The sequence below is a fragment of the Bufo gargarizans genome, chromosome 5 (assembly GCF_014858855.1).
Source record: "Bufo gargarizans isolate SCDJY-AF-19 chromosome 5, ASM1485885v1, whole genome shotgun sequence".
Taxonomy (NCBI): Eukaryota; Metazoa; Chordata; class Amphibia; order Anura; family Bufonidae; genus Bufo; species Bufo gargarizans.
The window spans coordinates 149,933,539-151,032,695 of NC_058084.1; the positions used below are offsets into that span (position 1 = coordinate 149,933,539).

At 43.9% G+C, this 1,099,157-nt stretch overlaps 9 protein-coding genes and 1 pseudogene across 18 annotated transcripts; 7 read left to right on the forward strand and 3 right to left on the reverse strand.

Annotated features, from left to right (window-relative positions):
- Positions 1–7,423: 7,423 nt before the first annotated feature.
- Positions 7,424–316,139, forward strand: GNAL (G protein subunit alpha L). Of its 2 annotated transcripts, none has more exons than XM_044293648.1 (12): positions 7,424–8,143; positions 153,901–153,973; positions 155,982–156,036; positions 156,722–156,841; positions 234,589–234,686; positions 296,175–296,229; positions 297,232–297,305; positions 299,535–299,593; positions 301,218–301,338; positions 302,603–302,733; positions 309,398–309,465; positions 313,845–316,139. In XM_044293648.1, exons 1-12 carry the CDS (start codon positions 7,720–7,722, stop codon positions 313,989–313,991), a joined length of 1,425 nt encoding a protein of 474 aa, XP_044149583.1. In that variant the 5' UTR covers positions 7,424–7,719; the 3' UTR covers positions 313,992–316,139. The 2 variants fall into 2 exon arrangements, with proteins under 2 accessions (XP_044149583.1, XP_044149584.1); XM_044293649.1 differs by lacking the exon at positions 7,424–8,143 and adding an exon at positions 152,999–153,732.
- A 1,525-nt stretch (positions 316,140–317,664) lies between these two features.
- On the reverse strand, positions 317,665–492,421 carry MPPE1 (metallophosphoesterase 1). 5 transcript variants are annotated; one of them, XM_044293654.1, is made up of 10 exons: positions 492,327–492,421; positions 390,410–390,772; positions 389,956–390,064; positions 382,140–382,243; positions 377,384–377,464; positions 358,527–358,635; positions 351,654–351,728; positions 340,900–341,022; positions 334,741–334,878; positions 317,665–318,192 (listed from the first exon to the last, which is right to left on the reverse strand). In XM_044293654.1, the coding sequence occupies exons 2-10, from the start codon at positions 390,676–390,678 to the stop codon at positions 318,019–318,021; spliced, it is 1,182 nt and encodes a 393-aa protein (XP_044149589.1). In that variant the 5' UTR covers positions 390,679–390,772; positions 492,327–492,421; the 3' UTR covers positions 317,665–318,018. The 5 variants fall into 5 exon arrangements, with proteins under 5 accessions (XP_044149589.1, XP_044149587.1, XP_044149586.1 ...); XM_044293652.1 differs by lacking the exon at positions 492,327–492,421 and adding an exon at positions 419,512–419,655 and having other exon boundaries at positions 390,410–390,768; XM_044293651.1 differs by lacking the exon at positions 492,327–492,421 and adding an exon at positions 419,512–419,655.
- IMPA2 (inositol monophosphatase 2) lies at positions 490,793–517,913 on the forward strand. The gene is made up of 8 exons (XM_044293655.1): positions 490,793–490,997; positions 494,460–494,593; positions 498,173–498,277; positions 502,397–502,442; positions 505,330–505,438; positions 509,349–509,457; positions 512,732–512,883; positions 517,463–517,913. The coding sequence occupies exons 1-8, from the start codon at positions 490,884–490,886 to the stop codon at positions 517,570–517,572; spliced, it is 879 nt and encodes a 292-aa protein (XP_044149590.1). The 5' UTR covers positions 490,793–490,883; the 3' UTR covers positions 517,573–517,913.
- Positions 517,914–522,263: 4,350 nt separating this feature from the next.
- Positions 522,264–522,320, forward strand: LOC122939746 (annotated as a pseudogene).
- Positions 522,321–584,642: 62,322 nt separating this feature from the next.
- On the forward strand, positions 584,643–620,014 carry CIDEA (cell death inducing DFFA like effector a). The gene is made up of 5 exons (XM_044293944.1): positions 584,643–584,757; positions 595,735–595,882; positions 605,543–605,689; positions 610,622–610,803; positions 616,962–620,014. The coding sequence occupies exons 1-5, from the start codon at positions 584,711–584,713 to the stop codon at positions 617,089–617,091; spliced, it is 654 nt and encodes a 217-aa protein (XP_044149879.1). The 5' UTR covers positions 584,643–584,710; the 3' UTR covers positions 617,092–620,014.
- A 49,078-nt stretch (positions 620,015–669,092) lies between these two features.
- On the forward strand, positions 669,093–684,811 carry TUBB6 (tubulin beta 6 class V). Its single transcript, XM_044295699.1, has 4 exons — positions 669,093–669,248; positions 673,137–673,245; positions 682,989–683,099; positions 683,474–684,811. The coding sequence occupies exons 1-4, from the start codon at positions 669,192–669,194 to the stop codon at positions 684,535–684,537; spliced, it is 1,341 nt and encodes a 446-aa protein (XP_044151634.1). The 5' UTR covers positions 669,093–669,191; the 3' UTR covers positions 684,538–684,811.
- Positions 684,812–689,334: 4,523 nt separating this feature from the next.
- On the reverse strand, positions 689,335–720,417 carry AFG3L2 (AFG3 like matrix AAA peptidase subunit 2). The gene is made up of 17 exons (XM_044294396.1): positions 720,188–720,417; positions 718,729–718,819; positions 717,439–717,495; positions 710,826–710,941; positions 709,200–709,352; positions 706,863–706,937; positions 706,340–706,464; positions 702,204–702,474; positions 701,485–701,622; positions 701,071–701,224; positions 700,419–700,526; positions 700,216–700,341; positions 698,259–698,369; positions 696,608–696,723; positions 692,684–692,884; positions 690,735–690,929; positions 689,335–690,643 (listed from the first exon to the last, which is right to left on the reverse strand). The coding sequence occupies exons 1-17, from the start codon at positions 720,293–720,295 to the stop codon at positions 690,401–690,403; spliced, it is 2,388 nt and encodes a 795-aa protein (XP_044150331.1). The 5' UTR covers positions 720,296–720,417; the 3' UTR covers positions 689,335–690,400.
- Positions 720,418–756,076: 35,659 nt separating this feature from the next.
- PRELID3A (PRELI domain containing 3A) lies at positions 756,077–797,478 on the forward strand. The gene is made up of 7 exons (XM_044295603.1): positions 756,077–756,197; positions 780,718–780,886; positions 789,120–789,209; positions 790,001–790,071; positions 791,893–791,995; positions 792,996–793,082; positions 797,348–797,478. The coding sequence occupies exons 1-6, from the start codon at positions 756,166–756,168 to the stop codon at positions 793,047–793,049; spliced, it is 519 nt and encodes a 172-aa protein (XP_044151538.1). The 5' UTR covers positions 756,077–756,165; the 3' UTR covers positions 793,050–793,082; positions 797,348–797,478.
- A 5,848-nt stretch (positions 797,479–803,326) lies between these two features.
- On the reverse strand, positions 803,327–975,567 carry SPIRE1 (spire type actin nucleation factor 1). 5 transcript variants are annotated; one of them, XM_044293442.1, is made up of 17 exons: positions 975,138–975,567; positions 961,339–961,373; positions 904,967–905,194; positions 871,148–871,273; positions 862,147–862,218; positions 861,409–861,573; positions 860,722–860,808; positions 858,159–858,288; positions 843,816–843,976; positions 822,064–822,154; positions 821,706–821,848; positions 813,723–813,755; positions 812,294–812,431; positions 809,189–809,259; positions 809,028–809,055; positions 808,168–808,304; positions 803,327–806,107 (listed from the first exon to the last, which is right to left on the reverse strand). In XM_044293442.1, exons 1-17 carry the CDS (start codon positions 975,412–975,414, stop codon positions 805,846–805,848), a joined length of 2,184 nt encoding a protein of 727 aa, XP_044149377.1. In that variant the 5' UTR covers positions 975,415–975,567; the 3' UTR covers positions 803,327–805,845. The 5 variants fall into 5 exon arrangements, with proteins under 5 accessions (XP_044149377.1, XP_044149376.1, XP_044149375.1 ...); XM_044293441.1 differs by having other exon boundaries at positions 813,723–813,758; XM_044293440.1 differs by lacking the exon at positions 813,723–813,755 and adding an exon at positions 816,754–816,924.
- An 83,577-nt stretch (positions 975,568–1,059,144) lies between these two features.
- On the forward strand, positions 1,059,145–1,087,976 carry LOC122939350 (leucine-rich repeat and death domain-containing protein 1-like). Its single transcript, XM_044295417.1, has 6 exons — positions 1,059,145–1,059,245; positions 1,069,650–1,071,209; positions 1,082,128–1,082,326; positions 1,082,970–1,083,131; positions 1,083,598–1,083,718; positions 1,087,793–1,087,976. Exons 2-6 carry the CDS (start codon positions 1,069,707–1,069,709, stop codon positions 1,087,974–1,087,976), a joined length of 2,169 nt encoding a protein of 722 aa, XP_044151352.1. The 5' UTR covers positions 1,059,145–1,059,245; positions 1,069,650–1,069,706.
- Positions 1,087,977–1,099,157: the final 11,181 nt, after the last annotated feature.

Sequence of the window (1,099,157 nt, forward strand, 5' to 3'; positions counted from 1 at the left end):
TTGTCCTGCCATATATATTGATGACCTATCCTCAGAATCAACTGTTTGAAGAGGACGCGGCGCTCCATGCGAGCTCTGCTTTCTGGTCATCACACTGCATGTTGTCTCTTGTGGAGCAGCGGTGTGGTGTAATTGCAAGTACACGCACCACTCAAGTGAATGGAGTGAGTACTTGTCATTACACTGCACTTCCGAGACGAAGTACAGTTTAATGAACCGGAAGCAGCGCTTACATGGAGCAATGCCACCTCTTCAAACAGCTGATCAGCGGGGGTGACGGGTGTCAGACCTCCGCCAATCAGATATTGCATCTTGGTAGTAATAATCTCTGTGCTTCATATGTCCTAGGGGATGTAACACTGGGAGAGTCCCTTATAGACAAGGATTTGGGTGTCCTTGTAGATGGTAGATTAAATAACAGCGTACAATGTCAATCAGCTGCTTCTAAGGCCACCAGGATATTGTCATACATTAAACAAGGCATGGACTCGCGGGGCAGGGATGTAATATTACCACTTTACAAAGCGTTGGTGCGGCCTCATCTGGAATATGCAGTTTAAAGAGGACCTTTCACCAGAAAAAAACTTCTAAACTAACTATACAGACATGTAGAGCGGCGCCCAGGGACCCCCCTGCACTTACTGTTATACCTGGGCGCCGTTCCGTTCTCCCGTTATAGCCTCCGGTATCTTCATAATTAGGCTCCACCCAGGGGAACCTGCTGGCGCCTCCTTCTCCCATGCTGCAGCGCTGGCCAATCACAGCGCTCAGCTCATAGCCTGAGAGGCTTTTTTCTCTCTCAGGCTATGAGCTGAGCGCTGTGATTGGCCAGCGCTACAGCATGGGAGAATGAGCCGACGGCAGGTTCCCCTGGGTGGAGCCTAACCATGAAGATACCGGAGGCAATAACGGGAGAACGGAGCGGCGCCCAGGTATAACAGTAAGTGCAGGGGGGTCCCTGGGCGCCGCTCTACATGCCTGTATAGTTAGTTTAGAAGTTTTTTTCTGGTTAAAGGTCCTCTTTAATTCTGGGCCCCAGTACATAGAAAGAATGCCCTGGAGCTGGAAAAAGTACAGAGGAGAGGAACTAAACTGATAAGGGGCATGAAGGGTCTTAGTTATGAAGAAAGATTAAAATAATTACATTTATTTAGTCTTGAGACGTCTAAGGGGGGACATGATTAACCTATACAAATATATAAATGAGCAATACAAAACAGTTTTAAAAATGGTTTAGATGAATTCTTAAAAGTAAAAGACATTAATGCTTATGAAAATGTGTAGAAATCTGAGTCTCACTTCCTTCTGGGATTCGCGTCCCCACCTATCCCTTGGTTGAACTTAATGGACTTATGTCTTTTTTAACCGTATTAAAGGGACACTGACAGGCCCAATTAGCATATTTAGGTATATATATATATATATATGTCAGTACAGGTCTTCTAAAGTCTATTAAAATCATCTAAGTAGCCACCCTGTCCACATTATAAATACCGAAATATAAAGTTTTATAACCTGCTTGTCCGATCACCAATCTGCCCAAGGGGCGGCATTTCATGTCAAAATGCGCCCAGCCAGCCGCTCCCAACTGCCGTTCTGAAGCCCCGCCCAGCTCATCAATATTCACTTCACTGGGCGGCGGCTACAACTCTCCCGACTCACGATCCTGCGCATGGCCCATTCAATCCTTTGGGCACGTCCTCCGTCCAATCTTCAGTGCATGCGCCCGGCCGGGGTCACATCGCGCCTGTGTACAGAGCGCTGCAGCCTCTGCTTTATGCGCATGCGCCGAGCACTTGAGTCGGGAGAGTTGTAGCCGCCGCCCAGCTAAGTAAATATTGATGAGCTTGGCGGGGCTTCAGAACGACAGTTGGGAGCGGCTGGCTGGGCGCATTTTGACATGAAACGCCGCCCCTTGGGCAGATTGGTGACCGGACAAGCAGGTTTTAAAACTTTATATTTCGGTATTTATAAGGTGGACAGGGGGGCTACTTAGATGATTTTAATAGACTTTAGAAAACCTGTACTGACATATATATACCTAAATATGCTAATTGGGCCTGTCAGTGTCCCTTTAAAGAGGACCTTTCACCTGAAAATGAAAGTTAAACTAAAGATATAGCCTTACTTACATGCCCCTGGTATTGCTTATTCAGTCATTCATTTTTCAATCAGTGCCCCCATTTGTCCGCGCTGCCCCCCGGAATATTTGCCGCCTTGTATGCAAATGAGCCATTCGGCTCAACTGGACGGGCCTTCAAAAGTTCTCCTGGGCGTGTCATTCTTCTCCCTGGCACGGAGCGCATCCAGGGAGAAGACGCTCCAGTTCTCGCGAGATTCCCGAGAAATGGAGCGATTTCATCCATCCGGAGTCGGCGGCATCTCGCGAGAACTGGAGCGTCTTCTCCCTGGCTAAGAACGGAGCGCGCTGATTGGATGCGCCCCATGCCAAGGAGAAGAATGACACGCCCGGGAGAACTTTTGAAGGCCCGCCCACTTCAGAATGGCTTATTAGCATACAAGGCGGCAAATATTCCGGGGGGCAGCGCGGACAAACGGGGGCACTGATTGAAAAATGAATGACTGAATAAGCAATACCGGGGGCATGTAAGTAAGGCTATATCTTTAGTTTAACTTTCATTTTCAGGTGAAAGGTCCTCTTTAACTATGTAACTATGGAAAAATGAATGAAGCCAGCAAAGGAAGCAATATGGACAATCACGATACATTAGTAAGTGCCTTGTAATAACTTTCTCTACATGATAAATGACACTTACTGAAGTGAGACAACCCCTTTAATGGCTGTGCAGCACCCGCAATACTGTCCAGCCATGCACAATGCAGACCAATTAAACAGCGCGGTCCTAATTATTTTAATCAGAGCCCACTTTAGGTCTTATTACGAACAAGAATTTGGCCCTGGCACTTTTTTACCTGTATAAAAAAAATACCAGAAACAGGTTTTTTGGCACCTGTGTTTCTTAATGCACTTATTTTTCTGGCATTATTATTATTATTTTTTTTTTGCACACAGTGACATAGGTTTACTGATCCCATAGACCTGTACCAGACTCACAGTAGCTCAGGCTGAATGATAAATCTGGTCCAGGAATAGACACTTTTGTCTTACTTTATGTCAACTACTGGTTGGCTTATTTGAGCCAAAACTGTGGCGCAACAGTTGGAAAAATGTGTAGAAACCATTGTTGCACCACAATGTACCAATCAGCAAAATGTTTTAGAAATTCTAGACACAGACACTCTAGTAGATCTGGGCCTGTGTGTGTTAACTCTACTACATCTGTACTTATGTCAATGCAAGATATTAGTTTTCAATAAATTTGCAGATTTTGAACATTCTGTTTTCTCTTTTTTATTATGGGTTATTGAGCGCAGAATGATGGGGAAAAGCTTGAATTTTAGCACAAGACCGCAGCATACCAAAATGTAAAAAAAGTGAAAGGGACGGAAGACTTTTTGATGATATTGTAATTTACTTGCTGGATGGACATTACATTCAGCTCTACCAAACATACTGGACTAAACGGCACCATATACCTATTGCTAGGGTCTCAAAAGATCCAGGGCCCAAGCCCCAATGAATATGGCCCAGTTCTCTAAGTCCCCGTCCCCCCCCCCCCGCAGCAGCACATACCTCTCACATCCAGGGCTTCCCAGGTGACGTCTCCTCCGATGTAGATCTTCTGTCATCATCGTCTCCATTCGGTCCGTACAACTTCTCCCACGCCTCGTCTCTGCAGAGTGTGACACACAGACATCTTAGCGTCCTCACATTTCTATCATCATCATCCCCCAACCTGGAGTCCCAACAGTGTTATCCTGCTGCTCGCTGTGCCCCCCAATACCCCCAGATACTATCCATAAGAAAAATTAGTGCCCACATAGTAATACTGCCCCCTACAATGCCCTCAACTGTAATAATGCTCCCCAAGAGTGCCCCCCATTAGTAGAAGAGCCCTTCAGTATTAATAATACCCTCACAGAGCCCCCACTAGAAATAAGGCCCCCTATTGTTCCCCCAGTGGTAATAAAGCTCTCTTAAGACCCCTCAGTAGTAATAAGGCCCCCTATTGTTCCCCCAGTGGTAATAAAGCTCTCTTAAGACCCCTCAGTATTAATAAGGCCCCCTATTGTTCCCCCAGTGGTAATAAAGCTCTCTTAAAGAACAGCTTAAACCAAATAAACATTAAACCAATGTACCAATATAACCTTTATAACCACATAACGGCCCAGCCATAAGCTCGGACCATCCAGCTTAATACCATAGATTAGACCAGCCATAAGCTCGGCCTAAATACCCGAATAACTCGTCCGCTCACCATTTCAGTGAGCGACTTTACCCCTCCTTCTAATAAAGCAGTCGTGACAATATCGCAAAATTGGGCGGGCGGGTGCAGCTCTAAACTTGCGGCTTGGCTGACAGCTGGATCACTGACAGCCACCGCAATATATACACAGATAGACCCCAACCCCACAAATCAACAGCCAATGCCCTAACTGTTGCTGGGCATCAACAATTAATCTGCCCAGCAACCTTCCCCTATAGGTGCCCTAACTAGCCAATCCCCAAACCTTGACCTCCCCTCAGCAACACTGGCTAAATTTAGCCACACTGACCACCACTTTCGGCGGGAAAATTTCCCGCCAAAACCTCACCTAATGACCTGGTCATGATCAAAATCCCATGCGGATCCTTCCATATTAAATTCCAGGATCCTAACAGTCCAGTACAACAGACGGAGCTGCAGACACCGGAGCCTATACCGGGTGAACGGAGCGGCGCCCAGACATACTAGTAAGTGCAGGGGGACCCCTGGGCGCCGCTCTGCCCACAGATATAGTTAGTTTTTAGTTTGTAAACTAGTGAAAGGTCCGCTTTAAGACCCCTCAGTAGTAATAAGGCCCCCATAGTACTCTTAGTAGAAATAAGGCGGATCTAGTCCCTCCTATAGAGCCTCCAGTAGTATTAAGAACGCCTATAGTGCCCGCTGGATTTGCAGTGCCCCCTGTTGTTATATTCCCGCCTCCACCATACAGTTCCATGTAAATAACATCACACTATCTCTCCTGCCGCCTCCAAAATACAGTCCCATGTAAATAACATCACTCCCCTCCCTTCACCCCCACCAACATAGACCCATGTAAATAACACTATTTCCCTCCCTCTGCCATACAGTCCCATGTAAATAACATCACACCATCTCTCCAGCCCCCTCCAATATACAGTCCCATGTAAATAACATCCCTCTCTATCTACAGCCCCCTCCAACATACAGTCCTATGTAAAAACCATCACCCTGCCCCAGCCCCCTCCAACATACAGTCCTATGTAAATAACATCACTCCCTCCTACAACCACTATCAACATACAGTCCCATGTAAATAATATGACCCCCTCCCCAGCTACCTCCAACACACAGTACCATTTAAATAACATCCCTCCCTTCAGCCCTAACATACAGTCCCAGTTAAATAACCACAACTCCCAGCATTGCTATGCCTCTCCCTTCACTTACCTCTCCTGATGTAGCAGACATCACCTTAGCTTCTTCCCCTCTTCAATGCAGCCCTCTCCTGCACTGGTCACATGATGGTGACATAATCGCAGGCCCTTCTCAACCACTGACTGTTTTACTGGTCACATGACCTATGATGTCACCACAGGTCCTTCAGCTCTTCCACCGCATTAGATTCAATAGTATTGCCGCTGTTCCGTGAAATTTCCCTACCCTCGTCACTTCCTGTTGTGACCGGACATGACGTTCTCAGCTTTGGAAGGAGGTGTGCCGCGCCACGCAGGTGCACAATAACGGGCTCCAGATGATCAGACACTGCGCGTACGCAATGAGTGGTAGGGAGATTTAATAGAACAAATGGCCATCAGATCTCCCTACCCCCACACTGCGCAGGCGCGGTGATCGGATGGATGTTTGGTATAAGAGATCTACCTGTCCACTGGTACGCACGTGCAGTGTATCCCAACGGGAGTAGTTAGCCGCGCTTGCGCACTGGCCCGTAATTTTTCCCTACCCTCTAACCTCTGCTGAGGCTCCCGGCGCATGCGCAGTGTTGGGCTGTTGTCCAACCAAGAGGTAAGGCGCAAGCGCATTAGGTGGCCCCTTCTCCCTACCCCGTCGTTGTGGGCTTGCGCAGCGTGGCAGACCTTCTTCCAAAGCTGGGAGCGTCATGGCCGCGTCACAACAGGAAGTGACGAGGGTAGGGGAAATTTCACAGAACACCGTCCTGTGGATGGCAACACAGTTTTATCTAGCAGGCAGGCAGGACATTCAGGGCCTGAGCCAAAACATCAGGGGCCCAGGCCCCAAATGTTTTAACCTAGCAACGCCCCTGCCTATAACATCCAGTGCCTCACAGGTAACATACCTGTCTCCTTCCTCATCTTCTCTATTCAGCCATGACAACTTCTTTCAGCCACATCTGGTCTTTGCAGAGTTTGCCACACAGACATCTTAGGTTCCTCACTTTTCCATCATCCTCCCAACCCTGGTGCACCATCCTCAGCAGAGTATTCAATCCCAGTGCACCTAGAGTCCCCAGTCCTTGCAGAACATTCAACCCCAGTGCACCCAGCCCCTGCAGAGTATTTAATGCCAGTGTACCCAGAGCCATGGTCCTAGCAGAGCTTTCAATCCTAGTGCACCTAGCCTCAGCAGAGTATTAAATCCCAGTGCTCCCAGAGCCCCAGTCCCTGCAGAGTGTTTAATCCCAGTGCACCCAGTCCTTGTAGAGCATTCAATCCCAGTGCACCCAGTCCCTGCAGAGCATTCAATCCCAGTGCATCCAGTCCTTGCAGAGCATTCAACCCCATTGCACCCACAGCCCCCCTCCTTGCAGACCACTCAATGCCAGTGCACCCAGTCCCTGCAGAGTGTTTAATTCCAGTGCACCCAGTCCCTGCAGAGTGTTTAATCTCAGTGCACCCAGTCCCTGCAGAGTGTTTAATCTCAGTGCACCCAGTCCCTGCAGAGTGTTTAATCTCAGTGCACCCAGTCCCTGCAGACCACTCAGTCTCAGTGCACCCAGTCCCTAGCTGCAGAGCATTCAGTCCCAGTGCCCCCGGTCCTTGCAGACCGCCCAATCCCAGTGCCCCCAGTCCTTGCAGACCGCTCAGTCTCAGTGCACCCAGTCCCTAGCTGCAGAGCATTCAGTCCCAGTGCCCCCAGTCCTTGCAGACCACTCAGTCTCAGTGCACCCAGTCCTTGCAGACCGCCCAATCCCAGTGCCCCCAGTCCTTGCAGACCGCTCAGTCCCAGTGCCCCCAGTCCCTGCGGCTCCTGGTGATGCTACGCTGTGGATGTCTGCAGCAGGTGCCCAGAGGCTCGCACCCCCCATCATCGCTCCTCCCACACAAGTCTGGTCACGTGGGCACGAAGGCATCAGAGGTCCTGGCGTCCACTAGGAAATAGCAGCTCCGGTGCGTGTGAGCTCTAGCGGACGGAGAAGATGCAAGATGGCACGCTGGGAATGTGACGGGGTCGCCGGCTCAGTGTCGCCTGTCGCTGTGGGAATCCCCGGCTGGACGCTGCAGAGCTAATCGCCCGCTCGTCGTCATTAGTGGTGTCATTGCCGGGACTGCGCGCTCTCCTTCGCCCTGCGATCCGCTCCTATTAGCCGATATCTGCAATCGATCAGTTGCTATTGATCGCCGGGGCAGTGTACGTGTAGGTGGCCGGAGCCATGGGGCTATGTTACAGCCTCCGGCCTCGGTTCTTCGGTGATGCCAGCGGCTCCATCTCCAATGCAGCCACCAGCTCGGAGACAGAGCAGCCCCCTGAGCTGTCAGCCCCTCTCCGCGCCGGGGACCTGCGGCATGGAGATCAGCCGCGCAGGGGCGAGCAGTGCAAGCCCGGGGGCAGAGGGGACAGTCCGGACGGGCTGCTGCTCCTACTACAGAACGGCGGGGACAGCAAGCAGCAGCAGCACAAGCCCATCAAAGTGCAGCAGCCTCAGCAGCAGCATCCCCTGCAGAAGGGATGGGACAAACTCCGGCTGGAGGAGAAGGAGGCAGAGAAGGAGGCCAAGAAAGTCAGCAAGAACATAGACCGGGTCCTGAAGGAGCAGAAGAGGGAGTACAAGCAGACGCACCGGCTGCTGCTGCTGGGTAAGACACATGGGCATCCTCTTCATCTGCCCTTGAATACCATGCAGTGCCCTGTGCCTGTCATGTAATGGGGCTGACACTATGTATAGACTGCAGTGTGTGAATGTGTCCCTATGGATGGAAGTAGTGACTATATAGGTATGGTGGTTGCTTGGAATTCATGTGATGATGATGGTGAAGATACCCTACCCAAGCAGCCGTGGAGGGGGTGGAACATGGGCAGCCGCAGGAGGATTGGAGATAAAAAAAAGGTGGATGGGACTTAACCATCAAAGCCCTGGTTGCTTGTGTTTCCATCTTCTGCCATTACTCCACACTAAATCTGATTTAGCAGAGCTGAACACCCTGCCCTATCTTCCGAGGGTCATACTGCTGTATCGCCATCGGTCTGCATGCAGTAATCCCCCCCCCCCTTTTGCAGGTGACATGTTCAGCTCTGCTACATCTTGCCATTTCGTTGTCAGTTCCCTCTGTCTCACCTCCAGGGAACGGGAAGGCGAGTGTGTAATTGATAAATCTGTAGTAATGTGATCCTCGGGGATGTGCCGGCGTGCTTTGCCACTTTGCTTTCACAGTTCAGGCGTCTAATCTCTCTGGTGTGCTGCTAATAGAGGCCTGTGACGCCTCACCTGTACATGGTTTTGTGCCTCCTGTACACTGGATACGGCTTTTACCTTTCACCATAGGCAGCTCTGACACTTTGTCACCACTTCTTTGCCTTTTTTTTTTGTGTAAATATGGACAGTCTAAAAATGGCATAAAATCTCATTTGTTTATGCCGTCTTCCCACCGGCACTATGGCTTCCATCAGGTGCTGGATTCTTTTTATGTAGCGTTTAATGGGGCTCATAGTGGTCTGCCATATTGAAGAACTGCATTGACTGCTGTAATCAAAAGCGATGGTAACGAAAAACGAAGATATGAATATAACCGTGTGCTACATAGAATAGGAGGTTTCCCGCAAAGGACATTTATCCTCACTGTAGGGGGCCCAACGATCGTACATTTGTAACCCGTCCTGTTAATAGCAAAATTGCACTGGACTATGCTGTCAGTAGGTGTTGAACGCCTGATCGCGGTTTCCATCTGCCCCTTAGGCTTTGAATTGAGGGGTACCTCGCATAGTTGACCACTTCTCATTTTAAGGCTACTTTCACACCCGCGTTTTGGCTTTCCGTTTGAGAGATCCGTCATGGGCTCTCACAAGCGGTCCAAAACGGATTTTGCCCTAATGCATTCTGAATGGAAAAGGATCCGCTCAGAATACATCAGTTTGCCTCCGATCAGTCTCCATTCCGCTCTGGAGGCCTGAAGCGCTTTGCTGTCCGCTTGACGTAACTGAGCCAAACGGATCCGTCCTGGCACACAATGTAAGTCAATGGGGACGGATCCGTTTTCACTGACACAATAGAAAACGGATCCGTCCCCCATTGACTTTCAATGGAGTTCATGACGGATCCGTCTTGGCTATGTTACAGATAATACAAACGGATCCGTTCATGACGGATGCATGCGGTTATATTATTGTAACATATCCGTTTTTACAGATCCATGACGGATCCGCCCAAAATGCGAGTGCGAAAGTAACCTTAGTCGCTAGCCCTGGACTAATGCCGGGGACCATATCTCCTCTCACTAGATGGATTGCAGGCAGGTCATTAGATCCATCGGCTGAGATGTAGAGGGTGTGTATAATGTGTATTGCTTGGGTAGGTATAAAAATTATTGAGGGAGGGCATATACTCCTGACATGTCTGTTTTAGTAACTACTTGCATTCCCTAGTAAATAACAATTCTGCTTCATCTATTTTTATGACTTTATGTTGTGCCATTCCTTTATTATTTCTGCTAGAAGTTATACATGAATTATAAGCAGTTTCTAGTAAAGGTCCAGATGGGTGTTACCAGTTTGGGATGTGTCCCTGCACAGACTAATACTATCCAATTAGTGCTTGCCTTGCACCACATTTACGCCTCACTAGACAAGGGGAGTGGCTTAGGCCTCATGCACACGACAGTGAAAAAAACCGGACACACTGTCAGTTTTTCATGGCCATTTTGCATCAGTGTGTGCATCCATTTTCTGGCCGTGTCTGTCTTTAATGTCCGTTTTGCATCCATTGTGCTTCAGTTTTTCATGTCCGTTAAAAACGGCCATAAAAAATGGATGAATTTGATTGGCAGTTATTTCTAGACCCCCCCCTTCTGAGAACACCTACAGGATTGTAGGCCCCCAGCTAAAATAATGTCCCCCATAGTGTAGGATTTTTTTATTTTTATATTTTGCTGCCCCCAGCTTTAATAATGCCCCCATGTAGGCCCCCAGCTAAATAAATGTCCCCCATGGTTTATATAATGCCCCCATAGTGTCCCGCAGCCAAAAAAACAAAAAACAAACCCTCATCTTATCCACTTGCTCGCGCTGCAGCAGTCTCTTCTCTCTTCACAGAACGGGACCTGCCGAAGGTGCGCGATGACGTCACTACGCGCTCCCACGTGGTTACGTCACCACGCAGATCGCAGGTCCTGCTCAATAAAGAGAGAAGAGACTGCCGCACCGCGAGCAAGTGGATGAGGTGAGTTTAAAAAATAAATTTAACCCCTAAATGGCCTGTGTACACGTTTTTAACGGCCGGGTGCACTCCTGTCAATTGGCCGTTAAAAACGGCCCTATTGATTTCAATGGGGTCCGTCCGGCTGTGAAACGGCCAAAAATAGGACGTATCCGATTTTTTGGGACGGGCGCTATTCACTGGCCGTTAAAAGGACGGCCATGTGAATTGCCCCATAGACTTTCACTGGTGCTACAAAATGGCTGTGTGATGGCCGTTACTTAGACGACTGTCACATGGCCACTTTTCACTGTCGTGTGCATGAGACCTTAGGCTGGTTTCACACGGGCGGGAGGTGAACGCATTGCACCCGCACTGAATCCGGACCCATTCACTTCTATGGGGCTGTGCACATGAGCAGTGATTTTCACGCATCACTTGTGGGTTGCGTGAAAATCGCAGCATGTTCCATATTGTGCGTTTTTCACGCAACGCAGGCCCCATAGAAATGAATGAGGCTGCAGCGATTTTTCACGCACGGTTGCTAGGAGACTAATAGGATGGAGACCTGATCATTATTATTTTCCCTTATAACATGGTTATAAGGGAAAATAATAGCATTCTTAATACAGAATGCATAGTACAATAGGGCTGAAGGGGTTAAAAAATAACTTAACTCGCCTTAATCCACTTGTTTGCGCAGCCGGCATCTCTTCTGTCTTCTACTTTGAGGAATAGGACCTTTGATGGCGTCACTGCGCTCATCACATGGTCCATTACATGATCTTTTACTGTGGCGATGGATCATGTGACGGACCACGTGATGAGCGTAGTGACGTCACCACAGTTCCTTTTCCTACTGCACAGCAAAGATGAAGACAGAAGAGATGCCGGCTGCGCGAACAAGTGGATTAAAGGGATTCTGTCATCAGATTTGTGCCCTATAAGCTAAACATATGGCCATGTCGGTGCTAATAACATGAATCCTAAACTGCCCTTATTAAACCTGCTTGTGGCTCTATAAGCCCAAAAAACAGGTTTTTATAAGCTGTCACTCACCTACCTAAGGTGCCCAAGGGGTTTTACGTTAATCCAGGGTTGCCGCCCGGACCCTTCGCCGTCTGGTGCCCAGCGCCGCCTCCTCAATCCACCCGTCCCTCTGCCAGATCCGGCGCCTGCGCACTAGGCTCAGCCTGTTGTGCCGCGGACCCCTGGCAGCGGCTTCGTTGAGCGAAGTGCGCATGTGTCGGCCTGATGCGCATGCGCACTTCGCTCAACGAAGCCGTTGCAACTAAAATCAATTGTCTCCTTTCCATAATAGTTATTGTGATATAGGGGATGTATGGGTTATGTTTGAGGGGGTGAGGCTAGAAGTTACATTATTGGGGGGGGGGGGGGGGTTATTATTTTTTGTCTATATGTTTTTATTTGTGGTCCCCATAAGGTCATATAAGATGAGGGAGGAGCAAACTTCTGTTTTCAAGTTCAGAGTACAAGGTTCGGGTTATCTAAGAATTCTGTTATGGATTCCACTCCAACGGACCATAAGTTATGGTCTGTGGTACCGAAATCCATAACAGAATTCTTAAATAACCTGAACCCGAACTTTGTATGCCGAACTTAAAAACAGAAGTTTGCTCAACGCTATACAGGATCTTTCAGGGGGCATTTAAATTATTATTATTTTTTTGCTGATTTCTTCAGTTACTGGGACTTCCATATTAGCCCCAGCTACAAGGGGAATACAGCCCCGGGGATCACTAGTTCCACAGCATCTTTAGGCCTCTTTCACAAGGGCGTCAGTTTTTTTGCCCGGATAAGAGGCGGGTGCGTTGCGGGAAAATGCGCGATTTTTCCGCGCGAGTGCAAAACATTGTCATGCGTTGCACTCGCGTGAGAAAAATCGTGCATGTTTGGTACCCGAACTTCTTCACAGAAGTTCGGGCTTGGGATTGATGTTCTGAAGATTGTATTATTTTCCCTTATAACATGGTTATAAGGGAAAATAATAGCATTCTGAATAGAGAATGCATAGTAAAACAGCGCTGGAGGGGTTAAAAAAAATTAAAAATAATTTAACTCACCTTAGTCCACTTGATCGCGAAGCCCGGCATCTCCTTGTGTCTCCTCTGCTGAACAGGACCTGGGGTGAGCTGCTGCATTAAATAGAGGTTAAGGACCTTTGATGACGTCACTCCGGTCATCACATGGTACGTCACATGATCTTTTACCATGGTGATTCACCATGGTAAAAGACCATGTGATGACCGGAGTGACGTCATCGAAGGTCCTTAACCTCTATTTAATGCAGCAGCTCACCCCAGGTCCTGTTCAGCAGAGGAGACACAAGGAGATGGCGGCTTTGCGATCAAGTGGACTAAGGTGAGTTAAAAAAAAAATTTAACCCCTCTAGTGCTGTTTTACTATGCATTCTCTATTCAGAATGCTATTATTTTCCCTCATAACCATGTTATAAGGGAAAATAATAATGATCGGGTCTCCATCCCGATCGTCTCCTAGCAACCGTGCGTGAAAATCGCACCGCATCCGTACTTGCTTACGGATGCTATGCGATTTTCACGCTTCCCATTCACTTCTATGGGGCCTGCGTCGCGTGAAAATCGGACAATATATAGAGCATGCTGCGATTTTCACTCAACGCACAAGTGATGCGTGAAAATCACCGCTCATGTGCACAGCCCCATAGAAATGAATGGGTCAGGATTCACCGCGGGTGCAATACGTTCACCGCACGCATCGCACCCGCACGGAAAACTCGCCCGTGTGAAAGGGGCCTTAGACTGCCTAAGTGTACGCTGTGTGAGTATAAGGCTCCATTCACACCTCCGCAATTCTGTTCCGCATTTTGCGGAACGGAATTGCGGACCCATTCATTTCTATGGGACCACACTATGTGCTGCCCTGATCCGGAAATGTGGATCCGCAATTCCGTTCCCGGAAAAAATAGAACATAATAGAGCATTTTCTATTTTAGTGCCAGCGATGTGTGGTCCGCAAAATGCGGAACGCACATTGCCGGTGTCCGTGTTTTGTGGATCCGCAAAACACATACGGAATGGACGTGAATGGACCCTTAGGGTAAGTAACTCTGCCCGTAGCAATGTATTGGTCATGAGATCTGGAACAAACGTTTTGCGTCAGTAAGGCCCCTTTCATACGAGCATTACGGATTCTCTAAGGGTCTGTTCACGAGAAAACTGATGGTTTTGCATGCAAATGCAGTCCGTTTTGTCTGTGATTGCATTTAGTGGTTAAACATTTTTTTTTCACGCAGATGCTATCAGTTTTGATACTTTTTTTCACAAGCGTGGAAAAAAACCCGGAAGAATTACAAACAACATCTTCCAGAAACCTTCAGTGAAAAACACTTTACATCCGGACTGCATCTGGATGCAATGCGTTTTTCACGGAAGCCCCATTCACTTATATGGAAATGCAGAATATAGAAAATGCTGCGAGATGATGAAATGCAGAGATGATGAAAAACAATGTTCACGTACACAGGCCCATGCAAATGAATGGGTCAGTGAATTGAACGCATTGCACCCATACGTAAAACTCGCTTGTTGTGTGAAAGGGGCCTAAGGCTCTGTTCTCTCTAGCACCATGGGTGGAGTGTTGTAGTAACAAGCTCGCTCCACCGTAAGGTTCAAGGTTCTGTGCAACACCCAAACAACTGATCAGTGGGGGTGCGAGGTGTTGGATCCCCCCCCCCCCCCCCACCAATCAGCAAGTGATGGCCTATCCTGAAGATAGGTAATCACTTAGTAAAGGCTGGACAATCCCTTTAAGACTTATGATGGTGTGAGGTGAGTCTTGCAGTGGATCTTGATAGATCCTATTGACTTATAATAGGTCTGTCAGTTTTTTTTATTTTTTATTTTTTTAAGAAAATACAAGCTGCCAGACTATTTTGACCATCTAAAAGCAATTCGAAACACTCAACACAGCTCCTAATGGTAATGTGACGTAAACTGTAAAAAAAAACAAAAAAACAATATTGCTGTGTTGAACAAGTCCTGTCAATGACTGTGTGTGCCGTCCCCTCAGTGAGGATGATTGAATCCTATGAGTGAATGGCCTCCCAGCTCAATGGAAGCTGCCAAAATCCCATGTAAAGAGGATATCCAGAATCTGGACAGTTTTTGAGAACACATATGGGCAGATTTAGTAAACCTGTAGATGGCGTAAACTTAGACTGTCTAGACCTGCACCAGATGTATCACATCCAGGCTCCGGCTGGATGATAAATCTGACAACAATAATGGTTGGCTCAGTTTAAGACAGAATCTTACTCCAGAATTGTGGTGCAAAATGGCACATATCAAGCCACAACTCTTTCTCAAGGAGCCACCCCCTTTGTGTTAAGCCACACTCCCTTGTTAAGCTAGACACAGTAAATTTTTCTAAACCTGTGTGTGCCAAATTTCTCCAAATTTTTCCACAATTTACACCAAAATCTAGTTTTTCTCACCTTGTTAAATGTGGGCCTTTGTGCATAAAAAGATTTAAAAATTGGAATACAGGTGGAGGGTGTCAATGACTGTCTTCTGGACAACTGTCAAGTCAGCAGTCTTCCCCGTGATTGTGTAGCCTGCTGAACCAGACTGAGGGACCATTTAAAGGCTTAGGAATCCTTTGCAGGTGTTTTGTGTTGATGAGCTGATTAGAGTGTAACACTATAAATTTACAATATTCTACTTTTCCGTGATAGTGACTTTTGGGCTATCGTTAACTGTTAAACCATAATCATCAGCATTAACAGAAATAAATGCTTGAAATAGATCACTCTGTATGTAATGAATCTATATAATATGAGTTTCACTTTTTGAATTGATTAACTGAAATTAATTAACTTCTCAATGATATTCTGATTTATTGAACTGCACCTGTAATTCCCACATGAATTCTACCTCTGTCGCCAGCCACCAGTAGTGATGCTTGGTTCATGGTGACAGACCTTCACTTTGTATCCTCTGGAGTCTGAACTAGGAAACACATTGGCCTGATGTAGACTGACTGGTGGGGGGAAACAGAAGAAGAATGTCCAGGTCCTGTGCGGTTGGTAACCTTTCAGTCAGAAGTAGTGCTGTGCAAGGAAAGAAAAAAAAATGAAAGGGCAGCTGCACTTAACTGAACACTGTGGAGCCTTTGGTCTTTGGAAGGGTGAGGGGCCGAGCAGTCAAACCCCATCAATTAGACAGAGAAGTATGAATTTGTAGAATTATGTATAATATATCAACCATAACTGTGGGATACTGAGCATTTCATTTTGGGTATGTCAGGTTTGCATTCTTGCTTATTAAAGAGGTTGTCTGGAGGCATGACTTTTTTTAGATTGGGGCAAAATGGGTTGAAAAAGAAGCATTACTCACCTCACCGATCCTCCACTGCTGCAATTCCAATGTGCAGCGAGCCCCGAAGGAGCTGGTGTAGAGGATGGGAGTGGTAGTGGCCCTGATGTAGTGTAGTTGTGTCATAGCGTCCCACTTCAGGCCGTCGCTCCCTGGGTTCCGTTGCAGTAAAAGTTGTAGCATTGAAGAATGAGGCCAGAGTTGACCGTAACAAAGTCCTTTTTACGAAGTGCATGGTAGAACTTGAAAATATACAGTAGCAGCAGGCTTTAGTGCAATTCCTCTCTGGTACCAGCAAGGATATTGAGGCAGGTTGGTTGGTGGCAATTCAGCACTTAGGTGATACTGGCCTAGTGGTTGTTTGGTCATGAGGGTGTCTTTAGCCGTATTCTCTCACTTCACAGTGGTTCTCAGCAACCACTTACTTTTAACTCATGAGTGACACACCGCTGACATCAGCATTTCTGTCACTAATTTATGCTGCCCTCAGTGAGGTCACCATAAAGTTGATGACAGGTTCCCTTTAAAGTAGTTGTCCTGTATTTTTTAAACAAGCTCAGATCAGTGTAAAACAATAAAATAAGGGACGCTCCCCTGACTGTTCACCTGCTGCACCTGTTTTGACGCAACAATGTCCCCCACTAGTCTCACCTTGCTTATCTGTCACAGACGTACTGAGACATACGGACGGGACGTCCCGGCGACAGTGAGTGGCGGGAGATCTGTGAGACTGACAACACGTGTTTTGATCTGACAGGTTTTCCTTGTGGATCAATAGGTGTCTGTTGTTTCTGGTAAAGGCCACACCCCTTGCCTCCAGGTGTTGCTTATGTGGTCATTTAGCCTTCCTTATTTATAGTTGCTTCTCCCACTATGCTGTACACTTTACAGCTTCTGTGCCTGTGGATAATTTGTGGTTGGATCTCGGCTGAGTTCCTGGTGCTTCCATAGCGTCTTTTGAAGTAAAGTCTTTCCTTTCCCTTTTGTATTTTGTTTGGATTCTGTGTGTTGCATTTCCCTATTGTTTGTATTAGGCCTGAAGGAGACTCCTGTTCGTCCTTCCTTTTAGGAGGATCAGGTAGTCTCGTCCCTGCCATTAGTACCAGGGTCATATAGGACTCTAGGTATTCCTGAGTATGAACTCGCCTACCTTTTGGGGTCTGTTCATACTGGTAATCAGTCAAGATTTTGGTTAGGGTTTTCACTAGGAGGTGTCCATTTTCCTTCCCATGTTCTCGGGCCTAATTCCCTGTTTCCCCCATCCCTTCTCTGCTCGGTGTGGTGTTTCCCTCCCACACAGAAGTGTGACATTATCCCTGCCATACACCCAGGCACTTTCAATGTGTCAAGAAGGTAGCAGGAGTGGATCTGGTAAGTGGAGGAGATGTAATGATGGTGATAAGGAAGTATGAGATTACTCACCCGACAAGAACATTGGGTTGGGAAAATAGTAAGCAAACAAAAGGGGTTAAGATTGTGGTTTATATTGGAATTATTATTTTATTTTATTTCAAATATGTACTTATGGAGTGGGTAGTAAAAGGAGATTATCGTAGGCAAATTTTACTGCTCATCTTCACCATGGAGCCCTGGCCTAAGGCTGACCCCCTCAGGCCATTCATTCTGAAAATAGACCTCTAGTAGTTTCTTCCACACCACGGGTAGAAGTTTATATTTCCTTAAGTAAATCTTTGTTCTTTTCAGCTCTTACAAGTCCACAGGTTGACTTAGGCTACTTTCACATTAGCGTTTTTTGTGGATCCGTCATGGATCCGTTACAATAATACAACCGCATTCATCCGTCATGAACGGATCTGATTGTGTTATGTCTTCTATGACGGATCCGTCTTGAACACCATTGAAAGTCAATGGGGGGCGGATCTGTTTTCTACTGTGTCAGAGACAACAGATCCGTCCCTATTGACTGACTTTGTGTGCCAGGACGGATCCATCTTGCTCCGCACCACATTGCGGACAGAAAAACGCTGCAGGCAGCATTTTGGTGTCCGCCTCCAGAGCTCAATGGTTACTGAACGGAGGCAAACTGATGCTTTCTGAACGGATCCTTATCAATTTAGAATGCTTTAGGGCAAAACTGATCCGTTTTGGACCGCTAGTGTGAAAGTAGCCTTACATGCTACCCTGAAATAATAAAAATAAATTATAATAGGGAAAAATTATTCACTCACTTTTTCACCAATTAAGTCATTATAGTATTAATTTAAGCTTGATCAAGGAAGCTCAAACTATCAATGGTTTATAGTCGGGGGGCACACTAAATTGCTCCTCTTAGCATTTTTGAGGAGTATTTCTAGCTAAGGAGGAGTATGAAATTCAGCATAATTGTTAAAATCATGCATAGGCATGCATATCCTTTAAAAGGTCATTATTTATGCAGGGAAACCATTAAAAAGAAATACTGTATTTTTTACCCTATAAGACGCAACCCCCCCCCCCCCCCCCCCCCAAAGTGGGGTAAAAATAGCAGAGCGTCTTATGGGGCGAATGCTGCGACCGTCCGGTGAATATGCTGAGAGCCAGGAGGGGCTGGGGCTGGCATCTGTTTCTGTAATGGCAGCAGGCCCCAGTTCAGTCACTGTATTCTACTACATTGGGCCCCGCTCTCTGTAGTATACGGTAATTGCATGATTTTCCTATTCTATGACGTAAAGTCATGATTTTATTAAAGACACGGAGGCGAGTATTGCATAACTCTTTCTTTACTCAAAACCACAGCAGCAAAGAATTTACATAAAAAATTAAGGACAACCCCCAGTAGAACCCCTCCCATTGGATAGTCCATAAATAGGCTCTCCTCATCCATATCATCCTCTTTCTTTGATGTGATCAGCCGAACCATACACGAACACTGGAACCAACTCCCCACATCACGGAACAAACTCCAAACCGGAACCACGAACCGGACTCTAGAACTCGAGCTCAACCGGAGCAGATGACAACCGAAAACGAAAAGGCATGGGAAGGACACCTCCAACCTAGAGTGCATTCAGGAACACCGGACCAGGAATCAACCTACGAGAAGAGAAAACAGGACAGTACGGGTAATACATAGGACTCGAAAACCATCAAAGTAGCTGAAAATAGGAAAGAACAAATTCAGCAAGCATAAATATTATCATATAATGCGGAAGCAACATATACAAATCAACATATATACACTCGAGTACCTAGAACTGGTCAATAAAAGGGAGGGAGAAGAAAAAAAGGGGGGGCAATACTCGCCTCCGTGTCTTTAATAAAATCATGACTTTACGTCATAGAATAGGAAAATCATGCAATTTTATAACAAGACACGGAGGCTTCGTATTGCAAGTTTAAAGTGACGAAATAACTGAAGAAAAAGCATGACGGGGAGGTCTGAAATAAAACTCCCTAAAAGTGGAGGCTCTAGACCAATCAGCTAACCGCAGCACATCCTCCAGGCGGGCCCCTGCGACAGTCATGGAGGTAGCGGAAGCTCCCCTAACCGAATGCGCCGTGAATACCGAAGTATCCACACCGGCCAAGGACAGAACCCACTTCACCCAACGGGATAAGGTGACAGCAGCAACCGGAAGAAACGGCCTGCGGAAGGAAATGAACAATTGAAAAGCCGAAGCGGAACGCAGAGAGGACGTACGTTCCAAATATTCTTTCAAACATTCCACCGGGCAAAGAGCCGGATTATCTGGGAATGCTGGATAGGACACCGACCGGATACCAGTCTTCGTGCGGCGAGAGATGTTAAAGGACACACCATCTGGGGTAAAAGATAGTGCATCAAAATCCAAGGCTCGAACATCTGAAACCCTCTTGCAGGATACCAGACACAGCAAGGTGACCAGCTTAGCAGAAAGCTGGCGCAGAGACAAGTCCGAATTGCGAGGCCAACCAGAGAAAAACTGCAGAACCAAAAGCACGTCCCAAGTGCTAGTAAAACGGGGTCTCGGAGGACGAGACAAACGTGACCCCTTGAGAAGTCGACACACCAGGGGATGCTGGCCCGCTGGACAGCCCGCAAAACCCAAGTGACGAGAAGAGATGGCTGACCTAAAAAGGTTTATAGACCGATAAGCCTTGCCCTCATCAACAGAGAGGACAAGAAATCGAGCAGGTCGTTCACAGGAGCCGAAAGGGGATCCAAACCCCGTCCCACGCACCAGTCAGCCCAACGTCGCCAGGCTGAAAGGTATGCTCTCCTGGTGCCGGGGGCCCATGCGCTCTCCAAGAGGACACGAGTCGTACACGATACGCCTGCGACATCCCAGCGTTCCCCGAGATTCTGCACGCCAATAGGCGGAGCGAACCGTCTGATACCAGCGGATGACGCTGGCCCATTGGTCCGCCGAGGAGGTCCGGAAAAGTTGGAAGGAGACGGGGATCGTCCATAAGGAGTTCCAGAAGATGAGGGAACCATGATTGGGCTTGCCAAAACGGAACCACCAGAACCAACTCTGCCACCTGTAGGCGAACTTGAGACAGCACCCGAGGTATGAGTGAAAAAGGAGGAAAAGCATAGGCCAGCTGACCCGACCAATCCTGAAGTAGGGCGTCCACAGCCTCCGACAGAGGGTCCGGCCTCCAACTGTAAAAGCGTGGAAGCTGGGCGTTCCAACGGGAGGCGAAGAGATCCATAGAGAGGGAACCCCAGATCGATGCGATGGAAGAGAAAACCGCCGGATCTAATTTCCAATCGCTGAAGTCCGAAGAGTGACGAGAACTCCAATCTGCGAATGTGTTGCGGAGGCCCGGAAGATATTCCGCAACCACCGTGAAACCCCTGTCCAAGCAGAAGGACCAAAACTCCTTCGCTAAGTGGGAGAGGACCGAAGAGTGAGTGCCGCCCATGGCATTGACATACCGCACGGCTGCCACATTGTCCATCCGGAGCTTGATACACGCCGATATCCTGTGGCTGGTGAAGCTGCGGATGGCGAAGGATCCTGCCAGTAATTCCAGGGCGTTTATGTGGAGATGAGATTCGCCGTCTGACCAGGGTCCTCCGGTGGAAATCCCGTCGCAGTAAGCGCCCCAACCGAGGAGGCTGGCATCCGACTCCACGATCAGGTCCGGTTGGGGTCCCACGATGGCCTTGCCATTCCAAGCGTCGAGGTTGGCGATCCACCACAATATCTCGTCTCTCGTCTCGAGATCCAGATCCACCTCGTCCGCGTAGGACGCTCCCGCTTGAAGGTGTGCGATCTTCAACCGTTGCAACGCCCGATAATGAAGAGGTGCAGGAAAAATCGCTTGTATGGAGGAAGAGAGGAGACCGATGATGCGTGCCAGGTGACGCAAAGAAATCCGAGGGAGCCTCAGGACCTGACGCAACTCTTTGCGGATGGCTTTGATCTTGGAGCCCGGAAGGTACAGGGTCTGATCTATGGAGTTCACCACAAACCCCAGGAATTCCATCGATCTCGAAGGTTGAAGACATGACTTCTCGGCGTTGATGACAAACCCGAGCCCGGTAAGAAGGCACAACGCCGACCGCAGGTGGAGAAGAAGCTCCGACGGAGAGCGAGCCATGACGAGGATATCGTCCAGATAGATCACCAGACGAATACCCTGGCAGCGAAGCCACGCTACTACGGGCCTCAACAACTTGGTAAAACACCAAGGGGCAGATGAGAGGCCAAACGGCAGGCACGTGAATTGCCAAAGATGGCCGTGCCAACGAAACTGGAGGAGGCGTCGGGACTGGGGAGCTACAGGCACCGTCAGGTAGGCATCCTTCAGGTCCAACTTTACCATCCAGTCCCCCGGGAGCAGAAGGTCTCGCAGTAAATGGATACCCTCCATCTTGAAATGACGGTATCGAACGAACCTGTTTAGGTTCCTCAAATTTATCACTGGTCGGAACTGGCCTCCTTTCTTTTCCACCAGGAATATGTTGCTGACCACTCCAAGTGAGAGTGGGGGGGCCCTCTCTATTGCCTCCTTGACCAAAAGGGACCGAAGTTCCAGGTTCATACAGGCCCGGGCAGGCCCTGACAGCACTAAGGGCGGGGCCTCCGGCAGGGATAGACGGGCGTCCGTCAGATCTATCTGAAAGCCTTGAACCGTGGCCAGCACCCACGGATCGGAGGTGACTCGATTCCAAGCAGGTAAAAAATGTCGGAGTCTGCCCCCTATGCAAAGGTTGGAAGAAGACAGTGGATTTATGAGACTTACCAAGGGGACGCCTAGATCCCGAGTTGCCTCTGAATCCCCTGGAGCGAAAAGGTGTGCCTCTGGACGGGAAGAAAGAGGACTGTTGTCTCTGGTCCTGGAACGAGGAGTGTTGATGAAAGGGACCTCGACCGTTTCCACGGGTCTGGAATTGGGCACGGCCGGACAGACGGCCCCTGAAGCTGCCGGCCCTAGAAGAGACACGCCCTCGGAACACTTTGCGCATCGATGACTGGGCTTTGTCCAGCGCAGTAAAGGCTCCTACGAATTTGCCTAAATCCTTTATAAAACCGTCCCCAAAAAGGAGACCCTGGGCCTCTTTACCCATCTCAGTCAGCGCCATGTTTGACAGCTTGGGTTCTATTTTCATGAGGAGCGCCTTCCTCCGTTCGATAGAGAGGGAGGAATTGACATTCCCCACTAGGCAAATAGCGCGCTGGGCCCAGCCGCTGAGCTCCTCCGGGTCAATGGACGTGCCCTCCGTCCTGGCTGACTCAGCCAATTCAAAAATTTTTGTAAGAGGCCCCAGACTGTCTAACAGCTTGTCTTGACAAGCCCGTAGTGCGGAATCTAGGCCCTTGCGGGGGTTAAACCCCGTCTTAGATAAGAATTGCACCATCTTGGGGTCTACATTAGGCGTTTCACATACCTTATTTGGTATCAAGGGGCGGGGACATTCCGCCTTCAATTTGTTCCGGGTCTCTTTAGACAGTGGCTTCCTGACCCTATCCTCTAGATAGCGGGCCACATGCGGAATGGGGAGCCACTCAGCCGACCGAGGATGGTGCAGGCTGTCTGGGTCAAACAGGGGGTCGCCCTGTGGGTCAACGAGGGAGCTAGGTCCCGGGGCATTGGTCTCCTGAGCCGCAGAAGAAGCGGGTTGGGAGACCCCTTCAAACGCATCAGCTACTTGGATCCCATCCAGATCCACCTCTGAATCATAGTGACCCTCATCAAAAACCTCCTCATTAGACTCTATATCTGAGTCAGACCTGGGCTCGGGCTGAGCTCGAGCGGATTTCCAGGAGCGCGATTTTTCCGCCTGGCGCTGACAGGCTCTTTTGCGTGACCTTGGCACGCCGTCTTTTGATAGAACTATGCTATCCGCATTAAGTGTTCTGGAGGTATCAGAGACCGGAATTGCAGCCGGAGTAGTAACCGGGACTTGCGCTCTGAGCGCTTGGGTGATAGACTGGCTAATCATAGATGACATATTGCCCATGGCATTAGCAATAGCCGTCGAGATTGACAGTTGCAGATCCCCAACCTGGGGCTCATTCAGGCATTGAGCAACAGGGACTGGAGCAGAACTAGTGGTGGGGTCAGAAGGGGCATCGCTAGGCAGGGACATAGTTGCAGGAGTAGTCACTCCAGAGCAAGGAGGGTCAGATCGGACTGAAAAAAAAAATCGTAACTTAGCTGGGAAGCTGGCAGTCAGGTACCGCTGTCCGGCGACGAGAAAAGGCGCCGACAGTGACCGGAAGGGGCGGGGCAAGCTAAGACGCCCCTCTCCCCAACAGGTGTACCAAGATGGCGCCCGAGATCCCAGTCTCAGGCGCTTACGTTCCCCGCATTAGAAAAACAAAATGGCGCCCGAGATTCTCGCACCGGGCCGAAATCCCGCGAATCACGAGACTTCGGCCGGCACAGAGCGCGCGAAAACAGATAGGGGAAGACGCGAAGATGGCGCCGGTCTAAAGATAAGGTAAGGGGTAGGGAGAGAGCGGACCGGACGGAGGAGGGGGACGCAACCAATATAGGTATATAACAGGGACCGGGACAATCGCAGGCAGGCTGACTCAATTGCAAGGGACAATAGAATGAGTGACCCCAACAACGCGGAAAAATTAACAATTATAATAATATCTCAAGAACCGGTCAAAACGAAAGACATGCGAAAAAATAATATAAATATCGAATATTCATAAACTGGACAGTAATAAGCCCCACAAGGAAAATACTAATTGTACAAGAACACTGCCCAATGTAAATACAAGTACTTATCTGCTGGGCAGCAGCAAAGAAAGAGGATGATATGGATGAGGAGAGCCTATTTATGGACTATCCAATGGGAGGGGTTCTACTGGGGGTTGTCCTTAAATTTTTTATGTAAATTCTTTGCTGCTGTGGTTTTGAGTAAAGAAAGAGTTATGCAATACTCGCCTCCGTGTCTTGTTATAAAATCATATTTAACTTTGTGGCTATTGTTTTGGGCGCTTGTAGCGTATCTCACTAACCTCACTGTGCCTGCGCCGCCCACTTTATAAAAGAAGCAGGCGTAGTGAGCTACGCTACGAGCGCCCGCCCGGCCTCCTGACTGCCAAGAAGTTAGTTGTAAGTAGTACAGCGCTAGATTAAAGATGATTGGAATACTTTAAACAATAGCCACAAGTTAGATATGATTACCGTATACTACAGAGAGCGGAGCCCGGTGTAGTAGAATACAGTGACTGCACCGGGCCCCGCTGCCATTACAGAAACAGATGCCGGCCCCCATTCACTACATGAGGGACACTGTTATGGGGGATCTGTGGATGACACTTAAGATGCTATATATGTGTCATCCACAGATGCCCCCATAAGGGTCCATTCACACGTCCGTTGTTTCTTTCCTGATCTATTCCGTTTTTTGCGGAACAGATCAGGACCAGTTCTGGACCCATTCATTTTCAATGGGTCCTGGAAAAAATCGGACAACACAATGTGTGCTGTCCGTTTCCGTTGTTCCGTTCCGCATGTCCGATTTAAATATAAAACTTGTCCTATTCTTTTCCGCAAAAATCGGATCCTGGTACAATACAAAGTCAATGGTTCCGCAAAAAACGGATGACATTCGTATGTCATCCGTTTTATGCGGAATCCGTTCCTGGAAATTAAATCCTGCCCACAGAAATCACTTCACTTTTTTTTTTCAAATTTTTTTTCAAAGAAATCCAAACAACTTTATTTGCTTTGTGAAATTTATACATGTTTCCGTTTTTTGCGGATCCGCAAAAGACGGATGACATACGGAAACATTTTTCAGGAACAACGGATCCGCAAAAAACAGACCGAAATTCGGGATATAGAAAAATACTGACGTGTGAATGTAGCCTCAGTGCCATCCACAGATGCCCCCACAATGATCCCCCATAACAGTGCCATCCACAGATCCCACATAATAGTGTCATCCACAACCATTACGGTAGTTCAAAACCCACCAAAAGCACACCTTTTTGGTTAAAAATATTTTTTTTATTACTTTCCTCCTCAAAAAACCCAGGTGCATCTTATGGGAAGGTGTCTTATAGTGCGAAAAATACGGTAATGGTCTTTGCACCACCATATTCAGACACCTGTAACTTTTTTACATTTCCTTCTGTTCCATCTACAGAGCTTTGTGGGAGCTTGTTTTTTGCAGGGCGATCTGTAGTTTTTAGGGTACATAAGACATCTGAATGACTCCAAAGTACTAGGAAAAATCACATGGCTAGAAATGCTCATGACACTTTTTGTAAAGCGTAAAAATTGCTTGTTAGGCTACATGCACACGTTCAGGATTCATGTGCGGAGAATCCGCACTGAAATCCGCAGGTGTTCACAGGCAAATCCGTGCGGTCAATCCGCATTAATTGGTGCGGATTTGCGTGCGGATTCGGTGCGGATTTTCTGCATGCGGATTTTCACAAGTGAATTAAGAAAATCTGGTCAGGAAAAAAAAATTAATTGACATGTCGCGGATTTTAAAATCTGCACCGCAGGTCAAAATCCGCATCGTGTGCATTGAGAATTTCAAATTCTCATAGAATACAATGTACATGACCTACGGTGCGGATTTTCCGCACGCAAATCCGCGCGGAAAATCTGCACGCAATCCTGATCGTGTGCAGGGGGCCTTAGGGTGTCTATGATGCGCGTAGAAGTATTTTTGACCCCACTGATTATGGTCAGTGAGAAACTCTCAAGCATCCTCCTGTATAAAGTTGAAATTTGGGGATATGGTCCCCTTGGATACCACATTTGGTGGGTGTGAGAATACTCTCAGCCAGAGGTTGCAGCAACGCCTGTACAAGTGTCATAGGTGCCTGCGCAGGCAATTTTATGATTTGAAAAAATTCTGATGTGTATTAGTATGCGCAGGTTTTCCATGCACTTGATGAGCGCTTTGTGTGCTGTGAACGGCACGGGCAGCACAGCAGTACTGCTGGTGCACGAAACATCCAATAACACTCGCAGGCCACAACCAAGTGCGAGTAAGGAACTTTTTTTTACTAATAGGCTGATTTTGGCACGCTTGAGGTCCATGACACTCCATCTTCTATAGATATCCTAATTTATAATATTAGGACAGCGATATTGGTCATTTGCCATAGACCTTGCTGTCTCTTACAGCGGCATAGGACGGCTTCTCCCTTATCCTGCTCTTGGTACACCTGCCTCCAGCTGTCTGGCTTTAGAAATCATGGGTTAAATCCTCAGACTGGTCTCCCTGGAGTCTACCATATGCCTTGTCCCCCCGGCTGTTCTCCTATGAGGGTCTGAACTGTTCAGGGCAGCAAGGAGTGTCAGCAGTGCAGAGGCCCCAGACATGAGACAGTGGCAGCAGGCTCAGCAAGCCTCACACCCTCCCCTCTGCTTACTTTGTGAATTCTGGGTAAGTGAGCTAGGCATGATGTCCTGATTAGTGTTGAGCGAGCATGCTCGGCCTAGCTGCTGTTCGGCTCGAGCATCGCTATAGTCGGCACATCGGAGTGCCGAATACTGCGGGTGCTCGAGTATAATTTAATACAATGAAAGTCAATGGGGGACCCAATCATCAAACCAGGCTCCCCCTGCTCTGAAGAAGAGAGGGTGTCTGGTTCACAAAAAAAGGTTAGAAATTGATGGAAACCCCATCAAAATGGTTTGGAACAAGCATTAAAAGGATGGCTGGATGCGTCTTGGACTCCTATTATCTACGACATACAATAGACAACCACACACAGGCTATATGCCAAAAGCCAGGTATATGCAAGCCATCAATCTATCCATGCGACAGAAAGGTTATTGAATATTATGTTAGGACAATTAGAAAACGTTTTTGTCACCCTAATGATATTGATCTAGGTGCGCAGGTCCACCCAAGTCATCCAACAGATCTAAAGTAACTTTGAGGCTTACTGTCTCTCAGTCAGATGAGAGCTGGTTTGGAATGTCTAAGACTGTTATCTGTCTCATGGATAGATTGATGGCTTGCACATACCTGGCTTTTGGCATATAACCTTTGTGTGGTTGTCTATTGTATGTCGTAGATAATAGGAGTCCAAGACGCATCCAGCTATCTTCCAAACCATTTTGATGGGGTTTCCATCAATTTCTAACCTTTTTTTTTTTTTTTTTTTTTTTTTTTGGGTGAACCAGACACTATTCTCTTCCGAGCAGGGGGTGCCTAGGGTTCTCCCATTGACTTCCATTGTGCTTGGGTGCTCGGTAGAACACCCGAGCATACCGATGTGTTCGGCCAGCGCACCCGAGCACTTTGGTGCTCGATCAACACTAGTCCTTATACTGTATTGAGAGCAGAGGAGAAAACCCAAGCCCCTTAACCCACATACTGCTACACTGTAGAACTTTCTGTGCCACTCTAAACCTACATAGCATCATACTGTGCCACCTTGAACCTGAAGAGTCCTCTGTGCCACCCTAAACCTACATAGCATCATACTTTGCCACTCTGACCCTGTAGAGCCGGCATCTTAAGGCCATGAGCAACGCCCTGGGCACCTTAAGAATATGACTGACAGGTTAGATAAAACGTTTTTTTTTAACAAAACGAGCCAGCAGATTTAGCTTATAACAACACCATAGTAATCGCAAGGGCTCCATGGACAGAACAATATTTTTTAAAGTGGGGGTTAGAAACTGGTGACAGAGTCCCTTTAATTTACACCAAAAAAGCTGGCACACATTCTTGGCACCAAATGTATTATGTTTTAGACCCTATTTGCTCCACGGTCATCAAGAGGGTTTTATTTAGCAGGAAAGGGGGGTGACTTAACCCTAAATGTGTGGTCTAATGTGCAACAATGTGTATCAATATTTTGATGCAGAATTTTGCGACAGAGCAATAGTTAAAGATATCTTAAGATGTACAAAATTTATCATAAAGCATTAACCGCTGTTAAATTCGATCTTTACACTGTCTAGTCTAAGTTCACATCTTGGATAACCTGATCCAGCCTGTCAGAGTTCCCCGACTCCAGCAGTGCTGGATACTGCCATTGGCCACCGGACCCCATAGACTATAATAGGATCCAGCCGCTTTCTGGCATGAGTGCCGGGTTTCGGCAACCCATAGACTATAATGGGATCTGGCGGGGATCATAACTTCGGCGGAACCACCTCCAGCTTAGGGCTTTATTAAGAGTTGCGTCTAAAATGTTGGTCTTAATAAATGTGCCCCATAGTTTTATCCGTTAAATAAAATAAATAAAAACATCTTTTTAGAAGCAAAAAAAAGATGGTGGCAAGGTCTCATTGCTGTAAATAAGGGTTTTTATTGTTTAATCTAGTTTTGTAGGACACATTTTGAAAAATGCAATTCCTCCTTGGTTTCAGATTAGTAGGCAAAAAATAATAATCTGCAAAGATATAGGTTATTGACAAGTCAATGTAAAATAGAGCCTCAGTATGGTAAATTTTTAAGCTTTCAGTAATGCACATAGGCAGGCAGAAGTGGCATCCACATTGGGGGTATTTTTGGTTTGGGATAACTGCCAAAAAGTGTCAATCGTTTCGGCCTCTAGACATCTTCAGATACGAGGGGCAACATTAGGCCTTGGTTCAGCAGGAGCTGTCTATAATTTATTTTTTATTTTTTTGGGGTACATCAAAAAAGTTATTGGTGGCACCTGCCTGTCTGAACAAAACAAATTATTTGTAAATTGGATCATATAAATTGACAGGTTTTTGTATCAGGTGTAAGATCTCTGCATGACTTCCTATGGCTTTGAAAGGTCAGAGTTTTCATAAAACTTTTGATATCTTTATAAAGGCATATCAAAGGTTTTGATTGGTGAAGTCTGAGTGCTAGGACCTCCACTGATCGCCAGAATGAGGAGAGAGAAGTATTTGCACATCACATTCTCTCTTTTGTTGTTGCAAGATGGACTCAATAGGAAGGCTATGGGCTCATTGTGATTCCGTCTCTGCAGTGAGGAGAGAGCACACTATGCTAGCACTTCTCTCTCTTCGTTCTAGTGATCAGTGGGGGGCCTCAGCACTCAGACCCCCCCCACTGATCAAAACCTTTGATATCTTTAACCGAAAAAAAGTCACAAGCATCATATGTAACACTAATCAAAAGTTTTATAAAAACTCTGACGGTATAACACTTGTTTGGCAGGTCGACATCACCCAATTATTTGTTGTATTCAGTTATGTAGATGGTCTTTTTTTGTTTTTCTAAAATCATAGTATCCTCTGTGTGTATACAACATCTTTTTTGTCCCTGTAGTGTAGGACCAGCAAGTTGTCAATGGAGACCAGCAGACACTCCCTTTTTTAAAGGAGTTGTACCATCTGGGCCTTTTGAACGGCCAAGATAAGAATAACCACAATAAGCACCAGGGGAGGTGGACTTATAGAACTGGCCAAGCTGCTGCGCCCATCAGTTTTCATAACTCCTATAGAAGTGAATGGTAGCTATGCAAAAGGTTGCACAGCAAGCAACACTGTTTCCGCATTTCAAAACTTTTTGGAAAAATGATCTAAAAAGGGGTAATTTTATATAATCTTTCTTAGTCCAGAGAATCTGTTGAGGGGCACCAACTGTTATCGGCAAAGTGTAGAAATGATGCAAAGAAAGTGGGGATGCTGTGAATGGAGTTTGTTTCCCTATATGAGCTCATAGTAGGTTTCTTCAGAATACCAATAACAAGAGTCAATGCCAGAAATGTTACAATTTGTGGCCATTTTCCTGCCATCGAATAGTAAGAAGGTCGGACCTGCCGCTGGCTTCTCAAACAGCTGATTGGTGGGGGTCCCGGGTGTCAGACCCCCACCCATCATATACTGATGATCTATCTAGTGGATAGGTTATCAGTATTAAAATCTTGGAAAATCATTTTAAATTTGGGAGTGAATAGTATACCATTCTTGGAAGTTGCCATTTTGGAAAAGATATTGCAGAGACATCTTCTTGTACTGTTCAGTATACATTTGTGTCCCTGTAACGGTACATGGTGTTTGGTCGCTGGTTCTGATCCTTTTTACACAAAGACCAGAATGCACATTGTTGTCACTGTGATCAGTGTTTCTGCAATCGAATCCATGAAAGGCTTCCTCACTCTCAGGGCTTCGGTTACTCTCCAAGTATAAGGCTATAAGGCAAAATCTGCCGCCAACTCTGTAGTAGAAAAGGGGCATTTTTCACTGCGTGGTCCTCAGGGCACTGACTTCAGTGGTAGTGGTTTTTTTTCAGCTGCTAATTTGAAAAAAGCTTGAAGTGGCATGTTATTTTTCTGAAGAAGGTGGTTCTTAGAATTCAATGAATTCTTCTATTGTTTCTCCACCCAAAAAATACATTCTTCCAGCTACTAATTCTTATACTGATCTGTCACCAATTTTTTTCTCCTGCAGATTTTGCCATGTGAACTTAACCTGAGATCACATGGCAAAATCGGTAGCAGAATCAGCAGAGGAAAGCAGGTCTATTTGGTGACTTTTCCGCATACCATTCCACCGAGGAGAACCCACAGCATTTGCACCCTGTTTGGCTATACCCTCATTGTTCTTAAATTTCCAGGATATGACACCTCTTACGTTTTTTGAAGCTGCCCTCTCGGCCTAGACGCGTAGCGATCTGCCAGAGTGATAAACCAAGGTCTCTCATTTCTTTCACAATATTTTTATTCAGTTTTGAACAAAATAATACAGGCAGCTAGAGTTGTTGCGATACCAATTTTTTGATTCGGTTTCGATACCATGAAAAAGTATTGCGATACTCGATACCATTCGATACCACGCGAAAAAAATAAACAAAAAAAGCCACGTGCATTCCTCATTTTTAAAAATGGCGAATCGCGCAGTTTTTATTTTATTTTTTCTGTTCCGGCATTCACCACCTAGATTTTTTTTAATATATTTTAATAGTTTGGACTTTTCTGACGTGGCGATGTAATATGTTTATTATTTAAATATTTTATATGTGAAATTGGGAAAAGGGGGTGATTTATACTTCATATTTTAGTGTTTTTTGTTTGTTTTTTTTACACTTTTTATTTAATGACTATTTCCCCCTTAGGGGCTAGAACCTGGGATCTTTCATCCCTTTTCCTATTCAGCCTGATAGATCTCTATCAGGGTGAATAGGACTCCACACTGTCCCTGCTGCTCTGTGCACACAGCATCAGGGATGTTACCATGGCAACCAGGGCTTCTGTAGCGTCCTGGCTGCCATGGTAACCGATCGGAGCCCCAGGCTTACACAGCTGGGGCTCCGATCAGAAGCTGCCACTGCACCACCAATGAGGGGGGGGGGGGGGGGGAGAGAGGTCCCTGTGGCCACTGCCACCAATGATTTTAATACTGGGGGGTTGAGAGGGGCCGGCACACTGTGCCACCAATGATTTTAATGGGGTGGGTGGGTTGAGGGGGGGGGGGGCAATGATAACTACCTCTTTATACAGGAGGCGGGTACTGGCAGATCAGCGGCAGTTAACTGCCGCTGATCGCAGCTCCCTGTCAGGGGCAGGGTGCCGGCAATGCGATTCTGCTGCCGGCACCCGCCTCCTGTATGTGTTAAAGACTGACTACTGTATATGAGTCCAGACTTTCACTATCAGGCCACACAGAGCGGCGCCCAGCAATGTCCCAGCACTCACCATTAGTCCTGGGCGCCGCTCCGTTCGCCCGCAGTGCCCCATTACTGTCTCCTGTCCTGCTCCACATGCTGCTGATTACTATCGGAGCGATGGGAGGAGACATCAGATTCACTAGTGGGCGTTCCTTCTCCCTGGCTGTAGCGCTGTCCAATCGCAGCGCAGGGAGAAGGAACGCCCACTAGTGAAGCTGATGTCTCCTCCCATCGCTCCGATAGTAATCAGCAGCATGTGGAGCAGGAGAGGAGACAGTAATGGGGCACTGCAGGCGAACGGAGCGGCGCCCAGGACTAATGGTGAGTGCTGGGGCATCGCTGGGCGCAGCTCTGTGTTGAAATAATCCTATCATTGGTGGCGCAGTGCGCCCGCCCCTCCTCCGCCCCTCTCTTCTCATTGCCGGCGCCGCCCCTCCTCCGCCCCTCGCTTCTCATTGCCGCCCCTCCTCCGCCCCTCGCTTCTCATTGCCGCCCCTCCTCCGCCCCTCGCTTCTCATTGCCGCCCCTCGCTTCTCATTGCCGCCCCTCCTCCGCCCCTCGCTTCTCATTGGTGGCAGCGGCAGCAGCAGCAGCACAGGGGGAGGGAGGACAGCTTCCTTCTCCCCGTGCTGCTGAGAGAGAACATGAGCGCGCCGACAGCAGCGCGCTCATGTTCAGAGATACTAGACTGCGCAGAAGCGCAGCCCAGTATCGAAAAAACGGAAATCCCGGTATCGTATCGATACCGGGACAAAAGTATCGATTGGGTATCGAAATTTCGATACCCGCAACAACCCTACAGGCAGCTAGCAATAGCATTTTATACAGATAACGCTTCCGACATTGATTGCCCGTATCAAGTTAAGGGGAGGAAAGGGGGGAACAAATGGGTGGGGCAGGAGGGACATAGGGAATATAACAAACACAAACATCAATAACCCGGCCATGGTCCAAAAATTATACCCTCTGCTCAGTAATGTGTTATGCATGACTAGAAGTTACAAAACGCTCACTGGTGACTCAAAGGTCTTTTGATGACCTTCAGCTCATTTGCGCTTTGGCGCCACCCAACATGACACATACAGATCACCTACTCCCAAAGATTTCCCCGACACTCTCCTTTACCCATTGGTAGTGGGGAATTTCACTCTCCACTCCCCCCAGTTATTCAAATAATGTTTAAACCTGCCCTGACACGAAGCCAGGGTGCCTTCCATTTCACAATGGAAGCTAACCCGATTGATTACCTCTGAGATGCTCGGAACTTTATCAGATTTCCAGTACTTAGCTATAAGAATTTTAGCTGATGTTAAAATATGAAAAACTATCGTACGATAGGCCTTTGGCACTAAATGCAACCCATTAAGTAATAAGACCAAATCTGGGGTAAAGGGGAGAATTGAGTTAGAAAGCAAGAGAAGCATGCTGGACACTTCCTTCCAAAAGGATTTCAATTTTGCGCATTCCCAGAAAATGTGCATCATACCTCCCCCTTGTTTCCCACATCTCCAGCACACGTTTAACACTTCCGGGTATATTAAGGACAACCTTTCTGGCGTCATATACCATCTGTATATTATTTTCCTAGTAGCCTCCAGGTGGTACGAACACTTAGAGTGCTTCTGGGAGAGCGTGAATATATGTTCCCATGCAATTTGATCTGTAGGCATATTCAAATCCTTGGCCCATTTGTCTAAACCTGTTACGGTCTCTTTGCTATAAGCTTCCAGGAGTAACCGATAAAACTTAGAAATACCCTTCTCCTTACTACTTTTACTGCTGAAGAATATGGCAAACAATGAGTCGGAGCTACCCACCTCCTCTGGTAAAGACCTCAATAGGGATCTCAGCCTCAGATATTTGTAAAACTCTCTATTAGGGATCTCAAATGTACAAGATATATCAGAAAATTGCTGCATCCCGGACTCACCCCATACCTCTCTTACTGTTTTAATTCCTTTCTGCCTCCACAAGCTAAATGAAATATCTGGAATCATCTGCTCTATAGCTTCCAACGGTATATCCAATCTCTTCATGTACATTAACTCTTTAGCTAAAATAACATTCTTCCACAACACTAACCCTGCCTTAATCAAAGCTGATTTGGATTCTCTACTCGACGGATCAATATATGGGCATTGTAAAGTCACCCCAATATTGTTAATATCCGACGTGTTTGTCTCTATCTGCACCCATAATGGAGGATTCGGATCTATCAGACTTTGTCTCATGGGCGTCAAGAGTGCCGCATAGTGGTAATAAAGTAAATTAGGAAAACTAAGACCTCCCAAGGCAATTGGTCTATATAAGGTGGCAGCCGCAACCCTATGTCTGGCATTTTTCCATACGAAACGCAGCAGCAAAGATTGCAATTTCGCGATATATTTTTTGGACACCGAAATTGGAACATTCCTGAACACATATAAAATTTTTGGCAGCACCATCATTTTTATCGTTGCAATCCGACCTACCAATGATAATTCAGTACCTGCATACGCTTTAATATCCTCAGCTATTGTACCCACCAGTGGTTCGTAGTTGACTTTAAATAGCTTTTTAGAAGGGAATGGCAGTTCTACCCCCAAATATGTAATACTATCTTCCGCCCATTTAAACGGGAATTTAGAAGCTATTGATACTTGATCAGCAGGGGCCAGTCCCATATTTAACACTACCGACTTGTTAACATTGAGTTTGTAGTATGAAACTGTGCTAAATTCCTCTAGAATGGATAAAACTGCACTTAAGGATTTGGCCGGATCGGTCAACACTAAAATGACGTCATCCGCAAATAATCCTATTTTATGTTCCATCCCTCCAACTTGTACTCCCGATACATTACAGGCCCCCCGAATATATTCTGCCAGTGGTTCCATAACCAAGGTGAAGATTAGGGGTGATAACGGGCACCCTTGACGAGTTCCGTTTGTGATGGGGAACCCCTTAGACATAAAACCAGAAGTCAGAACTCTAGCCGACGGTTTAGAATACATAGCCAATATCGCTGTTTTCGCTTCCCCCACAATTCCAAATTTATCTAATATCTTATCCAGATAACCCCAATGAACCCTGTCGAACGCCTTCTCCGCATCCAGGGATAGAAGCAGAGAAGGCGTTCCACGCCGTTCCACCAATTCAATCAGGTCTATGAACCTCCTGGTGCCATCTGCTGATTGCCTGCCTTTTACAAATCCCACTTGGTCAGCATGGACCAAGCTAGGAAGAATCTCCGCCAATCTCACCGCTAGGATCTTTGCATACAGTTTTAAATCTGTATTCAACAGAGAGATTGGACGAAAATTCTCTGGTTTATCTGGAGACTTCCCAGGTTTTGGCAATGTGATAATAGTAGCCTCCAGCATTTCAGCCGGGAAATCCCCCCCCTTCCTTACCTCATTGAACAGTTTCCTAAGCGAAGTTACTAGGTAATCCTTAAATTCCTTATAATAACTATTTGTAAGGCCATCCGGACCAGGAGCCTTATTAGGTTTCAAACCTCTAATGGCGCTAATTATTTCCTCATCCGTAATTTCTGCCTTAAGAACCTCCAGGTGAGATTGGGAAATTACAGGTAATTTCACCCCCTCTAGGAATTTAGTGATTCCCTCCGATGATGGCTGGACCGTTTTGTCATTTAGTTTAAGATTATAAAGTGACGAGTAAAACACAGCCATTTCCTCAGCTATCAATTGAGGATCAAAGATTTTTGTACCAGTGCCGCTAAGTATGTAGGGAAGTTTCAATTTACATTGCCTCGCTTTTAGCCTAGAAGCCAATAAAGAACCCGCCTTGTTATCCCTCCCATAGTATTGGGCCTTCATCCGTCTGAGCGCCAGATCATACTTGTGTAAATCCAGGACATACAATTCCTGTCTCAGTTGTTTCAGTTCTAGTTCGCGTGTTGCACAGAACACTTTCTTATTTAGGGAGCTAAGCCTAATGATAGAGTTGACCAGCCGAGCCCTATGAGCTTCCCTTTCTCGTTTGTCTTTAGCTGCTAAACTAAGAAAGTGCCCCCTAGCAAAAGCTTTATGGGCACACCATACCGACCTGATATTAACTTCCCCTGTATCATTATAGGAGAAAAATTCTTTGATAGATCTATGCGACCCTTCAGTATATTTTGCTGAATGAAGAATTCTCTCATTTAAACGCCATGCCGTACGTGTGCCTGACCTAAACCGTTCCATAAGCGAAACATGAACTGGGGCATGGTCAGACCAACTAATATAACCTATGTCACAAGAAATAACTTTAGGCAGAGTGTCCAAATCAGAGAGAATGAGATCAATCCTAGAATAAGTTTTATGTCTCTGGGAGAAAAAGCTATAATCCCGTTCGTCAGCATGTTTGGCCCGCCAGATATCAACCAATCCTTCCTTTTGCGTGGCTAAGAAAAGTTTGGATGGCGAGTCTTGCTTCTCTGCTGCCGAAGAATCTAGCGCTGGCCACATCAGTGAATTAAAATCCCCCATGACTAATAAGGAACCAGCTTTGAGACCTGAGACCACGTTGAGCAATTTACGAATAAATTTCAAAGGCCCCTTATTTGGCGCATATAGTGCTACCAATGTTAATGGAATGTTATTGATCTCACATACCAAAATAATATACCGCCCCCCAGTGTCTATTTTTGAGTCAACCAACTTAAATGCCACGGAATCTTTTATGGCTATTGATACTCCTCTCTTTTTCTTATCCTTTAGGGTGGATGAGAACACATACGGATATCTTTTATGTTTAAATCTATGTGCATCAGCTGTGACCAGGTGCGTCTCCTGCACACACAGGACATCCGAATTATCCAGCAGCGCATTTCTCCACAGCTGAGCTCTTTTAAAGGGACTGTTAAGACCCTTTGCATTCACAGTAGTAAGCTTAATCACCATTTTGACAGTAAGAATAAGAGCTATTCAATATAGGCTCCCATTCCCCATTCCCACTTCCCTTCAATGAGCCTTGCATATAGTAAGCATGCATAATACGAGTACACAAGACCGGACCATGGTTCACAAGAAAAAACAAAACATTAAACAAGTAAACCTCAACTTTGTCAAATCCGGACGCCGACCCCATTGCGTCCTAACGGGGGTTACAGAAACCACCAACGACCGTTTAAGCCTAATAATGACACAATGTCTGTGAATTGGCAATAACGGAATTGAATCCTTCATCCCCGCATACAACCTCTTCAGGTATCTGGTGTGCGTCCACTGGTCACCTCAGACCACTCGCCATCCAGCTTAGTCGGAGAAGAAGCCTTGGATCTTTGTGGAATGTTTGTTGACAAGTTCCAATTGTCTAATAACGACACTGCCTCATCCACTGTTGAAGCCACAAATTTCTTGCCTCTGTATGATATGAGAAGCTTCGCCGGGAATCCCCACCGGTATTGAACGCCATGATGCCGAAGAATTCTGGCCGCCTCCTGAAATTCTCTCCTCTTAGACAGCGTGGCAGCTGACAAATCCGTATAAAGGGACACAGCTTGAAATCTATCCGGCAAGTTAGGATTCTCTCTGGCAGCCGCCATTATTCTCTCCTTTACGTGATAGAAAGTAATCCGCGCTAAGACATCCCTTGGCACCTCAGCTGGCAGACTTTTGGGCTTAGGGATCCTGTGAGCCCTATCAATATATAACTCAGATTGTGACAGGTCCGGTAGTAAGGCCACAAATAAGTCCGTTAGAAAAACGTGCAGCTCCTCTTGCTTGACCGTTTCGGGAATGCCGCGGAACCGTATATTATTTCTACGAGAACGGTCCTCCAAATCAATCACTTTTGCTCTCAGAAACTTTAGTTCCTCTTCTTTTTCATTCTGTGTATCTACCAGATCGTTATGCGCTCTGGCAAACTCCGCCATTTTATTTTCCAGATGAGACGTTCTGTGTCCGACAGCTATTATCTCTCTTTGCAAGGGCACAATCATTTCTTTAATGTCCGCTTGTAGGGACTTCCTCAGGTCTCCCATCAAAGAAATAAGCATGGATTCAGTCAGGGGATTATCTCCCCTTCTTGACTCAGAGGAAAGTAGGAGCTCTTCCTGATACTTCAACAGAGCCGATCTGCTGTGTGCCCCTGGGCTTTCATTCTGCCCCGTTAGCATGCTATGCTGCCTTCCCCCATTACCTGTGACTACAGCTGCGGTAACGGCATTCTGAGCGCCAACAAGGTCACACTGGGGTGTCATCATCCGAATCCCTGGGGATCCGATGTTCGCTTGTAACGAGGGAAAGGCTGCCGGGCTCGCGTGGATATGGTCCGCTGCTGTGCACAGGGCCGCGCTTCCACCCGCGCCATCTTGGCTGCCGCTTACCGCCGGGAAGAACTCGGTGAGTTTGGTTGATGTCGGCTTCTTTTTTGGCTTCACCATGTTGCTCTAAATCCGTCTCCAGCTGGGGAAAAGTTCAGCTCACTGAAAAGCCTTATATTAACGCTGTGAGCCGCTAGTTAGGCTTAATGGCACCGGAGCTCAGCTAGTGTGCGTCTTGCTCCATGCGCCGCCAGCCACGCCCCCCCAAGGTCTCTCATTTCAAGGATTCTGTCCCTCTTAAGTTTGCAACATGTGGCGATAACTGGCACATCAAAAACAGGAGTCATCGTACAATCATCTCAGAAGACTTGACCTGACTTTTGGGTTTTGATGTGGTTAAAAAACTTTACTTTAAGTCTGGTTTTTATGCCCTACCCACAGGTGGCAGCTAGGTGTTTGAAAATAATATCTCAGCAACACCTGCTACTTCCTCAATTTTCATAGCCTTACGGCTTATCCTCCTTGGTGTTGCAATTTCAATGTTGACGAGTGTATATAACTTACAGTTTACAGCCATCATTAATCTATAGGGTGAGCACTGCCTGACAGAAGGAGAAGGGAGGTGGGGGTGGGGGGGGGGGGCCTAGGTATCCTGGGGTATAAATCAGATATCTTGTATTTAATTTATTTTCCAGCTCGATTCCAGTTGATATGGCTTTATCCTCCTGAAATATTTTGGAAACATAATATGCAGCTCATATAACAGCACAAATGCTAATTACCTGCAAACGCTATTATGATTTGTAATCATGTTATATTTTTATATCACCCAGCGTTTCACATGGATACATGTGTACAAAATGCATGTGATTATCTTAATATAAATGTATCTTTGACAATGCAATGCAAAATGTTCTGTACAGAGCGTAAAATCAATAGTCTAAATAGAATACTGCCCCAGGAAGTTTACAGATTTATAGGGCACCTGTGTACCATGACCAGCCCTGAAGCGGACTCAAATCCTCCTAATGATTTTCTCTTAGGACTGGGTAAACACAAGGTAAGCTGCTGTAGTATTCCAAAATCTACCGGTTGCTTCACACTTTTGTGTTTGAGTCATCAGAAAATTACCTGTATAAAATCTTTAAAAAATTAATGCTAAAACTATATCTTAAGATACCATATGTTTTACTGAAGATGCAGCTGATGATACGACACACCTCAGGTTTTGAAGAAAATAAGAAAAAATATATTTTTAGCACATATTCCCCCCCCATATGAGATCCTGATATCAGAACTGCAAACTAGGACCTCACATCAGACCCCCATATCAGGAACTCAATTCAGACCCCCATATCAGTACCTCACATCAGACCCCTATCCGACCTCAGATCAGACTCCTATCAGATCTCAATGTCAGACCTCATTAAGGCTACTCCCAAGATAATAGGTGCACATTCACACTTGAAGGTGCCACTCCCTTCAAGTGTGAATGCGCACCTATTATCTTGGGAGTAGAATTCCTCTGCACTTTTTGCCCCCTCCCTTATCCAATAGAGCGCCTTGATTAGGTGGTACATATGGCTGTGCTTGCTCCTCCTCCCATTGGTTGCGTGATGCACATGGAGGTGACTAGGAGCAGCACACCATATGTGCGGCATCTGCGCTCCTGAACATAGAAGCCCAACGGCTTAGGTAGGTTTAGCGTAGGACCCGCCTGACCTGAGACCACCTTGGCGTTCGGTAGGCGGGCTTAGATGTGTTTTGATCAAAATATATTGACTAAGTGTCTCAGATATTATCATATCAGAGTGAGGACTTTGTCCATATATAGTGCTTGCATCTACTTTACTAATTGCATTATTATCTTATTCCTAGGAGGGAGGGTAGCCTAAGGGCACTTTCACACTAGTGTTATTCTTTTCCGGCATAGAGTTCCATTCTAGGATTTCAATACTGGAAAAGAACTGATCAGTTTTCTTTTCATGCATTCTAAATGGAGAGCAATCCGTTCAGGATGCATCAGGATGTCTTCAGTTCAGTCTTTTTGACTTTTCAGGACGGAGATAATACCGCAGCATGCTACGGTTTTATCTCCGTCCAAAATGCCAGAACACTTGCCGGATCTGGCATTTTTTCCCATTGACATGCATTAATGCCGGATCCGGCCCCAAGTGTTCCAGCAAAACGGATCCGGCATTGCGGTCTGCGCATGCTCAGGCTGCAAAAAATGTGAAAAAAAAATAACAACAGTTTTTCCAGATGACACCGGAGAGATGGATCCGGCATTTCAATGCATTTGTCATACAGATCAGGATCCTGATCCGTATGACAAATGTCATCAGTTTGCATGCGTTTTGACGGATCCGGCAGGCAGTTCCGGCAACTGAACAGCCTGCCGGAATCCTCTAGGAAGAGGGGAAAGGAGGGAAGCCTGATCAGTGGAAAATGAGGCATCTGTATCTGATAAGATATGTTACAAAGTTTCTTATATCCGCTGCACTATCAACTTGAAAGTGCAATGTCTACTTTATTTACTTTTAGCATCTAGTTAATATCAAAGGGGTTGTCCTGCGGATTGGTGGAGGTCCGATACTGATCATTACTTTCAGGCAGGCATGGTGTTGGAAAATATACAGTATAGGGAGCGGAAGCAGAAGTCTCTGTACACTGTGTAGCTTACTGCAGCTCAGCTCCCATTCTCTTGAATGGGAGCTGAGCTGCAGTACTCGGGCACTGCCACTATGTGCCGCTGGCTACCTGAAACAGCTGATTGCTTTGGGTACCTGGTGTTAGACCCCCACCTATCTGATATTCATGAATAGAATAGAACAGTGTTGGCGAACCTATGGCACGGGTGCCAGAGGCGGCACTCAGAGCCCTCTCTGTGGGCACCCACACCCTGGAAAAAGTCTATGGTGTACCAATATGCCTAAGACTTTTCCTGCCATTCATCAGCACAGGGCACACTATGAATGGCACAGGCAGTGCATTGAATGTAGGCAGGCTATTATAGCTAAATAATAAAGTACATGGAAGATATACTATATTGGACTGTTGTATTCAGGGTAAATCGCCGTGTTGGCACTTTAGGATAAATAAGTGGGTTTTGGGTTGCAGTTTGGGCACTCTTAAAAAGGTTCACCATCACTGAAATAGAATATCCATATCTTAGTTCTGGAAAACCGGTTTATGTTACATACACCAAATCTGAAGATGTACTCCTCAAAGATTTTGATGACAACAGATCTGGTTTGTTACCAGAGACCAAATTGTATAATTGGACGGAATAGTGACAGTCATGTATGGGCATTAATATATGAATTGAGATGTTAATTCACAGCAAGTCTCCATGACAACACTGAAGTGGACAGAAATCCGAATGGGACAAGTTGTAATTAAGAATGTTTCAGTAGTGCAGCCTCAGGCTTTGAACCTGCAGCTTTTGGCCTCATGCACACGACCGTATGTATTTTGCGGTCCGCAAAAAATGGATCCGCAAAAAACAACGGGCGACATCCGTGTGCATTCCCTATTTTGCAGAACGGAACAGCTGGCCCTTAATAGAACAGTACTATCCTTGCCAGTAATGCGGATAATAATAGAAACTTTTTTGGCGGAACGGAAATACGGACATATGGAAACTAAATGCACATGGAGTAACTTGCGTCTTTATTTATTTCGCGGATCCATTCGGATAAATGGCTCCGTATACGGTCCACAAAAGAAAACGGAGCGAACACGGAAATAAAATACGCTTGTGTGCATGAGGCCTTAAGCAGTTTTTTCCTTCCACGAGTTTACAATTGATACCTTAGGACGTTTCCACTTGTGACCTGCAGAAGAGAAAATAATCAGCTTTTTAATTTACTGATGAAATGATTTAAATCCTAAAACGAGACCTGTAAAGCTGGGGTTTGTGCGCACACTGCATTGTTTCTTGTCGCCATATATAAACCAACAAAGCGTAACCTTTTTATTTTACACTCTTGTCTGGCCAGAAAGTTAATGTTTAATCTAGTTCCGTGTGGCAGAACAAATCCCAGAAGACGGAAGTGTTAATAAAGGGCAGTTGCTTACTATCACCACTTCAGATTGTGATTGCCTCACTGGATGCTGCAATCAAATCAGGGCAAAACGACTTCAGCCTATGAGTATTTCATACATTCCTATTTGCTCAATTTATGATATGGGGCACACCAAATAAATAAATGTTAGTGCCCGATGTGGTATCAACAAGAAACCATATACAACCACCAAAGAAAGAAATGCCGTACATCATGTTAAAATATATCATTTAATCAGACCCAAAAATTAAAATTAGGGGTGCACCGAAATGAAAATTCTGGTCACTCTTATTCTACCCCCCTCCCTTGTCACTCTTATTCTACCCCCCTCCCTTGTCACTCTTGTTCTACCCCCCCTCCCTTGTCACTCTTGTTCTACCCCCCCTCCCTTGTCACTCTTGTTCTACCCCCCCTCCCTTGTCACTCTTGTTCTACCCCCCCTCCCTTGTCACTCTTGTTCTACCCCCCCTCCCTTGTCACTCTTGTTCTACCCCCCCCTCCCTTGTCACTCTCGTTCTACCCCCCCCCTCCCTTGTCACTCTCGTTCTACCCCCCCCCCTCCCTTGTCACTCTCATTCTACCCCCCCCTCCCTTGTCACTCTCATTCTACCCCCCCTCCCTTGTCACTCTCATTCTACCCCCCCCCTCCCTTGTCACTCTCTCATTCTACCCCCCCTCCCTTGTCACTCTCTCATTCTACCCCCCCTCCCTTGTCACTCTCATTCTACCTCCCCCCTCCCTTGTCACTCTCTCATTCTACCCCCCCCCTCCCTTGTCACTCTCTTTCTACCCCCCCCCTCCCTTGTCACTCTCATTCTACCCCCCCCTCCCTTGTCACTCTCATTCTACCCCCCCCCCCCCTCCCTTGTCACTCTCATTTTACACCCCCCCCCCCCCTCACCCTCCCTTGTCACCTCTAGTGTAGCCTGTGTAGCGTGGCCGAGCTCTGTTCGGTCCGCGGTACAGTAGCATTTGTTTCTTGTACCCGGCCGGACTGAAAGGAAGTGCACACTAAGTGAGCACTTCCTGTCAGTCCGGCCGGGTACAGGAAACAAAAGCTCCTGTACCGCGGAACGAACAGAGCTCGGCCACGCTACACTAACAACAGCAGTAGCACAGAGCAGACACAGCAGGCTGCGCAGCACTGAGCCGGAGATTCTTTAGAGCGGCAAGCGTTTAGGAGGCACAGCATGAGGGGCGCCGCCGGCCGGCCGGCTGCCCGAACGTATATGACCAACCATATTTTCTGCCGATATGTACCAATATCAGCCGAAATGGATTAGGCCCATTTTCGGCCGATATTTTCGGCCGCCGGAATTTCGGTGCACCCCTAATTAAAATCATTGTATACAAGAACAAAACTGTGTGTGGAGTATACATCCTGTCCAACACACCGCTGCAACCCTTCCGTTCAAGACTAGAACAGATTTATGCCGCCGGCGGAGCGCATATCGACGCCCCCGCCGGGATCGAGATGTACTTCCGGCATTTGGAGCGCTTCCTGGCGCGGCGCCGATGTGCGCATGCGCGAGTCGCGTTCTTTGCATGCCGTCCCATGTTGGATGGCGCAGTCTTTAGTGGTATGGGCCCTACACTGGGGAATCTTTTGCAGCTGCACCACATCTCCCTGCCCGCCTCCTGCTAATCGTTCTCATACAGGTGACTCTTATCCTTGGTGATTCACCATCATTTATATAATGGGCACATTAGCCCTTGTTACATGGACCCCTGAGGAAACTAGTTTAAGCTGGTGATGCGCGTGGGGCGTATCTATCTGCATACCATGTCCGCTTACTACAACATCTGATAAGTATTGTGCATTATACATAGTTTTTTTTATGTTTTATTCACTTACTTTGTACTATCTTGGCGGCATATATCTGTTCTAATCTTAATGGTTGCAGTGGTGTGTTGGACAAGATGTATACTCCACACACAGTTTTGTAATTGTATACAATGATTTTAATTTTGGGGGTTTTGTGTCTGAATAAATGATATATTTTAACATGATGTGCGGCCTTCATATGTGGTATTTCTTTCTTTGGTGGTTGTATAAACATTCCTATTTGCTAACATTGCGCATTGGCAGCCTTAAACATGGGTAGTTAAAGGCAAACATTCGTCAGGGCAGACACTTGTAGAGTCCTTTAGAGCCCTAAAGTTAAAGAGGGAGTGTCACCTTTTCTGACGTGCCTGTTTTAGTAACTACCTTCCTTTCTTTCCCAATGCAATTCTGCATCTTTTCATCTAACGCTGTGCTGTGCCTTTCCTCCATTATTCCTTCTGGAAGTTTATGAATGGTCAGCAGCCAGCAATAAAGGTCCAGCTGGGGATGTTCCCCTGCCCAGCCTGACGCTATGCAATCAGTGGGGAGACCCTGACACATGGCCCTTGGCCATTGTGATTGGCTGAGAGGGCTTACTCGGGGGTGGTTTGTCCCTGGGTAATTTGCATAAAACGATCACTTAGTTTTGGTTCTCATTTTGGCTCCTGACCACCACTTTAATGGGTTGTCTGGGCCCTAAAAAAAAATCTGAGTAAAAAAAGCAAAACCTCACTCACCTGTTCTCGATGTTCCAGGTTCCTGCCTCACGTCTTCGTGCCCGGCAGCCTGGCCAGAAGTGTGACATGATAACTCCCTTTACATCACCACTGCCAGCCATTCACTGGTCTCAGTGGTCATGTGCTGTGCCTGCACATGTGACTGCTGAGCCCACTGATTGGCGGAGAGTGGGCATGTCCTACTTTTGGCCAGACTGGGAGTGGTGGGGATGGAGACGTGCCTCAGGAACTGGGGCGACCAGAGCAGATGAGTCATCCCCAGCTTTTTCCTCAGAGCCATTCAACTCCTTTGAAGAGTTTTACCAAATGGTTTTTGCCGTGTTTTTTTCTTATAAAATCTAAATTTTGTAACAGAAACCTGACTGATTCCATTATAATCAATGGGAGAGATTTATCAAAACTAATGCAAAGGAAGACTGGCTTAGTTGCCCATAGCAACCAATAAGATTATACCTTTCATTTTTCACAGCTTCTTTGGAAAATGAAAGGCTCAGTCTGGTTGCTATTGGCCGCCAGCTTTCCTTTGCTTTGATAAATCATCCCAATGTATTTTGATCTCAGTCTAATTTGTATCTACCAAAAATAAGATTGGATCCTGGTTAATGGGGAAAGGGGCAACTCCTTGAGAGAAAAAAAGTTAAGGCCTCTTTCACACTTGCTTTGTCCGGATCCGGCGTGTATTCCATTTGCCGGAATTACACACCGGATCCGGAAAAAACGCAAGTGAACTGAAAGCATTTGAAGACGGATCCGTCTTCAAAATGCTTTCAGTGTTACTATGGCAGCCAGGACGCTATTAAAGTCCTGGTTGCCATAGTAGTAGTGGGGAGCGGGGGAGCAGTATACTTACAGTCCGTGCGGCTCCCGGGGCGCTCCAGAATGACGTCAGGGCGCCCCATGCGCATGGATGACGTGCCATGCGATCACGTCATCCATGCGCGTGGGGCACCCTGACGTCACTCTGGAGCGCCCCGGGAGCCGCACGGACGGTAAGTATACTGCTCCCCACTACACTTTACCATGGCTGCCAGGACTTTAGCTTTTTCTGAATGGTTACCATGGCTGCCAAGACGCTAAACGTCGGATCCGGCAATGCGCCGAAACGACGTTTAGCTTAAGGCCGGATCCGGATTAATGCCTTTCAATGGGCATTAATTCCGGATCCGGCCTTGCGGCAAGTGTTCAGGAGTGTCTGGAACTGAAGACATCCTGATGCATCCTGAACGGATTTCTCTCCATTCAGAATGCATTAGGATAAAACTGATCAGGATTCTTCCGGCATAGAGCCCCGACGATGGAACTCTATGCCGGAAGACAAGAACGCAAGTGTGAAAGAGCCGAATATTTGCATATACAAACCCAAGCCTTAGGGCGTGTTCTAGCCACTAAAAACAGATTTTTAAATGCTTGGTGTCAATGTGCTTGTATTGTTTAGAATCTATTCACTTGAACAGGCAATTCTTGTGCAGAAATCGGACCAAAGTAGTGCATTCTGTGGTTATTTCTGCATGGACAAAAATCTGACAGGTGAACTGCCTCATCGAGTATAATAGGTCCATGTTTAGTCCCTGTGCCGTCCATTGTACCCCGAACAGCACACAGATATGAATATTGCTCATCTGAATGAGCCCTTTTTTACCTTTCTTATTTGGATTGGTTATAAGGGAAAATAATAGCATTCTTAATACAGAATGCTTACTAAAATGTGGCATAAGGGGTTAAAAAAAATAAAAAAAAATTTACCTTGCCTCATCCACTTGTTCGCTCAGCCGGCATCATCTTCTTTCAGGACCTGCAAAAGGACCTTTGACGTAATCAAGCTCACCACGTGGTGATGTCGGCGTAGGTCCTGCTGAATGACGATAGAAGGATCTTCTATCTTCATTTAGCAGGACCTACACTGACATCACCACGCTCACCACGTGGTGAGCGTGATTGCTTCAAAGGTCCTTTTGCAGGTCCTGAAAGAAGATGATGCCGGCTGCGCGAACAAGTGGATGAGGCGAGTACATTTTTTATTTTTTAACCCCTCATGCCACATTTTAGTAAGCATTCTGTATTAAGAATGCTATTATTTTCCCTTATAACCATGTTATAAGGGAAAATAATAAAATCTACACAACACCTAACCCAAACCCGAACTTCAATGAAGAAGTCTGGGTTCAGGTCTGGGTACCACAATCAGTTCTTTTTCATGCGCGTGCAAAACTGAGCATCGCAACGCAATCGTAGTCAAAACTGACTGAAATTGTGTACGCACTCGCACGATTTTCCCTGATCGCAGACGCAACAAATCCGGACACGCTCGTCTGCAAGGGGCCTTAAGGGGGGTTGTCCCACCGTAGCAACTTTTTACTTATTCACAGATTAAATGAGAAGTGCCTTATCGCTGCGGATCTCACCACTGGGACCCCACCAATCACAAGAACGAGTATCCCCGTGGTGGTGCCTTATAGCTCAATTCGTTGTCTAGACATAAAGCGCTTGACAATCCTTATGAGCCCTATGGACACCTACCATGTGCTGGGACAACCCCTTTTGGATTTTTGAAGGCTATGATGTTTAGGCCGGGTTCACATCACCGTTATGGTTTCCGTTATTGTTTTCCTTTATAACTGAAAATAACGGAATCCATAAGACGGAAGTCAAAACGGAAGCCTTTAAGAGGCATTCCGTTTTGAACGGTCATAATACAAGTCTATGGGAATCCTAACAGATCCGTCTGGTTCCTGCTATGCAAGACTGAAATCAAAGTCCTGTCGACAGGACTTATTTTCCGTTCTGCATAATGGAAACCAGACGGATCCGTTATGCTTGCCCATAGACTTCTATTATAATGGAAAGCTAAACAGAATGCCTTTTGAAGGCTTCCGTTTTGAATTCCGTCATAATACAAGTCTATGGGCAGCATAACGGATCTGTCCTGGTTTCCGTTATGCAGGACTGGACTCCTGCATAATGGAAACCAGGACGGATCCGTTATACTGCCCATAGACTTGTATTATGAAGGATCAAAATGGAATGCCTCTTAAAGGTTTCTGTTTTGACTTCCGTCTTATGGATTCCGTTATTGTCCTGTTATAACCATGTTATAACGGAAAACAATAACTGAATCCGTAACGGTGATGTGAACAAGCCCTAACTTGTCTTGATCAGGTAAATCAAGGGCTGGACAAAGTTCAGAAGCCATCTGGCTCATGCACCTCGAGATATGCTGCTAGGGTCTAACTTTTTTTATGTCTTTGTAAGTCCTTATTGCCTAACTTTTAAAATGATCATACTGACTTGGAGTAGTCTGAACTGGCTTTTAGGGCTCATGTACATAGCAGAGCCATGCATGGAGCCTGTTTGTCTGGACTCTTGTCATTGAGTCCCTATGGCTCTGTACCATGGACCTATAGACCCTCTGTGTACCATTGTACCAATTATTTTTAAGCAAGTGACCACAGCCTGCCTGCTAAAACAGAAGATTCATACTTGCCTGCTCCATGCCGTTCTGGTCCTCTGCACTACCTCGCTGTCTCCATTTTCTGGTCCCTACACGGTTTACATCTGGTGGTGCAAGGACATGGTCATATGCACCGCTCCAGCCCAATGACTGGCTACAGTGGGGATGTGGCCACAATCGGCACATCCCCACTGAAGCCAGTGATTGGCTGGAGCAGTGCATGTGACCATATTCATGCACCACCAGTTGTAAGCAGAGCAGGCAGCAGAAGGAGGGTAGCGGAGGCCAAGTATGAATCTTCTGTTTCAGCTGGCCGGTTGTGGGCACTTGCTTGAAAAAGGATTATAACTTGAAAACCCCTTTAGGCAGTAATGCTTCTGGGGAAAAATACTTCCGTAATACGACATCTGATGTAACATGGCTTGATTTTACGATTCAGTATGGTGCCATAGACTTCAGCGGATGCTGTATTACATCTCTCTGCATCTTGGAGCATTTACTGAGCCCCTAGTACAGCTGTGTGCATTAAGCCTTACAGTAATTCGATGGTCCCTGGGTTAATCATTTGGTGCTGTGTACACATCTCTGCTGATCATTTAGCCTTGATATTCCTTTTTATTTTTTATTTTAGAGTGCAGGCAGAATGGATGGGAAGGTCGCACGGTAGGAAGCCGGAGTCCACTGTCACTTAGGAGTAATGGTGACACTGTGACTTTTTGCTCACCAAGAAAAACGAAGGGACTATTTTGAGAACAGATGGAAGGATGGGAAAGTCTCCGGGATGAAACTAGGTTATTTAGTAATGTGACGGTTAGCTGCCGCGCCGCGCTCTATTTTTGGCACTCCTCGGATTAGAGTCCAGAGTTTGTTTATTTAACAAATTACTAGCAGGTGCATGTGTAATGTCTCTGGATCCCACTCAATAAGCACGTGCGCAATCACCTCTGCGGAAGAGCAAATCATCGCTGATAAAGGAGGAAGATAAAAATATAAAAACAAAGCTTTATCAAGCCACGTTCTATATTTTCCATGACCTTTATATGTTGAGTCAGTCTGGCAAGAAATTGGAACAGACTCTATATAAATATAGATGTGTAGTAAAATACTGCAATGGACATATGGGGTCATTTATCACACTGGTGTTCAGTAGAACTGGCTTAGTTGCCCATAGCAACCAATCAGATTCCACTTTTCATTTTGGACAGCTCCTTTGGAAAATGAAAAGAGAAATCTGATTTTTTTGCTATGGTTGCTATGGGCGACTAAGCCAGTTCTACTTTACACCAGTGTGATAAATGACCTCTATAATACTCCATGTATAGATGCCCAGTGGTACGGTCCTGTAGTTTAGTGGGTTGTATGATATCTATGGCTGCATTCTTTCAGGAACAGCGCCACTCTCGTCTGTGGGTTGTGTTTGGTAATGCACTGAAGCCTTGCAGAAGGGTAGGACCACACGGTCAGGTTTCCTGATGCAGTTTTGGGTGTAGGTATAGATCATAAAATGAAAGAAAGTATAAGGCCCCCTTCAGGCAAGCGAGTGTCTCTGAGCAAGGTACCCGGCCTGAACTCCCAGCACTGCCGGGGTCACATAGTATTAACTTGATTTATGATGCTATTCAACCCTTCCCAGTTCTGGAATGTATTAGATGACTCTGACAGCAGAACTTGCTCATCTGAAAGGGGCCTAAAGGGCAGATACAACTCCCCCTTTTTTATATTCACCCCTGGTTTTGGCTGTCTGGTCGGACCTTAAAAGTGTTGACTACTGTTGATCAAAGTGTTTGTACGATGATTATATGACACTAAAGGTCCATTCATACGTCCGTTTTTTCTTTCCTGATCTGTTCCGTTTTTTGCGGAACAGATCAGGACCAGATCAGGACCCATTCATTTTCAATGGGTCCTGGAAAAAATCGGACAGCACAATGTGTGCTGTCCGTTTCCGTTGTTCCGTTCCGCATGTCCGTTTAAATATAAAACATGTCCTATTATGTTCCTGAAAAATCGGATCCTGGTACAATGCAAAGTCAATGGTTCCGCAAAAAACGGAAGACATTCGGATGTCATTCCGTATGTCTTCCGTTTTTTATCCGTTCCTGGAAACACATAGCAATTTTTTATTTTTTTATTTTTATTTTTCAAAGAAATCCAAACAACTTTATTTGATTATTGAAATGTATACATGTTTCCGGTTTTTGCGGATCCGCAAAAAACGGATGACATACGGAAACATTTTCAGGAACAACGGATCCGCAAAAAACGGACCGAGATTCGGATTATAGAAAAATACTGACGTGTGAATGTAGCCTTAGTAATATAGTCTTTGTTGATATTCTACACCATTTTCTATATTTCATAAGGTATTCTCCCTTGTTGGCCAAATCTTTTTTTTTTCCATAAAATGGCTGCTGATGGAGGGTCATGTGACCAAACACATCGCTCAGTCTGCTCCATTCAGATACACTGCACCTGCACTACATTCACAACATTGCAAGGCCAGATGTGTGGGTGTTTGAGTGGAGTAAGCGGAGTGATTTTGTCTGGAGTTATTTTTGCCTGGTCACATGACCCTCCATCAGCGGCCATCTTGTAGACATGTCTTCTATGTGGACAGCACAGAAGAATATGCCCATCAAGGGGATATGCCTTAAGAAACATGGCAAACGGCACAGAAAATCAACAAAGGCTGTGTTGGTGTCATATAGTCCACTTATATACACATTGTTCGAAAGCAGCCAACTCCTGTAAGGCTGAGTTCACTGCTGTAGTGCATGTCGGCACATTTTCAGATTGATTGCAACTAAAAGCAGTCTGCTTGGCCTCACAGTTGAACTGCTTTTAGCAGCAATTTGAAAAGGCGCCAATCTGCGTGATGGCGCTGTTTCAGCTCTATGGCGGCCTGTAGTGTGTGAATTTGACCTAAGCAGTTCCAGACACAGCCCATAGATAAAAGTGGTGCTTGGCGTAAACAACCATGTTTTTCTAATCGTATTCCTTCCTTCTAAACAGGTTTTCTGGGACGACAGTGGTGCTTGAACAGTTGCGAACCCTTTTTTATATTTCTGCATAAATTTGACCTGCAGTAAAATGACAACAGTCCGAAAAGTAGATAAAGATAACCAAATCCAACAAATCAGTCAAAAAGTGGTCATTTTATTTAGGAAAATCATCCATCATTATATGTCTGTAAGTGGGAAAAGTATGTGAACCTTTAGGGTACCCCCACACAAATTTCTGTGCGTTTCCGCACCCACACGGTTTGGTGCAGATTTGATGCGGTCTTGCCATAGATCTCTCCCTTCATTAGAAAAGGGTAAAATCTGCAGCTAAAACAGCAAACGGAATTGATATATACTGATTTCTAAATCTGCACAGAACATTTGTTTACTCTCATACACTTTGCTGGTGCTGTACTGACGCAGATTGTGACTGTGCTGCTTTTTTGGTGCGGCATAAAATGCACCAGAAACATGCAATTTTTGCAACAATATAACTACTGTATGTTTATGAAGCATTTTCTTCCAGAAAAGTGAACACATAGTACACTTAAAGGGTTTCTACCACTTCGTTTTCACATAATTAGGTGTCAGACACTAGCGATCCGCTAGTGTCTGCTCTGCCAAACAATCCTAATATAATAGCTTTTGGGGCAGCCGTTTCGCTAAAAAAAGAACTTATATTGATATGCTAATGACCCTCTAGGTCATGGGTGCACAACCTGCGGCCTGGGGGCCACATGCGGCCCTTGATACCATTCTGTGCGGCCCCCAACTATCTGGTAACAGAAATGTATGTCTATGTCTTGTGGCTGCTCACATGTTTTTTTCATGTATTCCCCCATTAGATGGGAGTCCTGGAAGTGTAACCAGACATTTATAGTATATACATAGTACGTACAATACACCATAAATACAATATTTCAGTTCTTAATACCCCTTTAAATTTTATTTTCGGCCCTCGTGATCGGTTCAGCCTGGCAATGTGGCCCCCAACCAGAAAAGGTTGTGCACCCCTGCTCTAGATGCTATGAGGGCGTCATTAGCACCTAGAGGATCGGTCTACCTTCACAAGATGCCGCCGCCCAGCGCGTCCCTCCAGCCCGCCCATCTCCTCCGGAATGCGATCAAGCAGGCGCTTTCTCGCGCATGCGCCGCGCGCGTCTGTATTCGGCGCATGCGCAGTGAATGTCCGACGGCTTCCCTGCTCAGACATCTCCACTGCGCTTGCGCCGATGACGTCATCTTGTGAAGGTAGACCGATCCTCTAGGTGCTAATGACGCCCCCATAGCACCTAGAGGGTCATTAGCATATCAATATAAGTTCTTTTTTTAGCGAAACGGCTGCCCCAAAAGCTATTATAGCAGGATAGTTTGGCAGAGCAGACACTAGCGGATCGCTGGTGTCTGACACCTAATTATGTGAAAACTAAGTGGTAGAAACCCTTTAAATTACCTTAGGCCTTATGCACACAACCATATTTTTGGTCCGATAAGCATTTTTTGCAGATTGCACACGGACAGATTCATTTCTATGGGTTCCCCCAAAAAACGGATAGCACATAGATGTTCTCCATGTGCTGCCCGCATCCATACAGCTGGGCCACTAATCGTAGAACTACCCATTTTGTGGATCCGTGATTTGGAGACCACAAAACAGATAGTCATGTGCAAGAGGCCTAAATGTAACTCTAATTAATGTAATTGTATTTTGCAGTGTGCTTTCCCCTTGCTGGAAGAAAACAAGCCATAAATGCAGATACAGTATGTTGCTGCAAAAACAGCATGCGATTTTTGGTGCTGTGACGAATGCCAAACCTCGCAGCCCAGCCTGACGTCACTACGCCGGGCTAACAGTGGTACGGTTTTGTCACTGGTTACCGAAATGTGACGTTACGCCCTCCCTGGGAGTACATAAGATCAGCTTGGCCCAGTTTAAACAGACATTTCCTGTCCACACAGGCACAGGGAGGCACAAGGAGTGAGTGAGGGTGGTCCACACTAGCTTCGATGTGACTCCACACTCTCTCACAACCCTGACAAGCTGAGAGAGACTTTTCACTTCCCCAGTAAAACAGCGACCTGCCAGCTGGGTAGACTGCCACCAGTTCCTTGTTAGATATAAGCCTGGTCCGTTCGCGGGGTTATATCGGGTTGGAAACCAACCCCCGGGTAGTTTATAACTATGCCAAAACACGGACGTGGGGATTTCGCTATCAAGATACAAGAACAGCGCAAGATTAAAAATTATATATTTAATTGCCGAGCACTAGACATAACGCAGTATACACACAGAAGATATACAATGGTCGCATGTTCAAATACAGATGATGTAGTACAAACAGGTTTAAACAGAGCAAAAGTCAGTTACCTGGTAGATGAGTAGTCCTTTGGGTTATGATGATGAATTATTGGTTGCTATAATCTTTAGCTGTAGTCACATGGGAGGCAGTGAGGACAGAGTTCCCAGGTCCTTCAAAACATGTTACACGACATGACCCTCCTTCAGAGAGAGACTCTAGCCTGCATGGGCCTTTTCACATGACGCTGTTATTAGGTTCCTACTAGGAAGATCTATGTATCTCCCCTTCCTGGCTCCCGACCCCCTAACGACGACCAGGGGCATGTCCACCTTGGTCCCAGGGTCACAGATATGTAACTGATTTATTTCTGGGATGGACGGGCAAATTATAATCCCTTATGAATTCCTGGTTCCATGATGTCTGACGGATTCTTTTTGTTTTGTTGACCAACTCGCCGCCCCCCCCCCCCAACCGGCATTCAAACTGCCAGAAAAGTTGAGTGGGGTGTGAAAGATGCACGTGGCCGCACTTTGAAGCAGGGCCCCCCTGTGGAGTTTGATTTCCTCTGCCCACTCCTGGACCAAATAGCAGGAATGGAATCATAACTCCACATTCCTCACAGGTGTGTTTTTACTTTTTGCAGCACAGCCACAACATTTGGCAGCAGTCTTTGGATTGGCAGATTGAAGGTGAAATTAGAGTCAGGTGTTTTCAACCAATGGAAAAAATGGAATGACAACTTTTTTTTAACCCCTTCCCAACATGTAAACATACTCTAGTAGTACGTCACAGTGGGAAGTGACTTCTAGTACATTAAGATGATCAGGCGGGCACCGGAGCTGTTTGCAGCTTATCAGTGCAGGGGCCCGGCTGTGACTGAGAGCCGGGACCCTGTTTTATCCACCGGCATCGCTTTATACGCAGACACCGGCGGATTACCCCTTTATATGCCGCAATCAACGTTGACCACGGCATATACAAGGTTCTGCCTTTCATTCGCTGCCATGGCCAACCCAAGCCACGCAAAGGCCTTTGGGTCTACCATCTACGGAAGGGTCTCACAGGCATACTGTCAGTGTATTACAGTATGTACTGTACTACATTGAAACAGGGATCAGACCCTGCAATGTTGCAGCCCCTGTACTGAGACAAAAATAAAAAAATAAGTTTACAGTAAAAAAAAAAGTGCCCCATTCCCTTCATCAAGCGATATTATTTTTATTTTTTTATTATAAAAATAGACCTATTAGATATTGCTGCATCCGTAACGAGCGGCTCTATAAAAATATCACATGAGCTATCCAGGTGAATTCTGTAAAAAAAAAAAAAAAAAAAAAAAAAACTTTTGAAAAAGCACATTACTGTCCATCTGTATCTTGCTCCAGGTACTCCAGAATAGAGAATAGTTATGTGAGTGACCATGGAATGACTGTTGATATCAGATTATAGCATCTCAAAAGCTGCTGATCTCCTGAGATTTTAATGCACAACCGTCTTTATACTTGGGGACAAAACACAAAAACATCTAGTTGGCCCTTGATCATTGGGAGAAAATGGACAAACTGGTCCAAGTAGCGAGGGAACTCCCTTGTAACCATGCCATAAAGTCAAACCTTAAAGTGTAACTGCCATTCTATTTTTATTTGTGTAATGTACAGAGGCAGTGATGTTGACCATTTTTGTAATATACTTTAATTACTTAAATCATGCATTTCTGTTAGAAAAATAGCTCTTAAGTGGCCCATTTTGAGCCTCTGCAACGCTCCTCTGTCTTCTGTTTACATAACTGTTGAGACACGCTCCACACTGACTGTGTTATGTAAACAGAAGACAGAGGAGCATTGCTAAGGCTCAAAATGGGCCACTTAAGAGCTATTTTTCTAACAGATGATTTTAGTAATTAAAGCATATTACAAAAATGGTCGGTATCACTGCCCCTATACATTACACAAATAAAAATAGAATGGCAGGTACACTTTAAAGTAAATGATTGCAGCAACAGAGGACTACTTTTAGGCTGTAATCCTGTTACCTAAAGAGAAGGAAATGCTCATCACATTATATTGTAGAAGTCTGGATATATACGTTGCCTGGTCTGAATGTAGTATGTCTTTTAGATCCAACCAATCTATAATAACTCCATGATGCTGTCATGCCATTCTGGACTAGGATCTCTAATGAGCAACATAAAATATATCTATTCCAGGGAACCTGTCATCAACTTTATGCTGCCCATACTAAAAGCAGAATAAAGTAGAGACAGGTGAGTTGATTTCAGCGGTCTGTCATTTGGAAGTTAAAGGGGTTTTGCAGTTTGTTTAAACAGATGATCTATCCTCTGGATAGATCATCAGCGTCTGATCGGCGGGTGTCCGACACCTGGGACCCCTGTCGACCAGCTGTTTGAGAAGGCAGCAGCGCTCCAGCAGCGCCGCGGCCTTCTCACTGTTTACCGCTGGCCCAGTGACGTCACGACTTGAATCACTGGCCTGGGCGCGGCTAAGCTCCGTTCGCTGGAATGGAGCTTAGCCCTGCCTAGGCCATTAATACTAGTCGTGACTTCACTGGGTCTGCGGTAAACAGTGAGAAGGCAGCGGCGCTCCTGGAGTTCCGCTGCCTTCTCAAACAGCTGATCGGCGGGGGTCCCGGGTGTTGGCCCCCCGCCGATCAAATGCTGATCTATCCAGAGTAAGTGGTTGCCGAGAACCAACATCACAATCATTGCAGACTGGGCCTGGAAAAGAGTCACGGCCACCCGAGGAGTCCTGGTTATCCATGAATTCCTGCTCTCCCGCCCACCTGCTGATGACTGACAGTCTTCTACATGGTTTTCTCCCTTTCTCTCTAGGAGAGAACTGCCAATCATCAGCAGATGGGCGAGAGAGCAGGAGATTATGTATAACTATGACTCTTCTCAGGGAGATTTAACGCTTTTCAAGGCCTGTGCTGCAATGATTATGATGCTGGTTCCCGGCAACCACTTACTTTTAGCTTATGAGTGACACACCGCTGAAATCGGCGCATCTGTCACTATTTTAGGCTGCCCTAAGGCTACTTTCACACTTGCGGCAGGACACATCCGACATGCTGTTCACCATGTCGGATCCGTCCTTCTGCTATTTTGCCGTGCCTCCGGACCGCCGCTCTGTCCCAATTGACTATAAGGGGGACGGGGGCGGAGCTCCGGCGGTGCACGGCGAAAGCTGCCGGAATAAAAAGTCCTGCATGTCCGACTTTTTAGTCCGGCGGCTTTCGCTGTGCACCGCCGTGCTGTGCCGGAGCTCCACCCCCGTCCCTATTATAGTCAATGGGGACGGAGCGGCGGCACGGCGAAATAGTGGAAGGACGGATCCGACATGGTGAACAGCCTGTCGGATCCGTCCTGACGCAAGTGTGAAAGTAGCCTAAGTGAGGTCAGCGAAAAGTTGATGACAGATTCCCTTTAAAATGCACTGTAAATATTTATTGAGTTAGTGTGGCCATATGATTCAATGTGCTTTTATAACTGATACTCTGGGGTGTGGATGGTCGTTACTTGCATCAGTAATGTCCTCTTCTTCAGCAATGCATGAACCCATGTCCAGTGGATACTGTATGATATACAATAGCTTGTAATGAATGATGTTCCTTTCTGTTGTCTTCACAGCTATTAGGCTTTGATCCCATTCCTTTAGGACTGGCTTACCTGCCTTACTGTGATGTGATCTGATGACTCACTATATATACATACTTACTGTATGAATGAAGTCTTTAGAAGACCATATCTGCTCATAAATTCAAGTTGCTTTAGTTCGTTCAGATGTAGGATTTTATTTTTCTCTTTGTGCATTTATACTTGTGAAACTCTTGTTTGTATCATATCTAGAACAGCTAAAATGCATTTTATTTTCATTTTCTTTGGAACATTTTTCTTTTCCACAGCCAGTAATCTATGCTATGAAAGATCCCACCCCACGCAGAAATGCTTAGCGTTTTCTGATTTCTTCAGCAAGCCTTGTGGATGACTACTCTTGACCACATATTTGTGAAAGGCGCCCTATCTGCTGAAGCTTGGGGTGTATTACGAATTGTAAGCACTGCTTGGTAAATATGGCCCTGTCTGTGAATGTGCACAGGATCTGTGCTGCTCTTCGCTCTCCACTTGAATCTATGTATTATTTATTAGAAGCCTTGAAGTAGGTTGATGCTGTGCAGTCATATGTTCAAGCAGAGCTGTGGTAGGAAAGCTGACCCAATTACAGCTATTACAAAGACTGCACCAACATGGCTCATTTAGGAAGGCGAAGAACCCAGCCGAGCTGGAACCAAGGGATATTTCTGCTAAAGGAACAGACCATTGTGCGGTCTGTAAAATGTGTGTGTGTATGTGTGTATATATATATATATATATATATATATATATATATATATATATATATATACAGTCATGTGAAAAAATTAGGACACCCTTTGAAAGCATGTGGTTTTTTGTAACATTTTTAATAAAAGGTTAATTCATCTCCGTTTCAACAATACAGAGAGATTAAAGTAATCCAACTAAACAAAGAAAACTGAAGAAAAGTCTTTTCAAGATCTTCTGTAAATGTCATTCTACAAAAATGCCTATTCTAACTGAGGAAAAAGATAGGACACCCTTGCCCCTAATAGCGAGTGTTACCTCCTTTGGCTGAAATAACTGCAGTGAGACGGTTCTTGTAGCCATCTACCAGTCTTCGACATCGGTCTGAGGAAATTTTACCCCACTCCTCAATGCAGAACTTTTTCAGCTGTGAGATGTTTGAGGGGTTTCTTGCACGTACAGCCCTTTTCAAGTCACCCCACAGCATCTCAATGGGATTCAAATCTGGACTTTGACTTGGCCATTCCAGGACTCTCCATTTCTTCTTTTTCAGCCAATCTTTGGTTGATTTACTAGTATGTTTTGGGTCATTGTCATGTTGCATGGTCCAGTTCCGCTTCAGCTTTAATTTTCTAACTGATGGTCTCACATGTTCTTCAAGCACCTTCTGATACACAGTAGAATTCATTGTGGATTCTATGATGGTGAGCTGACCAGGTCCTGCTGCAGCAAAGCAGCCCCAAACCATGACACTTCCACCTCCATGCTTCACAGTTGGTATGAGGTTCTTTTCTTGGAATGCTGTGTTTGGTTTACGCCAAACATGTCCTCTGCTGTTGTGTCCAAATAATTCAATTTTGGACTCATCTGTCCAAAGAACATTATTCCAGAAGTCCTGGTCTTTGTCAACTTTATCTCTGGCAAATGTCAGTCTGGCCTCGATGTTTCTCTTGGAAAGCAAAGGTTTCCTCCTTGCACACCTCCCATGCAAGTTAAACTTGTACAGTCTCTTTCTGATTGTAGAGGCATGTACTTCTACATCAACAGTAGCCAGAGCCTGCTGTAGTTCTCGAGATGACACTTTAGGGTTTTTGGAGACCTCTTTTAGCATCTTGCGGTCTGCTCTTGGGGTGAACTTGCTGGGGCGACCAGTCCTGGGCATGTTGGCAGTTGTTTTGAAAGCCCTCCACTTGTAGACTATCTTCCGGACAGTGGAATGGCTGATTTCAAAATCTTTTGAGATCTTTTTAAATCCCTTCCCAGACTCATAGGCTGCTACAATCTTTTTTCTGAAGTCCTCTGACAGCTCTTTTGCTCTCACCATGGTGCTCACTCTCACTTCAACAGTCAGGAGCACACCAAACTAAATGTCTGAGGTTTAAATAGGGCAAGCCTCATTCAACATGCAGAGTAACGATCTACTAATTATGTGCACCTGGTGTGATATACCTGTGTGAGATCTGAGCCAATTTAAGAGGGAATACATGTGAGGGTGTCCTATCTTTTTCCTCAGTTAGAATAGGCATTTTTGTAGAATGACATTTACAGAAGATCTTGAAAAGACTTTTCTTCAGTTTTCTTTGTTTAGTTGGATTACTTTAATCTCTCTGTATTGTTGAAACGGAGATGAAATAACCTTTTATTAAAAATGTTACAAAAAACCACATGCTTTCAAAGGGTGTCCTAATTTTTTCACATGACTGTATATATATAATATAATCTCTATCACCATGTATCCATCTATATAGATTATTTAACTCAGATTTAAATAGTCGCTCTCATTTCAGCAAACTTTCCATAAATCAATATTCCTAGGGGTGATAAACTTTGTAATATATCCTATTATAGTCAAATGCTTAGTACTTGACTTGTCCAAAGACTCATTTCCTCCTCCCATTACCTCCTACATTGATTGCACACTTTTTCAGTTCATTGGTAAAATCTGACTTGAGAAAGGCAGAGATATAGTTGGATATAGAAGCCCTTGGAGGGGGAAGAAAAGAAGGAAAAAGCCGCTGCATAGACAAAGAGAAACAGACACACACATACAGAGGCTGCTGGTCTAGTATGTCTTTTACTGCCTCACCCTAGAGCTGGATCCATAGCAACACTATTTGGTGCTCGTCTATAATGTCCTCCGGCTGCTGCTTCTTTCCGTCTGTGTGAGAGTTAAGATGATGATGAAGCATGATCTCTTTTCTGTGTTTAGGAGATATCATAGCAGCTCTAGCCTCCACCCACCATGGAGCTGAGCCCAAGGAACCCTGAAAATTAGAGAGATGCTGTAGCTTAAGCATAAATCCAGGATACAGTTGATAAATGTCCACATATAGTGGTACTCCTCATATAAATTATGGCTTAGGGGCAAGTTAACATGACCATTATTTTTGTGTTCTTCTGATCTGCCAGAAGAACAGAAAAATAAAGAAAAAACGCATCCTGTGCACATTTGGCGTCTATTTCTAAAATAACGGATCTCTGATGGAAATGGCAGCTTCAATAGCAATCACACCATATGATATGACATCAGTATCTGGAGGAACCTTCAATGATCCTAGAACAAAGAATTAGCATAGCTTGGTAATGCACTTCAGCCCCAGATTATTTTTTCTTGTGAGGGTACTTTGCCGGAACTGCCTGCCGGATCCGGAAATCCGTATGCAAACGGATAGCATTTGTAGACTGATCTGGATGCGTATCCGTCTCGCAAATGCATTGCAATATCGGATCAGTTTCTCTGGTGTCATCCGGAAAAACAGATCCGGTATGTATTATTTCCACCTCATCACCACGATGTCCCACAAGGAGATTGACCCCTGATCTCTGTAGGGGCAGGAACAGAGAAGGGGTTTAAATCCCCACTACCAACACCAATGTTTCCTGTCCCTACAGAGGACAAGGGCAGAGAGACGTCTCCCTATCCAAGGAGATGAAGATGAAAGTTTTCCTAAACACCACACCGGATTACCTTGGTGTTCCCCTGCCCTCCTGCGGTCTCTGTACTAAAGCTGGGCAGGGGTGATGTGGGAGGCCTCGCTCCGTTTGATACGTGAGCCTGCTCCTCTGGACGCGATCTCCCGCCGGGCCTCCTATGGCTGTAGCCGGGCTGCGTGTCGGGCGCTTCAGGTATGCGGCAACATCACTTCCGGTGGATGGAGGAAGTGACGTATAAAGTGCGCATGTCCTGCAAACATCGGCACAGCACATGGAAGTGCCGAGGCAACAGCTAGTTGTTTGTGCCGGAACCCCGCTCTCCAGGAGACCCCTCTGTGCCGCCTGCCGTAAGTTCCCCTGTGGGGAGAAGTGCTATTATCCTGATAACTTTGTCTACACTTTTGACAGGCTACTTGTGTCGTCCGTCTTCCTCCTCCACTCTTTCTCAGGCTTGGGGCTTATTATACTATTATTATATACGTGTATATATGTGTTCCGCTAGCCTGATTGGGGTTACTTCCCCTCCTAGGTACCTAAGGAGGCACAGAAGAAGGTTAGGAAGCCTGCTAAATGCATATCTTGTTATAAGCGGCTTCCAGACAATTATTGTAAGAGATTATGTAAGGATTGCATCTCTAGCGTTATACGGGAAGAACAGCATTCTCAGACTAGATCCTGGTTTTCTCCCTAAATTGCCTTCCTTTTGTACCAATCCCTCCAACAGTAGAGAATCTAGTTTTCTTTCACTAGACGTTAGACGCTCAGTTTTACAGTACCTTGAGGTTACAAAAGAATTCCGTAATACCGATAACCTGTTAGTCCTATTCTCAGGTAAGAATAAGGGTCTGAGGGCCTCAAAGTCCTCTCTAGCATGATGGATTAAGGACTCCATCTCTCTTTGTTATGAGATCCAGGGCCTCCCTTGCCCCTCCAACCTAAGAGCACACTCGACTAGAGCCATTTCTTCTTCCCAGGCCGAGAGGGCTGGAGCTTCTCTAGAGGACATCTGTAAAGCTGCTACATGGTCTAGCGTTCACACTTTTATGAATCCCTATAGACTAGACCTATCAAGTAGTTCAGACTTGTCTTTTGGATGTAAAGTCCTCCAGGCGGTCCTCCTAGTTTATCATTTTTTATATCTCCTTGTGGGTTGTCGTGGTGATGAGGTGGAAAGCCGTAATTAGACTTACCGGTAATTCAGTTTCCACTAAATCACCACGACGGCACATATATTCCCTACCCTAAATTTTGGTCTTGATCTTGGAGGTTATGAAGTAATATCCTCTTGACTTATTTGTTTTTCTCACCACCTTTATTTATGTCTCTGTAATTTTGGACACACTGGTGTTGGTGGTGGGAGGGGGGGATTTAAACCCTCTCTCTGTTCCTGCCCCTACAGAGGTCAGGGGTCAATCTCCTTGTGGGCCGTCGTGGTGATTTTGTGGAAACTGAATTACCGGTAAGTCTAGTTCCGGTTTTTCACATATTTTAAAGGTCTGCGCATGCGCAGACCGGGAAATCGGTTCAGTTTTTCCGGAACACTTGGTGCCGGATACGGCATTAATGCATTTCAATGGAAAAGTGTTCCGGAATTTTAGACTGAGAAAATACCGCAGCTTGCTGCGGTATTTTCTCTGGCCAAATACCGTAAGAGTGACTGAACTGAAGACATCCTGATGCATACTGAACGGATTGCTCTCCCTTCAGAATGCATTAGGATAAAACTGATCAGTTTTTTTTCTGGTATTGAGCCCCTAGGACAGAAATCAATACCGCAAAAGAATAACTCTAGTGTGAAAGTACCCTGACCCAGCACTTTGTAAGAACTTTCTGCTAAGCCATGCTATCTCACTAGGCACAGTGTTTTTTTGTTTTAAAGGGGGTTCTACAGTTTGTTTTAACTGATGATCTATCCTCTGGCTGATGATCGATCATCAGCGGGGGTCCGACACCCGGGACCCCTGCCGATCCGCTGTTTGAGAAGGCAGCGGCGCTCCAGCAGTGCCGCGTCCTTCTCACTGTTTACTGCTGGCCTAGTGACGTCACAACTAATATCAACTGGCCTGGGCGGGGCTAAGCTCCATTCAAGTGAACAGAAGTTGATACTAGCAGTGACGTCACTGGGCCTGCGGTAAACGGTGAGAAGGCCGCGGCCTTCTCAAACTGCTGATCGGCGGGGGTCCCGGGTGTCGGCCCCCCGCCGATCAGATGCTGATGATCTTTTCAGAGGATAGATCATCAGTTAAAACAAACTGCAGAACCCCTTTATTAAACATTTGCTTCATAAATAGGTCTAAAACTAAATGAGCCTAAACACACCAATTTTTTGGGTGTGTGGTCTAGATGCAATTACAGTGGTAAATCTTTCCCAGTATTTAGAAATTCTAGTCCCAAATACATAATGCTGGTCTGTCACTGACCCCATGCAGCTCCAGCTGTCCCTAAAGAAACGGTCACACGCTACCCCTGCAGCGCGGATAGAGCTCTCGGTGCAGCTGTGAGATAATGTCAATCTATGCAGCAGAGACTGATGCAGTAAATACTACAGGCAGCGGCCAGCATTGGGCAGATCACATGTAGCTTCCTGCCAGTAGAGGGTGCCAAAAGAAGACACTGCTGGGGCAGGAAGGGAGGCACTGCTGTGAATATTGATTAAAAAGATGCTGCTTTGATTACTGTGGTAGAGAGAAAGGACACTACCATAACTCCTTTTGGGGGCACTGCTTTGACTACTGGAGGGAGAGAACGCATGCTGCGGTTATCAAATGAAAATAGACAGGGCACGGCCGTGACCACTGGGCTGTGACTACAATTAGAATCCTATAAGATCCACTAGTTTATAGCAACCTATTTTACATTTACAGGTTTGCTTTAGGCAGTAACATACTCCTTGTCTATGAGGCTGTTATTATGGGTGAGGTTCTGGCAGCAGGCTGATTTCCATTTAAAAAGAGAGTGGTTCTGACAATAGCTATTAATGTACCATAATTGACATTACATTGTATTTCTAATGGACCTGCCAATTATGTCCTCCGATTACCATTGATCATTATGCTTTTCTTTTCTTCCTGTAGGTTTTCTAAAACACATTTGTTGTTTTTTATATTATTCTTCACACCAGCTGTAGTCGTCTCTTCCCCCCCCCCCCCCCCCTTCTTCCTCCTTAGGGTTCATTTAGACAGGGGATGTTCTTGTCCAGGTGTAGAATAGACAGTACACGGACTGAAAACGACACTTACTAAGACCCCTTGCAGACAAGCGTGTCCGAATGCGTTCAGTGAAAAATACGTGATTTCGCAGGCAAATTCATTTAGTTTTGCCTGCGATCGCGTTCAGTTTTTATTGTGTGGGTGCAATGCATTTTGCACGCGCGTGATAAAAAAACTGAATGTATACAAACAACATCTCTTAGCAACCGTCCGTGAAAAACAAGTGCAGATGCGATTTTCACGCAGCTCCAATCACTTCTATGGGGCCAACGTTGCGTAAAAAATCGCTGAATGTTGAACATGCTGGGATTTTTATGCAACGCACAAGTGATGCGTGAAAACTAAAGCACATGTACACAGCCCCATTGAAATGAATGGGTCCGGATTCCGTGCGGGCGCAATGCGTTCGCATCACGCATTGCACCCGCGCAGAATATTTGCTTGTGTGAAAGGGGCCCCAAGACATGCGCACAAACTTTTTTTTAAGCAACTATTTTAGCTTAAGAACATTAAATCTCCTCCATTATAGTCAACTGAGCAAATAATCTATCTGATTAACCACTTGGATCAAAAAAATCTCAGCATGCACCATATAGGTCAAATTTTTGTGTAAGACTCACCGTTTTGACTGAATGGGCGCATGATCAAAACAGGCCGCATGCAGCAGCCATCATTGTGCTGTCCATATTTAAAAAATTGGCTGTTTTTTGCAGCCGGTAGCTATTTTCTTTCCTGTGTGCTGTGTTAAAAATCGTACTGCCCCCCGACATGTTTCACCTGCTAAACTGGCGTTCTCGGGACAGGTTTCAAGGAAAGCAAAATATTTTACCGTATTTTTCGCCCTATAAGATGCACCGGCCTATAAGACGCACCTAGGTTTTTGAGGAAGAAAATAAGAAAAAAAAATATTTTTAACCAAAAGGTGTGCTTTTGGTCGGTTTTGAATTAATGGTGGTCTGTGCATGACACTATTATGGGGGATCTGTGGATGACTCACTGTCATGTGGGGGACCTGTGGATGGCACTGTTATGGGGGACCTGTGGATGGCACTGTTATGGGGGACCTGTAGATGGCACTGTTATGGGGGACCTGTGGGTGGCACTGTTATGGGGGACCTGTGGATGGTACTGCTATGGGGTGGGGATCTGTGGATGGCACTGCTATGTCATCCACAGATCCCCCTCATAACAGTGTCCCCCAATACACTAGGCCCCGCCTCTCACCGCAGTATTTATAAACATTAATCCTTATCCTGTTAATACGTTAAAGCTGCTCTCTCCTCTGTTCCCCTGTATCAGTACAGCACTTACGAACAAGCTTCCTTAGCAGGCAGAGCGGACGGCAGCAGTAACATCACTCACTGACGCCTGCTTCATTCATAAAGTGGGAGGAGCAGGCGCTTGACGTCAGTGAGTGACGTACTACTGCCGTCCGCTCTGCCTCGTAAGTGCTGTACGGATACAGGGGAACAGAGGAGAGCGCAGCGTTAGTTAAACTTATTAACAGGATAAGGATTAATGTTTATAAATACTGCGGTGAGCGGCGGGGCCCTGTGTAAGAGTACAGTGACTGTTCCGGGTCCTGCCCCTAGTTCCGGACTCCAGCCCCTCCTCTCTCCCGGCTCATACATTGCAGACTGCGATGTAAAATGGAAGCATTTGCCCCATAAGACGCAGGGGCATTTCCCCCCCCACTTTTTTTTGTGTGTGTGTGGGGGGGGCGCCTTTATGGGGATGAAAAATACGGTATTTTAAAAGCTCCCATGGGCAGAATGGAAATACCCCACCCCCGTCTTCAGACAATATGTCAGCCTATGCATTTGATATTTGGGGCAAACGGCAACACATCCTTCTGCATACAAAGCAACATCAGTACAGAAGAGGTCACTGAGAAAAAAACATGGGTTCTAGGTTCGGAAACTAAGATTGATATTAAAGGAGGTTGTCTGCTTTGTACTGTTCTTTTATGTTAAAAGGATTCCGTTCAGTTCACCTGCAGTGACCCTATTAAAAAAACCAAGCGTGGCACAGTTCCTTTTTGAAATCAGTGGACTGTTAGTTAAAGCCTCAAAGAACTCCTTTAAAGGGGTTGTGCAAGAATGGGTCAATTTGGCTGGACCTGTAAAGGAAGATGACTTACCTGCTTCCTGGCGCTGGCTCCTTGCTACTCCCACTCTGTGATTCTCTGCTAGGCTCTCTCAATGTCAACATCCGGTTTGACATCGCCACAAGCAATCACTGGCCACGGCAGAGACCAGATCCCTGGGAGCCGGCATCAGGAAGCAGGTAAGTAATTATTCCTTTACAGGTCTGGCCGATTTGCCAACACCAACCCCCATTCTTGCACAATCCCTTTAAAGGCATATTACCAACTAGGTTTTTGTCCAGCTGCCTCTCGGCGTGTTTGCCGTGCTGCGGCCAGACCTCCAGCCCGTCCCCATTATAGTGAATGGGGCCGAGTGTTAGTACGGATCCCGCAGGCTGTTCCCCTGCTGGCAAATTCTCAGCATATTTGCCGGGTTGCAGCCAGATCTCCACGGGTCCCCATTATAGTTAATGGGGCCAGAGGGAATTCAGGCAGCCTCCCGCAATGCCGGATCCAGATAGCTCCGGCAGTCTGTTTCCTGCTGGAACAGCCTACCAGAGCTGTCAAGCACTAGTGTGAAACTAGCCTAAAAATATGGCGGCACATAAAAAAGGATTTTTAATAAAAAAACAAAACCATTTTATGATGCAAAAGTAGTGAAACATAAACTATTGTATATACATGTTGTATCATCAGAACTGTTTCTTCCCACAGAATGAGGTTTTAATATCAGGCCTGTTTCACACTTGCGTTGTTAATTCCAGTATTGAGATCCGGCAGAGGATCTCAAAACCAGAATTAAACGGATCAGTTTTGATTTTGCACATCAAGATGCATCCGTTCCATTAGGATGCAGTTATGGGAAATCAAAATGGATCCATAACTTAAACGCATTAAAAGTCAATGGGTGACAGAACAGTTTTTTTTTTTTTTTTTTTTTTTTTTTTAGGCCCCCTAAAAAACAGATCCGTCACCATTGACTTGCATTGTATTTAGTGACGGATCTGTTTTTATTCCGTTTCGATGACTGGACACAAAACTGCAATTTGCAGGGGTTATTTGTCCGGTCACAAAATGGAATGGTGACAGAACAGAAGTCATCCTGAACGGATCTCTTTCTATTCAGAATGCACGAGGACTATACGGAACAGTTTATTTTTTTCTGGTTTGGAGATCCCCTGCTGGATCTCAATACCAGAAAACAACAACGCAAGTCTGAAACGGGCCTTATTTACCCTGCATGGTGAACTACCAAAAACAAAAATAAAATTGCTATTATTTGGCCACCTCTCTTCACAAAAAATGGAACAAAAAGTGATTAAAATGTCATATATACCCCAAAATAATGCTAATGGTAATTTTAGCTTGTCCTGTAAAATAAAAAATAAATAAAAACATTCAGTCATTCAGATCAGTGGACAGAAAAATAAAAAAGTTATGGGTACGAAAATTTGGCGATACAATTTTTTTTTTGGTATAAGTAATTTTCTAGTATAAAAATAATAAACATGAAAATTCTATATATATTTGGTATCGTCGTAATCGCGTCAAACCGCACAATAAAATGATCATGCTATTCATTCTGCACAGTTTACCTCATAAACAATAATAAAAAAAAAAAACTGAATTGATTTTGCCACCAGCAAATTGAATAAAATTGATCAAAAAGATGGTACCAATAAAAACTATAGCTCGTCCCACAAAAAAACAAGCCGTAACATCTTGACCATAGAAAAAAAAAAAATATCTTATGAGTCTTAGAATATGGTGACAAAAATAATAATCTTTAATAAAAAAGTGATTTTATGGTGCTAAATAGTAAAATATAAAAATTTATATTAATTTTGCCATCATCATTGTACTCATTCATGTAAAGGATTTAACCCAATATATATAAGCCAACAGTAACGTATCCTTTTTTTTTTCTTTGTAATGAGTGGTAATGCGGAACGCATGTGCTGTTCACAGCGAGAAGCCTTATTTTTCATTAAAGTGTAACTGCCATTTCTCTACCAAAAGTGAAATTCCTAACATATGTGATGCTGAAGGGAAGATATTCATGAAGCTCCATTTTTCAACTAATTCAAATTTTACCTTTCTGATGTCTATTTTCAGCCCTTAGCAACCATATTTCTCTGTGCCTGTATTTCAGATTCTTCCTAAAATGGCATCTGCTGCACTTCCTGTGCTGATGTTTGCCCTTTTTTGAGGCCGTCCTGTATTTCCCTCACTTCCCATAAGCCCTTGCTCTCCTCAAATGAACTAGCAGGACCAATCGGAACGCAGACAACTTCCCACAGTACCCAGAGCAGTGTGTATCCTCACATACAGCTAACCAGAGACAAGCCCTGAAATTACATTAAATCAGTAAGCATTTCTTTTAACTTCTTAATAGCCAGCTGTCCCTCATTCTCTTCCGGGGAAGGGGGGGGGGGGGGGCTTTAGCTGCTTATATTTCTGGTTTGGTAGCAGCTAGAAATATGGGCTTTGTATTATCTGAAAGACATTCCAAACTTTCAGACAATACCAGAATGACATAAATCTGTTCAGTACAGGGGAAGATATCAATGATAGAAATCGGGATGCTGTGAATAAAGCTGAAAGTAAAAGCAGATTTACCCGCGATTATTCCCGACTCTATTTCTAAGCTATTTGTATAAGTGGTATTTATAAGTCATCAACCCTTTATGTGAGGTCTCTTGCCTCATATTTACATAATTGTACTCACCCTCACAATAAAGCTAAAATCACATTTGTACTGCATGATGAAACTCTTGAGTCTTAAAAAGTTAGAAAAAATTGATGCAAAAGCCATATGTACCTCAAATGCTACTAAGAAAAACTACACATTGTCTTGCAAAAAACAAGCCCTCGCACAGCTCATTTCACAAACAAATGAAAAAATAGAAAATTATTTTAGAAAAATCCATGTTCCAAAGGCCATATTGTGCTTCTTCCCTTCTGAGCCCTGCCTAATGCCCAAACACCTGTTTACAACTGCATATCGGGTATTGCCATACTCAGAAAAAATTGCATAATAATAGAGTGGGGTGCCTTTTTTTTTTTTTTTTTTTTTTCTTGTTAAAGGAGTTTTCTGGTACATAAAAAGTACAAAACATGTGCTCACCACCTTGGCGCCGTTTTCTTTTTTCGGCAGTGCAGAGGTCCAGCGCTTGGAAGCCGCTGACACAATAATCAGAATAACCTCCACAGCTCTTCTTAAAACTGTTACCTTAATTATGTCTTCATAAAAAGTTATAATGCAATACAGTCTGTTTCTCTTGCGTATTTGAAGCTCTTTCTGAGCTATTGATTACAGCAAAAGTATGCAGAAAATACAAGATCCTTATAAAACCAAGTAAACTAATTCTGCATTATTCCCCACCTACAATCCCAGCAGATTACGAAAACCCACTCCGGATACATGGTGAAAGGTATTATCTTAAACTTGCAGTCAAATATTTGTAAGTTAAAGGGGTTGTCCCCCCTGAGGCTAGCATCGGAGCATCTCATGCTCCGATGCGCTCCCTTGCCCTGCGCTAGATCGCACAGGGCACGAGTTCTTTTGTTCTCAATAACACACTGCCGGGCGGAAACTTCCACCCGGCAGTGTGTTCGGTGACATCACCGGCTCTGATGGGCGGGCTTTAGCGCTGTCCTAGCCGTTTTACTGGTTAGAGCAGCGCTAAAGCCTGCCCATCAGTGCCGGTGACGTCACCGGGGTTCCTGACGGCCCCATGGAGAGCCCCGGTACGTCACCGGATCTCCAAAAAATGCCTTTGCCCTGCGCGATTTAGCACAGGGCAAAGGAGAGCGTCGGAGCATGAACTGCCGTAAGTGCCGTAATCTCGCGCAGGCGCAGTGGACACTGTAGTCTGCGCCCGTGCGGACTACTGACACCGGCTTCAATGAGTCAACTGCGCATGCGCTGGCTCCCTCTGCGCGAGATTACAGCACTGAGAAGAACTGACGTCAGGAATAGTGGAGTGAATAAATTAAGTGGTAGGCGGTGCTAGGCTCCGGATAGATGGGCGCGGCTGGGCTCCAACATATCGTGGGACAACGCCTTGGCTCCTGACAGATGTGATATACATATCAATAAGTTTGGTTTTTATAAGAATTTAACACACACAGAGCATGAGATCATGGGATCATTTTAAACACTGCATGGAGACTAATGGGCACATATAAATATCGCTATATCGTTAATCCTGGTGACAGAATCCCTTTAAAACTTGGAACTAAACTCTGCTTTGGTTCTGAGGTACCAGTTGGAACCGAAGTAGAGTTTTGTTCCAAGTTTTAAAGTGGTTTTCCACTTTAGAATTAAATCCCAAAGTTATTCAACGAAGTCTCGCACGACTTTGCAAATAACTGACTTCAGCTCATCGGAGCCTGTACATTTTAATGCTCTATGGAGACGGATCAACGTACAGTATTAATCCGACGTTTTCAATGAAGCGACTTCAGATATAGCATCCGATGCTCGCTTCGCTCATCATTAATATAGACCCCTCAAAGCCAGTTCAGAACTGAATTTTTTTCTCCCTTTTCTCCCTAAAAAAATTAGGTTTCAGAAATTTTCTAATGTCCCAAAAATGTAAAAGTACATTTAACGCTTTCACTACCAGAACCGTACATGGAGCGATGTGCGAACATGGCGCTCGCTCGCACCTACAGCGTCATGGCCGGCAAGTCTCAGCAGTTTTAAACAGCAGACCTGTTAATTACCGCCGATCGAGGTAATTAAAGGCTTTAGATGCTGTGATCAAGTGGGATCACGGCATCTAAATGCGCTAAAAATCGAGCAGTCAATGGAGGCATCGGTAGTTACGCTGAACACTAGTGTTCATGCTGCAATTCTTATTTTGTTCACCAGATGGCAGGCCAGGATAAGAAATGATCAATTTCCTATCCAAACCCCATTTTAAAAATCCCTGATGGCATATAATGAAAAATTAAAATACATAATCTATAGGCTCATATATGAGCTTCAAAAGCATCTAAAAAAAAAAAAAAAAGTTAAATATAAAAAATATACAAGTTTAAATCACCCCCCTTTCCGTATAAATAAAAATGAAATACCTAAATAATAGATATCATAGACATCGCCGCGACCGAAAACTCCCATACTATTAAATAATGTATGGCGACAAAAAATATGGCTAAGGTAAATAAGTTTCCGTCGGGACTAAAGAAATATAATCGCTGCCTAGCAAAGATGGTTAAAAAAAAAAAAAAAAAAAACTTTTGTTTAAATTTTATTATTAAAAGTAGGGTGTCCTAGAACTAAGATAATTGGGCAAGTATATGGTAATGTGTGGGCCAGTTTTCGCTGAGTGTTCACTGTTGTCAGGTGATGTGTCCTGTTTCACTATGAACACACTCATCAGATACAGTTGACCACTGATGGTGTGATGCTTCTTGGTACAAATAAAATGAAATACACCCCACCTGTCTTCTCACACACCCCAATCACACCATACAAACCAATCAGGAGGATTGTGCCCCTAGCAGTCTCATGCACAGTTTGAGGGAGGCTGGAACGGGATCTGTGTCTTATTGGAAGGGCCATACATTTGCCTGCACAGTTCTCACTCTGCTGTCTTATGCTCTTCAGACATTCTGTGTAACTCTAGCTCTACCTGTATAATTCTCAAAGCGTAATATTCTTAGCTCTGGTTAGCTGCAGGTGAAGGTGCTCAACATATTTCCACACTATAAGGCCTCATGCACACAACAGTATTTTTTCACTGTCCGCAAAACGGGGTTCCGTGATCCGTGTCCGTTTTTTCTTCCGTGTGTTTTCCTTGATTTTTGGAGGATCACCAGACCAGAAAGGTGACAAAAAAAATCTAAGTCAAGTTTGCCTTGAAAATGATAGGAAAAAAACGGACGCGGATGACAATCTTGTGCCTCCGTGTTTTTTCATGGACTCATTGACTTGAATGGGTCCGCAAACTGTTGTCCGTCAAAAAAATAGGACAGGTCTTATTTTTTTTGACGGGCAGGAAACACGGACGCCAAACGGTGCATTTTCCAAGTTTTCCACGGACCCATTGAAAGTCAATGGGTCCACGGAAAAAAAACTGAACGGCCGCGGATGCACACAACGGTCATGTGCATGAGGCCTAATTTGAAGTGTTTCATCAGGAGCTTCCCTATACTATAATGCCGTAGCATCAAGCAGATCATTGGCTGCAATGACTGTTTGCAGCACAGCCTCCGGCGCTGGCCGTCAATAATATTACCACATAAAACATGCCAGATTTGAAAAATGTGTCTGGAAGGCCAAAATAGTCCTTAAAGGGAAGCTTTCACCAATTTATACTACCAGCAATGCCCAGCAGAACATGTAACCACTATTGCCAACATACCTGTAGTCACCATGGTGGGAAGTCATTGCCTTGAAAAAGAACTTGTATTGAAATGCAAATCAAGACCCAAGTGCCCAGCTGGGCAGGTTTTCGTTTCGAAAGTGCCCAAGCTCTTCTACCCAATTTAATCTCCTCCCCTATGCCCTTTACCTTCCTTCCCTCTGCCTTGAAGTCACCAGGCAGCAGTTCCAAATCTCATTCCCTTCTGTGGGCTAGTGCAAGCCACAAGAGCAAAAACCACTGCACATGCGCAGAACATACTCTGGAGAGCTAGCCCACAGAACGGAGTACTGCGTAGGTGCTGAAAGACAGGTAGAGGGCGCCTGTGCAAGATTTGAAAGTGCTGCACGGGGGACATCAAGGGAGAGTGGAGGAGCTGAAATTGGGTAGAAGAGGTGGGCTTGGGCACTTTCTAAAGGAGAGCCCGCCCAGCTGTGCACTTTGCGATGGATTTGCATATCAATAAAAGTTCTTTTTCTGGGCAATGACATCACACGCTGGTGATATACAAGTATTTTGGCAATGTGATTAACAGACTCTCTTTAAGGGGTTGAGGTGTATGGCCACCGTTAGAGGTGAGGTCAATAAGGTGTACTAGTTGTTAGCAGACAAAATGTTAAAATTTTCCATAACCGATGGACGTGTAGAAACAGACTTGTCTTGAGCGATTTTTAAGAGATTTTCAGAAGTGCTTTCCTATTCATAGCACTTTTTGAGCAATCTGAGGTATATCCTAAAGGGCCCCATGCACATCACTGTATTGTTGGTCTAACCTGCTGTTTTTGGTGAGACCAATGGACAATCTAAAGTGTATGGACAGCTTCCAACTCCACCACCACCACCACAGATGATGTTAGGCTAGAGAATGATTGGGTGAATTAATATTTTTTTACCTGATCCTTTTTTTCTCTCGGGATTAAGATGCCACCAATGTTGTCTAGCAGAGGCTTTCTCCTCTTACTGAAATTACATACACGCCTAGCCAAACTGAAAGTGTATACCATTGTCCACCCAACAGCCATTGAAGGTGTTCTGGCACGATACATTTTGATCATGTTTTGGCTTTACTTTTGAGCCTTTATATATAGTGTTATAGATTTGTTTTGGCGCACTGGACTGCACATGTATTTTGTTCACATCTCCGTCAAAGGCTGTATTAGGGGCCTCCGTCGCAGAGTCTATCAAAAACAGCAGAGAGAAGTCCTGCAAGTAGGACTTTCTTATTTGCTAAAAAACAAACAAACTGATTTCTGGACTGAAACCGAACGGATCCCTTTATGGTCAATGGGCTCTGTCTGGCTCAGTTCATGTCAATTATGTGGTGAATCCAGCACTTCCGTTGTTTTTCGTTGTTCTGTTCTCCTAACTGGATAGAACAACGGAAATCAATAACGCTGGTGTGAAAGTGGCCTTAATTGTCTTCTTAGAGTTGTGCCTATGTTCTGTGGTGTTTATTAGTATTAGACCCTCTCAAATAGAAACCATATCATTTTACATAGTAATGAACTTTGACCATATGATCGTGCGTGCCAGAGTATAGCATCCACATACTGTTCACGTGAATATAGTTTAATTCAATAGATAGGACTTTCCCCTGAATACGGCTGTTTTCTCATTAAACAGCTTTGATTTGTGATTAATGTACTATTCTTGGGCTACATGGACACGAACGTTGTGTTTCCGTGTCCGTTACGTTTTTTCTGCCGATAGGATGCGTACCCATTCATTTCAATGGGTCCGCAAAAAACGCGGACAGCACACCGTTCCGTAGCCCCGCAAAAAAAATAGAACATGTCCTATTCTTGTCCGTTTTAGGCATTGTTACAATGGATCCGCCCCCCCCCCCCCAAAAAAACGGATGTCATCCTTTTTTTTGCGGACCGCAAAACACATACGGTCGTGTGCATGTAGCCTTAGGCTGAACAAACTTAGCTTCCAGATTACGAGATTTATTGTACTTGCCAGTATTATCTAGGGAGTGCTGAATTCAAATCAAGTTTCCTCTCACTCTCTGAGTAATTCTCATATGATGATCTCTGTATCCTACTAACCCTTTGTGTGCTGATGGTGTGATTCCTGTGGATAGAGAGAATCCTGAGGTTAAGGCCTCTTTCACACTACCGTATGGCTATTTCGGTGATTTGCGGTCCGTTTTTCACGGATCCGTTGTTCCGTTTTTTTTTGTTTGGTTTCCGTTTCGGTTCCGTTTTTCCGTATGGTATATACAGTATACAGTAATTACATAGAACAAATTGGGCTGGGCATAACATTTTCAATAGATGGTTCCGAAAAAAACGGAACAGATATGGAAGACACAGATGTATTTCCGTATTCATTCTGGGTTTTTTGTGGACCCATCGACTTTAATGGAGCCACGGAACGTGATTTGCGGCCAAATATAGGACATGTTCTATCTTTCAAAGGAAAAACGGAAACGGAATGCATACGGAGTACATTCAGGTTTTTTTGCGGACCCATTGAAATGAATGGTTCCGTATACAGAATGCAAAACACGGCCCGCAAAATGGAAACAAAAAGCGGTAGTGTGAAAGAGGCCTAAAGGGGTTGTCCAGCTTTTAGTAAGTGATGGCTTATTCTCAGGATAGGCCATCACTAGGTGATTGGCGGGACTCCAACACCCCGCACTCCTGATAAGCTGTTCTGCTGTAGCTCCATCACTGGAAGTCAATGGAAGCAGCGCAGTAGTAACGAGTTCCCTCCCTTCACTACAAGGTTGATGGCGCTTTGAAACTGCACAAGCACATCTAGCACTACAGTACATAGTCCCAGAAAAGAAAGATATACAGAATTCTCTCGTCCGTGGAATGGGTCCGCATCTGTTCCGCAATATCTGGAACGGGTGTGAACCCATTCATTCTCAATGGGGCAGGAATGGATGCAGAGAACACAATGTGCTCTCCGCATCCGCATTTCTGTAGCGCGGCCCCGCTCTTCTGGTCCGCAGCTCCGGAAAAAAATAGAACATGTCCTATTCTTGTCCGCAATTGCGGACAAGAATAGGCAGTTCTATGGGGGTGCCGGCCAGGGTGTATGTATTGCAGATCCGCAATACACTACGGACGTGTGAATGGACCCTAAATTTGTGTTCTTCCCTTTTTTGATTATGGCTAGTACACCTCTGATTCTAATGTCTCATATGGGGTCATTTATCAAACTGGTGTAAAGTAGAACTGGCTTAGTTGCCCATAGCAACCAATCAGATTCCACCTTTCATTTTTGACAGCTCCTTTGAAAAATAAAAGGTGGCCTGCAAGTGCGGGTGTTGATACTTAGCTCATAAAGAGGGTCTCTGAGAGGGGATCCCAGTCTATGAGGCCCTTATGCCATAATAGTTCATATAGAAGTCAGTTGCCTTAGTAAGACCACCTCTTCAGGGAACAGAAGTCATGATGGTAGTGTGAACAGTGTTTGGTCATTTTCCTGCCTAAGGGTCCATTCACACGTCCGTGATGTGTTGCGGATCCGCAACACACCCGGCCGGCACCCTATAGAAATGCTTATTCTTGTCCACAGCTGCGGACAAGAATAGGACATGTTCTATCTTTTGCGGAGCTGCGGACTGGAAGATCGGGTCCGCGTTCCGCAAATGCGGATGCGAACAGCACACTGTCCCCATAGAGAATGAATTCCGTCCCCATAGAGAATGAATGGGTCTGCACTCGTTCCGCAAAATTGCGGAACGGATGTGGACGTGTGAATGGAGCCTAATGGGTAGAAATAAAGAGTAATAGATTGTTCCAGGGTCAGATTGTATTGGTAGTTTTGTAATGCAACACGGAGGCACTGTGGTTAGCATTTGTACCTGGCACTGCTGGGGTCTTCGGTTCTAAGTGACAAAGGACATCTACAAGGCGTTTGTCTGCTTTTTCTGGATATCCTTCAGTTACTCTGCTTTCCTCCGAATACGTACTAATAGGGAATGTAGATTGTGAGCGCCACTGGGGGCAGCAAGTGATGATAACGTCCGTAAAGCACTGTGGACTAGGTTGTCACTATAAAAGCAAATAAATAATGCTGTGCTTTAGCCAGGGGTGGACTGGCCATAGACCCTATAGGGAATTTTCCCGGTGGGCCGATGCCCCACAGGGCCATCCAAGCCCTCCTCACTGTCGCTGGGTGTGTACATACTACTGGGGGCACTATAGGGGTCATTATTATAGAAAGTCCAGGCAGCATGTCTGGCTTGGTGTCGTGGCCCACATTTCGCTTCCGAAGCCCCCTCCTCTATATCTTAACTGGAGGAAGAGGACAAAATGTGGCAGCTATTAATGGCCATCACAGAGGGACAAGCTTCTGGGGAGGTACAATATGCTGCTTCTCCCCGTGTGCGGATGAAAACATCCAGGAAGGGGGGGCAGCCAATGTCAGGTGGTGACGGGGGACATTTTTTTTGTCTCGGATAACCCCTTTCAGTTCCCAGTCCGCCTCTGGCTGTAGCAGAGACAATTTACCTTAGGGTGCATTCACACGACTTTAAAGGGATTCTGTCACCAAGTTTTGGGCTATAGAGATGCGGACATGCACAGCTAGATCGCCGCTAGCATGTCGCCGCTATCTAGCCGTGCATGTCCGCATCTCTATAGCCCAAAACTTGGTGACAGAATCCCTTTAAGTGTTTTGCGGATCTGCAAAGCACAGATACCGGCTGTATGTGTTCCCCATTTTGCGGACCGCGCATGGCCGGCACTATATAGAGAATGCCTATTCTTCTCCGCAACCGCAGACAAGAATAGGACATGCTCTATATTTTTTGCGGGGGTCGTGGAACGGAACAACGAATGCGGACAGCACACCGTGTGCTGTCCGCATCTTTTGCGGCCCCATTGAAATGAATCGGTCTGCACCCGTTCCGCAAAATTGCAGAACTGGTGCGGATCCATTTATACGGTCATGTGAATGCACCCTTACAATATGATCTCAATGCTGCCTGGTTTACGGAGACTAGGAAGTATTTGCCGTTGTAGTTTTCCAAAACAGAGAATTACAGGAATTGAGCAAAGGAAACAATTTACACTAAATAAAGTTAGTTGAATTTATGGAGACGGATGCTTTAATTTTCCTCCACAACCTGTCAGCACACTACAAGAAACGACAATACGGCTGATAGTAAATAATTAACTGGTGTTATTCATTTCCTTTGTGATGGCTTTTTTCTGTAGGGCTTTTTTTCACAACTGCAAGCTAGATATGTTTCTGATAGTAACTATTCAACCAGTTTTCTCCGGGTCAAAAAGACCCAGCATCTCTGCACTATTACATTTCTTGTATTTAACAATACAGTGCTTTAATTTTTTTCCTGATTTTGCTGTACAGCAACCAGATCTTTTTTTTTATATTAGTATTTTTAGCATGTCCTCCGCCCACTTTGTTTTCAGTCTGGCAAACGGTTACGTTAAAGGGGTTGTCCAGGTTCAGAGCTGAACCCGGACACACCCTTATTTTCACCCCGGTGGCATCCCTGAGGCTAGTATCGGAGTATCTTGTGCTCCGATGTGCTCCCTTGCCCTGCGCTAGCGCAGGGCAAGGGCTCTTTTGTTTATCATAACACACTGCAGGGCGGAAACTTTCACCCGTCAGTGTGTTCGGTGACGTCACCGCCTCTGATGGGCAGGCTTTAGCGCTGCCCTAGCCGGTTTACTGGCTAGGGCAACGCTAAAGTCCGCCCATCAGTGCCGGTGAAATCACCAGGCTTCCTGGCAGCCCCATGGAGAGCCCCGGTACCGGAACTCCTAAAAATGCTCACGTCAGGGGGGCTGCCTGGGTGAAAATGGAGGTATGTCCAGGTTCAGCTCTGAACCTGGACAACCCCTTTAAGTCTAAATCACATTTTCCCTTTGTGTTAAGTCTGTTGCAGACTCTTTAAAAGGTTTTCCAAGACTTGTACAGTGAAGACCTATCCTCTGGATAGGTCATCAGTATCTGATTGGTGGGGGTCTGACACCTGGGAACCTCGCTGATCAGCTGTTTGAGAAGGTATCGGCACTCTCAGTAGTGCTGCAGCCTTCCCACTGCTTAGCCTAGACCAGTGGTGGCGAACCTATGGCACGGGTGCTAGAGGCGGCACTCAGAGCCCTCTCTGTGGGCACCCGCACACTGGAAAAAGTCTATAGTGTACTAATATGCCTTAAACTTCCTTCCATTCATCAACATAGGGCGCACTATGAATGGCACAGGCAGCACATTGAATGCAGGCAGGCTATTATAGCTAAATGATAAAGTACATGGAAGATATACTAGATTGGACTGTAGTATTCAGGTTAAATTGCCTTGTTACTTTGTGATAAATAAGTGGGTTTTGGGTTGCAGTTTGGGCACTCGGTCTTTAAAATCACTGGCCTAGACCACGTCACATTGGTTCACTTGCCTAGGCGCAGCTCAGCCCTGTACAATGCACGGTGCTGTGCTTGGTGAGCTGAGAGAAGGCCGCGGCGCTACTGCAAGCGCTGGTGACTTCTCAAAAAACTGATCGGCGGGGGTCCCAAGTGTCAGACCCTCGCTAATCAGATACTGATGACATATGCTGAGGATACGTCATCAGTAGTAAAATCCCAGAAAACCCTTTTAATACAAGGCACTTACTAATATAGTGTGATTGATAAGCTGTTTAAAAAGAAAGGCGCGCACCGTGCCAGCGCCACTTCCTCTTCACTGTTTACCTTTTTCGCCGTTGCATCTGCAGTGGTGAGCAGGTGTAATTGCACCTAACCATCCCATTCATTTCAATGGTATGGATCGCTCCAAGTGTATGTAAGGGTAAATTCCCCTTTTTGCTCTGTGTTTAACTGTTTGACTAATGAGCTCATCAGCTCTCCTATATATGCTTGGCTGTTTGTTCCACTCCTAGTAATCCTTTAGATTCCTGTTGGTTTCACTTGCATCCTAGGCTCTGCAATAAAACTATAATCTGTCTGTTTGGGAAGAGATTTTGGGGCTTTGGAGTAGGGGTGGGCGATATGGCCTAAAATCTATATTGCAATATAATTTTAAGCATGTGCGATATGCGATATATATTGCGATATATTGTTTTCTATATTGGGGGGGGGGGGGGTGTTTAAATTTTATTTATTTTTTACTTTTTATTTATTAACTATTGGCCTCCTTAAGGGCTAGAACCCTTGTCATATTCACCCTAATAGAGCTCTATTAAGGTGAATAGGACTTTACACTCTCCCTGCTGCCCTGTGCATAGTGCACACAACAGCAGGGAGCTGACCATGGCGGCAGCCTCTGATCTGCCCCCCCCCCAGCCTCTGATCTGCCCCCCCCCAGCCTCTGATTTGCCCCCCCCCCCCCGCCTCTGATCTGCCCCCCCCCGCCTCTGATCTGCCCCCCCCCAGCCTCTGATCTGCCCCCCCCAGCCTCTGATCTGCCCCCCCCAGCCTCTGATCTGCCCCCCCCCAGCCTCTGATCTGCCCCCCCCCCAGCCTCTGATCTGCCCCCCCCCCAGCCTCTGATCTGCCCCCCCCCCCAGCCTCTGATCTGCCCCCCCCAGCCTCTGATCTGCCCCCCCAGCCTCTGATCTGCCCCCCCCAGCCTCTGATCTGCCCCCCCCAGCCTCTGATCTGCCCCCCCCAGCCTCTGATCTGCCCCCCCCAGCCTCTGATCTGCCCCCCCCAGCCTCTGATCTGCCCCCCCCAGCCTCTGATCTGCCCCCCCCAGCCTCTGATCTGCCCCCCCTTCCCCAGCCTCTGATCTTCTCCCCAGCCTCTGATCTGCCTCCCTTCCCCAACCTCTGATCTGCCCCCTCTGGTAACGCAAACCCCCCCCCCCCCCCCTCCCTCCCTCCCTCGCCAGTATTAATCATTGGTGGCAGTGGCCACAGGGTCCCCCGTCCCCCCCATCATTGGTGGCAGTTTGCAGTTCCGATCGGAGCCCCAGCAGTGTAATGCTGGGGCTCCGATCGGTTACCATGGCAGCCAGGAGTCACGCTGCTGAAGTCCTGGCTGCCATGGTATGTTAGTGAGCAGAGAGCAGCGCATTATACTCACGTGCGCTGTGGCCGCCGGTCGCTCCTTCTCATAGGTCTGTGCGGCGCATTGCTAATGCTGTAAGCATTAGCTATCCGCCGCACAGACAGAAGAAGGAGCGACCGCCGGCCACAGCGCACGTGAGTATAATGCGCTGCTCTCTGCTCACTAACATACCATGGCAGCCAGGACTTCAGCAGCGTGACTCCTGGCTGCCATGGTAACCGATCGGAGCCCCAGCATTACACTGCTGGGGCTCCGATCGGAACTGCAAACTGCCACCAATGATGGGGGGAGGAGGGGGACCCTGAGGGATATGGCCGGCACATTCATTGGTAGTGCAGTGGCCACAGTCCCTCCCCTCCTCCTCCTCGGTCCTCATTGGTGTTCAGCGGCAGCCGCGCACAGTGGGGAGGGAGGGACTCCCTCCTCCTTCCTCCTCCCTCCGCTGTGCCGGCCGGCTCAGAACATGGTGCGCGCGATCATATCGCGGTCCGGCGATATAGGCGATATGGCGAAAATCCATATCGTGGCCCAAATTCATATCGCATATCGCCTATATCGCCCACCCCTACTTTGGAGCCAATTACTAGTTTTCCATAGAATTATGGACTTAAAGGGAACCTGTCACCTGGATTTTGTGTATAGAACTGAGGACACGGGTTGCTAGATTGCCGCTAGCACATCCGTAATACCCAGTCCCCATAGCTCTGTGTGCTTTTATTGTGTAAAAAAAAACAGATTTGAGGCATATGCAAATTAACCTGAGATGAGTCCTGTACGTGAGATGAGTCAGGGACAGGACTCATCTTAGGTTAATTTGCATATGTATCAAATCTGTTTATTCACACAATAAAGGCACACAGAGCTGTGGGGACTGGGTATTACGGATGTGCTAGCGGCCATCTAGCAACCCCTGTCCTCAGCTCTATACACAAAGTCCCGGTGACAGGTTCCCTTTAAAGACTATGTAAACATTTGGCGGCAATTTTTTTTTATTATTGCATTGCACTCATTATGAGCTAAAAAAAAAATTTCCAGTTGGTTTTTATTAAAAATATGGAACCCTTTTTTCTGTATAGCTCTGAGATACTATAGCTGACCGCGACATAGAAGGGGTTTGTGTCGGGTAAGGGAGCGCATAGAGTCCCCATGCTGATGTGGTGGGGAATCGATGTGTTAGAAGGCAGCCCCATGCCGTGCAGAGGCTGCCCAATGCCTTGCACGGCATCGGGACCTGCCTTCTACAGGTGCCGAGGAGATCCAGCCTCAGGCTGAGTCTCCTAGGCAACCTGTTTGTGTACTACTCACTGTAGTAAATGAACAGGCAATGCATTACAATACACATGTATTGTAATGCATTGCAGAGGGGATCAGACCCCCAAAAGTGAACATCAGAAATAAAGTAAAGAAAAAAAGTTAAAAAAAAAAGTGTTTTTAATAAAAATAATAAAGTAATTAATAAAGTAAAAAAAGAAAAAAAAAAACTCCCCTTTCCCCTTATTTTATAATAAAAAACAGAAAAAAAAGCATCCGTAATGACCGGCTCTATAAATCTATCACATGATCCACCCTGTCTGATGAACAGCATAAAAAAAAAGAAGCAATTTTTGTCACCTTACATCACAAAAAGTGCAACACCAAGCGATCAAAAAGGCGTATGTCCCACAAAATGGTATCAATAAAACTCATCACCTCATCCCGCCAAAAATTAGTCCCTACCTAAGACAATAACCCCCCCCCCCCAAAATAAATAAATAAATAAAAATATTGCTTTCAGAATATGGAGACACTAAAACATCATTTTTTTTTGTTTCAAAACTGCTATTATTGTGCTAAAGTGAAATACATTAAAAAAAATTACATACATATTAGGTATCGCCACGTCTGTAAAAACAAGCTCTATAAAAATATCAATTGACCTAACACCTCAGGTGAACACTGTAAAAATAAAAACTGTGTAAAAAAAATGCAATTTTTGTCATATTGCATCACAAAAATTGCAACAGCGAGTGATCAAAAAGGCATATGCCCCCCAAAATAGTACCAATCAAACCGTTGCCTCATCCCGCAAACAATGAGACCCTACCTAAGAGAATCGGTCAAAGGAAAAAAAAAAAGCTATCAGACAATGGAGACACTAAAATATGATTATTTTTTGCTTCAAAACTGCTATTATTGTGCTAAAGTGAAATAAATAAATAAAAAGTATACATATTAGGTATTTCCACGTCCGTAACGTAACAACTAGCTCTATAAAAATATCACATGACCTAATCTCTCAGGTAAACGCTGTAAAAAATTAATAAAAACTGCACCAAAGCAACCAATTTTTTGGTCACCTTGCCCCATAAAGTATAATAATCAATGATCAAAACATCATATGTACCCAAAAATTTTACCAATTCAAACGTCAACTCTTCCTGCAAAAAAACGAGCCCCTGCACAAGACGATCAGCAGAAAAATAAAAATGGAGTTCAGAAAATGGAGATACAAAAACCTAATTTCCATAGCATCATCACGACGGCATACAAGGAGATTGACCCCTGACCTCTGTAGGGGCAGGAACAGAGAAAGGTTAAATACCCTCCTCCCACCACCAACACCAGTGTTTCCTGTCCCTACAGAGGACAGGGCAGAGAAAGGTCTCCCTGTATGCAGGGAGATGAAGCTAGGAATTCAGCGTGGATACCTTAAGAAATCGCCGGCATCCTGCATGGCGTCCCCCTGCCCTCCCGCGGTCCAGTACTAACGCTGGGCAGGGGTGTGGGGCTCTACCTCGTCCCGATTTTCGGGGCCTGTTCCCCGGCGCAGTCTCCCCTCCGGCATCAGCGGCAGCTGGGTGCGCGCCGGCGCATTGGGCGCATATGTATGACGTCACGCCCGGCGACCCGGAAGTGACGTCAGTGGCGGCAGCATGGAGCCTAATTTAAAAACCGAGGCCTGCTCCGGACAAACGCTCCCAGGATCGGTCCCCCACTGTGCGGTACCCTTACCTTTTGGGAAGAAGCGACCATGTCGGTACCGGAGCGGTCCCCCAGAGCGGAGCCGCCGCCAGCACTGCTAACTGTGAGTCCCCTTCGGGGGTATTTATGAATGGGTCAGGGAGTCTGTTGATCCCCCTCTCCCACGATGATATAGGGGGGGGGAGAGGAGGAGGGGGCTCTTGCTCCACGCTCAGTGCAGCTACGGCAGGGCGCAGGCCCCTACATCCACCCGCGTGCCCCCCCCCCCACCCTCCTCTTGGTGGGTCATATTCCTTATACTTGCCGTTTCATCTCTTTTAGGCAAAAGAAACCCCGAAAAAGATGGGGAAGTCACTCAAATGTGTCTCCTGCTCTAGTAGACTCCCTGACGGCTACCCCAAAAAATTGTGCAAACCTTGTATCTCAAATATCGTACGGGATGAGGCACCCTCCCTAAAAGAGGAATTAAAAACTATGATTCAGGAGGAGATCCGTTCATCCCTGGCCCACCTGTCCGCTAATCCCCCCGATTTGCCGCAACCAAAGAAAAAGCGGGCTAGATCCCCATCCCCCTCTGATATAGAAGTCGTTGCGGAGGAAAGTGCCCACTCTGTTAAGTCTTGGGAGGAGGGGGAGAGAGTCTCTGACTCAGACGACGATGGACGTAGATATTATTTTTCTACGGAAGAAATATCCGACCTTCTGAAGGCCGTAAGGTCGACCATGGGTGTGGAGGAGGTACAACGTACCCATTCGGTACAAGAGGAGATGTTTGGGGGCCTGAGGGTTAAGAAGACCCGTGTGTTTCCCATCAATGAAAACATTAGGGATATGATCCTTGATGAGTGGACAGACCCAGAAAAACGACTGGGAGTCCCGGCAACGTTCAAAAATAGGTTACTATTTGATCCGGAGGAATCTAAAATTTTTAATGAAATTCCCAAGATTGATGTGCAGGTGGCCAAAGTGAACAAAAAGACGTCCCTTCCATTCGAGGATGCCTCCCAACTCAAAGATTCGATGGACCGTAAGGCGGACAGTCTCCTCAGGAAATCCTGGGAGGCGTCCATGTTTAACGTTAAAACCAATATTGCGGCTACTTCAGTCGCCCGGTCCATGTATCTTTGGTTGGGAGAATTGGAAACTCATATTAAAGACAGAGCGTCTAGGGAGCAGATTCTGGAGTCTCTTCCCCTTTTAAAATCGGCCACGGCTTTCCTGGCGGATGCCTCTGCCGAATCAGTTCGGTTTTCCGCCAGAGATGCAGCACTCTCCAATGCAGCTAGGAGAGCCCTCTGGATGAAGTGTTGGTCGGGGGATAAGACATCTAAGCTAAAGCTATGCTCCATCCCCTTTTCCGGAGAATACGTGTTTGGCCCGGTGCTAGATAAGATCCTAGAGAAGGCCGCGGATAAGAAGAAAGGGTTTCCGGAAGATCGCCCTTCCAAACGCCGGTATCCTTTTCGCCCCCCCCCCTCGGGTCAAGAAAAGAGCTACAGGGGAAAAGGGAAATCGGGGCGTTGGAGTTACCCAAAAGGAGGAAGAGGAAGAGGTCAGTCCTTCTCCCAGCAAAAACCTTCAGATAAGCAATGACGGCCGAGTGGGGGGAAGACTCTCAAGATTCCTGGGGTCATGGGAATCCATCTCCCAGAACCCCTGGATTTCCAAGGTAGTCGGTACAGGCTATCAGATAGAGTGGTCTTCAAGACCCCCAAACAAATTTTCTCTGACACGGTTCCAAATGAACCTTTGGCAAGGAGTCCAGAAACTTCTTCAGATGAACGTAATCTCTCTGGTCCCACCTCTAGAAAGAGGCAAGGGTTTTTATTCAACTTTATTTTTAATCAGGAAAAAAGAAGGTACCTTTCGGACGATCATAAACCTGAAACCTCTAAACAAATTCATCCGTTATCAGAAATTCAGGATGGAGACCCTAACATCTACAATCCCTCTGTTAAGCAAAGACGTCTTCATGTGCACTATAGACCTGCGAGACGCTTATTACCATATTCCCATTCACGCCAGCTCCCAGTGTTTTCTCCGGTTTGCAATCCGGGATATATCAGGAAACGTCCATCACTACCAGTTCAGAGCCCTTCCCTTCGGGATTTCGTCTGCCCCAAGAATATTTACCAAAGTGGTGGTAGAGATGGTTGCCTTCGCCCGAAGACAGGGACTCATGATAATCCCCTATTTGGACGATTTCCTTCTGGTCAGCGAAAGTCGCAGACAAATCAATTCAAATCTGAAGGTCTTTCTCTCCATCCTAGACGACCTGGGGTGGATCGTAAACGAGGAAAAGTCCGTCCTCACCCCCTCAAGGGAGGTTCGTTTCTTAGGGATGATCCTGGACTCCCGAAAGCAAGCAGTGTTCCTACCTCAGGACAAAATATCAATTCTCCGACAAAAGGTCAGGTCCTTTCAAAAGAGAAGATCTTGCTCTATCAGAGAGGCGATGAGCATGCTGGGTCTGCTGACATCTTGTATTCCAGCAGTCCCCTGGTGTCAAATACACTTCAGACCCCTTCAGTCCTGGATACTGAGTGTCTGGAACAGGTGCCAATCCTCTCTAGATCGCCAAGTAAGTCCTCCATCTCGGATTCTGCAGTCCCTGAATTGGTGGAAAAACCACGAGAAGCTATCTCGGGGAAATCCCTGGCAGAAGACTCCCCAGTTGCAGGTAATAACAGACGCAAGTCTGTCCGGCTGGGGCGCAAAGGTCGGGGACCGTATATTTCAGGGCACTTGGCCAGATTCGATCAGATCCCAATCATCGAATTTCAGGGAGCTGAGAGCAGTCTGGGAAGCATTGAGGGCGGCAGAGGAAATGTTGTGTCAACATCATATAAAGGTACTATCGGACAACACTACAGCCATTGCCTACCTCTCCCATCAAGGGGGAACCCGGTCCGTAACCCTTCAGGCACTGGCAACAAAGATCTTTGCTTGGGCAGAACAGAAGGTGGCCTCTGTGTCGGCAGTTCACCTGAAGGGGATACTAAATCAAGAAGCAGATTTTCTCAGCCGCCACAGGATCGATCACACAGAGTGGTCTCTAAGTCCAGAAGTCTTCAGGTTAGTGGTAAGGAAATGGGGGTTGCCCGACGTAGATCTGTTCGCCACCAGGGCCAACTCAAAAGTGGAAACATTCTGTTCCCTAAACCCCAGGGACAGGCCTCATACATTAGACGCCTTCGCCGTCCATTGGCATTGGAACCTATGCTATGCCTTCCCTCCACTTCCTCTAATCCCGAAGGTGGTGCAGAAAGTTCTCCAGGACAAGGTCACGGTGATTGTGATCGCTCCCCTGTGGCCAAAGAGAAGTTGGTTCTCATCTCTCCAGAGACTTTCTCTACAGGATCCATGGCCCCTTCCGGTACGGGAGGACCTACTCCAGCAGGGCCCAGTTCTACACCCAAACCCGCAGTTTCTGAAATTAGCAGCTTGGATCCTGAGTTCCAAACCCTGAAACTTCAGGGACTATCAAACGAAGTTATTGCTACTCTGAAAGCTTCCAGGAAGAAGGTAACGTCAGCGATTTACCTTAAGATCTGGAGACGTTTTTGTTCTTGGAGTGGGGATGAATCGCCACATTTACATAAACCTAACATCCAAAGAATACTGGACTTCCTACAGCGAGGTCTAGATCTGGGACTTAGGCCCTCTACCTTGAAGGTCCAGATCTCAGCCCTGGCTTGTTTTTTTGACCAAGATATAGCCGGTCATCGTTGGATCAAAAGATTCATCAAGGCAGCGACGAGGCTCCGCCCAACGATCACCGCTCGTGTCCCTTCCTGGGATCTGAACATCGTTCTTACAGGCCTTACCTTACCGCCCTTTGAACCCATGTCTGACTGTCCTATAAAGTTATGGTCCTTGAAAACGGCCTTCTTAATTGCGATAACTTCGGCCCGCAGAGTAGGAGAATTGCAAGCCCTATCGATCAGGGAACCCTACCTCCGTATTCTAGATGATAGATTAATTCTCCGTCTGGATCCGGGGTTTCTCCCCAAAGTGGTATCAAATTTTCATCGGAGCCAGGAAGTTACCCTACCTTCCTTTTGTCAACACCCTGCTAATGACAAAGAAGCCACATTTCACTCTCTGGATGTTAGACGGGCAGTCTTAAACTATATCTCTGTGACGAAAAAGTTTAGGAAGTCGGACAGCCTACTAGTTCTCTTCGGAGGAAGACTTAAGGGCCAGAAAGCCTCCCGGTCATCTATAGCCAGATGGCTCAAAGAAACTATTAGTCTTTGTTATCAGCTACAAAATCTTACATGTCCAGTCCACATTAGGGCCCATTCCACCCGGGCCATGTCCTCCTCTCAGGCTGAGAGAGCTGGGGCTTCTCTGGAGGAAATCTGTCGTGCTGCCACTTGGTCCAGCATTCATACTTTTATAAAGCACTATCGCCTGGATCTTTCCAGATCATCTGATCTGTCCTTTGGGCGGAAAGTCCTCCAGGCTGTAGCCCCCCCCTTAACTGATATATTTTTTATATCTCCTTGTATGCCGTCGTGATGATGCTATGGAAAAACCGGAATTAGACTTACCGGTAATTCTATTTCCATGAGATCATCACGACGGCACGTTATTCCCTCCCTTGATTCAATTATTTGACCTACCCAGGTCTCTAGAAGGTATGGAGTAATACCTTTTTTCTTGTTTTTTACTGTTCTCCACCACCGGGTTGCTCTGTGTGATTTTGGAAACACTGGTGTTGGTGGTGGGAGGAGGGTATTTAACCTTTCTCTGTTCCTGCCCCTACAGAGGTCAGGGGTCAATCTCCTTGTATGCCGTCGTGATGATCTCATGGAAATAGAATTACCGGTAAGTCTAATTCCGTTTTTTTTTGTTTTCAAAAATGCTTTATTATATAAAACTGAAACAAACATCATAGAAAGTAGACATATTTGATATCATTGCGTCCGTAACAACCTGCTCTATAAAAATAGCGCATTATCTAACCTGTCAGATGAATGTTGTTAAAAATTAAAACGGTGCCAAAACATAAATTTTGGGGGTTACCCTGCCTCACAAAAAACGTAATATAGAAAAATAAAAAATCATATGCACGCCAAATTAGTACCAATAAAATTGGCACCTTATCCCGTAGTTTCCAAAATGTAGGCACTTTTTTTGAGTTTCTACTGTAAGGGTGCATCACGGGGGCTTCAAATTGGAAAATGCCATCTAAAGACCAGTTCAGCTAAATCAGCCTTCCAAAAACCATATGGCATTCCTTTCCTACTGCGCTCTCATGTGTGCCCGTACAGCAGTTTACGATCACATGTGGGGTGTTTCTGTAAACCGCAGAATCAGGATAATACGTTTTGTTTGGCTGTTAACCCTTGCTTTGCTACTGGAAAAAAATTATTAAAATGTAAAATCTGCCAAAAAAGTGAAATTCTCAAATTTAATCTCCATTTTCTATTCATTCTTGTGGAACACCTAAAGGGTTAACAAAGTTTGTAAAATCAGTTTTGTATACCTTTTTAAGGGTGTAGTTTCTAAAATGGGGTCATTTTTGGATGGTTTCTCTTATGTTAGTGACTTCAGACCTGAACTGGTCCTTAAAAAGTGGGTTTTGGAAATTTTTCCGAAAAATTTCAAGATTTGCTTTCAAACTTCTAAGCCTTCTAACGTCCCCCAAAAATAAAAAAATGTAATTTTCAAAATGATCCAAACATGAAGTAGACATATGGGAAATGTAAAGTAATAACTATTATATGAGATATCCCTATGTATTATAAAAGTAGAGAGATTGAAATTTTTAAATTTGTGACTTTTTCAAAATTTTGGCTAAATTTGGGATTTAAAAAAAAATTAAATAAAGGTGAAATATATTGACTCAAATTTATGAATATCATGAAGTACAGTGTGTCACGAGAAAACTATCTCAAAATGGCTTGGATAAGTAAAAATGTTCCAAAGCCATTACCAAATAAAGTGACACAGATTTGCAAAAAATGGCCTGGGCAGGAAGGTGAAAACTGGCTCGGGGTAGAAGGGGTTAAAATCGCTTATTTAAGCCACATTCTTTTCAGTAAAATAAGGATTGAGCTTTGATCAGTGTTTATGACCTCTTAGTAATTTAGAAATAAGGGTTATTAGATGAGGGCACAAAGTGAAAGTAAAAGTAGGATACACACAGCTAGAAAAACTGTTAACCCATTGTGACCGAACGGCTGGAAATTAGTAAAATGCAATCATTAAAAAATTGTCCCTGAAGGTATACATAGCCATTAAGTTACAATGGTTTCAACATACAGTGGTCGTACTGGAACTAATTAGTGTAACTTGAGGGGTCACTGTACATTGAGAAATTTGGTGTTCAGAATTTTGTGCCATATTTATGAAGCACCTGTTCCTTTTTTCCAGCATAGTACTTGGATAAGGTGGGTGATGTGGATGGCACCTTTCTTTGTTAGGCTACTTTCACACTAGCATGTTTGCTGTGCTGCTGCCAGAACTCCGTCCCGCCCCCATTATAGTCAATGGGGCGGAGCGGACCTCCTGCGGCACGCGTGCATTAGCGGCCTTACTGATCCGTCAGGCTGTTCACCCGTTTGAACAGCCTGCTGGAGAAGGATGCTGTTAGCGGCAGTGGGAAGATGTCAGAGGTATAAATAGCTCCTATGTCCTTTTCCACAACCCATCTATTTTAGGGAATATCAACCTGCCCAGGGTTTATTAATCTGAATATGCCCCCTTTTAGTATATATACCTCTGACATCTTCCCACTGCCGTTCGGTTTGTGGGTGTAGTGGTGTCAGTATGGTATTAATGGACCTACAGATACAAATGGGTTCAAAGTATGACATCATGTACTTCATTTATATGCACTTGTAGTGAATTTATAGTCAATATCTGGTGCCTACCTGTTGCGTTATAAATCGCCAATTTATTCCTGTTTAATTTGTGTTTTGACACTAGCTATGGTTCGTCCCTGGAGTGGGCGGCTGACTTAGGGTTGGTGGTTTACTATGGTAACCGCATGTCTAGCTCCTTGATTGGCCGTCTGGGGGATGAGCTCCGCCTTTGATAGGAGTGGCCTTGGTGACTTAATCAGCTGTTCTCGGCGCCCGCATCACAACTATCCTAGCGCCGAGGTTGCCGCCTCCACATGTGAGAGGGGCAGCGCTGTTTGTTTGTCAGTGTTGTCTGTCTAAGCCCTCAGCTCCTGATGATTTATCCTAAAGAAACACGTTGAGCATATAATGGGCGATACATGGGCATATACAGACTGAAGCTGTTAGGTGTAGGGCGCTGTGCCGTCCCGGGCACTGTATCATCTGCGTGAGGGCGACATTACTAGGGGAGATAACAGGAGGATTTGGGGGTGAATTTAGAGGCTACACAGTGTGAGCATATACTGTATATAGCATTTCTGCCCACTCCTCTCCCTGCAAAGTAGTTTTGTCTGCTCTCGGTCCTTCTTTCGTTATTTGTGGATGCATCACATCATAAAATTGGTGGATGCTCTACAATTGAGTGGGGTTTATCACCTTGCAAGCTAAACTTTGACAGAGATACCTCCTCCATGTACCCCGCATAAAGTGATAGGGGTGGGAGTACATTCTGACCAGAATTAGTGCCAATTGTTGCATTTATAGCTATACAAGGGATAACCCTTTTTGTGAACTTTATTTTGCATACGAATTCACTCTCGTTCCAATTTTTTAAGGTGTATTAATAAAGTTCAACATTTTAAATATACACACACAAATGTTCTATTGTTCAGTGATAAAAATCGCTGTGTATATCACAGAGCTCATCTTCTCTCCCTCTATTATATGTTTCTCTCAGGAATCATCTGACAGGTTCACTTTAAAGGGGTTATCCCATGACTAAAGTAAGAAATGAAAATCCGACCTCATATAGTATATGCCAACCTCTTTCTAACAAAGCTAGAACCAGCCCTGCACCTCACATGGATCCAGAGATCTCCACATTCATTTCTCTACTAGATTAATATCGAGCTGAAAGCTCAGGGGGAGTGTCTTTTCTGCTGCAGCTCAGGGGGCGTGCCCATGCGCCTCCTATCACAGCTCGGGGGGCGTGTCCATGCTCTCCCTATCACAGCTCGGGAGTCAGTTGAAAGGTGAAACTGAGCATGTGGCCTTCTCAGTGAGCAGGTCAAAGAAATAAGAAAAAAATAAACAGCAGGTGGCGCTATACAGATACATTTCATTGAATAGCTCAGTGGCTTTGCTAAATCTGATCTGTCTCTCCGGTGTCATCCGGAAAAACTGATCCGGTATTAACTTTTTTTTTTTTTTTGCTGAACGGAATGCTCTCTATTCAGAATGCTTTAGGATAAAACTGATCAGTTTTTTCCCGGTATTGAGCTCCTGTGACGGAACTCAATACCGGAAAACAAAAACACTAGTGTGAAAGTACCCTAAGGCTGGGGCTACACAGCGACATGTGTCATGCAACAAAGGATCTTATGATTGTCAATGGTGGTGTACTGCGACACGTGCCATGCCACAACTGCAACTTGACAGTCGCAAACAATCCAGACCTGATGGAGTTTCTGTTGCAGTTCTCAAGACACACACAAATTTTACTATGTTCAATTTAATGTAAGGGTACGTTCACACGATTATTTTGAAATCCAGCAGGCTGTTCCGGCAGAGAAACAGCCTGCCAGAGTTCTCCATATTCAGCACAGCCGGATAATACTGGGAGCCATCAGATCCCCATTGACTACAATGGGATACGGCTACTTTCTGGCATAAATGGTGACTTTCGTCTAGACAAAAAGTCCTGCATGCACGACTTTCTGAATGCCAGCATTATGCCGGAAAGCAGATGAATCCCTGTTGGATCCCAATGTAGTGAACAGGAATCCAGCTGTTCCCAGTGATGCCGGATACATTGAACTTTGGCAGACTGTTCCTCTGCCAGAACAGCCTGCGAGATTTCAGAACGCTGATGTGAACTTGCCTGCAACTTTTCTGTGACTTGGCTGTGTTTATTTTATTCAGATATAAAATGATCGCGCAACAGCAAGTTATGCGACCATCCAGCGACTTGCAATCGCGTGCCCTATAAGCCCTAGCCTGAAGGAACTGCTGCTAACATCTTTCACCAGATGCCAGGGGAATCCTTCAGAGGTCTGGCAGCGTACATGTCTCTATGTGTCATAGTTGTTTTGGTGGCACAGTTGTGATGTACTGGAGAAACTGGTGAATATTGTGGTGAAGTGTAAGGAGGGGGTGTATATCTAAGTCCACTACAGGTGACCCCTGGGCCCCAGGTGAGTCAGGAGGACTGTTGGGCCATATCCCTCCAAGGTATTGCGTGGTCGCCGTCTGGAGGACTGGTGGACAGAGTCAGAGACCTCACTGGGTTGCATTGGTCATAGCTAGGAAGCTGTCTGACTGCATGGCTGAGTGAAGCCAAATACCGCAGTGCGAACACTGACCTAGAGGTGAGTTAGGGCAACCTCTGTATAGTGAGCGCCTAGCCGGGCAGGGATTTATTGTTTTGTGTTGATGTAACACGTGATGTGAAGCTGCGACTTCATTGTGCCAAATGATGCCAAATTTGGAAGTGTGATGAGCTGTGTGACAAATAAAGCACCGTCTGAGCTTAAAAAAATCCCTGCTTGATGAGAAGACTGTCATTGCCGACCCCCTGTGAGAGAGCGATCCCTTACAATGTACAACTTTTTTATTTTTTTTAGACATTGTAGGTGTTGTCCCAGATTTTGAACTATGTCGGACAAAACATAATACCGTGGACAATCACAATACATTAGTAAGTGCCTTGTCTACATGATAAATGCCATTTGCTGAAGTGAGACAACCCCTTTAATGTAACCGCACACTGAGACACTGTAGACAGTGGTATGCTTCCAAGTCCATTGCTGTGCTCCTGTGCAACAAGTAAGGTCCATAAGATATGGTTTGATGAATTTGGTAACACCAAAAATAACGACACCATACAGTATATTCAAATGATCAAAAAACATACGTGGTCATCTATTATTTGTTTTATGCCACTTTGTGTCATATTTAGGTTGCAGATTTAGGCTACTTTCACACTAGCGTTCGATCGGATCCGTTCTGAACGGATCCGATCATATTAATGCAGACGGAGGCTCCGTTCAGTACGGATCCGTCTGCATTAATAACTTAGAAAAAATTCTAAGTGTGAAAGCAGCCTGAGCGGATCCGTTCAGACTTTCAATGTAAAGTCAATGGGGGACGGATCCGCTTGAAGATTGAGCCACAGGGTGACATCTTCAAGCGGATCCGTTCCCATTGACTTACATTGTAAGTCTGAACGGATCCGCTCGCCTCCGCACGGCCAGGCGGACAGCTGAACGCTGCAAGCAGCGTTCAGCTGTCCGCCTGTCCGTGCGGAGGCGAGCGGAGGCTGAACGCCGCCAGACTGATGCAGTCTGAGCGGATCCGCTCCATTCAGACTGCATCAGGGCTGGACGGAGGCGTTCGGGTCCGCTCGTGAGCTCCTTCAAACGGAGCTCACGAGCGGACCGACGAACGCTAGTGTGAAAGGAGCCTTAGTCGCAAATCTGCTCAGGCCACTTTTGTGAAGTGGCGGTAAAATAGTCTGTGGTGTAGGCGGGGAAGAGGGAGGGCCAGCTGGCCCATCTCATGCTTCATCTTCCCAGCACATATCACGCCTAGCTTCACCCATGGAGAGCCCGGTACATCACCAGATCTCCAGATAAAGCCTTTAGAAGAGCATAGGAGCATGAAATGTTTCAATGCTCATGTCAGAGGGGCTGCCTGGGTGAAACAGGGATATGTCAATTATGGACAACCCCTTGAAGAATGGAAAGAGGGATAGTGTTTGTTAGCGACATGAAAAAAAGCTAAGTTCAACACTACAATTCTCTTGTACACATTAACCAGAAAAGTGGTATGGTGCACGTAGCTACCTATAGACTTCTCTTCTTCCCCATATTTTAAAGTCGGTACTTATCTTTATCTATATTCTCATTTTGATTTTTAATCTTTCCTGTTTAAAAAATATATATATACTTCTCCATTTTGAAAATAGTTATGTAGTCAATGGTCATTACAGGCCCTGGTCAGCAGAGAAATCACAGGAAAATACAATTGTGACCAGAATAGGTTACAGATTTCCGTATTGGAAATTCCCATAATTATAATTCTGCCCAGTTAAGAAATAAAGTAATGCCACGGTGCCAATAATAATTTTAGCCTAGGAAGGTTTTCTTGCAGTTTGTATTGTTTTGGAGTGCTAGGATGTACGCTAGAGGAGAATACGAATTGTTCTGCATGATTGTGCGAGTGAAGTGCCATCTCTTACAGTTGTAGACTGCTCTGCTCAGGATAGGTCTTGTACACATTCAAATGCATTGACTTCAAAATAGTTATTAAATTACTATTTATTTATTATTCGTTATTTATGAAATGCAGTTTGTTTCTTATTTGCTTTTTTAGGGATATTGGAAAGTGTAGACATTTTAATCATATAAAATATATGTTCTATCAATGTCCTCTATGTATGAAAAAACTGTGATAAATTGGAGTCCGAGTGTGAAAAAAATAGAAGTTTGGCTTACTGACTCCACAGCCTTGAGAATATAACATTTTTCTTAGATAAATCCTGCTCGAAGACACCCCTACCTGCATAGGAAATGTAGTGGTTATACAGAAGTGCATTTCTTAAGTTGGTATGGACATATTTCAGCTGCAGTACGCTGGCACGGCCACTACCCAGTTGATGCCTTCCGCTTCTAGCTCTGTCCACAGTTTGTTTCAAGTTGCGGCAGTTGTCGAAATCGCTAGGGGTGCCAGGTGTCTGACCCCCACTGACCTGATATTGGTAACCTATCGTGAGGATAGGTAAACAATATCTACAGGCTTAAAGAAATTGTCCTATTACAAATATATTGTCTCAGTGTTCAATCGGCAGGGGTCTGGCTGCTGGGGCCCCTCACCTACCACAAGTACAGGGGACCTGTGCCATGCATAAACCCTGGCTCTCCATTCAACCCTATGGGACTGCCGGAGATAGGTGTACTTAGCTATGCCAGACCCATAGAGTTGAATGCTTGACCACTGCTCCATTCAAATACAGGAACATAGAGCCTCTGTTCTTCAGGAGTGTGTTCAAACCCCCCCTTCCCCAACTGATCAGACACTTAGGCCGCTTTCACACGGGCGAGTTTTCCGGCACCTGCACTGAATCCAGACCCATTCATTTCTATGGGGCTGTGCACATGAGTGGTGATTTTCACGCATCACTTGTGCGTTGCGTGAAAATCACAGCATGCTCTATATTGTGCATTGTTTTTTTTCCCGCAACACAGGCCCCATAGAAGTGAATGGGGCTGCGTGAAAATCGCAAGCAAGTGCAGATGCGATTTTTCACGCATGGTTCTAAGGAGATGATCCAGATGGGGGACCCGATCTTTATTATTTTCCCTTATAACATGGTTATAAGGGAAAATATTATCACTCTTAATACAGAATGTGAAGTAAATTAGGGATAGAGGGGGTTAAAATATAATAAACAAATTTAACTCGTCCCATCCATTTCGTCTCGTAGCGTATCTCCTCTTCTTTCTTCAGGACCTGAGTAAAGGACCTTTTGATGATGTCACTGTGCTCATCGCATGGTCCATCACCATGGTGATGGACCATGTGATGGTCGCAGTGATGTCATCAAAGGTCCTTTACCCAGGTCCTGAAGAAAGAATAGGAGATCCACTATGCGACCAAGTGGATGGAGTGAGTTAAATTAGTTTATTATTTTTAACCCCTCAATGGACATTTTAGTAAGCATTCTGTATAAAGAACCATGTTATAAGGGAAAATAATAAAATCTACAGAATACCTAACCCAAACCCGAACTTCTGTGAAGAAGTTTGGGTCCGGGTACTAAACATGCCGATTTTTCTCATGCTCGTGCAAAACTCCTTAAAACGCCTTTGCACTCGCGCGGAAAAATTGTGCATTTTCCCACGACGCACCCGCATCCTATCCAACCCTCGCACGCGACGCCCATGTGAAAGAGGCCTTATCCCCTATCCTTTTGGATAGGGGAAAAGCGTCTGTAATGGGACAACCCCTTTAACCCTAAATGGACTGCCCATTCCTTTATTTTTATTTTTTTCTCATTGGCCATCAGAGTTTGGACAGTCTCATCCATTTCATTTTATATAAATTCTATTTTTAAATGTATCTATTTAGAAAACTGCATTCTCATAGTTTTAGCCCTTCTCTGGGCTGTTGTCAGGGTATACGCCTAAGGCTTCCTTCACATCACCGTTCTCCTGCTCTGTTTAGGAGCAGGAGAACAGAAAGGATGGAGAAGGCACATAACTGAGCCAAACGGAGTCCTTAGGACCCCATAGACTATAATTGGGTCCGTTATGTTTCTGCTCAGAAGATGATTTTGAAGCGAAGACAAAAGCCCTGCATGCACAACTTTTGTCTCCTCTCCAAAATCATCTTCTGAGCAGAAAACATAACGGCCCCAATTATAGTCTATGGCAGGCATGCTCAACCTGCGGCCCTCCAGCTGTTGTAAAACTACAACTCCCACAATGCCCTGCTGTAGGCTGATAGCTGTAGGCTGTTCGGGCATGCTGGGAGTTGTAGTTTTGCAACAGCTGGAGGGCCGCAGGTTGAGCATGCCTGGTCTATGGGGTCCTTAGGCTCCGTTTGGCTCAGTTATGTGCCCTCTCCGTCTATTCCGTTCTCCTGCTCCTAAATGGAGCAGGAGTATGGAAAGGGTGAACAGTGATGTTAACGAATCCTAAGTTAGACATCGGGGAAGAAAAAGCCTTGAAGTGGCTACAAACCAGCGATGATATGGTTATAAAACCGGCAGACAAGGGAGGCAATGTGGTCCTAATGACCAAACAGTATTACGTGACAGAGGCTCATCGACAACTTCACAATAAAGAAGTATATGAGACATTACAGACAGACCCTACACACCATGTGCAGGGCCTGTTACGGGGCTTAATATTTTGAGCTTAATATTCTGTCACTGAAGACTGCAGAAAAATTGTTGCCATTGTTTCCTTCAAAACCCTCATGGTACTTTGTACCCAAGGTACACAAGTCACTGACCCAGCCCCCTGGCAGGCCCATAGTGTCCGGGGTTGGATCAGTGACCGAACCTCTGTCACGCTATGTAGACTGGTTGCTCAGACCTATGGTTAGGTTTGCCCCTTCATATCTGAAGGACACATCGGATCTCCTGGCACTGTGCTATACATTGGCAGGAGGGTTTCCAACTTGTCACTAGATGTCAAAAACCTGTACACACGTATCCCCCAAGATAGAGGCATTGAGGTGGTGATCGATATTTTGCCCAACATGGGTAAAAGTGTGGCTTTCTCCAATTTCATCCATGATGCATTGGAGCTCATCCTCAAAAACAATGCCTTTTAGATTCGGGGATACATGGCACAGCTATGGGCACACCGGTCGCATGCACTTTTGCAAATCTGTACTTAACAAATTTTAAGGACAAGTAGATCTACGCGCTTTATAACCCCTTCCTACCTTTCATACACACTTATCTAAGATACGTTGATGACGTGTTTATAGTGTGGACAGGCACAGAAGTCGATTTCACCCACTTTGTACAACACCTGAATACATCAAATGATATGAATATGCTATTCACACACAAGTTTGGAGGTTCACACCTCGAACTTTTAGATGTTGACATCTCTGTGAGGCAAGGTGAGTTGGTGACTGAGGGATATCGCAAGCCCACAGCTACCAACTCACTGCTGCACTACTCAAGCTATCATTCCCCCAGTGCTAAAAGAGCCGTAGTACCTTACAGTCAGTTCGTCAAACTCAAACGTATCAATCAGCTAGAGTAAGATTATAACAGACAAGCTCTGGACCTAAAAAACAGGCTCCTAGCAAGGGGTTATCCCTTAAAGGGGTTCTTCACTTTCATTTAACTGATGATCTATCCTCTGGATAGATCATCAGCTTCTGATCAGCCGGGGTCCGACACCCAGGACCCCCACCGATCAGCTGTTTGAGAAGGCAGCGGCGCTCCAGCAGCGCCGCGGCCTTCTCACTGTTTACCGCCGGGCCGCCCGCCCACTGACGTCACGACTTGTATCAACTAGAGTGGGCGCGGCTAAGCTCCATTCAAGTGAACAGAGCTTAGCCGCGCCCACTCTAGTTGATACTAGTCGTGACGTCAGTGGGCGGGCGGCCCGGCAGTAAACAGTGAGAAGGCCGCGGCGCTGCTGGAGCGCCGCTGCCTTCTCAAACAGCTGATCGGCGGGGGTCCCGGGTGTCGGACCCCGGCCGATCAGAAGCTGATGATCTATCCAGAGGATAGATCATCAGTTAAATGAAAGTGAAGAACCCCTTCAAAATTACTTAATGAAGCTATGAGAAAGGCTGCACTTACAAGACACCTAAAAAAGCCCAAAGTGACCTCGACTGGTCAAGAAGAAAAAAAGAATAAACAAAACCTTAAGCCATTTGTTTTCTCTTTCAAGTATGGACCAATGGCCCCCCACATAAAAAAGGTAATTAAAGATAATTGGGACATACTTGAAAGAGATTAATCCCTCGCACCAATTGTTGCCTTTAGAAAATGCCATACTCTGAAGGACAAATTGGTCCAAAGTAAATTCCAGGAAAAAAAAAAACGAAACATGGCTCCAAAATTGGGGCCCTAAGGGCAACCGCAGATGCGGCCATTGCTCATGCTGTAAACTTAATCCGCAATGGGACACTCTGGTTTTCGGAGGGGTCCAGCATAGGGTTAATACCCTCATAACTTGCAAAGGCAAATATGTTGTGTACTTGCTGAAATGTAAATGTGGCAGGTTCTATATAGGGAAAACAATTAGATGTCTCCAAGAAAGGATCAGGGAACGCATCAATTCACTCACCACTTGCAAGGGCTGCCCACGCCTGATCGAGCACATGAGACAGGAACATGGAAGAAGCCATCAGACACTAAGCTTCGCAGTAATAGAGGTCATACGCAGTCTGCCACAAGGGGGAGATAGGCAGAAGGAATTACTTAGAAGAGAGAGCAAGTGGATCTTGCGCACAGGCGCAATGGGTCTGTTAGGTCTCAATGATAAGATCGATATGAGGGTCTTTCTGTAAGTGCTTTTGCTCACACTATATTGTTTGCATGATTGATTTGTATTATTTTTAACGTAATGTATATTTCACATAGTGACGCGGTTCTCTCTCTGTGACGCACAGGTGAGCGCTGGACCTGGGCGGCGCAGAGAGAAGTACGTCACAGCAGGGTTTTAAAAACAGGTGAAATTTATCACTTGATTATAGGCCAGACGAAGCACTGAGGTGCGAAACGGCCGTCGCCTTATCCTGCTGATGCACGCATATATGTTGTCTGCTCCCTACCTTATACCGAAATGGAATAAAGAAACCACTTCTGCAAGTATCGGTGAGTGCCGCCCTTGTCTTCTTTTTTTTTTTTTTACAAGTACCGTATATACTCGAGTATAAGACGAGTTTTTTGGCACATATTTTTGTGCTCAAAAAGCCCCCTAGTCTTATACTCGAGTCTCGATTTGGCCGACCCGAAAATGCCACTGCAGCGAGCGGCCCGGCCGGCGCGTGACTGACGTCACTTAGTAACGCTCCCGCTCGCTGTAGTGCATTCATCGTGACAGTGAGTACAGAGGCCGGACCTGTTATCAATAGGAGAGAGATTGTTTTACACACTAGTAACATACTTTACACGCAAAGGCAGTTATGAGCGCAGTTTAGGACACAAGGGGACACATAGGGCCATGAGGGGGACCAGCATAAGATGCTATATGTCTTATGCTGCCCCCCCTCATGGCCCTATGTGTCATAGCACATATCCCCTATAACAGCGTCCTCCACAGATCCACCCCATAACAGCGTCCTCCACAGATCCACCCCATAACAGCGTCCTCCACAGATCCACCCCATAACAGCGTCCTCCACAGATCCACCCCATAACAGCGTCCTCCACAGATCCACCCCATAACAGCGTCCTCCACAGATCCACCCCATAACAGCGTCCTCCACAGATCCACCCCATAACAGCGTCCTCCACAGATCCACCCCATAACAGCGTCCTCCACAGATCCCCCATAACGGCGTCCTCCACAGATCCCCCATAACGGCGTCCTCCACAGATCCCCCATAACACTGTCCTCCACAGATCCCCCATAACACTGTCCTCCACAGATCCCCCATAACACTGTCCTCCACAGATCCCCCATAACACTGTCCTCCACAGATCCCCCATAACACTGTCCTCCACAGATCCCCCACATAACAGCGTCCTCCACAGATCCCCCACATATGCTGCATTTCCCACCCTAGTCTTATACTCGTCAATAATTTTTCCCATTTTTTGGGGGTAAAATTAGGGGCTTCGGCTTATATTCGGGTCGGCTTATACTCTAGTATATACGGTATATCGAAAAGTAACCATCTAGTTACATGTTGGGCTGAGCACCACTGTCAGCAGTAAATGCCTATATATATCTCCGCCAAGTACTCCGGTGACGTATTTCCTCCAAAAAAGGGATTCATATCGTCGTTGCAGTGCCACTCCATCCACTCTACAGCTCCCAGTATTCAGGCTTTTACGGTGATGGATACATTGACTTTAATGGGCTAAACAGAGTTCAGAGTATTCCATTCTGGACTCTATTTGACCTGTGTTCCACTACTTTTCTGCATTTTTGCCAGGCAGAATAGTCCAGGCTACCATGGTTTTGTGTCCGACAAAAATACCAGAAAGGAGTGGAAAACAGGTCAAACGAAGTCCAAAGATGAATGGGTTAAACAGAGTTCAAAGGATTTAAGTCGGTTCGCCCGTCAAAGTATACGTCTGAATTGTCATTCCTATACCCTCTAACAGAAAGCACTGTGGAGGGCTAAAGCGCTATGTGAATTCAGCCTACTGATTGTGTACACAGTTCAGCAGCATGTTAGACTATTAGGTTATGGCCACACATAGCAGAATTGGGTGTGGAAAATGTGTGGGGTTTACAGTAGCAACGTATTTTTAGTGTTATAAGATGCAGGTGATCATAAGACACACCCTAGGTTTTAGAGGAGGAAAATAGATCAGATCAGACCCCCAATCTTTATCAAACCTCAAATGAGACCCCCAGTCTTTTATCAGACCCCAGATCAGACCCCAGATCAGACCCCGCAATCTTCATCAGACTTTTCCTGCACTCACCAATCCTTGGTCTTCTGTTGGTGCTGTGTCATACTTTGACCTGACGATGCACAGTGTCAGGTCATAGTGCACACCTTCATGCACTACATCCTGACGCTATACACAGTCAGGACACAGCACTGTAGGCGCTCAGAAGAAAACAAGAGAGTAATGAGTAAAGTCAGAACTAGCAGCGCTACACTCGCCTCCCCCTTGCGCCTCTTGCATACTAATGAGCGCTCCAATAATGGGGAAAAAAGTGTGTCTTATAAAGCGAAAAATACAGTGTATTACATGGCATTTAGAATAGTTTTTAATAGACTTGTTCAAAAGGTTAGGTACACTTTAAGCACTCAGACTGGAAATTACTCATGAGGAATAGGAAGTCCATTAACCATGATTTCCATTAACTGAATTGTCCAAACTATTGGTTTATGTACTGCAAATATAATATGGTTATCAGTAATGCTAAGGAAGCAAATACTGAGTTGTATGGCAATTTAAAAATGTAGTCTCTTTTGTCTCCAAAAATAGAAGAGAAATTTGGCTGTATGAGTGAGAGAATAGGTGTAGGAAGGTCCCTAAGTATTCAGTGATCTGTATGTTACAGATAATGCCTTTTTTTAAAAGTACAGTATATGATTTGCTGACTTTGCTTCTGTTGTCAGTGAGATCACTTGTCAGGTGCTATACAGTATATACATGAAATGCTGTAATAGGATTCAGATGCACAAGTATTTTTGTTGCATTTTCTGGATTTTTTTTTTTCTTCACAGTTTTTTTTAACACGTTAAGGACCTAGGACGAGTATACTTGTCCTGGAGCACTGATACTTAGTATACTCGTCCTGGCATTAAACTGTCACCATCATCTCATCCCGCAAAAATCATACCCTACCCAAGATAAAAAAAAACTGAAAAAACTATGGCTCTTAGACTATGGAAACACTAAAACATGATATATTTTTTTTGGGTTTCAAAAATGAAATCATTGTGTAAAACTTGCATAAAAAAATAAAAATAAAAGTATACATATTAGGTATCGCCGCGTCCGTATCTACCGGCTCTATAAAAATATCACATGACCTAACCCCTCAGATGAACACCGTAAAAAATAAAAATAAAAACGGTGTAAAAAAAGCCATTTTTTTTCATCTTATGTCACAAAAAGTGTAATAGCAAGTGATCAAAAAGTCATATGCACCCCAAAATAGTGCCAATGAAACCGTCATCTCATCCCACAAAAAATGAGACCCGACTTTAGATAATCTCCCCAAAAACTGAAAAAACTATGGCTCTCAGACTATGGAGAAACTAAAACATATTTTTTTTGTTTCAAAAATGAAATCATTGTGTAAAACTTACATAAATAAAAAAAAAATGGTATACATATTAGGTATCGCCGCGTCCGTGTCAGATGAATGTTGTAAAACACAAAAAAGGTGCCAAAAAAGCTATTTCTTGTTACCTTGCCTCACAAAAAGTGTAATATGGAGCAACCAAAAATCATATGTACCCTAAACTAGTACCAACAAAACTTCCACCCTATCCCGCATTTTCTAAAATGGGGTCACTTTTTGGGAGTTTCTACTCTAGGGGTGCATCAGGGGGGCTTCAAATGGGACATGGTGTCCATTCAAACTATCTAGCAAAATCTGCCTTTTAAAAACTGTATGGCATTTCTTTCCTTCTGTGTCCTACCGTGTGCCCGTACACTGGTTTTACGACCACATATGGGGTGTTTCTGTAAACTACAGAATCAGAGCCATAAATATTGAGTCTTGTTTGGCTGTTAACCCTTGCTTTGTAACTGGAAAAAAATTATTAAAATGGAAAATCTGCCAAAAAAGTGAAATTTTGAAATTGTATCTCTATTTTCCATTAATTCTTGTGGAACACCTAAAGGGTTAACAAAGTTTGTAAAATCAGTTTTGAATACCTTGAGGGGTGTAGTTTCTAGAATGGGGTAATTTTTGGGTGGTTTCTATTATGTAAGCCTCACAAAGTGACTTCAGACCTGAACTGGTCCCTAAAAATGGGTTTTTGAAAAGTTCAGAACAATTTCAAGATTTGCTTCCAAACTTCTAAGCCTTGTAACATCCCCAAAATATAAAATATCATTCCCAAAATGATGCAAACATGAAGTAGACATATGGGGAATGTAAAGTAATAACTATGTTTGGAGGTATTACTATGTATTATAGAAGTAGAGAAATTGAAACTTGGAAATGTGCAATTCTTTACAAAAAAATACAAATTTTTGGTAAATTTGGTATTTTTTTTATAAATTAAAAAAAAAAATTTTACTTCATTTTACCAGTGTCATGAAGTACAATATGTGCTGAAAAAACAATCTCAGAATGGCCTGGATAAGTCAAAGCGTTTTAAAGTTATCACCACATAAAGTGACACTGGCCAGATTTGCAAAAAATGGCCTGGTCCTTAAGGTGAAAATGAGCCCGGTTCTTAAGGTGTTAAAGGGGTTTTCTGGCGAGATAACCAGTAGAAGATTGTAAAAACAACAAAGAATCGTTACTCACTAATGTTCTCCTGCCATGGCTGTTGTGCCGCTGCTCTGGTCTGTGCTGCTCTGCACTTCGTGTCCTGCCTCAACAAAACACACTAGGAAAATTCCACTCAGCCAATCACTGGCCTTAGCCTTAGTAATTGGCTAAGTGGACCTCTCTTTGCATATCTGGTTGTGTTAAGCTGGGACCGGAAGTGCAGAATAATAGCAGCAGGGGATCGATGGAGGTGAGTAATGATTCTTTGTCATTTTTTTTCTGGCTCCCTTTTTATAGAAGAAAATCTCCCTGGAACCACCCCTCTGTTAGTTTTAGGTATCTCTACCTAAAACTAATACAATATTCTTGTGTGTATCATGCCTTGTGTCTGAGACTCTTTAAATAAGTATCATTTTATATTTGCATGTAATGGCTCTGTGTTTTGTAACAAAGTTTATAAGGCTGAAAAAAGACATCTGTCCATCCAGTTCGGCCTGTTATCCTGCAAGTTGATCCAGAGGAAGGCAAAAAAAAAAAAACTGCGAGGTAGAAGCCAATTTTCCCCACTTTAGGGGGAAAAAATTCCTTCCCGACTCCAATCAGAATAACTCCCTGGATCAACAACCCCTCTCTAGTAGCTATAGCCTGTAACATTATTACGCTCCAGAAATACATCCAGTCCCCTCTTGAATTCCTTTATTCTACTCACCATCACCACCTCCTCAGGCAGAGAGTTCCATAGTCTCACTGCTCCTACCGTAAAGAATCCTCTTCTATGTTTGTGTACAAACCTTCTTTCCTCCAGACGCAGAGGATGTCCCCTCGTCACAGTCCTGGGGATAAACAGATGATGGGAGAGATCTCTGTACTGACCCCTCATATATTTATACATAGTTATTAGATCTCCCCTCAGTGGTCTTTTTTCTAAAGTGAATAACCCTAATTTTGATAATCTTCCAGGGTACTGTAGTCTACCCATTCCAGTTATTACTTTAGTTGCCCTCCTCTGAACCCTCTCCATCTCTGCTATGTCTGCCTTGTTCGCAGGAGCCCAGAACTGTACACAGTACTCCATGTGTGGTCATGATTTGTAAAGTGCTTTATTCTTCCTTCTCCCCTGTGCTGCTAATATTTCGAAACCTGCGACATCCCAGGCCCGCTCCCCTGCGAGCCGCATATGTAGAGGAGAGCGCGCTCTTCAGAGAGCTGCAAGTGAAGGTGCAAGGAGCCGCATGCGGCTCGCGAGCCACGGGTTGGCCACCCCTGCCATAAGGTATGTACCGCTCACAATTAGATTTTAGGATGGTTTTAAAAATATCCCATTTTGTGGCTGTATTTTTATTTTTGAGGACTTTGTCCCAGTTAGTTAGGCCTATGGCCTCTCTTAGCTGAATTTAGCTTTTTGGAAGTTTAGTATTTTTGTTCCTCCCTGTAGAAACACTCTTTTGAATGACAATTGGAAGGTTATTACTTTGTGGTCACTATTTCCCAGGTGTCCCCCAACCTGCACATCTGTTGTTCTGTCAGGCCTATTAGTTAATACTAAGTCCAGTATGGCCGTCCCTCTAGTCGGGTCCTGAACACGTTGGGAAAGGTAATAGACTTTGGTTATTGCCAAGAACCTGTTTCCTTTGAGATGTACAGGTTTTCAGTTTCCCAATCTATATCTCGGTAGTTGAAGTCCCCTATAATAACATCCTCATTATGATTTGCCGCCTCGTCTATTTCCCTTAGTAGTATATTTACCCACAGTGACTCCACATGTTCATGTCCCTCACTTATATCTTCTCGGACTGTTGGCTTTAGACAGGACTTTACATAAAGGCAGACCCCTCCCCCTCTCCGGTTTTGACGATCCTTTCTAAACAGACTGTAACCCTGTACATTAACCGCCCAGTCATGGCTATCATCTAGCCATGTCTTAGTTATTCCCACTATGTCATAGTCCTCCTCACACGTCACTTATTCCAGTTCACCAGTTTTATTAGGCTACTTTCACACTTGCGGCAGAGTGATCCGGCAAGCAATTCCGTCACCGAAACTGCCTGCCAGATCTGGCAATCTGCATGCAAATGGACAGCATTTGTAGACTGATCCGGATGCAGATCCGTCTCACAAATGCATTGCAAGAACGTATCAGTCTGTCCGTTTGTCATACGGACAAACAGGTCCGTTACTATTTTAACATTTTTAAAGGTCTGCACATGCGCAGACCGGAAGGACAAATCCGGCCTTGTGGTATTTTTAATGCCGGATCCGGCACTAATACGTCAAAAAGACTGAACTGAAGACATCCTGATGCGGCCTGAACGGATTACTCTCCATTCAGAATGCATGGGGATAAAACTGATCAGTTCTTTTCCGGTATAGAGCCCCTGTGATGGAACTCTGTGCCGGAAAAGAAAAACACTAATGTGAGAGTAGCCTCAGTCAGGCTCCTGGCATTAGTATACATACAATAAGAGGTTTATGTATATTTTTTACTCTACACCTTTGCTTCTGTAGCATTCTTAGATTCGGTGCCTTCATAATAAATTTGGTTTTTCTTTACGTGTAAATCACTATTTTGTCCATCTGGTGGCAGCAGAGATTCACTGAATGTATTGAGGACAGCTCTACTTTTTAATTACAACAAACTTTCTTCCCTATAAATGCAATGTAGGATAAGGCAGGGGCTGCTGTCTTGTGCGACATGGGGTTTGTTGTTTATAAATGGCGTCACTGTGGCCTGCTGCAAATGTGACGCAACTGTTGCAGAAAATCCAGACCTGATGAATATTGTTTCAGGTTGCAAGTCGCGCGCATCTTATACTCTGTTGACCTTTAATGTAATCTGCGTGCGGTATTTAAATGACCTGCAACTTTTCTGAAACTTTTTTTTGCTTTTACATGATACATGTCACATTGTAGACTCAAGCCTCATTTAAACTCGCCCTAAAAATGCATTAAAGAAAAATTGTTTATAAAACTAACATGAAATTGGCCAGTGAACAACATGACATACACTGAATCCTCTTTTGAGACTCAAATACCCAAAATTGTGTTGAAAAGTGGTCCTCAAGGAGAATGGACTGTTCAAAGATGTCCGGTATATGGTAGAGCTGAAAATGCTAAAACATCTGGTCTGAATAATTTGTCCGTGGATAACTGTAGCCAGTGCTGAAGAGATTGGTGAAATGATATGCAATTGCAATGGGGTTCTTACGGTGCTCATGGGAGTCCTCCTCCAGTGGAAGAAGCTTCTAGCAATACCTCCATATGTAAAAACTAGTAGAGCTCTATTATTTTAATATTGACTGAATACTATGACACTAGTTTAAGCAATGTTTTCCCAGCTATTTTATTTAGGACATTGCCTAGAAATGGCCCCTAGACTTTCTCATGTCAACCACTGACAAAAATGAAAGGGGTTGTACTATCTTGTCATTTCCACGATGAGATAGGACTGTGCTGACCATGGGTGGCAGGGCTTATGGTGACAGCCAACCGGACCAGTGCTCCACTGTTTCCATAGCTCCCATTGTAGTGAACTGGACAGCATAGCAGCTACGGAGATGTAGAAGCAGCCTAGCTTGTTCTGCCACCCTATTTACCTAGCTCTTATTCACTACAATGGGAGTTCTGGGAACAGCGGAGCACCAGCCGTCTTGGCTGTCTCTATAAGCCTGGCCACCTGGAAACTGTCAGATGGGGCAGCCCCTTTTAAAGAGGTTGCCCAGGGGTAAAAATGATTGTGAAAGGCCTCAGAGGGGGTTAAAAAAAAAAAAGAATTAAATAGAATAAACCATATCCATTCACGGTTCACTCTTTCACTTTGGGGAGCCCTTTATGAAAATAGGTGTGGGTCCGAGAGGTGGGACCCCCCATCCATCTGACACTGGTGGTATATCCTAGCGATATGCCACCAGTGTGTGAGGCGAGACAACTCCTTTAAAGTTGTTAATAGATAAATGGTCTGAGCTGATGACCAAAAGATTTTTTGAAACTGCATTGAAGCCCTTCTAGCTTACAAATATCCTTCTACAACCCAAGGTTAAAGGAGTTGTCTGAGCTTTTAATGTTGATGAACTATCCTCAGGATAGGTACCTGGTGTAGGTACCTGGTGTCGGACCCTTGCCAATCTGATATTGATGACCCGAATATAAGCCATCAATATTAAAAGGCCGGAGAACTCCTTTAAAAAAAAAAATCCATAGCAGTACCATGTAGGGTTGTCACGATACCAAAATTGTGATTCTATGTTGATACCATAAAAAAAGTATTGCAATACTTGATACCATTCGATACTACGCAAAAAAAAAAAAAAAAACACACCAAAAAAGCCGCCTGCAATCCGCATTTTATGGAACGTCCGGCCCATAATCGAACAGTCCTATTCTATTTTTTTTTTGGGGGGGGGGGAAGACAAGGTGACTAAAAATTGCAAATCGCGCAGTTTTTATTTTTCTGTTACAGGGGGGTTGGGGGCGTGCACTGCTCCACCAATGATTTAATACTGGTGGGGGAGGTTGGAGGAGCACACTGCGCCACTAATTAAACCATTAATACAAAAACAGAATCACATAGCCGGCACCCGACCTCTACGATGGGGAGCTGTGATCAGCAGTAGCGCAGCCTAGTATCGGTAACTGGCAAATCCTGGTATCTAATCGTTACTAGTACAAAAGTATCGATTTGGGTATTGATAATTCGATACCCAGTGCAACCCTAGTACCATATTATATCCATAGCGTGTATATATGGTTAGTCAGTATGGTTCCAGATGAACCGCTTTCTTTTCTTTTTGGGAAAGAGCTAATTTGCCTACCATTTTCCTCATAGGAGCACTGCATGGCCTATGAGACGTTCTCCTCATGGATAAATAGTACCCTCCAGCTACATAGTTTGTCACTAATGCTAATAAATATGTTCATACATACATCTTGGGAAACTGCTATTGGATCAAATAATTTTTTAAAGGGGGTTTTCTAACTTTTTCTAACTGATGACCTATCCTCTGGATCTGTAATCGGTATCTGATCGGTGGAGGTGCGACACCAGGGACCCCACCATTCAGCTGTCTGAGAAGGCATAGGCATTCCTGTGAGCGCCGCAGGCTTCTCGCAGCTTACAAAGCACAGCGCCGTACATTGTATAGGGGCTGTGGTTGGTATCGCAGTTCAGGCCCATTTACTTCTATGAGGATGAGCTGCGCCTACGCCATGTGACCGATGAATAAGACATCACTTGCATAGGGTGTTACGATGGTGACCCGTGTCCACCGCTTTCACACCTTACCAAGCAGGCGCGGACATCGCACCACTCTCCCTGTGCGTATTCAAGCTAGTGTTTAGTGAACTTCTCTTCAGCGCTGTTAGAATTAATCCTTCCCCCTTGCTTTCTGTCACTTCGTTGCTTGAGCTTTGGGTATTCTGTGTGTTTGCTAGTCCTAATGAAGGCATGCTTTCTATGCCTGCCATCCTGTGTGCGAACCCTCTCTGTTTCTGGACTATGATTCTTTGCTTCCTGCCCTGACTTTGGATTGCTTTCTCGGATACCTATGAATGCTGCCTGCCCCAACCTTGTCTTGCTTTCTCGTGTATACATGTAGTCAGACTGCCATGACCTTGGACTGTGTTCAGACTACACATAGTGCCACACTGACTCCTGTTCTTCCGCAGCCGTCTGTACTGCAGGCAAACGGGCTTCTTCTGGTCTGAGTTGGTGCAGGTGGTCAGTGATATCACGATGACCTCCTGCGTTGTGACTTGATGACGTGATCATCTGCATCCTCCTGTGCTGTTCTACTGCCTCATAGGCATCAGGCCTACTGGACTGCGGCCTATGAGGCTGAACGGAGGGGATAGGAGCCATGGGCTTTCGTACTCGGGCCTTAAACTACTGCTCCCTGTAGAGGCAGGTCAGCCACCGCCTCTGGAGAGAAAGAAGTTGTACATATTTGGTATCGCAGTAATCCCAGTGACCCATCAAATAAAAGTAACCTGCTATTTATTCCAAATGGTGAGCATCATAAATTTACAGTGCGGTGGCAGAGCTTTTTTTTCCCCCATTACCACCACAAATAAAGTTAATAATAGTTAACCAATAAGTTATATGTATCCCAAAATGAGATCACAAAAAATGCAATTCATCTTACATAGGACAAGACTCACATGGCTACTTTGACAGAAAAATAAATATGGCCCTGAAAAAAAGCTTCTTATTTTGGTGTCTTCACAAAAAAAAAAAAAAAAAGTTCTCCAAAATGGAAACCTAATGGATCCCATTATAGCCAATGGGATTTGTTAGGCTCCGTTCATTTGTTATTTGTCGAATCCGGCTCTTCCGTTATTTTTGTTCTTCTCCTCTTATAACGGAGCACAAGAACGGAAATAATAGTGCTGATGTGAAGCAGCCTTATTTCATCCATATTTCATGTACATTATTAGGTTGAAAAAGGGATTTCAAGAGCATCTCCTACCAATGGTCAGTGAAAACCAGTGACAGAACACAGATGCCTTCCATGTTCTCTCAGTGTTTTCATGGACCCATAGACTTCTGTGAGAATGGGGGTGGGGGTGATCTTATTACTGCATATTCACAAAATTACCTAAAAGTTAAGGTTGGTTTCCTTTAATGGCCACTTCTGACAGTATTAGGTCATTGAAAATGAAATCCAAAACGGCCATCAGCACAGAGAGATAAAACTCCTCCATTGAGTGGGAACACTGTTCGTTTACTACTGCTGTGATGGGAAGGTATGTTAGTAAAATAGTAGATTAGTAGAATTAGGATAACTGTACAGCAGTGCTGTTGTTATCTTGATAGGCCAGATAAGAAAGTTAAGAGCCAGGAATGGACGTAGAATACATGGAGTGACTTAAAAAACAAAATCCCAAAAAACATCATCATCCATCTGTATATTTGTAAAAAAGAAAAAATACATAGAATATTCACATAGGTTGCAAAAAAAATAAAAAAATTGACGGCATTGTCCCTTTAAGAAAAAAAGTATCTGTCTTTGCAGGAATGGATTGTCAATGGAAGTTTCTTCAGTTTTGTATTTCGATTTTTGTAAAGCCATGATACGTGCTGTGTGGTGAGTTACTATTTTTTCTGGGCGCCGCTCCGTTCGCCCGCTGTGGCCCCCGTTGTATTCTCCTGCCTGGTATGCTAATTTTAGCATCGGAACAATGAGGAGGAGACTAAGTCTTTCTCCGTGGGCGTCTTTTTCTCCCCTGGGAGAAGGTGAGTTTTTTTTTTTTCCTGGCTGTAGTGCTGTCCAATCGTAGTGCAGAGCTCACAGCCGGGGGGGGGGGGGGGGGGGGGGGACCTCCCTAGCTGTGAGCTCTGCGCTGCGATTGGACAGCGCTACAGCCAGGGAGAAGGAACGCCCAGGGAGAAACAGGGCAGACTCCTCCTTTGTTTACCGATAATAGCAATTACCATACAGCCAGGGCGAAGGAACGCCTAGGGAGAAGCAGGGCAGACCCTTCCCTGGTGAACCGATGGCAGTAATTACCATACAGCGCGGGAGAAGGTAACAGGGCCACAGGGGGCGAACGGAGCGGCGCCCAGGGATAACAGTAAGTGCAGTGAGATCCCTGGGCGCCGCTCTTCATGCCCAGATAGATATCTTACAATGTTCAGACCCATGAAAGGTCCTCTTTAATGCTGTGATGAGGCTGCAGTGCTCACTGGAGCACCGAGGCCTCTTCAAAAAGCTAGTCAGCAGGCGTGGCTCAGTTACTTCAGTTGCTATCTGATAATATAATGTGATGGTAAAAATCACATGCTGCGGACACAACATTTATTCAGATGTGTGGTAAAGAAGACATGGGGCATATAAACACTAAGTGTTACATGTATTACTTCTGCACCTGATCAGTGGCCACAGGTGCCCTCCTAAAGTCAACTGCATTGCCGTCTTCCAGACTGTGATGCAGCTGAATTAAAGGGGACAGTATTTTTTGCTGCACTGTGGTGTTTGGTTCTGCTGGGACGGTATATTGTCCTGCACTGTGGTGTTTGGTTCTGCTGGGACGGTATATTATCCTACACTGTAATGTTTGGTTCTGCTGGGGCGGTATTTTGTCCTGCACTGTGGTGTTTGGTTCTGCTGGGACGGTATATTATCCTACACTGTAATGTTTGGTTCTGCTGGGGCGGTATTTTTTGCTGCACTGTGGTATCAGGTTCTGCTGGGCGGTATTTTTGTGCTGCACTGTGGTATTTGGTTCTGCTGGGGCAGTATTTTTTGCTGCACTGTGGTATCTGGTTCTGCTGGGTGGTATATTGTGCTGCACTGTGGTATTTGGTTCTGCTGGGGCAGTATATTGTGCAGCACTGTGGTATTTGGTTCTGCTGGGGCAGTATGTTGTGCAGCACTGTGATATTTGGTTCTGCTCGGGAAGTGTTTTGTGCTGCACTGTGGTATCTGGTTCTGCTGGACTCTGGAGCAGTATATTATGCTGCACTGTGATATTTGGTTCTGCTGGGGCAGTATATTGTGCAGCACTGTGGTATTTGGTTCTGCTGGGGCAGTATATTGTGCAGCACTGTGGTATTTGGTTCTGCTGGGGCAGTATGTTGTGCAGCACTGTGGTATTTGGTTCTGCTGGGGCAGTATATTGTGCAGCACTGTGGTATTTGGCTCTGCTGCACTATGGGATTGCTGGCCCCGCCTACTTCTGTTGTCCTTGCCTACTCATGTTGTACCATGAGTTTGAACTCGGGGACCTTCTTTCCCCCCCCCCCCCCCCCCCCCCAAGGGCCACTTTAAGCTCCCAGTTCACCCTGCCGGTTTCTGATCTGTTTAGCATATGCCTTTTATATGGTCTACACCAGGGGTAGGCAAACTTTGGCACTCCAGCTGTTGTGAAACTACAAGTCCCAGTGTGCATTCTGGCTCTTCTCTTATAAGAAGTCTGATAGAAATGAATGGAGCATGCTGGGAAATGTAGTTTCACAACAGCTGGAGTGCCGAAGGTTGCTAACCTCTGGTCTACACGTTCACAGTAGGTCTGTGATATAAAGGGAGTCTTTCACCTAAAATGACCATTATACACCACAAACATCATGATAACCATTACATTCCCCATATTATAATCTTACCTTTCATATTGCTGTCAATCGCATATTTTCTCTTTAATATGCTTTTACTCCATATGCTAATTACCGTAGGTTATGAAGGTGCACAGGTGCGGCGTTTATGCGGCCGGTGTCCAGGCCCCCCAGCGCTGTTCAAATCAAACCCCTCCCCTTTCACCTCTCTGGCACGCCCTAGGTTCTTCAGATTTCATCCTCCCGTCATTTACAAATCCGGCACCTGCGCCGTTCAACATAATCCTCGCGCCTGCACACTCCATTGCTCACTAGGACAGAGGCAGCAGATAGTTTAATGCGGATGCGCTGGCCCATACCTCCCGATCTAGCCGGCGGAAATAAACTGCCGCAAGATCGGGATGTACGGGCTGGGCATGCGCATTAAACGCTCTGCTGCCTCTGCCTTAGTGGGTAATGGAGTGCGCAGGCGCGAGGATTATGTTGAACGGCGCAGGCGCCGGATTTGTCAATGACGTGAGGATGAAATCTGAAGAACCTAGGGCGGGCCAGAGGGGTGAAAGGGGAGGGGTTTGATTTGAACAGAGCCGTGGGGCCTGGGCACCGGCCGCATAAACGGCGCACCTGGGCACCTTCAGAACCTGATTAGCATATGAAATAAAAGTGTTTTTAAGAGAAAATAGGCGACGGACAGCAATATGAAAGGTAAGATTATAATATGGGGAATGTAATGGATATCTTCACGTTTGTGGTGTATAATGGTCATTTTAGGTGAAAGACTCCCTTTAAGTTGATATCGCAGCCATATGTCTGTGTATTACATCTGTGTTGTGGCTGTGTAATACTGATAAATGGTTTGCTAGGGAGGAACAGGAAAGTGATGCAATACACCTGAAATATGGAAGCATCTGTATTTCAGTCACTCTTCGCAGCTTTCAGTGGCCATAAAACGGATAGAAGTATGTGAAAAGCTCCATCCATTAATATTGGCTTTACAATATGGACCATTGTAAAGGTTTCTTCTTTTTCTGTGGTAAAACATTTTTATTCATTGTTCTCCATTTGCCATCCCTCCCTTATAAATTTCTTGGAATCCTGTAAATGAAATGTGCTTTTCAGAACTTCAGAATGGATTTATTAGATATATGCCAACTTTGATAGAGAGCTTTGAATTCCTGATGAAATAGGGTACAGCGACTGCAGTACTTGTTTCCATACAGTGGAAAAAGAGACACATGGTAGTAACACAGAACTCTGTGCTGGAAAAATCACACTCCATTTTCCTTCACTTGCTCTATGCTATGAAAACAAGAATATTGTCCTGAACAAAGCTTTGCTCGTCCTGCTTAAATGCTCAGGGATTTATATTAAAGCGGTTGTGCCGGATACAAAAAAAGTCATTTAATTGCGTAAACCTCGTCTAGTCTCCTACACCGCATAATAGTGTACCTGTCAAGTCCTTACTTCTGCTCCATCGTTTACAACCCGAACTTCTGGGTTTTGGGTATAGATGAGCTGTAGCCACATCACTTCCCATAATGCTGTGTGCTGCAATGTCAGCCAGAAATGTACACGCCCACTACACCCTTCCCTGGGCCAAAAACTCCTCCACTACACCCTCCATCATTCCCTTGCTGACTCCTCCTAATGTTTCCTCCCACACATTTGCAATATGACAAGCAGCTGACTCCGCCTACCTTGCTCTTCTGGATTGAGAGCGTCAGCCAGCCTATTCGAAGATCACATGGGTCTGACATCAGTCATGTGACCACTCTCCCGATCTCCAGAGTGAGACAGAAAAGGTAGGGCAAGTACTGTACAATAGTAAATGGCAGGGCCTGGCAGGGGAAGCACAGGGAAGGGAAACATTTGTACCTGGACAATCCCTTTTAAAGGGGTTTTCTAGTTTAGAAACCCTATTTTTTTTTTTTTTTATACCTTATTAGGGAACTCTGGTTTAAAGCACGAGCGTCGCGTATGAGGGCCTGACAAGATACGGGTGCGTTGCGGGAAAATGCACGATTTAATAACATTTTAGTGGCATGTTTGGTACCCAGACCCGAACCCGGACTTCTTCACAGAAGTTCGGGTTTGGGTTAGGTGTTGTGTAGATTTTATTATTTTCCCTTATAACATGGTTATAAGGGAAAATAATAGCATTCTTAATACAGAATGCAAAGTAAATTAGAGATGGGGGGGGGGGGTTAAAAAAATAAATAAAAAATTTATTAAACTCGCCTCATCCACTTGTTCGCGCTGCCTGGCTTGTCTTCTTTCTTCTTCTTTGAGGACCTGGGAGGAAAAGGACCTTTGGTGACATCACCATGGTGATGGACCATGTGATGAGCGCAGTGATGTCACCAAAGGTCCTTTTCCTCCCAAGTCTTCAAAGATGATGAGCCGGGTAGCGGATGAGGTGGGTTAAATTTTAATTTTATTTTTTTAATCCCTCCATCCCTAATTTACTTAGCATTCTGTATTAAGAATGCCATTATTTTCCCTTATAACCATGTTATAAAGGAAAATAATAATGATCAGGTCCCCATCCCGATCGTCACCTAGAAAACATGTGTCAAAATAGCACCGCGTCCGCACTTTCTTGAGGATGCTTGCGATTTTCACGCAGGCCCACACACAATATAGAGCATGCTGCGATTTTCACGCAACGCACAAGTAATGCGTGAAAATCACCGCTCATGTGCACAGCCCCATAGAAATGAATGGGTCCGGATTCATTGCGGGTACAATTTGTTCACCTCACACATTGCACCCGTGCGGAAAACTCACCCATGTGAAAGGGGCCTAAGGCTTTGCCTATGCAGACAGTTGTGGACTTAATGACCAAGCCCTATTTGTCAAATCTGACGTGTCACTTTATGTGGTAATAACTTTGAAAAACTTTTACTTATCTAAGCCATTCTGAAATTATTTTCTCGTGATACATTGTACCGTACTTCATGTTAATGTGAGTTTATATTTTTCACCTTTATTTATAAATAAAATCCAAAATTTACATAAAATTTTATAAAAATTAGCAATTTTAAAAATTAGAATTTCAAGACTGAGTGGTGATACCTCATAAAATAGTTATTACTTTACACTCACCATATGTCTACCTTATGTTGCCAACAACTGTAAATGTAATAAAAAAAATTTTTAGGATGTTAGAAAGCTTAGAATTTAAGAAGCACGTTTTTAAATTTTGAAGAACATTTTCAAAAATGACTTTTAAGAACCAATTCAGTTATGAAGTCACTTTACGGCGCTGACATAATAGAAACCACAAGTTACCCATTTTAGAAACTACACCCCTCAAATGATTCAAAACTGATTTTTGAAACTTTGTTAACCCTTAATTGTTTCACAGGAATTAAATGAAAAATTGAGGTGAAATTTAAAAATGTAATTGTAGATTTTCCATTTTAGTAATTTTTTTTCCCTGTAGGGTTAACAGCAAAACAAACCTCCAATATTGATTATCCTGATTCTGCAGTTTACAGAAACTGCCTTTATGTAGTAGTGAACTGCTGTATGGGCACACCGTAGAGCTCAGAAGGTAAGGTGCACAATATTGTTTTTGGAGGGGAAGTTTTGCTGGAATGGTTTTCGGGCACCATGTTGCATTTGAAGAGACCCCTGAGAAACCCAAACAGTGGAAAGTCCTAAAAAGTGACCCCCATTTTGTAAACTATAACCCTCAAGGAATTTATTGAGGAATGCAGTAAGCGATATGACTTGGCAGGCGTTTCAAAGAATTTAGAAACACTTGGCTGTAAAAATGAAAAATTATTGTATTTTTCGCCCTACAATTTGATAGGCCCATAAGACGCACCTAGGTTTTAGAGGGGGACAATAATAAAATAAATATTTTTCATTAGAACTCGGGTCAGACCACTAATCAAACCCCCAATGTTAATCAGACCACAACAAGACCTCAGATAAGAGCCTCATGCCTCTTATCAGTCCCCATTGCCTCACATCAGCCCCCAGCAGACCCATATTGCCTCAGCATCTCCATATTGCCCTAGATCAGCCCCCAGAATCTCTATATTGCCCCCATATCAGCCTCCAGCATGTCCATATTGCCCCCAGCATCTCCATATTGTCCCCATATCAGCCTCCAGCATGTCCATATTGCCCCCAGCGCATCATGTTTTATAGAAAAACAAAAACACTTACCTTTCCTGCCCTGGACGCCGCCCACTTTTTGGGGGAAAAATGTGTTTTATGGGGCGAAATATACTGTACATTTTTTACAATAAAATGTTGCTCTAGCAGGAAATTATATGATTTTGCTAATTTATGACGTAAAGTCATGATTTTATGAAAGACACGGAGGCGAGTATTGCTTTATCTCTCTTTACTGACAAAACCACAGCAGCAAAGAAAAAACTTAGGAGATTAGCATATCTCCATGGTAACAAGCTCCTCCCACTTGCTCCCCTATATATAGTCTCTGTTGCAGGAAGCCTTCCTCTTTCTTGGCGGATGCCACTCCAACTCTTCAGGAACTTTGAAACAGAAGCCGAGAACTGGTCAAACCGGAACTACAATGCCGAAACTGGGAACTAAGAATGTAGATCATATGTAATCCAGCCGATAGTGATGATTAAGTCACACTAGGAGAAAAGAGAAAAAGGAGAATCACATAGCGGGGGTAATAGTAACACTAAAGGAACATGTGCATGCAAAGCAGCAAGGAGCATAATAAATGGCAAGTATAAGTGATCGTCACCAGGTCAAAATAATACAATAATTTATTAAATAAATAAATAAATAACTAAAATTAAAGTGAGCAGGGAGGGAGAATAAGTGAGGGAGGGCAATACTCGCCTCCGTGTCTTTCATAAAATCATGACTTTACGTCATAAATTAGCAAAATCATATAATTTTATTTCAAGACACGGAGGCTCCTATTGCGAGTTTAAAGCTGTCCAATAACAGGAGTAAAAACATGTTGAGTAGGACGAAAATAGAAGTCTCTGAAAGTCGATACTCTGGACCAGTCTGCAATTTTCATAACGTCCTCCAGGCGAGCGCCCGCCGCCATCATAGAAGTAGACGATGCGCTTCGAGTAGAATGAGCGGTGAATATTGAAGTATCAACACCCGCTAAAGACATGAGCCACTTAACCCATCTAGCCAAAGTTGTGGTGGAAACTGGGGCAAACGGACGTCGATAAGAAAGGAACAACTGAGGAAGCTCGGAGGAACGATGCGGTAAAGTTCGAGACTCGTATTCGCGTAGACAAGATACGGGACAAAGGGCAGGAACTCCCGGAAAAGAAGGATAAGATACAGAACGAATCTGGGTCTTAGTCCGACGAGAAATGTCAAAGGTGACTCCTTCAGGAGAGAAAAATCTGGCGTTATAATCTAACGCTCTCACGTCAGAAACTCTCTTACAAGAGATTAGACAGAACAGAGTGACCAGTTTAGCTGACAATTGGCGTAATGAGAGTTCCGAATTGGGTGGCCAGGAAGAGAAAAGATTTAAGACCAGAGAAACATCCCAAGTGGTGGAAAGGCGTGGTCTGGGAGGACGAGACATCCTGGCGCCTTTAAGTAGGCGGCAGACTAAAGGGTGTTGGCCTGAAGGGCGGCCTTCAAAACCTTGATGAAAAGAGGAAATGGCGGACCTGAAAAGATTAATAGTCCGATAAGCCTTACCGTCGTCGAATAGGGAAGTAAGGAAATTTAAGATGTCTGTTACAGTGGCCGAAACGGGATCCAGACCCCGGTCCACGCACCAACTAGACCAAGATCTCCAGGCCGCTCTATAAGCCCGTCTGGTGCCAGGAGCCCAAGACTCTTCCAGTAATCTCCAAGTTGGTTCCGAAAGGACATAGCCTTGGTAGGAACGCCTGAAACTCTGCACGCCAGTAATCGGAGAGAACCCTCCAGAAGGAGAGGATGTTGAGCGTCTTCCGGACCTAAGAGGAGATCTGGGTAAACTGGTAGGAGAAAAGGAGGGAAGATGAGAAGTTCTAGAAGGTTGGGAAACCATGACTGAGTGGTCCAGAACGGAACGATCAAGATGATCTCCGCTGATTGGGAGCGGACCTGGTTCAGGGTTCTCGGAATCATTGAGAACGGCGGGAACGCGTAGTGAAGATCCTCTGACCAATCTTGAAGGAATGCGTCTACAGCCTCCGCTTCTGGATCCGGGCGCCAACTGAAGAACCTCGGTAGCTGTTTGTTCAAACGGGAGGCGAAGAGATCGATGCAAGCAGGACCCCAGATTGAGGAGATGGTAGAAAACACCTGCGCATCTAATCTCCAGTCGCTGGTATCCTTGAGATAGCGTGAGCTCCAGTCCGCCTGAACGTTGTGTAGTCCTGGGATGTATTCCGCCACCACTGTAAGTTCCCGACTCAGACAGAAAGACCAGAAATCCCTGGCCAAATGAGACAGCATGGGAGAATGGGTACCGCCCATGGCATTGACATAACGGACAGCGGAGACGTTGTCCATACGTAGTCGAATGCAAACCTTGGTCATGTCCTTCGCAAAACTGCGAATAGCGAATGAGCCCGCTAGGAGTTCTAAGGCGTTGATGTGTAAAGGAGACTCTTCTACTGACCAACGACCTCCGGTCGAAATGCCCTCGCAGTGGGCCCCCCAACCAAGTAGGCTGGCGTCCGACTCTACTGTGAAATCCGGACGGGGACCGCAAATCGCCTTCCCGTTCCAGGCTTGGAGATTGCCGATCCACCAATGGATCTCGTCCCGAGTTTCGTCGTCCAGACAAATAAGATCTGCGTAGGTGGCTCCTTTGTGAAGATGCGCCGTCTTCAGGTGTTGTAGGGCTCGGTAGTGTAAAGGAGCTGGAAAAACGGCCTGGATGGAGGACGATAGAAGACCGATGATTCGAGCCAGATTTTGAAGGGAAATCCGGGGCATGTCCAGCGTTCTGCGTAGTTCCTTGCGAATCTCCTTGATCTTTGTCGTCGGAAGACTGAGGGTTTCTGCTACCGAATCCACGGAAAACCCTAGGAATTCCATTATCCGTGCTGGTGTCAAAACGGACTTGTCGTAGTTGATGAGGAATCCCAGTCCGGTTAATAGGCTTGAAGTGAGTTCCAGATGTGAGAGAAGGGTCTGTCTGTCCTGGGCCAGCAGAAGTATGTCGTCCAGGTAGATAATTAGTCGAATTCCTCGACTGCGGAGCCATGCTACCACCGGCCGCATGAGTTTGGTGAAACACCATGGAGCCGATGAAAGGCCGAAGGGGAGGCAAGTGAAACGCCAAATTTCTCCCTTCCATTTGAAGCGAAGCAGGTCTCTGGAGGATTCCTCTACAGGGACGGTGAGGTACGCGTCCTTTAGGTCGAGTTTCACCATCCAATCTCCTTTTAGTAGGAGATCCCTGAGAAGATGGATGCCCTCCATCTTGAAGTGTCGATATCGCACAAACCTGTTTAGGGGGCGTAGGTTGATGACTGGGCGCATCTGGCCGCCCTTCTTGTGTACCAGAAAGATAGTGCTGAGAACTCCTCCGGAGTAATCTGGAGCACGTTCGATTGCCTCCTTTCTGTGTAGGTCCATCAATTCCTTGTCTATGTGGAAGAGGGTCTCTGATGAAGTGGCCATAGGGTAGGGGGGGTTGGGAAGAAATGGAAAACTTACCAACTCTATCTGGAAACCAAGGATTGTGGAGAGCACCCAAGTGTCCGTGGTGATGGCGGACCAAGGACGAGAAAAATGTCGTAGTCTGCCCCCTACACAAAGTGGAGAAAAAAGAAGTGGTGGTACACTTACCGAAAGGGCGGCGGGAGCCGGAGTTTCCACGGAAACCTCTACGATTGGGGGCGCCTCGGGATGGGAAGAAACCCATTGGTTGTCTGGAGTCCTGGAATGAGGATCTATCTGAATAGGATCGGTGGCTGTAGGAACCTCGACCCGAGCCCCGGGTCTGGAAAGAGGAGCGGCCGGACAGACGGCCCCTGGAGCTGCCGGCCCTGTGAGAAAAACGAGGGTGGAAAACCCTCTTCATGGAGGATTGGGCCTTGTCAAGGGCCGTGAATGCTCCCACAAATTTGCTCATGTCTTTAATGAATGAGTCACCAAAGAGGAGGCCCTGTGCCTCACTACCAGATTCGGACAGAGCTAAATTAGCTAACTTAGGCTCGATCTTAAATAAGATCGCCTTACGTCTTTCTATTGACAGGGAAGTGTTGACATTCCCAGCTATACAAATGGCACGTTGTGCCCAGGCACGGAGGACCTCAGGGTCCACAGACTCATTAGCCGCCTTTGCGGACTCGGCTAGTTCAAAATTTTTGCTAGGGGCCCAAATATGTCCAGCAGTTTATCTTGGCATGCTCGAAGAGCAGAATCTAGGCCTCTCCTAGGGTTCCAGCCAGATTTAGATAGAAACTGGACCATCTTAGGGTCTACTGATGGTGTATCGCACACTTTGTTTGGTATTAAGGGCCGCGGGCATTCAGCCCTGAGTTTTTTACGCGCCTCCTTACTGAGGGGGCAGCGGACTCTGGACTCTAAGTATTGGGCTACATGATCCAGCGGTAGCCACTCAGCTGACCTTGGGTGGTGCAAGGAGTCAGGATCGAATAATGGCTCTCCAGAAGGGTCGGTCAAAGGACCGGATGAACCCAATGCAGCCTGGGATGTCGACGGTATAGCCGCAGTAGCGGAACTGTCAGTAGGCTGAACATATGGGGAGTCAGACAGGTCTGCATCTGGATATTCCTCATCCTCAAATCTAGCCTCCTCATAGTCGGAACCGAATTCGGATCCTGAGACTGATTCTGGTTGTGCTCTGGCACATTTCCAACTCCTCGCCTTTTCTGCCTGGCGGGAAAAGGCTCTCTTGCGCGACCTTGGCGCGCCGTCTTGGGTGGCTATGGTCACACCAGTCAAATCAATTCTGGAGGTAGGATGGGAAGTAGCACCTGCTTGGGTATCAACTGAGGGTGTGGGGGGCTGGCTCTTAAGTGCATCTGCAATTGTCATGGAAAGGGAATGGGACATAGATCCCATTGCCGCAATAATAGCCTCTGACACAGAGCGCTGTAACATATCAACCTGGTTAGGGTCTAGTGTGGAAGGGGCTGCACTAAATTCAGGTGCTGTAGGAGGGGAGTGAAATTCTACCTCAGACTCCTCAGCTATAGAATGTCTGGATGGGGTATGTGACATGGTAACTGAGGTAATATTGAGAGATTTAATGTCTCTAAGTATAAATTTGGGTTAAATTTATAGACCTAATAAACAGGGTAGTTTGGAGAAAACAAATAATTTAATTGGGGTGAGTTACCCCACAAGACGCAGAGAAGAAATGCAGAGAAGAAAAACGCAGCCTGGCAGCGGTAAACCGAGGATCTGACTGAATGATTGCGCGCCTACAAATGTAAAATGGCCGCCGAAAATCTCGCGATAGAAAAAACGAGATTTCGGAGTGGCCAGAAGGATCCAAAATGGCCGCCGAGATTCTCGCGAACGGAAGGATCCGTGCGAGATCTCGGGGCAGTGCAACTAAAATGGCGACCGGACGAGGAAGCGCAAGGTATTATAGGCCTGAGAGGAAAAAACGGGCGAACAAAGGGGGGGGGAAGTACAGGGTGGGTCGGGGCGAGAGAAGGGAAGATTTGATAAAGAAAAAACGATGTGGAATAGGGAAATGAAAATGGCGCGCAACCTGTGGAGAAAAAATTACAACTACAGTTGCAAAATGACACCAACTATAATAAATGAATAAGTGGGTAAAGACCGCACCCTGTAAGGAACGAAAAGTATATTTATATACAGTGTATCACATATAAACATTAGAAATTAGGCACAGTGAGGTACTTAGCTGTGGCAGCAGCAAAGAAAGAGGAAGGCTTCCTGCAACAGAGACTATATATAGGGGAGCAAGTGGGAGGAGCTTGTTACCATGGAGATATGCTAATCTCCTAAGTTTTTTCTTTGCTGCTGTGGTTTTGTCAGTAAAGAGAGATAAAGCAATAGGAGCCTCCGTGTCTTGAAATAAAATGTTTCATTTTCACAAAGGGTAACAGGAGAAAATGCACCCTACAATTTGATAGCCAAGCCTGAAACTTGCATTTCTACACTGCTACGCCAAAACGCTCCGATTGGTTCCTTGCCGGCTTCTCCTGTGTCTATGTTCTCAGTGAGAGCGCAGACTCTGGGGCTGTCGCATTTTATAGTGTCACAGCCCTGGTTGCGAGTTTTGACGTAGCTGTAGATCTGTTTGCAGCAATTTACATGCAATCAGCTACATCTATTTGCAGCAAGGGATTAATAGAGTACGCTCCACTGTTCAGGATCCTTATCTCTTGCCCAGAGTGGATAGTGGTTACAAAGAGTGTCTATGGCTCTGGAGGACCCGCCCTGTCCTGCATTACCCAGACATCTCATTGATTTGAATGGACATTGTGTAATGCTTTGAGTCTCCTGTGGTGGTGCTGTAGAGAAATTTAACTTTTACTCCCAGGGTTCCTCACAGATTACAGCCAAACACTTGGGGGCCCAGCAGAGGGACAGTTTGTGATCTGCTTAATGTCAAGGGACACCTGTAACAAATGGGGATTGTCCAAAGCGATGAACCACATTAAGGAGCATTTTAAATACAAACCGTATAATAAAAGGGATTATAAATCTTAACAATAATTATACTTTCACCAACATGTCCCAGTTTAAATCGGCATAAAAATGTGGTAACTTTGATTTACCTCTTTACTACTGATTTTCACGTGAAGATTCATGTACATAAACGTTAAAAATTTTTGTAAAAAAAAATAAAAAATCATACAAGCTTTCTAATGTATTTTACAATTTGTATCGTCTTAAGTATTCTCTTCTTTACTGCATATGAGTACTGAATTGTAGTAATATCATATATCTAAAATATGATTTTCTATTAATTCATTTTTGTTAGATTTTATTGACTTTTATGGGGAAGGCCCTTCATTATACAGCATCAGATGGACCATGCTGTGTGGTGCCTTTTAGATGCATAGACAGCCCCACAGATCAACAGTGGCTCCGTAGTCCAGATTTTCTTACAAAAATAAATACTACTGATCTCAGAAACTTAAAGGGGTTGTCCCACAAAAATATTCTCCAGTTTTCAGCACCTGGATCGGTATCCTTTTGTAACAGCATGTAATTAAAAATTTACCATCACCACTGAATTATTCAATGAAATCTATATGTATAGCACCACCTGTTGTTTACTGTTATTGTAATGTCTTTGTCCACCTCACTGGATGGACGCACTTGTTCAGTTCCATCCCTCACCTCAGCTGCAGCAGACAGAACCCCCACCCCTGAGAAAGGGCTCGCCCCTGAGCTGCTAGCTTGGAATAATGAAAGCAGAGCAACTGGAGCAATGAATGGGTAAATCTCTAAATCCATGTGAGGTACAGGGCTGGTTCCAGCTTTGTTAGAGATTGCCATGTACTATGAAATATATGAATTTATTTTTTGAGATTAATCCTAGCATAACCCTTTCAACAGAGCTGGCTCTGAGGTCTGCAGAATTGTGAATGTAGCTCTGGAAATAAAGGTGCATTCACAATTGGAGGGAAGGGTGAATTCACACATAGCAGATATATTACAGAAACATAGAAAGTGTCGGCGGATAAGAACCATTTGGCCCATCTAGTCTGCCCAATATACTGAATACTATGGATAGCCCCTGGCCCTATCTTATATGAAGGATCGGCTTATGCCTATCCCATGCATGCTTAAACTCCTTCACTGTATTTGCAGCTACCACTTCTGCAGGAAGCTATTCCATGCATCCTCTACTCTCTCAGTAAAGTAACACTTCCTGATATTACTTTTAAACCTTTGCCCCTCTAATTTAAAACTATGTCCTCTTGTAGCAGTTTTTCTTCTTTTAAATATTCTCTCCTCTTTTACCTTGTTAATTTCCTTTATGTATTTAAATGTTTCTATCTCTGTGTTTCCTCTGTTAAGGTCCTGTAATCTTTCCTGGTAAGTTTTTTATCCTGCAATCCATGTACCAGTTTAGTAGCTCTTCTCTGAACTCTCTCCAAAGTATCAATATCCTTCTGGAGATATGGTCTCCAGTACTGCGCACAATACTCCAAATGAGGTCTCACTAGTGCTCTGTAGAGCGGCATAAGCACCTCCCTCTTTCTACTGGTAATGCCTCTCCCTATACACCCAAGCATTCTGCTAGCATGTCATGCTGCTCTATGACATTGTCTGCCTACCTTTAAGTCTTCTGAAATAATGACCCCTAAATCCCTTTCCTCAGATACTGAGGTTAGGACTGTATCACTGATTTTATATTCTGCTCTTGGGTTTTGAAGCCCCAGGTGCATTATCTTGCACTTATCAACATAAAATTTTAGTTGCCAGATTTTTGACATTATTACAGAAATTTGTGCAGCTGTCCTATTCCAGTCTTCCAGAAATGATTTCACAAAAACAACCCCTTTTTGATGATTCCAGCACCTATGCCTCCTGTTATTTGGACATGCACCTGACACTGGACCTCCCAGTTAGGTTATTATATCACAGGTTTCTGTGATGACCCGTAACACAAAGCTTCACGTAGAGAAGAGTATTTATACAGCCTGATTATTACACTTCCCGATCTGTGAAAGCCTAGACACCATTTTCTATCTACATCCTGTCAGGCGACCACAATGCTATCAGACATAAATTAGAAAAACTTTCACTTGTCAGGAAGTAACTAAACAGGACTATGCAAGATGCTGAGATATATTATTTATGTCCTGGTCTCATTAAGTAATTAATTTTAATTTAATGTTAACCAAAATTTTAGTTAGTTTTTTTGCTGTAAAAAAGCCATGCATTATTTTTTACAGCGTTAGGTTTTTTTTCACAGTTTTTCCTGCTTTTTTTTTTTTTAAAGGGTTCCTTCCCAAGCAGCGAAATTTCCTTAATTTCAATGAAGTTCGCAGACATCCTTTTGCTTGATGCCAAAACAACCCCATTCAGATGAATGGAACAGATTTTCAGCCACAGAAATTTCCTGCAACAAAATCGGTTTTTCAATTTCTACATGGGGGAAAAACAGCAGAATAAGGCCTCATGCACACGGCCGTTGTTTTGGTCCGCATCCGAGACGCAGTTTTGGCGGCTCGGATGCGGACCCATCTGTTGCTCCGGTCCGTGGCCCCGCAAAAAAAATATAACCTGTCCTATTCTTGTCAGTGCCATTCCGCAAATTGCGGAACGCGCCTGGTCACCATCTGTGTTTTCTGTAGTGCATTTTCATAATACACAACAGAATTTTAATTAACATCCGGCCACATTCATAAAAAAAAAATCACTGTGAAAAAATGCAAAAGAAAAAAAAAGAAAAAAATGGTCTTTATTGCCCATACTTAAGTCCATCAAATAGAAACTACTTAAAAAAAAAAATATAAAATCCTACAGGATAAGAGGACAACTTTGCTTCTTAGGCCTCATGCACACAACCATATGTATTTTGCTGTCCGTAAACCGCAGATCCACAAAATACGCATACTGGCCGTGTGCATCCTGCGGTTTCCACATGCTCCATTGTCAAAACGCCTATTCTTGTCCTCAGTGCTTCTGGTGCAATGGCAACACCCTCATTGCACTTGGGGACTCATTTGCATACGTTTAAAGGCTTATTTGGGGGCACCTATCAAGATGGGACATAGGGCATTACAATCTACTGGCAGATGTGTGTGTATGTGTGTAATATGGCAAACCCAGAACCCTCAGTTGACTACTATGTTGGACGGCAGGAGTTGTCTGACAGAAGAAGAGGTACAGCGCAGGTTAGTGATGTTGGTGGAGATAAAAGTGAGATGGCACTTTGGCAAATATAAATACGTGAAGTATAAAGTGTGTGTGTGTGTAAAAATAGAAAATTCAGTTATATTGAGCACTCCCTGTGGTGCCAAGCTAGGCATATTGTGCAAACTTTCCGGTATTATTGTTCTCATGTATTTTTAGCTTCCTAGAGAATTTGGCAGCACATTATAAAGGAGCAGAATTCTTAAACAATGGAGTACATCGAGCTGTAGTTTGACACCTGCTACCATTCTGCTTTATCGAGAACATTAAAGTAGCTCCAGTTTGGCTTTGATATCGTTCTGTCCACTGCAGATGAATTACCCTGACCACTCGTATATGGACGGCCTAGCTGACAGAAAGGAGCCACTTTGTAGCTTCACCTCAGCAGCTAGTGATGGACAATGTCAAAGATTTCAGTACACGAAACTCCCCATGGAACTATGCAGCCTGCAATATGGTGCCTAATAAAGTTTGCAGCATACTGCAGCCTAAAATGGAGCCATTGTTATGAAGGCAGACCACAACACTGCTATAGCGCCTAGTGCTGAGGAGCAAAATGGAGAAGGTATTGATGCTTGCAAGGAGAGATGTTCAACAATACAGCAGATTGCTGGAGGCAATGGCGGCAAAGCAAGATGAGGTTGAAAATCTCAAGACAAACAATGTGTGGATAGTAGGGGTCCCTGAAGGTGAAAGGATCTAATCTAACAGAATACTTTAAGTTACAGCTGTTAAACGTTTTTGGGAAGGACTCCCTTACTCCTTTATTTGCAGTGGAGCAAGCACATCAAGTTCCAACGAGACTGCTGCCACCTGGATGTCCTCCATGCATAGTGCTGGCTAAAGTCCTTTACTATTGGGACCGCAACATCCTACTTCACAAAACCAGAGACATTCCTAATTTGTCCATCAATGGCCATGCAATATCTTTCTTCCAAGACTATTCCATGGAGGTCCAGAACAAAATAGCATGTTTTTTTTATGTCAAATGGCAGCTATGTGCCCTATCCATTACTTACTCCATGATCTACCCAGCAAGACTTAGAGTGGGTTGCCCTTGGAAACACCATTTTTTTTTTATTCGAAAAATAATGCTCAAAGATGGTTGGATCAGCATTAAAAGCAAATATGGGCAGAACTAACTCTCCCGAGAGGACAGTTTATGGCTTTATGGGACTTGGGGTTTTTGACGTGTATTGTTGAGGTCTTTGGTCTCGTGAACATATAATGGCCTGTCTTTGTTTGCATGCTTTGTTGAAGAGTTTGGTTAGTTGATGTCTCTGGGCTGTATATGTTCATGAGGGTGCAGGAGGGTTGGAATATAGATGGATGTAGATCTATTAGTGTGCTATAAAGAATAGTTTAGGTACTTTTGGAATAAAGCTCTCTGTTTCTGTGTACCATGTCTTGGCACCGTTTTGTGGCTCATAAATGATACTCAGACTTCTAGTAATATTCGTCCTGGTCCCCGATTTCTTAAGCGTGGTGTAAGGCTAATAGACTGTGTAGACCTGATTACTCGTTTCCTACTTCTTAAAAACTGGGTATGGGTCAAACAGTTTATGGAGTGGAAGGGTATACGAAATACTTTGAGATAATGACGTCTATTCAGAATTCGTCCAATTGTAGAGGTTTGAGGCCTCACGGGCACGAAGGACTATTAATGGTGTCTTGGCTGACTCAAGATGACTTCAAGTTTTCAGCAAGAGTTTAAACTGCCACATGGTAAAAACCTGCTATTCTGGCACGCCTGTGACACATAACATAAAGCAACACCTATGGTACCAACAACCAAAACAGCCTTCATTGAACTAGTGGCGCAGAGGGCAGGTAATAATTTCTTCCCATTATGAGGAAATTCTTTAAAAGTTCTGATACGTTCTGTAAAAGATGTGGGGCGGATAGAGCTGACCAGATACACCTTATGTGGTCTTGTCCTAGACTGCAACAATTTTAAACGACGATTGTTATTGGGTCAGTATATCACAGCACTATTGCATGTGACCCACTTGCTTGTATTTTGGGGTATACTTCTGATTTGCACCAGAGAGTCACACAGTGGCCATTCTCCTTCTCCTATGTCTTAGGCCTCTAGCACGCAACGTTTGGCTTTTTCAGTATTTTGCAGGCCGTTTTTAACGGATCCGTAGTTTCGTTTTTTGTTTGTGTTTCAGTCACGTAGGTCTGCAAAAAATCTCTGTATGGTTTCCGTATGCATTCCGTATTTTTTTGCGGACCCATTGACTTGAATGGAGCCACGGATCGTTATTTGCCTCCTATCTATCTGGCCTCATACACGTGTTTTTTTTCCTCCGTTTCCATTCCACATTTGCAGATTCCGTTTGTGGAACCATTAATTTCAATGGTTCCGCAAAAAAAAAAAAAAAAAAAAAGTAATGTACTCCATATGCATTCAGTTTACTTATTTCCGTATATCTGTTCCGTTGAAAGATGGAACTTGTCCTATTATTGGCTGCAAATAACGATCCGTGGCTCCATTCGAGTCAATGGGTCCGCAAAAAATACGGAATGCATACGGAACACATATGTGTCATCCGTTTTTTGTGGATCCATGCCTACTTTGCCCATTACATTAATGATTAAAAATGTTATGTTTCTGTTTGCGATCCACAAACAACGGATCGCATACAGCAACCATACGGAGATTTTTTTTTGCGGAACTACGGAACGGAAACTAAGACACAAGGGAAACAAAAAACGGAACAACACATCCGTTAAAAACGGACCACAAAATACTGAAAAAGCCATACGGTCATGTTCAAGAGGCCTATTTCAGCGGAATGGAAATACGGAAACGGAATGCATTCCGTTTTTTTTTTTTTTTTTTTTTTGGCGGAACCATTGAAATGAATGGTTCTACATACGGACCGCAAACAGAATCCACAAGAACGGAAACGGAAAGAGACCTTACTCACAAATTGATTGCTTACCATTGGAAAGACCTGGATTCCGGATAGGGTAAATATGGCTATAAGGCTTGAAAAATACCTATTAGAAACAGGGAACAATTTAAGAATTTAAGTTTTAGTCTCCTTGGTTGGATAACGCCATTCTTGCCCCATGTACGCTACCCTTATTGTAACGGATCACCTGGCACCCCGACTGAGTACCTCCGTTGACGGATGCTCCTAGCGTTTTCCTGAGGTTTCCAAGCACTCTGGCAGACACCACAATCACCGAACCGAAGCAGCATATAAATCCTCTTCAAGCATATGAATGCTGTAGACAGTTGAATAGGAAACCATACGAATAGGTTTACACTCCTAGCAGTCAAACTGGGACAGCATGCAATAAATCCCCCCCCCCCAAGAATGAGCCGACACTTCACCTTGAGGGTAAAAACAGGAACTCACTTTATTTAGACATAGCACACCTACTTTAAACCCCCCCAACAGCCTCATTTGCATACAATAGGGCACATGGAGGGCTATGGTACAAGGAAGGGTGGGGCCCGACAATAGCAAGGGCTGATGGGAGATGGAGGAGGGACAGGAAAAGGGGGAGGAGAAGAGGCACAGAACAGCAATGCCTTTAACATCACAGCAAGAGCAAGATACACACAGCCCACAATACATCGCAATACAATCCAACCAGGATACAAGACAGCCCGAATGCAATCTGCTACACAGTCTCAAAGGCCATTGTTCCCAAAAGCCACATGTCCACGGATGGTCCGCAAAGGGCCAGCAACACAAAACACCACATGCCCAAATTGCATTCAAACGTACAAATTTACCAGGGGCCATAGTCAGCAGGTAGGAGGCGGGTAGCCAGTCCTCTCCAATGCCCAGTGGCGAGGCGGGTTCCGCCACACTTATGTTCATGGTTCTGTCATTTTTAATCTATGGTAAAAGGTGGGAAAGGTGAATATGTAAGGGTTTGAACAAATTGAGAAATAGTTACTATCCTGGGTGTAGCTGAGGGTTGGACTGACCGTATTTCCGGCTCTGATGGGGGGGATGAATCACTCTCCATGAACATTACCCTCTCGAAATAGACTACCCTAAAAAGAATAATTATATGGACATTTAGACTACATTGGGACTTGATCACAGTAGAAGAGAGCAGGAAAACCTTATTTTTTTTTTCCTGTGATTACCTTTGTTTGAAAATATTAAGAATTATCCGATTTTTTTTTTTTAAAAGTGTCGCAGAGCTCAGCTTCTGTCCATGACACTCCGTCATTCACCTGTCTGCACTCCTGCAGCGCTCTGATGCTGCAGAAACCAGCCCTGCTTACAGTGGGGCTGCTCGACCTATCGGGGAGCCAGAAAGCTGAACCAATCAGGCTCTGTACCGGTGTCACATGCTTCCTGAGACGGGCTATTTACAGACAGCTGCTGGCCACGGGTGCTTGCGATTGGTATTCTTGCCTCAATAGCTAGCTGTGTGTCACGATCTTGTTGCTGTTTGCCATGCATGCGGTTGCCAGAGGCAACGTGTCGTTTACTCTACACGTGTGTGCACTTCCCCTTATTTCTTAGTTCTTTCCCTGTCTTGTTCTTGAGGGGTTAACTCCCGGGCTAGGTGTGGCCACTAGGTTTATTTAACCTGTGGCTTAAAGTAGGGATCGACCGATATTGATTTTTTAGGGCCGATACCGATACCGATAATTTGTGAACTTTCAGGCCGATAGCCGATAATTTATACCGATATTCTGGGAATTTTTATTTTTGAAAAAAAATAAAAAATTCCCACAAATCTGCTGAAAATTAATGTTTATTGTTAATGTGTATTTTTTATATTTTTTTGTAAATCTTTCTTTTTCATTTATATTTAATATTTTGGTGTTTATTATTTTTTTTGTAACTTTTTTTTAAACTAACTTTTAGCCCCCTTAGGGACTAGAACCCTTGTCCTATTCACCCTGATAGAGCTCTATCAGGGTGAATAGGAGCTCTCACTGTCCCTGCTGCTCTGTGCTTTGTGCACACAGCAGCATGGAGCTTATCATGGCAGCCAGGGCTTCAATAGCGTCCTGGCTGCCATGGTAACCGATCGGAACCCCAGCATTACACTGCTGGGGCTCCGATCGGAGGAGCAGGGGAGAGGGGATCCTGTGGGGGGGCGCACTGCGACTGGGGTGGGGGGGAGGGGGGGGGGCGCACCACTGCTTAATACTGGGGGGGAGGGGGGGGGGCGCACTGCGCCTCCAATGTCTGATACTAGGGGGGAGGGGGGGCGCACTGCGCCACCAATGTCTGATACTGGGGGGCTTGGGGGCGCACTGCGCCACCAATGAAGCTTAATCTCTAATTTATTCATATACAGGAGGCGGGAGCTGGCTGCAGGATCACATAGCCGGCTCCCGACCTCTATGAGCTGTAGCTGCGATCCGCGGCACCTGAGGAGTTAACTACCGCAGATCGCAGCTACAGCTCATAGAGGCCGGGAGCCGGCTATGTGATTCTGCAGCTCCCGCCTCCTGTATATGAATGAATGATAGATTAATCTTCATTGGTGGAGCAGTGGCCATAGCTCCTCCCCTCCTCCTGTCCCCTGTACTTTCATTGGCTGCAGCGGCAGGAGCAGCACAGGGGGAGGAGACACTGCTTCCTTTTCCCCTGTGCTGCTGCTAAGGGGAACACGGAGAGCGCTGTCAGCAGCGCGATCTGTGTTCCCCATACACTATCGGAATATCGACAAAATAAATGCCGATACCGATAGTGTTCAAAATCCTGAATATCGGCCGATAATATCGGTAAATCCGATAATCGGTCGATCCCTAGCTTAAAGGCTGGAGTGTGTTGTCCTCCAGCCTTTGTCGGTGCTGGAGCTTTGCTCATGTCTGGCTTATTCCAGTTGCCCAGTGCTTGAGGGCTACCTTGTGGAACATACCGTCATGGTATTTAATACATATATAATTATGATATAATAAATTGCTTCATTCACACGTCAGTGATTTCCATCAGTGATTTTGAGCCAAAACCAGGATTGGAGCCTCAACAGACATAAGGTATAAGGCCTCTTTGCGCCCGCGCGGAAAACTCGCCCGTGTGAATGCGTGAGATGAACGCATTGCACCCGCACTGAATCCAGACCCATTCATTTCTATGGGGCTGTGCACATGAGCGGTGATTTTCACGCATCACTTGTGCGTTGCGTGAAAATTGCAGCTTGCTCTATATTGTGCGTTTTTCACGCAATGCAGGCCCCATAGAAGTGAATGGGGCTGTGTGAAAATCGCAAGCATCCGCAAGCAAGGGCGGATGCGGTGTGATTTTCACGCATGGTTGCTAGGAGATGTTTGGGATGGGGACCCGATCATTATTATTTTCCCTTATAACATGGCTATAAGGGAAAATAATAGCATTCTGAATACAGAATGCTAATTAAATTAGGGATGAGGAGGTTCAAAAAATTTTTTAACTCTCCTTCTCCATTTGTTCGCACAGCCCGGCTCGTCGTCTTCTTTGATGACGTCACTGCACTCATCACATGGTCCATCACGCATTAAAATGCTTTGCACTCGCACATAAAAATCGCACATTTTCCTGCGACGCACCCGCATCCTATCCAGCCCTCACATGGGCGTCATGTATTTGGGCCGGATAAGATGCGGTTGCGTCTCAGGAAAATGTGCATTTTATTTTTTTCGCGCGATTGCAAAACGTTTTAATGCGTTTTGCACGCATGTTAGAAAAATCGGCATGTTTGGTACCCAAATTCAAACTTCTTCACAGAAGTTTGGGTTTGGTGCTGTGTAGATTTTATTATTTTCCCTTATAACATGGTTATAAGGGAAAAAAAATTCATTCTTAATACAGAATGCTTAGTAAAATAGGGCTGGAGGGGTTAAAAAAAAAATTAAAATAATTATTTAACTCGCCTTAATCCACTTGTTCGCGCAGCCCGGCTTCTCTTCTTTCTTCTTCTTTGCTGTGCAGAAGGAAAAGGACCTGTGGTGAAGTCACTGCGCTAATCACATGGTCCATCACATGATCCATCACCTTGGCTTGAGAAATTTATGTCAGGGGGTTGGGACCCCACGACTAGAGCACCCAAATAACAGGACACGAGTGCCACATTCCTCTAAGAATGTCATTTATACTGCACATTAAACCCCATAAATAATAAAAATTGCAAATTTTTTGGGCCATGTAACTTCTCAAAAGGTGAAATAAAAAGCAGCGAACAATCCATAATTATTTCAAAATAGTACACCCCCCCAAATAACACTACATTTTGTCCCACAGAAAACAAGCACTCGCACAGCTTGGCTTCTAAATCATTTCAGCAAAATATATGTTCCAGAATCTAAGGGCTCTTTCACACTTGCGTTCTTTTCTTCCGGCATAGAGTTCCGTCGTCGGGGCTCTATGCCAGAAGAATCCTGATCAGTTTTATCCTAATGCATTCTGAATGGAGAGAAATCCGTTCAGGATGCATCAGGATGTCTTTAGTTCCAGACCGGAACGTTCTTTGGCCGCTTTTTGCTCCGGCCAAAAATCCTGAACACTTGCCGCAAGGCCGGATCCGGAATTAATGCCCATTGAAAGGCATTGATCCGGATCCGGCCTTAAGCTAAATGTCGTTTCGGCGCATTGCCGGATCCAACGTTTAGCTTTTTCTGAATGGTTACCATGGCTACCAGGACGCTAAATTCCTGGCAGCCATGGTAAAGTGTAGTGGGGAGAGGGGGAGCAGCATACTTACCGTCCGTGCGGCTCCCGGGGCGCTCCAGAGTGACGTCAGGGCGCCCCAAGCGCATGGATCACGTGATCGCATGGCACGTCATCCATGTGCATGGGGCGCTCTGACGTAATTCTGGAGCACCCCGGGAGCCGCACGGACTGTAAGTATACCGCTCCCCACTACTACTATGGCAACCAGGACTTTAATAGCGTCCTGGCTGCCATAGTAACACTGAAAGCATTTGAAGACGGATCAGTCTTCAAATGCTTTCAGTTCACTTGCGTTTTTCCGGATCCGGCGTGTAATTCCGGCAAGTGGAGTACACGCCGGATCCGGACAACGCAAGTGTGAAAGAGGCCTAAGTTGGGTTCCTCTTGTAACACAATTCTTTGGGGGGGTATGGTGTCCAAAATAGTATCATTTCTTGAAGGTTTTCGCTGTTTTGGTACTTTAGGGGCGTTACAAATGCGTCATGGCACCCGAAACCCATTCCTGTCAAATCTGCTTTCGAAAAGCCGAATGAGGCTCCTTTCCTTCTGAGCCCTGCCGTTTGCTCAAGCAGCATTTTATGACCGCAAATTGACGATTGCTGTACTCAAGAGAAAAAGCGTAATCATTTTGAAACCATTTTTCTTACCCCTGGTGAAAATGTAAAATTGTGAGCTAAAACAACATATTTTTTGAGAAATATACTATAATGTTTAATTTTTGCAGCCCACATCTAATGAATTGTATGAAACACCTGTAGAGTAAAATGCTCTCTATACCTGTAGATGACTTCCTTGAGGGGCTTAGTTTCCAGAATGGGCTCTCTTGTAAGCATTTATTATGTTTTGGCACCTGAATAGGGCCTGAAAAACATCTTAAGGCCTCATGCACACGACCGTCTTTTTTTAAGGTCCGCAAAAACGGGGTCCGTAGGTCCGTGATCCGTGACCGTTTTTTCATCCGTGGGTCTTCCTTGATTTTTGGAGGATCCACGGACATGAAAAATGAAAAAAAAAAATCTAAGTCAAGTTTGCCATTGAAATGATAGGAAAAAACGGACACGGATCACGGACACGGATCACGGACACGGATGCCAATCTTGTGTGCATCCGTGATTTTCACGGACCTATTGACTTGAATGGGTCCGTGAACCGTTGGCCGTGAAAAAAATAGGACAGGTCATATTTTTTTCACGGCCAGGAAACACGGATCACGGACGCGGCTGCCAAACGGTGCAGTTTCCGATTTTTCCACTGACCCATTGAAAGTCAATGGGACCGCAGAAAAACACGTTAAACAGGACAACGGCCACGGGTGCACACAACGGTCGTGTGCAGGAGGCCTAAGGGTCCATTCACACTTCCGCAAATGGGTCCGCATCCGTTCCACAGTATCGGGGACCCATTCATTCTCTATGGGGACGGAAGAGATGCAGAGAAAACACTATGCATTTCCAGAGTGCGGCCCCGAACTTCTGAGCTTCGGCCCCGAACTTCCAGGCCGTGGCTCCACCAAAAAATAGAACATGTCCTATTCTTGTCCGCAATTGCGGACATGAATAGGCAGTTCTATGGGGGGGGGGGGTACCGGCCGGGGTGTATTGCGGATCCGCAATACACTACGGACATGGGAATGGACCCTTAAAAAATTGAAGTCTCAAAATACACAAGCTGCACCTTAATTTCTGAAGCTGACATTTCAGTCAGGTAGCCCTCTAGGGCCACTTATGGGATATTTCTAAACTGTAGAGTCAGGTAATACATATTGAGTTTATTTCTATTTTAACACTGGCTGTGTTAAAAATAATGGATTAGAATAACAAATCTGTAAAAATAAAATTCATTTTCACCTCCTTTTTACATTAAAGGGGTTGCCCCATCTCAACATCTGTGGCATATCGCTAGGACATACTACAAATGTCAGATAGGGCAGGTCCGAGATTTGGGACCCACTCCTATATCCAGAATGGGGCCCCTGAAATGAAGGAGAGCACATCACACAATCACGGCCACCTCTCCATTCGACGGGATGGGACTGTACTCTGCTATTTTCAGAACTCCCATAGTGGTGAATGGAGAGAGAGGTAGTCGTGGATGTGCAGATGTTCTCCTTTCGCTTCAGGGGTCCATTTTTGAGATTGGAGCAGGACCCACACAAGTCCGATATTTGTGGCATATCCTAGCGATATGCCATAAATGGTGAGATGGGAACAACTCTTTAATTCCTGTGAAACGCTTAACCCTTTCCTGACTCTGTGATTTTCTGTCTTTTTCTCGTTTTTATACTCCCTGCCTCCCGGGGCAAACAGTGGGTCCGCAATATACGGGCACTGGCCATGTTTACACCGTATCACAGATGAGGACACATTCACTTCGGAGCGCTTCCGTGGCACTTCGGTCTGTTCCTCTGCACCGCAAAAAAATAGAACATGCTCTATTTTTTATTTATTTTTTGCTGTGCAGACAGATTGTGGACCTATTCAAGGTGAATGGGTCTTCATCTGGCCACAGAGAGAGTGCGTGTGCATTAGGGACCGGAATTTGTGGTCCCAATGCTTGGCACAGGCAGCATACGTTTGTGTGTATGAGCCCTAAAGAAGAGGTTATATCCAGCTCTGAACCCACAGAACCCGCTTAAAACCTTTAATAATAAAACTAAAATTCTCCCAGGGGTGAAACCACCAGCCCAAAACCCTGTGTATCCCTAGTTAACCCTGCCTAAAGCAGAACTTCCGCACTGACAAGGGAGATCCCACTGTCTTTGGTATTAACTAGGGATGAGCGAACTCGAACTGTATAGTTCGGGTTCGTACCGAATTTTGGGGTGTCCGTGACACGGACCCGAACCCGGACATTTTCGTAAAAGTCCGGGTTCGGGTTCGGTGTTCGTCGCTTTCTTGGCGCTTTTGTGACGCTTTCTTGGCGCTTTTTGAAAGGCTGCAAAGCAGCCAATCAACAAGCGTCATACTACTTGCCCCAAGAGGCCATCACAGCCATGCCTACTATTGGCATGGCTGTGATTGGCCAGAGCACCATGTGACCCAGCCTCTATTTAAGCTGGAGTCACATAGCGCCGCCCGTCACTCTGCTCTGATTAGCGTAGGGAGAGGTTGCGGCTGCGACAGTAGGGCGAGATTAGGCAGATTAACTCCTCCAAAGGACTTGATTAACTGATCGATCTGCAGCTGTGGATCATTGAGCTGCTGATCCTCAATTGCTCACTGTTTTTAGGCTGCCCAGACCGTTTGTCAGTCACATTTTTCTGGGGTGATCGGCGGCCATTTTGTGTCTTGTGGTGCGCCAGCACAAGCTGCGACCAAGTGCATTTAACCCTCAATGGTGTGGTTGTTTTTTGGCTAAAGCCTACATCAGGGTGAAGCTGTCACACCAAGTGCATTTAACCAGCAATAGTCTGTTCATTTTTTGGCCATATACAAAATCAGGGGCAAGCTGCGCCTGTCACCAAGTGCATTTAACCCTCAATGGTGTGGTTGTTTTTTGGCTAAAGCCTACATCAGGGTGAAGCTGTCACACCAAGTGCATTTAACCAGCAATAGTCTGTTCATTTTTTGGCCATATACAAAATCAGGGGCAAGCTGCGCCTGTCACCAAGTGCATTTAACCCTCAATGGTGTGGTTGTTTTTTGGCTAAAGCCTACATCAGGGTGAAGCTGTCACACCAAGTGCATTTAACCAGCAATAGTCTGTTCATTTTTTGGCCATATACAAAATCAGGGGCAAGCTGCGCCTGTCACCAAGTGCATTTAACCCTCAATGGTGTGGTTGTTTTTTGGCTAAAGCCTACATCAGGGTGAAGCTGTCACACCAAGTGCATTTAACCAGCAATAGTCTGTTCATTTTTTGGCCATATACAAAATCAGGGGCAAGCTGCGCCTGTCACCAAGTGCATTTAACCCTCAATGGTGTGGTTGTTTTCTGGCTAAAGCCTACATCAGGGTGAAGCTGTCACACCAAGTGCATTTAACCAGCAATAGTCTGTTTATTTTTTGGCCATATACTACATCAGGGGCAAGCTGCGCCCGTCACCAAGTGCATTTAACCCTCAGTAGTGTGGTTGGTCAAGCTGTGACACCAAGTGCATTTAACCAGCAATAGTCTGTTCATTTTTTGGCCATATACTACATCAGGGGCAAGCTGCGCCCGTCACCAAGTGCATTTAACCAGCAATAGTGTGGTTATTTTTTGGCCATATCCCAGTCTAATTCTGTCACTAAATCCATACCGGTCACCCAGCGCCTAAATACTAGGCCTCAAATTTATATCCCGCTAAATCTCTCGTTACCGCTGTCCTGTTGTAGCTGGGAAAGTTATTTAGTGTCCGTCAAAGCACATTTTTTGTTCTGGGTTGAAGTACAATTCCCAATTTAGCAATTTCATAATTTAGTGGTTTCTGCTATATCAGAGCTATTTGAAATCTATCCCTAAAAGGGTATATAATATTCAAGGTGCACATTGGGTCATTCAGAATAACTTCACACACACCCGCTACTGTGTATTTTCAAGTCTAATTCTGTCACTAAACCCATACCTGTCACCCAGCGCCTAAATACTAGGCCTCAAATTTATATCCTGCTAAATCTCTCGTTACCGCTGTCCTGTTGTAGCTGGGAAAGTTATTTAGTGTCCGTCAAAGCACATTTTTTCTTCTGGGTTGAAATACAATTCCCAATTTAGCAATTTCATAATTTAGTGGTTTCTGCTATATCAGAGCTATTTGAAATCTATCCCTAAAAGGGTAGATCATATTGAAGGTGCACATAGGGTCATTCAGAATAACTTCACACACACCCGCTACTGTGTATTTCCAAGTCTAATTCTGTCACTAAACCCATACCTGTCACCCAGCGCCTAAATACTAGGCCTCAAATTTATATCCCGCTAAATCTCTCGTTACCGCTGTCCTGTTGTAGCTGGGAAAGTTATTTAGTGTCCGTCAAAGCACATTTTTTGTTCTGGGTTGAAGTACAATTCCCAATTTAGCAATTTCATAATTTAGTGGTTTCTGCTATATCAGAGCTATTTGAAATCTATCCCTAAAAGGGTATATAATATTCAAGGTGCACATTGGGTCATTCAGAATAACTTCACACACACCCGCTACTGTGTATTTCCAAGTCTAATTCTGTCACTAAACCCATACCTGTCACCCAGCGCCTAAATACTAGGCCTCAAATTTATATCCTGCTAAATCTCTCGTTACCGCTGTACTGTTGTTGCTTGGAAAGATATTTAGTGTCCGTCAAAGCACATTTTTTGTTCTGGGTTGAAGTACAATTCCCAATTTAGCAATTTCATAATTTAGTGGTTTCTGCTATATCAGAGCTATTTGAAATCTATCCCTAAAAGGGTATATAATATTCAAGGTGCACATTGGGTCATTCAGAATAACTTCACACACACCCGCTACTGTGTATTTTCAAGTCTAATTCTGTCACTAAACCCATACCTGTCACCCAGCGCCTAAATACTAGGCCTCAAATTTATATCCTGCTAAATCTCTCGTTACCGCTGTACTGTTGTTGCTGGGCAAGATATTTAGTGTCCGTCAAAGCACATTTTTTGTTCTGGGTTGAAATACAATTCCCAATTTAGCAATTTCATAATTTAGTGGTTTCTGCTATATCAGAGCTATTTGAAATCTATCCCTAAAAGGGTATATAATATTCAAGGTGCACATTGGGTCATTCAGAATAACTTCACACACACCCGCTACTGTGTATTTCCAAGTCTAATTCTGTCACTAAACCCATACCTGTCACCCAGCGCCTAAATACTAGGCCTCAAATTTATATCCTGCTAAATCTCTCGTTACCGCTGTACTGTTGTTGCTGGGCAAGATATTTAGTGTCCGTCAAAGCACATTTTTTGTTCTGGGTTGAAATACAATTCCCAATTTAGCAATTTCATAATTTAGTGGTTTCTGCTATATCAGAGCTATTTGAAATCTATCCCTAAAAGGGTATATAATATTCAAGGTGCACATTGGGTCATTCAGAATAACTTCACACACACCCGCTACTGTGTATTTCCAAGTCTAATTCTGTCACTAAACCCATACCTGTCACCCAGCGCCTAAATACTAGGCCTCAAATTTATATCCTGCTAAATCTCTCGTTACCGCTGTACTGTTGTTGCTTGGAAAGATATTTAGTGTCCGTCAAAGCACATTTTTTGTTCTGGGTTGAAGTACAATTCCCAATTTAGCAATTTCATAATTTAGTGGTTTCTGCTATATCAGAGCTATTTGAAATCTATCCCTAAAAGGGTATATAATATTCAAGGTGCACATTGGGTCATTCAGAATAACTTCACACACACCCGCTACTGTGTATTTTCAAGTCTAATTCTGTCACTAAACCCATACCTGTCACCCAGCGCCTAAATACTAGGCCTCAAATTTATATCCTGCTAAATCTCTCGTTACCGCTGTACTGTTGTTGCTGGGCAAGATATTTAGTGTCCGTCAAAGCACATTTTTTGTTCTGGGTTGAAATACAATTCCCAATTTAGCAATTTCATAATTTAGTGGTTTCTGCTATATCAGAGCTATTTGAAATCTATCCCTAAAAGGGTATATAATATTCAAGGTGCACATTGGGTCATTCAGAATAACTTCACACACACCCGCTACTGTGTATTTCCAAGTCTAATTCTGTCACTAAACCCATACCTGTCACCCAGCGCCTAAATACTAGGCCTCAAATTTATATCCTGCTAAATCTCTCGTTACCGCTGTACTGTTGTTGCTGGGCAAGATATTTAGTGTCCGTCAAAGCACATTTTTTGTTCTGGGTTGAAATACAATTCCCAATTTAGCAATTTCATAATTTAGTGGTTTCTGCTATATCAGAGCTATTTGAAATCTATCCCTAAAAGGGTATATAATATTCAAGGTGCACATTGGGTCATTCAGAATAACTTCACACACACCCGCTACTGTGTATTTCCAAGTCTAATTCTGTCACTAAACCCATACCTGTCACCCAGCGCCTAAATACTAGGCCTCAAATTTATATCCTGCTAAATCTCTCGTTACCGCTGTACTGTTGTTGCTGGGCAAGATATTTAGTGTCCGTCAAAGCACATTTTTTGTTCTGGGTTGAAATACAATTCCCAATTTAGCAATTTCATAATTTAGTGGTTCCTGCTATATCAGAGCTATTTGAAATCTATCCCAAAAAGGGTATATAATATTCAAGGTGCACATAGGGTCATTCAGAATAACTTCACACACACGCTTCTGTGCATTTCCAAGTCTAATTCTGTCACTAAATCCATACCGGTCACCCAGCGCCTAAATACTAGGCCTCAAATTTATATCCCGCTGAATTTGAATACAATACATTGGGCCAAATAATATATTTGTTGTTGTGGTGAACCATAACAATGAGAAAAACATCTAGTAAGGGACGCGGACGTGGACATGGTCGTGGTGGTGTTAGTGGACCCTCTGGTGCTGGGAGAGGACGTGGCCGTTCTGCCACATCCACACGTCCTAGTGTACCAACTACCTCAGGTCCCAGTAGCCGCCAGAATTTACAGCGATATATGGTGGGGCCCAATGCCGTTCTAAGGATGGTAAGGCCTGAGCAGGTACAGGCATTAGTCAATTGGGTGGCCGACAGTGGATCCAGCACGTTCACATTATCTCCCACCCAGTCTTCTGCAGAAAGCGCACAGATGGCGCCTGAAAACCAACCCCATCAGTCTGTCACATCACCCCCATGCATACCAGGGAAACTGTCTCAGCCTCAAGTTATGCAGCAGTCTCTTATGCTGTTTGAAGACTCCGCTGGCAGGGTTTCCCAAGGGCATCCACCTAGCCCTTCCCCAGCGGTGAAAGACATAGAATGCACTGACGCACAACCACTTATGTTTCCTGATGATGAGGACATGGGAATACCACCTCAGCATGTCTCTGATGATGACGAAACACAGGTGCCAACTGCTGCGTCTTTCTGCAGTGTGCAGACTGAACAGGAGGTCAGGGATCAAGACTGGGTGGAAGACGATGCAGGGGACGATGAGGTCCTAGACCCCACATGGAATGAAGGTCGTGCCACAGACTTTCACAGTTCGGAGGAAGAGGCAGTGGTGAGACCGAGCCAACAGCGTAGCAAAAGAGGGAGCAGTGGGCAAAAGCAGAACACCCGCCGCCAAGAGACTCCGCCTGCTACTGACCGCCGCCATCTGGGACCGAGCACCCCAAAGGCAGCTTCAAGGAGTTCCCTGGCATGGCACTTCTTCAAACAATGTGCTGACGACAAGACCCGAGTGGTTTGCACGCTGTGCCATCAGAGCCTGAAGCGAGGCATTAACGTTCTGAACCTGAGCACAACCTGCATGACCAGGCACCTGCATGCAAAGCATGAACTGCAGTGGAGTAAACACCTTAAAACCAAGGAAGTCACTCAGGCTCCCCCTGCTACCTCTTCTGCTGCTGCCGCCTCGGCCTATTCTGCTGCTGCCGCCTCGGCCTCTTCCTCCGCCTCTGGAGGAACGTTGGCACCTGCCGCCCAGCAAACAGGGGATGTACCACCAACACCACCACCACCACCTCCGTCACCAAGCGTCTCAACCATGTCACACGCCAGCGTTCAGCTCTCCATCTCACAAACATTTGATAGAAAGCGTAAATTCCCACCTAGCCACCCTCGATCCCTGGCCCTGAATGCCAGCATTTCTAAACTACTGGCCTATGAAATGCTGTCATTTAGGCTGGTGGACACAGACAGCTTCAAACAGCTCATGTCGCTTGCTGTCCCACAGTATGTTGTTCCCAGCCGGCACTACTTCTCCAAGAGAGCCGTGCCTTCCCTGCACAACCAAGTATCCGATAAAATCAAGTGTGCACTACGCAACGCCATCTGTAGCAAGGTCCACCTAACCACAGATACGTGGACCAGTAAGCACGGCCAGGGACGCTATATCTCCCTAACTGCACACTGGGTAAATGTAGTGGCAGCTGGGCCCCAGGCGGAGAGCTGTTTGGCGCACGTCCTTCCGCCGCCAAGGATCGCAGGGCAACATTCTTTGCCTCCTGTTGCCACCTCCTCCTTCTCGGCTTCCTCCTCCTCTTCTTCCACCTGCTCATCCAGTCAGCCACACACCTTCACCACCAACTTCAGCACAGCCCGGGGTAAACGTCAGCAGGCCATTCTGAAACTCATATGTTTGGGGGACAGGCCCCACACCGCACAGGAGTTGTGGCGGGGTATTGAACAACAGACCGACGAGTGGTTGCTGCCGGTGAGCCTCAAGCCCGGCCTGGTGGTGTGTGATAATGGGCGAAATCTCGTTGCAGCTCTGGGACTAGCCAATTTGACGCACATCCCTTGCTTGGCGCATGTGCTGAATTTGGTGGTGCAGAAGTTCATTCACAACTACCCCGACATGTCAGAGCTGCTGCATAAAGTGCGGGCCGTCTGTTCGCGCTTCCGGCGTTCACATCCTGCCGCTGCTCGCCTGTCTGCGCTACAGCGTAACTTCGGCCTTCCCGCTCACCGCCTCATATGCGACGTGCCCACCAGGTGGAACTCCACCTTGCACATGCTGGACAGACTGTGCGAGCAGCAGCAGGCCATAGTGGAGTTTCAGCTGCAGCACGCACGGGTCAGTCGCACTACAGAACAGCACCACTTCACCACCAATGACTGGGCCTCCATGCGAGACCTGTGTGCCCTGTTGCGCTGTTTCGAGTACTCCACCAACATGGCCAGTGGCGATGACACCGTTATCAGCGTTACAATACCACTTCTATGTCTCCTTGAGAAAACACTTAGGGCGATGATGGAAGAGGAGGTGGCCCAGGAGGAGGAGGAGGAGGAGGAGGAGGAAGAGGGGTCATTTTTAGCACTTTCAGGCCAGTCTCTTCGAAGTGACTCAGAGGGAGGTTTTTGGCAACAGCAGAGGCCAGGTACAAATGTGGCCAGCCAGGGCCCACTACTGGAGGACGAGGAGGACGAGGATGAGGAGGAGGTGGAGGAGGATGAGGATGAAGCATGGTCACAGCGGGGTGGCACCCAACGCAGCTCGGGTCCATCACTGGTGCGTGGCTGGGGGGAAAGGCAGGACGATGACGATACGCCTCCCACAGAGGACAGCTTGTCCTTACCCCTGGGCAGCCTGGCACACATGAGCGACTACATGCTGCAGTGCCTGCGCAACGACAGCAGAGTTGCCCACATTTTAACCTGTGCGGACTACTGGGTTGCCACCCTGCTGGATCCACGCTACAAAGACAATGTGCCCACCTTACTTCCTGCACTGGAGCGTGATAGGAAGATGCGCGAGTACAAGCGCACGTTGGTAGACGCGCTACTGAGAGCATTCCCAAATGTCACAGGGGAACAAGTGGAAGCCCAAGGCCAAGGCAGAGGAGGAGCAAGAGGTCGCCAAGGCAGCTGTGTCACGGCCAGCTCCTCTGAGGGCAGGGTTAGCATGGCAGAGATGTGGAAAACTTTTGTCAACACGCCACAGCTAACTGCACCACCACCTGATACGCAACGTGTTAGCAGGAGGCAACATTTCACTAACATGGTGGAACAGTACGTGTGCACACCCCTCCACGTACTGACTGATGGTTCGGCCCCATTCAACTTCTGGGTCTCTAAATTGTCCACGTGGCCAGAGCTAGCCTTTTATGCCTTGGAGGTGCTGGCCTGCCCGGCAGCCAGCGTTTTGTCTGAACGTGTATTCAGCACGGCAGGGGGCGTCATTACAGACAAACGCAGCCGCCTGTCTACAGCCAATGTGGACAAGCTGACGTTCATAAAAATGAACCAGGCATGGATCCCACAGGACCTGTCCGTCCCTTGTCCAGATTAGACATTAACTACCTCCCCATAACCATATATTATTGGACTCCAGGGCACTTCCTCATTCAATCCTATTTTTATTTTCATTTTACCATTATATTGCGAGGCTACCCAAAGTTGAATGAACCTCTCCTCTGCCTGTGTGCTAGGCCTAAATATATGCCAATGGACTGTTGCAGTGGTGGGTGACGTGAAGCCTCATTCTCTGCTATGACATGCAGACTAATTCTCTGCTGACATGAAGACAGATTCTCTGTTACGGGACCTCCCTCCTCTGCCTGGGTGCTGGGCCTAAATTTATGAAAATGGACTGTTGCAGTGGTGGGTGACGTGAAGCCTGATTCTCTGCTATGACATGCAGACTGATTCTCTGGTGACATGAAGCCAGATCCTCTGTTACGGGACCTCTCTCCTCTGCCTGGGTGCTGGGCCTAAATTTATGAAAATGGACTGTTGCAGTGGTGGGTGACGTGAAGCCTCATTCTCTGCTATGACATGCAGACTGATTCTCTGCTGACATGAAGCCAGATTGTCTGTTACGGGACCTCTCTCCTCTGCCTGGGTGCTGGGCCTGAATTTATGACAATGGACTGTTGCAGTGGTGGCTGACGTGAAGCCTGATTCTCTGCTATGATATGAAGACTGATTCTCTGCTGACATGAAGCCAGATTGTCTGTTACGGGACCTCTCTCCTCTGCCTGGGTGCCGGGGCCTAAATATCTGAGAATGGACTGTTCCAGTGGTGGGTAACGGGAAGCCAGATTCTCTGCTATGATATGAAGACTGATTCTCTGCTGACATGAAGCCAGATTGTCTGTTACGGGACCTCTCTCCTCTGCCTGGGTGCTGGGCCTAAATTTATGAAAATGGACTCTTACAGTGGTGGGTGACGTGAAGCCTGATTCTCTGCTATGACATGAAGACTGATTCTCTGCTGACATGAAGCCAGATTGTCTGTTACGGGACCTCTCTCCTCTGCCTGGGTGCCGGGGCCTAAATATCTGAGAATGGACTGTTCCAGTGGTGGGTGACGGGAAGCCAGATTCTCTGCTATGGAACCTCTCTCCAATTGATTTTGGTTAATTTTTATTTATTTAATTTTTATTTTAATTAATTTCCCTATCCACATTTGTTTGCAGGGGATTTACCTACATGTTGCTGCCTTTTGCAGCCCTCTAGCCCTTTCCTGGGCTGTTTTACAGCCGTTTTAGTGCCGAAAAGTTCGGGTCCCCATTGACTTCAATGGGGTTCGGGTTCGGGACGAAGTTCGGATCGGGTTCGGATCCCGAACCCGAACATTTCCGGGATGTTCGGCCGAACTTCTCGAACCCGAACATCCAGGTGTTCGCTCAACTCTAGTATTAACTCTTCAGAACATGTCAATAGGAGACACCTAAAGGGGACAAATAACACTATAAAAGTATATAGATCACGCACTGCTATCAGTAGTATAGGGAGACTTTGTTGTTTCTTGTGGTATTTCACCCTTTCCACTTGCCACCCCTAACCAATGATGAACCCAACGGTCTATACCTGTGGGGGGAAACGCGTTTGGATTTAGCTTGTACTGTTGTACATTGGCCCACTTACTGGTGGTGGTTATGGTTATTATAGGTGTTAAACCTTGGGGATACACTGAGTACCTAGACAGCACTATTAATCTATCTGCTATTATAGTGCTATTTATCCCCTTTAGATGTCTCTCTTGGACACGTGATCTCACTGTCTGCTTACTTATGTACTGCAGTTAGCCTAGGTCTATCCAGGGCTAGTTCCGAAGACAGTGGGATCGCCTTTGTCAGGGCAGGAGTTCCGCTACAGTGGTACTAGGGATACGTTAGATTTGGGTTGGATTTGGAATTCAGAACATAACAGCACTCTCATAGTACTAAATACAAAAATTATATATAAACTAATGCAACATTTTGATATGATGAATACTTTTGAGATTCTTAGCAAATATATATTTTGAGCAAAAAGCATCTGTGCCCACCTACCATGGCAAGGTGACCTCAATCAAAGTAGGAATCCATTTATCATATGAAAATTGGTTGGACTCGGGTATTAATGGGAAAATGTTTTTTTTTTTTTTTTTTTTTTTTTTTTTTTTTTTATGCTTTCCTATTGGCCAGCATGTGATATCTGGCTGCAGAATTTTTTAGTCCTGAAAAAACAACAGTTTTTTTCAGGACGCAGCGTGAAACCACCTTAACCCTGAATCTATGTATGGGACTTGGATCTCTGTATCAGAAAAATTAGCTCCAAGCTATAAATGTAAAAAAGTAGAGAATAGTATGCCTAAAAAATGTACTGGTGTATCTGTGCCAAAAATTTGTCTAAAAAAAGTGGTGCAATTTGGCGCATCTAGGTTTTTTGGGGGGGCATCTAGGGTTTTTGCTCGAAAAAGGGGTAATTAATACAGGCAGAAATTATTATTATATATTAATCTTGAGCAGAGTCACCTTAGTAACCTAAGGGTTTTTATAAAAAGTTGCAGGATGCCATTATAGGATGTGATTCCATTTATTGTATGACATTTCAGTAATTTTGGATAGGTAAACTGGGTACGTTTGCAATGGAAAGGTTGTAGAAACCTGCCAGTCTAAGGCTACTTTCACAGTAGCGCTTACATTTTTCGGTATTGAGATCCGGCAGAGGATCTCAGTACCGAAGAAAAACGCTTTAGTTTTGCCCATTCCATTCCGTTTGGTTGTGTTCCCATACCGGAGAGCAAACCGCAGCAAGCTGTGGTTTTCTTTCCGTCATGAGATGTGGAGCAAAACAGATCCAGCATCACCGACAATGCAAGTCATTGGGGACAGATCCGTTTTCTCAGACACAATCTGATACAATAGAAAACGGATCCGTCCCCCATTGACTTGCAATGGTGTTCATGCCAGATCAAGAAAAAACGCAAGTGTGAAAGTAGCCTTAGGCCCAAAGGCATCTCTTCCAAGTGAAGCTGATAATACAGTGTGCCGCTGCATAAGGTCCCTGTATGCGGCGTTGCTGTGATATGAACCTGTCCTCATCTTTACTGCTGGATAAACAACAATATCCTATTGCTTAAGGTATAAGACCGTATAAAAAATAGCTACAAAACACAAACATGGTGGTTGCTACGAGTGGGACCCGTGCGTTGAGTTTTGCTCCCTGTTGTAGTAAATCAGCTCATGAACATATATCAGGTGATGAAAGCATGGCAACAAGGAGCTACAACAACGCCGGGGTAATCATTTTTATACCATGCTTTAGGCTGGGTTCCTACATGACATTCTGCCCTTCTTGGTGTATTTACCCAGCTTTATGTTTAGTTTGCTTTTCTATAATATCCCCCTATCAGATGCCAGTCTTGTACTGTATTCTCTGCTAGAAACATCATTTTTAAATGGGTATTCCCATCTCAGATGTGAGTGGCATATCACTAAAATATGCCATCAGTGTCAGATTAGGTGTAGGTCCTGTTCTGGAGATAGAAGAGGTAGCTGGGACCTGCGCCTATCTGACATCGATGGTATATCCTAGTGATATGCCACCCATGTCTGAGATGGGCAAACCCCTTTAGGACTCATGCCCACAAGCCTACTCGTTCAGTGCCTGCATCTTGCGGACCGTAAACTGGAATGGGTAATGCAATTTGCAACATACAGTATGACCGAGTATAGGACTTCACCTATCTTGCGGTGCGGAGGCACGAATCGGAACCACTTCGGTGGGCTTCCCATCCTTGCCTCCACAATGCAAAAAGATGGAACATTTCCTTTCTTTAGCCGTATGTTGCACATCGTGGACCCTTTCAATTCAATGGGTCCACATCCACAAAAGGTGCCCGTGCATTTACACTCGTGGGCATGAGCCCTCAATCAGAGAAAGGGAACTAGATATGATTCAGTAGGGTGCCCTAAAGGTGCTATTACACAGGCATTAGCAGGCACAGGTAGCATGATTTTATGCTCAACCTAGATTTGCATCCTAAAGCTATGGCAAGTCCTGGTATAGCTGGCACTGAGCGGTGAATCGCTACCCATGGCTGCTGTTGTGTAATAGCACTCTTTCAGACCAGCGGTCTTCATGTCTAGGTGAACGTACAACAGACAGCGCAGAGACTGAACACTTCATGTACACCTCTTGCTTTTTTTTTTTCTTCCATCTGGAAATTGACCTAGCGGATTTTGATACGTCAATTGTTTGTGCGATTCTTGCTGAGGATTTCTGAGATCTGCTGCAAGTCCGCAACAAAAGCCGCAAGTAAGGCCTCATGCACACAAACTTATTTTGTTTCCGTGTCCGTTCCGTTTATTTTGCGGATAGGATGCAGACCCATTCATTTCAATGGGTCCTCAAAAAATGCAGACCGCACACTGTGTGCTATCCGCATCAGTATGTCCATTACGTAGCCTGTAAAAAAATATATAACATGTCCTATTCCTGTCCGTTTAAGGCATTGTTACAACGGATCTGCAAAAAAAAACGGATAGCATACGTTTTTTGTTTTTTTGGGGATCGCAAAACACATATGGTCGTGTGCATGTAGCCTAAGGCCTCATGCACAAGACAGTGTTTTTTTTTCACTGTCAGTGATTTGGCTTCAGTGGTCCGTTTCCGATTTTGCTTCAGTTGTGTTTCCTTGTGTCTTTCTTTTTTTTTTGTCTGACGGGGGAAAAAAAGGAAGGTTAATGAAAAGTGTAATTTTTTGCACCAAGGTCTTGTAGAAAAAAAACTGATGCGGATGACATACCATTTGTGCATCCCCCTTTTTTTTTTTTTTTATACGGGCCCATTGACTCGAATGGGTCCGTCCTCCATTTTCCACTTACAAGAACAGGACAGGTTATATTTTTTTGACTGACTGGAATCACGGACGCGGAGAAAAAAATGGAGGACTATCAGTTTTTTTTTCACAGCGCCATAAAAATTAATGGTACCTTCGCTAAACTGTGAAAAATGATGGAACGGACGCGGATGCACACAACGGCAAATTTTGTGCGGAAACCTGTAAACCTGAAACTGGTGTGCAGCTGCACACACGATTGTAGGTGAATGCACGTAAGATCCGCACAAATTTCCGTGTGGATTTGGCCTAATGCACACGACCGTATTTTGTTTCCGTGTCCGATCCGGTTTTTTTGCGGATAGGATGCGGACCCCATTCATTTCAATGTCCGCATCAGTATGTCTGTTCCGTTGCATAGTGCATGTCCTATTTTTTTTTTTTTTTTTTTTTTTAGTTTGCTGACAAGGATCGGCATTATTACAATGGATCCGCAAAAAAAAAAAACGGATGCCATACGGTCATGTGCATGAGGCCTAAGTGTGTGTTTCTGCACCATATCAGCACAAAAATCCACAATATCTTACAGCGATTTTTAGTGCGGATATGATGTGTTTTTTTCTGCAGCTCTCGCCCTTCCATTGAAGAGTGAAATCTGCAGCTAAAACCGCAAACCTAAATGACATGCTGCAGACTTAGAAAATGCGCAAAGCAGGTCAGTTTCCGCACTAAATAAATCTGCAAAGTGTACGTGAAATTTGTGGAATCTCATACATTTTGCTGGTACTGCAATACGCTGCGATTTTTCTGTGTGGGAATCCACACAAAAACCTCATGTATTCCGCAACGTGTGCAAGTGGCCTTAATCAATTCTGACAGCAAAAAACATGCAAAATATGGTCCAAATAGCAGAGCAACATATATGGAGAGTGCTTCACTCCCCCTCCCTTGACTAATGGGAAAAGTGTCTCGTAAAATACCCAGAGAAGTGACATGCCACTTCTTTACGGGGGTTTCCAGCCTGTAGACTTTGGGGGGCCTCTCCTCAGGATAGATTATCGGGGCTCAGAAACCAGAAATTAGCTGTTTTTAGAAACAAAACGGTGGACGGAGCCGGAAGCAGGAGGTCTAGTGGCCCTTCCAGTGTACTAAAGCTCAGCTCCCACCCAAGTGACCCCACATGGCCGCTACTCAGTGGACAGACGTTTCTGCTTCCAGTTCTGTTCATGGTTTTGTTTCTGGCGCCAGTGGTTGCTGAAAACAGCTGATGTGTAGGGATGATGGGTGTCGGCCCCACCAGTCTGACATTGATGAGCTATCCTGAGGTAGATCATCTGTACCTACAGTCTGGAAAACCCCTTTAGGGCTCATGCACACAATTTTTTTTCCCCTGTGTTTGCAAAAAGAAAAAACTGAAATTACCCATGTACATTCCGTGTCCGTATGTCCACATGGCCGTTCTTCAAAAAACTAGAACATGTCCTATTATTAGCCGAATTACGGACAAGGATAGTACTGTTCTATTCTATCCAATGGTTGTGTGAATGAGCCCTTAGGCTGGGGTCGCACAGTTTTTTTTTGGGGGGCGTATTTGAGGGGTTTTCTTGGCTGACAAAAAAAAAAGCCAGCTGAAGATGTTCCATGGAAGTTTATGGGAATTATTAAAGGAAAGACAAAGGCTACATGCACACGACTGTATGTGTTTTGCGGTCTGCAAATTGCGGATCCACAAAAAAAAAAAAAATGATGATGTTCCGTATGGCATTGTTTTTTTTGTTAGTTTTTTTTTTGCGGATCCATTATAATAAATGCCTATCCTTGTCCGCAAACTAGAAAAAAAATAGGAACTGCACTATTTTTTTTTATTTTTTTTTGCGGGGCAACGGAACGGACATACTGTGCTGTCCGTGTTTTCTGCGGACCCATTGAAATGAATGGGTCCACATCCTATCCGCAAAATAAGCGGAACGGACACTGAAACAAACAACGGTCGTGTGCATGAGGCCTTATTCGTACGAATCTTCTGCACGTTGACCTTTGCGCAGGTACCCTAAGGACTAGGAAGTGACTAATTAGCTGTGGATTTACCACAGTGGATTTTTGTACGCCAATTCTGCAGTTTTGTACAGTACTAGCAAAGTGGATGAGAATTTCAGAATTGTCCATTTATACCGCGGATTTCACCCTTCTCATTGAAGAGAGTCTAATCTGCTGGCTTTTGTGCATAAAAAAAGGGGGGTTTTTTTGTGTGCGTTTTCTCTGCTAGATTTTATTTAAAAAAAACTATAATTTAACAGTGACCTATGAACAGCAATGTGTATTTTTTTATTGAAAACACCAGAAAGTTGTTTTGGTTTTGCATTATTATGGGATTATGTGGCCCACTCCACCCTATAATATATAAGAATGTCCCATCTCAGCCCTCTGCATGCTCCCAGTGAACTGCAGAGAAGCGGCCGAACGTCAGTGCCTACAAACAGCCACTAGATGTCGCCCGTGTGCGCTCCAGCACTGCCCAGCTAGGAAGCAGGCGCAGAGTCTAGTAAGGGTTACTGCAGAGGAGGAAGCGGCGGCGGCGGGCAGTAGATGGGGAGGAAGACTAGGGAAGCCCAGCGTCCACTCCGTGCTGCATATACAGTACACGGCGCATCCTTCTCCGAGGGGCTGGGATGGGTCTGTAGGAAGAGAGAGGGGGGCTGCCTGCATGTGTACTCTTCTGCCTGCTAGCTGGAGGAGTGTCCTCTGCCGTCTGCAGTTCCTCGTCTTGCCGGGGGAGGCAGCACTGAGCCGGAGAGACAAAAATAGCCAGAAATTTGCGGAGAAATATAAGGATTGTGTATGAGGGGAGGGAGAGCGGCATTAGGCTGGCTGCCAGGAGGAGCTCTTCTCTCCCCCCCTCTCTCTCCTCTCCCTCTTTGTGTTATTTATAGACTCCCCTCTTTTCTACTCCTTCCCTTCATAGCTCTTCTCCTCTGCGACGTGATGTGTCCCCGGCACTGCTGACACCTGGAGGAGAGGAGCCAGGGAGGGGAGAGCAGGGGAGGAGGGAGCCCACCGAGCGGACCGGACAGCCACCGGGACTATTTTTAGCGGCGGTCTTCCCGTCGCAGGAATATAACCTAGAGACCCGAGGGGAGGCTGCTGCCGCCGCGTAGCATAGGAGCGTCCGCCATCCGCAGGATCTGAACACGTCCACATCGTGCTCCGGCTCCACCGACACCAGACATGGGCTGCCTGGGCAACAGCAAGACGGAGGATCAGCGCATTGACGAGAAGGCGCAGCGAGAGGCCAACAAGAAGATCGAGAAGCAGCTGCAGAAGGAGAGGTTGGCCTATAAAGCCACACACCGGCTGCTGCTGCTCGGTAAGAGGGGGCCAGGCCCTGCCTGTGCTGCTAGTGGCCCAGCAGGGCTGTGGACCCTCTGGGTGTGGGGCTGGGATGCTGCTGTGTGTGACAGGATGGTCAGTACTGGGGCCTATAGGCTGCGCCACCACCACCGCCGTCCCTCAATGTCTCTTTCTGTTTTGGCAGGTGCTGGTGAGTCAGGAAAAAGCACGATTGTCAAGCAGATGAGGATCCTCCACGTCAATGGATTTAATTCAGAGTAAGGATGCCGCATGATGCGTTTTATTGTGCCTGCTGGGATGGGGGGCTATTTATTGACGGTTAAACAGTCGCAGCCCGGAACGCTTTCATTGTGCATGCCCGGCCGTGTGTTTTCCAGCCCTGCTGTTGCTACTGCAGCGTTTGACAGGCCCTTGTGTAGCAACAACATGGCGACTACACGTTTACATAGCAGCAAATATCTAAATTCTGTGCCTGTGTGTGCAGGAGGGAGGCAGCCCGAAGAACTGCTCGCCATGGTTTGCAAAAAAATCCCTTCGTAAAATTGTATGACTATCGTACGGCGGATGTATTGTCATGCCCAGCCTGCAGCTCCTGCACGGTGGCGTGCTGCTGGACAATCGCAGGGTTCTTATTGCTGCATTCCTAATTTTTCCATCTGTACCAGTAATGACTAGGCACGACGCTTATTTACGCGGCCTTAGGATATGGTGTCATTTTTTTAAGCCGAGCATGGCAGCATTGGCCGGCGAGTGTGCAGCACTTTTGGTAGGACGTTGGTTATACCCGCCACCCTATCATGCCTTGTTTATAAGGGACAGCAAACATTGCCTGGCACCTAAAGTGGCATGGCAGCAAAATGACAACTGGGCGCCATGGGTTTGAACATAGACGTTCTTATGTGTAATAAGTGTCAGGGCCCAGATGTTAAAAATGCAACCTATACTTGTGCGATAGGTCGAAATGTCTTCACACTTTCTAGAGTTTTGAAAGACATCTCGGCCATTGTTTGGGACCTATTTATCACCGCAATCCATAAACGTGAAAGTCCCTCATTAAAACATAACTTTTACTAGATTCATAAAAGAAACCCCCAGAAAGAATAAACATGTAATAATTGATACTCCACATACATTTGTGGATTATCCGTTTTGGAGTATCGATTTATTGCATGTTTATTCTTTTTTGCGGTTTCTTTTAGTCTTTTTAATGAATCTAGTACACGTTATGTTTTAATGACGGAATTCCATGTTTTCTGTGACTTCATTATATGAGACATACTTAAAAAAAAAAATTGTGGTCTTGTGTATGATATATTCCCCACACAGCGTGAGATATCGATGTGCCCTTTCAAAACCTTTTCCAAAACTTTCATAAGGCCTCTTTCACACGGATGTGTGCCGTCCCCGTTCTCCACAGACAGCTCACGTGTCCACTGATTTTTAACGGGTTTAAGGTCCATTTACACGTCCGCAATTTCATTCCGCGTTTTGCGCAACGGCATTGCTGTCCGGATACGGGTTTGCGGACCCGCAATTCCGTTCCCGAAAAAAATAGAACAAGTCCTATTCTTGTCCACAATTGCGGACAAGAGTAGGCATATTTTATTAGTGCCAGCAATGTGCAGTCCGCAAAATGCAGAACGCACATTGCCGCTGTCCGTGTTTCGTGGATCCGCAAAACACGTTACAGATGTCTGAATGGAGCCTTATTCACATATCCTTATTTCTCCGTGGGAAATAACTGAGACCTGCTCCACTTTGGTCCGTAATGCGGACCAGACAAGCCCATTGAAGTCTGTGGGTCTGAGCAAACCACTGGCAGAACATGGATGGCATTTGGAAATCCCCTTTTCAGCCTAGCAGTGCACGTGGTGTACGGATGCCACACAGAGGTATAAAAAATCGGACACACAGCCCAAACTCAGACTCGTCATGGATGAAGGACTTGACCGTCTTGTCACAGACATGTGAAAGAGGCCTAAGGCTACATTCACATGATTGTATGTGTTTTTGCGAATCCATTGTAACAATGCCTATTCTTGTCAGCAAAACGGACAAGAATAGGACATGTTCTATGTTTTTTGCAGAGCCATGGAATGGACATACGGATGCGGATAGCACACGCATCCTATCCGCAAAAAAAAACCTAAACGGACACGGGAATAAAATACGCTTGTGTGAATGTAGCCTAAGTTGTATCACTGGAATATTGCTTCATGCCATGCAGAGCAGCCTTTTGTTTAACATGTCCTCTCTCCTATACAGAGAAAAGAAACAGAAAATTCAGGACATTCGGAAAAATGTTAAAGATGCCATTGTGGTAAGTGTACGCAGTCATCATGGGTGGTATGTTCTGTTCTATAGATTCCCTGGAATGGGTTACCCATGGAATGGGTTATTGGCATGTAAGCTATATAGAGCCCTATTCACACAGACAGGAGTTTTGGAGTTTACTGGCAGGAGCTGTATGTGTGAATGTCCAGATCTGTCCCGAACTCCACCCAGACTTTATCCCGCTAGAGCTCTAGTACTAAATCAGGGTTTTGTCCAAGTCAGTGCAAGTGTGAACACCGCAGTAAATGTTCCGCAAAGTCCCAGTGGGCCGTTCCCGAAGTACTCGCCCGACATGCAAGAAGGCCAACTTCGGTAAATCTCCGGACCTGGAATTTGTGTGAAAGTCCTCTTTAGCTGCCATTAGTTGATGTACGTTTAGTGTATATGAAAGAGGATGTCAGATCTACAGAGTCTTTGTTCCCCGGCGTTAGTTATATATAACTGGGCTGGCACCGGGTACGGTACTTTTTATGAGCCCCTGGAATCCGGAGAGGTGACCATAGGAAGTGAGTGTTGAGGGAACATATGGTAAATCAGTGTGACCCTCAGCACAGGAAGCACCTGTAACACATTTCTGGGCTTGTAAAGTACATGAAGCATGCTTGACTTCATTATTGCACGTTTGTGATCTTAAAGCCAAAGTAACGTCTCTGTCTTTTATTACCCCGCAGACAATAGTATCTGCAATGGGCACATTAATACCCCCGGTTCCACTGGCTAACCCGGAAAACCAGTTCCGAATTGATTACATCAAGAGTATAGCGCCGCTGTCTGACTTCGATTATACACAGGTAAGACGCTGGGTCACCTTATCTCTGCGGCTGGCTGTGCATTCTCTACTGTGTTGGCTTTAATACCGTGTGGATTGGGTTTTTCTGCTGTAGGTGCGGGTCCGGTGCACTCGTAACAGCAGACGTGATGATCAGGCACTCGTATGGTTAACCTATAAGGCCTCTTGCACACGAACGTGTGCTGCGGACTGAAAATTACGGTCCCCAGTGCATGGGCACCGACCGTGCGAATGCCGCAGGAGGACCGCGACCTCATTCACTTGAATGGGGTCCGCGATCCGTCCGTCCCGCAAAAAGATAGGACAAGTTCTATCTTTTTGCGGAACGGAACCCCACGAAAGCACTCTTTAGTGCTTCAGTTCCGCATCCGTGATGCGGAATGCACAGGGACGGTGCCCTGTGTATTGTGGACCCACCGTATGCCGGCCACGATACGGCCATGGGGGGCACACGGTCGTGTGCAAGAGGCCTAGCCCTGAAATATTAGGGGCCAGTTTTAAATGGCTAGGCACAAAGTGGAACAATTCTTCTCTAGTAGTTTAATGTCCCGTAGTCCTAGCCAGACTGTTTCATGGCCGGCAGCTACAGTCTGCCATCGTTTTGCTTTGTGTTTGGTGCCTCTGTTTTTTTATCCATATACACTATACTATGCGTATTCACGCCCTAGACTATGTACTTTGAGAGCGTCTTTGGTACAGTTTGCTTGTCAGTCAGGATTTGTAAGCATGCTGGTACTCATGGTACTACAAGAGTTTTTCAGCTGTGAATATTGTTGTGTAGTTATTGTTTTCTATATATTAGGCAGGTTTTGGATTGGGAGAGGAATGAAGTGGTAGGGAGCTGGTAGTTCTTGCTCTCGCGGCCCTCTAACTGATGTGACACTGTTTTGCATGAGTTACATAACTTGTATTGATCGCTATGATACAGCACCATTTGACTATGCAAATATTACATTGCTTATGCACGAGGGACAATGTTATCTTTATGCTACAGTAAATGTTTTGTCTTAAAGAGATTTTGTGCTTATGAGAATTATTTTAGCTGCTGGACAAATCCCAGGAGCCAGGTAGTTAGCCAACACAGCTAGAAATTCGTTACTGGCGACTAATGTTTTAGGTTCTGTTGTACGGAAATGTATAAAAGTTTCAGGCATTGTCCGCCATGCATTCTACCGGGCCCCTGGCTCCTGAAAGCTACAGTACATTTGTCTATCCCTGTCTAAAGAATGTGATAAGTATAGGCCTCATGCACACGACCGTATTGCAGTCCGCAAACCACAGATTAGATACATTGCATGTGTACTCCGCAGTTGTCTTAATCCCATCACTAGAAAGGACTACTTTGTCTGCAGAACAGACAAGAATAGGACATGTTCTAGAACTTGCGTAACATCCATACGGATCTGTGTGCTGTCCTTTTTTTTTTTTTTTTTGGGCAGACCCTTATAAATAAATAGCCATATGTGCAATCTGCAAAAAAAAAAAAAAAAAGCGGATCAGGCACAGATGTAAAATATGGTCGTGTGCAGGCGGCCTTATTGGAAATGTTCTTCTGTGAATGTGAAAAGTCTTGAAGATGGCTACAGAGAACACTTTCTAATTGTATGGGTGGCTTGGTTGTGTCACTGTCCAGGGATTGACCACCAGATTATAGATTATAATCCATTGAAATTATTTATACCCTTATACTTCTTAAGGTTATTCAAGAAATCCTGAAAAGTTTACTTTACCTGATTTTAGTATATTTATATTCATCCTGACTGTGCAGTTTATTCTATGAGCATTTTATATATTTTACCTGTATTTCATCACCATGGTTTATATTATTTCCTTTATTTATTTTTTTCTGTTGTTCGAGAAATTATTCTCTTATGTTTTAAGCTTGGAGATCTTTTGGGTTCCAGAAAAAAAAGTTGCAAAATCTGTTCAGGTTGTGGGATGGTTTTGTCATATTTAACTTATTTAACTTATTTTTTTTTTATTTTTCACTTTCAACATAAAGGGAGGAGGCGAGGAAGGAACAGGATAAAAAGAGAAGGGGGGGGGGGTGTTCAATAGTCTTGTTGCCACTTATTTGTAGAATAAGAACTTTGAGACTTGATTGTGGAAACCCAAAATTTTGAAAAGGACTACTAGATTTTAGTAGACTTTGATTTATCAGATTGTTCTCCTAAGGCTACATGCACACAACTGTATGTGTTTTGCAGTCCGAAAAAAAAACTAACGGATGACGTTCTGTATGGCATTTTATTTTTTTGCGGATCCATTGTAATTAATGCCTATCCTTGTCCGCAAACTAGAAAAAAATTGGACATGCACTATTTTTTTTTTTTGCGGGGCTACGGAACGGACATACTGATGCAGACGGCACACGGTGTGCTTTCCGCGTCTTTTGCAGAACCATTGAAATTAATGGGTCCGCATCCTATCCGCAAAAAAAACCTGAACGGACACTGAAACAAATAACGTTCATGTGCATGTAGCCTAACATGAAGATTGTGATGGGCGCTAGCAGTCATTATCCTTGGTTAGTTTATGTGTAAATTGCTCTATGGCCAACTTTGCTTCTCCATGATGTGATTTATTGTTGGTATATTTTGGGTGTCTGATCCAGTTGCTTAGTGTTTATTTTGGTGGGGACTATACTTGTATCGTTTTTTTTTGTAAACTTATAACGTATGCTTTTTTCCAAGCAAAAACTCAGACAACACGGGGAGATTAATTTCAACCTTTAAATTCAGTTTTGCAGGAGTCAAAAGAAATCGGTTGTCACACTGTTTTATAAGCAAGGTGCATCTTTATCTAACACTTTTGGTCTTGATTAGTGTTGAGCGAACTTGTGTTTTAAGTTCGGCATCTAAAGTTCGGGTTATTGAAGAATCACGTTATGGATTCCGCTACCACGGACCATAACTTGGTCCGTGGTAGCGAAATCCATAACGCGATTCTTCAATAACCCGAACTTTAGACGCCGAACTTAAAACACAAGGTCGCTCAACACTAGTCTTGATGTTTCTCCACTTTCTACGCTACCCCTTTACTGGAGTAAGACTGCCGCAATTTTTGCACTTGATAAATCTGGCTTACATCAACTTGATGGGCTTTCCATGCCACTTTCTCATCTTCGCTTTTCAAAACTGTAGTGGGAAAAAAAAAATGCAAAATGTCGCAAGTTGTTGGTGGAAATATGCCCGAAAATTTCAGAGCCCCGTTTTGTGACTTTTTGAAGAATGAAAAAAATCTTTAGGCCCCATGTCCATATATTTTTTCAGTATATTTTGGGGGCTGATCAGATGCAGACCCATTCATTTCAGTGGGGCCGCAAAAAATGCGGACAGCATGCCGTGTGCTGTCTGCATTCGTATGTCTGTTCCGTGGCCCTGCAGAAAAGATAGAACATGTCCTATTGTTGTTCATTTTGTAGTTTGTAGACAAGGATAGGACATTTCTACAGAAGGGTAAAAAGAAAATGGCTGTATGCACACATGGCACGCAAAACACAGTCGTGCGCCTGATGTCTTATTGAAATATACCACGTACTAAGAAAATTCAAAGCGAGTGATGTCCTGTAAAGCCACCCTCATTCTTGGACTGTACATAGAACCAGATCCTGTTCCTTGTGAGGCCTCTCAAAACTGTTTACTATAAAAGAAATACAAGTCTATGTCACAGAGGCTATGGGGGCCTCCGGTTTTGCAATCTGGTGTTGACCAAGTCCTGATTGACATTTGTTCAAGTTAACAGGAATTGACTGGATTCATTTTTAATCCTGATTTATTGATCTGTTTTATGCCCTTTGTGCTGTAGCGTTAACAGATTAAGGGCACGTCGCACCAGTAGCTGTGGACAGTGATGGTGATGCGTTACGTAATCGCCTATCTTCATTTACGTGGTTAGGTTTGTCTGCTTCTACGGATAGTGGTCTGAATCCAGGGGTTGCATGCTTCTCTGAGTCTGCTCCTTGAGCTTCCTGATTCTTCATACATTTTGTGTACACAGCCATAGGTCAGTGAACCAAAATGATGTTATTGTACGTCGTGGAAAGTGGAAGTACAGTATCTAAGGGGAATATGAAGGCTATAAGCCTTAACAGCTTTCACCCTCAATGATTACTCAGAAACCACAAATCATAGGTAAGGCCCCTTTCACACGAGCAAGTTTTCCGCATGGGTGCAGTGCGTGACGTGAACGCATAGCGCCCGCACTGAATCCTGACCCATTTATTTCAGTGGGTCTGTGTACATGAGCGTTTGTTTCACGCATCAGTTCTGCGTTGCGTGAACAACGCAGCATGTTCTATATTCTGCGTTTTTCACGCAGCCCTGGCCCCATAGAAGTGAATAGGGCTTTAGTGAAAAACACATTGCATCCGGAAACAAGTGCGGATGCAATGCGTTTTTCACGGATGGTTGCTAGGAGATGTTTGTAAACCTCAAATTTCTTTATCACACGCGTTAAAAAATGCATTGCACCCGTGTGGTAAAAACTGAACACAATCACAGATGAAACTTACTGAGCATACTTGCTAAATGGTGCGAGTTTCACTGAACGCACCCTGAATGCATCCTGACTTAATACGTCACACTCGTGTGAAAGAGGTCTAAAAAATCATTAAAGGGGTATTCCCATCTTAGACAATGGGGGCATATCGCTGGAACCCGCACCTATATCTAGAACGGAGCGGGGAGCGCTGGCTCGGCTGGAGGACCCCAGATTCCCCAGTGTCCGTCCACCACCAAGTGCTAATCCCGGCCTCTCCCATAGAAGTGAATGGGAGTGTGCCGTGCATGTACGGCCCATGCTCCCATTCATTTCTATGGGGCAGACGGCAATAGCCGAGCCAGCGCTCAGCTATTTACGGCGGCCCCATAGAAATGAATGGAGAGCGGCTGCGCATGCGCAGTGCGCTCTCCTTCACTTGTGGGGCCCCATTCTTGATATTGGTGCGGGTCCCAGCGGTGGGACCCGCATCTATAAGACAATGGGGGCAAAAAAAACGTGGATGTTAGGTTTTCTAAGCAGCCAAATAAATAGACGCCACTCGCAGAAAACAAAATAAGTTACAGTGGTTGAAAATAGTAGAATTTAGTGGATTGACATTTTACAGCCTATAGACCAGTGATGGCTAACCTCCGGCACTCCAGCTGTGGTAAAACTACAACTCCCAAGATGCACACTTGTTTGGCTGTTCCCAGAACTCCATATAAATGAATAGATCATGCTGGGAGTCGTAGTTTCACCACAGCTGGAGTGTTTCCAAATAACCGATATGTCTTTGTGGGAACGGGGACAGTTTTACTACAGGGAGAGAAGTCTAAAGGTGAACTTCCAAGTTCTGTGCCGTTTTTTGTGTTCCGCATATGGAACCATTAATTTCAATAGTTCCGCAAAAGAAACTGAATGTGCTCCGTATGCATTCCGTTTCCGTATTTCCGTTCCATTGGAAGACGGAACACGTCCTATTATTGCCCGCAAATCGCGTTCCGTGGCTCCATTCAAGTCAATGGGTCCGCAAAAAAAACGGAACACATACGGAAATGCATCCGTATGTCTTCTGTATCCATTCAGTTTTTGCAGAACCATCTATTGAAAATTTTATGCCCAGCCCAATTTTTTCTATGTAATTACTGTATAATGTATATGCCATACGGAAAAACAGAACCGGAAACACTACTGAAACGAAAAACGGACCGCACAAATCCATACGGTCATGTGAAAGAGGCCTTAATCTAATGTCTAGAAAGGAACATGGAGACTCTAATGTATCAAGCTGCCAATTTGATTTAAACCACTGAAAGGTAGTATTTTGTAGTTTTCATTTTCTACAATGATTTTTACCCAGTCTGGTACTGAAACGGACAGAAATCTGCCATACTTGAAACGTGTGGTGAAGCCTAAGTATTACACATGGAAATAGCTGCGAATACATCATCTGGACCTCTGCTGATCCTACTACAGTTGCTGGCCGCAGATATTACTTTTGATTTTGAGCCGATGTTCTGGACGAGCTCACGGTTGTGTTGGCGTGTCCCATAAACGAGCTCGGGTTGTCATAAACGAAGCAATAAATCTTAACAGCCGTTAAAAACCAATACTACATGATGAATAGTCCAGTTATGACTCACATTGTAGATGTTACAAAGTACCCACCAAACACCTATCGAAACGTTAAAGCCACCCCCCCCCCCATTTTATTTTTCATTTCTACAATGTATTTCTAATATTTGACACAATTTGTGCATTGTATATCATAAGCTTGATAATTACACGTGAAAATGTGCTGCTAGCTGTACTGTGGATTAGAGTATTTATTTATTTTTGTCAAAGTTATTTTTTTCTTCTCCTTATAGAAAATAATCTCATTTTGCGTATATTAAATTGGGTGAATTAAGGTGCGCCAGATTGCTCTATTAGAAACGCCAGGTCTGCACATCCTTGTTTGCAGTAATCCGCTGCTTACAGCCGACCTATGCACGAAATTGTTAGCAAACCGATCAGGGGTGTGAGGCGTTCGAAATGTCATCTTCCAGACTATAATGTGCACAGTCAGCGCTGTGTTTTGATGGTTGCATCCATGTAACCAGTAACACGCCATGTACTCGGTCCCTTGTGCTCTAATTAGCAGATAAAGAGAAAAAAATGAGTGAAAAACATTGCATGTTTAATTGGCAGTTGTGAGGTAAACGATGTCCCCCATGTCTTTTCGCTAAAATTAGCAGGTATTCTCTTGCAGTGTTTCGTCAGTTTTCTGAGCCTTGTAGAAATGTTACAAAGTGCATATTACACAAATTGTTTGCTGCTGTGATCCAAAAAAACAAGCCTGTGTCACCTAAAACGAGTAAAGAGGGAATCCAAAAACCTCTACTTGTTTACGTGTATTTAGTACTTTTATTTTCTACAATTGAGTTTTGTTTCAATATGCGTGCCTTTGGCTGACTTCTGTCTCTTTGCAGTGTGGCACGTACTCGAAAGCCTCTCGCACGTCATGTGCAAGCTTTGACATCCCTGACAATGATGTCTATGAAGAGTCCGTGTTTGGGTCGGGTGCAGACGTCACACTACCTTTTTTTTTCCAGATGAGTAAAAATACTCCTCTGACCATTTTTGAGGAGTATTTTTTACCCAAGGAGGAGTAGGAAAGCTGCAGTAATACAAATGCATAATATGTAGGCCTGCACTTGTTCCCAGCGTTGAGAGCCCCCGTTGCAGATTCTGTCCAAAGACCTGACAAAAAAAGCCTTGTATGCAGAACTTTTTTGTCTGGTAAAAAGGCAGGCTCGTGAACCGAAAATGCTCGGACTCCTTCATAGTCAGCGGAGTCTGTTCAGCTTCTTCCCTGTCAGTCAGGCTGGGCTCACATCACATTTTTGTCATATAGTTAATGTACACAAAAAACGTATATATCTTATCAGACGCCTCAGACAGATGCCATACTGTTGCATCCGTCACCACAGCGTTCCATTGTGAACAAAAAAAAGTATACGTTGGCCTCCATGTTTTTTTGCTGAACCTTGCAGGATGGAAAAACGTGGTACAGTACACTTTCCCATCCTGGGATACTTTACAATAGAACTCCATGGTGACGGGTGCCAGAGTATGGCGTCTGTCTGAGGAGTCAGTTAAAGTATACAGTTTTTGTGTATGTTGAATGTATGACAAACCTGGCCTTACGTTCCCAATCCAGCACTTCTATTATTTTTTGTTGCTCTTCTCATCTAATGGAGCAGAACAACAGAAATAAATAGTGGTGATGTGAACTTGACCTAAGAGGTGGGTATTTATGCAGGGGACCATTACTAAATAGCATCAGGCAATTATAGCGAAGTCCGGTCCAATATAGCGGAATTAACCCTTCACTTTATCAGTTGGCCATATTAGCCTGCCTGCCTTCACTACACAGTACACTACACTACACTGCATGCATCAGTGTGATGTATACATGTGTGTGATGATCACACACTGCTGTCACCTTGAGGAGTCCTCTTCAGCTCCTCCACTGCCATGTTTCCCGGGGTCCTTGTACAGCACGCCCCGCTTCCCCTGCTGCAGGGCTCTGTATCACTTCGGCGTTTGCCCAAACCAACTAACAGTAAAGCTTCTTACTGTATGGAATCTTTGCCATTGTTCATTTCAGGCACAGGCATCATCGCTGCGCTGCCCGTGCCATTCACAGTGCGGCCTGCTCTGCTGAATGTCAGGTAAAAGTCTAAGGCGTATTGGTACTTTTTCCAGGGAGTAAAATGGCCTGAACAGGCGTCAGTGAGACTTGTTCAGGCGTTATTGCGACCTCTGGTCGGGTGTCCTTTTTGCCCTCCATGTGTCATCCATATTCCACGTACACTGCTCTGCTGAAACTTAATTTCCAGAACATCTCCGTGTTGCATCAGTGGTTCTTCATGGAACCATAGATATCAATAGGCATGTTTGGTCTGCATCACTGACCAAAATAGTGCTGGTCTCTGTGGTTTTCCTAGTGACCCACGTTCAGTGGAAAATCAATGATGTGTGAATAAACATATTAAAGTCAATGGGTACGTGTGCTGTCCGTGATTCACTGCCTAAGCGTTCATGCACACGACCGGTGTTGTTTTGCGGTCCATTTTTCACGGATCCGTTGTTTCCGTATCTTGAGTTTTTTTTTCTCTGATTGATTGAAGTCCTCTTCCGTTCCATTATTCCACAAAACATATCCGTATGGTTTCTGCGATACGTTTTTTGCGGATCGGAAGCGGAAACAGTAACTTATTAATCACCAAACACATGAGCAATATGGGCTGGGTATGCAATTCTACAGTATGGATCCGCAAAATACGGATGACATACGGATGTGTTCCGTGTGCGTTCCGTATTTTTTGCGGACCCCTTAACTTGAATGGGGCCTCGGACCGTGATTTGCAGACAATAGGACATGCGCTACTTTTTTGCGGAAAGGAAAAACGGAATGCACACGGTACCTTCCAGTGTTTTTGCTGACCCATTGATGTGAATGGTTCCACATACGGTCCGCAAAAGAACGGAAGCGGAAATTAAATACGTTCGTGTGCATGAGCCATTACGTAGTTTTTTAAATGAAGTCATACCGTCACTTTAAAGTCTACCTTTGTTTTTTGTGCTGTGCCAAACTTTTGGGATAGCGCACAGATTTTATCATTTCTGTGCACGTGTAATGTGGTTTTGCGTTTTTGAAAATGTCATTAAGTCTGAGCAGCAGCAGAGAGGGTAGAGTAACTAGGTGTAATGGCCACGCCCCCGTTGCTCCTAGAGGCTCATTTGCATTTATTAAAAACATCATCATTTTTCTCAGAAATGCAGGCACATATGAACATGGGACCAACACAGATGCCTTCAGCTGCCAAGGACACATGTAACAGGTCAGCCAGTGTCATAGGTACAAATCTGCTGACAGATGCCCTTTTAGGATTAGAGTTGAACTTCGCTCATGTTTTTTTTATTTTATTATTTTATAAATTTGGTGTAAGGGTAATGTTGTTGCTTCCAATAAAGTACACTTGAGGGTTTCTTGGTGTGAAGTTGCAACTTTTTGGCAACATTTTCTAAATAAATATGGGTTAAAGGTGATCTGCAGATAAATCCTGACCTTCTGAAGCTAAAAGTCACTAAATTTTACACAAAATGTCGCCCCTGACATCACCTTTGACATTTTTATGCCACAAAGCAGGTGTAGCAGATTTGATTAATGTGCCTTTGAGTGTCATCTTGCACTTCCTAAATGTGACTTAAAAGTGATTTATTGGCAAAACATAACCGGGTGCCTCTCGCTGTGCTCGCATTATAGTCAATGGGGATGGAGCGGCAGTCCGGGGGGCACACGTGAACTAGCGGCAGGACGGATCAGACAGGCTGTTCACCTGCCAGACTCCCCTGCAACTAGTGTGAAACTAGCCTTAGGGATTCAAATATTATGACCAATTATGGTCATGGAAAAGATATCCCGATGTAAATCATTTTCTGTTTTTAACGTTAAAAAAGTACCAGTGTGGTCAATTCTGACCCTGCAAACGATTCTGTAGCCAACAGAGCCCACCCATCCTTATAAATACATATTTACTTGTGCAGCTTAAACTTAATGCAAAGTAGATTACACCTAAGATCCGAAAGAGTCCTGGAAGGAATGCTGCGCATGTTCCGCTTCTTGAACTTGACATGAGGTGGCTGAGCACACGTTAATGAGCGTGCCTATCTATGGCAGAGCGTGACGCAGGTCATTAATATAGACAGTATGACAGATGCATTCTTTGTGAAGAATATTCAGCTCCAAACCAGTTCTCTGCCCATTTGTTCTCTGTGAATTAAAATGTATTAACAAGACCTAGCTGATCAGATCTCCGCCCAACACACAACTAGACATTTCGTTCTGAGCAGTTACTGGATGTGTCATTTTTTGAAAGTTGTAAAGTGAAGTTGTAATAAATAGGTTTTCTTAATCATTTTAATTTGCAGATCTGTCTGCATACACAAATTATAGAAGTTTTCCTCCTCTTGTCCATATTACGGACAAGAATAGTCATTTCTAGAAATGGGACAGAGAAAAATGTGGATTGGACATAGAAGGGATCTGTAGTTTTTCGGACCGCATCTGAAGAGATCACTTTTCAGGAGTCATGTTATTATCAGACAGGATTATGATGAATGGTAGGCTGGTAGCATATATAGAGATAATACAGGACCCACAATTCACAATAAGTTATGGTCATAGCTTAAATTCTCTTCCTCCCTGCATTATGACCTTGTGCAGATCACAGAACATGTCTAAAGAAACTCTCCCATAGAAGTCTACAGGTTATCATGGTCCATCTGGCTACTGCTCAGGCATGATGGCTGCCCCTATAATTGTGTATAGAATATAAAATAGGAACATGTAGCAAAAATGAAAACTGATTAGAAAAGAAAATATCAGTATCTTTAAAACTAAAATACAAAAGTGATCCTTTCCCTTTAAGACTCTTTTGCTTAACCAATACCAATATGACCGTATTGCATGGTGCTTGCTTCACTTCACATATCTTTTCTATCCAGGTTTATTCTGCCCCCATACTTTCATTTTTGTTTCCTTATGGAATGTGAATGCTGATAACATATCCAGCTCACAGTTTATAAAGGCCTGCAAAAATTAGTATCCTAGACTTAGACTGATAATTAAAAAAAAAAAAAATGGAGAAAGGTGGACAGGCTGCCCATCTTGCATTGTGCGTTTCCCTCTGTTAGCTATAGTTCTGAGATCATTGTGCACCAGCACCGTGAGACACATACTGATACTTTTGACACAAACTGATAGGTTTGTGCAGCAATTTCCTAACGACTGTGGCATAACAGGACCAGCACCCTGCAACTGGTTTATGATGGGCCAAGAAGCTTAACGTACCAGAAAGAGAAGTAACCATGACTTCCTGGTGCCACCCTGCGAATTTGGAGGGGGAACAGTAATTATAATCCGGGACATGTTTTTTAGTGGACCCCCCCGAACATTTGAACAACACACCTGCTGAATCACTTTATAAAGAGCATCTTAAAGATTGACTGTTAAAGGTGTCTGCCACCCCTTAATGCTGAGTTACCTAGTAGATTACAGCCACTGTTAGGAGTCCCAGTGGGACACTTCATGAGCAACTTTTTTTTTTTGTTTGTTTTTGTTTTGTCTGTTTTTAAAGGATAACTGTCACATTTAGACCCTAATTTAAATTTTCATATATGTAGTTACTAATAACATGATATTCCAGAATCAGGTACTATTAGGGTCCATTCACACGTCCGTTTTTTCTTTCCTGATCTGTTCCGTTTTTTCAGGAACAGATCAGGACCAGATCTGGACCCATTCATTTTCAATGGGTCCTGGAAAAAATCGGACAGCACAATGTGTGCTGTCCGTTTCCGTTGTTCCGTTCCGCATGTCCGTTTAAATATAAAACATGTCCTATTCTTGTCCTGAAAAATCGGATCCTGGTACAATACAAAGTCAATGGATCCGCAAAAAACGGATGACATTCGGATGTCATTCCGTATGTCATCCGTTTTTTGCGGATTCCGTTCCTGGAAACACATAACAAATTTTTTTTTTTTTTTTTTTTTTTCAATTTTTTTTCAAAGAAATCCAAACAACTTTATTTGATAATTGAAATGTATACATGTTCCCGTTTTTTGCGGATCCGCAAAAAACGGATGACATACGGAAACATTTTCAGGAACAACGGATCCGCAAAAAACGGACCGTTTTTCAGGATGAAAAAAAACAGGACGTGTGAATGGACCCTTAGACTGACTTACCCCATATTTAATAAGATTCAGTCCTGAGCAACCAGTCTGCATAAAACTGCAATTTCACTATTCAGTTAAGATGGCCGCCACTGCCCTTACCCTGAGGCTAATCCCGCCTGCCCTCACTAGCCAGTAACAATAGCCCCCAAAAGTGTCAGTAACCAGAGCCCTCCCCCTAAAGGGTTAATCTCCTGCAGCACAAAGGGGTCCTCTTACCACACGTTGCCTTCATTTATACACTGAGCAGGCGGCAGATCTCCCTTCCCTGGTCTGCGCTGCTCCAACTCTGCTTCTCCAGCTCTGCTGAGTGAGGGAGCTCTGCTGAGTCTGCCAAGCGCAGGGACAGGGAGAAGTGCACACAGCCCAGGCACTGTTATCAGCTGCTGGGGAGGATCTGGCTTTAATCATTTACTTGCAGTCCCTGGCTCTCAGTAATGTGACCTTGCACGATGCCTGCTTCTGCGTCCTCCGTCTTTCAACAGATAGACGGACCATGCCTAGCAACCCTAAGCAGAGGTAAAAGGAGGCAGTACAGGGATCAAAACTGTGAAATAGGGCCACCAAGGTGATATTAATCACCACAATCCAATACACCCCAAAAAAATAAAAATACGACAGTTATCCTTTAAAAGGCTTGTCAGAAGATACGCCATTTTAAAGGGTTATTCAGGATGAGAAAAGCATAGCTTCTGCTTCACAAAAAAGGGGGAAAAAGCAGTGCAGTGCTGCATACTGAATCAAAGGCATATGCGGAGGAAAATAGCCTGGGAAAGCATAAAGCCCCACTAGTTACTCACACTATCCAACTGATCATTAGAGTGGTTTTCTAGGCTCCTGATACGGATGATGTATCCTTAGGATTAATATCCGATTAGCTGATCCAGTCAGCTCTTCCTCGCAGCCTCTGGTGCTGGAACCAGCACTGTCAATGCAACAGGAAGTGCAGTTCCGTTCACAGTGTAGTGGCCGTGCTGGGTACTGCAGCTCCACTGCCACTGAAGAGAATGGCAGCTGAGTTGTAGTAACCAGACACTGCCACTACAATTTAAACGGAGCTGTGCTTTCTGTTGCAGCACAGGCGGCTGCAGGAAACAGCTGATCAGTGGGGGCCTTGGGCACCCAATCAGATCAGTGGGTGCCTGACACTCCAATGGTATTGATAACCTATACTTGGAATAGATCTTCAGTATTGGGAGCCTGGAAACCCCTGTAAAACGTATTGTGAATGGGTCTAGAATAAAGTGAATTTAAAATCAAATATGTCTCCATTCTTTTGGCTGTATTTATTTTACTTTTATTCCAGATGGAATGCACGTGCTGCGGAAAATCCTGGATGTACCCTTAGTGTGTGTGAGATATCACAGATCAGCCCTATTCACTGCGATAACAAACACAAGCCCTAGGCAGGTACTGTATGGCGATGTTTCTGGAAGGAAGCGGCCATGTTTTTCTAATTGGATCAACCCCCTGTTAATACTTTTTTTTTTTTTTGTTCTCAAGTATCGAATTCAAGCAAACAAACCATTAAACGCTGTAATACTTCCATCTAGACAGCAACTTCTGGTCTGATCGTGGGACTAATGCAACCACAATTACTTCCGATGGAAAAAAAGAACAAATGCAACCTTATGACAGCCACAACAAATCAGTTACATTTGTTTGCAACCTTCCAAGGTTGCTGTCCCCCCCTTCAGGCAATCACTGCACACAGCAGGTCTCTCTACAAGAGCTGTAGACACAAAAGGTAGAATATTTGTAACTAAGACTTTTGCACAATTATTTTGGGTGCATTAGGCTACTTTCACACTAGCTTTTTTGCTGGATCCGGGTTCAGCAGAAACGCTTCAGTTACTATTATCTTTAACATAGCCAAGATGGATCCGTCATGAACTCAATTGAAAGTCAATGGGGGACGGAACCGTTTTCTATTGTGTCAGAGAAAACTGATCCGTCCCCAATCAGTCTTGCTCTGCATCCCATGACTGAAAGCAAACCGCTGCATGCTGCTCACTTACTTACATTTTGTCCCCATTGACAATGAATGGGGACAAAACGGAAGCGTTTTTTTTCCGGTATTGACACCCTATGACGGATCCCAATACTGGGAAATATTAACGCTAGTGTGGAAGTAGCCCTAGAGCAATAGAACATATGGTTGCAAAAGTGTTCATGGACTGGAAGGTGTTGTCCCTGCTCAGTGCGCTGTTATTAAATAACATGTTTATCTTAGAGTTCTCCATTCTGCTGTTCCCCAGTTAATCCTACTGGTAATGTTTGACTAGATTGACCAAAAAAAAAAAAGAAATTGCGCATTTCCATTACACTTGGAGTGACTGTCCACATGCAGCATCCAGTCGTCTGTTTTCTAAATAATATATCTAAATATTTTAATAGGTAATAATTGAACAAGTGTTGAAATCAAAATCGCAGATTTTCAAAATGAGAAGACTTCTGATAAGTCATCTTAGTGTTAGTTCTTTGTCATTTTATATCTGTTTGCCTACCAGTAACTAGATGTTAAGCTGGGGTTAATTGTGCCACATGATTTTGACTGTACATTTACACTATACATTTAATAACTGGAAAAAACACTAATATACACGTAATAATTGTAAGAAATCAGTGAATTTGGCATCAGAAAGCTTTACATCAGTGTCCTAAAAATGCAGAGAATTATATGAAAGTCTAAATAAGAACTAAAGAAACATGCAAACTTACCTGTTCCCTGAAGTTCTGGTCCTGGGCACTGGCGCCCATGTGTCTATCCACAAGAGACACATCACTGCTGCAGCCAGTTAATGGCTGCAGTGGAGCAGATGGTCATGCCTGTGACGGGGACAAATTAAACAAACCACGGACCAGAAGATGGACACACAGGAGCCATCATGCAGGACCAGAGCAACAGGAAGCAGGTAAGTATGATTCTTTCAATATCAGAGGCAGGCTGCGGGCTCCTGTGAAAAGTTACTTGTTCCCAGCCCACACTTTCAATGCTGTCTTCCTGTGGCAGTTCTAAGATGTCTGCAGGCATGCCTGGTAGTGAACTTCCTTCTGAGCATGTGCAGCACTGTTTCAGGCATTGTAACTAAGGGCTTTGGGAAGCATGAAGATGTCTAGTATAAAGGACAGGAGAGATGAGAACTGATTATCTTTCACCACTAGAACTCTCTGCTTATCAATGTTTTTTTGATTGATAGATATATAACATGAAATATATTTATGACTAACATGAACATTAACTTTTTAAAATGTATATAAAAGTTAATAAGTGAACTCCTCAATATTAATAGATAAAAAAATTATAATCTGAAATCAGAGATACATTTCTACTCCGACTCCACCCAAAACCATCTTTATACAGCAGTACTGAGCAATGTAACTGTGAATCCAACACTAGGGCGAGATAGAAAACTTACTAGAGACTCGAGCAGCATCTCCATATGTATCTCTGCCTTGCTGTCCCTCAGCAGCAGCTTCTCACTTCCCCTCAGTATAGACTTGTGAGCAAGTGTAACCTGATCTCTCAGTAAGAGCTCATGCACACAAACGTATTTTTGTCTGTTTCCGATCCGCATTTTTTGTGTGTCGGATGCGGACACATTCACTTTTATCCCATGCAGTCTGCAAAATTATAGAACATGTCCTATTCTTGTCCGCATTATGGACAAGTAAAAAACTGTTAGGGGAATGGACGCGTCCGGTATCCGTGTTTTGCGCATCTTCAATTTGCAGACCGCAAAACATCCAACGGTCGTGTACATGACCCCTAAAACTGAAAATCCATCTCTTCTTTGGAGACAGATTTGAACAGTGAATTCAGAGTAATAAACCCTTCAGGGGGCAGGTGGTCTGTTAAATAGAGAGAGATACATTTTTCTCCTAAAAGATAGATGTATTTTTTGCCCGTGTCCGATCTGCATTTTTGCAGGTCGGATGTGAACCCATTCACTTCAGTGGGGCTGCAAAAAATACGGACAGCACACAGTGTGCTGTCCGCATCCGTATGTCCGTTCCATGGCATCTGTAAAAATATAGAACATGCCCTATACTTGTCCGTATTACGTATAGGACTTTTCTAATACGGGCTAGACGTTCCGCAATCTGCAGACAGCAAAACAGGCTACGGTCGCGTGCATAAGCTTTTATCTTCATTTGTGCTTATGATCTATGGAGATGTGCTGCTAACCAGATGTACACTCTACAGCATCATCTTCCAGTGTGTAGAATAGATGCACAGGGGTTGAGTAGCTGGTATTGTTTACTAGAAATAGCCATTTCTGCTGTTCCCATTTCTCCCCCTACCTGCCTGAAATTCCACGAAAAATTCAGGCACACCTGCTTGAAAAACAAAAACAAGATAATTGGGGGAAATGAAGATAAAGCTCTTTGGGAAGTCCTGTTCTGCCGCTGTTATTCCATTATGTGATCTCTCGAGGCAGTCACATCTGCTGAAATGTGCCCATCTCGGGGAAGGTGTCGCTGCTTGTTGTCACCACTTGTATCCACCAGTTCACAAATGCCATTACATGTGACCTTGTAGACCTCTTCTGTCTGTACATTTCCCTTCTTAGTAGTTAAATTCTAAGCTCCCTAGGGCAGGCCTTTTGTCTTGTCACATTTGTGCTCATTCTTTTTCTGTGCTTGAACGGCATAAACCTTTCTACTCCACCAAGAAGTTCTGTCCTGCCTTTATGACCCCCTCCTTCCTGCAGCGCTTCCGCTTCCTCATGTCTTTCTGCTTGCTGCAGGGCTGGGCACAGTACCTACAACATGGCAACTGCTTTCCGAGTAACTCCCTTATAATGACTAGTTGCATCTACATGCTTCCTAGTGGCTCTATTGTGACACTGGACACTTTATGTACGGTATTCTAGCGGTGTCGGACATGCTGAAAGCACCATGTGAATAGGTTGCAGTGGGGTCTTAAATACTTTGTTTACATTATTTATATCTGTATAAACTGTTCTGTAATGGAGGGACTTCTCTGCCGAGGGCGGGGGGCGGTGGAGTTATGCAGCAGACGCTGCTTGTCCTTGTGTGGGGGAATATGAAATTCCTGTTCATGTAGTCCTGGTTTCCTTTTCCAGTGGAGTTAAAGGGGTTATCCCATGATTAATGTAAAAAATGAAAATCATACACACCAGTAATCTAGTACATGACGAGCTCTTTCTAACAAAGCTAGAAGCAGCCCCCGTACCTCACATGGGTCCAGATAGCTCCTCATTCATTGCTCCAATTGTTCTGCTAGATTTATTTCAAGCTGTCCGCTTAGGAGGCATCTCCGTTCTCAGGGACGTGTCCTTTCTGCTGCAGCAGTTGTAGGATGGAAAGGAGCATGTGCGTCCATCTCGGTCAGCAGGACTGAGATATTAGAAAAAGAGCAAACAGCAGGTGGCGCTATTCAGATTTCATTGAAAAACTCGGTAGCTGTAATACATTTTTAATTACACGCAATTACAAAAGTTTTCAGATGCATGTGCTGGTTTGAAAAAAAAATCTAGAATATTTTTCCTATTTCAGTCCCTTTAAGAATAAAAGCTGAACTCTTTGTAGTAGACGACAACATCACTTTTTCTGACTATTCTGAGACCTGTTGTATTATTTTAAATTTGCATTATTTTTTTTTTTTTTTACTTGCTATGTTGTGTTTACTGACAAAAAAGCCTGATCACCATCCTGAAGTTAGACATATGCATCTCACTGAGGTTGTACTGGCCCCTGTAACCTATTCTCAGGTCGTGCCACTCTATTCATTCACTGGGGGGCTGCAGGTAACGGAGTACAACACATTTTTTTTGTGTTTATGGCCTCATGCACGTAGCTGTATTTTTGGTATGCAAAAAAAAATCAATCCATGAAAAACGAATAGCTTCGGTATGCATTCTGCTTTTTTTTTTTTCTCTTTGCAGTGCAATATAATGAACGGGAAGCTGCACTTGCATGGAGTGCCACCTCCTCGTTAAACAGCTGATCGGCAGGGGTGCTGGGTGTTGGACCCCCACTGATCAGATATTCAGGACCTACCTTGAGGATAGGTCATCAATATAAATCTGTTAGTTTGAAGGGGTTGTGCAGAGATTTCCCTCACAGCAGCAGTAAACTGACAATGGGCTACTTTCCCATATAGGAGTTCTATCTCTCTGGGCTGACTGCTACAAAAGGATAATACTATCTTTAATTTTCAGTGGCATAGTACTTCCTCAATGGAAAAGAAATACAGCCAAATATTTTTTAAAAACTTGTTTTGTATGAATGTGACGTTTATACAAAATACCCCTTTCTGACAGAAGTGTCCCTTTAAGTTGACTCTGGTATTTGTGTGAAATCTCCCATTTTCAATTCAGTAGAGAGGAATGAAGCGCGCACAGACACCTCCTGTATGTAAGACAGACTTTTGTGACCGTTTTGTTGAGATTGCTCCGTACAGTATACTTATCTGCTGCGTGATAACAGAAAGTTTGCAAAAATGTTGCATTTGTGACAAAAGGGCCTTTTTATATACATAGTTTGACCTTGCATTTGGCAGCGGACAGTTTTGTGGAGTAGAAAATGTCACGCTTGCTTTATAAATGTAGTGCACGCTTGTCACATATTAGGCCCTAGCCCCCAAACTGAAAGCTAAATAGACACGGGAAATGTCGGGCCTCCTTCTGATCTGGATCAACCCCAAAATGTGACCAAAACAGTTATTATACCTATGACCCTGTTTAAAGGGACAATATGGGCAGAAGCCTTATACCTAGCGCCTGGCCTGAGTGGTACGCACCATGATACAGGGGCACAAAGAGCATATACTGCCAGTTGTCCAACTTTGTCGTGGGCATCATTAAAATCTTTTACAGCTATGCATTTTCAGAAAACGCCAAATTTAGAAGGTAGGGCACAATGGTAAAGAAATTTAGTTGCAAATTTACTATGGGAACCACATCGATCTAGACAACAAGGTCCACTGAGTTAATATAGAGATGACCATCCATGTGCCCAACTCTCGCCATTTATTTCCAATGGAGTCACAGAAACGGCTGAAGAGAGTTGCGACTCCCATGTAAGTGAATGGAGAGGGATTTTCACATGCTTGGCGACCTCTCAATTCTTTCACTTTCTGGATGCGGTAATCAGCAGGCACCTTAACAGGTTGGATGGGGGTTGAGGAGTGGGACCCTCATCTAATGGACATTTATGGCATGAATCTCCCTATGGTTTCACCCTTGGTCTACCCCAAGTGTGTATGATCACAGTGATCTGTCCCAATCAGTGTCCCAGTGTTCTTGGTGCTTCATTATGAAGGAATTTGCAGCAATGTAGGTTGTAGTTATAGGTCATGTAGACCTGATGTGAAGCATTGCCAAGCTGCATTTACAGTGCTTGCATTGTTTAGACGGTTAGCTTGGTTTCACTGGATTAATACAAAGAGTTGTTGCATAACTATGGTAGATTTCCTGGTCCCTTATTAAATTGCAGAACTATTGGTTAAGTTCGGAATGATAAGCAAACCCCAGCTTCTTTTGTGTTCTCAAATACCAGTTGTGAGCTTGAGAGAGTAGAGTCTCTTGTATGGAAGGTCGTACTGTAATAGAAAAATAAAGAAGTGCCGGTCCTAGTTTTGGCAGCACCTGGCTGTCCTTAAAAGGTTTCTGTCACCAGATTTAACCCCATTAAGCTAGCTGACATTAGCGATGTGCTAATGTCAGCTAAACCTAACTAGCCTATTCCTACTTTTAGCTATGCCCCCGTTACGCCAGAAATCTAACTTTTATAATAAGCTAATTAGCTTCTGGGGTGGGGGGGGGGGGGGGTGTCGTTGTTCCTGCTCCTAGAGGCTCCGTTCTCCATCTTTTGTCGCCCCCCTCCAAGTCCTGATTGACCAGACCAGGCAGCGCTTGCATCTGTCAGAGCGTCTTTCCCTCACCGCGCCGAATGCTGAACGGTGCAAGATTTCACCAGAGCACAGGGCTGGCAGACAGAAGCGAGCGCTGCCTGGCCCTGTCAATCAGGACTTGGAGGGAGGCGACAAAGGTGGGAGAACGGAGCCTCTAGGAGCAGGAACAATGCCCCTGCTCCTAGAGGCTAATTGGCATACTATAAAAGTTAGATTTCTGGCGTAACGGGGGCATAGATAAAAGTAGGAATAGGCTAGTTAGGTTTAGCTGACATTAGCACATCGCTAATGTCAGCTAGCTGAATGGGGTTAAATCTGGTGACAGAATCCCTTTAAATAGGCAGCTGGGCTCAGCAGAGATGTCTCTGTTTTTGGGATCTGAGGCTTTGTGCCGTGTTGGAGGGCTGAGAGCCGGATGATTGGGAAACAGGCCCCCTAAAGCCCGCTGTGGACTACTGGAGGCAGAACTGCCAGCAAGGTGACTTGTGTTATATGAATTTTCCATTGTGTGTGAATTAACACCAAGACTGCAGTTACGTGCTGTTTTGTGCAATTGCTCGTGTGAATAAACACTTATGTTTTGAGTTAAGAACCTGTACGAAACCCATATATATATATATATATATATATATATATATATATATATATATACACTCACCTAAAGAATTATTAGGAACACCATACTAATACGGTGTTGGACCCCCTTTTGCCTTCAGAACTGCCTTAATTCTACGTGGCATTGATTCAACAAGGTGCTGATGGCATTCTTTAGAAATGTTGGCCCATTTTGATAGGATAGCATCTTGCAGTTGATGGAGATTTGAGGGATGCACATCCAGGGCACGAAGCTCCTGTTCCACCACATCCCAAAGATGCTCTATTGGGTTGAGATCTGGTGACTGTGGGGGCCATTTTAGTACAGTGAACTCATTGTCATGTTCAAGAAACCAATTTGAAATGATTCGAGCTTTGTGACATGGTGCATTATCCTGCTGGAAGTAGCCATCAGAGGATGGGTACATGGTGGTCATGAAGGGACGGACATGGTCAGAAACAATGCTCAGGTAGCCCGTGACATTTAAACGATGGCCATTTGGCACTAAGGGGCCTAAAGTGTGCCCAGAAAACATCCCCCACACCATTACACCACCACCACAAGCCTGCACAGTAGTAACAAGGCATGATGGATACATGTTCTCATTCTGTTTACGCCAAATTCGGACTCTACCATTTGAATGTCTCAACAGAAATCGAGACTCATCAGACCAGGCAACATTTTTCCAGTTTTCAACAGTCCAATTTTGGTGAGCTCGTGCAAATTGTAGCCTCTTTTTCCTATTTGTAGTGGAGATGAGTGGAACCCGGTGGGGTCTTCTGCTGTTGTAGCCCATCCGCTAAGGTTGTGCATGTTGTGGCTTCACAAATGCTTTGCTGCATACCTCGGTTGTAACGAGTGGTTATTTCGGCCCATTCTCCTCTGACCTCTAGCATCAACAAGGCATTTTTCGCCCACAGGACTGCCGCATACTGGATGTTTTTTCCTTTTCACACCATTCTTTGTAAACCCTAGAAAGGGTTGTGCGTGAAAATCGCAGTAACTGAGCAGATTGTGAAATACTCAGACCGGTCCGTCTGGCACCAACAACAATGCCACGCTCAAAATTGCTTAAATCACCTTTCTTTTCTGACATTCAGTTTGGAGTTCAGGAGATTGTCTTGACCAGGACCACAACCCTACATACATTGAAGCAACTGCCATGTGATTGGTTGACTAGATAATCGCATTAATGAGAAACAGGTGTTCCTAATATATATATATATATATATATATATATATATATATATATATATATATATATATATATATATATATATATATAATCACACACACACACACAGTTCTGTTTAAAAAAAGTGAATAAAGGTACGCTGTTCTTCTAAACGATGTCTGGAACGAACCACTTTCCTCAAAAATGCAGAGAGAAATGCACTGTAACAACATTTGCTGCCTTCCTTCCTAAATAATACATTTTTAAAGAATGAATGACCTCACTCATTGAACTCCACACTATTATTTTTAACATGTGCCTTTCAATTAGTGACTCAATTGCACAGAATCATCAGCATTCAGGTCAGGACTGTTGGGTCCGTTGTATTTCTATTACTCTACTACACCTGCTAGTAAATTATTTGCCATGTAGAAATATAATTTCTACCAAAAACAGTAATCGGGTTAGTGATGTCTGCTATTATTTTGAACACAACTGTGTGTGTGTGTATGTATATGTGTATATGTGTATATATATATATATATATATATATATATATATATATATATATATATATATATAGTAACTCTGCAAATCTTCTTATTAATTTGCAGCTCCATCAAAACATGGAGATCAGGTAACGGGGGGACTTTCTTCAACAGTGGGGACAGCACCTCACAGGCGAGAAAACTGTTGAGGAGACTAATCAATTCATGCGAATCAATTTGCTAAAGCTCTAAATAGGATCATACCGTTCTTTGTTTAGCTTCTCCTCCTCCTCGCACAATGACCTCTGCGCAGGTCACAAAGCATGTCCAGAAAGTCTCTCATAGAAGTCAGTGAACATCTCCTGTCTTTGGGGCTGCTGTAAAGTATATCTCTAAATGCTGTTGACAGTACTTGAGTAAGATAGTTGCCACAATCTTGTATTGAAAACAGAATTAAAAAAAATCTACACTCAGAAAATGAAAACAAAAAAATAGAAAAATTGTATCTATCACTATCTGGTTTTAGTTGGCTTCGGGGGGCAAGATTATAGATGTTGTAGTCCCATTAAGGCCTCTTTCACACGAGGGTGTCCGGATAAGGGCCGGATGCGTCCCGGTGCATTGTGCAATGTGTTTTGCACACGCGTAATAAAAAACAGACTGTGGTACCCAGACCCGAACTTCTTCACAGAAATTCAGGTTTGGGTTAGTTGTAGTGTAGATTGTATTATTTCCCCTTATAACATGGTTATAAGGGGAAATAATAGCTTTCTGAATACAGAATACATAGTACAATAGGGCTGGAGGGGTAAAAAAATAAATAAAATTTAACTCGCCTTAATCCACTTGTTCGCGCAGCCGGCATCTCTTCTGTCGTCTTTTGTGAGGAATAGGACCTTTGATGACGTCACTACGTTCATCACATGATCCATCACTGATCTCTGATAGTATAAGGGACCTTTTACAAGGGGGGATAATTGGGAACAATAATTGCCCTGTGTTAACATTCTTCTGATCTCCTGATAAATGATCGCCCCAAAAATCGTTGTCTGCAGCTCATTGCCCTATGTAAACAGGGGATGAAACCATATTACCTATTGTTCATCCTCACTTTCCTGACTTGCCGTACTGTTACTTAACGAGTGCCAGTCAAGGCGTTGTAAATGGTCCCCAAGGTATGCAGAACTAAGATGTATGTCCCTTGATCTCTACCTGTAACCCTGACCTTTTAACAAAAGGGATTAGCCAAATGATCCAATCGATTACTCAACCATTGACTGTTACTTTGATCTTTTATATTATCCATCAGATTTGGTCAAAATCGAAACATTTTTTTGCTTCATCTGAAGATCATAAGGGGAAGTTCTTAAGTCGCTTTGCCTTAATTAGATCCAAATGCATCAATCATTGCAAGTAGTGTGATAAATATGGTTCATCTTTAACACTAGAGATGTTACAAAAAAAAATATTCTCCAACCCCTACTGTATTGAGATTGCTCATATACAGGTCCTTCTCAAAAAATTAGCATATTGTGATAAAGTTCATTATTTTCTGTAATGTACTGATAAACATTAGACTTTCATATATTTTAGATTCATTACACACCAACTGAAGTAGTTCAAGCTTTTTATTGTTTTAATATTGATGATTTTGGCATACAGCTCATGAAAACCCAAAATTCCTATCTCAAAAAATTAGCATATTTCATCCGACCAATAAAAGAAAAGTGTTTTTAATACAAAAAAAGTCAACCTTCAAATAATTATGTTCAGTTATGCACTCAATACTTGGTCGGGAATCCTTTTGCAGAAATGACTGCTTCAATGCGGCGTGGCATGGAGGCAATCAGCCTGTGGCACTGCTGAGGTGTTATGGAGGCCCAGGATGCTTCGATAGCGGCCTTAAGCTCATCCAGAGTGTTGGGTCTTGCGTCTCTCAACTTTCTCTTCCCAATATCCCACAGATTCTCTATGGGGTTCAGGTCAGGAGAGTTGGCAGGCCAATTGAGCACAGTAATACCATGGTCAGTAAACCATTTACCAGTGGTTTTGGCACTGTGAGCAGGTGCCAGGTCGTGCTGAAAAATGAAATCTTCATCTCCATAAAGCTTTTCAGCAGATGGAAGCATGAAGTGCTCCAAAATCTCCTGATAGCTAGCTGCATTGACCCTGCCCTTGATAAAACACAGTGGACCAACACCAGCAGCTGACATGGCACCCCAGACCATCACTGACTGTGGGTACTTGACACTGGACTTCAGGCATTTTGGCATTTCCCTCTCCCCAGTCTTCCTCCAGACTCTGGCACCTTGATTTCCGAATGACATGCAAAATTTGCTTTCATCCGAAAAAAGTACTTTGGACCACTGAGCAACAGTCCAGTGCTGCTTCTCTGTAGCCCAGGTCAGGCTCTTCTGCCGCTGTTTCTGGTTCAAAAGTGGCTTGACCTGGGGAATGCGGCACCTGTAGCACGGTGGCTCTGGATGTTTCTACTCCAGACTCAGTCCACTGCTTCCGCAGGTCCCCCAAGGTCTGGAATCAGTCCTTCTCCACAATCTTCCTCAGGGTCCGGTCACCTCTTCTCGTTGTGCAGCGTTTTCTGCCACACTTTTTCCTTCCCACAGACTTCCCACTGAGGTGCCTTGATACAGCACTCTGGGAACAGCCTATTCTTTCAGAAATTTCTTTCTGTATCCTACCCTCTTGCTTGAGGGTGTCAATGATGGCCTTCTGGATAGCAGTCAGGTCGGCAGTCTTACCCATGATTGCGGTTTTGAGTAATGAACCAGGCTGGGAGTTTTTAAAAGCCTCAGGAATCTTTTGCAGGTGTTTAGAGTTAATTAGTTGATTCAGATGATTAGGTTAATAGCTCGTTTAGAGAACCTTTTCATGATATGCTAATTTTTTTAGATAGGAATTTGGGGTTTTCATGAGCTGTATGCCAAAATCATCAATATTAAAACAATAAAAGGCTTGAACTACTTCAGTTGGTGTGTAATGAATCTAAAATATATGAAAGTCTAATGTTTATCAGTACATTACAGAAAATAATGAACTTTATCACAATATGCTAATTTTTTGAGAAGGACCTGTGTATATATATATATATATATATATATATATATATATATATATATATATATATATATATATATATATATATAACCACGTCTATTTTCAAAAGTGATGAGAGCGGCTTAAAAGCACAAAAAAGTTGCATGTCTTGTAAAATTTTTATGCCAGAAAACTGTCATAAAGGGTTCCTCCCCGATGTGTCTTCTGCAGGAAGTCATTAGAATGTTTTATTTTTTTTTACCCCTCAAAAATACGAAGAATACAAATTGTGTAAATGTTAAGATGATGACATACTTGTAGTTTATGGATAAATGCAAGTCTGCTTTCCCTTGTGAATGTTCCCTCTCATGGGATCTCATTAATAGTCTTTAGTGTATTCATCCATTTTCTGATGTGTTTTAGTGCAAAACGAAGCACACAAATAATTAGCCCCAGTGTTAACCTGTAAAGGCACTGGGCACGTGCAGCGCTGTTGCTGTCATCATGTGATATGAATGAGGAATTGTTTTCCCTCCATTGTACACCTCCAGCAGTATGATGTATTGTTACATAGGGAATGTCACACACAGCACTGAGTGTTGTTTGGTATTTTCAAAATTGGACTGGGAGGTATATGGTTAAAACTAAAAAGCATGTATACTCATAAGCAGGTATGTTCAGTTATGTAGTGGCATAGGTGACCTGAAAATGCGTCAAGAAACAAGTAGAAAATGTGTATCTATATGTGTGTGAATATATTATTATTTATTATTATTGTATTTTTTTTATAGTTGCCATGGGATATGAATTTATACAAAGTGATAAAATAAAAAAAGATCTGACATTTTATAACATCCAGCCGGCCGGACCCATGCAGATGCGGACTCATTTACTTGAGATGCGGAACGGAGTCACGGAACGGAACCCCAGAAGCACTACGGAGTGCTTCCGTGGTGTGTCTTTCCGTGGTTCCACACCACAAAAAAAAAAAAAAAAAAAAGACCTTCATTTTTTTTTCACGGTGCGTACATACCACAGACCCATTCAAGTTGAATGGGCCCGGCCCGCTGCACGGATGTTGCCCGTGCATTGCGGACCGCACCGCACCTAAAATCACCGTATAGCCTTGCCCTTAAAAGAGTTTTCTGAGCGTTAAATACTGATGACAGGTCATCAGCAACTGATCGGTGGGGGGCTGACACCTGGGACTCCCGCCAATAAGCTGTTAATGAAGGCATCTGCACTCCTGTTAGCGTTGCAGCTCACCAAGCACAGCATTGTACATTGTATAGTGGCTGTGCTTGGTATTGCACTCAGGCCCATTCACTTATATGGGGCTGAGCTACGTCTAGGCCATGTAAACATGATGTCACATGGACTAGGTAATGCTGAGAGAAGCGCCGACGCCTGCTTAAACAGCTGATCGGTGTGGGTCCCACTGATCGGATACTGATGACTTATCCAGAGAGTAGGTCATCAGAATTAAAGTCTCAGAAAACCCCTTTAAAAAGTAGGTATTGGGTGTCTTAATTTGATCTCTGTTGCCCATTGCCATACCAGAGGCTTTTCTTTTTACAGATTTAGAAAAGGGCCAAGTCTTTTTTCACAATGCTGTTCCTAGTTTTGGCAGGCTGTTCCAGCAGGCGTTGCGAGAGGTTATTTCCTGGTTAGTGGCCAGATCTCTGCCGGACCCCCTAATAGCCAATGGGGCCGGCGGGCATTCCAGTAAGATTGCGGAGAGCTCCGGCACGCTGTTCTCTGATGGAAATAGGAACGGCTGTGTGAAAATAGCCTAAATGTAATTGCTTCTGTGAGGTTACAAAATGTATATGAATTGCTTTAATTTTTTATTTTATTTTTTTGAGATTTAGATCCAGTTTAGCCCACAAAGGTCAAAGTATTGGTCTTCCATGAATACTAGAGATAGAAAAATCTAAGCACCAGATTTGATGGGTAATTGTGCAAAATATTTATGTTGCTTGTCATCCCTAGAGAGAACTTTTTATCTCTAGAGATAGAAGAATGTAGTTAATTTCTTTCGTTGGGATCTCCGCAGTTGTCCAGGGTGATGTCACACCACAGTAAACAAGCTTAGAAGAAGCAGTTCCTGTATCTCCAGTCCTGATCCGTAATAAAATAAAATAAATCTGGGTCTGAGGGGCGTTTACAGAAAACTCTGTTTTACTTCAGTGTAGCATTCTGGGTGTAGATAACTCTTACTTTTGACGTGAGCAGTGTTTGTTTTGGCCAGAGAACAACATATATGAAGCTCATAGAATAGCTTTTAGAATATCTAGGCCTGCATACATGGCGGGGCAGTTGGGCTTGGGGTGCTGGTAACAAGAATTGCTGAAAGTGCATTGACTGCCCTGGGTTTTACATGATGGTTGTTTGCAACATGCCAACAAGGAAGCTTTAAAGGAAGACGTAGGGTGGCATTGTTTGCACATACCTAGATCATCATGTTATCTCCTTCCTTCAACACTATGGCAGGCCACACAAATGTCAGTTGTCGCTAAAGTTGTGTAGTGTGCAATGATATTAGGAAGAGCCCCATCAATAACGCCAGTATTTCCCACTGATGGTCTATTTCATCAGTAGGGTATCCCTAGTCAGGCTTTGAAGACTAACTTCTTCTTAGTAGCATTGTGAGTTCCTCTAAGCAGTTTTCCTACAATTCTCATACATGGTATGCTTGTTAAGGGTTGTCCCACCTTTACAAGTCGTATTCATTTTATAGATCATAAAAAATAAAGCAAACTTGCCATTTATATGCTGTAAAAAGGTTCTAGTGCATGACACCTGAGTGCTGGTGGACACACATGCTCACTGCAGAGCAGCTAGTGACCTTTGCTCTCCTCCCTGCCTCCTATACTCTGTGTTAAGGCTATACACTCCTCTCTACCTTCTCAAATTCAAGAGTAGTGGTGTGTGTGTGTGTGTGTGTGTGTGTATATATATATATAGAGAGTATCTGGAGATGTATCTTAATGTGTTTCATCTTTGTTACAGTATTTATTGGATGCCCTAAAACGGAGCTAATAGGAGTTCTTCCAGGACTGTGAGGTCGGCCATCAGGATCAGATCCTGGGTATCCAACTTCTGGAACTAGTGCCAATGTGCTGACTAGCAATCATTGTGGTCCTGGAAACCTCTATTCTATAACAAATCCTGACTGATCCCATTTGTAAAAGGTCCATCAGGTTTTAGAAGTGTACCAAGCAAGCTATACGGGAAACCTGATTGAAAATGGGAAATGTGAGCAGAGCCTTACTTACTTAGACATCCTGTCCTGTGACCTGTCACCTCCACTCTTCAAAATTGGATCTTAGCCACTGAGTTATTCAATAAAGTGTGAATAGCACCACTTGCTGTTTTTTTGTTTTTGTTTTCTTTTCTTTTCTTTTTTGGTCCACCTTTCTGAGGTGGACGCACATGCTCTTCTCCATCCTTCAACCACGAGCCTATCTTCTGTTTAGCGATAACACTTACCAGTTCACCACTTCACATGGGCCAGATAGCCATACGCTGAGGAAGGTTGAAACGTTTGATACGTTGGGTCCTATATACATTGCTTTTAGATATCGACTGTGTGTGGATTGAATCAAATTTAAACACTTTTCACCACATAAAAAGGAGTGCCCTGGATGAATAGCTTCTGCTTAGAAGCTGTAAGGCCCCAAGCATCCGCAGGCAAGTGCGGATGAGGTATGATGTTCACGCATGATTGCTAGGAGACTATCTGGGTGGGGACCCGATCTTTATTTTCCTTTATAACATGATGATAAGGGAAAATAATAGCATTCTTAACACTGAATGCTAAGTAAATTAGGGATGGAGAGGTTAAAAAAATAAATAAAAATTAAACTCGCCTCATCCAGCCCGGCTTGTCTTCTTTCTTCTTCTTTGATGACCTGGGAGGAAAAGGACCTTTGGTGACGTCACTGCGCTCATCACATGGTCCATCACCTTGTTATAAGGGAAAATAATACAATTTACACAACACCGATCCCAAACGTTCGGGTCTGGGTACCAAACATGCCGATTTTATTTATTTTTTCCTCGCATTTAAACGCTTTGCACTCACGCGGAAAAATTGCACATTTTCCCGCAACGCACCCGCATCTTGTCCGTGTGAAACAGGCCTAACAGTTAGGGTCCATTCACACATCCGTTGTTTCTTTCCTGATCTGTTCCGTTTTTTGCGGAACAGATCTGGACCAGATCTGTACCCATTCATTCTCAATGGGTCCTGAAAAAAAATCTGACATTGTGCTGTCCGATTTTTTTCAGGACCCATTGAAAATGAATGGGTCCAGATCTGTTCCGCAAAAAACGGAACAGATCAGGAAAGAAACAACGGACGTGTGAATGGACCCTTACAGAGAGAGAGCATCAGCAGAAAGGACATGTCCCCTGAGAGGACCCACACCCTGAACTGTGATAGGGAGAGAGCTACAGTCCCCTGAACTGCCTTGTTGAAATTTAATCTAGCAGTAATTGGATCAATGAATGGCCAGATTTACCTCATATATTCCGTGGTAAGCATATGCACACCACTACCTTCTAGAACTTGCAAGTCTAGACAGAAGAGCACTACAACAGATGGCGTTACCTGACAGCAGTTTTTTAATTTACCTGTGCAGAACATGGTAATAAAAGCTACAGTTGTAATAAAAGCTGTACTGGTCTTATAAAGGTTACGGATTTCCTGTTTTTAGCAATCTGTCACTTGAGGCATGAGATGTTAATCAAAACATCCTGGACACATATTGCAGCACATCGTGGTTGGAGAGTTTGGTAATTTTATTCTGTGCTTATAAAAAAGGACAAGCTATAGGACACTTAAATCTATGAAGCTGGCAGCACATGGCCAGGCATAGGTGATGGTCCTAGAGGTCGGATTTGCACCTACCAGTCGTTGATAGGAAACCTCTATGGTATGGTCACCCTTGTGTTTCACAGCCCATGATACATAGATGAATTATACTAGGTTCACATCAGTGTTAGACCTCATGCACACAACAGTATGTATTTTGCGGTCCACAAAAAAAATACGGATGACATCCGTGTGCATTCCATATTTTGCGAAACGGAACAGCTGGCCCTTCATAGAACAGTACTATCCTTGTCCGTAATGCTATCCTTGTCCGGACATGTTCTATTTTTTTGCAGAACGTAAATACGGAAGCTTAATGCAGACGGAGTAACTTCAGTTTTTTTGCGGACCCATTGAAGTGAATGGTTCCGCATACGGTCCGCAAAAAAACAAAACGTAAATGCCATGGGAAGAAAATACATTTGTGTGTAAGAGCCCTTAGGATAATGCCGTGAAATGTTGGATCCCCATTGATTATAATGGGATCCGGCCTGTTTTTAACAGAGATGCATGCTTTCGGCCATGCATGCAGGACTTTTCGTCTGACCGAAAGCTGGCATATTTGCTGGATCCCATCCCTTTTTAGTGGTTCACCGCATTATCCAGCTATATTGGGTACAGTATACTCCCACACACTGTTCCTGCTCGAGATTACAGGCCTTCAACTGTGTGACTTCAGAGGAGCATTAAGGGGGGTCTGTGGATGTAGGACGGTGCTGGGCTCCTGCTGGTGACAGCCCCTTGGGCTCCTTACTGACCTAATTAGCATATTTATAAAATAGTTTGTCTAAGGGCTCATGCACACAGCCGTATGCCCTCCGAGACATACAGTCCATGAGCGGGCCATATGTCCCGGAGCGGCATACATTGTGCGCACGGGAGCGCACAGCATCATAGGTTACTATGATACTGTGCGCATCGGGCCGCCCATGGGCTATTGTCCTGCACTTATGATATTATAAGTGCGGGACAATAGCCCCGCGGGTGGCCTGATGCACACAGCATCATAGTAACCTATGATACTGTGCGCTCCCATGTGCACGATGTATGCAGCTCCGGGACATATGGCCTGCTCACGGACTGTATGTCTCGGAGGGCATACGGTCGTGTGCATGAGCCCTAACTAAACAAAAGCATCTCTAGCTATGGCACACGTATATTACGGACATGCTAGTGGAGCAGCACATGTAAAGGGCTCTATATGCTATAACTAGCTGACCCTGAATCCCTTTAAGATATTGATATCCCCCTTTTGAAAGAAAAATAATAATTTTATAAGCAACTCCCATACTTCTCTATTTGATAAATATAGCGACTGCTCCCCGAGGATCCTTTCAGGAGCCTTCAATGATACATTGTTTGATCTGCACCTTGGAATTTTAGAGTAAGGGGAGGCTTCTAAACCTGTTCTTAAATACTGATTTTATTTTTTATTTTTTCTGTTAACAGTTTAGAAATGGACATAAAACCGTAAGGCTACTTTCACACTAGCGTTGTTTAAATCCAGCGTTCAATTCAGATACTGGACTGCCCGCCGGATCCGGAAAAACTTGTGAAAACGGATTACATTTGAATCCTGATCAGGATTTTGATCACAATGAAAAAATGCATTGGAAAAAACGGATCCGCCATTTATGGACTTTAACTTTTTTTTTTCTTCACATTTTTCGGGTTTAACATGCAAAAGCCGGATCCGGTTTGACTGAACACACGGCGCCGGATCCGGCGTTAATGCAAGTCAATGGGAAAAAGGCCTGATCCGGCGTTCAGTCAAAGTGTTCAGGATTTTTGGCCAGAGGTAAAAATACAACATGCTACGGTTTTCTGAAAAGCCTGATCAGTCAAAAAGACTGAACTGAAGACATCCTGAACAGATTGCTCTCTATTCAGAATGCATGGGGATAAAACTGATCAGTTCTTTTCCGGATTTGAGCCCCTAGGATGGAACTCGGTGCCGGAAAAGAAAAACGCTAGTGTGAAAGTACCCTTAAGCCTCTTTCACACTTGCGTTGTCCGGATCCGGCGTGTACTCCACTTGCCGGAGGTACACGGCGGATCCGGAAAAACGCAAGTGTACTGAAAGCATTTGAAGACGGATCCGTCTTCAAAATGCTTTCAGTGTTACTATGGCAGCCAGGACGCTATTAAAGTCCTGGTTGCCATAGTAGTAGTGGGGAGTGGCATACTTACAGTCCGCGCGGCTCCCGGGGCGCTCCAGAATGACGTCAGAGCGCCCCATGCGCATGGATGACGTGCCATGTGATCACGTCATCCATGCGCCTGGGGCGCCCTGACGTCACTCTGGAGCGCCCCGGGAGCCGCACGGACGGTAAGTATGCTGCTCCCCCGCTACACTTTACCATGGCTGCCGGGACTTTAGCGTCCCGGCAGCCATGGTAACCATTGAGAAAAAGCTAAACGTCGTATCCGGCAATGTGCCGAAACTACGTTTAGCTTAAGTCCGGATCAATGCCTTTTTAATGGGCATTAATTCTGGATCCGGCCTTGCGCCAAGTCTTCAGGATTTTTGGCTGGAGCAAAAAGCGCAGCATGCTGCGGTATTTTCTCTGGCCAAAAAACTTTCCGTTCCGGAACTGAAGACATCCTGATGCATCCTGAACGGATTTCACTCTATTCAGAATGCATTAGGATAAAACTGATCAGGATTCTTCCGGCATAGAGCCCCGACGACGGAACTCTATGCCGGAAGAAAAGAACGCAGGTGTGAAAGAGCCCTTAGGCATGCAGTACAATTATCTGAAAAGGAGTCTGTCAGCAATTCTGTCCATGCAAAACTTCTAAAAAGTATTGTGCTAGGTTAGGGCTTGGGAGAGCAGTACTATCTACCTTTGTCGGAGATTTACTTATCAGGAGTAGTGAGCATATGAAGGATATGACATTTTATTCTTCCAGGTTCTGCTCCTGCAAGTGCCCAAAAGGCGGAGCGTCAGTGGGAAGTGCTCTCTGCCTTGAGCTGCTTCTCAAACCGTCCCCTCTGCTCTGAGTGACAGCTGCAGTGGTCTCCTGGTGGGATGCTACAGCTGTCGGCAGGAAGGGGAATGCAAAGCAGGCCAATACAGACTGCACTTTAGGGGGTGTTCTGGACTAACACTGATGACCTTTTGGTAGGCTAGGTTATCAATATAAGATTGGCGGGGGTCTGACTTTCACCACCCCTCCGGCCAGCTATTAGCGACAGCCACAGGTTCTGGAAGCAAATGTTGTATGGGCTGGAGGGCCACAGCTCTGTACACTGTGTAGTGGCCATTCTTGGGCACTGTAGCTCAGCTCACATTGACTTGAATAGGAGCTGACCTGCCGTACCAGAGAACGGTAACCACACAGTGGATTAGTGCAGGTCCCTGCTGATCTCATATTGGTGACCTATCCTATGCACAGGACCTCCAGTATTGTTGGCCACAGTGAAGCACCACCTCCTGGCTACTTACAGGATCAGTGCTCAGCAGAAAAAAGTTCATATTCACACTACCTCTGATTTACTTCAATGTCAGCAGGCTCCAGTAACCAGCTTCATCTACAACACAGCCAGACCTACTGGAAAACAGCTGATCAGTGGGAGTGAATGGTTCTAGACCCCCACCAAGCAGATACTGATGACCTAAGGATAATATAAAAGTCCTGGAAAATCCCTTTAATAGCTACAGTCAGACGCATGATAAGGACCCGATCTGTCCGTATGAACTTGCGCATCTGGTAGAAGTGCAGTTTGTGCTGCTTCTATGAGTTTTGTCACATTGCACAGGCTATGCTGCAAAACTTCAGACATGTCTTTTCACAGCCAGTTAATATGTCACTAAAAACTGAGCCAACTCGGTTCCCTGTTTGATGGATCGGTCCGATCTGTCTGCATTAATATTAACATTTGGACCTGTTTGTACAGAGGAAGCCATGAGCAGGAGTCCGAGAGCTCCCTGGTGTCATGCTCTGCTTTAAAGTATTTAATTTCTCATTTTTATTTTTTAAGTCCTAAATTAATGAATAATTACTAGCAAACCATTGTACTTATCTGAGTGACTGCATTTGCTTAGTGTTGTCATAACGACCAACCCATACTTTGCGCATGTAATGTTTAAACCGTATTGATTTTCCATTTAACGTGGTTTTGCCTTGGTGTGAAAGAATGTGAGGTGCATTTTATGGATTCGTGTTTACCATTTGTGTGCCGCTCATTGGGCGATACTACAGGAAACGGAGAATCCAGTGCGGTTTACGCACAAAACTGACCTTTTTTGTGGTGACCATGTTCACACAGTATCTTTTGACATTAGAAATTTGGCACCACAAAACTGCTGATGGCCATGCAGAATCCACCACATTTATTAAGCCATTGTGGCGTAAAAATAAATAAATGTTGCAATATATCTGCACCGTAATTTGTCGGGGCAAAGGGGTGCGACATTGTGTCACCCGATGCATTTACTATAACGTCTGCCAGAAAGTGGTGCAAGTTATAGCTGACATCTAGCTGTCGCTGGCATAGACTTCGGTTTCTGGCACACGGCAGGGCAGAGAGGTGCCCGATTTGCTAATAAATTAGACACCTATCAAGCCAGTGCAAGGAGATCTAGACTGACACCAGTCTTGGTAAATGTTCCCCATTGTTTTCAGTGGGAGGCCACACAAATTTTTACTTGTGCACCCATAGTTTATGGCCGCAACCACGCCATGCACGAACATGACTGTCCTTGCCCATGAATCCACACCAAATTTCCCATGTCAAAAGACACGGGGCCTTAGGCTACTTTCACACTAGCGTTGTTTAAATCCGGCGTTCAATTCCGACACCGGAACTGCCTGCTGGATCCGGATAAAAACGTGTGAAAACGGATTACATTTGAATCCTGATCAGGATTTTGATCACAATGAAAAAAATGCATTGGAAAGAACGGATCCGCCATTTATGGACTTTAACCCTTTTTTTTCACATTTTTCGGGTTTAACATGCAAAAGCCAGATCCGGTTTGACTGAACACACGGCGCCGGATCCGGCGTTAATGCAAGTCAATGGGAAAAAGACCAGATCTGGCGTTCAGTCAAAGTGTTCAGGATTTTTGGCCGGAGGTAAAAATACAACCTGCTACAGTTTTCTGAAAAGCCTGATCAGTCAAAAAGACTGAACTGAAGACATCCTGAGCGGATTACTCTCCATTCAGAATGCATGGGGATAAAACTGATCAGTTATTTTCCAGATTTGAGCCCCTAGGACGGAACTCAGCGCCGGAAAAGAAAAACGCTAGTGTGAAAGTACCCTCAGAGTACAAAATCACATGTAGCGTTAATGCTGCAGACTTTCAGCAGTGGTAATGTGTCCGGAAAATCCACAGCACTTATGATAATAGCAAAGCAGATAAGATTTTCAGAATATCCACATCCTGCGGAGAGTTTCTACAATGAAATCTGCATGTAATTTGACCTGTGGTTTCTAAATGCTCAGCACGGCAATTTAGGATGTGGATATCGGCTGCAATGTAAAGGGTGAAATCTCCGACGTATCTGCACAATTGCAACATTGAAATCTGCAGTCATTGCTGTGGAATTCTGCAAAATGCTGTGTTCTGACACTGGGGACTTACAAGGATATCTCATATGCCAGTCTAAGGGCTCATGTACACGACCGTTTAGCAGATCGGATGTGGACCCATTCATTCCAATGTCCGTGCTGCAGCCCCACAAAAAAATAAATGTTCTATTCTTGTGCTTTTTGGGATAGGACATTTCTAGGAGAGTGTGAAAAAAAAATGGTGGCATGTATACCGCCGGGATCCGTTTTTGCGGTTTCACAAGACCTGAACCCCACGTGCGCTGGAGTGGGATGCATTAAATTTATTAAGATGCAGTGCGCATGTTAATCAGCTCGGTGCATCTTTTGGCGGTTTGCACGCTAGCTGGCATAGATTTGTGCTGTGATTTATGTCACTTTGTGGCCTACGTTATAGTAAATTTGTCAAACAAACATGGTCCCACGCCTTTGTATGCAATGGATCCTTGTGGGTGACTATGCTACTGTGGTGTGAACAGAGTAATATTTTCCCCTTGTTTCGGATGTTTCTATTTTAGCTCTTGCCCATTTATATATAGACCCGTCACTTCATCCCTGTATAAATATCTGTAGGGTTGGGATTTTAAAATAAATTTACATTATCCGATACATGTGAAGGGTCCAACAGCTGGCGCGGCCATTTGCTCATCCGTGCTCTACATTACCACATCCAGGAGGCTAAAATGAGGCTTCCGTCTCCTACTATTGTAATTCCTTTCCAAAGCAGGTCAGATGCCTCCTGCAGTGGCCGCCAGCTGTAATGTAACATCCGCATTCATTGTGGCCGACCATTTAAAGGGAACCTGTCACCAGGATTTTGGGTATAGAGCTGAGGACATGGGTTGCTAGATGGCCACTAGCACATCCGCAATACCCAGTCCCCATAGCTTTGTGTGCTTTTATTGTGTAAAAAAAATGATTTGATACAAATGCAAATTAACATTAAAGAGTCATATCTTACTTGTGTGACCAGAGAAGAGTCATATTTTCAAGCTCTGACTCATCTCAGGGTAATTTGCATATGTATCAAATAGTTTTCTTTACACAATAAAAGCACAGAGAGCTATGGGGACTGGGTATTGCAGATGTGTTAGTGGCCATCTAGCCACCCATGTCCTCAGCCCTATACCCAAAATCTCGGTGACAGGTTCCCTTTAACTTCAGTTAAAGGGGTTCCGCGTGTTATTTTTTTTTTTTTTTTTTTTTAAACTGATGATCTATCCTCTGGATAGATCATCAGCATCTGATCAGTGGTGGTCCGACACCTGGGACCCTCGCCAATGAGCTGTTTGAGAAGGCAGCGGCTCTGGCAGTAGCGCTGTGGCCTTCTCTCTGTTTACCCCAGGCCCAGTGACCTCACGACTAGTATCACTGGCCTGGGAATGGCAAAGCCCCATTAAAGTGAACAGGGCTTAGCCGTGCCCAGGCCACTGGGCCTGCGGTAAACCGAGAGAAGTCCGCGGTGCTACTGCATGTGCCTTCTCAAACTGATGATGGGTGAGGGTCCTGGGTGTTGGACCCCTGCCGATCAGATGATCTATCCAGAGGATGAATATGAACCATATTGTTTTTAAACTTTTTATCTCTACAGGGTGATATGACGCCATCTTTCCCCAGTGTTGGAGTGTGTTACTTTGTAAACAGTTGGTGTTCAAACAATAAAAAATAAAAAAAAATAAAGTGTATAATTACCCCCAGGATAGCAAGCCTTCTTCACATAGGTCAGCATGACGGCCATTTCATGTCACGTGAGGCGCAAAACAGCTGTCCTGCTGATCTGTGTGAAGGAACCTTGCAGTCCTGAGATTTTAACCCTTTCCCCAGTGTGCATTTGGGGGTCTTGGTAACTAAATATATATATTTCTTTTTTTTTTTTCTCGCATTCCTAGAGCTTTTAACAATTTTTTCCGCTGCTGTAGCTACTTTCACTCTCGCGTTTGGTGCGGATCCGTCTTGTATCTGCACAGACGGATCCGCACCAATAATGCAAACGCTTGTATCCGTTCAGAACAGATGCGTTTTCATTATTCATAAAAAGAAAGCCTGTTTTTTGCAGGATAAGTTGTACTTTTTAATGGCATTATTTTGGGGTACACAACTTACTGGTTGACATGTATTAAATATTTCAGGGGGGATGGGGAAAAAACTGAGTTTTTATTTTTTGTAACATGGAGATTTTTATTTTATGAAAATGTGTTTAATTCTTTATTTTAGGCTACTTTCACACTAGCGTTCGGGGCTCCGCTTGTGAGTTCCGTTTGAAGGCTCTCACAAGCGGCCCCGAACGGATCCGTACAGCCCTAATGCATTCTGAGTGGATGCGGATCCGCTCAGAATGCATCAGTCTGGCAGCGTCTGTCCTCCACTCCGCTCAGCAGGCGGACACCCAAACACTGCTTGCAGAATAAGTTGTTTTTATTGGCAGTTTTTCTGGCATTTTGTGCACAGTGTGTCTTAACACTTCATGGCATTTTGCTTTTAGAGAAGATGTTGAATGTCTGAAAAAATGCCAAGAGCTGCAGCATACTGCATTTTTGAAAAGAAGCCAGAAAGACAAAAAAAAGCGACCTAATGAACGAAAACACCAGTAGCAAAAGAAAATTAAGAAAAGCTTGTGTGGCCTTCAAGTGCATGGGTCCTCATCTTGGATACGGTGTGCACATGGCCGGTGCCCATATATTGCATACCAGCTGTTTGCAGGCTGCAATAGGGGCACAGCCGGGCAACAGCTGTGTGTATGAGGCATAAGATTGATATTTATGCACATAGCTGTGGTGTGTGTGTTTTTTTGTGTGTGTGTTTGTTTTTTTGTGTGTGTGTGTGTGTGTGTGTGTATATATATATATATATATATCTCCTGTTTGCTGCATTTGTTATTTCAACCAATCACAGAGCAGCTTTCGTTTTTTTGGGAGCAGAATACAAAATAAAAACTCTATTGTGATTGGTTATTATGGTTAACAAAGCCTAGTTTTTTTTTTTAAACAGTTTAGTGAATCTCCTCTAAAATGTGCATGGGCTCAGTACACGGAGCTGCATACCCATTTTATTCTTGACTACTTTCGTTAGCCACAGTGGTATACTTAATATCAGTAGTCGCGAGGGGCTCCTGTGACCACAACTAGTGTTGAGTAAACTTGTGTTTTCAAGGTCGGGTAAGGCTGGGTTCACACCTGAGCATTTTACAGCGCGTTCCTACGCGCTGTAAAACGCTCAACAAGGAGAAACCAATGATTCCCTATGGGAATGGTTCACACTTGGGCGTTTTACAGCGCGTACGTTCGCGCTGTAAAACGCCCGACGCTCCAAAAAGTACATGAGCGACTTTTGGGGCGTTTGTGGCCATAGGACACTGTAGTGAATCACACAAACGCGCGTTTACTATTACAAAAACGCGCATAAAAATGCGCGTGTAAAACGCGCGTTTGCGCAACGCTCAAGTGTGAACCCAGCCTTAGGCTACTTTCACACTCGCGTTTGGTGCGGATCTGTCTTGTATCTGCACAGACGGATCCGCACCAATAATGCAAACGCTTGTATCCGTTCAAAACAGATGCGTTTTCATTATTCATAAAAAAAAAAAAAAAGTAAGTCAAAACGGATCCGTCTTGACTTACACTGAAAGTCAATGGGGGACGGATCGGTTTTCAATTGCACCATATTGTCAGTGAAAAACGGGTCCGTCCCCATTGACTTACATTGTAAGTCAGGACGTATCCGTTTGGCTCCGCATAGTCAGACGGTCACCAAAACGCTGCAAGCTGCATTTTAGTGAACGTCTAAAAAACGCAACGGAGACCAAACGCAGCCGAAGTGATGCATTCTGAACAGATCCTTGTCCATTCAGAATGCATTGAGGCTGAACTGATCCGTTTTGGGCCGCTTGTGAGAGCCCTGAAGCGGATCTCGCAAGCGGACCCAGAAATGCCAGTGTGAAAGTAGCCTTATCTAAGAATCCCATTATGGATTCCGCTACCACGGACCATAGCAGAATTCTATGACTGCATGTACCACGGAAGCCTATAAGAGGCTATGACAGAATGCAATACGGAACGCCTCTTATATCAGTCGCTTGTCTCCATAGAAAATCATTATTTCTGGGCAGCAGATCTCCGTTTCCACCGGCCAATCTGTGGTACAGAAACAGTGATTTTAGGCACCGGACGAAAGATACGATCACCCAAGGAACAAGTGTTGTTCGTCTGCACCTCTTACATCGGCCAGTTGTTAGGAATGAGCCTTTTTACAAATGCTGATCTCCACTATTTGGCCTTATTTATCAGTCCTCCCTTGTAAAGAGGACTATCGGGGCTCCTGTACATCAGCTAACACATGGCATCTGGATTGAATCCCGACCCATTCGTTTCAATGGGTCTCTGTACATCTTTGCGTTCAGAAATAATCGCAGCATGTTCTATATTGTGCGTTTTTCACGCAGCCCTGGCTCCATAGAAGTGAATACGGCTTGTGTGAAAAACGGAAGGCTTCCAGATGCAATGTTTATTATTATTATTATTATTATTATTATTATTATTTTATTTTATTTTATTTTTTTTTGGGGGGGGGGGGGGGTTTACTGATGCGTATTCTTGAGATTATCTTCAGTTCTTCTTCACGCATGTAAAAAAGTTTCAATCCAGATGGGAAGAAAATGCACACACTGAACGCGATCGCAGAAAAACGAAATTGAAATTGCGTGCAAACCCATAAACAGATCCTGACACAATCCGTATAAAATGATGAAAAATGTTTGCGCCCCTATGTAGGGTGGTCCTTTTTATTACTGTAGATTTACTATCTTCTCCTTCAAATATGCAGTGCGGATGGTAAATTTGCGTTACGCACCAGCTATGGCGTCTTGCGTTGGTACACACTAGACTATGGCAGTTGTCGATGCAGCGTCTACTCGGGGTTTGACCGTCTCACTGCTTTATTCACAGTCTGTCATCTGAATCTGTCCCTTTAGCGGCTCTTACATAAGTGTCGCTGTTCCATTAGATCCGCAGTATCATATTTGAGTGCACTTTGATAGATTGGTCTGCAATGTTTCCTTATATATTATCTAGCCCATCTGTCATATTACAGCATCGCAGGGATATTGTTGCCGTGTTATGTAAAAGCTTAAGGCAGGAGTGCCCCACTTTCAAGAAGAATACGGCTGAAGCGAAAGGGCCTCTAGTCAAAGGGGGAGCATATATAGGGAAGCCGCTGCACTCTGTCCAATCTACCGCGGCTGCTTTCCATTTCCTTTTATTTCAGTGCATTGTACGTTCACTCGCCTCATCCCTCGGCTTGTAGGAGATTACTATGTTGCTCAGTAAATGTTTTCTCGCATTTGGAATGTGCTACGTTGTATGGCGCTAGAGTTATACCGCATGTGTTTTTGAGAAGGCAGAAATGTACTTTACAACTAAAGCAGTTCTCTATGAATTCTTGCACTGCGGTTGCGGTAGTAATAATAAAATGTGCAGTGATGTGTGTATAATAAACATTATTTCACACTATATTTGTTATATTTTCTCTGCTGATGCTGAGTTACAGCATTAGGGCTCATGCACACGAACGTATTTTCTTTCCATTCAGTTTTTTTGTTTTTGTTTGTTTTTTGCTGATCGTATGCAGAACCCTTTAGTTACTCCATGTGCATTCCGTTTCTATATGTCCATTCCACAAAAAAATAGAACATGTCCTATTATTGAGGACCGCAAAATACATAACGTATTTTTCGTTTTATAAGATGCACTCTAGTCTCCCGCAACCCCCCCCCCCCCCCCTTTCCCAAAGTGTGTGTGTGTGGGGGGGGATTGCAGTGCGTCTTAAAAAGCGAATGGTGCACGGCTGACACAAATACATAAGCGGGTGGGAGCAGGGGCTGGAGGGGGCAACTGCTGTTGCACTCGCCACAGGGCCCTGTGCAGTCACTGTACTCGGTTACACCTGGCCCTGCTCACGGCAGTCTTTATATGTAAAGTGTAGGCATTTAATGCTCAAGCAGTGGCTCCCTCTTTGTTAAACTACCCTAATCGTCTGTAATAGTACTCACGTGCTCACTTAAAGCAGCGGTCAGGCCGGCAGCGTAACCTCACTGACTCATTCATGCTCCTCCCACTTCATGAATGGAGCAGGAGGAGCGTGACTGACTGAGAGAGGTTATGCTGTAGGCCTGCCCGCCGCTTTGATAGTGAGTACTACTACAGAAGATTACGCTAGTTTAACAAACCAGAACCACTGGTAAAGGATTAATCCTCAAACTTTACATATAAAGAACGGGACCGGTGTAATGGGGTCACTATATACACAGAGACATGAGGGGACGCATTGATGATTACTGTGACACATAGGGCCATGAGGGGGACCAGCATAAGATACTATATGTGTGTCATCCTCACATCCCCCTATAACAGAGTCATCCACACATCCCCCATAGCAGTGTATCATCCAAACATCCCCCATTACAGTGCGTCACCCACAGATATCCCCTATCACAGTGCGTCATCCACAGATATCCCCTATCACAGTGCGTCATCCACAGATATCCCCTATCACAGTGCGTCATCCACAGATATCCCCTATCACAGTGCGTCATCCACAGATATCCCCTATCACAGTGCGTCATCCACAGATATCCCCTATCACAGTGCGTCATCCACAGATATCCCCTATCACAGTGCGTCATCCACAGATATCCCCTATCACAGTGCGTCATTTCAGGTCAGTGGAACAGATTTTTTGTTGCAGAGATTTTTGCAACTTAAGGGGAGATTTATCAAGACCAGTGCTTTCTGTGTCCATATTTATAGCCCCTGCGCTGCTGGATGATGTGCTTAAATTTTGATGAGGCAAACGCCTCGTCAAAAGTTAGGCGCATCCTCTAGCACTCTGCGCGCCTAAACAAAAATCTACGGCAGCTCTGGCTTTGTAAAAAAAAAAAACTGGTGTAAATGAAGATACATTTGTCTCTGCTGTTGGTCATGCCCCTTTCCCAACTTTGACATTCCCCCCTTTTTTGAGGGGGGAAAATGCCAAGGGCGGAGTAAAAACGCACATGTGGCTGTTTTTTTGTTTTTTTTAAAGCCACTTTCTGGCTCAAGGGATCTGCTGCGTGTGAAGGCATATTTTTGTAGCCAAAAAAATGTCCATCCAAATTCTGCAGACTAGAAAGCTATTTCCAGGAGCAACCAGTAGACTTGGGGTACGACTATATGGGGATGTCACAGGACACAAAAGGGTGTGGCTATATGGCGACATTTTTATTTAAATACATGATGTATTTTTTTCTTCTGGATCAACACTAAGATAGACGTGATGGGCCTATTTTATGGCATCACTGACCTGTGGAATAAGCCTACCTTGTGGGCGATCAGTGAAAACAAGCAAATACAGTGCATGATGTGAGCTTACAGAATAGGTTCTCCGTCCGTGAGGGCTTACCATGTATGAAGGAAAAAGGCAGAAGGCGAGTCTCACTAGTGGCTTACATAGTTGTGTATGGGAGACTGGGAAGTCAATAGTGTTTAACCCATTAGGAAAAGGCGATGCTTTCAAGACCCCCTGTATCGTGGGGGATCCCACAATATTGGCTGTCCAAACCTTTGCATCCTGTTACAATCTACTTGCAGGAGTTTCTTTAGGATTTTCATGTGCGGGTTTTGTTGCGGATTACCGTATTTTTTGCCGTATAAGACGCACCTAGGTTTTTGGTGAGGAAAATAAGAAAAAAAATATTTTTAACCAAAAGGTGTGCTTTGTGTTTGGAACTAATGGTGGTCTGTGGATGGCACTATTACTGGGGATCTGTGGATGACGGACACTGTTATGGGGGGATCTGTGGATGACGGACACTGTTATGGGGGGATCTGTGGATGACGGACACTGTTATGGGGGGATCTGTGGATGACGGACACTGTTATGGGGGGATCTGTGGATGACTGACACTGTTATGGGGGGATCTGTGGATGACTGACACTGTTATGGGGGGAACTGTGGATGACGGACACTTATGGGGGGATCTGTGGCTTGCACTGTTACAGGGGGATCTGTGGCTGGCACTGTTACCGGGGGGGGGGGGGGGGGGGGGGATTTGTGGATGGCACTGTTATACATGTGTCATCCACAGACCCTCCCAGCCCATAACTGTGCCATCCACAGATCCCCCGCCGCTCCAGTATACTAATATAATATGTCTTATTCAATTAATAGTTATTAAATATGCCTCTTTATTCCTAATAGTACCTTAAATCCTAAGCGTTTCAGTACAATGCCGGCAGGCCGGGCGGCCGGCGCGGCGCGTCTCTCACTGACGTCACTTGCCTGCGCGGCCTGCTTCATTCATAAAGTAGGCGGCGCAGGCAAGTGACATCAGGGAGTTACGCTGCCGCCCGCCCGGCCTGCATACTACTGAAGCGCTAAGGATTTAAGGTACTATTAGGCATAAAGGGGCATATTTAATAACCATTAATTGAATATGACATATTATATTAGTATAGCGGCGGGTCGGGGCTATAGTACAGTGACTGCGCCGCTATTGCCGGCCCCAGCTCCTCCTCCCAGTCCCTCCCCGAGTCCCCGCTCGCTTTACATCGCAGCTTGCGATGTAAAATTGACAGCATTCGCCGTATAAGACGCAGGGGCATTTTCCCCCATTTTGGGGGGAGAAAAAGTGCGCTTATACGGCGAAAAATACGGTACTTCCCCCATTGAAATGAATGGAGAATCTCAGCTTTAGAAAGACCTCAGCGCATCATTATTTAGCAGCAGAATGCTATTCCACGGAAGAACACAGAGGGACATCTTTCAACCTCATATAGTAACATAGGTGAAGTCTTTGTGTCTGCTAGGTTTGAAGGCACCCTTTATTACACAAACTTCCCTCCTGCTTCAGAACTGGAAAGTAGGCAAGCTGCACTGTGCAGCAGGCCAATGCTGATGTTCTAGGTGTTCCTTTGCCAAGCACAGAATGGTATGTAGGTCTTCACTATTTTTTGTAAAGCATTGCCAACTTTAAACCTACTGGCGTTTTTACTGGATCCGGCAGGGTTCAGCAAAAACTCTTCCGTTACTGATAATACAACCGTCTGCATCTGAAACGGATCCGGCCCCATTGACTTGCATTGAGGGTCATGCCGGATCCGTTGTGCTCCGCATCCCAAGACGCTTAGAAAACTACAACATGTTGCGGTTTGCTCTCCGGTCTGGGAACGCAACTAAATGGAACGGAATGCATTTTGGAGCATTCTGTTCCGTTACATTTTGTCCCCCTTAACAATGAATGGGGACAAACGGTATTGATCCCTTATGACGGAACCTAATACCGGAAAACTTAAACGCTACTGTGCAAGTATCCTGAAAAGAGTTGATTTAACCCTGGGAAACTGGGATGACCCTTCAAAACTGCAATATCACTAGTCTGTAGAACTTTATATATGTTCTTAGGCTTTTCAGGACGTAAAGGGCAGTTTTGTACCTATGAAACTGGCTGACCTGTTACATATGCGCTTGGCAGCTGAAGGAATCTGTGTTCGACCAATGTTTATATGTGCTGACATTGCTGAGAAAAAATATTTTTTAATATATGCAAATGAGCATCCAGGAGCAACGAGGGCGTTGCCCTTACACCTAAAGGCTTGGTAATCACCTCAGCTAACGCACTCTCTGCACTTTGATTGACTTTAGGAGTAGTCGGGGCCATGTGTGATCATGTTTACAATGCCTGGTCCTGTCAAAGCAGAGGGAGCGGAACCTCTAGGTGTAATGGCAACACCCTCGCTGCTCCTAGAGGCTCATTTTCATATATTACCATTTTTTTCCCTCCGTAATCGGTGCACATATGAACATGAGACCAACACAGATCCCTTTAGCTGCCAAGTGCACATGCAACAGGTCAGCCAGTTTCATGGATACAAATCTGCTAATAGGTGTCCTTTAAAAAATTATAAGCTATCCTTAGGATAGGTCATCAATATCAGATTATTGGTGGTCGCACTTTGATTACCTGTTTATTCAAGTGAATAGGACCGAGCTGCAATGCAGAGTGCTGTGAGTTGGACTCACACTGATCTGATATTGATGGTCTGTCCTGAGGATAGTTTAAGTCCCAGAAAACCCCTTTAAGCGCACCACAGCCCCTCTGCTCCAAGTAACTGTTCTCATGCCCATCCCGTTTTCCGCTACAGTTGTCTCACAGATCGCCTCTCTGGACTGTTCCAACGAATATATTTTAGCACCAACATACTCCGCAGAGATTTACAATCAGAATATCTGCTTTTATTTTGTTTCAGTTCTATAACATGTCCTGTAAATCTGCAATCCACTTTAGGTTCTTTTTGAGATTTTACTCCTTCACACTCCCCTCAGTGCCATAACACCAGATCTGTCTCCCCTGATCAATTGCCTACACATTTCCCAGTTTGTCGTATGCCTGATTATGTTCTTTTACTGATTTACAGGTCATCTTTTCTTAATATTTTTTCCAACAGTACTGCACAGTACATCGGTGCTATAAAAATTAATATAGACCCAAGTGATTCAACACCCAACATTTTGAAATTTCATAACCACTAGATTCTAAATTATTCTCCAAGACTCAGGACATTGTCTCAAGAGTTGTGCTAAATCCCCAAGACCTAACACAATGCTTTCCTTCTCTTCCTTATATACACAATTGACTTTCATGGTTCACGTGGTCTCATTTGTATTCATGGTCCTAATGCAAATTGTATGCAAAACACCGACTTTGTTCACGGCCTGGATCATTTACGCTGTACGTAATAAAGTGTAGACTGCACTATTGAATTTTATAATGGTATCGACTTGGCGAGACAATTCTGCAACTTCTAGAAACAACGTTTCGCTGAGTGTCCTTAACTGTCTGTTGTGATAACTGGATGTGTGATCGTCCTGTAAATCCGGAATAATTCTGGAATCTATGTATCTAGTCCATGCTACTTTCTAGCAGCACAAATTCCCTTCATCCTAGGCAGTTTGTCTTGGCGGTATATTTTTGGCATTCCTTAGCATTCTCAGGCTCCATGGTAAATTTTGCGGTCTAACTGATGTTCACAGTTACAGTACACTTCATGCCAGATTTGTCATTTCACTTTTTCACGCTCCAAATCTCTGAAACTTTTGGGGCAAAAGTTCACCGACTTCTATAGGTTTTTCTGTGGAAAGCAATATCTTAAAGTCTAAGACATTTAATATCCTGAGAATAATGGAAGATTTACACCAAATTTCTAAATGCACCAACATTCTGACTTAATTTGCACAAAGAAATGATGTACGGTGTATGCATTGCACCACATCTATAACGTGTTTTAGAAATCTCTTGTGCCTCACTCGTCAAGGGAGATGCCTTAGAAAGAAAGAGGCATGATTTAGTGGGAATGGGGCATGGCTTACGATGTGCCAGTGTGCAACACAATTTTGGTTCAAAATACGCAAGCCAATACATGGTGTAAAGTTAGACAAAGGTGTCCAATAATGCACCAATTTTATCGCATGAGCCATTTTCATTTATTTGGCACTTCTTTACACTGTCTAATCGAAGTAAAGCCAGACACCGTAACTGGCCACACGCAGCCAAGCATGCCCACTCATGCAAAATTGTTTGGTTAATGCCCAATCGCGGGTGGACGTGGCTTAGACACGCGCGGCCAACTGTGCTCTAAATGTTGGATAACATTTATAAATTTGTCCCAATGTATTTTACATGAGAGCTTTGCCCCAGTCAAGCTTAATTGAAGAGCTGGTGATCTTCATCCTTGAAGGATATGTCTTGAGGGTGTAAAACATTCCTATTTATACCATCTAACACTAAAGAATAGGATTAGAAACCACAGTGGAATAAAGTGGTATTTTAAAGGTCTAGGTAGCAGTTTATGGAATGTATGTCTCAGATCTTCCCTGATGAAGATGGTCTCTTGCTAACTTCAAAGGGTTGTTTTAAAAGTCCCTTTCCCTATAAGCATGCCTGGAATAGTCGGCTCATGGATCAGCTACATGGTGCCACTTTAAATCCTTTATGTGCAAGCATTATTATTCTGTTAAACGTTTGGGTTACCAGGGAACCACAGGTTGCAAGCCTTACCTAAGTAAATGTTGACTTTTTACTACAATGCAGGTATATTGCGCTGTCTTTACAGGAATATCTAAGTGCAGGTCTTATTTGTGTGTATTTCACATAACCCTTATTTAATCTGGTATATAGTGATGTCACCTTTATGTAGGAAAAGTGCCACCTGGACGTAGAATCTTTAAATGATGAGAAATTAGTATTGGGCTGAGAGGTAGCCGAGAACCGCAGTGGTATTCTGTTAGCCCAGTAGAATCTGATTTTTTTTTTATTCCATGCTTATTATTAGTGGCCTCGTGGTTTATGGTTTTGAGCTAATAGATTAGTCCTGTTTTGCATGGCTGCGTAGTTGAGGTGAAGAGCCTCATTTGACTTAAATTACCTACATTAGACCTGTACAAATCCAAGTCGAGATGCCCGATCCCACCCCAAAATAATGCATGATTTTTGAGCTGTGGTTAAGCTTTAGCTTCCACCGTTATCACCTTTTGTGAGTGTGTCCCTTGCTCTTCCTTCTACCTCCCGATTCGGCAGAGCATGTCCCAACTCGTTATAGAAGCCTCTCCTCCGTAATAGCAGGCCTCTCGGGTTTTTTTAAAGTTGGGTCAACAGACTGTAATTGTAAGTTTCCCAGCAGTCATAGCATGGCCTCCTGTCATAAACTACTTATCTGTGAAATTTAAAGCGAGACATTGGACAAAATATATCATTTCTATCTTGCTCAATTTTCAATCTCTCAGCTCTCAAATCCTTGTTTATTTGAGCCACACTGTGGAGATGTGGACATCACCTTCACAGACTTGTCATGAACTTCCCTATTCTCTGTATCACACTATCTTCCAGAGGGAATATGTTATACTACTATAGCGGTGGTGAGGGTGGCATGATCCAGAGGATGTTAAAGGGGTTTTGCCACAATGGACATTTATCACTTTATAGCTGGGACCCCACTGATCAGTAGAATGAGGTCCCCTGTTCCTCCTCATTGCATGACCTCAATGAGGATACCGTTGAATGGAGCAGCGATCAAGCATGCACCCTGCTGCTCAATTCAGAGTCTATGTGGGGTTGACAAAAATAGCAGAGCGCTGAGGAGAAACCAGGGGCTTTTGACCTCTATTCATTCCTCATGGGGCTCCTAGCATTCAGACCTTTATTAAGTGTCCTGTAGAAAATAAAAATCCATTGTGGCACAACCCCATACTCAGAAAATATCGATTTGGCTATAGTCACAAGCTCAATCTGCTATACCCAAATACAGAAATACAAAAAATGTTTGGCTTCCAGTGACTATAGTAAGTGATAATTTAATAAAAAAATGACATACACACATGTATATAACAATATATAATGAATAGTTATGAATGAGTCACAGTCCCTCTAGGTAGCCGCACGCGGGGCCCTCACTATTACTGCTCCTAAGTTTAAAGGGAATCTGTCAGCTCCGAAAAAAATGCCCTAAACTGGAGTTCACATCAGCATTTTGTTTTCCATTCTTCTGATCCATCAAAAAACAAACAAAAACACTGATCTGTTATTTTGATCATCAGTTTGTCATTTCAGAGATCCATTATCTTAGACAAGAGAAAAAGTCCTGCATGCAAAAACCTGCCAAAAATGGATGCAAAAGGAGCACCACGGATGCTCAAAATAAACAATCCGGGTTTTTTGGGGGTTTTTCTGTTCCTTTGACTGATCAGAAGAACGGAAAACAATATGGTGATGCGAACTTGGCCTAAGTGTTGTATATTGTCAATGATGCGGAGTTCAATTATGTCATTTTTTATCCTCCATACTTTAGGGTTGGGCGATATCAAAAATATTCCTACAAAAACGATATTAAGAAATTTATTGCGATAATATATATCGAAATTAATACCCATTTAGAAGAAAATAAACACTTGGGGCCACAAGGAAAATTTATACTGTATGGGGCAGCCACAAGGACAATTTATACTGTATGGGGCAGCCACAAGGACAATTTATACTGTATGGGGCAGCCACAAGGACAATTTATACTGTATGGGGCAGCCACATGGACAATTTATACTGTATGGGGCAGCCACAAGGACAATTTATACTGTATGGGGCAGCCACAAGGAGATGTTAGGCTGTATGGGGGCAGCCACAAGGAGACGTTATGCTGTATGGGGGCAGCCACAAGGAGACGTTATGCTGTATGGGGGCAGCCACAAGGAGACGTTATGCTGTATGGGCTGACCGCTCGGCAGGCAGTGGGCCACAAGAGTCACTATACTGCATGGGGCCACCAGGAGACATTATACCAGGCATGTCCAAACTGCGGCCCTCCAGCTGCTGCAAAACTACAACTCCCAGCATGCCTGGATAGCTTACAGCTTTTAGGGCATGCTGGGAGTTGTAGTTTTGCAAAATCTGGAGGGCAACATTTTGGACATGCCTGCATTATACTGTCTGGACATAAGAACTATACTGTAAGGGGGCCACAAGGTGACATTATACTGTATGGGACAACAATTTGTAATAGGGATCGACCGATTATCGGTTTTACCGATATTATCGGCCGATATTCAGGATTTTGACCGCTATCGGTATCGGCATCTATTTTGCCGATATTTCGATATCGTATGGAACACAGATCGCGCTGCTGTCAGCGCTCTTCGTGTTCCCCTTAGCAGCACAGGGGAGAAGGAAGCAGTGTCTCCTCCCCTGTGCTGCTGCTGCTGCCGCCAATGAAAGGACATGGGACAAGAGAAGGGGAGGGGCTGTGGCCACTGCACCACCAATGAAGAGAAATCTCTCATTCATTCTAATTTCAAATTGAACAGGAGGCGGGAGCTGGCTGCAGAATCACATAGCCGGCTCCCGACCTCTGAGCTGTAGCTGCGATCTGCGGTAGTTAACCCCTATTAGCCGGCTATGTGATTCTGCAGCCAGCTCCCGCCTCCTGTATATGAATAAATGAGAGATTAATCTTCATTGGTGGCGCAGTGCGCCCCCCCCCCCCCCCCCCCAACCCCAGTATTAGACATTGGTGGCGCAGTGCGCCCCCCCACCCCAGTATTAAAAACATTGGTGGCGCAGTGCGCCCCCCCCACAGGATCCCCTCTCCCCTGCTTCTCCGATCGGAGCCTCAGCAGTGTAATGCTGGGGCTCAGATCGGTTACCATGGCAGCCAGGACGCTATTGAAGCCCTGGCTGCCATGGTCAGCTCCCTGCTGCTGTGTGCACAGAGCAGCAGGGACAGTGTGAGCTCCTAGTCACCCTGATAGATCTCTATGAATAGGACAAGGGTTCTAGTCCCTAAGGGGGCGAAAAGTTAGTTAAAAAAAAGTAATAAAAATAAAACCCCAAAATATTAAGTATAAATGAAAAAGAAAGATTTACAAAAAAAAACCTACTCATTAACAATAAACATTAATTTTCAGCAGATTTGTGTAGGAATTTTTATTCCAAAAATAAAAATTCCCAGAATATCGGTATAAATTATCGGCTATCAGCCTGAAAGTTCACAAATTATCGGTATCGGCCCTAAAAAATCAATATCGGTCGATCCCTAATTTGTAACCAGTCAGTTATCATCGGTATAATAATGTCTTGTGGCCCCCATACAGTAATGTCGTCTTGTTGCTCCTGTATGGGGGCAACAGGGAGACATTCTATTTTATCAAGTGCCATCACCATGTGCAGTACAGCTTGCAGGCAGGGCCAGGGCCACAGAAGACCTAGAAGACAGTACAACCTTTATTTCTGACACCTGAGCCGTTAGGGTCTCTCACTCCTCTTCCCCCACCTTGGCTTGGACACGGACTGCTAACTGACTTTGCGCGCCTCGCTCCTGTGCTCGGCCAGTGGGCGGAGACTTGAATATGTGAGCGAGGAGGAGCCGGCGGATGCCGCTGCAGAAAGTAATATGTACGGTACGCATGTGCACGATGCAGGGGTGGGCTGACAGTTTTAGGAGCGGTCAGCATGCTAAAAGCTGCATGACCGCTCCTATAACTTCACCAAATACCGCGGTTATTTGGAAACAGCGATATCGCCATATTGCTGTTTCGTACTACTGCAGTATATTGTTGATACCGGTTTACCGCTCAACCTTACCATACTCTCATTCAGATGCTGCTTTGACAAACCAGCAGTAAAATGCATTGCGAGGACTCTCGTGCTCACGCACATAATGGAGAGGACTCAAGGAGGAGTCCTCTCAATGTATTATACTGCCAGTTTGTAGGAGCACAGCGTCGGAAGGCAAATGAGTATGGAGATAAAAATTACATAACCGAACTCAACATCACTTACATTACACACTGATTACTCTAGTTTGGGGGGTGTTTTAGCACTGACAGATTCTCTTTAGGAAATGAATAGTGTAAACCCAACCCTTCTGCGCGTTATCAAAGCATAAAAATTGACGTCAGAATCAATGTCCACAAGTGATATTGTTCATACAGCAGTATATGACTAATGTACTATCCCTGTAATATTCTGTGAGTGACAAATAACATTGCATTTTCTGAACATATGAACAGTTCCTTGAAGCTTACAGAGGGTGCTGTTTTGGATAAATCACTGGTATATTAATGTGCACTCTAGTGAAAAGATATATAACCACTCTCACTGCTGGCTAATTTCAACACCTAATACTGGGTCTAAACGACTATAGCCCATAGTTTTTGCCACTGGGACTTGTGAGCTGGCAGTGGGCTGGATGGTCTCTAGTGCTCAACGCATCTCACCCTCCTCTTCGGTGTTCAGGTGATGCTGTGTCCCTGGAACCAGCTGTTTGGACTTTTAGCATGTTCTCACTTGACTTTGACACTGCTAACATTCACATGTGGACAGAGAGGGCCCCTCTTACTTAAAGGGATTGTCTCCTCTGAGACAATGGGGGCATATCTCTAAGATATGCCCCCAGTTGGGACCCACACCTATATCGAGAATGGAGAGGGCCAAAGTGGTGGCTGGAGGACTCTGGTCCGGCCACCACCAAGCGCTCTCCCTATAGAGGTTAATGGGAGCGCACCACACTTGACCGGCACTGTTCCCATTCACCTCTATGGGCCAGACGGAAATTTTGGCGGCCTCATAGAAATGAATGGAGGGTGATTGCGCAATGCGCCCTCCACCACTTTCGGGGCTCCTTTTAGGAGAAAGAGGCCGGTCCCAGTGGTGGGACCCACACCGAACAAACAATGGGGGCATATCCTGTCGATATGCTCCCATTATCTGAGATGAGAAAACCTCTTTAAGTGGATCATCACACATTACTCTGACACGTGCAGTGCTCTTCTATGTACATCTTTATTTAGAGCTTTCCTACTGTTAACCCTATTCTACTACTATTCCAGCAGCAGCAGCAGTAAAATAACAGCGGGTTACCTAACTATATAGGAGTTTTATCCATCTGGTACAGTAGGACAATAGTCTGGATTTAAAGGGGAATTCCCATTTTGGACAAGGGGAATTCCCATTTTGGACAATGATGGCACAGTGCTAGGATATGCCATTGATGTCAGATGGTCCCAGGGGTCCCACCCCTGTGAGGGAGAGCACATCACTCAAGAGTGGCCACTCTCCATTCAACGCTATGGGAGTTCCTAAAATAACTGAGCACTGGCTCCGCCATTTCCTGCAGTCCCACAGCAATGAATGGAGAGGTGGCCGTACATGCGCAGTGTTTTCTCCATTTGGTGCTATGGAACTTCCAAAAATAGCTGAGCACACCATAGCAGTGAATGGATTAAATGCGGAGCATGGTCAGTCTGCTCGCCTTCACCTCGGTGTCCCTGTTCTGGAGATAGGAGCAGGTCCCAGACATTCTGACATTAATGGCATATCCCAGTGATGAGATAGGCCAACCCCTTTCATGTTAAATGGTGTGGTACTGCCAAAATGAAAACGGAAAAACTGCAAAAATGTATTAAAGAAATATTTTTCTATAACTATTACGTTTAAAAATAAATACCCCTTTCTGAAAGAAGTGGCCCTTTAAATAAATTAAATAAGATTTTGTAAGTGAAGGAAGAGATCTAAATCTGGAAGATTTTTGCCTAGATTTCTGCTTCGGATAGGGTCACATGATGCAAGTGCGAAGAAAAATGAACTCGCTTTTACTAGATGTGGAAAGTCTGACATATTCCTGTAACAGAAACTGACTATTGTGTGCACGTGAAAACGATGTCTTAAAGGGTCCTTTCGATATTTTTGTAAGTGGGCACCAACTTGTCATCCTACCCGAATCACCCGAGTCACCATCTGTTTACCACTACGAAAGCAATGAATTATGTGTATATTTCTGAATACTAGGAAAGCAAATGGCCAACAGAAATAAACCTTTCCCCTTCGTTGCCTGAAATGAACCGGTTAGTGAAACGCCTGTTTTTCTTCTTCTTGTGTATGTGTGAAGGAGAGAGTTCAGTGACATGCATTATGTAATTCTTAGTTTGTACAAGGTCTGTATGTAATAGTTAAACATGTTTGCCTTTGTTTACCCGTGCTGAATAGATATTGGCACAGGAGACCAATGTGGAGCAGGCGCCCAAGCAAAGAGGTCATTTTACATTATTGGGAAATTTCTTGTTTTTTTTTCATCTTGGTAAGAAAAATGATATTGTTTTACTGTATATTACTAGAGCGGGTACAGCTGTATCACCCCTAGGCAGGGGATACACATTGAACCTGAATATATGTAGCAGAATGCAGTCACCTCCTCTAGTCTCTGTCTCCGGCTGTCACTACTCACCTAACTAAAATTTTCAACCTCTTGCAAACACTGTCACAACCCCATCATTAAAAATATCCTTCTCTTGACCTGTCCTGCGCAACTAACAGAACTGTCTTCAATCTTCCCTTCATCTCTAAACTCCTGGAGCGTCTGATCTACTCTCTCTTCATCCAGTATCTCTCTGCTAACTCTTTCCTTGGTCCATTGCAGTCTGATTTCCACCCTCTACAGAAACTGCCCTTACCAAAGTGACAAACAGCCTCCTCACCTCTAAATGCAGTGGTGATTACTCTCTACTAATTCTCCTCAATCTCTCTGCAGCATTTGACACTGTAGACCACCATCTCCTCCTCACCATGCTCCAATCTATTGCCGCTCTCTTGGTTTTCTTCCTGTCTCTCTGACAGCTCTTTCAGTGTATCATTTGCTGGCTCTTCTTCCCTACTCATCCTTTTGCTGTTGGGGTTCCTCAGGGTTAAGTCCTAGATTCTCTCCTCTTCTCTCTATACACAACCCCTTTGGAACAGACCATCAGCAGATTTGGTTTCCAGTACTATCTCTATGCTGGTGACACCCAGCTTATACACTTCAACCTGTGATATCACCGCTTCTGTACTTAAGAACACCAGAGACTGTACTCTCCGCTATCTCTAATATCTTGTCCTATCTCCATTGGAAATGTAATCTTTCAAAAACGGAACTTCTTGTGTTTTCTCCATCTACTAACCTACCTAAGCCTGAGTTTGACACTGATCCATTTCCACCTTTATGACTGTAACTCATTATTAATTGGCCTCCTCCTCACTAAACATTCCCCTCTCCATTCTATCCTGAATGCAGCAGCCAGACTCCTCTGTCTGTAACCACTACACCTGTTCCAGTCATTGCATTCAATTTAAACTGCTCATTCTAGCCCACAAACCCTCCACAGTGTTGTATCCCCTACATCTTCTCACTAATCTCTACCTACCACCTTGCCACTATGACTTACAACTAGCATCCAACATAATCCAAACCTCTCACTCTCGTCTTCAAGACTTCTCTCGGGCTGCACCAGTCCTCTGGAATGGTCTGCCCCAAGCATGCTAATTCACAAGGCCCAGCAGCACAAAATACCTCAGCAGTAACTGCCTCTCTGTGGTGGCCGGCACCACATTGTACTGTCCTCCTACTTAGTTGCCTCAGAATGGCGATACAGTTGAATTTAAGAGTCATTAGAGGAGCTTCAGAACATTATGTACCTGGCTGGTGGTCTTGAGGAGGGCTTAGGTGGCACCCTTGGCATCTGTGCACTGAGAATTTTCCCCGTAAGGTCTATGGCCAGTTATTTGTATCTGATATATATATATATATATATATATGTGTCATCAATATCTTATAAGTGGGGGGTCCAACACCTCAGCTGTTTAAAGGGGCCCTAGTCTTCAGATCAAGCACACATTATTTAGCGTCTGTGCTTGGTTTTGTAGCTCACTTGAATTTAATTATTTAACTACTTTATTTGTCTTTATCAGTATTTGGGGCTAAGGGTTGTGCAGGGTGAGAGCAACTTGGCTGCTTTCTTCCAAAAACAGTATCACATCTGTCCATAGGATCTGCTTGAGATTGCATCACAGCCCACTTTGGATCAGCGATCTGGCACACCGAACACAATCCATGGACAGATGAGGCGCTGTGTTTGGAAGAAAGCCATGTTTCTCTACTCCTGGAGACCCCTTTATGTGAGGTCAGGTCTGAAGTTTTGCGTGCAGTTATCATTTAAATATTCACAGTGAACGTTTACGAGTTGACACCCCCACAACTCAATGTCTCTTTTCATACCTGTGGATCAATGGGCACCATTCTTTTCCGAAGAGGCCACCCCAGAGGCCATCAGTTAATATTTCACCTGTATTGATAGGAGTAATATTTGTCCATACTGCGGCTGAGAAATCCAGCTCTTGCAAGTTGGAGCTTTTGTAGTGAGAACAGATAACTGGGCTCCCATAGCAACTGTCATGGAGGTTCTCATTGCAAATTGGTTTACAAACTTAACTCATTGTTATCCGTCACTCATTTTGATAGAATTTCATAAAAAAAATAATAATAATTCAATCCGATTTCTACCAGATATCTACTACAGAACTGTAAAACCTCACCCACAGGGTTGTCCAATGAAAAATATTCAGCAGTTTTTAAATCTGTACTTGGATCTGAATACTTTTTGGAAATGAGTGTAATTAAAAAGTTTGTGTAGCCACTGAGTTATTTAACCAAATGTTTCTGTATAGCGCCACCTTCTGTTTTTATTTTTTTCCCATATTTCTATGTCCTCTGGTTGAGGTGGAGGCCCCATGACCTGTGATGGAAAGAGAGATGCAGCAGAAAGGAGCTGCCCGTTGAGCTGCCATCTTGCTATAAATCTAGCAGAGCATTGGAACAATGAATGTGGAGATTTCTGCGTCCATGTGCAGTACAGGGCTGGTTCTAGCTTTGTTAGAAAGAGGTTGTCATGTACTAAATGATTATATATATATATATATATATATATATTATTAATTAATAGATGAGCAGCACACAAATCCAAGAGGTGCAATTCCTTGAAATGGATCGCGGACTCTGATCCAATTAGATATATGTAGAGAGAGAATCCAAGGCAGCACACAGATATCCGTGAAAAATAAAGGGTATTTTATTCACCCATGTGTGGACAGCAACGTTTCAGCTCTCTTTGGCTTGACAAAGGCTCCATAGAGAGAGCTGAAACGTTGCTGTCCACACATGGGTAAATAAAATACCCTTTATTTTTCACGGCTATCTGTGGGCTGCCTTGGATTCTTTCTCTACATATATATATATATATATATATATATATATATATATATATATATATATATAATTATATTATATGTGTGTGTGTATAATATTTTTTTTTTAACCTTAATGATGGGATTACTCCTTTTAATCCTGCAACAGTCACATAAAAATTGGAATAACACTTAAAAATGTCCCCTTTTTTTATAGTAGATTTTGAATTGGTCTGAAGTAAATACAGCTTGCGCACAGCTCAAGTGTCTGAAGTGCAGTTTAACCCCTTAGTGATCTAATTTTAGTCTTTAGGCCTAGTCATTTTTCCCTCCTGTATTCAATCGGTCATACTTTATTTTATTTTTATTTGTATTTCTTTTTTCCTTCTTCAATTTAGCTATATGAGACAATAAACTTTGCGGAACAAGGAGGCAAAATAAAAAACCCTATAGGAAATTCAGTGCTGTCCCTAAACCATGCAGCCCTTTGCAGGAGCCCAGTTTGTCTTACTGCTTTGTTTTGTAAAACTAATTGTAAAAGATGGTTTATGATGACAGTATGAGAAAATGGGTCTCGTTTATTAAAAGTGCCATGCCATTTTTTTGCCATAAAGAAGTTGCAAGACTACGTTTTCTTTCTTTCTTTTGCCTGATGTTCTGTGCACGAATCACTGCAGCGGCCGATCGCTGACCTCGGTCATGCGCAGGACATCTCTGCTGATACCAGTGATTGGCTGCAGCGGCGACCTGTGTGCACAGAACGTCACCGATTTCACCCGCAAACCAGCAACGGTGAATGCCGGAACGCAGAGCAGGAAGTAGCAGTGGAGTAACATTAGTTTATTTTAGGCCGTTTACAGGGGTTGCCTGAGAGAGAGAGGGATTAAGGCATGTTAGTACATTTATAGTGAATTTTCTACCATGAATCAGAGGGTTGCTTTAACTTGTATACAAGTGAGCATTGGTTTCAAGGAAATTATCATTTCGCCATGTCTGGTGGCCAATCACATCTGTGATGGGTTTAAGATGACAGATCTGACGCGTCAACACAGCAGTGATGCCATGACAACATGCTACATCTGACCGACAAAGGAAGAACATGGAACTTTGTGGTGTTTTTGTTCTTGTTGATCATTACAGCCATTACCTTGGTGGATCTGCTCCACCAGTTCCTTCATAAGGGAAGATTATTGCTTAAGTATTAACTTTCTGCAGATTCTTTCTTGTCACCTATTCATGTGTCCATAGCAGCCGTCTGCTTGGATTACATGTTATTCCTTCCTCCATGTTTGTGTCGTCTTGATCAGTGTGGACTTTTAGCATTTTTTTTTTTCCACCCACAATAGTCTTTAATTTATTAGCTTTTCCATTCAATCAAGAAACCTTTTTAGGATTTTTTTTAATGCAGCCGTGCCGGATGGTGTGCTATGACTTTATTTTGAAAAGGCTTCTCGAAACAGACTCAGATTTATCAAATTATCAACCTTATGTACTCCACCTCACGCACGTAGGCAGGTTTTTGAAGAACCTGGGATAGGTAGTGTCTTAAATGAAGCTTCTTAGCTTTTTCGGATTTTGTTCTCTTAAGTTAGTTAGGGTACAACCTGAGGGTAGTGTACATCAGATCTTGCGTCACTTGTTTCATCATTTTAAAAGTTTAATATATCTTACATTATCGGTATAGTACATATGTGTATGTTTTATGGGTCCATTTGTCAAAATGTCCCTTTTATCGATTACTCCTTGTGGCTGCCCCCATACAGTGTAACGTCTCCTTGTGGCTGCCCCCATACAGTGTAACGTCTCCTTGTGGCTGCCCCATGCAGTGTAACGTCTCCTTGTGGCTGCCCCCATACAGTGTAACGTCTCCTTGTGGCTGCCCCCATACAGTGTAACGTCTCCTTGTGGCTGCCCCCATACAGCGTAACGTCTCCTTGTGGCCGCCCCCATACAGCGTAACGTCTCCTTGTGGCCGCCCCCATACAGCGTAACGTCTCCTTGTGGCCGCCCCCCATACAGCGTAACGTCTCCTTGTGGCCGCCCCCATACAGCGTAACGTCTCCTTGTGGCCGCCCCCATACAGCGTAACGTCTCCTTGTGGCCGCCCCCATACAGAGTAACGTCTCCTTGTGGCCGCCCCCATACAGCGTAACGTCTCCTTGTGGCCGCCCCCATACAGTGTAACGTCTCCTTGTGGCCGCCCCCATACAGCGTAACGTCTCCTTGTGGCCGCCCCCATACAGCGTAACGTCTCCTTGTGGCCGCCCCCATACAGAGTAACGTCTCCTTGTGGCCGCCCCCATACAGTGTAACGTCTCCTTGTGGCCGCCCCCATACAGTGTAACGTCTCCTTGTGGCCGCCCCCATACAGTGTAACGTCTCCTTGTGGCCGCCCCCATACAGCGTAAGGTCTCCTTGTGGCCGCCCCCATACAGCGTAAGGTCTCCTTGTGGCCGCCCCCATACAGCGTAAGGTCTCCTTGTGGCCGCCCCCATACAGCGTAAGGTCTCCTTGTGGCCGCCCCCATACAGCGTAAGGTCTCCTTGTGGCCGCCCCCATACAGTGTAACGTCTCCTTGTGGCCGCCCCCATACAGTGTAACGTCTCCTTGTGGCCGCCCCCATACAGTGTAACGTCTCCTTGTGGCCGCCCCCATACAGTGTAACGTCTCCTTGTGGCCCCAAGTGGTTTTTTCTTCTAAATGGGCATTTATCGCGCTATAGATCGTTATCGCAATAAATTTCTTAATATCGTTATCGTGGGAATATTTTTGATATCGTCCAACCCTACATCCAACTGACAGGTTCTCTTTAAAGAAGGATTCTGGTCAAAACGGAGACCTATGGACCGATGGAGTGGTTTATGAGGTAAATCTACCTCTTACTACTGTCTGTACTCTTTAGTAACAAGGCATGTGCTGTGTGGATATTTTAATGTGCACAGACCATACATTTTGGTGAAAAGGTGAATTCCTGTCCCATTCAATCCAATAACATTTGCATCTATTGACACGTTGGGTAAACTTCTAATTAGAATGTCATCACAGGATTTTGTGCTTCAGTGAAGAGCAAATTTAGCATCAGTTCCAGTTTAGATGAATGATGGTTTCTTGGTAATGTGTACTTTCTGGAATCTAAGTCACCACATAGTAACGGGTTGATTTTAGACATACTTCAGAGTACATGCATTCCCTGCCTTCAGGAGAGGCCTCCCAGATCTTGGTTCACTACTTTGTAGCAGTGGCATTAGCAACGCTAATGGAAGTGAAGGCCCATCACCTATACATCCTTTGGCAACCCCTTAAAGGGGTGCTCCCATGAATAATGTAAAAAAATAATCATACATAATCTAGTGCATGACAACTTCTTTGTACCTCACATTGATCCAGATCTCCACATTCATTGCGCCAATATTTCTGCTAGATTTATTTCAAGTTGTCAGCTTAGGGGACATGCCCTTTATCAGAAGTGTGTCCTTCCTGCTGCAGCTGGTGGCAGATGAAGGATTAAACAGTGAGCAGGACAGAGAAATTAGAAAAAGATATACAGATAGATTTCATTGAATAAGTGCCCATTCACACGGCCGTGTTTTTCTTTCCGCATCTGGTTCGCAATTTTGCGGATTGGATGCGGACCCATATATTTCAATGGGACCGCAAAAGATGCGGACAGCATCAAGATAGAACACGTTCTATTCTTGTCCGTTTTCCAGACAAGAATATGCATTTCTATCGTAGGGTAGGACCTTCTGGATCTGCAAAATGCAGAACGCACACTGCTGGTATCCTTGTTTTCTGGATCAACAAAAACGTACAGTCGTGTGAATGGACCCTAATTCAATAGCAATAATACATTTTTAATTGCATGCAATTAAATAATTATTGAGATCCAGGTGCTGGTTTGATAACTGTAGAATATTTTTCATGGGACAACCCCTTTAAAGTAGCCAGTTTTTTATTGCTTGCATTACCTAAATCCGTTGCCCTTTGAGAGGGTCTGTTCGTCACATGAATTAATTAGAAGCCTGCCATGTGCATATCTGGGATTCAGCAGGCGCCGTACGCACGGAATTGGTTTTATTTACTTGTGTGGTCCCTTTTGTTCCGTGTAACGTTAAGTGTTTGCTGAAACACAAACCTGGGTGAGGGACAGGGTAAAGGAAACACACAGCTGCTGCGTAATCCGCGAAATGCAAATAGCGGCCGGGCTGATGTGTTATCTTTAGCTAATTTTTGTACATAAGAAGTCTATTTTAAGAATTAACCCCATTGGTAGATGCAACACATATTCTTAGTTGTACGTCACCTTATTTCAGATAAATGAACTTTAAAAAAAAAATGAACTTTAAAGAATAAACGGACATTATATCTTTCTTATAAGAAATTAAAGTGGGGCACTCACTAAAAGTATAGGGATCTTGAATTTATTTGAGACAATAAAAGTACAATAAACGTCATAAAATATCAATAATGCAATATAATAACAAGGTTATACTAAAATTGAATAAAAAAGATACGGTACTGTCGATGATAGGCAATAATAATAACAGCAATAAAATGAATAAAAAGAGAATTAAATACACAACTGGTTAAATGAATAAATTGATAAAGATCCCGATGGATATAGTTAAAATGTTGAGTTCATGCATCAACTATAGAAGCGTTCACTAGTTGAATCCTGAAGAAAAAGTTCCATGTATGATAATCCGCTCCGACAACCAGTCTTTGAGTTGAATTGTCTCAAGCAAGAGGGATCAGGGTCCCAAGCGTATGCAGCTAACTGTCTATGTTAGATATCAGTTTGGCTGCTAGTACGCACAGCGGTGTCCCGCTGTAGTGATGCGATCGCTTACAAGTGCAGTGTACAAGTGCTTACCCGAGGCTTCTGGATGGTAATTCCTCGACACGGTGTGTTGGTATACTGCACCGGTCTCAAGGGTTGATATCTTGTTTCAGATTTGGCGCCAGTTAAAAAGTTTGTTACACGCGGTTTAGATTACCTGCGTGGTGCAACACCGATGGTTCCGGTGATTGCTCTGGCCCACAGATGATAGCTTCCAGGCTTCTCGGACTTGTAGACCCACTTTGTCCTGGTGGGGGGAAGGATACCAGACGCGTTTCGGGGATTTACAAAGCAGACCCCTTCCTCAGTTATATCTTTCTTGATGACAAAGCAATAGCTGTAATTATACTAAATGTTAATCCCCTGTGCCGTATACGACTTGTGACTGCTGCAGCCAGTCCACTGCCCTCAGCGGTATAAGGAACAAGACTGCTGAGGACCATGATTATCTGTAGGGGGGTCATGTGCGTACACCTGCACGTCACTGCTGCTAACTTGTATACATTGGTTGCAACTAGTCACGGTCCTCAGTGGTATATGGCATGATACTGCAGAGGGCAGTAATTGGCTGCAGCAGTCATATACCAAATGCCGGCATGTCACCGCTGCTGCCTTGTATGCAAACAGTGGGGAGTGGACTGGAGCTTTTGTGCAGAGAATGACAGGGAGAAAAACAGGTTAAGTTTTATTCATTATTTTAAGACCTTTAGTATTGGGGGGTTTTAGGATAACTTTTATAACCCTTTTAAATGTAAATTATGAAACTAAATAAAAAAAAAAAAAAAAGAGACTTTCCCTTTAATTGCATTTCACTTGCATTCCTATTTCTACATGGAGACCACATCCCCAGAATTGGTCATAGAAAATGACTGTGAAATCTGCGGTGGAAATCCTCGGCATAAACCGACATGGATTTGTTGTGGATTTAACAGCCGCATTGCAGACCAATTTTTGCTGCAGAATAAATTTTTTTCAGGATGTGGGTAGGGCAGATTATGCTGCAGATTTCATCCTATTCGTTCTAAGGCTCCATTCACACGCCCGCAATTGTGGTCTGCATCCATTCCGCAATTGTGCGGACCCATTCGCGCTTTCCTGTGCGCGCCGCCAATATTTTGGTCCGCGGCTCCTGAAAAAAATAGAGCATGTCCTATTTTTGTCCGCAATAGCTATTTCGATGGGGGTGCCGGCCGGGTGTATTGTGAATCCGCAATGCACTACGGACGTGTGAATGGACCCTAAGGGATGAAATCCGTGGTACAGATCATCAGGTCAGTTTACACTGTTTTTTTTTTTTTTGCAGTGTATCGCTGAGATTTATTAAAAGCAGTAAAAAGCTGGGGATTCGCTGCTTACACATCGGCAGAGGTAAATCCACTGAGAATCTGTGTTCTGTGTGGACTTACTCGTAGGGTAAGAAATCTTGACCAGATGCTGAGAAAACTCTGTAAGGGTACTTTCACATCTGCGGCATCCGGCTCCAGCAGGCTGTTCTCTGCCGGAGCTGATCCGGCCTAGCTGGATAGTGTGGTGCACCACTGGACCCCATAGACTAATGGGAACTGTCCGCTTTTCAGCAAAATGCTGGATTTCAGACGAACAAAATACGTTGCATGCAACAGTTTTTGTCCAGCCGAAAACCCAGCACTCATGCCAAAAAGCAGCCAAATCCTTTTCCAGCGTATGGGGTCTGCACGTCACTATCCGACTATGTCGGATCTGAAGAACTCTGACAGTTTTTTTTTTTTTTTTTTGCCAAATCCGGATACTGCAGATGTGAACAAACCCTAAATTGACCTGGGGTGTAGCCTTGACATCTGCAACACATCACTTCGTGCCGCGGTTATCCACTGCAGATTTCACCCTTTGCAGTGCATGGCGTGAAATCTGCTACAAAATCTGCAATAAATCTGCAGTGGGAGTTCTGCCCTGTGTGGTTGTACTTATTAAAACAATGGCTCAAGCCTAGACCCTGGGACCCTGTCTTTCATGGTTAGGCAGTTCTCTCTAGGATCATAGTGCCACTGACTTGACAAGAGGAAGGTCTTCTCTCCCACCCATAATTCTACTTGTATATACCAGAGCACAATTGTACCACCGTTTGGAGCTGGTAGAGATTTATTGATCATATTTTAGGATACATTAATTTATCTGTCTGTGGTAATGTGACAAACTGTTCCAAATTTATGGAAGTGATTCGAAAAGGTGAGCACAAGTCATTACTCTTCCTTGCACTGCCTTCTGAGCTGAATAATGGCGCTCCTCTTTAATACATTTGGCAGATTTTACTAAGGCACACTCCTTTTTCTAGACTGTCGAGGCACGTGTGTCAATGTGACAGTGTCACACCATTTTGTTGAATACAATTTTTGAAATTTTTACATAAGGGCTTTTTTCTAGTGTGTAAGTGTGTCATAACTGGAAAGTTTGCTTTGCTTAGGTGTGAAGGTCTCTGTAGGACAACCATTGTGATCTGCGGCACGTAATGACTCCCTCAGGAACTGATCAATGTCTTGTGTGGTTTGCTCTGACAAGAGTCCTGTGGGGAGATGGTGTTTACAATCATGAACTAATTTCCACTCGGCATCTCTGTATTTTATATAGGAGTTCTTGGACATCCCATACGGTCATGACAGCAAGGGTTCTACGATCATTTAAGTGCCTCAAAAAACAGAATAGTGTCAGAATAATTTTCACTCATGAATGGTAAAACGTTTTTTAAAAGACCTGCAGAAGTAATGCAGCAAGCGAGGAGCTGGCAATAGAACCCAATAAAGGACAGGCGACGATGCACAGGAAATGACTGCGCAGCCAATCACTGGCCAAGGTGGCTCATTTCCTGCCTGTCAAGAGGGACCATGAAATAGAGACCAGTGGGGGACTGGAAAGTGTAGGAACAGAAGTGGTGTGGAGTTGGTATAAAGTATCGCTATTTTTATTATTTGAAACCAATCTAAGCAGGTTTTGAGGGAAAAAAATCATTTAGAAGACGAGTGGATTCCTCTCACGTTAGGGTCTGTTCACCCTTTCTTTAGGCTGGATTCACAGGTTTAAGCTCTAGCCGTGTTATCCATCGGGTTTTCTTGCATGTGTCATGGCCCCATTGTGGATTTAAGTGAGCTGAACTCACAGCATCCTCGGGAATCTATGATGCTGTGAGTTCGGGTCAGTTAAGCCCATGGTGAAGCAGTGACAGATGCTGGAAAAGCAGACTTGTGAATCCGGCATAAGGGTCTGCTCCCATATCCTGTGCTCCCAGCACACATACCAAACATATCCATGGACCCAGTGTATTCTAAGTGTTCTTTTAGCGTACGCTGGATAAGTATACGCCGCCATACCTTTTTTTTTTTGTACTCCGTACCCGTAGGAAAGTAAAGTCTACAGTGCCTTCCTATACAGAGGAACACCGTAAACATTTTTGTACCATGCGGTATATGTATTCTTACAGTGGGAGTCAATGGTTGAGTGTGGCGGCATGATACGTTCGGAAAGATTCCTAACATATACCTTCAGCGAAAAAAAAAAAAAAGATCAGAGCCTAAGCCCAGCAGAACCACAGTTTTGTTAGAGTTGTCCGTGGTAATGACAACTCTTGGACAAGCTAAAAGCCTAAAATAAAAAATTGTGTTATCCTCGCCCTGTTCTCCACCGATGTTCTCTGTGGTGATGGTGCTCTCCAACTGCCGCTACAGCCAGTCTCTATCATCCCCGTTAGACAAGTAAATTCACTAGATTTTTTATGATCTTAGGCCTCATTCATATCACCGTTTCTCCTTTCCGTTCTCCGGCTCCATTGAGGGGCAGGAGAACAGAACGATGGATTCTGCAGATAACAGAGACCTAACTGATAGGGTGTTTCTGGACCCAAACGCGTAGCTTAAAGGAAACCTGTCACTAGGATTTTGTGTATAGAGCTGAGGACATGGGTTGCTAGATGGCCGCTAGCACATCCGCAATACCCAGTCCCCATAGCTCTGTGTGCTTTTATTGTGTAAAAAAAACTATTTGATACATATGCAAATTACCCTGAGATGAGTCCTGTACGTGAGATGAGTCAGGGACAGGACTCATCTCAGGGTAATTTGCATATGTATCAAATCTTTTTTTTACACAATAAAAGCACACAGAGCTATGGGGACTGGGTATTGCGGATGTGCTAGCGGCCATCTAGCAACCCATGTCCTCAGCTCTATACACAAAATCCCGGTGACGGGTTCCCTTTAATGGGGATCTACGATGCTCTGGGTTCAAACTAGTTCAACCCGTGGTCAGTCACATCCCAAATACTGATGCATATTGCGTTCGTAACGCACGTTTTGTGGACCTGGTCGCATGGGTCTGCGAGAGCTCACAAGCCATGGGGCTGCTGTCGCACCTACATCCAGGGTGTCCACCCATTGATTCTGATACACTGAATGGAAGTCAGACCCCCCCACTGATCTAGTGGATAGGTGAAATTTGCTTCTAACTGGAAGACCCTTTAATAATGCACCACAGTGTGACTACTGACCTGCCACTTGTTTCTTGGCAATTGCAGGTTTGCAAACAGTTGACTGTTTCTATCAAGATCCTCCACTAATTAGTCCGTTAATTGGAAGACTATTACCCTAGACGTTGCAGCAGAAAAAAATAAAAATAAAAAAACATGAGTTGGGGTGCCGTACCCTCCCTAGAGTGGTGTTTTAATGAAGCTGGCACCAGAACAGGTGTGTAAGGAGCCCAGGATTGTTACCATTAAGCAGATCCTTTGGGTGCCGGTAGCTGCTCTTTAACGGCCTAATGAACCTTCTGCCATAGTACAAGTGCTAATGACTGATGTGCTGAAAAATGAAGACATCTAATGGTGCAAGTGGTAACATTTCTGTGTTTGGATGTTATTGACGAGGAGCTCAGGCAATGGGGAATTTGGCCATTGCTCTAGAATAGTATTTCAAACCAGTCGAGGGAACGATCTTGCATTTAACGGAAGCCATGTGAGACTATTTTGCTTGGGGCCCTGCTTTGAACGTCTTTTGGGTAAAGATGTACTTTGGAGTGTTTTTCTGTTGCTTTGGCACCTGATCTAATTTTATTGCATTTCTGCTCGTAGAGCATTTAGGCCTCACGCACACGACTGTGTGAGTTTCGCAGTCCGTAAAACAGACTAGTATAGGACGTGTTTTATGCGGAACAAAAATACAGTCGTGTGCATGTAATGACTACAAGAGATTATTGGGTACAATTGCCTTTTTACACTTTGATCAGCGCTGGCTTCAGTGGCCTTCTCTACTACTCCCATTCTATATATGCCCTGGTTAATCTAAAAGAAGCAAAATGAATAATTAGCTATTCCAGAAAAAAAACAACAACTGACGAGCGCGTTCTGCATTTAGTACTGCATGAGGCAACAATGCCTTTTTGTTGCTCAGTCATAGTGACAAACCTCTTCAAATTAGGCACCCATTCAGTTTCCCTAATTGAAATAAGCCTACATGTGTAATAACCTTATTTCTTGCAAAGTTGTCGCTAGTTAATCTCTACTGTCACAGCTGGAGAGAAGAGCCCACCATGATGATCTCTCATATTCAAGAGTACGGTACCCAGTCCATCAGCCCACAATTTTATGCCTCCTTTTATTTAGCTAGGACAGGGGTCCAGGGTAAGCCTCCCAAGTTACCCCAGCCACATTGAGGGAGATTCACTAACAAAATGCACTAGAATGTTGGTGCAAAGCATAGATTACAGAAAAACCGGTGTGTATGCTCCAGACGCCTGCTCAGGCCATTTAACTCCCTGGAAAAAGACTCGTGCGTATTTTTACGCATTGTATTTTTCTGGTCAGGACGCTGTATCAGGAGCTGCCAGGTCTGGTACACATGAAGCCACACCCCTCTATCGAAGCCCTGCCCTTCAAGGACATCTCTCTCACCAGGAGCAGCTCCAGACTACATTGTGGTTACAGGACCTGTGGTGATGTCACAGCCATGTGTGTGGGAGGAGTTAGGGAAACACAGGCTCCGTGTAGGACTGTGCTGGTGGAGAATGCAGAGGTACTTTATGTATGGAAGGTGTGTATAAAGCAGGGCTATGTCAGTGTAACCAGTGTAGTGTACAGTTTTCTGTGTGTAATGTGCACACAGTAGTTCTATCTGTGTAATGGATATGTAGCAAAGCTGTGTGTGCAATGTGTATATAGTAAACTATCTGTGTAATGAGCATGTGGTAGACCTGTGTATGTAATATGTATATAGTAGTGTCGGGTGGGCGCTGTGTATGGCAGCAGTGGTCTTTTATGTTTAGTGTATTATGTTGGATAAATATAAAATTGTCTACGTTTATTTTTGCATAGGAGACTAGCAATGGTTTCCCTGTAGAAATATCGGCCTCATAACGTTATGTGGGCCCATGCATATTATATATATATATATATACAAAGGGAAAAATGGCGGCACTGGCACAGGAGAAAAATGGCGGCACTGGCACAGGAGAAAGGCTCAGTTGAGCCGAAACGTTGCACCGTATGGTCGATTAAAAGAAGTTTATCACTTTCATCCTGCTGGAGTGCCGTCCTTTTTCTGGATATATATATATATATATATATATATATATATATATATATATATATATATATATATAAAATTTGTATTTTTACTCCGGCTAAAAGTACTCCTCAAAATTGGAGGAGTATTTTTTACCTTTCTGGAAAAAATGTAGTGCGACCTCTGGCTGGGAGTCGGGTTGCTGGCTGGGACCCCGACTGATCCAAAAAACGGAGTCCCAATCCACCGATCTGATCGAGTGGCAGGTCGCACATTTGCCCTGCCACTCCAGTTTCTCTGTTGGACTGCAGGAAATAGCAGAGCACAGTACTCTGCCACCTTTCGCCGTCCCACAAAAAAATGACTGGAGCTGCAGGGCGCATGTCCAACGTGATCAGATAGTTACCCCCTATCCACCATGTGTGCCAAAGTTTTAGTAGTAATACTAGGAGGTATTATAAAGTTAGACTAGACAGTCTAAAAGTAAGCATTATCAGCTGCTAGTTTTTTTACATGTCCAAAAAATTAGGATTAGTAAATCTACCCCAATATTCTGATGAATCATGAGACACCATGAAACATGAGAAATAGTAAGAGTAAGTAGTAGGCTTCCTCTTAGGCCTCATGCACACGGCTGTGTTTCGCGGCAGAGAGCGGTCCGTGGTAGCCCGGCCGGGATAATCTATACGAGTGTATTACTGTACAGCAGCGGCGTCATAGCAACCAATGACGCCGTGCGCTCTTGCTGTCAGCAGGAATCCCGGCCGGGTTATCACGGACCGCGTTCGGCCGCGGAACACGGCCGTGTGCATGAGGCCTTAGACGCAGCAGCAGCAAATGTTTTTTTCTCCTCTGTATAATGTGATGCTTCATAGCTACGTTACCTTTATCTGTGCACTCACTGGGGCAGGTTTACTAATCCTATAAATGGTGTAAACGTAGACCGACTGTCTAGACCTGCACCAGATGTATCACAGGCTCAGGCTGGAAGATAACTGTGGTGCAGGCATAGACCTCTGACTCTATAGCAACTATTGGTTGGCGTAGTTTGAGTCAGAATCTTCCTTAAACAGGACCTTTCATTATTTTTTTTTGTTCAATTAAATACCTTTCTTTGCCAGGTAGCCTCCGCTAATGCTGCCGCCCTGCCTGTTTTTTTTTTTCAAATATCGCTCGTACACCCCGCTGTGCCCCCCTGCTGTTTTCCCGCCCAGTATGCTAATACTGAGCATTGGTACAGGGAGGAGGAGACGCCAGGGTTTCTCAGTGGGCGTCTTTCTCCCTGACTGTGCTGTGATCCAATCACAGCCAGAGAGAAGGTGAGTTGTTTTTTTTTCTCCCTGGCTGTGACACTCTCCGCAGTACCCGGCAAAGAAAGATATTTAATTCAACCAAAAAAAAAAAATCTATGAAAGGTCCTCTCTAAGGCTACTTTCACACTCGCATTTTGGGCGGATCCGTCATGGATCTGCAAAAACGGATCCATTACAATAATACAACCGCATGCATCCGTCATGAATGGATCCGTTTGTATTATCTGTAACACAGCCAAGACGGATACGTCATGAACTCAGTTGAAAGTCAATGGGAGACGGATCCGTTTTCTGTTGTGCCAGATTGTGTCGAGAAAATTGATCCGTCCCATTGACTTACATTGTGTGCCAGGACGGACCCGTTTGGCTCAGTTTCGTCAAGCAGACAGTAAAACGCTGCAGGCCTCCAGAGCGGATTGGAGACTGAACGGAGGCAAACTGATGTATTCTGAGCGGATCCTTTTCCATTCAGAATGCATTAGGGCAAAACTGATCCGTTTTGGACCGCTTGTGAGAGCCCTGAACGGATCTCACAAACGGAAAGCCAAAACGTCAGTGTGAAAGTAGCCTAATAATTGTGGTGCAATTTGAGCACAAAAGTTTCTTTTTAGTCCAGACCCATTTTCCACAAAGCAACGCTTTTTTGACAGTAAACCATTCCCCCTTTTTGGACAAGGCGCTGAAACTACACCTAGATTCTCCAAGTTGCGCTACTGTTCGGTGCAGTTTACTCTGAAATCTACGGTCATTGACATTACTAAATGTGGGCCAATGTCAGTAAATGAAAAATGAGGTCTTCCTGTATAGTTAGCAGAATGTTAAAGGGGTTATCCAAGATCTATAATGGCGCCCCCCCCCCCCCCCCCCCCTGATATGCCCGGGCCCAACACGGAGAGGTTGTACTTGCCTCGCTCCCCGGCACTTGTGTTGCTACTCATACCGGCAAGTCCGCTGCTGCATCTCCTCGGCGCATGGATGAAAACATTTGGCGCTAGGTTGGGTGGTCAGCCAATAGCACCCGCGATGCTAGGGAGGCTCGTCCCGGTCAAAGCCTGCTATTGGATAACCCCTTTAACATTTGTTTTGGGTTTTTTTTAAACCTCTTTTCTAACGTTGAGTGTTAGGCTACAGAGCAACTTTAAGGTGTGACTGTGCATTCTGTATTAGGATTTACTCAATGTAAAACGCTCAACTGTATGTGGTGATGGACCTTGACTGCATCCGTAGTGGTGGTCAGGACATTTATGTGCCTACATGCAACATGGTCAGCTTAAATGATAATAAAGCGCAATTGTAGAATTGCATAAAAAGATAATGTAATGTCATTTGTCTATGACCTCTATAGGAAGGCCTAGGTGTATTGCAGTTATCTGTTTCTGGATATATCAGGTTGAGTGCATGCTGCTGCAGTCAATTAGTCAAAAAGAATCCAGGTGGCATCAGTCATCCCAAGATAATAGAATGTCAAGCACTATGCCCAAGGGGGTATTTTATTTCACGTCCCCAGTCAATATAATAAGAAAATATATAAACATATTTTAAGTACTGTATTAAGTATGAGCTTATGAAAGGCTGGCTGGAGATGATATGATCGGTCTCTGAACTAACCAGCTATTATTTAATGTTTTCACAAGATGAAGGAATGGGGCAGACCTATAAAGATATCTAAAAGAATAGAAATGTGGGAAAAAATTGTCCTCAACTTTGCAAATGGTCATCTGCGTTGATGCCACGTGTTTTCTTCTGTAATAGCCAAAATGTCACAATCCTAGCTTTTAGCAGTAATAAGCAAGAAAAGTTATGAAGCAGATTCTCCTCTACTTTTTGTGTGCAGTGGTCTCCACCCGCCATCTCTGCAAACTAGACATTCAGCATGCCCAGGGGGAAACTGCAAAAAATTGCAAGTCATATAATGGCCATAAATAGTTATTACTCACGTATATACACTGTACTATTGATGTAATGCAAAGTTTTAGCTGAAATAGATACAGACATGCAAAAATAAACGGCACAAAATAAAAATAAAAAACATGCTTAGCAATTAATGGGTATTTGACGATCGAATACAATTTCTGATGATAGAGGTCTTTTTAATGCGAACAAACCACACCATCAGTGACATATAGGTGGTGTAGCATTCACGCTATGATCTGTGCAGCTCCAGAGCAGATCTTGCCCCGGGGGTTAAAATTTAACTGAAGTATGTGTACCATTTTAGTAGGCCTGGGGGAGTCCCTTCACTTTCCTGTCATTGCACAGTTTTTAGCTTTTTGTCCAGACCTGAAGAAAATTGAAATGCCAAATTCAATGCTAAATTGGGCCAAATCAAGTATATTCTTATTTTCTTTTATCGTCATTTAGTTTTAAATGGAAAATCATTAGTACTTTTGAAGTATATTATCAGCATTACAGTAGGTGAATTGTTATATATATATATATAAACAAAATGCGGGTCTCAGCAGCACAAGACAAAAAAACGGTGCACGTCCTCACAGCCGTGGGCTCAGGCGGCTATATATAATTTTTATTTTTATTTATTTACATGTGTTTTCAGAGGATTTCCACTTTTAACTTTCCACCCATTTCTTAGGGTTTGTACTATCTCTGCCGTTCATGGCAGAGATATGAATAATCTGTAATAAGTGCCGAAACGGCTTGGCTGGCGTTACGCTATACTCACACTAGCTTTATGAGAAAAATTGCTGCATGCAGAGGTATTTGGCTGAAACCCGGCCTTTATTCCAGAATGTGGCTGGATCCCATTATAGTCAATGGTAATCCAGCAGTTATGCCAGCCGCAATATTCATGGTGAACTCTGGCAGGTCGTTCACTTGTGAGATACCTGGGCAATTAACTGAAAGCCTGGTCACATGATACCTGTGAGGGTCACATGGCTGCCGCCATGTTTAGTCTTATCCAGCTCTGCTATTTATGCTTTTTACAGGACTAAAGAGGGGCGTACAATTTTTTTTCTTTAGGCAGAGGCTACTATATGAATATATAAAGATCTGCGATCAAAATTTTTAATGGATGTCTGTTAAATAAATTGTTCAACATCTATACGTAAATAAATGTTTTTACGGCTAGTGAATAGCTGGCATCAAAAATATAGGACTTTTCCTATTTTTGATAGTTTTTGCAGCCAGACACAGCCTGCTGAAATCAGTGGGCCCGTTTTTAACCGACCATTTAGACAGCGGTGAACCCGTCTAATGGGCGTTAAAAATGGGTACACTATGTCTAAAAAAATAAAATAAAAAAATAAAGTCCATTTAGGGGTTAAAATCTAAAGAAAATAATCTCTTCTATTTGCATACATGTGGACCCTCACTGGAGGCAGCAGGACCTAAAGCACACAGTTACGATGCTAGGAGAGTCAGGTCCTGAGGCCTTCAATGAGGAGCAGTTGTCCGCTCTTGCAAGTGGATGAGGGAGGGTTTTTAATTTTTTAAATTTTTGGGGGGATGTGGGGGGCACTATTGGAGGACGTTAATTCATGGCCATTATGAGGACACTATGGGGACATATATAGTTGGGGCACTGTCGGGGCTATTATGGATATATTAATGACGAATAAAAACTATTTCAAAATGACAGTTAAAGGATAAACGGTCAAAAAATGTATGCACGCATTGATGCCAAATGGCCGTGAAAAGCTGACAGTGTATCCGTTCTTAACAGGCGTGATTTTCCACTGTGTCATGTAAATGTAGCCTAAAGGAGGCCTGCCACACTTTAAAATTGCTATTTTGCTATACTAATATGTCTAAATATACTATATATTTTAAGAAAAATCTACTGTAACTGTGCATTGGTAATATGGAATTGAAAATCCTAAAATCAGAAATCGTATAGTAAAATAGCTAGGACCAGCCCTGTACCTCACATGGGTCCAGAGATCTCCACATTCATTGCTCCAATTGTTCTGCAAGATTTATTTTAAAGGGGTTTTCCAAGTGTTTAATACTGATCACCTGTCCTCAAGATAGAAACATAACGCAGGGAGGGGAGCGTCCATAGTGCATGAACCCAGACCCTGGGCACTGTATGCACAACACCAAGAAGAGCTATAAACAAGGTCCCAAGTAGCAGCGCCCTCCAGCAGAGGGTCTGACCCTTTGACCAAATGAATAGGACAGGTAAAAAAAAAAAAAAACAGGTCTGGGGCATTCACTCAGGCACAACACATGGGTGAGACTCCCACTTCCTCAGGTAAATCCTCAAGATAGGTCATCAATATCTAATAGTGGGAGTCCAACACCCGACAACCCCTGCCGATCAGCTGTTTGAATGAGCGTAACGGCCTCTTTTTAAGCCAGTGACATCACCTCCATTGGTCACATGGTCTCGGCACAGATCAGTTCCATTCAAGTGAATACTAGGCATAGCCGCTATCCATTGGACGGCGCTGTGCTCGGTAAGCTGCAAGGAGGCCGCAGTGTTCACAGGAGTGCTTCAAACAATTGGTCCTGGGGGGTGTCAGGTGTCGGACCCCCACCATCAGATACTGATGATGATCTATCCTGAGGATAGGTTATCGGTATTAAAAACTTGTAAAAACCCCTTTAAGCTAGCAGCTCAGGGGGGTGTGCTTTTTCATTTCTGCTGCAGCTGGTTGCAATTGAAGAATGGAACTGAGCATGTGCGACCATCTCAGTGAGGTGGACAGAGAAATTAGAAAAAGAACAGACAGCAGGTGGCGCTATACAGATAGATTTTATTGAATAAGTCTGTGGCAATTATAAACATGTTCAGATTCAGGTGCTAATTTGAAAACTAGAATATTTTTCGTGGGACTACCCCTTTAACTGTTGTGTTCAGAATGTGTTCAGCAACAAAGGTGACTGAGGAACACGAAAGGATTTCCGCTTTTGTTTGCTTTCACTCTCCTAGGATGTGTTGAAAGCGGCTTTATATTCCAGGCGCCTCACAGCTTTATATTGTACGTTGTGATTGGCCAGGACGTAGAAGCAGAGGTGGCACAGGAGTGTTCAGGCGTTTCTGCTGTCTCCCCTGTGACCTGAGATGAACCTTTATGATGTACTGGTGCTGGCTCTCTGATTAGAAACCTGCCTGACAATGGTTCTCTTGTCCGTTTTTTTTTTTTTTTTTTTTTTTTTTTTTTTTTTTTTTTTTTTTAACTATTTTGTTTTTGTTTTGGAGAAAAAGCTTAAGTATTGTACCGACATGGTTTGCAGATCACTTCAGGGTTTTGTTAGGTTGTTCAGACCTCAGGGCTTCCTGTTTCTTGGCATGAAATGCTTTGTGCAGAAGGTTTCCCTGGTGTCCAATTTTTGCTGGATAAGGCCTTTTGCACATGACCGTATTTTGTATCTGTGTCTTTGCATACGGACCCGCTCATTTCTACGGGCGTGCAAGAAAAAATGGACAGCACACGGATGTCATCGATGTGCTGTCCGCATCCGTATGTCCATTTTACAAATTATAGAACGTGTCCTATTATTGTCCATTTTACAGAGCGGAATAGCCATTTCTATTAGTGGGATACGGACCAGAACGGCACAACGGAGCCACAAAAAACAGACATTCAGTGTGCACTCCTCAACCGTGCGAAAATACGGTCGTGTGAAACCTTAGTCGTTTCTAGTTTTAGTCTTTCATTACGCTGGTATTTGTAGGGAGGTAGATTTGGTAGAAGGTGCGTATCCACATTTCCGTTTTCACATTTGGCTAATGCAAGCTAGCAGAAATAAAAACATCATGTGCAAACTATTAGACTTGCACAAAACAAACTGCTAATCTCCGTAAGCATGTCCAAAAATAACCCTGCTGATTTCACGCTCTTCCTCCCCAATGCCCTGATTTTTCAGATTAGTGTATTATGTAGGTATAACTTTGACTTCATTGTAAACGAGGCAAACTTCAGGAACAAAGCGCAGACTTTCTGTACATCACATAGGCGTCCATATCCTAGAGCAGGGATGCTCAACCTGCGGCCCTCCAGCTGTTGTAAAACTACAACTCCCACCATGCCCTTTTGTAGGACGATAGTTGTAGGCTGTCAGGGAATGATGGGAGTTGTAGTTTTGCAACAACTGGAGGGCCGCAGGTTGAGCATGCCTGTCCTAGAGGGATTGCCCATAGTCCTCCAGGTAAGGGTCATTCTTGACACATTCGTTTCTAGGAATTCTGCTGACACCACTTGAGATATTTTAGTTTTCTGTCTTGTGCATTCATATTTGCGTCATTTATGAATGGGTTTGCACTATATAGTCATTTTGTTTCTGTGTTCCAATACATTTCATTGAAACGAGTAAAGTACTGTATGTGCCCCTGGATTAGAGTACAGGCGAAACCCGAAAAATTTCAGTAATGCAACTTAAAAGGTGAAACTAACATATGAGAGAGACTCATTACATGCAAAGCGAGACATTTCAAGCTTTTATTTGTTATAATTTGGATGATGATGGCTTACAGCTTATGAAACCCTAAAGTCACAATTTTGAGGTACCCTTCGCTCAGGGGGTATGGATTAATTAGCTGACTAGAGTGTGACACTTTGAGCCTAGAATATTGAACCTTTTCACAAAATTCTAATTTTAAGTTGCATTACTGAAATGGACTTTTGCACTATATTCAGATTTTTGGAGTTTCACCTGTATTACAGGTATTGAGAAGACCCTAGTCGCCTACAATTCGGTTTGTATTTCTTTAGGCGTCGGCAGTTCCCTCAGAAGTGATGACTTACATTCACTCCGGGTTGTTAAGAAGTATGCAGCTTTTAGGCATTTATCTAATTAAACCAGCATAAGAACAGACGACCCGGATGCCACGTGCAGTGACGTATGGCTGCACAGTATCTGTATTTTTGGGATCTGCAATTTGTGGGCCGCAAAATACATAAGGTCATGTACTTGAGACCTTTTTACTGAATATTTTCCCATAAAACTATTGATCTGCTCAGCTCCTCCTGCTCTATAAGACTACTTTCCCACTTGCATTGTTTTTTCCCAGTATTGAGATCAGTCAGAGGATCTCAATGAGGGCTCATGCACGCGACCATGTGCTGGCCAGGCCTGTATTGTGGCCCAAACACAGCAGGTCCTCCATATATACGGGCCCTGGCTGTTTATGCACTGCATCACGGATGTGGACCCAAAAATAGCCAAGCCAACACTCTGATATTTTTGGGATTCCCTTAGTAGTAAACAGAAGGCACACATGCACGGCTGCTCTTCCTCTTCTATCCGGTGGTCGGTTCTGAAGATTGGTGTGGGTCCCAGAGGTGGCATGACCTAACAATGTGCCTCCAGTGTCTCAGATGGAAATAAAGGAGTAAAGTGGATCTGCGCTGTAAGGAGACAGTGCCCTAGTGGTTGGTGATCTGGATGCACTTTTCTGGTAGACATCCTATCTGTATTTTTCTGTCCCTGTGCAAAGATGGTGACTCTTGCGCACTCCCCTATGTTATATAACTGTACGTTTTACCATCACATCAGGTTACTTATTGAATCCGCACTTGTTACACCATGATGAATTGGCTGTGTATTACTACGTTTACACTCTTCTTATATACACTGTGAATTATTGTGACCTTACTGTTGGGTGCTCTTCATAGAAAATGACAACTTTCACTTTTGGTTTCTAGGAATTTTTTGAACACGCACAAAAACTTTGGGATGATGACGGTGTGAAGGCATGCTTCGAGAGGTCAAATGAATACCAACTCATTGACTGCGCACAATAGTAAGTGCTTCTCTATTATGGCGATATTCTTGTCAATATAATTACCTAAATGAATTATATGAGACTTGTGGGGGGATGGGGAGTTTGATTTTGTGGCGGCAGTTCCAGGATCAACCCATGTGGTGCCGTTTCTGGGGGTGGGGGAATTATTCTTCCTGTTAAAGGAGTTTTCCAGGACCAACATATTTATCACCTGTCCATAGAATAGGTTATTAATATCGGAGCAGTGGGGGTCTGACACTGTCAACAACAGGCGGTTAGTTGCTGCTGCGGTTTCGTTAGTAAACAGTGTACAGAATACCACAGCTCCATACACTTGCAGTGGCTGTTCTCGGGTACTGCAGCTCTGCTCTCATTCACTTGAATAATAGCTGAGCTGCAGTACCCAAGAGTGGCCACTGCACAGGGTATGGTGCTGTATGGTTTAGCTCTGTACTCTGTTTACTTCTGGGATTGGAGCTGCCGCTAACAACTTGTTGGTTGGAGCATCGGGTGTCGGACTGCCACTGATCTGATATTAATGACCTATCCTATGGACAGGCGATCAATATATTGGTCCTGGAATACCCCTTTAAAGTTGAAATGTGTATTTGCATCGCAAGATATGTATGTAGATGTTTATATTTCTGTGTATATTTTCATAGATTTGTAAGCACATTGATTACCATTAAAGGAGTTTTTCAGTAAAAAATAAATAAAAATTCAGTCAAGTTCCTGCAGCATGGCCCTGAAACAGAAGGTTCATACTTAAGGGCTCCCCAGCACTCCGGTCCTCTGCGTTGCCCCCCGCCATCTCCATCTGTTTACATCTGGCTGACCGCATGCACTGCTCCTGCGGGGACTTGCTGATTGTGGCCACATCTCGGCTGTAGCCAGTCATTGGCTGGAGTAGTGCGTGTGAACAGCTCTGGGACCAGAATATGGAGACAGCATACAAAGTGCCAGGGACCACAGGGGCGTGAAGCGGGTAAGTATGAATCTTCTGTTTCGGGGCCATGCTGTGGGCACTTAATAAAAAATAAAAAAAATTACTGAAAAACCCCTTTAAGGCATCCTTCAAATGTCTCTAAATACCCTAATATTAAAATGATGATGCCAGGCTTTCAAAGGCTGCATGCTCGTCTGGTATGAAGGCCACTGAAATGGTTAAGGAGGCCTGAATTCCCATTGAATAGGCCCATTTAAAAACTTGACATGTGTTGAACTTCTCTAGGGCAGGTTATGGGAACTTCACTCGTGTGGGAACATACGCTTTAGACTATTCCGTTATCGGACTTCATCATGTAAAAGCTTGATTTCTATCTTCATTTGGGTGAATGAAGTAAAATATTGTTCTTGGCCTTTGAACAGAAGACAGAATATAGAAAATACATAGGAAAACACAGGTGTAGGGTATTGCTGCTCGGTCCTTTGATATTGCGCTGGTTATCACACAGTGCAGCTTTTTCCTGTCGTGTTCTGCTGGCTCTGTAAAACAATATTAAACAATGAGATTTGTAATGGACGATCGCTGCAAGAGCGCATAGAAGGGTGAGCGAGCCCTGTATTGGGATCTTGTGCTGTTCTTGTCTTTCTCTATTTTTCCTTTTGTCTTGAAGTTGTGTGGTTTCTTGTCATGATTCTGGTTGTCGATGGCTAAGGCTGTCCTTTGCATTATAGAGCTGCAGTGTATTGGACGGGGGCTACACCCTCAGTACATATAGTTAGATGGTGGTTACCCACACAGGAAGCTGAGCGTTTGCTAGGTTACCTAGCCTGCTGAGTGCACTAAAGGGGGTCCACAATAGATGGAAAAAAAGTTCTGTCATTTGAACTATGCATACATTTATAGGTTGTCTGCCCAATTTTTTTTATTTCTTTTGGGCTCAAGATGGCATAGAAAAACAAAAGACGTCATACTCCTCTCCACCGATTCCTCGTCATTTCTGAGACCTGATCAGGTGCCTCCACCTGAGGCAGGTCACTGTAATCTCGCGGTGCGCAGTGCCGGCATAGTGTTCCTTCCCTGTGCTGCCTCAGGGAAGGAACTGTGCATGCGCGAGCTCGCGGCGATCTGACTTTGTGAGCAAGGAGGAGATTGGTGGTTACAGGCAGTGCTGGGCTCCTTCACAGGGGGCGTGGCTGGGCTCCTTCACAGGGGGCGTGGCTGGGCTCCTTCACAGGGGGCGTGGCTGGGCTCCTTCACAGGGGGCGTGGCTGGGCTCCTTCACAGGGGGCGTGGCTGGGCTCCTTCACAGGGGGCGTGGCTGGGCTCCTTCACAGGGGGCGTGGCTGGGCTCCAGAACGGTTAGTGCAGCCCCATGGGCTCCTTACCAGGCTGATTTACATATCTATAAAATATTTTTTTATACTCAATAAAACTACTCAGAGATATGAGACAGGTATATTGTGGACATGCTAGCGGCGATCTACCTCTATAGGGTAAAAAGAGATGACAAAATCCCTTTAAGAGCGAACAAGAAGCAGAGACCAGCAGCGGAACGGTGGAGTTTTTAACTTTTTTTTCCAATGCCACTCTGATCGTTGATTGGCCTTTTAATATAGTGGAGTTAGGCCGGGTTTAGATCCCAGTTATGCACTCCATAATCATAATGGATCCGTCTGGTTTTCGTTATGCAGGAGAGAACCTTGTTTCCGGAAACCAGACCGCTCCGTTATGCTGCCCATAGACTTCTATTATGACTGATCGAAACGGAATGTCTCTTAAAGGCTTCCGCTTTGATTTCCGTCTTATGGATTCCATTTTCTGTTATAACTGAAAACAATAACAGAATGCATAATGGTAATGTGAACTCGCCCTTAAAGGGAACCTGTCACCTAGAAAATGCATATTAAACCGCCAGCAGTACTTTATTGCAGCCTGTAGCATGATTATAAAGGGGTCTGTGTCTTTTCTGTGCAATGCGGCAAAGGTCCGAAAAAATACTTTTATTCAACAGGCCACGCTATGTAAACGATAGTCTTGAAGTCAAGGGGGCCCGTCCCCTTTACCTCCCTAAAGTGTTTGATTGATAGGATGCCGATTCCTTCACTGCCGGTTGCTTGAATGTAGTCTCACGCATGCCCAGGCTCTCGTGTGCCTGAGCATTGAGCCTTTTGAACAGTACTCATAGCGGAGTGGAACAGGCACAGCGCAGGCGCCGGTATTGCAGGGACACTGCGCACGTGCAAGACCACATTCATGCGTCCAGTAGTGACTGAAATCCTATCAATCAAACACTAAGGGGAGGAAAATGGGACGGAGCACCCTTGACTTCAGGTGAGAAAGCTGCTGCCCCCTTGACTTCAAGACTATCATTTACATAGCGTGGCCTGTTGAATAAAAGTCTTTTTTTCGGACCTTTGCCGCATTTCACAGAAAAGACACAGACCTCTTTATAATCATGCTACAGGCTGCAATAAGTTACTGCTGGCAGTTTAATATGCATTTTCTAGGTGACAGGTTCCCTTTCAGACCAGTTTCTGCAGTGCAATAATTGGCTGAATGATCATTAGTATGAACAATCGTACTCCAGTATGAACACATGCAGCAATCTGACGATGAATACTTGCTCACCTTAGGTTGATGGCCTCTTATGTTGACCTGAAAATCTGCGTGGTTTGGCAGCACGTATGCATGCCAATAGCTTGGGAGTTGTAAAGGGCACATGCGAATGATCACATGTGCGGTAACGACACTTGATTAGGCTGACACGCATTGCATGGCCGGATCTCAGTGTACTGCTGCAGCATTGCAACTAGGGTCTCATTGCGACTCGCAGGTTGTGGTGTACAATCGCAAAAATCCAAACCTGCTGTATTTCTTTTTTAGGTTTGGCTTTTTGGCTATACATCATGTATCAAGCCATAATCAACCTGTCCCAGCCTTATTGTTACAGCATGGTATGTTCTGGCTGCAACCGTCCACTCACTCTTGAGTCAGTGTCTCTTACAATGTACCTGTCTTTATCTATGGGGCTGTACTAGTTAAAATAAACATTGCTAAAAGGCAGTGAAGGTGTTAAGGGCAGCTGTTAGCAGATCTGTACCTACGAACCTGGCTGACCTGTTGCATGGTATCTGTGTTGGTCCCATGTTCATATATGCCCGCATTGCTGAGAAAAATTATGTTTTAATATATGCAAATGAGCTTTGAAGAGCAATGGGGGCGTTGCCATTACACCTAGAGGCTCAGTTCTCTTTTAAACTGCCACGCCCTCTCCACTTTCTTTTAAAGGGCCAGGCGTGATGACATTTTTTCTGCCTGGTCCTGCCAGTCAAAGTGCAAAGGGCATAGCAACTGCAGAGAGAGCAGAGCCTCTAGGTGTAATGTCAACGCCCCCATTGCTCCTAGAGGCTCATATGCATATATGAAAACATCATTTTTCTTCATCTGTTTGTAGTGGGAAATGGCACCACTTGTAGCTGTGGACCACCCTTAGGGCACACCACTGGGTCTGGGCGGGCATAGTGAAAACATCCAGCATTATTTAATATTTATACTGTATGTCTCCGAATCGAGACTGTATTTTCATATAGAATAATACATGGCACACCTCCGCAAATATTGGAAAATATTTTTTTTTTTGTCTTTTCTGTTTGTTTTTCTTAAGACTTTCTAAATGTTCCTGGCTTTCAGCAGCATGGTGTATGTTATTGATGGCATTGTGGCTTGCTTTTAGCAGCTCTTGTGGGTTCCACTAATGTAATGTTAATTATTATTTATTTTCATTCAAAGACCTCTTCCTGTCTATAGACAAAAAGTCTACTGTACAAGCTTCAAAGATTAGTGTCAGGGCAAAGCATATGATGGTGTGCTTGTTTCATAATCTCCGAATCTCTGTGGAAACCTTGCTTGCCTTTTTTAATGAATGAATTCACTCATTACATATGTCATCTATTGCACGGACATATCTTTACAGACATGTCGCCTATTTAGTGGTTGCACAACACTTGTGAGCGTGTAGAAAGGTGCATCAGGGAGACTCGTACTCCATTGTCAATACACCCCACCTCATTTCACCAGTTCAGGTACACACCATCAGCCCATAGGCAGTTTTGGTAGTGACATCCCTGGAACTCCACAAGTACATAAACGTCCATCCACGATGCCAGTGCAAAAAAAAGAAAAAAAAATGATTTGATAGAGATTTTGCAACCACTGATTCTGGAAACCCCACTGATCACAAGAACGGGGTTCCTGTGTCCCCTGTTTGAATGCAGCAACGGAACATTTCACCGTTGAATCCCCTGCTCTGGTCATTGGTGGGTGTCCCAGAAGTTGGACCCACACTATTGTCATTCTAGGGAAACTCCTTTAGGTGGTTTAACTAGTTTCTGGAGTCACCCTTAGTCCTCATGAACACGACCGTTGTTGTGGTCTGCATCTGAGACGCATTTTTTGCAGCTCGGGTGTGGACCCATTCACTTCAATAGGGCCGCAAAAGATGCGGACAGTACTCTGTGTGCTGTCTGCATGTGTTGCTCCGCCCCCCAAAAAATAGCATGTCCTATTCTTGTCCGTTTTGCGGACAAGAATAGGCATTTCTACAATGGGCCGCCCGTTCCGTTCCACAAATTGCAGAAGGCACACGGACGGCTTCCGTTTTTTGCAAATCTGCGGTTTGCGCAGATACTCTAAGTTTCGCTGTATCCCTATTAAATTTCCGAATAGCTTCCTACATATGCTACAAAAAGATATGTTGGCTTTTATATGGGGACCCTGCAGACCCAGAATTTGCAAATCCGCCTTATACCCTGCTTTTAAGATGGGAGGACTGGGAGTCCCAGATATAAAAAAAAATACCATTGGGCTTCACTTACAACTCAAGCTAAGGAATGGTGGCAACCCACTAAACCCCAAAGATGGCTTCAAATGGAAAAATTCTCTAATGTCATACCATACCCCGAGTGGCTTCTTGGCGTGCTGACGTTCAAACCTCTTACTTCACCTCTCCCTCTAGATAAGGCTTCCAAAGACGCGTGGATGTCTCTCTTAAATCATACCTCCCGGAAAATGCACCTAGATACCACCCGTTTCCCTCTCTCATTAATAGGCTTTCTCAAACCTAACTTCACAGTGTCTAAATGGGCGGACCATGGAGTGGATAAATTAGGAGATCTATTTTATGGAGACACTATGCTTCCCTTTGAGTCGCTACACCAAAAATTCTCACTACCGAATAAATATTTTTATCAGTACCTACAAATTCGCCATGTTGACTCCTGAACTAGCGGTACTCAACATAGGCCTTCACGTTATTCCCCACGCCTCTAGATGGGTCACAGCACATATATTAACGGCCACCCGTAACATAGTGGCAAGGCACTGGAAACTCAGAATTACCCCCCCGCTGTCGGAAGTTGTTCATGCTATAAAAAAAACATATGCACCACGAGGTGGTATTCGCTCCAACGCTCCATTTCAAAGTCAAGGCTATTAACCAGTGGATGCCCTGGATCTCTAGCGAATTTAGCACACTATTGCTTATGTGTGTGCTGTGACCCACAACCAAAAAATCTCTGATTTTCGGATTCCTGGTGGGCCTAACAACCCTCCCATGACGACTATTCAAGGTTCTGTCTAACATGTGTTGTAGATACACAGGACTAGTGGGAAGCAAGTCAGTGTAAAATGTAGTGCAGTAAGGAGGGAGGTGCTGTAGTGACCACTAGGGGGAGTGTGGAGCACTGTTGTGGGGGATCATAACAACAGTGTGGTTGGTGCTAGCGATTGTGAAATTTTAATGCAAAAAAAAAAAAACATTTACAATTATCTGTCGTGTAAATGGTGGTTGTCCAAATTTTCCTACGTTAATTTTAGTAAGTGGTGTTTAATTGGACTGATGTGGAAGTTTTGCCATATCTGGGACCCCAATGCGACTGATGAGAACAGGGAGTGATGTGAGTGCTGACAGTCTCTGTACAGCGCTGCAGAATATGTTGGTGCAATGTGTCTGGAGATGGCCACAGTACACCAGTTACTCTTCAGCTTCCATCAAATGAAGGGAAATGTTTTTTGTTTGGTTTAAAGCATTGCTTTGGTCTAAGGCCTTTTTAATATAATGTTTGTGTGTGAAGCCAGGGCTTAGCGTTGCTTCCACTCATAATTGTCTAAATCTATGTCTCTTACAGTGGGAGGTCAGGAGTGTGCCTTGTAATTTTGTGCTTTCGAGTCAGGCCAAGTGATAAGATATGTTATGAACTGTGAAACGTAATTTATACTCAAAGGGGTTATCCCATAAGAATTATTGTATTGTGCTCAACAGAAGGTCACAAAAGCAGTCTATTTGTGTGTGTGTGAGTGTGTGTGTGAGTGTAGATATCTTATCTTGACGCCAGTGCTAGATCTGTGTCCATCTTCTGCATCAGGCAGCAGTGGACACACATGGGCGGTAGCTTCCTTCTGTGTACTCAGCCTTAATCCACACCTTGATCCCTAAACAATAACCGCATGGCACTCATGGGAGAGGCAGTGGCTCGGGAGTCGTGGGTAGATTTGCATCGGATATCTACGTTTTGAAACCCAATCGATACTTTTAGACCCGGATCGATACTATACCGAGTCTTACTATTTAACGATACTAGGGTACACAGTCTAGTATCTGTTAGAGAACATGGCACACGCTGCTTTCAGTGCGTGCCATGTTCTCAGCAGCACAGGGAAGAAGGAGGCAGTCCCTCCCCCTTGTGCCGCCGCTGCCACCAATGGGAGTTTAGAACTGCGGAGGAGGGGAGGGACTGTGGCCACTGCACCACCAGTAAATATAATTGACACATTAATTTAAGTGCCGGCAGCAGTATCACAGGTGCCGAACATGAAGGGTTAATTGCCGGGGATCGCAGCCCAATGTCATAAAGGGCGGGTGGCGGGATTGTGATACCGCTGCCTACACTTAAATTAATGTGTTAATTATATTCATTGGTGGCGCAGTGGCCCCAGGCGCCCGCCCCTTATTGTTATATTCATTGGTGGCAATGGCCACAGGGTCCCTCCTGTCCTCCTCATTGGTGGCAGTTGTGATTGGAGCACCAGCAGTTTAATCCTGGGGCTCTGATCGGTAACCATGGCAGCCAGGACGCTACTGAAGCCCTGGCTGCCATGGTAAGCTCCCTGCTGCGGTGTGCACAAAGTACAGGGCAGCAGGGAGAGTGTGAGATCCTATTCATCCTAATAGAGATCTATCAGGGTGAATAGGACAAGGGATAAAAAGATCACAGGTTCTAACCCATAAGGGGGCCAATAGTTATTAAATAAAAAGTAAAAAAAAAAAGTTATATAAAATATATAAACATTAAAAAAATATATTGCATATCGCACGCCTGTAAAAGTGTGAACTATTAAAATATTTTAAAAAATATCTCCTATGCAGTGAACGCCATAACAGAAAAAAAAAAAGTTTAAGCCGCGCGATTCGCCATTTTTTAATCACCTTGTCCCCCCAAAAAATAGGATAAGACTGTTCTATTAAGGGCCGGACGTTCCATAAAATGCAGAATGCATGCAGCTTTTTTGGTGTTAAATTTTTTTTACGTATGGTATCGAGTATCGCAATACTTTTTTATGGTATCAAAATCGAATCAAAATTTTGATATCGATGCAACCCCTAGTCGTGGGGCGCTTTGCTTTCTGCCTACTGGAAATCAACAGAGCTCCATTGTGGAGGGGTATATTGGTAGTAATGAGTGAAAAAAACTATTTTAGAACAGTTTTTTGGTTTAGTTTTTTTGACTGATTGTTGCAGATGTCAGTTGATAGTTGCTTTTTTTATTTATTCCTTCATGGGGTAAACCCTTTAGCTTTTGTATGTGGTGAACCAAACAAACTCTTAGGCCCCTTGCAGACGAGCGTGAGCTGATTAGGTCCGGATGTGTTGCAGGTGCGTTCAGTGAAAAATGCACGGGTGCATTGCGATTTAATGCGTTTTGCACGCGTGTGACAAAAAACTGAAGGTATATCACCAACATCTCTTAGCAACCATCCGTAAAAATTGCGTTGCATCTGCACTTGCTGATGCAATGCGATTTTCACGCAGCCGCATTTATTTCTATGCTCATGTACACAGACCCATTGAAATGAACGGGTCCTGATTCAGTGCGGGCGCAATGCGTTCCCATCAGGCATTGCACCCTCGCGGAGTACTCGCTTGTGTGAAAGGGGCCTTAGCATGAAATGCAGCGATACAAAGACTACCTCATTCACCAGTATCTTGAATTTGTCTCCCAGACTAGTACATGAAAATGACCATTGCCAGTGTTTTGTATGGTGACAGAGTATGTGTGGCTGTGCAGGACATGCATTATACACTACTGGAAAATGAAAAAAGGAACCCCTTGCAATGGAGCTGAGATTATCAAAGTATAAACTGCTAGTGGTGCTTGGTCAATGATCACACAACCAATGTGGCACACCCTTCATTTTGGGTTCTGCAGCAGGGTTTTTGTTGAGGGAGGGTCACATTAATACTGGGTGGCATCTCCCCTTGCTGCCATACCGGCTGCCACTTTGGCATGGTAAGGGTCATACAGATGCTGGATATCCTCCTGTGTATGTGTAAGCTCTTTCAACTTGAAGCCGTAGTTTAGCCAAGGTGGCTGACTGCTGTGCATGGGATATCTGTTGGCCCACCCAGTCCCAGTCATTCTCTATGGGTCAGCTATCTGGCTGTCAAGTTGACCAGGGGAGCCACTGAACACCTGGAGCTGTGTAGCGTGGACCCCATGCCTCCCGCATGCCAATAACCGCTTCTATAATGGAAGCAGTCATTAGCATTCAGACTATAAGACGCGCCCTCTCACTTTCCCCAAATTTTTTTTTAGTCCTAAAAATACGGTAAAGGGGTTCTCCCACAAACAGTAGTCTACATTTTTCAAACCTGCATCTGTATACTTTGTAATTGCATGTAATAAAAATGTACTATAGCCACTGAATTACTCACTGTATCCATCTGTATAGCACCACCTGCTGTTTGCTCTTTTTTCTAAATTCTCCATCCAACTCCCCGAGGTTAACATACCACGCTCAGTTCCCGCCTTTATTTACCAGCATCTGCAGAAAGGACACACCCCTGCCCCACCCCCACTGAGCTGCCAGCTTTAAATGTAGCAGAGTTTGTTACACCTAGACCTGTCCCTAAAACGGTCACCATTACAATGTGGTTATGGTTTCCTGTAAGTAACTTTCCAATGTACTTTGTGCTTATTCTTCATGGTGTTCAATATCTCTGCTTGCTATACATGGTTAACTAGTCTCGTGGAGCTAATGCATAGGCGGCTTCTCTGGTTAACTAATATCGTGGAGCTAATGCGTAGGTGGCTTCTTTGGTTAACTAGTCTCGTGGAGCTAATGCATAGGTCACTTCTCTGGTTAACTAGTCTCATGGAGATAATGCATAGGTCACTTCTCTGGTTAACTAGTCTCGTGGAGCTAATGCATAGGTCACTTCTCTGGTTAACTAGTCTCGTGGAGCTAATGCATAGGTCACTTCTCTGGTTAACTAGTCTCGTGGAGCTAATGCATAGCTTCTCCGGTTAACTAATCTTGTGGAGCTAATGCATAGGTCGCTTCTCTGGTTAACTAGTCTCGTGAAACTAATGCATAGGTCACTTCTCTGGTTAACTAGTCTCGTGGAGCTAATGCATAGGTCACTTCTCTGGTTAACTAGTCTCGTGGAGCTAATGCATAGGTGGCTTCTCTGGTTAACTAGTCTCGTGGAGCTAATGCATAGGTGGCTTCTCTGGTTAACTAATCTTGTGGAGCTAATGTATAGGTCGCTTCTCTGGTTAACTAGTCTCATGGAGCTAATGCATAGGTGGCTTCTCTGGTTAACTAGTCTCGTGGAGCTAATGCATAGGCGACTTCTATGGTTAACTAGTCTTGTGGAGCTAGTGCCTTTCACCAGCGCAGGGTGGGTTTATGTTGATCCACTCTGGTAAAGGAAAGGGATGTCATGTAGCTCTATGATGAGTGATTAGCACTAAATATAGTTCTGCAGAGCTAACAGAGAAAGCACTGTTTCATATGAAGATCGACACAAACACAACGTTGAATACAAGGAAGCTGGGTTAACCTTTTCCCTGCCAATTGGATAATCAGTCATTCCACCGGAACTCCTTGAGAATACAGCGGATGAAAGAAATGGCTGTGTTCTCAGCAAGCAGGCTTCCTTCTGCTCTACAAAGCTGGATCTGCTTAGGAAGTGGCATGACAACACCGGGCTGCTGGACGTCTCATCATTTTACGTACACTCGTATAGACTTGTGTCCTCAACTTTTAAAAAGCTGTCCCCATGGATCTTCTCTACTGTTGTAGCCAAGGCATACATGGACGTTTTGTAGCTAGATCCGCCTTCCTGACTGGTTACGTTGGTTATTTACTGCATATATCGTCTAGCACATGGCGCAGTCTATGAGAGTGTCAGAATGGGAAACTAGCGTCTGGATTGGTTGATTTGCGGCTGCAGTCCTGGGCTATATTATTGATGAAGTTTTCTGTCCCGGTTTCCGTCAAATGCGGTGATGTCAGGTAGACCGTGTATGGACTCAAATCGCCAATTCTTTATCGAATTGCTTGAAAAGGGACAAATTCACGTGAAGGCATAATGGGAATGGTCAGATCTTGTAGGGCCCCACAGCCAAACTTAGTATGGTCCCCTCTGCCCCACCCAGTGTTCCAGTATGCATGCATCAAACACTCCCAGGCTTTACTCCCTGGATTTCTGATGAATTTACATTTATTTTATAAAGTGGAAGATTTTTTTATTTATTTTTTATAAAAATAAAAACTCGCCCTCCCCATGACCAATTTTATCTTTCTTCTATGTCGGAAAAAGTGGCATAGGTGCTTTATAAATGGGGTGGTCATTCTGAACACCATATTTCTCATACACCAGACACTTATCATAAATACATTGATAAATCTGCTGGTTCCCTCTGTATATTATAAAACTAGCTGCCTGCAGCCACCACTAGGGGGAGATCGGTGGATATGATTGGACACCGTTGCTGTTGATTTTAAAGGAAGCGGTAAATAGTTTCTTTGCTCTGAGCACCCTAGTGGCGGCTTATTAAAAAAAAAAAAAGTGCTGTGAACCTATCCACTTGGGCCTCTTGCACACGAACTATACGAATTGGGTCCGAATGCGTTCAGCCTGCGTTCAGTTAAAAATCCACGATTTCGCAAACAAGTTCAGTCAGTTTTGTGTGCGATTGCGTTCAGTTTTTTTCGCGCGGGTGCAATGCGCATTGATGCGTTTTTCACGCATGTTATAAAAACTGAAGGTTTACACACAACATCTCTTAGCAACCATCAGTGAAAAACGCATCACATCTGCACTTGCTTGCGGATGCGATATGATTTTCACGCATCCCCATTCACTTCTATGGGGCCAGGGCTGCGTGAAAAACGCTGAATATAGAACATGCGATTTTTACGCAACGCACAAGTGATGCGTGAAAAACAACACTCATGTACACAGACCCATTGAAATGAATACGTCCGGATTCAGTGCGGGCGCAATGCGTTCGCATCACACATCACACATTGCACCCGCACTGAAAACTTGCTCGTCTGAAAGGGCCCTTTAAAGTTGAATGGTCTGCATATATAGTAGGTTCTCCATTGAATGGTACATTGGGTCCCCATTACAACCCCGCACCTAACAAAGATGTTATCAGAATATGTCTGCCGAAAGGTGCCCATACACCGTTCAATAGCTGGTTTGGCCGACAACTTACTCTCACCAGTCCTGCCTAAAACAGTGGGTTTGGTAACAATACACTGATGTATGGGACCTTAAAGGGAACCTGTCAACGTGATCTTGGACTATCTGCTGTAATACATGAGTGGTATTGCAGATAAGGAGTCCACATCAATATATTTTACTTTCTTGTCTATCAGTGTTTAAAGCTGCGCTGAAATACATTGTCGGGAATGCTGTGCATGTGCACAGGAGTCCTCTCCATTATGTTAGCACTGCGCAGCTTTGAGTTCTGACAGTACTAATCATGTATTGCATCAAATACTAGTCCAGAATCATGGTTACAGACTCCATTTAAAGGAAATCTGTCACATGGATTATCACTAATAAAGTAAAACTGTTGCCATGTAGGGCATAACGCCTCCTTCCCTGGTGTACCTTTCATTTGGTATTTCTTGTTTTCGATCTTGTTAACATCCTCTTTGTATGATATGCAAATTAGGCAGTAAGGTGCCCAGATACAAATACAGTGACCTCAAGTCATTAAAGGGGTTGCATTAGGTTTTGGTCACATTTGTATTTATTTTATTTATTTATTTTTAATAAAATAGGACTACTTTATCCTCTCACCCCCTCTCTACCAGGACAGTATCTACTGTAGCACTCGGTCCCATTGTTATAACACACATTACAACTTTCATATATATTACAATGTATGCAGTTTTAAGGTAGCTCATGTCCAGAGTCTTTAACGCTGTAGTGGCGCTTTGGATGCCATTAAATTCCCATCTGAGACTACCAGCCATATACAGAGTATGTTCTGAACACTTTCTCTATTCCCACAAGCCTTTGCTGTGCGGTTCATGCCGGAATATTTTCAATAAGTACAGTTCGTTCCTGACCATGTATGAGCGAAGAGGATAGCATAAGGGTACGTTATTCTTTTCCGGCATTGAGTTCCGTCCTAGGGGATCAATACCGGAAAAGAACTGATCAGTTTCATCCTAATGCATTCCAAGTGTTCCGGCAAAATGAATCTGGCATTGCAGTCTGCGCATGCTCAGATCGCCAAAAAATATGAAAAAAAATAAAAGCCTGATCCGTTTTTCCGGATGACACCGGAGAGACGGATCCGGCATTTCAATGCATTTGTCATACGGGTCAGGATCCTGATCCGTCTGACAAATGCTATCAGTTTGCATGCGTTTTGACGGATCCGGCAGGCAGTTCTGGTGACGGAGAGTACCATTAGAATTGTTCACCTTCTCGTGCCTGTTATTCTCTTGTGTAGAGCCTCTTTTTCCCTTGTGTTTATTGCTTGTTTTGTCTTTTGCATCCACTGGCAACACAACAAACAAACATCAACTCCAGATGCCTTAAATACACGGCTTCAGCTTGTATCATATGCTCACCTCTTTCATTTTTTTTTTTTTTTTTTTTTTTTATTTTTTTTTTGGGGGGGGGGGCGGGCCAGGCCATGTTATTTTAGCATATACAGTCATATACCACACTGCATATGAGTGTACGGTAATTTCAAGCTTATTCTCCATGCTAATTGAATTCATACATTCATCCAATTTCTGCTTTGATGAAGTATATAATGTCATTTCCCCAAATATTTATTTAGGAGATGGTAGGGTTGTGTTCACATACACTGTAGTTTAGGAGAAAAAAATTACAAAACTTGTGTTACTGTTTACCGGTATTGAGATCCTCTGCCGGATCTCAATACCGGAAAATTATTTTTCCATTTAGTCCTCTTGCATTCTGAATGGAAAGAGATCCGCTCAGGCAGCATTGCGCAAGCTGGGGTTTTGTGTTGAGTCAAAAAAAAAAAAAAAAAGATCCGGCACTGAAAACAATGGAAGTCAATGGTGATGGATCCATTTTTTTTCCGTTTTAATTTCGCACAACCGCATCCTAATGGAACAGATGCTACAAAAGGGATCCATTTAATTCCGGTATTGAGATCCTCTGCCGGATCTCAATTCCGGAATTAACAATGCAAGTGTGAAAGCAGCCTTATCCTGGAATCAAAAGGCAGTCCTTGTGAGTTTTTGATGCAGTAGTGGATACAAAGCAGAAGACAAGTAGCAGTCTTTGTTTAAGGGTCTATTCACACGTCTGTTGTTTCTTTCCTGATCTGTTCCGTTTTTTGCTGAACAGATCTGGACCAGATCTGGACCCATTCATTTTCAATGGGTCCTGAAAAAAAATCTGACATTGTGCTGTCCGTTTTTTTTCAGGACCCATTGAAAATGAATGGGCCCAGATCTGGTCCAGATCTGTTCAGCAAAAAACGGAACAGATCAGGAAACAAACAACGGACGTGTGAATGGACCCTTATAGGTTTCCTTCTTTTTGCATCCACTTTTTGTCTCAGAAGACAAAAATGGCATATATGATTCCAGCCTAAAAGGAAGGGTCCTTTTAAATAGAAGCTGATTTCTGGGTTTCATTTATAATCCAGTTGGGAATCCTAAAATTTTCAACTTCTCTAACGCACCACTATAGGTGAAATTAAGCCTTATACAGTTCCTTGAAATTAATGAGCTGTGCATGTAATGCATGGACCACCCAAGTCCTCCAGAGGTCCTCTCTGCTGTAGGTAATGGATTGGGGACACTTATCTAACCTGACAACTCCATTACCAGCCCATGGCCTTTGGACCATGGTAGTAAACCAGAGGCACAAGCTGAACACTGATAAAGTACAAGATCAGGAAGATGGTGCTCTTGCTTGAATGAGACCCAACTAAGGCTAGTTTCACACTTGCGTTTGGTGTTCCGCTTGTGAGATCCGTTTGAAGGCTCTCGCAAGCGGCCCCAAACGCATCCGTACAGCCCCAATGCATTCTGAGTGGATAAGGATCCGCTCAGAATGCATCAGTTTGGCTCCGTTCCGCCTCCATTCTGCTCAGGAGGCGGACACCAAAACAGTGCTTGCAGCGTTCGGGTGTCCGCCTGGCCGTGCGGAGCCAAACGGATCCGTCCTGACTTACAATGTAAGTCAATGGGGACGGATCCGTTTGACGTTGAACCAATATGGTGCAATTGCAAACGGATCTGTCCCCCATTGACTTTCAATGTAAAGTCAGGACGGATCCGTCAGATTAAGGCTGGTTTCACACGGGCGTTGCGGATTGGGGCCAGATGCGTTCAGAGTGCGTTCAGTGAAACTCACACTATTTTGCAAGCAAGTTCAGTCAGTTTTGTCTGCGATTGCGTTTAGGCTACTTTCACACTAGCGTTCGGCTGTCCGCTTGTGAGCTCCGTTTGAAGGGGCTCACAAGCGGACCCGAACGCTTCCGTCCAGCCCTAATGCATTCTGAGTGGACGCGGATCCGCTCAGAATGCATCAGTCTGGCGGCGCTCAGCCTCCGCTCCGCTCAGCAGGCGGACACCTGAACGCTGCTTGCAGCGTTCGGGTGTCCGCCTGGCCATGCGGAGGTAAGCGGATCCGTCCAGACTTACAATGTAAGTCAATGGGGACGGATCCGTTTGAAGATGACACAATATGGCTCAATCTTCAAACGGATCTCTCCCCCATTGACTTTCAATGTAAAAGTCTGGACGGATCCGTTCAGGCTATTTTCACACTTAGACATTTTTTGACAATATAATGCAAACGGATCCGTTCTGAACGGAGCCACCGTCTGCATTATATGAGCGGATCCGTTCAGAACGGATCCACTCTGAACGCTAGTGTGAAAGTAGCCTTAGTTGATCAGTTTTTTCCGCGCGGGTGCAATGCGTTTTAATGCGTTTTTCACGCGCGTGATAAAAAACGGAATGTTTACAAACAACATCTCTCCATCAGTGAAAAACGCATCGCACCCGCACTTGCTAGCGGATGCAATGTGTTTTTCACGCAGCCCCATTCACTTCTATGGGCCCAGGGCTGTGTGAAAAACGCAGAATATAGAACATGCTGTGATTTTCACGCAACGCAGAACTGATGTGTAAAAAACAACGCTCATGTACACAGACCCATTGAAATGAATGGGTCAGGATTCAGTGCGGGTGCTATGCGTTCACGTCACACATTGCACCCGCTCGGAAAACTCGCTTGTGTGAAAAGGACCTAACAATTATACTTAGGGCCCTTTCACACTTGCGTTGGCCTGATCCGGCGTGTACTCCACTTGCCGGAGGTACACGCCGGATCCGGAAAAACGCAAGTGAACTGAAAGCATTTGAAGACGGATCCGTCTTCAAAATGCTTTCAGTGTTACTATGGCAGCCAGGACGCTATTAAAGTCCTGGTTGCCATAGTAGGAGCGGGGAGCGGCATACTTACAGTCCGTGCGTCTCCCGGGGCGCTCCAGAATGACATCAGAGCGCCCCAGGCGCATGGATGACGTGTACATGCGATCACGTCATCCATGCGCCTGGGGCGCCCTGACGTCACTCTGGAGCGCCCCGGGAGCCGCACGGACGGTAAGTATGCTGCTCCCCCTCTCCCCACTACACTTTACCATGGCTGCCAGGACTTTAGCGTCCCGGCAGCCATTGTAACCATTGAGAAAAAGCTAAACGTCGTATCCGGCAATGCGCCGAAACGACGTTTAGCTTAAGGCCAGATCCGGATCAATGCCTTTCAATTGGCATTCATTCCGGATCCGGCTTTGCGGCAAGTGTTCAGGATTTTTGGCCGGAGCAAAAAGTACTGCATGCTGCGGTATTTTCTCCGGCCAAAAAACGTTCCGTTCCGGAACGGAAGATACCCTGATGCATCCTGAACGGATTTCTCTCCATTCAGAATGCATTAGGATAATCCTGATCAGGATTGTTCCGGCATAGAGCCCCGACGACGGAACTCTATGCCAGATCCGGCCAACGCAAGTGTGAAAGGGCCCTTAGACTTTTTTCTGAAATAGAATGCAGACGGATCCGTTCTGAACGGATACCATCGTTTGCATTATAGGTGCGGATCCGTCTGTGCAGATACCAGACTGATCCGCACCGAACGCAAGTGTGAAAGTAGCCTTATTCCATTCACAATAACCTACTTTTTTTTCTGTTTTGACTTTTACATGATGTTGTGTATATACCATATTTTCCATACTTATGTAAGCAAAAACCATTAAGGCATTGATTAACGCTCCCATTCTCAACGAGGATATTTTCAGAACAGGATGTCCTGTTTGGGAAAATGCTTGGAGCCTCTTAATATCCACTGAAAAATGGCTTATAAATCGGTTATCCTAGAATCTGCTCTTTAAAATCCACTTTGGATTTGGCTTAAAAAAACTACATGAAAAAAACTGCATCAAAGAGGCACAAATAAATGTTTTTACATATAAAAAGTTTCCCATTTAGTCACCAGCTATGATCTGTTAGCAGCCACTGAAACAGATCAAAAATAATTCTAGGAATCGCCATTTCACCTTATAGGGATATCATGAAAGCCTTGCACGACAGCAAATATTGTATTGGGGGGAAAAAAGCAGTTCCAGCTATCGTCGCCATTGTAATTGTTACCGACACAACACAGGCTCGTCCAAAGTGGCATCTAATTTAGGTTTGTGGTAGCTGAGGAATGAAGATCCAAGTATAAACATAGGATACATAGAGACAGTGGTGAGCATTACATTGCATTTCTACTCTGAGAGACTCTACGTAACCACTTTTTCTCCCAAGTTCCTCATTTAAAGGGAGAGGAATGACATAGGAAATATTCCACTTCTCTCTTTTTTTTTAATTTTTTTTATGTTTCTAATTTTGTCATGAAAAACTATATCGAAAGCACTCTAAAAAACTAGAAGTATATTCGTGTTGTACAGAGCCACAATACAGCACCCAAAGAAATCTGTTTCCCTACTATGCCTTCCCCCCATTTCTAGGCGGTGTTCACATTTGCGTCATGGCTTCTGTAATAAAGTGGTCTAAAGGAAACCTGTCACCATGAAAATGTGAAGTAATCTGCAGGCAGCATGTTATAGAGCAGGAGGAACGAAGCAGAGTGATGTATAGTTCTGATTCTGGAAAACTTGTATTTCATTATTTTAAATTCCTGCTCATTGTTGGCTTTGAAGTCCAGGAGGCGGCCCTATCAGTGATTGACAGCCTTCCCTCTATGACTGTGTATACAGATATAGCTGTCAATCACTGGTACGACCGCCCCCTTGACTTCAAACCAAAGAATGAGCAGGAATTTAAAAGAATACAATACGGGTTCTACTGAATCTTATCCTATAAATCTATATATAAGTCTGCTCAGCTTCTGCTCTAGAACATGCTGCCTTCAGCTGAGACACCACGGGTTCCCATTAAGCGTAAATTTTTATTTTTTAGGTATCTCAAATAAAAGTGTGTTTTTTAAATTTTCCTCATTTGATGAAACTTTGTAAGTGTCTCATCCTTAGTATTCTCGTCTTTTCTGCGGTGTCTTCTTGTTTGTCCGGTGCATGGACTTTGTACTCTGGTTTTGAGTGATATTAAATAGTAAATGTGTTTGCTTTATGCCCTGTGTTGGTCTGCCAAGTAGTGTGAGAATCTAAAATTGGAATACAAGCAAAGGTGTCCGTGTTTGCTCTACTTTTAACTTCCCCAGAGTTGAGTGGTCACGTTAGTTCACGATTTCTTTTTGGGAGCATTTCTAAAAATATCGGCGCAATAGACTTGATTTTCAAAACCGTAGATATTACATACCGTGTAATGTATGCAGACCTTTTTATTAGGACAAAACCGAACTGTCCTTGTAGTCGCTTTGCCTGAATTCTTTTTAAATATTGGATTTATATAATTTTTATCTGTAGTTCTGATTAGAGCTGTGGAGTCAGTAAGCCAAAGTTCTGACTCCGACTCCTGCGTTTTATCACACTCCAACTCCTTCATAAATATATATATATATATCCTGGAAATGCAGAGAATCATGTTGACGTCTAAAAGAGAATAAAAGAAAGATGTAAAAAGTGGAGCTGCTGTAATCAGTGCTTGCCATGAAAGGGTTCACTGGGAAGAAATAACTCTTTACAGGAGCCACAGCTTTTCTCTCCTAAGGAACAATTCATATCTACCTGCTCCCTGAAGCTCCGGTCCTGCGCACTGGCTCCCATGTGTCCATCTTCCAGTCCGCAGCTTGCTTACTTCATCTCCATCATGGTCATCTGCTCCACTGCAGCCAATGACTGGATGTGCCCACAAGAAACACCCCAACAATGAAGCCAGTTATTGGTCGCATCGGAGTAGATGATCATGCTCACGCTGGAAGATGGACACTTTGGAGCCAGTGCGCAGGACCAGAGTTGCGGGGAGTAGGCGATTATGATTCTTTCCATAGCAGAGGCAGGCAGTCGGCTCCTGTGAAAAGTTACTAGTTCCTGAACAACACCTTTAACAATTAAATGAACTTTTATTAAAGTTGTTTTGTTTAAAATGTCCCAAATGACCTAAACATAATTATTGATTTTAACTTTTTTACTAAAGAAATTTCCACCCAAAGCCCTGATTTCTTTAAATTCACCATTCTGGCACATTGCTGACTTGTCAGCCGTGTACGGAGTACAGATTCCTTGCACTCTACCAATGGGGCCGCAGAGAATGGAGTACGCACTCGAGCACACATTGCTGCTCCTGCCTGTGCCCCCTTAGGTTAGGTAAATGCTGGCATAGCACATCAGTACCTTGTTACAATGTGCCATGCCAGGATTAGCTGAGCAGAGTGGGCTCCTACCTGTGCCCGCCTCGCTAAGCTAAAAGTCCTGCACGTAAGCATTTAGCTTAGAGAAGCAGCCACAGGCAGGAGCCCGCTCCGCTCAGCCAATCCTGGCATAGCACATGGTTACAGAGTACCCGTGTGCTATGCCAGCCTTTAGTAAACCTCGGGGGGCACAGGCAGGAGCAGCAATGTCCATACTCCGTACACTGCTGACAAGTCAGCGATGTGGACAATAGTGAATTTAAAGCTTGAAAACATGGCTTTAGGAAATTTATTTGGTAAAAAGTTAAAATCAATAAATAAAGTGTATTAGAAAAATAATTTTCAGTGCATTTGGGACATGTTAAAAATAACTTGAATAAAAGTTTAGTTACTCTTTAATGTTGTCTTCCTGTTCTGTCTAGCAGTTTTGAGACGTCCGCAGACATGAAAAGTACTGAACTTCCTTCTCTGAGGAGGAACTTGCTACTGAGCATGGGCCTTGGAGCAGCATGAAGATACCTAGTATAAGGCCTCATGCACACAATCCTGAGTCCCCTTTATGAATGGAGCAGTGGTGCACGTTACTCCACTGTTCCGTTCACTTCTGTGGGACGGACAGTGCTCTCTACTTCAATCCAATGAATGGAGTGGAGGACTGACATATACTCTACCATCTCATTCAGATAGGGATCTCGGATGTCTCGTACTCAGGATCCTGTGAATAGGTGATAAGTACTGTTCATGGGATGACCCTTTTAATGAGTGACATAACTTAAAGACTGCCCCCTTTCAAAATGGGTCCATTCCAGGATCCGCTTTTGGCACCCGTGGTAAAAAGCTTTTTTTGCTTCCCATGATGCCCATATGTTTTAATAAGGCCCCATGCACATGGCTGTAGATTTGGGCGACATTGGATTGGATGCAGACTCATTCTTTCAGTGGGGCCGCAAAAGATGCTCTGTTCATATCCGAATGCCCGTTCCCCCGCAAAAAAACAAAAAAATAGATAGAACATGTCCTATTCTTGTCCATTTTCTGGACAAGAATAATAGGCATTTGTATTGTACTGTGGGACCCGCGGAAGGGAAAATACAGGATGCACACATCAAGTGTCCGCAAATTTGCGGACTGCAAAAACGGATAAGGCTGTATGCATGAGGCCTAAGTCATATTTCATACTTCCTTTACGGCTTAGTACAGAGTTGCTTATAGCAATCGGTCTAACTACAGGGACTGGCGGCAATGGTTTCACTTTTATTTTTACTAGTTTGTTTTAGCCCCCAAATATTTATGTATATTAAAGCCCAGCAGTCTGCGATATCTATAAAATAAATGGTGGCTGCAATGGATTTTGGTTGAGTTTTGCCATGAATGTGCGGGCAGATGCATAGAAAGCTGGGCGCAGACAGTCGTATGTCACTCTCCCACTCAGAGAGGCCTTTTCTAAACTGGATGTGGAGCCAAGGCAAACGGCAGCTATTTTTAGCAGCACTGCAGAGCAGAAACTGGCTGTGGGTCACGTGTGTCAGACTGAATCAAAAGCGAGTATCCCAGCAATATGCAGTAAACAAAAGGTCAGTAAGAGAGAGCCAGCCCTGAAATCAGCCCAGCGAAGCCACACACCACTCTGCCCTCCCAAACCGGAGGAGAACGGAGGAAACTGCATCCTTTTAGGATGCCGCATGGACTGCAGGGGGATGCCAGGCGACGTGGGGGCTATGCAGATGTTAACCACTGCTGTACTGCCCTAGCATTTCAGTTCCAGGTGTGCCGCCACATCGCCTTACGTTGTAAACTGTCGGTTCTGGCAAAATAATAATTGCAAGACCCTATCCTAGTGCTCCGGGGAGAAGCCCTTAAAGGACGAGGTGCAAACAAGCAACGCTGTTGCATCAGTCGCCTTGTGTGGAAAGGGATGTGTATTGATTTCACTAGTGGTACTGTACATCAATGCCCCTGTGTCCTATTTATTTGGGATACGAGCACCAGAGACTGCCATGGCGACATGGAAGAGAAATAGAAATATGTACTTGTGTGAATGCCAATAATGAGCCGCATACAGTCAGCAGAAGTACCGGGGAGGCAGCCATTGTCGCTTTGTCTTTGCTTCCATACACTCTTGAAAGTCTTTCTAAAGTTAGAACAAGAGAAGGATAAATATAGGTATTAAACGGTGACAAAGAACCGAAATAAAGCCAGACACTGCTTTCTTCTAGGAGGGGTTAATTAAACATGTAACCATGAAATCAATACACAAAGTCCCTCTAGTTGTACAATGTATTACTGCAACGGAACGCAGCTCCCTAGAGCTAGGCATGTCCACCTACATGTGTGTGCTAATGCATGGATGGAGTAACCAGTGTAGTCTCCAGGTTTTGTTAGACTACAACTCCCAGCATGCCCTGACAACCACTGAAAAGGTTGAACTACAACAGTATACCATTTCCAATAGTTAGAAGTTTCCTTGTGTTGATCACTTGTCTTTACTGGGGCAGATATGAGTGTTTTTCATCAGCTCATAAAATTGTACTGTCTGTGACTACTTACGACATTGAAAGCCCCTGAGACATACAGTGAGGAGCAGAAGTATTTTAACACCCCACTTAGAAATCATGGAGGGGTCTGAAATTAACATTGTAGGTGCATTCCCACTCTCAGAGACAGAATTTAAGTAAAATCAGGAAATCGCATTATATGATTTTTAAAGAATTTTTTTTGTCTTGCACTGCTGTACATAAGTTTTTGAACACCTGAGAAACAGCAAGAATTCTGGCTCTCAAAGACCTGTTACTGTGCTTTTAAAAAGTCCACCTCTACTCCGCTCATTAATCTAACTTAGTAGCACCTCTCTGAGCTCTTTAAAGACACCTGTCCACCCCACAGTCAGTCAGACGCCAACTACTACCATGGGCAAGACCAAAGAGCTGTTAAAAGACACCAGAGACAAAACTGTGGACCTCCACAAGGCAGCAGCTTTGTGTCATGAAAACATTGGAGCTGCATGTGTTTAGGTCCCATACCGCAGTTCAGCAAACTGCACATATATTAGACCCTAAAGCCGTCTGCAGATCACCCCCAGTGACATGAAGGTGGTCATTTATTAATGGGGTTATCTCATGACAAATGTAAAATTAGACATCAAATAGTACATGACTATGGTTCTAGCTAACAAAGCTAGAACCAGCCCTGTACCTCACATGGATCTAGAGATCTCCACATTCATTGCTCTGCTAGATTTATATCAAGCTGACAGCTCAAGTGCTTGTCTTTTCTGCTGCAGCTCAGGGGCGTGTCTCAGCTCTCCCTATCACAGCTCAGGAGGCAGTTGAAGGATGAAACTGAGCATGTGCGACCTTCTCAGTGAGCAGGACAAAGAAAAAAAGAACTTATCCAGTAAGTAAGAAAAAAATCAAACAGCAGGTGGCGCTATACAGATACATTTTATTAAATAACTCAGTGGCTATACTAAATTTTATTACATGCAATTACAAACGTATTCAGATCCAGGTGCTGCTTTGAAAACTGTAGAATATTTTTCTAATAAGTTACTTTTTTAATTGGCGGTGGTATTACACTGTGTTCGGCATCTGGGCGGGACAGGAGTCGAGTCCTGTTGGGAGCTCCAGCCCCGGCGTAAATGTTTGCAAAAAAATCAACTCCATTGGTAGTTTTTGTCTCTAGGTGCATGAGCTGCCTTAGATTCACCTAATTTATGACGAGGCGCACGCACAAAAAGTTGTGCAACAAAATATTAAGTTAAAAGTACCATCATTTTTGTCCAGGCCAGTTTCATTAGTTATTCTGTTGATCTACAATTCTAAAGCAATGTCTGATCATTAGTTGATTTTCAGTAATTTTATCTATTACTCTTGTCAGTTTCGAGTTATTTCAGTGACCATTGTGGGTTTTACTTTCTTTACCGGAAGGTTACCAACAATTTTGTCCACTTGCGTATATACAGTATATAAGCCTTAATATCAAATGCACCCTCAAAGGCCTGTCATTTTGTGTTTAGGTACTAAATGTGCAGATTGTTCCACTGTGCTCTTTAGAACATTCAGTTTTTGTTTGTTTTTTAGGTTCTTTTATCTTGTGTGAATTTTACAACTTTTTTTGTCATTATATGGTGTAATTATGGTAACTTTGTAATGAACTGACAGATCCTTTCATGCAATTTCTACAAGTGTTTTGGGTAGAACTCTGTTCCTCCTAGAAAGGACCTGGGTTTGTTTACCTGGTAGAAGTCATTTCCTTTCTTCATACTCTGGATTATAATGTGGGTTATTAGAGGTCCTGTTACAGACACAGGTCTGCAAGCGTGGACTTCTCTGTGTTTCTTGAAGAGAAGCAAATCACATTGGCAGTAGCTCTGCAGATCAATACAGTGTTAGAGAGGGTGCCAGCGGCTGGACAGGAAGCGAGAACTGAACCGCTAAAGAGGACCTTTTATCTGTTTTACCTATAGGTGCTAAATACCTGTACTTATACTGAGCATCGGAACAGGGAGGAGGAGACGCCAGGGTTTCTCAATGGGCGTATCCAATCACATCGAAGAGCGTCACAGCCAGGGAGGTTTTTCCTCCCTGGCTGTGACACTCTCTGCTGTAATTGGATCGCGGCACAGCCAGGGAGAAGGAGACGCCCATTGAGAAACCCTGGTGTCTCCTCCTCCCTGTTCCGATGCTCAGTATTTATATACTGAGAGCGAGAACTTCAGGCGGGTGTAGCGGGGCGTAGGAGCGATGTTTAAAAATAAAAAAAAACTGGGTGGCAGCATCAGCAAGTACAGGTATTTAGCTCCTATAGGTAAAAGAGATGAAAGGTCCTCTTTAAGTATATGCTACTTTTTAAGTATGAGCCTCTAATTATCATCCATCCTTATTATACTGTCCATATGTACTAATTTTCATCCCATAACAAGTTGGGATCTCAAGGACTGCAGCTTTGTGCGTTTTGCTAATGCATACATGAACGTATGGCACTGTCAGTGGATGTGCTGAGTAAATTGCCTTCAATAGACTGTTGTATAAAATTGTGTGTGTTAAAACTATATACCAGTGATGGTCAACCTACGGCCCGCAGGCCGAATCCGGCCCGCGCAGCTGTGTCATGCGGCCCCCGCAGTGACCGGAGGCCTTAGGGCTGTTTCACACGAGCGGATGCCGTGCGTGACATCGGCTCCGTGAATGACAGCCAAGACCCGATGCGGACTGCAGAAGCACGGAGCATTGACATGATTGATAATGCTCCGTGCCTCTCTGTGATCTCTTTACTACGAAATCACAGTGACAACTTTATCTCACTGTGATTTCGTAGTAAAGAGGTCACAGAGAGGCACGGAGCATTATCAATCATGTTAATGCTCCATGCTTCTGCATTCCGCATCGGGTCTTGGCTGTCATTCACGGAGCCGATGTCACGCACGGCAGCCGCTTGTGTGAAACAGCCCTTAGACTTTTCTCTGTTTTTTATCAGCGCAGGGTGCGCTGTGAACGACACAGGCAGCGCAGTGATGCTGCCTGTGCCTGCAATAACCAATAGCAAAGCTCCAGACATCAAGGAGCTTTGCTATTGGTTAGATTGGGCGGGCGCCGGAGCGATACAGCGTCCTGCAATAGGGGAAGCCGGCGGGAGCTGGAAGGAGGAGGGGCTGGCTCCCGGGGGTGGCTGAAGCAGAGTGCTGGGCGCGCTGTGCAAGGACCCCGAGAATCATGGCGGCTGAGGAGCTGAAGCCTACAGCCCAGACATCAAGATGGACCTGCAGAAGAGGGTGACAGCGCAGGGTGTAATGTATCGATGTGTGTAATGTATGTAGAGCAGTGTGTGATAATCACATACTGCACTACATACATCATACACATGTATACATCACATGCCCCCTCCCAGTAATAATGGTCAGATATGTGCCCTCTTCACAGCAGTAATGCTCACACGTGCCCCTCACAGTAATAATGGCCAGATATGTGCACTCTTCACAGTAGTAATGCTCACACCTGCCCCTCGCAGTGTTTGTATTTCTTTCTGGCAAAGCTACCTGGTTCTGGCCCGCAAAAATTTATATCCAGTCTAGTGCGGCCCTCAGACGGAAAATGGTTGGGCACCACTGCTATATACAGTTGAAACCAGAAGTTTACATACACTATATAAAATGACATTTATGCATGTTTTTCTCAATATCTGACATGAAATCAGAATAAACCTTTCCTGTGTTTGGTCAATTAGGATTATCATAATTAATTAATTATTATTATTTGCCAAATGCCAGAATAATGAGAGAGAGAATGTTTTAAGGCATTTTTATTATTTTCTGCAATGTCACAAGTTTGCATGCATTTCATTAATATTTGGTACCATTGCCCTTAAACTATATGACTTGGGTCAAACGTTTTGGATATCCTTCCACGAGCTTCTCACAATAGTTGGTCGGAATTTGGGACCATTCCTCCTGACAAAACTGGTATAACTGAGCCCTGTTTCTTGGTCGCCTTGCTCACACCTGCCTTTTCAGCTTTGCCCATAAATGTTCTATAGGATTGAGATCAGGGCTTAGTGATGGCCGCTCCAAAACATTTGACCTTGTTATCCTTAACCCCTTAGGGACCCATGACTTATCGGTACGTCATGGTTCCCAAGTCCTTAAGGACCCCATGAAGTACCGGTACGTCATGTGTTCCGATCACCGCCGCCCAGCGGGCGGTGATCGGTACAAGGTGCCTGCTCAAATCATTGAGCAGGCACCTCGGCTAAATCCCGTGCGCCCCCCCCCCCCCCCCCCCCCCCCCCCCCCGTTGCTGATCGGTTTGCGGCTTTTACCTGGTGCAGCGGCGGTGGTGCCATCTGTCGGGGGGACCCGATTGCATGGAAGGCAGCGCGATGCCTTCCGGTGACAAGCCTGTGAGATCCAGCAACCTGGATCTCACAGGCCGGAAGCTGTATGAGTAATACACACAGTATTACTCATACAGCCAATGCATTCCAATACAGAAGTATTGGAATGCATTGTAAAGGATTAGACCCCCAAAAGTTCGTTTTTTTTTTACAAAAAATAAAGTGAAAAAAAGTTTTCCCCCAAAAAAATTTAGTTTTAAGAAAAATTAACAAAAACGTCATTTTCCCCAAATAAACTAAAAAAAAAAAAAAATAGGAGGGGAAAAAAAGTATACATATTGGGTATCGCCGCGTCCGTATCGACCGGCTCTATAAACATATCACATGACCTGACCCTTCAGATGAACACCGTAAAAAATAAAAACTGTGCTAAATAAACCATTTTTTTGTCACCTTACATCACAAAAAGTGTAATAGCAAGAGATCAAAAAGTCACATTCACCCCAAAATAGTCCCGCAAAAATCATACCCTACCCAAGGTAATCGCCCAAAAACTGAAAAAATGATGGCTCTCAGACTATGGAAACACTAAAACATGTTTTTATTTTATGCTTCAAAAATGAAATCATTGTGTAAAACTTACATAAATAAATAAAAAGTATACATATTAGGTATCACCGCATCCAAGACAACCTGGTCTATAAAAATATCACATGATCTAACCTGTCAGATGAATGTTGTAAATAACAAAAAATAAAAACTGTGCCAAAACAGCCATTTCTTGTTATCTTGCCTCACAAAAAGTGTAATATAGAGCAACCAAAAATCATATGTACCCTAAACTAGTACCAACAATACTGCCACCCTATCCCGTAGTTTCTAAAATGGGGCCACTTTTTTGGAGTTTCTACTCTAGGGGTGCATCAGGGGGGCTTCAAATGGGACATGGTGTCAAAAAAAAAAAAAAAAAACAGTCCAGCAAAATCTGCCTTCCAAAAACCGTATGGCATTACTTTCCTTCTGCGCCCTGCCGTGTGCCCGTACAGTAGTTTACGACCACATATGGGGTGTTTCTGTAAACTACAGAATCAGGGCCGTTTGGTTTGGCTGTTAACCCTTGCTTTGTAACTGGAAAACAATTATTAAAATGGAAAATCTGCCAAAAAATTGAAATTTTTAAATTGTATCTCTATTTTCCATTAATTCTCGTGGAACACCTAAAGGAGTAACAAAGTTTGTAAAATCCGTTTTTAATACCTTGAGGGGTGTAGTTTATAGAATAGGGTCATTTTTGGGTGGTTTCTATTATGTAAGCCTCGCAAAGTGACTTCAGACCTGAACTGGTCCCTAAAAATTGGGTTTTTGAAAATTTCAGAAAAATTTCAAGATTTGCTTCTAAGCCTTGTAACATCCCCAAAAAATAAAATATCATTCCCAAAATGATCCAAACATTAAGTAGACATATGGGGAATGTAAAGTAATAACTATTTTTGGAGGTATAACTATGTATTATAGAAGTAGAGAAATTGAAACTTGGAAAATTGCAATTTTTTACATATTTTTGGTAAATTTGGTATTTTTTTTTTATAAATAAAAATGTTTTTTTTTTTACTTTATTGTACCAGTGTCATGAAGTACAATATGTGACGAAAAAACTATCTCAGAATGGCCTGGATAAGTCAAAGCGTTTTAAAGTTATCAGCACTTAAAGTGACATTGGTTAGATTTGCAAAAAAATGGCCAAGTCCAGAAGGTGAAATAGGGCCGAGTGCTTAAGGGGTTAAGCCACTTTGTAACCAGTTTGGCAGTATGCTTTGTGTCATTGTCCATTTGGAAGACCCATTTCCGCCCAAGCTTTAACTTCCTGGCTGATGTCTTGAGATGTTGCTTCAGTATTTCCACATAATCTTCTTTCCTCATGATGCCATCTATTTTGTGAAGTGCACCAGTCCCTCCTGCAGCAAAACACCACCACAACATGATGCTGCCACCCCCGCGTTTCACGGGTGGGATGGTGTTTTTCCTCCAAACGTAACGATGGTCATTATGGCCAAAAATTTCAATTTTCATTTAGTCAGACCACAGGACATGTCTTTTGTTCCAGTGTGCATTTGCAAACATTAATCTGGCTTTTTTATGTTTCTTTTGGAGTAATGGCTTCTTCCTGGCAGAGTGGCCTTTCAGCCCATGATGACACAGTACTTGTTTCACTGTGGATATTGACACAATCTTACCAGCTTCCGTCATCATCTTCACAAGGTCTTTTGCTTTTGTTCTTGGGTTGATGCACATGTTGGACAAAAGCATGTTTATCTCTGGGACTCGGAACCAGTCTCCTTCCTGAGCGGTATGATGGCTGGACATTTGGGCCTCTTTCACACGCGCGTTGCGGGAACATGCGCAATTTTTCCACGCGAGTGCAAAACATTGTAATGCGTTTTGCACTCGCGTGAGAAAAATTGGCATGTTTGGTACCCAAACTCCTTCACAGAAGTTCGGGCTTGGGATCGGTGTTCTGTAGATTATATTATTTTCCCTTATAACATGGTTATAAGGGAAAATAATGGCATGCTGAATACAGAATGCGTAGTAAAATAGCCCTTGAGGGGTTAATTTTTTTATTTTTTTATTTAACTCCCCTTAATTCACTTGATCGCGCAGCCGGCATCTCTTCTGTCTTATTTCTTTGCTGTGTGCAGGAACAGGACCTGTGGTGACGTCACTCCGGTCATCACATGGTCCGTCACATGATCTAACACCATGGTAAAAGATCATATGATGACCGGAGTGACGTCATCACAGGTCCTGTTCCTGCACACAGCACAGAAGACAGACAGAAGAGATGCTGGGTTGTGCGAGCAAGTGGATTAAGGCGAGTAAAATAATTTTTTGATTTTTCTTTTTTTAACCCTTCCAGCGCTATTTTACTATGCATTCTGTATTCAGAATGCTATTATTTTCCCTTATAACCATGTTATAAGGGAAAATAATAATGATCGGGTCTCCATCCCAATCGTCTGCTAGCAACCGTGCGTGAAAATCGCACCGCATCCGCACTTGCTTGCGGATGCTTGCATTTTCACGCGCCCTAATTCATTTCTATGGGGCCTGCGTTACGTGAAAAACGCACAAAATAGAGCATGCTGCGATCTTCACGCAACGCACAAGTGATGCGTGAAAATCACCGCTCATGTGAACAGCCCCATAGAAATGAATAGGTCGGGATTCAGTGCGGGTGCAATGCGTTCAACTCACGCATCGCATCCGCGCAGAATACTCGCCCGTGTGAAAGGGGCCTTGTACTTGCATATAATTGTTTGTACGGATGAACGAGGCACCTTCAGGTATCTTGAAATTGCACCTAAGGTTGAGCCAGACTTGTGCAAATGCACAATTCTCTTCCTGATATCTTGGCTGATGTCTTTAGACTTTCCCATGATGCTACACAAAGAAGCAGTGTGTTTCAGGTGTGCATTTAAATACATCCACAGGTGTGCCTCTAATTAACTCAGATGTTGCCAACAAACCTAACAGAAGCTTCTAAACACGTGACATCGTCATATGGGCAGTCCAGAATTGTTTAAAGGCATAGTAATCTTAGTGTATGTAAGCTTTTGCCATTGCAGAAAGTAATAAAAATGCCTTAAAACATCCTCTCTCTCATTATTCTGGCATTTGGCAAATAATAAGAATTATGGTAATCCTATTTTACCATTTATTCTGATTTCATGTCAGATATTGAGAAAAACATGCATAAGTGTCTTTTTTATATAGTGTATGTAAACTTCTGGTTTTAACTGTACATTACAGGCTAAAATAGTGCAACGTTACATCAATCAAAAGTATATTAGAAAGGTTCAGCAAGTCCTGAAAAAAGGTTTTCCCATCTCAGTCATTGTGACATAATGATTTGATATATCCTAGATTTCTGATCACTGGGGTTTTGCTGGAACCTCTACTGATCCCAGGATTGAGAATGCCTGGGACCCTATTCCCTACGGTGAGGTGGAGGTTTTAGTGAATCGGAGATTCACATATCACCAAGTGAGCTCTGTCAGCTGTGAATGATGGATAAGGTACTCCTGTTCTCAGGATAGGTGGTGTCCCAGCAGTTAAGTCTCCAACTTATGACACATTAATGACATACCCAATCGATAATCCATAAATATCTACTTTGCAGAACCTGTGTGTTATATGGTGGTTCAGACGTGGTGCAAAAGGGTAGCTTGGATTTTCTTTGGAATTTTTTCTCTTTATGTATACCAAACAAGCAAAATAAAGAGATTAATTTCAAATTTGGTGGATAAGATAAAAATGAGACTTTTGGGATATTGAGGTACTGTTATCACATAGATTAAAAAGTTTTACAATTACAAAGAGTAGTCATGGATAGCCACCTTAGGGTGCTGCCACACATTCAGTTTTCTTGATGCAGTTTTTGAAGCCAAAACCAGGAATGGATTGAACAAAGAGGAGAAGTTGTATCTGCCCTTAATACTTTCTCTCCTATTATGGTCCATTCCTGATTTTGGCTTCAAAAATTGTATAAAAAAGCCTGAACGTCTGGCAGCACCCTTAGGCACATCAGTTTTTGCAACAAGATACAGTCCCTGCGTTTTATGGTAAATTTTCTTCCAGAAAATGGAAACACACAGTGAAACTGAGTTACATTAATTACAAAAAAAAAGTTACATTAAGGTGGTCCGCTGTGTGGAAGAAAACGCACCATAAATGCAGGTATGTTGCAAAAACCGTATGCCAAAAACACAGCAGAGCCGCGATGTGTGGCAGCACCCTTACGGAGGCTCATTTACTGCGATATATACATCAGGTGCTTGTTAGTCTTTTGATTTATGCACGCCAGCCAATCTAAACAGGAAAAGCTGGAGTATGGGGGATAGAGAGAGTCTGAACCACTATAAGGGACAGGATTTTTGACTGCTTCAGACACTGTTGGAAAATATACTCTTTTATACAGGTTTCTAAGCTTTTTACTCCTTCCCGACAAGGGGCTTGGCTTCTGGGAGAAAGGGGTCCAGTTTATTGAGAAGGGGTCATAGCCTAAATGCACCACCATGGGCAAAAAGTAGAAGTAAAACTACGCCAACTTAAAGGTGGTGTGAGCTTGGAGTAGGCAGTGTTTTTGGTGCACAGTTGTATTTTTTTTTTGGGGGGGGGGGGGGGTTCTGGAGCATGGACAAAACGGATTGAATTCTAATGGAAATCTGGCGCAGGATTTAAGATACTTCAAATTTTTATCGTTTCATTGGCCAGAATATTAAATTTGTTTAATATTGACAAGCGATCCTCAGGATAGTTCATCAACATCAGATCGACAGGGATCCTACTCCCAGCATCGCTACTGATCAGCTTTTTGAAGGGGTAGCTGATCAGTGCTTATTCCTCTTCAAAATTACAACTGATTTGTCCCAATCACTTGAATGGGATGGGGCAGTTGTAATTACACTGTGCTGCATCTAAAAAGGTGATAAGCTGGTAATATTAATCTACTGCGCGACCCCGGTGATTCGTGCAAAGTGCGACAGTAAATCTGCCCCTCTTTAACCAACCGACCACCCATGCACTGTAAACGTCCCGGGGGTTGGGTTTCATCTTTGAATGAACATTTATAGATCGCAGCTCCACGCTAATCATGCAGCTGCTGTGCCTTCTAGATCGCTGAATTCACAGTGCTCAGCGCTTCCTGTCCCAGCCCAGCGGTCATGTAATCGCCAGGAGACTGCAGGAGCTGTTGGGTCATCCTGAGATCTCGATCAGCCCTGCATTGAGGCTGTACAGTGTGGTATACCACTGCACAGCCTATCTGGGGGTTGTATTGATATCAGCCCCAGTTACAGGGGAAATCAATAGTAAAAAAAAAAAGTTATTTTAAATGTCCCCCAGAGGGCTTGTATGACCTTATTGGGGACACAACGTAAATAAAATAAAAAGGAATTTTATAAAAATGAAAAATTAACAGTTTAACATGTAAAGAAAATGCCCTTTTCCCCAATTGTCATTTTAAAAATAGAAAAAAATAGACATATTTTGTATCGCTGCATCCGTAATGACCAACTCTATAAGAATATCACATGATCAATCCCACACGGTGTTAAGAAAAATAAGTGAAAATCATGCCAGAACAGCATATTTTTTGTCACCTTGCCTCCCAAAAAACATATCAAGCGACCAAAAAGTCTTGTGTCCCCCAAAATGGTACCAATAAAAAGCATTACCTCATCCCGCAAAAAATGAGCCCTAATTCAAGACCATAGCCAGTAAATGAAAAAAAAAAAAAAAAATATATATATATATATATATATATATATATATATATATATAATGAAAAAATTCCACAGCACATCCAAGGCGTAAAAAAGTAGAAAACGGCTTTATTCACCAGACCCGCGACGTTTCGATCCGCTTTCTGGGATCTTTCTAAGAGAGTGGCAACACAAAAACATGTGTAAAAAAAAATAATTAAAAAAATCACATGATCTGCTCATGAAGTGAAAAGGGATGCCAAAACAGCTTTTTTTGTCACCTCACCTCCCTAAAAACTCAATTAAGATCAATTAAGTAATCTAAAAATCTTATGTACTTGAAAAATGGTATTGATTAAAAAGTAGTCTGTTCTGCAAAAAAGCCCTCAGACATCTACATTGGCAGAAAAATAAAAATGTTATGGACGTTGGAATATGGCAATGCAAAATATAACTGATTTTTTTATAAAAAGGGATTTTATTATGCAAGAGTTGTAAAACGGGGAAAAAACTATTTGGTATTGCTATAATCGTAAGAATCTGCGGAATAGTTATCATATCATGTATACCAAACGATGAACCTCATAAAAAAAAAAATGTTGCCCACCTCACCTCCCAAAAAAAGAGATAATCAGAAAGCTAAATGTACCCCAAAAGGGTGCCAATATAAACTACAGCTTGCCCCGCAAAAAATAATCCCTCACACAGCAAAGTAAATCAAAAAAATAAGGAAAAGTTATAGCCTTTAAAAACCATTTCAGTAAATCCCATGTTAGGAAACCCAGATGCTGTTCCTTTCTTTCTGTGCCTTGGCGTATCCCCAAACAGCAGTTTATGACCACAAATGGGGTGGTGGTGTATTCAGGACAAAAAAGGGTAGCAAATTGGGAGGTGATATTCTCCTGTTATCCCTTGTAAAAATGAAAGTTTTGTTTAAAAAAAAAGTAATCTTTCATTTTCGTAGCCAAGTGTTATAAATTCTATGAAATGCCTGTTGGATCAAGTGTTCAATGCACCCCTTCAAAATTCCTTGAGTGGTGTAGTTTCCAAAATGTGGTCACTTTTGGGGGGTCTGCACTGTAGGGGTACCTCAGAGTATCTTCAAATGCAACATGGTACTAAAAGTACTAAAAAAATATTCCAGCAAAATCTGCACTTTAAAAACAAAATGGCGCTCCTTTCCATTCTGAGCACTGCCATGTGCCCATGCATCGCTTTACGACGATATATGTGGAGTATTTATGTAAACTGGAGAATCGGGGTAATAATTACTGAGGTTTGTTTTGTTGTTGACCCTTGATTTGTTACAGGAAAAAAATTGATTAAAATGGAAAATCTGCAAAATTTCACCTCCCATTTTGCGTAAATTTTTGTGGAATACCTAAAGGGCTAGGGTACTTTCACATTAGGCTACTTTCACACTGACGTTTCTGGGTCCGCTTGTGAGATCCGTTTCAAGACTCTCACAAGTTGCCCAAAACGGATCAGTTCAGCCCCAATGCATTCTGAATGGATAAGGATCCGTTCAGAATCCATCAGTTTGCCTCCGTTCAGCCTCCATTCCGCTCTGGAGGCAGACACCAAAACGCTGCTTGCAGCGTTTTGGTGTCCGCCTGGCGATGCGGAGCCAAACGGATCCGTCCTGACTTACAATGTAAGTCTATAGGGACGGATCCGTTTACACTGTGACATAATATGGTGCAATTGTAAACGGATCCGTCCCCCATTGACTTTCAATGTAAGTCAGGACGGATCCCCTTGACTTAGGCCTCATGCACACAACTGTTGTTTGCGTCCGTTCCGCCGATTTTAGCATTTCAGGTGCGGACCCATTCATTTCTATAGAGCCATTAAAAGTGCGGATAGTGCACAGTTTGCCGTCCGCGTCCGTGATCCGTGGTTCCAGTCCGTCAAAAAAATATAACCTGTCCTATTATTTGTGCGGAAAACGGTTCGCGGACCCATTCAAGTCAATGGGACCGCTAAAAAATGCGGAGGCACACAAGATTGTCGTCCGCATCCGTTTTATTCCTATCATTTGCATGGCAAACCTGTCTTAGACTTTTTTTTTAACATTCCTTTATGTCTGGTGGTCCTCCAAAAATAAAGGAAGACACACGAATACATAAACGGATCACGGAACAACAGAACCTCATTTTGCGGAACGGAACACAACAACGGTCATGTGCATGAGGCCTTACACGTAACTGTGAATGGAGAGCAATCCGTTCAGGATGCATCAGGATGTCTTCAGTTCAGTCTTTTTGCCTTTTCAGGATGGAGATAATACCCATTTTTTCCCATTGACATGCATTAATGCCGGATCTGGCCCTGGGTGTTCCGGCAAAACGGATCAGACATTGCAATGCATTTATCAGACTGATCAGGATCCTGATCCATCTGACAAATGCTATCAGTTTGCATACGTTTTGACGGATTCCTGCCTGCTGGAATCCTCTGTCGCAAGTGTGAAAGTACCCTTAACATTTCTAAAATCTGTTTTGAATAGTTTGAGGGGTGTAGTTTTTAAAATGGCTTTCTATTATGTCAGTTCCTCAAAGTGACTTCAGAACTGAAATGGTCTATACAAAATGTATTTAAAATGTAAAAAATTGCTTCTAAACTTTAACACCCTAAAAAAAAATTTTTACAAAAATGATGCTAACATAAAGTAGACATATGGTAAATGTTACTATTTTATGAGGTATCTGTCTTAAAAGCAGAGAAATTCTAATTTATAAAATGGTGAATTTTTCCAAATTTTTTATGAATTTTGGATAAAAAAAATATATGTAAAGGTAAAACAAATTGGCTCAAATTTACCATTAACATGATGTACAATGAATGTGTCACAAAAGACCATCTAAGGCTACTTTCACACTAGCGTTCGATCGGATCCGTTCTGAACGGATCCGATCATAATAATGCAGACGGAGGCTCCGTTCAGAACGGATCCGTCTGCATTATTTTAGCATATAACAGCTAAGTGTGAAAATAGCCTCGTACGGATCCGTCCAGACTTTCAATGTAAAGTCAATGGGGGACGGATCCGCCTGAAGATTGAGCCATATTGTGGCATCTTCAAACGGATCCGTCCCCATTGACTTACATTGTAAGTCTGGACGGATCCGCACGCCTCCGCACGGCCAGGCGGACACCCGAACGCTGCAAGCAGCGTTCAGCTGTTCGCCTGTCCGTGCGGAGGCGAGCGGAGGCTGAACGCCGCCAGACTGATGCAGTCTGAGCGGATCCGCTCCATTCAGACTGCATCAGGGCTGGACGGCTGCGTTCGGGTCCGCTCGTGAGCCCCTTCAAACGGAGCTCACGAGCGGACCGACGAACGCTAGTGTGAAAGTAGCCTAAGGCTACTTTCACACTAGCGTTTTTCTTTTCCTAGGGGCTCAAATCCGGAAAAGAACTGATCAGTTTTATCCCCATGCATTCTGAATGGAGAGTCCGTCCCTCAGGATGCATCAGGATGTCTTCTGTTCAGTCTTTTTGACTGATCAGGCTTTTCAGAAAACCGTAGCATGTTGTATTTTTACCTCCGGCCAAAAATCCTGAACACTTTGACTGAACGCCGGATCCGGCCTTTTTCCCATTGACTTGCATTAACGCCGTGTGTTCAGTCAAAACGGATCCGGCTTTTGCATGTTAAACCCGAAAAATAGGGAAAAAAAGTCCATAAATGGCGGATACGTTTTTTCCAATGCATTTTTCTATTGTGATCGAAAGCCTGATCAGGATTCAAATGTAATCAGTTTTCACACGTTTTTCCGGATCCGGCGGGCAGTTCCGGTGTCTGAATTGAACGCCGGATTCAAACAACGCTAGTGTGAAAGTAGCCTGAAAATGGCTTGGACAAATAAACACATTCTAAAGTTATTACCGCATAACGTGACTCGTGTCAGATTTGCAAAATTAGGCCTGGTCAGGAAAAGGGTAAATGGGCTGGTCTGGAAGTGGTTACTAAAAAGCACAGCTGCAATTCTGCTTTAACTTCTAGGACATGTCTATGGTATGGTTAGAGTACTATTTTACTTGTTAAAGTGAGTATAATTTTCAGATCTTTCTCCTTTTCATTTGTCGATGGAAACTATAAAGTGTTACTTGAGATATATATCTATATATATATATATATATATATATATATATATATATATATATATATAAATATATAAATAAATAAAATAGCCGGAGTTCTAATAAACAGTTTATAACTAGAGCCCCCATTCTCTAGTTGTTTTTGTCTCCATTTAGTAGATTGCTATGTTATGACTCTGTTGCCACCTACTGGTATGTTTTGGTACTAGGTTTCATGATCAATTTTCTTACTTTTTTTTTTTCCTATGTAATCCACCTCCATTCAGATCCCCTAATCGCAGTATGTAGAGCTCTTCCTCCACTGCAAAGACCACCTCACAGATCGGCTATTTGTACGTGCAGCTATTTTCTTCTTGGATATTAAATATTAGAGACCTTGTCAGAGTACGCGCTTGGGTTACAGTGGTAAATAAAGGGGTACTATTAGGTGATAAAGCGAGGGTTATTGTCTGACATCTTGCACATCCTAATTTGCATATAGAAGAAGAATTTGCATGTACAGAGTAAAACGGTCCAGTTCCAATATCACCAATATTGTACAGGTTAATATACCAGCTTGTAGGAGGGTCCACTTGCTTGTCTACCAGCTTCTAACCTTGGTGCCCTCTAGTGAATCCTGTACAAGCCGGGATCTAGGATCTACTCATTTATATATTGTCATTGTGCTTCCTTTTGGTCAACAAGATGAAAAAAATGAATGGATAATAAGCACAGCTTGGGTCAGAACGTGCATGTCATGTAGTAGGCACTTCATTCATGCTGAATATCCAAGACTGGAAGCAGCCCTTAGTGGTGTGTTCATATTGAACGCTGCAGATCCTGCAGGAGAACGGTTGAATCTCAAGTCAATCCAAAAAATAGCAAAAAAACACTTGAGCAGTGCATCTTTGCTATTTTTTTTACTTTTGTCATGCTGCCTAAAGATTTGGCTTATACTAGGGCTGCACGATATATCGAAAAAATAATCGAACCGCGATAACCGCCAAATGCGATATGGCGATTTGGCCGACCCGAAAATGCCGCGATTATATATGAAGGGGGCCCCGCGCACATAACTGGCTTTTTATGTAAAGTATTTTACTACTGTGTGAAACAAGCTCTCTCTGACTCCTATTGATAACATAGCCAGCCTCTGTACTCACTATTACGATGAATGCACTGCAGCGAGCAGGCCGGCCGGCGCGTGACTGACGTCACTTAGTAACGCTCCTGCTTCCTGAAGTGGGAGGAGCGTTACTAAGTGACGTCAGTCACGCGCCGGCCGGCCACCTCGCTGCCGCTCGCTGCAGTGCATTCATAGTACTGTGACAGTGAGTACAGACTACAGAGGCTGGCCATTTTATCAATAGCAGAGAGCTTGTTTCACACAGTAATAAAATACTTCACACACAAAGCCAGTTATGTGCGCAGTTTAGATCCCCCCCCCCCCCCATAACAGCGTCCTCCACAGATCCCCCCCCCATAACTATGTCATACCCAGCCGCGTCAGCGGCTCATATGGGAAAATCCAAGCAAATAGACCTCTAGCACAATTCCCTTAAAATACTGCATCACATATCGTTATCGCAATTTTTAGGGCCCTAATCACAATCGCACAAAATTCCCATATCGTGCAGCCCTAGCTTATACGATAAGAAAGAAAGGCAAAGGACCGCAATGAGGGGGAACAAAACAATAGTATGCATGGTGCTTTGAATACAAGGTGTTGGAGTATGACCAGGATACCTGAAGAAGAGCTGTGGGAATAATCTCGGCATGGACATGACCGTTCTAAAGGCCTCTGTGGCTAGCATGGCCTTCCAGTGTTCAAGAAAAGTGGTGCATCTGACAGAAATAAGGAGGAGAGGCTAGGTAGTTCTGCAAGTTCTTTTAGAAGGTTATTGGTCCATTGGTGGTCACATAACTGTCGAAAAACTTCATACAGATATGTAACCCAGAATGAAGGAAATAGTGTACAAATGTAGGCCACTTTCTCACTTGTATATGTTGATTTATTTTGCATCAGTAGTTGTAAGGATTGGTCATTGATTCCAAAAGAAGAAATGCTGGTGGGCTGGCCGGCCCCAAAAATTATTCAGTAGCTTAGCAATCCAGACCTGTGTGTCACTGGGCCCATGAACATATACGCTTTCTGCCATCGCTAGTACTGTGTCTTATCTGTGCAGACATTACATTAGCTGTACACTGTAGATAATTGTGTATTTAGGGTGGTATGTACTTCTGTAGGAATATATATGTGTGTATATATAAATATATATAAGCAGAAGGACCCTATTTCATTTAATGTTTGTCATTAAAAGATATCAACATTATCCCCAATAACAGTGACCTCTACAGCACCCCGTCCTCTTAAGTGACCTCCACAGCCCCCACCCCTTAACACTAACCCTCCCCCACCAGTGCCGCGCATCCTTAAAATGTGACCTCCACAGCAGCCCACCCCCTTAACTTTTATCTTCACAGCAGCCTGCTGCTTTAACAGTGACCTCCACAACACCCCACCCGCCCCCCACAAAGACCTCCGCAGTGGGGCATTATTGTCTTTAATTAACAGTATATAAAACCCCACAGAATTAGTATACACTTAAAGGGAGTCTTTCACCTAATCTGAGCGTTTTAGACCGCTCAGATCAGGTTATAGACTCTTTTAACCCTCATTACGATCATACCTTTCTCTTATGTGTCCCTCGCCCAGATAATGAAAATAACACTTTTTAAACTTATGCAAATTACCTTCTGAAGGTGCCCAGGGGCGGCGTTACTGGGCGATGTGCCCAGAAAAACACACCTCCAGCCGGCGGACGTCACGAGCGGCACCAGAGGACGGCGGGCTGGGAACTGGCCCGCACCTGCGCACTGCTCTGCCCATTATGGGCAGCAGAACATCCTTTCATATTGCGCATGCGCCGGCCGGCTGTCTTTAGTTGGCCGGCGCATGCGCAATATGAAAAGCTGTTCATCTGCCCATAATGGGCAGAGCAGTGCGCAGGTGCGGGCCAGTTCCCAGCCCGCCGTCCTCTGGTGCCGCTCGTGACGTCCGCCGGCTGGAGGTGTGTTTTTCTTGGAATGGGTGGGATGAAAATTTCAACTAAAAACATAGTCTATAACAGGGGTCAGCAACCTCCGGCACTCCAGATGTGGTGAAACTGCAACTCCCAGCATGCACACTTGCTTGGCTGTTCTCAGAACTCCCATAGAAATGAGTGGAGCATGCTGGGAGTTGTAGTTTCACAACAGCTGGAGTGCCGGAGGTTGCTGATCCCTGGTCTATAATGTTCCCCGGGTCATAGGAGTCAGCTGCAAAAAATGTTATGATTGTAAATGCGGCTTCCTTTAGTTGACACGCACACACACATACATACATACACACACTCAGCTTTATATATATATATATATATATATATATATATATAACTCTAGGACTATATACAGCAGGGGTGGGAAACCTTTTTGCTGCCGAGGGCCATTTGACTGCTATATTTGGTAAAGCATATAAGTGACTTAGGCTACTTTCACATTGGCGTTCGGGGCTCCGCTTGTGAGTTCAGTTTGAAGGCTCTCACAAGCGGCCCCGAACGCATCCATACTGCCCTAATGCATTCTGAGTGGATGCGGATCCGCTCAGAATGTATCAGCATGGCTCAGTTTGTCCTCTGCTCCGCTCAGCAGGCGGACACCTGAACGCTGCTTGCAGCGTTCGGGTGTCCGCCTGGCCGTGCGGAGGCAAACGGATCTGTCCAGACTTACAATGTAAGTCTATGGGGACGGATAAGTTTGAAGTTGACACAATATGGCTCAATTTTCAAACAGATCCGTCCCCCATTGACTTTCAATGTAAAGTCTGGACGGATCCGTCTGCGGCTACTTTCACACTTAGAATTTTTTCTAAAATATATTGCAGACGGATCCGTTCTGACTGCAAGTGTGAAAGTAGCCTTAGGGGTAAATTGCAGAAATTGCGCGTCAATAAAAAAAAAAATCTAGAGAGCTGTATTCTTTACAGCACAAAATGGCACCTACACTATATATTACAAATGGTACAGGCGCCATTTTGACCACACATAGCAGTCTAATTTTTACATTGAGAATGTTATATATTTAGTTCTTTATTTGGCATTAATGGCAGCCAAGCTAAACCCAGGGGGACCCAGTTTTCACTCTCCCTGCCACCGTCCCTGCCTTTTTCTTCACAACTATCCCTGCCTTTGTCCCTTTCTCAGCCTCAGATCTGCCCTCCCCCCACCTCCATCGGCCTCCTATCGGACCCCCAGACCCTCATCAAATCCCCCCCTAGCCACAGATCACACCCCCATCAGACCCCCCATCAGACCCTCCCTAGCCTTAGATCAGACCCCCCTAGCCTCAGGTCAGCTGCCATCAGACCCCCCCCCCCAGCCTCAGAACAGACCCCAATAGGCCCCCCCAGCCTCGGATCAGACCCCAATAGACCCCCCCAGCCTCAAATCAGACCCCCAATAGGCCCCCCAGCCCAAGATCAGACCCCCCCAGCCTCGTATCTGCCCCCATCAGACCCTCCCTCCATTAGCCTCGGATCAGACATTTAAAGTAATAAAAAAAAAATAAACTTACCTCTTCAGCTCTAGATGGCGCTGCCACTTGGCAGATTCACTTACCCTCCCTGGTCTTCTTCCCGCTGTGCTGTACTGTGACCTGACAGCGCACAGCGTCAGGTCATAGTGCGCGTCTACGTGCTGAATGTCATGTACAACTTCAGCTGTCCTGATTGATGGAGGCTTCATGTTTGCAACAGAGCCAGTTTGATGCCATTTCCGAACCAGACTCTGAATACAACGTTTAGCTGGTGATTTTGTTCCTGGATACTTGTCGGCAAAAGGTCTCCTGCGTTTCCTTAATCGATCTGATTTGCACACAGCCTTCATCAATCACTATTCACTGTTCCAGGGAGAACACCATCTTTTTGACACAATAGGCCACTTTTATCAAACTGAATAATACATCACTTACTTGCCCACAGCAGAGTTACTATTAGGCAGTTTGATTTGGAGATATTGGAGGTGGGCTATTTTTTCGTGGGCCACCCTGTATATAATGATTGCACTCCACATACCACTGTAGGGTTGTATATGAAATGATGTGCTGCCATCAGACAGCTCTGTCCTATTGTTCTAAACTGTGTTCTATTGTATTTTTGCATTGGGCTAACCTACCACCATTGTTGGCTGTTTGCTGATCTTGCCTACTCTTGTGGACCCTTCTTGCTACCAGTTTTGATCCACCTTCAATGTGAGGTCACTTTTATTTTCCAGGGTAATTTTAAATTCCCAATCTACTCCTGCAGGAATGGAGCCAAAATATAAAAGACGAGCAAATCTTCCCATTAGAGTTTTCTCTGTATTTGTTCCACTACTGGTTTTGGCTTGCTGGTGAAAAGTACACAGGCATGAATGTGGACTTGCTCAACTTTTTAGGGTGCTGGCAATTTACATTTTTTTCTTATGTTAGCTAAAAACCTGCATGAAAAAAACAGCGCATGCCGCAATATGAAAAAAAAAAAAAACGACAAAATCATGCAAGGAAACTGGCCTCGTTTTTTTAATATAAAAATAAAAAAGAGCAACATTTATCAAAAATAGTGAAAGTAAAACTGATTTAGTTGCTCATTGCAACCAATGAGATTCCACCTTTCATTTTCCAAAGGAGCTCTAAAAAATGAAAGATGGAATCTAATTGGTTGCTGTGGGCAACTAAGCCGGCTTTCCTTTACACCAATTTGCAGCTGAGGATTCTGGCAGGCAGTTTCATCGCCAGATCCGTCAAAACGTATGCAAGCTGATGGCATTTGTCGTACGGATCAGGATCCTGATCCGTCTGACAAATGCATTGAAATGCCAGATCCATTTTTTCGGTGTCATCCGGAAAAACGTATCCAGCATTTATTTATTTTTTCACATTTTTTTTGCGGTCTGAGCAAGCGCAGACCACAAAAACGGATCCGTTTTGCCGGAACACTCGGGGCCGGGATTAATGCATTTCAATAAGAAAAAATTTAAGTGTTCTGGGATTTTGGACAGATAAAACCGCAGCATGCTGCAGTATGATCTCCATCCTGAAAAGGCAAAAAGACTGAACTGAAGACATCCTGATGCATCCTGAACGGATCGCTCTCCATTCAGAATGCATTAGGATAAAACTGATCAGTTCTTTTCCGGTATTGACCCCCTAGGACGGAACTCAATGCCGGAAAAGAATAACGTTAGTGTGAAAGTACCCTAACTTTGTCCATTCCCCCCTGCCCCCCGCCCCCCCCCACATTCTTTAAAATGAATAGGTCTGAAAGAATAACAAACTGCACGTGGATGCACCCGTGTGTGGTCTGTGTTCACTATCCGAAACATGGACAAGTTTGCTATTGACCATTTGGAGGAAGTCTTATAGGGGTCGTCCCTTCTCACTTGACCTACAGCGTCAGAGCTGGCCACTTCTTGGATGTGCTGTGGGCAGAAGCCTTCGTTGTGAATGTCGGTACAGGCAAGTGGCGCTGTGATGACATCATTTTCCGCTTGCCTGTATGAGCACACTCCGAATGTTGCTAATACCAGCATCAGTTCACATGCTCTGCAGCTCTGTTGAGACTCCCAAACTACTTCACATGCTCTCCCGTTGAAAGCGATCAAGGTGCAGGATTGCACCCCTACCAATAGCTGCAACTACTGGAGAGCGGCAAAGGTCCTAGAGCGCGCCTGAGCTCCAAACTGTAAGCTTTACATACAAGGGAAGAAGAATGTGACGCACAGCCATTTCCTTCATTAGAGTTTTCCGGCTAGTAGCACTGGTATGTGATTTGGGTAATTTGTACGGTATATAATTGATGTACTGGCGAGCCGGTGTCCCTGCTCCTCCCTGGGAATTCCTGTGCAGTGTATGTTCACAGCACATACCTATTGAGACTACTAGTTGTCAGCACTCCTGTTTCAAAAGTATTCATAGCAGGGAGAGGAAGGAAATAAACACGTTAAGCTAGCTGTAGGCAACGTACCGTAATTTAGTCATATACTGCCACATAGGTATGGTGGCACCACCACAGTGGCCAGATGTTACATTGCATGCAGGATTTTCATCTCCGCTCAAAAATCATGTTCTGAGCGGACACCGAACGGACCCCATTATAGTCTATGGGTCTTTAGGCTCTGTTACGCTCAGTTAGGTCTCGGTTATCTGCAGAATCCATCGTTCCGTTCTCCTGCTCCTCAACAGAGCCGGAGAACGGAAAGGAGAAACGGTGATGTGAAAGGAGCCTTACACAGAACAATTGAAAACTGCAGTTTTTAGGGCTCAAACTTTTTTGCTGATCGTACATTTTTTTTAACCCAATTTTCCTGTTTGACTTCAGTAGTTTATTGCAAACTGCTATGACAGTAATGCAATGTAGTCTGCCATCGACATAGGTACTGTACATACTTCTAACACTGTCTTTCATGTATTCTTGACAAGAACTAGCACGCCATTGCCACCTTGTGTGAATTTGTCCTTATCTCAGCAGTTTTTTTCCATCGTAATCGGCAACCAGCTTGTGGGTGACATTCAGATGCGTGTTACGATTACATGGTAATAGTCAAACAAAATATTAAAATCTGTCTGATACATTTTAAAGGAGTTTTTCTGGAATATTAACTTTTTAAGGAAAAGCTCCTTTGAAAAGATTCTCACTTACCTGCTTCCCATCACTTCAGTCCTGCATGCTGCTCCCAATCCTCCATCTTCTGGTCCCCAGTTTTTCTTTTGGCCAGGGCATGGACATGGCCACGTGCGTTGAAAATATGATTTTTAGCAGAAAATAAGTTAAATGCAATCATCAAATTTTTTTAAATGTATTTTAAAAGTTATCTTCCATGATTGTCATTTATGGTGAATAAAGGGGGTTTTAGCAGTTATGCTCATGTAGTTGCTTACCTCATCTACCTCTTCCACATACTTTTTTATTCTCTCCTGGCCCACTTTCACCTTATAAACAAATCACTCTGGTTTGTTTCCATCCTGTATGTAGCCCTTCCTGTTGCTGTATCCAACCAAACCCATGATGCACTTCTCCTTTCTCTGCCACAGCTTTATCACCGCCCCTAACACCCAGCTGGTTTATAGCTCCTCCCACTCCGCTTGTTACATAGACACTCCTCTATCCTGCTGCTGCTGCTGCTTTGACACACTCGTGGACATAACACTCTGGGGAAATAAGAAATCGACATGGTCATGTTACCACAGCCCTGAAATTAGGAGTAAGGCTCCATTCACACATCAGTAATAATGGACGTGTGAATGGAGCCTAAAATTACAGCTAACTTTATAAGTGATTGTTGTAAGGGATATTGATGCAGACTGAAAACCTCTTTTAAAGGGACACTGACAGGCCCTATAAACATATTTAGATATTCATGTGCTGTCATAGGTCTTATAATGTGTATGCCAATCATATAAGTGTACCCCCTGTCTGCATTTCAAACACTGTAAAATCAACTTTATATTCATATGTGAATCACTTGGCTTTGTGCCCAAGGGGCTGTCTTTCTCCTGCATTTGTGCCCAGCCGCGCCCCAACTGCCGTTTCCTAGCGCCGCCCAGCTCGTGATTATTCTCTGCTCAGGAGATGCCGAAGCCGCTTTTCGAAGCAAAATTATTTTAATAATAATAAAACAGTAGTACAAAAAAATAAAGTTGTGTTCTCATCCAAAACTGTCCATACCCAGGGTAATTTATCAGATCTGAAACCAAGTGAGGAAAGGTTGCTTTTAGATTACTTTGATTGTGCCAAGAACTAGCATAATGGTCCATCCTCAAACTCATTATGGATTTCATATGTTTTGAAAAGTATCTATAAAAGAGGGTGTGGCTAATGTGTATAATACACCGGATTTATTAGTGAGGTGCACCATTATTTTGACGTTAAATATTAGTGTGCACAAGACAGCCAAGGGGTGGATTAAGGAAAATAACAATGTCTAACGTATCCAGAAAGATGCGCCAAATTTGTGCTCTTTGTTAGATAGATGTCTTTTAGATATACAACGGTTTTAGCTGTCCCCGTTCTTTGTATCCACACTATTCTGTCTATTGTATGGGCGATTGTTACGATTTTCAGACAAGCAGGGAAGTACGAAGGGAATGAAATCCTCTGTTTAATGTAACATTGTCCTATTTATACATGTGCGGCGAGATGTAGAACAGGTACTTCAGTGTGCACAGCCATGTTTATGTAGCTCAGTTTTTGGGAGGATGTGCAACTGCAAGTATTTTTAGAACACTTGGCCTTCTTGTCTGTGTCTGTGCATGTATATGTGCATTTATCATTTCCAGCCTCTCTGCACTAAATCTGTTTTTTATAACTGTCAGTGAGATATTCCCGTCTATATAAACTCCACAGTCCTAATTTACACCAGGGTACAAATGTTAAACTTCCACGGTCATTGAGCATCTGTTTGTTTAAAAAGAAGTGGAGCACAAAGACCCTCAGTAAGGTACGGCGCGGAGTCACTTAATCCGCAGTAGCCAAACATTTATTTGTGGTGGATCACCATAGCTTTCTATGTAGAAATCAAAGTCTTGAGAATGGATTGGAAACCCTAAAAAGAATGGTACCGCCTCCTGCCTAGTGTTTTTTTTTTTTTTTTTTTATACAGTAATTGCTATTTGCTATTATCATTTATCTGATTTAGTATTGTAGGCCGGAGAATATGATTAGAGCACATCAAGGGTTTCTCCACACGTATCCCCTTCATACAAAAATAAAATCAGCTGCACTAGATTTTTCCATGTATGAAAGGTGTTATCCAGATGATCCTTCTTTTTTTTTTTTTTTTTTTTTCTTTTTTTTCTTTTTTTTAAGGGCTTCTGTGATATGCACTTGGAAGCTGGAGGCATTTATGTTAGTCCCATATTCATTGACGTACCGGGGGTCTCCATGGGGCTGCCAGGAAGCCCAGTGACGTCACTGGTGGGCGGGCTTTAGCACTGCCCTAGCCAGTAAAACTGCTAGGGCAGTGCTAAAGCCCGCCGATCAGAGCCGGTGACGTCACCAAACACACTGCCGGGCAGAAGTTTCTGCCCGGCAGTGTGTTATGATAAACAAAAGATCCCTTGCCCTGCGCAATCTTCAGGTTACCCCGGCTCCACCATCATAATATCACATATGCTTACCACAGTCTAATTTAACTTTCCTGAGAAACCCTTGTGGTAACTGTGCCTTAGAAATCCAGTTCTTCACGCAGGTGGAACCATGCGGCTGCATCCACGGCACCTAGTTACAGTTATTGTAATTACATTTTTCTTTAAAGCAGCACTTTTTGCAAACGTATAGTCTTGTGCTTTCTAATCAAGTAAATTGAGCCACCATATAATGTGAGACATCCACAAAAAATGTTTTAATAATGTTTATTTTTATCAACTCTGAAGCACTTAAATGAGTCAAGCCTTTGTGCAGTGTTTTGATATTCTAGTCAGCTGTATTTGTCTACCAAGCAAATGGCCAATGCTTTATGGTACAGGGCTAGTGTCTGTAGGGTTAGCGCTCAGACTTCCATATAAATCTGTAGGATTAGAACACAGAACAATGTTGTGCTGTGTAGGGTTTTTGTACATTTTAGGAGGAATGTTCTTTAAAAATAAAAATGGTCACCAGTGGAGCCATCTTGTGATGACCAAGTACCCTCTCCAAACTGCAGATTTGAGGGCTACAAGTTGGCACGTAACATGTAAACTGCCCCAGAAGTGTTCTTATATCACATCTTCTTTTCCCAGAGTTGATTGTGAAGGAGGTCGTGTTAGCACAATCGGCAGGGAGCACCTTATTGTATGTGATTATACAAGGTGAAGTTAGGCTTTTAGACCTCGAGCTTTGTCACTGCTTATACAATGAGGTAGGTTGTACTGAATGGCAAGTGTGTCTCTGTAAAGCATGCCTTTAATTGGTAGCCATGCCCTGGTGTGTCTCCACTGGCAGAGGTCCAGCGTTTGGCACTAGATCATATCCATCAGCTGCCAGCACAATGGCAGCATCTATCTAGGCCATTCTGCTGCAGGTAGACAACAGTTCTGTGTTTGCTGTTTTTGGTATCCTGACAACCCTACTTTCTAGACTTGCACCAGATTTAAATCGGAGCCTCAGGCTGGATGATAAATGTGGTGCAAGGATAGACACTTTGGTCTTACTTTATACCAGCTGTTGGCTTACTTCAAGAAGGAATTTTACACCAGAATTGTTGCATCCTGGGCCACTCCCATTCCTGGTAAGCCACACCCTGTTACAGCAAGCCACACCTCTTTCTAGAAAGCCTTAATACTTAGGCTAGATGCACCAATTTGCATGAAATTGCAGCACGGTTTACAAGGTCTAGGTTGTAAATACTTAAAGGGCACCTGTCAGCAGATTTGTACCTATGAAACTGGCTGACCTGTTACATGTGCGCTTGGCATCTGTGTTGGTCCCATGTTCATATGTGCCCGCATTGCTGAGAAAAAAGGAAATTTTAAGATATACTAATGAGTAGAGTTGAGCGAACACCTGGATGTTCGGGTTCGAGAAGTTCGGCCGAACATCCCGGAAATGTTCGGGTTCGGGATCCGAACCCGATCCGAACTTCGTCCCGAACCCGAACCCCATTGAAGTCAATGGGGACCCGAACTTTTCGGCACTAAAAAGGCTGTAAAACAGCCCAGGAAAGAGCTAGAGGGCTGCAAAAGGCAGCAACATGTAGGTAAATCCCCTGCAAACAAATGTGGATAGGGAAATGAATTAAAATAAAAATTAAATAAATAAAAATTAACCAAAATCAATTGGAGAGAGGTTCCATAGCAGAGAATCTGGCTTCCCGTCACCCACCACTGGAACAGTCCATTCTCAGATATTTAGGCCCCGGCACCCAGGCAGAGGAGAGAGGTCCCGTAACAGAGAATCTGTCTTCATGTCAGCAGAGAATTAGTCTGCATGTCATAGCAGAGAATGAGGCTTCACGTCACCCACCACTGCAACAGTCCATTGGCATATATTTAGGCCCAGCACCCAGGCAGAGGAGGGAGGTCCCGTAACAGAGAATCTGTCTTCATGTCAGCAGAGAATTAGTCTGCATGTCATAGCAGAGAATGAGGCTTCACGTCAGCCACCACTGCAACAGTCCATTGGCATATATTTAGGCCCAGCACACACACAGGCAGAGGAGAGAGGTCCCGTAACAGACAATCTGGCTTCATGTCAGCAGAGAATTAGTCTGCATGTCATAGCAGAGAATGAGGCTTCACGTCAGCCACCACTGCAACAGTCCATTGGCATATATTTAGGCCCAGCACACACACAGGCAGAGGAGAGAGGTCCCGTAACAGAGAATCTGTCTTCATGTCAGCAGAGAATTAGTCTGCATGTCATAGCAGAGAATCAGGCTTCACGTCACCCACCACTGCAACAGTCCATTGGCATATATTTAGGCCCAGCACCCAGGCAGAGGAGGGAGGTCCCGTAACAGAGAATCTGTCTTCATGTCAGCAGAGAATTAGTCTGCATGTCATAGCAGAGAATGAGGCTTCACGTCACCCACCACTGCAACAGTCCATTGGCATATATTTAGGCCTAGCACACAGGCAGAGGAGAGGTTCATTCAACTTTGGGTAGCCTCGCAATATAATGGTAAAATGAAAATAAAAATAGGATTGAATGAGGAAGTGCCCTGGAGTCCAATAATATATGGTTATGGGGAGGTAGTTAATGTCTAATCTGGACAAGGGACGGACAGGTCCTGTGGGATCCATGCCTGGTTCATTTTTATGAACGTCAGCTTGTCCACATTGGCTGTAGACAGGCGGCTGCGTTTGTCTGTAATGACGCCCCCTGCCGTGCTGAATACACGTTCAGACAAAACGCTGGCTGCCGGGCAGGCCAGCACCTCCAAGGCATAAAAGGCTAGCTCTGGCCACGTGGACAATTTAGAGACCCAGAAGTTGAATGGGGCCGAACCATCAGTCAGTACGTGGAGGGGTGTGCACACGTACTGTTCCACCATGTTAGTGAAATGTTGCCTCCTGCTAACACGTTGCGTATCAGGTGGTGGTGCAGTTAGCTGTGGCGTGTTGACAAAAGTTTTCCACATCTCTGCCATGCTAACCCTGCCCTCAGAGGAGCTGGCCGTGACACAGCTGCCTTGGCGACCTCTTGCTCCTCCTCTGCCTTGGCCTTGGGCTTCCACTTGTTCCCCTGTGACATTTGGGAATGCTCTCAGTAGCGCGTCTACCAACGTGCGCTTGTACTCGCGCATCTTCCTATCACGCTCCAGTGCAGGAAGTAAGGTGGGCACATTGTCTTTGTAGCGTGGATCCAGCAGGGTGGCAACCCAGTAGTCCGCACAGGTTAAAATGTGGGCAACTCTGCTGTCGTTGCGCAGGCACTGCAGCATGTAGTCGCTCATGTGTGCCAGGCTGCCCAGGGGTAAGGACAAGCTGTCCTCTGTGGGAGGCGTATCGTCATCGTCCTGCCTTTCCCCCCAGCCACGCACCAGTGATGGACCCGAGCTGCGTTGGGTGCCACCCCGCTGTGACCATGCTTCATCCTCATCCTCCTCCTCCTCATCCTCGTCCTCCTCGTCCTCCAGTAGTGGGCCCTGGCTGGCCACATTTGTACCTGGCCTCTGCTGTTGCCAAAAACCTCCCTCTGAGTCACTTCGAAGAGACTGGCCTGAAAGTGCTAAAAATGACCCCTCTTCCTCCTCCTCCTCCTCCTCCTGGGCCACCTCCTCTTCTATCATCGCCCTAAGTGTTTTCTCAAGGAGACATAGAAGTGGTATTGTAACGCTGATAACGGTGTCATCGCCACTGGCCATGTTGGTGGAGTACTCGAAACAGCGCAACAGGGCACACAGGTCTCGCATGGAGGCCCAGTCATTGGTGGTGAAGTGGTGCTGTTCTGTAGTGCGACTGACCCGTGCGTGCTGCAGCTGAAACTCCACTATGGCCTGCTGCTGCTCGCACAGTCTGTCCAGCATGTGCAAGGTGGAGTTCCACCTGGTGGGCACGTTGCATATGAGGCGGTGAGCGGGAAGGCCGAAGTTACGCTGTAGCGCAGACAGGCGAGCAGCAGCAGGATGTGAACGCCGGAAGCGCGAACAGACGGCCCGCACTTTATGCAGCAGCTCTGACATGTCGGGGTAGTTGTGAATGAACTTCTGCACCACCAAATTCAGCACATGCGCCAAGCAAGGGATGTGCGTCAAATTGGCTAGTCCCAGAGCTGCAACGAGATTTCGCCCATTATCACACACCACCAGGCCGGGCTTGAGGCTCACCGGCAGCAACCACTCGTCGGTCTGTTGTTCTATACCCCGCCACAACTCCTGTGCGGTGTGGGGCCTGTCCCCCAAACATATGAGTTTCAGAATGGCCTGCTGACGTTTACCCCGGGCTGTGCTGAAGTTGGTGGTGAAGGTGTGTGGCTGACTGGATGAGCAGGTGGAAGAAGAGGAGGAGGAAGCCGAGAAGGAGGAGGTGGCAACAGGAGGCAAAGAATGTTGCCCTGCGATCCTTGGCGGCGGAAGGACGTGCGCCAAACAGCTCTCCGCCTGGGGCCCAGCTGCCACTACATTTACCCAGTGTGCAGTTAGGGAGATATAGCGTCCCTGGCCGTGCTTACTGGTCCACGTATCTGTGGTTAGGTGGACCTTGCCACAGATGGCGTTGCGCAGTGCACACTTGATTTTATCGGATACTTGGTTGTGCAGGGAAGGCACGGCTCTCTTGGAGAAGTAGTGCCGGCTGGGAACAACATACTGTGGGACAGCAAGCGACATGAGCTGTTTGAAGCTGTCTGTGTCCACCAGCCTAAATGACAGCATTTCATAGGCCAGTAGTTTAGAAATGCTGGCATTCAGGGCCAGGGATCGAGGGTGGCTAGGTGGGAATTTACGCTTTCTATCAAATGTTTGTGAGATGGAGAGCTGAACGCTGGCGTGTGACATGGTTGAGACGCTTGGTGACGGAGGTGGTGGTGGTGGTGTTGGTGGTACATCCCCTGTTTGCTGGGCGGCAGGTGCCAACGTTCCTCCAGAGGCGGAGGAAGAGGCCGAGGCGGCAGCAGCAGAATAGGCCGAGGCGGCAGCAGCAGAAGAGGTAGCAGGGGGAGCCTGAGTGACTTCCTTGGTTTTAAGGTGTTTACTCCACTGCAGTTCATGCTTTGCATGCAGGTGCCTGGTCATGCAGGTTGTGCTCAGGTTCAGAACGTTAATGCCTCGCTTCAGGCTCTGATGGCACAGCGTGCAAACCACTCGGGTCTTGTCGTCAGCACATTGTTTGAAGAAGTGCCATGCCAGGGAACTCCTTGAAGCTGCCTTTGGGGTGCTCGGTCCCAGATGGCGGCGGTCAGTAGCAGGCGGAGTCTCTTGGCGGCGGGTGTTCTGCTTTTGCCCACTGCTCCCTCTTTTGCTACGCTGTTGGCTCGGTCTCACCACTGCCTCTTCCTCCGAACTGTGAAAGTCAGTGGCACGACCTTCATTCCATGTGGGGTCTAGGACCTCATCGTCCCCTGCATCGTCTTCCACCCAGTCTTGATCCCTGACCTCCTGTTCAGTCTGCACACTGCAGAAAGACGCAGCAGTTGGCACCTGTGTTTCGTCATCATCAGAGACATGCTGAGGTGGTATTCCCATGTCCTCATCATCAGGAAACATAAGTGGTTGTGCGTCAGTGCATTCTATGTCTTTCACCGCTGGGGAAGGGCTAGGTGGATGCCCTTGGGAAACCCTGCCAGCGGAGTCTTCAAACAGCATAAGAGACTGCTGCATAACTTGAGGCTGAGACAGTTTCCCTGGTATGCATGGGGGTGATGTGACAGACTGATGGGGTTGGTTTTCAGGCGCCATCTGTGCGCTTTCTGCAGAAGACTGGGTGGGAGATAATGTGAACGTGCTGGATCCACTGTCGGCCACCCAATTGACTAATGCCTGTACCTGCTCAGGCCTTACCATCCTTAGAACGGCATTGGGCCCCACCATATATCGCTGTAAATTCTGGCGGCTACTGGGACCTGAGGTAGTTGGTACACTAGGACGTGTGGATGTGGCAGAACGGCCACGTCCTCTCCCAGCACCAGAGGGTCCACTAACACCACCACGACCATGTCCACGTCCGCGTCCCTTACTAGATGTTTTTCTCATTGTTATGGTTCACCACAACAACAAATATATTATTTGGCCCAATGTATTGTATTCAAATTCAGCGGGATATAAATTTGAGGCCTAGTATTTAGGCGCTGGGTGACCGGTATGGATTTAGTGACAGAATTAGACTTGGAAATGCACAGAAGCGTGTGTGTGAAGTTATTCTGAATGACCCTATGTGCACCTTCAATATGATCTACCCTTTTAGGGATAGATTTCAAATAGCTCTGATATAGCAGAAACGACTAAATTATGAAATTGCTAAATTGGGAATTGTATTTCAACCCAGAACAAAAAATGTGCTTTGACGGACACTAAATAACTTTCCCAGCCACAACAGGACAGCGGTAACGAGAGATTTAGCGGGATATAAATTTGAGGCCTAGTATTTAGGCGCTGGGTGACAGGTATGGGTTTAGTGCCAGAATTAGACTTGGAAATACACAGTAGCGGGTGTGTGTGAAGTTATTCTGAATGACCCAATGTGCACCTTGAATATTATATACCCTTTTAGGGATAGATTTCAAATAGCTCTGATATAGCAGAAACCACTAAATTATGAAATTGCTAAATTGGGAATTGTATTTCAACCCAGAACAAGAAATGTGCTTGAACGGACACTAAATAACTCGCCCAGCTACAGCACTAAGGACAGATTTAGCGGGATATAAATTTGAGGCCTAGTATTTAGGCGCTGGGTGACAGGTATGGGTTTAGTGCCAGAATTAGACTTGGAAATACACAGTAGCGGGTGTGTGTGAAGTTATTCTGAATGACCCAATGTGCACCTTGAATATTATATACCCTTTTAGGGATAGATTTCAAATAGCTCTGATATAGCAGAAACCACTAAATTATGAAATTGCTAAATTGGGAATTGTATTTCAACCCAGAACAAGAAATGTGCTTGAACGGACACTAAATAACTCGCCCAGCTACAGCACTAGGGACAGATTTAGCTGGATATAAATTTGAGGCCTAGTATTTAGGCGCTGGGTGACAGGTATGGGTTTAGTGCCAGAATTAGACTTGGAAATACACAGTAGCGGGTGTGTGTGAAGTTATTCTGAATGACCCAATGTGCACCTTGAATATTATATACCCTTTTAGGGATAGATTTCAAATAGCTCTGATATAGCAGAAACCACTAAATTATGAAATTGCTAAATTGGGAATTGTATTTCAACCCAGAACAAGAAATGTGCTTGAACGGACACTAAATAACTCGCCCAGCTACAGCACTAGGGACAGATTTAGCTGGATATAAATTTGAGGCCTAGTATTTAGGCGCTGGGTGACAGGTATGGGTTTAGTGCCAGAATTAGACTTGGAAATACACAGTAGCGGGTGTGTGTGAAGTTATTCTGAATGACCCAATGTGCACCTTGAATATTATATACCCTTTTAGGGATAGATTTCAAATAGCTCTGATATAGCAGAAACCACTAAATTATGAAATTGCTAAATTGGGAATTGTATTTCAACCCAGAACAAGAAATGTGCTTGAACGGACACTAAATAACTCGCCCAGCTACAGCACTAGGGACAGATTTAGCGGGATATAAATTTGAGGCCTAGTATTTAGGCGCTGGGTGACAGGTATGGGTTTAGTGCCAGAATTAGACTTGGAAATACACAGTAGCGGGTGTGTGTGAAGTTATTCTGAATGACCCAATGTGCACCTTGAATATTATATACCCTTTTAGGGATAGATTTCAAATAGCTCTGATATAGCAGAAACCACTAAATTATGAAATTGCTAAATTGGGAATTGTATTTCAACCCAGAACAAGAAATGTGCTTGAACGGACACTAAATAACTCGCCCAGCTACAGCACTAAGGACAGATTTAGCGGGATATAAATTTGAGGCCTAGTATTTAGGCGCTGGGTGACAGGTATGGGTTTAGTGCCAGAATTAGACTTGGAAATACACAGTAGCGGGTGTGTGTGAAGTTATTCTGAATGACCCAATGTGCACCTTGAATATTATATACCCTTTTAGGGATAGATTTCAAATAGCTCTGATATAGCAGAAACCACTAAATTATGAAATTGCTAAATTGGGAATTGTATTTCAACCCAGAACAAGAAATGTGCTTGAACGGACACTAAATAACTCGCCCAGCTACAGCACTAGGGACAGATTTAGCTGGATATAAATTTGAGGCCTAGTATTTAGGCGCTGGGTGACAGGTATGGGTTTAGTGCCAGAATTAGACTTGGAAATACACAGTAGCGGGTGTGTGTGAAGTTATTCTGAATGACCCAATGTGCACCTTGAATATTATATACCCTTTTAGGGATAGATTTCAAATAGCTCTGATATAGCAGAAACCACTAAATTATGAAATTGCTAAATTGGGAATTGTATTTCAACCCAGAACAAGAAATGTGCTTGAACGGACACTAAATAACTCGCCCAGCTACAGCACTAAGGACAGATTTAGCGGGATATAAATTTGAGGCCTAGTATTTAGGCGCTGGGTGACCGGTATGGATTTAGTGACAGAATTAGACTGGGATATGGCCAAAAAATAAACAGACTATTGCTGGTTAAATGCACTTGGTGTGACAGCTTCACCCTGATGTAGGCTTTAGCCAAAAAACAACCACACCATTGAGGGTTAAATGCACTTGGTGACAGGCGCAGCTTGCCCCTGATTTAGTATATGGCCAAAAAATGAACAGACTATTGCTGGTTAAATGCACTTGGTGTGACAGCTTCACCCTGATGTAGGCTTTAGCCAAAAAACAACCACACCATTGAGGGTTAAATGCACTTGGTGACAGGCGCAGCTTGCCCCTGATTTTGTATATGGCCAAAAAATGAACAGACTATTGCTGGTTAAATGCACTTGGTGTGACAGCTTCACCCTGATGTAGGCTTTAGCCAAAAAACAACCACACCATTGAGGGTTAAATGCAATTGGTCGCAGCTTGTGCTGGCGCACCACAAGACACAAAATGGCCGCCGATCACCCCAGAAAAATGTGACTGACAAACGGTCTGGGCAGCCTAAAAACAGTGAGCAATTGAGGATCAGCAGCTCAATGATCCACAGCTGCAGATCGATCAGTTAATCAAGTCCTTTGGAGGAGTTAATCTGCCTAATCTCGCCCTACTGTCGCAGCCGCAACCTCTCCCTACGCTAATCAGAGCAGAGTGACGGGCGGCGCTATGTGACTCCAGCTTAAATAGAGGCTGGGTCACATGGTGCTCTGGCCAATCACAGCCATGCCAATAGTAGGCATGGCTGTGATGGCCTCTTGGGGCAAGTAGTATGACGCTTGTTGATTGGCTGCTTTGCAGCCTTTCAAAAAGCGCCAAGAAAGCGTCACAAAAGCGCGAAGAAAGTGACGAACACCGAACCCGAACCCGGACTTTTACGAAAATGTCCGGGTTCGGGTCCGTGTCACGGACACCCCAAAATTCGGTACGAACCCGAACTATACAGTTCGAGTTCGCTCATCCCTACTAATGAGCCTTTAGGAGCAACGGGGGCGTTGGCGTTACTCCTAGTCTTGGCTCTCTGCAACTGCCGCCCCCTCTTCTCTTCCAGACAATGTAAACATCTTCACCCCTGGCCCTGACTTCTGCTAAAGTCAATTCAAGTGCAGAAGGCGGAGGAGTTGTAGTAAGCGGAGCCTCTAGGTGTAACAGCAACCCCCCTGTTTCTCCTAAAGGTCTATTTGCATATAAATAGAAAATTCATTTTTCTCAGCAATGTGGACACATATGAACCTGGGACCAACGCAGAAGCCTTCAGCTGCTAAGCGCAAATGCAACAGGTCAGCCAGTGTCATATGTGCAAAACTGCTGACAGATGCCCTTTAAATTGCCGTGTACACTTTTTTCCCCCAGCTGGGGTGTCTGGTTTTATAAGGTTTACACTTGCAGGTATTAAAAGCGCAGTGTGATGTCTTGGAGTTTTGTGATAATCTTCTCCCCTCTCTGTAGCAGTCTGTTAATAGTTTCTTGTATTTCTATATAAGGTTTGTGTGAAGCCATGGAATAAATGGCGCTTTCAAATAAATAATGATCCCATAGGTTAGGCTACTTTCACCACGGTCGGCATCCGCTATGAATGGATTTGATTGTATTATCTCTAAAATGAACAAAATGGATCCAGCACTAAAACCGTTGTAAGTCAATAGGCGACGGGTCCGTTTTTGTTTGTGTCGGAGAAAACAGATCCGGCACCATTGACTTGCATAGTGTTTCATGTAGCAGTATCCCATGACGCACACAAACGCTGCTTGCAGAACGCAACCGAACTGAATGCATTCTGGTGTACTCCGTTCAGTTCAGTCCCCATTGACAATGAATGGGGACAAAACTTCAGCATTTTGCTCCGTTTTTGAGATCCTCTGCCGGATCTCAATACCTGAAAGGGAAAGCGCAGATGTGAAAGAAGCCTTATTGATACGGTGTTTCCCAGAACCCCAAAATCGAATGAGTCCAGTCTATATGATTGTCTGATGATCTCTAGCAGCCATATGTGTTTTACAGTAGGCTGGAGCGGGATTGGTTGAAGCACAAATTTAGCAGTGTTTAATGTAATATTAATATTGCTAATGATTCGCAGACTAAAAGCTTTCTTTCGCCATTAGCCTGTGCTTGAGACGGTTCTGAATGTGCGGACGCTAATGGTGAGGGTGGTGTTAATTGCTGTGCTCGGAGAAGCCATACCTCTGTGTAAGGTGGGGAGCTGTGCACTGTAATATCTGACATTGGCGCAGGAAGACAGCAGTAAATCACCGCGTGTAAGGACAGTTCTCAGAGTTTATATAATTAATGGGACCCCCCCCCCCAATAGCCTCATTGTTTCCGTTTCCTCCGGTTATGTCAATGTTACTGCTCTTCCACGCTGTTTAAAGTTTTACTGTGTCAATATTTAGATACCATGACACGTGTGTATGAATTCTTACCAGATTTTACACTTTCCCACATAAATCTTGATGGTGTATCTGTCATTCAGGGTGGCTCTTTTGTGTTTGCGGTATGTGCATGTCCCTAACACGATCAGGTTTGCTTGATAAGATAGCAGAGGGTAGCCGTGTTTGTGGAATTGTAATATGGAGAAAGTACATTAAAGGGGTTTTCCGGGAGTTTAGTATTGATGGCCTATACTCATCATGATCAATATCTGATATGTGGGCGTCCGACACGGCACCCCCACGATCAACTGTTTAAAGAGGACGACGAACTCCAGTGAGTGCTGCAGCCTCCTCACAGCTCAGCAATCATAGTACAGTCCATTGGATAGCGGCTCTGCTTGGTATGGCAGCCCAGGCCCAATCCCTTGAATGGAGGTGAGCTGCAAATAGGCCATGTGTCCAATGAATGGGCTGAGACGATCCATCTCTTCAAACAGCTGATTGGCATGTGTCAGGGCCCCCACGGATCAGATATTGATCTTGAGGATCAAATTGTTTTGGTTTTCTTAATGCGACAATTTTTTTAAAAGTCACACCTGCAACTATTTTTAGCTCCATTTTTTCAGGCGCACAGGTAATGATATATCTCCCCCGATATGTGCTACCCCTCCATGCCTCCACCGGTTTATGTATGCACAGCGGGGGAATGGTTGGGGGAGTATACACAAATTTTGGACTTGACATTTTTGGGGAGATAGCCGCACACTGTTGCCCAACTGACTTTCTTACCTTCTAGGAGTCTTTTCACACTGTTACTGTCCTTGTGTACAGTACCCCAGGAATGGGCTATCTGTTAAAGGGAGGCTGTGATGGTGTCTAATAGTCGCAGGCAGCCATCCCCCATAGACTGTTATGGCTTCCATTTAATGGATACATATTTTTACAGGACGCATCTGGATGGGATAGCGCAATCTGCCACGCTGTTTCATCCAGCAATCCTGACGTTACACCAGCTGAACAGAGGCCAAAAGGGGCCTCCGTCTGGTGAATGGAGGCCTTCTAATATATGCACGAAGAGCTTTCCCGGCACCTAACACAGTGAGGAAAGACAGATGCTCAGGTGCCAGGCATTTTTTTTCTTTTAAAAATCAACTTTGCACAGCCTGGCAGACATGGGCCTGGCATGTGTATTAGTTTAGATAAAGAGAAACTGTATCTTTTTTGTTTGTTTTGTAGGCCCCAAGCATACATTAAATAACTTGTGGGGGGGGGGGGGTACAACTCATGTAGTTGTAACCTCATGTACATCTTCCTCATGCATCTATTTTCAATTTGGGACCTTCTGACCTGTTTTCATCATGTAAACAAGTCACTCTGGTTTGTTTCCATCCTGTATGTAGCACTTCCTATTGGTGTATCCCACCAAACCCATGAGGCACTTCTCCTTTCTCTGACCCCGCTACAGCACCGCCCCTAACAGCACCCAGCTAGTTACAGCGACTCTACCATATTACCGCTCCTGTTGCTGCATGGACAGGGTCATGTGACCACAGCCCAGAACAGAAAATAGATAAAAGAAATACATTACAAAATTCGAGCCACCTCCATAAATGATTGTTTAAAAGGATGTTCAGGAAACCAGGAAAAAGCATGTGCGAGCAAGGAGGCCTATAACCCTGACTCTCTTCCACCTGAGGAACAGGCCCAAATTTTAGAAACTTATTGGAAGAAGCTTGTGGAAAGCGAGCCAAAATGTTTGACCCCGAGTTAGACAATTTAAAGGCAAAGCTACCAGATACTAGCGCCACGTCTGGGAATGTGATACAAGAAGTAAAAGCTGAACGTTACCATTGTCTCTAGCGTTAATCTAACATTTCACATTCTTGAAATCTAGCAGTGCTAGGATTCAATGTCAGGAGTTGTGAAAAACCGAATTTGAATGAATATTGCTGAGGTGTAAATAAATTTATAACTTCAACTGGACATTAGTGCCCGAGCCCCAGATTAACGGGTGAAGCACATTTTGTGTGAAAAGTCAAATTATGCATTGAATGAAAACCATGAACTAATTGGGGGACATTTATCTAGACTGGTGTTCCCAGAAGCTGGCCTTGAACTCTGTGCCGGAGTGACATACGTCTAATGTATTGAGATCTGGGGGGTACTATCTCTCCGTGTGGAGAGCACCTTAATGGGTGTGTTGGCCATACGTGCTCCTCTGGAATTCTTGGGAAGAACATTGACCTATTGGATAGCTACCTTGTATCTGCATCCCTTCTTCCCTTAATGTATTGCCGATCTACATTTCTGGCAGTCTGTGGGCGAGAAACTGAAGTCTACAGCAACTCTAATCCCCACCCACTTTAGAAAAGTGTCGAAAAGCTCAAAAAGCCACAAATAATGGTGCACTATAATGTGCACCTCTTTTACGCCACAAGACTTGTGATGTAAAAGCTTTAGTAAATGTCCCCAATTCACCTCTATAAGTTAATATCTTGGTCTGCATGCTGTTATGTGCCACATCCTCATCCTTGGGTATGACAAGAGACTGTTAGTTGTATGAAAATTCAGTTGTACAGCTTTGACCTGAAGCTGGAAACATAATTGCTTATTTCTTATGAAATGATCACTCTTGTTCCAGTAAATAGAAAGTAACCTAACCTCTCCTGCAAGCGTACAGTGGTGAAGGTGCAGCTCGTCATGTACAGTATTCAGTGAGCGCGCTCGTGTGTCCTGCACTCCTTTCACTGAAGTGCTAGAATGTATGTACAGCCTGCCACCTGGTGGGTAACCAGTGCAAGGGCAGGTGTGTCTCTTTAATAGTTAAATGTGAATGTGTGTCTATACACCATTTGCATTTGAGATTCATTTTTTTTCTGTATATGATATATTCACTGGTCGCAATTGATTTTTATTTTTTTATTTTTTAGCTTTCTAGAGAAAATCGACTATGTTAGGCAAAATGACTACACACCAACAGATCAGGTGAGTTGTTTTATATTAGTGTTGCAAAATGTTATTTATATATATACTGTGTGTATATACACATATACTAAAGATGACAGAACACATATACAGGCTGTTCCTGGCAGAATAAGGCAACTTTCACACTAGTGTTTTGGCTTTCCGTTCCTGAGATCCGGTCAGGGCTCTCACAAGCGGTCCAAAACGGATCAGTTTTGCCCTAATGCATTCTGAATGGAAAAGGATCTGCTCCGAATGCATCAGTTTGCCGCCAAAAAAACAGCAAAGTTTGTAACAAAATAACGTACCGTGTTTATTAAATGTACTTGAAGGCATCTCGCTTTAATAGAGACAACAATAAAAGACAACTTACTGAAGATCTAGTTGGGAGGCTGCATGCTTTAGGCTTGGACTACACGACGACATGTGCCGCACCAATGTCGTGCGACAATTTTTATAATGATAGTCTAAGGTGTCGCACTGCGACTGCGAGCCGACTGTAGCAAAAAATCCATCCAAGATGGATTTTTCAGCGACTGTCATGTCGCATTGCGACACCATAGACTATCATTATAGAAATTGTTGCGCGACATTGGTGCGGCATCAATGTCGAGCGACACGTTGCAGTGTAGTTGCGCGCTTTGTGTCACGCGACTTACTGTATTGTCACACGACACATGTCGTCTTGTAGCCCTAGCCTTATCCTGCTGGTTGTGCAGTCAGTGGACCTGTACGGCACAAGGCAGAACTCCATGACCCCACACTTCATGTGCTGCTATATGGTGTCGATCTTCGTGATGCTGCATCTAGAGTTTTTTTCTGTTGGATTTTTAATGAACATGACAATAAATACAGGGCAATCTGTAGATACCTTGTTATAGAGCAGGAGGAGCTGAGCACACTGATATAGTTTTGAGGGAAATGATTCAGTAAAATTTAAATATTTAAACCTCTGTTCCTTATATACTTAAGACTACTCAGAATGTGATGTGTAACATGTGTTCCTGTGTTCACGTGTTTCAGGATTTATTAAGATGCAGAGTGTTGACATCAGGGATTTTCGAAACGCGATTTCAAGTAGACAAAGTAAATTTTCAGTAAGTACAAAAATCATTTTAAATTTCTTTGAATTTTGTATGTGAATATTGTGACATTAATACAATTAGCAGTAATGGACAACTGGCTATACACATTAGATTGATGTTGGCCGAATCCACTGATTTCAGTGGGACTGGCCAACCATCTAATGTGTGTGAAGGTCTCCGGACTTTAGTCTTAGATGTGTCCATAGAAAACTAACTTGAAGTAACTGTAAGGCCTCTTTCACACTAACGATATGGATTGTGTCAGGATGCGTTCAGTAAAACTCACACCATTTTGAAAGCAAGTTCAGTCAGTTTTGTCTGCGCCGGCACTATAATAGAAAATGCCTAATCTTGTCCGTAATTGCAGACAATAGGACTTGTTCTATTTTTTTGCGGAAACGGAAGCACGGATCCGTAAATGCAGATGCGGACAGCACATTCCGGCCCCATTGAAAATGAATGGGTCTGCACCCGTTTCCGCAAAATTGCGGAACAGATGCGGACCCATTTTGCGGACGTGTGAATAGACCCTTAGGCCCCTTTCACACGGGCGAGTTTTCCACACAGGTGCAATGCGTGAGGTGAACGCATTGCACCCGCACTGACTCCGGACCCATTAATTTCTATGGGGCTGTGCACATGAGCGGTGATTTTCACGCATCACTTGTGCGTTGCGTGAAAATCGCAGCAAGCTCTATTTTGTGCGTTTTTCGCACAACGCAGGCCCCATAGAAGTGAATGGGGCTGCGTGAAAATCCGAAGCAAGTGCGGATGCGTTGCGATTTTCATGCACGGTTCCTAGGAGACAATCGGGATGGGGACCCGATCTTTATTATTTTCCATTATAACATGGTTATAAGGGAAAATAATAGCATTCTTAATACAGAATGCATAGTACAATAGGGCTGGAGGGGTTAAAAAAAAAAATTTAACCTTGATACACTTGTTCGCGCAGCCCGGCTTCTCTTCTGCCTTCATCTGTGAGGAAAAGGACCTGTGGTGATGTCACTGCGCTCATCACATGGTCCATCACATGATCCATCACCATGGTGCTCAATCATGTGATGGACCATGTGATGAGTGCAGTGCCGTCACCACAGGTCCTTTTCCTCACAGATGAAGGCAGAAGAGAAGCCAGGCTGCGCGAACAAGTGGATTAAGGCGAGTTAAATCGTTTTTATTTATTTTTTAACCCCTCCAGCCCTATTGTACTATGCATTCTGTATTAAGAATGCTATTATTTTCCCTTATAACCATGTTATAATGGAAAATAATAATGATCGGGTGTCGGATTCAGTGTGGGTGCTACGCGTTCACGTCACGCATTGCACCCATGTGGAAAACTCGCTTGTGTGAAAGGGGCCATACATGCAGTTTTTCACTGTAAAAACTTATTAGCCAGATGTCACATTATAGTGAATCAAATTGTATCAAGCCTCATTCACAGATTCATATCCTAGCGATATGCCACCAAAGTCTGAGATGGGCAAATCCCATTAATTGGTCAGAGTACTTAAACTCTTCGATGAATCGATAATACATGCTAATATTGGAGATTTTGTAATATATGTTATTACAAAAATGCTTCTTTATCCAATTCTCAGCTCCCCTCTCCCAGTCTCCTGACCTGATCTGTCACCCTCAATTCACAGCCGAAATCGGTCTTCAGGGTTTAGACAAACTAACATTTCACTGCTAAGATTAGAAGTCTAGGGAGAATGAGAACGAGTGAGAGAGAAGTGACACAGATGCAGCTGAAGACTCTAACAAGTTTACTATGTTGCCCCAGTGCTGTATTCACAGCTACACTGCTCAGTGCTGCTGTATAACGTGCTACCAAGAAGTAAGGTAGCAGGATCTCCTCTTCTCTGAGTGCTGTGTATGGCAGACTTAATGGCCTCTGCCACTTGCTTAGAGAAAACGGAGAATTAAAGATGGAGTTTGTAGAAAGGAAAACTGGTGATAAATGCCAGATACAAATCACAAAGTGGCCAGACCTAGTTTTATTCCTCAGTTACACACTCATGGCAGCTTATGCTGAAAAGTCACTGAAATGATGAGTAAACTCTAAGCTGTTATCAGATTTCAGTGCCAGCTCTTTCCTCTAATATTAGTCACTACACAATGATGCAGGGGACCCTGCAAAGTGGCCGGATTCAGGGAGCATCCACATCTGTCCTGCAGTGCTTTCCTAAATCACTTGTGCTGACTGACAGAATGTTACTTGTGTCTTTCCAACAGTATGTTTGATGTAGGGGGACAAAGAGATGAAAGAAGAAAATGGATCCAATGTTTTAATGGTAAGTGTCTATTTCCTCCATATAATTATCTAGATGGTACCATCTGTATGTTCCTGTGGTATGGAATCTGATAAAACTGCTGCAGGACCCCACGGGTACTGATGCAGAAATGCCACATTCATGCATGGCATCGCAAGTAATATGAAGCAACATGACCAAGGTCATGACACCTGATGTCTGTCGGCCTCCTCTTCCACCTTTATGAATAAACGTACTGTTCTCAGACCTACAACCAGCAGGGATGGTATGTACATGGCTCACTATGGAGCAGTTACGTCCAGACAGCTGTCAGGAAGAAGAATACATATTTCTGTCTAAAATTAAAATGGTTCTGTGCGAAGTTGAATACTGTAGTAACAAAATATTATTTTGTTTCTGCATTGTGGACCCTTTATCAAAAGCCTCAAAGATTGCCTACAACATGTAGAGAAGATCTGTCCGTAACAAGGACCTACACTAATGTAATGGATATTCATATTGTATAAACAAGGTAGAAGAAACCTTTCAATTGATTGACAGAAGAGGTGCATCATTGGGAGGGTTCTTGCACCAATTGGTACTAGTGATTTAGCGGTTTGTATTGTTGGCTTGTCCTTGCAGAGCGGACAGTAGTGCTATTTCTGCCCTGCTTGTCGGGGAATAAAGTTGTTCCGGTTTGCCGCTCTGTAGTGAACAGAGGATCACTAAGTAGAGACCTGGCTGTGTGAGGAGTGACTGAGCATGCGTGTCCAGCAGCACTAATTGCTGGGCACATTAATACACACTTTGAACACTAGGTGGCACCATATTTACTATGTGAGAAAATCTCAGCTCTTCGCTGGATCTATTTTGACAGATGTAAATGACAAAAACGTTTGGTTGAAGTTATTGCTGCCAAAGGAGGTTCAACCAGTTATTAAATCCAAGGGTTCACATACTTTTTCCACCTGCACTGTGAATGTTTACATGGTGTGTTCAATAAAAACATGGTAACATTGAATTCTTTGTGTGTTATTAGTTTAAGCAGACTGTGATTGTCTATTGTTGTGACTTAGATGAAGATCAGATCACATTTTATGACCAATTTGTGGAGAAATCCATATCATTCCAAAGGGTTCACATACTTTTTCTTGCAACTGTACATTAGATCAAAATTATTTGTGCCCATCCACCACGGCATGGTGACCTCAATCGGATGGGAACCTATGCTAAATGCTGGCCTTCAGTGAATTCAGGGCAAGCAGATTCCACATGCAATATATACTGGACCCACTCTGTATGCTACGTTACCTGCTGCTAGTAAGACTCTATTGAATACAGGGAGAACAGTGCTGGATGATAAATGTGGTACAGGAATAGACATTTTAGTCTTTTTACCAACTGTTGGTTGGCTTACTTTCAGACAGAATTTGACACCAGAATTGTAGTGCAAAACAACATAATCTAGGTCACATCCATTTCCCCTCAAAGATCCACCCTTTCGAATGAGTCCTACCACTTTTCATGCCAGTTGGAAAAAATGTAGAAACCCTTATTTTTGCCACTTTTAGATAGATTTTAGGTGCACATTAGTGAATCTGGACCAGTGTGTGTGCAGGATGTATGTATTATGCCAACCATTTACCAAAACTGCTTTCTGTTCCAGATGTTACAGCTATCATTTTTGTAGTTGCGAGTAGCAGTTACAACATGGTCATTCGAGAAGACAATAACACAAACAGACTACGAGAAGCACTGGACCTGTTCAAAAGTATCTGGAACAACAGGTAAAGCTGTGAGCAAAGTATCTGTCACCAAAACCCTATCAAACTAAGCATACTGCCTGGTAGGGTTGATCGTAGTGACTAAAATGAGCCCTTTTTCTCTGTAATTAGTATTACCGATGCAGATAAATTCTTATTTTCAGTTAAATACAAATCAGGTGCTTGGTGCACCCAAGGGTGGCCCTGAAATCTTGTGCATGCGCTGCTGCATATGTAGTACATGCATGAGATTCTTTTGACAGACTGTTTATAGTGATACCAACTGAAATCTGTCCATACTGTATATCAGTTATCTATTGACTATCATAAAAACAAAAAGCTCCATTTTGTCATGTATCTGTTCTTATCTGCAAAATGCACCAGAATAGGACATGTTCTCTAGTTTGCAGAACGGCCACACGGTCTGCAAAAAAAGAAAAGAAAACTGACGTGTGCATGGTCCAATGGACATGAATGGTTCAGTGTGTGTGCTATCCACACAAAATGAAGATGGCAAATTAATGAAAAATATGTGCATGAAGCCTAAAGGAAAAGTCAACACAGATTTAAGCTCAACTGTAGTCCTCCTGCACACAAGTGTCCGTATTGTAGTCCACAAACCACAGATTTGCAAAATACAGATACCTTTCGTGTGCTCTCCACTTTTTTCTCACTCCCATCACTAGGAAAAACTATTCTCTTACGCAATACGGCCAAGAATAGGTCATGTTCTATTATTTGTGGAGGACATGCACATGTGGAGCACACAGCACATTTTTTATCCATATAAAATGAATGGGTCCATCTTCTATCCGGAAAAAAGAGACAGATATGGTTGTGTGCATGAGGCCTAAATGTATCTGTAGTTTGCAGATGCCTGGTTTGCCAACAGCAATTCGGACACAGTTGTGTGCATGATGACTTATACGCATTCTTTATGTTGGCCACATGGTGGCAGCAGAGATCTAAAAATCTGACCAGTATAATGCAGTCTGGTTTTGTAAAGGATACAGTAACAGTATTCATTATTGCTATTTCTTAAGTTAATTTGAAAAATTACTGAAGATGGAAATGTAGAGGGCTAGAGCAACAATAAACAAAAAGTCTTAAATTATTTGTAAAATATTGTAATAAATTATAGTTTTTGTGATGGATTAAATATGAAAGTGTCATACTTGGTAGGTATTTGTGCTTTTTTATTGTTGGATGATCAAGTCATTATGAGAAGTATTTCTAGTAGTGCAGATATGCCTAATCTCACTCACAAGTATGTCTTCTGTCCTAACAGGTGGTTACGGACTATATCTGTTATTTTATTTTTGAACAAACAAGATATGCTGGCTGAAAAAGTCTTGGCGGGGAAATCAAAAATAGAAGATTACTTCCCAGAATATGTGCGCTACACTGTACCTGACGATGGTAAGAGAAAGTCACTGTACAAGTTAACGGAGATTACAATTATAGGCTGTCTGCAAGAAGAACATCTCCATGATATCACTTCATCTGTTTTGTGCAGTCTTTTAACGTGAATTCAAAAGATTTTAGAATAAATAAGCTTACACAGGCTAAGTGAAGAAATGTATTTACTAAATATGATGAAAATTTAAAACAAAAAAATCACATACATAGTAGTGAAACTAAATAGCAATCACTGGCCTGCAACACAATGCAGGGAACTCCTGTCGCCACGTCATAGCACATGGCCGACAACCCATGGTGATACAAGAGAGAGATGGTGACCTACAACATACTACCTGGATAATGTTCTCTGAGGAGCTCCTGTTGTTTGTCTCTGTGTAAAAAGGTTTATACCTTTTGCCCCTCCTCCTAAGGATGTCCAGTGTGCAGTACACATGTCTGAGAAATAATCACTCAGGAATGCTGCCGTCACAGCACAATGGGGGGGGGTTGTATGTAGGGGTGGGCGATATGGCCTAAAATCTATTGTAAAATATAATTTTAAGCATGTGCGATATATATCGTGATATATTCTATATTTGGGGGGGTTAAACTTTTTTTTTTACTTTTTATTTAATAACTATTAGCCTCTATTAGGGGAAATAGGACTTCACACTCTCCCTGCTGTCCTGTATATAGTACACACAGCAGCAGGGAGATTACCATGGCAGCCAGGGCTTGAGTAGCGTCCTGGCTGCCATGGTAACCGATCGGAGCCCCGCGAATACACTGCTGGGGCTCCGATCAGAAGCTGCCACCAATGATTTAATCGTGTGGAGGGGGGGCCCGCAATTAATATAATACTTAGAAGAGGGGGAGTAAAAGGTCCTGAGGGGTTAATTGCGGCAGATCACAGCGCAGTAATAGAGGCCAGGTATGGGAGGCACATGCAGGCTACGTTTGTATTCAGGCATATTATCAATATTCATTGGTGGCGGAGTGGCCACAGTCCCTCCCCTCCTCCTAGTCTGTTCTCATTGGTGGCGGAGTGGCCACAGTCCCTCCCCTCCTCCTAGTCTGTTCTCATTGGTGGCGGAGTGGCGACAGTCCCTCCCCTCCTCCTTCTAGCCTGCTCTCATTGGTGGTCAGTGGCAGCTGCACACAGTGGGGAGGGAGGGACTCCCTCCTTCTCCACTGTGCCGGCTCAGGAGAACATGGTGCGTGCAGAAAGCGGCGCATGCCATGTTCTACCGCAATATGGTGATATAAACGAAATCTCTATCGCTGGCCAAATTGATATAGTTTATATTGCATATCGTCTATATCGCCGAACCCTAGTTGTATGTGTTATCTAACTATCCCTAATTCACTACATTACAAGGAATACTATTACAAAGACTATAGAAGGTAATAATTAAAGGGGACAGAACCAATCAGTACTTAATTATGTAAAATACCCTCACAACACTTGCAGTCTTATGGTTTTTATGATGCATTATTATCCACATCGTCACTGACATGAATAGAAGCATTGGTGAGCATGGGAATTTAGATTCACTGGACCACAGGAGTTTGTATTGGTCATGGGGACAGATGCTGTTCTCCTTCTTAGGGCTCGTTCACATAAACGGGTGAAGCCCGTGCTGTGCAACACAAATTGTGGTCCGCAATGCACAGGCACCGTCCGTGGGGCAGCCGCATGGGGATCGTGGACCCATTCACTTGAATGGGTCCAAGATCCCTCCGTTCCACAATAAGATAGAGCATGTTCTATCTTTTTGCAGTGCGGAGGAACAGAACGGAACCCTAGGAAGCACTCCATAGTGTTCCGTTCCGTGCTTCTGTTCAGCAACTCCGGATTTGCTGACCCCCCTGAAGTGAATAGGTCCGCATCCGTGATGCGGAATGCACACAGAACGGTGCCCGTGTATTGCGGATCCGCAAATGCGGTCTGCAATATGGCAACGAGCAGCACACGTTTGTGTGAACAAGCCCTCATAGGAAAACTAACTCTAACCTGAAGAAAAGACAGCCTTAGGCCTCATTCACACATACGTGGATTTTCACGGACCGCGGTCCATGAAAACCCGTCCTGCTGAGCGCACAGCGTTATTGGTTGCTATGACGCTGTGCACTTGCTGCCGCTGTACAGTAATAGAGTTCTCTTTTGGGGGCTTTTCTTTTCTTTATGGGCATTGCTCATTGGATAGTATCTGATGACAAAAAATGTAAAAGCTCCCATACACATTAGTGTATTGTCAGTCAAACCTGCTGTTTTCTGCGAGACCAGCCAATAATCCAATGTGCATGGGGAGCTCCTGATTCTCCCCGGACAAATGATATGAGGGGAGAGAAGAATCGGGCAAACTGATTTTTTTGGACCCCCATCCTTTTCTTCTCTCAGGAGAAGAGTCGCCAGCATAGATATCTAACAGCAGAGTTCTCCTTTCTCCCACTGAATCACACATAGATGCTCAATTAAATGTGTATGGGGTGGTCAGTACAGGTAGCTGTTGGCCGAACGAGACCCCGACTGGCTATTGAAGGTGTACATACTTAAAGGGTAACTGTCATGTTTTCATCAAAAAATCCATTTTAGCATATGTTACTGCTGCAGCAGCATTATGCATAAAGCAATCTTTAGTTTCTTCACATTCCACAGTTTTTCTTGAGTTTTTCCCTTAGTTACAGCTGTTTAAACATTTACAATATGAGGACCTTCTCAAGATGGCTCCTCTGCTAGGTCTATGAGGCCAAAACTGCTTCCCCTCACTTCACATACCCACTTGCTGTAGCCAGCAGCTTCCTGCCAGCCAATCAGATTGCATTACGGAGAGACACGCCTCCTCACTCTGAAGTTTAAAGGGAACCTGTCACCTGGATTTTGGGTATAGAGCTGAGGACATAGGCTGCTAGATCGCCGCTAGCACGTCTGCAAATATCCAGTCCCCATAGCTCTCTGTGCTTTTATCGTGTCAAAAAAACTATTTTATAGATATGTAAACTAACCTTAGATGAGTCCTGTCTCCTCCATGCTTCAGAAATGAGTCCAGTGTTCTGACTCTGAGCCCAGCCACCCCCACTGTGAAGGAGCCCAGCACCGCTCCGAATCTCCTTGCGCCCCGACGTCAGAAAGCTATAGCGCAGTAATCTCACGATGTGCAAGCTAGCGCATGTGCAGTTCGTTCCCTGAGACTGATGCCAGCACAGGGAAGGAACACTATGCCAATACTGCGTATGCGCCAGCTCGCGCATCGCAAGATTACGGCACTCTAGCTTTGTGACGTCAGGGAGCAAAGAGGAGATTCGGAGTATGCGGGGCGGTGCTGGGTTCCTTCATAGTGGGCGTGGCTGGGAAATGCTCTGGAAACATTAATATATATATATATATATATATATATACATACACACACACACACACACACAGTACAGACACACCTTCTCATTTAAAGAGTTTTCTTTATTTTCATGACTGAAAATTGTAGATTCACACTGAAAAAACTATGAATTAACACATGTGGAATTATTTACATAACAAAAAAGTGTGAAACAACTGAAAATGTCATTCTAGGTTCTTTGATTACTGCTTTGCACACTCTTGGCATTCTCTTGATGAGCTTCCACAGGTAGTCACCTGAAATGGTCTTCCAACAGTCTTGAAGGAGTTTCCAGAGATGCTTAGCACTTGTTGGCCCTTTTGCCTTCACCCTGCGGTCCAGCTCACCCCAAACCATCTTGATTGAGTTCAGGTCCGGTGACTGTGGAGGCCAGGTCATCTGGCGCAGCACCCCATCACTCTCCTTCATGGTCAAATAGCCCTTACACAGCCTGGAGGTGTGTTTGGGGTCATTGTCCTGTTGAAAAATAAATGATGGTCCAACTAAACGCAAACCGGATGCTGTGGTAGCCATGCTGGTTCAGTATGCCTTCAATTTTGAATAAATCCCCAACAGTGTCACCAGCAAAGCACCCCCACACCATCACACCTCCTCCTCCATGCTTCACGGTGGGAACCAGGCATGTAGAGTCCATCCATTCACCTTTTCTGTGTCGCACAAAGACACTGTGGTTGGAACCAAAGATCTCAAATTTGGACTCATCAGACCAAAGCACAGGTTTCCACTGGTCTAATGTCCATTCCTTGTGTTCTTTAGCCCAAACAAGTCTCCTCTGCTTGTTGCCTGTCCTTAGCAGTGGTTTCCTAGCAGATATTCTACCATGAAGACCTGATTCACACAGTCTCCTCTTAACAGTTGTTCTAGAGATGTGTCTGCTGCTAGAACTCTGTGTGGCATTGACCTGGTCTCTAATCTGAGCTGCTGTTAACCTGCGATTTCTGAGGCTGGTGACTCGGATCAACTTATCCTCCGCAGCAGAGGTGACTCTTGGTCTTCCTTTCCTGGGGTGGTCCGCATGTGAGCCAGTTTCTTTGTAGCGCTTGATGGTTTTTGTGACTGCACTTGGGGACACTTTCAAAGTTGTCCCAATTTTTCGGACTGACTGACCTTCATTTCAAGTAATGATGGCCACTCGTTTTTCTTTACTTAGCTGCTTTTTTCTTGCCATAATACAAATTCTAACAATCTATTCAGTAGGACTATCAGCTGCATCCACCTGACTTCTCCACAACGCAACTGATGGTCCTAACCCCATTTATAAGGCAAGAAATCCCACTTATTAAACCTGACAGGGCACACCTGTGAAGTGAAAACCATTTCAGGTGACTACCTCTTGAAGCTCATCAAGAGAATGCCAAGAGTGTGCAAAGCAGTAATCAAAGCAAAAGGTGGCTACTTTGAAGAACCTAGAATATTACATGTTTTCAGTTGTTTCACACTTTTTTGTTATGTATATAATTCCACATGTGTTAATTCATAGTTTTGATGCCTTCAGTGTCAATCTACAATTTTCATAGTCATAGAAAACTCTTTGGATGAGAAGGTGTGTCCAAACTTTTGGTCTGTACTGTGTGTATGTGTGTATACTCTACTGTCACCCAAAATCCAGGTGACAGGTTCCCTTTAATGCAGGCATGCAGTGTGAAGGACTACCCCTCTGTCTTCTGTTTACATGAAGTTGGGGGGAAAGACAAGCCATAGCAAGTCTTTTAAGGGAGCAGTGGAAAGGGACAGAGGACAATAATGAAAGCTGTTATTATAAGGTAATTACAGATCTTTTGACAATCATTGACAGACTAACTCAGGTATACACGCCTAGCTCTAATAAACTAGCAAATAAAAAATATATATATGACAGTTATCCTTTAAGAGTAAAACATCATCATAAAGTTCACTAATCTATGGCTGAAGAAACTTGATTACCTCTAAGGGCATAGACTTCTGATAATCAGAATTTGTTTGGTTTCTCAGTACTATTTATCTGTGGTTTTTATCATGTATTTTGTGGGAACGAACTCATTTGACAAATCTTGTTCATTTCTGTGGGATACACATTGAAACGGTATAATTATTGCACTGAGTGTACCTATATTATAGTTATTTTAAAACAACTTTTAATTGGTCGATATTTAGAATATAAAGACACTTATATTGAAACAATGCTTGTGTTGCACTGCTTTCTTAGAGGAGTGTCAGGCGTGACAAGGAGATTCCGATTTTTTCAGGCAGCGGTTTTTTAGACCAGGGTCGCTTTTGAACAAATATTCAGGTGGGTTGCTCTGCTTGAGTTCTATCCCTACATATACTAGATGAGTGGGGAGAACCCTATCTGGCTGTATTCCGGGCACCCGCCCTTATAAGGGCGACCCACAACCACTGGAACCTCGGATCTATCGCTGTTTCACCCTGACAACTTGATTCCCTCTAAACTGTCCGACGCGTTTCACCACTGGGAGCAGTGGTTCTTCAGGGTCAAGGAGACAACATTGAAACGGTCGGCATGGGCCATTATGACTGTCCATGCAGCTGCCCAGAAAAAAGCAAAGTGAAGTAGACAGGAGAAGAAATAGCATAACGCTTTCTAAGTAGTGCTACCATGTTATTCTAGTAATCGGTAGGCGTCACGCTGTCACACCCCACCTATCAGAGAGTGGTGGCATATCCTACTTATGCCTCATGCACAAGCCCGTGTCCGTTTTTGCGGTCTTCAAATTGCAGATCCGCAAAACACCAGGTACAGGCTGTGTTCTGCATTTTACGGATCGGTACATCCTGCCCTCTGTTAGAAGTGGATATTCTAGGCCACAGAACCGACATACAGAAACAAATGGGTCCATATGCGATCTACAAAAATAAATGCTAATCAGATGTAGACCTAAACAGTCATGCATGAGGCCATATACTGTGTGCCACCATTTACTTTACACACAACCTGATTAAAAAGAAAAGGTTTCTAGAAATATATACAATGTTTTTTTTTTTTTTGTTTTTTTTTTTTTTTTTCTATTTGTATTTTATTTACTACTTTATATCAGAGTACAAGCATAGAAAACAAAATAGAACGATACGGGGGAAAAGCTAAGCAAAAAACACTATAAGCCCAGGCTTATCTAGTGGTGGCCAGAAGCTTGTCATCTCACAAACTATATTGTCTTTACAAGCCTTCAAAACAAATGAGCTTTAGTCCTGCGGCAGTACTGTAAGTTTACCATGAATATTCAGTTTGGTTTATGACATCTGCATTTTTCTGCCTATATTATACTTAATTGTCTAAATCTCTTCTACAGCAACACCAGATGCAGGAGAAGATCCCAAAGTGACGAGGGCCAAGTTTTTCATAAGAGATGAATTTTTAGTAAGTACTTGTTTAAAAAGTGTGTCACTGGCGACCTCCCTATCCAACTATTTGTATAGACACATAGCCATAGTTCACCTGATTTAACCCTTTGAGGACATGGCAATTTTCCATTTATTTTTATTTATTTTTTACTCCCTGTCTTTCCGGAGACATAACTTTTATATTTTTCCATTCATATAGACATATGAGGACTTGTTTTTTGAGGGACCATTTGCACTTGCTAATGTCACTGTGTATTATTGCATACCATGTAGTGGAAAGCTGGAAAAATCTAAATGGGGTGGAATTGGAAAAAACTTAATTGTGCCATTTATTGGATTCGTTTTTACGTCATTCCCTAGACTGTATAACTGACCTTTTCCCTCTGGGTCAGTACAATTACAGTGATACCACATTTATATAGTTTTTCTTGTGTTTAAATATTAGAAGAAGAAAAAAGTAAAACTTTGGGGAAAAAATATATTTTTTGCTGTGCATCACTAAGGCTACATGTACACAAACGTATTTTGTTGCCACATCCGTTCCGTTATTTTTTTATTTATTTTTTGCGGATAGGATGCGGACCCATTCATTTCTATGGGGCTGTTAAAAAAAAAAAATGTGGATGGTCACCCGTTTGTTCTCCGCGTCCGTGGTTCCATTCCGTAAAAGAAATAAAGCCTGTTCTATTCTTGTCCGTTTCGCGGACAAGGATATGCATATACAATGGATCTGCAAAGAAAAAAAAAAATGGATGCCATCCGGACGTCATCCGTTATTTAATTTTAATTAATTTTTTTGCGGATTCGCAGTTTGTGCACCGCAAAACACATACGGTCGTGTGCATGTAGCCTAATTCTGACCCCCATAACTTTTTTAGATTTCCATCTACAAAGCTATGTGCAGGCTCAATTTTTTTTGGGGCGAACTGAAATTTTTATTGGTGTGCGTATGACTTATTTTTAATATTTATGATTTAATTTTATGGGGCGATGAAGAGACGAAAAACACTGCAAATCGGCAATTTTTATTAGTTTTTTCTGTTACAGCATTCATCATACAGGATAAATATATTTATATTTTAACTGCATGAGCATTTTGGGATGCAGCGGTGCCTATGATCTTTATTTTTAATATTTTTTTTTTTTTTTTTTATATATTTTTCTTTTTTAAGCCCACCTGGGAACCTGAACGTGCAGTCATTAAATTGCTTCTCCCGTACTCTAATGTGATTTAGTACACTAGTAAATGTATTCCAGTGCAGTACTGCCATATGCAGATCTACATTGGACTATACCTGTGATAGGCCTGGTGGCCCTGTACAGGCTCCAGCTTATCACCAACAAACGGCTTCCCCGGTGTTAATATGCAAATTATACTTTGGTCTAATAAGGGCTTCACCATTGCTCTTGTTGCACCTAAACTTTACTCCTTTTTATGGCCAGACCCTCTTTGGCTGCTTTGATTGGTTTGCCAGGCAGTGGCAAAGCAGCCAGGGAGGGGCTGACAACTGAAAGAAGTGGAGCTTGGGTGCAACAAGAGGAATAGTGATGCCCTCATTGCAACAAAGGCCTAATTTGCATTTTAAGAAAAAGTATAACCCAGAAACAGAGCCTCAGGTCAACAAAAGAAACGGTTTTATTTAGGTGAACCACATCTATGTGTCTATACAAACAATTGATAGGGAGGTCGCTGGGGACAGATTTGGTTTTAGTTCTTTTGCTCAACAAAGATCGCAGAAAGTGCATAACTTTTTTGATAATCATGGACTTATTAAATATGAAATATTTACCAAACTTAAAGGGTGATATAGTTAGATGCATATGATAAAAGATCAATCATTTCATCCCAAGCTCCACCATTTTTTTTGTGTGAATTTCACAGCATATTGCCCCTACACTAAGAGTTTACCTACATATTTGTGTCAGTGGTAGTTCTTCAGCTATTCATATTCTTAAGGTGATGAAGAAGTGTAAGGCCCCTTTCACACGAGCGAGTTCTCAGCGCGGGTGCAATGCGTGACGTGAACGCATTGCACCCGCACTGAATCCAGACCCATTCATTTCTATGGGGCTGTGCACACGAGCAGTGATTTTCACGCATCACTTGTGCGTTGCGTGAAAATCGCAGCATGTTCTATATTCAGCGTTTTTGACGCAACGCAGGCCCCATAGAAGTGAATGGGGCTGCGTGAAAATCGCAAGCAAGAGCGGATGCGGTGCGATTTTCACGCACAGTTGCTAGGAGACAATAGGGATGGGGACCCGATCATTATTATTTTCCCTTATAACATGGTTATAAGGGAAAATAATAGCATTCTTAATACAGAATGCAAAGTACAATAGGGCTGAAGGGGTTAAAAAATAATAATAATAATATAACTCTCCTTAATCCACTTGATCGCACAGCCCGGCTTCTCTTCTGTCTTCTTCTTTGCTGTGCATAGGAAAAGGACCTTTAATAACGTCACTGCGCTCATCACATGGTCCGTCACCATGGTAAAAAAAGATCATGTGATGAGCGTAGTGACATCATCAATGGTCCTTTTCCTCAAAGAAGAAGACAGAAGAAATGCCGGCTGCATGATCAAGTGGATTAAGGTGAGTTAAAATTTTATTTAATTTTTTAACCCCTCCAGCCCTATTGTACTATGTATTCTGTATTAAGAATGCTATTATTTTCCCTTATAACCATGTTATAAGGGTAAATAATAAAATCTACACAACACCTAACCGGTATGGGAACCAAACATGCCGATTTTTCTTACGCGTGTGCAAAGTGCATGAGGCTACTTTCACACTTGCGTTCGAGCGGATCTGTCTGGTATCTGCACAGACGGATCTGCACCTATAATGCAAACGCTTAGATCCGTTCCAAACTGATCCGTTTGCATTACCATGGTAATGCAAACGGATCTGTTTTGACTTTACATTGAAAGTCAATGGGGGACGGATCCGTTTGAAAATTGAGCCATATAGTGTCAAATTCAAACGGATCCGTCCCCATTGACTTCCATTGTAAGTCTGGACGGATCCGTTTGCCTCCGCACGGCCAGGCGGGCACCTGAACGCTGCAAGCTGAGTTCGGGTGTCCGCCTGCTGAGCGGAGCGGAGGACAAATGGTGCCAGACTGATGCATTCTGAGCGGATCCGCATCCACTCAGAATGCATTAGGGCTGGACGGATCCGTTCGGGGCCGCTTGTGAGAGCCTTCAAACGGAACTCACAACCGGAGCCCCGAACGCTAGTGTGAAAGTAGCCTTACAATGTTTTGCACCCGCGCAGAAAAAAACGCAAAGATGGAACGCAATCGCAGTGAAAACTGACTAATTTTAGTGTCAAAATCGCACCATTTTCCTTGAAGGCCTCTTTCACACAAGGGATACTGATTTTGTCAGGATCTTTTCAGGAAAAAAAACTCACGGTTTTGCACGCAAGTTCAATCATCATTTTTTTCCATCTGGATTTCATGCATCTAAATCTCCTAACAACAATCGGTGAAAAACACATTGCAGCCGGATGCCTTCTGTTTTTCACAAAGCCCCATTCACGTCTATGGAGCCAGAGCTGTGTGAAAAATGCACAATATAGAACAGGAATCAGCAACCTGTGGCACCCCAACTGTTGTGAAACTACAACTCCCAGCATGCTCCAGTCACTTCTATGGGAGTTCTGAGAACAGCCAAGCAAGTGTGCATGCTGGGAGTACAACTGGTTGCTGATCCCTGATGTAGAACATGCTGTGATTTTTCCTGAACGCACAGAAGATATGTGAAAAACATATAAATATACACAGACCCAGTGAAGTGAATGGGTCAGGATTCAGTCCAGATGCTATGTGTTCACTACATGCATTGCATTCAGACAGAAAACTCACTTGTGTAAAAGAGCCCTAAGTCAATTAGACTGCAGGTCGGCCATGCTAGTGACCACCACAATCTGTGCCTATGCCCACACTCTTCATCTGTCTGCTCTGTATCAAGCACTGTACATGATATTCTTTTACTTCTCACTCTCCCTCAGTTAGTTATATTACATAATCCTCTGCATGCAACACCGTAAAGTACCTTTTACAGGACCTGCAGGTGCTGTATTGTGCTGGGGCTGCCCAGAGAGTGGAGAGATCCTGTTCTTGTTACCTTACAGATTGTACACAATAGAAGAAGGTAGACCCTTCCATAGACTGATATGAGCAACTGCAGATTCTAGCATGAAATGCCCTGCAAAAATGCAGTATTACTAGTGATCAAATGACTGAGGATATATAGAGAAACCTAGGGGGTTATTTTATCCTGCAGAGCTTTATCAGAACTTGTTTTCATGCACATTTGTTCTTGAAAATGCAAAATAATTTGACCTGTGTATGTAAAAAGAGGCATTTTAATTTTATTTTTGCAGAGGATAAGCACTGCAAGTGGCGATGGAAGACATTACTGCTACCCTCATTTTACCTGTGCCGTAGACACGGAGAATATTCGCAGAGTTTTCAATGACTGTCGAGATATCATCCAGAGAATGCACCTCCGCCAATATGAACTCTTGTAATCGTTCTCACCGTGGAGCCTGTGGTTTTAAATACTTTGCTACTTTTTTCTGTCTCTTTCCTCTGTACTGCTCCACACAGGGTGGAACATCCCCACAGCGCACTTTTTCTAGGCTTTTTACCCTTTTATTTTAGTATTTTTGTTGAGCGAGGATTGTTTTCCCCACCTTTCTGTTTTATGAAAGAGGGTGTTCTCTGTCCTTGTTTTGTTTCACACTTTAGTTTTTTTGTTTTTTTTAATCATTCCACTAAACCAGTGCTGCTCACTCCCGTAACTAGGAAACCTATTGGCCTTTTATCAGAGCATAGATTTAAGCTTTTGCAACTCATGTATCCTTAGTAAATCTAGCACTTCGCAGCTACTGTTGTAAAAGGCGGGATCCTAAAGTAGTCCCCCAGTTCTAACGTCACATATGTAGTGTGCCCCACCACTTCCAGTTCTGCAACTTTGCCAGCTAAAGAATTCCTGCACGCTTCTTCCTGCTAGGCTGAGCATGCAATGGGCAGTTGCTACTCATATCCCCTCCTGCTAAAAGGGACTAATGTTCATAAAGTGACCACGTTATTAAATCCAGGGTGCAGTTATACTGAATACTGCAAGAGCACCCTAAATTCCTAGGGGGATATTGGTATCTTTTAAAATGTGCCTATAAGATACATAGTCCACATGTTTTGTGGACTGAGCTAATATATTTATGCCATGGTGACATCACTGCAGAACGGTGCACGTCATGCTTCATTTGTCTTTGATGTTTCTAGTGAACTAATGGGCTGACTGTCTTGTCAGTTCACTTCACACAATGGAAATGCTTTCAACGTGCATACAATGTGGAAAGGAATGTGGTTCCTGTAACTTTTGTGCCGTACAGCAAAGATGGAGCTGCCCATGTTCTTGAGCAATCTCCACCAGATTGTGTTGCGATCTAAGTCTGCAAAAAGTTTGCAGGCCAGTTTGAAGGATGGATTTGACATGAAGACATTTATTTTATTTTCCAACGAGAAGGAATAGCAACACCTGTACACACTCCCTATTATTTAGAAACTTGTTACATAGCTGTCTGTGGAGTTGCCCAGATTGAAAAAGCAGAGGTGATCTCCGGATGAGATGTCCTGAGAGGCAATATCAAAACGGTTTTGTTTTTTTACATTCTTTTCTATATAATTTATATCACAGACTGCACCTTTCTAAAGTTCATGTTATTAATCATTGATATAAAAAATATATATAGATATATATATAGAGAGAGGAAAAAAATAAATTATATAAGGATCTACATATTTTAGAGGCAGCGAAAGATGAAGTCTCCCCTCTGGGGTAAGGATGAGAAGCACGGATGTCAATATAATGCTGACGAAGAGTCTGACCTCTTCTACAGAGAAGGGACAGTAGCTTTGCTTTGAATAGCTCTCTGAACAAGAAAGGTTTAATACCATTCCACTAAGCCTTAGGCTACCTCTGTTCTTTTCGCATTTTGTTTGTTTTTTTAACTTCTTATGGGCACTGGCCCTTGCAAATTGTACCCATCTTTTAGATGGCACTATGCTCAGACTTATCCCTGTGTGGGTTTACTTTATTATTTTATTATAGCTATTTTTCTTTAACATGACACTGAAGAGTACTTGATGGAGGAAATGAAATAATGCACTTTGTATCAGGTAAAAAAAAAACAAAAAAAAAAAACAAAAAAAATGTTGAGGAACTACACACACAATGTAGCAGCACCAGAAATATTTATTAATGTCACAAGTTTTAGCATTTGTTGAGTTGCAGGTCAACTGATAAAGTGACCTCTGCTCATTGCGCCTTCAGATGAAGGGGGCTTGTAGGACATTGCAGAGCAGTGGGCTGCAGGCCTTTTTGTGACACTGAGGAGTTAAAAGAATGTTTCTGGGACAGTACATAGACTAGGTAATGAAGAGGCAAAGTCAAGCAATTTTTTACCTTTTATTTTTTATGGTGTATTGTGGCTAAGTGTTTCTGCACACCTCAGGCATTCAAACTGCAGCTGCTTTCAGCCTCTCACGTCAAGGCAGAGAAGAAAAAAAAATAGATATACAAAAAAAGAATAAAAAAAAAAAATTACCACCTTCACTGATATTATACGTTCTGTCCACAGATGATCTTTTTAGCCTTAGATCATTACTGGGCTTTAGTCCTCTATATAGATTTTTTTTTTTTCTTTTTGATTTTGTTTAACTGCTGGTTTATTATAATGTACAGATGTAAAATGTAATATTATTTTGTACAACTTTATTGAAAAAAATAATACTTGTAGAAGATCTTTGTGCCTTGATTATGGCTGTACCTGTAAAATGAGCTAAGATGTAAGTATGTTTTTGATTGCGCTGTACAGCTTGATGTCAAAACTTGCCTGCAGCTGTGACTGCGGGTAGGAACTATCTGTAGAATTTAGTTTTTTTTTCTGGTTTATATAAAAAGAAGGAAATGCTCTTTAGTACAAAAAAAAAGAAAACAAAAAAAATATATATATATAAATTATGCAAATTAACCACTTACCTTTACAAATAAGGTCCTACAATGACCAGTTGTTGCAGCAAACTCGCCTTTTTTTCCTTCTGTTTTTATGTGCAGGCGCTGGAGGAAGTGGAGAGTCTCAGCTTTAAAAAAAAAAAAAAAAAAAAAGATATTGGAATTCCATTTCTCTGTTCATAATTGCAGCCTAGCTGTGTTTCAGTGGGAACCAAGGATTTGTTTAAAACTTTAAAGATTTCTTTTAGAAAACCTTTTGATCTTTTTTTTTTGCAACATAATTCTATCATTCACACAATTGCCACAAGGATACTGTGAATGTTTCAAGGAAGAGATACAATGGCTGCACTGGATAAAGCTTTCCTACCTTTATCACAACAGCAGCGGCGGTCATTGTGTGCCAGGCAGTAAACATGATGATGACAACGAGGAGGGGAAACAAAAAGAATGAAATCTTTGTCTAGCCTGATAAATTACAAGATGACATTTTAATTTCTCTTTTAATAAAGAGACACATTAGAAAGCTGGTTTATTTTAAATATTATAGAATTGATATGTGTGAATATATTTCTCAAACTTGAATAATTTATGCAAATGTTCTAAAAAAAAAAGTTGTGGTACAGTTATATATATATATATATATATATCAAGAAATGCTGTAGCAATAAGGCATGTCCTTTTTAGTAACTACTACACTGCTTTATATTTTATACTTAGGTGTTTTCTGTATGTGAGTCTAGATTATCTTTGTCAGATAACATGTACCTTGTCTAAAGTTACTGTTCCAATAACAGCAGTTAAAAGTCTTTCTAGGCTACATCACTTCAGATTTGTTGATTAACATCAGTCCTCCAGTTGCCATCTTCTTATTCGCTTATGTATCGGGAGGTGTCACGTGGTATTTTACAGGCATTGGACACTAAAGAAAGTTTGCTCTAAAATAATCAAGATCACATAGCATCCAAGAGAGCGATAATCGTTGAGAGGAGGCTTCTGGTCTCATGATCTCTGTGACACATCACTTATATAATTTACACCTAATGGATCATGTTTGTGAGCATGATCATAATCATTTAGATCACTAAATCAATATGTTCCCCCCCCAAACCCTATAAGGTTAGGACTGCTTATTACCAACACAAGTAACATTTTAGGAGGATTTTTTATTTATTTTTTGTGAAGAGTTGCCTGGTGTTTCAGGCTGAAGTTTTAACTAAATTGAACATGCACAAATATCAACAACCACATTTATTTGACCACAATGGACCTCTGACAGTGAACATAGATCTGGCTTCAGCAATGAAGAAGGAAATGGTGTCCATCCGATGATCTGAAAGTCCAACCACACTTGGCAGATACCGGCTGTGCTGCAGGTGATATGGCTATTACATCAATGAAGGATTCTCTTTTTCTTAATTTATAGGTAACAGTCACATATTGTACAGGTACATAATTTAATAAATATATATTTGTAAAATTACTGGTCTATTGTAGAGAAAAGGACTTGAACGGGCACATGATGAACTCAGGCTGCTCCATTATATTGGCTTTTGTTTTGTGGTATAAAATGATTTTAAAACGTTCAGGGGCAACAAATAAATTGCTGCACAGAAACAGAGCAGCACTCCCGCTACACAGTAGATGTAGATGACCGTGTTCTCTGTAGGAAGAAAGCATTTTTCAAGGGAGAAGTCTTCAGCTGTTATCAGTCCCTGAGAAAAATTAGAAACATAATTAATTATCTATAAAGTGCCTGAAGAAAATGGGTTCAAAGGGGATCTTTTAAATGGGTATATGATGCCCTACCTGAGGGCAACATAAAGTAATGACAGAGACCTGATTGTTGGTGTTGGCTGTGTGCCGTCTGGGAAAAACAGTCCATGTGTCAGCTGCATCTCTTGGACTGGCCACAGCTCATTCGGCCCAAACTTGCAGTATCATAGTGATTTATGATGTCGGTTCCTGCCTGACTGTGGCTCTACTCTACTGTACTCATCATCTAGTGTTGTGACACAGACTATTTTTCCTGGACCACACATGGCCATCTCATACTGACTTTAAGACCTTTTTACATGGGCCAACTGATTAGCCAGTTATTGGAAACGAACCATTCTTTCCCAGTATTTGCCCATAGTTAGGGCTCGTTCACACGAACGTTGGTGTCCCATTCCCGTATTGGGGATCCGCAATACAAGGGCACTGTTTCGTTGTCATTCCGCATCACGGATGCGGACCCATTCATTTCAATGGGTCCGCAAATCTGGAGATGCGGATTGGAAGCACTACGGAGTGCTTTCTGGGGTTCCGTTCCGTGTCTCTGCACCGCAAAAAGATAGAGCATGTTCCATCTTTTTGCGGAACGGAGGGATCGCGGACCCATTCAAGTGAATGGGTCTGCGATCTCCATGTGGCTGCCCCAAAGAAGGTGCCCGTGCATTGCGGACCGCAATTTGCGGTCCACAGCACGGGCTTCACATGTCCGTGTGAACGAGCCCTTAAGCGGAGGGGAGAACTGCATTTACATGCAGCAAACCTCCTTTCTGTATGAGAATGAGCAATTATTTATCACCATAATTGCTCGCTGGCACACAGATTACACAGGACAATGTACTGGCAGCAAACAATGATTTACAGGCTATGTACACCTTTTGGGGCATTTTTAATTAGTGCATTGTACTTCTTTTGAGCTAAAAATCATTTTTTTTTTTATTGGTCTTTATAAAAAATATGGAATCCTTTTTTTGTGTACAGAGCTGACGTGCTCTACTAGATGCCTGTGCATTTGGTGTCTTTTCCATCATCTGGGGATTAGACTGACTCCTTATCTCTGCTCTCTGACATTATAAACATACTCATTAAATCTCAATCCTTATCTTACTCATAAGGCCTCATGCACACGACCGTTCTATTTTTTGCAGTCCACAAAAAACAGAAGCCGCCCGTGTGCCTTCTGCAATTTACAGAACGGGCGGGCCATTGTAGAAATGCCTATTCTTGTCTGCAAAACGGACAAGAATAGGACATGTCCTTTTTTTTTTTTTTTTTTTTTTTTTTGGAGGGCCACGGAACGGAGCAACTGATGCGGACAGCACACTGAGTGCTGTCCACATCTTTTGCGGCCCAATTTAAGTGAATGAGTCCATATCCGAGCCGCCAAATCGCATTGCGTGAAAATCGCAGCATGCTCTATATTGTGTGTTTTCCACACAATGCAGGCCCCATATAAGTGAATGGGGCTGCGTGAAAATCTCAAGCAAGTGCGATTTTCTTAATACAGAATGCATAGCACAATAGGGCTGGAGGGGTTAAACATTTTTTTGAAAATAATTGAACTTGCCTTAATCCACTTGCTCGCGCAGCCCAGCTTCTCTTCTGTCTTCATCTTTGCTGTGCACAGGAAAAGGACCTTTGATGACGTCACTGCACTCATTACATGATCCATCACCATAGAATGTGTCGGCAGATAAGAACCATTTGGCCCATCTAGTCTGCCCATGGTGATAGATCATGTGATGAGTGCAGTGACATCATCAAAGGTCCTATTCCTCAAAGAAGACAGAAGAGAAGCCGGTCTGTGCGAACAAGTGAATTAGGCTCTATTCACACATCCGCAATTCCATTCCGCATTTTGCGGAACGGAATTGCGGACCCATACATTTCTATGGGGCCGCACGACGTGGTCCGCAATTCCGACCCTAAAAAAAAATAGAACATGTCCTATTCTTGTCCGCAATAGCGGACAAGAATAGGCATATTCTCTTAGTGCCGGCAATGTGCGGTCCACAAAATGTGGAATGCAGATTGCCGCTGTCCGTGTTTTGCGGATCTGCAAAACACACGGATGTGTGAATGGACCCTAAGGGTCCATTCACACGTCTGTGGTGTGTTGCGGATCCGCAACACACCCGACCAGCACCCGCTATAGAAATGCCTATTCTTGTCCGCACACATAGTGTGCTCTCCGCTTCACGTCCGGGCCCATAGAGAATGAATGGATCCGCACCCGTTCCGCAAAATTGCGGAACGGGTGCGGACCCTTTTGCGGATGTGTGAATGGACCCTTAAGGTGAGTAAAAATAAAATATGTAACCCCTTCAGCCCTATTGTACTATGCATTCTGTATTAAGAATGCTATTATTTTCCCTTATAACCATGTTATATGGGAAAATAATAGTCTACACAACACCTAACCCAAAAACTAACTTCTGTGAAGAAGTTCGGGTTTGGGTACCAAACATGCCGATTTTTCTCATGCGCGTGCAAAACGCATTACAATGTTTTGCACTCACGTGGAAAAATCGCGCATGTTCCCGCTTCTTTTTCCACAACGCCCATGTAAAACCAGCCTCAGTAGTTTAGAAATAAGGGTTATTAGATGACCAGCACAAAGTGAAAGTACCAGTCACACAGCTAGAAAAATAGTTAACCCTTTGTGACAGAACAGCTCAATATTTTTAATAAAGGCTAATTGAAAATATGATTTTTAGCCAAAAATGAGTAAACTGCAATCATAAAAAATTGCCTCCAAAGTAATGCAACAGGATAGATGCACACACCCAATGAACAATCGTTCACTTGTTTATCAGGTGACTGGTGGCATACACAGGGCAATCATACGAACGTTGGCTACCAATAATTGCTCTGAACATTGGCCCATGCAAAAGTGCTTCTTGTCAATATGCAGTAGTTTCCATAAAAATCTGTTTAGCAGGAGTCCTTCTCATAATGTTCACATTCGGTTCCAGAGTCCTCTTTCTTCATGAGCTGCCTGTTCCCCCTGCAATATATTAATACAAGGACTTCAGGCTCACACTTCACCTGAATCTGATTTTATGAGCACTATATTCTGACAAGAAAGTGATACTCCGCTATAATCAGGGTGTCTGTCATGACTTTATACATCCCTCAGATAAGGCAGCATAAACCTGGTGTCAGATTCCTTTGACGCAGTTCCACATCAGATTTCAAACTGTTCCTATTTAGGCAAACTTAAAATGCAACCAATAAAATAAACCTCATCAGACTCCGAATGGTTAAAAAAAAAAAAAAAAAAAAAAAAAAAGCATTTGAATTCTGCACAACTAATAGTTTACATCCTCAGCCTGATGTTCAGTCTATAACTCTTTGGAAAGTTTGGAATGGATTCTGAAACCTTACAGAAGCAAGAAAAATAAGAATGTGATACAGATAATGCAGACATGACATACGACCGAAACCTCGTCAAAAGTGCAAACAAGTTCAGCAGAATGAAGTGAACAGAACTGGTTATATACAATGGTGTGAATACACCATCCTGCCACCTAAACCTAATTACAGCTTTGCAGGTAAAATACACTAATACTGTAGTCTATGCAGTGGCCTTCCACTAATCAACTGGCATGCACTCTTTAATGTCGCATCTGTAGATTTTCCCCTATTGGAAAGCATTTGATTAGCTGTTCATTTCAGACGATAGAGCGCCTGTTAGGCTAGTTGCACATTAGCATCAGAGATCCTGCCGGACCTCTGCGCACTTCGGCATTGCTGGAAGTTTGTAAGGCTCTGTTCGGCTCCATTCACTATAATGGGGAACGATGGAGAGCCGGACGATTCTCGGCATATTTCCTGGAACGCAGCCAGATCTCTGCCCATCCACATTATAGTGAATGTGGTCGGACGAGCCTTTCAAACCTCCGGCAATGGCGGAGTGCGCAGATCTGACACTACTCTGCAACTAGCCTTATCCTTACAATGTGCATATATGTTACGTTTCAGCAAACAAAGCTTATCCATTGTTTGTTTGCTTGTCTAATTTGTGGTCCAGATACCATCTGCATTTTTTTTTTTTACCCTTTGTCTTCAATGCAGTATTGACATATGGATATGAAAGCACGTGAATGATCTGTGTGCTTTCTGCATCCATATGTCCATTCTGAAAAGAGATATAATGTGTCCTATACTGCAAAATGCCAATAAATGGGTCAACAAATAATTTGGATGTAACACGGATGGGATCTGTGTTTTGCAGTTCCGTAATTTGCAGACCACAAACATGTGCATGAGGCTATAATTGTGTATAATTGAAGATCTCTCCTTGCTTCTTAGATTAAAGGGGTATTCTTGTTGTAACAAGTTATCATCATTTTACAGGATAACTATTAGATCCGTTTGGGTCTGACTACTGGGACCACTACAGAGAACAGGAACCCCATACCCCACATGCTCCCAAAATGAAAGGCACTGCTTGACTATCTCCAGCAGGTCAACGGAGATGAATAGAGTGGCAGTGTGCATGCTGACCCTGCTGTTTCATTCATTTGTGGGCTTTTGTATGAACTGCCACCGATTAGTCGGGAAATCAGAATCTTTTGTTTGCCAGTGGCAGATCGTGCTGTGCCAATGTTGTGGAGGAGATTGCTGTCTGTAATAGCAGCTGTCTCCTCCACTAGCGAGCAGGTGATTGCCTGCAGAATACAGCCTTAAGGCCTCTTTCACACAGGCGAGATTTCCGTGCAGGTGCGATGCGTGAGGTGAACACATTGCATCCGCACTGAATCTGGACCCATTCACTTCTATGGGGCTGTGCACATGAGCGGTGATTTTCACGCAACACAGGCCCCATAGAAGTGAATGGGGCTGCGTGAAAATCGCAAGCAAGTAAGGATGCAGTGCAATTTTCACGCACGGTTGCTAGGAGATGATCGGGATGGAGACCCAATCATTATTATTTTCCCTTATAACATGGTTATAAGGGAAAATAATAGCATTCTTAATACAGAATGCATAGTACAATGGGGCTGGAGGGGTTAAAAAATAATTTAACTCACCTTAATCCACTTGTTCGCGCAGCCCGGCTTCTCTTCTGTCTTCATCTTTGCTGTGCACAGGAAAAGGACCTGTGGTGACGTCACTACGCTCATCACATGGTCCGTCACATAATCCATCACCATGGTAAAAAAATAGCTTGTGATGAGTGCAGTGACATCATCAAAGGTCCTATTCCTCAAAGAAGAAGACAGAAGAGATGCCGGCTGAGCGAACAAGTAAATGAGTGAGTAAAGGTGAGTTAAATTTTTATTTTTATTTTTTAACCCCTCCAGCCCTATTGTAATATGCATTCTGTATAAAGAATGCTATTATTTTCCCTTATAACCATGTTATAAGGGAAAATAATACAATCTGGACAACACCTAACCCAAACCCGAACTTCTGTGAAGACCTGTGGTGACGTCAGATCACATGCTCCATCACCATGGTGATGGACCATGTGATTGGAGCATGTGATCTGACATCACCACAGGTCATTTAGCCCACAGCTCATTCAAGAAGTAAAGAGACCGGGAACTACGCGATCAAGAGGAGAAGGTGAGTTAACTTTTTTTTTTTTTTTTTTTTTTTTTTTTTAACCCTTCCAGCACTATTAATAGCATTCTGAATACAGAATGCAGAGTATATTTTCCCTTTATAACCATGTTATAAGGGAAAATAATACAATCTTCAGAACATCAATCCCAAGCCCGAACTTCTGTGAAGAGGTTTGGGTACCAAACATGCGTGATTTTTCTCACGCGAGTGCAACGCATGACAATGTTTTGCACTTGCGCGGAAAAATCGTGCATTTTCCCGCAACGCACCCGCCTCTTATCCGGGCAAAAAAACTCACGCCCGTGTGAAAGAGGCCTTAGCAACCATCAGTGAAAAACGCATCGCACCCGCACTTGCTTGTGCGGGTGCGATGCGTTTTTCACTGATTCAGTGCGAGTGCAATACGTTCACCTACCGCATTGCACCCGTGCGGAAATCTCACCCGTGTGAACTCAGCCTAATAGTTATCCCATATTCTGTGGACAGGGCATACCACTTTAATTGTAGAAGATAATGTCCAAGCCATGTGATTACAAAGTAACTTGGCTGATTGCACTGCAGTTAGCAGAAGGGTGATCAAAGGACCAATGGTTACTGTATCCCCAAACAGCAAATAAAATATCAAAATCAAATCATTAGGACTGGATCTACAAGTAATTTATTACCAAAGGTATGAATAACACAGATATTGCACAATCTAATACTATAACCCAGCTCAGTGGTGGTGAATCTATGGTACGGGTGCCAGAGGCGGCACTCAGAACCCTCTCTGTGGGCACCCGCACCCTGGAAACAGTCTATGGTGTACCAATATGTCTTAGACTCTTCATTCCATTCATCAGCGCAGGCAGCACATTGAATGCAGGCAGGCTGTTATAGCTAAATGATATAGTACATGGAAGGTATACTAGAGTGCACTGTAGTATTCAGGTTACATTGCCGTGTTGGCACCTTGCCATAAATAAGTGGGTTTTGGCTTGCAGTTTGGGCACTCTGTCTGTAAAAGGTTTGCCATCACTGACCTAGCTAATAGCAAGTGGTAGAGTCAATCACAGATAAAAGCACAAATAATACAAGTAAGGGGCCATGTACCTATGTGACCATCAGATAGCCAGGCACTCTATATAGTTTAATGGAGCTGCAGCCTGCATGCATGACCACCACTCCATTCAAATGGGGGAGACACTTATCCCCTATAATGTGGATAGAGATTGTTGCAATGGGACAACCCCTTTAAGAAATATTTATAGGACACAGTTACTGTTTTGTGCAGCCCTCTAAATTACCAACATAAGCATAGATTTGCAGGGATTGTCCCCCCATTATTTGTCAGTTATTTCAGAGAGCATAAGAAAATTAAGAATATTTACTTTTTTAGGCTACTTTCACACTGGCGTTTTTGTTTGTTTGTGATATCCGTTTCAGAGCTCTCTCAAGCAGTCCAAAACGGATCAGTTCAGCCCCAATGCATTCTGAATGGATCTGTTCAGAATGCATCAGTTTACCTCCATTCCGCTCTGGAGGCGGACGCAGCGTTTTGGTGTCCGCCTGACTATGCGGAGGCAAACTGATCCGTCCTGACACACAATGCAAGTCAATGGGGACGGATCCGTTTTCACTGACAAAATATGGCACAATAGAAAACGGATCCGTCCCCCATTGACTTTCAATGGTGTTCAAAGCAGATCCGTTTTTGCTATGTTACAGATAATACAAACGGATCCATTCTGAACGGAGGCATGCTGTTGTATTATCTGAACAGAAGCGTTTGTGCAGATCCATGACGGATCTGCACCAAACGTGAGTGTGAAAGTAGCCTTAAATGGTCCAGCGGTTATGGCATTTGCTTCCTAGTATGGCACTCAGAGCAGATAACAGAAATGGCTTTTTTTCACTGTGCAATTCCTCTTTGTGGAAAGTCATTCCTATTAGCTGCAGTAAACACAGGATCACTATACAGTGACCTGGCTGTGAGGGGAGTGACTGAGGGTGACCAGCAAAAGAGAGCTCAGTTAATGAATGTGCACATTGATATCAACTCTGAACACCAGGTGGTGCCAAACTATGAAAGTGTCATAACTTCACTGCATTATTTTTTTTTTTAACAGCATGAAAATAAAGAAATACATTTTTTTTAATGATCTATAAAATGAATATAATGGTGAGTCAATCCCTTTAAAAGATGCTGCCAGCAGAGGGAGCTTAGCATGCTAGCCATTGAATTAAATAGCACAGTATGCTACCATGCTCCCTCTGGTGGCATTTACAGTTATCCTATCTTTTAAATCTTTGCAGGGGATGTTGTGCTCACAAAACAACATTTTGGATCTAAAAGCAACATGCTGGAAAAAGGTGGAGATTTGGTTTAAGTTGTCCATAATTATTAGATTTCAGCTATTGGCTTGAATGTGAACAGATATTTTGTTGCACAGCATTTTTAGCTGCCACAGCCCTACTACAACAGAGGTGTACTCAAAATTGGAATCATTTTAAAACAGGTGCTAAGTAACCAAACTAAGGCTACATTCACAAAGCCATATCCGTTTGCAGTCCGCAAAATCGAGATACCGGCTGTGTGTATCCCCCACGCCCAATTGTCAAAATGCCTATTGACTGTCCCATAAGGCTGTAGTAAATGTACATCATGTTGACTGTTGGCGTCTTGTCTCTGGGAATCCAGCTGGTTTGGTGGTTGGACACTTTCTAAGGAACGCAGAAATAAAATCCAATACATTTTCTGCATCCCAAATAAAGTTAAAACCAAATAGCTTAGGCTACTTTCACACTAGCGTTCTGGTTTCCGTTCGTGAGCTCCGTTTGAAGGAGCTCACGAGCGGACCCGAACGCAGCCGTCCAGCCCTGATGCAGTCTGAATGGAGGCGGATCCGCTCAGACTGCATCAGTCTGGCGGCGTTCAGCCTCCGCTCCGCTCGCCTCCGCACGGACAGGCGGACAGCTGAACGCTGCTTGCAGCGTTCAGGTGTCCGCCTGGCCGTTCGGAGGCGTGCGGATCCGTCCAGACTTTCAATGTAAGTCAATGGGGACGGATCCGTTTGAAGATGCCACAATGTGGCTCAATCTTCAAGCGGATCCGTCCCCCATTGACTTTACATTGAAAGTCTGGACGGATCCGTACTAGGCTATTTTCACACTTAGCTTTTTTTTTGCTAAAATAATGCAGACGGATCCGTACTGAACGGAGCCTCCGTCTGCATTATTATGATCGGATCCGTTCAGAACGGATCCGATCGAACGCTAGCCGAACGCTAGTGTGAAAGTAGCCTTACATGTTTCATACTCGCAAAAATAAATAAATATATATATATACTTGGATTAGAAATTTTCTTTTTTTTACTTTTCCATCCCTGTCAAGAGGTCACAACTTGGATTTGCAGGAAAAGGGTGTCCATTAATTGTGACGCTGTGTGGCACACTTTTGGGAGTAAACTGAATCAACAAATAGGTGGTGTAAAGTAAGTCTAGACAGCCTAAAGATGCACCAGATTTATCATCCAGCATCAGCACATGTGATAAATCTGATGCAGTTTGTCTTAATGATGCTGTCTATCTCTAATGTAGTATTAGTAAATGTGGGCCTATGTGTCCCAAATAGAGTAAATGGATTTTATTTTAGAGTGCTGAATGCTATTACCTGATGGACAAGCAAGGATGATCGCACTGTAAACAGCTGTCTGCTGCCCAGAAACAATGAATTTCTATCGCTGTATTGATCATTTCTCCCCACACAGTAGAGGTGATTGCTGCATTGACAGTGGCATGCAAAAGTTTGGACACCCCAGTCAAAATTACTGTGAACAGTGAAAGGGGTTTGTCAGAGCTCTAAAAAAAAAAAAATTTTTTTTTTTTTACCTAAAACTATATATTTTCTCATTTCCCTGGTTCTCTTCTCGCCCTTTGCAATAACTATAATCTCTGCAAAGGGAGTGAATACAAGTACTGCCCTGAGTGACAGGTCTGCCTGCTGGGAGACTCAGCGGCATGTTGTATTTGTAGGACTACAAGTCCCAGCTGTACAATGACACTGCTGATACACAGTTAATGTTCTAAATGGCCTAAAAATGTTTTTTGTGAAGTACTTTATTACTAATACTGTTTTCCTGTTCAAACAGGCACCTAAAGTCCTGGGTGCCATCGCTTCTCAAAATCATTATTCTAGTACAGTGCTGACAGGTCAGTGGTGTATGGATTTTGCGGCCAGGCACAGCAGTCCCTTAAAGGGGTTTTCTCAAGACGCAGGTTTATACTTACCTGCTCCCAGCGCGCCGTCCACTTCCTAGTTTCAGCAGGGGGCGGGCTCCATCTTCACTGATGTCTTCTGCTGACCGGGCGCTGTACTGAACGTGCACGCCGAGTCCGTGCATGCGCCCTGGTGACTGCTTCCTGGCCAGTATAGTATACTTGCCAGGAAGAAGTCACCAGGGTGCATGTGCGGACTCCGTGCATGTTCAGTACAGCGGCCGGTCGGGAGAAGAAAAGAAGGCGTCTGCGCACGTGCGGCCACCGCGATTCCTGAGAAGAGCGGTGGCCGTAACCAGGGGAGACGGAAGACAACAGTCAGGTAAGTATAGGTTTATTTTTTTTCTAAGGGGTGGGGATTTGTTAATTAAATATATTTAGAAAAATGATCACTGTTAAATCATTAACAGAGTTAACAGTGATCATTAAGATGATAATACCCCTTTAAGCTTGGCTAAACTAGGCATCGGTACCCTGTACCCTGGTGCTATGCCAGGTTTTAGCTGAATGAAGCCAGCTTCTGCCTGAGCCAGCTCTGCTCAAGGCTCTCTAAAGCTCATCGGTACAGAAGTAGCAAACATACTGGGTGCCAGTAAATAGGGTTTTATAAATACTTCATTCACATGGTGCAAACTGAATGCCCTCTCTGTTAAAGAATTCTCAGTTGATGTCGCACAGAAATCTTAAAGGGTAACTATCATGTTTTTATCAAATTTAGCATAAGTTACTGCTGCAGCATTATGCATAAAGCAATCTTTAGTTTCTTCACATACCACTGTTTTCCTTGAGTTTTTCCCTTAAATACGCCAGTTCTCTGAGGCCAAAACTGCCTTCCCTCACTTCACATACACACTTGCTATAGCCAGCAGCTCCCTACCAGCCAATCAGATTGGATTACTGAGAGACACACTTCCTCACTCTGAAGCAGTGTGGAGGACGACCCCACTGTCTTCTGGTTACACTAAGGCCCCTTGCAGCCAAGAGTGTCCGGATTACATCCGGATGCGTTGCGTCTGCGATCAGGGAAACTCGTGCCAGTATGTATACAATTGCAGTCAGTTTTGACTGCGCTTGTGTTCCCATGTTCAGTTTTTATTGCACGCGTGTGATAAAAAAAAGACTGTGGTATTCAGACCCAAACCCGAACTTCTTCACTGAAGTTTGGGTTAGTTATTCTGTAGATTTTAATATTTTCCCTTATAACATGGTTATAAGAGAAAATAATAGCAACACCTCAATCTACAGTTTACTAAGCATTCTGTATTAAGAATGCTATCATTTTCCCTTATAACCATGTTATAAGGGAAAATAAGACGGGGAACCCCATGTAGCGGGGAAATGATACCCACCCTCACACGTACCGCACTAACAAGGAGACAGACCATAAAATCCAAAAATAATCAACCACATACAATTGGTCCAATATAGAGTACCCACACATAACATATGACTAGATACATATCCAAATAAATAGATCTGAATTGTATCCACTACTACCACTGCTGTAAAAAACAACTCTGGCCAGCCTACAATTACTATAGAGCAAGAGGTCTGGTCACAGCTGTGCAAAAGTATGATCAGAACAAAGGCATGGCAATGGTATTGTATACTGTGACAATCACTGAAACATAATCACGCAAAAAACAAACCTAGGAATGTATCAATTACCCATGATGTGTGGAAGCGCCAGATGTCTGGGCAGAGCAGTACCTAGACGCGCGTTTCGCCAGGAGGTTATATTTTGTCATTTCCGTTTTTTTCCAGCCCCATTGAAATGAATGGTTCAGCATACAGACTTGTAAAAAAAAAAAAAAAACACGGAACAGAAAGGGAAGAAAAATATGTTTGTGTGCAGGAGCCGTTGTGTATACAGAGATGGTGGTTGTTCACGGATAAAGAGGGGCCCTTTTTACAACTGAATTATAAAATTACAAATTTATACTATATATCAATCTGCCCAGCTATTTCTGCTCTATAACATGCTGCCTGCAGATTGCGCTGCATAGCAACAGGGCCTCTTTCACATGTCTGTGATGATGTCCGTGACAAGATGGTCAGTGGTTCAGGCCTAAAGGTGTCCATAAAGAATCCGTATTCCACATCCATCACGTAGGCTGAAAATTAATTTCCAGAGCATCTCCTACCACTGGTCCGTGAAAATCACTGACAGAACACAGCTGTCTACACCCAACAGGCTTCAATGGGTCCACCTCAAAGACCAAAGTAGTTCCTGTCTCCATGGTTTTTCAACTAACTGGTTGTTGGAAAATCATTGTGTAAATAAACATTCAAATCAATGGGTCTGTGTGCTGTCCATTATTTGCTGGTGTGTGAAAGGCAAAGGCCCGGTTGTCCTGCAAACACTCGTTCCCAACAATCTGCCCATCTAAAGGTGCAGCTAATGAACAAGCGAAACGTTCATGAATCTGTCGTTCCTGCAGGCCAGTAAATTGTCATTTCTAGGCAGCAGATCGTGCGGTCTAAACAGTACTCTGGTGCCCAGGAACAATGCTGCCGTATGAGGACACGCAATCGCTCGTTCTCACACTGTGGAGGTGATGACTGCATATAAATGCAGCTTTTCACTTCCACTGAACAAGAAGCCAGTGTCAGGAAGAAATGCTTCCTTCCCAATAATCTGCTGCTTCTCATGCCATCAATGCATGATGGGAGTTATAGTTCTGCAACAACTGGAGAACCACAGGATGGAGATCACTGCATTAAAGGGGTTCTGCACTTTGTTTAAACTGATCATCTATCCTCTGGATAGATCATCAGCATCTGATCGGCGGGAGTCTGACACCTGGGACCCCCACCGATCAGCTGTTTGAGAAGGCAGTGCTGCGGCCTTCTCACTGTTTACCGCAGGCCCAGTGATGTCATGACTAGTATCACTGGCCTGGGCGTAGCTAAGATTCGTTCCCTTAAATGGAGCTTAGCCCTGCCCAGGCCAGTTGATACAAGTCATGACATCATGGCTGAAAAGTTTCCAAACTATTAAAATATTTATCATGCATGGTGAATGCTGCAACAGGGGAAAAATAGCTGATTTGCTGTTTTTGGTGACCTCACACCCCCACGTCCCAAAAAAATAATAAAAGGTTATCCAAAAATTGTATGTACCCCAAATTGGTAACTATACAAACTACAGCTCATCTCGCAAAAAAAAAAAAAGCCCTCAATCAGCACATGTCGTGGCTGTCAGAGAAAATGCCTATTCTTATTTGCAATTGCGGACAAGAATAGGACATGTTCTATTTTTCATTTTTTTTTTTTTGCGGGCCCGCGGCACGGATCAACAGATGCGGACAGCACACTGTGTGCTGTCCGCATCTTTTGCGGCCCTATAGAAATGAATGGGTCCGTACCAGTTTCGCAAATTTCCGGAACGGATGCAGACTCATTCATACGGTCGTCTGAATGTAGACTAGAGCGATGCAAATACATTTTTAAAGGTTTATATATTTTTTTTTATATATTAAAACAAAAACTATATATTTGGTATCACTGTAATAAGGGTGCTGACGTTTTTAGCGCAAAGTGAATGCCGTAAAAACTAAACCCAAAATCATGGTGAATTTGCAAAGTCTTTTTTTGCAGTTCCACCCACAATTAATTATTTTCTCTGACATGCCCTCTAAAGTACAATAATACGTATATAGAACACCTGGCACTGACTCTGGATCAGTAATTTGTCAATACTCACTCAAAATTATGCACCCACAAAGCAGCCCTATGTTGCACAGAGTAGATGCCTTGGCTTGACAGCACCACTGTAGAGGAAATTGGGTAGCGGTCAGCAAGAGTTTCGCATCCATGCCACTGCTCATTGACAGCCAGAGGCTCAACGTCAGGCTGCCCTGACCGCCACCCAGTTACTACAGAAGCATGCGCAACAACAGGTACTGACTGCAACACCACTAAATGACTGTTCAATTTCCATTCCTGTGGTCAGAAGATGACACTACTTGTCACATCGTTGTCCTTGGACACACAGGAAGTGGGGCCACTTGTTCAGCACAATGTGATGATCAGATTGTGAAACTAAGGTGGCAGCCATTATCCAGGCTGTGAAGTCATTAACAAAGACCACTAAAGGAAAGCTAGAACTGCAGCTTCTTAAAGCGTTTCATCAGTGATCAGAGGACGTAGAGTCACACTACACAGATATAAATAAGAACGAGAATTGTATTCACCTTCCTGTTATTTATGAGATAGCCGTAAAATGCGAGAATTTTCAGGACCGGCAGCTAGATGAAGATTTGCACTTTCCATACATTTTGACTGGAGGACAAATAGTAAATGTTTATGATGCAGAAACAGAGCAGCTGGACATTGGGACCTATTCCTGGCTACCTTTCCCAAACACTGAACTTTGGTTTAGTCCGAAGGACAATAAGACCCTGAACTGTATTTCCACATCACAGGCAGAACCTCCTCATTTTGTCCTACATGAAATCTTCATTCCAGTGTCTAAAGGACAACCCACATCTGTATTTTCCAGTGGAAAACCCCACTCATAAGTAAAAGTTGAAGGGCAATGGAAAAAGATCAAAAACTGATTACTGTTTAACAAACTTATACAGGGTTAGAAAAGGGGTCATTTTTTTGGGAGGGGGGGGGGGGGACCAACACTGTCCCATGAGCTGTGTTTGGTATTGCAGCTTAGCTCAGTCGGGATGAAAAAGCAGACCCTTCTAACATCATTCATATGCATAAATAGCTTCTTTCTGAACCATACAAACCATGGTACTCTATGCAATCATTTCCAGTGCAAAAAGGAAACAAATTACCAAAAACTACCGAACTGGAGTCAGCGGCAGGTGTTCTATATATGTATTATTGTACTTAATAGGGCTCGTTGGAGGTGACACATAAAAAAAGGAAAAGGGGGGGAGATTTATCAAACTGGTGTAAAGTAGAACTGGCTTAGTTGCTCATGACAACCAATCAAATTCCACCTTTCATTTTTCACAGCTCCTTTGGAAAATGAAATCTGGACTCTGATTGGCTGCTATGGGCAACTAAGCCAGTTCTACTTTACACCAGTTTGATAAATCTTCCCCAATGTTTATAAAATATGGAAGCAACATCTAATGCATTTTCCCCATAATATAAGTGAAATTCCTACTTTATGTCCCATAACCACTTCTGGCCCAGGAACAGAAAAAAAAAAAAAAAAAAAAAGCAAACTACTGATAAAATATAAAAGTGCTGCCACGCATTCAGGATTTTTGATGCAGTTTTTGATACCAACATCAGCAGTGGATCATAACACGAGAGAAAGTATTAAAAGGTGTTTTTTGGAAAGTATTGAAGACTTTTCCTCAGGATAAGTCCTCAATATCTGATCAGTGGGGGTCTGACTTGGAGCAACAGTGACCTCTTCTTATGCCAGTGACGCCATGTTCGTTGGTCACCTGGCCTAGGCGCAGCTCAGTCTCAGTTAGGCCTGGACTGCAATAACAAGCACAGCTGATTTACAAGCGCTGGGCTTGGTTAGCTGTGAGGAGGCCACAATGCACACCAGGAGCTGCGGCTTCTTCAAACAGCTGATCAGCCGGAGTGCCAGGTGTCCGACTCCCATCAATCTGATAATAATGATGTATCCTAAGGATAGGGCATAAATATTCTACTCCTGGGAAACTTGAATGGGTCTGTGATCTGTCCACACCACCCAAAAAAATAAAACATGTTCTATTTTTTATATATTTTTTGCGGTGCAGAGGCACGGACAGAAACACCACGGAAGCACTCTGTAGTGCTTCCGTGGGGATCTGTGCCTCCGTTCCACACTGCAGCTCCGGATTGTGGACCCATTCAAGTGATTAGGTCCGCATCCATGACGCGGGTAGCACACGGCCGGGGGCCGCAATACGGCCGTGTGCCTGAGGCCTTAAGGATAGATAATACTTCTCTTTTTAATCCACTCCTGCATATAAAAAAAAAAAAAAAAACACTTCAATGCATGGCAACACCCTAAGGCCTCATGCACACGACTGTTTCATTCCGTGTCCGTTTTTCGTGATTGTCTGTGGACCCATTGACTTTCAATGGGTCCGTTGAAAACTCTGCTAATGCACCGTTTGGCATCCGCGTCCGTGATCTGTGGTTCTAGTCCGTCAAAAAAATATAACCTGTCCTATTTTTTTTCACAGAAAACTGTTCGCGGACCCATTCAAGTCAATGGATCCGTGAAAAAAACGCGGAGGCACACAAGATTGTCATCCGCATCCATTTTTTTTCCTATCATTTGCATGGCAAACTTAGACTTTTTTTTTTACTTTCCTTCATGTCTGGTGATCCTCCAAAAATAAAGGAAGACACACGGAAACAAAAACGGATCACGGAACCCCATTTTGCGGAACGGAACACAACAACGGTCGTGTGCATGAGGCCTAAGAGGGCCAAGAGTGAAAAATGAATGGCTTTGAACATTATTTTTCTACGTTGGATAGCACAGGACAGAGAAGTCTCCGTTGTATTGTATTAAATGAAATGAAAGCTCTACAAACCAAATAAAATGTAAAAAAAAAAACACTTTCCAAACCTCTTATTTGTAAAATAAATAAAAAATACATGCAATAATAAAAAATTCTGAAGATATCTACAGTCTTTAATAGAAACTGTATTAATTACATAACACAGGTAAAACCTACCATGATGAAACTTGGGTTGTTTCTGTTCCTCCAGCTGAATGATGGGACACTGATCTCTGGTACATTACCATGGAGCACTCTGCAAGCACTGTGTGTGTGGCCACTTAAGATGAGCCTAGGCTGAATCAGCTTCAGTAGCTAGAAGAAAGAATCTTTATGACTATGTAAAAAATAATCTTTAAAATGTTTTACAAACTTTTATGTTGTCCATTCAATGGAAACATAACTGAACACACAATCAAGGCATAACATGACTGCTGGGTAGAATACAGCTGAAAGGGGTTGTCTCATGTAGGCGAGGTTAATACAAGGCACTTACTAATGTATTGTGATTGTCCATATTGCTTCCTTTGCTGGCTGGATTCATATTTCCATCACATTATACTCTGCTCATTTCCAGGGGTTATGACTACCCTGCAACCCATCAGCCGTGGTTGTAATTGCACAATATAGGAAAAAACGCTGGTCTCTCTGGTGGCCACCACACATCTGCGCTTCAATGGTGGCCGTCACCCCTGGATATGAGCAGTGTACAAGGTGGTGGAAAAATGAATCAAGCCAGCAAAGGAGGCAATATGGACAATCCCAATACATTAGTAAGTGCCATTTGCTGAAGTGAGAGAGCTCCTTTTAAAAAAAAAAAAGTGTATCACTTGTATATTTTTTAACGAAGTAAAACCAGATAGTGAAACATACTCCTTTTTTCTGATTGTAGAATTTTTTTTTTCTGTACGATTATTAATATACGCTTTATGGGCAGCCAGATGGTCCATAGGGCAGAATAGAATGCAGTAAATAAGGTGTGGCCATCACCTACTGTAAATGGTGTGATCTTATCCTTTATTGTACACCTGCCTATAATGTGATGATTACTATAACTGTATAACAACAATAAATAGCAATCAATCCGCGCTTACTAGTAGGCACCTATCACTTCTTGTGGGGTATTGGTGCTGATATCAGTTGGATTCTAGTTTTAATATTATTCCAAACCCACCGGTATCGGTGGGTTTGGTATATTAATATTAAAACTAGCATCCAACTGATATCAGCATCAATACCCCACAAGAAGTGATAGGTGCATCTCAAAAAGTCATACACACCCCAAAATAGTACCAATCAATCCATCATTTCATCCCGCAAAAAATGGGATCCTACCTAAGACAATCGCCCAAAAAATAAAACCACTATGGCTCTCAGAATATGGAGGTACTAAAAAGTTTTTTTTGTTTTCAAAAATGCTTTATTATGTAAAACTGAAACATACCATATTTGGTATTGTTGCGTCCATGACAACATGCTCTATAAAAATAACACATGATCTAACCTGTCAGATGAACATTGTAAAAAATGAAAAATAAAAACGGTGCCAAAACAGCTATTTTTTGTTACCTTGCCTCACAAAAAGTGCAATATAGAGCAACCAAAAATCATATGTAGCCTAAAATAGTACCAACAAAACTGCCACCTTATCCCGTAGTTTCCAAAATAGGGTAACTTTTTTGGAGTTTCTTCTCTAAGGGTGCATCAGGGGTCTTCAAATGTGACATGGCAACCTAAATTTATCCCAGTGAAATCTACTCTCCAAAAACCATATGGCGCTCCTTTCCTTCTGTGCCCTGCCGTGTGCCCGTACAGCAGTTTACGATCACAAATAGAGCGTTTCTGTATACTACAGAATCAGGGTAATAAATATTGAGTTTTTTTGGCTGTTAACCCTTGCTTTGTTACAGGAAAAATGGATTAAAATGGAAAATCTGCCAAAAAAGTGAAATTCTGAAATGTCATCTACATTTTTCTTTAATTCTTGTGGAACACCTAACGGGTTAACAAAGTTTATAAAATCAGTTTTGGATACCTTGAGTTCTTTTGTTTCTAAAATGGGGCCATTTATGGGTGGTTTCTATTATGTAAGCCCCAGAGTGACTTCATAACTGAATGGGTCCTTAAAAAAGTGGGTTTTAGAAATTTTTAGAAAAATGTCAAGATTTGCTTCTAAACTTCTAAGCCTTCTAACGTCCCCAGAAAATAGTGGTATTCACAAACTGATCCAAAACATTTAGTAGACATATGGGAAATGTAAAGAAATAACTATTATATGAGGTATCACTATCTGTTTTAAAAGTAGAGAAATCGAAATTTGGAAAGTTGGACATTTTTTCAATATTTTTTTGTAAACTTGGGATTTTTTTTATAAAATGAAAATGAAATATATTGACTGAAATTTACCACTATCATGAAGTACAATGTGTTACGAGAAAATCTCAGAATGGCTTGGATAAGTAAAAGCGTTCCAAAGTACATAAAGTGACCTGTCAAATTTCCAAAAAACGGCCTGGTCCTAAAGGTGAAATATGGCAGGGTCCTGAAAGGGTTAATATTGATAGTGACATGGAAAAATAAAAATTAGCTCACCAAAAGTTCTTAAATAAGTTTATCATAAAAACTTGATTTAAACAGTTGGTCATTTTCTGATGAGAGATTCTCTGTAAAAGGGTTGTCTGACCCCCCTAAAGAAAAATTAGTTACCACTAGGAATGTGTAAAATAATGAATAAAAGTCACTTGCCTATTGAAAACAGGTTAGTTCCGGCACCGAGGGTCCCATCCCCGCTCTTTCCAGTCCCGGACAAAGTGGAAGTGCCGAAACTGTCCCATCCATGGTCATAAGCACCACTGCAGCCTGTCACACTTCTGAGGACTGGACTGTTGGTGCTGGAATGAGGCTGCTTTATAGAGAGGAGCTCCTCCTTTCCATTATTTTACACAGATTGCCAATGGCAATGAAAGAGGACCTCCCCTTAAAGCCGCCTTCCTCCAGGATTCCAACAATGTAATTTTTTTCTCTATGTATCCCTCTATGGCCTCCGCTCCACTTTGCAGAACCAATATGGTGTTTTGCAGCTAAGGTACAGTGGCATTGTCTAGTGTCCAACGAGAGCAGACAGACCTGCTAATTTTAGGAGACCAGCCACTATAACAGCTTCAGGTCTTCTGCATCGCTCAAAGGATGACTGATCTGATTGGATGGCAGCAGGAGACTATGCCTACTGAGGACAAATGTAGAATCTGGCACCAGAACAGAACGTGGACATAGGGAATAGTGGGACAATCAAGGGCCTAGAAAAATAAATACATTGATAGATTTGGGAGAAAGGTGATATACACAAACACATGACAGGTTCTCTTTAATTTTGCTTTACAATTGGTAAACCCCTTTAAAAGGTTATGGGCACATCTGGGTGCATTTTTTATTGCATTGTACTCATTTTGGGCTAAAAATCATTTTGTTTAATTGGTCTTTATAAAAAAAAAATGTAAGCCCCATTCTCTGTACACAGTTTGATATTCTGTGTTTACACTGTGTCCCATCCGGAAACTAAGGACTTATGCATACGACTGTTGGTGTTCTGTGGTCCACAAATTGCGGATCCTCAAAACACGGATACCGGCCATGTGCATTCTGCATTTTGCGGAACAGCTGGCCCATAATAGAAATGTCCTATGCTTGTCCATAACGCGGACAAAACATATGTTCATGTGCATGAGCCCTAAGGCTTATGTGAAGCCTTATCTCTGACAGCTCATAAACACTCATTAGTGCGCCCAGTACTGAAATCATTGGTGGCAGTGGCCACAGGGTCCCCTCTTCATTGGTCGCAGTGGCAGCTTGTGATCGGAGCCCCAGCAGTGTAAGGCCTCATGCACACGACCGTTTTTTTTTTAAGGTCCGCAAAAACGGGGTCCGTGATCCGTGATCGTTTTTTCGTCCGTGGGTCTTCCTTGTTTTTTGAAGGATCCACGGACATGAAAAATGAAAAAAAAATCTAAGTCAAGTTTGCTATTGAAATCATAGGAAAAAACGGACACGGACACGGATCACGGACGCGGATGACAATCTTGTGTGCATCCGTGATTTTTCACGGACACATTGACTTGAATGGGTCCGTGAACCGTTGGCCGTGAAAAAAATAGGACAGGTCATATTTTTTTCACGGCCAGGAAACACGGATCACGGATGCGGCTGCCAAACGGTGCATTTTCCGATTTTTCCACGGACCCATTGAAAGTCAATGGGTCCGCGAAAAAAAAACGGAAAACGGATGCACACAACGGTCGTGTGCATGAGGCCTAATCCTGGGGCTCCGATCGGTTACCATGGCAGCCGGGATGCTACTGAAGCCCTGGCTGCCATGGTAAGCTCCCTGCTGCTGTGTGCATTATGCACAGGGCAGCTGGGACAGTGTAAAGTCCTATTAACCCTAATAGAGATCTATTAGGGTGAACAGGACAAGGGATTAAAAGATCTAGCCCCTAAGGGCAATAGTTATTAAATAAAATTACAAAAAACACCAAATTATTGTATAAATTGCCCCCATTTCCCAATTTTACATATAAAATATATAAACAAAAAAATAAACATTACATACTGCCACGTCTAAAAAGTCCAAACTATTAAAATATATAAAAAAAAAAACTCCTATGTGGTGAACATCATAACAGAAAAAATAAATTTAATAAAAACCGCACGAGTTGCAATTTTTTTTTGTCACTTTGCCCCCTCCCCCCCAAAAAAATAGGAAGAAACCTATATATGGCCCAAACAAGGTTTAGGGCTCACCCCTAATTAAAGCATATAAAACCAACCAAAAGGAGTGAGACAAGTATAATGCAAATAAATCTAATAATACTAAAAATAGTCCAAAAGTCACATAATTTATTTGAAAATCACAAAAGGACACATGATCAGCACTGGTCACAAAAAAACAATAGACACAGGTTACAATACACATAAAAAAAAACAAGAGGACCGATGGTGAACCGCCGATACATATATGTAAATAAAGTGCATGTGCATAAATATTGGTCATCAGTTAGGGGATATATAGTATCCACAAGCTATGGCTCATAAACTACCAAAAAATTACCTACATGCATTATAAATCAGCATTTACCACAAAGTGAGCGTGATAATACACACCACATTTGTCAAAGCTGAAGCAGTAGGATGATTGGAGTTATAATCAGCACATAAAAAGAAAAATACTGAACACTCTGTTTAGATATACCGTGCAGCAACACCACCGGTCCACTCCCCAACACACGTTTCGCGTACAGCTTTTTCAAGGGGTACCCCTTGAAAAAGCTGTACGTGAAACGTGCGTTGGGGAGTGGATCGGTGGTGTTGCTGCACGGTATATCTAAGGGCTCTTTCACACCTGCGTTCTTTTCTTCCGGCATAGAGTTCAGTCGTCGGGGCTCTATGCCGGAAGAATTCTGATCAGTTTTATCCTAATGCATTCTGAATGGAGTGAAATCCGTTCAGGATGCATCAGGATGTCTTCAGTTCCGGAACGGAAAGTTTTTTGGCCGGAGAAAATACGGCAGCATGCTGTGCTTTTTGCTCCGGACAAAAATCCTGAAGACTTGCCGCAAGGCCGGATCCGGAATTAATGCCCATTGAAAGGCATTGATCCGGATCCGGTCTTAAGCTAAACGTTGTTTCGGCGCATTGCCGGATCCGACGTTTAGCTTTTTCTCGATGGTTACCATGGCTGCCGGGACGCTAAAGTCCTGGCAGCCATGGTAAAGTGTAGCGGGGAGCGGGGGAGCAGCATACTTACCATCCGCGCAGCTCCCGGAGCGCTCCAGAGTGACGTCAGGGCGCCCCACGCGCATGGATGACGTGATCGCATGGCACGTCATCCATGCGCCTGGGGCACTCTGACGTCACTCTGGAGCGCCCCGGGAGCCGCGCGGACTGTAAGTATACCGCTCCCCCGCTCCTACTATGGCAACCAGGACTTTAATAGCGTCCTGGCTGCCATAGTAACACTGAAAGCATTTTGAAGACGGATCCGTCTTCAAATGCTTTCAGTAAACTTGCGTTTTACCGGATCCGGCGTGTAATTCCGGCAAGTGGAGTACACGCCGGATCCGGACAACGCAAGTGTGAAAGAGGCCTAAACAGAGTGGTCAGTATTTTTCTTGTTATGTGCTGATTATAACTCCAATCATCCTACTGCTTCAGCTTTGACAAATGTGGTGTGTATTATCACGCTCACTTTGTGGTAAATGCTGATTTATAATGCATGTAAAATAAAAGTGTAAAATAGTCCTGTTAATATTGTACTATGCAATTATTTGCAGTAAATCAAACCTTTTGAGAAGCGTCCTGGGAAAGAACATCATACTGCTCCTTAAACAAAACTTTCTTTTCCTCTGGAGGAGCAGAATCTTCTCCGGTACATTCAGCATCACTCTTACGATACAAAGGATAATGCTAAAAAAATAAATAAAAAAAAAATGTATAAAACTGAAATCTCAATTATTTTTCCAACATATAAAGGGGAACTCCAAGGATTCCTACAGTGGTTCTTAAATGTTTGTGAACCCTTCAAAATGTTCTATATCATATTTGTAGTAAAAAATACTACACTTAGGCCTATTGCACACGGCCGTTTTTTTTTTCCCGTTTACTGGCCGTTTTTTGCGTTCCGTATACGGTCCGTATACGGAACCATTCATTTCAATGGTTCCGCAAAAAAAAAACGGAATGTACTCCGTATGCATTCCGTTTCCGTATTTCCGTTTTCCGTTCCGTTTTAACATAGAACATGTCCTATTATTGCCCGCAAATCACAGTCTGTGGCTCCATTCAAGTCAATGGATCCGCAAAAAAAACGGAACACATACGGAAATGCATCCGTATGTCTTCCGTTTCCGTTCCGTTTTTTCCTGAACCATCTATTGAAAATGTTATGCCCAGCCCAATTTTATCTATGTAATTACTGTATACTGTATATGCCATACGGAAAAACGGAACGGAAAAACGGAACAGAAACGGAAACAAAAAACGGAACAACGGATCCATGAAAAACGGACCGCAAAACACTCAAAAAGCCATACGGTCGTGTGCAATAGGCCTTAGTCATTAATTTATATAAAGGTGTTCTCTGGGCTTTTAATATTGATGACCTATCCTTAGCATAGGTCATCAGTATCAGATGGGTGGGGGGTCCGACACCCAGCACCCCCACCTATCAGTTGTATGAAGGGAAAGTGTACACAGTGTGCAAGTGCCATCTCCCATCTCTCTTCCTGCTCACTGCTCGCTGCTTTGCCATAAACATAGCAGCACTGAGCTCACCTTCCCTTCATACAGCTGATCGGTGGGGGTCTGGGTGTTGAACCCCTGCCGATCTGATATTGATGACCTATCCCGAGGATAGGTCATCAATATTAAAAGTCCAGAGAAACCCTATAAATGGGTCCTCTACCATTGAACGGAATGGAGCTGAGCTGCGCCCAGGCCACTTGACACAGTCGTGACATCACTGGCCTGCGGAAGCAGCAAGTAGGCTTCAGCGTTACCGCAAGAGCCGCTGCCTTTTCAAACAGCTGATCAGAGGGGGTCCCAGGTGTTGGACGTCCACTAATCAAATACCGATGACCAATCCAAAGGATAGATCATCAGTAATAAAAAGGTAGAGAACCTATTTAAGGAATAGCATCCAATATCATGTCTGTGACAAAACTATGTGAACTTTATAGGGTTGGCCCCTTTTATAGGATTTGATGGTCCCCACTGTGTTATTTAATGTTTCTGATCTATAAATTACCTTTGTTCCTGTTTTGCTGCCTGTTTGCTTGTCGCAGCTCCAGCTGTAAACATTGGTTGACGTCATGCAGTGGATGTATAACCTCACCCACCCATCCATTCGGCATTGCATGCTTCTGTCCTTCATTCTACTGCGCAGACTCTATGGAATTGTCCAGTGCATGCTCAGTGTAATCCAGCTCAGCTTCTTCCTGTCCAGTCTCGCGCCATCATTATTTCCACTGCACAGAATACATAAACTTTATATGGAGTCTACGCAGTAGAACATATGATGGACAACTGAAGCGGAGCAGAGTATACTGGGCACGTGCAGGACACTTCCTCTGGCATCTGCACTGTAAAAGTGATGACGCGAGATTGGACAGGAAGATGCAGAGCTGGATTAGGCTACTTTCACACTTGCGTTTGGAGCGGATCCGTCTGGTATCTGCTCAGACGGATCCGCTCCTATAATGCAAACGCTTGCATCCGTTCAGAACGGATCCGTCTGCATAACTGGTTTTTACAATATATTCTAACACAGAGGCGTTCCCATGGTGATGGGGACGCTTCAAGTTAGAATATACTAAAAGAACTGTGTACATGACTGCCCCCTGCTGCCTGGCAGCACCCGATCTCTTACAGGGGGCTGTGGTCCGCACAATTATTGTGCGAATCATAGCCCCCTGTAAGAGATCAGGTGCTGCCAGGCAGGAGGGGGCAGACCCCCTCCCTCCCCTGTATTAAATGTGACCAGTGCAGCCCCCCTCCCTCTATATTCATTGGTGGCCAGTGCGGCCCCCCTCCCTCCCCTGTATTAAATGTGACCAGTGCGCCCAACCCCCTCCCTCCCTCCCCTGTATTAAATGTGACCAGTGCGGCCCCCCTCCCTCCCCTGTATTAAATGTGACCAGTGCGGCCCCCCCCCCCCCCTCCCTCCCTCCCCTGTATTAAATGTGACCAGTGCGGCCCCCCCTCCCTCCCCTGTATTAAATGTGACCAGTGCGGGGCCCCCCCCCCCTCCCTCTCTCCCCTGTATTAAATGTGACCAGTGCGGCCCCCCTCCCTCTATATTCATTGGTGGCCAGTGCGGCCCCCCCCCCCTCCCTCCCTCCCCAGTATTAAATGTGACCAGTGCGGCCCCCCTTCCTCTATATTCATTGGTGGCCAGTGCGGCCCCCCTCCCTCCCCAGTATTAAATGTGACCAGTGCGGCCCCCCTCCCTCTATATTCATTGGTGGCCAGTGCGGATTCCCAGTATTAAATGTGGCCAGTGCGGCCTCCCCTTCCCCCCCTAATTAAAATCAAACACCCCCATCATTGGTGGCAGCGGAGAGTTCCGATCGGAGTCCCAGTTTAATCGCTGGGGTTCCGATCGGTTACCATGGCAGCCAAGACGCTATTGCAGTCTTGGCTGCCATGGTTACTTAGCAATAAATAGAAGCATTATACTTACCTGAGATGTCTGTGACCGGCCGGGAGCTCCTCCTACTGGTGTGAAAGGTCTGTGCGGCGCATTGCCTATAGCACAGACCTTTCACTTACATTAAGCTAAGGACACTTCTATAGATTCTGCACAGTAGAATGAAGTACAGGAACAACAAAGCCGAATGGATGAATCCACTGTATGAACGTGACCGAAAAACAGCACAGCCACTGTTTAATGCTGAGGCTGCGACAAACGAACAGCAAAACAGTTATCAGGAAAAAGGTAATTCATACATCAGAAACATTAAATACCGTATTTTTCGCTTTATAAGACACACCTAGGTTTTTGAGGAGGAAATTAAGAAAATAAAATATTTTGAACCAAATGGTGTGCTTTTGGTGGGTTTTGAACTAATGGCAGTCTGTGGATGGCACACCGTTATGGGGGATCTGTGGCTGACACTGTTATGGAGTGTATGCAGTTCAGCCCCTAGCATTAATGAAGTGGGCGGGGCTGAAGTCTGACTGACTGACTGAGTGAGTGACGTGCGCTACCGGACTGTCCACTGCGTGCATAGTGAGTACTGCTTACAGATAAGAGATTACTGGTAGTTTAGCAAAGAAGCACTGCTAGGTGCTGCTGCATACCCTGTACATGTGATGGCTGCTCTGAAAGGGGCGCAATGTAATGGGGCCCGGCACAGTCACTGAACTTTATTAAGCCAGGCCACTGCCACCAGTGCAGCAACTACTACCCCGATAGCGCCCTTGTCTACATGTCACTGGTACATCTCAGGCTGCTATGCCTATGCAGCACAGCACAAGCTGCGATGTGCTGGGCATGTAATATTGCTCTATTCGCTTTATAGGACTCACAGCCATTTTCCCCATAAGGGAGTCTTATACAGCAGAAGATACAGTAACATATATTGAGGAACATGAAATTAGATAAAATGGTCAACCGCATTAAGGCATGGGCTACATGGAGATCCTGCGTGTGATGGGTATCACATAACTAAGGCTACTTTCACACTAGCGTTGTTTAAATCCGGCGTTCAATTCCGACACCGGAACTGCCCGCCAGATCCGGAAAAACGTGTGAAAACATATTACATTTGAATCCTGATCAGGATTTTGATCACAATGAAAAAATGCATTTGAAAAAAACGGATCCGCCATTTATTAACTTTTTTTTCACATTTTTCAGGTTTAACATGCAAAAGCCGGATCCGGTTTGACTGAACACACGGCGCTGGATCCGGCGTTAATGCAAGTCAATGGGAAAAAGGCCTGATCCGGCGTTCAGTCAAAGTGTTCAGGATTTTTGGCCGGAGGTAAAAATACAACATGCTACGGTTTTCTGAAAAGCCTGATCAGTCAAAAAGACTGAACTGAAGACATCCTGATGCATCCTGAAGGATGGACTCTCTATTCAGAATGCATTAGGATAAAACTGATCAGTTCATTTCCGGATTTGAGCCCCTAGGACGGAACTCAGCGCCGGAAAAGAAAAACGCTAGTGTGAAAGTACCCTCAGGACTGCAATGTAGTAGTGCAGTCATAGAAACTAATAGGATTACGGCAACTTGCAAGTCACGCTGAGACCCCTTTCATTTCTAGGGCTGCACTGTTAGGGTCCATTCACACATCCGCAAATGGGTCCGCATCAGTTCCGCAATATCGGGAACGGGTGAGGACCCATTCATTCTCAATAGGGCAGAATGGGATGCGGAGGGAACAATATGTGCTATCCGCTTTTCCGGAGCACGGCCCCGAACTTCCAGGTGTATGGACCCTTACACTGCAATTCTTGCCAAAATAGCCATGTAGCTCCAACCTTAGGATTAGCAGATAATTTGACGGTGAAATTAGAGTCAGGTGTCGTCTTTAGCTAATTTCAGGACTGAAAAATCTGATGTCATTTTAGGTCAAATTTAGGCAAAGATATTGAACATTCTAAGGGTTCTCATACTTTAAACACCACTACATACATAGAGATTTTTGTATATCTGAAAAGGATCATTTAGACTATTTCCTGACAACAGTCATCGAGGAACATTTTACGCCTGTTTTTTGAGCGTAAAAATGTTGTTTTAGACAGTTTATTTTTTATAGTCACATTTACTACTGAAATTGCACCTCTGTTGGAGGCTTTTGCGCCTTGTTTGACTATTTTGAAGTTCTATCTATTTATGCAGGTGTGCCTTTTTTTACGCCTTTTTGTTTCAAAAACAGCTCTAATTTCTACTCCAGTCCAGGGCTGGCGTACTTTTCTTCATCAGTTTTGAGCTCATTTGCAAAAAAAATTTATGTGTATAATAATTAGTCCAGTCTAACTGAATATGAATCTGGCTAACTGAAAAATAACCACCAGAAGTCCGACTAAGGCCTCATGCACAAACGTATTTTCATTCCATGTCAGTTCCGTTTTTTTGCAGACCTTATACGGAACCATTAATTTTTTATGGATCCGCAAAAAAAAAAAAAAAAGAAAGGTACTCTGCTGTGTGCATTCCGTTTCCATATGTCCGTATTTCCGTTTCGCCAAAAATAGAACGTCCTATTGTTCGCATTACGGACAAGGATATGACTGTTCTATTAGGGGCCAGCTGTTCCATTTCGCAAAATATGGAATGTACACGGATGTCATCCATATTTTTTTTGTGCATGAGGCCTAATACCAATACATCTAGTCTAATTAATGAAGTACTGTGACAGCTCATCTTCCCAACCAGCCATCCCCACAATAGGTGAGTGATGCAACACAGTCTACACCAGCTCAGAGCCCGCCGTCACTCTCCCACGAGACTCCTGAAAATAAGGCAACCAGGACCGCTGGATCTTCCCCACATCCTTATGCGGCAGTTGCTAGCCCTGGTCCTGCTTTTCCCTCCTTATCCCGATATGCACCCACGTCCAGAGGCTCATGTTCCCAGCAAGGTGATTCCCCAGTCATGATCCTCAGGTCAGCACAGCCACCAGGCCTCAATGAACATAGTGATGGCTGGCACTGAAAGGCTCATCTTAAGGCCCTGCCTACAAAGTCTGAGCTGGACTCTATTTCTCTGCTTGGAGATCTCATATAGACATTGCACCAGGAAATTAAACATGTTGGTCAGAGGGTAGCTTAAATGGAGGATTTACAGGAGCAGGTGCTTACTGTTCTGGACTCACACCATATAGCCATAAACTATGACACTATGCAAATCAAGGACATTCTCGTCCATCTTGACGATATTAACAACAGAAACTAGAGGAATAACCTCCACATCCAGGGACTACCAGAATCTGTGTCTCATTCAGACTTAGAAACCTGGGCCCATGACTTCTTCGGCAAGTTGCTGAATCGGGATACTGACCACCCCATTGAGATTGACCAGATCCATAGTACACACTGTCCTAAATCAGGCGATCTATCCCATCCACACACAGTCGTTCGCAGAATTCATTTTTTCAATGACAAAGAGGCCAACCTCAAAGATTCCATAGAGGCAGGGGCAAACCTTGAAAAAAAATAAACTTCTTATTTTGCTTGAAATACAACTAGCAAATTCTAGCAGTTCTCCAGGACCACATAATTATCTATAGATGGGGCTAACCATTTAAAAAAAAAAAAAAAAAAGGGAAAACATTGATTTCTGATAAACCTGCAGAAACTACTAGACACCTTCAATCTTCCAACTCTTGACCTTCCAGATTGGCCAAGACCTCGTTCGGTCTTTGCAACAACTCTACATAACACACTTCTACGTCCAAGCCCCAGAGGCATAGAGGAGAACGCGTCCAGAAGCAGCATAAGTATTTTTATAGACAGCCTTGTATTGTCTTCATTTCCTTCCTAATGAAGGAAATGAAGACATCTGTTCTATTATGCCTAGATAAGATCATTTGTGGCGCTAGCGTATAGCACTGTCGTGCATTAGACTAACACCCCTTTTTTCGATTATTCTCTTTTTGATTTTTCGCTGTCCATTCAAAGGGAACACCCAGTGTTCTATATGCATCTGTCATGAGTTTTGTTTGTGTACTACTATGCCCTCTTGTATTTTGTACTTATTACGTATTGTTGCCAGAGATCAGTACGGCTGCCAACAATAGCCTTTGTCCTCTCCTTTCCTCACTTAGGGACTAAAGCACTTGTTGTCTGTGACTATGGTCAATGATATGTATTGCACTTGGCAGAATTTTCCCTTTTTTCCTTGTATACAAACTATTTCACAGTGTCAGTGTCCACCCCTACCCTCCATTTTTCCTCATTATGTTCCTTCCCTGTGTAATTGACCATGCAATGCTGCTAATGCCACTTTCTGTATACCCACCATAATGGCTGCCCTTTTGTTTCAAATACAATGCTAGAGGTCTTAAACAGGAGAAGCGTAGCCAGACACTACACCGATTCCATAAGAAAAGAGTTACGATAGCTATGTTTCAAGAAACACATTTTAGGGCGTCTTCTATTCCTAAATATTACAGTAAATATTATTCTACTTGGTTTTATCGGCTTAGCAGCGGGTAGCCGCTCTATTGCTTTTCATAAAAACGTACAACATACTGTCTTGTCGTCAGATATTGATATACTCAAGCTTTCTGTTGCTCATGTTTACTTTCCTAACCAGGGCCAGATAGCTAATTTTCTGAGGACTGCAGATCCAAATGCTAGGTTTGCAGATGGTTCCTCCATCATCGCTGGAGGAGACTTCAATTTTGTGATGGAACCCAATGTTGACTCCTCTATCTCCTCAGTGTCTCTACATTCTTTTAAGACTGTACTTGCCACGCTCAAATTAGTTGAGAGTGTCAGGGATTTTAGTTTCCATTCACAGGCCCATAACAGTTATGGTAGGCTAGATCATCTTTTTATTTCCCTTAAACTCTTACATTCTGATCCCTGCTGCTCCATGATACTTTCCTATGGTCAGACCATTGCCCAGTCTATGGTTTACTTTGCTCCAATAGCCAACCCCCATGCTTGCATACATGGAGGCTGAATGACAACCTCCCAAACTACTCAGTTTGCCTAGCAGATATACGCAAATCTATTTTAGACTTCACCCACCACCATCAACATGACAACAGCGGCTCTCTTGAAATGGGAAGCTCTCAAGTGCGTCCTCATTGGTTTATCTATCTCTCGCAGAGCTGGATTGAAAAAGGAGCGTGCTCGCAAATTCACCTCCCTTCTTTCAGACTTAGCCACTAAAGAGACCCTGAATAAGTCCTTTCCATCAGACCAGATCAAAGTGGACATCCCCTCCCTACGTCAGCAAATACTTAACATTTAAAAGTTTGTATCCTTAGGGAACAGGATCAAACGGGGTATAAGTATGGGATAAAAGCAGAAGGTGGTTAGCGAGGGCGCTACATCCACAGATACTTCAATTATATGTGTTGTCACAATACATCATCACGAAGACTCATACATGCCCCTTCTAAGATTGTATCTGAATTCAAGACGTATTACGCCAACTTTTACCACCTCAAGGTTGGGAGCGGCAACTTCAGAGGACATCCAACAGTATCTAGCTGAGTTTGGCCCTGAACCCATATTCACAACTTCATCTACTTGTCTAGGTGAAGATTTCACCTCACCTGAGCTCCTACACATCATTAAAAACCTTAAGACCAGGACTTGAGCCCCCGACTTTACAAGGTGTTAAGTGACATACCAGCCACCACCATTTTACAAGCCTTTAATTCTTAATTCATTACCGTTATAACCAAACCTGGTAAAGATCCTTCTTTATGCGTCAATTACCGACCCATTTCTCTACTTAATGTAGATTTAAAACTTTATGCCAAACTCTTTGCCCTGCGGCTGCATCCACACATGTATTCATAGAGAGCAAGTGCGGGACAACACTTTAAAGTCCATAGGTCCAATATCCTGTCCCCGAAAACTGAAGATATCCATGTGTCTTCTCTCTTCTCATGCAGAAAAGGCCTTTGATCAGGTAATTTGGAAGTTTCTAACAGAAATCCTCTCCTATCTGGGCCAGGCGACCAAGATGATGGAAAGGATTTTAGCATTATATACCAGCACAGGTTCGAGTTAATGGTTCACTATCTAACCCCTTCTCCATCCGCAACAGGACCCAACAAGGATGCCCCCCTCTCCCCTTCTTATATATCTTAGTCATGGAATCCCTAGCCAATGTCCTTAGAGCAAACCAGTCTATTAAGGGACTTTAAATCTGCCCAACTGAACTATCATTGTTTGCGAACACTCTCTGCCCCCAGAAAAGGATGACCCTCATCCTTCAGGAATTTGAGACCTTTGGGGTCTTGGTAACTTTAAAGTGAATGTACAGAAATCAGAACAATTAAAGGGGTTTCAAGGTTCAGAGCTGAACCAGGACATACCCCCGTTTTCACCCAGACAGCCCCCCTAATATGAGTATCGGAGCATTTCATGCTCCGATTCTCTCCCTTTGTTGGGCCATCTCCCAGTGTTGCTGGTGACGTCACCGGCTCTGATGGGCAGGCTTTAGCGCTGTCCTAGCCGTTTTACAGGCTAGGGCAGCACTAAAGCCCAGCCATTAATGCCGGTGACATCACAGGGCTCACCTGGGCAGAAGCCTCCGCCAAGCAGTCCTGGTATATCACCGGATCTCCTAAAAAAAAAAGCCTTTGCCCTGCGCGATTCAGTACAGGGCAAAGGAGAGCATCTGAGCATGAGATGTTCCAATGCTCATATTTGGGGTGCTGCCTGGGTGAAAACTGGGATATATGTCTGGGTTCAGCTCTGAACCTGGACAGCCCCTTTAAATATCACTCTCCCGTCTCAGGAAGTTACACATCTCAAAGGATCCTTCTCCTTTAAAAGGGCAAGTGAGTCCATTAGATATATGGGCATTCACTTAACTGCAAACCCTTCTCAACTTTTTGAATCTAATTATAAGCCCCCTATTGAGATCCATTTAATCTAGTCTTCAGAAATGGTCCTCGCTTCATATTTCTGGTTTGGCAAAATCAATGCCCTCAAGATGGACATCTTACACAGACTCATTACCTCTTTCACACAGTTCCATGCAAGAACCCACAGGTACAGTATTTTTTACCTGCCAAAGAGGATGGCATCTTACTTTATATGGAAGGGTTCTGATGTGAGGTTGAGCTATAGTTTGCTGACACGCCCAAAGCTTTCTGGGGAGCGGGCCTACCCAATTTCCTATTGAGTTATAAAGTTGCGATTTCCAAATGTGTCCTTGATCTTATACATAATCGAACTTCAAAACTATGGGTGGCGATTGAACATGAAATATCACCATCCCTGGCTTCTGAGGTTTTCTGGTTAGCACCTTCTATGTCTATGGTCAGGAGTTGCAGATCTCACCACCCACATATGTCTTAGGAAGTCCTGGTGCAAGTTTCCCACTATTTTATAATAGATCATCCTGATGTACCTTGAGGCCTAAAAAATACATTGACTTTTCAGCCCTCCTCAGGGAACTTAACAAGAGTCTGGTCTTTGTCCCCTTTGAGACCTCTCAAATATAATCCATTGCTCTCCGTGTAGCTGGTTTCGCCATTTCCAACTCTGCAATTTCCTTACCTCCCTGGCACCTGGACCACAGCTTTGTACGCCTCTTTCTAGCTTTAAAAAACTATGCATTGCCTACTCAGTGCCTAAACACACTCTTTGATTTACAACTTCTTGCTCACTGAGGAGATATGGGACGGGGCACTGAAATGTTACTCCAGTTTTCCTACTCCACCCTCCTACTTTTTTGTGACTTTTTAAAAAGTCTCATTAATAAATATAGAGTGAAACCCAAACATAGCTAACCATGCCCATTTTTAAAAACCTGAGTGAATAGTGTAAAAAGGAAAAAAAACTCAACATTTTTACATAAGTGATCTTAAAAAAAAAAAAATTTCCTACTTACCTGCAATAGGATTGGAGTGGATGGAGGCAGCAGGTGGACACTTCTGCATTTTTTCATAAAGTCTGGATGATTTTTCTATAAAGAAAACAGTGGCACAATTTGGCGGAATTCATGCACAACTGGCATACTTGCTTGGCATCAAAATTACAAAGTATTTTTGAATCGTCCTTTCCAGTAAGGCAGCATGTCTTAAGTTGCCACAGTGCGCACCACAAACGTGGTGCAAAATTCTGGCACAAAGTAAGCCAACTAACATGTGGTATAACTTAGACTGGACAGTACAGTATAAAGATGTGCAAAATTTGTCATCCAGCATCGGCCACTGTGATAAATTTGGCGCATCTTTAGAATGTCTTCTGCACGTTTCCACTGTCTAAATATTAGACTACTTGCACACATGCAAAAAAGGTATCCGTTAGGCTGCCAAAGTTCATTGTACCCGGCACAGCCAGAGAGGGTCCTGCACCTCTGGACTCCTTGACTATAGGATCCATCGTTATTCGCACTGGTTCTTGACTGACCGAAAGCCAGCGCTCATGCCAGAAACTGGCCGGATCCCATTATAGTCAACGGGACCTGGAGATGAACAGTAATATCCAGCTTGGCCAGATCCGTTGAATTCCTGTTCCTCTGCCGGATACCTTTACTGCGGGTGTGAAACTAGCCTAAATCCATGAGATTTGTCAATCAGGCTAAAAGTCTTTCTGGCTCCTGTTCCTATTATTCATTAGCTCGAAGATCCTCATATTAGTTTTAAAAATATTAAAACTTTATCTGTGTCTTTTTTATTAAGTAACCACAAGAACCCTCTTAAACTTGCCATACATGAGATTAAAGTTGGCCAAAATGGACTATTTCAGCAGACTAACTTTTGAAAAAGTAGGGACGGCAGATTCTTGTCTGCTGACAAAGTACTGGCATTGGCCACACTGCAAAATTCTGTCCGTTGTGAGTCGAAACTGTATATGGATAGGATGACTACCCAATCATTTCCCAATGTCCTCAAGATTTCTGTCTGAATGACGACAACAAGTGGGTGCACAACCCAAGATACATAAAAGCAAATCAATACTCATAATTACAACCTTTATATCACAAATTCATACCATGTCTAACAAACACCATAAAAACATTTGAAAATGAAACACACAATGGGGTTGCTATGATACATAGCCACCCACTCCCTATCCCCCAGAAACAAAGCCAATACAGATATCAGGTAAGCACAAGGATATACATGAGGCAAACTTGAGAAAACACCCTACGTGTATTGCCAGCAACCTGGTTTCATCAGGGGTGTGTGACTACTGAGCAATGGGACCCTTTTATACATGATAATTACATAAACCAATTAAGGAGAGAAAGATCACATGAAAAGAATTAGAAGTATATTTACCCGACTTGGCGTCCAGTACTCTGGCTGACATACCCAATACCATATGCACTGGGTTCGCAGCATGGCTCCCCAGCATGTTGCAGATTGCCGTGCGCATGCATATAGTACGTCACGGCTAGGGGCGGACATAAGATGTATCAAGTACTATAGGCTTATGGAGAAAGCGCAGGCACCCGCTGTGTCACAGATATATTGTGCCCTAAACAGTCATGCGCTTACATCCACAGGTGCCAGGAGTTAAAAGGAAGCAAGTACGCACACCTAGGGGGTAGCCCTTCCCTCACTCCGGGCTGTAACGCCCCTGCCCTAACCCCGCCTCTAAGTAGTGTAACTGACACCTGGCTCAGTCGCCGGGACCGCGCTTGTACAGGCGGCGCATGCGCCGTCGGACTCGAGCACGATCCTGTAACTGAATCGCGCGTGAGGAAGAGAAGACAGGCAGGCATCGGGGACGGCACATGCGCGATTCAGTTATAGGATCGCGCTCGAGTCCGACGGCGCATGCACCGCCTGTACAAGCGCGGTCCCGGCGACTGAGCCGGGTGTCAGTTACACTACTTAGAGGCGGGGTTAGGGCAGGGGCGTTACAGCCCGGAGTGAGGGAAGGGCTACCCCCTTGACTTTCTAGCGTGACTTCAGGAGCTGGATACGAGGACTTTATAAGTCGTTTTTTTCATGAATATCCATCCCAGGAAAGCGGCACAAGAATGCATTGAAACACAATGAGGATAATCTATAAGGTACTGGTAATAGTTTATTAAGTGAAACCCTGGTGAAAGGTTCGCTTTAAATCATAGTATACTATGATCATAGAATCAATAAGGGTTATGGTTATTCTATATCTTTTTGAATCATAGTGGCATAAGTTTTTAGGTGTCTCACTATTGTTATATATTGTGAACTAGGGAAGTTATTATTATTTTTTTGAACGCATGGTTTACCATAGGCAGACTAGTAGCCATTTCTGATGCCTTTTTCTTTCACTTCTTTTTAGACTTACCTAGAGATTTGGTGGCCGGTACTATAGACCATCATATGCTACATTATTTGCCCTTCCTTTATATGGAGTATGTGCTACAGCAACCTATTTGGTTAACTAGCACAAAAAGGTGTGGTGTTCTCAAATTCTGGCACTTTGGCACTTTGTGAGAATTTTTGGTAGGTTTCCTATGGTATTCGCTTATGTGTCTATCATTTGCATTTGCTGTATAGCCTCTTAATCATGTCTCAATGAAATAAGTGTTGCGGTTATGCTATTCTATATCCTTTCATAAGCTTTTAGGTGTTTCACTTTGAAATATTGTGTACTAGGGCACGTTTTAATTATTATTTTCTGAACACATATGATCATTAGAGTTGTAATTTTATGGTTTGCCATAGGCAGACTAGTAGACCTTTTTTCTAAAGACTGAGCAATTTATGGTTGTTGTTTCATGTAGACGCGATGCATCCCCTTCACCTGGCAAACCGCTGATGACAAATCTCTTTTGACTGTTACTGCCAGGCTCTATTCATGTGGTTGGCTTGGCACTTAATTTGATTTACATATTTAGCTTTACACACAACACCGATAGAGAAAATTAGCCCAAAAGACAGTGATGGCTGTGTGCTTGAGATTGAAGCCGAAAAAGCACCTATAAATATACAACATAGCCGTAAAGAATATACAGGGAGTGCAGAATTATTAGGCAAGTTGTATTTTTGAGGATTAATTTTATTATTGAACAACAACCATGTTCTCAATGAACCCAAAAAACTCATTAATATCAAAGCTGAATATTTTTGGAAGTAGTTTTTAGTTTGTTTTTAGTTTTAGCTATTTTAGGGGGATATGTGTGTGTGCAGGTGACTATTACTGTGCATAATTATTAGGCAACTTAACAAAAAACAAATATATACCCATTTCAATTATTTATTTTTACCAGTGAAACCAATATAACATCTCAACATTCACAAATGTACATTTCTGACATTCAAAAACAAAACAAAAACAAATCAGTGACCAATATAGCCACCTTTCTTTGCAAGGACACTCAAAAGCCTGCCATCCATGGATTCTGTCAGTGTTTTGATCTGTTCACCATCAACATTGCGTGCAGCAGCAACCACAGCCTCCCAGACACTGTTCAGAGAGGTGTACTGTTTTCCCTCCTTGTAAGGCTCCTTTCACACTAGCGTTCGCTGGTCCGCTCGTGAGCTCCGTTTGACGGGGCTCACGAGCGGACCCGAACGCAGCCATCCAGCCCTGATGCAGTCTGAATGGAGCGGATCCGCTCAGACTGCATCAGTCTGGCGGCGTTCAGCCTCCGCTCCGCTCGCCTCCGCACGGACAGGCGGACAGCTGAACGCTGCTTGCAGCGTTCGGGTGTCCGCCTGGCCGTGCGGAGGCGTGCGGATCCGTCCAGACTTACAATGTAAGTCAATGGGAACGGATCCGTTTGAAGATGCCACAATGTGGCTCAATCTTCAAGCGGATCCGTCCCCCATTGACTTTACATTGAAAGTCTGGACGGATCCGTCCGAGGCTATTTTCACACTTAGCTTTTTTTTTGCAATTTTAATGCAGACGGATCCGTTCTGAACGGAGCCTCCGTCTGCATTATTATGAGCGGATCCGTTCAGAACGGATCCGCCCGAACGCTAGTGTGAAAGTAGCCTAAATCTCACATTTGATGATGGACCACAGGTTCTCAATGGGGTTCAGATCAGGTGAACAAGGAGGCCATGTCATTAGTTTTTCTTCTTTTATACCCTTTCTTGCCAGCCACGCTGTGGAGTACTTGGACGCATGTGATGGAGCATTGTCCTGCATGAAAATCATGTTTTTCTTGAAGGATGCAGACTTCTTCCTGTACCACTGCTTGAAGAAGGTGTCTTCCAGAAACTGGCAGTAGGACTGGGAGTTGAGCTTGACTCCATCCTCAACCCGAAAAGGCCCCACAAGCTCATCTTTGATGATACCAGCCCAAACCAGTACTCCACCTCCACCTTGCTGGCGTCTGAGTCGGACTGGAGCTCTCTGCCCTTTACCAATCCAGCCACGGGCCCATCCATTTGGCCCATCAAGACTCACTCATTTCATCAGTCCATAAAACCTTAGAAAAATCAGTCTTGAGATATTTCTTGTCCCAGTCTTGACGTTTCAGCTTGTGTGTCTTGTTCAGTGGTGGTCGTCTTTCAGCCTTTCTTACCTTGGCCATGTCTCTGAGTATTGCACACCTTGTGCTTTTGGGCACTCCAGTGATGTTGCAGCTCTGAAATATGGCCAAACTGGTGGCAAGTGGCATCTTGGCAGCTGCACGCTTGACTTTTCTCAGTTCATGGGCAGTTATTTTGCGCCTTGGTTTTTCCACACGCTTCTTGCGACCCTGTTGACTATTTTGAATGAAACGCTTGATTGTTCGATGATCACGCTTCAGAAGCTTTGCAATTGTAAGAGTGCTGCATCCCTCTGCAAGATATCTCACTATTTTTGACTTTTCTGAGCCTGTCAAGTCCTTCTTTTGACCCATTTTGCCAAAGGAAAGGAAGTTGCCTAATAATTATGCACACCTGATATAGGGTGTTGATGTCATTAGACCACACCCCTTCTCATTACAGAGATGACATCACCTAATATGCTTAATTGGTAGTAGGCTTTCGAGCCTATACAGCTTGGAGTAAGACAACATGCATAAAGAGGATGATGTGGTCAAAATACTCATTTGCCTAATAATTCTGAACTCCCTGTAAGATCCAAAATCTTTATTGTTACAAAAACAACATATAAAAAAAAGACATATATATATATGTGGCAATACAGACACAAGAATGATAATAGACTATCAGTGGTATGTCAATACAGTAAATCCCATTTACCCCTGACAAGTACCAAAGAGATAAAAGCTCAATAGATCATAGTAAAGTGCAAAGTGCATTAGATAGGGATAAGCATGGGAGAGATAGCTGCCCAGTATATACAGACCAGATAGTCCTGACCCCGACGCGCATTTCGCTGTCGCTTCCTCATACTTTAGCTTTACCTGCCTGCTCTCTGATGTATAGCATACTTTTTTCTGGCGCCTGCACATCTTATTTAACTCTGCAACTTTGTGATAGTAGTGGGAGCAGGCACAGCGAGTCACGCGGCTCATGAGTGTGTGCTGGTCTCCTTTTAACTCCTGGCAGCTGATTGTGGATGCAGGCTCATGGCTATTTACGGCACAACATATCCATGTAACACAGCGGGCACCTGCGCGCTTAAGCTTTCTCCATGGGCCAATAGTACTTGGTACATCCCATGTCTGCCCCTAGCCGTGACGTACTATTTGCATGCACACAGCCATCTGCAACACTGCGACCCCAATGCATATGGTATTGGTTATGTTTGCAAGGGTACTGGCCGCCAAGTTGAGTAAATATACTTCTAATTCTGTGATCTTTCTCTCCTTAATTGGTTTATGTAAGTATCACATATAAAAGGATCCCATTGCTCAGTAGTCACACACCCCTGATGAAGACAGGTTGTTGGCGATACGCGTAGGGTGTTTACTCCCTCCCCTGGTTCAGGTTGCACTAATGGGCTTATTGTATTACAGGTTTATGCTGCACATTTTAGCATTTGCCTATAACGTATTTTACTCTATCAAGTTTGCCTCATGTATATCCTTGTGCTGACCTGATATCTGTATTGGCTTTGTTTCTGGGGGATAGGGAGTGTGTTCATTTTAAATGTTTTTACAGCTTTTTTTTTTATACATGGTATGTATTTGTGATATAATAAAGGTTGTAATTATTAGTATTAATTTCTGGTGTGTTCACCATTATTGCCTACCATCTGTTCTTTGGTGCTCTATAATTTCTGTCTGTATGGCAGGCTTTATTGATTTGATCGTGAACTGACCACAAGGAGTCTGAATTTTAGTCACCGTCGATCATATTGCCAGGGGAAGGCACAGGAGTGGCAATTACCAACCAAGTAATGCATGGTCGCACCAGGATATCTAGAGCCAATCTTTTCACAGTTTCTCTACTCTATTCCCTCCATTATGATACCCACATACCCGTAATTTTTGTATCATGGACATCATCTTCCTGCTTTAGGCTACATGCACACAACGTTTTTGCGGTCCGCAATTTGTGGAACGGAACGGGCGGGCTATTGTAGACATGCCTATTCTTGTCCGCAAAACGCACAAGAATAGGACATGCTATATTTTTTTTGCGGGGCCTCGGAACAGAGCAACAGATGCAGACAGCACACGGAGTGCTGTCCGCATCTTTTGCGGCCCCTTTGAAGTGAAGGGGGTCGCACCCGAGCAGCAAAAACTGCGGCTCGGATGCGGACCCGAAAAACGGTCATGTGCATGAGGCCTTAATCATAGGAAATTCACAAGTGGCAACAGCTATTGGCAACTCAGTATTAGGATGACATGTTTGACGTCTCACATTACTGCAAGGACAGTTTTACTACAACCACACTTTCAGGAAAATCTTACCATTCGGGAGCAATTGAGCTGACGAGAAACCTCAAGGATTTGATCTTCGGCTGCTTTACAGATTACACAGTCATCGCCCTCAAGAGCTACGCTATTTACCAACACAAAACTGGAATAAAGAAAACATAGTAACTGGTTACACAGTGATAAAATGAGTTTTCCACAACCTGAACAAAAGTCCACTGGGAAGTTTGAAGAAAATCAGTTTACTGCTCCCAAACCAGACAGAACTAAGTAATTCCAAATTAATATTAAAAGAAATGTAACAAGACATGACCCATAAGGCATTCAGTACTGTTCCATATAACACATCATATTCCATAGTGGAAACAATGAAAATGCTACTTTGTTAAATGCAATATCTTACAAGGCATCTAATGGCACATGTGGCATATTGAGAGAATGTTATCTTTCCTCATCGTCCTCGACAGCATCTAGGGTTGATTTATTCTACCTCTGTATAAGGACAAAACATACACAAACAACAACAATTAACCACAGTATAAAACCCCGCCTCCGGCACTAAACTCCAGTGACAATGTATTCTGTCCTTCCTGGGACAAGTAGCTGTGGCTACTTACAGCATGATACAATATGTCTTTATTCAGGTTATCTTGCTTGTTTATTTTTGTTATGTAAACTTTGCTTCCTCCATTAATCCTTTCACACCTGCAGCGGGCATCATGACCGGCATGTCTCTGCCGTTTCAAACAGCAGAGACATGCCGCTAATTACCGCGACCGGCAATAATGCAGATTGCGGTAATTAAAGGCTTTAGATGCTGCGATCAAGTGAGAATATGTCATCTAAATGGTCAAAAACACGAAAGCTCTCGCTTCCAGGCATTCCACTGACATCCCCTGCAGCCAATGGAACCCATCTCTATTAATAATTCTGATTCCTCTGACTCAGATGCTAAAGTCACAGTGGAAGACGTATGTAAACTTCTTAAAACTGTAAAAAGAATTGTTGAGGCAGAAGAAAACCAATTGGCATAGTTCCTCAAAGCAACCAATCAGATTCCTCCTTTCATTTTGCAAAGGAGCTGTCCAAAATGAAAGGTGGAATCTGATTAGTTGCTATGGGCAACTAAGCCAGTTTTACTTTACACCAGTTTGATAAATGACCCCCAAAGTGCCTAAAAGTGGGAGACAGAGCATTTTCTATTCACCCCTAGAACTTTTCCGCCACATCCTATAATCAAACAGCTTATGCAGAATAAGTGGAATAAACCTGAAAGTTCAGATTTAGGAGTAAGGTTCAAATCTATAGATAGAGTTGAAGATAACGATTTTGAAAATTGGGACACCCCTTCAAAAGTAGCAAAATTGTCTAGAAGATCAGTGTTTCCATCCGATGACTCTTCATTTTTAAGGAATACGATGGATAGGAAAGACGACACAGCACTTAAAAGAACCTTTACTAATGAAGCAGGCATTGCTAAAGCTTCAAGGGCAGCCATACCGGTGGAAAGACCATTAAGGATTTGCCTAAGTCAACTAGCAGAACAAATTGCAGCAGGTACCTCACGGGAAAAACTTCTTCTGATGATTCCCAAAAGTAAGCCATCTTCTGAATTTCTCAGCGATTATTCTGTGGATTTGTTACAGCTTTCATCCAGAACTATGGCGCTATGCAATTCTGCGTGTCGGGTGATCTGGTTAAAACCATGGAATGGTGACACCTCGATAAGGAATAACTTCATCTCCCTCCACTTTGAGCTGGGGTTTCTCTTTGGTGACCGTCTAACAAAGATCATGAAGAGCTTTAATGAAGAGAAAGTCATCTGTTTCCTACTACCTCTTCAACCAGAAATAAACATCCCAGCTGTGATGAGGGGACATCCTCTGCGTCTACAGGAAAGAAGGTTTGTACACAAACATAGAAGAGGATTCTTTACGGTAAGCGCAGTGAGACTATGTAACTCTCTGCCTGAGGAGGTGGGGATGGGGAATTCGCTAAAAGAGTTCAAGAGGGGCCTGGATGTATTTCTGAAGTGTAATATTACAGGTTATAGTTACTAGAGATGGGTTGTTGATCCAGGGAGTTATTCTGATTGGAGTCGGAAAATAATAATTTTCCCCTAAAATGAGGAAAATTGGCTTTACCTCACAGTTTGTTTGTTTTTTGCCTTCCTCTGGATCAACTTGCGGGATAACAGGATGGACAGATGTCTTTTTTCAGCCTTATAAACTATGTTACTATGTTAGCTTTAGAGGATATAGAAGATTTTCCCCCAAAAAAGGTTTTGGACGCCTTTTCGTCCCATGGAAGGAAAGGATCAAAGATTTAAAAGAAGACCAGATAGAGCCACGGGCCAGAACAAGCCCTTCTTCTAATACTAAACCAGAGTTTTGATGCCAGTTGTCTGGTGGGTGCCAGACTCCAAAACTTATACGCAAATTGGCTGGGAACCACCAGACTTGTGGTTCTTCTTAGCCATCAGGTGGGGATATCGCCTGGAGTTTACATCCACTCCTCCTTCTAGATTTTTAATAAACAAAGACAGAAATGCTCAGGCTGCACCACTCCTGTAAGAATTCCTCACAAAAGGTGCTCTGGAAAAAGTACCACTGAGCTCACAAGGGAAAGGCCTCTATTCCCCAGTTTTTGCCATCCCAAGCGAGAAAAGAAATAGCGTTTAAATAATAGACCCAAGAGTTCTCAACAATACACCACAAAAAAAGTCTGTCATCTCCTCGATTCAGCCAGGAGACTTCATGGCAAAATTAGATATGATGGATGCCTATCTTCATGTGCCTATTCCCAAACAACACAGAAGGTTTCTGCGAATTGCTCATATCAAAGATGGAGTAGTTCAACATAACCAATTCCTTTCAGCCTATCACCCGCTCCACCGGTATTTACCAAAATCACAGTTTTCTTAGCAGCCCATCTCAGACTGCAAGGTGTATGTTTGATCCCATATTTAGACGATTGGCTACTAAGGGCAAACTTCGAACATCTCCTGATCAAGTATATTCAGACCACCATACTGTGCCTTAAGAGTCACGGATTTCTAATCAACTCCGAAAAATCAGAACTCATGCCAGCACTCATCTCAAGTTTCTAGGACTAATTCTCGACTTCAGAACCATGTCTTTATAGCTAACTCATGAGAGGAGATTTCAGATTGTGACAGCTGCAATCCACTGATTCTGAAGCCAAGGCCAAACATCAGGAACATAATGAAGGTCCTGTTTTTTTTTTACTTCTGCTATAGGCCTCTTGCACACAACCGTATGGATTTTTCAGTATTTTGCAGTCCGCAAAAAAACGGATCCGCAAAAATACGGATGACGTTCGTGTGCATTCCATTTTTTGCGGAATAGAACAGCTGGACCCTAATAGAACAGTACTATCCTTGTCAGTTATGCGGACAATAATAGGACATGTTCTATCTGTGAACGGAACAGAAATACGTAGACGGAAGGCATATAGGATCCATTGAACTGCATGGTTCCGTATATGGAACGCAAAAAACGGAATGTAAACAGGAAAAAAAAGTTGGTGTGCAAGAGGCCATAGAAGCTTCTCCATAGGCGAAAGCTTATCTGAGGCCTTTACAATACTTTCTTCTGAAAATATGGAACAAAGAAGTGACCCGGTTGGACAAGTGGGTTCTTCTGCCCTCACATGTGACACAATCTCTGACCTGGTGGCTCTAGGAGAAGAATCTGTCTAGGGGAAAGTCATTTGCACTCAATCAACAAGTGGTTCTTCCGTTGGGGATGACCTTCCAGGATCAGCCGATCTAGGGACAATGGTCTCTGGAAGAGAGGACATTATCCTTGAATATGAGGACATTGAGAGCCAGGACTTTGTCACTTTTAAGAACACTTCCACAATGCCCATGTTCAGATCCAGTTGGACAATCTGGTGTCCGTTTGCTTTGTGAAAAAAGAAGTTGGAACCAGATTTATGATGCTGGAGCAGAAATGTGCAACGATCATGCATTGGGCAGAGAAGTTGGGAGTGGAAGTATTCAAATCTAATTGTTCAGAATTGGGGTCAGCCTCATCCTAATCGACCTAAAGGCAACCCAGCAGAATGACAAAGTGAAGTATTTCTACTCCTTGAGGAAACAGATCGACCACAGGGCCTGGATGCCCTCTCCCAATCTTGGAAAACAGGTCTCCAATACATATTTGTCCCATTACCAATAGTTGCCAGAGTTATGCAAAATCAAAATAGACCAAGCGGAAGTGATTGCCATAATTCCTTACTGGCCAGGAGGGCGTAGTTTACAGACTTATTTTTCGAAGGTAGAATTTTGGCATCTACGACTCAGGAAAGACCTCCTTCTACAGAAAGGACTTTATTATCCCAATCTATCTCGTCTCCACCTGATGGCTTGGAGGTTGAGAGGTTGAGATTAGCCAATCTCAGGTTGCCTGAAACAGTGGTGACCACTCTACTCTCCTCTCGCAGACCATCTACTAATAAGATATATGCTAGAGTTTGAAGAATTTTTGAGGACTGGTGTACACAGACACAAATAAGACCTATGGCAGCTGCTAAAATAATAAAGAAATTCAGACTCCAGCACTCACTTTTTTCTTGAAGTATCAAGTTCTCCGGCTTTATTTATCAAAAGTGCACAGGTATTACAGGGCTCAATTCTCTTAGGTGTAGGCTGTTGACGCGTTTCGAAAGTTCTTACTCGTAACAGAGAACTGTTACGAGTAAGAACTTTCGAAACGCGTCAACAGCCTACACCTAAGAGAATTGAGCCCTGTAATACCTGTGCACTTTTGATAAATAAAGCCGGAGAACTTGATACTTCAAGAAAAAAGTGAGTGCTGGAGTCTGAATTTCTTTATTATTTTTGTATACCTGCAAAGGAGTTTTGGAAAAAAACTAAGACACCGAGCACGCGGATACATATGCCATTTACAGAAATAATGAGACGGTATTTCTACTTACTATGGCAGCTGCTGTAGCAGATATTCTACTCTTCCTTCAACTTGAATTTGAAAAAGGGTTGAAGGTCAATACACTCAGAGTCCATTTTACCACACTCAATGCTTTCTTGGACTTCAAGTTTTCTCATTCTAAGTTGGTTAGAAGATTTTTTAAAGGACTAAAACTTTTAAGACCCAATATCCGTCATCCTCAGCCAATATGGGATCTAGCACTAGTCCTGAAGAGGTTAATCCTTCCTCCCTTCGAACCCTTAGAACTAGTAGATCTCAGATTTCTGTCTTGGAAAACTTTCTTTGTTGCAGTTTCCTCGGCAAAAAGGCTTGGAGAGTTACAAGCATTGTCAGGATCTCCGAATGTCGGGGGACAGGAAAATACCGCCCAGCGAAGTGAATACTAATGAGATGGGCGTGTCTAAGGATCCGGCAGTTGGGGCGCGGGCTGGGCACAAATGCGACACCAAGAACGCCCCTTGGGCAGAAAGGAGAGGTGATTATAAAGATGATTTTTCACGTTTAACAATGCGCACAGGGATAATACCTAGGGGGGCATATAAAGAGCTAATTATCCTCAGAAGGCCTGTCAGTGTCCCTTTAAACTACAAAACATGCAAATAATTAAATGTTACCATGTTTTTATTGAACACACCATGTAAACATTCACAGTGCATGTGGAAAAGGTATGTGAACCCCTAGACTAATGACATCTCCAAGAGCTAATTGGAGTGAGGTGTCAAGATTGGAGGTGTTTACAGCTGCCCTGCACTATAAAAAAAAACACACCAGTTCTGGGTTTGCTTTTCACAAGAAGCATTGCCTGATGTGAATGATACCTCGCACAAAAGAGCTCTCAGAAGACCTACGATTAAGAATTGTTGACTTGCATAAAGCTGGAAAGGGTTATAAAAGTATCTCCTAAAGCCTTGCTGTTCATCAGTCCACGGTAAGACAAATTGTCTATAAATGGAGAAAGTTCAGCACTGCTGCTACTCTCCCTAGGAGTGGCCGTCCTGTAAAGATGACTGCAAGAGCACAGTGCAGACTGCTCAATGAGGTGAAGAAGAATCCTAGCGTGTCAGCTAAAGACTTACAAAAGTCTCTGGCATATGCTAACATCCCCGTTAGCGAATCTACGATACGTAAAACACTAAACAAGAATGGATTTCATGGGACGATACCACAGAGGAAGCCACTGTTGTCCCAAAAAAAACCATTGCTGCACGTTTACAGTTTGCACAAAAGCACCTGGATGTTCCATAGCAGTAAATGGCAAAATATTCTGTGGACAGGTGAAACCAAAGTTGAGTTGTTTGGAAGAAACACACAACACTATGTGCGGAGAAAACGAGGCACAGCACACCAACATCAAAACCTCATCCCAACTGTGAAGTATGGTGGTGGGGGCATCATGGTTTGGGGCTGCTTTGCTGTGTCTGGGCCTGGACGGATTGCTATCATCGAAGTAAAAATGAATTCCCAAGTTTATAAAGACATTTTGCAGGAGAACTTAAAGAGGACCTTTCACCTGGAAAAACATTGTGAACTAAGTATCCTGACATATACCACGGCGCCCAGGGATCTCACTGCACTTACTATTATCCCTGGGCGCCGCTCCGTTCTCCCGTTATGTCCGGGGACTTGGTTATAGTATTTCGGGTAAATAGTCTGCAATTTAAAGGTCCACATTGCTTCCCTCCCTAGTAAATCTTTTTAGCAGTACATGTTCCTTTTTATTTACCAGACCTCAGTGCCAAAGGAAGAGCTTTATACTAAAATTTTCTTTGCATCGCCATTACGTTCCATCTGTGCTGTATGAGGGCTTGTTTTCTGAGGGACAAACTGTAGTTTTTATTGGCACCATTTTAAGGGTACTTATGACTTTTTGATCACTGTTATTACATTTTTAGGGGTGAATAAGAAGACCAAAACATTTTTTTTGTTTTTTTTTATAGTTCAGACATTTTCAGACGCAGCAATACCTGTTATATTTTTTTATTTTTTATTTTCAAATGTAAAAATTGGGAAAGGTGGGTAATTTGAACTTTTAACCACTTCCAGAAGGGCCATTTACCCCCTTCCTGACCAGGCCTAATTTAGAAAAGCTGACATGTGTCACTTTATGTGGTAATAACTTTGGAACGCTTTTACTTATCGAAGCCAATCAGATATTATTTTCTCGTGACACATTGTACTTCTTGTTAATGGTAAATTTGAGTCAGTATGTTTTTCCTTTACTTACAAAAAAATCCAAAAGTTAATGAAAATTTTAAAAAAATTCACTATTTTCTAAATTTGAATCTCTCTGCTTTCAAGACAGATAGCGATGCCCCATAAAATATTCATTAATTATCATTACCCATATATCTTTATGTTGGCATCATTTTGGTAATGTAATTTTATTTTTTTAGAATGTTAGAAGGTTTAGAAGCAATTTTTGAAATTTTTAAGACAATTTCCAAAGTCAACTTTTTTAAGGACCAGTTCAGTTCTGAAGTCACTTTGTGGGGCTTACATAATAGAACCAACCCATAAATGACCCCATTTTAGAAACGCCACCCCTCAAACTATTAAAAACTGGTTTTAGAAATGTTAACCCTTTAGGTATTCCATAGGAATTAAAGCAAAATAGAGGTGAAATTTAAAAATTTCACCTTTTTTTGCATCTTTTCCATTTTAATCAATTTTTTCCTCGAACACATCATCAAGGGTTAACAACAAAACAAACCTAAATATTTATTACCCCGATTCTGCAGAAATACCCCATATGTGGTCGTATACCACTGTTTGGGCACACGACAGGGCACAGAATGCAAATAGCGCCATATGGTTTTTGGAGGGCAGATTTTGCTGGAATGGTCTTTGGGCACCATGTTGCACTTGAAGAGACCCTGAGGTACCCCCACAGTGAAAACCCCCAAAAAGTGACCACATTTAGTAAACTACACCACCCAAGGAATTTTTAAGGGGTGTAGCGAGCATTTCACTCAACAGGTGTTTCATAGAATTTTAAATACTGAATGAAAAATATATGTTTTTTTTTTTACAAGAAAATTGTGCTTTAGGCCCAAACTTTCTTTTTCACAAAAGATAACAGGAGAATATCCTACCACAATTTGCTACCCAGTTTCTCCTGAATACAGTAAGACCCCCAACTGTGGTTGTAAACTGTTATTTGGGAATAAGCCAGATACGCGGGACAAGCTGTAATTTTTATTGGAACCATTTTGAGGTACATTTGGCTTTCTGGTTGCTTTTTATCTCATTTTTTGGGAGGTGAAGTCACAAAAAATCTGTTTGGTGTCATTTTTCTATTTCTTTTTTTTTTTATACTGTCTACTTGATGGGGCAGATCATGTGATATTTTTATAGATCCAGTCATTATGGATACAACGATACCAAATATTTTTTTTTTTTTTACGTTTTACACAATAAACATTTTCAGGGAAAAAAAATCATGTTCTTGTGTTGGAATTTTTTTCATTTTTCTGGATATAGTCTTGTGTTTGAAATCTCTTTTTATTGTTATATGAGCAATACAAGGCTCAACAAAAAGCTTGTGTCGCAGCACAGCGTTTATCACATCTTATTACAGAATATTACAGAATATGTTGAGTCCACCACTCATCAAGGATCCAGATTTTCTACATGTGTTTTCGAAGTCAATCTTTTGAATGAAGTCCCCATCAGTGTTCGGGTCCTCGGAGAGAGCAGCGAAGAAATCGGAGGAGATCCCCAATCTTTTAAGGTCTCCTAGTCTGTGATGCGACAAGGCTAACCAGATGCCAGACGGCCTATTAATGCGGGGGAACATTAATGAAGGAATGACAGATAAAGGAGCAAGGGGAGAGGCCTTGCCTAGAGCAGATGACAATGCCACAGACTTTTGGCAAGCCTGTAGCACCCCCCTAGTAAGCACACTGTCAATTCTAATCCCTTCTCCTGCTCTCCCCGGTGACCACAATCTGTGAAATAGTTCCCTACCCAATAAAGCTAACTCCAGGTCTATATGCATGTATTGTGTTTCTTGTCTAACTAGTGAGAGCCATCTCTCTAGATTAATGGCCTGCAAATACGCTGAAAGGTCAGGTAGGGAGACGCCCCCATCTCTTTTTCTACGGGAAAGGAGGCGGAGGGACATTCTAGGACGCCCTTTATCCCACAAATACCGTCTCATACTGGAGTTAAGTTTATCAAGAAAGCTAATTGGCACTTTGATTGGTAAAGCTCTAAAAGTATACATTAACAACGGCAGAATGTAAGTCGTAATAACATTTTTCCTGCCCAGCCAGGTGAGAAAGGGAGAGCTACTACCAGAGGTAACAGAATTAACTTTGGTAAGCAATGGGGGGAAATTGAGGCTAAACAGTAACTTGGGATCCTTCGGAATCATTACTCCCAGATATTTTATAGACTGCGTAGGCCATTTGAAGGGTGTGAGGGTTTTAACTCTATTGTATAAAGCAGCTGGTAGGGAAACACCAAGGGCCTCCGACTTATCAAAGTTTATCTTGAAATTTGACGCAGTCCCAAAAGACAAGAAAATCCGCATAACCTCCGGCAAGGCTTCCAGGGGATTCGTCAATAAAAGCAATAAATCGTCCGCGAAAGCAGCCATCTTATGTTCATATCTACCTAGTCTCACTCCTTTAATCTTGGGTGACTGACGAAGCTTAAGAAGGAGTGTCTCCAATGTGAGGACAAATAAGGTGGGGGATAACGGACAGCCCTGACGGGTACCATTTCTGATGTGGAAGGCGCTCGACAGGGTGCCGTTGACCATCACTCTCGCAGAGGGAGCAGAATACAGAGTGAAGATAGCCTTGATAAAGTCCGCCGGGAAACCAAAGGCAGATAAGGCTTTGCTCATATAGGCCCAACTCACCCTATCGAACGCCTTCTCCGCATCCGTCCCTAGAAGCACAAGAGGAGACTTATTTTTATTAGCGTAAGTTACCGCATGTATCACTCTACTAATATTATGTCTACCCTCTCTACCTGCGACAAACCCTACTTGTTCCTCACCCACAAGCCCAGGAAGCAGTTTAGTCATCCTATTGTTCAGAACCTTAGCCCACCATTTCAAGTCAGTGTTAAGAAGCGAGATAGGTCTGTAACTTCCACAAGCCTCTTTATCTTTACCCTCCTTGTGGATGATCGTGATATGTGCCTCCTGGGCTTGCGGGGTCAGAGAGCCACCCGCTAGGAGTAGATTGCATGTTGTAACAAAATGAGGTAATAAAATATCCTTAAACTTTTTATAGTAGGAAATTGGAAAGCCATCTGGCCCAGGGCACTTACCAGAGGGGATAGACATTAAAACCTTCTCCACTTCTTCCTCTGTGAATGTCTGCACTAACACACTCATGTCATCCTCTGAAAGTTTCGGGATCTCCATGGAGTTAAGAAATTCCGAAATATGTGACTCAAGCTGAGGACCATTCAGGGGAGACTATATAAGCTCGAGTAAAAAGAGCAGAATTCCTGAGCTATTGCCGGGGTGTTGATAAGTCGGAGGCCCGAGGGTGATCTGATAGCTTGGATAAAAGACTTATTCCTTTGGCTCTTGATTAGGCCGGAGACTAACTTGGAACCTCTGTTCCCATGCAGGTATTGTTTAAAACGTAAAGTCTTCAGGGCTCTAGCAGCTCGTACATTCAAAAGGTCCATGACCTTGTGCCTCAAACATTTAAGGGATGTCAGGACGTCATCCGTTTTGGTCCGTTTATGAAGAGTTTCTAGCGTGGATATCTGTTGAAGTAGGGAATCTAGTTGTTTCTGCCTAGCTTTCTTGGCCCTAGAGCCTAGACTTATGAGTTCTCCCCTAACAACTACTTTGTGAGCCTCCCAGAGCGATGTCTCACTAATGAGGTCCCTAGCATTCTCCATGAAATAATTTTTAAGGCACAGTTCTACGGCTTTCCTATGAGATTCCTCTTCTAAAAGTGTTTCATTCAGTCTCCAGATCCATGATCTCGGAGGTAGGGCGTGAAGACTCACATTAACACTCACTGGCGCATGATCAGAAATAATTATATTACTTATATTAGCCTCAGTGACCGAGGGTATTATATGGTTTGCAAGGAAAATGTAGTCCAGGCGTTGGTATGAATTATGCGTCCGTGAGTGAAAAGTATAGTCCCTGCCCTCAGGATGGAGAAGGCGCCAGACATCCGAGACACCAAGATCTCTAAGGGCTATAAGTAATCTCCTCAACTGTCTGCCTGAGACAGAACTGATCTTAGAAGTCGAGTCAGCTGACGGGTCAAGTGTAAGGTTAAGATCGCCTCCTATTATAAGAAATCCTTCTTTAAACGTTTTTAATATCTCCAGGGTGCGCAATAGCCAATTGATCTGCCCGCTGTTCGGAGCATATAAATTGACTATAGTATACAAAGTATTCGCCACTCTACCTTTTAAGAATAAATATCTACCCTCAGAGTCAGACAATTTCGCTTCCAAGGAGAAGGGGAAATTCTGACCTAGGGCTATGGAAACACCTCTGGCAGCTGAGGAGTAGGAGGCATGATGCCATACAGGAAAGCTCTTATTTATCGTTTTGGGTATATGCAGGTGCCTAAAATGTGTCTCCGGATATAGTCTTGTGTAAGGGCTTGTTTTTTGCAGGACAAAGTGACGTTTTTATTGCTACCATTTTGGGGTACATATGACTTTTTGACTGATTGATATTATATTTTTTGTGAGGTGACTAATAAAAGCAGTTTTTTGGGGGGGTTTTTACACCGTTGACTTGATGGGGTAGATCATGTGATATTTTTGTAGAGCCAATTGTTACGGATGCGGCAATACCAAATATGTATTTTTTATTTATTTTTTTTAAGTTTTACACAAGAGCATTTTTAGAAAACAAATCATGTTTTTGTGTTGCAATTTTCTTAGACACATTTTTTTAATTTTTCTGGCTATGGTCTTGTGTGAGGCAAATTTTTTGTGGGATGAGGTGATGTTTTTATTGCTACCATTTTGGGGTACATATCACTTTTTGATTGATTAACAGTTTTTGGGGAGGTGAGGCAACTAAAAAATCTGTTTTGACGCAATGTTTATTTATATTCTTTCACAGCATTCACCTGATGGGGTAGATCATATGATATTATAGAGCCGGTCGCGATGATACCAAATATGTCAATTTAATTTTTTTTCTTCCATTTTTTAACCACCTCCGGACCGCCTAACGCAGATGTGCGGTCCGGAGGTGGCAGCGCTGCGCACAGTCACGCATATACGCGTCATCTCGCGAGACGCGAGATGACGCGAATATGCGCGAGCGCATGCGCAGTTCGCGCCAGCATTTCGTAGAGGGGGGTCAGGTCACCAGCCTGTCAGCCAATGATCGTGGCTGGCAGGTTGCTGATTTTTAAAAAAGCCAATCAAAGTGCCAGATATCAGATCATATTAGTAAATATGATCTGATATATGGCTGCCTGCTCCTCTGCTGGTTCTTTTCGTCGGTTGGATCCAGCAGAGGAGCAGGCTTCACAGTGAGTACACCAAACAATACACTTTAGCCCCTGATCACCCCCCTGAACCCCAATTAACCCTTTGATCACCCCTGTCAATCACAAGTGAAAAGAAAAAAGTGATCAGTGCAAACTGTCACTTTTTTTTTTCACTGTTATTGACCGTTAGGTTTTAGGTATAGTTTAGGTCCCTTGGTTAGGTAGTTAGCGATCAGTTAGCGCCCAGCCCACCGCACCGCAGTCCGTTATTTGCTGATTAGCGTATCGCTAATCAGCATTTGTACTTTTATAGTATCTGGAAGTGATCAAAACTGATCACGGTCAGATCTATAATAGTACTAGTGTCACTTTAGTTCGCCCTCCACCCAAAACGCAGTGTTTGCCCGATCAGGCCTGATCGGTCGCCCACACGTGCGTTCGCCCACACCCGCCCCACCGCAGTGACAAAAAAAAATTTTTTTTTGATCACTGCACATTCACTTTACACGCACTGCGGCGATAAAAAAAATCAGTTTTGATATTTTTTATCAACCGCAGCGGCCTCCGGTACTTCGCTAGCCTCCCCTTTGTAAGACAGGCTTGCTTTTTTTTTTCTTGGGTAGTCTCAGGGAATACCCCTAAATTTAGTTGCCCACATGTCTAACAGGGGGTATTCTTCTGAAGAGGCCTACAGGCTTCTGACCCAGTCGGATGAGGAGTGGGAACCCTCATCTGATGAATCCAGCGGGTCAGAATACGAACCTGTAGAAAGCAGTGGCTCTCTGACCCAAAGTTCGGACGAGGAGGCTGAGGTCCCTGATACCACCAGGCGTACCCGGCCCCGTGTCGCTAGACCGCAGGTTGCGCAGGATCCGCTTCAAGAGCAGCAGAGTGGGGCTGGTGCTGTCGGATTACGTGGTGAGGCATACACCAGCAGCCCAGCCCTCCCTGGACCTAGTACCAGCACTGCCGTACAACCTGGTGAAGTAGCGAGCACCAGAAGGGCAGTTGAAGCTGGTACGGTGGCACGTGCAGTAGTGACCCCGTCGCAGCCACCGCAAAGACGTGCCCGTAGAGCCCCTAGAATCCCAGAGGTGCTGGCAAACCCTGATTGGCAGTCCCCAACTTCAGCCGCTCCTGTAGTTTTCCCTTTCACTGCCCAGTCTGGAGTTCGGGTTGAGACAGCTCAGATCGGTTCGGCCCTGGGATTTTTTGAGCTGTTCTTGACTGCGGAGCTTTTAGACATAGTTGTGGCCGAAACAAACAGGTATGCCACACAATTTATCACCGCTAACCCGGGAAGCTTTTATGCCCAGCCTTTCCGGTGGAAACCAGTCCAAGTTTCCGAACTTAAAACTTTTCTGGGCCTCCTCCTCAACATGGGCCTGACAAAAAAGCATGAATTGCGGTCATATTGGTCCACGAACCCGATTCATCACATGCCCATGTTCTCTGCTGCCATGTCCAGGGCACGTTTTGAGGCCATCCTGCGGTTCCTGCACTTTAGTGACAACACCGCCTCCCGTCCCAGGGGCCACCCTGCTTTTGACCGGCTCCACAAAATTCGGCCCCTCATAGACCATTTCAACCAGAAATTTGCAGATATTTATACCCCAGAGCAAAACATCTGCATAGACGAGTCCCTGATACATTTTACCGGGCGCCTTGGCTTCAAACAATACATCCCAAGCAAGCGCGCCCGGTATGGGGTCAAATTGTATAAGCTCTGTGAAAGGGCCACAGGCTATACCCACAAATTTCGTGTCTATGAGGGAAAAGATCAGACCCTGGAGCCGGTCGGTTGCCCTGACTACCTGGGGAGCAGTGGGAAGACAGTTTGGGACTTGGTGTCACCCTTATTCGGCAAGGGGTACCATCTTTATGTGGACAATTTTTACACAAGTGTGGCCCTCTTTAGGCATTTGTTTCTAGAACGGATTGGCGCCTGTGGTACCGCGCGAACTAGTCGCGCGGGCTTCCCCCAACGGCTCGTTACCACCCGTCTTGCAAGGGGGCAGAGGGCCGCACTGTGTAACGAAGAACTGCTCGCGGTGAAATGGAGAGACAAGCGTGACGTTTACATGCTCTCCTCCATTCACGCAGACACGACAATACAAATTGAGCGAGCAACCCGTGTCATTGAAAAGCCCCTCTCAGTCCACGACTATAACCTCCACATGGGAGGGGTCGACTTCAATGACCAGATGTTGTCTCCGTATTTAGTTTCCCGACGCACCAGACGCTGGTATAAGAAGGTGTCTGTATATTTAATTCAATTGGCTCTGTACAATAGTTTTGTTCTCTACAGTAAGGCTGGGAGAACTGGATCCTTCCTCAAATTTCAGGAAGAGATCATCGAGAACCTCCTGTATCCAGGAGGTTCCGTGGCCCCAACCACCAGTGTAGTTAGCCGTCTACACGAGCGACATTTCCCCAATGTCGTTCCTGGTACCTCAACCCAACAGTCACCCCGAAAAAGATGTCGTGTCTGTAGCAGGAGTGGAATAAGGCGTGACACCCGCTATTTCTGTCCTGACTGTCCGGACCACCCTGCCCTATGCTTTGGAGAGTGTTTCCGGAAGTACCACTCACAGGTACACTATTAGCATAGGGATCATCTCACCAGGACAGGCACACAGGGCCATTAGGGCCCATTCACTCACTGCTGCTGCAAACGTCTCCTTTCACATGGGGCGATTTGCGCTTTGCACATTGACCCATGGGGAAGGAGAGGTTTGTTCTATAAAGGTAAAAAAACAAAAAAAAAAACAAAAAAAAAAAACACACCAGTAAGCAAACACGTTAATGTTCAGTTAAAAAAGTTAAAGTTTATATGTTCTGTTGCAAAGTTAATAAAATTATTGCGTTGCGGCCTGTTTTTTTTTTTTTTTTCTTTTTTTACCTTCCAGGTGGACCAACCGATCTACTAGCTGCAGCACCGATGTGCATTCTGACAGAAGCATTGCGCTGCTGTCAGATTACACGCAAGTCGGTGTATGCGGCGCTGCAAGACGGGATTTTCTCCTCTGCAGTGACAGATACGTTTGCCAAGGCATACGAGCTGAGGAGGAGGCGGCGTTCCTATGCTTTGGCAAACACTTTGTATATATATATAAAAAAAATTAAAAAAAATCCCGGCAATGATTTATTCATCCACATCGATTGATGTGAATGGAGAAATCTGGTTTGCCAGGGCATACGAGCTAAGTGGGTATGGATGTAGGGCGGAGCTCCTATGTCCTGGCAGACGCCTTTCCCCTCCATTTTTTTTTTTTGGCAGAGATTTTTTCATCCACATTGATCGATGCGAATGAAGAAATCTGTGCCGTTCATTTTTTTCTTTCAGCCCAGAGGCTGAACGGAAAAAAAAATCTCATTACCTGTATGCTCAATATAAGGAGAATAGCAGAAACTCCTAATGCTGGCCATACATGTAATGATTGCGGAGACCCTCAAATGCCAGGGCAGTACAAACACCCCACAACTGACCCCATTTAGGAAAGAAGACACCCCATGGTATTTGCTGAGGGGCATATTGAGTCCATGAAAGATTTACATTTTTGTCCTAAGTTAGCGGAAAGTGAGACTTTGTGAGAAAAAAAAAAAAAAAATATCAATTTCCGCTAACTTATGCAAAAAAAAAAATTTCGATGAACTTGCCAGGCCTCTCATTGGATACCTTGGGGTGTCTTCTTTCCAAAGTGGGGTCACATGTGGGGTATTTATACTGCCCTGGCTTTTTAGGGGCCCTAAAGCATGAGAAGAAGTCTGGGATCCAAATGTCTAAAAATGCCCTCCTAAAAGGAATTTGGGCCCCTTTGCGCATCTAGGCTGCAAAAAAGTGTCACACATCTGGTATCGCCGTACTCAGGAGAAGTTGGGCAATGTGTTTTGGGGTGTCATTTTACATATACCCATGCTGGGTGAGATAAACATCTTGATCAAATGCCAACTTTGTATAAAAAAATTGGAAAAGTTGTCTTTTGCCAGGATATTTCTCTCACCCAGCATGGGTATATGTAAAATGACACCCCAAAACACATTCCCCAACTTCTCCTGAGTACGGCGATACCAGATGTGTGACACTTTTTTGCAGACAAGGTGGGCAAAGGGGCACATATTCCAAAGTGCACCTTTTGGATTTCGCAGGCCATTTTTTACACATTTTGATTGCAAAGTACTTCTCACACATTTGGGCCCCTAAATTGCCAGGGCAGTATAACTACCCCAAAAGTGACCCCATTTTGGAAAGAAGACACCCCAAGGTATTCCGTGAGGGGCATGGCGAGTTCCTAGAATTTTTTTTTTTTTGTCGCAAGTTAGTGAAATATGAGACTTTGTAAGGAAAAAAGAGAAAAAAAAAATAAATCATCATTTTCCGCTAACTTGTGACAAAAAAAAAAAAAATTCTAGGAACTCGCAGTGCCCCTCACGGAATACCTTGGGGTGTCTTCTTTCCAAAATGGGGTCACTTGTGGCGTAGTTATACTGCCCTGGCAATTTAGGGGCCCAAATGTGTGAGAAGTACCTTGCAATCAAAATGTGTAAAAAATGGCCTGCAAAATCCGAAAGGTGCACTTTGGAATATGTGCCCCTTTGCCCACCTTGGCAGCAAAAAAGTGCGACACATCTGGTATCGCCGTACTCAGGAGAAATTGGGAGAATGTGTTTTGGGGTGTCATTTTACATATACCCATGCTGGGTGAGAGAAATATCTTGGCAAAAGACAACTTTTCCCATTTTTTTATACAAAGTTGGCATTTGACCAAGATATTTCTCTCACCCAGCATGGGTATATGTAAAATGACACCCCAAAACACATTCCCCAACTTCTCCTGAGTACGGCGATACCAGATGTGTCACACTTTTTTGCTGCCAAGGTGGGCAAAGGGGCACATATTCCAAAGTGCACCTTTTGGATTTCACCAGTCATTTTTTACACATTTTGATTGCAAAGTTCTTCTCACACATTTGGGCCCCTAAATTGCCAGGGCAGTATAACTACCCCACAAGTGACCCCATTTTGGAAAGAAGACACCCCAAGGTATTCTGTGAGGGGCATGGTGAGTTCCTAGAATTTTTTATTTTTTGTCGCAAGTTAGTGGAATATGAGACTTTGTAAGAAAAAAAAAAAAAATCATCATCATTTTCCGCTAACTTGTGACAAAAAATAAAAAGTTCTATGAACTCACTATGCCCATCAGCGAATACCTTAGGGTGTCTACTTTCTGAAATGGGGTCATTTGTGGGGGTTTTCTACTGTTCGGGCATTGTAGAACCTCAGGAATCATGACAGGTGCTCAGAAAGTCAGAGCTGTTTCAAAAAGCGGAAATTCACATTTTTGTACCATAGTTTGTAAATGCTATAACTTTTACCCAAACCATTTTTTTTTTTTGCCCAAACATTTTTTTTTTATCAAAGACATGTAGAACAATAAATTTGGCGAAAAATTTATATATGGATGTCGTTTTTTTTGCAAAGTTTTACAGCTGAAAGTGAAAAATGTCATTTTTTTGCAAAAAATTTGATTAATAACAAAAAAAAGTAAAAATGCCAGCAGCAATGAAATACCACCAAATGAAAGCTCTATTAGTGAGAAGAAAAGGAGGTAAAATTCATTTGTATGGTAAGTTGCATGACCGAGCGATAAACGGTGAAAGTAGTGTAGTGCAAAAAGTGCTCTGGTCATGAAGGGGGTTTCACCTAGCGGGGCTGAAGTGGTTAAATAACAGATTTGGGGAAAAAAAATATTTTTTATTTTTTTTTACACTTTGTGTCATACAACACCTCTGGAGGACATTTAACTAAATATATTTTTTTTTTTTACTATTGATTTCTCCTGTAACTTGGAAAATACACCCCCAGAGAGGCTGTACAACATTATACTATGCTGTACAGCCTCAATGCAGAGCTGATCGAGGTCTATGGAAGACCCGACGGCTCCTGCACTCCCCCGACCCTGGCGGTCAGATGACCACTGGGCCGGGACAGGAAGCGGCAGATCGCTTCCTCCGCTGTATACACAGCGCTTGTTAAGCGATCTAGAAGGCAGAGACACTCAGGAGTGGTCCCTGCCTTCTCTCTGGGGTGCCCTGCGGTCACTGACAGAAAACCCCCGTTTGGCAGCTGCACGAGAGCCCTGTGATATCAATGTTGGGGCTCCGATGGGAAGGCAGAGGGGAGCCACAATCCTCCTAAACTCACAGATGGTGCAATCGCTATTGAATGTGCCATTACCGATCCTGGTCATTGCAGCCAGATGCCTGCTTAATTATACAGCCAGCACCCACCTTGTATGGAGCAAGTTCAGCACAGCAGCCCGCTCCATACATTTCCTCAGCCACTATGATATACAGGTACTTCACGGCTGAAGGGGTTAATGGGTGTAACAAAATGTTGGGGGGATCAATAAAAATTTGAATAGAAAAATAAAATAAAAAATAAAAATGCAAAGTTAAAGTCAGACATGCTACTTACTTAATTCCTTTACGAGAAACTACTTTGCCAGAAGTGAGATTAAAAGCTTTCTCAAATCTATTAAGTTTGTGTTCAGTCATTCTGTGTAGAAAACAAACAAAAACATATTATGATATATGATTTCATCAATAATACAGGATGAAGACAAGTGTGCATGTCCCTAAAAATATATACCAGTTATCCTCAAACCTTGACTCTTCAACTGCTGCCATCTGTAGATACTACTGATCATGAATGACACCAAGGATGTCATTATCAACACTTAAAGGGAACCTGTCACCTGGGATTTTGTGTATAGAGCTGAGGACATGGGCTGCTAGATGGCCGTTAGTACATCCACAATATCCAGTCCCCATAGCTCTGTGTGCTTTTAATGTGTAAAAAAAAAAAAGATTTGATACATATGCAAATGAACCTTAGAGAAGTCCTGTCTCTGAGATGAGTCCAGCGTGAAGGAGCCTAGCACCGCCCGCATCTTCAGAATCTCCTACTTGCTCCCCGACGTCAGAAAGCTAGAGCGCTGTAATCTCGCGATGCATGAGCTAGCGCATGAAGTGCTGTCCGCATCTTTTGCGGCCCCATTGAAGTGAATGGGTCTGCATCCGAGCCGCCAAGCCGGCTCGGATGCGGACCAAAACAACGGCCGGGTGCATGAGGCCTAAAAGCACACAGAGCTATGGGGACTGGATATTGTGGATGTGCTAGCAGCCATCTAGCAACCCATATCCTCAGCTCTATACACAAAATCCTGGTGACAGTTTCCTTTTAACCTGTGCCACCAGGATCAGAAACATAGCAGTAGATAAAAGGCTCTAAACCATATCAATATCTTTACCACCAAAGAACTGGCACTCATATACAGCTTTGTTTCCACCTAGCAATTGGTTTTTACAGTGTTAAAAATGTAAAATATGATTTCTATAATATCTTTTTTTCCTTTAATACCAATCTTCACTTAAAGAAGCACTCTCACAAAAAATGTTATTCTTTGACCGGTTAGAAAGGCACATGATGTAAACTGTAGTGAGGATAATCTTCTTGCCAGTGACTATTTGTGAGTTTTAACCTTCCTGCTGATCCTTAGCTGTGTCATGTGACCAGCACTCTGACTCTCCAAATGACACAAGACAGGAAGTCAGTTACTTCTCTATTCATTCCTATGAGATGGACATTGGGGCTCCATAAGAATACATGGAGAAACTGGCTTGCTGTCCACACAAGATGATTTGTTATTTGGAGAGTCAGTGTGTTGGTCACATGACATAGCGGAGGATCAGAAGGGAGGTTATAACTCACAAATACAGTCTCTGGTAAGAAAAATTGGAATTTTGTTACTCACCGTAAAATCCTTTTCTCATCTTATTCATTGGGAGACACAGCAAAGACCTTGGGATGTTCTAGAGCAGCCTCTATGAGTGCTGTCAATGCACCTCTGCTTGCAGTACCCTGCAACCAAGAGCCGCACCCTATAGAATTTGCCATTCTGTCCAGATTGATTTTAAGTGCTCAGACCACATCCAAGATGTGGAGTGCTTCCTCTTTGGAGTGGGCCATGGCTGGACAGAAAGAAATAAGGAAGGGCTACCTCCTTGTCCATATAGAAAAGGAAGACTACCCTTGGCAGAAAGGGGGAAAGTGGTCTCAGGACGACCTTATCCTGATGCAGAGTCAGAAACGGGGGCTTAGCTGAAAGTCCCGCAAGCTCAGACACTCACCGTAACAATGTGAGGGTCACAAAAAAAGGCAACTTTCCGAGAAATAAGGCGGAGAGGAATTTCTGAGGGGTTCGAAGGGGAGCACTTGTCCAGAACTAAATTGAGGTCCCAGGGAGGAGTAGGCTGATAGTACGGAGGGGTACCAGTTGAGGAACTCCCTGGATAAACATATCAACAATTCCTTTCAAGAGCCACGGGGCGTTGAAAAGAAATGGAAATGGCCAACAACTGGCCATTGGCGTAGCTTAGAGCCAACCCTACAAGGCGAGGAATGGATAAGGCGAGGAATGGAACAACAAATAGGACAAAAGTGGGGGCCTTCCCACTATCAAAACAAAGACCTCCATGTACGACAGTATAATTTTGGAGAAAGTCAGCTTCCTAGCCCTCAGCATCAGTCGGATCACCAGATCCGAAAAACCGTGACCACCACGCCGTCAAACGAAGTGTGTCTGAATGCGGGTGGAAGATCCGACTTTGGGAAAGGGGATCTTCCCTGGAGGTAGTGGCCATGGGGCATCCGCTAGCAGAGTTACCAGATCGGCGTACCACGACCGTCTGGATCAATCCAGAGCGAAAACTATTGATGGGACGCCTTCTTCCTAGTGCTTCTTGAGAATCCTGCGGAGCAGCAGCAAGGGTGGGGGAAATACGTACAAGAGCTTGAACCTGTGCCAGGGAACCACCAGGGCGTCTCTTGCTACCGTTTGGGGGTCCCGGACCGGGCCACGAAGCATGACACCTTGTTGTTCAGCCTGGATGCCATCATGAAGACGTCTGGTGTCCCCCATCTGTTGCAGACTTTGTCAAAGGCGTCCGGATGTAGGGAACATTGTACATGGTTCAAGCGTTCACTGCTCAGACAGTCTGCTATCCAGTTGTCCACTCCCGGGATGTGGACCACTGATAGAACTGGAACAGTCTTCTCCACCCACTTTAAGATCTCTGTTTTCTATTGCATAGCGGCTTGGCTGCGAGTTCCTCTTTGGTGATTTAGGTAGGCCACCTCGAACTGTACTATGTGATTGAAGAAGACCCTCCCCCAACACATTCGACTCGCATTTGTTGTTAGAACTGGCCTATGAGAGGGAGGAAGCCCTGCCCATGGACCGTTTGGAGGGATGGGGCCACCAGTGGAGTGAGTGGTGAGATGCCGCTGAGAGGAGCGACCGGGGAGGGCATCGATTTGTCCCAAGACCTGAGGATTGACCCCAGTAGAGGACAGGTGTGGAACTGTGCACAAGCCATGGCCTCCCTTAATGCCACAATGACACCTATAATGACAGCACCAGTCTGGTGAGAGGGAGTAATGTAGGAAACTCACAGCATGTGAACTCGATAAGTAGGTCCACTACAGCTGAGCATCAGGACAATTACACAATTTCCCAAAAGGGGGCAATGAAGAACTGCGCACACCAGAAGTGAGTTGACTCTCAGCTACAGCATCCCATGCCATTGCAAATATCTGGTCTGTGCATGGAAGCAAATCAGTTATGGCCCAAGGGCCAGCATAAAGACGACACTAGTCACAGCTACGACATCTATTGGTAGCATAAAGTGAGGAGCACATCCACCTGAGAAGGAAAAGTAGACACAGAGTAGACACAGTCACCACAGCTAAGCCCAATGTAAAGGTTTCACCTATAGAAGAGGGAATGCGGTAGCAGCCACAGTATCCACTCCGTATGGAGTAGATTAATGTTAGAAACTATAGATCCAGCAGCCCAGTTCAAATCCTTCATGTGAGGAAGAAAGTTATACGATTGCCATCACTGCAATGAGAGTGAACTCAAACACTGCACCTGAGAGGGGGTTACCATTATACAGAAATAGTCACGACATCTAGGGCTAGCACAAAAGATACCATACAGTAGAAGCCACCCCATAGGCCCCTGGAGGAGGAGAACATATGGATACGAAAATTGTGGGCTGGACGGTGCAGCCTAGTAGGGCACAAAGCCAGGACCTCGAGTAGGAGTGGGGCTGACCAGAAGGACTTCCCACCAGAATGGGGCTCCGAGAGGGGAACGATGGAAGCCCGAGACAGCACACCAATGCCTGAAAGAGAAAACCAGCAGCCTCCCCAGGAGGAATGCGACAGCTGAAAACGCTCTGATAAGGAAGATGGTGGTGGTGCGATTGGATGCAATTCACTGACGGGAGAAGCCCAGGAAAAACTCCTGCAGTGGCTGGTGCAGCACCTCTCCCCGGTCTCAGGCTTGCCAGGGGCCTGTGGGGGTGCAGCATAGCTGCAGGGGGGACCGGGCTTGCTGAGGATAGTGGTGCCGCAGCACAGCTGTAGAAGGGACTGGGCTTTCTGGGGTCAGTAGTGCCAGCAGAAAAACAGAGGTGTGCGCAGGAAGGTAGGGGGGTTGGGGGTGCTCCCTTACTCACCCGATTCCCGTTCCCTGAAGGATGAGGCCCTGTCCAACCTTGGCCCCAGCAGGGTCCTTCAGCCTCCCAAGTTGCTCCCTTTGGTGGGGGAGGATCGGTGCCAGAAGTAGAGAAGGCCCAAGGCTGGCGGGTGGTAGAGTATTTAGTGGTCTGCCATACCACCTTTTCTTCTATCCTGGCTACTGTGCATGGTAGGGGTGCTATGTTCATATGTGCCCATATTGCTGAGAAAAATATTTGTAATATATGCAAATGAGTCTCTAGGAGCAACGAGGGCGTGGCCATTACACCTAGAGGCTCTGCTCTCTCTCTGCACCTTGACTGACAGGGCCAGGCATGGAAAATGTCAACACGTGTGGCTCTGGCAATCAAAGTGGAGAGGGTGCGGCAGTTGCAGAGAGAGCAGAGCCTCTACATTTTTTTCCCAACTACACCCCTTTTCTCTAGTTTCCAACTACATCATATGCAATATTAAATTGTGCCATTAGAAACTGCAAAAAAACAAGCATTCATAAGACTGTTTGAAATGAAAAAAAAAAAAAAAAAAAAAAAAAAAAAGTGATGGCTCCGAGAAGGCAGGTAGTAAAAAATGAAAACGCAAAATAGGTTTTCTAATTTGCGAACACTACACCCAAGTCAACACTTACTGGTAATGAAATCCAATGTCATGATTTCCAACAACAACTAGCAGCTCTGTATGAGGAGGGTGTCTGAACATAGACTGAAATCGGGTGAGATCATCCTCCCATGCCTGAGGGAAGAAAGAACATAAAAAGGAGTTAAAGAGGACCTTTCACTAGAATAAAAAATCTAAACTAAGCATAAAGACATGGAGAGCGGCGCCCAGGGATCTCCCTGCACGCCGCTCCGTTCTCCCGGTATAGGCTCCGGTATCTTCATATGTTCAGCTCAACTGGGAGGAGCCTGCCGGCGTCTCCTTCTTCCAGGCTGGAGTGCTGGCCAATTGCAGCGCTCCGCTCATAGCCTGAGAGAGAAAAAAAAAACTCTCAGGCTATGAGCTGAGCGCTGCGATTGGCCAGCGCTACAGCCTGGGAGAAGGAGACGCCGGCAGGCTCCACCCAGTTGAGCCGAACATATGAAGATACCGGTACCTATACCGGGAGAACGGAGCGGCGCCCAGGGATAATAGTAAGTGCAGAGAGATCCCTGGGCGCAGCTCTCCGTGTCTGTATGCTTAGTTTAGATTTTTTATTCTAGTGAAAGGTCCTCTTTAACTAATAGTATTCAATTTCGAGGCACTCTGTGGATGCAAAGATTACAATCTAGGGTCAATTATCAAACCAAGTATTCCGAGGTCAGTTTTAAGGCCTCTTTCACATGAGCAAGTTTCCCGTCAGGGTGTGATGAGTGAAACAAACGCGTAGCATCCGGACTGAATCCTGACCCATTCATTTCTATGGGTCTGTGCACAATTCTGCGTTCAGGAAAAATTGCAGCATATTCTACATCCTTTGTTTTTCACGCAGCTCTGATTCAATAGAAGCGAAGTTTTTCACTGATTATTGCTAGGAGATGTAGACTGTTATTCTTTATTCTATTTTATTTTTTTTCATGCGTGTGAAAAACACATCAAAAACTGATTGCACTCACGCGGAAAAAACTGAAACTGAACAGACCAAAGCCATCAGTTTTTTTTTCCTGAACAGACCCTGAGAGAATCCATAATGCTCGTGTGAAAGGGGCCTTAAGGTGGATTTACACGTACCAATAATCGTCCCATTTCCGATAATCTGGCCATCTAAATGTGCCACCACCTCCTGATAAATTAGCAAAACGCTTGTTCATCGGGCGATCCTATTGTCCATGCAGGCATCTGAATCATCGTTCCTGGGCAGCAGATCATTGCTGACAACCATTCTCAGGAATGAGCAATGATCTGCCTGTGTAATAGTGCCACCAATTACCTGATGAACTAGAAAACGCTTATTCATCAGGCAATTGCAATTTTTCAGCAAGTCTAAAAAATCATCGCTTGCCAGAGGCAGATCATGCTGTCTAATCACCATCTGCTGCCGGTGAACAATGATTCTGTATGGGTACAAGTGACGGCATTAACGATCACTCCTCCCCATACTGGGGAGGAGATCGCTCCATGTAATAGCATTGGTTCCTCTATTCACGAGCAAGCAATTCCCAGAAAGGAACCCTTCACAGTAATCAAACAACCTGATCCGCAATATGTGGAACACTACTAGCACCTGTCTGGCCCTGCTCTCCTGGTCCCCTGCTTACTGGAGCTGACATTCCCCTGACTGGCAGAGGAAGTGTCTGGCTTTAGCAGTGCTCTCCCTGAACTGACATCCCCCTCATCTGCCAACCTTGCAAACTTGTTGGGGGTGTGCCAGATCATGGCTAGCCTCCCTTGCTCTCTTCCCTCTACCCCGCTTTCGGACTGTTACTCAGCTTGCTTTCATACTACCACCCTCCCCCACATCTACCCCATAGAGTGCCTGCTCACTGAGCAAACTCTTTTCCAAATTGCCAACGCTTCTCAATGTCAAAATTCGCTCGTTTTGATACAAGATGTACGATTCCAAACGGGCAATTTGCACACATTTTGAACAAAGATTTGCACTCTTAAACGTCTGTTCCAGGACTGCATACATATGACAAGATGTGCACTGGACTGCGCGGTCAATAATGGAACACATATTAACCGCCTCCGGACCGCCTAACGCAGGATCGCGTTCCGGAGGCAGCTGTCCCAGGCAGAGTCACGCATCTATGCGTCATCTCGCGAGACGCACATAGGCGCGCACGTTCACAGGATCGGAAGGTAAGCAAGTAGATCCACAGCCTGCCAGCGGCGATCGTTCGCTGGCAGGCTGTAGATGCGATTTTTTGAACCCCTAACAGGTAAATTAGACGCTGTTTTGATAACAGTGTCTAATATACCTGCTACCTGGTCCTCTGGTGGTCCATTTTGCTTGGATCGACCAACAGAGGACACAGGCAGCTCTGTAATAAGTAGCACCAAGCACCACACTACACTACACCCCCCCGTTACGTATTAACCCCTTATGAACCCCTGATCACCCCATATAGACTCTCTGATCACACCCCTGTCATTAATCACCCCAATGTAAGGCTCCATTCAGATGTCCGTATGTGTTTTACGGACGTCTGAATGGAGCCTTACAGGGGGGTGATCAATGACAGCGTGGTGATCACCCCATATAGACTCCCTGATCACCCCCCTGTCATTGATCACCCCCCTGTAAGGCTCCATTCAGACATCCGTGTGTGTTTTACGGATCCACGCATCCATGGATCAGATCTGAAAAACACATACGGACGTCTGAATGGAAACTTACAGGGGGGTGATCAGGGAGTCTATATGGGATGATCACCCCCCTGTAAGGCTCCATTCAGATGTCCGTATGCGTTTTACGGATCCACGCATCCATGGATCGGATCCGCAAAACACATACGGACGTCTGAATGGAGCCTTACAGGGGGGTGATCAATGACAGGGTGGTGATCACCCCATATAGACTCCCTGATCACCCCCTGTTGTTGATCACCCCCCTGTCATTGATCATCCCCCTGTAAGGCTCCATTCAGATGTCCGTATGTGTTTTACGGATCCACGCATCCATGGATCGGATCCGCAAAACACATACGGACGTCTGAATGGAGCCTTACAGGGGGGTGATCACCCCATATAGACTCCCTGATCACCCCCTGTCATTGATCACCCCTCTGTAAGGCTCCATTCAGACGTCCGTATGTGTTTTGCGGATCCACGGATCCATGGATCGGATCCGCAAAACACATACGAACATCTGAATGGAGCCTTACAGGGGGGTGATCAATGACAGGGGGGTGATCAGGGAGTCTATATGGGATGATCACCCCACTGTCATTGATCACCCGCCGGTAAGGCTCCATTCAGACGTCCGTATGTGTTTTGCAGATCCGTGGATCCGCAAAACACGGACACCGCGGATCCGCAAAACACATACGGACATCTGAATGGAGCCTTACAGGGGAGTGATCAATGACAGGGTGGTGATCACCCCATATAGACTCCCTGATCACCCCCCTGTAAGGCTCCATTCAGACAGCGGAAATTGATTTTTTATTTATTTTTCTTACAAAGTCTCATATTCCACAAACTTTTGTCAAAAAATAAAATCTCACATGAACTCACCATACCCCTCACGGAATCCAAATGCGTAAAAGTTTTTAGACATTTATATTCCAGACTTCTTCTCACACTTTAGGGCCCCTAAAATGCCAGGGCAGTATAAATACCCCACATGTGACCCCATTTCGGACAGAAGACACCCCAAGGTATTCCGTGAGGGGCATATTGAGTCCATGAAAGATTGAAATTTCTGTCCCAAGTTAGCGGAAAGGGAGACTTTGTGAGAAAAAAAAAAAAAAAAAAACTTGTGCCAAAAAAAACTTCCATGAACTCACTCTGTCCATCATGTCATTTTACATATACCCATGCTGGGTGAGAGAAATATCTCAGCAAAAGACAACTTTTTCCATTTTTTTTATACAAAGTTGGCATTTGACCATGATATTTATCTCACCCAGCATGGGTATATGTAAAATAACACCCCAAAACACATTCCCCAACTTCTCCTGAGTACGGCGATACCACATGTGTGACACTTTTTTGCCGCCTATATGGGCCCACATTTCAAAGAGCACCTTTCGGATTTCACAGGCCATTTTTTACAGATTTTGATTTCAAACTACTTTGCACGCCTTTGGAAGTGAGTTCATGGAAGTTTTTATTTTTTGTCACAAGTTAGTGGAATATGAGACTTTGTAAGGAAAAAAATTAATAAAATAATTAATCATTTTCCGCTAACTTGTGACAAAAAATAAAAAGTTCTATGAACTCACTATGCCCATCAGCGAATACCTTAGGGTGTCTACTTTCCAAAATGGGGTCATTTGTGGGGTTTTTCTACTGTCTGGGCATTGTAGAACCTCAGGAAACATGACAGGTGCTCAGAAAGTCAGAGCTGCTTCAAAAAGCGGAAATTCACATTTTTGTACCATAGTTTGTAAACGCTATAACTTTTACCCAAACCATTTTTTTTTAATCAAAGACATGTAGAACAATAAATTTAGAGAAAAATTTATATATAGATGTTGTTTTAAAAAAAAAAAATACAACTGAAAGTGAAAAATGTCATTTTTTTGCAAAAATGTCAATAAATTTCGATTAATAACAAAAAAAGTAAAAATGTCAGCAGCAATGAAATACCATCAAATAAAAGCTCTATTAGTGAGAAGAAAAGGAGGTAAAATTAATTTGGGTGGTAAGTTGCATGACCGAGCAATAAACGGTGAAATTAGTGCAGTGCAGAATTTTAAAAAGTGGTCTGGTCATTAAGGGTGTTTAAGCTAGGGGGGCTGAGGTGGTTAATGGGCATTACACAAGAAAAAATACAATAATACTTCATACTAATGTGATGAACTATTACTTAATTTACTCCTGCTAGAAGTTATGACTAAATTGCTAACAGTCTGTGTTACCTGTTGTGGGGTTTGTCCCTGTGCAGCACTATCCAATGAGTGCTGCTAGTGTAGGACTGTGAAGGGTCCCCCCCAACTGGTAACAACCATCTGGACCTTCATTTAAAAAATGTTAGCAATAATAAAGGAATAGTACATCATAGAGTCATAAGAAAAGATGGTCCAGAATTATTATTACATCGGGAATGCAAGCAAACACGTCGGGAGCGGTGACAGGTCCTCTTTAAATGAGCACTGACTGATTGCTGTGGCCCTGCATTTGTTCTTCACGAAACAGAAAGCAAATAACGAATAGTCAACAAATCACTTTCTAGGATACAGAATAAAGCAAGAATGGCCTCCTGCCATTATGTCTTCTATAAAAATTAGAACGGGTGATATCATGGGGGGGGGGGGGGGGGTCAAGTGTCCGCAATCTTCTAGATGTATGTACCTGCCTCTGACAGACATGTTTACAAGATGATGGGACACTGAAAGAAAAAGCTGTAGCCTCATTACATTGACTGCTCAAAATGAGAGAAGGAAAGTGAACTCTGCCCTATTGAGATCTTGTATATTTTTAATTACTTGAACAGGACTATGGCAGATAAGACAAAGTGCATACCATCACTATGTCTCATGTATTTAATTTCAGAAGCGGAAAGAGGGGTCAAATGTACTAAACCTGTCTAAGAGACTGAGTAAACTGTGTAGAGGGAGCAGTCTAAAGATGGCTGGCCCTGTATGATACAGTCTGTGCATCTTGCAAGACTTGTCTAACTTTAACTTTACACCACCTGCAGGATTCAGAAATACGGTATGTGCATGCTGTCACATTTTGTCATGCCCCCTGAAGTGCGTATAGACAGTGAATCAGGGTGTGAGCACTTTATGGCAGCTGCAATGAATGGTCAGAAAAGTCTCAATAGACTGTTACAGTCTCCAGAAGGTGATGGAGTATAGCTCTCTCTCCGAGACCAGGGAGTGACAGGGGAGTAGGGTTGCAAGATCATCAGATCAATACCATTTCCATATACTTCTCGGTTCAGTACCGTCACTATTGTGCAGCTTAGTAGCATAGTGCGCGCACAACCTGCCGTGCGCCATGTTATGATCAGCGGCCTTTCGGCACCCACTGCCCTCCTTTTCCATCAGCGGCCACAGTGGGAAGTGAGGTATGCTTTCTTTATTCTCCACTGCTACCAATGATCAGGTGGAGCAGGCCGAGGGCAGTGTCAGGAAGGGAGAGTGGTGTGACGTGCAAGTGATGACACAAAGGGTCCTGCTTCATTATGACGACGTGCACTGCTTTGTGCCCAGGCTCGGACTGGCCCACAGGGGTACAGGGAATCCCCTGGTGGGCCCCTGAGCAAGGTGGGCCCCTAGTCTCCCACCCCCTGCACAAGTGGCACATAACACATTAGATTTACTGCACTACATACATTCAATGTACAGCTCCTCAACCAGCCAATGTTAATTAAAAAAAAACCTGTTAGATTATTTATTATATTGGAATGTATCCATACGGTGGGCCCCAAAATAAATTTTACTTGTTGGAATTGTGCCTCCATACGCGTGTCCCTGGCGCCATTCAGGGTTTAGCACAGTGATGCTAAATCAGATATTTAGCCAGTCTGACAGAAAGACACAGAAATATGGATGGTTAGCAGCCGGCAGCACAGAGGAGCATTGGGGTTAGTGCGACTCCCATTATCACCAGTGTTGCCATTATGTGAGATAATGGATGGGCTCACTTATTATTAGTGTGCGGCACATGGAGTTATTACCTTAGTACCTCACATTAATAGTAAAAGTGACCTCATAAAGTATCTCCTCACATAATAGGCAACATGGGGTTCGTCTGTGGGTACTTGATGAGGTTGCTTACTACTAATGTGGAGCACATGGAGGTTTAAAATTAATAACACTATGGGGGAGATTTATCAAACTGGTATAAAGTAGAACAGGCTTTGTTGCCCATAGCGACCAATCAGATTCCACCTTTCATTTTCCAAAGGAGCTGTGACAAATGAAAGGTGGAATCTGATTGGTTGCTATGGGCAACTAAGCCAGTTCTACTTAACACCAGTTTGACAAATCTCCCCCTGTGTGTCTTAAAGGGGTTAAAGGTGTTATTCAGGAAAATATATTTGACTTAGGGCTCAGGCACACGGCTGTGTTTCACGGCCGTGAGTGGTCCGTGGAACCACGGGCTGGATTCCTGCTGAGAGCAGGAGCGAACGGCGTCATTGGTTGCTATGATGCCGTGCGCTCCCTGCTGCCGCCGCAATACAGTAATACACTGTAATACACTGGTATGAGCCATTTTGCTGAACAAGACTTGTTTTACCCCAAAAAAACTACCAAGTTGTTAGATTTTCAAAGGGGACATTGTTTTATTGTTTTGGTATGATACTGCACTTGGTATCAGAATGAAAGTCCAAATTCTTTTATTGTGACAACCCTACAGGGAAGCTGCATAATGAGCCTCATTTGTGCTTATAGTGTTGTCACCCTGCCTTACGGTACATTCACACAACTGTGCTGTGTTTTGCGGTCCACAAATTGCAGATCCACAAAACACGGATACCGGCATTCTGCAGAACACCCAGGGACGGAGCGATGTAGAAAATTCCTATTCTTTTCTACGATTACGGACAAGAATAGGACATGCTCTATATGGCTCCGCACCCGTTCTGAAAAATTGCGGACATAGGGTCGTGTTAATGAGGCCTTATCTAGGCTTCCAGCAGGACAACAGATCCCCCATCTAGAAAGACATGAAGTGGTCAACCTATTGCATGCGGCCATTGCGAGGAGGAAAGAATAAAGGAAAAGGAGGAAGAAAGAAAGATAGATAGGGAGGGAGGGAGGGAAGGAAGGAAGGAAATATTTTTCACACAAGCTCATGTTTATTCCAACACAGTCAGTAGAAAGGTTACATATCTGTATGTATCTCACCTTAGAGTTACTCCATTTTCCTTCATCAAACAGATCCCCAAGGATAAAAACAATGTCCGGCTGCAGTAACCAAATGGCACTCTGGTAGGCCCGCTCCATCTGCCATTCCCTAACCAAAGAATACATGATATATTATGGGAAAGTTATTGTCTGTCATTTAGGCTTCATGCACATGGCCGTATCGTATTTCAGTCCGCAAACAGATGTGCACATTTTTCAAACTCCCTACAATAGAAAGGAATTATTCTCGTCCACTATACAGACCAGAATAATCCGCGGAACAGATACACGGATCCACTAAAAATGCAGATGTGTGCATGAGCCCATAGAAATAAATGGGTCAGTGTGAATAGTACACGGATAAAAATAACGGTCGTGCGCATGAAGCCTTAGTTTTACTGCTTGCTTTGCAGAAATATTGCACATAACTATTCCCGTTCTTCTCAGTGCTCACCTTCTTAATTTATCAAACCAGTGACCAGTGATTTCCCCAAGCAGATGAGTGTCTGATAAGAACATAGCCTTCAGTGGAGATGTTGGGTGCCGACTGGGAGTAGTCGCCAGATGTGGCCAGTGGCACTGGATTATAACAAGGTAGTACAGCAAGAACTCACAGAAAAAAATAACAACAAAAATGAAACCAAGGCACTTCAACAACAACACATTTCTCCTCCTAAGACGGGAGCTCTTTTCCGTGCCGAGTCCAGTCCTCACTACAGCCATTTTTCTGTATCTCACAGGGGCTCCGTAAACAGGTGACGTCCATGTGCTTTTCTCTGCATCCCAGGTGCCCTCTTGATGGTTGCAATCTGCCTGTCTACAGAAAAACAGTCACCGTCAGTCTAGCCAATCCACAGGATTCAGAAATCCAAATATACAAGTCTTTATGTTGTTTGCCTCTTTATGTGTGAAGGGGTTTCAGCAGGGTGTTCTCGCTAAACAAAACCACATAATGCTGGGTTCAATTACCATATTTACAATACACGGCCATGGATATGTTACATCATCATATATGTATTCAGCTTTTTTACTGTAAATACAGAGAAAAAGACTTTAACGGGGGTGTGCCAAGAGGATGTATTGTGTCATTAAAGAGCCTGTCTCACTTCAGCAAAGGGCATTTATGTGCAGGGCCCTTGAGAAACCTTTGGCAGTGGCTTAATAAAAGGGTCAAGCAGCTGAAATCCAACTGCCCAATCCATATGTCCCTGACATCTGCCACTACAGGAGAGATGGAACGCCCCTGCGGCCCCCATATACCTTAGGCCGATTTCACACAACCGTTTTCGATTTCTTTTTTTTCGTTTATGGGCCGTTTTTTGCGTTCCGTATATATAACCATTAAAAAAACGGAATGTACTCCGTATGCATTCCGTTTCTGTATTTCCGTTCTGTTGAAATACAGAACATGTCCTATTATTGCCCGCAAATCACGTTCCGTGGCTCTATTCAAGTCAACGGGTCCGCAAAAAAAAAAGGGAACACATACGGAAATGTATCCGTATGTCTTCCGTATCCGTTCCGTTTTTGCGGAACCATCTAGTTAAAATTTTATGCCCAGCCCAAATTTTTTCTATGTATACTGTATATGCCATACGGAAAAACGGAAACAAAAAGGAAACAAAAAAAACAAAAACAACGGATCCGTGAAAAACGGACTGCAAAACACTGAAAAAGCCATACGATCGTGTGAAAGAGGCATTAGGCTGATTTCACACCAGCGATGTGAATTCCAAAAGAGAACAGCCTGCCGGAATTCACCGGACCCAGCCCCATTAACCCCTTCAGGTCCCTGCCACCAGGCCATTTTTAGCAAATCTGACATGTGTCACTTTATGTGGTAATAACTTTAAAACACTTTTACATATCCAGGCTATTCTGAAATAGTTTTCTCGTCACATATTGTACTTCAAAACAATGGTAAAATGGAGTCAAAAAATGTAATTTTTATTTATAAAAAAATTGAAAAATTAGCAAATTTAAATTTCTCTACTTTTATAATAGATAGTATTACCTCCAAAAATAGTTATTACTTTACATTCCCCATATGTCTACTTCATGTTTGGATCATGTTGAAAATTAAATTTTATTTTTTAGGCACGTTAGAAGGCTTAGAAGTTTAGAAGCAAATCTTAAAATTTTTAAGAACATTTCCAAACCCCAATTTTTTCATGACCAGTTCAGTTATGAAGTCACTTTCTGGGGCTTACATATTAGAAACCACCCCATTTTAGAAACTACACCCCTCAAGCTATTCAAAACTGATTTTACAAACTTTGTTAACCCTTTACGTGCCCCACGAGAATTTAATGAAAACGGGAATGAAAGGCAGGCTTCAGAGTGGAAGGAGCACCATATGGCTTTTGGAGAGCGGATTTAGCTGGAATGGTAATTGGGAGCTATGTCGCATATGAAGACCCTACAGTGGAAACCCCCCAAAAGTGACCCAATTTTGGAAACCATGACCCTCAAGGAACATTTCAAGATGTGTAGTGAGAACTTTGTCCTCAAAAGGTGATTCATGGAATTGGCTGTGAAAATGAATTTTTTTTATTTTTTTCAGAAAAATTGACTTTAGGCCCAAGTTTTTCACCTTCACAAGGGGGAACTGGAGAAAATGCACCCCCTTATTTATTACCCATTTTCTCCTGATTACAGCAATACCCCATATGTGCTTGTAGACTGCTATATGGGTGTACCAAACGGGTCAGAAGGAAAGGAGCACCAAATGTCTTCTGGAAGGCAGATTTCTCAGGAATAATTGACAGGCGCCATCTTGCAATTGAACACACCCTGAGGTACCCCTAGAGTGGAAACCCCCAAAAAGTGACCCCATTCTGGAAATAATACCCCTCAAGGAATATTTTAAGGTGTGTAGTGAGCACTTTGACCCATCAGGTGTTTCACAGAATTAGGAAACGGTTGGCTGTGAAAATGAAATATTACAATTTATTCCATAAAAAGTTGCTTTACACCCACATATTACACATTCACAAGGGAAAACAGGACAAAACGTACCCCACATTTTGTTCCCCATTTCCTTCCGAATACGCCAATACCCCATATCTGCTAAAAAAATTTAGGTATGGGCGCGTGGCACGGTTCAAAAGGGAAGTAGCGCCATAAGGCTTTAGGACGACAGATTTTACAGGATTGGCTTTTGGGAACTATGTCGCATATGAAGACACCCTGTGGTACCCCAAGAGTGGAAACCCCCCAAAAGTGACCCCATTCTGGAAAATACACCCCTCAAGGAACATTTCAAGATGTGTAGCGAGAACTTTGTCCTTTAAAAAGGTGATTCATGGAATTGGCTGTGAAAATGAAAAATGTAAAAAAAAAAATTCCAGAAAAATAGAATTTAGGCCCAAATTTTTCACTTTCACAAGGGGTAACAGGACAAAATGCACCCCTCATTTTTTTTCCCCATTTCCCCCCGAATATGCCAACACCCCATATGTGCTCAGCAAATGATGTATAGCCACACGGCAGGCTTTAGAGTGGAAGGAGCACCATATGGCAGTTATGAGAGAGGATTTAGTGTCACCGCTACTTCTGTGAGAAGGTCTGTTAGATGTTCTTCTCCACCTGCATGAAGTTCTTTGTTTTGGTTTCACTTTGTCATCTACTTTCCTTCTCCCAGATGTCACCTATTTACACTAACTGTCTCCCTTTATATTACCTCCCATACTGCCTCACTTTTCGGTTTATACTTCTTCTTGGATTGTGTTCACTGCTGGATGCCGCTTCTGCCGATTCCTCAGATAAGTCTGTTTCCTTTATTTGTGTTTCCTTGCTGGCTTGATTCTAGGTGACCCTGACTCCGTCCGTATTAAGTGCACGGAGTCGGTGGTCGTGTCCCCTCACTATTATAGGGTTTTCAGGTGTCACATAGGATGAGGTACGTGGACATGCAATCGTCTACCAGAAAGACCTTTTCATGGGCATAGCAGTCAGGGAGAGCTCTAGGGGTTTTATAGGGCTCACCCATATGCTCCTTAGTTTGGGATCAAGCTAGTCGGATGTTTATTTATAAGTTCCAGCTTTCTGCAACACCATCCGTGACATTATAAACCGCCATAACCGTCTTAAGCATGGATCCGGTTTCAGCCTTGATTGACCGCATGCAGGGTCTTTCCGCTGGAGGTAGCAGATCTCCGTAAAACTGTGTCTCAGTTTCAGGTGACCAGTTCTGCTGGCGTTCATGGAGTTTGTTCCGAGCCTAAGATCTCTCTTCCGGATACGTTCTCCGGGGGTAGTGAGAATTTTGTTTGCTTTAGAGGGGCTTGCAAACTCCATTTTCGCCTACTTCCCCATTCCTCTGGTGATGAGGAGCAGAGGGTGGGGATCATCATCTCGGTGCTCAGGGATAACGCTCAGTCTTGAGCCTTTTCGCTGCCGGTCAGGGCACGGCCCCTCCAATCGGTGGATGAATTTTTTGTAGCTCTGGGGCAGATATATGATGACCCGGATCGTATTGCTCTGGCTGAATCTAAACTGCGTCTTTTATGCCAGGGTAAACAGTCCGCAGAGATATATTGTTTAGAATTTCGGAGATGGGCAGCTGATACTGGTTGGAATGATGCTGCACACCGAAGTCAATTTTGCCATGGTCTTTCGGAAAAATTTAAAGATGCATTTGCTTTTCATGAGAGACCAGCATCGTTAGAATCTGCCATGTCTCTAGCTGTTCGTATTGAAAGGCGTCTTAGAGAGAGAGAGGAGACTACTCCTTCCTGTCATATTCAGTCCAAGGACAGTGGGGCTGTCTCATTCAGTGCACAGGGGTCTCAGTCGGTCTCAATTCCCTCCGAGGAGGAGGCCAGCTGGGTTTGCTTGCCTCTTATAGTAGAGGATTCAGCTCTCAGAGGAGGGTTTGTTTCTGTTGTGGGGGGTATAAATCATTTGGCAAATGTTTGCCCCTCTAGAAGATTCATGGAGTTTTCTGAGGGTAATAAAAGAAAACTAAAAAGAAAAAAACCCTCTAAAAACTTTCCATTTGCTACTATTGGCAAGGTTGACGCGGAAATTGAAGGTTTGCCATTTACTTGTAGTTCCCGTTTTCTCCTACCTGCCAGGGTGGCGCTAGACAGCAAGAACATTGTTTGTGAGATTTTTGTAGATAGTGGAGCAGCTGTCAATAGGCATAGTTCACAATATCCATTTGACTGTGGGCTCATGTTAAGGATATGTCATGTTTCGTCTTAAGCAGATTACCTACTCCTCTAGTGTTGGGGCTACCCTGGCTCACTAAACATAACCCCACCATTGATTGGCAAGCAAGGCAAATAAATGGTTGGAGTGAGTTTTGCAGAGAGAATTGCTTCACGGCGTCTCTTTCAGAGGTTTCTACCAAGACTGTGCCATCTTTTCTCTCAGAATTTTCGGATGTGTTTTCCGAGAGTGGTGTCCAGGAGTTGCCCCTGCACCGGGAGTACGACTGTCCTATTAATCTCATCCCAGGCGCCAAACTGCCAAAATCACGTTTATACAATCTCTCCCAACCTAAAAGAGTCGCTATGCGTACTTATATCTCTGAGAGCCTGAGAAAGGGACACATGCGACCCTCGAAGTCACCTGTTGCCGCTGGGTTTTTTTTTTGTTAAGAAAAAAGATGGTTCCTTAAAGGGCTTCTGTCACCCCACTAAAGTCATTTTTTTTGGGGCTAGTTACATTCCTTATAGTGCGATATTTGCAAATAGAATGGTGTTACTTTCATTCAGCCGTTTCTTATAAAAACAAAGTTTTATAATATGTAAATCAGGTCTCTACCAGCAAGTAGGGCGTCTACTTGCTGGGAGCCGCCGCAAAAAAACGCCCCCTCGTCGTGTTGATTGACAGGGCCAGCCGCGATCTCCTCCTTCGGCCGGCCCTGTCAGCATTTTAAAAATCGCGCGCCTCTGTTCATTCGGCGCAGGCGCTCTGAGATGAGGAGGCTCGTCTCCTCAGAACTCCCTCGGTGCGCCTGTGCCGATGACGTCTTCTCTTTCGGTGATGTCATTGGCGCAGGCGCACTGAGGGAGTTCTGAGGAGACTAGCCTCCTCATCTCAGAGCGCCTGCGCCGAATGAACAGAGGCACGCGATTTACATATTATAAAACTTCGTTTTTATAATAAACGGCTGAATGAAAGCAAGTAACACCATTATATTTGCATATATCGCACTATAAGGAATGTAACTAGCCAAAAAAAAAATATGACTTTAGTGGGGTGACAGAAGCCCTTTAAGACCTTGTCTGGATTTCAGGGAGTTGAACTGTATCACGATTCGTGACCCATATCCGCTTCTTCTGATCCCGGACCTGTTTAACCAGATTGTTGGGGCTAAGGTTTTTTCTAAGTTGGATTTGAGAGGGGCATACAACCTGGTCAGGTAAGGGGACGAATGGAAGACGGCCTTCAATACCACTGAGGGTCATTTCGAGAATTTGGTTATGCCTTTTGGTTTGATGAATGCTCCGGCCGTCTTCCAACATTTAGTAAACAGCATTTTTCATCATTTAATGGGGAAATTTATACTGGTGTATCTGGATGACATTTTGATTTTTTTCTCCTGATTTCAAGACTTATCAAGACCACCTACGTCAGGTCTTGCTGATTCTGCGGGATAATAAATAGTACGCTAAACTGGAAAAATGTGTGTTTGCGGTTCCGGAGATTCAATTTCTTGGTTTTCTTCTCTCCGCTTCTGGTTTTTGCATGGACCCTGAGAAGGTCCGCGCTGTGCTCGATTCAGAGCTTCCTGAGAATCAGAAGGCGCTGATGCAGTTTTTGGGTTTTGCCAATTATTACAGAAAGTTCATTTTGAATTATTCCTCTGTTAAGCCACTCACTGATATGACTAAAAAGGGGGTAGATTTTTCTTTGTGGTCGGTAGATGCGCTTAAAGCCTTTTCTAGTATCAAAGAGTTTTGCTTCCGCTCCCATTTTAGTACAACCTGATGTCTCTCTACCTATCTCAGGGTCCCTCTCCTGCCAAATGGCGACAGTGTGCCTTTTTCGCAAGGAAACTCTCCTCTGCAGAGAGAAATTACGACGTGGGAGATAGGGAGTTGTTGGCCATCAAATTAGCTTTTGAGGAATGGCGCCATTGGTTAGAGGGAGCCAGACACCCTATTACCGTGTTTACAGACCATAAGAATCTGGCCTACTTGGAATCCGCCAAGCGTCTGAACCCGAGACAGGCCCGATGGTCTTTGTTCTTTTCTAGGTTTAATTTTGTTGTTACGTTCCGCCCTGGGGTTAAAAATGTGAAGGCGGATGCCTTGTCACGTTGTTTTCCGGGAGGGGGGAACTTTGAAGACCCAGGTCCCATTTTGGCTGAAGGGGTGGTCGTCTCTGCTCTTTATCCTGATTTGGAGGCAGAGGTTCAGGCAGCCCAGGCAGAGGCTCCTGATCTTTGTCCCCCTGGGAGGTCGTTTGTGCCTCTCGCTTTACGACACAAGCTTTTTAAAGAGCACCACGATACTGTCCTTGCTGGGCACCCAGGGAGCAGAGCCACAGTGGATCTCATTGCTCGGAGATTCTGGTGGCCGGCTCTTCGTAAGACGGTTGAGGGTTTTGTGGCAGCCTGCGAGACCTGCGCTCGTGCCAAGGTCACAGCCATTGGGTTCTGTCCATGGACTTCATTACAGACCTGCCTCGTTCCTCGGGGAAGACTGTGATTCTGGTAGTAGTGGACCGTTTTAGCAAAATGGCGCATTTCATTCCCTTTCCTGGGTTACCCAATGCTAAGACACTGGCGCAAGCGTTTGTTGATCACATTGTTAAATTGCATGGCATTCCTTCGGACATCGTCTCTGATAGGGGCACGCAATTTGTTTCCAGATTCTGGAAGGCCTTCTGTTCTGACTTGGGCGTTCGGTTGTCGTTCTCTTCTGCTTTTCACCCGCAGTCGAATGGTCAGACCGAACGCGTCAATCAGAATCTGGAGACATATCTGCGCTGTTTTGTGGCGGAGGATTGGTGTTCTTTTTTGTCCCTTGCTGAGTTTGCTTTGAATAACCTGTCATGCCCTGCTCTGACTATGTGCGGAGGTCGGCCAGAATAGCAGCATGTGTTTAGTGTTTGTTTTGGAGTCGTGCTAGATCCGCCTCCCATCAGGTGCACTGGGTGGGGTCATTAGTTTAAATGGCTCTCATTTCCAGTGCTCTGAGCGGGTTATAGAAATCAGTCTTGCCTTGGAAGTAAGGAAGGAAGGTTGTCTGTTCCAGCTCAGAAAGATAAGTGTGGTTTCAGTTTTTGTTGTTTGCTGTCTAAGTTGTTTGTGTCATCTCTCCCATCCAGGTTCTGTGCGAGCAGGCTGCTCCTATTTCCCCTTTTCACCATCTCAGGGAATCTAGGGTGTTCTACCCTAGGCACAGGGACACATCATTCCTACCACCAAGGTCTGAACGTGGGCTGAGCAGTGCAGGGAGAGAGGTCAGGGATTAGCTAGGAGGTGACCCTTCCCCTGCTTCTCGCCTAGTGCCTGGTTGTTGGTTTATCTGTGTGTCTGAGTGCTCGTCCACCGTGACATAACCGTCGCCAGGAGTCCTTTGATAAGTCACCATATTTTGGTGCATATGGGTTTCCTCCGCAGTTTGGGACATTCGCTGGAGAGGGGTCTTCTGGTTTACCTGATGAGTAGAGATTTTCCTTGTCTTTGTCATTTATTTGGCAAAAGATTCAGGGTAATCTGAAGAAGATGAGTGAGAGATATACGAGTGTGGAGGATAAGAGACGTGTGCCTGGTCCGGACCTGAATGTGGGTGATCTGGTGTGGTTGTCTACAAAGAATATCAAACTGAAGGTTCCCTCCTGGAAGTTGGGTCCTAAGTTTATTGGGCCTTACAAGATCTTGTCCATCATCAATCCCGTTGCCTTCCGTCTTGATCTTCCGTCTTGATCTTCCTCAGACTTGGAAGATCCATAATGTTTTTCACAGGTCCCTATTAAAACCTTATGTCCAACCCACTGTACCCTCCTCTTTGCCTCCTCCTCCGATTGTTCTTGATGGTAATCTTGAATTTCAGGTCCCTAGGATTGTGGATTCTCGCATTATCCGCGGTTCTCTCCAGTACCTCGTTCATTGGGAGGGTTATGGTCCTGAGGAGAGAATGTGGGTCCCAGTGGCAGACATTAAGGCCACTCGTCTTATCAGGGCTTTCCAAAGGTCTCATCCTGAGAAGGTGGGCTCTGAGTGTCCAGAGTCCACCTGTAGAGGGAGGGGTACTGTCACTGCCACTTCTGTGAGAAGGTCTGTTAGATGTTCTTCTCTACCTGCATGAAGTTCTTTGTTTTGGTTTCACTTTGTCATCTCCTTTCCTTCTCCCAGCTGTCACCTATTTACACTAATTATGCCCTTTATATTCCCTCCCATAGTGCATCACTTTGCGGTTTATACTTCTTCTTGGATTGTGTTCACTGCTGGATGCTGCTTCTGCCGATTCCTCAGATAAGTCTGTTTCCTTTATTTGTGTTTCCTTGCTGGCTTGATTCTAGGTAACCCTGACTCCGTCCGTATTAAGTTCAGGGAGCCGGTGGTCGTGTCCCCTCACTATTATAGGGTTTTCAGGTGTCACATAGTATGAGGTACGTGGACATGCAATCGTTTACCATAAAGACCTTTGCATGGGCATAGCAGTCAGGGAGAGCTCTAGGGATTTTATAGGGCTCACCCATATGCTCCTTAGTTTGGGATCAAGCCAGTCGGATGTTTATTTATAAGTTCCAGCTTTCTGCAACACCATCCGTGACATTTAGCTGGAATGGTAATTGGGAGCTATGTCGCATATGAAGACACCCTAAGGTGACCCTAGAGTGGAAACCCCCCAAAAAAGTCACCCCATTCCTTAAACTACACCCCTCAAGGAATATTTTAAAAGGTGTGTAGTGAGTATTTTGACCCATTAGGTGTTTCACAGAATTAGGAAACTCTTGGCTGTGAAAATGAAAAATGTTTTTTTTTCCAGAAAAAGTTGCTTTATACCCAAATTCTTCACTTTCACAAGGGGTAACAGGACAAAATGCACCCCACATTTTGTCCCCCATTTCCCCCCAAATATGCCACCATATGTGCTAAAAAATGATGTATGGGCACATGGCAGGGCTCTAGAGTCAAACAGCTAAATATGGATTTTGCTGACCTGAATTGGGGGGTTCAAGTGAACGGCGCTTAGCCCCGCCCAGGCCAGTTGATACTAGTCGTGACGTCACTGGGCCAGCGGTAAACAGTGAAAAGGCCGCGGCGCTGCTGCCTTCTCAAACAGCTGATCGGCGGGGGTCCAGGACCATTTTTATTTTATTGGGGTATTTTGCGTGAAATGTGTAAAATTTTATTTAGTATGGGGTGTGTATGTAGTGTTTTCACAGGTGATGGGGCTTGTTAAATAATTTAATATTTTTCGCCGTATAAGACGCACCGGCGTATAAGACGCACCTAGGTTTTTGGGGAGGAAAATAAGAAAAAAAATATTTTGAACTAATTGTGGTCTGTGGGTGATGCACTGTTATGGGGATCTGTGGATGACGCACTGTTATGGGGGATCTGTGGATGACGCACTGTTATGGGGGATCTGTGGATGACACTTATAGGGGATCCTCTCTGGATGGCGCTGTTATGAGGATCTGTGTATGACAGTTATGGTGGGGATCTGTGGATGACACATATATAGCATCTTATGCTATGTGTCATCCACAGATCCCCTCCATAAGTGTGGGGGTCGCATTTGCTTTTATAATGGGGGTGGGGGTCGCATCTGCATTTATAATGACAGCGGGGCCCGTGCAGTGACTGTATTCTACTACACGGGCCCCGCTTACTGTACAATCATATCCCTAATACCGTAGTTAATTGTTGTGTGCACTGCATGTAAAAGCATAATGAGCGATGATGAGCGCTATTACTTACAATTAGAAGCGCTTGCCGTTCGGAGCAGGGAGGAGGGAGGAGGCAGGAGGCAGGCCGGGAGGACGGGCGCTGGCAGTGTGAGTCATCCGTCATGCGCCCACGCCGCCTGCTTCATTCATGAAGCAGGCGGCGCAGGCGCGTGACGTATGACTCACACTGCCAGCGCCCGTCCTCCCGGCCTGCCTCCTGCCTCCTCCCTCCTCCCTGCTCCGAACGGCAAGCGCTTCTAATTGTAAGTAATAGCGCTCATCATCGCTCATTATGCTTTTACATGCAGTGCACACAACAATTAACTACGGTATTAGGGATATGATTGTACAGTAAGCGGGGCCCGTGTAGTAGAATACAGTCACTGCACGGGCCCCGCTGTCATTATAAATGCAGACGCCGGCCCCCAGCCCCTCCTCCCTCACAGCTGATATACCCGCCGCACGGCATCGCGGCGGGTGTATCATTGAAAACTAAGCAAAATCGGCTACATTCGCCGTATAAGACGCACTGCTATTTCCCCCCCACTTTTGGGGGGGAAAAAGTGCGTCTTATACGGCGAAAAATACGGTATTTGGGGGGAAATCTGCACAGTAAACTGAGCAGAACGATCAGAAAAATTGATGTTTCTGATCAGCGCTCAGCAGGTGCAGGACGCACGCACACATATTATGTAGGTGCAAAAATCTACACTAATACTATCTAACTAAAATTGATTTCTATCGAACACTAAAAGTACTTTTTAGACCAAAAAAATAAATAAAAGAACTGAGCACAAAAGTGACCAGTAAAAGACCAGTAAAAAAAATAAAAAATGGTACTTATTGGTGCTCACGCTTGGTGCATTCGTGCAGACACTGCAGTATAAAAATTTACTGCAGATACAAAAAAAAAAAAAAAAAAAAAAGAACACTAGCTAAAAATTAACTTATATACAGTGGATATAAAAAGTCTACACACCCCTGTCAGGTTTCTGTGATGTAAAAAAATGAGACAAAGATAAATCATTTCAGAACTTTTTCAACCTTTAATGTGACCTATAAACTCAACTGAAAAACAAACTGAAATCTTTTAAGTGGAGGGAAGAAAAAAATATAAAAATAAAACAATATGGTTGCATAAGTGTGCACACCCTTAACCACTTCAGCCCCGCTAGCTAAAACCCCCTTCATGACCAGGCCACTTTTTACACTTCTGCACTACACTACTTTCACCGTTTATCGCTCGGTCATGCAACTTACCACCCAAATGAATTTTACCTCCTTTTCTTCTCACTAATAGAGCTTTCATTTGGTGGTATTTCATTGCTGCTGACATTTTTACTTTTTTTGTTATTAATCAAAATGTAACGATTTTTTTGCAAAACAAAATGACATTTTTCACTTTCAGCTGTAAAATTTTGCAAAAAAAACGACATCCATATATACATTTTTCGCTAAATTTATAGTTCTACATGTCTTTGATAAAAAAAAAATGTTTGGGCAAAAAAAAAAAAAAATGGTTTGGGTAAAAGTTATAGCGTTTACAAACTATGGTACAAAAATGTGAATTTCCGCTTTTTGAAGCAGCTCTGACTTTCTGAGCACCTGTCATGATTCCTGAGGTTCTACAATGCCCAGACAGTACAAACACCCCACAAATGACCCCATTTCGGAAAGTAGGCACCCTAAGGTATTCGCTGATGGGCATAGTGAGTTCATAGAACTTTTTATTTTTTGTCACAAGTTAGCGGAAAATGATGATTTTTATTTTATTTTTTTCTTACAAAGTCTCATATTCCACTAACTTGCGACAAAAAATAAAAAATTCTAGGAACTCGCCATGCCCCTCACAGAATACCTTGGGGTGTCTTCTTTCCAAAATGGGGTCACTTGTGGGGTAGTTATACTGCCCTGGCAATTTAGGGGCCCAAATGTGTGAGAAGTACTTTGCAATCAAAATGTGTAAAAAATGGCCTGCGAAATCCGAAAGGTGCACTTTGGAATATGTGCCCCTTTGCCCACCTTGGCTGCAAAAAAGTGTCACACATCTGGTATCGCCGTACTCAGGAGAAGTTGGGGAATGTGTTTTGGGGTGTCATTTTACATATACCCATGCTGGGTGAGAGAAATATCTTGGCAAAAGACAACTTTTCCAATTTTTTTATACAAAGTTGTCTTTTGCCAAGATATTTCTCTCACCCAGCATGGGTATATGTAAAATCACACCCCAAAACACATTGCCCAACTTCTCCTGAGTACGGCGATACCAGATGTGTGACACTTTTTTGCAGCCTAGATGCGCAAAGGTGCCCAAATTCCTTTTAGGAGGGCATTTTTAGACATTTGGATCCCAGACTTCTTCTCACACTTTCGGGCCCCTAAAAAGCCAGGGCAGTATAAATACCCCACATGTGACCCCACTTTGGAAAGAAGACACCCCAAGGTATTCAATGAGGGGCCTGGCGAGTTCATAGAATTTTTTATTTTTTTTTGCATAAGTTAGCGGAAATTGATTTTTTTTTAGTTTTTTTCTCACAAAGTCTCACTTTCCGCTAACTTAGGACAAAAATTTCAATCTTTCATGGACTCAATATGCCCCTCACGGAATACCTTGGGGTGTCTTCTTTCCGAAATGGGGTCACATGTGGGATATTTATACTGCCCTGGCTTTTTAGGGGCCCTAAAGCGTGAGAAGAAGTCTGGAATATAAATGTCTAAAAATGTTTACGCATTTGGATTCCGTGAGGGGTATGGTGAGTTCATGTGAGATTTTATTTTTTGACACAAGTTAGGCTACTTTCACACTAGCGTTCGGGCGGATCCGTTCAGAACGGATCCGCCCATAATAATGCAGACGGAGGCTCCGTTCAGTACGGATCCGTCTGCATTATTTTAGCAAAAAAAAGCTAAGTGTGGAAATAGCCTGGGACGGATCCGTCCAGACTTTCAATGTAAAGTCAATGGGGGACGGATCCGCTTGAAGATTGAGCCACATTGTGGCATCTTCAAACGGATCCGTCCCCATTGACTTACATTGTAAGTCTGGACGGATCCGCACGCCTCCGCACGGCCAGGCGGACACCCGAACGCTGCAAGCAGCGTTCAGCTGTCCGCCTGTCCGTGCGGAGGCGAGCGGAGCGGAGGCTGAACGCCACCAGACTGATGCAGTCTGAGCGGATCCGCCTCCATTCAGACTGCATCAGGGGTGGACGGCTGCGTTCGGGTCCGCTCGTGAGCTCCTTCAAACGGAGCTCACGAACGGAATACCGAACGCTAGTGTGAAAGCAGCCTTAGTGGAATATGAGACTTTGTAAGAAAAAACTAACAAAAAAATAAATATATTTCCGCTAACTTGGGCCAAAAAAATGTCTGAATGGAGCCTTACAGGGGGGGTGATCAATGACAGGGGGGTGATCACCCATATAGACTCCCTGATCACCCCCCTGTCATTGATCACCCCCCTGGTAAGGCTCCATTCAGACGTCCGTATGATTTTTACGGATCCATGGATCGGATCCGCAAAACACATGCGGACGTCTGAATGGAGCCTTACAGGGAGGTGATCAATGACAGGGGGTGATCAGGGAGTGTATATGGGTGATCACCCCCCGTCATTGATCACCCCCCTGGTAAGGCTCCATTCAGACGTCCGTATGATTTTTACGGATCCATGGATACATGGATCGGATCCGCAAAACACATGCGGATGTCTGAATGGAGCCTTACAGGGGGGTGATCAATGACAGGGGGTGATCAGGGAGTGTATATGGGTGATCACCCCCCTGTCATTGATCACCCCCCTGGTAAGGCTCCATTCAGACGTCCGTATGATTTTTACGGATCCATGGATCGGATCCGCAAAATACATGCGGACGTCTGAATGGAGCCTTACAGGGGGGTGATCAATGACAGGGGGTGATCAGGGAGTGTATATGGGATGATCACCCCCCTGTAAGGCTCCATTCAGACGTCCGCATGTGTTTTGCGGATCCGATCCATGTATCCATGGATCCGTAAAAATCATACGGACGTCTGAATGGAGCCTTACAGGGGGGGGTGATCAATGACAGGGGGGTGATCAATGACAGGGGGTGATCAGGGAATCTATATGGGTGATCACCCGCCTGTCATTGATCATCCCCCTGTAAGGCTCCATTCAGACGTCCGCATGTGTTTTGCGGATCCGATCCATGTATCTGTGGATCCGTAAAAATCATACGGACGTCTGAACGGAGCCTGACAGGGGGGTGATCAATGACAGGGGGGTGATCAATGACAGGGGGGGTGATCAGGGAGTTTATATGGGGTGATCAGGGGTTTATAAGGGGTTAATAAGTGACGGGAGGGGGGGGGTGTAGTGTAGTGTAGTGTTTGGTTCTACTTTACACATCTACCTGTGTCCTCTGGTGGTCGATCCTAATAAAAGGGACCACCAGAGGACCAGGTAGTAGGTATATTAGACGCTGTTATCAAAACAGCGTCTAATATACCTGTTAGGGGTTAAAAAAAAAATCACATCTCCAGCCTGCCAGCGAGCGATCGCCGCTGGCAGGCTGGAGATCCACTCGCCTACCTTCTGTTCCTGTGAGCGCGCGCGCCTGCGTGCGTTCACAGGAAATCTCGGGTATCGCGAGATGACGCGCCAATACGTCCAGGAGAAATAGATCAACCACCTCCCGGACGCATCGGCGCGTTAGGCGGTCGGGAGGTGGTTAAACTAATACTTTGTTAAAGCACATTTTGATTTTATTACAGTCTTTTCGGGTATGAGTCTATCAGCATGGCACATTTCGGCTCTTCTTGGCAAAAACACTCCAAATCTGTCAGATTGCGAGGGCATCTCCTGTGCACAGCCCTCTTCAGATCACCCCACAGATTTTCAATCGCATTCAGGTCTGGGCTCTGGCTGGGCCATTCCAAAACTTTAATCTTCTGGTAAAGCCATTCCTTTGTTGATTTGGATGTATGCTTTGGGTCGTTGTCATGCTGAAAGATGAAGTTCCTCTTTATGTTCATCTTTCTAGCAGAAGCCTGAAGGTTTTGTGCCAATATTGACTGGTATTTGTAACGGTTCATAATTCCGTCTAGCTTAACTAAGGCCCCAGTTCCAGCTGAAGAATAACAGCCCCCAAAGCATGATGCTGCCACCACCATGCTTCACTGTGGGTATAGTGTTCTTTTGGTGATGTGCAGTGTTGTTTTTGCGCCAAACATATCTTTTGGAATTATGGCCCAAAAATTTTACCTTTGTTTCATCAGACCATAACACCTTTTCCCACATGCTTTTTGGGAGACTTCAGATGTGTTTTTACTAAATGTAGCTTGGCTTGGATGTTTTTCTTCGTAAGAAAAGGCTTTTGAACCTCTCGGCATGCAGTCACCAGCTAGGATGGCTGCATACAAGGAGGTTCTGCCCTTTGGCTGTAACAATGCTCCAGCCCATGGCACAGGAATCGCAGCACTGGCAGGGGACCGAAAACACTGGTGTCCCATGCCTCACCTCGGAGGTGACCGGTGCTGACCAGTTCAGCACCGGCCACCTCCCCCTGAACTCCATCCGACCCGCAGCTTACATGTGCTTCTGGACCTGCGATGGCCGATCAGTGAAGACGGCACAATCGCAGCGCATGTAGCTGCAGGGGGGCCGAAATAGCCGATTCTGCCCTTACCCGGCATGGCTTCCAGTTGATAAGAGCAGCCATCGCGCTCCGGTCCCCCCACGAGTTTCATCTAGAGCCTGGCAGACCTTGCGCCGTACATGTACGGCGCTGGTCCTTAAATCACGTCCGGTAGCGCCGTACATGTACAGCGCAGGTCCTCTACGGGTTAAAGAACACATGATATATTATGTATATTATGATACATTAAGTATAATGGGGTCCAGCTTGCAAGCGGAGAACCCCCCGAACACAAACCGCTGCATGATGTGGTTTGTGTCTGGCCTGCTGGAACAGCGTGCTGGATTGTAGCCACTGCTGTGAAGGTAGCCTAAGATGACTAGTTGGTCGCACCAAAATCAGGGGATTCAGCTGACATTTGTCTAAGGCCTCATGCACAGGACCGTATGTATTTTGCAGTCCGCAAAAAACGGGGCCGCAAAACATACGGATGCCATCCGTGTGCATTCCGTATTTTGCGGAACGGAACAGCTGGCCCCTAATAGAACAGTATTATCCTTGTCCGTAATGCGGACAATAATAGGACATGTTCTATTTTTTTTTTTGCGGAACGGAAATACAGACATACGAAAACGGAATGCACACGGAGTAACTTCCATTTTTTTGCGGACCCATTGAAATGAATGGTTCAGTATATGGTCTGCAAAATAAAAAAAAAATAAAAAAAACGGAACGGACACTAAAAGAAAAAAAGACACTAAAAGTGTGCATGAGGCCTAAGGCTGGGTTCAAATCATGTTTTCCCCATCCGGTTAACGTATACAAAAAAAAGTATATGTTAAACGGATGCCTCATACTGATGCCATTCATCAAAAAATTAAAAAGGTGAGTTTTGTATCTTTTTTTTTTTCCTCTAACATATAAGTCAAATGGACCAGAAAATGTTGTGTGGACCCACCCTAAGGGCTCATGCACACAAACGCATTTTCTTTCCGTGTCCGTTCTGGGTTTTTTTTTGTGGACTGTATGCGGAACCATTCACTTCAATGGAACTGCAAAAAAAAAAGTTATTCCGGGTGCATTCCGTTTCCGTATGTCTGTATTTCCGTTCGGCCCAAAAATTTAACATGTCCTATTATTGTGCACATTGCGGACATAGTACAGTTCTATAAAGGGCCAGCTGTTCCATTCCGCAAAATACGGAATGCACACGGATGTCATCCGTATTTTTTGCGTATCCGTTTTTTTGGAGGACCGCAAAATACATACGGTCATGTGCACGAGCCCTAATGTGTATGACCAGGTTTAAAAATAGTGAACTACTGTGATTTTTCTATTTGTGCTGTCATTATACTGAAGACTTCTGGAATGGCTGTGCTGAAATACCAGCTCTACTAGTTTTAGGAATGTAAGAATCTATAGACGGAACATCGCCCACTAATCTGTTTATACAACCACAATGATTCATTTGTATATTGTGTATTATTTTAGCTTTCACAAATTAGGGTGGGTTCACATCTGCGTTCTGGATTCCGTTACGGCTTCCAGTTATAACATGGTTATAACAGAAGATAACCGAACCCATAAGACGGAAGGATGGATCAGTTATGCTGCCCATAGACTTGTATTATGACGGAATGCTATACAGAAGCCTTTAGAAGGCATTCCGTCTTAAAACGAACCTTTCATCAACTTTATGCAGCCCACACTAACAGCAGAATAAAGTAGAGACAGGTGAGTTGATTTCAGCGATCTGTCATTTATAAGTTAACAGTAAGAGGTTGCCGAGAACCAACATGACAATCATTGCAGACTGGGCCTGGAAAAGAGTCCCGTCCCCCTGAGAAGAGTCCTGGTTATTCATGACTTCCTGCTCTCCTGCCCACCTGCTGATGACTGACAGTCTTCTACCTGGTTTTCTCCCTTTTTCTCTGCCAGTCATCAGCAGATGGGTGAGAGAGCAGGAGATTATGGATAACTATGACTCTTCTCAGGGAGATTTGACTCTTTCCAAGGCCTGGGCTGCAATGATTATGATGCTGGTTCTCAGCCACCACTTACTTTTAGCTCATGGTGACACACCGCTGACATCAGCATTTGTCACTATTTTCCTCAGTAAGGTCAGCATAAAGCTGATGACAGGTTCCCTTTAATAGAAGTCTATGGGAATCATAACAGATCCGTCCCGTTTCCGTTATGGAAAACGGAGAAAAAAGTCCTGTCAACAGGATCTGCATAACGGGAACCAGACAGATCCGTTATGATTCCCATAGACTTCAATTAAGACTTCTGTCTTATAGATTCCGTTATTTTCCTTTATAACCAGGATATAATGGAATCCATAACACTGATGTGAACCCATCCTTACAAGATCATGCAGAGTCAGGATCTAGAACACTAGCTCCTAAGGAACGACTTAGGCTACTTTCACACTTGCGTTTGGAGCGGATCCGTCTGGTATCTGCACAGACGGATCCGCACCTATAATGCAAACGCTTAGATCCGTTCGCATTACCATGAAAAAAAAAATATATATATATATATTTTTTTTTTCCTTCATGGTAATGCAAACGGATCCGTTTTGACTTTACATTGAAAGTCAATGGGGGACGGATCCGTTTGAAAATTGAGCCATATAGTGTCAAATTCAAACGGATCCGTCCCCATTGACTTCCATTGTAAGTCTAGACCAGGGGTGCACAACCTTTTCTGGTTGGGGGCCACATTGTCAACCTGAAACAATTCCAAGGGCCGAAAATAATCTTTAAAGGGGTATTACCAAGTGAAATACCCTATTTATGGCATATTGAACATACAGTATATATTCTAAATGTCTAGTTACACTTCTAGTACTCCCATCTAATGGGACAATACATGAAAGATTCATGTAAGCAGCCACAAGACACAGACATACATGTCTGCTACCAGATGGCTGGGGCCGCATAGAATGGTATTGAGGGCCGCATGTGGCCCCCGGGCCGCAGGTTGTGCACCCCTGGTCTAGACGGATCCGTTTGCCTCTGCACAGCCAGGCGGACACCCGAACGCTGCAAGCAGCGTTCAGGTGTCCGCCTGCTGAGTGGAGCGGAGGACAGACGGAGCCAGACTGATGCATTCTGAGCGGATCCGCGTCCACTCAGAATGCATTAGGGCTGGACGGATCCGTTCGGGGCCACTTGTGAGAGCCTTTAAACGGAACTCACAAGCGGACACCCGAACGCTAGTGTGAAAGTAGCCTAAGGGTCCATTCACACGTCCGTTGTTTCTTTCCTGATCTGTTCCGTTTTTTGCGGAACAGATCTGGACCAGATCTGGACCCATTCATTTTCAATGGGTCCTGGAAAAAAATCTGACATTGTGCTGTCCGATTTTTTTCAGGACCCATTGAAAATGAATGGGTCCAGATCTGTTCCGCAAAAAACGGAACAGATCAGGAAAGAAACAACGGACGTGTGAATGGACCCTAATGCAGAACAAACTTTATCAAAATGCATCAAATCCTAGTGCACATAGGACAAAGGATCATAATAGCGTTAGTAAAAAACATAAACCAACCAAGAAAGAACACTGGAAACCCCACTCAAATACGTGATAAACACCCAAACAAACAATCATTATAATCCCTCTAAGAAGCAGATTACTTCTATACAAAAAAAATACACATTTTTTTTTCAAGGTCCTTTTTTTTTTTTAAGCAGTAAAACACAAGAAAAATGACACAAATGTGGTATCGCTGTAATCGCACTAACCCGGAGAATAAAACTAACAGGTCAGTTTTACCGCATACTGAACGCCATAAATACAAAACCCAGAAAAATGAGGGGGAATTGAATTTTCTTCCAGCTCCCCATTACATCATATGCAATATTAAACTTCTGCTGAAAAAAAGCCCTCATAACGCTACGTGAATGGAATAATTTATGGCCCTGGAAAGACAGGGAGTGAAAAACGAAAATGCAAAAATGAAAAACCCTTCCAAGGTGAAATTGATATACAAATAAAACTCGGATAACCCCTTAAAATTTAGATCATATTACTGAGCCATACTGAAAAGCTAACAATTGCATTCTGGTACTAACACATTTCTGCACCATGCCTACGTAAACATTTCTATACAGATAACCTAACCTTCTGACAAAGCAAATATATAAAGAGCCCTTCAGCTACGTCCATTTGTGAGCACCTTAGGCCAAGTTCACACTTCAGTTATTTGATCAGGTATTTCCATCAGTAATTGTAAGCCAATACCAGTAGTGAAGCCTCAGAGATAAGGTATAATGGAAACATCTGCACCTGGTTCTGGCTCACAATCACTGATGGAAATAACTGTAGTGTGAACTTGGCCTTATCTGAAGGCTCCTCACTCCATTCTTCAGTGGGGCTGGGTCTGACCAACCTAGACTAGGAAATAGTATGCAGCAAGTAACAGAGTGAAAGGTCATTGCTATAAAGGGAGAAGTTTTAGAAACAAGCAGCAGCTTTGTATACACAAGGGTACGACCACGCTGCCATGTCACGGATGAGGCCTGGTGCACACGGCTGTTGCCCGGCCGTGGCCGTATTATGGCCCACAAACAGCGAGTCCGCAGTATGCAGGCATCGGCCGTGTGCTCCCCGCAATACGGATGTGGAACCATTCACTTGATGGGTCCACAATCCAGAGCTGCGGAACCCCACAGAAGTACTACTGAGTGTTTCCGTGGTGTTTCTGTCCGTGCACCCGCGAAAAAATAGAACATGTTCTATTTTTTTACAGTGCGGACAGATCACAGACCCATTCAAGTTGAATGGGTCTCGATCTGTCCCGGCCACCACATGTATGTTGCCCGTGCATTGGGGACTGCAAATTGCGGCCGTGTGCATGAGGCCTTATGCTGTGGATTTGCACAGGTTTCATTTAAAGGGAATTGGAACCCACCACATCAGCCCCCAACCACCACAAGTACCTTGTAGTGTTCCTGATCAGGTCTCAATTCATGTCAATCGTAAATGTCTTTTTTAATTTTACAGAAAAATGTTTTTAAATACCCCAAGCGCTGTATGCGAATTGTGGCTCTGAAGTCGAGGGGGTGGCGGAGTTCACGCTACAAGTCCAGCTTGCCGCGTCCCCAGACAGCCTCTTTCCTGGTAAATGACATCTGTAAACCAGCAGACATCTGACACGATGTGCCCTAGATCCTGCAAAAGCGCCATTAGCTATTCTTCTCTATGCCTGTGCAATTTGGCTTAGGGGCTCACTGTGCTGGCGCCTTATGTCAGGACCACGTGTGCCCTGCAACGTGGCGCCTGCGCAGTGAGCCTCTGAAACCAAAGAGACTACATCTGCACAGGTGTCGAGAAGAAGAGCTAATGGCTCTTGCGCTGGATTTTCGAGTGATGATGTCAATCACCAGTGAAGAGGCTGCCTAAGGCTGGGTTCACACCTGAGCGTTTTACAGCGCGTTCCTACGCACTGTAAAACGCTCAACAGGCAAGAACCAATGATTCCCTATGGGAATGGTTCTCACCTGAGCGTTTTACAGTGCGTACGATCGCGCTGTAAAACGCCCGACGCCCCGAGAAGTACATGTGCTTCTTTGGGGCGTCTTGTCGCGCGTTCCCGTACATAGACTTTAGCGGGAACCCGCGACAATGGGCGTTCGCTTGTCTCTGTATGCGCGATTGCAAACGCCCGTACAATCGCGCATACAGAGCGCTCCATCGCGACCGCTCAGGTCTGAACCCAGCGTTAGGGTGAAGCCTGACTTGCAGCGTGAGCTCCAAAGCCCTCTTGACTTGACAATTTGCAAACGGTGCTTAGAGTATATAATAAAAATTTTCTACAAAATGAAAATAACTGGAGATTTAGGCTAGGTCTACATGACTACATTTGTTGCGCGACAATTTTTATAATGGCGGTCTATGGTGTTGCACTGCAACATGGGACAGTCGCAGAAAAATACATCTCAAATGGATTTTTTTTACTGTCGCAGTCGCCGCATGTTGCAGTGCAACACCATAGACTGCCATTATAGACTGCCATTATAAAAATTATCGCGCGACATTGGTGCGACAAAATGTCATGTAGACCTAGCCTTACAGTTAACATTAATAGAGAGTTAATGAAGAAAACTATAAGGTGCTTATGGTGGTGTCAGGTGCCCTTTAAGATCCACATCGTAGGACAATTTACACTGGGGATCCACTTTGCTGGAGCTGGACAAGGCTGTGGACCCGAACCAAGCTTCTCAGCCCAATTATTGTATCTGTTTTGTTCTTCATTTATTTGTTTAGTGAAATACTAACCTTATCCCCAGGTCATATTTCATCTCCTCTATTCCCCAGGATACAATGTTATGCATTTGTTTTGCTACTTGAAACTCTCATCATCTTCTTGTTTGCTAATAAAGGCTGGTGATGCACAGAAAATCTTTCCATGTGACAACAGTTTAGGCATGCATGCAGTACTTTCGTCTCCGCTCCAAAATCATCTTCTGAGCGTAAACCTAACGGACCCCATTATAGTCTATGGGGTCCGTAGGCTCCGCTCGCCTCAGTTATGTGCCCAATCCGTCCTTTCCGTTCTCCTGCTCCTATAACGGAGCAGGAGAACGGAAAGGCTGAACGCTGATGTGAACGAGGCCTTAGTGGCAGTTACATGTGACTACTGACTACAACACAACTCACGCAGTTAGGCCTCATGCACACAGCCATTGCCTGGCCGTGGCCATATCGCGGCCCGCAATATGCGGGCACTGCCCGTGTGCTCCCCGCATCACGGATGTGGACCCATTCACTTGAATGGGTCTGCAATCCGGAGCTGAGGTGCTTCCATAGTGTTTCTGTCCGTGCCTCCGCACCGCAAAAAAATAGAACATGCTCTATTTTTTTACGGTGTGGACGGATCACGGACTCGTTGCACGGACAGTGTGCATGAGGTCTTAAAGAGGACCTTTCACGGGTCCTGACATTATCATATAACTAGCGGGTTGTATAGGGCATACTAATGGCATGTTACAGCGCTTTCTAGTTTCACTATGCACTGCTCTGTTCGCCCGCTGTGCCCCTCATATTGGTTTCCTGCCTGGTATGTAAATTCATAGCATCAGTACAGGGAGGAGGAGACAGCTAACCTTCTGGCTGTGACGCTCTCTGTTGCGATTGGACAGCTCACAGCCAGGGAGAAGGAGGCGCCCACTGAAAAAAGCTGGTGTCTCCTCCCTGTACCGATGGTGTGAATTTACATACCAGGCGGGAAACCAATACAGTGGGCACAGCAGGCAAACGGAGCGGCGCAAAGAGAAAATAGTAAGCGCTGTAACATGACTATGTCCTACACAACCCGCTAGTTATATGATAACGTCCAGACCACGGAAAGGTCCTCTTTAAAAGTAAGTTCATATGTGGCAGATAGGCTTCAGATTTCCGTGTGCCGAATCCTCAGCATAAGGCCTCATGCACACGACAGTATTTTTTCACGGTCCGCAAAACGGGGTTCCGTTGTTCCGTGTCAGTTTTTTCTTCCGTGGGTCTTCCTTGATTTTTGGAGGATCCACGGGCATGAAAAATGAAAAAAAAATCTAAGTCACGTTTGCCTTTGAAATGATAGGAAAAAACGGACACGGATCACGGACACGGATGACAATCTTGTGTGCATCCGTGATTTTTCACGGACCCATTGACTTGAATGGGTCCGTGAACCGTTGGCCGTGAAAAAAATAGGACAGGTCATATTTTTTTCACGGCCAGGAAACACGGATCACGGATGCGGCTGCCAAACGGTGCATTTTCCGATTTTTCCACTGACCCATTGAAAGTCAATGGGTCAGTGAAAAAAAACGGAAAACGGCACAACGGCCACGGATGCACACAACGGTCGTGTGCACGAGGCCTTAGGCTACATGCACACGACCGTATGTGTTTTGCAGTCCGCAAATTGCGGATCCGCAAAAAAATTTAAAAAAAGGATGACGTTCCGTATGGCATCAGTTTTTTTTGCGGATCCATTGTAATAATGCCTATCCTTGTCCGCAAACAAGAAAAAAAAAAAAAAATAGGACATGCACTATTCATTGAAATGAATGGGTCCGCATCCTATACGCACAAAAAAAAAAAAAAAAAAAAAAAAATGGACCTTACACGGAAACAAAATACGATCGTGTGCATGAGGCCTAAGGCCTCTTTCACACTACTGTTTTTTGTTTCCGTTTTGCGGGCCGTTTTTTGCGTTCCGTATACGGAACCATTCATTTCAATGGTTCCGCAAAAAAAACGGGATGTACTCCGTATGCATTCCGTTTCCGTATTTCTGTTTTTCCGTTCCGTTGAAAGATAGAACATGTCCTATTATTGCCCGCAAATCACGTTCCGTGGCTCCATTCAAGTCAATGGGTCCGCCCAAAAAACCGTTCTGTTTTGTCTGAACCATCTATTAAAAATGTTATGCCCAGCCCAATTTTTTCTATGTAATTACTGTATACTGTATATGCCATACGGAAAAACGGAACAGAAACACAACGGAAACAAAACAACGGATCCGTGAAAAACGGACCGCAAAACACTGAAATAGCCATACGGTAGTGTGAAAGAGGTCTTATACAGTACCAGCAAATGAAGATGAGATTTTAGGAAATCTCATTCACATACTGCCTGAAAAAAATCAGCAGTTTAAATTGACCTGCGGTGCAGATTTGAGATCTACGGCATTGCAATTCATGTTGCAGACCGACCCCATGGATTTTACCTTTTTGCCATTTCTGCTGCAAAAACCACATGTAATGCACGCTGTTGTGCCGCAGCGTGTTGCGTTTTTTTGCTGCACATGATCTGCAGCAGACTTTTCCCTGTATTTACCATCACGTGTGGATGTATGTACCCTTAGGGCTCATGTACATGAACAAACAGCGAGGCCAGTTTTTTATATAAAAAAAAAGGAAGTTACTTTGTGTGCTTTCCGTTTCTGTATGTCCGTATGTTCATTCAGCAAAAAAATAGAACATGTCCTATTATTGTCCGCATTACGGACAAGGAAAGGACTGTTCTATTAGGGGCCGGCTGCAAAATACAAAATGCACACAGATGTCATCCGTATTTTTTGTGGATGCGTTTTTTGCGGACCGCAAAATACATACAGTCGTGTGCATGAGATCTTGTGCAGTTTTTTTTTTTTACTTGGAAAAAGTGGAATAGGTGCTTTATAATAGTGCGCTCAATCTTACCATATTCCTCAATCTAAAACTGGCTGCCTGCACCCACCACTAGAGGGAGCTCAATGCATAAGATTGTATACAGTTACCAGCAATAACACTAAAAAAAACTATAAATAATTTATTTGCACTAAGCTCCCCCTGGTAGTGAATGCTGGAAAATTCTGTAAATCTATGTCAATAACAGGAGCAGTTCAGGGCAGGGACACCCTCTCCATCAGTCCCCACAGCAGTCGCTTAGGCTACTATCACACTAGCGTTTTCAATTCCGCTATTGAGATCCATCAAGGCTATGTTGCAGATAATACAACCGGATCCGTTCATGACGGATGCATGCAGTTATATTATTGTAACTGAAGCATTTTTGCAGATCTATGACGGATCCGCAAAAAACGCTAGTGTGAAAGTAGCCTTAGGCTACATGCACACAACCTTATGTGTTTTGCGGTGCGCAAATTGCAGATCCGCCAAAAAATAAAACCGGAAGACATCTGTATGCCATCCGTTTTTTGGTTTTTTTTGCGGATCCATTGTAACAATGCCTAAAACGGACTAGAATAGGACATGTTCTATTTTTTTGCAGGGCTACAGAACGGACATTCGGATGCAGGTAGCACGGACACGGAAACAAAATACGTTCGTGCGCATGAGGCCTAAGGCTACTTTCACACTGGCGTTTCTGGGTCCGCTTGTGAGATCCGTTTCAGGGCTCTCACAAGCGGTCCAAAACGGATCAGTTAAGCCCCAATGCATTCTAAATGGATAAGGATCCGTTCAGAATGCATCAGTTTGGCTGCATTTGGTCTCCATTGCGTTTTTTAGGCGGTCACTAAAACACAGCTTGCAGCGTTTTGGTGTCCGTCTGACGATGCAGAGCCAAACGGATCCGTCCTGACTTACAATGTAAGTCAATGGGGACGGATTCGTTTTTCACTGACACAATATGGTGCAATTGAAAACGGATCCGTCCCCCATTGACTTTCAGTGTAAGTCAAGACGGATCCGTTTTGACTTAGACTTTTTTTGGATGAATAATGTAAACGGATCCGTTCTGAACAGATACAAGCGTTTGCATTATTGGTGCGGATCCGTCTGTGCAGATACAAGACGGATCCGCACCCAACGCCAGTGTGAAAGTAGCCTTAGCCTGCCTCCATGGTGCACCCTCATAGTGGCTGTCAGGTTTCTATCACAGTGCCCTGTATTTTACCATTAAAAACCTCAGTTATGGCAGAATCTGCAACAAAGGCTCCCACAGAATTCGAGGCAGGTGTAAACAGCAGCCTTAGGCCCCCTGCACACGAACGTCTGCGCCCAGTGGTCGTGGTGCGATCCGCTAAAAATGCGGGCCGCAATGCACGAGCACAGTCTGTGGTGCAGCCACAGCGGATCGCGGACCCATTCACTTGAATGGGTCAGTGATCTGGCTGTACCGCAAAAAGATAGAACATGTCCTATCTTTTTGCGGAACGGAAGTACGGGAGGAAACCCCACGGAAGCACTCCGTAGGGTTCCGTTCCATGCTTCCAGTCCGCATCTCCAGATTTGCGGACCCATTCAAGTGAATGGGTCCACATCCGTGATGCGGAATGCCCACAGAACGGCACCCGTGTATTGCAGATCCGCAAGTGCAGTCCGCAATACGGCAACGGGAAGCACACGTTCGTGTGCAGGGGGCCTTAAAGGGTTTGTACACCTCCTGAGGCAATTTATGTTTACGATTGCATTTTACTAATTTTTGGCTAAAAATCATATTTTCAATCGGCCTTTATTAAAATATTGAGCAATTCTGTCACAAAGGGTTAACTGTGTGACTGGAACTTTCATTTTCACTTTGTGCAAGTCATGTAATAAACCTCATCTCTAAGGCCCCTTTCACATGAGTGTGACAGATTAAATACAGATGCGTTCAGTGAAACTCGCACCATTTTGCAAGCAAGTTCAGTCAGTTTTGTCTGCGATTGCGTTCAGGTTTTTTCCGCACATGTGCAATGCGTTTTGATGCGTTTTTAAGGCGCGTGATAAAAAAACTGAAGGTTTACAAACATCTCTTAGCAACCATCAGTGAAAAACGCATCGCATCCGCACTTGCTTCCGGATGCGATGCGTTTTTCACAGAAGCCCCATTCACTTCTATGGGGCTAGGACTGCGTGAAAAATGCTGAATATAGAAAATGCTGCGTTTTTCACACAACGCAGAAGTGATGTGTGAAAATCCAAGCTCATGTGCACAGACCCATTGGGTCAGGATTCAGTGCGGGTGCTACCAAGAGAGTAGTGGATGCATGGAATATAGTGTTGAGCGAACTTGTGTTTTAAGTTCGGCGTCTAAAGTTCGGGTTATCTAAGTATCCTGTTATGGATTCCACTACCACGGACCATAACAGAATTTAGAATCCATAACGGGATACTTCGATAACCTGAAATCGAACTTTAGACGCCAAAATTAAAACACAAGTTCGCTCAACACTAACCCTGGGTTCACACCTGAGCGTTTCTGAGACGCGCGTATTTGTCGCGCGTTTTTTGCAATAGTAAACGCGCGTTTGTGTGATTGACTGCAGTGTTGTCCAATGAGTCTATGGCCAAAACGTGCGACAAACGCCCCCAAAAAAAGCTCAAGAACTTGTAAAACGCCCGACGCATTAACAGCGCGTTCAAACGTGCTGTGAAACGCTCAAGTGTGAACCAGGGCCATAGGGAAGCATTAGTTTTCACGTGTTGAGCGTTTTACAGCGCGTTTTACAGCGCGTTTAAACGCGCTGTAAAACGCTCAGGTGTGAACTTAGGGTAATGGAATAGCTTCCTGCAGAAGTGGTAGCTGCAAATACAGTGAAGGAGTTTAAGCATGCATGGGATAGGCATAAGCCGATCCTTCATATAAGATAGGGCCAGGGGCTATCCATAGTATTTAGTATATTGGGCAGACTAGATGGGCCAAATGGTTCTTATCTGCCGACACATTCTATGTTTCACGTCACGCATTGCACCCGCGCTGAAAACTCGCTCGTGTGAAAGGGGCCTAACTAGGTCATAAACACTTATATAATCAGTAACATAAGAGCAGAGATAAGGAGTCCTTCAGCTCCCCATCTGATGGAAAATCCACAGGTTGCTACTACAGCATCCCCGCTATGTACACAAAAAAAGACTCCATATTTTTAATAAAGAACAATTGAAAAAAAACAACAACATTTTAGCTCAAATTAAGTACATAAATTACTATACTTACATAAAGTAGTATAATAATTACATAAATTACTCTAATTCAAAAAAAATCACCCCAAAAGTGTACATAGCCATTAAAGGGGTTATCCAAGACTTATAGTGCCCCAGCCCCTCACACAGATTGTACTTACCTCGCTCCCTGACACCCGCGTTGAGACTCCCTAGCCTCACAGGTGACACTAGGGAGGCTTGTTCCCATAATAACCTGCTATCGGCTGCCCACCATCCATGTCTTGATCCGTGTGGCAGAAGCGAGACAGGTGCCAATCCGTGTGAGGGGTTCAGGCATATGGGGGGCATTATGGGTCTTGGATAACCCCTTTAAATGTGCCTGCTGGTTAATGAAGCCGTGGGGCATGCCTTCTGTGGTACTTTATGTAGTGAAAGCAAAAGCTGGGCTTCCCCTTTTGCAGCTTTGAGTGAGAACAGCCTGAGAGGCTCAGTTAAAAACCGCATGTAAAAATGAAACGCACTTGCAGTTGTGACTAATGGGAAACAGGCAGAGAGATAGGGAGTAAAGCAGCAGCCGACCTATGTCCCCGGTCACTACCACAACAGGACCCCCATTCAACACCACATAACCGCGCCCCCTAGCGTCCCGTCCACACTGGCGCCCGTTAAAGACGCATACAATTAGAGATTGAAAATCCTACCCGACAACCTACCGCTGTAAGGTCACTTCACGAGCGCTACCTGCAGCATCAGCGGCCGGCGATACCGGCAGCAGAGTGTAGGCGTCGCTCTCCTCCTACACTACAGGTCCAGGCGTGGGCGGGGCTAGTGAAACCGCCTGCGTTGATTGGCTGAAGGGAGCTTTTAACGTTAGAGGCACGGCCGCGTTCTTCACTGGGGTCAGGATAGGATTTGGGGATACGCTATGCGCTCATTTGCATAGCCTCCTTCTGGTGCTCGGACTGTGAGGGGAGCGCGGCTACTCTTCGGTTAGGGAGGAGGGAGACTCCCGCACACAGTGGAGGAATGCGCACAGGCTGCCTTCTGGCCTACTGTGTCTTCTGTGAAAGTTCATCCCTGGTGCCTTAAAGGGGAAATCCAGTTGTAACGTTGGAGTTGGTAGAACCAGGGCTTGGATTCAAATTTTCAATAACCGGTTCCCTACCTCGCTAAAGTTTGCTTACAAGACCCCTGCGTCACAGACAGTTACCCCCTAAATAAAACCATTACAATTACCCCAAAAACATATGAACCCCTTCATGACCTGGCAATTTTATTTTTTATTTTTTCGTTTTTCATTCCCAGCCTTCCCAAAGCCAAAACTTTTTTATTTTTCCATTCACATAGCCACATGAGACCTGTGTGAAGTTGGCACCCCATGTTCTTAAATTTCAAAAAGAAATACACCATTCGTTTGTGCTGGTTTGTGCTGCAAAAATGAACGTTTGTGCCGGTTCGGTTCCTGAGATATTGCGCGTTAGATTTTTATGAAACCCCGCCCATTTTCCACCCCATGTTCTTAAATTTCAAAAAGAAATACACCATTCGTTTGTGCTGCGTTTGTGCTGCAAAAATGAACGTTTGTGCCGCTTTGGTTTCCGAGATATTGCGCACTTGATTTTCTGAAACCCCGCCCATTTTCCACCCCATGTTCTTAAATTTTAAAAATAAATACACCATTCGTTTGTGCTGCGTTTGTGCTGGTTTGTGCTGCAAAAATGAACGCTTGCGCCGCTTTGGTTTCCGAGATATTGCGCGCTTGATTCGCTGAAACCCCGCCCACTTTCCACCCCATGTTTTTAAATTTCAAAAAGAAATACACCATTCGTTTGTGCTGCGTTTGTGCTGGTTTGTGCTGCATAAATGAACGTTTGTGCCGGTTCGGTTCCTGAGTTATTGCGCGTTAGATTTTTATGAAGCCCCGCCCATTTTCCACCCCATGTTCTTAAATTTCAAAAAGAAATACACCATTCGTTTGTGCTGCGTTTGTGCTGGTTTGTGCAGCAAAAATTAACGTTTACGCTGCTTTGGTTTCCGAGATATTGCGCGCTCGATTTGCTGAAACCCCGCTCACTTTCCACCCCATGTTCTTAAATTTCAAAAATAAATACACCGTTCGTTTGTGCTGCGTTTGTGCTGGTTTGTGCTGCAAAAATTAACGTTTGCGCCGCTTTGGTTTCCGAGATATTGCGCGCTTGATTTGCTGAAACACCGCCCACTTTCCACCCCATGTTTTTAAATTTAAAAAAGCAATACACCATTCGTTTGTGCTACGTTTGTGCTGGTTTGTGCTGCAAAAATTAACATTTGCGCCGCTTTGGTTTCCGAGATATTGCGCGCTCGATTTGCTGAAACCCCGCCCACTTTCCACCCCATGTCTTTAAATTTCAAAAAGAAATACACCATTCGTTTGTGCTGCGTTTGTGCTGGTTTGTGCAGCAAAAATTAATGTTTGCGCCGCTTTGGTTTCCGAGATATTGCGCTCGATTTGCTGAAACCCCGCCCACTTTCCACCCCATATTCTTACATTTCAAAAATAAATACACCATTCGTTTGTGCTGCGTTTGTGCTGGTTTGTGCTGCAAAAATTAACGTTTGCGCCGCTTTCGTTTCCGAGATATTGCGCGCTTGATTTGCTGAAACCCCGCCCACTTTCCACCCCATGTTTTAAAATTTCAAAAAGAAATACACCATTCGTTTGTGCTGCGTTTGTGCTGGTTTGTGCTGCAAAAATTAACGTTTGCGCCGCTTTGGTTTCCGAGATATTGTGCGCTTGATTTGCTGAAACCCCGCCCACTTTCCACCCCATGTTTTTAAATTTCAAAAAGAAATACACCGTTCGTTTGTGCTGCAAAAATGAACGTTTGCGCCGCTTTGGTTTCCGAGATATTGCGTGCTTGATTTGATTAAACCCCTCCCACTTTCCACCCCATGTTTTTAACCCTGACTCTAGACCCCCCAGGTGTCCTGCAGCTTGCCCCCCTCCCGCCCCCTTTCACAACTTTTTTTGGGGCACAAGCATATTTTTATTTTTTTGCGTACACTGACTGTGGCCGGGACTCTTAGCGTCACTGTTAGCGCATCGCACGCCCCACCGCTGATCAACTTCGGACGGTTGATCAGCGAGTTTGAATAAAAAAAAAAATCACATTTTTGGGCCTTTTTTTTATTTTTTTGTCTGTAAGGTTTAGGGTAAGTTCCCGAACACCCGTCCCCCCACACACACGCACACCAAATAAAGTTTATCACACACACACACTCCCCTATGGCCTGCCGGATGTTCTAGGCGGCATATGCCCAGCTTGCCTCCGAGTCCGAGAGCCCCAGTGAGGACGAGGATAACCCCTCTTTCCTTTTGTCATCCGCGTCCTCCTCATCATCTAGCAATGATGATGAGACCCCAAGGCGGCGGAGACGCCGCCAGGTGGAGCAAGGAGACCGCCATGCTAGGGACCCTGTGGCCCACACTAGTACGAGAAGCTCTGGGGCTCGTACTAGTTTTCCGGCCCACCAGTTAAGACCACCGGAGCCCCCTACCGGTGAACTTGTCTGGTATACCCCAGAGCGTTTTGAGCCTGTGATTCCTGATTTTGTAGGCCAACCAGGAATCCAGATTTCCACAGTGGGCTTCACTGAATGCGACTACTTTAGTCTTTTTCTCAGTGACCCCTTTGTGAATCTGATGTTGGAGCAGACGAACCTGTACGCCCCACAGTTCATTGCTCAACATCCGGGCTCCTTTTTGGCTAGGCCCGGTGGCTGGACTCCGGTCTGTGTAGCCAAGATGAGGACGTTTTGGGGCCTCGTGCTGCATATGGGCCTAGTCAAGAAACCTAGTGTCAGGCATTACTGGAGTGGGGACGTCCTATACCAGACCCCACTTTACAATTATGCAGATAATGCAGCATGTCCCCCCCAAGGTGATCCTGCCTATGACCGCCTGTACCAAATCAAGTCGGTCATCGATCACTTTGGGGCCAAATTTGTGCAGGTTTATGTACCTGGAAGGGAAGTCGCGGTTGATCATTGCTTTCAAGGGGAGACTCATTATCCGCCAGTATGTTCCCTCTAAGCGGGCGAGGTATGGCGTGAAGCTGTACAAACTTTGTGAGAGTACCTCAGGGTGCACTTACAAGTTTTGTGTGTACGAGGGGCGAGATTCCCGTATTCAACCCCCAGAATATCCCCCCACTCTGGGTGTTAGCGGGAAACTTGTGTGGGACCTTATGCACCCACTGCTAGATAAGGGTTACCGCCAGATCCACGTTCGCTTGTGGGACTGTGCGGAAAAATCAACGCGGCCTCCCTGCCCACCCTCTCCAGGTACCTATCCCTAGGGGTGCGACCCATGCACTTACCAGTGGAAACCTGTTGCTGGTCAGGTATAAGGACAAGAGGGATGTCCTTATGCTGTCCACAATTCACGGTAACGGCATCACCCCTGTCCCTGTGCGAGGTACCGCAGCAGCGGTCCTCAAGCCTGATTGCATCGTCGACTACAATCGGTATATGGGAGGAGTTGATCTCCCTGATCAAGTCCTCAAGCCATATAACGCCATGCGCAAAACCCGGGCATGGTATAAAAAAGTTGCGGTCTGCTTGGTGCAGGTTGCCTTGTACAACTCTTTTGTGCTGTCCCAGAGTGCTGGCAGCACAGGGACATTCCTTCTGTTCTATGAGGCAGTCCTCAAGGACCTGATCTTTTCTGACCGGGAAAGAGCAGGCCAGAGTACCTCGGGAACTGGAGGCGCCCGGATCGTCCCTGGCCAACACTTTCCAGGTGTGGTCCCCCATACTGGAAAGAAGGGCGGACCCAAAAAAGGTGCAGAGTGTGTCACAAGAGGGGGATACGGAAGGACACCACTACTCAGTGTGACACGTGCCCCGATCATCCGGGCCTCTGCATTATTGGTTGCTTCAAGGAGTACCACACTTCCATGGAGTACTAAATTTATGTTCCCCTTCCCCATTTTAGCCACTGACAATCGGATATAAAACTATGGGGATACTAGTATAAAAGTTATCCACGTGCAGGTGGTAGCCCTTATCTAGCAGTGGGTGCATAAGGTCCCACACAAGTTTCCCGCTAACACCCAGAGTGGGGGAACCTTCTGGGGGTTAAATACGGGAATCTCGCCCCTCGGACACACGAAATTTGTAAGTGCACCCTGAGGTACTCTCACAAAGTTTGTACAGCTTCACGCCATACCTCCTCCGCTTAGAGGGAACATACTGGCGGATAATGAGTCTCCCCTTGAAAGCAATGAGAGACTCATCAATCGCGACTTCCCTTCCAGGTACATAGACCTACACAAATTTGGCCCCAAAGTGATCGATGACCGGCCTGATTTTGTACAGGCGGTCATAGGCAGGATCACCTTGGGGGGGGGACATGCTGCATTATCTGCATAATTGTAAAGTGGGTTCTGGTAGAGGACGTCCCCACTCCAGTAATGCCTGACACTAGGTTTCTTGACTAGGCCCATATGCAGCACGAGGCCCCAAAACGTCCTCATCTTGGCTGCACTGACCGGCGTCCAGCCACCGGGCCTAGCCAAAAAGGAGCCCGGATGTTGAGCAATGAACTGTGGGGCGTACAGGTTCGTCTGCTCCAACATCAGATTCACAAAGGGGTCACTAAAAAAAAGACTAAAGTAGTCGCATTCAGTGAAGCCCACTGTGGAAATCTGGATTCCTGGTTGGCCTACAAAATCAGGAATCACAGGCTCAAAACGCTCTGGGGTATACCAGACAAGTTCACCGGTAGGGGGCTCCGGTGGTCTTAACTGGTGGGCCGGAAAACTAGTACGAGCCCCAGAGCTTCTCGTACTAGTGTGGGCCACAGGGTCCCTAGCATGGCGGTCTCCTTGCTCCACCTGGCGGCGTCTCCGCCGCCTTGGGGTCTCATCATCATTGCTAGATGATGAGGAGGACGCGGATGACAAAAGGAAAGAGGGGTTATCCTCGTCCTCACTGGGGCTCTCGGACTCGGAGGCAAGCTGGGCATATGCCGCCTAGAACATCCGGCAGGCCATAGGGGAGTGTGTGTGTGTGATAAACTTTATTTGGTGTGCGTGTGTGTGGGGGGACGGGTGTTCGGGAACTTACCCTAAACCTTACAGACAAAAAAATAAAAAAAGGCCCAAAAATGTGATTTTTTTTTTTATTCAAACCCGCTGATCAACCGTCCGAAGTTGATCAGCGGTGGGGCGTGCGATGCGCTAACAGTGACGCTAAGAGTCCCGGCCACAGTCAGTGTATGCAGAAAAAAAAAAAATATATGCTTGTGCCCCAAAAAAAGTTGTGAAAGGGGGCGGGAGGGGGGCAAGCTGCAGGACACCTGGGGGGTCTAGAGTCAGGGTTAAAAACATGGGGTGGAAAGTGGGAGGGGTTTTAATCAAATCAAGCATGCAATATCTCGGAAACCAAAGCGGCGCAAACGTTCATTTTTGCAGCACAAACCAGCACAAACGCAGCACAAACGAACGGTGTATTTCTTTTTGAAATTTTCAAACATGGGGTGGAAAGTGGGCGGGGTTTCAGCAAATCAAGTGGCAATATCTCGGAAACCAAAGCGGCGCAAACGTTCATTTTTGTGGCACCAGCGCAGCACAAACGAATGGTGTATTGCTTTTTGAAATTTAAAACATGGGGTGGAAAGTGGGCGGGGTTTCAGCAAATCAAGCGCGCAATATCTCGGAAACGAAAGCGGCGCAAACGTTCATTTTTGCGGCACAAACCAGCACCAGCGCAGCACAAACGAACGGTGTATTGCTTTTTGAAATTTAAAAACATGGAGTGGAAAGTGGGCGGGGTTTTAGCAAATCAAGCGCACAATATCTCGGAAACCAAAGCGGCGCAAACGTTAATTTTTGCAGCACAAACCAGCACAAACGCAGCACAAACGAACGGTGTATTTATTTTTGAAATGTAAGAACATGGGGTGGAAAGTGGGCGGGGTTTCAGCAAATCGAGCGCAATAGCTCAGAAACCAAAGCGGCGCAAACATTAATTTTTGCGGCACAAACGCAGCACAAACGAATGGTGTATTTATTTTTGAAATTAAAAACATGGGGTGGAAAGTGGGTGGGGTTTCAGCAAATCAAGCGCGCAATATCTCGGAAATGAAAGCGGCGCAAACGTTCATTTTTGCAGCGCAAACCAGCACAAACGCAGCACAAACGAACGGTGTATTTATTTTTGAAATTTAAGAACATGGGGTGGAAAGTGGGCGGGGTTTCAGCAAATCGAGCGCAATATCTCGGAAACCAAAGCGGCGTAAACGTTCATTTTTGCAGCACAAACGCAGCACAAACGAATGGTGTATTGCATTTTGAAATTTAAGAACATGGGGTGGAAAATGGGCGGGGCTTCATAAAAATCTAACGCGCAATATCTCAGGAACCGAACCGTCACAAACGTTCAATTTTGTGGCACAAACCAGCACAAACGCAGCACAAACGAATGGTGTATTTCTTTTTGAAATTTAAGAACATGGGGTGGAAAATGGGCGGGGTTTCAGCAAATCAAGCGCGCAATATCTCGGAAACCAAAGCGGCGCAAACGTTCATTTTTGCAGCACAAACCAGCACAAACGCAGCACAAACGAATGGTGTATTTCTTTTTGAAATTTAAGAACATGGGGTGGAAAATGGGCGGGGCTTCATAAAAATCAAGCGCGCAATATCTCAGGAACCGAACCGGCACAAACGTTCATTTTTGCGGCACAAACCAGCACAAACGCAGCACAAACGAATGGTGTATTTCTTTTTGAAATTTAAGAACATGGGGTGCCAACTTCACACAGGTCCACATGAGGGCTTGTTTTTCGCGGGACAAGTACTTTCTAGTGGCACCACCATTTACAGTTGCATACGATGTAGTGGGAAGCGGGGGGGGGGGGATCCAAATGGGGAGGAATAATAAAAAAAATACACAATTCCGCTGCAGTTTTATAGGTTTTGTTTTTACAGCATTTCCTATGGAGTAAAACCGACCTATTATTTTTATTCTCTGGGTCAGTATGATGACAACATTACCACATATGTATAGTTTTTCTTGCGTTTTAAGGGCTTGTGCACACAAACGTATTTTTGGTCTGTGTCTGTTCCGTTATAGACAAGGATAGGACTATTCTAATAGTGGCCGGCCAGAAAACACTAACGGTCATGTGCATGAGTCCCAATACTGAAAAAAAAAAGTAAAAACTGGGAAAAAATAAAATAAAAAATTCTTTGCATCGTTATATTCTGACCCCGATAACTGTTTTATTTTTGTGTGTACAGAGCTGTTGGGGCTTATTGTTTGTGGGGCAATCTACTATTCATTGATATTGTGGAATGTGTATGACTTTTTGATCACTTTTTATTAAATTTTTTGTGAGAGGTGAAGCTCCAAAAAAAACAGCAAATCAGCCATTTTTTTATTTTTTTTCTGTTTCGCCGTTTGCCATAAATGTTTTATATTTTAATAGTACGGTCATTTTCACACACGGTGATACCAAAGATGTTTATTTTTTACTTGGTTATGTATTTTTATTTTCCTTCTTTACTGTAGCCCAGCCACGCTGGTGTTGATGTATGCTCTACCAGCAAAGGCCAACAGAGGGTCCTTTTGAACTCCATTGGTCCTGTTATTGGAGTTTTTTTTTTTACGCTGTATGGAATTAACAGTCTGCTTAGCTATTTCATTCAGAGGCATTAAAGGGGTTGACCAGGTTCAGAGTTGAACCCGGACATACCAATATTTTCACCCAGGCAGCCCCCCTGATATTGGCGTCAGAGCATCTCATGCTTCGATGCGCTTCCTTGACCTGTGCTAGATCGCGCAGGGCACGGGCTCTTTTGTTTACAACAACACGCTGCTGGGCAGAAGCTTCCGCCCAGCAGTGTGTTCGGTGACGTCACCAGCTCTTATGGGAGTGCTTTAGTGCTGCCCTAGCCGTTTTACTGGCTAGGGCAGCGCTAAAGCCCGTCCATCAGTGCCTGTGATGTCACCATGTTTCCTGGCAGCCCCATGGAGAGCCCCGGTACCGGAACTCCTAAAAATGCCTTTGCCCTGCGCAACTAAGCGCAGGGCAAAGGAGAGCATCAGAGCATGAACTGCTCCGATGCTCAAGTCAGGGGGGCTGCCTGGGTGAAAATTGAGGTATGTCGAACCCGGACAACCCCCTTAAGTAAAAAAAAAAAAACATATACTGTGCAGTATGGTTTTTTCCTAACATGGGAGTGTATGCATATACAATGCGTTAAGAAAGTCTTCAGACCCTTTCACTTTTTTCACATTTTGTTATGGTGCAGCCTTGTGCTAAACTAAGAAGAAATTGTCCACCCATCAATCTGCTCTCAATATCCCATAAAGAGAAAGTAAAAACATAATTTTAGAAATGTTTGCAAATGTATTAAAAAGGAAAAACTGAAATTTTGCATGAAAATAAGTATTCAGACAAAAATTTTGGGACCCTTTTCTTGATCATGTTTGAGAGTTATACACCTTGTTTGGAGTCCACCAGTGGTAAATTCAGTTGACTATGATTTGGACAGAAACAACCCTGTGTATATAACCCTGTCTCTTTTTTTTTTATTTTTTTAAGAAAAACCACCTGTCTGCTGACATACTGGGTAACTTCTGTCACTGTGAGATAGAGAGCATCCTGACCAACTATGTTACAGTTTGGTATGGGAATTGCTCTGTTGCTGACCGCAAGGCACTGCAGTGGGTGGTGAAAACCGCCCACTTCCTGCCATTGAGGATGTTCACAAGAAGAGATGTCTACGTCGGGCACCCATCATTCTTAGGGACTCCTCTCATCCTGCCAATAAACTCTTCCAGTTACTTCCTTTAAGAAGGCGCTACAGGAACCTTCAGACTAAAACCAGCAGATTTAGGAACAGTTTCTTCCCCACAGCTGTCAGCCTACTGAACTCAGTCCCCTTCTGAACCTTTTCATCCACACTCACTTAACCCTCTACACTCCTCCTCTCCTCCATTCTTCTCAATGACCATGATCATGACGGTCATTCATTCTCAACATTCACTGTATGTTCACATTGGTTACTGCTATAGTTAGGACACTGTCATAGCATCAGTCTCTGTTATAGCACGTACTTGCACTTATAGTACGTACACTTACATTGGTCACTATTATAGTCTGTTCATAGTGCTATTCTTCCACTTCTGGAGCTATATTCATAGCATTCTGCAGATCTGTTTACCATACATCTGTAAATTTGTATATACGTAGCACATCTGTATACTTGTTCATAGTAAATCTGTATATTTGCCATCTGTATAGCAATACAGGGAGTGCAGAATTATTAGGCAAGTTGTATTTTTGAGGATTAATTTTATTATTGAACAACAACCATGTTCTCAATGAACCCAAAAAACTCATTAATATCAAAGCTGAATATTTTTGGAAGTAGTTTTTAGTTTGTTTTTAGTTTGTTTTTAGTTTTAGCTATTTTAGGGGGATATCTGTGTGTGCAGGTGACTATTACTGTGCATAATTATTAGGCAACTTAACAAAAAACAAATATATACCCATTTCAATTATTTATTTTTACCAGTGAAACCAATATAACATCTCAACATTCACAAATATACATTTCTGACATTCAAAAACAAAACAAAAACAAATCAGTGACCAATATAGCCACCTTTCTTTGCAAGGACACTCAAAAGCCTGCCATCCATGGATTCTGTCAGTGTTTTGATCTGTTCACCATCAACATTGCGTGCAGCAGCAACCACAGCCTCCCAGACACTGTTCAGAGAGGTGTACTGTTTCCCCTCCTTGTAAATCTCACATTTGATGATGGACCACAGGTTCTCAATGGGGTTCAGATCAGGTGAACAAGGAGGCCATGTCATTAGATTTTCTTCTTTTATACCCTTTATTGCCAGCCACGCTGTGGAGTACTTGGACGCGTGTGATGGAGCATTGTCCTGCATGAAAATCATGTTTTTCTTGAAGGATGCAGACTTCATCCTGTACCACTGCTTGAAGAAGGTGTCTTCCAGAAACTGGCAGTAGGACTGGGAGTTGAGCTTGACTCCATCCTCAACCCGAAAAGGCCCCACAAGCTCATCTTTGATGATACCAGCCCAAACCAGTACTCTACCTCCACCTTGCTGGTGTCTGAGTCGGACTGGAGCTCTCTGCCCTTTACCAATCCAGCCACGGGCCCATCCATCTGGCCCATCAAGACTCACTCTCATTTCATCAGTCCATAAAACCTTAGAAAAATCAGTCTTGAGATATTTCTTGGCCCAGTCTTGACGTTTCAGCTTGTGTGTCTTGTTCAGTGGTGGTCGTCTTTCAGCCTTTCTTACCTTGGCCATGTCTCTGAGTATTGCACACCTTGTGCTTTTGGGCACTCCAGTGATGTTGCAGCTCTGAAATATGGCCAAACTGGTGGCAAGGGGCATCTTGGCAGCTGCACGCTTGACTTTTCTCAGTTCATGGGCAGTTATTTTGCGCCTTGGTTTTTCCACACGCTTCTTGCGACCCTGTTGACTATTTTAAATGAAACGCTTGATTGTTCGATGATCACGCCTCAGAAGCTTTGCAATTTTAAGAGTGCTGCATCCCTCTGCAAGATATCTCACTATTTTTGCCTTTTCTGAGCCTGTCAAGTCCTTCTTTTGACCCATTTTGCCAAAGGAAAGGAAGTTGCCTAATAATTATGCACACCTGATATAGGGTGTTGATGTCATTAGACCACACCCCTTCTCATTACAGAGATGCTAATGCTAAGAGATCACCTAATATGCTTAATTGGTAGTAGGCTTTCGAGCCTATACAGCTTGGAGTAAGACAACATGCATAAAGAGGATGATGTGGTCAAAATACTCATTTGCCTAATAATTCTGCACTCCCTGTATAGAACAGTTCATCTGTATATATGTATACGGATGTAGTAGAGTTAACACACATGCTTTATGAGACGTGTTTTCTAAACTAAATGCGTTAAGCAAACACCTTTAGGCTGGTTTCACACGGGCGTTGCGGAAAAATGTGCGGGTGCGTTGCGGAAACACCCGCGATTTTTCCGCGCGAAACATTGTAATGCGTTTTGCACTCGCGTGAGAAAAATCGCGCATGTTTGGTACCCAAACCCGAACTTCTTCACAGAAGTTCGGGCTTGGGATTGATGTTCTGAAGATTCTATTATTTTCCCTTATAACATGGTTATAAGGGAAAATAATAGCATTCTGAATACAGAATGCTTAGTATAATAGCGCTGGAAGGGTTAAAAAAAATAAAAAAGTTAACTTACCTTATCCCCATGATCGTGTAGATCCCGGTCTGTTCTTTAGCTGTGGGCTGAATGACCTTTGGTGATGTCAGATCACATGCTCCAATCACATGGTCCATCACCATGGTGATGGAGCATGTGATCTGACATCACCACAGGTCCTTTAGCCACAGCTAAAGAACAGACTGACCGGGAACTAGGCGATCATGGGGATAAGGCGAGTTAACTTTTTTTTTTTTTTTAACCCTCCCAGCAATATTATACTATGCATTCTGTAGTCAGAATGCTATTATTTTCCCTTATAACCATGTTATAAGGGAAAATAATACAGTAAATAGACTGTCACCTAGAACCCATGCGTGGAAATCGCACCGCATCCGCACTTGCTTGCGGATGCTTGCGATTTTCACGCAACCCCATTCATTTCTATAGGGCCTGCGTTACGTGAAAAACGCAGAATATAGAACATGCTGCGATTTTCACGCAACGCATAAGTGATGCGTGAAAATCACAGCTCATGTGCACAGCCCCATAGAAATAAATGGGTCAGGATTCAGTGCGGGTGCAGTGCGTTCAACTCACGCATCGCACCCGCGCGGAAATCTCGCCCGTGTGAAAGGGGCCTTAATTGCTTTTTAATGGCTTTTGTTTCAAGATTACGCGATGAGTTAAGAAATTTGAGTTGAGTTTGTGTGTTAACCCTGCTATATCTGTACATCAGCACATCTGCATATATGTATACATCAGTACATCTGTATATTTGCTCTCTATATAGCAATATAAACACCTGTATACTTAACTTATTTGTACATAATATGCACATGACTATTCCTACTTTCTACACTCTCCTTATCTGTATATAATTTGTTTTTTTTTATTGCACTTGCTGCTCTTTGCACTTCTGATTAGATGCAAACTGTATTTCGTTACCCTGTATTTATACATGTGTAATGACAATAAAGTTGAATCAAATCAAATCAAATAGGATCTTACAGCTGCAATGTATAACAGAGCAAAAACCAAGCCATCAAGAGGAAAGACCTGCCTGTAGAGATCAGAAACAGGATTGTGTGGAGGCACAAATCTGGAGAAGGGTAGAAAAAAAATTCTACCCCACGGAAAGTTCCCATAATTCTTAAGTGGAAGAAGTTTGGAACAACCAGGACTCTTTCTAGAGCTGGCTTCCCAACAAAGTAATCGGGGGAAACAGCCTTGGTAAGAGAGGCGACAAAGAACCCAATGGTCAGTCTAGCTGAGCTCCAAAGATCCTGCGTGCAGATGGAAGAAACTTACAGAAGGTCAACATCACTACAGCACTCCACCAGTCTTGGCCAGAAAGAAGCCTCTCTTCGGTAAAAGGCATATGAAAGTTTGCAAAAAAGCACATAAAGGACTCTCAGACTGTAAGAAACAGATTCCTTGTTCTGAGGATGCAGTACCTCTGGAATAGGGTACTTGCAAACTGTTCTAATGTAATGTAATGTAATATGTTATAACGTACCTGCATATCTTTGTATGAATAAGCCGGGATTTATAACCGTGAGTGTTGGACTTTGTGTTGGACCCGCCTCTATTTCACTCCAGTGATAGTGGAGGAAGTGAGAGGAAGCTACATGTGCTCACTCCTCGGAGAACTAGACCTTCATCCCTGAGAGATATACGGAGAGAAAATCATCTATACTTCACAATACTCTAGGAAAAGAAAAAAGAATGAACTAGAAGCTCCAGAATCTGCCAACTGACTTGCTGCCAGAAACAACCTTCCCTGCGCTTCTCTGTTAGTAAGTACAGGGGAGAGCAGGAATCAGGGCTTCTGATGCTTAGCACATACAGTTAGGTCCATATATATTTGGACAGAGACAAAATGTTTCTAATTTTTGTTCTGTACATTACCACTATGGATTTTGAACAAAACAATTCAGATGCAGTTGAAGTTCAGATTTTCAGCTTTAATTCCATGGGTTGAACAAAATGATTGCATAAAAATGTGAGGCACTAAAGCATTTTTTAAACTTAATCCCTTCATTTCAGGGGCTCAAAAGTAATTGAACAAATTAAATAATTGTAATTAAAATGTTTGGTTGAAAACCCTTTGTTGGCAATAACTGCCTGAAGTCTTGAACTCATGGACATCACCAGACGCTGGGTTTCCTCCTTTTAATGCTCTGCCAGGCCTTTACTGCAGCGGTTTTCAGTTGCTGTTTGTTTGTTGGCCTTTCTGTCTGAAGTTTCGTCTTTAACAAGTGAAATGCTCTATTGGGTTCAGATCAGGGGACTGACTTGGCCATTCAAGAATATTCCACTTCTTTGCTTTAATAAACTCCTGGGTTGCTTTGGCTTTATGTTTTGTGTCATTGTTCATCTGTATTAAGAAACGCTGACCAATCAGTTTGGCTGGATTTGAGCACACAGTATGTCTCTGAAAACCCCAGAATTCATCCGGATGCTTCTGTCCTGTGTCACATCATCAATAAACACTAAGGACCCAGTGCCACTGGCAGCCATGCATGCGCAAGCCATCACACTGCCTGCACCGTATTTTACAGATGATGTGGTATGCTTTGGATCATGAGCTATACCATGCCTTCGCCATACTTTTTTCTTTCCATCATTCTGGTAGAGGTTGATCTTGGGTTCATCTGTCCAAAGAATGTTCTTCCAGAAGTGTGCTGGTTTATTAAGATGTTTTTTTTTCAATCTAGTCCGATCTAGCCTTCTTATTCTTGAGGCTTATGAGTGGCTTGCACCATGCAGTAAACCCTCTGTCTTCTCTTTATGGTAGATTTGGATATTGATACGCCTATATCCTTGAGAGTGTTGTTTACTTGGTTGGCTGTTGTGAAGGGGTTTCTCTTCACCATGAGTATTATTCTGTGATCATCCATGTTGTCTTCTGTGGGCGTCCAGGTCTTTTTGCATTGTTGAGGTCACCAGTGCTTTCTTTCTCAGGATGTACCAAACTGTAGATTTTGCCACTCCTAATAGTGTAGCAATTTCTCGGATGGTTTTTTTCTGTTTTCACAGATAAAGGATGGCTTGTTTAACCTGCATGGAGAGCAACTTTGACCGCATCTTTACTTCTCAGCATAATCTTCAAAATGCAAGCACCACACCTCAAATCAGCTCCAGGCCTTTTATATGCTTAATTGAAAATAAAATAATGAAGGAATTGCCCACACCTGCCCATGAAACAGCCTTTGAGTCAATTGTCCGATTACTTTTGGTCCCTCTAAAAACAGGGTACCACATGTAAAGGAGCTGAAACTCCTAAACCCTTCATCCAATTTTAATGTGGATACCCTCAAATGAAAGCTAAAAGTCTGGACTTTATGTCCATGTCCATTATACTGTATAACTATAACTTAAATATGTTTTAGTAAACAGGTAATAAAAACAAAATTTGTGTCAGTGTCCAAATATATATGGACCTAACTGTATACTGTCATCGCAGAACTTCAACCCTGCTCCTCTCCCCATCTTCCCAGAGTGTTTTTAAAAGAAGACCTATCACCACTCCTGAGATTCCTTTTTTTATTTATAATTTTTTTGTATAATTGTCTTTTTATTGAAGAATGGTACAATAATAAAAGAAGACATGCACATTCTATCATGTAATCATATGACAATCAAATAATCAGAAAGAAAAAAGTGACAGAATTGACAATGCAAATAAAGCACCTAAATGCGCATCATATCAATCCCGATCTATTAATATAATTTTGTATTAAACCCGGTAACCGGGAAAATAACTCACATATTCTATCGTGTTATTTAACACTATAATAGAAACAAATAAGGGACAAGACAAGACACAGGAGGATGGACATAGGAAAAGGGGAAGGGAATTCTATTCAGCAGTATCGAAAAATGTATCCCAAGGCTGCCATACCTTATTAAATGTATCTACCGTGTTATTAATGAGTGCTGTTAAATACTCCATCCTTCTGACCTCCGTGCTACTAGAAAACGGGTCTAGTTTAGTAGGTATGTCCCGTCTCTTCCAAAACTTAGCTATTAGGCTACTTTCACACTAGCGTTCGGGGCTCCGCTTGTGAGTTCCGTTTGAAGGCTCTCACAAGCGGCCCCGAATGGATCCATCCAGCCCTAATGCATTCTAAGTGGATGCGGGTCCGCTCAGAATGCATCAGTCTGGCACCGTTTGTCCTCCGCTCCGCTCAGCAGGCGGACACCTGAACGCTGCTTGCAGCGTTCGGGTGTCCGCCTGGCCGTGCGGAGGCAAACGGATCCGTCCAGAGTTACAATGTAAGTCAATGGGGACGGATCCGTTTGAAGTTGACACAGTATGGCTCAATTTTCAAACGGATCCGTCCCCCATTGACTTTCAATGTAAAGTCAAAACGGATCCGTTTGCACTATCATGAACAAAAAAAAATATAATTTTTTTTGTTTTTTTTGTTCATGGTAATGCAAACGGATCTGTTCTGAACGGATCTAAGCGTTTGCATTATAGGTGCGGATCCGTCTGTGCAGATACCAGACGGATCCGCTCTGAACGCAAGTGTGAAAGTAGCCTTAGGCGTTTTGTCGCCGACAAGACATGAAATACTAAGCAAAGTACTGGCTTCTTTAATACTGTTGGAGGCATGTTCAGTAGAAACATATATGGGTCCAATGAAAATTCTGTATTGAAAAGCTGCAATAAAAGGTGTTGGACTTCTTTCCATAATGGGAAAATGGCTGGACAGTCCCAAAAAATGTGAAACAGAGACCCCTGACCAGAATCACACCTCCAACAAGTACCAGAAACAGTAGGGTTCAAGTGTCTAAGCATCTGGGGTGTATAGTACCAGAACAGTAATAGCTTGTAGGAGTTCTCCCTGAAGGTCACATAGGTGGATGACATTGCGGCCCTACGCCATATAAGCTGCCACTCACTTGGCAATATTTCTTTTTCTAAGTATCTCTCCCATTTAGACATGTATGCATGCCTTAATACCTGAGGGGACTCCGGGGTTGAGAGGAGGGCATAAATATCCGATATAAGACCCTTAGTGGAGGTCGAAAGTTTGCATAATCTTTCAAACTGCGTTGGAGTAGATACCTTTGTATCACGGAATATGGATCTAAGCAAGTGTTGTATTTGCAAGTGCTGCCATCTAGAGGACTCGGGCAAATTATATCTCTCCTTAAGCAAATCGAATGATATGATCTCAAGAGTCCTATATTCCACTATATCGGCAAATCTAAACAGCTTATTAGAAAACCATGGCTTAAAAGACGTACCCTGCATCCCTAATGGGAACACAGGATTGAATAAAAACGAGGCCAAGGAGGGCCTATCTGATGCCAACGGAAATTTCTGCTTGCAACTTTTCCAAACAGTATACGTACAGTGGGATGCGAAAGTTTGGGCAACCTTGTTAATCGTCATGATTTTCCTGTATAAATCGTTGGTTGTTACAATAAAAAATGTCAGTTAAATCTATCATATAGGAGACACACACAGTGATATTTGAGAAGTGAAATTAAGTTTATTGGATTTACAGAAAGTGTGCTATAAATGTTTAAACAAAATTAGGCAGGTGCATAAATTTGGGCACTGTTGTCATTTTATTGATTCCAAAATCTTTTGAACTAATTATTAGAATTCAAATTGGCTTGGTAAGCTCAGTGACCCCTGACCGACATACACAGGTGAATCCAATTATGAGAAAGAGTATTTAGGGGGTCAATTGTAAGTTTCCCTCCTCTTTTAATTTTCTCTGAAGAGTAGCAACATGAAGGTCTCAAAACAACTCTCAAATGACCTGAAGACAAAGATTGTTCACCATCATGGTTTAGGGGAAGGATACAGAAAGCTGTCTCAGAGATTTCAGCTGTCTCTTTCCACAGTTAGGAACATATTTAGGAAATGGAAGACCACAGGCTCAGTTCAAGTTAAGGCTCGAAGTGGCAGACCAAGAAAAATCTCAGATAGACAGAAGCGACGAATGGTGAGAACAGTCAGAGTCAACCCACAGACCAGCACAAAGGACCTACAACATCATCTTACTGCAGATGGAGTCACTGTGCATCGTTCAACCATTCGGCGCACTTTACACAAGGAGATGCTGTATGCGAGAGTGATGCAGAGGAAGCCTTTTCTCCGCCCACAGCACAAAAAGTGCCGCTTGAGGTGGGCTAAAGCACATTTGGACAAGCCAGCTTCATTTTGGAATAAGGTGCTGTGGACTGATGAAACTAAAATTGAGTTATTTGGCCATAACAAGAGGCGTTATGCATGGAGAAAAAAGAACACAGCATTCCAAGAAAAACACCTGCTACCTACAGTAAAATATGGTGGTGGTTCCATCATGCTGTGGGGCTGTGTGGCCAGTGCAGGGACTGGGAATCTCGTCAAAGTTGAGGGACGCATGGATTCCACTCAGTATCAGCAGATTCTGGAGACCAATGTCCAGGAATCAGTGACAAAGCTGAAGCTGCATCGGGGCTGGATCTTTCAACAAGACAACGACCCTAAACACTCCTCAAAATCCACTAAGGCATTTATGCAGAGGAACAAGTACAACATTCTGGAATGGCCATCTCAGTCCCCAGACCTGAATATAATTGAAAATCTGTAGTGTGACTTAAAGAGAGCTGTCCATGCTCGGAAGCCATCAAACCTGAATGAACTAAAGATGAACTAAAGATGATTTTGTAAAGAGGAATGGTCCAAAATACCTTCAACCAGAATCCAGACTCTCATTGGAACCTACAGTAAGCGTTGAGAGGCTGTAACTTCTGCAAAAGGAGGATCTACTAAATATTGATTTCATTTCTTTTTTGTGGTGCCCAAATTTATGCACCTGCCTAATTTTGTTTAAACAATTATAGCACACTTTCTGTAAATTCAATAAACTTCATTTCACTTCTCAAATATCACTGTGTTTGTCTCCTATATGATATATTTAACTGACATTTTTTATCGTAACAACCAACGATTTATACAGAAAAATCATGACGATTAATAAGGTTGCCCAAACTTTCGCATCCCACTGTATGTGACATAGGGCCCAACAGTTGGGCAGTGCAATCAGCTGGTAAAGGTGACCATAGGAGGGCATTGGGATGAATAGGGGCCAACCATAGCTTCTCAATTTCCATCCATCTAGAGAATGCTTGAAGGGAAGACCATGCCGGGATATGACGCAAATGCGTCGCCAAATAATATTTCAGTATATCGGGGAGCCCCAGACCACCCTGTGATTTAAGGGCAGTAGGAGTACTGCAGGAAATTCTATGCCTCTTTCCATTCCAGACAAACCTAAGGATGGAAGATTGTAACGCTCTCAGATCTCATTTAGGTATCGGGACTGGAATAGTCTCCATCACATATAGTAACTTGGGCAATATGGTCATTTTGACCGCTGCAATGCGCCCCAATAAAGAGATTGGTAAGGGCATCCATTTAGCCATAAGTGTATTAAGCTCCTGAAAAAGTGGAACAGAATTATGAGTATATAGGTTACCATACGTTTTTGTTAATTTCACTCCCAGATATTTAAGGGTGGTGTCGTTCCATCTAAAATGGTAGTTACTTTGCAAAGTGCTCAATATGTCTGGGGGAAGATTAATAGGCAGTGCCTCTGTTTTCGACGTATTGATCCTATACCCAGATAGCCTACTATATTCCCCTATCGTCTGGAATAAATTCGGCAGCGAGATATGTAAATTTGTCAGTGTCAGAAGAATGTCATCCGCAAAGAGTGACAGTTTGAAGGCCACTTTATTAACTTCCACACCTTGAATATCAGGGTGGGCCCGTATCTGCGCCGCCAGCGGCTCTATGCAAAGAACAAAGAGTAAGGGGGATAACGGGCAGCCCTGCCTCATACCATTATGAATAGATATCCTGTTCGACTGGGCATATGTCGTTTTCACAAAGGCCGTGGGGTGAGTGTAAAGGGCTCGTATAACATTCAAGAAGGGCCCCCCTATACCAAAACACCTCAATGTGGAAAACATAAACGGCCAACTCTTGCGATCAAAGGCCTTTTCTGCATCTAGGCCTAATACCAGTGCTTGCTGTTTCCTCCTATTAATAACATCTATTAGATCTATAGTTCTCCTTGTATTATCACCTGCTTGGCGGTGCAACACAAAGCCAACCTGGTCTTTGTGAATCAAACTCGGAAGCAGACTAACAAGTCTGTTTGCCAAGAGTTTCGTAAATATCTTCAAGTCTGAGTTAAGGAGGGCTATAGGACGATAGTTTGCACAGTCCATATGATCCTTATCTGGTTTAGGTATGAGGGTGCTAAAAGATTGCAGCATCGTGTCAGGTAAAGGAGAGCCCTCCAAGAAGGAGTTAAAGACCTTAACCATGGAGGGGAGGAGAGTGTCTATATATTTCTTATAATAAAGGTACGGCAGACCATCCGGCCCAGGGGACTTACGATTTGGCAGATTATTTATCACTTCCGATATTTCTTCTGCTGTAATCTGAATGTTAAGAGTAGCTGCTAGGTCACTAGATAATTTAGGTAGCCTACATTTTTTAAGGAAGGAAGAGAACTGTTCCTGCTGCCGTACAGGATCCCTCGAGACCTGCAGGGGAAGAGAGTACAGATTTTCATAATATTTCTGGAAAATGGCCATAATTTTATTGGGATCATAAGTGACAGTGCCATCGGCCTGTCTCAAGGCCGTCGGGGTGTTTGCTAAAGTGGAATCCCGTAGTTGCTTCGCCAAGAGCGTGTCGACTTATTCCCCCATGCATAATAACGCTGCCTGGAATATAAGAGTAACTTATCAGTTTTTACCAATGCCAAATCTCTCAACTTAGCTCTCAGCATAATTATGCGCCTTAAAAGGTGGCGAGAACTACAGGATCCCAGCTGACCCTCCAGAGTTTCCAGATCTTTTTTGATAGAGCAATACTGCATGTTTCTATCCCTCTTTAATTTGGAGCCAATGGCTATACAACTACCTCTGAAGACAGCCTTATGCGCCTCCCATAGGGTGGAATCAGAGGAAACTGATTGCTGGTTCAAACTGGTTCCTTATGAGTTTTGAAATCAGGAGCAAAAATCAAAATGTCATCTAGATACACTAATACAAATTTCCCCATTAAATGATAAAAAAATGCTGTTCACAAAATGCTGAAAGACGGCTGGAGCATTCATCAAACCAAAAGGCATAACCAAATTCTCAAAATGGCCCTCAGGGGTATTGAAGGCCGTCTTCCATTCGTCTCCTTCTCTGACCCTGACCAGGTTGTATGCCCCTCTTAGATCCAACTTGGAAAAAACTTTAGCCCCAACAATCTGGTTAAACAGGTCCGGGATCAGAGGAAGCGGATAAGGGTCACGAATTGTGATACTGTTCAGCTCCCTGAAATCCAGACATGGTCTTAAAGAACCATCTTTTTTCTTCACAAAGAAAAAACCAGCGGCAACAGGTGACTTCGAGGGTCGTATGTGTCCCTTTCTATGACTCTCAGAGATATAAGCACGCATAGCGACCCTTTCAGGTTGAGAGAGATTTTATAAACGAGATTTAGGCAGCTTGGCGCCTGGGGTGAGATTAATAGGGCAATCGTACTCCCTGTGCGGGGGCAAGTCCTGAACACCACTCTCAGAGAAGACATCTGAAAATTCTGAGAGAAAAGATGGTACAGTCTTAGTAGAAACCTCAGAAACAGATGTCGTGAGGCAATTCTCTCTGCAAAAGTCACTCCAACCATTTATTTGCCTTGCTTGCCAATCAATGGTGGGGTTATGTTTAGTGAGCCAGGGTAGCCCCAACACAAGAGGAGTAGGCAACCCGCTAAGGACGAAACATGACACATCCTCAACATGAGCATCACTCACAATCAAACGGATATTGTGAACTATGCCTTTTAATGATTTCTGAGAAAGTAGAGCGGAATCAATAGCAAAAACAGGTATATCCTTTCCCAAAGTAAGTGCATACCTGGAAACCATGAGTTATAGCAAATTGATTATCAATAAGATTGACAGCTGCTCCACTATCTACAAAAATCTCACAAAAAATGTTCTTGCTCTCAAGCGCCAGGTAGGACAAAACGGGAATTACAAGCAAACGGAAAACCTTCAATTTCCGCATCAACCTTGCCAATGGTAACAGATGGAACATTTTTAAAGGATTTTTTTCTTTTAGTTTCTTTATTACTCTCAAAAGACTGTCTGAATCTCCCCCACAACAGAAACAAACCTTCCTATGAGGACTGAATCTTCCACTGTCAGAGGCAATCAAACCGAGCTGCATGGGCTCCTGCTCAGAAGGGATTGAGAGCGACTGAGACCCCTGTGCACTGAATGCGACCGCCGCATTGTCCTGGGACTGAGTATGACAGGAAGGAGTGATCTCTCCTCTCTCTCTCTAAGACGCCTGTCAATACGAACGGCCCGAGACATGGCAGAGTCTAAGGAGGTAGGTCTCTCATGAAAGGCAAATGCATCTTTCAATCCCTCTGAAAGACCATGGCAAAATTGACTTCGGAGTGCAGCATCATTCCAACCATTATCAGCTGCCCATCTCCGAAATTCTGAGCAGTATATCTCTGCGGATTGTTTACCCTGACATAAAAGACGTAGTCTAGACTCAGCCAGAGCAATACGATCCGGATCATCATATATCTGACCCAGGGCTAAAAAGAATTTATCCACTGAACGGAGAGGCCGTGCCCCTACCGGCAGCGAAAAGGCCGAGGACTGAGCGTTATCCCTGAGCAGCGAGATGATGATCCCCACCCTCCGTTCCTCATCACCAGAGGAATGGGGAAGTAGGCGAAAATGGAGTTTGCAAGCCTCTCTAAAACGAACAAAATTCTCACTACCCCCGGAGAACGTATCCGGGAGCGAGATCTTAGGCTCAGAACAAACTCCATGAACGCAAGCTGAACCGGTCACCTGAAACTGAGAAAGAGTCTTACGGAGATCTGCTACTTCCAATGAAAGACCCTGCATGCGTTCAGTCAAAAGTGAAACCGGATCCATGCTTGAGATGGTTTTGGCGGTTTATAATGTCACGGAAGGTGTACAGGAAACTAGAAGACACAAAATGAATATCCGACTCACTGGATCCAAAACTAAGGAACAAAAGGGAGAGCCCTGCATCAGACCTGGCTCTCTCCCTGACTGCTCAGCCTATGCGAAAATCCCAATGGTAGATGATCGCATATCCTCGTACCTCGACTGTATAACACCTGAACACCCTATAATAGTGAGGGGACACGGCCACCGGCTCCCTACACTTGATACGGAGGGAGTCAGGGTCACCTGGGATCCAGCAAACAGAAAAACACAAATGAATGAACAAAACTTATCTGTAGAAGACTCAGAAGTAGGATCAGCATGCACACACTCCAGGAAAGAATATAAACCGAAGCAGTCTGGGAAGGGATTTAAAGGGATGCAATCAGTGCAACTACATGACAGCTGAGAGAGGCTAACGAGATGAGAAAATGAAAGCAAAACAAAAGGAAGCTCAAGGAGGAGGTTCTGAAAGACATCTGTCAGAGCTTCTGTGACAGACCCGCATTGCACAGGCCTTAGGCTACTTTCACACTAGCGTTGTTTAAATCCGGCGTTCAATTCATTTGAATCCTGATCAGGATTTTGATCACAATGAAAAAATGCATTGGAAAAAACGGATCCGCCATTTATGGACTTTAACTTTTTATTTCACATTTCTCGGATTTAACATGCAAAAGCTGGATCCGGTTTGACTGAACACACAGTCAATGGGAAAAAGGCCTGATCCGGCGTTCAGTCAAAGTGTTCAGGATTTTTGGCCGGAGGTAAAAATACAACATGCTACGGTTTTCTGAAAAGCCTGATCAGTCAAAAAGACTGAACTGAAGACATCCTGATGCATCCTGAAGGATGGACTCTCTATTCAGAATGCATTAGGATAAAACTGATCAGTTCTTTTCCGGATTTGAGCCCCTAGGACAGAATTTAGCGCCGGAAAAGAAAAACGCTAGTGTGAAAGTACCCTTAGCCATTATAGCTTCTTTCAACTGGAAATCTGTGACGCGGCAAATGACATCTCGGGGTTGCGCAGACACATTTTTGGGGCGTAAGGCCCTATGAGCGCGATCCATCTTAGTAACGTGAGTCGACGGGGCCTCCAATATAGAGTTAAATAACTCATTCAGGACCTCATGCAGATTTTCCTCAGAGTCCGGTTCAGGCAGGCCCCGCACTCTAATATTATGTCTGCGACCCCTGTTATCAAGGTCCTCCAAGTGTCTGGTGTTATCACGTACCACCTGGGAACATCTCGCTACAGTAGATTGGAGATGAGCAATGTATGTGCGTGTAGTGTCATGCTCAGTTTCCAGAGAATCCACCCTGGCTGTGATTTGTTGGAAGTCCTGGCGCAAGGACGAAATTTCAGCCTTAACCCCTTAGGGACACAGCCTTATTTCACCTTTAGGACCAGGCCATTTTTTGCAAATCTGACCAGTGTCACTTTAAGTGGTGATAACTTTAAAACACTTTGAGTTATCCAGGCCATTCTGAGATAGTTTTTTCGTCACATATTGTACTTCATGACACTGCTAAAATTGGGTCAAAAAAGTTAATTTTTTTGCATAAAAAAATACCTATTTTACCCAAAAATGGGAAAAATTTGCAAATTTCAAAGTTTCAGTTTCTCTACTTCTGTAATACATAGTAATACCCCCAAAAATTGTGATGACTTTACATTCCCCATATGTTTACTTCATGTTTGAATTATTTTGGGAATGATATTTTATTTTTTGGGGATGTTACAAGGCTTAGAAGTTTAGAAGAAAATCTTGAAATTTTTCAGAAATTTACAAAAACCCAATTTTTAAGGACCAGTTCAGGTCAGAAGTCACTTTGCAAGGCTTACATAATATAAACCGCCCAAAAATGACCCCATTCTATAAACTCAAAACTGATTTTACAAACTTTGTTAACCCTTTAGGTGTTGCACAAGATTTAATGGAAAATAGAGATACAATTTCAAAAATTCACTTTTTTGGCAGATTTTCCATTTTAATATTTTTTTTCCAGTTACAAAGCAAGGGTTAACAGCCAAACAAAACTCATTATTTATGGCCCTGATTCTGTAGTTTACAGAAACACCCCATATGTGGTCGTAAACTGCTGTACGGGCACATGGCAGGGCGCAGAAGGAAAGGAATGCCATACGGTTTTTGGAAGGCAGATTTTGCTGGACTGTTTTTTTGACACCATGTCCCATTTGAAGCCCCCCTGATGCACCCCTAGAGTAGAAACTCCAAAAAAGTGACCCCATTTTAGAAAGTACGGAATAGGGTGGCAGTATTGTTGGTACTAGTTTAGGGTACATATGATTTTTGGTTGCTCTATATTACACTTTTTGTGCGGCAAGGTAACAAGAAATAGCTTTTTTGGCACGTTTTTTTGTTGTTATTTACAACATTCATCTGACAGGTTAGATCATGTGGTAATTTTATAGAGCAGGTTGTCACGGACGCGGCGATACCTAATATATATACAATTGTATTTATTTATGTAAGTTTTATACAATAACTTCATTTTTAAAACCAAAAAAATGTTTTAGTGTCTCCATAGTCTAAGAGCCATAGTTTTTTCAGTTTTTGGGCGATTATCTTGAGTAGGGTCTCATTTTTGGCAGGATGAGATGACGGTTTGATTGGCACTATTTTGATCGCTTGCTATTACACTTTTTGTGACGCAAGATGGCAAAAAATTGCTTTTTTTACACAGTTTTTTTTTTTTTTTTACGGTGGTCACCTGAGGGGTTAGGTCATGGGATATTTTTATAGAGCCGGTCGATACGGACGCGGCGATACCTAATATGTGTAGTGTATTTTTTTTTATTTTTTTTTATTCAGTGATAAATGTTTTTTTTAATCTTAACTTTTTCCACTTTTTTTTACATTTTTTTGACCCAGACCCACTTGGTTCTTGAATATCCAGTGGGTCTGATGTCAGTATAATACAGTACAGAACCCTATATAGGGTTCTGTACTGTATTTTACTTACACTGAACAGATCTATGCTTTTAGCACAGATGTCAGCCGTTTATACCAGGGTCTCAGCAATGTACTGGCACCCTGGTATAACCCACTAGAAGCCAACGAATCTTCAAGGGGAGGCGGGCGGGGGATCGCGACCCCGTCTGCCGCACCGCCCGCCTCCCGCACTCCCGTCTTTTCCTGTAATGGCTCCCGCTGAAGTTTCGCGCCTCAGGCCCCCAGAGACAGACAGAGCGGCGGTCCAGGTAAGTGGCTATGCCTTCAGTCTTCAGGAGGGGTGCCGGGTTTCCTCTAGATCTTTTTGAGGGTAGCGATTTCCCCATGGGACCTGGGCACCGTGCTAGTGAAGCTCCTGTGATGTGTCTGGGCAGCGGAGCTCCTGTCTCACACAGCCATCTTGCCGAACGGCCAAGCCACGCCCCCCGAGATGCCTTTTTTAACAGCTACATGCATTCCTCATGTAACCGTTCTGGGGCATCTTTTCTTATGACTCTTTGGTGTACCATTCCTTTATTATTTCTGCTAGAAGTTTGTAAATGATTTGCTAGCAGTCTGCAGTAAGGGTACAGAGGGGTGGTAACCAGTTGGGGGGGGGGGGTCCAAGCACAGCCTGACAATTCCAGCTCTGACTGGTTAGAGTCAGACTGTGGAGAGACGCACCTCCAACTTAGTACCACCCCTGTGTACCCTTTATGCAGACTGCTAGCAAGTCATTCATAACTTCTAGTAAAAAAAATAAAGAAATGGCACAACATAGAGCCATAAGAACAGATGTTCCAAAACTGTTATTACATGGGGAACTCTTCTAGCTATTAAAACAGGCATGTCAGGAGTGGTGACAGGTTCTCTTTAAAGTGTAACTGTCATTTTAATTGTTTCAAAGCTGTAACTGAGCGTTACTAAGGGAGATCTGTCTTCAGCACATTACTGAGCACTAAAGATGCCTGTGTCTAACAAGTCAGATAGGCAGAGTGACAGACAGTGATAGTTAGGACATATGTCGATAGGGGCTGAGATAGTGTCAAGAGGCGGCTGAAAGCCTCCGTATATTGCACACAGGTGTCTTCTGCAGACTGAAATTGTTAGACAGATTCAGCAGCGCTGTTAGAGCTTGGCTATGAAGACTCCTTACACCATGTTTTCTAGCAGAAAGAAACCACTTTTTTACATTACAAAACTGCTTTTAACATCCCTCTCCCTATACAATATTAAAAATAAACCGAAACAACAGTTACACCTTAAAGAAGCACTCATACAGTACATAGAGAAACTGGCTTTCTGTCCACATATAAGATGCTGTGTTATGTGAAGAGTCAGTTTTGGTCACATAACACAACTGAGGATCGAAGGGAGGTTATAACTCACAAATACAGTCACTGGTAAGAAGATTGCCTTCACTAAAGTTTACATTATGTGCCATTCTAACAGGAGAGAGAATACAAATTTTTGTGAAGGTACTTCTGTAAGCACTGGGAAAATAGGAAGAGGAGTGGGGCTGCAGCATTCTGCACTGACAGTAAGTGAACTCTTTTACAGTACTCTTATTGCCCTTGCTAAGCACTGGCAGTGTAGATCCCTGCTCTCTTCCCTGTGCTTACTAAGAAAGTATTGTAGGGAAGAGAGCTAAACTAGCAGAGTTGCCTGTGGTAAGTGCTAGCAGCAAGCAGGGGTTCACTACCAATGAGGCTCAGGTAGGGGCAAGAGGGGCAAGAGGGGGAAGGACCATGGGAAATGAACGCTTCCATTGTGGAAACGCTCATCTCTACATATTCAACTGTATCGCTGTACTCAGGACAGTAGGGCACGGGAGCGATGTCTCCCTGGCCCACCGTTTCCTCTGATAGGCTTTAGTCCTAGTTCCTGTTGCCTATCAGAGGCCAGTGTCATCATTATCGCACTACCTGAGCCGGGCTGCATAGAGCTCAGGGCACAGACTAAAAGAGGTCTGTGTCTTGCACTGCACCGCTGACAGCAAAATGGTTAAGTATTTGGAGAAAGCACTACGGGCACACATTATAATGGGGCCACTATGGGAACATCCGCTCTACTGGGGGCACTAAAAGGGGGTAGTTTTTTGTACTGACACATGTTATAAGGGAGCATTTTTTGTACTTGGCACACATTTTAGCATTTTTGTACTGGCACACATTCTGAGGTGGCCACTATGAGGACATTTGTTGTACAGGAGGCACTAAAATGTTTTATTTTTTTTTGTACTGGCATGCGTTACAAGGAAGAATTTTTTGTATTGGCAAACATTGCGATGGGGAATTATTTGTACAGGCACACACTTCAGTTTTCGCTTTAGGCAGCAGAAAGGCTAGGTGCACCCCTGGCAGCAAGTCAGTTAGGCAGGGACACAGCAGAGATAGGGCACAGGGTAGGGACAAGAGGCAGACTGGAAGGTGTCTCCATATGTTGCACATAAGCGTTTTCAGCGCTCAGCAGAATGCCGAAGGCTGAGTCTCCCTAGCAATGCTCAGTGTTGATAAGGAGACTCTTTACACCCTGTTTTCTGTTAAAAAGAAATAACTTTCTCCAGATGTGGACTGAGAACCTAAAGTGGCCCTGAAAAAAAAGAAGGTGGGTCCAAATTGACAGAAGGTGGGGCAACACAAATAGGCAGGCCCAGCATTACCATGGCACAATACACTGTCCCAGCAGAAACACATACCACAGAGCAGCACAATATACTGCCCCAAAAGCTGTCCTTCTGTTGTGGCCATCATTAGATGCCATTTTCTGTCCTTTTGCCAGTTGTCTCTGCTTAAGATATGGAGCAGGGGGCTTAGGAGGCGAGGTGGGGGCCACAACAGTTGCATTCAGGAGGGCATGTGTTGTCGCTGGCCGGGTACATGAGTTACCCAATTCTCACAGCGTTAATTACCGCGGTCCGCTGAGTGCTTATGATGTACCTGGCCAGCGGCAGAGAGGAGGACTTGGTGGCCCCATGTGCATCGGGCCACTGGGAAATCCGCCCCTGACTTTCTCTAATAAAGTGTATTATAAAACTGTCCTTACACAATATTGAAAATAAACCTAAACAGCAGTTACCCTTTAAGCCTTGTGAACATCCTTAGGGTTCACGATGTTCATGCAGTCCTTCTTTGGCACCACACTACCTAGGTGTTCACCTCTAGAAGCAATAATTTTAGGAGATAATACCACCATAATGAGTTTATTTTCTGGCAGTTCCCGAATGAGAAAGAAAGCCCAAAGCTTGTATGTAGCACTACTGTGTCTGTGTGTATGAGCTCGTGAAGATGCACCTAAATAAATCAATACTAGTAAATAATAGAATTGTACCCTAGACATTTTCGCTTGTCTGGAATGTGGCCTGTTATGCTGACATCTAGTGGTCACTAAATGTTTCACTATTTATGGATAGACATGGAGAGGAAACAACAAAGCATTGTCAAGTGAAAAAATGCAAATAACAGAAAATGCACTTTGCAAATTTATATAAAAAAATATTTTACATTCTGATCATAATCTATTCAATGTATATGCCTTCATTGGATGGGAAATGTTCTGCTCTTATATATTTGCATACAAATAGTTTTTTGCATCATGCGGTCTGGTTACAGCCTTTCCAGATACAACTTTCTTTTACTTATTGTTTCTTCTAATTGTCTAATTCTGTTTACAGTCCTACTAGGATGAGGCCAGACATGCATAGCAGGGGTCTAATGTGACCATACATAATCTCTTGATACGATTAACAGTGTCCTCATAAGGTCTTAATGGTGTTTTCAAAGATTTGTATAATACTAAGGGTACTTTTACACTAGCGTTTTTCTTTTCAGGTGTTGAGTTCCGTCACAGGAGCTCAATACCGGGAAAAAACTGATCAGTTTTAGGCCTCATGCACAAGACCGTTGTTGTGTTCCGTCCTGAAAAATGGGGTTCCATTGTTCCGTGATCCGTTTCCGTTTTTGTTTCCGTGTGGCTTACTTTATTTTTGGAGGATCACCAGACATGAAGAAAAGTAAAAAAAAGTCTAAGTCAAGTTTGCCATGCAAATGATAGGGAAAAAACGGACGCGGATAACAATCTTGTGTGCCTCCGCGTTTTTTCACGGACCCATTGACTTGAATAAGTGCGCAAACCTTTTTTCGTGAACAAAATAGGACAGGTTATATTTTTTTGACGGACTGGAACCACGGATCACGGACGCGGATGACAAATGGTGCATTAGCCGACTTTTCAACTGACCCATTGAAAGTCAATTGGTCCGCAGAAAATCACGAAAAACTGAACAACGGACACGGAATGAAACAACGGTTGTGTGCATGAGACCTTATCCTAATGCATTCTGAATGGAGAGCATTCCGTTCAGGATGTATCAGTTCAGTCCCTCTTACGTTTTTTGGCCGGAGAAAATACCGCAGCATGCTGCAGTTTTCTCTCTGGCTAAAAATCCTGAACACTTGGCAGAATGCTGGATCCGGCATTCATTTCCATTGAAATGTATTAGTGCCGGATCCGGCATTTAAGTGTTCCGGCAAAACAGATCCGGTTTTCCGGTCTGCGCATGCACAGACCTTTAAAAATGCAAAAAATAAATAAATACCGGATCCATTTTCCAGATGACACGGATCCGGTATATCAATGCATTTGTCAGACGGATCTGCATCTGGATCCGTCTGACAAATGCCATCCGTTTGCGTCTGGATTGCTGGAATCCTTTGCCGCAAGTGTGAAAGTACCCTAACAGTAACCTGGATAGTGTTTTTATCTAATCAAAGTAGCTGGGCAAAAAATCAAAATACAAAAATAGAGACACAAGGTTTTTGATGGAGAACAGCAGTTTTTAATACAAAAATATTACAAAGGGATTGATGCAATATATATATATATTATTTTTTTTAAAGGTAAAACCAAGGCTGGGTCCTAAATATTAGCAACAGTTATTATTATTATTTCCATACAGTTAGCTAAGATCTTGGCAAATAGTTTAACATCAGAATTCAATCGAGAAATGGGCCTATAACTAGATAATGATGCTAATATGGGCTTCTAGGGCTTGTGGTGGGATTACCGAACCTCTTAAGAGACTATTAAAGTAAAGAGTAAGGTGGGGGCCTAAGAAAGGGAAAAAATCTTAAAATATGTGATAGGTAGTCCATCTGGGCCGGGGGTTTTACCCATAGGGACGTGAAGGCATCCTTACTTTGTGCTGTCTTGGGCCCCTTGCAGACGAGCGTGTCCGGATTAGGTCCGGATGCGTTCACTGAAAAATGCGTGATTTCGCAGGCAAAGTCATTAAGTTTTGCCTGCGATCGCGTTCAGTTTTTATTGCGCGGGTGCAATGCGTTTTATTGTGTTTTGCACGCACGTGATAAAAAACTGAATGTATACAAACAACATCTCTTAGCAACCATCCGTGAAAAACGCATCGCATCCACACTTGTTTGCGGATGCGATTTTCACGCAGCTCCATTCACTTCTATGGGGCCAGCGTTGCGTGAAAAATGACAGAATATAGAACATGCAGCGATTTTCACACAACGCACAAGTGATGCGTGAAAACCAATGCACGTGTACACAGCCCTATTGAAATAAATGGGTCCGGATTCCGTGCGGGCGCAATGCGTTCGCATCACGCATTGCACCTCCGTGGGTGGCCTGAGAGTTGGGGGTTGAGTTTCCAAGTCCATTTAGGAGAGCTCTCATGGGATAGCTGTAGTATTAAGTGTATTGGAGCACTATCAGAGACTGTGATCATACCTATAAATGCTTTTTGCATTGTAGGTATAACTCGATTAGAGACCAGGAAGTAGTCTAGTCTACCTGTGGGAGTGACAAGTAGATGAAGTAGTCTTTTTATTGGTGGGTTGCAACAGCCTCCAAACATCAACAACCCCAAGATCCTCCATAGTTCGGTGTAATCCACCTTATGCTCTGAGGGAGAAGGGGCTCCTAGCGGAAGACGAATCCACAATACGGTTTAGAATGACATTCAGATTGCCCCCCAATCCGGAGGAGCCCATCTCGAAATAGGGAAATGTTTTGGAAGGTCTGTTTACGCCAATTAACAGTGCCAGTATTGGGGGCATAAATATTACAAATGGTATAAACCTTAGATCCTATAGAACCCTTTAAGAGAAGGTATCTGCCCTGTGCATCGGCTACCATATCCCTCAACTTAAAAGGAACTTTACTATAAAAGCTTATATAGCTTTTATATATATATATATATATATATATATAACTCCTTTGGATGCTCTGCTGAGACTAGGTGGTGGTACCATAACCTGTAGCAGCCACGGGAGAGGGAGGGCACATGTCTCGCACGGAAGTGCGTTTCCTGTAGCATCAGGATGTCAGCCTTATCTTTTCTCATTAAAGAAAATATTTGACTCCTTTTATCAGGAGAGTTGCCCCTTTTTATATTTAAGGACATACAATGCAGCTCATGTAATGCCATAAAGGCACATCAATGTCGAAAGCGCAAACGGCATAGCAGCTCCAAATTATAGATAGAACCCAGATAATAAACTAAAATGAAAAAAATATACAAATAATAAAACAGGAATACGACAAGTGTATCCATTTTGTTTAGGATCTCGTGAAAGATCAGGGGGAGATTCAATTGGTGGTATATTAGTCCTGATCAGAGAACGCCTCGTGGCAACAATTTAAACTGTAAACCCCCATGAAACTATTTGAGAATACAAGGTAAGAAGGGACGGACGACAAGCACTACCCAAGCAGAAAGACTTCGAGTGCGGGCGACCCAACACTTAAAGGTCATGTCGCAGTACTAGGCCACACTTGCCATCCGCCCCCCTAGTCAAAGATACATAAAGAGAAAAGGCAGTTAATAAAGAATCACTTCAGTGGATCTAGAGTCTGTTGACTCTTTGGCCTGGCAGATCTTTGTTTCTTAACTTGAGACCATGTTTCTGGTTGCGGTAGTTCGGGTAAGTCAAGGATTTCTGAGACGGCATCCACGAGTCAATGACTATTGGATCCACCTGCAGAAGCGACTATACAGGTTTCAGCTCCTCCAGCTTTCGGATGGTAAGTCTTTTCCCATTAAAAACAAACTATAGGCCAAACGAGAAGATCCATCGATATGGTGTTTTCGTAGTGCGCAATAGGTCTGTGAGTGGCTTAAGTATGTGTCTCCTCTGTAGAGTAGACAGAGTGAGATCTTGTAAAAACTGAACTTAGGCACCTTGATACTGAAAGTCCGGGTGGGAGAGAGCAGCAGTGAGAATGGCATTAGTGTCCAAGTAACTCAATAGCCCACATATGATATCTCTGGGTGGCTCACCTTGAGAGGGCTTAGGCTTGAGAGCTCTGTGTGCCCATTCTATAACAAACTTAGCCACTAGCTCCGGGCCTAGTAAGTCCTCAAATAAACGTTTCATCGTCTCCGGTATAGTGTCAGCACTCTCCGATTTGGGATTCCCGTGATTGCAAAGAGATAAGAACGCTTGGTTTAATTGTGTATGGTGTAGGGCTAACTTCTCAACGGTAGGTAGATTCAGCGTCATATGCAGATCTCATAGGGCCCTATAGCGAATCTTAGTATGGGTCCCCCTGCCCCACCCAATTCCCCAGTACACATATACAACAAATCACTTCCAGGCAACGCAAAGCGCAACACTCAGATTTCTGACAAAGTTATGTTTTTTTTTAATTAAGTGGAAGAAAATGTAATTAAAAAAATGAAACGTGTCTGGCAAGCTATCTGTGGTCAAGCTACTTATAAGCATCCAGTATCACTGTGTATCTGCCATGATTGATTACCGTGAAAGAAAACCAGACTGCTGAGCTCCTACCAAGCATTTGTTGCACAGGAGCAGTGTTCAGCCCAGACGCCGAGCAAAGACCATGCTGCCATCATACAGCATTAGAAATAATCTGAAAAAACCCTCAATAGACGAATACTTTACAAGTGGGAAGGGCCACACTGCGCTAGTGAATTAGATATCTCCATTCCAGGTTGTGGTGGATATATTTACAATATGGTGATATTGGTGAATCATTCAATGTGAAAAGAGACTTGGATTTCTGTTTCTAGAGAAAATATATTATTATTTTTTTTTTTTTTTGCCATTTTACCCAATTATGAACTGGGACTTAACAATCATTATGGTGGTGTGTGATGCATATTACATACAAATGGCGGATGCACAGTCTGAAAAGAGACTAACCAACAATTATCATTGTGATTTGGAAACACAGTTTGATATATATACACCAGGGATCAGCAACCTCCGGCACTCCAGATGTTGTGAAACTACAACTCCCAGCATGCTCCATTCACTTCTGTGGGAGTCCCAAGACCAGCCTAACAAATTTGCATGCTCGGATTTGTAGTTCCACAACAGCTGGAGTGCTGGAGGTTGCTGACCCGCGATATACAGTGTGGATGCATAGTCTGAATAGAGACTAAGCAATAACCTTCATTGTAGTTTGGAAATTTGCAATATGATATATAGTACTCACAAAAAGTTAGGAATATTTGGCTTCCGGGTGAAATTTATAGAAAACTTATAGAAAACTTTAAAAAGTTCACACTACAGTGATAATATATCATGAAAGTAGGGCATTTAAGTAAAAGCGTGCAATGGTGATTGAATCAAAAGCCAACAACAGTGGTGGGCATACCCCCACAAAAAATGTCAGTCTCAATAACTTGAATAACTTAAATGAAAAAATAGAAGCTCTTTGGGCACATTTTTGATCAAACGTGTGTCGGGCCCATCTACCAGGCGTCAAGGTGGCTTCCGTAGATGGGTACCTAACACTAATATACTGCCTCTCTTGGACTTACCTAACCCCACAAATTTCAGGGCAGTACAGGAACCAGCTACATTTATATTCAAAGAGCTTCTATTTTTTCATTTATAGTAGGTATAATACCACTTTAATCTAGAATGATCCCCATTTCTCAATTCTATTGTTTGCATGTGAAATGTTGCGCAGCCATTTTTTTTTTTATCAACCATGTTTGCTTGATGGTTATGCAGCTGTGATTATATTTATGAATGTGCAAGTCTAAATTTTCTTGTAGTATATATTGAGGGTAGCGCCTCGATTTAGACTAAGCAATGCCCATCTGCCTGGGGCTTCTGAGCAGAGTATAAATGTAGCTGGTTCCTGCACTGCCCTGAAATTTGTAGGCTTAGGTAAGTCCAAGAGAGGCGGTATATTAGTGTTAGGTATCCATCTGCGGAAGCCACCTTGACGCTCTGGTAGATGGGCCTGACACAAGTTTGATCAAAAATGTGCGCAAAGAGCTTCTATTTTTTCATTTATAGTAGGTATAATACCACTTTAATCTAGAATGATCCCCATTTCTCAATTCTATTGTTTGCATGTGAAATGTTGTGCAGCCATTTTTTATCAACCATGTTTGCTTGATTGATATGCACCTGTGATTATGAATGTGCTAGTGTAATATTTCTTGTAGTCTCAATAACTTGTCATGTGGCCTTGAGCATCAATTACAGCTTGACTTATTGTCCGCTGAGGCATGGCATCCCACTCTTCTTGAAGGGCGACCCTCAGGTCATTCAGGTTCTGGGGGACAGAGTTACAAGTCTCTACATGGCGACTCCAATAGGTTTTCAAAAACATATTTTTTTCTCCACTGTATTCACTGAGGAAAATAAACTGTCAGATGAAATGCAGAATGTAAAAGTAAATTCCCCATTAAAAGTGCCCTGTCTGACCCAGGAAGAAGTACAACAGCGACTTAAAAAGATTAAAATAGACAAATCGCCAGGGCCAGATGGCATACAACCCCGTATCCTAAGAGAATTAAGTAATGTCATAGCCAGACCTTTATTTCTGATATTAACAGACTCTATACTGACAGGGAGTTGTCATGGAACCATGAACCAGACGTACAACAGAGATAGGTGGAATAAGAAGGCTTTATTGAAAATCAAGCCGTAGCTAAAGTCCAAACGGATGGCTAAACTGAAGCAGGGTCTTGCGTAGACGGAGGTCAGGAACCAGGAGGGTAGTCAGACGTAGCCAGGATCAGGAACCAACGGGGTAGTCAGACGAAGCCAGGATCGGGAACCAACGGGGTAGTCAGACGAGGCCAGGATCAGGAACCAGAAGCAGCAGCAGTCTTTGAAGCATGTGCACACAGGAGGACCAAGCAAGGAACTGAAGCCACAGACCTTCTATATATATGAGCTAGGCATCCAGCTCCTCCCAGTGGGAAGGAGGAGCCGCAGGGTGGGAGGCTACAAGAAACCCAGAAACCAAGATGGCCGCCAGCACATGTCAAACGAAGGAGAACAGTGAGAAGGTAAGACCATGACAGTACCTCCCCCTCAAGGGCCCCTCCTCCGCGGAGTAAGGAACGGTTTCAGAGGGAAGCGTGCGTGGAAGGCTCGGAGCAACGCAGGAGCATGGACATCTGTGGAGGGAACCCAGGAACGCTCCTCTGGACCATAACCACGCCAATGGACCAAAAACTGCAACCGACCGCGGACCAGGCGTGAGTCCAGGATATTGCTCACCTCATATTCCTCACGATTGCCCACTTGGACCGGACGGGACCGAGGAACCGAGGAAGTGAAACGATTACACACCAATGGCTTCAACAGGGAGACATGAAACACGTTGGAGATCCGCATGCCAGGAGGAAGCGCAAGGGCATAGGCTACCGGGTTTACCCTGTGAAGCACTCGGAAGGGACCAACAAAGCGAGGCGCCAGCTTGGGAGTGGGCACTCGAAGGTTGAGGTTGCGGGTGGACAACCATACACGGTCTCCGACCTGGTAGGAAGGAGCGGGCGCTCGTCTGCGATTAGCCTGGAGTCTCTGGCGTTGCGCAGAGACCTCAAGGGACCTCTGGATCTGTACCCAAGAAGTACGTAGGACGGAAAGGTGATCCTCCACAGCCGGAGTATCCTGGGGAGAGAATACCTCCGGTAACACGGCAGGTTGGAACCCATAATTGGCCATGAAGGGAGACGTCCCAGAGGAAGAGTTCACCGCCGTGTTCCTGGCAAACTCAGCCCAAGGCAGGAGGTCAACCCAATTGTCTTGGTGATCGGAGACATAGCAACGAAGGAATTGCTCCAAGGCCTGATTGGATCGTTCTGCGGCCCCATTGGACTGAGGGTGGTAGGCCGAGGAGAAAGAGAGATGAATCCCCAACTGGGAGCAAAAGGCGCGCCAGAACCTGGACACAAACTGACTCCCCCGATCCGACACAATCTCCTTGGGCAAACCGTGCAACCGGAAGACCTCCCTGGCAAAAATCGAGGCCAACTCTTGTGCAGAGGGTAACTTCTTGAGAGGAACACAGTGGCACATTTTGGAAAACCGATCCACAATCATGAGAACGACCGTATGGCCTCGGGATGCAGGAAGGTCCACAATGAAATCCATCCCCAGGTGTGACCATGGACGCTCCCCGGTGGCTATGGGTTGCAAAAGGCCCAACGGAAGGTGCCGAGGGGACTTACTCTGGGCACAAAACATCTGCCGTTGGGTCTCCCAGAGGGAGCACCAGATTGAGCCGCCAAAATCTGCTCACCCAGAGGAGAGGTCAGGCTGGTGCGAATAGCAGCCAGGATCTGATTCGGGGGTATGACCGTAGTCGGAATCGACTCCTCCCCGGACAGCTCGGAGTACTGCCGTGATAAGGCATCCGCTCTGATGTTCTTGGAGCCGGGTAGGTAGGAGACCACGTAATTAAAACGTGACAAGAACAGAGCCCATCTGGCCTGACGTGGTGTCAATCTCTTGGCCTCAGAGAGGTAGGTCAGATTCTTGTGGTCCGTCAGGATGAGAACCGGAACCACCGAGCCCTCGAGCAAGTGCCTCCATTCTTTAAGGGCCTGCACGATGGCCAATAACTCCCTGTCACCAATCTGATAGTTGCACTCCGCGGAAGACAGTTTCCGGGAGTAAAACCCACAAGGAAGCAGAGGACCCTCTGGTGTTCTACGCTGAGACAGGAGGGCGCCTACTCCCGTCTCAGACGCGTCCACCTCGAGGACAAAAGGCAACCCAGGGTTGGGATGCGACAGAATCGGAGCCGACACAAAGGCGGACTTTAGAGCCTCAAAAGCTCGGATGGCCTCGAGCGGCCAGACCTGAGGATTACTGCCCTTCCTGGTCAGATCCGTGAGAGGCTTCGCTAGCATGGAAAAGTCCCTGATGAACTTCCGATAATAATTGGCGAAGCCCAAAAAGCGCTGCAGGGCACGAAGCCCACTGGGCTGGGGCCACTGTAAGACAGCCGAAACCTTCTCAGGATCCATGGAGAACCCCTCAGCGGAAATGATGTAACCTAAGAAGGTTACCTGGGATCGGTGAAATTCGCATTTCTCAAGCTTACCGAACAGCTTGTTCTCTCGTAAGCGTTGCAACACTCGTCTGACATCCAGAATGTGGGCCTCCATGGATGCAGAATATACCAAGATGTCATCCAAATAGACCACCACACACTGCTGCAACAGGTCACGGAAAACATCGTTGATGAATTCCTGGAAGACTGCGGGCGCATTGCACAACCCAAAGGGCATAACCAAGGATTCATAATGACCGGTCCTGGTGTTAAACGCGGTCTTCCACTCATCGCCCGCCTTGATCCTTACCAGGTTATATGCCGCCCTCAGGTCGAGTTTGGTAAAGACCGTGGCCCCTTTGAGGCGATCGAACAGCTCGGAAATCAAGGGTATCGGGTAAGCGTTCTTGATCGTGATGCGATTGAGACCCCTGTAGTCGATGCAAGGCCTCAACTCACCGCCCTTCTTTTTCACAAAGAAAAATCCAGCCCCTGCCGGGGACGAGGATTTGCGAATGTGTCCGCGTGAAAGCGCCTCCCTCACGTACTCCTCCATGGCCTCATTCTCCGCTACCGACAGTGGATAGACTTTGCCACGAGGAGGAACGGCACCAGATTGTAACTCTATGGCACAATCGTATGGGCGGTGCGGAGGTAGGGCAACCGCACGCACCTTATCGAATACATCCCGGTACTCCTCGTATTCAGGAGGCAACAGAGAGTCCGAGGAAGTACACAGCAACTTGACAGGCCCATGGATGCAACTAGCCCCACACTGCGGTGACCACGAGAGGATCTCGGCTGATCTCCAATCGAAAGTCGGATTATGCTTCTGGAGCCAGGGGTACCCCAAGACCACCGAGTAGTGTGGAGACGAAATAACCTGGAGACAGACCGACTCTCTGTGAATGGCACCAATGGCCATCCCCACTGGAAGGGTCTCCTGAGTCACGTGTGGCGGCAGAAGGGGTCTGCCGTCTATCGCCTCAAGAGCCAGTGGGGAACCTCGAGGCTGCAGAGGAATGGAATTGGCGGCGGCGAACACACTATCAATGAACAAGCCACCAGCACCAGAGTCCACCAACGCCTGGGTCGTCACCGAGCCCCCGACCCAGGAGAGGACAACAGTAATCAGTGGTTTGTCAACACGGGAAACCGGGGACGAGGAGACTCCACCCAAGATCTGCCCCCGACAGGATCTCAGGTGCGAGCGTTTCCCGGACGGTTCGGGCATGCCAACCGAAAATGCCCACCGAGACCACAGTACATGCATCGGCCCTCGCGTCTCCGGAGTACCCTCTCCCCCTCGGACAGGCGAGCAACCCCCAGCTGCATGGGTTGACCCCCAGACCAGTCATCCCCAGGAGGCGTGGGAGGAGAGGGAGGCACGGGTGGGACAGCAAACGTAGGCGCCAATCTGTTAGAAGGCCTCCGCAGGCTCTCCTTAAAGGAAGGTCTCTCCCTGAGTCTGGTGTCAATCAAAATCAGGAAAGAAATAAGGGACTCGAGCTCCACTGGTAGGTCCTTGGCTGCAATCTCATCCTTCAAGGCATCCGAGAGACCATGAGAGAAAGCAGCGACCAGAGCCTCATTATTCCAGCCCACCTCTGCTGCCAGGGTACGAAACTCAATGGCGTATTCAGCTACGGATCGTGAACCCTGTCTGATGGACATAAGGAGCTTCGCAGCAGAGGCAGCACGAGCCGGCACATCGAATACCTTCCGAAGAGAAGCAACAAAACCGGAAAACTCGGCAACCACCGGATTGTTGTTCTCCCATAAAGGGCTGGCCCAGGCCAAGGCCTTGTCCGAGAGCAGCGAGATCAAGAAGCCCACCTTTGATCTCTCAGTAGGAAAGGCATGTGGCAGCAACTCGAAATAAATGGCCACCTGGTTAAGGAAACCTCGGCACTGAGTTGGCTCTCCCCCAAAGCGCTGTGGAAGGGGGGCAGAACCGGTCATACCCCGAAACACCGCAGGTGCAGCAACAGGTGTCGGGGTAGACTCTGGCGCAACAACCGGAGCGGCAGTAGGAGCGGGCCCAGGAGCGACAACCGACCCATCGGCAACGGAAGCTAAATGAGCCGTGCGTTCAAGCAGGGTTTGTAACGCCACAGCGAACCGACCCAACAGGTGATCCTGCTGATCAAGTCTGGCAACCAGCGTAGGTAGCGAGGATGGCCCTGTACCGTCAGAATTCATGGCTTGGTCCTAATGTCATGGAACCATGAACCAGACGTACAACAGAGATAGGTGGAATAAGAAGGCTTTATTGAAAATCAAGCCGTAGCTAAAGTCCAAACGGATGGCTAAACTGAAGCAGGGTCTTGCGTAGACGGAGGTCAGGAACCAGGAGGGTAGTCAGACGTAGCCAGGATCAGGAACCAACGGGGTAGTCAGACGAAGCCAGGATCGGGAACCAACGGGGTAGTCAGACGAGGCCAGGATCAGGAACCAGAAGCAGCAGCAGTCTTTGAAGCATGTGCACACAGGAGGACCAAGCAAGGAACTGAAGCCACAGACCTTCTATATATATGAGCTAGGCATCCAGCTCCTCCCAGTGGGAAGGAGGAGCCGCAGGGTGGGAGGCTACAAGAAACCCAGAAACCAAGATGGCCGCCAGCACATGTCAAACGAAGGAGAACAGTGAGAAGGTAAGACCATGACAGGAGTGTTCCACAGGATTGGCGAAGAGCAAATGTGGTGCCAATATTCAAAAAGGGTGCAAAAACAGACCCCGGAAACTATAGGCTGGTAAGTTTCTGTTGTGGGTAAACTGTTTGAAGGTTTTCTAAGAGATGCTATCTTGGAGGATCTCAATGAAAACAAGCAAATAACATCATATCAGCATGGCTTCATGAGGGATCGGTCATGTCAAACTAATTTAATCGGTTTCTATGCACATAAGCTACTGCAATGCCGTGCCAGCAATGGGCATCACAGTGCGCATGCCCCGACCAAGGAAGTCAGCGAGTAGGCGCGGGATCTTGCTGAGAGGGAGAGAAAACAGATGGGCGGGCAGAGGAAGAGGCTGGGCGGGGATAAGAGCCGAAGAGGCAGAGCTGCCTGGGCACCAACGCGGTGGACGCCGCCCTGGGCACTTGCGAGCCCTCATTTACATATGCATCAAAGTTCGTTTTTGGAAGTTTTACAAGTCCACAAAAGCATATAAAGGTACCGTTTTAATCATCTGTGTTGCGGCTACAGCGCTATGGGAACTGTTAAAAAGGGGTAAATGTGCTGACAGACTCCCTTTAACACTGTACCACATAAAAGGTTAGTATATAAAATGAGAATGCTCGGACTGGGAGAAAACATCTGTATGTGGGTAAGTAACTGGCTCAGTGATAGAAAACACAGGATGGTTATTAATGGTATACACTCAGATTGGGTCACTGTCACTAGTGGGGTACCTCAGGGGTCAGTATTGGGCCCTATTCTCTTCAATATATTTATTAATGATCTTGTAGAAGGCTTGCACAGTAAAATATGCAAGAGTCATTTCATTTTTTTTGCAGCCCCATTAAAGTGAATGGTTCTTAATACGGGCCACAAAAGAAATGGAACAGACACATTAAAAAAAACAATTTGTGTGCATGAGCCCACGGGGTGATCTTGTTTAGCCCATGATAATTGATACATTGCCTAAATTCTATCCCACAATCCTGCCCCGATGTCTCTGACCCCTGTGCTAACCATATGGACAATATTCTAGGACACGGGTGTCAAACACAAGGCCCGCGGGCCGAATCCGGCCCGCCAGACCTCGTCATGTGGCCCGCGTAGCCGCCGCCGGCCGCCAGCCTTCACCTTTTATTCTCGCTTTTTATTTTTTTTTGACACAAGAAAGCCGCCTCTTCAGCGCATGCGCGGCAGCCTACAAGCCAGAGTGTAGTGTCCCACTAGGTAGGAGTGGGCACTACACAAGGGTCAATTGGGTAGCGTGTACTTCTGCTCACAAGGGACAGTGATATTGTATTGATCTATGCATTTAATGTAATTTACTGTGTGTTTTATATGCAATGGTTTTCCCTGTTATATGCTTTGCAGGCCTAGTGGGGTGTAATTTAGCATTCCAGACACTAGAGGGAGATAGAGAGCCCCTAGTATAAATGTCCAGGCCCAGACAGGGAGGGGTTAGGTCATAGTCAGGAGTCTGTGAAGACAAAAGTGAGAAGGCACCAGCCCAAGATATGCTGAGGGCCTCCTCCTGACATGCAGCTGGATAGTCCTGGTTTCTAGCTGCACCAAGGGGCTAGATGGAGTACAACCTGCTTGGAGACCGAGTGTATTCCAGGGGACTAGAGGAGTTACCTCGTCAGCCTGAAGCTCCTGAGGCTAAGGATAGCTCAGTTGAGACACCCCAGTAGTAGGACAGCACCTCCTGGGAGCAACCTGCAGCCACCTGTCACCTCAAGAAGCAGAGAGACAGCTAGGAAACAAAGGTATTGTAACCTTAAGCAAGTGCCAATACTGGAGGAAGGAATTCATACCAAGGATTTAAGCCAGCGAATAGGCATCCGGGCCTTGGGATCCAGCCAGCTAGAATAGCTGTGGGGATAGAGCAGCATTGCACTGCCAAGCGTTAACTATATATACCCTCCAAGTATCTTGCAAGATTGAAACCTGCTGTGATAAACCTGCTGTGCTTTTGGAACTGTAAAGGATTGCATTAACCTCTTCTGTACTGCATGTATAAAGTTGGACTGTTATAAGTAAAGCAACATTTGGTTCACCATACCATCCGTGTACCTCACTTATTGCTACTGAAAACCGGTGTGCCACCGTTACAGGCACTGGCGTCACAAGCCTTAAAGGGACCTTGCCTCAGGCACTCTAAACACCTGCACCAACCAGGGCACCTCACCCAACATCAGGCCAGGTCTCTACACTCAGAGTGTGCCCCAGAGGAACTAGTGTCTGCCTCTCATTCACTGCTACATGCCTGCCCAGGATCCTCCAAAAAGTGAGTAACCCTCGATTGCCCATACCGTGATCTCACTGTCGCTATACCCTGCAGGTCTGGCGTGTTGCAAGAGAACGTCTGCCCTCTAACGGCGCCGGCCGTTCTACCCAGGAAACCTCCACTTTCAGGGGGTGTGGAATTCCTATCGCCCGACGCCCGGGACATGCAGTTCCGGGTGCCGGGCAAGTAGTTTGAACAGTTGTTTAGCCCTGTGCGGGCAAGTAGCAGGGACATGTCGGTTGGGCAGTAATAGGAGCGGTCATATGCTAGCCACGAGCTGACCGCTCCTACATCTATGTCAGCCTGCCCCTGCATCGTGCATATGAGTACCGTACATATCACTTCCTGCAGGCGGCCCCCGGTCCTTCCGGCTCCTGTATCGAAGTCTCCGCCTACCTGCCAGCACAGGAGTGCACAGTAAGTCAGCACACCGTCTCCAGAGACTGAGTAATTGCAGGCCAAGATGGGAGAAGAGGAGTGAGAGACCCCACGGCCCCCTGCAGATGAGCGTTCCTCCCGGAGCCTGTCCACATCGCAGCTCCCGGCCTGACCTGCAAGCGCTGACTGGGGTCACATAGCATTATACTGATTTATGATGCTATGTAACCCTTACAGTTCTGGAATGTGTTGTATAACACTGACAGCATTATGTCAGTGTTATCCAACACATTCCAGAACTGTAAGGGTTACATAGCATCATAAATCAGTATAATGCTATGTGACCCCAGTCAGCGCTTGCAGGTCAGGCCGGGAGCTGCGATGTGGACAGGCTCCGGGAGGAACGCTCATCTGCAGGGGTGTCAGAAATAAAGGTTCTGCTGTCTGTCTTCTGAGGCTCTGGCCCTGCCTGCAATCTGCACTGCACGTGGCACTTGATAAACTATAATGTCTCCCTGTTGCCCCCATACAGTATAACGTCTCCTTGTGGCTGCCCCCATACAGTATAACGTCTCCTTGTGGCCCCCATACAGTATAACGTCACCTTGGGGCTGCCCTAGTGCCCCATACAGTATAACGTCACCAAGCGGCTGCCCCCGCACAGTATAACGTCACCCTGTGGCCCCTGCCCCCATACAGTATACAACCGTATACATCCTACAGATACAACCGGCCCTTTGAGGGTGACCAAACTGCTGATGCGGCCCCCGATGAATTTGAGTTTGACACCCCTGTTCTAGGAGGTAGCGTCCTGGGGGCTCTCCTGCAGTGAAGTCCTCAGCCCTGTAGGGGTTAGGGTACTTTCACACTAGCGTTTTTCTTTTCCGACATAGAGTTCTGTCACAGGGGCTCTATACCGGAAAATAACTGATCAGGCATATCCCCATGCATTCTGAATGGAGAGTAATCGGTTCAAGATGCATCAGGATGTCTTCAGTTCAGTCATTTTGACTGATCAGGCAAAAGATAAAACCGTAGCATTTTTTTCCATAGGAGTGTATTAGTGCTGTATCCGGCATTCAAAATACCGGAATGCCTGATCCGTCCTTTCAGTCTGCGCATGCGTAGACCGAAAAAAAGGTGAAAAAAGTAAATGCCAGATCCGTTTTGCCGGATGACACTGAAAATACGGATCCGGCATTTCAATGCATTCTTTTGACTGATCAGGCATTTTTAAGACTGATCATGATCCTGATCAGTCTTAGGGCTCTTTCACACTTGCTTTCTTTTCTTCCGGCATAGAGTTCCGTCGTCGGGGCTCTATGCCGGAAGAATCCTGATCAGTTTTATCCTAATGCATTCTGAATGGTGAGAAATCCGTTCAGGATGCATCAGGATGTCTTCAGTTCAGGACCGGAACGTTTTTTGGCCGGATAAAATACCGCAGCATGTTGCGCTTTTTGCTCCGGCCAAAAATCCTGAACACTTGCCGCAAGGCCGGATCCGGAATTAATGCCCATTGAAAGGCATTAATCCGGATCCGGCCTTAAGCTAAACGTCGTTTCGGCGCATTGCCGGATCCGAAGTTTAGCTTTGTCTGAATGGTTACCATGGCTGCCGGGACGCTAAAGTCCTGGCAGCCATGGTAAAGTGTAGTGGGGAGTGGGGGAGCAGTATACTTACCGTCTGTGCGGCTCCCGGGGCGCTCCAGAGTGACGTCAGGGCGCCCCACGCGCATGGATGACGTGATCGCATGGACACGTCATCCATGCGCATGGGGTGCTCTGACGTCATTCTGGAGCGCCCCGGGAGCCGCACGGACTGTAAGTATACCGCTCCCCCGCTCCTACTATGGCAACCAGGACTTTAATAGCGTCCTGGCTGCCATAGTAACACTGAACGTATTTTGAAGACGGTTCCGTCTTCAAATGCTTTCAGTTCACTTGCGTTTTTCCGGATCCGGCGTGTAATTCCGGCAAATGGAGTACACGCCGGATCCGGACAACGCAAGTGTGAAAGAGCCCTTACTAATGCTATCAGGTGGCATACGTTTTGCCGGATCCGGCAGGCAGTTCCGGCGACGGAACTGCTTGTTGAATCTCTCTGCCGCAAGTGTGAAAGTAGCCTTAAAGAGGACCTTTCACCGATTATTACAATGTAAACTAAGTATACAGATACAAATATTTTGCCTTTTGGTCTTCCAGTTCACACTTGAATAGGATGGAGCCGTCCCATTGAAGTAAATGGGACAGCTTGGGTGTAATTACACCTGCTCACTGCTGTGGTTGCGATGGCGAGCAGGTAAACAATGAAAAGAAGGCAGCGCTCGCCGCTCGCTGAAGTGCAGCCTTCTCTTCAAACAGCTGATCAGCGTGGGTGCTGGGAGTTGGCCGCTGCCAATCTGATATTGATGACCTATCCTGAGGATAGGTCATTAATATGAATAAAGTGGACAACCCCTTTAAAGCTTCTTTCTTTGTTGCTTAACCACTTTACGTCCGCCCATAGGATATAAACGTCCTATGGGTGGACCTCTATTTCTGAAAGCACGTTTTAAAACGTCCTTTCAGAAACAGCAGCTGCACGCTAATCGTGCAGCTGCTGATCGGGTTGCCCGCTGTCAGTGACAGCAGGGCAACCCAGAGATAAGGCAGGGACAGTTCCCAGGTGTCCCTGCCTTCCGGATCGCTGCAGACACAGCGCTCACCTGTTCCGCTGTGCGCTTCCTGTTCCGGCCCGGCGGTCATGTGACCGCCGGGACCGGAGAGTGCAGGAGCTGTGTGAGGTCTTTCAGAGACCTCGATCAGCCCTGCTCTGAGGCTGTACAGCGCAGTAATGCGCTGTACAGCCTCTCTGGGGGTTCCATTTCTTCTGTAACTGGGGCTACTATGTCATCCCCAGTTACAGGAGAAATCAACAGTGGAAAAAAAAAAAAAGAAAAAGTGAAGCAAATGTCCCCCAGAGGTCTTGTATGACCTTATGGGAGACGAAAAGTGTAAAAAAATAAATAAATAAATAAAGGGTTGAAAAAATAAAATAAAAAAAAGTTTCACATGTAAAAAAAAAAAGTCCCCCAGTAAGAAATAAAAAAAAATTAAAAATAGAAAAAATTAAATAAAATAGACATATTTGGTATTGCCACGTCCGTAAAAACCAGCTCTATAAAAATATCACATGACCTAACCCCTCGGGTGAACACCGTAAAAAAAAAAAAAAAAACTGTGTCAAAACAAGTAATTTTTGTCACCTTGCATCACAAAAGGTGCAACACCAAGTGATCAAAAACGCGTATGTCCCACAAAATGGTACCAATAAAACCGTCACCTCATCCCGCAAAAAATGAGCCCCATCATAAGAAAATCTCTCAAAAAATAAAAAAAACTATAGCTCTTAGAACATGGAGACACTAAAACATAATTTTTTGGTTTCAAAAATGCTATTATTGTGTTAAAGTAAAACAAATAAAAAAAAGTATACATATTAGGTATTGCCGCGTCCATAAAAACCAGCTCTATAAAAATATCACATGAGCTAAGCCCATAGATGAACACCGTAAAAAAAAAAAAACCTGTGTCAAAACAAGCAATTTTTGTCACCTTGCATCACAAAAGGTGCAACACCAAGTGATCAAAAACGCGTATGTCCCACAAAATGGTACCAATAAAACAGTCACCTCATCCCGCAAAAAATGAGCCCCTACATAAGAAAATCTCTCTAAAAATAGAACATGGACACATTAAAACATAATTTTTTGGTTTCAAAAATGCTATTATTGTGTAAAACTTTAATAAATGAGAAAAAGTATACATATTAGGTATCGCCACGTCCGTAACAATCTGCTGTATAAAAATGTCACTTGACTGAACCCCTCAGGTGAACGCTGTAAAAATAAATAAATAGAAACTATGCTAAAACAACCAATTTTTTGGTCACCTTGCCCCATAAAGTGTTATAATGAATGATCAAAAAATCATATGTACCCAAAAATAGTACTAATAAAACTGGCACCTTATCCCCTAGTTTCCAAAATGGGGTCACTTCTTGGGAGTTTCTACTGTAAGGGTGCATCAGGGGGCTTCAAATGGGACATGGCATCTAAAAACCATGTGGAGTTCCTTTTCTTCTGCGCCCTGCCGTGTGCCCATACAGCAGTTTATGACCACATGTGGGGTGTTTCTGTAAACCGCAGAATCTGGGTAATAAATATTGAGTTTTGTTTGGCTGTTAACCATCGATGTGTTAAAGAAAAAATTGGATTAAAATGGAAAATCTGCCAAAAAAGTGAAATTTAAAAATGTGATCTCCATTTTCCTTTAATTCTTGTAGAACGCATAAAGGGTTAACAAAGTTTGTAAAATCGGTTTTGAATACCTTGAGGGGTGTAGATTCTACAATGGGGTCATTTATGGGGGTATCCACTATGTAGGCCCCACAAAGTGACTTCAGACCTGAACTGGTCCTTATAAAGTGGGTTTTGGCAATTTTCTTAAAAATTTGAAGAATTTCTTCTAAACTTCTAAGCCTTCTAACGTCCTAAAAAAATAAAATGACATTTCCAAAATGATGCCAACATAAAGTAGACATATGGGGAATGTTAAGTAATAAATATTTTATGAGGTATCACTTTCTGTTTTAAAAGCAGAGAAATAGAAATTTAGAAAATTGCGAATTTTTCAAATTTTGGGGTAAATTTGGGATTTTTTCATAAATAAAGGTGAAATATTTTGACTCAAATTTATGACTATCATGAAGTACAATGTGTCACGAGAAAACAATCTCTGAATGACTTGGATAAATAAAGGCGTTCCAAAGTTATTACCTCATAAAGTGAGATATGTCAGTTTTGCAAAATTAGGCCTGGTCAGGAAGGGGGCAAATGGCCCAGATGGGAAGTGGTTAAAAGGGGTTGTTCTACTTATTAAACTAAATGGTTGTCTCACTTCAGCAAATTGTAAAGGGGTTCTTTACCTTTTTTTGAGTGATGATCTAGCCTTTGGATAGGTTATCAGCATCTAATCGGCGTTGGTCCAACACTGAGGACCCCTGTCGATCAGCTGCTTGAGAAGGCAGCAGCTCTCATAGTAGCGCCGTGGCATTCTCGCTGCTTCCCGCAGATCAGTGAAGTCATGACTATGTCACATAGCCTGGGAGCAGCTCAGCCCCATTCACCGCTGCCTTCTCAAACAGCTGATCAGCGGGGGTCTCGGGTGTCTGACCCCGGCCAATCATATGTTGATGACCTATCTAAAGGATATATCATGAGTAAAAGAAAGGTAAAGAACCCCCTTAATAAATGCACTTTCCTTTTTTCAATTGCATCATACACTGCTCATTTCCAGCAGTGGTCGTGCTTGCACACTACAGGAGAAAGCGCTGGCCTCTCTGGTGGCCAGGACAGTGAGAGTGCGCACAGGCACACATAAGCAGCAGCTCTCATCACGGCCACCTCATATCTGCTCTGCAGTGGTGGCCGTAACCCCTGGAAACAAGTGTGTAATGTGATGGAAAAATGAATCCAGCCAGCAAAGGAGACAATATGGACAATCCCAATACATTAGTAAGTGCCCTATATTAACTTCCTGTACATGATAAATACATTTGCTGAAATGAGACATCCCCTTTAAATAATGCATACTCACCCATTTCATCCCCTGTTGCTTCAAGTGCCATCGCTCCAGTCCTCTCTGCCGCTGTAACTATTAAATCATCTACTTGGCTACAGTAATGACATGTCCATATACACTGGACACAAGACCGCTGAGACTAGTGATTGGCTGCCTTAGTCATGTGGAGTATACGGGAATGTCATCAACGCAGCCAAACAAAGCCTGGCAGGGAGGGTCGGAGCACCAGTGCTGGAGGTGGCAGGGGATAAACTGGTTGAGTATGCATTTTTTTATTATCTTATAACAGTTGCTTGGAGATAATTGCAATGGCCAAAAGTGGGTAAAATGGTTACTGTCACGAGGGTGTCAAGAACCACGCCTGACTCCGTTATACCCGGGGTCAGGAAGTCGCAGCGGTTGGCTGCGCGCTCTATGTAGAAAGATAGGGCTGTTTCTTTATGGTAGCTTTCTGGGTTTGCTTTGCAATCCTTTTTGGCTCACTCAGGGATCCGTAGCTCCTTCTCCTCAGCTGTTCCTTGTCCAGCTTTCCCAACCTCCTTATATTCCCCTCTCTCACTTCTCTGGTTGCCAGATATAGAGCTTTCTGCCTGGACTTCTATACTGACTCACTGGAGCTGTGTTGTTGGGCCTTTGTGGTCTGCTGTTGTCGCCCACCTGGGATTATATGTTTGTCTGTATTGTCTGTCCTCTCCTTGGTGTTTTCCTCTTAGTGTCAGTGGTGCGGACTAGTGATCCCACCGCCCCGTTCACTACCTAGGGCTCATCTTAGGGAAAGCCAGGGTTTAGGCACATGATCGGCGTACGGGTGAGGAACCCGTCTAGGGATGTCAGGGCAGTCAGGTGACAGCCTCAAGGTGAGTCAGGGGTCACCACCTTTCCCTCTCCCTTGGGCAGGGCCTTCCCTTTTCCCTCCCTTTGCGTGACGCCGGTCATTACAGTTACATGATTAAACACAATCCTATTTCCACTATCCTTACATAAGCAATCTAAATTAAAAATTAAAGCTATATGGCAGATAAAGCTCAATCGGCTGTAAATGGCATTCTTGTTGTGAGGGACATTGGGGGGTTTTCGGGTGGCAACTAAAAATAGTTAGGACTATTATATACAAGAAACAACTGCCCTTTTCGATAAATAGTGCTCTCTCCGCTGCTGACAGTTTCACGAAGGCACGTGGTATTTGTTATTTGCCAGTGTCTTTTCTTCAGTTTAACAAATTAAGCAAAATTCTTTCAGCTAAGAAGAGTTGCCAAACGCCCACCTTGTACAAAATGTCAACCCAAGATGAACACAATAGACAAAACACAATACCTGTCAGCTGGTTATGAAAAATCAGGCATTTATAACACAGCAGCATAAGTGCACTGCAAAACTACCAACACATGGCACTGCCAGCTGAGCTTGCCCACCTTTATATGTATTGTTCATGATATTCGTTTCTGGAGTCAGCATATCCCTCAATACTCTACACCCAAATGGAGCCATATACAAATTGTAATATAACAAAAACCACTAATTCTACTACTAAAAAAACTCATTTTATGTGTTTGGCTTAAAGGATTTGACCACCTCCAGGGGCAATTTTATATAATTGCATTTTACTCATTTTGGGCAAAAAATCTTTTTTTATTTGGCCTTTATTAAACATTTTCCACAGGTTCTGTTCTACAGTCTTCAGTTTAAGTATATCTGCAGTATATTTTATTTTCTATTTTACAGGGAATGCATCAGGCAGCTGTTCTGGTGGCTGTATACGAAGTCCTCATCTTTTTTTAATTATTGCATTGTACTGATTTTGAGCTAAAAATTATTTTTTTCAATTGGTCTTTATAAAAAAAATTGAAACCCCTTTCTCTGTACTGCTTTGAGATTCTCTAGTAGCAGGCTCTGTACTTTTACTGTTTCCCGTCAGGCAGCTCAGCTGATGGCTGAATATTTTTAATAAAGAGCAATTGAAAAAATTATTTTTAGCCCAAAATGAGTGAAAGGCAATCATAAAAATTGCCCCTAAAGATGTACATAAAAGTTAAGCTAAACTCTTATCAAACTGATGGATTCTCTATAAAACAGAAAGCAAGATAGTCTACAGATACAGTGAAACTGAAGGCTGTAGAACAGAAACTGTTGAAATTTTTTAATAAAGGCCAATTGAAAAAATTATTTGTAGTCCAAAATGAGTAGTAAAATGTCTCCAAGGTTATTCATGTACTTTAATACCGGGGCTGCAGAGTCAGAGTTGAGTCAGCTGTTAAAGATCAGAGCGTGTGGACTCACTGTGCCACAGGGATCTGGACTTTACTGCAGGGGAGCAACGCTACCACTACCTCCTGGGATAGTACCAGTGTGGTTGCTGGCTGACCCACTGGGGTCAAGGACTCCCGTGCAAGCACCAGGAACTCAGGATACAGAAAAGATACAAGACCCCAGGAAAACCATAGGAGCAGTCTGAACAGTCACTAAGGCTAAATGCAGGTTATAAGATCAGGACTGAACACAGATAATATAGAAGAATGGAGACAGGATAAACCATCAGGCTGGGTGACAATGAAGACAGGTAGGGTTGGCAGGCTGGGTACTCCACAGAAACACAAACAAGGAACAGGCATAGTTAACTTAAACACAAACAGAACTGTAGCAAACAGGCAGGGCAGTTACAGGGCTGAAGCACAGACAGGAAAAACCCAGGAGAATTCCAAAAGCACTAGACTTCAACATCTTTGCTGGACTCTAGGAACCTTAAAGCTCAGACAACCTCTGTCTGGAGAGGGTGCCGTAAATACCCAAGGATTTGGCTGGGCAAGGATTTGGAAGTATGTGAACTGGCGCCCTAATGAGACAGAGGCCGGATCACTAGGCAGAAACATGGAGGCAGCAGCACAGTGAGTAGTACCCACACAGGGAGTAGGGCAGTGGCGGCCATGGACCGCTGTCCTAACATCAGCTTGGGCAGCATGGTGGCTCGGTGGTTAGCAATAGTACCTTGCAGCGCTAAGGTCCTAGGTTGGAATCCGACGAAGGGTACCATCTGTATGGAGTTTGTATAGTCTCCTCAAGTTTGCATGGGTTTCCTATGTTTTGTGATAGCAAATATAGGATTGTGAGCCCCACCGGGGACAGTGTGATGCTAATACTGTATCTGTAAAGTGCTATGGAATATGTCAGTGCTATATAAATCAGTAAAATACTTTTCTTTCAATGGAATTTAGGAAAGTGTAAAAATTTTAACCATATAAATATGTGTTATTTTCTATCAATCCTTGGACCCTATTTATAAAAAACAGTGATTACTAACAGGGCTGCGGAGTCAGTTTTAAGTGACTGGGGTGCATTCAGAGTCAGAAGTGTGGCTTACCAACTCAGATCTTGATAACTTTTGGTAGAGGTTACTATTAACAGTTTCTATGACATATAGTAACTTCATAACATAGCAGCAGGGGCATAACTACCACCGTAGCGGCCACTATGGGACCCACACCAGCAGGGGCCAGGCCACTAGGCCCGGGGTATGGTGAGCAGCCAGGCAGCGCACTAGGATCGTTCATACAGGATCTGCCACCTGAGGCAGCAGGGGCCCAGCCCCGACATACTACAGTCTAACTCCTCTGTCCAGTGCTGTGCTAAACAGAGGAGTCTATTGATAATTGCAAGAGCCTTGCAGTGGTCAGGTCAGGCCCCAAAGGCCCCTTCTTCACTGAGGCCCCCAATCATCTATGCAGTTGCAACTTATAATGGAGATGGAGCTCTGGCCACAGTCATAGGAAGCTCAAATCCTGAAGTGAGGAGTCATTAGCCTGACAAGTAACATTACTACCTATACTCAGTTATTACTGTGCTATCTGTGGTGTTACATAGGACTGCAGGTGACATCTACTACGCTATCTGTATTCAGAATTATCATTGTGCTATCTGTGGTGTTACACAGGACTGCAGGTGACATCTACTACATTACCTGTACCCAGAGAGTTATTACAGTGTTATCTGTGGTGTTACATAGAACTGCGGGTGACATCTACTACATTATCTGTATCCTGAGAGTTATCACCATGTTATCTGTGGTGTTACATAGGACTGTGGTTTACATCTACTACATTACCTGTACCCAGAGAGTTATTACAGTGTTATCTGTGGTGTTACATAGGACTGCAGGTGACATCTACTACATTATCTGTATCCTGAGAGTTATCACCATGTTATCTGTGGTGTTACATAGGACTGTGGTTTACATCTACTACATTATTTGTACTAAGAGAGCGATCACTGTGCTATCTGTGGTGTTACATAGGACTGCCGTTTACATCTACTACATTACCTGTACCCAGAGAGTTATTACAGTATTATCTGTGGTGTTACATAGGACTGCAGGTGACATCTACTACATTATCTGTATCCTGAGAGTTATCACCATGTTATCTGTGGTGTTACATAGGACTGTGGTTTACATCTACTACATTATTAGTACTAAGAGAGCGATCACTGTGTTATCTGTGGTGTTACATAGGACTGCGGTTTACATCTACTACATTATCTGTACCCAGAGAGTTATTACAGTGTTATCTGTGGTGTTACATAGGACTGCAGGTGACATCTACTACATTACCTGTACCCAGAGAGTTATTACAGTGTTATCTGTGGTGTTACATAGGACTGCAGGTGACATCTACTACATTACCTGTACCCAGAGAGTTATTACAGTGTTATCTGTGGTGTTAGATAGGACTGCAGGTTACATCTACTTCATTCTCACTTAAAGAGGACCTTTAACCAAAATATGCAATACGATCTGACAGCCCCATGTTATAGAGCAGGAGGAGCTGAGCAGATTGATTCAGAGTTGAGACTTGGAACACTGGATGCATGAGGCGCTAACAAATCGTAAATCAAACGCTTTTTATTGGTGTTTCTTTTGCTGACCAGATGATGGGGCTTACCCTATAGACCTGGAAAGGAGGTTGGGAAAAGGGGCCTATGATGAATCCCTGCTGCAACTCGGCCTGCAGAAGAGAATCCACAGAGGCCTGGTCGTCCATGGCTGACAGGAGGTTGGCTGCTTCCCATGAACCCCGGGGCAAGGTGACGAGACCGGTGTGGAAGCCTACAGAAAACCCGGACTGCAGGAATTTGATGAAGCCGGGGTTGTGGTGGGTTTTGAGGAGGGAGACAAGAAGGGGGACATTGATGTTGGCTAGTCAGCTTTTTGCAGCGCGCTGGGAGCAGGAGGATTGAGGATGGGCCCGAAAGCAGGTGGAACAGATGTGGAGCGCCTTACACTTGTTGTAATTGCAGAAGGTAGCGTTGTAATTGTTGCACAATTGATTTTTTCCTAGGAATACTATGGGGCGGCCTAATTTATCCAGGAGCGGACCTGGCTTTTGGGAAGCTGAAGTGCTGGGCTGCTGTTTTAGCTGGGAGGTGCCGTGTGAGTTTGGGCACCAGTCGGACGCGTGCAGTACTGACTGGCAGTTGGAGCAATACGGGGACCCGAGACCGGCAAAATGTCTACAGAAAAGCTCCATATCTAAGGATGCCCAATTGGTGACATGTTGAAACTGGGCGAGGGCTGCGGCTGCCTTCGCCGAGAATGGTCTATGGTAGTCGTAGTGGGTGAATCCTCCATATTTGTACCCGAGCTCCGTGACCCTGTATAGGTATGCGTCAAGCTCCTCCCTTCTGGCTGGCTGCGCCGAGCAGATGATGTCCCTATACAGTCTGAACGCAAGCACAAACTCTGGGATTGAGAGTTTTTTGTTAAGGCGAGTGTCTTTGGCCTTCAGTACCACAGACACATCACTGCATGCGATGGTCCTGTTTTCCACGGTATCATGAGTAGAAATGAGGACCGCCGCCAAATTGACATCCTTGCCTGCAAGTATATTTCTGTGCAAGTTTTCGGGAACAAAAAAGGAAGGAGCAATCTCGGTGGCCCCGAAAAACCTACCTGGGGAAGAAGGTCGGGAAGTGGAAGGACCTGGGGAGGGACTGCTGGGAGCGGAAGGTGACGCGTCCCTACTTTCGACTGCCTGGAGTCTGGTATTTATGTCGCAGATGGAAATGGACAGGTTGTTGATGGTGGCGTGTAGTTGCGTTAGGGACAACTGGATGGTCGACATGGAGACTTGCTCTGTGGACGCCTTGGATGGCTCTGGAAACAAAAGGCGATACAGTTCGGCCTTACGGGCTGTGGCCGAATGGCGTATCCCTCGCTTGTTTAGCTTGGCGATCATCTTGGGGATTGTCCAAGTCCGCTAGGATGAACGGCTTGCTCGCTCCGACACGCGGACTCTATGGTTGACAGAGCGTCCTCGAGGTCGGAAACGTGAGTCATGTTTTGAGCTGAAAAAACAAAAAGGGACATGACGGAAGCTGGAGGGGGATAATTGTGGGATGGGCGCGGGCGGTGCTGCCGGAGAACGTAGCAAGGTGGGGGGGTCTTACACCTGGCTGGTGACCTGAGGAGGCGTAGTCCCCTTGCTCGGCATGATTGTCAACTTACCTTAATTCACCGGAGCCGTTTGCGCCGAGATTTAAAGGGACTTCACCTGAAAAGAATGGAATATGTTGCCACGATTGGCTATGCCGGGAGGCCGAAATAACGAATCGTGCTTTCTACTTACCTGGAAAAAGACAAATTCTAACGGGTACCCACGGGTTAGCTTAGCGCCTAAAAGAACAAGACCGTACATGTTGACTTCATGAACCGTGACTGGGACGCGACCAGATGTTCATGGGATATGACAGTACTGGTGCCAGAAACGAAATGTGTGACTGCAGTGGAGGCGGGCACGGCGTGGGGGATGCATGGAATGAGCAGAACTGGCAGCATGGAGGGGGTAATGGAGCACGGACCATGAACCATTGACTGATGGAAAGACTAGCAACAAGGGGTCTGCTGAGTGAAACGTTTACCAGGGCGATCCTGGGAGCCGGAGCCGGAGCCATGTGAACAAGGGCAAGGAACGGTCCAGGGCGTACCTGGTAAGGATGACTGTTGGGAAACGTGGGGCCTGGGCGTACCAGGCCAGGAGGTTGGTGTGAGAATGCGTGGTGCGGTGCACCAGCGTGAAAAGACATGGGTTGCGTGACCCGAGGAGAAGACAAAGAGAGAGGGATAGGACACAGGAAAAATAGAAATGGCATATGGAAAGGAGGGAATACAGGGCGTACCTGTGGTCAGATGAGGGAAAGACCCCTGACAAATGGGGCGGGGGGGTGGAACCTGAGCGACGCAGGCGGGCGGGATTCAACATACAAGGAAGAGAGAGGAAAGTAGTGTGAAGAAAGCAGGGCGTACCTGAGGACAGGAGAATATGAAAGATGGACGTATTGGAAACCTGAGCGTGTTTTTTTTTTTTTGGGACAGGTCTGCTGTGCTGAAATAAACACGAGGTTGAAAGTTGCTAATCAGCTGTGCTGGCCAGGCTGGGACAAGAATGCTCATGGCAGGCATCCTGCGCATGATCATTCCGTAAGGAAATGATATGATGCAGAGCTCTTGGCAGGACTGCTGTACCAGTTTTGAGACAGAGCGAAAATCTTGTCGCGGCTGTAGCGGAACCTTTAAGCTGCTAGAGACTTCCCTCTGTCACAAAAGCATGGCGGCCACCACTCAACCAAAATGAGTGATGGCAGCCATGCGGGCGCTTGCCGTGACAGCGGATGGCCGGGCAAGATCCAGAGTTGGTGTGAGGATGCGACAACTCTGAACTGGCGCCTGGCAGCGGGCTAAATGGGATGGAATACAACTGTTTATTAAGGCAGTAAGACACACTGTATAGCACCCACGATCCTGGCGCAACTACCAACCACTGGAACAAATGTCACACAAAAGGGGGTTCTCATGGACCATGAAGACAGGCGCCCCCCTCAATCAACGCCCCGCCCGTCCACGGGTCGCATGCAGTACCGGCAGTGCGGCGGCAGGACAGGTGTGAGTTATGGACGAGCGTCGGCCCCCCGAGGAGCTGCCGGCACCCATGACCCCGGACAACCCGGCAGATGGGGCACCATAAGTGTATACAGCTGGTGAACAGAATCAAATGATGGAACAGCACGGTTAATGGCCTCCTGAAAGGCAACTGTCACGCTGATGCAGCTAAATAGGTTAAGCTGCTGGACATAGCAGAGCTGTGTGTGTGCCGCCCCCCAGCGCCATCACCCCAGCTGCGCGGCCCGACGCGGGGGAGTGCCGGCGCCGGGTGGCACCGGCACCGCCGGGGGTGACGTGCTCGGCTGCATGGACGCAGGCAGGAGCCGGGGTCCCGCGCATGGAGGGCGGAGCTGCATGGCGTGGGGGATTCGTGTCTTGATGGGGGATCTGTGGTGACGACGCAGGGGACACCGGGAAGGGATGAACTGTGCCTAAACTTCCGAGGTACAGGAAGTACACCCAGAGACAGTTGAGGCGGATACCGCCGACTTCCGGCTCGCCGCGGTCACGTGATGCGCTCCACGCTGGAGCGCATGACGGCGAGACGGAAGCGGCGGGAGAGGCAGACCGAGCGAGCTGCGGAGGTACTGTCTGCTGGGTGGATAGGACGGGAGCCGGAGGGGGTTGAATAAGACACCGGATGGAGAGGCGGACTTACCTTGAAAGCGGTGGGTTCTAGCGCACAGAATCGCCGCACATGCAGGCAGCTTGCGGGCCGGAAGTGAGAATGAAAGGTGCGACTCCTCCTACCCTGGAACGCAAGGCAAGAAGCCCACAACGCCCCTCCCACAAAAGCAGGCTGAAATTCAGCCTGCTGGATATATCTTTATTGAGATGGTGAGATGGAACTACTTACTACCGTCTGTGTGCCTTCCACAATTTGCGGAACGGAACTGCGGCCCATTATTGAAATGCCTATTCTTGTCCGCAAAACGGACAAGAATAGGACATGATCTATAATTTTTGTTGGGCCACGGAACGAAGCAACGGATGCAGAAATCACACGGAGTGCTGTCCGCATCTTTTGCGGCCCCATTGAAGTAAATGGGTCCGGACCTGTGCTGCAAAAAATGCGGATGCAGAACCAAACCACGGTCGTGTGAATGAGCCCTTAGGGTGAATGGGACAAGGGATCAAAAGATCCCAGGTTCTAGACCCCTAGGGGGGTTAAAAGTTATTATTATAAAAGTTAAATTATTAATAATAATTGAAAAAAATGAAAAAAAAAAAAAAAAAAAAGTTAAGTTTTAATTACCCCCTTTCCCAATTTTACATATAAAAATTGTGGGGTTTCGTTCTGGTATATAGGGTAAGCGGACGCAGTACAGAGGCAAAAGACAAGTTCTTAACGCAAAACGTCAGTGTTTATTCACACTTGAGGCAAATGCACAAAACAATGCATTACTTTGCAGTCTTGGCGCTTACTTCACACACAAAGTACATCTTGGTGTTACTTCACACAAATTGGAAAGTTCATATATGACAAGTCACCTTGATGTCAGTTCTGCCTCCAGCAGTCCACAGCAGGCTTTAGGGGGCCTGTTTCCTTGGCCCCTCGGTCTCAGCCCTCCAAACTAGCACCAAGACTCAGATCCCAAAACAGAGATCCTGCTGCTGAGCCCAGTAGCCAATTTAAGGACAGCTAGGTGCTACCAAAAACCCGGATCGGCAATTAAAATCCAGTCCGGTCTTTGACCCCACCTGGCTGCAAATCAGCACAGCAGCACACGCTTGTTTTCCCAAACCATTCCCCTCACTGTGTTACATTCCCCCCCCCCCCTTTTGTTCAACCCCTGAGGGGGTGAACACTCGCCAATGTACTTGGGACAGGGCATCCGCGTTTCCCTGCAACCGGCCTGCCCTGTGTTCCACTGTAAATTTAAAGTTCTGTAGGGAAAGGAACCATCTGGTGACCCGGGCATTTCTGTCTTTAGCCTGGCTCATCCACTTGAGAGGGGAGTGGTCGGTCACCAGGCAGAATTTTCTCCCCAACAAATAATAACAGAAAGACTTGAGTGCCCACTTAATAAGCAGGCACTCTCTCTCCACTATACTGTACCTGGTCTCGACTGGGGTGAGCTTACCGCTGAGGAACACAACGGGATGCTCCTCCCCGTTTACTTCCTGAGACAGTACAGCACAGAGGCCTACTTCGGAGGCATCGGTCTGTACTATAAATTCCAAAACTGGGGACCTGCACAGGGCCAACTTCAAAGCAGAGAAAGACTCTTCCGCCTGATCAGAGACTTGCGTCTCTTCAAGAGCACTGTCAATGGCGCGGCCACCGTAGCAAAGTGTGGAACAAACCTTATGTAATAGCCCACTATTCCCAGGAATTACTTTATTTGCCTAATGGTGACAGGTCGGGGCCAATTCCGTATCGCCTCTATTTTGTTAACTTGGGGTTTGATGACTCCGCACACAATGACATACCCTAGGTATTTAGTCTCCTCTAACCCTATCGCACATTTTTTTGAGTTAGCGGTTAGTCTAGAACCTCTTTAGGGAGCACCACTCGGGAAAACATCTCCATTAACTCTTTAGCTATAAGTTTGGCCGATATATGTCGCAGTGGCACCGCCTCCGGATACCGAGTGGCGTAATCTAGGGCGACCAAGATTTGTTGGTGTCCTCTAGCGGACTTCGGTACTGGGCCTATGAGGTCCATAGCGATTCGCTCAAATGGTACCTCGATGATCTGGAGAGGTACTAAGGGACTGCAGAAAAGGTGCTGCGGGCTAGTTGTTTGGCAGGTCGGGCAAGAATTCGTCCACCTCTCTAAACACACTGGGCCAGTAAAACCGTTGTTATATCTGGTCCTGTGTTTTCTGCATTCCCAGATGACCCCCGAGAACATGTTGGTGGGCTAACTCCAACACGGGTTTGCGATAAGCCTGGGGTACCACCAACTGTTCAATACGTTCACCCTGCAGCTGTTTACCCGATACAGCAGGTTGTTGTGGTTCACCATCAATTATTACCACATTCTCCCAGGTTCGGGATAGGGTTGGGTCCCAGTGTTGCTGGTTAGCCTCCACAAGAGCCTTCATTGTGGCCTCCATTTTGTCGAGGGTCACGTGTTGAAATTTAGCGGGTTTAATGCAAGACATACAACCATGCCCGGAGCAAAAATGTAAAACAACAATACTTAGGCGATCATGCCTGCCTCACTGCACTTGCCCACATCCTCCACCAATTCTGGGGTTTCGCTCTGGTAGATATGGTAAGCTGACGCTGTACAGATGCAAAAGACAAGTTCTTAACGCAAAACTTCAGTGTTTATTCACACTTGAGGCAAATGCACAAAACAATGCGTTACTTTGCAGTCTTGGTGTTTACTTCACACACACACAATAGAAAGTACTTCTTGGTGTTATCGCACACAAATTGGAAAGTTCATATAAGACAAGTCACCTTTATGTCAGTTCTGCCTCCAGCAGTCCACAGCAGGCTTTAGGGGGCCTGTTTCCTCGGCCCATGGGTCTCAGCCCTCCAACCTGGCACCAAGCCTCAGATCCCAACACAGAGATCCTGCTGCTGAGTCCAGCTGCCAATTTAAGGACAGCCAGCTGCTGTCAAAAACCTGGACCGGCGATTAAAATCCGGTCTTTGACCCCACCTGGCTGCAAATCAGTACAGCAGCACACGCTGGGATGAAAATATCTGTTTTCCCAGACCATTCCTCTCACTGTGCTACAAAATATAGAAACAATAAAAAATAAACATATCAGGTATCTCCTCGTCCAAAAATGTCTGAACTATTAACGTTTATTTAAAAAATTTCTGTGCGGTGAACGCGGAAACGGTAAAAATTTGAAAAACACACGATTCGCTCTTTTTTAGTCACCCCCACTAGGAAAATTGAATAACAGTGATCAAAAACTCGTATGTACCACAAAAATGGTACCAATAAAAACTACAGTTCGTCCCGCATAAAACAAGTTCTGTGGACAGAAAATATAAAAAAAGTTATGGCTGTTAGAAAATTGCAATGCAAAGAAAATTTTGATGTTTTTTAAAGGTTTTTATTATTTTAAAGTAGTAAAAAAAAACTATACAAGTTTGGCATTGCTGTAATACTATTGAGCTGCAGAATAAGTACCGTATTTTTCGCCCTATAAGACACACCAGCCCATAAGACGCACCTAGGTTTTTGAGGAGGAAAATAAGAAAAAAATATGTTTTAACCAAAAACCTTGGAGGAATTGTTTTTTTTTTTTTTTTCAATTCAACTGCACAAAAGGTGGGTTTGAACTAATGGCGGTCTGTGCATGACACTATTATGGGGGATCTGTGGATGATGCACTGTTATGGGGTGGGGGATTTGTGGATGGCACTGTTATGTGGGGGATCTGTGGATGTCATTGTTATGGGGGGAGCTGTGGATGGCACTATGATGGTGGGGGGATCTGTGGATGGCATTATAATGGTGGGGGGGATCTGTGGATGGCATTATGATGGTGGGGGGGATCTGTGGATGGCATTATGATGGTGGGGGGGATCTGTGGATGGCATTATGATGGTGGGGGGGATCTGTGGATGGCATTATGATGGTGGGGGGATCTGTGGATGGCATTATGATGGTGGTGGGGATTTGTGGATGGCATTATGATGGTGGGGGGGGGATCTGTGGATGGCATTATGATGGTGGGGGGATCTGTGGATGGTATTATGATGGTGGGGGGATCTGTGGATGGCACTGTTATGGGGTGGTGGATCTGTGGATGACACTGCTATATGTGTCATCCACAGATCCCCCATAACAGTCTCATCCACAGATCCCCCTATCATAATGCCATCCACAGCCCCCCCCCCCCACTGTACTCTGGCCCCGCCGCTCAGTATGTACTGTATTATACGTAGTGTTAATCATCAGATCTAAACTAAATATTAATGATGCGCTCCCCCTGCTCCCCATGTGCTTACCGGTACACACATGTCACGCTCCTATAGTAAGCACTAGCAGCTAGCAGGCAGGCCGGGCGGCCGTAACTCACGGAGGTCACGTGCCTGCTCCGCCTGCTTCATTCATAAAGTAGGCGGAGAAGGTACGTCATGTCATTTTAGTGCACAGTGAACGCCGTGATGTCAAAAATCTCAAAAACCTTGGAGGAATTGTGTTTTTTTTTTTTTCAATTCAACTGCACAATTTTTTTTTCCCCATTTTCCAATAACAGCAATAGTAAAATAAATAGTGCCCTTAAAAAATACAACTTATCCTGCAAAAATAAGCCCTTATACGGCTATACGAACAGAAAATTAAATAAGTTATATTTATTGGAAGGTGGGGAGGAAAAAATGAAAATGCAAAACCAAAAATGGGTCTGGTACTTAACCGCCTCCGGACCGCCTAACGCAGATGTGCGGTCCGGAGGCGGCAGCCCTGCGCACAACGACGCATATACGCATCATCTCGCTCGGGCCGGGATTTCCTGTGAACGCGCGCACACAGGCGCGCGCGCTCACAGGAACGGAAGGTAAGCGAGTGGATCTCCAGCCTGCCAGCGGCGATCGCTCGCTGGCAGGCTGGAGATCTGATTTTTTTAACCCCTAACAGGTATATTAGATGCTGTTTTGATAACAGCGTCTAATATACCTGCTACCTGGTCCTCTGGTGGTCCCTTTTGTTAGGATCGACCACCAGAGGACACAGGTAGGTCAGTAAAGTCGCACCAAACACCACACTACACTACACCCCCCCCCGTCACTTATTAACCCCTTATGAACCCCTGATCACCCATGATCACCCCATATAAACTCCCTGAACCCCCCCCTGTCATTGATCACCCCCCTGTCATTGATCACCCCCCTGTCAGGCTCCGTTCAGACGTCCGTATGATTTTTACGGATCCATGGATCGGATCAGCAAAACACATGCGGACGTCTGAATGGAGCCTTACAGGGGGGTTATCAATGACAGGGGGTGATCAGGGAGTGTATATGGGTGATCACCCGCCTGTCATTGATAACCCCCCTGTAAGGCTCCATTCAGACGTCCGCATGTGTTTTGCGGATCCGATCCATGTATCCATGTATCCGTAAAAATCATACGGACGTCTGAATGGAGCCTTACAGGGAGGGTGATCAATGACAGGGGGGTGATCACCCTGATCACCCCCTGTCATTGATCACCCCCCTGTAAGGCTCCATTCAGACGTCCGCATGTGTTTTGCGGATCCGATCCATGTCTTACAGGGGGGGTGATCAATGACAGGGGGGTGATCACCCTGATCACCCCCTGTAAGGCTCCATTCAGACGTCCGCATGTGTTTTGCGGATCCGATCCATGTATCCATGTATCCGTAAAAATCATACGGACGTCTGAATGGAGCCTTACAGGGGGGGTGATCAATGACAGGGGGGTGATCACCCTGATCACCCCCTGTCATTGATCACCCCCCTGTAAGGCTCCATTCAGACGTCCGCATGTGTTTTGCGGATCCAATCCATGTATCCATGGATCCGTAAAAATCATACGGACGTCTGAATGGAGCCTTACAGGGGGGGTGATCAATGACAGGGGGGTGATCACCCCCTGTCATTGATCACCCCCCTGTAAGGCTCCATTCAGACGTCCGCATGTGTTTTGCGGATCCGATCCATGGATCCGTAAAAATCATACGGACGTCTGAATGGAGCCTTACAGGGGGGGGTGATCAATGACAGGGGGGTGATCACCCTGATCACTCCCTGTCATTGATCACCCCCCTGTAAGGCTCCATTCAGACGTCCGCATGTGTTTTGCGGATCCGATCCATGTATCCGTAAAAATCATACGGACGTCTGAATGGAGCCTTACAGGGGGGTGATCAATGACAGGGGGGTGATCAGGGAGTCTATATGGGTGATCACCCCCCTGTCATTGATCACCCCCCTGTCATTGATCACCCCCCCCTGTAAGGCTCCATTCAGACTTACTTAGGACTAACTTAGGACAAAAATTTCAATCTTTCATGGACTCAATATGCCCCTCACGGAATACCTTGGGGTGTCTTCTTTCCAAAGTGGGGTCACATGTGGGGTATTTATACTGCCCTGGCTTTTTAGGGGCCCGAAAGTGTGAGAAGAAGTCTGGGATCCAAATGTCTAAAAATGCCCTCCTAAAAGGAATTTGGGCACCTTTGCGCATCTAGGCTGCAAAAAAGTGTCACACATCTGGTATCGCCGTACTCAGGAGAAGTTGGGGAATGTGTTTTGGGGTGTCATTTTACATATACCCATGCTGGGTGAGATAATATCTTGGTCAAATGCCAACTTTGTATAAAAAAATGGGAAAAGTTATCTTTTGCCAAGATATTTCTCTCACCCAGCATGGTTATATGTAAAATGACACCCCAAAACACATTCCCCAACTTCTCCTGAGTACGGCGATACCAGATGTGTGACACTTTTTTGCAGCCTAGGTGGGCAAAAGGGCACATATTCCAAAGTGCACCTTTCGGATTTCACAGGCCATTTTTTACAGATTTTGATTGCAACGTACTTCTCACACATTTGGGCCCCTAAATTGCCAGGGCAGTATAACTACGCCACAAGTGACCCCATTTTGGAAAGAAGACACCCCAAGGTATTCCGTGAGGGGCATGGCGAGTTCCTAGAATTTTTTATCACAAGTTAGCGGAAAATTATGATTTTTCTTTTTTTTTCTTTTTTCCTTACAAAGTCATATATTCCACTAACTTGCGACAAAAAATAAAAAAATTCTAGGAACTCGCCGTGCCCCTCACGGAATACCTTGGGGTGTCTTCTTTCCAAAATGGGGTCACTTGTGGCGTAGTTATACTGCCCTGGCAATTTAGGGGCCCAAATGTGTGAGAAGAACTTTGCAATCAAAATGTGTAAAAAATGGCCTGCGAAATCCGAAAGGTGCACTTTGGAATATGTGCCCCTTTGCCCACCTTGGCTGCAAAAAAGTGTCACACATCTGGTATCGCCGTACTCAGGAGAAGTTGGGGAATGTGTTTTGGGGTGTCATTTTACATATACCCATGCTGGGTGAGAAAAATATCTTGGTCAAATGCCAACTTTGTATAAAAAAATTGGAAAAGTTGTCTTTTGCCAAGATATTTCTCTCACCCAGCATGGGTATATGTAAAATGACACCCCAAAACACATTCCCCAACTTCTCCTGAGTACGGCGATACCAGATGTGTGACACTTTTTTGCAGCCAAGGTGGGCAAAGGGGCACATATTCCAAAGTGCACCTTTCGGATTTCGCAGGCCATTTTTTACACATTTTGATTGCAAACTACTTCTCACACATTTGGGCCCCTAAATTGCCAGGGCAGTATAACTACCCCACAAGTGACCCCATTTTGGAAAGAAGACACCCTAAGGTATTCCGTGAGGGGCATGGCGAGTTCCTAGAATTTTTTATTTTTTGTCGCAAGTTAGTGGAATATGAGACTTTGTAAGGAAAAAATTTTTTTGAAATAAAATCATCATTTTCCGCTAACTTGTGACAAAAAATAAAAAGTTCTATGAACTCACTATGCCCATCAGCGAATACCTTAGGGTGTCTACTTTCCGAAATGGGGTCATTTGTGGGGTTTTTCTACTGTCTGGGCATTGTAGAACCTCAGGAAACATGACAGGTGCTCAGAAAGTCAGAGCTGCTTCAAAAAGCGGAAATTCACATTTTTTTACCATACAGTCGTGGCCAAAAGTTTTGAGAATTACATAAATATTGGAAATTGGAAAAGTTGCTGCTTAAGTTTTTATAATAGCAATTTGCATATACTCCAGAATGTTATGAAGAGTGATCAGATGAATTGCATAGGTCTTCTTTGACATGAAAATTAACTTAATCCCCCAAAAACTTTTCCACTGCATTGCATTGCTGTCATTAAAGGACCTGCTGAGATAATTTCAGTAATCGTCTTGTTAACTCAGGTGAGAATGTTGAAGAGCACAAGGCTGGAGATCATTATGTCAGGCTGATTGGGTTAGAATGGCAGACTTGACCTGTTAAAAGGAGGGTGATGCTTGAAATCATTGTTCTTCCATTGTTAACCATGGTGACCTGCAAAGAAACGCGTGCAGCCATCATTGCGTTGCATAAAAATGACTTCACAGACAAGGATGTTGTGGCTACTAAGATTGCACCTCAATCAACAATTTATAGGATCATCAAGAACTTTAAGGAAAAAGGTTAAATTCTTGTTAAGAAGGCTTCAGGGCATCCAAGAAAGTCCAGCAAGCGCCAGGATCGTCTCCTAAAGAGTATTCAGCTGTGGGATCGGAGTGCCACCAGTGCAGAGCTTGCTTAGAAATGGCAGCAGGCAGGTGTGAGCGCATCTGCACGCACAGTGAGGCGAAGACTTTTGGAAGATGGCCTGGTGTCAAGAAGGGCAGCAAAGAAGCCACTTCTCTCCCAAAAAAAATCAGGGACAGATTGATCTTCTGCAGAAAATATGGTGAATGGTCTGCTGAGGACTGGGGAAAAGTCATATTCTCCGATGAAGCCTCTTTCCGATTGTTTGGGGCATCAGGAAAAATGCTTGTCCAGAGAAGAAAAGGTGAGCGCTACCATCAGTCCTGTGTCATGCCAACAGTAAAGCATCCTGACACCATTCATGTGTGGGGTTGCTTCTCATCCAAGGGAGTGGGCTCACTCACAATTTTGCCCAAAAACACACCCATGAATAAAGAATGGTACCAAAACACCCTCCAACAGCAACTTCTTCCAATAATCCAACAACAGTATGGTGGAGAACAATGCATTTTCCAGCACGATGGAGCACCGTGCCATAAGGCAAAAGTGATAATTAAGTGGCTCGGGGACCAAAACGTTTACATTTTGGGTCCATGGCCTGGAAACTCCCCATATCTTAATCCCATTGAGAACTTGTGGTCAAGAAGTGATTATGAAAGAATGGGTTGCTATCAGTCAGGAATTGGCCCAGAAGTTGATTGAGAGCATGCCCAGTCTTATTGTAGAGGTCCTGAAAAAGAAGGGCCAACACTGCAAATACTGACTCTTTGCATAAATGTCAGGTAATTGTCGATAAAAGCCTTTGAAACGTATGAAGTGCGTGTAATTATATTTCTCTACATCACAGAACCAACTGAAACAAAGATCTAAAAGCAGTTTAGCAGCAAACTTTGTGAAAACTAATATTTGTGTCATTCTCAAAACTTTTGGCCACGACTGTAGTTTGTAAACGCTATAACTTTTACCCAAACCATTTTTTTTTTTGCCCAAACATATTTTTTTTTATCAAAGACATGTAGAACAATAAATTTAGCGAAAAATTTATATATGGATGTCGTTTTTTTTGCAAAATTTTACAGCTGAAAGTGAAAAATGTCATTTTTTTGCAAAAAAATCGTTACATTTTGATTATTAACAAAAAAAGTAAAAATGTCAGCAGCAATTAAATACCACCAAATGAAAGCTCTATTAGTGAGAAGAAAAGGAGGTAAAATTCATTTGGGTGGTAAGTTGCATGACCGAGCGATAAACGGTGAAAGTAGTGTAGTGCAGAAGTGTCAAAAGTGGCCTGGTCATGAAGGGGGTTTTAGCTAGCGGGGCTGAAGTGGTTAAAGGGGCTCTATAGTTTGTTTTAACTGATAATCTATCCTCTGGATAGATCATCAGCATCTGATCGACGGGGGTCTGACACCCGGGACCCCCGCCAATCAGCTGTTTGAGAAGGCAGCAGCGCTCCAGCAGTGCCGCTGCCTTCTCACTGTTTACCGCAGGCCCAGTGACGTCATGACTAGTATCACTGGCCTGGGCTGGGTTAGCTCCATTCAAATGAACAAGGCTTAGCCGCGCCCAGGCTAGTTGATACTAGTCGTGGCGTCCCTGGGCCAAAAGGTAAACAGTGAGCACCGCTGCCTTCTCAAACAGCTGATCGGCGGGGGTCCCGGGTGTTGGACCCCCGTCGATCAGATGCTGATGATCTATCCAGAGGATAAATTTATAAGTTAAAACAAAGTGCAGAACCCCTTTAAGAGGTTAATACTCACATAAGTGATCGAATTTATAGTATGTATGACTAGTAGCAATAATGCCTCCATGTTTTTGAAAATAGAAAGGAACAACACAACTACAAAGTCAAACCTGGCAAACAAACACATACATTTAAAAACAAGAGGTTGGAAGGTCAGGCTATTTTCACACTAGCGTTTTAGTTTTCTGGCATTGAGATCAGTCATAGGGGCTCCGTCCCGGAAAAGAACGCTTCAGTTTTGCCCACATTCATTGTCAGAACTAAACTGAACAGAACAGAATGCACTCCGCTCCATTTAGTTGCGTTCTCATACCAGAGAGCAAACCGCAACATGTTGTATTTTGCTTTCCGTCCTGGAATGCGGAGCAAGACGGATCCGGCATGTCCCCCAATGCAAGTCAATGGGGATGGATCAGTTTTCTCTGCCACAATAGAAAACGGATCCGTCCTCTATTGACTTTCAATGGAGTTCATGACGGATCCATCTTGGCTATGTTAAAGATAATACAACCGAACCCGTTCATAATGGATGCAGATGGTTGTATTATCAGTAACGGAAGCGTTTTGGCTGAACCCTGCCAGATCCAGTAAAAACGCAAGTGTGAAAGTAGCCTAAAAGGAGCCTCTATGCTTGAACCTGCTACCCAACATATGGATTACCTGAAAGAGATTAATATGCAGACCTTCTAGCCCCAGTTAACAGACACCCAATTAATTGCTCAAGTCTCCAGAATCTCTAAAAGTCATCCAGAAAAACAAAGTGCATGTGAATTTATGACTCAGGTCATATGAGTGAACCAAAGGTTGTACCATGGGCACGATATTATGAAGACACTCAATAAATTCCCCAGCTGAAGAGGAGATTGGGGATCTCCAGAATCTGGGAATGACCTGCTTTGCAGCACACAAAACATGTCTCAATAGGCCTCTCTTGAAGCTAGTTACTGAACCATGTGAATGGGACAAAAGTACTGACCCTAAAGATGTGGTCAATGAGGATGAGCAAACAGTATTACATAAAAGAATTACCTTTTCCCAGAAGCTTTGGATGACCTGTAAAGACCACCAAATATGGTTCCCACAGCCTGACTGCACCTCCAGCACATAGGATCAACAGAAGGGAACATCTTATTCAACAGGACTGGAAATCGATGACTTCTGAACAAGCTGGAAGATCCTGGACCACTCGTCCCCCGATAAGGTCCTACCTATGTCTCCCTCTCGTCTGGCAATATGGGACAGCACATAATCCTTGTAAGAACTATCTCTCGAAAGGTTGTATATCAAAGAAACCGTGTGCACAGACTGTACCTCTGTGGTGCAAAGTGAGGGCTCTGTTCAACGAGTACTAATAGTTCAGAGAAATGCCAGTCCCTTGGACTTAAAAGGGTTCTCCTGGCATTTTGAAAAAATTTGGAAGGAAATTTTTTCATAAGTACTTATCTGTCCCTTACTCCGCTGATGCTGGTGTCCCTGCTGCAAACTCTTCTGTTCAGGTCCCAACCAGATGCGTGCACTTCTTTCCTGTTCAGCTGCATACTAGTAAGGGTCCATTCACACGTCCGTAGTGTATTGCAGATCGGGCAAATTGCGGATCAACAATACACCCGGCCGGCACCCCCATAGAACTCCCTATTCTTGTCTGCAAGACTAGACAAGAATAGGACATGTTCTATTTTTTTCCTGGAGCTGCGGACCGTAAGTTACGCTGGCGTGCTCTGGAAATGCGGATGCAAACAGCACACTGTGTGCTGTCGGCATCCATTCCTGCCCCATAGAGAATGAATGGGTCCGCACCCGCTCCGTAAATTGCGGAACGGATGTGGACATGTTCACGGACGTGTGAATGGAAAGAACGCAGGCCATCCTCTGATCCAAGACTTTTGGTGGACCATTTAAAGCTCAGCATAGATGCTAGGAGACAACATATATTTCTGGGAATATATTAGTGCCAGATCCGTCCTTCCGGTCTGCGCATGCACAGGCTGGTAAAAATGTGAAAAAAATATATAAAGGATCCGTTTCTCCGGATGACATCCGCAGAGACAGATGCGTTCTTGCAATGCATTTGTAAGACGGATCCGCCTACAATTGCTGTCCGTTTGCATGCAGATTGCCGGATCCGGCAGGCAGTTCCGGTGACAGAACTGCTTGCCGGATCACTCTGCCGCAAGTGTCAAAGTAGCCTTAGATGAGCTGCAGTAGAGTAAGAGGCATGCAGGAATTTAAAATCTTCGATGGCCCAGGAAACATCAGCGGAAAAAATTTATCCTGAAGCAAGCGTTCAAACTTCCAGGCGAATTCTGTATGGGAAGCACCTGAAAATGTTAGTGTACTCAAACTGGGCATGTGGACAGACCACTGGGTAGATCCCACGTGTGCTGTAGGCGAATAATCTAATAAATAAAAAAAAGATGCAAATATGAAATCTATCCTGCTATAAGAAATATAAATGAGAGATAAAAAACAAATCCCATTCACTTGAATGAGACTGAACTGCGCAAACATCATGTGACTGATTAACGTGATGTCACCGGCCTAGGAAGAGGCCCCAGCACTCACTGGAGTGCTGTGGCCTCTTCAAACAGCTGATTAGTGGGGGTACTGGGATTCGGGCCCCCATCAATCAGGTATCGATGAACTATTCTGGAGATAGGTCATCAATGTAAGAGTTGTCGGTAAAACCTAGATCTTGCAGTCTTTACTCTCCAAGTGCCTGAAATCCAAGGGCAGTTCACAGGGGTGCACCTAGTGTTTCTGCTGCCTGAGGTGAAAACTGAAACAGTGCCCCCCCTCCCCCAATGCCAATTTCTTAACCTAACCCCTTCCCTTCAGCTCATGACCCTTCGGCTGCCCCCTCTTGCCCCTACCTGGTGCTACCTGAGGCAATCGCCTCACCTGGCCTCATTGGTGGTGCACCCCTGGCTGTTCATCTCCTGCCAGAATGACAGTGGGAAGCTGGCCGCCTGGGCTGGAGATGGAGGATGAGATGCACCTGCCGGCGCCACCATCTTAGGACTTCCCGCTTGGTCAGAGGTCAGTGACCTAAAAACATCCTAATGGTGCCGTTTTCAGGGTCAGAAGGAGCCGGTGACCATTTCCCCACAGCGAGTGGTTAGAAATCACCGAGGAGATGAGTGAGGCGCCATCCAGACGAGCTGCTCTCTCTGTCCTCTAATTTGGAGCATTTTCCCTTAGTACATTCACTGGAAAGTCTAATATACACCAGCCTCCATACAGATCTGTGCTATCATTTACACCAGTTTCTGCCATGACTTCCAGTATATTTGGCAGATCCTATGCAAATACTTGACAAGAAAAAAAAAAAATAGATGAAAGACATTCACCCCAGAGCAGCAGGAGAAAACCTGGGACAAAGGACCGTTATCCAGAGCAACCAATCAGATCACTGCTTCCACTTTCTAACCTGCACTGTGAAAAAAAAGCTGGCTTTTCATTGGCTGCCTTTCTTTTACCTGTGAGAGCGACCTGCCCCCAGATGACCAGTGGGTGACCTTGTGAGTGCGCAGATAGGGGGCGCTGCTGTAGTGCGGCCGCACAGGAGGGGGAGGAGACCAGTTAATAACAGGAGTGGTGAGGGAGGATGAGAGGTGCGGGCATCTAGGAGGGGGAGGAGGCAGACGGGATAACACTGAGGTTCAGCCCCATGATAGCTGCTCCTGCCATTACCGAGCAGAGTACAGAGGAGACATGAAGCCGTGTGAGGCAGCCTGCAACAAGCAGCACGGAGCGGCCGGGGACACCGGGGACCCCTGGAAGCAGTGCATGGACACCGCTGTGCAGCTGGCGCTCAAGGCCGGCCAGGTGAGCTTTTCATATAGCTGACTACTCCACCGTCCACCCCATCCATTCCGCAGGTTGTCAGGTCTTCGAGTCACTGACTACGTGAGAACTGCCTTCACCAAAATGTCCTCCAGGAGCTTCTTCATCTCCTTCATGCCTGGTGGTGTAGGTCAGGTAGTCTGAACCTGTGAAGCCACGCCCATTTACTGACCTTGTGTGTCAGTAAACGCCGGAGCCTTTGTTTTTTATGCAGTTGATCTCTCTTAATTTAACCCCCTTTTATGACACAGACCCTGGACCCCCTTTTATGACACAGACCCTGGACCCCCTTTTATGACACAGACCCTGGACCCCCTTTTATGACACAGACCCTGGACCCCCTTTTATGACACAGACCCTGGACCCCCTTTTATGACACAGACCCTGGACCCCCTTTTATGACACAGACCCTGGACACCCCTTGTCACCCTCAAGATGCCTGAAACAAGGAGCATTTGGAGCTGATCTTGGTCTAGATGAGATTTTCGGTCTCTGCCTGTGACTACCTCATCAGAAGTAGGCATGAAGTAGGTGGCTGAAAGGGGTGGGGGGAGGGGTGACTTGCCAAAAATGTTCCACTCCCTTCAGTGTATGTAAAAATAAGCTTATGTAAGTCGCCTTGGCATCTGAAGAGGCATAGTGAACATAACCAGTATCAAAATAGGGCACATGTATCAGGCCTCGCGTGTCTGCTGCAGCCTGATTCAGGATGGATGATTCCCTGTGCCCCATGAATAGCGCTGGCACAGTGGTGTTGTACATGCACCCCATGCCAGGTAACCAGTCCTGTAATGAGAACTGCAGTAAGATACCTCAGCGACCACCGCTGATCAGATATTGATGGCCTAGCCTCAGAATGAACATCCCCTTTAAGCCGGCTGCTGTTTTCATGGCTCCGTGTGAACTGTAGGTTCTGTTTTTACAGTTGTTTAAAGCTTTCATTCTTTACATTTTCTTCCACCACCATTCGCTATCTGTGGATCACCCTACATGCTGACGGCCTCCATTTCAGTCAGTTTATACCGTCATAATGTACGATGTGAGAATGGCTTGCCCTAGGTATTTCCACATCAGCTGGGGCAGTCACCAGAAGCCATATAAACGCCATTGCCTAGTACAGGGATCGCCAGCTGTTGCAAAACTACAACGCCCAGACAGCCTATAGCAGGGCATGGTGGGAATTGTAGTTTTAAAGCAGCTGGTAAGCCGCAGGTTGGCCAGCCCCGGCCTAGTAATTCCCTCTACATATTATGGAAGAGGTGAGGCATAGGAACATCTCTGTTTGAATCTTTATTTCTAAGTTTCTCTTACCACGTGGCCCATGATCGGCGCCGTCCTCCAGGAAGTGAAGGCCACAGTGACTCCACGACTCCAGCGCAGCCTAGGATGCAGGGCCATTTGCCTTTGAACATTTGGGGACGTAGCGTTTTGCTCCACTACATCTATATTCATGTGACTGAGCTTTTATTACTTTGATACAAAGTATCTTCCTGTAGTAGTGTTTTCTATCAGATTCTCAGCATCCTTCCACTTCCTGTCACAAAATAAATTTTCACCACAGAAACCTAATACCGTCAGCATGTTCTCCGTCATTGTCTTCGTCTAAAGGGGTGGTCTCACTTCAGTAAGTGGCATTTGTCATGTGGAGAAAGTTACCACAAGGCACTTACTATGTATTATTATTATCCATATTGTCTCCTTTGCTGGCTGGATTCATTTTTCCATCACATTATAAACTACTAGTTTCCATGGTTATGTCCACCCTGCAATCCATCCTCTGTGCCGTGCTTGCACACTAGCGTGTGTAAGTATGACCACCACTGCTGGATTACAGGGTGGTCATAACCATGGAAGCGAGCAGCGTATAATGTAATGGAAAAATGAATCCAGCCAGCAAAGGAAGCAATATGGGCAATCCCAATACATTAGCAAGTGTCTTTTATTAACTTTCTACATGATAAATGCAATTTTCTGAAGTGAGACAACCCCTTTAAATAACCTGCTCCAGACTGGCATCAGTCCATTGATCCGTTACATGCTAGGTTAAGCGATACTGTGCATTTTTATACTGATACTTTTCTGTAGCACAAACATGTTACATGTAAAATGATAGAGAATCGCATTTCTAATTCTGGAGCTACCTCAGAACAGCTGGTTGGCAGTGATGTCGGACCCTCAGTTATCTGATATTTCTGGCCGGTACTGAGCATGTATAAAATTGGGCTGATTGGGTGGAACGAGTCCCTTCGCTCTCTCTAACCACTTAGATGCTGCGATCAGCAGTGAACGCAGTAAATCTGCAGCAGTGAGGGCAAGATGCCAGCTGTATTACTCCTGAGCCAGCCCCATCACATTGCTGTTATGTTGCCTGACTTTGCAGTGGTGTCCCGAGAGTTGTTCCCGGTCTTCAGGCTGGGTATAACTGCTGATCGTTGGAGGTCCGACCATTGGAGCCCCCACTGATTGTGAGAACAGGGAGCCAGTGTTTCCCGTTTTATTGGGGCGGCCATCACGCAGGTGCGCCACCACTCTATAGTCCAAACACTGGGCTATCTCCAGCTGTCCCATAAAGATGAATGGAGAGGCAGCATGCATGTATGACTGCTGTTCATTTCAAGTAGGGAACACTGGGTCCCTGTTCACATGATCAGTGGTCAGACACTTATCCCCTGTCCAAAGCTGTTGTATTGGGTACACCCCTTTAATGAGCCAGTCCATGTTAAAGGTCCTCGTACACGGACCAATGTTTTATGGAATTATCTGGAATGAAACAAACGTTCCTGGTCATCAGAGGAAATGAGGGCTTCATTTTTCCTGCATCTCCGCTGTATGAGGACAGGTGACCGCTACAGGACCATTGGGTATATCTGTCCCTTTATGCAGTGTACTTGAAAGGACCCTTTTACGTTGGCTGACAAGTGAACGGTTATTGGGGGGCCAACATTCATGCAAAAGCCTCTGCCCATTAAGTGTCCTGTGGACGGGCTGCTGGTCACTGGATGGTCGAGCGTTGGGTGGTCACATCTTTTAGTCCTGTGTAAACCGGGACCTGCCACCCACAAGATGTGTATGGGGACTAGTGACTGCAGTAGCCGCAGGTCGTCCCCATACAGAGGGGATGATTGCTGCATGTAACCGCTGCTCTACTGCAATGGTGTTCCCGATCATTGCCCATGTATGAGCCCCGTCCATTAGAGAGAGTTTCCATGTTTAGATTGAAATGACTGGGATGTGTCCAGTCCCAGGAGGTTGCATGCTACAAAGGATTTCCTGAGTGGTTACACACTTTCGGCTGGGACGCAGTTGCAGCAATACATTACCAAACGGCAGTGTGAAATGTACATGAGCCCAGGCTACAGGTTACAGCGTGGAGCTCCACGTCTTTCTCCATGGCTCGCATTCAGCCAACATGCAATTGTTTACAGGCGCTCTTATTTTTGGCAGGTGGTCAGGAAAGCTCTAACAGAAGAAAAAAGGGTGTCCACTAAAACTTCAGTGGTCGATCTTGTGACCGAAACCGACCATTTTGTGGAAGAGCTGATCATTTCTGCCCTGAGAGAAAAGTTTCCTTCGCACAGGTACAGTATTAAAATGGGGGAGGGGGGCTGGAATATACAATATGTATGGGTGCCATTTATGTACATACACTCCCAATATATTTTAGATCTTTTTGCAAGCCCCTCAGACCAAAACGGTACTTATTAAAATATGTATGATAAATTCTAAATAGATTATATTAGTACAGTTTGCTAATAATTGTCTGGTTAGTGAAGCCCAAACTACGTTGATGGTTCCATGTCTTCTGGAAATCTTTGAGGGGTAAATATCATTGACTGGATTGTCTGACGGAAGCTTCACACTGTGCAATGGTTAGACTCCTAAGTAGGTCAGCAGCTTGCTCTGCCGCATCTCACTTCACATGATCACCACCCTATTGCTGGATATTTCTAACCAACATGTAATGCACTAAAAAGGCTCCCGTCAGATCAGATGCATAGATGTGTGAAGATCTGATGTATTCCCCATAAAATCCTGGAAACAGAAATGCATGCAGAAACTGCTAAGTGCCATCCCTTATGTTGATGAGGCCTGGCCACACACCCCTTCTGGCATGGACCAACTGATGCTGACCATGTCAGTTTTCTGGATGTCAATAGTACAGGCGTCTGTTGGTAAACAGAAAAGAGAGGCGCATCCTAGGGTAAACACGTATACGAAAGGGCTCCAAATAGGAGGCTCGCCTTAAGGAGCTGTGCAAACCTTAGGCACAACTCTAGAAGAAGCTTGTCTGAGTGGTAGAGAGTGGGGCAGTCTGCAGCCACGGATGTTACTCTTCTTATCTGGGATGCCTGGTTCCCCGAGAATACTTGGAAGTAAACACGTTCAGGGACCAGCCGGAAGATCCAGATTGATGTAGGTTGTCAGTAGTTTATTAAGCAGAAAAATACAACGCGTTTCAGGGAGTTGTCTCCCCTTCATCAGGTAAAAACTGCACGTATAATGTTTTGTGGATGTGCCTTAAAGGGATTGTCTCATCATGGACAATGGGGGCATATCACTAGGACCACCGCTGGGACCCGCACCTATATCGAGAACGGAGCCCCGCAAGGTGGTGGCTGGAGGACTCCGGTCCGGCTACCACCAAGCTGGCTCCCCATAGAAGTGAATTGGAGCATACCGCACATGCGCGGCCCCTGCTTCCATTCATTTCTATGGGGCTGACTTAAATAGCCGAGCCAGCGCTGGACTATTTTCACCAGAAAATGAATAGAGAGCGGATGCGCAGTGCGCCCTCCATCACTTGCGGGGCTCCGTTCTCGATATAGGTGCGTGTCACAGCGGTGGTATCTGCACCTATAAGACAATGGAGGCATATCCTAGCGATATGCCCCAATTGTGCATGATGAGACAACCCCTTTAATGACAGTGAGGAAGAGTGACCTCCAGTTGCCAGGTATGTGCTGGTATATATTTACATGAGGAAAAATGGAGAAACCATACTTGTAGAGTTCTGAAATAAATTTTGCCCAGAATTGTTATATGGGAATTGGAAGATTTAAATCAAGTGATCTCCATAGACAAGCACAGGTAATAGTATGTATCCTACTGAAGAACCCCATGGGACACATTTATCAAGACTGGCGTTCCCGTGCGCCAGTCTTGATCTTGATCCCTGTGCACCAGAGATGTGCCTAATTTATTGACGGGCAGATGCCTCTTAATTTAGTCGCATATCTGGCAGCCCATGCACCAGAAATGGAAGTCTAGACTTCAGTTATGACTTACGCCAGCTTCTGCTGTAAACTGTAGTAAATCCGGTGGGCCTTACTAAACCATGCCCCTCCCATTAAGCCCACCCTTTGTTTTAACACTTTCACACCTGCGCTTTTCCTTTCCGGTATTGAGATCAGTCATGGGATCTCAATACTGAAGGAAAACGCTTCGGTTTTGTCCCCATTCATTGCCAATGGGAACAAAATGCAACGCAGTGTTTCAGTGCGTCATGGGATGCGGACCAAGACACAAAAGAAAACTGATCTGTTTCCCATTGACTTACAGTGGTTTTAGAGGCGGATCCGTCTTGGTCATTTTTGGAGATGATACAATCAGATCCGTTCATAACGGATGCAGCCAGTTGTATTATGCTAACGGATACGTTTTTGCTGATCCATGATGGTCCAGATTATAGCGTAAACATGGCATGTGCCATAATTTTCAACTTAACACCACAGTAGTGACCTAAACACCTTAGCAAATGCCCCTCCATAACGTTATGCAATGCCACCCTTGCCATAAGTTAGTTCATGAAATTTCTGATCGGATTCCCATTTGAGTGGCAGCCTACAACCACCATGTGAAATTCCAGACTTGATCAGTGTAAAGATCACATCTTTAAATTTTAGATAACTTTGTGCTTCCCACTTTATTAAGACCATTTTAGGACCTCTGGCACCCTGTGTAAGAAGCGAGGACCACAGAGACATGGTTTGAGCAACTGGGTGTGGAGGGACTAGTGAGCTGCACACAGGTTGCCAACTGTCCAACAGTCTCCTAAGTAGGGAACTTTTTCCAGTTTTGAAAAAAATATTTAATTCACTCCAGTTTTCCAGTGTGTCCATAAACTGTTAGTTGTCTGATTTGATACGTTGTCTTGTAACAAAATGGTTGGCAACCCTGCCTGCAGCAAAACCTAGCCTCCATGCCATCCTCTACTATTTGTAACCCAGACCTTCTTGTGTCTGACCTTACAAATACTTTTGGTTGAATGGCTGCAGAATGGACAATCACTATACAGGAGTAAGTGCCTTGTATTAACTTTCTCCTCTTGATAAATTATATTTGCTGCAGTGAGACAACCCCTTTAAGGGGGTATTTATATGCAAAAAAAAAAGTATTTTTCCTCATCTAGTTCTTTTAGAGCATTTTCAGCCCAGCAGATTTTTCTTTGAGGCTAGAATAACCTTTTAATATATATTTGACCAGTTATCAACAAGTTGTTATGGGTGCGAAGGTCAGGTGTCTGCATACTTTTTAATCTGTCTATCTAGTCTATCTTTAACATTAAGAGTTCACCAGGCTATGGATACGGAGGACCTATCCTCAGGAAAGGATATTAAAGGGAATCTGTCCCTGTCCAGCTGTGGTGCGCCTGAGTAAAGTGCTGCTTTTCTTTTGATGATTTGAGGCTCCATTCCAGAGTAGTGATATTTTTTAGTAATAGGCAGATTAGGCCTTTGGTGCAATGAGGGGGTCACAATTGCTCTTGTTGCACCCATGCTCCACTCCTTTCTGTGGCCAGCCCCCTCCCTGGCTGCTTTCATTGAAATGGACAGGCATGCCATGTGTCTATGCAAACAGTTGGATACAGAGGGCACTGGTGAAAGATGCCCGTTATTATCAGATTATGGGGTTTGGGCAGCCTGCTCCCTCACTGTTCAGCTGTTTTGGCTGCCACTTTACCTGTAACTAACAGTGTATGGATCGGAAGCAGAAGGCTTTGAAAAAGTACAAATGGCCAAATCGGATCCGGTATTATTAGATATCATCTGCAGACCTTTATGCATTAAATGTCAAAAATGAAATCAAACCAAGCAGTAAGTTCTAGCAAAACCTGGTAATATAGTTTAACAGACTAAAGTTTTATTGTTCATCTCTAGATTTATTGGTGAAGAATCTACCTCAGCAGGTTCCAAATGTCTTCTGACGGACAGCCCAACCTGGATTATTGACCCCATCGATGGAACCTGCAACTTTGTACACAGGTATAAATAATGGGGATTATTGCTTGGGACCCATGTTCATGACAAAGAAAAAATCCATTGTAACAGTTGTGCAAAAAAAGCTAAAATGGGAAACATTTTTTCTCTTTGCCTTGCTAGATTTTGAGCCCCATAGCTTTTATTCTTATTTTTTTATTTGAGTCTACATTGCTGTGTGAGTATGTGTGTGTATATATATATATATATATATATATATATATATATATATATATATATATATATATTTTTATTTTTATTTTTATTTTTTTCCCCGGGATGATCTGTGGTTTTTATTGATTATTCTACAGTGTTAGAATTTTTGAAGACTTTTGTTCAGTTTTAAAATGGGGAAAGTGGATTATTAGAGGGTTTTTATTTATTTTTATTTATAATTTATTTTATTTTTTACTTTTACCACTTAGATGCCAATCACGGATCAGGCTGTTATGGTGCCCACTCAGCTTCTGAGCGAGTACCATGTTTAAAGTCCAGATTCTCGCTGTATATGTACAGCAGCAGTCGGGAAAAGGTTAAACAACTTCCACATGCTGCCTAAAAAATCTGCAGGGGAAACTAGACCGTAGTGCAGACTTTAACCGTTTCACGACAAGTCATTTTTCACCTTCCTGACCGCACCTATTTTTGCACATCTGACATGTCCCTTCATGTGGTAATAACTTTAGAACGCTTTTACTTATCCAAGCGATTCGGAGTTCTTCTCATAACAATATACTTTATGTTAAAGGTAAATTTGAGTCCATATTTTATTTACCTTTTTTATAAAAAATTAAAAAAAATCTTAAACTCGCAATTTTCTAAAGTGAGTGATAACTCATAAAATGGTTAACATTCTCCATATGTTTACTTTGTTAGCATCATTTTATTTATTTTTATTTTTTTGGACTCTAATGCTTAAAAATTTGAAGAATTGCTTCTAAAATTCTAAATTTCCAAAATCCACTCACAAATGACTCGGTTTTAAAAACTAAAGTTATTCAAAACTGATTTTACAAACCCTTTACATGTTTCACAAGAAAAATGGAGGCAAAATGTACCTTTTTTTTTGCACTGTGGAACATCAGCTTTTGGGGTGATTTGATTCACTCTACAATGCATTTTAATGCATTGTCTGTCAGTGCATTACACTGACAGTGCCTATGAGACCCAGCCATAGGCTTCCATAGCTGGTGGGCTATGGAAACCTATGACATCGGCCTGCCATACCAGCCATTGGGTGACCACAGAGCAGGACCCGATGGGGTCGGAGAAGGAGACCCTTTCCTCCGCAAATTTTGTGCATGCAGCGCTCAGCGTTGACCGCGGCATATGAGGGGTTAAAGCGCCAACATCAGTGTTTTCACCTATGCTGTCAGATGCAGCAGGGGCTCTGCCACTGATCAAGCGGGTGCAGTTTCTGCACCCGCCCCATCAAAGCGCCGTACATGTACGGTGGCTGTCGGGAAGTCACTTCCAGCAGTCCTGTACATGTACGGCGTATTACGGGGAAGGGGTTAAATCCACAGTGTTTCAATATATGCAGGAGATTTTGCTCTTTACAATGCATAAGGTGAAATCTGAGACCAATCCACAACAAAATTTCCACAAAAGAAATTCTGTTGCGGAAAATCTAAATCCTTTCCATTTCAGTTTGTCTAACAGGTCAGTGAGGTCTGTATGTATTCCTTTTTAACTGTGAACTATTTCGTATTTTTTTATTTGTGGTATGAAGGGCAATTACAGGGCCATTCCACAATAGTTTATTTTTTTTTTTTTTTTTCATCATTGATTCAGTAATTTTTTTATTTTTTAAATCAACAATCTGTTTAAATAATGCCATATTTTTGTAGATTAATGACCCGATGCCGACACATTAACCCCTGCACATCCGCGATCAGCGCTGACTGCGGCACGCGCGGTGTCCGTGCAGGGATAAAGCAGCCATTGGGTCCCCTCGCTGCTGTGACGGGGACCCGATGGAATGGAAGACGGCACGATGCCTTCCTTAGGCATCGTGGCTGAGTTCTGGGAGAGCCTGTGAGATCCAGCCTCTTGGATCTCATAGGCAGGAAGCTGTAAGTGTATTACACACTGTAATACACTTACAGCCAATGCATGACAATACAGAAGTATTGTCATGCATTGTAAAGGGATCAGACCCCCAAAAGTTGAAGTCCCAGAGTGGGACAAAAAATAAACACATTAGGTATCGTCTCATCCGTAGCGACCGGCTCTATAACACTATCACATGACCTAACCCCCTCAGGTGACCACAGTAAAAAATAAAAAGCTGTCAAAAAGCCATTTTTATTTTTCTCCTTGCATCACAAAAAGTGTAATGGCAAACGATCAAAAAGTCATATACACCCCAAAATATTGCCAGTCATCTCATCCTGCAAAAAATGATACCCTACCTAAGACAGTCTCCCAAAAACTGAAAAAACTATGGCTCTCAGAATATGGAGACACTAAAACATCATATATTTATTTTATATTTTTTGTTTGTTTCAAAAATATTTTTGTGTATTAAAAAAAAAAAAAAAAAGTCAAGCCTTTTTTTTTTTTTTTTCTCGCCTTACATTGCAAAAAGTGTAATGGCAAGTGATCAAAAAGTCATATGCACCCTATAATAGTACCAATCAAACCGTCATATCATCCCGAAAAAATGAGCCCCCTACACAAGACAGTCGCCCAAAAACAATTTAAAAAAATTACGGCTTTCAGAATGTGGAGACACTAAAAAAAAAACATTTTCAAAAATGCTTTATGTAAAACTGACACAAACGACAACAAAAAAGTAATCATATTTGGTATTGTCTTGTCCGTAACAACCTGCTCTATAAAAATACCACATGATCTAACCTGTCAGATGAATGTTAATAAAAAAAAACTGTGCCAAAACAGCTATTTTATGTTACCTTGCCACACAGTGTAATATAGAGCAACCAAAAATCATATGTACCCTAAACTAGTACCAACAAAACGGCCATCTTATCCCGTAGTTTCCAAAATGGGGTCACTTTTTTTGGAGTTTCTATTCTAGCGGTGCATCAGGGAGTCTTAAAATTATCCCAGTGAAATCTGCCTTCCAAAAACCATATGGCATTCCTTTCCTTCTGCGCCCCGCTGTGTGCCCGTACAGAAGTTTACGACCACATATAGGGTGTTTCTGTAAACTACAGAATCAGGGCCATAAATATTGAGGTTTTTTTGGCTGTTAAACCTTGCTTTGTTAATGGAAAATAATTTATTTAAAATAGAAAATCTGCCAAAAAGTGAAATTCTGAAATTTCTTCTCCATTTTCCATTAATTCCCCTCCATTAATAGGGTCAACAAAGTTTGTAAAATCAGTTTTGAATACCTTGAGGGGTGTAGTTTCTAAAATGAGGTCATTTTTGGGTGTTTTCTATTATGCAAGCCTTTCAAAGTGACTTCAGATCTGAACTGGCCCTTTTAAAAAGTGGGTTTTGGAAATTTTCTGAAAAATTTTCAAGATTTGCCTCTAAACTTCTAAGCCTTCTAACTTCCCCCAAAAATAAAATGGCATTCACAAAATGATCCAGACATGTGGTCGACATATGGGGAATGTAAAGTAATAACTATTTTGGAGGTATTATTATCTATTATAAAAGTAGAGAAATAGAAATTTGGAAATTTGCACATTTTCCCCATTTTTTTTATTTATTTATTTTGTCCATTTGTGTTTTTATAATTACTCAATTTTACCACTGTCATGAAGTACAATATGTAACAAGAAAACAATTTCAGAATGGCCTGAATAAGTAAAAGCGTTTTAAAGTTATATCCACATATAGTGACGCATGTCAGATTTGCAAAAAATGACCTGGTCCTGAAGGTGAAATATGTCAGGGTCCTTAAGGGGTTAAAATTGAATTTCTATAGTTCTGTAGTGTGTTCAGAATATTCAGCTAATAGTGTTTTGAGTCATATCTGTAACTTGTGCCTTTACTACAAAGTAAAAAAGCTAGGTGAACCTCCTCTGTGTGCTTATTCTATTTTTGTCATGCGTTGTAAGTTTCTATTACTGCTGCTTTGCTTACTTATGACTCCACTATTTATTTCTGGCCACATGCACCCTGAAATTGGGTTATTTACTTCCGCAGGTTTCCTCTGGTGGCAGTCAGCATTGGATTTGCTGTCAATCGAGAGGTATTAAAAGTGTTCTGTAAGTTGGTAACCTGAGATTCCTAATGGTATCTCATAGGGGAAGGGTAAGAGGTTGTTTTCTTTTTAAATGACTATAAAGGGACATTGTGGCAGATTTACTAATACTGCCTGTAGACAGTCTAAGACAGTGATGGCTAACCTTGGCACTCCAGCTGTGGTGAAACTACGACTCCCAGCATGCTCCATTTATTTCTATAGAGTTCTGAGAGCAGCCAACTCTTGAGAGTTGTAGTTTTACCACAGCTGGAGTGCCAAGGTTAGCCATCACTGTTCTAAGGCCTCATGCACATGAACGTATTTTCTTTGTGTCCGTTCCTTTTATTATTATTTTTTTTTTTCAGTTTCCGTTTTCCGTTCTGCAAAAAAAATAGAACATGTCCGATTTATTGTCTGCATTACGAACAAGGATAGTGCTGTTCCGTTCTGCAAAATCTGGAATGCACACTGACATCATCTGTATTTTTTGCGGATCAAAAAAAACAAGGTTGTGTGTGAGGCCTAAAACTGTGCCAGATTTATCACAGTAGCTGATGTCTACGCTACATTTACACCACCTATTGGCTGGCTTACTTTACACCAACATTTTGGTGTGTTCTTAAAGCACATTGTCACATCTTAAGGCCCCATGCACACGGCCGTGTGCTGGCCGTGGAACCGCGGCCTGGATCCCTCCCGAGAGCAGGAGCGCACTGCGTCACTGGTTGCTATGACGCCGTGCGCTCCCTGCTGCCGGCACAGTACAGTAATACACTGGTATGATCTATACCAGTGTGTTACTGTACTGTGCCGGCAGCAGGGAGCGCACGGCGTCATAGCAACCAGTGACGCCGTGCGCTCCTGCTCTCGGGAGGGATCCAGGCCGCGGTTCCACGGCCGTGTGCATGGGGCCTAAGCCATGCACCCTTAGGCCCCTTGCAGACGAGCGTGAGTGGATAAGGTCTGGTTGCGTTGCGAATGCATTCGGTGAAAAATGCGTGATTTCGTAAGCAAGGGCGTTCAGTTTTTTATCGCGCAGGTGCAATGCGGTTTAATGCGTTTTGCAGGCGCGTGATAAAAAAAACTAAAGGTATACAAACAACCTCTCTTAGCAACCATCTGTGAAAAAAACGCAAGCAAGTGCAGATGCGATTTTTCATGCATCCCCATTCGCTTCTATGGGGCCAGCTGAAAATTGTAGAATATAGAACATGCTGCGATTTTTCACGCAATGCACAAGTGATGGGTGAAAATCAAAAATCATGTACACAAACCCATTGAAATGAATGGGTCCGGATTCCGTGCTGGAACAATGTGTTTGCATCACGCATTGCACTCGCGTGGAATACTTGCTTGTGTGAAAGGGCCAGCTTTTTGGCGCAAAATACACCAAATTCGTACCACATTTTGATTAGTAAATCATCCCCACTATTGCTAAATAGAAGTAAAAGGGCCATTGACTTTTTTCTTTTTTTTTTTTTTTTAACTTTCATATGTCATAGAGAACATATAAGAAATTTTGATCGGTGCTGTGACCCCCACCGACTGCTAGAATGAGGAGAGAGAAGTGCTGGCATATCACACTTTCATCTCCTCTCTGCAGAGGATGAATTGTGATAAGCCCATAGACTTCTGTGGAGTCTGTCTCTTGCAGTGAGGAGAGCCGGCTCCTTATACTTATCTCTCCTCGAACTAGCAATCTGTAGGGGTCTCGGCACAGACCCCCACTGATTAACACACCGACCCTTTAAGTCCAACAATTTCTTGAGTTTCTATAGACAGAGCAATATTCATTTAGCTTTGGTAGTGGTGCTTATAAATGACATGTCTGCATGGAAATATTTGGATTCCCTGTCACTATTACAGATCCTCTTTAAATGTCCCCCTCACATCCCGCAGGCTCCATATAGTATACAAGTATCTTATATCATCTGTCACTTTGTATCCAGTAGAGTATTTTAATGTCTGGGGCTGATTGCATATAAAGCCTTTACCATGTATCTGACATCTGTCAGCATTGCACTGCCTCCATTTAATATGATTTAAAGGGGCACTCCAGCCTTGCGCTGCCCCAGCTGCGTATTGTACCTATTAAAAAATACAAATTTGAAATAATACTGTAATACAGCTTCCTGTGTCCCTTCCACGGTTTTCCATTTTCCAGCCTGTAAAATTTCAGATGGGATTGTGTGCTCTGTTTCAGCCAATGACAGGCCTCAGTGGCGATATGTCCCCTACTCATGACATGCTGCTGGAGCTTGTCAAAAAAGCCCCAAATGCTTGTAAATCCCTTCAATGTACATTTGGTGACTGGTACCAAATATGCTGTCATGTTTCAGAACTGTATTATTATACATCTTCTCAAATGAAGACAAGAACAACTTTTACTTGTTAGATCGTTGTCACTGAGACAGGAAAGCCCAGGAAGACTTCATTTAGTAAAGGTTGCCGGTGGAAATCTATACATTGCTTTGGTGAAACTAGATTACCCCCCACTCTTTAACCCTGCTTTCACACCTGAGCGTTTCTCAAACGCGCGTTTTTGTCGCGCGTTTTTATGCGCGTTTTTTGTAATAGTAAACGCGCGTTTGACACGCGTTTGTGTCATTGACTGCAGTGTCCTATGGCCACAAACGCGCGTCAAAACGCACCAAAGAAGCTCAAGTACTTGATTATGCGTCGGGCGTTTTACAGCGCGATCGTACGCGCTGTAAAGCGCCCAGGTGAGAACCATTCCCATAGGGAATCATTGGTTTTCATGTGTTGAGCGTTTTACAGCGCGTTAGAACGCGCTGTAAAACGCTCAGGTGTGAACTTAGGGTTAGGTTACTTGTGTTTTTGGGAGGCAGATACAGAAACGGTGTTTTTTTTTTTTTTTTTCTTTCTCTTACAGCTTGAATTTGGTGTAATATACCATTGCATTGATGAAAAAATGTACACTGCAAGAAAAGGGCGAGGAGCATTTTGCAATCAAGAAAGGCTTCATGTAACAAAAGAAACAGGTCAGTATGAAAACATTTTGAGGCCATCCACTGTTTAACCACTTTAAGACTGCGTCATTTATCCTTCTTCCTGCCCAAATGCATTTTTTGAGCCTTTGAAAGCTGTAACTTTTTTTTGCTTGTGTGTCTTTTTTTAATTTTTTTGTTTTTCCGGTTTACATTTTCTTTTTTTTTTTTTTTTTTATAGCTCAAAGTGTAACTACAATATAAAAAAAAAGTATAATTCTCCTTTCCATAATGGTCATTTTGATATAGGAGAATATATAGTTGCATAGCAAAGTATTTTAGTGGTTCTTTCTCCTTTTAATTCCTTGTAATGTTGGTTAATGGTAACCAACTGCGTTCCTCGGGTCTGAAGTGACTGTATATACATGCTGGACACTGAAGACCTTTACCCTGGGTTCACACCTGAGCGTTTTACAGCGCGTACGATAGCGCTGTAAAATGCCCGACGCCCCAAGAAGTACAGGAGCTTCTTTGGGGCGTCTTGTCGCGCGTTCCCGTACATAGACTTTCGGAAACGCGCGACAATGGGCGTTCGCTTGTCTCTGTATGCGCAATTGCAAACGCCGGTACAATCGCGCATACAGAGCGCTCCTTTCAGAACGCTCAGGTCTAAACTCAGCGTTAGGAGGGGTCAGAAAGCTAGAAAACATCTAGCCATGTAGCACAGCTCCGCTCCATTGAGGACTTCATCAGGCTATGGGCTCGTGCTCGCATCTCAATTAACAATAGTCGCTCCACCGGTGATTCCACCTTGTTGTGTGTGTGTGTCCCCTTCCCCCATGAACGTTGTTAACCCCTTTCCAACGGAAAACCTATCGCAACAACCAATGGGGGCCACATAAAGCAATATAAATATACAATCTATAATACTTGATGTGTTAGCCCAAGTAATAAATCATCACCAAACAATTGGTATAAATCTAAGTTTATTCATGACAACATTTAAAAGTAAATATACATAATGGATACAAGTTATGGTCCATAAAATCCAAGGGGGAACAAATAACAAGTGAGGGGGCAAAAAGTACTAACAATAGGGCATATCAAATCTTTGTTAGACCGTATATATGATATTATAAACAAGTCAAGTGCATAGCCCAAATATAGCAACATCACATGGTAAGTTAATAAAACAAGCAGACACCAAGCTACCCACCTTCCAATTGCCCCCACACTTACCCTACGTGTATCGCCACCAGGCTTTCGTATAAGTAGTTTATGCAATTATGTATTCATATAGTTTGCAGTGCCAGTTTGCCTTCCCTTCCCAGGCATTTTTTCCCCCCTCACTTGTTTGTTGCCCCTTGGATTTTATGTACCATAACTTGTATCCATTATGTATATTGACTTTTAAATGTCATGTATAAACTTATGTTTATACCAATTGTTCGGTTATGACCCTTTGCAACGGAGGGGAAGGAATGGGCGCCCGACGTCTACAACGGAGAGACCAACCACCATCTGAGGGCCCAGCGAACCTGGGCAGGGAGACGCATGGGCCAATCCAGAGAGGCTGGGGAGCGGTCCCAGCTGGACAGAATGGCTCGCTGAAGCGTTCTGGTATGGAATTGCGCATAGGGAACTGCTTCGGAGACCATGTGACCCAGAGCCTGCATGCAGTGACAAATTGGAACCTGACCTGGCCTTAACAAGGGGAGAATCTGAAGACTGGGAGCGGATAACTTCTCTGGAGGCAAGAACACCGTGGCCTGAAATGTGTCGAGTACCATGCCCGGATAAGTCAACCGCTGCGATGGATAAAGACAAGACTTCTGCCTGTTCAGGATCCATCCGAAGCGCTCCAGGGTGTCTAACAATGGTCAGGCTGTCGGCCGTCACCCGGAATGACTGACTCTTTACCAGGATGTCGTCTAAGGGATCGTTACGATTCCCCCTGGCATGGAGCAGGGCCATGACTGCCGCCAGAACTTTCGTAAAGACCCTGGGAGCCGTGGCCAGGCCAAACGGGAGGGCTACAAACTGGTAGTGAAATGGACCCACTGCGAAACAAACCTGACTGACTCAGATGGGCACGTGAAGAAAACTGTTGAGCGCTGACTGTCCCCTCTTTTTTGGGGGGATCACAAAGACATTGGAGTAAAACCCCCTGAAAACAGTCTTGCGCAGAAACTGGAACAACCGCATCTTGCTGCAGAAAAAAAAGGGACTGAGGGGACTTGGAAACCAGCTTATGATCTCCCACACCCACACATCCTCCTGGAGGGCCCAGAAACTTGGGGAGGGGAGAGTATTGGAAGGGGGAGCACTTTGGGGCCAATTTCCTTTCCTCCTCTTATATAAATATATACTCGCCTGTCCAGCGTCTTCTGCCCCCTGTGTTCAGTGGGATCACCCCCTTTTGGTGTGCGGCCCCTTGGGGAGGGACGCTAAACCGGAACAGAGGGGACTTGCGGTGGACAGCTGTGGTGATCCGAACGCTGGCAGGAAACAGAGGCTTTGAAGGAACCTCTGGTCCTCCTTTTGCTTCTGGAGAACTGGAAGGAGCAGGGGTTTTGTCCCTGTAGGAAGGCTATAGCTGATGAGGGTAGAGCTTACACTGTGTGCTTATACCCAAGATCAAGCCTGTGTCCCCAAATGATACGGATGAGAAATTAGATTTATGTTCATTTAATCGTACCCTTATTTCTTTCTTTTTTTTTTTGTTTGTCCAATGTACCATAAACATGGGAAACGTATGCCATAAATCACTTTTTTCTACACGTTTGATAAAAAAAAAAAAAAAAAAATGTTGCATTGGATTCATATATCCTTGCTTTGGATGATTGATATAATCTCCTTTTTATGATGGAGTTACAATTTAAACAGGAGAAGCACGGGAAGGTCCCTCTTTTTCTAGCAGATAAAAACTTTTTTTTTTTTTTTTTCTTTAACTCTAATCACCTTTTTAATCATCGTATTCCCTATAGTTTTTACTCTGCGGTAGGAAACTAGGTTTTTCTTTAAATAGTCCACCGTATTTCTTATCGTGTTTTAGTAGCTCGCAACATTTGCAGATGGTCTTTTTATTTTTTATTTTTTATTAAAGGGGCATGTCTATCATGGGTACCTATATACATATAGCGCTCGTGCTCACATCACCGTTAGCTTTCCGTTCTTCTGATCTGCAAGAACAGAAAAATTACTAATCTGTTTGTCACTTCTGTCTGGTCAGTTATTTTTGATGGGAGAAAAAGACCTGCATGCAGCACTTTTTCTTCTGTCAAAAATAACTGACGAAAGTGATGCAAACTTGTCTTACCAATATTTTTTTTTTTTTTTTTTTTTTTTTTTTTTTTTTTTTGAGCATCAGTTTATTTTCTTAGTGCAAACTGAGCACAACTGATGCTTAAAATAACTGATCTGTTTGTTTTTTTTCTTTTTAAGAATCACAATGCTGCCTCCACATCTTTGTACTGTATGGGTGTTAGCCAGGCGCCATGTTGAGAACTGGCCATTGGGGAGCTGGCTCATTTTGTTCATGTCTTTGGTGACTCTTACTTTTTCTACTTTGTATGTTATCTTTTGTTATCCATTATATCTATCTAATCTAATCTTTTATCATAGTCTAGTAAACTTTTACGTACTTCCCAGAATCTCATAGTAATACAATAGTTTAGAGACACAGGGGACAGCTGCATTGTGCATGTGATGCATTGTTTAATTTTTACACTTTATGCCTCCGTTTTGTATATCTTAATACTGTTTTAACCAACCACGGTTTTTACCTAGCAACCAGTCTGTCTCCGAATATTCAGAAAACTATCATGTAACTGATCAGCGACAGATCAGAGTTTGCCTGAAGTTATTGGTCTTCTCTTACTGCCACTTTAAACATAATTTTTATAGAAAAATTTGTTAAGGTTGTTTTCTGTAACTTTAACTAAATTTGCTTGTAATTTACCAGGTATCAAGAACTCTCTTGTTTTAACTGAAATTGGTCCTAAACGTGATCCAGCGACTTTAAAATTGTTTTTGGGCAATATGGAGAGATTACTAACATTTCAAGCCCATGGGTAAGTAGTTGTCCAAACACTACGGTCTTTTAAAATCTCAATAGGTTGCCCAGATTTAACTATTAATTGTCATGAAATGAGAACACCTACTTAAAGCATACCCATAGTTTCAAGTAAGTGTTAAAATTTTACGGAGACATTCCTGGGAAACCCTTGCTGTGTGTGTGGATGAGCATTTATCCTGCTGAAAAATGCCAGTTGAAAGCCTTGCCATGATGGACTACACATGTGACCACAGGATGTCCTGCACATATTGCTGAGTTGTTAATATCCCTCAGATCACTACTAAGGGTGACCGACAGACCCTATGCAGGGGCTCCCCAGATCATCACACCAGCAGTTTGAGCCGTGCGCTGCTCCACAACAAAGGCAGGATCAAAGTGCTCCCCACAAGGTCTACTCATCTCGAACCTGACCATTGTTGTATACCAAACCTAACCTGGATTCATCGCCGAAGACTATATGGTTTGTCCATAGCAGTCCAAGCTTCTTGTTCATGACGCTACTGCATACAAAGGCGATGGTGGCTGGTTGTCAATGGCAGGACATATAATGGGTACTATGATAGCAAATTTTCTAAGTGTCTGGGAAGAGTTGTAAGTGTGTAATGAAGGTGGCACCTGTGTCTGGATGGTGGGTAAACTGTAGGAGCTGCTCATGCTTGTTGACGGATCAAATGATCCTCTCTACTGGTCACCTGTCTGGGCTGTCTGGCCCCTGATTACCACATGTGCACGTAACCACTGCTCCCAACACCACCTAGGTCAGAACGGCCTAGAAGGCAGGCAGTTTCCCAATTGACCATCCTGCTTCTCTCAATCCAATGATGGTGCCCCTGTTCAGAGTCTGTCAACTGAGCAAAGTGTCTGTGTGTTGTAAAGTCATGTCTAGCAGTCTATGAACGCTCACTACTCAAAGGGCCTCTGAGCCTTTTCATAGGACAGTGGGGGAAGGTTTTATGCCCTTGTGACAATACCCAGTAAATTATGTATCTGCCTGACACATAACTGCATCCCAAGTTTTGCAGCAATCTGACAATTCTATATGGATATTTTTTTTTGTCAGTGAGGGTCAGATATATATATGTATGTATGTATGTACATACAATTATATGACTTGTATCTGGCTTTTTTTTTTTTTTTTTTTCCCCGGTTTTCCTTTCTGCAGGCTACTACTGTAGTTCGCAGTTGACCCTGAGCTGGTGGGCGTAGACCATCTAGTACAGTCCTGATCAACAGTTTAAGACCATTTGAAAAATGGCAAAAAATCATATTTAGCATGGCTGGATCTTAACCAGGTTTCAAGTAGCGCTTCAACATGCAACAAGAAGAAATGGGAGTGAGAGAACATTTTTTTTGAGCGTTCAATTTAATGAAAACAACGAATAAACTGAAACGGGCTGTTTTTCAGCTGATCAAAAGTTTAGGACCACACCTCCAAAATATTTCTCCAAGTGGTGAAGACGGCCGCACGAAGACCATCTACTGTCTGGAACTGTTGTTCATTTTTGTAAACTTCCCTTGCCATCCATCCCGAAAGGTTCTCCATTAGATTTAGATCAGGGGAACACGCAGGATGGGCCAAAAGGGTGATGTTGTTCTCCTGGAAGAAGTCCCTTGTCCTGTGGGCATTGTGTACTGTAGCGTTGTCCTGTTGAAAAACCCAGTCGTTACCACACAGACGAGGGCCCTCCGTCATGAGGAATGCTCTCTGCAACATCTGGACATAGCCAGCGGCCATTTGATGCCCCTGCACTTCCTGAAGCTCCATTGTTCACTGAAGTGAAAAGCACTCCAGACCATTATGGCGCCCCCTCCGCTGTGGCCCGCGCCAGGTGGGATCTGCTTTTCATGCCAGTAACGTTGGAAACCATCAGGACCATTTAAGGTTAAAAAAAATAAAATAATTCTCATCAGAGAATAAAACTTTCTTCCTTTTCAATGTCCCATGTTTGGTGCTCTCCTGCAAAGTCCAAACGAGCAGTTCTGTGACGTTCAAGGAGACGAGGTCTTTGAAGATGTTTTTGTTTTTGAAGCCCTTCAGTCTCAGATACCGTCTGATGGTTATGGGGCTGCAGTCAGCACCAGTAAGGGCCTTAATTTGGGTCGAGGATCGTCCAGTGTCTTGCCAGCCAGCCAATTGGATCCTCCGGCTCAGTGCATTTTTTTGGGGTCTTCCACTTGACTGTCTTACTGCGTCCCACCTCAGCACCGATGGTGCGCTGTGAGAGACCCTGCTTGTGCAGTTCAACAACCTGACCACGGTCAAAAAGGAGAGTTTTATTGCCTTTGCCATCACAATGTGTGACTACCTGACAGAAAATGACAATGAATCCACATCTTTGCACAGATTTGGCCTTTTAAATGCATGTGGTCCTAAAATTTTTCGAAAAACTGCCAGTTTCAGTTTAATTATTTTTTATTAATTGAATGCTCAAAAAATGTTTTGTCTCTCTCTCATTTCTTCTTGAATGTCTAAGCTCTACTTGGAACCTTGTTAAGATCCAACAATGTAAAATGTCGCTTTTGTTTTGTTTTGTTTTTTGTTAGTTTTTTGCCATTTTTCAAGTGGTCTTAAACTTTTGATCAGGACTGTATCTTGTCTGCCCATAGACTATACATGGAGACAGCAGATTCTGTTCCCGAACGCTCTCACTTTAGTCTCCATTTAGGACATAAGTACTAAGCAGTAGAAATGTGACTAAAGCACTTGGGATGCTAAATGGGGTCTGTCTCTTTGGCTGCTTGTTTCTCTCTGCAATTCCTCTCTCCCCCCACCCCTCTCTCCATAGACTACAATGGGATTATGTAATCTTGGTTTAAACAAGCTGGATTTATCACAAATTTCAGAGAGAACATTCATTTAGTAAAGGTTGGCTGTAGGAAATGTCTGATACCTGGAGAATAAACCATATGTTACATAGTTTGTTATATGTACCTGTACTACTTATGCAGAGCTGTATGAAACTACAGTGACGTTTTTTTTTAAAGTTAAACCCATCCATAAATGCTCTACTCACCCATGATACTCGGTCAGCTTCGCAGTGAGCCTTCTCATTGTTGGATTGTAAAACAGTGGGCAAGGATTCCTTCATATTGCAATGCCTGAACTGATTGGGTGGTGCGAAGAATGTAGCTTGTGTGTGTGGTGACAACTTAATTCTATATACAGAAGGCTTGATATTTATTTTTATTTTGTGCAACTACTAAAAATCAGAGCAAATTCTAAAAAAAATTATTCATTTTTTCTCCCTTTTTTTCTTTTCTGTTCACAGTATTCGAGTGATTGGCAGTGCCACATTAGCCTTGTGCCACATGGCATCAGGTGCTGCTGATGCCTTTTACCAATTCGGACTGCACTGCTGGGATTTGGCAGCAGCCACTGTGATAATTCGGGAAGCTGGAGGCTTTGTGATAGATACATCAGGTAGGTGGTAACTCTTCCTGTAACGCATTGCCCGCTTGTTAGATAGTTTACCTGCGGCATTCATCAGCCTGTATGAAGATTCATGATTTAGTACAATCGTTCGTCCCAATCCCATAGTTTGTGGTGTGTGTGTTTTTTGGGGGATTTTTTGTTAGTTTTTTTTTGCCGCCCTAAATGATCAGATCATCCAGCAAACTAGAATTTTCTTTTTAAATGTTTTATTAGATCAACAGTAGTATGCATATATAATAACCAAACAAAGCAATACAAGACGAGAAAGCCCTATGTTTCCTACACCAATAAATTAATATTTTTAAGAATATCATACATTTAAATTTTCCAACTTTTTTTTTCCCCCTCTATTAATCAGATAATTTTTTATTAATATTTTTAAACATGATGTATAACAAAAAATAAAAAGCAGAAACCTCTCCACCCCTTATACAAAAGTGAAGGGGGGATGGATGCAATTCCGCCACTTTTTTTTTTTTTTTTTTCGTTTTTATGACGTTCCCTTCGTTAGGCTACATGCACACGAATGTGCCTTTTTTTTGCGCCCCGCCGATCTGCAAAAAACGGAAGCCGTCTGTGTGCCTTCCGCAATTTACAGAACGGGCGGCCCATTGTAGACATGCCTATTGTCCGTAAAACGGACAAGAATAGGACATGCAATTTTATTTTATTTTGTGGGGCCACGGAACGGTGCAACGGATGCGGAACCAAACAACGGCTGTGTGCATGAGGCCTTAGTACGATTTAGTCATACCACATTTAGACTACATTCACACAAACTTATTTTGTTTCCATGTCCGTTCTGTTATTTAAATTTTTTTTTTTTTTCTTGCGGATTGGATGAATACCCATTCATTTCAATGGGTCTGCAAAAAATGAGGACAGCACACCTTGTGCTATCCGCATCCGTATGTCCGTTGTGTAGCCCCGCAAAAAAACAATAGAACATGTCCTAGTCTTGTCTGTTTTGCGGACAATAGTAGGCATTGTTACAATGGATCCGCAAAACGTCATCAGTTTTTTGTGGGCCGCAAATCGCATACGGTCGTGTGAATGTAGCCTTATATTCATGTATTCAAAAAAAATAACTTCAAAAGAAGCTGAAGCGTTTTTTTTTTGTTTGTTTTTTTCCTTTGCATTGCCACATTTGACCCCCATAACGTGTGTGTGTGTGTGTGGCTTTGATCACTTTTTTTTTTTTTTTTTTTTTTTTTTTTTTTTTTTTTTTTTTACTTTCATTTTTTAAAGTCTCTTTAGGGGACTTGAATATTCAATCATATGATCCCTTCTCCCATAGACTTCTGTGAATTACTATTGCAGTCTATGGGAGATTTGCTGTGTGCTAAATAGGAACATAGCTGTGGCAGGCCTCAGATCCTAAGGCTGCCACAGACACCGATTGGCTCCCTCTATCTTGGGGCGAGCACAACTCTCTGGGGTTTTTTTACAGCTCATATGCCACAGTGACAATTGACCTCAGCATCAGTGGTGGTCGTGCTTGCACATTTTAGGGAAAGGCACTAGCCGATCTGCACTCCCACGCTCCTTGCCACCAGAGAGGACAGCGCTTTTCTGGTTTGCAGGGTGGTCTTAACAATCGGAATGAGCAGTGTATAATGTGATGGGAAAAATGAATCCAGCCAGCAAAGGAGGCAATATGATCATATTAGTAAGTGCCTTGTATTAACTTTCTCTACATAATAAATGCCATTTGCTGAAGTGAGACATACACTTTTTTTTTAAAGGGTTTCTACCACCTCATTTTGACCGAATTAGGTTTCAGACACTAGCGATATGCTAGTGTCTGATCTCCATAACCATGCAATTCTCAGACCTTTGTGTGGAGCCGTTTCATTAAAAAACTAACTTTTATTCCTATGCAAATGAGCCTCTAGGTGCTATGTGGGCGTCTTTTCAGCACCTAGAGGCTCGGTCTACTCACCCTATATTCTGCCCCGCTCGTCCGCCAAGCCCGCCCATCTTGTCTTGAATGCCTGCCTCCATCTCAGCCATCGGACGAATTCTTGCGCCTGCGCCGTTCACTTCGGTCTTCGGCACAGGCAAAATTTGAGTTTAGTCCAAGTTAATTATTTTAAAGCGTTTTTTTTTTTTTTTCTTTTCTTTGCGGATGACCTAGATCCTTCAGTGAATGTCAGTTTTAACACCACTCGAGCATGAGTGTATCTATAGAATCACAATGAGCAACCAACCAGGGGATAATAATGTGCACTGTACTAAGTGGTAAATCGTACACTAGATACTTTAAACTCATTTTATTGAAAAAAATAAAATAAAGAGCAAACCTGAATGTGGTTTTGTTGCATACATGACTGATTAGCAATGTAAATTACAAGACTGGACAGAAATTGGGTAGCATGGTAAACAATGTATAATCATCTGGATCTATGGAACAGTACTTGGGTAAATGATAACCAGAAGACCATTGCATTATTTTATACTTTAGGGTACTTTCACACTGCCGTTGTCTGAATCCGGAGGGCAATTCCGTCGCCGGAACTGCCTGTCGGATCCGGGAAAGACATGTGAAAACTGATTACATTTTTTGGGTTTAACATGCAAAAGCTGGATCCAGTTTGACGGAACACACAGCGATGGATCAATGGGAAAAATGCCGGATTTCAGTCAGTGTTCCGAATTTTTGTCCGGAGGTAAAAATACAACATTCTACGGTTTTCTGAAAAGCCTGATCAGTAAAAAAAGACTGAACTCTATGCATCTTGAACAGAATGCTCTCCATTCAGAATGCATGAGGATAAAACTGATCAGCTCTTTTCCAGATTTGAGCCCCTAGGACGGAACTCGGCACCTGAAAAGAAAAAACGCTAGTGTGAAAGTACCCTTAAGGGCTGTTTCACACGAGCGGATGCCGTGCGTGACGTGCGTGACATCCGCTCCGTGAAAGAGTGCCAAGACCCGATGCAGACTGCAGAGGCACGGAGCATTAACATGACTGATGATGCTCCGTGCCTCTCTGTGATCTCTTTACTACGAAAGCACAGTTGTCATTCTGATTTCGTAGTAAAGAGGTCACAGAGAGGCATGGTTTTTTCACAATCCTGAAAATGAGCGGGACGGTGGAGAGGCTGAGCTGCAATACGAAGCACAGCTGCTATACAGTGTATGGTGCTGTGCTTGGAAAGCTGCTGGGTGCCCATAGTGCTTCCCAGAGCTCTGGCGAACACAGCGGCTCCCTGAAACGGCTGATTGGCGGGAGTGCGCTAGCGGCTCCCTGAAACGGCTGATTGGCGGGAGTGCTGGCACTCGGACCCCTGCCTATGTGACAACGATGACCTATCCAGAGGATGGGTCATCATTCTTTTCTGGGAAAACCACTTTGAAAACCGTTCGGATGAACTGTGCACAGTCGAGCAAATGTCTGCCAAATGCAGCTAGCATGTCCGAATGCACAACACGTTGTTCCTTGGCACAGATGGGCAGTAGGTGCAGACTACCAGTTCAAGTGCCATTGCTGTCTAAGGCTTCTTTTAAATCACCGGTTCTCCTTTCCACCAGTTCTCCTTTCCGTTCTCCGGCTCCATTGAGGAGCAGGAGTACGAAAAGGACTGAGTCTGCAGATAACTGAGACCTAACTGAGCGGAGCCTAAATACCCCATAGACTATAATTGGGTCCGCTCAGAATATGATTTTTGAGCACCGAACGGACCCCATTATAGTCTATGGGGTCTTTAGGCTCCGTTACGCTCAGTTAGGTCTTGGTTATCTGCAGAATCCGTCCTTTCTGTTCTCCTGCTCCTCAACTGAGCCGGAATACAGAAAGGAGAAACTGTGATGTGAAAGAAGCCAAGGCTAGACTCCAGTGGGCAAGAGTGCAAAAATTTTGTGAGCAATGATAAAGTTGCTCAGATGAATCCATGCTGATGGGAGGGTCAGAATTTGGTGTAAGCATCAAGAATCTTTCCTGTCATGTGGCAACAGTTCATTCTTATGGGGGTAATAAGATAAGTAATGATTTGTGGAATGTCTCTTCTTGGCACCCCCTGGGTGATACCTGTGGATGGACATTTTGGGCAGTAGGGCTTACCCTTACCTAAGCATTGTGGCCGACTATATTCATCCTTCATGGCAGCTGTTTACTTTATAGCAGAAGAACTCTTTCAAGAGTCCAATGCACCATGCCACAAGGATCGTATAGTCATGGATTGGTTCCAGATGTTGTGACACTACAACTGCCCTCATGCATGGTTGCTTGACTAGTCTTGGAACTCCTATAGAATTTAAGAGTATGCTGGGAATTGTAGTCTCACAGCAGCTGGACTGCCAAAGATGCAGCTCCCTATAGAGTATCCTATAGAAATGGATGGGCTGTTGAGGACATCAGTACCTCAATCTAATTTGCAGCAACAGCCATTCTGTCTGCATGAGCCATTATTCTTGCAGAATGATTAACACCTCGCGGAATCTATAAATTACTTAGGGCACTCACTCATATGCTGTCCACTTATTGATTTTTATTTTTTTGCATGTCCTGACAACTGTTGGTACATAGGAGCTGAATTATTGTTAATGAAAATCTGTTTTTCTCTAGGTGGACCTCTGGACCTAATGTCTTGCCGTGTGGTTGCGGCCGGTACAATGGAGTTGGCACAGAGTATAGCTCAGGAATTGCAGACTATTGATTATGGAAGAGATGACTGAAACCTCTTATGTTGGCATACATAAGACTGGGCATACACACAAGCTTACCTTGGCATATAAGTGTACAGGCAGACTCGCCAAAATACTACTGTTCAAATGAATTGTGTGTATTGTTTCGTGTTTTTCCAAAATGAGTAGAGCATTGTAAGTTTTAATATTCCACTTGTGTTTGTTACTATTATTTTTAGTCACTTTGATTTGTTAACTAGGAGTTTTTCTTTTTAAACTGTGCTGGTAAATTGCCAGAATATAAACCGGTATTTTACACTTGTCCTATCGTTTTAATCCCAGATGTTATGTGAATTATACAACTAAGATTAAACTTTATTTTTTCACAATAACTTTCTCGGGTAACTGGTCTTTTACATTTCAGCTGAACATCAATGCTTCACATTTATGTGTCACTGGGCACATGGTGCACATTTTATATAATAGGAAGACACAATTGGATCCCTTCTGTGGAGCACATCTATAGACTATTTTGAAGGTTTGTGGATTCAAGCATTTTATTTTTTATTTTTTTTGCGGTGCTGATAGTCTTGCGGATCACGGACCCATTCAAGTCAATGGATCTGCATCGGCAAACAGCCTGCATATGGACAGTGCCTGTACATTGCAGTCCGCCGCACGGGGCACACACGCTTGTGTGCATAAGCCCTTAGGCCTTTTGCACCCGAACGCATTTTCTTTCCGTGTCCGTTCTGTGTTTTGGTTTTTTTTTTATTAGGGGCCGGCTGTCCCGTTCCGCAAAATACGGAATGCACACTGACATCATCTGTGTCTTTCGCGAATCAGTTTTTTTTTAAGACTGCAAAATAGTCGTGTGCAGGAGGCCTTAGAATGTTCAAGGTAGATAGCAGCTGATTCACCATTCACAAAGGGTGTGATGTACCCACCCGCAATGTACAGAAAATTAAATTAAAATGTACAATCTGAAATGAATACAAGAAAAAATATTTCACAATCGGTTTTTACCTAAAAGAAATGTAACGCAATCTATGTAACCCACTCTGTATCTGATTAGAACTAGAGATGAGTGAATCTATTCACTGGCTTGATTGACGGGGCTGGACATCTTGGCTGAGACCCTGACAATTTCACACCTGTGCCACTGCTTCCGCTACTGGGTAAGTGACTGTTCATGCACCCCTAAACTTCCAGGTAGCGGTGCATGAACAGCTGCTGCTCCGGAAGCAGAGCTTCTGCACTTGTGAATCGTACAAATTGATTCTCTCATCTCTACTTTTCTCAGAATAAAAGTTTGTCCAGAAGCTGATATACCATATGTACCCATGACTAAAATATATAAACATGCATTATGGTAAATTTTAACAAAGGGACAGTGATACATCTGAAATGCTTATCCTGTATAATCGATGATGGTGCTGTACCCAGTGTGTACACTAGGGGCAGCTGAAATGGGTGGAACTGCAATGTTGGTGACAACCTGGCAGCACTATGTGCATATAAACAGACTTTGAAAGGTGATTTAACTTAACTGCAAGGACAATTTTCAAATTTTAACAAACCTAAAAAATAAAACAAATGGTATAATACCCCCACCCACTTGACAATTATGGGATAAATCATGCAACTTGCCATCAGAATTCAGGTTTGTGGCTAAAGGGAGGAATCAAACAGAGCTGGAGATGCAGAACGCCTCCTAAGAATAATATTAAGACCTGCAGTGTTTGTTTCTGCATGCTCATATCTCGCATATTCATCAGACCAGACTCTCCATTATTAGATGCCATAAACCTGAGTCAGAGTTAAAAAAAAAATCCTGATTACATACAGGGGTGAATATGTGTACTTGCTGATCTTTTCGCACCCTTGGTTAAAAAAATAAAAATAAAAAATAAGACCAACCCACCTAAATGTAACAGACAACAGATCCTCTCTTAATGGCAGCAGGGTGATAACATGAAGAAAAGCCCCTGTATCTCTTTTCCCCTGAGACACTGGAGTGTGCACACAGAGAGATGACTGTAACAGATTGAGATCTTCCTGATGTCACTTGTAGTCGCTTACTACTCATTTACATAGACAGAAGGCAAGAAAGTCAAACTTTTCTTTGTATATACCAAATACTGAATTTAGTATATTGAGCAGTTATCATTTGAAAGCTATTATGCTGGGCTTCTATCTTTCTTATATTAGGGCCATATAGTGGCTTTAAAGTCATGAATGTTCCATGTCCTTGTCAGTAAAAGTTTGAATTTGTGAATTCATCCATTTCCATGAATTTCCCTTTCTCTACTGTGTGATGCATATACACAGTCGAGTCACATTAAGACCACCAGCTAATATCCAGGGTAACCGCCGTGTGCAGCATGGACAGCAGCTAGATGGGCTGGAAGTGACGTCCTGGTAGGTTGCTGGTAGTATCTGGAACTATGATGACTGCTGGAGGCTGCGTGGGGGAGGATCCACAGAGCAAACACTGATTGAGGTGATCCCACAGATGCTCAATTGGGTTCAAGTCTAGGGAATTGGGGTGGTACGTGGAAGTCTTTGTCATTCTTTTCCAACTATTGTCATGTGGGAATATCCTATCCACCCCAAGGAAGACTATCGGCATGTATAAGTGTATGTGATTTGCAAGGATGGATTCGTAACCAAATCTGTTAAGAATGTCTTCCAAATGGACGAGTGGGCCCAGAGGATACCACAAAAACATTCCCCAGGCCATAATGCTGCCACCAACAGCTTCCAGCAATGGTTGCAGGGTGTTTGTTCTGTGATGTTTCCCACCCACCAATGTCTATTTATTCAATGAAGCAGAAATCATGACTTATTGGAGAAGGCAACCCTTTGCCAGCAGAGGTCCAATTCTGATACTGCTGCAAAAATAAAAACCTTTTCTCGCCCAGTTTCCTTGGGGGACACAGAAGACCTTGGGTATAGCTCATCTCCCTAGGAGGCGTGACACTAAGTAAGAACTGTTAAGCCCCTCCTCCACAGCTATACCCTCAGCCTGGAGAGAGAGACTGTCAGTTTTTAGCTTAGTGTCCAAGGAGGCAAGACACTCCCTGCTCTGCAGGGCTGTTTTCTCCTTGTTTTAATTTTTGATTTACTTTTTTCTTTTCTTTTTGTTCCAGAACATCAGGGACAACAGAGACGCACTAGACCTCTGTTTCTCCCGGGGTCGAGCTGCGCCAGTGCCGGTCTCCCGCACTGCTGCCTCCCCCACAGAAGGCAAGGTGGATCAGGGCAGCCCAGCTCCCCTACATCCCGCCAGCACAAGGGTTGCCCGCACGCCAAGTCCCTCTTCCAGCGTCCTGCCACTACGGTGCCAGTTGCTGAAGGGGCGACCCTGCTGGAACGGCCCAAGGGTGAAGACTGCTATGGTGAGAGATTGGCTTCTCCAACCCCGTGGAGGACCCGAAAATCCGGCCCGCGAGGTGGGCACCCGTGGCCGGTATGTGCCGCTCCGTAGGCCCGGCCGGTACTTTAAATACTGTGCGGCCCCGGTCAGCCGGGCGCCGCTAAAAATTTAGGCCCCGGCTTCACGGCCTGCTAGGCCGCAAAATTCGGGCCTCTGTTGGAGGGGGCTGGAACTTCTCCAGGCGCGAATCTTCCCGCCTGGAGGTTCCCCCGCCCCCAGAGGATCGCAGTGCCGCCCCCAGGCCGGATCCCTGTTAACCCCTTGGGTACAGGCCGGCTTCCGATGGGCCTGTATGGCTTTCTGCCTCAGTGAGGCTGTGTTTTATAATAAATAAATTAATTAAAAAAAACAACAAAGAAATAAATTAAATTATTTATTAATATGACTTGTGGGCTGCGCAGGACACTGCAGCCTCATCTCAGTGCTGCCTGTATACATGCCCCCCTTCCATAGGTGGCATGGTGTCGCGCTCCCCGGCTGCGGCGCTACCAGGGTCATTTCCCCTTCTAGGCGGTTTTTTGCCCTCTCCGCGCTACGGCGCTGGTCAGTGCATGCGGCCCTTTCTGTAGGGTGCCTGCCATGTGCAGGACCCCCCTCCTGGGCGGGATACTGCACTCTCCCTAACTGCGGGCTGGCCTTGTGCATGATCGCCCTTTCATTGGCGGCCTACTGCAGTTTCTCCGGATACGGTGCTGGCCATGTGCACGACCCCCTTCCATAGGTGGAACACGGCACTCTCACTGGATTTGCTGCCGGCCATGTGCGTGACCCCTTCCATAGGCGGAACGCTACACTCTCACTGGATTCGTTGCCGATCATGTGCATGACCCCCTTCTTAGGCGGAATATTGCACTCTCACCGGATACGGTGCTGGCCAGGTGCACGACCCCCTTCCTTAGGCGGAACGCTGCACTCTCTCTGGATTCGCTGCCTGCCATAGGCATGACTCCCTTCTGTGGACGGCTTTCGGCACTCTCACTGGATTCACGCCAGCCATGTGCATGACCACCTTCCATAGCGGTATGATGCACTCTCATTGGATTCACTGCCGGCCTTGGGCATGCCTCCTTCCCTGGTGGCGGCATACATACACTCCCTCGGTCGGTGGTTGTTCTCTCGCCGGTACGTTGTTGGCCAGGTGCATGAACCCTATGCATGGCGGGGTGCTTGCACTCTCTCTGGATCCGCTGCCGGCCATATGCATGACCCCTCTTCCGTGGGCGGTGTACGCACTCACTGGATTCGCTGCCGGCCATGGGCATGCCTCCTTTAGGCGAGATTCAAGGCTGTCCTTGTATGTGCAGTGCTCGCTTCGGCAGCACATATACTAAAATTGGAACGATACAGAGAAGATTAGCATCTTGCTCATGTTCCCCCTTCATTGGTGGAGTAGTTGCACTCTCACGAAATTTCGGTGTTGGGTGAATTGTTGCACACTCACTTAATGCTAGGATAGCCCTGTGCATGACCCCCCTTTCACTAGGTGGACCTCCTGCGTTCCTGCTGGATACTGTGTGGCCATGTGCATGGCGCCCTTCTGGGCGAAGTAGGGTATGCCCTACTTCTCTGACGTAGTTACGACCTTGGGCATCACCCCCTTTTTGGGGCGGGCCCTTGCACTCTTGCTGACTGCAGTTTGCCAGGTACATGTCCCCCCCCCCCCCCCCTTTCAGGGCGGTCAGTTTGCGTTCTATCGCATACCATACTAGTCTTGTGCATAACTCCTTTTCAGTTGCACTTCCGTAGATACTGTGGGACTCTGTGGCTGGCCCTCTTCGCTGAGTGATATTTTTGCAGTGAGCGGACGTTCTTGTGCGTTGTTTGGTCCGTGTATGCCTTCTCGTCCTGTAGGTGGGTTGGCCTTCTCACTGCTTACGGGGCTACTCGTACGTATGCCTCCTTCCCCCTGCGACATACTTTTTCTCTTGGGAGACGGTGTTTGCAGCAAGCCTTGCACTATTCTCTAAGGAGATCATTCTGTCCACCTGTGTGAGCCTAAGGTGTTGTCCAATAAGCAACAGATGAATACCTTATATTTAAGTAGACGGGCTCTGCTGCTCGCTACTGCACCGAGCTGGGTGGTACTCACTCAATTTCGTTGGCCCTTCCGCCCGGGGATTGTTCGTGGTTCCTAGATATGTACCCATTCGTCCTCCCGCGGCATTGTTTCCCTGCGCTAGTGGTCACATGGTCGAGAGTGCTGTCTGCAGCGCCCTTCGCATTTTATGTTGGCTCTGGCAGGACTACGGTCCCCTCGCCTAATACCTTTTCCTCCTCTTCGGGTGCAGTGTGGTATGATTCTTTCCGGTTGGCGCCCTCGGTGCTTCAGTCTGATCTGCTACCAGGTTCGGGCTGCTCTTCTTGGGAAGGTCACCCAACTTCTCTTGGGTGCTCGCCTACCCAGGTCCGGAGGACCTCCGCCTTGAGTTCTTCAGGGTATTCAAGGCGGTGGACCGGGCGTCTCAGTGTAGCGGTGATCTGCTTTTGAGCTGTTCTATGAGTTCTGTTGCCCGCTCCTATGCCGGCCTCTGTCTCGACCGCCTTTTCTCGCTGGTTCTGTTTGGCTCCCACTCGGTACAGTTCACTCCGATGTGGCTTCTGTTCCGGCCACGCTTCAGAGGCTGTTCCTTCACTGCCCTTCCCTTGGGGGAGAGCATGGTTGTTCATGTGGATGGTACTGGTGTTCCCTTTGAGTCCCCCTTGTCCACACTGGCTGTACTAGCTGTGTACCTAGTTACCGGGTCTACGGCGTTCTGTCCTCCCGCTGGGTGCAGATTGCGTTTTTGTTTTTCAATTCTAGGCAATGTTTCTGCTATGGACTTACCTTCTTGGTAGCTTGGGAGGACTGCCATTTGGTCAAGATTGTCTTCAGATCTCCCACACCGGGGCTGTAGTCCGTCTTCCTGTGGTGACTGCATCGGCTTGGGCTTTAGCCTGTCTTGTCCTGGCATCTGGCGGTTGCTGGACGGACCCTTCGGTTCCTGTCTGTTTGTCCTTCTGCTCCCCCACTCCGGGTGGATACGGGACAACTTTGCTCGGGGGCCGGCGGGACCAGTTCTACTGACCGTTCTACCCGTGTTACTGGTCTGCGCCTGATCATTGGGTTTTCACCCTCTTGCCCAGGCGACTCTAGTGGGCTCGCTAGTGTTCGCTCCTGGCCGTGTTTTGTCCAGTATCTGTTGGAGGACTTAGGTTTTTACCTGGGGTTCTGTGGGAAGCTGGGCGTTCCCCCACTCTTCCTTTCTCTCTCCATGGTTCTGTCTTTCTCCAGTCCGGCCTGGGACTGGGACTCTGTCGCTTGAAGTATCAGGTGTCAGCGCTGCCCTTCCTCTTTCAGCGTTCCCCGGCCCTCTGGGCCTGTCTGGACCTTCTTCCGTGGAGCGGCTCTTGGGTTCCTTTGTACTGCCCTCCGGTACCGCCCTGGGAACTACATACTGGGCTCTTGGCGCTCCAATCTTTCACTTGGAGCCGTTACAGAGGTTCTCTCTACTCCTTCTGTCCTGTACGGTTGTGTTTCTGTAGCCATCGTGTCTCTGGTGGGTGCCTGAGTGGCGGCCCTTCTTGTTCCGAGCCTTCTGTCTTTCCCCAGGACAGGGCTGTTCTCCATTCCGTCTCTTCCTTCCTTCTGAAGGTGGTGTTTGTCTTTCATTTCGTCGAGGCAGTCGTCCTCCCCTTCCCACCCCCGGGAACGGACACTTCACCGGTTTGGACGTTGTTTGGGCCTTGCAGTTTTTTACTTGGAGATCTCCGACTCTTGTCTACGTTCGGCCTCTTGTGTTCCAGGAGGTCCGCGCGAAGGGTTGACGGCATCCAGGGTGGCTTTCCTCCACTTTCTCAGAGTGGCTATTGCTGTGGTTGCCGCACCAAGGGCAGGGTTCTGCTTTTGGTGTCACCGTTCATTTCACCAGAGCTGTCGGTTCCTCCTGGGTCAGAGGCATTAGGCTTCGGCCATGCATTTGTGCAAGACGGTCACTGTCTTCCTTGCACACCTTACCAAGTTCTACAGGGTGCGTACTCGGGCTTCAGCGTCTGCTGCCTTGGGCCGCCTGGTCTGCAGGCGGCAGTTTCTTGATGCCTTCGGGTGCTTCGCCTTGGTGCTGTGGTCCCTCCCCTCTTGGACTGCTATTGAACGTCCCAAGGTCTTCTGTGTCCCCCAAGGAAACTGGGCGAGAAAACGAGATTTTTGTATAACTTACCAGTAAAATCTTTCTCGCTCTTTCCTTGGGGGACACAGCACCCACCCATTCTTTGTTCTTCTCTGCACGGTTTCCGGGTTTGTTTTACCCGTTGGCTTGTTGGTTCCACTTTTGGACTTTGCCTTGTTCTCACTACTTGGACACGCAACTGACAGTCTCTCTCTCCAGGCTGAGGGTATAGCTGTGGAGGAGGGGCTTAACAGTTCTTACTTAGTGTCACGCCTCCTAGGGAGATGAGCTATACCCAAGGTCTTCTGTGTCCCCCAAGGAAAGAGCGAGAAAGAGATTTTACTGGTAAGTTATACAAAAATCTCGTTTTCTGCTGATGCCACTTGGTTCGCAGAGGTGCAGTGACCACCTGTCTGCTTCAGAGCCCCACATGCAGTAGGGATCACTGAACTGGTTTAGACACATCTGGTATCCCCCTGGTTCATTTTGGTGGCGTCGGACTGCCCCTGCACACCTTTTGTAGCAGTCATTCACCTCTCATTAATACGCTCCACAGTTTCCACATCGATTAGGCTAGGGCTACACGACATGTGTTGCGTGACACCATAGGGTACAACTAGACTGCAACTTTTGACAATTTTTATAATGATAGTCTATGGTGTTGCACTGAGACATGCTGCGATGCGATATTCGCAGAAAAATCCTTCTTGGATGGATTTTTTGCTACGGTCGTGTCTCAGCATGTCGCAATGCGACACCATTGATTTATTATAAAAATTGTTGCACATCATCAATGTCGTCGTGTAGCCCTAGCCTTTTTCACTCTCAATACACTTTCGCCACAGCAGCACGTGAAGAGTTCACAAACTGCATAGTTTCAGAAATCCTGCCGCCCTTGGCCCGAAAGCCAATAATCCCCCCTTTTTTTTTTTTTTTTTTTTGTAACTCTGATAAATCACTCTTTTTACCCATGACAGTAAAGAGGAATATGTTCAGACATTCTATCGCACACCTTTTATACCCACCTAGCCAGCTCACCACACTTCCTTCATGGGCTACACACTGCCGAGGTCGAAAGTATGACGTGGTCATAACAATGTGACTCGTATATTTAATACATTTTTCGTATGCTTACACAGACTCCATTTGCTTCCACTTCTGGCGTATGCCTAGTGAGTTTGGGTGTATAGCCACTGGCTTCAAGGCTCCGCACAGCAGGACGGCACTTCTTTGGGGCGTGTGGCGCATGTTCAATGAAGCCTTGACGTCAGTGGCTGTACACTCAGATTTACTGGTCATGCCTTGAGAGTGAAAGGAGCCTGTGGAGGATCTCGTGAAAACAGGGGATAATGGTCCCTGGCCTAGAGAACGTCAATCAGAAGGCAGGTAGGGAAAGTTTGACTTTGAGAAGAAAAGCGCCAGTCTCTGACTTCAAACAACTAATTTGTGTATGGCAGGAACAAGAATAAAAGTGGATTTTCTGCTGACTTACATCTTACTAAAATGTATCCGAAGTTGCTTCTGGAGCACCATGAGCATATGAAACAGAAACTGTGGGCAGTTTCTATGACCTTAACCAGCTGACGGGTTCCCTTTTAAAACATTTTTCCAGACCTGTGGAGGGAAGTATACTTACCTGCTCCCCATGCTGGGTTCTGGCTCTTTTAGTATACCGCGCTCTGGTTCCATGGCTATCAATTCTGGAGAGGACTGGGGTCATGTGTGGTGATACCTCACTTCTGCAGCCATACATTGGCTGCAGTGGCACACGTGACCCCCGTCCATTCCAGAAGTTGATGGGTAGGGAACCAGAGTGCAGTGAACGGAAGGTGCCAGCGGCGGGGAGCAGGTAAGTATACTTTCCTCTACAGGTCCAGTGGGAAGAGGTGGCTGTTAAATTTTTTTTAAAGGGAACCTGTCAGCTGGTTTAAGTCATAGAAACTGCCCACAGTACCTTTTTATACACTTATGGTGCTCCAGAAGAGACTTTTACACATTAAAAAAATGGCATCAAATCCGCAGAAAAGCCACTTTTATTTGTGTTCCTGTCTTATGCAAAGTAGCTGTTTGCAGTCAAGGAGGCTAGTGCTTTCCTTCTCGATGTCAAACTTTCCCTGCCTAACTCCCGCATCTTGATTGACGTTCTCTAGGCCAGGGAACATCATCCCCTGTTCTCATGCGGTCCCACAGAGGCACTTTACCTACATAAGTCTGGTGGAGAGAGGGCTGGGGAAAACGGTTTAAAGTGTAACTGCTGTTTAAGGGTCCATTCACACATCCGTAGTGCATTGCGGATCCGCAATACACCCGGCCGGCACCCCCATAGAAATGCCTATTCTTGTCCGCAATTGCGGACAAGAATAGAACACGTTCTATTTATTTTTTGGGGGAGCCGCGGACAGGAAGATTGGGGGCGTGCTCCGTAAATGCAGATGCGGAGAGCACATAGTGTGCTCTCCATATCCATTCCGTCCCCATAGAGAATGAATGGGTCCACACCCGTTCTGCAATTTGCGGAATGGATGCGGACCCATTATTGTGTGAATGAAGCCTTATTTTAATTTTTTTTGCTAAGGTGAAGGGACAGTGACGGGGAACATTTTTGTAATATACTTTATTTAGGGAAAACGTTTATTAATGCTAGAAAACTTGGGCTTTGCTATTTCAAATGAGGGTTGCTAAGGGACATCCGTCTTCTATCAGCATAGTACTGCACTGACTAGGCAGACGGGCTGTGTGGGAGCTGCGGGCCTCTGTCTGCCCTGCTCTCCTACAGCCTAGTGGGGACAGGAGCCTGATAGGTTTAAATAAAATATACATTTCCCCCTTATTAAATATAGACTGACAGTATACACTAACTTTATGCTCACTGAACAGCGTGGCCAGCACTGTCAGTGAGCTGCTTTCCCCCTGCACTCCTGGCGTGCTGATGTCACCGCCAGATCTCTGAGAAGCTCTGACAGACGTTCTTCAGTACCTCTTGCTTGAGGTTCTTTTGTTTTGGTTTTGTTTGTCATCTCGTTTCCCTCTCTCAGCTGTCATCTAGTTGCATCCCTTTATAGTCCCTCCCATACTGCATCACTTTGCGGTTTATAATGTCACGGAAAGTGTTGCAGAAAACTAGAAGATACAAATAAAGATCCGACTTGATCCCAAACTAAGGAACATAAAAGCCTTAGAGCTCTCCCTGACTGCTCAGCCCATCAGGGCAGTCTTTACCAGGGGGCAAAAGGGGCAGCTTCCCCGGGCCCAGTTGCTCCTGGGGGGCCCAAGGCAGCTGCCTCTTGAGCCCTGCTAGCCACTGCCCCGGGTGTTAGGCTGTCTGCTCTACCAGGAGTCCAGGCATCATGATCGTACTGTGTTAAAGTTGTGATTTAGGACCTTAATGACATCATCACCATGTGACCAGTAACCTAGCAATTACTGGTCACATGGCTATGAGGTCATCACAGGTCCTAATAGGAGTGTTGCAGAAGTTAACTGTGGAGCTTTTTTGTGTGAAGATTACATCAGAAAAAGGTGACTCAGGGGCTGTTATGTTAATATACTGTAAACTACTGTATAGTGGTGGGCTGTATACTGTGTGGTGGGCTGTATACTGTGGGGGGGGGGGGGGGGCCTGTATAGTGGGGGGCTGTATCGTGTATTGTTTGGGGTGCTGTATACTGTGAGGTGTTGTATACTGTGGCCTGCTATACTGCTCTACTATATACTGTGGGGTACTGTATAGTGTGTGGTGCTGTATACTATAGGGTGCTATACTGCATACTGTGGGGGGCTGGGGTGCACTGTAACACTAGGGTGAGCCGAGCCCTTGTCTCCTTCCTGCAGAGCGGTGCCCACTTCCAGCCTGACCCCAGCTGCCCAGAACACTGATCCTGAGCCGCTGGAGTCTTCAGAACTGGAAGTATTTACAGTCATTCACTGTACTCTACCTGATGTGTGGATTTTTGGTGTGTGTGTTGTGGTGGAGGGTGTGATTGCCTGCTAAGGTGTGGGAAGGCGGGAGCCAGGGGGCCCAAGTAAATTTTTGCCCAGGGTCCAATCAATATTAAAGACGGCTCTGCAGCCCACGCAAAGAGCTTTATGATAGATAATTGCATGCCCTCGTACCTAGACTGTGTGACACCTAAAAACCCTATAAAAGTGAGGGGACACGACCACGGGCTCCCTACACTTAATACGGAGGGAGTCAGGGTCACCTAGGATCAAGCCAACAGGAAAACACAAATAAAGGAACAGACTTATCTGAGGAACCAGCAGTTGCAGCATCTAGCAGTGAGCACAATCCAGGAAGTTGTATAAACCGCAAAGTGATGCAGTATGGGAGGGGATATAAAGGGATGCAATCAGTGCAACTAGATGACAGCTGAGAGAGGGAAACGAGATGACAAAACCAAAACAAAAGAACCTCAAGTAAGAGGTACTGAAGAACATCTGTCAGAGCTTCTCAGAGATCTGGGGGTGACAGCTGACTAATGAACCACCCACTGGGAGCGATGCCTGTGTGAGCGGTAAGTGCTCACTACAGGGAGGCAGGGGAAGCCTGACTGTCCCTATATACTGTATAACACCCATTTTACATGGAACAAAGATTAGACCAAATGTCAGGAATAAACGGTCATACAAATGCTTATTCCTGATAACTAGCCTTTGTAAATGTGCTGCAGATCACTGGACAAACAGAGCTGGGTTTATCTGCAAATGTTTATTGTATATAGTTATGTATTTTAATGTTTTGGCCATACTGTATGGTTAGCAGGAACAGGGCTAACCACTCTCTTCTTACCCTCTTGGTAGGAGTGGGCTGGTTCTACTTCCTGCCAGGAGGGGGAGTTCCTGTTCACACAGAGATGGGAGAGAAAGCACATGTCAGAGCTACTGTTCCTAGGAATCCTGATTTTCCTGTGAGACCAAAACTCCAGAGAGATCTTGAGAACCAAGAATACTGCTTCTAGAAAGCACCATTGTGTGAAGACAGCAGGGTGATCAGAAAGTTTACAGATTTACTGACACTGTAGTTTACAGATCACGGCTCAGACAACCATCACCCAAACCACCTCCAGGCCAGACTAATATCAAGCCTGTTTCACAGTGGACACCTATACCCGGGAGTGCTATTAAATTGACATCCAATTAGCCACCATGCCTCCTCATCTGGTGCCAGAAACTGCATTTTATACTGCTGGATGTGCACCAACTTACACTCACCTAAATAATTAATAGGAACACCTGTTCTATTTCTCATTAATGCGATTATCTAGTCAACCAATCACATGGCAGTTGCTTCAATGCATGTAGGGTTGTGGTCCTGGTCAAGACAATCTCCTGAACTCCAAACTGAATGTCAGAATGGGAAAGAAAGGTGATTTAAGCAATTTTGAGCGTGGCATGGTTGTTGGTGCCAGACGGGCCGGTCTGAGTATTTCACAATCTGCTCATTTACTGGAATTTTCACGCACACCCATTTCTAGGGTTTACAAAGAATGGTGTGAAAAGGGAAAAACATCCAGTATGCGGCAGTCCTGTGGGCGAAAATGCCTTGTTGATGCTAGAGGTCAGAGGAGAATGGGCCGAAATAACCACTCGTTACAACCGAGGTATGCAGCAAAGCATTTGTGAAGCCACAACACGCACAACCTTGAGGCGGATGGGCTACAACAGCAGAAGACCCCACCGGGTACCACCCATCTCCACTACAAATAGGAAAAAGAGGCTACAATTTGCACAAGCTCACCAAAATTGGACTGTTGAAGACTGGAAAAATGTTGCCTGGTCTGATGAGTCTCGATTTCTGTTGAGACATTCAAATGGTAGAGTCCGAATTTGGCATAAACAGAATGAGAACATGTATCTATCATGCCTTGTTACCACTGTGCAGGCTGGTGGTGGTGCAATGGTGTGGGGGATGTTTTCTGGGCACACTTTAGGCCCCTTAGTGCCAATTGGCCATCGTTTAAATGCCATGGGCTACCTGAGCATTGTTCCTGACCATGTCCATCCCTTCATGACCACCATGTACCCATCCTCTGATGGCTACATCCAGCAGGATAATGCACCATGTCACAAAGCTCGAATCATTTCAAATTGGTTTCTTGAACATGACAATGAGTTCACTGTACTAAAATGGCCCCCACAGTCACCAGATCTCAACCCAATAGAGCATCTTTGGGATGTGGTGGAACGGGAGCTTCGTGCCCTGGATGTGCATCCCTCAAATCTCCATCAACTGCAAGATGCTATCCTATCAATATGGGCCAACATTTCTAAAGAATGCTATCAGCACCTTGTTGAATCAATGCCACGTAGAATTAAGGCAGTTCTGAAGGCAAAAGGGGGTCCAACACCGTATTAGTATGGTGTTCCTAACAATTCTTTAGGTGAGTGTATATTTTGCACCAAGTAAAGAGAACTTTAGTGTGCCTTCACATGCCACAGATTTTGAAAATTGCGCATTTGAATGAGTCAGCAAGCACTTTTATCTCTGCAAGCTCCATTAAGGTGAATGGAACTGATTTTCAGTCATGGAATTTTCTGCCACAAAATCTTATATGTTTACCTGTGGCCTGAATCTTCAAATTATTTTTCCACTGCACAGATCCCCAAGGAGCAATGGCCTGAATGAGCACACTGTGACAGTACAACTCCCATCCTCTGCATCGGCCCCTCAGGGCTCGCTGCATATCTACAAACGGCACTCGTTATTGGCCCATGCTGTGTAACATGACTCTTACTCCAGAACAAACTTCTTCATTTTGTGAGAAGGCTAGCTTCTACTTTGTATCTCCACATGTTTGTTGAAAAATGTATAAAATATATAATGTGGGTTAAATTATAGGCAAAATAAAATATCTGAAAATGCTATTCTGGTAACTATGAATGGTTGAATTCTGATGTCTAAATGGGAACTATGTTTCGTACTGCATTTAACAGAACGAAGTGACAGTGTCGGAGCGTGCGGGGTGGCAGTTTAATGTGCAGACACCAAGTAATGTGATGATTAGTATTTTTATCTAAAGCAAACAAAACCGTCAGCAAACTCAAACAATAAGGCTCTTCTCATTAATGAACTCTGCTTATAGCAGTGCATCAAGTTACTGGAAGCCTATGGACTCTGGCATCGCTCTATACAGCACATCGTGTTCTAGAATCACACAATCACCATGACAATAGGCTGACCTGCATTCACCACACTCCTACTACAATTCATTACTAGCCCTACTCTGCAAGCACAATCTGGTGTCAGTTTCCTTCATAAAACGTGCATTTATTTCATCAGCATTGGTACGGAAGAGTATCTTGTTCTCTGACCTAACATTTTAAATAGAAGCATGCATACAGCGGCCTGTGCAGTAATTCCGCATCATTGAAAATCGGAGTGAGTGGCAGAGATGGACTCTCGTGTGTCACGGGGGGTAGGATACAAGATACAATAGACACACACAAAACCACAAAACAAGCGTCTAGGCCAGAAGCTGGGGATAAAGGTCACCTCCTCACAAATCCCTACCAGGTCTCCCTGGACTTCTGTGCCCACGTTCAGACCCTAAAGGTTGGAATCAACGTGCCCCCGTGCCTAAGGCTAAAGATTCCCTAAAATCCCTAAGATGGTGGAAAGGGGGAAAGAGACAGCCTGCTTCCTCAGGGCCTGGAGGGAGCAGATGTCTCTCTAACAGCCTAGACAGAACATAAAAAGAAAACAAAACCAACTTATCTTGTAGCTGAGCAGAAACAGATCCTTCCTTCCTCAGAGCAATATATAAGCTATAACCCGCACAGGACACTGGAAAGGGGAGTAATTTAAACTCATACAAACGACCCCACCCAGTGCACCTGAAAGGAGGCGGATACAGCTCAACTCCAAACCCAAAACAAAAAACTACACACGTGCTGCTAACCTGGCAGACCTCCGCACATAACCTGAGCAGGGCATGACATCGTGAGGATGGAATCGCTTGTGGCAGAGGCTCATGACTGGCTTCACTGTGTTTAAGTTGTTTGGTAGTGATGGGTCGCAGGGGTGGATTAAGTGTACTATGGCTCCAGGGCAGTTCACACAACTTGGGCCCCCCACCCAGTGTGCAGCATATCAACAGGGGTGCACCGCCAATGAGGTGATGTGAGGCAATTGCCTCAGGTAGGGAGCAGTGGGGGGCATCATGGAAACATTCATCTCTGCATTCTCAACTGTATCGCTATATTAACCAGTATGTTTTGTAGCACTATATGTAATGTTTTCCAAGTATGCCTTTAACCCCTTAATGACCGGGCCATTTTGCAGCTTCCTTACCAGACTCTTTTTCGCTTGGACATGTGTCACTTTATGTAGCAATAACTTTGGAATGCTTTTACTTATCCAAGCCATTCCCGGGACATTTCTTGCTATACATTGGTCTGTCTGTCCTAGTATGTGACTGGTCTATGTTGTTTCCGACGAAGCTGGGCAGTCACTGTATAGTCCTGAGGGCCATCTAGGGACAGTCAGAGAGGGGTTCTATTGTAACAGTTAGGACACAGGCATTTCTAGGGGAAGAGACCCAGCATCTGTCTCCCTCTTATATTCTATCCCTTTTATTCGTAACTCACCCTCTGAGTGAGCCAGTGAACACACCTCCTGGCTGCTTATATAACTCCCTACCAGTTCACTTTGGTTGGCAGTTGAGTGTTACCTCCTAGTGAAGTTTATGTTATACAAAAAACTTTTTGGGCCTATTATTTTAAACTTTACTAATAAAAGTATGTTTTAAGGTTTCCCATCACTCAATTTACTATGATTTTTTACTGTAACCAAATTAAATACTCATCACAAAATAATATTTCCAGAAGCGTACAATAAATGATCACTGTACAAAAAATTAGACCCATCCCACCTTCCCATAATGGTATAAATGACCAACAAAGGAATAATCTTTATTCCAGAGCATTACATATACAGTCCTTTCTAATCAACCTCTCCCTAGGTCATAGCTTCGTGTAGGCGCCTTTTCCAAAGTGATATTGCAAGTGAATGAGAAAACAAGATCAGCTGGCTTTCAGCTTCCCTAAATTTACTCTTAAGATCCTCTAACAGGTACCAGGACGTCAGTTTGAAAGGACCCATTATCTTCGGGTACTCCGACTCTGGAATGTATTCCAACATAAACTTTTTCCGGGTATAATAAAGCTTTTTACCCAGTGTTTCTTTCTGTTTGAGTGATTCAAGCTATTCTAAATGAAAAGTTTGGCTGAGCTGACTTTTCACCATTACCAGGGTCAGAGTCTCCTGTTTAAGCCATAACTTCAGAATACACCTCTTAGCTACAATAAGCAACCTGTGTCCCACTGAGGATAAGACCCTGATATCTCCCCCCCCCCCCATCTGAGTTCCCCCGGTCTTCTTCCGTGTGTAGGATTATCAGAGACGGGGATATATCCTTCTGAAATCCACTTATCTTACCTAGCATCAAACCCACCTGCTTCCAGAACCTCTCTACTTTAGGACAACACCATAGGCCATGGAACCGATCAGTTTTTGGCATTAAGCATTTGGGGCATGCTGTTAATCTCTCCAAATTTCCAGGGGTCTTAGATAGATTAAATCCATAAATTGCATGATGCTAAATTTTGACATGAGTCTCCCTCCACTGCTCATTTATAACTGCCCTATGTAGCGATATCAACCCTGTATGTATGTGTTTTGAAATCTCCTTTATCTCCAAAACCTGCTCCCATTTTCTGAATATCTTTTTGGGGTCCCTACGTCTCCATCTGTCTCGTAGGACCTGATACAACAAAGTTATTGACGGTTTAGCTTTGAGATTAAGGAATTAATCAAAATCATTATGTGGCCATTCCTTTGAAAGGTCTTTGGCAAGGCTTTTACTGTAGCTCATTTCTTGCAGATATGGAAGGTAAATAGACCCTTTTAGCCTCCACTTCTCTAATTCTGGTAAGGTCGCCCAACGAGTTTCCCCTCCATGAAAGAAGTCCCCCAACTTTCTAATCCCCTTAATTGCCCATTCTCTGAAGATCGAGCTGTTCCTTCCAGGATCAAAACTAGGGTTGTTCATTAAGGGGAGATATTTGGAAATATGATAAGAGAGGTGGAACTGCTTCCTAATAACTTTCCAAGTTATTGTGTCCCTCGAGACTAGAGACCTTTTGATTGGAGATGGGAGGTTAGGGATTTTTGTATGTAATAGTGCTACTAGATCCCAAGGTTCCGCTAGTTGTTGCTCAAGACATAAGTTAGAGTAATAAGATGTTTTGTTTACCCAGTCCAGAATGTGTCTACTAATACAGGTTAGGTTATAACCACGTATGTCAGGGAAGTTGAAACCCCCTTGTACTTTACGCAACTTGAGCTTATCTGGAGAGATTCTCGATTTTTTTCCCATTCCAGACAAAATGAATAAATCTACTTTCCAATAGCTTGATATCAATATGACGAAGGAGAAGTGGGATAGTTTGGAGTGGGTATAAGAGCTTAGACATGCTCATCATTCTGACAAGTTGACATCTACCAGCTAAAGAGAGTGGAAGACCCTGCCACCTGTCGAATTCTTTTATTATTTTGGATATCAAAGGGGGGAAGTTTAACTTGTATAAGGAGTGTGGTTCCCTGCCTACCTTTATCCCTAGATAGATATTATGTGACTTAGCCTGTGTAATGCAGAATCGAGAGGTCAACTGATGTGTTCCCCTCTCCTCCGGATCTAAAGAAAGAAATTCACATTTGGAGGTGTTAATCCTATAACCTGAGTAGGTCCCAAAACGAGCAAGCACCTCCATTATCCTCTCAATATGCTCTTTTGGTTTGGCTAGAAATAATAATATCATCGGCAAATAAGGCTGTCTTCACTTGTTTGTTCCCTACTGTTATCCCCTCAAATAGGTCTGCGTGCCATAAACTCCTGGCTAATGGTTCAAGAGCCAAATTAAACAGGAGGGGTGACAAAGGACATCCCTGTCGTGTTCCTTTTTGGAGTTCAAAAGGCTGTGAGGGATGACCCTGCGTGAAGACCCTCGCCTTAGGATTATCGTAGAGCTCAGACAAAAATACCCTAAATGTTCCCGTAAATCCCATTTTATCCAGGACTGCCTCCAACCAAGCCCACCTGACATTGTCAAAGGCTTTTTCAGCATCAATGGAGAGCAATGCTGGAAACTCGCCCTTTCTTGGTTGATGTTTTACCCTATCCAAGAACGCTAGAACAGTTCTAACATTGGTCACAGCCGAATGGCCCTGTACAAACCCTACCTGTTCTGGTGCAATTAGGGAAGGCAAAATTCTTGCCAAGCAGTCTGCTAGGATTTTAGACAGAATCTTGGTATCCACATTGATGAACGAAATGGGCCTATAAGACCCTGGTAGCAAGGGATCTTTGCCCGGTTTGGGCAGTAGCTTGATGTATGAGATATTATCCTTATCTGGATGTGCTCGGCCCTTCAGTACCTCGTTAAACAGTTTCAATAGAGCGGAGGACACTTGTGACACCAACCCTTTATTATATACTCCGGTGAAACCATCAGGTCCAGGAGCTTTTGCCTTGCCCAGCTGTTTAACAATGGGCTGAAGTTCCTCCATAGTGATGTCAGCATTTAGGAGTTGTAATTGTTCCGAACTCATTCGTGGTAGGTTGACCTGATTAAGAAGGGTATCTGCGAGACTGGCCTTTGTTTCGTCTTTATAAAGTGCTTCATAATAATTCCCTACTATGGAGTTTATGGCTGCAGGGTCTGTAACCAGCCCGCCTTTTGGATCTTTTAGACTGGAAATAAACTGAGTCTTCTTTTGACCTCTAGATAGGTTGGCAAGTAAACACCCAGCCTTATTACCATATTTATGTATAGCCGCTTCAAAATAAGTGTGTCTCAAAGATTCTCTGTCTTTTTCACTAGCGTCGAACTCTTGACGTGCCTCCACCCACTTCATCTTGTTTTCCCCTGAGGGATTCTTAATGAATTCCTGATATGTTTGCCTGACCTTAAGACTTGCCTGTTTTAACTGAAGTTAAAATTTCTTCTTCATTCCAAAAACATAGTTCATGATCCTCCCCCTCATAACTGCTTTGGAAGCATTCCAAAATAGTTCTGGTGACTCTATGTGGATCAAGTTATTATCCTGATATTCTTCCCACCATCCTATCAGTTTATTTACTAAGTCCACACTTGAAATAAAGTTGGAGGGAAATCGCCATAAATAATCTGAGCCTCTAGGATATGTATCTCTTCCAATAGGAACGGAGCATGATCTGAGATAAACATGTCCCCTATGTTCGCACTCTCCACTTTATCCAGCAAGGAGTGGTGAACTAAAATATAATCAATACGGGACCAGGAATCTTTTGCATGTGCATAGAAGGTGAAACTCCTCTCGTCTGGATGGAATTGACGCCAGGGATCCAACAACCCCACCCCCTCCATCATTGGGCTTAGAACCCTGTCTTGAGGTCCACAGTCTCCCGATCTGGTCAAGTTGTGTTTTCTGTCTTCCATCCCCTGGACTACCGAGTTGAAATCACCACCTACAATCTTGTTGGAGCAATGGTCAGCTAGTAACATACCCTCTAAATCTTTAAAAAAAAAAATCGGGCGTTATTGGAATTTGGGCCATAGATGTTATAAATACTAAATTGAGAATCTTAAATCAGCAGTGAGACTTGCACCCAACGACCCTGATCATCTGATGTGGACCTCAAGACCTGGCAATTTAGATTCTTACGGTATTTATCAGAATCAGTACTCCCGCTTTACGCCGGACTGACGCAGATCCGCATACCTGACCCATCCAAAGCTTATTCATTCTGGCAAAATCTCCAGCTGTCAAGTGAGTCTCCTGCGCAACATCTGGGTTCAACCTTTTTAGGTGCCGGAGCACCATCCACCTCTTATGGGGAGATTTCAGACCTTTGACATTCCATGAGATCACTCTCATATTACAGTTGACATTATTAAATCTAGACCCGGGAGAGATTGGTAGTTCCTATACTTGAAATCCCAACATTGAAAACATTTCCCCCCCCCCTCCCCCCCATAAACGAGAGCTATTGTAAATAAACATTAATAGCCTCCAACTTTCCCTAATTCTCCAAACTTTTCTCTTATTGACTTCCTTTTTTCTAGGCTGCAAAACATGACAAACCTCATCTTCTTGGCATTATACAGGTCTACACAGAAACATTACAATATGTATGTCTTATAACACCACGACTTGACAGTAAACAATAGCTACAGCTTCCATATTGCGCTATTAAACATATTCTGCTAATATAATTCCTGACTTAATAAAAGGATATCAATGTCCCTTTTGTAGTGAGGTAGCAAAAGGATGATCATCTCCTTCTGAAATCCACTTTTCTGGTATGCGACATACGACTGTCGCCTGATGCTGTTTCCCATTCCATTCTCTCCTATTCTTGGCTCGCCAACGGCTTCCATTCTGGGCTTCCAGCAGGATCTCCTAAGATCAGGAAATTCTAGCTTGCGGCGACTCTTTGTGGTCCCCCATTCCTCTTGTATCCATTGCAGATTGGAGAAAGTCTTCGGCTGCTGATGGATCATAGTAGGACGTTATTGTGCCGTCCCCGTGAGTGACTTTCAATATAGCTGAGTATTGCAGTTGAAATTTGACATGCTGCTTATGCAGTGCGGAGCAGATATGGCTGAATTCTCTCCGCTTTTTTGCTACTTGAGCCGAATAATCTGAAAATAGCAGAATTCTATGCCCTCTTATTTTCAGGGGCCCTCTCCGGGATCTAAAAGTTCGTAGAATCGATTCTTTATCGCAGTAGTCAACATACCGCATGATAACTTGGCGGGGTTTGGGTGCGAATCCCAGAGTACCATCTGTTTGTTGGCATTGTCAACTGGGCCTAAAAGGTGGTCTCTCTCCACTTTGTGTCTACCCTCCAGGCCGAGGGCCAGTGGCAATTCCCTCTCGCAAATGTCCTTGAGGGCTTGCGGTTTAATGCTTTCTGGTAAGCCCAAAAGTCGTAAATTATTCCGTCTGGAGCGATTCTCCAGATCCTCCAGGCGGTCTTTCAGAATAATATTCTGCTTATAAAGGTCTTGCAAGGCCTGGTTTGATTTAGTTGCATCATCTTCCACTGAGGCCACTCTTTGTTCTAGTTCCTCCAATCTTGAATCATGCTGCGCTACTGCTTCATGCAGCTGCTGCAAGGATTGAGTCAATGTCTTGGAGAGCATCTCCTTAATATCTGGAGCAAGATGTCTTGCCACTTCAATGGCCAACGTTTTGTAGTCAATCTTGGGTAATTCGGAGGCTTCCACTGGTTGAATGGGAGCTGGTGAGTCTGTGTCTGCGGCACTAACCGGAGAAGCAGGGCGGGAGTCCACCATCTTGTTTGGAGCGATTTCCTCGGTCGGGGATTTTCTGTTCCGTATCTGTCAGCTGCTGCTCCGGAGTAGGTATCGTCCATTGACTGGAATGCCTTGGTATGCAGGAGTCCTCCCTTCACTTGGTAGGCCCCTTTATTGTCGGTTGGACATGTCGGGATCTGAGTTTTTGATGAGGGAAGACCGGAGCTCTCTCACTCCACGTTCTGTATCCCAGCGCCGGAACCAGAAGTCTTTCTCCGCTTTTAAGGCAAATAGTGATACCTCACAAAATAGTTATTACTTTACATTTCCCATACGCCTACTTTATGTTGGCATCATTTTGAAAATGTCATATTTTTTTTTTTAGGACATCAGAGGGCTTAGAATTTTAGAAGCAATTCTAAAAAATTTTAAGAAAATTTCCAAAACCCACTTTTTAAGGACCAGTTCAGATATGAAGTCACTTTGTGGGGGCTTACATAGTAGAAACCACCCAAAATGACCCCATTTTAGAAACTACACCCCTCAAGTTATTCAAAATTGATGTTACAAACTTTGTTAACTCTTTAGGTGCTCTACAAGAATTAAAGGAAGATGGAGATGAAATTTAAAAATTTAACTTTTTTGGCAGATTTTCCATTTTAATAAAAATTTTCCTGTAACACGTCAAGGGTTAACAGCCAAACTAAACTCAATCTCTATTACCCTAATTCTGCAGTTTGCAGAAACATCCCATATGTGGTTGTCGACTGCTATATGGGCATACGGCAGAGCTTAAAACAGATGGTGCACGATATGGCTTTTGGATGGCAGATTTCAACTGGAATAATCTTCAGGCGCTGTGTCGCATTTCAAGGTACCCCACAGTGAAAACCCCCAAAAAGTGACTCCATTTTGGAAACTACACCCCCAAGGAATTTTGCAAGGGGTGTAGTGAGCACTTTGTCCCAAAATGCTTTTCATACAATTTAGAAACCCTTGGCTGTGAAAAAGAAAAATTACATATTTTACTGGAAAATGTCACAAGGAGTAACAGGATGAAATCACCCCAAAATCTGTTACCCATCGTCTCCTGAATATGGCAACACCCCATATGTGGTTGTCGGCTGTATGGGCGCACGGCAGAGCTTAGAACAGATGGAGCACAATATGGCTTTTGGAGGGCAGATTTCACTGGAATAATTTTCTGGAGCTGTGTCGCATTTGAAGTTACCCTGAGGTACCCCAAAATGTGACCCAATTTTGGAAACTAAACCCCCTAAAGTATTCATCTATGGGTGCAGTGAGAATTTTATTATTTTACAGTATTCATCTAGGGGTATAATGAGAATTTATTTAAACATTTTGGAGTTTGTCTAATTTTCCAAATTATAATTGGCTAATAATATAATGGAATGTGAAGTGTTAAAAAACTGTGGATTGCATAATACATAAAAAATAGCCAAAAGTGCATAAAAGGAGTAAAACATTTTTTTAATTGATTAAATTTATAATCTAGGGAAGTATGGTAAATGCGGAAACACTGCTTAATGTAAAGTCTAGGCTTATCTGGACAGGTGTCACATTGATATACGGTCTCCCGCCATACCCCATTCTTGCAGACTCTACATCTCTTTTGGGCTCTGCTTTTTTTCGCAGTAGCGGCCACCTCTGATGGTAAATGTTGCCCTGGCATAATTCTGTTGGCATGACTAGATGACGCTATCCCACTGCTATCCTGGCACTGCTCTCCCCAATATTAAATTTTTTATGATTTGTTCTTGAAATTCAAGATATGTTCTTGAACTATGGCACCGACCTCTGTTCCCACCTCCTAAGCTTCCATTGGTGTTATGCCTACTTTGCACAACACAAACCAATGAGCTTAATGCAACCCTTTCAGGGACCATATACTCTTACTTCACCCTATGAGCGCCTTCTTTTCTTTGACTATTTTTACTGACTAACCATAAATGGCCATATGGGTCATCAGCTTAAATCAACTTAAGCTTGTCTATGATTATATGCCTGGTCAATGGGATATTTTTGTGCAATTTATAGTCTTCTAAGTGTGACCCACCATGTATGGTTATGAGAGGAAGTATGTATGCATTTATATACACTTGAAACCAGAAGTTTACATACACTATATAAAAAGACACTTATGCATGTTTTTCTCAATATCTGACATGAAATCAGAATAAACCTTTCCTGTTTTTGGTCAATTAGGATTACCATAATTATTATTATTTGCCAAATGCCAGAAGAGAGAGAGAGAGAGAGAGAGAGAGAGAGAGAGAGAGAGAGCGCGAGAGAGAGAATGTTTTAAGGCATGTTTATTCTTAAAAAGTTTACATACTGTAAGAAGGAACAAGGAGCCGTCTTTGACGGAAGATACGTGTCACCGAGGTTCCTGGCCTCGGTGAGGTAAGAACCGGGTTTTTCCTGAAGTGTCAGGTCTGTAGTGCAATCTGACACTTCAACTGTTAGAATGGCTGTAAAGCCAATCCGGGCCGGTTCTTATTGGGAGCAGCCAAAGAGCAGGGTGGGTGGCTGTTCCCCACGGTTCCAGGCCGGGTTTTGGCTGGAATATAAAAAACCCAGCCAGCATGTTCAGGTGTGGATTATCCTCCATGACAGAGGAGCTGAGGAGTCTGTGGTTTGGAGACACTGAGTCATCTGTTTGTGTGAGCCATAGGCTGGGGAAACAGGCCACTAAAGACTGCTGCGGACTCTGGGTGAAAATCATCTGCTGACCAGGTGACGTCTTTTTGCACTGTGAACTTTGTGTGGTGTGAACAGGCACCAAAACTGAACACTTTCTTTTGGCTTGTTTTCTTGCTATGTGTGAATAAACACTGAACTTTGATTTAAACCTTGTTTTTGCCTCTGTACTGCGTCCGCTTACCCTGCCTACCAAAGCGAATCCCCACAATACATTTAATTAAATACAAATATGCAGGCACACCACCTTTCGTAGCTGGTAAGGACTTGAAAAACCAGTGTAGGATAAGTAGGCAAACTATTTATTACTTCATTACTAAAAGGAGACCAAAGGTAAAATCACAATAAAATGTACAGAATAATACACATTAAAAAAAACTAAAAAAACAGCTGTGGATAAATAAGAGTCAAATCATACACCTGATTGGTGAAAACCACCTGATAGGTGGAGGATACGATATGACTCTAAAAATCAGCAGTTAGTGATGGAAGGGGTAATGTTCCACAGTACCTGCATCCAAACAAAGGAGTGTCCCGCAAATGTATATTTCACTACTGCTGCAGATAGGAAAATACCTCACATCTGCTGCAGGTAAGACGATACCCCACAGAAGAATGGTATTGGGGGCGGATGGAAAAGTCCAGATACAACAAGGTGTATATAGGCAGGGTTAAGAGGAGTGTATATCAGCAGAATTCAACATATACCGTTTAGTCCTATTCCTGATAAATAACAGCAGCTGGATATTGCATTTCGTTATAATATTGGGTAGATGAAAACCTCACTGAGGCTCTTACTGCTTTGCTGGTGTTGAAATCTGTGATGTCTGTACTATAGTGGGGCACAAAAGTCTCCATCGTACTCACGTATTCATTTGTCCACCAGCTCAAACGCTGAATCCATGTGGCGAAGCCACTGTGCTATGCTTCCGTGCTGGTATCCGATAACTTGGTCAGCTGGTATGGTCACGTGACCGCCTCCAAGTCAGGTGATGCTTTCCACAGGTCCTGGAAGGTTAATGTCTCTGCCGTATTGCTTGGGACTTAACCATTTGCCGGCATAAAACAAAAGTAGGGAAGACAGCTGTATTAAAGTTTTCCGGTCCGTACCGAGTAGGTGAAACGCAGGCCGCCACGACATTTCATTAATATTTGGTACCATTGCCCTTAAACTGTATGACTTGGGTCAAACGTTTTGGAAACCCCTTCTACAAGCTTCTCACAATAGTTGGTCGGAATTTGGGCCCATTCCTCCTGACAAAACTGGTGTAACTGAACCATCTTTGTTAGTCACCTTGCTCGCACCTGCCTTTTCAGCATTGCCCATAAATGTTCTGTAGGATTGAGATCAGGGCTTTGTGATGGCCACTCCAAGACATTGACTTTGTTATCCTTAAGCCACTTTGTAACCAGTTTGGCAGTATGCTTCGTGTCATTGTCCATTTGGAAGACCGATTTCTGCCCAAGCTTTAACTTCCTGGCTGATGTCTTGAGATATTGCTTCAGTATTTCCATATAATCTTCTTTCCTTATGATGCCAATTATTTTGTGAAGTGCACCAGTCCCTCCTGCAGCAAAACAACTCCACAACATGATGCTGCCACACCCGTGTTTCACAGTTGGGATGGTGTTCTTAGGCTTCCAAGCTTCTCCCTTTTTTCTCCAAACGTAACGATGGTCATTATGGCCAAAAAGTTCAATTGTAGTTTCGTCAGACCAGAGGACATGTCTCCAAAAATGTAGGTCTTTCTTCCTGTGTGCATTTGCAAACATTAATATGCCTTTTTTATGTTTCTTTTGGAGTAATGGCTTCTGTGATGAATACCACACCTCGTGCCCGCTGGACGTCAGCCACGTCGAGCTCACGAGATCTGGTATGATCACGGGTTTATCAAAAACGTGAAGTTACGCCCTCCAGAGGAGCACGTAAGGTCAGGCTGGTATAGTTTACACACACACCTCCTGTCAACGCGGGCACAGAGAGGCAACAAGCTGAGAGAGCCTTTTCACTGCCGCAGTTAAAACAGCACGCCCTCAGCCTGGGTAACTGCCACCAGTTCTCATTTGATATAAGCCTGGTCCGCTAACGGGATTATATAGGGTCAGAAACCAACCCGCGGTAGCTTATAACTAGGCCAAAACACGGACGTGGGGGTTCGTGATCGAGATACAAGATAGCACAAGATTAAATTATAGATTTAATAGCCGTATGGGCACACTAGATTTAACACAATATACACAGACAATATATACAGTGGTCTGAGGTTATAGATACAGGTTATATGGTTACAACAGGGTTAAGCAGTTTAACAGTCAGTTACCGAGTATGATGAAAGTTCCTTTGAGATGTTCCTTGCTGGAGTCCACATGAAGGGCCGTGAGCTCAGCTGTTTCCTGGGTCCCTCTAAACACATGTGTAGGATGTGACCCCTCTTCAGAGAAAGACCCGCCTACTTGCTGGCACCAGACTTTTAACCTGCAGCCGGCCCCTCCCCTCCCTGCCTCAGGTCCACTCCCCCTCTTCTGGGCTGGCAGCAAATGACCCACAAAACCCTTTAGGGTTCATAGCTCCAGACCAGAGGGTCACAGGGAGATGGTTCTGGGACTAATGGACCTGCCTGGGTTCCGGCTACAAGTAGAGGCCAAACCTGGTACCGTTATGTGGTTTCTATGGGGAGATATGGGTATCTTCCTACCCCGACCTTGTCCCAGTAAACAAAGACCATGGGAACGTACCTCGTGGCCACCGGGACACAAATATGTATCTGGTTTGTGCCTGCGATGGCCAGGCGATTCATAATTCCTTATGAAAGGTAGGTGCCAACATGTCTGGGAAGTCTCATTGATCCTGGGGAAGGGCGGATACCCCATGCTGGGGGTTTTCCTGCAAGATTCAGTTGGCTCCAAACTGGTGCACGGAGGTGTGACCTTCTCCTTGAAGCCTGGACCCCCTGGGGCCTCTGCTCTTGCCAACTGACACTCAGATGTACACTGAACATGCCAAGAGGTGCATCAGATTACAATCAGGGCTGGAGCTTTGAAGCAGGGCCCTCCTGTGGAGTTCCCTACCTCTGCTATCTGTCAGCAAATGGGGGGTGTGAGGACATGGCTGACAGTAAATATTAATCCATATTCCTCACAGTTTTTTCCTGGCAGAGTGGCCTTTCAGCCCATGTTGATACAGTACTCGTTTCACTGTGGATACTGACACAATCTTACCAGCTTCCGCCATCATCTTCAGAAGGTATTTTGCTTTTGTTCTTGGTTGATATGCACATGTCGGACCAAAGCACCTTCATCTATGGGACACAGAACCTGTCTCCTTCCTGAGCGGTATGATGACTGGACATTCCCATCCTATTTGTACTTGCATATAATTGTTTGTACAGATGAACGAGGCACCTTAAGGTATCTTAAAATTGCACCCAAGGTTGAGCCAGACTTGTGCAAGTCCACAATTCTCTACCTAATATCTTGGATGATTTATTTAGATTTTCCCATGATGCTACACAAAGAAGCAGTGTGTTTCAGGTGTGCATTTAAATACATCCACAGGTGTGTCTCTAATTAACTCAGATGTTGCCAACAAACACATGACATCATCATATGGGCAGTTCAGAATTGTTTAAAGGCATAATCTTAGTGTATGTAAACTTTTGACATTGCAGAAAGCAAGGGTACTTTCACACTTGCAGCAGAGGATTACAGAAGGCAGTTCCGTTGCCGGAACTGCCTGCTGGATCCATCAAAACCTATACAAACTGATTGAATTTGTCAGACGGATCAGGATTCTGATCCGTATGACAAATCCATTGAAATGCCGGATACGTCTCTCCGGTGTCCAGCATTTTTTTTCACATTTTTTGCAGTCTGAGCATGCGCAGACCGCAATGCCGGATCCGTTTTGCCGGAACACTCTGGGCAGGATCGGGCATTAATGCATTTCAATGGGAAAAAATGCAAGTGTTGCAGAATTTTGGACGGAGATAAAACCGCAGCATGCTGGGGTATTATCTCCGTCCTCAAAAAGGTAAAAATACTGATCTGAAGACATCCTGATGCATCCTGAATGGATTGCTCTCGATTCAGAATGCATTAGGCTGAGTTCACACGGGCGAGATTTCCGAGCGGGTGCAATGCGCTAGGTGAACGCATTGCACCCGCACTGAATCTGGACCCATTCATTTCTATGGGGCTGTGCACATGAGCTGTGATTTTCACGCATCACTTATGCGTTGCGTGAAAATTGCAGCATGCTCTATATTGTGCGTTTATCACTCAATGCAGGCCCCATAGAAGTGAATGGGGCTGAGTGAAAATCGCAAGCATCCGCAAGCAAGTCCGGATGCGGTGCGATTTTCACGCATGGCTGCTAGGTGACAGTCTATTCACTGTATTATTTTCCCTTATAACATGGTTATAAGGGAAAATAATAGCATTCCGAATACAGAATGCTTAGTAGGTGATCAATTGAGGGTTAAAAAATAAATAAAAAATTAACTCACCTAATGGACCATGTGATTGGAGCATGTGATCTGACGTCACCACAGGTTCTTTAGCCGGCAGCTCAGCATTAAAGAAGTAAAGAAGAGACCAGCAACTACGCGATCAAAAGGAGAAGGTGAGTTAATTATTTTATTTTTTTAACCCTCAATTGATCACCTACTAAGCATTCTGTATTCGGAATGCTATTATTTTCCCTTATAACCATGTTATAAGGGAAAATAATAACATCTACACAACACCTAACCCAAACCCGAACTTCTGTGAAGAAGTTCGGGTCTGGGTACCAGTGTCGGGTTTTTATCACGCGCGTGCAAAACACATTGCACCCACGCGATAAAAACTGAACATCGGAACGCAATCGCAGTCAAAACTGACTGCAACTGCGTTCCTACTCGCGCAGGTTTGTTGCAATACACCGGGACGCATCCGGACCTAATCCGGATACGCTCGTGTGAACCCAGCCTTAGGATAAAACTGATCAGTTCTTTTCTGGTATTGAGCCTTGTGACGGAACTCAATGCCGGAAAAGAATAACGCTAGTGTGAAAGTACCTGCAAGCGTCCTTCCCTCACCTCAGAACGGTGTGAGATTTGCCCAGGGCACAGGGCAGGCAGAAGAATGTGAACGATGCCTGGCCCTGTCAATCAACACTTGGAAGGTGGGAGACGGGAGCCTCTAGGTGCAGGAAGCAACCCTGCTCCTAGAGGCTCATTTACATATCACAAAAGTAAGAAATCTACAGTAACGGAGGCTTGGATAATCATTAGAATAGCAGAGTTAGGTGCAGCTGACATTAGCACATCGCTAATGTCAGCCAGTTTAATACTGAAAATTCTAGTGACAGAAACCTAAAACATTCTTTCTCTATTTATTCTGGCATTTGGCAAATAATAATAATTATGGTAATCCTAATTGACCAAAAACAGGAAAGGTTTATTCTGATTTCATGTCAGCTATTGAGAAAAACATGCATATGTGTCTTTTTATATAGTGTATGTAACCTTCTCGTTTCAACTGTATATAGTATATAATTCAATGGAGTCTGTTCAGTCTACTGTTTTTTAACTGCACAATAAAAGTCTAGCGTGCAGGACTTTTTTGTCCTGCTATGAATGATCCGAATGGAACCTCCAATGCAGGTGGGAATAAGTCTTTAACCCCTTAAGGACACAGCCAATTTTAACCTTAAGGGCCAAGCCAAATTTTGCAAATCTGACACGTCACTTTATGTGGTAATAACTTTGGAATGCTTTTACTTATCCATTTGATTCTGAGAATGTTTTCTCGTGACACGTTGTACTTTATGACAGTGGTAAATTTGAGTCGATATGTGTCAACTTTACTTAACCCCTTAAGGACTCAGGGCGTACCGGTACGTCCTAACTTTAACTAGATATTCCGGCGCCACGGGGGTTAATCGCAACGGGATGCTGGCTGAAATCGTTTAGCCGGCATCCTGTCACAACGCCAGGGGGGGGTCATGTGACCCCCCGCATCTGTGATCGCCGCAAACCGCAGGTCAATTCAGACCTGCGGTTTGCTGCGATTTCTGCAGTTCCTGATCCCCACGGTCCCTGACCGCGGGGATCAGAAACTTTAAAATGCCTAAATTGCCGATTTGCACCCCCCCCTGCATGATTTATGTGGGCGGGTGGTGCAGGGGGGGTGTCGCAGGCGGTGCGGGCATTGCGGGAGGCGGGCGTTGCGGCAGGCGGGATCACGATCCCTCGCCCGCCTCCCCTTGAAAATTCGTTGGCGTCTAGTGGTTATGCCAGGGTGTCAGCACATTGCTGACACCCTGGTATAAACGGCTGACATCTGTGCAGATGTCAACCGTTTAACCCTTTCCATACCGCGGTCCGTACGGACCGTTGTATGGAAAAGGTTAACTGTCATCGGTCAGGGAGCTCCCTCCCTCTCCCATCGGGGGGCTGCTGTGCCTTTGCAGCCCCCCGATGGAGAGGGAGAGAGCCCCCCACCAGCCCCGTGCTCACCCTTCCCCGTCTGCGAAGTTCTGGCTGACGGGGAAGGTTCCCATGGCAACAGGACGCCTTCTCAGGCGTCCTGTTGTTCATGGTGCTGAACAGATCTGTGCTAAAAGCATAGATCTGTTCAGTGTAAGTAAAATACAGTACAGAACCCTATACAGGGTACTGTACTGTATTATACAGACATCAGACCCACTGGATCTTTAAGAACCAAGTGGGTCTGGGTCAAAAAAATGTAAAAAAAAGTGAGAAAACACATTTATCACTGAATAAAAAAAAAATAAAAAAAAATACACTACACATATTAGGTATCGCCGCGTCCGTAACGACCTGATCTTTACAACGGTCATGTTACTTTCCCCGCATGGTGAACGCCATAAAAAAAAAAAAATATGAGAAAACTGACATTTTGCCTACCTTACTTCCCAAAAAAGGTAATAAAAGTAATCAAAAAAGTTGCATGTATGCCAAAATAGTACCAATCAAACCGTCATCTCATCTGGCAAAAATCATACCCTACCCAAGATAATTGCCGAAAAACTGAAAAAACTATGGCTCTTAGACTATGGAAACACTAAAACATGATTTTTTTTGTTTCAAAAATGAAATCATTGTGTAAAACTTACATAAATAAAAATAAAGTATGCATATTAGGTATCGCCGCGTCCGTATTGACCGGCTCTATAAAAATATCACATGACCTAACCCCTCAGATGACCACCGTAAAAATAAAAACGGTGTAAAAAAAGGTATTTTTTGTCATCCTACGTCACAAAAAGTATAATAGCAAGCGATCAAAAAGTCATTTGCACCCCAAAATAGTGCCAATCAAACCGTCATCTCATCCCACAAAAAATGAGACCCTACTTAAGATAATCGCCCAAAAACTGAAAAAACTATAGCTCTTAGACTATGGAGACACTAAAACATTTTTTGGGTTTTAAAAATGAAGTCATTGTGTTATGGACTATTGATACAAAATGGATACTTGCTTGTTGAGGACTATGTTTAGCTAAGATGGCGGCCAGACATTCAGCCAACACCTATAAACTAGAATCTTACTTTGTGTTTTTATCATGTGTTTCTTTGTGGTTTCCGTTCAGCTCAAGCAAGCAGTTACAAAGAAAGAAGAAGTAACGGTTTCACCCAGGAGCAAGGGGGGAGGGAGGAGGAATTTCCTCTGGCCGTCAAGGTTACAGAAAAGTATATAGCCAATAGAAAAGATATACTTTATCTTTCACCCCCCTCCCACTCCTTCCTCTCGTGAAACCTATGTATTGTCTGTTGTTTTCAGAAATAAACCAGAGATACTGATTAACTCCATGTAGTGGGTTGTCTGTCTGATCTCTCCGTGCACGTATCTTAATTAATTTGGAGCAGTACATCAACCGAACTGGCAGCTTGGCCAGAACCAGAACAATTTTGGCGCCAATCGTGGGGCTCGAGGATTGGACCCTCTGTTCCCGTACCCCCAGAGACCAGACGAGGAGAGGCGCACTAACGGACACCGGGATCGCAACCCGTGATATGAGGTAGGAAAATTGAGTCATCTTGCCTATAAAGTGTCCCCTGGTGTAGCCTCTTGGTGTTCGTCTGAGGGAGGGGTGCGGAAGCAGTCTGGGACGTCCTCGAGGGCATGAAAGTAAGAACCCCATATGTTTTTTTTAAAGTCTTGATGTACTGTGTTGTGCCTATAAGTTGTGAAGACCCTGTTGACAAGTATCACTGATGGAGACACGGAGTTCTCCTGTGTGCCTGTATCGGAGTTCAGCCCGGTGTCTGACTCGAATCTCCATAAAGGGGACGATCACAGATGGGTGGAGAGCGGTTCGCGGTAGCCCAGAGTGTGCTGACCGGGACTCAAAGGTCTTCGCGTCCAGTGATTACTCTATACAGGAGGTCTTTAGGCGGCTTCAGTAGGTACGAGAGATAATGGGAAATGAGGAAAGTGTCCCGAAGGGCTACTGTTCACCTGAACAGTACGTGGCGGACAGGAGAGGCAAACATAAAAGGATTAACTAAGTTGGAGAAGAGTTATAGTGTCTGTAAAGGAGGCATCCTATGTATTGCCACCTGGCAAGTGTTGTTAAACGAGAATAGAGGGAAGTTAGAAGATGATTAATTGACAGACATGGTCCGTGTGTGGTTGGACTGTAGTAAAGAATTTGAACAGACCGGGGGGGGAACTAAATTTTGATGAGAAAAGACAGAGATATTTCTGTAAGCCTGGTGTTGCATTGATACGCATTGATGACTCATCCCCAATACTCTCTGGGCCAGAGGACCCCAGGATATTGGATACCTCAATGTCCCACCAGTCACTGTGACCCTGTAGGACCCCAAAGTCCTACCATACAAAGAGACTGGACCCAGTAGCCAGAGAAGCCCCTTCCTGTGTCAGAGCTATCCATGCTGCCAGCTCTCTTCTAAACGTCACATCTGACGTTGTGCTGGGTCATCCCCTCACTATTCTGGCTCCCCTTGACATTTCTGCCATCCTCCAGCAGACTCAACCTAAACACCTCACTGCACAGCGCCACCTCCGGCTTCAGTGTAGTTTGCTTCTGCCAGATAATGTCACCGTTCAGAGGCGCCACATCCTCAATCCTGCTGCACTCCTTCCTCTTCCAAGGGGGGAGTATAATGGAGATTCTGAAGATTTTATTGATCTACATGCTGAAGAGGATCTTCAGGAAGAAGAACTATGGGCCTCAACCGACTCTCTTTACAAGGAACAAGAACATGATTGCATCACAATGATGGAAGCTGAAGTAGGGACACCACCATCAGTCCAAGACACTCCTCTGACAAACCCTCATTGGATTCTCTTTGTGGACGGCTCAAGGTACGCCGATGACAAGGGGAAGTTCCATACAGGCATGGCAGTCACAAGTGAGCATGAAGTGCTGTGTGCAAGACAATTGCGCCCAGACCAGTCAGCACAAGAAGCTGAACTCATTGCCCTCACTGAAGCCTGCCTCATGGCAAAAGACTCTACCGCCAATATCTACACAGATTCTAGATATGCCTTTGGAGTGGTTCATGACTTTGGACTAATATGGAAGGCCCGGGATTACATTACAGCTGCAGGAACCCCGATTAAGAATGCTGCAGCAGTAGCAGCCCTAATGGCAGCAGTACTCCTGCCCAACCAAGTGGCAGTGATCAAAGTAAAGGCCCATACTCGAGCTGACACCCCTGAGGCCAGAGGAAACGCCCTAGCTGACCAAGCGGCCAAGGAAGCAGCAGTGAAAGAGGAAAGAGTCCAGTCAGACCAGATTATGATAACACAGAAAGACCTGGAACAAGAAGAAATCACATGGGACCTCCTGAAACAAATACAGAAACAGGCCATGCCACAAGAAAAATTGGATTGGCTAAAAGAGTCAGCCCAAGAAGAGAAAGAATCTGGACTGTGGACCCAAGGAAGGAGAGCATCTCTGCCCAAAGCTCTCTATCCTCTAAAAGCTTCAATAGCTCATGGGCCCACCCACCAATCTAAGACCATCATGAAAGAACTAATAGACAATGGCCCCAGGGATAACCCCTGTCCTGGTGAGGCATACTCAGTCTTGCCTCATCTGTGCGCAGTGCAACCCGGGAAGAACTGAGCCTACACCAACCAAACGTCTCCCCAAAGCCTAGTACCCGTTACAACGGTCAAATTGACCACATCCAGATGCCAATGTGCCAAGGGTTTTAATATGTGCTAGTAGTGATAGACTTGTTCGCTGGGTGGCCAGAAGCCTACCCCGTCCGAAACCAGACAGCAACCACTACTGCAAAAAAACTGATGCAGGAGCTTGTCTGTAGGTTCGGAGTACCTGAGGTCATTGAGAGTGATCAGGGCCCAGCATTCACTGCTAGATTAACCCAAGAAGTCTGGAAGATGGTAGGGTCACACTTAGCCTATCACACACCCTACAGACCCCAAAGCGGCGACAAAGTCAAACGACTGAACGGGGTACTGAAGTCCAAGATGCTGAAAATGACTGGGGAGACAGGGCTCAGTTGGGTACAATGCCTGCCAATAGCACTATTTTCAGTTAGACACACCCCTAGGCCTCCACACCAAATCTTGTTTAGGACACGGCCTAGGATGGGACAGTACTTCCCACAGCAATTGCAAATGCATTATGAATCTGTAGCTAAATATGTGATTGCCCTGAGTAAGCAATTGTCTAATATACATGCACAAGTTTTCTCTTCCATTCCAGATCCTAACTCCCTAGAGGGAAGCCACACTCTCAAACCTGGAGAGTGGGTGGTGGTCAAGAAACACGTCAGAAGCACCCTCGAACCACGATACGAGGGACCTTACCAGGTGTTGCTGACCACTCCAACCTCTGTGAAACTTGAAGGGAGACCCACCTGGATCCACGCTTCTCATTGTAAAAGAGTGAAGGCTGTCCCACCGTCCCAGGAACCATAAGCCATGAGGATTCACATACTGATCATGACTTTGACAGTGGGCATATCTGCAGTATTCACGCCACTGGGTGATGAATGGGACAATTCACTGATACGGCACCATCAAATTTTAGTCCAGGGGTTGAAGGAGACTGAAACTCTGAGAGATTGTTGGATCTGTACCCACAGTCCCGTGAGTTCAACCAGTATGCCTTATTTTGCAATACCCCTGGACCTTTCTGAACTGATTGACCTGTCTAATTCTACCATCTTTCTCACTAGTATACACCAAGTTAAATCCAGTACAAACAAGGACAGGGAAGTAGCCTTACCTGTTGCAGGGTGGGCAGATGCCCCATGGCTCATGATAAACAGATCAGGACTCTCGGTAGATTATAGCTCTACTCCTTGGCAAGAGGGACACTGGGCTAATGTCACATGTTTTCCAAGCTGGACACACTGTTATTGTCTCCAAGTACAAACCAAAGGTATGACATTTAGTCCACACATACACTCAGGTTGCAATGATTCAAAAACAGACAGCCACGTGCAGTGTATTGGTGTAGATGCTGAGAACGGAAAGGATCTGCCCTGTAACAACCGTACTGTACAGGATCTCCTGACAGGTATATTAGCTAACGACACCGAAAGTCAGTCAAAAGGATATGAGTTGGCGAAAGGGATACAATTAGCCAAACTAATTACCCGATTATTCAATGACACAGCAGTAGCAGTTCCAGACGACATATACTTAGTTTGTGGACACAAAGCATACAAATGGTTATCCCAGAATGTCACAGGACTGTGCACCATCGCCAGGCTTACTCCTGCCACCTTTATTGTACCACACTCTCAAATTGACATAAATGCAGTACCTAAACACACCTTGTATCGTAGGGCCAAAGATAACACACCCAGACCAAATGGCAAGCCACATGTAGTAGAGATGAGCATTACCAACAAAATTGTTAGTTCCATCTTCATATATCCCATGATAGCGCAGATGTGGGATCATCTGGTAGTAGCAACAGACTACCTGGATGACCAAATATGGGAAGTGATGAGACTTATCAATACCTCAAACATTGTGCAAAACCAGTTAATCATTGTCACCAACCAACACACATTAGTTCTAGATTATGTTACAGCTAAAGATGGAGGTATGTGCCAGATTGTGGGACCCTCTTGTTGCCATTACATAGACCCGCAGGGTAATTTGCAAGTTAAGGTGGATATAGAGAAGATGGCGGCTTTAAGGGATAAATGGCTGGACGCACATAAAGCTGATAAAGATACATGGTGGTCTGATACCTTCTCTTCCCTTAACCCCAATAACTGGTTCAAAGGTATTGGGGGTTGGCTCATGGGAATTGTCCAAGTAATATTGCAGGTAGCCCTAATAATATTGGTGATATATGTAGTGATTAAGCTCGTTCTTATTTGTGTGACCCGCTTTTCAAAAAGAATGAAGAAAACTGATGAACGACCTATTATGCTCCTCTACGATGAGGAAGAACAGAAGGAAACATCGTTCAACACAGCTCCCCCTCCTCACAATGATGCCTGGCTGAGATAGGGTGAGATGAATCCCAGGGTATTACCACAAGTCCGAGCAACCAGGAGCCTACCTATAAGGGGTAGGTTGTCGCCACTGCGGGTGAAGAGGATACGAATGGTATGCCCAGGGGATTCGCTAGGCGAAGGGAAAGTCTACAATCAAGTCTCCAAGGGGGGATTGTTATGGACTATTGATACAAAATGGATACTTGCATGTTGAGGACTATGTTTAGCTAAGATGGCGGCCAGACATTCAGCCAACACCTATAAACTAGAATCTTACTTTGTGTTTTTATCATGTGTTTCTTTGTGGTTTCCGTTCAGCTCAAGCAAGCAGTTACAAAGAAAGAAGAAGTAACGGTTTCACCCAGGAGCAAGGGGGGAGGGAGGAGGAATTTCCTCTGGCCGTCAAGGTTACAGAAAAGTATATAGCCAATAGAAAAGATATACTTTATCTTTTACCCCCCTCCCACTCCTTCCTCTCGTGAAACCTATGTATTGTCTGTTGTTTTCAGAAATAAACCAGAGATACTGATTAACTCCATGTAGTGGGTTGTCTGTCTGATCTCTCCGTGCACGTATCTTAATTAATTTGGAGCAGTACATCAACTGAACTGGCAGCTTGGCCAGAACCAGAACAATTGTATAAAACTTACATAAACAAAAAAATTGTATACATATTAGGTATCACTGCGTCCGTGACAACCTGCTCTATAAAATTACCACATGATCTAACCTGTCAGATGAATGTTGTAAATAACAAAACAAAAAACTGCCAAAAAAGCTATTTCTTGTTACCTTGCCGCACTAAAAGTGTAATATAGAGCAACCGAAAATCATATGTACCCTATACTAGTACCAACAAAACTGCCACCCTATCCCGTAGTTTCTAAAATGGGGTCACTTTTTTGGAGTTTCTACTCTAGGGGTGCATCAGGGGGGCTTCAAATGGGACATGGTGTAAAAAAAAAACTGTCCAGCAAAATCTGCCTTCCAAAAACCGTATGGCATTCCTTTCCTTCTGCGCCCTGCCGTGTGCCCGTACATTAGGCCCATAAATAATGAGTTTTGTTTGGCTGTTAACCCTTGCTTTGTAACTGGAAAAAAAAATATTAAAATAGAAAATCTGCCAAAAAAGTGAAATTTTGAAATTGTATCTCTATTTTCCATTAAATCTTGCGCAACACCTAAAGGGTTAACAACGTTTATAAAATCAGTTTTGAATACCTTGAGGGGTGTAGTTTCTTAGATGGGGTCACTTTTATGGAGTTTCTACTCTAGGGGTGCATCAGGGGGGCTTCAAATGGGACATGGTGTCAAAAAAACAGTCCAGCAAAATCTGGCTTCCAAAAACCATACGGCGCACCTTTCACTCTACGCCCCGCTGTGTGGCCGTACAGTAGTTTACGGCCACATATAGGTGTTTCTGTAAACGGCAGAGTCAGGGCAATAAAGATACAGTCTTGTTTGGCTGTTAACCCTTGCTTTGTTAGTGGGAAAAATGGGTTAAAATTGAAAATTAGGCAAAAAAATTAAATTCTCAAATTTCATCCCCATTTGCCAATAACTCTTGTGCAACACCAAAAGGGTTAACAAAGTTTGTAAAATCAGTTTTGAATACCTTGAGGAGTGTAGTTTATAGAATGGGGTCATTTTTGGGCGGTTTCTATTATGTAAGCCTCGCAAAGTGACTTCAGACCTGTAGTGGTCCCTAAAAATTGGGTTTTTGTAAATTTCTGAAAAGTTTCAAGATTTGCTTCTAAACTTCTAAGCCTTGTAACATCCCCAAAAAATAAAATATCATTCCCAAAATAATTCAAACATGAAGTAGACATATGGGGAATGTAAAGTCATCACAATTTTTGGGGGTATTACTATGTATTACAGAAGTATAGAAACTGAAACTTTGAAATTTGCAAATTTTTTCAAATTTTTGGTAAATTAGGTATTTTTTATGCAAAAAAAATCAATTTTTTTACTTCATTTTACCAGTGTCATGAAGTACAATATGTGACGAAAAAACAATCTCAGAATGGCCTGGATAAGTCAAAGTGTTTTAAAGTTATGAGCACTTAAAGTGACACTGGTCAGATTTGCATATGAGAAACCACCCATTACAAAAAACTTTGTTAACCTTTTACGTTTCTCAAAAATTAAAGAACAATGGAGGTGAAAGTTCAAAATGTACCTTTTTTTGCAGAAAGGGTTAACAGTAAAACAAACCTCAATATATATTACCCTGATTCTGCAATTTACAGAAACACATCATATATGGTTGTAAGCTGCTGTATGGGCACACAGCAGGTCTCAGAAGGGAATAAGTGCCATATGGTTTTTGAAGGCAAGATTTTGCTGGAATGGTTTCTGGGTGCCATGTCACATTTGAAGAAACCTTAAAGGGGTTGTCCGGGTTCAGAGCTGAAACCCGCACATACCCATATTTTCACCCAGGCAGCCCCCTGACAAGAGCATTGGAGCTGAATCGCGCAGGACAAAGGCATTTTCAGGAGATCCAGTGACATACTGGGCTCTCCTTATGGGCTGCCAGGCGGAGGCTTCTGCCCAGCAGTGAGCCCGGTGACATCACCGGCACTGATGGGTGGGCTGCCCTAGCCTGTAAAACGGCTGGGGCAGCACTAAAGCCAGCCCATCAGAGCCGGTGACGTCACCGAACACACTGCTGGGCGGAAGCCTCTGCCCGGCAGTGTGTTATTGTAAATAGAAGAGCCCTTGCCCTGCACGATCTAGCGCAGGGCAAGGGAGCGCATCAGAGCATGGTGAGTTGATTTCAGCGGTCTGTCATTCATAAGTTAAAAATAAGTGGTTGCCGAGAATCAACATCACAATTATTGCAGACTGGGCCTGGAAAAGAGTTACGGCCACCTGAGAAGAGTCATGGTTTATCATGAATTTTTGCTCTTCCAGGGGCGGAGCCTGACGGCTAACAAGACAGACATGTGTGTGTGAGCTCCTCGTGCCACTACTCTGCAGACTGGTATATTTAGCGTTCTGGTGTGCTCATAATGCTTAAAATTGGTAAAGATGGACCAAGAGACAAACCTGACCCTATGAAGCAAGACAGAAGTTGCTCCGACATGGAGAAATATCTTCACAAGAAAAACCATATAGCGTCGGCAAGGGCAGGCAAGATGGCGGCGGAAGAACGGTCTGAGTGGGATATGTCCGCAGACACTGAGGGGACGGGTGCTTCGGCAGCTGACTACTCAATCCTTCCTAACAACCCCCAAGCGCTGTCAAAGGCCCTAGCTCCGGTGCTGCAAGATCTTGCAGAAATCAAGAATGATATTAAGCACATCGGGCGAAGAGCCGAGTCTCTGGAAGGGAAACAAGCAGCTGTAATATCTCACAGCCGAGCCCTAGGATACAACTGTACAGCCCAGATGGAATCCATAAATGCAGCCATGGCTCTCATAGAGGACCAGGAGAACTGTAGCAGGTGCAAAAACATTAGGATAAGGGGGATCCCTGAAAGCACCTTACATGACAAGCTACCAGAGGCTGCTCACGCCATCTTTACAAACCTCCTGGGAAGGGAGAGGGCATCCCAGATTACAATCGAACGCATACACCAGTCTCTAAAACCAAAACCGAAGGAGGGGGAATTGCCTAGGGATGTGGTCTGCAGACTGCTGCGGTATATAGACACCGCTGCCTTTTTAAAAGCGGCCAGAGATCTAAAAGAAGTGACCTTGGAGGGGAACAAGATATTGCTTTTCCAGGATCTGGCACCCTCGACACTTAACAAAAGAAGGATACTGCAACCACTGACATATCTCTTGAAATCCACCCAAACTCCTTTCAAATGGCTGTTCCCGTTTGGCCTTACCTTCGTCTTCAATAACAAAAGGTGTACTGTCCGTACACCAGAAGATTTACCAGCGGCATGGTCGCTTCTGAGAGTCTCGCCACTGGAGATTTCTTCCTGGATGCCAATTCCAGCCCTCCATATGCCGCTGCCGGAGCTTCCAGACCAGGGACGCTGGGAAAAGAGCAGAAGAGGAAAATGAACCCCAAGAATAGGAACACCTGACCAGTTTAACATTGCGGTTTTTCCTCTTCTTGATACCATCATTGGACAACATCATATATTAATCTGCATTCCTGCTCCCATCCTGATCGTCACACGGTTTGCTACGCGTGTACTATATACATAGAACACTTAAAACCCTGTGAAACGCTGACATAAGGGCGCAGGTTATTGCCTCCTAGCATAAGTCGCTATTGAGGTAGTAGCCTTGATCTATGTCGGTTATGATGTTAAGTTTGATAGTTCTTTTTATTGCACTTTGTTTTTAGGGAGGCTCTCTTACGCCTTTCTTTAATAGGCGATATAAGATATATGTAATACCATGCCATCATTGTACTAGTAATGTTAAGCCAGATGTCTGCGGGGTCTGCAGTTACATGTTAGGCCTTGTTTTTTCTCTTAGTAGGAAGAGCACACTCACACCCCCCCCCCCCCCCTCCACTGGGACAGGGAGAACAAATAAGCATTTTGAGGCACTGTTGACCCTGTTCAGGTGGCTAAGAAGGGATATGTCAGATCATATGACAGATACGCTTATTTATAAGGTGTCATACAACACCTCATTTATCTTGTTAGTACCTAACCCATACCTTTTCCTTTCCTCAACATCCACCACCATTACCCCAAGTAATATGTCTCAGGATAGACTTAAGAGTGATTATGTACATCTCTCGTCATGATGGCGTCTGTTAAATGTGTTACGTTTAATGTCCAGGGCCTAAATTCACCGCAAATACGGTCATATGTACTGCGACTCCTTAAAAAGGCCAGAGTTGATATCTGTTTCCTGCAAGAAACCCACTTCAAAAGGGGTTGGATACCCAAGATGGCCCAAGCCTATTTTCATTACTGGTACCACAGCCCCTATGAGAAGGCGTCCAGAGGGGTAGGAATCGCGATTGCCAAACACATTCCATTTACAGACATACTCACCCAGATAGATTCTGAGGGGCGCTACATTTTTGTAAAAGGGAAAATTGGCGGTGAAGTTGTAACATTAGCTAGCTTATATGGCCCTAACAGAGGCCAAAAGAAGTGGTCGGGAAACACGTTGAAGCTCTTGGACCTGTTTGCAGAGGGTATCAAGCTGGTGGGGGGAGATTTCAATGTGGCTCTGTCTCCTTTGATAGATACATCGAGGGTCTTCACTGTGCACTCACAGGCCTCCTTGGGTAGTATTAATAAGCTGCTCTCGGGATCTGGCCTGGTTGATGTGTGGCGCCTGCTTAACCCGACCACACGGGATTACACGTTCTGTTCAGTCCCACACAAGACTTACCAACGTTTAGACTAAATATTTATTTCAGACAGGCACATTGATCTACCTCTACAGGCACACATAGACCCGATTACAGTGTCTGACCACGCCCCAGTCTCCATTAGGCCTCATGCACACGACCGTTGTATGCATCCGCGTCCGTTCCGTTATTTTTCACAGTTTAGCGGAGGTTCCATTGATTTCTATGGAGCTGTGAAAAAAAACTGATAGTCCTCAGTTTTTTCTCCACGTCCGTGATTCCAGTCCGTCAAAAAAATATAACCTGTCCTATTCTTGTCAGTGGAAAACGGAGGACGGACCCATTCAAGTCAATGGGTCCGTCCAAAAAAACGGATGCACAACAGGTATGTCATCCGCGTCCGCGTCCATTTTTTTCTACAAGACCTTGGTGCAATAAAATTACACTTTTCATTAACCTTCCTTTTTTTCGCCTGTCAGACAAAAAAAAAAGGAAGACACAAGGAAACACAACTGAAGCAAAATCGGACACGGACCACTGAAGCCAAATCACTGACAGTGAAAAAACACTGTTGTGTGCATGAGGCCTTAGTCCGTCTAACCTGCCCTTAAGACAAAGGACATGGAGATTAAATGAAACTTTATCAGACAAAAGTGAACACCCCCAATCCCTCCAACAGAAACTGCGATTATTTTTTAGGGAAAACAATTCGAAGGATACTTCACAAGTGACCACTTGGGAAGCGCACAAAGCGGTTATGCGGGGAGTACTCATAGCTCTAGGCAGCAGAATCAAAAAAAGATAGGCAGAAACAGATTAATTCCATGCTTTCCCAAATATCCACCTTAGAATCCCTAGACAAAAAAAATCAGCTGCCTTGAGGGAGCAGTCTGAACTTCTGCGTTTGAGAGCTAAGGGATCACCTTAATGTTTGTCATGCTAAAGCGTATCAGTACTCAAAGTTCCAATTTTACGCTCATGGGGATAAAGGAACTAAACTTATGACCAGACTCATTAAACAGAGTAAAGATACCACATTTATCACGGCTATCAAGTAAACAAAATGTGATATATCCTCTAAAACTAGAGACATAGCGGGGATTCGGAGAGCTACCTGAGCCTTTGTCAATATCAGAGATGGACACTTTTCTAAACAAATTGCAGCTGCCCTGCTTGACAAGGGAGGAGGCAATCTCTCTGCTTAGCTCTATTACGGAAGAAGAGGTCAGGAAGGTTATCTGCTCAATGCCACTGGGTAAAAGTCCTGGCCTGGACGGTTTTCCAGTCGGATATTATAAAAAAATCCTGACAGATCTCCTGCCTCTCCTCACAGATTGGTGCAACTCCCTGATGGGGGGCTCTCACCTCCATACACAGGCTCTTGAGGCAGTGGTAACGGTACTCCCAAAAGAAGGGAAGGATCCATTATTATGCGGGAGTTATAGGCCAATTTCGCTGCTCAATGTACTGTAGATATTAAGATATGGGCAAAACTTTTGGCCTTGAGATTAAGATCTTTCTTGCCTAAATTAATCCACCTGGACCAAGCGGGATTTGTCACCGGCAGGGAGGGAAATCAAAACTCATGTAGACTTCTCACAACAATGCGATTAGCCAGACGGACTAACCAGCCCCTAGTTTTATTATTTATTTTGTTGACGCGGAGAAGGCCTTCGACCGGGTAAATTGGGATTATCTGCAACGTGTTTTAATACAATTTGGAATACCAACACAGTTCCAACAAGCGATAATGACCCTTTATAATAAGCTGAGTGCTAGAGTTAGAGTAAATGGAATCCTGTCTGAGGCTTTTCAAATACACAACGGCACAAGACAGGGGTGCCCTCTGTTCCCCACCCTTTATATACTGGTAATGGAGACTCTGTTGCAGGCTACTAGGGACAACCCCAATATAAAAGGCGTCAAAGTCGGGCCCAAAAATCAGGAGTATACTAACATAGCCTTTGTGGATGACCTCCTCATTATGATCACGAATCCCGTCGAGGCCTTCCCACATCTGCTCGAATTATTTGACTACCATGGTAGAATGTCCAATTTCAAAGCCAACCATTCCAAAACGGAAGCTATGAACATTCCAGCCTCAAAAGGGACAGTGAATATCCTCAAGTCCTCAACAACTTTTATATGGCAACAGTCTCATATCACCTAAATACCTCCCCAATTGGGTAAACTATATCACCTAAGTTAAATCTCCTTACTCAGAGACATTCAGACGCTGTTAACATCCCTGAAAGTTCCATATGTTTCTTGGCTGGGGAGAAAAAACTTGCTTAAAACCTTCATAATGCCCAAGCTGTTATATACACTACAGATGCTCCCCATTTTTCTGCCAACTTTCTTTACTCAAATTACGAAGAGCCTTCTCTAATTTTCTTTGGAAGGGTAAGAAGCCAAGGCAAGACTATCATAAGTTAACGTTGAGAAAAGAACACGGGGGTCTGGGTCTTCCAGATGCCATTACTTATTAAAGGACGATTCACCTAAAGAGATGGCTACAAATCCATGTTCCTAAGTATAGGACATTAGGCCACGAAATAGAGCTAAGCTACCTCACTAGGGGTCAAAGGGCAGGGCTGTGGTGCTTGACGGATACAACAATTGGAGATAATCCATTATTAAAGGGAACAGTCTCTGTGATAAGGAACTTGAATAGCGAAAGGAACTTGTTAGGTAAACCGTCCCTAGATATGCCAGCAGACCTTATTCCCTTCTCTATAAGACATAGAACGACGACTGTTGCCTCAGTGTGGGATAAATTTAGGGATTGTACAGTGGAGGATTTTCTTAGGACCGCACCTACTAAAGAAAAGAACACACCCTCAGGCTATTGCAATTTTAGGAGTAATAATTTTCTTGATGAGTCCGAAATTCATTCCGCTGGAAAGATATTATCCAACCAGTTGGGGGAGATTGGAGAGAGGACGATATTTGAAAAATTAATGTTTAAAGAGACAATCCCAAACAAACTAATCTCGCAGGCCTGGTCCTCTGAGTTGGGTAAGGATCTTTCGGAAATTGATGTTTTACGTATACACGCTGTGGCGGAACCCGCCTCGCCACTGGGCATTGGAGAGGCCTGGCTGCCCGCCTCCTACCTGCTGACTATGGCCCCTGGTGATTTGGTACGTTTGAATGCAATATTTGGGCATGTGGTATTTTATATTGCTGCTACTGGCCCTTTAATGGCCATGTTATGACTTTTAGGAACAATGCCCCTTTAAGACTGTGTAGCAGATTGCATTTAGGCTGTCTTAAATACTATGTATGTTATGATGTGTTCGGTTAAATTGTATATGTGCATGCCAGGGTTCAAGTTAGTCCATTACGTTTGGTAATTGTATTTTGTGGATTACGTCTGAGACAATGCTTATTGTGTTGGTTAATTACATCTCAGACAATGCTCATTGTGTTTTGTTTATTGCGTTACAGATAGAGGGAAGGGGATTTTGTGTACAATTGCTGGGAAGGTTTAAATACTGTAGATACACATGATTGGCTGTTTTTGCAGAGCCTGTGGGTGGTACCTTGTTGGAAGATGTGTATAAATCAATGCTTGTGTTAAAATAAAGGGAGTTCCTGTTTTTACCCTCAAGGTGAAGTGTCGTCTCATTCTTGGGGGAGGATTTATTGCATGCTGTCCCAGTTTGACTGCTAGGAGTGTAAACCTATTCGTATGGTTTCCTATTCAACTGTCTACAGCATTCAGGCTTGAAGAGGATTTATCTGCTTCTTCGGTTCAGTGATGGTGGTGTCTGCCAGAGTGCTTGGAGATCTCAGGAAACGCTAGGAGCATCCAGCAACGGAGGTACTCAGTCGGGGTGCCAGGTGATCCGTTACACACGCAAACTCACATGGCTTCTCTAGATGCATTAGGGTCCAAGAGCACTTTTATAAGGTTATGACTCAGTGGTATAAGACCCCCAAAGAGCAGTACCTGAGAGGTTTGTGTGACTCGGATACCTGCTGGAGATGTGAGGATGGGGAAGGCTCCTTAAGCCATATTTTCTGGTCTTGCCCACGTCTAACAGAATACTGGACAGGAGTTATGCTTACTATTAATGCAATAACGGCTAAAACTTTTGACTTAACCCCAGAGAATGTACTATTGGGGCTTCCCTAAATTAACTGGCACCCCTGTAAAAAGGATCTAGCTACCCAACTGATCCAAGCTGCCAGACTCTTAATTCCCCTGAAGTGGCTAAGTTTTGACCCTCCAACGATAGGACAGTGGAAAGATAAGGTTGATCAATTATATAGGTTAGAAGAGCTCGTAAATTGGGAAGAAAGACGCCATGACAGATTCCTACAGATGTGAGGTCCCTGGAAAACGTATTGGCTGACCAATAACCCTAGTCAAGTCACGCTGAATTCAAGTAAACCTTGATACGAACTACCTGAGAAAATGTTAAGATTGCTTTAGTGGTGGATGAAGTTCTGAGGAAATGGTTAGGGAACAGTTGGGTGGCTCTTCACGCATACCCTTGTACTGTTTACGGGGAGGATGGTTCAAAACAGCAGGGCTGAAGTCGTCCAAAACTAGAAAAAAGCCCTTCATCAATGAAAAGCAAAGAAGAGCCCCATGATCTGCATTGCTGGGTAGACATTAAGAGTAGACCAGAATTTCAGAATTTACTGTGGCTCTCTTTTTTTTTTTTTCCAAATTTGTTTTATTAGTTTCACCATTTCACAAGATAAAAATATAAGACTTTGATTACAAATTCAATACAAAGGTGATACATAGTTTTATCATTTCCATACACAAAATGAAAAATACCCCAGCTCCTAAAGAGAAGATCAAAGAGTTACCCGTATACTCACCCGTGACATCCCTCAACCTTTCCCTACAGAAAAGATACACTTTCTGAAAGAGGAGCATGTGAGATTTGTCCAGGTTGTATTTTTGACATAACTCCGGAAAGGTAAGGTATCTTTTCTCCGCTACGTGGAGAAGGTTCAAGCAAAGTTTTAATACCCTTTAACCTCCATATCCGAAACATCTTATTCGAGACCCCTTGTGGGAATTCAGGGTGCTGCCAGAGCCCCATTACCCTGGAGGCTAAAAATTGTTTCATAGCTGGCTTGCGTGTCTCCTTCCAAGCTATCATTGTATCCCGAATTATAAGTGAATTTTCAGGGGCGGTGGCAAGACCTGTCTCCTAGTGTGAAGTAAGTTTGTTAGTGGCCAGGGGTGGGCCAACTGTGACTCCAAATCAAAATTGGAGAAATGGCCAGTCTCGTGTATCCAATCTAAACCGTGCCTAAGATGACATGCCAAATTATAAAGTCTAACATTTGGTACATTCAGACCACCCAACTCCCTAGGCAACATTAGTTTTGCCAAGGCGATGCGTGGCTTCCTACCTGACCACAGAAATTTAATAAATACTGATTGTAGGTCACTGACATCAGAATGCTTCAAAAGTAACGGAACTGTTTGTAGGGGGTATTGTAGCCTAGGGAAACATATCATTTTCAATAAATGACTCCTACCTGACAGGGACAACGGGAGGCTCTGCCATCTACCAAGGTCGCTTTAAATTTTCCTAAACAAGGGGAGGTAATTTAGAGTATAAAGGGATGAAGGAGACTTTCCTATATTTATTCCCAAGTAGGTGATCTGAGAATCACTAATCCTAATACCCTCACACAAATCGTGAAGTACTCCTTTGGTCTTTAGTGGTCTGAGCGGCATCAGAACACATTTATCATGATTTATTTTAAACCCTGATACTGGCCCAAACTAGTCCAGGAGGCTCAGAACTTTTTCCATGTCTTCCATATATTTCTCTCTTACCCACTTTAATTCCTCTAAAAATGTCTCCCCCCTCCAACATACGAGCCAGCGGTTCTAATGTTAGGTTAAACAATAGCGGGGAGAGCGGGTAACCCTGACGTGTTCCCCTGCATAACGGGAAAGAAGAAGATAAAAAACCTGGAATTGCTACCTTCGCCTTAGGAGATGCATAAAGTGCCGAAATGAATGTACGGACTGGGCCACTGAAACCCATTCTATTTAAGATCTCATCTAACTAATCCCACCTGACGTTATCAAAAGCCTTCTCCGCGTCTATCGCCAAAAGCGACGGACGCGGAGAAGGACAAGTGTTCCACTGAACTGCATCCAACACCGTCAATACTTTTCTAATATTGGTGACAGCAGCCCTACCCTTAACAAATCCGGACTGAGAAGGAGACACCAAACCCGGCATAAAAGAAGAGAGTCTGTCCGCCATAATCTTCGCCACTAGCTTAAGATCCACATTGATTAAAGATATTGGGTGATATGAAGAAGGGTTCAAGACATCCTTCCCTTGTTTGGGGATTAATTTGATATATGCTAGATTATCTGCTGATGACAACGGAGAACCCGTCAGCATTCTATTGAATACCGCTGCTAATGGATTTTTCAGTTCATCTCCCAACATCCTAAAAAATTCTCCCGTGTATCCATCAGGACCCGGAGCCTTATGTAAATGTAAGCCTTTAATGGCTACACAGACCTCATCTTCAGATATTGGGGAGTTCAGTGTGTCCAGCTGAGTTGTTGTAAGAGTAGGCAGCTTCATACACCTGGAGAGAAAGGACGACAATGGGGCCTTGGGACCCAGATCCCTGTACAGATCTTTATAATAATCTCCCAAGATGGAAACTATTTCCTCAGGTTTATTATGTATAACACCCCCAGCATCAGCCATTTTTAGAATGTGGATCTGACGCCTAGAGTTTTTAATGAGGTTTGCCAACATTTTCCCAGACTAATTCCCTCCCCTAAAAAACTTATTTTCTAAGTTGGACATATCACATTTAATTTTCCTTTCATACCATAACTCGTATTCTTTTTTAGCCAGATGCCATATCTCCTTATTTTGTGGAGTTATGCTTGTTTGGTATGCTGTGTAAGCATTTCGCAGGGAGGAGCCAAGTTCCTGGAGTCGGTCTGAATTTTTTTTCTTTAAGCCCCTTACATAAGCTATTATCCTACCCCTAAGAACGGCCTTAGCTGTGTCCCAGAATAATGACGGATTATCTACGCTGGACATATTATCTCCCCTATACTCCAAGAACCACCCTCTAAGAACCTCCCTAAAGTTCTCATCATTATATAAGTAAGAGGGAAATCTCCAAATGATATCCTGGCCCTTTGGCTGAATCTCGGAAATCACCACAGAAATCGGACTATGATCCGATATCACTATGTCGTGAATTTTCGGATCCATCACTCTCGGCTTCAAGGAGTCCGAGACTAGAAAGTAATCGATCCTGGACCAGGAATCATGAGGAGGTGAAAAAAAATGTAAAGTCCCTATCATCTGGATTAGCGACTCTCCATACATCTGTCAAGGCTGCATCCCTCAAAAAGGGCTCAAGCACTTTGTCATGGATGTGGGGAAGATCCGAACATCTACTTACACTCCTTCTATCTTCCATCGTATTGACTACCGTATTCAGATCACCCCCAACCAGTTGTTTAGACACCGGATCTCTATCTAATCTGACCGCCAGGTCAGCGAAAAAGCGCTTGTTATCACCATTTGGGCCATATATGTTGTGTATTTTAATTTCTCCCCATTTTGTGTTTAGATGTAATGTACACCATCGCCCTGAATCATCAGATCAACCCCAAGGATATCATAAGCGAAACTTTTGTGCAATAGTAACAGAACCCCTGCTTTTCGCTGAACTGCTTGAGAGCCCACTACTTTTCCCACCCAGGACTTTTTCATGCGGCTAAAATCGCTTTCCAACAAGTGGGTCTCTTGTAACATTGCAATATCAGCCCTTAAATGTTTTAACCGTTTTAGAATCATATTACGCTTCTGCAGGGAGAGCAACCCTTTAACGTTCCACGATACAATTTTCATAATCGTAGAAAGGATAGAAAGATCCCTCTGAGATAGTTATTTGCATGTGACTAACAGAAACCCCATAATAATAAAACCCTTTACCCTCCCCCCAACCCTCCATACTATAACAAACCATAGTGAACAAAAACATACTTAGAGCAAGGCGCACCATATAGCTACCTAGTGCTTCCTTCACAGCTCTTATCGACTTCACTTTTTTCCACATGTGGCGTCAGGCAAAGAACTACTGCAAATACTCCCAACTCCAGACAGTTGAGAAAAACATAACATAGAAAAAATCGTAAGGCATAGATAATTAGAGCACAATGATCTGCCCCCTCATATCCTCCTTTCTCCGCAGCATTAATTTTAAATTCCCCTAGCAAAGAGAATGACCCCATATAATAACTGCAAAATATCCCCACTTTACAGTTCGTCGCCACCTCTTGAGAATCGCCTGGTGAACCTGCCAGAATCTTCAGCAATTTCTCCTAGATCGTATTCCATCCTGTTGGTCTGCATCCAGAGATGGATTTTCTTGCATGCTTTTAAATAAGTTCCGTTGGCCTCGTGTTACGGGACCTATCTTCCCGTCTAATTCGGCCACAGCTTTTTCAGGTGAGGTGAACGTCTTGCTGGAGCCATCAAGTTTAAAAACTCTCAAGGTGGCCGGATAAATCAGGGCGAATTTGACACCCCCACGATGAAGCTGGGTGCATAAGGGGGAGAAAGCTTTGCGCTTCTTCGTGACCTCTGCAGAGTAGTCCACGAACATAAGAATTTTCATTCCCCTTAATGTGACGGGTTCTTTTGCTTGAAGATTGCCTCTTTATCTGTGTAGTCTAAATATCGCACGACTACTTGTCTTGGTCTATTCGGCTGGTTTTTAATAGCCGAGCGGGGAGGGCCCACTCTGTGAGCGTGCTCCACTTTGTAGCGCCCCGCTAACCCCAGGGCCTGAGGCAATTCCAGCTCACAGATGCTAAGTAAGTCCCCCTGGGGTATGGATTCCTGGAGACCCACTAACCGTAAATTATTGCGCCGGGATCTGTTCTCCAAATCGTCCATCTTTTCCCATAAGCGCTTGTTGTTAGCCAAGGCTGATTGGAGCTTTTAGAGAATCGACTCCGTGGTGTCCTCCATTACTTGAATGCGGCCTTCCGCTTCTTCTAGTCGGGTCCGTGCTGCTGGGCCGTCTCCTGCAACTGTCGCATGACATTGGCGACCGACGACGCTAAAGTCTTCCGCAAATCCGGGGCAAATTGTGCGGCTACTTCCACCGCCAGCTCCTTGTAGTCAATTTGTGGTGAAACAGAACTTGTGCTTCCCGGCGGTTCAGCTGCCGAGACCATCTCGGGTACAGCAGGCGCCATTTGTGAAGCCATTTGTGAAGCAGCCAGTTCCTCAGGCCGCGAGGGAGAAGCCGCTCTGCCTTTTGTTTTCTTGCCCATGTTGGTCAGAAACTGATCCATACGTTATGGTCGGTTAGTAAAGTAATTGATTCGTTCGATTCCCAACGGTACACGGGCAATATGAATCTGTTTGTGTCTCAACTGCTACGGAGCTCCTGTGCCTGGCATCTTCACATGTCGGCGCCGGAACCGGAAGTCACTGTGGCTCTCTTAATGACATCCAGATAATGTTATACCATACACTATTTGGTGACACCCACTTTTTGTATATGACCCCCCTATCCTCCTTTTCTTTTCTTTGGGTGGGTTCACATCACCGTTATGGTTTCCGTTATGGCTTTCCATTATAACGGAAAATAATGGAATCCATAAGACGGAAGTCAAAACTGAAGCCTTTGAGAGGCATTCCGTTTTGATCTGTCATAATAGAAGTCTCTGGGAATCATAACGGATGCGTCCGGTTCCTGTTATGCAAGACGGAAAACAAAGTCCTGTCGACAGGACTTTTTTGTCCGTTCTGCATAACGGGAACCAGACGGATCCGTTATGATTCCCATAGACTTATATTATGATGGAAAGCAAAACGGAATGTCTTTTAAAGGCTTCCGTTTTGCATTCCGTCATAATACAAGTCTATGGGCAGCATAACGGATCCGTCCTGGTTTCCGTTATGCGGATTGAACTCCTGCATAACGGATCGGTTATGCTGCCCATAGACTTGTATTATGAAGGATCAAAACGGTATGCCTCTTAAAGGCTTCCGTTTTGACTTCCGTTTTATGGATTACGTTATTTTCCATTATAACATGCCATGTTATAATGGAAAGCCATAACGGAATACATAACGCTGATGTGAACCCACCCTTACTTTGTTTTTCTCTGTTCTTTCTTCTTCTCTCTTCTTTCCCTTTTTTTCCCGCTGTGCTCTCTGTTGCATTTTTACTACCATGGATCAGCAAAAATACTTATTTTAGGGTAATACAACTGTATGCATCGATTATGAACGGATCAAGTTGTATTATCTCTAAAATAGCCGTAGTACTCGTTTGTATCCGAGAAAATGGATACGACACCATTAACTTACAACGTGTTTCATGCCGGATCCGTCTTGGTTCGCATCCCATGACGCACTTAAAAACTCTGCTTGTAACTTTTTTCTGTTCAGCATGGTAACGCAACCAAACGGAACGGAATGCATTCTGTTGCACTCCATTCCGTTCAGTTTTGTCCCCATTTACAATAAATGGGGGCAAAACTGAAGCATTATCCTATGACGGATCTCAATACCAGAAAGGAAAAACACTGATGTGAAAGTAGCCTAACGCTTGGGAATCAAAATTACACCTGCATCACTGTGGATCTATATATTTGTTTTAGTGGTCCTACATGCCTGTACATTGGTGTGTATTGAGAAGTTCTTGCTATACTTTTTCTTTAACGATGATCATTATTTGTCTTATATTTTGCATTTTTGTGTGCAACACTTTCAATAAACTTTATTTATAAAAAAAAGCAGGTATACATATAACAGGATGTGCCACAAATCCTTTTAGGCGCGGTTCTCATCTGTTTAAGGGTCCATTCAAACGTCCGTAAGTGTTTTGCGGATCCGCAAAACACGGACACCTGCAATGTGCGATCCGCAATTTGCGAACCGCTCATCACAGACACTATAATAGAAAATGCCTTTTCTGGTCCGCAGTGGGACTTGTTCTATTTTTTTCAGGAACGGAATTGCGGATCCCGAAAAAACGGATGCGGATCCCGAAAAAACGGATGCGGATCCCGGAAATGTGGATTCGCATCCGTTCCAGTCCCATTGAAAGTAAATGGGTCCGCAAATTGCAGAACGAATGCGGACCCAAATCTTTGAGTAAAATGTCTACTGTATTAACAATTAACAAGAGCATTTTCCTCTGTTCATGACCAGTCATGTGGCTTTGGAAGCAAAAACTTTTTTTTTTTTTTTCAGTTATTGAACCCGTTCCTGATTTTCTGTGTTTTTTGTATTTACTCCCAGGCTTTCCAGAGCCATAACTTTTTTTATTTTTCTGTTCAATTAGCCGTATGAGGGTTTGTTTTTTACAAGACCAGTTGTACTTTCTAATACCACCATTTAATATTGCATATGATGTACTGGTAAGCTGTAAATATAATTCCAAATGGGGTGGAAATGGAAAAAAAATTGAAATTCTGCCATAGTTTTATGAGTTTAGTTTTTACGGCATTCCCTATGGGGTAAAAGTGACTCTGCGGGTCAGTACAATAATAGTGATACCATATCTTTTAGTGTTGAGCGAATCGAGCCTCGGATCAGAGACCTGAAGTCGATTACTTCAAACACTTCGGGTTTAATGCTGTCTCAGTACAGCATTAAAATGTATTCCTCTGTATAGGCAAAATTAGTTTCACCCGAAGTCGCGGGAGACTTTGGTGATTAATTCGGTAATCACCTCTGCGTCTTTTAAAACATTTTAAAATAGCAATCCGAAGTCAGGTTTGGTACCGAGGTACCAGTGACTTCGGGTGAAACTAATTTTGCCTACATGGACGCCATACATTTTAATGTTGTACACAGAGACAGCATTAAATTCGAAGTGTCTGAACGAATCGACTTCCGATCTCTGATCCGAAGCTCGATTCGCTCAACTCTAATACCTTTATAGATTTTATTGTGCTTTAATACCTAAAAAGACATGAAAACCTTGTCAAAATTATTTTTCTTTGCATCGCTATATTCTGACCCCCATGACTTTTTTTATTTTTATGTCTATGGATATTTACTTTTTATTACATTTTTGGGGAATTGACGTTACAAAAAAACAGCCATTTAAAATATTATTTTCTCATTACACCGTTCAGCAGGTCAGAATTGCCGCTTCCAGTGTGTTTCTGGGTACATTCTAGCCAAGCCTGATATATCACATCACCCACTTCTCAATGTAAAAACCTGACCGGAATTCAATATGGTGGATTTCAAAATGGTGGCAGAATATGTTTTCTCCATCAAATAATGCATCCTCCCCCCAACTAATGCTTTCACGCACTGGAGGGTCATTTTCTACAGATTACACCAGTTAAAGGGTCTGTCCAGACTTTATCTCACCCTGTATTCAGTGACCTCTTATGTTTTATACAGTAGCACATCACAACAGAGGAAATATGAAGAGCTCTAATTCTCAACCCCGCAGGAACTGGGCCCATCTTCAGTTATTTATGTAACATACAGGAGCAATCCCTTAAATGTGCTAACATACTCACTGTCACTAGTGGGGTACCTCAGGGGTCAGTATTGGGCCCTATTCTCTTCAATATATTTATTAATGATCTTGTAGAAGGCTTGCATAGTAAAGTATCAATTTTCGCAGATGACACTAAACTGTGTAAAGTAATTTACACTGATGAGGACAGTATACTACTACAGAGGGATCTGGATAGACTGGAGGCTTGGGCAGATAAGTGGCAGATGGGGTTTAACACTGATAAATGTAAAGTTATGCACATGGGAAGGAAAAATGCAAGTCAACCGTACATACTAAATGGTAAAACACTCAGTAACACTGACATGGAAAAGGATCTAGGAATTTTAATAAACAGCAAACTAAGCTGCAAAAACCAGTGTCAGGCAGCTGCTGCCAAGGCCAGTAAGATAATGGGTTGCATCAGAAGGGGCATAGATGCCCATGATGAGAACATAGTCCTACCACTTTACAAATCGCTAGTCAGACTACACATAGAGTACTGTGTACAGTTCTGGGCTCCTGTAAACAAGGCAGACATAGCAGAGCTGGAGAAGGTCCAGAGGAGGGCAACTAAAGTAATAACTGGAATGGGGCAACTACAGTACCCTGAAAGATTATCAAAATTAGGGTTATTCACTTTAGAAAAAAGACGACTGAGAGGAGATCTAATTAATATGTATAAATATATCAGGGGTCAGTACAGAGATCTCTCCCATCAGCTATTTATCCCCAGGACTGTGACTGTGACGAGGGGACATCCTCTGCGTCTGGAGGAAAGAAGGTTTGTACACAAACATAGAAGAGGATTCTTTACGGTAAGAGCAGTGAGACTATGGAACTCTCTGCCTGAGGAGGTGGTGATGGTGAGTACAATAAAGGAATTCAAGAGGGGCCTGGACGTATTTCTGGAGTGTAATAATATTACAGGCTATAGCTACCAGAGAGGGGTCTTCCTCTGGATCAACTTGCGGGATAACAGGCCGAACTGGATGGACAAATGTCTTTTTTCGGCCTTATGTACTATGTTACTATACAGGAGCAATCCCTTAAATGTGCTAACATACTCTGTCACTAGGTGGCAGTAGATACTAACGTAGGTATAGCCACCCACCGAAAAATACATAATTGGGGTACTTTCACACTTGCGGCAGTGTGATCCGGCGGACAGTTCCGTCGTCGGAACTGCCTGCCGAATCCGCATATCTGGATGTAACTGAAAGCATTTGTGAGACGGATCCGGATGCGGATCCGTCTCACAAATGCATTGCAAGAACGGATCCGTCTTGTATTTTTTTTCACATTTTTATGGCATTCTGGTATTCTGAATGCCGGATCCGGCACTAATACATTCCTATGGGAAAAAATGCAAGTCTTCAGTTTTTTTCATCGGAGATGAAATCGGAGCATGCTACGGTTTTATCTTTTGCCTGATCAGTCAAAACGACTGAACTGAAGACATCCTGAACCGATTACTCTCCATTCAGAATGCATGGGGATAAAACTGATCAGTTCTTTTCCGGTATAGAGCCCCTGTGACGGAACTCTATGCCGGAAAAGAAAAACGCTAGTGTGAAAGTACCCTTACACACGATTTCAAATCCGGGTTCAAATCACTGTTTCGTTTTCCGTTCTTCTGATCTGTCAGAAGAACAGTAAAGAACAACAAAACACAGATCCTATTATGCCCATTTATGCACATTTTGCATCCATTTTAGCCATTTCTGTCTGAGATCCGTTATTTTAGATGGAAAAAAAAAACTACTTCATGTAGGACTTTGTTTTCCGTAAAAAATCACAGATCATTCATTGTCAAATGCCCTCTCTGACCCTAAACTATAGCTGTATTCTGTGTTTTAAAGGGGTTGGACAGTGATACTTTATATACGTGTTTGCGAATTTACCACAAGCAATTCTGCGATGGCAAATTGCAGTTTATATGACAATTGTGCACATACCCTTAGGCCACATGCACAGTATGCAGATTACGAGTGGAAAAAACGTACAGTACCAGATATGTGTATGAGATTTCACAAATCTCATGAACACTTTGCGGATTGTTTCCGTACGAAAATTGACCTGCAGTGCGGATTTCCAAATGCTCAGCATATCAATTAATTATTTGCGGTTTTAGTTAAAGATTTCCAATGAAGGGGGAGATCGGCAGCAAAATCGCCTCTAATCTGTACCAAAATCCGGAATTAGAAATTGTGGATTTTGGTGCGGATGTATTGCAGAAATGCACATAAATCAGATTTTATGTGCGTTTGCCCGCACTCCTGTGCAGGTGGCTTTATGCAGATTTTGGTGTGGCTTTCATATGATTTTGCACACAGATCTCAACCTTCCATTGAAAAGGGTGAAAGTCACACAAAAAAACAACAACAAAAAAACTATTGAAATACTGTAGGTTTCAAAATCTGTCATTTGTCTAATCTCATATCACTTAGGCTACATTCACACTAGCGTTTTAGTTTTCCGGTATTGAGATCAGTCATAGGGGCTCAATACCGGAAAAAAAACGCTTCCGTTTGGCCCCATTCATTGTCAGTGGGGACAAAACTGAACTGAACAGAACAGAATTCTCCAAAATGCATTCCGTTCCGTTTAGTTGCGTTCCTAAACCGGAGAGCAAACTGCAACATGTTGTATTTTGCTTTCCGTCCTGGGATGCGGAGCAAGACGGATCCGGCATGTCCCCCAATCCAAGTCAATAGGGACGGATCCGTTTTCTCTGCCACAATAGAAAACGGATGGTCCTCCATTGACTTTCAATGGAGTTCATGACGGATCCGTCTTGGCGATGTTAAAGATGATACAACTGAACCCGTTCATAACGGATGCAGATGGTTGTATTATCAGTAACGGAAGCGTTTTTGCTGAACCCTGCCGAATCCGGTAAAAACGCTAGTGTGAAAGTAGCCTTAATAATACATTAAAAAACACTGGCATAAATATTGGCGCCCATGTTTATTTAGGGTTCCACGTATAAATCATTAATATACCTATCACATCAAATCATTTAATAAATATAAAACCAACCATACTCCAACAGATAAACATCACGACAAGCTAAAGAAAAAAGGGAGGGCGGGCAGCGTCCAGGTATTTTAGCTCTTCCGGCAAACTGACAGCTGGTACCCCTCTCTGCCGCACATATAGGGGGACATTTTCCTGCCGCTGCCACCATTCTCCGACTGCATGGTAACGGAGGAAGACTCAAGAACCCGCTAGTCCGGCAGCACAGCTGACCCTGAAATGGCCGGAAAGTCCCTCATACCTGAAAGAGAGACAAGGGGGAAGAGGGGGAGAAACAGCCGAAGCAGCACCTACAACATTAACCATAAAGGACTGCGTTGCCATGTGTCCCCCAAGCTATGGCGCTCTGGGGGGCCCTTAACATTCACTTTGCTGGTACTGTATTAGGGCTCATGCACATGACTGTATTTTGCAGTCCGTAAAAAACGGATCTGCTAAAAATACCGATGATGTCCGTGTGCATTCTGTATTTTGCGGAAAGGAAAAGCCCCTAATAGAACAGTCCTATCCTTGTCCGTGATGCGGACAATAATAGGACATGTTCAATTACTTTGCGGAACGGACATACGGAAACGGAATGCACACAGAGTACCTTCCTTTTTTTTTTGAGGACCCATTGAAATGAATGGTTCCGCATACGGTCTGCAGCAAAAGGAAAGGACACGGAAAGAAAATATGTTTGTGTGCATGAGCCCTTACACTGCGTTTTTTTTCAGCTAGTTTTTGGGGCGAGGATTTTAGCGCTGATTCCGCACCAGAAATCCTCGCCAAAAACGCACGCAGAACTTCCCCACTGCTTTCAATAGGGAATCTGAATGTTAATCCATACAGCGTTTTTTTCCCCGCATGCGGTTTTAGAAACTGTGCCGCAGAAAACAGAAGCGTCCTGTCCATTCTTGACACAGTTTACGTGCGGAATCCCCATCCAGAATTCTATTGAAAATGACCAGGTATGAAAATCCTCACCGAAACAGCAACCAAACACCACGTCCTTTCTCGGCGTGGCCGGTAGCTACAAGCCACTGATCCTCAGCGCTGCCTTCCATTGAAATGGCGCGGACGGATTTCTGGTAAATTTTTGCCACGGCCGTCCACACCAAAATTCCACTGTAAATCCGTTGAGTGCATGTCATCTGTGGTGTTCAATCTTTGCAATACAAAAGCTGAAATCTGGAAGGACCCACTGCAATTGCAAAATGCGGATCCGCAAAACACGGATGGCATCCATGTGCGTTCTGCAATTTGTGGAACGGCACGGACAGCCATTAATATAACTGCCTATTCTTGTCCGCAAAACGGACAAGAATAGGACAGGTTATATTTTTTTTTGCGGACCACGGAACGGAGCAACGGATGCGGACAGCACACAGAGTGTTGTCCTCATCTTTTGTGGCCCCATTGAAGTGAATGGGTCCGCATCCAAGCCGCAAAAACTGTGGCTCGGATGCGGACCAGAACTACGGTCATGTGCATGAGGCCCAATTCTGACAGATCTGGTGATTAGGCCTCTTGCACACGGCTGGAAGTGTTTTGCGGTACGCAAATCGCAGATGCGCAAAATATGGATCCCAGCCGAGTGCACGCTGCAGTTTTTTTTTCTTACTCCTGCAGAAAACGCCTTAGCCTTGTCTGCAAACCACACATCCAATCTGCAAAAAAAGGAAAACGGATGCGGATTGAAACTACGGCTGTGTGCATGAGGCCTACCCTTTGAAAAATCCTCAGCGGACCTGTCACGTGTGGCCGCGCTCATAAAGTGGCAACCATTTCACTGCATATAAGGCGATGTGCGACGTCCATAGCAACCAGGTACACTAGAGCTTTCATATAACTAGAAAATGAGCGCTGTGACATGACTGGTTGCTATGGGCAACCACTAGTTTCTATACCTAGTTTTATGCAGCATGGCTGTTAGGCCTCTTTCACACGACCGTTTTTTTTTTTTTTTCGTTTACGGGCCATTTTTTGCGTTCCGTATACGGAACCATTCATTTTAATGATTCCGCAAAAAAAACGGAATTTACTCCGTATGCATTCCATTTCCGTATTTCCGTTCAAAGATAGAACATGTCCTATTATTGCCCGCAAATCATGTTCCATTCAAGTCAAGTCCGCAAAAAAAAAAAACGGAACACATACGGAAATGCATCTGTATGTCTTCTGTATCCGTTCCGTTTTTTCGGAACCATCTATTGAAAATTATATGCCCAGCCCAATTTTTTCTATGTAATTACTGTATACTGTATATGCCATACGGAAAAATGAAACGGAACAGAAACGGAACAACAGATCTGTGAAAAACGGAAAAAGACAAAACACTGAAAAAGCCATACGGTCGTGTGAAAGAGGACTTTGTGGACTTGTTCAGATGACATAGTGTAGAATGACGTAGACTTGTACACAGGTCATCAGTACACTACGTCATGTATATACGTCATTCTACACCAGGTCATCAGTACACTACCTCGTGTATACACGTCATTCTACAGCAGGTGATTTGTACACTACGTCATGTGTACACGTCATTCTACAGCAGGTCATCAGTACACTACGTCATGTATATACGTCATTCTACACCAGGTTATCAATACACTACGTCATGTGTACATGTCATTCTACACCAGGTGATCAGCACACTACGTCGTGTATACACGTCATTCTACACCAGGTCATCAGTACACTACGTCATGTATATATGTCATTCTACACCAGGTGATTGTACACTACGTCATGTGTACACGTCATTCTACAGCAGGTGATCTGTACACTACGTCATCTGTACACGTCATTCTACAGCAGGTCATCAGTACACTACGTCATGTGTACACGTCATTCTACACCAGGTTATCAATACACTACGTCATGTGTACATGTCATTCTACACCAGGTGATCAGCACACTACGTCGTGTATACACGTCATTCTACACCAGGTCATCAGTACACTACGTCATGTGTACACGTCATTCTACACCAGGTCATCAGTACACTACGTCATGTGTACACGTCATTCTACAGCAGGTGATCTGTACACTACGTCATCTGTACACGTCATTCTACAGCAGGTGATCTGTACACTACGTCATCTGTACACGTCATTCTACAGCAGGTCATCAGTACACTACGTCATGTGTACACGTCATTCTACACCAGGTGATCTGTACACTACGTCATGTGTACACGTCATTCTACAGCAGGTGATCTGTACACTACGTCATATATACACGTCATTCTACACCAGGTCATCAGTACACTACGTCATGTGTACATGTCAATCTACAGCAGGTGATCTGTACACTACGTCATCTGTACACGTCATTCTACACTAGGTGATCTGTACACTACGTTATCTGTACACGTCATTCTACACCAGGTCATCAGTACACTACGTCATCTGTACACGTCATTCTACACTAGGTGATCTGTACACTACGTCATCTGTATACGTCATTCTACACCAGGTCATCAGTACACTACGTCATCTGTACACGTCATTCTACACCAGGTCATCAGTACACTACCTCGTGTATACACGTCATTCTACAGCAGGTGATTTGTACACTACGCATGTGTACACGTCATTCTACAGCAGGTGATCTGTACACTACGTCGTGTATACACGTCATTCTACAGCAGGTCATCAGTACACTACGTCATGTATATACGTCATTCTACACCAGGTTATCAATACACTACGTCATGTGTACATGTCATTCTACACCAGGTGATCAGCACACTACGTCGTGTATACACGTCATTCTACACCAGGTCATCAGTACACTACGTCATGTGTACACGTCATTCTACAGCAGGTGATCTGTACACTACGTCATCTGTACACGTCATTCTACAGCAGGTGATCTGTACACTACGTCATCTGTACACGTCATTCTACAGCAGGTCATCAGTACACTACGTCATGTGTACACGTCATTCTACACCAGGTGATCTGTACACTACGTCATGTGTACACGTCATTCTACAGCAGGTGATCTGTACACTACGTCATATATACACGTCATTCTACACCAGGTCATCAGTACACTACGTCATGTGTACATGTCAATCTACAGCAGGTGATCTGTACACTACGTCATCTGTACACGTCATTCTACAGCAGGTGATCTGTACACTACGTCATCTGTACACGTCATTCTACAGCAGGTCATCAGTACACTACGTCATCTGTACACGTCATTCTACACCAGGTCATCAGTACACTACGTCATGTGTACACGTCATTCTACACCAGGTGATCAGTACACTACGTCATGTATACACGTCATTCATTCTACACCAGGTGATCTGTACACTACGTCATGTATACACGTCATTAATTCTACACCAGGTGATCTGTACACTACGTAATCTGTACATGTCATTCAACACCAGGTTATCTGCACACTACGTCATGTGTACACGTCATTCTACACCAGGTGATCTGCACACTACGTCATGTGTACACGTCATTCTACATCAGGTGATCTGCACACTACGTCATGTGTATACGTCATTCTACACCAGGTGATCTGTATACTACGTCATCTGTACACGTCATTCTACACCAGGTCATCAGTACACTACGTCATGTATACACGTCATTCTACACCGGGTCATCAGTACACTACGTCATGTATATATGTCATTCTACACCAGGTGATCTGTACACTACGTCATGTATATATGTCATTCTACACCAGGTCATCAGTACACTACGCCATGTATATATGTCATTCTACACCAGGTGATCTGTGCACTACGTCATGTATACAGGGAGTGCAGAATTATTAGGCAAGTTGTATTTTTGAGGATTCATTTTATTATTGAACAACAACCATGTTCTCAATGAACCCAAAAAACTCATTAATATCAAAGCTGAATATTTTTGGAAGTAGTTTTTAGTTTGTTTTTAGTTTTAGCTATTTTAGGGGGATATCTGTGTGTGCAGGTGACTATTACTGTACATAATTATTAGGCAACTTAACAAAAAACAAATATATACCCATTTCAATTATTTATTTTTACCAGTGAAACCAATATAACATCTCAACATTCACAAATATACATTTCTGACATTCAAAAACAAAACAAAAACAAATCAGTGACCAATATAGCCACCTTTCTTTGCAAGGACACTCAAAAGCCTGCCATCCATGGAATCTGTCAGTGTTTTGATCTGTTCACCATCAACATTGCGTGCAGCAGCAACCACAGCCTCCCAGACACTGTTCAGAGAGGTGTACTGTTTTCCCTCCTTGTAAATCTCACATTTGATGATGGACCACAGGTTCTCAATGGGGTTCAGATCAGGTGAACAAGGAGGCCATGTCATTAGATTTTCTTCTTTTATACCCTTTCTTGCCAGCCACGCTGTGGAGTACTTGGACGCGTGTGATGGAGCATTGTCCTGCATGAAAATCATGTTTTTCTTACCTTGCAGACTTCTTCCTGTACCACTGCTTGAAGAAGGTGTCTTCCAGAAACTGGCAGTAGGACTGGGAGTTGAGCTTGACTCCATCCTCAACCCAAAAAGGCCCCACAAGCTCATCTTTGATGATACCAGCCCAAACCAGTACTCCACCTCCACCTTGCTGGCGTCTGAGTCGGACTGGAGCTCTCTGCCCTTTACCAATCCAGCCATCTGGCCCATCAAGACTCACTCTCATTTCATCAGTCCATAAAACCTTAGAAAAATCAGTCTTGAGATATTTCTTGGCCCAGTCTTGACGTTTCAGCTTGTGTGTCTTGTTCAGTGGTGGTCGTCTTTCTGCCTTTCTTACCTTGGCTATGTCTCTGAGTATTGCACACCTTGTGCTCTTGGGCACTCCAGTGATGTTGCAGCTCTGAAATATGGCCAAACTGGTGGCAAGTGGCATCTTGGCAGCTGCACGCTTGACTTTTCTCAGTTCATGGGCAGTTATTTTTCGCCTTGGTTTTTCCACACGCTTCTTGCGACCCTGTTGACTATTTTGAATGAAACGCTTGATTGTTCGATGATCACGCTTCTGAAGCTTTGCAATTTTAAGAGTGCTGCATCTCTCTGCAAGATATCTCACTATTTTTGACTTTTCTGAGCCTGTCAAGTCCTTCTTTTGACCCATTTTGCCAAAGGAAAGGAAGTTGCCTAATAATTATGCACACCTGATATAGGGTGTTGATGTCATTAGACCACACCCCTTCTCATTACAGAGATGCACATCACCTAATATGCTTAATTGGTAGTAGGCTTTCGAGCCTATACAGCTTGGAGTAAGACAACATGCATAAAGAGGATGATGTGGTCAAAATACTAATTTGCCTAATAATTCTGCACGTAGTGTATATGTCATGCTACAACAGGTGATCTGTACACTACGTCATCTGTACACGTAATTCTACACCAGGTGATCTGTACACTACGTCATGTGTACACGTCATTCTACACCAGGTGATCTGCACACTACGTCATGTGTACACGTCATTCTACACCAGGTGATCTGTACACTACGTCATGTATATATGTCATTCTACACCAGGTCATCAGTACACTACGTCATGTATATATGTCATTCTACACCAGGTGATCTGTACACTACGTCATCTGTACACGTCATTCTACACAAGGTCATCAGTACACTACGTCATGTATACACGTCATTCTACACCAGGTCATCAGTACACTATGTCATCTGTACACGTCATTCTACACCAGGTGATCTGTACACTACGTCATCTGTACACGTCATTCTACACCAGGTCATCAGTACACTACGTCATGTATATACGTCATTCTACACCAGGTCATCAGTACACTACGTCATGTATATACGTCATTGTACACCAGGTCATCAGTACACTACGTCATGTATACACGTCATTGTACACCAGGTCATCAGTACACTACATCATGTATACATGTCATTCTACACCAGGTCATCAGTACACTACGTCATGTATATATGTCATTTTACACCAGGTCATCAGTACACTACGTCATGTATATACGTCATTCTACACCAGGTGATCTGCACACTACGTCATCTGTACACGTCATTCTACAGCAGGTCATCAGTACACTACGTCATCTGTACACGTCATTCTACACCAGGTGATCTGCACACTACGTCATCTGTACACGTCATTCTACACCAGGTGATCTGCACACTACGTCATCTGTACACGTCATTCTACAGCAGGTGATCTGTGCACTACGTTGTGTATATACGTCATTCTACAGCAGGTCATCAGTACACTACGTCATCTGTACACGTCATTCTACACTAGGTGATCTGTACACTACGTCATCTGTACACGTCATTCTACACCAGGTCATCAGTACACTACGTCATCTGTACACGTCATTCTACACCAGGTCATCAGTACACTACGTCATATATACACGTCATTCTACACCAGGTGATCTGTACACTACGTCATGTATATACGTCATTCTACACCAGGTCATCAGTACACTACGTCATGTATATATATCATTCTACACCAGGTGATCTGTACACTACGTCATGTGTACACGTCATTCTACACCAGGTGATCTGTACACTACGTCATGTGTACACGTCATTCTACACCAGGTGATCTGTACACTACGTCATGTGTACACGTCATTGTACACCAGGTCATCAGTACACTACGTCATGTGTACACGTCATTCTACACCAGGTGATCTGTACACTACGTCATGTATACACGTCATTCTACAGCAGGTCATCAGTACACTACGTCATCTGTACACGTCATTCTACAGCAGGTGATCTGTATACTACGTCATGTGTACACGTCATTGTACACCAGGTCATCAGTACACTACGTCATCTGTACACGTCATTCTACAGCAGGTCATCAGTACACTACGTCATCTGTACACGTCATTCTACAGCAGGTCATCAGTACACTACGTCATCTGTACACGTCATTCTACACCAGGTGATCTGCACACTACGTCATATATACACGTCATTCTACAGCAGGTGATCTGTACACTACGTCATCTGTACACGTCATTCTACAGCAGGTCATCAGTACACTACGTCATCTGTACACGTCATTCTACAGCAGGTGATCTGTATACTACGTCATGTATATACGTCATTCTACACCAGGTCATCAGTACACTACGTCATGTATATATGTCATTCTACACCAGGTGATTGTACACTACGTCATGTGTACACGTCATTCTACACCAGGTGATCTGTACACTACGTCATGTGTACACGTCATTCTACACCAGGTGATCTGTACACTACGTCATGTGTACACGTCATTGTACACCAGGTCATCAGTACACTACGTCATGTGTACACGTCATTCTACACCAGGTGATCTGTACACTACGTCATGTATACACGTCATTCTACACCAGGTCATCAGTACACTACGTCATGTATATATGTCATTCTACACCAGGTCATCAGTACACTACGTCATGTGTACACGTCATTCTACACCAGGTGATCTGCACACTACGTCATGTGTACACGTCATTCTACAGCAGGTGATCTGTGCACTACGTTGTGTATATACGTCATTCTACACCAGGTCATCAGTACACTACGTCATGTATATATGTCATTCTACACCAGGTGATCTGCACACTACGTCATGTGTACACGTCATTCTACACCAGGTCATCAGTACACTACGTCATGTGTACACATCATTCTACACCAGGTCATCAGTACACTACGTCATGTATATATGTCATTCTACACCAGGTGATCTGCACACTACGTCATGTGTACACGTCATTCTACACCAGGTGATCTGTACACTACGTCATGTGTACACATCATTCTACACCAGGTCATCAGTACACTACGTCATCTGTACACGTTATTCTACACCAGGTGATCTGTGCACTATGTCATGTGTACACGTCATTCTACAGCAGGTCATCAGTACACTACGTCATGTATATATGTCATTCTACAGCAGGTGATCTGTACACTACGTCATATATACACGTCATTCTACACCAGGTGATCTGCACACTACGTCATCTGTACACGTCATTCTACACCAGGTGATCTGCACACTACGTCATGTATACACGTCATTCCTTCTACAGCAGGTGATCTGTACACCACGTCATCAGTACACTACGTCATCTGTATACGTCATTCTACAGCAGGTGACCTGCACACGCAGAGCAGGAGGAGCGCAGTGCGCTGCTGGGCGGGGGGAGGAGATCCAGCGTCTCCATCCCTGGAAGTAGGGGAAAGGTTAACCCCGCTGCCTCCTCCCCGAGACCCGGCAGAGTCGGAGCAGACGTGCAGACCGGAGGATGCAGAGCGCCCTGGAATACGCCTGGTCTCCCAAGGCTCTCATACGGTGAGACTCCTCCATCGCAGGGAGCGGCCGTTCAGGCGTCCGTCATTGTAGGAGCGGTTCTGTGGTCATAGGCAGGGAGCCGGCATTTACTGGTTGCGGTATCGGTGCGGCTTAGCTATGAGCAGGTTTTGTGCTGTCTCCACCGGGATCGTGCCTAGTATAACGCCATTTGTACTGATCCATGGACACCTGCCATTAGTATATGACCCGTGTGCCAGACAGAGTGGGGGCCCTGCGGAACCCCCCCTCCGAGCCTATGCCTTCATCCCTGGGGGCTGTGTAGGAGGAACCCTGTAGCATGTATATGTAGAATTTACAGAAGACTAAATTCAGTCAGCATAAATGCCTTATGCAGTGTGTGCCCCCCCCCTTTCCACTGATTAAAAAGGGGAACGTCCAAGCACCAGCCATATGGGCTCATGCACACCAATGTATATATTTTGTTTCCCCATGTCCATTCCGTTTTTTTGCAACCCGTATGCAGAACCATTCACTTCATTGGGGCCACAAAAAAACGTAAATAAGGCTACTTTCACACTCGCGCTTTGGGCGGATCTGTCATGGATCTGTAAAAACGGATCCGTTACAATAATATAACCGCATGCATCCATCCATCATGGATGGATCCGTTCAGATAATACAACCGTCTGCATCCGTTCAGAACGGATCGGTTTGTATTATCTGTAACATAGCCAAGACGGATCCGTCTTTAACACCATTGAAAGTCAGTGGGGGACGGATCAGTTTTCTATTGTGCCAGATTGCGTCATAGAAAACAGATCCATCCCCATTGACTTACATTATGTGTCAGAACGGATCCGTTTGGCTCAGTTTTGTCAGACGGACAGCGAAACGCTGCAAGCATGGAGGCAAACTGATGCGTTCTGAGCGAATCCTTTTCCATTCAGAATGCATTAGGGCAAAAATAATCCGTTTTGGACCGCTTGTGAGAGCCCATGACGGATTTCACAAACGGAAAGCCAAAACGCCAGTGTGAAAGTAGCCTGACTCCGTGTACATTCTGTTTCTGTATGTCCACATGGCTGTTCCGCCAAAAAATAGAACATGTGCTATTATTGTCCGCATTATGGACAAGGATAGGACTGTTCTATTAGGTGCCAGCTGTTACGTTCAGGAAAATACGAAATGCGCACAGCAATTTGCGGTCCGCAAAACATCCAACAGTCGTGTGCATGAGCCCTATAGCTGCAAAAATGCAGCCCCTTGTCTTATGGATGGGCATGCCTGACAGGATTTCTTGGTCCATAGGGAGAAAGGTGCAGGCGCACATCCACCCCTGCATAAGAGACCGCCCCTTGCAAAGTGTGGCCACAGGGCGATCACCCGATTGCCCCAGCGCCCGCTCCAGGCACCCTTGGCTAAGGGCCCTGCCACAAATTCAGGATTTTTTTTAATGTCATTTTTAAAGCCAAAATCAAGTGTTGATCATAAAGACCGAGGAATTATTTGTCTCACTTCAGTAAGTGGCATTTATCATGTGGAGAAAGTTAATACTAACCACTTACTAATGTATTGTGATTGTCCATATTGCCTCCTTTGCTGGCTTTATTCATTTTTCCATCACATTATACACTGCTGGTTTCCATGGTTATGACCACCCTGCAATCCATCAGTGGTGGTCGTGCTTGCACACTATAGGAAAAACCAGAGAGGTCAGCCTCTCTGGTGGCTGGGACCATGGGAGCACACATTGACCATCATTAGACCAAGTGTCTCTGTAAAGCCCTTGCCTAATACCACAGCCACGTTGCTGGCGAGTCGCCTGCAATTTACATAGTTCATGGAGATAGTAGGATGCGACACATGACACAAAATCCATCAGGTCTGGATTTTTGGCGATTGTCTCATCACAACTGCAAAATCTCATGTGTCGCCATGTAGACTAATGGTTAATTTAATTTTTCTGTATAGCATAGCCTAGTAGACTATACTATTCTATGCTGAGGTATTCAATAAAAAATATACTGTGTGTCGTACATGGAAGCCTACGGGCAATATATTCATATGTAAACCCAAATAGTGGTATATGCCTGAGTTACAAGTTAGAAAATCCTCCTGACATACGCCTCCGGTGGAACACTCGAACCTGATGTTAAAGGGGTTGTCCATCCATTAATACTGATGATCAGAATAGGTCATCAATATTGGATCTGCGGGGGTCTGATACCCGCACATCCACCAATCAGCTGTATGAAGCGGAGGCAGTGCTCCATGCGCACTGCTTCCTCTTCATGGGGGCAAATGACACACTCTAATACTGACTTATTCCTAAATAAATAAATGACATCAACAACATAGTGGAGGAAATGGCCGCTGTGCTTTATTAAGGGTCACTTAAAAATATTTTACAACCATATGTTAAATAAATAAATAACTTTGAAAAATACCAACATAACCGATACCATAAGACCAATAATAAATTAACCATATAAAGACCAAGATCCACTCAGCATGAGCTGAGCGACACTACCCCTCTAATAAAGCCCAGCGACAGATGACACAGTGAAAAAATTAGGGGAAGGGGGGGTGGGACGCTGGTCAGCTCTCCAGGCACTACTGAGCCAGCTCCGTTTGAACCTGGAAATATAAAGGGGAACAGATTCCCGCCGATAGTACAGCAACAAATCAGGGAGCTGGAAATCTCTCCCAGCAACAGGCAGCAACCAATCAGCTGCTTTCTTGACACACAGCAGCTGGAAACTTCTGGAATGCAGGTAAGACATTTCTGAGGTGATTTACCTGAAATAGAAAAAAGGGCGGGAAAAGAGATACAGGGAAAGAAACAAGGCCCTTAAACCTTTATCTTTTCTGCCTAATAATGGTGTCATTGCCCCCATGTCTCCCCCCAAGCTAGACGCTCTGGTGGGGTCAATTCATTATGCGGACGCAGGACCCAGTGGGGCCCACGATCCGCATCCGACATCTTACACCATAAAAAGGTAGCACATGCACTACTTTTTTGCTGGGTGGAGGCATGGACAGAAACCCCACGACAGAACTCCGTAGTGCTTCCATGGGGTTCCGTTCTGCACGGCACCTTCAGGATTGCGGACACATTCAAACGCCGACGTATAGTCGGTATTTTCCTGAGGCATCTGCAGAGCAAACGATAGAAGTGTAAATAGCCCCCTGCCTTTGTGCGTATTATCAGGATGTTATCTGATAATAACATGGCAATACATGGCATATTGTGCCCAACCTGCAAAATTATCAAACAAGCATACCATCAACAATAAAATACACTGACTAGAGAGTGGAGGTAAACGGAACTGATTTATTAAATAAATACCAAATACAACTTAACTTAAACTTTTAAGAGCCCAGTCATAAACTCAGACTCCAAATATATATATATATATATATATATATATATATATATATATATATATATATATATATATATATATATATATATATATATATCTATCTATCTAAATACCAGAGTCCATCCCATCACGGGACGACTATCATTACTTCACCCAGCATCAATCACGGCCCCAAATACCTACCATACATGAGGGCGGGCGGGAGGGGCAATCAGAATCCGGCTCCACAGGCAGGTTCAAGTCAAAGACAAGCCCAGCCTGCGGAGCACGGACAATTATAGCCCCCCCCCAGCATCCTAATAAGCCAATCGGCTATCGTCTCCAGGGCTCCGCTAACCTTCCCCTAAACCCTGGGACAACATAGGCTAAAAATCCCACCAATTGCAGGACGCTCACTGGGCAGAATCATTCTTCTGCCCAGTGATCCCACAAGAGCGGTAAACCCTTTTCCCGCCCAAATTGCCTCCCAAAATAAACTAGCTATCACCGGGCAGACAATCCCACAGGGCAAACAGCCATCAGGCAAATGCCAGTATGGCCATGCGTCCCCCTCCATAATGTCCGGGGTCCCCTCATTGCTAGGGAAATGCTCTTTATGCTGTATGGCTCAGGTACACTTGAGCTTTAAGGTATTTTCACACTAGCGTTATTCTTTTCCAGTATTGAAATCTGATAAAGGCTCTCAATACCGGAAAAAAAACACTTTTGTTTTGTCCCAATGCATTCTGAATGGAAAGCAATTCGTTCAGTATGCATCAGGATGTCTTCCGTTCCGTCCCTTGTACGGTATTTGACCGGGAAAAAAAATCCGGAACACTACCGAACTTGCCATTGAAATTTATTAATGCCGGATTCTGTACCAAGTGTTCCGGAAATTGCCACATCGCCAGATCCGGTTTTCTTTTTCGCCTATGACAGCACCCCTGGAGAGACGGCATCCATCTCCTTAGGACAGGAAACAGGAACCAGAACCGCCTTTTAAAGGAGGGATCATCCCCTCTATCTCCAGTTCTGTTTCCTGCCCTAAGGGGCAGGAGGGAATCGGATCCGCTGGAAGATGATCAATGGAAAAGGGCTGCAGGGGTCCCGGCTATTGTAATAGTGTGTGGAGGGTTACCCCCGTGCGGCGTAAGTCTCCACTGGGAGTCGCTGCGGAAGTCTGGGCTCCCTTCTCTATCCTTACCACTTCTGTCCCCCTTCCCGTTTCCTGAGAGGGTCTTGACCTTTCTGGCCTCCTGCGAACCTCTCCGTCCATGTTCGGCCGCCGGCCCTCGTGATGATCTGCAGCCTGTACCTTCGGGTTGCGGTGGTGGGAGGGAGCGGACACTGCGGACTGGCAAGGGAGTGACATCCCGCTCGTATTAGATTTCCTATAGGAGGTATGGAACAAAAAACTTTAGGCCCAGCATTTTGAAGGTCCAGATTTCAGCCTTAAAGGGAACCTGTCACCGGGATTTTGTGTATAGAGCTGAGGACATGGGTTGCTAGATAGCCACTAGCACATCCACAATACCCAGTCCCCATAGCTCTGTGTGCTTTTATTGTGTAAAAAAACCCATTTGATACATATGCAAATTAACCTGAGATGAGTCCTGTATGTGAGATGAGTCAGCGACAGGACTCATCTCAGGTTAATTTGCATATGTATCAAATTGGTTTTTTGACACAATAAAAGCACAGAGAGCTATGGGGACTGGGTATTGCAGATGTGCTAGCGGCCATCTAGCAACCCATGTCCTCAGCTCTATGCACAAAATCCCGGTGACAGGTTCCCTTTAAGCGCCTTATTTGAGTTAAAGTTAGCGAAACATCCTTGGATTAGGAGGTTTATAACAGCAGTGTCTAAGTTATCCACGGTCTGTAAAAATAGAATTCCCCCTAGGGATTTAAATTTGGTCCTCTTCTCTCACTTCAGACCCTTTTCGAGCCAATTGATAAAATATCCCCAAAGTTGCTCTCCCTTAAAGCTTGCTTTCCTTCTGGCCATTACTTCAGCTAGAAGAGTTAGTGAGATTTCCGCTCTCTCTGTTGACCCTCCCTATTTGGTGATCCTGGAAGATCGGGTAGTGATTTCTCCTGATCCTTCTTTTTTTTTACCAAAGTCTCTTCACGTTTTCGCCAGTCTCAGGCGATAGTGTTAGCTTCCTTCTGTGCTTCCCCTAAAAATAAAAAGGAATCAGAGTACCACTGTCTAGATGTTAAGAGATGTATTTTGCAATATCTACAGGTCACTCAGCCTTGGAGAGCCTCCTCACGTCTGCTGATTTTTGTTTCAGGGAGCAAAAAAGGGATCTGCAGCCTCTTCTAACACTATTGCTAGGAGGATTAGACAGGCCATTTCCTTAGCTTACTCTTCTAAAGGGATTGTTCCGCCCTCTGGGTTTGGGGCTCACTCTACGAGATCAGTCTCCACGTCATGGGCAGAGAGAGCTTTTAAGGCAGCTACCTGGAGCTCCCCACATACGTTTTTTAGACACTATAGACTACAGTTACCTTGTAATGAAGGTCTTCCCTTCGGTAGTAAAGTACTTCAGGCTGTGGTCCCACCCTAGACAAATTCTCGCCTATTCTCCAGGGGTGCTGTCATAGGCGAAAAAGAAAGATTGGATTATGCTTACCTGTAATCGGTTTTCTTTGAGCCTATGACAACACCCGGTTAATTCCCAACCCTATGTAAAAATTGTGTGTGTAATAAATATATATATATATATATTACCACAAATATTGCAGCAGCACAGTCAGAAGTTGTGCACTGGGTGCAAAGTTCCTCACAGAGGTAGGCTTCTCCTCCAAGATATATATTCAGCAAATGATGAGGCAGCACTTCCAGCTTTTGGTGGTAGGGTGACGACCCCAAACTTTATTCCTAGCAACGTTTCGGCCTACTCAATGAGGCCTTTGTCAAGCTTGACAAAGGCCTCATTAAGTAGGCCGAAATGTTATGTTTCTTAGTTCTTGAGAAAAGGACTGGAGATAGAGGGGATGATCCCTACTCTAAAAGGTGGTTTCTGTTTCCTGTCCTGAGGCGGTCTCTCCAGGGGTGCCGTCATAGGTTCAAAGGAAACCGATTACCGGTAAGTGTGATCCAATCTTTCCAGTCTGCGCATGCACAGTTCTTTCTACCTTTGAAAAAATTAAATACTGGATCCGTTTTTCCGGATGATACAGGAAAGACCGATCCGGTATTTCAATGAATAAGTCTAACGGATCTGGAAAAAAAAGATATCCGTTGGAAAAAAAAGATATCCGTTTGCATACGGATTTCCAGATCCGACAGGCAGTTCTGCCTGCTGGATTCTAACAACGCTAGTGTGAAAGTACCCTTACCTCAACACGGAGAACTATCAAAAGATTTAGGATTTTCTATATTTTAAAAGAATGCGCTTACAGGCTCCATTTTTGTGATATTTAGCTGCAAATCAGCTGTAAATGCAACAATGTTTAACGGATATTGCTCCTTTTTTCTTAGTATTTTCATAAATAACCCCTTTATAATGACCCCTTTACTTTTATAATCCTTTTAGTTCTGTAAATCTGAAAGAAGAAGCTTATGTACTGTACACGCTTTTTCTTTTCTTAATGTCTACTACCACCCTAGCTTGGGGCAAGCAGCGTTTGACATCACCTGTTGCTACACTAAAAAGGGTATGTGCAGAAAATCTGCAAGTCTGGACCAAAACCGCACAAAACCCCCATACAAATCAGCACTATTCATTGCAGTTTGGGCATGTTTTTAGTGTGGATTTGATGCAGGTCTTCCACTTCTATTAAAAAGGGGGAAATCTGCACAAAAAAGCAACAACACTTGACATGCTGCAGATTTCTAAATCTGCACAGTCTGTCTATTTCACCACCTATAGGTTAATAACCCATATAGCTGGCGGTTGATCTGCGCCGGCTTCTACATAACTTTGGCGCATTCGGCGTCAGTGTAAATGTAAGCCCCCTTTCCTAGCTGTCTTACATTTAGACCATTTTCTATGCCTAAACCAGGCATAGAAAATTATGCCTGTGCTACGCCCACTTTTTTTTTAGACGTGGCATGAGTGGGGAAAAGTCTTGTGTAATGTAGGCGTATTTCTGGATAGTAAATGACCCCCAGTGTACATGAGATTTGGCTAATCTCATACGCTTTGCTAGTACTGTACACTGTGGTTTTTCCTGCGTGGAATAAACCTAGTGTAATTTGCACAATGTATAGGCACCCTTAGGCCCCTTTCACAACGAGTGAGTTTTCCGCACGGATGCAATGTGTGACGTGAACTCATAGCACCCACACTGAATCCTGATCCATTCATTTCAATGGGTCTTTTTTTTTTTTTTTTCACACATCAGTTCTGTGTTGCGTGAAATATGCAGCATCCTCTATATTCAGTGTTTTCCACACAGCCCTGGCCCCAAACAAGTGAATGGGGCTTCAGTGAAAAACGCATTGCATCCGGAAGCAAGTGCGGATACGATGTGTTTTTCACTGATGGTTGCTAGATGTTGTTTGTAAGCCTTCAGTTTTTTATCACGCGCGTGAAAAACGCATCAAAATGCATTGCACTCGCGCGAAAAAAACTAAACGCAATCGCAGACATGCTTGCAAAATGGTGCAAGTTTCACTGAAAGCACCCTGAACTTATCTGGACCTAATCTGTCACGCTCGTGTGAAAGGGGCCTTAGAGTACGGCTACACAGCGGCACGTGTCGTACAACTCCTAGTTGGAGAACAGTTGTGCAACACAAAAATATGTGCAACTTGCTGTCTCGTAACTATTTTAGAACTGTCATTTGGCTGTGAAAATACAGTCTCGGGCAAGTCAAGTGTCACGCACGACTTCCATTTAAAGGTGTTGTCTCCCTTCAGCAAATAACTTGTTTTTTTCATGATAAATGCCAATACAAGGCACTTGCTAATGTAATGTATTATGATTATCCACATTGCTTCCCTTGGTGTCTGGATTCGCAGGTACAAGGTGCCCAGGACAGCGGCTACTGCGTATACAAGCCCCCACAATCCAGGCCACCAGAGAAGCCGGCTATTTTTCCTATAGTGTGCAAGCACGACCACCGCTGCTGGATTGCAGGGTGGTCATAACCATGGAAATGAGCAGTGTATAATGTGATGGAAAAATAAATCCAGCCAGCAAAGTAGGCAATATGGACAATCGCAATACATCCATATGTCTGTTCTGCTTCCCCCCCCCCCCCCCCCCCAAAAATAGAATATGTCTGATTCATTTTGCGGACAAGAATAGTCATTTCTTACAAAGGGCAGAATGTGCTAATCTGCCAAATGTGGAATGGACACAGCCGGTATCCGCGTCTTGCAGATCCGCAATTTGCGGACTGCAAAATGGATATGGTCATGTGAATTAGGCTAAGGCGACGCGACAACTGAAGTCGTAACAAAAAACCTGTGTGTACCTCTGCTTAAAATTGGAGACATATTAAAGTCCAGTATCGCCCCACTGCCATATTTCAGATCAGTAAAACCTCATCCCATCCCATCTACATGATTATTTTATTTTTATTTTTCCTCTAATTGCTGCAAAACGGCAACATTATTTTATGGAGGCCAATGTGTTTGTCCTAACCCTGGGAGTACGTGCACATGGGAGTGCAGTTTATGTAGATCCGCTGCGGTCAAACACCACAATTTGCATTTGTTACTTGTGGATTTGCCCAAGATCTCACCCTTTGTACAGGAGATTTTAAAAATCCCATCTACTTAGTAGTGTATTACGCTGAAGATTTTCTGCACAAAAATGAATGTGTAATACACAGCATGTGGGCTAATAGATGCCAAAGCGTCCTGTGCCATCCACCTCTTGCTTATATGAACCTATACTACTGGCCATGTACATTGGCTAAACCAGCTGACCCTCTTATGTGTATGGGGGGAATCTCCCTCGGTAGCAGATGTCAGGTTCAGATTTTGGGTTTTAGCATATCCAAGCTGTATGTTCTCGGCAGGAAAGCTGCTCTGGCATTGGCTTGCACCACTAGCCCTATTAAAAACACATGAGCTTAGAGGAGTCTGGAAGAATACCTGTCGGCAGCACAAGCATCTGCTTGACTGTTATCTGGGGTACATTTGCATCTGCGGCATGGCTGATCTGGCACAAATGCCGCAACGGTTTTTGTCCAGCTCAAACCTAGTCAATGGACCGGCAGTGAATTGTAGAATCTGGTGAAATCCGACAGGCTGCTCTCCACCGGAACATTCTTCTGGAGATGTGAACGTACCCTACGGCCCCATTCATACGAATGTAAGGCATCCGTGTTGCAGGCACTGGCTGTGCTACGGACCCATTGACTTAAATAGGTCCGGGATCCACAAGGTACGGAAAAAGATAGGACATGTCTTACCTTTTGTGGAGCGGAGGCACGGATCAGAAGCCCACACTTTTCAGGTTTGTGCTTCCACACCACAAAAAATGGGACATCTTTTGTCGTATTTTGCAGATTGCTCACCCGTTCAAGTCAATAGATCTGCACCACAATACCGGCCAGCAGTCCGCAACACGGGCACAGCAACCATGCAGTCGTGTGAATGACCCCTAATGTGCAGGTTGGGATTTGATTTACACATTGCATAAATAATATGTAGAGTTGAGCGAACCTGCCTTTTGGGAGATTCGAGTTCGGGGTTTTAAGCGAATTACGTAATGGATTCCATTCTCACGGAATCCATCACATAATTCAACGCCGGCATGGCGCATTATACAAGTGTATGGCCAGCTCCGAGGGTTCCGTTCTGCTGGCCGTACACTTGTTTTATAACGGAATGCCTCTAATGGCATTCTGTTTGGCATGTCGGCATTCAATGACGTTATAGATTCCGTGAGAACAGAATCCATTACGTAATTCACTTAAACTTGACGAAAGGTTCGCTCATCTCTAATATGCAGTTGAACCAGCCTAGAAATACAAATCTGCAGGGTCTGAACTCAGTCCAACGACTGGAGTGCTTTACCATGGGGGATATTTTCCTTAGTAATGAAAACCTCACTTAGGACTGGGATTCTCAGCTATACCAGCGTCGCCATGTCTGAACCCTGCCATATACAGACAATCTCCCAATTAGCTAATTATTGTGTGCCAGGGCGGTGACTCTGCTAAGCAGATTACTGGCTTTCTACTCAGCCTGGAATGCAATCTAGTTTGGCTTCGTTGATCCGTAGGCAATGACATTAAAATACTACTTGTATTGAGCTGTCTGACAACACGTTTTTGGTGCTGTTGTCACGGCATGGACTGCTGCTCTGTCCTGACAACTGGTGGCTTTTTCTGGACATTTTACAGCCTTTATTTCCGGACAGATTAGGAGTACAAGCATCTGTGCGGTATAGGGGGGTTCCGAAGTCTCCATATTTGAGGCGTTGTCACCTCCGCTTATAGCAACCAATTAACGCTTCCATTTGTTAAATTGCTGTGGAAGAATGAAAGCTGCACTGTGATTGGTTGCTATGGGAACCAAGGACTTTGAGGCATTTCTGTCGAATAAAGGGTACGTTTCAGTGGCCCTGTGTTTTCTGTAAATGATCACCGTGCTTTCACAAAACTTTTGTGAAAGTGACGCACTGTATCAAAAAGGTTTTTTAAAATGAAATGTTTAACGTATGGTGCTTCTTATTTGCAGATCAGTTACTACTGTGGGTTCCTCACTAACTCGAAAAGTTCTGTTCCCACCTCTTCCTCCTCCACCACGACCCTTTCGAGTATCAAATTGGGACAGAAGCCGGCGAAAAGGGGTGATGGCTGGCACCTTACAGGAACTGCTAGAAAAGGTACTTGTTCTGGATTTCTAATATATTGTGAACTGTACTGTGCAAATTCAGGGCAGCACGACACTACGACACTCTCCTTTGGACAAACTCTCCATCCTATATTAGGTCCACAGCCGGTACATTACACGGGTATAACTAGATACACAGTGGCCCTACGCCAATTTCACGTCCACAGCAGATTTGAAAAAGCATCGGTGGGCATGAAGCTTTGTGTATCTAGTTATACCCATGTACTGTACCGGCTGTGGACCTAATATAGGATGGAGAGTTTGTCCAAAGGAGACTGTCGTGCTGTCACTTTCATATTTGAATGAGTTGAAGCACCTTCTTTCTGTACTCAGTGCATGGAACTACAACTCTCAGGAGATTTGGTTCAGAGAACAGTAGTGCCAGCTGTGTGTTTTTAATACGAGACTGTTAAAAAGCAAACTATCCCTTAAAAGGACTTTCCAAAATACAATAACAATATTTTTAATGCGTCACTAACTTTTCAAAATGTTTTTGATAAGTCATAGAGGCTTATCGAAAGTTTTGAACTGTGGGGGTCTGAGTGCTAAGACCCCCACTGATCTCTAGAACGAGGGGAGAGAAACGTGTGCTCTTTCTCCTCGCTGCACGAGCTGAGCTTAATCAAAGTCTATGGGCTTTTCTCGATTCTGTCCTCAGCAGCAAGGAGAGAGCGATATGTGAGCGCTTCTCACCCCTCATATAGCGATTTGGTGGGGGTTTCATCATTCAGACCCCACCAATCAAAACTTTTGATATGTCTCTGACATATCAAACGTTTTACCAAATCGCATTGACACTTTAATTATGTACTCTGGGAGGCCTTGTTGATGGTGCCCTTATTTTCCACACCATAGGATGCACCTAAGTTTTAGAGGAGGAAAATAAGAAAAATATATTTTCTCGTGCATGGCATTGGGGGACACAGCACCATGGGTATATGTCCAACTACCACTAGGAGGCACTAGACACAAAAAGTGTTGGCTCCTCCCAGGTGGGCTATACCCTCTCCACAGGCACGAGGCTATTCAGTTTTAGTCTAGTGTCCGTAGGAGGCAGACCTGTCCTGCTTTTTTGCAGGTTCTGCTGTTTATTTTTATTATTTTTCTTTTTTTCTCTCTTCCGCAGGTCGGTTTTTTTCCACCGTTATACCTGCTGCAGGCTGGGGCTCCATCGTGTTCCACTTTAGTTGCCCCCCCCCTGCGGGCGCGTACTTCGGTACCATCGCCGGTCACCCAGTCCCCACGGACTGCATCCGCAGTGGCTTGCCGGCATTCCCACGGTTCCCGTGTTGAGTCTGCCGAAGGGGTGACCGTGCTGCGCCCGAAGACATCGGATGGTGAGTATATCGGATGGTGAGTATACTCCCCTGTCCCTGTGTCCCTGCCCCAGGGTTAGGTTCCCTTCTGTGGCCAGGGGGATGGGATCCACCTTAGCTGGGGGTCCTGGGGAGCCTCTTCTTTCCTCCTAGCCAACCCCCCCCCCCCTCCTGGGGGGGTTTATATTCATGGTTTTTCCTCCCTTCTTTTCCCCCTCGGTTGGTCTTTTCTCTCCTCCCTGGCCACACAGTCTCTCCCTGGCTTCCCCGCTACTTTAGTCCCCGGCTTCTGCCGGGACTAGGCCTCATCTTCTATGGCCTGTCCCCGGCTCCCAGGTGCTCCATTTGCCCTGATCTGCCTATCCCCAGGTGTCGCTTCTCCCCCCCCTACCCTACTCACCTATTTTTATGGTCCGGTGGGCCCTCTGTCGGCCGCGGTTCACCCCGCCCCCCTTGCTCCATTCCCGGCCGCCTCATAAATCGAGGCCCCGGCTTTTGGGCCTGCTAGGCCGCAATCTTCCTGGCCCCTCCCCCTTGCTTCCCGGGCTTTTCTGAGCCCCGCCCGGCCCTCGGGAGGAGCTATCTCCTCTCCCTTTCCTGGGCTAACGTGTTTTTTCTGTTGGAGGGGGTGGTTAACCCCTCGATTGCTTCATGTCCCCTGCAGCCCTACTGACCACCTCTTTTTAGGGAACAAGCTGCTGCTGCACCTCTTTGGGGGAACACTGCGTCCGGGTCAGGATAGACAGCCCCTGCTGGCTGCTTTTTGAGCATCTCTTCTCCCAACAGCTCCTCGGTCGCCACGTGTTTTCACGTGCGTTCGCTGTCTACAATGGCTGCCATGTGGTCAGCCTGTCCCTGCTGGTGTGCAGTGCCTCTTCCCAGATCCCATTGTTTTCCCTGAACAATCTTTTTGTGTAGGTTCCCCATGAATGGGTCCCTCCGTGTCAATGCCATGGGAACCTTGGCCGACTCTCCCTAGCAGTGTCGCTGGCACGCTACCAACCCATATTGCGGCCACCTCTGCCCTCCAGGGTCCTCCCTGCAGATGGGGCATGCTCAGTTAGGGGTACCTGCACCCGGGTTCGGCGAGGGGTAGCTCACAGTACACCCTCGGGTGGTCTCAACGGGGTCCCACCCCTCCTCGGCATCCTCGGATCCCCCCCAGGACAGGCTTGAGGCTGGTGACGAATCCTTCCTGTCACCCCATCCGTTGCCTCTGGGGACACCTCTGCACCGATTCCCTCGGAACAGAGAATCAGGCGGTCTTCCTCCATATAGAAGCCCTCTGGGAGGTCAAGACTACGTGCACAGAGGAACCTCTCCTACCTAAACAGGGTTGGTATCACCTCTAGTGGATTTTCGGATGGTGCTCCCCTGACCGCACAGGTATTCAACCGCACAGGTAAGGCAGCCGTCCCCGTGTTTAGCATACTGAGTCACCTACCCGGTGTCTGATACGTACGCCTTCTCCTTAACAGGGTGGTTCCTGCACCACTGCCATAGGCTGTCCCTGACAAGCCTTCCTGGTTCCCCTATACCAGGGGTTATCCTCTACACATTTGAGAGTGTTTCCGTGGGGTCCCCATCCTGGTGTTGGTGTTCGCCACTCTACCTCATTACAGGGAGTTCCTGTTCTGGGCAAGCGGTTAGCTCGGCTATCGCCTCCTGTAGGTTGGTGAGTTCAGAGCAATTGTACAGCCGCCTTGCCCCTTTGCTTAGGTAGTGTACCTACAGAAGCCATTACTCCTGGCTGGCTCTATGGTGTTCCATACAGCACTATTTCTCCCTTCCGGGTGAGATATACAGGCCGCTTCAATTGCCGTTGCAATTGCACCTGTCTGTTCCCAGCCACTTTGCTCCTGTCATAGGTGGAGTATCTACACCATCTCCTGATGCTGTAGCCGATTACCCTGGCTGGCGCTATGGTGTTCCATGCGACACTATTTCTCCCTTCCTGGCGAGAGATACAGGCTGCCTTTAATTGCCGCTGCAATTGCGCCTGTCTGTTCCCAGCCAATTTGCTCCCTTCACAGGTAGAGTTCCTACGCCATCTCCGGTGCTGTAGCCGATACCCCTGGCGGGCTCTGTTGTGTTCCATGCGGCAACATTTCTCCCTACGGGCGGAATGTAGAGGCCACTTTCAATTGCCTTAGAATTGCCCCTGTCCGGTTCAGTTACCTGTCTGTTCCCTGCCGCCTTGATCCCTTAACAGGTGGAGTACCTGAGCCATCTCCGGATGCGGTAGCCGTTCCTCCTGTCCGGCTTTATGGTGTTCCATGTGGCATTTTCTTTCCTTACAGGACGAGATATTGAGGCCTCCTCCAATTGCCGTGGCCATTGCACCTACCTCATCATAGTGTGCACCAAACGGCCATCTTACTCCCTTCATGGGTAGAGTCCCTGAACCGTCTCCGATGCTGCAGCCGTTCAACCTGTCTGGCTTCTAGGGTGTACTATGCGGCTCTGTTTCTGTTGCCATTGCACCTACCTGATTGTGGTGTGCACCTGTCTTGTTCTTTGTGGTACCGTGCGGCCCTACTGGGTTCCATTCTTAACGCGGTTGCTGTTGCACCTCTCTCGGTCTAGGGTGCACCATGCGGCCACATTGCTTCGATCTTAAATGTAGTTCCTCTAACACAGCCATATTTCTACTTTACAGGTTGTGTACCTGTACCCTCCGAATGCTGTCTCATTCCCAGATGCTGTGGCTATGTTTCCACTCTCCTTAGTTGGCAACATGCAGCCACTTTACCCATATTTTAGGCGTGTGTTTGTAGTACCCCAAGCGCTGGGCCCTGTGGTGCGGTCTGTAGCTCAGACAGTTTCTGTATTACTGGGTGTTTTCTGCCCACGAGTTCTAATCTGTGCTGCGGTTATTGGTTCCATCCATTTGGTTCTTCCATACATCTGCCACTCCTTTACTGTCGCGCTCATTGGTCTCCTTGTACCTCTCAAGGCACTGTCTGCACCAGGCCCCCTTCGTTCAGCATGTGCATGGTTACCATGTCTGGCAGGTGTGGGCCAGCCCAACCCCCACCTTGTCGGTCTACTGCTACTTCTGGTAGCTCCAGTATATGACCGATCTGTCTGATCCGGCGGGTGGTCCTCATTCAACCACGCTCCCTACTCCGTGGCCAGGTGGTTGTTGGCCTTTGTGCTGTAGTTGCTCTTGCCTTCTCTTTACGGTACTACGGTATGCTGTGCTCCGCGTTACCCCATGTTATAGGGGAGTACTCGCGTTGTTTCCTAATTGCTGAGCGGCCCATTCCTGGTGAAGTACAAGGATCTCCACTGGATCTTCTACCTTGTTTGGACACGTAGCTGGTGGCATCGGCCGCGGTTGCGGTTTTCTGTCATCGCTGGATGTCCGCCACACGGAATCCTTCTGGGTCCACGGCTTTTATCATTGCTGGACGTCCTCCCTGACTGGTCAAGGACAGGACCTCTGAGCGCCACACACACCTGTCTGAATTTTCAGCTGATTGCTCTGGTATCGGACAGGGCCCCGTAGTTCCTTCTGGGTCCAGGTGTTTTCGGTATTCCCTTGTATTTTCTGCTTAGTTGTGCTACATGGCGAAGGGGCAGTCCTCTTGGACCTTGCCGTCGTCTGCACCTGTCTGGTACTTTCTCCCCCCTGGAAGTTTTCTGTATGCCGGTCGCAGCTGGTTTCTACATTTCTATGTAGGCTACCCCGGTTTTTTCATGGCGACTTCTGCATTCCTTATGCATATGGATGTCTGTCGTTTTGTGGTACATCCCGAGCTGCTGTTCTTGCCCTCTCTGGGACAATGTTTAAGGTTTGCTGGTCAATATTCTTGGTACGGCTAGTTGTCCATGGCCAATGCCCCTTCCCCTATGGTGGTTTCTTTTCGCCTTTCCTGGATATTCTGGCTTGCGTTGTCTTCTGGTGGTTCAGCTCCTGGTTCCTTGTGAGCCCGTACTGGGAGGTCCTCTTTGGATTTGTGTCTCTTTTTTTTTTCCATCCTCCCACGTCAAGTACCTGGTATTGAGTGGTTTAGTGCTGCGGTTTGCAGTTCCACCGTATGGTCTCCTTCGGGAGGGACCTCCTCCTGTTGTAGGACCTTTCCTCTTTAGGTTTTTTGGAGTGCTCTCCTTCTACTCCCATGTCTCTCAGTCCAGTGTGTCCTGCCGAGGTTGCCTGGCCTGTATCTGGCTTCTTTTTTCCATGATACTTCACATGCCCAGAGTTTCCTCTGGTCTTACGCTTCACGGTGATATCTTGTTTCGGAGGCTTGTGCCTCGTCTCCTGTTTTTGGGGACGCAGGAGCTATCGTTCTTTTCCCGGTTTCTTACCTACAACCCCCTCCTTCTCCAGGGTTGGCGGTTTCCTCTAGCAGCCTTGGGTTCACCTTTACATGGGGCGCTTAGCTTCTTTCCTGGCCTTGCGGTGAGGGGAGTCCCCTCCCTTCACATGTGAGCCTTGCTATGGCTTCCCCCACTCGTTTGGTTTTCAGTGCTTCCCTGTTTCTTTTCTCCCCTGGCCTTTCAGGGGATGGCCACAGGTTTTTTGGGTCTGAGACAATGTAGAGCGTTGGGTAGTTTCACCACGCGGTGCTGTCCTAATTTTTTCTCCAGCCCTTGGCTGCGCTCTGTTTCCTTTTGCCACCTTCTTGCATTTGGGATTTTCTTCCAGTCATTTGTCCTGGGGTGCTGGCAGTCTTCCCTGCTTCTTCTGAGGTTTCTTCCTTGTTATGGAACCTCTTGCCCATCTCGTGTTTTTTCCCGTTGGGTCACATGGTTCTCCTGCACCTGTATGCCCAACCGGTGGCGCGTCTCTTCTTTTCCCTCCCTCAGGGACTGCTTTGGGACGTCCCATGGTGCTGTGTCCCCCAATGCCATGCACGAGAAAATTGGATTTTTTGTACTCACCGTAAAATCCTTTTCTCGTAGTAGGCATTGGGGGGACACAGATCCCACCCTATGTTTTTTCTTCCGCTTCTCCGGGCTGGTCTCTTGATCCTTCCTGGTACGGGAGTTGTTGGTTCCTTGCTTTTCTTCTCTCTCCTACTGCTTTTGGTACAAACTGAATAGCCTCGTGCCTGTGGAGAGGGTATAGCCCACCTGGGAGGAGCCAACACTTTTTGTGTCTAGTGCCTCCTAGTGGTAGTTGGACATATACCCATGGTGCTGTGTCCCCCAATGCCTACTACGAGAAAAGGATTTTACGGTGAGTACAAAAAATCCAATTTTTCATCAGACCTTAGATCAGACCAACAATCTTCATTAGACCCACATTCCTTGTCAGACCTCGGATCAGACCCCACCAAAGTCAGACCTCACATTAATCCCCTCAGGATAGGTCATCAATATATTATTCCTGATAAACCACTTTTAGGCTCCATTCAGACATCCGTATGAATGGTAAGGATCTGTTCCGCAAATATGCGGAAGGGGTGCGACCCATTCATTTTCAATGGGGCCCGAAAAGATGCGGACAGCAGAAAGTGTGCTGTCCGCATCCGCACTTACGTTCAGCGGCGTGTATGTCCTATTTTTGTCCGCAATAGCGGTCAAGAATAGGCATTTTCTATTATAATGCTGGCCATGTGCGCATTGCCGGTGTCAGTGTATTGCGGATCCGCAAAACACTTACGGACGTATAAATGGACCCTAAAGGGAATCTGTCACCCTGATTATGGACTGCAGATAAGGAGTCCAGATCTCAATTTTTAAAATTTTCCTACTGCCCCTGGTTCTCTGCCGTCGGCGCTCAAAGCTGCACTGAAATACACAGTCCAGACTGCTGTGCTTACATAATGGAGAGGACTCCTGTGCGCATGCACAGCAGTCCTGACAATATGTTTCAGTGCAGCTCTGAGTGCTGACAGCGGGGTATGGGAGGCAGTAGGAAAAAAAAAGTTATCTGGACTCCTTATCTGCACTACTACTCATGTATTAATGTAGATAATGTTCTAAAATTGGGGTGCCAGTTTACCTTTAAACAGGAATCTGTCATCAGTTTTATAGTGGTCTAACTAAGGGCAACATAAACTAGTAACAGGTCTCCTTGCTGGGACACTTTCTTCAATTGACTATTTTTGGCTGTTTTGCCAAAATCTTGTGTGGAACCACTCCAGAAATGATGAGTCCTGGTATTCATGAGCTCCTAGCTCCCCACCCACCTGCTGCGGATTCGTATAGAAAGAACTGTCAGAGGCAGGGGGCGGGGACAGCGGTGAGCTCATGAATATGGGGACTCATTGGCATGTGCTGGAGCTTTCTGGATTTAACCGTAAATTACAGTATTATTTGCTCAACATATTACAAGTATTCAGGATAGAAGATATCATATGAAAAGCTTTCATTTACATTAAAAAAGGAAACAAGGCCGTGAAAGACGACCAACAAACAAACAATAATAAACACTGCACCACAGTTAAAATCAAGCAATAGAATTGAGGTATACATTTTTTATACTGGTAGATTTGGCAAAGATGGGTAATGTTTAGATATATAAGACGCCCAGTCACGCCACCTGACACTGACACTTGATAACCGGCAAAGTTGTTTTGCAATCAGTAGTTCCATGCCGTAATTATAGTGAACTTTAGCAATGATTTCTGGTATGGTTGGGATATCCCTACTCTTCCACCGTTTGGCTATCGCCACTCTTGTTACTGTTAGTATATGAAAAGCAATAGTGAGGTCCTTCAAATCTAAACATTCCAGCCCCAAGGAGAGCAATGCTATTTCCGGGGATGCGGGAAGTGTCTTCCCTATTACAGCACCTATAAGTGACAATATGTTGGACCAGAAACGGTTGACAGCAGGGCAGGTCCACCAGATGTGCAGTAAATTGCCAACTGCTGATAGACATCTCCAGCAAACGTTTGAGGTGGTTGGGTATATGATGGATAGGCGATAAGGAGTATAATACCACCTATAAAGGAGTTTCCTTGAGGCCTCTAGGTGGTCGACACATTTTGAGGTTTTAGAGCTCAGGGAGAAAACAAAGGCCCAATGTGCTGGTGCAAAAGTTTTATTTAAGTCTTTCTCCCATTTAGTCTGGAACGGGAATTTTGATATAGTAACTGAGAGCTGCAACCCCCTATAGGCCTCAGAAATACCTCCCTTCCGTATTCTGGGGTTCTGGAAATATGCAGTATACATAGAGGAATGAGTAGTGTGTGCAATGTCCTTGGATGCTAGGAGATGGCGTAGTTGGAGGTACTTGTAAAAATCAGACCACTGGATTTGATACCGCTCCCTTAATTCTGTGAATGATATAAGGGCCCCATTAGTTAAAATTCGGGACAAGCTTTCTGGATTTAAAACTGGTGACAGATTCCCTTTAATAACATGACCTCACAAGGGCACAAGCAGTGCCACTGGGAGCACCAGTGCCTTCTCAAACAGATGATTGGAGGGGGTCCCGAGTGTTGGACCCCCACCAATCATACACTGATGACCTATCCGGTCTTGGAAAACCCTTTTAACTATGCTCCATCAGCAGCAGAGGCTCCATCAGATTCTGTCATGTTTGATGAGAAGAATAGAGATGTAGGCAGTGATGTTCTTTACATTTAAACAGATACCACGATAAAACCTCAATGAACACCGTTACAGATCAGTAGCGTCTGGCGCTTGCAGTTGGCGTCCATCATATGACTGGTCCAGCAATGCATTGTGTTTTTTTTTTTTTTTGTGTGTGTTTTTTTTTTTGTATTTTTTTTTTTTTTTCTTCCCAAGAATGAAAACCACAATTCAAATGTGAACAAAGACTAAACAAACTAAAATGAAAAATGACTATTGAAACATGAAGGAATACATTTTATTTTCAATAATCTACATTTAGGAAAGGGCCATTTTAATATGCTCCAGTGTGTCTTCTTTTGGAGCTTTCTTTAGATTTGTCCTGAGGTTATCCACTTGTGTGAGCTGATCCGTATCTCTAGGGGTGTTCTTCTGCCTCTTGTTCTGCCTCAGATTAATGGCTCATGCCCATGACCGCGTGCAGTCCGCAATGCACGGGCACCGACCGTGGGGCAGCCGCATGCGGATCACAGACCCATTCACTTGAATGGTGTCCAGGGTCCGCTACCGAGGGTCTGCACTGCAAAATAGTGCATGCACTACTTTTTTGCAGTGTGCCTCCGTTCCGCATCTGCGTGATTGCGGACCCATTCAAGTGAAGTGCAATATGGTCACGGCCGTGTGCATGAGCCCTAAAAATGAGTCCTATTGCACAGATGGGAATAGAAGTGACGGCATCGCTGCTCATATCAAACATGCCTTTTATATTTGCGCAATGCTTGTGTCAATGGAAATAGTTTTATACGCTGGGTCTTTCATGTCCATGTCACTTGTTGTTACAGGCAGTGGAGACGTTGCTTATTGCCACTAGAGTCGTGACCCTGGTACTAGAAGAGGATGGCACAGTTGTCGACACGGAGGATTTCTTTCAGTCTTTGGAGGACAACACACAGTTTGTACTTCTTGAAGGACAGCAGAAGTGGGCACCAGTATGTTTCCTGATGGCACAGATTGTGTGCAATTTCTATGTACCACCACTAGGTGGCAGGCAAATATAACAAGCAGAGACGTGCAATGCTTGAGCGCTAAACATGAGCGAATTGATTAATCTCATCAGCAGGACTCCATCCCCCGTAGGTGTAGATGCACCCCCCTGCCGCTAGATTAACAGGACATTTAGCCTAACCTTGACAGCTTACTAACCTTGACTGCATCGGCGCCACTCTGAAGCCTATGCCCGTACTCTGCTATCCAGAGCAGTGGCACAGGCAGGAAGCTGTCAAGGTCAGGCTAAATGTCCAGCACCTTCAATCTAGTGGCAGGTGAGCGTTTCTTCACCTGCGGGACAGCCTCCCACTGGTGTAGAAGAAATCAATCAATTCACTTGTCTCTGGCTTGAGCATAGTTGATTCACATTTGTGAAAAAATTGTCAAACCCCTTCATGTGCTTGAACTACTCCAGTATACAGCTAGAATATGGATTAAAGTATACCTAACCTTTTTTAAGAAAAATTTTCAGCAAATTCCTTAGGTTTTACATTGACCCCATGATAGTGGCAAGCGCAGCACTAACTATGGTACCCCAGTTAAGGGCCCTTTACACAGGCCAAGAATTGGCTGAATAATTGCTAACAAGCATTCATAGGAGCGTTCATTAGCAATTATCTGGTGGTGTAAAGGTGTCGCCGATTACCGGATGAACGAGCAAAACACTTGTTCTTCAGGCAATCGTATCTTTCATGCAGTCACCTAAACTATAATTTGCTGGCAGCAGATCATGCCATCTAATCACACTCTGCTGCTGGCAAATAATGATTCTGCATGGGGACGAGCAATGGCATTTGTAATTGCTCCTCCCCATACTGTGGAGAAGATCACTGCATGTAAATTCTGCGGTCTCCTTCACTAACGAGCAGGCTCTTACTAGGAAGGAACGCCTCCTGCCCGACAGTCTCCTCCTAAATTGTCCCATCTAAAAGGACCTTTAGTCACAGTACCCTCAGTTAGCAGAACACTTTTCCTGCACTATGGCTTCTTCTCTGGACATACACTAAGAAGTATGTGGTGCCTAGGGAGTGGTGGATATGTCCAGAGAAGAAACCTGAGGATAAATGCCATAGTGCCTAGGGAGTGGTGGATATGTCCAGAGAAGAAACCTGAGGATAAATGCCATAGTGCATTTACTTCACAGCAATGAAGGAGGTGATGATGATGATGAGGAGGAGGATGTGGGGTGAGAGAGAAACGGCAGGGACACGGGTGAGAGATCTCTCATACTTGGAGATCACTCACCGGTCTACCTGGTAACAGCTCTTTCCCCCAGATCACCATTTTCTCCTTCATCCTTGCTCCTGTGCTTTGCTGCACATAAAGTGTTTGCTAAGTAAATTAACTATTCCCCCCCCACCCCCACCCTTGTTTTTCTCTGGATATACTGTAATATAGCAAAACACATAGGGGCATGACAGAAAAGGGCTTATTTCTTAGGACATGAATCTAGCTGGACAGTGAGCACTATAGGCAATAAGGACAGGAACTCTCAGCATGTATAGTGCTGGAAGACTTCAGAGCTGTGGATCTGTCCCTAGAACTTCAGTGATCTGTGAGGAAGTCATACTGCATGAGAGAGACTAGAAAGGATATGAGCGCTAAAACGCCTTTCTAAGAACAGGGGACTATATATACTAAAAATATATTCTTAAGCGTGTGGCCTAGCGAGCAATGTGAGCAGACGTGCAGAGAGGAGCTCCCGCCGCCATAGTTCTACAAACAGCCTGAAACTCCTATTACCTGACTGTAGTGGACTCTTAAGTTCTGTCCTGTGAGTACATAAGAGCTCTCTGGTACCTTTTGCTGGATGGAGAGACCTGGCCAATGGTCACAGTCGCCTGAAGTTAGGAGAGGGAAGCAGCGTGTCTGAATCCCAAGATGGCGCCGAGGCCATGGCGCACATAAATGAAACAGCAGTCCCTGCACCATATAATCTTATGAAATGTGAGGGATTCAATAATAGAGCTCATCTCACTAAAAAAATGAAATAGGGTCTTCATTAGACGCATATACATTGACTAGACAGAGAGTTTCCTCCTGGTATGAACCTAATAAAATGACAAACCTCCCGTTAGGATCAAGGATAGACTGTGTGACTGACACGGGGAAGGAATTCCTTAGTAGCGTTATTACACCCCTACTTTTTGAATTGAAGGTAGATGAAAAGAACCTAGAATACTGAGGGTGAAAGAATTTCGGGTGGGACCCTGGTGTGTAGTGAGACTCCTGAAGGCAGAGAACGTCTGGTTTGTGTTTCAAGTAAACAGCAAATGCTGCCTTCCGCTTTCTAGGGGAATTTAGACCCCGTACATTATGAGACAGAACTTTATACATGGTCCGTGAGATTTAAGGGGATCGGATGTATGCTAAAGGGAGCGACGTTCTCCGTTTCAGGTTCCTCCACACACCCCTCCACTGTTACTATCAAGATCTCATTGATGCTGTGAAATGGTTGATCCACAAAATAAAAACCAAACAGCAAAACAAATAACGTTGCAACTAGTGCATGAAAGGCATAACATAACATTGACTGACTCAGGTCAGATAACACTGACGGGTTGGATGAGGGGAAACCTCGCCCAAAAATGGCGCGAATCTCCATCTCCATCAACCCTCTCAAGTAAGGCAACATGAAAGTCCACTAGGCCGAATCCCTGGTGTAGGACCCTAGGATAGGGTGCAAAACAGGAATACAGCAGTTGAGGAAAGCCCATTGTGGTTAGGTTTCAACAGGGAAGCGAATAGGGCTGTTGAGAAAGTCAAGGCAAAAGAAAACATGGACAATAGTGTCCCTTAATAACAAAAGTACAGTAAGTTTGATTCCTCAGGAAATCAAGTCACCTTGACCTTTGCAGTTCAGGTTCTAGGCGAACGACACACGGTACCGGAGGATGGAGCCACTGTGGTCCAGACTCTAGCTGGTCTTTGAGGCTTGGGGGCTGGTTCTGGCCCATCTCTTTGGTCATGCGGTATGCCTGCCCGTTGCAAGGTCTCCAGGCCTTCTCATAACGAACAGACTACATGGGTCCGAGAGTTGAGCTAAAAGGAAAGCGCAAAGGGGAAGCCCCATCTGTACTTGAGTTGTGCCCTCCGTAGTGCCTGGGTAACAGGCCGCATCTCGCGGCGGAGAGTTGATGGCGCCAAGTCCGCATAAAGATGTACAGACGATGGAAGACCCGGTAACTCAGAGATGTTTCTGGCTGCCGCCAGGATCAGGTCCCTGGCTTCAGGGTGGTGAAATTTCAGGATAACATCCCTAGGTAAATCATTTGAGCGCGGCTTGCCCAAGGCCCTGTGGACTCTGTCCATTTTCAGGCGGCTTTTATCCTCCTGTGGGAGGAGGGCGGAAAATAGCGCTGTCATGGTGGAAGGTAAGTCCAAGTATAATTCAGGCAGACCTCTCACCCGGAGGTTTCCTCTGCGGGATCTATTCTCAAGGTCCTCTATCTTGGACTCGAGTGCTTCTAATTGCGCAGCGTGCGCATCAATGTCCGCTCTGTCTGCCCCCAGAGCGTCTGCTATATCGTCGGTCCGGGACTCTAAGTCCGAGACCCGTTGCCCCAGATCCCGAATCTGGCGTGTGAACTCTGCCACCGCTTGCGAAAGCTCCGTGCAGAACAGCGTGGCTATATTAGTAAAGAGCTCCGTCTGACCTGGTTGCTGGTCTCGAGGCTCCAGAATGGAGCCGCTGGCAGTGGAGGAGGCGGGGCTAGATGGACCCGTAGAGGGGTCCGCCATTGCTGTTCGCCCAGCACTTCTGAAAAGTTCCGGCAAAGTCTGTGAAGGAGTCGGTGTGTTCGCCGTCCTTGTCTTCCCTCTGTTACGGGACATCCTCAGACAACTTGTCACTAAATGTGGAGGCCTGTGGAGCTGGTATGACGGCGCTTATGTAGGGATTTCAGCGGCACGGAGCTCAGAGAAGCATGTCTTCTTCCTCCCCCGGTTTCCTCATTTTTAATGGAAGCTCAGTCGGAGATGGTGTCTAACCTGTATTTTGGGGTAATTTGGCCCTTTTGAAAATGCATATTTCTCTCTCTATCTGCTGGGTAGGAGTGGGCAAGATTTCCAGGTGTGATGCTAGTGTTCTCTCCTCCCTCTCACAGCATGCAGTCTCGCTGACATACAAAGAGAAACGGCATCTCCATCTCCCTCCTTTTAGTTACTATTTTATACTAGGCAGGCAAAGTGGAAAATGCCACTAATATAACATATTATAGCCTTTCAGTTTCTTGTGTTTTGATTTCGGCAAACTGAGCTAGAATGATGGATATGCTTTAAAGGGGTTGTCCAGGATTAGGGTATTGATAGGCCAACAATATCTGATTGGCAGGGGTCTGACACCCTACACCCATGCCAAATAGCTGCTTCCTTGTAGCATTGGTGCCATAGTGCAGTGGTTGTAACTTGTAGCTCACATTCACTTCGCACTGTATTGCTGCAGTTACTGTCTAAATCCACTACACAATGGACTGAGATGTGTAGCTCAGGCAGCGGAGCTATAAGGAAACGGCTGATCGGCAGGGGTGCGGAGTGTAAGACCCCTGACCATCAGATATCGATGGCTTATCCTTAGGACAGGGCATTGGTGTCAACATTCTGGACAACCTCTCTAAACTTATTTATGGTTATTATAATAGATATGTTATTAGTTGTACTTTAATGCCTGGCAAAGTATAGCAAGCTACCCCATGAGTATTAAACATTCTACCCTTTGTTAGTTTTACTGTGGGCACCCTTTTGCTGCCCTTGTTCTGCTTCTCTACATTTTGGTCCATCTAATCATTATCTGACTTGGACAACCTTGCCTGTTCCTATAAAATCTCTGTACGTTCAACTGACATGGTATCAACTGTGTACTTTTATGTTCCTAGAAAAGAAATGTCACGCCATCCACCACACAAGTGAACAAGAAGGGAATAGCCAACATTACATTGGATTTGTACAAGCTGAACCCCAAGGATTTTATTGGCTGCCTAAACATAAAGGCAACCTTTTACGAAATGTACTCCGTGTCTTGTGATATTAAGTGTTTGGGGGCAAAGAAGGTTTTGCGGTGAGTATGTGCTTTTATATTGGTGACATTTTCTGATACCAATAAGCCAGAGGGGTCAAGCACCCTAGTATTATATCAGTGTAATATTGCTGGAGGCCATTTGGTATAGTCTTAATAGGTATTATCATCTGGAGAAGTGGTTGGAAACTGGACATGCCTGACTATTTTCGGAAGTTCAATAGAAATGAATGGAGAGTGCACCGTGCCAGTGCAGCCACCGCTCCATTCACTTCTATAAAACTGCAGCAAGTGGCCAAACCAGCAGTACCCGGCTATTTCTGGCAGTCCCATAGAAATTAATGGAGGGTGGCCGTGCCTGCGCGGTTCGCATATTATTTTTTCACTTTAAGGGGCTCTGTTCTAGAAATAGGTGCGAATCCCAGAGGAGGGACCTATCCTAGCTATATGCCACCAATGTCTCAGGGGAGACAACCCCTTTAAGGGCCCCCAACACTATCATGTAACCAGTGCAAAACATTAGACTTTCATATATTTTAGATTCATTACACACCAACTGAAGTAGTTCAAGCCTTTTATTGTTTTAATATTGATGATTTTGGCATACAGCTCATGAAAACCCAAATTTCCTATCTAAAAAAATTAGCATATTTCATCCGACCAATAAAAGAAAAGTGTTTTTAATACAAAAAAGTCGACCTTGAAATAATTATGTTCAGTTATGCACTCAATACTTTGTCGGGAATCCTTTTGCAGAAATGACTGCTTCAATGCGGCGTGGCATGGAGGCAATCAGCCTGTGGCACTGCTGAGGTGTTATGGAGGCCCAGGATGCTTCGATAGCGGCCTTAAGCTCATCCAGAGTGTTGGGTCTTGCGTCTCTCAACTTTCTCTTCCCAATATCCCGCAGATTCTCTATGGGGTTCAGGTCAGGAGAGTTGGCAGGCCAATTGAGCACAGTAATACCATGGTCAGTAAACCATTTACCAGTGGTTTTGGCACTGTGAGCAGGTGCCAGGTCGTGCTGAAAAATGAAATCTTCATCTCCATAAAGCTTTTCAGCAGATGGAAGCATGAAGTGCTCCAAAATCTCCAGATAGCTAGCTGCATTGACCCTGCTCTTGATAAAACACAGTGGACCAACACCAGCAGCTGACATGGCACCCCAGACCATCACTGACTATGGGTACTTGACACTGGACCTCAGGCATTTTGGAATTTCCCTCTCCCCAGTCTTCCTCCAGACTCTGGCACCTTGATTTCCGAATGACATGCAAAATTTGCTTTCATCCGAAAAAAGTACTTTGGACCACTGAGCAACAGTCCAGTGCTGCTTCTCTGTAGCCCAGGTCAGGCGCTTCTGCCGCTGTTTCTGGTTCAAAAGTGGCTTGACCTGGGGAATGCGGCACCTGTTGCCCATTTCCTGCACACGCCTGTACACGGTGGCTCAGGATGTTTCTACTCCAGACTCAGTCCACTGCTTTCGCAGGACCCCCAAGGTCTGGAATCGGTCCTTCTCCACAATCTTCCTCAGGGTCCGGTCACCTCTAATCGTTGTGCAGTGTTTTCTGCCACATTTTTTCCTTCCCACAGACTTCCCACTGAGGTGCCTTTATACAGCACTCTGGGAACAGCCTATTCGTTCAGAAGTTTCTTTCTGTGTCTTACCCTCTTGCTTGAGGGTGTCAATGATGGCCTTCTGGACAGCAGTCAGGTCGGCAGTCTTACCCATGATTGCGGTTTTGAGTAATGAACCAGGCTGGGAGTTTTTAAAAGCCTCAGGAATCTTTTGCAGGTGTTTAGAGTTAATTAGTTGATTCAGATGATTAGGTTAATAGCTCGTTTAGAGAACCTTTTCATGATATGCTAATTATTTTAGATAGGAATTTTGGGTTTTCATGAGCTGTATGCCAAAATCATCAATATTAAAACAATAAAAGGCTTGAACTACTTCAGTTGTGTGTAATGAATCTAAAATATATGAAAGTCTAATGTTTATCAGTACATTACAGAAAATAATGAACTTTATCACAATATGCTAATTTTTTGAGAAGGACCTGTAGATACCCATGGAAAATTACCTGAAATAGATGTCGGCAGCAAATTTCTTAGATCATTGGCCGCTTCTGATTATTTTTTTTAGGAAAGATATCCTAAACCGTACCTCTTGACTAGTCCATCCCCACAAATGTATAGAAAGAATTTGAAGTTAATTTATATATTACACAGCCAATGTGGGGTTATTTATTGACCAAGACATTTCTCAGTAGCCAGGCTGCTATACATCTACAAATGTGGGCTCTCTGATGTCCACGTGTCTCCATTCAAGTGGACCTGCCATGTCCTCCATAAAGTAAAACTGGCAGCATACCTTTGATTGTGGTCCCCTGATTGCAGATCCCCTGCTCTACATTTAGCACACAATATTCAAATTGATAACTGGGCAGGCTCCCATGCTGGTGTATTTACACCACCCAGTTGTCGGGGCAATTATCGGAAACTAACGTTACTACAAAAGCACTTTCCCAATAATCTACCACCGATCATCCGATGAAAGAGCACAATGCTGAATTTATTGTTTATGTAGCACATTGAATCATTGTTTGTGGGCATCAACAATGTTTTCAGCTAATGAACTAGCATTTTACTCATTCTTCGGGTCATCTGCAGCACCTTTACACGGGCCAGTTATCAGGAAAAAACATACATACTAACGTTCATTCCCAATAATTGCAATAATAATCTGCTATCCGGAGAAAACAATCAGTAGAGCTGTGCGGCGCTGTTCCCCTGTTTACCGGCCTGGTCCCGGACGCGGTGTTCAGGGGCGCTGTGTTCAACAGTGATCTGCTGCTGCCAGTGTTTCCTTTCAGCCCTGGCCACAGCATGCTTGCTGCTGGTTTCCTGCAGCATTTTCTTAAGGGCCAGTGAGCGTCACTTCCTCTGTTTTTATAGGTTGGATCATGTGGTCTCGCCAACCAATCCTACCCCTTCTGCACATATATATAAGTAGCTCAGCCCCCTTCCTAGGTCCCTCAGTGTCAAGGTCCTTGTGTCCTGCTAAGGTTCCTGATATCCGCTTGTGGTCCTGACTCGTACTTGTGTTCCTGGACTCTGCTACCTGTTTGATCCCTGCCTGCTTGCCTTGACTCTCCTGTTGTCGCCGGATTGCCTGACCTGTACCTGTGCCGCCTGCCCTGATATATTGCCTGTCTGACTTCACCTCTGCCTCATCCTTCGGTCCTGCACTGTTGCTCCAGGTAACGACTCGGCCTGCTGACAACAGGTACCATTCTCAGATACCTCCTGGTCTGCCTGGACCAGCTGCCTTGTGTGCCTTTCCTCCTCAAGAGGTAGTGACCTGGTGTTCCCCTCAGCAAAGTCTATCCCCACCATCAGGGGTACTGTGAAGATCGAGGGGTTCACTTAAACAACGCCCTTGGAGGTAGGACACGTGGCACAGTGGGTTCACACCCGCTGGTTCGTGACAAGAGTTATGCTCAGTGGATGACATGACAGGTCTTCTTTAAATATAGCAGTTATCTTCCAAAGTTGCAGAATGATAAATCTAATCTTAATTAGTGCATTCTAGTACAAACAAGACCTTCATTCCCCTGCCTATATTTCTCTCTCCCAACTCCAAGCAGCATACGCAAGTCCAGTTTGGGTGGAGCAGGTCTTCAAGCCAAATTTATATTTAATTTCTCTTATCACTTCCGTTCTGCTTTAGGTTTAAGGATGGGTCTGTTAGTTTAGTATCTTCATTAAAGTATACAAGCACATGTTTATTCTACAATCTTTCTTATTACAATATACTGTAACAAGGGACATTAGGTCAATGTCTTCTCACTCGTTGTGGGAATGAACTATGTATAACAGGGTAAGGAATGTTTGTTTTCCCGAGATGACTTATTGTGTCAGCCGACATGTTCATTTTCTTTTGCAGCTAACTTTTTACACTAGAGACGCCAGAGAACAGTAAGATCATGTCTTGATTTATACTGAAGACCAGCTGTTCTGTAAAAACGCAGCTGTTGTATGTCCAGTTGTGTCCTGGAGGAGCCTGGCCACACCTGCCACCATATCCTGATTTCATCCTCATTGTCAGGCTCACTCACAACTGAAATAAGAGATCTTAAAGCAGAGCACAAATGTTCCTGTCAAGTTCCCCCATGTCTGTGGTACACTAGATACTCTAATGTTTTAGCTAGGAGGACACGAGAAGTCCATAGAAACATTGATCACAGACTTGAACATCTTCTCTTGGAATCTGAATACCTGTTCTACGCTAGCCAGAGTTATGGAACCTAAAAAGTATTTACCATACGACTTTGATTTAAGTGGCCTGTTTGACATTGTGATCATATAGGGTTTATCTTCCTGATAGGCACTTATTTTATTTTATGTTCAACCAAACCAGAAGGTTTTTCTTCTGTGCGGAAGTGAGAATGATTTTCTCATTTTCCAGCATTGTTTTAAGAGGAAGTGGCCATAAAATCTGAACAAAGGTCTCAGGCTTGTACTGCTGAGCCTGTTACCACACAGCATATTCATGTACTGTAGCTTATCGTGTAGTTCCACGCAAGACATTTATCAGTATTCACAGTCGTAGCTCAACATTGTCTCCTGTTCCTGGTGGTAAACCCTAAACAAAAGTCATCAGGGGCAGGCAATTAAAGGGATTCTGTCACCTCCCCTAAGGCAAAAAACGATTTAAAACCAGCCATGCAGCACAGCTTACCTGGATTAGGCTGTGCTGTTCAATCTTGAAATCCGTCCAGCAGTTAGTTCAAAAAACGAGTTTGATCAATGAGGAAATGCGTCCTGAAGGTGCCCAGAGGGGCGTTTTTTTCTTCTGAGAGAGCCCAGTCCCGCCCCTTTTTCAGTGCCCAGCCCGCCTTCCTTTTACTTCCTAACCGCCGCCCCCAGCCTGCCACAGCCTCTCCTGCCTCTCCTCCCCCTCCCTCTTGCCGAACGAAGTCTCGCACAGGCGCAGTACCCACTGAGGGCTGCGCCTGTGCGATCATCAGGAGACTGAGGGCGGCAGCTTCATCTTCGTCACTGGGCATGCGCCGAGCCCAGTGACGTCCGATGCTCGCTCTTCCCTGCTGACTGAGGGAAGAGCGAGCATCGGACGTCACTGGGCTCGGCGCATGCCCAGTGACGAAGATGAAGCTGCCGCCCTCAGTCTCCGGATGATCGCACAGGCGCAGCCCTCAGTGGGTACTGCGCCTGTGCGAGACTTCGTTCGGCAAGAGGGAGGGGGAGGAGAGGAAGGGGAGGCTGTGGCAGGCTGGGGGCGGCGGTTAGGAAGTAAAAGGAAGGCGGGCTGGGCACTGAAAAAGGGGCGGGACTGGGCTCTCTCAGAAGAAAAAAACGCCCCTCTGGGCACCTTCAGGACGCATTTCCTCATTGATCAAACTCGTTTTTTGAACTAACTGCTGGACGGATTTCAAGATTGAACAGCACAGCCTAATCCAGGTAAGCTGTGCTGCATGGCTGGTTTTAAATCGTTTTTTGCCTTAGGGGAGGTGACAGAATCCCTTTAATTATTTCCCTTACGTCTTCCTTGAAATATGCCTGGTAGATAAAATGAAGTCCTCAAAGACACATTAAATAGTTAAACGTTACTGTTAAAGTCTATGGCAAATTTATTTAAAGTTTGTATTTGGTGCCCACTCCCCGCCAACCCCCAATGCAGCATGCTTTGGCTATGGCAGTTCAGACAGTCTTCCCCATAGGACTTAAAGGGGTTAAACCAGCCAACCCCGTGGGATCTCCATGAAAAAAATGAAATATATATAAAATACACACCATCCTCAGTTTTTCACAGCTGTGCTTTGTTTACTTGGCTGGATCGGTGTCGACAACATGTGAACGCTGCAGGCAATCACTGGCAACGTCTGGTACACAGCTGCACATCACATGACTTCACCGCTGCAGCCAGGTAATTAGAGCCTAGCCAGGAGAATTGGAGTGGTTGTGCAGGATCTGTGAGGTAAGTACTTACCTGTTGTTGTTTCAGTCGGATTCCAGAGGTTTCTTCTCGAAACCGGATAACCCCTTTAAATAACGACGTAAATATAAGATTACCCATAGGTATGTACTGGTACAGATAATCATGATTGTAATGTCAGATGTCATACATTCATTGTTTACCCCAACTATGATGGTAACATAAGTCTGCTTATGGATTTTAGGAGCTTTCTGCGGATCCTGTCTCACCTTGCTCAGGTAGCTGGGCATTTTCTCCTATACGGCGGCTCATATATCCTTCAGTGGACAGAAGAAAGTGATGAAAGAACATACAGAAGGGCACGGAACTCTTAAAATGCCAGTGGAATGTCCTTCACCACCCGTTATAACGTACATGTATACACCTGATGGTGGCCATATGCATTTCCAGATGACCACACAGCCGATAGTCATGAACTTTTTCACGTGCACTTTTTGTACAATACATACGTTGTATAAAGCATCTCCTCATATTTGCATTTCTGTCTCATTAGTCCAGGAGATAATTAGGAATCCTCATGTCTGTTAATTCCAATACTAATGACCACATTTTTTTTTTTACATGCATTGTGTCGTATGTACACTAGAGCATTACTTTGCTGCCTGCAGTTATCCTAGGTCACACTCAACGAGAAGCTGAGATACGGGCAGTTGTCCTACAGATGTCATGATAGCGTACAGCTGTGGTGAGCAATCAAAAAGCCTGTGGGACTAAAAAAAAAAAAGACTTTTTTTTTTTTTTTTTTTCCAAGCAAAGAAAATCGCCAGTTCTGTCATGTAAACACCCTATTGAACAGCCCCTCTTGTCTCCGTTTCCTGGACTTGGCATGGCATATAAGAACTTCATGCACACGACCGTATCTGTTTTGCAGATCTGTTCACAAAACACAGATGCGGTCCTATTGACTTCAATTGGTCTGTGGTCCGCATTTTGCTGGCAGTCTTTTGCAAAACAGACATATGGGTGCAGGGAGCACACAGATGATGTGTAATTCCCGCTTCCGTATGTCCATTCTGAAGAAGGATAGAACATGTCCTATACTTGGCAGCAAACCTTCACAGTTTTACATCACTCTAATATGACCACATTTTTGTACCCGACTTAAAGGGGTTGTCCAAGTTATTTTTATTGATGACCTATCCTCAGGATAGGTCATCAATATCAGATAGGTGGGGGTCCGACACCTGGCACCCCCGTTGATGGTGCCAGTGCTGCCTTCTCTTCATTGTTTACCTGTTTGCAGTCACAACAGCAGTGGTGAGCAGGTATAATTACACCTAACCCAATCCCATTCATATCCTGAGGATAGGTTATCAATGAAAATAACTTGGACAACCCCTTTAAGGAACCTCTCAATGGTTCTTCTAAAGTGAACTTGGATCACCAAAGAGCCTGTAGTGTTCTAAGGCTACTTTCACACTAGCGGCACGGACCTTCAGCAGGCTGTTCCGTCGGGTGAGCAGCCTGTCGGAACGCGTGCCCCTGGACTGCCGCTCCGTCCCCATTGACTATAATGGGGGCGGAGGCACGGCAGCATACGGCGAGAGGCTGAGGGAATAAAACTACGACATGTCCGACATTTATCTCGGCAGCCTCTCACCGTGAGCTGCCGTGCCTTGCCGGAACTCTGCACCGCCCCTATTATAGTCAATGGGGACTGAAGCGGCAGTCTGGGGGCACACGTTCACTAGTGGCAGGACGGATCAGACAGGCTGTTCACCCGAAGTAACAGCCTGCCGGACTCCCCTGCCGCTAGTGTGAAAGTAGTCTAAGTCTGGTTCAGTAGAATCTGGGTGTTGCAGTTAGATTAAAGCCATGTAAAACCAGCCGTAACCGCAGTCAACAGCAGTTATTGATTTTGAGTAGGAAACTTCTATTGCTGACTTTGGTTTTGTGTAGATCCTTTTATTAATAAGTCTGTGAATCTTTGTGGGTGCTGCTAGTTTGAGAATTTCCATTGTTCTAATCCCTTGACATCATGTAAAGGTTATTTATTGAAAAAGGCTTTATGATATAGTTTTTTCTATTAGATTATTTTGTTTTTCAAGTTGATGCTGCTGAAATGTAAGTGAAGTCTTGTGTATCTGATCAAATATGAATCAAGCAAAAGTGAATATTGTATGTGTTAAGTAATTTCCTACAAACATTTGATTTGCTTGTTTCATAGAACTGTATTTCACTAGATTCAGAATAGTTTTAGACGTAAAGGAACTCATTTTCTTTCCAGTGTGCTGTTTCTTGTGAAGATCCCTACTTTATTTAACTTAAGTGAGGGTTGTGGCCTTCACAATCTCTTCATGTGGCTTCTGCATCATTGGGCAGTGGTGCATTTTTTACATTCCCTTTTTTTTTACTTTGAATTCTGAATTTCACAGCCATTTAGTTTCATACAGTTTGTTCCATCCAAGAAACTGCCAACAGTATGGCCTTTGACAGCCCACCGCTTTTGGAATGTCCCCTCCATACAGGGGCCAATTTTTAAAACTGACTAATGTGTCATCCATATTGAAATAATGAATAGTGAGAATTGGAGCATTCTAGATGTTTTCCATCTTTGTCTTATTTGGTATAGTTGGTGTAGAATGGCTTTTACATTATTGATATCTCCTTAAAGCGGTTGACCCTTTTCCAGCTACTGTTGACCAATGTGTTTTGTAAGATGACTATATGGCACTTAATAATAGTCTTTTCAGAAGGTATTCTCCCTTGTTGGCCAAATCGTTTGTGCTGTCCATAAAATGGCTGGTGATGGAGGGTCACGTGACCAGGAAAATCCTCCATTCAAATACACTGCACCCTCACTAAACTCTCAATATTGCAAGTGTAGATGGAAGATGTGGGAAAGACTTAGTGATGTGTCTGGAGTTATTTTTGCTGACCCTCCATCAGTATCCTTCTATTATGTACAGGACCTCTATGTGTACAGCACAGAAGATTTGTCCAACAAGGGGACATGACTTATGAAATACAGCAAGTAGCACAGAAATTCAATAACTGCTATACTAATAAGTGTCATATAGTCATCTTACTGACACATTGGTCAAAAGTAGCCTGAAAGTGGCGAACTGCTTTAAGCTTGCAGCAGCCTTTGTAATGGCTAAAGATGTAAATGGCTTGAGTCGGTGAGGGTTAAATGGAAACCGAATGACTTCGAATGGAAGTATCTGGTACACAATACATTTATGTTGTAGTCATTTTTAAATATTTTTGTTTTAATAAAATTATTTTATTGTTCTAGTGATTTGCACAAGTCTACTTTGTATCCCTTCTGTCCACTGAATATTTTCTTTCTAAATGATATCTATTGATGTTTCCAGATTGTTATTGCATATTCCTAGGTTAGGCAATGGTCTGACCACTTGATAGGTCTCATAGCTGTCTAGTAGTTGAAGCAGGAAAATTCGTTATGGTCACAAATGTGGGTATCCAATCTAAAATCCTACCTTTTAGCCTTGTAGACTAGCACGCAGGTCACTGACTAGAAAGGGAAACGGGTGGATTGCTTAAATGGAACCTAACACCAGTTTTATGGTGTCCTAACTAAGGGCAACATAAATAAGTGACTGATTCTCTTAGCAAAATGCTGGGTCACTTTCTTTAATTGACCCAGTCAATCTGCCAACATCTCCAGCTTGTAATGATGAGTCATGAATATTCATGAGCTCCTGACTCTCCCTGCCTACCGGCTGCAGATTGACAGGTTTTTTTCCATATGAATCAGCAGCAGGTGGGCAGGGGAGTGGCTATATCTCTGAATTAAATAAACGCTGGACTCAATGACATCACGCTGAACTGAAATCAGCTCATTAGCATGTGGCATCTTTGTGTGTATATTATGAGGTAACCATCTGTCACACCAGTAAGTGAATACATCTAAGGTACTTTTAAGTAGTTAACCACCTCCCGTCCGCCCATAGACTATAAACGTCCTGGAGGTGGTTCTCTATTTCTGAATTGATGTTCCAGAACATCCGTTCAGAAACTGCAGCTGCACGCTAATCGTGCAGCTGCTGATCGGGTTGCCCGCTGTCAGTGACAGCAGGGCAACCCAGAGAGAAGGCAGGGACAGTGCCCAGGTGTCCCTGCCTTCTGGATCGCTGCATACACAGCGCTATGCGCTTCCTGTTCCGGCACGGCGGTCATGTGATCGCTGGTACCGGAGAGTGCAGGAGCTGTGTGAGGTCTTTCACAGACCTCTCTGGGGGGGTGCATTTCTCCTGTAACTGGGGCTACTATGTCAGCCCCAGTTACAGGAGAAATCAACAGTGAAAAAGAAAAAGTGAAGGAAATGTCCCCCAGAGGACTTGTATGACCTTATGGGGGACGAAAAGTGTAAAATAAAAAAATTAAGTGTTAAAGTTTATTAGTGACCTATTGTCAGGATAGGTAATCAATATGTGATTGTCAGGGGCCTCGCCGATCAGCTGTTTGAAGAGGAGGCAGCGCTCTATGTGAGCGCTGCTTCCTGGTCATTACGCTACATCAGGGGGTGCACAACCTGCGGCCCAGGATACCATTCTCTGCAGCCCCAAACCATCTGGTAACAAACATGTATGTCTATGTCTTCTGGCTGCTCACATGCATTTTTCACGTATTCTCCCATTAGATGGGAGTCCTGGAGATATAACTAGACATTTATGATATATACTGTATGTACAATACATCATAAATACAGTATTTCACTTAATACCCCTTTAACTTTTATTTTCGGCCCTTGGGATTCCTTCAGTCTGACAATGTGGCCCCCACCCAGAAAACGTTGTGCACCCCTGCCCTACATGTTGTCTCCTGTGGAGTGTTCACATGGAGCACCACCTCCTCTTTAAACAGCTGATCAGCAGGGATACCGGGTGTCAGACTCCCAGTGATCAAATATTCATAACCTATCCTGATGGTAGATCATCAATAAATGTCAGGATAACCCCTTTAAGCAGTCCACCTGTTCCCTTCATGTGGTTTTCTTACTCCATCAGTTGAATGGCCTTTGCCCCTGCAGAAGAACTATCGCACTGACCTCTGTTACCACCTCCTAAGCTTCCATTGGTGTTATGCCCACTTTGCACTACACAAACTAATGTGCTTAATGTAATCCTTTTAGGGACCATGGACTTCACCCTATGAGCGCCTTTTGTGCAATGTATAGTCTTCGAAGTGTGACCCATCATGTATGGTTATGAGAGGGGGAATGTATTCATTTTATATACAGTTGAAACCAGAAGTTTACATACACTATATAAAAATACACTTATGCATGTTTTTCTCAATATCTGACATGAAATCAGAATAAACCTCTCCTGTTCTTGGTCAATTAGGATTACCATAATTATTATTTCTCAAATGCCAGAATAATGAGAAAGAGAATGCTTTTTTGTGTTTTTTTAAAGGCATTTTTTTATTATTTTCTGCAAAGTCAAAAGTTTACATAAATTTCATTAATATTTGGGACCATTGCCCTTAAACTGTATGACTTGGGTCAAATGTTTTGGATATCCTTCCACAAGCTTCTCACAATAGTTGGTCGGAATTTGGGCCCATTTCTCCTGACAAAACTGGTGTAACTGAGCCATGTTTGTTGGTTGCCTTGCTCGCACCTGTATTTTCAGCTTTGTCCATCAATTTTCAATAGGATTCAGATTTCCGCCCAAGCTTTAACTTCCTGGCTGATGTCTTGAGATGTTGCTTCAGTATTTCCACATGATCTTCTTTCCTCATGATGCCATCTTTTTGTGAAGTGCACCAGTCCCTCCTGCAGCAAAACAACCCCACAACATGATGCTGCTACCCCCGCGTTTCACAGTTGGGATGGTGTTCTTAGGCTTCCAAGCGTCTCCCTTTTTCCTCCAAATGATGGTCATTATGGCCAAAAATTTCAATTGTTGGTTCGTCAGACCACAGGACATGTCTCCAAAATGTAGGTCTTTGTTCCTGTGTGCATTTGCAAACCATTAATCTGACTTTGTTTCTTTTGGAGTAATGGCTTCTCCCTGGCAGAGTAGCCTCTCAGCCCATGTTGATACAGTACTCGTTTCACTGTGGATATTGACAATCTTACCAGCTTCCACCATCATCTTCACAAAGTCTTTTGCTTTTGTTTTTGGGTTGATATGCACATGTCAGACCAAAGCACGTTCATCTCTGGGACACAGAAACAGTCTCCTTCCTGAGTGGTATGATGGCTGGACATTCCCATTTTGTCTGTACTTGCGTATAATTGTTTGTACAGATGAACGCGGCACCTTCAAATATTTTAAAATTGCACCCAAAGTTGAGCCAGACTTGTGCAAGTCCACAATTCTCTTCCTGATATCTTGGCTGATTTCTTTAGACTTTCCCATGATGCTACACAAAGAAGCAGTGTGTTTCAGGTGTGCCTTTAAATACATCCACAGGTGTGCCTCTAATCAACTCAATGTTGCCAACAAACCTAACAGAAGTTTCCAAACACATGACATCATCATATGGGCAGTCCAGAATTGTTTAACCCCTTCCCGACTAGCGCCGTAATAGTACGCCGCAGCGGGACGTGACTTGCCGCCTAGCACCGTACTATTACGGCCCGCTGATCGGGCAGGTGCAGGTGCTATGTCCGCCCGATCAGCTGCAGCGGACCGGCTGTAGGTGCTATGTCCGCCCGATCAGCTGCAGTGGACCGGCTGTAGGTGCTATGTCCGCCCGATCAGCTGCAGTGGACCGGCTGTTCCCATTGGCCGGACCCCTGCTGTATGTGCCGTCATAGGTGAAAACATAGGTGAAAACACGGGACCTGCCTTCTATGGGTGCCCAGGAGATCCAGCCTCAGACTGGGTCTCCTTAGCAACCTTTTAGAGTATTACACTAACAGGCAATGCATTACAATACAGATGTATTGTTATGCAATGCAGAGGGGATCAGACCCCCAAAAGTTAGTCGGAAATAAAAACGTGTTTTTAATAAAAAAAAAAAATAGTTTCAAGTTAAAAAAGAAACTCCCATTGGGTATTGCCGCGTCCGTAACGACCGGCTCTATAAATATATCACATGATCCACCCCGTCCGATAAACGCCCAAAAAAAAAAAAAAAAGAAACTGTCCAAAAAAAGGCATTTTTGTCACCTTACATCACAAAAAGTGCAACACCAAGCGATCAAAAAGGTGTATGTCCCACAAAATGATGCCAATAAATCCGTCACCTCATCCCGCAAAAAAATGAGCCCCTACATAAGAAAATGGCAAAAAAAAATATAGCTCTCAGAAGATGAGACACTAAAACATAATTTTTTTGTTTCAAATATGCTATTATTGTGTTAAAGTGAAATAAATAAAAGTATACATATTAGAAATCGCCACGTCCATAACAACCAGCTCTATAAAAATATCACATGACCTAACCCCTCAGGTGAACACTGTAAAAAATAAAAACCTGTATCAAAAAAAGACTTTTGTCATTTTACATCACAAAAATTGCAACACCAAGCGATCAAAAAGGTGTATGCCCCCCCAAAAAAGTACCAATCAAACCGTCACCTCATCCCGCAAAAAATGAGACCCTACCTAAAACAATCTGTCATAAAATAAAAAAGTTATGGGTCTCAGACTATGGATACACTAAAACAATTTTTTGGGGCTTAAAAAATGCGCTTAGTGTGTAAAACTTAAATAAGAAAAAGTATACATACAGGTCCTTCTAAAAAAATTTGCATATTGTGATAAAGTTCATTATTTTCTGTAATGTACTGATAAACATTAGACTTTCATATATTTTAGATTCATTACACACCAACTCAAGTAGTTCAAGCCTTTTATTGTTTTAATATTGATGATTTTGGCATACAGCTCATGAAAACCCAAATTTCCTATCTCAAAAAATTAGCATATTTCATCCGACCAATAAAAGAAAAGTGTTTTTAATACAAAAAAAGTCAACCTTCAAATAATTATGTTCAGTTATGCACTCAATACTTGGTCGGGAATCCTTTTGCAGAAATGACTGCTTCAATGCGGCGTGGCATGGAGGCAATCAGCCTGTGGCACTGCTGAGGTGTTATGGAGGCCCAGGATGCTTCGATAGCGGCCTTAAGCTCATCCAGAGTGTTGGGTCTTGCGTCTCTCAACTTTCTCTTCCCAATATCCCACAGATTCTCTATGGGGTTCAGGTCAGGAGAGTTGGCAGGCCAGTTGAGCACAGTAATACCATGGTCAGTAAACCATTTACCAGTGGTTTTGGCACTGTGAGCAGGTGCCAGGTCGTGCTGAAAAATGAAATCTTCATCTCCATAAAGCTTTTCAGCAGATGGAAGCATGAAGTGCTCCAAAATCTCCTGATAGCTAGCTGCATTGACCCTGCCCTTGATAAAACACATTGGACCAACACCAGCAGCTGACATGGCACCCCAGACCATCACTAACTGTGGGTACCTGACACTGGACTTCAGGCATTTTGGCATTTCCTTTTCCCCAGTCTTCCTCCAGACTCTGGCACCTTGATTTCCGAATGACATGCAACAGTCCAGTGCTGCTTCTCTGTAGCCCAGGTCAGGCGCTTCTGCCGCTGTTTCTGGTTCAAAAGTGGCTTGACCTGGGGAATGCGGCACCTGTAGCCCATTTTCTGCACACGCCTGTACACGGTGGCTCTGGATGTTTCTACTCCAGACTCAGTCCACTGCTTCCGCAGGTCCCCCAAGGTCTGGAATCGGTCCTTCTTCACAATCTTCCTCAGGGTCCGGTCACCTCTTCTAAAGCAGACGCGCGATGCGATCCCGGCCAGTGAGGGTGCCGGGCGCATGCGCATAAAGCAGATGCGCGATGCGATCCCGGCCAGTGAGGGTGCCGGGCGCATGCGCATAAAGCAGACGCGCGATGCGATCCCGGCCAGTGAGGGTGCCAGGCGCATGCGCATAAATCAGACGCGCAATGTGATCCCGGCCAGTGAGGGTGCCGGGCGCATGCGCTGAAGATGGCCGGGGACACTAGTACAGCGCTTCAGAGTAGCCGCCCAGCTCAGTGAATATTGATGAGCTGGGTGGCGCGTCAAACGGCAGTTGTGGCGAGGCTGGCTGGGCGCAAGTTGATATGAAGCACCGCCCCTTGGGCAGATTGAACACCAGGAAAGCAGGTTATAAAACTTCAGATTACTGTATTAATGAGGTGGACAGGGGGGATACTTAGATGATTCTAATACCCTTTATAAGACCTATACTGTCATATATACCCCTAAATATGCTTTTTGGGCCTGTCAGTGTCCCTTTAAAATGGGACATGGCATCTAAAAACCAATCCAGCAAAATCTGCCTTCTAAAAACCATATGACGTTCCTTTCCTTTTGCGCCCTGCCGTGTGCCCTTACATCAGTTTACGACCACATGTGGGGTGTTTCTGTAAACCGCAGAATCGGGGTAATAAATATTGATTTTTGTTTGGCTGTTAACCCACGATGTGTTGAAGAAAAAAATAGATCAAAATGGAAAATCTGCCAAAAAAGGGAAATTTTGAAATGTAATCTTTATTTTCCCCCCTCGTCTATGACAGCACCCTTGGATAGCGTCCGCCCCTTTCTCAGAACAGGAAACACAACCACTTTAAAGGATGTACCAACCTTCCTCACGCCAGTTCTGTTTCCTGTCCTAAGGGACAGAGTTTGGATTCACAACAATGCCAAGGAGCGCTGCGGGCGCCCCATGTGAGTACTTATGAGGAGGGCCTACCCAGCGGCATGAGTCTTCTCAGGAAGCCGCTGCAGAGCCTGGACCTCTGACTCTTTCCCCCTGCTCCGGTCCCTTCTCCGTTGGGAGGTTTTACAGGTCTCCTGGACGCGCGGACCTCTGTGGCCGTGTCCGCATGTTCGGCTGCCGGTGTCGGTCATCACTTCCGGTTCCTGGCGCCGACGTCACTTCCGGTTGTGGTTGCTGGCGCCGATGCCACTTCCGGTTTCGGCAGCAGGAGGAAGCATAATGCTGTAGACCAGAAGTGGGGGGAGCCAGTGCTCGCCCCGGCAGAGTTTAAGTTAAAAATAAAAATGGGATAGATATATATATAGGTTTCTTATTGGTATGAGATGTTTGTTTCCTTAGTTCATGAAATAGTACAGGCCTGAGGGAGGTTAGTACCTCCTTTAAAGTGGTTGTGTTTCCTGTCCAGAGGAGGGGGCGGACGCTATCTAAGGGTGCTGTCATAGGCTCAAGGAAAAAAGATTACTGGTAAGTGTAATCACATATTTCCTTTATTTCTTGTGGAACACCTAAAGGGTTAACAAAGTTTGTAAAATCAGTTTTGGGTAGATTGAGGGGTGTAGTTTGTACAATGGGGTCATTTATGGGGGGTTTCCACTTTGTAAGCCCCACAAAGTGACTTCAGACCTGAATTGGTCCTTAAAAAGTGGGTTTTGGAAATTGTCTTAAAAATTTTAAGAATTTTATTTTATGAGGTATCACTTTTTGGGTAAATTTGGGATTTTTTCATAAATAAAGGTGAAATATATTGACTCAAATTTATGACTATCATGAAGTACAATGTGTCACGAGAAAACAATCTCAGAATAGCTTGGATAAGTAAGTGTTCCAAAGTTATTACCACATAAATTGACACATGTCGTATTTGCAAAAAATGGCCTGGGCAGGAAGGGTTTCAGGCATAGTAATATTAGTTGTTTTTTTTATTGTGGATAGCGAGCAGTCCATGACCCTTATTGCCTGTGGGCCGATAATTCTTAGTCTGTGCCTGCCTCACAAATTTACTTTACAAAACATCCCTAATTTGTGCATGTTTTCAAATAAACCAAGCAACAAAAATCTATACAGAATACATCTATATTGCCCTTTTGGTGGCCCCCTAATTTTATAAGTACATCTGTTTTCTATGTGGACTGATTATATCGTCAAACTCAACCTCGCTAATAAGTTGTTCCTTGTCCGAATCCCTGAAGCAGCTGTTATTTTGTAATCTTATCTTATACTAAAAAGTAACAAAATGGAGTTAATGATATTTTAACAGTCTGATGTAACATGTACATAACAGCAAAGTAATAAAGATAAAAAAAAAGAGATTACTCATTTCAAGAAAAAGCTACAGACACTTTTAAACACCCCCCCCCCCCCCATAAAGTCTATTATTCATGGAATAGACAAGTTTCATGGATACATTTCAAAAAGGTAAGATGTGCAATAAACCTGCCTATGCATACAGTTGAAACCAGACGTTTACATACACTATATAAAAAGACACTTATGCATGTTTTTCTCAATATCTGAAATGAAATCAGAATAAACCTTTCCTGTTTTTGGTCAATTAGGATTATCATAATTATTATTATTTGCCAAATGCCAGAATAATGACAGGGAGGATGTTATATGGCTGCCACTGAGGAAGGGGTAAGAGGTCCCCGAAACGCGTCTGGCGTGAACCAGCGTACTGCTCCCTTTGGATAATAAAGAGGCCTCTACACAAATATCTGCAGGAAATTTGAAATATATCTTTCCGGTCATTTTCCCGAAAGATTAGAGCGCTCCGAATTTCGTTACAGTTTTTTCCATCCGAAACCTCGGCACCAAGTCCCGCGATACTTCCAGCGGTGAGTCACACGCTACAGCTTGGGACGAGACCACGTGACATGCTGGCGTCCGTACGAACAAGCTAGAGACAACCAATACAGCAGCACTTGTTTTAAAAGAACATTTCCTTCAATATCCAGGTCTGGAAGGCTGCAATTCTGAATACATTGCCTCGACCAAGGAGAAGGTAAGACCCTATACAGGGTTCAGGATAACGTAAACCAGCATTTCATATTGCTCCAACAACTAAATTTGGACATTGACCCATTATTTGCAGTCAGATAGGACTCTTTTTTTTTCCCACAGAGGACTGTGGATTGGGAAACAGACTATATTATTATTTTTTCCAAGAAACATAGCACCATTTGTCTGTGTTGCTCCATACCATCGACCCCCAGTTATATTTAATTTATTCATTAATTTGTATATCCTCAGGTGACATATTGCATTTTATTGAATTTTACTGTGTATTGAATTTTACTGCATATTATATTATATTGTTTATTGTTCTAAATATTAAATGTATGTGATCACTTTATATTGTATTAAGTATTGTTTTTATCCACACATACAGAGTGCCAGTCCATAACTTTCTTTTTATTTTCAATATTAAGGGTACCTTCACACTTAAGACAGAGGATTCGGGCAGGCAATCCGGACGCAAACGAATGGCATTTGTCAGACGGATCCGGATGCGGATCCGTCTGACAAATGCATTGAAATACCGTATCAGTCTCTCTGGTGTCATCTGGAAAAATGGATCCGGTATTTATTTATTTTTTGGCATTTTTAAAGGTCTGCGCATGCGGATCCGTTTTGCTGGAACACTTAATGCCAGATTCGGCACTAATACATTTTAATGGAAATGAATACCGGATCCGGCATTCCAGCAAGTGTTCAGGATTTTTGGCCGGAGAGAAAACTGCAGCATGCTGTGGTATTTTCTCAGTCTAAAAAACATAAAGGGACTAAACGGATGCATCCGGAATGGAATGCACTTCATTCAGAATGCTTTAGGATAAAACTGATCATTTTTTTTCCGGTATTGAGCCCCTAGGACGGAACTCAACACCGGAAAAGAAAAACGCTAGTGTGAAAGTACCCTATGACTCCATTTAGCTCACCCATTTCTGTGACCTGTCTTATCCATGTTTTGAATTTCAGAAAGATTTCAGATTTGTCACCCAGAACCTATCAATCTTAATTCTAGAATAGTAAAGCTACTTATTGACTGAGTAGATATACACTGCTGCAGATACACTACTCACAAAAAGTTAGGGACCTTTGGCTTTCAGGTGAAATTCATGGAAAACGTAAAAAGCTCATACTACAGTAATATTACATGATGAAAGTCAGGCATTTAAATAGAAGCATGCAATGGTGATTTCCTCATCTCAAACAATTTATTGGAACAAAAGCCAACAACCGTGGTTGGTATACCCCCAGAAAAAAACATGTCAGTCTCAATAACTTTTCATGTGGCCTTGAGCATGAATTACAGCTTGGCAATGACTTCTCATGCTGTTCACAAGTCAACTTATTGTCTGCTGAGGCATGGCATCCCACTGTTCCTGAAAGGCGGCCCTCAGGTCATTGAGGTTCTGGGGTACAGAGTTATGAGCCTCTACATGGCGACTCAACTGATCGCATAGTTTTTTAATGGGATTCAGGTCTGGAGAAAGTGTAGGCCACTCCCTTTGAGGTACCCCAGTCTCCAGCAGCCATTCCCTAATGATGCAACCTTGATGAGCTGGTGCATTGTTGTCCATGAAGATGAAATTAGGCCTGTGTTGTTCATGCAGAGGCTCAATGACTGTATTAATGATGTTACTCAAGTAGTATGGGCTTGTGACTGTACCATTCACAAAGTGTAGGGCAGTTCTGTATTGACTAGACACACCTGCCCACACTGTAACACCAACACCACCAAAAGCTCGCCTGGTGACAACAGTGGCTGATGCATATTGCTTTCCTTGGTGTGTCCAACATCGTTGGTGGCCATCTTTTCTGCTTAGTGTGAATCGACTTCCTGTGCCTAGTGGTGTGGTCAGGTACCCTTTGCAGGTCATCTAGCACGCAGACCACGCTGAAGTAAACGGTTTTGAATGGTCTGACATGACACTTGGGTCTCTCTCACCTTCTTTTAATGTGCTTGGAATTGTGTGGTTTTCAACATCTGGTTCCGCAGGGCATTGTTCACAATGAAGCGGTCATCAGTGTGGGATGTGGCCAAAGGACGTCCACTTCTATGCCTTTCTGTGACTCTCCCAGTCTCTCTGTTGCAACCTGCTGATGACACACTGTCACACTCTAAACTCAGTGTCCACTTCAATCTGAGAACATCCTACTTGAAGACTTGCAAAAGCGAGGTACTGTTGATCAATTGTTAGGTGTGGTCTTGGTCTCATTTTGCTTCTTGTTAGAGAACAGCAAGTTGTGCAAAAAGTACTAAAATATTGAACAGTTGGACATGTGCATTCAAAAGTGTAGAAAAGGTCACAATAAAGAGAGTCTGTCATCACAGTTTCACCTTTTTAACCCTTCCCATAGATTTCTAGCATCATTACAGTTGATAAAAACGTTACCTTTATAAGCAATCGTGGACTTATAAAACTGGCAAAAATCATCTTAGTAGGATATGCAAATGAGGGTTCGCAAGTGCCCAGGGGCGGCGTCAACCTCGTAGGTGCCCAGGCAGCCCTGCCTTATCGTCGCTTCCCCCCCCCCCCGCCTAGTCTTTCCCTCTGCCCGTCCATCCTTTCCCTCTGCCCACCCATCCTTTCCCTCTGCCCGCCCATCTTCTTACTACTTCTCTCGCCGAGATCCCGCGCCTGCGCGCGGAGTCCGTCGGCTGGCGCATGCGCACTTCGATGTCCATTCCTGGTACGGCATCACAGTAATTAATGTGCATGCGCCGGCTAAAGACTGGGCGGGGGGGAAGCAACGATAAGTCAGAGCTGCCTGGGCACCTACGAGGTTGACGCCGCCCCTAGGCACTTGCGAGCCCTCATTTGCATATCCTACTAAGATGATTATTGCCAGTTTTATAAGTCCACAATTGCTTATAAAGGTAACGTTTTTATCAACTGTAATGCTGCTAGAAATTTTTGGGAAGGGTTAAAAAGGTGAAACTGTGATGACAGACTCTCTTTAAGTTCACCTGTAAAGGTTACAGTGCGTTTGGTTCATACTGAAATTTCACCCACAAGCCGAATATTCCTAACATTTTGTAACATAAATGTCAATTGCATCATGATTATTGTGCAGTGTTACATTGCAGATTGATGCGATTGGCAAAACCAAAGTTGAAAAAAAGAGAAAAAGTGATCTCGTGCGCAGCAATGTGAATAAGGTGCACAATTATAATGTTGGGTCCTCAAGAATCATCATTTATAAAAGAAAAAAAAAGTCACGTATACCTAATGCACAAACTATGCAATATATCTACGCCAGGCTTGTTTCAACATCAACCATGTGAGTGCCTGTGCCTACATGACTGTCTGGAATCCACCTCATATATACAGACACAGACACAGAGGATCACAGCGTTTTCATCATTTCTATCCTGCTTCCCTAAATTTCAGCCATGCGGTGGTCTGCATCATGTGATGACTACATAGTCACATACATGACGGCAGAAACAAATGTTTTTCTGTAAGACCTAGTGTAACAGTTTCCATCAGTCCTTTATCTAGTGTAAATATTCGCTTTATATTATAAAGTCTGAGGAGTTGTAATTACAGCAGGATTAACATAGAAACATTCATTTCTGGCTACGGCTACTTTCACACTAGCATTTTTACTGGATCCGGCAGGGTTCAGCAAAAACGCTTCCGTTAGTGATAATACACCCGTCTGCATCCGTTATGAACTGATCCGGTTGTATTATCTTTAACATCGCCAAGACAAATCCATCATGAACTCCATTGAAAGTCAATGGGGGACGGAACTGTTTTCTATTGTGTCAGAAAAAACTGATCCGTCCCCATTGACTTGCCTTGTGGGGCATGCCGGATCCGCTTTGCTCCGCATCCCATGACGGAAAGAAAACCACAGCTTGGGAATGCAACCAAACGGAACAGAATGCTTTTTGGAGCATTCTGTTCTGTTCGGTTACGGTTTGTCCCCATTGACAACTAATTACTAGTGTGAAAGTAGCCTTAATTGATCTATTGCGTTAGTACATAAAACATGAAAAACTATTTTGTGAATTTTCTAAGGGTAGGTTAGTTTTTTTTTTTTTTTTTAAAGGATGATTTGAGCCAGATTTCTGGCTGTGGCTGAAAACGTTGCAGGAAAATCTGCCTCAAATAACCTCCAAACAAAACTGTGTAAACCTACCCTAATGCTCTGTTCAGGGGCTTTGTCAACATGTCTGATAGTATTGACAACATAGGTCAATATAGGTGTCTTCTGAATGGGTTTCGATGGCAACCATGGTAAAGGTGTGATTGCAGGAGATGAGTCCCAAGTCAAATGAAGATAAAAAGAAAGACTCCTGCACTTCACCAAATTGCAAGCAGTGTTTAACTCTTTATTATGTGGACTCCCAGCACATATTTTTTTTTTTTACGTTTTCGGCCAAAGGGCTTCATCAGAGTATGGGAGTGCTTTACAGGACGACCTAAAAAAGAACAAGTCTGTAGAGTGGGTAAGAAAGAGGAAAATAGCCCTGCTTAGCAGTGCTGGTAGAAGGTGGGCAGAAAGCCCATATGGAAAGGAGCTCATTCTATGTGCCACTCTCGTACTCTAATGAAGGCATTTGGTCAAAAAAGCTCAAAATATATGTTCTGGGAGTCCACACAATAAAAAGTAAAACACTGCTTGTAATTTGGTGAAGTGCGGGAGTCTTTTTTTTTTTTTTTTTAATCAACATGGGTGTCTTGGCATAGTTACTAAGAAAATGGAAGTCTTTTTTTTTTTTTTGCCCTCCAGCATCTATATTCTGTGTACACTGCTAGGCTCTAGATTAGTTTCCAGCATCTGTGATGGCATCAGGGTTGCCAACCGTCCAGAAATTTCTCGACAGTCCATAAAAATGAACAACTTTTTATTCCTGTGTCTGTTAAAAAAACAAAACACAATGTGTCTGTGATTTTTCTTGGAGGCTGGTGGCAGTTTGATTATTTTGGTGGTAATTATCATCATTTTCCAGCTCACAGTAAATGCTAGTAATGAGTCCTTATCCGTATATTAACCTATAGACATGGATTACTTATTATATTTCTCATCCAATATGGTTTCCCAATCTGACTGTGCATGATTTTGTGATAAATTGCCCAGAAAGAAAGAAATATTCTGGTTGGCATCTGTGCTGTGTCTGTGGTTTTCATAATGTGCACGAAGGAGCCATAATCACGGTATGCTTCCATTGTGTCACCACAGACCCGCGCTCCATGGAAAACCACTGCTGTGAATATACAATACAGTGGAGACTACTGACGGCACACATCCGTGATTCACTGACACGTGAAAGAGGCATAAGGATGGTCGTACACATTAGATGTCAGCCAAACAAGTGCCGAGCCGACAGCTGTCTCTACTAAGCCTCGTACACATGCATGCTCAGCAGGGAGAGGGAAGACGCCTCTGACAGCGGCTTATCTCTCCAATAACAAAAGGATTGGCCACTTGAAATCCAATCCGACCCTTATCTTCCAGACATCTGCATTGGGATACAGTAGGCCCCCATATGGATTAGATGGTCAGCCAGTCCTGCCAAACTCAGCGGATTTAATTAACATTTATCTAATGATGGTTGGCACAAAGGCGTATGCCGGAGGCCCCACCATGGTGTCATTGTGCATAATGGGAGTGCTTTTATTCCCCCCCCCCCCCCTTTTCCCCTTGATTTGTGTTCTTTTTTCAGGGAGAACAAAGCCTAATTTAGTCTGGAACACCCAATACCAGGCTTTCCAAGTATGATCAAATCTATCAATCTGGTTAAGCAGGGGAGCCGAAAGGTATTCCATTCTCCTGACCTCCATTATGCTGACTATAAGATCAGTTTGTGAGGGGGAATTTGTGGGTTTCCAAAAGCTGGCTATTAAGCGCCTAGCTGCCGTCAGCACATGAAGCATCAGCAGCAGGGAGTGCTTCTTCAAGGGTATGTGAGGAATGTTCAATAAGTAAGTGATGGGCTTCAAAGGGAACCTAACATCTAGTAGGCGGAAAAGTATATCCTGTGTTATGGTCCAAAAAGGCTATATTAAAGGGCATTCCCAAAAGATATGAATATGGGACCCCACGCCTGTTCCACATCTCCAACACCTATCGGAAATGTTGGGATTAAGCTTATGTAGTGATTTTGGGGTGTGATACCAGAAAAAATTTTTTTGAAGCAGATCATTTTTATTAAAGGTTTTACATACAGCCAATTATTCAGATAAACCATACATTATATGACAATAGGATATCAATACAGTAAAATCAATCATGCTTTATCCAAATCAGCACGTCAGTGATACCCGAACATTAGTAATTTGTACGTGTTCTCCCTGTGGGTGATACAGGCAGAAGTCATAGCAGCTCTTTTCCAAATCATCCTCCACTCTTCCAATGGAATAGTGCGATGCAAGAGCGATTCCCATTTTGACAAATACGAGTGTCTAGTGAATGTGGAAGAGGGTGGGGATGAGAGGATTATATAGATTTCAGATATAAGGCCTCTAGTCGAATCCAAAAGCTTGCACAATTTTTCGAATGATGTAGAGATGGATACTTGATTGGAATGAAACAGAGTATTGAATAGATGCTGGAATATGCAGATACTGGTAACTAGATGATTCCGGAAGTGATATGGAGCTCTTAGGTCTATCAAATGGGATGAATTGCAAGGTCCTATAGTCAACCATATCTACAAACCTGAATATCTTCTTGGAAAACCAAGACTTAAAAAAAGAGGTTTGTAGCCCCATCTGAAATAAGGGATTAAATAAGAAGGATGTCATTGAGGATTTCTCGGAGATTAAAGAGAATCTACAGCAGCAGTATTGCCACACCTTATACGTAAGCGACATGGGTCCTAATAAATCTGGTATCTGTGACTGTGGCACAGGAAACCACAGTAGGGAGTTAGGATGAATTGGTGCTATCCAGAGCTTCTCTACCTCCATCCAATTAGAGTAAGCATACAGGTTGGACCATGCTGGAAGCCGTCTAAGATGAGTAGCCCAATAATACCTAGTAATGTCTGGTACTGCAAGTCCTCCCTGAGTCTTAAAGTAAACCTGTCACCGGGATTTTGTGTATAGAGCTGAGGACATGGGCTGCTAGATGGCCGCTAGCACATCCGCAATACCCAGTCCCCATAGCTCTGTGTGCTTTTATTGTGTAAAAAAAACGATTTGATACATATGCAAATTACCCTGAGATGAGTCCTGTCCCTGACTCATCTCACATACAGGACTCCTCTCAGGTTAATTTTCATATGTATCAAATTGTTTTTTTTACACAATAAAAGCACGCAGAGCTATGGGGACTGGGTATTGCGGATGTGCTAGCGGCCATCTAGCAGCCAATGTCCTCAGCTCTATACACAAAATCCGGGTGACAGGTTCCCTTTAAGAGCCGCGAGGGCACTGCCAGCTGTTCGATGTCTCTTCCCATTCCATTTAAATCTGAATATACTCGATTGCAGAGCACGGAGTTCACTTCTCGGAACCCACACAGGGAGAGTTTCAAACAAATATAGTAGTTTTGGTAAGATAGACATTTTAACTGCTGCTATACAGCCAAATAAAGATATGGGAAGAGACATCCACTTGCCCATCTGTCGCCTGAGGTCACGGAATAAAGCTGGGAAGTGTACCTGTGTGTGGTACTTCCGGAAACACTCCCCAAAGCATAGGGCAGGGTGGTCAGGGCAGAAATAGCGGGTGTCACGCCTTATTCCACTCCTGCTGCAGACACAACATTTTTTTCGGGGTGGCGGTTGGTTTGAGGTACCGGCAACGACACTGGGGAAATGTCACTCGTGTAGACGGCTCACTACACTGGTGGTTGGGGCCACAGAACCTCCTGGGTACAGGAGGTTCTCGATAATCTCTTCCTGAAATTTGAGGAAGGATCTTGTTCTCCCAGCCTTACGGTAGAGAACAAAACTATTATATACAGCCAATTGAATTAAATATACAGACACCTTCTTATACCAGTGTCTGGTTCTGCGGGAAAGTAAATAGGGAGCCAACATCTGGTCATTGAAGTCCACCCCTCCCATGAGCGAATTATAGTCGTGGACACAGAGGGGCTTTTCAATGACACGGGTTGCTCGTTCAATTTGGATTGTTGTGTCTGCGTGAATGGAGGAGAGCATGTAAACGTCACGCTTGTCTCTCCATTTCACCGCGAGCAGTTCTTGGTTACACAAGGCAGCCCTCTCCCCCCTTGCAAGACGGGTGGTAACGAGCCGTCGGGGGAAGCCCCGGCGACTAGGTCGTGCGGTGCCACAGCAGCCAATCTGTTCTAGGAACAAATGCCTGAAGAGGGGCACACTTGTGTAGAAATTGTCCACATAAAGATGGTACCCCTTGCCAAATAAGGGTGACACCAAGTCCCAGACTGTCTTCCCACTGCTCCCCAGGTAGTCAGGGCAACCGACCGGCTCCAGGGTCTGATCTTTACCCTCATAGATCTGAAATTTGTGGGTATAGCCTGTGGCCCTTTCACAGAGCTTATACAATTTGACCCTATACCGGGCGCGCTTGCTTGGGATGTATTGTTTGAAGCCAAGGCTCCCGGTAAAATGTATAAGGGACTCGTCTACGCAGATGTTTTGCTCAGGGGTATACAAATCTGCAAATTTGGTGTTAAAGTGGTCTATGAGGGGCCTTCAACTGCCCTTCTGGTGCTCGCCACTTCACCATGTTCCACGGCAGTGCTGGTACTAGGTCCAGAATGGGCTGCGCTGCTGGTGTATGCCTTACCACGTAATCAGACAGCGCCAGCCCCACTCTGCTGCCCTTGAAGCGGATCCTGCGCAACCTGTGGTCTAGCAACACGGGGCCGGGTACGCCTGGTTGTATCAGGGACCTCAACCTCCTCGTCCGAACTTTGGGTCAGAGAGCCACTGCTTTCTACAGGTTCATATTCTGACCCGCTGAATTCGTCAGATGAGGGTTCCCATTCCTCATCCGACTGGGTCAGAACCTGTAGGCCTCTTCAGAAGAATACCCCTTATTTGCCATTTGGACTACTAAATTTAGGGGGTATTCCCTGAGACTACCCAAGAAAAAAAGCAAGCCTGTCTTACAAATGGGAGGCTAGCGAAGTACCGGAGGCCGCTGCGATTGATAAAAAATATCAAAACAGATTTTTTTATCGCCGCATCACTTGTAAAGTGATTGTGCAGTGATAAAAAAAAATAAAAAATGTTGTCACTGCGGTGGGGCGGACGTGGGTGAACGCATGTGTGGGCGACCGATCAGGCCTGATCGGGCAAACACTGCGTTTTGGGTGGAGGGCGAGCTAAGGTGACACTAATACTATTATAGATCTGACTGTGATCAGTTCTGATCACTTACAGATACTATAACAGTACAAATGCTGATTAGCGATACGCTAATCAGCGAATAAGTGACTGCGGTGGGCTGGGCGCTAAACGGTCGCTAACTAACTAACTATCCTAAACTATCCTAAAACTATTAGGGGCCTAAACTATCCTAAAACTATCAGTCAATACCAGTGAAAATAAAATGTGACAGTTTACACTGATCACTTTTTTCCCTTTCACTAGGTGATTGACAGGGGCGATCAAGGGGTTAATTGGGGTGATCTGGGGCTAAGTGTACTGTTGATGTGTACTCACTGTGAACTGTGCTCCTCTGCTGGAACCAACCGACGAAAAGAACCAGCAGAGGAGCACAGCAGCCATTTAACACATTATATTTATAAATATAATGTGTTAGATGGCTTCTGATTCAATTTTTTGAAAATCATCAGCCTGCCAGCGACAATCATTGGCTGGCAGGCTGATGACGAAATTGTCCTTTAACGCCGGCGCCTCCAGGAGGAATTACAGGGCCGCTGCAAAGACACAGGTTAAAGAAGTCGTGGTCCTGAGTTAGAGGGGGTTAGTCAACCAGCTTTGCTGGGGGGACAATTGTGGACTTAAAGAGGACCTTTCACCTGTAAAAACTAGTACTAAGTATGCTGACATGGAGAGCGGCGCCCGGGGATCTCACTGCACTTACTATTATCCCTGGGTGCCTGTCACGGCCATGGTTATGGTCGTGACTCCTGAACCGCATGCGGTTGTCAGCGGTTTGGTTTGGTTGTCAATCACAGGTGAGGGCTGTGGTATTTGCCTCACCTGTGGTTGCCGCTGGCAACAGTATTTATGTGGCAGCATAGCAGCCTGAGCTGTATCTTTGCAGCTTGCTATGTTGTGCATGCGGTTGCACTTAGGTGTGTGTGTATGTTATGCACTTTTGTATGTTTCATGTGCACTGTGACATTTTCCCTTCACTGTAGCTGCCCGTGGCAACGTTTGGTTTGATGTACATGTGGTGGCAGTGTCTCGGCCTTTTGGCCGGCTCCCAGGACACGTTTGCCACACATGTCGTTGTCATCGGTAACAGCTGCAGTGAGTATTTGTGTGTATTTCCCCTTATGTCGTCTCACTACACTTCCTGGTGTTTGAAGGGTTAATTCCCTTCTGTGTGTGTGAACGCTGGGTGTGTCTGTGTGGGTGTGACTACTTGGGCCTATAAAGCCTCAGTGTTAATCTCCAGTCTGAGGGGTACTTCAGCCATGGCTAGCTGGAGTAGCCTCCTGTGTTATATCACCTGCCAGTGGGGGCCACCCTTGTGGTCATAAGTTTAAGTTTGTGTGATGTTCAGTTTATGTTTTCCTTTGTTTTTCGGTGCAGCTATGGATCTGGGTTCCTGTGTGTGTGCTGACTTCTGTTTGTATTGTTGTGGACTTCAGCTTGCCTACACACGGATCCAGTCAGCAAGGCTGTGGCAGGTGGCTGGAACTAGTGCAGTTCACCTGCCATATCCATAGGCCTGTTTCTGTTCCCTTTTCCTGCAGCTTGGCCAGTGAGTCTCCTCTTCCTCCGTGTCCAGAAGGAACAGGTCGTCTTACCCTTCACTCCTAGTTCAGGGACCGGCGGAGGGTGAGTAGGGATCCGAGGTTCCTGAGCATGGGCCCTCCTACCTCCAAGGTCGGCCCATGCAGCTAGGAGTTAGGGACGGATTAGGGATGCGTTAGGAGGTGACCTGCTGTCACGGCTGTTTAAGGGTAACCAGAGCATACACAGTAAGAAGAGCTACTGACCGGACCCCAAACTAGGGAAGAGAAAGGGTGACCCCTGTCAGACCCTCAACACTCTCCCTATGCTGCTAAAGCACATGCCCGGATCCAAATGGTGGAACGAGGCATGCCCGCGTACCTTAGACTGATGAGCCCTGTAACCCCTACAATAGTGGAAGGGGCACGGCCACCGATGCCCTGCTCAGAATATGGAGGGAACCGGGGCCACCTCAGATCCAGTCAGGAAACCACCAGGTACACAACAAAGTCTGCACACTTAGCTGATGAAGCTGCAACCGCAGAGAAGACGGATCCAAGGGCCGCTGGCAATATCCAGAGTGCTTGCAGCAGCAGAACACAGGTCCAGGGAACTAGTAGCTAAAGAAGTGAAGATACTCAAGGCAGAGCTACAACTGAAAAGAGAAATATAATCCACGCCCTGCAATAGGAGGAGGGGTGATTTAAAGGCAGGGAAATCAGGAGAGACAGCTGGGAGTAAAGACCTCACAACAGGGGCGGAGAAACAGAACAGTGAGAACACCTCCAAACTCTAAGTGACATCATCACAGGGGTGGAGACACAGAGCTGTGAGAACGTCTCAAAGCTCTGGTAGTGACAGTACCCCCCCCTCTACGGGTGGACTCCGGACACCCAGGACCCACCTTCCCAGGATGAGCCCTATGAAATGCCCTGATAAGGCGAGTGGCTTTAATGTCCGACATCGGAACCCACATCCTCTCCTCAGGACCATAACCCTTCCAATGAACGAGGTACTGAAGAGAACCGCGGACAATGCGAGAGTCCACAATTCTGGAAACCTCAAACTCCAGATTGCCATCAACCAAAATCGGAGGAGGAGGCAAAGAGGAGGGTACCGTGGGCTGGACATATGGTTTTAAGAGAGATCTGTGAAATACATTATGTATCTTCCAAACCCGTGGAAGATCAAGGCGGAAGGCAACAGGATTGATGACTGACAAAATTTTATAAGGCCCAATAAACTTGGGACCCAATTTCCAGGAGGGAACCTTCAGTTTAATATTTCTTGTAGACAACCACACCAGATCACCCACATTCAGGTCCGGACCAGGCACACGTCTCTTATCAGCCACACGCTTATACTTCTCACTCATCTTTCTGAGATTACTCTGAATCTTTTGCCAAATGGTAGACAAAGACGAGGAAAATCTCTCCTCCTCAGGTAAACCAGAAAGAGCCCCTCCCGAGAATGTCCCAAACTGCGGATGGAACCCATATGCACCAAAAAATGGTGACTTATCAGAAGATTCCTGACGACGGTTGTTCAAAGCAAACTCAGCAAGAGGGAGAAATGAACACCAATCCTCCTGGTTCTCTGCCACAAAACAGCGCAAATATGTCTCCAGATTCTGATTGAGGCGCTCAGTCTGACCATACGACTGCGGGTGAAAAGCAGAAGAGAAGGACAGCCGAACCCCCAGGCGAGAACAGAAAGCCTTCCAGAACCTGGACACAAACTGCGTGCCTCTATCGGAAACAATCTCAGAGGGAATGCCGTGCAATTTAACAATATGATCGACAAAAGCTTGCGCCAACGTTTTAGCATTGGGTAAACCAGGGAAAGGAACGAAATGAGCCATCTTGCTAAAACGGTCCACGACCACCAGGATCACCGACTTCCCCGAGGAACGAGGAAGATCCGTGATAAAGTCCATGGACAGGTGTGTCCAAGGACGGGAAGGTATGGGTAACGGGAGAAGGGAACCTGAAGGTCGTGAACGAGGGACCTTAGCGCGAGCGCACGTCTCACAAGCCGCCACAAAACCCTCCACAGACTTACGAAGAGCCGGCCACCAAAATCTCCGAGCAATGAGATCTACCGTGGCTCTACTCCCAGGGTGACCAGCAAGAACTGTATCATGATGTTCCTTAAAGAGTTTGTGACGTAGCTCAGGAGGCACGAACAACTTCCCGGAGGGACAACGGGCAGGTGCCTCAGACTGGGCAGCCTGGACCTCGGCCTCCAAATCGGAATATAGAGCAGAAACAACTACCCCCTCCGCCAAAATGGGACCCGGGTCCTCAGAGTTTCCTCCTCCCGGAAAACAGCGAGAGAGAGCATCAGCCTTCACATTCTTGATCCCAGGGCGGAAAGTAACAACAAAATTGAATCTGGAGAAGAACAGAGACCATCTGGCCTGTCTCGGATTCATACGCCTGGCCGACTCCAAGTACGCCAGATTCTTATGGTCGGTAAAAACGGTGATAGGGTGCCTGGCCCCCTCCAACCAATGGCGCCATTCCTCGAAAGCCAACTTGATGGCCAACAACTCCCTATCTCCCACATCATAGTTTCTCTCTGCCGGGGAGAGTTTTCTAGAGAAAAAGGCACAAGGTCGCCATTTGGCAGGAGAGGGGCCCTGGGACAAAACTGCACCCACACCCACCTCGGAAGCATCCACCTCAACAATAAAAGGTAAGGAAACATCGGGATGCACCAAGATGGGAGCAGACGCAAAACTCTCTTTAATCTTAGAAAAGGCTGCAAGCGCCTCCTCCGACCAAGAGGAAAAATCCGTCCCCTTTTTTGTCATGTCAGTAAGGGGTTTGACAATAGAGGAATAATTCAAAATGAACTTTCTGTAGTAGTTAGCAAAACCCAGAAAGCGCATCAATGCCTTCTGATTTTCAGGAAGCTCCCACTCCAGCACAGCACGGACCTTCTCCGGATCCATGCGAAAACCAGAAGCAGAGAGGAGAAAACCCAGAAATTGAATCTCCGATACCATAAAAAGACATTTCTCCAGCTTGGCATACAGTTTATTTTCCCGCAGTATCTGCAGGACCTGAAAAAGATGATCCTGATGGGTCTGAACATCAGGGGAAAAAATCAAAATATCATCAAGATACACCAATACAAATTTCCCCATTAAATGATAGAAAATACTATTAACAAAATGCTGAAAGACGGCCGGAGCATTCATCAGGCCGAAAGGCATAACGAGATTCTCAAAATGCCCATTAGGGGTATTAAAGGCCGTTTTCCATTCATCCCCCTCTCTGACCCTGACCAGGTTGTACGCGCCTCTCAGATCCAATTTGGAAAACACCTTGGCCCCAACAATTTGGTTGAAGAGGTCCGGGATTAGAGGAAGGGGATAGGGATCGCGAATCGTGATACGGTTCAGCTCCCTAAAATCTAAGCAAGGTCTCAGAGAGCCATCTTTTTTTTTAACAAAAAAAAAACCCGCGGCAACAGGCGACTTTGAGGGACGAATATGCCCCTTCTCGAGACTCTCGGAGATATAGGTTCGCATTGCGAGTCTTTCCGGTTGTGAGAGATTGTAGAGGCGTGCCTTTGGCAGCTTGGCGCCGGGAATGAGGTTAATGGGACAGTCAAACTCCCGGTGAGGAGGTAGCTCCCGAACACCGCTCTCGGAAAACACATCCGAGAAATCAGAGAGAAATGATGGCAGAGTTTTAGTAGACACCTCTGCAAGAGTGGCTGTGAGACAATTCTCTCTACAAAAGTCACTCCACTCATTTATTTGCCTTCCTTGCCAATCAATAGTGGGGTTATGTCTAGTGAGCCAGGGTAGCCCCAAAACTAGAGGAGAAGGCAATCCGTTAAGGACAAAACAAGATATCTCCTCCACATGAGTGTCACCTACAGCTAGCCGGATATTGTGAACAATGCCTTTCAGAGATCTCTGCGAGAGTGGGGCAGAGTCAATAGCAAAAACAGGTATATCCTTTTCTAATGTACAAACCTGAAAACCATGCAAGGCTACAAATTGAGTGTCAATAAGATTGACGGCCGCTCCACTATCGACAAAAATCTCACAAGGAATGACTTTGCTCTCTAGCGCCACCCTGGCAGACAGGAGAAAACGGGAACTGCAGGTCAAAGGAAAAGCATCAATTCCCACATCAACTTTGCCCAAAGTAGCAGATGAAGCAGAACTTGATGATCTACCTCTTGAGGTTTTTCTCTTATTATCGCTCTTAGAACAGGTCAGGAATCTCCTAGACGGACAAACATTTGCCAAATGACCTATGCCCCCACAACAAAAACACACCATATTCTGAGGACTAAATCCTCTTTTATCAGGGGCAAGTCGGCCTAGCTGCATGGGCTCCTCCTCAGAAGGGAGCGAGACAGGATGAGACCCCTGCATACTGAATGAGTCCGCACCATTGCCCCTAGACTGACAATGGCTGGACGGAGAGGTCTTGTTTCTTTCCCTTAGACGCCTGTCAAGGCGTACCGCTAATGACATGGCAGACTCTAAGGATGTTGGTCTCTCATGGAAAGCAAAGGCATCTTTCAAATCCTCTGAGAGACCATGACAGAACTGACTTCGGAGTGCAGCATCATTCCAGCCTGAATCAGCTGCCCATCTCCGAAATTCAGAACAATAAAGCTCCACAGACAGTTTGTTCTGGCATAGAACACGCAAGTTAGATTCTGCCAGAGCAACACGATCCGGGTCATCATATATCTGCCCCAGGGCCACAAAAAACCTTTCCACGGATCGAAGGGAAGGATCCCCTGATGGGAGCGAAAAAGCCCAAGTCTGAGCATTACCTCTGAGCAGGGAGATGACAATCCTCACCCTCTGTTCCTCATTACCAGAGGAGTGGGGACACAAACAAAAATGGAGTTTACATGCCTCTCTGAAGCGAACAAAATTCTCACTGCCCCCGGAGAACGTTTCCGGAAGTGAGACCTTTGGCTCGCAACAGACTCCATGAGCCGGAGCAGAGCCCAATGCTTGTAGCTGAGTCAGAGATTGACGGAGATCCGCTACTTCCAAAGAAAGACCCTGCATGCGGTCAACCAGGTCAGAAAGCGGATCCATGTCAACAAGGACGGTTTTGGTGGATTATAATGTCACGGCTGTTTAAGGGTAACCAGAGCATACACAGTAAGAAGAGCTACTGACCGGACCCCAAACTAGGGAAGAGAAAGGGTGACCCCTGTCAGACCCTCAACACTCTCCCTATGCTGCTAAAGCACATGCCCGGATCCAAATGGTGGAACGAGGCATGCCCGCGTACCTTAGACTGATGAGCCCTGTAACCCCTACAATAGTGGAAGGGGCACGGCCACCGATGCCCTGCTCAGAATATGGAGGGAACCGGGGCCACCTCAGATCCAGTCAGGAAACCACCAGGTACACAACAAAGTCTGCACACTTAGCTGATGAAGCTGCAACCGCAGAGAAGACGGATCCAAGGGCCGCTGGCAATATCCGGAGTGCTTGCAGCAGCAGAACACAGGTCCAGGGAACTAGTAGCTAAAGAAGTGAAGATACTCAAGGCAGAGCTACAACTGAAAAGAGAAATATAATCCACGCCCTGCAATAGGAGGAGGGGTGATTTAAAGGCAGGGAAATCAGGAGAGACAGCTGGGAGTAAAGACCTCACAACAGGGGCGGAGAAACAGAACAGTGAGAACACCTCCAAACTCTAAGTGACATCATCACAGTGGTGGAGACACAGAGCTGTGAGAACGTCTCAAAGCTCTGGTAGTGACACCTGCTCCCTAATTCTCTCGTCCTGGCCGAGCAGTGGTTAACATCTTCTGGCATCGCACGGCTGAGGATTTTCCCTATCCTCAGCCGTGACAGCGCCGCTCCGTTCTCCCCTCCGGTACCTTCGCTCTGTAAGTTATAGTAGGCGGTGTCTGCCCTTGTCCTGTGGGCGTCTCCTTCTCCTAGGCTGCAGCGCTGGCCAATCGCAGCGCAGAGCTCACAGCCTGGGAGAAAAAAAACTCCCAGGCTGTGAGCAGGACAACCACAGGGCAAGGGCAGTCTCCGCCTACTATAACTTACAGAGCAAAGATACCGGAGGACATAACGGGAGAACGGAGCAGCACCCGGGGATAATAGTAAGTGCTGTGAGATCCCCGGGCGCCGCTCTCCATGTCAGCATACTTAGTTCACATTGTTTTTACAGGTGAAAGGTCCTCTTTAATGAATATTTAATGATTATTTATTTATTGGTTAATTAATTATTCATGGGTTTTATTATTAATATATTATGTAACCCTTAATAAAGGACCACGGCCATTATGCACCACAATTTAGTTGGTATTTATTTTTAGATAAGTGAATAGTTAATTATAGTTAAAGTTATTGCTCATATGGCACCATGTGTATGGCCAGTTTAATTGCTCGTGGATAGGGATAAGTTGTCTTCATGGGACAACCCCTGTAATAAATCTTACATCTGTTACAATGTCAAATGTACGTGAATCATTCATATCAGTATCAGCCACTTTATAAAAATGCAGGGGAACATGTAATAGTTTGGAAATCACGTCTGGTCTGTAAATCTTTCACAGATATTTCAAAGGCTTTTACAAGGCAATGACTTTCTTTGTGTTGCGTGCAATGCAACCCTGATCCTTTAATGTGACCGGTACAGAGTTTGCCAAATGAACCAGGAAAATGGATTATTAATGGACAAATGATGGCATGAGTCTGGATGTAGTCCACTCTGATGTCTTGTAGAGAAGTCATTCACAATGTAATGCACTGGCGATATTCTTATGCAGTGTGAATCACAAAATCACAATTTTTATTCTGTGAAATATGCTCCCGACTTTTTATAGGTAGTGAGCCACACAAAATATTAAAATGGCTAATGTCTATTAATATGACCGGGCGATATGGCTTACCTCGTGGTAACTTCTAGGGATTCTGATCATAGTGCCATGCACTAAGAGTAGGCAGAGTAAGCAGTAGCCTAGGGCGCCACTGGGTGTGGGTGTGTGGGTGGGTATGTGTGTGTGGGGGAGCAATTTATAGGGGCAAAAAAAAATCTAAATTGCTGCTCTGCCTTTTTAAGCATTTTGCCTATGTGATAGGTATCAACCCTAAATCAAGTAATCTGCATGCCTGGCTTTGCTGAATACACTGTTTGGTTAAATGATTAACTAATCAACAACTATCATACTGAGCTTCAGAGATCAAGGCTGGAGAGCTGGCACATTGTGCATCCCATGCCTTGGGCACCATAAGAGATGGTACCACCTCTGGTGGCATGTTCTAGTAATGCCACAATTTCACGAGATTGATCAGAGCTCTTATATAAATTATTATGCTGTCTGCTAATTTTATACTTACACAATTATATTATTCTGAATTGTAAAAAGTTAACCTTATAGAAATAAATGATAATATAAAAACACTTTTTTACACCACTGTGGCGCGTGCCTATTGGTGTCCATTATTGTGCATGTGCCGCATATACTGACAAAACCCTACATATTCCCCTTAACCAGGGATCAGCAACCTTTGTCACTCCAGATGCTGTAAAACTACAACTTCCAGCATGCAAACATGCTCTCCTGTTCTTCTTACTTGCACAGAAGTGAATGAAGCATTCTGGGAGTTGTAGTTTCTGAACAGCTGGAGTGCCAGAGGTTGCTGATCCCCGCCCTAAGGCCTCTTTCACACTGGCGTTCCGGATTTGCTGCGGATACGTCGCGTGTGCATTGCGGGAAAACTGCGCGAGTAGGCACCCAATTGCAGTCAGTTTTGACTGCGATTGCAGTCCGATGTTCAGTTTTTTTTAACTCCTCAAGCCACATTTTAATAAGCATTCTGTATTAAGAATGCTATTATTTTCCTTTATAACCATGTTATAAGGGAAAATAATACAGTAAATTTACTTTTATCAATTTACTAACATCATCTCCTAGCAACCATGTGTGAAAATCGCACCACATCCGCACTTGCTTGCGGATGCTATGCGATTTTCACGTATTCTCATTCACTTCTATGGGGCCTGCGTTGCGTGAAAAACGCAGAATATAGAACATGCTGCGATTTTCACGCAACGCACAAGTGATGCATGAAAATCACAGCTCATCTGAACAGCCCCATTGAATTGAATTAGTCCGGATTCAGTGCGGGTGCAATGCGTTCACCTCATGCATTGCACCCGCGGGGAATTATCTCCAGTGTGAAAGGAACCTAAACCATTACAAATAATTGTCTGGAATACACTGTAATATGCCTTGGATATAGTTTCATTGGTTAATCTGGAAAAAGCAGTAGACCGGAAAACCCACCACTACCCTCCGCTGACATACTGGTGCAGAGAAGGACATCTGCTACTGAACTGGCTTGGTCACTGGAAAAGAATGAGATACTGTACCTTTCTGAAGAAATTAGATAAGGTTAGGAGAGACAGAAGCAAATGAGGTGTGCTCTCCTGCATGAGAGAAACAGATTGATGTGGTTATAAAAAGTAGAAGAAAATATAAGGTTCTTCATAGATCAAAGGATATGGGAAGGAGAGAAATACGAGAGTTAGGCATGTTTTGTCCAAGTATTGTCAGAGGCTTTGAAGGTCAAAACTGGATTTTATTTCATTGGATCCTAGTGATGACAGACAGGTCAGTGACTATTAGGTCTTTCACCACCGCAGCAGTATGTCAGTTAGTAAAAAATCCCCATAATGCAGGTGGGAGATGAACAGTGCATACACAAGGACTTTATTAGACATGCAAGAATCAGAGAAGTAGATAAATATAAAAGACCTTCTCAGCAAAGATCATGGGCCCACCTCTTCTAATGTCCAGACTTTAACAGGTTCACAGACTCAGTGGTTTCCATCAGTTAGTGAGCCAAAACCAGGCAGGAGCGGAGGCTACACAGAGATAAGGTATAATGGAAACATCTGCTCCCGGAGTCATTTTAGTTTTTTGCGGCCCCATTGAAGTTAATGGTTCTGCATACAGGCCACACAAAAAAAAAACGGAACAGACATAGAAAAAAATATGTTTGTGTGCATGAGCCCTAATGCTGCTGTCTGAGCAAGGAGGACACCCGAGGAGTACAGGAAACCAGACGTCTGGCCAGCCTAGTTGGAAGCCAATTTTGCAACAGTCTCTGGAAATCTTTGGAATCAGCAGGTTAATATATATATATATATATATATATATATACATATATATATACACACACAGTACAGACCAAAAGTTTGGACACACCTTCTCATTCAAAGAGTTTTCTTTATTTTCATGACTATGAAAATTGTAGATTCACACTGAAGGCATCAAAACTATGAATTAACACATGTGGAATTCTATACATAACAAAAAAGTGTGAAACAACTGAAAATATGTCATATTCTAGGTTCTTCAAAGTAGCCACCTTTTGCTTTGATTACTGCTTTGCACACTCTTGGCATTCTCTTGATGAGCTTCAAGAGGTAGTCACCTGAAATGGTCTTCCAACAGTCTTGAAGGAGTTCCCAGAGATGCTTAGCACTTGTTGGCCCTTTTGCCTTCACTCTGCGGTCCAGCTCACCCCAAACCATCTCGATTGGGTTCAGGTCCAGTGACTGTGGAGGCCAGGTCATCTGGCGCAGCACCCCATCACTCTCCTTCATGGTCAAATAGCCCTCACATAGCCTGGAGGTGTGTTTGGGGTCATTGTCCTGTTGAAAAATAAATGATGGTCCAACTAAACGCAAAACGGATGGAAAAGCATGCCGCTGCAAGATGCTGTGGTAGCCATGCTGGTTCAGTATGCCTTCAATTTTGAATAAATCCTCAACAGTGTCACAAGCAAAGCACCCCCACACCATCACACCTCTTCCTCCATGCTTCACGGTGGGAACCAGGCATGTAGAGTCCATCTGTTCACCTTTTCTGCGTCGCACAAAGACACGGTGGTTGGAACCAAAGATCTCGAATTTGGACTCATCAGACCAAAGCACAGATTTCCACTGGTCTAATGTCCATTCCTTGTGTTCTTTAGCCCAAACAAGTCTCTTCTGCTTGTTGCCTGTCCTTAGCAGTGGTTTCCTAGAAGATATTCTACCATGAAGGCCTGATTCACACAGTCTCCTCTTAACAGTTGTTCTAGAGATGTGTCTGCTGCTAGAACTCTGTGCAGCATTGACCTGGTCTCTAATCTGAGCTGCTGTTAACCTGCGATTTCTGAGGCTGGTGACTCGGATGAACTTATCCTCCGCAGCAGAGGTGACTCTTGGTCTTCCTTTCCTGGGGCGGTCCGCATGTGAGCCAGTTTCTTTGTAGTGCTTGATGGTTTTTGTGACTGCACTTGGGGACACTTTCAAAGTTTTCCCAATTTTTCGGACTGACTGACCTTCATTTCTTAAAGTAATGATGGCCACTTGTTTTTCTTTACTTAGTTGCTTTTTTCTTGCCATAATACAAATTCTAACAGTCTATTCAGTAGGACTATCAGCTGTGTATCCACCTGACTTCTCCACAACGCAACTAATGGTCCCAACCCCATTTATAAGGCAAGAAATCCCACTTATTAAACCTGACAGGGCACACCTGTGAAGTGAAAACCATTTCAGGTGACTACCTCTTGAAGCTCATCAAGAGAATGCCAAGAGTGTGCAAAGCAGTAATCAAAGCAAAAGGTGGCTACTTTGAAGAACCTAGAATATGACATATTTTCACTTGTTTCACACTTTTTTGTTATGTATATAATTCCACATGTGTTAATTCATAGTTTTGATGCCTTCAGTGTGAATCTACAATTTTCATATATATGTATATACACGGTGGCCTTCTTACAAATTCTTTAGAGAACACTGTAAACTGTCTAATTATGGGCCCACAAGGATTTCTGTGACTGCCGACACATGCAGTATAAGGCTGGGTTCACATCACAGTTTCGTTTTCCCGTTCTTCCTATATTTTAACCATCCGTTATGCACATTTTGCATCCTTTTTTGCCATTTCCATTTGAGATCCATTATTTTAGACGGAAAAAGGGAGGGTTCACATCAAGTTTTTGCCATTCGTTGAACCTATACATAAAACATATACGTTAATGGATGCCTCAAACTGATGACATACAGTGACATCCATTCACCGTAGAGTTCAAAAATAAACGTTAACGTATAAGTTTTTTTATTACCAGACTCTGCAGGATACCAAAGCGTGATGTGCTACGCTTTTGTATCCTTTATTTTTTTCGTGACAAAAACGTTATTTGAACCTACCCTAATGCCTCATTCACATGTCAGTGATTTCCATAAGTGAATGTGAGCCAAAACCAGGATTGGAGCCTCCACAGAAATAAGGTATGAGGGAAAGATCTGCTCCTGTTCAGTGTTTAGAGACACCCCTGGTTTTGGCTCAGAATCACTGATGGAAATCACTGACCAAAACACTGATGTGTGAATGAGGCTTAAGGCTGAGTTCACATCACCGTTTATTCTTCCGTTCTCCTGATCCATCAGAAGAACGGAAATCAAAACGGTGATGTGAACCCAGCCCAAGGCCTGCACTCCACCTGGGTTGCTCCCCTGAACTGTGACTGATCTCCAGTGGTTTGCATGTTGTCAAACTGATGGGGTTTTTTTTTGTGTGGTACGGCGCACTGCATCAGGCGCATATGCAGTGCAAAGATGGAGAAGAGACCAGTGCACCTCACTTCCCTGCACATGCGCCTGGTGCCACTAGACTCTTTATTCACATTGAGCTTTTAAAGCAAATTCACTTCAGCCCTCCGACATAAACACAAATGTGGGCTCCAAAATGCCTGGAAGTCATGTCATATACTGAACAGTCACCTCAGCTGTTTCTATGGGATCAGGATAACATTCTGACACGGCTCTAAATCACACAAGTCTTTTGTTGCATTTCAGGCTGCCGTATAAAAATAGGCTGCAGGCGAGCCAAAAGCCGAGGCTTTCTCGGCAATGTTTGTGCTGAGACCAGATGGAGCAGTGAGGAATGACATTTCTTGCGGAGCTGTAATCGGAGAGGGACAGTTGCCTCAGTGGTACAAAGTGGGGGCCGAGTCTGGAAATCTAAATGGTCAAGATGTTTGTTCTTTTCTCCACAATATCTATTGGAGTTGTTATAGTACAGATCTAACGTTCTCCTCCTATGGAGGACCTTTTACACAATATATTCCTCGAGCAGGTGGAGGCACCAGACTGTTCCAGCATATTTATTCCAGGATATATACCCTATATAGATATTGTAGTTGTATGTAGCTTGGCATTTTCTAAATAAATGAACACATATTTCAGTGGCCTTCTGCCCAGTTCCTGGTGTTTGGTGGTCTCTTGTCCACAAACGTGCTCTAGCAGGATACAATGAGTTATGAGCATCACTGTCTGTTGTGTACGGCTATACATCTATGGTGGAGTACCAAATCTTCCCTCGCAGCAGATATCAGAGGCATGAGGGATCTCAACGTGGATTTCAACATGTCATATCCTTTGTTCCTGTGGGAAATAAGCTGCTGGCTGTGGCTCATTCCCCTACCCTCACCCACAACTTCATAACTGGGAGCACTGTGTAAGCATTCCATTCACCAAGCTAGGAGACTGCGTTGCCCCAGACAGCTCTCTCTTCTTCCTCCCTCATGTTCTGGTTCCTCTCAGGACTTTTATTTCATGACTGGGTACACAACCATTCCTGTATGGGTCACCACATGGGCTTCGGTTCTTTTTTTATCTTGGGCAAGTCCTGGTAGAGACAAGGAGGGAGAGTTGATACAGCTAGTTTTTTCCCTTTTGTACCATCTTCGATCCGTTTCTATTGTGTCAGATTGTGTCAGAGAAAACGGATCCGTCCACATTGACTTGCATTTGGGGTCATGCCGGATCCGTCTTGCTCCGCAACCCAGGACGGAAAGCAAACTACAACATGTTGCGGTTTGCTCTCTGGTCTGGGAACGCAACCAAACGGATCTGAATGCATTTTGGAGCATTCCGTTCTATTCAGTTCAGTTTTGTCCCCATTTATTATCAAAACGGAAGCGTTTTTTTCTGGTATTGAGCCCCTATGATGGATCTCAATACCGGAAAACTAAAACGCTAGTGTGAAAGTAGCCTAACTAAGTTTATGGCCACATGGTCAGGTTTCCTGATGCCGTTTTGGACGCCAAAATCAGGAGTGGATCATTAAAAGGAGATAAAGTATAAAGGAAAGATATGACTTCTCTTTTTTGAATTCACTCCTGGTTTTGGCTTTCAAAGCTGCATGAAGAAACCTGGCCATGTGGCTGTACCCTCAGGACAGTAAAAACCGCAGTTTCCTCAAATGACCACCGTGCACTTCTAATGTACACTTTACTATTATATTGGTAACAATGCTTTTTCAGTTAAAGGAGTTCTCTGGGAATAATATAAAATGGCCACCAGCAACCTATCCTACATTGGGAGAAGGACCGATTGCCACCACTTTCAGAGATGCCCATAGGGGGTAAAGGGCCTCATTACACTGCCCCACAATAGCTGGTAATGATGGGATCCTGCCTATGATATGCCATCATGGCTGAGCAGCCTAACAGGAACACTCACTAATATGTAGTATATGCAAGTGCCAGAGTGTAATGTGTAGTGAGGCTCTGCAAGTGGTGCAACTAGTCCCGCTCACATTCTAGGACAGGTTGCTGGCGGCCATTTTAAATAATTCCCAGAGAACCCCTTTAAGGCCTCTTTCACACGAGTGTGACGGATTAGGTCCGGATGCGTTCAGGGTGCGTTCAGTGAAACTCGCACCATTTTACAAGCAAGCTCAGTCAGTTTTGAATGCGATTGCGTTCAGTTCTTTGTTTTTTTCCGCACGGGTGCAATGCGTTTTGATGCGTTTTTCACGCGCGTGATAAAAAACTGAATGTTTACAAACAACATCTCTTCGCAACCATCAGTGAAAAACGCATTGCATCCGCATTTGCTTCCGTATGCAATGTGTTTTTCACCGAAGCCTCATTCACTTCTATGAGGCCTGGGCTGCGTGAAAAACGCTGAATATAGAACATGCTGCATTTTTCACGCAACACAGAAGACCCCTTTCACACGAGCGAGATTTCTGTGCGGGTGCGATGCGTGAGGTGAACGCATTGCACCCGCACTGAATCCGGACCCATTCACTTCTTTGGGGCTGTGGTGATTTTCACGCATCACTGGTGCGTTGCGTGAAAATCGCAGCATACTCCTCTTTGTGCGTTTTCCACGCAAGGTGGGCCCTATAGAAGTGAATGGGGCTGCGTGAAAATCGCAAGCATCCGCGAGCAAGTGCGGATCCAGTGCGATTTTCATGCACGGTTGCTAGGAGACGATCGGGATGGGGACCCGATCATTATTATTTTCCCTTATAACATGGTTATAAGGGAAAATAATAGCATTATTAATACAGAATGCATAGTACAATAGGGCTGGAGGGGTTACATATTTTTTTTTTTTTATGTAGCTCACCTTAATCCACTTGTTCGCGCAGCCCGGCTTCTCTTCTGCCTTCATCTTTGCTGTGCAGGAAAAGGACCTGTGGTGATGTCACTACGCTCATCACATGGTCCATCACATGATCCATCACCATGGCAAAAGATCATGTGATGGACCATGTGATGAGCACAGTGACTTCATCAAAGGTCCTATTCCTAAAAGATGAAGACAGAAGAAAAGCCGGGCTGCGCGAACAAGTGGATTAAGGCGAGTTAAATAAAAAAATTTAACCCCTCCAGCCCTATTGTACTATGCATTCTGTATTAAGAATGCTATTATTTTCCCTTATAACCATGTTATAAGGGAAAATAAGACAATCTGCACAACACCTAACCCAAACCCGAACTTCTGTGAAGAAGTTCGGGTTTGGGTACTAAACATGCCGATTTTTCTCGCGCGCGTGCAAAACGCATTACAATGTTTTGCACTTGCGCGGAAAAATCGTGTATTTTCCTGTGACACACCCGCATCTTATCCGGGCCAAAAACATGATGCCCGTGTGAAAGAGGCCTAAGAACTCTGGACATATCCGGACTAGTTTCCATCGTGTTAATATATACCGTATACAACCTTACAATGCTATTAATTGTTATATTCCAGATATATATGGGTCACGATTATCTGTTTATATTCCACCAGCGTCTGCCCTTGTCATGGATGTGGTAACAGAAGTCTTGTGATTTATGGTGCTTACATTTCGTGAATACAATGTCAGCAGAGAATGGGAGGCAGGTTGTTAATAATGCCATTGATACTTGTTAGTAATTATACGGCCCATGATGTCATGTACACCCACTAGTGAAACTCCGTCCATAGTCAGAAGCTCCCACTTCCAGTATAATGCCCTCATTATGTACCCTGGTTCTTCAATGAGCTTGTGTCGGGGATAGACAATGTTTGTAGTACAAGGAACAGTAATTACCAGACTTACATAGTCTTCAAAGAAAAAGGAACGTATTCATGTAAAAACAGCGTAAGTAGTTGTGAATTGAACCTTACCCATAATCATCTCTGCACAATTATGGCTGTCACATCCTGGTCACTAGAAGTGTCACCATTTATAGGCTATTCTCCGTCTCCTACCTGTGTGCTTCAGATCAAAGGTTCTGCATTTGTGATCTTTTTATGCATTTCTCCTGAATTAACGCACATACATAGTATAAGGCTTCGTTCACATCACCGTTCAGCCTTTCCGTTCTCCGGCTCCGTTTAGTGGCAGGAAAACGGAAAGGACGGATTCGGCACATAACTGAGCCGAACAGAGCCCACGGGCCCCATAGACCAGTGTTTCCCAACCAGTGTGCCTCCAGCTGTTGCAAAACTACAACTCCCAGCATGCCCGCACAGCCAAAGGCTGTCCAGGCATGCTGGGAGTTGTAGTTTTGCAACAGCTGGAGGCACACTGGTTGGGAAACACTGCCATAGACTATAATGTCCTGCATGCACAACTTTTGTCTCCGCTCCAAAATCTTCTTCTGAACGGAAACCTAACTGACCCCATTATAGTCTATGGGGCCCGTGGGCTCTGTTCGGCTCAGTTATGTGCCGAATCCGTCCTTTCCGTTTTCCGTGAACGGAACCTGATAAACATTGGAATGGCAGCAGCAGGTAGGGATGAGCGAACTCGAACTGTATAGTTCGGGTTCGTACCGAATTTTGGGGTGTCCGTGACACGGACCCGAACCCGGACATTTTCGTAAAAGTCCGGGTTCGGGTTCGGTGTTCGTCGCTTTCTTGGCGCTTTTGTGACGCTTTCTTGGCGCTTTTTGAAAGGCTGCAAAGCAGCCAATCAACAAGCGTCATACTACTTGCCCCAAGAGGCCATCACAGCCATGCCTACTATTGGCATGGCTGTGATTGGCCAGAGCACCATGTGACCCAGCCTCTATTTAAGCTGGAGTCACATAGCGCCGCCCGTCACTCTGCTCTGATTAGCGTAGGGAGAGGTTGCGGCTGCGACAGTAGGGCGAGATTAGGCAGATTAACTCCTCCAAAGGACTTGATTAACTGATCGATCTGCAGCTGTGGATCATTGAGCTGCTGATCCTCAATTGCTCACTGTTTTTAGGCTGCACAGACCGTTTGTCAGTCTCATTTTTCTGGGGTGATCGGCGGCCATTTTGTGTCTTGTGGTGCGCCAGCACAAGCTGCGACCAAGTGCATTTAACCCTCAATGGTGTGGTTGTTTTTTGGCTAAAGCCTACATCAGGGTGAAGCTGTCACACCAAGTGCATTTAACCAGCAATAGTCTGTTCATTTTTTGGCCATATACAAAATCAGGGGCAAGCTGCGCCTGTCACCAAGTGCATTTAACCCTCAATGGTGTGGTTGTTTTTTGGCTAAAGCCTACATCAGGGTGAAGCTGTGACACCAAGTGCATTTAACCAGCAATAGTCTGTTCATTTTTTGGCCATATACAAAATCAGGGGCAAGCTGCGCCTGTCACCAAGTGCATTTAACCCTCAATGGTGTGGTTGTTTTTTGGCTAAAGCCTACATCAGGGTGAAGCTGTCACACCAAGTGCATTTAACCAGCAATAGTCTGTTCATTTTTTGGCCATATACAAAATCAGGGGCAAGCTGCGCCTGTCACCAAGTGCATTTAACCCTCAATGGTGTGGTTGTTTTTTGGCTAAAGCCTACATCAGGGTGAAGCTGTCACACCAAGTGCATTTAACCAGCAATAGTCTGTTTATTTTTTGGCCATATCCCAGTCTAATTCTGTCACTAAATCCATACCGGTCACCCAGCGCCTAAATACTAGGCCTCAAATTTATATCCAGCTAAATCTGTCCCTAGTGCTGTAGCTGGGCGAGTTATTTAGTGTCCGTTCAAGCACATTTCTTGTTCTGGGTTGAAATACAATTCCCAATTTAGCAATTTCATAATTTAGTGGTTCCTGCTATATCAGAGCTATTTGAAATCTATCCCAAAAAGGGTATATAATATTGAAGGTGCACATTGGGTCATTCAGAATAACTTCACACACACCCGCTACTGTGTATTTCCAAGTCTAATTCTGTCACTAAACCCATACCTGTCACCCAGCGCCTAAATACTAGGCCTCAAATTTAAATCCCTCTAAATCTCTCGTTACCGCTGTACTGTTGTTGCTGGGCAAGATATTTAGTGTCCGTCAAAGCACATTTTTTGTTCTGGGTTGAAGTACAATTCCCAATTTAGCAATTTCATAATTTAGTGGTTCCTGCTATATCAGAGCTATTTGGAATCTATCCCTAAAAGGGTATATAATATTGAAGGTGCACATTGGGTCATTCAGAATAACTTCACACACACCCGCTACTGTGTATTTCCAAGTCTAATTCTGTCACTAAACCCATACCTGTCACCCAGCGCCTAAATACTAGGCCTCAAATTTAAATCCCTCTAAATCTCTCGTTACCGCTGTACTGTTGTTGCTGGGCAAGATATTTAGTGTCCGTCAAAGCACATTTTTTGTTCTGGGTTGAAGTACAATTCCCAATTTAGCAATTTCATAATTTAGTGGTTTCTGCTATATCAGAGCTATTTGAAATCTATCCCTAAAAGGGTATATAATATTGAAGGTGCACATAGGGTCATTCAGAATAACTTCACACACACCCGCTACTGTGTATTTCCAAGTCTAATTCTGTCACTAAACCCATACCTGTCACCCAGCGCCTAAATACTAGGCCTCAAATTTAAATCCCTCTAAATCTCTCGTTACCGCTGTACTGTTGTTGCTGGGCAAGATATTTAGTGTCCGTCAAAGCACATTTTTTGTTCTGGGTTGAAGTACAATTCCCAATTTAGCAATTTCATAATTTAGTGGTTCCTGCTATATCAGAGCTATTTGGAATCTATCCCTAAAAGGGTATATAATATTGAAGGTGCACATTGGGTCATTCAGAATAACTTCACACACACCCGCTACTGTGTATTTCCAAGTCTAATTCTGTCACTAAACCCATACCTGTCACCCAGCGCCTAAATACTAGGCCTCAAATTTAAATCCCTCTAAATCTCTCGTTACCGCTGTACTGTTGTTGCTGGGCAAGATATTTAGTGTCCGTCAAAGCACATTTTTTGTTCTGGGTTGAAGTACAATTCCCAATTTAGCAATTTCATAATTTAGTGGTTCCTGCTATATCAGAGCTATTTGGAATCTATCCCTAAAAGGGTATATAATATTGAAGGTGCACATTGGGTCATTCAGAATAACTTCACACACACCCGCTACTGTGTATTTCCAAGTCTAATTCTGTCACTAAACCCATACCTGTCACCCAGCGCCTAAATACTAGGCCTCAAATTTAAATCCCTCTAAATCTCTCGTTACCGCTGTACTGTTGTTGCTGGGCAAGATATTTAGTGTCCGTCAAAGCACATTTTTTGTTCTGGGTTGAAGTACAATTCCCAATTTAGCAATTTCATAATTTAGTGGTTTCTGCTATATCAGAGCTATTTGAAATCTATCCCTAAAAGGGTATATAATATTGAAGGTGCACATAGGGTCATTCAGAATAACTTCACACACACGCTTCTGTGCATTTCCAAGTCTAATTCTGTCACTAAATCCATACCGGTGACCCAGCGCCTAAATACTAGGCCTCAAATTTATATCCCGCTAAATCTCTCGTTACCGCTGTACTGTTGTTGCTGGGCAAGATATTTAGTGTCCGTCAAAGCACATTTTTTGTTCTGGGTTGAAGTACAATTCCCAATTTAGCAATTTCATAATTTAGTGGTTCCTGCTATATCAGAGCTATTTGAAATCTATCCCAAAAAGGGTATATAATATTGAAGGTGCACATTGGGTCATTCAGAATAACTTCACACACACCCGCTACTGTGTATTTCCAAGTCTAATTCTGTCACTAAACCCATACCTGTCACCCAGCGCCTAAATACTAGGCCTCAAATTTAAATCCCTCTAAATCTCTCGTTACCGCTGTACTGTTGTTGCTGGGCAAGATATTTAGTGTCCGTCAAAGCACATTTTTTGTTCTGGGTTGAAGTACAATTCCCAATTTAGCAATTTCATAATTTAGTGGTTTCTGCTATATCAGAGCTATTTGAAATCTATCCCTAAAAGGGTATATAATATTGAAGGTGCACATTGGGTCATTCAGAATAACTTCACACACACGCTTCTGTGCATTTCCAAGTCTAATTCTGTCACTAAATCCATACCGGTGACCCAGCGCCTAAATACTAGGCCTCAAATTTAAATCCCTCTAAATCTCTCGTTACCCACCGCTGTACTGTTGTTGCTGGGCAAGATATTTAGTGTCCGTCAAAGCACATTTTTTATTCTGGGTTGAAGTACAATTCCCAATTTAGCAATTTCATAATTTAGTGGTTTCTGCTATATCAGAGCTATTTGAAATCTATCCCTAAAAGGGTATATAATATTGAAGGTGCACATAGGGTCATTCAGAATAACTTCACACACACCCGCTACTGTGTATTTCCAAGTCTAATTCTGTCACTAAACCCATACCTGTCACCCAGCGCCTAAATACTAGGCCTCAAATTTAAATCCCTCTAAATCTCTCGTTACCGCTGTACTGTTGTTGCTGGGCAAGATATTTAGTGTCCGTCAAAGCACATTTTTTGTTCTGGGTTGAAGTACAATTCCCAATTTAGCAATTTCATAATTTAGTGGTTTCTGCTATATCAGAGCTATTTGAAATCTATCCCTAAAAGGGTATATAATATTGAAGGTGCACATAGGGTCATTCAGAATAACTTCACACACACGCTTCTGTGCATTTCCAAGTCTAATTCTGTCACTAAATCCATACCGGTGACCCAGCGCCTAAATACTAGGCCTCAAATTTAAATCCCTCTAAATCTCTCGTTACCCACCGCTGTACTGTTGTTGCTGGGCAAGATATTTAGTGTCCGTCAAAGCACATTTTTTGTTCTGGGTTGAAGTACAATTCCCAATTTAGCAATTTCATAATTTAGTGGTTTCTGCTATATCAGAGCTATTTGAAATCTATCCCTAAAAGGGTATATAATATTGAAGGTGCACATAGGGTCATTCAGAATAACTTCACACACACGCTTCTGTGCATTTCCAAGTCTAATTCTGTCACTAAATCCATACCGGTGACCCAGCGCCTAAATACTAGGCCTCAAATTTAAATCCCTCTAAATCTCTCGTTACCCACCGCTGTACTGTTGTTGCTGGGCAAGATATTTAGTGTCCGTCAAAGCACATTTTTTGTTCTGGGTTGAAGTACAATTCCCAATTTAGCAATTTCATAATTTAGTGGTTTCTGCTATATCAGAGCTATTTGAAATCTATCCCTAAAAGGGTATATAATATTGAAGGTGCACATAGGGTCATTCAGAATAACTTCACACACACGCTTCTGTGCATTTCCAAGTCTAATTCTGTCACTAAATCCATACCGGTGACCCAGCGCCTAAATACTAGGCCTCAAATTTAAATCCCTCTAAATCTCTCGTTACCCACCGCTGTACTGTTGTTGCTGGGCAAGATATTTAGTGTCCGTCAAAGCACATTTTTTGTTCTGGGTTGAAGTACAATTCCCAATTTAGCAATTTCATAATTTAGTGGTTTCTGCTATATCAGAGCTATTTGAAATCTATCCCTAAAAGGGTATATAATATTGAAGGTGCACATAGGGTCATTCAGAATAACTTCACACACACGCTTCTGTGCATTTCCAAGTCTAATTCTGTCACTAAATCCATACCGGTGACCCAGCGCCTAAATACTAGGCCTCAAATTTATATCCCGCTAAATCTCTCGTTACCGCTGTACTGTTGTTGCTGGGCAAGATATTTAGTGTCCGTCAAAGCACATTTTTTGTTCTGGGTTGAAGTACAATTCCCAATTTAGCAATTTCATAATTTAGTGGTTCCTGCTATATCAGAGCTATTTGAAATCTATCCCAAAAAGGGTATATAATATTGAAGGTGCACATTGGGTCATTCAGAATAACTTCACACACACCCGCTACTGTGTATTTCCAAGTCTAATTCTGTCACTAAACCCATACCTGTCACCCAGCGCCTAAATACTAGGCCTCAAATTTAAATCCCTCTAAATCTCTCGTTACCGCTGTCCTGTTGTAGCTGGGAAAGTTATTTAGTGCCCGTCAAAGCACATTTTTTGTTCTGGGTTGAAGTACAATTCCCAATTTAGCAATTTCATAATTTAGTGGTTCCTGCTATATCAGAGCTATTTGAAATCTATCCCAAAAAGGGTATATAATATTCAAGGTGCACATTGGGTCATTCAGAATAACTTCACACACACGCTTCTGTGCATTTCCAAGTCTAATTCTGTCACTAAATCCATACCGGTCACCCAGCGCCTAAATACTAGGCCTCAAATTTATATCCCGCTGAATTTGAATACAATACATTGGGCCAAATAATATATTTGTTGTTGTGGTGAACCATAACAATGAGAAAAACATCTAGTAAGGGACGCGGACGTGGACATGGTCGTGGTGGTGTTAGTGGACCCTCTGGTGCTGGGAGAGGACGTGGCCGTTCTGCCACATCCACACGTCCTAGTGTACCAACTACCTCAGGTCCCAGTAGCCGCCAGAATTTACAGCGATATATGGTGGGGCCCAATGCCGTTCTAAGGATGGTAAGGCCTGAGCAGGTACAGGCATTAGTCAATTGGGTGGCCGACAGTGGATCCAGCACGTTCACATTATCTCCCACCCAGTCTTCTGCAGAAAGCGCACAGATGGCGCCTGAAAACCAACCCCATCAGTCTGTCACATCACCCCCATGCATACCAGGGAAACTGTCTCAGCCTCAAGTTATGCAGCAGTCTCTTATGCTGTTTGAAGACTCCGCTGGCAGGGTTTCCCAAGGGCATCCACCTAGCCCTTCCCCAGCGGTGAAAGACATAGAATGCACTGACGCACAACCACTTATGTTTCCTGATGATGAGGACATGGGAATACCACCTCAGCATGTCTCTGATGATGACGAAACACAGGTGCCAACTGCTGCGTCTTTCTGCAGTGTGCAGACTGAACAGGAGGTCAGGGATCAAGACTGGGTGGAAGACGATGCAGGGGACGATGAGGTCCTAGACCCCACATGGAATGAAGGTCGTGCCACTGACTTTCACAGTTCGGAGGAAGAGGCAGTGGTGAGACCGAGCCAACAGCGTAGCAAAAGAGGGAGCAGTGGGCAAAAGCAGAACACCCGCCGCCAAGAGACTCCGCCTGCTACTGACCGCCGCCATCTGGGACCGAGCACCCCAAAGGCAGCTTCAAGGAGTTCCCTGGCATGGCACTTCTTCAAACAATGTGCTGACGACAAGACCCGAGTGGTTTGCACGCTGTGCCATCAGAGCCTGAAGCGAGGCATTAACGTTCTGAACCTGAGCACAACCTGCATGACCAGGCACCTGCATGCAAAGCATGAACTGCAGTGGAGTAAACACCTTAAAACCAAGGAAGTCACTCAGGCTCCCCCTGCTACCTCTTCTGCTGCTGCCGCCTCGGCCTATTCTGCTGCTGCCGCCTCGGCCTCTTCCTCCGCCTCTGGAGGAACGTTGGCACCTGCCGCCCAGCAAACAGGGGATGTACCACCAACACCACCACCACCACCTCCGTCACCAAGCGTCTCAACCATGTCACACGCCAGCGTTCAGCTCTCCATCTCACAAACATTTGATAGAAAGCGTAAATTCCCACCTAGCCACCCTCGATCCCTGGCCCTGAATGCCAGCATTTCTAAACTACTGGCCTATGAAATGCTGTCATTTAGGCTGGTGGACACAGACAGCTTCAAACAGCTCATGTCGCTTGCTGTCCCACAGTATGTTGTTCCCAGCCGGCACTACTTCTCCAAGAGAGCCGTGCCTTCCCTGCACAACCAAGTATCCGATAAAATCAAGTGTGCACTGCGCAACGCCATCTGTAGCAAGGTCCACCTAACCACAGATACGTGGACCAGTAAGCACGGCCAGGGACGCTATATCTCCCTAACTGCACACTGGGTAAATGTAGTGGCAGCTGGGCCCCAGGCGGAGAGCTGTTTGGCGCACGTCCTGCCGCCGCCAAGGATCGCAGGGCAACATTCTTTGCCTCCTGTTGCCACCTCCTCCTTCTCGGCTTCCTCCTCCTCTTCTTCCACCTGCTCATCCAGTCAGCCACACACCTTCACCACCAACTTCAGCACAGCCCGGGGTAAACGTCAGCAGGCCATTCTGAAACTCATATGTTTGGGGGACAGGCCCCACACCGCACAGGAGTTGTGGCGGGGTATTGAACAACAGACCGACGAGTGGTTGCTGCCGGTGAGCCTCAAGCCCGGCCTGGTGGTGTGTGATAATGGGCGAAATCTCGTTGCAGCTCTGGGACTAGCCAATTTGACGCACATCCCTTGCTTGGCGCATGTGCTGAATTTGGTGGTGCAGAAGTTCATTCACAACTACCCCGACATGTCAGAGCTGCTGCATAAAGTGCGGGCCGTCTGTTCGCGCTTCCGGCGTTCACATCCTGCCGCTGCTCGCCTGTCTGCGCTACAGCGTAACTTCGGCCTTCCCGCTCACCGCCTCATATGCGACGTGCCCACCAGGTGGAACTCCACCTTGCACATGCTGGACAGACTGTGCGAGCAGCAGCAGGCCATAGTGGAGTTTCAGCTGCAGCACGCACGGGTCAGTCGCACTACAGAACAGCACCACTTCACCACCAATGACTGGGCCTCCATGCGAGACCTGTGTGCCCTGTTGCGCTGTTTCGAGTACTCCACCAACATGGCCAGTGGCGATGACACCGTTATCAGCGTTACAATACCACTTCTATGTCTCCTTGAGAAAACACTTAGGGCGATGATGGAACAGGAGGTGGCCCAGGAGGAGGAGGAGGAGGATGAGGAAGAGGGGTCATTTTTAGCACTTTCAGGCCAGTCTCTTCGAAGTGACTCAGAGGGAGGTTTTTTGCAACAGCAGAGGCCAGGTACAAATGTGGCCAGCCAGGGCCCACTACTGGAGGACGAGGAGGACGAGGATGAGGAGGAGGTGGAGGAGGATGAGGATGAAGCATGGTCACAGCGGGGTGGCACCCAACGCAGCTCGGGTCCATCACTGGTGCGTGGCTGGGGGGAAAGGCAGGACGATGACGATACGCCTCCCACAGAGGACAGCTTGTCCTTACCCCTGGGCAGCCTGGCACACATGAGCGACTACATGCTGCAGTGCCTGCGCAACGACAGCAGAGTTGCCCACATTTTAACCTGTGCGGACTACTGGGTTGCCACCCTGCTGGATCCACGCTACAAAGACAATGTGCCCACCTTACTTCCTGCACTGGAGCGTGATAGGAAGATGCGCGAGTACAAGCGCACGTTGGTAGACGCGCTACTGAGAGCATTCCCAAATGTCACAGGGGAACAAGTGGAAGCCCAAGGCCAAGGCAGAGGAGGAGCAAGAGGTCGCCAAGGCAGCTGTGTCACGGCCAGCTCCTCTGAGGGCAGGGTTAGCATGGCAGAGATGTGGAAAACTTTTGTCAACACGCCACAGCTAACTGCACCACCACCTGATACGCAACGTGTTAGCAGGAGGCAACATTTCACTAACATGGTGGAACAGTACGTGTGCACACCCCTCCACGTACTGACTGATGGTTCGGCCCCATTCAACTTCTGGGTCTCTAAATTGTCCACGTGGCCAGAGCTAGCCTTTTATGCCTTGGAGGTGCTGGCCTGCCCGGCAGCCAGCGTTTTGTCTGAACGTGTATTCAGCACGGCAGGGGGCGTCATTACAGACAAACGCAGCCGCCTGTCTACAGCCAATGTGGACAAGCTGACGTTCATAAAAATGAACCAGGCATGGATCCCACAGGACCTGTCCGTCCCTTGTCCAGATTAGACATTAACTACCTCCCCATAACCATATATTATTGGACTCCAGGGCACTTCCTCATTCAATCCTATTTTTATTTTCATTTTACCATTATATTGCGATGCTACCCAAAGTTGAATGAACCTCTCCTCTGCCTGTGTGCTAGGCCTAAATATATGCCAATGGACTGTTGCAGTGGTGGCTGACATGAAGCCTGATTCTCTGCTATGACATGCAGACTAATTCTCTGCTGACATGAAGCCAGATTGTCTGTTACGGGACCTCTCTCCTCTGCCTGGGTGCTGGGCCTAAATTTATGACAATGGACTGTTGCAGTGGTGGCTGACGTGAAGCCTGATTCTCTGCTATGACATGCAGACTGATTCTCTGCTGACATGAAGCCAGATCCTCTGTTACGGGACCTCTCTCCTCTGCCTGGGTGCTGGGCCTAAATTTATGACAATGGACTGTTGCAGTGGTGGCTGACGTGAAGCCTGATTCTCTGCTATGACATGCAGACTGATTCTCTGCTGACATGAAGCCAGATCCTCTTTTACGGGACCTCTCTCCTCTGCCTGGGTGCTGGGCCTAAATTTATGACAATGGACTGTTGCAGTGGTGGCTGACGTGAAGCCTGATTCTCTGCTATGACATGCAGACTGATTCTCTGCTGTCATGAAGCCAGATTGTCTGTTACGGGACCTTTCTCCTCTACCTGGGTTCTGGGCCTAAATTTATGAAAATTGACTCTTACAGTGGTGGGTGACGTGAAGCCTGATTCTCTGCTATGATATGAAGACTGATTCTCTGCTGACATGAAGCCAGATTGTCTGTTACGGGACCTTTCTCCTCTGCCTGGGTTCTGGGCCTAAATTTATGAAAATTGACTCTTACAGTGGTGGGTGACGTGAAGCCTGATTCTCTGCTATGATATGAAGACTGATTCTCTGCTGACATGAAGCCAGATTGTCTGTTACGGGACCTTTCTCCTCTGCCTGGGTTCTGGGCCTAAATTTATGAAAATTGACTCTTACAGTGGTGGGTGACGTGAAGCCTGATTCTCTGCTATGATATGAAGACTGATTCTCTGCTGACATGAAGCCAGATTGTCTGTTACGGGACCTTTCTCCTCTGCCTGGGTTCTGGGCCTAAATTTATGAAAATTGACTCTTACAGTGGTGGGTGACGTGAAGCCTGATTCTCTGCTATGATATGAAGACTGATTCTCTGCTGACATGAAGCCAGATTGTCTGTTACGGGACCTTTCTCCTCTGCCTGGGTTCTGGGCCTAAATTTATGAAAATTGACTCTTACAGTGGTGGGTGACGTGAAGCCTGATTCTCTGCTATGATATGAAGACTGATTCTCTGCTGACATGAAGCCAGATTGTCTGTTACGGGACCTTTCTCCTCTGCCTGGGTTCTGGGCCTAAATTTATGAAAATTGACTCTTACAGTGGTGGGTGACGTGAAGCCTGATTCTCTGCTATGATATGAAGACTGATTCTCTGCTGACATGAAGCCAGATTGTCTGTTACGGGACCTTTCTCCTCTGCCTGGGTTCTGGGCCTAAATTTATGAAAATTGACTCTTACAGTGGTGGGTGACGTGAAGCCTGATTCTTTGCTATGATATGAAGACTGATTCTCTGCTGACATGAAGCCAGATTCTCTGTTACGGGACCTCTCTCCTCTGCCTGGGTGCTGGGCCTAAATTTATGACAATGGACTGTTGCAGTGGTGGCTGACGTGAAGCCTGATTCTCTGCTATGACATGCAGACTGATTCTCTGCTGACATGAAGCCAGATTCTCTGTTACGGGACCTCTCTCCTCTGCCTGTGTGTGTGCTGGGCCTAAATATATGCCAATGGACTGTTGCAGTGGTGGCTGACGTGAAGCCTCATTCTCTGCTATGACATGCAGACTAATTCTCTGCTGACATGAAGACAGATTCTCTGTTACGGGACCTCTCTCCTCTGCCTGGGTGCCGGGGCCTAAATATCTGAGAATGGACTGTTCCAGTGGTGGGTGACGGGAAGCCAGATTCTCTGCTATGGAACCTCTCTCCAATTGATTTTGGTTAATTTTTATTTATTTAATTTTTATTTTAATTCATTTCCCTATCCACATTTGTTTGCAGGGGATTTACCTACATGTTGCTGCCTTTTGCAGCCCTCTAGCTCTTTCCTGGGCTGTTTTACAGCCTTTTTAGTGCCGAAAAGTTCGGGTCCCCATTGACTTCAATGGGGTTCGGGTTCGGGACGAAGTTCGGATCGGGTTCGGATCCCGAACCCGAACATTTCCGGGATGTTCGGCCGAACTTCTCGAACCCGAACATCCAGGTGTTCGCTCAACTCTAGCAGCAGGGGATTGGTGTTGGTGAGTATTCCTTTGTTCATTTTTTTAGCCTGCTTTCTAAGGAATTTTATTTCTGCATAGGACACACTTTAACCCCTTCCTGTCAGGTCTTTAACGATAGCGCCCACTCGTGAGCACAGTGGATGCCATAGCCGCCGCATTTCTGTTGTTTTAAACAGAAGACACCTGGGGCTAATGTCTGCGATCGGTGTTAACGCCGATCTCAGACATTTAACTCATCAGATGCCATGGTCAATTGGGACCATGGCATCTGAGGTGGTCTTTCTGAACAGCTTTCCTGTGCTGAGATCAGGGAAGCAGTTCTTTGTCTACAATATTCTGGGTCTCTGAAAAAGCCCAGCCTGTAGTTCTCATGGGGGCTTGCAGGTGGCAGGGCTCCATAAGACCATAGGGAATCTGTAATACATTGCAATGATAATTCACTACAATGTAAGGCAGAAGCGATCTAATGATTGCATGTTAAGGTCCCCTAAGGGGGCAAGAAAAAAAAAAGTACCTGCCCAGCAACCGCGAGGAAGGCTTGAGTGTTCCCCTGGGTATTGGCTCACCAGGAAATTTCCCTGTAGGGTCTATGGCCAGTCCACCGCCGGTGCCTCTCAAACTTCTAGAAAACCCCTTTAATCCATGAAATCTATCATGAACATTTGCAATATAAATTGACATTCTATGGATTGAAAAAATCTCACCCACTTGCTGTGTAGAAGGAATGGAGGAATCAGCCTGTGGACTCCTTCTCCTCCTACACAGCAGCGGGATGTGTGACATCATCATGCTGCTGCTGGGGAGCGCCGGCATCTGAGCTGTCATCATCGGAGAAACCAGGTAAGAATTTACAGTATTCTTTTTTCACTTCATCTGAAGGGGCACATGAGGGCATAACTACTCTGATGGAGCACATGGGGGCATAACTACTATAAAGGGGGCACAGCTGGGCATAACTATTCTGAGGGGACACATATCTGGGCATAACTACCGTGAGGTGACACATATCTGGGCATAACTACTGTGAGGAAACACATATCTGGGCATAACTACCGTGAGAGGACACATATCTGGGCATAACTACCGTGAGAGGACACATATCTGGGCATAACTACCGTGAGGTGACACATATCTGGGCATAACTACCGTGAGGTGACACATATCTGGGCATAACTACTGTGAGGAAACACATATCTGGCATATCTGGGCATAACTACCGTGAGAGGACACATATCTGGGCATAACTACCGTGAGATGACACCTATCTGGGCATAACTACCGTGAGAGGACACATATCTGGGCATAACTACCGTGAGATGACACATATCTGGGAATAACTACCATGAGGGGGCATATCTGGACATAGCAACTGTGATAGGGGCACAATGTGGGCATTACTACTATAAGGGGCACAATGTAGGCATTACTAATGTGAAGGGGGCACCGTGTGGGCATTACTACTATGTGCTGACACAAAGGGGGAATAATTACTATGTGGAGGCATTAAAGGTGTATTCCTATCTCAGACAATGGGGGCATATTGCTAGGATATGCCCCCTATTGTCTGATAGGTGCTGGTCCCACCTCTGGGACCCTCACCTATCTCATAAACTGAGCCGGCAAAGTGAAGGAGGGCGCACCGCACCTGCCACCGCTTCCATTCACTTCAATGAGGTCGATGGAAATAGGCGAGCCAGAACTTGCCCATTTTTTTCGGCGTCCCCATAGAAATGAACAGAGGGTGGCCGCGCATTTGCGGTGTGCCCTTATTCACTTTGCCATCTCAGTTTAGGAGTTAGGTCCGGGGACCTATCAGACAATGTGTGTATATCCTAGCGATATGCCCCCATTATCTGAGATGGGAATACTGGGTGTGTATAGGCATGCTTTGCTTTGTCCCTCTTTACAGTGAAGTTGGGAGGCCTGTACTAGTGAGGCCTGGCCCTGCCTGGAGGCCAGAGGACTCTGTCTATGGGGCCACACATTCCCTGCCTGCTGCTCCTATGTAATAACTCAGCATCTGCTCGGAAAAGCTGACTAATCTGTTCATTTCCCTCTATGGAAAAGCCTCTGCCCAGATCCCCACCCATCGCTGTGACTCTGGGGCCACAGTCAGTCCTGCCCCATGTAGGCTGTCCCCGGCAGTGGGAGTGCAGGCTGCAGCCTCAGACGCCAGTCACCCACAGCACGGCAGAGTAACGGGACGTCAGCAGCAGCCATGAGGGAGATCGTGCACATCCAGGCCGGCCAGTGCGGGAACCAGATCGGAACCAAGGTAAGGGCTGCTCCCGGGTCCACCCTACAAGAACTGTCCGTGTAGTCTCCTCTGCAGTCTATATCTATATGGTCCAAAGAAGTCGCTCCTGACTGGCTGCAGTGATGACATGGCGCACATAGGGCGCACGGAAAACTTCCACACTGGACTGGGTGTGTCTGACAGCACCCAACTCCATGTTACAGGGTGTCACCCCTCCTGATACAGAATGGAAGGAAAGTCCTTACAAGAAACCGTCACCTGGATCACTGCCCTGTGGATGATGGGAGTTTGAATAGAAAGGTTTCTCCTGCCTACAGTTCTGTATCTTTTCCGCTATCATCAAGATCTCAGTCTCTTCTTTTGGAAACTCTGACAACTATAATATATGTAATGTCTGTCTATCTATCTCATATATCTATCTATCTATCTATCTATCTATCTATCTCATATCTGTCTATTTATCTATCTATCTATCTATAATATATGTAATGTCTATCTATCTCATATCTATTTATCTATCTATCTCATATCTATTTATCTATCTATCTCATATCTATTTATCTATCTATCTCATATCTATTTATCTATCTATCTCATATAGCTATCTATCTAATGTCTGTCTCATATCTATCTATCTATCTATCTATCTATCTATCTATCTATCTCATATCTATCTATCTATCTACTCTATCTATCTATAATATATGTAATGTCTGTCTATCTATCTCATATATCTATCTATCTATCTATCTATCTATCTATCTAATATCTGTCTATCTATCTATCTATCTATCTATCTATCTATCTATCTATCTATCTATCTCTCTTATATATCTATCTATCTATAATATATGTAATGTCTGTCTATCTATCTCATATCTATTTATCTATCTATCTCATATAGCTATCTATCTAATGTCTGTCTCATATCTATTATCTATCTATTCTATCTTCTATCTATTATCTATCTATCTATCTATCTATCTATATATCTATCTATCTATCTATCTATCTATCTATCTCATATCTATCTATCTATCTATTTACTCTATCTATCTATCTATCTATTTACTCTATCTATCTATCTATCTATCTATCTAATCGTCATCTTTAAGCGTCAGTGACTATTTCTGGATCTCCCATGAAGAATAATGGAGAATGTCCACATGGGTGGTCTGTCCTGATCTACAGACTGCCCTTTTCTTAGGATCAGGGAGGGTATCAGGAGACATCCCTTTAAGTAGGGGAGCAGTCAGTGACTGAGTTCTGCTTATGCAGGACATGCTGGGATGAGTAGTTCCACACTAACAATGCTGCACTGAAGCACTAGTGTTATGGACAATTCAGATTAACCAGGGGGCAGAAGGGCCACACTGGGGCTTTGCAGTACCATTCTCACCCAGCTTGGTTAGGCTACATGCACACGACCGTATGTGTTTTGCTGTCCGCAAAGAAAAAAAATTGACTACCTCCATATACCATCCATTTTTTTCCGGATCCATTGTAACACTGCCTAAAACGGACAAGAATAGGACATGTTCTATTTTTTATTTTGTGGGGCTACGGAACGGACATATTGATGCGGACAGCACACGGTGTGCTGTCTGCATTTTTTGCGGACCCATTGAACTGAATAGGTCCGCATCCTATCCGCAAAAAAAACGGAACGGACACAGAAACAAAATACGTTCGTGTGCAAGTAGCCTTAGAATCAAACGCGGTCAGTCTTCAGCTGTGCGTTTCCAAAGTTCAGAGAAGAAAAAGCAGAAGGTACCAGTTATACGAGGATGGACAGCATATGACTCACTGGGAGAGATTTATCAAAACTGGCTTACAGTAGTTCCTCATAGCACCAATCAGATCCCACCTTTTATTTTTCAGAGCTCCTTTGGAAAATGAAAGGTGGAATCGGATAGGTTGCAATGAACCACTGAGCCAGTTTTGCTTTGCACCAGTTTTGACAAATCTTCCCAGTCACTGGGTTCATCTTACGCATGAAAGAAAAAGTAGATATAATCTATGACAGGACTGGTCTTTGTAGACTTCCTGCTGTGGTTGAAGTTCACAGAAGGTGTCGGGGAAGTGCGCCTGATTCAGGCAGATGGCTCTCTCATCCTCTTGGAATTCTGAAAAGCCCCCATGATCTCCCTGTCCGGCAGCAGGGAGTGTCCTGGGTGCTTCTGTTATGCCAGGAATGCCGCCAGCTGCTGGGCACCCACATCACACTATCTGCCATGTCACAGCCACCACATTTGTTGAGTGCTAGATTTCACATTCATGATTAAGGCAAACCATAAAATTCTGGATGGGACATTTACTAGAACATCACCACCATGTGAAGAGCTGTAATTCATTCTGTAGCCCCCACTACATGAGCTCCTTTACAGTTCCTGTTGCTAATATCCTCATTATGTATGATTAGATTGGTCACTCATGGGTTATGATGGACTTTAGAGAAGATGAATAGGGCTTATGTGCTGAGAGCTTCTCAGTGATGATGGTGAAGCATTGCTAACACTAGGCTGACAGCCATGTCATATCACTGTATGAGTTTTCTTCCGAAAACTTGTATGTTGGATGGTTTTTGTAGGAGACAGATTACCTTTTTTAAGATCACCAATGATGGAGAGCAAAGTTTATTGATGAATGGACCTCCACAGGCAAAAGTATCCTAGCTTGAAGCTCCTTGATACCAGAACTAAAGCTTTATCCTTGTCCGCCACATAATGGGACAATAAAACTCAATCACACTTTAGGATAAGCTGTTGAAGAATATGATAATGGGGCAGGACGTGTGCTGTGGGCCGTAGCTATCTTCCTCCTCAGTCATAAAGTTACCTCAGATACGTTCTCTCCTGTAACCTTTTGTGAAGGTTTCCACAGTCTCACCATATGCAATGTTTGTAACCTTCTCATTATTGTGTTACTTATGCCATTTTTTTGTTACGTTTTAATGTGTTCATTGCAAAATGGGCTTTTTTGAACAAAATTATATTGTATTCTTCATAGAGACATGTAAGGAGATAATGTCGGGTGTCCAGATGATGATTTCCCATTTCCCCCATGTCTTTCATGAAGGGGCTCAGATTAGCCTATGGGAATCCTATTTCTTTATTCCTTAGGCTAAGGATACCTGCCAACTTTAAAGACTGCAATGTCTCATTCTGCATTCACTTCTATGGGACTGATGTAGACAGCACTGCCACATGCGCACTACCACTCCATTCATAGAGGGCCTCCCCCCCCCCATTCATTCTTCTGACTAATAGGGTTTCCCCCAATTAGATGTTTATTACCTATCCTGTAGATAGGCGATACTATTTTGTAGGATAATCCTTTTAGAATATATTTGGCTTCTGGATTCAAGGAAAACTGGGTGGAAGCGGTGACACAGCATTGGTTAAAGCGGTTCTCCAGGATTTGATCCTGAGGACAGGCCATCAATATGAGATTGGGAGGAGGCCGACTCCCGGCACTCCATCTGATCAGCTGTTTTAGGGATCTGTAGCACTCACCAGAGCTTACCAAGCACAGCGCCGTCCATTGTTTAGTGGCTGTGCTTGGTATAGGCCATGTGATCGATGTACCACGTGGCCTAGGAAGAGGTCTAAATGCTCACAGAGCTCAATACAGCTGATCAGTGGGGATGGCAGGAGTAGGACCCTCACCTATTTGATATTGATAACCTGTCCTGTCAGTATTTCTGAGAACTCCTTTAATTCACTTTATGTATTCTTTTAATGTGTTGATGTTATATTAAGTACATGATTATATAAAAAAGAACCATAAAACCCTCAGAACTTCTGAAATTCTATCATTGTATGTTTGCTGTAGAAGTTTGTTGCTTATCTTCTAACCTGGATTCTTCCTTTCTCTCTGTCTCTTCTTATTGTTCTTCTTTCCAAGTTTTGGGAAGTGATCAGTGACGAGCATGGCATCGATCCAGCAGGAAGCTATGTCGGTGATTCAGCTCTACAGCTTGAGAGGATTAACGTGTACTACAATGAATCATCCTGTGAGTGCATCCCAAACAGCACGAGGAACAGTCAGGGTGTGGGCTGTACTGTTATACACTGCCTTTATGACTTACATGCATCAATAAGTGGCCATTTAGCAGAAGACATGATAGTGTCTAGCGAGGAAAGACACATATTATGTTCCTAGATGCTTCAAATGTTAGATGGCCGTATATTAAACTCATTTTGGCAGATACCACAAATTATAGTAGGTTCGGCTAGGGATCATACTTGTATAGAGCACATTGACTGTGCTGCAACAGCCTGGCAGTTCCTCTGGGGGACAGTCTGCTGCCCAAAATGTCTGAGATTAGCTTATTCCTATCTTTATATAGATTTGAACATGCATGGTCAGCAGAGGCTATCTCATGTATGCTGCATATCTCACTAATGTTCAGGATATCCATTGTCCCACCGATCATGATTCACTAAGAACAGGAATGGATGCCTAGAACCTGTTGGGTTTGTGCTTAAGGATTTTCCCATTTTCTTTATTCCTGTAAAAAATATTAAGGGGGTAAAACATTGGAAATAATTCTTACCTGTGTACCTAAGCTTACCTATCTCTGGTAAAGTGGAAATGGCACCTACTCTCCGTTGCCTGCTTACTACAGTAGGTTCGTTCAAATAATAAAATTATAGCTCACAGTTGCCTTTGTGGGACAGTAGAATTTCCCCATAAATAATATATAACATATTTAACAGGAACAGCTGAATATAAGCTCAAGTTTTTGTTTTTGTTTTTGAAAAAAAAAAAAAAAAAGTCAGGCTCTACTGGACAAGAAAGGAGAACCCAAAAATGTAGATAACAATAGGAATTACAAATGTAAAGGCTATTTTATGGCATTTTTTTATGATTGCATTTTACTCATTTTGGGATAAAATCAATTTTTAATTGGTCTTTATTAAAAATTATCAGCAGTTTTTGTGATACATGTGGTTAAGAATCAGTCTATTTGCAGACTTCCCTCCTGAGTTCCGTCAGCTGATGGCTCGTGAAGCCTTATCTCTGATTTCAAACACTCATTTAAGCCATATTCGTAACCGTTTGATAAGAGTTTAGCTATAATGTGTGTTTTATGAAGTCAGGAGATCAAAGATAAGGCTTCACTTGAGCGGTCAGCCATTGGAACTCAGGAGGGACAGTCAGCAAATAGACTAATTTTTAACTGCATGTATCCCAAAAACTGCTGAAAATGTTATTTTTTTTAAAAGAAAGACCAATTGACAAAAATTATTTTTAGCTCAAAATGAGTAAAATGCAATCATAAAAAATTGCCTGATGGTGTCCATAGTCCTTAAAGTTATATTGTGTGTATGGATATTGTGTGCTCTAAAGGGATTTTCCAGTCAAATAAGTTCTTTGATTGCCTTGCAGAAATAGAATAATAAACCTTACTATAAAGCTGCACTCTTGTCCCCAATTCACAACCCCTCTTACCATCCATTAAATTCTGTATTTGTCCAGAAACAGGCAGGGTGCTTCCTTGCCCACTCTATGTCAGTCACATGCTTGATGAGAGTTGGCTGTCTGTCTCAATTCATTAGCTAAGCCAGACCCCTTCTCCATCATGGCTAATGTAGAGACAGAGAAGGGGACTGGCTTAGCTAATGATCTGAGACAGCCAACCCCCTTCATACACATCACTGACAAACAGAGATCGGGAGAAAGCTACCTGCTGTATCAGAACAAATGTAGAAGTGGAAGTTCTGGAACTTTGAGAGGGTCTGATATGGAGAAAATGGTGCATCTTTCATGAATAAACTATATTAGTTAGTGTTATTAATATATATTTGTAAACCCACCAAAGAACTGTGTATGTCCCAGGAAAACACCTATTGAAGGGGTTGTCCAAGTGTTGTATCTGATGGATGGTAGTCGGACTCCCAGCACCCCCACCGATCAGCTGTTGGGGTGCTCTGATGAGTGCCACAGCTTACCAAGTAAAATGTCCATTGGATAGCAACTGTGCTTGGTATCGCAGCGCAGCCTCATTCACTTGAATGAAACTGAGTTGCGTCTTGGTCATGTGACCGATGAACATGACATTGCAGCCTTCTTATAGCTTACCCTTGGCCAGTAGAGGTTACCGGAGCACGGCGGCCTCTTCAAGCAAATGACTGGCGGCGGTCAGACGCCCACTGATCTGATACTGGGGATAGGTCACCAGTATAAAACACTTGGACAACCACTTTAATAAAACAGTTGCATGCTAAAACCCAAGCAATGTAGTAGCCAAGGCTTTTCTCTCGCACATTCCTCTTCTTAGCGTGACCATAACCAGGGTGCACTACACTGAAATCCCAGAACAGAGGTTTGATTCTCCACATCTATAGCCAGTACCGTGTCTTTATGATCCCTAACCAGGCGTAATGCAGCTATGGAGGTGGTTTCCACATGTAGTAACTGTTCATTCAAAACTGCGAGCAGCAATAATTCCTTTATAGGATGGATTTTCAAAAAATGCTTTGACTCTTGTCTCCGAGTGAACACGGTTTCACTCAGCAGTATTTAGGTTGGCCGCACTCCCACTGGCCCGGCACTGAGCTCTGCTGTCTTGGCATAGATCCCTCTCTCTTCTGCTCTAAGTGAAACACACTGCTTGCTTAATACATCAGTTACACAGTTCTGCTCGCTGCTCAATGTAGCTTTATTTTTTAATGGAAAATTTCCACAATTATTTTTTGACCGTTTTTTTCCCCCCAAAATAAATCATGGGTGGCTGTTAGGACTGACATGTATGATATCAATTCAGAGAGAAGATGACCTCATTGTAATGATAGTTGTGTAACACAAGGATTTGTACCTGAAACCACAAGATGTTTAATAGTAAATCTTATTTAATTGTATTTATTATAAGCAGTTCCATCATTTTACATGAGAGGGGAATTTTAGCTCAGTTTTTCTGATACAGAGCTACAAGTCTCCCATGTCCATTCACACAACCATCCAGTTACAGTAAATTACAAAATTCTGTCTTCTTGCACTTACCACAAGAGGGAGCTATTAGTATGCAGTGAGCTCTCCCTACTGAAGACAGAGACGATTTCATTTAACAAGGCTATGTACACCTTTAGGGGCATTTGTTTTTATGATTTCATTTAGTCCTTTTGGGCTAAAAATCTTTTTTTTTAGTGGGTCTTTATTAAAAATGTTCAGCTGTTTCTGAGTATAAGGTTTATAAATGAGTTTATTTGCAAGCTGTGACTTTGTCCCCTTTGAATCCTGTCAGCTGACAGCTCATGTAGAGCTCTGATCTCTTGACCTCATAAACACTCATTATAGCTCAATTCTTATCAAACGGATAATATTTTCGACACAATGGGATAATTGGATAACTAGTTCAGGGTTAGCATCTTCAGAATTGTTGAGGGCATTGTTATTGGACACACAGCGGATGTCAAACTTCTTATTGAGAGGAAGGCGTACCTAGCTACTGTTGAGTATGGGAGCAGAATTGGTGTGACACAGCCTATATCCCATAGTGGGGTTCATATAGAAGACATCCGCTTGGGGCAGGGTGGGCACACTGTACTATGGGGGGAGGGATTGTGGTATACTTGTTGTACCGTTCTTGTATTTGAAAAACTTAATAAAAACTGTTTGATTTAAAAAAAAACTGATAAGAATATGACTTAAATAAGTGTTTATGACAGAATTCAAAGAAAACAGAAAGTCACAGCTTGCAGACTGATTTTTTAACCCTTGTACTCAGCAATGGCTGAATGTATTTAATAAAGAGCAACTGGAAAAAAAATAAAAAATTGTCCAAAATGTGTCAAATGCAATCATAAAACATGCCCCTGAAGATGTACATAGGAGGGTTTACTAAGGCTACTTTCACACTAGCGTTCGATCGGATCCGTTCTGAACGGATCCGATCATAATAATGCAGACGGAGACTCCGTTCAGAACGGATCCGTCTGCATTATTTTAGCATATAAAAGCTATGTGTGAAAATAGCCTCGAACGGATCCGTCCAGACTTTCAATGTAAAGTCAATGGGGGACGGATCCGCCTGAAGATTGAGCCATATTGTGGCATCTTCAAACGGATCCGTCCCCATTGACTTACATTGTAAGTCTGGACGGATCCGCACGGATCCGCACGCCTCCGCACGGCCAGGCGGACACCCGAACGCTGCAAGCAGCGTTCAGCTGTCCGCCTGTCCGTGCGGAGGCGAGCGGAGCGGAGGCTGAACGCCGCCAGACTGATGCAGTCTGAGCGGATCCGCATCCATTCAGACTGCATCAGGGCTGGACGGCTGCGTTCGGGTCCGCTCGTGAGCCCCTTCAAACGGAGCTCACGAGCGGACCGACGAACGCTAGTGTGAAAGTAGCCTAAGCTGAATGCAGCATCATTTTAGCTCAGTTTGCAGCAAACAACTAGGGTATATGCCTCGCAACAGATTTTTTTTCTGTTTTAGAAATCTGTACTAGAGGATGTTGAAAAGTGTCTAGAAAATGGCGTGTGGCCAAGTGGCACCAACGTTCTTGTGCAAAATATTGGTCTAAAATAAGCAAAGCGAGAGGTGGCATAAGAAGAGTGTCTATGTCTAGCAGGATGCACCAAATGTATCGCACAGCGCAAGCCACACATACATTTAGCGCATCTTCTGTCTCTGTCTGGTCTAGTTTTAAACTAAGTGTCAAACAATAATAATAAATGTGTCCCAGTGTATTTTCTTAGGCGTTTTTGCCGGATCTGTCATGGATCAGCAAAAAACGCTTCCGTCACTATAATACAACAGTCTGCATCAGTTATGAACGGATCCGGTTGTATTATCTGTAACATAGCCATGACGCATCCGTCATGAACTTCATTGAAAGTCAATGGGGGACAGAACAGTTTCCTATTGTGTCAGAGAAAAGGGATCCGCCACCATTGACTTACGTTGTGAGTCATGACGGATCCATCTTGCTCCGCATCATTATCGCGGACAGAAAAACGCTGCTTGCAGCGTAAGGCTACTTTCACACTAGTGTTTTGGCTTTCCATTTGTGAGATCCTTTCAGCGCTGTCAAAAGCGGTGCAGAACGCATCGGTTTTGCCCTAATGCATTCTGAATGAAAAAGGATCCGCTCAGAATGCATCAGTTTGCCTCCGTTCAGTCACCATTTCCTCTGGAGGGGGGCACCAAACCGCTGCCTGCAGAGTTTTGATGACCGCCTGACGAAGCGGAGCCAAATGGATCTGTCCTGGCACACAATGTAAGTCAATGGGGACGGATCCGTTTTCTCTGGCACAATAGAAAATGGATACGTCCACCATTGACTTTCAGTGGTGTTTATGACGGATCCGTCATGGCTATAGAAGACATAATACAACTGGATCCGTTCATAACGGATGCATGCGGTGGTATTATTGTAACGGAAGCGTTTTTGCAGATCCATGACGGATCCACAAAAAACGCTAGTGTGAAAGTAGTCTTATTCTGTCCTCGATGGGGACGCAACCAAACGGAATGGAATGCATTCTGGCGCACTCCGCTTCGTTCAGTTCAGTTTTGTCCCCATTGACAATGAATGGGGACAAAACTGAAGCGTTTTACCCAGCACCCCCTAGTGGTCATCGCAGGCAGCCAGTTGTATAATATGTTACGCGAGGGGAAGGAGAGGATTAGAGCGGTCTGGGTGACCATTACAAAAAAATAGTACATTTGTCAAATCTCATTGACCAAGGCCATAGGGCCCTATAACTTCATAGCATGCTAGCATTTATTCTAAATCTGCACTTTCATAGTGTTACTTAGATCACACATTGTAAAAGCCTTTATATATTTCAGACATGTAAATGGCGCCAACCAAAGATATACACGGTGTTTTGTATACATTACGGACCTGCTAGTAAAACAGATCAGTTTACATGTGGCGGCCGGAATGCTGGTATGCTTAAATCGTCACATCCAAGACTAAAAATGGAGCTGTGTGCTATACACTATAAACAGTCTTTATCACAATACATGAGAACCAGCAGACATCTGGATAGGTGTATAGAATTTGGAATGGACATCTGAAATTTAAAAAAAATATGGAGTTTTCCTTTTTATTGGTCACATTTGCCAAAGCGGTCATAAAATGGTGGCTAGAGTAACAAAAGCATTGCTTCGGTCAGGATAACGCTCAAGCAAGGAATATTCCTATCAGAGGCATAGCTAAGGGCTACAAGAGTTCAGCTTGGGCCCCCCTTTCCTCAGTGCTTTGTGGCCAGGGGCAGGGAAGCACATAGCCCTCCTGCTGATTGAGGCAAAAATTGAAACGGCACCGCCCCCCCCTCCCCCAGGTAAAATACTTGACCCAAGGCCTAGTTCACACGAACGTTTTTTTTGCGAGTGTACGGGCCTTTTTTTTGTGTTCCGTATACGGAACCATTCATTTCAATGGTTTCGCATTAAAAACGGAATGTGTTCCGTATGCATTCCGTTTCCGTATTGCCGTTTTTCCGTTCCGTTGAAAGATAGAACATGTCCTATATTTGGCCGCAAATCACGTTCCGTGGCTCCATTAAAGTCAATGGGTCTGCAAAAAAAACGGAACACATACGGAAATGCATCCGTATGTCTTCCGTATCCGTTCCATTTTTGCTGAACCATCTATTGAAAATGTTATGCCCAGCCCAATTTTTTTCTATGGAATTACTGTATACTGTACATGGCATACGGAAAAACGGAACAGAAAGGAAACGGAAACACAACGGAACTCAAAAAGGAACAACGGATCCGTGAAAAACGGGCCGCAAAAAACTATAAAAGCCATACGTTCTTGTGAACTAGGCCTAACCCCTACCCTCCAACCAGAGGTGTGACTGGAAAATTCTGGGCCCCAGTGCCCCCCAAGCATGCACTTTCTTCTTATGCGGCACAAGGGTCTTTGAGCCCCCTCAGTCTCCTGGGCCCAGGTAGCGACTGCTACCTCTGCACCCCCTATAGCTACACCCAAGTTACATCAATAGATACATAGTATGGTTTAAAATATGTCTATCCATCAAGTTAATAGGAAGGGATGTGACTAGGAAGGGGTGTGGTTAACAATAATTCTGTACATATGAATAAGAGTTGGGGCTCATGCAGGCGACCGTATTTTCTTTCCGTTTTCTTACAGGTTCATATGCGGAACCATTTACTTCTATGGGAAATTACTGTGCATTCCGTTTCCATATGTCCCCTCTGCAGAAAAATAGAACATGTCCTATTCTTGTCCGTTTTGCTGACAAGGGATCCGCAAAAAAAAACAAAAAACGGATGCAATACGGATGTCATCCGTTTATATTGCGGATCCGTGTTTTGCGGACCGCAAAATGCATATGGTCGTGTGCATGAGCCCTTAATCATATTTTCTTGTAAGAAGTCATCTAAGCAGTTTTTGAAAACTATCAACTGTTGCCTGCTGTGGCCACGTCCTGAGGTTGACTAGTCCTCTGATTCACAGCTCTTATGGTAAAGACTCCTTGTCGCCTCTGGAGACAGAACTTTTTCTTCTCCAGACGGAGGCAGTGCCATCTTTTCTTTTGTGGGGTTTTTACATTGAACAGCTTTTCACCATATTTTTAAGGACCATTTGTATATGTATATAAGTAAACCATGTCTTCCCTTTAGACGCCGCTTCTCAAGATTTTAATCTTTCTTCATAACTAATACCCTCCATACCCTTTATCAGTTTAGTTGCTCTGCTTTGTACTTTTTCCAGCTTCAGGGCATCCTTTCTATGGACTAGTGCCCCAAACTGAACTGCCTATTTCAGATGAGGCCGCACCAATGATTTGTAAAGTGTTAAAATGATGTCCCTGTCCCACATGTCCATACTTCTTTTAATACACAACAATATCCTACCAGCCTTAGAAGCAGCCGAGACTGCATGCTGTTATCTAGGCTGAGATCTGCAAGTACACCCATATCCTTCTCTACAATCCAGTATGACGTTTAAGGGAGAATTCTATAATTCCACGTTTGTCCAAGAAACAGCAGGAGTCCATTCTGTTTTCCTGTATCTTAGGAACAATCGGTATTCTATTTCCGTACATGGACGTCTCATGCTGCATCTAGCAGAGATTTGTTTTGTCTGATACTAAAATGGAATTTGAATCGATGCCAACCTAATGGGGTTTGTGTAAAGACGGTATTATACACTGAAAAGTTTTGTAGGTTCTAATAATAGAGCCACCCACTACCAAGAGGGCTTATCTAGTTCAAAATCAAGATATAGCTGGAGGAAAGGTAACCAAAATACTCTAAAGTTACTGGTGCTCATCTTCTGAGGGACGGACAAGGAGTTGGAAGCTGTTCCCCCATTACTCTAAATGGCAGGGAATAGACAGAGCTTCCAGATGGATCGTTCCCCTTCTTTAAATGGAAGATGCTGAAAGTAAGAAACAGCTACTGCTTCTTCACATACGGTTCCTACTGCACTAGTCAGCATCAGCTCCCTTACGAGACAGTAAAACCCTGAGAAAGTGGATTGAAGCAGGAGCATTAGGATTAAGGGTACTTTCACACTTGCGTTAAAGTTTTCCGGTATTGAGTTTCATCCTAGGGGCTCAATACCGGAAAAAAACTGATCAGTTTTATCCTAATGCATTCTGAATGGAGAGCAATCCGTTCAGGATGCATCAGGATGTCTTCAGTTCAGTCACTCTTACGATGCTGCAGTATTTTCTCAGTCCAAAATTCCAGAACACTTGCCGGAATCCCGGATTCTGCATTATTTTCTATTGAAATGCATTAATGCCGGATCCGGAACCGGCAAAACGCATCCGGTTTTCCAGTCTGCGCATGCGCCGACCTTTAAAAATGCAAAAAAATTAATAAATACCAGATCAATGCTATCCGTTTGCACATGGATTTCCGGATCCGGCAGGCAGTTCCAGCGACAAATTTGACTAATGGCTCGTTCACACGAACGGGTAAAGCCTGTGCCCCTGCTGTTGACCGAAAATTGTGGTCCGCAATGCACAGGCACCGTCTGTGGGGCAGGCGCATGGGGATCGTGGACCCATTCACTTGAACGGGTCCACGATCCCTCCGTACCGCAAAAGATAGAGCACGTTCTATCTTTTTGCAGTGCGGATGCACGGAACGGAAACCCAGGAAGCACTCCGTAGTGTTCCGTTCCGCATCTCCGGATTTGCGGACCCATTGAAGTGAATGGGTCCGCATCCGTGATGCGGAATGCACACGGAACGATGCCCATGTATTGCGGGTCCGCAAGACGGAAACGGGCAGCACACGTTTGTGTGAATGAGCCCTAAGCCATAAGAGGGACTAATTAGCTCTAACAACCTATTTTTCACATTATACTGGCCTTTGAAGATATCGGAGTCCCGGAAAATATTAACACAGACCACCATCATTATTTTTATTAGTTTTCCTGATGAGTTTTATTTTACATAAACTTGAGAAATTGAATGTTGTTTGACTTTATCCTAGCTGTATATTAACTTTTTAGAATCTTCCCCATTTCCAAAATCTCATTCTTGTTGACATTCAGATGTTGACATATTAGGGACATAGTCCTAATTTCCCCAGTCCTGGTAGTTTGGCACAATGTGCATTGTTACAGAACAACTTTTATACTGATTGCAGTTTATCACGTTGTTAATTGACAGCACAGTATGTAGGAGTCATTCTGGTGAGTGAATACAGGAATCCAAGAAGGATCTGAAAGTAATAATAATAGTGAAAGGAATATTAAGATGGGTGATTAAATATGATTGATGACTGATTGCGTTCTCTCTCTGTCTCAACAGCACAGAAATATGTTCCAAGAGCCGTGCTAGTTGACCTGGAACCAGGTACCATGGATAGTGTCAGGTCTGGCCCATTTGGACAACTCTACAGACCCGACAATTTTATTTTTGGTGAGCATTAGCTTATTTAACTTCATAATGTATAGTTTCTTTCAGTGTTTAACCTCAACTCGTTTTAATGCCATATTTACCAAAAGTCTGGAGAAAAAAAAAACAGGATAGTGGTTTGTGTGTTGCATGATCATGTTTAGTCTGCAGGTAGCATCTTTATTATATATACTCATGAATGGGAATGAATACTATTAGCAAGCATTCCAATACATCCTCAGAACTACCTTAGTATACAAGTTTTTGTGTATTTCAGTTTCCCCCTCTTCTTCGAGTAGACAATGTGAACAAATACTCTTCAATAACAAAAAGTTAAACTTTATTTGGTATTTTCCATGTCTTCAAGATTTTCCTTTTAAAACACTTTGTGGTTGCAGGACAAACTGGAGCAGGGAACAACTGGGCCAAGGGACATTACACCGAAGGTGCAGAACTGGTCGATTCGGTCCTAGATATAGTGCGAAAGGAATGTGAACATTGTGATTGTCTGCAAGGATTTCAGCTCACGCATTCTCTTGGAGGAGGAACAGGCTCTGGCATGGGCACGCTACTTATAAGCAAGATAAGGGAAGAATATCCTGATAGGATAATGAACACATTCAGTGTCATGCCCTCACCTAAAGTATCAGACACCGTTGTAGAGCCATACAACGCTACCTTGTCTGTGCACCAACTGGTCGAGAACACAGATGAAACGTATTGCATTGACAACGAAGCCTTGTATGACATTTGCTTCCGCACCCTGAAACTTACCACGCCCACCTATGGTGATCTCAATCACCTAGTGTCTGCCACAATGAGTGGGGTAACCACTTCATTACGTTTCCCAGGCCAGCTCAATGCAGATCTTCGAAAGCTCGCTGTAAACATGGTCCCATTCCCACGTCTTCATTTCTTCATGCCTGGCTTTGCACCCCTAACCGCTAGAGGAAGCCAACAATATCAAGCACTCACTGTACCTGAACTTACCCAGCAGATGTTTGACGCCAAGAACATGATGGCAGCTTGTGATCCACGCCACGGTCGATATCTAACTGTGGCTACAGTCTTTAGAGGGCCAATGTCCATGAAGGAGGTAGATGAACAGATGCTAGCAGTCCAAAACAAGAACAGCAGCTACTTCGTAGAATGGATTCCCAATAATGTTAAAGTGGCTGTTTGTGACATTCCACCTAGAGGACTCAAAATGTCCTCCACATTCATTGGGAACAGCACAGCAATCCAAGAAATATTTAAGAGAATCTCAGAACAGTTTTCTGCCATGTTTAGAAGAAAGGCTTTCCTACACTGGTTCACTGGTGAGGGGATGGATGAGATGGAATTCACCGAGGCAGAGAGCAACATGAATGACCTAGTCTCAGAGTATCAACAGTATCAAGAAGCTACAGCAAACGATGGTGAGGAAACGTTTGAGGAAGATGAGGAAGAAATCCATGAATGAAACAAAATTTTATTTTCTGGAGATATTACTGAATCAAGAAGTACCATATTTGTCTACTTTCCATGTACTGTGAAAGCGAGCGGCCTCTGAGCTGCTGCAGTGCAATTAGAGAACCACACATTTGTATGGACAAGGCCTGAAAAAGATTAGGCACTGTGCTTTAATTTTCTTGGGAAAGTTTATAAAGGTTTCCTCAACTCTGTATTTTAATACAGTAAAATCCATGTGCTTTGCTAAAGTAATCTGGTTTAATAAAAAAATAATAATCCCATTATGCCAAGTGTGAATTCTGATTTAAATCCACATTTACATAACTAAAATGAACAACAGCAGGAATATCTTACATAGGTGGACATCTAAATCAATAGGCTGCTGGTGAATGGACATGCTTGGTAGCCGCTTTCTGCTGCTTGATGACAAAAGTAGCCATCGCCAATGAAGCTCATGATTGCAGACATGCTAGGGCTTTGTGAACTTGACCTCCATGTTTTACAATGGGAGGCATGGTTTTAGGGTCCATTCACACATCCGTAGTGTATTGCAGATCAGCTATAGAACTGCCTATTCTTGTCTGCCATTACGGACAAGAATAGGACATAGTCTATTTTTTTTTTTTCCGGAGCCGCGCTCCAGAAATGCAGTTGCAGACAGCACACTGTGTGCTGTCAACATCCATTCCTGCCCCATAGCGAAAAAAAGGGTCCACACACGTTCCACAATTTGCGGAATGGATGCAGACCCATTCTACGGACGTGTGAATGGACCCTTAGACAAAGCAGTTTGGTGCAGTTTAAGCTTTGTGTTTTCTACCCATAGATGGATGCCATAGAAGAACCCCCCCCCCCCAGTGTGTGAACTAAACCTTTTGCAATTTATTTTCTCTAGTGAAGTTTAGACCCCAAACAGTTTGTCACTTGCTTTCAGAGTTTCCCCTTGTGCCATCCCCACAAAACTGTAGGCAAAACTTTTTTTTTTTTTTTTAATTGGGAAAAAGCCTGAACAGATAAACACAAAATGTGTGCATAACCAGAATTCATTTCTTTCAAAGGCCACATTATTCTGTAATTACAAACATACATAAAGGGACACTTCCAAAACAAAAGGGCCTTCTTTTCTATAAACACCGTTTACATTTTTAAAATAATTTTTGGCAGTTTTTCCACTTCATTAGTGCCATGCCATGGATATAAATATTATGCCTCGAAAGCAGTCAACACAAAATTATAAAGACATATTATATACATGTAATTCATTTGTCGGTTTATTGCTGCTGTAAGGAGAACAGTTACCTGCAATGCAATTCTTATGAAATTAGTAGGTGTAGAATCGGGATAACAGTTTAAAAGCTGCATTGTTCTCTATAGTACTATGTAAAGATATACAGTACAGACCAAAAGTTTGGACACACCTTCTCATTCAAAGAGTTTTCTTTATTTTCATGACTAGGAAAATTGTAGATTCACACTGAAGGCATCAGTGTGAATCTACATGAACACATGTGGAATTATATACATAACAAAAAAGTGTGAAAACTGAAAATATGTAATATTCTAGGTTCTTCAAAGTAGCCACCTTCTGCTTTGCACACTCTTGGCATTTTCTTGATGAGCTTCAAGAGGTAGTCACCTGAAATGGTTTTCACTTCACAGGTGTGCCCTGTCAGGTTTAATAAGTGGGATTTCTTGCCTTATAAATGGGTTTGGGGCCATCAGTTGCGTTGTGGAGAAGTCAGGTGGATACACAGCTGATAGTCCTACTGAATAGACTGTTAGAATTTGTATTATGGCAAGAAAAAAGCAGCTAAGTAAAGAAAAAACAAGTGGCCATCATTACTTTAAGAAATGAAGGTCAGTCAGTCCGAAAAATTGGGAAAACTTTGAAAGTGTCCCCAAGTGCAGTCACAAAAACCATCAAGCGCTACAAAGAAACTGGCTCACATGCGGATCGCCCCAGGAAAGGAAGACCAAGAGTCACCTCTGCTGCGGAGGATAAGTTCATCGGAGTCACCAGCCTCAGAAATCGCAGGTTAACAGCAGCTCAGATTAGAGACCAGGTCAATGCCACACAGAGTTCTAGCAGCAGACACTGTTAAGAGGAGACTGTGTGAATCAGGCCTTCATGGTAGAATCATATAATGTGAAGATACCGGCTCACTATTTTTACGGTGAGGATGTATCCGCGTGCTCTGTGCCTTGGTTTTTTTTCAACCTCCTTGTTCAGGTGCAGGTAACAGCCTACACCAGAGAAAATGTGAGTCCTGTATTGTCTATGCACTATTGCTCAATAAAGATGGAGAAATTGACACTTCAAAAAGTGAGTGCTGGAGCCTGAGATTTCTAATTTTGTCCCTTCATGGTAGAATATCTGCTAGGAAACCACTGCTAAGGACAGGCAACAAGCAGAAGAGACTTGTTTGGGCTAAAGAACACAAGGAATGGACATTAGACCAGTGGAAATCTGTGCTTTGGTCTGATGAGTCCAAATTTGAGAACTTTGGTTCCAACCACCGTGTCTTTGTGCGAGGCAGAAAAGGTAAACGGATGGACTCTACATGCCTGGTTCCCATCGTGAAGCATGGAGGAGGAGGTGTGATGGTGTGGGGGTGCTTTGCTGATGACACTGTTGGGGATTTATTCAAAATTGAAGGCATACTGAACCAGCATGGCTACCACAGCATCTTGCAGCGGCATGCTATTCCATCTGGTTTGCGTTTAGTTGGACCATCATTTCAACAGGACAATGACCCCAAACACGCCTCCAGGCTGTGTAAGGGCTAATTGACCATGAAGGAGAGTGATGGGGTGCTGCGCCAGATGACCTGGCCTCCAGAGTCACCAGACCTGAACCCAATCGAGATTGTTTGGGGTGAGCTGGACCGCAGAGTGAAGGCAAAAGGGCCAACAAGTGCTAAGCATCTCTGGGAACTCCTTCAAGACTGTTGGAAGACCATTTCAGGTGACTACCTCTTGAAGCTCATCAAGAGAATGCCAAGAGTGTGCAAAGCAGTAATCAAAGCAAAAGGTGGCTACTTTGAAGAACCTAGAATATGACATATTTTCAGTTGTTTCACACTTTTTTGTTATGTATAGAATTCCACATGTGTTAATTCATAGTTTTGATGCCTTCAGTGTGAATCTACAATTTTCATAGTCATGAAAATAAAGAAAACTCTTTGAATGAGAAGGTGTGTCCAAACTTTTGGTCTGTACTGTACATAGAAGAGCGTTGCACTTATCAGTGTGATGCTCAAATGGAGTCACTAAAGGGGGGGGGGGGATCTCTCTGGTTGGAGTGAATGGTCTGACTGAAAAACGTTGTGCGACACTGCACTTAAAGTCCAAACAAAGAGGAAGTTAAAAGTGAATGTAGGAAGTAGCATACATGGGGTGATTTCAACAAATTATATTCAGAAAGCCACTCACATTTATAGATATAAAAAATAAATATCATACAGTAGTCACACACGGATTGTATATACGGGCTAAAACATTTTGTTTTGTTTTTATATAGAAGTGCCTCTTTAAAAAGTGCATTTTTGGCCAAAACGAAAACTTTCCAGTGCTTCTGAATCCTCATTTGAGTCTGTGGGACGTCTTGCTATTCTATTAATCCAAGAGCAGGAAGTGTTTGTCATATTCATCTCAATGAAGGGGCTGCTTGGTTCCCTGGTCCCTTGCCACAGAGCCAAAAAGATGTTTAACCTGGCATTACTCCTGGAAGGGCTGCAGTGAATCTTCTCCTATAAAACAGCCTATACAAATGGATGGCTCACATGTCCCTGAGCAGCTTCAAACAGATTAAGGCCCCTTTCACATGTCAGTGAATAACATACCCATTCACACATCAGTGGTTTTCCATGAGCTTTGTCCATGATTACAGATCCCTCACGCTATTAAAGTCTATGGGTCCGTGAAAACCACGGACGCAATATGGATGCCATCATTGTTTGGTCCGTGGTTTTCACAGACCATTGGTAGATGTTTTGGAAATTCATTTTCAGTCTAGCAGTGTCTGTGAAATACGGACATATAGACCAAACCACGGACACTTTATTGGATTCTTCATGGATGACCCACTGACCATCTTGTCACAAATTTCTTCATGGATGTGTGAATGAGGCCTAAAGAATGATGTACAATTTTTACACACATTGCGGGAAATGTATCATGAGGGCAATATTTGATGGCACACCAAGTTTATCAAATGTTGTACTTGGATTGTTACAGTTGATGACCTATCCTCAAGAAGTGAATGGGGCTGAGCTGCGATACCAAGCACAGGCGCTATACAATGCACAGCCCAGCTTGGTAAGCACGGGGAAGGTCGCTGCGCTCACAGGAGTGCCAGGGCTTTCTCAAACAGATGATCAGCGGGGGTCCTGGGGGTCTGTGAGGACAGGTTATCAGTATAAAAAAAGACTGGAAAACCCCCTTTAATTTTTTTAAGGTCACAGTGATAAACCTGGAGTGAAGCAAATTAACATAGCTAATCACAGCCATTTCCCACCCACTTTTCAAAACTGGAGTTAGTGGTGTAAAAATGCAAAAAGGTGCAAAATGTTCCACAAGACCAAAAACTCCCCAAAGCCTGTTTTTGCGACTTTTTGAAAGTGGAGGGCATGATGAATCCCCCCTTGTATTTCAATTTTATACCCTGTGACTTATTTCCTGTGTTTTTTTTTTTTTATATATCTCTACAAGTCTGCTTAGTGGACAGTAATTGTATGCAGGAGATACTGTAGTCATCCAATACTCAAATGTATATTTCCCAGGTAAAAAAAAAAACAAAAGACATTAGTCATTTTTATATTTTATATCTTGATGCATGAAATATGTAAAACATCAGGAAATACATTTCACATCTATGTACAAGCAATCCTACTCTTAAATGTATTTATTTTTATCCAATTAAGTGCTCTTTTTTGGTAGGGGCAATGTTAATTATCTACTGCATAGCAGAATCTGTAGCGACTTCTCTGTGCAATAAAAATGACACTATACATGGCCATCATATAATTGACAGCTTTCTGTGAAACAGATATGTTATTTGCCGCTTATGCCAATTAATAAAAATCCCTGTTAACCCTTACTTTGTATTAATTTAAAGGGGTTGTCACACTTCAGCAAATGGCATTGATCATGTAGAGAAAGTGAATACAAAGCACTTACTAATGTATTGTGATTGTCCATGTTGCCTCCTTTACTGGCTGGATTCATTTTTCCATTATATAAAATTCTTGTTTCCAGGGGTTAAGACCACCATGCAATCCAGCAGTAGGGGTCACGCTTGTACACTAGCAAAAGGTGCCAGGCTCTCTGGTGGCCAGGACCGCAGGAGTGTGCATAGGCCGGTACTTTTTCCTATAGTGTACAAGGACGGCGACCACTGCTGGAACGCAAGGTGGTCGTAACCCCTGGATACAATATGTGTATGATGTGATGGAAAAACTAATCCAGCCAATAAAGGAGGCAATATGGACAATCACAATACATTAGTAAGTGCCTTGTATTAACTTTCTCTACATGATAAATGCTATTTGCTGAAGAGACACCAACCCTTTAATCTTTGTTGCTTTTGTACAGCAGCAAAATCCAAAAAATACATATTGCAATAAGATCTTTTTTCAGCAAGTAGATTTGTTTCTAAATGTCTTTCCAGCCAATAAATAAGGGTTATGACTTCATTGCTAAATCTTTGCTTGCCCATTAGCTAGGCAAAATATACTCCCATAGTAGACAAATGTGTAGTCTTCACATTACAATTTTTGAAGTCATTATATTTTTTTTTTTATTCCTGAAATTGTTTAAAAGAAAAAAATATATACTGTCCACATTCTCTTAAAATTAAGGTGTTGTAGAGTCAATCAAAATGGCATTCCTCCACCGATGTGGCGGGCTACCTGCCCATCATTCGATTCCTCCTTATCCTTTTCGCGATCCCTATTCCAGTCTTTCAAACCTTCAGGAAGTGTTGTATCCTCTTCTACACTCCCAGTACCTTCTACAAATTCCTCATAAGTGGATTTTTCTGCAAATGGTCTTGGCCCCAAAAGATCCACCATATCACTCTTATCCAACACCTCCTTTTCTAGAAGACGGAGAGCGACCTACAAAATGGAAGACCACATGGTTGTTGCAAGTTGCTCTCTTCAACTTAATGAAAAAATAAATAAATACGTTTACAGTGTGGTAACCTACCTTCTCGATATCAGATTTCTTCTCCTTAAGCAGTTGCATAGTCCTTTCATAGGCAGAGTTTATCAGTATCCGAACTTCATCATCAATGAGTCTTGCGGTGGCCTCACTGTACGGCTTCTCCAACACCATTTCCCCTTGACGAGGAAGGTCAAATGAAACTTGGCCAACTTTATCACTCATGCCAAACTGGACAACCTATTAGATACAAAGATGCTTATTATTGCTGGACAAACTCATGAAGGCCAGTGGAGACTTATCCAACCATCCTGTAAGACATCTGTGTAGATGCTTCATCTTCTTTCCACCACAAAGGTCATTTATGCCCTATTCACAGGGTAGGTTCATAGACTTTAATGTCTATGGACTTACAGAAACAAATTAACACTGTACCCCTAATGTCTCCATCTGTATCAAAGCACATACATAGCCACCACTGCTTTCAGACTCCTCCTTACCAACGACATGTGGTGAGGAGAAATGGGCGATTCGGAACCCCCATACTAGTGATTAGCAGGGTTCCCAGCAGCGCAATAATAGTGTACTGGTAAGCACCTTTTTTTCCCCTGATGTAACACATAAGGAAACCATATGGAGCAAAACAGCATTCACATTAAACTAATATGGCAAGCTCTCATCGGAGGTCTGATGGAGTAGAGAAAAAAAAAAAAAAAAAAAAGGGGGGGGGGGGGGGGGTTCTTATTTTTGTCCTCTAAATCCTAAGTGTGTCTTATGGTGGGGTGCATCTTCTAGCGCAGGGGGGTCGGCAACCTTTTTTTTTTTTTACGGAGTGCCGATGTAGTTGAAGCACTCGGTTTGCCGAGCCATAAGGGATAGTAATAGAACACAGAACGAATAGAGTATAACGTGACATAAACCAGGTATTTCCTAGCTATGTCCCTAAATTCTCAACAACACTGCCTGACCTGCACAGCTTAAAGAGGCTTACAACTTTTCAAACAAAAAAATAAAATAAAAATATAGTAAATATTGTCACTGCTCCTCGGAATCCTCCTAAGGGACTAATATATGGGGGACCCCCTCCACACCAACCGTACACTTACTGACAGTGGGGAAGAGCAGCCCTCGCTCATTTTAAGTTACTGAGGGCTGCCCTCCCCCACCACTTTCCAACATACATTGGGACCCCCATATACTGCTGATCCCCACAGAGACTTGATCTAACCCCCCACAGACTAAACACATTTTCAGGCTCATTACTCCTTCCCCCAACCCCCCAAAGTAGTCAGAAAGCTGGTTTCCCTTCACAATCAGCTCCCCCTCCCTCCCAGCAATCTTGTTCAGGCTCACCACCCTCCCCCACAGTCAGTCAATCTGGTCACAGTGCTCATTCCCCCCCCCCCCCCCCCCATCTCCCTTAACTCACAATCCTGCCCCCTCCCCATCCCAACCTGGTTACATATTTGTTCCCCAATTCCCCCCCCCCCCCCACCCACCCAACGCAAATATGGCCATATGCCTATCCCCCCCCCCCCCCCCCTCCATCTCCCCAATCTGGTGACATGCTCATCTCCCCATCCCCAATCTGGTCACACACCACCACTCAATACATTTAAATACCTCTGGCAGCATTTATGGCAGCCCTGAGGAGGAGGAGATGCGCAGCGGTGAGGTACAGTAGCAGCTAGCCTGTAGGGTATCAGAGTGCCACTCTCTGCTATCGCTGCTCTGTGGAGTCCAGGGAGGACCTAGCAGACGCGTCGTTCATGACGCGTCTGAAGAACTATGTTTAGAGGTACAGCATGGGGACGGGGCATCCAACAAATGGCGACAAGACTTAAAAGTCTTGCCGTCATTTGTTGACAGTTGGCGTGCCATCAGAAAGTGGTCTGCGTGCCACCTCTGGCACACTTGCCGACCCCTGTTATATAGCAAAAAATATGGTGTATATACACACAGACTTTATTAATTATTGGATTCAAATCACATACCTGCGCGTAGGCACTTTGTGTCACTTTCTTTAAATCATCCTGAGCTCCAGTTGTAATTCTCCCAAAGAAGATTTCTTCAGAGACACGACCGCCCAGTGTCATGCACATCCTATCCAGCAGCTGCTCCTTTGTATATAGATACTGTTCTTTAGGCAAATACTGAGCATATCCTAAACCTTTTCCTCGTGGGATGATAGAAACCTGGAAGAGAATTCAGAATTCTTGGGCTAAAGTCCACTGCAAGAAATAAATCACACAAAAAGCAACACATTTCTGTAATCAGGAAAACCACAATCACACCAGCAGAAGTGTGGTCCTATGTGTGTTTACATTAGATGTTATACTGTCAAGATGTATAGTCTGAAAGCTGCCAAGGATTTATTTCAAGATGTATATGAAAGAAAAAATGTTACAGATCATACATATTCATTAACAGAAAGCTACAAATCAGGTTTATTGTCCTAACTTCTCCTCTTCTCCTAAACACAGCAATGGGTCCACTCTAGGTCACACACCCCTAGTTATAGTTTCATACCACTTGCAATCTGTTGCACATAATTAGTATTATTTACATACGCCTGTAAGGCCATATGGGTATGAATGGGGTGGGGGATCCATCACTAGGACTTCCTTAGCTAAAGCAGACCCGGGAAACCAGACATAACACAGCTTACTGATTTAATGGACATTGTACAAGTCTTCCACGTGCAGGAGAAATGGAAACTTGCCAGGCGCTATCCCTGCAACTTCTCATCAGGAGAGGGACTGACCCCTTGTCATCAGCATATTTCACACAAGTAATGATTTGTTCACACAGATTTCACACATATTACATGGCGTAAGTTGCGTGAAAACAGTTTCAAATGCACATCCAGCGTTTTCAATGGGAATCAACATTGTGGATTCCACAGCAAATATGCTTAAAATTAATTTTTGGTCATGTGAACATACCCTTAAAAGGGGCTGTCCAGGATTTTTCTATTAATGGCTCACGATAGGCCATCAATATTTGATTGGCGAGGGTCCAACACCATGTTAATTAGCTGTTCCAAGCATCTCTGGCGTTAAAGTAGGTGCTGGAGGATGGTGGTCTTTCCCAGTCTTCTGAATGTACTTATTGAGGCAAGAGAGGATGGTAGCCTTCCGGAATCAATGGCAGAGGCTGGAGTAGTATTAATATTGAGAGGGGGGGGGAAGGGTCTCTCGCTACATCCCATCGTTGGATGCCTCTAAGGCCCCTTTCACACGAGCGAGTTTTCCGCGCGGGTGCAATGCGTGATGTGAACGCATAGCACCCGCACTGACTCCTGACCCAGTCATTTCAATGGGGCTGTGTACATGAGCATTATTTTTTAAGCATCAGTTTAACATTGCGTGAAAATCGCAGCATGTTCTATATTCAGCGTTTTTCACTCAAGTGTGGGTGCGATGCGTTTTCAAAATAGTGCAAGTTTCACTGAACGCACCCTGAACGCATCCGGACCTAATCCGTCACGCTCGTGTGAAAGGGGCCTAAGGCGTTTGACAGGGTGGAGTAGAGATTCCTCTGGAAGGTCTTAGAGAGGATGGGTTTTGGAAGATGCTTACAAGGTCTGTCTTTTTGGGGAGGGGCACTTATCAAGGATGTCCATTATCACCATTATTATTTGATGTTTATATTGAGCGCCTTGCTGCTAGAGACAGGCAGGATCCTGGGATTGAAGGCTTTGGGACATTGGGAACAGAAGATCGTATTTCCCTATAGGCTGATATTTTATTTTAGATACAACATACCAATACCACACTCTTGAGCGTTAGAGTTGTTAATTCCTTTGGTGAGGTTTCGGGTCTTGATATTACTTGGTCTAAAACTATTCTTATGCCCCTGGATAAACTACAACCCTTTACTGACAAGTTGTTTAGCAATCTGACGATTTCCACCTCATTTGAATACTTAGGTATCATTATCTCTAAGATTCAAGACTTCCTACAGTCGAATTTGATCCCATTGATAACCAAATTGAGATCTAAAAAAAAAAAAAAAAAAAAAAAAACACAATATGGCTCCGACTTCCGTTATCTAGAGCCGATACAATATCTTGGGTGAAGATACTGATATTGCCCCAATTATTGTATATCCTCAGGAATTCCCCAGTGTGGATTGAAGATACGTTTAAGTTGATTGAGACAATTAGCAATGATCTACTTTGAAGGAGGAAGCGAGCTAGGCTTAAATTGGAGCATTTTTATAAGCCAATGGAACTGGGAGGATTAAATCTTCCCTATTTCAAAGGCTATTCTATAGCCTCACAGCTATGGTTGTACCATGAATGGGAGAAAAGTCCACTATGTAGAACTTTGGTGAAGAGGTCGCCACATGATAATATTTTTACCCTACTGGAATCTGGTCAATTAATTAATCCCCAACAGGACTATATAGTTGCTGCGAAGCTACTTATTAAGTCCTGGAGTACTATCAGAGATTGGTTTGGGATAAAGGGATCTCTTTGTTGTACGCTCCTCTGGCATAATTATCATTTGCAGGCCCTAAACAAACTGGTTGGGGATCAGTATTGGCAAAATAATATTTCAGTATCTTACACAGTGGGGTTGAAATTGTTATATTCCCTCTCTTTTGGAGTTAGCACAAAGAGAAAATATTCCTAACTTATCTTTGTTTTGGTATTTTCAGAAACGTTCAGCACTTTCTAGTATAAAAGAAAAATCGTTTTTTTTTATATTGATACTTCCACATTTTTGCATGATTTGATAGTAAAGCTGGCACAGAGGGTTAAGATTTCTCAATGCTATAAATATTTACTTATTAATTCCCAGGCCCCTGGGCAAAAAGCCTGGAGAAGGCATTGCCCAATGATTCAATCGGCTGATTGGGATAATATATTGGGGAATGTGGCATTAGCTTCTCATAATTTTAATCATACACTGGTTGAATTTAATATTTTTACACATAATTTATATTACACCTTTTTGGCTTAATAAATGGGGTTTGAGAAACATTTCCAATTGCCCAAGGTGTGATTCACCTGAGGCTGATCATCTACATAGGTTTTGGACCCGTATAGAATTAGAATACTGGAGGGCAATACACAATTATACCATTCAAAAATTGAAAGTGGCGACCCAATTTATGGTAGAGTCCTGGTTTTTGAGTGATCTATCCAAGGTTGGGTGCCATAAATATAAAGATAATGTTTTTGCCAAGACTGTTGATTGCAAAAGTTATGAAAAAATCTTATATAAACAAAGAAATGCTGGTGATAAATGGTTTAAGATATGGGGCAGACGGAAATCTTAATGAGTCCTGCCTCAACCTTCTCAATATCCCCGTTCTGCCTTGTTGTTGGCGGGGCTGGGAGACACATCGCAAAGGAATGGGAAGGGGGGGGGGTTAAGAAATAAGAAGTGATTATATTGATGTTTTATGTTGTATGGAAATATTATTCCTTAATTTATTGTGTGGTGGACGGAGCTGGTTACTGCAGCTCCAGCGCTGGATATACTTGGGAACAGCTGATTGATAAGTGTTGAATTCTGGTGGATAGGCTATCAATATAAAAATATTGGATAAACTCCGTAAGGCTTTGTCAAAATAGACTAGGCCATGGATGTGCATTGTGCTCTCCTTCACATCAATGGTCCAGTTCTGAAGATTGACGTGGGTCCCAGATGTGGGACCTGCACAGACACCTATCTGAAATTAATGGAATATCCTAGCAATGCCATCAATGTCTGAGATGGGATTACCCCTTTAAGTAACATAACATCTTCTGACATGGCTTCTGATCTTATCCCAAATAATTTCACACCGTTCCCACACACACAAAAACAAAAACACATACACAAGTGGCTTACAAGTATACAAGAGCCAGGTATACATACATACATATATACAAGTGGCTCACAGGAGTTAGGTATGTATCTAACCTTTAAAAGAGGATCTGCATGTTCCAAGAACCACCCTGCCACAGCATGCCCAGCTTCATGATAAGCCACCGTCTTTTTTTCCTCTGGATGGAGAACCTGGGTTTTCTTTTCCAAACCTGTAAATTGAAGGGGATCCAAGAGCAGGAGTAAAATTAAGTAAGAACAAAAAGCAATAGTATTACTATAATAAGAGGAATAATGTTTAACTATTTTGCTACAATAGACAGTACAGTATTCACTGTGCCTAAGGCTCTGAACACAGAACAAGATTGTGGCAGGGGATCAGTACTATAGTCAAATTCTATGTTCATATGACCAAAAATTATGAATAATGTCTGAACGAAATACCGTTAATGGGAACCTGTCACCTGGTTTTTGGGTATAGAGCTGAGGACATGGGCTGCTAGCACATCCGCAATACCTAGTCACCATATCTCTCTGTGCTTTTTTTTTTTTTACACAATAAAAAGATTTTATAGATATGTAAATGAACCTTAGAGGAGTCCTGTGTTCTCTGACTGAGCCCAGCCACCCCCACTGTGAATGAACCCAGCACCGCCCCGCATCCGCCAAATTTCCTCCTTGCTCCCCGACGTCACAAAGCTAGAGCGCCGAAATCTTGCGATGCGCGAGTTCCCCGAGGCTGATGCCAGCAAAGGGAAGGAACAATATGCCGACACTGCGCATGCGCTAGCTCACGCATCGAGAGATTATGGCGCTTTAGCTTTGTGATGTCGGGGAGCAAAGAGGAGATTCGGAGGATACAGGGTGGTGCTAGGCTCCTGCACAGTGGGCGTGGCTGGGCTCCGGAAACTTTAGTAGCCTCATTTACACACTATATACAATATATATTTGACACAATAAAAGCACAGAAAGCTATGGGGACTGGATATTGTGGATGTGCTATAGGCGATCTAGCAGCCCATGTCCTCAGCTCTATACCCAAAATCCAGGTGACAAGTTCCCTTTAAAGGGGCTCTTACTTCAGCAAATGGCATTTATTACATAGAGAAAGTTAATATAAGGCACAGACTAATTGGTCGCAGGACTGAAAAAGGGGTGGGAGGGAAGAGGGGGGTGGGTGGGTGTAAGGGGTTGTTATTGTAATAATATATTGTTTTTATGAAACTCAAATAAAAAATTATCCGATTTAAAAAATATATATAAGGCACCGACTAATGTAACGTTATTATCCATATTGCTTCCTTTGCTGGCTTCATTCATTTTTCCCCATCACATTATACACTGCTCATATCCATGGTTATGACAAGCCTGCAATCGCGCGGCGGTGGCCATGCTTGCTGGAAACTAGCAGTGTATAATGTGATGGAAAAATGAAACAAGCCAGCAAAGGAAGCAATATGGACTATCACAATACATTAGTAAGTGCCTTGTATTAAATTAGTTTACGTGATAAATGCCATTTGCTGAAGTAAGACAACCCATTGAAGCTAAAATGGATTCAAGGTAGACTTGCTGCTACTATAGTGCATTGATGGTACTGGCAAGTCAAATGAGTTACTGATGTAGTGAAATTGGTTACTCTATGAAGTATACTGTTACAAGTCAACAGAGGCACCAAATCATAACTTATCGAAGACAACCTGACTACCTTAGACTTTCTAGAAGGTCACATTCCCCTGTTTCTTACCTCCTATTACTCTCTCAATGGCTTGTTCAAAGTGCTTCTGGTTTATGGCATCAGAGAGGTGTCTGGCAGCAATAAGAGCAGCTTCATTGCACACATTTGCTATATCTGCCCCTGTAGACAAAAAGAAGAGAGATATACAAAAGGGAAACTTGAGAAGAAAATCTTAGAGCTAAATAGACTCTGATGAATGGCTATATGCACCAAAGACTTAATTGCCTGGTGCCAAAACTACATGTCTAGGAAAGAGATATTGTAATCTGGTGAAGGTTGGCTTTCTCCATCATAGAGATTTTGCAGTTTTAATTAAAACTAATAAAGTTTTCACCGATCCTGACATTACAATAGAAGTACCTGGCACTGTAGGGCATCATTAGTGGATGTCATTGCTGTCCTTTTCTTTCAGTTTGGCAGCTCTGCTGCCCCGCTGTGCCACCTGTTCTGGTTTCACGCCCTGTATGCTTATAGATAGCATTGGTACAGGAAGACGCCAGCTTTTCTCAGGGTGTGTCATCTCCTCCCTGGCTGTCACGGTCCAATCGCAGCAGAGGGAGAAAAAGATGCCCCCTGGAGAAGGAGAGATTTTTTTGGGCGAAAAGCTGGCGACTCCTCCTCACTCAACTGATGCCGTCTATTAGCATACAGGGCACAAAACCACAACGGGGGGGGGGTACTGGGGGCAACAGAGCAGTCGAGCCATAACATCTACTAATAATGCCCTATGGTGCCAGGTACTTCTATTGCAGTGTTAGGACTGGTGAACGGTCCCCTTTAAAGGGAGTTGGCCACTTTATGCCAACTTTTCGAAATGTGCTGAAAACTGCACTGTAGTCTGTAATAAGAGCATATGCATTGCTGTCCTCTGTTGTGCAGCGCCAACCCCTTGTGCCTTCTCTGCTGTACATATGACAATACTGCTGCCCAATATGGCTGTTGATGGAGGGGCCCATGACTATTCCTATCCATCAGTGGCCTCCATAGAGTATAACTGTGCACAGCATGAGTAACTAATGAATGCACACTATTACTCAATGGACGGGTCTAGTCATGCGCCCCTCCATCAATGGCCATTTCATACACAAGAGCCGACTGTCAGCATAACAACCTAGTGCTGCACAACAGGGGACAGCGATGCAGATAGTCTTCTTCCAATATGATGCGTATGGGCACTAGAAACGGTTATTTTCCACTATCGGACGGGCAGTGTTAGTTATTTTCGGCCAAACCCCCTTTATGTTAGCATGGTATAAAAGCACTGTAGGCGTCCAGTAGTTGCTCACCCTTCTCCCCTATAGAAGTAACAACAATGATGGCTGTGATCAGTTACCTAGTGTGTAAGAGCAGTTTCAGATCTATTAGAAACATCAGATGAAGTCAAGCAAAAAAAACACATTAAGGGTCCATTCACACGTCCTGTTTTTTTTCATCCTGAAAAACGGTCCGTTTTTTGCGGATCCGTTGTTCCTGAAAATGTTTCCGTATGTCATCCGTTTTTTGCGGATCCGCAAAAAAAGGAAACATGTATACATTTCAATAATCAAATAAAGTTGTTTGGATTTCTTTGAAAAAAAATAGAAAAAAATAAATAAAATTTGTTATGTGTTTCCAGGAACGGAATCCGCAAAAAACGGATGACATACGGAATGACATCCGAATGTCATCCGTTTTTTGCGGATCCATTGACTTTGTATTGTACCAGGATCCGATTTTTCAGGACAAGAATAGGACATGTTTTATATTTAAACGGACATGCGGAACGGAACAACGGAAACGGACAGCACACATTGTGCTGTCCGATTTTTTCCAGGACCCATTGAAAATTAATGGGTCCAGATCTGGTCCTGATCTGTTCCTGAAAAAACGGAACAGATCAGGAAAGAAAAAACGGACGTGTGAATGGACCCTTACTTTTACGGATTACTTTATTGCTAGAGATTATTTTTTTTACGCCTCTCCTCACCTGAAAATCCAGGCGTTAAAGCTGCCATTTTTCTACTCAGTGCATCTTTATCCAGTGTAATCTCTAATTTCAAGGGCCTAAGATGAACTTTAAATATAGATGCTCTGCCTTTTATGTCTGGAGGGCCTGTAATGAACATGGTAATTATTAGAGAGTACATATACGTGTGGGTGTTTTCAGCCATGAGCTTGGTAATGCCTTACCTATATAAATCTGCCGATCAAATCGACCAGGTCTCAAGAGAGCGGGATCCAAGATATCGGGTCTGTTTGTCCCAGCCAATACAACCACATTTGTTGTAGTATTAAAGCCTGTAAAGACATAAACCAATATGAAGCCGTCTAACCTGCCAATGTGTAGGTGCTAGGGATACACTGCTATAGGCTATAGTCGGGGCACACTACCAGGAAGCTGGTCTGTCCCAACTAGGGATGAGCGAATCGACTTTGGATGAAACATCCGAAGTCGATTCGCATAATACTTCATTTGAATACTGTACGGAGCGAGCGCTCTGTACAGTATTAGAATGTATTTCCTTCTATAAGCCAAAGTTATTACTTCGCAAAGTCTCGCGAGACTTTGCGTAATAACTTCAGAAATTGATTTATACTGTAAAAAAATAAAAATAAAATAAATATTTCCCCGAACTGAACCAAACCAGAGTTTGGGAATTTTTTTTATTTTTACAGTAGAAAGACTTCGCAAAGCAATAACTTTGGCTCGTAGAAGCCAATACATTGTAATAATACTTCATTTGAATACTGTATAGTATGTCGATTCGCTCATCCCTAGTCCCAACATTCCCAATGAGAAATCAAGAGGCACAGAGACAAATATGTATGATGAATCCATTACCATCCATTTCTACTAGGAGTTGATTCAGTGTGTTTTCTTGCTCATTTTGACCACCAAAGTTGCCACGTCCTCTTTTCCGTCCAACAGCATCAATCTCATCGATGAAGAGAATGCAAGGAGCATGCTTCCTGGCCATACTAAATAGGTCTCGTACCTAGAATAAAAGGAGCAGAGATGATCTAATGTCAGTAGAGTGAGACATATAATTCACATATGAACAACAGAAAACATGTCAACAGGCAATGTAAGACTGACCCACCACAGTACTCAAGGATCGTATGGTGGGCCTATGCCCTGACAGCATAGCCTCCAGAGCTCCAGTAAAATTGGTGGTCACTAGAGCCTATTTCTTATTGTTTAAGGGGGCTGTCCAGGCCTCTTTAAAAGGTCTTCATTGTTTTGGGAAAAACTTACTCTGGCAGGTCCGACACCAACAAACATCTCGAGGAACTCCGAACCATTGACTGTGATAAAAGGAACACTGGCTTCTCCAGCGGTGGCTTTTGCTAGCAAAGTTTTTCCTGTACCAGGAGGACCAGTGAGAATAGCTCCCTAAAAAAAGATGCATCTGTCAATCCTCAAACACCATGTAATTGGGGAGGGGGACTAGGATCATACCAAGAGCAAAAGGCCATTGAGAAATAGGTCATTGATATTACTGCTGTACACACATTTATAAGCCCAAATACTGGTATACCGCTCTTTGTAAAGAAGCTCATGATGTCTCCTGGTGGTCAGTTATAGCACTGCATTTGATATTAGCCTTGCCCTTGATACATCTTTAAAACAAATAAAAAAAATAGACAAAAAATATATATATTATTTTATTTTTTTGGTCTATTTTAATTTGTTTTAAAGATGTATCAAGGGCAAGGCTAATATCAAATGCAGTGCTATAACTGACCACCAGGAGACATCATGAGCTCCTTTACAAAGAGCGGTATACCAGTATTTGGGCTTATAAATGTGTGTACAGCAGTCATATCAATGACCTATTTCTCAATGGCCTTTTGCTCTTGGTATGATCTTGGTCCCTATATATATACACACACCATTTAAAAGTAATGCTCTTATATATACATATTTAGCTGTATCCCAAACCCCAAATTGCAGCACACATACGACAACCTCACCTTTGGAATTTTTGCTCCTAAATCTTGGTATTGCTTTGGATTCTTTAAGAAATTTACAAACTCCATAATCTCAAGTTTAGCCTCCTCACATCCTGCAACATCCTTGAACTTGACATCAATTTCATCCTTGAGTACTTTCGCAGTTGTCTCTCCGACGCTGAAGAGCCCTCCCATACCACGGCCTGTTCGTCCTCCAGCAGGACCCCTCCTCAGTGTGTAGACGAGGAAGGCAAGAATTAGGAATGTTGGAAGGATGTTCAGAAAAAAGGAGCTAGAAGCAGGAGGAATACATCCGGGTTAGAATGAATACAATCTACAATCCTTTTTTTAAGAAACTTATCACATCATATTGTGGGAATAATGGATAAATGTGTCAAAATGTAAAATATTTGTATACATTAAAAGCTCAGTAGAAAAATATAGGAGAAACACTGGCTTCACAGTCACCTTTCGGGCACGTCTACATGAAAAATCCATGCAGAGGGAGGCAACATCTGCTTGAGCTACCTGCAGTTTAAATGCAGATTTCACTTGTCACGGATTTCGACCTACACAATGCAAAGGATGGAAACCCTCATCATAAAATCACATTATACACTGATTGTTTCCAGGGGTTACAGCCGCTGTTGAAGCTGCCAGCGCATTTGACTGAAAAATTAACCAAGCCTGCAACGGAAGCAATATGGACAAGCACAATACATAAGTAAGTGCCTTGTATTAACCTTGTCTACATGGTAAATGCCCTTTGATTAAAGCAAAAGAACCCCTTTAATGTTTTCCTATGGGGGAAAAAAAGAAAGCCACTAGCAACCTTGTAACCATCCCCAAAAAGCTAACGCGATTGGATACTTTGCAATGTCAAAGTCAATTGCATTTTGTTTCCCTCATAGATACTTAAGCTGCCATAACTGACCAACAATACGGTATTCCAGGGAGCCTCATGCTAAGGTACCGATTAGCAATAGAAGTTAAAGTTTGCATTTGCATTGAGCAGATTAAAGAGGACCTTTCACCGTTGCTGACATTTTGAGATGTCCTCATGCTTATTTTTTTTCCCGATGGGCTGCTCTGTTGCCCCCATTCTGGTTTCCTGCCCTGTATGCAAATTTTTACCGTTGGTACAGGAAGGAGGAGACGCTGTGTTTCTCAGGGGGCGCCTCCTTCTCCCCTGGCTGTAGTGCTGTCCAGTCGCAGCGGACCGCATCAGAGCCAGGGAGAAACAAAGAAGTCACCTTCTGTGGCTCTGCTGCTGTGACGTGGACCACTGCAACTGGACAGCTCACAGCCAGGGATAAGGAGATATCCCCTGAGAAACATGGCAGTCTCCTCCTCCCTGTACCGATGATATGGATTAGCATACAGGGCAGGAAACCAGAACGGGGGGGCACAGCGGAGGAACAGAGCAGCCCATCGGGGAAAAAAAAATAGAAAATAAGCAAGAGGACATCTCCTCAACATGCCCTACAGTGCCAAGTACTTAGTCAGGTCCATAAATATTGGGACAGCGACACAATTCTAACATTTCTGACTCTATACACCACCACAATGGATTTGAAATGAAACGAACAAGATGTGCTTTACCTGCAGACTGACAGCTTTAATTTGAGGGTATTTACATCCAAATCAGGTGAACGGTGTAGAAATTACAACAGTTTGCATATGTGCCTCCCACTTGTTAAGGGACCAAAAGTAATGGGACAGAATAATCATAAATCAAACTTTCACTTTTTAATACTTGGTTGCAAATCCTTTGCAGTCAATTACAGCCTGAAGTCTGGAACGCATAGAAATCACCAGACGCTGGGTTTCATCCCTGGTGATGCTCTGCCAGTCCTCTACTGCAACTGTCTTCAGTTCCTGCTTGTTCTTGGGGCATTTTCCCTTCAGTTTTGTCTTCAGCAAGTGAAATGCAGGCTCAATAGGATTCAGGTCAGGTGATTGACTTGGCCATTGCATAACATTCCACTTCTTTCCCTTAAAGGGCTTCTGTCACCCCCCAAAACCCATTTTTGGGCATATTAAAATCCTTATTGTACGACTATTCCCTATATAGGGCTCTTACCTTGTTCTGTGGCTTTGTTTCATTAAAAATAGAGTTTTTAAAATATGCAAATGACTTCACTACCAACAAGTAGGGAGTCTACTTGCTGGTAGCAGCCGCATCCTCCTTTTAAAAAAAAGATGTAGTTTGGCAAACTCTTATCTGATCTTCCTTTTTGAGGCTCACCAATAGTTTACATATTGTGGTGAACCCTCTGTATTCACTCTGGTGAAGTCTTCTCTTGATTGTTGACTTTGTTCTCCTTGAGCGCCGGCTCCGCTCTCCTTCAGGGGGCCGGTCGGGCTCCTCCTTCAGTGCAGGGCTGCCTGAACGAGCGCATCGGGGCTGCGCCATATGCTAACAGGCGGGAGAAGCCTTTGATCTCCCGCCTGTAGCATTTAGCATTCTGGACAGCGTGATGGTAATCGCGCTGCCGGAATGCGCATAATAGAAGGAGGGGAGGCTTCTCCCTTCCTTCTATCATGCATAATTATCTCCAGCAGCGCTGGAGATAATTACAACAAAGGACTCAGATTCTGTTGAATCAGAGTTCTTTGTAGTCCGGTCATTCTGATGCAATCAACCAGATTGCATCAGTGTGAATGCTTGGGGCACATTCACACCGATGCACCTGGTTTCAGGTATGGGGGGGGAAATATATGTATAATATACATGTGTATGGATGCTTGGGGCACATCCATAAACATGTATACACTGGGGTATATAGGGGACATATATCAGGGGGTAAATATATATTATAAGGGGGAATTATATATACACTATACACCTATATTATAAGGGGGCACAGCTACCACATATTTCCCACAGGGGCCACCATGAGTCAATTAATGCATGCATATGCTAATTATATATATATATATATATATATATATATATATATATATATATATACACACACACACACACACACACACGTCTCAACCCTTCCTCAACACTGATGAAAGCTCCTCTTTAACCAAGATTGGAGTTTTACATGCCAGTCCTAGAGAATAGTCCATCAGAGCAAGATGTGCCAGAGAGGGACAGACCTCTTAATTTGCTACAATTTCAGACAGTCTGTGTGCCAGAAATCAAACATATGCCAGCTATGACCTAGTGCAGATTGTAACTATAACTTACACCAGTTTGAGGCATAAACTATAGTAAATCTGTCAGAGACCCCCTACACTGGGCCTGCGCAGGTAAAAATAAATAAAATAGGAATCTTAACGGATCCATGTGTACAGCTAGAAAAAATTAAAAGTTAGGTCCTTAGTGATATTGTTCCTAAAATAGGCCAATTAAAGAGTTTAAGGGGTTTTCCAAAACTTTTTAACTGATGGCCTATCCTGTAGGCTATCAGTATCTGATCGGTGGGGATCCAATACCTGGGATTCTGCCGATAAGCTGTTTGAGAAGGCACAGATGCAGGCCTTCTCACAGCTTACTAAGCACATTGCTGTATATTGCAGTGGTTGTGCTTTGTGTCACAGCTCAGCCCCATTGACTTGAACGGGGCAGAGCTGCGCTTAGGCTAAGGCCATGGCGCTCACAGGAGCACTAGTGCCTTCCCAAACAGCTGATCGGCAGGAATCCCACGTGGCGGACCCCTACCAGTGGGATACTGATGACCTATCTTAAACCTCATTAAGGCTACTTTCACATCTGCGTTTTCCCTTACGATTTTGAGATCCGGCAGAGAATCTCAAAACAGCAAGAAAATGCATCCGTTTGAATAATACAACCGACTGCGTCCGTCCAGAAAGGATCCGGTTGCATTATATTGAAAATGAACGGCACCAGTGACTTACATGCTTTTTTTTTTTTTTTTAATGCCGAATACGGTATGTTCACTTTCCTATGCTGCATGCCAAAATCCTGCTTGCTGTGGTTGTGTGTCCGGCACGGGAACGCAACAAAACAACAAAACAGAACGGAAAGCATTCTGGTGCAGTCCATTTTGTTTTGTTCAGTTTTGTCCCCATTGACAATGAATGATCCTATGCCAGATCTCGAAACCGGAAAGGAAAATGCTGATGTGAACATAGCCTTAGCATGACAATTCCAAAACCAGGCAAGTGAATTAAAAACTTACCCATCACCCTCCACCGTATACACCACAGGCACTCTATTCTCTGGCTCTATACCATACTCCTGCTGTGCAGTTTCCAAATTCCTCTCAAAAGTGTCCACACTGCCAATATTAAACCAGACATATTTCTACACGTAAAAACAGAAAAAAATACAACAGATCACAAACTGCTCAGGAAATTGTATGACATTTCACTTGACTGGGATGAACAGCTGTAAGTACCTTGCACTGCGGCTACAGTGTAGACGGTGTGCAGGTAAACAATAAAGAGGGCGCATGGGCCCTACAAACAGCTGATCTCTGGGGGGTGCGTGGAGTCAGACCCCCCTCCAATCTGATATTGATTACCTATCTTGGGAATAGGTAATTAATATCATGAAACCAGACAACCCCTTTAAGTCATACCCTCCCCAGTTAAGATACACTATGATCAGGAAAGAAGTAGTAGGTTAACAGGGGACAGTATAAAGAAACTGTGCCCAATAATACAAAATCTAGAAAAATATAAAAATGACAAAATCCTTACCCCTTCCATACTTGATTTTCCAGGAATAAGGACAACTTTTACAAAACGCTTATTTACAACCTGCAGCCGGTCCACCTAAAAGACAGGAAGTTTGGTTTGGTAAGAGAAATGACAGACGATATAGAATTGGTTCCACCATCTTTAACCACCAAGAAGCAGGAATCTTAACCACTCACTGTCGTCCCTGTTTTCAAGGGAGCTCCTGTTTTAGAGCAGCTTTTTGCTCTACAGCCAGGATCGGGGCAGCTGCAGTCCTAACTGTTAACCCTTTGACTGCCACAGTCTGACACCACAGCACGATCAAAGAGGATTTTCCTCTTGGATTGGGTCCCAGTGATCTGATCGTAGACTGGGTAAGCAGTCAGCCCTGAGGTTCTGTAACAGACAGCAGCACTATAAGGTCACACTAGGGTTGTCCTAACCACAGCGTGTGCCATAGACACAGAGCATAACGTTCAGGAGTATGCGGATACATTAGAAGTATAAAATTATGTTGCAAGGCAGTAATTCCTTAATGGTATTATACAAACATGTATTTTAAAAAAATGAAGTTAAAAATAATAAATAAGCAATTCTTTTTAGTAAAATACACTAACATGCATACTTACGTAAATGCTAAATTCTACACTTATTAGGTACCCACATGATCAAAATAACCTAAACAACTCATTTACAGGTTGTTCAGTGTGAAATATGTACAGTACAATTTTTGTTGTACCCCAATATAAAAATAAGCTATCTTCACCTAATATACATGCTCAATTGCACACAGATGCCAGAGCAGCAGATAATTACTCACACAATTATTACAGATATACACGGTTATCCAGCTGGGACCATGGTGCTGTTAGCAGGACCCAGTCCGTCTTACGAAGGGTCCATTCACACGTCCACAAAATGGGTCCGCATCTGTTCAGCAATTTTGCGGAACGGGTGCAGACCCATTCATTTTTAATGGGGCCGGAAAGTGCTGTCCGCATCGGCATTTGCAGATCCACACTTCTGCATTTGTGCTTCCGCAAAAAAAAAAATAGAACATGCCCCATTCTTTTCCGCAATTGCAGGCAAGTTTAGGCATTTTCTATTATAGTGTCGGCGATGTGCGGTCCGCAAATAGCGGAATGCATATTGCTGGTGCCCGTGTTTTGCGGATCCACAAAACACTTACGGACGTGTGAATGATGGACCCTTATAGTACACCGAGTCAGTGGGGTCCAGCAGAAGAATGACAGTTGGGAATCATCCTCTTCTCTCCCTAATGTGTCCCTAGACTACCCATGTCTACAGAGCACCCATCCCGACAAGGGAGACCCCACCTCTCGGTGGCTAAAACCTGTAAGGATCCTGTGGTTACCCTGTACTAGAAATTCACAAGCGTCTCGACACATGCCCCCAACAAAAAAATTCTGGTTCATCATGGGACTACATGAAGGTAAATTCTGATACACGTGCCCAGCATCCTTGAGCTGTCAAGCTGACTTCTGCATCATGCTTCCCTAACCACCCTTAGTTTTTCCACACTTTGATATGCCTTTCAGGGTGGAACTCTGGCCACCAATTAAGTAGCCTGTGCCAAATTAGAGGCGTATTGCAAGCTCCTCTGCCTGGAGATAGGACATTTGATAGATACATCTCACGATACTTACTGGACCGCCTGGGCTACTTTTACAACCTCTAGCAATTAGTAAGTTCAGATAGTCATTGAAGAACTTGGTGGCATTAATTCTCCCCACAGTTACAGCAAGCTAAGTGACTTATGTGATGAACACCAATACATTATAGGTGTGCTAATTTTACAGTAGATCAAGCCACGGATCACAGATACAGTGTGGTCAAGATATACAACTCATGGGCCCTGCGTTGGAAATATGGTGTCCTAGCGTCCCAATGTCCTCACAATAAAAATAAAAAATTAGCAAATTAATTGCATCATTGTACTCGTTATTGTATAGGATTGTTTTTAACTGAATATTTGCTTTTACACACCTATATTAAATGTAGATTCTTCATCCAATGATTCAAAATATAACGTGTAGCGCTGAGTGCCAAAATATTAGGACTACTGATTTCAGTTTTTTGGTTCTGTGTTTTGTGCACTCAGCCTACAGGGGCGCACACCCAAATTACGTGTTAACATGTCCATTCAACGGGTGTCTGATGCATTATCTGTATGAATGATCATTTTACTTTACAGTAAATAGAAGTATATATTCTCATGATACAATTTCTGGCAAATATACAGTCCTTTCTGACTTGTTGCCATGATTTCCAGGCTCGTGGAATATAAAACAGTCAGTAGGTACGCACGCACGCACCGCTGGAGCGCTTCCCACTCACCATGCCTTGTGATAAGTAGTTGTTCACAAAGTCTTTCCACGTGATTTCTACAGGAACCTTCCTGAAGAAAATGTAGTAAGTTGCAGCCGCCCAAAATGCTGTACATGCTAGGAAGTAGTATCTGAACTGGTTATCATCCCAAGGGAACTCTCCCTGTAAATCAGAGATTAAGAGGTCACACAAGATAACATACTCAAAAGATCTAATAAAAGCTTTATATGTCAAAATATCAAAAAAGGAAAGAAAAGTGCATCATATTCCTTCTGAAGATTCCCCATTTTTAAGGAAATTCACTAGCTGTCAAAAAATATCGGAGATTGGGCTGACCACCATTCATGCTTTTTTGGCTTTCCACATTCTATCAACTATCTTTTATTTTTACATTAACAGGCCTTGTTCTATGCAACATGAGATTTTATTTTATTTTTTAAACGCACCAATTTGGGGTAATTTGTATTCTCATCCATAGCCATGAATAACAATATGGGCAGCGTAGTGAGGCTTGCTGTTGGATATGGATGGATTGGAGACAAAGTACAGGGCTCGTTCAGTTACTGGAGCAACTGAAAGTCAGCAAAAACTCAGATGAGATTTTTGGAGTGTGAATAGGCCCGTAGAGTCAGCTAAGTGAACCCGCCATCCTTTCATGCTGCGGTTTGTGACAGCAGCATGCAGTAGTGACAGACTCGATGATTTGAACAGTGTCTTATCCATTAACATCGCGTCGTTTGGCTAAACTCACAATAAGCTGCGGCACGTTGTGCTGCCAGCAAGTGTATGCTTTACAGGAGGAAATGCATCCAAACTGGGGTCATCCACAGCAAGCAACAAGGGTACATTCACACAACTGTATATATTTTGTGGTGTGCAAAATACGGATCACCTCTGTGTGGCACCAGCTTTTTCTACAGACCTGTTGACTTCAATGGGTTCATGGACTGCATTTTGAGGTCAAGTATAGGACATGTTTATGTAGAATCAGCCTATTGCTTTCTATACCCGTATGTCTGTTCCGCAAAAGATAGAACATGTCCTATTCTTGGCCAAAAATGCGCATCATGGACACATTGAGGTCAAACAGTCCACACAAAAAAAAAAAAAAACACACGGATGTAACACAGATGTCACACTGACATTATCCGTATTTTGCAGACTGCAGTCTTTTTTGCTTTTCAGGGATGCTTTGTAAAATGATAACAGCAAATTAAATGGTTACTACGGGCAACTGTGCCATTTTTACTTTGCACTCGTTTTAATAACTGTACCCCGATTACATTTGGAGCGGTTCCCTATACAAGAAAGCTAGCAAAGTACATTAGAAAGCAAATGCATCTTTATCTTCACACTGTCTGTCTTACCATTTGTTTTAAAGGTTGAAATATTGACAGTTTCAGAAAGAAAGCAGACAACACTGGAGATAAACCTGAAAGACTTGAGCGGTACTCATCTAGCGCCGGTTCTCTCGGTTGGGTCTGATTTACCTGGCTGCAGTATTGAAGTCACATTGACAACATCACCGCTGCAGCTGGGAAAACAGAGCCTAGTTGGGAGAACCAGAGAGGCTGCGTTCTTACTGAAACTGGACAACCCCTTTAAAATGCTTTGTTACATTTGTAACTGCCTTACCTTTTGCACTCTTGACCACCACTCGTCCGACTTCCCGCCTTTCTTTCCACCTTTATTGCCACCTCCTCCTGAGGCACCCCCTCCACCGGAGGAAGTCTTCTCATTTTGTTTTGCACCTATAGCAGATTTAAAAATAAAAATAGTTAGAAAAACTGAACAAATCAATTATTGCTGCATCAATTCATCCCTTAATGTCCAGTAAAGAAAATGCACGTCCCAGTCAGGTGCTTATTCCCGATTTATGATGTACATTTTTCATAGTAGTGATCTCATGTGTGTTGTCAGTGCACCCACAAAATCAGCATCAGAGGCAAGGCTGTATCCGTACTGACTGGGGCATCTAAGATGTTCAACAGTGGGGGGGGGGGGGGGGGTGTTCCTCTGCTTGGGGCCAGAGGGATAGATAGGAGACAACAATCATGATGACCCGTCAGTGGAACACTGACAAAGAAACTGTTAGCGATGAGATGGATTTGCTGGTCTCCCCCCCCCCCCATTTCTTCCCATTAATCAATACACTTTACATATATCTACCCCAAAGCGGTACCTGTAAAAAAAACATACAACTCATTTCACAAAAAGCAAGCCCTATATAGCTGTTCTCTGCTATCTCCAGCAGACGCCAAAGAGACCGGCAGCACGCATACTTGACCTGCACCACTTGCATGGTAGCCCCTGGAACCTCATTCTTGTGATCGATGGGGATCCCAGTAGTTGGACCCCCACTATTCAAATACTTAACCCCTATCCTGTGGATAGTGCATAGGATTCCATTCTGGCACAATTTCTTTAGCGGGTTAAGGACCAAAATAGACCAGTACTTTATGGGTTAAAAATAATAATAAAAAAATAAACACTGACATTAACATTTGAATTCACTTTCCATTAATAGGGAATTTGCAGAATGTGAATTTTAGGCCGAATTCACACGGCCGTGTTCCGCGGCCATGAGCGGTCCGTGGTATGCCGGCCTGGATTCCTGCTGACAGCAGGAGCGCATGGCGCCATTGGTTGCTATGATGCCGTGCGCTTCATGCAGCCGCTGCACTACAGTAATACACTGGTATAGATCATACCAGTGTATTACTGTAGTGCAGCGGCGGCATGAAGCGCACGGCGTTATAGCAACCAATGACGCCGTGCACTCCTGCTGCAGGGCTCCAGACAAAAAAATAAATAAAAAATATCAAGGAGCCATTGGCTCCTAACCTGAAAAATTTAGGAGCCAAATGTAAAATATAATTACGGTATAATAAAAAAAAAAAAAAAAAAAAAAAAAAAAAAAAAAAAAAAAAAAACACACACACACGTCTTACCTAGGTTTGACACTATACCAAAATTTTGACTTGATTTAGATACCATAAAAAAGTATTGCGATACTCGATACCAAGTGAAAAAAAATAAACCAAAAAAAGCCACATTTTATGGAACGCCTGGACCATAATAGAACAGTCCGATCCTCAGGACAAGGTGAAAGAAATTGCACTTTTTTTATTTTGTTACCGCGTTCACCGCTTAGGAGATTTTTTTTTATAATTTAACCACTTCAGCCCCGCTAGGTGAAACCCCCTTCATGACCAGGCCACTTTTTACACTTCGGCACTACACTATTTTCACCGTTTATCGCTCGGTCATGCAACTTACCACCCAAATGAATTTTACCTCCTTTTCTTCTCACTAATGGAGCTTTCATTTGGTGGTATTTTATTGCTGCTGACATTTTTACTTTTTTTGTTATTAATCAAAATGTAACGATTTTTTTGCAAAAAAATGACATTTTTCACTTTCAGCTGTGAAATTTTGCAAAAAAAACGACATCCATATATAAATTTTTCGCTAAATTTATAGTTCTACATGTCTTTGATAAAAAAAAAATGTTTGGGCAAAAAAAAAATGGTTTGGGTAAAAGTTATAGCATTTACAAACTATGGTACAAAAATGTGAATTTCCGCTTTTTGAAACGGCTCTGATTTTCTGAGCACCTGTCATGTTTCCTGAGGTTCTACAATGCCCAAACAGTAGAAAACCCCCACAAATGACCCCATTTAGGAAAGTAGACACCCTAAGGTATTCGCTGATGGGCATAGTGAGTTCATAGAACTTTTTATTTTTTGTCACAAGTTAGCGGAAAATGATGATGATTTTTTTCTTTTTATTTTTTTCTTACAAAGTCTCATATTCCACTAACTTGCGACAAAAAATAAAAAATTCTAGGAACTCACCATGCCCCTCACAGAATACCTTGGGGTGTCTTCTTTCCAAAATGGGGTCACTTGTGGGGTAGTTATACTGCCCTGGCAATTTAGGGGCCCAAATGTGTGAGAAGAACTTTGCAATCAAAATGTGTAAGAAATGACCGGTGAAATCCGAAAGGTGCACTTTGGAATATGCGCCCCTTTGCCCACCTTGGCAGCAAAAAAGTGTCACACATGTGGTATCGCCGTACTCAGGAGAAGTTGGGGAATGTGTTTTGGGGTGTCATTTTACATATACCCATGCTGGGTGAGAAAAATATCTTGGTCAAATGCCAACTTTGTATAAAAATATGGGAAAAGTTGTCTTTTGCCAAGATATTTCTCTCACCCAGCATGGGTATATGTAAAATGACACCCCAAAACACATTGCCCAACTTCTCCTGAGTACGGCGATACCAGATGTGTCACACTTTTTTGCTGCCAAGGTGGGCAAAGGGGCACATATTCCAAAGTGCACCTTTCGGATTTTGCAGGGCATTTTTTACACATTTTGATTGCAAAGTTCTTCTCACACATTTGGGCCCCTAAATTGCCAGGGCAGTATAACTACCCCACAAGTGACCCCATTTTGGAAAGAAGACACCCCAAGGTATTCCGTGAGGGGCATGGCGAGTTCCTAGAATTTTTTATTTTTTGTCGCAAGTTAGTGGAATATGAGACTTTGTAAGGAAAAAAGAAAAAAAAAGAAAAATCATCATTTTCCGCTAAATTGTGACAAAAAATAAAAAAATTCTAGGAACTCGCCGTGCCCCCCACGGAATACCTTGGGGTGTCTTCTTTCCAAAATGGGGTCACTTGTGGCGTAGTTATACTGCCCTGGCAATTTAGGGGCCCAAATGTGTAAGAAGTACCTTGAAATCAAAATGTGTAAAAAATGGCCTGTGAAATCCGAAAGGTGCCCCTTTGCCCACCTTGGCTGCAAAAAAGTGTGACACATCTGGTATCGCCGTACTCAGGAGAAGTTGGGCAATGTGTTTTGGGGGGTCATTTTACATATACCCATGCTGGGTGAGAGAAATATCTTGGCAAAAGACAACTTTTCCCATTTTTTTATACAAAGTTGGCATTTGACCAAGATATTTTTCTCACCCAGCATGGGTATATGTAAAATGACACCCCAAAACACATTCCCCAACTTCTCCTGAGTACGGCGATACCACATGTATGACACTTTTTTGCAGCCTAGATGCGCAAAGGGGCCCAAATTCCTTTTAGGAGGGCATTTTTAGACATTTGGATCCCAGACTTCTTCTCACACTTTCGGGCCCCTAAAAAGCCAGGGCAGTATAAATACCCCACATGTGACCCCACTTTGGAAAGAAGACACCCCGAGGTATTCAATGAGGGGCATGGCGAGTTCCTAGAATTTTTTTTTTTTTGCATAAGTTAGCGGATATTGATTTTTTTTTTGTTTTTTTCTCACAAAGTCTCACTTTCCGCTAACTTAGGACAAAAATTTCAATCTTTCATGGACTCAATATGCCCCTCACGGAATACCTTGGGGTGTCTTCTTTCCGAAATGGGGTCACATGTGGGGTATTTATACTGCCCTGGCTTTTTAGGGGCCCTAAAGCGTGAGAAGTCTGGAATATAAATGTCTAAAAATGTTTACGCATTTGGATTCCGTGAGGGGTATGGTGCGTCCATGTGAGATTTTATTTTTTGACACAAGTTAGTGGAATATGAGACTTTGTAAGAAAAAACAAAAACAAACAAAAAATGTCCGCTAACTTGTGCCAAAAAAAAAATGGCTGAATGGAGCCTTACCAGGGGGGGAGTGATCAATGACAGGGGGGTGATCAATGACAGGGGGGGGTGATCACCCATATAGACTCCCTGATCACCCCCCTGTCATTGATCACCCCCCCTGTAAGGCTCCATTCAGACGTCCGCATGATTTTTACGGATCCATGGATCGGATCCACAGAACGCATGCGGACGTCTGAATGGAGCCTTACAGGGGGGTTATCAATGACAGGGGGTGATCAGGGTAATCAGGGTGATCACCCCCCTGTCACTGATCACCCCCCCTGTAAGGCTCCATTCAGACATCCGCATGATTTTTTACGGATCCATGGATACATGGATCGGATCCACAAAACGCATGCGGACGTCTGAATGGAGCCTTACAGGGGGGTTATCAATGACAGGGGGTGATCAGGGTAATCAGGGTGATCACCCCCCTGTCACTGATCACCCCCCCTGTAAGGCTCCATTCAGACATCTGCATGATTTTTTACGGATCCATGGATACATGGATCGGATCCACAGAACGCATGCGGACGTCTGAATGGAGCCTTACAGGGGGGTTATCAATGACAGAGGGTGATCAGGGTAATCAGGGTGATCACCCCCCTGTCACTGATCACCCCCCCTGTAAGGCTCCATTCAGACGTCCGCATGATTTTTACGGATCCATGGATACATGGATCGGATCCGTAAAAATCATGCGGACGTCTGAATGGAGCCTGACAGGGGGGTGATCAATGACAGGGGGGTGATCAATGACAGGGGGGTGATCAGGGAGTGTATATGGGTGATCACCCGCCTGTCATTGATCACCCCCCTGTAAGGCTCCATTCAGACGTCCGCATGATTTTTACGGATCCATGGATACATGGATCGGATCCGTAAAAATCATGCGGACGTCTGAATGGAGCCTGACAGGGCGGTGATCAATGACAGGGGGTGATCAGGGAGTGTATATGGGTGATCACCCGCCTGTCATCGATCACCCCCCTGTAAGGCTCCATTCAGACGTCCGCATGATTTTTACGGATCCATGGATACATGGATCGGATCCGTAAAAATCATGCGGACGTCTGAATGGAGCCTGACAGGGCGGTGATCAATGACAGGGGGTGATCAGGGAGTGTATATGGGTGATCACCCGCCTGTCATTGATCACCCCCCTGTAAGGCTCCATTCAGACGTCCGCATGATTTTTACGGATCCATGGATACATGGATCGGATCCGTAAAAATCATGCGGACGTCTGAACGGAGCCTGACAGGGCGGTGATCAATGACAGGGCGGTGATCAATGACAGGGGGGTGATCAGGGAGTTTATATGGGGTGATCAGGGGTTTATAAGGGGTTAATAAGTGACCTCTGGTGACCTCTGGTGGTCGATCCTAACAAAAGGGACCACCAGAGGACCAGGTAGGAGGTATATTAGACGCTGTTATGAAAACAGCGTCTAATATACCTGTTAGGGGTTAAAAAATTCGGATCTCCAGCCTGCCAGCGAACGATCGCCGCTGGCAGGCTGGAGATCCACTCGCTTACCTTCTGTTCCTGTGAGCGCGCGCGCCTGTTCACAGGAAATCTCGCGTCTCGCGAGAAGACGCGTATATGCGTCCAGGAGGAATAAAGCAACCACCTCCCGGACGCATATACGCGTACGGCGGTCGGGAGGTGGTTAATAGTTCGCACTTTTTTCGGGCGTGGCGATATGTAATTTTTTTTATTGTTTATATTTTTTATATGTAAAATTGGGCAAGGGAGTGATTTAAAAACTTAATATATTTTTTTTTTTTTTTTTTTTTAAACTTTTTATTTAATACCTATTTACCTCCTTAGGGGCTAGAACCTGGGATCTTTCATCCCGTCCTATTCACCCTGATTGATCTCTATCAGGGTGAATAGGACTTCACACTGTCCCTGCTGCCCTGTGAATAGTACACACAGCAGCAGGGAGCGTACCATGGCAGCCAGGGCTTGAGTAGCATCCTGGCTGCCATGGTAACCGATCGGAGCCCCAGGATTACACTGCTGGGGCTCCGATCAGAACTGCCACTGCCACCAATGATTATAATACTTGGGGGATGGGGGGGTTGGGGGGCGCACTGCACCACCAATGATTCTGATTTATAATACTGGGGTCGGGGGGGGTGCAGTGCACTGCACCACCAATGAATATCGTAGCGGCGGATCGCAGCGCGCAGACAGCCTCCCCTCCTCCTCCCTGCTATCAGCCCATTGGTGGCAGCAGCAGTACCGGGGGGGAGGGACTGCGTCCTTCTCCCCTGTGTTGTTGAGAACATGGCCGCGCTAACAGCAGCGCGTGCCATGTCAGTAATGTGAAAGCGGCAGAGCAGCGGCGGGTCTAGGCGCAAATGGCGCCATTTAGCAATTCTAGGTCGCATTTGCGACCATTTTGGTCGCCATTTGGAGCCCTGTGCTGTCAGCAGGAATCCAGGCTGGCATACCACGGAGCGCTTACGGCCACGGAACACGGCCATATGCATTCAGCCTTAGGTGCAGTTCCATTTACATAGAGATGGGACAGAGGTTTATCGTCCACTTGATCATCTACCTTCTGATTACAGAACAGTCCATAATACAGGAGCACTTACCTTTTGCATCATTTGCTTTTTTACCATTTTTGCCATTTGGAAAATATTTCTCAAAACCTGAAAGACAAGTAAAAGCGGAGTCAAGCATTTACAAGATAATGTAGCTAAAGAGTACTTAGTAAATACTTGCATTCCTCATGTTCTAGCAATTCTGTAGCATCTTTTCTGTGTTGTGCCTCCTTCTGCTATTCCTACTAGAAGTTTATGAATTGCCAGCAGTCTTCAATAACTGTCCGCCTAGATGTTACCAGTTGGGGGGGGGGGGGGTCCCCGCACTGTCTGACACTAACAGCATTGATTGGATAGTGTCAGATCGTGCGAGGACACAGCTCAAACTAGTAACTCCCGTCTGGAATGTTATTGCAGACTTTGGCAATTCAAAAATGAACGTCTGGTAGGAATAATAGAGGAACTGCACAACTCAGAGTCATAATATATACTTATTTGTTATTACACAAGGAACGCAAGTAGTCACGATGGGTGACGGGTTCTCTTTAAAGGGGTTATCTGGTTCTTTATAACTGAAGGGCTATCCTTAGGATAAGCCATCAATATTAGATTGGTAGGATTGGCAATTCTTTACACCCCCTGTATCAGCTGTTTGAAGGGGCTATAGCTGTGCTTTGTAGTGGCTTTTTTTGGCATTACAGCTTAGTCCCATTGACTTGAATGCGGTGAAGAAGTAGTGTATGGTAATATCAATCGCTGGTAAAAGTACAAAGTGGTGTGAACAGTTTAGGAGATGCAGTAATCAGTAAAGAGCTGAATAGCAGGGGCACTGAGAAGTAGACCACCTCCAAGGGACAAGCTATCAGTTTTAAAAGAACCAGAAATCCCCTTTAACATGCTGAATTCCAGTTTTTAATACCATTGGGTTGATGCTTCAAAAAAAACAGGGGTTCTCCAGGCTTTTAATATTGATGCCCTATCCTCAGGAAAGGTCATAAATATCAGACTGACGGGGGTCTGACACCCGGCACCCCAGCCGATCAGCTGTATGAGGAGACAGCGCGTGTAGTGTGACATCTGCCTTCCTGCTCTGCCACAGACAGCATCAGGAAGAGAGAAGGGCACACTGCGCACCGCCTCCTCATACAGCTGATCCGCGGGGGTGCCGGGTGTCAGACCCCCGTCAGTCTGATATTGATGACCTATCCTGAGGATAGGGAATCAAAATTAAAAGCCTGGAGAACCGCTAAATTTGCTGTGTACATAGCTACTTCCTGACACTGCACAAACAGAGAATGTAGTTATGGAGGGTGTAATAACTGCAGTGCTCCTAATACCTACCTTTAGGGGGTTGAGCGCACAGTCGGCGGTATGCAGCAATTACATTGGCCAGAAAGGTCTTCTTGCCTACATCACCGGCTTGTGTCTGAATCTTAAAAAAAAAAAAAAAATTCATGTTAACCCTCAAAGAGCTGACAGAAGGATCTAGGCAAGAACAATCCATGGCATTCATCAGGTGAACAGGTCTGCATTGTAAGGGTACGACCACACAGCTCTGGTGCTCCACGCCAGTCTTTATTTCCTGCGCTGCAGCAACAACCTCACGTGACTGCTGAGGTCAGAGACTGGTTGCAGCGACCACGTGGTGTGATCACAGAGGTCCTTGCTGCAACATAAATGAAGACTGGCCGGCCTAGAACCGCAGGGGACCCACACAGGAAAATCGGCCTCAAAACCTCCTCCAACAAACTCCATGTATACCTACCCTTAATGCAGGTGCGGGGGGAGGGAACTGAACAGGCCTCACAGGCTGCACTGACACAGCACTCTCGTGGGACTGAAGCCGGGCTCCTGCTGTACTGATTGGCACTGGAGTAAACTCCATTGCCAGCCGCTTAAAGGGCATCTGTCAGCAGTTTTGTACCTATGAAACTGGCTGACCTGTTACATGTGTGCTTGACAGCTGAAGGCATCTGTGTTGGTCCCGTGGTCATATGTACCTGCATTGCTGAGAAAAAGTGTGTTTTATTATATGCAAATGAGCATTGCAGAGAGAGCAGAGCCTATTGCTCCTAGAGGCTCATTTGCATATAATAAAACATAATTTTTCTCAGGAACGTGGGCACATAAGAACATGGGACCAACACAGATCCCTTCAACTGCCAAATGCACATATAAACAGGTCAGCCAGTTTCATAGGTACAAATCTGCTGACAGATGCCCTTTAACTCCCTAGATGCTGCAGTCAGAAACGGGCTTAGTTGCCCAACCAATCAGATTCCACCTTTCATTTTCATAAAGAGCTCTGAAAATTGATAGGTAGAATCTGATTGGTTGCTATGGGGAACTACGGCCCTTTTCATTTAAATCAGTTTTTATGAACTTCCCCCAAATTGACAGCTTGCAACAGCTAAACATTTTTAATAAAGACCAATTGAAAAAAAAAATGATTTTCTAAGCCCAAAACGCAATCATAAAAAGCTGCTATCGAACGAGTCCACAGCCTACAGATACTCTGTGACCGATAAGTGTCAAACAAACCTCCAATTAACCTGTACAAGACATTCTAAAACATTGGGGGATATCCCAGACTGCCTTTGGCTTGTAGATGGCTCAGATGGTCACTTAAAGGAGCTGTGTGGTTCTAGGATGAAACCGACCAACCCCTTTAAGAAGGGTAAAGACACAACCCTCACTGCTATGTGCCTGCCTGTGGTTGAGAATGGTGGGGATATGGGAATGACTCCACAAACACCATGGCAGAAGAGAGACAACCACCCAGCGTAGTAGCGGTGCTCACCCTCCTCAGGCAGCAGGCCCCTAGGCGCTGGCTATGCGGCAGCACGGGAAGGAGCGCCCCAGTGAGGGGTCGGCAGAGCCCGTGCACCAGCAGGCAGCGGTGAGCCATGAGGCGCGACCTGTCTGTAGACTCCGGGCAGCGTTATGTCACCAGCATCACGCCTCCCATCAGAACTTCCACTACGACCTCCACAGGCAACTACTGGAGCAAACCACTGACGTCACTACGGCCGCCCAATGAGAAACCTGCTCTACCAGGCGCTGCTTGATGACGTTGCCAACGTGGGCGTGTCGTTCAGTGACAGCTCCCTCCAGGTGATGGAGTGTGACGTCACGATTGCTGTAAACAGATGTAGAAGTTAGCGGGAGAATAATAAGTTACTGCCATGGACTTCAGCAGGCTCCTATAGTAACGTTCTGGCGGGGTCTGTACAATAGGCCACCGTGCACACTGTGCGCAGCACTCACTACCGCACAGTGCTGTGTCAGAGTGACACCGAGGTCTCTGAGCCCCGCCCCCTCAGCCGGGTGACTGTAGAAGATACAAACTCATCGTGATGATGTGGAAAAGGGGGCAATTAAATAATAATGGTCATCTTTCTATGGCGCCAACATATTCCGTAGCGCTTTACAATTCAGAGATTAATGTACAAAAGTAATAACATAGCAACAGAAGAGTGAATAATTACAAGAGGAATGTGGGCTCTGCCCGCAAGAGCTTACAATCTATGAGGGGGTAGGGAGACACAAAATGTAGAAGTGCTTGTTTTGTACGATGGTCCGGCCATCTAAGGTAAATAGGGGAGCAGATACACTGCCTGGCAAAAAAAAAAAAAGGGTCACACACGCTAATATTTCGCTGGACCGGCTTTTGCTTTGATTACGGCACGCATTCGCTGTGGCATTGTTTCGATAAGCTTCTGCAATGTCACAAGATTTATTTCCATCCAGTGTTGCATTAATTTTTCACCAAGATCTTGCATTGATGATGGTAGAGTCTGACCGCAAAGCCTTCTCCAGCACATCCCAAAGATTCTCAATGAGGTTAAGGTCTGGACTCTGTGGTGGCCAATTCATGTGCGAAAATTATGTCTCGTGCTCTCTGAACCACTCTTTCACAATTTGATCCCGATTAATCCTGGCATTGTCATCTTGGAATATGCCCGTGCCATCAGGGAAGAAACAATCCATTGATGGAATAACCTGGTCATTCAGTATGTTCAGGTAGTCAGCTGACCTCATTCTTGGAGCACATACTGTTGCTGAACCTAGACCTGACCAACTGCAGCAACCCCAGATCATAGCACTGCCCCCACAGGCTTGTACAGTAGGCACTAGGCATGATGGGTGCATCACTTCATCTGCCTCTCTTCTTACCCTGATGTGCCCATCACTCTGGAACAGGGTAAATCTGGACTCATCAGACCACATGACCTTCTTCCATTGCTCCAGAGTCCAATCTTTATGCTCCCTAGCAAATTGAAGCCTTTTTTGTCTGGTTTGCCTCACTGATTAGTGGTTTTCTTACGGCTACACAGCTGTTCAGTCCCAATCCCTTGAGTTCCTTTCGCATTGTCCGTGTGAAAATGCTCTTACTTTCACTATCAAACATAGCCCTGAGTTCTACTGTTGTTTTTCTTAGATTAGATTTTTATCAAACGTTTAAGTGATCGCCAATCACGATCATTCGGGATTTTTTCCCCCGTCACATTTCTTCCTGAAATCTGATGGGTCCCCACTATCCTTCCAGTTTTTAATAATACGTTAGAAAGTTCTTAACCCAATTTTAGTAGTTTCTGCAATCTCCTTAGATGTTTTCTCTGCTTGATAGGATAAAACTTACCAGGAGAGATTAAAGGACCTTAACATGTATAGCTTGGAAGAAAGACGAGACAGAGGGGATATGATAGAAACTTTTAAATACATAAAGGGAATCAACAAGGTAAAAGAGGAGAGAATATTTCAAAGAAGAAAAACTGCTACAAGAGGACATAGTTTTAAATTAGAGGGGCAAAGGTTTAATAGTAATATCAGGAAGTGTTACTTTACTGAGAGAGTAGTGGATGCATGGAATAGCCTTCCTGCAGAAGTGGCAGCTGCAAATACAGTGAAGGAGTTTAAGCATGCATGGGATAGGCATAAGGCTATCCTTCATATAAGATAGGGCCAGGGGCTATCCATAGTATTTAGTATATTGGGCAGACTAGATGGGCCAAATGGTTCTTATCTGCCGACACATTCTATGTTTCTATGATGCATGCCAATGATTTGACCCTTCTCAAACAGACTAACATCTTTTCCACGACCACGAGATGTGTCTTTCGACATGAGAAGCAACTCATTGCACCAGTTGGGGTTAAATAACTTGTTGCCAGCTGAAAGGTAATCGCCCATGCAGTAATTATCCAATAGGAGGCTCATAACTATTTGCTTAGTTAAATCCAGGCGGCGCCTTTTTTTTGGGGACAGGCAGTGTATAAAGCTGCATGAGCCGGTCACCAGCTGATATATGAAGTGCTTCTGGGTGCGTTGGAGAGTTTGGTGGAGGATCAGGTTCAGGCAATGATAGATAGATCAGGGGATGTGATCGGCAGTGTTTCTCCTAAGCAGCGCAGGTGCGCGGCCACGCAGCAGTTATTGTGCCCCTGCTCATGTCCGCTCAGCACCCGCTCACCATGCCGCCGGCAAAATGCCCACACTCAATATGACGTCTTCAATACGACCTGTGCGGCTCAGCGTGGCGCCACCTACACATATTGCTGCGCTACCGCTGTGGCTCCTCCTTCTTTTTCTGACCAGAAGAGGAGACGAGGACTGAGCTCGCAGCAGCAGCCGGGCGAGGTAACGTGGAGCCGGCGTCATCTTAGAGCCTGAGGCTAGAGTGGTTTTACTGTCAGGGTAACCCATTGGTACAAGCTCAGCAAAGACATCATTTGAACTCATGGGTTTTCACAAGGGTATAATAGACTGCGCAGGAATGTATCCATCTGAGGCTCGGGGTCCAGGGGCCCCCTGGGAGTCTGGGACCCCACAGGCTGCAGCAATATAATACCCTGGGATACCCCAGATCACACAGGGTTGTCAGACATTAACCCCTCACACTTCTTAGCTTTTCTTCTCTCAGACTCTTGTTATTTGGTTTAGCTGATACACTCGAGCATGTCCACAGCTGTGGCTGCGTTACATTTACAGCAGGTTACACTTGTTTGTTTTATCCTTTTGGTCCCTGGGGCAGCCCTCCGCTATGATGCCCTCACCTATAGGACCCTCATCTTCAGTGCCATCACCTATAGCACCCTCCTCTACAGTGACATCACCTATAGCACCCTCATCTACAGTGCCATCACCTATAACACCCCATCTTCAGTGCCATCACCTATAGCACCCTCATCTACCGTGTCATCACCTATAGGGCTCTCATCTACAGTTCCATCACCTATAGCACCCTCATCTACAGTGCCATCACCTATAGCACCCCATCTACTGTGCCATCACCCATAGCACCCCCATCTACTGTGCCATCACCTATAGCAGGCTTATATACAGTGCCATCACCTATAGCACCCCCATCTACAGTGCCATCACCTATAGCACTCCCATCTACAGTGCCATCACCTATAGCACCCCATCTTCAGTGCCATCACCCATAGCACCCTCATCTACAGTGCCATCGCCTATGGCACCCTCATCTACAGTGCTATCACCTATAGGACCCTCATCTACAGTGCCATCGCCTATAGGACCATCATCTACAGTGCCATCACCTATATCACCCTCATCTACAGTGCCATCGCCTATAGGACCCTCATCTGCAGTGCCATCACCTATATCACCCTCATCTACAGTGCCATCACCTATATCACCCTCATCTACAGTGTCATCACCTATAGCACCCCCATCTACAGTACCATGACCTATAGCACCTTCATCCACAGTGCCATCACCTATAGCACCTTCATCCACAGCGCCATCACCTAAAGCATCCCCATCTACCGTGTAATTTAATCTTGCCAGGAACAACAGTGTGATGGCGCTAGACGTTACCGTGCTAAAACTAATGGCACTATAGATGACTACAGTATATATTATAAGCCCTGCACCATGCTGTACAATATACAGTATAATCCATACACCATGCTGTACAATATACATTATAATCCATATACCATGCTGTACAATATACAGTATAATCCCTGCACCATGCTGTACAATATACAGTATAATCCCTGCACCATGCCGTACAATATACAGTATAATCCCTGCACCATGCCGTACAATATACAGTATAATCCCTGCACCATGCTGTACAATATATAGTATAACATCTACACTGTGGGGTTATTGTGTATATTGTGCGGCATAGTTTATGGATTATACTGTATATTGTACGGCATGGTGTAGGGATTATAATGTATATTGTACAGCATGGTGTATGAACTATATACCAAGGGAGAAACAGAACTGGATCGCACATCCACAATGCTATGCTTAGATCTAATTTAACTGGCTAATCAGCGCAATATTAACGTGTACAGCCCCCTATACTGCATGCTGTACATTTTGATCAAAAGGCATAAGCCCACTGGTGTATGAACTATATTGTATAGCATGGGACAGGGATTTAAAAATGCATTCTGTACTGCATGGTGTATGGATTATACTGTATATTACACAGCATGGTGCAGGGATTATACTGTATATTGTATATTGTACAGCATGGTGTATGGATTATACTGTATATTACACAGCATGGTGCAGGGATTATACTGTATTGTACGGGATGGTGCAGGGGTTACACGGTATGCTCTTTAATGTCACAATTATCTTAGGTTTTCTTATCGCCCACCTTTGATGGCGCTGTGCCAGCTCTGAGCCGACCCCGCTCAGCAGCTGCCAAGGCTTAGAGGGAACACCGGTGATAGGCACCCTAAAAACTTTTTTAGGGAATGCCTAAAACTGTGTATATTGTGGTTTAACCTGATTTCTTGTGGTAGGGCACAGAGAACCAGTCTTTAAGAAGAGATTGAGAGGTTCGGATTATGGCGGATGTCAGTCGTAAATTGTTTGCAGAGTGCAGAGCACCGGAAGGGCGGTAGACAGAGATGAGGGAAGAGATGTAGGGGGTGCAGCACTGTGGAGGGCTTTGTGGGTGAGGACAAGCAGTTTAAATTGAATTCTGTACTGTATGGGCGGAGGCATAGGAGTAGCGGTTGGACAGATAGAGGAGTCTGGCTGCTGCATTAAGGATAGATTGGAGAGGGGAACATTTAGTGAGGGGGAGGCCAATTGATAGTGAGTTACAGTAATCGAGGCGGGAATAGATCAGGGCTACAATGACAGTTTTTGTTGTTTCCATAGTCAGAAAAGGGTGAATTCTAGAGATGTTTTTGAGGTGTAGGCGACATGAGCGGGTGAGAGATTGAATATAGGGTTGAAGGAGAGATCAGTGTGAAACAGCACACTGAGACAGCGGGCGTGCTGCCTAGGAGTGATGATGGTGTCACACACTGGGATGGAGATATCGGGTTTGGGTAGGTTAGTAGATGGAGAAAACATAAGAAGTTCAGTTTCTGAAAGATTCATTTTCAGATAGAGAGGGGACATGATGTTAGCGACAGTCACTGGTGTTCTGTAATACAGCAGAGGTGATGTCGGGGGATGAAGTGTATAATTGGGTGTCATCAGCATAGAGATGGTACTGGAAACTAACCCTTTCGCTACCAGCACCATACATGTACGGCTCTGGAGCAATGTGCGAACATGACGCCCGCTCGCACATGCAGCCGGTGCCATGGCCAGACCTGTGGCTAATTGCCATGACCGGCAATAATGCAGATCGCGGTAATTAAAGGCTTTAGATGCCGTGATCAAGTGAGATCATGGCATCTAAATGCGCAAAAACCCAGAAGCTCAGTAGTTGCTCTGAATACTATGAGCCTCGCTGACGAGGCTTATAGTATTGATGCTGCAATTCTTATTTTGGCCACTAGATGGCAGGCCAACATAAGAAATTAGCAATTGACAGTCATAAACTCATTTTAAAAATCCCTGATTGTACAAAATTAAAAAATAAAAATGAATTTATAGGCTCATATATAAATGTTAAAAATTTATTTAAAAAAATATATATAAAAGTTTAAATGAACCCCCTTTCCGTATAATAAAAAAATAACCGTGACCGAAAACACATACAGTATATTAAAATGTAAAAATAAATTCTAATATGGCAAATGGTGTAACTGAAAAAAGTGTCAAAGTGGCAGATTGGCCATTTGTTCCTTGCTTCTCTTACCCCAATTTTTTTTTATAAAATGTGATCAAAAAGTCACACAAACTCAAAAATTGTATACTACAGATTGTCCCGCAAAAAATGAGCTCAGCTCAGTAGACATAAGTTTAAAAAAGTCATGGGGTCAGAATAACAATATATATATTTTTTTTAAGTTTACATTTATTTTTACACTATTTAGACATAGAAAACCTATACATATGGGGTATTGTAATAGTACTGACCCAGAGAATGGTCCGTTTTGCCGCAAACAAAACACCATGGAAAATCCAGTAAAACGGAAATATAAAAAAGTTATGGCTCAAGGAAGATAGGGAAGAAAAATAAAAACGCAAAAACGAAAAAATCTCCGGTAGTGAATGGCTTAAAGGACTCCTCCACTTTTATGACACCTACCAACATTGTAGAACAGCTAATAGGAAGCAATGCTAGTAGAAGAAATTACATGTTAGGACGCTGTTACACAGTCAGGCCTCTTTCACATTTCCGTGTCCATGTGACATCCGTGAAAAATTCAATCCATGTTTCACCCTTGAAGATGTCTGTGTTTGGTCCGTGTGCCGTTTTTTGCCCTCTGTGTGTCATCTGTATTCCACAGACACTGCTCAGCTAAAAGTTAAAGTAACACTCCCATAAAAATGTTTATTCTCTGACCTATGAGAAAGGTACATGAGTAAACGGTAGTGAAGGTAATCTTCTTACCAGTGATTGTATTTGTGAGTTATAACCTCCCTCCTGATCCTCAGCTGTGTCATGTGACCAGCAATCAGACTTTATAAATAACGCGTGGGGGCGGAGTCTAGCAGCCGAGCCGGATGCAGGCTGTGTGAAGAGCTCCGTCGCTGACCGAGTCATCCTGAGCGCTTTAAGCCATTATCATAGCTTCAAGATGGGAAAGCTCAGCAAGGAAGGCCTAAAGAAATACCAGGGAAGCCGAAAACCGCCACAAATCAGAGCGATTTGGACAGATTTGTCCAGAGGACAGATATGAGGTCTGAATCGAAGATGGCGCCGGCGCGCCTCGCAAACCCCGCGGAAGACAAGGATGCCAACTCAGAGGGTGAGGGAGACAGTGAGCAGGAACAACCTAATCCAGCTGATGACTTACCTCTCTCCAGGGCGTTTATGAAAGATCTTCTACATGATGCGCTGGGTCTGATACGGCAGGATGTCTCTGAAATAAAGAAAGACATGCGACAGTTAGACTCCAGAGTGGACGATATAGAAGCTAGATATTTGTACTCCCTGGTAGAGGACCAGGACAACAGGGTACACCGCTACAACATACAGCTGAAAGGTATACCGAAGTCGGTGCCACAGGAATCCCTGCAACATGAGGTCGTTCAGTTATTCATCCGCCTTATACCGGATAGCCAAACAGACCTCTTTGAAATGGACAGGATCCACAGAGCCCTCCGACCATTACCAAGACCGCAGGATCCCCCCAGGGATGTCATATTCCGCATGTCCAACTTTGCGGTGAAGGAGAGGATCATGACCGCCGCAAGAGCGAACAAGACAGCAGAAATTGAGGGATCTACAGTAGCACTGTTTCAGGATTTATCACCCATGACCCTGAGGAAAAGAAGACACCTCAAACTGCTCCTGGATGTACTACATCAGAAGAAGATAACATACCGCTGGCTGCACCCGTTCGGACTTCTGATAAATACGCCACTTCGCAAACAAGTTGTCAGAAGTCACGTGGACTTAGTGAGAATTTGCGAAGTCTTGGATATACAAGAGCTGGACATTCTGGACTGGTACCCGGCGCAAAATGTGTCCGACTTAACTCCATTACTTGACAAGGACACCTGGCAGGTCGTTACTACTAAACAACGAAGATCTAGGAGGAGCCCTCGCCATGCTGCCACATGAAAAGAGAACTTATGGGTGCTGATTCTCATCTGATATGCAAGGCTGCCGAGCCTTTTTGACGCTTCACTATGGGGCCCCATCAACCATGTGAGACAAGCATATGTGAATTAGTACTCTGTTTCATCCTTTTTTCTTACCTTTTTTTTATTTTTATGTTTACACTGTTTATACATCGCTAATATCTATTTATAACCTTTTCCCAACATTTGCCATTTTCTTATTGTACTTTTCTTCTCTGCCGCTGTAGTTATTGGGCCACTAAAGATCCGGATAGTAGTGTGTAATATTCAAATGTATGTATTGCTGAGACAGAGTTATGTGGTCAAAGAGCACCATCTAGTGTCAGTGACAGAGAAGGCGCCCTGCTCCTCTCTCTCAATCTCCTGTGACTATATCTTCTCTCGATTATACCTTTTTCTCCCTGATTCAACTGTCCTTTAGCTGTTCTTTAGCTGTTCTTTAGACTCTTCTTAATACAGAGTTCCTTAAAGCAATGTCATGGGGGCTTGTGGTCATCCAAGATGGACACCTCCGCCATCCACGTATACCCACTAATGGTTTATTCTTTTTTATTAAGAATTGTAATATGTCTATTTGTTACAATTGTTTTCCATACCCTCCACTTTTTATTGAAGGGTCCTTCCCTCCTCTACTTCCTTCCCTCCCACAATCTCATGTTGGTCTACTCCATATACTGCTAGAACAGGTATGGCAAACTGCACTACTCAAGTATTTGACCAAATATGGCTAATCTACATGTCTGTACGTTTAATGTTAAGGGGATGAATGCTCCTATCAAAAGAAGTCAAATCTGTCAGCATTTACATAAGCTAAAAGTTCAGGTAGCTCTATTGCAGGAGACCCATTTTCACGAAAACCCCATTCCTAGGTTGTCCCATTTACTTTATAATTAATGGTTCCACAACCCTTCCCCCACAACTGCCTCTAAAAGGGTTAGTATTGCCTTTCATAAGAATACCTTATTTTCACATCATGATACGCTAAGAGACAACAATGGTAGATTCATTTTTGTGAAAGGTACAGTAGGTCCACAACTGTTTACTTTTGGCAATGTATATGCGCCCAACACTTGGCAAGCTACATGGCTCTTGGATGCCATCAATACATTTGGAGACTTTGCAGAAGGCCTAGCCTTTCTTGGTGGCGACCTTAATGTTACTTTGGTGCCCCATTTAGACTCATCATCAGGTGCATCGGCATTGTCAAAAATAGCTTTGAATAGAATAAATACCGCCTTGTCCCAATTTGGGCTAGTGGATACCTGGAGGGCAATGCACTCTACTGAAAAGGATTACTGTATTTTTCGCCCCATAAGATGCACTTTCCCCCCCAAAAAAGACTGCGATGTATCAGCTGGACGGGGGAGGGAGGAGGGGCCGGTGTCATGCAAATGCGGCGGGGCCGGTGCGGTCACTGTACTCCGGCCCCGCCGCTTACTCACTTCCTTAATGCCTAAATATTTTATAATAATAGCTTTCATTGTAAGAATAGCTTTCACTCACTGACGTCACGTGCCTGCACAGCCTACTTCATTCATAAAGTAAGCGGCGCAGGCACGTGACGTCAGTGAGTTCCGGCTGCCCGCCCTGCTCTGCCTGCTACAGGACATTTAGTAAGTAGTACAGATGGGGCTGGGGATCGGAACTTCAATGAAAGCTATTATTATAAAAGGTTTAGGCAATAAAGCAGTGAGTGAGCGGCGGGGACGGAGTACAGTGACCGCACCGCCCCGCCGCATTTGCATGACACGGCCCCTCCCACAGGTTTACCGTAGCTCCGGTATATTAGGGCATCTGTGGATGCCACTATTATGGGGTGGGGGATATGTGGATGGCACTGTTATGGGATGGGAAGATCTGTGGATGGCACTGTTATGGGGGTGATCTGTGGATGCCACTACTATGGGGTGGGGGATATGTGGATGGCACTGTTATGGGGTGGGGGATCTGTGGGTGACACATATATAGCAGTGCCATCCACAGATCCACCCCATAACAGTGCCATCCACAGATCCCCCTCCATACCAGTGCCATCCACAGATCACCCCCCATAACAGTGCCATCCACAGATCACCCCCCATAACAGTGCCATCCACAGATCACCCCCCCATAACAGTGCCATCCACAGATCACCCCCCCATAACAGTGCCATTCACAGATCACCCCCCATAACAGTGCCATCCACAGATCCCCCCCATCACAGTGCCATCCACAGATCCCCCCCATAACAGTGCCATCCACAGATCACCCCCCATAACAGTGCCATCCACAGATCACCCCCCCATCACAGTGCCATCCACAGATCCCCCCCATAACAGTGCCATCCACAGATCACCCCCCCATAACAGTGCCATTCACAGATCACCCCCCCATAACAGTGCCATCCACAGATCCCCCCATACCAGTGCCATCCACAGATCCCCCCCATAACAGTGCCACCCACAGATCCCCCCATAACAGTGCCATCCACAGATCCCCCATAGTAATGTCATGCACAGACCACCATTAGTTCAAAACCCACCAAAAGCACACATTTTGGTTAAAATCTTTTCTTTTCTTATTTTCCTCCTCAAAAACCTAGGTGCGTCTTATGGGCCGATGCGTCTTATAAGGCAAAAATACAGTATACCTTTTACTCAGCAGCCCACCAGTCATACCACAGATTGGATTATATATTACTCCCCACGCAATATTTTAGTAATTGTGTTTCCTCAAAAATCGGGAGTGTTCTCTTGTCAGATCATGCTCCAGTTATAATCTCCTTCATTATACCAAATATGTCTAAAGCAGAATTTAGATGGAGACTCAATGAGACTCTTTTAGGTAACCCTCACATAGCAAAATTGGCCAGCCTGTTAGAAGAATACTTCAGATTCTACAGATATATCCCCAATGACGCTTTGGGACGCTCATAAAACAGTCATTAGAGGTCACTTGATAGCTTTAGGTGCTTATATAAAAAAAAAAAAATTACAGAGCTTACCTTAGAAATTTCCAGGCTGGAAAAGCAACATAAAAGATCACTGAATACTGCTGCTTTGGCACATCTGGAAACCCTGAGATCCGAATTAAAAAACATATTAAATGCTAATACAGCCAAACTCTTCCTCTCAACCCAATATAAATACTATGCCCATGGCAATAAAGCCTCAAAGCTAATGTTTTCTCAACTTAAAAAAAGAAAAGCTGCATCCTACATATCTTGTATTAAATCTCAGGACTCGCATCTAGTCCACAAAACAGATCTTATAGCAGAACAATTTAGCAATTACTATAAACAGCTATATAATCTACAAAGTGGTGTAACTCCCGACCAGATAGACGTGAGGAATCAACACATACAATCATGGCTTAGTACGTTGAATATGCCTTCCCTGTCTGCAGCCCAAGTAACCAAGCTAAACTCCCCTTTCACCTTGTCAGAACTGCAAACAGCTTTAAAAAACTCCCCTCTCAATAAAAGCCCAGGCCCCGATGGACTGCCGATCATTTATTATTCCACCTTCAAAGAAGTACTACTACCCAGACTATTACATGTCTGCAATAAGGCAAGGGATACCGCAGCCTTCTCCAGCGATATGCTATCAGCACAGATTACCCTAATCCCTAAACCTAATAAGGAAGCAAGTAGGATTCATACCTGGTAGAAAAGGAAAAAACATCATAATCAGAATTATACAACTCATGCAACTAGCAAATAAAACGAGAATACCGTTGGCCATTCTCAGTATGGACACTAAAAAGGCTTTCGATAGGGTAGACTGGATATTTATGTCTCAGGCTATGGTCAAATTCGGCATTCCGGACACCTTCATAGCGGGAGTTATGGCTATGTACCAAGAACCCACAGCATGCATCCTAGTAAATGGTACCCTCTCCCCAAGGTTCCCCATAACAACGGCATGAGACAAGGTTGTCCTCTTTCACCATTGCTATTTGTACTAGTAATTGAAACTCTCCTGCAGTCATTTAGACAAAACATAGACATTGTGGGTATGTCGGTGGGGGACACAACCCATAAAACTGCTGCTTTTGCAGATGATGTTTTGCTACTGATCACAAATCCCAAGACTGCGTTTCCAGCCATTGTCTCAACCTTTCAGACATTCCATGCGCTCTCCAATTTCTCGGTGAATATTTCAAAATCTACGGTTCTAAATGTGTCCATCCCAGCAACAGATTTAAACGAGTTAAAAAATCTCACCTCCTTTCAGTGGACTTCACACTCAGTAACATTCTTAGGAGTTAAACTCCCCTTGCACTTCCCAAACGACTTGAGGACATGATAGGCTCATTGGATATTCCCTTTATCTCATGGTAAGTCCATTCTTATGCCCACTATCCTTTATTACCTCCAGGCTCTACCTATACCAATTCCTAAAGAATATTTTACAAAACTTCAAAAAATGATCTCGAGATTCCTTTTGGGGGGGGGGGGGGAGCTAGACTGCTGTATAAACAAATAATTCAACGTCCTGCAACAGGTGGTCTGGGAGTCCCAGATCTATACACGTACCACAAGGCGAAAGTGTGCTCTAGATGCCTGGATTGGTTGAGACCATTCAAGAAACGATTAGACATAGTAGTTGAGAATAGCATATCTCCTCTACCGATCGGCTCCTTGCTCTTTCTAGACCGCCACCACATAAATAAAGCAATACGCTCTCACAGCCCCATCACAGGATACACACTACATATGTGGAAAGAGTCTGATTGGTTGACACAATTAGCGCCGAATTATCAAGTACTATTGCAAGTAAGAGATGTATTTTTCAATTCCTCTATTCACTTTCAGGAAACTCTTCCAGAGAGAGCGAAAATTATTTCATCCCCAGCCCTTGACCTATGCCCAGACAATGATGTCCCGTCACTCGAGACCCTGAGGGAACATCCTTTATTGGTTAGATTGTCTACCTTTCATTTGATGCATTTTACTCAATATATGAAACAACATCTAATTGGGCTATCCGACTCCCCAGAACATTCTCTTTTTGAAAAATTAGCTTTACAAGTCAAGGAACCAAAAGGCAAAATATCATAGCTTTATAATCTCCTATTATCTCTAATTGGTTATGACACCCAACCTTGTATTACTCGATGGGAAAAAGACCTAAATATCATTTACCCCCAATGAAGTCAAAAATGCATTATTAAACCCATCCAGGGTTTCCAGGTGTGCCAAACTACTACAAGATACTATCGCAGTGGTATTACACACCGTATCGTCTCAGCCGCATGTTCCCAGATTGCGCCCCAGAGTGCTGGAGGTGTCGGGATGAAGTGGGCACTCATGGTCACATTTGGTGGTCCTGCTCTAAAATAAAACCCTACTGGCAACTTGTCTGCAAAACCATTTCAGACCTCAGTAAGGTTTCAATTACGGTATCCTCGAAATTGTGCCTTTTCGGGATATACAGTGATATCCAGTGCTCAAGACACACTCATTCCCTCTGCAATATTCTGTTAGCGGCAGCTAGGTTATTGATTGCGGTAACTTGGAAGTCTATTGACCCCCCACAAAGCCACATTGGATACAGAAGTGTGATTAGTTATGTCGCCTTGAACAGATAGCACACTGGGACTCCCGAACCACTCATAGATTTGAAAAAATTGGGGACCCTGGAGAACATACAGGAATTTCTCTAACACCTAAAATGGCAGGGATTATAAAGTGACAACGGTTTCCAGTATGCTGCTTGCTATTTGTGTAAAGTAGATCTCCCCTTCGATTACAATTACAATATTATACACATTATACTAACTAAATTACATTTATACAATGCCTCTCTTCCATGTGAATTGACTCATGTAGTGCTTTACCTGTCGTAGTACTCTACCTACAACCAAAATTCGCCTTTTGACATATTATGGACCAAAGTAGTGTATGTCTCCGTGATTTTTTTCACTGAACCACGGTCAGAAAAAAAATACTGATATGTGAACAGACACATTAAAGGGCTTCTGTCACCCCACTAAACTTTTTTTTTTTGTTTACTTATAATCCCTATAGTGCGATTTCTGCATACATAAGCTAAATAATCATTTTGGTTCAGTAGAATTTGTTAAAAACGTCATTTTAAAATATGCAAATTACCTTGCTACCAGCAAGTAGGGCGGCTACTTGCTGGTAGCAGCCGCATCCTCCGATCCTAATGACGCCCCCTCTGCATGTTGATTGACAGGGCCAGGGAACGGGATCGTTCTCTGCTGGCCCTGTTTGAATTCAAAATCTCGCGCCTGCACCGTACCTGTCTTCAATCGGCGCAGGCGCACTGAGAGGCGGCCGCTCGCTCGGCCGCTCCATCCTCAATGCGCCTGTGCCGATGACGTCACATCTACACCCGGCGCAGGCGCATTGAGGATGGAGCGGCCGAGCGAGCGGCCGCCTCTCAGTGCGCCTGCGCCGATTGAAGACAGGTACGGCGCAGGCACGAGATTTTGAATTCAAACCGGGCCAGCAGAGAACGATCCCGTTCCCTGGCCCTGTCAATCAACATGCATGCGGAGGGGGCGTCATTATGATAGGAGGATGCGGCTGCTACCAGCAAGTAGCCGCCCTACTTGCTGGTAGCAAGGTAATTTGCATATTTTAAAATTAAGTTTTTAACAAATTCTACTGAACCGAAATGATTATTTAGCTTATGTATGCAGAAATCGCACTATAGGGATTATAAGTAAACAAAAAAAAACAAAAAACGGTTTAGTGGGGTGACAGAAGCCCTTTAAATCAATGGGTATGTGTGTCGTCAACAGAAAAGGCGGACAACACACGTCAGTGAAAAACGGAGGCCTCAGTGTTTGATCAGTGATCTCCATCAGTGATTGTGAGCCAAAACTAACTGTGGGTCAAAACCCCAAAACAGTCGAAAATCTCTCCATTATACCTTACCTGTGTGCAGGCTCCACTCCTGGTTTTGGCTCTGAACTACTGATGGAAATCACTGATCAACACTGACCAAATCACTGAGCTAGGCTTGACTGTGTGAAAGCTGCCTTTGCAGGTGGGGGAAGCGTGGCTGTCACTATTGGGGAGTAGTCGAGAAAAATGCAGGAGTGATTAGGTGGTTTCTCTCCTTTCAGAACTTTTATTTTAAAGTGGAACATAGACCAGGAAGATTGCAGGGAAACGCGGTGCTCGGACCAGAGCTGCAGCTTCTTCCTGCTATACCAAGCACAGCGCCTTATAGTGGTTGTACTTGGTTTGGCAGCTTCATTCCGTTCACAATGAGAAAGGCCATGTGATGGATGAACGCAACGTCACAGGCTGAGGAAGTCGCAGCGGTGCTTTTGCGAGCTCTGTGGTCCTTTTATACATCTAATCGGCAGAGGTGATGGGAGTTGGACCCCACAAATCAGATATTAGGGATAGATCATCAATCCCAGCAAACCCATTGTCCACTCAGTATCCCCTTCTATTAGCCACAATGGCGAGCCACTGCAAAGAGTAACCGCTGTAAGACTTGTCCGTGTATTACATGCTGTGACATGGGGCAAGGACAGCTGCCATCACTAGTGCTGGAAACTGGACTTGGCCATCACCTTACTGACAGGATAGCCAGCTCACAAAAGGGGGTCCTGTGTGGACTATTTAACACTCCTGGTGCAACTTTACAGTTCTGCCCTTGCCATCAGTATCACATATTTATTGTAAAACATATCCGGGGGGGGGGGAAATGTCTCAATAATAAAAATAAAAAAAGCAAAAAAAAAAAAACGGCATGATTGACAGGGTCAGAAGAAATTACGTTTACACTGCCAGGCCTGTAAATGAAAATGGAGAGGGGGCGGAAGTTGCAGAGAGAGCAGAGCCTCTAGGTGTAACGGTAACTCCCCCATTGCTCCTAGAGGCTCATTTGTATAAATTAAAACATCGTATTTCTCAGCAATGCGGGCACATAAGACCACGGGACCAACACAGATGTCTTCAGCTGCCAAGCGCATATGCAACTGGTCAGCCAGTGTCATAGGTACAAATCTGCTGACAGATGCCTTCTAAATGGTACCTCTAAGCTCCTAAATAGACAGAAAAGCACAGTGAACTTCTTGTCTACCATTTTACCATCCTAAGAGATGTTTGATCAGTTCCACAATGTACGTTGTTGCAAGTTTCCCTCTTAGTCTTCATTTGAACACTTTATCATGATTTTCCATGACACATGGGCAGAGAAAACAGAATATGCAATTATTTATTAGTGGACTGTAAACTTAAAGGGGTTGTCCCATTAAGGCAACTTATCCTCTACCCATATAGGGGATGTTTCTGATTGACAGGGGTCCTACTGCTAGGGCCCCAGCCGATTACAAGAATACGGGTGCATTTCATTTGAATGTGGCAGCGGTCGCTCATGCGTGCTGCCAACCATTCAGCTCTATGGGGGTGCCGGAGATGGCCGAGCACTTGTTCTCAAGGCCGTCTTTAATATTGATTGGACCCTGGGCAAGAGGGAGAACAAGTGCCGCTGCCGCATTCATGGGTCCATATTTTATTAACTAAGTAGCAGGACATGTAGGGCATACATGGGGGATCTCCCTGCACTTACTATTATTTATGGGAGCCGCTCTATTGCGGCGCTGTGGCCCCCGTTACACTCTCCGGCGCTGTATGCTAAGTAACAGCATCCGAACACCAGGGAGGAGACATCAGGTTTTCTCTGTGGGAGAAAAAAAAACTCACCTTCTCCCTGTCCTGAACGCGCACGCCGCTGTGCATGCGCTATGGTGACTTATTCCTGGTCCGTATAGTACAGAGCTGGCGTGCGCGTTCGCGGCTCTGTACTATACTGGTCAGGAAGAAGTCATCATGGCGCATGCGTGGTGGCGTTCAGGACATTGCGCGGCCCGGCTGGTAGAGAATCTTCAGTCTTCTGCGCAAGCGCGGCCCGGCTGGATTCGACAGGAGAGGTGGCCGTAACCAGACGAAAGACAACAATAAGGTAAGAGGGGACTTATTTTCTCAAAAGAGGGTGGGAACTGGGTAATAAAATGTATTTAGAAAAATTATCACTGTCAAATCATTAAGAAATTTGACAGTGATCATTGTGATGGGAATACCCCTTTAACACCATTTTTGGCAATGCCTGTAAAAAAAAATACCAGTTTTAATAAAAAATGAATGACGTAATATAATAGCAGTATAATATTACTGGTAAGTACAACAAAAATAACTGTTATTATAGTTAGAATGATAAAATAACAGTAGTAATATTAACCCTTTCCCAACATATGATATACTAGTACGCAATAGCGGGAAGTGAACACTAAAACATGATTATTATTTTTTTTTTTTATGCTTTTATTGTGTTAAACTGAAATAAATAAAAGAAAAAAGTAGAAATACTAGATCTGAATGCATCCATAATGGCTTGCTTTATAAAAATATCACATGACCTATCCCCTAAAAAAAAATACATAAAAACTGTGGCAAAAAGAAATTTTCTGTCATCTTACAAAACAAAAAGTTTAATACCAAGCGATAAAAAAATCACATGTAATCCAAAGTAATACCAATCAAACCTTCACCTCATCCCGCAAAAATTGAGCCCCTACATAAAACAATCGTCAAAAAAATAACAGAAATATGGCTCTCGTAAAATTGAGACACTAAAACATCATTTTTTTTTTCATAAATGATTTTATTGTGTAAAACTGAAATTAATTTAAAAAAAGTAGACATATTAGGTATGACCACGTCCGTAACAAACTGCTCTATAAATATATCACATGATCTACCCTCTAAGGTGAATACCGTAAAAAAAAAAAATCTAATAAAAACTGTGCCAAAACAACCAATTTTTTTGGTCACCTTGCCCCATAAAGTGTATTACTTAGTGATCAAAAATCCAAAAATGTGTGACGCGATGACGTAGACAGAGTACGTCACGCCCTTCCCCTCCCCCGGGACTCGGCGGTCCTGCTACTTCGCTACCTCGAACCTCCTGGCGTCCTCGTGCCGATCGTGCCGATCTTTATGCTGATCTCCGGCCGTGTCCTCCTCATGACTGCGGGGCATGTGCCGATGTCCTGACCGTTAAGCCTGAACGTGGTGCTTGTCCTTGGCTCCTGCTGATCCTCCCTCCTCCTCTCCGTGCCGTTGTGATCAGTCCGGTCAGTCCCGCTGTGGAGCTTGTCTTCAGCCCTTTTCGATCCTCTCTCCTTCTCCCTGTGGCATTGTGAACAGCTTCTGTGTATTTCCTCTGGACGTTGGACTGTTGTTGAAATTTATTTTGGAATCGTTGCCGATCCTCTCCTCTCCCCCCTGCGCCACTGCTGTTGGAGACTGTGGATTCTTCGTTTCTGCTGCCGGTGCCCCTCAAGATTTTCAATCCTTGGATGCTAGGAGGAGGTGGAATACCGGTGAGATTGTTCCATTTACTTTTTTTCTTTGTCCTCCAGATCTTCTCTCCCTAGGATGATATCCACAAATTAAAAAAAAAAAAAAAAAACTACTTTTTCCATCCAAAAAACACACTTGAAAAATACTGAGTTGGCCACAAAAAAAAAAAAAAAGGAGGAAACTATAAAGTATAAAGTGGAAAGTGGAAGAAAAGAGGAGGAAAAAAAAAAAGAAAAAATTAAAAATAAGTTTAAAAAAAAATAATAATAACAAAGTGAAGTAAAAAAAAAAAAAAAAGGAAAAAAAAGAAGATACATAAATATAAAAGGAGAGAAAGAGGTGGAAACAAAAAAGAAAAAAATAAAAAGGAGAAGAAAAAGAAGGAAAAAGCAATGGAGGGAAAAAAAAAAGGGGGAGGAAAAAAAAAGGAGGAGAGGAAAAAGAAGAAAAAGAAGGAAAAAGTAAAGGAGGAAAAAAAAAAAAAAAAAAAATCAAGGTATGGCTCCAAAAGCTAGTAGGCGCTCGGCTGACCTCTCAAATCAGAAACTGGGGTTCAAAACTGTTGAAACAACAAAAATAGACCAGTTTCTGAGGTCTCCGAGGGTTAATACGAGGGGCGGACAAAAGGAACTTGCCACCAAAAAAAATGATGACCCAGAGTTGACGGAGTTAGACCCACAAAAAGCTTCTAGATACTCAGAAGTGGAAGATGGTATAATGGGGGAGGTTATCCCTAATGATAATTCCTCTCCGCTAGAAGAAATATTGCTAGCGGTCAAACAAAATGGGGATTTAATACAGGTTGTTACAACCCAACTTGGGTTCATCCAAGTTGATGTGGGACTAATAAAAGATGATTTGTCAAAAATGAGAGACAGAGTTAACAACCTAGAGAGCTCTGTTACCCTGATACAGAATGAATCCCAAAAAATAAAAACTGAAGTCTCCACACTTAAATCAGAGTATAACCTTTTGAAGAAAAAGGTGGCGGACCTTGAGGATAGGTCACGAAGATACAACGTGAGAATAATAGGGATTCCAGAGGGCGCGGAAGAGAAGAACCCAACCCAATTCATACAGAAGTTAATCTTTGAAAATTTTGGGAAAGATTCGTTTTCCCCCTTCTTCATGATAGAAAGAGCTCACCGGGTCCCAGGGGGTAAACCAATTTCAGGGAGACAACCGCGGACATTTCTTGTTAAGTTATTGACCACAGGGGATAAAGATATCCTTTTGAGAAGGGCGAGGGAATGCTCACCGGTTGTATACAATGGGAACAGATTGGCTTTCTTTCCAGATTTTTCAAAAGACATACAAGAAAAGAGACGCACATTCATGACTGCCAAAAAGAGGCTAAGAGAAAGGGATATTAAATATTCTCTTATATTCCCAGCAAAATTACGGATTATTTTCAATGATAAAACTCTATTTTTCGATACTTCGGAAGAAGCCACGGATTGGCTTGATCGGAATAATCTTTGATTTAATTCCTTTTAGGATGTATTGGGAATTGTAATTGCTAGAAGGGGTTTATACCCCTAAATTTCCTTTTCTTTAACTCTGAATGGGGGCGACCGAGTGGGGGGAGTGCGGGAGGGATGGTCACAGGAGAGAAATCTACTACAATATGTGGTGGATTACCTGCATGGGGGGTTGGGGGGGGGGTTGGGGTTGGGCTGTGGTGCGTCAAAATGTATCCTTTTTCTTCTCTTTTTTCTTTTTCCTCTTCTTCCCGTCTCACCACTGTTGATAATGCTGACTAGAATTATTACCTGGAATATACGTGGTTTGGGGGATGGAGGAAAAAGACAAGCAGTTTTTGATTTTACTCGGGTCCATCTACCCGCAATAGTATGTTTGTTGGAGACCCACCTTACCGAGGAGACCTCTAGGGTGGTCAACAGGGGATGGGCTGCGCATACGTATCATTCTACTTTCTCTAATTACTCGAGAGGTGTTACTGTCTTGATACATAGACTTATTGACTTTGTTTGTATGGCATCCTCTGTTGATCAACAGGGGAGATTTATTTATTTATATTGTAGGTTAAGGGGGGAAATATGCATTTTGGCCTTTGTTTACATTCCACCGCCATTTTCTTTTTCGGTTCTTAATTCTTTGGTATTGTTTATGGATAAATGGCCAGAGTGTCCAACACTGATTATTGGCGATTTCAACTGTGTCATTGATCCTTTACGTGATAGGGTTTCTACGGGCATCAGGAGTGATAGTCCGGTTCAGGGGTCTCCCCTGGCACGGTTTTGCCTGGAGGCTGGCTTTGAAGATGTTTGGGAATATTTAGGACAGGGGAAAAGGGTTTTTTCATGTTTTAGTAAAGCAGGTAAATCAATGTCTAGAACAGATCTTGCATTGATAAGTAGTAAACATGTGAAATTGGTAAAGCGAATGAAATACGAAACGAGGTCAATATCGGATCACTCTCCGTTACTACTTGAACTCTGCTTAACTCAGGAAAGATACATACAAAAACCTCCCTTTAGACTAAATCCTTATTGGTTATCAGTTATAAAGACACATGAAATAATCCAAAATGAAATTGGCCGTTTTTGGGATAATAATTATGGCTCAGCAAAAATTCAAGTTGTATGGGATACCTTTAAGGCGTACATGAGGGGATTGCTGGTTAGTAACATCGCGAATCTTAGAAAGGAGTACGGGAAAAAACAGAAAAACCTAGAAGAACGTGCAGCACTGGCGACAGAATCCTTCTATATGAATAAGACGGAGGAGAATAGGGAAAATATGCAAAGAGCCACGCAAATATACTCTAATTTTTTATTGGACAAGGCCCAACAGAGCCTTTTTTTTAAGGGGCAAAAATACTTTACGGAGTCAGGGCGACCTGGTAAATTTTTGTCCAGAGTAATATCAAGCCAACAATCTAAAAAATTTATAGATAAGGTTCGATTAAGTGATGGTAAGATGGTCACTGGACAGGGTCCGGTAGAGAAGGCCTTTGTTGACTATTTCCTGGATTTGTACAAGGCTAAAACTAAGATCACAGACGATAAGATAGATTTCTATCTTGACAGGATTACCCTCCCTTTTATTACAGAGACGCAAAAGAAAGCACTCGAACTGGAGGTTTCAATTCAGGAACTCGAGGGAGCTATTAAATTATGCTCAGCCAACTCTACTCCTGGTTCAGATGGGCTTCCATACAAATTCTATAGCAAATATGGGGAGTGTATTCTCTCTAGACTGCTGGAGGTCTTTTCTGAATCAGTGGAGTGTGGGAAGTTGCCAGATTCAATGATGGAAGCTGTAATAATATTAATTCCAAAAAAAGGCAAGGACCCCCTAGATCTAGAATCTTATAGACCAATCTCACTTCTTAATGCAGATGTAAAGCTTCTTGCGAGGGTCTTGGCTACAAGGCTTTCTAGGGTCATTTCTTCTATTGTCCATCCGGATCAGAGTGGCTTTATTCAGAACAAGGGTACACATCATAATTTACATCGGCTCTTTTCTAATATTCAGGCCCCTGGGGGGACCGCTCGCTCCATCCTGTCATTGGACGCCTCTAAGGCCTTTGACAGGGTGGAGTGGCGCTTCCTCTGGAAGGTTCTGACAAGGATGGGCTTTGGAGAAAGGTTCATAAGTACCATTAAGTTATTATATGGATCTCCAAGGGCAAAATTGAGTCTCAATGGAATCCTGAGTAGCAGTATTGATTTAAATAGGGGCACGCGGCAGGGCTGTCCATTATCCCCATTGTTATTTGATATTTATATCGAACCCCTTGCTATGGCCATTAGACAGGACGATCAACTTAAAGGATTTGGTACGCTAGGAACACAAGACCGTATTTCATTATATGCGGATGATGTTCTTTTTTTTATAGACCAGACGAAAACTACCCTCCCTAGGATTATTCAAATGGTTAAAGCATTTGGTGAGGTGTCTGGCTTCCTTATAAACTGGGCTAAGACCAGTTTGATGCCAGTGGACCCCCTGCCACAGAAAGAGGTCTCTGTGACACAGTTGAATATTGTTGACACTTTTCAATACTTGGGATTGATTATATCACCCCGGGTTGAAAATTTTATACAACTTAATTTGATCCCCATAATGGTAAGCAGTAGAGCTAAAATAGGGATCTGGCTGAGACTTCCTCTATCTAGAGCCGACCGAGTTTCGTTAGTTAAAATGGTGATACTACCACAATTTTTATATGTGCTCAGGAATACACCTATTTGGATACAAGATAAGTATTTTAAACTTATGGAAAGAATAATTAATGATTTAATATGGGGAAGAAAGCGAGTTCGAATAAAGCTGGAATATTTGTATAAATCAGTGGAGTGTGGGGGTTTAAACCTCCCTTACTTTAAAGGGTACTGTATTCCAGCCCAGCTATTGAGGTGCTATGAATCAGAGAACAGTGCACTGTTGGGGAAGATGGTAATTAGCCACGCCCATAATAATATTTTTACTTTGTTGGAATCCGGGCTATTGAAGAGCTTTAAGCGAGGTTACAGAGAGACTATAAAACTACTCCTGAAAGTGTGGGCTACAACTAGGACATGGTTGAAGATTAAGGGTTCATTTACATTTACGCCTCTTTGGCATAATGTGCACTTACAAAGGCTGGATGATATTGCAGCCGACACATTTTGGCAGAAGAATAAAATTTTATATATTTCACAGGTAGTTAAGGATAGAGATATTAAACCATTTACAGAGATGACACATAATATAATTTTTTTTTCATGGTTTAGGTATCTTCAATTGCGTTCAGTATTATCCAGTTTGGATGACAAACTGGTGCTGGATATAGATAATTCATCTTTTTTGAACGAATGGGTAGGGGGTACACTGTCTAGAATAAAAATTTCAGATATTTATAAGCTATTACTTAAGGCACGGTTTAATAATACACATTCACCAGGACAAAGAGTGTGGGAGCTGGATTGCCCGAACTTACAAATAGAAGGTTGGGAGAATATTTTTGGGAACTTAGGTTCACTGTCACAGAACTTCAACCACGTTCTAGTACAATTCTATATTTGCCATAGATTATATATTACTCCATTATGGATGAATAAATGTGGATTAAGAGACACGTCAAACTGCCCCAAATGCGACACTGTAGGAGCGGACTTTCTCCATATGATATGGACTTGTCCAGAACTTATAAACTACTGGAATACTATTAATAATTGTATTATGTATAAACTAAAAGTTCGAATCCCTTTTGAACCACAAGTATTTGTCCTTAATGATCTTTCCAAATTAAATAATCACAAGTATCAAAAGATTTTTCTGAGCAGAATATTGATGTTGGCTAGAGTCTTGGTCAGTCGGACCTGGTTTGCTCGATTCACTCCAGATATAAATACATGGATAAATTTAATTGTTAAGGTAAAAAATTATGAGAAAATCATGTATAAACAGAGGGAAGCTGAGGACAAGTGGATTAAGATATGGGGTGGTTGGAGGATTGATTAGCTGAGGTCAAATTGTTTTATTTATAGGGGTTCTATTTTGACGCACCACAGGTAGGGGGGGAGGAGGGGGTTGGGGGGGAACTGTATCCTTTTTTTTCTATTTTGTAATGCTTTGATATACTAAATAAAAAAAATAAAAAAATAAAAAATCCAAAAATGGTAGCAATAAAAACATTAACTCTTCCTGCAAAAAAATTAGCCCCTAAACAAGACGAACGGCAGAAAAATAATAAAATATGGCTTTCATAAAATGGAGACACAAAAACATGATTTAAAAAAAAGATATTTTATTATGTAAAACTGAAAAACAAACAAAAAAGTAGACATATTTGATATCAACGTGTCCATAACAAGTTCCTCTATAAAAATAGCACATGATCTAACCTTTCAGATGAACATTGTAAAAAAACAAAAACTAAAAACTGTCATTTTTTGGTTACCTTGCCTCACAAAAAGCATAATATAGAGCAATCAAAAATCATATATATCCCAAAATAGTACCAATAAAACTGTTACCTTATCCTGTAGTTTTCAAAATGTGGTCACTTTTTTGGAGTTTCTACTGTAGGCGTGCATCAGGGGGCTTCAAATGTGACATTGTGTCTAAAAACCAGTCCAGCAAAATCTGCCCAAAAACCATATGGCATTCCTTTTCGTCTGCGCTGTGCTGTCTGCACATAAAGCAGTTTAAGACCACAAATGGGGTGTTTCTGCAAAATCAGGGTAATAGATTGTGAGTTTTGTTTGGCTGTTAACCTTTACTATGTTACAGAAAAAAATAGAATCAAATGGAAAATCTGCCCAAAAAAACGAAATTTTGAAATTTCATCTACATTTTCCTTAAATTCTTGTGGAACACCTAAAGAGTTAACAAAGTTTGTACAATCAGTTTTGAATCACGTGAGGGGTGTAGTTTCTATAATGGGGTTAATTTATGGGGGTATCTACTATGTAGGCCTCACAAAGTGACTTCAGACCTGAACTGGTCCTTAAAAAGTGGGTTTTGGAAATTTTCTGAAAAAATTTAAGAATTGCTTCTAAACTTCTAAGCCTTCTAACGCCTAAAAAAAATTAAATGACATTCACAAAATGATGCCAACATAAAGTAGACATATGGGAAATGTTAGGTAATAACTATTTTATGAGGTATCATTATCTGTTTTAAAAGCAGATCCAAATTTTTAATTTTCAAATTGCAAATTTTTAGTAAATTTTGGATTGGCTTGGATAAGTAAAAGCGTTCCAAAGTTATTACTTTGTCAGATTTGCAAAAATATTGCCGGGGCAGGAAGGTGAAAACTGTCCCGAGGTAGAAGGGGTTAATAGTTATATTAGCAGGGTCATTGGACTTTGCCTTTTCTCGGGGGTTGAGAAGGAATCTTTCCCTGTGACACAAATTGGCTGAATGTGTCCCAGGGTTTTCGCCTTCTTCTGGATCAACAGCTTTAGGCCTCATGCACATGACCGTATGTACTTTGTGGTCCGCATAAAATACGGATTATGTCCGTGTGTATTCCGTATTGAAATGAATGGTTCTGTTCCGTCCTCAAAAAAGACAGACCGGAAACAGAAAGAATATACGTTTGTGTGCATGAGGCCCTAGGGACAGGGATTAATAAGGGGAGAGCATTAGAATGAATACTGTAAAATGAATTATTTAGTTGCAATAGTATAAATAATACACAGTAATATTAGTCATAGCAAGGGAAATGATCTAATATTGCCAATTATAATATTAATATAATAGTAGTAATTAAGTAGATAAATATGATTAGAATATTAATAATAAATAATAATACAAACTAGTAGCAGAAATCGTATGCACTGTAATATTACATGAATTTCAGTACCATACTTTAAAAAAAAAAGCATCTCAGGCTATGAGCTGAGAATGGGAGAAGGAGACGCCGGCAGGTTCCCCTGGGTGGAGCCTAACATATGAAGATACCGGAGGCTATACCGGGAGAACGGAGCGGCGCCCAGGGATAACAGTAAGTGCAGGGAGATCCCTGGGCGCCGCTCTCCATGTCTGTATAGTTAGTTTAGATTTTTTATTCTAGTGAAAGGTCCTCTTTAAGTTTAATCCAGGGTTTTAGGACTGATCACTATTTCCTGGTGTCAAGAAGGAATTTTCCCCCGTGACATAAATTGGCTGAATGTCTCCAAGGTTTTTCGTCTTCTTCTGGATCAACAGCATAGGCAGAGTACAATATTAAACGTTAGAGTCAAAAGTAACAATGGTATCGTAATAGCATTATAACTATAATCAACAGCGTACACATGGTAAAGTATTAACAGTTAAAGCTAAAAGTAACAATACCATTCAAATAGTATGATAGGATAGAATACTTGTAGAGGTACAATAGTTAAAAATAAAATTAAAATAGTATAAAAAGGACAAAAACCTGAATGCTAAAAAATATTGAGAATTATTAGTAACTAAATGTGTACTCTAATATAAGACAAATGTCAATTGCATAATTAGGTTTGATCCAAGGTTCTAGGACTGACCGCCTTTTCCCGGGGTCAAGAAGTAATTTTTCCCCTGTGGCACAAATTGGCTGAATGTGTCCAGAGGTTTTTCCCCCTTTTGGATCAACAGGTTTGGGCCTCAAGCACACGACTGTTTTTGTGGTCCGCATCCGAGATGCATTTTTTGCGGCTCGGGTGCGGACTCATTCACTTCAATGGGGCCACAAAAGATGCGGACAGCACTCCGTGTGCTGTCCGCATCCGTTGCACCGTTCCGTGGCCCTGCAAAAAAAAATATATAGCATGTCCTATTCTTGTCCTTTTGCGGACAAGTATAGGCATTTCTACGGTTTGCGGCCCGCAAAAAACATCACCGTCGTGTGCATGTAGCCTTATGAACAGGAACTGAATTTAGAATATTAGAAATAGTACAAATAATATATTAAAATGATGTACTGATAATAGTAATATAATAGTATTATTAACAGTTAATAACAGTATAGTAATTGTAATATTAGTGTAGGGACCCACTTGAAAGAGGTCGCCATGAAGTGGCAAGTGGGCTTATATATTTTGATGAAAATGTATACTAAGAACCTCTTTATTATAACTTTGGCTCTGCAGCAATAGATAATGTATAACAGGTGGATGGACACTTCATGGCTTGTCTTCTACAGTTGGTAAATTATAATAGACAGCGATATTGATCCAGGATTCTAGGACTGATAGCCTTTTAACCGGGAGTCAAGAAATAATCTTTCCCCTGTGTCCTTCTGGATTAACTGTTATAGATTGACACCCTAGGGACCTCAAAACTGGTATTAGGCTGCTTTCCCATCTGTGCTTTGTATTCAGGTTTTGAGATCCACCAGAGGATCTCAAAACTGGAGCCAAACGCTTTAATTCGATTTAATACATCAGGATGCATCCGTTCCGATGCGGTTGCATAAAATCGAAACTGAACAAACCGGCTCCGGTACTAAAAACAATGTAAGTCATTGGGTGACAGATCTGGCACCATTGACTTACGGATCCAGCACTATTGACTTACATTGTTTTTAGTGCTGGATCCGATTCGTTCCATTTTACAGACCGGACACAAAACTGCAGGTGGCAGCGGTTTTGTGTCCAGTCACAAAACGAAACAAACCGGAACATATGCGTCCTGATCTGTTTTGCCCCCATTGACAATGCATGGGGACATAACGGAAGTGCTTTGCTACGGTTTTGAGATCCTCTGCCGGATTGCATAATCGGAATACAAAGCGCAGATGTGAAAGCAGCCTTATAGTATTATAGTAGAATTAGAGCTGTAGGTAAAACTGATGACATTCACAGGTATTACACAAAAATGAGAAGTTTTTTTTGGGCAGAACATTTTATTTTAAAGGAATTTTCTAGGACCCCCACAGACCAGCTGTTTCGGACAGAGCTGGGAGCAAAACGCTCTGTCCACTGTATATTTTCAAGTTTTGGTGGGTGCCCAAAACAGATAATCAGTGGGGGTGTTGAACCCCCACCCATCTGATACTGATGACCTATCCCAACGATAGGTCATAACTAGATAAGTCCTGGAAAACCCTTAAAAACAGGGTCTTAGGGATTTGTTTAAAGGCATAGTAATCTTAGTGTATGTAAACTTTTGCCATTGCAGAAAGTAATAAAAATGTCTTAAAACATCCTCTCTCTCATTATTCTGTCATTTGGGAAATAGTAATAATTATGGTAATCCTAATTGTCCAAAAACAGGAAAGGTTTATTCTGATCTCATGTCAGATATTGAGAAAAACATGCATAAGTGTCTTTTTATATAGTGTATGTAACCTTCTGGTTTCAACTGTATATAATCAATGTCAGATAGGAGTGGCACATATGTCTGGAACGGGCCCCGAAGTGTAGGAGAGCACATTATGCAGGCATGGCACGCTCACAATTCATTTCTATGCGAGTTACAAAAATAGCTGAGCGAGCATTGTGCATGCACGGCCACCTCTCCAAAAGTTTCAATCTTGAGCCCTATTCACACTTACAGTGGAACCCTGACATTTTCTGGACTTTACCCGGAGGGGCTGTATGTGTGAACGCACATATTCGCAGTATCTGTCCTGGACTTTATCTAGACATTTTCTCCCAAGAGCCCTAGTACTAACTCTGGATTTTGTCCGAGCACATATGTGAAAACGTCAATAAATGTTCCAGAAAATCAGTGGCCCGTGCCTAAAGTTCCCGCCCCTTGTCTAGGGATCTGGAACATTTCCTCTGTCGTGAGAACGCACCCGACATGGAACATCTTCGGGCTGATAGCTACATGTGTGAAAGGCCAACTCTGGTAAATCTCCTGAATTGATAATCCAGAAACATTCTGTAATTTAGGTGTGAAAACAGCTTTAGTGTCATCAGATCAGAGAAACGACCCCAAACATACAGCTAACGTAATAAAAAAAAACAATCTTTAAAATAAAGAAGAGTCCTGGAAGTGATGATATGGCTCCACAGAGCCCTGAGCTCAACATCAGCATCTCAATGGCTGTCTGGGATTACATGAAGAGAGAAAAAGATTGGAGAAAGCCTACATCCACAGAAAATCTGTGGTTAATTCTCCAAGGTGTTTGGAACAACTTCCTAGCCGGGTTCCTTCAAGAACTGCGTGCAAGTGTATCTAAAGGACTTAGGCCAGGCTCGGACTGGCCCACAGGGGTACAGATGAATCCCCCGGTGGGCCCCTAGTCTCCAACCTCCTGTACAAGTGGCATATAACACAGTAGACTTACTGCACTACATACATATAGTCAACTTACAGCACCTCAACCAGCCTATGGTGATATAAAAAACTTGATAAAAACTTTATTATGGACACAAGCAGAGCTGAGATGACTTCTAGGTATAGAGGAAAGCTGCCAGTGTCCTCTTCTCCCCAGGACCTACCTTCTCAAAGTTGGAGCAGGGACCCCCATATTCAATCATCTGGTAGCATCTTGCTGCTGTGTGAGCAGGTAATATCTGACTGTATCCGTACAGTGGGCCCCAAAATACATTTTACTGGTGGGCCCTAGGCACCCCAGTCTGACACTGACTGAGGCGGTTCTGCAGGTAAAGTGCATGCATTTTACATTTTTAATTGATAAAAATAATTAAAGGCTGCTTTCATGTTAGCGCTATTATTTCAATTCTTCTGCTTTGTTATAGGAGCAAAAGAATGAAAATAACGGAAGTGATAGATTCGACACATAACTGACAGGAACAGAGCCTAACAGATCTCATTGACTATAATGGGATCCGTTAGGTTTCCGTTCTGGAGAACATTTTTTAGTGGTGAAAAGCATTGTTTGCAGAATTTTTTCTACACCTGCCTAACACTTTTGAACAGTACCATATATATATATATATATATATATATATATTGTGACATAGCAAGGGGTTTTGTTTGGAAAGGCAGGTATTTTCCTCCCAACATGGGCGGCTGGGCTGATTTCCAGCCAGGTGAGAACAAATACCGGACCGGAGTTTAGGTGCCGGGCCGGGTTTTGGCAGCGCCTGGCTGTCCTTTAAATAGGCAGCTGGGCTCAGCAGCTGAGTCTCTGTTTTTGGGATCTGAAGCATGGTGCTGTGCTGGAAAGTTGAAAGCCGCATGAGGGCTGCACGCTGGGAAATATGTCTGTTCTATGGACTTTTCATTGTGTGAATTAGTACCAAGACTGTAATAAGTCGTTTTTCTTTTGCCTTTTGTGTGAATAAACATTAACATTTTGATTTACGAACTTGTTTTGCCTCTGTACTGCGTCCGCTTACCCTGTCTAGCAGAGCAAATCCTCACAATTGGTGGCTTGGAGCGGGCACATGCAGTGAGGCTGGCATAAACACAGAAATATTTTTGTTTTCGGATACGGCTGGATGTCCTGGATTAAACCAGCTAAATTCAAACCTGTGTCACGTGACTAAATGGAGGCTGTAATGAAAGCTCTCGTGGAAGCTAACCAGCACCAGCAAGAAACAAACCAGCTACTGTTATAACACATGATGGCTTTACAGACGGCAGGAGCGTCCCAGAGTGTCCATGATTTCCAGAAAGCGGTCTGTGCGGCGATCCCCAAGATGACACCATCAGGTGACGTCGAAACCTACCTGGCGATGTATGAGAAGATGGCCACAAGCAAGAATCTACCCCGAGATCAGTGGGCTGAGGTCGTCGCTCCATTCCTGACATCCGATTCCCAGCGGGTGTATTTCGACTTGCCGGACGATCAAGCGGCCGACTACCAGAAAGTCAAGGGTGATATTCTGGCCAGACTGGGGGTGAATGTGTTGGTCTGAGCCCAGCGGGTGCATCAGTGGGGGTTTAAGCCGGCTGAGCCCATGAGACCCCAGTATTATAACTTACTTAACCTCTTGCAAAAGTGGCTACAGCCGTACGTGCTGAGCCCCACATGCTGGACCGTCTGTTGGCTGATATGTTCTGGAGGGCTTTGCCACCCCCTCTCCCACAATGGATCGGCCAGGTCTCTTCAGGTAATGCTCTCGAGATGGTCGACCTGGTGGAGCGCTATAAGGCTACCCGGAATCTACACAGGGGTTCTTTTGGGAGGGGGGGTAGTCAAATCCAGTAACTCTCCACCCCAGACCCGGCGATTTGTGCCCACCCTGTGGACCCAGCTCCGATAGTCTGCTGGCGGTGTCGGGAGCCTGGGTATGTACCAGCTGACTGTCCACATCAGGTGGAACCCATGGACACGAACTATTGCTTCTGTTAGTCTTTATATGCTAGGAAGCTGTGTGCAGTGGGTGCCCCGGAGTCTCTGAATCACCTGTGCCAGGTGGAGGTGGGAGACACTCCAGCGGAGGCTCTGTTGGACTCAGGGAGTCTGATGACCCTGGTAAGGGCTTCCCTGGTACGGTCCACTAAGTATATTGGCCAGAAAGTCGGAGTCATGTGTATTCATTGAGACTTAAAAGACTACACCACTGCTATGGTGTCTCTATCCACGGTTGCCGGCAGATGGATCCACGAGGTGGCTTTCGCCACCAATCTACACTACGAACTTATAATAGGGAGAGACTTCCCGGGCTTCCCAGCACTGTGGCCTGCTATGAGAGTGACTGATACCCATGAGACAGGGGTAACCCTAGCAGAGTGGCCCGGCTCAGGGGGAAGACCAGAACCCTGGGAACCTGAGTCCAAAGGGCCAGCGGTAGGGGTGACCGCCACTTCGGTGGAAGAGTGGGAGACAACCCTGCTCAGTGTGATGGTGGGAGACATGGAGGACTTGCCGCCGGGTCCTGAGCTGGCAGACCTCAATGTCTCCGGGGATAATTTTGGTACCACCCAACACCGGGACCCAACCCTATCCCGAGCCTGGGAAAATATATTATTAGTAGATGGTGAACCACAACAACCAAGGCCAGAGTCGGTGTTCCCCCATTTTCATAAGGATATGTTGTACCGGGTAAACCAGCTGCGAGGTGAATTCATTGAACAGTTGGTGGTACCCCAGGCTTATTAAAAACTCGTGTTAGAGTTACCCACCAGCATGTTCTCGGGGGTCACCTGGGAATGCAGAAGACACAGGACTGGATACTACAACGGTTTTACTGGCCCAGTGTGTTTAGGGAGGTGGAAGAATTCTGTAAGTCTGGCCTGACCGGCCAGGCAACTAGCCCCCAGCACCTTTTCCGCAGGCTCTTGATACCTCTCCCGATCATCAAGGTGCCGTTTGATCGAATCGCTATAGACCTCGTAGGCCCAGTACTGAAATCCGCTAGAGGACACCAACACATCTTGGTCATCCTGGACTACGACACTCGGTACCCGGAGGCGGTGCCACTGCGACATACATCGGTGAAGTTTATAGCTAAGGAGCTAATGGAGATATTCTCCCGAGTGGGGCTACCTAAAAAGGTTCTGACTGACCAGGGGACCCTTTTTATGTCTGTGGTCATGAGGGAACTCTGTAAGTTGCTGCATATAAGACAGTTACGGACGTCCGTGTACCATCTGCAAACAGACGGTCTGGTTGAAAAGTTTAACAAAACTCTAAAAACTATGTTAAAAGGGGTGGTGTCTAAATATGAGAAGGATTGGGACCTTCTTCTGCCAGATCTCATGTTCGCTGTGCGAGAGGTACCCCAGGCTTCTACTGGTTTCTCGCCCTTCGAATTGCTTTATGGCAGACATCCTTGTGGTCTGTTGGACGTGGCCAAAGAAGCGTGGGAACAGCAACCCACTCTGCATAAAAGTGTCCTGGAGTATGTAATCAAGATGCAACAGTGGATAGAGACCGTTTTGCCTCTTGTCAGGGAACATATGGAGGCCGCTCAGCGAGCCCAGAGTCGGATCTATAATTGGCATACGTCTGGATCTTTAACCTGGGTGATCGGGTTTTGGTTCTGGTCTCGACCGTGGACAGTAAGTTCCTGGCTAGATGGCAGGGGCCCTACGAGGTACTCAAGAAAGTTGGAGAGGTAAATTACAAGGTACACCAACCAGGGCGGCAGAAGACGGAGTAGGTTTACCATGTTAATTTACTTAAACCTTGGAAAGATAGGGAGATCTGTACTGAAGACAGCCCGCGGCCGGGTTTTCTAGGGGAAGATGTTCCGGCTCCTATGTCTGATGTAAGGGAAGCAGTTGCCACAGTACAAATTGCTGACAGCCTCTCCTCTAAACAGGCTCAGGAGACCAGGGAGTTCGTTAGTCGGAACACGGATGTGTTCTCGGACCTCCCTGGACGCACTTCCGCAATCCAGCATGACATTCACTGAGCCTCAGGCAAAAGTCCGGTTAAAGCCATACTGGGTACCCGAGGCTCGGCGACAAGCCATCTCGGAGGAAGTGCAGCTCATGCTGCGGCTAGACGTCATTGAGGAGTCTAAAAGTGAGTGTGCCAGTCCTATAGTCTTAATACCCAAGCCGGACGGGACGTTACGGTTTTGTAACGATTTTCGTAAGCTGAACGAAATATCTAAATTCGATGCATATCCCATGCCTCGGGTGGATGAGCTTTTTGAAAGATTAGGCCAAGCCTGGTATTTTTCTGTTTTGGACCTCACCAAAAGGTACTGGCAGGTACCCTTGACGGCTGCCAAAGAGAAAACTTCCTTCATTACACCAGAGGGGCTGTACCAATATAAGGTGTTACCCTTCGGTCTGCATGGCGCCCCTGCCACTTTTCAGTCGGATCCGTCCTGCCGCAAGTGTGAAAGTAGACTTACCCAAAGAAATGTGCGCTAGGGTTAGAGGAGACCAAATACCTAGGGTATGTCATTGGGCGCGGAGTCGTCAAACCCCAAGTAAACAAAATAGAGGTGATACGGAATTGGCCCCGACCTGTCACCTCTAGGCAAGTAAAGTTATTCCTGGGAAAGGTGGGCTATTATATGAGGTTTGCTCCCCATTTTGCCACTTTAGCAGCTCCGTTGACAGGGCTCTTGTAATGACTAGGCGGAAGAGGCTTTCTCCGCTTTGAAGTCAGCCCTGTGTGGGTCCCCGGATTTGGTGACGCCCGACTTCAAAAGGGAGTTTATAGTACAGACCGATGCCTCCGAAGTAGGCCTCGATGCTGTACTGTCTCAGGAAGCATCCTGTTGTTTTCCTCAGCCGTAAGTTCACTCCAGCCGAGACCCGGTATAGTATAGTGGAGAGAGAGTGCCTGGCTATCAAGTGGGCACTCGAGTCTCTCCGCTATTATCTGTTGGGGAGAAAGTTCCATCTGATGACCGACCACTCCCCTCTCAAGTGGATGAGCCAGGCCAAAGAGAGGAATGCTCGTGTCGCCAAATGGTTCTTGTCCTTACAAAACTTTACATTTACAGTAGAACACAGGGCAGGTTGTTTACAGGGAAACGCGGATGCCCTGTCCCGGGTACACTGTCTGGCGTGTGTTCACCCCCTCAGGGTTGAACAAAGGGGGGGGGGGGGATGTGACATAGCAAGGGGTTTTGTTTGGGAAGGCGGGTATTTTCCTCCCAACATGGGCGACTGGGCTGATTTCCAGCCAGGTGAGATTTAATACCGGACCGGACTTTAGGTGCCGATCCGGGTTTTGGCAGCGCCTGGTTGTCCTTTGAATAGGCACCTGGGCTCAGCAGCTGAGTCTCTGTTTTGGGATCTGAAGCATGGTGCTGTGCTGGAAGATTAAGAGCCGCATGAGGGCTGCACGCTGGGAAACAGGCCCCTAAAGCCTGCTGTGGACTGCCGGGGATAACACGGCTAGCAAGGTGACGTGTCTGTTCTATGGACTTCTTCATTGTGTGAATTAACACCAAGACTGTAATAAGTCGTTTTTCTTTTGCCTTTTGTGTGAATAAACACTGACATTTTTACGAACTTGTTTTGCCTCTGCATTTTGGGGCATATCTTAATAAAGGCCCATAGCTGGCAGAGGATCCGCCAAAGTTATGAAGAGGTGCAGGCCTCTACATAACTTTAGCGCATCCAGCACCAGTTCTGAATTTAAGACAGCTTCCGAACTGTCCTACATTTAGACCATTTTCTACACCTAAGGGTCCATTCACACGTCCGTAGAATGGGTCCGGATCCGTTCTCCAATGTTGCGGAACGAATCCGGACCCATTCATTCTCTATGGGGCCGGAAGAGATGTGGACAGCACACAGTGTCCGCAATACACTACGGACGTGTGAATGGACCCTAAAACTGGCGTAGAAAATTGTAAATAAAACAGGTCTACAGGTCTGTCCCCTTCCCCACCCACAGTTTTAGACTGGCCATTGCACTGCCATCTGCATCTGAAATACGCCTAAATTAGGAGCATTTCAGATTAGCAAATGACCCCCTTTGTGTGTGTGTAGATGATTACATAGATAGATAGAAGACCTATAGATACATAGAGAGATTATAGATATACAATGGATAGGTAGATGAATAGAATATGGATTGGTAGGTAGATGGATGGATGGGTAGGTAGTTAGATAGATAGATGATTGATAGAGAGGTAGATGAATAGATAGAATATGTAGAGATAGATGTATACATAGATGGATGGGTAGATAGAATATGGATGGATAGTTAGGCAGATAGATGGATGGAGAGGTAGATACATGGATAGGTAGCTGGATGGATGGATGGATAGGTAGATGAATAGGTAGGTAGGTAGGTAGGTAGAGCCTATCTGCCATAGTTGAGCTATGCAGAGAATGGTGAAGGTGCTGACAATACCCCATGCAGTGAGGATGAGAATTGGGGCAGGCAGTGGCCCCTTCACCGCCTCCATCTTCTCTCCCTGGGAGCCGCGCACATACTAAGGTCTCCTCAGAAGACAATGGCAGGTCCAGCCCTCGCCGGGGTCACGTGGTGTGCTGCTGATGCGGCACGTTGGGGGGCGGGGGGAGCATCCTCAGCAGCCGGTACCCGGGAGGCAGCGGCACAGCCGGCAGTCACACACCCGCCGCTGACCCCACGCAGACATGCGGTGCGCCGGGCACACATCTACAGGGCTGAGGACCCCGCTGCTGAGCGCCTCCATCCTGCACTGATACCTCATCTCCCCTAACAGGACACAGACATGAAGATCTGGAGCTCGGAGCATGTGTTCAGGTACCGGAGCATTGTCCTGGGGCTCTGCAGCCTGCCGTGTTCTGTCCATCTGCCCACCATGCATACTGCGCCTGACACCTGACAACCCTACATTCATACTGAGCCTGACACCTGACAACCCTACATTCATACTGAGCCTCACACCTGACAACCCTACATTCATACTGAGCCTGACACCTGACAACCCTACATTCATACTGAGCCTGACACCTGACAACCCTACATTCATACTGAGCCTCACACCTGACAACCCTACATTCATACTGAGCCTGACACCTGACAACCCTACATTCATACTGAGCCTGACACCTGACAACCCTACATTCATACTGAGCCTGACACCTGACAACCCTACATTCATACTGAGCCTGTCATATAGGTGACTTATACTCCTGACAACCCTACATTCACACTGAGCCTGTCATATAGGTGACCTATACACCTGACAACCCTACATTCATACTGAGCCTGACACCTGACAACCCTACATTCATACTGAGCCTGACACCTGACAACCCTACATTCATACTGAGCCTGACACCTGACAACCCTACATTCATACTGAGCCTGACACCTGACAACCCTACATTCATACTGAGCCTGTCATATAGGTGACTTATACTCCTGACAACCCTACATTCACACTGAGCCTGTCATATAGGTGACCTATACACCTGACAACCCTACATTCATACTGAGCCTGACATATAGGTGACTTATACACCTGACAACCCTACATTCATACTGAGCCTGACATATAGGTGACTTATACACCTGACAACCCTACATTCATACTGAGCCTGTCATATAGGTGACCTATACACCTGACAACCCTACATTCATACTGAGCCTGACATATAGGTGACTTATACTCCTGACAACCCTACATTCATACTGAGCCTGACATATAGGTGACTTATACACCTGACAACCCTACATTCATACTGAGCCTGTCATATAGGTGACTTATACACCTGACAACCCTACATTCATACTGAGCCTGTCATATAGGTGACTTATACTCCTGACAACCCTACATTCATACTGAGCCTGACATATAGGTGACTTATACACCTGACAACCCTACATCCATACTGAGCCTGTAATATAGGTGACTTATACACCCGACAACCCTACATTCATACTGAGCCTGTCATATAGGTGACCTATACACCTGACAACCCTACATTCATACTGAGCCTGTCATATAGGTGACTTATACTCCTGACAACCCTACATTCATACTGAGCCTGACATATAGGTGACTTATACACCTGACAACCCTACATTCATACTGAGCCTGTCATATAGGTGACTTATACTCCTGACAACCCTACATTCATACTGAGCCTGTCATATAGGTGACTTATACACCTGACAACTGTACATTCATACTGAGCCTGTCATATAGGTGACTTATACTCCTGACAACCCTACATTCATACTGAGCCTGTCATATAGGTGACTTATACTCCTGACAACCCTACATTCATACTAAGCCTGTCATATAGGTGACTTATACTCCTGACCACCCTACATTCATACTGAGCCTGACATATAGGTGACTTATACTCCTGACAACCCTACATTGATACTGAGCCTGTCATATAGGTGACTTATACACATGACAACCCTACATTCATACTAAGCCTGTCATATAGGTGACTTATACTCCTGACAACCCTACATTCATACTGAGCCTGACATATAGGTGACTTATACTCCTGACAACCCTACATTCATACTGAGCCTGTCATATAGGTGACTTATACACATGACAACCCTACATTTATACTGAGCATGTCATATAGGTGACTTATACACCTGACAACCCTACATTCATACTGAGCCTGTCATATAGGTGACCTATACACCTGACAACCCTACATTCATACTGAGCCTGTCATATAGGTGACCTATACACCTGACAACCCTACATTCATACTAAGCCTGTCATATAGGTGACTTATACTCCTGACAACCCTACATTCATACTGAGCCTGTCATATAGGTGACTTATACACCTGACAACCCTACATTCATACTGAGCCTGTCATATAGGTGACTTATACTCCTGACAACCCTACATTCATACTGAGCCTGTCATATAGGTGACTTATACTCCTGACAACCCTACATTCATACTGAGCATGTCATATAGGTGACTTATACACCTGACAACCCTACATCCATACTGAGCCTGTAATATAGGTGACTTATACACCCGACAACCCTACATTCATACTGAGCCTGTCATATAGGTGACCTATACACCTGACAACCCTACATTCATACTGAGCCTGACACCTGACAACCCTACATTTATACTGAGCCTGTCATATAGGTGACCTATACACCTGACAACCCTACATTCATACTTAGCCTGTCATATAGGTAACTTATACTCCTGACAACCCTACATTCATACTGAGCCTGTCATATAGGTGACCTATACACCCGACAACCCTACATTCATACTGAGCCTGTCATATAGGTGACTTATACACCTGACAACCCTACATTCATACTGAGCCTGTCATATAGGTGACCATATGCACCTGACAACCCTACATACATACTGAGCCTGTCATATAGGTGACTTATACACCTGACAACCCTACATTCATACTGAGCCTGTCATATAGGTGACTTATACACCTGACAACCCTACATTCATACTGAGCCTGACATATAGGTGACTTATACTCCTGACAACCCTACATTCATACTGAGCCTGTCATATAGGTGACTTATACTCCTGACAACCCTACATTCATACTGAGCCTGTCATATAGGTGACTTATACACCTGACAACTGTACATTCATACTGAGCCTGTCATATAGGTGACTTATACTCCTGACAACCCTACATTCATACTGAGCCTGTCATATAGGTGACTTATACTCCTGACAACCCTACATTCATACTGAGCCTGTCATATAGGTGACTTATACACCTGACAACCCTACATTCATACTGAGCCTGTCATATAGGTGACTTATACTCCTGACAACCCTACATTCATACTGAGCCTGTCATATAGGTGACTTATACTCCTGACAACCCTACATTCATACTGAGCCTGTCATATAGGTGACCTATACACCTGACAACCCTACATTCATACTGAGCCTGTCATATAGGTGACTTATACTCCTGACAACCCTACATTCATACTGAGCCTGACATATAGGTGACCTATACACCTGACAACCCTACATTCATACTGAGCCTGTCATATAGGTGACCTATACACCTGACAACCCTACATTCATACTGAGCCTGACATATAGGTGACTTATACTCCTGACAACCCTACATTCATACTGAGCCTGTCATATAGGTGACCTATACACCTGACAACCCTACATTCACACTGAGCCTGTCATATAGGTGACCTATACACCTGACAACCCTACATTTATACTGAGCCTGTCATATAGGTGACTTATACTCCTGACAACCCTACATTCATACTGAGCCTGTCATATAGGTGACTTATACACCTGACAACCCTACATTTATACTGAGCCTGTCATATAGGTGACCTATACACCTGACAACCCTACATTCACACTGAGCCTGTCATATAGGTGACCTATACACCTGACAACCCTACATTTATACTGAGCCTGTCATATAGGTGACTTATACACCTGACAACCCTACATTCATACTAAGCCTGTCATATAGGTGACTTATACACCTGACAACCCTACATTCATACTGAGCCTGTCATATAGGTGACCTATACACCTGACAACCCTACATTCATACTGAGCCTGACATATAGGTGACTTATACTCCTGACAACCCTACATTCATACTGAGCCTGTCATATAGGTGACTTATACTCCTGACAACCCTACATTCATACTGAGCCTGTCATATAGGTGACTTATACACCTGACAACCCTACATTCATACTGAGCCTGTCATATAGGTGACCTATACACCTGACAACCCTACATTCACACTGAGCCTGTCATATAGGTGACCTATACACCTGACAACCCTACATTTATACTGAGCCTGTCATATAGGTGACTTATACTCCTGACAACCCTACATTCATACTGAGCCTGTCATATAGGTGACTTATACACCTGACAACCCTACATTTATACTGAGCCTGTCATATAGGTGACCTATACACCTGACAACCCTACATTCACACTGAGCCTGTCATATAGGTGACCTATACACCTGACAACCCTACATTTATACTGAGCCTGTCATATAGGTGACTTATACACCTGACAACCCTACATTCATACTAAGCCTGTCATATAGGTGACTTATACACCTGACAACCCTACATTCATACTGAGCCTGACATATAGGTGACTTATACACCTGACAACCCTACATTCATACTGAGCCTGACATATAGGTGACTTATACACCTGACAACCCTACATTCATACTGAGCCTGTCATATAGGTGACTTATACACCTGACAACCCTACATTCATACTGAGCCTGTCATATAGGTGACCTATACACCTGACAACCCTACATTCATACTGAGCCTGTCATATAGGTGACTTATACACCTGACAACCCTACATTCATACTGAGCCTGTCATATAGGTGACTTATACTCCTGACAACCCTACATTCATACTGAGCCTGTCATATAGGTGACTTATACACCTGACAACTGTACATTCATACTGAGCCTGTCATATAGGTGACTTATACTCCTGACAACCCTACATTCATACTGAGCCTGTCATATAGGTGACTTATACTCCTGACAACCCTACATTCATACTAAGCCTGTCATATAGGTGACTTATACTCCTGACAACCCTACATTCATACTGAGCCTGACATATAGGTGACTTATACTCCTGACAACCCTACATTGATACTGAGCCTGTCATATAGGTGACTTATACTCCTGACAACCCTACATTCATACTGAGCCTGACATATAGGTGACTTATACTCCTGACAACCCTACATTCATACTGAGCCTGTCATATAGGTGACTTATACACATGACAACCCTACATTTATACTGAGCATGTCATATAGGTGACTTATACACCTGACAACCCTACATTCATACTGAGCCTGTCATATAGGTGACTTATACACCTGACAACCCTACATTCATACTGAGCCTGTCATATAGGTGACCTATACACCTGACAACCCTACATTCATACTGAGCCTGTCATATAGGTGACCTATACACCTGACAACCCTACATTCATACTAAGCCTGTCATATAGGTGACTTATACTCCTGACAACCCTACATTCATACTGAGCCTGTCATATAGGTGACTTATACACCTGACAACCCTACATTCATACTGAGCCTGTCATATAGGTGACTTATACTCCTGACAACCCTACATTCATACTGAGCCTGTCATATAGGTGACTTATACTCCTGACAACCCTACATTCATACTGAGCATGTCATATAGGTGACTTATACACCTGACAACCCTACATCCATACTGAGCCTGTAATATAGGTGACTTATACACCCGACAACCCTACATTCATACTGAGCCTGTCATATAGGTGACCTATACACCTGACAACCCTACATTCATACTGAGCCTGACACCTGACAACCCTACATTTATACTGAGCCTGTCATATAGGTGACCTATACACCTGACAACCCTACATTCATACTTAGCCTGTCATATAGGTAACTTATACTCCTGACAACCCTACATTCATACTGAGCCTGTCATATAGGTGACCTATACACCCGACAACCCTACATTCATACTGAGCCTGTCATATAGGTGACTTATACACCTGACAACCCTACATTCATACTGAGCCTGTCATATAGGTGACCATATGCACCTGACAACCCTACATACATACTGAGCCTGTCATATAGGTGACTTATACACCTGACAACCCTACATTCATACTGAGCCTGTCATATAGGTGACTTATACACCTGACAACCCTACATTCATACTGAGCCTGTCATATAGGTGACCATATGCACCTGACAACCCTACATACATACTGAGCCTGTCATATAGGTGACTTATACACCTGACAACCCTACATTCATACTGAGCCTGTCATATAGGTGACTTATACACCTGACAACCCTACATTCATACTGAGCCTGACATATAGGTGACTTATACTCCTGACAACCCTACATTCATACTGAGCCTGTCATATAGGTGACTTATACTCCTGACAACCCTACATTCATACTGAGCCTGTCATATAGGTGACTTATACACCTGACAACTGTACATTCATACTGAGCCTGTCATATAGGTGACTTATACTCCTGACAACCCTACATTCATACTGAGCCTGTCATATAGGTGACTTATACTCCTGACAACCCTACATTCATACTGAGCCTGTCATATAGGTGACTTATACACCTGACAACCCTACATTCATACTGAGCCTGTCATATAGGTGACTTATACTCCTGACAACCCTACATTCATACTGAGCCTGTCATATAGGTGACTTATACTCCTGACAACCCTACATTCATACTGAGCCTGTCATATAGGTGACTTATACTCCTGACAACCCTACATTCATACTGAGCCTGTCATATAGGTGACCTATACACCTGACAACCCTACATTCATACTGAGCCTGTCATATAGGTGACTTATACTCCTGACAACCCTACATTCATACTGAGCCTGACATATAGGTGACCTATACACCTGACAACCCTACATTCATACTGAGCCTGTCATATAGGTGACCTATACACCTGACAACCCTACATTCATACTGAGCCTGACATATAGGTGACTTATACTCCTGACAACCCTACATTCATACTGAGCCTGTCATATAGGTGACCTATACACCTGACAACCCTACATTCACACTGAGCCTGTCATATAGGTGACCTATACACCTGACAACCCTACATTTATACTGAGCCTGTCATATAGGTGACTTATACTCCTGACAACCCTACATTCATACTGAGCCTGTCATATAGGTGACTTATACACCTGACAACCCTACATTTATACTGAGCCTGTCATATAGGTGACCTATACACCTGACAACCCTACATTCACACTGAGCCTGTCATATAGGTGACCTATACACCTGACAACCCTACATTTATACTGAGCCTGTCATATAGGTGACTTATACACCTGACAACCCTACATTCATACTAAGCCTGTCATATAGGTGACTTATACACCTGACAACCCTACATTCATACTGAGCCTGTCATATAGGTGACCTATACACCTGACAACCCTACATTTATACTGAGCCTGTCATATAGGTGACTTATACACCTGACAACCCTACATTCATACTAAGCCTGTCATATAGGTGACTTATACTCCTGACAACCCTACATTCATACTGAGCCTGACATATAGGTGACTTATACACCTGACAACCCTACATTCATACTGAGCCTGACATATAGGTGACTTATACTCCTGACAACCCTACATTCATACTGAGCCTGTCATATAGGTGACTTATACTCCTGACAACCCTACATTCATACTGAGCCTGTCATATAGGTGACTTATACTCCTGACAACCCTACATTCATACTGAGCCTGTCATATAGGTGACTTATACTCCTGACAACCCTACATTCATACTAAGCCTGTCATATAGGTGACTTATACTCCTGACAACCCTACATTCATACTGAGCCTGACATATAGGTGACTTATACTCCTGACAACCCTACATTGATACTGAGCCTGTCATATAGGTGACTTATACTCCTGACAACCCTACATTCATACTGAGCCTGTCATATAGGTGACTTATACTCCTGACAACCCTACATTCATACTGAGCCTGTCATATAGGTGACTTATACACCTGACAACCCTACATTCATACTGAGCCTGTCATATAGGTGACCTATACACCTGACAACCCTACATTCACACTGAGCCTGTCATATAGGTGACCTATACACCTGACAACCCTACATTTATACTGAGCCTGTCATATAGGTGACTTATACTCCTGACAACCCTACATTCATACTGAGCCTGTCATATAGGTGACTTATACACCTGACAACCCTACATTTATACTGAGCCTGTCATATAGGTGACCTATACACCTGACAACCCTACATTCACACTGAGCCTGTCATATAGGTGACCTATACACCTGACAACCCTACATTTATACTGAGCCTGTCATATAGGTGACTTATACACCTGACAACCCTACATTCATACTAAGCCTGTCATATAGGTGACTTATACACCTGGCAACCCTACATTCATACTGAGCCTGACATATAGGTGACTTATACACCTGACAACCCTACATTCATACTGAGCCTGACATATAGGTGACTTATACACCTGACAACCCTACTCTCATACTGAGCCTGTCATATAGGTGACTTATACACCCGACAACCCTACATTCATACTGAGCCTGTCATATAGGTGACCTATACACCCGACAACCCTACATTCATACTGAGCCTGACATATAGGTGACCTATACACCCGACAACCCTACATTCATACTGAGCCTGACATATAGGTGACTTATACACCTGACAACCCTACATTCATACTGAGCCTGACATATAGGTGACTTATACACCTGACAACCCTACATTCATACTGAGCCTGACATATAGGTGACTTATACACCTGACAACCCTACATTCATACTGAGCCTGTCATATAGGTGACTTATACACCTGACAACCCTACATTCATACTGAGCCTGTCATATAGGTGACTTATACACCTGACAACCCTACATTCATACTGAGCCTGTCATATAGGTGACTTATACACCTGACAACCCTACATTTATACTGAGCCTGTCATATAGGTGACTTATACACCTGACAACCCTACATTCATACTGAGCCTGACATATAGGTGACTTATACACCTGACAACCCTACATTCATACTGAGCCTGTCATATAGGTGACTTATACACCTGACAACCCTACATTCATACTGAGCCTGTCATATAGGTGACCTATACACCTGACAACCCTACATTTATACTGAGCCTGTCATATAGGTGACTTATACACCTGACAACCCTACATTCATACTGAGCCTGTCATATAGGTGACTTATACACCTGACAACCCTACATTCATACTGAGCCTGTCATATAGGTGACCTATACACCTGACAACCCTACATTCATACTGAGCCTGTCATATAGGTGACTTATACTCCTGACAACCCTACATTCATACTGAGCCTGTCATATAGGTGACTTATACTCCTGACAACCCACAATGCAGTTGTTAATTATGTTTCTCATTTCATGGTTAATGTTGTCACTTGTGGCTGCCAATTTTACAAAACTGAATGAGAAGGGCAGCCATTTTGGTTGTCACATTTTTACATAGTTAAAGGGGTACTCCGGGGTTTCTATAAATACTGTTCTTTCTTCTAATATGTGAAAGAAAGATTGTTAGTTCACACCTACCCATCCCCCGCTCTGCCGACTCACAGGCCCTCACAGCTTTGTTGTTAAAATGTTTTTTTTTCAAAGGTCTTTATTTTTTAAAAGTAGTAAAACATAATAAAAACCATATAAACCTTTTATCGCTGTAATCACACTGAATAAGCTCTTCATGTCAGCTTTAGCGCTTACGGAACGCCCTTAAAACAAACCCCAAAAAACCATGGTGGAAATAAGTTTTTTTTAATTTCTTGTTTTCCAGTTTAATTTTAAAACATTATGGACGTATCGTCAGTTTTTCAAATGTAAAAGATGTGCAGACTTTTGAAGCCATTTTTTTAAGTAAATTTGCGGATAGTTTTGATTAACCCTTCAGTGACAGATATAGTTACTGCATTGTGTTGGATGCATAATGATCTGGCGGGTACTGCCCGTTGTACCAATGAGATAGTGGCGGGGGTGCAGCTATAATACTCAATAATCACCGCAGAACCTAAGGCATTTGACAGATGGAGGGGGGCTTCCTATGTCGGCTCATTGCCTTCTCCATCCCACCAGTGGCGTACATAGAGATGTAAGGGCCCCATAGCAAGGATCAAACCAGGGCCCCCAAACAGGACAGGAGGGGTTCTGCCTAAACCCTTTTCAGTGACCCTTGGGCCATTTTTCCACTGCCTCATTTGCTAAAAGTTGTTCCTTTATAGCGTAGAGTCCTGTCCAAGTTTTCACTCCCAGTAGAAGAGGAGATATTCCCAACTAAGACTGGGCCCCATAGCAGTCCATGGTCTGCCGCTGTGGTAGTTACGCCCGTACATCCCACACAAGAGCGAGGGGCTGATGTGTTTCTATTGCTGGGGCCTGTCAGTGTTCTGCCTCACGTCTGCCATTAGACTGTGACTGTCGGTGTAAGGCCCTTCCACACAGTCAGTGGAGCTCATTTATCTAAACAGTCTACCAGGAAACCGGTCTTAGTTGCCCATAGCAGGCAGTAGAGCTCCCCTTTCATTTCTTAAAATGTTCTGAAAAAATGAAAAGTGACCTCTGATTGGCTGCTATGGGCAACTGAGACAGTTTTCCTGTTACACAGTGTTGATACCCGAGATCCAGTGTTTGGTCAGTGATTTCCATCAGTTATTGTCAGCCAAAACCAGGTGTGGGTCAGAAACAGAACAAGTGCAAATCTTTCCATTATACCTCATTTCTGTATAGGCTCCGCCTTCGATACCTTATTTCTGTATAGGCTCCGTCTATGATACCTTATTTCTGTATAGGCTCCGCCTATGATACCTCATTTCTGTATAGGCTCCGCCTTCGATACCTTATTTCTGTATAGGCTCCGTCTATGATACCTTATTTCTGTATAGGCTCCGCCTATGATACCTTATTTCTGTATAGGCTCCGCCTATGATACCTCATTTCTGTATAGGCTCCACCTATGATACCTTATTTCTGTATAGGCTCCGCCTATGATACCTTATTTCTGTATAGGCTCCGCCTATGATATCTTATTATTGTATAGACTCTGCCTACGATACGTTATTTCTGTATAGGCGCCGACTATGATACCTTATTTCTGTATAGATAAACCTGCACGTAGGGTAGGACACCAAAAAAGAAAACGAGGCTAGCACAAATGGTAATAAATGTAAGCTTTATTATAGTCTCAACACGAGACAGAATGTATTAAAATACAAATAAAAAAACAACAATACAATGGTGGGTAGAGAGCACTCCGAATAATGGGACACCACTAAATAACTAAACGTATAAAAACTAGAGAGATTATATAAATATCATAAAATGTATATATTGGCCCAAACCAGATATCAAATATATAGCTAACCAAAGCTATCAGGACAGAATCAGGATAAAATACAATGCATGACAGAGTATACGTTTAGTTATTTAGTGGTGTCCCATTATTCGGAGTGCTCTCTACCCACCATTGTATTGTTGTTTTTTTATTTGTATTTTAATACATTCTGTCTCGTGTTGAGACTATAATAAAGCTTACATTTATTACCATTTGTGCTAGCCTCGTTTTCTTTTTTGGTGTCCTTATTTCTGTATAGGCACCGCCTATGATACCTTATTTCTGTATAGGCTCCGTCTATGATATCTTATTTCTGTATAGGCTCCGCCTACAATACCTTATTTCTGTATAGGCACCGCCTATGATACCTTATTTCTGTATAGGCTCCGCCTATGATATCTTATTTCTGTATAGGCTCCGCCTATGATACCTTATTTCTGTATAGGCTCCACCTATGATACCTTATTTCTGTATAGGCTCCGTCTATGATATCTTATTTCTGTATAGGCTCCGCCTACAATACCTTATTTCTGTATAGGCTCCGCCTATGATACCTTATTTCTGTATAGGCTTTGCCCATTATACAGCATTTCTGTATAGGCTCCACCTATTATACCTTATTTTTGTTTTTGATTGAAAGGATCGCTGTATTAGGTCCTCTAGTGGGACATAAAAAAGTACAATGTTTAATAAAGTTTTATATTAAAAAAAAGTCACCCCTTCAAATCAATCAATAAATAAAAAAATGTCATTTTTTTAAAATGAAAAATGATTTTTATAAAAAAAAAAAAATGATTCACAATGGGTACCAAGGTAGTCTTTAACTGATGCATATTGGGTGCTGCCGAAACAGCCTGCCAGATCTCCTACACTAGTGTGAAACTAGCCTTAGAGTGCAGTCACAAAAATTCATTCGTCAGAAAAACAGAAATATAAAAAGATAGAGACCCGTTATTTTAGGGTACTTTCACACTTGTGTTCTTTTCTGGCATTGAGTTCCGTCCTAGGGGCTCTATACCGGAAAATAACTGATCAGTTTTGTCCTAATGCATTCTGAATGGAGAGCAATCCGTTCAGTATGCATCAGGATGTCTTCAGTTCAGTCTCTCTTACGGTATTTGGCCGGAGAAAATATTGCAGCATGCTGCAGTATTTTCTCCAGCCAAAATTCCGGAACACTTGCCGGAATGCCGGATCTGGCATTAATTTCCATTGAAATGTATTAGTGCTGGATCCGGCATTAAAATTGCCGCATTGACGGAGCCGTTCTTCCGGTCCGCACATGCGCAGACCTTTAAATCTGTTAAAAAAAAAAATACTACACTTTAAAGACAGAGATACTATTTTGAAGCAGGCACGCGCGATAATGTAGATCTGGTCATAAATGGAGCAAGAATTTCCATCTTCCCGGACTACTCTACAGAGGTTCAGAAGAAACGGAGAAGGTTTCTGAATGTCAAGAGGAGACCTAGAAATCTGCAGAATCAATACTCCATGATGTTTCCAGCTAAACTAAGAGTGGTGGCTATGGGCTCTACCAAGTTCTTTGAGGATCCAGAAGAGGCGACGCAATGGCTTGACTGCGATGAATGAATCTACTGAAAGAACAGAAGAAGGACACTTGAGAAGATGATGTCTGGGTGAAAATCTCAAGATGTTCTGAAGAACCCACATGCACGTTGATTGTTAATTTTTCCTTGTGTCTTTTTATTTAGTTTTTCTCCCTTTTGTTTTCTTCCTCTTTGCTTATAGTTTTCCAAAGTGCAGGAGGACAATCTACCACCAGAGGACTCCACGATTGGGACTTTAAGTGTATTAGTACAGTCTCAGTTTTTCTGAAGCAGGAGCGTGAGTTACGCACAGAAAGTGCGGGTCACAATTTTCAGTTCTTTATTACTGGTTAGTGTGTGGTTGTAAATGGCAGAGTTGACTATGCTATATAAAAATGTGGGCAAGTTTGTTTGGAGGCGCCCAAGATATGGGATAATTAGAATATATGTTCTTAAATATCAATCCTACACTATTGGGAAGGGATTGGGGGGGTACTCACTTCAGCATGGTAGTAGGGCAGACAGACAACTTTTCAATTGGCACTAGGGAAACGGCGGTCCTTAAAGGGGGCAGGGGGATCATGTTTTTCCCTTTTCATCCTCGGCAGCACATCATGGGTTAACTTGTCTCAATAATTTCCTAGGACCGCCCACCTAGATTGATTAATTAGTCAAATGTGAGAAGGTACTATATAACCACACCTCCCCAAGACAACTCTGTGTTTTTTTATTGTCCTCATTCATGTGGAAGAACCCTCCTTTTGTGTCGGCCGCATATACCGTGGGGTATCCCAGGTTAAAAGGCCAGAGTTCAGCATAGCCATCGGTGTGTCCTTGGCGCTGCTCTATTTCCGCTTTTCTGCCCTTTGACAAGGCAGTTCTATCCGGGGGATAAGTGTTTTCAAGAGGCACGCGCTCACTGGAAAGAATATGCAGAAGTCTTGGCCCAAACTTTTCCGGTTCAGATGTTGGAACGCACAAGTTGAACGCAGATGCCGGCAGCGTCTGACGTCATCAAGCGCTGCCTCTTGCTCTGGTTTTCTGGCGCCAAAGTTACGTTTTTAAAGCGGTAATAAGCAGAGCAGGGTGCCCGATGTGCCTGGCAGCCGTGCTCTTGCAGTTTATAAGGTACAATCCTGTCTGTAATCAGGATTACTTCTCCTGTGACATTTTAAAAGTTTTTTTTGTGTTTTAGTAATTGGATCCTGTTTTTTCTAACCAGATGTCCAGTCAGTCCAGCAAAAAAGTGAAAAAGATACAAAAAAAACACAGACACAGGCTGTGTCGGTCGTGTGAACAACCTCTTCCTGATGAATCCCTGGGCGACCACTGTGTGGCGTGTGTTGTTGAAGTATCTGCCCATTCCCAGAGATCCTCTCCCATTAGGCCCTCAAAGAGACAGAAGTTAAAACAAACGTTGTGTATATCATGTATTCAGCCACTTCCAGAGGATTATACCTCCAATATCTGTGCAGATTGTACTCAGCCTGAGGAAATCTCTGAGGCAGAAACAAAGAAATTATTGGCACTTCTTAAATCATTTCTGGCGCAGTCTCAAAAGAAAACAAAAATGGTAAAAGAGAAGCAGTATCTATCATTAGCTTCCTCTGCTAGACTGTCCGCGAAAACCACGTCTTCGGTAATTTTGTCTTCTATAGGGACGAAAAATCCTAGTTCGATCCTTATGCTTAAGTTGTCGAAAATTTTGAGCTTTTTCATCTGTATTAGCTTCAAGTAGCATGTCCAGAAGGGATCCAAACAATTTCCCTGGTTCGAAGAGTATGGAACATAGGTTGCTTTTTGATGCTGCATCTTGCGTATCGTAGATTCTGTACAGCATCATCAGAAAGATCAAGAAAGAAATTGGAGGAGTTTAAACCACCCAAACCAGAGTTCTGACGCCAGAAGCCAAAGAGTAGGAGGTCGCCTTACTCATTATTATCCAAATTGGCAACAGATTACATCAGACAAGTGGGCGCTGGAAATTATAAGAGACGAATATGCTCTGGAATTCGATCATCGCCCAAAAGACAGATTTCTTGTAAACAAAAAAGAAGATCCACAAGTTATTCAACTAGTAGAAGAGTTCCTGCAAAAAAGAAGCATTAGAACCAGTATCAAAATGTCAAAAAGGGTTAGGAGTATACTCCAGATTATTTCCAGTCCCCAAACCAGGGGGAAAATCAAGGCTGATCATAGATCTTCGTTACCTGAATCTCTGTATGAAAAAGATATACTTCAAAATTGAAACCATAAGGTAGGACACAGCCTTACTTAAGGAAGGTCAATTCATCGTCTCGTTAGACCTAAAATACGCATATCTACACATACCAATAAGACACTCTTCAAGAAGATTCCTGAGAGTGGCTATTCTAAAAAATGGAAAGTTAATAAATTTCAAGTTCAAAGCATTACCCTTTGGTCTCTGCTCTGCACCCAGGAAGTTTTACGAAAATTGCAGTCATAGCAGCAGTGAATTTTCGTCTTCAGACATTACAGGTATTCCCTTATCTAGACGACTGGCTTATAGTAGCTCCATCCAAGGATCTGCTAAATCTACATCTTCTAAAGGTCAGCAAACTTTTCCAATCTCTAGGATTCCTGATCAATTGGGAAAAGTCAGATATTTGCCCTTCAACCTCCAAGATGTTTCTGGGTTTCTTAATTAACACACGTACTATTACCCTTTATCTACCTACACCAAAGATCAAGGTTTTGAAGAAAGAGGTGAAAACGCTAATCTCATCACGTTTACCCACAGTTCGCAGGGTGATAAACTCTTTTTCATATGTCATCAGTAATAGATGCAGTCCCGTGGGCAAGAATTCATATGAGAGACCTACAACAGAACATGTTACAAATCTGGCGTTGCAGCCATCGCAATTTGGGAGCAAGAATCAAACTGAGATTATCCACGGTGCAAAGTCTCAGATGGTGGTTGCAGAGCAAAAATGTAACCAAAGGAAAGGAGTTCCTGTTTTCTTTGGCCATAATCATTACCACGGATGCGTCAGCCCTAGGTTGGGGAGCTCATCTTCAAGACAGATGGATTCAAGGCCAGTGGTCCCTCCAGGAGATACAACAATCATCGAATTTCAAAGAGCTAAAAGCCGTTCAACTAGCCCTAAGTCATTTTCAAATGCAATTGTTGGGGAAGTCAGTGATGATTCAATCAGACAATCTTTCTACAGTTTTGTATCTCAAAAAGCATGGTGGAACAAGAAACAATTCACTTCTGAAGCTATGCAAATAAATCTTTGCTTGGGCAGAATTGTATCTGCTAAATCTGAAAGCGATGCATATCAAAGGCTGTTGCAATATTCGAGTCGGAAAAAGATCAGCCCGTCAGATTGGGAACTGAATCCACGTTACTTTCAGCAAATAATAACCAAATGGGGCAGGCCGACCTCGGATCTGATGGCATCCAGACGAAACAAGAAACTACCCAGGTTTTGCTCTCTAAACAAATTCGACAAACCTACAGTGGTAGACGCCTTTCGGTTTACATTTTTCCTCCAGTCCCTCTTATAATGAAGGTTCTTCAGAAGATACTAGCAGAGAAGCCTCAAGCTATATTAATAGCTCCTTTTATGGCCCCGGAGATGCTGGTTCCCCCTTTTACTCCAGTTATCCAGAGGAGAATATTGGAAACTTCCTCTAGCCCCCGTTGTTGTTACAGGACGGCTTATATCACCAGAATCTGGACAGACCTTATCTCACAGCCTGGAGACTGAAAAATCAAGATTAGAAGAAAAAGGTCTCTCTGAATCAGTGATTAACACATTACTTTGTTCTCACAAAGATTCAACAAATTTAAAATATGCAAAGATTTGGAAAAAGTTTGCATCCTGGCTCACTGAAAGCTAAGTATACAGACATTAACATCTCGTCTGTTCTCCAATATTTGCAAGATGGTTTCCAGAAAGGCCTCAACCCAAATACTTTAAAATCCCATATGACAGCAATCAATGCAATGACAGAAAACAAGCTTCTACATCATCCGTTAATATTCAGATTCTTTAAAGCAGTGAGAAAATTAAAACCTACACAACGAGAGCCTGTACCTGTCTGGGACTTAGATTTGGTTCTCAAAAAGAAGACAGGTCCTCCTTTTGAGCCAATGGAACAATCTTAATTAAAGTGGCTTTCCTCCAAGGTACTATTTTTGATTGCCATAACATCTGCAAAAAGACTGGGAGAATTACAGGCCCTATCTTCAAAATACCCATACCTCAGATCCCTTCCAGATAAAGTACTTATACGAACCATGCCATCATTTTTACCTAAAGTCCCTTCAGCTTCCAACATTAACAGATAAACCTTCCTTCCGGTGTTTTTTCCAGAACCTGCTAATAAAGAGCAAACTCTCTTACATACTCTGGATATTAAAAGAGCGGTTGAAATTTATCTTCAACGAACAGAGGAATTCAGGATAGTTAAAAAATTATTCCTGCTGTTCACAGGGCCAAGAAAAGGGCAAGAACCGTCTAAAGACACAGATGGATTAAAGCCACAATCATTGAAGCTTACTCCTTGGAAGGAGAAGCCTCTCCTTGTTCAATAAAAGCACATTCGACAAGAGCGGCTGCAACGTATTGGGCGAAACTAACAGAAGTTTCAGTGGAAGAAATCTGTAATGCAGCTTCATGGTCTTCACCATTAACTTTTGTGAAGCATTACCGACTGGACATCAATGCTAAGAGCTCAGCCTTTGGCACGGGGGTACTAAGTTCAGTACTACGTTAAAATACCCTCCCCTTGTGATCTATCCAAATCCCATGATGTGCTGCTGAGGATGAAAAGGGAAAGGAGAAATTTGTTACCTGGAATTTTACTTTCCTTGAGTCCGAAGGCAGCACATAGATACCCTCCCTAGATAAAAACGTTTTGTATTGCATCTGTTGTCTTACTCTATTAAAAAAAAAAAACACAGAGTTGTCTTGGGGAGGCATGGTTATATAGTACCTTCTCACATTTGACTAATTAATTAATCTAGGTGGGCGGCCCTAGGAAATGAATGAGACAAGTTAATCCATGATGTGCTGCCAAATTTCTCCTGTGTTTTATATTGGGAATATGACACACATGTATAAGATACTCAGCTGGAATGTGAGGGGAATGGCTGATACTAGGAAGCGTCATAGTATTTTTAACTATCTTTCACGCTTTCAGACAGCTATCTGTTGCTCGCAAGAGACGCATCTAACTTAGACCACAATACAATGGTTAAAAAAGTCATGGACGGGCTATGCGTCTCACACAGTGCTTTCCTCGCATTCCAGGGGAGTAAGTATATTAGTGCATAAAAATATTAGATTTGAATGTTTTAAAGAGTTCTTAGACGAGGAAGGGAGATTCATATGCTTACTATGCAATATTAAGGGTATTCAAATGATACTGGTGACAGTATATATCCCCCCGCCGTTTGCGTCGACCCCTTTGAAAATTATACTTGATTTTGTGGCAAAATGTCTGGGGATTCCATGGTTTCTTATTGGTGATTTTAACTGAACACCAGACGATCAGATAGATAGGTGTAGAGTGGAGGGATGTGTGAGATCTCCAGGTAGTTCTGTGTTAAGTAATATTATGAAAGAAGTAGGCCTGATTCATATATGGAGGGTGAGACATCCTGCAGAGCGCAGATACTCCTGTGCCTCATCCACACTTGATACCTTATCTCGAATAAATCTGGCGTTGGTAAACGATACTGTGTTCCCGTTTATCCATTCCTCTGACTACCAGTCTAGAGCTTTGTCGGATCATTCCATAATGAAGGTGGAGCTAAAGTTTGGGGGGACCAGACCTGAGGTGGAATTATGGAAGTGTAATGCGTTTTGGCTACAAATTTTGGGTGACCTTTTAGGTGTGGCTGACTCCATTAAAGAATACTTTAAGTTTAATGTGGGTACTGCATCCCTGCATGCTGTATGGGATGCTATGAAAGTATATCTGAGGGGGCTATTGATCAAGTCTATTAGTGCACATAAAACCAGGTCTAGAGAAGTGGATGACAGGGCACACAAGGTGGTAGCGGAGGAGGCCTATGGGGTTACACCCTCCCAGTCCAATAGCGAGGCTCTGAGAATGGCACAGGAACAACTGAGATGTCATTTATTACAGGTTGCTGACAGGAAAATAAGTTTTTATAAGCAATGTTTGTTTGCTGAAGGTGAAAAAGTGGGTCACATGCTATCTGTTATTTCTAGGGCTCAGCAAGGCTCATCATGTATAACTGAATTGTTGGATCCCCAGGGGAAGTCATGCAGAGATTGGGGGGATATTTTGGGAGTGCTTGAGGGATTCTATTCCTCACTCTATACCTCTAGAGCCTCTGACTCGGAGGAGGAGTTATTAAGGTTTCTTGGGAGGCAGATCTACCTTCGCTGACGGTAAAGGAGAGGGAACTGTTAGATGAGCCTATTGCTCTGGAGGAGTTGGAGGAGGCCCTCAAAGATATGGCTAATAACAAAGCCCCGGGTTCGGATGGTATCCCAGTAGAAGTATTCAAGAGTTTTCAGGGAGTACTGTTGCCAGAACTGTTAAAGGTTTTCAATTACTTGTTGGAGGAGGGCTCTTTCCCGGCTTCTATGCAGGAGGACCAAATAGTAGTGATTCCAAAGCCAGGAAAGGACCAGAGATATCCCGACTCGTACAGACAAATTTCCCTTCTAACGGCAGTTGTTATAAATACTGGCAAAGGTCTTGGCAAAATGTCTGTCTAAAGTGATTCTTAATATTATTCATCCAGATCAGACAGGCCTCATGCCCCAGAAATCTACGGCTATTAATATTTGTAGAGTATATACCAATATACAGATCGCGGCGGATAACTATGGATACAGGACAATTCTGTCACTTGACGCTGCCAAGGCCTTTGACAGTGTGGAGTGGGGGTATCTTTGGGGTCCGTTGAGATGTATGGGATTTGGACAGCGATTTATTAAATGGGTACAGGTCCTGTACTCTAACCAAAGGCGCAGATTAGGGCTAATGGGGGAGTGTCTAACTATTCAGTTGGCTAGGGGAACTAGACAAGGCTGCCCGTTATCGCCCCTACTTTTTGCTTTATCTATTGAGCCGTTAGCAGCAGCTGTGAGGAAATCTACAGAAATTAAGGGGTTCCAATATGGACAGATACATAATAAAATCGTGTTGTATGCTGACGATACACTCCTATTCTTGGGGGACACGTCAACCTTCCTTTCGGCCACCATGTCCCTTGTAGAGTGGTTTGATAGACTGTCAGGACTTTCTATTAATTGGCAAAAATTGGTGCTGATGCCTATTGATGGTCAGGGTGTATCCGCCATGGCCATTGCTAATAATATTCCATGTGTAGAAAATATTAAATATTTAGGAATCCACATTTCCCCCAGGATTATGGACTTTGAAGAGCTAAATTTGTCCCCGTTAGTGGTGAGATTTAGATTGAAGGTTAAAGCATGGTGCAAATTATATCTCTCCGTTGTGGGCAGAGTAAACCTCCTTAAGATGATGATGATGCCGCAACTGTTATATATACTTCATAATGTCCCGGTCTGGTTACCCTTGGATAGATTTCATAGAATCAATGTGATATTTAGGGACTTAATATGGAGAGGAGGTCAACCTGGGATTAAACTGGAGACTTTGCAATATGTTAAATCGGCAGGGGGATTGGCGGTACCAAATCCTTGGATTTATTATTTAGCAGTGAGCATCTTAAGGGGTGGATAGAGTATACACTTAAAGATATGACTAGTCAGATCTTACGGCATACAATAGGTATGAGTGACTTAGTGTGGATTTTGGGAATTCATATCTTGGAGGAAAAGTTGCCTTTAATTGAACTTATGAAAAAAGTTTGGGATCAGTTCAAGCAGCTGATCTCCCATATGGAACAATCCCTGAATTCCTTTCGCTGTCTGGTCTTCAGGAATGGAAGAACAAAGGGATCCTTAGAATAGGAGATCTTTTAGACAATGGAGTGTTTAGGTCCTTTACGGATATACAGGAGAGATACCAGATTCCTCGCACAAGCTTTTATCAATACCTTCAATTGCGCCACGCATATGATACTAATTAAAAAAAAGGCACGAACATCATTAACTTAGAAACAGCCCAAAAACGAATTCTCACAGGAGGTGGAAGGAGAGGTCTGATATCTATGTTATACACTTTATTACTGGATAAGTTCCTGGATTCCCATCCGTTAACGAGAATGAAAAAATCTGGGAGCGAGATCTGGGTGGGCTGTCACAAGACCAATGGGAAGACATCTTAGAGGTGATCCTGCTGACTTCATTGAGTGAACAAGGGAAATTATCTCAACTGTTCATCATACATAGAGTGTACAAAACGCCAATATTTCTGAAGCACATAGGCGTCAGAACAGACGCACAATGCCCAAGGTGCTCCTTTGAGCCAGCTGATCTGTTTCACATGCTGTGGCAATGTCAGAGTTTAGACAGATATTGGAAAGGTATATTGGAGACAATAAGTAATAAAATGTCAGTGAGGATAGATAGGGATCCCCAAATATGTCTATTAGGATATGTTTCTAAGTTGGGGACAGTTGATTAAAGAAAGGTTGCGGTGGGAAGACTGTTGTATGTAGCCCGAAAATTTATAGCCCTCCAACATTGGGTTAAAGTTATTAATATGTTGGTCTGTGAAAAAGCTATATTCCTTAAAAGAGGGTGCCCACTAATATTTGATAAACTATGGAGTGATTGGTTGTCTGATAGCGGTATCACGATATAGAGAGTAGGAGCAGAGTTACAGTAGGCTACTTTCACACTGGCGTTTCTGAGTCCGCTTGTGAGATCCGTTTCAGGGCTCTCACAAGCGGCCCAAAACGGATCAGTTCAGCCCCAATGCATTCTGAATGGATAAGGATCCGTTCAGAATGCATCAATTTGGCTGCATTTGGCTTCCGTTGCGTTTTTTAGCTTTCAGCGTTTTGGTGACCGTCTGACTTTAGGGAGCCAAATGGGGACGGATCCGTTTTTCAATGACACAATATGGTGCAATTGAAAATGGATCCGTCCCCATTGACTTTCAATGTAAGTCAAGACGGATCCGTTTTGACTTAGACTTTTTTTTTTTTATGAATAATGCAAACGGATACGTTATTAACGGATACAAGCGTTTGCATTATTGGTGCGGATTCGTCTGTGCAGATACAAGACCGCACAAAACGCGAGTGTGAAAGTAGCCTTAGGCTCCATTCACACGTCCGCCATTCTGTTCCGCATTCGTTTCTATGGGGCCACACTATGTGCTGTCCGGATCCGGAAATTGAGCATCAGATCTTTATCTACCTGGCCTGCGGCCATCAAAAGAACTTGAGTGGACCCCTGGGCATCGGCCCACCTGGAAATTTCCATGTAGGGTCTATGGCCAATTCACCCCTGCTGGTGGCCATTTTAAATCATTCCTGGAAAACCTGTTTAGTAGTCACTTACACCTGGATTACACCATATCACATAGTGACTACTAAGGAGGGGCAGACATAGAGCCATCTAACTGTTGTCACCAGCCCGTCATGATAGAGAACGTCTGATACTCCTCTCAGCATTTGCTCCTCAGCTTGCCGGCCTTGAACACTATAGTATTGTCTGGACTGAACGCTGCCGTGTACTGAATATAAAACAGCTTAGGGCAGAACTTCTTTTATGTCTTGCACATGGCTTTGCTCTTATGTAATGGGAAAGGGTTGTGCGTGATTAAATCTAACCTGCCTGAACCTTGTTTTCGGGTGGCAATATGGCTGCATACAGAGTGTATATGGCACGGTGCCCTTTGGCCTAATTGCCAGTCAATCAGGCACCACATCTCAGGAATCCTGATTAAATGACGAGGTAAGGCGGTGGTAAACGCTTCCATTAAAGGAGATATGCCACAAAAAATATTCAACTTTTTTAAAACTAGCACCTGGATCTGAATTAGGGATCGACCGATTATCGGCTTTACCGATATTATTGGGCGATATTCAGGATTTTTACCGTTATCGGTATCTATTTTGCCGATATTCCGATAACGTATGGGGAACAAGGATCACGCTGCTGTCAGCGCTCTCCGTGTTCCTTCAGCAGCACAGGGGAGAAGGAAGCAGTATCTCCTCCCCCCTGTGCTGCTGCTGCTGCTGCCGCTGCCACCAATGGGAGGACAGGGGACAAGAGAAGGGGAGGGGCTGTGGCCACTGCGCCACCAATGAAGATAAGTCTCTCATTAATTCAAATTAAACAGGAGGCGGGAGCTGGCTGCAGAATCACATAGCCGACTCCCGACCTCTATGAGCGGTAGCTGTGATCCGCGGTAGTTAACCCCTCAGGTGCCGCGGATCGCAGCTACCGCTAATAGAGGTCGGGAGCCGGCTATGTGATTCTGCAGCCAGCTCCCGCCTCCTGTATATGAATGAATGAGAGATTTATCTTCATTGGTGGTGCAGTGCGCTCCCCGAAGCCCCCCAGTATTAACCATTGGTGGCGCAGTGCGCCCCCCCTAGTATTAATCATTGGTGGCAGTGGCCACAGGGTCCCCTCTCCCCTCCTCCTCCGATTGGAGCCCCAGCAGTGTAAGCCTGGGGTTCGATCGGTTACCATGGCAGCCAGGACGCTATTGAAGCCCTGGCTGCCATGGTCAGCTCCCTGCTGCTGTGTGCACAAAGCACAGAGCAGCAGGGACAGTGTGAGCTCCTATTCACCCTGATAGAGCTCTATCAGGGTGAATAGGACAAGGGTTCTATCTAAGTATAAATGAAAAAGAAAGATTTATAAAAAAAAAAAAAAATACGCATTAACAATAAACATTCATTTTCAGCAGATTTGTGTAGGATTTTTTAGTTTTTTTTTCAAAAATGAAAACTCACAGAATATCGGTATAAATTATCGGCTATCGGCCTGAAATTTCACAAATTATCGGTATCGGTATCAACCCTAAAAAATCTATATCGGTCGATCCCTAATCTAAATACTTTTGTTATTACATATAATAAAAAATTTACCATAGCCACTGAGTTATTCAATACAATGTATCTGTATAGCGCCACCTGCTGTTTATTCTTTTCCTTTTTTCTTGTCCACCTCACTGAGGTGGTTGCACACGCTCAGTTTAAATTTTAATCTACCACCTACCACATCTTCTATTAGAAGCTGGGACAGTTACAGGGAAAGAGCTACAGCAGAAAGGACACACCTCCTGAGCTGTCAGCCAGAAATCAATCTAGCAGAATAATTGGAGCAATGAATGGACGAAGCTGTGGATCCATGTGCAGTACAGGGCTGGTTCTATCATTGTGCATTGTACTATATGATGTCTGATTTTCATGTTTTTTTTTTACATCAATCATGGCATAACCCCTTTTTCTTAGACATAAAACAGCTATATGTGCCTTTGAATAGCAATTACTAGCCTGTAATACTTAGGCTACATGCACACGACCGTATGTGTTTTGCGGTCCGCAAATTGAAAATCCGCATAAAAAACGTAGGATGTTCCGTATGGTATCCGTTTTTTTTTTTGCGGATCCTTTTTTTTGCAGATCCATTGTAATAATTCCTATCCTTGTCCCAAACTAGAAAAAAATAGGACATGCACTATTTTTTTTTGCGGAGCAACGGAACGGACATACTGATGTGGACAGCACACGGTGCACTGTCCGCGTTTTTTGCGGACCCATTGAAATGAATCGGTCCGCATCCTATTCGCCTTAGGATGTTAATATGTTGTATACTTTCACTTACAGTCACCCATGGGACACAGTCATTAAGGCAGCCATGCGGAAATATCCGAATCCCATGAATCCTTGTGTAGTAGGTGTGGATGTCTTTGATCGGAGTCTGGATAACCAAGGAAGGCTACACAGTTATCGTCTCCTCAGCACGGAGTGGAGGCTGCCTGGCCTTGTGAGGGCGGTAAGTACAATTTCGTATAAAGTATTATTAGGTATCCTAAATTGCTAACACGCCGTATTGAGTCCTACCATACCAGACACGGCTAAAACGTCAGATTTTTACAATTTTTTTTTTACCTGTAATTAAATATAATGTAAAATGTAATGTTACAGTCAGATCTTAGGCTACATGGTCACCCGGGCTTCACTACCTCAACTGCTCCAGGCTGTCTTGATTCGGCCATATGCTTTTGAAACTGACTGGTCGAGTGGGCCTGTGCGAATAATGATTCAACCCATCGATATAGAAGGCAGAGACGCGGCACTCACCAGGGTCATGAAGATTGCTTAGAGCTTTATTGCTAGTTAGGTGGCATGCTGCGCAGGCTGGGGAGCGGGATGGCCACGGTGCGCTTCAGCAGTGACGGCCGTTTCGCGCAAGGATCGCGCTTCTTCAGACCGCCTATGACGTGCAGGCGCATGGACGTGCCTTTAAAGAGAAGCCGTCGGTCATCACCATGGTGATCCCAGACGCTCCCCGAATGCGCAGCTGCAGGAAACAGAGAGAGAGAGGAAAATAATAACATTCACAGAAAAGTACATCATTGCAATTTACAGCACAAACATTATATGCATCCTATTGTGGCGACAAATTCCAGAGGCCAGACGTAATAATAAATGAAAGGATACGTAACTAGAAAATTAGAAGCGCATGATTAGTTGAAGGCTGAGAGAAGGAATGACCAAAAGCATTGAGGGGGTTCATTCAAAACCCGTCAATGCTAACGGGGTAGTGGGGTTATAAAAAGACCGCCATGTCATTCTTGTCGTTGAGGCCATGGGGTCCCATGGCGCCCGTCCTGATAATCCATCTGGCCTCCCGTTGCAGCAAGAGGCGGTGGCGGTCACCACCCCTCGGGATGGGTCCCACGGCCTCAATGCCAGCAAAGGAGAGGCCAGACGGATCACCATTATGGGTGGAACGAACGTGTTCGATCAAGCGGGGTGAACCTCGCCCAGTCCGAATAGAGTTAAGGTGCTCTCGTACCCTCTCAAACATTGGCCTGATGGTCTTGCCAATATAAAACCTACTACAGGGGTAGTGGGGTTATAAAAAGACCGCCATGTCATTCTTGTCGTTAAAGGCCATGGGGTCCCATGGCGCCCGTCCTGATAATCCATCTGGCCTCCCGTTGCAGCAAGAGGCGGTGGCGGTCACCACCCCTCGGGATGGGTCCCACGGCCTCAATGCCAGCAAAGGAGAGGCCAGACGGATCACCATTATGGGTGGAACGAACGTGTTCGATCAAGCGGGGTGAACCTTGCCCAGTCCGAATAGAGTTAAGGTGCTCTCGTACCCTCTCAAACATTGGCCTGATGGTCTTGCCAATATAAAACCTACTACAGGTGCATGATACAACATAAACCACGTATGAGGTGCGACAAGTGATAAACTGCCTGACCTTATGCGTAATACCCCCCAAGGACAAACTCTTTGCCTGTGAATTGTGGGAACAGAAGGAGCAGGTTCCACATTTGTAGTTACCCTGGGGTATTCTACTCTGTAACCAATTCGACTGTTTAGGGGACCTAAGGACACTATGAACCAATCTGTCCTTCAAAGTATGGCATTTCTTGAAAGTGATGAGGGGTCTGCTGGAAACAACGCCACCCAGAGAAGGTTCACCTTTTAAAAGGTCCCAGTTATTATACACAGCTCGTTTTACTATATCAGCTGCTGGGCTGAATTTAAAAATGAACGCAAACCTATCTTCATTGTCATCTTGGGTCCTGTCACTGAGGAGGCCGAGTCGAGGACGAAGAGCCGCTCAATGATTCAACCCATGCAGCTCTTGAAGAGGGTCAGTAGAATTAACCTTAGGCCTCATGCACACGGCCGTGCCGTTTTTTGCGGTCCGCAAACCGCGGATCCGCAAAAAATGGAAGCTGCCCGTGTTGCCTTCCGCAATTTGCGGAACGGAACGGGTGCCGGCAATATAAATGCCTATTCTTGTCCGTAAAGCATGGACAAGAATAGGACATGTTATATATTTTTAGCGAGGCCGCGGAACGGAGCCACGGATGCGGACAGCACAGTGCTGTCCGCATTCTTTTGCGGCCCCATTGAAGGGAATGGGTCTGCATCCGAGCCGCCAAAACAGCGGCTCGGATGCGGACCCAAACAACGGTCGTGTGCATGAGACCTTATTATGACTACATAGAAACATAGAATGTGTCGGCAGATAAGAACCATTTGGCCCCTCTAGTCTGCCCAATATACTGAATACTATGGATAGCCCCTGGCCCTATCTTATATGAAGGATGGCCTTATGCCTATCCCATGCATGCTTAAACTCCTCCACTGTATTTGCCGCTACCACTTCTGCAGGAAGGCTATTCCATGCATCCACTACTCTCTCAGTAAAGTAACACTTCCTGATATTACTTTTAAACCTTTGCCCCTCTAATTTAAAACTGTGTCCTCTTGTGGTAGTTTTTCTTCTTTTAAATATTCTCTCCTCTTTTACCTTGTTGATTCCCTTTATGTATTTAATAGTTTCTATCATATCCCCTCTGTCTCGTCTTTCTTCCAAGCTATACATGTTAAGGTCCTTTAATCTTTCCTGGTAAGTTTTATCCTGCAATCCATTTACCAGTTTAGTAGCTCTTCTCTGAACTCTCTCCAAAGTATCAATATCCTTCTGGAGATATGGTCTCCAGTACTGAGCACAATACTCCAAATGAGGTCTCACTAGTGCTCTGTAGAGCGGCATGAGCACCTCCCTCTTTCTACTGGTAATGCCTCTCCCTATACACCCAAGCATTCTGCTAGCATTTCCTGCTGCTCTATGACATTGTCTGCCTACCTCTAAGTGTTCTGAAATAATGATCCCTAAATCCCTTTCCTCAGATACTGAGGTTAGGATTGTATCACTGATTTTATATTCTGCTCTTGGGTTTTTACGTCCCAGGTGCATTATCTTGCACTTATCAACATTAAATTTTAGTTGCCATATTTTTGACAATTCCTCTAGTTTTCCTAAGTCCTTTTCCATTTGGTGTATTCCTCCAGGAACATCAACCCTGTTACAAATCTTTGTATCATCAGCAAAAAGACACACCTTACCATTGAGGCCTTCTGCAATTTCGCTGATAAAGATATTAAACAACAGATCCCTGAGGTACCCCACTGGTAACAAGACCTTGGTCTGAATATACATTGACTACAACCCTCTGTTGTCTGTCCCTCAGCCACTGCCTAATCCATTCAACAATATGGGAGTCCAAGCCAAATGACTGCACTTTATTGATAAGCCTTCTATGTGGGACAGTATCAAAAGCCTTACTAAAGTCTAGATAAGCGATGTCTACTGCACCTCCTCCATCTATTATTTTAGTCACCCAATCAAAAAAATCAATAAGATTAGTTTGACATGATCTCCCTGAAGTAAACCCATGCTGTTTTTCATCTTTCAATCCATGGGATTTTAGATGGTCCACAATCCTCTCCTTAAGTATGGTTTCCATTAATTTCCCCACTATTGATGTCAGGCTTACTGGCCTATAGTTGCCCGATTCCTCCTTACTACCTTTCTTGTGAATGGGCACAACATTTGCTAATTTCCAATCTTCTGGGACGACTCCTGTTGCCAGTGATTGGTTAAATAAATCTGTTAATGGTTTTGCTAGTTCACCGCTGAGCTCTTTTAATAGCTTTAGGTGTATCCCATCAGGCCCCTGTGACTTATTTGTATTAATTTTAGACAGTTGACTTAGAACCTCTTCCTCTGTAAAGACACATGCGTCAAAAGATTCATTAGTCTTCTTTCCTAACTTTTTCTTTGTAAAAACTGAACAGAAGTATTCATTGAGGCAGTCAGCTAGTTCTTTATCTTCTTCCATATACCTTCCTTCTTTAGTTTTTAATTTGGTAATTCCTTGTTTTAGTTTCCTTTTTTCATTTATGTATCTGAAGAATGCCTTATCGCCTTTTTCCCCTGACTGAGCTAATTTCTCTTCTGCCTGTGCTTTAGAAGCTCTTATAACTTGTTTGGCCTCTCTCTGACTAATCTTATAAATTTGTCTTTCATCCTATTTTTTTTTTTTTTTTATAATTCCTAAATGCTATCTTTTTGTTTTTAATGATTTTGGCCACTTCCGCTGAGTACCACAGTGGTCTCTTCTTTTTTTTGCTTTTACTGACAAGCCTAATGCAATTTTCTGTTGCCTTCAATAGTGCCACTTTTAAGTAGTCCCATTTCTCCTGGACCCCAATGAAACTGTTCCAGTCTGATAGGGACTCGTGTACCACTAATCTAATTTTAGAAAAGTCAGTTTTTCTAAAATCTAAAACTTTTGTTTTTGTGTGGTGTGACTCAGTCACTGTACTTATAGTAAACCACACTGACTGGTGCTCACTAGATTCCAAGCTTTCCCCTACAGTAATATCAGATACCAAATTCCCATTTGTGAATACTAAATCTAAAATGGCCTCCTTCCAGGTTGGCTCCTCCACTACTTGCTGTAGAGATAATCCCAGTAGGGAATTTAGAATATCTGTACTCCTGGCAGAACTAGCTATTTTGGTTTTCCAGTTTACATCAGGAAGATTGAAGTCTCCCATAATGATAACTTCCCCCTTTAATGTCATTTTAGCTATTTCCTCAACTAGTAGATCATCTAATTCTTTGACTTGGCTAGGTGGTCTATATATCACACCTACACGAGTTACCTTATGATTATCAAGCTGCAAGGTAACCCAAACTGACTCTAAATTGTTCTCGCTAACTTGTATCAAATTAGATTTTATGCTATCTTTCACATACAGGACCACCCCTCCCCCCCCGTCTTGCCTACTCTGTCTTTCCTGTATAGAGAGAACCATGGTATTGATGTATGCCAGTCATTACTCCCCTTGAACCACGTCTCAGTAACAGCCAGTTAAAAAAAAAACTGTCCGTTTTTTTTTCTGCTGATGCCTTTCTGTGAAATGGACGTTAATTACGGTCCCTTCAATTGTATGGGGCGGTCGTTCCATGAAAACAGACAAAATAGGACATGTGAATAACCCCATAGCCTGCTGTTGTTCTTAAACGGTGGTGTGAATGTAGCCTAAACAAGGCATAGTACATGGTTGCTGAGATATCTTAGTTTTACTTAGGGCTTCAGTGCACCGAGGGGTTTGTCCTAGTCCCTTGGTGCACCCCAGCTTCTCCACTTTCACCACTGAGCCATGTCCTTTCCCATGACTAATCCCATGCATTCTGTTACTGGTGGATGCACAATATATCTCCTTTGGGTTTTCCCACTGTTGAGATCATTGCGGCAACAGTAAAACCTGATGGCGATGCACTGCGCATGCGGCATAGATTCTATCATTCGTGCATGCGCAGTACATCTGCTTCGGGTTTCCTCACTGCTGAGATCATCTCCCAAAGGAAGATGATCCACAGCATATGCACGGGAATCGAGGGCCGGGCAAGAGTACAATGAAGATGCCAAGTCCTGTCAGTCAAGGCAAGGGGGCATGGCTATGTAGGGAAAGTGCAGGAGCTGTAGTGCACCAAGGTGCTGGGGCACGCCCCTCAGTGTACTGATGTCTTAATTAGATTATTTCAATCTAAGACATCTCCGCAACTGCAAATTCACCTTTTGACAATAAAGGCATCATTTTAATAATCAGGCTCGCTGTTAAATAGGGTTGATCCTGCTGATTATTCCTATTTATAGCAAGTTTTCTTAACGTGCATGTCAAACTGAAACAGAAAAATGGGCAATTCTAACAAAAAAAATCCCCAAAACATGCGTAGTAACTAAAATACATTCTTAAAGGGGTTTTCACACCTGGGACCCCTGCTGATCAGCTGCTACCAAGCACGGTGCCGTCCATTGAATAGCGACTGTGCTTGGTATTACAGCTCATCCCCTTTCACTTGAATGGGACTGAGCTGTGCCTAGGCCACGTGACCAATAAATGTGATATCACTGGCCTAGGAAGACGCCACGGCACTTGGTGGAGCATCTTCAAACTGCTGATTGGTGGGGGTCTCAGTGTCGAACCCCTCCAATCAGATATTGATGACCTATCCTGAGTATCAGCACCTTGGAAAGCCCCTTTAACGTGTGCATATACATTGCTCCAAAAATTTAAGGGAAAACTTAAATCACACTTTGGATCTCGAAGAATAAAAGATTCATGTTGAAAATCTGATATTTGTAATTGTGTAATTTGTTGAGAAAAAAATGATGTGTCATTGGAAACCAAAATCATGACCCAACCGTGTGCCAAATTCCAAACCATCCCAAAAATAAAAGTAAAAAATTCAAATGACAGGTGAATCCAATTTTTGTGTATTTCATCACTTCAACTTAGGGCTCGTTCAAACGACCATGGTTTGGTTCTGCATCCGAGCCTCATTTTTTGCGGCTCAGATGAGGACCCATTCACTTCAACAAGGGCTGCAAAAGATGCGGACAGCACTCCGTGTGCTGTCCGCATCTGTTGCTCCGTTCCGTGGCCTCGCAAAAATGATAGATAATGCCCTATTCTTGTCCGTTTTGCGGACAAAAATAGGCATTTCTACAATGGGCCGTCCTTTCCGCAAATTGAAGAAGGCACACAGGTGGCATCCGTATTTTGCAGATCTGCAATTTGCGGACCGCAAAACACTGCACGTTTGGGTGAACGAGCCCTTATAATGTGACTTAGTAGTGTGTATGGCCCACCTGTTCCTGCATGCTCTCCTGACAACATCTGGGAATGTTCCTGACAATCGATGGTATCCGGGGGTATCTCCTCAGACTCCTCCTAAACCCGGATCACGGCATCAGTGAGCTCCTGGACAGTCTATCGAGCTACTTTGCGGCATTGGATGCACTGATACAGAATGTCCCAGAGCCTCTCAATTGGATTCAGGTCTGGGCAATGTAAGTGTCAGTCAATGGCATCAATGCCTTCATCATCAAGGAATTACCTACACACTCTGTTCACATGAGGCTGGGTATTGTCCTGCACCAGTGTAAGGTTTAAGTGGCTTAGCCTTAGAGAATTTTATCCCAATACCTAACAGCATTCAACATTCACATGGAGGTTTGTGCGATACTCCAAGGATATGCCCCCCGACCATAACAAAAAAGTAATGGTAGATGATGTTGCAGGAAGCACAGTGTCTCCAGACTCTTTTACCCTATGTTACATGTGCTCAGTGTTAACCTGGTCTCATCTGTGAAGAGAACCATTCGCTAATGGCGGACCTTCCAATTCTGGTGTTTTCTAATGAATGCCAATCGAGCTGCATGGGGCTGGGCTATGAGCACAGGTCCCACTACAGAACGTTGGGCCATTTTGCCGACCTAATGGAGTCAAGTTGTTCGTAAATATGTTGACCAGTAGCTTGTTGGAGGTAATTTTGTAGGTCTCTGGTAATGTTCAGACTGTTCCTCTACTGGTCCTGATGCTGGGATGTTGCTCTTCTGTTGCCCTGCCCAGCTTCCCCCTTTTTTTGTATTGTGTCCATGGGTTTGAGACTGTGTGATGGGGACACTGCAATCTTGAAGGAGCAGGACTACCATCTAATGCTACCAGTAGTGACAAGGACACTATCAAAACTAGAGAAGAATCAGGAAGGATAAGGTGGGACTAATTGTTTGCAGCTACCACCTGTTGTCACTTTTATTTTCACCAAGGCAGGTGAAATTGATTCACAGTCACACTTACTATTTGGACAGATTGATAAACTTGAAGTTTAAGTGACTTGGAGAGTGGACTATGATTAAGGGGCTTCGGAGGGAGTGAGCACAGCGGCCTTCTCTCTGCTTTTCCTAGGCCAGTGACGACACATTTATCGATCACGTGGCCTAGGAGCAGCTCAGCCCCATTCAAGTCAAGGGGGCCGAGTAGGATACCAAGCACAGCGCCGTACATTGTATACCGGCTGTGCTTGGTATCCTACTGAGAGAAGACCGCTGTGTCCTAGGTATCAGACCCTCACCAATCAGATACTGATGACCTATCTCAGAAAACCCTTTTAAGAATTAATTAGTCTCATCCTCACACTTTATTTTTATTTTTGCCTACAAAATTGAAGGTGCCAATTTGACCCATTGGACTAATATGAAATAGTTGAGGGCATCCAGTAAATGTTCTAAAATATAAAATTGTAGTAATTGTATAAGTCCATGTATTAGTTTTATGGACTGTGACTACAAAGATTCTAGATCTAACTTTGATCATTATTTTCTATGATTTATTTCAGATTCTTGGAACCAGCAGAACTTTGACATATATTAAGGAGCATTCTGTAGTGGATCCAGTAGAAAAGAAAATGGTCTTAAGTTCCACAAATGTGAGTGTCATTTGACGTTAGCCCTATAATATTCTGTCCTATTCCCATGGGGTCAGTGTTGTCTTCTTATATCACATATATCTTCTAAACTTTTTTTTTCTCTGAGAACACCAGCCCTTGACCAGATTTTCATTTCGACTACATGCTATAGCGTTATGGCATACTGGCCATCTTCATTGAGAAGGCACCGCATCTCTAGAAGACCACTTTTAAATGCAGCCAAGGAGAGTTTGTCTTCAGTCTTAAGTCCTACTGAGTACTCAGGATGCCTGTAGGGTAGGTGGGGTGATGGGCAGTGATAAGGCACATGTACATAGTCAGGGACTGAGGTAGTGACAAGAATCAGCTGAAAGCCTCTGTATGTTACACGCAGGCATCTTCAGCGCTCAGTAGAACTCAAGACTAAAGACAGCCTCTCCTGCTGTAAGAGCTTTGCTAAGAAGACTCTTCACTTTCTTTTTCCTAGTACAAAGAAACTTCTTTCCCTAAAGAAGTATATTATAAAATGTTTAACATCCATAGATGGTGGTCTCTCCTTGTGACTTTCTGCATGTAGAGACTGTTGTCATACAAAGGGCATAACCAAGTAGTGCAGAGGAAACGTACCAGTAATTGCCTACAGGAACCAATCAGATTCCAGCTCTGAATTTTCCAAGGCGCGTTGATGGAAACAAAGAGTGACCGGATGGTATAGGCTACAGCTGCTGTTTTGTTTGTAGTATAGTTTTGAATCTCGTGTTCCCTTATTTAATAGCATTGTAATCATTTAGTATTTTCTTTTTCCATTTTAGATTTCACTTACAAATTTGGTGTCCGTTGATGAAAGGTTGGTTTACACCCCCCACCCGGAAAATCCAGAAGAGTAAGTACATTAAATACTATTCGATTGGTTTTCATATTTTATATTCATGTTTCCTGAGACTTACATTTCCAGTTCAAATTCAAAACTTTGTAATTTACTTCATCAAAATGACACAGATTTGGTGCTTTCATAAGGCACATGAACTCCATCTCCACCATTATTAGGCTATAGTCAACTATTTCAGAAGAATAGCTAGATAACTTCATGGTGGGGCCCATCAGGGCAGAACTCGGACGAGCACAACTTACAGCTGTATCACCATCCTCAGAATGCTGATACAGTGGAGACCTATGTACTCTCTGCCATACCATTCTTAATGTTGTAGACCACAGATCACGATAAGCCTCCGGCCTACAGAATGTGAGGCCTACGCATAGAGTGTCAGTACCCTGGCGCAGGTGGCACAATGACATCATTGCGTTGCCTTTGCTAGGACCTTAGCTGTGCAGGCAAAAGGATGACTTGCTGCACTGATTGGTGGATCAGGATGAGGTCAGTATAAGTATTTTTATTTTTTCCTGAAACACTAAAGTGGCAATTATTCTAGTGTGTGGCGCTTAGCGGGGAACCATTGCTTTTTGGAGGGAATTCTTCATTTTTTTTAGCAGGCACTTAGGGGGGACACTATTACTTTTTAGGGGCCACTCAGAGCATTATTATCTTCAAAGTAATCTGTTTAATGCACTGTTAAAGGGAATCTGCCACCAACGACCTCCATATCCAGTGGTTTTCATAAACACATAGCTGTGGTTTACCTGATTAACCCTTTAAGGACAGGGCGATTTTCCTTTTTTGCGTTTCCATTTTTTCCTCCCAGCTTTCCTGAAGCCATAACTTTTTTATTTTTCTGTTCATATAGCCATATGAAGGCTTGTTTTGTGCGGGACAAGTTGTCCTTCCTAATGGGACCATACATTTAATATCTTCATCAGACCCCCAAACCAGACAAAAATAAATAAATAAAAGAACTTACCTTTCCTGACCTGTATACACAGTGCTCATTGAGCAATGATGAAGGCAGGGAAGGTAAAAAACAAAAAAACTTCCCTTGCCTTCTCCTTAAGGAGCTTGGCTGTCACTGACAGAGGGCTTTCCCCTGCTGCTAAATCTGCAAGAAAGTTCAGAAATGTTCTTGCAGAATGAAGTGCTAACCACCTGGATATTTATAGTCAACAGGCAGTCCGAAAGTGGTTAAGTAACTTTCTAAATAATCCTCATTAAAATTATTTCCAACCATTCTGCTTAGTAACTTGTGCATGGCAGATCAGAGTGTGCAGAGGGAGGAAAGCATTCAAGTTTTCAAGATGGGCATATAACCAAAGCTGAACTATAGACTGAAAGAAAATCTCACACAAGGGATTGAGGGAAATCACACAACCTATGTATGAGTGTACAGAGAGAGTGGGACCCAGAGAAGGATGAGAAAATAATATATTTCTCATCACCATTATCAGCACAAGTGAGAGAAAGTTTAGTGGGGGCAGTAGATGGGGAAATCAGTCCAGGAATGAATGTGTGTTAATACATAACAGCTAGTGAAGGCAGCAGCATCCTGGTCAGTTGAATAGGACAAAGCTGTAATACCCGACACTGCTGCTACTTAAAAGTACAGATTACGATGAAAAAGTAAAACAAAGAAGATTCTGCAGCACTTAGCCAAGCACCATGGCCCCTGATTGGCTAAAGTGCTGATGATTGGCCACAAGCAATCTAATATTGATAACCTATCCTGAGGACAGATTGTCGTCTTTAAAACAAAAGGGAATCCTTTTGATAATTAATTATTGTAGTCATTGTTCAGTATGTGGTTTCTCATTGCAGGACAGTACTGACACAAGAAGCCATAATTACTGTAAAAGGAGTCAGCTTAAGCAGTTACCTGGAAGGACTAATGGCCAGCACTATCTCATCAAATGCAAGAAAGGTATGAAGAATTCAGTTATTTTGGAGGAAATACTGAAAATGCTGCACCTAAACAAAGAGTAATATCTATAGGCTTTCACCTAAAAGCAGAGAAGGACCACTGGCCCTGAACAGCCCCTTGATTATACATAAGCCATTTAAAGGCTATGTACACCTTCGGGGGATTTTTTTTTTTATGATTGCATTTTACTCATTTTGGGTTAAAAAAAAATCATTTTTTAATTGGTCGTCCTTAAAATATATAGGGTTAACTGTTTTTCTAGCTGTGTGCATCATACTTTTTACTTTCCCTTTGTTGTCTAATAAACATTATCTCTAAATTACTTTGAATTAAGGTCATTAAAACGTATTTAAGCTACATTTTTATCAGTAAGATAAGAATTGAGCTATAAAGAGTGTTTAGGAGGCCAGAGATCAGAGATAAGACGCTCATCAGCTGAGCTGCCTGACAAAACAGAGTGAAAATTTGGATTCTGCTACTTGAGAATCTCAAGGCTGCACAGAGACAGTGGTTTAACATTTTTAATGAATACCAATTGAAAAAAGTATTTTAGCTCAAAATGACTACAATACAAATATAAAAAAAATGCCCCCAAAGGTGTACATAGCCTTTAATTAACCAATGAGTAACAGGTTTATGTAGCAGCTGATTTTTAATGCAGAGTCTGTTCTTAAGTAAGGGTCTACAGGTTGTTGGTCTTCACACAGATAAACGCAGCCCAACTAACCTGTGCCTGTCCCAGATCCTCCTAACTTCCAGTGCCAGTTGTGACTGGACTTTTGAACAACAGCAGCTGCAGTTTATATGTAGGTATAATATATACCCTCCCCCACCTTGCCTGCTTGCTGCTTTTCCACACTGTCCAGAGGAGCGGATAGATAAAAGAGAATAATACATGTATGAGTGTATGCGAACATGGCTGTATATATGCAGGGAGCATGTGTCTGTATCTCCCAGCCAGTGTATTTTTGTATCCTGAATTATCTCCATGTTACTCTAGGGGTGGGATGCAATTGAATGGATCATTCAGAACTCTGAGAGCACAGTAAGCTAACAGTGACCGTCTCCGCTTTTTATACTGACAAGGGTAAGGATACTACTCTGCTACATATTATACCTACATGGCCTGTGAATTATGAATAATGGATGTGAGTGTGATGGTGGGATTAAAGGGGTGGTGCCACGAAGAATACATTGCTCTACCCAGCACTTGGATCTGAATACTTGTAATTGAAAGTAATTAAAAATTTAGTATAGCTACTGAGTTATTAAATAAGATGTATCTGTATAGCACCACCTGCGGTCGCACACACTCAGTTTAAATATTCAACCTCCACCAGCCATATCTTCTGTTAGAGGCTGTATCAGTTACAGGGAAAGAGCTGCAGCAGAAAGGACCCCCCCCCCCCCCCCTTCCCTGAAATAAATCTTGCTGAACAATTAAAGCAATGAATGGGGAGATCTCTGGACCCATGTGAGGTGCAGGGCTGGTTCCAGCTTTGTTAGAAAGATATTGTCTTGTACTCTATGATATCTGATTTTTTTACATCAATCATGGCATACCCCTTTAAAGGGGTGTCCAGGTTCAGAGCTAAACCCGAACATAACCCCTTCACCCATTCGGTCCCTATGAGTTGAGCATTGGAGCATTCATGCTCCGATGCTCCCTCTTGCCCTGCATTGCGCAGGGCAATTTTTTTTATTTTTTTATTTTTACACACACAGAGGTTTCCGCCTAGCAGTGTCCCTGGTGACGTCACCGGCACTAATGGCTGTAATTAGCACTGCCCAGGCTAGGGCAGCACTAAAGACTGCCCATTAGTGCTAGTGGCATCACTGGGCTCACTGCTAGGAGGAAACCTCTGCCTAGCACGCCCCTCAGAAGGTCATCGGATCTGAAGAAAAAGCCCTTGAATTGCTCCGATGCTCCACTCATAGGGGCTGAATGGGTGAAGAAGGGGTTATGTCCGGGTTCAAGGGATCTGTCCAGCCCAGAAGGTTATAAAATAATAAAATAAGTAATACTCACCTTACCAATGCTGTTTCCTGGGTCCCCTGCCGCCCTATGTTCTTCCTGTTCTAGCAATGACGTGTCAACACAGCATGTGAGTATTTCAGCCAAGCACTGGCCACAGTGGTGACCTCAGTGGTGCATAGTGTGTCGGCACATCATTGCTACAGCAAGAACAGAGACCGGCTGTTGCATATGAAATGAGAATTCAGGAGCATGTATCGTTACTACTATGTTGTGCAGTTCCTCTGTTATTCCTACTAGCAGTTTATGACTAAGTGTTTCCCTGCACATTCTGGCACAGTGCAGTCAATACAGGGACTCCTTCTTTTGACAAGGGGAAATGGTAACACCCTGCTGGCAATGTATCCATAAACTACTATTATAATAGATATAATAGAACAGCACAACATACAGACATAAGACTAGAGGCCCCAGAATTGTTCTTACATCGGAAATGCAAGTGGCTGCTAAACCAGACATGTCAGGAGAGGGGACAGGCCCTCTTTAAAGGGTTTATGCCGTGACTGATGTGAAAAATCAGACATCATATAGTACCTCACAATATCTTTACAAAGGTAGAACCAGCCCTGTACCTCACATGGATCCGTAGATCTCCCTATTCTTTGCTTCAATTGCTCTGCTAGATTCTCTTCCTGTTGGCAGCACAGGGGGCATGACCTTTCTGATGCAGCTTTCTTACTATCCCAGCTCAGGGGACGTGTCCTTTTACTATCCCAGCTCAGGGGACGTGTCCTTTCTGATGCAGCTTTCTTACTATCCCAGCTCAGGGGCGTGTCATTTTACTACCCCAGCTCAGGGGGGCGTGTCCTTTCTGATGCAGCTGTCTTACTATCCCAGCTCAGGGGGCATGTCCTTTCTGATGCAGCTTCCTTACTATCCCAGCCCAGGGGGCATGTCCTTTCTGATTCAGCTTTCTCCTTGTACCTGTCATAGCAAATTCTGCTGGTGGCAGTTGAAAGATGGAATTAAGTATATGGGACCATGCTCTTCCAGCTCAATGGATGAACATGCACATTACTATACAGATTAAAGACCAAAGCAGGATGTACCATTATATTGAAGTTAAAAGAATATTTTACAACTGGATTATTTTTGTGATAGAAAGTAAGTTACAAAAGTAGCTTTTCATACTGAATTTTATTTAACTAACATTTAATGGTGGCACAACCCTTTAAAAGGGTTTTCCAAGTTTTCTACCTCTGGATAGGTCATCAGTATCGGATCGGCGGGGGTCCAACACCCGAGATCCCTCCGCTAGGCTGAGTGATGGTACGTTCATCGATCACGTGGCCTAGGAGCAGCTCAGCTCCATTCAAGTGAATGCAACGGAGTGCGATACCAAGCACAGCCGCTATAGAATGTAGGGCGCTGCGAGAAAGCAGCTGTGTCCACAGGAGCACCGATGCCTTCCTAAAACATCTGATCAATGGGGGTCCCAGGTGTAGGACCCCCACTGATCAGATACTGATTACCTATCCTCAGGATAGGTAATCGGTAAAAAATAAAAAATAAAAATCTTGGAAAACTTTTTTTTTTAACTGCCCGTTTGCACATGAATTAAAAGTATCTTTTCTCCAGAATGAAGTAACAGATGCTGAGGGCCAGTTACATGTTGCTTTTTAAAAATGCATTGAAAACCACACATTTTCCCCACGATTGTGTTTTCTTTTTTTACAGGTGAAACATATTCAGTCAATGTGTTTCACCTGTAAAAACTCCATGGGTAATTACCACATTTATTTAACATCTTACCTGTAAAAAAGGCAATTGCTGTAAAACTGTGTTTTCGATGCATTTTTAAAAAGCAAACCGCCTGCAACGTGTAAACGCACCCCTTAGGTATCAATACATTCAGCTGAGGTAGCCCTACAAGGCATTGCGCCTGGTTTAACAGCGAGCTTCCTGGTGACTGACTTCCTTTAAAGGGTTCTCCTGGTCATCAGTTTGGCGGGGGTCCGACTCCTGGCACCATTGCGGATCAGCTGTATGAAGAGGCCGCAGGGCTTAGAACTCTACCTAGACCAGTGATGTCACCGTACATTGGTCACATGACCAAGGTGCAGCTCAGTCGCTTTCAAATGACTAGGGCTGAGCTGCAATACCAAGCACAGCCACTATCTAATGGACAGCGCTGTGCTTGGTAAGTTGTAAGGAGGCCGTTGCATTCACCAGAGCTCTTGTTTTTGCCCATATTGCTTCCATTGCTAGCTGGATTCATTTTTCCATCACATTATACACTGCTCGTTTCCATGGTTACGACCACCCTGCAATTCAGCAGCAGTGGCCATGCTTGCACACTATAGGAAAAAGCACCAGCCTTTCTGGTAGCCAGGATGTGGGAGTGCACATAGGCTAGCGTTTTTTCCTATAGTGTGCAAGCACGACCACTGCTGATGGATTGCTGGGTGGTCGTAACCATGAAAACAAGCAGTGTATAATGTGTTGGAAAAATGAATGAAGCCAGCAAAGGAAGCAACATGGACAATCACAATACATTAGTAAGTGCCTTGTGTTAACTTTCTCTACATGATAAATGTAATTTGCTAAAGTGAGACAACACCTTTAAGAGTTTATTCACATGCTGAATTTTTTCTCCTTAGGTCAATTTTAGTACTGTCATGTTAACAGATGAAGGCTACATGCACACGACCGTATGTGTTTTGCGGAACCACAAATTGTGGATCGCAAAAAAAAAACAAAAAAAACGGATGACATCCGTATGCCATCCGTTTTATTTTTGTGGATCCATTGTAACAATGCCTAAAACGGACAAGAATAGGACATGTTCTATTTTTTTTTGCGGGGCTACGGAACGGACATACTGTTGCGGACAGCACACGGATACTGAAACAAAATACGCTTGTGTGTATGAGGCCGAATGCTGCTGTTTTTCCTGTACTATTAATGAAAAGTGATACATCTGTGGGGAATATTAAAGGGATTCTGTCACCAGATTTAACCCCATTAAGCTAGCTGACATTAGCGATGTCACCAGAGCACAGGGCTGGCAGACAGAAGCGAGCGCTGCCTGGCCCTGTCAATCAGGACTTGGAGGGAGGAGACAAAGGTGGGAGAACCGAGCCTCTAGGAGCAGGAACAATGCCCCTCCCCCCGCTCCTAGAGGCTAATTGGCATACTATAAAAGTTAGATTTCTGGCGTAACGGGGGCATAGATAAAAGTAGGAATAGGCTAGTTAGGTTTAGCTGACATTAGCACATCGCTAATGTCAGCTAGCTGAATGGGGTTAAATCTGGTGACAGAAACCCTTTTAAGCCAATAATTTTACAATCTGTCTTTCTTTTTAATTTACATTCAGGAACAGTCATTGACGCACTACTGACATCGCGAATGTACCTTCAATGAATGCTGTATGATCGCCATTACGGACCAATAACTTTTCCTCCATCGAAAATATCTTCTAATTCATATTTTGTATGAATAGTTTTTTAAACGATCATCAGTTGACTGGATGCAATAAACGAGCACCCCTTATTAGACTTTCATATTGATTGTGAACAGAATTCTACATATATATTTTGAATGTCTGTCTTTTCAGATGTTTTTTTTTCTTAATACTGGATAGAGTCTCGCTGTTGTAAATGACTCAGGGCCCGTACTCAGCACTCTCTGTGCTGACAGAGATCGTACTCAGCCCACGTTCAGAATCGATATCTATTTAGTGCGTACTATAAGTGATGGTCTGTCCACATATACTGAGATGATGGACACTGGGTTAGTGCAAGATCTTCTTATTACTAATGGCCATATTGTCCTCTCAGTTGCTTACGGCTCGTAAAAGCGATGTCCGACCGCGGCACCTCCAGCAACGTTTATGCGATTCTTAGATGCACTCAGTGTTCCAATGGAGTAACCAGAGTATAAGAGATAGTCTATCCACAGGTACTGAAATAATGGACACAGAGTTGAAAACACACTGGGTTAGTGCCAAGAGCGATCTTTTTTGTTTACTCATTTATTACTTTATTTTATACCACTGAGGAAGGAACATTATTCCAAAACCAACGCGTCTGGTGGCGGCAAATTGTGGACATTGTGAACAGTAATTTATCCATGAACTCTTATTTAGATTTAGTTTGGTTACTCCATTGGAACACTGAGTGCATCTGGGAATTGCATGAACTCTGCTGCAGGTGCCGCGGTCGGACATCGCCTTTCACGGGCCGTAAGCAACTGAGGACAAAGCAGCCGTGAGTAATAACAAAAAGATGGCTCTTGGCACTAACCCAGTGTGTTTTCAACTCTGTGTCCATTATTTCAGTACATGTGGATAGACTCTCTCTTACACTCTAGTTACTCCATTGGAACACTGAGTGCATCTAAGAATCGCATGAACTCTGCTGGAGGTGCCGCGGTCTGACATCGCTTTCACGGGCCGTAAGCAACTGAAAGGACAATATGGCCGTGAGTAATAACAAAAAGATCGCTTTTTGCACTAACCCAGTGTTTTTAACGGTGTCCATCATCTCAGTATATGTGGACAGACCATCACTTATAGCACTAAATAGAGATATCGATTCTGAACGTGGGCTGAGTACGATCTAAGTCAGCGCACAGCGCGCTGAGTACAGGTGCAGCTGTGCTGAACATACGGGCCCGAGTCATTAAAAACAGCGAGACACTATCCAGTATTAAGAAGAAAAAAAAACATATCTGAAAAGACACACATACGAAAAATATACGTAGAATTCTGTTCACAAGGAACTATCTTGTTAACCATATAGCCGCTTGTTGTTTTGTTTTACTTTCATATCCATGGTTGAGATCTGTATTGGTTATTTACACCCTATTACATTGTAAAAGTTGACTTTTGACGATCTAGGTTGGCTTAAGCAACCTGCCGTAGTTACCAGCATGCTCTCCTGGCTAGAAGGCTGCCAACTTGTTGTGAAGGGTAATTCGTTACTGGTTAGGTTGACAGCTTAGTAATCCAAGTGCCTAACAGTTATAAGGTTAAAATGACCACAGAAAAATAAATATACATAATGGGTATCTCCTTTGAACATCATCTGATAGATTTCCTTCAGCCTAATCACTATGACAAAGGGCCTCTGCCCCTCTAGCTAGCGCCATTGTCTTTAGTCTGTGTCACTTGGAGATTTTGGGTTAGCAGCAGTGCCACTGATTTCATTCAGGCACTCTCGGCTTTGCAATGTAAACCTCTGCGTGAAGCCAAAGGAGCACTTTACTTGGCAGAGGACCTCAGCATCTTTGGTCTAGAGATTGAGAGGATCTATTGTCAGAAGATGTTATCGGGAGGATCCATGAAACTTTTAGACTATAAAAACATGGATTGAGAATTTCTGATCTAGGTCCCTTATGGTTTTCTTTAATGATATAGGAAATGTATATTTATACATGATGCCCACTTATTACATTTGTTATGTTTTCTCTAAAAGATAGAGTAAAAGAGTTATTGGTAACCAGGGAGGCTGTCGGGATCTCATGCTGCCTGTGGTTTGGGCAGCATGAAGCTCCTGACAGGTTCCCTTGAAAGCACTAAACTGGTAAATTTTAAGGTCATGTGTATGTTGATCATACTATTACAAGGCTGGTTTAAAGGGGGTTTCCTAGGGGAGATTTTTTTTAAATTAAGTGACAGAATGGGTTTAAAAAATATATAAAATACTCACCAATCCCCTGCTGCTGCTGCTGTCCACTTCCTGGTCCTGGCTAGAATTGCTCCCTTAGCCAGTACCTGTCCACAGTGGTAACCCATCTCAGCCACTGAGCAGCCATTTTCAGTGTGTGGAGCCAAGATCAAGAAGTGGAGAGCAGCGGGATGGGAGCAGTATCGACAGAGATATGACTAAATCCGCCAGTGACTGGTAGCAGCGGACATCAGTGAGGTCACTTGTCCACGATAGAGACCGGTGAGGACCTTGGAAGTGGTAACATGGCAGCAGTGGCGGATTGGTCAGGTGACTTGATATTTTCTAAGCATTATTTTTTTCTGTAAAAGTGGAGGACTTTGGCAGGTTTCAGTTTTGAAAGAAAATGGACTTGTAGGTTATTGAAAGCATTGCCACATTCTTCTTCAGACTGCCTTTCTTGCTTGCTTACTTGGCAGCCCCAGACAATTACATTGTGGGCATGCGCCTGGGATTGAGGATTTGCTGCATCCCGAGTTTGCTGGTATTGTGTAATGCATGAGAATCTGAGTATTTCACTACCAATCCTCCCTTACCAGCTGTGAACTGATCACCACAAGGGATCAGACAAAGCGATGTAACCGTCTTCACCAAAACCAGCTTCTCATACCAGGATTACAGGCAGTTTACCTGGTGGTGATCACAATTAGTTTTTTAGCTCACATATCTTCCCTTTTCTAGCATCTTGTGTATACTGTGTGTCCCCGGACATAGTTTTATATTCATAAGTCACATCTAGTCAAGATGATCTACTGTATCATTTCACATACTAAAATACTAGTTAACAAGTCTATATATTTCAGACAACTACGGTAACTCACTGAAAACACATCTCCAGCCACCATATTTTGACCCATGAGACACTTATATAGTCCCAGGCACTTTCTTCAGACCAAACATGTTCCTAGTTGTTGTTAAAGGTCCGGCCACTTTAACAACATTTCTAATCGCCCTTCACATCATTTACACATAAACAGACTCTTTCAATTGGGCTCATTTATCAAAACTTTCTCACAGAAAAACTGGCCTTGTTGCCCATAGCAACCAACTACTGTATATTTTTCTCCAAAGCTATGTACTTAAGAAGCTGCACTGTTTTTATGGGCAGCAAGGACAGTTTTTGTTTTGATCAATGTCGTCTTAATGACAACACTGGACTGAAAAATCAGGAAACGATGTCATCAGATAACCACAGCTCAGTAGCTTCAGGCTTTGGGACTGTGGCTCAACCAGATAATACAGCATAAATAATATTATAGGTCCATATTCTTAAAGGGCATCTGTCAGCAGTTTTGTACCTATGAAACTGGCTGACCAGTTGCATGTGGGCTTGGCAGCTGAAGGCATTTGTGTTGGTCTCATGTTCATATGTGCCCACATTGCTGAGAAAAATGAAGTTTTCATATACGCAAATGAGCCTCTAACGGGGGCGTTACCGTTACACCTAAAAGCTCAGTTTTTCTGCAACATCCGCACTCTCTGCACTTTGACTTTTAGAGAAGTCAGGGCCAGGCGTGATCACGTTTACACTGCCTGGTCCTGTCAAAGTGCAGAGAGAACAGAGCCTCTAGGTGTAACGGCAACTCCCCCATTGCTCCTAGAGGCTCATTTGCATATATTAAAACATCATATTTCTCAGCAATGCAGGCACATATGAACATGGGGCCAAATCTGCTGACAGATGCCCTTTTATGTAAACTATCATGCATTTGTTGAATTTTATAATTGTCTTTTAATGTTGCGGCCTGAATAATGTCTTGTTGTTCCTGTGCCTCAAGGAACATTGTAAACCATGGAAATCTGCAGAGTACTCACCTCTCCTCAGAGGATGGTTCATACATTTGGGCACTACATCCAGGCTACTTCATGCATCTATGTTCTAACACTACCACAGCAGTTTTATATATATATATTTTTTAGACTTTTGTTATTGTGCTTGCCTGTAACAAACATCAAGCCCAGATAGACAACCTGCAGAAGAACATGTAACAAATCATCTTGTTCTAGGACCATACACATCATTTCTATGCAAATTAAAAGCTCTTCTAATTTGATGGCTACATGGGTGACCATTTAAGAAACATGGCGGGTTTATCACTCTGACAACATTCCTACAATCCATGTAGCCATTACATTAATGGAAAAGAAGGCGATATCTTGATAAATACCTCAGATATCTGTAGATGCCATTTTCTGGTAGCATATTGTATTTTGTTCTTTTGTTAATAATATCGTAGAACTGTTCTAAAGCGATTGAAAAATAAATCAGTTAATCTTTTTCCATTGTCTCCGACTTTCTTAAAAGGTTTGGTATAAAATACGTGATTAACTTTGCGTTACCCAGGGTAAAGGCAAAAGAAAGGTAGATTATTTACATGCCTATAGTGGAAAGGATGCCATCATCAGAATGGGGTATTTGTTTTTACTTTTAATTTTGGGCTGTATTTCATGTCGGTAGTACTAGGCCATTGAAAATTAAATACAAAATATTGTCCTGTGGTTTTATTTAGTAAAACAGCTGATTGATAGGGGTGCATATTAATGACCTATCCTAAGGATCGTTAAAGGGTTTCTACCACTTCAGTTTGACCAAATTAGCTTTCAGACACTAGCAATCTGCTAGTGTCTGATCTCCATAACCATTCAATTCTTAGAGCTTTGTGTGGAGCCGTTTCATTAAAAAACTAACTTTTATTCCTATGCAAATGAGCCTCTAGGTGCTATGTGGGCGTCTTTTCAGCACCTAGAGGCTCGGTCTACTCACACTGTATGCCCGCCCATCTCGTCTTGAATGCCTGCCTCCATCACTGCCATCGGACAAATTCACGCGCCTGCGCCGTTCACTTCTGTCTTCGGCGCAGGCGCAGTGAGTGAAGGCCGCTCTCCTGATGCCGGCTTCCTCACTGTGACGTAGTCGGCGCAGGCGCAGTGAGGAATCCGGCACCAGGAGCGTATCATTTACTCACTGCGCCTGCGCCAATGACAGAAGTGAACGGCGCAGGCGCGTGAATTCGTCCGATGGCTGTGATGGAGGCAGGCATTCAAGACGAGATGGGCGGGCATACAGTGTGAGTAGACCGAGCCTCTAGGTGCTGAAAAGACGCCACCATAGCACCTAGAGGCTCATTTGCATAGGAATAAGAGTTAGTTTTTTAATGAAAGGGCTCCACACAAAGGTCTGAGAATTGCATGGTTATGGAGATCAGACACTAGCAGATCGCTAGTGTCTGAAAGCTAATTTGGTCATACTGAAGTGGTAGAAACCCTTTAATCAATGTAGGGAATTTAAAGTTATCCTGGCAGTAGCGTGGTTCAATCGCAGTGGAGAGCGTCACAGCCAGGAAGAAGGAGGAGCCCATTGAGAAACCCGGCCATCTCTTCCTTTCTGTACCGATACTGTAAATTAACATATGAGGAACCAAAAACAGCAGGGGACACAGTGCCAGAACGTTGGGGCATTTTAGAAAGAAAAAATAATAATGTGCTGGCATTTGTAGGGGATGCCCTATCTGGTAAGCATGCCAGTTTGTAACAAATAATTCCATAAAAGGTCCTCTTTAAAGTAACTGAAGTTACAGTTTCAAACCCCTCTAATAACTTTACAAAAAGGATGTTACAAATAAATCACATCATTTTATTACAAATCCAATTTCCAACTGAAGACATATACACAGGCAGGATTTCAGGGCATTTTTATTGTTTTCACAGAAGCGCTGCAGCTGCCGCTGTGCAGGGATGTACAGGGAGGTAACAGGGGACAGATCCATCATGGGATTGTTCAGAACAGCTACAATCAATGTAGGTTGGAGTCACCACATGGCAAGGGCGGGCAACCTTTGGCACTTTAGCTGGTTTGGGCCTTGCTGCAGTGCCAAAGGAATTGTCAAATGGAACGTGTACTTTGCAGGCTACTAGGAGCAAAGTACTGCAGGCCAGCTAAAAGGACGTCAAAAATGAAGAAAAATAAAGCACTGGTCACATATGTTTACATTGCACACTGCATGGTGCACACATGGATTCTATAGCTAGAAAATAAAAGTCTTAAATAAAATGAGCTATAATTCACGGTCTTCAATACAGAAAATCCTAGAATGACTAACAGCTTACTAAAATGGACATTACAGTCAATGTACATATAAATATACCTCTCCTCTAGTGTCAGATCTTCCTGTCGGTAGTAAGAACACACCCCAGTTATTAATAAATATACTACAAGTATTTACAAATAGGATTTTCGGTTTTGTGAACGAGACCCTAATAGTAACTAACGCCACTCGGGGGTATGAACCTGTAACTCTTCCCTGCACCAGTACAGCTCAGTATTTACAACTAGGTAAGAGTTGCACGGTGACCACCCTTATCTACAGTAACAGACAAGACGAGTAGATATCTGTACTATTGCTACAGTAAACCCAAACCCGACTCATCTCTGGTAAATACCAACACATTACAAATACCAATTAGGAAAGTTAATTACTATATATACAAATTTTTTCAACCCCGTTAAGGAAAAATAAGAAATATAAAAGTGATTAGCCATTTGGCAGCTAGTCCGGTCCAGTACTGTCTTTGTACCAATACAAGTATAATACATGCCACCATATTGCTAGAATGTGTCTGTATACTACTCAGTATAAGCTAGGCAACAGATCCCCATTTCAAGTCATTTCTCCATGATAATCTGTGTGTCCACTAAGTCAACAGGAGAAAAAACTGGCGTGAAGATCTGGCAGCTTTTAAGGGACTGTCTGGGCAATGCAAATTATTCACAAAAGCCTCAGAATAGTATAAAAGTATATATATATATATATATATATATATATATATATATATTAAAAAAATAATAATAATGCAAAATCGTCACTGATCCACCTGACACTGCCATTCATACGCCTCTCTGGTTCCCCACGTCTTGGTGCCTAAGGAGATACAGGAAATACCTGCTCGTCCAATTATTGGCGAAGGCTGCTCACCGCTCTGGTTGATGGTTGTAGAGCAGGTATTTCTGACATGTTGAGAGCCACCAGGAAGTAAAAGCTGAAAGGTACCAGGGAAGCACCCAGGGGCTGACTTAAAGTGGCCCCAAGTCGTAGACAAGTCCAAATTGACAGGACTACACAAGACACAAGTAAGCAGGCCAGCAAAACCATAGCGTAGAAGAAAATACTGCCCCAGAAAAACCAAATACCACAGTGCGGCATAAAATACTGCCGTATCACCATGCTGAGGATGGTGACACAGTTGAATTCAGTAAGACTCCTGGCTTGGTGCATAGGTACCTGATGCTCTTAGCATTTATTAATGCTGTGAGCATCAGACCATTATGTACTTAGCCAGCAACCATGAGAAGGGTGCAGCCCCCTGGGCATTGGCCCACTGGGAAATTTCCCTGTAGGGTATATGGCCAGTCTGCCCCTGGAAGTGTCGGATGGGTTGAAATGGTTTTTACAATTATTATTTTTTTATTTATTTTTTTAAACTACCACTTTTCTAAATACCTCCTTTAACATATGAAGGGGCAGAAGGACATTTGGTTTGGGAAGACTTCATTTGGCACTGAGGAAGAAATAAAAGTGCTGTGGTTCTCCAGCTAGTTACTAACAGAGAAAATTGCTAAAGTTACTAGTACCCTATCTCCTTAAACATGAAAATACCTGAAGCTCCAACATCTCAGCACAGATCCTACTCTTCTGGAGTAGTTCTTCCGCGTGAAGACATCGTTCATTGTCATTTTGGCGACAGCTAAATCATATCATGATTTGAAAGATACAAACACGAATGCAGACGCAATGGAGATCAGAAACAAAAATACATTGGGATATGTACTAGCTTCTATGAGGTAACAGTTCTAGCTTTACCCTCGCGGGGCTTCTCTTGCAGGCAGAAGATTCTGATCTCCAGCAGAGTCCATGCAACAATGTTTAACTACAAACGAACAGATTAATATAAAGGCAATTGTTGCTTTTTATCCAGTGCAAACAAAAGGCTGCATCAGGTTTGTTGATGCAGAAGGGTTGTGTGCTATTCTGCAGAATCCACGCTTACTCAAGCCACTTACAACAAAAAAACGAAACAAAAAGAACGACCTGATCATTCATAAACGTAAAAGCAAATCAAAGTAAAATCTGATTAAAAGGCACAAGAGTCAAATCTCATTTATTGTTCTCTCCGTGGGGCGGAATTCTGAAGTCCCGGAAGTAGACGACAAGTAAAGGGACTGCGTCTTCCGTTTTAAGCGAGCCCTCTTGTTAGCAAGTGTCAAGCTGCGGCGGCTAGAGCTAATGATATCCGAGATAAACTTTTTGCAGTCCACGCACACTTCCATGGTGCTCCAGTCCTCCATAAGCTCTTTTGGAAACTGAAGTTCATCATCTGATTTGTCAACAGACTTTGACTTGGAGGTCAACCTGCAATGCAGAATCATTGTATTTACTGCAATGTAATGAGCTACCACCTTAATGCAACCATTGAAGGCTAACCTATGGGTCATCAATAAGTGGAACAACATGATCATTTCTGTCTACTAAAGACATCTTTTCATAAGCCTAGCTAGGAGTGAGGGTCCATTCTCCCTTAATTAGCTGTCTGCTGCACACTCGGCAGCAGACAGTGATTTCTCTCTACTTGTAGCCCTACCCAAAAAGGTTGTGGCTACTTTTTTCCTTCACAGACTAAGGGCTCATTCACACGACTGCATGAATGAGTCCGCATCCGATCCGTAATTTTCCGGAACGGGTACGGACCCATTAATTTCAATGGGGCCACAAAAGATACGGACAGCACACCGTGTGCTGTCTGTATACACAGTTCGTGTCTATTCTTCTCTGCAATTGCGGACAAGAATAGGCATTTTCTATGATGGTGGCGGCCATGTGCGGTCCGCAAATTGTGGAACGCACACGGGCCGGTATACGTGTTTTGCGGATACGCAAAAAACTATGGTCGTGTGAACGCGCCCTAAAGGCTGATTTACATTGACAGAACATTTGTTCATAGTCAATTAACGCTCATTCTTGGCCTGGTATTGGCCCATGTAATAGGACCCTATTAATTGCATTCAGAAATTATATTTCAAGGGGTTTTCCAGTACTTAGATATTGATGACCTATCCTCAGGGTAGGTCACCAATATCAGATCAGAGGGGGACTGACACCCTACAACTCTAATGATCAGTTCCAAGCAACAGCAAATATACAGTGAACAGAAGCCTCCATCCACTGTGCGGATTGTGGAACCGGCATACGTAGCAGGGTCACTAGATGGAACCTTGTGCTTTTGGCTCCATGCACTGTATAATGTAGGGCGTCAGCGGCCTCCCAAAACGGCTGTCTGGACCACCACTGATCTGATATTGAAGTACTGGAAAACCCTTCTAAACCAGTACATATTGAGGTCTCATGAGCCTACAACAAGAAAATAAAGCAGCACATCTAAAAGACATCGAAAGAGAACATCAGCACAGCTCGACAACGGCACTCTGGTGTTACCAGTACACTGATAGGAAAGGGTCTCAAGACAACAGTTTTGATACTTCCATTAGAAAGGGGGATTTTTATTTTTTTACTCCATGGGGGAGATTTATCAAAACTGGTGCAAAGGAAAACTTGCTTAGTTGCCCATAGCAACCAATCAGATTGATCCTTTTAGTTTCCAAAGGAACTCTGAAAAATGAAAGGTTGAATCTGAATGGATGCTATGGGCAACTAAGCCAGTTTTTCGTTATAACAGTTTTGATAAATCCAGTCCAATATTTGAAAAAAATATTTTTTTTTTCTATTTTGGCAGTACCATGCCATTAAACATTAAATACAACATATTGTTATTCTATAGGCATCAACATAAATGATAAGTCCTCCTCTTTTTAAATTCAGTTTAAATTAGATTTATATTAGATTCAGATTACTGCTGCTGTGAGGGGAAGATGTTATCTGAATGGTAACCTTCATTATAATAGTAGCTGTAGACTTGGGATAACAGTATGACAGCCTAGATACAGACACCCACAGAAGAGCACTGTGCCGAGTAGTGTATTGTGTCCCAAAAGACTGCTCTCTCTGGTCAGACGTAATGGTCTGACTGAGAAAGTTAAAGGGATTCTGTCACCTGAATTTTGCCTATAGAGCTGTGTACATGTGCTGCTAGATCGCCGTGCTAAAAGGCCAAAGAGGAAGGTAAATAGGCAGGACAGGATATAGAGTGACTTCAAAAAATGATATCCAGAAAACCATCCACCTGCTTTTTCATTAAAAAAAAATACATTGAATAGTCACATATAGGATGTTAATATGTGACTTTTATATATTTTTGGGGGGATGAAAGTGTCCCTTTAATTGGGTTGTTAAGCAGTTCTCAGAGTGAGATACCAGACACAGCCCATGGACATGATGCCCAAAACATCATCATGCACATTTACAGGCAAGTTGTTATGAAACTAGAAATTGTATAATCTTTTTTTCCAATTACTCACTTGGGTAAAGAACGCAGAGGGCGGTGATGACTGGTGGAAGGCTTTTCAGGCCTCAGGAAGCTGTCCCCTCTCTGCAAGGCAGAAGGTCCCAAGGAGAAGATTGGGAGGGTAGAGTATGGCTTGGAAGGTAATCTCATCTGTCATAACAAACCGGTACACACATACAGTGTAAGTATGGATAGTTGGAAACAGGACCATCCATCTACCCGTGTATCCATCCATCCATCCGTGTATCCATCCATCCATCCGAGTATCCATCCATCCATCCGATTATCCATCCATCCGAGTATCCATCCATCCATCCAGCCGAGTATCCATCCATCCATCCATCCGAGTATCCATCCATCCATCCATCCGAGTATCCATCCATCCATCCGAGTATCCATCCATCCATCCATCCGAGTATCCATCCATCCATCCATCCGAGTATCCATCCATCCATCCATCCGAGTATCCATCCATCCATCCGAGTATCCATCCATCCATCCGAGTATCCATCCATCCATCCGAGTATCCATCCATCCATCCGAGTATCCATCCATCTATCTATCTATCTATCCTTCCATCTGTTTAGTTATCTATTCATCCATGTATCTATCTATCAATCAGAAAAAAGTCACAGCATTGCAGGGGTTAAAAATCCCAAGCTGTTTATTCACAAAGGTACGTCCATCACATGATGCAACGTATCGGCAGCATAAATCTCATGCTTGACAAAGGCAGTTTTTGCTGCCAAAACGTTGCATAAACGGCTTGGGATTTTCAGCCAACATAATCCGACGTGCCCAAAGATGCATAGACCTGAACGGGGACCACTTTCAGCATCTATCTTGCTAGTTACTATCCACTCACAAACTTACCTTTTTGCAACACTGAGAACACACCGGTCTGTAGACACAAAATACAAAAAGAGGAGTTTAGTTCCTTCTGACCTCCACACATCATGTATAAGTTACATAGGTCCTTATATAAAACGTCTTGCACAGTACTGTCAGACAGGAGCACTGTAATGTATACATACCGTTTACAAAACTGACAAGTGTACGACCACGTAAATAGGGAAAACCTCTTTGTTCGGCAACATAAACAAAGCTATAAAATAAAGAGAAAAATATAGAACATGATGGCGAAGCAACACCTAAAATAGCATGATATTGCCGGCAACTTACCAGCAGATAGGTACTACAATAATAAGGGGAGGAGCTTGAACTTTCAATGAAAAAGCGCATTTCCGACTACTCTACACACCCATTTGATAATGCAGCCAAGATGGAGTCAGTAACAATCCTGACCCATAAGTGGTGACTTACAATTCAAAGCAATGGGCATCCACTTTAATGCATATTTAAGGCCTTGTCATTTTTAACTTTAACTAATTAAAGGGATTGTATTGTAAGAAATATATTGCTGCTTTCTTTGAAAAGTAGTGCCACACCTGTTCACAGGTTGTGTGTGGTACTGCAGTAGTTTCCATTTTCTGGAGCTAGGAGAAAACAGCCATGCAGTCCCATTATGACAACGTATCCCCTATGCACATGATCAGGGATAAGTGTTTGATTTGTGGGGGTCCAGCGGCGGGGCCACCCACCGATCACTAGAATGGGGGCTGTGCTTCCCCCTTTTGCATGGAGCCGCTGGTGATAGTTGAGCACTTGTACTCACCTGTCTCTGGCAGTCCCATACTGCTGAACGGAGCGTGTCGGCCACTCTATTGAAACAGGGGAACATGGACCCTCATTGTAGTGATTGGCAGGACCCCAGCAGTCGGACCCTGGCCCATCAGACACTTATGGAATCATCTAAAGGGGGTTGTCCCATTATAACTTGTGTCCTGAGCAACTGGTAGAGTAGATACCATGAACCAGCGGGGACTGTACTGCACTCGCAGGACTTCTGTTACTACGCTGGCTTGTTTGTAGAAAACAACTCATTAGCTATACCCAGTCTGAAACATTACTTAATACCCTATTGAATTATAATAATGGTAAATATTCAGTGCAAGATTACAGCAAGCAGTAGATACAAACCAGGTCACATTGCTGTGCTGTATGTTCGAAAACCTTGTCCTCTCATAGCGCCTTTAAACTAGCCGGTGCTATGCAGAATAACTGCTGTACAGCCATTCCTTTCTGGTGCTCGCCAGATTAGTAAATGGGATTTACAAGGAATGCTTCCAGTCAAAGTTCCAGATCAGTGGCAAGAACATCACAGTTTGGGCTCATGCACACAACCGTGTTTTTTGCAGGTCAGATGCGGACCTATTGACTTCAACGGGGGCGCAAAAGATGCGGACAACACACCGTATGTCTGTTCTGTGGCCCCGCAGAACATCTCCATTTTACAGAGAAGGATAAGACCGTTCTATAGTGCAGGACATTCTGTTCTGCAAAATGCAAACGCACGCGGCCAGTATCCGTGTTTTGCGGATGTGAGATTCGTGGACCTCATAAACACCAACGGTCCTGTGCATGAGCCCTTATACTGCATTCATAGTGACCTCACAGCACATGGCCACAGGTTGCTACAGACACACTAGGGCAGGTTTACTAATCCTATACAGGGGAAACTCGAAAAAGTAGAATATTTATTTCAGTAATGCAACTTAAAATTAGAATACTGTGATGGGGTGATAAGTTTGGATTGACAGTGGGAGAACGAGTCTAATGTAATATGGAAGAGAACGGGAAGATTTGTGAATGTCTTAATATGAATATAGACTATGTATTGGATTCTTATTCCATTAGGTCTGCCATGTCGGCAGAACCTGTACTGATGCATTTAGACCGGCACTGTCAAATTCCCTTTTTGTATTTTGTGCTATATAATTGAATAAACACATTTTAATAAAAAATAATAAAAGAATATTGTGAAAAGGTTCAATATTCTAGGCTCAAAGTGTCACTTTCTAGTCAGCTAATTAATCCATATCCTCTGAGCAAAGGGTTCCTCAAAATTGTGACTTTCATACGCTGTAAGCCATAATCATCCAAATTATAACAAATAAAGGCTTGAAATGTCTCGCTTTGCATGTAATGAGTCTATCTCATATATTAGTTTAACCTTTTACGTTGCATTACTGAAAGAAATGAACTTTGCACAATATTCAAATTTTTTCGAGTTTCACCTGTAGATGGTGTAAACTTAGACTGTCTAGACCTGCACCAGATGTATCACAGGGGCTTAGGCTGGATCTCAAATATGATGCATGGATGGACACTTCTCTCTGACTCTATTCCCGCTGGCTTTGTTTGAGACAGAATTTTACATCAGAGAGCTGATGCGATTCTGCAGCAAAATGCTACATATTAGGCCACACCCCATTTCCAGTAACGCCACACCTCATTTCCAGTAAGTCACGTCCTATTCTCTGGCTAAGCACAGTATATTTCCTAGATGCGCCAAATTGCGTCAAACTCTACCTGCAGTCACTCTTTATCAAATGTGGGCCAATGTGCCTACAGCCTAGTTGTTGTACCAGAGCTCACGGGATGAAATTATAATACTAAATATATTACAAACTTTTTTGTATTCTTTGCAGGTTCCCAGGATTTTTATCCTGAACAACCCCTTTAAAGCGGTCATTGGAGGTCTACTGTGATGCATGAGGAGTCTATAAATCTATGTACAGTTGTAACTCCACTCTCACTCTCTTGAGAAAGTTCTGGGAGGACCATAATGAAAACTGAGAACTTCTAGTCTTTATAAATGGATACTACCATCTTAGACACACACACACACACACAGGATAGGTCATAATTGTCTGATAGATATGGGCCCCACCTCTGGAAACATATCCTAGTGGTAAAAACGTAGAAAAGTGGCCACACAGATGTAAAGCTCTCTCTATCCATTCCTATAGGAGTCACGCTTGTTTGGTTGTTTCCATAACTACAACAGAAGTGAAAAGAGAGGGCCGCAAGGCCTTCTCCAATGATTCTGCACCTGGGGGAGATGGGGTACCACAGTTCTGCAGATAGGTGGGACCCACGCACTTTAACTGGGAGTGCCCTTATTAGGATTAGTGGAACCCGCCAGCAATTATCTAATGTCGGCGGGAAGAAGAGAACCAGCTTTTTTTTTTAAGACAATTTCAAAATAACACTTATCTACCAAAGATTTGTCTTACCTTTCCTTTCTTCAGCGCACTGTAGACATCTTTATACTGCTGATACTTCTCCAGCTCGGCCTTCACCAGGACTTGACGTATGTGCATCACCTCCTCTACAGTAAGAGCCAGACATTCTACAGGGTAACAAAACTCCTCCTGAAATTGAACACCTTGGATTAACAAGACGCGTAACAAACAGCTGCTGAGACCATGAAGCACCATCAACCAAGCACCTCTGTTAGTAGCAGGAAGATATGACTGGATACAGCTGGGTGTAAAAAAAAAAAGTGGATGTAAATTTCTGAATAACACGGTTGTAATGACTGTAGCTCCTCTGCAACACAACAGAAGACCGGGTCTTTTTTCAATATCTTCAGTTTTTGTGGTTTCAGATACAGCACTTGTTTATGTACATGAAGTGAGCAGAGTAGTTAGAGGGAGTGTTAGTGATCACACATGGAGATCCTTATGCTGTGGTGTTAGGACCTTATACTATATAAAGCTGGGTTGGTGAGATTATCAGGAGCAACACAAGGAACATCGAACCCACCACAGAATAAGCCATCTCCTTGCAAGCAGCAAGCAAATCATCACTGAGAATAAAGATATTAAAGGCAGAACGTCAGTCATCAAGGGTTCCTCTAAAGGACATTGGCCACTTCTGGTAAAACATAACAGTAAATACAGGTTCTCAAGTTCTGTCAGGTGACCATTACACCTGCGATGGGGGTGGTTACCGATCTTTCCCCGACTCCTGAATGGTGAATCTTTCTAGGCTTCTTGCACATGGCAGTGTCCATATTTCAGTCCGCAAACAATGGATCCACAAAACACAGATACCTTCCATGTGCCTTTCATATTTTACTCACTCCCATTAATAGAAAGGGCATCCTTCTCTGCAATACAGACAAGAAGAGGACATCTTCTGTCATGCAGAACAGCCACATGGATGGATGTGTGCATGGCCCCATAGAAATTCATAAGTCAGAGTGCTATTCGCAAGAAATGAAGAATACGATCATGAAGCCTTACTATGCCGCATTATATCGCCCCTTCCATATTACAGCAGAGCTAAGCAGATTTGCCATTCGGGAGTCTAGAAACGCTTTGTGACAACCCTTACCCCTTAACGGTTGTCACGTTTGACATCCTGAAGGACTAATATTTACTGCCTAGTTTTAGGTGGAAATGACTCTTGTTTCACAAGTCACTATTCTGCCTTTAAGTCAGACGATTTCATAAGCCACACTAGGAAAACATTAGCATTTGATAAAAAATTTTTAGTTCCTAGAGGATTTCTCATTCTTCCCAAGTATTAGACATCATTAACTCTTATTGTGCTGGAGGCCAGGTGTAAAGACTTTAACAAATGCCAACCCAGTACCATAGTAGTTAACTAGTAGAGAGCGATCACCGTACAGGACTTAAAATGCTTAAGAAAACATACCCCTTTGGGTACATCCGTGACCTCGAGACTAACCTGCTTTTAGGAGAAACCATATCGGTAAGAAGGTTGACATAAGTTGTGTCATTTAGGTTATGTAAAGCATTGGCAAATATTGATTTCAATTTTGATCATTACTACATTTGTTTCACAGCTGCTTTAATTGGAAAGCTAATTTCTTAAGATCTTGGTATGGAAATAGAAAAAATTACACAAACAAGAAAATATATTTACATGTATTTAAAAAGAATAATGTGTAAAGCAAATTACTGATATTATTTATTGATTAAAGGGTTGCTCCACATAATACTATCACTTATACATCAATCCTGAGAACAGGGTCACACACATCTACCGTCACTCCTTTCATCTCTATGGGACTGTCGGAGTGGTTGTTGGACCCCCATCAATCAGATACTTATCACCTCTCCTGTGGGAAAAATCTTACGGTGGGATAACCCCTTTAGTTGAAATAAAAAAATTATATTCCAAAAGAAGGATTTAAAAGGCTGAGATATTATATGTCTAAGGGTATGACCACATGGAGAGACTGTGGTGAGGACGTGGCTGTGCTGCAATCAAGAACCGTGGGGCTTTACGGGCTGCATTGGGCCCTAATTGAACTAATAAACTAATTAGAACGCACAAGTTCGTGTGCATTGTTAATGGCCGTGCGGTATTAAAAGGGCTAAATTGTTATTAACAATGCAGACTGGCTTAACAGTGCGGTTTCATTAATTAGGGCCCGATGCAGACCATATGGCCGCGCAGTACTTGATCGCTGCACCGCCTTGCCCCGAACAACACACGACCGCGACGTCTGGTCGTAACCCTTAGACAGGATGTGGAACCTTGGAATGGCTGTATGAAGTTTTACTTGATTCACCTGTCATCCTGAAATAAAATATGAAATTACCACGTGGACTAATCTTTTCTTAGAACTCTGCATTGTGCAGTTCCTCTGTTATTTCTCCTGGAAAGATGGGAATAAATGAACAGCTGGGTCTACAAGCAGTGTGCCTACACAGTCTGACGTTCCAGCCCCGAATTAACAGCTGGGTGTGGGGATAGTAATACCCAGTTGTCAATTTATTTATACATTTCTAGGAGAAATAAGAGAGAGTTAAGCCCTGACATTCACTGTTCATTGGTAGCTTTATATTCGGTATGTTTAGAGAATGGGTGTCAAACATGCGGCCCGCGGGGCGGAGAGAGGAGAGAGGGGCGGAGGAGGGGCGGGCGCACTGAGCCACCAATGATAGGACTATTCCCATACAGAGCGGCGCCCAGCGATGTCTCAGCACTCACCATTAGTCCTGGGCGCCGCTCCGTTCGCCCGCAGTGCCCCATTACTGTCTCCTCTCCTGCTCCACATGCTGCTGATTACTATCGGAGCAATGGGAGGAGACATCAGCTTCACTAGTGGGCGTTCCTTCTCCCTGCGCTGCGATTGGACAGCGCTACAGCCAGGAAGAAGGAACGCCCACTAGTGAAGCTGATGTCTCCTCCCATCGCTCCGATAGTAATCAGCAGCATGTGGAGCAGGAGACAGTAATGAAGCACTTGCGGGCGAACGGAGCGGCGCCCAGGACTAATGGTGACTGCTGAGACATCGCTGGGCGCCGCTCTGTGTGGCCTGATAGTGAAAGTCAGTCTTTAACACAATACAGGAGGCGGGTGCCGGCAGCAGAATCGCATTGCCGGCACCCTGCCGCTGACAGGGAGCTGCGATCAGAGGCAGTTAACCCCCTTAGGTGCCGCACCTGAGGGGTTAACTGCTGATCTGCCAGTACCAGCCTCCTGTATAAAGGGGTAATTTATCATTGGTGGTGCAGTGTGCCCCCCCCCCTCAACCCCCCATCCCATTAAAATCATTGGTGGCACAGTGCGCCAGCCCCTCTCAACCCCCCCAGTATTAAAATCATTGGTGGCAGTGGCCACAGGGACCTCTCCCCTCCCCCTCATTGGTGGTGCAGTGGCAGCTTCTGATCGGAGCCCCAGCTGTGTAAGCCTGGGGCTCCGATCAGTTACCATGGCAGCCAGGATGCTACAGAAGCCCTGGTTGCCATGGTAACATCCCTGATGCTGTGTGCACAAGGCACAGAGCAGCAGGGACAGTGTGAAGTCCTATTCACCCTGATAGAGCTGAATAGGACAAGGGATGAAAGATCCCAGGTTCTCGCCCCTAAGGCTACTTTCACACTTGCGTTCAGAGCGGATCCGTCTCAGACGGATCCGCTCATATAATGCAGACGGTGGATCCGATTATTTTTTTTTTATATCTTAAATTTTGTTTTTTTGGCCCATGTTAGCCTTTGAGTTTGACATGCTTGGTTTAGAGTATTAACAAAGTGAAATTAGCGATAAAATGCTAATGTTTATCTGAATCAGAAGGAAAAGGAGAGCACAAGGACAGGTAAAACTTTATGCAACATCGCTTTTTAATAAATCTCATTGATCCAGTTATACCTGAATGGTGTAGGGTCAGGTCAGTGTCTCAAATGCACTTTCAGGGCTCATACGGCTTAGTTCACATGTTGCAAATTTCTTGTGGACTTGCGGTGCAATTCAAGTCTATGGAATTTCCCACTCCTGATCTACATGCTACAGATTGTTTAAATGCCAATTTCTTAATGCAGATCAGACTTTGAAATCTTCAGTAGGCTCATTATCTTGAAGATGTTTTGGGATTAATCTTAGGTTTCTTCCACTACCTTCTACAGAATTTAAAACAGTGACTGACCAATGCGTGTGCGGATTTCATCTGTTGCAAATTCACAACCAGTGAACTTAGCCTAAATCATGCATGGTGATGTTGCTTTATCAGTTTGCTGTCCTTCTCAATAGGATTTCTAATTTCTTGCTGATTATAACAAAAAAAGGAAACAATCACGTTTAGATTTATTCCGACTGCAAAATCATTAGGACGGGTGGTGCGGATACTGCAGCGAGTCGAGTGACACAGCTAAACTACCGCTCCTACCCAGGAAGAAAAGATCAACCCAGATGCAAACCGAAGATGAAAAAGGCAAACCTGGGGTGCTCTCCACCTGCTGGCATAAGCTTTCTCAAACAGATAAAACATAGCCCCTGCCGCCCCAAAAATGGCTGCTTCAAAAGGATGAGACCCCAACAAAGAAGCTGTGTGTATGCTGGAAAATGGTCGCAAAGCCATCCTTGGAAAGAAACTGGTTATCCTAGGAACCTGGATAATAAATAGGGAGGAGAGTGAAGGGCACATTCCCCAATGACTGCTTCAGCTTGTGGTCGTCCATCTTGTGATGCTATGGTCTGCCAGCAATGAATGGTAGCCACAGGTCTACTTGTTATTCAGATACGTGAACCAAAATATCACTGGCAGAGATGTAAGACCCAGGATTGCACATATTATGCCTTGTTCAGACTTCATTCTTTGTTTAAAAATAATAATCTGGAGTATATGCCTAGTGTATAGCCAGACATTGTCATCCAGTTCTGAAGTCATTACACTTCACATAAAAGCTATATATATATATATATATATATATATATATATATATATATATATATAAAATATGTTATGTAAAAATAACCCCCCCTAATATAAGAAAAACCAGCATGAAGGCACGTATCGTTAGGTACCTGCTGCTAGAATTCAGATCACCAGAGAATCATCTGCTTCTCTAGCTTACAGTGCAAAATTGAATCTTGAATTGTGACGAGAGAATAGCGTCAACCTCAGTAACACACTGTGGACACTAGGGGGCAGCAAGGTATTTCACATCCAGTAAACGCTGTTAATAAAGAGCATCCCATTAAGGCTCTATATAAAAAGTGCATGCAACGCACTGTACTATAATGGACACAGGCATCTATATCAAGTGCTTTATCTACATTTTCTGCTTAGCATGAAATATAATAGTGCATGTGATATATAGCATAAGCGGGTCAATGTTCTCTCAGCCTACTGCTTTAATGTCATCTGAATAGTCTATCTATTAAAGTCATCACTGCTCAGTGTTCATACGGAGGATCTCATGTGTGAACTGTGTTCAATTTAGAAGATAAAAATTGGATGTTTACAAATATATAAAACTAGTGCTGGAAAAAATATGATGTTACGTAGCAAACAATTAGTTGCAGTTCTTTTTATACAGAGGTTTTATGCTGTAAGTACAATTCACATTCTTTAAAGGTTATATACCGCCCCTGTGATCATGGCCGAGAGCAGTATCATCGTGTCCCTTACCCTTAAAGTGTACCTGCCATTCTATTTTTATTTGTGTAATGTATAGGGGCAGTGATACTGACCATTTTTGTAATATGCTTTAATTACTGAAATGATACATTTCTGTTAGAAAATAGCTCTAAAGTGGCCATTTAGTGCCCTAACAACGCTCCTCTGTTTTCGGTTTACATAAGGCTACTTTCACACTTGCGTCAGAGGATTCCAGACACAAACTGATGCATTTGTCATGTAGATCCGTCTGACAAATGCACTGAAATACCGCATGCTGCGGTATTTTCTCTGGCCAAAAAACGTAAGAGGGACTGAACTGATGCATCCTGAATGGAATGCTCTCCATTCAGAATGCATTAGGATCAGACTGATGAGTTTTTTTCCCGGTATTGAGCCTCTAGGAAGGAACTCAATACCGGAAAAGAAAACCGCTAGTGTGAAAGTGCCCTAACACAGTCAGTGTGGAGCGTGTCTCCACAGTTATGTAAACAGAAGACAGAGGAGCGTTGCAGAGGCTCAAAATGGGCCACTTAAGAACTATTTTTCTAATAGAAATGTATGGGTTCAGTAATTGAAGCATATTACAAAAATGGTCAACATCACTGCCCCCATACATTACACAAATAAAATGGCAGGTACACTTTAAGGGGTTGTCCAGGATTAAAAAAATAAGGCCACTATATTCCAAAAAGAGTCTCACACATATCCATGGTCTGTGCCTGGTAGTGCAGCACAGCTACACCGAATGGCACTGAGCTGTAATACCACACACAGCCTGTGGACAGGTGTGGTGCTGTTTTTGGAAGAAAGCAGCCATCTTTTTCTAGTCCTAGACAACCCCTTTAAAACGGTTTCTTGTACATTGCTTCTAAACAGACTTATTTGCCTCTGCAGTACAGAAAAAGCCTACGTGTAGTGTGAAGTCATGTGTTACAATTTTATTACTGCCCCCTATACTTGATGAACTACATAGTAGCAGAGAGAACTGATGGAAAAGAGTAACACATGCAGAATCAGACCACGTATGGTTTGTTTGTAGTCTGTTACCACAGAAACACATACAGCAGGTCTTTATAGGAGATACAGATACAAAACATTAGGATTTTGTACTTTATATTAAGGTGTTGTCCAAGGTAAACAAAAATCTTGGACAAGCCCTGCAATAGCCTAAAATAAAAAAATAATCATCTTATATTCTCCCCCTTCTCCAGTGCCATCTTCTGTGGCGGTGTTTCAGTCTCTCTGCTGCTGCTAGCTTACAAACAGCAGCGGGGTAGTTCTGGTATATGGCACATGGCCGCTGCAGCCAGTCACTGTCTTCAGCGGTCTAAGGGCTCATGCACAGGACCATGTGTGGTTTTTTTGTCCGCATCCGATCCACATTTTTTTCACTTCAATAGGGGCACAAAAGATGTGCATTTCCGTTCCGCGGCCCTGCAAAAAAAATAGAACATGTTCTATTCTTGTCTATTTTACAGACAAGGATAGGACAGTTCTACAGAGGGCAGGATTTCCCATTCCGCAAAATGCAGAACACACGTGGCTGGTATCTGTGTTTAGTGGATCCACAATTTGTGCATGAGCCCTATGGCTGCAGAAGTGATGTTCTGCACACAGTTCCGTCACAGTGTCTGTCGTGCAGGTGTATGGCAACTGATTCGCTGTAGTGCCCACATGCCATATAGCAGCATGTCACTGCTGCAGGTTGTAAACAATCACTGGAGGCATGCGGAGAACGGTGCTTTAGAAAAGGGGGAGTAGAAGATGTTTATGTTAGACTATTACGGGGCTTTTTAATTATCTAAGAAAACACTTTTCTTCTCCACTATGGATATTCATGGCCATTATACATTTGTATCCACTTTGAACAACGGAAAACCAGTTTTTTTAAATCATGTTTGAACAGGCATATATATATATATATATATATATATATATATATATACACACACATACACAGTTGCAAGAAAAAGTATGTGAACCTTTTGGAAAGATATGGATTTCTGCACAAATTGGTCATAAAATGTGATCTGATCTTCATCTAAGTCACAACAATAGACAATCACAGTCTGCCTAAACTAATAACACACAAAGAATTAAATGCTACCATGGTTTTATTGAATACACCATGTAAACATTCACAGTGCAGGTGGAAAAAGTATGTGAACCCTTGGATTTAATAACTGGTTGAACCTCCTTTGGCAGCAATAACTTCAACCAAACGTTTCCAGTAGTTGCAGATCAGACGTGCACAACGGTAAGGATTAAGTCTTAATCATTCCTCTTTACAGAACTGTTTCAGTTCAGCAATATTCTTAGGATGTCTGGTGTGAATCGCTTTCTTGAGGTCATACCACAGCATCTCAATCGGGTTGAGGTCAGGACTCTGACTGGGCCACTCCAGAAGGCGTATTTTCTTCTGTTTAAGCCATTCTGTTGTTGCTTTACTTCTATGCTTTGGGTCGTTGTCCTGTTGCAACACCCATCTCCTGTTGAGCTTCAGCTGGTGGACATATGGCCTTAAGTTCTCCTGCAAAATGTCTTGATAAACTTGGGAATTAATTTTTCCTTCGATGATCGCAATCCGTCCAGGCCCTGACGCAGCAAAGCAGCCCCAAACCATGATGCCCCCACCACCATACTTCACAGTTGGGATGAGGTTTTGATGTTGGTGTGCTGTGCCTCTTTTTCTCCACACATAGTGTTGTGTGTTTCTTCCAAACAACTCAACTTTGGTTTCATCTGTCCACAGAATACTTTGCCAGTACTGCTGTGGAACATCCAGGTGCTCTTGCGCAAACTGTAAACGTGCAGCAATGTTTGTTTTTTTTTGGACAACAGTGGCTTCCTCTGTGCTATCCTGCCATGAAATCCATTCTTGTTTAGTGTTTTATGTATCGTAGATTCGCTAACAGGGATGTTAGCATATGCCAGAGACTTTTGTAAGTCTTTAGCTGACACTCTAGGATTCTTCTTCACCTCACTGAGCAGTCTGCGCTGTGCTCTTGCAGTCATCTTTGGAGGACGGCCACTCCTAGGGAGAGTAGCAGCAGTGCTGAACTTTCTCCATTTATAGACAATTTGTCTTACCGTGGACTGATGAACAGCAAGGCTTTTGGAGATTCTTTTTTTTAACCCTTTCCAGCTTTATGCAAGTCAACAATTCTTAATCGTAGGTCTTCTGAGAGCTCTTTTGTGCGAGGCATCATTCACATCAGGCAATGCTTCTTGTGAAAAGCAAACCCAGAACTGGTGTGTGTTTTTTATAGGGCAGCTGTAACCTACACCTCCAATCTCATCTCATTGATTGGACTCCAGTTGGCTGACACCTCACTCCAATTAGCTCTTGGAGATGTCATTAGTCTAGGGGTTCACATACTTTTTCCACCTGCACGGTGAATTGTTTAAATAGTGTGTTCAATAAAAACATGGTAACATTTAATTATTTGTGTGTTATTAGTTTAAGCAGACTGTGATTGTCTATTGTTGTGACTTAGATGAAGATCAGATCACATTTCATGACCAATTTGTGCAGAAATCCATATAATTCCAAAGGGTTCATACTTTTTCTTGCAACTGTATATATATATTTTAGATTTTTGCAGCTAACACCCATTTCCTTCCATGCTAAAAAGCTTTCACTATATAACAAAATGTGTGTGGACACAAGATAGGATAGGATTCACCTTAGGGTTCTCGGCATCATACTTATGCAAACCTGAAAACAACATAAAGTAATTAGCAAAGTTAGTAGGAGGTCTGCCTACCAAAGATCTGGAGCTTTGTCGGGTTGGCGGAAGAAAATGCCGCACATTGGTAGGTGTCTCCTTCTCTATAGAGTGGCGCCTCTGTGGAGTTTGCCGTCTCTCAGGCTGAGGTGTAGAGGAGATCGGTAAAAACCTTGGAGGTGCTGAGAATACAATGAAAAGAGACAATTAAAATCCATTAAATACGGTGGTACTGACTACTAGTTCAAGCAGTCAATAACTTTTTTTTTTTTTGTTTGCTAGTACAGTACCGAACTTCGTTTAAAACCTCTTCACTATGCAGATCCTAGATCTTAGTAGTAATTCGAGATTTTGGTTTAGTTTTTATTGGAAAATTAAGTTTGCGTTAGTCACTCACTTTTCCTCCCAGCAGCAGTTCCTGGAGATACATCTTCAGGCTGGGAGTTGGACACACTACTGCTGCTTGAGGACTTCTGCAGCGTATCCTCCTGAGCAAAGAAGTAACGGGACACTATCAGTAACTGTTTACTTTATACGTTTTTAGAGGACAGTGCATTACATAATATACGGCAGTCTCAGGCACAGTTTTATTAACAATTATCCTTAGTCTTTAGAGCATTACTTGGCACAGACTACTACGTGTCGTGCAGCATTGGTTGTATGGACTGTCGCTGCGGTTTTACAGCCTGACCTAGTAAATAGAAATTAATAAACACTAATCTCCTTTTAGTTAATCTATAATCCGGTTGCACATTTCACACACCAGCAAACCAAGCATTTATGGCAAGGAAATCTTTCTGATTAAGCAAGAGTAATCATTGAGGAACAGTTAATCTGCCGACACACGCCACGGCACGACTTTCAAGCATACAGTATAATAGGGGTCTTAGGGCACATTGAAAGAAAAGCTCCATCGTAGAGCCAAAAAGCATCAGGTTTGTGAGTTTCATAGACAGAAATGTCAATCTATACATCTCGTATATATTACTGAAGTATACCCCGTATACTACTGAAAGCTCCTGCAAGTCAGCAGACATGATTGTGATTGATTGCCCCTAGCCTGCTCCACAAACTGAACTGTTACTGCTCGTCTAGGCAGCAATTCCACTTTGTTATAGACAATCTTCTACAGCTATATTCGTGATTAGAAATATGGCAATACGCATTTTGTATATAACACATGATATGATAAGTTTGGAAGGCAGGTGACAAAATATACAAATATCTATCAACACGTCAAGATGTAAATTTAGCTTTAGGCTACTTTCACATCTGCGTTTTTGCTGGATCCGTCATGGGATTAGCAAAAATGCATCCGATATATAATACAACCATCTGCATCCGTTCAGAATGGATCCAGTTTTATTATATCTCAAATGAACATGAGGTCATGAAACACAATGTAAGTCAATGGTGATGGATCCGTTTTTTCGGAAGCGAAACAAAACGGATCTGGCACTTGTTGACTTAGAATGGATTTAGTGACAAATCCATCTTGCTCATTTGGGATATAATGGGTGCAGATGGTTGTATTATATACCGGATGCGTTTTTTGCTGAACCCATGACGGATCCAGCAAAAACGCAGATGTGAAAGTAGCCTAAAGCTGAATATTCATGTTGACATCTTCATCAGTATTCCATGACGCACTCAAAAACGCTGCTTGCGTGCGTCATGGGAACGCAACGAATGAGAACGGAATTTACGGAATTCTGGTGCACTCCAGTTCAATTCAATTTTGTCCCAATTGACAACGAATGGGGACAAACTTCTGCGTTTTCCTCCGGTTTTTAGATCCTATGATGGATCTCAATAGCAGAAAGGAAAACACTAATGTGAAAGAAGCCTTAGTGACACTAGGACTGCAAGATGAGATCTCACAACTACCAGAAAGCATCGGCAGAGTTGGACCATACAACTATTTTCCTTACTTACTGGATGAGAACCAAGGACTCTAACCTTGAAAACTGACTTGTTGGCCTACTTCTACTTTATCTGGATCCTTATTGTAGATTCCTCTATACCCAATACCGCCCCCACTACACAGTGACTAATGCGGCTAATGCCCCGCTCTATGCAGTCTATTACTATGCCATTTAGTAGTTTAAGTTGGACTCAGTTTATTTCTACCCATTCAAAGTTTTCTGTTTCTGGGAGTAAAGTTCATTTTTGGTAATCTAGCCACCGAGGCGACCCACACTTTGTTGAGGGAAAACGCTCCTGTAGTTTGTGACATGGCATCTTTCATTTTATGAGGTATGTCTTATTAATATAACTGGACAACACATTTTCTGCCATTTAGAAACTATTTTAACTATGAACAATGTAGATCTTCACAGCAATTTTATCACAGTCAACAGCTATTACAGACTTCTGTGTATCCATGTGTTTTATTTCTCTATATATAATGTATGTCTGTGAAGGTTCTCATTTATCCAGGTCATCGTATATCTGTAAAGAATAGATCAAGGCAACTGGACTTACTGTAGATTTCTTGAAAACGTTTCACTCGTTCTTCCAACAAGCTTTCTCAATTCTGAGTGGAGTTGCGAAAGCTCGTTGGAAGAACGAGTGAAACGTTTTCAAGAAATCTACAGTAGGTCCAGTTGCCTTGATTTATTCTTTACAGATATATATATATATAGTAAACATTCTATAGTACAAATTTTCGGCCACTAGATGGCAGCAAACCATATATGTGAGCCTTATGTGCATTCCTTTGTCTTAAAGGGAGTCTGTCACCACAATTTGCCCTTATAGACCACTTACATAGCACTATAGCATAACTATAGATCAGTCAAACGGTACCTTTGTCTTTTTGTTTGGATGTTGACCAGGGGCAAAAACTGAGTTGTATTCATATGTAAATGAGGGCTCGCAAGTGCCCAGGGGCGGCGTTCGGGCTGTAAGTGCCCAGGCTGCTCTTCCAGCCCGAATGCCGCCCCTGGGCACTTGCGAGCCCTCATTTACATATGAATAAAACTGCCCCTGGTGAACATCCAAACAAAAAGACAAAGGTACCGTTTGACTGATCTATGGTTATGCTATAGTGCTATGTAAGTGGTCTATAAGGGCAAATTGTGGTGACAGACTCCCTTTAAGGTCACTAGGGGAGGGGGAATTAGGTTGCAGTTTTCAAATCTACCTATGAACTCAGAGTTGAAGTTGCTGAAACCACTCCTATCAAGTTAAGGAGCCAATAGTCTCTTCTTAAGTGCAGTGGAGCAATAATAAATTGCTCGTGAAGGCGTACCTACAGTAGAGGTGTAGACAGCGCTTCCCTTGTCCATGGTCTACAACATTCAAGCAAATAGGACAAGAACAGCATTGTTGCCGGGGGTAATAAAACATTTAATTTTTTTATTTTATTTATTTAAATGCAGATGAAATGAAAGCATTTCATAGAGAACGCATCCTGTGTGTCACTCTGGCTCCGTACACATGTATTTACAGGAGTCTAGTGAGTCACGAGTACTGTGGAAGGCAGAGAATGCCCACACACTGAGCTATGGCTGGATGTGATGTATGGCAATGTTACAATGCAGAGATGTTCACGCAGTAAACTTGGAATGACCTGTGTGATGGCATAACTGTACAATGAACAGGTAGAGGTGACTACTGGTGCACATATATTACAAAGATAGTCACCATCTTTTGCGGCCCCCAGAAGAGAATGGGTCCGAGAGAAAAAAATAAACTAAATCCTGTAAAAAAAAAAAAATCCTGTTGCATTAGTTTGAGCCATTTCTGTCTGAGATCCATTTTTTTAGGGTACTTTCCCGCTAGCGTTAAAGTTTTCCGGTATTGAGTTCTGTCACAGGGGCTCAATACCGGAAAAAACGCTTCAGATTTTTCCTAATGCATTCTGATTGGAAAGCATTCCGTTCAGTATGCATCAGAATGTCTTCAGTTCAGTCCCTCTTATGGTATTTGGCCGGAGAAAATACCGCAGCAAGCTGCAGTATTTTCTCTGGCCAAAATTCAGTAACACATGCCGGCATTAATTTCCATTGAAATGTATTAATGCCAGATCCGGTACCAAGTGTTCAGGGAAAAAATAAATACCGGATCAGTTTTTCCGGATGACACCGGAGAGACAGATCCGGTATTCCAATGCATTTGTCAGACGGATCCGGAAACAAATGCTAACCGTTTGCATACGGATTTCCGGATCCGTCAGGCAGCTCCGGCAACGGAACTGCCTGCCGGAATCCTCTAACGCAAGTGTGAAAGGACACTAAGAGTCCATTCACACGTCCGTATGTGTTTTGCGGATCCGAAAAACACGGACACCGGCAATGTGCGTTCCGCATTTTGCGGACCGCACATGGCCTGCACTCTCATAGAAAATGCCTTTTCTTGTCCGCAACTGCAGATAAGAATAGGACATGTTCTATATTTTGGTGGAACGGAAGTGCGGATCTGCAAATGCGGACAGCACATTCCAGCCCCATTGAAAATGAATGGGTCCGCACCTGTTCTGCAAAATTGCAAACCCATTTAGCAGACGTGTGAATGGACCCTTACAGTACTTTCACACTACCGTTATTCTTTTCCGGCATTGAGTTCCATCCTAGGGGCTCAATACCGGAAAATAACTGATCAGTGTTATCCTAATGCATACTGAATGGAGAGCAATCCGTTCAGGATGCTTTAGGATGTCTTCAGTTCAATCTTTTTGACTTTTCAGGATGGAGATAATACCGCAGCATGCTGTGGTTTTATCTCTGTCCAAAATTCCGGAACACTTGCTGGAATGCCGGATTCGTCATTTTTTCCCATTGAAATGCATTAATGCCGGATCCGGCCCTGAGTGTCCAAGCTAAACGGATCCGGCATTGCGCTCTGCGCATGCTCAGACTGCAAAAAATGTAAAAAAAAAAATATATATATATATAAAAATGCCGGATCCGTTTTTCTGGATGAAACCGGAGAGACGGATCCGACATTTCAATGCATTTGTCATACAGATCAGGATCCTGATCAGTCTGACAAATGCCATCAGACTCGGATGCAGACTCATTCACTTCAATGGGTCCACAAATCCGGAGATGCGGAATGGTGCGGAACGGAAGCACGGAACGGAACCCTACGGAAGCCTTTCGTCCCGTACTTTCGTTAAGCAAAAAGACAGAACATGTCCTATCTTTTTGCGATCGGCTGCGGCTGCCGCATGGACTGTGTTCGTGTATTGCAGCCCACATTGCACGACCACGGGGTGCACATGTTTGTGTACAGGGGGCCTTAGACAATAAAAAAAAAGCATGCAGTACTTTTGTTTCCATCTAAAAAAAAAAAAAAAGGATCTCAGGCGGAAATGGCTCAAATGGATGACAACTGATGCAACAGGATCAGTTTTTTTACCGGATCGTGTAAAAAACGGATACTATGCAATCCTATGTATAACTGATGCTACAGACCCTGTTTTTTTCTCTCTCTCTCTTTTCTGACGGATCAGAATAATGGAAAGCTAAATGGTGATGTGAATGCACCCTTAGGCCTCAAGCACACGACCGTTGTTTGGGTCCGCATCCGAGCCGCCGTTTTGGCGGCTCAGATACGGACCCATTCACTTCAACGGGGCCGCAAAAGATGCGGACAGCACTCCGTATGCTGTCCGCATCCGTGGCTCCGTTCCGCGGCCCCGCTAAAAAAAATATAACATGTCCTATTCTTGTCCGCGCTTTGCGGACAAGAATAGGCATTTATATTGCCGGCGCCGGTTCCGTACCGCAAATTGCAGAAGGCAACACGGGCGGCTTCCGTTTTTTGCGGACCGCAAAAAAAAACCGGAACGGTCGTGTGCATGAGTCCTTAAGAAAAGTAAAAAAAAAAAAAAAAAGATATGGGAACCAGCAGAATGTTTTCACCACCCTAGTAAGATTCACAACTTGAGAATAGAAACAAACAAAAAAAAAGGACAATTCTTCTTCAGCTGTCCCTAGGACATGATTAATAAATGTATGGAAGAGAAGTTTGCAAAAGCACGCCAATGTAATAGGAGGACCAGAGGTGGGACCCGGCAATTCTTTGTTCAGCAGAGTAAAGAAGTTATTTCCTTGCTGTTGTGGTAGTAAGGTCTCCACGATCACCTGATTCAAAGCTAATTTTTAACTTTGTTTTAATGATAAAGAAAGTAGCAATAAAAACCAAAATAGAAAAAGAAATAAATGAGCTGAGAGCTTCATCCCATGACCTGTGGAACACCTCTTTTGAGGGTGGCTGAATTCACTTCTCTGCCGATTTTACTATACAGGTCCTTCTAAAAAAATTAGCATATTGTGATAAAGTTCATTATTTTCTGTAATGTACTGATAAACATTAGACTTTCATATATTTTAGATTCATTACACACAACTGAAGTAGTTCAAGCCTTTTATTGTTTTAATATTGATGATTTTGGCATACAGCTCATGAAAACCCAAAATTAGCATATCATGAAAAGGTTCTCTAAACGAGCTATTAACCTAATCATCTGAATCAACTAATTAACTCTAAACACCTGCAAAAGATTCCCGAGGCTTTTAAAAACTCCCAGCCTGGTTCATTACTCAAAACCGCAATCATGGGTAAGACTGCCGACCTGACTGCTGTCCAGAAGGCCATCATTGACACCCTCAAGCAAGAGGGTAAGACACAGAAAGAAATTTCTGAACGAATAGGCTCTTCCCAGAGTGCTGTATCAAGGCACCTCAGTGGGAAGTCTGTGGGAAGGAAAAAATGTGGCAGAAAACGCTGCACAACGAGAAGAGGTGACCGGACCCTGAGGAAGATTGTGGAGAAGGACCGATTCCAGACCTTGGGGGACCTGCGGAAGCAGTGGACTGAGTCTGGAGTAGAAACATCCAGAGCCACTGTGTACAGGCGTGTGCAGGAAATGGGCTGCAGGTGCTGCATTCCCCAGGTCAAGCCACTTTTGAACCAGAAACAGCTGCAGAAGCGCCTGACCTGGGCTACAGAGAAGCAGCACTGGACTGTTGCTCAGTGGTCCAAAGTACTTTTTTCGGATGAAACCAAATTTTGCATGTCATTCGGAAATCAAGGTGCCAGAGTCTGGAGGAAGACTGGGGAGAGGGAAATTCCAAAATGCCTGAACTCCAGTGTCAAGTACCCACAGTCAGTGATGGTCTGGGGTGCCATGTCAGCTGCTGGTGTTGGTCCACTGTGTTTTATCAAGGGCAGGGTCAATGCAGCTAGCTATCAGGAGATTTTGGAGCACTTCATGCTTCCATCTGCTGAAAAGCTTTATGGAGATGAAGATTTCATTTTTCAGCACGACCTGGCACCTGCTCACAGTGCCAAAACCACTGGTAAATGGTTTACTGACCATGGTATTACTGTGCTCAATTGGCCTGCCAACTCTCCTGACCTGAACCCCATAGAGAATCTGTGGGATATTGGGAAGAGAAAGTTGAGAGACGCAAGACCCAACACTCTGGATGAGCTTAAGGCCGCTATCGAAGCATCCTGGGCCTCCATAACACCTCAGCAGTGCCACAGGCTGATTGCCTCCATGCCACGCCGCATTGAAGCAGTCATTTCTGCAAAAGGATTCCCGACCAAGTATTGAGTGCAGAACTGAACATAATTATTTGAAGGTTGACTTTTTTTTAATTAAAAACACTTTTCTTTTATTGGTCGGATGAAATATGCTAATTTTTTTTAGATAGGAATTTGGGGTTTTCATGAGCTGTATGCCAAAATCATCAATATTAAAACAATAAAAGGCTTGAACTACTTCAGTTGTGTGTAATGAATCTAAAATATATGAAAGTCTAATGTTTATCAGTACATTACAGAAAATAATGAACTTTATCACAATATGCAATTTTTTTAGAAGGACCTGTATATGCAGGTTTGTCGGAAAAAAACATAAAAAAAACAAAAGCTAATCAGTTTTAATCTCTTGTTTGCTTTAATGGTGTAAGACTTAGGCTATATCTACACAAACGTATTTTGTTTCCGTGTCCGTTCCGTTTTTTGCGGATAGGATGCAGACCCATATATTTCAATAGGTCCACAAAAAATGCGGACAGCATACAGTGTGCTATCCGCATCTGTATGCCCGTTCCGTAGCCCCGCAAAAAAATAAATAAATAGAACATGTCCTATTGTTGTCCGTTTGGCAGACAAGGATAGGCATTGTTACAATGGATCCACACAAAAAAAAAAAAAGACGGACGTCATCCATTTTTTGGGGCGGATCCTCAAAACACATACGGTCATGTGAATGTAGCCTCATTCAGACGTCAGTGTTTTGGTCAGTGATTGTGAGCCCAAACCAGGACTGTAGCCTCCACAGACATTAGGTATAAGGGAAAGATCTGCACCTGGTTTTGACTCAAAATCACTGATGGAAATCACTGACCGAACACTGACTGTTTGAATATGGCATTATTTTGAGCATCGCTAGCGCTTCATTTATTTCAAATGGGCAGAAAAGTCCTGCAAGGAATTGAAGAGCAATCTTCCATTGCAAGAAGCCTCTTATTTTCTTATGTGGATCCTTAAGAAAAGTAAAAATAAATAAAAAAGTATATGGGAACCAACAGAATGTTTTTACCACCCTAGTAAGATTCGCAACTTGCTAATAGAAACAAAAAAAAAAAAAAGGGCAATTCTTCTTCCGCTGTCCCTAGGACATGATTAATAAATGTATGGAAGGTAAGTTTGCAAAAGCACGCCAATGTTTTTTTTTTGTGCCCACTACACTATTAGGCGCGGGTCTTTTAACCGTTTTGTGGCAATCTGACAGATTATAGTCTGCTGATAAATACCAGTAAATCCTAGCATCCATTCAGGTTATTAAGAGAAATCTCTTATAGCTAAGTGTGAATGTCTTGAATACCGCAATCACATCAGAGACAGATATTCTATTTATGCTTTTGATATTTAATGCAACTTAAAAGCAGAGTGCAACTGCAAGCAGAACAGAAAATGCAGAGTCAGACACGAGCATTGCACTCCACCGGCAGTTGTCTAGACTTGGGATAGAGGACACACCCATACACACACAAGCGCTATACTTAGGACGCACAACTGAAAGGTAGTTATTACTTTAGTTTATGTAAGGCTAATGATGCAGAACACACACAATCAGACCTAAACAGCCAAACAGACAAGGTGTGTTCAGGGTTGAGCACCTTGTGACAACAATGGAGGTTATAAGAGTGAACATGGGGGGCATGGCCGGCAGCGCATGGAGTGAGACGCACTTCAACTCGTCTGCGGTGCTTCAGATCTGAGACAGCGGCACAAAGCCTACAGAACTTACCTAAAGTTCACTGCACATAAAGAAATAGTCACCCTGCCAGACTTAAAGATGACGAAGACCAGGAAAAAGGCGGCCTCAGGTAAATTGACAGAGTTCTTCCCTGCTGCCAGCGCAACCCAAAATGGCTGGCCCTGCAATATCTCACCATGTCCCCTCCCCTGCCACATCAGGGCAGCGCACACCATAAAGCTTAATGGGGAGAAATATGGCGGCGCCACACATTTGTCATGACACCCCGCCTGGGCAGCATTATGTGAATGTTGGTAGTCCCCAAGGGCAGGTTTTTTTGATGGAACAGCAGTAAGGAGACTGCTCAAACACAGTATGTACTCAGCCTTACCCTGCTGGGCGGCAGCAGCATGGGATCCGACAGACCAGTCACAGAGTCTTTCCTTAAAGACCTAATGGGAGACCTGCGAATGTCCTTGCAGGCAGATTTTCACAACATGATGACCGCTTTAGAAAACGAAATGGTGGAAATTGGAAGGCGCACGTCCCACTTAAAAACAAAATGTCTGAATTTGCAAAAGCACATAACGATCTAGGAGACACTACAAATGATAAAGATGAAGAACTAGTGGCACTTCAGTGCAAAAGTGATTGATTTGGAAGATCGTTGCCGCTGCAAGAATATCCGATTTAGAGGAATTCCGGAAATGGTAAAACCAGATCAACTTCATGAATACCTGATTGACTTCTTTACAATCCTGTTGCCCAACGCCCCTCAACCTGTTGCCCAATGCCTCTCAAACAGAACGTTTTATTGATAGAGCTCATCAATTACCAAAGCCTAAAGGTTTGCAAGCGGAAGCGCCTAGAGACGTGCTCGTGCGAATCACTTTCTATCACACTAAGGAAAATCTAATGGCTGCCGCCAGGAACAATCCAGAGGTACCGGACAGGTTCCGTTCTATATCCCTCTAAACCGACCTTTCAGCGGCCACCCTTGCTAAACATGGGGGAGTTTAAGGAAGCTACGAAGATCCTATAATCCCACAAAATCCCGTATAGGTGGAGTTTCCCGGCTAAGCTGCTGATCTCAAGAGAAGGGGGTAAAGTGGTAGCATCCAGCCCAGCAGATGCCATGCAGCTTATATCTTCATGGAACTTGCCCTCATCTTCTGATTCCATGTTAACACCTAAACACACCTTACCCCCGCATCTGGAGGAAGAGTGGACCACGGTTCGTCGGCGGAGATCTCCTAATGACTGAAGGATCTGTGAGCAAACGTGTCCTTCTCTCCCTTCTTTGTAGCAGTGAAATTTAATTGTCTGAGGCCTGAACGTCCGATACTGGGATTTCCTTGTCTTATCCACTTTTAGCAATGCCGTTTATCATCAGATACGGGCGTTGTAGGTTCCGAAATGTGGGAACCATTTTACGGCGTTTACTGTTTATGTCTTTTGTGCTAGAGAAATTACCTCATCATTGCTTAAATACATTGAGAGCAGGAAAAGGTGTGAGGCGCGTGTAGTCTGGGTATGTGAAGATCAACCGCTAGCAGTTCATCTGTTCAAATATAATGGTACTTAAAATCACATCAATTAATGCAAAAGGACTAAACAGCCCATTTAAAAGAAGCCAATTATGGCTGGATGCTATTAAAAGAAACTCGGATATTATAAGTATACAGGAAACGCATCTGCTTTAAGGCGATCTTCACAGACTTAAACACAAGCGCTTCCCTGTTATTATATCGACATCTATGAATGCGAAAAAAAGAGGAGTTACCATTGCAATCAGAGATACAGTTGCCTTTAAATTAATAGAATCCCATATAGACGAGGGGGGCAGATATGTGATTCTCATTTGCGACCATAATAATATACTGTTTACTCTAGTGGCCATATATGCTCCAAATAAGAAACAGCTTAAATGTTTTAAGAAGATTTTTGCACTGGTGAGGTCTGTCAGGAAAGGTTCACTTTTGTACATGGGAGACCTCAAGGATTCCTCAGCTAACGCTAAAACCCCTACCCCATCCAAGCTATACCAACTCACCCAAAAAGAAGGTCTATTGGATGTGTGGAGACTACAACACCACACAGAACGTGACTACAGTTTCTTCTCATCTGCCCATAAAACATATTCTAGGATTGACCTTTTCCTGACAGACCAAAACACTTTTCAAAAGATTTCCTCTTGTTCAACTGGCCATAAAGAATGGTCGGATCATGCGCCTGTTTCAGGTGCTGATTTCCGTACAATACAACCCCCCCCCAAGAGTCCCTTGGAGGATTAACGGCAGGATATTGCACTCCCCCAAATATCTACCCCAATCGCAAAAAGCTCTTACAAAGTTTTTTTTACTTTTAATGATAATGGAGAAACAAGTATTGCCTCAATCTGGTGTGCCCATAAGGTATTTATAAGGGGGCACTATATTAGTATGGCTTTGAAAGAAAAAAAGATAGGGAAGCTCAATATCTGCAACTCACTACATCCATTATTGAACTTAGTCGACTGAATAAGCAATCCTATGATTCAGGGAGAGAACAAGAGCTCAAAGAATTACACCATAGACTACACCTTCTTCACAAATATGAGTTAGCATTGAGGATACTAAAAGCTAAGTACTATGGCCATGACAATAAAGCCACCTCTCTCTTGGCCTCTAGACTGAAAGTTTTACAGACCAAGTCAAAGATATCTTTCCTACATGACTCAGGGAAACAAAATCTTTAATGCAAAAGATATAGAAGATGCTATAGCTAGATTTTACTCTAACTTATACAACCTAAAATGGGATAATACAACTCCACAACCTGTACAGGGGGACATAGAGCGGTTTTCTTGAATCGGTACATTTACCAAAACTAAAAGCGGTCCAGTTAGAAACCCTATCAGCAGAAATCTCCCTCAAAGAGGTCTCTGCGGCAATTAGATCATTGAAACCCAATAGAACTCCTGGCCCTTATGGCCTGTCCAATGATTATTACAAACAGTTCTCCACTATACTGACACCATTCCTCCACAGAATGTTTAATTACGTCTGTAACTCAGAGCAGATACAGAGTGAAATGTTATCAGCTACAATAGTAACCCTACCAAAACCGGGGAAAACACCGGATAAACCTGAAAACTTTCGCCCAATTTCACTGTTAAACACAGATTTAAAACTGTATGCAAAGATCTTAGCTACTAGACTGACAGATGTCCTTCCTACACCGATTCATAGGGATCAAGTGGGATTTGTCCGGGGCAGACAATCAGTGGACAGAACGAGGAGATTCTTGGATCTGGTGGGGAGGGTGGAGGCGTGTCGGACGCCTTCTCTGCTCCTCTCTTTGGATGCAGAGAAGGCGTTCAACAGGATACACTGGGGTTTCCTGGAAGCAGTTTTGACTAAATTTGGGAATTATAGGTTTGGCACAACAAGCTATATTGGCATTGTACTCTACACCCACAGCAAAAGTACTAGCCTCTGGACCTCTCTCTGAGTCTTTCCCTATTACAAATGGAACCAGGCAGGGGTGCCCTCTCTCCCCTTTAATATTAACCCTGATTAGGCTACTTTCACACTAGCGTTCGGGTGTCCGCTTGTGAGCTCCGTTTGATGGGGCTCACAAGCGGCCCCGAACGCATCCGTCCAGCCCTAATGCATTCTGAGTGGATATGGATCCGCTCAGAATGCATCAGTCTGGCGGCGTTCAGCCTCCGCCCCGCTCAGCAGGCGGACACCTGAACGCTGCTTGCAGCGTTCGGGTGTCTGCCTGGCCATGCGGAGGCAGGCGGATCCGTCCAGACTTACAATGTAAGTCAATGGGGATGGATCTGTTTGAATTTTACACACTATGGCTCAATTTTCAAACGGATCCGTCCCCCATTGACTTTCAATGTAAAGTCTGGACGGATCCGTCTGAGGCTACTTTGACACTTAGAAATTTTTTAACAATATAATGCAGACGGATCTGTTCTGAACGGATCCACCGTCTGCATTATATGAGCGGATCCGTCTCAAATAGGATTATTCGCTGATGATGTTATTGTGGCGCTAACTAACCCTCTGAGCTCTTTGCCGGCAGTCATGAATCTCCTGTCAGAATTTGGTGCTATCTCATACTACAAACGTAATGGCAACAAGTCCCTTATTTTAAATATGGGTCTTCCACCTCTGGATGTCTCCCGACTGACTTCCTGATACCCATTTAAATGGACAAAAGAGGGTCTACCTTATTTGAGCATAACACTTACCTTCCCCTCCAAGGATCTCTTTGCAAATATTTATGTCCCCTTATTTAAAATGATTAAGGATGATATAGCCACGTACTCCAAAGTAGATTTCTCATGGGTGGGCAGGATTGCGACAGCCAAAATTATGCTCCTGCCTAAAATACTATATTACTTTAGGAACCTCCCTATAATGCTTCCTAAGAGATACATTACGGAACTACAAGTGGCTTTAAATACCTTTATATGGAACCACAAAAAACCTAGAGTGGCGGCCTCTACCTTATATAAACCAGTTAATTATTACAAGTAGGTTACACAAAACATAGACATACACATAAACTGTAATTGAATATACTATGTTAAATAGACCCGGAAAAAGTAAGTAAAAACCCACTCAGTGTACATAGATACACCAAACGAGAATGAACTGAGATTGGACGGGTATATCATCAAAAATAAATCCTTTATTAAATAAACATATAGACGAGAACGTGAGACAACAGATAAAGGGGGAGGGATGGAGTACAACAATGGAGGCAGAAAAAGAGTACAATACCTCACTAAATAATGCAACCACAATTACTCAGTATATAGGGGCAAAAAAACATTTGAAAGTACTAAAGTGCAAGTGCAGATGATAAAACACTACATCAGTAAATGGTTACAGACTACACCGCAACATATGGATGTGTAATGGTTCCAATAAATATATGGAACCATATAACAGCCAAGAGAAAAATTTAAGTGCAAGTGTGTAAGGAGTCACCACATCAATGGTCCAATTTCACGATCAAAACTGTGGTGACAACTTAAAACTCCATATACGTAAAAATATGGCTCAGGTGCACGGCAACATCCACCTATGGATAACCCAAGTGGGTATAGCTAAGCACCAGAGCCAGTAAACACATCCCCCAAAATCCACAAGAGCATTACATATCTACTTACCCATGATATGGGAATATACACCTCAGGAGAGCCACGTAACCCTGACGCGCGTTTCGGCGGATGCCTTCCTCTGGGGGTGAGGCTCTCCTTGTAAATGCGCTTCTTATAAAGGACCTTACACACCTGTGTCACATGTTTAGTTAATCTAGGAACGCCCCATTGTAAGCAGGGATATGGGAGGAGGAAAGTTAGGGGCGGGCGAAGTGATGAAGCCGGTTAGCCGGCCGCACACCTCGCCCCACCCACATGAAGCGTCAGAGCCGTGATGGCCAATCACGCATCCGGCAGCGCCAAAAAGAAGGCAGGGAGGTGGGCGCGGCCATCCGATGGCCAGTCACGAGGCCGCACACCAGTTAAGCGGGATGGATTGGGCCTCCCCAACCTGTTTTTATATAATCACGCAGCTTTACTAGATCAAACGAGATGTTGGTTTTTAGGTGATGATGCCCCACAACGGGTCCAAATAGAAAAGGGAGAAATGGGCCCAACCCCCCAAGAGATTATATAAAGGCAATTCTCCTTAGGGACACTTTCCACACTCCCTCTTTACCACCAATGAAAGCTTGCTTTAATTCATGGATAAAAGGAGATTTTTTGTGAAACTCACCTGTAAAATCTTTTTCTCGTCCTTTCCATTGGTGGGAAACAGACCATGGGTATAGCTTAGAGGTATTACTAGGAGGAGACACTATGTAAAAAAGAAAAAACAGCCCCTCCTCCACTGGCTATACCCCCATGCTCCAACAGGAGGACCTCAGTGCGTGCAAAAGCAGTAGGAGAAGGAGACCAAAAACCAACTATTAATAAAGCAAACAGAACCGAGGAATACCGCCATCAGGCCATTAACCATAAGGTCCCAATAGATATAACCAACCCCTCCTGTTACAGACAAGAATGGGTGGGAGCTGTGTCCCCCAATGGAAAAGACGAGAAAAAGATTTTACAGGTGAGTTTCACAAAAAATCTCCTTTTCTCGCACATTCCATTGGGGGACACAGACCATGGGACGTCCTAGAGCAGTCCATGGGGTGGGAGACCAACACCTCCAAGGGGAAACGTCCAACCGTTAAACAGGAACCACAGCCTGCAATACCTTGCACCCTAGGGCAGCATCAGCAGACGCCAGAGAGTGCAGCTGATAGAACTTGGTAAAGGTATGGTTTAATACCGCGGTATATAGTGATACCGGTATATCGCCCAACCCTAACTGGACCCTTACCGGGAGACCCGCTAGGAAGGGGGTCCAATGAGACAGAGAGGAAAATTGCTCTGAGCTCCAGTATGTTGATCGGAAGGCGGGCTTCCACCTCTGACCACACCCCCTGAACCGTCCGAGCCCGGAGAATGCCACCCTAACCTAGGAGACGGGCATCGGTGGTGACAACTGTCCAAGAGATTGGGAGGAAGGATCTCCCTGAAGCCAGATTCTCAGGGGACAGCCACCACGGGGGTTCCATGCGAACCCGAGGAGGTAGGCGGATCTGAGAGTCCAAACCCCTCGATGTCCTGTCCCAGAAGGACAGGATCGCCTGTTGCAGAGGCAAAGTGTGAAACTGGGCAAAGGGGACAGCCTCGAAGGAGGCCACCATAAGCCCCAGAACCTGCATGCACTCCCTGATGGAGATACACGGGGAATGCAGAAGGCGAGACACCGACTCCCGTATCCTTGAGAATTTGTAATCCGGAAGGAATACCCAGGCTGCAGTGGTGTCCAGAATCATCCCCGGAAGGTCACCCTCTGGAAAGGTTGGAGAGAGGACTTCGGGAAGTTGATCAGCCAGCCGAACTGTTGCAGAGTCTGAACAATGATCCTGACGCTGTCTTAGGCCTGGGGACGAGAGGGAGCCTTTATCAGTATGTCATCCAGGTAGGGCAACAGAGATATGCCCCTGGTGCGAAGAAGCTCAATGAGCGGCACCAAGATCTTTGTGAATACCCGCGGGGCTGTCGCCAGCCCAAAGGGAAGGACGACAAACTGATAATGACGGCCGCCAATGGCGAAGCGCAGGAATCTGTGGTGAGACTCTGCAATAGGGACATGCAGATAGGCGTCCCGGATGTCCACTGACGCGAGGAACTTCCCTGGGAGAAGAGAAGAAATAACTGAGCGGAGGGATTCTGTTTAAGAGCTTCAAGTCTAGGACCGGACGTACTGATCCCTCCTTCTTTGGCACAACAAAGAGATTTGAGTAGAACCCTGTACCCTGTTCCTCCAGATGAACTGGGGCAACTACTCCCCATACCAGAAGGGAAGAGACCGCTTGTAAAAGGGCCGAGGCTCGGGCCGGATCCCCCGGAACCCGAGAAGGGAAGAAAGGTTCCGGAGGTATGGAAGCGAATTCAATCTTGTAACGGGAAGTTACAATTTCCAGGGCCCAGGTGTCTTGAACGTGAGCTCTCCAGACCTGCAGAAAGGAGAGCGGACGGCCCCCTTCAGGCGGAGGACTGCTTGGGAGCCGCGGGGCGGGCAGAACTCCCCTGGAATTGTGCCCGCGGGTGCCAGGAAGGTTGAAGCTTAAAGGAAGGCTTCTTGCGGGAGTCCTGAGAGCCGCCGGAAGAGGTGGCTGTCGCAGACCTGGAGGAGGAGAAGCGCCGAAAGGACTGGTTTCTAGAGCCAAAGGGGCGAGCTCTGAAGGCGCGCTTGGATCTAGATTGGGGCAGGTGTGTGCTCTTGCCCCCGTAGCATCAGAGATAATCTCGTCCAGCTTAGCACCGAAGAGCCTGGAGTCCCGCAAAGGGGAGGTTAGTGAGGGAGCGCTTGGAGGAAGCTTCGGCGTCCCAGACCTTCAACCAGACCTCACTGCGCTGCGTGACCGAGAGGGCCGAAACCCTCGCAAAGAGAGCGCTGACGTCCAATGAGGCCTCACAGAAGAATGTTGTCGCTTTGGACATCTAGAGGACGAAGTTCAGAGTGTCCGCAGAGGCATCCTGCTCCGCGAGGTCCTGATGATAGCGCTGCAACCACACCGAAAGCGCCCTGGCTATAAAGGCCGAGGCAAACGCGGGCCGCAGACCTGTGCCCACCAGAGTAAAGATGGCTTTGGAAAGAGAGTCCAAACGCCTGTCAACGGAGTCCTGTAGGGAGGACCCGTCCAGGACTGGTATTGCCGTATTCTTAGCCAATCTGGCCACCGGCGGGCCGACCTTAGGAGGAGAAGACCACTCCTCTGCCGGGAAAGGATACAGAGTATCCATGCGCCTTGTGGCAGAAAAACGGTGATTAGGGCGCTCCCAAGCCGTTGAAAGGACCTTGGCGAACTCCCCAAGAATGGGGAATGTGACTGCCTCTGGTGCGCCACCCCTTCTGGAGTGGAAAAGGGGGAATTCCTGGCTACTAGCAGAAGTAGTCTGCCACCATGGTGGAGAGCTTAGGCGAGGGTTCCGGCTCTGTGTCCTCGTCCAAGCCGGACCTTTACCCTTCAGACTTGTAGTCCCTGCGAGGGGGGAAAGGCTGAACACGCCTCCAGGCGAAGGGGAGAAGCAGAGTCATCCGAGGAGGGATGGGCCAAGTCCGTGGCCACCCTAGCTATGGCAGAGGCCCAGGAGGGCTCCGAAGGGGCGGAGGAGGATGATCCTGTCCCGAGGCAAGGCAAGAGTCACAGGAGCCTGTAACCGATAGTGGCAAGCAGCAGACCTTACAGGATCCCAGTGGGACCTGAGGTGTCACTTTAGATTTTTGGGGGGCCCCAGGTATTGGCAGGACGTCGGCAATCCCGGAGCCAGGGTCTCCTACAGTTTTGCGGAACACTATCTGTCCTACCGTGACCTGTGAGGAGCTGGAGTAGCAGCCAAGCGTGGAGAAGCGCTGAGACAAAGCGGAAGCGCTGGAGCTGACGCGATAGGCTCCGCCCCCCCAGTCGCATCACAGATCGCGCGCGGGGGAAAACATGAAAAAAAGGTAGATCCCGACTCCTAAAATGGCGCCCGCCGTGCAGGGGTTAACGAGCTCTCAGAAACTAAACGGAAATGTCGCAGCAGCATGGCGCTGCGAATAGCTACTGCCCCAAGAAGGAATCCCTCCTCCCTCTCACCCAGCAGGCCCTCCCAGATCCACAGGTAAGCCCAAAAGAACAGTGTCACAGTGTGAGCACGGGAGGAGGAGGAGTTTCCAGGAGAGCAGTTGTACTTATCTGAGTCCTGCAGTCTTCACCCTCCCTCTGTTCCGGACCAGCAGGGGGTCACCTCTTCAGTCATCTGGCACAAGGAGTGGCAATGCACTGGATAGAGGGCAGGACTTGGTGACCCCGGAGCTGCAGGTCGAGCCCGGTTACACTTATCTTCTGGGGGGAAAGGGAGGTAGCCTGGGACGGTCATTCGACCCCGGCGCTCGCTCCGTTGAGAGACCAGGGATGCACCATGCGACCCTGCGTCCTCTGTTTAGAAAAAAAACAAACCGGAGAAGAAAAAACTACAGGGACAACCCTGCAGGAGTGTCACCTCCTTATCCGACACTAAGCTAAAACTGAAGTCCCCCTGTTGGAGCATGGGGGTATAGCAAGTGGAGGAGGAGCTGTTTTTTCTTATTTGCATAGTGTCTCCTCCTATTGGTAGCCTAAGCTATACCCATGGTCTGTGTCACCCAATGTAATGGGTGAGAAAAATGGTTAAGAATAAGGACTTAGTGTCAAGGAACATACCTAGTATTACTTTACGTATAGTTGAATTGCTGATTCCCGATATCTCCTTCTAATCTACAACTACGTTCCCTCTTACATTACCTTCCATAACCCCCGAAAGTTGCCACAGCAGCTTTTGAGCTGTACTTTTTTTAGCAAATCTGGCCGCCCTAAAGGATTGTCTAGAATTTACAAGCTACTACTAGAAAATAACTCAAAAGACAATATTTCTGGGATAAAAAGGTGGGCGACAGATTTGGAATTATCTATTGACGAACAAGCCTGGCATAGGGCTTTCGCCATGGCATGTCAACTTTCCAGCTGTACGACCCACTTAGAATCATCACGCAAGATGCTATACAGATGGTAAATGACCCTGACTCGCTTATGCAAAAAATACCCAGAGGTGTTTGCATCTTGTTGGAGAGATGCGATACAGCCATAGGAGACATTAAGCACATATTTTGGGACTGCCCAGTTCTCAAAACTTTATGGGATGATACATTGGGTTTTTCAGTACCTAGTAATCCAGTTTTTTGCTTACTACACATAGGGCTTTATGATATACCCAAGATAGATAAGGCTATTATTTTTCATACACTCATAGCAGTCAAAATACTTATTGCTAAACATTAGCGCGCCACTCTGGTTCCCACTGTGGATGACATTGTGCGCAGAAAACACCATAGTCTCCTGCAAAGGTGCCTATGACTCCTATTAGAAAGCTTGGGAAAAGTGGCTTAAGGCATACCCAACTCTGAGCACACTAATTCTGGAACTAGCTCCTTTTGATTTTGCTAGTTATATATACTCTCTGTCACAAACTATGTTTACTGTCCACATTCTGTCCCCCTTCTCCTCCCCTTCCCTAACTTGACCCCCTTTCCCCGCCCTATTATCCCTCTGACAATTTATCTGAAAGAGATATACATCATTATCCATAGTGTATTACAGTTATCAAAGCCTTGTGCTTTGACACAGATATCCTATGCATTGTGGCCTTTATTCTGTTATTGTTCATAACTACGGAATTGGTCTGTACTGTCAAATATTGCCTATTTTTATTACCAATAAATACTTTGTGAAATAAGAGTGAACATGGAACCATAACTCCCCAGGAATAAAGTTTTAGCTCATTAAGTAGGGTTAACACGGATGAGATTCTGCAGTGTAAATTTTTGAATAAACGATGAGAGTCTGTTAGATGCCTAAGCCCTCTACCATAGAAGACATGATTTCCATATTTTGGGGACAGCTAACAAACCAAGAGTGTGCAAAGCAGTAATCAAAGCAAAAGGTGGCTACTTTCAAGAACCTAGAATATGACATATTTTCAGTTGTTTCACACTTTTTTGTTATGTATATAATTCCACCTGTATTAATTCATAGTTTTGATGCCTTCAGTGTGAATCTACAATTTTTCATAGTCATGAAAATAAAGAAAACTCTTTGAATGAGAAGGTGTGTCCAAACTTTTGGTCTGTACTGTATGTTAAGGATAAGTCACCAATATTTAAAGGGAATCTGTCACCAGTTTTATGGTGTCCTAACTAAGGGCAACATGAACTAGTGTCAGATTCCCTTAGCAGAATGTTGGGTCACCTTCTTTAACTGACCCAGTCATTATGCTAAAATCTTGTATTGAACAGCTCCAGTGCATGCTGAACGAGCCCTGATATTCATGAGCTCCTGGCTCTCCCCACCCACCTGCTGCTGATTCATATAGAAAAACCTGTAATTCAGAGGCAGGTGAGCTCATGGACTCATCGTCATGGGCTGGAGCTGTTAGAACCTAGCAGCATATAACTGGTGACAGAAAATATACACTCACCTAAAGAATTATTAGGAACACGATACTAATACGGTGTTGGACCCCCTTTTGCCTTCAGAACTGCCTTAATTCTACGTGGCATTGATTCAACAAGGTGTTGATAGCATTCTTTAGAAATGTTGGCCCATATTGATAGACTAGCATCTTGCAGTTGATGGAGATTTGAGGGATGCACATCCAGGGCACGAAGCTCCCGTTCCACCACATCCGAAAGATGCTCTATTGGGTTGAGATCTGGTGACTGTGGGGGCCATTTTAGTACAGTGAACTCACTGTCATGTTCAAGAAACCATTTTGAAATTATTCGAGCTTTGTGACATGGTGCATTATCCTGCTGGAAGTAGCCATCAGAGGATGGGTACATGGTGGTCATGAAGGGATAGACATAGTCAGAAACAATGCTCAGGTAGCCCGTGGGATTTAAACGATGGCCAATTGGCACTAAGGGGCCTAAAGTGTGCCCAGAAAACATCCCCCACACCATTACACCACCAGCCTGCACAGTGGTAACAAGGCATGATGGATACATGTTCTCATTCTGCTTACGCCAAATTCGGACTCTACCATTTGAATGTCTCAACAGAAATCGAGACTCATCAGACCAGGCAACATTTTTCCAGTCTTCAACAGTTCAATTTTGGTGAGCTCGTGCAAATTGTAGCCTCTTTTTCCTATTTGTAGTGGAGATGAGTGGTACCCGGTGGGCTCTTCTGCTGTTGTAGCCCAACTTTCTTTCCCATTCTGACATTCAGTTTGGAGTTCAGGAGATTGTCTTGACCAGGACCACAACCCTACATGCATTGAAGCAACTGCCATGTAATTGGTTGACTAGATAATCGCATTCATGAGAAATAGAACAGGTGTTCCTAATAATTCTTTAGGTGAGTGTATATAAACATTATATATATATATATATATATATATATATATATATTTATATATATATATTACAGCCCTGTATGAATAGGTAAGGTTTCACAATCTCATAGGGCGGCTCATGGCTCATATTCTCAGCTTGGCATTAAATATATATGGCACTTATGGCATTATGGCCATGTGCACAAAGTCTTAGGGGACGTTCCCATGGTGACTTTTTAAGTGGAATTTTGGCACGGACAGCTTAAAGACGCACCAAGGAAGGATACGATTCTTCTTGGTGTGGCCGCAGCTTTAAGCTGCATCCCACTGAGATGTACGGGAGGCAGAGGACGCAGCGGCCACCAGGTTTTTGCCAAAATTCCGCTTGCCTTGTGAACGTCCCCTTACAATGGAAATTAGGCACCTAAAGATGGAAATTAGCACTTACCTCTGATTCTGAGCTGTCCAACTCTGCAAGGGTCGGGGCTTTTAACAGCCTCTTACGCTGCATTTGCATGGGTCTTCCGTCCACTCTGGATCGCTCCACTACATCTCCATTTAACACTGTGCGGTTCGACTGCCTCCTTAAAACTTCTGGAGTTGAAACATCTGCATTCCCCACAAAAAAAAAAGAAGAAGAAAAAGTTATATAGTTTCAGCAGAACATACTATGACATATCTTTTAGGTAAGCTTTGTTTTGCAGTTACAAACATTTTACTGCACAGTACTATCATTTACAGAAAGGAATCCGACTTGGCTGCAAAGCATGTAATTTTACAGCATTTAATGACACAAAAGAAGCTGTGCAACACTTCCCAAGGCAGAGGAATGGCTATACAAATTTGAGAATAAATCTTATAACCAGTTTGATCTAAAGTAATAAATTCTACCTAACACAGACTTTTGTAATTTACTTTTTACACTTTTCCTCATTTGTAATATCATGTAGAGATATAGAAATAACATGTAAAAACAAAGTACCATATGTCAAATATATAAGAACAGGTAGTGTGTTAATATACATGGGGTGCAAATTAAAGAACAAAATGTAGGCAAAACATGCAACTGGCATGCAGGTGGAAATGTGCTCTCCGGGTGGTGGTTCTCCTTGTGGAGGTCCAGCTAATGTAAGGAGACTGTACATTCAAAACAAATAGACCACAGCACTCTTTCTGAGACTGGCAAATTAGGTGCACGTCCGGATTATGTTCTATAGCTCCACCTCAAGAACTGTAAATATCACACACATTTTTAGACAGCACTCTGTGATGATGATGATAATACGTAGTAATTTATTTCATATTATTTCAGACGGGCACAGTGGTACACAAGTTGCTTGCAACGTTTCGGGCTAACATAAGCCCTTCATCAGACACTAACAGGACCACATAACAATGTTACCGGCGCTGTTATGCGGTCCTGTTAGTGCCTGATGAAGGGCTTATGCAAGCAACTTGTGTACCACTGTTCCCGGCTGAAATAATATGAAATAAATTACTACGTATTATCATCATCATCATCATGGAGGGCTGTCTAAAAATGTGTTTTATAATGTAAGGAGACTGTACAGGCATTGGCAATGCAAATTAGGTGGCACTAGAGAAGCTCTTCCTTTTGGAAGAAGACTAATTTGCATTGTTGAGTGTGGAACTTTTTATGCAGGGTGAGAGTTATTTCTGCTGTACTGATGACATAAACTAAATGCCATCTAAGTACAGACGTCAGCCCTTTTTAATTAACCCAAAAGACTGCTATTATGTTAACAAGTTGTTTTCAATATACTTACCATACACTATGCAGAATTGGAACAAAATGGAAACAATTATGTGTCATAGACACCACGAATTCTATGCAGTACAGTTACCTCAATAAAGTAAGACTTTCATTGCCTAGAGTAGGGGGTTACACAACCTGCAACTAAGGGCCACATGCGGCTTTGCTAGGCCATTCAGTGTGACCTTCTTACATCAGGACACAGACTTGCTTTGGCATATATTTCTGATAGGTTTCCCACTTCAGACATGAGCAGACCAAATAGAGAGTTGGCCACACAAGAGCGCAGCTGCACTTTATGGAGGTTGTGAAATGCTCATAAGTTTTCCTGTTCACATAAATCCCACACACGTCAATGAAGATTCCCAAGTGAGGCTACCTGGTCTCCTACCTGGCCTGCCTGGAGAGCCCCCACTCTCCCCATAGGTGGTCTTGTTTCTTATCCCCATGGCTGCTGTAATCAGATCTGATATCATAAAAGTCCTCATTCATTTCTTACATGTAGGAGTCCAATTTTTTTTGCCATGTTCTTAAAGGAATTGTAATTTCAATAATGTTCACACAACATAAAGTGCCACAACAAAACTTAAATCTATGTATACTTCATCCTACCATTACTCTAACACCGGACATTTACATCAAAACTAACAAGGAAAAGTCAGCAGTTCTGTAAAGGACATTCAAGTAATTCGTTTTTTGGGAGACACACGTCTTTCATAATTTTACCACTTTACATGGACATTACATCACAACACAATTTTCTGTACATACCACAAGACTGGGAAAAATGAAAGAGGTTGTTCAGGATTTTGATATAGATGGGCTATCCTCAGCAAAGGCCAACAATATCAGATTGGCGGGGGCCCAACACCTCGCAACTCCACTGATCAGCTTTACCCAAATAGCTTCAGTGCCTAAAGTTAGCACTGAAACTACACAGCTCCGTCCATTATGTAGTGAACAGAGATGGAAAATGCAGTAAATGAAGGTCTGTTCCGGAGCTAAAGTAACAGCTGAGGATCGGGGGAGAGCAGTGTAGGACCCCCCAAATAAGCTGATATTCATGGTCTATCCTAAGGACAACCCTTTAAATGAATGGCGAAGGATGATAATGAATGACAAAAAGATTCAATACATTTCTCTCATGGTCAGGAACAATTGTATAACCAATATCCTACTGTACACAAAATACGCAAACCAATATATAAAAGGATGAGGTAAGATGTGGAAGCAGATGCATTTAAGTCAACAGCTCATCACTAAAACATTTGACACTACTCTGGTGAAATGGAAGGGCCAAACGCATCCATTTTATTTAAGTTATGTTCACACAGGCCTCAAGAGGAGCAGCAGGAGGCCACACTGCTACTCAAAAAGAGTGTTACATATACATGGTTCTACCAACCTTTCCTTAAAAGTAACAGTCCTAAGAAATGGACCTAGATCTGTTTAGCAGTGATCAAGGTCTGGGACGAAACACTAGCATCGGCCTCCATGTGCGTTTGCTGGAAATACTAATAAAATATGTTTAATTATTGCAGGAGAATCTGAGTGCCAAGGTTATTTTCTCTATGCAGACATAGATGTACAGTATTACTACCACTGAGCAACTCCCTAAGCAATACCAGAGTGCAGACCATTATTTTACAAGCTTCACCCGACAGCAGACCCAGGTATGTGGACCTTTGCAAATAGGACTTGAGTTCCCCTGGTCTACAAGCTCTGTAGGAGTACCTGTCTCATGTCTCCAGAGATGGACTTCACATAACAACCAGCAGTGGACAGCAACTTAGCAGGAGGGGAGACCCCTAGCGGCCAACAATTTAAAGCATTTTTAGACAGCATTTTTGTTAAATAAAGCGATTTACATTTTTGCTATTTAGGACGCTAGCTATCAGATAAACATAAGATATGTTGAGCACAGTGACCATTTAAAATTAAAACCTAAGAGCATTTTTCCATATATATCAATCTTTGAGATGTCCCTTGTGGTTGAACTGTTTTGGACAAAGGGGGAGATTTATCATCTCCCTTTGTGCCTGAAAAGTGGTGTCAAAAAGTCGCAAAACACATCGTTTTTTGAAAATTTTGGCATCTCCCACTTTTTGGGGAGCCGCTACATATTTATCTTCACTTGTGTCCGTTTTCTCAGAACTATGTTTTATACTGAATAACATGAATCCATAATCAGTTTCTCATGATGTGAATGGCACTGCACTTAAAATCTACATTTTCTCTGCAAAGCTGCTGAATTTTGTCTTTTGCTTGCAGCTTTACTGAAAAATATTGGCCTAGTTTCAAAGCTTAAAGTTCTCTTTAAAAAATACATAGCAAAAAGGGTAAAAATAAATAAATAAAAAATAACTAACAAGTACAACTTAAGGTACTCTCACACTTGCAGCAGAGTGATCTGGCAAGCAGTTCCGTTGCCGGAACTGCCTGCCGGATCCGGCAATCTGAATGCAAATGGACAGCATTTGTAGACGGATCCGGATCAGTCTTACAAATGCACTGCAAGAATGGATCAGTCTCCCCTGCACGTCATCTGGAGAAACAGATCTGGTTTTATATTTTTTCAATGTAAATTAATGCCGGCAACTGATCCGGAATTTTGGACGGAGAGAATACCGCAGCATTCTGCAGTATTTCCTCCGTCCAAAACTCAGTTCAGTGACTGAACTGAAGACATCCTGAACGGATTTCTCTCCATTCAGAATGCATGGGGATAAAACTGATCAGTTCTTTTCCGGTACTGAGCCCCTATGACAGAACTTAGTGTCGGAAAAGAAAAACGCTATTGTGAAAGTATCCTTCGATCACACATACTTGCCAGCAAATACCAAACCACCTCATACGATAATAGCTGGGTCATTTTTGCACCAGATGTTGTATTTCTGACCATGATAGAAAACGACTAAATCTGACAAATGAGCACATAAAGGAGGGACCACAAAACATCCACGAAAATACGCCAGGTGCACATTTTACCTGACATGTCAAAACTGTAAGACATGCTAAGGGGCCGCATTACTGGAAAAAGAAAGATAGCCTGTTAGGACAAGGTAACAAAGCAAAATACAAGAACAATGATGCATTTCAGATGACATGATCTGGCCTGGATAGCAGTATCTGAAATGCGGTAGAATAAAAAAATAAAAAAAAGACACTTTAAAAAAGAAACGTGTACACAACACATAAATCAGTTTTTCCAGTAAATGAAAGGGCGATATGGCAATATTCATTATAAGGAGCTTTTCACACTTAGATCGCCATACACCATGCAAAGCAGCTACTAAACAGAAGACTAATGGAGCAATTATTTTAGGTGTAGCCTTTGTGTAAGGATTAATCCCTATGTAATTAAGAAGTAATGAAGTTCTGCTATTTTTTAATGCACGGTCATTTTTTATTTATTTCCCACAATTTTAAGATGTCTATATGCTTTCAGTGAACATAATCATCAGCCAGAACTGAATATCACCCTTTCTGGGCGGCAGTCCGTGCTGTGTAAACAGGGATCTGCTGCCCAGAAACAATGAATTTCGATGTGGAGGGTGAGGCGATTGCTGCAGGTAAAGGCAGCTCTCATGTTCCCTAATGTTCAGGCAATTATTAAGAATGTTTAGTTTGGTCCCAATAATTGCCTGACACATTGGTTTGTGTAAAAATACCTGCAGGATATGTTCACACAGAGCGCAATGCATGCAGATCTTCCCCATTTTTTTACTACCTTCCCAACAATTTTCAACTCTGACGGCCACTTTAAACTAATACTAAACATGATGGGTCTAAAGCATTAAAAGAGGGAGAGACAAAAAGCGAAGCAACAACCATTGAAATTCCAGCTCTTAAGCAGCAGTTAAAAGTAGTCAAGTGGCTGCTAATGGCTCCAACCTTCTGTCTGCACAAGTGCGTACTGAACTATTTCCTTTCACAAACATTAGTTGGAGGACATGAATGATTTCTATCAATTCACCAAAGGCTGAGACAATACCGGTATAGAGTAAAGATAAAATGGGAACTATACATCTTAAACTATAGCAGAAGAAATTTTGTAAGAATTATTTATTATCTACCAAGAGATCATGGACTTTAATGGGACCTGCTCGGAAAGACGTCATACACATAAATGTCGGCCAACCATCTAACATGTAGGGTCTCCGCCTGACTCCAATGAAGGTTCGTTAAAATTCTTTTGTCTTTATTAAGTCTTGGGACAGACAGAAAAAGTTAAAAACATTTTTACTTGCGCGTTTCAGGTGATAGAAGGTTACACAAGCATCAAGTCAGAAAAAAATTGGTTTTTCCCATTTAAGGTGGTAATGAGTATTATATGAAAGTCAGCAAAACCAATTGATTAGGTGGGGCCGGATGACCATCTAACGTGCTGATGGTTCACAATTCACAGTGTGGATAAACCACCACCAGAGGTGATATGGCAGTGGCTTAAGGCCACTTTACAAGTATGAACAGACCAGACAATAGGTAATTGCCTGCTAGTTGGAGGAGGGGAGAGCTGCAGTTATGTGCAGCAATCATCTCCGCTGTATGAACAGAATTATTGCTTTTGGGCAGTAGATTGCTGTTTACACAGGGAAATCTGCTGTGCAGAAGCGATGATTTAAGTGACCGCATCAACAATAGTTTCACTCGATTAATGAGAGTTTGGGTGTTTATCGGTAGAACCTTTACGCAGGGCAATTATGTGTGTTCATTGGTAGCACCGATAATTGCCCAGATTGCTGGCCGTATAACACCCATCTACCTATTGGGAATAAGCTTGGCTGAGTTGAGCATAAATGTATATGGACATTGGTCCAGTAATACATAAAAGTTAAATGGTTGTCTTCTAGCTTGTTACTCATCTACTGGACTGGAAAGGAAACATTCCCAGTACTTAAAATAGTAGGAAAGTTTCATCCATCATATGGTCACAACAATCTAGGAAGTTGTATATCAGTAAAAGCTCATATAAACATGATATTGCAAGTACATAGGTCTTATAGAGTAGACAGAATACACATAAAACTACTCTTTATAAGAAAGGAGTCTCCCGACAACACCCAAGCTGGGCTCATACATCAAAGTCAGAGGCTTTCTAAATGCATATGTTGCCTATACAGTGCCCTTGACTTTTTTGGGGTGTTTTGGTGCTTCACAACCTGGAATTAACATGGATTGTTTGAGGATTTGCATAATTAAATTTACAGAACATGTCCACGACTTTGAAGATGTTTTTTTTATTATTATTATTATTATTATTATTGTGAAGCAAACAACAAATAGGACAAAATAACTGAAAAAGTCAATGTGCATAACTATTCACCCCCCCCCCCCCCAAAGTCAATACTTTGTAGAGCCCCCTTTTATTTTACGGCAATCACAGCTCCAAGTCGCTTTGGATAAGGCTCTATGATCTTGCCACATCTTACCACTGGGATTTTTGCCCATTCCTCCTTGCAAAACTGCTCCAGCTACTTCAAGTTGGATGGTTTGCGCTTGTGAACAGCAATCTTTAAGTTTGACCACAGATTTTCTATTGGATTGAGATCTGGGCTTTGACTAGGCCATTCCAACACATTTACATGTTTCCCCTTAAACCACTCAAGTGTTGCTTTAGCAGTGTGTTTGGGGTCATTGTCCTGCTGGAGGGTGAACCTCCGTCCTAACCTTAAATCACGCACAGATTGGTACAGGTTTTGCTCAAGAATATCCCTGTATTTAGCACCATCCATCTTTCACTCAACTCTGACCAGTTTCTCAGTCCCGGCTGCTGAAAAACCTCCCCACAGCATGATGCTGCCACCACCATGTTTCATTGTGGGGATGGTGTTCTTTGGGTGATGTGATGTGTTGTGTTTGCACCAGACATAGCGTTTCCTTTGATGGACGAAAAGTTCAATTTTAGTCTCATCAGACCAGAGCACCTTCCTCCATACATTTTGGGAGTCTCCCACATGCCTTTCCACAAACTCACAACGTGCCTTTTTGTTTTTAGCTGAAAGTAATGGCTTCCTTCTGGCAACTCTGCCATAAAGCCCAACTCTATGGAGCGTACGGCTTATTGTCCTCCTATGTAAAAAATACTTCAGTCTCTCCTGTGGAACTCTGCTGCTCCTCCAGGGTTACCTTAGGTCTTTGTGCTACCTCTCTGATTAATGCCCTCCTTGCCCAGTTCGGGAGTTTTGGTGGGCGGCCGTCTTTTGGCAGGTTTGCTGTTGTGCCATGTTCTTTCCATTTGGTTATGATAGATTTGATGGGGATCATCAAAGATTTGGATATTTTTTTTATAACCTAACCCTGACTTATACTTCTCAACAACATTGTCCCTTACTTGTTTGGAGAGTTCCTTGGTCTTCATGGCAGTGTTTGGTCAGTGATGCCTCTTGCTTAGGTGTTGCAGCCTCTGGGGCCTTTCAGAAAAGGTGTGTATATATAATGACAGATCATGTGACACTTAGATTGCACACAGGTAGACATCATTTCACTAATTATGTGACTTCTCAAGGTAATTAGTTGCACCAGAGCTTTTTATGGGCTTCCTAACAAAGGGGGTAAATACATACGCACATGCCAATTTTCTGTTTTCTATTACTAAACAATAGTTTTATTTATTTTTCTCATTTCACTTCACCAACTTAGACTATTGTGTTCTGATCCATCACATAAAATTCAGATTAACAAAACATTGAACTTAAAGAGGACCTTTCACCTGGAAAAACATTGTGAACTAAGCATCATGACATATACAGCGGCGCCCAGGAATCTCACTGCACTTACTATTATCCCTGGGCGCCGCTGTATATGTAATGATACTTAGTTCACAATGTTTTTCCAGGTGAAAGGTCCTCTTTAAGGCTGTAATGGGGGTGAATACTTTTGCAAGGCACTTTTAAAACATGCATCAAATTAATTAAAAAGATACTCATTGTCAAGCAAGCCTAGCTCTGAGCAGTCAATACAGCTCCATAACATTTACAAGCACAGTTAAACACTCATTAAAAGGAGGATGTAATACTTCTAGCCATCGTGTTTACAGGTCCCACTTTCCATGACAGAATCCAGGATCAATTCTGTCCCTGTGTCTCGTCTATTCACCTACAGTTAATCAATATATTTACTGTCAAGAGTGTAAAAAGCGCAGATGGTGCAGGAATGTACAGCTAAGCTGGAAAAGACAAAACAAAAAACTAACTAATGCAATTCTAAATTATTCAAAGAAATAATCTGGTGAAGAAAGAGACTGCATATAAGCAGCTAGTTTAGGGTCACCATTTATATGTCAGGAGCTGAAAGGCATGGGAGACTGTTCAACTCCGTAATAAGGCTCACATTCAGATTCCATCAGATTAGACAGGAATAATAGCACTTGTGGTAATATGAACAGTGCTGGAAGGTGTGTTGTCCCACTTCAGGTACATCAGATGGGTGAGACAGATTAAATCCAGAGAGTGGCAGTAGTCTCAGCAAAGCATAGTTTGCTGAGACATTTTTGTATACATTTTCTGGGCTGGATTTTACTTGGACTGGTGGCTAGGCTTGGTAGAGGGAGTTGCCAGTCCACACCCTTCCAGTATGGGTTTTCCTTTCTACCTGAGGCGATCGCAGGTGAGGCCTGCTGTAATCAGGCTGGCATAAAGCGCCTCAAAGTAGGTCAGTCTGGGGAGAGATACGCTGTGAGATACAGAGACCCAGAGCAGAGGCTCTGTGCGTGGTCTCAGCTCGCCAGGCTGAGAGACCCTGGTTTACTGTGACAGCTCGAAGTTTGGGGAACGCCATGACGCCGGGATTCAAGGGTCACAAGGCCGAAGTCGGGAGGACTGTTGGGCCACACTTCCCCATACAGGTACGGGACTGAAATAAGAAAAACGGAGTACAAAGGGTTAACAGACCAAGTAGAGGCGGTGATCACAAGAAAAAGCTGCTCAATCGTGAGTGCTTTTGGATCTTCAAATTAGGTTCACGGATACCATCAGGGCTGAATCGGCGTCATGATACTATTTTACATTATTAATATTTTAGAACAAAATAATTTTTTTATTCGAATTTTCAAAGAAATTTCAATATAACATACAGGAAATTGAATGTTTCACACGTAATATTACTTAATATTTTAACCTTTTTTTTTCCCCATCATTGTAATCTGCAGATTTTATTTATTTTCTATGTCTTTTTGCACGGTGTAATATGTTTTACTTGTGGAGGATGTCATCAGGAGGTGTGTCCTGTACCTGATTGCGATCACCTGTTCCTGGCGGTCTGGTATTTCAGTCTGGACTTCACCTCTCACTGATGCACATCATGACTAAGGATCCGTACTTTTAGTGATCCGAAACCGGTCGATTTTCTGCATTGCTGTATGTTGGTTTTTATCTGCACGGGATTTAAATAAAGCCTCAAGTATCTTCAGTGAAGCTGGACCGTTTTTCTTGTTATTTTGGAACCTACTGTGCGCCAAGGTTCAGGACGAGGTCCGGGCTCCTGGTTCCCTGTGGATGAGCGCGACATTTTCCAGTGTTGTTTTCCAGGTACGGGACTGATTACAGCCGGAGAGGCTGGGGAACTACGGGCTGAGAAAAAGCCGCATATGGGTTGTGTGTGAACAGGGTTCTGTAGCTGAGTCAGGGCCACGTAACAGGTGTAGCGAGAGCCCAGCCGGGCAGGTATTTGTTTTGTTTTTATGTATGTGGGAACCTCACCACAACCAGTGATTATTAACTGGACTGTTCCGTGTATGAAAAATGTCTTAATAAATGCAATGTTTTGCCCCGAAAGCTGTGGTGGACGACGATTCTTGTGAGAATGACCCCCCAAGTACAGCGATCCCTTACACACTGCATGCAGCAATATTTTTTTTTCTGGCAAGATAATCGACACCACAACAGAATCGCTCAAACCCATTATAAGTCATGGGCATGGTGCAACGGGTCTGACTATGCATTACGGCTTAAAGGAACATGAAGCCTAGAAATAAATCATAAAAGCAAAAAGAAATATAATTGCTCTAACTGTCAGCCTGCAACATTTTCTGCATGATCCTAAAACAGTTTTCCAGAATCCTCGCTAGTGTCACATCAGTGGTAAAGGTATACACCAGTTTTTGTCTGGCCCTTCGCCGGATACTAATACAGTCAATGGGGTCCAGCAGTGCACGGCCCTATCCGGCTATGCCAGATATACTGAACCTTTACCACATATGTGAAAGTAGCCTTAAAGAGGACCTGTCACTCCTCCTGACATGCCTGTTTTAATAGCTTCATGCATTCCCCATGTAAAAACAATTCTGAAACATCTAGTCTTATGTGTGTATGTTGTGCCGTTCTTTTATTATTTGTACTAGAAGTTATGAATGAATTGCTAGCAGTCTGCAGTAATGGTACAGAGGGGTGGTAACCAGTTGGGGGTGTGAGTCTGAAAATGGCAGCACTGATTAGATAGAGTGAGCCTGTGCAGTTACACCCCTCTGTACCCTTACTGCAGACTGCTAGAAATTCATTCATAACTTCTAGTGGAAATAATAAAGGAATGGCACAACGTATAAATGCATAAAGCTATTACAACAAACATGTCAGGAGTGGTGACAGGTCCTCTTAAATCTACTGCTGATCTGCTTTATCTTCAATTGGTGCCTAACTAAGGGGGTGGGACTTAATCTGTTTTTCTCTACTGCAGACATGCCAGATGGGGGAGGCTGATGCTCCAACCAGTTGTCAGAGCCAGACACATGACGGCGAGGAGAAGGCACATAGCTAAGGCCTCTTTCACACTTGCGTTGTCCGGATCCGGCGTGTACTCCACTTGCCGGAGGTACACGCCGGATCCGGAAAAACGCAAGTGTACGGAAAGCATTTGAAGACGGATCCGTCTTCAAAATGCTTTCAGTGTTACTATGGCAGCCAGGAGGCTATTAAAGTCCTGGTTGCCATAGTAGGAGCGGGGGAGCGGCATACTTACAGTCCGTGCGTCTCCCGGGGCGCTCCAGAATGACGTCAGAGCGCCCCAGGCGCATGGATGACGTGTACATGTGATCACGTCATCCATGCGCCTGGGGCGCCCTGACGTCACTCTGGAGCGCCCGGGAGCCGCACGGACTGTAAGTATGCTGCTCCCCCGCTCCCCGCTACACTTTACCATGGCTGCCAGGACTTTAGCGTCCCGGCAGCCATGGTAACCATTCAGAAAAAGCTAAACGTCGTATCCGGCAATGCGCCGAAACGACGTTTAGCTTAAGGCCGGATCCGGATCAATGCCTTTCAATGGGCATTCATTCCGGATCCGGCCTTGCGGCAAGTGTTCAGGATTTTTGGCCGGAGCAAAAAGTACTGCATGCTGCGGTATTTTCTCCGGCCAAAAAACGTTCCGTTCCGGAACGGAAGACATCCTGATGCATCCTGAACGGATTTCTCTCCATTCAGAATGCATTAGGATAATCCTGATCAGGATTGTTCCGGCATAGAGCCCCGACGACGGAACTCTATGCCGGAACCGGCCAACTCAAGTGTGAAAGGGCCCTGAGCTAAGCATTTATCAGCTGTAAATGTATTTTTAAATTGGATCATAGGAATGAAGGAAATTAAGGGGAAAAAGTGGCGGCATAATTTTAACTATTTTTGGGGGATTTTCATCACATAGAGTGCTTTAAATGGAAACCACAACACAATGTGAACGGAGCCTGCTTTGAACATTAAATAATATACACTTTGTAAAAAAAAAAAAAGTTAAATAAATTGGATCAATTAGCTGACTAGAGTTTGACACTTTGAGCCTAGAATATTGAAACGCTTCACAATATTCTAATTTTAAGTTGCATTACTGAAATAAATGAACTTTTGCACGATATTCTAATTTTCCGAGTCTCACCTGTAAAGTCAATGCTTTCATTTAAAATGCATTTTAGAAAATGAAATCCAATTCTTCTTGGTTGATCTGAGTAACCAGGACATGTTTTCTTAATGTTCATACATGGGATAAAAAGATGAAAATTTGAAAAGCCTAAAGGAGATGCTTACAGCAACCCAGCAGGTTGATTCTTTCATCTTCTAAACCTAACTTTAAAGGGAACCTGTCATCAGCTTTATGCTGACCTCACTGAGGGCAGCATAAAATAGTGACAGACGTGCTGATTTTAGCGGTGTGTTACTAATGAGCTAAAAGTAAGTGGTTGCCGAGAACCAGCATCATAATCATTGCAGCCCGGGCCTTGGAAAGAGTGAAATCTCCCTGAGAAGAGTCATGGTTATCCATAATCTCCTGCACTTTCATCCATCTGCTGATGATTGGCAGTTCTCTCCTAGAGACAAAGGGAGAAAACTAGGCAGAAGACTGTCAGTCATCAGCAGGTGGGCAGGGAGAGCAGGAATTCATGAATAACCAGGACTCTTCTCAGGTGGCCGGGACTCTTTTCCAAATGACAGACCGCTGAAATCAACTCACCCGTCTCTACTTTATTCTGCTGTTAGTACGGGCAGCATAAAGTTGAGGACAGGTTCCCTTTAAATATGAGATCTAATAACGCATTAAAAACTCTTTGTGCTCCTAGTTTTGCAGGCGCAAGGTTCTATAAATGCGTTGAGAACAGAGAAGAGACAGTAACAGCCAAAGCGGTTCATGTCAGTTTGAAGTTTGTCTGTAAAGCCGACATAAAAGAAACTAATGATGCAAAGAAATAAACATGAAAGCAGAGAACAGCTGAGAAGCAACATAAATGCGTGATCATATATAAATGAGACAAATAAATACCGACTAATACTTTAACACACCCACATAGCCAATATATTGTGTTATACTGGCATCATGTATACACTCTGTGGTCCTACTTCACAAAGTAAAAGCATAAAATCTGTTAGTAGCCCTACCCTGGTTTACTAAACGCCGCATTTATAATTCTTCTGTTGGATATTAGGGCTTCTCCTATCAATATCATCCATGAAGTAAGAGGATCTATACAAAAAAAAGCCGCTCTCTTCATTTTGGACTAAAGCAGATTATATTTTTGCAGCTGTATGAAACAAATGTTACATTATATACTCACCGTATGCATAGAATATTGCCACATATCTGTACAAAATATATTGTAAACCTTATAGGAATAGGTCTGGTGTGCAGGAACATCTAGCTCAGGCATGCTCAACCTGCGGCCCTCCAGCTGTTGTAAAACTACAACTCCCACAATGCCCTCCTGTAGGCTGATAGCTGTAGGCTGTTTGGGCATGCTGGGAGTTGTAGTTTTGCAACAGCTGGAGGGCCGCAGGTTGAGCATGCCTGATCTAGCTTATAGACAGTTCAGCACACAGGAGAGAAGATGATGTCTAGAACTTGTTACTGTGGCCATACACATTAGACAGGTGGTGTTTGTTCAACCATCAACCTACAATCTAGTGATCCAAGAAAGAATGTTTGTCCACAAATGATCTTTCCTTGAATGAAAGATCTTTGGGCTGAGTTCTTTACAGACAATGGTGGTCTGTCATCGGTAGGCCAAAATTATCGTTCATTGCAAAATGTCAGCTGGCAAATGATAGTTTTTGGTTGAACTGGTCCATTTTGATAAAATTTTGTCTAATATGTATGGCCATCTTTACTCCTCTATCCCCCTCCACATAAGACTTGAGAACTGTGTAGAAACATAATCATATACTAAAGCTGGTCTTGTTGTTGTTTTCCGGTATTGAGATCCAGCAGAGGATCTCAATACTGGAGAAAAAAAACTGTTCTGTTTAGTCCACATGCATTCTTAATGGGAAGAGATCCGTTCAGGATGCATCAGGATGTATTACTTTCAGTCACCATTCCGTTTTGCAAGCTGTGGTTTTGTGTCCGGTCATAGAAACTGAAAAAAACGGATCCGGCACTGAAAACAGTGTAAGTCAATGGTGACTGATCAGTTGTTTTATGAGCCTAAAAAAACTGATCCGTCACCCATTGACCTTCAATGTATTTAGTGATAGATCCTAAACACAGGAAATAAAAAAGATAATTATGTAAAAAAAAAAAAAAAAAAAAAAATCACACTCTTACTTAGCCGGCTATGCCTAATTTCATCTGGAGACACGGGGCGAAGCTTCCTTTCGGATTTAATCCCCTCCAGTATCCGCTCATGCAGACTTTGCGGACGAGGTGGGGTAGGTTTCAGTTTCCGTGCAGATACCTGCAGGGATAAAACTTATTAGCCAAAAACGTACAAAACTAAAAGAAGCTGGTCAATAGGAACGTAGACAGGAAGTCCAGAAACGTGTGCCGCTATGATCACAATTTTACCAATCATCTCAGGTACTGAGAATCTCCGGACTGATTTGTGTATACGGATTATGTGAGAATTATATTTACAAAAACCTTTTTATTTTTAAATTTTTTTCAATTTCAAAAACTTTGCTGACAAATGTGGCGAAGGCTAAAAGCAATGACAGGTCAGGTCTAATAAGTGGCAGAGATTTCATAGCGCAGGGCATTCAGCAAAAAAACTAGCATAAAAATGCAGTGAAAATTATAAAACTGCAGACAGACAATGTTCATTAAAACATTATCTTTTTATACTTTACCACATTTTAAGGATACTTTCACACAGCACTTTTGTAACTTAAAAAAAAAGCCAGTCAGATGTTACATGCTAGCCAAAAGGAAATGATAAAACTGTGATTTTTGCTGTGGTATTTTAAGACAGTTTCCTTGTTTTAGTTTGTTTTATGCCCTTAGTGGTGTTTGTTTTCTCAAATTGCACCATGCTCTGGGTGTAATATTTTTTTTCAGCAATTTCCCAACAGACTTCTCTATTGGAAAAAAAAAAAAAAAAAACACCAGAAATACAATGTGTGACAAAAAAAAAAAAAAAAAAAACACACCTAAAAATGCCAGAAGACTCCAAAAAACTAAGTTTGGAAGTACCCTAAAGACTGAAGTGTTCGTCACGTCACACTGGTGATAACAATACTCCCCTACAGTATGTTTGAGATGAAAAAAAAAAATGTAAAAAAAGTGACATTAACCCTAGAACAAGATGGTTTTACAGCTGTTGTGCAACGCAAACCATGCAAAACTCCCAAGAGACCAGTGACCGAGATCACAAATCATACTCTGGGGTAAGAGGGTTTCATCTATATGTACAGTAAAAATCCATGGGTCAGGCTCAGATTTCTGCCAATAATTACGAACTAGATTTTTCTGGCAGAAAATCTGAAGAATGAACATGGGCTTAAGGCCTCATGCACACGAACGTATGTTTTTTGCTGTCCGCAAAATACAGATACTGTACGTGTTGCATCCAACATTTTTTGCAGACCCACTGACTTCAATGATTCCGTGGCCTGCATTTTGTGGTCAAGTAAAGGTCATATTCTATCTCTCTGCAGAACGTACATACGGATGTGGAATGCACACAGATCATCCGTGCACTATCCTAATCCGTATGTTCGCTCTGCAAAAAGACAGAATATGTCTGCAAAATGCAGTCCACAAACCCACTAAAGTCAAAGGGTACGCAAAAAAATGCAGACCATATCAGCATTTTGCATATCGCGATTTGTGAACCGTATGATGGATACGGTCAAGTGCATGAGGGTCTAAATAGTGTTTCTCCACCCATGGTATATGTCCTGTAAGTAGTCTAAGCCACCGGTCCAGGAGATATACGGCAAGGCTGGGAGCAGCTATACCAGTATCATGGTTTTGGGGGGAATGTTGGTTAATCACGTCAAAACCATAGTAAATTGCTGTGCTGCTCGGAAAAACTGAGGCATTGTCAATAAGAGGTTTCAAGGATTTTTTTTTCAATAATCGTAAGAAAATGACAAGAATCTACAGCAATGCTCCACCTCCTTCCTCCAGCATTAATTATGATGTGTGTAGCCACATCCATTGAAAACTATATAGCTGCATGAATTGTACTGTGGATAGTGGCATCAAATGAGCAGTGGGGATATACACCATTAACAGGCGACTGAGCAGCAACATTAATTGATTCTCATTGGTCTGGGGGCTATTAATTGAGCAGTGTGTTTGGATATTAAGAAGGCATTGTATGGCGGTATCAATTAGGAGAAAACTGGGAACCTCCACACTGGGATTGATTTTGTCTTGTGTTGCCTTTCACGCCTATTGTATTTCATTATATGCAATTCTTTTATGCATGAATCAGCACTACTAGCGATATATCAGCATAATATGCTGCCAGCTGAGAACATGTGCTCAGATTGCAATGGACCATAGCTTGGAGAGTCCTTGGAAATTTCTATCAGTAGGAGTTTCTAGAGTTAGAAATGTTGAGAAGCACTTTATATACACATTAAATCTGGAAAATGTTTCCAGCAAGTAAAATTACAATATTCATTTCAACCCCCATTACAAAGAGGTCAAAGATATACTGTTTAGAGCTGCAAACAAGTGTTGCCAAAATGCCTACGACCTGATTACTCCTGTGGGAGACGTACCGCCAGCTGTTTAGATGAATAATCTGCTTTTACAGTAAGAGGCTGCATGCACAAATAGTAGAGCAGAGGCTGGCGTGGAATTTGAAGGCATTTAATTCATCAAGTCAGATGAGCTAAAAGCATAGGATACAAGATTGCTGCTTAGCGAGAATACATACAGGATTTAATGGAGGTCTGGACCGTATAAAATCCAGGATTATTTCATGAGCACTCTTCTTTAATCGTGGAGGGATGTCACCCTGAACCTAGAACGAAATAAACAGCATAAAAGGTCTTTTAGTGTCAGGAGAAGACAATGATGACGTCTAACTGTATATACTAGAAACATAGCAACTCAATGGGCCAGATTTATCATTAGCTCAGGTCAGAATACTGGAGTGAAAAAGTCCCCAAAAAAGTCCCAAACCCTAAAACTGCGCACAAATTTGCGACTTTTCTGCTCTGCACTATGCTCGCCAGTTTTCTGAAAGTGGGCGTGTTTTCTTATGTAAATTAATCTCTAGACAGATTTACTATTGGGACTATTTAAAAAGTCGCAAAAAAGTCGCAATTTCACTCCAGTGAGGACCATGCTTATCTTATAAGACTTTTTAATAGAACATGCGACTTTTTTATAAAAACGTGCGACTTTTTCGCAAAGATGTGCGACTTTCGTAAAGCTGCTTACTGACTGATAAACTGCTACCATCAAACCACATTTATTACAGTCTTAAAGGGCCGATCATAAATCTGACTTGGCTAAAACTGACTGAGTCGTGATAAATCTGGCCCAATGTCTGGACAAATGGAGCCACAGAAAACAAAGTTACATTCAGCAAGGCTGAACGTCTACAGAAACCACTCACCATCACCTTCCTCAAGGTGTAACGCTTGAATCGGATGTCATCCATGAGCATCTCATATGGAGTCAGCTGGTACTCAATAGGCAACATGTTGTACTGACGCTCTTGTACTTTCTTCAGTTTGACTCCATTTCGGAGGTCACGCATTACCTGGACCCAAAACCTGGCCTGAGAAGACATGTCCACATCAAAGACAAAATGAGATGAAGTCAGATATATAAGTTGACTCCTTACAAATATGGGCCTAGAATAACAATTTTCAGATCCCATACATTTATGTAACAATATACCGTAATCACATGTATTTAAAGGTACTAGGTCTTCATGAAACCAGTGACCATCAACATGAATGACAATAAATTTGAGGAATGTTAAAGGGGTTGACTCATCTCAGACATTGATGGCATATTGCTAGGATAGGCCATCAATGTCAGATAGGTGCAGATCTCATCTCTGAGACCCGCTACTATGTCCAGAATGTAGACCCTAAGGTGAACCGAGGGGAGGCACGCATGTTTGCTTGGCTCTTTTCAAAACTCCCCAACCAGTGAACGGAAGAGGGTGGCCACGCATATCCTACTTGTATCAATGTCTGAGATGGGCCAACCTCTTTAAGAATATTTTAATTGGGAAATTGTTAGTACAGTGCCACAAATAAATGAAGTCTTGTCTACTACTATGTTCATAATAACCTAACATTTAGTAATTAGCACTTTATGGGTTACAGTAACAGTATCTCACCCAATCTGAATTTTGCAAATCATCAAGGTCAGTCCTGGAGTCTTTTTCCAGCTCTTGAATCTTCTTTAAACTCTATACAGAAAAATATAATACATAAATTGGAGCAAAAAACTCCCCAAAAACGTATATCATAAGGATTAGGCTCGATTCAGAAGGCTGTTCGGATTTTCATCTGCAAAACACGTGCGTATCTAGATATCCGTTTGGCATCTGGGTGTGTCGTCTTTTTTTTTAGGCCTGTTTCACACTGCCATTATTAGCTCTGGCAGATTGTTTCAGCAAAGAACAGCCTGCCAGAGCTCACCGAATCCGGCATTTCCAGATGTTACCGGAATGCTGTCCGGCGCCGTTGACTATAATGGGGAGAGATCCAGCCACTACCCAGCATATATACCGGGATTTGGCCACACAAAAAAACGCTGAGTGCAATTAGTCAGTGGGGCCGGCGGGAATGTAGGTAACATCCGGCAACGCCGCATGCAGAGACTCTGACGTAACTAATAGCTTGTCTGTGCTGAAAGCCTGAAGTGTGAATAGCACTATTTAATGGCTCTACGTGCTAGGCAGGTGCAGTGCCAATAGCACATGGTCTAAGGCCTCTTTCACACGCCGTTGCGGAAACATGTGCGGGTGCGTTGCGGGAACACCCGCGATTTTTCCACGCGAGTGCAAAACATTGTAATGCGTTTTGCACTCGCGTAAGAGAAATCGTGCATGTTTGGTACCCAAACCTGAACTTCTTCACAGAAGTTCACGCTTGGGATCGGTGTTCTGTAGATTGTATTATTTTCCCTTATAACATGGTTCTAAAGGAAAATAATAGCATTCTGAATACAGAATGCATAGTTAAATAGCGCTGGAGGGGTTAAAAAAATAAAATAAATAATTTAACTCACCTTAGTCCACTTGCTCGCGTAGCCGGCATCTCCTTCTGTCTTCATTTTAGCTTTGTTTAGCAACAAGGACCTTTGGTGACGTCACAGTCATCACATGATCCATCACCATGGTAAAAGATCATGTGATGACTGTGACGTCACCAAAGGTCCTTGTTGCCATAGAGAGCTAAGATGAAGACAGAAGGAGATGCCGACTGCTTGAGCAAGTGGACTAAGGTGAGTTAAATTATATTTTTTTTTATTTTAACCCTTCCAGCGCTATTTTACTATGCATTCTGTATTCAGAATGCTATCATTTTCCCTTACAACCATGTTACAAGGGAAAATAATAATGATCGGGTTTTCCGTCTCATAGCAACCGTGCGTGAAAATCGCACCGCATCCGCACTTGCTTGCGATTTTCACGCAACCCCATTCATTTCTATGGGGCCTGCGTTACGTGAAAAACGCAGAATATAGAGCATGCTGCGATTTTTACGCATGTGAACAGACCCATAGAAATGAATGGTTCGGTATTCAGTGCGGGTGCAATGTGTTCAACTCACGCATCGCATCCGCGCGGAATACTCGCCCGTGTGAAAGGGGCCCAACATTACTGCTGCCTGGATCAGGTCTTTCACTGCTAATTACCCTAAATCTAGAAATAAACTAGTGATAGGATTTCACCACTCACTCCAGTGCCTGCCACTTTGCTAAATATGCAGAGATACTTATTATAAAGTGCTGCGGCGGCAGATCTCATGTGATGCCCACGTCGACTGTATGGTGCCCTGTATTTCAAAAATACCAGAATTGATGAACATCTAGAAATGATAATGTAAAAGGAGACTAAGAATATGTTTACACTGAGTATTTTGGGTCGGAAATCCATGCCAAAAACACATGCAGAACATCCCTGTTAATAGATAAAAAATTAAATTAAATTAAATAAAAATAAAAAAACAACTCTGCAAATAGTCGTCAGGAGGAATTTATCAAACTCCACTTTCAATCCAGAATTCTGTCTTGAAAAACTCACAAAATAGGGCTTTAATTGTACAAGATTTTTGAAACTTTTAGCATTTTTCCACCTGTCTCCAGTTTTGTAAAGTAGGTGGAAATGTAGGCGCGGTTAGCTATGTTAGGCCACCTGCTCACATTTCGGTATACATGAGGTTTTTCTGCGTGGATTCCTGGGTGGGAAAAACCGCAGCCTAGCACAGAACCAGCAAAATGTATGAGATTACACAAATCTCATTCACACGTTGCAGAAATTGAGCTGGCATGCAGGTTTCCAAATCTGCAGCATGTCAATTATGTCTGCGGTTTTAGCTGTGGATTTCACTTTTTTCCAATGAAGGGTGAGATCTGCCGCAAAAGTGCATCAAAAAACCACACAAAAAAAAAAAAACCGCTGTTAGACATTGCAGATATGGTGCAGAAATGCCCATAAATATCGCACTGAAATTTTTTCTGTGTGTTTTCTAAGTCAATCATGTGAACATACCCTAACACACATTAGGCTAGCAAGAACTAAGGGTACTTGGGAGGGTGAGTGTATACTTAGGCTGGGCTCACATCTACGGTGAAATTACGAGTTTCTGTTCCGGCATACAAACAGAAATGTGGAATTGCCAGAACCGGCATATGTTAGGGCCATATAAATCCCACTGATTATAATCTGATCTGTCTGATTTTCACTATGGATTTTGGCATTCTGACATGCAGCAGAATTTTGTCTTTTTTTATTTTTTTTGCCAGATCCTTTGCCAAAGGCACCTGAACCTCCATCACAGATGCGAATGTGTCCTTAGGACTTGTGTGTAGTCTGCAACCATAAAGACACATCTGTATAGGAGCTGTATACACAAAACAGTAGAATAGCCCTTTTCAGAACTATTTGCAAAGCTTTTTTTCATATTAGATGCACTGGAGAAATAAAGTTGTAAAAGTGTAAAAAAAAAAAAAATACTTTAATGAAAGGAAAAAAAAAAGCTGTATACTTGATGTGCAGATACCTGAAGGGCAGAAGTGTCCAACCTAGTATGCCAGAAAATGTATTAGCCCCACTTCACAACTGCTCTATCCGGCCCACTATTCCCCAGGAATGGAGGTTTTTGAGTTCTTACTATGATGAGTGACAAGTCTACACAGCAACACAAAATGGATCTAGAGAACATAAAACAGAACTGAATATACCTAGGTAAATTACTGTGTACAGCACATCGCCCACGATAGGTCAGACCATACAAACTGACCACTGAATCATGCGTTTTGCTTGGCTTCAGCAGCTCCCAGCGTGACTTTTCCTGTTTCAGTCCCTATAACCGTCTACCATTCGGTTTCACTGAAGCTGGCATTTTCTTTTTTTCATACACAAGCTTTTTCCAAGAATGTTGCTTAATAGGGACTCATAACAATGTGTCCTTTCAAGACATGCATAATCTTTGAAGATTTTTCTTCAGTTGCTTTAGTGGAAAGTCAAAAGTGAGAGCCAAGATAATGTTTCACAAGCAGACTATCAATAAGGGACTTTAACCCTTTCCTGATGTGTCAGTTTTCCATTTCTGGTTTTTTTTTTTTTCGCTACCTGACTTCCCAGACCCATAACTTTTTAATTTTTCCGTTCAAATACCTTTTTTTTTTTTTTTTTTTTTTTGCAGGACAAGTTGTACTTTCCAATGGCGCCATTTAATATAGCATAGGATATAGTGGGGAAAAAATTCCAAATGGAGTGAAAATCGGGAAAAAAAACATGCAGTTCCGACAGTTTTCTTTTTTTACAGCATTTACTATGCGGCAAAACTGACTTGTGCTCTTCATTCTCCAGGTCAGTATGAATCTAAGTAGATGTGGGGGCTTATTTTTTTTTAAAGTTTTTAATATTATTTGGGGGTGGTATGAGTTTTTGATCACTTTTTATAAAAAAAAATTGGGGGGAGGATAAAGTTATGAAAAAACAGCAAATCAGCCATTTTTATTTTGGGGGAAAGGTGGGTGATTAGAATTTTAATATTTTTAAAACATAATTTTAACTTTTTGTTAGGTCCCCAAGTAGACCACAACTTGCAACTTGAACAGAATAATGGAATTTGCTCCATAAGGCTACTTTCACACTAGCGTTCGTCGGTCCGCTCGTGAGCTCCATTTGAAGGGGCTCACGAGCGGACCCGAACGCAGCCGTCCAGCCCTGATGCAGTCTGAATGGAGCGGATCCGCTCAGACTGCATCAGTCTGGCGGCGTTCAGCCTCCGCTCCGCTCGCCTCCGCACGGACCGGCGGACCGCTGAACGCGGCTTGCAGCGTTCGGGTGTCCGCCTGGCCGTGCGGAGGCGTGCGGATCCGTCCAGACTTACAATGTAAGTCAATGGGGACGGATCCGTTTGAAGATGCCACAATATGGCTCAATCTTCAGGCGGATCCGTCCCCCATTGACTTTACATTGAAAGTCTGGACGGATCCGTACGAGGCTATTTTCACACTTAGCTGTCATATGCTAAAATAATGCAGACGGATCCGTTCTGAACGGAGCCTCCGTCTGCATTATTATGATCGGATCCGTTCAGAACGGATCCGATCGAACGCTAGTGTGAAAGTAGCCTTATTCTGTACAGAAATATATCCCACTTGCTGCCACCTGCTGGACTGAACTTTGATTTCCTAATAATAAGCCTGTTCATGATTAGAACACGGCGCTTTTCCCAATCTCGGCCGGGGGAAAGTGCGTCTGACCTGGAAGCACATGTTTCCGGGTTTTAGCACACTCAGATGCAGTGTTCACATTTGACCAAGGTATCTGAGGGGTTAAATGTCCAAAGTCGGCAATACTGCAAATCGCGATTTTAGCTGCAGGTGTCTGCTGTATGAAACAGCAGGCACCCAGCGGCTATGGCATTCGCTCGCTCCGGAGTGGGAGCCATCTCTAAAGACCCGACATCCGCTGTACATGTTCGACTGATGATGGGAAGGAGTTAAGCTAGCCTTTTATATACAATAAAAAAATATTACAGACCTACATACAGTGCATTCTGAAAGTCTTTAGACCCCTTCAGTTATTTCACATTTTGTTATATTGTAGCCTTGTGCTAAAATAAATGTTTTTCCCCATTATTTGTCACTCAATATCCTATAATGTGAAAAGAGTATTTTAGAAAACTTGTCTAATTGATTGAAAAGAAAAAAGTTAAAATTTCTATTGACATAAGTATTCAGACTCTTTACTTTTCTGCCATTCTTCTCTGAAGATCCTCTCAAGCTTTGTCAAGTTAGATGGAGACTGTCATGGACAGTCAATTTAAAGTCTTTCCAGAGAAGCCACTCAAGGGCATTCACAGAGTTGTCCCTAAGCAACGCGTATGTTGTCTTGGCTGTGTCGTTAGGGTAATTGTCTTGTTGAAAGATAAACCTTCAGCCAGTCTGGGGTCAAGAGCACTCTGGGTCAGGTTTTCAATAAGAATCTCTCTTTACTATGCCCCATTCAGCTTTCCCTCAACTCTGACCAGTATCCCTGTCCAAACCGCTAAAAAACACCTCAAAGCATGATGCTGCCACCACCATGTTTTACTGTAGGGATGGTATTGGCCAGGTGATGAGCAGTGCCTGGTTTCCTCCAGACATGACGCTTAGAATTGAGGCCAAAAAGTTCAATCTTGATTACATCAGGCCAGAGAATGTTGTTTCTCACAGTCTGAGAGAGTCCTTCAGCTGCTGTTTTGGAAACTCCGGGCAGGCTTTCATATGTCTTTTACTGAGGAGAGTCTTCTTTCTGGCCATTCTGCCATAAAGCCCAGATTGGTGTAGTGGTTTAATGATGGTTGACCTTCTGCTAGTTCTTCACATCTGCACATTGGTGTTCTCTCCCGATTATTTAGTTTGGATGGGTGGCCAACTCAATGAAGAGTCCTGGTTGTTCCAACCTTATTCCATTTAAGAATTATGGGGGCCACTGTGCTCTTGAGAACTTGAAATACAGCAGAACAGTTTTATACCCTTCTCCAGATCCATGCCTCCACACAATCCTTTCTTGGAGCTCTACAAGCAGCTCTTTCCTCATCATGGCTTGGTTTTTGCTCTGACATGCTTTGTCAGCTGTGAGATCTTTAACAGAAAAATATCTAAAATTCTGTTTTTACTTTCTCATTATCAGGTACTGAGTGCAGATTGATGAAGGAAAGCTTTATTTTTCTATTATTTTTTTTTAGCACAAGGCCACCACATAACAAAATGTGAAAACGTTAAAGGGTCTGAAGACATTCTGAATGTACTGTACATAAGCCAGTTCTAACTGATAAAACGGCACACTTTCTTACAACTAAAATTTGTAAAACAAAAAAAAATTAAATATGAGGAATCAAAATGATTTATTACATGTAACTGCAAGATCTGCCAAAATCAGCCAAGCTGCAAAAGCTAACCAGTGAGGAGGATTTGCTACATAAAAACCTGCTAAATTAGATTATTTTGCTCCTAGGTGGAAAAAAAACGTTCTTGCTTTAGTGATATTTATTTTCAAAAATCTATTTCTCTAAATCCTTTTACTTCACTGAGTTTTATAAAACAAACCAGTTACAAGTTTAATAAAAGGAACAAAACCCCAAATCAGAATTCCTGCATGTGAATGGATAACTTGATTCTGGGAACATACTATGGGGCCAGAAAGGTTAGACTATCTTCACAAAAAAAGCTAGTCGTCTAGGCATCATTCATTATTGTTTCTCTAAAGACGAGTGACTGAAGCCATGGGTCTGCTGGGTAAACACTCAAATATTCTAAAAGATTAACAGGTAAAAGGTCTCTTTATTGTAAATCATAATTATCAAAAGAGGAAGACCTGTGGTCTGTCTGCCAGATTACTGCTGACCAGATAAGACATGTTATAGAGGATCGATCAATCATAAAACATTCTATAGCTCAGTCCTATACCATAAAAACCAACACATGTTTATGTACGGTGTTATTAACATAAGATATGCTATAAAGGTAGGATCCTAGGCAGGTCCAAATATAACGGAGACCCGTTGATCACAAAATACAACGCTATGGGATGGCATTGAAATTGATCCCTTGGGAGACACCATAGTGTCCATGATCCAACAATGAGCCAACATGGTGTCTCTGGGGTCTACTCCAAGCTAATGTTGATAGAGCTCCGAAAGACTTCAAATGGTATCAGTGTCCAATTTTCTTTTTATGGCTGGGCCACAGTCAGGGTGATCAGTTTAGCTTTTTTTTACATTTTTTTCCTGTGGTGTGTAATTTTTATAAATATTCAGTAAAGCCACAGAGTTCACGAGGCATCAAAATCTTTTTAATGACATGCACTGTGCTAATTACATATAAACAAGCACAGCGACTGCCAACATTTCTCAAACAAGATATCCAGTGATTAAATTTTCATCTGATCCAAAACAGTGTAAAAGTCATAGCAGAAATCTACAACCTCCAAATTGACTGATTGCCTACTTGCTTTAGACACAACACAGCGGAGGACATTTTGTACTTCTAATATTTGGACAGCATAATCTTAGTCTAGACCAGGAGTGCACAACCTGATAGCTGGCGGCTATACATAGCTCCCCAGTACCATTCTGTATGGCCCTTAAGCCACGATGTAGAAAATCTCAGGGGTTGGCAGCACCACTATCCCACAAAAATAGGGTACAGACCAGTATATAGGCTTCGAGCCGGGTGGTGCACGCAGATAGGGATCCTGACTGAGGGTCCCAATTCTTCCAGACACTCCAATAATCCGCAGCTCTCGCCAGTAATCAAGTTTGATAAAGACCAACCGGTCGAAACGTCGCTGTAACCTGGCTGTCTGAGTGAATAAATCACCATTCTTTCACCAACTACTGGCGAGTGCTGCGGATTATTGGAGTGTCTGGCCCTTAAGCCAGTCATGGCACTCCCATATTTTGGGGCTTCTCCGAGTTCACTTCTCCATAGAGGAAATGATGGGATGTTGAGCTGGATACTCATGAATTCGTCTTTGTCCATTACAGTTTTATGAAGTCGTGAAGCACTCGTTTCCATAACTCCCATAAATTACAATGGAAAGAGTCATGTTTTCACACGGCCTCCTAGACACCTCCTCTCTGTAGTGCTGAAGAAGGAATGGGAAACCCCATTCTTCTGACATGGGTAAGTCCCAGAAGAGGAACTCCAACATATGAAACATTTATTTTGGTGGAGATTTATTGGCATTTTTTGGGTGGCTCTTTTAAAAAGTTATTGGCATTTTCAAGTGTTTTTGGGGGGCTTTTTTATGCAGTTTATAACATGTGCTTAAAGAAATGTTCTTGGACTTGGATATTGAGGACCTTAAGCTAGAATGCCCATGAGAAGCCCAGTACATCACTGGTGCTGAAGAAAACGTCCTTGTCCTGCGCTATCAGAGCTAGAAATACTCCAATACTCAAATGATACAGGCTAAATGTGTGCAGGGAGTTTAAGTCTGGGTTAAGCTCTGAACCCAGACAACCCCTTTAAAGGATCATTTACACATGCCGACCAAGCAGGCTATTATCGGGAAGGGACACATACTTCCTGATAACTGCCTGCTGGTCAGTGGAGGTAAAAGTTTGTTAACATGCAACAACCTCCTCCACGGTATGGGGACGAGTGATGGCTACTGCAATCGATTGTACCCAAACAGTTATTCTTTCTAGGCAACAGATCGCTGCTGTCCAGAAATGATGATTTACCTGTCCACATAAACAATGATCATCACCCGGCGAATGATCTTGTTCTTCGGGTGATCTGCAACATCTTTAGATGTTCAGATTATCGGGAATGAGCACTCGTGCTAATATTCATTCCCAATAACGGCCCAACAATTGCCCTGTGTAAGCCCCCCAGAGCAGGAAAGTCACAGAACCAATATAATCATAGATATGTTATATCTGGCTGGGTGTTCATGTTTGAGCAGGGCCCATAACAGGTTTGCTAAAGGGCCCCAAAAATACACCCCTAGTGGGAGGGATGAGAACGAAAATCAGATATGATTGCCCATGGGCAACAGCAAGCAGCTATACTATATTATATATTTTAATCATGATATAAAAATGTATAAAAGGAATATTTCCATGACTAAACATTACACTGTTACAACTGTGTCATACACTTACCTCTTTAGCACTTTTAATTTTTGACAGGAACATGTGCAACTCCATGGTTTCTGCATACAGTGCCCGGCATACTGCCTGGTAGTGATTGGGGGCTTCGGATGGAGCTGGCAGATGGGAGGCACACACCTATCGGGAGGAATAAAAATGTGTGGTTATCACAAAGTTCTAATAATACAGCGTACATTAGAAATTAAAATATATAGCACTCATTCCTTTAACCCCTTAAGGACACAGCCTTTTTACACCTTAGGACCAGGCCATTTTTTGCAAATCTGACCAGTGTCACTTTAAGTGCTGATAACTTTAAAACGCTTTGACTTATCCAGGCCGTTCTGAGATTGTTTTTTCATCACATATTGTACTTCATGACACTGGTGAAATTAAGTCAAAAAAATATTTTTTTTTGCACCAAAAAATACCTAATTTAACAAATTTTTGGAAAAATTAGCAAATTTCAAAGTTTCAGTTTCTCTACTTCTGTAATACATAGTAATACCCCCAAAAATTGTGATGACTTTACATTCCCCATATGTCTACTTTATGTTTGAATTGTTTTGGGAATGATATTTTATTTTTTGGGGATGTTATAAGGCTTAGAAGTTTAGAAGCAAATCTTGAAATTTTTCAGCAATTTACAAAAACGACATTTTTAGGGACCAGTTCAGGTCTGAAGTCACTTTGCGAGGCTTACATAATAGAAACCACCCAGAAATGACCCCATCTAAGAAACTACACCCCTCAAGGTATTCAAAACTGATTTTACATACGTCGTTAACCCTTTAGGTGTTGCACAAGAGTTATTGGCAAATGGGGATGAAATTTGAGAATTTCTTTTTTTTGTCTAATTTTCCATTTTAACCCATTTTTTCCACTAACAAATCAAGGGTTAACAGCCAAACAAGACTGTATCTTTATTGCCCTGACTCTGCCGTTTACAGAAACACCCAATATGTGGCCGTAAACTACTGTACGGCCACACAGCGGGGCGTAGAGGGAAAGGTGTGCCGTTTGGTTTTTGGCGGGCTGATTTTTATGGACTGGTTTATTTACACCATGTCCCATTTGAAGACCCCTGATGCACCCCTAGAGTAGAAACTCCCTAAAAGTGACCCCATCTAAGAAACTACACCCCTCAAGGTATTCAAAACTGATTTTACATACGTCGTTAACCCTTTAGGTGTTGCGCAAGAGTTATTGGCAAATGGGGATGAAATTAGCAAATTTCATTTTTTTGTCTAATTTTCCATTTTAACCCATTTTTTCCACTAACAAATCAAGGGTTAACAGCCAAACAAGACTGTATCTTTATTGCCCTGACTCTGCCGTTTACAGAAACACCCAATATGTGGCCGTAAACTACTGTACGGCCACACAGCGGGGCGTAGAGGGAAAGGTGTGCCGTTTGGTTTTTGGCGGGCTGATTTTTATGGACTGGTTTATTTACACCATGTCCCATTTGAAGACCCCTGATGCACCCCTAGAGTAGAAACTCCCTAAAAGTGACCCCATCTAAGAAACTACACCCCTCAAGGTATTCAAAACTGATTTTACATACGTCGTTAACCCTTTAGGTGTTGCGCAAGAGTTATTGGCAAATGGGGATGAAATTAGCAAATTTCATTTTTTTGTCTAATTTTCCATTTTAACCCATTTTTTCCACTAACAAATCAAGGGTTAACAGCCAAACAAGACTGTATCTTTATTGCCCTGACTCTGCCGTTTACAGAAACACCCAATATGTGGCCGTAAACTACTGTACGGCCACACAGCGGGGCGTAGAGGGAAAGGTGCGCCGTTTGGTTTTTGGAGGGCTGATTTTTATGGACTGGTTTATTTACACCATGTCCCATTTGAAGCCCCCTGATGCACCCCTAGAGTAGAAACTCCCTAAAAGTGACCCCATTTTGGAAACTACGGGATAAGGTGGCATTTTTTTGGGGACTATTTTTAGGGTAAATATGATTTTTGGTTGCTCTATATTACATTTTTGTGACGCAAGGTTACCAAAAATTGAAATTCTGAAATTTCATCTCCATTTGCCATTAACTGTTGAGGAACACCTAAAGGGTTAATGAAGTTTGTATAATCAGTTTTGAATACCTTGAGGGGTGTAGTTTCTTAGATGGGGTCAGTTTTGGGGAGTTTTTACTCTAGGGTACATCAGGGGGGCTTCAAAAGGGACATGGTGTCAATAAAAAAGGCCATCAAAATCGGCCTTCCAGAAACCATGTCGGTCCTTTCCTTTTGCGGCCTCCCTTTTACTGATACAGCAGTTTACGACCACAAATGTGGTGTTTCTGTGAACTGCAGTATCAGGGTAATAAATATTAAGTTTTGTTTGGTTGTTAACCCTTGTTTTATTACCGGAAAAAACTGATTGAAATGGAAAAGTGCCAAAAATAGCGGTTTTGGCACTGTTTTTTTTTTTTTACTGTGTTAATCTGGGGGGTTAGGTAATGGGATATTTTTATAGAGGAGATTTTTACGGACGCGGCAATACCTAATAAGTCTACTTTTTTTTTACAATTATTTAGGTTTTTGACTATATTATCTTTTTTGATACAAATCTTTTTTTGGGTATCTCTAAAGTCTAAGGGTCATTTTTTTTTTTTTTTTAATCCAATTATCTCATGTGGGGACTCATTTTTTGCGGGATGAGCGGACGGTTTTATTGGCACTATTTTGGGGGCTATATGACTTTTTTATCGCTTGCTATTAAACTTTTTGTTATGTAAGGTGACAAAAAAATTATTTTTTTGCACCTATTTTTTTTTTTTTTTTGACCGTGTTAATCTGGGGGGTTGGGTCATGGGGTATTTTTATAGAGGAGATTCTTACGGACGCGGCAATACCTGATAAGTCAACTTTTTTTTACAATTATTTTGGTTTTAGACTATATTATCTTTTTCGATTCAAATTTTTTTGGGGGTATCTCTAAAGTCTAAGGGTCATTTTTGTAAAAAAAAAAATTATCCAATTATCTCATGTGGGGGCTCATTTTTTGTGGGATGAGTGGACGGCTTTATTGGCACTTTTTGGGGGGCTATATGACTTTTTGATCGCTTGCTATTAAACTTTTTATTATGTAAGGTGACAAAAAAAACCTTTTTTTGCACCTTTTTTTTTTTTTTTTCCTTGACCGTGTTAATCTGGGGGGTTAGGTCATGGGGTAGTTTTATAGAGGAGATTATTACCAACGCGGCGATACCTAATATGTCTACTTTTAATAAATTATTTTAGTTTTTTTTGGGTGTCTCAAGTCTGAGAACCAGTTTTTTTTATCCGATGTCAGTGCTAAATTGGGATATAAATTTAGTACTCCATGGAAGTGTGATACTCCCTGAAGCAACCGTCAATGCAGAGGCCCGGATGATCGGGGCAAGTGTCGCACTGAGTAGTTGTGTCCTTCCGTATCCCCCTCCTGCGACACACTCTGCACTTTTTTTGGGTTCGTCCCTTCTTTCCAGTATGGGGGACCACACCTGGAAAGTGTTGGCCAGGGACGATCCGGGCACCTACAGTTCCCGAGGTACTCCGGCCTGCTCTTTCCCGGTCCGAAAAGATCAGGGCCTTGAGGACTGCCTCATAGAACTGGAGGAATGTCCCTGTGCTGCCAGCGCTTCGGGATAGTACAAAAGAGTTGTACATGGCAACCTGCACCAAGTAGACCGCAACTTTTTTGTACCATGCCCGGGTTTTGCGCATGGCGTTATATGGCTTGAGGACTTGATCAGAGAGATCAACTCCTCCCATATACCGATTGTAAGCGACGATACAATCGGGCTTGAGGACCGTTGCCGCGGTACCTCGCACAGGGACAGGGGTGATGCCGTTACCATGAATTGTGGACAGCATAAGGACATCCCTCTTGTCCTTATACCTGACCAGCAACAGGTTTCCAGTGGTAAGGGCACGGGTCTCACCCCTGGGGATAGGTACCTGGAGGGGGTGGGCAGGGAGGCCGCGTTGATTTTTCCGCACGGTCCCACAAGCGGACGTGGATCTGGCGGCAAGGGACTGGAACAAGGGGATACTGGTATAAAAGTTATCCACGTAAAGGTGGTAACCCTTATCCAGCAGTGGGTACATAAGGTCCCACACAAGTTTCCCGGTAACACCCAGAGTGGGGGGACATTCTGGGGGTTGAATCCGGGAATCTCGCCCCTCGTACACACGAAATTTGTAAGTGTACCCTGAGGTACTCTCACAAATTTTGTATAGCTTCACGCCATACCTCGCCCGCTTGGAGGGCACATACTGGCGGAAAATGAGTCTCCCCTTGAACGCAATGAGAGACTCATCAACCGCGACCTCTCTTCCAGGTACATAGGCCTCCATGAATTTGGCCCCAAAGTGATCGATGACCGGCCGTCTCTTGTACAGACGGTCATGGGCAGGATCACCTCGGGGGGGACATGCTGCATTATCGGAATAATGCAGACATTTCCGGATGGCCTCAAACCGGGAGCGTGTCATGGCTGTACTGTAAAGTGGGGCCTGGTATAGGACGTCCCCACTCCAGTACAGCCTGACACTGGGTTTTTTTGACCAGGCCCATATGCAGCACGAGGCCCCAAAATGTCCTCATTTCGGCTGCACTGACCGGCGTCCAGCCACCGGGCCTGGCCAAAAAGGAGCCCGGGTGTTGAGCGACGAACTGTTGGGCGTACAGATTCGTCTGCTCCACCATCAGATTTACCAGTGGGTCACTGAAAAAATGACAAAAAAAGTCATATTCAGTGTAGCCCACTGTGGAAATCTGGATTCCTGATTGGCCTACAAAATCAGGAATCACAGGCTCGTATCGCTCTGGGCTACACCAGACAAGTTCACCGGCAGGGGGCTCCGGTGGATTTAACTGGTGGGCCGGGAAACCAGTACGAGCCCCAGAGCTGCTCGTACTAGTGTGGGCCACAGGGTCCCTAACATGGCGGTCCCCTTGCTCCGCCTGGCGGCGTCTCCGCCGCCTTGGGGGCTCATCATCATCGCTAGATGATGAGGAGGATGCGGATGACAACAGGAATGTGGGGTCATCCTCATCCTCACTGGGACTCTCGGAGTCAGAGGCAATCTGGGCGTATGCCTCCTCGGCCGAGAACGTCCGGCGGGCCATAGGGGAGTGTGTGTCTGCGTGTATATGTGCGTGTGTGTAACTCTTTATTTTGTGTGCGTGTGTGTGGGGGCACGGGTGTTCACGAACTCACCCTAAAACTAACAGAAAAAAAATAAAATAAACTAACTAAAAAAAAGGGCAAAAAATGTGGGGAAAAAAATTCAAAACTGCTGATCAACCGTCCGAAGTTGATCAGCGGTGGGGTGTGCGATGCGCTAACAGTGGCCGGACACTAATTGCCGGCCACAGTCAGCGTACACGAAAAAAAAAAAAAATGCACCCCAAAAAAGGTGGGGGGGGCAGGGGGGGGGGGGCAAGTGGCAGCACCCCTGGGGGGTCTAGGGTCACACAGCTGTGCTGTGGACCCCAGACACCCTAACTTAGGGTGATGCAATCAAAGTTCAAAAACTAACTTTCCCTTTTTTTTCCCTGCCTAAACCAAACTTTCCCTAGCTATCCCTATGTACCTGATGGGGTCCTGGGGGGCACAGATCGGGTCCTGGGGGGCACAGATCGGGGTGCAGGCAGCGGTGGCAGACACGTGCAGGCAGCTCCTCTCTCCTCCGGCTCCGGAACACAAAAGGAGGAGGAGAGGAGCGCCTGCCTCTTTTGAATCTGCCGCCGGACCGCCCACAGACCAATCAGAAAGCGATCCTGAGTGGTGATGTCACCATCACCACTCAGGATCGCTGGATGGTGATTGGTGGGGTGAAATCACACCACCATCACCATCCTGTTCCGGGTTATCGGGACTTCAAAGACCCGAATAACCCGGAAACGCAGAAAACCGCAGGTCTGAATTGACCTGCGGTTTTCTGCGATCGCATACATGGGGGGGTCACCGGACCCCCCGGCGCATTTGCTCCAAGTGCCTGCTCAATGATTTGCGGCGGTGATCGAAAATGCACAGGGCGTACATGTACGCCCTGTGTCCTTAAGTACCAGGGCACAAGGGCGTACCTGTACGCCCTATGTCCTTAAGAGGTTAATATCAATCAGCACTTACTGTACATTTCTGTAACAGTCCGATATGTTGTATACACAAGGTCAGATACAATTACACTTAGAAAATGAAATCCTCTTGGACTGTATGTTGAAAGAAGACCTACCACCTCTGCTGAAATAACTGTATTCCCCATGTAATAACAATTCTGGAGCATCTTTTTTTATAGCATTGTGTTTTGCTGTTTCTCTGTTATTCCTCCTGGAAATATATGAATACCTTGACATTTTGCCATTTCCACTGTCACTGTAAGCGGTGACTGGGCAGTGCCAGAGTATATTAGGACACACTGTATTGAGAATGGGAATGCTAACACCCAGCTGTCAATTAATACATTTCTATAAGGAATAAAAGGGGATCTGAACAACGCAGAGTAAAGATGCTCAAGAATTGTTATTTTATGGGGAATACAAGCATTTGAACTAAAACAGACATGTCAGGAAAGATGACACACAGAAAGTGATGATCCTCTAGATGTAACGGCAATGCGCCCATTCTTTCTAGATTTACATATAAAATATAGAACAATAAAAATTTTCTAACGGAATGCACAAGGAGTAATGTCCGTTTTTTTGCGAACCCATTGAAATGAAAGGTTCTGCACACGATCCGCATTTAAAAACAGTACGGACACGGAAAGAAAATACGTTCATATGCATAAGCCCTAATGTAAGGTTACACTATTTGCCAGGGTTATTGCAGCAGGTTACATTACAGGTTACATCAAGTATCCATGTGGTTATATCGATGTAAGAAGATGTAAGTAGAATAGGAGAGGGATCGCACTTTATAGTACACGGTATCATTTATAGGCTGTCTACCCAGCATAGCCTTGTTTCACGTCTACGGTAAGCAGATCCATCTGGAACAGGCTGCCGGATCAGTCACTGCGGCAGTGGTATTTGTCCAGCTGCTCCTTGGCATATTTGCTGGGTTGCGGACGGATCTCTGTTGGTCCCCATTGCAGTGAATGGGGCCAGACGGAATTCAGCAGTGACAGATTCGGCAGGCTGTTCCTGGCCGGATCTTATTACTGCAGATGTGAAACAAGTCATAGTCAGTTTTACTATTTAAAGTGAACCTGTCAAATGGATATTTGATTATAATCTAACTAATTATATACAATCATTAACTACTAAAAAGTGCATTAGATGTATTCACTAACTGATGTGACAGATGGTTACCTCATAATATACACACAAAGATGCCACATGCTAATGAGCTGATTTGAGTCCAGCGTATATTTAATTCAGAGCTATAGCCACTCCCCTGCCCACCTGCTGCTGATTCATATGGAAAGTAACAGTCATTCAGCAGCAGGTGGGCGGGGAGAGTCAGGAGCTCATAAATATTCATGACTCATCATTATCAGCTGGAGCTTTTCAATACAAGATGTTGGCAGATTGACTGGGTCAATTAAAGAAAGTGACCCAGCATTTTGCTAAGCGAATCAGTCACTTATTTATGTTGCCCTTAGTTAGGACACCATAAAACTGGTGACAGGTTCCCTTTAAAGTGACGGTACAATAGCAGTGTAGGCTATATCTGTCATAGCAACTTGTGATTACATGCACCTTCTTTGGGACTCATTGGCATTTGCAGATTACATTGGATACTGCAGTCACTAATGTTTATAATTGGTGTTATGTAATATAAAATTAAGTATTTTATTGGGATATTTAAAGGCTCAAATTTTTTCTAGTTTGGTCATTACTAAGGAGATTAATTTATTTTCATTGACTTCTTAGAGGTCAGAGAACATCATTCTGGTCCTACTCCACTTTCATGTCATTAAAAAAACATTGCTGGCAAATGAATATAGAAGTAATGGCGGCACCAGCCTCACTAAAACACAGGAGATCAAACACAATATAGCTATGCTTGGTCAAGCGCAATCATTCACTAGGCCACAGAATCAAAAAAAAGCATAATGCCTCATGAGAAAATGTGGTGCCGAGGGAGAAGGCAATAAGTTAAAAGCATTAATAACCTGCTGCAATGTACGATTTTCACATTTCAAGAAAATACATGGCCTAAATACACTGGGATGAACTGCAGACAGCTGTTTTGGGGTGATTACTCCTCATCAGTAGAGAGCAGAGAGTACTGACTTAACTGGCTGAGAGGCCTAGGTCAGGATTTGGGGAATATATTTCCTTATGGAGAGCACGTTAAATGGCGTGATGAGTCTTACAGACCAGTCAATGTTCCTCTGAAATTCTGGGAAGAGGGTATGCAAATGACCTCTTAACAAGTTCTGCCTCTGATGGTACCAGCTGTAAGGTAGCTATCCTTCAATGTTCAAATCTTTAAAAAGCCTTGAGATATGCCTTGGTAGCATTAGAGGCAGATCTTACTAAGAGATCATTTGCATACCCTCTTCCCAGAATTGCAGAAGAGCGTTGTCCGGCCTATAAGACTCCTCACATCGTTTAAGGCGAGGTCCATACTGAGATATTGTATATATGGAGTAAACTTAGGCAGTCTGGACCCACATCAGATTTATCTCAGGAGCTCAGGCTGCATGATAAATGTGCTGCAGAGACGGACATGTTTGGCTAACTCTATACCAACTATTGGTTGGCTTACTTTGAAACTGAATTTTATACTAGAATTGTTGGAGCAATTTTTGGAGCTAAATGTTACATTTTAGGCACTGTCCCATTTCCTGCGAAGCCACACTCTTCTCATTAAATCCCACCCCTTTTCAAGTGAGTCGGGAGAAAATTGTATTAACCCTGGTTGTGCCTAATTGTGCGACTATTTAGACATATTCTAGGAGCAGACACAGCAGCAAATCTGGGCCATAGGCATCACAACACATCTCATACTCATGCATTAACATGGCAATTCCTATAAATGAGGTGTCAGTTACCTACTACAAGTTATAAATGCCCGCTTTAATCAATTCTATGGCCGCCAGCAGCCTGTCCTAGAATGTGAGCAGGACTGGTTGCCACCACTTGCTGAGCTGCCTGGGAGGTGAGGGGATAGAACCTCACTATACATTACAATAGATGGTAAAGATGTAATCCTGCCTACAATATGTCATCATGGCTGAGCAGCCTGATGTAATCCTGCCACCAATATGTCATCATGGCTGAGCAGCTTGACAGGAATGTGTAGTATATGCAAGTGTCGTGTATAGTGAGGGCCACCGCCTAGGAAGCTCTGCTAGTGGTGCAACCAGTCCTGCTCACATTCTAGAAAAGGTTGCTGGCGGCCATTTTAAATCATTCCGGTAGAAAATCTTTTAAAAAATCAGTACTAAATACACTCATATACTGCTGACAACTGCTGGTACATTTACCCAGACCACAAACTAGAAAAACAAGAATTGAATCAAGCCCTGACACAAATATGTCCATATGATCCAGCTAACTATAAATGCAATGTTACCAATACAAAAGGAGAAAAAGTCTATGATGGATACTTTGATACAATTAAAGTAAATTTCTATCTTCTACATAAAGCAAGTGAAGGAACACACTGTTTGCAATGTGGCATGCCCAATATTCTCCATTAAGGGACACACCCAATGTTTTGCAGTCAATTGATCAATGGCATGGGCCTCGTACTGTACACTGGCCATTTTCTAAGCAGAAAAGTAGCTGTGTTCCTTGATAAATCAGACGCACTTCAAACACTAATGTGATCCCCATCAGTCTCTGGTATCCACGTGTCCAAATAGAGGTTCTGATGACTCCATGGAGTGAAACTTTCAGATTTAACAATTTTACGTAAGTAGAAGCTGCATCCCACAGGAGTGCTCCGAGCTGCATGCAACTAAAAGTACTCCTCTAGACTGCAACTGCAGCCCAATAGTTACAACTGGAATGTTTCACGAGATCACAACATTGATGGCCTGTCCTTACTCGAATGGGACAATGTTGCTATATTGTATTGATAACAGCCTCTAAATATACTGCATTCTGGTGTCAAGACTGCAGTGAACAATGAAGAGGACGGAGCACTCTCAAGACTCTAAAATCAGCTGATCAGTGAGGGTGCCTAGTCACCCCCCACCTAGAGATTGGCCACCAATATTACCATCATGGACTCCACAATTATAATATGTATGGCCTAATATCAGGATAGGCCATCAATGTTTGACTGTTGGGGAAAAGAGTGGGAAGACAATCCCCACTCCCCGAACAACTGTTTCAGAGAAACTCCAGAACCAGAACTACATAGAGCCATCCACTGCTAGTTACCTGCTCTGTCCACTCTGGCACTGGAGCTACAAGGTAGCAGCTGGTTAGTGGGGGTAAAGGGTGTTAGACCCCTGCCAATCAGATATTGATGGTCTATTCTAAGGATAGGCCATCAATAGTAAAATCCTAAATTACCCCTTTTAGGATACTTGCTCATAGGTCCAGGTTTTAGAAACAGAATTTCAGCCCGGATTTTCATGTGGATATCTCTGCATTTCTACATCCAAAATCCGCATGTGGATTTTTATGCAGATTTGCCCCAATTTCAGCCTTTGAATAGCAAAGGGGGAAATCAGCACTGCAGATCCACAGAAACAATGGCAGTGCTCAAGATTTCAAAATCTGCACGGAAAATATACGCAAAGCGTACATGAGATTTGTGCAGACTCATTCACTTTGCTGGTACTGTATTACACTAAATTTTTTCCACACGAAAATCCACATAGAAAATATGTGCGTCCTGTGGAGGCACTTTTAAAGTCTTCATGTAGCCCCAACCTTTCAAACTGATATTACAGCATATGTTTCTGCATATTCACAAATCTAGCTTCATCTTGTGTTATGTAAGGAGCAGAAAATTATCTCAAGTGGCTTTGTAGAAATGCAAGGTTCACCAGCCACATGTAGACATGTGTCCACCACACGACATGGTGAGGGAAGGTCTATATCTCCATATTCCCAGCGACTCGTGATTCCATTTACCCAGCCACACAGATGATCTCGACCTTGTGATATCTTTCTTAAGTCTCCCTTTTTGTCATGTGAAAACCCGGTATTCTTCAGCTTCAAAGGATGAGAACACTGTTCAGAAATACAGGACAGGCCTTTTTCTCTCCGATTTAGAGCAGAAGACCAAGGCGATGGAACCCTGCTGTATAATAGTATCTTTGTGTGATCGTTAACCATTATAGTATTTTACTGATGAACACATTAAAAGAACGAGACAAGAGCTCCTCTGTGCAAGTCATATTATCTGCCACACTTGATCTGTTGCACTTTCTAAGTGCCAAGTCTACTAACAATATACTCCTCTGATAGACCAGCACAAAAATAGGTTTCCGACTGCCTATTTCAGTGAAAAAACAAGATTTTCCAGGAATACAATACTAATGGCCTATCCTCACAGGGTAGACTATCATGATTAGATTATATGGGTTCAACTCCGGCATCTCCACCAATCAGCTGAATGAAGGGACTGTGATTTAGCGCAGGCCACATCCCTTCTTTACCAGGAACAGCTCCAGACTTTTAGTAGTGGCTGTGCCTGGTACTGCAGCTCAGTCCCACTCACTTGCAAGTTAGGGCGCATGCACACAAACGTGTGCCGACTGTGCTATGCATTAGGGACAGCAAATTGTGGTCCCCAATGCACGGGCACCCTCTGTGTGGCCTGTACTGACAGATGCAGACCCATGCAACTTAAATAGTTCCACGATCCGTCCACTCTGTATCTTCTGGATTGCATGGGTCCGCATCCGTGATATGGTGTGCAGATGGCCGGTGCAGACTGCAATTCAGGCACGGCTGGCCCATGTTCATGTGCAGGAGCACTTAAAAGGGGCTGTGCGGTGAAAACATCAATATCAGATTAGTGGGGGTCCAACTCCCGGCGCCCCAGACTAATCAGTTGTTTGAAGTGGAAGCTTGTGGGAGTGCTGCTTCTGCTTCAAAATGACCTGCACGTAGTCTCCTTTGTAGAGGCGGTGCAGTTTAGTTATAATTGCTTGGCCCATTTGAGTGAACGGGATGAGCAGAACCCCTGCACAACCCCTTCAAGCTATCACTATATAATGGGAGCACAACACTGAGGTAGATCCTTCATATGAACAATCCCAAAGGACCCCAATGACCAATAATGGGATGACTTGGGGTTCAACTGAGATTTCTTTCACTGGCATCAAGAACAGTACTACTCTACCCATCAAACATGTTACGCCTCCAAAAGTTAGATAGGAACATGGCTGTGCAACACAGCACTTGGGGTTTTGGCACAGAATTCAGTTTCATAATTTCCATCTATTAAATTACATATCAGTACACGATTAATGTAGTTATGTAATAAACACTGACTACTTGTAACCCAGTACAGGAAGATGAATTCTGGTATTTGACTATAATCACATGAGGAAGTAGAACCAAAATGGCCTGCGGGCAGAAAGTCATCATCTAAGAATTGTATATACTTGTGACATTGATGCAATGTACTGAAAGGTGCGTAAGTCCTGCAAATAAATTAGGGTGATCTACCAGACACCTTCCTTATGGAAACAAGCTTCTCAAATGACACGCACACGAGGGCTTGTTCACATCTGCATCAACCGAAAAACAGGAAAAGATCGAGGAAATGACAGAAATGGAACACAGTCCCTTTCTACCCATTGATTACAAAAAAAAAAGAAAACCCTGAAAAATCCATTCCATCATGTATTCATTATTTTTGGCAGAAAAGGTCCTGCAGACAGGACTTTTTCTCCCGCCAAAACAGTGAAAACCTAACCGTGTGGACGCTAACAGCGTAACTGATGCTCAACAACGGCCATTTACACAAATGGAAATTAGAATAGACACATTTTTAGACGTTTTTCCTCTGACTATAAGGGTTCATTCACACGACTGTATGGCTTTTTCAGTGTTTTGCGGGCCATTTTTAGAGGATCCGTTTTTTGTTTCAGTAGTGTTTCCGGTTCCGTTCCGTTTTTCCGTATGGCATATACAGTATACAGTAATTACATAGAAAAAATTGGGCTGGGCATAATATTTTCAATAGATGGTTCCGCAAAACTGGAATGGATACGGAAGACATACGGAGTACATTCCGTATGTGTTCTGTTTATTTTTGCAGACCCATTGACTTGAATGGAGCCACGGAACGTGATTTGTGGGCAATAATAGGACATGTTCTATCTTTGAACGGATCTGAAAAACGGAAACGGAATGCACACGGAAACACTTCATTATTTTTTTTTTTTGCTGACATATTGAAATGAAAGGTTCAGTATAAGTAATGCATACAGAACGCAAAAAACATTCGTGTGCATGAGCCCTAAGGGAGAAGTCCGCGTAGATGTGAACAAAGCCTCAGGACAGAAACACCACCTTGGACTACAATCAAAGAGAAATGTCTACCACTTTCTGGTGTTTTTACACTGAAGTGTTCCAGAAAGCAATACGAACACAAATATAGAATGCAGATAACAAGACTGGAGTACACTCTGTACAGCGGAGTCCTTAAAGGGGATGTGTCACTTTAGCAAATGGCATTAATTATGTAGAGAAAGTTAATACAAGGCACTTACTAATGTATTGTTATTACCGTATTGCTTCCTTTGCTGGCTTTATACATTTTTCTATCACATTATACAATGCTGGTTTCCATGGTTATGACCACCCTGCAATCCATCAGTGGAGGTCATGTTTGCACAAGTCTATGTGTAGTCCCATGGTCCTGGCCACCAGAGTGGCTGATGCTTTTTCCTATAGTGTGGACACACGACCACCACTGATGGATTTCAGGGTGGTCGTAACCATGGGAACCAGCAGTGTATAAGTGATGGAAAAATAAATCCAACCAGCAAAGGAATCAATATGGACAATCACAATACATGAGTAAGTGCCTTGTATTAACGTTCTCTAAATGATAAATGACACTTGCTGAAGTGAGACAACCCCTTTAATCCAGGCAAAATAGCGCATACACTGCATTTCTCCTCCAGAAGGGAATCGGTCACCAGTTCTGTGTTTTGCCTCATCTCATTCGCAGGATCACATACACATTAAAGGGACCCTGTCATCAACTTCATGCTGTCCATATTAACGGCAGAATAAAGTAGAGACAGGTGAGTTGATTTCAGCAGTCTGTCATTTATAAGTTAAAAGTAAGTAGTTGCCAAGAACCAACATCACAATCATTGCAGACTGGGCCTGGAAAAGAGTCCTGGCCACCTGAGAAGAGTCCTGGTTATTCATGAATTCCTGCTCTCCTGCCCACCTGTTGATGACGGACAGTCTTCTACCTAGTTTTCTCCCCTTCTCTCTAGGAGAGAACTGCCAGTCATCAGCAGGTGGGCGAGAGAGCAGGAGATTAGGAATAACCATGACTCTTCTCAGGTAGATCTGACTCTTCAAGGCCTGGGCTGCAATGATTATGATGCTGGTTCTCAGCCACCACTTACTTTTAGCTCATGGTGACACACCGCTGACATCAGCATTTCTGTCACTATTTTATGCTGCCCTCAGTGAGGTCAGCATAAAGCTGATGACAGGTTCCCTTTAAGCAATTTTCGTGGACTGGCCAACAATCAAATGTTTATAGGGAGGTCCAGAATCTCCCCCAATAGGAAAAAAAATGATTGTTTGCATTTTGAATTTTAATGTCGATCCTTTTGTTTCTACGGTGATAAGCCATGCATATGATAAGGCCACTTTCATAACACCAAAAAGGAGGATATCACACCCCCAAAGGACATCATACCCGGGACAGTGGGGATCTACAACAGAAATCATTGCTTTACTTACCAAACTTGGTGCCTACTTGTGATATTTAACTCCTTTCCTCGCTGCCTTTAAGAGATTGCTATTGGCCACAATATACATACAGTACTAGCTGCAGGACCCCCGGATATTACTGTCTGCAGGACCCCCAGACATCACCGGCTACAGGACTCCCAGACAACACTGCATACAGGTCCCCCATTCAGTACTCATTACAAGACCCCCAAACAGTACTGCCTACAGGACCCCTGGACATCTGGCCACCCTAGTTGCAACTGAGGCGGATGTCCGGCTACAGGCTGGACAGTTCAGCTTCCTGGCACATGGGCCTGTTATTTCAGGATATCAGAGAACTACTACTTTCACCATATCCAAGCTGTTATTCTAGGCTATCAGAGAAGAAAACTACAACTCAACATGTACACACTGTTACTGTAGAATATCAGAGGAGAGGACTCCTGGCATGTCCTTGGTTCTGTAGAAGCACTAAACAGCATAACATTTTCTCTTCTCTTCAAAACTCTGCCCCTCCTGTCACATAACATCATCACAGGCCCTTCACCACCTCTTCTCTCCATTGCTGATCTCCACCCCCTCCTGCACTGATCACAACAGTGACATCATCACAGGTCCTTCAGCTCTATCAATGCAGCAGATACAGAGCGGTAGTGTTTAAACTCCATGTGCCATAAGGAACTTGTGACATCATAGGGTCACCCGACAACCAAAGCCTGAATTTCAAATTGACCATGCGCCTGACCCTAAACACAATCATTAGGGTTAGTTATTATTTTTGTACTATATTACTAATCTTTATTACCATAGCACATGGAAAGTAGATATTAGCCTGCTGCTACATCCCACGGGATGCTTTAAATCCATGTGTTTTTAGCATGTAACGTGACCCTGTGGCGCATGGAGTTTAGACACAAATGATACAGAGCAGGTCCTGGTAGGTAGTCACTTAACGCTGCTGTCTGAGCCCACCAAGCCACAGAAAGGGCAGACTCCCAGGCGTCTATCCAGGACTTGCGCCGGGTGGAGAACTGGGAGCCAGGAAGCTGGACATTTGGTCAACCTAGCTGGATACCACCAGAGGTGCTTTCTCCTCCATTCCTATTGAAAACACATACATGCTCAGCTGGACCAAACATTTACTTGTATCTGAGAATTTGGAGAGACAGCTGTTGCCCGACAGCTATTGAAGGTGTATGTCCACCTTTATTGTTTTTTGTTTAGTCGTTATTTTTAAATTCCCAGTTAGACCCTCCAGAAGAGCCGGAAGCTCATGAATATGAGGACTTCAAATCTTGTGCACTGTAATGAGAGGACTCCAGCTACTCAACAGGGACATTATGAAAATGACTGGGTAGGACAAGTAGGTGAGCCAACATTTCAACCAGGGTCTCAGTCATTACTTATGCTGCCCAGATAGTCTAAGCAAGCATAAAATATTTCCTATAGATATCAACCACCTGTATGTTGCCTTTTGCAATTTTCATGATACGGCTCGTGTTTGCGCTTATTTTTCTTTTCTCAAATTTTTGTGCCCCGATTTCGTATTTATTTCTTGTATGGATAATGTATAGTATACAAGGCGACAAAAGCATAAGACATTTCAACAGGAACTAATTGTAAAATAACATGGCTTCCTTTCTAACATCTATGGTAGGCCCAGAACGCCAGATGTGCAGCACATAAAAACTTTGGTCATCTTGTCTTTGGAGACTCTGCCTTTGTATCAGAAAGTGACTTTAACTTTCACCCACCCAAAGAAAATATAGTCATTTCCAAGTTACATAACTAAAACCCAAATCATTAACATTCCATAGAGACTTACTCCCAACGTGCTCACAGAAGAGTATTAGAGACCGCCAGAACTTGGCTTCCGCCGGCTTTTGTTAGCCCTCAGCTTGACAGAAGATTAGGCCAAACCCGCCTATTTAAGAGCCCTCTGTCATTCTGTCACAGGACGCTCAACCTTGTGCACTCATTTTCTTAATAGAAGTGCAAAGCCATTAACCCCCTGTATGCTAAGTTGCCTGATCTTCACGATTTGAACACAATGTGATACATCCACACGTTTAAATTAAAACATGGCAGCTATTTTCGGTGGCCCCATAGAAAATGAATGGAGGGCAGCTGCACATGTGCAGTGCGACCTTCACCACTTTCGAGGCTCCATTCTCGATACAGGTGTGGGTCCCAAGACAATGGGAGCACATCCTAGCGATATGTCCCCATTGTCTTAGATGAGACAACCCCTTTAATGACTGTGCGGTAACCTGAAAAACCGCACAGACATTAACAATGAACCAAGAACAAACAATATGGTTGATGACCCGTGAGGACAGTGATTGGCTGCAGTGGTCACAAGCTGTCGATGTGATGTCATCAATGACCAGCAGTGAGTGGTGGATGATTCAAGAGGTAAGTAATGCTTCTGTAATTTCAAGCTAGCTCTTGTCTGAACCCCAAATTTTCTTCTCAGGCTACCCCTTTAAGGCCATTTGAGGGTGCCCTCACACAGAGGGAATTCTCTGCCAGAAAAGCCGAAGTGCAGATTTTTAAAAAGTAGCAATTTTTTTGTGTGTCAATTCTGGTGTAGATTTTGATACAGATTTCCTGTATGAAAACCTCTTCATTTAATTCAATGGTAATAATTCTGTAGTGGAAAACACTGCGGACAAATCAGCAACAAAATCCGCACAGTTACGGATTTTTCCGCACTGATTTTTTATCTAGCGTTTTCCACAGCAGATTTTTTTCCCATTGAATTCAATAGAGAGATTCTCATACAGAAAATCCACAACACATTAATTACGCTGAGGAATGTAACACACAGATGGACAATTATCAGCTCCATGAGGGAAGTCTTGATGTTGCAGACACTGACAAGAAACCATACGGTAAACCAATAGGCATTTTATGGAAAATTAAAGGGCATCTGTCAGCAGATTTGTACCTATGAAACTGGCTCACCTGTTGCATGTGTCCTTGGCAGCTGAAGGCATTTGTGTCGGGTTCCATGTTCAGATGTGCCCGCATTGCTTTACAAAATTGAGTTTTCATATATGCAAATGAACCTCTAGGAGCAACAGGGGCGTTGCCATTACAACTACAGGCTCAGCTCTCTCTGCAACTGAGGCGCCCTCTGCACTTTGATTGACAGGACCAGGTAGTGTAAAAATCATCACTTCAGACCCTGTCAATGAAAGTGAAGAGGTCGTGGAAGTTGCAGAGAGAGCAGAGCCTCTAGGTGTAATAGCAACGCCCCCATTGCTCCTAGAGGCTAATTTGCATATATTAAAACATAATTTTTCTCAGCAATGCAGACATATGAACATGGAACCAACACAGATGCCTTCAGCTGCCAAGTGCACATGTAACAAGTCATTCATTTTTATAGGTGCAAATCTGCTTCCAGATGCCCTTTAATGTGCTTTTTCATAGGTTTGGGAGAGAAACAATAGGTTAGAGAGGACCCGTTACCTCTCCAGACATGTCTGTTATAGCAACTACTTGCATCCCCCTTGGAACATCTATTCTTAAGACTCTAGGATGTACCATTCCTTTATTATTCCTGTAAGGCTACTTTCACACTAGCGTTTCTATTTTCCAGTATTGAGATCCGTCATAAGGTCATACGCTTCTGTTTTGTCCCCATTTATTGTCAAGGAGGACAAAATGTAACTGAACAGAACGGAGCGCTTCAAAATGCATTTAGTTTCATTCTCATACCAGAGATAAAAACAACAGCATGCTGCAGTTTTCTTTCAGTCCTGGGATGCGGAGCAAGACGGATCTGTCATAATCCACAATGCAAGTCAATGTGGACGGATCAGTTTTCTCTGACACAATAGAAAAGGGATCCGTCCCCCATTGACTTTCAATGGAGTTCATGACGGATCCGTCTTGGCGATGTTAAAGATAATACAACCGGATCAGTTCATAACGGATGCAGATGGTTATATTATCAGTAACGGAAGCGTTTTTGCTGAACCCTGCCGGATCCAGTAAAAACGCTAGTGTGAAAGTAGCCTTAGGACTAGGGATCGACCGATTATCGGTTTTACCGATATTATTTTGCCGATATTCCGATAGCATATGGGGAACACAGATCGCGCTGCTGTCAGTGCTCTCCGTGTCCCCCTTAGCAGCACAGGGGAGAAGGAAGCAGCGTCTCCTCCCCCTGTGCTGCCGCCAATGAAAGGACAGGGGACAAGAGAAGGGGAGGGGCTGTGGCCACTGCGCCACCAATGAAGAGAAATCTCTCATTCATTCATATACAGGAGGCGGGAGCTGGCTGCAGAATCACATAGCCGGCTCCCGACCTCTATGAGCGGTAGCTGCGATCTGCGGTAGTTAACCCCTCAGGTGTCGCGGATCGCAGCTACCGCTAATAGAGGTCGGGAGCCGGCTATGTGATTCTGCAGCCAGCTCCCGCCTCCTGTATATGAATAAATGAGATTAATCTTCATTGGTGACGCAGTGCGCCCCCCCCCCCCCCCCCCCAAGCCCAGTATTAGACATTGGTGGTGCAGTCCCCCCCCCCCCCCCCCCAACCCCAACATTAGACATTGGTGGCGCAGTGCAAACCGCCTCCCCCCCAAGCCCCCCCCCCCCCCAGTATTAAGCACAGAGCAGCAGGGACAGTGTGAGCTCCTATTCACCCTGATGGAGATCTATCAGGGTGAATAGGACAAGGGTTCTAGTCCCTAAGGGGGCTAAAAGTTAGTAAAAAAAAAAAAAAAGTAAATGAAAAAAAGATTTACAAAAAAAAATTACACATTAACAATAAACATTAATTCTCAGCAGATTTGTGTAGGAATTTTTATTTTTAAATAAAAATTCCCAGAATATCGGTATAAATTATCGGCTATCGGCCTGAAAATTCACAAATTATCGGGTCCGGATCCGTTGCAAATGCGTTCAGTGAAAAATGAAGGCCTAAAGGCAGACATGTCAGGAGAGGCGACAGGTGCTCCTCAGACACTGAGATAACACTTTTTACCATGCAGACAAAAATCACTGTAATAATACTGATTCTACATGACGTAAGAGCCCCTATACACTAGGCAATTATCTCCAAACTATATTATAAAATACCTTTTATCACTACTATCAATAGCACGACGTGTAATGGGAGATCTGCCCTTAGTAAGAATGGGCTTGGAGGAAACCAGCTATGAGACTCAATGGATGATGGAGGATGATCCTCAGACACCGCCTGCTGGATGACCATTAGTGCAAGTATTTCAGTAGAGCACACTGTTATTTGCGCTCATATACAATTGAGATCCACCTATTTGAATACATCTTCCCAGCAGCTCCCAGTCTGCAAAGATTAGGATACTATAAAAAGTCTGATTGCATGAAGGTATAAATAGAAGCTTCTCGCTCAGAGATTAGCATTTCGAGTAGAACTTTAATAGACATACAAAGGCGGGCAATATTTGCTCAGCTTCACGGTAATATTACTCACTGTACCATGGACTGGGACGCTAACAGTACACTGGGGTGTGGGAAATACTGACATACCATGGAAACTGAGGAAAGTTCTCTTTAAAGTAGCACATAAAAAGGTAAAAAAAAAAAATAAATAACTCCCTAATACACTCCAGTGCCCCCCTCTATGAAATGTATATGTCTCAAAAATGTCTCTACTGTTTATGAATAAGACCCGCCGCACCTCACATTCTGGAGATCTGATCACCCACACATCTTCTACATCACAAGGAAAATAAAACATTTCCTAACACATTACTTGATGTGTCTCACACTTCCTGGCTCATGTACAGTGGATATAAAAAGTCTACACCACCCTGTTAAAATGTCAGGTTTCTGCGATGTAAAAAAAAAAAAAATAGACAAAGATAAATCCTTTAAGAACTTTTGCCACCTTTAATGTGACCTATAAACTGTACAACTCAATTGAACAACAAACTGAAATCTTTTAAGTGCAGGGTAGGAAAAAAAAAACTAAAATAATGTGGTTGCATAAGTGTGAACACCCTCTTATAACTGGGGATGTAGCTGTGTTCAGAATTAAGCAATCACATTCAAAATCATGTTAAATAGGAGTCAGCATACACCTGCCATCATGTAAAGTGCCTCTGATTAACCCCAAATAAAGTTCAGCTGCTCTAGTTGGTCTTTCCTGAAATCTTAGTCGCCATCCCACAGCAAAAGCTATGGTCCACAGAGAGCTTCCAAAGCATCAGGATCTCATTGTTAAAAGGTATCAGTCAGGAGAAGGGTACAAAAGAATTTCTAAGGCATTAGATATACCATGTAACACAGTGAGGACAGTCATCATCAAGTGGAGAAAATATGGCACAACATTACCAAGAACTGGACGTCCCTCCAAAATTGATGAAAAGACTAGAAGAAAACTGGTCTGGTCTTGGGCTACCAAGAGGCCTACAGCAACATTAAAGGAGCTGCAGGAATATCTGGCAAGTACTGGCTGTGTGGTACATGGACAACAATCTCCTGTATTCTTCATATATCTGGGCTATGGGGTAGAGTGGCAAGACGAAAGCATTTTCTTACGAAGAAAAACATCCAAGCCAGGCTACTTTTTTCAAAAACACATCTGAAGTTTCCCAAAAGCATGTGGGAAAAGGTGTTATGGTCTGATGGAACCAAGGTTAAACTTTTTGGCCATAATTTCAAAAGATATGTTTGGCGAAAAAAAAACACTACACATCACCAAAAGAACACCATACCCACAGTGAAGCATGGTGGTGGCAGCATCATGCCAAGGGGCTGTTTTTCTTCAGCTGGAACTGGGGCCTTAGTCAAGCTAGAGGGAATTATGAACAGTTCCAAATACCAGTCAACATTGGCACAAAAACCTTCAGGCTTCTGCTAGAAAGCTGAACATGAAGAGGAACTTCATCTTTCAGCATGACAACGACCCAAAGCATACCTCCAAATCAACAAAGGTATGGCTTTACCAGAAGATGATTAAAGTTTTGGAATGGCCCAGCCAGAGCCCAGAGCTGAATCAGATTGAAAATCTGTGGGGTGATCTGAAGATGGCTGTGCGCAGGAGATGCCCTCGCAATCTGACAGATTTGGAGTGTTTTTGAAAAGAAGAGTCAAACTGTGCCATGCTGTTAGACTCATACCCAAAAAGACTGAGTGCTGTAATCAAATCAAAAGGTGCTTCAACAAAGTATTAGTTTAAGGGTGTGCACACTTATGCAACCATATTATTTTATTTTTATATTTTTTCTTCCCTCCACCTAAAATATTTAAGTTTGTTTTTCAATTGAGTTGTACAGTTTATAGGTCACATTAAAGGTGGAAATTTTTTTGAAATGATTTATCTTTGTCTAATTTTTTTACATCACAGAAACCTGACATTTTAACAGGGGTGTGTAGACTTTTTAATTTTATTTCCACTGTATATCTGCCAAATTCATACTTTAAAATCCAAACACCACTCATCACTGACATGTTCAGGTAGGAAAAAAACTGAAAAGGGTTATACAACCCAATGACTAGAGCGTTTTAAATGAAGTATTATTGCAATATGCACAGTGGCTTGCCTAAGGTATTTGGTACCCGGGATGGGTCCTTTCTCTGGCACCCCCCCATACTTTAAAACATTGTGTCCCTTCACAGTAGTTATGCCCCCACTGTGTCCCCCTTACAGTAATAATGAACTAATTGTGACCCTTCACAGTAGTTATGCCCTCATTGCTCCCCTTCCCAGTAGTTATACCCTCATTGTGCCCCCCTCACAGTAGTAATGCCCTCACTGTTCCCCCTTCAGAGTAGTTCTGCCCTAACTGTGCCTCTTTCACAGTAATCATGCCATCTCTGTGCCCCTTTAGAGTAGTTATGCCCTCACTGTGCCACCATAACAGTTGTTATGCCTCTTCACAGTAGTAATACCCCTTCTGTGCCCCTTCAAAGTAGTAATGCTTACATTCTGCCCCCAAATAAAAAATACAAGTAAATCCTCACCTTGTCCCGTTCCTGATGATCAGATCAACTCCAGCACTCCCCTGCAAGCTCAGATCGCACCTACAGTCAGGTCTATAAATATTGGGACATCAACACAATTCTAACATTTTTGGCTCTATACATCACCACAATGGATTTGAAATAAAACAAACAAGATGTGCTTTAACTGCAGACTGTCAGCTTTAATTTGAGGTTATTTACATCCAAATCAGGTGAACGGTGTAGGAATTACAACACTTTGAATATGTGCCTCCCACTTGTTAAGGGACCAAAAGTAATGGGGCATAATAATCATAAATCAAACTTTCACTTTTTAATACTTGGTTGCAAATCCTTTGTAGTCTATGCGTTACAGACTTCAGGCTGTAATTGACATCACCAGACACTGGGTTTCATCCCTGGTGATGCTCTGCCAGGCCTCTACTGCAACTGTCTTCAGTTCCTGCTTGTTCTTGGGGCATTTTCCCTTCAGTTTTGTCTTCAGCAAGTGAAATGCAGGCTCAATCGGATTCAGGTCAGGTGATTGACTTGGCCATTGCATAACATTCCATTACTTTCCCTTAAACTCTTTGGTTGCTTTTGCACTATGCTTTGGCTCATTGTCCATCTGCACTGTGAAGCGCCGTCCAATGAGTTCTGAAGCATTTGGCTGAATATGAGCAGATAATATTGCCCGAAACACTTCAGAATTCATCCTGCTGCTTTTTTCAGCAGTCACATCATCAATAAATAAAAGAAAACCAGTTCCATTGGCAGCCATACATGCCCACGCCATGACACTACCACCACCATGCTTCACTGATGAGGTGGTATGCTTAGGATCATGAGCAGTTCCTTTCCTTCTCCATACTCTTCTCTTCCCATCACTCTGGTACAAGTTTATCTTGGTCTCATCTGTCCATAGGATGTTGTTTCAGAACTGTGAAGGCTTTTTTAGATGTCGTTTGGCAAACTCTAATCTGACCTTCCTGTTTTTGAGGCTCATCAATGGTTTACATCTTGTGGTGAACCCTCTGTATTCACTCTGGTGAAGTCTTCTCTTTATTGTTGATGTTGACACACATACACCTACCTCCTGGAGAGTGTTCTTGATCTGGACAACTGTTGTGAAGGGTGTTTACTTCACCAGGGAAAGAATTCTTTGGTCATCCACCACAGTTGTTATCCGTGGTCTTCCGGGTCTTTTGGCGTTTCTGAGCTCAAAAGACCCGGAAGACCAAAGAACATTCTTTTTAAGAATGTTCCAAACAGTTGTTTTGGCCACACCTAATGTTTTTGCTATCTCTCTGATGGGTTTGTTTTGTTTTTTTCAGCCTAATGATGGCTTGCTGCACTGATAGTGACAGCTCTTTGGATCTCATCTTGAGAGTTGACAGCAATAGATTCCAAATGCAAATAGCACACTTGAAATGAACTCTGGACCTTTTATCTGCTCGTTGTAATTGGGACAATGAGGGAATAACACACACCTGGCCATAGAACAGCTAAGAAGCCAATTGTCCCATTACTTTTTGTCCCTTAATAAGTGGGAGGCACATATGCAAACTGTTGTAATTCCTACACCGTTTACCTGATTTGGATGTAATACCCTTAAATTAAAGCTGACAGTCTGCAGTTAAAGCACATCTTGTTCGTTTAATTTCAAATCCATTGTGGTGGTATATAGAGCCAAAAATGTTATTGTGTTGATGTCCCAATATTTATGGACCTGGCTGTACACAGTCCAGCAGCGCGATCTGCGCCTGCAGGGCTAAAAGATGGCTCCCTGCTTCACAACTCAGTGTTCCGCTATGGAGGAAGTAGCATGGGGGTGGGGGTCAGTAAGTGAAAAGATCACCAGCTCCCTGGCTCTCATTATATCTGGCACCAGGGGTGGACATTGCATGAAAAAAATAAATAAATAAATAAATAAATCTTAGTAAAATGTTCCCCATTGTTTGTGGTTTTATATCCATTACATTTTTCTCTCTAGTAGCGACCCCTGCTGTTTATCCTTCTGATTCACCTTCTCCAGCATTCAGAGGTGGACTAACAAGCTCCCCTTAGCGCTGCCGTAGTCATCTCACATTGAAGCAGGTGAAGAGGTACCGATGCCTTTTTTATTCATACCTACTTTTAAACTCTAAGAAGTATATCTAGAACTCTCTCTCGTGGGGAAGGAAATTGTGGGGGCATAATATACCACATGTATCTCTGAAGCTATAAGTTAGGGACTATCTTCTATGTGCGAGTGTGAGGGGGCGGGGGTTGTCGGGTTAATAAGAGCTCATTTCAATACACCCTGGAAGATGCAGATCCTTGATGAGCTGCTGCCGACCCAAAGATAGACAAGCAAGACCCCCAGATATGTGAGTAAAATACAGTTTTAAATAGGTGGGATAGCCATTTTAAAGGGAACCTGTCGCATTGAGCATGGTGTTTGAGCTGCAGGCATCATGTTACAGAGCAGACTGCTATATAGTTTTACGGGAAAATATTCAGCAACACTTGGAATTTAAACATTTGAATTCCTGCTCATTCTGCGCTTCAACGTTGTAGCCTATGAACAGAAACCAGAAGTAAGGACTGAGCTGCAGCAGTGGAAACAGCGGGGAATTAAGGGGTTGGTATACATTCTTTCAATATTTTATACACGTGTGCCTCTCAATAAATTAGAATGAAGGGCACTATCAAAGCAACCTGGGCTTTTATTATAACCCAGCAGTGCCACAGGCTGACCGCCTCCATGCCACACCACAATGATATAATCATTGATGGAAAAGGGGCCCTGACCAAGTATTGAGTGCATATACTGTACATACTTCTCATTAGTCATTTCTATATTAAAAATAATTTTTTAATTGGTCTTATATAATATTTTAGTTTTCTGAGATACTGACTTTTTGGGTTTTCATTAGCTGTCAGACAATCATCAACATCAAAATAAATAAACTGATCTCTCTGTATGGTATGAATCTATAAGATATATGAGTTTCACTTCTTGAACTGAATTACCGGTACTGAAATAAATTACATTTTTTGATCAAATTCTAATTTATTGAGATGCACTAGTAGATATTGTTAAGTGGCAGAAATTTTTTAATTGTAAGGTCTTATATTGAGAAAGCAATTGCCGCTGTAGAAAAGTAGGGATTAAAACAATCAGTATTGTTCTTCCCGGTATCACCTACATATCTATTACCGCACATGTCCAGGAGGCACTGGGGGATTGACTAGGGCTTTCTCTGGAACTGTATTACTTTCTTCATTAAGCCCAGCACATGACATATATATTAAATACCCTGAAAGACCGACATGAGGATTAGAAAACAAAGGACATGATGCCTCTTCAGGACAATCTGGCCGGCAAGAAGAATGGCGGAGTAATGGTGCAGCTGTGCCATCCCCCCTGTGGGATACTGGATAAATTGGCATCAGGTTCTTTGTCATGGGTAAAATAAATTATTTATAGGGGTAATTTATCTCGAGGGATAGCGATCATAACAACATGAGCAGTGAACTGACCAGGATCTCATCTCAAGCTTTTTATCATTTCATGTATTCAAGCAATTTGAATTTTTTATATTATATATATATATATATATATATATATATATATATATATATATATATATATACACACACACACATATACATACAGTACAGACCAAAACACACCTTCTCATTCAAAGAGTTTTCTTTATTTTCATGACTATGAAAATTGTAGATTCACACTGAAGGCATCAATACTAGGAATTAACACATGTGGAATTATATACATAACAAAAAAGTGTGAAACAACTGAAAATATGTCATATTCTAGGTTCTTCAAAGTAGCCACCTTTTGCTTTGATTACTACTTTGCACACTCTTGGCATACTCTTGATGAGCTTCAGGAGGTAGTCACCTGAAATGGTCTTCCTACAGTCTTGAAGGAGTTCCCAGAGATGCTTAGCACTTGTTGGCCCTTTTGCCTTCACTCTGCGGTCCAGCTCACCCCAAATCATCTCAATTGGGTTCAGGTCCGCTGACTGTGGAGGCCAGGTAATCTGGCGCAGCACCCCATCACTCTCCTTCATGGTCAAATAGCCCTTACACAGCCTGGAGGTGTGTGTTGGGGTCATTGTCCTGTTGAAAAATAAATGATGGTCCAACTAAACGCAAACCGGATGGAATAGCATGCCGCTGCAAGATGCTGTGGTAGCCATGCTGGGTCAGTATGCCTTAAATTTCAAATAAATCCCCAACAGTGTCACCATAAAAGCACCCCCACACCATCACATCTCCTCCTTCATGCTTCACGGTGGGAACCAGGCATGTAGAGTCCATCCGTTCACCTTTTCTGCGTCGCACAAAGACACGGTGGTTGGAACCAAAGATCTCAAATTTGGACTCATCAGACCAAAGCACAGGATTTCCACTGGTCTAATGTCCATTCCTTGTGTTCTTTAGCCCAAACAAGTCTCTTCTGCTTGTTGCCTGTCCTTAGCAGTGGTTTCCTAGCAGATATTCTACCATGAAGGCCTGATTCACACAGTCTCCTCTTAACAGTTGTTCTAGAGATGTGTCTGCTGTTAGAACTCTGTGTGGCATTGACCTGGTCTCTAATCTGAGCTGCTGTTAACCTGCGATTTCTGAGGCTGGTGACTCGGATGAATTTATCCTCTGCAGCAGAGGTGACTCTTGGTCTTCCTTTCCTGGGGCGGTCCGCATGTGAGCCAGTTTCTTTGTAGCGCTTGATGGTTTTTGTGACTGCACTTGGGGACACTTTCAAAGTTTTCCAATTTTTCGGACTGACTGACCTTCATTTCGTAAAGTAATGATGGCCACTTGTTTTTCTTTACTTAGCTGCTTTTTTCTTGCTATAATACAAATTCTAACAGTCTATTCAGTAGGACTGTCAGCTGTGTATCCACCTGACTTCTCCACAATGCAAATGATGGTCCCAACTCCATTTATAAGGCAAGAAATCCCACTTATTAAACCTGACAGGGCACACCTGTGAAGTGAAAACCATTTCAGGTGACTACCTCTTGAAGCTCATCAAGAGAATGCCAAGAGTGTGCAAAGCAGTAATCAAAGCAAAAGGTGGCTACTTTGAAGAACCTAGAATATGACATATTTTCAGTTGTTTCACACTTTTTTGTTATGTATATAATTCCACATGTGTTAATTCATAGTTTTGATGCCTTCAGTGTGAATCTACAATTTTTATAGTCATGAAAATAAAGAAAACTCTTTGAATGAGAAGGTGTGTCCAAACTTTTTTGATCTGTACTGTATAAATATTATATATATATATATATATATATATATATATATATATATATATATATATATATATACATACATACATATACATATACAAAGGAAAAATGGCGGCACTGGAACACAATCAAATAAAGGTAGGGTGCACGTCTCCAGGGGATGCAGGCTTCTTACCCCAATGTATAATCCAGAAGAATGGGCGGCACTCCAAGGTAAAAGATAAGTGAACTTTATTCACCCAGGTGGTGCAACGTTTCGGTTCTGCACTAGAACCTTTTTCAAGCCTTTTTCAAGCTTGAAAAAGGTTCTAGTGCAGAACCGAAACGTTGCACCACCTGGGTGAATAAAGTTCACTTATCTTTTACCTTGGAGTGCCGCCCATTCTTCTGGATTATATATATATATATATATATATATATATATATATACACATACACACACACACACAAACCGGATTCCCAAAAAGTTGGGACACTAAACAAATTGTGAATAAAAACTGAATGCAATGATGTGTAGATGGCAAATGTCAATATTTTATTTGTAATAGAACGTAGATGACAGATCAAACGTTTAATCCGAGTAAATGTATCATTTTAAAGGAAAAATACGTTGATTCAAATTTTCACGGTGTCAACAAATCCCCAAAAAGTTGGGACAAGTAGCAATAAGAGGCTGGAAAAAGTAAATTTGAGCATAACGAAGAGCTGGAAGACCAATTAACACTAATTAGGTCAATTGGCAACATGATTGGGTATAAAAAGAGCTTCTCAGAGTGGAAATGTCTCTCAGAAGCCAAGATGGGTAGAGGATCACCAATTCCCACAATGTTGCGCAGAAAGATAGTGGCGCAATATCAGAAAGGTGTTACCCAGCGAAAAATTGCAAAGACTTTGCATCTATCATCATCAACTGTGCATAACATCATCCGAAGATTCAGAGAATCTGGAACAATCTCTGTGCGTAAGGGTCAAGGCCGTAAAACCATACTGGATGCCCGTGATCTCCGGGCCCTTAAACGACACTGCACCACAAACAGGAATGCTACTGTAAAGGAAATCACAGAATGGGCTCAGGAATACTTCCAGAAACCATTGTCAGTGAACACAATCCACCGTGCCATCCGCCGTTGCCAGCTGAAACTCTACAGTGCAAAGAAGAAGCCATTTATAAGCAAGATCCACAAGCTCAGGCGTTTTCACTGGGCCAGGGATCATTTAAAATGGAGTGTGGCAAAATGGAAGACTGTTCTGTGGTCAGACGAGTCACGATTCAAAGTTCTTTTTGGAAATCTGGGACGCCATGTCATCCGGACCAAAGAGGACAAGGACAACCCAAGTTGTTATCAACGCTCAGTTCAGAAGCCTGAATCTCTGATGGTATGGGGTTGCATGACTGCGTGTGGCATGGGCAGCTTGCCTGTCTGGAAAGGCACCATCAATGCAGAAAAATATATTCAGGTTCTAGAACAACATATGCTCCTATCCGGACGTCATCTCTTTCAGGGAAGACCCTGCATTTTTCAACAAGATAATGCCAGACCACATTCTGCATCAATCACAACATCATGGCTGCGTAGGAGAAGGATCCGGGTACTGAAATGGCCAGTCTGCAGTCCAGATCTTTCACCTATAGAGAACATTTGGCGCATCATAAAGAGGAAGGTGCAACAAAGAAGGCCCAAGACGATTGAACAGTTAGAGGCCTGTATTAGACAAGAATGGGAGAGCATTCCTATTTCTAAACTTGAGAAACTGGTCTCCTCTTTTATCGACACACAGAAACATTAAATAAAATAGATGAAATATACCCATGCGAAGCCAGGTCCTTCTGCTAGTATATTTATATATATTAGTACTGCTTGTATATGACTTGGGCTACATGCACACGACCGTATGAGTTTTGCGGTCCGCAAAAAAAAAAACTTTTTTTTTTTTTTTGCGGATCCATTGTAACAATGCCTAAAACGGGCAAGAATAGGCCATGTTCTATTTTTTTTTTTTTTTTTTTTGCGGGGCTACGGAACAGACATAATGATGCGGACAGCACACTGTGTGCTGTCCGCATTTTTTGCGGACCCATTGAAATGAATGGGTCCGCATCCTATCCGCCAAAGAAATCGGAACGGACACGGAAACGAACAACGTTCGTCTGCATGTAGCCTTATACTTACAATATTTAATCTTAGTGACCAACAAGTAAGAGCTGAGCCAGTGCAGAGCTTAGACTGGGCTGCCGTGAAAAAGCAGCAGCCTAGCCTAAGGCCCCTTAGTGAACGCTGTAAAAAGGTGGTCACTAAAGAGTTAAAGAACTCCTGCAACAAAATGTATTCTATGACCTGCTAGAAAGGTACATGATGTCATCTGTGGTGAATGTAATCTTCTTACCAGTGGCTGTATATGCGAGTTATCCCCTCCTTTCTGATCCTCAGCTGTGTCACGTGACCAGCAATCACACTCTCCAAATAACAAAGCATCTTATGTGTGGACAGCAAGTCTGTTTATATATTCCTATGGTAGCCTCAATGTCAAACTCATAGGAATGAATAGAGAATTAACTGACTTCCTGTCCTGTGTAAGTTGGAAATCAGAGAGCTGGTCACATGACACAGCTAAGGATGAGAAGGGAGGTTATAACTCACAAATACAGTAACAATCAGAAGATTACTTTCACTACAGATTACATTATGCACCTTTCTAACAGGTCAGAGAGTAAAAATCTTTACATGAGTTTAACGTTAAGGAAAAAACTTACATAAAAAATAAATAAAAATAGGCAAAGTGCCATTGGTTTCACCCAGCCCTAGTACATTCATTGTTTTCTCATTTTCTCCAGAGAGAAACCTGTCAATCATCAAGAGGTGGGCAGGGGGGAGCAAACTTTCATGAATATCTTGGACTCTTCTCAGGCACGGACTGTGATTATTAGGCCTCATTCCCACATACAGGGATATTCACAGACCACGGTCCTACTGTCCTGTTGAGTGCACGGTGTCATTAGTTGCTATGATGCAGTGCGCATCGTGGTGCCGCCGCTGTATAGTTATACACTCGTATGATCTATTCGAGTGTATTACTGTACAAAGGTGGCGGCACAAAGCGCACAGCGTCATAGCAAACAATGACTCTGTGCGTTCTTGCACTCAGCAAGACCGTGAAAATCCACGTATGCGTGAATGAGGCCTTATACAGCAAGTTCTGGTCAGCAACTTAATATTAGCTCATGAGTAACAGAGCGCTGAAACCGGTCTTGATGACAGGTTCCTTTTAATTACTATGCAAAACCAATAACTACAGCCGTGATAAGGCAAGGCTTTAATAAAACAAAGAGTCCTAATACTAGCTAGAAAAACGATGAATAATTTCACTGAAAGCAAATTCTTAAACAAATTCTTGTCCTGAGACCTGGGCACGCTGACGTCACCCCATCCGAAATTCAGATGAGTCACCAATTATGCTACTATGGACACAGACGCAAATGTTGATGCCTACACGACGCCCCTTGTGCCTGGTTTCCATGGTCTCCACCAGAGCTGAAGAGTATGACAGAAGCATCATGTGTAAAGTGATAACTTTCCATTCAGAAACAGCAGCCAAGAATGAGACCTCCACCCTTGTTAAGACTAACATTAGTTGCCTACTGGGCCCAGTCAAACGATATGCTCCTGGCGGTTCCTGGATCAAGTGCAGTACAATGTGGACATGAACCTTGCCTGGTTACAACCCACAATTAACGTGTCAGACAGTCATCACTGATGGCACGTTCCTGGCCTGCCCCTTGCGCTCCATAACCACAGTGCACGCTTGAGAATGAATCTCTCACTAGCGCTGTAGAGCATACAATACTATCCCAAACCCTAACCAGGCCCACTGCGCCTGCGCAGTCAGGCAGCCTTGGGCATGGACTGACGACATCAGCATGGACTCCTTATCTGCAGTAGTACTCCTGTATTACTGCAGATAATAGTCCAAGATTGTGATGACAGATTCCCTTGAAGACCAATGCTTCATATGCCAGTCTCAAGGGGGTTTTCTAAGAGTTTTTTTTATTTTTTAACGGACGACCTATCCCCTAAATAGGTCATCAGCATCTGACCAATGGGGGTCCGACACCCAGGACCTGTCACATGGCCAGCCCCATATAAGTGAATGGGGCTGAGCTGCGATACCGAGCACAGCCGCTATACAATGTACAACGATATGCTTGGTGAGCTGATAGACGGCCGCGGTGCTACTGTGAGTGTTTTCAAACAGCTGATTGACCCCCACTGGTGTCAGACCCCCACTGATCAGATGCTGAGGACCTATCCTAAAGATAGGTCATCAATATAAAACCCCTGCACATTCCCATTACCCTAATATAAACTGGAGCAAGAGAGGATGCTGTACAGCCATTGATAAATTCCTCTCATTGCATGAAACCACCCTAATAGAAAGTAGATATCTGAAGAGGTTTTACACAAAGCAGATCCTTCACAGAAGAATATTATCTATTCACTTGTGTATTGTTCAGTATACATCAGTCCCTGTCCTCCCATACATGCAGTATCACTGCCAAACAAATCCTAGGAGTCACATCTGCCAACATGTACAGTACTGAACTCACATATGGCACAAGGTCATCAAAGCGCTGAAGCGACATATTTTATGCCAGATGGACATGCCAGTAAGGGCATTCCTTGACATACATGTACCAACAGTTATGTGCACTATTATATAGACATACAGAGCAAACCAAACACCTCCACTAATACATCTACACCTTAATTCACATCACCAAACTGGTTTTATGCCATCTCTAGAGACCTTTTTAATATAACTGCCTAAACCATTACACTTTTAATAAGTGCTACGCACACAAAATTTATTATATACATACAAAATGTTGTGTTTAAAGGACTTGCCAATTTTTAAACTGTCTGATGAGAGGGATCCAACCACTAGGATCCCCACCGTGCCCATCGAGTTCAGTGTGGTCTCTCCAGCGGCTACCTACTGTGATATCAGTGGATTCAAGGAGGTCCGGGTAGGTGAAGCATTCACAATCAACTCATCATCAAGTTACCTGGGAGCCATGATAGAGGCACTTTAGCATTTAAAGACATTTCAGCATCTGGACTCGCGCTATACATGACCAAGCAAAAACTGAGGATTGCAAAGCTGAATCTTTTAATCCAGGATTCTAATATTTTTTGGTAATCATTTTACAGTGCCTAAAGACCACTTAAAATATTATATTATTCAAAAAATTCAAGTGATGACCTAGGCTTAGGATAGTTCATAACTGGCTGATTGGTGGGGGTCCGACACCCCGCTTATCAGCCATTCAGGTGTAGCGCCATCAATGGAACTACGCAGCTCCGCCAACCTTGCAGTGAAGAGCGATGTCCACCACAATGTTGATGGCGCCGGAACTACACAGCTCCGGCGCCAACTTCCAACGACAATCACTACACCCAAACAGCTAATTGGCAGGGATGCATTAGACGCCCACCAATCTGCTAGTGATAGCTTATCCTCAGGATAGGCCATCACTTAAGTAAAGCCCTGACAATCCCTTTAAAAATATATATAAACCTATATGTCCAAGCACTGTATACTCATTAATCGCTATACTTTGCATATGTACACTGTTAGGGTTTTATGTAATTGCGGGGGGGGGGGGGTTAGTATAGAAAGTTTTTCCCATTCAGGGATGGGTAAAAATTGCCTTATGTTCATAGGAAATAATATGAAAAAGCGGGCCGCAAATGCCATGGCAAACAAAGCTGTTACCTTCATTACGTTCTTGTAGGAATGTCGAAATGCTGGTGTCTTCTTTTCACAGGCATCTTCTTCTTCATCCAAAGCATCATATCCTTCATCGTTACTGCCATCAGGTTCATCCACATTAGTCATGTTATCTATGAGCTGTTCCAGAGGAGGACTAAGCTCCCTCTCCTCATTGTCTTTCAAGCCATAGTCAAGTGCTTTGTAGATTATAATTCCAAGCGATACAATAACCTGAAAAACATAAGAATGTTCATTAACTTAAGTAAGTGAAAATTTCATGAGTAACTCATCTTTATACTAAGGCCTAAGGGGTTTGGACAATAGGGGTCAATATGCAATATCTAAAGAACAAAAACCTGACAAAAATTCATTAGACTCGTGGATACTCTCGAAAATGTAACTGGAACCTACCAACCATGTGTCAAGATACGATACTGGTATGTTCTTATGTGGTAGAAGGGCTTTAGGGGAACGCTTAGAAATGGCCAACCCCATCAGCTCCAGTATGCATACTGTAGACACTAAGCTTATAATAGGCATGCCGTTGAAAATATGAGGTCCCATTTGGCTCCAGAACCCGTGGGAACATGTATGTGTATGGGGGCCATAGTGTAGGGAGTATGTACCATGTATGTGATGTGTATGGTATGGGAATATGTATGTTTATGATGAAGGGCATAGCCTAATTTCTGGCTTATAGGGATTCTATCAGCTAGTTTGAACCTATAGAGCTGTGTACATGTGCTGCTAGATCGCCACTAGCACATCCACAATATACATTTTTCATAGCTGCGAGTGCTTTTATTCAGTCAAATTTTATAAGGAGAAGGAGCCCAGCACCACCGCATCCTCCGAAACTCCTCCTTGCTCCCCTGATGTCACACAGTTGAAACGCAGTAATCTTGCAAGTACGCTGCATGTTAGTGCCGGCATGGTGTTCCTTCCTTGTGCTGGCATCAGCCATTTGCTAGCTGGCATGCGCGAGATTACAGCGCTTTAACTGTGCGACGTTAGGGGAGCAAGGAGGAGATTCGGAGGATGTGGGCGGTGCTGAGCTCCTTCACAGTGGGCGTGACTGGGCTCCGGAAACGTTGGTAACAGCCCCTTGGGGTCCTTCCTAGCCTCATTTGAATACATATAAAATGTTTTTTTGACTGAATAAAAGTACTCATAGCTATGAAAAATGTATATTGTGGATGTGCTAGTGGCGATCTAACAGCACATGTACACAGCTCTATAGGCTAAGACTAGCTGACAGAATCCCATTGAATGCGGTCTATTTTGTATGCTATAGCCTTTACTATTATAGTGATACAGTAGGCAATGTTCTAGTTTTGTTCCCAAAGAGGACATATAAAGGACTAATAAATATATTAGGGTAATATCTGAGCTCATGAAAAATAAATGTTTATTCACACAAATTTACAGAAAAATATTAGCGGTAATTTGCGTTCTGAATAAAATGCACTTTTATCTATTTGATGAATACTTCTAAAAGACAAGTCATGCAGAAGAAAGCACATCTAAAAGGATTTACATGACAGAAGAAAGGCACTAGTGACAGGCCCCATGAGTACGTTCAGAGCCACTGTCTTATGGTCTGATTCGTATATAGTCTAACTTATGGAAGCAAAGTAAGATCTTATATATTAATGATAGGAATGTTATCAATGTTATCTGAGATACAATGTTATCTGTAGCACATAGCTATGTTACTACACAATGGACAGAGGTGTATAGTTCTGGCGCCAACGCTACAAGGTAACTATTAAACAGTGGGAGGATGGGGTGTCGGACCCCGCAGATCTGATATTGATGTCCTATCCTGAGATTAGGCCATCAATATCAAAATCCTGGACAACCTCTAATAGGCTGAATAATATATAGAAATATATGCCATTGGCTGCTGGAAGTTTTCATCCGTGTGCAGGGAGAAGTAGCAACGGCGATACGGGGACCAGGAGCGGTGCAGGGAGCGGGGTAAGTATACCGGTGAGGGGCCCGGCACATGGGGGGGTGGGGGTTTCTTGAAATTGGATTACCGCTTTAATACCGAACACAGACCCTGGGCAGGTATGAAGAAAGAGGACGTTATTTGTTAATCCTTGGACAACCCTGTAATACAGACTGTGATATAGCACTATCCAGTATATAAGCATTTGATATCATGGTAGTATTTAAAGGGAACCTGTCATGTGGATATTTGATTATAATCTAACTAATTATATACAATCATTAACTACTAAAAAGTACCTTAGATGTATTCACTTACTGGTGTGACAGACGGTTACCTCATAATATGCACACAAAGATGCCGCATGCTAATGAGCTGATTGGAGTCCGGCGTGATGTCATGGAGTCCAGCGTATATTTAATTCAGAGCTATAGCCACTCTCCTGCCCACCTGCTGCTGATTCATATGGAAAAAAAATGTCATTCAGCAGCAGGTAGGCGGGGAGTCAGGAGCTCATGAATATTCATGACTCATCATTATCAGCTAGAGCTTTTCAATACAAGATGTTGGCAGATTGACTGGGTCAATCAAAGAAAGTGACCCAGCATTTTGCTAAGCGAATCAGTCACTTATTTATGTTGCCCTTAGTTAGGACACCATAAAACTGGTGACAGGTTCCCTTTAAAGGGCTTGTGACACCATTAAATACATTTTAATATAAATCAGCATGAAAAACTACAGTTTGTGAACCATTCAAAACTTTCTATATTTCTGCATAAATCAGATTTTCAGACAAGCCCTAAAAGTAGATAAAGATAACCAAATCCAACAAATCAGTAGAAAATAGTTGACTCGTTCATTTAGTTATTGAGGAAAACGATCCAATATCACATTTCTGTGAGAGACAAAATGATGTGAACCTTTAGGATTAGCAGATAATTTGATGGTGAGGTTAGAGTCAGGTGTTTTCAGTCAGTGGGGTGACAATCAAGTGTGTATGGGCAACCTGTGTGTTGGTCAACCACCGCTGGGGAATCCACATGGAAGATATCCATGCAGATCTGTTGTTTGTGGACCGAAATACACATATGGCCGTGTGCGTGAAGTCTTAAATCGTAAGTAGGACTGAGCAAACTTGTGTTTTCAAGTTCGAAGTACAAGGTTCAGGTTATCTAAGAATTCCGTTATGAATTCCGCTACCACTGATCATAACTTATGGTCCGTGGTAGCGGAATCCATAACGGAATTCTTAGATAACCGGAACCTTTTATGCCGAACTTGAAACCAAAAGTTGGCTCAACACTAATCATAAGAATGTAAAACTGTAAAAATGTTATAACTTTCCGTGCACAACTGAATGGTTTAGAGTTGCCCTGAGGGTGACTAGACGTTCTAACAGTGTATCGCGTGGTCAGACACCATGTCTCTACTGTTCACACTCAACAAAAAAAACTGATTGCCGATGTCACTGCATCAGAACACAATCATTCACTGTTTATTAAAAAGAGAGTATAACATTAGATGAGTCGACTAAGAAAATAAGAAATATCATAAAATACTCTTCCGGCAGTACCAAACATGACAGTGTAGCACAAAATAGCTGTCCCTCTGTGGTGGCCTTCAAAAGCTTCAATGGTCTGTCCTCACCATTTGCAAACTGAAAAACATAGTGGCCTATGAAGGTGAACAGCAGGACTGGAAGCCATAGGCACCAATGCCCTGCTGCAGTATCCCAAGGACAGACATACAGTTGAATTCAAGAGGTGGACCTGCAGTCACAGGCCAGGTACATAAGTATATGATGCCCCTAGCGGCAGAGAGGAGGGCTTGGGCGGCACCCTGGGCATCGGCTCACTGGGACATTTCCCTGTAGGGTCTATGGTCAGTCCGCCCCTGCACATTACACTGCTCTACAACAGATGGTAATGATGTGATCCTGACTATGATATGCCATCATGGCTGACCAGCCTTACAGGAAAACTCACCAATATGTACTGTATGCAAGTGCCAAAGTGTAGTGTTTAGTTAGGCCTTGTCCCCTCACCCCACAGGCAGCTCTGCAAGTGGTAGCAATCAGTTCCGCTTACATACTAGGATAGGTTGCTGGGTGCCATTTTAAATGATTCCCGGAGAACTCCTTTAAGGAATGCAGTACAGACATTACACACACAGCAACAGTACAACATTAACGCGACACGCTAAACAGCTATACTGACCTTTCATTGTCAGGCTGTTGCTCCCCGTCTGCTTTTACCTAGTGCACTATAATTCCAAGGTAGAAACATATTGTTGGGCCAACTACTGTGAGAAACTACTGAAAAGATTTAAAGGGAACCTGTCACCAGGATTTTGGGTATAGACCTGAGGACATGGGCTGCTAGATGGCCGCTAGCACATCTGCAATACCCAGTCCCCATAGCTCTGTGTGCTTTTATTGTGTAAAAAAAACGTCCTGTACGTGACTCATCTCAGGTTAATTTGCATATGTATCAAATTGTTTTTTTTACACAATAAAAGCACACAGAGCTATGGGGACTGGGTATTGCGGGTGTGCTAGCAGCCATCAAGCAACCCATGTCCTCAGCTGTATACCCAAAAACCCGGTGACAGGTTCCCTTTAATTACTATATAACGAGGATTTTTAGTTTGTACTAATACTTTCACCAGGAATCAACATTTTAAGTGGGAATTTAAGAGTTATTAAAATATGCAGGAAAAAAAAAAGGACAAACTCTTACTCACCTTTAAAATGTCTCACCGGTCCCGCGATGCAGCTCCGATCCCCCTGGTCCTGTACTGATGAGGTCACCTTCTCCAGACCCATGACCACTGCAGACCATCACTGTTCTTAGCGGTCACATGTGCATGAAAGGCACATAACTGCTGAAGACCCAATGAGGATTCGAGTGGCAGGCACAAGATCGGCAAGACATTTTAATGGAGAGCAAGTTGGTTTTTTTGTTTTTTAATTATACACTGCTCCCAGCATAATTTTTATAAATCTTAGGCAAAAATCTATTATTGTGCACCACAAAGAGAATCCATGCAGTACAACATCATATTTCTGTAAATAGACAGTGCGTATCCAGTACAAGGCCGTCGGTTGGATGAGCTACTGCTTCAGTTAAGACCTTTCAGGTTTCTGGAAAATGACGGCACTTTCCTGGCATCGTTAGTAAATAGTCACTCATTAAAAAGGCCAAAATTAGAAAATCCTTCACATGAAGGAAGGTGAGTAACTTTGAGAACTAACTTTAAGCTGTATAGAAAGCCTATCAAAAAGTACATGTCTGTCTATGCTTGTAAGGACACATCTCTGACCTGAAATAGCTATAGTAGACCCTGGTGCCATACTAGAGTCAATGTAGCACCGTCTCATGAATAAAAATTCTACTGTTATTTATATAGAAAGGGAGAGGAAAGATGTCTTCCCAGGAAATATGAACTGCATGGCTAATTCAAGGGGTTATCTGGATGGGAACATTTTCAAATACTCGAGTAAGTCTGGCAAAAAAAAAAAAAAAACACACTTGCTGCCAGGCTTTCTCAAAAGGTCATAGCTGATCTTTGGGCACTACAACTACAGAGCACCATGTTATCACTTATCATTGGGACTCTTCTAACAAATAGGTTAGTAGTTTTCCTCACTTTGCTTTCAAATAACCTATCTTTAGGATCCATAACAGATCGTCATGGTTCTGACTCCCACCATCAACCATGATTAGGTGCCTGCTTCGAGCTAAGGCAGAGTTCACATCAGCGTTCAGCCGTTCCGTTCTTCTGCTCCGTCATAGGAGCATGGAGGATTTTTGTCTCCGCTTCGAAAATCTTCCTCTGAGCGGAATCCTAACGGATCCCATTATGGTCTAAGGCTCTGCCTTAGCTCGAAGCAGGCACCGGAGCTCGGTCCAAAGCAGCGCTGCAGTAACCAGCTCCAGGGAATTTCATTTTTTAAAACCCCTTTTTCATATATTCTTTAGGGCAAGTTAACACAACACTGGATTGCCAGTATCATCTGACAGCCAAGATATTGTTGTAAATAGCTGAATAAAGTGGTGGTCCAGGATCCAAATACTGGTGGTCCAGAATCCAAATACTGGTGGCGTAACTCTTGGCACCTGTGGATGAAGGGGCTATGACTCTGGTGTGAGCACTGCGGCCTCTTCAATACTTTGTTACCTCTACCTCCATGCCATCATGTGAATAGGAGAAAGCTTTCACCAGTGCTGCAGCCCCTTCAAACAGCTGATTCCAGGGGATGCTCAGAGATAAATCCCACCAATCGGATATCGATGGCTAATACTTGGGACAGGTCATCCATATTCTGATCATGGGACCCTCCTTTGAGTCTTTTTATACTTTGCTTAATCTGCAGAAAATTATATCTAACCTTCCTCAAATACCATGATCATGGCCACCTACCGTTTTATTTAGAAATTCTTTATTTTTCAAATTTTTCAAATCATTTCCAGACATGAAAAGCATTTTCAGTACAAACAGGTAACCTCTTTAAGGCAACAGTTAGCTACAAAAGCCAAAAACCACGTCAAATGATTATTATTAATAGTGTACATACTAGTTTAAGATGGTAGGGTTTTAAGCTATAAGAGCATATCTTATTTAATCTGTACATAAGAGCTCTTGTGCATCTATACTGGGAAGCCCCAGTTATCTAGCTATGATCCTACTCTATAAAATACAATCGGTTCCTCTGAGAAGAACATAAACATAAAAGGGGGAGAAGGAATGGAAAAAGGGGGAGGGGGAATAGCCTAGTCTCCTATATCATGCTTAGTGATATCTGAATCGCTTTCAGATGTACAGGACTTGTTTTCATAATATCATACTGAATCATCACTTAACAACTCACTTGCTTCTATGTGAAGCTCAGACTTCAGTTTTTACTATCTCCCATAGATTCCAGATCTTATTAAAGCTATCATGCCTTCTGTTTATCCAGCTAGTCATTTCTTCGAAGTTATAAATTTGATCAACTTTTGCCTTCCATTCTTGAAGAGTGGGAGGATGCGTGTCTAACCAGTGCAATGGTATGAGAGACTTAGCTATTGCTATCAGATGAGTTATAAGGTTTTTCTTTGTTGGTGTATAATGACTAGTGGGTTTTGAAAGAACTACCATCTCTAGGGATATTCTAAAATCTGGTATAGCTATCTTCTTGACTGCTTTGTTTATTCCCTCCCAAAACTTGGTGATACGGGGACAGGCCCACCAAATATGTGATAGAGATCCTACACTTTCACCACATCTCCAGCACTCCTGGGATTCATGGCCACCTACCGTTTTACTGCTATAATTAAATTTTTGATCACAAAAAAAATATATATATAATTCTCAAAACTAGCTTAAAGCCTCTCACACGGTTAGTATTTTGCATCAGTATTTGATCAGAATTTGTAAGCCAAAAGCAGGAGTGGGTCCAAAACACAGATGAGATGGAAATATGTCCATTACATTTTATCTTTGTTTTGGACCCACTCCTGTTTTTGGCTTACAAATACTGACTGTGTGAAAGAGGCCTAAGAAGTTCTCAGAAGTAATGTTGGGTTGGGTCACCTATTATACTGTGTGACTACAATATAAAACGTATTAAGGGGGAACAACTCCAGTTGTAAAGCGGCAGCGTTAAGAGTTTGTGTAATAAAACACACTGAGAAATTATGAAATTTGCTAGGCTAATTTTCAGTCTGATGCCTTATTTTGCTCAATAAAGGTTGAGACTTTTTGCTCTTTTACGCCAAGCTTGCCACTTTTGTGAAATGTGAGCTCATATGTATTGTAGTACTTTCTGGTACGTGGGTGCATCTCATTCCAACAAAAAGGTGATCAAAACTGGTGTATGAACAACGGTCTAGAGAAATCCCCCTTCCCCATACACAGCAGCATGGAAACAAGAAAGACAAAGCTGTACTACAACCTCTAGATCACCCGTATGAATCCAACATATGTTCCCTAAAGGCTTCTATTACAGATCGACATATGGTCAAAACTACTGTGGACAGATGGTATTTCGTAAAAAAAAATAATCTGTAATTCGAATCACATACAAGAACATACAATGACCCCACCAAAAATGACGTAAGCACTGGCTAAAGTACATCATATCTAGATGTTAACATTTAATTTCTGTCACTGTTTAGGTAGGTGGATTGGTGTAGGAAAAAGATGGTAGGAAACTTACAGGTCATAGAGCCCTATAGGAGCAGACGTAGTGACACATAACTACATATGTGCATTTACTATACAGAGACTGACTGACAACCAGATTACGGAGGCTGAAATATTGACCGTTAGATATACATGATATATACCACCAGATATACCACGGACATAACTAAGACCAGAAGAGGACATTGTGAAGTGTCTGTAAATATAGCTTTTATAAAAACGGATTATAAATTCAATTTATCACCATTTTCAGAATGTCTAGTTGTCAGGGAATGGATTTCCTGTTCTCATCCCGAGGTCTACTGTATGCTGGACAGCCTGTAATGAAGGGCTTAGAAATCTTACCTACACTGATACAATGTAGCAGCAGTGATGGCCAGTTCGCATTGTTCGCCCGCGAACATATGCGGGCTGCCATCTTTTTTCACAAGTCCGGCGAGGCACAGGTAAGCCCTTACCTGTGCCTGTGCGCGAGCCGGTCTGAAAACAAGTGCGGTCAGCGGGAGCAGGCAGTTCCGAGAACAGCTACCGGGGGCCTTCATTGGGCTGTTCTCAGAACTGCCTGCTCCCGGTGACCGCATTTGTTTTCAGACCGGCTCACGCACAGGCAAAGGCTTACCTGTGCATCTCCGGACTTGTGAAAAAAGATGGCAGCCCACATATGTTCGTGGGCGAACAATGCGAACTGGCCATCACTGTGTAGCAAACCTCCTAAACAAGAGAAAGATGCGTTCAGCCTGACACATCATACAATGGAAGCAAATACTCAGCAGTTCACTGACAGAAAGCAGGGATTAGAGAGGAGCGAATTTCATGTTATGAAATTCGTTCATGCTTCGTTTGGTGATAAAACCAGAACTGCGTTATGGATTTCATCACCACGGACCATAACGCAATTCTATGCCTTTAGAGGCATTCCGTTATTCATTCCTTCATAATAGAAGTCTATGGCCTGCATAACGGATCCGTCCCGTTTCCGCTATGTAGGAGAGGACTCCCCTGCATAATGGAAACGGGACGGATCCGTTTTGCAGCCCATAGACTTTTTATGACGGACTGAATAACAGAATGCCTCTAAAGGCATAGAATTGTGTTATGGTCCGTTATGACGAAATCCATAACGCAGTTCTGCTTTTACCACCAAAGTGTGAACGAATTTCAAAATATGAAAATCGCTCATCTCTATCAGGAATCTTGAACACAAGGAGGGAGTATATTAGAAAGTTATATAACTTGCTATTAGGCAACAATTGTGTATAGTTGTATAGGCGACTTTTTAATTAAAGTATCTAAGTTTCCTTTGTAAATGTTATGACTATAATGGCTGTAATAACATGGTGTATATATTTATTATAGTACACAGCCTACGGCTGAAACTGTGGAGAAAATGCACCAGAAGAGCAGGTTTTTATATCTAGAATCTGTGACATTTAGAGAACAGAAAGCCCCCGAGGTGTAAAAAAACAATTATGAGACAAATCAGGATGGGCAGCATTGCTGTCTGCTAAAAATTGCGGAAAAAATGAAAATTTGGTCTTAAGAACGGGCGTGTCTGGATGACAGCTGCTGCGTTCTCTTCAAGTAATCCGGCCTCAGACTGGAAAAACGAATAAGGTTAACCGCCCGTAACTGATCAAAGTGACAAGCATTAGAAAACGTTTAATGCTTCTTCCAGACGGAATCAAGTACTCTGGGAATGTGCTGTGTATGTGGTCTACATTCTAATACACACAGTATACGTGTCACGTAAAACATTTATTACACATAGTATGCGGGGGGGGGGGGGGGTCAAACGTCAAGACCTCTTGTATTTGAGAGGCTACAAGAGGTACAGACACAATAGACTGCAGGGGACATAACTGAAGTCTAAGGGAGAGTTTTCTAGGCATGATCTGTGACCTGTGCAGAGTTTGTTAGGAGAAGATGAGCTGTGATATCACTTATCATGAATGGTGTTGTCTGTACAGAGGTGATATCTGTCCTTGTAATTCTGCCTGTAATGATAATGTGATGACTAACAAAAAGTTACCTGTACAAAACAGGAAGTCTCGATATATGATTAAACATATTGATCAGATCACAAAATGCAAATTTTTTTATAAAGCCCAAGTGAATTTTTTATTTATTTTTTTACCCAAAATGAGTAACATGCATTATTCAAAATAAATTACCACCAAAGGTGTTCATAGTCTTTAAAGTAAAGCAGGAAATGTGAGGAGGATTAAACTCTCCAGGAACGTTTCTTCCTCTAATCTATCTGCACACAGCTTGCACAATTGAATATTTCCCTGCACTTTTCATAAATTACTTCAATTGTCAGAAGACAGGAAATGGAGACTGGTAACCCGCCATATCATCCCGTTTTGTATTATACTGTATATTGAAAGCAAGTACAGTCAGGGCTCGGGCTTACTGAGGGCAAACAGTCTTCTCAGCCTAGAGTTCCCACACTACAGGTGTGTCCCAGCACACGACACCATGATAAATCAGGTGACACAGCAAACACTCCAACTGTGACATGCCAAGAGTAACCAAGATCTTGGCCGAGATGTTACACGTTTTAGCTCCCTAAAACTACATGTTTAGGCCTCATGCACACAAATGTGTGCCGGCCGTGCCCATATTGTGGCACCAGCCGTGTGCGCACTGTATCACGGATGCGGACTCATTCACTTGAATGGGTCCACAATATGGAAGATGCGGAGCGGAGTGCCACAGAAGCTCTACGGACGTGCTTCCATGGCATTTCGGTCCGTGACTCGACAAAAAAAAAAAAAATAGAACATGCTCTGTTTTTTTTTTTTTTTTTTTTTGCTGTGCGGACTCATAGCGGACCCATTAAGTAGGTGTTTGTGCATTGGGGACCGCAATTTACGTTTGTTTGCATGAGCCCTTAATGTAAGGGCTTAAAGATAACTAGTCAGCAGGATCGTCCCTATTAAATCAGGTATACTTCTTGGTATGGTTGATCCTTTTGCAATTCGATTGCAGCATTCCCAAGAATTAAAGGGGGTCATTTAAGAACAGATAAACGCCACTTGTTGACGTATATCTGTCACAGACTGCAGCGCAAAGGTTGTTTGCGCTGCAATCTGCAACTTTTTCCCCCTCTTCTGTCGCTCACGCCATTTCTAAGAAAGAAAGGGGGCGCTGCAAGCACGGGGAAAGACTTGGTCGGCAGGCCTGTCTCATTTATCATTTTCTACACCTGTTTTAGGCGTAGAAAATGGTCTAAATCTACGCCAGCAAAGGAACTGGTGTAGAGTTAGACAAGTGTAAGGTCCGCCTGAGTTACGTAGAGGCCAACGCCTCTACATAACTTAGGCGCATGAATCGCCAGCGCAGGAGGGACAAAGACAAGTGTCTAAATCACCGGTCTTCAAAAAATGTCCCCCAAAGGCTTTACTTCTCGATACAGATGAGGGCTTCAGTGCACCAAAGCATGGGGCCTAACCCCTCGGTATACCTCAGCTCTTCAGCTTCCCAGTGCTGGCCACACCCCTCGGTACACTGGGGACCTCATTTGCATAAATAAAAGTATTTTTTCTCAGAAGCACAAAAAACTATTTTTACAAGACAAGTAACATTTCAATCACCAGGATGGACCCTATCAGGGCATATGTCTGGTTTAATAGGGTTGATTCTGCCAACAGCGGTGCTGTACATGGTTTCTGCCATGGGTTTTCATGCAGAACCGCTCTAGGTTTAGCTTCATTAAATTGAGCTCAACCGCGATCTGGCCACCACTGCGGTTTTGCGTGGGGTCTGCTCGGTCACTGCGCCAACAATGGACCTTTACATTCTTGGAGAAGTGTTGAGAACTCTTGGCCACATGAACTGCGGCGCGGTCTCCCATTAAAAACAACGGGAGGCAGTTTCAGACCAGATTTTGGCACCAAATCCGCACTCAACCCCACGTCCAGAATCCTCCTTGTGAACCTACCCTAATAGACCTGCTATAGATGGGAACTGGTGAATAAGGGAGGCTGTTGTACAACTCGATGTGACCCTACTCACAATCATAAAAAATTGTCTTCAATCACATCTTAATAGAAATCAAGCTTTTATTAACCCATTGCGAGATCTGTGATGAGGGCAAGATATTGGTAAAATTACGGCTCATTTAGCTTCTGGTGAAAGCAGCCAATCTCAACAATCAGCGGTGCAGTGTAAAGCAAGGTGGAACAGAGCAGCAGTCTGAGCCTATGATGACACAGGAGGGCGATTTCTGCCACCAGACAATACTTAGCTAATCACTATGATTAAAATCAACTGTTTATCAATACTAAGACCTATGCTTTACCTTTCAGAACTTGACATTAACCACAACAGTGCCATACTGGATAGCCTGCTGAAAGACATCACAAGCACATAGCCATCTAAACACTGGACATGTACTGAATACTGGAATCTGAATTCTGTCCAGGTCCTGGGTCTCCATGCTTGAAGATAGTGGCCAAAAAGCATCTATTACATGCCAAGGGTCTATTCAAATGCAAAGGTGAGGATTGTTCCCTGGGCACTTAAATACAGTAAGATGTCTGGTGATTCAAAGAGATTTGTCCCAATGTGTAAATGTGAGCTCGCTTTTATCTGCGAAAATCCCCATTAAGTGGGGGGGATAGGTGATCAGTTAAAAAAAATCTCAGAAAACCCCTTTAAATACATTTAAAGGCGCTATTACACCTGCAGATTCAGCAGGAGGGAATCACCTGGTTGCTAGCAGAGGAGACTGCTGATACTACATACAGTGATCTCCTCCTCAGTATGGGGAGCAGCGATCACTAATGCCACCGCTCGTCCCCATACTGAATCACTGTTTGCCGGCAGAAGACCGTGATTACTCGGCACAATCTGCCACTGACAAGCAAGGATTTTTAGGCCTGCTAAAAGATTTTAATTACTGTTTGCTTGTTCACCAGGTAATCTGCGGCAGTATTAAACACTGCCAGATCTTCGCTAACGAGCGTTCATACGAACGCTTGTTGACGATGATCTGAAAGATTATCTTCAGGTGTAACAGAGCCTTAAAGGGATTGTGTCACTTTAGCAAATGGCATATATAATGTAGAGAAAGTTAATACAAGGCACTTACTGATGTATCGTGATTTTCCATATTGCCTCCTTTGCTGGCTGGATTCATTTTTCCATCACATTATACACTGTTGGTTTCCATGGGTACAATTACCCTGCAATCCAGGTGCTATAGACTATACACACTAACCTATGCAAGCTCCCACAGTCCCAGCCAGCAGACAGGCAGGCACTTTTTCCTACAGTGTGCAAGCACAGTCACTGCTGATGGATTGCAGGGTGGTTGTAACCATAGAAATGAGCAGTGTATATTGTGATGGAAAAATGAATCTAGTCAGCAAAGGAGGCAATATGGACAATCACAATACATAACTTTTTCGAGGGTGCGGGTGCCAACAGAGAGCGCTCTGGCACCAGTGTCATAGTTTCGCCACCACTGGCCCAGATCATCGCTAATGACCGTTCATAGTAGTGCTCGTTAGCGATGATCTGGCGGTGTAAATGCACGGCCGATTACCCAATAAACAAGCAAAGCGCTCATTTACCAGGTAATTTGGTCATTAGTGCAGCACAAAAGTCCTTGCTTCTCGGGGGCAGATCGTGCTGTGTAAACACGCTCTTCTGGTCTCTTCCGCTAGCGACCAGCAGATTGTCGGAGAGGAACGCTTCCCTCCCGTGTAATGGGACCTTAAAGTCCTTGTTTCTCGGGGGCAGATCGTGCTGTGTAAACACGCTCTTCTGGTCTCTTCCGCTAGCGACCAGCAGATTGTCGGGAAGGAACGCTTCCCTCCCGTGTAATGGGACCTTAAAGTCCTTGTTTCTCGGGGGCAGATCGTGCTGTGTAAACACGCTCTTCTGGTCTCTTCCGCTAGCGACCAGCAGATTGTCGGGAAGGAACGCTTCCCTCCCGTGTAATGGGACCTTAAAGTCCTTGTTTCTCGGGGGCAGATCGTGCTGTGTAAACACGCTCTTCTGGTCTCTTCCGCTAGCGACCAGCAGATTGTCGGGAAGGAACGCTTCCCTCCCGTGTAATGGGACCTTAAAGTCCTTGTTTCTCGGGGGCAGATCGTGCTGTGTAAACACGCTCTTCTGGTCTCTTCCGCTAGAGATCAGCAGATTGTCGGGAAGGAACGCTTCCCTCCCGTGTAATGGGACCTTAAAAAATGAAAATTAGAAACAAAACAAAAAAACAAAGCACTTTTCAAATAATTCCAGAATTTACATGGTAAAAAGTAGGGTAAATATGTAGTCTGTATGTACCACTTAAAACGCAAAAATGAAAAAATCAGTTTTTGGGAAGGAAGGAAGATTATCTCTTATCTCATAACTGCAGAAAAAAAATGAACGTAATCTTTATTCTCAGAGAACCCTAGTTCTGCTTAAGGGTATATTTTCACATAATTCTCCAAGCATATACAATATATTTGAATATATGTCATTTTTTCATTGAACTACACTGCATTTTACTAAAATGTTACTAAATATTAAAATAAAATACAGAAATATTAAATTAATGTCTGACTTCTTTCTAGTGTCCAATGGCGCTGTCAAGTCATGTGAAAATACATAGTCATAAGGGGGAATTTTGATTAAAGAGGACCCGTCACCTCTCCGGACATGTCTGTTTTAGTAACTACTGGCATTCCCCATGTGGTAACAATTCTGGAGCATCTATTCTTATGACGCTATTCCTCTAATATTTCTACTAGAAGTCAGCAGTCTAGAGAAAAGGTTCCAGCTGGGTGGGTGTCCCTGCACAATCGGACACTGGCAATGCTGATTGGATAGTGTCAGACTGTACAAAGACCACAGAGTTAGGACAGCGGACAGATCAAATGAATGAAAGATGACCATCTCTTTATGAAATGCCAGGTCTAAAGCCATATGACAGCAGGTGTTCTAAGTAAAGCAAATCCCAGCGACTGCTTGTAACGAACTTCAAGGTTTTATTATTTCATATTATATCCAATTAAGGCTCCATTCACACATCCACCATTCCATTCCGCATTTTGCGGAACGGAATTGCGGACGCATACATTTCTATGGGGCCGCTCGACGTGCGGCCCCGATCCGGAATTGCAGACCCGCACTTCCGGGTCCGCAATTCCGATCCTGAAAAAAATAGAACATGTCCTATTCTTGTCCGCAATAGCAGACAAGAATAGGCATATTCTCTTAGTGCCAGCAATGTGCGGTCCGCAAAATGCGGAACGCACATTGCCGCTGTCCGTGTTTTGCGGATGTGTGAATGTACCCAAATACATGGACGCGTTTCAGTATATCAAAAGTGCTGCTGAAACGCATCCTTGTATTAAATGGATATAATATGAAATAATAAAACCTTGAAGTTCGTTACAAGCACTCGCTGGGATTTGCTTTACTTACGCTGTGGTCTCGTGTCCTCCCCGTGTGGGTGCGCCCTTGGTCCAGGTGCCGGCTATTCCTTGGATTATAGCAGGTGTTCTAACACCCTACTTTCAATTGGTATGTAGGTGGTTCACCTTGGTTGAACCTTATAAGAAAATGGTTGCTTAATTCTTGGAGCTTTCACTATTTTTAAGATATTTATATATATATATATATATATATATATATATATATATATATATATATATATATATATAGAAAACACATATAAAGACCTAAATTCTACATTAAAGGGATTCCTTCAGCCAGATTTACGATACAGAGCTGTTCATATCATCCTATCAGTCTCCTTTATCTAAATAAAAATATACTAGTTTTACCCCCACCTGTCCTTTCATTTTTTATAAAAATAGCTTTTATTTATATGCTAATTACCTTCATAAGGTGCCCAAGGGGCTGTCCCCCTGGCTGTCGGAGCCCAGCCGCGCCCCTTATCATGGGACAGAATCCCTTTAACATTCAGACTCTCCATTTTCTTTTTGATCGTGAATTTCTCAAGACGTGTGACTTATCTGGCATGAAGACTATGAACTGCTAGGACACGAGTTGCAGCTGGCGCTGAGCAGTTGCCTGACCTTCACAATACTGAGTAACATTCCTCTATAAACCAGGTGAAATGTTACCTGGAGTTACTCCTACAGTAATGCCACACACAATGAATGCACTCTAAGCATGAAGGTCAAGCACATATTCAGCCCTATGTTCTAATGGGCAGAAAAAAAGAAAAAAAAATGAGATAAAATATAAAAAGTATATTAGCAAACACTGCATAATATAATATAGGCAACATAAAACATGCTGCGTGTACCTGTGGTCTCAGTGGGGAGAGGGAAGTAAGGGCTGCATTGCACTGCCTGATGTGAGCAATTTAAGGGTACTTTCACACTTGCGGCAGAGGATTCCGGCAGGCAGTTCCTTAGCCGAAACTGCCCGCCGATCCGTCAAAACGTATGCCAACCGATGGCATTTGTCAGACGGATCAGGATCCTGAATCGCCTGACAAATTTTTCACATTTTTTGCGGTCTGAGCATGTGCAGACCGCAATGCTGGATCTGTTTTGCAGGAACACTCAGGGCCGGATCCGGCATTAATGCATTTCAATGGGAAAAAATGCCGGATCCAGCATTCCGGCAGGTGTTCCGGAATTTTGGACAGAGATAAAACGGCAGCATGCTGCGGTATTATCTCCGTCCTTAAAAGTCGAAAAGATTGAACTGAAGACATCCTGATGCATCCTGAACAGATTGCTTTCCGTTCAGAATGCATTAGGATAAAACTGATCAGTTCTTTTCCGGTATTAGCCCCTAGGACGAACTCAATGCCGGAAAAGAATAACGCTAGTGTGAAAGTACCCTAAGCACCAATGGATGATAACACATCCATTGGCGCTCGTTTGCACTGGCCTGATTTCACCGCAGTAGCTCTGCTCTCGTTTCACCTTCATTCAGTTTTGTGGATTATCTCCAGCACATCCCCGATTACACAGGGAGACCAATAATCAGGTATCGGTCACCCTGACTAAAGATGCCCATGAGTAGACGAAAAAGGCTGATCGGCTGCTCGATTATATGGGACAATTATGGACAAGCGCTCCTATGAACATACGTCCCCGATAACTGGCCTGAAAATTGTGCGGTCTAATAGGGACCTTAGGGTACTTCTGGTGATTGCTCATCTCCTGGCAGAACAAAAAGATCGAACAACGAAATTCAAGACGACTAATCTTTCTCTCCCCGAAATGAGTAGGGACTACCCATACACATTAGATTGCTGGCCAACCGCTCAGGTGGGTTTGGCCGACAATAGTCTAATGCAGAGATGCTCAACCTGGGCCCTCCAGCTGTTGTAAAACTACAACTGCCATCATGCCCTGCTGTAGTATGTCCAGGCATGCTGGGTGTTTTAGTTTTGCAACAGCTGGAGGGCTGCAGGTTGGGCATCCCTGGAATGTGTATGGGGTCCTTTAGCTTTAATGAGGTGGCAAACACAGGAAACATTTTTATCTGGAGGTTGTTTTAGCTCCCCCAACAGTTGGCTCTGAAGTGGGCAAATTACAATAGTGATACTGACATTTGCAGTACATAGGATATTAAAATTGAGCTTGTTGGGAAGATTGGCGGTTAAAGGGTTAACCAAATTCTAAAAGATCCCCCACCCCCCCACCCCCAATGCCCGGACCCTCGTATACTCCCAGATTTTTTTTTTATTCAAGTGACGGGGAGATGCAGTGGCGGCTGTGCAAGGACCTGGAGCGATGCGAGTCTGGGGAGCAGGTAAGTATAATGTATACGAGGGGCCCGGGCATTGGGGGGGATCTTTGAGAATTCAGATAACCCTTTTAAGGTCATTTTCTGATGACTGATTTTCAGTATTTGCTTTTCCAAATTATAACGTGTGCTCTTTATTGGTTGCATCATATGGAGAAACTGGTCTTTACCTGCTGTCTTAGGGTGCTTCCCCAGGAGTTACTCACGGGTACTGGGTACAGTTTTCTTAAGCTACTCCAGTTGCGCAACTACCAATACTAGTGACCGATTTATTAGTGCAGAGACAGAAATAAGGCTACTTTCACACTAGCGTTCGGGTGTCCGCTTGTGAGTTCCGTTTGAAGGCTCTCACAAGCGGCCCCGAACGCTTACGTCCAGCCCTAATGCATTCTGAGTGGATGCGGATCCGCTCAGACTGCATCAGTCTGGCACAGTCTGTCCTCCGCTCCGCTCAGCAGGCGGACACCTGAACGCTGCTTGCAGCGTTCGGGTGTCCGCCTGGCCGTGCGGAGGCAAGCGGATCCGTCCAGACTTACAATGTAAGTCAATGGGGACGGATCCGTTTGAATATGACACACTATGGCTCAATTTTTAAACGGATCCGTACCCCATTGACTTTCAATGTAAAGTCTGGACGGATCCGTCTGAGGCTACTTTCACACTAAATTTTTTACCAATATAATGCAGACGGATCCGTTCTGAACGGAGCCACCGTCTGCATTATATGAGCGGATCCGTCTAAGACGGATCCGCTCTGAACGCAAGTGTGAAAGTAGCCTAAATCAATATATTTTTACTGCAAATCTAGACCTAATTCTGTGGCTGCTCACTGTGGATTCTCAATTCCGGGTATTTATCCATGCAGTAAGGCTGGGGCTACAAGAGGATCTTGGCTGCTGCGACACCCGTTGCGACTTACAAGTTGCTACAACTGACCCCAAAATCTCAAAAAGTCCAGCAGTGTTATTTTGTTCTTGTGTTTTGTTTATTGCAACTTGTCATTCACAGAGTGACCCCATTCAGTTTAATGGCTGCACTGCTACACAGAGATCTTTGGGCGCGCGTCGTGTCGTGGCCAAAATTGCAGTGTAGCCTCAGCCTAAAACGTGGCAGTGACCATTAATAATTACACTCTTAACCATAACATAAGGACACACTAACTGGCAGATATCCACCAGTTCTGCATGTTAACAACTTCCCAACAGCTTGTGTCAACAAGGCCATTTACAGTAGAGTTCATCAGAATGCAATAAAAGAAAAAAAAAATATTCCAAGAATGGAAATACCAGAGCCCTGCGGCCAAAGTCTAACAGCTGATCTCTGGAGAGAACATTCCTTTCATAACAGATATGTCCACGCCTAGATTGCACAGATCATCACATTTGTGCAGCCACTTGTGAATTATAAAACGTGGCAGGTATCTCACTATTTCTCACCAGGGCCTAACAGCATTGGTATGAGCCTAGGGGTACAGCCACACATTCAGGCTTTTGGATTCACTTTTTGAAGCCCAAATCAGGAGTGGATAAAAAAAAAATATATATATAGGAAAAATATTATCTGCCCTTGAAGAGATTGTCCAGCCTTTAAGCTGAAACTCCCTGTAGTCCTCCTCTGTCCAACTGAACATAAAAAAAACCACTGACCTGCCCATTGAGCCACTACGGCTCAATGTCTGGCCACTTCCAGCCTCCACAGGACCACAAAGCTGCTTCCCGAGACCACTGCAGTCAATCACAGGCCTCGGCAGTCAGTGACACTTATCAGTACATGACTACCACAAGATAGCGTTCAAGCCACTGTGACTGCTCGTGATTGGCCGCATCAGTCATGGAACTAAGCCGTGGGACCTCAGACAGGTGAGTAGTTTTTTTTTAGGGTTTAGGAGACAGGGGAGGACCTCCAAAGCCAGACAACCCTTTTAATACTCTCTCTCCTTTTAGGCCCCTTTCCCACGAGCTAATCCCACGCATCCGACTCTCAGCACGGACGGGGTCGCATAGCTTTATATTGATTTATGATGCTATGTAAACCTTACAGTTCTGGAATGTATTGTATAACACTGACATAATGCTGTCAGTGTTATCCAATACATTCCAGAACTGTAAGGGTTACACAGGATGCAAGGAACTTGCTCGTCTGGGCTCTTTCACACTTGTGTATTTCTTTTCCGGCATAGAGTTCCGTCGTCGGGGCTCTATGCCGGAAAAATCCTGATCCGGATTATCCCAATGCATTCTGAATGGAGATAAATCCGTTCAGGATGCATCAGGATTTCTTCAGTTCAGGAACGGAACGTTTTTTGGCCGGAGAAAATACCGCAGCATGCTGCGCTTTTTGCTCCGGCCAAAAATCCTGAACACTTGCTGCAAGGCCGGATCCGGAATTAATGCCCATTGAGGCATTAATCCGGACGCGGCCTTAAGCTAAACGTTGTTTCGGCGCATTAGCGGATCCAATGTTTAGCTTTTTCTGAATGGTTACCATGGCTGCCGGGACGCTAAAGTCCTGGCAGCCATGGTAAAGTGTAGCGGGGGAGCAGTATACTTACCGTCCGTGCGGCTCCCGGGGCGCTTCAGAGTGACGTCAGGGCGCCCCACGCGCATGGATGACGTGATCGCATGGACACGTCATCCATGCGCATGGGGCGATCTGACGTCATTCTGGAGCGCCCCGGGAGCCGCACGGGCGGTAAGTATACTGCTCCCCACTACTACTATGGCAACCAGGACTTTAATAGCGTCCTGGCTGCCATAGTAACACTGAACGCATTTTGAAGACTGACCCATCTTCAAATGCTTTCTGTTCACTTGCGGTGTTATGGATAAGGCGGGCACTTCCGGCAACGGAAGTGCACGCTGGATCCTAACAACGCAAGTGTGAAAGAGGCCTTATGGTCCACCCGCGATTTTCGCTTTCAAAACTGCAAAAATAAAATTTTTAAAATGGGTGGTTTCAAAGAATAGACGACAATATGGCGTGTGTTCGGGTTGTGGTTTGTTCGGAGACTGTTCTATACAATGCTACAAACATCACAAGATTATGACTTCCTTGCTCATGAATGATGGAATTCCATCTCTGCTCCATGTGATCCGTTAGGCCCATGGGATTTCATTACATTCCTCACATTGATGTGTAGTAAGAATAGGTGCGTCCACATCATATGCTCTGACCTAGTCATGAAGTACGCAAGGACAAAACGTGTAATTATCCTGGCCACAGAATTCAGAAGGATCACAAAAAGACTTTACGTTGTGAAATGGGCTCCCGAACATATCTCACAGAATGAGAAAGAGAGTGAAAAAATAGATGTGAGATTTAAATAACTATCCCGAGGCCGGTCATTTAGTCCTGGATAAATGGATTCAGCTGAGGACTTCATGTACTCCAGCTAACGCAATGGGCTAATTTCATATCCTAATTTACAAAACAAATTTCCTTAATTACAAAACAGAATAAAAGCAAAACCAAAGACGTCCGGCTCTGCATGAAAACAAACACGAGCAAATGATATTTTACCGATTCAGACCGGGACTTCCATTATTACGATTGTCAGTCCTCGTTCCCCACGTAAGCAACCATGTGCAGTAAGTTTGCCCTGGTTATTGTATATTTTACTGCTATTATTATTTAGACATTTACTTATAATGGCAATAATTTCTTATCTCTAGTAAGCATCAAAAATGGCCGGGTGACAAACACTTTTGTAACGACAGTCACATGGCCGTTTTTAGAACCAAAATCTATGGGGCCATACACAGGGAAGTTTATTTTAATGGCCAGTGAATAGCTGCTGTCAAAAAAATAGGACTATATATGTACTATATTTGGCAATTTTTAAGGCCAGATGGACCCCACCGAAAACAACGGGACTATTTTTAATGGCCATTAAGATAGGAGTGCACCTGTCTAACGGCAGTTAAAAACGGGTACACTGAGGAAAAAAGGAGCCTTTCAGGGGTTAAAAAAATAATTTATTTTTAAATAAACTCACTTCAACTGGAAAATAGTGGAATCCATGCGCAGGGACACCGATCTTGAAATAGCGCCTTCTCCAGCTTTGCCTAGGCCATGGACGTCATCGGTCACATGGTCTAGGCGCAGCTCAGCCCCATAGAAGTGAATAGGGCTGAGCTGCGATACCAAGCGCAGCAGCTATACAATGTACGCAATGTGTTTGATGAGCTTAGAGAAGGCAGGCGTCCTACTGCGAGCGCCACTGCCTTCTCTAACAGCTGATCAGCCGGGGTCCCGGGTGTCGGACCGATCAGATAGGTCATCAGTATTAAAATCACAGAAAACCCCTTTAACTATACTTAGGGCCACCAAGAGGGGCATTTGATGTCCAGGGTTCACTATGGGGGACTAACATTAGGTATACAGCAGGGGTTGAGTTTGTAAAAAAAAAACAAAAAAAAAACAATGAACTACATCTGTTTTTAATGGCCATTAAAAACGGATGCATGGCCAGAAAACAGATGCACACACTGGCACAAAATGGCCATGAAAAACTGACAGTATGTCCATTTTTTTCACTAGGTGAACGCAGCCTAATTGGCTTAGCTAGATAGAGCAATAACCAGTGTGACTGGTACTTACTAAAATAGTACAAGTATGGTAAGTAGCGCCTATACTTTATACCACAGCCTTTCAGCTCCAGCTTTTTGGCATGTCGGTCTCTCATCCAAAGACCTTTTTCTATGTGGATTTGAATCAACAATGTTAAGGAGCATGGAGCCAGGAGAAAATTGCAAAAGTCTCTGCTTGGCGGAATCCCTTTACTAGCAATCCATAATGATGCATCTACAAGGGATCTCAAACTGCGGCCCTCCAGCTGTTGTAAAACTACAACTCCCAGCATGCCCGGACAGCCTACAGTTATCAGCCTACAGCAGGGCATTGTGGGAGTTGTAGTTTTGCAACACCTGGAGGGCCGCAGTTTGAGATGCCTGATTCTACATACACCCTGCCCTGTGTGGACACCATAGCCAGGTTAGTCCACCTTAACCAGGCATAGTATACCCTACCAGAAGCAGTGTTGGATATATAGGCATGCAATACTAAAACGGACATGTCAGAAAAGGTGACGGGTCTTCTTGTGCACAGACGATAATGTGCAAGACATGGAAAATGGTATATTATGAGCTGTGCAGTGTAACGGTACGCTCCTGCGCACATATGTAGCCAAGGGAAGTGGCCTGATCAATGAACTGTACACACTGTTCTGGAGATTAATGCAGTCGCACGTACTGTTCAACCATGAACAACAAGACATTGAAGCTGAAAGATCATGTGCCTCCCTCCAACCCTTACAAATAAAGGGGACCTTTCACTCCTCCTGACATGCCTGTTTTAATAGCTACATGCATTCCCCATGTAATAAAAATTCTGTAGCATCTATTCTTAAGGCTCTATGTTGTATCATTCATTTATTATTTCTACTCAAAGCTATGAATGATTTGCCAGCAGTCTGCAGTAAGGGTAGAGGGGAGGTAACCAGTTGGGGGTGTGTACCTGCACAGACTCACGCTATCCAATCAGTGCTGCCATCGTCAGTCTGTGCAGGTACACACCCCCAACTGGTTACCGCCCTTCTGTACCCTTACTGCAGACTGCTGGCAATTTATTCATAGCTTCGAGTAGAAATAATAAATGAATGATACAACATAGAGCCTTAAGAATAGATGCTACAGAATTTTTATTACATGGAGAATGCATGTAGCTATTAAAACAGGCATGTCAGAAGTGGTAAAAGGTCCGCTTTAATTCATGATAGCAGCCATAATCTAGGACTAGCGCGCCTCTGTATGTACAACTTATGCATCTAAAACGCATTACAACGCATTATTTTTGTTTAAGACATTACCTAGCATGGAAACTAAATGTCTATATGCTTTAAAAGGGATATTCCGGTAGGTAAAAGTTATCCCCTATCCTGTGGAGGTCCTACAGCTGGGATCCCCACCGATCACGAGAAAGGGGACCCCGTACCTCCTGATGCTTCCCTGAAATGACTGGAGCAGCCTTCGTACATGTGCATGTCCGCTTCATTCACTGCTATTGGAGTTCCGGAGATAGCTGTATTCGGCGATCTCCGGAACTCCCATAGAAATGAATGGAGCAAACATGCATCATTTCAGGGGGGCTGCAGGGGGTACAGGGTCCCGTTCTCGTCATTGTTGAGAATCCCAGCGGTAGGACCCCCATTGATCTGATAGTTATCCTCTATCCTGTAGAGAAATAACCCTTTAATGAATCTAAAATAACAAAGTGCAAAAAGAAGCAACTGTGCATTGTCTCAAATATAAAAATACGGTACCAGTATTTAGTCTCTACAGCTCCTATGCAAGCCTATCCGTCTCCATGGTTATAGGTCAAAACCAAACCCTGCGTTTTACATTGAAGCAAGTCATGAGAAACTCCGCTCCCTGTAAGGACAGTAACATGTGACTGCAAAATCAGTCTGCAACCATGGACGCATATACTCACCGATCCATGTTCATTGGAATAACTCCAGCTTTTTATTTAATGAAGATATAAATCTTTACAAGAATACACATGGAAAGTCTCTGAAGACGCTAATATACATAAAAAAGGTTGTTTTTTTGTTGTTGTTTTTTTAAAGGGAATATGTAATCAAATCCATGCTATTAAAACTAGCCTACATGTCCGATAAGCCCTCCGCAGCTGAATCTAATGTTCTTGCTCCCATGTCGCTCTGTGGCCTTGGGGTAAGGCTACACAACGACACTGGTTACAACGTTGCTCTGCCTATGATGGTAGGATGCAAAGCTTTTCAGCCATAAACAGTTTTTAGATATCTTCCTCTTAAAAGGGTATTCCAGCAGTTTTAGACAGTGATGACCTATCCAGACAGGTCATCCATATCTGATGAGTCAGGGTCCAACACATGGCACCTGCACCGATCAGCTGTTTTCAGCAGTTGCAGGAAACTAAACAGTGGGAAGAGGAAGCAGAAGGCTTTGTCCACTGTGTGGTCACCACGCCAGCATACTGCAGCTTAGCCAGCATTCATGGAGCTGAGCTGCAGTACATCGTTATGGCCATGACACAAAGGATGGAGTCTTCTGCTTAAAACGGACTTATGTCAATCGTGTATTACACTGCAGTTATAACTACATCTAATAATTGACTACATGCGGTCTCATTTACTCACCTCTTTTGTCTTTTCAACTAAACTGCATAATTTGCATCATAGTGCACTTTATATGTGTGTTATCTGCAACATCTATCACTCCTACAAAAGTTTTTTTCTTAACTGAAAGCACCCGCATACTCGTTCAGAATTTGTTTATTTGTGTTTGTATGCTTTTCAATAGCATTTTATGGTTTAGAGCTTCCCTAGATAGTAACACACAAAATTGTAGACAAATTGACATGAAGCACAAACCACAAAAACTAAACTAGCAAAATTTATAGTGAACACGAGGCATTTAGGATGTTTTGATCAAACTGTATATACGCACTCACAAACTCTATCTAGTTAATTCCAACATGCTTGTTGCTTCTTTCTTCCGACATTAGCCTTTGAGAAAGAGCTGTGACATTCCTATACACATTAGATGTTTGAACCGTCCCTATGATATCCGTGCGTTAGGTCAGCGTCCATTTAGTATGCATGAGCACTTTCAGGGCCCTTGCACACGACCGTATGCCCGGAGCGGCATTGATCATGCGCACAGGAGTGCAGAGCATCATAGATTATAATGATGCTGTGCATGTGCTGTGTTCTGTTTTCCAGTGGGGAATGGCTGAGGGGGTGAGGCCCAAGCCAGGGAGTGAGGCTTAAAGGAGTTGTCTCACTTCAGCAAATAGCATTTATTATGTAGAGAAAGTTAATACAAGGTACTTACTAATGTATTATTATTATCCATATCGCTTCCTTTGCTGGCTGGATTCATTTTTCCATCAAATTACACACTGCTAGTTTCCATGGTTACGACCACCCTGCAATCCATCAGTGGTGGTCGTGCTTGAACACTATAGGAAAAAGCACTTGCCCATGCCCTCTCCCATTTTCCCGGCCACCAAATAGGCCGATGCTTTTTCCTATAGAGTGCAAACATGAACACCACTGATGGATTGCTGGGTGGCCATGACCATAGAAATGAGCAGTGTATAATGTGATGGAAAAATTAATCCAGCCAGCAAAGGAGGCAAAATGGGTAATAACAATACATTAGTACGGTAAGTGGTTTGCATTAACTTCCTCTACATAATAAATGCTATTATCTGAAGTGAAACAACTTTAACTATGCACACGACCATATTTTTTTGTCCTCTCGCATACAGGCAAAGCAGGGAGGCTTGTGCTCCAGCTGGTTATCTTACAGCCAGACATAGGACTGTGAAGACAAAGGAAAGGAAGAGCGAGGGAAATGGCTGATACATATAGAAGATTTCTTTTTATATTACTCATTTTTTTTTATTGTAGTACGAGACAAAATAGTATCAAAACAACTTTTTTTTTACTTTTGTGTGCATTTTTTAGGCTTAGTATTCCTTTAGTAGCTGTTGCAGATATTTGCATATCTGGACGTCTTTCTTAAAATCTCTTTTAAAGAAACTGTTTATCATCACTTCCGATCACTTATAATCTCTACTACCACTACAGACAAAATATACGTGTGAGTAGCTTAGAGCCAAGGCTCTGTTTACAACGGCTTCATGACATCCATTTTTATTGGATGTGTAACAGATATGATGGATCCACTTGCTGTTACTCTGCTCCACAGGGGCAACAGAACCATAAGGCCCGTCAGTGTAAACGGCTCATTACTCAGCTCCAGGTCGCTCATCCATATCCATCCTGCCAGATTACAGCAACAAGATGATTGCTGAAATTATATGACTGTATTAAGACAGTCTATGAATAACAGGAACATTTACCAGAGGAGGTGAAACAGAAAAGCAAGAAGGCTCATGCTAGGCGTACATAAGGAGATGCTCCGATTTGACGGATTTACGTTTTAAAGCCAAAACCAGGTGTTGATCGTAATGGAAAGTACATAAGGATGCTTGTACGCACCTGAGCCGACTAGTTTCTTACTACAAGTCTCCTTATGGAAGTAAGTTCTCGGCCCCAAAAACACAACCATATTTTTGGTCCTCAACTGATCCGCATTTTTCGCGGATCGGATGGGGACTCATTCATTTAAATGGGGCCACAAAAAATGGGGCTGTCCACATCTGTACATCCGTTCCGCCGACATGCATAAAAAAAACATAGAAAGTCTGTTTTGCGGACAAGAATAGTCATTTTTTACATAGGGTGGGAAATGCGGAACTGAATAATGAGGGACGTGCATGGCAGGTATCCGTGTTTTGCTGACCACAAAATGAATACGGTCGTGTGCATATGGCCTTACAATCAGTATGGAGGCTACTGTTGTGAAAGCTTTTTACAGATAAGCAAAGAGAACTCAAACTAAAGGTTGTAATAATAATGATAATGGTTACTAATATAAAAATGTCATAACTGTACAACTTGAAATAATATAGTAAAAATCTAACATTCCTTTCAAGAATGTCTTTATTGAATTCACATTGGTACAGTACAAAGCCAGGTATGAATTATACCCTAAATGACAAACGTTGCTGACTTCAAGATCTGTATCGTTATGGGCTGAATAACATGAGATTGAGAAGTATCCTGAGGTCTTGTTCTCTTTTTATCTAGATTTCTACTGGAATCTGGAGGAGTCTCAAGGCAAGGCTGCCATAGCATGGTGGTGATAATGGAGCCTACCTTATTTTACCAAGTCAATAGCCACGCCGGTCTGTTTTTGCCCAATTATTGCTTTGCGTTGTTCCCCCCTCCTGTGTCTGTAAACAGGAGCAACAGGAACGCTGCCAGTTCCTCTTCAGTACAAGTGCAAATTAAATAGAAGTTTAATGGCACAGAAAATTGATAAATGCCTTCAGCATGTATTCAGATCAAGCAGTATCAGCAGAAAGAGACCTAATCATGTAGCACGGTACATAACCGGCCGCTGCATATAAAGCAATTAGACCCTTTCTGAACTAAACGAGGAACACGCGACTCCCAGTAGCTTTATATGAGGGCTGGGCAGATGTACGAGGAAGAAAACATGACACTATTCACCCCCTCTACAGTTTTCTTTAAAGCATCCAAACAATAGGGAAACATTACCTTTATAAATTACTAATTGACTTTAATAGTTGTGAGGATAGAATTCTACGCTACCCAGAAAATAAATATGATCATTAACTGGATGGGGCCACAGATCGTATCAAACACCAGCTCTGTGTCTATGGAGAACACAACATTAAGTGACACATTAAAGGTAAGTGCACAGAGCCTGAAGGGCAATGCCACACTCTGTACGGCTCCATAGCATGGTGGTATAAACTCCATCTCTCACCGTCCATTGCTAATATGTATAAGGCTCATGTTTGGAGCCGAAACGTTGCACCGCCTGGGTGAATAAAGGTTTCACTTGTTCTTATCTATCGGAGTGCCGCTCATTTTCTGGATAGATAGATAGATATATATATATATATATATATATATATATATATATATAAACAACTGGAGAGTGTAAAGTAGAACTAGCTTAAATTGTCCATAGCAATCAATCAGATCAATTAGATTAATTTTCCAAAGCAGCTGTCAAAAATAAAAGGTGGAATCTGATTGGTTGCTACAGGCAACTAAGCTAGTTCTACTTCACACCAGTTTGATAAATCTCCCCCAATGTTTCTAGGTGAAAATACCACCATACATACAGCACCCAACTGAGAAGGACACAATTTCTATATTAATTTGGAAGCATCCCCCATGAACGTCCAGGGGAACTTTAAATGTCCTATTATGATCCTAAAGCTGGCTATAAACATTAGTTACCCATCAACTTCAGAAGGACTGGCTGACCATCTAACGTTTATTGTAGGTGAGAGCTGCTTTATTCACAGTCTTATATGGTTGCTAGAGAGACCACACACTGAAATAGTGCAGAAAATAATATTTCTGAGAGTAATATCTATACACACAACCTAGGAATTATTCAGAATGGGACTGAAACAGAAACATTCCTTCAGAGGGAATGTGTCTACAAGTGAAATCAATCTGGGGCCGATTAAGCAATGCTTTGGGAAAGTCTTGATCCTTTCACTTTTTTAACATTTTCTTATGTTGCGTTATGTTCTAAAATAAAATAAAAAATAAAGTTTTCACCCATCAATCTGTAATCAATACCATAAAACAGGAATCAGCAACCTCTGGCACTCCAGGTGTTCTGAAACTAAAACTCCCAGAATGCTCCATTCACTTTTATAGGAGTTTGAAGAACAGCCGAGCATGTTTGCATGCTGAGAGTTGTAGTTTCACAGCAGCTAGAGTGCCGAAGGTTGCCGATCCCTGCCCTAAAATAAAAAAAAAAGACACAGAATTTTAGAAATGTTTGCAAATTTTATAAAAAGAAAAGACTAAAGTTTTGCATGGACATACCGGTAAGTATTCAGATCCTTTGCATGAACATAGGTATTTAGACCCTTTGCTATGACACTTGAAATCTAGCTCTGGGGACCTCTCATTTCCCTTTATCTGCATTTAAAATTCCCAAAAGCACAAAGGCCTCCATAATTATTAGATGGAAGAAGTTTAAAATAACCCGAACTCTTCCTAAAGTTGGCCATCCCATCAAACTAAGTATTCAGGCAGAAAAGCCTTGGTAAGAGAGGCGAACCAAGAACCCAAAAGGTCACTCTGGCTGAGCTCCAAAAATCCCATGTGCAGATGGGAGAAACTTCCAGACCAGCCAACCATCACTGCAGCAATCTGGACTTTATGGCAGAGTGGCCATAAAGAAGTCACTCCTCAGTGGGAGACACATGAAAGCCAACCTGCAGTTTGCAAAACGTCACCTAAAGCAGAGTTCCCCAACTCCAGTCCTGAGGGCCCCCCTACCAGTCAGGATTTGAGAATATCCCACAGAATGAACACCTGTCATAAGTCCTAAGGCAGGCATGGCCAACCTGAGGCTCTCCAGCTGTTGTAAAACTACAACTCCCACCATGCCCTGCTGTAGGCTGATAGCTGTAGGTAGCCTGGGCATGCTGGGAGTTGTAGTTGTGCAACAGCTGGAGAGCCTCAGGTTGGCCAGCCCTGTCCTAAGGCATTGACACTAATTATATCACCTGTTCAATACTAAGGAAATCCGAAAAACATGACCCTTAGGTGGGCCCTGAGGACTGGAGTTGAGGAACACTGACCTAAAGGACTCTCAGACTGTGAGGAAATAAAAATAAAATAAAAATTATTCTGGTCTCACCTCTAAGTGTCATGTCTAAAGGAAACCAGGCACTGCTCATCACCTGCCCAATGTCATCCCTACAGTGAAGCATGGTAATGGCAGCATCATGATGTGGGGATGTTTTTTAGCGGCAGGGACAGAGATACTGGTCATAGTTGAGGGAAAGCTGAATGGAGCAAAGTATAGTACAGAAAGATTCTTGAAAACCTGATCCAGTCTGCTGTGGACATCAGACTGGACTGAAGGTTTACCTTCCAACAAGGCAATGACCCTAAACACACAGCAAATATAACACAGGAGTGGCTTAGGACAACTCTGTGAATGTCCTTGAGTGGCTCAGCCAAAGACCTGACTTGAACCCAATCAAACATCTCTGGAGAGACCTGAAAATGTCTGTCTACTGACAGTCCCCATCCAACCTGACAGAGCTTGAGAGGATCATGAGATAAGAATCCCAGAAAATACCCCAAATCCAGGTTTTCAAACCTTGCAGCTAGGGCTGCAACGATTTATTGACTTAATCAATGCAAAAAAAATCCTTGATGCAGGGATTTGCTTAAATCATGTGACCACGGAGCGTGAGTGAAGTGAAGCCTTTCATTCACAGCTCCGTGGCCTCCCGTCAGCACCACGCTGCAGGGCCATGCGTGCACACATCATCAGCGCGCTGGCTGACGCTGTGTGTGACGTCAGGTCCCTCCCAGTGCATGCTGGGAAGTAGACGCGGTCCGTCTCCTGCGGACTCCATGTCAGCACACTGCCAGGAAAATTAAGTATAAAGTTAGCACTGGGGGGGGGGGGGGATTTGAAGGGGGCATCTGTGATTTGAAAAGGCTGATGGCGCTGGGGGACATGGGTGGCAATGGCATGGAGGGGCTGATGATATCCGATTATCTGATGGCATTGGAAGAGTGGGGGACATGGCATGATCTGATGGCACTGGAGGTGGGGGACATGGCATGGAGGGGCTGATGATATCTGATGGCACTGGGGGAGTGGGGGACATAGCATGATCGGATGGCACCGGGGGAGTGGGAGACAAGGCAATTGGCATGGCATGGAGGGGCTGATGGCACTGGGAAAGTGGGGGACATGGCATGGAGGGGTTGATCTTATAGCAGTGGGGAACATCACATGGCAATGGATAGCATGGAGGCACAGGAGGTATTGGGGGGCATGGCAATGGATGGCATGGAGGGGCTGATGACACTAGGGGAGTGGGGGACATGGCATGGAGGGGCTGATCTGATAGCAGTGGGGGACATCACATGGCAATGGATGGCATTGAGGCACTGGGGGACATGGCAATGGATGGCATGGAGGGACTGATGGCACAGGAGTGGAAGCTGATGGCACTGGGGGATAGTGGAGCTGAAGGCATTGGGGGGGAACGGAGCTGATGGCACTGGGGGAACCGATACACTTGGGCTGATCGAACAGGGGGGGAACGATGGGTGTTGGGGACTAATGGCAGGGGGTCTGATGAGTTTTTATAAAGGAAAACAGCCTATTAATAATTTTTTTCTCATTAGAGTACTGGATTATTCGTAAAAATAATCGGTAGAATACTCGATTACTAAAATAATCGCTTGCTGCAGCCTTACTTGTAGCATTATACCAAAGAAGCCTGCAGGCTGTTATTTCTGCCACAGTTTCTTCAACTGAGGGCTCATTCAGCCAAACTAACTAGTAGCATATTTCCACGACTACACACGAAATAACTAACCAAATACATGCAGATTGAAGAGGAGATGAATACCAGAAGTCTTACAATGCTATTTAAGACCAGCGAGTTATCTCTTTAGTCTTCAATGTGAATATTTGGATTAAAATGAAAAGGTAAATGGAGAAGTCTCCTCGCGGATCAAAGTTCAGTGCAATATGAGACTTGTTTGCGGTGCAGTGAGATGTTAGAGTACAGCAGGGATTTCTTCAGTCCATTAGCCGTTATCAGGACTTTTCTCCAGCCAAGGGCTGCTTTCTGTGACTTGATTACCGGTGATTAGCAAAGAGAAACTGTACACGATTATTCTTCACAACAAGCTATGGCACAGTTATATGGTAGCACTAAACTGCTTCTGGGATACACTGGAAAACCTGCACAATGCTCAGCCTGTGAGATAAAGTATCAGACGGAATATACCATTTCCCTAAAAGATCTTGTCTGTCAAGGTCAGGTACTTTGCCACATGGGAAACTTGATTTGAGCCTAAAGACCCTATTACAAGTACAGATTCTGCAGGTGATTGTCCTTCCTGACAATCACCTGCTCAGTAGTGGAGGAGACTGCTGCTGTTACATGCAGTGATCTCCTCCACAGTATGGGGAGGAGTGATCGCTAATCCCCAAACATAATCATTGTTTACCGACAACAGAGTGCTGATTACATGGGACGATCTGCCATGTTGAAAGACTCTGACTACCCAATGAACAAGCGGGTACTTGGCAGTATTAAACTGCAAGATCATCGTTGATGAGCATTCATATGAACACATTTAAGAGATGATCTTAGCGATTATCTGCAGGTGTAATAGGGCCTTAAGAGTGATCTTCCAAATCAATTGTTTAAGCCTCGCTACTGGAAAAGGCTAAGATAACGGACTTGACATAAATTCTGCCAAGTATGTCATCAGAATTTCCAGAATCGTGTCTATGATTGTTCAGAAATGTGCCAGTAAAGCATATTCTCCAAAAGAGATACTACACGTATACCAGTCTTTATAATGCATACCCTAAATAGTCCACCTAAGGGTATGTTCACACCACGATTTAGAAAACACTCCATTGCTTACCATTCATTTCAAATGGGAGAATACTGTGTGGGGGGAAAAACTAGTTTGGCCTCCACTAAAAGCCTATTTTAGCATCTTCCTATCACGCTCCAGTGCAGGAAGTAAGGTGGGCACATTGTCTTTGTACCGTGGATCCAGCAGGGTAGCAACCCAGTAGTCCGCACACGTTAAAATGTGGGCAACTCTGCTGTCGTTGCGCAGGCACTGCACCATTTATGCAGAGGAACAAGTAAAACGTTCTGGAATGGCCATCTCAGTCCCCAGACCTGAATATAATAAAAATCAGTGAGAGGCAACTAATTGTAACACTCAAGCAATAGAAATTCTGAAGCATTTATGCATATGACTATGTTGTGCTATTCTCTATGTTGTATCATTCGTCATTAATGAATAAACTGCCAGCAGTCCGCAATAAAGGTCCAAATGGGGGCTACCAGTTGGGGGGTGTCAATGCACACAGTCTGATACTAATCTGATCCAATCATCATTGCCAATGGCTGACTGTGCAGGGACACACCACCATCTAGTAACACCCATCTGGACCTTCATTGTAAACTGCTGGCATTCATAACTTCTAGCAGGAATAATAAAGGAATGGCTTAAAAAAAAGTCTAACAAACAGATGCTCCAGAATGGTTACATGGGGAATACAAGCAGTTGCTAAAACCTAAAAAAAATCTGCAAAATTGTGGAAAATGTAAGTAGACCAAGAACTAAGTCTTAACTTTCACAAGTACTGGCGGCATTACCTCCAATCAATTATTGTTAGCCTTGAAAACAAGAGTAGATGTCCAGTAGAGTGGATATCCAATCTCACTAGTTTAGGACTAAGGGGAATTCACATGATCTTTTTGGAACGGCCGTTTTCCCAACCAATTAATGTCATGGCCAGTGACTAGCGGCTGTCAAAAAAATAGGACAGTTAGACCCCCATAGAAATAATGGGCCAGTTCTTAACGGCCGTATAGATACACTTCTTGCTGCTTCGCGTGAAAGGCCTTTTTTTTTTACATAGTGTAACCATTTGTAACAGTCGTTAGAAGGGTGCACGCCTGTCACTAGGACCATTAAAAACGGGCCTACTGATTTCAATGGGATCCGTCTGGCCGTGAAAATGGTCAAAAATACAGCTGATATTACCTGAGCTTTAATAAAAACGTGTGTATATGTGAATAGCCCCCCACAGACACGAATTGGTTCTGAAAACCGCTGTCACACGGGCGCTTTTTTTTTTTTTTTACTGTCGTGTGAATGAGCCCTGACCATGTGGTAATTTACACATATAGAAGATATTTCACCCGAATTTAGGTTCCAATGTTTAGAGCGCACATAAAACTGTGGGCACACAATGTAGAAGCGTGATCAGCAGGTGGCTCGATGCACAGTGAGAACATGGTTCTGTTTTGTCCTATGCCCGCGATGCTTGGTGCATACTGCGAGAGACAACTCAAGGCGTGCTTGGTGTGCAAGCAAGAGGTGTTAAAAAAATCTGTGTAATGTATAAAACAGGTCTAACTTCTCCCCTATACGCCACGTCCTGAGGCTGATTTATCTAAGCATCACTCAGCAGCTGATCTGCTGGAAAGATGTGCAGAGGCGGCAACCTGCTCTGTACATAGGGTATTGATAAAACACCAAAACAAACGTATCATAAATATCTCGCATGGAGTTATTCGTATTACCACCTACACAGCTCAAAAAGCATCCACACAGAGAGCGATTTTAGTTAATTAATTCCTTTATTGGATATCCAAAAAATGGTATATCATTATTAAAACATATACAAAAAACAGCACATCATGGGAGCACTACGGTGTTACAAATAACTGTATAAAAACAGAGTGCGCTCCAGACCAATAAGGGATTAGTATCCCCCCATACACAAATAAAGCAGTGTCAGCTTAGTGGGGCGCATATAGCAACAGTAGCACCCAGGACATGCATAGTAAAACACTCCAACCACTTAAGGAAGTGTGGACCTGGGTGCAGCCCTCACAAAGCAGAGACTGCCGAGGGGGGGGACACAGTTTAAAGTGCAAGTGCAAAGTCTACCTACTGACCCTGGTCTGAAGCAGCCGCCAGACGATCGTTTCGCTTAACGCTTCTTCACCAGTAACCTTGGACAAGTGTAAAGTCCTCCTCTACATAACTTAGGCGAATAAAACCACCAGCGCAGGAGGGATGAAGACCGGCGCCTAAATCTCTGGTTTTCATAAATGTCTACTTGTCTTTTCTAATTCTTTTTCATTGCAGATTTCACTTTTTGCAGTGTATTCTGAGCACGCTTTGCCTAGATGGATTGTACTGTTACTTTGCTGCACATTTTCAGTGCCAATACCACACCCAAACTTCGCAAAAAGTTGCAGTTCTCACTCAAGGGTCCAGACAGCATTTTCTTGGGTGGAATTACATACACTAGCACAGTGATCTCCAGATGTTGCAATGCAACACTACAACTCCCATCACTCCCGAAAATCCGCAGGCTAACATGGCATGATGGGTTATTTTTCAGCACCTGGAAAGCCACAGGTTGGGGGACACTGCAGTAGCACAATGCAGTTAGTGTATCTGTCAAAAGAGGAAACCAGCAGTCCCCATATTACCTCTCGTGCACGGTCCAGTCCGTGGTTAATCCAGAAAGACAACGAAAGATGTCCAGCACTGAGATGAATACAAATCTTCAATCTTTATTTCATAAATCTAAAAGAATAAACTTCTTCACATGGACAGCGCTAACACGGCCAACGCGTTTCGATCTAACAGATCTTAATCATGGTATGGTTTGGATGCAAGTGTAGTGCTCTTATATATCCAAATAACGTGCGGCTGCTGTAACCAAGTTGGAGTTACAGGTGATTGCGGTATCAACCACTACCCTTGCTGTTCACATATACTTGTAAAAACAATGCAATATGAAGTAAAAACAAAACATCTAACTACCATTGTTAAATTTTTTAGGCTTTGATAAAGTAAATTCAAACATCTATAAAAGGTGAATAAAACCCTACACGCAGAGGGGTATTGCATCAACGAACATAAGTTTAAAGACTGACATTATTCCTCCAAATTTAATAAAACCTAATGGGCGACTTAGACATATTGAGACCGCTATGTTATATGATATGGTATTTTGTTAGTTCAAATATAGCGATTCAGCTGTGCCCTTATGTGTTTTCGCAACATACATTTTAATATTGGATTCAGACTGCTGACGCCATCCTCGAAGATTCATCTGCGGTAACAAACCGCTACCGCAGTGCAAACTGCCCTTATAGATACTGCAGACACAAAGGAGTAATCCCTGAAAAACAGGCAGAATGTATTTGCATAGAGTACCCCACCGTCCCGGTACTTCATGCACAGCCCAAGGTACACAAGTGTGTTAAAAATCCACCCATGTAGTAAATGGTAATTAGATGTTTTGATTTTACTTCATATTGCATGGTTTTTACAAGTATATGTAAACAGCAAGGGTTAAATGCAAGTAGTGGTTGATACCGCAATCCCCTGTGTGGCATTGGTAACTCCAACTCTTAACCATACCATACTATGATTAAGATCTGTTAGAGTGAAACGCGTTGGTAGCGTTACCGCGGTCCATGTGAAGTGTATTCTTTTAGATTCATGAAATAAAGATTTAAGATTTTTATTCGTCTCAGTGCTGGACATATTTCATTGTTTTCTAGTTAGTGTATCTCCATGAAAGATCCTCTTTAACCTCCAGTAAAGGCCCTTTCACACGAGCCAACGATCAGAAGAATGAACGTCCCTATGAAAGTTTGATCAGGAGCACATCCCTTCATCTAAGGGCACTTTCACACTAGCGTTTTTTTTTTTTTCCGGTATTGAGTTCAGTCACTGATCAGTTTTATCCTAATGCATTTTGAATGGAGAGCAATCAGTTCAGGATGCATCAGTTCAGTCCCTTTACGTTTTTTGGCCAGAGAAAGTATCGCAGCATGCTGCAGGTTTCTCTCCGGCCAAAAGTACTGATCACTTGCCGGAATGCCGAATCCGGTATTAATTTACATTAAAGTGTATTAGTGCTGGATCCGGCATTAAGTGCTCCGGCATTAAGTGCTCCGGCAAAACAGACCCGCATGCGCAGACCTTAAAAATGAAAAAAAAAATAAAAATATGCATCCGGATCCGTCTGACAAATGCCAGCTTGCGTCCGGATTCGGCAGTCAGTAACCACCTCCATCCACTACACAAAGGACAGAGCTGTCCAAAACCCCCTTTAAGAGATTTTCTCTTTGAAAATAAGTTCCCAAGAATATCTTACCGCGTCTACTTTTTTCCACCATCTCATGAACTTTTCTTCTAAAAGCAAACATCACAAATGGATTGTCAAAGAGAAGTCTTGTATCGGACACAACCCGTTCTTGGGTGTTTACTTTTCCCTGGCAGTTCTTCAAGGTCACAATGATACTGTACTGGTAAATCATGTGAATGGAAAGGAACAATACCAGTGCAGAAACATCCGTGTAAACACTCCAGTAAAGAATTGCTAACGCATTTCTAACCAATTAGTGTGGTAAACGATTTTCATTTTCTTTATTCTCATTTTCTACTTCCCAGAGAAATATCTTTTTTTTTTATTCTCCCTATTATTTTTTTCAGGGCAACTTGTACTTTCTAACGGCACCATTTAATTGGGAAGCTGAAATAAACTTTTTAATTTGGAAAAAAAGCACAATTCTGCCATTGTTTAAAGGGTTTTGTTTTTACGGTATTCACTGTGTGATAAATACTATGAAGGTAATCCAGAATTCAATACATGTAGGTAAAACTTTTAAAGGGAACCTGTCACCTCAAAAATGCATCTACACCCGCCAGCAGTACCTCATAGTAGCCCGCAGCCTGTTGATAATCATATGCTACATCCTGTTGTCCGATGCTGCGCAAGTTAAAAAAAACACAGTTTTATTCTCCATCAGCGCTATACTGCCGGCCAGCTTGAAGTCAAGGGGGCAGCAGCCTCCTTGCCTCAAGTCAAGGTAACCACGCCCCCTAACCGTACCCCCTTACCTGAAAGTGACAGCCTGTAGTGCGGCAGCGATTCCCCAAGTCTCGCGCATGCGCATTGTGCCGCTAAAACCCGGCTAACAGCGGCAGCAGGAGATGGAATAGCTCGTTATTACAAAGCGCATGCGCGAGACTTAGGGAATCGCGGCCGCACTGCAGGCTGTCACTCTCAGGCAAGAGGGTACGGTTAGGGGGCGTGGTTACCTTGACTTGAAGCAAGGAGGCTGCTGCCGGCAGTATAGCGCTGATGGAGAATAAAACTGTGTTTTTTTAACTTACGCAGCATCGGACAATAGGATGAAGCATATGATTATCAACAGGCTGCGGGCTACTATGAGGTACTGCTGGCGGGTGTAGATGCATTTTTGAGGTGATAGGTTCACTTTAATACTATTAGTTTCTAAAAAAATAAAAAATAAAAAGGTAAACCTTAAGATAACACTTTGCGGTTAAAAAGACATGTAAGGGTACTTTCACACTTGCGGCAGGACGGATCGACAGGCTGTTCACCATGTCGGATCCGTCCTGCCGCTGTTTCGCCATGCCGCCGCTCCGTCCCCATTGACTATAATGGGGACGGGGGCAGAGCTCCGGCACAGCACGGCGAAAGCCGCCGGACTAAAAAGTCGGACATGCAGGACTTTTCAGTCCGGCGGCTTTCGCCGTGCTGTGCCGGAGCTCTGCCCCCGTCCCCATTATAGTCAATCGGGACGGAGCGGCGGTCCGGTGCCACAGTGAAACAGCGGCAGGACAGATGCGACATGGTGAACAGCCTGTCGGATCCGTCCTGCCGCAAGTGTGAAAGTACCCTTAACTTCACTCTCCGCATCAGTAAGATTACAGTGAACTACATTTATATACAGTAGTTTTTCTTGTGTTTTAATTAAAAAAAAAAAAAATTGACACTTTTTTTTTACATACATGTCTACGGAGCCGTGTGAGGGTGAGCTGTAGGTTTTATTAGTACTATTTTGGGGTATTTATGACTACTTGATCACTTTTTATTCAATTTTGTTTGGGAGGCGATTCGACAAAAAACTTCATACTGTCTATATAGTTCTACACTGCCATATATGTTCTCCTTCATCTCGGTCTACCACCCTACCTGTGTTGTATATCCTGGCAACCATCCAACATCCTCCATAATCTGAACCCCCCAACTCCCGTTTCCAAGACTTCTCTCAAGCTGCTCAAGTATTCACATCATGCAGGCACCTACCTCTCTAGGTTGATTGACAGCGCCTGGTGTGCTAGACGCATGCACATTACAACACAATCCTCAGAAGAACTTTACTGCACATGTGCCAATTACATACAGCAGTTAATATCATGTCTTTAGACATCTTAAAGGTGTTTTACAGGACTTTTATATTAATGGGCTATCTTTTGGATAGGACATCAATATCAGATCAGCAGGGTTCTAACTCCCAGCACCTCGCCAATCAGTCATTCTGCAGTAGGTCTTGTGTGAAATGTGCTGGACTACTCCACCCACTGTGCAGGGGCGGGAACTGGTTACTCGAACGCTGATCTACAAAGTAGACAGAGATTTGTAGTTCTGGTGCTGGAGTTATTGCAGAACAGCTAATCATGAAGGCGTCGGACCCTATCGATCTGATATTGATGTAATAGGCCATCAATATAAAAGTCCTGGAAAACCGCTATAAGACCCACCCCCAGTGACATTGACAGTTTTTATTTTTATTACACCATGTAAGAACTCTATGAGACCGAGACTTGTCCCAATTATGGAGTGTGCAGATCATTCCCTCCTATATCGCAAGCCTTGCAAATTCACCAAAAACACAAACAGAAACGTTATACCATATATAAAACAGAAAAAATCTAATTAATTCAGATTGTTATTGCGAGACGCCTTAGATACTCAGGAATTTACTGCTTTACATTACAGTGCCGTAGAAACGCCTTCACAGGTATATTGATAAGGCTCACTACACACAGCTCATGTTCAGTGGCTGTAACGATCCATCTTCAATGTTACAGCTGGAAGATGGCGAGGGCGAGTAAGAAGGCACGTCTCCTGAAGAGTACTCACCACCCGCACTACATACCGTAAGTACTACACCACCAGCTGGTAACAGGCTGCTGCACAGGAACCATGATGGTTATTACCACTTATAATTATTAACATATTATAGAACTGCTATGTATGTCATTTTCTAATATCTACCAAAACATCCTTTTAAATAATTTCTTCCCTGCCATTGATTTACAGAATAAAATTTACCGAATTTTTAGCGCATTACTTGTTTCAGTTTGTTCATTTATGTTATTTATTCCCTTTTATCTACTATAGCTAGGAGCCTGGAGAAGCCATACCCAGAGTCATTGATCATGCTGCTAATCACATGGAACTACCAGCTCTGCTGCATGATAATGTAATTTATTCCAGCCAGTTGAGCTCCAAAACGTTCTCAAGGAAAGCCTGAGGTTTTACAATGAATTACACACAATGGTAACACAAATTCCCAGATCACCACGCATACCATGTGCTTGGAACATATATTAATTATTATATTTACGTAAAATTAGGGATTTGGAGCACCAAGGAGGTGGCCACAGCACTAGGAGCAGTGCTAGCACAATGCACCCTGGGTGTATATACACTAAAAGGTAGGGATATTTGGCTTTCGGGTAAAAATGTAAAAAGCTCATACTACAGCGATATTATATCATGAAAGTCAGGCATTTAAGAAGAAGCATGCAATGGCGATTTCCTCATCTCAAACTATTTATTGAAACAAATGCCAACAACAGTGGTGTGTATACCCCCACAAAAATGCTCTCCTTGACATCTCCAACATCATTGGCGGCTATCATTTCTGCTCAGCGTGAACCGACTATCATCGCTGAACAGCACTGAGGCCCACTGGTCCCTCTCGTCCAGAGTAGATGCTCCCTCGCCCATGCAAGACCATGACGCCTGTGCCTATTGATGTGGTCAGGTACCTTTGCAGGTCGTCCAGCATGCAGACCACGCTGATGTAAACGGTTTCAAAGGGTCTAACGTGACACTTGGGTGCCTATCGCCTCTCTTAAATATGCCTGGAGTTGTGTGGCATTCATCATGCGGTTCCGCAGGGCATTGTTCACAATGAAGCAACCATCAGTGTGAGATGTGGCCAAAGGTCCACTTCTATGCCTTTCTGTGACTCTTCTAGTCTCTCTGTTGCAACCTGCTGATGACACTATAAGCTCAGTGGCCATTTCTGTCTGAGAACATTCTGCTTCCAGTCTTGCAATGGCCAGGTACTGTTGATCAACTGGTAGGACTTGGACGTCTTGGACTCATGATTTCATAATGTGAACAGCATGATGAGAAGGACTGTTTAAATAACAATTCTAACTGAACCAGCAAATGCATTGGGCAATTCATGGATCAAACACCTGTTGTGAATTTTGCCGTTAAGCTCCTTGTTAGAGAATAGCAAGTTGTGCAAAAAGTACTAAAGCACTGAAAAGTTGGACATGTGCATTCAAAAGTTTAGAGAAAGTCACATTAAGTTCACCTATAAAAGGTTAGAATGCATTTTAGGTTCATCCTTAAATTTCACCCACAAGCCAAATATCCCTTTTTGTGAGTAGTGTATGTATATATATGAAACTGCTGAAGAAAATCCTAGCACATTTCTCTGTAACGTAATCAGTGTCAGATAAAGACTGCTCCGAGGCGTCTTGCAGACACCAACTTTCAGAGAGCTCCTTCATTAGATTGTGGCTGCTGCTAGAGCTGTGCCTTTACTTGCATTGATCTTTGCTCATCACTCCCCTCACAGCGATGCTACTGACAACCGGCGAGTTGAACAGCAGTTCAATGTGTCAAAAAAAATTAGGCCTAGATATGGACACTTTCCTAAAAGTCAGAGCACAGCAAACCACCAATCTACAGAGGATGCTGGATTGTGTGTGAGTTAAAGCAGGGGAGGTGATGTGACAAGATAGCAGCTGAATAAATGATCCTTAGGCCTGTGGCGAGCCCCCCCAGCATGCAGATATGTATGTCAGATCCTTAGGCATGTGGCGAGCCCCCCCCAGCATGCAGATATCTATGTCAGATCCTTAGGCATGTGGCGAGCCCCCCCCCAGCATGCAGATATCTATGTCAGATCCTTAGGCATGTGGCGAGCCCCCCCCCCCCAGCATGCAGATATGTATGTCAGATCCTTAGGCATGTGGCGAGCAACCCCAGCATGCAGATATGAATGTCAGATCCTTAAGGCTCAAGCACACGACAGTATTTTGCGTTCTGTATATGGATCGTATTTTTATTCCGTATACGGAATAATTCATTTCAATGGGTCCACAAAAGATGCGGACAGCACTCAGTGTGCTGTCCGCTTCCGTTGCTCCTTTCCGTGACCCCGGAAAAATATCCTATTCTTGTCCGTTTTGTAAACAAGAATAGGCATCTCTATAATGGGCCTCCTGTTCCGTAAATTGCGGAAGGCACACAGACGACATCCGTTTTTTGCGGACTGCGAAAAACAGCACAGCCGTGTGCATAAGCCCTTAAGCATGTGGCGAGCACCCCGGGATGCAGATATGTATGGCAGGTCCATAGGCATGTGGCGAGCACCCCCGGGATGCAGATATGTATTTCAATTAAATAAAAGAACGAAAAAGCTGTTGTGAGGTAACATTGGGGCCTATGAGCCAACCACTGCATGTGAGCAGAACTTTGAAGGCCACATATATTTTGCAATATTTCAAATATTACACTTCAGATGAATGTTCTCCTTGTCTTTTTGCCCAGAGCAACCAATCACAGCTCACCTTGCATTACTTCAGATGTGATGGAAAAAGCCAAACTCTGATTGGCCGCAATTGGCACTTATACCGTTCATATTGATCAATTAAAAAAACCAATAAGACTTTTGAAGTAAATGCGGTCACCCGTGCAAGCATACATATGAGATTTATCAACCCCATGCACCTAAAGTCTAATACACCATGTGCGCTAGGGTTGTTTAGATACAAAAATTTTGATTCGGTTTCGATACCATAAAAAAGTATTGCAATACTCGATACCACACGAAAAAAAAAAAAAAACACCAAAAGAAACTGCGTGCATTCCGCATTTTATGGAACCTCCGGCCCATAATAGAACAGTCTGATACTTTTTTTTGAGGGGGACAAAAAATAAATAAATGGTGAATCGCGCAGTTTTTGTCTGTTACGGTGCTCACCGCATAGGACATTTAAAAAATATATTTTAATAGTTTGGACTTTTAAGACATGGCGATATGTTTATTTATTTATTGTTTTATATTTTATATGTAAAATTGGGGGAAATTTATACTTAATATTTAGATTTTTTAACTTTTTTTTTTTTTAAACTTTTTATTTAATAACTATTTTCCCCCTTAGGGGCCAGAACCTGGGATCTTTTAATCCCTTGTCCTATTCACCCTAATAGAGAACTATCAGGGTGAATAGGACTTTACACTCTCCCTGCTGCCCTGTGCATAGTACACACGGCAGCAGGGAGCCGACTATGGAAACCAGGGCTTCAGTAGCGTCTTGGCTGCCATGGTAACCGATCGAAGCCCCAGGATTACACTGCTGGGGCTCCCATCGGAACTGCCACTGCCACTAATGAGGAGGAGGGGAGGGGACCGTGTGGCAACTGCCATTATGGAAGAGCTCCCTAGTATGTATTAAGAGCGAGGAGCGAAGCGCCGCAAGCGCAGGTAATACTTACCCTCCCTGGTCTGCGCCACGGCTCCTCTTCAGCTGTCACGCTCCCATCTACCCGGCCTGCATCGGAAAGATGGGAAAGTGACAGCAGAAGAGGAGCAGCGGCGCAGGACAGGTAAGATGATTCTGAGGTCTAGGGGTACTGATGGGCTATTCTGAGGTCAGTGCTCCAGACAAAAAAAAATACCTAGTAGCTGTTGGCTCCTGAACTGAAAAATTTAGGAGCCAAATCAAATTTTTAGTCGCCAAATCGAAACCGAATCAAAATTTTGGCATCGTGACAACGCTACGCGTAGGGTTGTTTTGATCCCAAAATTTTGATTTGCTTTCGTCACCATAAAAAAGTATTGCGATACTCAATACCGCGCAAAAAAAAAAAAAAAAAAGCCACGTGCATTTTGCATTTTATGAAACGTTCAGCCCATAATAGAACAGTCCTATCCTATTTTTGGGGTGACAAGGTGACAAAAAAAAATGGCAAATGCTCACCGCATAGGAGATATTTTTTAATAATTTAATAGTTTGGACAGCGCTATGTAATATGTTTATTTATTGTTTATATATTTTATATGTAAATATGGGAAAGGGGGGGGATTTAAACTTAGTGTTTTAGGCCCCTTTCACACGGGCGTTGCGGGAAAATGTGCGTTTTGTATTGCGTTTTGCACTCGCGTTAAAAAAATTCTTCACAGAAGTTTGGGCTCGGGATCGGTGGATTGTATTATTTTCCCTTATAACCGGCAGCTACGGGATTAATTGGAGGAGTTGATTTTTTTAACCCTCATTGGCACTTCCCACTGTGCCACCAATGTTTCTTATACTGGAGGGGGCGCACTGTGCCAACAATGTTTCTTATACTGGGGGGAGCTGCGATCCGCTGCAGTTAACCCCTCAGGTACCGCACCTGAAGGGTTAACTCAACTGTCGCTGATCGCAGCTCCCTGTCATAAAGGTCGGGTGCCGGCTATTTGATTCCAGCACCTGCCTCCTGTATTTGTATTAACAGGTCAGTTATCTTCATTGGTGGCGCAGTGGCCACAGACCCTCCCCTCCTCCTCCCGCCTCTCTTCTTATTGGCGGAGACTCCTCCACTGTGCTGCTGAGAAGAACATCGGTGGCGGGGCAGAGAACTATCAGCTCCTGTGCCCGCCACTGTATTCAATGGCAGAGCTGCGGCACCGGGTCTAGTCGCAAATGGCGACAAGACTAAAAAGTCTTGTCGCCATTTGTAAATTCTAAGTCACATTGGCGACCATTTTGGTCGCCATCTGGAGCCCTGGAGGTACTGATGGGCTAATCTGAGGTCTGGGGGTACTGATGGGGGTCTGATGGGCTAATCTGAGGTCTAATGGGGCTTTGAGTGAGCTGATATATGGTCTGATGAAAAAAAAAAATTCTTATTTTCCTACTCTAATATATGGGGTGCGTCTTATCATTGGGTGTGTCTTTCATTGGTGGCGCAGTGCGCCTGCCCCTCTTTCCTCATTGGTGGCAGCGGCACAGGGGTGAGGGAGAGACCGAGAGCTGCTGAGGAGAACACTGAGCACGCCGAGAGCAGCGCGCTCATTGTTATCTGATACAAGACTGCGCAATAGTGAAGCCTAGTATCGAAAAAAGAAAAATCCTGGTATAGAGATCGATGCCTAATGTGCGCAAATGTCATTTCTACGCCACCCTTGCCTCTTTCTGAAAAGGGGTGTGGCATGATGTGGACAGGGCCATTTATGACCATTTACATCAGTTTTCGGGCGTAAACGATGACTGAAATCAGCTACCAGCTGTTGTAGATTTTGTTATAGGTGGACGGACTGTGGGATTATACACACCATTTATGATGAGGTGTGTCATCCTCCAGCAGCAAGGAGGAATATGAAGCCCAGCGTAGAAAAACACACACACATTATTTTTATATATATATATATATATATATATATATATATATATATATATATATAAATATAATGTATACACACACACACAGTGGATATAAAAAATCTACACACCCCTGTTAAAATGTCAGGTTTCTGTGCTGTAAAAAAAAATAAAAAAAAAATGAGAACGATAAATCCTTTCAGAACTTTTTCCACCTTCAGGGCTGTTTCACACGAGCGGATGCCATTCGTGACATCCGCTGCGTGAAAGAGTGCCCAGACCCGATGCGGACAGCAGAAGCACGGAGCATTAACATGATTGATAATGCTCTGTGCCTCTCTGTGATCTCTTTACTAAAAAATCACGGTGACAACTGTGCCTCACTGTGATTTCGTAGTAAAGAGATCACAGAGAGGCACAGAGCATTATCAATCATGTTAATGCTCCGTGCTTCTGCTGTCTGCATGGGGTCTTGGCACTCTTTCACGCAGCTGATGTCACGCTCGACAGCCGCTCGTGTGAAACAGCCCTTAATGTGACCTATAAACTGTACAACTCAATTGAAAAACAAACTGAAATCTTTTAGGTGAAGGGAAGAAAACAAAAAAACTAAAATAATGTGGTTGCATAAGTGTGCACACCCTCTTATAACTGGGGATGTAGCTATGTTCAGAATTAAGCAATCACATTCAAAATCATGTTAAATAGGAGTCAGCATACACCTGCCACCATGTAAAGTGCCTCTGAATAACCCCAAATAAAGTTCAGCTGCTCTAGTTGGCCTTTCCTGAAAATTTCCTTAGTCGCATCCCATAGCAAAAGCCATGGTCCACAGAGAGGGATCTCATTGTTAAAAGGTATCAGTCAGGAGAAGGGTACAAAAGAATTTCCAAGGCATTAGATATACAATGAACACAGTAAAGACACTCATCATCAAGTGGAGAAAATATGGCACAACTCCCTCCAAAATGTAAGAAAAAACGAGAAGAAAACTGCCACCAAGAGGCCTACAGCAACTTTAAAGAAGCTGCAGGAATATCTGGCAAGTACTGGCTGTGTGGTACATGTGACAACAATCTCCTGTATTCTTCATATGCCTGGGCTATGGAGTAGAGTGGCAAGACGAAAGCCTTTTCTTACGAAGAAAAACATCCAAGCCAGGCTACATTTTGCAAAAATACATCTGAAGTCTCCCAAAAGCATGTGGGAAAAGGTGTTATGGTCTGATGGAACCAAGGTTAAACTTTTTGGCCATAATTTCAAAAGATATGTTTGGCGAAAAAATAACACTGCACATCACCAAAAGAACACCATACCCACAGTGAAGCATGGTGGTGGCAGCATCATGCCAAGGGGCTGTTTTTCTTCAGCTGTAACTGGGGCCTTAGCTAAGCTAGAGGGAATTATGAACAGTTCCAAATACCAGTCAACATTGGCACAAAAACATTCAGGCTTCTGCTAGAAAGAGGAACTTCATCTTTCAGCATGACAACGACCCAAAGCATACATCCAAATCAACAAAGGAATGGCTTCACCAGAAGAAGATTAAAGTTTTGGAATGGCCCAGCCAGAGCCCAGACCTGAATGCGATTGAAAATCTGTGGGGAGATCTGAAGATGGCCGTGCCCAGGAGATGCGCTCGCATTCTGACAGATTTGGAGTGTTTTTGCAAAGAAGAGTGGGCAAATCTTGCCAAGTCCAAATGTGCCATGCTGATAGACTCATACCCAAAAAGACTGAGTGCTGTAATAAAATCAAAAGGTGCTTCAACAAAGTATTAGTTTATGGGTGTGTACACTTATGCAACCATATTATTTTATTTTTATAATTTTTCTTCCCTCTATCTAAAAGAGATATATACATATATATATATATATATATATATATATATATATAATAAAGCTGAGTGTATGTATGCTTATGTATGTCTGCTAAAGGAATCCACACAGTTGCATTTACAACCACGAAATTTGGCACACAGGTACATCGGGTGTCCAGGAATGTTTTAGACCAGGTCTCAGATCTCTAGCACATACAGTTCCTGGGATATTCCCAAAAATTGCAAATATGGCACATCACATGACCTACATTAGCAAATAGAAGCCTGCAGGCCTTTCTTTTCATACGCCAACTGCCATACAGTCACATGTCCCTTATCAGCCAATAGAAGCTCGCAGGTCCTTAGTCTCCACATATACACAGTTTTACACCAGGTTTCTAAGGATTGAAAAACTGAAGGTAAAAATTAACTTCTGTCAGCTGCAGGGATGGGAGGGAGGGTAACGTTCTCCCTGCAGTTCACACTCAGACAACACAGTGCTACTGTCTGAGAGTGAGCTATTCAAAAGGACATCCCTGCGTGAGATATTCACAAAAAATGCATTAGCCAATAGAAGCCTGGTCACATGACCCTTATCAGCCAATTAGTATCCACATATACACAGTTTTACACCAGGTTTCCATAACAACCCAGCCATTTGTCTTCACTGCTGTAGGTCAGCTTTAAAGGGGCAGGGCGCTGTGGATGACACTGTTAAGGGAGCGGAGTGCTGTGGAGGTCACAGTTCAGGGGCAGGTAGGGTGGCCATTCACGACACCCTCAAAAGACAAACTTAAGAAACCCCGCTCACAGGCCCCGCTAAGCCACACCTCCTCCCACTGCGCAACCAACAGGGATTGAAAAAATGAAGGCAGAAATCAACTTGTCAGCTGCAGGGGTGGGAGGAAGGGTGACTTCTTCCATGCAGCTCACGCTCAAACAGCATAGTGCTGCTGTCTGAGAGTGAGCTGCTCAAAGAACATCCCTGTGTCCGTCCAGACCCTGCGGCGGATGGAGGACGGGAGTCTGAAAGCCGGACCTCTGGCCACCCTAGGGGCAGGCTACTGTAGAGGTCACAGTTAAGGGGACAATCCACTATGGAGGTCATTGTTAAGGGGCAGATTGTTGTAGAGGCCACTGTTAAAGGGAAGGGGTGTTGTGGAAATCACTGTTAAGGAGATGGGGTACTGTGGAGGTCACTAATAAAGGGGCAGCCGCTGTGGAGGTCACTGTTAAAGGTGTTGTCTCTTTCAGTAAGTGGCATTTATCATGTAGAGAAAGTTAATACAAGGCACTTACTAATGTATTATTATTCATATTGCTTCCTTTGCTGGCTGGATTAATTTTTCCATAACATTATACACTGCTCGCTTCCATGGTTATAGACCACCCTGCAATCCATCAGCAGTGGTCGTGCTTGCACAATATAAGAAAAAGCACCAGCCTATGTGCACTCCCATGGTCCCAGCCACCAGATAGGCTGACGCTTTTTCCTATAGTGAGCAAGCAAGGCCACCAAAGACAGATTGCAGGGTGGTCTGTAACCATGGAAACGAGCAGTGTATAATGTGATGTAAAAATGAATCCAGGCAGCAAAGGAGGCAATATGGACAATCACAATACATTAGTAAGTGGCTCATATCATCTTTCTCTACATGATAAATGACATTTGCTGACGTGAGACAACCCCTTTAAGGGGGCGGGATGCTGTTAATGTCACTGTTAAAAGGGGCAGGCTGCTGTGGAGGTCACTGATAAGGGGGCGGGCTTTGTGGATGTTACTGTTAAGGAGGCAGGCCGCTGTGGAGGTCTCTGTTAAAAGGGTGGGGTACTGTAGAATACTGTTGATATCTTTTACCGACACACAAACATTAAATGAAATAGATAGAAATGAATTGGGTCCTTCTGCTACTGTATTTATATATACACATATTTTTATATCCTTAGGAGTTGAACCCCCACTGATTTAATATTGATCACCTAACCAGAGGATAAGGCATCAACTTTACATCACAGCATAACCCCTTTAACATTTTTAGAAAAAAAGAAAAAGATCAGAGAGAGGTCTATGCCTGTGATGACCACCAGAATCCACAGGCTTGATGGCCACTTAGAAGAATGTGTTGATGCAGGACAGGTTTTAGAGACAACCGAACACAAACCACAATCAACAGCACAAATCTGAAAACATGTAGTAAACCTAGAGAAAATGACTATAAGAAGCTGTACACCAGCCAGTCACCACGTATGCATCTGCTCCTATAGCACCGGCTAACCACAGAAACTACCAGAGCATGGCCACCGATTCACAGACGGCTTTTCATTTGATCTTTCCTCCATGACATTTTACATAACAGAGGTTGTGGGAAAGCTCACTCTACAGACTAGTTAGACATTAATGTAGATCAGGCGTCTGAGAAGCAAAAATGGCATATGATTGCTTCTGATTTACAAACAGGAGAAGTTACATTCCTAGATTTCTCCATTTTTACTGTAAGACACTAAAAAACAAAAGTCTCATATTATGCTATTGGTTTACTAGTAAATATGCCTTACCCTAAGTTCACACCTGAGCGTTTTACAGCACGTTCCTACGCGCTGTAAAACGCTCAACAAGGAGAAACCAATGCTTCCCTATGGGAATGGTTCTTACCTGGGCGTTTTACAGCGCGTACGATCGCGCTGTAAAACGCCCGACGCTCAAACAAGTTCTTGAGCTTTTTTGGGGGCGTTTGTCGCGCGTTCCCGCACATAGATATTCGGGAACGCGCGACAATGTGTGCACGCCTGTCTCTGTATGCGCGATTGTAAACGCCCGTACAATCGCGCATACAGAGCGCTCGTTTCAGAACGCTCAGGTCTGAACCCAGGGTTAGGGAGGACCTGTCACCTCTCCTGACTGTTTTAGTAAATAATTGTATTCCACATGAAATGACAATGCTGGAACATCTATTCTTATAACTATATGGTATGCCATTCCTCTATTATTTCTGAACAAAAGTCCAACTGGGTGTTACCAATAGGGGTGTGTCCATGCACAGTATCCCACTGTCCAATCAGCGCTGCCAGAGGCAGACTATGCATGGACACACCTCCAACCACTCACACCCAGTTGGACCTTCATAAACTTCTAGGAAGAATAATAGAGAAAAATATGCCCCAGAACGGTTATTGCATGGGGAATGGCAGCACTAACATTTTAGTAAGGAGTTGTATGAGATTACATAAGGCCTGAAGTGCCATTCTTATGGAAAGACTGCACCGATCAGGCACAGATGATGGACACGCGAGTGGCTATAAATAAAAGAAGAAGCAGACCCTTTTCTGACCATGCAAAACTGTCGACTGTGCTAAGCAGGGGTAAAAACAAACATATCTTGAGCTTTTAATTAGGTGTGAATGTGGACTTTTATTCTGCCAGATTCTGCTCCTGCAAGAGCACAGGGTAGTGCTTTATGCTCAAGAGCTTCACGGCCACTCTCTGTGCACTGACAGACAGCTGTAGGGGTCTCCTAGTGGGATGGTACAACTGCCACTAAGAGGACATAATGCAGAGAAAACTTCACAGTGAAACCCTTCCTCCTGGACACTTGAAGATGCAGTCCCTAGAAGAATAAAAGTTCAAATTCACACTACTCCTGATAATCGCCTCAGTAAATGTAGAGTTGTCCTGTTCTCCCTAGCCCCTACCTAAAGTTCTGTCAGCAGTTTTGAGTGGTCAATTCAATTCTAGCCATCACTTTTAAAATTAACACCAACCTCAAATGAATTCATATATCCTATATAGTTAATGGCAGTTGACTTATCAAGGACATATTTGTCATCCTAAAGTCATGGGTGTGAATTGTAAGCACACACATCTAATAACTCCAAAGTAAAACAGGATGTATAAATGATGTAGCCATTTGGCTATAAACCATGTCTCCACCATTAATGGTATAACCTGCTCATCCAAAAGTGCTGCCATTTCAATAGAGGGAGGGACAGACAAGTGGTCCTACAGATATTGGGCAAACATATATCTCTTAGTGTAAGATTAGGACCGGACAAAAATAATTTAACCTGTTTAGTCCATGATTCCCCAACACCCAACTTGGACACATTTCTATAGGCATAATGGCTTTGAAGTTTGGTTTTGTGGGCCAAAAACAAAAAAAAGTATGGTCTATATTTTGCCGTCCCCACAAAGAATAGACTGATGGTCACACTAAAATCTAATCTCTGTAGCCAGCTTCATGCTAATTAGATGATCTTTATAAGAACTTTGGAAAGAAAAAGTGTTGGCAGTCACATTCCAGAAGTCATCTTTGTACAGTAGTCTGGAAAATGAATCTACAGCCCGACTGGCATTCTCCTGTACTAGACTTGTTATCTCAAAAACCATAAAACAGCGGGCAAAATCACTGACCAAAAACTGCATCTCCAAATAATACCTTGGCCTAGAAGACCTAGATATGGCCTCCATTCATTTACATGAAGTTGCACTTTCACCCACAGGCCATAAACCAGAGGCCAAATTCTCCTATACCTAAAAGTCAATATCCCTTTATCTCTGACTACAGAAACTCCAAGCCGCTGAAGAAGGTCCCTAAGGACCGAAACGTCCGGCTCATATATGGATAGTAGTTACGTAGCATTTAATTTCCTATAAACTGGATCATGAACCTCTTATTCTGAAAATCACTAAATAAAATTACCTTTAAATTGCAAAAAATATTCTGTGTGCCGCATATTTATACTACCAATGAATGTGGAAGAGTCCGCAGGGCTCACTGTTTCTTCAAACAGTTGATCATCGGGGGTGCCGGGAATTGCACCCATGCCGATCTGATATTTATGACCTATCCTGAAGATAGTCGTCAATATCAAAATGTTGAACAACCCTTTTAATTCTGAAAAAAAAGATGTAAAATAAGCCCAAATTTCAATTTTTTTTATTTATATTGTTTCTCAGAAGGATAATCCTACTGGAATTCCATAGTAGTGTTTTCACAATGACACACCTTAGTTATAACAGCAGCTGCACTGCGTGCTATTCTTCTTATGTACATAGTGGCAGATAACAAGTCCTGCAAATACATGCCATATAACTTTGACAATACATATATATAAAAGACTATCCTTCGTGTATATGAAAAATTGTGTGTGTGTGTGTGTGTGTGTGTGTGTGTATATATATATATATATATATTTTTTTTTTTTTTTTTTTAGGGACCGACCGATTATCGGTTTTACCGATATTATCGGCCGATATTGTGGATATACAAAAATACAGTAAGTACAAAAAGTACAGAAAAGTACAAAAGGGCTGGAAAACTACCACCGAAATATAGATCCCCCCTCCGTGCACTCACTGAAAAACCAACTATCCCTGGGTATTTTAGAAGCCACCGTACGTTAACACCCGCATAAGCAGCAAAGCCGTAGTATACAGTCCTGGGTGAGAAATCCAAGCACGCCAATGCTTCTCGAATTTCTTAAGACTGTCTCTTTTCAAATATACTTTCCATTCCATATAAATCATGTTGTTATTATGCCCAATGTCTTTAAACAGGAAGCAAAATTTTCAAGCACCTAGCTCCAATCTGTGGCATGTGGGATGGGCATAAAAGGCAGATTGAAAGGAAAGGTTTTTTTAGCCACATGAAATCTCAAAAACCGGATGTAGTTGTGTGGGAAGATTGTGTGATGCCTCCTGTTCGCTGACATGCCAGTTATCATCTCTTGTCACAAAGAGGGACAGAATACATGAACTTGGTTTATCACTCCAGCAGATCACTCCACTGTCAACACTGTTCAACATTGTGTGTCCCGGTGGTTGGGAGAACAACGACAAACTGGAGCGACATCAAGATGTGCACTGAGGTGAACCTCTGCACAGATGTTTCGTCTGATTAGAAGAATGGCGCATATTGATCCATTCTGTACTGCAGGTGAAACTGGATATCACACCCCAAGCCTAGGGGGGCAAATAGTGTGTACACAAGCCATCAGAAGGTATTTTCACGACACTGAACTACAAGCCAGATGTCCAGGTTAGGGATGAGCGAATTTAATATTTTGAAGTTCGTCTGCGGGTTTGTGTTGTGGTATTTACTGAATTGCGTTATGGATTCCGTTACCACAGATCATAACACAATTCCATGATGGAATGCCTTTAGAGGCATTCCATCGTAATAGAAGTCTATGGTCTGCATAACGGATCCGTCCAGTTTACGTTATGCTGGAGTCCTCTCCCAGTCCAGGTACAAGTGCTCCATTGACCTCACTCCACCTCTCTCCAAGGGTATCATGGAGGAAAGCAAGACAGCAATGGAGCCTGGAATGGAGGAGGTCTATCCACTTCAGTGAAGAATCTCACTTTTGAGTGGGCTGCAATGATGGCCAGGGATTGGTCTGGAGATCACGTGGGCAACGATATGAAGACGCCTTCAGAGGGGAAATGTCACACTGGCCCCAATCCAGAGATTATGGAGCGGGGTAGCATAATGTACGGTAGTGGGACCTCTCTAGTCTTCACTTCAGGTACACTAACAGCTCAGATGTTTTGAATATTTTGTTAAAAAATGTTTTATTTTTTTTTATCATTTGCCTTTTATTAACATGTCTATCGATCCTGTAATGTCCATAATTCCATGACTTCTCCTTCTTTGGGTTGCAATTTCAATGTTGAGGAGCGTATATGTACACAATATTTTAAAACGTCTATAAAAAAGGGATGGGGCTCACAAGCCCAAACCACAGCTGGAGCACCACCGTCAAACCAAAACTATACGTCCACAATACAAATACTACTATAACAGAAAGGTCAACACAATTAAAAGGTAATGTTGTGGTAATTTGTGTTATCAAAAAAATAAAAGACATTTTTATTTTACTTATTTGCCCTCATCTCACCGAAAAATAAAATAAAATAAAAACACCAATATAAAAAAGTGCCATAAAGATAAAGCCTCGTTTATACCAGAAATGAAGAATGAAATGAAGAAAAAAAAAAAAAAAAAAAAAAAAAAAGAGTATACATGTAGCTTAAATAGGTAATGGCCTGGTCTTGAACTGATTTATATCATGGCATATTACCACACAATATTAGCCCCCAGTGATCACAGCACTAATAAAGCACCACCATTTTCCCCTGCACAAAGTCACTCATAACCCAGTGGTGTGCAGGTTCTACAACACAGCCCTATCACTTCGAATGAAGCAGGGTCCAGGTTCCAAAAAACGCGTGAACCCTGCCAAAATTTTATTTGTAATGAAACCTGTGTGTTTTTGCCTTTAGAAGATACATGGACCTTGGATAATGGTTTGATTCACCCCAGCAGCAACACTGCATCCAGACCCAGACTGCATCCACGTATGTTACGTGCTACCTACCCCCCCAGCCCTCCTTACCACCACCACCAGCCTTAGCCTACAATAAGTATATTTTATACACACACTTATCTGATATTGGGGGTACACTAAACATCTAGTGCTGAAAAGGTACCTGGGGACATCACCGCCTTGCTTATGGATGTGCTGTGCATTGTATTATGATGTGATCCTTAGCTATTGGCAGTGACATTACTATGGTTATGATGTTTTTGACATTACTGAATGCTGCAAACATGCATACATCCTTAACCCTTACTCATGACGTCAATGTTTTTATCCATGGACAGTCATATGGCTGTGTGTCATCTCTGTTTTGGGAGACCACCTTGTGCATGATTCCTGCATACTACTGTGACTATTATTCCTGTGCAGTTACTTCACTTTGGCGATTACCCCCGAGTTGTGACATCACTCTTTATTACCCCCCCCCCCCCCCGTGGTATCTAGGTTTGTGATTTGTTTTGTGACATCACTGTATTTTCTTATACTTGAAGGGATTCTGTCAGCCAGATTTTAGCTACAGAGCTTTTCATATCAGTCTCCTTGAACTAGATAAAAATATACTAGTCTCACCCCCATATGTATTTTCATTTTTGCTAAAAATCATATGCTAATTACCTTCATAAGGAGCCCAAGGGGCTGTCCCTCCGGCCGTTAGCGCCCAGCCGCGCCCCTTATTTGGGAGCCCTGCGTCGCCCCGCTGTTAATTATTCACTCCTCTCCCCAGCGTTTTTTTCCCCAGTGCGCCGTAATCTTGCGCATGCGCCCTTGATCCACGCGAGATTACAGCGCACTGGGGGGGGGGGGGGGGGGAAACTCCAGAGAGAGGAGTGAATAATTAACAGCGGGTCAGCGCTGGGCTCCAAGATAAGGGGCGCGGCTGGGCTCCACGGCCGGAGGGACAGCCCCTAGGGCTCCTTATAAAGGTAATTAGCGTATGAATAAAAGACATGTGGAGGTAAGACTAGTATATTTTTGTCTCGTTCAAGGAGACTGATATGATATGAAAAGCTCTGTAGTTAAAATCTGGCTGACAGAATCCTTTTAAAGGTGGATTGAAAAAATAAGCCGTCATACAGCTCTGTCGACCACAAATAAAAAAAGTTATCAGAAAATGCTGATACAAAAGAAAATTTTCATATTTTTTTCCCCCAAAGGTTTTTACTAAAACAAAATAAAAACTATACAAGTTTGGTATTGCCGTAATCGTTTTGAGCTGGCAACATGAGGTTAGTGTGTGGGGATTTTTTGTGATTTTTTTTTTTTTGCGTGCTATCGAATAGTATCCAGTATCTCAATACTTCTGGGTTTCGAAACCGAATCAAAATTTTGTTATCGTGACAACTCTACAACAGAGTACATGGCAGGCTGCCTGGTGGTACAGGATGGTGCTTCCTCTGTAGTCCTAGCAATCATTGAATATGCAGAGTGTGTAAATAGGTGCAAATTGTGAACAAGCAAATCCATGTTCTGTGTGCACGCGTATATACACGCCTGGAGCCATCTGCACAGAGACACATGCACCTCTATATTAGCTCATCTTCAATACCTGCACTTGGGGCAATCACCACATTTGTACAATCAGAATGAAGAACGTGGCTTACCTCTGTCTCTGTACATCTTGCATCACTTGAACCATCTGTAACAAAAATTGTATATTTAAGAAAAGGATATGTAGGAATATGAAAATCATTATTCTCACTTGCTTTCCAGAAGTCAAACCAACCATAAAGAGAAGTCAATACAAACACTTTCTATGTTCCACGGATGGTTGAATGTCACACACTCAATAGAAATGGAGTCTTGACATGAACAGTATCATACAATATGAGTGACACACAGACTACTTTTGTGTCTCTGGCATTTGAGAAGTATTGATCATCCGGCACTCATTTCTGGACAGAAATGCAAGATAATCTGGATTTTTTCTAAATATTTTTTAACACTGCAATTTACAGTCTGGGATAATCCTTCATATATCTATTGAACATCATGGGATTCAGAGTCTGGGGCGATTTATATATATATTTTTTTAACCTCACTAAACTGCATTGACCCATCAGAGGAGTGTCCGTCTGGCATTGCATGACTGACCAACCATGTCGGAGATAAGCGCAGTGAAGGAACATTAACCATGACTGACGCTCTGAATTGTTCTCGTTGACAATACTTACCTTTGATGATAAACCACAGAGATAAATCCAAAGCTTAATTTAACACTAATAACATTGAAGGAGGCTTTTATCCCAATAATGAGTATGGACGTCTCAGGGAGGTAAGCCTCTGCCTGTATCAATCTGAATTATGAAGCTGTGGCTGGCCATAAACTAGAGACTTTAGACAGCCGGAAAGGCTAATTTAGGATTTACTCCACACCTGCCGAAAGGCCCCCATACACATAAATGTATTATTGTTAGCCGAATTCACCGAAAACTGCGAGTTTGTCCAATATTCTCAGATGTGGGGAGAGCACCCAACAGATGATGTCCGGGGAGAGAAGGATCAGGTGAAATGAATATTTTTGCCCCATCCTTTTGTTCTCCGGGGAGACAAGCCGCCAGAAGTGTCTGGTAGCAGCTTTCTCTGCTCTCTCCGTCAAATACAAATACATGTTTGGCTGAACATGCATGTGTACAGGGAGACTGGGGTGAAGTCAGGAGACAATTGTTCAGTCAAAAGCTACTGAATGTGTATGGGGGCCTTTAGAGGCTTCTTTTGCAGATCCTGTCCAAAAAAAAAACGATGGACAAATTATCACATCGTGATGGAAACCAGATAGAACCCATTATAGTCAATGGCTCTGTTGAGTGCTGCTGGTGTCCGATATGATTCGGAAACAGAAATGAGTAGCACAGATATGCACAACCCCGTCGAATATTTTTGATATGCGATCAAAGCTGAGTGTTTCAGTATTTCAGTCCTTGTCAGGTTTAGATGTTGGAAAGTTGTTCTGAAAACAGGCATTTATCCAATCAATAAAAACCCAAACTAGCGTTATGAGAACAGCCCCTTAGATGGTTATACTACCGTTCTATCAACAATAAGCCCTTTCCATAAGCATACAAGCTCACATTAGCAGAGCATGCGCTATTAATAAGGGGATATTATTATAAGGGGATAAGCCGCTGTCCAAAAAGTCTGGTTGCAGGCTATCTCCTGGGGAAATTTAACATACCGATCCTTCTACCCCCTGACGTCTGCCACTGGTGCCTTCTCTGGTTGTCAAATGAATGACCGCCCACATAATACATACATTGGGTCCACCTTTAGAGGAACAGTCCAATCCATTTCCATTCAGGATGCTGCTTTTTTTAACAGATCCTGCTTGCGAGAGGTTTTTGTCCACTCTTTTTGACTCAACAAAGCCTCCAACACGGAGACCACCGCTTCTCCTAACCCCGCAATCACTATGAAGATTCATGTTAAAAAAATCACAAGGTCCGTTTACAGGACACAGCTGTAAAACCTTTGGAGTAACGTTACCAACCTCTCCTACCGGATTACTGCACTTGTAGTGATCCAGCAATTATAAGCCTCGAGGTAATTCAGCACTTAGACTGTGATGTACAGTAGGAGATTTCCACTAAAACGAATGACACCAGGACACTCATTACACAGGATAGAGTCACTGCTGTTAAGATCACCCAGTTCAGGTGTAACTGGTCCAGAAGATGACAAATGGGTGGTGGACTCTATTTTAATACATACCCTTCACGCCCATATGTAAAGACAGTAAATCAGTGATAAATCTGTAATGTGGGGTAATTTTGACAATAACTCACCTAAGACTTTAAGCAGCCAAAGAGTACATTTTTTACAAGACAATTACAAATGATCTGAAGCAACCGAGCAAAAAGGAATGCTTGAAGGGGTTCCTTAGGCTACAGATACTGATGGCCCATCAATATCAGATCGGTGGAGCTTGACATTCGCACCCCACCAATCAGCTGTTTTGGCTGCTGCGGTGCTGATCAGTGGGGGTCCAACTTCTGGCACCCCCATCGATCAGCTGAGGGGGTATGGAGCTCCCCATTATAGTTAGCTAGGCAAGCAAACCAGGCACAGCTCCATACATTTTGCAGTGGTCATGACAGGTACTACAGCAAGCCCCTTTAATAAACTGAGAAGCAGGGTTTACAGGAACGTGCCATTAATATTATAATCCAGTAAAACCACTTTGAAGATGAAGAAAAGAGGATGCCTTAAGGCAACCTGCACACGAGTGCAGCTGAACGCCCATAAAAAGCACACAAATTTCCATGCAGATTTATGTGCATTTCTGCAACATATCCGCACCAGAATCTGCAATTTATAATTGCGGATTAGATGCGGTTTTGCCACAGATCTCATCTTTCATTGGAAAAGAGTAAAACCCACAGCTAAAACCGCTAACCCAAATGACATACTATGGATTTAGCTCACCTGTTTACAAGAAAAAGCAAGTATTTTAAAAGAATAAAAAAATATATACATACTTCCTGTGCTGATTATTGATGAGAAAAAAAATGTTCAAAAAAAATAATTAAACGTCATGTCACATGAACTAAACTTTTATATACCTCTCCCACACTGTATATACACAACACATTTAGCAAGCAGCATTCAGAGCTCATCAGCATTTTTAAGAGAGGAATTCGACAACAATCCTCAAAAGAAGAGGAGCAAAACCATGTTCCTGGTATTCAGATGCAAAAAAACTAACGAGACAACATCCTCTAAGAAAAATCATCCATCAAGCAATCCCAACGACTACTTTATTTAATCACTTCTTTTGAGTCCAATGGGTATCTTTTAACTATCTATGACATGAAAGCAATACGGGAGAAGACGACAAACACATTATTTTGTTGCATCGAAGGAAGAACAATCTTTTAATGTTCGTTCATGGAAATATAGTTTAACAGCCAACTACACCCTAGACAATAAGAGCTTGTTCACATTTGCGGTGGACTCTCCATTCGGACCCTATGTTACATATTCCACCAAAAAAGAAGACAAAAAAGTCTTGCACGCAGGACATTTTTTTACACCGAAAAAGCAGACACCCCAATGGAAACCGAACCATTATAGTCAACGGGGTCTGTTTGGCTTAGTTTTCAGTTATGTGCCAAAACCAGCATTTCCATTTTTTTCGTTGTTCTGCTCATCTAAAAAATGTGAAAGGGGACATTTTTTTTATTATTTTTGCATTGTACTCATTTTGAGCTAAAAATCATTTTTTCAATTGGTCTTTATTTGAAAATTTGGAGCCCTTGTCTCTGTACAGGGCTAATATTCTCGAGTAGCAGGATCTGAATTTTCTCTCAGTTTTTCATCAGGCAGCTCGGCTGACGGCTCCTTATCTCTGATCTTATAAACACTCATTAAAGCTCAAGTCTTATCTTACTGGAAAAAACGTGGCTTAAGTAAAGGTGGATTTACATGTACCAATAATCGACAAATTATTGGGAACGACATGCAAACACTCATTCCCGATAATCTAACCATCTAAATGTGACGCTGATCACTGAAGGAATGAGCAAAATGCTCCTGTCATTCGTGCAGACACTCCAATCATAGTTCCTGGGCAGCAGATTGTGCGGTCTAAACAGCCATCTGCTGCCTAGCAACAATGATTCTGTATGGGGATGAGGGATTGCTATAGTCCTCATACTGTGAAGGAGAATTGAAGGAACGCTTCCTTTCCGACAATCGGCTGTTCCATTGGCCTATGTAAACCCACCTTAAGTGTTTCGATGACCGGCACACAGGGAAAGTAGGATTCACACAGCTAGACAGTTAATCCTTTGTCACAGAATGCAGAATATTTTTAATAAAGACCAATTGAAAAAATAATTTTTTGCCCAAAATGAGTAAAATGAGATTTGTGGGGGTGCAGGTGTCAGACCCCTACCGACATATGAATTACTTATACTGAGGATAGGTCATCAATATCAGGAGCATGGAAAACCCCTGTAAACAAAAAGCCACCCTAGGATGTTCAAATGCCCTACTAAGACAGAAGGAAAGGAGGACACAGATTTAATAGGGGAACCATTAGTGCTCCAAGCATGCCTTTATAATAGGGTGTCTCCCTACACAGTCTGACACTGTTAGCACTGACTGGTGCATGTACGGACACACACTATTGATAAAGCTGCATTTACACGACCGTATGTGTTTTGCGGTCTGCAAATTGCGGATCAGCAAAACACTGATACCGGCCGTGTGAATGTAGTCGGCCCTATGATAGAAATGCCTATTCTTGTCAGCGATTGCAGACAAGGATAGGACATGCTACTCTTGTCAGCGATTGCGGACAAGGATAGGACATGCTCTATCTTTTTTGCGGGGCCGCGGAACGGATCTACGGATGCAGACAGCACATTGTGTGCTGTCCGCATCTTTTGCGGCCCCGTTGAAATGAATGGGTACGCACCCGTTCCGCAAAATTGCAGAACGGATGCGGAGCCAAAAATACGGTCGTGTGAATGCACCCTAAAGGGAATAGTAACACTCGGTTGTCAAATTATGCATACCTTTCCAGGAGGAATACCAAAGGAACAACACAATGCAGAGATCCTAGAAAAACAGGAATGAGAGGTCTTATCTCATGGAGATGTCAAGAAAGCAGAGAGGACCCCCTTAGGACTGACATTGTTTTTACACTGATTTCATTGCACATCATTTTCCTATGGCACCACTGAGTAATACCTGCTAAAATCAGCAAAATAAATGTCTTCCTCCTTTCACATATCAAGAAATTACAAAGCATGATTATCTAATCAGATGAACATTGATTACTCACATACTCGCAAACGAATTGCCAAACAGAATTTCCCATACACAAGACCATATTTACAGGTAAATATAGAAAATAAAATGTAAAGCGGTTGTCTGGCAGCCTTCTGACCTGCGCAGGCAAGATGGATTTCTCAGTACCTACCCCTTCATCTGTAGTTACAGCTCAGGATAGGCCATCTATATCAGATTGGCGGAGTCTGACAGCCCTGCCGGTCAGCTGTCGCCACAACTAAACAGCTTTGTCCACCGTGTAGTGGACGGAGCTGGTAACTGCAGCACTGCTCCCTTTTATGGAGGTAATACTGCAGTTACCAGCTCCATCCACTACTAAATGGACAGAGCTGTGTAGTTGTGGAGCCAGAGCTACATAGCAATAGCTATCCGCCAGGGGTGTGGGGTGTTGGACGCTGGCCAATCTGATATTGAAAGCCTGTCTTAAAAGGGTTATCCCATGACTAATGTAAAAAAAAAAAAAAAAAAATCTCAGACATCATACAGTACATGACAATCTCTTTCTAACAAAGCTAGAACCAGCCCTGTACCTCACATTGATTCAGAGATCTCCCCATTCATTGCTCTGCTAGATTTATATCACGCTGACAGCTCAGGGGAGTGTATTTTCTGCTGCAGCTCAGGGGGCGTGTCTCAGCTCTCCCTATCACAGCTCAGGAGGCAGTTGAAGGATGAAACTGAGCATGTGCGGCCTTCTCAATGAGCAGGTCAAAGAAATAAGAAAAAAAAAACAGCAGGTGGCGCTATACAGATACATTTTCTTGAAAAACTCAGTGACTATGCAAAATTTTTATTACATGTAATTACAAAAGTATTCAGATCAAGATGCAGGTTTGAAAACTGTAGAATAATTTTTGTGGGACAACCCCTTTAAGGATAAGCCGTCAATATCAAAATCCTGGACAACCCCCTTAAAGTGGCCATACATCTCAGACAATCGTTAGACAAATTAGATCATTCAGCCAACAATTATTAGGCTTACTGTGCATGTTTTCGCAATGAAAAGGGAATAAGCCCCTTTCAAGATTCTGCCTGATTCCCTCCCCCCTCCGCTACCTTCACATACATTAGTTGTGCCTGGCAAGTTGTTTTTTGCTGCAGCCGGACATAACAGCGTTCCTCTGTCTATGATATTTGACATCCAGCATCACAACTGATGTGCCAGATGTATGAGAACGATCCCATAGCACTGCACTAAGGCTACTTTCACACTAGCGGCAGCCTTCTCTGGCGGGCTCTTCCTCAGTAAAAGACACATGAAAGCCCGGCTGTAGTTTACAAAAAGCATGTAAATGACTCAGAGAAACAAGATTTTCTGGTCTGATGAAAGCAACGATGATTAAACTTTTTGGCCTCAATTCTAAGTGTCATGTCTGGAGGAAACCAAGCATTGCTCATCAACTGCCCACTACCATCCCTACACTGAAACAGGGTGGTGGCAGCATCATGCTGTGGGGGCGTTTTCAGTGGCTGGGACAAGAAGACTGGTCAGGGTTGAGAGAAAGCTGAATTGAGCAAAGTACACAAATGTTTTTTGTAAACCTGACCCAGAGTGTTCTGGACCTCAGACTGGGAGGTAGGTTCATCTTCCAACAAGACAATGACCCTAAGCACACAGCCAAGACAACACAGGAGTGGCTTAGGGACAACTCTTGGAGCATGCCCAGTGAAACAGTTGAGGTAGATTCCCTCAGTTGAACATTAAAAGTGGAGATTAGTCGGTGATGCTGAAGGGAAAGCGCAGGTGTGGTTATCGGCTGTAGTGGGAGGGTGTCAGGGGGTCAACAGCGCCGTAGAGGCGTGCTTGGGCTCCTTTCAACGAAAATAACCCCCCTCTGGGCACCTTAATGCCTCATTAGCATATGGATCAATGTTTGCCACTGTGAATATTCATTCTTTGCCGTCTATAACCCCCTGCCCTTATTACCTGAAAACTTCACTAAAAACATTGAACTATAAAGGAAATCTCTCTAGTTTTGAAACAACAGAACTGATGGAGGTCCACCACCAGGTGACTAAGAAAGCTGGGTGACAAACCTCTGGGAACTGTGATGGTGTCCATACTGGTTTTTCTTCAAAACTAAGGGGGTCATTTATTAACTGATATACAACAGTTTTCTGGTTTATATCTGTCGCAGATGGTGGTGCAAAGGTTAGTTGCGACGCAATCTGTGACTTTTCCCCGCTAACGCCAGATCTCATCTATCATTATTAGGGATGAGCGAATCGACTTTGGATGACACATCTGAAGTCAACTCGCATAAAACTTCCTTCAAATAAAAAAAACATTTCCCGAATTCGGGTTCGGTTCCAAGCGGTACCTTCCGAGTTCGGGAAATGTTTTTTGACAGTACAAATTAATTTATCAAGTTATTACGCGAAGTCTCACGAGACTTCGCGAAGCAATAACTTCGGCTCATCGGAGCCAATGCATTCTAAGGGTCCATTCACACGTCCGTAGTCTATTACGCAGCCAGCGTCTCTACATAACTTTGGCGGATCCACCGCCAGTGCAGGGGTAATGGCGTCTAAAATGCCGGTCTTAATATACGAGCCCCTAAGTGTTAGACTACACTGTGATTACATGTAGTGCACCCAAGTATCGCAGTTAGCAGGGCAGCCATAGGGATGAATGGGGTTGCAGTGCACAACTGCTTGGAGCGCAACACGTGAATTGCAAAAAAAAATCCAGCATTTGGGATTTTTTGCAATTCGGGTGTGGCGGTCACAGCAAACATGCGAGTCGACCTGCAACCTCGTTCATTTTTGTGAGTGCCCGGCGACACTGCGATACTTCGGCACGCGAAACGTGTTGCTTCTAAAATCGCCAAACTCTAAAACCAAAATAATAAGAATTTTAACAGATTTACAGCAGACCGCAGATGACATAAAAGGTGGCAAAATGTATTTCAATTTTTGCATGTTTTGCTAATACCTGCTTCCTAGCTTTATACGTGTACCTTGGAGAATTTCCAGACATGTTTGCCAGCAGAGATCCAGTCAGTGATTAGAGTTATAGTAGCTGTCTCTCAAATTAAAACGCCTTCACAGCTACGGATTTTCCGCTGACAAACGTTCTTTATATATACTGTCAGGGTTTTGCATCTTAAACTCTGAGGAATGCCCGCTATAAAGAAGTAAGCAGTTCTTACCTAACAGATCTCCTATTTTCCCGGCCAAGGTTTATTGACGCGGCTGCAGCAGTGACATTACATCAATTACAAGTGACTGCTGCAACCAATCATTGGCCTCAGGGATGCACCAAAGAGGCCAGTCACTGGCTGCAGCAGTCAGGTGTTGATGACGTGACATCACCACTACAGCCCGCGGTGCCAGATCGGTTAGGCAAGTCAATTCTTTATTGTAAGCTATTCCCCAGCGATGTCTGGTTTAATGCTGAAACTGGACAACCCCTTTAAGCAGCATTCACAAATGCGTTAGCAGCCTCCATGACAGACTCCAGGTTAAAGCTACACGCATGCGATCTCATGTATTTTGCAGTCTGCAAACCGCGGATCTGCAAAATACAGGTATCAGCTGTGTGCACGCCACAACTGTTTTATAGGACTGCCAATTCTTGTCGACAAAACGGACAAGAATAAGACATGTTCTATAAATTTGAGGAATGGCCACACGGATGCGAACAGCACACAGACGGCATCCCTGTGCGGTCCCCATAGAAATGAACTGATCTGCTTGTGATCTGCTAAACGTGCGAATGGGGCTCGGACCGTAAATATGGTAGCGTGAATGAGACCTAGGGAGGGTTTTCAGACGGCCATAATATGGATGAATTTTAGGGTCAGTACTAGCTAAATCCGCAAACATAATTGACATTTATGATTCTGCGGATTTGGAAACCTGTACGGCAGGGCAATTTCCGTATATAAGAAAGCTGTAAACCGTACGTTAAATTTGTCTAATCTCATACACTTTTCTGGTGCTGTTTTTCTCTGCAGTTTTTCCACATGTGAATCTACCTGGAAAAAAAACGTGTGTATTCCGCACCGCGTGCAGGTGGCCTAGGTATCAAAAGCTGTATAAAAATAAAATAAAAATAGTCCACTTGAACTTGAAACTATTAACATAAGCACAGCTGTATTTTCAGTTATATGGCGCAATAATATAGCACCCACAGAGGTGTATATTCTGTACCGCCATAGGACTCCAATTCTATACAGAGACGTATTCACCTTTTCTCTGTCTCATTCACACAAAATCTGATGGTGTAATTTTCATAAATGAGATGAGCGTTTTTTCCAGTGAATTTGCCTGTGTCTCCCGCAGTCAGCACATACACGGACAATCCTGGCTCCTCTGTTCCCTTCCCTTCTTCCAGTCAGCACACAAAGCCTGAATGTTCCTCACAATCCTCCTCTGACAGCATCCCTCTCCGACCATCCATATACACAGGCCTCTATTGTCCACGGCGGGAAAACAAACTCTGCTGGATCTGCTGATTCCAGAAACTAAATAAATGCGACTAAATGCTGCTATGTTACCAAACAGATTGCCTGCCGTACCGCAAGATACGCTCCACAGGCACAATGGAGGCTTTCATGGTTAGCCCCTGGAGCTAGTGGCCATGTGCAACAGTAACAGCACCCAGTCATGCTGTGAAGAGGCAGGGCCCAGCATACAAGCAGAGGCCATACTATGTCAGATGCCGTAAACTCAGTATTCACATGGCGCTGTTTTCCACAGGGTGAAAAAAACGTTAAAATTATTTTTTTAAATCACACCGCAAAAAAGCACATGTGAAAACGTGCCAATAGGGCCTCATGCACACGACCGTTGTGTGCATCCGTGGCCATTGTGCCGTTTTCCGTTTTTTTCGCTGACCCATTGACTTTCAATGGGTCCGTGGAAAAATTTGAAAATGCACCTTTTTGCAGCCGCATCCGTGTATCCTGTCAGTCAAAAAAATATGACCTGTCCTATTTTTTTGACGGACAACGGTTCACTGACCTATTCAAGTCAACGGGTCCGAAGATCCGTCTGCATAAAAGCTTTTTCAGAGCTGAGTTTTCACTTTGTGAAAACTCAGATCCGTCAGTATATTCTAACACAGAGGCGTTCCCATAGTGATGGGGACGCTTCTAGTTAGAATATACTACGAACTGTGTACACGACTGCCCCCTGCTGGCTGGCAGCACCCGATCTCCTACAGGGGGCTGTGATCCGTACAATTAACCCCTCAGGTGCCGCACCTGAAGGGGTTAATTGTGCGTATCATAGCCCCCTGTAAGAGATCCGTACCTGCAGAACCCCTTTAATACATTTCAATGGAAATTAATGCCGGAATTTCGGCTGGAGAAAATACCACAGCATGGAATGGAAAGGAAGACATCCTGATGCATACTGAACAGATTGCTTTCCATTCAGAATGATATTAGGACAAAACTGATGCGTTTTTTTCCGGTATTGAGCCCCTAGGACGGAACTCAATACCGGAAAACTTTGATACTTTCACACTAGCTTTTTTACTGGATCCGGCAGGGTTAGGCAAAAACACTTCTGTTACTGATAATACAACCATCTGTATCTGTTATGAACGGATGCGGTTGTATTATCTTTAACATACCCAATACGGATCCGTCATGAACTCCATTGAAAGTCAATGGGGGACGGATTAGTTTTCTAATGTGTCAGAGAAAACTGTACCACTTGGAATCGAACCCGAGTTCGGGAAATGTTTTTTTACAGTATAAATCAATTTCTGAAGTTATTATAGGAAATCTCATGAGACTTCGTGAAGTAATAACTTCGGCTCATCTGAGCCAATACATTCTATTACTGTACGGAGCGCTCGCTCCGTACAGTATTGAAACGAAGTTTTATTCGAATCGACTTCGGATGTTTCTTCCAAAGTCGATTCGCTCATCCCTAATATTGGGCAAAGATCTACTAGGACCCTAGACAGTACATTATTAACCAGATACACACACCAAAACTGGAGAACAGTGGTTGGAGAATAAAAAGAAACACAAACGTTATTGCTGTGAAACATTTGTAAAATGACCACCAAAACTGCATTGAAAAGTGGTCTTCTAGGGTAGTGGGTTAGAGAATGGAAGGAACACGAAAGTTATTACTATGAAACCTTTTTGAGATAAATCACCAAAAATTGCATTCTAATGTGTTCCTCGAGGGTGGTGGGCTTCTCAAAGCAAATGTCCAGTATGTATAATATATGGCAAAATTGAAAATCTGTCACAGGAAATCTGGTTTTGATAAGAGGATGATCTTCTCAAAGAAACAGTCTTTTGCAGAGGGCTCACTGTATATTGAAAAGTTTGATAGATTCACATTTTTATGTCAATTGAGACCTTATTTAAGACTCCAGAAAACCCTTCACAGGAGGGAGAGAGAACAGGACACATGTGCCGGTTGGTTACTGGTAATATAACACACCTTGAATGAGGGTCCACATCAATAAAGGACCCTTAGTTATGCATGTACAAAACTGCACAGCACTACATTTCATAAAGAAAATCCAAGCTTTGCCTCAAGAGCACTGCTCAACTCTTCTGATCCTTGGATTTTCATAATCCACTCACTTTCTGAAGGATTTGCTGTAGAGTGAGGAGAACTGAAGATTGTATGTAGTGCAGGACAACACTGGTCTTGTCATTTCTGCAGAATGGAGCCATGACTCATCCCCAAATCAAGAAATCCTTCCATCTCAATGGCTATGTTTAGTTCAGCCTACAACAAGGGGTTCTAACGATGAATTCCACCAATGAACAGGTCCATATAACAGAGACTGGGACATCTACCACTCATCAGTGTGATCACAACTCGCCAAATCTAATGAATGAGGCCAACAGCCACGAAATGTCCCCTATATATCAATAATGATGATGATGTAATGGCCACAAATCCAACCAGGACATCCTAGACATTAAGTTTGTATGTTCTCCATGTGTGGGTTTCTTTAAGGAACTCTGGTTTCCCCTCATACCCCAACAACATAATGACAAGCTAAAGCAAAAGGACAACTCCTCCACAGATCAAATTGTCACTTAGGTCAAGCTCCTGGAACCCCTAATGATCAGCTTTAGGCCTCTTTCACACTACAGTATGTTGAATTCAGTGTTTTGCGTTCCGTTTTTCACGGATCCGTTGTTCCATTTTTTGCTTCCGTTGTGGTTCCGTTTCCGTTCCGTTGTTCCGTTCAGTTTTTCCGTATGGCAAATACAGTATACAGTAATTTCATATTAAAAATTGGGCTGGGCATAACATTTTCAATAGATGGTTCCGCAAAAAACGGAACGGATACGGAAGACATACGGATGCATTTCCGTATGTGTTCCGTTTTTTTTGCGGACCCATTGACTTGAATGGAGCCACGGACTGTGATTTGCGGCCAAATATAGGACATGTTCTATCTTTTCAACGGAACGGAAAAACGGAAATACGGAAACGGAATGCATACGGAACACATTCCGTTTTTTTTGCGGAACCATTGAAATGAATGGTTCCGTATACGGAACGCAAAAAACGGACCGTATACGGAACGCAAAAAACTGTAGTGTGAAAGAGGCCTTAAGCCCACCCGGAAAATGTAGTATTACACATTGCCTGTTGAATTAAGTTGGTGACCATATACTATATGGTAATGCCAAATCTTCCAGAGAGTGAGGTCTCTGCTCTGGATAATCGAGGTAGTAAGAGAGTCTCTTTCCAAGCAAGGGATTCCCCTCCATGCCCTAATATTGCATGTGAACAAAGGTTGTTCTGATGCCATATCCCATCCTGAATCGTACCATATATGAAAAGCAGACCCTAGCAAGACCCTTAGGCCTCAACCACACGACCATGTCTATATTCCAGTCTAAAAACCACCCATCTGCAAAATACGGACACCTTCCGTCGTGCACTCCTCATTTTTCTCACTCCCATCTCTAGAAAAGACTATTGTCACCTGTAATACGGTCAAGAATAGGACATGTTCTATCATTTGTGAAATGGACGTAGGGATGCAGAAAGCACATGGATGACATCTGTGTATTGACCCTTTTTTTGTGGACCGATAGAAATGAATGGGCCGTGTTCATGAGGCCTCTTTCCTTCTCCTTGGACCTGTTCAGGATTTTGAATCTGATGGCTGACAGATGCTAGTCATGGATATATAGAAGAAGCCCCACCACAGAGCTGGAGAGCTTTTCTTCAATGACTCCTCTATCTACTGTACATTCATTTTTTTGGCAGGGTTCCTATCCAACACTCAGCGCTGACTTATGTGTCAGACACCAGGAAATGTCACACATCACAAGGGCTCGGCCATGGCCGGCTTATACTTGAGACTACTGGTCCGCTCTTAACCCCTGATTACCAGACGGACAAAGCAAAGCCCAATGTTTTGGGGACCATGTCAATAGAAGGAGGGGGTGTGACATTGAGGGCATCTGGATCAATGAATAAGCACACCATAATAAACACATCCCTCCAGAGCTGTCATTCACTCCCAGCTCACACACAATCAGGTGTGGGATATGTGATCACACTGAGTGCCCTGGGAATAATGGCAGACCATCCACTGCCGAGTGATCAGGTTACAGTTTCTGTCAGTCAGCTCTGCGCCATATGGGGAGGCTCCACGTACCTGGCCCGGAGCTGTGGGTGACTGTGACCGCTCCATCCCTTCGGATGCGGATCTCCGAGGCTCCCTTTATCTTGGTGCCCCCCGCAGGCAGCGCCGCACAGCACTGGTAGCACACTGCCCATGCCTGCTCCTCATTGATGGGCTGGTTATATAAATCCAAGATCTCGTCCAGAGACAACGACTCCCGCTCCTTGGGTGCCGCACTGCTCCCAGTCCCCGCTCCGCTGCTTCCACTGCCCGGGCTCGGCGTCCGTGCAGCCGCTGGAGATTCAGCCATTCCCGGCTCCTTGGTCACTGCGCAGAGCTGAACATCCCCGGCCGCCGGACTGACATCCTCCCGCTTCTCCAGTGCGGGGAATGCGGCAGCATCAACATCCCCAGCCGCCTAACCAGCAGAGCCTGGAACCCCCTGCTCCGTGACGTCACACAGTCCTGGAACGCCCGCACCGTGTGACGTCACAAGGGAGGAGCCAGCACCTTGCCGCCGTCCTCCTCAGTCAGCACCGCGGTCTGTGGCTGCCGCCGTCAGCATCTGTACAGCCGCACAGCACGTCAGGTTGGCCGGGAAGGCTGTAACAACCAATCAGAGTTTAGCTTACAATTGTTCAAAGCAGGTTTCTTAATGAAAACAGTGATGTGATTAGTTGGTTTGAGCCGTTGGAGACTGATTACTTTCTGACTGATGAGGCTATGTTCACACAGCAAAAATCAGCAGCGCGTTGGCCTGTTCTCATATTTTTATGCTGGTGTTTGCAGAAATGATTCAAGAAATGGACTGTCACCGCTTAGAAACATTTAATAGATGATGTTTCCAAAATACACACCATTTGCAATCTAGTATGTGCTGTATTTTCCAGGTGTTTACACAGCAAAAAACACTGCTGAAAAAGGAAAACATTAAATAAATCGCCTTAAGCCTGGGTTCACATCTGAGCGTTTTACAGCGCGTTCCTACGGGCGAAAACCCATGTTTCCCTATGGTTCTCATCTGCGCGTTTTCCGCGTTTTACGGCGCGTACAAACACGCTGTAAAACGTCCTACGCCCAAAGAAGTACAGGAGCTTCTTTGGGGCGTATTGTCGCGCGTTGGCGCCCATAGACTTCAACGGGAACGTGGCAAAATGGACATTTGCGCATTTCCATCTTGAAAACGCGCGTTTCGCACATGGCAACAGGCACACAGACCACACCCAGGTGACCTTAGCCACATTTCTCGGGCGACAAGATGGATAATGTATGTGGCATTGACACTAATTCGGTTGGTGCAGGAGAAGCGCTGCATCTACGACATTCAGGATGCAAAATTGAAGAATCAGTGAAGCAGGGAGCAGGTATGGGAGGATATTGCCCAAAATATCTGGCCAGATTGGGAGAGTATGGGAAAGCAAGGCAAAGAAGCAAAAGGTAGAGACGTGTGCAGTGTCATGTGTTACCTGCCATACGTAAGGTTATTGTAATGGTTCAATGTGCACATGTGTGCCAACTGTATATAGTATATGCACAGCTATTGCATGCAGCAGGTTCCCAAACCCTGACTCGGGTATTCTGTGATTTGTAGTTCAACATGAGTAGATCTGCAACATAGATTCTTGCACTGCTGGTGACTTCAGCAAAATACAGCTTAGGCTGCATCAGTCTGGCGGCGTTCAGCCTCCGCTCCGCTCGCCTCCGCACGGCCAGGCGGACAGCTGAACGCTGCTTGAAGATGACACCATATGGCTCAATCTTCAAGCGGATCCGTCCCCCATTGACTTTACATTGAAAGTCTGAACGGATCCGCTCAGGCTACTTTCACACTTAAAATTTAGCAAAGTAGGGGTATACACTACACCCATATGTAATGAACAATTTGAACGCAGAATGCAGATGCCACCACCAGCTACCATTGTGTGTGTTGTGAGAGTGGGTGTGCGCATAATTTCAACGTGCAAATTGTCAATATAAATAAAACAAGGGTCAGAACATAGTCAAAAACAAATCAACTTTATTCAGAAAAACAACTACCAATGCAACACAGAACAAAGAGAATAAAAGGCAAGAAGTCTTTAGTGGTATTATAATAATTATGATTGTATAGCTTGCAATTGCCATGGCACCTCCCCCTCCGGTGACATGGAATAGGCCGCAAACTTGTCCCTAATGGTGGCTCCATGTGTGTTAACACGGACACCGGTACAATTTGTACTCTCCATGGAATGCACCAATGAATCCTCAAAATTGAATCCATCCCTCTGGCGTATGAAATTGTGAAGGGCACAAGCTGCCTTAACCGCAGAGATGGCGTTCTCCAATTTCAGGTTGATTGGAGAGGGCAATACTGTTAGACAGTATGCTAAATGCGCACTCCACCACCCTGCGTGCTCGGGTACGTCTATAATTAAAGACCCTCCTCTCAAGGCACAGTCCATGGCTTGAGTAGGGCCTCATAAGATGCTCACCCAGAGCAAGTGCCTCGTCTCCTACAAAGACGAAAGGCATAGCAGGATCAGCGGTGCCAGGCAGCGTGGTGTTCCCCGGAAGGTCCAGAGCATCGTGATTCAGCATTTGTCCAAACTCTGAATGGGCGAATACCGCTGAGTCTGAGCTGCTTCCATACGATCCAATATCTATGTATCTAAAGCAGTAGTTGGCATCAGATAGGGCAAAAAGGACAACAGAAAATAATTTCTTATAATTAAAAAATCGACTCCCACTCCTCTTGGGTTTGATCACGCGGATTTGCTTTCCGTCTAGCGCTCCCACACAGTTGGGAAAATTGCATGTTTTGTCAAATGTTTCCGCAATTTTCAGCCACTCCTCCTTGTTGGGTTTGGACATCACAACAACATGAAGGACATCCCATATGGCACAGCATGTTTCCTGGATGATGTTGCTTGCTGTCGATTTCCCAATCATGAAGGCATAGTGCAGACTGACCAATGACTGTCCAGTTGCTAAATACCTAAGATATGGAAAAGAAAAGAACAATTACATTAGTTGATGTTAATATTTCTTTTCAACTGTCAATATCATCAAATGTAAGTGGAAGAGCCTCAAGGATGCCTTCGTGCGGCACAGACGCAAGGAGCATGCACACAGGAGCGGAGCAGCTGCAAGTGCCCCATCCAGCTAACTTCATGCAGAACAATTGGCATTCCTAATTCCCTGCACAGAAATGCATAGGTTAGTCAAGTCAATACCAATGTTTGTGAGGGTCATGTGTAACATTACATTCATTCATATATTGCACATACTTATGTATACTTTCCTGTTAACAGCACCGACAGTAGCTGGGAGGCTACTCAGAGGCAGGAGGAGGAGGCCACCCGGGAAAGTAATGCCTGTGGCTCTACTGGGCCCCCAAGTCCACCCCCACCCAATCCCACCCCACCATCAGCAACTCCCACACCTACTGCCCCACCTGCCCGCAGGAGGACAATTATTTGTCCCAGAAGAAAGAGGCCTGAACGCAAAGAGGACAGGCTCATTGATTGCCTTGAGGCCATGGCCCATCCGGTCCCCAAGCTCTCATGCGAGGCCCATTTCTTCCTCAGCTTGGAGGACAAAATGAAAAAGGTGCCCAGTAGTCGACAGACAGAACTACGGGACGCAATAACCAAGTGTATTGACTCCTTCATTCCACCTGATGGCACCACACACAAGACAATTGCACCTCTCCATGCAACACCCATTCACACACACACGTCCCAAACCTACCCCCAACCACCCATGCACCACCCTCACGACACATAGCAAACACGCACACATTCACCCTATGGCTATCCCTCCACCAGCCAGGGGCATAGCACCACCACCAGCAGCCAAAAGCAGGTTGGCTTTTACACACGTGGAATGAGGGAGGCAATGCAGGAGGACGAGCCTGACTTTGCGCGCCCCCATTACCAAGATTTGTGAATTTGGCCAAAGTAGTTTCGTAGTTCTATCTGTCACTCTAGGCACCTTTTTCATTTTTGCCTCCTGGGTGTTTAACCATGTTGAGGAGGGAAAATTACTCACACATTGACTTGTCTTAATCCTCTTTTTATATAGCACTTGTTTTTTGCACAGTTTTTACTGTTATTTCTAATTATAAAATGTTATTATTATTTAACTCTCAAGTGTGTGTGTCTTTTTGGTTCTATTTTGGGGGGTTTGTAGTTTATTTAAATGTGGTTCAACTAGTTATGGTTGTGCTACACATATTTAGGACAGTCACACATGCCATACCTTACCCTGCACAAAAGCAACATAGGTCACAACCTGCAGAAGCACAACCCACAGGGCACACTAAATATACAGTCACAGCACAACGCAAAGGATTATTTGTGCAGTGATTAGTCTACTTACCGCAAAGTTAGGATCAGTCTTTCCACTGTTCTATGCTGTCCCTCATAAATGTCTCCTGCCATTGCACAGGGATGGACATCAACCCCAGGAGCTCATCAAAGCTGTTGAAAATAAAAATGGTGAGGGTTAACAATACTGGCAATTAAGCAATGACATGGTGCGTGAAAAAGGCATATGGGCCATGTAATACATTAAAATAAAAAACTGTTTATTTAAAAAAAGAAAAACATTTTACTCACATATACATATATCAGAAACTGGTTGATAAAATACGAGCTTTGTTTTCTATCTTGCTATACCGTCTGCTTAAAGGAAACCTGTCACCAGGATTTTGGCCATAGAGCTGGGGACATGAGCTGCTAGATGGCCACTAGCACATCTGCAGTACCCAGGTCCCATAGCTCTCTGCGCTTTTATTGTGTTAAAAAACTGTTTTGATCCATATGCAAATGACCTGATATGAGTCCTGTATCCGGAGATGAGTCAAGCGGAAAGGAGCCCAGCACCGCCCTGCGTCCTCCGAATCTCCTCCTTGCTGGCTGACGTCACAGAGCTGGAGCGCCGAAATCTCGCGATGCGCGAGCTAGCGCATGCGCAGTGTCGGCATCATGTTCATTCCCTGTACTGGCATCAGCACAGGGAACAAACTACGCATGCGCTAGCTCGCGCATAGCAAGATTTCGGTGCTCCAGCTGTGTGACGTCAGCCAGCAAGGAGGAGATTCGGAGGACGCGGGGCGGTGCTGGACTCATCTCCGGATACAGGACTCATATCAGGTCATTTGCATATCAATCAAAACAGTTTTTTAACACAATAAAAGCGCAGAGAGCTATGGGACCTAGGTACTGCAGATGTGCTAGTGGCCATCTAGCAGCCCATGTCCCCAGCTCTATGCGCAAAATCCTGGTGACAGGTTTCCTTTAAAAATCTAATCTATGATGCTACCATAATAAGGGACACCACAATAATAAAAATTCTCCTCGTGTGCACGTAGGTTATCGTACATGGGCCAGAACTGTCCTCTTTGCTGTCGGTTCGCAATCACAGGATGGACCCAGAACTGTCACCTGCTCAGTCTCCTTGTCCTCAAGCGCATTATATGCACTGCTGCAACTATTCTGCAGTTCGTCGTCGTTTGCTGAGATCCATGGTTTAACAGACTGCAACCAACACACTCTCCTCTGTACATAAACACACAGGAAATTGCTCTGCAGGAAGTCTCTTTCATTGGACACCTCAGTGTAGACATGGCTGTTTTTCATTGGACGCCTTTGTGGTCAATCGCAAGAACGCGCGTACGACGCACGTTTCCTATTTCCAAAAATGCACTGTAAGACGCCCCCGAAAACGTCCGACTAAAACGCGTGCATCAAATACACTCAAGTGTGAACCCAGGCTTAACCTAACACCAGACGCCATTTTTTTACATTTAACATTCCGCTTTACGTGGTAATATCTCTGGAACGCTTTTACTTATCTAAGCAGTTCTGATTTTTTTGGTTGTGTATGTGTGATACACTGTACTTTATGGTAGTTGTAAATTTTGGTCCATATATTTTACTTTTATAAATTTTAAAAAAATCTGGAATTTACTTAAAGGGACACTGACAGGCACAATAAGCCATTTAGGTATATATATCACAGTACAGGTCTTCTAAAGTGTATAAAAATCATCTAAGGATCCCCCCTGTCCACCTTATAAATACAGTAAACCGAAGTTTTATAACCTGGTTGAGGTGTCTTCAATCTGCCCAAGGGGCGGCGTTTCACTTGCGCCCAGCCAGCCGCCCCCAACTGCCGTTTTGAAGCGCCGCCCAGCTCATCAATATTCACTTCGCTGGGTGGCTACTACTGTCCCCGACTTTACAAGATCCGGCGCAAGCCCAATACAATCCTATGGGCATCGGCCTCCGTCTGATCGCTGAAGATGAGGCGTGGACCCGAAAGCCCATGGAAGCGCTTTCTGTGGGCTTCCGATCCGTGCTCGGCAAAAGATAGGACACATTCTATCTTTTTCCTGTATCTTGCAAATTGCAGATTCGTTCAAGTCAATGGGTCCGCAGCATGGAGTGCACACGGTCAGTGCCTGCATATTGCGGACCCACCATTTGCAGTACGGGCACGGAGCCCTTACGGTTGTGTGAATGAGCCGTAAGACAGAGAGTCCTCCCAAAATAATCGTTAACGCTTACCACATGCCCACTTTATATTGGCATCATTGTACAAATGACGTACAGTACTTATTTTTTGAGGATGTTAGAAAGTTTATAAATTTAGCAGTAATTTTTCAAATTTTCAAGAAAATTCAGCCTACATATTACAGTAGAAACCCACCATATGAAAAACAAAAATGACATGTTTTAAATAATTTGCACTTTTAGCTTCAATTTAACAGGGGAAAAACACCATTTGCCCCCTGCACAGGGGGAGGGGGGCAGGTGCGTTGAAAACTAGTATGAGGCCCTGAGTTTCCTACGCTTTTCATCAGCACAACCACAGTAAGGAAGATTTTCTATAAGACCCCATGCACACGACCGTGGTTTTTGTCCGCATCCGATCTGCATTTTTTTTGCGGGTGGGATGCGGACCCATTCACTTCAATTGGGCTGCAAATTATGCGGTTCATTCCATGGCCCCGCAAAAAATAGAACATGTCCTATTGACCGTTTTGCAGACAAGGATAAAACATTTGTGAAGGAGTGAAAATAATAGCTGTAGGCTCTCTGCTGGTATCCGTGTTCTGCGAACTGCAAAAATGGCTACGGCTGTGTGCATGAGCCGTAAAGCTGTGGTCAAGTATGCACTGCCCCTGCTTCATATAAAATCAATGGAAGTGGCAAATATAGCTAAGCACTGTAACTGTGAATAGGTGGTACAGTTTATCTGCCCAATGTCCACCTTTAAAAGCATTTTATTATTGCAAGACTTTGCAATTAGTTTTTATTACACATCTTCTACTGTTTTGTGTCTACAGCTCCCATGCAAGTCTATGTGTCTCCATGGTTACAGACTACAAAGAAACACCATGTAGTCTGATCCCACAGTCCTGCCCGTTTCCATGTGTTCCGCACTTCTTGCTGACATATCTAATATGCTGTACTTTAGCAAGAAGTAGTGGACAGATAGAAGGGAGAAGAACTACAGGGTCTGACCAGAAATTGTTTGTAGTCTGTAACCATGGAGACACAGGAGCTGTAGACTCAAAATGGTAGATTTTTCGGTGACGATGTGCATTGCATTGCTGTGCATTACTTCACAGTTTCCCCAAACCCTCCCCCCCAGGTTGTCCAGGAGTCTCCTATGAAAATAAGAAGGGGGAGGGTCACCCAAACCTTTTATCTAAAATACATGTTACTATAAACTTGGGTGCTTGTATTAAGACATTTAGGGGATCATTTATTAAGACCAGAGTTTTAGATGCTGGTCTTAATAAGCCCTTTAGCTGGCGGTGGATCCGCCAGAGTTATGTAGATGTGCCAGCCTCTACATAACTGCAGCGGATCCACTGCCAGTCTAGATGTAAGCTAGACCATTTTTTTACTACGTAGAAAATGGTAAATGAGACGGGCCTGCTTGCCCTGCCACCCCCCTCCCCACACACACACGCCATGACCACATTCTTAGACCTGGTGTGAGTGGGGAAAAGTCACAGATTCCGGCGCAAAGAAGCTTTCAGAAATCCGCCTAATTTAATGCCCATTTTGGATGATTTGGATCTATATTTGAATATACTGGCGGACAGTTTTGGTTTTTAGCGTCGCAAGGGCCCTGCGATCATTGGCTATTGAAACCAATATATGTGCGCACATACTAATCCTCCACCACCTGGATGAATATTTTACTTTGGTGTTTTATGGATTGGACATTGTGTTTCTTGTTTTATTTTATTTTTATTATGTTATACAGTTAGGTCCATATATATTTGGACACTGACACTAATTTTGTCTTTACTACCTGTTTACTAAAACATATTCAAGTTATAGTTATATAATGGACATGTTATATAAAGTCCAGACTTTTATCTTTCATTTGAGGGTATTCACATTAAAATTGGATGAAGGGTTTAGGAGTTTCAGCTCCTTTACATGAGGCACCCTGTTTTTAAAGACTCAAAGGCTGTTTTATGGGCAGGTGTGGGCAATTCCTTCATCATTTCATTCTCAATTAGGCACAGAAAGGCCTGGAGCTGATTTGAGGTGTGGTGCGTGCTTTTTGAAGATTTTGCTGAGAAGTAAAGATGTGGTCAAAGGAGCTCTCCATACAGGTGAAACAAGCCATGCTTCATTTGTGAAAACAGAAAAAAAAAAACATCTGAGGAATTGCTACACTATTAGGAGTGGCAAAATCTACAGTCTGGCACATCCTGAGAAAGAAAGAAAGCACTGGTGACCTCAACAATGCAAAAAGACCTGGATTCCCACAGAAGACAACAGTGGTGGATGATCCCAGAATAATTACCATGGTGAAGAGAAACCCCTTCACAACAGCCAACCAAGTGAACAACACTCTGCAGGATATAGATGTATCAATATCCAAATAAAGAGAAGACAGAGGGTTCACTGCACGGTGCAAGCCACTCATAAGCCTCAAGAATAAGAAGGCTAGATTGGACTTTGCTGAAAAACATCTTGAAAAGCCAGCACACTTCTGGAAGAACATTCTTTGGACAGATGAAACCAAGATCAACCTCTACCAGAATGATGGAAAGAAAAAAGTATGGCAAAGGCATATGTGACACAGTGAGATGTTTGGTCTGGGAAAACAGGTATTTTCCTCCCAGCATGTGCTGCTGGGCTGATTTATCGCCAGGTGAGGTCAAATACCGGACCGGATTTTAAGTGCCAGTCCAGGTTTTGGCAGCACCTGGCTGTCCTTAAATAGGCAGCTGGGCTCAGAAGCGAGGTCTCTGTGTTGGGATCTGGGAGCCTTGTGTCTGGATGAAGGCTTGCTACCTGTTTGGCGTGAAAACAGGTTGGTGCTGCTATGCTCAAGGACTCTTTGAGGTAGATTTGCCGCATGGTGTGAATTACCACCAACACTGCAAGGTGACTTTTTGCTTGTTTATGATTGCTTGTTTTGTCACTTGCCTAAAGTGTGAATAAAACAGTGAACTGTTTGATCCAAATAACTTGTTGCCTTTATACTGTGTCCGCTAATCCTGTCTACCAGAGCGAAACCCCACACATGGTACAGCTCATGATCCAAGGCATACCACATCATCTGTAAAACACAGCGGTGGCAGTGTGATGGCTTGGGCATGCATGGCTGCCAGTGGCACTGGGTCCCTAGTGTTTATTAATGATGTGACACAGGACAGAAGCAGCTAGATGAATTCTGGGGTTTTCAGAGACATACTGTGTGCTCAAATCCAGCCAAACTGATTGGTCGGGGTTCCATTATACAGATGGACAATGACATAAAACCAAAGCAACCCAGGAGTTTATTAAAGCAAAGAAGTGGAATATTCTAGAATGGCCAAGTCAGTCCCCTGATCTGAACCCAATAGAGCATTTCACTTGTTAAAGACTAAGGCTCCATTCACACGTCCGCAACGTGTTTTACGGATCCGCAAAACACGGACAGCAGCAATGTGCGTTCCGTATTTTGCGGACCGCACATTGCCGGCACTATAGAATATGCCTATTCTTGTCCGCAATTGCGGACAAGAATAGGACATGTTTTATTTTTTCGGGAACGGAATTGCGGACCCGGAAGTGCGGGCAGCACACACAGTGTCTGGTGATGTCCATGAGTTCAAGACTTCAGGCAGTCATTGCCAACAAAGGGTTTTCAACCAAGTATTAGAAATTAACATTTTATTTACAATTATTTAATTTGTATAATTACTTTTGAGCCTCTGAAATGAAGGGATTAAGTCTAAAAAATGCTTTAGTGCCTCACATTTTTATGCAATCATTTTGTTCAACCCACGAAATTAAAGCTGAAAATCTGAACTTCAACTGCATCTGAATTGTTTTGTTCAAATCCATAGTGGTAATGTACAGAACAAAAATTAGAAAAATTTTGTTTCTGTCCAAATATATATGGACCTAACTGTATCTGTGGCGATAGGTAGGTGGACTGAATTGGGATTGGACCAACTATCTATAACTAATTATTTATACACATTGGGGGAGATTTATCAAAAGTGGTTATTATTGTTGCCAAAGTATGGATGTGCTTGTCTAGATTTCTAATCCGTGTTACTGCTACTCGTCTGATGTCAGAAAACCTACTGTATCCACCTCTAGACGCAGTAAACCAGCTATTCTGTATATTCAAACCTTTCAATATACTCGATCAGCTCATAAAATCAAAGAAGTGAGTCTACCCATAGTAAGGCTGATCTTTCGAGATCCTGCACTGCCCACTTAGGGCGACTTGTGTGCCACCAGACAATGTGGCCTATGGACAATCTAATCCTTCAGCATTGCTATAGCACGTTTACAAGGGTAAGCTTACAAAGAGTTAGTATTTGACTTTTCTGTACTATCCAGTGTAGATGATACCTCAGCTGCTCTTTACATTACTTATTAATGCACAGTTGTGATTTTTGGGTATATTTTTCCTTGTTTTATTCCATTAGTGCAGGAATGTAATCCAACATGGACAAAGCATTCAAAAAACTTCCTACACATTGTAAATAATATTTTATTGCATAGTAATAAACATTTTATTTTGTGTTTCCATTACACATAAATGTTCATGGCTCTGTAGCTGTGAGGGTTAATAGAGCTGATATTACTGAATGGGCTTATGTTCAGCCAGAGTAAAGTAACTGGGCTCTATATCGCCATCCAGTGGCGTCGCCAGGGGGGGCCAGAGGGGGCCACGGCCCCCCCTACATCATGCTGTGCCCCCCCCATGTGCCCCCCCAACTACAATGCCCCCCCCAAGTGAGCCGCCGCCGCCGGGCACAGGGAGATGAGCGCTTCCATTGCGCTCATCTCCATTGTAATCTGCCTGTGCTGCAGCGGTGCAGGGGAGGTAGAGGTGTGTCCCTTGCCCTTCCTCTGATAGGCTGCCGGCACACTAGGCCGGCAGCCTATCAGAGGCCGGCGCAGGCGGCGCAATGACGTCATCACGCTGCCTGAGCCTTACAGCGCGGGACACAGGCCAGAAGAGGCCTGCATCGCATCGCTGACACTGAGGTAAGTATAAGTGTTTTTTTTTCTATTACAATACTGGCACATGATGATGATAGGGGGGGGACTTAATACTGGCACATGATGATGATGATGGGGGGGACTTAATACTGGCATATGATGATGATGATGGGGGGGACTTAATACTGGCACATGATGATGATGGGGGGGCGACGACTTTATACTGGCACATGATGATGATGGGGGGACTTAATACTGGCACAGGATGATGATGGGGGGGACTTAATACTGGCACAGGATGATGATGGGGGGACTTAATACTGGCACATGATGATGATGGGGGGACTTAATACTGGCACATGATGATGATGGGGGGGACTTAATACTGGCACATGATGATGTTGGGGGGGACTTAATACTGGCACATGATGATGATGGGGGGGACTTTATACTGGCACATGATGATGATGATGATGGGGGACTTTATACTGGCACATGATGATGATGGGGGGGACTTTATACTGGCACATGATGATGATGGGGGGACTTTATACTGTCACATGATGATGATGGGGGGACTTTATACTGGCACATGATGATGATGGGGGACTTTATACTGGCACATGATGATGATGGGGGGACTTTATACTGGCACATGATGATGGGGGGACTTTATACTGGCACATGATGATGATGGGAGGGACTTTATACTGGCACATGATGATGATGATGATGGGGGGACTTTATACTGGCACATGATGATGATGGGGGGACTTTATACTGGCACATGATGATGATGGGGGGACTTTATACTGGCACATGATGATGATGGGGGGACATTATACTGGCACATGATGATGATGAGGGGACGACGACTTTATACTGGCACATGATGATGATGGGGGGGGACTTAATACTGGCACATGATGATGATGGGGGGGCTTAATACTGGCACATGATGATGGGGGGTGACGACTTAATACTGGCACATGATGATGGGGGGACTTAATACTGGCACATGATGATGATGGGGGGGACTTAATACTGGCACATGATGATGATGGGGGGGTGACGACTTAATACTGGCACAAGATGATTATGGGGACGACGACGACTTAATACTGGCACATGATGATGATGGGGGGGACTTAATACTGGCACATGATGATGATGGGGGGACTTAATACTGGCACATGATGATGGGGGGGACTTAATACTGGCACATGATGATGGGGGGACTTCATACTGGCACATGATGATGGGGGGACCTAATACTGGCACATGATGGGAGGCTTAATACTGGCACGTAATGGGGGGCTTATTACTGGCACATTGGGGGGCTCTTGTTACTGGCACGTGATGGGGGCTCTTGTTACTGGCAGTGGCACGTTATTGAGGGCACCTATATTACTGGCACATTATTGGTGGGCACTATAGGGGCATCTACTGAGGCCACAAAGAAGGGGTGTTTTATATGGGGGGCTCTGTACAGTAGCATTTTATACTGGGACACATTATGGTGGGTACTATGGGGAAGGGGGGAGAGGAGTGCTATGGAGTCATCTACGGGGGCACTAAGAAGGGGTATTTTATACTTGCAAATTATGGGGGACGCTGAGGGCATCTACTGGGGCACGATATATGGGGCATTTTATACTGGTACATTATGGGGGGGCACTAGCAGAAAGGGGGGAGAGGAGCACTATGGAGGCATTCACTGGGGGCACTATATAGGGGTATTTTATACTGGCACATTATGGGGGACATTAGCTCAACTGGGGGCATAAGGGGGTATTTTTTGCACTGTCGCATTATAAGGAGAATTATTTCTACTGGGGGAAGGCATTATGGTGGGCTTTATTACTCCCCCATAGTATGACCCCCTAGTAGCAACACCAGCCTCTCTCTGCTCTGCTATCCCTCTGCCCCTTTTCCAAATCCTTATTATGAAATCTTTCTCATTAGGATAAAACACAACATCAGCTCCGCCGAGCCCCCGGCCAAGTGTTGAAGTGGTGTCCGAGATCCCCAAGGGCCAAGCCAAGTAACTGTAAGTGTTCATGTAAAATATGTTTGTTATATATGTACACTCCTGTGAGAGGCGGGGAGGGAGATCTGTGGATGACACTGTTATGGAGGGGGAAATGGGGATGACACTGTCATGGGGTGGATCTGTGGATGACACATATAGCATAAGATGCTATATACGGTATGTGGCATCCACAGATTCCCCCCCCCCCCCCCCCCAGCAGTGTCGTCCACAGATCCCCCTCCCTATAAAAGTGTCATCCACAGGCAGCTAGGACATGTTGAAATCTGATTTGTTTTTAAACCACGGACAGCAGGACTTTTCTTCCCTGTTGCGGTTTTAGGTATTGGGTAAAGTATCGCAGCATTTCTAAGCGTACTTGTGTAAATGTATTATTGTTATAGCTGCCCCCCCTACTTTTGTCCTGGCCCCCAGTGTGCCCCCCCAAAATTTGAAAGCTAGAGACGCCACTGTCGCCATCTGCTGTTCACAAGTGGTTGTGCAGCATCAAGACTTTTGTCCTAGATATTCTATATTAAAGGGAGTCTGTCACCAAAATATGACATTGTACACCACTTACATGGCTCTCTAGCACACCTAACCATGATTCAAATAGTACCTTTGTAATTTTCTAATGAGTTTCACCAGCAGGAAAAATGCACTTTAATCCATATGCAAAAGAGGGCTCGCAAGTGCCCAGGGGTGGCGTTCTGTGTGTAGGTGCCCAGGCTGCTCTGCCTTCTTTTTACAAACCAGATTCCAAAAAAGTTGGGACACTAAACAAATTGTGAATAAAAACTGAATGCAATGATGTGGAGATGGCAAATGTCAATATTTTATTTGTAATAGAACGTAGATGACAGATCAAACGTTTAATCCGAGTAAATGTATCATTTTAAAGGAAAAATACGTTGATTCAAATTTTCACGGTGTCAACAAATTCCCAAAAAGTTGGGACAAGTAGCAATAAGAGGCTGGAAAAAGTAAATTTGAGCATAACGAAGAGCTGGAAGACCAATTAACAATAATTAGGTCAATTGGCAACATAATTGGGTATACAAAGAGATTCTCAGAGTGGCAGTGTCTCTCAGAAGCCAAGATGGGTAGAGGATCACCAATTCCCACAATGTTGCGCAGAAAGATAGTGGCGCAATATCAGAAAGGTGTTACCCAGCGAAAAATTGCAAAGACTTTGCATCTATCATCATCAACTGTGCATAACATCATCCGAAGATTCAGAGAATCTGGAACAATCTCTGTGCGTAAGGGTCAAGGCCGTAAAACCATACTGGATGCCCGTGATCTCCGGGCCCTTAAACGACACTGCACCACAAACAGGAATGCTACTGTAAAGGAAATCACAGAATGGGCTCAGGAATACTTCCAGAAACCATTGTCAGGGAACACAATCCACCGTGCCATCCGCCGTTGCCAGCTGAAACTCTACAGTGCAAAGAAGAAGCCATTTCTAAGCAAGATCCACAAGCTCAGGTGTTTTCACTGGGCCAGGGATCATTTAAAATGGATTGTGGAAAAATGGAAGACTGTTCTGTGGTCAGACGAGTCACGATTCGAAGTTCTTTTTGGAAATCTGGGACGCCATGTCATCCGGACCAAAGAGGACAAGGACAACCCAAGTTGTTATCAACGCTCAGTTCAGAAGCCTGCATCTCTGATGGTATGGGGTTGCATGAGTGCGTGTGGCATGGGCAGCTTGCATGTCTGGAAAGGCACCATCAATGCAGAAAAATATATTCAGGTTCTAGAACAACATATGCTCCCATCCAGATGTCATCTCTTTCAGGGAAGACCCTGCATTTTTTAGCAAGATAATGCCAGACCACATTCTGCATCAATCACAACATCATGGCTGCGTAGGAGAAGGATCCGGGTACTGAAATGGCCAGTCTGCAGTCCAGATCTTTCACCTATAGAGAACATTTGGCGCATCATAAAGAGGAAGGTGCAACAAAGAAGGCCCAAGACGATTGAACAGTTAGAGGCCTGTATTAGACAAGAATGGGAGAGCATTCCTATTTCTAAACTTGAGAAACTGGTCTCCTCGGTCCCCAGACGTCTGTTGAGTGTTGTAAGAAGAAGGGGAGATGCCACACAGTGGTGAAAATGGCCTTGTCCCAACTTTTTGGGGATTTGTTGACACCATGAAATTCTGATTCAACATATTTTTCCCTTAAAATGGTACATTTCTCAGTTTAAACTTTTGTTCCGTGATTTATGTTCTATTCTGAATAAAATATTAGAAGTTGGCACCTCCACATTATTGCATTCAGTTTTTATTCACGATTTGCATAGTGTCCCAACTTTTTTGGAATCCGGTTTGTACATTACTCCTCCCCAGCCTCTTCCTTGGCCCGTCCTGCAAGTCCTTTGTGTCATCCACAGGACCGGCCAATATACCGTGCGTGAGCAGTCCCCAGTTGGCACGGGCATGCACACTGTGATGCCCATTGTGGACACGGCATTGCTACATGTAGTGCGCATGCGCCAGCACAGGTATGAAACCAGTGACTAGAGGGCGGCCAGAATCAAACAGGAGGACTGGAGGCCGGCGCATGCGCACTACATGTAGAGATGCCGTGCCCACAATGGGCATCACAGTGCGCATAATCGCGGCGGTGCACTGCGCACGTGCGGGACATTGGCCGGTCCTGTGGATGACGCAAGGGACTTGCAGGGTGGGCTGGGGAGGAGTAACGTAAAAAGAAGGCAGAGCAGCCTGGGCACCTACACACAGAACGCCACCCCTGGGCACTTGCGAGCCCTCATTTGCATATGGATTAAAGTGCGTTTTTCCTGCTGGTGAAACTCATTAGAAAATTACAAAGGTACTATTTGAATCATGGATAGGTGTGCTAGAGAGCCATGTAAGTGGTGTACAATGTCATATTTTGGTGACAGACTCCCTTTAATAAATGGAAGTCTAAAGGACATGAGGCATTTTATTATCAGACTCCAAAATGCTTATTTTTCCCTCAAAATGTGGGGAAAATGCCAGTGTGTCTTTTGGAGCAAATACTAATGACTGCTTGCATTATGGAAGCGCTCATTAGTGCCGGAGGACCGGGATACGGTGAATGCAGCACTCCCTGGGCTCTGTACTCACTGCTTTCTGGTCCTCTGTCATCGGCTGTGCTGTGACTGCGCACAGTGTCAGGACGTCAACGTTCTGTAACCTCACACTGTGCACATCGGGTCACAGCAGAGCACGCGGCAGGAAGAGATGGCGCTGGATCCTGCTAGTGGAGACAGCGATGTCTGGAGCAGGAGAGGTAAGGCTACTTTCACACTGGCATTTGGCTTTCCGTTTCTGAGATCCGTTCAGGTCCAAAACTGATCAGTTTTGCCCTAATGCATTCTGAATGGAAAAGTATCCGCTCAGAATGCATCAGTTTGCCTCTGTTCCGATTCCATTCTGCTTTGAAGGCGGACACCAAAACGCTGCTTGCAGTGTTTTGGGGTCCGTCTGACAAAACTGAGCCAAACGGATCCGTTCTGACACACAATGTAAGTCAATGGGGATGGATCTGTTTTCTATGACACAATAGAAAACTGATCCGTCCTCCATTGACTTTCAATGTTGTTCAAGACGGATCCGTCTTGGCTTTGTTATAGATAATACAAACTGATCACTTCTGAACGGATGCAGACGGTTGTATTATCTGAATGGATCCGTCTGTACAGATCCATGACGGATCCACACCAAACGCGAGTGTGAAAGTAGCCTAAGTGGATTTTTTTTTTTTTTTTGCTCTGAGCAAGGGGGTCTGTACTGAGGTCTGGGGGTCATTAACATTCGGAGGTCTGATCTGAAGTCTGAATGGGGGTGTATTCATAATGGAGCTGTTATCTGAGGTCTGTGGGTCATTCACATTCGGGGGTCTGATCTGAGGTCTGAATAATGGGGCTGTTATCTGAGGTCTGGGGGTCATTAACATTAGGTGTCTGATCTGAGGTCTGAATGAGGGGGGGTTCTTATTCATATTGAGGCCTTGATCTGAGGGTCATTTACATTGGGGCTCTGATCTGAGGTCTGATTGGGGACATTCACATTGGGGTCTGAGCTGAGGTCTGATTGAGGGTCTTATTAACATTGGGGTTCTGATTGAGGCTCTGAGCTGAGGTATGATTAACATTGGGGGTCTGATCTGAGGTCTAATGAAAAATATATATATTTTTTTGCTTATTCTCTTCTTCTAAAACCTAGATGTGTCTTATGGGCAGGTGCTTCTTATAGGGCGAAAAATAGGGCAATAAAGGTCATTTATTTGCTGAACCATGACATACTTTGCATCGCACCATGTAACCAGCTTTATCAGTCCACGACCATGGTAGAAACCATCAGATTGGAACTTTGTAAATACAGCAGTCCTTCAAGTTAAAATATTAATTGGCTCCGGGATGACCATTGTCGGTTCAAACCATTGTAACTTAGTCCATAAGGCCTCTTGCACGCGACCGTATGTATTTTGCGGTCCGCAAAAAACGGATCCACAAAAAATACGCATGACGTCCGTGTGCAATCCGTATTTTGTGGAACGGAACAGCTGGCCCCTAATAGAACAGTACTATCTTTGTCCGTAATATTTTTTTGCGGCACGGAAATACAGAAACGGAATGCACACAGAGTACCTTCCGTTTTTTTTTCCGGACCCATTGAAATGAATGGTTCCGCATACGGTCCACAAAATAACCCGGGACGGACACGGAAAGAAAATACGTTCAGGTGCAAGAGGCCTAAGACCGTTGTTTGGTTCTGCATCCAAACCGCATTTTTTGTGGCTCGGATGCGGACCCATTCACTCCGTGTGCTGTCTGCATCTGTTGCTCCGTTCCATAGCCCTGGGGCGTCTGTTCCGTTCCACAAATTGCGGAAGGCACACGGGCGGCACATTCGTGTGCAAGAGGCCTAAGTCTATGGAAAATTAGTAATTAGTTCCAAGAAAAAAAAAAAAGATTAAAAGGGCTTCTGTTATCAGAAACAGGCTTAGTAAACTGGTTGACACTAGACATGTGCTAATGTCAGCTGAATCTAACAGTATTAGGCCCCATTCACACGTCCGCAATTTCGTTCCACATTTTGCAGAACGGAATTGCGGACCCATTCATTTCTATGGGGCCGCACGATGTGCTGCCCGGACATGGAATTGCAGACCCGCACTTCCGGGTCCGCAATTCCGTTCCCAAAAAAAATAGAACATGTCCTATTCTTGTCCGCAATTGCAGACAAGAATAGGCATATTCTATTAGTGCCGGCGATGTGTGGTCCGCAAAATGCACATTGCCGATGTCCGTGTTTTGCGGATCCGTTGATCCGCAAAACACGCTACGGACGTGTGAAACGAGCCTTAGGCCTATTGCACATGACCGTATGGCTTTTTTTAGTATTTTGTGGTCCGCAAAAAACGGATCCGCAAAAAATACGGATGACATTCCGTTTTTTGTGGAACGGAACATCTGGCCCCTAATAGAACAGTACTATCCTTGTCCGTTATGCGGACCATAATAGGACATGTTCTATCTTTGAACGGAAATACGGAATACATACGGAGTACATTCAGTTTTTTTTGCGGACCCATTGAAATTTATGGTTCCGTATACGGACCATATACGGACCGCAAAAAACAAAACGTAAAAGGAAAAAAAATATGTTCATGTGCATGAGGCCTTAGCCTCTTTTTTTAGAGAGAAAATGTTACTTTTTATTTTATGCAAATGAGAAATGGGGCTCCTAGAGGTTCCGTTCTCCATCCTCCTGCTGCACTTTGCTTATCTTGATTGACATCCTGCTTGGCCCTGACTTCGGTGAACATCTCACGCCTGCGCCATGCGGTTCAGTGTGCTGCGCAGGTGTAGTAAAGGAATGATGCTTGCCGGCCACGGACTTCCTTACAAGCATCGTTCCTTTACTATGCCTGCTCCGTAAACGGCACGGCGCAGGCATGAGATGTTCACCGAAGTCAGGGCCAGGCAGAATGTCAATCGAGATGTGCAGGGTGCGGCAGGAAGATGGAGAATGGAGCCTCTAGGAGTAGGAGCAATATCATCAATGCTCCTAGAGGCTTATTTGCATAAAATAAGTTTATTTTTATTTTTATTTATTATTTTCTCTGAAATGGAGGCACCTAGAAAAAAGAGGCTAACACTGTTAGATTCAGCTGACATTAGCACATGTCTAGTGTCAGCCAGTATAAGCCTGGTTCCGATTACAGAAACCCTTTAAGACAAATACGCAGTTATATGATCAGTTATTTCCATCATTTATTGTGAGCCAGAACCAGTAGTGAAGCCTCAGAGATGAACTGTAAAGGAAAGATCTGCAGCTGTTCTGTGTTTTTGACCCGCACCGGGTTTTGGCTCACAATAACTGATGGAAATCACTGACCAAAAAACGTGTGAACTCAGCCTAGGGGCTCATTCAAAAGATAGAGCATGTCCTATTCATGTCCGCAATTGCAGACAAGAATAGGCATTGCTATCATAGTACCAACCATGTGCGGACCGCAAAACACTACAGTCGTGTGAATGTAGCCTAAGGGCTCATGCACACGACTGTATGCCCTCCGAGACATACGGTCCGTGAGCAGGCCATATGTCCCGGAGCTGCATACATCATGCGCACGGGAGCGCACAGCATCATAGGTTACTATGATACTGTGCGCATCGGGCCGCCCGTGGGGCTAATGTCCCGCACTCATATGATCATATAAGTGCAGGACAATAGCCCGTGGGCGGCCCGATGCGCACAGCATCATAGTAACCTATGACGCTGTGCGCTCCCGTGCGCATGATGTATGCCGCTCCGGGACATATAGCCCGCTCACGGACCGTATGTTCCGAAGGGCATACGGCTGTGTGCATGAGCCCTTAGACTGATAAAAGAAGTCCTTACATATAACAGTCAGGAGTAGATGCTGGAAGCTGTAAATCATCATCTGTGATAAGATAGGAGCTTCTTCAGGGTCCTGCCTAGCACACAGTGTACCAGAAAAAGCCGCCCTCACCTCACACCCAAAGGAGCCGTTAATCCTGGCACAGGCAGAGGGCAGTACAGGGAATGTAATACCGCTCTGTACTGTTAAGAGGCGCTACTAGACGAGCAATACAGGGGTTTTTACCAGAGAAATTGCCATGTAGATTGTATATTGAGTCTAGTGTCAACATACAATGGCCCATGAAAGCCCATTGTATCCTGAGGAACCACTGTATGCTATTGGACTTTTGAAATCTGCAGCATCTCAATTGTTGAGTTTTTCTTGTGCGTATTTTACCCTTTCCAATGGAAGGGTGACATCTGCAGAAAATCTGCATTAAATCTGCACCAAAAAGCACATGAAAACACCACCAAAAATGCAATAAATGGTGCAGATTATGTGCATTTCGAGTGGTTTTGGTGCAGATTTTCTGCACATAAATCTGCACCAAGTGGGATGTGTAAGAGAGGCCACAGGGTGCCCATACATGTTGCAGCCCAGCCTCATGACCTGCAGGCGCGTGGCAGTTACCTGTAATTGGCTTGTGGATCCCGCTGCCAGAAGTGTATGGGCACCTTTAAACATTGTTTTGTGATTTGCTGGGTTAATTTTTATATTTTTTTGCCAGGGGTTACTGTATATTATGTGCATAAACTATATATTTAGTAGCAAGAAAAGTATTGGATCTTGTCTGGTGAGATGAGATAAAAGCCAGCATTTTTTTTAATTAAATGTATATTGTATGTTGGTTTTAGGAATGTAGCAGAAGCTGAATATATGGGTTGAATCTAGGCATCTGGTGTAGTTTCTTGTAGAGCAGCTGAGGAGGAAGGCATTTGTTTCCTGCATTAGACTTGGGTGACAAAATAATGGTAGCCTTCATGTTCAAATCCGGGAGCAAAATTATAGTAACATGAACAAGGGTTCCATCTGTCAGATTAACCTCAGCAAACACCAAAATATTTTTCTTACATTCTTTTTTTTTTTAAATTAAAATCTCACAGTTTTTTTTTTCTCACAGACTTGCTTTGATCAAATCTGAAAAGGTGTAATGCAAAAGCTCATAGCTCATGCTGCGTGAGAGTATTATTGTGTCTGTAAGAGGAGCCAATACAACTTTATAGCATCTTGATTTTTGAGTATGGAATGTGTTCTGAGATCCAAACGACATTATAAAGTTATGATACTCCATTTAAAGGGGTTGTCCGGGTATCCCCATCTTCACCCTTCCGGCCCCTCTGATATGAGCATCGGAGCATTTTATGCTCGGATGCTCTCCCTTGCCCTGCATTGTATCACGAAGGGCAAGGGCTTTTTTGTTTTTGTTTACAATGGCACACTGCTAGACAGAGGTTTCCGCCCAGCAGTGTTCCCGGTGATGTCACCGGCTCTGATGGGCGAGCTTTAGCGCAACCCCAGATGTTTTACAGGCTAGGGCAACGCTAAAGCCCGCCCACCAGTGCCGGTGACGTCACCGGACTCACTGATGGGCGGAAGCCTCCGCCTGGCAGCCCTATGGAGAGCCTGGTAAGTCACCGGATCTCCTGAAAATGCCTTTGCCTTGGGTGATTCAGCGCAGGGCAAAGGAGAGCATCGGAGCATGAAGTGCTCTGATGCTCACATCAGGGGGGCCAAAGGGGTGAAGATGGGGATATGTCCAGGTTCCGCTCTGAACCTGGGCAACCCCTTTAAGGCCTCTGCTACACTGTGACTTTTTGTAGCGTGACTGATTGATTTTAACCATTAAGTGACAACTGGAGTCAACAAGATTACTTGCATTTGGACTGCAGATGCAGTTCAATGGTTAAAATCCATCAGTTGTGCTACAAAAACCTTTGTAAACCTCCTATATTATATTGCAGTCAGAACCATTCACTTATACACTATATGGACAAAAGTATTGAGACCCTCCTCTTTATTAATACATTCAGGTGCTTCATTCATTCCCATTACCACAGGTGTACAGGTCCTTCTAAAAAAATTAGCATATTGTGATAAAGTTCATTATTTTCTGTAATGTACTGATGAACATTAGACTTTCATATATTTTAGATTCATTACACACCAACTGAAGTAGTTCAAGCCTTTTATTGTTTTAATATTGATGATTTTGGCATACAGCTCATGAAAACCCAAATTTCCTATCTCAAAAAATTAGCATATCATGAAAAGGTTCTCTAAACGAGCTATTAACCTAATCATCTGAATCAACTAATTAACTCTAAACACCTGCAAAAGATTCCTGAGGCTTTTAAAAACTCCTAGCCTGGTTCATTACTCAAAACCACAATCATGGGTAAGACTGCCGACCTGACTGCTGTCCAGAAGGCCATCATTGACACCCTCAAGCAAGAGGGTAAGACACAGAAAGAAATTTTTGAACGAATAGGCTGTTCCCAGAGTGCTGTATCAAGGCACCTCAGTGGGAAGTCTGTGGGAAGGAAAAAGTGTGGCAGAAAAAGCTGCACAACGAGAAGAGGTGACCGGACCCTGAGGAAGATTGTGGAGAAGGACCGATTCCAGACCCTGGGGGACCTGCGGAAGCAGTGGACTGAGTCTGGAGTAGAAACATCCAGAGCCGGCGTGTGCAGGAAATGGGCTACAGGTGCCGCATTCCCCAGGTCAAGCCACTTTTGAACCAGAAACAGCGGCAGAAGCGCCTGACCTGGGCTACAGAGAAGCAGCACTGGACTGTTGCTCAGTGGTCCAAAGTACTTTTTTCGGATGAAAGCAAATTTTGCATGTCATTCGGAAATCAATGTGCCAGAGTCTGGAGGAAGACTGGGGAGAGGGAAATGCCAAAATGCCTGAAGTCCAGTGTCAAGTACCGACAGTCAGTGATGGTCTGGGTGCCATGTCAGCTGCTGGTGTTGGTCCACTGTGTTTTATCAAGGGCAGGGTCAATGCAGCTAGCTATCAGGAGATTTTGGAGCACTTCATGCTTCCATCTGCTGAAAAGCTTTATGGAGATGAAGATTTCATTTTTCAGCACGACCTGGCACCTGCTCACAGTGCCAAAACCACTGGTAAATGGTTTACTGACCATGGTATTACTGTGCTCAATTGGCCTGCCAACTCTCCTGACCTGAACCCCATAGAGAATCTGTGGGATATTGGGAAGAGAAAGTAGAGAGACGCAAGACCCAACACTCTGGATGAGCTTAAGGCCGCTATCGAAGCATCCTGGGCCTCCATAACACCTCAGCAGTGCCACAGGCTGATTGCCTCCATGCCACGCCGCATTGAAGCAGTCATTTCTGCAAAAGGATTCCTGACCAAGTATTGAGTGCATAACTGAACATAATTATTTGAAGGTTGACTTTTTTTGTATTAAAAACACTTTTCTTTTATTGGTCGGATGAAATATGCTAATTTTTTTAGATAGGAAATTTGGGTTTTCATGAGCTGTATGCCAAAATCATCAATATCAAAACAATAAAAGGCTTGAACTACTTCAGTTGGTGTGTAATGAATCTAAAATATATGAAAGTCTAATGTTTATCAGTACATTACAGAAAATAATGAACTTTATCACAATATGCTAATTTTTTTAGAAGGACCTGTATAAAATCCAGCACCTAGTCATGCAGTCTGCCTGACAGAATGCCTCATTCTAAAGAACTCACTAAGTTCCAGCCACATTTGCAACTGAGTAGTATTATCACAAAGTGGAAACCTTTAGGAACCACAGCAACTCAGCTCCAATGTCTCCAATGCTCTGTTGGTTCAGTAACTGCAGATATTCCAAACTTCTCTGGTATTAACATCAGCTCAAAAACTGTGCAGTAGGAGCTTTATGGCATGGGCTTCCATGGCCGGGCAGCTCCATGCAAGCCTTACATCACCAAGCAGAAGCGTCAGATAGTTAAAAACATGTTTGCGAAGCGATGAATCACACTTCTCTATTTGGCAGTCTGATGGATGACTCTGGGTTTTGGCTCATGCCTGGAGAAGTTACCTGGATGACGGCATTGAGCCAACATTGAAGGGATTGGCCTAGGCCCCCTAGTTCCTGTGAAAGGAAGTCTGAACGCTTCAGCATACCAAGACATTTTGGACACTTGTATGCTGACAACTTTGTAGGAACAGTTTGGTAGAGGCCCTTTTCTGTTCCAGCATAAGTGTGCCCCAGTGCACAAAGCAAGGTCCATAAAGACATGGGTGGGGGGGAAGAACTTTTCTGGTCTGCACAGAACCCTGACCTCAATCCCATCGAACACATTTAGAGTGAACTAGAACAGAGATTGGGAGCCAAACCCAGATTATAAGCTCACAAACACTCTGGATGAAGGGGGAAGACTTAAATCTTGCAGAAAACCTCCCCAGAAGAGTGGAAGCTCAGATACTTATTGGCAGCGGGTTTTACAAAGACTGAATTTTGATGCAGAAATTGACATGTAACAGATTCAAAATCCAGAAACAGATTTTGGATCCAGCGGGTTAATGAGATTTGTTTAAATCTCATCTACTTTGTTGCCGCTGTAAAACACTTCTGATTTTAATTATGTGGCAGGCAATCCACAGCATATACCACCGTGCGGATGTATCCTATTCCTAAACCTTTTGAGGTCTAAGGATAATACACTTGGAAACCAGCATTTATAAAACCATTAATCTATTTTATTTCATTCCTGGATTAAAATCCATGTGCTATATAAAAAGCAGAAAATCCAAAATTACCAGAAATATTAGTCCCAGTGAAGCATAGCCCGGGTAATTTACATGGCAGGGTTCAGTGCAGGTTTATATGAAAATAAAATGGCTTCTACCTCTTTATAGACCAAAGTTAATATTGTACAAAGTCACTAGCAGTCACAAAAAGTCAAATTTAGAAAACTCAAAAAGGTATAATATGTAATGGAAATTTAAAGAGGTTAAAAGCAGTAATCTCCTCAGCACTCTACGCCAAGTAAAACCTAATAATTAGAAAGTGAGTCATTTGGCAATATACAGTTGGATTAATAATAGGTCTAGCAATGCAAGTCCTTGCTATGTTCTGAAAAAGGGACATAGCAGGCATGGTGTGGGGTGGGACCCCCGGCACATTTACCGTCATTTATGTGAGTTTGCTAACGCAAATGATGATTGAAATCTACTCCTGCTATGAGCACCAAATATTTTAAGAATTCATTTTTGCCAGACTGTGTGGCTTGTAAGAAGGGAGTGTGAGTTATAGGAAATGGGGAGTGTCTAAAAATGTGCCAACATATGGCAAAATTGCACCAAACACCAAAATATTCCATAAAGTAAGCCAACCAAAAGATGGCATAAGGCAGAAAAAAACCATACTTACTTCCTGCCTGCCCAGCTGCCCCAATATATCTGCCCCAATATATTTATCTGAGAGAGATTAAGTATGAAGGTGCAGAGTACAGATCAAGGGACTGAAAATGTAGAGATATCGTAGCTTGCGCAGGATTATATATATACAATTATTGCTGGTGAGATAAAAGCCTTCTCCTTGACTTGCTACAGACCTACCAGCTGTGGGGAACCGTACTCACTGGACCAATGTACAGAGGCAGGGACACCAAAACATTCAACAAAAGTCCTCTTTATTTAGGCTTTTTCATCAAAAGTACATCCAGATCGCAGCCGGGTCAAACAGTTGTAGCACGCTCTGACAGTGTTACCTCACACTGTCTGCCTTTCCTCCAGACTGAGACACACCTAAGATCCAGCAGCAGAATTAAATAGGATCCCTGGACATGAGCATGCCTCAAGTCCCGGACTGGAACATGGGGAACAGGCACCCACCCAACACATTGCCTGTTCCCAGTAAAAGCCCGCCCTGAACCAGCTACACTATCTATTTTCTGTGTCCACCAGCTAACTTAGTGGACACCTACTTATTCACTTTAGTGGACACCTAGCCTAGGGCTTTTACTTCACCAAGGCCGGGCACCTTGGTGGCACATTCCTGGTAAGCAAGCTGCTTTAAAATGCTTCCTGCAGCATTCTGGGTGACACATATCTCCCCTCATAGATGACTCCTGTCACCGCCTCACACAGCCTATATGATTCCTGCCATCTGGACCATACAGTGGTATATTAGGTTTTGTATGTTTTATGTCCAATAGAGAAGCCATTGGAGGAAAAGAAGATAGAGGAGGATGAGATGGAAAAGGAAAGGTAAAAGACAATTCTGATGATAATGAGATGATTGTATGGAAACATTATAGACATTTAGAAATGAAGATCCAGGCAGCACTTAGTGAATGATCCATTTCTCATGCTTTTCTCACACAGAGCTGAAACGTTGCATTTGGTAGGATCATTCACTGAGCGCTGCCTGGACCTTCATTTCTGTATTATGTGGACAAATGGACCTATGTCTGGTGATGTTGGCACCTTATAATTATATTTTTGGTCTGTGTGCTTCTACTTTTTCTTTACTCATTATAGATATTTATATATTCCTGATGAATTGGATAACAATGACGGCCCGCCTAGCTAACTACAGAAATGCATGCTACATGGGGGCACAAGCCATGCAGATTATTGCATGTTATTACAGGACACATATTGGAAGGCCTTGTTTGTTCTTCCATTGGGTTGATTTTGGAGTAATACATCTTTAGATCTATATTATACTGTAGATTATATCTTCTGTTGGTTCCCATTGGTCATAGTATCATTGGTTCTACCCAGAGTTGTCCTTTTGTTATAGGCCTTTTGGGTATGAGATAAAGCTGGCATGGCCAAACGCGGCAACAATCCAGAGAATTGGTAGAAAAGCCAACCTGGATTCCTCCTCTGTAGATCATGGACTCCCCACCTTTGCTGCCTCTAGTGCCGCCTCATTCATTATCCACCAAACCCAAAGAATAACTATTTCTGGATAGTAAATGACCCCTATAGCTTCTATTATGTTTTACTACTTTAAAAAATAAAATTGTTTAAAAGTCTTTTTTTCCATTGCCAAATTATGACAGTCTTAACATTTTATTTTTCTATCTACAGAGCTGTGTGAGTACTCATTTTTGTGGGGCAAAGCTATAGTTTTTAGGCCCCATGCACACGGCCGTGTTTCACAGCTGTGTGCGGTCCGTGGAACCGCGGCCTAGATCCCTCCTGAGAGCAGGAGCGCACGGCGTCACTGGTTGCTATGACGCCGTGCGCTCCCTGCTGCCGGCACAGTACAGTAATACTCTGGTATAGATCATACCAGTGTATTACTGTATTGCGGCAGCAGCAGGGAGCGCAGGGCGTCATAGCAACCAGTGACGCCGTGCGCTCCTGCTCTCAGGAGGGATCCAGGCCGTGGTTCCACGGCCCGCACACGGCTGTGAAACACGGCCGTGTGCATGGGGCCTTATTGGTAACATTTTCGGGTACAAACAATGTTTTGATCCCTTTTTATTCCATTTTTTGAGGGGGCAACAAAAAACTGCAAATCAGCTATTATTATACAGAACATGAAATAAATATTGTTATATTTTAATAGTTCAGACATGACTATACTATGTTTATTTTTTTATAGTTTATTTTATATGTAAAATGAGGAAAGGGGTGATTTGAATTTCGTGATATTTTTGTGGTTTTTATTTTCTTTGTATGAAATGTACTTGTCCCGGCTCCAGCGGCGCGATCCTCAGCCTAGGCATGGCTGAGGAGGGAGAGACGCGCTGCCGAGCCATGCCCCCTGGTAACGCAACTGCATCCTTAGTAACAGGACGCAATGCTCTGTTTCTCCATGCAGCAGGCGTGTCTTGGAGGAGATTAGCAGTGAGCTGATTGCTCAGCTGCTCTATTACTGTGAGTTAGTGTTTCTGACTAATGGAGCGCAGAGTAATGGACCTATCAGTTTCTAATCCAGGGACTCGGAACTCCATTTAATCCCCTTTCTGGCCATAAACCACTGCCAGTGATAGTCTCTGACTCACTAGCTGTGTTCCTGGTTCCTTGTTACTATGCTTATTGGATTGCTCATTCCTCTGACCCTTGCTTGTCGTCTGGCCACCCTCTGTCTCTAGTTTGGTACTGTGTTGTCCGTCTGTTTTTGATCTCGACTTGTCTTCTGACCACTCTCTGTCTCTTGTTTGGTACTGCATAACTTGTCTGGTTATAACTCTGGTATTGCCTTTGTTTGCTAGTCCGTCTCTGCACATAAATAGTGTAGGGAACATCGACCAGTTGCGGTCTAGCTTTCTAGGGCTTGTACTGCAAGTAAGTAGGCAAAGCAGGCTGAGTTTTAGCCTTAGGGCTCACTGTCCTTGTCTTTCCCCACTTACAGTCGTAACATTCTTACTGTACTTTTTAGTCCGCTTTGGGAACTTGAACATGCAATCTTCTGATCGTTTGTCCCATAGACTGCAATATAATACTGTTGCAGTCTATGAGAGTTTTACAGGCTGCCTTTCAGGCCATCCCTCTGGCACGGCTTTGCAGATGGCTCACTCTGACAGCTCTGGGAGCCTTCACAAGGCCCCAGGCTGTCCTGTGATTTCACCGCTTGGGTTACAATGGGAAGGCAGAAGGAACCCCCTACTTCTGCCTTACCCCATAGATGTTGTGGTCGGCATTGACCACAACATCTGAGAGGTTAAAGGACCGGGATTGGAATTATATAATTGTTCTCTGATGTTACTCGCCTGACACACCAATGAAGCAGAAAATGTAACTCATTGGAGAAGACAACCCTTTACCAATCAGCAGAGGTCCAATTCTAATACTGCCGCGAAAAACTGTCTTTTCTGCCAATGTTACTTTGTTAGCAGGGATGCAGTGACCATCCGTCTACTGTGGAGCCCCATACACATTAAGGTTCCCTGAACTGCTATTTTAGACACACGTTTGGTAACTTTTATTTTGGTGGTGAGCTGCTCCAGTCTAGCATGTCAGTCCATTCTCTCACACCTTCGTATCCAACATTCAATTCTCATATCAATGGCATGTCGTGCTCCACAGTTTCCATATAATTTATTCACAATGGTGGCATTTGTCCACTCACAATACACTTTCACCACAGCAGCAGGCGAACAGTTCACAAACTGCACAGTTTCAGAAATCCTGCCACCCATGGCCTGAAAGCCAAGTCTTTTTTTTTCAATCCTGAATAGAAATGCTGTAAAAGTTTATTGCTGTACATTGCTTTTTTTATTACATCAAAATCAATATCTTGAGTCGAACCTGTTTTATAAACTGTCAGCATTTCTTTCACCAGTTGGTGGTGCTGTTTTGTAGTATTTTGCTGACTGCTTTTGTGCAGCAATGCACATTTCAGGGTGTAATCACATGGACTTTAATTAAAGGAATTTTCTGAATTCAGGCTATTGATGGCCTATATTCAAGGTCTAACACCCCTGTGGATGAGCTATTTGGGCCATCTGGTGCAGGTTGTTGCACCTTTTCATAAAGAATCAGCCACACAGTCAGGTTAACTGATGCAGTTTTGGATGCCAAAAACAGGAATAAATCATAAAAGGAGAGAATGTGTTAAGGACGGATACGACTTCTCCCCTTTTTGCATTCACTCCTGGTTTTGGCTTCCAAAACTGCATCAGGAAACCTAACTGTGTCGCCATACCCTATAGTACAAGGAGTGGAAATAGACAGACTGAGGTACACAATGAAGAGGCTGCAGCACTTGCACAAGTGCTACAGCCCTTTAAACAGTTGATCACTAGAGTGAGTGCTGGTAGTCAGTCCCCCACCAGTCTGATATTAATGGCCTATCCTGTGAATGATGACAATCTAATCTCTGTATACAAAATAAATCCTCAGTCATTATTTGATATAGTGCAGTTCTTGTGATTTGGCTACACAATAATAGTGAAATATTCTGCTCTTTAAAGCCTAGATAGAGATTTATGTATGTAACATCATTTGTAAATCCTCAGTCACAAAGTATACAAGCTTACTGTCAGTTCAAAATACATAGTGACAGAATGCATATATTGTCGACTATGAGGGAGATTTATGAAAAACGATGCAAAAGAAAAATAGCTACGCTGGGTCCACTGGACAGAATTGAGGTGTCACCGTGTGTCGCTGCCCTCTGAGGAGATGTGAAGTCATGTTGCACCCCAATGGGAAATAAGTCCAGATAGTCAGTTGCCTCTTTACTGGAAGAACTCAAGTGCAAAACAATACAGGTAAAGCTTCTCCAGACTCCTCCCTGGCAGAAGATGGTTTGGTGCTGAAAGGCCTGAGCTAGCTGTCCCTCCCGCTCTCAGATGGTTGGTAACCTGGTCAAATGCTGGTGATCCAGGATCTGTGGCAGAGAATCCCCCTCTTAACTTATCCCTAACTCAGACCTCCAAGTGTCCCTCTTTTGGAGGGACAGTTCTTACTTTTGGCACAAGTCCCTCTGTCCCTCTTTGCATTATTACATTTATAATATTGATCCAGAAAGTGTTTCTCTTGTTCATATGTGTATATTGGAGCCCGTCTTGTATATTATTACATTATCTAATACAATTTGGATTTTAGACATTTTTGCCCTAATGTGTAAAAGAAAGTATATAACTATGAAGGAAAAAGGGATCTCCCACACAATAAACCATACATGTCCCTCTTTGACTGTCCAAAAAGTTGGGAGGTATGCCCTTAATGCAGACAACTAGGGGCTCTGACTGCTCTACTTATATGCATTTTCTAGCTGAACTAGAACCTTCTATTGGGAGGGGCGGAGTGGAGAAACACAGCCTAAACAGATACAATGTTACAATTTTCCTCTGTCATAGACTTGCATTAGAACTTCATTAATAGTCAATGGGAATGATGAAGCAGTTTTTTCAGATAAAAACAAGTCTTGAGACATAATAACATATCTAAGCCAGACATCCAAAAGTGCTGTCTGTCTGGTTTTAGTGGTAAACAATTCTTGCCCGGGATGTGGTGATGGGGGAGGGGGGGGGGGAGAGGCTGGTATATTCCATATGCTGTGGAGTTGCAAGGCCTTACAGAGATATTGGATGGGTTTTATTAATCTGATAAATAAAATTTATAGTGCCAGCTATGCGCTGGATCCCAAAATGTGTCTCTTTGGGATTTTTGAATCAGATAATTTGCAATCATTTATCACGGTTGGAATTATTAGACTTTTGTATCAGGCACGTAAAACTCTAGCTGCTAAGTGGATGCGGCCGCTTCCCTCGAGTGTCTCTGAATTTACTGCAAGGATGAATGTGGTTATAAGGCTAGAAAGGGGGATATATATGAAGCGTAACTGTAACTCTAAGTTTGAAAATATATGGGGCCCTTGGATAGACAAGTCGGGAGTTTGTAGCCCATGGTTGTCCCTTCATAGTGGGCTCAGGGTTATTATGGGGTGACTCTAGTGGGGATACTTAAAGGTTGTTTGGGGGTACTTATCTGGTTTCTACCTGTCATTATCTCCAGTAACTGGTATATTAGTCTGCCACTGCCTATACTTTTCCGTACTCTGTATTGTATGTCTCATGGTCGGGACTTTGTCCCTAGATATATAACAAATGTTTACATTTTATAACGAATGTCTCAACTCAGGGGGTGGGGGGTTTTGTATTGGGGTTTGTATGCAAAGGAATATTTGGATGTTAGTCGCTTTGAGTTTTGTAAACAATATCATTGTATTGTACTGGACAAAGCAATTGACACAAAACTTGCGACATGTCATGGTTTATTTTTCCTAACTCAATAAAATATTATCTGATTTTAAAAAAAATTCTTGCATTTTCCCTCCAAAACGTTCTCTTTTTTAACCCCTGTGGGTAACTGTGGAAAATTATTAGCTTCTCATTATTGGCTAGAAAGTCCCAAAAGTCTCTCAGTATTCATTAACCCTTTCCACAGTGCCGTTCAAATACAGTGCAAATGAACAGGATATATATCACAACAAACATATAAAATGCAGTTACACAGCATTAAACAGTATATTAGTGCAAGTTAACCATAAAAAGTGCAATAAAGTAAGGAGTTGACGACTTTGCATAGAGGAAATAGAGGCAAATGTCCATACTGCAAAGTACCCCTGCTCCAGGGCACTACAATAGCCAATCACCAGTCAGATTAATCCTTTCATTTTCCAAAATAGAGCTCTGATAAATGAAAGCTGGAATCTGATTGGTTGCTATGGGCAACTAAGGCTACTTTCACACTAGCGGCAGGATGGATCCGACAGGCTATTCACCCTGTCAGATCCGTCCTGCCTCTATTTTGCCATGCCGCCGGACCGCCACTCCGTCCCCATTGACTATAATAGGGACGGGGCGGAGCTCTGGCGCAGCACGACAGTGCACGGCGAAAGGCCGCCGGACTAAAAGTACTGCATGTCTGACTTTTTAGTCCAGCGGCCTCTCACCACAAACTGCCGTGCTGCGCCGGAGCTCTTCCCCCGTCCCTATTATAGTCAATGGGGACGGAGTGACGGTCCGGAGGCACCGCAAAATAGCTGCAGGACTGATCCGTCCTGCCACTAGTGTGAAAGTAACCTAAGCCAGTTTTCCTTTGCACCAGTTTTGATAAATCTTCCCCTATGTACTTTGCTACTGTTGTGCCTTTCAACTTTTCCTTAAAGAAAAGGTAAAGTTTTTTTTTTTTCCTGTAATCTACGATTTCATAGGTGTGAATGGTATTAGCTTGTTGGCAGACTGCTGCTTGGTGGGAGCGGCTGAGGGGGTGGGTCTTCATTATACTACTCCCTGGTATCACTTTACAGTGATGAGATGTGCTGTCAGGTTGCTCAGCCTGACAGCATATCTCATATACAATTGCTCCAGTACTACCTGCTCCTGCTCTACAACAGTTAGTAATTATGTCATCCTCCGTCGTGGCTAGGGCTGGATTGGGAATAAATAGTAGCCCTGGCATACAAACCCCACTACTCCACACATAGTATTCAGGGAAAAATAGTGTTGTGCAAATGCAGTACCCCAGCCCTCGGGGTATCTGCAATTGCCTGTTATGTATTATTGTTATTGATTGTGTTTTGCCTTGTTTCTGTCGTGTACTCCAGCAAATGTGGTATGGTTCGCAATGGTTGGCAGGAACAGGGCTAACCACCCTGTTCCTCCCCTCTTGGTAGAAGTGGGCTGCTCCTACATCCTGCCGGGAGAGGGAGTTCCACTGAGACAACAAAGATGAAGGAAGTTAACACCTGAGCTCCTTCTTTGGGGAACCTTAACTAGTGCTCCTGTAAGACCTTCATTCTAGGAAGATTGTCAGAGTCAAGAAGACTGCTTCCAAAAAGCTTCAGCGTGCCTAGACAGCAGCATGATTAGCAAAATAACAGCTTTACAGACCCTGCCGCAGGAAAGGGACTACAGTTCAGACACCCATCACCTAGCCCTCTCCTAGGCCAGTATCTCAATGTGGACACCTATATCCATAAGTACCTGCAAGAGTCATTTGATTGCCACCTAACCAGCCACCATACCTCATTACCTGGAGACCAAAACTGCCCTTTGTCTCTACAAAAGGCTGCTGGAAGTTATATTTTGCACTAAGAGACACTGTTATATGTTTACTTCTGGCCTGATTTTTCAAACCACCTTCCCACTGCACCAATCCCCAGGGAGCAACAGCCTGAGGGAGTGCACTGTGACACAACACCTCATCAGGGCCATTACCACTCCCATCCTCTGCACTGGCTCCTAAGGGGATTGCAGCACAAATTTTAAAATAAAAGTAAAACATAGAACCTAATAACATGGTCAGGGACTGGGGAACACTCTCTGTTTTCAGTCAGGAAAAAGTGTACAGTAATAAAATAAAATAATGTCGCACTGGAATGAGGGGGGGAACCGCCAGAGGTGCTCCCACTGACAGACAACACCCAGTCTGAAAAAGTGGAATAAATGTAAAGTAAAAGTGGGGCACTCTCTTAAGTAAAGGGATCTTTATTGTAATAATATATAATTAAAATTGCAGTAGAATTAATATAACAATAAATGTACAATAAAATTGATATTCAATAAAAGTAATACAGGTAGCAAGTAAAACAGAATTACAGTCCTATTAAAATTGTATTAAATAACGACATAAGTTGATCCCAAAAATGAATAAATTAATCCGTTATTTTCACTCTGGTAGTGGTTCATACATGTGACAAATCAATTGATATTATAGTTTATTTGGATGTCAAAGTTTCCAGATATCTCAGTCTCTTCATACACTTCAGTCTGTGACTGAGTATAAAGTTCTCCTATTAGGAAATAGTAGACTCCACTTCAATGAATCTGCAACATTAGGTGCATAAGGTAACAAAAGTTCAAGATGATGTAGCTATTCGCTTGTTGCGAATAATGTTAAGAAGCTACTGATAAGTACAGCGGCGTCCCGCTGTAATGTTTCAATAAGCGATCGCTAAAAGTGCAGTATAATCTTACCCGGAGGTTTTTGCTGGACGGTGAGCCCTCGACTCGGCACGTTTGTTTGCTATAGTCCCGGTCTCAAGGGTTACTGCTTGGATTCAAAACTTGGCGCCACTTGGGTTTGTTTGGTCCACGTGTTTCTGGCGTCTCTGATGTCGCAGTTGGTAAGTTTTGAAGAAGATCTTTTCCACTGAGGAAGGGGTCAATACTATAAATCTCCGAGACGCGTCTGGTACAAGTTCCCCCCTAAAGGAAACAAGGCTTGTATAACTCCGGAGATTTGGACACTGCTTTGTGAAAAAGATCTTCTTCAAAACTTACCAACTGCGACATCAGAGACGCCAGAAACACGTGGACCAAACAAACCCAAGTGGCGCCAAGTTTTGAATCCAAGCAGTAACCCTTGAGACCGGGACTATAGCAAACAAACGTGCCGAGTCGAGGGCTCACCGTCCAGCAAAAACCTCCGGGTAAGATTATACTGCACTTTTAGCGATCGCTTATTGAAACATTACAGCGGGACGCCGCTGTACTTATCAGTAGCTTCTTAACATTATTCGCAACAAGCGAATAGCTACATCATCTTGAACTTTTATTACCTTATGCACCTAATGTTGCAGATTCATTGAAGTGGAGTCTACTATTTCCTAATAGGAGAACTTTATACTCAGTCACAGACTGAAGTGTATGAAGAGACTGAGATATCTGGAAACTTTGACATCCAAATAAACTATAATATCAATTGATTTGTCACATGTATGAACCACTACCAGAGTGAAAATAACGGATTAATTTATTCATTTTTGGGATCAACTTATGTCGTTATTTAATACAATTTTAATAGGACTGTAATTCTGTTTTACTTGCTACCTGTATTACTTTTATTGAATATCAATTTTATTGTACATTTATTGTTATATTAATTCTACTGCAATTTTAATTATATATTATTACAATAAAGATCCCTTTACTTAAGAGAGTGCCCCACTTTTACTTTACAAAAAGTGTACAGTACCAACCTACAAGAAAAAATAATGGCATATAGTGACCATGCAGTGGTCAGATACCAGGTCTACAAAGGTGTCCTGCTGCGTATCATCACACAGCAGATCATACAGGAGAATACAGCATCGATCAGGCACAGTCACTGGCAAAATATATAACAATTAGAGGACCTGTTACCTCTCCTGACCTGTTTTAGTTATAGTAATCCTCATCAATTAACAAGTCACTGCAATATGCCATACCTCTGTGAACCCTCCTGGAAATACACTACTGGGAAATAAAAAAAAGAATACTTGTAAATTTGAATGCGAGTGACAAAGTATAAACTGTTAGCTGTACTTGGTCAATGATCACACAACTAAGGTGGTGCATCCTTTATTTTTGGTTCTGCAGCAGGGTTTATGTTGAGGTAGGGTCACAATACTGAGTGGCATCTCCCCTTGCTGCAAAACAGGCTGCCACTCTGGCATGGTTACGGTCATAGATATGCTAGTCAGGGCATAACTAGAAGTGCCGACAGAAAATGTTTGAACGGGGCCTTCCGCACCAGCAACCCCCTTTTCCTTTGCAACCCTAACTCCTGCGGCTAGTCAAGATAGCTCTCTCAGACCAGGCCAGGCTGCAACTCTGTCCATTTCCTACACATATATACAAACCGGATTCCCAAAAAGTTGGGACACTATACAAATCGTGAATAAAAACTGAATGCAATGATGTGGAGGTGCCAACTTCTAATATTTTATTTAGAATAGAACATAAATCACAGAACAAAAGTTTAAACTGAAAAAATGTACCATTTTAAGGGGAAAATATGTTGAATCAGAATTTCATGGTGTCAACAAATCCCCAAAACGTTGGGACAAGGCCATTTTCACCACTGTGTGGCATCTCCCCTTCTTCTTGCAACACTCAACAGACGTCTGGGGACCGAGGAGACCAGTTTCTCAAGTTTAGAAATAGGAATGCTCTCCCATTCTTGTCTAATACAGGCCTCTAACTGTTCAATCGTCTTGGGCCTTCTTTGTTGCACCTTCCTCTTTATGATGCACCAAATGTTCTCTATAGGTGAAAGATCTGGACTGCAGACTGGCCATTTCAGTACCCGGATCCTTCTCCTACGCAGCCATGATGTTGTGATTGATGCAGAATGTGGTCTGGCATTATCTTGTTGAAAAATGCAGGGTCTTCCCTGAAAGAGATGACGTCTGGATGGGAGCATATGTTGTTCTAGAACCTGAATATATTTTTCTGCATTGATGGTGCCTTTCCAGACATGCAAGCTGCCCATGCCACACGCACTCATGCAACCCCATACCATCAGAGATTCAGGCTTCTGAACTGAGCGTTGATAACAACTTGGGTTGTCCTTGTCCTCTTTGGTCCGGATGACATGGCGTCCCAGATTTCCAAAAAGAACTTCAAATCGTGACTCGTCTGACCACAGAACAGTCTTCCATTTTGCCACACTCCATTTTAAATGGTCCCTGGCCCAGTGAAAACGCCTGAGCTTGTGGATCTTGCTTAGAAATGGCTTCTTCTTTGCACTGTAGAGTTTCAGCTGGCAACGGCGGATGGCACGGTGGATTGTGTTCCCTGACAATGGTTTCTGGAAGTATTCCTGAGCCCATTCTGTGATTTCCTTTACAGTAGCATTCCTGTTTGTGGTGCAGTGTCGTTTAAGGGCCCGGAGATCACGGGCATCCAGTATGGTTTTACGGCCTTGACCCTTACGCACAGAGATTGTTCCAGATTCTCTGAATCTTCGGATGATGTTATGCACAGTTGATGATGATAGATGCAAAGTCTTTGCAATTTTTCGCTGGGTAACACCTTTCTGATATTGCTCCACTATCTTTCTGCGCAACATTGTGGGAATAGGTGATCTTCTACCCATCTTGGCTTCTGAGAGACACTGCCACTCTGAGAAGCTCTTTTTATACTCAATCATGTTGCCAATTGACCTAATTAGTGTTAATTGGTCTTCCAGCTCTTCGTTATGCTCAAATTTACTTTTTCCAGCCTCTTATTGCTACTTGTCCCAACTTTTTGGGGATTTGTTGACACCGTGAAAATTTGAATCAACGTATTTTTCCTTTAAAATGATACATTTACTCGGATTAAACGTTTGATCTGTCATCTACGTTCTATTACAAATAAAATATTGACATTTGCCATCTCCACATCAATGAAATCTTTCATCCCTCCTTCCAGATGGCCCTATCTGAGTTTAGGCCCCATAGCAGCTGCTTCCACTAAAGATACACCCCTGTGCTAGATATCCTCCTGTAGTATATCATTCCAAGCTCTTTCAACCTGGACTTGTAGTTCATCCAAGGAGGTTGTTGGCTGCTGTGCATGGGAGATCCACCACCCCATCCAGTCCCAGACCTTCTTGAGCTTTAGTTGTTGGACTGATGGCCTTACATTTGACTGTAGAATACTTTGGTATGCAGAGAAGTTTATGGTCAACTCAATGAATGCAAAGTGCCCTGGCCCTGTGGCTGCAAAACAAGCCCAAATGGTGCTTGACAGTTGGTATTATTTGTTTGTGCTGATATGCTGTGTTCGGTTTTTGACAAACATGGCACTGTGCATTATGGTCAAACATCTCCACTTTGGTCTCATCTGTCCAAAGAACATTGTTGTGTTGTGCTACCAAGTTCTTTGAAGAGGTTTTGTCTTGGCAACCCTTCCAAATAAGCCATACTTGTTTAGCCTTTTTCTAATTGTACTTTAACATATTACATGTTAACTGAGGCCTGTAGAGTCTTTTTTTTTTCTGCAGTGTATGCTCTGACTATGAGGTAAATTTGCTGGGACGTCTATTCCTGGGAAGATTCTCCACTGTCTTAAAGGTTTTCCACTGGTACTCATTCACTGTAGAATGATGAACTCCAAATTGTTTGAATGGCCTTATAAACCTTCTCAGACTGATGGGCAGCAATTGCTTCTCTAATATCACTGCTGGTATCTTTCTTCCTTGGCATTGTGTTAATACATGACTGAATGTTCCAGACCAGTAAACTGTGAAAACGTCTGCTCCTATAGAGGTGGTCACACTTGCTGATGATCAATTAATCAAGGGGACCTGATTAGCAGTACCTGGCTGCTACTTCCCCTCTTCATTCCTATAGAAGCAGGAAGGGTACACTTAAATTTTCCTACAGAGCTTCTGCATTTTGGCCTAGTTTTTGCTAAATAAATGATGACATGGTGTAATTTGGCATGTATTGTTCACATGAGGTTGTATTTACCTAATTTTAAGATATTGTAAGCACCAGATATTTTTTTATGTCCTGATACATAAAACTACACAATTCAAAGAGGATATACTTTGTTTTTCTCATGATTAGATCGATTTTAAAGTGAAAAAAGGAAAGTAGTACCTTGCAAAAGTATGGGAACTCAAGGAGATGTGAGCGCTCAGATAACTTTGACCGAGGTCTCAGATCCTAAATGACCTGCACAAATATGGCCTTCATAGAAGAGCCATCAGAAGAAAACCCCTCCTGTGTCCTCACCACAAAATTCAAGGTCAGAAGTTTGCAAAACAACCTCAGACCTCAAAAAAGCAGCTTGGCCCAGGAATCTCACAGAAAATTGAAGACTTTTGCACAGAAGAATGGATGAAAAGCTCTAAAACAAGAATTGAAAGCCTCTTGGCTGGCCACAAAAAGAGTCTACAAGTTGTGATACTTACGAAAGGGGGTGCTACTAGATACTAACCATGCAAGGTCCTTTTTTGTTATTTTGAAAATGTAAAAAGATGGGAAAAAAATATATATTTTTGCTTAAAATACAAGGGCAATGGTTTATCTTTAACGTTATGCCTTTTGGAGATCATTTCATCTACAACTTGCTTATCTGTTTACAGTAGCAGTAATTTTGACCAGGGGTACCCAAACTTTTGCATACCCCTGTGTATATATATAAAACAGAAAAAAGGCAGCACAGACATAGTGTAGACCCTTTTTGGCATGCACCTCTTGTAAATTTAATTTATTGACTCTAGTGCTGCCATCTATTTGCTATTTATTATACAGTGCATCTTCAATTGCTGCGGGTGGAACACCTGACCAATAAAGCCATCATGGTAACCGCTAAAGAGGTGAACAGCTGGAGTCCTTTATGATGTCATTGTCCCTAGATGCTGATAGGCCCCATTGTGACATATACATTGTTTAGTATATGAAAATTTCCTTGAGGGGTGCCATACTGATATTCTAGAGGCTGCCAGTTGATTTGCAGTTGGACAGACCTGTCACTCCAATGCATTAGTCTTTTGGTGAAAGGGTGGGATTACTACAGCATAAGCCAGAAAGGAGGCCTAGTCTCCATGCATAATTGCTTGCAGCTGCATCGGAGCACTGGGCTGGATCCTACATTCGAAAATATCAACCAGGTAGGGCAGATGTATTGCTCCTGAGGAAGTGTGGTACTTGCACAGCTCCTGAATTGGACAGACAGGCTTGATCTCTATCTCCCTGGCCCAACAATCCATAGAACAAAAAAGGGAGCGGCACAGTCACTAAACTGATGGGAACCTGCAACGCAGGGGCCGAAAAGCAACAACCAAAAATAGTTCCAAGTACAGAGGGTCATTCCATCAGAAAAGGGTGTGCCTGTGCTTGCAGAAAGACTATGCAGCAGTATTCTAATCTGCAAAAAAGAGCTTTTTCGAACCATCCCTCTGTTTGTATGGAAGTGCACTCTTGGCAGTCATACACATATGTGCCATGATGCTCTGATGTGCAAGGTCCTACCCCTGACTGACAGGTGTCCTTTGTGATGTCATTACCCCTGGATATCGAGGAACCCTATTGTGACACGCGCAGTGTTTCATCTATGCACATTTTCATTGGGTGATACCATACTGATTTTTAAGAGGCTGCCATTTTGATGAATTAGCATTGTGGTGAATGAGTTGGATTGCAACAGCAGAAGCCAGCAAGGAGGCTCGATTATTTGCTGCTGCTCCAGAGCAGTGTGCTAGATCCTGGTTTCAATACCCTGGACTAGTTGGGGCGGGTCCATTGGTCCAGGGTAAGAGCGATACCAGCACATCTCGTGTATTGGACAGACAGGCTTGTTCTCCACCTCTCTAGCACCAAAATCCTCAGAACCTATGGTATCCCACAGAAGGGTGGCGGCAAGTGATGAGCGAGCATGCTCAGCTGAAGACCAGTTCGGCTCGAGCATCGCTATGCTCGGCACGTGGCGGTACTCGGCCGAATACCACGTGTGCTCGTCGCATTGCTCGAGTTTCCTCCCTGCACATTTGGCGCCTCCTAAGCAGCCAATCAACGGTCAGGTAAGTAATTCCCTTCAGTGTAATGCCATAGCCATGTTGGCTATTAGCCTTACACTGATTGGCTGGCCGGAACACGTGATATCAGTTTATATAGGAGCCGATGTCCCGCGCTCGGATCATTTAGCATCAGGGAGAGCCGACAGTAGGCAGGGACAGATAGCGTTTTGCTGGAAATTCACGGATTTAACTCCAAAAAAACTATTGAAAGATCAAACAGTCCTCTTAAGGACTACAGGGTGTGTTTGACAGCAGTGCAGCACCATTTTTTTTTTTTTACCAGGGGTTAAATTCAGCAGTATTAGGGACAGGCGTCTTCAGGAAGGGACAGATAGTGCAGGGCTGGAAAATTGCTTTTTTAAGTACCCAAAAGCTTTTAAAAGACAGAAAGATTTGATATTAGTGAGATCTACAGGACGCCATCAGAAAGCAGTGTGTTTAGCAGACATTATAAAGAGGGGGTTATTCACTAGAGTGTGCCTGCTAGTGAGATATGCAAAGCGCCATCAGAGAAAATGTTTTTCTGGGGAAATTGACCTAATTTGTGCCACATCTGTGTGTGCGTGCAATCCGCAACCATTATATTCAGTACTCTAGCAGAGAATTATTTATATTTTGGGCAAATTTAACTAGTTTTGGGAACATCTGTGTATGCGTTTAGGCCGCAACCGTATATACAGTATTCCAGCAGAGAATTATTTGTATTTGGGACAAATGTAACTAGTTTTGGGAACATCTGTGTGTGCGTTCAATTCACAAACGTTATATACAGTATTCCAGCAGAGAGATATTTGTATTTGGGACACATTTAACTACCGTACTTTTGGGCACATCTGTGTGTGCGTTCAATGCACAAACATTATATACAGTATTCCAGCAGAGAATACATTTTATTTGGGCCAAATTTAACTAGTTTTAGGCACATCTGTGTGTGCGTGTAGGCCGCAACTGTATATACAGTATTCTAGCGCACGTATTAAACTTAGTGGTTCAACGGTTTATTAAAACATACCTAAATTTGACAGAGCTACTAGTAAAGGCGCGCCGCGTGTGTGCACATTTCCGCAAGTCATCCACAGCTTCAGCCGCTCTGTCAATGCTGCAGCAGCGCTTGGGGCTTCCAGCTCGCCGACTGTCGTGCGATGTGAGCACACGTTGGAACTCTACGTTCTACATGTTGTCCGGGCTTTGTGAGCAGCAGAGGGCAGTTGTGGAATACCAGCTGCAATATGGTCGTCACCTTTCAAGTCAACTTCCACTATTCACAAGCGAGGAGTAGGCATTGATGGCAGACCTCTGTGAGGTTTTAAGAAACTTTGATGAATCCACACAGATGGTTAGTGGCGATAATGCTATAATCAGCGTAAGCATCCCACTTCTGTGTCTACTCAAACGATCGCTGCTCACAATTAAGGACGATGCTCTGAATGTGGCAGACGTGGAAATGGGGGAGGACATTAGTGTGGGTGATAGCCAGACCACCCACTTTTCGTCTTCTCAGCACGAATTGGACCATGAGGAGAAGGAGGAGGCAGAGCTGGAGACAGTTGCCTCTGCTACAGAGGGTACTACCGACGGAACTTTAATTCCATCTGTTCGACGTGGATGGGCACAAGGGGATGATGAGGAGATGGAGAGTCATCCTGACGTCGACATAGACATCTTGCCTGTTGGTACTCTGGCACACATGGCTGACTTCATGTTAGGCTTCCTTTCCCACAACCCTCGCGTTATAAGCATTTTAGATAACACGGATTACTGGGTGTTCACCCTTCTCAACCCCCGCTACAAAGAGAACTTCTCATCTCTCATTCCTGTGGTGGAGAGGTCAAGTAAAATGGTGCAATACCAGAAGGTCCTTGTTGAGAAATTGCTCCAAACATTTCCATCTGACAAAGCTGGCGGTAGAGTCCGTACTTATATAGGCAAACGAGGAAGGCAGACAACGGGAACACACTCTAGTTCCAACAAAGGCAGGGCAACACTCTCCAAGGCATGGGGCACTTTCATGACACCCTGCCAGCAACCTCACCCTGAAGTGCGGCCTACTGTCCAAAGGAGGGAAAAGTTTTGGAAGATGGTGAAGGAATACATAGCAGACCGTGTCAGCGTCCTCAATGATCCCTCGATGCCTTACAACTACTGGGTGTCCAAGCTGGACACGTGGCACAAACTTGCGCTCTATGCCTTTGAGGTGCTGGCCTGCCCTGCCGCCATCGTATTGTCTGAGCGTGTATTTAGTGCTGCTGGTGGCATTATAACAGATAAGCATATCCGCTTGTCAACTGACAATACTGACAGGTTGACTCAGATAAAAATGAACAAGGCCTGGATTGCCCCAGACTTCTCCACTCTACCAGAGGAAAGCTGAGATAATGAGGAACAAAAACACAATTTAAATGTATGCTTTATAATGTACTCAATCCATAAAATTCAGATGCACCCTTTTCACCGCAAAAAAGGGTATATGTTTGAATCTTGTTTTCTCATCCTCCTCCTCCTTTTCCATACAGTATACAGGTCCTTCTAAAAAAAATTGCATATTGTGATAAAGTTCATTATTTTCTGTAATGTACTGATAAACATTAGACTTTCATATATTTTAGATTCATTACACACAACTGAAGTAGTTCAAGCCTTTTATTGTTTTAATATTGATGATTTTGGCATACAGCTCATGAAAACCCAAAATTCCTATCTAAAAAAATTAGCATATCATGAAAAGGTTCTCTAAACAAGCTATTAACCTAATCATCTGAATCAACTAATTAACTCTAAACACCTGCAAAAGATTCCTGAGGCTTTTAAAAACTCCCAGCCTGGTTCATTACTCAAAACTGCAATCATGGGTAAGACTGCCGACCTGACTGCTGTCCAGAAGGCCATCATTGACACCCCGAATAGGCTGTTCCCAGAGTGCTGTATCAAGGCACCTCAGTGGGAAGTCTGTGGGAAGGAAAAAGTGTGGCAGAAAACGCTGCACAACGAGAAGAGGTGACCGGACCCTGAGGAAGATTGTGGAGAAGGACAGATTCCAGACCTTGGGGGACCTGCGGAAGCAGTGGACTGAGTCTGGAGTAGAAACATCCAGAACCACCGTGTACAGGCGTGTGCAGGAAATGGGCTACAGGTGCCGCATTCCCCAGGTCAAGCCACTTTTGAACCAGAAACAGTGGCAGAAGCGCCTGACCTGGGCTACAGAGAAGCAGCACTGGACTGTTGCTCTGTGGTCCAAAGTACTTTTTTCGGATGAAAGCAAATTTTGCATGTCATTCGGAAATCAAGGTGCCAGAGTCTGGAGGAAGACTGGGGAGAGGGAAATACCAAAATGCCTGAAGTCCAGTGTCAAGTACCCACAGTCAGTGATGGTCTGGGGTGCCATGTCAGCTGCTGGTGTTGGTCCACTGTGTTTTATCAAGGGCAGGGTCAATGCAGCTAGCTATCAGGAGATTTTGGAGCACTTCATGCTTCCATCTGCTGAAAAGCTTTATGGAGATGAAGATTTCATTTTTCAGCACGACCTGGCACCTGCTCACAGTGCCAAAACCACTGGTAAATGGTTTACTGACCATGGTATTACTGGGCTCATTTGGCCTGCCAACTCTAATGACCTGAACCCCATAGTATTGAGTGCATAACTGAACATAATTATTTGAAGGTTGACTTTTTTTGTATTAAAAACACTTTTCTTTTATTGGTCGGATGAAATATGCTAATATTTTGAGATAGGAATTTTGGGTTTTCATGAGCTGTATGCCAAAATCATCAATATTAAAACAATAAAAGGCTTGAACTACTTCAGTTGTGTGTAATGAATCTAAAATATATGAAAGTCTAATGTTTATCAGTACATTACAGAAAATAATGAACTTTATCACAATATGCTATTTTTTTTTAGAAGGACTTGTATATGCCCTCACTACAATGTTTTATAGGGTCCGCTCACCTTTAGGCTCTCACCTCCAATGTTTTATACTGTCTGCTCACCGGTAGGCCCTCACCTCTAATGTTTTATACGGTCTGCTCACCTGTAGGCCCTCACTACAATGTTTTATAGGGTCCGCTCATGTTCAGGCCCTCACCTCCAATGTTTTATACGGTCTGCTCACCTGTAGGCCCTCACTACAATGTTTTATAGGGTTCGCTCACTTTCAGGCCCTCACCTCCAATGTTTTATACGGTCTGCTCACCGGTAGGTCCTCACCTCTAAACTTTTATACGGTCTGCTCACCTGTAGGCCCTCACTACAATGTTTTATAGGGTCCGCTCACCTTCAGGCCCTCACCTCCAATGTTTTATACGGTCTGATCACCTGTAGGCCCTCACTGCAATGTTTTATAGGGTCTGCTCACCTTCAGGCCCTTACCTCTAATATTTTATACGGTCTGCTCACCTGTAGACCCTTTACTACAATGTTTTAGAGCGTCAGGAAACAGCAGGCCCTCACATATAATGTTTTAGAAGATCAGCTCAGCAGCAGGCACTCGCCCCTAATTTTTTATAGGGTCAAATATTTTGAAGGGTCACCAGCAGGCCATCAAGGATGATTTTTCAAGAGTGTGTATGATGCCCTCCTTTATGTGTAAAAAAGGGTGTATTGGAGTGCCGGTTCCTTGTAATATTTGGCAGCCCTTTCACTTAGTGCATAGACTTTAGGAGTGTAGCAGTGTACCTGAACAATTGTAGAACCATGTGACTAAGGGACTAAGGCCCTCCTTTATGTGATATACAATCTGTATCGAAGTGCTTCTTCCTTCTAATTTCTGGCAGCACTTACACTGTATATACAATTGAATATACAGGAAAGAATGTTTCCTAACAATTTTTCCTCTAAAAATGTTTTTTTTTTTTTTTTTTGGGGGGGGGGGGGGGGGGGGGGGGGTTTGGGCGTTTATTGTCAGTCTGTAAAAGTGGCGTACACCATGGTTCCCAGCAGCGACATTGGAGTCCAAGATGCATCCAGACATGGTCCCCCTGCTGTTTCTTATCGATTTCAGAGGTGTTTCCATCACTTTCAGACCTTTTCCTATGAACCAGGCACCCTCCCCTCATCCGAGCAGGGGGTGCCTAGTTGTCTCCCATTGACTTCCATTATACTCGGGTGCTCCGCCGAGCGCATGAATATCGCTATGTGTTCGGACCGAGTACCCGAATACCTGAAAACTTTGGTGCTCGCTCATTAGTGGCGGCACAACTGTTGAACTGATCAGTGGGATCAATAAGCAACAACCAGTAATGGTTCTGCACCAGTATTGTTGGGAAGGGGTTGTGCATCGTTACACTGTCCAAGCCTAGATGGCAATCCTGTCAGAAACAGGTGTGTTTCTTTTGCGCATGCCAAGATACGTTGCAACAGTATTCCAATCTATACAAAAGCAACTTTTGGACCATGCCCTTTTTGCTAAGGATGCGCACCCTCAGCTGACACACACTTAACTGCTGATGTACATGGTTGCACACCTGACTAATGAATGAAGTCCTCATTGCTGCAACCGGGTTCCTGTCTGCTGCCAGGGAGCTGAACAGCTGGAGTCCTTTGTGATGTCATGGTCCCTGGATGCTGAGTAGCCCCATTGTGACATACAAAGTATTCTATCCAGATTTTCATAGGGGCTGTCATACTAATTTAGTAGGGGCAGCCACTTTGTTTTGTAGTTGTTCAGATTTGTCAGTCAAATGAAGTAGCTTTGTGGTTAGTGGGTTGGATTGGATTGCAACAGTGGAAGTAAGGCTAGTTTCACATTAGGGAAAAAAAGGGGAGGTGAATCCTTTTGGATTTTTATATTAGACAGCTGTCACGCTTCGGTGTGGGAGAGAAACACTACACCAAGCATAAGAGGGAAGGAGGGAACAGGGAATCAGGCCTGAGAACTAGGTAAGGAAGATGGACATCTCCTAGTAAAACCCTAACCAAAATCCTGACTGACTACCAGTATGATCAATAGATAGTGCAGGGGGTGTTTAGCTAGGAAACACAAAAAGGCGCACCATAGGGTAATAACATACTGTACAGTAAAAAAATGTCTCCAAAGATGGAGGCTCACCTTGTATGGTTGTGCTAAGCGTAAGCACAACTCTAGTGTAGGCCTATCGGGGATGTTGTATACCCCTTTCGGTCGGAGGTATGCAGCCAGGATACAAGTGCTTCTGGTAGGGGATGCCTGGAGTCCCTCAGAAGGCCAATGGATCAGCAGAAAAATCTTACTCTACTATTGGATTGTTTTTGCGCCGCAGGATATTTTTCTGCTGACCAGTATGAACTGACCCCAGAGGTAGGTGTGTTCATACGCAGGAATACATAGAGTCCTATCTAGCCCTATAGGACCCTGGTACTAATGGCAGGGACAAGACTACCTGTTCCTCCAAAAGACGAACAGGAGTCTACTTCAGGCCTAATACAAATAATAAGGAAATGCAACACACAGAACCCAAACAAAATACAAAAAGGGAAAGGAAAAACTTAACTTCAAAGGGGCTATGGAAGCACCAGGAACTCCGCTGAGATCCACACACCAGCAAGCCACAACTAAAACTGAAGCTATAAAGCTCACAGCATTGTGGGAGAAGCAACTATAAATAAGGAAGGTTAAATGACCACCTTAGCAACACTTGAGGCAAGGGCGTGTGGCCATTACCAGAAACAACACAGACGCCTATTGATCCACAATACGTGTTGCCAGTCTCACCGATCTCCTGCCACCTGTCGCGGGAAAATCCATGACAACAGCAGAATTCCAAAGAGATTAAATCACAGACATAATTTGAATATTGAATGGATACTCCAATTCCTGCATTTGTATTTATGTGTATCTTCCTTTTTTGCTTTGATATACATGGTTTTACATTTGTATATGACATGGATTGGATAGAATTATTATGCGCACACATGTGAGTGCACATGTCATGAGGGTCATACTTGTTCTCTTAAAGGAAGGTGGATCAGTAGAACAGAAGGTTATGACTAAGACTTGATTTTGAAACGCGTCAACCTGTTATGGCTCGTGTTCCTGTACTTTTAATGTATACAGAATCAAACTTGGATTTTAACAGCGGACGACTGGAGGATTATTTTCCCTATTGCAAGTTTCCTGGTCTGCAAGCTTCGTGCATGTCTTTTCCTAGCTGCGGATGAGCTAATGAACTTTTTTGTGCATTAATCTAGTTTTGCATTATTAGTTCCGCCATGCTGTTCCATATTTTTCCGCAATGCCTGCCAGCCCCGTTGACTGTAATAGGAACCAGTGGAGATCCGGGCTCTACCCAGCAAATATGCCATGATTCAGCCGGAAAAAAAACGCTGGATCCATATCATCTATAAAGTCTAAAAGGTTTTGCTTTAAAGAAATATACCTTAGTGGAAAGTTATTGGCTCCAAAGGCAGTGTGATATCACAGCAATTGCTTATCAAAAATATAGTAGGATGTCACAGCAGTGTGTCTAGCTGAAAGTGGACGGAAGCACTCTAGTGATATCTCGGTGGCCACAATAGCGGTATAGAATTTTGATGACCATTTACGCTTTCTTGTGACATGAAAACAAGTGACAGAGGCCACTCTGCCAATGCTTTGGTTAATTGGCCAGTTGCTGTTTGAATTGATTGTCCTGGATGATGTCAACCAGCGGTACAGTAAGTGAACGTGTATGCTCAGGTCACTCTGCCCTTTCCTGAGTGTGTATACTGCTTCAATTTAGTTCCTACTTCTCATACACTGAAGGCTGAGCACCCTGACAGGAACAAAGAGCAGGATCACAACCTTCTTTCACGTCATTACTATCGATTCCTGCTCTACAATAGGTAGTACTGGAGCGATTGTACATGGCATTGTCACGGATGTAGTAGGGGAGAACACCAAAAGACAAGAAGACGGAAGGGAAAAGACACTAGGCCTCACCGCTAGGGAATGAAAAGGGTCACCACCTATAAAACCCTGTTCCTGGCCCTAACTCCTATCCATATGAGCACCTCTCGATGGTAGAGATGCCCATACATAGGAACCTAGAAAACCCTAGTGGCCCTCGGATGCCCTAATGGTAATGACAGGGCAGTGACTACCCGCTCCTTCCCTGGTGCTGGAACCAGCATCTCGCTGAGGCCTAGTAAATAACAAAGGTGGGGGGGAATACAAAATACAACAAACGGAACACTTAACTTCTGAGGCTGATGGATGATGGATGAACAGGACTTCAACTAGAACCACACTTCAGCTCTTCCAAAAACCAAATGAAGCTATCCAGAGCAAGGAATGATGGGTAAAGTCAGACTAAATAGGGGGAGGTAAAGGTCACATGATCCACACCTGAACAGGAGGTGTGGACATACAAGCAACACACAGACAAAGTGAAACCAAAACCAAAAGAGGCTGTCAGATCACTAATGTGCAGATAATCTTTCAGACCTTCTAAAACCTGTCACCGGGTTGAAAGGTATATGCTGTCAGGCTGAGTAGCCTGACAGTGCATCTCATCAATGCGAGGTGACTGTAGGGTTCATAATTATCAGGAAAAGAAGCACACACATCCGGTCGGGACAAGAATTTGCGGCCGGTGTGGCTGCAGCTGGGACAGCGGCATTGGCGGACCAAAGGACAGCTAAGTATTAATGAAACCACATTTCTTCCACAGGTCCACAGAACACTTGTATTTTTCATGATGCCAGGAGAACCCTTTGAATTTATTTGTATACTGTACAGACTTCTAGTTTGGCAACATCAGTTGATGTTTGGCTGTTTGGAACAAAAGGGGCTGTTAACATGGCAGAATTTGTCTAGCGGAAGTTTGGTGCGGCCATTGTGACAAAATTCCTCCGACGGAAAGGTTGCCAACCAGAATTTTTCTTATCCAAAAATTACGGACATCCAACATTTTTTACAGACGAAACTGTAAAAACTCTGGCCGCCATGTTGTGTCTACCTCCCATTGTTTTCAATGGGAAGAAGCGGTGCAGTTTGCAGTGTGGAGTTTAATACTCATGACCGCGGCAACAAGGAGCATGTCCATTCTTGATTCAGTGTCCGCATGGATCCCAGATCGGGTGTCTGCTTGCTGCTTGGCTCTATTCAAAGCTGCAAGCAGATCCAAAGTGAACATATAAAGTGAACAACTGTGGCAGAAACCCCGCCAGTTTCTATTGCGGTATACACTGCGGATTTTGATAGCATCAAAATCCGTCATGTGTACAGGGTACAGGCCCTAAGAGTACAGCGTTTTTCAGTAAGAAAACTACAACTCCCAGCAGGTCCTAAAGGTCTGCAACTGGGCATGCTGGGAGTAGTAATTTCCAGAGGGAAGGACAGTAAAAATTGCACTTTATTTTTTGGGTGCAGTAAATACCTATGAGTTTGTAAGGAGACTGGTCTGGCTGGGCACACCTTTCAGCATGCTTTATTTGAAATAGCTCATTGTGCTTCTCCTCTGTGGATCTTCCTGTGTCTGCCTGGTCATTACACAAATTATAATCCCGCCGCTGAGCTCTGCACTGACTTGGAATATGGACGGGCGGCAGGGCTGCTCCCGCTCTGTGTGTGTGAAGCATCGTCAGTGTGACGATGCATACATTAGAAAGAGCACAGTTGAAGGCTGGGCCCACAGTTGAAGGTATGGGTCCTGCAGCGCTGCCGCAGCCGTATAAGATCTCAGAGATCATCTCTCCACTTGCTGCATACTGATACTTATTGCTGGCCCTGTAGTGAGCACCGCGCTGCTTATTACAACGACAGGCAGAGGCGTCTGCAGCAGGCAGCTCGGGTTGCCGCCAATTAGTGACTGTGATTATAAATATATGCATGCAGGCAAGGGGCGATACAGATCAAAGTGCTGAGGCGGGGCAGGGGGGGGGGGGGGAGATGCGTCTCTCTTCCCCGTTCCTCTGATAGGCTGCAGGCACTAGGATCATGTAATCGTACCGCCTGAGCCATACAGCGCGGGACACAGGCCAGAAGAGGCCTGAATCCCATCGCTGCCAACCTGATGGAGGTAAGTATTTAAGTAAGTGTTTATTATTTTTATATGGTACTACTACTGGCACATGATTGGGGGACATCTATGGGGCACCTGTTACTGGAGCATGATTGAGAGGCATCTATGGGGGCACCTGTTACTGGCACATGATTGGGGGGCATATATGGAGGAACTTGTTACTGGCACCTGATTGGGGGCATTTATGGGGGCACTTGTTATTGGCACATGATTGGGGGCATCTATGGGGTACTTGTTACTGGCACATGATTGGGGGGCATCTATGGTGGTACTTGTTACTGGCACATGTTTTGGGGGCATCTATGGGGGCACATCTTACTGGCACATTATTGGGGGCACAGTGGGGGCATCTATGGGGGCACTTCTTACTGGCACATTATTGGTGGCACTTTTTACTGGCACATTATTGGGGGCACTATGGGGGCATCTACTGAGGCCACAAAGAAGGGGTATTTTATATGGGGGAGGAGGGGAGCACTATGGGGGCTTATACTGAGGCCACAAAGAATGGGTATTATGGTGGGTACTATGGTGAAGGGGAGAGACGAGTACTATGGGCTCATCTATGGGGGGCACTAAGATGGGGTATTTTATACGGGCACTAGGAAGAAGGGGGAGAGGAGCACTATGGGGGCATTTACTGGGGGCACTGGCACATTATGGGGGCACTATGGGGACATTAGCTCAACTGGGGGCATTAAAAGGGGTATTTTTTGCACTGGCACATTATAAGGAAAATTATTACTACTGGGGGGCATTATGATGAGCTATATTACTACTGGGGGTCTATGGGGAACATAATTACTAGTATGGGCATTATGGGAGCATTATTACTTCTGGGGCACAGTGGGGACATGTTGGGGGCACTGTATGAGCACTATTACTACTATGTGTGGTCTAACAGAGAATGATTCTTATTGGTGGGACTTTTGGGAGCCCTATTACTGTGGGGGCACCTTGGCACAGTATCAACTTACCACAATTATTTTTGGTGGATGTTATGCTTACACTATTAGTGTCAGGGGCACTATTTACTGTGCGTAGTTATTTTAGGGCCAATAATTATTGAAGGGCACTATCTGCATGGTACTACTATCATCAGAGGGTTTATCTGTTTTCTCAGTATAGTATTGGGGAGCACAGCGGCACAGTATTGGGGGTGGTAGGATGATTTGTCCAGAAGATGGGAGGATGATGGAAAAGAAGTAAACTAAGATTTTGTTTACTAAGCGAGTCCGCAAGAGCAGAGTGGTGTGGCTGATTCCCCGAAGGGGCACTGACCTGTGGTATATCTGAGTTCATCAGTCTGGGCCTCTGCTTCTGGGGACTGTCAGTGAGAGACATCGTGGTGCACTCTTTGCGTGGCACCATGATGCAGATTCGCCTCCGACAATGGCGGTCTGGCTTCCTCAGGTGTTGGAGGGAGCGAGGGAATGGAGGGTTCTATGGAGAAAAGGAGGTCCGGGATGATTAGTGGAGACTGGAATCCAGAGAGTGGTGCGGGAGACGCCGATTTGCTATGGGAGTCGGCGCAATCTTTGATTCTTCCCTTCTCGAAGAAGGACTCCAGATTAGCGGCGTGTATAAACAGTAAGGTCCTTTTGTTCTTCCCCATGCTGTTAGACAAGAACAAGGGTTGTAGGGCTGTTGAAGACGGGTTTTGTAGCGGCAGTATTATTGCTGGGAGGTCGCTAGAAAGTCGCTGTGGTGCAGGAGCAACTCTTTCATGTAGCCATCACCTTCGGCAGCCTAGCCACCTAAGATTTTGTTTGTCAAACTGTAGAGATGAGAAATGTCTGAAAAATGGTGGTCTGGTCTAAAGGTCTGAAAGGAGAAGATGAGGAAAGAGACGTCACTGGATGTAAGAGGTATATAGGGGTGGATGGAGGGGTTAGTAGTACAGTTCTATCTGCACATTGTAAAAAAATAATAATATGCAAAATTCTATATATTTGTGTCAAAAGTTGAGCTGTGTTCATTTTTTGAATAATGATACAGCCATTTTATTTGATACTTTTGTGCTGATTCTTTTTTCTTCTTCTCTATATTAGGGGACACTATAGTCACCAGAACCACAACAGCTAAACGTAGTAGTTCTGGTGTCTATAGCATGTCTCTGCAAGCTTTTTTACATTACTGCCAAGGAACACCTCTAGTGGCCACTCATCATTATTAAAGTTTACTACTCTACGAGGTGTGTGGATTATTTTTTGTGTGTGTTTGTTGTGGTGGAGGGCGTGATTGCATGCTAGGGTGTGGAAAGGCGGGATCCAGGGGGCCCAAGTAACTTTTTGCAAAGGGTCCAATCAATATTAAAGACAGCCCTGGATCTGTCAGTTTTGCCAAACTGAAAGTACTGTCCATGCTGCCCACCCACTTTCTCGGCAGTCGGCAGCCAAGTGAATCTTCCCCCGCCCACCTCAGCTTCTATTGGATGGGAGGGAGAGGGCAGCACTGCCATTGGCTGCCTGTGTATTTCAGCCTAGCAGGGCCTGCAGAGGCAGAAAAGAACGCGGCTTAACATCAGGAAACATTGTTGGGCGCCCCTCCCCTGCCACCACGCCTAGAGGAAGAAGGCACGAGGACAGAGCACATCAGAACTATAAGTACCTTTTCTATATGCGATGCACCCCTGACCAGTGCCCCCTGCGTTACATGTACCCCTGACTAGCGTACCTTGCGTTACAAGCACCCCTGACTAGCGCCGGCTGAGTTACACGCACACCTGACCGCTGCACTCTGGGTTACACGCACCCCTGACCGCCGCATTCTGCGCTACAAGCAGAATAAGTACTATTAGTTGCACACACCAGCAACACCCACAGGGTTATTTCACAAAAGGGTGAAGAGTTTGGAGAAGTCAGGAGAAGTGAACAATATAGGACAACATAGCTGATTTGAAAAAAAATCTCCAGTTCAGCTCACTTTCCTATTCAGTTATGTCTTCCTAGATTGTTCACTTCTTCAAACTCTTCACCCTTTTGTGAATAAACCTGTGAGCGTCTGTTCATTGGTCTTCTTTAGTGACCTGTTTAAAATATGGGATTTACACAGCCCTGGTGTTTGCTGAAACTGTTTTAACCACTTCACATCCGCCCATAGGATATAAACTTCCTATGGGTGGATGTTTATCTCTGAATGGACGTTCTGGAACGTCCATTCAGAGATGGCAGCTGCACACTAATCATGCAGCTGCCGAGCAGGGGGCCCGCTGTCAGTGACACCCCAGAGAATAGGCAGGGGCAGTTCTAGATAGCTCAACGAGGGCTGTGTATACAGATAAGGAAGCGCTATGTGCTTATCCTGTCCCGGCCCGGTGGTCATGTGACTGCCGGGGTTGGGAGAGTGCTGGAGCTGTCGGGTCTTCCATAGACCTTGATTAGCCCTGCACTGAGGCTGTACAGTGTTGTATACTGCTGTTCAGCCTCTCTGGGGAAGGGGGGGGGGGGTTATTTCTCCTGTAACTGGGGCTACTATGTCAGCCCCAGTTACAGGAAAAATCAATAGTGAAAAAAAAAAAGTGAAGTTAAATGTCCCCCAGATGTCTTGTATGACCTTATGGGGGACGCAAAGTGTAAAAAATAAAATAAATAAAAAAATAAAGTGCCCAAAATTTGGTATTGCCGCATCAGTAAATATAAATTTATCACATGATCCACCCCGTCTGATAAACCCCATCAAAAAATAAAATTGTGTAAAAAAAAAAACATTTTTGTCACCTTACATAACAAAAAGTGCAACTCCAAGTGATCAAAAAAGCGTATGTCCCACAAAATGGTACCAATAAAACATCACCTCATCCCGCAAAAAATTAGCCCCTACATAAGAAAATCACTCAGAAAATAAAAAAAACTATAGCTCTCAGAACATGGAGACATTAAAATGTAATTTTTTTGTTTCAAAAATGCTATTATTGTGTTAAAGTGAAATAAATAGAAAAGTATATATATTAGGTATCCCCACGTCCGTAGCAACCAGCTCTATAAAAATATCACATGACCTAACCCCTCAGATGAATACCGTAAAAAAAATATTTTTTTGTCACCTTATATCAGAAAAATTGCAACATCAAGCGATCAAAAAGGGGGATGCCCCCCAAAATAGTACCAATCAAACCATCACCCCATCCCTAAAAAAATTTGACCCTAACTAAGACAATCGGTCAAAAAATAAAAAGAACTATGACTCTCAAAATGGAGACACTAAAATATGGGGGGGGGGGGGTTTGCTTCAAAACTGCTATTATTGTGTTAAAGTGAAATAAATAAGAAAAAGTATACATATTAGGTATCGCCGCATCCGTAACAACCAGCTCTATAAAAATATCACATGACCTAACCCCTCAAATGAACACAGTAAAAATAAAAACAGTGCCAAAAAAGCAATTTTTTGTCACCTAACATCACATAAAGTGCAACACAAAGTGATCAAAAAGGCGTATGCCCCCCAAAATAGTGCTAATCAAATCGTCACCTCATCCTGCAAAAAATGAGATCCTACCTGAGACAATCGGTTAAAAAATAAAAAAGCTATGGCTCTCAGACTATGGAGACACTAAAACATCATTTTTTTGTTTAAAAAATGCTGTTATTGTGTAAAACTTGACACTAAAACATCATTTTTTGTTTAAAAAATGCTGTTATTGTGTAAAACTTAAATAAGAAAAAGTATACATATTAGGTATTTCCACATCCGTAATGATCTGCTCTATAAAAATTTCACATGACCTAACCCCTCAGGTGAATGCTGTAAAAATAAATAAATAAAAACTGTGCTGAAACAACCAATTTTTTGGTCACCTTGCCCCAAAGTGTGATAATTAATGATCAAAAAATCATATGTACCCAAAAATGGTACCAATTAAAACATCAACTCTTCCTGCAAAAAACGAGCCCCTGCACAAGACGATCGGCAGAAAAATAAAAAAATATGGCTTTCAGAAAATGGCACAAAAAGACACAAAAACATATTTTTTTTTTCAAAAATGCTTTATTATGTAAAACTGAAACAAACAAACAAACAAACAAAGTAGACATATTTGATATCATTGCGTCCGTAACAACCTGCTCTATAAAAATAGCACATGATCTACCCTGTCAGATGAATATATAAAATATTGTGAAGCACAGGATGACCATCTGATTAATCATAAAAAAAAAAAAAAAAAAAAAAATGATTAAAAACAATCAAAACCATGATTGTTTTTAGTCATTTTTTTTAATTTTTTTTTATTTTATGATTAATCAGATGGTCAGATTTTTTATATTTATAAACTGATGTTGAAAGTATTATTCATATATAGCAGCATTGACTATATTCGATTAATATCTAATTATCATTTGGTTCCAAGAACAAGAAGATCCAGACCGGATTTTCTGGGGGGACTAGTAACCACTGAGGAAGGGGTTATTCAATACCCCGAAACACGTCTGGTTCAAACCCCCCAAAGGATCACTTGCCAAGTGTGATGAAATAATATTATATGAAATTGTCCGTCCAATACCGTCTGCCGCGCAATAGGTGACCTAAAGCCAACGTCCAGAGCAATGTATGGGCATTCGCTTCATCGAATGGTAAGACTGTTTGAAAAAAATTTATGCCGGCTTATGTGTGTTGGTAACACACAGCTAAGTGTTTCAGCGGGACGCAGCTGAGATTCTAATATAGTGGGACGCCGCTAGGACATTTTGTTGGGGAATAGCTTACATCAAGCTGAATCTTGTTCTTCTAAAGGGATTCATATGGGATTAAGAATTGTACCTTCATGCTATAAATCTTGATCGAACAACCATCGATCTTTCTGATTCAAAGGCTTTATATTCCACACCTGTGAATGCTGCTATTGTGTATGTTGTTTCATTAATGGTTCGAAAATTAGCATAGACATTTTATTCAGCGATTCTTTTATCGATTATTTTATCGATTTTATTGTGATGTTTGAATGTTAATGTCCTTGATTTTTATGTGATATTTTATTGTGCCTAGTACCCTTCACTATAGGGTGACATTAGTATATATAATAAATTCAGTATTGGCCGAGATATCAGAGAGTGCCCAGTGTATTTTTGTTTACCCTGTCAGATGAATGTTGTAAAAAATTAAAACAGTGCAAAAACAGCCATCTTTCTGTTACCTGGCCTCACAAAAAAACGTAATATAGCGCAATTAAAAATCACATGTACCCCAAAATAGTACCAATAAAACTGGCACCTTATCCTGTAGTTTCCAAAATGGGGTCACCTTTTGGGAGTTCCTTCTGTAAGGGTGCATCAAGGGGGCTTCAAATGGGACATGACATCTAAAAACCAGTTCAGCATAATCTGCCTTCCAAAAACCATATAGCGCTCCTTTTCTTCTGAGCCCTGCTATGTGCCCTTACATCAGTTTACAACCTCATGTGGGCTGTTTCTGTAAACCGCAGAATCAGTGCAATAAATATTGAATTTTGTTTGACTGTTAACCCTCGATGTGTTAAAGAAAAAAATTGATTAAAGTGGAAAATCTGCCAAAAAAGTGAAATTTAGAAATGTAATCTCCATATTCCTTTAATTCTTGTGGAACATCTAAAGGGTTAACAAAGTTTGTAAAATCATTTTGGAGTAACTTGAGGGGTGTAGTTTCTACAATGGGGTCATTTATAGGGGGTTTCCACTATGTAAGCCCCACAAAGTGACTTTAGACCTGAACTGGTCCTTAAAAAGTGGGTTTTGGAAATGTTCCTAAAAATTTTAAGAATTGCTTCTAAAATTGCAAATTTTTCAAAATTTATGGTAAATTTTGCATTATTTTATAAATAAAGGTGAAATATATTGACTCAAATTTACCACTGTCAGGAAGTACTGTATTTTTCGCCCTATAAGACGCACCTGCCCATAAGACGCACCTAGGTTTTTGAGGATGAAAATAAGAAAATATATATTTGGGATCTGTAGAGGACACACTGTTATGGGGGATCTGTTGATGACACACTGTTATGGAGGGGATCTCTGGATAGCACTGTTATGGGGATCTCTGGATGTCACTGTTATGGGGACATCTGTGGATGAGACTGCTATGGGGACATCTGTGGATGACACTGCTATGGGGGGATCTGTGGATGACACTGCTATGGGGATCTGTGGATGACACATACAGTCATGTGAAAAAATTAGGACACCCTTTGAAAGCATGTGGTTTTTTGTAACATTTTTAATAAAAGGTTATTTCATCTCCGTTTCAACAATACAGAGAGATTAAAGTAATCCAACTAAACAAAGAAAACTGAAGAAAAGTCTTTTCAAGATCTTCTGTAAATGTCATTCTACAAAAATGCCTATTCTAACTGAGGAAAAAGATAGGACACCCTTGCCCCTAATAGCGAGTGTTACCTCCTTTGGCTGAAATAACTGCAGTGAGACGGTTCTTGTAGCCATCTACCAGTCTTCGACATCGGTCTGAGGAAATTTTACCCCACTCCTCAATGCAGAACTTTTTCAGCTGTGAGATGTTTGAGGGGTTTCTTGCACGTACAGCCCTTTTCAAGTCACCCCACAGCATCTCAATGGGATTCAAATCTGGACTTTGACTTGGCCATTCCAGGACTCTCCATTTCTTCTTTTTCAGCCAATCTTTGGTTGATTTACTAGTATGTTTTGGGTCATTGTCATGTTGCATGGTCCAGTTCCGCTTCAGCTTTAATTTTCTAACTGATGGTCTCACATGTTCTTCAAGCACCTTCTGATACACAGTAGAATTCATCGTGGATTCTATGATGGTGAGCTGACCAGGTCCTGCTGCAGCAAAGCAGCCCCAAACCATGACACTTCCACCTCCATGCTTCACAGTTGGTATGAGGTTCTTTTCTTGGAATGCTGTGTTTGGTTTACGCCAAACATGTCCTCTGCTGTTGTGTCCAAATAATTCAATTTTGGACTCATCTGTCCAAAGAACATTATTCCAGAAGTCCTGGTCTTTGTCAACTTTATCTCTGGCAAATGTCAGTCTGGCCTCGATGTTTCTCTTGGAAAGCAAAGGTTTCCTCCTTGCACACCTCCCATGCAAGTTAAACTTGTACAGTCTCTTTCTGATTGTAGAGGCATGTACTTCTACATCAACAGTAGCCAGAGCCTGCTGTAGTTCTCGAGATGACACTTTAGGGTTTTTGGAGACCTCTTTTAGCATCTTGCGGTCTGCTCTTGGGGTGAACTTGCTGGGGCGACCAGTCCTGGGCATGTTGGCAGTTGTTTTGAAAGCCCTCCACTTGTAGACTATCTTCCGGACAGTGGAATGGCTGATTTCAAAATCTTTTGAGATCTTTTTAAATCCCTTCCCAGACTCATAGGCTGCTACAATCTTTTTTCTGAAGTCCTCTGACAGCTCTTTTGCTCTCACCATGGTGCTCACTCTCACTTCAACAGTCAGGAGCACACCAAACTAAATGTCTGAGGTTTAAATAGGGCAAGCCTCATTCAACATGCAGAGTAATGATCTACTAATTATGTGCACCTGGTGTGATATACCTGTGTGAGATCTGAGCCAATTTAAGAGGGAATACATGTGAGGGTGTCCTATCTTTTTCCTCAGTTAGAATAGGCATTTTTGTAGAATGACATTTACAGAAGATCTTGAAAAGACTTTTCTTCAGTTTTCTTTGTTTAGTTGGATTACTTTAATCTCTCTGTATTGTTGAAACGGAGATGAAATAACCTTTTATTAAAAATGTTACAAAAAACCACATGCTTTTAAAGGGTGTCCTAATTTTTTCACATGACTGTATATAGCATCTTATGCTATGTGCCATCCACAGATTTCCCCCCATAACAGTGTCTCTGCAGTGTGAATTACCTGATTACAGGGGCTGGGGGCCGGCATCTGGATTAGGAATGACAGCGGCCTCGCTCACTGTTGTATAGCCTTATCTAGCCTGTAGGCATTTTTAAGATATAATAATCATGTGTAATCCATCTGTATTACTTACAACATTAAGTTCCGTAGTAGAGAGAAGGGAGGAGGCAGGCCGGGAGGGCGGGCGGCGCGTCACTCACTACATCATGCGCCTGTGCCGCCCACTTTATGAATGAAGCAGGCGGCATGGGCACGTGACGTAGTGAGTGACGCGCCTCCCGCCCTCCCGACCTGCCTCCTCCCTCGTCTCTGCTATGGAGCTTAATTTTGTAAGTAATACAGATTGATTACACATGATTATTATATCTTAACAATGCCTACAGGTTAGATAAGATTATACAACTGTTATAGGAAAAGTTTCAAGCGGCTCACCCACCAAAGTAGAGATGAAATAGGTGCACTACCCCTCTGGCTCACCCACAGCCTGTATATATATCAAAAGTTAAAATAATGTGTGAGGGGGGCACTACTCTGTTATCAGGGCCACATAGACCCTCAATCATAGATTTGATTAAAATTAATTTATTGTGATGGTAAATACTAAAAAATAAAAATCAGCAGCAATAATTATAAAATCTATGGATCAAGATCAGCAGCAGATATCAAGCAAAAATAGAAAAAGTGCTATATGTATTGGCAGCAATATACTATATATATAGGCAGCAATAAATCAGCAGCAATGGAAAAGTGCTATGTGCAGCAACAGCAATACAATCAATAGCTCCAGATCAGCAGTAGATATCAAGCAACAATAGAAAAATTGCTATATGCATTGGCCGCGATATATCAAACAGCACCCACAATGCTATATATACTAGCAGCAATTAAGCAGCAGCAATGGAAAAGTGCTATGTGCAATAGCAGCCATATGGATCAGCAGCAATATCAATGGATCAACGGCAGTCTTATGTGTATCAAGATAGGAGAACCAGCAGCATCAAAGTCCCAATATGAAAAAATCGTATCAAAATCGTATATAAAATATCGTGATATAGACAAAATCGTAGTAAAAACTATCCAGTGATAGCTACGGTGCAATGTCCATCTGTATTGAAACCATGTAGTAAATCGATATCTAAATAGCCTTCTCTGTTCTATATTCGCATCCAGAATTAAATTGCACAGTATGTATGTACTTTACCACTCCACGTCGTATGTAGCTTCTCCGATATCTTTCTAACTTTTCAGCCTGCTAGGACCTCCGTGGCGTCCCACGTGATCCAGCCGTCTTCTTGTGGCGTCCCACGTGACGGCAGCAGGAAGCAGGGCGTGTTTTAGTTTCAATAGTTTTTTATTTTATCAAATAAAGACAAAGGAGCAATCGAGCATGGACACCGCCACACTAAACAGATGAGTACATGAACAAAGACAGTACAGCTGTGGTCGCAGCCACCATTGAACAATAACATATGGCAGAGGTTTATCAAGCAGATTAGACACAGTAACCGCGTGTGTCAACAAAAATGCAGTTGTAGCACTAAAGCACCTACAGGTGCAATCCATACTCCGCATCTTGGGCATTGCAATCATATAAATCAGAGAGAACACAAGCACAAATAAGAGTGAACCATGCAATCACTGTTTAGTGACTAGCAAACAATTTAAGAGAAAATAGATTGGTTCAGGAGCAGCAACACAAACGGCTTATGAAGAGCAGGAATGGTGAATACGCAACAGCTGGGCAGGGGAACGCAGATCCAAAGCGGTCCAATGGCATGTAAAGAAGAATGGAGGGCCACAGCAGCGTCTCGCCAGAAAACTTCTTTATTCAGGAACACTCCTCACAACAAGGCATATAAAAAATAGTTTGCAGCAACGTTTCGGCTAGGAGTAGCCTTTGTCAAGCATGTTAACAAGTTAAAATCACAGCCTATAAGTAGCACATGACAGGCCCACCCACACCGCTAAGCAGCCAATAAGATTCAAATTTATGTATAACACACCTGTGTATGAAATCAATGGGGACCGACATACTGAAATAGATTAGCCAGCTGTAGCAAAACGTACCTATGTGAGGCCATCATATACAGAGCTCCTCCGTCCCTCCAGCGTCCCATGATCGGCAGTGCGCATGTCTGCATACGTCATCGCATGCGCCACCATGCGGCGGCGCGCGTATGACGTGCCCAAGTGAATCAGAATGCATAGTCCACGCCGGACAACTTACATCATCAGGCGGCGGCCGACTGACGTCACGAGGCCACTCCCACCTGGCGTTACGGATTGGAATATGCATGAGGACTCAAATGGGGCTGTACATGGAGGGCGCGATCGCACCACTGTAGCACATGCACAGTGTGCAAAAACGCTCGCCAAGGATAACAACAATAAGGCATAGAAAGCGCACTGCCATTAATACTAGCGCAAGGAAGGAACAGGGAGATATGCAAAAACATATAGGCATCGCATAGGTACAGCAGGCATAATGAAAAGAACAGGAATCACTAGATATTGATGACAAATAGTATTTTCACTGTGCACAGGTTACCATTGATAAATAATATATCATACACAGGTGTGTGTAGACAAAACTACAATGATCATCATGATGCTATAAAGCGGTGTGATTAAGGCACATAATTAAAAGAACAAAGCAAAAAATACTGTAACAGAGGAGAAATATGAAGTCAGCCATATAAAGAATATTTCTTGATTAAATCCAGATTTTAGCTGATGCCAGCCACATTAAATTCGAGATTTAAACCAAATGGCTGTAGGGATTTCAGTGTGTAGATCCATTTGAGTTCCTTCTTCCTTAATACCGCATCCCTGTCACCCCCTCTCCGTAAGGGGCCCACACTGTCAATAACTCTAAAGCGAAGCTGGTTAACAGAGTGCCCCGCCTCCACGAAGTGTTTCGCAACGGGCTTATCCATGTTCATCTTGCGTATGGTACTCTTGTGTTTGTTAATACGCTCTCTAATCTCCATGGTGGTCTCTCCCACATAAATAAGGCTGCAGGGACACTGGATGGCATAAATCACATCCCGTGACCTGCAGGTATAATAACCCTTGATTTTATATTTTTTCCCACTGTAGGGGTGGGAGAAATATTCACCTTTGAGAACGTTACCACAATTACAGCAAGATAAACATGGATAAGTCCCGTTTTTGCGCGGTGCAAGAAGTTTTTGTGTCGGTGACTGGCCACCTACATCGGATTTAACCAGTCTATCACGGAGACTAGGGTTCCGTTTGTATGCCATCAGCGGCGGGGATTTGAACTCTTCTATATCTGGCAAACCCCGTTGGAGTATATGCCATTCCTTTCTGAGGATATTGGCAATGTTGCCGCTATCCCGGTCGAAGATGGACACAAACGGAACCCTAGTCTCAGGGACCGCCTTTGTTGATTTCCGTAGTGCGGTGCACCTGTCAACCAGCCTCACCCTCTGTTTGGTTCGAGTGAGTAGGGGTTTCGGGTAACCTCGTTCCAAGAAACGTGTGCACATCGTGTCAATCCTTTGTGCACACGTTTCTTCATCAGAGACAATTCTCTTCACCCTTAAGAGTTGGCTCCATGGAAGGGAGTCAAGCATTCTATGTGGGTGGTAGCTATCATGCATAAGTAAAGTGTTGCGGTCAGTAGGCTTCCGATAGAGGTCCGTAGCCAAAAGACCCTCCATCACATAGACTCGCACATCAAGGAACTGCAACTCACTAGGAGAAACAGTTATAGTGAATTGCAGACCCGGGACACCCGCGTTCAAATGAAGATGAAAATTATCAAGTTCATTCGAAGTGCCTGTCCAGATCATAAAGATGTCGTCGATGTAGCGCCACCAACATAGGACTCTCCCAGAGAAAGGGGAGTGATACACGAGTTTGTCCTCCACCTCAGCCATAAAGATGTTAGCGTAGGTGGGGGCCACATTGGACCCCATGGCCACACCCCGCTGCTGCTGATAGAAGGTGTCCCCGAACAGGAAGTAACTCCTCTTCAGGACCACCTCCAAGAGGCGGAGGACAAATCGGCACACACCCGGGGAGAGCCCCATGTCGGTCAGGGCCACATCGACGACATCTAACCCATATGTATGGTCAATCGAAGTGTACAAAGACACTACATCGAAACTGACCAACAAAAATTGGGCGGGCAGTTGTAAATCCTGTAATTTAGAAAGAAAATGCCCAGTATCCTTGATATAGGATGGGGCGGAGGTCGCACGGACCTGCAATAACTTGTCCAGAAAGACAGACAATGGATTGAAGACCGAGCCCCTACCAGAGACAATCGGTCGGCCCGGTGGGTCAATCAATCTCTTGTGAATCTTGGGGAGTATGTATAACATCGGGGGGATAGGGTGGGGCACCATAAGGTATTGATACAAACCATCATCTATAATGGAACTTTGTAGTGCCTCCTCCAATATCACCCCGATGTCACGCATAATATCCCATTTGGGATCACCGGGTAGTTTCTTATAAACCTCAAGATCACTCAATTGTCTGTCTATCTCTCCAATGTACATCGCAGTGTCCATAACGACCACCGCCCCACCCTTATCTGCAGGCTTAATGGTAATGCGGGTGTCTCGTTCCAATGACATGATAGCCTGTCGTTCAGGAATCGAGAGGTTATTCCTACCACCAGTGGGACTTAAAGATTCGATCTGTTTATGCACAATTTGAATGTACGATTCAACCACGTGGTTGGTATGAGGTGGTGAAAAGACACTGGGTTTCCTGAGTTGAAATTCTTTACATGTTAATAACGCTGTATTGTTATTACTAATCACAGGTGTTTTATTAGCTTTAACATTTTTAGATGCAAAAAAACATTTTAGGCGTAAGTTTCTAAAGAAACGTTGTAGATCTAACTCTAGAGAAAACCAGTCTCTATCGACAGTAGGAGAGAAACTGAGTCCCCGACTCAATACCCGTATCTGTACGGGAGTGAGTGGTACTGAGGAGATATTAATGACTAATTGTGTTATCTCCGTGGATTGCGTCTGGTTGATCTCGCAGACATCACTTGATTCTGAGGTGGCTTCCCTTTTACGTGGCCGATGGTGCTTTCTTCCACCCCGGCGACATCCCCGTCGCCTAGTTGACCTAAAAAAGGGGCTGACGTGGAGGGTTCATCAGTAGAATCGGAGACGGTGGAGAAACCAAAATGATTGTGGTCAAACCTCTTATTACGCCTCCTCCTAGGCTTCCCTTGTGGCTGTTGATTGCGCCAGTTGTACACTTTTCCGGACTGGTAATCCTCCAGATCACGGTGCCATTTTTCCCTTTTAACGCGCTCAGTTTCACTTCTGTGACGTAGGGCTTGCTGTGCTATTTTATCAGTGTGTACCGTGTATTCCTCAACACTGGTCAAAGCCTGGATTTGCGCATTCAGCTCGACAATCACACCTTTAATTTTCTCCACCTCCTTACACAAAAAGTCGATATTGAGCAATATCAATTCAAAGGAGTACTTGTTACTCACCGCCTCGAATTTCATACAGAAATCTGTATCGTTGGGAAAGAGGTTAGGTCGTAGGTGAGAGCGTAAACCTCTCGGGATCCGGCGGTTCCTATAGTACTCTCTCAGAGTGCTCAGATGTAACTCCATCGTGGTCAGTCTTTTAGACTCCTGTTCACATTTGCGTTTAAGCAGATCAATGGAGGGAGTGCTTAAGAAGGAAACATCACTGGATTCGGATCCAATCAATTTCAATATTTCCTCCTCTGTATACATATATGTCGAGGTGTTGGGGGTGTCCATGTTCTTACCCGAGCCTGGGGGTACATCCATATTCACATAGAAGTGTAGACAGCAGGAATACTCCCCTGGTGCACGCTCCCCGGATCAAATTGTAGAGAAAATAGATTGGTTCAGGAGCAGCAACACAAACGGCTTATAAAGAGCAGGAATGGTGAATACGCAACAGCTGGGCAGGGGAACGCAGATCCAAAGCGGTCCAATGGCATGTAAAGAAGAATGGAGGGCCACAGCAGCGTCTCGCCAGAAAACTTCTTTATTCAGGAACACTCCTCACAACAAGGCATATAAAAAATAGTTTGCAGCAACGTTTCGGCTAGGAGTAGCCTTTGTCAAGCATGTTAACAAGTTAAAATCACAGCCTATAAGTAGCACATGACAGGCCCACCCACACCGCTAAGCAGCCAATAAGATTCAAATTTATGTATAACACACCTGTGTATGAAATCAATGGGGACCGACATACTGAAATAGATTAGCCAGCTGTAGCAAAACGTACCTATGTGAGGCCATCATATACAGAGCTCCTCCGTCCCTCCAGCGTCCCATGATCGGCAGTGCGCATGTCTGCATACGTCATCGCATGCGCCACCATGCGGCGGCGCGCGTATGACGTGCCCAAGTGAATCAGAATGCATAGTCCACGCCGGACAACTTACATCATCAGGCGGCGGCCGACTGACGCCACGAGGCCACTCCCACCTGGCGTTACGGATTGGAATATGCATGAGGACTCAAATGGGGCTGTACATGGAGGGCGATCGCACCACTGTAGCACATGCACAGTGTGCAAAAACGCTCGCCAAGGATAACAACAATAAGGCATAGAAAGCGCACTGCCATTAATACTAGCGCAAGAAAGGAACAGGGAGATATGCAAAAACATATAGGCATCGCATAGGTACAGCAGGCATAATGAAAAGAACAGGAATCACTAGATATTGATGACAAATAGTATTTTCACTGTGCACAGGTTACCATTGATAAATAATATATCATACACAGGTGTGTGTAGACAAAACTACAATGATCATCATGATGCTATAAAGCGGTGTGATTAAGGCACATAATTAAAAGAACAAAGCAAAAAATACTGTAACAGAGGAGAAATATGAAGTCAGCCATATAAAGAATATTTCTTGATTAAATCCAGATTTTAGCTGATGCCAGCCACATTAAATTCGAGATTTAAACCAAATGGCTGTAGGGATTTCAGTGTGTAGATCCATTTGAGTTCCTTCTTCCTTAATACCGCATCCCTGTCACCCCCTCTCCGTAAAGGGCCCACACTGTCAATAACTCTAAAGCGAAGCTGGTTAACAGAGTGCCCCGCCTCCACGAAGTGTTTCGCAACGGGCTTATCCATGTTCATCTTGCGTATGGTACTCTTGTGTTTGTTAATACGCTCTCTAATCTCCATGGTGGTCTCTCCCACATAAATAAGGCTGCAGGGACACTGGATGGCATAAATCACATCCCGTGACCTGCAGGTATAATAACCCTTGATTTTATATTTTTTCCCACTGTAAGGGTGGGAGAAATATTCACCTTTGAGAACGTTACCACAATTACAGCAAGATAAACATGGATAAGTCCCGTTTTTGCGCGGTGCAAGAAGTTTTTGTGTCGGTGACTGGCCACCTACATCGGATTTAACCAGTCTATCACGGAGACTAGGGTTCCGTTTGTATGCCATCAGCGGCGGGGATTTGAACTCTTCTATATCTGGCAAACCCCGTTGGAGTATATGCCATTCCTTTCTGAGGATATTGGCAATGTTGCCGCTATCCCGGCCGAAGATGGACACAAACGGAACCCTAGTCTCAGGGACCGCCTTTGTTGATTTCCGTAGTGCGGTGCACCTGTCAACCAGCCTCACCCTCTGTTTGGTTCGAGTGAGTAGGGGTTTCGGGTAACCTCATTCCAAGAAACGTGTGCACATCGTGTCAATCCTTTGTGCACACGTTTCTTCATCAGAGACAATTCTCTTCACCCTTAAGAGTTGGCTCCATGGAAGGGAGTCAAGCATTCTATGTGGGTGGTAGCTATCATGCATAAGTAAAGTGTTGCGGTCAGTAGGCTTCCGATAGAGGTCCGTAGCCAAAAGACCCTCCATCACATAGACTCGCACATATAGACAAAATCGTAGTAAAAACTATCCAGTGATAGCTACGGTGCAATGTCCATCTGTATTGAAACCATGTAGTAAATCGATATCTAAATAGCCTTCTCTGTTCTATATTCGCATCCAGAATTAAATTGCACAGTATGTATGTACTTTACCACTCCACGTCGTATGTAGCTTCTCCGATATCTTTCTAACTTTTCAGCCTGCTAGGACCTCCGTGGCGTCCCACGTGATCCAGCCGTCTTCTTGTGGCGTCCCACGTGACGGCAGCAGGAAGCAGGGCGTGTTTTAGTTTCAATAGTTTTTTATTTTATCAAATAAAGACAAAGGAGCAATCGAGCATGGACACCGCCACACTAAACAGATGAGTACATGAACAAAGACAGTACAGCTGTGGTCGCAGCCACCATTGAACAATAACATATGGCAGAGGTTTATCAAGCAGATTAGACACAGTAACCGCGTGTGTCAACAATAATGCAGGTGTAGCACTAAAGCACCTACAGGTGCAATCCATACTCCGCATCTTGGGCATTGCAATCATATAAATCAGAGAGAACACAAGCACAAATAAGAGTGAACCATGCAATCACTGTTTAGTGACTAGCAAACAATTTAAGACATAACCAAGAACTGTGGGTAACCACAGAGCAACATAGGGTAAAGTAACATCTAAGAAAAGGGGGATAATGGAGAGAGGGAAAGGAGGACACAAAGGGAGGGGGCTAAGAAGTACTCCAGTTGTATCTCCGTTGCTTCTACCGATATCCGGGGTTCCTCCCTCAAGGGGAGTAAAAAGTGCTATGAGTTCACCCACACCAAGTCACCTGCCTCAATTTAATGGGAATAATCGATGAGGGTCAAGAGTGTTCATACCTGCAAGTCTGATTAATCTCTTGTATAACTTCGGAAATCGAAGGAGGGGCCTGGTTTTTCCAGTGTCTGGTAATGACCAATTTGGCGCTGAGCAGTATATGGCCAGTAATGTGTCTATTCGGGAGAGATATATTATTAATACCAATGAACAACAAGGCTAACTCTGGGGAGGGGTCTATTTTTCGCCCCGCTAGAGTGGAAACCAAATGGAAGACTGTCTTCCAATATTCAGTGAGGATAGGGCAGGACCAGAGGATATGAAGTAAGGATCCGCCTCCTCCACAGTTCCTCCAACAATATGGCGATGTAGAAGGGTAAATTATATGAAGTCTCTGGGGGGTAAAGTACCAATGGAGGATGGTTTTTAGACCTGCCTCATAGTGAGTGACACACTTGAAATTTGATGTAATAAATCCAATGGCAGCATTCCAAGAGTCATCAGGAAAGGTCCTATTTAGTTCCCTTTCCCATCTATGGACAGGAGGGGATTTAACAAAAGTAGCTTTATCCCCCAGTATATCATATAGGTTTCTCGTGGAGTGTTTCCTGAACAGAGAGGAAACTGAAACAATCGCATTACAGATGAGTTGACCTGCGGAGGGGATTGAAGGGTTTTTGAAAGAAAGTGACGTAATCTTAAATATGTATAGAATTCAGAGTGAGGTAAAGCAAAAGTACTTTGAATGGTAGCAAAAGGGAGAATGGAGTGGTCTGCCATCAATTGGGAAATAGTGACAATCCCTCTATCTCGCCATGGCGCTAAGTTAATGTCGGGTATGGACAACTCGATAGCCCGTGTGGAAGCAATTTTAAATAGCTGGGATGATGCGTCTTTCGATGTGTTATGGATGGTGGTCCACAGGGCAGCAACATGCGATATTGTGAGAAGAGAATGTGCGGGGGAAGCAGGACTCCACAACAGGTGAATTAAGTAGTCTCTAACCGGAATATGCTGCAGCGCATGGGTTTCAATCTGCTGCCACGCTTTTTCGTTTTTGGACGCCCACCATTCCCTAGCAAAGGAAAGGCCGATTGCTATAAAATAATCTTTAGGGAGACCTGCTCCACCAGCACGCCTCCTTTTGGTCAGGAGTTCACGAGCCACTCTAGGCTTAGAGTTTCCCCATATGTACTTGCCTAGCAGTGCCTGAGCTTTCTGAAAAAATGCAGCTGGGATCGGGATTGGAAGGGCCCGAAAGATATAAATCAACTTCGGCAAGGTCATCATCTGGAACGATGCAATCCTACCCACCCAAGAGATAGTCTGCATAGAGAAGCATCAATTTTGACGTAAATTTGTTTTCCCTTAGTCCTAACAGCAGCACAAGTGGGGTATTCGCCCCTGTGAAGCTGGTCAGGACAGGCGGAATTTTTGCTGAATAAAATTCTGCATCCTTAGTAATTAATTAATTAATTAATTAACTCCCCCCTCCTTATATAGGCCGCCCTCCATAGGGCTAGTTGCTTTTTTAACAAGTAATCATAACAGCATAGAGGGAGGGATATTTGTGTGCTGCTGTTAGGACTAAGGGAAAACAAATTTACGTCAAAATTGACGCTTCCCTTACGTCCTAACCAGCAGCACAAGTGGGGAAGTAGCAAGGAACCTCGCACAAATCTTGGGAGGGCTAAAGGACTAGTAGTAGTTGAATTAACCCACAGGAGATAGAGAGCTGACCTATGGACAAGCAGCATTTAACACAGACCGTCCAAAGGCTGTTCCCTCTGAACGCCTATTCTCCAGGCGGTAATGGGAAATAAAGGTGTTCTGCGTACTCCATGAGGCAGCAGCACAAATTTGCTCTAAAGGGATTAGTTTCCTTTTCGCATACGATGTAGAAACTGCCCTTGTAGAATGGGCAGATAAGAAGGATGGCGGTGGTAAGTCTTGGGACGTAAACGCCAGCTTAATAGCCTCTTTAATCCATCTGCTCAAGGTGGGCTTGGAAACCTTGAGCCCTCTGTTGTTCCCTGAATAAGAGATCAGCAGATTTTCTGATCTCCTGAACTCTTCAGTTCTGTTCAAGTATATTCTGAGGACTCTTGGGATGTCCAAAGAAAGTAATCTCTCCTCCTCAGGAGTGTTAGAAGTAGGAGAAAACACCGGCAGTGTTATTGTCTGGTTGGTGTTCACAAACGAAGGAACCTTTGGTAGAAAGGTAGGCAGAAATCTTAACAGGACCTTGTCCTGCAGAAACCTTAAATATGGTTCCGCTGCCCCCAGAGCCTGGAGTTCCCCAACTCTCTTGGCCGAGGTTATGGCCAAGAGAAAGGCAACTTTGAGGGAAAGGTATTTTAAGTCTACCTGTTCCAAAGGCTCGAAGGGGGGGAAGCACAACCCCCTTAAGACCACTGGCAGTTCTCACTCAGGGACTGGTCTCTGGATGCTGGGCCTAAGCCTCTGAGCACCTTTAAGGAACCTCTTGATTAGGGGGTCCTGAGAAATTGGTTTACCAAGGCATGCTGATAAGGCAGCAACGTGAGCTCTCAATGTAGATGGGCTTAGACCCTTGTCTAGACCATCTTGCAGGAATTGAAGAATGTCAGAGAGAGGAGGATCTGAGGAAACTACCTCTCTATCCGTGCACCATCGCTTAAATATTTGAAATATGCGTTAATACTTCTGATTCGTAGAATCCGCTCTGGAGTGAGAGATTGTTCTCAGGACCTCCACCGAAAGCCCTCTAGCTTCTAGAAGGTAACCGGTCAGTCTCCAGGCTGTCAGACTGAGCCTCCTCAGATCTAGACAGGGACCTGTGTGATGTAACAATGCAGAAATTTAGCAAATTTCTCCCCAAAATACAGGGGGAGAGACTCTGGATAGAGTCATGCCTGTAAGACCAACACACAGGACAAAAAAAAATCAACTAGCCCTATGGAGGGCGGCCTATATAAGGAGGGGGGAGTTAATTAATTAATTAATTAATTACTAAGGATGCAGAATTTTATTCAGCAAAATTTCTGCCTGTCCTGACCAGCTTCACAGGGGCGAATACCCCACTTGTGCTGCTGGTTAGGACGTAAGGGAAGCTCGCAAAGTCAGTAGACAGGGTGGTAAGAAGGGGGACATAGTTCTGTGTGTACAATAGAGAACAGGGCGAGGTGATCTTGATTCCTAAATAGGAAACCTCTGAACACTGCCAGTCAAGGTCGTGAGAAACCTTCAGAGTGGCTAAATCCGAGGGAGAAATGTTGATGGGAAGGGCCTGTGATTTCGAACTGTTAATCTTATAATATGAGAGGGATCCATAATGGGAGATTACATCAAGTGTGGCTGTAAGGGATTGTAAGGGATTCGTCAAGGTGAGTATGATGTCGTCAGCGTATAGGGTAATGGTGTGAGATCTATCGCCAACTACAATCCCAGATATGGTGGGCAAGGTTCTGATATGTTGTGCCAGCGGCTCCAACGCAAGAATAAATAGAAGCGGGGACAACGGGCAGCCCTGTCTCGATCCGTTAGTTATTATGAAAGGGTCTGATAGGATTCCATTAATCCACACTCTCGCCGAGGGGTGTGAGTATAGACTAGTAATGGCATGAATAATCTGTCCCGAGAACCCCATCCATCGGAGAGTGGAAAAAGCGTAATCCCAGTGTAAGCGATCAAACGCTTTTTCGGCGTCCAAGGTCACTGCAAGCATGGGGAGGGAATGATGAACCTCCGCAAAATTAACCAGGTCTACAATGCGTCTGGTATTGTCGGAAGCCTGTCTTCCTGCCACAAAGCCGGTCTGGTCTGAGTGGATCAGGGAAGGGATCAAGGGAGAGAGCCTGCTTGCAATGAGCTTGGCAAAAAGTTTTATATCAGAATTTAACAGGGAGATCGGCCTGAAATTTTGGGGTACATCAGGAGGTTTGCCAGGCTTGGGTATTGTGACCACTAGTGCCTCAAGCATATCAGAAGGGAAGTCGCCCTCCATAACTCGATTAAAAAGGCTTAGTAGGTGGGGAAGGAGGTCGGGTAGAAAATGACGGTAATATTCGTTCGATAGACCATCAGGGCCTGGGGATTTACCCAACGGTAATGATAAGACTACTTTGGTCAATTCCTGGGAGGAAATAGGGGTATTAAGGGACTGAAGTTGCGATTCGGTTAGAGTGGGTAAAGACGCTTTGGATAAAAAGTCTGTCACCCGTGTCGGGTAGTCCTGCGGTAGTGGGGTATGGTCTTTTAAATTGTACAGGGTCTGATAATATAATTTGAATTGATCAGCGATGTCTCTCGGGTCTATCAACTTCGCCTTCGTAACCGAGTGAAGTAAGTATGGGATTCTGGATTTGGATTGTTGCTTTTTAAGCTGCTGGGCCAAGAGACGGCCCGCTTTATTTCCCTGGGCGTAGAACTTTGATTTCATTCTAAGGAGAGATTTATGGTAGTTTTGTAACAGTAGAGCACTCAGTTTATTTCGCGCCACACGGAGGGAATTAGAGCCTTGTAATGTGGGGGAGGACTTATTAATAGTCTCCAGATCCGTTATCTCTTTCAAGGTCAACGCTATCTCCCTCTCTCTGTGCTTCTTTAAATTGATGTTCAATTTAATCAGGGAACCTCTCATAAAGGCTTTATGAGCCTGCCATAATAAAAAATTACTCGAGACAGAGCCAACGTTGAACTGAAAGAATTCGCGGAGGTGGGCAGACAGTTCCTCGATGTGTTTAGGGTTGTTAAAGAGAAAAGTGTTGTTTCTCCACACTGGGGCCCTATGAGATTGATATTGTTCATCAAGAGTGATAGTGATGGGAGCATGGTCAGACCACTTTATCAGGCCTAACTCTGAGGAGAGGGTGTGGAGTAGGGAGGTATGGTCAACCATGAAAAGGTCTATTCTAGAATAAGAGAGATGCGGGGAAGAGAAAAAGGTATAATCCCTCTCCAGGCTATGTTGGGCTCTCCATACGTCATTCAATCCCTCCGACTGTAAAAAGGACGCTATACCCACATCTGTTCTACGGGAGGGAGAGGAAGAGTCGAGGGCAGTTTGTAGGACCGAATTAAAGTCTCCACAAAGAATCAATTTACCTTGCTTAAGTGAGTTAACCTGTCGCATGACTTTATGTAAAAACGCTAGCTGGTGTGAATTAGGGGCATATAGATTGACAAGAGTGTACACTATATTATTAATGGAGCATACTAATATTACATAACGGCCAGAAGGGGCTATCTTGGAGGCAATTAGGGTGAATGCTACCGTGTTTTTAACTGCAATAAAAGTACCTCGTTTTTTCCTGGAGAAGTGTGAGTGAAAGATGTTTGAAAAGAGGCGATGATGTACTCGAAAGGCGTCAGCTTGGAGTAGGTGGGATTCCTGCACACACAGCACGTTGGCATGGGAAGCCAAGGCCTCAGCCCAGAGATAAGTTCGCTTCTGAGGGCAGTTGAGGCCTTTGACATTGAGGCTCATAATCTTGAGACCCATCTCTATGCGTTGAAGGATACCTATATGTTAGGAAAGCAACGGAGATACAACTTCAGTTCAGTGCAATACAAAATGTAAATATAAAATCAGACAGGTATTCCCCGAAATTACAGGAAGAATATCAACTCCCCTGGGAAGGAAAGGAAAGGGTTAAAACAAACAAAGGGAGGAAAGAAAGAGAATTAGGACAGATTAGGGTGGAAGGCGACAAATCCCGTCACCTAGATAGACTAGGGGTTAGAGTCCACTGCCAGGGCTGGCGAGGTAGAGAACAAGTAGAAGGAGGTAGGAGATCGCACCGGTCCTGTATGAGCAGTAGAAAGCAGCCCACTATTAGAATCCAAGTCCTGTATCAATTCCATCATCCGGTGGGTTCTATACATTCAAGATGTCCGTTCCTAGCAGGAGTGCTGCAGACAAAGTAGAGGGCACGCATCAGTCCATGTGAAGAATGGATAAGACTATTGTGAAACAGGGGGATTATTGCCAGTGGGCTTAGTGGATAAAGGGATACCCCAAAGCCAGAGGAGATGCTTCCCCTCATCCAGATTTTTGATCGCATGAACTTGCCCATTTCTGCGAATAATAATTTTCAGGGGGTAGCCCCATTTATAAGGGACATCACAGTCCTGAAGAGCTGTAGTTATAGGTATTAGCTCTCTGCGACGGCGGAGCGTGAATCTGGACAGATCCGTGAAAAGCTTCACTGTTTCATACGGAGCCGGGAGTGGTTGCTTTCTTCGCGCCGCTGACATCATGGCTTCCTTGGTGTGAAAAAAGTGGATGCGAGCAAGGGTATCGCGCGGAATATGTGACCCTAAATGAGAGGGCTTTGGAATCCTGTGAGCCCGATCTATGATCATGTCAGGGACCGGAATCTGAGGCAGGAGCAATTTCATGAGGCCTTTCAAATATGGTTGCAATTCCTCAGGGGTCACCTCTTCAGGGATGCCTCTAAACTTTATGTTATTTCGCCTTCAGCGATCCTCCATGTCAGCTAGCTTTAAATTAATGGCTTCAATCTGGTCCGCCATGTCATTATGAGCGTCAATAAGCTCGTTTTGGGATGACGCAAATTCGCCCATTTTCGTTTCAATGTGGTCAATTTTGCGTTCAGCTGTCTGCATTCTTGTGAACACAGGGTTAAGTAGTTTCCCCATATCAGTGCTGAGGGAGAATTTTAGGGCCAGCAGCATATTCTTGAGGGAGTCCTCAGTGACTAATTTAACAGAGGTAGAGAGACTGTGGAACGGGTCATCATCAGGCTGCTCAGCAGCATAGGATTTGCTAGCAAAGTCATTGACCTGTAGAGCAGAGGGATCGGAGACATCCATGTTCAGATGCTGGGAGTCTCTGAGTTGTGGCCACTCATGGAGGTCAGCGCTGCCTGAGGGGGATCGGGCGCCATCTTGTCCAGCGTGTGCGGGGTCTGCAATATCTGCAGGAGTCGGAGGAAGAGACGGCTGGGATCCATGGAGGAGGTGAGTCATCTCTGAATGGTCCGGTGGGGACGGGGAGCGGACTGCAGGTAAAGGCGATGGATCGCTGAGAGGAGACGCTGGCGGGGATTCTGTCATGGGGCCGGCTCCATCTTTTCCTCTGCCCCTCGTGAAGAAGGAGTCCACCGATCCATACTGCAATTGAGGTAGGGACCTCTTCGATTTCCCCATAGCTGCAGGGGACGGTAGAGACGGCGGGAGGCAGAAAATCAGCCACTCGGAAGCTGTTCACGCAAGGCTGGCTGGGAATATGTCGCTGCGGTGCAGGAGCTCCTCTTTCATGCGGCCATCTCGCTCAGCAGCCAGGCCACGCCCCAGCAGGGCGTGTTTTAAAGATCTCGTAAACTTCTCTGCTTCGCTATATCGGATCGATTGTTATGCTTCGAATAATTGTTAATCGCTCCTGTATCTGAACTGTATATTGTGGAGTGTAAATTTGATTGCTGTCCTTCTTAACTAAACGCGTTTCGGGGTCAAAAGAACGCCCCTTCCTCAGTGGTGGACAGCAAATACGATAATGTTCTTTTTATAGGGTCAGCAATCTTTTCCTCACAGGTGATTTCGAGAATGTATAATCCACAAAATCTGGATTTGCGATCCAAATACTGGCATTATATTCACAATATGACCCTCATTTCTTTATGTCTTTCACTCATATGTCTTACATATTGTTGCTTATTCATACACATATAATAATTATATTGAAGATAGTGATTAAAATAAACATAGTAGTTATATAAAAAAATAATTATACTTCAAACCGCACCTGCGTGTTTGTGCGTTTTTGATGCGTTAGTCAGGAATTTTGTGTGACACTATTTACATCCTTTTAATTTTGTGTGACACCCTCTTTTCATCTTTCTAGTCTCAATCACATTCTTATCATATCTAATTTCATGTCCATATCGCTCACTTTCCATGTTCACATAGCTCTTAGGTCACCATATACTCGTATCAATTTTGTTGCTCTTTTACTAAAAAATTTGATATAATATTTATCCAATCTCTAAAATTCGATATTAATAAAACTCTCATTCTTTATTCCATTAAACCTCTACGATCGCACATGCCTATTTTGGTGTGTTATCCATATGTTATTTGTTAAAAACTATAAAAAGGAAAAATATACAGATTGCCGATTTATGTGTCACCCCAGTTGCCACTGTGGTCTTTGCCTTCCTTTTCTCAGGGAAGAGAAAATAAGATGTTCCAGGCATGGAGAGGGAAAGGTATTAATAGACTACATCACTTACTAGATGGTCCTGGCCAGGCCCTCCTGCCATGGGAAGAGCTTAGGGATAAATACCAACTTACGGAAGCACACTTCCTCCCCTACCAACAAGTAAAAGCCCACTGTAGGGGACAGTCAGAGAGGATGGGTGAGGCTGAGAGACTGGTGTGGTTTGAAGCTCTTTTGGGACTTCACCAAACTCTCTTTCTGATCTATATCGCAGGATCCATAGCACTCAAACGCTAGGGCTAGTAAATAGAACCTTTAAATCATGGGAAAGGGAGCTGGAGGATCTGGATGTACCCCAAAAAAATTAGGGAGGGTCTTGAATTTGTTAGGAAGTTGCTTTCCAATGAACAATGGAGGGAGACACAATTGTGCATAATGCACAAAGCAACATATGCCTTTGATTTGAAATACAAAGAACAAAGAGGCCCTAGCCCACTATCAGAGACACTGCCCTAAATGTTTACTACCCAAGGCAAATCTCCTCCATGGCCTACTGACCTGCCCAGACTTACAAACATTATGGTCACGAACTGTGCAATACATACAGAAAGTATGGGGGATAAAAGTGAAACTTGACCCGATGCAATGTATTTTTCAATATATCCTGAGTGATCCATCAGACACACAAGGCCGAGCGGTAGCAGAAAGTGGGATACATGTGTTACTCATGTGTGTTAAAAAATCTATTCTGAGAAAATGGCTCCAACCGTCGATACCAGAGTGGGAAGAAGTCATGGGAACAATGAAATACGTATCATACATGGAGAGGCTGGAGATTGAAAGGCATAAGGAAAAGACCATAGGCAGGTTTATTAAAAAATGGGAAAAATTTATTTCAGACGTTTTTTCAGACAATGAAATACAGGAGTTAATGAAGCCGTTCCGACAGACAAAATGGTACTTAATGTCTCAGCTGAAAGGAACCTTGGGAAGGTTGGAAATTTGATATCTACATCAGCGAGGGCTAGATAAGGAGATCGCCTCATAAGCCAAGGGACACAAAAGAGATGTAATGAACGCTGGTCTTACACAGTCAGAATCGCTATTGGGTTTAAGTGGTTAGAGGGAGTTGGAACTTAGGGATGTTATATAGGGGGGAGGGAATTGTTTTGAAGAAATAAATGTAAAATTGCAGAGAAAAGATCAGGATAACATATTGTTCAGCTGTAAACCAAGATGTGACGTTTCATTTCGTGTACAATGCTGTCATTCATACCACATTTGTAACTGATGTATCTACTGTATCATATATCCTGATCAATAATAAAAAGATGTTTAAAAAAAAAACTATAAAAAGCTCTAAAAAGCTATACACACTATATTCTGTCAATTTTCTTCCTGTCTATAAATCTTTTGATGAGGGTTTCCATAGATGTGGACACTGTTATTGCTGTAAACGTAGTTCCTTTACAAAGAAAACCATAAAAGCACAATCCACACAAAACGCATTCAGTTTAGAAATCAAGGAAGGATTAACATGTGACTCGACTGATGTGATATATCTGATTCAATGTCCTTGTGCTAAACAATATATAGGGAGGACAAAAAGACCAATGCACAAAAGAATAGCCGAGCATATGAGGAGTATAAAGAAAGGCTATGAATTACACTCCCTTTCAAAACACTATAAAGAGAAACATAATTGTGACTTCTCCAGCCTTATATACATGGCTTTAGAAAGGGTAAAGAAAACCTGGAGGGGTGGTAACCATATAGCGCACATGTCAAGAGTCGAGTCCAAGAGGATTTTTGAATTTGACAGTATGATACCAAGAGGTTTAAATGCAGAAATGGAAATATTCGGTTTCCTGTAAGTGGGGTGACAGTCCACTGGTGACGAGACATCGGGTGTCTGGCTGTTTATCAGCACCCCGATCTCTCCTTCCCGGTGGACTTCCCCCCACATTTACATCTCATCAAAATTTTCATAGACAGGAAGAAAATTGACAGAATATAGTGTGTATAGCTTTTTATAGCTTTTTATAGTTTTTAACAAATAACGTATAGATAACGCACCAAAATAGGCATGTGCGATCGTAGAGGTTTAATGGAATAAAGAATGAGAGTTTTATTAATATCGAATTTTAGAGATTGGATAAATATTATATCGAATTTTTAATAATTTTTTTATTGAAATATATAAGTAAAAGAGCAACAAAATTGATACGAGTATATGGTGACCTAAGAGCTATGTGTACATGGAAAGTGAGCGATATGGACATGAAATTACATATGATAAGAATGTGATTGAGACTAGAAAGATGAAAAGAGGGTGTCACACAAAATTAAAAGGATGTAAATAGTGTCACACAAAAATTCCTGACTAACGCATCAAAAACGCACAAAAAACGCAGGTGTGGTTTTTAGTAGAATTATTTTTTAATATAACTACTATGTTAATTTTAATCACTATCTTCAATATAATTATTATATGTGTATGAATAAGCAACAATATGTAAGACATATGAGTGAAAGACATAAAGAAATGAGGGTCATATTGTGAATATACAACAAGTGCACAGGTCAAGCTTGGAGTCTTGACCAAAAATCCCAAATTGAATGAGTTATATAACCTGATCCATTGAGGGGATCAAAGGGATTAAAACTTAACATTTAATGGTGATCAATTAGAAAAAATGGCATAAAAAAGGAAACATGTAAAATAATAAATGGACAGGCCCAAATGGGCCAAACACAGTTGCACGAATAAACACCAGTATCAAGAAATGGAACGTTCTCACCTGGATGGTTGATAGATGGACCGGTCTCTGTAGATGGAACCTGGGTAACAAGATCGCAGGTAAGGAGTCCGGTTCAAGGCGGGTGCTGGTTGCAGGAGCTCGTGCAGTAAGGATGGTACCAAAAGTGCTGGACGGTAGGCAGGGTCGGGAAAAATTGGTCCCTAGTGTATCCCTGGTGATAGGGGAGGGGCTAGTCGACCCTACCTACCTATACGGAGTGCTTGCTCCGCAAGGAGCGACCCCGTCCGGATACCTAACCCTGGTATGGGCCGGTGTCCCTAATAAGCCCTAACAGTGTCCCGACGTGTCACGTTTCAGTTTAGACTAACTCATCAGGGGACGTAAAAAAATGGGCTAGCAGGCACTTTGTGCCTGAGAAGCGAAAAATGCTGGTGGCTAGACCTGTGGCAGGGACTAGCCGCAGATGTGGGAGCTATAGCAGTAAAACAGAAAAAATAATAATAACTGTTTGAGACTGCCGAAAGGTCCAGTGGGGCCTATTCGGACTCCGGGTACAGTGGCCAGGCCAGTGGGACCGGACCACAAAAAAATCCTACAAACAGGACCGCAGGTGCTGGCTGACCAGTGGGCTGTCCAGGCACATAAGCAGGGACGCCAAAACGGCGTGATGCGGTCACTGTGGGGCCCAAATCAAAGGGTATGAGATGAGGGGCTGTCAGCACTGTTAGCCTGAAGAGTGCCGTTTAAATGAGGGGAGCCAGAGCGCGCCCTTTCGCAGGGCACACCCCCTCCGGATGTCACGTGGAGACCGGGAAGGCTGATTCCTGTGAACAGCAGACCTGCGTGTGCTGGAACGCAGCGTCGGGCGGCGTGTGCGCTCCACATGCCGCCACAGCGGCCGCACCTCAGGAGCGGGGGCGGAGGCAGGTGGAACGCACGTGGAACGCAGACGCCAGCCAACGACGTCGCAAAGGCACGCAGGATAGCAGGAGGGGAGAGGTAAGACAACTGGGGGCGGGTCTGGCTTCCTAGCAACTGGACGCCGCGCAGAGACGCGCGGTGAGCCAGTGGCTATAGTGTGAGACCTGCGTGTCAGCGGTCTCAAAAAGAAGGGGAGAGAAAAATGCTCTCAGCTTCAGAGCTTCTTTGGGAGGAAAGACATAAGCAAAGAGGCCCAGATGCTGTAACAGAGAGCCGACAGAGAGGTCAGGAGGCATGGAGGACAAGAAATAATTGTGACTAGATAAATTATGATATTGAGAAATATTAAAAGAAGCAGAGGGGCTGAACAATAGGACCAAAAATGTCATCAAATGTTCACAGAAAGCAGCTAAAATTGAGCTGTTCATTGAGCCCCAATGGTGTCATGGATTTGAGATAGTATATCCAGCGAAGTTCACGCTGAAGAATCAGCCGGTCCCAATCACCTCCGCGGCGCGGCGGGAGGACCCGGTCAATGCCCATAAATGTCACATGGGCAGTGCCGTTGTGATGGGTACGAATGTGGTTGGCTATTGGCGTGTCCTTGCTCTTTGAAATATCATTGAGGTGTTCACCCACCCGCCTGCGAAACTCTCGGATGGTCTTGCCAACATATTCCTTGCCGCATTCGCAGGCTAGGCGGTAAATCACCATTAATTGATCACCATTAAATGTTAAGTTTTAATCATATTGTGAATATAATGCCAGTATTTGGATCGCAAATCCAGATTTTGTGGATTATCCATTCTCGAAATCACCTGTGAGGAAAAGATTGCTGACCCTATAAAAAGAACATTATCGCATTTGCTGTCCACCACTGAGGAAGGGGCGTTCTTTTGACCCGAAACGCGTTTGGTAAAGAAGGACAGCCATCGAATTTACACTCCACAATATACAGTTCAGATACAGGAGCGATTAACAATTATTCGAAGCATAACAATCGATCCGATATAGAGGAGCGGAGAAGTTTACGAGATCTTTAAAACACGCCCTGCTTCCTGCTGCTGTCACGTGGGACGCCATTAGAAGACGGCTGGATCACGTGGGACGCCGCGGAGGTCCTAGCAGGCTGAAAAGTTAGAAAGATATCGGAGAAGCTACATACGACGTGGAGTGGTAAAGTACATACATACTGTGCAATTTAATTCTGGATGCGAATATAGAACAGAGAAGGCTATTTAGATATCGATTTACTACATGGTTTCAATACAGATGGACATTGCACCGTAGCTATCACTGGATAGTTTTTACTACGATTTTGTCTATATCACAATTTTTTATATATGATTTTGATACGATTTTTTCATATTGGGACTTTGATGCTGCTGGTTCTCCTATCTTGATGCACATAAGACTGCCGTTGATCCATTGATATTGCTGCTGATCCATATGGCTGCTATTGCACATAGCACTTTTCCATTGCTGCTGCTTAATTGCTGCCAGTATATATAGCATTGTGGGTGTTGTTTGATATATTGCGGCCAATACATATAGCAATTTTTCTATTGTTGCTTGATATCTACTGCTGATCTGGATCTATTGATTGTATTGCTGTTACTGCACATAGCACTTTTCCATTGCTGCCTATATATAGAGTATATTGCTGCCAATTTATATAGCACTTTTTCTATTGTTGCTTGATATCTGCTGCTGATCTTGATCCATTGATTTTATAATTATTGCTGCTGATTTTTATTTTTTATTATTTACCATCACAATAAATGAATTTTAATCAAATCTATGATTGATGGTCTATGTGGCCCTGATAACAGAGTGCCCCCCTCACACATTATTTTAACTTAAGATTATACAACAGTGAGCGGGGCCGGTGCATTAGGATACAGGGACTGCACCGGTCCCTGCTGTCATTCCTAATCCAGATGCCGGCCCCCATCCCCTCCTCCCTCTCAGTTGATATACCCACCGACAGCACTGTGCGGCATTGCGGCGGCCGTGTATCATTGTAACTTGCAGCATTCGCCCCATAAGACGCACTGCTATTTTTCCCCCACTTTTGGGGGGGGGGGGGAGTGTGTCTTATAGGGCAAAAAATGCGGTACAATGTGTTACGAGAAAACAATCTCAGAATGGCTTGGATAAGTAAAAGCGTTCCAAAGTTAACACATGTCAGATTTGCAAAATTAGGCTGTCAGGAAGGGGGTAAATGGCCTGGATGTGAAGTGGTTCAACTATAAAGTTTTTGAGAGTGTTTCTCTCTTTCTCAGGTCGGAAGCAATACCGAGGAAGAAAGGAAAACTCTTGAAAGCTTGTCTTTTAAGTATTAGGTTAGTACAATAAAAAGGTATCCCTGCATACCGCAATACTCTAGTATTGTGTAATCTTATTTATATATACTTATTATTTATTTTTTAGTAGTATGATTAAGTGTTGAAAACTATTAGTGTCCCCCCATTTTTGACTGTGATATCTTATGTGCCCCCCCCCCCATATATTGTTCCTAGAGTTGCCACTGCTCTCCAGTGGGCCAGTCCAAGCCTGTTTGACTTCCATGAAGTCAAAGGTTTGCTACAGTTTGTTTGGCAGCAAGGTGATAGAAATGAATACGTTTTTGCTTTGTGGAAGGTACCTCTTTCATGGCTTTGTGACGTAGTGCCTCTCACTAGGTTTCTAGCTAAAAGAGTTAATAATATATTTTTATTTTTATGTAAATTACCTAGTTGGAGCACCAGGGTGCTGGCCATAGCACTAGGAACACTGAGCGTAATGTCACCTGTGCTCTCTGTACTCCCCCCTCCCTTTTGAGTGACAGGACTAGACATCTCATCTCTCCATTGTGAACAACTACTGCACCCATCATTGCCATTACCACTACTCCAGTCCTCCTCACAGCACTCCAACGGCGGGTAACTGCAGCAGCAATATTGGTTGTCACCCAGCTGTTATATATACGGTAACTTTGAGAAAACTGATTTTGACCCGCACTTATCGGACAATGGGGGCATATCCTAGCGATATGCCCCCATTGTCTGAGATGGGAAAACCCCTTTAACCTCATGACAAGTCCAGGATTACATCTACTTGAGGTTGTTTTTTATATTTTAGGGCATGGAGATTAGTATTGTGCGGCTGCATATATTAAACCTGCTTTCCTAGTGCTGTTATTCCCATGTAAAAGATTTCTCTGTAGGACAGAAGAATCGTCTGATTGTCCCCATTCCTTCTCGTACTTGGGGTTGCTAGGGGAAGGCCTGAAATAAATGGGCTTTACAGCATACCAACACACAGGCTCCTGCTCTCCGGGTTAGCTACAGCCCATTTAAATCTGGTTACTCCAGGGGCAGCCATGCAGGGTATTAATGATGACAGCTGACAGAGTGGTATTGTAGGTTCTGGGAGAATGAATGGTTTGGGAAGGGCTGTAGCACAAGTAAATACCTACTGACCACAGGCTGAGCAGGCAGGTCTGTACAGCTCACTTGACAGGAAAGTGTTTATGTACAGCTCACCATAGTGACCCGTCATCTACTTGTATCTCCCATCACTACAATCTATGAGATCCTCTGCTGAGCCTGGCAACCATACAGCATGTGCCTCCCATGGTTTGTCACTCAGCATTTCAGCTGTTAATGTGGAATTATTACCTTCTCCTCAGTTCTACCGAACAATCCAGGTAAGTGCAGACTGCTTCAATGCAGTAACTGAAAGCATTGTCACCTGGGTCATATGCTTGCTACAAGTAAATGTGCCCATGTATAGCTTTTTTTTGCCATATTTCCTTTTAATGTTTTTTTATAATACAAAGCTCCAAATCCTGTGTTTAGACATAAAGTTGAAACAGTTGTCTAATGAAGGCATACAGACATTATAGATGGGTCCCTGAGTAGTGATGAGCGGCAGGGGCAATATTCAAATTCATGATATTTTGCAAATATTTGGTAGAATATTAATCATATATTCGCGATTATTTTCTTGATCGCAAAAAATCGGCAATGTAATATTCGTGTAATGCGTGCAAGATACAGGCGTGGGTCACTATAGCTACATTTTTCAAGCTGCTAGAAGTTTCTTCAGACTGCAGAAAATGGTTGGCACGTCAGAACATTACAATAGCGTTATATGCAGATAGAGTGCTCCAATATATTCGCGATTGCGAAATCAGCACTAATGATGCGAATATTTTGGCGCAATACGTGCAACTTCAGATTTTAACAGGTCTGACTACTTATTAGTGATTGGTGCACTGAGTATTGTTGTGAACTTGGAACATCACAGCACTATGTATGTATGTAGCATACATACATACATACATCACAGCACTATGTATGTAGCATGTACAGTTGCAAGAAAAAGTATGTGAACCCTTTGGAAGGATATGGATTTCTGCACAAATTGGTCATGAAATGTGATCTGATCTTCATCTAAGTCACAACAATAAACAATCACAGTCTGCTTAAACTAATAACACACAAAGAATTAAATGCTACCATGGTTTTATTGAACACACCATGTAAACATTCACAGTGCAGGTGGAAAAAGTATGTGAACCCTTGGATTTAATAACTGGTTGAACCCCATTTGGCAGCAATAACTTCAACCAAACGTTTCCTGTAGTTGCAGATCAGACGTGCACAACGGTCAGGAGTAATTCTTGACCATTCCTCTTTCCAGAACTGTTTCAGTTCAGCAATATTCTTAGGATGTCTGGTGTGAATCGCTTTCTTGAGGTCATACCACAGCATCTCAATCGGGTTGAAGTCAGGACTCTGATGGCCACTCCAGAAGGCGTATTTTCTTCTGTTTAAGCCATTCTGTTGTTGTTTTACTTCTATGCTTTGGGTCGTTGTCCTGTTGCAACTTGCAACACCCATCTTCTGTTGAGATTCAGCTGGTGGACAGATGACCTTAAGTTCTCCTGCAAAATGTCTTGATAAACCTGGGAATTCATTTTTCCTTTGATGATAGTAATCCGTCCAGGCCCTGATGCAGCAAAGCAGCCCCAAACCATGATGCCCCCACCACCATACTTCACAGTTGGGATGAGGTTCTGATGTTGGTGTGCTGAGCCTCTTTTTCTCCACACATAGTGTTGTGTGTTTCTTCCAAACAACTCAACTTTGGTTTCATCTGTCCACAGAATATTTTGCCAGTACTGCTGTGGAACATCCAGGTGCTCTTGTGCAAACTGTAAACGTGCAGCAATGTTTTTTTTTGGACAGCAGTAGCTTGCTCTGTGGTATCCTCCCATGAAATCCATTCTTGTTTACTGCTTTACGTATCGTAGATTCGCTAACAGGGATGTTAGCGTATGCCAGAGACTTTTGTAAGTCTGTAGCTGACACTCTAGGATTCTTCTTCACCTCACTGAGCAGTCTGCACTGTGCTCTTGCAGTCATCTTTACAGGACGGCCACTCCTAGGTAGAGTAGCAGCAGTGCTGAACTTTCTCCATTTATAGACAATTTGTCTTACCTTGGACTGATGAACAGCAAGGCTTTTGGAGATACTTTTATAACCCTTCCCAGCTTTATGCAAGTCAACAATTCTTAATTGTAGGTCCTCTGAGAGCTCTTTTGTGCGAGGCATCATTCACATCAGGCAATCCTTTTTGTGAAAAGCAAACCCAGAACTGGTGTGTGTTTTTTATAGGGCAGGGCAGCTGTAACCAACACCTCCAATCTCATCTCATTGATTGGACTCCAGTTGTCTGACACCTCACTCCAATTAGCTCTTGGAGATGTCATTAGTCTAGGGGTTCACATACTTTTTCCACCTGCACTGTGAATGTTTATGGTAACATTTAATTATTTGTGTGTTATTAGTTTAAGCAGACAGTGATTGTCTATTGTTGTGACTTAGATGAAGATCAGATCACATTTTATGACCAATTTGTTCAGAAATCCATATCATTCCAAAGGGTTCACATACTTTTTCTTGCAACTGTATGTATGGACAGCAGAACCTATTAGCTACACTATATCACTATCTCCCACTAACTATCTGTATTATATATATAAGATAACTAACTAACTAATTATCTAATGTAATGACACAGGAAAGCAGAGAGCACAGCAATAACACTGCTGTCTCTCTCAGATCTGCAAAATACTGCATACAAGGGCTGCTGGGGAGGTTCTTATATACACTGAACAAAAATATAAACGCAACACTTTTGGTTTTGCTCCCATTTTGCATGAGCTGAACTCAAAGATCTGAAACATTTTCAACATACACAAAAGACCCATTACTCTCAAATATTGTTCACAAATTTGTCAAAATCTGTGTTAGTGAGCACTTCTCCTTTGCCGAAATAATCCATCCCACCTCACAGGTGTGGCATATTAAGGTGCTGATTAGACAGCATAAATATTGCACAGGTGTGCCTTAGAGTGCCCACAATTAAAGCCCACTCAGAAATGTGCACAGTTTTGCCTTACTGGGGGGGGGGGTTATAAAACCAGTCAGTATCTGGTGTGGCCACCATTTGCCTCACGCAGTGCAATACATCTCAGTTGCATAGAGTTGATCAGGTTGTTGATTGTGGCCTGTGGAATGTTGGTCCACTCCTCTTCAATAGCTGTGCGAAGTTGAGGATATTGGCAGGAACTGGAACACGCTGTCCTATATGCCGATCCAGAGCATCCCAAACATGCTCAATGGGTGACATGTCTGGTTAGTATGCTGGCCATGCAAGAACTGGGATGTTTTCAGCTTCTAGGAATTGTGTACAGATCCTTGCAATATGGGGACGTGCATTATCATGCTGCAACATGAGGTGATGGCCGTGGATGAATGGCACAACAATGGGCCTCAGGATCTCGTCACGGTATCTCTGTGCATTCAAAATGCCATCAATAAAATGCACCTGTGTTTGTTGTCCATAACATACGCCTGCCCATACCATAACCCCACCGCCACCATGGGCCCCTCAATCCACAATGTTGACGTCAGCAAACAGCTCACCCACACAACGCCACACACGCTGTCTGCCATCTGCCCTGAACAGTGAAAACCGTGATTCATCTGTGAAGAGAACGCCTCTCCAACATGCCAGACGCCATTGAATGTGAGCATTTGCCCACTCAAGTCGGTTACGGCGATGAACTGCAGTCCAGGTCCAGACCCCGATAAGAACGACGAGCATGCAGATGAGCTTCCCGGAGATGGTTTCTGACAGTTTGTGCAGAAATTCTTTGGTTATGCAAACCGATTGTTGCTGCAGCTGTCCAGGGGCTGGTCTCAGACGATCATGGAGGTGAACATGCTGGATGTGGAAATCCTAGGCTGGTGTGGTGCAGTCAGCATGCCAATTGAAGGCTCCCTCAAACGTTGTGACATCTATGGCATTGTGCTGTGTGATCAAACTGCACATTTCAGAGTGGACTTTTATTGTGGGCAGTCTAAGGCACACCTGTGCAATATTCATGCTGTCTAATCAGCACCTTGATATGCCACACCTGTGAGGTGGGATGGATTATCTCGGCAAAGGAGAAGTGCTCACTAACACAGATTTAGACAGATTTGTGAACAATATTTGAGAGTAATGGGTCTTTTGTGTAAGTAGAAAATGTTTCAGATCTTCGAATTCAGCTCATGCAAAATGGGAGCAAAACCAAAAGTGTTGCGTTTATATTTTTGTTCAGTGTAGTATGAGTTAGGCAACTTTCCTATTGGTTGCTAGGGATGTTGCTAAGCTCAGACAAAGACATTGCAGCCTTCTCATTGGCCCACAAGCAATAAGGGAGGTTACAGATGAAAAAAAAAATCTAGAATATTCAAAATTACGAATATATCACTGTATTCTAAATGTTCGCGAATTCTCGAAGTGCCGATATTCGCGATTAATATTCGGAAGTGCCGATATTCGCGATTAATATTCGCTATTCGAATATTTGCGCCCAACACTACTCAGGACCTTCTCTGTGAGCCAGAAAGAAAAGCTGATACATGAGAGTGGCTTCCAATCTGGCTGACTTGATCAATCCTTGTATTTACATGGATAATCCATTTTTGGAATGCCTGCCATGTAATTGTACATCTGCCCTGTTGTGGCAGTTGGCTGGAAGCACTTTTCGTGGCAACATCAGCTACTTGCTTGGCTGCTGGGAGTCAGGCCCTCAACAATCTGATGCGACAACTCCTTTGAAGGAGGTATCCCACAATCTAGCCCAGTAGTATCATAAGTTTTGAAAGGAGGCTGTCCCACACCCACAAAAATATACCTGGTGCTTCCCTTCCATCTATTTTGATCCCTTTTCTCCCAGTCCTCAAGCTTTCTTCACAAAGAAAACAGGGCGGTACATATATCTAGCCTCTTATAATGTAAGGATAATATGTTGTGTCTTTGATTTACCGTAAATGGGGGCTAAACTGCAATACCAGATATGGACAAGAGTTACACTCTTTCTAGACAATAAAAGTGGTTTTGCATTACATCACAAGTGACATATAAGATAATAGTAGTGCCATGATACATGTGACAGAGTAAAACAGTTTGATCTATAATGTAAATTCCAATAATTCACATAGTAATACCAGTAACAGTACGCCGCGGCCTTCCAAAGAAAAGCAAACCATCAGCCTGCATTCTCCAAGAGGTCACGACATCCGGTTGGGAACGGTTTCACAAAGCGAATACAAAAGTAAACAGGTAAAAGAAAACAAGTAAAAAAGGTAGAGTCAGGTGAAAAACAAATAGAGAACATCACTCTCTCTGACGGTGCCTCTGCCTTGAAGTATCTAATAAGAGACAGGGGTTACCAATTATGAGGTATAAAGTGGGTGTAATAACCAATGGGCCCATGTGTTATCCTTTTTTTGGGGGTGTATGATAGAGGGCGGGAGAGATTTTTCGTATCTACAAGTGGTGTTCACTGCAAGTATGAGCTCTTTTATATTTGGGAGGTCTGTTGACTTCCAATGACAAGTAATTACTAATTTGGCACGTAATAGAATGTGTCCTACCAGATTAATATGTGATATGTGAAGATGGTGCACACCTATAAACAAGAGAGCAAATGCTGGAGTGGGAATAATGGAAATTGAAATACCGTAATTTGAGATATCAGGTCAAAAACTTGTTGTCAGTAAAGTGTCAACTTAGGGCATGCCCACAGAATATGGAGTAGTCCCATATCTGCTGTCCCGGGGTACATAAGGCTCAGCCTGCCAGGAGTTAGGTACCATCGGAGGAGAGTTTTCACTCCTGCTTCATAATGTGGTGACACATTTAAAGTTAGTCGAGAGGAAGCTTATAGCTTGGGATCATTCATCATCCTCATGTGGTTGCCCAAGATCCTTTTCCCACGCTAAAATGGGATTAGATTTGACAAACGTTGCTTTATCACCAATTAAGTCGCATATATTTCTGGTGGTGTGCCTTTTGTGTAGAGAAGAGTTCTAGAATAGTCTCATAATATCAGGGTTAGTACTTGGAGGTATTTTTAACATTTGTGTCAAAGTAGTGTCTTACCCTTAAATGGTTATAAAACTCTATGAGGAATATGAAAAAGATCAATGACTCAATTTGGAGCCATGATTTATCAGATGTAGTACTCCACCATACCCTAAGGAACGAAGGGCTTATGTCATTGTAGTAGTCTCTAATAGAAGGTAGTCCCAAACCCCCTGCACCCCTTCTCCATATCATCAAGCTATAGGCTAATCGGGGTTGACTTGATTTCCAAAGGTATTTGTTCAGAATATTTTGTGCAATCCTAAAGAAGGATTCAGGTATAGGTATTGGAATAGCTTGGGTAATGTCATCATTTGAAACAAGGCTATTCTGCCCACCCATGAAATATCTTTCATCGCAAAGCTATTAAGGTCTTGAGTTAGAGTAGAGATTAGGGGCTCATAAGGAGGGTGGAGCTAGAGGAGGTGAGTTTGACTCCCAAGTAAGTTAGCTCTGAGGTTTGCTAGTCTAGGGGGTATTTATTCTTCAGATGTCTAATTTCAGAGAAAGGGATATTAATAGGAATAACCTGAGATTTTGATTAATTGACCTTATAGTAGGACTGCGATCCAAAGTGAGATATAGTCTGCAATGCATTCCCAAGGGACTTGGTCGGGTTTGTCAAGGTAAGTATAATGTCGTCTGCATAAAGTGAAATAGTATGGATGGTGGAACCTACTGCAACCCCTCTATCTCGTTTGTGCTTCTTATATGTGGTGCCAAGGGTTCTAAGGCTAGAATAAAAAGAAGGGGCGATAGTGTACAACCTTGACGAGACCCATTGGGGATAGGGAAACCAGTAGATAGTACCCCATTCACAAAAACCTTTGCTGTTGGGCTGGAATATAAGCTAGATATAGCACTTAGGATGGGACCATTAAAGCCCTTTGAGTCTAAAACCGAGAAGGCATATGGCCAGTACAATCTGTCGAATGCCTTTTCGGCGTCCAGGGTCACCACCAACATAGGAGAACCATGTAGTTCTGCATAATTGAATAGATCCAACACTCTGCGAATATTATCAGAGGCTAAACGTCCTTTAATGAAGCCTGATTCATCAGAGTTGATCAATGATGGGAGAACTAGGGATAGTCTGGAAGCAACTAAATTTGCAAAGATCTTAATATCTGAATTCAGCAGGGAAATGGGTCTAAAGTTTTGTGGAGTGTCATTGGACTTGCCCGGTTTAGGGAGAGTAATAATCAGGGTCTGGAGCATATCTGACGGGAAGGGAGTGCCCGTCATACAATGTTGATAACAAGGAATGAAACTGCTTGTAATATTCATTTGAAAGGCCATCAGGGCCAGGGGTTTTCCCTGAAGGGAGGGATGAGATCAATTTATGGATCTCTATTTTAGTAAGAGGGGCATTCAGATTCTCCAGCTGGGTGGGTGATAGGAAAGGGAATGAGGCTTTCGTTAAGAAATCCGCAACTAGAGTGGTATAGTTATCAGACAGGGTGATATTGTCTTTAATATGATAGAGTTTCATGTAGTAGAGCCGAAATTGTTCTGCAATATCTCTTGGGTTTGTTAATTTTGCACTAGTTTGGGGGTGGGTTATATATGGGATCCTGGATTTAGTTTGTTGAGCTTTTAGTTTTCTAGCCAGCAATCTTCCAGCCTTATTACCTTGCGCATAATATTTGGATTTAAGCCTAAGTAGTCCCCTTCCGTAATCCTGCATTAACGCTGATCTCAGGTTATCTCTTTCCTTCTTCAATTCTTCTGAAGTTTGGGGGTCTGGTTTTTGTTTATTAACTTTTCTAGTTTAGAGATTTTGTCCACTATTGTCTTGACTACTAACTCCGTTCTTTTTTTCCTTTGTGGTTAATTTTGATAAGCAGACCTCTAACAAAAGCTTTGTGCGCCTGCCAAATTATGAAGGAGTCTGGTACTGAATTCACATTAAAGTTAAAGTATTCTTGTATAGCTTGAGAGATCTCTGCCTGGTAGGAGGGGAGGCTGAAGAGGAAAGTGTTTTTCCTCGATACCAGAATTGTATGATGTTGGTATTGGTCCTCTAAGGTAATAGATATAGGGGCATGGTCAGAACCAGTGAAGAGACCTATTGTAGAGGCCTTTGTGTGAAATAGAGTGTTTTGGTCTACTAAGAATAAGTCTATGCGAGAGTAAGATCCATAAATTGGGGAAAAGAAGGAGTAGTCTTTTTCTTGGCTATGTTGTGCATGCCAGGGGTCAATGAGTCCTTCAGAGTGAACAAAGGAATACAGACCACTAATAGAGAGTCTAGATGGATTAGTGGAATCTAAATTGGGGTCCACTATGAAATTAAAGTCCCTGCAGAAAATTAACTTTTTCAGTTTGTGGACGTGCCTCATCACTTTGTGAAGGAAAGATACTTGTTGCTCATTTGGTGAATAAATATTAACTAGGGTGTATACAATATTATTGATAGAGCAAACCATAATGATGTAACACCCTTTATCTGCTTTATGTGAAATTATTGAGAGTGAGATTTTGATAGCAATGAAAACCCCCCTGGCTTTTTTGGAGTGGTGTGAGTGGAGTACATTAGGGAATAAGCGGTGCTTAACTCGATGTGTGTCCTTATTTAAGAGGTGGGTTTCCTGAACACATAGTATATCAGCTTCTATATTCAGGGCCTCCTTCCACACAAATGCCCTCTTTTGAGGGCTATACAGCCCCTGTACATTCAAAGACATTATTTTGATCCCCATTGTATAGGGTAGTATCAATTGATATACATGAAGCACTGCTTGAGAGAATTAACATAATGTGTCCCTACATAGTTTAAGAAGATAACATAGAGAAACATAACCAATATGCAAACATGAAGTAAACAACATGATAACCAACACTGGGTTACCTGCATGATGAAAGGTAGGGCAAAGGTTCTTTCAGAGAAGCCGAGAGTAGAGAAGGCCTTGAGGTAAATCAGCCTCTTTCAGGTGAGGTGGAGGTGCAGCCACTGTTGGGGAGACAAAAGAAAAAGAGACCTCCAAAATACTGTGCTTGGAGCCCGCTAGGGACTACGTCACCCCATCACGGAGCCCATCAGGCAATGCAACCTATTACAACAGATTACAGGGATTAATCAGAATAGTCCCCAAGACTGCAGCGCAACTTCAGGGTCCCTGATTTTTCCTTAGGTGCACTTACTTCCATTCTCGTAAGATGGGAGGGAGTGTGGAGGAAGCGTTCCTTGATTCCGGATGAATAATTGGGATCTTCCATTCTTGGAGTAGACTTTTGTCTTCCTCAGGAGTGTGGACTACATGGAAGTGTCCGTCCTTGGATATTAGAAGCTTTATGGGGAAACCCCAGCGATAGGCAATATTGCAATTGCGTAATGACAGAGTAATTGATAGGAGAGAGCGCCTTTGTATCAGAGTCATTGCAGACAAGTCAGTGAATATTTTAACTGGCTGGAAGAGGAAAGGCAGTGTACCAGCCCTCCTAGCAGCCGACATTATAGCTTCTTTAACGTGAAAAAAGTGAATTCACGCTAAAGTATCCCTTAGGATGCTTGGGCCTAGATGTTTTGGTCTTGATCATGATCAGTGAGCTCTGGTATAAGTTTTCTAAAGAGTTCTTTGATGTAGTTGGACAGTCCCTGGGTCGGCACTAGTTCAGGTAGGGTAAATGTGATATTGTTCCTATGGGAACGATCCTCAAAATCCGCCATTTTTCTTTTAATAGCTTCTACCTCCTCCGCCATATCATTGTGGGCGTCTATCACTGTGTTTTATGAAGTGGCAAATTCGCCCATTTTTGTTTCTATGTGTAAAACTCTGCTCTCCATTTCCTGCATTTTAGCAGACATTGGGTGAAGCAATGAAACTATGTCATGTTGAAGTGAGGCCTTCAGCGCCATCAGCATCTGCTTCAGAGTTGCCTCTGTGGGAGGGTTATTTGAGGTAGGGAAGTTGAGAAACGCATCAGTGTGGTTTTCAGGGGTTGTAGAGGCCTCTGGTGAGGCACTGACCTGAGTGAAATCTGAGTTGTCCATCCTGGGCCTCTGTTTCTTGGGGCTGAAGGATGGAGAGACAACAGGCCATTCCGTCTGGGCGTCGGAGGAAGCGAGGGTATGGAGGGATCCAGAGATGGAGGAGAGTCTGGGCGCGGCGGTGGGGATGCCGATCCTGGCGAAAGCGCTGGATACACGATGCGTATGGAGGCGGGAGATGAGGCTCTGTTGTGCGAGGCAGCGCCATCTTTGCCCTTCCCCTTCTCAAAATAAGATTCCAGGTTTGCGCTGTTAATCTTCAGGAGGACTCTTTTGTTCTTCCCCATAGTTTCAGGGGTGAAGTTGGAGTGTAGTACCCTTAGAATAAGCCGTCTAGCTGGAGGATAATCTCAGTGTTTAGTCGCTGTGCTGCAGGAGCTCTTCACTCACGTGGCTATCTCTCTCGGAAGCCCAGGCGCCTCCTCATAACGCACTTTAATGATACTCTAAGACAACAATCAATGATGAACACATCCCTCAATCGTGTACATTTCTGATGAATGGTTCAATCAGTTGAAACAACTATGGGACCTCTTTTGATGTTGGCAATGTCAGTATGTCTTAATGTTTGTATCTCCAGTTCATTGTTCTAATATCAAGATCTTAATACTTTGTATACTTTGCATATTATAGATAAGAAGATTTCAGCCCTATGACTTTCCTCAGTGTGGTGAATTCCAGTTATCAACAATGGTATCTGAGACTCTCACAGTCTTCAATCTGAATGGCAAGCAGTTAACTGAGATACCAGAATATGTCCTCAAATCTTCAGATTTAAAGTGTTTGCAGCTCAACAACAACTCGATCAAGGAGCTACCACAAGATTTACAATGTCTCCTAAAATTAGAGATATTGTCTATGGATGGAAACTTGCTAAAATGTCTACCTCCAGAAATAGGTAATCTATCCCAACTCCAAGCCATAAACCTAAGCAATAACCTAATAGCACATCTACCAGATGACATCTCAAGCTTTCAGCACATCAGGCAGCTCTTTGTCTCTCATAATCATCTCACAAAAGTGCCTTTATGCATAGGAAAACTGACAACATTGCAGATTCTGGGGCTGAGTGGTAACCAACTGAAGTCATTACCAGATACAGTGGCCAAACTCAAGAACCTGCATGTGCTGAACCTAGAAGGCAATCAGATCTCCACGTTACCCAAATGTATTTTCAGACTCCCACAATTAGTTAAGCTTTGTCTATGTGGTAACCAGATTAAAAATTTGCCAAAAGAAATTGGAGATCTAAGGAACCTCCGAGAACTCTTGATAAGCAAGAATCAGATTGCATTCTTGCCAATACAGCTGTATAACTTGACCAATCTAGAAGAACTGATCATTAATGACAACCAACTAACTAAATTGTCAGACAAGATTGAGCAGCTACAACAACTAAAAGTTCTTTCCATTGCCAATAATTTATTTCAGATTATCAGCGATAAACTGTGTAGCTGTCAATGTATAAAGACTTTAATCCTGACAGGCAATCAATTGTGTTCCCTTCCTGAAAAGATCCACAAGTTAACCAACTTAATGGAGCTTCATGTTGACCGCAATATGTTGGCGCTTCTACCAGAACAACTGGCGCATTTGAAGCATTTGTCGGTGATGGCCTGTGGAGACAATCATCTGCTTTATCTCCCAATTGAACTGAATAACTGTTCACAGATAACCAAATTGGACTTCAGTGGTAACCAGTTGTCAGAATTCCCTCAAGCTTTGTCCTCAATGTTTGATCTGCTACATTTAAATCTCAATCATAATGAAATTCAAGAAATTCCACAAAGCATCATTTACAACTCTAAGCTTAAATTCTTAGAGATCAGTGGAAATAAATTACAGGAGTTCTCTGACTATATTTGTACACTTCACAATCTCATTTACTTGGATTTTGGCAACAACGAGCTTCAAGGCATCCCAACAAATGTGGCTGACATGGTATCCTTGTGTGATCTTCTTCTTCATTGCAATAAGATGACAAGATTTCCTTCTGAATTGTGTACTTTACAAAGCCTTCAGAGACTCAACCTGTCAGGAAATCAGATTCAATCTTTACCTGTGCAGATCAGTCAGTTAGAGTCACTTAAGGAGCTGGATCTTTCCAACAATAATTTCAAGGCTTTCCCAAGAGAAGTGTTCCATGTTTTGTCCCTGGAAACTCTACATATCAGGGATGGCAGTGGCAACAAGGTATTCTTTCCTAATATTCATGTTGTACTTAATATTGTTTCATTAAATAGTATATTATAGCATCTTCTACCTCCTAGGGTAAAGATAAAAATATCTGGATCTGGTTCTCCTCCACTTTACAAAATGCATGTAAAAATATGAAAAAAAGTCTTCGCACTGCTGGGGCATAAACTGGTTCTGGGGTCTAAAGTACTGGTTACTTTCTATTAATACACACTACCAGAGAGTGGGTGACAGGTGCATGAACATCCAGTGTGGTCACTGGCTAATAGTTGTAGTTGTTGCTAAACGACAGCTCAACTTGTTCAGGAAATACAAAATGAGTGCAGCACGTCCAAAATTATTTAGAATTAACATATATACAGTATGTACCTATAGCATTATACAGTAATTGGACATCCCTGATGAAACCAATGTATGCTCCATTACTTTCTGCGCTGTGCACTTTATTTAATGTGTACCACTATGGTGTCATATCTTGGCCTATTATGTTTTGTGTTATTAGCACTACTGTATACTGTAATTTACATAATTCCCTATTATTGTCACAAATAGGTAGGGATGAGTGCAGCCCTACAGTATCTCCACCCACACCCCTATCCCTACCTACTTGCGCGGTCCTTCCTAACCAACGGGTACAACTGGGTTGCAGTCCCTAGCTTACGTATGTGCAGGGCACTAAAGAAAGGAAAACAATAAACAAGGCAGATCACACAGAAGCAAGAGCTTCCCAGGCTGGTACAGAATAGCAATAGAAGCAAGGGGTCCGAGGACAAGGTTCAGGAGGTAACACAAGCACAAGGGGTATAACAATAACAAGAGTACTAGCTGAGGTCAAGAGCCAGGAGATCGCGTCAGTACCAGGGTTAACACCAGGTGAGAGTCAAATACAAGCCAAGGTCAGGAGCCAAGAGGTTGCGTCAGTGCAAGGGGTAACACCAGGTCAGAATCAATTACAAGCCGAGGTCAAACAGACAGAAGTCGCACAAGCAGGATACGCTTGTGAGGTAGAAACACCAATCACTGGCAACCTGTGGCAAGCAGGTTACCTGCTTAAATAGGTCCTCTTGACGGGTCACATGACGTGGCCAGCATCACATGACCCATGTCCAGTATCTCAGTACACCTGAGCGTTGACTCATTAACATTAGCGCTCAGTTCCCCACCTGCTCGTTGTCTAGGAGATAGAGGACGCCAGCCGCACAGGATGCCGGCAACGCTGCAGAGGGAGAGCGCGTCGCCGGCTCTCTGTTACAATTATATAATAGGTAATAAATAGTATGTTACCCAGATATTGAATTCTGCTCCACATCATGTGACCAAGGTAAAATATTGTAATAATATATTCTGCTTTATTACATAAAATGCTGTTTTATGCCACTTTCTTCGCTCCTCCTCATGAGCGGGATGGCGACGGTGCTGCAGAGGGAGAGCGGCTCCCCGTTACAGTACCCCCCCTTCCATGAGGGGCCACTGGACCCAATATCACTGGAGTTGGTTTTTCTATGTGAGCTAAATGGAATTTCTTCTCCGGACCAAAACCCTTCCAGTGAACTAAATATTGCAAATAACTACGAACTTTCCTCACATCAAGGATTCTAGAGACCTCATTCTAGTTGACCGGCAACTTCTACTGGCGGCAGGGATTCCTGTGCCAGAAATACAGGCAACACATACTTTTTTAGTAAAGCTTTGAGAAAAACATTATGAGTGCGAAAGGAGTCAGGTAACCGTAACCTAAAATACACAGGATTAATGATGTCAATAATCTCATAAGGGCCAATAAATCAAGGTGCCTATTTACCCTATGTACCTTCAGACACAAATTTTTGGTGGATAACCACACCTTGTCTCCCAAGCCAAAATCTACCCTCTCAAGAGCTCCTTTTGTCAGCATTAACCTTTTGAACCTCCTGGGCTTTTTTTTAGGTTCAACTGAACCTGGGCCCAGACTGTGCACAGTTCTTTAAATCCTAAATCAGCTTCAGGCACCTGAGAGGAAGACGACGAGAATGAACGAAATCGCGGATGAAATCCAAGATTACAAAAGGAAGAAATACCAGTAGACAAGTTCACCTGATTATTAATGGCGAATTCCGCCAAGGACAAATGTTTCACCCAAAGCTGTTGGTTGTCGGAGACGTACCACCTCAAATACTGTTTCCGAGACTGGTTTGAACGTTCAGTTTGACCTTTGGTTTCCAGATGAAAGGACGAAGAATAGGAAAGAGAGATAGTAAATTTATGCTAAAAAGCCCTCCAAAATTTTGAGACGAATTGAACGCCTCTATCTGAAACTATATTCTCTGGAATTCCATGTACATGTATTACATGATCCATGAAAAGGAAAGCTAAAGTCTTAGCATTGGGAAATTTTGACAGAGGGATGAAATTAACTATTTTGCTAAACCTGTCAACGATTACCCCTACAACCGACTTACCCTCCAAAACCGGTAGGTCGGTAATAAAATCCCTAGAAACATGGGACCAAGGTCTACTAGGGATGGGCAGTGGTCACAACTCACCCACCGGACAGGATCTAGAAGTTTTGGACCTGGCACAAACCTCACAAAAGGATACATATGACTGGATATCTCTAAGACAAGGTGGTCCACCAGTAAAACCTTGAAACTAGTTCCTTGGTGGCATTTAAGCCTGGATGCCCACTAAAAACAGAATTGTGGCACTCACCTAGCAGTCGGAGACGCAAATGACCAGGGACAAACAACTTATCTTTAGGAGATTGTACTGGAGCCAAGTGTTGTTCCGCAGTAATTTCGGTCGTCAAATCGGAGGAGACCGAAGCCACAATGATACCTGCCGGCAAAATAGGTTCTGGAGGAGTATCAGGAGACTGTAAGGCCCAAAAACTCTGGGATAGGGCATCCGCTTTGACATTTTTACTTCCTGGCCTGTAAGAAATGCAAAAGTTAATTAAAGCATGTAAAAAAGCTAAAGCGTGTAAAGAATAATGCCCACCTAGCCTGTCTGGGATTCAAACGTTTAGCAGATTCCAAAGACATTAAATTCTTATCAGTAAGCACCGTAACACGATGTTGAGCCCCCTCCAAAAAATGACGCCATTCCTCAAAGGTCCATTTAATAGCAAGTAACTCTCGATTACCAATGTCAAAATTTCTCTCAGTAGAAGAGAACTTACGAGAAAAATACGCGCAAGGTCTCAGATTAGTGAGAGTTGATGACTCTTTGTAGAGTACTGACCCTAACCCATCCTCGGAGGCATCAACTTCAACCACAAAAGGCCTTTCTTGGTCTGGTTGAACTAATACTGGGGCATTAACAAAACACCTCTTGAGTGTTTCAAAATCCTCTATGGCCTCTGACGACTAATTCACAAAATCGGCCCCCTTCTTGGTTAGGTCAGTGAGAGGCTTAGCAATAATAGAAAAATTCCGATAATAATTAGAAAACCCCAGAAAGCGTTGTAACGCTTTAAGAGAGGAGGGTTTACCCATTCCAAAATAGCCTGCACCTTCCCCGGATCCATCTTAAAGGATTGGAATGTGAGGATATATCCTCCACTCCAAATATACACTTTTCGTTTTTAGCGAATAATCGGTTCTCCCGAAGAACCTCCAGTACCTGTCTAGTGTGAATAACGTGAGAATCCCTGTCAGGTGAATAAATCAAAATATCATCCAAGTAAACAATCACGAATTTTCCAATAAATTGTCTAAAAATGTCATTAACAAAATTTTGGAAAACTGCCAGAGCATTACATAAACCAAATGGCATAACCAAATATTCATAATGACCCTCAGGAGTATTAAAGGCCGTTTTTCACTCGTCCCCCTCCTTAATTCGAATAAGACTATAGGTCCCTTCAGATCAAGTTTAGTAAACCAGTGAGCTCCAAGAACTTGATTATACAGGTCTGGAATCAAAGGCAAAGGGTACTGGTTCTTAATTGTAATCTTATTCAACTATCTAGAATCGATACGTGGTCTCAGTCCACCGTCCTTTTTCCCAACAAAGAAAAACCTCGCCCTCATAGGAGACACAGAGGGTCTAATATGTCCTTTTTGCAAGCTCTCCTTCAAATAGTCCCTCAAAGACTCCCGTTCCGGACCAGACAAGTTAGAAATACGACCCCTAGGGTACTTAGATCCTGGAATAAGATTGATGGAACAATCATATGGTCTATGAGGGGGAAAGAAATTAACATCGGACATGGAAAACACATCAGCAAAGTCATTAATGTACATGGGAAGGGTTTTTGATTATGTAGAGATTCTAGCCTGAATAACAGGTAGACACCATGACTCACATTTTAACCCCCATTTTTCTAATTTACCCATGGACCAGTTGATGACTGGGTTATGAACCTGGAGCCAAGGCATGCCAAGAACTATTTCCACGGGTAAATTATTTAATACCAGAAAAGAGCCGCACTTCGTATGGAGGGCCCCCACAGTCAAGGTTACCTCAGGGGTACAATATTCTACTGTTCCACCCACTAAAGGGGTAGATTCAATAGCAATAAGATAAATGGGCAATCCAAGGGAAAGCACAAAATTGTGGTCAATAAAATTAGAAGCAGACCCTGAATCAATAAATGCTTTCCAAGACCCCTTACAAGAACCAAAATATATAGTCACAGGTAACAATATCTTCTCTTTAACCTTTTCATGACCAAGATTCATTGATGCCCCAGTGTCCATGTCAAAATTTGCAAATCTGACATGCGTCACTTTATGTGGTAATGGCTTTGGAACACTTTTATTTATCCAAGCCATTCTGAGATTGTTTTCTCGTGGCATATTGTACTTCATGATAAATTTGAGTCAATATATTTCACCTTTATTTATGAAAAAATCCCACATTTACCAAAAATTTAAAAAAATTCACAATTTTCCAAATTTCTATTTCTCTGCTTCTAAAACAGAAAGTCATACCTAATAAAATATTTATTACTTAACATTTCTCATATGTCTACTTTTTATGTTGGCATCATTTTGGAAATGTCATTAAATTTTTTTAGGACGTTAGAAGGCTTAGAAGTTTAGAAGCAATTCTTAAAATTTTTAAGAAAATTTCCAAAACCCACTTTTTAAAGGACCAGTTCAGGTCTAAAGTCACTTTGTGGGGCTTACAAAGTGGAAATCCCCTATAAATGACCCCATTGTAGAAACTACACCCCTCAAGTTACTCAAAACTGATTTTACAAACGTTGTTAACCCTTTAGGTGTTCTACAAGAATTAAAGGAAAATGGAGATGAAATTTCTAAATTTCACTTTTTTGGCAGATTTTCTATTTTATTATTTTTTTTTCTTTAACACATTGAGGGTTAACAGCCAAACAAAACTCAATATTTATTACCCTGATTCTGCGGTTTACAGAAACACCCCACATGTGGTCATAAACTGATGTAAGGGCGCACGGCAGGGCGCAGAAGGAAAGGAATGCCGTATGGTTTTTGGAAGGCAGATTTTGCTGGACTGGTTTTAGATGCCATGTCCCATTTAAAGCCCCCCTCCTGATGCACCCATACAGTAGAAACTCCCAAAAAGTGACCCTATTTTTAAAAATAAATTATGTTTTTGTGTGTCCATTTTCTGAACGCCATATGTTTTTTATTTTTCTGACGATCGTCCTGTGCAGGGGCTTATTTTTAGCAGAAAGAGTTGAGGTTTTTATTGGTACCATTTTTGGGTACATAGGATTTTTTGATCATTCATTATTACACTTTATGGGGCAAGGTGACCAAAAAATTGGCTGTTTTGGAACAGTTTTTATTTATTTATTTTTACAGCGTTTATCTGAGGGGTTAGGTCATGTGACAGTTTTATAGAGCAGTTCGTTATGGACGTGGCAATACCTAATATGTATACTTTTTCTTATTTATTTAAGTTTTACACAGAGAGCCATAGCTTTTTTATTTTTGGGGTGATTGTCTTAAATAGGGTATCATTTTTTGTGGGACGAGGTGACAGTTTGATTAGTACTATTTTGGGGGTCATAAGCCTTATTGATCGCTTGCTGTTGCACTTTTTGTAATGTAAGGTGCCAAAAATGGGTTTGTTTTTTTACGGTGTTCATCTGAGGGGTTAGGTCATGTGATATTTTTATCGAGCAGGTTATTACGGATGCGGCGATACCTAATATGTACACTTTTTTTATTTATTTCACTTTAACACAATAATAGCATATTTGAAATAAAAAAATTATGTTTTAGTGTCTCAAAAAGAACTATAGTTTTTTATTTTTTTTGATCGATTTTCTTATGTAGGGTCTCATTTTTTGCGGGATGAGGTGACAGTTTTATTGGTACCATTTTTTTTTATATACACCTTTTTGATCGCTTGGTGTTGCACTTTTTGTGATGTAGGGTGACAAAAATAGCTTTTTTTACACAGTTTTTATTTTTATTTTTTTATGGTGTTTATTGGACAGGGTATATCATGTGATATATTTATAGAGACGGTCGTTACGGACGCGGTGATAGCTAATATGTGTAGTTTTTGTTTTCTCATTTTTTATAGGAAAAGGCCATTTATTTTTTAAATTTTACATTTTTATTTATTTATTTTTACTTTTATTATTTTCACATTATTTTTTATCCAGTCCCTCTTGGATCTTGAAGATCCAGCGGGGCTGATGGCTGTACTATACTTTGCAATGCTCTTGCATTGTAAAGTATAATACTATCAGATGCCCTGTAGGTGGCAACACTGAACACTTTTGCAAAGCGTCTGGTTGCCATGGAAACCATCGGGCGCTGCCATCGCAGCCCGCTCCCTCTATTAACCCCATGGATGCCGCTGCCGCGGCATCTATGGGGTTACAGCAGAGTGTCAGCATAGAGCTGACACTCTCTGCTGATGGCGGTGGCTCAGGAATGGAGCCGCCGCTATCACACACAGCAGGGGGACCGTAACAGGGGCAGGGGGCAGTGCTGGGAGAGAGTAAGCCCATTCTTGCGGGTCTCCCTGCAACAAAGCGACAATAATGCCTACTCTTTGTTGTTCGGAACCCGAAGAGTGTGGACGTAGAGAAAAATAAAGCTTACAACTCTCCTTAAATGTAAAAAAATGCTTACGATCCCCTGATAAACGGTCAGGCAATTTATTATGAGGCTTAAGATTCTGAACGGAGGAAGCCGCTAGAGATGGGGTCTGAAGCAACTCCTGCTGCTGTAGCCTCTCCGCTATTTCTTGTACCATTTGGGCGAGATTATGTACTTGATCTGTAAGGACTCGCATAGGATCCATGGTTATAGGTAAGGCCTGTGATTCTGTCACAAATACACAAATACACATTAGAAAGAGCTTCCCAGGCCGGTACAGAATAGCAATAGAAGCAAGGGGTCCGAGGACAAGGTTCAGGAGGTAACACAAACACAAGGGGTATAACAATAACAAGAGTACTAGCCGAGGTAAAAAGCAAGGAGATCGCATCAGTACCAGGGGTAACACCAGGTGAGAGTCAAATACAAGCCGAGGTCAGGAGCCAAGAGGTCAGTACAAGGGGTAACACAAGGTCAGAGTCAAGTACAAGCCGAGGTCAAACAGACAGAAATCACACACGCAGGATACGCTAGTGAGGTAGTAAGACCAATCACAGGCAACCTGTGGCAAGCAGGTTACCTGCTTAAATAGGTCCTCTTGATGGGTCACATGATGTGGCCAGCGTCACATGACCCATGTCCAGCATCTCAGTACACCTAAGCGCCGACTCATTAACATCGGCGCTCAGTTCCCCACCTGCTCGTTGTCTAGGAGATGGAGAACACCAGCCGCATTGCATTGAGGAGACGTGTGCGCCTGGGTCCTTCCCACCCTCTTGTCACCATGGAGATGCGGACACCGGCTCCTCCTCATGAGCGGGATGCTAGCGGCGCTGCAGAGGGAAAGCGCGTCGCCGGCTCTCCGTTACAATTATTTAATAGGTTATTGTATGTTACCCAGATATTGACTGCTGCTCCACATCATGTGACCAAGATAAAATATTGTAATAATATATTCAGCTTTATTACATAACATGCTGTTTTATATCACTTTCTATGTCTAATATGTCTATGGCGGCATGGGAACAGGAGGTAACACCTAAGCTGGGGTCGAGTCTGGTGCTCTGGCAATGATACATCGATGATGGGGTATTAATCTGAAAAGACTCACATACATCATTGATGGAGTTTATAGATGAGCTTAATGATAATCGATTAAACATAAAATTTACAGCTAATGTAAGTACACAATCTATACAATTCCTGATCTTAACATTGAAATTAGAGAATCAAAATTCATATGTAGTACTTATCAAAAAGAAGTAGCAAGGAACAGTTTAATTTTGAACAGTAGTTGCCACTTACCAGTTTCACCGCCTCAAAAGAAATTGCACACAAAATGATCAATTTGAAAAGGAAGCACAAATACTAAAAACTCAATTTTTAGAAAAACGATACTCACCAGAATTATTAGATGAATCATTAAATAAGGTGAGACAATTAGGTAGGAATACCTTTCTTCAAACAAAAGACAAGAATGGGGAAAAAATAGAGGAAACTGCGAAAATTATATTACCATTCAATACAAAATATAGGAAAATTACAACCTTTATAAATAAATATTGGCATCTGGCTCAATGGGACAAATATTTGGCAACATTTCTCCCCAGTAAACCTCCCATAGTCCATACTAAAGCCCCAAATTTGGGACTACAAATAGCCCCTACAATAAAGAGACCTAGAGAAAGATCTATTTTAACACCATGGTCAGATTTGAAAGGATTCTACAGATCTGGGGTTTGTAGTAACTGCAAAACTACACAGTTCAATAGGAAAACAACTAATTAAAAAAAAAAAAAATACATTTCAATGGGAGATTAATGAAACACTATCGTGCAGTAGTGAGGCAGTGATCTATGTCCTATAGTGCCCATGCGCAAAACAATACATAGGCCGAACAAGCAGGGCATTCAAAATAAGAGTGTCAGAACGTATAAACAATATTAGAAAAGGATACGAGAAACATACTTTATCTCAACACTTTAAGATTTATCATGCAAGTAATCCGACAGTTTTGAAATATGCAGTGATACAAACAGTCAAAAGCGACTGGAGAGGAGGAGATTTTATCTAAAATAAATGTCAGGGTATGAGTCGAAAATGATCTATGAATTTGGATCATTGGCACCTTCGGGACTCAATTCAGAGCTGGAGATATTCGGTTTTACATAAAAGGGTCACTGGCAGGTAGTTTAACAATGCATTGACATGTCCTGTGTCATCCCACTGACCCAAAACGTCTTAGAACAACTTACGTCTTCTATCTTCTAGTTTCATCTTTACCCCTATATCAATTTGTATTTACTTTATTGTATTTTTATATTTCCATTCATATTTTTATTGAATTATATATGTACAATATTTGTCTGGTGAAGATATATTGATTCTATTTGAATATTACCTAATTCTATTAGAATAGTTTGATATAATGTGGTGATGACGATATTATTGTTTTTCTCATTTATATATTTTAGTACTTCTTTTCATTTTATGTGGACTATTTATATGTAGCCTCTGAAAGACGTTTAGATTACACCAAATTATTGAACAAATGGCATACATATATACTAGATAAAAATAACGCAGAATGTTAATAGGTGATCACGGTCCAATATATATATGTAGGATCCACACTACCTTAGGAGGATCTAGTTCAGATTTTGGGAAAGCCAATAACACCCAATATAAGCAATGCCTGTGTCCCTCGCTTTCTTTACATCGCTGAGGAAGAAAACAAGTGTGAGTTTCGAAACGCGTCTGATGAATTAATATACAGCGGAGGAGAAAAGAACTACAAGTACAAGAAAAAGTAAACCAATAACAAAATGAAGTCAGAGTCCCAGTCTCCCTAGACCGCATGCGTAAGGAGCAAAGGTACAAACAGCAGCACTTAGCGAGGATCACAGAGGAGAGACAAACAGAGGGATAGCAGCCACCGCCTTCCATCACTGTAGGGATGGTATTGGGCAAGTGATGGATTTATCAGACCAGAGAATCCTGTTTCTCTCAGTCTCTAATAGTCTTTTGGGTAATTTTTTTGCAAACTCCAGATGGCCTTTCCTGGTCTTTTATTGAGGAGAGACTTCTTTCTGGGCAATGTGCCATAAAGCCCAGATTAGTGGAATGCTGCATTGATGGTTGACCTTCTTTTAATTTCTCCCATGTACACACAGGATCTCTGGAGCTCAGACAGGGTGGTCATTGGTAGGGGTGTAATTATGATTCATAGGGCCCCATGGCAAAATAAGATAGGGCTCCCACCACCTACTGTAAGCAAATTAAAACACCAGTAGCAATAATTAATGGTATGTATAATAAGCACCATATCAGAAAACCTACATAAGAGAAAAAACCACCATATTGTTAATACTCCACAAAAAGGTACAATGTTCTTGCAAATGATAGCCCCCCCCCCCCCCCCCCACACAACTTTTGGGCCCTATAGCAAGTGTGTAGCTATGGCTATAGCTATACCCAAGGCCATTAGGTTCTTGGTCATCTCTCTTACCAAGTCCCTTCTCCTCCAATTACTTAGTTTGGTGGTGTAGCCAGTAGTTTCAAATGTTTTCCATTTAAGAATCAAATACTCTTGGGAATTTTCAGTGCAGCAGACATTTTTTGTACCCTTCTCCAGAAACATGATCAAGAAAAATGGGAGGCCCGCACAGCTAAATTTCAAGTGTCATAGCAAAGGGTCTGAATGCTTAGCAAAAATGTCTAAAACTCTGTTTTCACTTTCTTATTATGGGGTATTGAGTGCAGATGGGGAAAACTTAATTTTTTTTAATTTTTTTTATTTTAGCACAAGGTCTGAAGACTTTCCCAATGTATTGTATATGCAGAATAACTATATACTATATTAATTTGACATGGCTTGTGCTTCTGTCCAGATTACAGAACTACCAGAAGAGTTATGTACAATGCATAATCTCAAGAACCTGGATATTTCTGACAATGCCATAAGAACTATTCCAGAAAGCATTGGAAGAATGAACAATCTTGTCAATATTACAGTTTGCAATAACCAGCTCTGCTGTCTCCCTGCATCTTTTTCTGCCATAGAAGGACTCCAGTACATCAACCTAACTGGTATGTAAATCTGGGGCATCCCAATTATTATTGAACTACTTATCAGACTGTAACCATACTGTTATGTGTATGGCCAGTGTTAGAGTGATGACTTTTCTATACACAGGGGAGGAACTATATTGTAGGTTGGATATTATCAGAAATCGTATAGCATGCTATACATTATATCTATAGTGTTTATTCATCATACTTGCTGATATAAACTTAGGGATGTTACTACCAAGGTAAAAGACATTAGCTCACATCCAATGTAAAGGCTGGGACTCTACAATGACTTTTGATTGGCCAAGAGTTGCGTTAAAATTGCAGCAACTTTAGACATTGATATAATTCCTACATTCATCATCAGCCATGGCTTTTTGCCTCAAAGAGAAATATTTAGGTCAAGCGCACTGGTCTAGGAGAATGGAACTTATTGATGACCCATTAAGAATAAGATTTATAAGGTCTATAGGTTTTAAATTGCTACTTCATGAATACAGGGACACCCTATCACATTCTTCATCTATACATGACTAAAGAACAGCATACTATAAGTGGATCCAAAACCACCCATGGAAACAGCACATAGAGTATAGGGATTCATTTTCTCTATTGTACGGTTCTATGTACAGTTTAGCCTATACTATAATAATCTGTTTAGGTAACAAGCTGACATCATTGCCTGGTGACATCTATCGTATGAAGAATCTAAAAGAGATCAGTCTTGATGGCAATCCCATGGCGAAACCTCCTTGTCTTGTGTGTGAAGGAAAAGAACTGTATCCCATTGGGCGTTATTTACAGGCAGCTGACCTGGCAGAAGGTACAGTATGTTACTGAAGAATTCAGAATTTCTCATATCATTCCTGAAAGCAAAGCTCTAGAGTTTTGAACAATGATGTCACCTTATCACCCAGAGGATCTTCCTTCCTCCATGTCTCAGGTCCATGTGGCATCAATCCTTTACCTTCCCTAACCAATCTGTGACATGTACAGTAAAGAGGATTTTTTTAACATGGTTTCCAGATCGGAATTAAACTTGTAGTTTTCATTTTTTAAATGCTAGACTTTCTACTATTTTTGGAGGTTTTCATCAACAATTTTTACTAACATTTCTGGTGAATAACTCCAGGTGTAAATAGGCAAATTAGCAAATCAATGACAAACTGACAAGTGATCACAACTGGATGAACCTATAATGTAGAGTATGTTCACAAATTTCAATCAAATGACTTTTTGTGCAGCAATTTAAAGAAAACTATTAATTGTTTAAATATTTATTATTCTAGACAGAATCATGCAGAAGATCTTCAAATTAGTCTCTCGTAATGTGCTCATAGAAGATTTTGCATTTTTCTGCAATAAACTTCAGCTTAATGACGAAGACATTAAAGTTATAGTGAAAAACCGGTAAGAAAGGAAATTACTATTAAATTTTTTAAATCCCTAATTCAGACCAGTTGGGAGTATACAGTAGTATTGTTCTGAGAGAGTTCTGACCACGATAATCATTTTTTTTATAAAATTAATCAGCACACAAAATGAAAGTGACACTAACCACTTCATTATCCTAGACCACCAGGGCTGTACTAATTTAGTAGTAAAGATTGTTTGGGGCAGAGAATTTGAATGAAAGGAAGCACTCGGCTGGTGTTATGAGCAGTGGTTGTGGAACCACTGTGTCAACCAACAGATTTGGTATTCATCCTTTAACCCCTAAATAGGGATCTGAACTTCACTGCAGGGGAACCACCAGGCCACTACCTACTGGAGTAGTCTCTGTATGATTGACAGCTGGCCCACAGAGGTCAGAGACACCAGTGTGCGAGGAATCAGGCAAAACCATAGTCAGGGACAGGCCATGGTCAGTCTGAGGTCAGTGCAGGCAGCGAAGGGTCAATACGAAGGTGAGGTAGCGGAGAATCATTATGGAGGTCAAGAGCATGTCAGGTCAGGCAGGGCTGACCTTTTAAGAGCTGGGAGGTGCACGGGCAGGGGTCTTGTTGGAAGGAAGCAGACTGTGGCCTGCAATGAAGAATAAGCAGGTCACTCCATTAGCGTGGCCTGCTGCGAGGAAGACTGGCAAATTTGGGCCAATGGGGCAGGAGAAGAATAAATATGAGTGGAGCAGCACCTGGGCCTGCCTGGGAGAGTGCAATGGTGGTGGGCACGGGTTGCTAATTTAACAGCTGGCACTATAAATGGGGTATTCTAATGATGTTATCAAGATACCCTGGGTGAAGTTATATAGCCATGTTACTTAGCATTTTATTTGCCATTTTTTATATATACTGTGTGGGAGAGTTGTTACTATATAGTGACATCTATGAGTACAGTATGGCAGCATAATCCATGTGCACCATATGGTGACGTTACTTGTTAGCTTATAGTAGGCGCATTGATTGTGTCTATCAAGTGTTTGCATTTACAGTGAATATAAAAAGTCTACACACCCCTGTTAAAATGTCAGGTTTCTGTAAAAATAAATAAAAAATTAGACAAAGATAAATCATTTTTGAACTTTTTCCAACTTTAATGTGACCTATAAACTGTACCAGTCAATTGAAAAACATACTGAAATCTTTTAGGTAGAGGGAAGAAAAACAAAACAAAACCCTCAAATAATTTGGTTGCATACGTGTGCACACCCTCTTATAACTGGGGATGAAGCTGTGTTCAGAATTAAGCAATCACATTCAAAAATCATGTTAAATAGGAGTCAGCATACACCTGCCATCATTTAAAGTGCCTCTGATAACCCCAAATAAAGTTCAGCTGCTCGAGTTGGTCTTTCCTGAAATTTCCTTAGTCGCATCCTACAGCAAAAGCCATGGTCCACAGAGAGCTTCCAAAGCATCATTGTTAAAAGGTATCAGTCAGGAGAAGGGTAAAAAAGTATTTCCAAGGCGTTAGATATACCATGGAACACAGTGAGGACAGTCATCTTCAAGTTGAGAAAATATGGCACAACAGTGACATTACCAAGAACTGGACGTCCCTCCAAAATTGATGAAAAGACAAGAAGAAAACTGGTCTGGGAGGCTACCAAGAGGCCTAAAGCAACATTAAAGGAGCTGCAGGAATATCTGGCAAGTACTGGCTGTGTGGTATATGGACAACAATCTCCTGTATTCTTCATATGTCTGGGCTATGGGGTAGAGTGGCAAGACGAAAGCCTTTTACGAAGAAAAACATCCAGGCTACATTTTGCAAAAACACATCTGAAGTCTCCCAAAAGCATGTGGGAAAAGCTGTTATGGTCAGATGAAACCAAGGTTGAACTTTTTGGCTATAATTCCAAAAGATATGTTTGGCCCAAAAACAACACTGCACATCACCAAAAGAACACCATACCCACAGTGAAGCATGGTGGTGGCAGCATCATGCCAAGGGGCTGTTTTTCTTCAGCTGGAACTGGGGCCTTAGTTAAGCTAGAGGGAATTATGAACAGTTCCAAATACCAGTCAATATTGGCACAAAACCTTCATCTTTCAGCATGACAACGACCCAAAGCATACATCCAAATCAACAAAGGAATGGCTTCACCAGAAGATGATTAAAGTTTTGGAATGGCCCAGCCAGAGCCCAGACCTGAATCCCATTGAAAATCTGTGGGGTGATCTGAAGAGGGCTGTGCACAGGAGATGCCCTCGCAGTCTGACAGATTGGGAATGTTTTTGCAAAGAAGAGTGGGCAAATCTTGCCAAGTCAAAATGTGCCATGCTGATAGACTCATACCCAAAAAGAGTGCTGTAATAAAATCAAAAGGTGCTTTAACAAAGTATTAGTTTAAGGCCTCATGCACAGGACCGTTGTTGTGTTCCGTTCCGCAAAATGAGGTTCAGTTGTTCTGTGATCCGTTTCCGTTTCCGTGTGTCTTCCTTTATTTTTGGAGGATCACCAGACATGAAGGAAAGTAAAAAAAAGTCTAAGTCAAGTTTACCATGCAAATGATAGGAAAAAAACGGACGCGGATGACAATCTTGTGTGCCTCCGCGTTTTTTCACAGACCCATTGACTTAAATGGGTCCGCAAACCGTTTTCCGTGAAAAAAATAGGACAGGTTATATTTTTTTGATGGACTGGAACCATGGATCCCGGACGCGGATGACAAACGGTGCATTAGCCGAGTTTTCAATGGACCCATTTAAAGTTAATGGGTCTGCAGAAAATCACGAAAAACGGAACAACAGACACGGAATGAAACAACGGTCGTGTGCATGAGGCCTAAGGGTGTGCACACTTATGCAACCATATTATTTTATTTTTATATTTTTTCTTTCCTCTACCTAAATGATTTCAGTTTGTTTTTCAATTGAGTTGTACAGTTTATGGGTCACATTAAAAGGTGGAAAAAGTTCTGAAATGATTTATCTTTGTCTCATTTTTTTACATCACAGAAACCTGACATTTTAACAGGGGTGTGTAGACTTTTTATATCCACTGTATATGTATCGCCATACCCAGGGGCGTAGCTAACGGTTCATGGGCCCCGGTGCAAGAGTTCAGCTTGGGCCCCCCTTCCCTCAGTGCATTGTGTGTCTTCTTATGTGGCACAAGGGTCTTTTGGCCCCCTCAGGCTCCTGGGCCCGGTAGCGACTGCTACCTCTGCACCCCCTATAGCTACACCCATGGCCATACCCATGAACTCCTACATTGACAAATACTGTGCACATATTTTACTGTACTGGTAGATGCAGCTGTTCCAGGAGCAGCAAGAGGTATAAGATAGGCTTTGTCTCACTTCAGCAAACGGTATTTATCATGTAGAGAAAGTTAATACAAGGCACTAACTAATGTATTGTGATTCTCCATATTGCCTCCTTTGTTGGCTTGATTCATTTTTCCATCACATTATACACTGCTTGCTTCCATGGTTACGACTGCAGGAAAAAGTGCTGGCCTCTCTGGTGGTCGGGGCCATGGGATTACACATGGGCTAGTGCTTTTTCCTATAGTGTGCAAGCATGACCACCACTGATAAATTGCAGGGTGGTCATAACCATGGAAACTAGCAGTGTATAATGTGATGGGAAAATGAATCCAGCCAGGAAAGGAAGCAATATGGCCAATAACAATACATTATTAATTGCCTTGTAGTAACTTTACCTACATGATAAATGCCATTTGCTGAAGTGAGACAACTCCTTTTTTTATCATACTAAATTTTGGATTTTTTTTAGTATGAATTAATAAACAATGTAGCATAGATGCTTTTATTAGATGCTCCTTCTTAGCCCAACAGACACTGTATATTTTGATGTTATTTCTGCTTGAATACTTGACGGCTATAGCTACCATAAAACTGTCTCCTATAAGTATGAACTATTATAATTGTGCTTGTGATAGCTGTCCATGAGAAGAATCAACTGGGATGTTTTTGCTAAGTGGTTGCAAAATAATACTGATGAGGAAATGACAGTGCTATTTGTAGGAAAGTAATGTGTAGCGTAACACAATAATACTGTGTGCAATGTTTTATAGATCTCTGCAGTTTCCAGAGAAAATTTTCCAAGTGTTGAACCTATGGAGGGTACAGAGAAAGGCCGATTTAAGTCCTGTTGCCATCATGGAGCAGCTGATTCGAGTGCTGGTGATGGCAGACCTACATGAAGTGGCCCTAAAAGCCAGGATGTTAAAACTCTCAGAAAAAGCAATAAAAATCTGATTTCTCATCTTTAGTGTCTCAATGAATAAGATCAGCAGCCTGTAGACTTCGATAGTCATCGTATACCATGTTGGATTATGGATTTATGTAAAACAGAAGCATTTGTACAACATCCGAAGACAAAAGTAAGCTAGAGTGTCTGTGAAGAAAAGCTGGGGAGTGGAGTTCTATTTCAGAAACCTCTTAAGAGATATTATAGCCAATAGATCCATCTTGTACTTTCGAGATAAAGCATTCAAGCTTCTTGATAAAATCCACAGGCTTTATTGAACCGCTAAAATGACACCACGTAGCACAACACGGCATGTTGGGGCTATGCGTTGGCGGCCATGTTTAAGAAACCACAAGGTTCAAAATGCATAGGCCAGATATGTGTTGTTGTGCTACATGGTGTCATTTTATCTCTTCTATAAAGCCTGTGAACTTTATTAAGAAGCTTAAGTGCTGGATCGCTTGATCTTGCATGTTCACCTTCTCCAGTCCCGGTTTTCCGAGCACCTAGCTGTTTCGGTGAAGCAACAGAGGTGAGCTGAACTTTTCTTTGATCCATCTTGTACTGGATCATATTTCACCACATTCAGCCTATCTCCATCTCAGCCTAGTTGTAGTAATCAAGTCTGATGTCCATCGTAGCTTAAGGCCCTCTTCACATATGGCCAGTGATCTGGCTCAGTTTCTCTCTGATGTGGTGCAGAAAACAGCTGAGGGAAACTGAAGCTAGAGTGGATCCCATAGTTTTCTATGTGATCGTTCATATACATCCGACGCCTCACTTGATGCTGGATGTCAAATAGAGCTAGACAGAAAAACGTTATACCGGACATGGTCTATGTACACATCTATAAGTTGTGTCCTGCTCCATAAAAAACAACTGGCCAGACACAACTGATGCACCCAGCCTAAATGATGACCACAGAACAAATTTTGGGGTACACTGTACAGACAAATGTTATCAGATGCAGATTTCAGGATACTTGTTATAATTATTCTCCAACTTGGCAGGTTTTTAAAAAAATGTCTAGAAAATAGAGCAAAAAAAAAAAACAGCAATAGCGGGTGTACAGATGTATGAACAAATTTCTTTACAAAAGAGGAACTCCGCACAATTTTTCTGCCATCAAACCTTTAGCACATAGGGTCAAGGCGTAAAAGGAAGGAGACAGTTTGTTATTCCAACCTTTTTGAAAACATGCTTTTATCGTCTTGCTTGACGACACTATTCAGACAACGGTATTGATGGCTCACATATTATTTATCACAAATCTTTCTTTCTTGATCAACTTCTTTAACATTTCTGAGGCCTAATTTACACGTCAGAGTTTTTGTCTGTGATTTCCATCACTGATAAGGGGACCAAAACCCAAAGTGGAGCCTACGCAGAGAGATGGTATAATGGAATGATTTGCTCCTGTTCCGTGTTTGACCTGCACTTAGTTTTGACTCTCAGTCACTGACCAAACACTATTATGTGAATTAGGCCTAAGTCCAGTAGGAGCTAGAACCACAATAGCTTGTGGGACTTACCACTGTTGTAGTATGAGGAGTTAATGAGCAAAAAGAAAACGCTACTTCCTTTTTTAGTCTCCTCTATCTAAATGAGCAACGTGTACATGTCATGCCCTGCTCGGGCTACGTGCGGAGGTCTGCAAGATTAGCAGCACGTGTCTAGTCTTTTGTTTTGGAGTAGAGCTAGATCCGCCTCCCTTCAGGTGCACTGGGTGGGGTCATTGGTTTAAATTACAGCCACTCCCAGTGTTCCGTGCGGGTTATAGCTTCTGTCTGTCTCTGTGAAAGCAAGGAAGGAAGGATTGGCTGTTCCCGCTCAGAAAAGATAAGTTGTTTTTTTGTTATCTGGTGGTTTGCTGTCTAGGCTGTTAGAAAGACGCCTGTCCCCTCCAAGTTCTGAGGGAGCAGGCTGCCTCTATTCCCCTTTCACCATCTTAGGGATTTTAGGGTATTTTTAGCCCAGGCACGAGGACACATTATTCCCACCTTAAGGGTCTGAACGTGGGCATAGCAGTATAGGGAGAGCTGGTAGGGATTTGCCAGGAGGTGACCGTTATCCTCAGCTTCTCGCCTAGAAACTTGTTTGTTTACTTTTCTGTGTATCTGATATCCTGTCCGCCTTGACATTATAACCCGCCAATACTTTGACTGCCATTGCTCAGCGGTTTTGAGATGGAATCAATTGATGCGCTAGTTGATCGCATGCAGGGATTATCCCTAGAGGTTGCGGATCTGCGTAATTCGGTCACACGGTGTCAGAATGCTCTGGCATCAGGTGCAAGTCAAATTTATGGGGAGCCTAAAGTCGCTCTCCCTGATAGGTTTGCAGGGGGTGTGGCTGACTTTATCCGTTTTAAAGAGTCATGCAAATTGTATTTTCGGTTGCGTCCATCTTCGTCTGGTGATGAAAGTCAGAGGGTTGGTATAATCATTTCTCTGCTTAAAGGGGACGCGCAATCCTGGGCCTTTTCTCTGCTGCCCGGTTCTCTGGCCCTCCGGTCAGTGGAAGAATTTTTTAAAGCCTTGGGATTGATTTATGATGACCCAGATCGGGTCTCGATGGCGGAATCTAAACTGCGCAGTTTATTACAGGGTAAATGTACTGCAGAGGCTTACTGCATTGAGTTTAGGAGATGGGCCACCTAGTCAGAGTGGAATGACCCTGCGTTACGTTGTCAGTTTTGTCAGGGGTTATCTGAGAGATAGAAAGATGCCCTTGCTTTTCATGAATACCCGGATACATTGGAGAATGCTATGTCTTTGGCAGTACGGTTAGATAGACGAATTAGAGAAAGGTGTAAGGCTCCCTCCACGCAAGGGATACCTTCTGTGAGTGGGTTCATCTCACCTGCTTCCCAGGGTCATATTACATGTAACTCTGGGGTAGGGGAGGAACCCATGCAGCTGGGTCAGGTATCTTTCCGTTCTGGTAGTAGAGACTTTAAGAGATTGCATAAACTATGTTATTTCTGTGGAAAAAGTGGTTATTTTTGCTTGTCCTTTTGTTAAACCGCAGGTTGATGAGAAAGAATCACAAAGAGGTTTAATTAAAGAATATATAATAACATTCCTGACTCTTGGTAGTGTGAATGGAGTTGTGGAGCAAGCAGGTATGCAAGCTCCCTGTAATACTTGTTTTCTCCTTCCAGCTATGGTGGCGCTAGACTCAAGAATTTTTTTGTTGAAGTATTCATTGACTGTGGTGATGGGGTAAACCTTATTGATTTTCTTTTTCTTCAAAATCTGGGTCTAAGTACTTGCACTTTAGAAAGAGAGATTCCGGTTTTTCGCAATTGATTCTTCCCCTCTTTCTCAAAGAAGTCTCACTTATATTGCTCATGGTATTCTGTTAAGGGTGGGTGATTCGCATGTTGAGGTTATGTCTTGTTTTGTCATGAAAGACTTGCCCGCTCCTATAGTGTTAGGGTTACCGTGGTTGACAAAACATTACCGAATTATAGATTGGCAGGCAAGACAGATCACTGGTTGGAGTGAATTTTGTTAGGATAATTGTCTTGGCACATCTATCTCTGGTGTATCTACTACGGCTCTACCTCAGTACCTCTCAGATTTTGCGGATGTCTTTTCGGAGGGTGAGGCTCAGGAATTGCCCCCTCATCGTGACTATGATTGTCCAGTTAATCTCATCCCAGGGGCTAAGTTGCCAAAGTCTTGGCTTTACAATCTTTCTTAACCTGAAAGAGAGGTCATGCGGAAGTATATTGCCGAGAGTTTGGCAAAAGGTCATATTTGGCCACCTAAGTCTCCGGTGGCAGTAGGTTTATTCTTTGTAAAGAAAAAGGATGGATCGCTGAGACCTTGTTTGGATTTCCGGGAATTGAACCGTATTACGGTCCGTGATCCATATCCCCTTCCTTTGATCTCCGATTTGTTTGATCAGATTGTTGGAGCCAAGGTGTTCTCCAAGTTGGATTTAAGAGGGGCCTACAATCTGATCAGAATCAAGGAGGGGGATGAGTGGAAAACGGCCTTCAATACGCACGAGGGTCATTTCGAGAATCTGGTTATGCCTTTTGGGTTGACGAACGCACCAGCGGTATTTCAGCGATTAGTCAATTACATCTTTCATCATTTTGTGGGGAGGTTCGTAGTAGTTTACTTGGATGACATTTTAATTTCTCCTGATCTGAAGACCCATCAGGATCATGTGAAACAGGTTTTGACGATCCTTCGGGAGAATAAATTATATGCCAAATTGGAGAAATGTGTGTTTTCTGTACAGGAGCTTCCGTTTCTGGGATATCTGCTTTCTGACTCCGGTTTTCGTATGGACCCCGAAAAAGTCCAGGCGGTTCTGGAATGGGACCGGCCGGCGAATCAGAAAGCTTTGATGCGGTTTTTGGGATTTACTAATTATTATAGAAAATTATTTAGGTATTTCGAACTATTCTACCATTGTAAGACCTCTGACCGATATGACTAAGAAGGGCGCCGACGTCTCCGTCTGGTCGGATGAGGCATTGCAGGCCTTTGCGACTATTAAGGAATGTTTTGCGTCTGCTCCCTTTCTGGTGCAGCCCGATGTGTCTCAGCCATTCGTGGTGGAGGTTGATGCATCAGAGGTGGGGGTTGGAGCAGTGCTGTCGCAGGGTTCATCTCCTGGCAAATGGGTTCCATGTGCTTTTTTTTTTCAAGAAGCTCTCGGTCGCCGAGAGGAATTATGATGCTGGCCATCAAAATGGCCTTTGAGGAATGGAGTCACTGGTTGGACGGGGCGTCGCACCCCGTTACAGTATATACGGATCATAAGAATTTGGCTTACCTGCAATCTGCCAAGCGTCTGAACCCTAGACAGGCCAGGTGGTCACTGTTTTTACGCCACATTTAAAATTAATTAGTAGAAATTAAATATCTATCTCCTACAATTGCAGATCCGGTAAAGAAGGATAGTTTCTGGATATGTAAGATGCCCATTTTTGCCACCTGACGCTGACACAAGACAATCGGCATAGCTTTTTCGCAATCAATAGTTCCATGCCATAATTATAGTGGACTTTAGCAATGATTTCTGGTATAGCTGGGAGTTCCCTGCTCTTCCACCTCTTAGCTATTGCAACTCTCGTTACCGTTAGTATATGAAAAGCAATAGTTAGGTCTGCTATAGTTAAACATTCCAGCACCAAGGAGAGCAAAGCTATTTCTGGGGAGAATGGGAGTGCCACCCCAATTACAGCATCCACAAGTGACAATATGTTGGACCAGAAACGGTGAACAGTGGAACAGGTCCACCAGATGTGCAGTAAGCTGCCAGTGGCTGACAGGCACCGCCAACAAACATTCGAGGTAGTTGGGTATATAATGGATAGACGATAAGGGGTGTAATACCACCTGTAAAGGAGTTTTCGCGAGGCTTCTAGGTGGTTGACACATTTTGAGGTTCTAGAACTGAGGGAGAATACGAAGGCCCATTGTGCTGGCGTGAAAGTTTTATTTAGGTCTTTCTCCCATTTGATCTGGAACGGGAATTTTGATATAGTAACCGAGAGCTGTAACCCCCTATAAGCTTCAGAAATACCTCCTTTCCGTATCAGTGGGTTCTGGAAAGATACAGCAAACGCAGAGGGTTTAGAGGGATGCATAATGTTCTTAGATGCTAGAAGGTGACGTAATTGAAGATATTTATAAAAATCTGACCACTGGAATTGATACCGCTCTCTTAACTCTGTGAATGAAATCTGGGCTCCATTAGATAAAATTCGAGACCCTGAAAGGATCCCTTTAGATTCCCATTGTGAGAAATCAGTAGCCGGCAAGCAGGCACTGAAAGATGACAATGGAACATCTATAATCCTGAATGGAAGAATTTTCGGTATAAGTGGACATTTGGTCCACAAGGACATTCCAGCCTGAACAGTGACAGATGGAGATCGAGGAGGCGTTTTGGAAAGTATTCCTTGCCAAAGTAAATGCTGCAATGAGGGTGCACGAGTTAAGCTAGATTCCATATGTACCCATTTTTTCGCGGTGTCATTAATCCACCAGCTTTTGAGTTGGTCGAGCACCGTAGCTTGGTAATAGGTAAAAAGGCACGGACATCCCAGCCCCCCCAGCTTAACAGGCCTATATAGGATATCTGCCGCCACTCTCGTCCTCTGTTTTTTCCATATAAATTGCAATATAAGGGCTTGAAGCGAGGCAATATATCTTCGTGGCACAATGACAGGCAGATTCCTAAATAAGTACAGAATCTTAGGCAAAAGGAACATTTTGGTCGCTGCAATTCGGCCCACCCAAGAGAGAGGGTATTGCGAGTAAGCCAAAATGTCATTTTTAATTTGAGTGATGATAGCATTATAGTTAACTGACTGGAGGTTACTAAGGGGGAACGTGAGGGTGATACCTAAGTAAGGAATACTACCTTCGGCCCATTTGAAAGGGAACTAAGCTGAGATGGCACCTTTAGTATCTGCCGAGAGCCACATTCCTAGCATAAGCGATTTGTGAGAGTTAATTTTGTAGTAGCTCACGCGACTAAATTGATCAATGATATCTGAAACAGCTACTAAGGAGGATAAGGGGTCTATAACTGAAATAATGACGTCGTTCGCAAAAAGACCTATTTTATGCTCTGTTTCGCCAATAGTGATATCCTTAATATTTGGGGACAACCTGATTCGATGAGCTAGAGGTTACATCAACAGAGCAAATAGGAGGGGAGAAAGGGGACACCCCTGCCTAGTGCCATTAGTAATCATAAAAGGTGTGAAGAGGGCTCCTGAGGAATATACTCTGGCCAAGGGTTTAGAGTATAATGCTAAAATGGAAGACAGAAGCCTTGGGGGAAAACCAAATTTGCCCAACACTGCCTCAAGATAGCCCCAGTGGATCCGGTCGAACGCCTTCTCAGCGTCCAATAATAGGAGCAGAGAAGGCGCTCGACCTTCAGCCACCACTGACATAATATTCAAGAATCTGCGTGTACCATCTACATAATAATAATCTACATAATATTCAAGAATCTGCGTGTACCATCTACCGTCTGCCGGTCCTTGACAAATCCAACTTGATCAGCCTCAATTAACGTTGGGAGAACATTTGTCAAGCGGGTCGCAATCACCTTAGCGTAGATTTTTAGGTCCACGTTAAGGAGAGATATTGGCCTAAAATTAGAAGGGGATTTCCCAGGTTTTGGCAGAGTGACTATCAATGCACTTAGCATTTCTTCAGGTAATGAACCTGAGGACGCAGCATAATTAAATAGCCTAGTTAAGTAAGGAACTAGAAGGTCTTTATGGGCTTTGTAAAATTCATTGGTGAGACCGTCCGGGCGATTTGCCAACTTTTAGGGTTTTGATTGCTGCAGAAATTTCCTCCGGAGAGAAAACAGAGGATGCTTCCAGTTTCTGACTATCTGTCAATGAGGGCAAATTGAGATGGCTTAAAAACGCTTGTATAGAGGGTAAAGAAGGTTGAGGTGTGGATGTGTCATCTGAAAGGTTGTATAGTGAGGCATAGTATTTAGCAAACTCATCAGCAATGCCTTGCGGATCAAACACCCTAGACCCATCAGAGCATGATAGATAAGAAATTCTATTTTTGGCACCACGCGACTTCAATTGTTTAGCAAGTAATGCTCCCCCTTTATTACCCTGCCAGTAATGTTGAAGCTTAAGCTTCCGTAGCATCAAGTCGTACTGGTAAGAATTAAGTTCATGCAAGAGAGATTGAATTAACGTTATTTCTGCTGCCCTATGGGGCAAGTAGGAAGATTTATTTAAAGGGCTTCTGTCAGCCCACTAAACCCTTTTTTTTCCCAGTTAATATTAATCCCTACACTGCAAGCTCCCTGTACATATGCTAAATATTCATTTTCGTTCAGTAGATATTGTTAAAAATCAAGTTTTATAATATGTAAATTACCTTGCTACCAGCAAGTAGGGCGGCTACTTGCTGGTAGCAGCCGCATCCTCCTCTCATCATGACGCCCCCTCCGCCGTTTGATTGACAGGGCCAGGGAACGGGTTTGTTCTCTGCTGGCCCTGTTCGAATTCAAAATATCGCGCCTGCGCCGTACCTTTCTTTAATCGGTGCAGGCGCACTGAGAGGCGGCCTCTCTCCCGGCCGCTCCATCCTCAATGCGCCTGAGCCGGGTGTGTATGTGACGTCATCGGCGCAGGCGCACTGAGGCCGCTCCATCCTCAATGCGCCTGACAGTGGGCTGACAGAAGCCCTTTAAGCAATGCAGATCAGCTAGCCTAGATTGCAACTGGAGTAACAACCGAGTTTTGCATTTTTTATCATAGGAAGATTGTTTAATAAAATGACCCCGAGAGTCGCTTTCATTGCACACCATCAGAGATGTCACCAGTGTCATTCTCCTTAAAATAATTGTGCAAACACTCGATGGTTTGAGGTGAGTAACGCGGACACTGCAGTATAAAGTTATTAAGCCTCCATACGGAGTGATGTGCAGTAGCATAGTGTTCTGTTATTTCAATTGCAATGGGAGCATGGTCAGACCAAGTAATGGTATAGATATTTGAGGAGGCCACGCAGGGCAGCAATTGCCTGCTGACCAAAAAGTAATCAATCCTAGTATACACCCTATGGGCAGCAGAAAAAAAGGTGAAATCACGCTCGGTGGGGTGCTGGATCCGCCAGGTGTCATATAGATCATGTGATTGAGCAAGCCTAGCAATCGCCGAGGGTTCCCTAGCATCAGTTAAGGGGGTAGAGTCCATGGAAGGCCACATCACTGTGTTAAAGTCTCCCAACACAATGAGACATCCCTTCTGAACTTTAGACACTTTGCGCAGAAGAGAATTACAGAAAGCAGAGGGGCGCCGATTAGGTGCATATAAAGAGACAATTGTGTATTGAACATTGTTAATAAGGCCGACCACAATGACAAATCTTCCACCACTATCCACCTCAACCTTCTCCTTTTGAAATGCAATAGAATCTTTAAATGCAATGGATACCCCCCTTTTTTTCCTCCCAACTGCGGGTGCCGAGAATATATGAGGGAAATTTTTGTGCTTTAATCTAGGTACATCGACAGGCAATAAGTGCGTTTCTTATACACAGAGTATGTCGGCTTTAAGGTGCTAAGTTTCTTTCCATAGTAAAGACCGTTTAAAGGGCGAGTTCAGCCCTTCAGCAATAAGTGAAACAATCTTAAATACCATAGTGAAAACTGATCGAGGGAGTGTTTAGCCGCAGTATCTCATATGAGAAGACCCCACATCGTAGAGGTACAGGATCAATCATAGGAGATGCAGAATACACCTGAAAAGAGGAAAATGTGGCACTGTAAACAGAGAAATGAATCAAGACAATAACATAACTAAGAGAACAGATGGCGGCGGTAACCGCTCGGGTACAGAGAAGCAGGAATAATATACAAGACTTCAGTAAGAAGGGTAATTGCAACATAGGGGCAGTATACAAAAATACTGGTCATATTCACGAGCTAGGATCGGCCTGAATCAGCCGAAGTAGCGTCCTGCAAGGGAAATTAGTAGGATATAAGGGGAGGTAAAAGAAACCGGCACTAATTGAATGACAATGACGAGCGAGATTTCTCACCCCTCCAATAATCATACAGTTTTTCGCTTGAGACATTCCACGGTGATCCATTCCTCTTCGACGCGCGGGACCGGCGAACACTGATGACGGTCGCCATGAGATTCAGGATCAGATAGGCCCCATTCTTGACAAAGTTTCAGCGCAGATGCGGGAGAGGAGGCCACTTGCAGTGTGCCGCTGTAAGTAATGAGCAACTTAATGGGGAACCCCCATCTGTAAGGGATCCCATGCTTACGCAGTAAAGCAGTGCTGGAAGTAAATTCCCGGCGCCTCGCAAAGGTAGCCGCTTATAAGTCGGCGAAAATGGAGATGTCCTGAAACCGCTCTGGTAGAACAGGGGAGTTTCTTGCTGCTTTCAGGATCTGTTCTTTAGCATGGAAAAAGTGAATGCGCGCAATAGTGTCACGCGGTACAGAGGTAGGCAGAGATTTGGGCTTAGGTAGCCTATGTGCTCTATCTATGAGCAAATCTGCGATTGGAGCCTGAGGTAGCATGCATATAAAGAATTATTTTAGAAAAGCTGCAAGATCTTCGCCTTTCACAGTCTCCGGAATTCTGCGGAAACGCAGATTGTTCCTGCGTGAACGGTCCTCAATGTCTGCGATTTTGAGTTTCAAAGCTGCCATTTCTTCTTCATGGGAATTAGCAGTGTCCACAATCTCGTTATGTGCAGAGGTCAATTCCGCCATTTTAGATTCCACATGCGCGGTTCTAGACCCCAAAGCTGAGATATCATGTTGAATTTGGGTAATAGCGTCCCTGAGGTCCTGTTTTAAGGGCTTTTGTAAATCTGTCATGAGAACTTTCATCCCCTTCAACACTGCATCAGTGATTGGAGCAGAATTTGATTCCCCTCCTGCCATCTCCAGCAAGGCAGCTGAGGCAAGCTGTTTAACTTTGCTATGTGAGGCACTGTGTGCCCGGTGTGATGGAGGGTCCTGCTGCACAGAAAGATCATGCTGAGGAGAATATGTGACCTGTGCAGGGGATAGCGATGCAGAGGAGGAGACTGGGGAACTTCCTGAGGCCTGAGAAGACACAGGCTGCGCTGAAGACGGGGATGATGCCGCTCTGACTGCAGCTGGGGCGCGAGAGTCGCCATCTTGGAGCGCGCTCACAGCAGGGAAGAAGCTGGTGAGTTTTGCTGGACTGCGGCGCCTCTTACCCCTCGGCATGGCTGATATTGGTGCCGCTTGTAGCAGGGTGCTTGTGCAGTCCTCCGGTGCTCACAGCAGGGACTTGCAGGGCTGTTTTTTGCCGATGGCTCAGGAGCTCAGGACTCAGCGGTCTGTCTCCATGCGCCGCTAGCCACGCCCCCCCCAGATGGTCACTGTTTTTTACCAGGTTCAATTTTGTGGTTACTTTTCGCCCGGGGGTCAACAACGTCAAGGCAGATGCGTTGTCTCGCAGTTTTCCTGGGGGATGTGATTCAGAGGATCCTGCTCCAATTTTGGCTGATTAGGTGGTGGTCTCCGCCCTGTACCCCGAATTGGAGATGGAGGTGTTGGGAGCTCAGGAGAGGGCTCCTGATTCTTGTTTCCCAGGGAAGTTGTTTGTTCCTGATGGACTGCGATACAAGGTATTCAAGGAACATCAGTATACTGTCCTTGCTGGACATCCTGGTGT

Coding starts and splice junctions, on each gene's coding strand:
- LOC122939350 (XM_044295417.1), top strand. CDS start 1,069,707: ATGGTATCTGAGACTCTCACAGTCTTCAATCTGAATGGCAAGCAGTTA. Junction 1,082,327..1,082,969: donor CCAGTACATCAACCTAACTG/GTATGTAAATCT, acceptor TAATCTGTTTAG/GTAACAAGCTGACATCATTG. Junction 1,083,719..1,087,792: donor AAAGTTATAGTGAAAAACCG/GTAAGAAAGGAA, acceptor AATGTTTTATAG/ATCTCTGCAGTTTCCAGAGA.
- MPPE1 (XM_044293650.1), bottom strand. CDS start 419,045: ATGGGAACAAGCCTCCCTAGTGTCACCTGTGAGGCTAGGGAGTCTCAA. Junction 390,065..390,409: donor TGGTTTGATAAATTAAGAAG/GTGAGCACTGAG, acceptor TTCTTTGGTTAG/GGAATGGCAGATGGAGCGGG. Junction 377,465..382,139: donor GACATTGGATTTCATTACCA/GTAAGTGTTGAC, acceptor TTTTCTACACAG/AATGACTGAACACAAACTTA.
- GNAL (XM_044293648.1), top strand. CDS start 7,720: ATGGGGCTATGTTACAGCCTCCGGCCTCGGTTCTTCGGTGATGCCAGC. Junction 153,974..155,981: donor GTCAATGGATTTAATTCAGA/GTAAGGATGCCG, acceptor TCTCCTATACAG/AGAAAAGAAACAGAAAATTC. Junction 302,734..309,397: donor CTACACTGTACCTGACGATG/GTAAGAGAAAGT, acceptor TCTCTTCTACAG/CAACACCAGATGCAGGAGAA.
- PRELID3A (XM_044295603.1), top strand. CDS start 756,166: ATGAAGATCTGGAGCTCGGAGCATGTGTTCAG. Junction 756,198..780,717: donor AGCTCGGAGCATGTGTTCAG/GTACCGGAGCAT, acceptor TTTCACTTACAG/TCACCCATGGGACACAGTCA. Junction 789,210..790,000: donor TGGTCTTAAGTTCCACAAAT/GTGAGTGTCATT, acceptor TTTCCATTTTAG/ATTTCACTTACAAATTTGGT.
- SPIRE1 (XM_044293440.1), bottom strand. CDS start 975,414: ATGGCTGAATCTCCAGCGGCTGCACGGACGCCGAGCCCGGGCAGTGGA. Junction 871,274..904,966: donor CCTACAAGAACGTAATGAAG/GTAACAGCTTTG, acceptor TCCTCCCGATAG/GTGTGTGCCTCCCATCTGCC. Junction 812,432..816,753: donor GCAGGTGGAGAGCACCCCAG/GTTTGCCTTTTT, acceptor GTTCAATTTCAG/GAGGAGTTTTGTTACCCTGT.
- AFG3L2 (XM_044294396.1), bottom strand. CDS start 720,295: ATGGCTCACCGCTGCCTGCTGGTGCACGGGCTCTGCCGACCCCTCACT. Junction 709,353..710,825: donor GGTGGTCAAGAGTGCAAAAG/GTAAGGCAGTTA, acceptor TCTGATTTACAG/GGAGAGTTCCCTTGGGATGA. Junction 690,644..690,734: donor AGAAATCTGATATCGAGAAG/GTAGGTTACCAC, acceptor TCCATTTTGTAG/GTCGCTCTCCGTCTTCTAGA.
- TUBB6 (XM_044295699.1), top strand. CDS start 669,192: ATGAGGGAGATCGTGCACATCCAGGCCGGCCAGTGCGGGAACCAGATC. Junction 669,249..673,136: donor GGAACCAGATCGGAACCAAG/GTAAGGGCTGCT, acceptor CTTCTTTCCAAG/TTTTGGGAAGTGATCAGTGA. Junction 683,100..683,473: donor ACCCGACAATTTTATTTTTG/GTGAGCATTAGC, acceptor TTGTGGTTGCAG/GACAAACTGGAGCAGGGAAC.
- IMPA2 (XM_044293655.1), top strand. CDS start 490,884: ATGAAGCCGTGTGAGGCAGCCTGCAACAAGCAGCACGGAGCGGCCGGG. Junction 505,439..509,348: donor TCATGTAACAAAAGAAACAG/GTCAGTATGAAA, acceptor GTAATTTACCAG/GTATCAAGAACTCTCTTGTT. Junction 512,884..517,462: donor CTTTGTGATAGATACATCAG/GTAGGTGGTAAC, acceptor GTTTTTCTCTAG/GTGGACCTCTGGACCTAATG.
- CIDEA (XM_044293944.1), top strand. CDS start 584,711: ATGCAGAGCGCCCTGGAATACGCCTGGTCTCCCAAGGCTCTCATACG. Junction 595,883..605,542: donor TACAGGAACTGCTAGAAAAG/GTACTTGTTCTG, acceptor TTGTTGTTACAG/GCAGTGGAGACGTTGCTTAT. Junction 610,804..616,961: donor GGGGCAAAGAAGGTTTTGCG/GTGAGTATGTGC, acceptor TATGGATTTTAG/GAGCTTTCTGCGGATCCTGT.